Genomic DNA, 1,085,890 nt, shown 5'->3' with positions numbered 1-1,085,890 from the left:
CAGATTAATTTTGATTGTTCTGTTAAAATGTTTGCAAGCTGCACTTTTGGCAGATAATTAGTACTAAATGAGAGACTAACACTACTTAGATTTAATTTTAAGGATTAATTTTGGAGATCAAACCCATTCTTGAAAAACAACTTGTAACCCCATTTTTGTACTGTTTTGTTTCTGTATGTCTGACTCATTTAAATTGGAATTCTCAGAGCCATTTCTACAGTACCTCTTGGCCTAGATAATTTTCTATCCAGCAGACACTGATTTTCAAACTAACAAGAATTGAAAAAAGATTTTTTATATACATTAATTTGGTAATTAGTTTCATGTTTTTCTTGATGGTTTTCTATATTCTAATCTGAACTGTTTGCCCTTTTTGAATTGTTGAGTAACTGTTGAGTTGGGGCTTTGCCATTGTTCTGGGTTTCCCTTTGCCTCTCAATTTATGATCTGTTTCCTAGATCTATGGATTTGTTGGTTTGGTGCAGGACATCTTCCAATAGCTTAGAGACCTTCCTGTCTGTAAAGTTCTATTTTGCACTGAATTACTAAGTTTAGCTACGTAGAGAATTCAGGTTTGGTGAAGAAATCTATTTTATTTATTTTTGAGACAGCGTCTTACTCTGTTGCCAGGCTGGAGTGCAGTGGTGCGATCTCAGCTCACTGCAACCTCTGCCTCCTGGGTTCAAGTGATTCTCCTGCCTCAGCCTCCTGAGCAGCTGGGACTACAGGCCTGCGCCACCATGCCCAGCTAGTTTTTGTATTTTTAGTAGAGATGGGGTTTCACCGTGTTGGCCAGGATGGTCTCAATCTCTTGACCTTGTGATCCGTCCGCCTTGGCCTCCCAAAGTGCTGGAATTACAGGTGTGAGCCACCATGCCTGGCCAGAAATTTATTTTTTTTTATTTTGGAGACGGAGTTTTGCTCTTGTTGCCCAGGCTGTAGTGCAATGGCATGATATCGGCTCACGGCAACCTCCACCTCCTGGATTCAAGCAATTCTCCTGCCTCAGCCGCCTGAGTAGCTGGGATTACAGGCGTGTGCCACCAGGCTTGGCTAATTTTGTTTGTTTTTTTAGTAGATAATGGGGTTTCGCCATGTTAGGCTGGTCCCGAACTCCTGACCTCAGGTGATCCACCTGACTTGGCCTCCCAAAGTGCTGGGATTACAGGTGTGTGCTACACTGTTCTTTGACCCAGAAATTTATTTTAAATCTTGGTCTTACATATGGAATCTTTCTTAACTCTGAAATCACTTGGAATTTTGCCATTGTTCTTATGGTTCACAACTGTATCTTGGGTTTATTTCATACATTGTACTGGGCACTCACTGAATCTTGGCATTGTGTAAACTTGCTCTTCAGATACAGGAAATACTACTGAACTGATTCTTCTTTCCCCATCTACCACCTTGATCTTTGTTCTCTGGAATTGTTTGGATATAAGCCCTGGACGTGTGTTTCTGTTAATTTAATCTTTTCAATTTTTGTAGAGACCAGGTCTTGCTATGTTTCCCAGGCTGGTCTTGAACTCTAGGCTTCCCAAAGTGCTGGAGTTACAGGCATGTGCCACTGCACCTTGCCTAATTGTCAACTTTTAAAAACATCCCAAAATTTCAATTGCGTCAATTTCTTTTTTGGGTGTGGGTGTGTGTGTGGGGTGGAGTTCTCTCGTTGCCCAGGCTGGAGTGCAGTGGCACTATCTTGGCTCACTGCAACCTCTGCCTCCTGGGTTCAAGCGATTCTCCGGCCTCAGCCTCCCAGGTAGCTGGGACCACAGGTACACACCACCATGCCTGGCTAATTTTTGTATTTTTAGTAGAGACAGATTTCACCATGTTGGCCAGGCTGGTCTCCAACTCCTGACCTCAGGTGGTCTGTCCACCTCAGCCTCCCAAAGTGTTGAGATTACAGGTGGGAGCCACCACGCCTGGCCAATTGTGTCAGTTTCTAAGACCACCCTCCATCTGTTATAAATAACATATCAACATACCTTTTTCTCATCTCTAAGGGTATTAATGATAACCTGTTTAAAAGTTTGTTTCCAAGATGCTTTGTTTTCCTGTTGCTTTGGCTTCTGGTTTTCATGTTAGAAAATTTCTTCAGGTGTTTGGTGATCCTGGGGTCATATTTAGGAGTGGAACATTTTGAATGCTAATTGAATGTAATGTGTGTGGGGCTGGCAGGGCGCTTTTCAATCACTGGCTTCACTGTTGGTTGATATGGCTGTGTCATTTTATTGAGAAATCATTTGATACATTCCTTGTTTTCTCAAGCTGGTCAGGCTCACCAAAGGTGTCTTACACTCCTCCCTAAAGGATAAAAAAAGGTGGTCAGTTTCTGATCCCAGTGGAAAAAAAGGTTGAGGGATCTCAAAAAGTAAACTGTTTATTTTCATCACTGTGCCTATTCAGTCCAACAGCTCTTTCTAACTTGCTTAAGAGAGTACATCTCCAGTTTTCTGCCAGGGTTCAGGAGTCAATTGCCAGCAGTATAGAGGATCTGGAGGTTTAACTAATTGTTAAGCGACTTTGAATCGATCTTTTGACCTGTTTCGTCTATGTTTCTGCAGGTACTTGGGCTGCCAATTCCTAAGTCTTTGCAGGGAGTCAGGGTGTTCTGTGATGTAATCTGTGATATCCACACTGCTGACAGCTGGCAGAATATTGTTTTTTCTTTCTTTCTTTTTTTTTGAGACAGAGCCTCGCTCTGTTGCCCAGGCTAGAGAGCAGTGGCACGGTCTTGGCTGCCTGCAACCTCTACCTCCTGGGTTGAAGCGATTCTCCTGCCTCAGCTTCCCAAGTAGCTGGGACTATAGGGATGCGCCACCAGGCCTGGCTAATTTTTGTATTTTTAGTAGCGATGGGGTTTCACCATGTTGGCCAGGCTGGTCTCGAACTCCTGAAATATTATCTTATCCCCCCATTCCCCAGTTTTTTTAGATTACTCGTTTTTAGTGTGACTTCAGAAGAGACTGGGCATGACACAGATTATTTTTTTGTAGCCTTTTTTTGTAGGTGGGTGATTGGTGTAAGGTTTAGGAGAACAAAAAAGGACAGGTAAATTAAAATATTAACAGGGAGCTCAGTACCCCTGCTTCTAGAATTTGACCAACAGTGAAATTTACAAGCAGTTTCCTGGTTTATTATCAAATTAACCTGTGTTTACTAATGGGTAGTGTTATGTAGCTTTGATCTCAATTCTCAAAACAGTTTTGTAGACTCTGGTTAGCATCCCACTTTTTCTCAAGTAATGAGCTTTCTAGGTCTGTTGTTCTGAATCAGATTTTGATACCTTTTGGTTTAGTAGGCGTCTGCTACAAGGTGAGTTAATTTCTCTTCCTTGGGTCCTGGGTTTCCTTTTTTGTCAGTTTCTTTCCTAACCTTCAATGTGTATAGGGTTGCAAGTCATGTAAGCATAATACTCTTTACATCCTAGGATGGTATTTGCTTCTTTGTACTTGGTTGTGCACAGTTGAGAATACAGTGTGGGTGTGGAACACTTGTCCAGGTACCAGTTCATGCTGACAGTTTTTAAAGTTAGTCTCATTAGAATCCAATTATTAAGCCTGTCTGTTGTATACATGAGAAACTAGTCTCTGCTTTTACTATTTTAGTGCTTGGGAAGTTTCTTTTTGTAGTTAAGACTAGTACTTTAAACGTATGTTTAGGGCCTTTGAGGTATTAGGAATTTTGGAAACTGGAAGGATACAATCTTTCTATCACAGTATTTGTGTTGATACTGAAATGTCTGAGTTTATTTTGTTTGGAATGAGTTTAACCTGAAATGTCAAAACCTAGATCCATAATACAGCATCACATCTCAATAAATTTATTTGGAAGCAGTTTCTTAATAGTGCAGTTTATCAATGAACTAACATTTAAGGATGACCCTAAACTATTCATAAAATTTGATTTTTTTTGAAAGCCACCTTTCCTTTTTTTTTTTTTTTTTTTGGGAGAAAGGGTCGTCTTGCTCTGTCGCCCAAGCTGGAATTCAGTGATGTGATCACAGCTCACCTCAGCCTCAACCTGGGCTCAAGCGATCCTCTCACCTCAGCCTCCTGAATTGCTGGGACTGCAGGCAGGCACAACCACATCCAGCTTATATATATATATATATATATATATATATATATATTTTTTTTTTTTTTTTGAGACTGAATCTCACTGTTGTCCAGGCTGGAGTGCAGTGGCGCGATCTTGGCTCACCACAACCTCCGCCTCCCGGGTTCAAGCGATTCTTCTGCCTCAGCCTCCTGAGTAGCTGGGACTACAGGTGCACACCACCACATCCGACTGATTTTTGTATTTTTAGTAGAGACAGGGTTTCACTATATTGGTCAGGCTGGTCTCGAACTCCTGACCTCGTGATCTGCCTGCCTCAGTCTCCCAAAGTGCTGGGATTGTGTGAGCCACCATGCCCGGCCCAGCTTACTTATTTTTATTTTTATTTTTTGAGACAGAGTCTTGCTCTGTCTCTCAGGCTGGAGTGCAGTGGCGTAATTTTGGCTCACTGCAACTTTTGCCTCCCGGGTTCAAGCGATTCTCCTCCCGCAGCCTCCCGAGTAGCTGGGATTACAGGTACACGCCGCCACACCTGCCTAACTTTTGTATTTTTAGTAGAGACGGGGTTTCACCAAATGGCCAGTCTGGTCTCAAACTCCTGAGCTCAGGTGATCCGTCCACCTCGGCCTCCCAAAGTGCTGGGATTACAGGTGTGAGCCATTGCACCCGGCCTAATTTTTAAAATTTTTTGTAGAGATGGGGTCTCGCTGTGTTGCTCAGGCTGGTCGCCAACTCGTGCTCAAGTCATCTGCCTGCCTTGGCCTGCTGAAGTGCTGAGATTACAGGCGTGAGCCACTGTGCCCAGCCTAAGATACCAACTTTTGACAGGGTTGAGAAGGGTGTATCCTTTCTTTAATACTGGCCATATTCAAACTGTTACTAAGCATAGTTTAGGAGTCGCCTGAAAATTTCCATGGGTGAAATGATTCTAGCAAGATAAATACTCAGTTGTGCAAATGGAGTCCGCTTGTCCTGTTAGTTGCTAACAGTTGCTTTTAATCTGGTAAATTGGGTAAGGGTTGATTATAAGCTGGTTGGCATTTCAAAGAGGCTTGTAGGCATCTATATCAGAATCACTTAGAATTGTTTGGGAGTGTTGCCTGCGAATCTGTATTTCACATACACCACGTGATTTTTTTTTTTTTTTTTTTTTTTTTTTTGAGACGGAGTCTCACTCTGTCGCCCAGACTGGAGTGCAGTGGCATGATCTCAGCTCACTGAAATCTCTGCCTCCCGGGTTCAAGTGATTCTCCTGCCTCAGCCTCCCACGTAGTTGGGATTACAGGCGCCTACCACCATGCCTGGCTAATTTTTGTATTTTTAGTAGAGACAGGGTTTCACCATGTTGGCCAGGCTGGTCTTGAACTCCTGACCTCACGTGATCCACCTGCCTCAGCCTCCCTATGTGCTGGGATTACAGGCGTGAGTCACCGACCCGGCCTCCAAGTGATCTTAATTACACACTAATGTGTTAAGGACTTTAATGTGTTAACTCTTTAAGATAGAGTTAAACACACTGTTTCCTAAGGGTTTGTTTTTACATCTTCTGTAAAAACAAGGGTATATGTTTTACTAAACCAGCATTTTAGTTGTGGACCCTAAGTCTAGCTTGAAAAAAAAACCCATGATATGATTTTTAACATTCTAATGAGTACAAGATGACAGTGAACAACAGTAATGTACCAAGTCAGGCAAAGTAGATGGTGGGGGTGGCTACTGGCTGGGAACATGGTGAGTTGCTTGGTATTGTTTTAAAATTCTACAGCAAATACACTCCCCTTATTGTCTGTATCTTGCCTCTGCCCTGATCTTCGCCATCCATTACATTATTATGAATTGGTAATCAACAACTCTGATAGAAATTGACTTGCTATTTTCTCTAATTGGGCTGGTTATATATTGCCCTATCATCCTTAGCGCCTTTTCGATTCTCAAGAAGGTTGCATAATTCCAGCAGCCTTCCATGTAAATGGCAATAGTATAGAGTAGCTGAGATAAAGAATAGTATCCAGGGGACTGACTATATAATATAGGAAGTTGAAGCAGTAGGGTAGTTCCTAAATGTTAATAAATTTCCCCCAGTAAGCCCTGTAAAGGCAGGGAATTGGAGCCGGGGGGGGGGGGGGCGGGGGTGGTGGGGGGTAGGGGGCAGGTGTTCTCCCAAGGGCAAGGAAAAAGGACCTTACAAAATTATTGTATTAAAATCTGAAATGCTTTATAGGATTTAGAGCCTAAGTAGGAGCATGGTGTTCTTGTAATAGCAATCCAAATGTGTTATTTTAGTTGTTAAGGGAGAAATTCTTTAAAAGTCTTCAAAGAAATTAGAGATAGGCATTAATTTATTAAACAGTGATAATAGAGGTTATTGGAATCTATTTTGGGAAACTTTAAGTCATTTGGTATTGGGAAGAGAGTACTTCAAGGTTAATTTGTATAAATTTAATTTTGTTATAAGAGGCTGTACTCTGTTTGCACTCTAGAATTAGGAAGGTTACTTTCCTGGCTTTTGTATTTCTCAGGAAAAAAAGAATTGGAAGAAACTTAAGAGGTCTGTTAATGCCAGTACCTAAACGTGACATTTAACATGGCATGGAAGCTATGCTTTGAATAAACACTTGAGAAAAGGAATTACATAATTTCTTTTTTGTTGTATGGATGGCTTTGAATTATACAGAGCTTAACATTTATATAAAACACCAGTCTGAGACTGATGAAGTGAAAACCTTTTTATTATAAAATAAAAATTGGAAGAATGGCATTTTATTACAGTATAGTTAAGAGATTGGCTGAGGCAGTAAATAAAACTTAGAAATGCTCAAATTTATTGTAAATTGCTTTTATAATCATTGATATATAAAGCATGCTACTACTAATCAATTAGTTTTATGTATTAAGACCTATCAGCATGTCTTTTTTTAGTATCTGGTTGACTTAAACATGATGTTCTCTGTACCATTTAACATTTTCAAGACATATTCTCCCCAAGCAAATTCTGTTGGAACCAAGTGTTTCCAGTTCTAGAAGTTTACTTCTAGAGTCTTCATATGAAATTTACAGTGGGCTTTCATAGGGTTTTAATTTGCACTGAATCCTTCTTTCTGAAAGATTACTTATGTTTAAAGTATAATGTAGCAGTGCTTTTGTCTTACAATTAAACTCTTACAGCACTCATGCATTTTTTGCACTGTCTTTTTTTTTTTGACTTAAGCTTTTTTCTCTTGAATGAATACCTTTAACATAGAACTTATTAGTTGAAAAGGTAAGGCAACTACTGGAACGTTAACACATCACATAAAATTTTTAAATGATGGGATTGTTTGGAAAGTTAGACAGCTTATGCTAAGGAGCAATTTCCAGTTTTCTCCGGAATGTTTATGAGGCAGGATATTGAGGGCAGGAAGATTTTGGGGGATGTTCAGTCTTTGTAATCTGCTGGGCTTGCTGTCAAATGTGAGACCACTATAAGTGCTGGTAGGCATTTACCATTTTATGTTACAACGTTTTTGGAAAATGGTAAATTGAATTTGATGGCTAAGAGCAATAATGTTAGCAAAAGTACTCATTATAAATGCACTATTATTTCACTATTCCATTTTTTACTTTTATGTCTCAAGTACTTTTAAAGGAATGCGGGTCACTTAGTACTGGTCTGTTAAGAGAGAAGTCACCATTATGTTGGGTCATGGTGTGGTGCTAAGCAGGTCTGCTCCTTAACAAACGACCTCTTTGTCTGTAACCAGCTTGTGATTTGCCTTTTCTAAAAAATCAGAGGCTAGCCAGGTGCGGTGGCTCACGCCTGTAATCCCAGCACTTTGGGAGGCCGAGGTCGGTGGATCACCTGAGGTCAGGAGTTCTAGACCAGCCTGGCCAACATGGTGAAACCCCATCTCAACTAAAAAAACAAAAAACAAACAAACAAAAAAATAGCCGGGCGTGGTGGCAGGTGCCTGTATTCCCAGCTACTCGGGGGGCAAGGCAAGAGAATCACTTGAACCCGGGAGACGGAGGTCGCAGTGAGCCAAGATCGCGCCATTGCACTCCAGCCTAAGGGACAAAAGCGAGACTTTGTAAAAATAAATACATAAATAAATCAGAGGCCAAAATTAAATAATGGTTTTTGTTATTCTAGGTTCTGCCATGATTCTATGAGATTCTCTGAGAGGCCTTGATCCTACAGTGGGATAATATAAACTTTCAAAACAATTTAAAATAATCCTTTTCAGACTTATTAAAATATGTGGGGCATTCTATTTAGCAGATTTTTCAAAGTTTCTAGTTTAATACATTCAGTGGAATAGATTATTTCAAATGAATGCTTTTGTGGCCCAGCTCTGTCATTTGCCCAGTGATATTGGGTAAATTAACCGTCTCCAAGCCTCAGTTTTTCCAAGTGTAAAATTATATTACCTTTCTCAGGAATGGACATTAAATGATAGTCATGTAAAAGTGCTTGAGGTTAGCAGTTCTCGGCCTCATTGTGAGGTTAAACACACATTTTGAAGCCCCATCCCAGGCTTATGCAGAATCTTCAGGGGTGGAGCCGAGGAACATGTATTATTAAGATCATTAGGTGACTCTGATGCTGAGGATTGAAAACCAAAGCTTCACATTTGTTGATATTAACCATGTTTAAGAGCTATGGAAATCATGCATCTGAAAATACCAAATGTTAATACTTACATGTGCTGGGCAGACTGAATACAAAGAGTGTGATGTGACCAGGCTTGTGGGGAGTAGAGCCATCAACCATGATAGAAGAAGTGCCCTTTCTCGAAGTTTGCCTCGGCACCCTCAGGGAACTCCTTACTTTTGCTTCTGCAGCTCTTCTGGACTTCCTTGGCTGATGAACCTTCAGGAGATTTGACATAGAAGCTCTATGATTTTGGTGACTAATTAGGAAAGAGAAGATGAGCAGAAGGGAGGAGTCAAGGTAGGCTTAACATAGTTTGTAAATTACAGGATAGCTGTGATCCCATTTATTGAGATTTGAAATCAAGTCAAATAAGCAGGTTTTGTGGAGGAATGGAAGAATGTATAGTTTGGGGATCTAAACTTAAGTGTTTGTGTGGTATCCAAGTGGGTATATCTAGTAGAGAATTGGAAAATGATTTGGAATTCAGAAGAGGGGTTAGATCTGGAGAGAGCAACGGCATGGGAGTGAATAAGAGCACGTTGGAGAGTGGGAAATGAAGAGAACCAAAGACAGAGCTCTGCTGCTGGCCACTTGAATGACTGAAAGATACCATAATTGAATGCCACCAATGCATAGTCCACCTTGTGCACCCCCACACCAAGCTGTTCCTCTTACTAGCCCAGTAGACTTGGGTATGTGACAATTTATGCTTCTGTTTTCTCATGTGTAAAATGGAAATAACAGTAGTGCCTACATCAGGGTTGTGAGAATTAAAGAAGTATTTCTAAAGTACTTAACAACAGTTACTGGAACACAAGTGCTCAATAAGTTGTTATTGTTAACTACACTGCCTTTACCTGTTGATATAAATTCGATTTATGACACTTCATGGTAGAAATAAATTCGATTTCTAATAAGATCCAATTCCTATCCCACTTATAACCAATGGAATCTTCCCCAGTGATTTGAGCCTGTGTTGATCATCATCTCTTAACTTATTCTCTGCCATGCAATGTACCACTTAAATATTGATGCTGTTGCTTTAATCTGTTTATGATATTTGTTGGACTTCCTCCCTCAACTGGAATGTAAGCTTTCCTAAAGGATTAGAGATAGGCCTTAGGGTTTTTTATTTTTATTTTTTGAGACGGAGTCTCACTCTGTTGCCCAGGCTGGAGTGTAGTGGCGCAATCTCGGCTCACTGCAACCTCCGCCTCCTAGGTTCAAGTAATTCTTCCTGGCCTCAGCCTCCCGAGTAGCTGGGATTACAGGTGCCTGCCACCATGCCCAACTAATTTTTATTTTGTATTTTCAGTAGAGACAGGGTTTTGCCATGTTGGCCAGGCTGGTCTTGAACTCCTGACCTCAGGTGATCCGCCTGCCTCGGCCTCCCAAAGTGCTGGGATTACAGGTGTGAGCCACTGAGCCTGGCCAGGTCTTACACATCTATATACAAACATCATTCTATTTTTCAAACATCAGTTATTTCTATCTATGTAGTAGCTTAGGATAAACCATAATGTTTTAGAATTGTTTTGGTGCAGAGTAGGAGCTCAATAATATTTGAAAACATAAATAGATGAAAAATCTAAGATCACTTAATATTTGTTTCTGCCAAGCTATGTTCTGACAGTTCTAGCATAAATACTAGGGAAACAATCCTTACAAGGCAGCTTTCAACAGCTCATAAAAATATAAATTATCTTGAAAACTCTTAAACTCTAAAGACTGCCTTAGAAAACAAGTATTATGTAGGACTGCTTGCTTGGAACCAGGGTGATAGCCTGTGCTTTAAGCATGCTACCAGTGAAGAGGAAATCGCAAAGACACATAATTCACTTAGACTTTTGGTCTTGGTATCCTAACATGTAAAGTGCAAGGGGTTAGATTAAGTGATCTTTAAGTTCACAGTTGTCTAGCAATAATTATGCTACTACTAACTGGTGATCAGGATACAAATATGTTTTATACATAATTTTACATTACAGAGATGTTAAGAGGCAAGTTTTATAGGGCTTCAAAAATAATGGCAGCAAAATACATGACTATTCCTCTTCCCACTACTCTTGCCTCTACCCGGCAAAACAACCTACTAAACTGACAAGAAGTGAAATAATACGATGTATCTTGTCTGACCCATAATTAAGGGATCTTAATTATTACTCTATGGGTTCCATGGCTATATGCCACAGTAGGGCTTATCTTAGCAGTCAGTAAAATCTTAGCTTTCCAGCTGTGTGACCTTGAACATGCCATTTAACTTTGCTATTTTCTCATCTGCAAAATAAAGCTGATAATATGAACTAACTTACATAGCACTTTTATGCCAGCCACTGTTCTGTGTGCTTTATGTGATACTAACTCGCTTAATAGTATTATTGTAAAATTAAATGAGACACCCCTCTTCCAAGATATTTAGTACGTTGTATCAGAGTAAGCATTCAACATATCGCCTATTTTTTCCTGAGTCTAAACTACAGAAACTCCAAAGTTTCTAACATTTAAGATCCTTTAAAAAATATTTTGTGAATGGAAAGGTGGTATTGCATTGGAGGAATAATGAGCTTAGTGGCTATTTAAAATGCTGGTATTTGATCATTACCAGAATTAAAATGAGTATCCTGAAGTCAGGATGTCTGTTCCCCAGGAATCACTAAGGGACTTATAAAACAGACTTCAGACCTCAGTTTCCCACTTGGGAAACAGAACCCATGACACCTTGTTACTAACTGCAAAGTAAAGTTGGATGCTTTAGTTATTTGAAATCTTAGTAAGTTGAGGTTACTGGAGGAAGCGTATTTTTTTAAAGGCTGCTAGGATGATAAGATGGGGGAGAGGACCTATGTCCCCTCTCTATGATTTGTTAGAGAAAATGATATGACTTACTAATTTTTTAATCCTTACACAAGGAAATACATAGTATAAAACATGATAGTTTGAATTTTCATTTCAAATGAAAAAACTGTAGAAGAGGTGAATGTGTATCTCTGAACTGTACTGATGTTAAAATTCTCATTTCTAAAATCTGATTTTAAGGTCAAAGTCATTTCACTTCTGGGTAAGCAGGAAGATTACAATAATTTAATCAATGCCACAAATGCAATTATCTTTTCCTATTAAGTAACAGTTAACATGTAAATAGCATTTACTATGTGGGAGACATAACTCTATTCATTAAATATTACTAACAGCCCCATTTTATGGATGAGGAAAAGGTGCACAGGTTAAGTAGCCTGTCGACATTACAGAAATGGGAGAGGTACAGTGACAAGAGTTAAGGGACAAGGAAATACTTCCAACCTCCTTTTCCTCCAATCTTATTACCACTACAGAGTGATTTCATAACTGTTGGTTGTAGAAATCTATAATTATGTATAGCCATTTATTGGTGTCTGTTGAGGATGGGGAGAAAAAGGGTCATGTTGGTATTACATTTGTACTTAAAAGAATGATAATAATTGAAAGGGGGATTGGCCTGAAATAAAAATGAATACAAATGTCATGTTTTACTTCCATTTCTGGATTAATGTGCACACTCTAATACTTCTCAGAGCTATCTGAAAGAACAGATGTAGCTTGATTTTGACCAATCCTAAAACCTCTTAATAGGATTCAACAGATTTTTATAAAGTGATGCATCAAGGTTCCAGGCGGCTGCCTTGTTGTGTTCAGTTGTAATTTTATTAGCTTTATTAGCTCTGTGACCTTGAACAAGTTATAATTCTTTTAGCCTCAACTTCCTCATCTTCCTCATCTTCCTGTATGATTTTACTTAAATGCTATCATCTCTTAAAATCATTGCTACCTCCATTTCTATTCTGAAAACCCTATTCTCCTTCAATACTTAGTTTTTCTCCACAGTACTTACCTCTTATCTAACATTATGTAAATTTTATTTATCGTTTGTCTAGAATATAAACTCCATGGAGGCAAGGATTCTTGTGTTTCATTTACTGCTGTAGTCCCAGCATGGAACAGTGCATGACAGACAGCAGATGTTCAATAAGTATTTGTTGAATGAATGAATACATAAATCTATAAAATTGTGATAATAGTGAGAGGTGAAGCCACCTGGACTTCCTGGGTCGAGTGGGGACTTGGAGAACTTTTCTGTCTAGCTAAAGGATTGTAAATGCACCAATCAGCACTCTGTGTCTAGCTAAAGGATTGTAAATGCACCAATCAGCACTGTGTAAAAATGCACCAATCAGTGCTCTCCATCTAGCTAAAGGTTTGTAAATGCACCAATCAGCACTCTGTAAAATGGATCAATCAGCGCTCTGTAAAATGGACCAATCAGCAGGACATGGGCAGGGGCAAATAAAGGAATAAAAGCTGGCCACTCCAGCCAGCAGCAGCAACCCTCTTGGGTCCCCTCCCACGCTGTTGAAGCTTTGTTCTTTCGCTTTTCACAATAAATCTTGCTGCTGCTCACTCTTTGGGTCCGTACTACCTTTATGAGCTGTAACATTCACCTCGAGGGTCTGAGGCTTCATTCCTGAAGCGAGACCAAGAACCCACCGGGAGGAATGAACAACTCCGACACGCCACCTTTAAGAGCTGTAACACTCACTGTGAAGGTCTGCGGCTTCACTCCTGAAGTCAGTGAGACCACGAACCCACCGGAAGGAAGAAACTCCAGACACATCTTAACATCTGAAGTAACAAACTCCGGACACACCATCTTTAAGAGCTGTAACACCCACCACAATGGTCTGCGGCTTCATTCTTGAAGTCAGCGAGACCAAGAACCCACCGGAAGGAATAAATTCTGGACACATTTTGGCGACCCAGATGGGACTGTCACCAAATGGTGAGTGCTATTGGACCCCTTTCACTTGCTATTCTGTCCTATTTTTCCTTAGAATTTGGAGGCTAAATACCAGGCACCAGTTGGCCAGTTAAAAGCAACTAGTGCGGCCACCGGACTAAAGACACGGGTGTCAGGCTTTCTGGGAAAGGTCTCTCTAACAATCCCCAACTCTTCAGAGTTGAGAGTGTTGGTTTGCCTGGAACCAGCTTCCGCTTTTCCTGTACTTCTGGGCTGAGCTGAGGGTCCGACAGAGAGGGAAGCCATTCAGCTCCAGGGTCCCAACAACAAGTTGGTTGACCCTGCGGCCATGAGCGGAACTCTCAAAGTCATGTTGCCCAAGCGAGACTCACCCATCTATCCTATCTATCCTGACCCTTGCCTCCTGGGTCCTAATGCCTGTCAGACAAACTTCCTCTTGCTCTCTTCTCTGAGGCTAGTCCTGCTTCTAAAAACCACTCCCTGTCTCTGGTGCTTTTCTAGTTTCTCCTATAATAATAATTTCTAATATAAACCTCAGGACTTTGTTCCCTTCTTTAGGCACCCGGGCTCACCAATCAGAAAGACATAATTTTTGCCCAAAGCTCCATCTGGGGGGTGGGACTATCTGGAATTTTAGGATCCCTCCTCAGACTAGCAGGCCTAACAAAAGCTATTCTTGAAGCTAGGATATGGGGAGCTTCAGAAATGATATCCTTCCTATTCAAGTGAGGACAAAAGGTGTCAGATTTCCAACCTTGAAGATCCCTTCCCTCCCTCAGGGTCTGGACCTCTACTTCATTTTTGGGGCATAACATCTTTATAGGACAGGGGTAAAGTCCCAATACTAACAGGAGAATGCTTAGGACTCTAACAGGTTTTTGAGAATGCATCAGTAAGGGCCACTAAATCCGATTTTTCTCAGTCCTCTTTGTGGTCTAGGAGGACAGGCAAGGTGCAGGTTTTTGAGAATGTGTTGGTAAGGGCCACTAAATCCGATTTTTCTCGGTCCTCTTTGTGGCCTAGGAGAACAGGCAAGGGTGCAGGTTTTTGAGAATGTGTCACTAAAGGCCACTAAATCCAACTTTCCTTGGTGCTCCTTGTGGTCTAGGAGGAAAACTAGTGTTTCTGCCACTGCGTCAGTGAATGCAACTATTCCGATCAGCAGGGTCCAGGGACCATTGCGGGTTCTTGGGCAGAGGTGGAAACAAACAAACCAAAACCGTGGGTGGTTTTTTCTTTCAGATGGGAAACACTCGGGAACCAACAGGCTCACCCTTGAAATGCATCCTAAGCCATTGGGACCAATTTGACCTGGAAACTCTGAAAAAGAGGTGGCTCATTTTTTTCTGCACTACAGCTTGGCCCCAATATTCTCTCTGATGGGGAAAAATGCCACCTGAGGGAAGTATAAATTACAATACTATCCTGCAGCTTGATCTTTTCTGTAAGAGGGAAGGCAAATGGAGTGAAGTACCTTATGTCCAAGCTTTCTTTTCATTGAAGGAGCATCCACAACTATGCAAAGCTTGCAGTTTACATCCCACAGGAGGACCTCTCAGCTTACCCCCATATCCTAGCCTCCCTATAGCTCCCCTTCCTATTAATGATAAGTGTCCTTTAATTTCCCCTACCCAGAAGGAAACAAGCAAAAAATCTCCAAAGGACCACAAAAACCCCTGGGCTATTGGTTATGTCTCCTTCAAGCTGTAGGGGGAGGGGAATTTGGCCCAACCTGGGTACATGTCCCCTTCTCCCTCTCTGATTTAAAGCAGATCAAAGTAGACCTGGGGAAGCTTCAAGATGATCCTGATAAGTACACAGATGTCCTACAGGGTCTAGGGCAAGCCTTTGACCTCACTTGGAGAGATGTCATGCTATTAGATCAAACCCTGGCCTTTAATGAAAAGAATGTGGCTTTAGCTGCAGCCCAAGAATTTGGAGACATCTGGTATCTTAGTCAAGTAAATAATAGAATGACAGCTGAAGAAAGGGACAAATTCCCTATCAGTCAGCAAGCCATCCCCAGTATGGATCCCCACTGGGATCTCAACTCAGATCATGGGGACTGGAGTTGCAAACATCTGTTGACCTGTGTTCTAGAAAGACTAAGGATAATTAGGAAAAAGCCCATGAATTATTCAAATGATGTCCACCATAACTCAGGGAAAGGAAGAAAATCCTTCTGCCTTCCTTGAGCGGCTACGAGAGGCCTTAAGAAAATATACTCCCCTGTCACTGAACTCACTCGAGGGTCAACTGATCCTAAAAGATAAGTTTATTACCCAATCAGCTGCAGATATCAGGAGAAAGCTCCAAAAGCAAGCCCTGGGCCCTGAACAAAATCTGGAGGCATTATTAAACCTGGCAACCTCGGTGTTCTATAATAGGGACCAAGAGGAACAGGCCAAAAAGGAAAAGTGAGGTCAGAGAAAGGCCACAGCCTTAGTTATGGCCCTCAGACAAACAAACCTTGGTGGTTCAGAGAGGGCACAAAATGGAGCAGGCCAATTGCCCAGTAGGGCTGGTTACCAGTGTGGTTTGCAAGGACACCTTAAAAAAAGATTGTCCAATGAGAAACAAGCTGCCCCCTCACCCATGTCCACTATGCCAAGGCAATCACTGGAAGGCGCACTGCCCCAGAGGACAAAGTTTCTCTGGGCCAGAAGCCCCCAACCAGATGATCCAACAACAGGACTGAGGGTGCCCAGGGCAAGTGCCAGCTCATGTCATCACCCTCACTGAGCCCCGGGTATGTTTAACCATTGAGGGCCAGGAAATTGACTTCCTCTTGGACACTGGCATGGCTTTCTCAGTGTTAATCTCCTGTCCTGGACAGCTGTCCTCAAGGTCCGTTACCATCTGAGGAATCCTGGGACAACCTGTAACCAGGTATTTCTCCCAACTCCTCAGTTGTAATTGGGAGACTTTGCTACAGATAGTAAGTATGCTTATCTAATCCTACATGTCCATGCTGTGACATGGAAAGAAAGGGAGTTCCTAACCTCTGGGGGAACCCCCATTAAATATCACAAGGAAACCATGTAGTATTGCATGCAGTGCAAAAACCCAAGGAGGTGACAGTCTTATGCTGCCAAAGCCATCAAAAGGGGAAGGAGAGGGGAGAACAGCAGCATAAGTGGCTGGCAGAGGCAGGGAAAGACCAGCAGAAAGGAAAGAGAGAAAGAGACAGAAAGTCAGAGAAAGAGAGAGGCAGAGAAAGAGACAAGGACTCAAAGAGACAGAGAGAGGAAGAGACAGAGGCAGAAAGTCAAAGAGATTCAAAGAGACAGAGAGAGGAAGAGACAGAGGCAGAAAGTCAAAGAGAGAAGGAAAGAGAGGAAGAGACAAAGGGAGCCAGAGAGAAAGAAAGAGAGAGATAAAGTCAAAGACGGAAAGAGAGAAAGAGACAGAAAGTCATAGAAAGAGGAAGAAACAGAGAGACAAAGAGAAGGAGACAGAGGAAGAGACAGAGAGATAGTCAAAGAAGGAAACAGAGGAAGAGACAGACAAAGAGGGAGTCAGAGAGAAAGTCAGAGAGAAAGAGAGACAGATAAAAGAGTCAAAGAGAGAAAGAGAGAGAAGTAGTAAAGAAAAAACAGTGAACCCTATTCCTTTAAAAGCCAGGGTAAATTTCTGTCCACCCAGCCAAGGCATATTCTTCTTATGTGGAACTTCAACCTGTATCTGCCTCTCAGACAGCTTGCAAGAAATAACAAAATCTGTCCTTACTCTACAATCCCAAATAGACTTTGACAGCAGTGACTTTCCAAAACTGCCGAGGCCTAGACCTCCTCACTGCTTGAGAAAGGAGGACTCTGCACCTTCTTAGGGGAAGAGTGTTGCTTTTACACTAACCAGTCAGGGATAGTACGAGATGCCACCTGGCATTTACAGGAAAAGGTTTCTGAAATCAGACAATGCCTTTCAAACTCTTATACCAACCTCTGGAGTTGGGTAACATGGCTTATCCCCTTTCTAGGTCCCATGACAGCTATCTTACTGTTACTTGCCTTTGGGACCTGTATTTTTAACCTCCTTGTCAAATTTGTTTCCTGTAGGATTGAGGCCATCAAGCTACAGATGGTCTTACAAATGGAACCCCAAATGAGCTCAACTAACAACTTCTACTGAGGACCCCTGCACCAACCCACTGACCCTTTAGTTGGCTTACAGAGTTTCCCTCTGGAGGACACTACAACTGCAGGGCCCCTTCTTCGCCCCTATCCAGAAGGAAGTAGCTAGAGCAGTCATTGCCCAATTCCCAACAGTGGTTGGAGTGTCCTGTTTAGAGGGGGGATTGAGAGGTGAAGCCAGCTGGACTTCCTGGGTCAAGTGGGGACTTGGAGAACTTTTCTGTCTAGCTAATGGATTGTAAATGCACCAATCAGCACTCTGTGTCTAAAGGATTGTAAATGCACCAATCAGCACTCTGTAAAAATGCACCAATCAGTGCTGTGTGTCTAGCTAAAGGTTTGTAAACACACCAATCAGTGCTCTGTAAAATGGACCAATCAGCATTCTGTGAAATGGATCAATCAGTGCTCTGTAAAATGGACCAATCAGCAGGACGTGCGCAGGGACAAATAAGGGAATAAAAGCTGGCCACTCCAGCCAGCAGCAGCAAACCACTCAGGTCCCCTCCCACGCTGTGGAAGCTTTGTTCTTTCTGTTTTCACAATATATCTTGCTGCTGCTCACTCTTTGGGTCCACACTACCTTCATGAGCTGTAAAACTCACTGCAAGCATCTTCAGCTTCATTCCTGAAGTCAGCTAGACCAAGAAGCCACTGGGAGGAACAAACAACCCCAGACATACCACCTTTAAGAGCTGTAACACTCACTGAGAAGGTCTGCGGCTTCACTTCTGAAGTCAGCAAGACCACAAACCCACTGGAAGGAAGAAACTCTGGACACATCTGAACATCTGAAGGAACAAACTCCAGACACACCATCTTTAAGAGCTGTAACACTCACCACAAGGGTCTGCGGCTTCATTCTTGAAGTCAGTGAGACCAAGAACCCGCCAGAAGGAATAAATTCTGGACATATAGTACATACCACATAGTACCCTAGATTATGCAGATTAACTGAGATAGTGAATACAAGACATCTAGACTGCCATATAAGAGTAAATTATGTCACTATTCTTGTGACACTTTTTTTTTTTTTAAGACAAGTACTCACTCTATCGCCCAGGCTGGAGTGCAGTGGCACGATCTCAGCTCACTGCAACCTCTACTTCCTGGGCTCAATGGATCCTCTCACCTCAGCCTCTCAAGTAGCTGGGACTACAAGTGTCAAAAATTAGCCACCATGCCTGGCTAAGTTTTGTAGTTTTTGTGGAGATGGTTCACAATTTGACCATGCTGGTCTCCAACTCGTGGGCTGAAGTGGTCCAGCTGCCTCAGCCTCCCAAAGTGCTGGGATTACAGGTGTGAGCCACTGTGCCCAGCCAATTGTGACAATTTCTTGATGAATAATGAAATACAGATCTTAAGTATTTTGTGATACAAAAAAGCATCATATTTTAACCCAGCTAAATCTAAATAAGCTTACTTTCATTAACAAGAAAAACATTATTAAAAGAATTTAAGAAGCGCTGAGCACAGTGGCTCACACCTGTAATCCCAGCACTTTGGGAGGCCGAGGTGAGTGAATCACTTAAGGTCAGGAGTTTGAGACCAGCCTAGCCAACATGGCAAAACCCCGTCTCTACCAAAAATACAAAAATTAGCCAGGTGTGATGGTGGGTGCCTGTAATCCCAGCTACTCGAGAGGCTGAGGCATGAGAATCACTGGAACCCAGGAGGCAGAGGTTGCAGTGAGTTGAGATTGTGCCACTGCACTCCAGCCTGGGCGACAGAGTGAGACACTGTCTCAGAAAAAAAAAAAAAACAAAAAAAACCAAAAACGGCCAGGCGTGGTGGCTCACGCCTGTAAGTCCAGCACTTTGGGAGGCTGAGGTGGGCAGATCACCTGAGGTAAGGAGTTCGAGACCAGCCTGACCAACATGGTGAAACCCCGTCTGTACTAAAAATACACAAATTAGCCAGGTGTGGTGGCACGTGCCTGTAATCCCAGCTACTCGGGAGGCTGAGGCAGGAGAATGGCTTGAATCTGAAAGGCGGAGGTTGCAGTGAGCTGAGATTGCACCATTGCACTCCAGCCTGGGCAAAAGAGTGAGACTCCATCTCAAAAAAAAAAAAAAATTACATATAACTGTTTCTGCTTCTTATATAGCTATGATACAACCACATTGCTTGCTGTTTACATGGACTTCTGCTATCTGCACCTGGATAAGAAGTAAAATTGTAACATATTTCAATTAATGTTCTTTATGTATCAGATAAGTTTCTTTACTCAATATGTATGGTCACTTTCCACAAGCAAAGTCAAATGTACATGGTTACAGTGTATGCTATAGGTGGCCTTGGTCCTGGTATGCCACATGGCCTCACAATTCTAATGTATAAGTTATGGGAGCCCCAGGTTTATATATCTAAGATACTGTTGGTTGTTTGCAAGGATCTGGCATATGGAAGCAAGGCGAATTGGTGTACTTTCCGGGACCTTTTAATTTACTGAGTGCTTTAGATGCAAGTACTATATGACACACATAGGTATTTTTGCCTGTCAATATGCAATACTCATAATAATCTTGTGAATATTCCTATTTTACAGTGTTGAGGAAAATGAGGCTCAAAAAGGTTTAAGTTACTTGCCTAAGGTTATATAGCTAGTAAGTGGTGGAGTTGGAATTCAAATCCAGAATTGCACGACTCTACACTGCCTTGTGTAGAAATTTTTAACTAAGGTATGAATGGAGTTTATATTCTCTTAGATGATTTGCTTTCTTTTTTATTAATGAAATGTGCATATATAGTTTGAAAAGGCAGAATTCTGTAAAGTTTATGAGTAAACACAGAAGTCTGTTTTCCTACTCCTTACAACTCCCGAATCTATTTCTCAGAGGTAACTACTTTTAGTTCTTTTTGTCTGTTTTGTTTGTTGCTGTATCCCTATTACTTAGGTCAACGGCCCTCAACTGGGGGTGATTTTGCCCTCCAGGAGACATTTAGCAATGCCTGTAGATATTTTTGATTTTCACAACTAGAGAGCGTGCTACTAGCATCTAGTGGATAGAAGTCAAGGATGTGCTAAATATCCTACAATGCACAGGACAGGCCCCCCACAACACTGAGTCCAAAATGTGCTAAGGTCAAGAAATCTTGACCTAGAACAGTGTTTGATACTTAGTGGGCACTCAATAAATATTTGTTGAATGTACCTCATATATTTGTTAAATATATATATATTTGTTAAATATATATATATTTGTTAAATATATATATATTTGTTAAATATATATATATTTGTTAAATATATATATTTGTTAAATATATATATATTTGTTATATATATATTTGTTAAATATATATATGTTTGTTAAATATATATATATTGTACCTCATATATTTGTTAAATATTTGTTTAATATTTGTTAAATATTTGTTAAATGTACCTCATTTAGATGTTTATTTTTTTCCCCTGGAGTTTGTTTTCCTCTGTGTTTCTAGAAAGTGTATATATTTGTTGATTTTTCTGTTTTTACCTATGGAAAAGAGGATTTAACTCTTATCATACTCCCATATTCCCCTTCCTCAAACATACATCTTTTCCTTCTTTTCTGTCCTTTCTTTTTGTTTAATCAAAACTGTAAATATTAACTGAGTAATGGATTAAACTGACTTTAATGCATAACTCTTTGGTTTTTCTAGAGCTAATTATATGTGTATATAGTTATACATATCTATGTATATATAATTTTCTAGAGTTAATTGTATATATAATTAGCTCTAGATATATATATATACACTTTTTTTTTTACTGCTTCTTGCAGAGCAGGGCTACCCCGTAGGCAGTGTGTCCAAAATAGCCATATACTTATTATTAATTTGGTCATTATGTTGCTTCTCTAGAGCTAATAATAGGTAATAATATACCTATAATTAAACAACATGTTTTCATTTGTTTTTAATCCAACCATTATTTAATTCTCAAACTCTCCAAAGGAGCTGAAAAAACATCCTCCTATTATTCATTCTTGTGTTGGATCTTTCTGCTTTATCTTGAAGAAGTCCTTAACAGAGCCTTTTGACCTGCTGCAGTCTGGTTTGGTTGGGCTCCATACAGGTTTGCTATAGAGTTTTAATCTTGGGATCATCACTAATATCCTGGTAATGTCCTCCTCTTGTGTTGAGTTTTCTTTTTTCTTTTTTTCTTTTTTTTTTTTTTTGAGATGGAGTCTCACTCTGTCACCCCAGGCTGAAGTGCAGTGGCACGATCTCAGCTCACTGCAACTTTCACCTTCTGGTTCAAGTGATTCTCCTGCCTCAGCCTCCCAACTAGCTGGGACTACAGGCATGCACCACCACACCCGGCTAATTTTTTATATTTTTGGTACAGATGGGGTTTCACCATGTGGCCAGGCTGGTCTCGAACTTCTGACCTCAAGTGATCCGCCCGCCTCAGCCTCCCAAAGTGCTGGGATTACAGGAGTGAGCCACTGCGCCCAGCTGTGTTGACTTTTCTATTTTTGTCTCATGTCTTTCTTGATTTATTCACTCTTATTGGTGGAAAATACCTGCTAAAAACTTTCTTAGGATAAATAGGAGGTATATTTCTGAGAACATAAATGCCTAGAAATGTCTTCATTCTACTCTTACATTGAGTTGGTAATTTGGTTGGGTATATAAATCTAGTTTGGAAATCATTTTCCCTCAGAATTTTGAAAGCATTCCTCCATTTTTCTTTAGCTTCCAGTATTATTATTAAGAAATTGATAGTTTTCTAATTGCCAATTTTCTTTTGTCTCTCTCTCTGAAAGACTTCACAATCCTCTCTTCTTGTTTCATGTTTTATAATTTCAAGATTACAGGCTTTCCTGTGGTCCTGATTTCTGTTCACTGAATCTAGAAACTCATGTTATTTAGTTCTAGGAATTTTTCTTGTATTACTCTGATTTCTTCATTTTCTTTGTCTGGAACTCCTGTTATTCATATGTTGGATCTGTTAGATTGATTCTTATTGTCTTTCTCTCTGAGTGAATATCTCAACTTTATATTACAATAATTCTATACTGAATTTTGATTTTTTTACTATTGTTTTAGTTTCCAAAAGCTCTTTTTTTCTGTGAATAAGCTTTCATAGAGCATTCTGTTCTTATTTTAGGAATATATTTTCTTCCATTACTTCTCTTAATATATTAAAGACTTTTTTTTAAAAATGAAGCTTTCTTTTGTTCCTGCTTTATATGTTTTGTCCGAGCTCCTTTCCCCCATTTTTTTATTATAAAGGATTTTCTCAAATATCTCATGATCTTTATTGTTGATTTGCTAAAATTATAACTGGAAACAGTATGAGTGAGTGAGGCTTGTGATTTGGTGGGGTTCATTGTAGAATAATTCTGTGTGGATCTGGCCATTTCAGTGAGGGTATCTGTAAGTCTTTTTCCTTGGACTAGTCAGCTTTTCTAGAGAGGAATTTTTTAATCTCTCGCTGGGGTGAAGCTGGGTAGGAGAGAGGTTGGGGAGTGATGACCATATTCAGGATGCAGACTTCCACTTAGGCTATCTGATGTTAATATGCTCATCACTCTGGCCTCAACTGGACCTAGTATCTGAGATTAGAGCCTCTCTGCTCTGTTGTCTTTAGACAATAAAATTTCTTTTCTTTTCTTTTTTTTTCTTTTTTTGAGATGGAGTCTCACTCTGTCGCTAAGCCAAGGCTGGAGTGCAGTGGCGTGATCTCAGCTCACTGCAACCTCTGCCTCCCAGGTTCAAGCGATTGTCCTGTCTCAGCCTCCTGAGTAGCTGGGATTACAGGCAGGCGCCACCACGCCCGGCTACTTTTTGTATTTTTAGTAGAGACAGGGTTTCACCATGTTGGTCAGGCTGGTCTTGAACTCCTGACCTCATGATCCATCCGCCTTAGCCTCCCAAAGTGCTGGGATTACAGGCGTGAGCCACTGCACCTGGCCAAGAGAATAAAATTTCTTATCCCTTGTCAGGGATAAGGCGAGGAGGCAGCATGGCTGTATAAAATAGGGAAGGGGATCTATGGGTAACATGTTCCTTTTAAAGGCTTTACACATAGTTTTGTATTTCTAGACTCATACTGCATGTTTTCTTTTAGAAGTACCATTGCATCTCCAATTTCTTATCCAATTTCTTTCCAAGATTCTATGGCTTGGATCAGTTTGCATTTTAATGCCTTTTCCTGCAATAAACTTATGCTTTGCTCTACTGAGGCTAATAACAACAGACATCCAGTTTCAGGGTGAAATAAAATATCTTAAATTTTTTTTTTGCCATAGTTTTCTCAAATTTTGATGTTGCCTCTTTTCCTGTAAGAGACACTTCATACAGTCATGTGCTGCATAATGACGTTTTGGTGAATGATGGACATATACAATGGTGGTTCCATAAAATTATAATACCACATTTCTCCTGTACCTTTTCTATGTTTGCATATATTTAGATACACAAATACCATCTTGTTTCAATTGCCTAGAGTATTCAGTACAGTAACATGCTGTACAGGTTTGCAGCCTAGGAGTAACAGGCTGTAGTATATAGCCCAGGTGTGTAGTAGGCTATACCATCTAGGTTTGTGCAAGTGCACTCTATGATGTTCACCCAATGATGAAATCACCTACTGATGTGTTTCTTAGAATGCATCCCAGTTGTTCAGTGATGCATGACTGTACATATAATGAAAACCTTAATAGATCCATTGGTATTGTGGATTATGTATCTCTATAATCCTACCACTATTACTACCCAGAAATACTAGATAAACGACAAAAAGCAAACTTTTAAATGCAAAACTGAACTTGAAAGAAAGTAAGGGCAAGGCCAGGTGCAGGAAAGTAGGAAAGCAGTGAAAATTCACACTGATGCTGCTGCTTCTCTGAATTTGAGAGAGTGATGAAGATGTTGGCCTCTGTCATTCATGGCTTAGGATTTTGGGGCTCACAGGAGACAAGAGGCTAAGCGTGGGCTCACATGAGGAGTACAATGGAACTACACTGAGGTTCCATCCTTCCTGCCTAAACAAACAAACAAACAAACAAAAAACCAAGAAAATAGCAAGTGTTGGAGATAATGTGGAGAAATTGGAACCCTCTTACATTGCTAGTGGGAATTAAATGGTTCAGCCACTATAGAAAACAGTTTGGCAGTTCCTCAAAAAGTTAAACAGAGAATTACCATATGATCCAGCAATTCCACTCTGTTGCATATACAAGAGAATTGAAAACTGGTGTTTCCAATTATGAACAAAGTTCTATTCAAAAACAAAAATGTGTACACAAGCATTCATAACAGCATTATTCACAATAGCCAAAAGGTAGAAAAAAGCCAAATGTCTATTAACTGATAAAGAGATAAGCAAATTGTGATATATGGGATATTGGAATAATGGAACTTTTTTTAGTCTTCAGAAGGAATGAAGTACTTATATGTGCTAAAACATGGATGAAGCTCGAAAACATCATACTAAGTGAAAGAAGTCCAATACAAAAGATCGCATATAAGTCAATTTATAGGAAATATCCACAGTTGGTAAATCCATAGAAAGAGAAAGCAGATTTGTGGTTGTCAGGGGCTGCTTAATGAGTATGGGGTTTCCTTTTGGGGGTGACAAAAATGTAACTAGATAGAGGAGATGGGTGTGCAACATTGTAAATACACTAATTTCCACTGAAATGTATACTACAAAGTGTTAATTTGATTTTATGTGAATTTTACCTTGATTAAAAAATATTCTGCCCTGCAGTAGAGAACAGATTGTGTATGTAGGCTTTCTACTCAAACCTAGTGGCCTCAAGGTAGTTGCAAATAAAGAAAGGTTAGGAGTGAGAAAATGGAACTGACCATTGGCACAAGATGGACTAAATGAATTACAGTCATCTTTTAGTATCCATGGAAGGAGGAGGGCTTGGTTCCAGAACCCTGAGAATATAAAAATCCAAGGATGCTCAAGTCTTTTATATAAAATGGCATAGTATTTGCATAACCTATGCACATCCTCCTGCATACATTCAATCATTTCTAGATTACTTAGAATACCTAATACAATGTAAATATTATGTAAATAGCTTTGTTGTATTGTTTGCATTTATTTATTTATTTTTAAAATTATACTTTAAGTTCTAGGGTACATGTTCACAACATGCAGGTTTGTTACATATGTATACATGTGCCATGTTGGTGTGCTGCACCCATTAACTCGTCATTTACATTAGGTATATCTCCTAATGTTATCCCTCCCCACTCCCCCAACCCCATGACAGGCTCCGGTGTGTCATATTCCCCATCCTGTGTCCAAGTGTTCTCATTGTTCAGTTCCCACTTATGAGTGAGAACATGCGGTGTTTGGTTTGCCGTCCTTGCGATAGTTTGCTGAGAATGATGGTTTTCAGCTTCATCCATGTCCCTACAAAGGACATGAACTCATCTTTTTTTATGGCTGCACAGTATTCCATGGTGTATATGTGCCACATTTTCTTAATCCAGTCTTTCATTGATGGACATTTGGGTTGGTTCCAAGTCTTTGCTATTGTGAATAATACCACAATAAACATACATGTGCATGTGTCTTTATAGCAGCATGATTTATAATCCTTTGGGTATGTAATACACCCAGTAATGCGATCGCTGGGTCAAATGGTATTTCTAGTTCTAGATCCTTGAGGAATCGCCACAGTGTCTTCCACAATGGTTGAGCTAGTTTACAGTCCCACCAACAGTGTAAAAGTGTTCCTGTTTCTCCACATCTTGTTTGTATTTTTTAATGTTGTATTTTTTTGTTTGTTTTGTTTTTGAGACGGAGTCTCACTCTGTCACCTAGGCTGGAGTGCAATGGTGCGATCCCGGCTCACTGCAACCTCTGCCTCCCAGGGTCAAGTGATTCTCCTGCCTCAGCCTCCCGAGTAGCTGGGACTACAGGCGCCCACAACCACACCTGGCTAATTTTTTGTATTTTTAGTAGAGACGAGGTTTCACCGTGTTAGCCAGGATGGTCTCGATCTCCTGACCTCGTGATCCACCCTCCTCAGCCTTCCAAAGTGCTGGGATTACAGGCATGAGCCACCGTGCATGGCCTATTATTTTTTAAATTAATTTTTAATTTAAATTTTTAAATTTATTATTATTATTATTCTTTTTTGAGATGGAGTCTTGCTCTGTCACCCAGGCTGGAGTGCAGTGGTGCAATTTCGGCTCACTGCAAGCTCCGTCTCCCGGGTTCAAGCGATTCTCCTGCCTCAGCCTCCCAAGTAGCTGTAACTACAGGCGCCCGCCACCATACCTGGCTAATTTTTTGTATTTTTAGTAGAGATGGCGTTTCACTGTGTTAACCAGGATGGTCTTGATCTTCTGACCTCATGATCCACCCGCCTCGGCCTCCCAAAGTGTTGGGAGTACAGGCGTGAGCCACTGCACCTGGCCTAATTTTTATTTTTTTGGGACAGGCTCTTGGTCTGTTGCCCAGGTTGGGATGCAGTGGTGCGATCATGGTTCACTGCAGCCTTGACCTCCCAGGCTCAAGTGATCCTCCCGCCTCATCTTGTTGAGTAACTGGGACCACAGATGCACGCCACCACACCTGGCTAATTACAATTTTTCTTTTTTTAGTAGAGAAAAGGTCATGTTGTGTTGTTCAGTCTTGTCTCAAACTCCTGAGCTCAAGCAATCCTTCTACCTTGGCCTCCCACAGTGCTGGGATTGGATTACAGGCATAAGCCAGTGTGCCTGGCCTCTGTCATTATTTATGTACGGTATGACTTCTATGTAGAAAATGCAAAGACACTTACAGACAACAATGTTACAATAATAGAGTTCAGCAAGATTTGGGTCATAAAAAATCTGTAAAAACTGATGTGTTTGGCCGGGCGCAGTGGCTCATGCCTGTAGTCCCAGCACTTTGGGAGGCCAAAGCGGGTGGATCACTTGAGGTCAGGAGTTCGAGACCAGCCTGGCCAACATAGTGAAACCCCATCTCTACTAAAAATACACACACATACACAAAATTAGCTGGGCATGGTGGCGGGTGTCTGTAATCCCAGCTACTTGGGAGGCTGAGGCAGGAGAATCACTTGAACCCGGGAGGCAGAGGTTGCAGTGAGCCAAGATTGCGCCATTGCACTCCAGCCTAGGTGACAGAGTGAGACTCCCTCTGAAAAAAAAAAAAACCAAAAACTGATGTGTTCCTGTTAAAGAAATTTAAGATGCATTTTAAAAAATATTTACTATCAAGCAAAGTCCTATGGATAAAAAACATTAATTTACAGTAGCAACAGAAACTGTAAAATATAAAGAAATAAATCTCACCAAAAGTGTACAAGACCTTTATGGGAAAAGTGATAAAAATCTATTGAAAGATTTTGAAAGAGGCCTAGAAAAAGAGGAGTAGCATGTTCAGAGATGGGAAACAATATTTTAAAGATGTCAGTTCTCCCTATATTAACATAATTCCAATTAACATACCAATATTTGTGTGTGTGTGACTTGAGATGTAGATTCTAAAATTCATTGAAAGAGAAGCCTTGCCAACCCAAATTTCAATAAGTATAAAGTAGGCAAGCTTGTCCTACAAGATATTGAGACTCCTTCTAAAGCCAAAGTAACTAAAATGATAAAGTACTGGCCCAACAATATATACATAGATCAGTAGAATAGGCTATGTAAATCAAAAGCATAAAAACTTTGTCTGTAATCCCAGCACTTTGGGAGGCCGAGGTGGGTGAATCACCTGAGCTCAGGAGTTCGAGACCAGCCTGGCCAACATGGTGAATCCCTGTCTCTACTAAAAATACAAAATTAGCCAGGCGTGGTGGTGCGTGCCTGTAATCCCAGCTGCTCAGGAGGCTGAGGCACCAGAATTGCTTGAACCCAGGAGGCGGAGGTTGCAGTGAGCCGAGATCACGTCATTGCTCTCTAGCCTGGGTGACAAGAGTGAAACTCTGTCCCCCACCCCCGAAAAAAAACAACTTTGTCTATGAAAACTTTATATATGACAGAGTTGGCAGTATAAGTCAAGTAGGAAAGGATAATATAGCAAAAAATAATGTTTGGTCTACTGGTTATACAGAAAATAATAAATGATTCCTATCTCATACCATGTGCAGAAACAAATTCCAAGTGTTTCAAAGATCTGTTTGAGAAATAGAATTTAGAGCTTTTAGCGACAACATAAGAGTATCTTTATAATCTGGGGTAGGGAAAGAGTCCTTAAACAAGACACAGAAAGCATAAACTTTCAAGGACAAGACTAACAAATTTGACTACTTGAAAGTTAGACGGTTTTGTCATAAAACGTTACTATGTGCAAAGTTGAAATTATTTATTAAAAATTATTTTTCCCTACCACATTGTTAAAAATTATAAGTATTAGAAAGAATAGGCCAGGTGTGGTGGCTCACACCTGTAATTCTAGCACTTTGGGAGGCCGAGGTGGGTGGATTGCCTGAGCTCAGGAGTTTGAGACCAGCCTGGGCAACATGGCTAAACCTTGTCTCTAATAAAAATACAATTAGCCGGGCGTGGTGGTGTGTGCCTGTAGTCCTAGCTACTTGGGAAGCTGAGACACAAGAATCTCTTGAACCTGGGAGGCGGAGGTTTCAGTGAGTGGAGATTGCATCACTGCACTCCAGCCCGGGCGACAGAGTGAGACGCTGTCTGAAAAAAAAAAAAATGCAGAGCAACAGGAACTCTCAAGTATAAATTGGCATAACACTTTGAAGAGCAATTTTGAAATATCTGATAAAATTAAAGATGCACATATTTTAAGATTCAGCAATTCTATTTCTATGTTTACATTGTAGAGTAAAGGTCCCCTAAGTGTGGTGCAAGCAACCCAGTGGGGTGCCAGCAGCCCAGGAGATTGCATAAGATGATCTACATTTGACAGCAGGAAAACAAGGTTGGACTCTCTACCCTATGTGGGCATAGGGGCACCACTGAAGGGTTTGAAGAAGTCCACAGATAATGATCATACTTGGATTTTAAAAGATCACTCTGGTACCAGTGTGGAGGATGACTGGAGTGGAATAGAACAAAAGGCAGGAAGAACATTTAAATCTGGGGATTACCACAGTCAGACAAGAGATACAGAGCTTGGAATGACACCGTGAGTGGCCTGGGGAGGAGCAGGAGAGGAATTTTAAACACAATTCAGCTGTACTGTATGATTCTATTTATATAAAATTCTAGAAAAGGCAAAAGTATAGTGACAGAAAGCAGATCAGTGGTTGGTGAGACTCACTGTCAAAGGGCATGAAGATTTTAGGATGAAGGAACACTTATATTTTGATTGTGGTTACAGACAGTATACAATTACCAAATTTATCAAATGCTACCCTTAAAATGAATGAATATTATTATATATAAATAATACCTTATTTTTTTAAGTGGAAAAATGGGGCTAAGAAAAAAGATTTAGGAGGTAGAATCAATAGAACTTGGTATGTGCATATTTTGCTTTACATAGTGGCTGTTTTTCTAGAAAAGATGTATAGAAATAAAATTGAAAATGCTCTAAGGGAACTATCCAAACTAGTATTCAGACTAATTTCTAATAGAGAATTTCAAACACACACAAAAGTTGACAGAATGACATAATGAAACCCAATATACTCAATATTCAGCTTTAACAATTGTCAATTTATGGTCAATTTTGTTTAATTTATATCCCATTCTACTTTTACCCTGCTACTCAGTTATTCTGAAGCAAATGCTAGACATTATATAATTTTAACCATAAAAATTTTAGTATAAATCTGTAATAAGTAGAATTTTTAAAAAAAAATAACCACAATATTATTACACCTAAAAAATTAATAGTAATTCTTCAATGTCATCTAATATGCAGCCATAGTTCAAATATCTAATTTTCTCACAAAGTTATACATTTTCCTTTTTACAGTTTGTTTGAATTAAAATCCAAATAAGGACCATTTGATATACCTTTTAGTTCCATTTAAAAAATTATTATTATGGCCAGGCATGGTGACTCATGCCTGTAGTCCCAGCACTTTGAGTGGATTTCTTGAGCCAACACAGCAAGACCCCACTTCTACAAAAAAACACATAAATTAGCCAGGTGTGGTGGCAAGCTCCTGTAATCTCAACTACTTAGGAGTCTAAGGTGGGAGGATCGCTTGAACACGGAAGATCAAGGCTGCAGTGAGTTATGACTGCACCACTGCACTCCAAGTTGGGTGACTGAACGAGACCCTCTCTCTCAAAAAAAAAAGAAAAACAATTACTATCATTTTACAGAGACGGAGGTCTCACTGTGTTGCTCAGGGTGGAGTGCAATGAATATTCACAGGCACAATCACAGGTCATTGCAGCTCGAACTCTTGAGCTCAAAAAACCCTCCTGCCTCAGCCTCTTGAGTAGCTGGGATTATAGGCTCATGCCACTGCGTCTGGCTTTAACTTCATTTTTAAAATAAGTTCCCTTTCTATTCTTTTTACCTTTGCAATTTATTTGTTGACTAATCTGTATTTTCTTAATGTAAGGACTCCTTCTATTATGCAAATAAGCACCGTTTAATTTAGTGAGTTTCTTTTCTATTTTTTTTTTTCAGAGACAGAGTCTCGCTCTGCTGCCCAGGCTGGAGCACAGTGGCATGATCTCAGCTCACCGCAACTTCTGCCTCCTGGGTTCAAGCGATTCTCCTGCCTCAGCCTCCCGAGTAGCTGGCACTACAGTCGCGTGCCACCACACCTGGCTAATTTTTTGTATTTTTAGTAGAGATGGGGTTTCACCGTGTTAGCCAGGATGGTCTCCATCTCCTGACCTCGTGATCGGCCCACCTCGGCCAAAGTGCTGGGATTACAGGCGTGAGCCACCGCGCCCAGCCGAGATTGTCTTGCTCTGTCACTCAGTCTGGAGTGCAGTGGCATGATCATGGCTCACTGTAGCCTCAACCTCCCAAGTCTAAGCGATCCTCCTGTCTCAACCTCCTAAGTAGTTGTGTAGCTGGGACTTCAGATGGCTCACCACTGTGACTGGCTAATTTTTAATTTTTTGTAGAGACAAGTTCTCACTATGTTAGCCAGGCTAGTCTGAAACTCCTGAACTCAAGCTATTCTCTGGCTTTGGCCTCCCAAAGTACTGGGATTACAGGCATGAGCCACTGTGTCTTGTCATGGGTTTCTTTATTTGGATTGTTTTATAATTATTCTTTTAATATTTTAGTTGCATTCCAAGAATTTTTTGATGAAGTCATAGATTGGTGACATAGGATTATCTCACAGTACGCCTAGTATGTTTTTGCTTTTGGCAATTTGTCTCAAGGGCAGCAATCGTATGACTTACAGCACTGTTTGGACATCAACACAGGTGTGAGTCACAGTTGTTTAGAGATCATCTGTTCTATCAAGGAAGGTATTCAATCTTCTTTTTCCAAAATTTTATCAATATTTTGTGTCATAACATTTTTTACATCAGGCACTTGGTGGCTCATTGTGGAAATGGTGCGGTCACCTTGGTTTTTATTGTATTTCATCTATATAGAAATGAAATATAGAAATTTTATTTTTATAAATGAAATCCATTATAATATACTGTACAAACTGGAACGATAATGTGAAAGGCATATTTCACTTTTATTTCAGTATAGAGAATCAGTTAAATCTCATATTGTCCCCCCTTCATCTTGCAAAACAAAACAAAACAAAAAGGCAGAGGGAAGGGATAAATCAATATATTCAATCAGCAGTGGAAAGTTTTAAAAAATTTAAATTTGTTTATTTTACAAAATAGACTTTATTTTTTAGAGCCAGTTTAGGTTCACAGTCAAATTGATTAGAAAGCAGACAAATTTTCCATATATATTCTCTTGCTACCACAAACACACAGCCTCTCTATCAACATCCTGCACTAGAATGGTACATTTGTTACAACTGATGACCCCACAGTCCATGATTAGGGCTCATTCTTGGTGTTGTATCTTTTATGTGTTTGGACAAATGTAAAATGACATGTATCCACCATTACAGTATTATACAGAATAGTTTCATTGCCCTTAAAATTCTATGCTCTGCCCATTCAGCTCTCCCTCCCACCAGGCACTGGCAACCACTGACTTTTTTTCAGCATCCATAGTTTGCTTTTTCCAGAATGTCATAATAGTTGGAATCGTATAGTGTGTAGCCTTTTCAGATTGGCTTCCTTTTACTTAGTAATATGCATTTAAGGTTCCTCCATGTCTTTTCATGGCTTGTTGCCTCATTTATTTTTATAACTGAATACCATTCCACTGTCTGGAATTACCACAGTTACATCCATTCACTTACTGAAGGACATCTTGGTTGCTTCCAAATTTTGACAATTACAAGTAAGGTGGTTATAAACATCCACATGCTAGTTTTTTGTGTGGACATGTTTTCAACTCATTAGGGCAAATACCAAGGAGTGTGATTGTTGGATTGTATTGTAAGAGTATGTTTAGTTTTGTAAGAATCTGCCCAACTGTCTTCCAAGTTGGCTGTACCATTTTGCACTCCCACCAACAATGAATGGAGTTCCTACTGCACTACATCCTTGTCAGCACTTAATGTTGCCAGTCTTTTGGATTTTGGCCATTCTAATAGTTATAATGGTATTTCATTGTTATAATTTGCAATTCCTTAATGACATATAATATTGAGCATCTTTTTATATGTTTATTTACCATTTGTATATCTTTTTTGGTGAGGTGTCTATACAGGGTTTTTTTTTTTTTTTGCTTTTTTTTAACCATCATTCTCAATGACTCACCTGATGCCTATTTTAAAATCAGGTTCTAAAAAATTATTGTTGTTGAGTTTTAAGATTTCTTTGTATATTTGGGATAAAAGTCTTGTCAGGTTTGTCCTTCTTTTACTTTTTTTTTTTTTTTTTGAGACAGGGTCTCACTCTGTTGCCCAGGCTGGAGAGTACACAACACGTGGGAATTCTGGGAGATACAATTCAAGTTGAAATTTGGGTGGGGACACAGCCAAACCATATCATTCTGCCCCTGGCCCCTCCAAATCTCACATCCTCACATTTCAAAACCAATTATGCCTTCCCAACAGCCCCCCATAGTCTTAACTCATTCTCATCTCAGCATTAACCCAAAAGTCCACAGTCCAAAGTCTCATCTGAGACAAGGCAAGTCCCTTCCGCCTGTGAGCCTGTAAAATAAAAAACAAGCTAGTTACTTCCTAGATACAATGGGGGTACAGGTATTGGGTAAATATGGCCATTCCAAATGGGAGAAATTGGCCAAAACAAAGGGGTTACAGGGCCCATGCAAGTACAAAATCCAGTGGGACAGTCAAATCTTAAAGCTCTAAAATGATCTCCTTTGACTCCGGGTCTCATATCCAGGTCACGGTGATGCAAAAAGTAGGTTTCCATGGCCTTGGGCAGCTCTGCCCCTGTGGCTTTGCAGGGTACAGCCTCTCTCCCAGCTGCTTTCATGGGCTGGCATTGAGTGTCTGTGGCTTTTCCAGGTGCACAGTGCAAGCTGTCAGTGGATCTACCATTCTGGGGCTTGGAGGATGGTGGTCCTCTTCTCACAGCTCCACTAAGCAGTGTCCCAGTAGGGACTCTGTGTGGTGGCTCCAACGCCACATTTCCCTTCTGCACTGCCCTAGCAGAGGTTCTCTATGAGGGCCCACCCCTGCAGCAAACTTTTGCCTGGGGGTCCAGGCATTTCCATACATCTGCTGAAATCTAGTCAGAGGTTCCCAAACCTCAATGCTTGGCTTCTGTGCACCTGCAGGCTCAACACCATGTGAAAGCTGCCAAGTCTTGGGGCTTGCACCCTCTGAAACCACAGCCTGAGGTGTATGTTGGCCTGTTTTGGCCATGGCTGGAGTGGCTGGGACACAGGGCACCAAGTGCCTAGACCACACACAGCATGAAGACCCTGGGCCCGGCCCAGGAAACCATTTTTTCCTCCTGGGCCTCCAGGCCTGTGACTGGAGGAGCTGCTGTGAAGGTCTCTGACATGGCCTGGAGATATTTTCCCCATGGTCTTGGGGATTAACATTAGGCTCCTTGCTACTTATGCTAATTTCTGCAGCTGGCTTGAATTTCTCCCCAGAAAATGGGTTTTTCTTTTCTATTGCATAGTCAGGCTGCAAATTTTCCAAACTTTTATGCTCTGTTTCCCTTATAAAACTGAATGCCTTTAACAGCACCCAAGTCACCTCTGGAATGCTTTGCTGCTTAGAATTTTTTTCCATCAAATACCCTAAATCATCTCTCTCAAGTTCAAAGTTCCACAGATCTCTAGAGTAGGGGCAAAATGCCACCAGTCTCTTTGCTAAAACATAACAAGAGTCAACTTTGCTCCAGTTCCCAACAAGTTTCTCATCTCCATCTGAGACCACCTCAGCTTGAACCTTATTGTCCATAACACTATCAGCATTTTGGGCAAAGCCATTCAACATGTCTCTAGGAAGTTCCAAACTTTCCCACATTTTTCCTTTCTTCACCTGAGCCCTCCAAACTCTTCCAATCTCTGCCTGTTACCCAGTTCCAAAGTCACTTCCACATTTTCCAGTATCTTTTCAGCAAGGCCCCTCTCTACTGGTACCAATTTACTGTATTAGTCTGTTTCATGCTGTTGTTAAAGACATACCTGAGACTTGGAAGAAAAAGTTTTAATTGGACTTACAGTTTCATATGGCTGGGGAGGCCTCAGAATCATGGCAGGAGGTGAAAGGCACTTCTTACATGGTGGTGGCAAGAGAAAAATCAGGAAGAAGCAAAAGCAGAAACCCCTAATAAACCCATCAGATCTGATGAGACTTATTCACTATCACAAAATAGCATGGGAAAGACCAGGCCCATGATTCAATTATCTCCTTCTGGGTCCCTCCCACTACACATGAGAATTCTGGGAGATATAACTAAAGTAGAGATTTGGGTGGGGAAACAGCCAAACCATATCACATTGCTTTCACTGTATCCCACACATTTTGATACATTGTATTATTATTTTCATTTAATTTGAAATATTTTAAATCTTTCTTGAGATTTCTTCTCTGACTTGTGTTACTTAGAAGTATGCTGTTTAATGTCCAAATACTTGGGGGACTTTCCAGCTATCTTTCTGTTACTGATTTCTAGTTTGATTCCACTGTGGTTTGAATAACTACATATTGCATTATTTCTTTAAAATTTATTAATGTGTGTTTTATGGCCCTGAATGTGATCTATATTAGTCAATGTTTCATGTGAGCTTGAGAAAAATGTGTTTTCTGCTGTTGTTGAATAAAATATTCTACAGATGTCAATGATAACCAGTTGATTAATGGTACTGTTCAAGTATATTCTTTCTAATTTTCTGCCTGCTAGAACTGTCTATTTCTTAATAAGGGGTGTTGAAGTCTCCAAATATAGTAGCGGATTCATCTATTTTTCCTTGGGATTCTATCAGTCTTTGCCTCATGTATTTTGCCATTCTTTTGTTAGGTGAATATACATTAACAATTGCTATTTCTTCTTGGATAATTGACCCTTTTATCATTATATAATGCCTTTTTTTATCCCTGACAATATTCCTTGCTCTGAAGTCTACTGTTCGATATTAAAATAGCTACTCTAACCCTCTTTTGATTAGTGTTAGTATGATATGTCACTCTCCGTACCTTTACTTTTACTCTCTATGTGCCTTCATATTTAAAGTGGGTTTCTTTTAGCCAACATATAGTTCAGTTTTGTTTTTTGCTCCACTAGGACAATTTCTGTCTTTTATTTAGTATATTTACACCATTAATATTTACAGTGATTATTAGTATAGCTGTATTAATACCTACCATATTTGTTACTGTTTTCTATTTGTTGCCCTTTTCCTTTGTTCCTATTTTTGTCTTCCACTCTCTTCTGCCTTTTTTGCTTTTAATTCACCATTTTATGTGACTATATTATTTTATTTTCTCTCCTGTTTTTAAAAGTATCAATTATACTACTTACTTTAAAAAAGTGGTTTCCAGGCTGGTGCAGTGGCTCACACCTGTAATCCCAGCACTCTGGGAGGCCGAGGCAGGCGGATCTCCTGAGGTCAGTTCTCGATCAGCCTGGCCAACATGGCGAAACCCCGTCTCTAATAAAAATACAAAAATTATCTGGCATGGTGGCAGTCGCCTTAATCTCAGCTCTCAGGTGGCTGAGGCAGGAGAATGGCTTGAACCTGGAAGGTGGAGCTTGCAGTGAGTTGAGATTGTGCCACTGCACTCCATCCTGGATGGCAGAGTGAGACTCCATCTCAAAAAAAAAAAAAAAAAAAGAAAGAAAAAAAGTAGTTTCCCTACAGTTTGCCATATACATTTACCACTAATTCAAGTTCACTTTCAAATAATACTATACTACTTTATGGGTAATGTAAGTACTTTATAATAACAAAATAATCCTAACTCCTCCCTCCTGTCCCTTGTATCATTTCTACCATTTATTTTACTTACATATAAGCTATAATCATCTAATACAAATGCTCCTTGACTTATGATGGGATTATGTCAAGATAAACCCACTGCAAGTTGAACATATTATGTGTCAAAATGTATTGAATAACACCTAACCTACTGAACATTATAGCTTAGCCTGCCCTACCTTAAATGTGCTCAAAACACTTATATTAGCCTACAATTGGACAAAATCATCTAACACAAAGCCTATTTTATAATAAAGTGTTGAAAATCACATGTAATTTGTTGAATACTAAGCTGAAAGTAAAAAACTGAATGGCTATATGGGTACTTGAAATGCAGTTTCTATAGAATGCATATTGCTTTTGCACCATCATAAAGTTAAAAAAATCATAAATTGAGCCATCACAAGTTAGGGACTGTTTGTATATTGTTGTTATATTTTGAACAAACCGTTATCTATTAGCTCAATTAAGAACTAAAGTTTAGACCGGGCGTGGTGGCTCACACCTGTAATTCCAGCACTTTGGGAGGCCGAGGTGGGTGGATCATGAGGTCAGGAGATCGAGACCATCCTGGCTGACACGGTGAAACCCCGTCTCTACTAAAAATACAAAAAATTAGCCGGGCATAATGGCGGGTGCGTGTAGTCCCAGCTACTCAGGAGGCTGAGGCAGGAGAATGGCATGAACCCAGGAGGCGGAGCTTGCAGTGAGTGGAGATCCCACCACTGCACTCCAGCCTGGGTGACAGAGCAAGACTCTGTCTCAAAAAAAAAAAAAAAAGAACTAAAGTTTGTATTTTACCTTCATTTATTCCTTCTGTAATCTCCTTCCTCCTCCTCCTCTTCTTCTTCTCTGTATATATTGTGGTTTTAATGTGTCCCACAAAGTTCATGTATTGGAAAGTTAATCCAATAACCCAATAGATGTGTTCATTATAATATCCAATAATCCAATAAATTTCTATTCATTATAAATTACCCATTCTGTAGTATTCTGTTTTAGCAGCACAAAATGGTTGAAGACAACATAGATCCAAGTTTCTGACCTATATGTTTTTCTTTATCTTAGATTCTATATAATTGTCTTTTAAAAAAAATCTTTTATTTTGTTTTTAACATGATATACCTAGGTGTAGTTTTGTTTTTTTGTTTTTTTGCATTTATTCTACTTGGTGCTCTCTGAACATCCTGGATCTGTGGTTTGATGTCTGACATTAATTTGGGGAAATTATCAGTCATTAGTGCATCTAATATTGCTTTTTTTCCTTTCTCTCTTTCTTCTACTTCTGATATTCCCATTATGTGTATTGATCCTCACAAAAGTGTGGGAGAACCTCCTATTACTGGGCCCCCACTGAAGCAATCTGTCAGTTACTGTTTAGGTTTTCCTACCCTATTATTGGTTCATGTGAAGGTTTCTGCTTATGGGTTTCTGTTCTGGTAAGTTGTGAATCTCAGTATTTGTCTGTCTGGATCTTCAAGTGGCAGCAATTTGCCCTATGACCTCACTTCTCTGATGGATATACAAAAAATTGTTGATTTTACAGTTTGGCCAGTTTATTACTTGTTGTTAGGATGGAGTGGTAACCTTCAAGGTCCTTACATGGTGGACCCGAAACTGGAGGGCCATATAAATTTTTTTTTTATTATTTCTAAAAAATTTTTTTAAAAATTACAATGGATTTGGGGGTACAAGTGTTTTTTGGTTGCGTGAACGAATTACATAGTGGTGAATTCTGAGATTTTAGTGTACCTGTCACCTGAGTAGTGTACATTGTACCCAATACGTAGTTTTTAATCCCACACTCCCTTCCTACCCTTCCCTTTCTTCTTTTTTTTTTCCTTTGTTTTTTTTTATATGGAGTCTCACTCTGTTGCCCAGGCTGGGGTGCAGTGGTGCGATCTCGGCTCACTGTAAATTCTGCCTCCTGGGTTGAAGCAATTCTACTGCCTCAGCCTCCTGAGTACCTGGGATTACAGGTGCATGCTACCACACCAGCTAATTTTTGTATTTTTAGTAGAGACAGGGTTTCACCATGTTGGCCAGGCTGGTATCGAACTCCTGACCTCAGGGATCCAACCACCTCAGACTCCCAAAGTGCTGGGATTACAGGCGTGAGACACCACGCCTGGTCACCCTTCCCCTTCTGAGTCTCCAAAGTCCATTGTATCACTCTGTCTGCCTTTCTGTACTCATAGCTTAGCTCTCACTTACAAGTGAGAACATGTGGTGTTTGGTTTTCCATTACTGAGTTACCCACTTAGAATAATGGCCTCCAGCTCCATCAAAGTTGCTGCAAAAGATATTGTTTCATTCCTTTTTTGGGCTGAGAAGTGTATTCCATGAAATATATACACCACATTTTCTTTATCCACACATTAGTTGATGGGCACTTAGGCTGGTTCCATATCTTTGCAATTGTGAATTGTGCTATAGTAAACATATGTGTGCCTGTGTCTTTTTCATATAATGATTTATTTTCTTCTGGGTAGACACCCAGCAGCAGGATTGCTGGATCGAATGGTAGACTTGCCTTTAGTTCTTTAAGGAATTTCCATGAAGTTTTCCATAGAGGTTGTACTAATTTACATTCCCACCAGCAGTGTATAAGCATTCCCTTTTTACCACATTCATGCCAACATCCATTTTTAAAAATTTTTATTTATTTATTTATTTATTTATTTATTAACTATGACCACTCTTCCAGGAGTAAGGTGCTATCTCATTGTGGTTTAAATTTGCATTTCCCTGATGATTAGTGATGTTGAGCATTTTTTCATATGTTGTTGGCCACTTGTATATCTTCTTTTGAGTAATGTTTATCTGTGTCATTTATCCACTTTTTGAAGAGATTATTTATTTTTTTTTCTGCTGCTTTAAGTTTCTTGTAGATTCTAGATACTAGTCCTTTGTTAAATACATCTATAGTTTGCAAAATTTTTTTTCCACTCTGTAGGTTGTCTGGTTACTCTGATAATTATTTCTTTTCCTGTGCAGAAGTTTTTTAGTTTAATCAGGTCTCATTCATTTATTTTTGTTTTTGTTGCATTTGCTTTTGGGGTCTTATGCATTCTTTGCCTAGGCCAGTGTTCAGAAGAGTTTCCCCAAGGTTATCTTTTAAAATTTTTATGGTTTTAGGTCATATTTTTAAGTCTTTGATCCATCTTGAGTTGATTTTTGTATAAGGTGAGAGATAGGGATCCAGCTCCATTCTTTTACATATGGCTAGCCAGTTTTCCCAGTACCATTTATTAAATAGGGTGTCCTTTCCCCAATTTATGTTTTTGCATGCTTTGTCAAAGATCAATTGGTTCTAAGTTTTTGGCTTTATTTCTGGGTTCTCTATTCTATTCCATTGGTCTCTGTGCCTACTTTTATAACAGTACCATGTTGTTTTGGTAACTATAGCCTTGCAGTATAATTTGAAGTCCAGTAATATGCCTCCAGATTTGTTCTTTTTGCTTAGGATTGCTTTGTCTATGTGGGCTCTTTTTTGGTTCCATATGAATTTTATAATTCTTTCCTAATTCTGTGAAAAATGACGTTGATATTTTGATGGGAATTGAATTGAATCTGTAGATTGCTTTGGGCAGTGCCCTGGGGATCTAAATAAACTTGAAAGGCAGTCTCGGCCACAAGGAATGCAATTCCTGGACAAGTCCTGGTGCTGTGCTGAGCTTGGAACCAGTGGACTTGGGGGGCAGGTGAGCTAGTGAGACACTAGCCAGGGAGGCCAAGGGAGTGCTTGTGCCAACTCTCCCCCAACTCCAGGCAGTGCAGCTTGCAGCTCTGGGAGAAATTCTTTCCTTCTGCTTGAGGAGAGGAGAGGGAAGAGTAAAGAAGACTTTGTCTTGCAACTTGGATACTAGCTCAGCCACAGTAGAATAGGGCAACAGGCAGAGTTTTGACACCCCCATTCCAGGCCCTAGCTTCTGGACAATATTTCTAGACATATTTGGTGCCAGAAAGGAAGGAAAGGAACCTGCTGCCTTGAAAGAAAGAACCAGTCCTGGTAGGATTCATCATCCACTGACTAAAGAGCCCTTGGGCCCTGAATAAGCAGCAGCAGTAGCCAGGTGTTATACGCTGTGGGCCGTGGGGAGCCTTTGAGATGTGCTGGCTTCAGTTGTGACCTAGCACATTCCCAGCTGTGGTGGCTACAGGGAGAGACTCCTTCTGCTTGAAAAAAGGTGATGAAAGAGTAAAGGGGACTTCATCTTGCAGCTTAGATACCAGCTTGGCACTAAGTGGGTTCTTGGGATCCCTAAATCCAGGCCTTCACTCTTGGATGGCATTTCTGGACCTATCCTGGGCCAGCGGGGAGCCCAATGCCCTGAAAGTAGAGTCTGTGGCCTGGCAGCATTGTGTGAAATGCCTCTGGGCCTTGTGTGAGTGTCAGCAGTAGCCAGGCAGAACTTGCTACGGGCTTCGGGAAGTGCTGGCCATGGGGAGAGATCCCTCTCCTTATGGAAAGGAGAGGGAAGAGTGGGAAGGACTCTGCCTTGTGGCTTGGGTGCCAGCTTAGCCATAGTAAAATAGAACATCAGGTAGATTCCTAAGGTTTCTGACTCCAGGCTCTGGCTCTTAGATGGCATCTCTGGATCTGCCTAGGGCCCTGGGGGAACTAGCAGTTCTGAAGGGAAGGACACAAGCCTATCTGGCTTTGCCACCTGCTGATTGTAGAGCTCTAGGGCCTTGGGCAAACATGGGCAGTGGGCCTTGGGTGAGACCTAGTGCTGTGCTGGCTTCAGGTCTGAATCGAGCAGTCCTAGTGGTGGTAGCCACAGGGTACTTATATCACCGTTCCCCCTAAGCTCCAGGCAGTTCAGCACAGAGAGACTCTATTTGGGAGAAAATAAAGGAAGACCACAAGAGTCTCTGCCTGTTGATCCAGAGAATTCTTCTGGATCTTACACAAGACCATCAAGGGGGTACCTCTATGAGTCAGCAAAAGCCACAGTGTTACTGGCTTTGAGGTGCCCCTGAATGCAGATATGGCTGCAGTGACCAAAAACTTAGATCACAATACCCAAGTCCCTTTGAGTACTTAGAAAGCCTTCCCAAGATGAATGGGTATAAATAAGCTCAGACTGAGAAGACTACAATAAATATTTAACTCTTCAATGCCCAGACAACAATAAACAACCAGCATCAAGACCATACAGGAAAACATGACCTCACCAAATGAATTAAAGAAGGCATTAGGGACCAGTCCTGGAGAGACAGAGATATATGACCTTTCAAAGAGAGAATGCAACATGACTGTTTTGAGGAAACTCAATGAAATTCAGAATTCCATCAGATAAATTTAATAAAGAGACTGAAATATTAAAAAGAATCAAGCAGAAATTCTGGAGCTGAAAAATGCAATTGACATACTGAAGAATGCATCAGAGTCTCTCTCTTTTTTTTTTTTTGAGACGAAGTCTCACTCTGTCACCCAGGCTGGAGTGCAGCGGTGTGATCTCAGCTCACTGCAAGTTCCACCTCCCAGGTTCATGCCATTCTCCTGCTTCAGCCTCCTGAGTAGCTGGGACTACAGGAGCCCGCCATCACACCTGGCTACTTTTTTTGTATTTTTAGTAGAGATGGGGTTTCACTGTGTTAGCCAGGAAGGTCTTGATCTCCTGAGCTCGTGATCTGCCCGTCTCGGCCTCCCATAGTTCTGGGATTACAGGCGTGAACCACTGTGCCCAGCCCACATCAGAGTCTCTTAATAGCAGAACTGATCAAGTAGAAAAAGACTTAGTGAGCTTGAAGACAGGCTATTTGAAAATACGCAGTCAGAGGAGAAAAAAGAATAAAAAAGAATGAAGCATGCCTATAAGATCTAAAAAATAGCCTCAGAAGGGAAAATCTGGCCAGGTGCGGTGGCTCACGCCTGTAATCCCAGCACTTTGGGAGGCCAAGGTGGGTGGATCACCTAAGGTCGGGAGTTTGAGACCAGCCCGGCCAACATGGTGGAACCCTGTCTCAACTAAAAATACAAAAATTAGTTGGGCGTGGTGGTATGTGCCTATAATCCCAACTACCTGGGAGGCTGAGGCATGAGAATCGCTTGAACCCGGGAGGCAGAGGTTGCAGTGAGCTGAGATCATGCCACTGCAGTGTAGCCTCGGTGACACAGTGAGACTGTCTCAAAAAAAAAAAAAAAAAAAAAAGGCAAATCTAAGAGTTATTGGCCTTAAAGTGGAGGTAGAGAGAAAGAGATAGGAGTAGAAAGTTTATTCAAAGGGATAATAACAGATATCTTCCCAAACTTAAAGAAAAATATCAGTATTCAAATATAAGAAGATTATACAACATCCAAAGAGGATTTAACCCAAATAAGACTACCTCAAGGCATTTAACATTCAATCTCCCAAAGGTCAAGGATAAAGAAAGGATCCTAAAAGCAGCAAGAGAAAAGAAACAACATTCAATGGATCTCCAATATATCTGGCAGCCCACTTTTCAGTGGAAACCTTATAAACAAGGAGAGAATGCCATGACATATTTAAAGTGCTGAAAAAAAAAAACCCTACAATAGTGTATCTGGCAAAAATGTCCTTCAAACATAAAAGGGAAATAAAGACTTTCCCAGACAAACTGAAGGTGAGGGATTTCATTAACACCAGACCTTTCCTACAAAAAATGCTAAAGGAAGTACTTCAATCTGAAAGAAAACAATGTTAATTAGCATTAAGTAATCACCTGAAGGTATAAAACTCACTGATAATAGCACGTACACAGAAAAGCACAGGATATGAGAACACTATAACTGTGGTGTATAAACCACTCTTATCCTAAGCAGAAAGACTAAATGATGAACCAACAAAAAATAATAGCAGCAACAACTTTTCAAGACATAGACAGTACAATAAGATATAAATAGAAATAACAAAAAGTTAAAAAGCAGGGGGGATGAAGTTAAAGCATAGAGCTTTTATTAGTTTTCTTTCTGCTTGTCTGTTTATGCAAACAGTATTAATTAGTTATCAGGTTAAAATAAGGGGTTACAAGATATTATTTGCAAGCCTCATGGTAACCTCAAACCAAAAAAACATACAGTGGATACATAAAAAATAAAACACAAGAAACTAAATTATATCACCAGAGAAAATCAACTTCACTAAAGGAAGATGGGAGGCAAAGAAGGAAGAGAAGACCACAAAACAACCAGAAAACAAAGAACAAAATGAAGACTAAGTCCTTACCTATCAAGAAAATAACATTGAATGTAAATGAACTAAACTCTCCAATCAAAAGACATAGAATGGCTGGCCAGGTGCATTGGCTCATGCCTGTAATCCTAGCACTTTGGGAGGCTGAGGCAGGTGGAATGCCTGAGCTCAGGAGTCTGAGACCAACCTGGGCAACATGGTGAAACCCCATCTCTACTAAAAAAACAAAAAAACAAAAAATTAGCTGTGCATGGTGACGTGTGCCTATAGTCCCAGCTACTCAGGAGGTTGAGGCATGAGAATTGCTGGAACCCAGGAGGCAGAGGTTGCAGTGAGCTGAGATAGTGCCACCACACTCCAGCCTGGGAAACAGAGTGAGACTGTCTCAAAAAACAAAAACAAAACAAAAAAACAAAAAAAAACCACACACACATAAAGGCATAGACTGGCTGAATCAATTAAAAAACAACACCCACTGATATGTTGCCTTCCAGAAACACACTTCACCTATAAAGACACACACAGATTGAAAATAAAGGAATGGAATATTCCATGCCACTGGAAACCAAAAAAAAAAAAAAAAAAAGACTGGAGTAGCTATATTTATAACAGACAAAATAGATTTTTTTTTTTTTTTTGAGATGGAGTCTCACTCTGTCGCCCAGGCTGGAGTGCGGTGGTGCAATCTTGGCTCACTGCAAGCTCCACCTCCCGAGTTCATGCCATTCTTCTGCCTCAGCCTGCTGAGTAGCTGGGACTACAGGCACCTGCCACCATGCCCAGCTAATTTTTTGTATTTTTAGTAGAGATGGGGTTTCACCATGTTAGCCAGGATGGTCTTGATCTCCTGACCTAGTGATCCACCCACCTCAGCCTCCCAAAGTGCTGGGATTACAGGCATGAGCCACTGCACCTGGCATTTTTTTTTTTTTTTTTTTTGAGATGGAGTCTTGTTCTGTCACCAGGTTGGAGTGCAGTGGTGTGACCTTGGTTCACTGGTTCACCACAACCTCTGCCTCCTGGGTTCAAGCGATTCTCCTGCCTCAGCCTCCTGAGTAGCTGGGACTACAGGCATGTGCCACCATGCCCAGCTAATTTTTGTATTTTTAGTAGAGATGGGGTTTTACCATATTGGCCAGGATGGTCTCAATCTCTCAATCTTGTGATCTGCCTGCCTCAGTCTCCCAAAGTGCTGGGATTACAGGTGTGAGCCACCATGCCTGGCCTGACAAAATAGGTTTCAAGACAAAAATATAAGAAGATACAATAAGGTCACTATATAATGATAAAAGGGTCAATTTGGCAAGAGGATATAAAATTTAAAATATATATGCACCCAACACAGGAGCATCCAGTTATATAAAGAAAATATTATTAGCATTATGTTGCCCAGGTGGAAGTCTCTTTTAATCTATGGTTTCTCCTTAACTTTCTCCACTTGGCAATTTATTTGTTGAAGAAGTTAGGTCATTTGTCTTGTAGAGTTTTTCATATTCTGAATTTTGCTGATTATATCACTTCAGTATCATTTAATGTGAATGCTGATCTATTTCCTATAAACTGGCAGTTAGAGCTAAAGGCCTGGTCAGATCCAGGTTTGACATTTTTGGGTAAATGTGTTTCAGATGTATGCTTTATAAGACTCATTGTGTGGCATCAAGAAGCACATTACTGTCTCCCTTATTTTAAGCTTAAGAAAAATTAGTGGGTTTAGGTGTTTTGAGCGTTTCATCCGTTACAAAGTTTCTCGTCAGGTTTTTACCTAATTTTTTTTGTCAGTTATTGATGATGATTGTCTAGGTCCATTATTTCATTAGGGATTCCACAATGGTGATATTTTATCACCTCTTCATCATTTATTAGCTAGAATACTTCCATAAAGAGAAATGACTTTTCCCTATCAACTTTCTGGTTCCTTTGAGGTGTGGTTCATACAGGAATGTTAGAATAAATGCTTGATTCCTTCCTTTTATTTATCAGTTTTCAGAGTAATGAGGTGGATCAGTAGTACTTATCAAAGTTGACTGATGAAAAATTTTTCTCCCTTTGGTGGTATCTAGGAACTCATGGAGTTTAACATATTTGATGTGCTAAAATCCACTGCAGTTAGGGTCCTTTTCGATGCTCAAATAATTCTAACACTGGCCAGAGACAACCTCTTCAAGTTGTCTCCTACAGTCTTTTGACATGAGCATAGACTTTGATAGCATCTTTGTTTTTGATAGGGCAAAATGTTTCTGGCTTATATGTTACTTGTCCCATATTTGGAACCAGGCTTGATTTCTTTGAGGGGAGGGTGCTGAAGGAAAGTGCTGAAAGAAAGGAAATTGCTGAAGGAAAAAAGTATTTAGAGACTATAATCTAGAAACTAAGGTGGCTGACTACTGTTGAGGTTGGTCATTGTTTCTAGGCTTTTTCAGTGGATAGGCTAGGAAATTTTGTTTAAGAGAAAATATATCATGTAATATATTTTCAATGAAATATTTTTAAATATTTACTTTACTTTTTACAACCTCCGCCTCCTGGGCTCAAGCCATCTTCCCACCTCAGCCTTCTGAGTAGCTGGGACAACAAATACATACCAACATGTCCAGATAATTTTTTTTTTGTATTTTTTGTAGAGATGGGGTTTCACCATGTTGCCCAGGCAGGTCTGGAACTCCTGAGCTCAAGTCATCTGTGCCCACCTTGGCCTCCCAAAGTGTTGGGATTACAGGCATGAGCCACTGTGCCCGGCCCTAATTTTCAATTAAAATTTGGGATTAGAAGTTTTACTTGACTTCTTTGATTTTATATTTGCAACTCTTTTTTTCTGAAAATCTTGAGTCTTAACAACATTAACAATTATACAAAGTAATATATCTATATCTATAAAAACCAATTTTAGAATAGCAATACCAATATTATTAGTAATAATGTGACTCTTAAAAATAAATACCTTGAGATTTACTTTTAGTTCTTTAGTTTTTTTTTATTAGGGTATAATCCCACTAGGAATATATAATCAAATTACTGTGTTTTAGAGCCACTTGAAATAAATTTTCACTGTCTTTTAAGCCATTAACTCAATACACAGGTTTTTTGTTTTTTCCATGTTGTTTTAGAGATTATCCTAAAAATTAGAATAAAATTCTATAATGACAAAATATACATAAAAATTTTGCCATTTTAATCATTTTTCCTATTTTTTTCTTTTTTCAATGATCCTAGAAATCCTTCCAACTGACAGTTTTTAAGTATATAGTACAGTGGCATTGAGTACTTCACATTTTGTGTAACTATCACTACCATCCATCTCCAGAACTTTTTTCATCTTCCCAAACTGAAACTCTGTACACATTAAACACGAACTGCTTGTTTTCCCCTCCCCTGATCCCCTGGAAACCACCCTTCTATTTTCTGTCTCTGCGAATTTGGCTACTCTACGTACCACATATAGGTGGATTCAGGCACTATTTGTTCTTTTCTGACTGTCTTATTTCACTTAGTAGGGATTACTTTAAAGTTTTAGAATTAAGTGATATTTTAAGCCGGGCAAGGTGGCAGGCGCCTGTAGTCCCAGCTACTCGGGAGGCTGAGGCAGGAGAATGGCGTGAACCCCAGGGGGCGGAGCCTGCAGTGAGCCGAGATCGCGCTACTGCACTCCAGTCTGGGCGACAGTGAGACTCCGTCTCAAAAAAAAAAAAAAAAAGAATTAAATGATATTTTATAATTGTGTAAAACATCTACATGGTTTTGCAGTCAAATTTGCTAAATGAGTTTCATACAGAAGGACCTAGTTCCTTTTTTCTCTTTTCCATAAGAAAACATCGGCAAGAAATAGAGGTCCAGTTTTTACTCTTGTCATTTCTTTTCCCCCTCATCCTCACATAGGTAACCACTTAATGTTTTTGGTTTGCCTTTCCCTGCCCGTAAAAAAAACTGTAAGTAAACAAAAAATATATTTGTTCTTATTCCTTCTTTCTTAAACAGTTGCATATAAGAATATTAAATAAATAATAGTGTATCATAAATTCTTTCCTTTTTTTTTTTTCCTTTTTGAGACAGAGTCTCTCTCTGTTGCCCAGGCTGGAGTACAGTGGTGCAATCTTGGCTCACCACAACCTCTGCTTCCTGGGTTCAAGAGATTCTCCTGCCTCAGCCTCCCGAGTAGCTGGGATTACAGGCATGTGCCATGACGCTTGGCTAATTTTTTTTTTTTTTTGTATTTTTAGTAGAGATGGGGTTTTGCTGTGTTGGCCAGGCTGGTCTTGAACTCCTGACATCAAGTGATCTGCCTGCCTTGGCCTCCTAAAGTGCTGAGATTACAAGCGTGAGCTACCATGCCTGGCCAAAAATTCTCAACCTTTATGTTGCTTTATTAGCTTATCAATATATCATGGATATCATTCCTTATCATTTTATAGACATAGTTTCTTATTCATCTTTACAGCTCTTAACTCATAATTGCTAACTGATTTGTCAGCTTTGTAAAACTGGTAATACGATGGGTTCCAAGATGGCCGAATAGGAACAGCTCCAGTCTACAGCTCCCAGCGTGAGTGACGCAGAAGACGGGTGATTTCTGCATTTCCAACTGAGGTACCGGGTTCATCTCACCGGGGATTGTCAGAGAGTTGGTGCAGGACAGTGGGTGCAGTGCACCGAGCGTGAGCCAAAGCAGGGCGAGGCATCGCCTCACCCAGGAAGTGCAAGGGGTCAGGGAATTCCCTTTCCCAGCCAAGGAGAGGGGTGACAGACGGCACCTGGAAAATTGGGTCACTCCCACCCTAATACTGTGCTTTTCCGACAGTCTCAGCAAATGGCACACCAGGAGATTATATCCTGCGCCTGGCTCAGAGGGTCCTATGCCCACAGAGCCTCGCTCATTGCTAGCACAGCAGTCTGAGATCAAACTGCAAGGCGGCAGCGAGGCTGGGGGAGGGGCGCCCGCCATTGCTGAGGCTTGAGTAGGTAAACAAAGCGGCCAGCAAGCTCGAACTGGGTGGAGCCCACTGCAGCTCAAGGAGGCCAGCCTGCCTCTGTAGACTCCACCTCTGGGGGCAGGGGATAGCCAAACAAAAGGCAGCAGAAACCTCTGCAGACTTAAATGTCCCTGTCTGACAGCTTGGAAGACAGTAGTGGTTCTCCCAGCATGCAACTTGAGATCTGAGAATGGACAGACTGCCTCCTCAAGTGGGTCCCTGACCCCCGAGTAGCCTAACTGGGAGGCACCCCCCAGTAGGGGCAGACTGACACCTCACACGGCCGGGCACCCCTCTGAGATGAAACTTCCAGAGGAACGATCAGACAGCAACATTTGCTGCTCACCAATATTCGCTGTTCTGCAGCCTCCGCTGCTGATACCCAGGCAAACAGGGTCTGGAGTAGACCTCCAGCAAACTCCAACAGACCTGCAGCTGAGGGTCCTGACTGTTAGAAGGAAAACTAACAAACAGAAAGGACATCCACACCAAAACTCCATCTGCACGTCACCATCATCAAAGACCAAAGGTAGATAAAACCACAAAGATGGGGAAAAAGCAGAGCAGAAAAACTGAAAATTCTAAAAATCAGAGTGCCTCTCCCCCTCCAAAGTAACGTAGCTCCTTACCAGCAACGGAACAAAGCTGGACGGAGAATGACTTTGACGAGTTGAGAGAAGGCTTCAGACGATCAAACTTCTCCGAGCTAAAGGAGGAAGGTCGAACCCAATGCAAAGAAGTTAAAAACCTTGAAAAAAGATTAGACAAATGGCTAACTAGAATAACCAATGCAGAGAAGTTGTTAAAGGACCTGATGGAGCTGAAAACCATGGCATGAGAACTACGTGACGAATGCACAAGCTTCAGTAGCCGATTTGATCAATTGGAAGAAAGGGTATCAGTGATGGAAAATCAAATGAATGAAATGAAGTGAGAAGAGAAGTTTAGAGAAAAAATGAATAAAAAGAAATGAACAAAGCCTTCAAGAAATATGGGACTATGTGAAAAGACCAAATCTATGTCTGATTGGTGTACCTGAAAGTGACGGGAGAATGGAACCAAGTTGGAAAACACTCTGCAGGATATTATCCAGGAGAACTTCCCCAATCTAGCAAGGCAGGCCAACATTCAGATTCAGGAAATACAGAGAACGCCACAAAGATACTCCTCGAGAAGAGCAACTCCAAGACACATAATTGTCAGATTCACCAAAGTTGAAATGAAGGAAAAAATGTTAAGGGCAGTCAGAGAGAAAGGTCGGGTTACCCACAAAGGGAAGCCCATCAGACTAACAGCTGATCTCTCAGCAGAAACTCTACAAGCCAGAAGAGAGTGGGGGCCAATATTCAATATTCTTAAAGAAAAGATTTTTCAACCCAGAATTTCATATCCAGCCAAACTAAGCTTCATAAGTGAAGGAGAAATAAAATCCTTTACAAACAAGCAAAAGCTGAGAGATTCTGTCACCACCAGGTCTGCCCTACAAGAGCTCCTGAAGGAAGCACTAAACATGGAAAGGAACAACCGGTACCAGTCACTGCAAAAACATGCCAAATTGTAAAGACCATCGAGGCTAGGAAGAAACTGCATCAACTAATGAGCAAAATAACCAGCTAACATCATAATGACAGGATCAAATTCACACATAACAATATTAACCTTAAATGTAAATGGGCTAAATGCTCCAATTAGAAGACACAGACTGGCAAATTGGATAAAGAGTCAAGACCCATCAGTGTGCTGTATTCAGGAAACCCATCTCACGTGCAGAGACACACATAGGCTCAAAATAAAAGGATGGAGGAAGATCTACCAAGCAAATGGAAAACAAAAAAAGGCAGGGGTTGCAATCCTAGTCTCTGATAAAACAGACTTTAAACCAACAAAGATCAAAAGAGACAAAGAAGGCCATTACATAATGGGAAAGGGATCAATTCAACAGGAAGAGCTATCTTAAATATATATGCACCCAATACAGGAGGACCCAGATTCATAAAGCAAGTCCTTAGAGACCTACAAAGAGACTTAGACTCCCACACAATCATAATGGGAGGCTTTAACACCCCACTGTCAACATTAGACAGATCAACGAGACATAAAAGTTAACAAGCATATCCAGGAATTGGACTCAGCTCTGCACCAAGGGACCTAATAGACATCTACAGAACTCTCCACCCCAAATTAACAGAATATACATTCTTCTCAGCACCACACCACACTTATTCCAAAATTGACCACATAGTTAGAAATAAAGCACTCCTCCGCAAACGTAGAAGAACAGAAATTATAACAAACTGTCTCTCAGACCACAGTGCAATCAAACTAGAATTCAGCATTAAGAAACTCGCTCAAAACTGCTCAACTACATGGAAACTCAACAACCTGCTCCTGAATGACTACTGGGTACATAATGAAATGAAGGCAGAAATGAAGATGTTCTTTGAAACCAACAAGAACAAAGACACAACATACCAGAATCTCTGGGACACATTTAAAGCAGTGTGTAGAGGGAAATTTATAGCACTAAATGCCCACAAGAGAAAGCAGGAAAGATCTAAAATCGACACCCTAACATCACAATTAAAAGAACTAGAGAAGCAAGAGCAAACACATTCAAAAGCTAGCAGAAGACAAGAAATAACTAAGATCATATCAGAGCAGAACTGAAGGAGACAGAGAAAAAAAAAAAACCCTTCAAAAAATCAACGAATCCAGGAGCTGGTTTTTTGAAAAGATCAACAAACTTGATAGACGGCTAGCAAGACCAATAAAGAAGAAAAGAGAGAAGAATCAAATAGATGAAATAAAAAATGGTAAAGGGGATATCACCACCAATCCCACAGAAATACAAACTACCATCAGAGAATACTATAAACACCTCTACACAAATAAACTAGAAAACTAGAAGAAATGGATAAATTCCTCGATACATACACTCTCCCAAGACTAAACCAGGAAGAATTTGAATCTCTGAATAGACCCAATAACAGGCTCTGAAATTGAGGCAATAATTAATAGCTTACCAACCAAAAAAAGTTCAGGACCAGACAGATTCACAGCCGAATTCTACCAGAGGTACAAGGAGGAGTTGGTACCATTCCTCTGAAACTATTCCAATCAATAGAAAAAGAGGGAATCCTCCCTAATGCGTTTTATGAGGCCAGCATCATCATGATATCAAAGCCTGGCAGAGACACAACAAAAAAAGAGAATTTTAGACTAATATCCCTGATGAACATAGATGCAAAAATCCTCAATAAAATACTGGCAAACCGAATCCAGCAGCACATCAAAAAGCTTATCCACCATGATCAAGTGGGCTTCATCCCTGGGATGCAAGGCTGGTTCAACATATGCAAATCAATAAACGTAATCCAGCATATAAACAGAACCAAAGACAAAAGCCACACGATTATCTCAATAGATGCAGAAAAGACCTTTAACAAAATTCAACAGCCTTTCATGCTAAAAACTCTCAATAAATTAGGTACTGATGGGACGTATCTCAAAATAATAAGAGCTATTTATGACAAACCCACAGCCAATATCTTACTGAATGGGCAAAAACTGGAAGCATTCCCTTTGAAAACTGGCACAAGACAGGGATGCCCTCTCTCACCACTCCTATTCAACATAGTGTTGGAAGTTCTGGCCAGGGCAGTCAGGCAGGAGAAGGAAATAAAGGGTATTCAATTAGGAAAAGAGGGAGTCAAATTGCCACTGTTTGTAGAAGACATGATTGTATATCTAGAAAACCCCATTGTCTCAGCCCAAAATCTCCTTAAGCTGATAAGCAACTTCAGCAAATTCTCAGGATAAAAAATCAATGTACAAAATCACAACCATTCTTATACACCAATAACAGACAAACAGCCAAATCGTGAGTGAACTCCCATTCACAATTGCTTCAAAGAGAATAAAACACCTAGGAATCCAACTTACAAGGAATGTGAAGGGCCTCTTTAAGGAGAACTACAAACCACTGCTCAATGAAATAAAAGAGGATACAAACAAATGGAAGAACATTCCATGCTCATGGGTAGGAAGAATCAATATCATGAAAATGGCCATACTGCCCAAGGTAATTTATAGATTCAATGCCATCCCCATCAAGCTACCAATGACTTTCTTCACAGAATTGGAAAAAACTACTTTAAAGTTCATATGGAACCAAAAAAGAGCCCGCATCGCCAAGTCAATCCTAAGCCAAAAGAACAAAGTGGGAGGCATCACGCTACCTGACTTCAAACTATACTGCAAGGCTACAGTAACCAAAACAGCATGGTACCGGTACCAAAACAGAGATATAGACCAATGGAACAGAACAGAGCCCTCAGAAATAATACCAGACATCTACAACTATCTGATCTTTGACAAACCTGACAAAAACAAGAAATGGGGAAAGGATTCCCCATTTAACAAATGGTGCTGGGAAAACTGGCTAGCCACATGTAGAAAGCTGAAACTGGATCCCTTCCTTACACCTTATACAAAAGTCAATTCAAGATGGATTAAAGACTTAAATGTTAGACCTAAAACCATAAAAACCGTAGAAGAAAACCTAGGCAATACCATTCAGGACATAGGCATGGGCAAGGACTTCATGTCTAAAACACCAAAAGCAATGGCAACAAAGGCCAAAATTGACAAATGGGATCTCATTAAACTAAACAGCTTCTGCACAGCAAAAGAAACTACCATCAGAGTGAACAGGCAACCTACAGAATGGGAGAAAATTTTTGCTAGCTACTCATCTGACAAAGGGCTAATATCCAGAATCTACAATGAACTCAAACAAATTTACAAGAAAAAAACAAACAACCCCATCAACAAGTGGGCGAAGGATATGAACAGATACTTCTCAAAAGAAGACATCTATGCAGCCAACAGACAGATGAAAAAATGCTCATCATCACTGGCCATAGAAAAATGCAAATCAAAACCAAATGAGATACCATCTCATACCAGTTAGAATGGCGATCATTAAAAAGTCAGGAAACAACAGGTGCTGGAGAGGATGTGGAGAAATACGAACACTTTTACACTGTTGGTGGGACTGTAAAGTGGTTCAACCATTGTGGAAGAAAATGTGGCGATTCCTCAGGGATCTAGAACTAGAAATACCATTTGACCCAGCCATTCCATTACTGGGTATATACCGAAAAGATCATAAATCATGCTACTATAAAGACACATGCACATGTATGTTTATTGCGGCACTATTCACAATAGCAAAGATCTGGAACCAACCCAAATGTCCAACAATGAGACTAGATTAAGAAAATGTGGCACATATACACCATGGAATACTATGCAGCCATAAAAAATGATGAGTTCATGTCCTTTGCAGGGACATGGATGAAGCTGGAAACCATCATTCTGAGCAAACTATCGCAAGGACAAAAAACCAAACATCGCATGTTCTCACTCATAGGTGGGAATTGAACAATGAGAACACTTGGACACAGGAAGGGGGACATCACACACCGGGGCCTGTTGTGGGGTGGGGGGATGGGGGAGGGATAGCATTAGGAGATATACCTAATGTAAATGACGAGTTAATGGGTGTAGCACAGCAACATGGCACATGTATACCTATGTAACAAACCTGCACGTTGTGCACATGTACCCTCGAACTTAAAGTATAATAATAAAATAAAAACTGGTAATACTTAGGAGTACAGTTTGAGGTTACATACCATATACTTTCCTAACACTTGTTGAAAATCTGCAGCAAATGCATTTGAAGGAAAATATGTTCTTGTGACATCAAAGGATTTCTTGTAAAAGTATCACTAACCTGGAGAAATTAATGGAACTATTCAACCTATATAGATCATTTTAACTGGAGAATTATAGAACAAACATTCATTTGAAGCAAAGTCTAGCAGAAACCTGAAAAATAAAAGAAAACACATCATTTTTGGTTTTTTGGTGGCAGGACATCCTTTCCATTTAAAGATGGCATATTCATAAACACTGTGTTTGTCTCAGTCTTACACGCTACTGTTGCACAGATTAGAACCTCATACAGTATGATTGCAGGTGCTATTCCTTGATATATCTGAGGACTTGAGGGGAAGAACAGATGTTTACCTCTGGCAGACAAGGAAAGATGGGATTTTATGATATTTTTTAAATAGTGCTTTCATTTTCCTCTCTCACCCATACCCTCAAAATCCGTTCAACAATAATGAAACAATGCTAAATAAATGTCTTAATAGAAATACTTAATGAATTTCTCAGAAGCAGTGGTAAAAATGACATGATTAGTAATGTTGTGTTACCTAGTTTTGGAAAGGTGACAGAGTTGGGATGTTTTGTCATAATGCACAGAAAAGAAAAAAAATTACAGTACATTAAGCTAAATGACTTACAGTGTTTAACATCCGGACTGTGGCAATTTTCTAGGCATAATTGTGGAGTAAATTTTAATATTTAGGCCTTATAGCCCTTAACTCCGTATTAGTTTGAATTGGGTTAAAGCAAGCAGATACATTAAACAGAAAATATATGCATGATTCATGAATGTGACTGGCAAATAACTACTACATTGGTAACTATAGTATAGCTGACTAATTTTTCCATTAATATTTTTTACTAAACTATTTATCCTGAATTATATATTTATAAGTAATTTGAAGATTAGTACCATTTACTTTTTAAAATAAGAAACAATCACACTATCTGGACCATAAAATTACCAGAATAACGGTTTGGCTCTAGTCTGTCTCAAAGACTGTGTTTCAGGAACTCTCCTTCTGCTCAGAGATCACACTCAGGATGCTACGAGCAGCAGGTGACATCTAGTGAGAAGGTTAATCACCTTTTAAGATATTTATAAAAATCTTATGTATCTACATAAATACATACACAAAAGTACTCTGTTTATCATAGTTTAGACATGCTGGCTACTGTCAGTTAAAACTTTCCCTAGAGATGGTATGTCTTGATTTAAAAAACATTTTTTTATTAACTCTTCTAATTGATATATATACTTTAACACAAGTGTCCTTAGACTACTGATCTAAAAAATTTTTGATCACTTACCTCCTCACATATATACTTTGTAAATTAAGTACATGTGCCATTGAAAAAGTATATCAAACACTAGAGTAGCTTAATTTCTTTCTTAATTTTAAAACAAAATAAATATAAGGAGAGGTTCTAATAACTCTGAGTGGATGATCTTTGCAGGCCTTACTTTAGGGCCAGGCGAAGTATGGAAACACGAGCCAGATGAGGGATGCAGGTAATAAATCTCTGAAGGTCACGAATGGCTCTGCTTTACATACAGCAGGTGAGTAAGCTGCTTTTGGTTAGCACACTACTACTAATAAACTATAAAGCAGAGACCTCACAATTTCAGTAACTCAAAAAGTCCTTACAGTACAATAAAATTACTTACGTTTTTAAGAAATGCAGATGGTGTCACAGAATCCAAAGCATTGTCTGTAGCACATACATAAGTGATTCCATCAATAAAGACAGTATGGTAAACATAGCTTTGAAAAGAAAACATGATAATATTAAAGAAGTTAAGTACCCACACAGAGAATTTAACTTCATTTTTCAAGCTTTCATTAGTGGTATTAAGAACTATATAGATAACTTTTTATAATCAGAATAATTGGTTGGGTGCAGTGGCTCATGCTTACAATCTCAGCACTTTGGGGGGCTGAGGTGGGAGGATTGCTTGAGCCCAGGAGTTGAAGATTGGCCTGGGCAACATAGCAAGACCCCATTTCTACAAAAAATACAAAAAAATTAGCTGGGCATGGTGGTGCACGCCATACTGTATTTCCAGCTACTTGGGGAGCTAAGGTGGGAGGATTGACTGAGCCAGGAGGTTGATACTGCAGTGAGCCATGATCACGCCACTGTACTCCAGCCTGGGCGACAGAGTGAGGCCCTGTCTCAAACGACAATAACAAAAACCAAAAACAAAGAAGCATAATAATTAGAAGATCTCTCATATATTTGAAAAATTGAAGTAAATTATGTTAAGTGAAGTCTGTAGAATTTAAATATGTATTCAAAATTGCATCAATAAAAATAAATCAAAGAGAAAACTAATAATTTGGTATATATACATATTTTACTTTTTGAGATGGAGTCTCACTCTGTTGCCCAGGCTGGAGTGCAGTGGTGCAATCTTGGCTCACTGCAACCCCTGCCTCCCGGGTTCAAGCAATTCTCCTACCTCAGCCTCCCCAGTAGCTGGGATTACAGGCACGTGCCACCATGCCTAGATAATTTTTGTATTTTTAGTAGAGACAGGGTTTCACTATTTTGGCCAGGCTTGTCTCGAACTCCTGGCCTCAAGTGATCTGCCTCCCATGGCCTCCCAAATTGCTGGGATTACAGGTGTGAGCCACCACACCCAGCCTATATATATATCTATATTTGAAGTCACTCACATTCCAAGACTGAATCAAGATTCTGACTAAATAGAAAATGCTATGTTCGGCTGGATGCGGTGGCTCATACCTGTAATCCCAGCACTTTGGGAGGCTGAGGTGGGTGGATCATGAGGTCAAGAGTTCAAGACCAGCCTGGCCAACATAGTGAAACCCCGTTTCTACTAAAAATACAAAAAATTAGCCACGTGTGGTGGTGGGTGCCTGCAATCCCAGCTACTCGGGAGGCTGAGGCAGAAGAATCGCTTGAACCCAGGAAGCAGAGGTCTCAGTGAGCCAAGATTGCGCCGTTGCACTCCTGCCCAGGCGAAAGTGTGGGACTCTGCTCGTAAAACAAAAACAAACACAGAAAATACTATGTTCACTGAATTTTACTATGCCTATATTTTAGGTAGACATATTTAATTTTGGTACATTTTGGTTTTCTATAGATTAGAATTAAAAATTTGTAAACTGCAAATACCAAATATTCAGGATGAGTTGGGGAGGGAGGAATGAATGCTAAAGTGAACCATAGTATGTTAAAATGAACCTTAGCATGACCACTCAACCATCTAGACCTTTCTGCCTTCTCAGAGTCCCACAGTAGGGGCTAGAATCCCCTTGGAAAGTGCCTCCATCCTTTACTGCCCAACAATCCAGAAAATGCAGGAATATGCAACAAAAATAGTTGCTTGGTGCCTAGACTTTAGTCTTTGTGAATACTATCTCTAAATGGTTAACAGGCAACAGACATGGTCAAATGCTAAATTGAATATATATGAGAATGAGGAAACTCAGAAACAGGTAGAAAAGATAATTTCAGAGGCAGAAAATTTAACATATGAACTCTTTCAGTGTAAACCCTTCACATCATATCATGAATACAATATGCTACAAGTGTTTTTAATGATGATGTTGATTTATACACATAATCTCCACCTAGAAAAGTTTTATTTAAAAATTTGGTGGAGTCCGCTGAAAAAGAGTTGCTAATTGTACCATCTATATGAAAGTTACACATGTAATTTGAAGTAAATTGATACTGCATGTGAAAAAGAGATATTTTAAATTTATGCTTAGTATATTATTAATACTATGAGTAATATTCAGAAAGCATCTATAATCTTAAAAACAACTTGAATATCTGATGTTCAGGGTATATCATTAATTGACAAAAGCCAGGTGGAGAAAAGTGTGCATGATGTGCTATCATTTATCTGTCACATCATACGCTACCATAAGGGAAGTTCAAATGTACATACAGTAGTCTCTTATTTGTGGCTTCACTTTCTGTGGTTTCTGTTACTCATGGTCAACCACGGTCCAAAAATAGGTGAGTAAAATGCAATGAGATATTTTGTGAGAGAGAGAAAGAAAGACGACATTTACATAACTTTTGTTACAGAATATTGTTATAATTGCTCTATTTTATTTTGTTATTAGTTATTGTTGTTAATTTCTTATTGTACCTAATTTATAAATTAAATGTTATCATAGATATATATGTATAAAAACACACAGTATATTTTATAGTGTTTGGTACCATCTGTGGTTTCAGGTATTCACAAGACTGGGGGTCTTGGAATGTATCCCCCTCAGATAAGGGAGGGCTACTGTATGTACTCTATATTGTGTTATTGTGTTCTTTTTTTTTTTTTGAGACAGGGTCTGGCTCTCTCACCCAGGCTGGAGTGTAATAGTGTAATCTCTGCTCACTGCAACCTCCGCCTCCTGGGCTTAAGCCATCCTCCCACCTCAGCCTCCCAAGTAGCTGGGACTACAGGTGTGCACCACTCTCCCCGGCTAATGTATTCTTATAGAATGTATTTCTTACAGGAAAAAAGAAAAGATAAAAAGATAAACCAAAAACTTGTTCAAAATGGTTATCTACATAGGGGGAAGAGTAGTAAGGAGAGGAACAGAATGAAAATTAGACTTCTCAAATTTTTTTTCTTTGTAGATTTGACTTTGGAACCATATACATATTTTGCATAATAAAAATGTTATTAATGAAACTTTAAAAAAAAGTAACCATTAGGGCTGGGCGCAGTGGGTCACGCCTGTAATCCCAGCACTTTGGGAGGCTGAGGCGGGCAGATCACAGGGTCAAGAGATGGAGACCATCCTGGCAAACATGGTGAAACCATGTCTACTAAAAATACAAAAATTGCTGGGCATGGTGGCGTGCACCTGTAATCCCAGCTACTTGGGAGGCTGAGGCAGGAGAATCACTTGAACTCGGGAGGTGGAGGTTGCAGTGAGCCAAGATTGCACCACTGCACTCCAGCCTGGCGACAGAGTGAGACTCCGTTTAAAAAAAAAGAAAAAAGTAACCATTAGAAATCAGAAACAAAATGAGAAAGATGACTTTGTATTGAGTGATCAAGGCAGGAGATGATGGTGGCTTGGTTACTATTTGGAGAGCACAGGCAATGGGATTTGCCCATGGATTGGATTTCAATGTAAAAGAGACAAGAGTCAAGAATAATACAGGTTTTAGGCCTGAGGAACTAGAAAAGTGATATGTGGAAGACTTCTGGAAGAGGCTTAGCTTTGGATATGTTTGAGATACTTTAATTAGACATTCAAACAGAGTGGAACAAGTAGGTATACGAGTCTGGAGTTCAGAAAAAAAGGTCTTCAAAAGATTCAAATTAGAATGTAGAACACAGGTAAGCAAACAGCAAATGAGGAAAGTATCTCTTTTTAAAATAATTTCAGCTAATTTTGTTTGCGAAGACAAAACTAGATTATTACCATTTTGCAGTCCCTTATAAATTAGTGGCTCTTGGGCCTAGCAATGAGTATAGATAGCTGCTAACATCTCAAAAGGAGATATAATCAGATACCATGTACCATCTGATGGAAAAACACTCATACTATAGTCCTGCTGAAGGGGTTGAGCCTCTGGGTTGGCTACTTGGTAAATGGTGACCTGAATTTTGAGTATGCAATCAGCAAACCTACGCTGTGGGAAACTCTGTTGGTTCTTCAACAATAAACTGCAAGTGAAAAAGAAAAAAGAAATGGAGGGGGAATAAGTGGATTTAAAGAGATTTAAAAGACATCAAATTAAAAAATGGGCAGGATTGGGCTCCCATCTGAGGATGTGTATTTGGGTGCTGACGCAATGAAGAAACAGGGAAATGACTACTATGGAAGCTGGGATGGTGTTTGATTTTGCTGGGATGGTGTTTGATTTTGCAGGGATGGTGTTTGATTTTGCAGAGATGGAGGAAGCGGTGAATGGGACAGGACATATGGTGGGGGTGGCTGGCAGTATTCTGTTTTCTTTGGCCTAGATGATAATTGCTGCTGGAGAGAGTCCCTTGCTATACTTCACAAAGCTATACATTCATTAGATATGATATCTTTGTATCTCTGTTTTACTTACGATAGAAAGGTTAAAACAAACCTACTCTAAAAAAAATGAAGAGCCTTAAAAATAATAGAATCTTTCTTTTCCCTCACTTCTTCCTTTACTAGCAACTGTTTTCAAGACTGATTTAGGCCATACCATGTAATGTCCTAAGTGAAGCTTAAGAGTGATGTCCACTGTTTTTTGTTGTTGTTTTGTTTTGTTTTGAGACAAGATCTTGCTCAATTGCCCAGGCTGGGGCGCAGTGGTACGATCGCAGCTCACTGCAGCCTCGACCTCCCTGGCTCAGTTGATCCTCCCACCTCAGCTTCCCAAGTAGCTGGGACTATACAGGTGCTTGCCACCACACACAGCTAATTTTTTGTAGAGATGAGGTTTCACCATAGTGCCTAGGTTTGTCTCAAACTCCTGGGCTCAAGGGATCCACCCGCCTCAGCGTCCCAAAATTTTGGGATTACAGGCGTGAGCCACCATGCCCAGCCAGCCACTGTTCTCGTTCTTATTAAAGATATTTTAAGGTAGATGTTTCCTTTTTTATTAATGAAATGTTTTGGGTATACCCAAAAGAATGGAGAATAAGATAACAAGAACACTTTTAGACCTGTCTAAAAGTGCTAGACTAGTTAGATACGGTTAATATATCCCCTTTATACCCTTCCTTAAATTTATTTTCTCTTTTCCATTTGAAAGGTAAACACTATCTTAATTTGGTGTTTATCATCTCCATTAATGATTTTATACTTTTAAATATAGAAGTTCTCCTTTCTGAGGGTTCAATCAAGAGTATGTGTAACTAGTATTTACGTCATCATCAGAATTATTTTCTGGCAATTGTTCAAAAACAGATCTGTATTAGAACTTACCTTACCTTCCCATTTGAATTATGGTCTTTGGTTCAGAAGCACTAATCTAAGCACTTTTGCCACTGCTTCCTAAAAATAAATTGTCAGCATTTACTTTGCAGAAGATTGTAGTGTATTTCATTATTCTCCTCCTAAATTTACCAATGTTCTAATTAGTTTATTAAGGAAAACCAGTTCACTAGGAGAACTAATGAGTGGGGATTCATAATGCATGGTAATAGTCAAGTGATCCTGAAATATTCATATGAATCTGAAGAAAAATATTAAAACCATATAAATATACATATAATATATACATATATGTGTGCAAATATAGGTTGAAATACATAATCTTATTTTTATTTTTTTATTTTTTTTGAAACAGAGTCTCACTCTGTTGCCCAGGCTGGAGTGTAGTGGCGTGATCTTGGCTCACTGCAAGCCCTGCCTCCTGGGTTCACGCCAGTCTCCTGCCTCAGCCTCCTGAATAGCTGGGACTATAGGCACCTGCCGCCACACCCGGCTAATTTTTTGCATTTTTAGTAGAGATGGGGTTTCACCGTGTTAGCCAGGATGGTCTCGATCTCCTGACCTCGTGATCCGCCTGCCTCGGCCTCCCAAAGTGCTAGGATTACAGGCGTGAGCCACCGCACCCGGCCCCATTTTTACTTCTTTTGTGATACTGCAGTTGCTTCAGGCCATCTGGATCCATAATCTTATTTTTACAATCATATCTTATACATGGTTTCAAGGCTGGAAAGCACTATCTAATCAAACATGTTTTCAGTAACCACTAGCTACTGAAACTATAAATAAAATGTTAATAGTTAAGGATATCCATCTTTTATTTTCTGAATACCCTAAGCAGTCTTCTTACCTTATTTTTTAAGATAAAAATTTTTATTCACTATTGTTCACTGATCTCTTTCTAAAAAACAAACAATTGCTAAGAACTCTTATACCTGTTTCTTATAAGGCTCATTCTTTGGGGAAAAATTTGCAAGATACTATGACTATCCAGAAAAACTTAAATGTAGTCAGTTATATGCAGTCTCATTAATTTACTTTAGAAGTGTGAAAGAAATCTGAAAGTTACCCAAGAAGCCTTGAATGGCTATAATCCCAATTAACTTTTCCATTTTCACAAAATAATACGAAATAAAAACTTTTATGGAAGGGTAAAAGTTATTATTAATGGTAGAAAGTAAAACCTGAAACTCTTGGTATTGCCTGAAAAGTCCCGGTGATATTTTCTAGAAAGGATTTCCTAAAAAACTTGAAAAATTAAAGGGACACATAAACTCTCAATTATTAGTAATGGAACATATTCCCACGTTTTCCCCCAAGTGTCTCTTTTAGTGTATAGTGTAAACATTGGTATCTTAGCAAAATTTGAAACAAAACAAATGGCAATATGAGGCAGTAAAATGAATGGCAAAGTGGGTTCTAGTTGTGTTTCTAGAATTAATGTGTTGCATGACTTAGTGACTTGTCTGGGTCTGTTTACTCATGGGAAGAATGAAGAGATTGGACAGATGATCTCTAGGATCCCGTTCAGTGCCAGGATTCTATAATAGCAGTTAATTGGATCTCATGATTAAACTGTGTTACTCATGTTTTTCAAATGGATATAAATTTCTTTATATCCTTGGCATTGAGGGAAGACGTGATACTTTTTTCTTTCCTTTTAACCTGAACTATTTCTTGAAGCACCTTGCTATTCTTTTTCTCCTCCCTAATCAGCTTTCTGCATAGCAGTCATTCCAGGCCTTCAATGCTCTCCTCCAATTATATACTGCCTTGTACCTCTACTTTCTTCCCTTCCCGTATGCTTCACCAAGAGAGGTCACTTGGGGCTTATGAAAGATTTTAGTTTTCTCTCTCCTTTCTTAATTAACAAATTAAACAAACATTTATTGAGAACTTACTGCCTATTATGTATTAGGCATTGTACACTAGAAAGACAGAGATGAAGACTGTCCCTGGCCTTGAGTTCGATGGCAGAGACAGACAAGTGAAAGAAGATTCTAATTCAGCATGGTAAGTAGTTTGGTAGAGGAATGTTAAGTTAACCTGTGCGTAGAGGAGGTTTCAAGGAGAAAAACTGAGAAGAGTCTCAAAGCATAGATGTTAAACTGCCCCAAAATGGAGAAAAGTAATTTCCAGGTAGAGGCAACAGGAGATGCAAAGGGAGACCATGGTGAGATTGGAGAACAGCACGAAATTCAGGATAGTTGGAGCACATGGGTATGTGGGGAAGGGAAGGAGATAACCAGAGAGGGCCTTGAGTGCCAGGCTAAGGAGTGTGGGTAATGTAATCAGTAGCCACCAAATTATTTTAAGCAGGGGAATGATATGATCCTATTTGCTTTTAGGAACTATCATTGGAGCAGCAGTGTGGAAGTTGTTTTTTAGTAGGACAAGGCTGAAGTCTGGGAGATTAGTTAGGAGGCGTTTTCAATAAGCCTGGTGAGAGGGGCCGGGATGAAGACATGGTTCAGAAACAAGGAGATAGATTTGAGATATACTCAGGAGATACAAAACTGATAGAACTGGGTGATGAATGAACAGATGTGAAGGGCAAGAAGGGAAACAACTGGAGGTGACTCCCAGTTTCCAGCTTGAATAGCTCAATAGAGCTACTAAGCAAGATCAGAAATAGTCATGTGTCACTTAACGACAGAGATACGTTCTGAGAAATGAGTCATTAGCCGATATGCTTGTGTGCAAACATCATAGAGTGCACTTACACACACCTAGATGGTCTAGCCTACTACACGCCTAAGCTATATGGTATTGCCTATTGCTCCTAGGCTACAAACCTGGACAGTATGTTACTGCACTGAATATTGTAGGCAATTCGAGCACAATGGTATTTGTGTATGTAAATGTCATAAACATAGAACAGGTACAGTAAAAATGTGGTATTATAATCTTATAGGACCACTGTCATATATATGGCTTGTCATTGACCAAATCATCATTAGGCAGTGCATGACTGTATACAAGGAGGAATCTGTTAGGAAAGACAATTAATTTAGTTCTGGACATGATATGTTCTATTAGGCAATCTAACTCAGGAGAGAGATAACTTTGGAAGTGGGTTTGGCTGTAATCAGAGGAAAGGTGTCTATGGATGTGAATGAGTGTGTCAAGTTAAAACAGGGCTACAACGAGAACCTTAAGGAACACAGCATGTAAGGGATTGGTAAAGAAGAGAGCCCCAGGAGGAGACTGAATCATATGTCTACATTCACATTCTCCTTTCCTGAAGAGAACGCGGGTATTCCCCTAATCTGAGGCTCACATCTCTACTGCCAAACTGGATTCCATCCTTTTATGCTCCTTCAAGCCTTACTCCACCAATAGCCCCCTCGTCTCTTATATCTTAACATACATGTGAAAGTTTTCCTTATATTAAAAAAAATGAGGTGCCTTCCTAGGTCATGCTGCATCTAGCCTTCCTGGATCATGCTGCATCTAGCTTTCACTCCATCTCATTCCCTTTCTAAATTTTTGAAGGAACAGTCTAACCTCATTCTCCCTACTTTCCTATCTCTCACTCACGTGGCCTAAAGCTACTGGGCTTCTGCCTCTGCTCTTCTCCCAAACTGCTTACAGTACAATCACCAATCATCTTCCCATTGGAGTCTAATGAACACCTTTTAGTTCTTGCTCAAGGTGTTGACTGGACTAGACATGAACTTATTGGGGACATGCTCAACTTACTGGGGATATGAGAAATTCTTGTAAATTTCTACTTTTGGCTTGTAGGCCACCACAGCTCATATCTGATGACCCATCTCTCTACTTTCTTCTTAAACCATGTTCTGCCTTTTGGTCCTCCTCTTTTCTCACTTTCTATACATTTCCTGGGCAGTCTTACCCATTTCTACTCCTTTTAACGGTCAGTCTTGACTCTCTGAATGCTAGAGCAATATATTCATTACCTACTAGACATTTTTCTGACTTAAAACCCTTTGGAAATAGGTGGAAAAATAAATACACATATAGATTTGGCCATTTTCAACAGGTAACAAAATTCAACATGTCCCAAACTCTACTCTTCTCCCCTACATTCCCTCCCACCATTTTTCTCCTCTTTCTATGCTCTCTTTGTAGTTCAATGCCATCTATGAAAAAATTCTGAGGCTTATCCTATGCGTTACCTTATCCAGCACCCGACATATTCAACCATTTATCAACTCCTGAGAATGAAGTTTAGAAAGTCTCCTTAGGGGCCGGGCTCGGTGGCTCGTGCCTGTAATCCCAGCACTTTGGGAGGCCGAGGCAGGCAGATCACCTGAGGTCAGGAGTTTGAGACCAGCCTGACCAAAATGGAGAAACCCCGTCTCTACTGAAAATACAAAATTAGCTGGGTGTGGTGGCGCATGCCTGTAGTCCCAGCTACTTGGGAAGCTGAGACAGGAGAATTGCTTGAACCCAGGAGGCAGAGGTTGCAGTGAGCTGAGATTGCACCATTGCACTCCAGCCTGAGCAACAAGAGTGAAACTCCATCTCAAAAAAAAAAGAAAGCTCCTTAGGATCTGCCCCTTCTTTCCATTTGCACCATCTTTGTCTTAGTGCAGGCCCATCCATTCTAAATGGATGTCACCCTCCCAATCTACCTTCCATATTGTAGCCAGACCAAATTTACCAGAAGGTAAATCAGATCTTGCTATTCCTCTGTTTATAAATCTTAGTTGCTCCCCAGGTTCTCTGGGATGAGAAAACAGCTGTATATAGGACCCTTCATTTGCTGTCTTCTGCCCACTTTCCTGGCCTTATCTCCAGCCTCTACACCCTCATCCTTGTGTTCCAGCCACACTGAGGTTCGTGGGAATCTGCAGACACATCATGCTCTTTTCTCTGCATGGAGTTCTCATTCCCCTTTCCTGTGCCAGGCTAGGACTAATTCTTACAAGTTTATAAGCCAAGCGCCCATCTTGAAAGCTACAGGAACAATCGTAACCTACCTCCGTTGAAATACTTTTTATACTCTGGGACAATTGTCTATAGCCCTTGGATTTAAAGGGGCAACGCCAGGCTCATGTTCACTGCTGAATCCCTGATATTCTTTACTCTGGGATTTTGTGACAGAGATATTTTCAATAAATGTGTGCTGAACTGCAGGTCATTTCTCCGCAGGAGAAAGACAAATTTTAGGGTCTATCAAAGTTGGACCTGGGTTCAAATAGCCACCAAACCCAGCACGTGCAGCGCCAGCTCTGTCCCCTAGGTGGCGCACGTGCGGCTGCCGCCGGGACGCCAGCCTCTCGCGGAGGCGGGGCCTCTTGCGGGGGCGGGGTCTCTCGTGGGGGCGGGGTCTCTCGCGGGGCGGGAGCGTGTGTCCTCCGAGCCCGTTCCGGACCACATCGCAGCGCCGCGTCCTTAGGGGCGGGCTCGGGGGGCACCACCCTCGAGGGGCGGAACCCGTGGGGGCGGTGGCGTGGATCCGGAGGTACCTGGGAAGAACCTCCAGTCAGTGTCAGCTCCGCTAGGACCGCTCGGCCATTAGCAATGCAGCTGTAGATGATCGTCATAGCAGGCGGGCCAGTGAAGGAAAGGCTCCTCTGGACCTAACCGTCCGGGACAGCCTCGGGGCGGTGACCGGGGCGGGGCTTCGGGAGAGGGCCGTGCGTGCGCAGGCGCGAAGAGGGACTGATTGGCAGGGAGAGAGGCGGGGCCGTCTCCAGCCCGAGCGGCGCGTTTGACGGGACACGGGCGGGGTTTCTGGAGAAACCTGCTTTGGGTGGCAGCCTTTCTCCTTAAAATCATTTGTCGAGCGCCAGTGTACTTCATAGTGTTTACCTCCTTATGATTCATTCACAATCTAGAGCATGTGAAATGTAGACCTTAATTTTAAAGAAAATTAATTCATTAATCCAGGCATTTATTGAACTCCGACTGTGCGCTAAATGCCTTAGATTCCTGGGTATGCAAGTAGGTCGGCCCCGACCTTGGTTGAGGAGTTCATATTCTAGTAGTGGTTACAGAGGCACATGCGGAGAAACGCCAGTCTCGAGTGATATGCGTGTGCTATCAGGGAAAGATGAACAAAGCTGCAGAAGATGGGATGGAGAGCTAGCAAAGCTTTAAAAGTCCCTGACTTAGAGGATGGGTTGGCGTTCTCTAAGTGGGGAGGAAAGAAAGATAGGAGAGTCTAGGCAGAGGGAATAGCTTGTGTAAAGGCTTGAAAGAAGGCAGGTGGGTTTGGGGGATGAGGGTGGCAGAGAAAAGGTGTATGAGAGAGTAGGTAGGAGGGCAGAGTGGAAGAAGTGGTAGCATGACTTTTGTTGTCTTAGATCTTGGGTGCCTTGACAATAATGTTTTAAAAGTGTGACCTTATATATTTTCATCACCAAGGTATTGTGGTAGAGTGGAAAGAGTTTGCCTTTGAAGTCAGACAAACTTAGATTCATATATGGGCATTGCCCATGTACTCCATGCGTTTATGTAACTTAATCTTTCTGAGAGTCAGTTTCCTAGTTCATAAAATGGGGGTAATTGTCAAGTTTAAATGAAATAATTATGCAAAAATATTGGCATACAGTGGTTATGCAATTGCAATAATTTGTGATAAGTACATATTGCTTTCTTGCTCCCAATGGCATAACCTTTTTTTCTTTTGAGACAGGGTCTCACTCTGTCGCCCAGGCTAGAGTGCAGTGGCATGATCACGGCTCACTGCAACCTCCACCTTCTGGGTTGAAACGATCCTTCCACCTCAGCCTCCTGAGTAGCTGGGACCACAGGTGTGTGCCACCACGCCTGACTAATTTTTGTATTTTTAGTAGAGACGGAGTTTCACCATGTTGGCCAGACTGGTCTTGAACTCTTGACCTCAAGTGATCCACTCTTCTTGGTCTCCTAAAGTGCTGGGATTACAGGTGTGTTACCGCGCCCGAACCCAATGGTGTAAACTTAAAGAATGACAATCAGTATCCTTCTGGGTGTCTGGCAGGGAGTGAAGGCAGGTAGTCAATTCTGTTTCCTGTAACACAGGGTAATCAAATTGGGTTTGACAAGGAAGGAGCAAAACTGGTCTGCACTATAGCTCCTGAGAAAAATGCCTTGTTGAATCATGTATCCTTCTATATACAGGAAATCTCGAATCAGTGTGTCTTATCAGCTTGATAAATGTGTCTGTGTTACAGGCAGGGTGACTGATTAAAAGCACTGGTCACATTACTTATACCTGGGAAGAGGAAATTTGTTAACTCTGGGGTAATGCTTTTGCTTACCCCAGGGTCTTGCTTACAGTAAAAACAAGCCGAATAAACCTCACCACAAATCTATCTTTTTTGAGCCCCTTCTCCCTGGTGAGCTTTCAGCACAGCAGTCATTCTAAGCCTTTAATCCTCCCCTCCAATTGCATACTGTCCCTTGTGCTTTCTTTCCTTCCTGTATGTTTCCTGTATGCTGTATTATGCCTAATAGCCAAGGCTTAGTCTAGTCAATGCCAGGTTTCCTCACTTAACTCAGGATTTCTCCCTTTCCTTCTTTCCCCATGGGGTGGCATCTCTGAGTGTGGGAAACTTGGTGGAGGGAAAGACCTTCCAATTAGTGACCTTAGTCCCTCTAAGGTGGAATCTGCAGCTAATGTTTGTTTTCTGTCTGTCTCTGATCACCAGTCACACACTCTACTTGGAACCCCAAGGCCCCTTTAGGTGCTCTGGTTCTCTTTCGGCCACTTTTGTGGTCCTCTTGGAGGCGAAGAAAAATTCCCACTGCTCCCACATGTCGTTCTGAGGCTGCGGGTGGCTCCAGAGGCTGTGTCACAATATGCCCTCCTGTCACACTCTTCTGTTGTGCTGTGTCACTGCTGTCATGTGGGGAGCAGCTTTTAGACTTTACTTCATTTGGGAAGCAAGCCCTTGGATCCGCAATTTACTAGGAATCTTCTCATCACCACACTCCATCACCCCTCACTTCCTAGAGAGGGCTCTAGCTAGTTGGAGTGCTTCCTTCTCATTCTGTCCTTCTCTGACATGTGGACATTCCAGCAAGTCTAGGTAGGGAAACTCTGACCACCCTGGGCATTTTCCCAATTTATGCCATGAACATTGGTTGTCTGAAACCTTTTTTTCCCCGTATACTCTGTTTTCAGAGAGTTCCCAAAATCTATTTTGAAACTTTTTAGAATGAGAAGCTTTTCTGTCTTACCCGTTTCTTCCTCCATCTCTCCTTCCTCCTCCTCCATTTTTCATTCTCCATTTTTGTGCCAAAGAGAATAACTGAGAATGAAAACCACGGCAGGTAATATAAAATATCACAGACATTTCCACCTTTCCCTTGACAGTTTGATAAAATCTTGAGGATGCAGCAGAAAGAGTGGTGAGAAGCTAGGATCCTGGGAAGGTGAAATGGGACATTTCGCTGTTGTTAATTTCTTTCACAACATGCTTTTAGACTCATCAGTACTTTGACTGGTGAATACTACTATCATTGCTTTTTATTTTATTTATTTATTTATTTTTGAGACAGAGTCTTACTCCGTTGCCCAGGCTTGAGTGCAGTAGCACGATCTCGACTCACTGCAACCTCTGCCTCCTGGGTTAAAGTGATTCTCCTGCCTCAGCCTCCTGAATAGCTGAGATTACAAGTGTGCACCACCACACCTGGCTAATTTTGTATTTTTAGTAGAGACAGGGTTTCATCATGTTGGTCAGTCTGGTCTCGAACCCCTGACCTTAAGTGATCCGACCCCCTCAGCCTCCCGAAGTGCTGGGATTACCTGTGTGAGCCACTATGCCTGAATTATCATTGCTTTTTAGAGGTTAGCTTCCCAGAAGGAAGAGCCACTAATTTTTTAGTCATCTGACTTCTTAGGTCATTAGAGAGTTTGTAAGTGTTTTTGTCAGCTGGAGACTTTCAAGCACTCACTAATTCAAGATGCGTCTTATTACGTATTGAAGTTCTCTCATAAAGGACTGTTTTTTTAGTTATTGTTCTTCAAAATGGAACATTTTAATAATTTTTTTTCTTTAAGTATGTGATCACTGTAAAAATTTAGGCTGGGCACAGTGGCTGAAGCCTGTAATTCCAGCAGTTTGGGAGGCCCAGGTGGGAGAACCACCTTAGCCCAGAAGTTCAAGACCAGCCTGGACAACATAGTGAAACCCCATCTCTACAAAAAATACAAAAATTAGCTGGACATGGTGGTGTGCACCTGTGGTCCTGGCTACTTGGGAGGCTGAATTGGGAGAATTGTTTGAGTCGGAGAAGTCAAGGCTGCGGTGAGTCATGATTGCACCGCTGCACTCCAGTCTAGGCAATAGAGTGAGACCTTGTCTCAAAAAAAAAAAAAAATCAAACAATACTAGGGTAAAAAGCCTGTCAATTTTTACCATCCCGTAAAAGAACCACTGGGATAATCTAATTTATATTTGTCTTTTCATTTTTGTGCATTTTTCTGAATTTTTTTTTTTTTTTTTTTTTTTTTAAACCGAGTCTTACTCTGTTTTCCAGGCTAGAGTGCAGTGGTGGGATCATAGCTGACTGCAGCCTCGAACTCTTGGTCTCAAGTGATCTTCCTGCCTTCGCCTCCTGAGTAGCTGGGAGTACAGACATGTGCCGCCATGCTCTGCTAATTTTGTTCTTTTTATTTTTAGGCAGGGTCTCACTGGTCACCTAGGCTGGAGTGCAGTGGCGCAATCTTGGGTTACTGCAGTCTTGACTTCTCAGAATCAAGCTGTCCTCCTACCTCAGTCTCCTGAGCAGCTGGGAATACAGGCACATGCTACCATGCCTGGCTAATTTTTGTATTTTTTGTAGAGACTGGGTTTCACCATGCGGCCCAGGCTGGTCTTGAACTCCTGGACTCAAGAGATTCATCTGCCTTGGCCTCCCAGAGTGCTGGGATTACAGGCATGAGTCACCATGCCCAGCCTGTTCTTTCTTTTCTTTCTTTCTTTTTTTTTTTTTTGAGATGGAGTCTCCCTGTTGTTGCCCAGGCTGGAATGCAGTGGCGTGGTCTCGGCACACTGCAACCTCCACCTCTTGGGTTCCAGAGATTCTCCTCCTCAGCCACCGAAGCAGCTGGGATTACAGGTGTGTGCCACCATGCCTGGCTAATTTTTATATTTTTGGTAGAGACGGGGTTTCACCATGTTTGCCAGGCTGGTCTCGAACTCCTGACCTCAGGTGATCTGCCCGCCTTGGCGTCCTAAAGTGCTAGGATTACAGGCGTGAGCCACTGTGCCCGGCCTGTTTTTTAAATTAACAATGTTTTCTTTGACTATCATATATATATCTCAGATGTTTCTTCTGAGGTTTATTATTTGATTTTTCTTTTTCTTTATGGTGTCTATTTTTTTTTTTAGACATTTTTGTTGGACCTTAGTGTCATACTAGGCAAGGCCTCTTTTTCTGTCCCCATCCCCAAATGTTAATGTTTTCTTATTTTTTTCTGTTATTTTTACATGTTTGTTTTAATGTTTAAATCTTTAATCCACCTGGAATTTGTTTTTGTGCCCTTTATGAGGTAGGAATTTGCATCTTCCCAAATGGACAGCTAACTATTTTATTTTTTTAATTATACTTTAAGTTCTGGGGTACATGTGCAGAATGTGCAGTTCTGTAACATAGGTATACACGTGCCATGGTGGTTTGCTGCACCCATCAACCCATCAGCTACATTAGGTATTTCTTCTAATACTATCCCTCCCCTAATCCCCCACCCCCCAACAGGCGCTGGTGTGTGATGTTCCCCTCCCTGTGTCCATGTGTTCTGATTATTCAACTCTCACTTATGGTGAGAACATGCGGTGTTTGGTTATCTGATCTCGTGATAGTTTGCTGAGAATGATGGTTTCCAGCTTCATCCATGTCCCTGCAAAAGACATGAACTCATCCTTTTTTATGGCTGCATAGTATTCCATGGTATATATGTGCCACATTTTCTTTATCCAGTCTAATATTGATGGACATTTCGGTTGGTTCCCAGTCTTTGCTATTGTGAATAGTGCTGCAATAAACATACGTGTGCATGTGTCTTTACAGTAGAATGATTTATAATCCTTTGGATATATACCCAGTAATGGGATTGCTGGGTCAAATGGTATTTCTAGTTCTAGATCCTTGAGGAATCGCCACACTGTCTTCCACAATGGTTGAACTAATTTACACTCCCACCAACAGTGTAAAAGCATTCCTATTTTTCCACACCCTCTCCAGCATGTGTTGTTTCCTGACTTTTTAATGATAGCCATTCTAATTGGCATAAGATGGTATCTCATTGTGGTTTTGATTTCCATTTCTCTGTTGACCAGTGATGATGAGCATTTTTTCATATGTCTGTTGGCTGTATGAATGTCTTCTTTTGAGAAGTGTTGGTTCATATCCTTTGCCCACTTTTTGTTGGGGTTGTTCGTTTTTTTTCTTGTAAAAATGTTTAAGTTCTTTGTAGATTCTGGATATTAGCCCTTGGTCAGTTGGATAGATAGCAAATTTTTTCTCCCATTCTGTAGGTTGCCTGTTCACTCTGATGATAGTTTCTTTTGCTGTGCAGAAGCTCTTTAGTTTAATTAGATCCCATTTGTCAATTTTGGCTTTTGTTGCCATTTCTTTTGGTGTTTTAGACATGAAGGCTTTGCCCATGCCTATGTCCTGAATGGTATTGCCCAGGTTTTCTTCTAGGATTCTTATGGTCCTAGGTCTTACGTTTAAGTCTTTGATCCTCTTGAGTTGATTTTCGTATAAGGTGTAAGGACAGGGTCCAGTTTCAGTTTTCTGCATATGGCTAGCCAGTTTTCCCAACAACATTTATTAAACAGGGAATCTTTTCCCCATTGCTTGTTTGTGTCAGGTTTGTCAAAGATCAGTTGGTTGTAGATGCGTGGTGGTATTTCTGAGGCCTCTGTTTTGTTCCATGGGTCTATATACCTGTTTTGCTACCAGTACCATGCTATTTTGGTTACTGTAGCCTTGTAGTAAAGTTTGAAGTCAGGTAGTGTGATGCCTCCAGCTTTGTTCTTCTTGTCCAGGGTTGTCTTGGCTATGTGGGCTCTCTTTTGGTTCCATATGAACTTTAAAGTAGTTTTTTCCAATTCTGTGAAGAAAATCAGTGGTAGCTTGATGGGGATGGCATTGAATCTATAAATTACTTTGGGCAGTATGTCCATTTTCACGATATTGATTCTTCCTATTCATGAGCATGGAATGTTTTTCCATTTGTTTGTGTCCTCTCTGATTTCCTTAAGCAGTGGTTTGTAGTTCTCCTTGAAGAGGTCCTTCACATCCTAGGTATTTTATTCTCTTTGTAGCAACTATGAATGGGAGTTCACTCATGATTTGGCTGTCTATTATTGGTGTATAGGAATGCTTGTGATTTTTGCACGTTGATTTTGTATCCTGAGACTTTGCTGAAGTTGCTTAAGGAGATTTTGGGCTGAGACGATGGGATTTTCTAAATATACAATCATGTCATTTGCAAACAGAGACAATTTGACTTCCTCTCTTCCTATTTGAATACCCTTTATTTCTTTCTCTTGCCTGATTGCCTTGGCCAGAACTTCCAATACTGTGTTGAATAGGAGTGGTGAGAGCGGGCATCCTTGTCTTGTGCCAGTTTTCAAAAGGAATGCTTCCAGTTTTTGCCCTTTCAGTGATATTGGCTGTGGGTTTGTCATAAATAGCTCTTATTACTTTGAGATACGTTCTGTTGATACCCAGTTTGTTGAGGGTTTTTAGCATGAAGCAGTGTTGAATTTTGTCGAAGGCCTTTTCTGTATCTATTGAGATATTCTGTGATTTTTATGTGATGGATTATGTTTATTGATTTGCATATGTTGAACCAGCCTTGCATCCCAGGGATGAAGCCGACTTGATCATGGTGGATAAGCTTTTTGATGTGCTGCTGGATTTGGTTTGCCAGTATTTTATTGAGGATTTTCGCATCGATGTTCATCAGGGATATTGGCCTGAAATTTTCTTTTTTTGTTGTGTCTCTGCCAGGTTTTGGTATCAGGATGATGCTAGCCTCATAAAATGAGTTAGGGAGGATTCCCTCTTTTTTAATTGTTTGGAATAGTTTCAGAAGGAATGGTACGAGCTCCTCTTTGTACCTCTGGTAGAATTCGGCTGTGAATCCATCTGTTCATGGACTTTTTTTGGTTGGTTAGCTATTAATTACTGCCTCAGTTTCAGAACTTGTTATTAGTTTATTCAGGGATTTGACTTCTTCCTGGATTAGACTTGGGAGGGTATATGTGTCCAGGAGTTTATCGATTTCTTCTAGATTTTCTAGTTTATTGCATAGAGGTGTTTATAGTATTCTCTGATGGTAGTTTGTATTTCTGTGGGATCAGTGATAATATACCCTATATCATTTTTTATTGCATCTATTTGATTCTTCTCTTTTCTTCTTTGTTAGTCTGGCTAGCAGTCTATCTATTTTGTTGATCTTTTCAAAAAACCAGGTCCTGGATTCATTGATTTTTTGAAGGGTTTTTCCTATCTCTATCTCCTTCAGTTCTGTTCTGATCTTAGTTATTGCTTAGTTATTGCTATTGCTAGATTTTGAATCTGTTTGCTGTTGCTTTTCTAGTTCTTTTTTTTTTTTTTGTCAGAATCAGACTTTATTTAACAATCTGAAAACGTGTTCTTCTGGCTTTAAGTCTTGCAAAATGGATCATAAGTCAAAGAAGATTTGTTCACTATCCTCTGAGTATGTGTGGTTATGTCTCTGTATAGACAAGTGTCTGTGTCTATAGATATTTTTGCTTTTTATAATGATTATAGCTCCACCTTAGTTAATGTAGAAAGTCTTATTCTAATAATGCTAAAACCTGAATTAAATATTCCCTGAGTCTAATGTTCTCTTCTCCCCAGCCTGCCTCCTTCCATCCCTCCCATAAGGCTGCTCCTCCACCTCCATTAATGCCAGGTCTTTAGACAGCACCATCATTCTTACTGAGAACCCAGGGATGGATGCTGGCTCTTATATCCCTCTGACCTATACCCTCTGGTTGAAGAGCTTCTCTGAGGAGGTGTGGGGCTTGGGGAGTCTTGGCAGTTTCTCTTCAGAGTTGTGCATTTTCACTTGTAGATACCTCTTCTTGAGGTTCAGGTGCTGTGAGGTTGCTCTTGTCTGGTACTGTGGAGACTTTAAGCTGGTCTTGGCCCTCCGAGGAGTCAGCTGAGACAAGCTTATTATCATTTTCCTTGTCTTCCATCTTCTTTGCCTCTCCAGGCTCTGAAGCAATCTGAGGTGTCATTAAGGTGGGGGAAATACAAAGTTCTTCGAAGTTCTGATTGTGGATGTTTTCATTTTCTTTGGCCTCAGGAGTTCTTACTGGCTTCTCTGGTGGTTCTGGATTAGGAGAGACCTCTAGGGAGGTCCTAGGACTTGGAGTCCCAGTCCCCAAGGAGGCCCTAGGGCTGGTGGGTGAACCCCCTCCAGAGGCTGGAGGGCTGGAGGGTATGTTCCCTGAGGAGGGCCTGGGGCTTGCAGTGGCTCTGGGTGGAGGAGGCCTACTAGGGGGTGCTGAGGTCCTCTGGATAGAGGCTCTCTTCTTTGGTTGTTCAGATCCTTCACCTGTGGTGCGGGTTCGGAGGACTACTTCTGTGGCAAATGATGAAGGGTGTCCTGAAGGGCTTAGGGCTCTGCCTGGTGATAGAGCAGGGGAGCTGGGGAGAACTTCCTCCTGGGACTTGGTACTCTCAATGATAGGAGAGGGCTGGGCCTGGGAGGGGCTGTTGCAGGTTGGTAGAGGCTCTTCTTCCTCAGAGGAGCTTGCTTCAGATCCTTCCTTCTCTATTTCCTCATCTTCTAAGAGTTCCTTGATCTCAGAATTGTCTTCCCCCTGGGCTGCATCAGGTGCCAGATCTTCAGTTGCTGAGATAGATTCACTCTTACTCTTCGAGGAAAGTGTAGAGGGACTAGTAGGTGAGGTAAGAGGACTGGAGACTGTAGATGTTCGAACTGGGGGAGAAATGACTAAAGAGTGCCTGCTGCTGCTTGATAGTTCCTTCAGCACAAAGACTTTACTGGAATGTTGCTTCTCCAGTTTGCTCATCACCTCAGAGAGATTGTGGTTCAGCTTGCTCATTTCCCTGTAGAAGACATCCCTCAAGTTGGAAATGTTTTGGAAGATGGTCACATAGCAGCCAATATGACTATTATAAAGAATAGGCAACTCCTCTAGTAGTTTGTTGATTTGCATATGTTGGTTCAGATCTTCAAACACAGTCTGGGCTTTGTTGAACACTTTCTCTGCCTTGGCAGTCTTGGCCTCATCTTTCTTCTTGGCATTCTGCACTGCTTCCAGGTGATGTTGGGTACAGTCATAGTCCACAAGTTTCCAACCCCGCTTGGCAATTCTCTCCTTAGTTTCGCTGAACTGGGTGATGTAGTTTTCCATGGTCCTCACAGCCCGGTCAGCAAGTTTCTCCTCTAGTCTTCCCAAAGGAGATCATTATTCTCTACGATGGCCTTCAGCTCCTCATGACCATCCCACTCACTGCTGTAGATCTCCTGCAGGGTTTCTTACACTCTTTTTGAGCTTTCGTGCATCACTTTGACTGCACTAAGGAAGTTCTTCAGGTCCTTGTATAGTTGTGGCATTCTGCCTGTTGTTGGTAGAAGTTGTTAGCACTTTGTTCAAATTGTTCATCTTTGGTTTCTACAGTTTTCCCCGATTTCTGCAGCACCTTCTCCTGGGCCCTGCTGAACTTCTTCTGCACCTACTTGGTGAAGAGGCCGGCCGTGCCACCCGCCTTGCCCTCTGCCATCCTGCCGGCTCCCTGGGGGTCGCCACCCTGGCCCCATGCCCTGTGATTTTCTTGCTTCCCTAGTTCTTTTAATTTTGATGTTAGGGTATCAATTTTAGATCTTGCTTTCTCTTGTGGGTATTTAGTGCTATAAATTTCCCTCTACACCCTGCTTTAAATGTGTCCCAGAGATTCTGGTACATTGTGTCTTCATTCTCATTGGTTTTGAAGAACATCTTTATTTCTGCCTTCATTTCTTTTTACCCAGTAGTCATTCAGGAGTAGGTTGTTCAGTTTCCATGTAGTTGTGTGGTTTTGAGTGTTTCTTAATCCTGAGTTCTGGTTTGATTGCACTGTGGTTTGAGAGACTGTTTGTTGTGATTTCTGTTCTTTTGCATTTGCTGAGGAATGTTTTACTTCCAATTATGTGGACAACTTTAGAATAAGTGCGATGTAGTGCTGAGAAGTATGCATATTCTGCTGATTTGGGGTGGAGAGTTCTGTAGATGTCTATTAGGTCCACTTGGTCCAGAGCTGAGTTCAAGTCCTGAATACCCTTGTTAATTTTCTGTCTTGTTGATCTGTCTAATGTTGACAGTGGGATGTTAACGTCTTCCATTATTATTGTGTGGGAGTCTAAGTCTCTTTGTAGGTCTCTAAGAACTTGCTTTATGAATCTGGGTGCTCTTGTATTGGGTGCATATATATTTAGGATAGTTAGCTATTCTTGCTGCATTGATTCCTTTACCATTATGTAATGCCCTTCTTTGTCTCTTTTGATCTTTGTTGGTTTAAAGTCTGTTTTATCAGAGACTGGGATTGCAACCCTTGCTTTTTTTTGCTTTCCATTTGCTTGGTAAATAGTCCTCCATCCCTTTATTTTGAGCCTATGTGTGTCTTTGCATGTGAGCTGGGTCTTCTGAATACAGCACACTGATGGGACTTGACTATTTATCCAGCTTGCCAGTCTGTGTCGTTTAATTGGGGTATTTAGCCTGTTTACATTTAAGGTTAATATTGTTATGTGTTAATTTGATCCTGTTATTATGATGCTAGCTGGTTGTTTTGCCCATTAATTGATGCAGTTTCTTCATAGTGTCGATGTTCTTTACAATTTGATATGTTTTTGCAGTGGCTGGTACCAGTTGTTCCTTTCCATGTTTAGTGCTTTCTTCAGGAGCTCTTGTAAGGCAGGCCTGGTGGTGACAAAATCTCTCAGCATTTGCTTGTCTGTAAAGGATTTTATTTCTCCTTCACTTATGAAGCTTAGTTTGGCTGAATATGAAATTCTGGGTTGAAAATTTTTTTCTTTAAGAATGTTGAATATTGGCCCCCACTCTCTTCTGGCTTGTAGGGTTTCTGCAGAGATCTGCTATTAGTCTGATGGGCTTCCCTGTGTGGGTAACTCTACCTTTCTCTCTGGCTGCTCTTACCATTTTTTCCTTCATTTCAACCTTGGTGAATCAGACGATTATGTGAATCAGAAATACTCCTTGGGGTTGCTCTTCTCAAGGAGTATTTTAGTGACATTCTCTGTATTTCCTGAATTTGAATGTTGGCCTGTCTTGCTAGGTTGGGGAAGTTCTCCTGGATAATATCCTTAAGAGTGTTTTCCAACTTGGTTCCATTCTCCTCGTCACTTTCAGGTACACCAGTCAAACGTAGATTTGATCTTTTCACGTAGTCCCATATTTCTTGGAGGCTGTGTTCATTCCTTTTTATTCTTTTTTCTCTAATCTTGTCTTCTCTCTTTATTTCATTAAGTTGATCTTCAATCTCTGATATCGTTTCTTCCATTTGATTGATTCAGCTATTGAAACGTGTGTATGCTTCACGAAGTTCTCGTGCTGTGTTTTTTAGCTCCCTCAGGTCATTTGTGTTCTTCTCTACACTGGTTATTCTAGTTAGCCATTTGTCTAACATTTTTTCAATGTTCTTAGCTTCCTTGCATTGGGTTAGAACATGCTCCTTTAGCTTAGAGGAATTTGTTATTACCCACCTTCTGAAAACTACTTCTGTCAATTTGTCAAACTCATTCTCTGTCCAGTTTTGTTCCCTTGCTGGCGAGGAGATGTGATCCTTTGGAGGAGAAGAGGCGTTCTGGTTTTGGAATTTTCAGCCTTTTTGCACTGGTTTCTCCCCATCTTTGTGGATTTATCTACCTTTGGTCTTTGATGTTGGTGACCTTTGGATGGGGTCTTTGAGTGGACATGCTATTTCTTTCTGTTTGTTAGTTTTCCTTCTGACAGGCCCCCTGCTGCCCATCTGCTGGAGTTTGCTGGAGGTCCACTCCCAACCCTGTTTGCCTGGGTATCAACAGTGGAGGCTGCAGAACAGCAAATTTTGCTGCATGATCTTTCCTCTGGAAGCTTTGTTCCAGAGGGGCACCTGTCAGATGCCAGCCAGAGCTCTCCTGTGTGAGGTGTCTGTTAGCCCCTACTGGGAGGTGTCCCCCAGTCAGGATACACGGGGGTCAGGGACGCACTTGAGGAGGCAGTCTGACCCTTAGCAGAGCTTGAACACAATGCTTAGAGGTCCGCTGCTCTCTTCAGAGCCATCAGGCAGGGACGTTTAAGTCTGCTGAAGCTTTGCCCACAGCTGCCCCTTTCCCCAGGTGCTCTGTCCCAGGGAGTTGGGGGTTTTATCTATAAGTCCCTTACTGGGTCTGCTGCCTTTTTTTCAGAGATGCCCTGCCCAGAGAAGGGAAATCTGGCAGTCTGGCCACAGCAGCCTTGGTGAGTTGCTGTGGGCTCCACCCAGTTTGAACTTCCCAGCAGCTTTGTTTACACTGTGAGTGTAAAACCACCTACTCAAGCCTCAGCAATGGCAGGCATCCCTCCCCTCACCAAGCTTCAACATCCCAGGTTGATCTCAGACTGCTGCTGTGCTAGCAGCGAGAATTTCAAGCCAGTGGATCTTAGTTTGCTGGGCTCCGTGGGGGTGGGGCCTGTGGAGCCGGACCACTTGGCTCCCTGGCTTCAGCACCCCTTTCCAGTGGAGTGAACGGTTCTGTCTCTCTAGCATTCCAGGTAACACTGGGGTATGGAAAAAAAGAACTCCTGTAGCTAGTTCGGTGTCTGCCCAAATGGCCACCCAGGTTTGTGCTTGAAACCTAGGGCCCTCGTGGGGTGGGCACTGGAGGGAATCTCCTGGTTTGCAGGTTGTGAAAACAGTGGGACAAGCACAGTATCTGTGCCGGAGTTCCTCAGGCTCAGTCCCTCACGGCTTCCCTTAGGTTGGGGAGAAAATTCCCCAATCCCTCACACTTCCCGGGTGAGGCGATGCCCCACTGTGCTTTGGCTCACCCTCTGTGGGCTGCACTCAATGTCCAACCAGTCCCAATGAGATGAACCAGGTACCTCAGCTGGAAATGCAGAAATCACCTGCCTTCTGTGTCGATCTCACTGGGAGCTGCAGACCGGAGCTGTTCCTATTTGGCCATCTTGCCACAGAATCCTACAGCCAACTATTTTATAACACTTACTGAATATCCTTTCCCCACTCATTTTTTTTTTTTGAGGAATGGGGTCTCACTCTATCGCTCAGGCTGGAGTGCAGTGCGGTTATCATCACTCACTACAGCCTCGAACTCCTGGCTCCATCCTTCCATCTCAGCCTCCCAAGTAGATGAAATTATAGGCATGAACCACTGCACCTGGCTTCCACAGTAATTTGAAATGCCACTTTTACCATAGGTTAAAGTCCCATATATATATATATGACTTATATATATATATATATGACTTTAGATATATTGTATATTGTTCTATATATATTGTCATTGGACTTTAGGGTTGATTTCTGTGCTCATTTCTGTGCTAATATCAGAATGATTCAGTAATTGTAGCTTAAATGACTTTACATTTAACAATTTGGAGATAATTAATATATTTACAATATTCAGTCATTGAGTCTTCCCATCTAGAAACATGAGCTGTCTTTCTGTTTATTCTACTGACTTCCTATGAGCTTTTTCACAAAGGCTTGACAAATTTTTGTTACGTTTATTCTGGGATATTTTGGCTGTTCTTGTTAATGGTATTTGTTCTTCATAATGTTTTCAAACTGGCTAATTTTGGCATGTAGAAAATCTATTAGCTATATTTAATTATTTGCATATAGTCAGTGCTCCATTATATTTTAATTTCCTTAAGGCCAGCGGCTTCCCATAGAGCTCAAAGAGCTTTGCTCAGCATGAACATGACATAGGATACTATTGCTGACTGTCATATTAGTCTTTTCCACTATGCTTAGCAACCAGTGGAGGAAACCTCAGGTAACAGTATTTGTGGAAACTGGATAATGATTCAAGGTAGCGTAGTAAGAAGACACTGAAGGGACTTTGGCATCAAGCATACCTGGATTTGAATCCTTACTTTGCATCTCTGAACTACACTTTGTTCCTTAGGCTCATCTCTGTGCCTAATTCATAAAATGAGCTAAGCCATATAAAGCATAAAGCATATAGTGACCGGCCCTTAGTAGGTGTCCGTAATGGGGGTAGCCGTAACAGATGGCAGTTATGATCATGATGGTTTCATATTTTCATGTAACCAAATCTATCCATTAAGATGCACATTAGAATTTTTTTTTTAATTTCTTCCTTTTTTTTTTTTTTTTTGAGACCAAGTCTCACTCTATCGCCCAGGCTGGAGTGCAGTGGCACGATCTCGGCTCACTGCAACTTCTCCTCTTGGGCTCAAGCGATCCTCTCACCTCAGTCTCCCAAGTAACTGGGATTACAGGCATGCGCCATCACACCAGGATAATTGTTTGTATTTTCAGTAGAGATGGGGTTTCGCCATGTTGGTCAGGCTTGTCTCAAACTCCTGACCTCAAGTAATGCACCCGCCTCGGCCTCCCAAAGTGCTGGGATTACAGGCGTGCACCACCATGTCTGGCTAATTCTTGTATTCTTTTTGTAGAGATAGGATTTCATCTTGTTGCCCAGGCTGGCCTTGAACTCCTGGGCTCAAGCAGTCCTCCCGCCTCAGCCTCCCAGAGGGCTGGGATTACAAGCATGAGCCACAGCACCCGACCCACACCTGGGTCTATATTTACAAAACTTCATGGAAGGTATATTAATATAAATAATAAAAAATCTATAAAAAGAGTTATTTAAGGTGTTGGGTGTGTGTGTGGGGAAGGGTGTGTGTGAGATGGGCTGGTCAGGAACACTACAAACTTGTGATTACAGAGTGGATGTATCAAATATTTCCTTTGATCTTCAGAAATACCATATATCCCAAATCCAAAAACAGTCATTTGCTACCTGAACCTTCTGCACCAGCTACCAATTGTGAAACTCAACATGATGGGCTTTGCCTAACTCATGGTGAAAACATTCACACAAAGCCATTAGTTCTCTCTCTCTCTGTGTCTCTCTTTCTTTCGATGAGGTGTCTGTCACCCAGGCTGGAGTGCAGTGGTGCGATCTCAGCTCACTGCAACCTCTGCCTCCCTGGTTCAAGTGATTCTCCTGCCTCAGCCTCCTGAGTAGCTGGGACTACAGGCATGCGCCACCATGCCTGGCTAATTTTTGGGGTATTTTCTTTTTTTTGTAGAGACGGGGTTTCACCGTGTTGCCCAGACTGGTCTCAAACTCCTCAGCTCAAGCTATCCTCCTGCCTCAGCCTCGAGTGCTGGGATTACAGGCGTGAGCCACTGCGCCAAGCCCAAGATGAATATTTAAGAAAGTCCAGCCTGGACTGTGTGAGGTACCTCTTTATACATTTAGAGGACATGTTTGAGTCATCATTTAAGGCATATGTTACAGGAATTTTCTAAAATTCTTCCTTTTGAAAAGTGTGTTAATATGTCAGTCTCCCCTCACTAGCTTGTAAATTTCCTGAGAGCAGGGACCATATATTACCAAATCTTTTTATCCTCAGTACCTCACACAGTTGTGGACACAAATTAAGTGGCTGCATTTCATAGTATGAAGTACAATAATTTATTTAATAATTCCCTTCCTGTCTCCACTTTTTTTTTAATAATACAAAAGAGGTTGAATTCTCATTTTTTGCTAAGAAGTATAGCCAAATTTAAGACAGCATGTGCAAGTGGGAAACATTGCTGAAGGCCACCCAAATGTGGGCATTGTACTTATCCTGTGGTTGTTTTAAATGTAGCTGGCATGTGAGAGCCAGCAGAGGGGGCACTGAGAACAGCGTTAGGGAGAAAGCAGCCTACAGTTGTGCTAGGGAAGACTTGAAAAGGCCACTCAGGACTTTTACAGAGGAAGGAAATGAGAGCTGGGAAGAAGGTCATTTCTTATCTTCATTCTTGTCTGCCTTGCTCTCTTTTGTAACTCATTCAGGCTCAGACAGGCCTGTTCTTGTCTTTTGTCCCCTGCACTGCAGCTTTCCACAGCCCATCCCTGTCCTTTAGTTAATTACACAAGAAGACCCACAAGTGCCATCATGTTCTCCATGCTGGTTTCTCTTTGGGCCAGCTCAGTTACTTAGCTCAGATGCAGCGGATGAGTATTGGTGAGATTCCCAGAAAAACACTGAGGAACCCAGGAGCCTTGATCACACATCTGTGCTGAATAAAGCCAAGTGGGGACCTGAAGGATGGGAGAGAGGACTGGCCTTAGCTCATCTCTGCACTAGGATTTGAAGAGGCAAATGAAGGCTGGCTAGGGGAGTGTTGTAGGGAGCGGGGTTTCTGGAGAGAGGAAGGAATACCACTTCCTGTTATATTGTCTTGCATAAGCAGATCTATGGCAAGCACAGAACCACATGTGACATATCCCTGGCCACAAAAAAGCCAATGTAGGCTGGAGTTTCTCAGCTTTTCCTGTGCAATACTAGAGTGTTAATAGGTATTATGTACGAATAAGATTTGTAATCAAATATGTGTGTGGATTAAACAAAACGGTTTTCTCTACTGTGGGAGTTCTTAGATCCCTTATTAGGCACATTAATATAGTTTGTGAATTTCTGATAGAAGGGGCTATGCTATGTGGGCTTTCCCAGCTTATGTGGACTGAATTTATTTTATTTTAGAGACAAGGTCTCAGTATCTTGCCCACACCTGAACTCCAGTGCTCAAGCAATTCTCCCACCTTAGTTTTTTGAGTAGTTTGGACTATAGGTGCATGCCATTATGTCTGGCTTAATTTTTAATAGATGGTATCTTACGAGATGAGTATTCTATGAATTACATTTTGGAATGTGTTGAAACAGATTTGCCTAATATTTAGGAAATTAGGTCATTAAACCATGAAATACAGTCATAACACTTTCAAAAGGGCACTGTCTTCTAAGGTCTCCTGTGGCTTTTCATTCCCAGGGAGGTGTGGAGGGGTAGGGTGGTGAAGGAAGACATATCAGAATCCTGAGTGGGGCTTTTTGAAATCTCTTCCCCTCAGTTATTTCAATAACATTCTTACTATCTCTTCCCCATATTTGAGGACCTTTTGAATAGTGAGCCACTGCTATTACTGGAAATGATTGCATCTCTCAGGTGTATTGGAGGAGAGAAAGCAACTGTAAACCATTGTTCTACAAGTTGAGTAAAAAATTCTCCACATGGCTGGGCGTGGTGGCTCATGCCTATAATCCCAGCACTTTGGGAGGCTGAGGTGGGAGGATCACTTGAGCCCAGGAGTTCAAGATCAGCTTGGGCAACATAATGAGACCTTATCTCAAAAACAAACAAACAAACAAAAAACCCAAATTCTCTACACGTTGTTTAAGGTTTTCTATTGTATTCTCCAGTGTCTTCCTTACTTTAACCTTCTTCTCCTCCCCACATTAACCACTACCATAGCCAATTTAGTTTACTCACTTACCTGAGATTATATTATGCCAGTTACAGACTGGAAGCTTGTGGTTATACAATCTTTCCCATGTTCTCCTAATTCTTTCTCCATCTTTCAACATCTAGCTTAAGTCTTACTTCCTTCTGAGGTCTCTGGTAATCTACAAGCCTACATCACCTAATTTTTACATTATTGGTTTCTGTCATTAATTGCATACAGCCGATTCTTTGTTATCAAATTTATTTGGTTTCAAAAGTTTGTAAAGTTGATTGTTTGGAATGTAGAGCACATTTCTCTGCAGCAATATTGTAGCTAAGTCAAGGCACATTTGCAATAAAAATAGTAGAAAGCAATCTCTAGCAATTAAACAAATCAGAACTCTAGTAATTAAACAAAACAGGGAATCAATAAGACTGAATTAACTTATTCTCATTCATCTTGGGATGCTGGTTTTTAAGGAAGAGTAGGTTTAATTAAAAGAGGATGAAGAGGTATTGGAAATTCATGGATATTCTGAATGGGCCTTATGGGGAAATTTCACAGAAGACATGGGCTCTTTGTTATGTCTTCATTATTTTGCAACCTGTAGCCCTCCATTTCCATGATGCTGATATCTAGCTACTAGTGCTTTTGTACTTAGCCACGATTTGGATTACTTTTGTCTTAAAAAATATTATGGGAGAATGTCAGCAAAAATGGCTGAGTAAGGACCTCTCAAAATTTTCCCTTCCGTAAGAGAAATGAAAAAACTGGCAAAATTATTCAGAATTAACATTTTGAGAACTCCTGAAATTAACCAACAGCTTGTAGCAAACCAGGGATCATCTCCGTAAGAACAGTGAAGTCTGTGGCATTTTTTTTATTATACTTTAAGTTCTAGGGTACATGTGCACAACGTGCAGGTTTGTTACATATGTATACATGTGCTATGTTGGTGTGCTGCACCCATTAACTCATCATTTACATTAGGTATATCTCGTAATGCTATCCCTCCCCCCTCCCTCCACCCCACAACAGGCTCCAGTGTGTGATGTTCCCTACCCTGTGTCCAAGTGTTCTCATTGTTCAATTCCCACCTATGAGTGAGAACATGCGGTGTTTGTTTTTCTGTCCTTGCAATAGTTTGCTCAGAATGATGGTTTCCAGCTTTATCCATGTCCCTACAAAGGACATGAACTCATCCTTTTTTATGGCTGCATAGTATTCCATGGTGTATATGTGCCACATTTTCTTAATCCATTTGGGTTGGTTCCAAGTCTTTGCTATTGTGAATAATGCCACAATAAACATACTTGTGCATGTCTTTATAGCAGCATGATTTATAATCCTTTGGGTATATACCCAGTAATGGGATTGCTGGGTCAAATGGTATTTCCAGTTCTAGATCCTTGAGGAATCACCACACTGTCTTCCACAATGGTTGAACTAACCCTAGTCCCACCTTCTACTTTCCAGCTATGCAATAGCCTTAAAAAGTAACATTCCATATTTTTGGGGGCAGCCACCAGAGTGGATCTATAACTCTTTCAAAGCCTTGTTCTCCAAGAATTGTCATCCAACTTGTCTGATGGTTCCCTAGAAGACCCCACCTATAAGGCTGACTCAGAACTCACTCAGTATTAAGTCCCTTTCTCTCTTGGGGGGCATTGTAAAAGACAATTGTAGGCAAGTGTTTTAACTTTGCCTACAAAGTTGCCTGAGGTGATGGACAATAGTTGGGGCAAAATAGACTAACAAAAAGCTTAAAAGGACTAACTGGAGAATGAAATATGCATAGGGGCTTTGCAAAGCTTTAATATATTCCTGGTATCTGGAAGGTCATTTACATGAAAGGTCTGTAAGCATGCTTAGAAAAGAACTGAGAAGACTCTAAGCTAAGCTCTCAACTCTGGTTTATCTTGAGATTCTGTATAAGCAGGAAGTGAAGGCTAAGGTGGAGTTGTAAGATTTTCTAGTTTTAAAGGCGTGCACCAGTACCCACACAAAGTCATTCAGAAAACTCTGGGAGATGTATTGGTTCCAGATGTAAGGAAATCTCTGTTTAATCATTAATTTGTCAAAAGTTAGCCAAGTAGAGACAGGAACATGGCAATGAATACAGACTTTACAGAATTAGTTCAGAATAGTCACTAAAACAAACAACAAATCCTGCGGATGAGGAGGGAGGGATCTGATTGTAAGAGTTGTAACATTATTATATTTTTTTAATTTTAATGTGTTTTTTTTTGAGATATAGTCTTGCTCTGTTGCCCAGGCTGGAGTGCAATGGCGTGATCTTGGCTCACTGCAACCTCCATCTCCCGGGTTCAAGTGATTCTTCTGCCTCACCCTCCTGAGTAGCTGGGATCACAGGCACCTGCCATTATGCCCAGCTAGTTTTTGTATTTTTGTAGAGATGGGGTTTCACCCTGTTAGCCAGGCTGGTCTTGAACTCCTGACCTCAGGTGGTCTGGCCCCCTTGGCCTCCCAAAGTGCTGGGATTACAGGCATGAGCCACTCTGCCTGGCCAACATTATATTATTTTAAATGTCCAGTTTTCAACAAAAAATGAGTGTGCTTTACTAAGTTTTGAACTTATTTGGGATCCATTACTCTTTCTTATATCCTATTTTTCCCTTTTGGTATGGGAATGTCGGTCCTATGCCTGTCCTACCATTGTATTTTGAAAGTGCATAACTTTTTTAGTTTTACAGGTTCATAGCTGGAGAGGAATTTTGCATCAGGAAGACTTGTCACTTGTCTCACCCATATCTGATTTAAATTTTTTTTTTTTTTGGAGACAGTCTCACTCTGTCACCCAGGTTGGAGTGCAGTTGCATGGTCACGGCTTACTGCAGGCTTGACTTCCTGGGCTCAATCAATCCTCCTGTCTCAGCCTCCTGAATAGCTGGGACTATAGGCATGTGTCACTACGCATGGCTAATTTTTGTATTTTTTGTAGAGATGGGGTTTTGCCATGTTGCCCAGGCTGGTCTCAAACTCCTGGGCTCAAGGGATCCTCCTGTCTCAGTCTCCCAAAGTGCTGAGATTACAGGCATAGGCCACTGCACCTGGCCTGATTTAAATATTTAAGTGAGACGTTGGACCTTAGACTTTAGAGTTGATGCTGGAATGAGTTATGATTTTGGGGGCTGTTGAAATAGAATGAATGTATTTGCCATATGATAAGGACATGAATTTTGAGGGGCCTGGAGTAAAATGCTATGGATTGAATATCTGTGTCCCCACAAAATTCATATGTTGAAACCTTATTCCCCAATATTATGGTATTTGGAGATAGGCCTTTGGGAGGTGAGCAGGTCAAAAGGTTGGTGCCCTCATGCTGAGACTAAAATGCTCTTGTAAGAAGAGACATAAGATAATTTACTTCTTCCCTCTCCATTGTGTTAGGATACAGCGAGTAGACGGTAGTCTACAAACCAGGAAGAGCCCCTTGCCAGACACTGGATCTGCTGGTGCTTTGGTCTTGGACTTCCCAGCTCCCAGAACTGTAAGAAATACACGTTTGTTGTTTAAGCTACCTAGGCTATGGTATTTTTGTTATAGCAGCTGGAACTAAGAAAGAGTCCTTTAGGTTGAATCGAAAGAACTCTATACAGTAACTCAAATCTATATGAAGAAATAACACCAGCAAAGTAATCAGGTAGGTAAATATTAAAGGCATATAAATGTATTTGTTGTTTATTATTTATCTTTTTTTCTCATATCTGACTTAGAAGGCAATTGCATGGGGCAATAACTATAAATCTGTATTGATGAGCACATAATAATAATAGCATAGAGGAGTTGAACTATTTAGAGCATTTAAAAAAATATACCATTGGGCTGGGCACGGTGGCTCATGCCTGTAATTCCAGCACTTGGGGAGGCCAGGGTCTGTGGATCATTTGAGGTCAGGAGTTTGAGACCAGCCTGGCCAACATGGTGAAACCCTGCCTCTACTAAAAATACAAAAATAAGCTGGGTGTGATGGTGCTTCCCTGTAGTCCCAGCTACTTGGGAGGCTGAGGCAGGAGAATTGCTTGAGCCTGGGAGGCAGAGGTTATAGTGAGCCGAGACTGTACCACTGCACTCCAGCCTGGGCGACAAAGCGAGACTCTATCTAAAAAAAATTATGTATATATATATATATAAAATTGAAATTACGTTGGTATTAATCAGAACTAGATCGTTATAAACTGAGATGTTAATGGTAACTCCCAGGGCAGCCAATAAGAAAATAACTCAAAAATATATAATAAAAGAATTGACAAGGGAATTAAAATGGTACATGAGAAAATATCTATTTAACACAAAAGAAGGCAATACTGGGGGACTTGAGGAACAAAAAAGACAGGTAGAAAACAGATAGCAAAATGGCAGACATATATCCTACCTTATCAGTAATTAATTAAACATAAATGGGTTATGTTCTCTGTTTAAAAGCAGAGATTGGCAGCATGAATAAGAAAAAGATCCAACTATATGCCATCTACAAAAGACTCACTTTAGATTCAAAGACACAAGTAAATTGAAAGTAAAGGTTGGAAAAAGATATGCCATGCAAATAGTAACCAAGGAGATGGAGTAGCTATACCAATATAAGACAAATAGATTTTAAGACAAAAAATGTCACTAGAGACAAAGAAAGACATTTTGTCATGCTTAAAAGGTCAATCCATCAGAAAGACAAATTTATAAACATATATGCACCTAACAATAGAGTCCCACATTATGCAAACTAAAAACTCAGAGTTGAGTAAAAAAATAGAAAATTAAAAACAATAGTTGGGACTCCAAGAACAACTAGGCAAAAAAATAAACAAGGAAATAGAAGACTTAACACTATAAAGCAATGATGCCTAATAGATAACCATAGGACACTCCAACAGCAGAATGCACAATATTCTCATGTACCCATAGAATGAATATCCTACCAGGTAGACCATATATTAGGCTACAAAAGAAGCCTCAGTAAGTTTAAAGGGATTGAAATTATTACACAATATGTTATCCAACCACAGTTCAATGACATTTGAAATCAGTAGCAGAAGGAATTTCTGGAAATTCAACATATGTGAAAATTAAACAACATACTCCTAAATAACCGAGAAGTCAAAGAAGAAATCACAAGAGAAATTCAATCACACTTGGAAATAAATAAAAATGAAAACGCGACCATGAAAACATGCCAAAATATAGGATGCAGCTAAAATAGTACTTAGAGGGAATTTATAGAACTATAAATTCTAAATTCAAATTCTATCAATTAAACAGTCAATCAATAACTCTTTAGATTTAGTAGAAAATCCTAAAGAATCCACTAAAAATCTGTTAGAACTAGCTAACTATTTCAGCAAGATTGCAGGATACAAGATCAACATACAGAGGTCAATATACAAAGATTAATTATAGTGTTAGACACTTGCAATGAGCAATCAAAAAATAAAATTAAAAAAATTCCATTTATGATGTTATCAAAAATAATTAAAAGAATAGGAATAGATTTAACAAAAGAAGTACAAACCTTATAGTCTGAAAACTAGAAAATATGTTTGAAAGGAATTAAAGAAGGTCTAAATAGAAGAAATCCTATGTTTATGGATTGGAAGACTACACATTGTTAAGATGACAGTATGCCCCCAATTAATCTACAGATATGATACAATTCCTATTAGAATCCCAGTTGACTTCTTTATAGAAACTGTCAAGCTGATTCTAAAATATGTCAAGAGATATTAATAGCCAAAACAATCATGAAAAGGAGGAACAAAGTACAATAGCTCACACTTCCCAATTTCAAAACCTACTACAAAGCAATGGTTATCAAGACAGCATGGTACTGGCATAAGAATAGACATGTAGATTAATGGAGTAGAACTGACAGTACAGACATCGGTCCTACATTTATGGTCCACTGATTTTTGACAAGGGTGCCATAACCATCCACTGGGGAAAGAATAGTCCCTCCAACAAATGTTGCTGGGACACCTGGATAGTTACAAACAAAAGAATGAAGTTTACACTGTATAAAAAACTAACTCAAAATAGATGAAAGACCTAAATGTAATAGCTACAACTATAAGACTCTTAGAAGAAAACACAGCCGGTAGGTAAATCTTCATGACCTTGGATTTGGCAAAGCAGTCTTAGATATGATACCAAAAGCATAAGTAACAAAAGGAAAGATAGATAAATTGGACTTAATCAAAATTAAAAACTTTTGTGCTTCGAAGGACACCAACAAGGAAGTGAAAGGCAGCCCACAGAATGGGAGAAAATATTTGCAAATCATATTGATAAGGGACTTGTACCTAGAATATATAAAGAACTCTTACAACTCAGTAATAAAAGACAAGTAACTCAATTAAGAAATGGGACCTAAATAGTCATCTCTCCAAAGAAGATATACAAATGTCCAATAAACACATGAAAATATGCTCAGCATTATTAGTTATCAGAGAAATGCAAATCACAATCTTTCTGAGATATCACTTTAAACCCAGTAGGATGACTTGAATCAAAAAGCCAGATAATAACAAGTATCATTGAGGTTGTGGAGAAATCAGAACCTTTGTACGCTGCTATTGGAAATGTAAAATGGTGCAGCTGCTGGCAGTTCCTCAGATGATTAAACATAGAGTTACCATGTGACCCAGGAGTTCCATCCAAGAGAAATGAAAACACATATCCACATAAAAACTTGTACATAAAATTTTACATTATTTATAGTTGACACATAATTATTGTACATATTTATGGGGTACAGTGTGAGATTTCAATACATGTATACAATATATGTGCAATGATCAAATCAGGGTAATTAGCATATCCATCACCTCGAACATATTATTTCTTTGTGTTGGAAACATTCAAAGTCCTCTCTTCTAGCTATTTGAAAATAAACAATAAAATATTGTGAACTATAGTCACCCTATAGTGCTATAGGACACTAAAACTTATTCCTCCTATGTTGTCATACTTTTGTATCCATTAACCAATCTCTCCTTATTCCCCTCTCTTCCCACATTTATAGCCTTGAGTAATCACTATTGTACTCCTTATTTCTATGTGAACTTTTTAAAGATTCCATCCAACCCCATTGGAAATGAGGAAAAATAAAAAAAAATAAAAAATTAAGATTCCATATGAGTGACAATATGTGTTACTTATCTTTTTTGCCTGGTTTATTTCACTTACTAACATAATCATGGCTATACTAATTTACATTCCCACCAACAGGGTGTAAGAACTCCCTTTTCTCCGTATCCTTTCTGACATTTGCTATTTTTTGTCTTTTTGATAATTGCCATTCTAACTAGGGTGAGATGATATCTCACTGTGGTTTTGATTTGTATTTCCCTGAAAGTGATGTTGAGCATTTTTTCATATACTTCTTGACCATTTGTATGTCTTCTTTTGAGAAATGTTCAGATCCTTTAAAAATCAGATTATTATTATTATTATGTTGAGTTGTTTGAATTCCTTGTGTATTCTGCATATTAATCCTTTGTTGGATGAATAGTTTGCAAATATTTTCTCCCATTCTGCAGGTGGTCTGTTCATTCCGTTGATGGTTTCCTTTGCTGTGCAGAAGCTTTTTAGTTTGACAGAATTTCATTTATCTATTTTTGCTTTTGTTGTCTGTACTTTTGAGGTCTTATCCATAAAATCTTTGCCCAGATGAAGGTCCTGAAGCATTTTGCCTGTTATCTTCTGGTAGTTTCTTAGTTTTGATCTTACATTAAAGTCTTTAATCCATTTTGAGTTGCTTTTTGTATATGGTGAGAGATAGGGGTTTGGTTTTGTTCCTCTGCATCTGGATATCCAGTTTTCTCAGCACTATTTGTTAAAGAGACTATTCTTTCCCCAATGTATGTTCTTGGTGCTTTTGTTGAAAATCAGTTGGCTGTAAACATTTGTATTGATTTCTGGGCTCTCTATGCTATTCCATTGGTCTATGTGTCTGTTTTTATGCCAGTACCATGCCATTTTGATTATTATAGCTTTGTAACATATCTTGAGGTCAGGTAGTATGATGCCTCCAGCTTTGTTCTTTTTGCTTAGGAGTGCTTTGGCTATTCAGGGTCCTTGGTGGTTCCATATAAATTTTAAGATTGTGTGTTCTTGTATGAATTTTTATGGCAGCATTATTCATAGTAGCTGAAAGATAGAAACAACCCAAATGTCTATCAGCTGACAAATGGATAAATAAAATGTGGTGCGTACTATAATGGAACATTGTTAAACCATAAAAAGAAATAAGGTACAGATAAATGCTACAACTTGGGTAAACCTTGAAAATATGCTAAGTGAAAGAAGCCAGTCCCAAAAGTCTACATATTACGTGATTCTATTTATAAGAAAGTCCAGAATAGGGAAATATATGAAGACAGAAGGCAGAATAGTGATTGCTTTGGGCTGCAGGAGAGATAGCAGCCCAAAGGGAGGGTTATAACTAAAAGACATATCACCTTTTTTGAGGTGATGAAACTGTTCTAAAATTGGCGACGGTTGCACATATCTGTGAATTAAATCTTTGAACTAAAAATCATTGAGTTGTATACTCTAAATGGGTGAATTGTATGGTATGTAAGTTATAGCTCAGTAAAGCTGTTTTTTTCTTTTTTTAAGATGTCAAATCTACAATCTCATCTTCCATCTTAAAGTAGAAAAAGAAGAACAAGGCCGGGTGTGGTGGCTCACACTTGTAATCCCAGCACTTTCGGAGGCTGAGGTAGGTGGATTACTTGAGGTCAGGAGTTCCGGACCAGCCTGGCCAACATGGTAAAACCCCTTCTCAACTAAAAATACAAAAATTAGCCAGGTGTGGTGGTGCGTGCCTGTAATCTCAGCTCCTTGGGAGGCTGAGGCAGGAGAATTGCTTGAACCCAGGAGGGAGGTGGAGGTTGCAGAGAGCCAAGATCATGCCACTGCACTCCAGCCTGGGTGACAGAGTGAGACTCTGTTTCCAAAAAAAGAAAAAGAACAAATGAAACCCAACATAAACAGAAAGAAAAAAATTAGAGTGGCAATAATGAAATAGAGAATAGAAAAACAGTAAAGAAAATCAACAAAGCCCAGGTGCAGTGGCTCACACCTGTAATCCCAGCACTTTGGGAGGCTGAGGCGGGTGGATCACAAGGTCAGGAGATTGAGACCATCCTGGCCAACATGGTGTGAAACCCCATCTCTACTAGAATTAAAAAAAAAAAAAAAAATTAGTTGGGCATGGTGTTACACACCTGTAGTCCCAGCTACTTGGGAGGCTGAGGCAGGGGAATAGTTTGGACCCGGTAGGCACAGGTTGCATTGAGCTGAGATCGCAGCACTGCACTCCAGCCTGGTGACAGAGCAAGACTCTGTCTCAAAAAAAAAAAAAAATCAACAAAACTAAATGCTGGTTCTTAGAAAAGACCAACAAAATTGAGTGAAAAAGTAACTAATAGGAAGTCAAATAAGAATAATAAGAATTATTATTATTATCTTTAGAGATATGGTCTCATTCTATTGCTTAGACTGGAGTGCAATGATGTGATCATAGTTCACTGCAGCCTTGAACTCCTGGGCTCAAACGATCCTCCCACCTCAGCTCCCTAAATAGTTGGGACTATTGGCGTGTATCACCACACCTGGCTAATTTTTAAATTTTTAGTAGAGATGGGATCTAGCTATGTTGTCCAGGCTAGTCTTGAACTCCTGGCCTCCAGCAATCCTCACGCTTCAGCCTCCCAAAATGCTGGGATTACAGGTGCAAGCCACTGTACCTGGCCAAATAACTATTTATGTACTTGGGAAACTGGATTTGAGACCTAAATCTGCTACTAAGTTTCTGATGTGAGTTTGAGAATTTCCCTTAACCTTCTTAGGTTTCACTTCCTTGTCTTTAAAATTGAAGCAGTTCATGTGGATTCGATAAAATGTATTTCAACAAATTTAGCATTTGGAAGGTCCTACCATTAATAAGGCATGATTCCTGTTGTGCCAGATGTGAAATTATTCTGTTTTGCAAACTGACCTAAGCCAATTTGGCTATTGCCAACAGACAGATTCTCTCAGTAAATGTTGGTACCTCTGATCATTAGAGGTGGGTGGAAGCTGTATCTCCTTTGCTACAACCTTGCTACCTAGAGCTATTTTTTGATAAAAGCAAGCTTTGAATCAAATTTTGCCTCAGGTACAAGTATCTGTTGTTCCGCAAGCACAAAAACAATTATATAGCCAGTTCATATAAGAACAGTGAAGTCCTCATTCTCTCTCCTTTTAGGTTTCTGAGCAAGATGCTTGCATGATGAAAGATTCAATCTAAGGCCAATGCAAAAATATTGTGAAAGCAGCAGGATCAGCTAGCCTTCCAGTTGGGTGAGGCAATCAAATTCTTTGTTTTGATGTAGGTAGGGGGAATCATAGCATTGAATGCACTTCTATTTCTAGAGTCAACTCTAAAGATGTTAAGCTGCTAGTCTTGGCTGATTCTTACAGCCCATTCATCAAAGGGCAGAAGTGACTGCACGATTTATTAAGCTAACTACACATTAAGAACATCACTCATTTCACCAATGAAATATTATATCTAACCTTATATCAGCTATCTGTTGCCACAGTGATACTGCATAACAAACAATCAGAAAGCCTTAGTGCATAAAAAATAAATTTATTGCTCAAGTGCCTGAGTTCAGTGGAGGGTCAATTAAGCAGCTCATCTGATCTTGCCTGGGTTTGCCTACATATGTGGGGGTCAGGTGGCTGTTGGCTGGGGCTACTGGGGCAGCATTTTTTTGTTCCATGTGCCTGTCGTCCTCCAGAAGACTATGCAGGGCATGTTCTCATGGTGATAACAAAGATGCAAGACCAAATAAGCTCAATCAGCAAGCTGTTTCCAAGTGTGTGCTGATGTCATGTCTGCTAACATCCTATTGGCCAAAATAAATTATGTGACTGAGCTAGAGTCAAGGGGTGGGGCAAACACACTCTCCATAGTAGAAGGGCACTGGTGTTCTCACTGTGTTATTCTCTGTAATGTTGCTTGTTTTTGTTTTTGAATTAGGTATAGAATTTTAAAAACCCAAGATAAAAGGAGTGAACATCATATTGCTTTCATTATCCAAGGTCTGTGGCTGTGAATTAACACATGCCGTGAGTTCATATGTCAGAAAACTGCTTCAGTGTTGTATTCTAGTCATTGGTGTCCATGGAGGAAATATTTATCTACTGTTACACGTCTTTATCAGCAGTGTTAGATACCATGGATTAAATGGTACTGGAAAATGATTTTTTAATCTGGCTTATCTTTTGAGGCTATCAGTCTTCAAATAGTGAGTCTTGCTGGGGCTCTATTAACTAGGCCAAATCGAGAACGCTTTGCTAACCTGTGAAGTTGGAGAATAGAAATGGAGAAAGTTGAACATGATCTAAGCTGATTTTTCTATTGTCCACTTGGCGGTAGAATGGTTTTCAGAAAGTAGTGTGAAGAGCAACGAGCCAAGTAAAAGAGACATAGAATTTTATGAATTCTTAGCCAGGAGAAAAATGCAGCACGTGTTTGAAATAGGTATTCTAATCAGCATTATTACTTTTATTAAGGTATAAAAGATAGTATAATCCAGGGTAGGTGTGTTTATATAATAAGTTTTAAATGTTTTTAATTTTTTTTAAGGAGTAGTGATAATTCTATTTCCCAACACATCAAATGAAGCTACTTGCTTACTGGTTAGAGTTCGGTGCTCAGAAATACAGATTTTAGAGATTGTCTTAATTTGGGTATTCCTTAGCACCATTTAATCTTTTCTTTCTCCTATTAAAATTAGAAAAGTTCTTGTATATAACACTACTCTTACAATGTTATGTAAGTCCTTCCTACTCAAATTGTGCCGGGAGTTCAAGATCAGCCTGGGCAATATGGCAAAACCCTGTCTCTACAAAAAAAAAAAAAATACAAAAATTAGCCAGGCATGCTGGTGCACACCTGTAGTCCCAGCTGCTTAGGAGGCCGAGGCAGGAGGATTGATTGAGTCTGGGAGGTTGAGGCTGTAATGAGCAGTGATCATGCCATTGCACTCCAGCCTGGGCAACAGAGCAAGACCCTGTCTCAACAAAACCCCCAAAACAAACAACAAAAAACACAGTGTGGTGAGCAACATTGGCATCACTTGGGAGCTTGTTAAAAACATGCGGAATCTTGGCTTTCATTCCACACCTACTGAAACAGACTGAAATTTAACAAGGAGAATCTCCCAGGTGATTTGAGTGTAGTTTTACATGCACTGTTCTCCACTGGTAGAATGCAAACAGTGGATGATGAGGTACGAAGTGAAGAAAAGTGGGACAGGACCATTTAACAGGTATTCATGGATCTATTCTGAACTTTCAGTTGCCCATGCTCCAGCACTGTAGATTGTGTTTAAGAGGCCACCTGTAGTTCTTTTAGATTCTAAAAGAAAGAAGGCAGAGTGTGTCACTAATTCACCAACTTATCAATCAATCATCAAAATACAGGAGATTCTGTTTTGGCCTAGCCAGCCACTGATGGTGTGACATTTGGTAGGGCATTAATCTCTGAGTCCTTAGCATCCTTATCTGAAAACGATGAGATGGTTGGGCAAGTTCATCCTTTTCAGCTTTTTGGAAGAGGCTATGCTTTTAGGCAGGGTTGATAGTCAACTGGTAAACACAGGTGGCCCTGTCCCCATCTTTAGACTGGGTTTTGTTTGGAGTGGCTGGTGCCAGTGACGTACTGGTAGTTAAGGTGGTTTGAATATTTTTCCAAACAATGATTATAGGGGAACTTGCCAGGTGCAGTGGCTCTGCCTGTAAGCCTAGCACTTTGGGAGGCCAAGATGGGAGGTTTGTTTGAGCCTTGAAGTTTGAGACCAGCCTGGGAAACATAGCAAGACTCTGTCCCTATCAAAAAATTTTTTTAGGCTTGGTGCAGTGGCTCACACTTGTAATCCCAGCCCTTTGGGAGGCTGAGGTGGGAAAATTGCTTGAGCCCAGGAGTTTGAGATCAGCCTGGGCGACATGGTGAAACCCCATCTCCACTAAAAACACAAAAATTAGCCAGGTGTGATGCTATGTGTCTGTAATCCCAGCAACTCGGGAGGCTGAGATGAGGGGATTGCTTAAGCCTGGGAGGTCAAGGCTGCAGTGAGCTGTGATCATGTCACTGTACTTCAGCCTGGGTGACAGTGAGACTCTGTCTAAAAACATTTATTTTTCTAAATTTAAAAAATAATTATAGGGGAGCTAAGTGTCAGGGACTGTTAGGGACTAAGTAGTATGATCATAGGTTCCAGAGTACTTGCTTGTCATGGACTCAGATACATGTCTATGTAGAACTGAGGAATCAGAAAGTTGAATTAGGCAGAGCAGAGAATGGAAGGTACATGGGCTTTAGTGTCAGTCTTGGATTTCTATGCTAGTTCTGTTGTTTACTAGTTATATGGTTTTCAGTATATTACCTGAAATCACTTAGTATCTTTTTTAGGCTATAACATGAGATTAACATAATAATAACATGTACCTCAAAGTAAAATTGTGAGGAGTTAATAAGAGAATTTATGTAGAGGGTCTGGCAAGTGGCAGATGCTCAGTAGATGTTAGTTTCCTTTTCACTTGTGTGTCCATACCCAAATAGCTTGTATGTAGAGCTTTACTTCTGCAAACTTCTATAAGGTGATACAGCAAATGAACAAAGACACCAGGTACCTTAATAAATTACAAAAAAAGCTAATCATTAGGGCAATTCTAGTTGGAGTGGAGGGAGGTTATACATTCACCTGAAACTCTTGCCAAAATCAAAGATGGCTTTCTTCTTTCAGCCAGTGATCTCTCAACATTTTTGCTTGCATGCTCTCTTCAAGCATTTTGAAAAAAACAAACACAAAAATAGCTATGTATTCCACATACATTTTAGAGTTGACATCTAAAATTTGTCATCATAAGTTTAAATAGTTGCAAAGGATGTGATTTCTGGCATAATATAAATATTATCATTTGAAAATAAAACTATTGTTTATCTATCATAGATTAGAATATTTAAAGCAAGAAGCACACTGGGAAATACCAATCTACAAGGTGGACCATTCTGAATTTTTACAGTTCTTAGTGAGAAACAGCTTGGTGAGGACTTGCTTTCCCAGCATCTCATTCTGTGTCCTGGGTGCTCCTTTAGCTTTATTTCAAGGAAGAGAAGGTGAAAGGTTACATATTTATTCCTGACAGTTCAACGCTGCATCTTTGAATAAAAGCTGGGGTTGGCAAACTTTTTTATTTTTATTTTTTTGAGGAGGAGTCTCGCTTTTGTCACCCAGGCTACAGTGCAATGGCGCGATCTTGGCTCACTGCAACCTCTGCCTGTCGGGTTCAAGCGATTCTCCTGCCTCAGCCTCCCGAGTAGCTGGGATTACAGGCGCCTGCCACCACACCTGGCTAATTTTTTTGTATTTTTAGAAGAGGCGGGGTTTCACCATGTTGGCCAGGCTGGTCTCAAACTTCTGACCTCAGATGATCCGCCTGCCTCTGCCTCCCAGATTGTTGGGATTATAGGCGTAAGCCACTGCACCTGGCCGGCAAACTTTTTCTTAAAGGACAGAATAGTACATACTTTAGGCTTTGAGGGTCATACAGCCTCTGTTGTAATTACTCAGCTCTCCCATTGCAGTGTGAATGCAGCCATAGGCAATACATAAATGAATGAACAGGCCTGTGTTCCAATAAACTATGTACTCTTTTAGCAGTCACTCCTCATCTCCCCCATCACACTCATAACCCCTAACTCCCATCCTCTTCCCCCATCCCTAGGCAACCACTTACCTACTTTCTGTCTCTGTGCATTTGCCTATGCTGGACTTTTGGAAGCCTAGTTAGAGCTCGCTCTGTGATTTTGCAAAAACCCAATTCTCTATATTAAATCTCTTTTTGCTTAAAATGCCTTGAGTGGTTTCTGTTTCTTGTACTGAACCCTAACTGGTTCAGAGTTAAAGGAGAAAAGTGAAGAATTTTCATCTTTTAAAGAAGAGCTTTTTTTTTTTTTTTTTTTTTCCCGAGAGGGAGTCTTGCTCTGTCGCCCAGGCTGGAGTGCATTGGCATGATCTTGGCTCACTGCAACCTCTGCTTCCTGGGTTGAAGTGATTCTCCTGGCTCATCCTCCTGTAATCCCTCCTGTAGCTGGGATTACAGGCATGTGCCACCACTCCCAGCTAATTTTTTTTTTTTTTTGAAATGGAGTCTCGCTCTGTCGCCCAGACTGGAGTGCAGTGGTGCGATCTTGGCTCACTGCAAACTCCACCTCCCAGGTTCAAGCTATTCTCCTGCCTCAGCCTCCTGAGTAGCTGGAATTACAAGCACGCACCACCACGCCTGGCTTAGTTTTGTATTTTTAGTAGAGACAGGGTTTCACCATGTTGATCAGGCTGGTCTCGAACACTTGACCTTGTGATCCACCCGCCTCGGCTTCCCAAAGTGCTGGGATTACAGGCGTGAGCCACTGTGCATGGCCTAATTTTTGTATTTTTAGTAGAGATTGGGTTTCACCATGTTGGCCAGGCTGGTCTCGAACTCCTAGCCTCAAGTGATCTGCCCTCCTCGGCCTCCCAAAGTGCTAGGATTACAGGCATGAGCCACTGCACCTGGCCAAGAGCTTGTTTTTTAATGAGTGATAATGAGTCTCAAATTGCTGTATTTAGATTCAATTGTATACATGTTAAGACACCAATACTTACAGCACGCCAAAAATTATCCTTTTAAACTAATTATATTTATAATAAAAATTTAGATGTTTCACTTAAAACTATGCAGAAGAGCACTAAAGTCATAATGGCAAGGTAACTAGTTTTGCAAATTTCTTAGAGGTGAAATGCAGGTGCAGGAGTCTGAAGACTTGCTTCAGGCTGCACATGATTATCTCCAGAATGTTCTTGGAATCTAAGCCTTTGACTTTACACTTTCTGGCTTCATTCTTTAAAATGCATTACAAGTCATTTTTGTTTGATTCCTTAAATGTCAAAAAACCATGTATTTATTATTTAAAACTTTCTAACAATACAGACATGAAGGTTCTACCTTTAACTACACTTTCTAGGGGTCACCGTAATTAACATATTTTATCCTTTGAGATCTTTCTCTGAGACAGGAGCTGTAAGGGAAACTTACTCTGTATAGTAGATGACTTCTTGAGGTGTCTCCGAGGATCTAAGATCTACATACAAAATTAGTGTATTTCTTTGAAAGCCTAGCACAGTGCCCTACCTGTGGTACTTAAATGAATCTTTGTTGATACTCTCCTCCAATTTAAATGATTCAGAGCTGAGACAAGGAGTTAAAAAGTAAATCATTTAAGACATGAGTCTGAACTGCACATCTTTATAAGATCCTCTGCACAGCCAGTGCTTTTTTTTGTAATTATTTTATTCACTTTTTAAAGAGTGTGGATACCTATAACACAGAAATAACAAATGTCTTTGTCAAGTGTTATTTTTGTGATATGAACAAAATGAGGTGATTCTTTATGCTATATCATATTCAGTAAAAGTAATACTGATAATACCTGAATTTATAATTGTCTTATTAAGTGCTTTATATTTTACTTCATAGGACTTTGAAATATATCTTATCTGATCCTAGTGAGGCAGACTTAATAAGGTCATGCCCATTTTAGAGATGAGTAAATAGAAGCTAACAGAGGTTCATCAACTTGTGAAGGTCACACAGTTAGCGGTAGAGCTTCAACAAAAGCATTTTGACCTTAATGTTCTTTTCCCTATGAATACACCCAACATTGTCTAGCAATTGCCTTTATTAATTGGGTAAGATGACTTTGGGGGACAATTTTGAGACCGTTGGCATATGCCTCTGCAATTTTCACTTATTATTGCATCACTTTCTCGTTTTGGAAGCCAAATTATAGTTTAGCACAGTTACTATAACTCAATAAATTAGTTGTGGCCTGATGAGGGTGCTCTTATTCAATGCATGATTTGAGAATTGATGTTCAATCTAGTTTATAACATCACATATTGCTTAAGTAAATGAGTGTGTGAGTATATTTATCTTGGACCAAATAGAGTATTTTAGTTTAGATCTTCCTCTCTTTTCCTACCTGTGCAAAGAACTGGAACCTCCACTTTCCCCCTTATTCTGAAGACATCACAGTGTAGTTTTAAAATAGTAAAGAACCTTCCAAAGATCAGATTGATTTAACTCTGATTCTGGAGGGAGAGTATGGGAATATGGGAAGGGAGGCTGGATCTGTCCGGCACTGAGAATGGTCAGCAGCTGAGGAAACTCCTTTAAAAAGCCCTTCTGAGCCTCTTCTCCCAACCCCAGTCCTAGCAGTCCAGGCATCACGTAAGTAGGATTCCTTTGTGCATGTTCTCAGCTCTTAGATTAGCTTCCTTAAACTTTTGGCTGACGACAAAAGTACTGAAGTGTAGATCTGTCCTTCTTGATTTACTGATGGAAAAATTATCTTTAGGTTCTGCTTTTGTATCCTTGCTGCTCATTTATGGACTGACATGGGTAACGCCTTCCTGGCTGGACCTTCTTCTCCGCTTCCGCCATCATACACACACACACACACACGTCTCTCTCGAGCAGGTGCCATTCCACCCCCTAATCCTGGGAGGCTCTAGATAGTACAGGAACATCCTGTGCTCTGTCAACCCATTAAGCACTTTCATTGGCTTGCCTCTGGACAATACAATAATTTATTGAAACCCATTATAACTTGGAACATTTGATTCCTTAAATTAAATAGTGTCAGACAGCAGTGACTCTGCCACTTCCTAGCCTGGAAACTCTGGACAAGTTACCTAACTTCTTCAGTTTTCGGTTTCCTCTTTTACAGAGTAGGGCTAATAATATAGTACCTACCTTAACGTGTGGTTGTGACAATTTAAAGATTCTGTAGGAAAACCAGTTAGCTTATGGCCTGATCATTATGTCTAGAATATCTTTTAAAACGAACTGACTTTATACTTTGTAGCTTCAGTCTTTTAAAAACAGTTTTTTAGCTTTTAGAAATAATTTTTCTTTGATTCCTTAAATCAGTGGTCCCTAACCTTTTTGGCACCAGATACCAGTTTTGTGGAAGACAATTTTTCCATGGACTGGGAAGGTGAGGTGCAGGGAGATGGTTTTGGGATGATTCAAATGCATTACATTTATTGTGCACTTTATTTCTATTATTATTACATTGTAATATAAAATGATGTAATTATACCACTCACCATAATGTAGAATCAGTAGGAGCCCTGAGCTTGTTTCCTGTAACTAGATGGTCCCATCTGGTGGTGATGGGAGACAGTGACAGATCATCAGGTATTAGATTCTCATAAGGAGTGTGCAACCTGGATCCCTCATATGTGCAGTTCACAATAAGGCTTGTGCTCCTATGAGAATCTAATGCTGCTGATCTGACAGGAGGCGGAGCTCAGGCAGTAATGGGAGCCATGGGGAACAGCTGTAAATACAGATGAAGCCTTGCTCACTCACCTGCCACTCACCTCCTGCTGAGCAGCCCAATTCCTAACAGGCCATGGACTGGTACTGGTCTGTGGCCTGGGGGTTGGTAACCCCTACCTTAAATGATAAGACATCATGTATTTGTTATTGATATATGACAAATAGTATTATTAAACATACTTGGTCATAGGCACCAACTTTAGGGACCAGGGTATTTTTGAGGGGGGCAGGACTAGTAAGAATAATCTTAGGAACAATAGGTTGAAATAGGGACCAAAGAATAGATCCTGTAAAGTCAAAAGCAGGAACTTAATGATAAAAACTTAGGGTAGGGGGAGAGATTCAGGGTCCACACAGGAAATTAGTTATCATTTTGGGATATAGCATCTTGGGTATAAGTGGCAGTAAAGGGTGCTCAGATTACATTGGGAATCCCAGTCATTCCCTCCCTAAGCAGCCTAATAGGAAGGATGACTTAGTGTGAAACATCCCCAGGTTGAGTGCTGGAGCAGCTCAAGGAAACTCAGATCAGTCCATGCATTATACTTGGAAAGACAGAGATAGGAAAATCTACAGATTGGTACCTGAAATGATAAAATACAAGTATTTGCCTTCCTCCCCACAGTGTTTTATGCTTTCACAGTTTATTTTTATACATTTGAGATGAGGTAGGTGCCCAGGATTTTTCTAGTCAAGAAAGTGCTCATTTGGAGATCTCAGATATTTTTGGTTTGGCACACTCTTTATAGTAATGGATTACTGAATTCCAGAGCATTTGAAATGATACAATTGATATGATTTTTAGTGCTGAAAAAAGAGGACTCTCCCAATATATATATATAACCTTTCAGTGATGTTCTTTTTCTTACCATCACTAAGTTGGTGTTTTAAACTTATCCTTGTCTTCTTTCCCTGTTTTCAGCTTCTTAAATGCTGCATTGAAAGGATGAAACAGAACGGATGTGAACAAGAGTTCCCTGAGAAAGGACAGCTCTTAGAGAGATAGGATAATTACTGGACTCAAGAAGATACCAAATCATGGTGTGCATTTCTGCGTTGTGTTCGGAAGAGGAACTGAGGATTGTTATGAAAAGGAAGGATGTGTTCAACTTAGAAGAATTAAACCTCAACCATCTGTCTCTTCCAAATGGCATTCTTGATTCCAAAATCTTAAGTAGAGTGTAAAGTTATTGATGGATACTGTCGTAGCCAGGCCAAGCTGAGCTATTCAGTAGAACAGATAAACCTGAAAATCTCAGTGGCTTAACACAACAAGATTTATTTCTTTTTAATATCACAATCTGATGTAGATTGGGTTGGTCTCCTGCTTGGCTTTCCATCAAGTGACAGCTCAGGGATCCAAGTTGCTTTTATATGGAAACTGTCATCTTGAGAGCATTTTGTTTCCAGCTGTATGGACAGGAGATACAGAAGGTGTGGAGAAGTGCATCCTTCCTGGATCACAAATGATACATCACTTTAGCTCACATTCCATTGTTAAGAATTAGTGACATGATCCCACTGGGATTCATGGGGTCTGGGATATGGAACACATGGATATTTGGTGAGCATGAACAAACTTTGCCACAGAAACATTACCTCTATTATGTTATTGTGTATCCCTTATCTTTTCATGGTAGATTTCGCATAGGATTAGTATCAGGAAAAGGTTTTTCTCTCCTAAAATGTTGGTATTCTTCTTTTTTTCCTCTGGAGTCAGGAACTTTAGATTTAATATTAATGACTATCTAATCTGAGATTTTTAGTAGCATCATGTATCCTATTTCTCTATTGTGTTTCTGGAATAGTTTTATTATTGCATTTTAACTGACCAATTGTATTTGATTTTTTAAAAATTGCCATAATCCTTTCTAGCTTTAGCTGTTCATTTAATGGACACTTACCAATAGCAGATGTATTGATAAGGATGAAGGATGTTTTTGGCTGCAACAGAAAAACTAATAAGTGGTTTAAGCAGTAAGAGTTTAATTATCTGATACAAGAAGTCTGGCAGTTTCAGGATAGGTTAATTCAATGGTGTGATATCATAGAGGATCATGTACACTCACTTTTTCTGTTTTATAAACTTCAGCTTTTGATGTGGTCTCCCCTTCTTGTCACATACGGCTTAGTAGTTCCAGGTGTTGCTTGCCATGGTAGACCCTAGGCAGGCCTGGGTCTTGTGACACAGGAGACAAATATGCTCACAGACTGGTCGTTATGACATGGCTGCAGTGTGGTGCCACCAGGCCTGCATCACGCCTACTCATCATATAATATTAGATTATATAGTCTGTGGAAAATGTTGCAAAATGATACTGGTGGCAGGGTCAGAAATTGTATCCAGACTTGGATGTTCGATCCAGGCAAATGGCTTGTTGAAAAGAGATTTCTCTTTAGAGAGAAATCATGTTGGTGTACCAGGTGACATGTTTGGTTGGGGGTAGGGTGGGGGGACTGCTTGGATAGCATGGTAGTGATAGAAGTGGTGATAAGCTGGATGCTGGATATAGTTAGAAGGATTTACTGATCAATTGGATGTGAGGAGTGATATAGAGAGAGATGTTGGGAATGACTCCAAGTTTTGGCCTGAGTGATGGGAAAAATCGATCTGCTATTTATCAAGATAGGGAAGACCAATGAGTTTGGTGCTGTCATAAAATAAAATGTATCAGATTTTTAGCAACAACTGGAAGTAAGACATTACAAGGAGTCTGGGCTGGGCTGAGATAGAGTTCAGATGGGGAGCTGGAATCAGAGTGCTGCCCCAGGTCCTGGGACCCTGCCAGGCAGAAAAGACACTTGGCATGGGCAAGGACTCCAGTATGCCAGAGCCTCTTCCTCCTTTCTCAGGCCAAATTTGTGTCCTTGCAAAATTTGGCTACAAATGTTAAATTTACAAAGACCTCTGATACCTATTATCCCACCCAACCCTCTGGAGAGCCTTTGTAATGTGGTAACTGCTCTTATGCACATAGCCAAAGACTTGAAAACAGTCTCAGAAAAGCTGTAATTCCTACCTTCATTCATTTAAAGAACACTTACTAAACACTTATTTATTTATTTTTATTTTATTTATTCATTTATTTTTGAGGCAGAGTATCAGTTTGCTGCCCAGGCTGGGGTGCAGTGGCACGATCTCAGCTCACTGCAACCTCTGCCTCCCGGATTCAAGCGATTCTCCTGCCTCAGCCTCCCAAGTAGCTGGGACTACAGTCTCACGCACCACCACACCCGACAAATTTTTGTACTTTTAGTGGAGACAGGGTTTCACCATGTTGGCCAGGCTGGTCTCGAACTCCTGACCTCAAGTGACCTGACTGCCTCTGCCTCCCAAAGTGCTGGGATTACAGGCGTGAGCCACTGTGCCTGGCCCCAAACATCTATTAAGTACTTGCTGTATGTGGTGAAATAAACCCCAGTTCTCCTGATTCAAGGTTAGTGTTCTTTTCACAGATCTACTTCAATACATCAAGTCCTACTTCTCTTTCTTTCTATATTTAACTCATAAATATTCCTCTTCTGTCATTTGTGGTTTTGAAATGTCTGCAAACTCATGGATACTATTCAACTCTAATGAATAGAATAAAGCAGAAGTGATGGAATATAATTTCAGAGGCTATTTCATAAAAACCACTGTGGCTTCCTACTTGTTCTCTTGCTCTCTCTCTTAGAACACTTGCTCTGGGGAAAGCCAGCTCCCATATTGTGAGCAGACCTATGAAAAGGCCTACTTGGTGAAGAACTGAGGCCTCTGGCTGATGGACACGTGGGTGACCTTGCAATCAAGTCTTCTGGCCCCAACCAAGCCTTCAGCTGAGACTGCAGCCTCATGAAAGATCCTGAGCTAGAAGCATCCTGCCATCCTAATAAGCCACTCTTGAATTTCTGACCCTTAAAAATTGTGAGATTATAAGCACCTGTGCTTTTTTTAAGTATTAGGTTTAAAAAACCCTGAAAAAATAAAGAAGAAAAAAGACAACTCATAATCTCACCACATTAAAAAGAACAGCTATAGAAAAATTCCAGTAGTATAAAAAGGAAAAATGGAAATAACTCCCCACCATCCCTGATCTTTAGTTCTTTTTCCCACAGTGACATTTTCTTTCCCAAGAAATGTTCATGCATATGCAATATATGTGTAAATCCTTTAAGATGTTCACAAAAGGATCATGTTACACTCATTTGAAAAACTTAATGTTATATCTTGAAGATATCTTCATATCAGTATATATACATCTATCTATTTTTTTAAATAGATTTCCCATAATTTAAATGTACCGTATTTCTTTTACCAGTCCCCAAATATGGACATTTAGGATATTTCCAGTATTCTTTTCTGTTATAAAAATGTGGTGATAAACATTTTCATGCTTTTCTGAGTATCTTCAAGTAAAGTCCTATGGGTAGCATTCTGGCTTCACGTTGTATGTGCATTTAAAGTTGATGCTATTCACCTGTTCCACAATCTTTGCTCCGAGTTTACACTGATGAAGCATGCGAATGCTATATCCCCACAAACCTGTGCATATTGTTGATAGTAAGCATTGTTTGCTATTTTCTGACTATTTATTTTTCTTCTTTTGAGAATTGCCGTGCCTAGAAGAGTGCCTGTCTTATAATATATAAGATAATAACTTGATAGCTAGTATTTCTGAGGCTTCTTGTGCTTTGCATATATTTACTGTTTTGATACTTACAAAGACCCTATGAAGTAGGTACTATTATTATCTGCTTACGGCTGGTGGGAAAACTGAGCTGTAGAGAATTTAAACAAACTGTCCCAGGTCACACAACTAGGAAGGGTGGAGCCAGGATGCAAATGATATGGAATTTAAAAAAATGAGTAGTTGAGTGAATGAATAAATGGATGACCTGTTTACATCCTTTCTCATTTTTAATTGAATTTTATTTCTTTTTCTTTCTTATTTGTAGGATCTTTGTATATATTATGAATATTAACTTTTTCCTATTCTACATGTTGCAGATATTCCCTCTGGTCTGTTGTCTTTAACTTATTTATTTGCCACCTTTTGATATTTATTTCTTATTCACATTAGAAAACCCTCAAAGTACTTAAAAATATGACCCCAGATATTGTTGTTAGAACATGTTTGAGGAAAATAGTGATGATAATTTAGGTGTACAGAGAAATTCTGACGTGGGTAATACAGTCTCCCTAAGTTAATCTAAATATGAAAAATAACCACAGGGGAATTAGTCGCTTTGTTCACACTGCGGTACTTTAACTTTACAATTCCCCTTTAGGCATATTTATAATTGAAAAAGAAGGTGTTGGGGGCTTTTATATTATTAGATTGACATTTGGGGAAATGAATTTTTACTTTATCTGCAACAAATGAATCCCAATTAGTTAAGTGGCTCTGGGCTAAAGGAACTATAGCGACTTTCTCATTTTCTTTCTACTTTTTGAAATGCCCTTCCTTCCCATTCCTATGAACTTCTCTCATCCTGCTGAGCCAAGTCACATTTCACTTTGCTTGAGGCCTCTAACCCTTCTCTGATGTCCTGAAGGATTCTTCAGGGAGACTCTGTGGCAAACGTCTTTCTTTCCTGTGACAGCCCCACGTTTGATTAGGTGTTCACTTTCCATCCTGTGTCCTCAGGAATGTGGTCATATCTCTAGCTTCAGAGTTTAAGTTTGAATTAGTCTAAGCCTAAGCCAGTGTTCTCAAACTCTAGCATGCATGAGATTCACTTGGGGAATGTATTAAAACACAGGCTGCTGAGCTGCACCCCCAGAATATCTGATTCCATAGGTCTTGGGTAGGGCATTTCTATCAAATTTTGAGGGAATGCTGATGCTGATGGCCCAAGGACCAAACTTTGAGAATCAGTGTTCTAAGCCAGTCATGATGATCCAGTATTCTTTCCCAGGATTCGTTTAGGAATGGATGCGTGCCCCAAATCCTGGTCAATGGCACTGAGGGGACGTCTTCTGTAGAAGGGTTGTCTCACTAATAAATGCATGGATGGAGACCCTCCTTCTTTGCTGGGTATATTCCTGGGTTTTTGTAACATTTGGAAGTTCTGTGGTCAATTTGTGAGCAGAAGGAAAGACTGTTGATAAATTGAGGATTGCAAAGTGAGCAGAAGAGTGGAGAGGATTTTGATCCTGGATGATGTCATTGTGCCACTGAAGAACCAGCTCTGGATCTGGCCTAACCCTGGGCTTTTTGGTAGAGTTGTCATAAATACTTTGTGGAGTTTTATTAATAATTTGTGTTAAGCATTAAATAGCATTAAATCTATAAAATACAGAGAATAACAATATATGAACATGTATTCACACAAAGCCTAGCATAAGAAAATAATATTACCATTACCCTTGCAGACTCCCAAAGGCAATAATGGGTATTGAAGGTAATAAGGGGATGGAAGCTCCTGCTTCCCCTAACAAAATTTCCATCCCTGTAAAATTTGTGTACATCATTCTCTGGCTTTGTGTATGTGTTTTCAGTTCGTTTGTTTTTAAATGTTTTTTTTTCCACATATATTTGTATTCTTAAAAGTATATTACTTAATTTTGCCTGGTCTTCGATATTGTACACATGGTATCATACTGCATATTTTTTTTAACTTGTTTATGCTGGACATTATGTTCCTCAGATCCATTCATGTTGTTATTGCAATTTATTTGCTTTTACTGCTGTATTCTGCTACATGACTATTGTGTTAATGGATATTTTGATTGTTTCTAGAGTTTTCTATTCTTTCTGTATTTCTCCCTCTCTTTCTCTCTCTTTTTTTTTTAGAGTCAGGATCTTGTTCTGTTGCCCAGACTAAGGTCCAGTGGCATGATCATAGCTCACTGCAGCCTCAAACTCTTGAGTTCAAGCCGATCCTCCCACCTCAGCCTCCTGAGTAGCTACAGGAGAGCACCACAACTCCTGACTATTCTTTTTTATTTTTAAAATTTTATTATTTTTATTTTCCAAATTAAAAAAAATAGAGACAGAGTCTTGCTATGTTGTCCAGGCTGCTCAACCTCCTGGGTCAAGTCATTCTTCTGCTTCGGCCTCCCGAAGTGCTGAGATTACAGGCACGAACCACTGTTCGTTCTTTCTTTCTTTTTCTTTCCTTTCTTTCGTCTTTTGTTTCTTCTTTTTCTCTCCCTCCTTTCCTTTCCCTCCTATTTCCTTCCTTTCTTTAATTCCTTCTTTCTTTCTTTCATTCCCTCCCTCCATCCATCTTTCTTTCTTTCTTTCTTTCTTTTCTTTCTTTCTTTTCTTTCTTTTTCTTTCTCTTTCTCGATTTCTCTGTCTCTTTCTTTCTTTCTTTCTTTTTCTTTCTTTCCCTTCCTTCCTCTCTCTCTTTCTTTCTCTCTTTCTCTCTCTCTTTCTTTCTCTTTTCTCTTCCTCCCTTCCTTCCTTTTCTCTCTCTCTCTCTCTTTCTCTCTCCCTCTCTTCTTTCCAGGGTCTGGTTATCCATGTAATCTTGGCTCACTGCAGCCTCAATTTGTCGGGCTCAAGCGATCCTCCCACCTCAGCCTTACAGGCAGCTGGGACTACAGGCACACACCACTGTGCCCAGCTAATTTTTATATTTTTCGTAGAGATGGGTTTCGCCATGTTGCCTAGACTGATCTCAAACTGCTGAGCAGAAGCGATCCTCCCATCTTGATCTCCCAAACTGCTGGGATGATAGGCTTGCACCGCTGTGACCGGCAGTCTCTTATTTCCTATAGTGAACATGTGAGAGTGTTTTTCTAGGGCAGCATTTCTCGAGTGATGTGCTTTGCACATTGCTGTGCTGCAAACAGGTTACAGGGGTGTGGAGATACTGATTCCCTATGGCCGTTGGGGTGACTGGGCAGTGATAGCCCTGGAGCCTGTCACCCCCTGGCCCAGTCACCTCTGGTTCAGAGCAAGGAAGCCTTCTCTAAAGATGGAATTGCTGGGCTGCGGGAAGGTACTTTTCAACCCTGCTAAGGATGAAGTGATTCCCAAAATGCTTATATTTATTTATCTTCTTTCCATGGACATAAGTGTTCTCTTGTTCTACATCCTTGAGAATCCTTGCTGTCTGACTTTAAAATTTTTGACAATATGTTATGAAACATTTCACTGAGATTTTAATTTGTATTTATATGATTATATTTTTGTATGTTCATTAGCTCTTTGGCTTCCTTCTCTGAAACACTTATTTTTTTTGCCTGTTTTTTCCAATTTTTTTTCTATTGGATTCCATGAATTTTACTTATTTATTTTTAGAAGTTCTTTATATATTTTAGATGTGAATTCTTTAATAATTATATGACCTACAAAGATCTTTCAGTGAAGACTTAATTTTTGACTCATTTTATTGTGCCTTTTCTTGAATAGAATTTCTTAATTTTAAGTTACTCAAATTTATTATTTTCTTTTATGGCTTCTGCTTTTTGTGTCTTGTTAAATAAATCCTTACTTTGAGTACACATTATCTTCTAACAGTTTTATAATTTTGCCTTTCACAGTTAAATCTATAATCCACCTGGAATTGGTGTGAGGAAAGAGGTCCAATTTATTATTATTACTATGATTATTATTTGAGGCGAGGTCTTGTTACATTGCCCAGGCTGCCTTTGAACTCCTGGACTCAAGTGATCTTCCTGCTTCAGTCTCTTGAGTAGCTGTGACTACGGGTGCACACTCCCGTGTGCAGCTTTTATTATTTTTTTAATACAGTTAGCCAATTATCCTAAGAGTATTCATTGGTGTCTGTCCTCTTCAGTGATCTGTCATACCAGCTCCATCGTATCAGGTTTCCATATGTGTGAGAACTGCCTATCCCTTCACCAATACCAGTATCTTAAAGCCTTGTAATAGTTTTTGATATCTGGTAAGATAAGCCCCTTCACCTCCAACTTGTTCTTCTTTATTGCTTTCTTGGCTATTCTTAGCCCTTTGCTCTTCCATATTGTTTTTTTAGAATCATGTTGTCAAGATCTGAAAAAGAGTATCTTTTGGGAATTTGATTAACGTTACATTCAAACCGTGGATTGGTATGATGAGAATTAACTTTTTTTTTTTTTTTTTTTGAGATGGAGTCTCACTCTGTCACCCAGGCTGGAGTTCAATGGTGCGATCTTGGCTCACTGCAACCTCTGCCTCCTGGGTTCAAGCGATTCTCCTGCCTCAGCCTCCCTAGTAGCTGGGATTACAGGTGTGCACCACCGCACCTGGCTAATTTTTGTATTTTTAGTAGAGACGGGGTTTCACCGTGTTGGTCAGGCTGGTCTTGAACTTCTGACCTCGTGATCCGCCTGCCTTGGCCTCCCAAAGTGCTGGGCCTGGGTTCAAGTGATTCTCATGTCTCAGCCTCCTGAGTAGCTGGGACTACAGGCACACATCACCTCGCCTGGCTAATTTTTGTATTTTTAGTAGAGGCAGGGTTTCACCATGTTGGCCAGGCTGGTCTCAAACTCCTGACCTCAAGTGATCTGCCTACCTCAGCCTCCCAAAGTGCTGGGATTACAGGCATGAGCCACTATGCTCAGCCATTTTCAATGTTTTATCATTAGGTATAAAGTTTGCTATAGGTTTTTATAGATATTCTTCATTTTTTTTTAAGTTCTGGGGTACATGTGCAGGATGTGCAGGTTTGTTACATAGGTAAACATGTGCCATGGTGGTTTGCTGCACCCATCAACCCATCACCTAGGTATTATGCCCAGCATACATTAACTATTTTTCCTAATGCTCTCCCTCCCTTTACTTCATCCTCCTCAGGTCCCAGTGTGTGTTGTTCCCCTCCCTGCATCCATGTGTTCTCATAGTTCAGTTCCCACTTACAAGTGAGAAAACGTGGTGTTTGGTTTTCTGTTCCTGCATTAGTTTGCTGAGGATAATGGCTTCCACCTCTATCCATGTCCTTGCAAAGGACATGATCTCATTCCTTTTTATGGCTGTATAGTATTCCATGGTATATGTGTACAACATTTTCTTTATCCAGTCTATCATTGTTGGCATTTGGGTTGATTCCATGTCTTTGTTAGTGTAAATAGTGCTGGAATGAACATATGTGTGCATTATCATTGTAATAGAATGATTTATATTCCTTTGGGTATATGCCAAGTAATGGGATTGCTGGGGTCAAATTTTTATAGATATTCTCTACTAGGTTACGAAGTTCTAGTTTGCTAAAAGTTGCTGTTATGAGATTTATCAAATACTTTTTCTGCATCTGTTGAGGTAATTGTATAATTCTTTCCATTAATTTTTAATGTGGTAAACTATATTTTCTGATTTTCTAATATTAGACTAAGTTTTCATTCCTGGGGCAAAACCAACTTGTTTGTAATATATTTTCTCTTTTATGCATTGTTCTATTGTTCACCAGTATTTTCCTTAGGATATTTGCATCTGTGTCCCTGAGAAATACTGGCCTGTAATTTCTTTTTTCCTTCTGCCCTCGACAAGTTTTGGAATCAAGGTTTTGATAGACTCATAATAAAACGAGTTGACTTGTAGATGTATCACTCCAATCTCTGCCTCCATCACCAAATGACATTCTCTCCCTGTCCGTGTGTCGAAATTTCTCTCTTCTTTTAAAGATACCAGTCACTGGATTAGGGCCCACTGTAACTCAGTATGACCTCATCTCAACATCTGCAAAGACCCTATTTCCAAATAAGGTCACATTCATGGGTATCGGGAGTTGGGACTTGAACATATCTTTTTGGTGGACACAATTCAACCCATAACATAAATATGTATATTTAAGTCACCTAAGTCTAAAATTAGCCAATATCTTTACTTTCCTTTAGACAACATAATGATGTTAGAACATTTCACTGCTTTCTGTCTCCTTAACTTATATGATATCATTGCTGTTTTTCTTTACCACATAAGCCCTTTTTATTATTGTGTTTATAGTCTGCATTTGTTTAGATTTAAGCATGCATTTGCCGCTTTGGTTATCAATCCATTATCTTCTTGTCCACATTATTGCTGTTGAGCAGTCAGCTCACAGTCCAATTTCCATTCCTCTGCTTTTCATTAGGGTGTTTTTAAAAAAAGCTTTTCTTTTTCTTTTCTGTTCTACAATTTCAATATAATTTGTTTAGCTGTGTTTTATATATCTTGTTTGAAATTCATTGGAATTCTCGAATCTGTGGATTGGTATCTTGTTATCAGTTCTGTAAAATTCTTAGCTATTATATCTTCAAATATTGCCTCTACTCTCTCTCCTCTCCCGACGAGTTAGTGGGTGCAGCGCACCAGCATGACACATGTATACATATGTAACTAACCTGCACATTGCGCACATGTACCATAAAACCTAAAGTATAATAATAAAAAAAAAAAAGAAAAAAAACCCCTCCTATTAGAGGTTTATTTTTAGTCCCTTTCATTCTTTCTTCCATGACTCAATTTTATTTCATATTTTTCATCTTTTTGACTCTGTTTTCTATTCTGGATAATTTTTTTCAGATTCATCTTCTAGTTCACTAATTCTTCTGTCAACTATGATACAGTTTTTTCAAATCTACTTGGAGATTTTTATAGTGTGGTGCTCTTTACTCATATTTTCAATGCCTTCATTTATTCTTTATGTTATATTATACTATGTTGTATTATACTTATAGCAAGATGCATCAGAGTATTCTAATAGCTGAAGTCTTGCAGATCTGATTCTGCCAACTGCTATTTCTGCCTCTAGCATATGTTGTTCCCGTATGTGTTCTGTGTCTCTTTTGTTTGTATTATGAACTCATATTTTTTTGAACTTATCTGTGATCGTTCCTTTTAGTTTAGGCTGAAGGTAGCTTACATCATGGAGGATTTGCTGGGGCTATTTTAAATTCTGAGTGAAGCTGAATTTTTTAGTTAGGAATTTGGGCTGCTATGAGGGCCAACTGGTAGATACAAAAATTCTCAGGGTTGATATTTAACACCAGGATTGAAATTTCCCTTTTGGAGATCTGGTTTTCTTTTTTTACTCCACATGAATTTTGAGGGTGTAGTTTCTTTGGGGATAGGCAGTTCCTGCTCTGTGTGGGACCATCTTCTATGTGCCTCACCTCTTGGGATGGCTTTGACTTCTATCCTCTATGGCCTGTGTGTTAGTCCATTCTCACACTTCTATGAAGAATTACTGGAGACTGGGTAATTTATGAAGACAAGAGGTTTAATTGACTCGCAGTTCCACAGGTTTACAGAAAGCATGACTGGGAGGCCTCAGAAGACTTACAATCATGGCGGAAGGCAAAGGGGAAGCAAGGACCTTCTTCACATGGTGGCAGGAGAGACAGAGAACAAGGGGAAAGTGTCACATACTTTTAAACCATCAGATCTTGTGAGAACTCACTCACTATCACAAGAACAGCAAAGGAGAAATCCACCCCCATGATTCAATCACTTCCCACCAGACCCCTCCTCCAATTCAACATGAGATTTGCATGGGGACACAAAGCTAAGCCAGATCAGCCTGTGAGGCCTTGAAACTCTCATGGCTCAGCTTCATACAGTTCAGTGAATCCCTCAAGGTGAAAGGCAGCTTCTGTGTTCTTCCTGTCTGGGCACCATTTCCACCCAGTGTTTTCGCTCTGAATATTTATTACTAACTGGAATACTCAGCTTGTCATTCAGAAGACTAAAAATATTTTATTCAGTATTGTCTATTGTTTGCAATGGTAGTGTTAGCCATAGTACTTAGACATCCATGTTGCTAGAATTGGAAATGCAACACCTTAGTTTAATTGGCTCTTATGTTAATTGCTACATTTAATTGGCTCTTATGTTAAGTGCAGTTGAAAGCTAGCTGACTTATATGCTATTTAGCATTTTTTAATTTAATTTTTTATGCCTTGCCCCCTCTGTGTGAAAGTATCCTGTAAATAGGGACTCTGTCTCATAGTTATTTATTTATCTATCCTTTATTTTCTGGAATGATTTAAAATTTCCTTCTTGTTGTTCTGTGAACACCATCAAAAATTCCATTGTGGTGGAATTTTATCATACAGATTGGATATTACATTATATCATACAGATTGGATATTACATCCAGAAAGTGACACAAAATAATTTCTCAGATAATGTCTTGATATGTACTATGTAAAATATGACCACCATCTTAGATGATTTCTGTGTTTTTGTTTCTAAAGACTGTACACATAAAACAGATCCAAGTGTATAAAAAGTTCGCATGGATGCATAAAGACACTTTTGCAGTTCTACGCTTCAAGTAAGTGGGTTTGTGAGGAAGTCTGGTACATGGACTTGGATGTCAGACTGGCCTATTTAGATTATGCTTTTTCTGCACTGTATTAACTACATGTACTTGGTAATGACTTAACTTCTTGGCCTTCAGTTTTCTAATTTGCAAGATGGGAACAATCATTCTGGTCTTGTGGAGTTGTTGTATTAATAATGTTTGCAAAGAGTCTGTCAGATGGTAGACACTCCAATTATTACTATAGTTGACTTGACCATTTCCAAGGGCATCTAGCCTAGTAGCAACTTGATTTTTAGGTATCCAAGCCCTACCACTAGGCTCCTAATAGTCACATTCTTAGTTAAGACTATCCATGTACCTCCTGGATTACTCTGCTCCTACCTGTCAGTCCCATAGCAACTACCCATTTTATGGGTCAGCACCCTAAATGGGAGTAGGAAATCAAGTAGACATTGCAACAGGTGCAGCCTTGACCCTCATTCTCCAGTCTTCTGTGTCTTGGTGAATGTGGCTGCTTCTAGATGTTGCATGGTGAATATTACTATGGCAGAAAATCCCTTGTTCCTTTTTAGTTAATCAAAAGAAGAATATTCTTTGAATTTCTTATTAAGACCAAGCCATTCAATGTTACTTCTAGTCACTGGTGAAATTTATTTGAGAAGATAGGGAGATGTTGCCAGAGGGTGACCTTCATGAGTTTGTCTTTTTCTTTCTCAATACAGACTCAAGGAGAAGTCCTGAGAATAGCTGGAAGCCTAAGGCTGTAGAACTTATTGTTATTCCTCAGGCCACTTACACCTTAACCAAATATGAAGAAAATTGAAATTCAAAATAAGCTTTGATGAAGTCACCATTTTTCCTCATTTACTTCTACATTTGATGTGTATAGTCAATAGTGTTTGATAATATTCACGTGACTACTTCATGTATTATTACTAGTTATTCATTTAAAATCTAATTTAGCTATAGGGCAAGGGTTTACTTAGGAAAACTCTCATTCTAGAAACCATTAGAACTTTTCAAATACAGATTTTCAGTGCACTTGTAACCACTTCAAGGCTGGCTTCCAAATCTGTCCTAGTGGTACTATGGAAACCTTTTAGTGTTGTGTATGGTCGTAGAATTATAAATTATAACCTCTTGCCCATTTTCATACTTTTGGTATTCTTAAAAAAACTTGAAAGGGCAGGGAAAATGTTTCACGGGGAAAAACAATATAGTAATTTTATTTTCTCTTCATTGAATCAATGTCAATTTATTTTAATTATTCTTTATTTGCTTTATTTAAACATTTAAAAAAAAGTCTATTTTTTTTTTTTTTTTTTTTGAGACAGGGTCATGCTCTGTTGGCCAGACTGGAGTGCAGTGGCATGATCATTGCTCACTGCAGCCTTGACCTCCTGGGCTTAGTTAATCCCCACCTCCTCAATCTCCTAAGTAGCTGGGACTACAGGTATGCACAACCATGACTGGCTAATTTTTAAATTTTTTTGTAGAGGTTGAGTTTCACTGTGTTGCCCAGGCTGGTCTCAAACTCCCAGACTAAAGGAATCCTCTCGCCTCAGCCTCCCAAATTTTGGGTTTACAGGCGTGAGCCACTGCATCCAACCTGTAATTTATTTTAGTCGTTTAAAGTGTAAATCACTCTAATTGCCAACCAATAAAAAAAATCAGTCTTGAAGTAGACAACAATATAGAATTCCCAAACTAGGCTTTGCTCCAGTTTTTTTCTTTTTCTTTTTTTTTAAGGATAATCCGATTCTAAATACAGTTTCTAATCAATTTACAGATCGTTAGAAGTCACATATTTTAAACCAGTTTGGATTTTCTGTGATTATCACTCAAACTTATTTACTAATTATTTTTCTAAATAGGAAGATAAATCTCTACTCAGTCTTTCCCCCTCTGATGGTCCCATAAGAAATCATTTTGCTATTAGCCTGGAAATGTTCCAAAAACCTAACAGTGTGGTGGCAGTCTGCAGCATGGTATCAAGGGAGACATCAGATGTTAGTTCAAATGTGACTTTTATGCTCTTGATCCCACATCTGAAAGTAAAGATGCAATGTATCTCTCAAAAGGTGGTGCCGAATAGGAGTGTTCTATCTCTGTCAGCTCATCAGCCTCTGGGGAAGTACAATCTAAAAGCCATCATTGGGCTCCTGGGCATTGCCTTTAATCTGGGTCTTTTTTTGGGTCTTGAAATATGGCAGTAGTAACCAATTTAAAGCAAGCAAATGCTAATCATGCAGAAGCCAGCTGTATGAGCAGCTCTCATCTGGGGATTTAAAAACACTTTGCAAAACACAAGTCATTAATCTTCACAGTGGTCCTTTGGAGTCATAAACATTCATCACCACCCATCTTTGCCACTGGGAAATCTGGGATTTCAAAGCCTTGGTGCAGGGCTGCCCCCAAGGTCCTAGGCAGGTCCCGTAATCCAAGCTGTGACCAGACCATAAGGCTCTGGAATTAATGTAGTGAGCAAGGCACAATGGGCCAGTGGGGACTTGTGGCTGACAGGATGGGGCCACTTTTGGGTCTGTGAAAGTACTGGCTCTACCTGGACCCTGTTCAAATGCTCTGTGTTATCTGAGGAAGTGTTAATGGGAAACAGAGTGAGCTGTTACTTTTGGCTTTGGTCTCTCCCTTTCCCTGATTATTTCTCTCTCTGTAGGTCTGTCTTTCCTACGATCGCTCTCTTAATTTGATTTATCATGTCTGAAGTCATAGATTCCTGGCCTTTTAGGACACAAAGAATCCTCAGAAATCTACCACTTTTAATCTCTCCATGAAATTGGGCAGGGGTGAAGCTATTGGCAGTGAAGTCTTAGGCATAAGGGAAGAACTCTATTCCTGTTTCTTTACCTTTTTCCCTGAAAATTCTTGGCCCGTGGCAGGTGCTTCATAAGTATGTTCTGAATGAATGTATTAATGAGTAAAACCGCGTTGGGGGTAGGGGTTGGAAGAAAAGGAATCGTGGCAGTGGTAATTGTTCCAACATTGTTCGGGTAAGGCTCAGAGATCTGTTGAAGATCCTTGTCTTCTGGTTGCTATCCTAGTGGCTAGGTACCTTTAACCTGTTTACATCCCTAATTTTACGGAACAAAATACTAAGGACCACAGAGACTTTAAGTGATCTGCCTAAAGTCTCGTGATTCTTAAAAATGCAGGCATATAGCAAAATATGAGAAATCACTGGATTCTTTCCTACTTAATGTAGAACCAAAAAGTAATTGGTATAATATCTCTGGACAAGTGGGTTAAAGTCTTGATCTGTCCTTTGTTATTTGTGACTGGCCAAGGTCACTGAATTTTAATAAGTAGTTATTTCTTCATCTGTAAAATGCTAGTAATGATGCTAACTGAACAGGGTCATCATGGAGATTAAACAGGAGAATGAATATGAAAGTGGTTAGCAGATGGTAGGGTATTATATATTAATAAATAGGTATTTTATAATTCTGTTTAAATATTAAGGTTCTTATTGGACCTTTTTTTCTTACTGAATTACATATAGCAACTTATTCATGGTGACTCATTAGACTTCCAGACAATTTGGTAGTTATTTAACAAAGGGTGTATTATCGAGGAATGAGATTTTGTAAATATGTCTGGGGAGTGTCAACCATACCCAACAAAGAACAATTACGTATTGCATCAATGACAGTGTTGAAATAAAAATATTAGGAAATATATTGCAGGAAGTTTGAGGCTTCCTGTGTGTGAGAGAGAAGGGAGTGGGTGAGGCAGAATGCCTGTGAATGTTATGAGCCATGTGATACATGGTTGATAGACATCTCGAAGGTAGAAATTTGGGCCTTAGAGTTTTAGAAAAAGACTTTATCTATATGTAGGTATGTATGTATGTATTCACCCATCTACCCACCCCAACCCCATCCATCTATCCTGTATCCATAACAGATGCTTGGTTGTCTACTCAGTAAACATTTTCTACTACCTCTTCCCTTCTGGAAAACACACCTCTTAAGTGAAGCTGAAAATGACAGATTCTCCTTTTCTCAACAGTGAATCGTATTTATATGACTCAGTTTTGACCAATGAGATGTAGAAAGAATTCTTCTAGGGTGTTTTTGGGGAAGACCTTTCTCCCTGTTAGATTTATATGTGGAGGACATTTTTTTCTCTTCCTGTTCTGTGCCCTGTGGTGTGAGGACATGGTATTTGGAGTTGTTCCAGTGATCTTACTTCCTGAGACAATCAGCCAAAGGATGAATACCCAATGTGCTGAGCATATCAGAGCAAAAAGATGGAAAGAGCCTAGGTCCTGGATGACATTACAAGTTGCTGGACCGATTCTTGAGCTACGTGCCTTCAGATTTCGTCGGACTCAAAATAATTAGATGTCTTTGTTGCTTAAATCACTCTAAGTTTGGTATTACTTTAACGCAGTCCTAGGTATACAAATATTCTCTCTTATTTTATTTCATTTTTAAAGAGACAGGGTCTCACTCTGTTGCCTAGGCTGGGTAGCCGGGATTATAGGCATGAGCCACTGCGCCCAGTGTACAGGTATAATCTTAATTTACTTTTTCGCCTCTTCGTCTTAGAAAGAATTTAAGGTATGCCACAATGCAGTATGGTTAAAGAAATTTGAAATAGGTGAAAAAAGAGGCCAAAAAAAAAAAGGAAAATGGAGTGAGGACTGATGTTAATACACAAAAGGTATATCATGAAATCTTGTATACTTTCTAGGAGAAAGCAATATTTTATTTTGTGGTAGAAGAAACACTGTTAGCACGATGTTCAATAGTTTTCCATAAAAGTTTGTTGAATGAGTGATTAAGAGTAATAGCCCCTGTGGGCAGAAGCTCCTTCCTTCCCTCCTTCCCTCTTTTGAGTATGAAGATTTTAGCATGGAGAGTCGGGGAAGTCTCCAATGAACAAGTGTTGAGACTGAGGCACTGAAGTGCCATTATCAGATGGTTTCCTGACCCTGGGGATTTTCCTTGGCCACTCTGCCAGAAAGAAAAAAGGAACTCATCTGCAGAGAGGAAGGCTGAGAAGATTAGAAACTAGTCCTCGGATCTCAATTCTATAAATATATTAAAAAATGACAAAACATGGAAAGTGTTGTCACTACATAATTTGTAATGGCAAGAACTGGAAAAAACTTAAATGCCAACCTAAAAAGGTGGGGACCATATTGTACAGTTTCACATTGTAAACTGTCATTTATCTGGCGGATGGAATGTTAGGTGGTTAGCATTTATTTACATACTTCTACCCATATTTACATTTTCCACAACAATAACATGTCCCTGCCTATGGTTTCACAGTTGACTCGGTCCAATGGAAACACATTTTCTCCCCAGCACAGGCAAACCTAGCATCCTAGCAGTCAATGCCTCTACCTCTGTGGGATGTTGGCTTTTCCCCCAACCCCTTTAGATCCAGCTTGCAGAACTGCATTCATCATCCTCCTTCTTCAGGATGCACTCTCATCATTGGTTCTGAGTGATGATCACACCTATTTTAATTTGGTTAGAATCCCAGCTAGATATCCTATATCTCAAGGACTATATTATAAAGTTAATCCCATCAACATACCTTATATAAAATGGGGAAAAAGTGGATTGAAAAATGTATGGATTAAGAAGTAAGGAAGAAAATATATAATGTATAGCTGCTACAGTCCTCATTTACGCAACTGGCTGGAAGAATGGTTGGTACTCATAACCCTTTTTTTCTACCATTTATGCTATGTTTCCTTTGCTCTCAGCCAGCAGGTTGTGATTTTTTTACCTGGTGGGTGACCCAAACTCCCATTCCTATTACATGTGAGCCTTTAGTTGTCCTGAATGCATCAAGTGGCTAAGTCTTCTATTCATATTTTACCAATGGGCATGGCGGTACTAGGAGCCACCATCTCCTGGTTCCACGTATACTCCTCCCTAACCCCATGGCTGTAGCCAGCATTGCCTGTTTTTTTTTTTTTTTTTTTGAGACAGAGTCTCGCTCTGTCACCCAGGCTGGAGTGCAGTGGCATGATCTTAGCTCACTGCAGCCTCCACCTCCTGGGTTCACGTCATTCTCCTGCCTCAGCCTCCCGAGTAGCTGGGACCACAGGCGCCCGCCACCACGCCTGGCGAATTTTTTATATTTTTAGTAGAGACGGGGTTTCACCGTGTCAGCCAGGATGGTCTCGATCTCCTGATCCACCCGCCTCGGCCTCCCAAAGTGCTGGGATTACAGGCGTGAGCCACCGCGCCCGGCCGCATTGCCTGTTTTTGATCCCCAAGCCCAGTAGGTAGGTCTTTGTTTTCCACTGTTGCTTGTCCCTAGATTTTTTCTGGGTCACAGATAAACTTATTTTATTTTTGAGCACTGCTATACCTTTGAAATATTTTAAGTTTCTCATTACTACGCTTTTGGAAAGGAGGTGGGAGTGAGATCACTTCTGCTATACTATATTGACACACTGTGGTGCCCCAACCCAATTCCCTCTTCAGGGCTGGCACTTCCGTGACTGCTAAGAGGATGGGATACCCAAGCTCACAGCTATGTCCTTCACTGTGATTTACCTCGGCTGCAGGTAACTGCCTCACCCAAGCTTATGCCTCCTCTTGGCTAATGTGGCTGTACAAACATCTACCTGCTTGCTTCAATTTGGAGCAACTTCTGTGGGGCCATCCCAAACTAGAGCCTCCTGTAGATGGGCTGGCATCTCAGCTGCAACTGCTTTGCTATCAGCTTCTCTTTCCACTCCCTCCTGCCTTATTCAACTCTTTACAGGTGAAGCAGCTTATTTACCTCCTCACAGGTGAAGCAGCTTATTTAACTCCTTACAGGTGAAGCAGCTTATTTACCTCCTTGCAGGTGAAGCAGCTTATTCACCTCCTTACAGATGAGGTGGAGAGTAGAGTGCTCCTGAAAACACTGAACTTTCCACCTCAGAGTCTATTTGGGAACCAGTCTAAGACTAGAAGTTCACCAGAGAAACTATTCAGTGCCCTGCTAATGAAACCTGTGCTTTAACTGGTGCGGTGGGTATCTATTATATTTTTCCTAGCAAGCCTTCTCTTTTCTGGAACTTGCTCTTCTTTTGGAAACTTTCATTCCCTGTGACCCCAGTCACATTATTTATTGTAAGATCTTCAATATTCTTATGTGACCTTACTTTTTATAATTCCTCTTTTGGCTTAATCTAGTTCGAACTGGGATTTCTGCTTTTTGCAAAGAAGCATTAGAAAGTAGTTCACTAGGTTAAAGCATTATTTCACAAACCAGTATATTATCAGGCATGGTTGATTAGATTAACCAACTGCAGCCCAACAAAGGGCAGGTTTTAAGACAAGATAAATGAATTAGGAAATATAGTATTTGTTATTTATTTTTCTTAACATAAAAAGTAGTACAGCTTATTGTGGAAAACTTGGAAAGTAGGGGGAAAAAGCTCATAATCCCACTGCCTAGAAATACTTAACTTTTATCATGATTATTTTGTATAGTCCTCTATTCTTTTATCTAGAGTTATGTGTTATGTATACATATTTTCTTTTAGAACAATGGGATCATACTGTTGGTGAGCTGCTTTAAAATGTTCTAATATACTATGAAAATATTTTGTGTCATTAAGTACTCTTTTATCACATGCTTTTTAAAAAACTTTTTATTTTAAGTTCAAGGGTACAAGTGCATGTTTGTGGTTTCTGTTAAAGTTGTGTCATGGGGGTTTGTTATACAGATTATGTCATCACCCAGGTATTAAACCTAGTACCCATTAGTTATTTTGCCTGATCCTCTCCCTTCTCTCACCCTCCAGCCTCTGAAAGGACCCCCTGTGTGTTGTTCCCCTCTATGTGTCCATGTGTTCTCATCATTTAGCTCTCACTTATAAGTGAGAATATGCAATATTTGGTTTTCTGCTCCTGTGTTAGTTTTCTAAGGATAATGGCCTCCAGCTCCATCTGTGCTCCTGCAAAAGACATGATCTCATTTTTTATGACTGCATAGTATTTCATGGTGTATATGTACCACATTTTCTTTATCCAGTCTGTCACTGGTGGACATTTAGGTTGATTCCATGTCTTTGCTGTTGTAATAGTGCTGCAGTGAACCTATGCATGCATGCATCTTTATAATAGAATGATTTATGTTCCTTTGGGCATATACCCAGTAATGGGATTGCTGGGTGGAATGGTATTTCTGTCTTTAGGTCTGTGAGGAATTGCCACACTGTCTTCCACAATGGCTGAACTAATTTACACTGCCACCAACAGTGTATAAGCATTCCTTTTTCTCCACAACCTCATCAGCATCTGTTAGGTTTTCTTTTTAATAATAGCCATTCTGACTGGTGTTAGATGATATCTCATTGTATCACATAGTTTTTAATAGCTGCATAGTATTCCACCTATGGTTGTATTATAATTCATTGAATCAAACATGAATTCAGGTTGTTTCCAAATTATTTCTGTCGCCAATGATATAGCGAATGAGGTCTTAGCCGAATCTTCGAACATAATTCCTGGAAGTGTAATTGATGAATCAAAACATTTGTATATTTTAAGACCTTTGATATGAATTGCTAAATTGGTTTCTAAAATGATTGTATCACCTTACAGAGCAGCAGTATATAAGAAAAGTATATACACTTTTCTAATATTGAGTTGTTTTCTTAAAAGAATTTTGTCAATTTGATAGGCAAATGATCCTTTCTTTAACTTATGTTTTTTTAATTAACAATAGATGAAACATATTTTCATGTTTGTTTCTGTGTGTGTGTGCATGTGTGTGTGTGTGTGCATACGTATGTAAATTATGTCCTTTGTCCAAGTTGTTTTGGCATGTTAAAAATTTTCTATATTTTACAATGCAGATATTTTTTCCAGTTTGTCATTTGCCTTCTAATTTTATTCATGGAGTCTTTTGATGTGCACAGTCAAATTTAATAAGTTTCTTCTGTGGTTTCTGTTATGCTTGAAAAGGCCTTCTCCCACCCTAGGGAAGAGGAACTATGCTGGGAGGTGGGGTCACCTCTGAGGGAAGACAAAAGGGAATAGACAGAGAAGAAGGCGGACTAAGCCTGCGGCAAACTCCAGAATCCTGACAGGGGCCCTGAATTGTGTCTTCTCTCTCCCTCATTTTACAGATGAAGGAGCAGTTGTCTGGGGAGAATAAGAAATCAGATTGAAGTAGCAGATTACAAAGTCTCATAATAACAGCATTATCCATGGAGGGATATATTATATTTTTGTAAAAAATAATTAATTTAGTGATGGTTAAAAGCTTAAAAATTCCTTTCGTGCTCATTTTATATTCTAATGCTGGTCACAATATTGAAATAAGGAATTAAAAATGCCCCTGCAAGCTGATTACATCTTTACACTTAGAATTGATGGTTCTAATTTCTTTTTATTGATTGTGTAGCATTTTATAAAAGCTATATGGATGTCATGGTGCTTACCCAAAGCGAACTCACTGTAGCAATCATCATCCATCTATAATTGTTAACAGTGTCCACAAATTAAACTGGAGGAACTTGAACCTGAACAGGAAAAATAGGCTGTGTAGCATTCAGAATGTGGTAGCTTGTCTTGTTGGCTCAAGGACTGGAAACAAATGGCAAGTAAGTGAATGTTCCAGAAACAGGCTTTCCATCCATGAAGTAGTATGTAGGGCCGCCAGATTTAACAAATAAAACGGGGGACATTCAGTTAAATTTGAATTTCAGATGAACAATGAATAATTTTTAATATAAGTCTGCCCTATGCATGATTTGGGGCATACTTGTACTATAAAATTGTTCATTCTTTATGTGAAATTAAAATTTAATGAAGCATCCTGTTTTTAATCTGGCAATCCTAGCAACAGGGACCATTTGTTATACATATTAAGTACTAAACCTATTCATTGCATGTATGATATGAGATTGTTTCTTTAGCACTCCAACTGTAGTATAGTTGAATGAACAAGATACTTTCAAGGAAAAGTGGACCAAGAATCTCATATAGATGAGAAAAATGGCACGAAGAAGTAGAAATATTGTATTAGTTTCCAAAGGCTGCTGAAACAAAGTAGCACAAACTGGGCGGCTCAAAAATAACAGAAATTTATTGTATCATAGTTCTGGAAGCTAGAAGTCTGAAATCAAGATGCCAGTGGTGTCCTGCTCCCTCAGAAACATGGAGGGGAAGCCTTACTTGCATCTTCCTGGCTTCTGGTGGCTTGCAAATAATCCTTCCTGTTCCTTGATTTGCAGCTACAGCACTTTAATCTCTGCCTCTGTCGTCATATGGCAAGCTTCCTGTGTGTCTCTCTTCATATGGCATTTCCTCTTTTTATAAGGACAGCAGTGGGTTAGGGACTATTGGGTTAGGACTCACACTAATGACCTCATCATTAACTTGAATACATCTGCAAAGACCCTGTTTCCAAATAAGGTCACATTCACAGGTACCAGGGGTAAGGACTTCAACATATCTTTTTGGGAGAGACAATTTAACATATAACAGACATGCTTGCTTAATATCCTTGGTTATATATTACAAATTAGAAAGCAACTTTTACTGTAGTCATTTTACTATTTGCCAATTACAAGTGCAGATACTGCCCAAATCAGTTTTCGATTGGAAAGATTTTCATTTTTGAAAGAACAAATAGACATTTTTATGTGGGGTTCTAGAATTTAAGCTTACGTGTTTGGCCAGCAGTCTAAACTTCATGCTAGAAGGAGAAAGCTCTGGGGACTGCTGTATTAATCAAACAGAAGTTTATATTTCTCTGAACATAAGGTAAATTGTTCCTTTAAAGGAAAATAATAGTACTGCTGTTAGACTCTCAGATGTGATGGTCAGGTGAAGGCCCCCTCTGCAGTCCCAGAGGGATCCCTCATAGCACCTTCAGTGACTTCTAGTATTAGTGTCATAAGAAGTGTGTGTGTGGGGATGTTATACAATTTCCAGGAACTTTTGCTCTAAAAAATTTTTTTATTTTAAAGTACTTTAGGGGAGCATTTAGACAACAAAGTCCGAGGAACTCCTTAGTGGTGAATAAGTAACAAGAGCCTAAAATAAACAGCAAAGGTGACCAAGTAACTTGAAATTAAGTTATGGTGTTGGTATCACATGGTATAGTTCATCATAGGCTAGATCAGGTCAATTTTCTAATTCACACTAAGTCAAGGAAAGTAGGGTGTTTGAATATATATATACGTATATATATATATTCTTGGAAAGATGATATAACAGCATTAAAGAAAAATTAGAAAAACATTTTTTGAAAAAATTTAAAATTACCATAATCTCAGAAGCCTTATACAAATATGTTCATTTCTGCATATTACCTTCCACTCTTTTTGTAGTACAGTGACATACCATTTTAAAGTTGGTAATTTCCTTATGATGAAGTAATGCATGTTTTTGAAACTTCAACATGTTTCCTTCTTTGAAATGAAGGCCACCCAACTTTAAAGACATCTTCAACTTTGGCCTGTCATATAAAAAGATCATAATAAAAATATTAAGAAATTGCTTGGCATGATGTATAAGGTTGGGTTGTCATAACAGAGGATGTTGGTTGGCCTTGGGAAGGATTGTAGGCTTTTTGTTGTTTTGTTTTTAAAGACGGAATTTCACTCTTGTTGCCCAGGTGGAGTGCAATGGCATGATCTTGGCTCACTGCAACTTCCACCTCCCAGGTTCAAGTGATTCTCCTGCCTCAGCTTCCCAAGTAGTGGGGATTATAGGCCTGCACCACCACGCTTGGCTAATTTTTCATATTTTTGGTAGAGACGGGATTTCACCATGTTGGCCAGGCTGGTCTTGAATTCCTGACCTCAGGTGATTGGCCCACCTTGGCCTCCCAAAGTGCTGGGATTACAGGCATGAGCCACTGTGCCCAGCTGGTAGGCTGAGTTTTTAAAGTGCTAACTCGTGATTCAGGTTTGCGAACGTTTTACCCAAATTGTTTAAGTTTAGATGTATTAGTCTGTTTTCACGCTGCTAATAAAGACATATCCAAGACTGGGTAACTATAAAGGAAAGAGGTTTAATGGACTCAGTTCCACGTGGGTGGGGAGGCCTTATAGTCATGGTGGAAGGTGAAAGGCACGTCTTACATGGTGGCAGGCAAAGAGAGAAAGAGAGCCACGTGAAAGAGGAAGCCCCTTATAAAACCATCAGATCTCATGAGACTTATTCACTACCCCAAGAACAATATGGAGGAAACTGCCCCCATGATTCAATTATCTCCCACCGGTTCCCTCCCACAACATGTGGGAACTATGGGTGCTACAATTCAAGATGAGATTTGGGTGGGGACACAGCCAAACCATATCACTAGACATAAATTATTTTACTTCTCATTATTTTTGTGTGCTAATTTTGAGGAGAAACTGCTTTTTGAAATGGATTCATCTCTGATATATTAATATTTTTCACAGGGTATTCTTTGGCAACATCTATTAGTTGCTAACACAGAGCTTCTCTAAAAGCTTTCACACTGTAATCAGGCTAATGCGTTTTCTTGGCAAATCCTGACACAGTAGACCTTTGGGTGCTTAGATATTTGCAGGATAGGAAGGACCCTGATTGGGAGTAAGTGGACTAGGAAAATAAGGGAGCCTCATGTGCATCTTTTCTTGACCACATTTTAAAGTTGAACCACTGGTTGGCTCAACCCCTTCCCATCATCACTTCCTCTGCTTTGCCATTTCTGGTGCTTCACGGCTGGTACCACGGAAGCCTCTTACCTACCAAGCTCATCCTGACCCAAGTTCAAAGCCAGTTGTCATGGAGGCAGGACATTGTAGTCTTGGGTTTCTTACTTTCTGCTTAGCATGAGTAGTTTTCCTAAACCTGGGATTTGGATACACCTCTGGGCTTCTGTTAGACTGGCTGACTCTAAGCCTAGGTTTCATGCTCCAGTAACTACTGGGCTCCAGTTCTACTCCCTGTGCCTCATCTTGTCTACTGCTGTGTGCATCACCTACCTGCTCTGGTTGTCAGCTTGGGTACTTCTTAACTTGCCTTGTTCTTGCCAAGCCTTTTCCCAAGAGCCAGTACCCTGCCTTAGCTTCTGAGCTAGGTCACGAAGGCTTGCTTTTATCCTGGACAAATGTAATGCCACTGTTTTCTTTCCCTTGCATTTATAGCTGCTATTTTTACCCACGTGCTGAGAGTCCTCCTCCACTCTTCTCTTAGACTTCCTTGGTGGACCTTTGTTTCAACAACTGACATTGTTTTTATTGTACCCAGCCCATGTCCCTATGTTGGCTGGGTCTCTCTTTGAGTGGCTGTCCTAACTTGCTTCTGAGGCCTATATACTGATTATTTTTGTTTGTTTGTTTGTTTGTTTGTTTTTGAGACAGAGTCTCTCTCTGTCGCCCAGGCTGGAGTGCAGTGGTGTGATCTCAGCTCACTGCAACCTCCGCCTCCTGGGTTCAAGTGATTCTCCTGCCTCAGCCTCCCGAGTAGCTGGGGTTACAGGCACCAGCCACCACGCCCGGCTTATTTTTGTATTTTTAGTAGAAATGGGGTTTCATCATATTGGTCAGGCTGGTCTCGAACTCCTGACCTCAGGTGATCCGCCCGCCTCAGCCTCCCTAAGTGCTGGGATTACAGGTGTGAGCCACTGTGCCTGGCCTATCTGCTGAATCTTTAATCCCCTTCCTCCCTATCTGCTCTGTGCTGCTGTGAAACCCTGTTTTGTCATATACCAAGTTCTGAGACAAAATGAAATGAGCCCACTATTTCTGAATGATTTGTAGATTTTTGTCTTGAGAGTTCAAGGTTCAGGTTTTGAGAGTTCACACAGTGTGATATTGGTTTATTTGAGTTCCTTCTGTTCTGTATTATCTGTTAAGGACCTTCATAGAGACAGCTTATAGCACATGGTGAAAAAGTGTTTACTGGCTAATGCGTGCATGAATGAATGAATGAATGAATGTGTAAATCGTTGAAGGTTGTTCAGATGAAAAAATCCAAAGCTCAGGAAGGATATCTGCTTGAGGTCATTCATAGTAGATAGTAGAAGAGCTGGTATTCAAAACCAGTTCTGTTTGACTTCAAAACCCATAGGAAAACACCAAAAGTGACAGCTAATTTGTGTAGTAGAAGAAATACCCTTGGGAGGCCAAGATGGGAGGATTGCTTGAGGCCGGGAGTTCAAGATCAGCCTGCGCAATATAGCCAGACCCTGCATCTACAAAAACTTAAAAAAATTAATCGGGCATATTGTGCCTGCCTGTGGTCTCAGCTACTTGAAAGGCTGAGGCGGGAGGATGGCCTGAGCCCAGGAGGTCGAGGCTGCAGTGAGCTATGATGGTGCTACTGCATTCCAGCCTGGGTGACAGAGCCCTTATCTCCGGGGAAAAAAAGGAAATACCCATAATTTTCTCTCTAGGAAGGGTGTATTTCAACAGGTAAAGAGGAAATACTGATAGGTTTTAACCTTTTCACATGGCTTCTAGTTTTATTGATTGTGTCTTGGAATGTTGACTGTGAGCTATTGTATGGCTGCAGTGTCTGCGATTACATTGGAAAAATGGCAGTTGCTTTGTGTGTGACCCAGTCAATGCGTGATGCTCCCTGAGAGCAATGAGAGTAGAGGGTTCTCTTGAGAGACCCCCTGGAAGAAGAAAAGCACCAAATGAAGATTTGAGACTTGATTCATTGTGTTTATAACACAGGACAAACCTGTACCCCAAGCCATAGGTCTGATGTTTTGTGATCATACACCAGGGCAGGCCTGAAACAAAAGTGTTTTTTTTTTTTTCCCCTAAGACCTAAGGAAGCTGTTAGGAAGGTCTTCAGAGGCTTCTACAGATGCCCCAGTGCTTGAGATACCTCTATGTAGAGGATTTTAATATTTGTTTCCTTTTTTGGTGCCGTGGATTCCTTTGGAAGTCAGAAGAATGTTTTTGAATGCATCAAATGAAATATATAGGATTACAAAGAAAACCAATTTTATTGAAATCTGGTGATATTGCAGTAGGTCTAATAGCTGCTGTGATTTTGAAGTAGAGATGTTTGTAAATGATGTGGTGATGAACCAACAACAATGTGATGTGATATGGAAATATTTGGGCTTTTGATTGGTGACAAATTCATAGGTGCTGCTAAAAGTACTGTGGCTTGTGCCCTGCATTATGATGGAAAGAAACTTAAGTTCAGGGTTTGTGAAAAAAAGAGAATCTTTTCCTCCTCCAGGTTCACAATGCCCTAGGTGAAGAACCCTTTCTCTTTGGGTAGGAATATAAACTGGTTGCAAAGCAGCCGCAGCAAACTCAGTTGCCCAGGCCTCCCAGTAGGTGGCAGAGGGATCTATAAGGCAATTACTATGTGAAAATTGAGCCCAGATTCATCACTTCACCTCTTTATGCATCACTTTCTTCTTTGTCACTGAGTGAGATGTGCTGGCTCCATCCTTACCCGAAGGTTAAATGTAGTGATCTATGTCAAATAAAATATGTCACATGCCTTAGAAGCAAAGTCAATATTTAGTAGGTGTAATTTCATCCAGACAGATGTAGGGAAAATTAAATGGCAGAGATTAGTTTTCATTATTCATGATTCTTTCTTTATCCAGTTTTTGTTCTCTTTGATACACTTCCTAATAAATATTGCCTCATGATGATAATTTGTAGAATCATCATTTTTAAAAAGATCTGGATTAATCCTGTCTCTTCCTTTAACAAAATTTGGTTTGTTATCACATTACTACCAATAATTTAAAATTTTCTTTGTTAGTTAAAAGATACTGAAAAAAAAAGCCGAAGAAAAGAAAAAAATCACCTGTAACTTTTCAACCATTTTTGGGAGCTGCATAAAGAAATGAAAGTGATCCTGTTCTCTGTACCTCTACCCTACAAGAGAAACACAATTAATGGTGTGATTGTTAAAGAATTGTCAACTTTTTGCAGCTTGGGTGTGCATGTGTGTCTGTGTTTGTGTGCATATGTGTGTGTATTTTACTGATCTTTGTAATCATTGTGGTAATGCTAATGATTTCTCTCCAGGGTGCTTTTCTATACCCTTTCTTTGGTAAGATTAATCTTTTTGGGAGTGGCAGTTCTATTTCATGTGGTCCTTGAGTTGATCACAGAACACTGCTGTCCCCTGACACTGACATGAAAAATTAAGACCCAAGTCTGGCTGACCATAGGAATTCATTGGTCAGGAATAGGTATTTGAAGGATTTTATCTAGATTGGTACATTCAGCAATCTTTCAACATCTACTTCCTTTGCTATGGAGCTTGGAATGCTAATTTTCCCAATTTACCTTTACAGAGGTGTGGCCTTCTGACACTATTTTGCCAATAAAAAGTGAACAGAGGTCTGCTGAGGGTTTTGGAGGAAGTCTTTACTTTCCTGATATAGATGTTGCTACTTTTTTCTTACCACCCTGTCCCCAGGGATGTGTTAGTTGGAGCAGCAGTGTATTAATCTGTTCTCACACTGCTATAAAGAAATACCTGAGACTGGGTTTTTCTTTTCTATCACGTTGTCAGGCTGCAAATTTTTTCAAACTTTTATGCTCTACTTCCTTTTTAAACATAAGTTCCAATTTCAGATAATTTTTCTCAAGTTCAAAGGTCCACAGATCTTTAGGGCAGAGGCAAAATGCTGTCAGTCTCTGCTAAAGCACAGCAAGAGTGACTTTTTCTCCAGTTCCCAAGAAGTTCCTCATATACATCTGAGACCACTTCAGCCTGGACTTCATTGTCCACATCATTATAAGCATTTTGGTCAAAACCATTCAACAAGTCCCTAGGAAGTTCCAAACTTTCTCACATCTTTCTGTCTTCTTCTGAGCCCTCCAAACTTTTTTAACCTCTGCCTTAGTTCAAAATGCAATCATGCCTTCCCAACAGTTTGCCAAAGTCTTAACTCATTTCAGCATTAACTAAAAAGTAACAAAATGACCAACTATTTCCAAGAACTAGCAAGACATTTATATTAGACATAAGCCTTTAACCCTTTCTCAATAAACCTTTAACTCTTTCTCAAGTTCATTGAGAAGACTCTCCTTCTCTTGAAGGAGTCACCTTCATTTCAGTGCTGCCGCCTTTGGTGGTTCCTTTGCTTTTTGGGATCTGAGTTGAAGCTCTGGCTCTGTTTGGCACTCACAATGCAAATGCTGGGCCCCACGTGCACAGAATTGCTTCTTTACTCTCATATTTGGCTACAGTGCTGCTCAAGGCATGGGATCTAGCCTCCTGAGAAGGTTCTGAGGGGTGAGATGGTCAGTTCTAAGTGGATCTTGATTAACAGACACTGGAGACAATAGAGAACTGGGTAAATAAGCCTTCCTCTTTTTTCCCTTTACTGGACTGCTCCAGGATGGTTACTTCTTGTAGCCAATTACAGAGAAGTCCCTGTACCAAGTAAACTCCTGCTGAGTGAGCTGTTGTGTCTCTGCAGATTGTTGTGAACTGGCTGGTGGCTGGTTCCACCTTCCTAGGTGACGCAGCAATGCATTGCTTCACATCTTTCCTTTCATCCCTTCCCTTTCCTCTCGCTGAAGCCTTTTTGGGCTTGCAACTTCCTAATAAAAATTTAGCACTTTAATTCTTACCTCAAATTCTGCTTCCTGAAGGATTCATGCTAAGACATCACTCAATGTATATTTTGTGATGATTATCCTAACTAGCAGACCTTAAGACTATGGATGATTGTAAGATTCAGTGAACTCTGATATTTCCAGAAATGCTTGTTTTAAAAGTAGTTCAAAGGTCCCATTTCTCCATGGTATTAAGCTGTAGTTATTGAAGTTCACTAAAAAAAATTCTTATTGAGAAAAATAAGATGACCTCCTCATCATATATGATTATCTTTTCCTGATCATACATGTAATACATATTCATTGCAGAAATATCAAAAGATAAAATAAACTAGAGGAAAGATAGTAATTATAACACAGACACCACAGTTGGTTGATTTCTTTTTAGCCATTATCTCTCTTTATATATGCATATGCAAGTATGTATGTATATGGATGTGTATATATATCTATATATAGATATTTACATACATCTTTTTATAAAAATAGGACCAAGAAATCCATTCTGTTTTGAAGCCAGCATTTTACATTCAGCATGTTATGGATATATTTCCATCCCATTAGTTCTATATTATTCTTTTGCCTCACTGTATAATATTCCATAATTTTTATAGGATGGCCTAATATTAAGTAGGCTGTTGTGAGAATCAAATATATAGAAATATATTTAAGTGTTATTAGTAAACTATAAAACATGATACTAGTATAAATTATAATTATTCTTATTTGCTGAACTAGAAAGTTGAAGATATTTTGTTTGTGGCTATGTTTTTCTGTCTAATTTATCACTTTAGTCTTTGTTTTTTCTGAGTCATCCATTCAGAAGAGGTTAAAATAATAGTGACTGAAATTAGTGAAACTTTTTCTGCTGTAGTGTATGAGATTTGAATTCTGCTGCTCTGAAGATAATGCGTGAAGGGTCTTGTGTGAGTTTAAGTTATTTTGCCTCTTTGGAGGGCTGGTGAAGCTGACTAATAAATGAACTCATTTTGTCTAACTTCTTTATGCATGCTTATGTTTTTACATTCCTAACAAGAAATGCATGACCACTGCAAACTCTTAAGGAGCAAATGTGCAGTGTAATTTCAGACCTGTCAACCCTTTCTGACACTGCTGAATGACTTTTGCTGTGCAAAGAATAATGTCACCTGGAGGGGCTATAATAATGAGGAATTTTAAAATCAATAACAGATAGAACTTGTCAGTGCCAAGGTTTAAATTGTTAGGTAAATTAGGCACAAGTGCCTAGTGGTCATTGTCATTTCTTCATGATTATCAGGATTTCACTTACTGGAAGACCAGAAAGCCAAGCGGGTGATTTGAGTGTCTCCTAAAGGAGATATATATGTATATATGCATGTATGTGTGTGTATATATACGTATGTGTGTGTGTGTGTATATATACGTGTGTGTGTGTATATATGTGTGTGTGTATATATATATATTATTATTATTTTTTTTTAACCTAAGAGTGAATTCCTGGGTTTGGATAGGAATTGGCAGAGCATTGGGTCTTGTGTATTGAAATAATCTTTAGTTAAACAAGTTGTTAAACATCATCATTTTACATTACAGGCTACATAATATAAGACACTGCTTGTTTGGCAGCTTAAGACAAGGTTTCATTTTACTCAAGTATTTGACTATGGTGTTCTTGACAGTCAAGGCATTTTTCAATTTTGAAGATTCTTTGAGGATTTTACTTGAGTCAGAAAACCTCAGTAAAAGGAACAAAGAGTTTCCTTTAAGAGTAAACAATTCTGAATTTGGCCCAGAAAAATGTGGATTGTTCCTTAGCACAGCATTCTTTTTTTTCAGGCAGGGTTAATAATGATTAATGTTTTATTTATAATATTAGCTTGAGAAACTGCAAGGCTGTTACTTCAGAAACCTGCCCGAGGAATCAGAGAGGATCATTCCCTTTTCTGAGAAAGACACTGTTCATTGTTATACCTGCAGGAGGCTGAGAAACACCTCTAGCGTGCTTCGAGCTTCCCTCACTTTCCAAGCTGCTGAGGGAATTACCTCATTGCTGCTCACCCTCTCCTCCCTCAGCCTTCATTGGAGAGATGGATGTTAAGCTGCAATTAAATACCTAGAAATTTATTGGTGTTATAATAAAAACATATGTAGTATTCCTCTAATCAACTTGCAATGTGGTGATGAAGCAGGGGAAGCACGAAATTGACAAAATTGTTTAAGCGTTTTTAACAGTACTGTTTAGAGTTTTGGATTCTATTACTGTCAAAACACAAATTCACCTCCTGTGGTGCCAATCAGAATGTTTGTTTTTCTTATTTATCAGTTAAGCACTTTTGTGTTTACCTTATTAAAGGGTATTTTTTTTTGTGGGGCAGGGAGGGAAGCAGGGTGGTAGCTATTTATGAATATTGGTTATTAAGATGTGCAACTTTGGATCTACTTCCTCTTAGAAAATAGATTCTAACTAAGATTTGTGGTTACTCTTCAGTGACATTTGATGTGGTTTTCTTTAGCAAAGCTACCTTTTGTTCAATCCCAGTAGGCTTTGCAAATGATTTCTTTATACTCCTTTTCTTCTATGAGTCTTAGAGAATGGCTTGTCCCTCCTGTGAGCTGTCACTCAGCCATTAGTTAGCGTGTGTCAGTAAGGAGGCAGTCCTAGGAGAGGTCGAGAAAGAACTTAAAGTTAGGGATGGCCTGTGCAGACACAATACCAACTCTGTCATCATTGTCCCCTCAGATTCAGCCAATGAACCCCCCCATATTATTTCCAGAGACTTCACCATCCTTCTCTGTTACCACATTGGCTTTTACATATTTGTTTCCTGGTTACTCTTTGATTGCTCCAAGTGTGGACAGGTAACAACCACACCGAGGACCTACTCCTTTTCAGAAGACACAAAGGAAAGACATTATTTCTCTTTCCTCTTCAATGGTGTGGACATTCTGCCTACATTTGTTAGTGACATTTTGTTATTGATTGTGGAGATCTGATGTGGGCCCAGGAACATGTTGAAGGGAAAAGAGGATTTCCCATTCTTCAGAGCTGCTTTTCAGCTACATAATTGTGCTTTATTAAAAGCATCATGTCTGGTGCATAGTAGTTGCTTAGAAATATTTGTTAAACTGTTAAAAGTAATATTTAACTTTTGCAGAGTGCTTACAATATGCTGGACACTCTTTTAAGTGCTTTATATGCTCTAGCTCATTTAACAGATGAATGAATGTTAGGAAAGATAACAGAAGAAATTGCCTTTCAGCTGGTCAGATGCTAAACTGGTCAATATTTTATTAAAATTCCCAGACATGTTCAAATTCACTTTTGAGGCTGGTAGAAATATTTACTATATGTACCCAGCACTGAAAAATTTTCACTTTCAATTTCTGCAATCAAGGTAGGTGTTTAAATCTCAGGGATCTGAAGGAATAGAAATAAATTTCTCTCTCTCTTTTTTCAGATCTGATAGAGTGAGTGATGTCTGGAAGTTGCTATTGTAAATTAAAATTATTAAATCTTAGTAGTATTTTCTCACACATGTTTGAAAATGGATATTATAATTTTATACCACAATGCTTATATAATAACAAACTCTTAGCAGATTGTTTGTGATCATACAGTTTTTCCTAAGAGTTCTTTTGCAGGGAGAACATGACTGTCCAGAATATTATAAGAATAATTCATGCACATTAATAAGCAACATGCAGTACCTTATACATCTTTGTTGTAGTCAGTGCCTTTTGCTTAGGATCTCAATAAATGTTCGCTGAATTCAATAAAGATAATTTGGAAAACACACAAAATATCTACATTCTCATCAATAAACACATCCACTATTAGTGTTTAGAGGAGTTTCATTCCAGATATTTTTTTTTCCGAAAGGATAGCAAGCACATCTTTTATTTATTACAATCTTTGTAACTATTATTTCAACTATATTTTCAAAATGGAAATATCTTTATATCCTTTTTCTTGTTATAACAGGAAAGATATAACAAATTCAAACATTTAGAAATGCATTAAGTACCAAATGAAAATTTTTTATAATTTTACTTCCCATAGATAACATGTTTAACTGTTTTATTCATCATTTGAAATACCTACTTATTATTCCATTCAGTTGGTATAACCATAATTTACTTAGCTTTTTCATTATTATTGGGTATTTAAGATTTTTCTTCAAATTTTTGCTGTTATAAATACTCTAATGAATATCGTTGCACACAAAGCATTTCCTATATTTATTTCTCTGAGACAAATTTCTCAAAATGGAATTACTGAGTAAAAGGCTATGAATGAATGATAGGCCTTTGATAAATATTTTAAATTACTTTCAAAATGGTTATGCCAATTTATATTTTCAACAGGGGTATATAAAAAGATCAGGTTCACAACATTGTTGCCAGGATGGACTATTATTCAACAAAACACTTGCTAATTTCATGAAAAAACATAGCACTTTTTTACTGTAGTTTTATTTGCATTTCTTTAATTTCTGTTAGAACATTTCCCAATGTTGGTTTGTCAGTTGTAGTTTCTTTTGTGGAAAAGTTTCTTTTGTGGATTGTTTATTTGTTATAAGGCTATCAGGTTCATCTTATTGTATATGTGAACCTGTAAGTTGTAAAAAGATTAATCACTTACTGCAAAAGCTAAATTTTTTCTCAGTTCATGCCTTTTAATTTTTTTTTTTGATTTGGAGAGATTTCCAATTTCTGTGCAGTAAGGCTATTGATCTTGTATCTTCATTGCTTTTGAGCTTAGGAATTCCTTCTTCTTCCAGAGGTTTTATAGTTTTTCTTTTTCTTTTTTCTGTTTGTCACACATAATTGATGCTGCAGGGGCAGGAGGAGACCTGGAGGAGTGTGTGGGGGCAAAGGGCTGCAGGTAGGGACAGGGCAAGTGCTGAGGCCTGGCTATTGGGCAGGGAAGACAGTTTCCACTGAATGCACAAGGGATGAGCAGCAGCTGGTACTCCAGGGGCAGGTGCTACTTCACAAGCACGTACAGCAAGACATAGTCTGTGACCAGGCTCTGCCTGCAGCAGAGGAAGAGAAGGGACAGATAGAATCAGCACTCCCTCACCCAGCACCTTCCCCTTCCACCCACTGAGAGTTTTTCTATGCTACAAGCTGTAACTACTCCACTTTTTGATCCATCTGGAGATTATTATAGTTATGGCAAAAGAGGGAATTCTCTATTAGTTTGTTTTTCACATTTTTATTTTGTTTTATTTTTTGAGACAGGGTCTCATTCTGTCACCCAGGCTGGAGTGCAGTGGCACAATCATGGCTCACTGCAGCCTTGACCTCCAGGGCTCAATAGATCTCCCGCCCCAGCCTACCAAGTAGCTGTGACTACAGGCGCACACCACCGTGCCCACCTAAATTTTTTCTATTTTTTATAGAGACAGGGTTTCATTATGTTGCCCAGGGTGGTCTTGAACTTCTGGGTTCAAGTGATCTTCCCACCTTGGCCTCCCAAACTGTTGGGATTAAAGGTATGAGGCACTGTGCCCAGCTGTTTTTCACATTTTCATCTCATTTTCTCAACATCATTTATTAAGTAACTTTTTCCTTCTCTCCTGATTTATAATGACTACAATATCATACTTTAAATGTTTAGGGTCTAAGTTTTAGGGCGACAGGGTCTAATTCTGGTTATTTATTTGAATTTAGGCATATGAGCCTTTTATTATTTGTATATATATTATTTTAACTACCTTAATTTTGTAGTTGGTTCAGCACAGTTTTTGAGAGCTTACATGTATACAGTTCAGTAACTTACAAATTTTTATTTGTAAATATTCTTACCCGCTTATTCTTTCAGATGAATTTCAGAACACTTAAAGTCTTCTTAATCCTGTTGGAATTTTAAATACAAATATACATTTTGGAAGCCTTTATATATTTATCATAATTTTCGTATTCTTTTTTTTTATATACACACATATATACACATACTGAACTTGAATATATATACACACACTATATATATATACTGTACACACACACACACACACACAAACACACCCTGTATTTTCTTTTTTTTTTAAAAACTTTATTTTGTATTTATTTTACCATTAACACCTTATTTATGTTTTTGTCTTATTTTATTGTCCAGAACTTGCACATAAATGGTAAATAGTAATGAAGTTTTCTCCTTATGTCTCAATAGCACTTATTTCATGTCTTTTTTTTTTTAATTTATTTTTTTATTTTTTTTCTCTCGATATTATCTTTATTTTCACATTAGAGTGTTTTTTTTCTTTTTATTATTATTATTATTATACTTTAGGCTCTATGGTACATGTGCGCAACGTGCAGGTAAGTTACATATGTATACATGTGCCATGCTGGTGCGCTGCACCCACCAACTCGTCATCTAGCATTAGGTATATCTCCCAATGCTATCCCTCCCCCTACCCCCACCCCACAACAGTCCCCGAAGTGTGATGTTCCCCTTCCTGTGTCCATGTGTTCTCATTGTTCAATTCCCACCTATGAGTGAGAATATGCAGTGTTTGGTTTTTTGTTCTTGCGATAGTTTACTGAGAATGATGATTTCCCATTTCATCCATGTCCCTACAAAGGATGTGAACTCATCATTTTTTATGGCTGCATAGTATTCCATGGTGTATATGTGCCACATTTTCTTAATCCAGTCTATCATTGTTGGACATTTGGGTTGGTTCCAAGTCTTTGCTATTGTGAATAATGCCGCAATAAACATACGTGTGCATGTGTCTTTATAGCAGCATGATTTATAGTCCTTTGGGTATATACCCAGTAATGGGATGGCTGGGTCAAATGGAATTTCTAGTTCTAGATCCCTGAGGAATTGCCACACTGACTTCCACAAGGGTTGAACTAGTTTACAGTCCCACCAACAGTGTAAAAGTGTTCCTATTTCTCCACATCCTCTCCAGCACCTGTTGTTTCCGGACTTTTTAATGATTGCCATTCTAACTGGTGTGAGATGGTATCTCATTGTGGTTTTGATTTGCATTTCTCTGATGGCCAGTGATGGTGAGCATTTTTTCATGTGTTTTTTGGCTGCATAAATGTCTTCTTTTGAGAAGTGTCTGTTCATGTCCTTCGCCCACTTTTTGATGGGGTTGTTTGTTTTTTTCTTGTAAATTTGTTGGAGTTCATTGTAGATTCTGGATATTAGCCCTTTGTCAGATGAGTAGGTTGCGAAAATTTTCTCCCATTTTGTAGGCTGCCTGTTCACTCTGATGGTAGTTTCCTTTGCTGTGCAGAAGCTCTTGAGTTTAATTAGATCCCATTTGTCAATTTTGGCTTTTGTTGCCATTGCTTTTGGTGTTTTAGACATGAAGTCCTTGCCCATGCCTATGTCCTGAATGGTATTGCCTAGGTTTTCTTCTAGGGTTTTGATGGTTTTAGGTCTAACATTTAAGTCTTTAATCCATCTTGAATTGATTTTTGTATAAGGTGTAAGGAAGGGATCCAGTTTCAGCTTTCTACATATGGCTAGCCAGTTTTCCCAGCACCATTTATTAAATAGGGAATCCTTTCCCCATTTCTTGTTTTTGTCAGGTTTGTCAAAGATCAGATAGTTGTAGATATGTGGCATTATTTCTGACGGCTCTGTTCTGTTCCATTGATCTATATCTCTGTTTTGGTACCAGTACCATGCTGTTTTGGTGACTGCAGACTTATAGTATAGTTTGAAGTCAGGTAGCATGATGCCTCCAGCTTTGTTCTTTTGGCTTAGGATTGACTTGGCGATGCGGGCTCTTTTTTGGTTCCATATGAACTTTAAAGTAGTTTTTTCCAATTCTGTGAAGAAAGTCATTGGTAACTTGATGGGGATGGCATTGAATCTGTAAATTACGTTGGGAAGGATGGCCATTTTCATGACATTGATTCTTCCTACCCATGAGCATGGAATGTTCTTCCATTTGTTTGTATCCTCTTTTATTTCCTTGAGCAGTGGTTTGTAGTTCTCCTTGAAGAGGTCCTTCACATCCCTTGTAAGTTGGATTCCTAGGTATTTTATTCTCTTTGAAGCAATTGTGAATGGGAGTTCACTCATGATTTGGCTCTCTGTTTGTCTGTTATTGATGTATAAGAATGCTTGTGATTTTTGTACATTGATTTTGTATCCTGAGACTTTGCTGAAGTTGCTTATCAGCTTAAGGAGATTTTGGGCTGAGACAATGGGGTTTTCTAGATATACTATCATGTCATCTGCAAACAGGGACAATTTGACTTCCTCTTTTCCTAATTGAATACCCTTGATTTCCTTCTCTTGCCTAATTGCCCTGGCCAGAACTTCCAACACTATGTTGAATAGAAGTGGTGAGAGAGGGCATCCCTGTCTTGTGCCAGTTTTCAAAGGGAATGCTTCCAGTTTTTGCCCATTCAGTATGATATTGGCTGTGGGTTTGTCATAAATAGCTCTTATTATTTTGAGATACGACCCATCAATACCTAATTTATTGAGAGTTTTTAGCATGAAGAGTTGTTGAATTTTGTCAAAGGCCTTTTCTGCATCTGTTGAGATAATCGTGGTTTTTGACTTTGGTTCTGTTTATATGCTGGATTACATTTATTGATTTGCGTATATTGAACCAGCCTTGCATCCCAGGGATGAAGCCCACTTGATCATGGTGGATAAGCTTTTTGATGTGCTGCTGGATTCTGTTTGCCAGTATTTTATTGAGGATTTTTGCATCAATGTTCATCAAGGATATTGGTCTAAAATTCTCTTTTTTTGTTGTGTCTCTGCCAGGCTTTGGTATCAGGATGATGCTGGCCTCATAAAATGAGTTAGGGAGGATTCCCTCTTTTTCTATTGATTGGAATAGTTTCAGAAGGAATGGTACCAGCTCCTCCTTGTACCTCTGGTAGAATTCGGCTGTGAACCCATCTGGTCCTGGACTTTTTTTGGTTGGTAAGCTATTGATTATTGGCACAATTTCAGCTCCTGTTATTGGTCTATTCAGAGATTCAAATTCTTCCTGGTTTAGTCTTGGGAGGGTGTATGTGTTGAGGAATTTATCCATTTCTTCTAGATTTTCTAGTTTATTTGCGTAGAGGTGTTTGTAATATTCTCTGATGGTAGTTTGTATTTCTGTGGGATCGGTGGTGATATCCCCTTTATCATTTTTTATTGCATCTACTTGATTCTTCTCTCTTTTTTTCTTTATTAATCTTGCTAGCGGTCTATCAATTTTGTTGATCCTTTCAAAAAACCAGCTCCTGGACTCCTTGAGTTTTTGAAGGGTTTTTTATGTCTCTATTTCCTTCAGTTCTGCTCTGATTTTAGTTATTTCTTGCCTTCTGCTAGCTTTTGAATGTGTTTGCTCTTGCTTTTCTAGTTCTTTTAATTGTGATGTTAGGGTGTCAATTTTGGATCTTTCCTGCTTTCTCTTGTGGGCATTTAGTGCTATAAATTTCCCTCTACACACTGCTTTGAATGCATCCCAGAGATTCTGGTATGTTGTGTCTTGGTTCTCGTTTGTTTCAAAGAACATCTTTATTTCTGCCTTCATTTCGTTATGTACCCAGTAGTCATTCAGGAGCAGGTTGTTCAGTTTCCATGTAGTTGAGCGGTTTTGAGTGAGATTCTTAATCCTGAGTTCTAGCTTGATTGCACTGTGATCTGAGAGATAGTTTGTTATAATTTCTGTTCTTTTACATTTATTAAGGAGAGCTTTACTTCCAAGTATATGGTCAATTTTGGAATAGGTGTGGTGTGGTGCTGAAAAAAATGTATATTCTGTTGATTTGGGGTGGAGAGTTCTGTAGATGTCTATTAGGTCTGCTTGGTGCAGAGCTGAGTTCAATTCCTGGGTATCCTTGTTGATTTTCTGTTTCGTTGATCTGTCTAATGTTGACAGTGGGGTGTTAAAGTCTCCCATTATTAATGTGTGGGAGTCTAAGTCTCTTTGTAGGTCACTCAGGACTTGCTTTATGAATCTGGGTGCTCCTGTATTGGGTGCATATATATTTAGGATAGTTAGCTCTTCTTGTTGAATTAATCCCTTTACCATTATGTAATGGCCTTCTTTGTCTCTTTTGGTCTTTGTTGGTTGAAAGTCTGTTTTATGAGAGACTAGGATTGCAACCCCTGCCTTTTTTTGTTTTCCATTTGCTTGGTAGATCTTCCTCCATCCTTTTATTTTGAGCCTATGTGTGTCTCTGCACGTGAGATGGTTTTCCTGAATACAGCACACTGATGGGTCTTGAGTCTTTATCCAATTTGCCAGTCTGTGTCTTTTAATTGGAGCATTTAGTCCATTTACATTTAAAGTTAATATTGTTATGTGTGAATCTGATCCTGTCATTATGATGTTAGCTGGTTATTTTGCTCGTTAGTTGATGAAGTCTCTTCCTAGTCTCAATGGTCTTTACATTTTGGTATGATTTTGCAGTGGCTGGTACCGGTTGTGCCTTTCCATGTTTAGTGCTTCCTTCAGGAGCTCTTTTAGGGTAGGCCTGGTGGTGACAAAATCTCTCAGCATTTGCTTGTCTGTAAAGTATTTTATTTCTCCTTCACTTATGAAGCTTAGTTTGGCAGGATATGAAATTCTGGGTTGAAAATTCTTTTGTTTAAGAATGTTGAATATTGGCCCCCACTCTCTTCTGGCTTGTAGGGTTTCTGCCGAGAGATCCACTGTTAGTCTGATGGGCTTCCCTTTGATGGTAACCCGACCTTTCTCTCTTGCTGCCCTTAACATTTTTTCCTTCATTTCAACTTTGGTGAATCTGACAATTATGTGTCTTTGCTCTTCTCGAGGAGTATCTTTGTTGCGTTCTCTGTATTTCCTGAATCTGAATGTTGGCCTGCCTTGCTAGATTGGGGAAGTTCTCCTGGATAATATCCTGCAGAGTGTTTTCCAACTTGTTTCCATTCTCCCCGTCACTTTCAGGTACACCAATCAGACGTAGATTTGGTCTTTTCACATAGTCCCACATTTCTTGGAGGCTTTGCTCGTTTCTTTTTATTCTTTTTTCTCTAAACTTCCCTACTCGCTTCATTTCATTCATTTCATCTTCCAGGGCTGATACCCTTTCTTCCATTTGATCGCATCGGCTCCTGAGGCTTCTGCATTCTTCACGTAGTTCTCTAGCCTTGGTTTTCAGCTCCATCAGCTCCTTTAAGCACTTCTCTGTATTGGTTATTCTAGTTATACATTCTTCTAAATTTTTTTCAAAGTTTTCAACTTCTTTGCCTTTGGTTTGAATATCCTCCCGTAGCTCGGAGTAATTTGATCGTCTGAAGCCTTCTTCTCTCAGCTCGTCAAAGTCATTCTCCATCCAGCTTTGTTCCGTTGCTGGTGAGGAACTGCGTTCCTTTGGAGGAGGAGAGGTACTCTGCTTTTTAGAGTTTCCAGTTTTTCTGCTCTGTTTTTTCCCCATCTTTGTGGTTTTATCTACTTTTGGTCTTTGATGATGGTGATGTACAGGTGGGTTTTTGGTGTGGATGTCCTTTCTGTTAGTTTTCCTTCTAACAGACAGGACCCTCAGCTGCAGGTCTGTTGGAGTACCTGGCCGGCCGTGTGAGATATCAGTCTGCCCCTGCTGGGGGGTGCCTCCCAGTTAGGCTGCACGGGGGTCAGGGGTCAGGGACCCACTTGAGGAGGCAGTCAGCCTGTTCTCAGATCTCCAGCTGCATGCTGGGAGAACCACTGCTCTCCTCAAAGCTGTCAGACAGGGGCATTTAAGTCTGCAGAGGTTACTGCTGTCTTTTTGTTTGTCTGTGCCCTGCCCCCAGAGGTGGAGCCTACAGAGGCAGGCAGGCCTCCTTGAGCTGTGGTGGGCTCCACCCAGTTCAAGCTTCCAGGCTGCTTTGTTTACCTAAGCGAGCCTGGGCAATGGTGGGCGCCCCTCCCCCAGCCTCGCTGCCGACTTGCTGTTTGATCTCAGACTGCTGTGCTAGCAATCAATGAGACTCCGTGGGCATAGGACCCTCTGAGCCAGGTGCAGGCTATACTCTCCTGGGGCACTGTTTCCTAAGCCCGTTGGAAAAGCACAGTATTCAGGTGGGAGTGGCCCGATTTTCCAGGTGCCGTCTGTCACCCCTGGAAAGGGAACTCCCTGACCCCTTGCGCTTCCCGAGTGAGGCAATGCCTCGCCCCTGCTTCGGCTGGCGCAGGGTGCACTCACCCACTGACCTGCGCCCACTGTCTGGCACTCCCTAGTGAGATGAACACGGTACCTCAGATGGAAATGCAGAAATCACCCGTCTTCTGCGTCGCTCGTGCTGGGAGCTGTAGACCGGAGCTGTTCCTATTCGGCCATCTTGGCTCCTCCCCCCCAATTTTCCTATTCTTATTCAAATATTATTCTATAAATATTTTTGTTTTTTCATGATATATGTATTTCTCATGGAAATTTTCCCTTTAAAATTTTTGTTCTGTCTATAGTAAATAAAATCTATCTACAAATTATATTATCTAATTAGACTACTATATTGGAATGTTATTGATTAAAAAATATTTATGTTCGGCCGGGCGCGGTGGCTCACGCCTGTAATCTCAGCACTTTGGGAGGCGGAGGCGGGCGGATCATGAGGTCAGGATATCGAGACCATCCTGGCTAACACAGTGAAACCCCATCTCTACTAAAAATACAGGAAATTAACCGGGCATAGTGGCGGGTGCCTGTAGTCCCAGCTACTTGGGAGGCTGAGGCAGGAGAATGGCGTGAACCTGGGAGGCGGAGCTTGCAGTGAGCCGAGATCGCACCACTGCACTCCAGCCTGGGCGATGGAGCGAGACTCTGTCTCAAAAAAAAAAAAAAAAAAAAAAAAGTATGTTTTATCTAGCCATTTTTTAAAACTTTTTTTTTAGTTTTACTAGTTATTGGAATTCTGTATTTGGATATTCAAGGTAGCCACTCATCTGCAAATAAGGATAATTTTGTCTTTTTCTTTACTGCATTCATGACTTTTGTTTCATATGTGTAATACTAAATATTGGTAATAGAAAGCTTCTTTATTTTGTGCCTAATTTTAATATTATGCCTGTAGAATTTATTAAGCATGAAGCTGGTTGTTTGTTTGATATAAAAATTACTTTTTGTTTATTGGGTGTTTATTATGTGCCAGGCACTGGGCTATGTACACATGAGGTTAGTGGTGGTGTTTTTATTTGACCTGGGTCTGTTTCACTTCAAAGTCTTTTCTCCTTTTTGTCCTATTTTAAAGCTAGTAATGAAATCAGGAATGGAGGTTAATTTTATTAAATGCCTTTTTGGCAGCTGGGGAGTTTTATTTATTGATGTTATAAATGTATATTTCATCTTTAGTATAAATTGATATTTTTCCTTATTCAAAGAAAGTATTTCAGTAACTTCTATGTATTCATATGTTAGGATTAAAAAAATGAATGACAAGCTGGGGCAAATGATTAAATGGTAAATTATGGATCTTCTTGTTTGGCCTTTTCCATTACAGCATATCATATTCATAAGTTTCTCATTACTGGGCCATTCTTGTTTTCTCTGCTTAATTTTATTTGGTTACCATAGATGATATTTTGTTGAATTATATTTGCTAACATTTTATTTGTAATTTCACTCTTATACTCTTAAATGAAATTTTTCTAAGTCTCCTTCCACTCTTTTCTTTCCTTCCTCTTCCCTTTTCTTCCCTGTCCCTTAGCCTTTCCAAAAAAATTTTTTTGTATATCTTTGTGAAATTTTGGTATTCAGGCTGTATTTGCTTTTCTAGAATTTATGAGGTTGTTTTCCACTTCTTACTTATGTTCTTTCTGGTGCTGGATCCATTTGCTTCATATGATACTATCTGTCCCTCAAATTTTGAAAGAATTCACCTGTAAAACATGATGAGCTGGGAACATAACCATTCTGGTAAACAAGATAAGTCGGAGAGTTATCTTTGAAAATGCCTGCCCTTCTTTGCAAGTTAATTCTCCTTCTAAATGAGAATAATAACAAGAACCTTTGTATCTTTGAGATTAAGCAGTATCTTAAACTGGAATTTTCCTGGTGCAATAATTACATTTGCTGCTCCGTCAGTTCAGACTTGATGGTCTATTGATATTAGTGGTCCCTGAAAAGCTTCTTGATGATTTATTTTGTTCCTGCTCTGCCCAGGTGGCAAACCCACTTATTTTCCTTTTTGTTGGCATATTGAGGGTACAATGTCTTCCTCCTTTGGGAAAAATCATGATGTAGTGCTGAGAGCATGGACTACTTTGGAGATTGATGGATCTGAATTTCCAAGCCAACCACACTGCTTATTATAATGTCAGCTTTTCTCATCTCTCAAGTGAGACTGGAAATAAAGTCAAGCCATTGGTTTTATGGAAAAATTAAGTGAAAAAAATCTTTTTCAAATGCTGAGCACAGATGGTAGCTCTTTTTGTTCAATGCTTCATATTCATTCCTTCTTTTTTATTACACCAACAGTGTCAAAATGTAGTCAGAAATGTAAAAAATGTTAACTTTTTAAGTAAAAATAACTTTATTGAGGTATAATTTACATACAATAAAATGCTTCCATGAATGTGTATGTATATTTTTAATTTTTAATTACTATAGGAACATGATAACTGTGTATATTAATGGGGTACATGTGATGTTCTGATACAGGCATACAATATGTAATAAACACATCAGAGTAAATGGAATATCTATCACCTCAAGTATTTATCATTTCCTTGTGTTAGGGACATTCAAATTCTACTCTTTTGGTTATTTTTAAATACACAGTAAATTATTAATGACTTTAGTCACCCTGTTATACTATCAAATAATAGATTTTATTCATTCTATCTACGTATATTTTTGCACATATTAATCATCCCCACTCCATTTCCCCTAACCCCCATGCTACCCTGCACAGCCTCTGGTAATGATCATTCTACTCTATAGCTTCATGAGTTCAATTGTTTTAATTTTTAGTTCTCACAAATGAGTGAGAACATCTGAAATTTGTCTCTCTGTGCCAGGCTTGTTTCACTTAACATAGTGTTCTCCATTTCCATCCGTGAAACTGACATGAAATGACAGGATTTCATTATTTTTTATGGCTGAATAATATTCTATGGTGTAATATGTGCCACATTTTCTTTGTCTGTTCATTGATTGATGAACACTTAGGTTGATTGTAAATCTTGCCTATTGTGAATAGAGCTGCAATAAACATGGGAGTGTAGGTGTCTCTTCGATATACTGATTTCCTTTCTTTTGGATATAAATCTAGCAGTGGGATTGCTGCATCATATGGTAGCTCTATTTTTAGCGTTTTGAGGAACCTCCATACTGTTCTCCATGGTGGCTATACTAATTTACATTCCACCAACAGTGTATGAGGCTTCTTCTTTCTCCATATCCTCACTAGCATTTGTTATTAGTTTTTGATAACCATTCTAACTGGGGTGTGATGATATCTTATTGTGGTTCTGATTTGCATTTCCCTAATGATTAATGGTATTGAGCATTTTATCATATACCTGTCTGCCATTTTCATGTCTTCCTTTGAGAAATGTCTGTTTAGAACTTTTGCCCATTTTTAAATCAAATTATTTATTGAGTTGTTTGAATTTCTTATTTATTCTGGTTATTAATCCCCTGTCAAATCGGTAGTTTGAAAATATTTTCTCCCATTCTGTGAGTTGTCTCTTCACCTTGTTGATTGTTTCCTTTGCTGTGCAGAAGCTTTTTTACTTGATGTAATCCCATTTGTCCCTTTTTGCTTTGGTTGCCTGTGCTTTTGAGGTATTACTAAAGAAATCTTTGCCCAGATCAATGTCCTGTAGAGTTTCCCCAATGTTTCCTTTTAGTAGCTTCATAGTTTAAAGTCTTAGATTTAAGTCTTTAATCCATTTAATTTGATTTTTGTATATGGCAAGAGTTTCATTCTCTTGCATATAGACATCCAGTTTTCCCAGTACCTTTTTTTGAAAACTGTTATTTTTCCAATGTATGTTCTTGGCATCTTTGTCAAAAGAGCTCACTGTACATGTGTGGATTTATTTCTGTGCTTTCTGTTCCATTGGTCTATTTGTCTGTTTTTATGCCATTACCATACTGTTTTGGCTACTATAGCTTTGTAATATCATTTGATGTCAGATAATGCTATTCCTCCAGTTTTATTCTTTTTGCTCAAGATAGCGTTGGCTATTCTGGGTCTTTAGCAGTTATTATAAATTTTAGGATTATCGTTTCTATTTCTGTGAACAATGTCATTTGTATTTTGATAGGGATTGCACTGAATCTGTAGATTGCTTTGGGTAGTATGGACAATTGAACATTATTGGTTGTTCTAGTACATGAACATGAAATATCTTTCCATTTTTTGGTGTCCTCTTCAGTTTCTTGCATTAATGTTTTATAGTTTTCATTGTAGAAATGTTCCACTTCTTTGGTTAATTGCTAGATATTTTATTTCATTTGTAGCTATTATGAATGGGGTTACTTTCTTGATTTCTTTTTTCAGATTGTTCACTGTTGGCATAAAGAAATGCTACTGATTTTTGTGTGTGATTTTGTATCCTGCAAATTTACTGAATTTGTTTATCAATTCTAATAGTTTTTTGTGGAGTCTTTAAGTTTTTTCCAAATATAAGATCATATCATCTACAAGTAAGGATAATGTCACTTGTTCCTTTCCAATTTGGATCCCCTTTATTTCTTTCTCTTGTCTGATTGCTGTAACTAGGACTTCCAGTACTATGTTGAATAACAATGGTGTGAGTGGGCATCCTTGTCTTGTTCCAGATCTCAGAGTAAAGGATTTCAGTTTTTCCCTGTTTAGTATGATACTAGCTGTGGGTCTGTCATATATGGCTTTTATTGTGTCAAGATATGTTCTGTCACTGCCCAATTTTTTAGGGTGTTTATCATGAACAGATATTGAATTTTACTGAACGGTTTTTCAGCATCGATTGAAATGATATTATTCTTTGATAATGATAATTTAAATGATCATATTCTGTTTATATGAGATATCATGTTAATTAATTTGCATATCTTGGACCATCTTTGCATTTCTGGGATGAATCCCACTTGGCCATGAAAATTATTTTTTAAATATGTTATTGCATTTGGTTAGCTAGAATTTTCTTGAGAAATTTTTATTTATGTTCATCAGAGATAGTGGCCTGATGTTTTCTTTTTTTCTTGTGTCTTTGTCTGATTTTGGTATCACAGTAATGCTGGCCTTGTAGAAAGGGTTTGGAAATAGTCCCTCCTCTTCACTTTTTTTTTTTTTTTTGGTATAGTTTGAGTAGGATTGGTGTTCTTCTTTAAATGTTTAGTAAAATTCAGTAGTTAAGCCACTGAGTCCTGAGCTTTTCTTTGCTAGGAGACATTTTATTATGGCTTCAATCTCATTAGTTGTCACTGGCCTATTCAGATTTTGGATTTCTTCATGGTTCAATCAGTAGGTTGTATGTGCCCAGAAATTTATCCATTTCTTTTAGGTTTTCCAGTTTATTGGTGTATAGTTGCTCATAACAGCCTCTAATGATTCTTTGAATTTCTGTGCTATCAATTGTAATGTCTTCTTTTTCATTTCTGATTTTATTTATTTGGGTATTCTCTATAAGTTAGTTTGGCTAAAGGTTTTTCAATTTCACTTATCTTTTCAAAACACCAACTTTTCATTGTATTGGTCTTTTATATTATTCTTTTGCTATCAATTTCATTTATTTCTTCTCTGATCTTTATTATTTCTTTTCTTCTATAAATTTTAGGTTTGATTTGCTCTTTCTTTTCTAGTTCTTTAAGATGTATTATTAGGTTATTTATTTGAAGTTTTTCTACTTTTTGGATGTAGGGACTTATTTGCTATAAACTTTCCTCTTAGTACTGCCTTTGCTATACCTGATAGATTTTGGTATGTTGTGTTCTCATTTTCATTTATTTCAAGAAAGTTTTCAATTTTCTTCTTAATTTCTTCATTGATCCACTGGTCATTCAGGAGCATACTGTTTGTTTAATTGTCATGTGTTTGTATAGTTTATGAAGTTTCTCTTGTAATTGATTTCTAGTTTTATTCCATGGTGGGCAGAGGACGTACTTAATTTTATTTCAATTTTCTTTTCTTTTTTGTAAATACCAGGCAAAGGTCAGGTGAAAGATTTCAAGTTTTGTGAATTTTTAACAACTTGTTTTTTTGCCTAATATATGGCATATCCTTGAGAATGATGCATGTGCTAAGAAGAAAGTGCATTCTGTAGCTGTTGGATGAAATGTTCTGTAAGTATCTATTAGGTCCATTTAGTCTATAGTGCAGATTAAGTTTGATGTTTCTTTGTTTATTTTCTGTCTGGATAATCTGTCCAATACTGAAAGTGGGTTGTTGAGATCTTCAGCTATTATTGTATTGGGGCCTATCTCTCTCTTTAGCACTAGTAATATTTTCTTTATATATCTGGGTGCTCCATTGTTGGGTGCATATATATTTACAATTGGTGTATCCTCTTGCTGAATCGACCCCTCTATCATTATATAATAACCTTCTTTGTCTTAAGATGTACACTATCTAATATAAGTAAAGCTACTCCTGCTCTTTTTTGGTTTACATTTGCATGGGATATGTTTTTTCCATCCCTTTATTTTCAGTCTGTGTCTTTATAGGTGAAGTGAGTCTCTTGTAAACAACATATAGTTGAGGTCTTATTTTTCTATCCATTCAGCCACTCTATGGCTTTTGATTGGAGAGTTTAGTTCATTTACATTCAATGTCATTATTGATAGTTAAGGACTTACTACTGCCATTTTGTTACTTGTTTTCTGGTTGTTCTGTGTCCTTCCTTTCTTCCTGTCTTCCTTTGTGTAAAGGTGATTTTCTCTGGTAGTATGTTTTAATTTCTTATTTTTTATTTTTTATATATCTGTTGTAGGTTTTTGATTTTAGGTGACCATGAGGCTTGCTTGCAAAAAACATCTTATAACCCATTATTTTAAACTGATGACAACTTAACTCTGATGACAAAAAACAAAACAACAAAACAAAAAACAAAACAAAACAAACAACCATACTCCACTAATAAACAAGCAAAAAGAAAACTAAAAACTCTACACTTTAACACCATCCCTCCAAAACTTTTTAACTTTTCACTGTTTCTATCTTTCAATACTATCTACCTGTTAAAAAGTTGTTATAATTATTATTTTTGATTGGTTTGTCTTAAGATATGAGTGGTTTAACACCACAATTATAATGTTACAGTAGTCTGTATTTTTTTGTGTACTTACTGTTACTCATGAGTTTTATACCTTCAGATTATTTCTTATTGCTCATTATTGTCCTTTTTTTCAGGTTGAAGAACACCCTTTAGCATTTTTTGTAGGACATGTCTGGTGTCAATGAAATCTATCATCTTTTTTTTGCCTGGGAAGGTATTTTTTTTTTCTCCTTCATGTTTGAAGGATATTTTTGCTGGATATAATATTCTAGGATAAAAGTTTTCTTTTTTCTTTCAGCAGTTTGAATATGTCATACTATTCTTTCCTGGCCTATAAGATTCTCATTGAGAAGTCTGCTGCCTGAATGTATTGGAGCTCCTTTATATGTTATTTCTTTCTTTCCTTTTGCTGTTTTAAGGGTTCTTTCTTTATCCTTGACCTTTGGGAGTTTTGTTTATTAAATGCTTTGAAGTAGTTTTATTTGGGTTAAATCTGCTTAATCTTCTATGACCTTCTTGTACCTGAATACTGATACTGCTCTAAGTTAGGAAAGTTCTCTGTTATTATTTCTTTCCGTAAACTTTCTACCCCAATCTCTCTTTCTACCTCTTCTTTAAGGTTAATAACTCAGATTTGCCCTTTTGTGGCTATTTTCTAAATATTGTAAGCATATTTTATTCCTTTTTATTTTTTAATCTTTTTTATCCTCTGACTGCATATTTTCAAATAGCCTGTCTTCAAATTCATTAATTCTTTCTTTTGCTTGATCAATTATGCTGTTGAGAGACTCTGAAGTATTTTCCAGTTTGTCAATTGAAACTTTCAGCCAGAATTTCTGCTTGATTTTTTAAAGTTATTTAAATCTCCTTGTTAAATTTCTCAGATGGGATTCTCTGAATTCTTCTCTGTGTTTTCATGAGATTTGTTGAACTTCCTCAAAACAGCTATTTTGAATTCTCTCTCTGTAAAGTCAAATATCTCTGTCACTGGGGGATTAGTCAGTGGTGACTTAGTTCATTTGGTGAGGTCATGTTTTCTTGCTTGTTGTTGATGCTTGTGGATGTTCATCCATGCATGTCTGGGCATTGAAGAATTAGGTATTTATTCAAATCCCTTAGTCTGGGCTTTTTTGTACCTATCCTTCTTGAGAAGGCTTTCCAGGTATTCAAAGGGAATTAAATGTTGTGATCTAAGTCTTTGGTCACTGCAGTCATATCTGCACTAGAGGGCGCCCCATGTCCAGTAATGCTATTATTCTTGTGGACTTCTACTGCCTTGGTGGGCTTGGGTGAAATGGGGAGAATTCCCTTATGAGGCAGTTTCTCATTCTTTTTCTTCACTTTCTTCAAAACAGGAGTCTCTCTCTCTCTCTCTGTGCTGGGCTGCCTGGAGTTGGGGGAGGGGTGACACAGACACTTATATGGCCAGTACAGCCAGGACTATCCTGGGTCACATCTGAAGCCAGTACTGGGTCTTGCTCAAGGCCCATGGTAACTACTGCCCAGCTACCACTGATATTTATTCAAGCCCCCAGGGGTCTTTAGTTAGCAGGTGGTGAATCCTTCCAGGACTGGGTCCTTCTCTTTGGGCAGCAGGTTCCCTTCTGGCCCAGGGAGGATCTAGAAATGATGTCCAGGAGCTAGGGCCTGGAATTGGGCCATTTCAGAAATCTGCTTGGTGGTGCTGCTGCTGGTGGTGGTTCTTCTTTCTTCTTCTTCTTTTTCTTTTTTAACTGTGTCTGAGCTGGTTCCCAGGTTGCAAGATGAAGTCCTCTTTACTCTTCCCTCTTCTCTCCTCAAGTGGAAGGAGTCTCTCCCCCAGCCGCACTGCCTGGAGTTGGGGGAAGAGCAACAAAAGCACTCCCTTGGCCACCACAACTGTCTTGATGGATTGTGTGCACTCCAACTCCTCTGGCTCCCAGCCCAGTGCAGCAACCAGACTTGCCCATGGACTGCAGCCCTGGTGGCCTGACTGCCTTTCATATTTATTTAGGACTCCAGGGCTCTTTAGTCAGCTGGTGGTGGAGCTGGCTGGCACTCCTCTGGGGCAGAGGATTCCCCTCTGGCTGAGGCTAGTTTAAATGCTCCCTCCCTTCTCCAAGTACCTGTGTACTTGGAGATTCTCTCTCTGCAGGCTACTGTTGGGGTGAGGGGCCATGCAAGACTGTCTTTCTTACCCTTTTCAGTGCCCCTTTCCTTTTTTTTTGGCCTCTGTTTCTTGATTCATGACCCTTTCCTAGATACAGTGTTAAAACCAGGCATGGTGATTGCTCACTTGATTTTTGGTTCTTATGAAGGTGATTTCTTGCACGGATAGTTGTTCAATTTGGTGTTTCTGTTGGGGGACGATTGCTGGAGGGTTCTGTTCTGCCATCTGGCTCTGCCTGTCTCTATTCTATGAGTTTTGAGAAATGTACACACAATCAAAATATGGAACATTTCTGTCCACCCAAATGGTCCCCCTGTTCTCCTTCCCATAACCACCATCTCCCAGTCCCAGTCCTAGGCAACCACTGATCTGCTTTCTATCATTATAGATCATATTTGTCTTTCCTACAGTTTCATATGAATGGGATTATGAAGTAGGCACTCTTTTGTGTTAGGTCCCCCCAACCTGCCGCCGCTCACCCCTCAGTGTAATGTTTTAGAGATTCCTCTATGTTGTGGCATGGAACAGTAGTTGTTTTTTTTTTTTTTTTTGTAACTGCATTTGGGCTGTTTTCAGCATTTGGCTATTATTATTATTAATACTGCTGTAAACTTATGTGTACTTTAAAAATAAGTTTTGTTTTCAGTGTTTTCATAAATTTTTAAAAATTATTTTTTGGATTTTTTGTGGGTACACAGTAGGTGTATATATTTGTGGGGTATGTGAGATGTTTTGATACAGTCCTGCAGTGTGAAATAAGCATATCACAGAGAATGGAGTATCCATCCCCTCAAGCATTTTTCCTTTGAGTTTCAAACAACCCAGTTACATTCTTAAAGTTATTTTAAAATATGCAATTATGTTATTATTGACTATAGTCACCCTATTGTGCTATCAAAGAGTAGGTCTTATTCATTCTTTCTATTTTTTAATAAGTGAGAATGTACATATATTTTCTTTTAAAGGATACTTGGGAGAGGAATTCCTGAGTCACATGGTAAATGTATGTTGACCTTTCTAAGAAACTGTCAAATAGTTTATCCAAGTGGCTGTGTTGTTTTACATTTCTACCAGCAATGTCTGAGAGTTCTAATTGCTCTATATCCTTGCTAACACTTGATATTCTCAGTCTTTTACATTTTTAGCCATTTGAGTGGGGATGTTGTGGTATCTTTTGTGGTTTTAACTGTATTTTCTTTATGACTAAAGATGGGGAGCATCTTTACATATGCTTTTTGGCATTCTATGTATTCCTTTTGTGAAATTTCTGTTCAAATATTTTTCCCATTTTAATTGTGTTATTGGTCTTCTTTTTATAAAGTTATAAGAGTTCTTTATGTATTGTACCTACAAGTCCTGGTCAGATAAATGTGTTTTTTCTAGAAGTTTTATAGTTTTGTTTTTATGTTTAGGTTTATAACCCATTTCAAATTAATTTTTGTGACTAGTGAAGTAAAGGTCAAGGTTCACTTTTCCCCATTTGGATATCCAGTAGTTTCAGAACCATTTGTTCTCAAACACAGATTGACCATATACGGATGGGTGTCTTTCTGGAGTCTTTATTCTGTTTCATTGATCTATGTGTCTATTTTTATGCCAATACCACTTTGTTTTCACTACTGTAGCATTATTAAGTCTTAAGATCAGATAGTATGAGTACTGTGTTCTTATTTTTCAAAATAGTTTTGGGTGTTTTAGGTCTTTTACTTTTTCTTATAAATTCTAGATTCAGCTTGTCAGTTTCTACAATAAAGCCTGCTGGGATTTTGATTGATATTATGAAAAATCTATAGACCAATTTGGTGAGATTTGGTGTCTAATCAATATGGAGTCTTCTGACATGAATATAGGTGATGTCTTCATTTTTTCGGTCTTTATTTTGTCTCAGCAATATTTTATTATTTTCAGTGTAAGGCCTTGCATACTTTAAAAAAATTGTCCCTAATTATTTAATATTTTTTGATATTATAAATGGTAGTATTTTAAGATTTGAATTTCTAATTGTTTCTAGAATATAGAAGTAGAATTGATTTTAGGTATTGTGTTTGTATCCTGCTACCTTCCTAGATCACTTGTTATTTCTAGTAGCTTTTTTCTAGATTCCTTAGGATATCCTATGTTCATGAGCATGTCATGTTTACTAATACAGGCAAATTTACCTCACCTTTTCCAATTGGCATGCCTTTTATTTCCTTTTCTTACATTACTGCACTAGCTAGGACTGTTAGCAAAATGTTGAGTAAGAGTAGTGAAAGAAGCCATCGTTATTTCTGATTTTAGGGGGAAAGTATTCAGTTTTTCACCATTAAGTATGATTTTTCATACATCAATTGAAGAAGTTCCATTCTATTTCTAGTTTGCTGAGAGTAATTAACATGAATGAATTTAGATTTTTAATTAAATGCCTTTCTGTACTTATTGAGAGGATCATGCAGTATTTGTCCTTTTTTTTGTTAATATAGTGAATTTGCATTGATTACTTTTCTTTTTTTTTGAAATGGAGTCTCACTCTGTCGCCCAGGCTGGGGTGCAGTGGTGCGATCCTGGCTCACTGCAACCTCTGCCTCCTGTTTTCAAGCAATTCTCCTGCCTCAGCCTCCTGAGTAGCTGGGATTATGGCGCCCACCACCATGCCTGGCTAATTTTTTGTATTTTTAGTAGAGACAGGGTTTCACCATGTTAGCCAGGCTGGTCTTGAACTCCCAACCTCAGGTGATCTGCCTGCTTCGGCCTCCCAAAGTGCTGGGATTACAGGCGTGAGCCACTGCGCCTGGCCACATTGATTGCTTTTCTATTAAACCTTTTGTTTCTGGGGCAAACCCCATTTAAACATGGTGTTTTACTCTTTACATATTGCTGGGTTTAATTCTGCCTAAAATACCAGTTATTTCATAAAATTGGGTACAGATCACATAGGATTTCACGTAGCATTAATTCTGTTGAAAGAGATAGTGAGATGCAAGGTATAAAGTAGAGCAATTGTTTTTCTAAAACCAAGAGTAAGATGGTAACAGTTGAGGAAAATTGGTGATTTGTTTTACTGCTATAGTATTAACTGACACTCAGCCAAAGCTTTCTGTTTTATAGAAATGTCTTTAGAAACATGGGGGAATTCATAGTGAATATAATTTCCTAAGAATTTTCCTTCCTTTTTTGTTGAACTTGTCAGTTTATATTCTTGCTAGTGAGTTATGAAAAGCTTTATAAATGGACTTCAATTACTCTATCTGCCTTGAGAGTTGACAAATGCAATAGCCTAGATGTTTTACGTGGGCTCTGCAATCCAATATCAAGGCCTTTCTTCCCAGTAGAATTTAAGTAATATAAACAAAAAAAGGGCATGGGGGAATGAAAATGTGCAGAGCAAAGTTCTTAGGAGTAAATCAGTTTGAGTGATGATATAAGGGGCATGCTTGTATTACTATTGAGGATTGTTCTGCATTGTATTATCTGGGGCTACACATGGAGAGTGGTCTTTAAAATTGCCACTAGATTTCTCACAATGGAATCTCTGCCTCTGGTAAGAGGTACAGTTCTGGTGAGAGGTAAGAGGAAAGTTCTGGAAAGAGGTAAAGTTCCAACTGGAGCCTTCAGGGCAAATGTGTTGTGAGCACCTAAAAATATTTAAGGAACTTCCTTTACATTTGTATAGAAATGTGTGTATCCTTCTTTTGAGAGTACGATACTCATTTCCCAAGGACCTCCAGATTCTTCCAGTGCCTCTTGCTGTGTCCACCTATAGAAAGAGATAGCCATCCCAAGAATAATCCAGAAGGCATGTTGTAGTCAGCAATCAGCAGTCAATATAGTTCCTGTATGTATGAGACTCAGGAGTTTTGTTCTAGTGTGAGGACTAGAAAGCCAGGTCTGCACACAGCTCAGTGGTACATTTTAGGGGCACCTTAATGTCTGTGTATGGAATGTATGAATAGTCAAATGAAAGAATGTTTGCTAGTTTAACAAAAAGTTATGATGTCAGAACTACCTGCATGTGATAACTGTAGACACAGTGCAGTGATTCCTGGGATATAGATTGTAAACATTTGAGGAGTATTAACTCTTTATTGATAAGGATTATTGGGGGAATGAGGAAGAGAGGGTTAAGTGTTACAGGTTTAACCTTATTAGGAAAGTAAGCAAAAGTCGATGGTTCTTAAAGTGTGGCCTGTGTTCTGTGGATCAGTAGCATCAGCATTACCTGAGGTGTTAGAAATGCAAACTCTCAGGCTCTATCCTAGACCCATTTACTCAGAAACTCCAGAAGTGGGGGGCCAATCATTGGTATTTTAATAGGCCCTTTAGGTAAGTCTGATGTACGGTAAGGTTGGAGAATGCTGGTATAACACATTGGTTCTCAACTGTGGCTGCAAAGGATAGAATCACGTGAGGAGTTTTAAAAATATACCGATGGCTGAGCCCCAAACCAGATTGATCAAATCGGAATTTCTGAGAGTTGTGGACTTAATGTTTATTAACATTGGAGCAAGGATGTTTGTTATATATTCCCCAGATGAATTTAATATTCAGCAGAGACAAGAACCACAGACAGAGGGCACTGGTTTGATTGTGTCGTTACTTTAGTTGTGGTTTTATATTTTTATTTTTTTATTAAGAAAAAAACATATACAGAAAATTGTGTGTGCAACTTGATAAATTATTATAAGGTTAACATATCCATGTAGGCAACACCTGCGCCAAGTTGTAGACCATTACCTGCACCTTACAGTCTCCTTGAACTTTCTCCTAATCACTACCCTCTCCCACATCCTCTCATGTGATCACTATTTTGACTTTTAACATTATTGATTTGTTTTGTAGGGCATTATTTTTTAAAAAGTATGGTCCTATATCATTGACATCAAGATAATCTGACATTCCTATTAAAATGCATATTCCTGGGCCCCACTTCAGACCTTCTGAAAGGACGGAAGTAGAAATTTCCAGTAGGCATGGAAGTAGAAATTTTAAACAAATTCTGTATTTATTATTTTGCACTAAAATCTGAGAACAACTGTTAAAACGATTATTGCTATCACTCATTGTGACTCTATGTGCCAATCCTATTCCAAGTGTTCTTCATATATGCATCTTATTTAATTGTTACAACAACACTCTGAGATAAATCCTAGAACTACTGCCATTTTTCAGAAAGTTGAACAGAGGCTCATTTAGGTTCAGTGACTTGCCCAAGATTATACTGCTGGTGAGAACTAGATACAGTCTCCAGAGACTGCATGCTTAACATGCTTATTCTGTTTCCCTTAGGGAAAGCAGGTAAGAAATGCAGATGTATCAGAATAGCACTGCCCCATCACTAACCGTTTTTTTTTTTTTTTTAAATTGATCTGGAATTAGGAAACATTCCAAATTTCTGTTGGGAACAACCCTTGTTCCCTCTCTCTTCTTTTGGTGTTCTTTTATTTTGCATTCATTGTTCAAGATTCTCATATGATGCCAGGCGCGGTGGCTCATGCCTGTAATCTCAGCACTTTAGGAGGCTGACTGAGGTGGATCACCTGAGGTCAGGAGTTCGAGACCAGCCTGGCTGACATGGTGAAACCCTGTCTCTACTAAAAATACAAAATTTAGCTGGGCAAGGTGGCACATGTCTGTAGTCTCAGCTAAACAGGAGGCTGTGGCAGGAGAATCACTTGAACCCAGGAGGAGGAGGTTGCAATGAGCCAAGATTGCACCATTGCACTCCGCCAAGATTGCACCATTGCACTCCAACCTGGGCGACCGTGCGAGACCCTGTCTCAAAAAAAAAAAATGAATAAATAAAATACAGATTCCCATGTGAGAAAATAAAAATTATTGTTAAAATTTTAGTGACTTAAGGTACTGTCCCTTTAGATGGTTTCTTAAAAAAAAAAAGAGTTATTTAGTACTGAAAGGTGAAGTTTGGAATGGAGGATCTAGGCAATAGTAGATGGGCCATTTCAGGTGGAAATGGGATATATTTTGGGGCTAGAGCCATATTAGAAATTACAGACCATATTTTGTGGGTGAGTGCTAGTACAACATATCTCCTGGTCTGTTTGGTGACAATGTCTGTTAGAAAGGAAGTCCATTCTCATTTACATTGAAATTTGAAAAGTAATACAACAGTTGAAATTCTTAGCTTCACCTTTTTAAAAGTACAAGGTTAGCAAATTATGGGCCCTTGGGGTAAATCTAGGCCTTGAGCTATGAATGGTTTTTACATTGTTAAATGTAAAATTTAAAAAGACTGTTGGCCTTTCTATTAGAACACTTGTTTAAGAACTGAGGACATTGCCTCTTGGCTTGCAAAATGTAAAATGTTCTTCTGGTATAGAAGATAATTCCAACATTGCAATTGACACCAACAAAAAGGGGTGCAGTCATGTTTGTTTACAACAAAAAAAACCATAAATATTTCTTACAAAACTTAAAAACTCAACTTAATTAAGAAGTGTTTGTTGGATGGGGGTGTGTGTGTGGGTGTGTGCAGATGTATGTGTAAGCCGAAGGCCTGGGATCCTCCTCTTAGTTGTGTTTGAGTGTAACCCAATATGGCAGTCCCTGGACTCTGATTATTTACTGACAATCAGCCTACCTGAGCCTTCTTTGCAGTTAGGCAGTTAGATGAACATCCTCGCCTGTAGCACATCTGTATGTTCAAGGGCCTGCTTATTTTCTTCCTAAGAAATCAGTGAGTACTGGATAACTGTACCTACAAAACACAGCATAAGATTTTATTGTAATCTCTCAGACAAGCCTGGAGCTTGTTAGGAAAAATAAACTCTCCAAACCTGCTTTTCCAAACTCCTCCCACTACTGATTGCCTTCCTCGTATAGGATGTTGATCTAGGTCCTTTACATGGTCTCATTTAATTCTCTTGACTTCACTGTGAGATATTATTATCTTCCTTTTACAGATGCAGAAATACTAGGCACAGAGACTTTTCTTAGAGCTTTGGCTCTGATTCTTCAACACGTGATGCAGGGATAGGGAAACCAAACAGGTGTTAGGCAGAAATACAGAGGAAATCTCTACATTGAATAATAACCTACGAGAGCATTATTAATTGAATGTCTAATTCATATATAAATAGGAAATCTCATTTTTTTCTGGAGTATGCAAGCAAATTCAAAAACATCCTTTAGGCACAGCAGGAATTTCAGGAGCAGATGCTTGCTTTGCTGTTTGCTGCTTGTTTTCTATTTGTTCTGCAGGCTATGGCCACAGGCCAGCTCTATATGTAGGTGGGATAGAAAATGGCCCAAATGCTTGACTTCTCTGTAGCTACAATGTAAGATTAAGGATTAGGGGCATGGGGCTTCCTTCCATTCCCCTATCTTTTTTGCCTGTTTACTGATGTGTGAAATGCATTTAACAAGGGACAAAAACTTTCAATCACTAATTGAAGATACACTTCTTAGCAACAACTCTCCAGTACTCTGATACCAATCCATGTCTCAATTCTGGCACGTATCATGCTGTGCAGACTGCAAGTTATACTTCCATGTCTGCAACATCCAGCAGACTGTCAAGCGTAAAATAATTTGCTTATTAAATATTTGTTGAATGAATGAGAGCATACATTTGCACTTATGGAAAAACGACTGATATCAGAACTTTCCCTGATAGCTGTTTTTGACGGGAATGGGTCTGGGTGCCTAATGGGTGAGGAAGGAGCTCCAGGAGAAGGGGAAAGAGCCAGAGAGAGGAGACAGAACACTAAAGCAAACTTAGTCTCTTTCACAGTTTCCTTTACAGTCAACCTCACATTGGCTAGCTGAAAATGGAGCTGTTTGAGCAACATGAGAAAAATCTCTTACACTTGTTCTAGTGCAAAATTAAGCCAATGGGTACAAGTCTTTCTAGTATCCAAAGTGCATAGCATGCTACCTAGAACTATAATACTATCAAAAATAATGAAGCCTCTTTTGGAAAATGAGTCTTAGCAGAGCACTTCAGTTTTGTGTGTTGGCAGAGTTTTTGTTTTTGTTTTTGTTTTTTCTTTTTATCTTCTATGACTTGTTTTTAGGATTTGGAGTTAGCAGCCATCTACTTCACTGATTTAATCTGTAGTTCCTAGGGAACCGTTGTGAGGCAATGTGCATTGAACCTAGTAAGCTGGAATTAGTGGCCTGTCCACAGCAAACTGGAAATGCTCAGAAATTAATCCCTCCAGGGAGTAGCCCTCAACCAATGAGTGATGGGAGTCTGAGGACAAATACCCAAGCCCCCTTGCCTCTCTGGGGAGACACCCTAGGTAGGTGTTTTATACCATTTCCCCTTTCCCATAGGATTCAGCTCCATTCACTCCCAGTGGTAGCTGCTTGAGGACACAGCCTTTATTTGTAGCCTTTCCTTCCTTCTCTCACTTTCCACCCACCTACTGGAGGTAGTGTTTCTTGTGCCTCCTCTAGAAACTTATTGCATTTGAATTGTTGCCATGGGGTCTGTTGAGAGAATGAGTGGCAGGGGAACCAAATGTCACAGAGAACCCAAATGAAGACAATGGGTTTTGCTCAGTAAACACAAGTATTTTGTGATCATCATTTAAAACAAGCTTGTCCAACCCACCACCTGCGGGCTGCATGTGGCCCAGGACAGCTTTGAATGTGGTCCAACACAAATTCATAAACTTTCTTAAAACATTATGATTTTTTTTGCGATTTTTTTTCAGCTCATCAGCTGTCATTAGTGTTAGTGTATTTTATGTGTGGCCGGAAACAATTATTCTTCTTCCATTGTGGTCCAGGGAGCCAAAAGATTGGACACTTAAAAACTACTGTGTATATGTGTGCGGTTTTTTTTTTTTTTTTTGCTGTGTTGGGGGTGGGTAATGGAGGGACAGGGGTGGGCTGTATGGGTTTCCCTTGACACTTGACTTCCCTGGCTTACTGTGGGCTATTAACTCATTGGTGTTGAGGGGGTGAGAGTCATTCTTGTCTACAAGTAACTGCATCATTCAGGAAAATCTCCTTTGCTTCACAGAGTCCTTTGCCATCGGCCTATTCATCAGCTCTGGCGCAGCTGATGTTGATGGCATTGCTCAGAGAGCCTCCTCGAAAAGCTGAGATGAGAAAAGCTATTTAGCTTCCATTTTAATCAGGTGCTAGTGCCTCTTTGACCTTGTCCTTGTGCACTTCCTTTTCCTCACCCGGCAGTGTTCCAGTTGTACCAGCACGTGGTGGATAAATAGAGCATTTAGGTGAGGGTAAGGGGTGAGGCTGCTCTGCTCCTTGTGATGTGTCTCCCTGAGTTACACAATGTGGGTTGCAGCGCTGTAGCACGGGACATAATAGGACAGCAGTGTCAGACATTATGAACGTGTCAGGATGATGAATTTACTATTACAATATCACCATTGGCAGCACACATAATGCACTATATCTCAATCAGTCATTTTCCATGGTTACATATTGTGTGGAATCAAGCTACTTTTTTTTCTTTTGGTTCTGAGTGATGCTTGTAATGGTGGTGGTGAGAAGAGAGGCAGGAGTGGATAATTTTGGATAGCCTTGTTTAACTGTTTCTGGCAGGAGGCTAGGGGCTGTGGGGTGTGTGTGCGTGTGTGTGTGTGAGAGAGAGAGAAACAGAGAAAGAGGAAGAGACAGAAAGAGGGAGAAAGAGAAAGAGAGAGACAGAGATGTGGGAAATGGGAACTGGGAGGGGGGAAAGAGGATGGAAGCAATATTATTATTAAAGCAGTTAAGCCTTAAAGTAAAAGTCTTTATTAGAAGCCATTTAGGAAACTTATGCCACATAAGAATTTACCTGTATTCCCCTTCCAGTGCCAATTTGCTCAAACCTAGGGTGGGAAATTGGAAGCTGTTATTTGCAACCACTGCTGGGATATCAATCTAGAAAATGATCTTTAGCATCTCGTGTTTTCTCTGTTGCTTTCAGCTCTGCCGTGGACCCTCACTCACCTTGTGGCTGCTGGTCACTGCCTGGAACCCTTAGGCACATCTCACTGATACACGGCTGCTCCCCTCCATAGGATAAGCAGGGAGTTTGATCAGGACGAGGCATCCTTTCCATTGTTGCCATCTTCCTTTATTCTCCATTGCATTATCAACACCACTCACAGGGTGATAGGAGTGTATCTGACTTACTTTGCTGGGAAGTTGTGGGACAATTAAAGGAAATTAAAGGGTGTGAGTTGAAAACTTAAATCTGTGTGATAAGTATGACCTTTAAGAGGATCTACGAGGAAAACATCAAGAAATGAAATTCTTCACAGTAGGGTACTTGTAGTAGGCCAATTAATAGTTAACCAAACATGTCAGATTTTAATCCCTGGAGCCTATAAATGTTACCTTGTAAAGAAAACGTGTTTTTGCAGATATGATTAGGCTAAGGGGGGGGGGGAGATTATGCTGGATTATCCAGGTGGGCCCTGAATCCAGTCACACGTGTCCTTAAAACAGAGACAAGAGATTTTGCACAGAGAGGAGAAGCTGATGTGAAGATGGAGGCAGAGACTGGAGTGATGTAGCCTCAAGCCAAAGAGAGTGAATGGCTGCAAAGCCTTGAAGCCAGGCCCGGGTGCTTCCCAAAAGCCTCTGGAGGCAGCATTGTTCTGCTGATGCCTTGACTCCAGACTTTTGGGCTCCAGAACTGTGAGAGGAAACATTTGTGTTTTCTTTTTTCTTTTTTATTTTTTATGAGACGGAGTCTCATAAAAAGCGGAGTGAGTGATCTCTGCTCATTGCAACCTGTGCCTCCTGGGTTCAAGCAATTCTCCTACCTCAGCCTCCCGAGTAGCTGGGACTACAGGCACATGCTGGATGCCCGGCTATTTTTTTGTATTTCAGTAAAGACGGGGTTACACCATGTTGCCCAGGCTGGTCTCAAACTCCGGAGCTCAGGTAATCTGCCTGCTTCAGCCTCCCAAAGTGCTAGGATTACAGGCGTGAGCCACTGTGCCCAGCCAACATTTGTGTTTTCTTAAGCCACCATTCTTCTTCTCTTTCTTCTTGGAGTCAGTTTTCCCAAGGCTGAGTGGCTGGGCCTAAAGTAATTGTGGCCACTCTACTCTGAGAGATGCGATTGTAGATTAAAGTACAATAAAACTGTCTAGATGGAGATGGGGACTCTGGCACTCCAAGACTCACAGTGTGGTCCAGGGTGAACACGGGTCTCTCTTTTGTGTCCTCTTTTGTTTTCATGTTTTTAAATCAATTTCTTTGTTTTTTCTTTATTATACTTTAAGTTCTGGGTTACATGTGCAGAACGTGCAGTTTTGTTACATAGGTATACACGTGCTATGGTGGTTTGCTGCACCCATCAACCCGTCACCTATGTTAGGTATTTCTCCTAATGTTATTCCTCCCCTAGCCCCCCACCCTCCAAAGGCCCCGGTGTGTGATGTTCCCCTCCCTGTGTCCATGTGTTCTCAATGTTCAACTCCCACATGTGAGTGAGAACATGTGGTGTTTGGTTTTCTGATCTTGTGATATTTGCTGAGAATGATGGTTTCCAGCTTCATCCATGTCCCTGCAAAGGACATGAACTCATCATTTTTATGGCTGCATGGTATTCCATGGTGTATATGTGCCACATTTTCTTAATCCAGTCTATCATTGATGGACATTTGGGTTGGTTCCAAGTCTTTGCTATTGTGAATAGCACTGCAGTAAACACACGTGTGCATGTGTCTTTATCGTAGAATTATTTATAATCCTTTGAGTATATGCCCAGTAATGAGATTTGCTGGGTCAAATGGTATTTCTAGTTCTAGATCCTTAAGGAATCATGATGCTGTCTTCCACAATGGTTGAACTAATTTACACTCCCATCAACAGTGTAAAAGCATTCATATTTTTCCACAACCTCTCCAGCATCTGTTGTTTCCTGACTTTAATGATCGCCATTCTAACTGGTGTGAGATGGTATCTCATTGTGGTTTTGATTTACATTTCTCTAATGAACAGTGATGATGTACATTTTTTCATATGTCTGTTGGCTGTTTAATTGTCTTCTTTTGAGAAGCATCTGCTCATATCCTTTGCCCATTTTTTGATGAGGTTGTTTGCTTTTTTCTTGTAGATTTGTTTAAGTTCTTTGTAGATTCTGGATATTAGCCCTTGGTCAGATGGATGGATTGCAAAAATTTTCTCCCATTCTGTACGTTGCCTGTTCACTCTGATGATAGTTTCTTTTGCTGTGAAGAAGCTCTTTAGTTTAATTAGATCCCATTTGTCAATTTTCGTTTTTGTTGCCATTGCTTTTGGTATTTTAGACATGAAGTCTTTGCCCATGCCTGTGTCCTGAAAGGTATTGGCTAGGTTTTCTTCTAGGATTTTTATGGTCCTAGGTCGTACGTTTAAGTCTTTGATCCATCTTGAGTTGATTTTTGTATAAGGTCTAAGGAAGGGGTCCAGTTTCAGTTTTCTGCATATGGCTAGCCAGTTTTCCCAACAGCATTTATTAAAAAGGGAATCTTTTCCCCATTGCTTGTTTGTGTCAGGTTTGTCAAAGATCAGATGGTGGTAGATGTGTGGTGTTATTTCTGAGGCCTCCGTTCTCATTCATTGGTCTATATATCTGTTTTGGTACCAGTACCATGCTGTTTTGGTTACTGTAGCCTTGTAGTAAAGTTTAAGTCAGGTAGTGTGATGCCTCCAGCTTTGTTCTTCTTACCCAAGACTGTCTTGGCTATGCGGGCTCTTTTTTGGTTCCATATGAAGTTTAAAGTAGTTTTTTCCAATTCTGTGAAGAAAGTCATTGGTAGCTTGATGGGGATAGCATTGAATCTATAAATTACTTTGGGCAGTATGGTCATTTTCACCATATTGATTCTTCCTATTCATGAGCATGGAATGTTTTTCCGTTTGTTTGTGTCCTCTCTGATTTCCTTGAGCAGTGATTTGTAGTTCTCCTTGAAGAGGTCCTTCACATCCCTTGTAAGTTGGATTCCTAGGTATTTTATTCTCTTTTTAGCAATTGTGAATGAGAGTTCACTCATGATTTGGCTCTCTGTTTGTCTGTTATTGGTGTATAGGAATGCTTGTGATTTTTGCATGTTGATTTTGTATCCTGAGACTGCTGAAGTTGCTTATCAGCTTAAGGAGATTTTGGGCTGAGACAATGGGGTTTTCTAAATATACAATCATGTCATCTGCAAACAGAGACAATGTGACTTCCTCTTTTCCCATTTGAATACCCTTTATTGCTTTTTCTTGCCTGACTGCCCTGGCCAGAACTTCCAATACTATGTTGAATAGGAGTGGTGAGAGAGGGCATCCTTGTCTTGTGCCAGTTTTCAAAGGGAATGCTTCCAGTTTTTGCCCATTCAGTATGATATTGGCTATGGGTTTGTCATAAATAGCTCTAATTATTTTGAGATATGTTCCATTGATACCTAGTTTATTGAGAGTTGTTAGCATGAAAGGCTGTTGAATTTTGTCGAAGGCCTTTTCTGCATCTATTGAGATAATCATGTGTTTTTTGTCATTGGTTCTGTTTATGTGATGGATTACGTTTATTGGTTTGCGTATGTTGAACCAGCCTGGCATCCCAGGGATGAAGCCAACTTGATCGTGGTGGATATGCTTTTTGATTTGCTGCTGGATTTGGTTTGCCAGTATTTTATTGAGGGTTGTGTTTCGATGTGCATCAGAGATACTGGCCTAAAATCCTGGTTTTATTTTTTGTTGTTGTTGTTGTTGTTGTGTCTCTGCCAGGCTTTGGTATCAGGATGATGCTGGCCTCATAAAATGAGTTAGGGAGGACTCCCTCTTTTTCTATTGATTGGAAAAGTTTCAGAAGGAATGGTACGAGCTCCTCTTTGTACCTCTGGTAGAATTTGGCTGTGAATCTGTCTGGTCCTGAACTTTTTTTTGGTTGATAGGCTATTAATCATTGCCTCAATTTCAGAACCTGTTATTAGTCTATTCAGAGATTCAACTTCTTCCTGGTTTAGTCTTTGGAGGGTATATATGTCCAGGAATTTATCCTGTTTTTCTATTTGCATAGAAGTGTTTATAGTATTCTCTGATGGTAGTTTGTATGTCTGTCGAATCGGTGGTGATATCCCCTTTATCACTTTTTATTGTGTCTATTTGACTCTTCTCTCCTTTCTTTTTTATTCGTCTTGCTAGCAGTCTATCTATTTTGTTGATATTTCAGAAAACCAGCTCCTGGATTCATTGATTTTTTGAAGGTTTTTTTGTGTCTCTATCTTCTTCAGTTCTGCTCTAATCTTAGTTATTTCTTGCCTTCTACTAGCTTTTGAATTTGTTTGCTCTTGCTTCTCTAGTTCATTTAGTTGTGATGTTAGGGTGTCGATTTTAGATCTCTCCTGCTTTCTCTTGTGGGTACTTAGTGCTACAAATTTCCCTCTACACACTGCATTAAATGTGTCCCAGAGATTCTGGCACATTGTGTGTTTTTTTTCATTGGTTTCAAAGAACATCTTTATTTCTGCCTTCATTTCTTTATTTACCCAGTAGGCATTCAGGAGCAGGTTGTTCAGTTTCCATGTAGTTGTATGGTTTTGAGTGAGATTCTTAATCCTGAGTTCTAATTTGATTGCACTGCGGTCTGAGAGATAGTTTGTTATTTCTGTTCTATTACATTTGCTGATGAGTGTTTTACTTCCAATTATGTGGTCAATTTTAGAATAAGTGTGATGTGGTGCTGAGAAGAATGTATATTCTGTTGATTTGGAGTGGAAAGTTCTGTAGATGTCTATTAGGTCTGCTTGGTTCAGAGCTGAATTCAAGTCTTGGATATCCTTGTTAATTTTCTGACTTGTTGATCTGTCTAATATTGACAGTGGGGTGTTAAAGTCTCCCATTATTATTGTGTGGGAGTCTAAGTCTGTTTGCAGGTCTCTAGGAACTTGCTTTATGAATCTGGGTGCTCCTGTATTGGGTGCATATATATTTAGGATAGTTAGCTCTTCTTGTTGAATTGATCCCATTACCATTATGTAATGGTCTTCTTTGTCTCTTTTGATCTTTGTTGGTTTAAAGTCTGTTTTATCAGAGACCAGGATTGCAACCCCTGCTTTTTTTTTGCTTTCCATTTGCTTGTTAGGTCCTCCTCCAACCCGTTATTTTGAGCCTATGTGTGTCTCTGCACATGAGATGGCTCTCCTGAATACAGCACACTGATGGGTCTTGACCCTTTATCCAGTTTGCCAGTCTGTGTCTTTTAATTGGAGCATTTAGCCCATTTACATTTAAGGTTAATATTGTTATGTGTGAATTTGATCCTGTCATTATGATGCTAGCTGGTTATTTTGCCTGTTAATTGATGTAGTTTCTTCATAGCGTTGATGGTCTTTACAGTTTGGCATGTTTTTGCAGTGGCTGGTACCAGTTGTTCCTTTCCATGTTTAGTGCTTCCTTCAGGAGCTCTTGTAAGGCGGGCCTGGTGGTGACAAAAAGCTCTCAGCATTTGCTTGTCTGTAAAGGATTTTATTTCTCCTTCACTTATGAAGCTTAGTTTGGCTGGATATGAAATTCTGGGTTGCAAGTTCTTTTTTTTTTTTTTAAGAATGTTGAATATTGGCCCCCACTCTTCTGGCTTGTAGAGTTTCTGCTGAGAGATCCACTGTTAGTCTGATGGGCTTCCCTTTGTGTGTAACCCAACCTTTCTCTCTGGCTGCCCTTAACGTTTTTTCCTTCATTTCAACCTTGGTGAATCTGACAGTTATGTGTCTTGGGGTTGCTCTTCTCAAGGAATATCTTAGTGGCGTTCTCTGTATTTCCTGAATTTGAATGTTGGCCTGTCTTGCTAGGTTTGGGAAGTTCTCCTGGATAATATCCTGAAGAGTGTTTTCCAACTTGTTTCCATTCTCCCCGTCACTTTCAGGTACACCAATCAAACGTAGATTTGGTCTTTTCACATAGTCCCATATTTCTTGGAGGCTTTGTTCATTTCTTTTCACTCTTTATTCTCTAATCTTGTCTTCTCACTTTATTTCATTAATTTGATCTTCAATCACTGATATCCTTTCTTCTGCTTGATTGAATCGACTATTGAAGCTTGTGTATACTTCTCAAATTTCTTGTACTGTGGTTTTCAGGTCCATCAGGTCATTTAAGCTCTTCTCTACACTGGTTATTCTAGTTAGTCATTCATCTAATCATTTTTCAACGTTTTTAGCTTCCTTGCGATGGGTTAGAACATGCTCCTTTAGCTTGGAGAAATTTGTTATTATCAACCTTCTGAAGCCTACTTCTGTCAATTCATCAAACTCATTCTCCAATGAGTTTTGTTCCCTTGCTGGCGAAGAGTTTACGTTCCTTTGGAGGAGAAGAGGCATTCTGGTTTTTGGAATTTTCAGCCTTTCTGCTCTGGTTTCTCTCCATCTTTGTGGTTTTATCTATCTTTGATCTTTGATGTTGGTGACCTATAGATGGGTTTTGGTGTAGGTGTCCTTTTTGTTGATGTTGATGCTATTCCTTTCTGTTTGTTAGTTTTCCTTCTAACAGACAAACTCCTCAGCTGCAGGTTTGTTGGAGTTTTCTGAAGGTCCACTCCAGACCCTGTTTGTCTGGGTATCACCAGCACAGGCTGCAGAACTGCAAAGATTGCTTCCTGTTCCTTCCTCTGGAAGCTTTGTCCCAGAGGGGCACCCGCCTGTATGAGGTGTCTATCAGCCCCTACTGGGAGATGTCTCCCAGTCAGGCTACATGGGGGTCAGGGACCCACTTGAGGAAGCAGTCTTTCCATTACTGGAGCTCGAATGCTGTGCTAGGAGAACCACTGCTCTCTTCAGCGCTGTCAGGTAGGGACGTTTAAGCCTGGAGAAGCTGTCTGCGGCCTTTTGTTCAGATATGCCCTGTCCCCAGAGGTGAAATCTGGAGAGGCAGTAGAGTTTGCTGAGTTGTGGTGGGCTCCACCCAGTTTGTGCTTCCCTGCCGCTTTGTTTACACTGTGAGCGTAGAACTGCCTACTCAAGCCTCAGTAGTGGCAGATGCCCCTCTCCCCACCAAGCTCCTGCTTGGTTGATCTCAGACTGCTTCACTAGCAGCGAGCAAGGCTCCGTCGGTGTAGGACATGCCGAGCCAGGCATGGGAGGGGATCTCCTGGTCTGCCGGTTGCAAAGACCATGGGAAAAGTGCAGTATTTGGGCAGAAGTGTACTTCTCCTCCAGGTACAGTCACTCATGGAATTAGGGAGGATTCCCTCTTTTTCTGTTGACTGGAATAGTTTCAGAAGGAATGGCACCAGCTTCTCCTTGTACCTCTGGTAGAATTCAGCTGTGAATCTGTCTGGTCCTGGACTTTTTTTGGTTGGTAAGCTATTAATTATTGCCTCAATTTCAGATCCTGTTATTGGTCTATTCAGAGATTCAGCTTCTTCCTGGTTTAGTCTTGGGAGGGTGTATGTGTGGAGGAATTTATCCATTTCTTCTAGATTTTCTAGTTTATTTGCATAGAGGTGTTTATAGTATTATCTGATGGTAGTTTGCATTTCTGTGGGATTGGTGGTGATATCCCCTTTATCGTTTTTTATTTCATCTATTTGATTCTTCTCTCTTTTCTTCTTTATTAGTCTTGCTAGCGGTCCATCAATTTTGTTGATCTTTTCAAAAAACCAGCTCCTGGATTCATTTATTTTTTGAAGGGTTTTTTACGTCTCTCTTTCAGTTCTGCTCTGATCTTAGTTATTTCTTGCCTTCTGCTAGCGTTTGAATGTGTTTGCTCTTGCTTCTCTAGTTCTTTTAATTGTGATGTTAGGGTGTCAATTTTGGATCTTTCCTGCTTTCTCTTGTGGGCATTTAGTGCTATAAATTTCCCTCTACACACTGCTTTGAAATGTGTCCCAGAGATTCTAGTATGTTGTGTCTTTGTTCTCGTTGGTTTCAAAGAACATCTTTATTTCTGCCTTCATTTCGTTATGTACCCAGTAGTCATTCAGGAGCAGGTTGTTCAGTTTCCATGTAATTGAGTGGTTTTGAGTGCGTTTCTTAATCCTGAGATCTAGTTTGATTGCACTGTGGTCTGAGAGACAGTTTGTTATAATTTCTGCTCTTTTACATTTGCTGAGGAGTGCTTTACTTCCAACTATGTGGTCAATTTTGGAATAGGTGTGGTGTGGTGCTGAGAAGAATATATATTCTGTTGATTTGTGGTGGAGAGTTCTGTAGATGTCTGTTAGGTCCACTTGGTGCAGAGCTGAGTTCAATTCCTGGATATCGTTGTTAACTTTCTGTCTCGTTGATCTGTCTAATGTTGACAGTGGGGTGTTAAAGTCTCCCATTACTATTGTGTGGGAGTCTAAGTCTCTTGGTAGGTCCCTAAGGACTTGCTTTATGAATCTGGGTCCTCCTGTATTGGGTGCATATATATTTAGGATAGTTAGCTCTTCTTGTTGAATTGATCCCTTTCCCATTATGTAATGGCCTTCTTTGTCTCTTTTGATCTTTGTTGGTTTAAAGTCTGTTTTATGAGAGACTAGGATTGCAACCCCTGCTTTTTTTTTGTTTTCCATTTGCTTGGTAGATCTTCCTCCATCCCTTTATTTTGAGCCTATATGTGTCTCTGCACATGAGATGGGTTTCCTGAATACAGCACACTGATGGCTTTATTCAGCACACTTGACTCTTTATCCAATTTGCCAGTCTGTGTCTTTTAATTGGAGCATTTAGCCCATTTACATTTAAGGTTAATATTGTTATGTGTGAATTTGATCCTATCATTATGATGTTAGCTGGCTATTTTGCTCGTTAGTTGATGCAGTCTCTTCCTAGCCTCGATGGTCTTTACAATTTGGCATGTTTTTGCAGTGGCTGGTACCAGTTGTTCCTTTCCATGTTTAGTGCTTCCTTCAGGAGCTCTTGTAGGGCAGGCCTGGTGGTGACAAAATCTCTCAGCATTTGCTTGTCTGTAAAGGATTTTATTTCTCCTTCACTTATGAAGCTTAGTTTGGCTGGATATGAAATTCTGGGTTGAAAATTCTTTTCTTTAAGAATGTTGAATATTGGCCCCCACTCTCTTCTGGCTTGTAGAGTTTCTGCCGAGAGATCCGCTGTTAGTCTGGTGGGCTTCCCTTTGTGGGTAACCCGACCTTTCTCTCTGGCTGCCCTTAACATTTTTTCTTTCATTTCAACTTTGGTGAATCTGACAATTATGTGTCTTGGAGTTGCTCTTCTCAAGGAGTATCTTTGTGGCATTCTCTGTATTTCCTGAATTAGAATGTTGGCCTGCCTTCCTAGATTGGGGAAACTCTCTGGGGTAATATCCTGCGAGTGTTTTCCAACTTGTTTCCATTCTCCCCGTCACTTTCAAGTACACCAATCAGACGTAGATTTGGTCTTTTCACATAGTCCCATATTTCTTGGAGGTTTTGTTTGTTTCTTTTTATTCTTTTTTCTCTAAACTTCTCTTCTCGCTTCATTTCATTCATTTGATCTTCCAACACTGATACCCTTTCTTCCAGTTGATCGAATTGTCTACTGAGGCTTGTGCATTCATCACGTAGTTCCTGTGCCATGGTTTTCAGCTCCATCAGGTCCTTTAAGGACTTCTCTGCATTGGTTATTCTAGTTAGCCATTTGTCTAATCTTTTTTCAAGGTTTTCAACTTCTTTGCCATGGGTTTGAACTTCCGCCTTCAGCTTGGAGAAGTTTGATCGTCTGAAGCCTTCTTCTCTCAACTCATCGAAGTCATTCTCCATCCAGCTTTGTTCCGTTGCTGATGAGGAGCTGCGTTCCTTTGGAGGAGGAGAGGCACTCTGATTTTTAGAATTTTCAGTTTTTCTGCTGTTTTATCCCCATCTTTATAGTTTTATCTACCTTTGGTCTTTGATGATGGTGACGTACAGATGGGGTTTTGGTGTGGATGTCCTTTCTGTTTGTTAGTTTTCCTTCTAACAGTCAGGACCCTCAGCTGCAGGTCTGTTGGAGTTTGCTGGAGGTCCACTCCAGACCCTGTTTGCCTGAGTATCAGCAGCGGAGGCTGCACAACATCGAATATTGGTGAACAGCAAATGTTGCTGCCTGATTGTTCTTGACTCAGAGGAGTACCCGGCCGTGTGAGGTGTCAGTCTGCCCCTACTGGGGGGTGCCTCCCAGTTAGGCTACTCGGGGGTCAGGGACCCACTTGAGGAGGCAGTCTGTCCATTCTCAGATCTCCAGCTGCATGCTGGGAGAACCACTACTGTCTTCCAAGCTGTCAGACAGGGACATTTAAGTCTGCAGAGGTTTCTGCTGCCTTTTGTTTGGCTATCCCCTGCCCCCAGAGGTGGAGTCTACAGAGGCAGGCAGGCCTCCTTGAGCTGCGGTGGGCTCCACCCAGTTTGAGCTTCCTGGCCGCTTTGTTTACCTATTCAAGCCTCAGCAATGGCGGGCGCCCCTCCCCCAGCCTCGCTGCCACCTTGCAGTTTGATCTCAGACTGCTGTGCTAGCAATGAGCGAGGCTCTGTGGGCGTAGGACCGTCCGAGCCAGGCGCGGTGTATAATCTCCTGGTGTGCTGTTTGCTAAGACTGTCAGAAATGCACAGTATTAGGGTGGGAGTGACCCGATTTTCCAGGTGCCATCTGTCACCCCTTTCCTTGGCTAGGAAAGGGAATTCCCTGACCCCTTGTGCTTCCCAGGTGAGGCGATGCCTCGCCCTGCTTCAGCTCACACTCAGTGTGCTGCACCCAGTGTTCTGCACCCCCTTTTCGACAATCCCCAGTGAGATGAACCTGGTACCTCAGTTGGAAATGCAGAAATCATTCGTCTTCTGCGTCGCTCACGCTGGGAGCTGTAGACTGGAGCTGTTCCTATTTGGCCATCTTGGCTAGAGTCTGAAAAGACCAAATTTTCTAACAACACTGAGCAATATTCCTAAATATTGAGGAAGGAATGGAGTAACAATACTTGTTTGCATGGGGTGGCATTTGAATGAGAGAGAGAAGGGCTTAAAGAAATTAATCCCTTCTTAAGGAAATTAAACTCTTCTATTTTTGTGTCAGGAATGAGGATATTTCTGTTGATTTAACTAATTATTCTCATTTCTTCCTCATGTTCCCTGATTTCATATGCAGATTTTAGAATATAGGGCTTTTTGACAGATTATTTAAATCCCAGTGAGGTGGAACAGCATTCAGATTGTTTATAATGACTATCATCAGTGGCAAATTAGTTTAGCCTGTCTCAGTTTATTCTGTTTGACAGCTTCATGTTTATTTCACACTACAGAGGCTGAAAAAGAAAACACATGTAAAGGAGAACTTATTTTTCATTTAATTAAATGAATAAGAAACACAATCAAGAATGTGTTTAGGACCCTGTCCTAGCCACAAAAAGAAGCTGACCCTGAAAGATGAAGCCAATTAAGAGTTTCCTAGTAGGTTTGCTTTACTATTTTGTTTTTGACATACTAGTTTCTTTTTTATTGAACTCTGTCAAATTTGTATTTTTCTAGGAAGGAAATTTAAGAAATAGACAACTCATGGTAATTGCATGATTGCTTGGCCTTTAGAATGTGTTATCTGTGACCCATATCTTCTAGCCATGAGTTTGACAAATGATGCACTTTTACCTGTTACTTATTACAATCAGAAGGTTAAGATTTTTTTTTTTTTTAACAGAGTCGTCCTTGCGCAGGTGCCATGCTAGTCTTCTTTGTGTCATTCCAATTTTAGTATATGTGCTGCCAAAGCGAGCACAAGAATAGTTTTAACATTTCTGCAAATTTGCTTCTTGTTGATCTGCTTGGATACTATCCTTTCTTTAGGGTCAACAGATGTTTTGTTCTAGGCCTGTCTGTTTCACCAGCTTCTAGTCAGTGTCTCTAATTAGTGCAAAGTAGTATTGGTAGCATAAATTGAACACAATAAGAAAGAGGGATCTATTTATGGGAAACATAATATAATTTGCTTCCAATAATCTGGTTTCACAAAAAGAACATGGGTATCTAACTGGGACTGGAAATTTATCAACATGGGAAAGCAACCATTCACCATGCTGAACTGTACAAGGGGTAGTGTACGGAAGAGATTAGGAGAAGGGCTGCCTGTACCAGAAACTGCCTGGGTTTGTATGCTGATGCCACTATATTCTAGTTGTGTGATCTTGATCAAGTTTCTTAATCTCCCTGTGCCTCAATTTACTTATCTGTGAAATAAAGTTGTAAAGATTAAATTAGTTAACATTGTGTACATTGTTTGGCACATGTAATTACTAGGTAAATATTTGTGATTATTATCAGCTTCTATCTGGAACCTTGAACGAAGTCCAAAGGTGGTGAACACATTGGGTCTCAGGGAGACTTCTGGGGTCTCAGTCTATTCCGAAAGAATTACATGTTAGTGTCACAGGTTGAGTTCCCTTGGAAGCAGCCTCTGAGATTACCATGCAGGAACTATTCTGAGATTAGCATTAGGGACTGTTCTTGAGAATATTACTCAAGAAAGGGAAGAAGCAGATCGATTGAAGGGAGTTGTTGGGCTGTGATGTCATTTTAACAAAGGCCTCAGGTAGCCACATGGGAGTCTGAAGCTGGTATGGCCCTTTAGAGTTGTTCTGACTTGGGGCTAGAGGTGGAGGCCTTTATATTCCTGCATCAACCAGTCAGTGGCTGTGGGCTTCCCCAGGAAGCCAGTGTGACCTTGGGAGCAGAAGGCTGTCTATATCCAAGGTGGTCCCGGAAGAAGGCTGGCAGCTGAGGACAGAATGTCAGCAGCACTCCCACCAGTTGGGGGAATAAACTCCTCAATCCTGAAGGCTTACTGAGGTGGTACATCACCGTATTCACTGTAGCCAGAGTTACATTGTGACCTTTGAGGTCACTGAATTCCACCTCACCTCCCACTCCTGTCTCATTTGCTCATCTGGTATTTAAGCCACCTCTACGTGCCTACACTACTGCACTTTGTCCCCATTGGTTCATTCTTCCACAGCAACTCCCTCTGTGGACCTTTAACCTTCTTGTCACTGTCATCCACTATTTTTCTCTGACCTGGTCAGATCTTCACGTTCATCCCTGATCCCTGACACACAGTCTTCCTCTTCTGTTTAGATCTGCTCCCATTCGAGGCAGCTTCTCCATGTAAATGACCCAGTTAACAACACATTGGTTTCACAGTTCTTCATCACCCAGAGTAGGTCAACTTCTTTCCATCATCATTACCCACTCCAGATCAAGTCAACTCTATTTCTCACCAGGACAGCTGCATTTGCCTTTCCAGACCCACATGTGCCCCAGCTCAAACTGTTCTGCAGCATTGGGAATGTTCTCAAGACATTGATGATGTCTTTCCTGCCCTGCTTAAAACTCATAAGTGACTTTCTGTTGCATATAGAATAAACCCTTAACCCATGGGCTGCAAGGGTCTCTGTGTCTACATCTCTGGTTGCATCTTGCATCACTATCCACAGTGTACTCTGCATTCTGGCTGTACTGACTTTCTAAGTTATTTGAAAACTCCATGATCCTCTTGCTGTCTTTGCATGTGCATTGCTCTCCATCTCTAATAAGCCCCCACTTCATCACCTAGTCAATATATGCTTCATACTTCAGGAGCCACTGAATCATCTCTCCCTTAAGGAAGACTTCCCTGACTCTCGAGACTGTATGGGGCCTCCTATTACAGGGTCTGTAAATACATTTCCTTCTTCCCAGAACTTAGAACAAACTGTAATAATATATTTGCAAGGTTTTGATTAATATTTGTCTTCTCCTCTAGCATATCTGGAACTGCTTGCCCTCAGATCTATTTCTTGTACTTTCCCTGTTTTGAACCCTGTTGCAGGCTATGGCTCCCAGCCTCCTGAGTCTGTGAGCTTCAGTCTGGGTTTGCTTAGTGTCAGGCAATGCCAGGAAATTGGGGACTGGGGAGAAGAAGGAAGAGCTCTGACTCTCTCACTCTTTACTTTCACTGCAGCTAAAAAAGAGTTATATAGAAAATAGAGAAGCAGAATTTATAGATCTGTGTTTTATAGCAGTCTTTCATTGGAAGATTATTATAATGTATATTTAATGTGTATAATAATGTGTATTTCTTTCTCTTTCTTTTCTTCCTTTCTCCCACTATTCCCACCTCTATTTCCCTTCCCTTCCCTTCCCTCCCCTCCCCTCCCCTTCTCTTCCCTCCCTCCCTCCCTTCCTTCCTTCCTTCCTCTGTCTCTAGTTTTCTCTGTTGTCTTTGGAGTTGAGCCCAGTTTCTGCCCTCCACTGCAAAACCCCATTGCAGTGGTCCCTATATCTATCATGATGGTCCTGAAGGAAGTCTGCCTTACTGTTCTTTACCAACTGTCATGAACAATTTTTTCTTTCAGAGATGACAAGGTAAATTAATTAGAAAATTAAATTAATTAATTAAGGAAAAACCCCAGAAGGAATACAATGCTGGGGCTGGGGTGGCTGGAGTTTAGTTTTGGCTTTTTGCATTTTATGTAATGTCAGTTGTAAGCTGTGATCTGATCTAAGCCAGTTTGTTTTTGCATAAGTGTGAGCCAACTGTATATACAAGGAAAAAGATACAGTTGGCTGTATCTTTTTCTTTGAGCAACACCAGTTATGCAAAAACAAATAGGCTTAGGTCATAAAATTAGTGATATTTTACCAGTACTTTTTGGGGGTTGATAATAGTAACCACCAAAAATTTTAAGGTAGACATATCTTTATGCCAGTATCAGGTTACATTGACAGCAAGTCCAACTCTTAAGATCAATTTCTCTACACACACAGGTTTTATATATAAGAACTTATTAGCAAGCAGTCACAAAAATCATTAATATCAACTGTTTTGTAAAGTCGATGGAACCTAATACTGTCCTACTAGCTGTCACCACGACATCTATTATGTCCTTATAAAAACTAAAAATTTAAAAGTTAGTTGCAGAAAAAATAGTTCTTAGTAGAAATTTAAAACAAATGATATGGAGGGGTAAGCCTCATTTACTGATATTTATTTAAACATTCCACTGTACAAAAAGAATTTAAACTGACTTATAGGGAAGAATAAAGATACATATGAAATAGTTCACAAAATAAGGATGAAGAGGAAAATTATAAAAGAAAAAGGGTGGAAATAAATATGCCAACCATAAAACTCCTAAAAGATTCCCAATTCAGATTTTTTCCCCTGAGCACCAGATTCACATATCCTGTTGCCTATTGGATTTGAATTATGATATTTGTATTTTAAGACAGGGTTGAATGTATGTTTGCATTAGTAAATTTAGGTTGCACCGTAAGTATTATCAGTTACCCTAATCAGAAATCCACATCTGAAGTCGGGTCAGCTAGTGCTCTAATCAAGAAGCCCAGCTCCAGCACTATACGGATATACTATTAGACGTACTTCTGTATCTTTTACTTTGATCAACACAAGAGCTTTAATTAGCATAATGAATGTTAAAAACAGAGTTTCACTGATAAAATTAATAGCCCAGAGGATGTTAGAAGAGATCTCAACCATCATTCTCGGCAAACTGTCGCAAGGACAAAAAACCAAACACCGCATGTTCTCACTCATAGGTGGGAATTGAACAATGAGAACACATGGACACAGGAAGGGGAACATTACACACAGGGGCCTGTTGTGGGGTGCGGGGAGTGGGGAGGGATAGCATTAGGAGATATACCTAATGTTAAATGACGAGTTAATGGGTGCAGCACATCAACATGGCACATGTATACATATGTAACTAACCTGCACGTTGTGCACATGTACCCTAAAACTTAAAGTATAATAATAAAAAAAAAGAAATGAGATCTCAATGGAGAAATTAGTGATATTTCACTGGTATTTACTGAATAAAATATGTACTTTGGAGACACTCCTTTCCCTCACAAGACAGACTGTAAGAAGATAGCAAAGTCCATAGTCTCAATCTTTATGGATAGTACTTGAGATTTAATGTCTGCATAGTCTTCTGTCCAGTCATTGGGATTGAGGACTCCAGATACCTAATGCATTTGCCACAGGTGAACTTTTTTTTTTTTTTTTCTTGAGACGGAGTCTTGCACTGTTGCCAGGCTGGAGTGCAGTGTGTGATCTTGGCTCACTGCAACCTCTACCTCCGGGGTTCTAGCAATTCTCCTGCCTCAACCTCTTGAGTAGCTGGAACTACAGGGGCACGCCACTACGCCCAGCTAATTTTTGTATTTTAGTAGAGATGGGATTTCATCATGTTGGCCAGGATGGTTTCCATCTCTTGACCTCATGATCCGCCCACGTTGGCCTCCCAAAGTCCTCAGATTACAGGCGTCAGCCACTGCGCCCGGCTAGGTGAACTTTTTATGACAGTGTCTGTCTAGAACCATGGCACCTACTGGTGTCTCCCCGCTTACTTGACCTCTCTGGGATGCACTTCTTTTTTAAATTTTAATTTTTATGGGTATAAGTAGATGTATATATTTATGGGGTACATGAGATATTTTGATACAGGCATACAGTGTATAATCACATCAGGGTAAATGGGGTATCCATCACCTCAAGTATTTATCATTTCTTTGTGTTACAAACATTCCAATTATACTCTTTTAGTTATTTTAAAATGTACAATAAATTACTGTTGACTGTGGTCACCCTTTTGTGCTATCAAATACTAGACCTTATCATTCTAACTATATTTTTGTCCCAATTAATCATCCCCACTTCTCTCCCCACCCACCACCCACCACCCTTCCCAGCCTCTGATAAACCATTCTTCTACTCTTTATCTCCATGAATTCAATCATTTTAATTTTTAGCTTACACATAGGAATAAGAACATGTGAAGTTTGGCTTATTTCACTTAACACATGTCCTCCAGTTCCATCCATGTTGTTGCAAATGATAGGATCTCATTGTTTTTTAAGGCTGAATAGTACTCCTGTCTATCTATACTACATTACATTTTCTTTACCCGTTGGTTTGCTGATGGACACTTAGGTTGCTTCCAAGTCTTGGCTATTGTGAATAGTGCTGCAGTAAACATGGGAATACAGATACCTCTTTGATATACTGATGCCCTTTCTTTTCGGTATATATCTAGCAGTGGGATTGCTGGAAAATACGGTAGTTCTATTTTTAGTCATTTGAGGAACTGCCATACTGTTCTCCAGGGTGGCTGAACTTATTTACATTCCCACCAGCAGGGTAAGAGGATTCCCTTTTTTTCCACAATCTTGTTTGTGTTCATTGGTCCATATCTTTTGGATAAAAGACATTTTAACTGGGGTGAGATGATATCTTCTTATAGTTTTGATTTGCATTTGTCTGATGATCAATGATTCTATGACTAACTTTTAAGACTATGTGCGGAGTATTTATTGTCCCTTCTATTTTCTTTTTATTTATTTATTTATATATACGTTGAGTTCTGGGATACATGTGCAGAACGTGCAGTTCTGTAACATAGGTATCCACATGCCATGGTGGTTTGCTGCACCCAAAACCTGTCATCTACATTAGGTATTCCCCCTAATGCTATCCCTCTCCTAGCCTTCCACCCTCCATAGGCCCCAGTGTGTGATGTTCCCCTTCCTGTGTCCATGTGTTCTCATTGTTCAATGCCCACATATGAGTGAGAACATGCAGTGTTTGGTTTTCTGATCTTGTGATAGTTTGCTGAGAATGATGGTTTCCAGCTTCATCCATGTCCCTGCAAAGGACATGAACTCATCCTTTTTTATGGCTGCATAGTATTCCATGGTGTATATGTGCCACATTTTCTTAATCCAGTCTATCATTGTTGGACATTTGGGTTGGTTCCAAGTCTTTGCTATTGTAAATAGTGCTGCAATAAATATACGTGTGCAAGTGTCTTTACAGTAGAATGATTTATACTCCTTTGGGTATATACCCAGTAATGGGATTGTTGGGTCAAGTGGTATTTCTAGTTCTAGATTCTTGAGGAATTGCCACACTGTCTTCTACAATGGTTGAACTAATTTACACTCCCACCAATAGTGTAGAAGTGTTCTATTTCTCCACATCCTCTCCAGCATCTGTTGTTTCCTGACTTTTTAATGATCCCCATTCTAACTGGAATGAAATAGTATTTCATTGTAGTTTTGATCTGCATTACTCTAATGACCAGTGATGATGAACTTTTCTTCATACATTTGTTGGCTGCATAAATGTCTTCTTTTGAGAAGTGTCTGTTCATATCCTTCACCCACTTTTTGATGGTGTTGTTTGCTTTTTTCTTGTAAATTTGTTTAAGTTCCTTGTAGATTCTGGATATTAGCCCTTTGTCAGATGGATAGATTGCAAAATTTTTCTTCCATCTGTAGGTTGCCTGTACAAGCTGATAATAGTTCCTTTTGTTGTGCAGAAGCTCTTTAGTTTAATGAGATCCCATTTGTCAATTTTGGCTTTTGTTGCCATTGCTTTTGGTGTTTTAGTCATGAAGTCTTTGCCCATGCCTTAATTTCCCTTCAGGAAATTCCTAGGAGTAGAATGGCTGGGTTGTATTTTAGGTGTATGTTTAAGAAAGTGACAAACTATTTTCCAAAGTGGTGTGCCATTGTACATTCCCATGAGCAGTATATGGGAGTTCCAGTTGCTCCTCATTTTCTCCAACACTTGGTATGGTCAGTCTTAAATTTTTGCCATTCTAGTGTGTATGTATTGATATCTTCATGTGATTTTAATCTGATTGTGGTATCTTCTCAGATACCACTTCACAGGGAAGCAGCCGTCAGCTAAGGAGCTGGCTTAGGGATAAGAGCTTGTGGAATTTGAGTGCTGGACTCTAGCATGTTATCAAATACACATGAAATCAATAGCTGATATAGTGCAATGACCGTAAATGATGAACTGATGTCTTTTGCCATCAGTACCAGTGACCCTTCATAAAATATGTGCATCTTGTTCCTATATCCTTAGGTCTGCCACATTAGGAGTCTGGTTCCAAGGTCTGATTCAGGGCTGGGAACAGTTTTGCAGTAGACACAGTGTGTATTCCATTAAATTTTGCAGAACCACCATATGAGTCCCTTTGCCAGTAGAGCAAGAGCAAGTAACAGTGCAAAAGGCCTAGTGGAAACTTCTGAAACTGTCCCCTTTCTCCCTGGCTAAGCTAATACATAAAAAAGAATCTGACATCTTGACCATCAGGGAAGAAATTAATACCAGTCTTAAAAACCTAAAGAATAAAGGAGTGGTAGCCCCATCACACTTTTTTTTTTTTTTTTTTTGAGACAGTCTCAGTCTGTTGCCCAGGCTGGAGTGCAGTGGCATGATATTGGCTCACTGCAAACTCTGCCACCTGGGTTCAAGCAATTCTCCTGCCTCAGCCTCCCGAGAAGCTGGGATTATAGGCGTGTGCCACCAACCCTGGCTAATTTTTTGTGTTTTTAGTAGATAAGGGGTTTTGCTATGTTGGCCAGGCTGGTCTCAAACTCTTGTCCTCAAGTGATCCACCTGCCTTGGCTTCCTAAGGTGCTGGGATTACAGGCATGAGCCACCACACCCAGCCATCCCCATCATATCTTATTTAATTCACTGGTTTGACCCCTACCAAAACCAAATGGATCTTAGTAGATAGCAATAGACAAACCACCATACACTTAACCCAGCAGTAGTTCCTTTGCAGCCGCTATGCCAGATATGGTACTTTAAAAAAATTGTACAAATATATGGGTACATATGAGAATTTATTACATGTATATAATGCATAGTGATCAAGTCAGGGTATTTAGGGTATTCAGCACTCCAGCACAATATATTTTTGTTAAGTATGGTTACTCTAGTCTGCTATCAAACATTGAATTTATTCTTCTATTTTACTGTATGTTTGTACACTTTAAGTCACTTCTCTTCATCCTCCTCCCTACCCCCCACCTTATCCTTCCTGGTCTCTGTTATCTATCTTTCTCTTCTCTACCACCATGTGATCAAATTTTTTTACCTCCCACATATAAGTGAGAACATGCGATATTTGTCTTTCTGTGCCTAGCTTATTTCACTGAATATTAGTGGCCATTAGTATATCTTCTTTTGAGAAATGTCTGTTCATGTCTTTGCTCACTTTTTAATGGGATTATTTGTGTTTTTTTTTTTTTCCCATTGAGTTCCTTGTGTATTCTGGATATCAGTCAGATGAATAGTTTGCAAATAGTTTCTCCCATTCAATAGATTGTCTCTTCACTCTGTTGATTATTTCTTTGCTGTGCAGAAGCTTCTTAGTTTCATTAAGTTCCATTTTTTCTGTTTTTGTTTTTGTTGCATGTGCTTTTGAGGCCTTAGTCATAAATTCTTTGCCCAGACCAATGTCCAAGAGTGTTTTCCCTAGGTTTTCTTTTAGTATTTTTGTAGTTTCAGGTCATATATTTTAAGTCTTTAATCCATTTTGAGATTTTTGTATATGGTGAGACAGAGGGGTCTAGTTTCATTCTTCTGCATGTGGCTATCTAATTTTCCCAGGACTATTTATTGAATAGCATATTCCTTCCCCAGTGGAAGTCTTTGTTGGCTTTGTCAAAGATCAGCTGGCTGTAAGTATGTGGCTTTATTTCTGGGTTCTGTATTCTGTTCTATTGGCCTATGTGTCCATTTTTATACCAATATTGTACTGTATTGCTTACTATAGCCTTGTAATGTATTTTGAGGTCAGGTGATGCCTCCAGCTTTGTTCTTTAAGCTCAGGATTGCTTTGGCTGTTCAGGCTCTTTTTGGTTCCTCATAAATTTTAGGATCGTTTTTCTAATTCTGTGAAGAATTATATTGGTATTTTGATAGGGATTGCATTGAATTTGTAGATTTCTTTGGGCAATATGGTCATTTTAAACACTATTAAATCTTGCAATCCATGAGCATGGAATGTTTTTCCATTTGTGTCATCTATGATTGCTTTCATCAGTGTAGTTTTTCATGTAGAAATGTTTCACCTCCTTGGTTAAATATATGCCTAGGTATTATTTTTTTGTAGCTACTATAACTGTGATTTCCTGATTTCCCTCTCGTGAGATCATTATTGGTGTATGGAAACACTACTGATTTTTGTACATTGGTTTTGTATTCTGAAACCTTACTGAATTCACTTCTCAAATCTAAGAGTTTTTTTTTTTCTGGAGTCTTTGTTCAAGTTTGGTAACCATGTTGCTCAAAGCTTCTGTATCTTTACATTTTTTTTTTGTCTGATTGTTCAATTAGTTACTAAGAAAGCATGTTAAATGTTCTCATTGTTTGTGGATTTGTTTATTTCTATGTTTAGCTCTGTCAAATTTTGTTCTGATACATTAAGGCCATATAATTGGGAACAGAAATTTAGAACTGTTACAACTCCTAGGTAATTAAAACTTTTATCATTATAATTTTGTTTCCTGCCTTTTGTCTAAGATTTTTTGTCTTAAAATCTACTTTATCTGATATTAATATGGCCACACTGTTTTTAAAAAAATTTTTTTATTTCCGTGGGTTTTTGGGGAACAGATGGTGTTTGGTTACATGAGTAAGTTCTTTAATGGTGATTTGTGAGATTTCAGTGCATCTATCACATGAGTAGTATACACTGAACCCAATTTGTAGTCTTTTATTCCTCACCCCCTTCCCACCCTTTCCCCCAGCATCCCCAAAGTCCATTGTATCATCCTTATGCCTCTGTATCATCATAGCTTATCTCCCACTTATGAGTGAGAATATATGATATTTGGTTTTCCATTCCTGAGTTACTTCACTTAGAATAATAGTCTCCAATCCCATCCAGGTTGCTGCAAATGCCATTGATTCATTCCCTTTTATGGCTGAGTAGTATTCCATCATATATATATATTCCATCATATATATGTGTATATATATACACACATATATATATATATATATATATATATACACACATATATATATATATATATATATATATATACACTCCATCTACCTATCTATATATCTATCTATACCACAGTTTCCTTATCCATTCATCGATTGATGGGCATTTGGTTGGATCCACATTTTTGCAATTTTGAATTGTGTTGCTATAAACATGTGTGTGCATGTATCTTTTTCATATAATGACTTCTGTTCCTCTGTGTAGATACCCAGTAGTGGGATTGCTGGATCAAATTGTAGGTCTACTTTTAGTGCTTTAAGGAATCTCCACACTGTTTTCCATAGTGGTTGTACTAGTTTACATCTCCTCCAGCAGTGTAGAAGTGTTCCCTCTTTACTGCATCCATGCCAACATCTGCTAGTTTTGATTTTTTAATTGTGGCCATTCTCGTGGGGGTAAGGTGGTATCATATTGCAGTTTTGATTTGCATTTTCCTGATTATTAGTGATGTTGAGCATTTTTTTATATGTTTGTTGGCCATTTGTACATCTTCTTTTGAGAATTGTCTATTCATGTCCTTAGCCCACTTTTTGATGGGCTATTTTTTTTCTTGCTAATTTGTTTGAGTTCATTGTAGATTCCAGATATTAGTTCTTTGTCAGATGTTTAGATTGTGGAGATGTTCCTCCACTCTGTGGGTTGTCTGTTTACTCTGGTGACTGTTCCTTTTGCCAAGCAAAAGCTCTTTAGTTTAGTATAGTCTCACCTATTTGTCTTTGTTTTTATTGCATTTGCTTTTGGGTTCCTGGTCATGAACTCTGCCTGAGCCAATGTCTAGAAGGGTTTTTCCAATGCTATCTTCTAGAAATTTTATACTTTCAGATCTTAGATTTAAGTCCTTGATCCACCTTGAGTTCATTTTTGTATAAGGTGAAAGATGAGGATCCAGTTTCCTTCTACATGTGGCTTGCCAATTATCCCAGCACCTTTTGTTGAATAGGGTATCCTTTCCTCACTTTATGTTTTTGTTTGCTTTGTCAAAGATCAGTTGGCTGTAAGTATATGGCTTTATTTCTGTGTTCTCTAGTCTGTGCTATTGGTCTATGTGCTTATTCTAATACTAGTACCATGCTGTTTTGGTGACTCTAGCCTTACAGTATAGTTTAAAATCAGGTAACGTGATGTTTCCAGATTTGTTCCTTTTACTTAGTCTGCTTTGGCTATGTAAGCTCTTTTTAGGTTCCATATAAATTTTAGGATTGTTTTTTCTAGTTCTGTGAGGAATGATTGTGGTATTTTGATGGGAATTGCAGTGAATCTGTAGATTGCTTTTGGTAGTAGGCCATTTTCACAATATTGATTCTACCCATCCATGAGCATGAGATGTGTTTCCATTTGTGTCATCTATGATTTCTTTCAACAGTGTTTTGTAGTTTTCCTTGTAGAGGTCTTTTTTTTTAATTTAATTTAATTTTATTATTATTATTATCATACTTTAGGTTTTATGGTACATGTGCGCAATATGCAGGTAAGTTACATATGTGTACATGTGCCATGCTGGTGCGCTGCACCCACCAACTCGTCATCTAGCATTAGGTATATCTCCCAATGCTATCCCTCCACCCTCCCCCGACCCCACAACAGTCCCCGAAGTGTGACGTTCCACTTCCTGTGTCCATGTGTTCTCATTGTTCAATTCCCACCTATGAGTGAGAATATGCGGTGTTTGGTTTTCTGTTCTTGCGATAGTTTACTGAGAATGATGATTTCCAATTTCATCCATGTCCCTACAAAGGACATGAACTCATCATTTTTTATGGCTGCATAGTATTCCATGGTGTATATGTGCCACATTTTCTTAAACCAGTCTATCATTGTGGGATGTTTGGGTTGGTTCCAAGTCTTTGCTATTGTGAATAATGCTGCAATAAACATACGTGTGCATGTGTCTTTATAGCAGCATGATTTATAGTCCTTTGAGTATATACCCAGTAATGGGATGGCTGGGTCAAACGGAATTTCTAGTTCTAGATCCTTGAGGAATCGCCACACTGACTTCCACAAGGGTTGAACTAGTTTACAGTCCCACCAACAGTGTCAAAGTGTTCCTATTTCTCCACATCCTCTCCAGCACCTGTTGTTTCCTGACTTTTTAATGATTGCCATTCTAACTGGTGTGAGATGGTATCTCATTGTGGTTCTGATTTGCATTTCTCTGATGGCCAGTGATGGTGAGCATTTTTTCATGTGTTTTTTGGCTGCATAAATGTCTTCTTTTGAGAAGTGTCTGTTCATGTCCTTCGCCCACTTTTGGATGGGGTTGTTTGTTTTTTTCTTGTAAATTTGTTGGAGTTCACTGTAGATTCTGGATATTAGCCCTTTGTCAGATGAGTAGGTTGCGAAAATTTTCTCCCATTTTGTAGGTTGCCTGTTCACTCTGATGGTAGTTTCCTTTGCTGTGCAGAAGCTCTTGAGTTTAATTAGATCCCATTTGTCAATTTTGGCTTTTGTTGCCATTGCTTTTGGTGTTTTAGACATGAAGTCCTTGCCCATGCCTATGTCCTGAATGGTAATGCCTAGGTTTTCTTCTAGGGTTTTTATGGTTTTAGGTCTAACATTTAAGTCTTTAATCCATCTTGAATTGATTTTTGTGTAAGGTGTAAGGAAGGGATCCAGTTTCAGCTTTCTACATATGGCTAGCCAGTTTTCCCAGCACCATTTATTAAATAGGGAATCCTTTCCCCATTTCTTGTTTTTGTCAGGTTTGTCAAAGATCAGATAGTTGTAGATATGTGGCATTATTTCTGAGGGCTCTGTTCTGTTCCATTGATCGATATCTCTGTTTTGGTACCAGTACCATGCTGTTTTGGTTACTGTAGCCTTGTAGTATAGTTTGAAGTCAGGTAGTGTGATGCCTCCAGCTTTGTTCTTTTGGCTTAGGATTGACTTGGCGATGTGGGCTCTTTTTTGGTTCCATATGAACTTTAAAGTAGTTTTTTTCCAATTCTGTGAAGAAAGTCATTGGTAGCTTGATGGGGATGGCTTTGAATCTGTAGATTACCTTGGGAAGGATGGCCATTTTCATGATATTGATTTTTCCTACCCATGAGCATGGAATGTTCTTCCATTTGTTTGTATCCTCTTTTATTTCCTTGAGCAGTGGTTTGTAGTTCTCCTTGAAGAGGTCCTTCACATCCCTTGTAAGTTGGATTCCTAGGTATTTTATTCTCTTTGAAGCAATTGTGAATGGGAGTTCACTCATGATTTGGCTCTCTGTTTGTCTGTTATTGATGTATAAGAATGCTTGTGATTTTTGTACATTGATTTTTTATCCTGAGACTTCGCTGAAGTTGCTTATCAGCTTAAGGAGATTTTGGGCTGAGACAATGGGGTTTTCTAGATATACAATCATGTCATCTGCAAACAGGGACAATTTGACTTCCTCCTTTCCTAATTGAATACCCTTTATTTCCTTCTCCTGCCTAATTGCCCTGGCCAGAACTTCCAACACTACGTTGAATAGAAATGGTGACAGAGGGCATCCCTGTCTTGTGCCAGGTTTCAAAGGGAATGCTTCCAGTTTTTGCCCATTCAGTATGATATTGGCTGTGGGTTTGTCATAAATAGCTCTTATTATTTTGAGATATGTCCCATCAATACCTAATTTATTGAGAGTTTTTAGCATGAAGGGTTGTTGAATTTTGTCAAAGGCCTTTTCTGCAACTATTGAAATAATCATGTGGTTTTTGTCTTTGGTTCTGTTTATATGCTGGATTACATTTATTGATTTGCGTATATTGAACCAGCCTTGCATCCCAGGGATGAAGCCCACTTGATCATGGTGGATAAGCTTTTTGATGTGCTGCTGGATTCTGTTTGCCAGTATTTTATTGAGGATTTTTGCATCAATGTTCATCAAGGATATTGGTCTAAAATTCTCTTTTTTTGTTGTGTCTCTGCCAGGCTTTGGTATCAGGATGATGCTGGCCTCATAAAATGAGTTAGGGAGGATTCCCTCTTTTTCTATTGATTGGAATAGTTTCAGAAGGAATGGTACCAGTTCCTCTTTGTACCTCTGGTAGAATTCGGCTGTGAACCCATCTGGTCCTGGACTTTTTTTGGTTGGTAAGCTATTGATTATTGGCACAATTTCAGCTCCTGTTATTGGTCTATTCAGAGATTCAACTTCTTCCTGGTTTAGTCTTGGGAGGGTGTATGTGTTGAGGAATTTATCCATTTCTTCTAGATTTTCTAGTTTATTTGCATAGAGGTGTTTGTAATATTCTCTGATGGTAGTTTGTATTTCTGTGGGATCGGTGGTGATATCCCCTTTATCATTTTTTATTGCATCTATTTGATTCTTCTCTCTTTTTTTCTTTATTAATCTTGCTAGCGGTCTATCAATTTTGTTGATCCTTTCAAAAAACCAGCTCCTGGATTCCTTGATTTTTTGAAGGGTTTTTTGTGTCTCTATTTCCTTCAGTTCTGCTCTGATTTTAGTTATTTCTTGCCTTCTACTACCTTTTGAATGTGTTTGCTCTTGCTTCTCTAGTTCTTTTAATTGTGATGTTAGGGTGTCAATTTTGGATCTTTCCTGCTTTCTCTTGTGGGCATTTAGTGCTATAAATTTCCCTCTACACACAGCTTTGAATGCATCCCAGAGGTTCTGGTATGTTGTGTCTTGGTTCTCGTTTGTTTCAAAGAACATCTTTATTTCTGCCTTCATTTCGTTATGTACCCAGTAGTCATTCAGGAGCAGGTTGTTCAGTTTCCATGTAGTTGAGTGGTTTTGAGTGAGATTCTTAATCCTGAGTTCTAGCTTGATTGCACTGTGATCTGAGAGATAGTTTGTTATAATTTCTGTTCTTTTACATTTATTGAGGAGAGCTTTACTTCCAAGTATGTGGTCAATTTTGGAATAGGTGTGGTGTGGTGCTGAAAAAAATGTATATTCTGTTGATTTGGGGTGGAGAGTTCTGTAGATGTCTATTAGGTCTGCTTGGTGCAGAGCTGAGTTCAATTCCTGGGTATCCTTGTTGACTTTCTGTCTCGTTGATCTGTCTAATGTTGACAGTGGGGTGTTAAAGTCTCCCATTATTAATGTGTGGGAGTCTAAGTCTCTTTGTAGGTCACTCAGGACTTGCTTTATGAATCTGGGTGCTCCTGTATTGGGTGCATATATATTTAGGATAGTTAGCTCTTCTTGTTGAATTAATCCCTTTACCATTATGTAATGGCCTTCTTTGTCTCTTTTGATCTTTGTTGGTTGAAAGTCTGTTTTATCAGAGACTAGGATTACAACCCCTGCCTTTTTTTGTTTTCCATTTGCTTGGTAGATCTTCCTCCACCCTTTTATTTTGAGCCTATGTGTGTCTCTGCACGTGAGATGGGTTTCCTGAATACAGCACACTGATGGGTCTTGAGTCTTTATCCAATTTGCCAGTCTGTGTCTTTTAATTGGAGCATTTAGTCCATTTACATTTAAAGTAATATTGTTATGTGTGAATATGATCCTATCATTATGATGTTAGCTGGTTATTTTGCTCGTTAGTTGATGCAGTCTCTTCCTAGTGTCGACGGTCTTTACATTTTGATATGATTTTGCAGTGGCTGGTACCGGTTGTGCCTTTCCATGTTTAGCGCTTCCTTCAGGAGCTCGTTTAGGGCAGGCCTGGTGGTGACAAAATCTCTCAGCATTTGCTTGTCTGTAAAGTATTTTATTTCTCCTTCACTTATGAAGCTTAGTTTGGCAGGATATGAAATTCTGGGTTGAAAATTCTTTTCTTTAAGAATGTTGAATATTGGCCCCCACTCTCTTCTGGCTTGTAGGGTTTCTGCCGAGAGATCCGCTGTTAGTCTGATGGGCTTCCCTTTGATGGTAACCTGACCTTTCTCTCTGGCTGCCCTTAACATTTTTTCCTTCATTTCAACTTTGGTGAATCTGACAATTATGTGTCTTGGAGTTGCTCTTCTCGAGGAGTATCTTTGTTGCGTTCTCTGTATTTCCTGAATCTGAATGTTGGCCTGCCTTGCTAGATTGGGGAAGTTCTCCTGGATAATATCCTGCAGAGTGTTTTCCAACTTGTTTCCATTCTCCCTGTCACTTTCAGGTACACCAATCAGACGTAGATTTGGTCTTTTCACATAGTCCCATATTTCTTGGAGGCTTTGCTCATTTCCTTTTATTCTTTTTTCTCTAAATTTCCCTTCTCACTTCATTTCATTCATTTCATCTTCCAGGGCTGATACCCTTTCTTCCATTTGATCGCATCAGCTCCTGAGGCTTCTGCATTCTTCACGTAGTTCTTGAGCCTTGGTTTTCAGCTCCATCAGCTCCTTTAAGCACTTCTCTGTATTGGTTATTCTAGTTATACATTCTTCTAAATTTTTTTCAAAGTTTTCAACTTCTTTGCCTTTGGTTTGAATATCCTCCCATAGCTCGGAGTAATTTGATCGTCTGAAGCCTTCTTCTCTCAGCTCGTCAAAGTCATTCTCCGTCCAGCTTTGTTCCGTTGCTGGTGAGGAACTGCATTCCTTTGGAGGAGGAGAGGTACTCTGCTTTTTAGAGTTTCCAGTTTTTCTGCTCTGTTTTTTCCCCATCTTTGTGGTTTTATCTACTTTTGGTCTTTGATGATGGTGATGTACAGGTGGGTTTTTGGTGTGGATGTCCTTTCCGTTAGTTTTCCTTCTAACAGACAGGACCCTCAGCTGCAGGTCTGTTGGAGTACCTGGCCGGCCGTGTGAGGTGTCAGTCTGCCCCTGCTGGGGGGTGCCTCCCAGTTAGGCTGCTCGGGGGTCAGGGGTCAGGGACCCACTTGAGGAGGCAGTCTGCCCGTTCTCAGATTTCCAGCTGCGTGCTGGGAGAACCACTGCTCTCCTCAAAGCTGTCAGACAGGGACATTTAAGTCTGCAGATGTTACTGCTGTCTTTCTGTTTGTCTGTGCCCTGCCCCCAGAGGTGGAGCCTACAGAGGCAGGCAGGCAGGCCTCCTTGAGCTGTGGTGGGCTCCACCCAGTTCAAGCTTCCAGGCTGCTTTGTTTACCTAAGCGAGCCTGGGCAATGGTGGGTGCCCCTCCCCCAGCCTCGCTGCCAACTTGCTGTTTGATCTCAGACTGCTGTGCTAGCAATCAACGAGACTCCGTGGGCGTAGGACCCTCTGAGCCAGGTGCGGGCTACACTCTCCTGGGGCACCGTTTCCTAAGCCCATCGGAAAAGCACAGTATTCGGGTGGGAGTGGCCCGATTTTCCAGGTGCCGTCTGTCACCCCTGGAAAGGGAACTCCCTGACCCCTTGCACTTCCCGAGTGAGGCAATGCCTCGCCCCTGCTTCGGCTGGTGCACGGTGCACTCACCCACTGACCTGCGTCCACTGTCTGGCACTCCCTAGTGAGATGAACACGGTACCTCAGATGGAAATGCAGAAATCACCCGTCTTCTGCGTCGCTCGTGCTGGGAGCTGTAGACCGGAGCTGTTCCTATTCGGCCATCTTGGCTCCTCCTCTCCCTTGTAGAGGTCTTTCATCTCCTTGGTTAGATATATTCCCAATATTTTTTTTTTTGCAGTCATTATAAAAGAGGTTGCATTCTTGATTTGATTCTCAGCTTGGTTGCTGTTGGTGTATAGGAGAGCTACTGATTTGTGTGCATTTATTTTGTATCCTGAAACTTTGCTGAATTCATTTATCAGTTCTAGGAGCTTTTTGGAGGAGTCTTTAGGGTTTCCTAGGGATACAATCATATCATCAGCAAACAGCAACAGTTTGACTTCCTCTTTAACAATTTGGATGCCCTTTATTTCTTTCTTTTGTCTGATTGCTCTGGCTGGGACTTCTAGTACTATGTTGAATAGAAGTGGTGAGAATGGGCATCCTTATCTTGTTCCAGTTCTCAGGGGGAATGCTTTTAGCTTTTCCCCATTCTGTATTATGTTGGCTGTGGATTTGTCATAAATGGCTTTTATTACATTGAGGTATGTCTCTTGTATGCTGATTTTGCTGAGGATTTTAATCATGAAGGGATGTTGGATTTTGTCAAATGCTTTTTCTGCATCTATTGAGATCATTTGATTTTTGTTTTTAATTCTGTTTATGTGGTGTTTCACATTTATTGACTTGCACATGTTAAAACATTTCTGCATCCCTGGTATGAAACCCACTTGATCATGGTGGATTATCTTTCTGATATGTTGTTGGATTCGGTTAGCTAATATTTTGTTAAGGATTTTTGCTTCTATGTTCATCAGGAATATTACTCTGTAGTTTTCTTTTTTGGTTATGTCCTTTTCAGGTTTTGGTATTAGGGTGATACTGGCTTCATAGAATGATTTAGGGAGGATTCCCTCTTTCTCTATCTTGCAGAATAGTGTCAATATGATTGGTACCAATTCTTCTTTGAGTGTTTTGTAGAATTCAGCTGTGAATCCATCTGGTCCTGGATTTTTTTTTTTTTGGTTGGTAGTTTTTAAATTGCAATTTCAAACTCACTGCTTGTTACTGATCTGTTTATGGTATATAATTTTTCCTGATTTGAGCTAGGAGGGTTGTATATTTTCAGAAATTTATTCATCTCCTCTAGGTTTTCTAGTTCACGCATGTAAAGGTGTTTGTAGTAGCCTCAGATGATCTTTTGTATTTCTGTGGTGTTGGTTGTAATATCTCCCATTCTGTTTCTAATTGAACTTATTTGGATTTTCTCTTCCTTTCTTGGTTAATCTTGCTAATGGTCTATCCATTTTATGTATCTTTTCAAAGAATCAGCTTTCAGCTTTTTATTTCATTTATCTTTTGTGTATATTTTTTATTTCAATTTCATTTAGTTCTGCCCTGATCTTGGTTATTTCCTTATCTCTCTGGGTTTGGGTTCGATTTGTTCTTGTTTCTCTAGTTCTTTGAGGTGTGACTTTAGATTATCTGTTTGTGCTCTTTCAGGCTTTTTGACGTAGGCATTTAGGGCTATGAACTTTCCTCTTGGCACCACCGCGTTTGCTATATCCTGGAGGTTTTTAAAAAATATATATATTTATTTATTATTATTTTTTAAATCGTACTTTAAGTTCTAGGGTACATGTGCACAACGTGCAGGTTGTTACATATGTATACATGTGCCATTTTGGTGTGCTGCACCCATTAACTCCACATTTACATTAGGTATATCTCCTAACGCTATCCCTCCCCCCTCCCCCCACCACACAACAGGCCCCAGTGTGTGATGTTCCCCTTCCTGTGTCCATGTGTTCTCATTGTTCAATTCCCACCTATGAGTGAGAACATGCGGTGTTTGGTTTTTTGTCCTTGCGATAGTTTGCTGAGAATGATGGTTTCCAGCTTCATCCATGTCCCTACAAAGGACATGAACTCATCATTTTTAATGGCTGCATAGTATTCCATGGTGTATATGTGCCACATTTTCTTAATCCGGTCTGTCATTGATGGACATTTGGGTTGGTTCCAAGTCTTTGCTATTGTGAATAGTGCCACAATAAACATACATGTGCATGTGTCTTTATAGCAGCATGATTTATAATCCTTTGATATATACCCAGTAATGGGATGGCTGGGTCAAATGGTATTTCTAGTTCTAGATCCTTGAGGAATCGCCACACTGTCTTCCACAATGGCTGAACTAGTTTACAGTCCCACCAACAGTGTAAAATTGTTCCTATTTCTCCACATCCTCTCCAGCACCTGTTGTTTCCTTTTTAATGATCACCATTCTAACTAGTGTGAGATGGTATCTCATTTGGTTTTGATTTGCATTTCTCTGATGGCCAGTGATGATGGGCATTTTCTCATGTGTCTGTTGGCTGCATAAATGTCTTCTTTTGAGAAGTGCCTGTTCATATCCTTTGCCCACTTGTTGATGGGGTTGTTTGATTTTTTTCTTGTAAATTTGTTTGAGTTCATTGTAGATTCTGGATATTAGCCCTTTGTCAGATGAGTAGATTGCAAAAATTTTCTCCCATTGTGTAGGTTGCCTGTTCACTCTGATGGTAGTTTCCTTTGCTGTGCAGAAGCTCTTCAGTTTAGTTAGATCCCATTTGTCAATTTTGGCTTTTGTTGTCATTGCTTTTGGTGTTTTAGACATGAAGTCCTTGCCCCTGCCTATGTCCTGAATAGTAATGCCTAGGTTTTCTTCTAGGGTTTTTATGGTTTTAGGTCTAACATTTAAGTCTTTAATCCATCTTGAATTAATTTTTGTATAAGGCATAAGGAAGGGATCCAGTTTCAGTTTTCTACATATGGCTAGCCAGTTTTCCCAGCACCATTTATTAAATAAGGAATCCTTTCCCCATTTCTTGTTTTTGTCAGGTTTGTCAAAGATCAGATGGTTGTAGATGTGTGGTATTATTTCTGACGGCTCTATTCTGTTCCATTGGTCTATATCTCTGTTTTGGTACCAGTACCATGCTGTTTTGGTTACTGTAGCCTTGTAGTATAGTTTGAAGTCAGGTAGTTGATTGTTCCAGCTTTGTTCTTTTTGCTTAGGATTATCTTGGCTGTGTCACTGTTATTATTCAATTGAAAGAATTTTTAAATTTCCAGTCTTGATTTCATTGTTGACCCAATGATTATTCAGGAGCAGGTTATTTAATTTCTATGTATTTGCATGTTCTTGAAGGTTCCTTTTAGAGTTGATTTGCAGTTTTATTCCACTGTGGTCTGAGAGAGTACTTGATGTAATTTCAACTTGTTGAGACTTGTTTTGTGGCCTATCATATGGTGTATCTTGGAGAAACTTCCATGTGCTGTTGAATAGAATGTACATTCTGCACTTGTTGGTTAGAATGTTCTGTAAACATCTGTTAAGTCCATTTGTTCCAGGATATAGTTTAAATCCATTGTTTCTTTGTTAACTTTTTGTCTTGATGACCTGTTTAGTGCTGTCAGTGGAATATCAAAGTCCCCCACTATTATCGTGTTGCTGTCTATCTCATTTGTTAGGTCTAGTAGTAATTGTTTTATAAATTTGGGAGCTCCAGTGTTAGGTGCATATGTATTTAGGACTGTGATATTTTCATGTTGGACAACACCTTTTATCATTATATAATGTCCCTCTTTGTCTTTTTAAGCTGCTGTTGCTTTAAACAGCAGTTAAAGCTGTTGTTTTGTCTGATATGAAAATAGCTACTCCTGGTCACTTTTGGTGTCCATTTGCATGGAATGTCTTTTTCTACCCCTTTACCTTAAATTTTTGTGAGTCCTTATGTGTTAGGTGAGTCTCTTGAAGACAACAGATTCTTGGTTGGTGAATTCTTATCCATTCTGCCATTCTGTATCTTTTAAGTGGAGCATTCAGGTTATTTACATTCAGTGTTAGTATTGAGATGTGACATACTATTCTATTCATCATGCTAATTTTTGCCTGAATACCTTGGTTTTTTTTTTTCATTGTGTTATCATTTTATAGGCCGTGTGAGATTTATGCTTTCAGGATGTTCTATTTTGGTGTATTTTGAGAGTTTGTTTCAAGATTTAGAACTCCTTTTAGCAGTTCTTGTACTACTGACTTGGTAGTGGCAAATCCTCTCAGCATTTGTTTGTCTGAAAAAGACCGTATCTTTCCTTCATTTATGAAGTTTAGTTTCACTGGATACAAATTCTTGGCAGATAATTCTTTTGTTTATAAAGGCTAATGAAAAAATCCCAATCCCTTCTAGCTTGTACGGTTTCTGCTGAAAAATCTGCTGTTAATCTGATAGGTTTTTCCTTTATAGGTTACCTGATGCTTTTGCCTTACAGCTCTTAAGAGTCTTTCCTTTGTCTTGGCTTTAGATAACCTGATGATTATGTGCCCAAGTAATAATTTTTTTGCAATGAATTTCCCAGGTGTTCTTTAAGCTTCTTGTATTTGGATGTCTAGATCTCTAGCAGGGCCAGGGAAGTTTTCCTTGATTATTCCTCAAATAAGTTTTCCAAACTTTTAGATCTCTTCTTTGGGAATAGCAGTTATTCTTAGGTTTGGTCATTTAACATAATCCCAAACTTCGTGGAGGGTTTGTTCCTCCACAACCTTTTTTTTTTTTTTTTTTTTGAGACAGAGGTTGCTCTGTCACTGAGGCTGGAGTGCAGTGGCATGATCTCCACTCACTGCAACCTCTGCCCCTTGGGTACAAGCAATTCTTGTCCTCAGCCTCCTGAGTAGCTGGTATTATAGGCATGTGCCACTATGCCCAGCTAATTTTTTGTATTTTTAGTAGAGACAGTGTTTCTCTATGTTGGCCAGGCTGGTCTTGAACTCCTAGCCTGAAGTGATCCATCTGCCTTAGCCTCCCAAAGTGCTAGAATTACAGGCATGAACCAACACACCCAGCCTGCTCTTTTTTTTTTTTTGTATTTGAATTTTCTTTAATTTTTTTATTATTATACTTTAAGTTTTGGGATACATGTGCAGAATGTGCAGGTTTGTTACATAGGTATACATGTGCCATGGTGGTTTGCTGCACCCACCAACCTGTCATCTAGGTTTTAAGCTCTGTATGTATTAGGTATTTCTCCTAATGCTATCTCTCCCCTTGCCCCCACCCCCCGACTAGCCCCAGTGTGTAATGTTCCTCTCCCTGTGTCAATGTGTTCTCATTGTTCAACTCCCATTTATGAGTGAGAATGTGGTGTTTGGTTTTCTGTTCCTGTGTTGGTTTGCTGTTTGCTGAGAATCATGGTTTCCAGCTTCATGTCCCTGCAAAGGACATAAATTCATCATTTTTTTATGGCTGCATAGTTTTCCATGGTGTATATGTGCCACATTTTCTTTATCCAGTCTATCATTGATGGGCATTTGGGTTGGTTCCAAGTCTTTGCTATTGTAAATGGTGCTGCAATAAACATACGTATACATGTGTCTTTACAGTAGAATGATTTATAATCCTTTGGATATATACCCAGTAATGGGATTGCTGGGTCAAATGGTATTTCTGGTTCTAGATCCTTGAGGAATTGTCACATTATCTTCTGCAATGGTTAAACTAATTTACACTCCCACCAACGGTGTAAAAGTGTTCCTATTTCTCCATCTTCTCCCAGCATCTGTTGTTTCCTGACTTTTTAATGATCGCCATTTTAACTGGTGTGAGATGCTATCTCATTGTAGTTTTGATTTGCATTTCTCTAATGACCAGTAATGATGAGCTTCTTTTCATATGTTTATTGGCTGGATAAGTGTCTTCTTTTGAGAAGTGTCTGTTCATATCCTTTGCCCAATTTTTGATGGGGTTGTTAGCTTTTTTTTGTAAATTTGTTTAAGTTCCTTGTAGATTCTGGATGTTAGTCCTTTGTCAGATGGATAGACTGTGAAATTTTTCTCCCATCCTATATGTTGCCTGTATACTCTGATGATAGTTTCTTTTGCTGTTAAGAAGCCCTTTAGTTTAATCAGATCCCATTTGTCAATTTTGGCTTTTGTTGCCATTGCTTTTGATATTTTAGACATGAAGTCTTTGCCCATGCCTATGTCCTGAATGGTATTGCCTAGGTTTTCTTCTAGGATTTTTTATGGTTGTAGGTCTTACGTTTAAGTCTTTAATCCATCTTGAGTTAATTTTTGTGTAAAATGAAAGGAAGGGGTCTAGTTTCAGTTTTCTGCATATGGCTAGCCAGTTTTCCCAGCACCATTTATTAAATAGGGAAGACTTTCTTGATTGTTTGTGTCAGGTTTGTCAAAGATCAGATGGTTGTAGATGTGTGGTGGTATTTCTAAGGCCTCTGTTCTGTTCCATTGATCTATACATCTGTTTTGGTACCAGTATCATGCTGTATTGGTTACTGTAGCCTTGTAGTATAGTTTGAAGTCAGGTAGTGTGATGGTTCCAGCTTTGTTCTTTTTGCTTAGCATTATCTTGGCTATACAGGCTCTTTTTTGGTTCCATATGAAATTTAAAGTAGTTTTTCTAATTCTGTGAAAAAAGTCAGTGGTAGCTTGATGGGGATAGCATTGAATCTATAAATTACTTTGGGCAGTGTGGCCATTTTCATGATATTGGATTCTTTCTATTCATGAGCATGGAATGTTTTCCCATTTGTTTGTGTCCTCTCTTATTTCTTTGAGCAGTGGTTTGTAGTTCTCCTTGAAGAGGTCCTTCACATCCCTTGTAAGTTGTATTCCTAGGTATTTTACTCTCTTAGTAGCAATTGTGAATGGGAGTTCACTCATGATTTGGCTCTCTGATAGTCTGTTATTGGTGTATAAGAATGCTTGTGATTTTTGCACATTGATTTTGTATCCTGAGACTTTGCTGAAGTTGCTTATCAGCTTAAGGAGTTTTTGGGCTGAGACAATGGGGTTTTCTAAATATGCAATCATGTCACCTGCAAACAGAGAGAATTTGACTTCCTTTCTTTCTATTTGAATACTCTTTATTTCTTTCTCTTGTCTGATTGCCCTTGCCAGAACTTCCAATACAATGTTGAATAGGAGTGGTGAGAGAGGGCATCCTTGTCTTGTGCCAGTTTTCAAAGGGAATGCTTCCAGCTTTTGCCCATTCAGTATGATATTGGCTATGGGTTTGTCATAAATAGCTCTAATTATTTTGAGATATGTTCCTTTGATACCTAGTTTATTGAGTGTTTTTATCATGAAGGGGTGTTGAATTTTATCAAAGGCCTTTTCTGCATCTATTGAAATAATCATGTGTTTTTTGTCATTGGTTCTGCTTATGTGATGGATTACATTTATTGATATGCATATGTTGAACCAGCCTGGCATCCCAGGGATGAAGCTGACTTGATCGTAGTAGTTAAGCTTTTTGATGTGCTGCTGGATTCGGTTTGCCAGTGTTTTATTGAGGATTTTCACAATGATGTTCACCAGGGATATTGGCCTGAAATTTTCTTTGTTTTGTCTCTGCCAGGTTTTGGTATCAGGATGATGCTGGCTTCATAAAGTGAGTTGGGGAGGAGTCCCTCTTTTTCTATTGTTTGGAATAGTTTCAGAAGAAATGGTACCAGCTCCTCTTTATACCTCTGGTAGAATTTGGCTGTGAATCCGTCTGGTCCTGGGCTTTTTTTGTTGGTAGGCTATTAATTACTGCCTCAATTTTAGAAGTTGTTATTGGTCTATTCAGGGATTTCACTTCTTCCTGGTTTAGTCTTTGGATGGTGTATGTGTCCAGGAATTTATCCATTTCTTCTAGATTGTCTAGTTTATTTGCATAGAGGTGTTTATAGTATTCTCTGATGGTAGTTTGTATTTCTGTGGGATCAGTGGTGATATCCCCTTTATCATTTCTTTTTATTTTATTATTATTATACTTTAAGTTTTAGGGTACATGTGCACAATGTGCAGGTTAGTTATATATGTATACATGTCCCATGCTGGTGTGCTGCACCCATTAACTCGTCATTTAGCATTAGGTATATCACCTAAAGCTATCCCTCTCCCCTCCCCCCACCCCACAACAGCACCCAGGGTGTGATGTTCCTCTTCCTATGTCCATGTGTTCTCATTGTTCAATTCCCACCTATGAGTGATAATATGCGGTGTTTGGTTTTTTGTTCTTGCGATAGTTTACTGAGAATGATGATTTCCAATTTCATCCATGTCCCTACAAAGGACATGAACTCATCATTTTTCATGGCTGCATAGTATTCCATGGTGTATATGTGCCACATTTTCTTAATCCAGTCTATCATTGTTGGGCATTTGGGTTGGTTCCAAGTCTTTGCTATTGTGAATAGTGCCGCAATAAACCTACGTGTGCATGTGTCTTTATAGCAGCATGATTTATAGTCCTTTGGGTATATACCCAGAATGGGATGGCTGGGTCAAATGGTATTTCTAGTTCTAGATCCCTGAGGAATTGCCACACTGACTTCCACAAGGGTTGAACTAGTTTACAGTCCCACCAACAGTGTAAAAGTGTTCCTATTTCTCCACATCCTCTCCAGCACCTGTTGTTTCCTGACTTTTTAATGATTGCCATTCTAACTGGTGTGAGATGGTATCTCATTGTGGTTCTGATTTGCATTTCTCTGATGGCCAGTGATGGTGAGCATTTTTTCATGTGTTTTTTGGCTGCATAAATGTCTTCTTTTGAGAAGTGTCTGTTCATGTCCTTTGCCCACTTTTGGATGGGGTTGTTTGTTTTTTTCTTGTAAATTTGTTTGAGTTCATTGTAGATTCTGGATATTAGCCCTTTGTCAGATGAGTAGGTTGTGAAAATTTTCTCCCATTGTGTAGGTTGCCTGTTCACTCTGATGGTAGTTTGTTTTGCTGTGCAGAAGCTCTTTAGTTTAATTAGATCCCATTTGTCAATTTTGGCTTTTGTTGCCATTGCTTTTGGTGTTTTAGACATGAAGTCCTTGCCCATGCCTATGTCCTGAATGGTAATGCCTAGGTTTTCTTCTAGGGTTTTTATGGTTTTAGGTCTAACATTTAAGTCTGTAATCCATCTTGAGTCAATTTTTGTGTAAGGTGTAAGGAAGGGATCCAGTTTTAGTTTTCTACATATGGCTAGCCAGTTTTCCCAGCACCATTTATTAAATAGGGAATCCTTTCCCCATTTCTTGTTTTTGTCAGGTTTGTCAAAGATCAGATAGTTGTAGATATGTGGCATTATTTCTGAGGGCTCTGTTCTGTTCCATTGATCGATATCTCTGTTTTGGTATCAGTACCATGCTGTTTTGGTTACTGTAGCCTTGTTGTATAGTTTGAAGTCAGGTAGCGTGATGCCTCCAGCTTTGTTCCTTTGGCTTAGGACTGAGTTGATGATGCAGGCTCTTTTTTGGTTCCATATGAACTTTAAAGTCGTTTCTTCCAATTCTGTGAAGAAAGTCATTGATGGGGATGGCATTGAATCTATAAATTACCTTGGGCAGTATGGCAATTTTCACGATATTGATTTTTCCTACCCATGAGCATGGAATGTACTTCCATTTGTTTGTATCCTCTTTTATTTCCTTGAGCAGTGCTTTGTAGTTCTCCTGGAAGAGGTCCTTCATGTCCCTTGTAAGTTGGATTCCTAGGTATTTTATTCTCTTTGAAGCAATTGTGAATGGGAGTTCACTCATGATTTGGCTCTCTGTCTGTTATTGGTGTATAAGAATGCTTGTGATTTTGTACATTGATTTTATTGTGTCTATTGGATTCTTCTCTCTTTTCTTCTTTATTAGTCTGGGTAGTGATCTATTTTGTTAATATTTTAAAAAAATCAGCTCCTGGATTCATTGATTTATGGAACGGTCTTTCTTATCTCTATCTCCTTCAGTTCTGTTCTGACCTTAGTTATTTCTTGTCTTCTGCTAGCTTTTGTATTTGTTTGCTCTTCCTTCTCTAATTCTTTTCATTGTGATGTTAGGGTGTCGATTTTAGATCATTCCCACTTTCTCTTGTGGGCATTTAGTGCTATAAATTTCCCTCTGTGCACTGCTTTAGCTGTGTCCCAGAGATTCTGGTAAGTTGTACGTTTGTTCTCATTGGTTTCAAAGAACATCTTTGTTTCTGCCTTCGTTTCTTTATTTACCCAGTAGACACTTAAGAGCAGTTTGTTCAGTTTCCATGTAGTTGTGCAATTTTGAGTGAGTTTCTTAGTCCTGAGTTCTAATTTGATTGCACAGTGGTCTGAGAGACTGTTTGTTATGATTTCTGTTCTTTTTGCATTTGCTGAGGAGTGTTTTACTTCCAATTATGTGGTCAACTTTAGAATAAGTGCGAAATAGTGCTGAGAAGAACATACGCTCTGTTGATTTGTGGTGGAGAGTTCTGTAGATATCTATTAGGTCTGCTTGGTCCAGAGCTGATTTCAAGTCCTGAATAACCTTGTTAATTTTCTGTCTCATTAATTGTCTAATATTGACAGAGGGATGTTAAAGTCTCCCACTACTATTGTGCGGGAGTCTAAGTCTCTTTGTAGGTCTCTAAGAACTTGCTTTATGAATCTGGGTGCTCCTATATTGGGTGCATATATATTTAGGATAGTTACCTCTTCTTGTTGCATTGATCCCTTTACCATTATGTAATGACCTTCTTTGTCTCTTTTGATCTTTGTTGGTTTAAGGTCTCTTTTATCAGAGACTAGGATTGCAACCCCTGGGTATTTCTGGCTTTCCATTTGCTTGGTAAATATTCCTCCATCCCTTTATTTTGAGCCTATGTGTGTAAAGACACACACATGAGTTGGGTCTCTTGAATACAGCACACCAATGGGTTTTGACTCTTTATCCAGTTTGCCAGTCTGTGTCTATTAATGGGGGCATTTAGCCCATTTACATTTATGGTTCATATTGTTGTATATGTATTTGATCCTGTTATCAGGATGGTAGCAGGTTATTTTGCCCATGAATTGATGCAGTTTCTTCATAGCATTGATGTTCTTTACAATTTGGCATGGTTTTGCAGTGGCTGATACCGTTTTTTCCTTTCCATATTTAATGCTTCCTTCAGGAGCTCTTGTAAGGCAGGTCTGGTGGTGACAAAATCCCTCAGCACTTGCTTGTCTGTCAAGGATTTTATTTCTCCTTCACTTATAAAGCTTAGTTTGGCTGGATATGAAATTCTGGGTTGAAAATTCTTTTTTTTTTTTAAGAATGTTTAACATTGACCCCCACTCTCTCCTGGATTGTAGAGTTTCTGCAGAGAGATCCTCTGTTAGTCTGATGGGCTTCCCTTTGTAGGTAACCTGACCTTTCTCTCTGGCTGCCCTTAACATTTTTTCCTTAGTTTTGACTTTGGTGAATCTGACGATTATGTGTCTTGGGGCTGCTCTTCTTGAGGAGAATCTTAGTGGTGTTCTCTGTATTTCCTGAATTTGAATGTTGGCCTGTCTTGCTAGGTTGGGGAAGTTCTCCCGGATAATAACCTGAAGTGTGTTTTCCAACTTGGTTCCATTCTCCTCGTCACTTTCAGGTGTACCAGTCAATTGTAGGTTTGATCTTTTCACATAGTCCCATATTTATTGGAGGCTTTGATTGTCCCTTTTCATTCTTTTTTCTCTAATCTTGTCTTCATGCTTTATTTCATTAAGTTGATATTCAATCTCTGATATTCTTTCTGCCACTTGATCACTTCAGCTTTTGATACTTGTGTATGCTTCACAAAGTTCTCATGCTGTGTTTTTCAGCTCCATCAGGTTATTTATATTCTTCTCTAAAGTGGTTATTCTAGATAGCAGTTTGTCAAACCTTTTTTCAATGTTCTTAGCTTCCTTGCATTGGGTTAGAACATGCTTCCTTAGGTTGGAGGAGTTTGTTATTACCCACCTTCTGAAGTCTACTTCTTTCAATTCATCAAACTCATTCCCCATCCAGTTTTGTTCCCTTGCTGGCAAGGAGTTGTGATCCTTTGGAGGAAAAGAGGCATTCTGGTTTTTGGAATTTTCAGCATTTTTGTGCTGGTTTTTCCTCATCTTTGTGGATTTATCTACCTTTGATCTTTGATGCTGATTACCTTTTGATGTGGTTTTTGCGTGGGTTTCCTTTTTGTTGATGTTGATGTTATTGCTTTCTGTTTGTTAGTTTTCCTTCTAATAGTCAGGCCTCTCTTTCTCAGGTCTGCCGGTGATTGCTACAGGTCCATTCCAGACCTTGATTGCCTGGGTATTACCAGTGGAGGCTGCAGAACAGCAAAGATTGCTGCCTGCTCCTTCCTCTGGAAGCTTCATCCCAGAGGGGCACCTGCCAGATGCCATCCAGAGCTCTCCTGTATGAAGTATGTGTCGACCCCTGCTGGAAGGTCTCTCCCAATCAGGAAGCACTTGAGGTCCAGGACCCACTTGAGGAGGCAGTCTGTCCCTTAGCAGAACTTGAGCACTGTGCTGGGATATCCACTGCTTTCTTCAGAGCCAGCAGGCAGGAACATTTAAGTCTGCTGAAGCTGTGCCCACAGCCCACCCTTCCACCAGGTGCTCTGTCCAGGGAGATGGGAGTTTTATCTATAAGCCCCTGATGGAGTCTGCTGCCTTTCTTTCAGAGATGCCCTGCCCAGAGTGGAGGAATCTAGAGAGGCAGTCTGGCCACAGTGGCTTTGTTGTGCTGTGGTGGGTTGTGCACCCTCCAAACTTCCAAGCAGCTTTGTTTACACTGTGAGGGGAAAACTGCCTACTCAAGCCACAGTAATGGTGGACGCCCCTCCCCACCTGCCCCACCAAGCTTGAGCATCCCAGTTCAACTTCAAACTTCGTGTGCTGGCAGCAAGAATTTCAAGCCAGTGGATCTTAGCTTGCTGGGCTTTGTGGGGGTAAGACTTGCTGAACAAGAGCACTTGGCTCCCTGGCTTCAGCCCCCTTTCTAGGGGTGTAAATGGTTCCTTCTTGCTGGGGTTCCAGGTGCCACTGAGGTATGAAAAAAACTCCTGCAGCTAGCTTGGTGTCTGCCCAAACAGCCGCCCAGTTTTGTGCTTGAAACCCAGGCCACTGGTGGTGTAGGTACAGGAGGTAATCTCCTGGTGTGTAGGTTGCAAAAACTGTAGGAAAAACATAGTATGTAGGCTGGATAGCTCTGTCCCTCACAGCACAGCCCCTCATGGCTCCCCTTGGCTAGGGGAAGGAGTTCCCCAACTGCTTTCACTTCCCTGGGTGAGGTGATGCCCCACCTGCTTCTGCTCACCCTCCGTGGGCTGCACCCACTGTCTAACCAGTCCAAATGAGATGAACTGGGTACCCCAGTTGGAAATGCAGAAATCACCTGGCTTCTGTGTTGGTCTTGCTTGGAGCTGTGGACCAGAGCTCTTCCTATTCAGCCATCTTGCCAGATCCCCTCTTCTTTTTTTTTATAAATTCTTTTTTCTTTGTTTTCATTTGATTTTGTTAATTTGTAAGCCTTATCTTTGAGCTCTGAAGTTCTTTTTTCTACTTTTTTGATGATATTGTTGAAACTTTCCAGTGTATTTTGCATTTCTCTAAGTGTGTCTTTCACTTCCAGAAGTTGTGATTGCTTTTTATTTATGCTATCTATTTCTCTGGAGATTTTTATGTCCATATGCTGTATTATTTTTTTAAATTTCTTTAAGTTGGTTTTCACCTTTCTCTGATGCCTCCTTGAGCAGCTTAATAATTGACCCTCTGAATTCTTTTTCTGGCAATTCAGAGATTTTTTTTCTTGGCTTGGATCCATTGCTGGTGAGCTAGTGTGATCTTTTGGGGGTGTTAAAGAACCTTGCTTTGTCATATTGCCAGAATTGTTTTTCTGGTTCTTTCTCGTTTGGGTAGACTATGTCAGAGGAAAGATCTGGAGCTCAAGGGCTCCTGTTCGGGTTGTTTTGTGCCATGGAGTGATCCTGTGATGTGGTGCTCTCCTTCTTCCCCTAGGGATGGAGCTTCCTGAGAGGTGGACTGCAGTGATTGTTATCTCTCTTCTGGGTCTAGCCACCCAGCAGAGCTACTGGGCTCTTGACTGATACTGGGGAGTGTCTACAAAGAGTCCTGTTATGTGATCTGTCTTCAGGTCTCTCAACTGTGGATACCAGCACCTGCTCTAGTGAGGTAGCAGGAGAGTGAAGTGGACTCTGTGAGGGTACTTGGTTGTAGTTTATTGCTCTGGTTCTCTCAAATGCTGGTTGTGCTAGCAGTGGAATTGTTGTGTGGACAGACTCAGGATCTCTGGTTAGCCAGGATGTTATAAGTGATGGAGTTAGCTGTTGTTTTCTGCTTTCTTGGAGCGGGGTTGTTCTTTTTCTTTTATGAGTTGCTCTAATGGTTTAAGTTGGTTGGCCTCCGGCCAGCAGGTGGCACTTTCAAGAGAGCATCAGCAGTAGTAGTGCAGGAGAGATACAAGCTTACTCTAAGGTCACCTGGATAAGTATTTGGGTTTCTCAGGTGATAGGCAGGGCCATAGAGCTCCCAAGACATCATATCCTTTTGTCTTTGGCTACCAGGGTAGGTAGAGAAAGACCATGGAGTAGGGGCAGGGTTAGGCATGTCTGAGCTCAGACTCTTTTTTGGCAGGGCTTTGCTGAAGCCACTGTGGGGGATGGGGTTGTGGTTCTCAGGCAATGGGGTTATGTTCCCAGGGGGATTGTGACCACCTCTGCTGTGTCATACAGGTTTCCAGGAAAGTGAGGGAAGGCTGACAGTGATAGGCCTGACCCAGCTCCCACACAGCCAAAATTTTTAGAAAGTTCAGCCTGAAGTTTCCTTCTCCCTGTGGTCCTTTTCAGATTTCACTGCCAGCAACACCCCACACCCCATGACCCATTCCAAGGACCCCTGTGAGATAGAGTCAGAAATGGCTTCCCTGGGGACTGAGAGTGACTATAGGGCCCTTCCTGCTACTTTTTCTACTTTTATATTTCTCTCCGCTCTCTCAATCTGTTTCATCTCTAGGTAAGGTTGAGTTCTTCTCCCATCATCTAGATTTTCAGGTTCCCCAGTGAGGATGTGTGTTCGGAGGTGGACTATCCCCCCTCTCACACTTTGGACACTCAGTTTTTTGGTTGTCTCACAGAGTTTGCAGCAGCAAGCTGCTTCTTTCAAAGGGTCTGTGAATTCTTTCAGTTTTCTTGGTATGTTCCTGCAGTAGTTCTTGGAGCAAAAGTTCACGATGTGAGTCTTCACATGCTGTTCTGTTCATTCCGGTGGAAGTTGCAAGTTAGTCCCTATACTTTTATGGTTACCTTTGATTCTAGATTAAGTCTGCATTCTTGTCTTATCAAAGTTTAGTATAAATAAGTACTTTTACCTTTTCCAAGAAAATTCAAGACCTTCGAACACACTGACTCCATTTATACACATCTGGACCTATCATTGTTATGTATTTAATTCTTTCTGAATTTTAAGCCACAAAAAATATCAGTTGTATTGTTTTATACAGTCAGTATTTATTTCCCACTTTCTTTCTCTTAATTCCTTTATTTCTTATATCTTTAATATTCTACCTGAGGTTATTTTCTTTTGCTTGAGGGACACTCTTTGATATTTCCTTTTGTGTGGGTCTAGAAGTGGCAAATTCTCTTATTTTTATGTTTGTATGCAAATATTCTTATTTTATTAGAATTCTTACAGGATATTGGTGTTGGGTATAGTTTGGCAGTTGTTTTCTTCTTTCAGCATTTTGAAAAAATAATACACTAGTCCAGTCTACAGCTCCGAGCGCGAGCGATGCAGAAGACGGGTGATTTCTGCATTTCCATCTGAGGTACCGTGTTCATCTCACTAGGGAGTGCCAGACAGTGGGCGCAGGTCAGTGGGTGAGTTCACCATGTGCCAGCCAAAGCAGGGGCGGGGCATTGCCTCACTCTGGAAGTGCAAGGGGTCAGGAAGATCCCTTTGCAGGGGTGACAGACGGCACGTGTAAAATCGGGCCACTCCCACCCAAATACTGTGCTTTTCCGACGGGCTTAGGAAACGGTGCCCCAGGAGAGTATAGCCCGCATCTGGCTCAGAGGGTCCTACACCCACGGAGTCTCGCTGATTGCTAGCACAGCAGTCTGAGATCAAACAGCAAGTCAGCAGCGAGGCTGGGGGAGGGGCGCCCACCATTGCCCAGGCTCGCTTAGGTAAACAAAGCAGCCTGGAAGCTTGAACTGGGTGGAGCCCACCACAGCTCAAGGAGGCCTGCCTGCCTCTGTAGGCTCCACCTCTGGGGGCAGGGCACAGACAAAAAGACAGCAGTAACCTCTGCAGACTTAAATGTCCCTGTCTGACAGCTTTGAGGAGGGCAGTGGTTCTCCCAGCACGCAGCAGGAGATCTGAGAATGGGCTGACTGCCTCCTCAAGTGGGTCCCTGACCCCTGACCCCCGAGCAGCCTAACTGGGAGGCACCCCCCAGCAGGGGCAGACTGACACCTCACACGGCCGGCCAGGTACTCCAACAGACCTGCAGCTGAGGGTCCTGTCTGTTAGAAGGAAAACTAACAGAAAGGACATCCACACCAAAAACCCACCTGTACATCACCATCATCAAAGACCAAAAGTAGATAAAACCACAAAGATGGGGAAAAAACAGAGCAGAAAAACTGGAAACTCTAAAAAGCAGAGTACCTCTCCTCCTCCAAAGGAACGCAGTTCCTCACCAGCAACGGAACAAAGCTGGACGGAGAATGACTTTGACGAGCTGAGAGAAGAAGGCTTCAGACGATCAAATTACTCCGAGCTATGGGAGGGTATTCAAACCAAAGGCAAAGAAGTTGAAAACTTTGAAAAAAATTTAGAAGAATGTATAACTAGAATAACCAATACAGAGAAGTGCTTAAAGGAGCTGATGGAGCTGAAAACCAAGGCTCGAGATCTACGTGAAGAATGCAGAAGCCTCAGGAGCCGATGCGATCAAATGGAAGAAAGGGTATCAGCCCTGGAAGATGAAATGAATGAAATGAAGTGAGAAGGGAAGTTTAGAGAAAAAAGAATAAAAAGAAATGAGCAAAGCCTCCAAGAAATGTGGGACTATGTGAAAAGACCAAATCTACGTCTGATTGGTGTACCTGAAAGTGACGGGGAGAATGGAAACAAGTTGGAAAACACTCTGCAGGATATTATCCAGGAGAACTTCCCCAATCTAGCAAGGCAGGCCAACATTCAGATTCAGGAAATACAGAGAACGCCACAAAGATACTCCTCAAGAAGAGCAACTCGAAGACACATAATTGTCAGATTCACCAAAGTTGAAATGAAGGAAAAAATGCTAAGGGCAGCCAGAGAGAAAGGTCGGGTTACCATCAAAGGGAAGCCCATCAGACTAACAGCGGATCTCTCGGCAGAAACCCTACAAGCCAGAAGAGAGTGGGGGCCAATATTCAACATTCTTAAAGAAAAGAATTTTCAACCCAGAATTTCATATCCTGCCAAACTAAGCTTCATAAGTGAAGAAGAAATAAAATACTTTACAGACAAGCAAATGCTGAGAGATTTTGTCACCACCAGGCCTGCCCTAAAAGAGCTCCTGAAGGAAGCACTAAACATGGAAAGGCACAACTGGTACCAGCCACTGCAAAATCATACCGAAATGTAAAGACCGTCGAGACTAGGAAGAGACTGCATCAACTAACGAGCAAAATAACCAGCTAACCTCATAATGACAGGATCAAATTCACACATAACAATATTAACTTTAAATGTAAATGGACTAAATGCTCCAATTAAAAGACACAGACTGGCAAATTGGATAAAGACTCAAGACCCATCAGTGTGCTGTATTCAGGAAACCCATCTCGTGTGCAGAGACACACATAGGCTCTAAATAAAAGGATGCAGGAAGATCTACCAAGCAAATGGAAAACAAAAAAAGGCAGGGGTTGCAATCCTAGTCTCTGATAAAACAGATTTAAACCAACAAAGATCAAAAGAGACAAAGAAGGCCATTACATAATGGTAAAGGGATTAATTCAACAAGAAGAGCTAACTATCCTAAATATATATGCACCCAATACAGGAGCACCCAGATTCATAAAGCAAGTCCTGAGTGACCTACAAAGAGACTTAGACTCCCACACATTAATAATGGGAGACATTAACACCCCACTGTTAACATTAGACAGATCAACGAGACAGAAAGTCAACAAGGATACCCAGGAATTGAACTCAGCTCTGCACCAAGCAGACCTAATAGACATCTACAGAACTCTCCACCCCAAATCAACAGAATATACATTTTTTTCAGCACCACACCACACTTATTCCAAAATTGACCATATACTTGGAAGTAAAGCTCTCCTCAATAAATGTAAAAGAACAGAAATTATAACAAACTATCTCTCAGATCACAGTGCAATCAAGCTAGAACTCAGGATTAAGAATCTCACTCAAAACCGCTCAACTACATGGAAACTGAACAACCTGCTCCTGAATGACTACTGGGTACATAACGAAATGAAGGCAGAAATAAAGATGTTCTTTGAAACCAACGAGAACCAAGACACAACATACCAGAACCTCTGGGATGCATTCAAAGCAGTGTGTAGAGGGAAATTTATAGCACTAAATGCCCACAAGAGAAAGCGGGAAAGATCCAAAATTGACACCCTAACATCACAATTAAAAGAACTAGAAAAGCAAGAGCAAACACATACAAAAGCTAGCAGAAGGCAAGAAATAACTAAAATCAGAGCAGAACTGAAGGAAATAGAGACACAAAAAACCCTTCAAAAAATCAAGGAATCCAGGAGCTGGTTTTTTGAAAGGAGCAACAAAATTGATAGACCACTAGCAAGATTAATAAAGAAAAAAAGAGAGAAGAATCAAATAGATGCAATAAAAAATGATAAAGGGGATATCACCACCGATCCCACAGAAATACAAACTACCATCGGAGAATATTACAAACACCTCTACGCAAATAAACTAGAAAATCTAGAAGAAATGGATAAATTCCTCAACACATACACCCTCCCAAGACTAAACCAGGAAGAAGTTGAATCTCTGAATAGACCAATAACAGGAGCTGAAATTGTGGTAATAATCAATAGCTTACCAACCAAAAAAAGTCCAGGACCAGATGGGTTCACAGCCAAATTCTACCAGAGTTACAAGGAGGAGCTGGTACCATTCCTTCTGAAACTATTCCAATCAATAGAAAAAGAGGGAATCCTCCCTAATTCATTTTATGAGGCCAGCATCATCCTGATACCAAAGCCTGGCAGAGACACAACAAAAAAAGAGAATTTTAGACCAATATCCTTGATGAACATTGATGCAAAAATCCTCAATAAAATACTGGCAAACAGAATCCAGCAGCACATCAAAAAGCTTATCCACCATGATCAAGTGGGCTTCATCCCTGGGATGCAAGGCTGGTTCAATATACGCAAATCAATAAATGTAATCCAGCATATAAACAGAACCAAAGACAAAAACCACATGATTATCTCAATAGATGCAGAAAAGGCCTTTGACAAAATTCAACAACCCTTCATGCTAAAAACTCTCAATAAATTAGGTATTGATGGGACGTATCTCAAAATAATAAGAGCTATTTATGACAAACCCACAGCCAATATCATACTGAATGGGCAAAAACTGGAAGCATTCCCTTTGAAAACTGGCACAAGACAGGGATGCCCTCTCTCACCATTTCTATTCAACATAGTGTTGGAAGTTCTGGCCAGGGCAATTAGGCAGGAGAAGGAAATAAAGGGTATTCAATTAGGAAAGGAGGAAGTCAAATTGTCCCTGTTTGCAGATGACATGATAGTATATCTAGAAAACCCCATTGTCTCAGCCCAAAATCTCCTTAAGCTGATAAGCAACTTCAGCGAAGTCTCAGGATACAAAATCAATGTACAAAAATCACAAGCATTCTTATACATCAATAACAGACAAACAGAGCGCCAAATCATGAGTGAACTCCCATTCACAATTGCTTCAAAGAGAATAAAATACCTAGGAATCCAACTTACAAGGGATGTGAAGGACCTCTTCAAGGAGAGCTACAAACCACTGCTCAAGGAAATAAAAGAGGATACAAACAAATGGAAGAACATTCCATGCTCATGGGTAGGAAGAATCAATATCATGAAAATGGCCATCCTTCCCAAGGTAATCTACAGATTCAATGCCATCCCCATCAAGCTACCAATGATTTTCTTCACAGAATTGGAAAAAACTACTTTAAAGTTCATATGGAACCAAAAAAGAGCCCGCATCACCAAGTCAATCCTAAGCCAAAAGAACAAAGCTGGAGGCATCACACTACCTGACTTCAAACTATACTACAAGGCTACAGTAACCAAAACAGCATGGTACTGGTACCAAAACAGAGATATCGATCAATGGAACAGAACAGAGCCCTCAGAAATAATGCCACATATCTACAACTATCTGATCTTTGACAAACCTGAGAAAAACAAGAAATGGGGAAAGGATTCCCTATTTAATAAATGGTGCTGGGAAAACTGGCTAGCCATATGTAGAAAGCTGAAACTGGATCCCTTCCTTACACCTTACACAAAAATCAATTCAAGATGGATTAAAGACTTAAATTTTAGACCTAAAACCATAAAAACCCTAGAAGAAAACCTAGGCATTACCATTCAGGACATAGGCATGGGCAAGGACTTCATGTCTAAAACACCAAAAGCAATGGCAACAAAAGCCAAAATTGACAAATGGGATCTAATTAAACTAAAGAGCTTCTGCACAGCAAAGGAAACTACCATCAGAGTGAACAGGCAACCTACAAAATGGGAGAAAATTTTCGCAACCTACTCATCTGACAAAGGGCTAATATCCAGAATCTACAGTGAACTCCAACAAATTTACAAGAAAAAAACAAACAACCCCATCCAAAAGTGGGTGAAGGACATGAACAGACACTTCTCAAAAGAAGACATTTATGCAGCCAAAAAACACATGAAAAAATGTTCACCATCACTGGCCATCAGAGAAATGCAAATCAGAACCACAATGAGATACCATCTCACACCAGTTAGAATGGCAATCATTAAAAAGTCAGGAAACAACAGGTGCTGGAGAGGATGTGGAGAAATAGGAACACTTTTACACTGTTGGTGGGACTGTAAACTAGTTCAACCCTTGTGGAAGTCAGTGTGGCGATTCCTCAAGGATCTAGAACTAGAAATTCCATTTGACCCAGCCATCTCATTACTGGGTATATACCCAAAGGACCATAAATCATGCTGCTATAAAGACACATGCACACGTATGTTTATTGCAGCATTATTCACAATAGCAAAGACTTGGAACCAACCCAAATGTCCAACAGTGATAGACTGGATTAAGAAAATGTGGCACATATACACCATGGAATACTATGCAGCCATAAAAAATGATGAGTTCATGTCCTTTGTAGGGACATGGATGAAATTGGAAATCATCATTCTCAGTAAACTATCGCAAGAACAAAAAACCAAACACCGCATATTCTCACTCATAGGTGGGAATTGAACAGTGAGAACAGATGGACACAGGAAGGGGAACATCGCACTTTGGGGACTGTTGTGGGGTGGGGGGAAGGGTGAGGGATAGCATTGGGAGATATACCTAATGGTAGATGATGGGTTGGTGGGTGTAGCGCACCAGCATGGCACATGTATACATATGTAACTTACCTGCACGTTGTGCACAGGTATCATAGAGTCTAAAGTATAATAATAATAATAATAAAGGAAAAAAAAAAAAAGAAAAAATAATACTCTTTTTTTTTTTTTTACTTCCATGTTTCTGTTGAAAAGTGATATTTTCTTTTTTTTGAAAGTACTATTTTATTTTTTGGGGAGCTGCTCTCAATATTTTTCTCTGTTTTGTTTTCCAGTATTTTTATTATGATTTTCCCAAGTGTATTTTATTTCCATTTATCTTTCTTGGGGTTGATAAGGCATCTTGGAACTTTGATTTGGTATCTTTCACCAATTTGGAAAAAATTCCCTGCCATTATCCTCCCATTACTTCTATCCTCTTTCTTTTAGATTCAAATTACCCTTTCACTGTAGCCTCTATATGTCTTACCGCCTTTTTTTCACCTCAGTCAATCTTCTTGTTTCTTTTTCATTCAGTTGGGGCAATTTTTGATTTATTTTCCAATTCATTAATTCTCCTTTTGTATCTAGTGTACTGTTAAGCCCATATAGGTAATCTTACATCTCAACTATTTTACTTTTCAATTTTATAATTTAACTTTGGTTCTCTTTTATAATTTCTGGTTCTCCACCCAAAATAAAAATCCTATTTTTATTTCTCTGAACATATTAAGCATAGTTATTGTCTTGACACACAGCTCCTAAAATTGTTGGAACATCTGGAGTGATGAGAGTGTCTTTTGTGAGACATGAGCTGACTGGTGGCTGGGGCTCTCACATAGCGTCAGGATGTTGGCTGCTCACCAGAAAGACAAAGGAAGGATTATGGGGCTGGAACTTTCAGCTCTATCCCCCAACCTGCAGGGAGGGGAGAGAGGGTAGAAATTGAGTTCACCAATGGCCAATAATTTAATAAATTATTCCTACATAAGAAACCTCCATAAAAACTCCTAAATGACAGGTTTGAAAAACTTCTGGGTTGAACATATCAAGGTGCTGGAAGGGTGGCGTGCTCAGGGAGGGCTTGGAAGCTCCACCCCACTCCCCTAGCCCTATATCATGCCCTATGCATCTCTTCTATTTGGCTGTTCTTGAGTTGCATCCTTTGTACTAAACTGCTAATAATAAATAAAGCTCTTTCTTGAGTTCTGTGAGCCATTTAGCAAATTAGTGAACTTGAAGGGGGGCGTTGGAGGATCCTCTAACTTTGTAACCAGGTTGACAGAAGTGCAGGTAACCTAGCACCTGACACTTGTGACTGGCATGTGAGGTGAGGACAGTCTGTGGGACTGAGCCCTTACACCTGTGGAGCATGATGCAAACGTTGGTTATTTAGCATCAGAAATGAATTGAATTGTAGGACACTCAGTTGGTATCAGAATTGGTTGGGTGTCAGGAAGAAAAAGCCTGTCAGTTATATTAAAGTTTGGATCTATTAAGTCCATTTCTTTATTTTTTAACTTGTATTTTACTTTTAGGGGTATATGTACAGGTTTGTTACATAGACAAACTTGCATCATGGGAGTTTGTTTTACAGAGTGTTTCATCACCCAGGTGTTAAGCCTAGTACCCATTAGTTATTTTTCTTGATCATACTATACAGCCATAAAAAGAATGAGATCATCTCCTTTGCAAGGATGTGGATGGAGCAGGAGGCCATTATTCTTAGCAAACTTAGCAAACACAGGAACAGAAAACCAAATACCACATGTTCTCACTTATAAGTAGAAGCTAAATGATGAGAACACATTTCTTTATCTCTAGTTGTTTACTTTTGTCTTCAGTCACATTGTCTTGTCTTCTTATGTTTCTTGGTAATTTTGACTGAGTGCTAAATATTATGAAAAACTAGAGATAATTTGTAGCTCTAGATGTTATCTCCCTCTCAAGGAAAATTTATATTTGCATTTATGTAGGCTAGGTACACTAGCAATCCCAGATCTTCTTAATCAAATCAACATTTGAAATGATAATAAGTTGAGTTCCAACCTCTGCTGATTTGTTTTCTTACACTCATAGTGGGTAGGTCCTCAGGATCTCAACCCAATGCCAGAGGATTTGTCAGCTGCTACCCATTTTCCAGTGGACCCTGAATTCCAATTTTTGTCGTCATAGCCCTGTTAGTCTGTTGAAACCTCTGATGAGCTTCTGAGCCTCTCAGCTGTTTCTCCTGGAACACTGGCAGAGTTCCTCGGTAGAAAAGCGGCTCAGAAGTCCCGGCTCACTTCTTGGGTTTCCTTATTCTTCTGTATGATGGCTATGCAATTCTTCAATGCTTTACTATCTCTCTGATGCCCTCAAACAGATTTTTAAAAATATTTATTCAGTTTTTCAAATAGTTTTCAGCATCATGTTTGGTCTAATCACTGTATGCATTAATGAACACTCTTTCCTATGCCTTTAATTCTCAAAGGACTATATTCTCGGTACTCAAGAATTTCTGGAGTAAACACAATGACTGCTTTAAATTATGATGAGAATATTTATTTAAATATGCTTGAGATTGAGTAAAAATATATGCCAATTTATAAAATAATTACTTTTTACCATTGAACTATCTCCTTATGTCACAAGTTCTCTTATTTTAAACTTGCCCCAATTATAGGCAAAATCACCCTAAATTTCTTTCCTTAGTCTTTTTTTTTTAAAAAATGGGGCATTTATTTTTGGTACAGTGTGAGTAAATCAAGTCCTTTCCTTAGTCTTTTAGCACATCTGAGATAGGATTTTAAATAAAACAGGGCTTCTGAACCAACTGCGTAAGTCAGCTGGGATCAGGAAACTATACTTCGTAAGTTTAAATCTTTTTAGGTTTCTTATGTCTTTTAATCCAACTTAGAAATTAACTTTTCTGGTCTGGGGACAAATGAAGTGGATTTTGGTTTTGTTCACATTTGAGCCAGAATATTAAAGAGGAAATAATATTCTCCTGAATGTCAGAGTGTTGACAACAAGGTGGAATTGGAATAATAGACTCTTTCAGAAAGAGATAGATGAAAGTCAATAAGAAATAAACAAGTTTCCTACAAAACTACTCACCACTCAGAAAATTTTCTCCAAGAGCTTATTTCTGCTCCATCATTGTAAAGGTTTTGTCACCTTCATGCAGTTTCTCTCATTTAGTAGACAGAGCTCACTGTGGATTATACCATTACTTATCATCATGTATGCCATATTAATATATCATCCCCCTTATTCGTTGCATTGTCCTAGTTAAGCATTGTACCGCAATGTACCACCAAACCAAGGAAAATTGAACTGATTTAGTCATTCCTCCTGCTCCCCTGAACCTAGAACACTTGGGGTTTGACCTTTTTTTGGACTGGGAAATAGTGTAAAATTTATGTAGGAAGCAACAATTCTCCAGAGAGATGAGCAAGCCAAAATCAATTTCTTTTCATGTTACATAACTAGACTGAAAATGACTGAGTAAAATGGAGGAAGTAAAGTGAAATGTTCAAAGTGGGTTTCAATGGAAGAATTTTAATGTTACAGCTTATCACATATGGGTATGTCACCCCTAATATTTGGACAGCTGTGGTTAGAAAGAAAAACAAGATGATTTCATATTCTATGGGGCAGAAAATGTGCTCACAGTATTTTTTTATTTAGTGAGGTTTGTCGCCTATTTTCTAGAAAATGTTCCTGTATTTAGTGATGTGTATATATGCATAAAATCCTACACATTACTTCTGATTATGTTTGTTACTTACAACTTTTCATATGGGGGTTATTATCATTTTATAGTTTATATATGCACATTATATTAAATATTTCTTTAGTGTCGATGGGAAAATAAATCATTGGTATGAGAAAACACTGGCATTGTTAAAGTATTCATCTGGAATTATTCAACCTTTCACAAACAAATGAGAAAGATTATAGGATTAGACCAAATCCTGGATTTCTTTCCTTCTCTGCCCATCTGTATTCATTATAGTTGAAAGATAGACAAATGAAGCTATTGGTAGCTCAGTCTTTAAAGCTTTATTACAATTTAAAAGCGTTGAAAGAGAGAAAATGGAAAAATTATCAAAGGCTGGAAATGATCATCATATTAAATAGTTGAATATTCCTGTTTAAAGACAATGAAGAATGAAGATAGGTGGTGTAAAGATATGACTTTCTTATTGGTATTACTCTATATTCTCAATTTCAAAGAGATTAAGCACAGAGCTGTTAAAGGCCTGTGCAGAATGTAGAACTGACAATTAGGCACATAAATGAAATGGGTCAGTGGTTTTCAGCTCTATATAAATTGCATAAGGCAAGCCCACAGCCTTGGCTAGAACCCTCACCAGAACCCAAGATTTCTCTGGACTGTTGATCTGACTATTGTTATCCTTCCTGGACCCCAAGAGAGTGGACAGAGAAAAGGACACAGCCAGGGAGCACAAAGCTACCCCAGGAAATGCAAAGGCTATCATTAGTCTTCTCCCCTTTCCCCAAAGCACCCTCCTTTTAATACAAGAATCTAATTTTTGTCACAACAGTCCATGGGCGCTAGGGGAAGCTGAGCACATCCCTGTTTCCTGGGAATCCCTGAATGGCATCAACATAATTCTGTCTACTGCCACAGTGATTGATTCTGGAATAGACATGTGTCACAATAAGAGATGCCTGCTGGGGATCTTGGATAAAGTGGTTTCTTTAAGAGAGGGCCTCCAAGAGAGATGCTTACTCTTCCTCTGGACATGTTTATGATGTTAGGCCTGAAACTACTATGGCCAACTTGAAGAAGACGTATGGAAAAAGAAGAAAGAGAAATGAGCCAGAACCCTGACCAGACCATATCTAACCAATGCTTTTAGAGCTGTGAGCTAATAAATTTATTTAATTGTTCATGCCGACTAAAGGGCGATTTACCTCAGCAAAGATTATCTCTCTTGATAGAGAAAGGAGGTCCACTTTAAACCCAAGTGGTTCCTTAGCCAGAGGACCACCCGCAGGGTCTGTTTCAAGGATCCCTTTGCCTATTTGATCTAATAAGAGAGCTATAGAGATGCTCTCCTCTGGTCCAGATTTATTTTAAAATTTCACCATTGGTAGTCGTGCTCTTCAAAGTTCTCTGGTTTATAAGCCTAGAGCACGCCTCCATAGGCCATGCCTGCTAGAATGGATCCTCTGTATGCAATCTGATCTAAATCCTCATGCCTGGGTCCAGAATACCTGCCATGGTCACCTACAGGTTGTGGAATACAAATCAAGTGGTTCTTCTCTCTGGTAGTGCCTCATTTCAACACAATGTCTGAGAAGAAAACCTGTTGGTAGAAGATGCATTCTTACTGATAGACTCTTTCCTGCCTTCTCTAATTTCCCATGCCACTTTTGTTTTTACAAAAATATTAGTCCAGGCACATCATCAGTTTCAGGAAGACCTGTTGAGTCCTTCTCATCTGAAAGTGGAAGCTATTGTGATAGAGGCAATTTGCCAAGTGGAAAGTCTTGGTTAGGTGTGATAATAAAGCTGGCACTTAAATGATCTCTAAGTAGGCCCAGTAAGAATAGCTGGGTTGCACTCCAAAGGTAAAATGTCTATAACGGGGCTATGATATGCTGCAAATAAACTTTTACAGTGAGAGATCTGTGATATTCGTGTTGTAGCATATTATAAGCTTGCAATCAGACAGGTATGTGTTTTGTACTTTAATAATATTATCAAGTCAAGATCAGTGGTTTTCATGCTTGGTTGGGAGTTGGGGGTAGAGTAGAACAGAGCATGTGGAAGTCATAATACTTTAGATATGACACCTTAAAGCATGGGTGTATTTAATACCATTCTAAATACTAGACAGATTTCGCAGGTAGAATATCTGACTCTATTATGTATTTAATTCCAGTGGCACTGGGCTTCTTTGTTCTAACAATAGGGCCTTTCTCTGTTCATTGTTCTAGACACAGAAGTACCAGTCTAACATCTAAAAACAATTGCAAGGCAATTACAATTTTTACTATAATCTCTTCGATAATGCTAAATGGAGATGACATTTATAACACACTGCAAAACTTCTAAAAGCCTTTTACCTGTCTATCTTGCTAAAGTCTCATGTATCAGGGTGTGGTAGATGACTCTAATTATTCTTACTCGCCCCAAATTCTTTGGAACTTCAAAAGCAGAACTTACTGGCCTTTCTTTTCTTTTCTTTTTTTTTTTTTTGAGATGGAGTCTTGCTCTGTCACCAGGCTGAAGTGCAGTGACGCAATCTCAGCTCACTGCTACCTCTGCCTCCTGGGTTCAAGTGATTCTCCTTCTCCTGCCTCAGCCTCCTGAGTAGCTGGGACTACAGGCGCGTGCCACCATGTCCAGCTAATTTTTTTGTATTTTTAGTAGAGACAGGGTTTCACCATGTTGGGCAAGATGATCTTGATCTCTTAACCTCATAATCTGCCTGCCTCAGCCTCCCAAAGTGCTAGGATTATAGGTGTGAGCCACCGTGCCCAGCCTGGCCTTTATTTTCTTGTCCCTACTCTCTTACCTTCTGGATCTATTTTCCTAGAGTAAATTTTGGCCCTTTCCTATACAAATCAGTCAAGCCAATATAGGATTTTCTGATTTCTCCCTGTCACCCATTTTTAAGATCTGCATAGTGAGACCCAGGAATTGTGCATATGAGGACATAATTCTCCTTAGCATCACTTAAAAATTGTATTTATTCATTTTTATTTTTTAGCATCACTTTTGATGTGTCCAACATTTGCCTCTCCAACATCTCTTCCCTCCACAGCCCCATTTACATGGCACTCTTCTGCCATCAAAGGGTTTTTAAGCAGAGGAGTGACATGATCATACTTGCATTTTAAAAAGGTTGCTCTGACTGCTATTTGAAGAATAAATTGGGATTTTATTGGAGTAGGGAGAAGGAGAAGAGTAGGGAAATCAATTAAGAAACCATAGGGTTGTGCAGAAAAGAGATGTTGATAGTTTGGACCAGGGTGGTACTAGTGCAGCAGCAAAGGAGGTAGATATGAATTGAAAGGTTTGAGATATATTTTGGTAATTTCTGGCTAGGGAGGAAATAGAGCTGTTATCCAGAGTAGGGAATATAGACAGAAGATCTAGTTTATAGGGTAAAATATTGAGATTGGTTTGGGGCATGTTGAGCATGAGTTCTATGGGATATCTAGTTGAAATGTTCATTTGGCACTTGACTTAGGTAAGTTTAGAGGTGAGGGCTACAGATATGGTTTTGGGAGTCATCAAAGCCAGCTTACAGATGGCTTTTGAGCCCATGAATTGTGATGGACCTATCTTGAGAAAGCATACATACTACTGAGGGTATTAGAGGGCTGACAGCAGAACCCCTGGGAGCACTACCATCTAACAGGTGAACAAAGGAAACTTGAGGGAAAACCAGGAAAAAATAGGACAGACTCAGAACTCCTGGTTTAGACCAAGGGAAATAGAGTCCTTGGTATGATTAATAAATAAATTAGACCACTGCAGGTACAGTGCTTACTTCTAAGTGCCAGCCTTTTACAGGGGCAGCGATAACAACTGTGTGTCAGAAGGAAGGCCACTGGATGGTGGGGAATCTGGAACCCATGTCAAAACAGAGTGTTGAATACTTTCATACTGAGATGATATTTATCCTATTTGCTATGCAGGAGAGGGATTTAATTTGTTTTTTTTTTTTTTTTTAGTTTCAGAAGGAATAATAAGGGATTAAGGAAGCACATTTCGATCAATATAAATAATAGTTTTTACCAGCTGTTAAAAAATGGAATAGGTTTACTTGTTTGGAATGAGCACCCTTTAATAGAGGAAGTGTTTGGGCAGGACCTGGGTGACCCCCAAAGAGGCATGGTGGAGCAGGGATTCCAGTCCTGATTAAGAGATTTAACTATTGAGGTAGCTTCTCATTTTAGAAGTCAGTGATTCTGTTAAATTGTTGTCTTTCTATATATACATATTTAATGCATATATTGCAGGCCGCCACACACACAGGATCCATGTTTATGTCAGTCAGTAAGCTTAGGGTGAATAGAAGGAGTGACATTTTATTCTTTGGAGACTCTAAGTGAAAGTGACATGAATCTTCACCATGTTCATATGGGCACTCATGAAATTTTGTTGAGAATTCCTCCGAGAGAGAACGTCTCAGTATTCAGTCAGTTTTGCGGCCTTGAACTGAGACAGTTGACGAGACATCTTATAATAAGAATAAGAGGGCAAGATGCCCTAAGGGCTTCACATATATTTATATCAAAATGCTGTGAAGGAAAATCAATGTTTTGCTTCTGGCAGTGAAAATCCAAACCTCACCAAATTACTAGGGATGAACATTTTATTTTCAAACACTAGAGAGAAGAAAAAAGCCCCCACTAACCTTAGCAAGAGCTTCACTATGTTTCTGGTTGTAACGTGGTGTGATAGGCTTGGCAATGACCCTATTTTGGAACTATAATTCATTCCTTATTTCATTCAAGTGTTTTTTCCTAAATTGCCTTGGTGAAACCCTTCTTGATCACCCAATGTAAAATCTCACATGATGCAATATTTCATTTCTTCTTTCCCTGAATTATGTTTTTTCTTAATACTTGTCATCTCCAGAAAAAGGATCTCTTCTGCACAGCAAAAGAAACTATCATCAGAGTGAATAGACAACCTTCAGAATGAGATAATTTTTTAAAAATTATACTTTAAGTTCTGGGATACATGTGCAGAACGTGCCGGTTTGTTATATAGATATACATGTGCCATGGTGGTTCACTGCACCCATCAGCCTGTCATCTACATTAGCTATTTGGGAGAAAATTTTTGCAATCTATCCATCTGACAAAGGTCTAATATTCAGAATCTACAAGGAACTTAAACAAATTTACAAGAAAAAGCCCCACTAAAAAGTTGGCAAAGGACATGAACAGACATTTCTCAAAATAAGTCATTTATGCGGCCAACAAACATATGAAAAAAAGCTCAACATCACTGATCATTAGAGAAATGAAAATCAAAACTACAATGAGAGACCATGTTGCACCAGTCAGAGTGGCAATTATTAAAAAGTAAAAAAAAAAACAGATGTGGGCCGGGCACAGTAGCTCACACCTGTAATCCTAGCACTTTGGGAGGTCAAGGTGGGCGGATCATCTGAGGCCAGGAGTTTGAGACCAGCCTGGCGAAACCCTGTCTCTACTAAAATACAATAAATAAAATAAAATAAAATAAATAAATAAAAAATCAGCCGGGTGTGGTGGTGGGTGCCTGTAATCACAGCTACTAGGGAGGCTGAGGCAGGATAATCGCTTGAACCCAGGAGGCGGAGGTTGCTGTGAGCTGAGATCATGCCACTCACTCCAGCCTGGGCAACAGAGTGAGACTTCATCTCAAAACAAAAAACAAAAAACAAAAAACAAACAAACAAAAAAACCCAGATGCTGGTGAGGTTGTGAAGAAAAAGGAATGCTTTTACATTGTTGGTGGGAATCTAAATTAGTTCAACCATTGTGGAAGACAGTGTGGCCTGTCTTTCACATGCTGGGTCCTGTGGGGAAGGGGCGTGGGGAAGGGTAGCATCAGGAAAAATATTATAGCTAATGCATGCTGGGCTTAATACCTAGGTGATGGGTTGATAGGTGCAGCAAATCACTGTGGCAAACGTTTACCTATGTAACAAACCAGCACATCCTGCACATGTATTCCTGAACTTAAAATAAAATAAAATAAAATAAGATAAAATAAAATACAAAGAAGGATCTCTTCACAAAGATTTGAGTGCAAGTGGTTTATTTGGGATGTGATTGCAGGAAGCCCAGTAGGGGGATGGGAGGGTGAGACAGGGAAAGGAAGGAAGCCAATTCAGGGTGAAAGGAAGCAGGTTACTGGACAGCTGGGATTCAGTCCTGCTGGGGATCTCTGGGAGCCTGCACAGTATGTCTTGGAGTTGCTACATGTGAGGCAAAAGGAAGCTGGGGCGTTTATCTACCCACTCTCATCACTCTGTGGTCAAAGCCTGCTATGTGGGGGATAGGGGCTTTAAGTTCCCAGCTCTTCCAGTCTCTGTGCTTGGACATGTGTCCTCCAGCTGTTAGAGAAAGCGTCCTGCTTTATTTTGTAGTAGGAACCGGGGGGTCAGAGTGGATGGGAATGGGGAGTCTCAAGGGAATTTGAGAAGGGCACTGATAGTATCTGCTAGAAAGCTTGTTATTCCCTAATGGACTGGGTATTTAACCTGGTTATCTCTATTGTGTCTGTCTCCCACTATCACATAAGCTTCATTAAGACAGACTTTTCTCTGTTTTGTTCACTGAGTGGTACTAGAAGCATGACCACTGGGTTATTCATTCAATATTTAACAATTATTATTTAGTGCCTACTCTGAGCCAGGCAAGAGTACTGCTCTCATACTCTGAGGTTATGATCTCCAGCAGGCTAGGCAGATCTCTGCTGTTTTTGCAGCTAACTTTTAGCCTATACTGAGTCAAGAAATTAAAAGGGTAAGATGATAATTAGACAAACACTTTGCTATAATGCATATTTTTGGTAGCTAAATAAATAACCATGACAGCATGACCTGCTAGGCCAGAGAAAGATCAATAGGGTGTGGGAAAAATGAAAACAATGGGTTAGAGTGGCTACTCTAACCCCAAATTCCACAGACAGTCTTCTTGCTAACTGAGGGGGTCTGGACACTTGGAAACCCAAATCCAAAGCCTACCACTGGCCAATGATTGGATTCAGGTCTCAGGAAGTTGCAACCTTGGGATCATAATCAAGGAAAATACTTTTGCTTAAATCTGGCAAATTGCACCGATGACTCATTGAGTTTGTAATTAACGCCTCTTTGAGAACATTTTTTAAAACCATGTACAACTGTTAAATTACATTGCACTTGCCCTGAGCTTTTTTCCTGCTATTGATTTTTTTTTCCTACCTAAGTTTAGAATATTTATTTAAAAATATTTGGCCCATCTTTTCGGCTCATCACTGTTCTCTTTCTGAGTCCCAGTTTTATCCTATCTAGCTTCCTATTATTTCTTAATTTACAAGCCATTGTTTAGTTCTCACTTATCTGCTCTATCCTTTGACTCTGATCTATCCAAAACTTACTCCATCCCATACCCATGCCCAAGCCCCTATTCCTTCTGAACACATTATAGATACAATTAATTATTGTTCTCAAAAACTATGAGCCCTAGTGTATTTTAAAATTTTAATCAATAGGCAAATGAATTTTGATTATACATTATTTGTATGTAGCCATACCTCTTTTCCCTTCTATTAGTGGTATTAATCAAGGATTGACCAGACTGAAAACACTTTCAAGTTACATTTCTACAATTTCTACCTTTGAATTTTTCCTCTGTGGTCAAATCTGTAGGCAGCCAAAGGTATAGATAGACAGCCCATAGTTCTAGTAATCATTCTTGTTAACACTCTTCAGTGATGCTTCTAATGGGAGACTTTCCTGTATCCAGCACAAGAATATGTACTGTTTTTAAATCATTCATAGGAACCTCTAGAGTGTATCCCAAAGTGGGGGAGTAAATTTATTTCTAAATGCAAATTTGAAACATTTTAAAGTTTAAAGCAGGGAGAAAAAATTAGAGATGTTTGTTTTATATAGGCACATCTGGCTTGGTAATAGAACTTCAAGAAGAAGCAATTTAGGGGCTTTTGGTAAATTAAGTTATCATTAAATAACATTTTTGAATATTATTTATCATGTGTTATTAAGCTAGGCATTGCCTGAAGCAAGGTGGTCATAGCTAAATGCCTGTAGGAGAATTAAACATGGTTTGGAAAGATCTGTACCCCAATATGTTAAAATTTACTAACAGCGTCTGTGAGTACAAGAACTAGTGTTACTGGGTCTCTTTTGTCCCAAAGATGGTATTTAAACCACAGCAATCAGCCAAATCATTAGGCCATGTGGGATCCACCAAGGCCTTGCCTGAGACCTTATTCTTTCCATTCCCAGAAGCAACCAACAACAGTGGCACAAACATGCAAATGAACAAACCATGTGGTTCTGCAAACACTAAAAAATAAATTAGAAAAATAGAGAAAAAGCTTTTACATTGTGTTAAAAATTAGGAACAACAAAATGTACATTTTAATCTATGAGCTCCCTTGGTATTCCATAAAGGTTTTCTCTCAAGTAAAATAATGCGCTTGCTGGTGTGATAAATTAGCAGACACCTTTTTTGGCGTGAAGTATTCCTGTGTTGCAAATCACTGATTTTATTAGATGGTAGCACTAGCAGCAGTCTAGTGCTGCCTCATGAAAAAATCCATAATAATTCAATCTAATTTTAATGATCCTGGAAAATAATAGTAGATAGAGGAGTCTACTTGCTCATATTCCTAGTTTCTAGTCATGTCTGTGGAAGTGAATGTGATTCATAGACTTTTGTTGCTATTTTTTTAACAGTGGATGAAACCAACTCAGTTTATCTTCACCTGTCCAGTTCACACATCATCTCTCTCCTCAGCATATTTCTTGCATCTTGTATATGTTTACAGCTTGTTTACTTATTCATTTGGTTTCTAAGCTCATTGGAGAAAGATCAAAACTAATTCAGTTGAACATTTAAACCCATTATAACTCTTCTGCATGGTAAAAATGCACATAATGGTGTACATTTTTATTTTAGAGAATAATTGAAAATAATTGTATAGAACATTCTCTTTGGGCATATAACTAGAAATATGAGGAGTCTCTAAGACAAATAAAAAATGGATCAATGCCAGTCTTGGAGTAGACTGTTACTCTGTCTTATTTGCCTTCTAATTTCATTTGTTTATTGATATGTAAATATTTATTCATGTGACACCTCTATTGTGTGAAAGTCATGCTATTTTCCTGCTAATGCAAACCCTCTGGGAATTCACAAGAACTTGATGAGTTCTCTCAAATAGGTCTCTATCTTTTCTCTTTGACTATAGGGAATGATTTATCCACCACAGTGTCAACATTGGAAAAGAACAGGACATTATTATATTTTTGTATGTTCTGATTCTCGTTTATTGGTACCAGTATCTACCCATCAATTAGACCATATGCATTTTTCAAATATCTCAGGATAAGAGAACATGCTACTTCTCAAGTTCCACAGTTGTTTAAATTACTTTTCTAGATACAGATAGTTATATTTGTTATATTCAAAGTTATGTTATCAGAATATGTTTTTTGCCTGATTTTGCCTGTTTGAACTATCATTTACCAACAAAAACTGCAATTACTTTTGCACCGGCCTAATATTTACTTTAATAAAATATTACTTGGTCAGTTACCCATGTTTCTATTACTGTGCATTTTCTTGTACATATGCTGTTAGTGTGATGTATATTTATTGGTGTACAATTTTAGCAGTATGAAGACTGATATTATTCTTTTGTTTTATTACATTTTATATTTATTTATTTATTTGAGACAGGGTCTCGCTGTGTTACCCAGTCATGTCTCACTGCAGCCTCAACCTCCCAGGTTTAAGTAATCCTCCCACCTTAGCCTCCTGAGTAGCTGGAGCCACAGGCACATGTCACCATGCCTGGCTAATTTTTGTATTTTTTGTAGAGATGAGGTTTTGCCATGTTGTCCAGGCTGGTTTCGAATTCCTAGGCTCACACAATCTGCCTGCTTCAGCCTCCCAAAGTTCTGAGTTTACAGGCGTGAGCCCCTGTGCTCAGCCTGTTTTATTACATTTTAATGGCTTTCACCACCATTTGTGTCTGATGCTACTAAGAAACGTATCCTTTAATAGATATATAATACTTTGAAAGTAAGTGGTAACAAGAATTTCCTAAGAGAAAATCTGATTACTAGAATTATAATAAAAACATCTGTTCAGTTTCCTCAGTGAGACTTAGAAAAGACTCTAGTCTGGAGAAATACAGATTAAAAGTAATGCAGAGTTTACTTGCTAAGTTTGCTTTATGGGTGTGCATGCCTATAACAGACTGTTTACCTGACTCATCATTCTTGGAGGTTAGGGAGGCCACGTTCTATTCTGACATACTGCATAATTACTGTTTTTGCAGACATTGATGATCAGCCCTAGAAGTCCTTGTGTTTTCATGGGTCAGATTCCATCTATTTCTTTAGTCTTTAGTCCTACATTCCTACATTCCTATACATTTTTTTTTTTTTTTTTTTTTTTGGGGACGGAGTCTCGCTTTGTTGCCCAGGCTGGAGTGCAGTGGAACGATCTCGGCTCACTGCAAGCTCCGCCTCCCAGGTTCACGCCATTCTCCTGCCTCAGCCTCCCGAGTAGCTGGGAATACAGTCACCCGCCACTACGCCTGGCTAACTTTTTGTATTTTTTAGTAGAGACGGGGTTTCACCATGTTAGCCAGGATGGTCTCGATCTCCTGACCTTGTGATCTGCCCACCTCGGCCTCCCAAAGTGCTGGGATTACAGGCGTGAGCCACCGAGCCCGGCCATTCCTATACTTCTACAGCCAAATCTACTTGCTTCATCCAGTTGTTCCTCAGGTGGGTAAAAGATTTATTAATTCTCTAAAGATAGAGAGCATATTCCAGATATCCTATTTATCCAGAAAATAACTGATTTGGACCATACCATATAATAATCTACTCTCAAAAACCCAAAGAAGAAATAACTGTCTTAATTTATAAATTTTGGCTAATCTTTCTTGTGGCAGATGGAAATGTCAATAACCATTCATAATCTCTCCAACTGAATTACGAAGAGTATTTTGTTCTTAATTGGATTTTGCTTTTTAAGTATGAAAATATCTTACTGCAGCACACGGTTTTTGCTGTTGTTGCTTTCTTCCTGAAATATCTGCTAGGACTTAGGCTGCAGGCTAGTTGACTATCTTCTCCAGCATATATCAGTACTGGTACTGATACCTTCAACATATAGGCTCAGTCTCTCCAATCCCCAAGTCAAACCTTAATTGATCCTAAGCAAGGTGGACCTTCTAATGGTGGACTTAGACTCTTGGGCAGGTGGGTAAAGAATTACTGGTGCAGCTGTAGTTTCTGTATCTGTGTGATTGGAGTATGCTTGAGTTGTCAGGTAGAGTTGGACTTTGGGGGTATGCATGCTTTAATACACATACAGTTCCTTACCAAGATGGTTATTTCTTTTATATGCTGATTCATCCTAATACTGGCATATGGCATTCTTCTTGACCACATTTCGAAATGCTGTCACTTGGAGCCCTGCTTCCAAGACCTAAGTTGCCTGGACATAAAAATAAGATAGAAGGAATCCAGTTGTCCAGAAGGTAGTAAAGACCATCTCTAGAGCATGTGGGGGAACTTTTTCTGGTTTGGCCTAACCCATATCCACTCTCTGAATTCTTATATTCCTCCTTACACCTGTGATGTTTCCTAAATAATGGATAGCCTAACTTGGGAGGCAACTTGTACCCTATACTTACTGTCTCTTTTCTTTCTATTATTTAAAATAGAGGTGGGGTCTCACTATGTTGCCCAGGCTGGTCTCGAACTCCTGAGCTCAAGTGATCCTCCTGCCTTGTCCTCCCAAAGTGCTAGGATTACAGGTGTGAGCCACCATGCCTGGGCATGTCTCTTAACTTTTCCTCAGTTTCTGAAGTTTTCCGTAGCATTAGAGCAATACATAGACTTTCCTGTATATGATGTTGTGGTGGGAAGATGTTTAATAGCATTCCCAGGGATATATAAAACCACAAGACAAGTTGGTTTAGTTTCCCAAAAGTCAAGCTATTATTTCCTAAAGTTCTCCAGTTTAGCTTGGGCTCAGTGGGAGTAGTTCTGCTGCTCTACCTGGTGACCACTGGAGCTAGAGTATTTAAGATGGAGTGTTTGAGATGGTTTCTTTCTAACATGTCTGGTGTCTCGGCTGCAAGAGCTGCGAGAGCTGGTGATTAGCCAGGCATTTCTTTCTCTCTCCACACAGTCTTTACATTAGGGTAGCTGAATCTTTTTATGTGGTGGCTCAGGGCACCAAAAGAGAGCATTCCAGGAAAACAAAGCTCATTGTGAAAGTACTTACTAAACTTCTGTTTGCATGGTACTTGTTAATACCCCATTGGGCAAAGGAAGTCACATGCCCCAGCCTAAGGTCAACGTGGAAAGGGCTTGAATACTGAAGACATGATTCACTGGGAGTCACCGACAGAGTAATGTGCCATGAATTTTAAAGATGAAGCATGTAATTTCAAGATAACTTTACTCTTATGGTGGGCCAGGACTCAACTATACTGGATAGTGCATTTCCTTTTTTCTGTTGCTGAGAACCAGTCTAAGCCAGTTTAGTATGCACAACTATTAGCTTCTTTTTGGTATATCTTGGGAGTTGTTAATGATTGGAGATAATGAGGGTTAATTACTCTCTCATAACCTTGTATCAGGTTATAAGGAAAGCAAGTCCCAGACCAAATTCTGCTATTCACGTAGAGTAGCATGTCTGAAAGCAGGCACAAAACAATCCTAAACTACTCTGTAGACATTACTTAGGGATCTAGCCTAGGGCTCTATTCCTAAGGATGTAGGTTCCAGAGTTCACTAGAATCTTACAACCTCTTTGTGTAAGCGTGGAGAACATCCATAAAATATTTCTGATTTCCCAAATGAAAGCCAAATTTTTATCAATTAACCAGCCACAAATTCCACCAATAAAAACCCACTTCTAACATTATGCTGATTAGAAAGGCTCCAGCTTTGATGGAAGAAAATAATGACTAAAGACCTTTTAGTCTTTTCTAGTGCATGACCTTTCTAATAAATCCCTAGAGAGTAGATTTATGATCAGGGCAATATCCTGTAACAAGACTGTAACTGTAACTGACACACACAATCTATACTAAAGAATATTAAAATAAAGTGGGGATAAGTTGGTCAAAGGGTGAAAACTTATACTTACACATGATAAATAAGCTCTGCTAATCTATTTTGCAGCGAGGGTAGATACTAAATATTCTTCCCATAACAAGGATGATAAATATGTGAGGCAATGGATAGGTTAATTACCTTGATTTGATCATTTCACAATGTATACATATATCAAAACATCACTTTGTACACCATAAGCATATGCATTTTTTATTTGCCAATTATACCTTAATAAAGTAGGGGTAAAAAAGTATAGATACTGTAATATGTGCCTTTAAGGGTGCTTTGGTGGAAAAATTGGAGAAGCTTCACCAGCTTCACCAGAAAATTAGGACCTTAAGGATTATGCCTTGTGGATGAATTGCTTCTGAGAACAGATTGGAGAAGCCTTCACCAGCTTCAGCAGAAAATTAGGACCTTGAGGATTATACTTTGTAGATGAATTGCTTCTGAGAACAGCAGCATCCCAGTTCTCAAGGAACTATTTCTAAAACAAATCTAAGTTTCGTGCACATATGAAAAATCCATAATGTTAAAAACATTTTCTAAAAGTTTTTTCTTGTATTTTAATTGTTTATTTTCAAACACACACAAAAGTAGAAGCTATACCCATCACTCAGTTCAGTGACTATCAGTATATGACCAAAATGCTTTATCTCTAACCCCCTGTCATTTTCCTCCCTGCTCTTTACACCAGATACATTATTTAAAAGTAAATCCCAGATATAATGCCATTTCATCTCTAAGTACTTCAGTGTATATTTCTAACAAGGGATAAGAGTTCCTATTAGCCTAAGAATAATGCTATTAATACACCTAAAAATGAACAATTCCTCCATGTTGTCAGTGTTCAAATTTCTCTGAATCATAATTATAATTGCAGATGCTCCTTGACTTACAGCAGGGTTATGTCTTGGTAAATCCATCATACGTTGAAAATGTTGTAAGTCAAAAACGCATTTAATACACCTAATCTACTGAACATCATAGCTTAGCCTAGCTATGTGCTTAAATGTGCTTAGAACACTTACATTAGCCTGCAGTTGGGTAAAATCATTTAACACAAAGCCTATTTTATAATGGTGTTTAATATCTCATGTAATTTATTGAGTACTGTTCTGAAAGTGAAAAACAGGATGGTTGTATGGGTACTCAAAGTATGGTTTCTACTCAATGCACGCCAAAAAATTGTAAGTCAGGGATCACCTGTAATTTGATTCAGGACTCAAACAAGATTGCATTTGGTTGATATGTACCTTGGGCCCTTATATTTCCTGTAAATTGGTAAATCCAGAGCAGGGTTTTTCAACCTCAGCACTCTTATCAGTTTGTACTGGATAATTATTTGTTGTTGGGGGGTTGTTCTATGTTCTAGGTTGTTTAGCAGCAACCCTGGCCTCTGTCTACTAGTTGCCAATAGCACTGGCCTCCAGTGTGACAATGAAAAATGCCTTTAGACATTGCCTAATGTGCCCTGGGGGCAAAATTGTCCCAGTTGAGAGCAACTGAGTGGGATTTGATCCCATTTGTATTTAATATTTTGTCAAAAATATTTCACCATTGATATTTCTTATTGCATCACATTATAAGCACCTCTTTTTGATTATGGGTCCAAGTGCTGGCAACATGATTCATTCATGGCAAAGTTTCCCACTTACCTTTTTTTTTTTCCCCAGACAGAGTCTCACTCTCTCACCCAGGTTGGAGTGCAGTGGCACGATCTTGGCTCACTGCAACCTCTGCTGCCCAGGTTCAAGCGATTCTCCTGCCTCAGTCTCCCGATTAGCTGGGACTACAGGCACCTGCCACCATGCCCGACTAATTTTTGTAGCTTAGTAGAGACAGGGTTTCACCATCTTGGCCAGGCTGGTCTTGAACTCCTGACCTCGTGATTCACCTGCCTCAGCCTCCCAAAGTGCTGGGATTACAGGCATGAGCCACTGCGCCCAGCCAGTTTCCCACTTAACGCCGAAGGATTTAACAGCTGCTGATGATCATTGCCCAGATCAATTGTTTTATTAGGGATTTCAGGAGAGATTTTCTAATTTTATCTTCTTTCTTCACTTATTTTCTGGAATTTTTCTATATAGAAGAACTTTTCCTCCTTAACTATCTGATTACCATAAAATGATTTCTACAGGAGTGGGAGAATAAATTTGGTTCATTCTCATTATTTACCATTTTTCTGAAAAATGAATTAGTGTCCAGTGAGTCTTTCTTTTAGTATAACTCTGAACTCATGGCTTTAAAACATGTATTTGATGCATTTTAATCCACTGTGATCATTATTTTTTCTGATGCTCAAATTGCCCTGTGGGAAATAGGAGCCCCTTAAAGTTTACTCCTGTCTCTTTGACAAGATGGTGGTCTTTAGTAAGTTTTAAATTTTCTGGTATGACAAGGTGTTATAGGATCATCTCATATAATTCTCTTTTGTAGCCTTGAAGTCAGCTATTTTCCTAAGAAGTCTTGGTTTGTTTCACTGGGAGGTGTTATATAGAGATCATGATCTGTGTGCTGGGGGTGCTTATTGATTTTGAGTTATTATTGCTTCTAGGTTTTTCTGGAGAATAGAGCTTGGAAGTAAGTTTTTCTTTAAAGGGAAAAAATTAAATGAGTTCTCACTGATGTTTCTAATCAAATTTAGTATTATAAAGATTTTTATTTAATTCCTTTGATATACCATTTGCATTTCATTTCTCTTACACTAAACATTTTATTTCTAACAACTTAATAATTACTTGTTTTTTATTATATAAGTTTCAAAATAATAATATTATTATTACTAACAATATTATTATTGAATGTAGTTTAGGATTTCCTTGCAGTTATTTTTATTCTTAGGATATATACCTTTGGTGAGAGAGAGATTGTTTCAAATTCATATAATGAAACTTAATTACCAGTGTAATAATATTAAGGGTGGGGCTATGTAAAGACACAGCGTTGATGTCCTCAAGAGGATGTAGCAACAGGGTGCCATCTTTGAAGCGAAGAGGAGCCCTCACCAGACACTGAACCTGCTGGCACCTTGATCGTGAACTTCCCTGCCTCCCAAACTGTAAGAAATAAATTTCTACTATTTATAAATTACCCAGTCTCAGGTATTTTGTTATAGCAGCATAAATAAACTAAGACAGCTTCTCTGATTTGGAGGGACAAATTCAGACCGTAGCAGAAGTCTCACTTCCATCTCTGCCCCCTCCACTCTATTCCCTCCCTTTTCTTAGAGTATGCACCCTCAGTGGAGGTGGTATTCTTCCCAAGAGGGTAAAAATTTGTTTGGGTGTTTTGTGAAAAAATTTTAGTAGTCATAATGGTTTGTGGCCCTCCAAATCTCAAAATTACCTAACAGAATCTTGTTTCTTAGTGTTTAATTTCTGTCATTAGAGAGAATTTAAACACTTCAATGTCTCCTTCAGGAAGATGATAAAAAAGAGATTTAGAAACACTGCTCTACAGGTGATCATCTTGTTATATTTGAGTATCCTTCCATTTAATCAAAATATATTCATGTAAGTGGGCATATGTACAAATGTTAAGTATTTGTATTTTTTTTCTTTCTCGGATAAAAGGCACAAGCCTTATACATGTGCATACACACCGTCCTGCCCTTGCTTTTTTTCACTTAACAATATATTTTGGAGAAAACCCTACGGCAAAATGATCCCCAGCTGAGAGTAATGCTGTATAACAGTACTGAGAGCTTTCTCACTTCTTCTTATGGCAGCATCCTACCATTTTGTTCATGTACCATAGTTTATTCAAGCAGTAGCCTATTGATAGGCATTGAGTTGTTTCTAGTCTTTTGCTATTACAAAAGTGCTGCAATAAATGTCCTTATGCTTACTTACATCATTTTACTTCTTTGCTAGTGTATCTTTGGTAGGATTCTTATAAGTGGGATTGCTGAGTCAATGTGTAAAAGTATATGTAATTTTTCTAGATATTGTCCGAATTCCCCTCCTTGGGGATTGTACTACTTTACATTTCCAACAGCAAGATATAAGGGTGTCTGGCTTTCCATAGCCTCACCACAGAGCATGTTGTTAAATATTTGGAATTTTGTCCATATGTTTGAGACATTTAGTTTTCTTTTTTTGTGAACCGTATCATTTGCCCATTTTTCTACAGGTATCTTCATATTCTTTTCTAACAGTTCCCTATTAGAGATATTAAGACTTTACAAATGATTTACATTGCAAATCTTTCCCCAGAAACCTCCACAAAAATTTATGTTTGTCTTTTGATTTCGCTTATGTTATTTTTCAATGCAAAAGTTTCTTTGTTATGTGTGACCAAATGTATCCCTTTTCCTTTATCACATCTGGCTTTTAAGTCAAAGAAGTTTTCTCCAATTCCAGGTAATAAAAGAGTAACCCATACTTTCTACTAATTCTTATGTAGTGTGTTTATTCATTTATTTAACATTTAGATTCATTTGGAATTAATTCTGGCATTTAGTGTAAGAAATGACTCCAGTTTTATATTTTTATACATAACTAACCAGATGTCCATTAGATAGTCCATTTGTTCCCTACTGATTTGAGATGCTGCCTTTATAACATTCTAAACTTCCATATTCAGTGTTGTATACTTTTGGATTTTAATTTATTTTTCTATTGATCTATCTACCAATTTGTATGCTTATACTGAAGGCTTTATGATATGTTTTCATATCTGGTGGGGCTAGCCTCCCTTCCCCATTGTTATTTTTTATTGTTTCCATTGATATTATTGCTTGTTATTTCAAATAAAATATATAGTTAACTTGTCTAGCTCTGAGAAAAAAGTGATATATACAGGCACACTTCAGAGATATTGCAAGTTCAGTTCCAGACCACTACAATAAAGAGAATATCACAGTAAAGGAAGTAACATGATTTTTTGGCTTCTCAGTGCATATAAAAGTTATGTTTACACTACAGTATAGTCTATTAAGTGTACAATTGTATTATATCTGAATAAATAATGTATATTTCTTAATGAGAAAAATACTTCATTGCTAAAAAATACTAGCATCTGAGCCTTCAGCACGTGGTAATCTTTTTGCTGGTGGAGGGTCTTGCCTCATTGTAGATGGCTACTGACTGATCAGGGTGGTGGTTGATGAAGGTTGGGGCAGCTGTGCAATTTCTGAAAATAAGACAATAGTAAAGTTTGCTGCATTGATTGACTCTTCTTTGATGAAAGATTTCTCTGTAGCATGCGATGCAGTTTGATAACATTTAACCCACAATAGAATTTCTTTCATAATTAGAGTCAGTCCTCTCAAACCCTGCCCCTGCTTTATCAACTAAATTTATGAAATATTCTAAATCATTTGTTGTCATTTCAACAATGTTAACAGAATCTTCACCAGGAGTAGATTCCATCTCGGGGAACCACTTTCTTTGCTCATCCATAAGAAGCAACTCCTCATCTCTTGAAGTTTTATCATGAAAGTACAGCAATTCAATCATATTTCCAGACTCCCCTTCTATATAGTTCTCTGGCTTTTTCCACCATATCTGCAGTGACTTCCTTCACAGAAGTCTTGAACCTCAAAATCATCCATAAAGGTTGGAATCACCTTCTTCCAAAATACTGTTAATGTTGATATTTTGTCCTTTCAGGAATCAGGAATGTTCTTAATCGTACTTAGCGTGGTGAATTCTTTACAGAAGGTTTTCAATTTACTTTTCTAAGATCCATCAGAGGAATCACTATCAATGGCAGCTACAGCCTTACAAAAAGTATTTCTTAAATATTAAGACTTGAAAGTTGAAATTACTCCTTGAACCATGGCCTGCAGAATGGATATTGTGTTAGCAGATGTAAAAACAACATTAATCTTCTTGTATATCTCCATAAGAACTCTTAGGTGACCGGGCACATTGTCAACAAACAGGGATATTTTGAAAGGATTTTTTTTTTCCTGAGTAATAGATCTCAAAATTGGGCTTAAAATATTCAGTAAACCATGCTGTAAACAGATGTGCTGTCATCTAGGCTTTGTTATTTCATTTATAGAGCATAGGAAGAGTAGATTTAGCATCATTCTTTTAAAATAAACTTTATATGAATTTATTAATAAATTTTATTAATAAACTTTATTTTATTTTAAATAAAACTTTATTTTTATTAATAAACTTTATTAATAAACTTTATATGAATAAAAGAACTTGAGACAATTTAACTCAATTTTAATAAAATGTTTCCCAAGCATTATTTTGACCAGGTACTCAGGTTTAAGTTATGAACACTGACAGTGTCCATTATATAACCACACTGGAAGTTATTAAGGACTTAACCATTTTCTAGTATTAGCCTATTTTCTACACTGCTTTTCACATATATGCCCATTAACAAATGTAATGTCTGTTACATTTATTGGTTTATGAGTGTTTCTGGAAAACTGCACTATGTGTGAAGACCAATTTCCATGCTGGCATTGCATGCATCCAAATATTAATGCACAGAGGCACAGAATTAGAGCAACAAGAGAGCATATTCAAACACTAGCATGCCTCATTCCCCTTTTTATTGCTTATTTTGCTTGGTACTTCTTAAAACAAAAATAAGAATCTTGAATTCAACGTTCAACTGCCAAAGAAAGAATTAACAGCAGGGCACATACTCAGGGCTCGAATGAAATTGTAAGCACTAGCTGGCGCCGAACACAGTAGACATTGATATATACATATCAAAACCTTATTATCTAAAACTCTTCTCAACTAGGGCCTTCCAAACAAATTGGTAACAACATGATTTATGTTGAAATATACACAATAAGTAACAGTATGTTCTTTGGGAATTTAAGAACTCTGATTATCCAAATTTGAATTCAGGTCTGTAGGAAGTAAGAAGCTTGTACTAAGCAACTGGGCTACATTTCTGCTGCAGTTAGGTTATTTTGGACAATTATACATGAACTATCCTTGGTTTCATCCAGCAGAATGTATAGGGTACCAACAGGAAAGAATGTCAGCCAATTAGGGGTTTAATAATGCATGATTTTTATTCTCTTGCTCTGAGAACTTGTAAAAAATTTAAACCAAGGAAAATAACTCAAGATGTATGGACATCTTGTGCTTTCTAAAAGAAAAAAAGGTACCCACTAATTTGCTCAGATATAGCAGGCTTAATGGTTCTATATTTTGAAAAGATTTTAAGAATGGTTTCTAATATAGGAGAGGGAAAACATCCATTATCCCTTTTCAGAATTTAAATGGAGGGTGGTAAACATTCTTTACACCCAAAACCTATGGCAGCAGTTCAAATTTGACCAAGGTAAATGTAGAATGGAGATGTTCTAAACACAGCTAGGACTCAGCAAGTCTAACACACTAAAGTCATATAATTACATTTTAAAAGAAAATACACAAAAACCAAATAGAAATTTTGAGATTTTTTTCATTTGAAGGTAATCTTAATGCTATTAAATTCACAAATGCTAATTTAAATACCCAATCCTATTTATCTAAAACATACATTGCAAACACACAGATATCTATTCTCTCCACATGTCAGCACCCATTCATATCGTGGTTTGGAAATGGGGAGAATAGATTCCCCTTAAACTGAAAGTCAGCAGGTGTTCTTTACAGTTTACTTTAGCAACATTCATACAAAATAATAATTAACAATGATCTTCTTGTTAACGCACAAGGAAACAACTTCAAAACTGCATTTTGTTAAAGTTTCTGTACTAAAATGTAGAAAAACTGAACTACACAAATATTGAAAAGTTAAAAATTCCTTTTTATTCCTGGTACCACTACCACAATTTACAGGGCAATATACCTGATGTAATGAAAAGAAAAAGACAAAGACAAAGCTACAACAGATAAAAGACCTCAGGAATGTACATCTAATTGACACTACATTGCGTTAATCAATAGCTGCACTTTGTGCAAACTGTGGCTATGACAGTCCTGAACAAGAAGGGTTTCCTGTTTAAGCTGCAGTAAGTTTTCTGACTGTGGATCATCGTTCCTTCTGTGGCAGATTTTTAAGTTCCTCTAATGCACTTGGGACAACTGTCTCAAAGTAACCTGCAGCTTTCCTGACAACTCCTCACTCTCTCTCTTGCTAAGAACTGTAGCCCTTTCCTGCTGTTTTTAGAACCTTCTGCTACCATATCCACCACTTCCAACACCAGTCCCACCACCGTAGGGACTGCCCAAGCTTCTTCCACCAAAACTGCCCTCTTTCATGGGTCCATAATTTGATTGTTGTTGTCCACTATAATTTCCAAAATCATTATAGTTCCCACCATCACTATAGTTACCGCTGCCAAAATTTCCTCCTTCACTGTGACCATCATATCCTCCACCACCGCCACCATATCCACCACCTTGGTTTTCATATCCTAGTCTACCACCACCACAGCCCCCTCTACTACTATAACCAGGACCACCGCTGTAGTTGCCACCATCACCTCCAAGTCCATTATATCCGCCATCACCTCCTCCATAACTACCTCTGCTGCCACCACCTCCACTGCCATAGCCTCCTCTTCCACCAAAGTATCCACCACCTCCAAAGTTTCCTCCACAACCCATAAAATTGCCAGATCCATGTCCACGACCTCTCTGTGACCCAGCAGACTGCATCTCTTGTTTAGAAAGGGCCTTTTCCACTTCACAATTATGCCCATTATTAGTGTGATATTTCTGAACAACAATTTTATCAGCTGTATCATGATCATTAAAAGTTACAAAAGCAAATCTTCTCTTTTTTCCATTCTGCCTATTTTCCATAACTTCTATGGTTTCAATCTTGCCATACTTTTCAAAACAGTCTCTCAAATTATATTCTTCTGTATCTTCTTTAATACCACCAAAAAAAATTTTCTTCACTGTTAGAGACCAGGCTTTACAGAATCCTCTGTAGAAACAGCTCTCTTTGGTTCCACTAAACGCCCATCAACCTTGTGTGGTCGAGCACACATTGCTGCATCCACCTCTTCAACACAAGAATAAGTCAGAAAATGAAAGCCCCTGGTACATTTGGTTTGGGGGTCTCTCATTACCACACAATCTGTCAGTGTGTCCCATTTCTCAAAATGTTCTCTTAAATCTGTAGTTTCACAGCTTAGACCACCAATCAACAGTTTTCTCAACTGTTCTGGTTCATTCGGATCATGGCCCTCCTTCCCCTGGCTGCTGCAATGGCTGGAGTTGGGCTGGGGGTGACCCGGAAGTGGTTTTACCTCCATTTTGAGAGATTTAGCATCATTCTTAAAGGCCCTAGGATTTTTGGAATGGTAAATGAGCTTCAACTTCAACCTACTGATTCAACCTGCTGTATTAGCCCCTAACAAGCGAGTCATTCTGTCTTTTGAAATTTTAAGCCAAGCATTGACTTCTTCTCTCTAGCTGTAAAAGTCCTAGATGGTGTTTTCTTCCAATAGAAATCTGTTTCCTTTGCATTGTGTTGTTTAGTATAGCTACCTTCATCGATGATTTTGGCTAGATCTCCTGGATAAGTTGTTGCAGTTTGTACGTCGGCACTTGCTGTTTCACTTTCCACTTTTATGTTGAGACCGTGTCTTTCCTTAAACCTCATGAATCAACCTCTACTCTTTTGCTAGTGTCAAACTTTTCTTCTTCAGCTTCCTAACCTCTTCCAGCCCAGCCTTTGTAGAACTGAAGAGAGTTAGAGCCTTGTCCTGGATCAGGCCTTGGCTTAAGGGAATGTTGTGGCTGGTTTGAAATTCTACACAGACAACTAAAACTTTCTCTAGATCATCAAGAAGGCTTACATTCTTATCATTCATGTGTACACTGGAGTAGCACTTATAATTTCCTTCAAGGACTTTTCCTTTGCATTTGCAACCTGGCTAACTGTTTGGCACCAGAGGCCTCTCTTTCGGCCTGTCTTGGCTTTCAACACGCCTTCCTCACTAAGCTTAATCATTTCTAGCTTTTGATTTAAAGTGGGAGATGTGCAACGCTCCCTTTTACTTGAACACACAGAGGCCATTGTAGTGTTATTAATTGGTCTAATTTCTTTATATTATTATTATTATTATTATTATTATACTTTAGGTTTTATGGTACATGTGCGCAATGTGCAGGTAAGTTACATATGTATACTTGTGCCATGCTGGTGCGCTGCACCCACTAACTCGTCATCTAGCATTAGGTATATCTCCCAATGCTATGCCTCCCCCCTCCCCCGACCCCACAACAGTCCCCGAAGTGTGATGTTCCCCTTCCTGTGTCCATGTGTTCTCATTGTTCAATTCCCACCTATGAGTGAGAATATGTGGTGTTTGGTTTTTTGTACTTGCGATAGTTTACTGAGAATAATGATTTCCAGTTTCATCCATGTCCCTACAAAGGACATGAACTCATCATTTTTTATGGCTGCATAGTATTCCATGGTGTATATGTGCCACATTTTCTTAATCCAGTCTATCATTGTTGGACATTTGGGTTGGTTCCAAGTCTTTGCTATTGTGAATAGTGCCGCAATAAACATACGTGTGCATGTGTCTTTATAGTAGCATGATTTATAGTTCTTTGGGTATATACCCAGTAATGGGATGGCTGGGTCAAATGGAATTTCTAGTTCTAGATCCCTGAGGAATCGCCACACTGACTTCCACAAGGGTTGAACTAGTTTACAGTCCCACCAACAGTGTAAAAGTGTTCCTATTTCTCCACATCCTCTCCAGCACCTGTTGTTTCCTGACTTTTTAATGATTGCCATTCTAACTGGTGTGAGATGGTATCTCATTGTGGTTCTGATTTGCATTTCTCTGATGGCCAGTGATGGTGAGCATTTTCTCCTGTGTTTTTTGGCTGCATAAATGTCTTCTTTTGAGAAGTGTCTGTTCATGTCCTTCGCCCACTGTTTGATGGGGTTGTTTGTTTTTTTCTTGTAAATTTGTTGGAGTTCATTGTAGATTCTGGATATTAGCCCTTTGTCAGATGAGTAGGTTGCGAAAATTTTCTCCCATTCTGTAGGTTGCCTGTTCACTCTGATGGTAGTTTCCTTTGCTGTGCAGAAGCTGTTTAGTTTAATTAGATCCCATTTGTCAATTTTGGCTTTTGTTGCCATTGCTTTTGGTGTTTTAGACATGAAGTCCTTGCCCATGCCTATGTCCTGAATGGTAATACCTAGGTTTTCTTCTAGGGCTTTTATGGTTTTAGGTCTAACATTTAAGTCTTTAATCCATCTTGAATTGATTTTTGTATAATGTGTAAGGAAGGGATCCAGTTTCAGCTTTCTACATATGGCTAGCCAGTTTTCCCAGCACCATTTATTAAATAGGGAATCCTTTCCCCATTTCTTGTTTTTCTCAGGTTTGTCAAAGATCAGATACTTGTAGATATGTGGCATTATTTCTGAGGGCTCTGTTCTGTTCCATTGATCTATATCTCTGTTTTGGTACCAGTACCATGCTGTTTTGGTTACTGTAGCCTTGTAGTATAGTTTGAAGTCAGGTAGCCTGATGCCTCCAGCTTTGTTCTTTTGGCTTAGGATTGACTTGGCAATGCGGGCTCTTTTTTGGTTCCATATGAACTTTAAAGTAGTTTTTTCCAATTCTGTGAAGAAAGTCATTGGTAGCTTGATGGGGATGGCATTGAATCTGTAAATTACCTTGGGAAGGATGGCCATTTTCACGATATTGATTCTTCCTACCCATGAGCATGGAATGTTCTTCCATTTGTTTGTATCCTCTTTTATTTCATTGAGCACTGGTTTGTAGTTCTCCTTGAAGAGGTCCTTCACATCCCTTGTAAGTTGGATTCCTAGGTATTTTATTCTCTTTGAAGCAATTGTGAATGGGAGTTCACTCATGATTTGGCTCTCTGTTTGTCTGTTATTGATGTATAAGAATGCTTGTGATTTTTGTACATTGATTTTGTATCCTGAGACTTTGCTGAAGTTGCTTATCAGCTTAAGGAGATTTTGGGCTGAGACAATGGGGTTTTCTAGATATACTATCATGTCATCTGCAAACAGGGACAATTTGACTTCCTCTTTTCCTAATTGAATACCCTTGATTTCCTTCTCCTGCCTAATTGCCCTGGCCAGAACTTCCAACAATATGTTGAATAGAAGTGGTGAGAGAGGGCATCCCTGTCTTGTGCCAGTTTTCAAAGGGAATGCTTCCAGTTTTTGCCCATTCAGTATGATATTGGCTGTGGGTTTGTCATAGATAGCTCTTATTATTTTGAGATACGACCCATCAATACCTAATTTATTGAGAGTTTTTAGCATGAAGGGTTGTTGAATTTTGTCAAAGGCCTTTTCTGCATCTATTGAGATAATCATGTGGTTTTTGTCTTTGGTTCTGTTTATATGCTGGATTACATTTATTGATTTGCGTATATTGAACCAGCCTTGCATCCCAGGGATGAAGCCCACTTGATCATGGTGGATAAGCTTTTTGATGTGCTGCTGGATTCTGTTTGCCAGTATTTTATTGAGGATTTTTGCATCAATGTTCATCAAGGATATTGGTCTAAAATTCTCTTTTTTTGTTGTGTCTCTGCCAGGCTTTGGTATCAGGATGATGCTGGCCTCATAAAATGAGTTAGGGAGGATTCCCTCTTTTTCTATTGATTGGAATAGTTTCAGAAGGAATGGTACCAGCTCCTCCTTGTACCTCTGGTAGAATTCGGCTGTGAATCCATCTGGACCTGGACTTTTTTTGGTTGGTAAGCTATTGATTATTGCCACAATTTCAGCTCCTGTTATTGGTCTATTCAGAGATTCCACTTCTTCCTGGTTTAGTCTCGGGAGGGTGTATGTGTGGAGGAATTTATCCATTTCTTCTAGATTTTCTAGTTTATTTGCATAGAGGTGTTTGTAATATTCTCTGATGGTAGTTTGTATTTCTGTGGGATTGGTGGTGATATCCCCTTTATCATTTTTTATTGCAACTATTTGATTCTTCTCTCTTTTTTTCTTTAATAATCTTGCTAGCGGTCTATCAATTTTGTTGATCCTTTCAAAAAACCAGCTCCTGGATTCATTTATTTTTTGAAGGGTTTTTTGTGTCTCTATTTCCTTCAGTTCTGCTCTGATTTTAGTTATTTCTTGCCTTCTGCTAGCTTTTGAATGTGTTTGCTCTTGCTTTTCTAGTTCTTTTAATTGTGATGTTAGGGTGTCAATTTTGGATCTTTCCTGCTTTCTCTTGTGGGCATTTAGTGCTATAAGTTTCCCTCTACACACTGCTTTGAATGCATCCCAGAGATTCTGGTATGTTGTGTCTTGGTTCTCGTTGGTTTCAAAGAACATCTTTATTTCTGCCTTCATTTCGTTATGTACCCAGTAGTCATTCAGGAGCAGGTTGTTCAGTTTCCATGTAGTTGAGCGGTTTTGAGTGAGATTCTTAATCCTGAGTTCTAGCTTGATTGCACTGTGATCTGAGAGATAGTTTGTTATAATTTCTGTTCTTTTACATTTATTGAGGAGAGCTTTACTTCCAAGTATGTGGTCAATTTTGGAATAGGTGTGGTGTGGTGCTGAAAAAAATGTATATTCTGTTGATTTGGGGTGGAGAGTTCTGTAGATGTCTATTAGGTCTGCTTGGTGCAGAGCTGAGTTCAATTCCTGGGTATCCTTGTTGACTTTCTGTCTCGTTGATCTGTCTAATGTTGACAGTGGGGTGTTAATGTCTCCCATTATTAATGTGTGGGAGTCTAAGTCTCTTTGTAGGTCACTCAGGACTTGCTTTATGAGTCTGGGTGCTCCTGTATTGGGTGCATATATATTTAGGATAGTTAGCTCTTCTTGTTGAATTAATCCCTTTACCATTATGTAATGGCCTTCTTTGTCTCTTTTGATCTTTGTTGGTTTAAAGTCTGTTTTATCAGAGACTAGGATTGCAACCCCTGCCTTTTTTTGTTTTCCATTTGCTTGGTAGATCTTCCTCCATCCTTTTATTTAGAGCCTATGTGTGTCTCTGCACGTGAGATGGGTTTCCTGAATACAGCACACTGATGGGTCTTGAGTCTTTATCCAATTTGCCAGTCTGTGTCTTTTAATTGGAGCATTTAGTCCATTTACATTTAAAGTTAATATTGTCATGTGTGAATTTGATCCTGTCATTATGATGTTAGCTGGTTATTTTGCTCGTTAGTTGATGCAGTCTCTTCCTAGTCTCGATGGTCTTTACATTTTGGCATGATTTTGCAGTGGCTGGTACCGGTTGTGCCTTTCCATGTTTAGCGCTTCCTTCAGGAGCTCTTTTAGGGCAGGCCTGGTGGTGACAAAATCTCTCAGCATTTGCTTGTCTGTAAAGTATTTTATTTCTCCTTCACTTATGAAGCTTAGTTTGGCTGGATATGAAATTCTGGGTTGAAAATTCTTTTCTTTAAGAATGTTGAATATTGGCCCCCCCTCTCTTCTGGCTTGTAGGGTTTCTGCCAAGAGATCCGCTGTTAGTCTGATGGGCTTCCCTTTGAGGGTAACCTGACCTTTGTCTCTGGCTGCCCTTAACATTTTTTCCTTCATTTCAACTTTGGTGAATCTGACAATTATGTGTCTTGGAGTTGCTCTTCTCGAGGAGTATCTTTGTTGCGTTCTCTGTATTTCCTGAATCTGAATGTTGGCCTGCCTTGCTAGATTGGGGAAGTATCCTGCAGAGTGTTTTCCAACTTGTTTCCATTCTCCCCGTCACTTTCAGGTACACCAATCAGACGTAGATTTGGTCTTTTCACATAGTCCCATATTTCTTGGAGGCTTTGATCGTTTCTTTTTATTCTTTTTTCTCTAAACTTCCCTTCTCACTTCATTTCATTCATTTCATTTTCCAGGGCTGACACCCTTTCTTCCATTTGATCGCATCGGCTCCTGAGGCTTCTGCATTCTTCACGTAGTTCTCGAGCCTTGGTTTTCAGCTCCATCAGCTCCTTTAAGCACTTCTCTGTATTGGTTATTCTAGTTATACATTCTTCTAAATTTTTTTCAAAGTTTTCAACTTCTTTGCCTTTGGGTTGAATATCCTCTCGTAGCTCGGAGTAATTTGATCGTCTGAAGCCTTCTTCTCTCAGCTCGTCAAAGTCATTCTCTGTCCAGCTTTGTTCCATTGCTGGTGAGGAACTGCATTCCTTTGGAGGAGGAGAGGCGCTCTGCTTTTTAGAGTTTCCAGTTTTTCTGCTCTGTTTTTTCCCCATCTTTGTGGTTTTATCTACTTTTGGTCTTTGTTGATGGTGATGTACAGATGGCTTTTTGGTGTGGATGTCCTTTCTGTTAGTTTTCCTTCTAACAGACAGGAGCTTCAGCTGCAGGTCTGTTGGAGTACCTGGCCGGTCGTGTGAGGCGTCAGTCTGCCCCTGCTGGGGGGTGCCTCCCAGTTAGGCTGCTTGGGGGTCAGGGGTCAGGGACCCACTTGAGGAGGCAGTCTGCCCGTTCTCAGATCTCCAGCTGCGTGCTGGGAGAACCACTGCTCTCCTCAAAGCCGTCAGACAGAGACATTTAAGTCTGTAGAGGTCACTGCTGTCTTTTTGTTTGTCTGTGCCCTGCCCCCAGAGGTGGAGCCTACAGAGGCAGGCAGGCCTCCTTGAGCTGTGGTGGGCTCCACCCAGTTCAAGCTTCCTGGCTGCTTTGTTTACCTAAGGGAGCCTGGGCAATGGTGGTCGCCCCTCCCCCAGCCTCGCTGCCAACTTGCTGTTTGATCTCAGACTGCTGTGCTAGCAATCAGCGAGACTCCGTGGGCGTAGGACCCTCTGAGCCAGGTGCGGGCTATAATCTCCTGGGGCACCGTTTCCTAAGCCCGTCGGAAAAGCACAGTATTCGGGTGGGAGTGGCCCGATTTTCCAGGTGCAGTCTGTCACCCCTGGAAAGGGAACTCCCTGACCCCTTGTGCTTCCTGAGTGAGGCAATGCCCTGCCCCTGCTTCGGCTGGCGCACGGTGCTCTCACCAACTGACCTGCGCCCACTGTCTGGCACTCCCTAGTGAGATGAACAGGGTACCTCAGATGGAAATGCAGAAATCACCCGTCTTCTGCGTCGCTCACGCTGGGAGCTGTAGACCGGAGCTGTTCCTATTCGGCCATCTTGGCTCCTCCTCTGGTCTAATTTCAATATTGTTGTGTCTCAAGGCAATGAGAGGCCTGAGGAAGGAGAGAGATGGGGAAATGGCTGATCAGTGGAGCAGTCAGAACATACACAACATTTATTGATTAAGTTCATTGTCTTATATGGGCTAGGTTCATGGCACTCCAAAACAATTACATTAGTCACATCAAAGGTCACTGGTCACAGATCACCATAACAGATATAATAAAGAATTCTATGAAATATTACGAGAATTACTAAAATGTGACACAGAGGCACGAAGTGAGCACATGCTGTTGGAAAAATGCCACGAACCTTCAATATGTTAAAAATGCAGCATCTGAGAAGTGCAATAAGGTGAAGTGTAATAAAATGAGGTATGGCTGTCTTTTTCATTGGGATTATGTTAAATTCATAAGTCATTTAGGGAGAACTGACATTTTGATGATGTTGAGTTTTCCTAAAAGAAGCACAATGTGCCTTTTCATTTGTTCAAGCCTATTTCTGTGTCTTTCCCGAGTGTTCTACAGTCTAGACATATTTTGAATGTCATACCATGTAAAGAGCAAGGCTGTCTCCCTCCCATCCCACACGCAACTTCCAGTACATATGTTTTCAGACTCATCCTCTCATTTTTGTAGCCAGGATCATTTAAACCTGATTCTGCCTTTCTGGAAATCTGGGAGATAGGGAGAAGAATTGCACGTAGAATGATGAGGGTATGGGCTTTGGAGTCAGACTGCCATTGGGTTAAATTTGGCTCTGTCATTTGTCAGCTCTATGACCAACAGCAAGTCCTCATTGGCAAGATAGAGATTTTTAGCTGTATTAGTTCATTCTCACGCTGCTATAAAGACATACCTACGACTGGGCAATTTAGAAAGAAAAGAGGTTTAATTGGCTCGTGGTTCTGTGGGCTGTACAGGCTTCTGCTTCTGGTGAGACCTCAGGAAACTTAAGAATTACGGCAGAAGGTGAAGGGGAAGCAGGCATGCCTTACATGCTGGAGCAGGAGGAAGACAGAGTGAAGCGGGAGGTGCTATGCACTTTCAAACAACAGAGAACTCTATCACGAGATAGCACTAGAGGGATGGTGCTAATATTAGAAACCACCCCCATGATCAAATCACCTCCCACCAGGCCCTACCTTCCATATTGGGAATTACAATTCAACATGAGATTTGGGTGGGGAGACAGAGCCAAACCATATCATACCTTTCATGGAAATAAGTATTGGATAGGATAACGTATGTAAAGCAGCTAGCACAGTGCCTGATATGAATAAGAGCGCAATTTAAGTGGTAGCTGTTACTTGCCCTAGGCACTGAATTTTCCCAGTAACTATTCTGGTAGTGAATAATTTCCAGTATGGAATTGAAAACCCTATCACAGGCCTCCTGATGTGATGTGTTTGTAACACATCATACACTGTTACATATATTTTTTAAAAAATCTACCCATCTTCCACCCATGTTAGTTTCATTGATTCCTGGCAATACCATGCTATTTTGAGGTTTTCCTTTTTTCCCATGAGTTGGCATTTTTCAGACTTTATATTTTGTCTCACTTTTACAAAATGCTGGACTAACCTGAACGTAGTGGCAGAAGCTTCACTAGTCTGAACAGTGATGGATCATCTTTTCCTGGAAGCCATCAATCAACAGTAGCTAACAAGAATATGGAGTGGGGCAGGAGTGGGAGGGGGTGTGAAGGTCACTTTACTTGGTTCAGTGACAACTTGCTGTGAGCCCTTTTGATTGATGCAGTAAAAATTTCTGCTGATTGCATCACTATTTCAGGAGAGTGTTGACTTGCTTTCCCCAAGCAGATTTCCGATTTTAGTTGAGAATCAGCATTCTAAACTCTTACCATGTCACGCAGACAGCAACATGAATTGAGCACCCACTGTCTGCTGACCACTACACAACAGAGTTAATAGTAAGTAGAAGGCCAGGGATGGCTTGTCTTAGGGGTTCAGTCTGGCTGTACTTAGAGGCCATGGGCCTGGCTGATGGGCAATTTATTGATTTAAGGAAAGTGGGTTGGTGAGTGCTCAGCCACCATGGAGGGTGCAGGGCTGGGTGTGCTTGTTCACCTGACATGAGGGTCACCACAGGGAGGCCAAGGTAGGGACACGAATGGAGATTCTTTGTTGTAGATGCAGGGAGTGAAGCTTGGGGCTGTGGCCAATAGACCAAGAAGAGGCAGTCATGTAGTCCTAAAGCCTCAAATGAAAGCTATGGAAATCCAGCAGATGGTGGGGCAGAAGGTAAGACAAGGTCAGAGGCAAGTAGCAAGCATTTCTCTTGGGAGGGGGGTTGCCCTTAGAGGCTGTGAGGGGAGGTGCCACCCTTTGCAGAGGACAGCACAGGACAGCCCTGGGAGTTGAGCCAGTGAGCAGGGTCTCAAAGGGACCCCGACCTCAGGGTGGGAGAGGCCGCGTGCCTGGAGCTAACGGGCTCCACACTCTATAAGCAAAGCTGCTGTGCCCAGCAGGGATGGAATCATATCAATAATAGCAGCACCTTCATTTATTTAGTGCTTTTAATGCTTCAGAGAGCTTTCTCCTCTTTTACCGCACATGTATAAAGTGCTGCACTTTCCCTGGGGAGACGACGCCAGTGGCTTCCCATCAGCTCTTGCCCTTTGTGTTGTTTTCCCAGAAGTGTTTATAGACTTATTTGATTAAACCACACTTTTTGGTCTCATGATAATCCACAGGAGTTGGAAATGTCAGAGCGAAACCATGTATTGTCTATATCCTCACACTTTTTGAGTTTTAATTTTTTTTATAATAGATTTGGGGGATATAAGTGAAGACTTTTTTACATGCATATGTTGTGTAGTGATGAAGTATACTCACACTTTTGTGAGATATGAACACACACATTCATTTTTTCAACTGAAAATTCTTATTGTGAATGCCCAAGGTAGCAGGCACTGCTTGGTGCTATACATGTACACATATTTCTATGTAAAAGATGTATCTATATGTTATTATCCTATAAAATCTCCTACCCAGAGGTCAGACTGGTGGTGGCCTCAGACATTCAGAACACGAGTTGGAAAAGGGTCGTCAGGGAGGCTAGAAGCTGCAGACGGTTCGAGACTTTATTCCATAGGAAAGACAGAATTGCCCTCCAGGCGGTTGCTCAGAACTACTGTGTGTATAACGCAGCAGATAATAGCAGCAGGACTCACTGACCTCGGTGAGAAATGGCAACTGACAGCAGAGGGAGGGGACAGACGAACTCTTGAAAGCAGAATCATTTCTTCTGAATTCTCTCTGGTTCTTCAGCACAGTGGTCTGAGGCCATTTCATTCTGAGCAGTGCTACATTAAATAGCACAATAATTAACAGTCAAAATGCTACTAGCTCATGTTTGCATAGCTTTTTAGAAATTACAATTCTTTACAGTATATGGTCTTATTAAATCAATGCAAAATCCCTATGGCAGCATCCATCAGAATCACCTGAAAGTTGTTAAAACACACATTGCTGCTTGCTTGTCCCTACCTCTTCCCATCTTGAGTTTTTGATTCAGTAGTTCTGAAGTGGGGCCCCAAATCAGTCTTCCTGACAATTTCCCACATGACTCTGCTGCTGCTGGTTGGGGCCACACTTTGAGAACCACTGCCCTCTGGGGTATGCATGGCTTCTTGTATTATTACTGTCACTATTTTACAGAGGAAAAATGAAGTTTCGGAGAAGTTGAATTACTTAATCAAGGTCACCCAGGTGGCAGATTTCAGACTTCAGTTTAAGTCTTCAAAGAATAAGCCATATGTTTTTTCAGCTATGTGCTATTGTCTCAGATTTTTTTCCTAAAAAATGGGAGTTTAACACGTTAGATTTTCTTCAAAGTACTTGGAATTAAAACCTTGTCATTATAGTTTATTAGAACATTTATGTATGTGGCATATATTCTTCTTTGAGAATACTGGATGGGGTTCTTGGTATGTGTAGCTTCTGGAGCACTTAGAACATTTAAATAAATGCTAAGAAATTAGGTTGACTGGGTGGAGAAGGAACACATGGAGGAAGTAGGATTTGCAGTGACTGGGGCAGGTGCAAATCCTTTGGAAAAGGGCCATGAAGTGGTGGAAAGACATGACAGTGAGCAGATCAGAGGGAAACTGGTATTTTAGGAGCATTTTCCTGCATGGATAATTTAGCCTACCCAGAATGATTGTATTGACTTTGATTTGATGTTGGTCTTCTCTAGAGGGAGTCTGTAAGGGTTTTTTTCCAGCTAAACAACCACTTTGCTTCCAGGTTAAGAATGCCTAAGAAAATATCCTATTATGTTCATGGAAATATCCTATTATGTTCAAGAAAATATCCCTTATGTTCATGTTTATGTGTCAATTTTTCTTTTCTGTGAATGATTTCCCAAGTCCTTTCTAAACCAATTACAGAGTTATGAAGAAGCCTCTTAAGCACCTCTAAAGGCATTTTAAAGAAAATTCCGAGATCACTTATGTCCTTTCATTTCAAGACTGTGATAGCTGCCATTAATGCAGAAATGTGACATTAGTCTTTCAGGTTGTAACCAGGCTGGATCAGGTGGGGTTCAGTCAGGAAAACAAAACCTCTGTAGGCATTTTAAATATTGAGAGATTTGATAAAGGTATTGAGGTACTTACAAAACCATGGGAAAGACTGGAAGAGTGAAAATCAAGGAGACTGACATTAGTTTCAGGTTTACTGCCACAGAAAAGCAGACAGCTGTTGCGGCTCAGAATCAAGAACCTGCAGGAATGCGGCCGGTGGCCTCATAGCTTTCTTCAGTGCTGAGGGGCTGAAATGGGAAGGAAACAAAGAGGCCACTGCCTAAGCATACCTGTGAAACTCACATATTTGTCTTCCAGTGCTTCCAGAACAAGAAAAAAGAATGTCTTCTTCATCTCTTCCACCTTACTAGTCTTGCAGGAGTGCAATTTTATTGATGAAATCTAAGAACTTTCGAGTTTACAGGATCCATTTGGAGTAAAATTTATGTCACTGTACAGATGTGGCTTTTTCTTCAAATTACCAACTAGGGGTGGACACGTGGAATTTTGCTGGAAGTGGAGGTCTTCACATCTCATTACCAAACCTCTGAGCTATGAAGTTTCACTGCATTTGCAGTTTCTATATTTGGTTTTGCTTGACAGGTATTAATGACTTATTGATTGTATTTTTATTTGTAATAAAACCTTAATTCTTAGGAATCATGCTAAAGCAGAAGCTTCCATTAATTAGATTCCCTCTCTCATAGGCCTTCTTTGGAAAGAAGTTTTATCACTGGAAAATGGAAAGTTTTAATTTTTACTGCAAAAATTTAACAGTATATCCAATTACCCAATTAATACAAGCCTGCTATGGTTGAAATGTGTCCCCCAAAGTTCATGTGTTGGAAACAATCCCCAATGCAACAGTGTTGAGAAGTGGGACCTTTAATAAGTGATTAGGTCCTGAGGGCTCTGCCCTCATGAATGAATTAATGTCATTATTGCAGAAGTGGGTTAATTATTGTGAGAGAGGCTTTATTATAAAGGCAAGTTTGGCCCCTTCTCACTCTCTGGCTCTTGAGCCTGCTCTCTTGCTCTCTACCTGCTGCCCTGGGATGATGCAGCAAGAAGGCCCTCACCAGATGCAGGCCTCTTGACCTTGGACTTCTCAGCCTCCAGAAATGTAAGAAATAAATTTCTTTTCTTTGTAAATTACTCAGTCTTTGTCATTCTGTTATAGCAACACAAAATGGACTAAGACAATGTCCAGTACACAAAAGTGGGAAAAAAGATAATATTTTATATATTTATATAACTAATATATATTTGTTTAATCTGTGCCCCTTTATTGGAATTCTAATTGGTTGCAGTTTTTATTTTTCACTTTAATTACCAATGCTTATATAAACAGTCTGATATATGCATCCTATGATAAGCAATATCCTTGGATAAATTCCTAGTAGATTTTTAGCATCTAAAATGATGTACTTTTAGAGGATTTTAAAATATGTATTTAGAAGTTGACTCCCAGGAAGATTAGGATACTTTTAATCTCCTACTAGCTGTGAATAAAAGTTTCCGATTTTCTGAACTCTTACCAATATTGGGTCTTATATTTAAAAAAGCTTTGCTAATCTGATAGTTTAAATGTATTTAATTGTTTTAACTTGATTTTCTTTGATAACTAGAGAGGATGAAGTTTTTTTTATATGCTATCATCTTTTCACATGTATTCTCCTAATGAAATTATACCTTTAGCCTATTTTTCTATTGGGTTGTTAGACTTCTTTAAAAAATGATTTGTAGTAACTCTTTATTAATTAATGATAAAATCACTTATCCCTTATTTATGTTGGAAATATTTTTCTCAAACTGCTGTTTGCCTTTTAATTTCATTTTATATTTCTGAAAGAATTTAAATTTTTTAGTTAATCAAAAATTCCTTCCTCCTTCTCGCCTGCCTGCCTGCCTGCCTTCCTTCCTTCGCCCCTTCCTTCCTCTTTCCTTCCATCCATCCATCTTTATATCTGTATTTTTATCTTTCTCTCCCCTCCCTCCCTCCCTCTCTCTCACCCCTTCTCTCTTTCTTTTTCTTCTCGGTCTTTCTCTCTCTCAAAAAAAGGCAAGATACTGGTTAAGTGGGCTCATACATTTTAGAAAGGCCCAAACAGAATTGCCAAGAATTGCATAAGAACGTTCAGTTTCATAAAACCTGTAGTTCTGTAAGAAGGTTCTACCTAGATAATGACATAATTAGGGATGATTATGTCATTAGGGATGATATAGGCAAATACAAACTCAGCAACCGAAGTCTACAATAGGCCATGAGTGAAATGTTTAAAAATTATTCAACAAATGCCATAAAAGAATTGCTTCTTGTCTTTTGGAAGTTAAAAATAAACTAGATGTAGGTTTCTCACTTATGAAAGTAATACATAATTTTGGTAAAAAATTAAGAAGGCCACCAGAGGCCTTCTCACACTGAAAGACCTCTTCCAAATAGTTTCTTGTGTATCCTTTTAGAAAGTTTCTACATATGCACAAAAATAGAGAATATCCCTTAAAACACCTCCTCCATAGATACATGAGATAATACTGAATGTAATATTCTGCAGTTAATTATTTTGTTAATTAATGTCAAATTTTAGACCTCTTTTTACATCCCTACATAAAAATCTACTAGTCTTTACTGTATAGAGTAGTATGCTCTATAAATACATCATAGTTTATTTTACTAGATGTTTCTAGATGCTCATTTGATTGGTTCCAGATTTTAAAATTTTATTATTTTTTAAAGAGATGGGGTCTTGCTATGTTGGCCAGGTTGGTCTTGAATTCCTGATCTCAAGTGATCCTCCCATCTCGGCCTCCCAAAGTGCTAGGATTACAGTCATCAGCCACCACGCCTGGCCCTAGTTCTATATTTTTGTTCTAAGAAAAACTGCTGCAATGTGATTATTATACAGTTAACTCTATTTCTTTTTTTTTTTTTTTGAGATGAGTTGTCACTCTGTCACCCAGGTTGTAGTGTAGTGATATGATCTCGACTCACTGCAACCTCTGCCTCCTAGGCTCAAGAGATCCTCTCACCTCGGCCTGAGACCACAAGCACATGCCACCACACCCTGCTAATTTTTGTATTTATTGGTAGGTATGGGGTTTCGCCATGTTGCCCAGGCTGGTCTCAAATTACTGAGCTCAGGCAATACACCTGTCTTGGCCTCCCAAACTGCTGGGATTATAGGTGTGAGCCACTGTGCCCAGCCTATTGTAAAGTTAACTCTTGAACAACACAGGTTTGAACTCTGTGTGTCCGCTTATAGGTAGATTGTCTTCCACTTCTGCGACCCGTAAGACAGTAAGACCAACCCCTCCTCGCCTTCCTCAGCCTACTCAACATGAAGTTGATGAGGATGAAGACCATTATGATGATGCACTTCCATTTAATAAACAGTAAATATATTTTCTTTTTTCATGATTTTCTTTCTGTTTTTTTTCTGGAAGGGGAGTTTCACTCTTTTTGCCCAGGCTGGAGTGCAATGGCATGATCTCAGCTCACTGCAACCTCCGCCTCCCGGATTCTAGTGATTCTCTTGCCTCAACCTCCCGAGTAGCTGGGATTACAGGTATGTGCCACCACGCCCAGCTAATTTTGTATTTTTAGTAGAGACGAGGTTTCACCATGTTGGTCAGGCTGGTCTCAAACTCCTGACCTCAGATGATCCACCTACCTTGGCATCCCAAAGTATTGGGATTACAGGCGTGAGCCACTGCACCCTGCCAATTTTCTTAATAACATTTTCTTTACTTTAGCTTAATTTATTGTAAAAACATAGTGTGCATACATGTGAAATGCAAAATATGTTTTAATCAATTGTTAATGGTTTCAGTAAGGCTCTGGTCAACAGTAGGTTTTTTGGCAAGCCAGAAGTTATATATGAATTTTTGCATGCAATTTTGAACAATGCACCCCTAACCACTGCATTGTTCAAGGGTCAATTGTATTTATATTTATTGTATGTTGGTCAAGAAATTTGTGGATAAAATCTCTGAAGTAAATTCTTGGCAATAGAAAGTATGTGCATGTAAAACTTTGGAAGAGCCCTCAAAATAAAGTGCCAATTCATTTCCTTACTGACAGTGTATACAAATATACAGGAAAGCTTAACATGTATATTTCAATTAAAAATTGTTCACAAAATAGATCAGATTTGCCTAGTTTCAAACCAGAGTGCTACACCAGGCTCCTAGAAGCAGAGGTCAATGAGAGACTAATACAGAAATTACTGAAAAATCAGAATTATTTCAGAAAATAGGCTAACTAGACATTAAGTCCCTCTGTTTTCCATTTTTGAGTCATAGCTCTTACATAATTTTCCTTAGGAGATTGTTTCTAAAATTTCTCTTTTTAATAATTTCGGCTTTTATTTTAGATTCAGGGGGTACATATGCAGGTTTGTCACCTGGGTATATATTGCATGATGCTGAGGTTTGGGGTACACTTGATCCCATCACCCAGGCACTGAGCATAGTACCCAATAGTTAGTCTTTCAATCCTCGCCTCCCTTCCTTTCCTCTCTGCTCTAGAAGTCCCCAGTGTTTATTTTTGCCATCTTCACGTCCATGTATACTCAATGTTTATAATTTATAAATGAGAACATGCGATATTTGATTTGCTGTGTTCCTATGTGAATTCGCTTTGTTTCTAATATTCCAATCACGTATTTTGTTGGCTATTCATTTCCCTTCCTTTGAGTTACTTCTGTTTGCCCTGACTTAATTCCCTTTTAATCATATTGAATAATTTCTCTCATTTCCTTTAGGAGTTATTTGTTTTCTCCATTTCTCAGGTACTGCCTGATTATTTGCTCTGTGGATGTAGGTGCCTTCATGCCTTCATGCTTTCATATTTGCCTACCTCAATTCAATGATAGTGCCACTCAATATTATCTTCAAATGTTTCAGTATTTTCCTTGATCAGTAGAGCTTTATGCATGTGCGAGATTAGTGGTCAAAGTAATAATTATTTATAAGACCTAATGTGATTAATTTTGTTATTTCCATTATGAATGTAAATAATAATGTATCTCAATTCAGATGTGATCTTCTTATGTAAGTCATTTGTTTGATAAAACATAATCTCTATAAGTAATTAATGTTCACATTCTTTTCTTTTTTAAAAACCACTTTTTCAGGATATGAGCTGTACATATAAGAATACACGTGTGGGGCTGGGCATGGTGGCTCATGCCTGTAATCCCGGCACTTTGGGAGGCAAAGGCAGATCACTTGAGGTCAGGAGTTTGAGACAAGCCTGGGCAACATTGTGAAACCCCATCTCTACTAAAAAATACAAAAATTAGCTGGATGTGGTGGCACATGCCTGTAGTCCCAGCTACTGGGGAGGCTGAGGCACGAGAATTGTTTGAACCTGGGAGGTAGAGGTTGCAGTGAGTCGAGATCACGCCACTGCACTCCAGCCTAGGTGACAGAAAACAACAAAAAATATACCTATGAAACCATCACCACAATTTATGCCATAAACATACCCATAACATACCCATATGCATCACCTCAAAAAGTTTCCTCCTACTCTCCTTATTATTTTTTATGATAAGAACACTTAATATAAGATCTATTCTCTTAGCAAATTTGTAAGTAGACAATATAGTATTGTTATTGTTTACATTCTTTATGAGCATTCACTAATGACTTTTCAAAATAATTCTGACAGCTTTACATTTCATATATTATTAAGCAATCTGTATAATGAGCTTGTTTATTTGGATAAGACAAGTTCAGTTTTGCGGAAAATTTTAGGTTGAGATCTGACAGCAATAAAAATATGGTAACAAGTATTAACAATTTTTACCTCTGGATAGTGGGGAGTTCTTTTTATTTTTTTGCTTACCTAAGTTTAAAAATTTATTAATAATAACCACATATGGCTTTGTTTAAAAAATAAATAACATTTTAAACACAGTGTGTTTTTCTACAGAGCTCAGAGAAGATCCATGGAAAGAAAAAGAAAGGAGTGTAGAGTGTAGAGTGTATGAGATGCTGGCTCACAATTTATGATTCTGTTCCTTCAGTGATTCTTAAGGGAGTTGAGCAAAAATAATTTTTATGTCCTTTATTCTTTCTAGAAATGGATTATTTAAGCAGGTGAACATACTTAATTTTTCAAATTTTATGACCTTGTATATGAAAAAAACAAAAACCGTGAACACTAGAGACTTTCCACTTGCAAAATAGTCTTTTCAGGTTTTCCTGAGCAGAATTCTATACATTCCAAAATGAATATACTAAGCCTCTGTATTAATTTGCTAGGGCTGCCATAATAAAGTACTGCAAACTCAGTTGATTAAATAACAAATTCATTTTCTAACAGTTCTGGAGGCTAGAAGTCCAAGATCACAGTGTTGGCAGATTCTTTTTGAAGGCCATCTTCTTTTTTATTATTTCGGTAGTTTTTGGGGTACAGGTAGTTTTTGGTTACATGGATGAGTTCTTTAGTAATGATTTCTAAGATTTTAGTGTACCTATCACCTGAGCAGTGTACACTGTACCTAATATGTAGTCTTCTCTCACCCTCTTTAACCTTCTCCCTCCCCCAAGTTTCCAAAGTCCATTATATCATTCTTACGGCTTTGTGTTCTCATAGCTTAGCTCCCACTTAGAAGTGAGAACATACAATATTTGGTTTTCCATTCCTGAGTTACTTCACTTAGAATAATGGCCTCTAGCTCCATCCAAGTTGCTTCAAAATACGTTAGTTCATTTCTTTTTATGGCTGAGTAGTATTCCATGGTGTATATATATCACATTTTCTTTATCTACTTATTGGTCAGTGGGCACTTAGGTTGGCTCCATATCTCTGCAATTGTGAATTGTGCTGCTGTAAAAATGCATGTACGTGTGTCTTTTTCATATAGTGACTCCTGTTCCTTTGGGTAGATATCCAGTAGTGGGATTGCTGGATAGAATGGTAGATCTACTTTTAGTTCTTCAAGGAATTTCCATACTGTTTTCCATATTGGTTGTACTGATTTACATACTCATCAGCAGTGTAAAAGTGTTCCCTTTTCACCACATCCACACCAACATCTATTGTTTTTTGACTTTTTAATTGTGGCCATTCTTGCAGGAGTAAAGTGGTATCTTGTTGTGGTTTTAATTTGCATTTCCCTGATGATTAGTAATGTTGAGCATTTTTTTGTATGTTTGTTGGCTGTTTGTACATTGAAGGCCATCTTCTCTTTGTGTCTTCACATAGTCTTTCACCTGCCTGTGTCTGTGTCCAAATTTCCTCTTCTTAAAAGAACATCAGTCATACTGGGTTAAGACCCACCATAATGATCTCGTTTTAGCTTCATTCTGTAAAGACCCTCTCTCCATAAAAGGTCACATTCTGAAGTACTGGAGTTAGGACTTCAAACTCTGAATTTGGGGCTGGGGGAACACAAGTCAATCCATAACAACATCTGAAAAACTTTCCTCTCTGTTGAGAAGCTCTTTGGTTCTATAACCACATAGTGGATGTTATATAGTGGTATTTAACATTTTTTTGAGTTAGGAATTTTTTTGAAAATGAAAAGTAGGGGCTTGGAACCCAGAAAAAAGCACATATATGTTAAGTTTCACATCAAGGAGTTTACAGACAGCTACCCCCATCCTCAATCTCTTTCTCTCTATGGACCCCTAGGATCAAGAACCCTGGTACAAATGCTATTACAACCACGAAGTCAGGGAATTCAGTGATCAAATCCATCAACTAGCTCTTTGTAAGTCATACAACTTAGCAAGGTTCATCAGTACTACGTTACAGTTTTATATCTTTCACCTGAATTTTGATAATTGAAGGAATTGAAAGCAGTCCTGTAAAATTCACCCTCAGTCCAGCAAAACCAAAGTCTAAGCACAGGTCAGCAGCTCTTCTGAATGACTGGAACAGTTCTCTCAGTTTCTAAAGATGTCTCCTGATGCCAGATTTTAAGCACAGATCAATTGTGAGGGATGACAGTCCTGCTTTTGGGCATTCCCTGGGTTTGAGCCTATTAAGGATGAGATGCAGCTATGCTTGGCTACATCTGGAACACCAGTGAGGTGTGGTCCAGCTTTGGTTAGTCGTGGATAAGGGAAATGTTGGCTAATTGGGTGGACTTTCCACTTGGGGCTCTTTTCCATGTAGAACTCATCAATGCATGAGGCTCAAAAGGAATTTAATGTAACTTGAAACTGGGTCAGATTTCCTGGGGCTGTGCCTCTAATCAATTCCTGAAAATGAGGAGAATTAAGACATCTTTAGCCTTGTTATCATTTGTAAATAAAGAAGGTGGAAAAATCAAAGTCAGCATTTATAGAAGTGAGCTTGAGACGGGCCCTGTGCCATGTCTATAGAGCTTCCTATAGAATATGTGAACTTGAATTAATGTCTGGGCCTGGTGCTGAGAACATTTGAATGATCCTGTTTTTTTTTTTTTTTTTTTCTGGTACATTGTATGAATGTGTTCATCTGAGGCCAGTTCCTCACTTTTTGTTATGTTAGTGCAACACTTTGGCAGGGTTTGTGAGGAAAAGTTATTAATATTTGAGTTCATTTTATTTCAGTGTTCTGAGACATTATGTAGTTCTAACTTTTGCCTTACAATTCATTTAGATTTAAGTCCGTTGTTAAAACAAAATTTAAAATGCTTAGTCAAGAATACAGTGAAACTGGAAATCACATAAAATTCTGCAGTATATAGCTACATCAAAATTCTGTATACAGGTGAGAAATACAGTAAAACAAAAAGAAGCTTACAAATGTACCAGAAAATTTTAAATTAAATTATAAATTTTGAATGACTCTGTAGTTTTATATGAATGTATTTTATTTTCTTTGTCTTTTTATTCATGTGAAAATTTATGTACTTTTAAACCTATGTTGTTTTAATATGTTTTTTCTGGAAATTAATTGCTCACTAAAAATTATTGACAAAATCTACTTTTACTCAAAAAAATTGATTCAATAATGTATGAAATAAACCTATGTAATACATAAAACTAACTTATTTAAAGAAGGGAATTAGAGATCCTATACTTGATAAATGAAATCAGTATCAATATATTAATATTTTTATTTCTTTTCTTAAATATAAAAACCTTTTCAATGTACTGGTTTTTTTTTTTGTCACTTCATCAACCTGTCTGTGCTATTTAGGTGAAAAAACTCACGAATATACAAAATTAATGTTTTCTTCTTCGTAACAAGACTCTTAGGAAAAGGTTTATGGGTTTGACATTACATTAAATACTCAAAACAATGCTAATAGATGAAACAATTATCAACTTTTAACCTTACTAATGGAAATAGTATTTACAGTTTTGGGCACAGATGGCAAGAGTTCCCTAGGATTAATTTAAAAAAAAAAACCTGACTTAGAGTTTATTCGGATTTCATCAGTTTTCCTACTAATGTGTTTTTTCTGTTCCAGGAGTCAAGCCAAGATACCTCATTGCATTTACAGTGCATTTTATTTTAGTCATTTCTATTGTTCCCATATTTTATAATAATTGCCAAGCAGCAGAAATCCTGACCATTGTGTGTGTGTGTGTGTGTGTGTGTGTGTGTGTGTGTGTGTGTGTGTGTGTGTATGCGCTTGGATATTTTTTTTCCCTCTTCTATGGCAGAATGGTAAAAGTTATCTTTTGGGATTTATGGGATTTGGAATCAAAGTGACGTGAATTGTTTTAAAGTGACCTAAATTTTAATCCCAATTTTGCTACTTAATGTTGGGGCATTGATTAAATCACCTACACTCTAAATTTAAGTTTCTTCATCTGTAAAATAGAAACAAAAATGATAATAGTACCTATCTCAGTGAGTTGTAAGGACTATATATGAATATACAATAAACTGCAGTAGTGATTGTTGCTATTATAATTACTTATTGTCTTGTGAAGATACTAAAGGAAAGAAAATTATCTAGAGAACAGATTGTCAAGGATGATTTTTAAAAATGAGGGCGGGGAAATGGCACAGAAAAACCACAACTTGAAAAATCAACTCTGAAATAATCAAGAATCAATTGCTTGGTAAAATTAAGAAGGTTTTCTATTTCTTGCCAGCATATTTATATCAAAGTGTGTAACATGGGGCCTGTTTTGTTACTTGGCACGGTCCTGGCCATTTGTAAAGAAAATGTTCAGCAGCTGTTGCTCTGGGAGGCAGATGGATGGATGACATTTGTGAATTGTATTTTTCTGATGGAGAAACTGAGGTACCAAGTGGTTAATTGTTTTTCCCAACCTTCCACATCCATGAAACATCAAATTTGAAATTACAGTTCATGAATATCTTCTGCCTTCCAGCTATGCGCTGTAGAAAGGAGTTACCAGTGGGTGAGATGGGAAAGGTGGTGGGGCTTGCTCACAGGGAGGCCAGCTGAAGAGTGGGGCTCTTGTGTTTGGTACAGATGGCCAACTGGTAGTGCTTACCAGGGCTTCCCTCCCCTGAAGCCCCCCACCCTCAAGTGACAGCTTTTTGCATCTTCTTGTCTAATTAAACTACCAACAGAGAATGCCAGTTATCTGCTTGTGTGACACCTCTGAATATTAAGTAGCTTTTGTAATTAATTATTTTTTGAAAGGCTTGATCCTCCATAATTAAATAAATCTTTGAGAATTAATAATAGGTTAGCACAGTATATGGACTGAAAAACACCACGAGTGACAACTTGGCTGTGAGGGAAGAATTTTGCATCCAATATAGTGTCTTTATTGATCAATCTTTGAGGCTCTGAATGCTCCCAATACTAATATAACAATGTTTTTTCTTTCTCTGTATTCCTGTGCACCCAAGTGGAACCAATAGTTCTGCACAGGGTAAGATATAAAAATGCAGATTGGCTTAAATATCTTACTGCCCAACAGGGCAGTCTGTGTAGTACAGGAGAATGTGCCATCAGCAGCTGTCTGGCTCATGTCGCCCTTAGAGTTGTGACTGTGATGCTGTTCAGTAACTTTTGTGTCTTTTTGTGCTGGCAGTGACATGGAGACCAGATAATGGATGCTGGCAAGATCTGGAAATCAAACCATGGAAAGGGTGGCGTTAGTCAGGTGGCCGTGTTCTCTGAAGAGCTTGTGGGGTTTTGCAGACAGGGCTGGCTCACCCCAGAGGACAATCTAGTATGTCATCACTAGTAGATCTAGATGAGGAGCCTGCTTTTTTTTTTTTTTTTTTGCCTTGGTGGGGTCAGACAGCTGGGGAAGCAGGACAGACCTGCTGCTGCAGGGATATTCTGTCTCCAGGACCTGGCATCATGTGATTTGGTTTGTTTGATGAAGCTGTTTAATATTAATCTTTAGGGGTATAGGCTGTTTGCTGCTCAAATTGTATAGCACAAGTGTTTAACCAGAAGTAGGGTGGTGGAAGGGACTGTGAGTAGAGTTAGGTGAGCAAAAGTGGAAAATGGGTTATACCCATGTGTACATTTACAGACGATTTCCTGTCCGTTCCCTTCACCTTGTCCCCTTCTCTTTCCTCCTTCCTGCTTTCCCAATCCCCGTCTTTCCCCTTGTCTGTGTGTCCTGAGTTTGTATTCTTGTTTGGTTGGCCTCAGCATTGTCTTGCTTAGATTTTATCTTTGAGAGTAGTGGGATTAGCATTATAGAATTTTAGATGTAGATGATGTCTTGGGAGTTCTGGACAAGCCATGGAGACTCTTACAGATTCTGAAAAGATTCCAGGGTTCCTCCCAGGGGTTTGACTTTTTGCTAGATAAACTCAGAGAACCTGTGCAAATGAAAATTAGCAGGAACCCGAGGAGTTCTTACCAGCCCAAGGGAGGTAGGATAGCCTAGGGATGAAGATCATAGCTGATCAAGTTAGACAGCGGGGGTGATCCCAGATCCACCATCCTGTTTTGTTGCCCTGAGTAAATTACTCAGCTAGAGCTGAATTCTAGTTGTAAAATGAGGTAATAACAGGTATTCCACATAGGACTTCTGTTTACAATAGCAAAGTCATGAAATCAACCTGAGTGTCCACCAACAGTTGGTTGGATAAAAAAAAAATATGGTGTGTGTATAATATATAGTATATACCATGGAATACCACACAACCACAAAAAAGAATGAAATCATGTCCTTTGCAGCAATATGGATGGAGCTGGAGGCCATTATCCTGGTGAACTAATAAAGAAGCAGAAAATCACATATCATATGTTTTCACTTATAAGTGGGAGCTAAATAAGGGGTGCACATGGACATAAAGATGGGGAAAATAGGCTCTGAGGACTCCAAAGGGGGTAGAGTGGGAGGAAGGTAAGGGTTGAAAAATTACCTACTGGGTACAGTGTTCAATATTTGGGTGATGGGTACACTAGGAGCCCAACCCCCATTGTTACACATGTAATACCCATGCAACAAACAAGCACACATGCCCCCTGAATCTAAAATTAAAACAAAACAAAACAAAGCAAAAACCTAGGAGTGCTATCTGGCTCAGAAACTTAGGTGTAAGGATAATGGTTCTCATGATAATTATCATTGTAATAATTTATATACATTGAATGATGCGTACTCCATATATCTTGTCTTTTGACATAGTAGTTAATTTTGAATAAGTACTATATCTGTATGGCTTAAAATTAAAAAATTATGAGAGATTTAGTAAAAATTTCCTTCCTTCCCTTTACTGAGTTACCATCTCCCAGAGAAATAAATAATGACTGCTTTTCATTTCTTGTATAACCTCCCAGAGATGTTTTACACATAAACAAGAAAATATGAATATATATACATACATACATCTAGAGAGAATATATCTTTTCCTCCTGCTTCATGGCACAAATAGTGGCGCATTCTACATTGTTCTTCACTTTGTGCTTTGTCTTTAGTTAATCCTCACAGCAGTCCTACACGGAATAGCTGTTATTACCTCATTTTACAATTAGAATTCAGCTCTAGCTGAGTAATTTGCTCAGTGTAACATAGCAGGATGGTGGAGCTGGGATCACCCCCGCTGTCTAACTTGATCAGCTACGATCTTCATCACTGGGCGATCCTGCCTCACTCAGGCTGGTATGGTCTCCCCAGGGTTCCTCCTGATTTGCCCAAGTTCTCCAGGGAACCCCATGTGGTACTGACTCTAACCACAGACTCCAGCCAATAGTTAGGAGTGGCAAGACTCATTCAGCTCTGCACCAGTTGGCAATTTTTCCCATGAAGTAATGATTTTTAAAAACTGTAGTCAAATACACACATAACACATAAAATTTACCATTTTAACCAAGTTGAAGTGTGCAGTTTAGTGTTAAGTACATTCCCATTGTTGTGAAACCTATCTCCAGAACCCTTTTCATTTTCTAACACTGAATTTCTATACTCATTAAACAACTGTCCATTCTCCCCTTCACCAGCCACTGGTAACCACCGTTCCATTCTGTGTTGCTAAGAATTTGACTACACTAGGTACTTCCTATAGGTGGAATAACACTATTGTTTTTTTGTGACTGGCTTATTTCACTTAGTGTAATGTCCCCCAGGTTCATCCATGTTGTAGAATGTGTGAGATTTTTCCTTTTAAAAGCTGAATAAGATTCCAGTGTATATGCCACATTTTGTTTATCCATTCATCCATTGATGTACACTTGGGTAGATTCCATCTTTTGACTTTTGTGAATAATGCTGCTATGAACATGGGTGTACTAATATCTGTTCGGGTCCCTGCCTTCAATTGTTTTGGGTTATATACCCAGAAGTGGAATTTCTAGATCAGGTGGCAATTCCATTTTTAATTTTTTGAGGAACTTACCATACTGTTTCCACAGTGCCCACACTAGTTACATCCCTACCGTCAGTGCCTAAGGGTTCCAACTTCTCCATATCCTTGTTTACACTGTTATTACTATTTTTTTAATAGCAGTCATCTTAATGGGTGTGAGGTAGCATTTTTTATAGCATGCCATTAAACATATTTCTTAATTCTTGTATTGGGTACACATGCCATAGAATTCAGAGTTCTTTTCACCTCAAGCCCTCTCCCCTACTTTTTTTTTTTGTAGAGATGGGGTCTCACCATGTTGCCCAGGCTGGTCTCAAACTCCAGGGGTATAGCAGTCCTCTTGCCTCAGCCTCCCAAAGGCCTGGGATTATAGGTGTGAGCCACCACACCCAGCCAGGCTCCCTCTTGAAGGCAGGGAAAGGGCCTGTGGAGGAACATCCAGCTTAAGGCCGGGTGAGGCTGGCAGCTCAGCCCAGCAAACCTGCTCGGACCCCTCCACCCACCAGGGGGCCTTGGTGGGCTCACTGTGACTTAGTGTGGCTACATCTTTTTACTTGTTATTTGCCAGCAGAAAGGCTTTCCTGACCTTTGCCAAAAAGAACGGATGGGCTTCCAAATGCAGAGGAGCCATTTCTGTCTTAAAGGTAACTCACATTCTCTATCCTTCCTGGATGATTGCTTGTTTTGTTAAATTTTTCACTCAATAAGCCAAGTCTTTGTGAGATATGTCCACACTCCACCTCACACTGTCTTTTTTTAAACTTTTTTTATTTTTATTTTTTTTCAGATGAGTCCCGCTGTTGTCGCCCAGGCTGGAGTGCAATGGCATGATCTTGGCTCACTGCAACCTCCGCCTCCCCAGTTCTAGCAATTCTCCTGTCTCAGCCTCCCAAGTTGCTGAGATTACAGGCGCCCACCACCACGCCTGCCTAATTTTTGTATTTTTAGTAGAGATGGGGTCTCACCATGTTGGCCAGGCTGGTGTCAAACTCCTGACCTCAGGTGATCCACCCACTTTGGACTCCCAAAGTGCTGGGATAACAGGCGTGAGCCACCGTCCCTGGCCCACAGTGTCGTTTTAAAAAATCCTCCCTGAAAGAAGATGGCAATATTTTTCTCCTGCAATGTAATGCTGCAGGGTATATCATGTCTTATGCAGACTCCCCAGGTCAGTGACTCAGTTGGACAATTTATTTATTTTTAATTTATTTTATATTTCAACAGGTTTTTAGGGAGCAGCTGGTATTTGGTTACATGAATAACTTCTTTAGTGATGATTTCTGAGATTTTGGTGCACCAACCACGTGAACAGTATACAATGTACCCAATATGTAGTCTTTTGTCCCTCACCCCCTTCTCACCCTTTCCCCTGAGTCCCCAAAGTCCACTGTATCATTCTTATGCCTTTGCGTCCTCATAGCTTAGCTTCCACGTACGAGTGAGAACATACAATGTTTGGTTTTCCTTCCTGAGTTACTTCACTTTGAATAATAGTCTCCAATTCCATCAGGTTGCTGTGAATGCCATTATTTCATTCCTTTTTATGGCTGAGTAGTATTTCATGGTATATACATAAATACACACACACACATATATATACATATACATATATACATACACATATACTACATTTTCTTTATCAACTCATTGATTGATGGGCATTTGGGCTGGCTCTATATTTTTGCAATTGCAAATTGTGCTGCTAGAAACACGCATGTGCAAGTATCTTTTTCATATAATGATTTCTTTTCCTCTGGGTAGATAGCCAATAGTGGGATTGCTGCATCAAATAGTAGATCTACTTTTAGTTCTTTAAGGAATCTCCATACTGTTTTCCATAATGGTTGTACTAGTTTACATTCCCGCCAGCAGTGCAAAAGTGTTCTCTTTTCACTGCATCCATGCCATCGGTTGGGCAATTGAAATGAGCCATTTTTTCTCATCTCTGGAAATGTTTTCTAGAAATGAGTAGGTGGCTTGAATCACTTAGGGACCAAGAATGGCCTGTGCTCGGTACCACAGTGAGGTATTTGTCTGTATTCCAAGCCTTCGCCTCTACATCTCCTCCAAGGCTAGTGGTCACTAGGAAGGAGGCAGAGCACCTTAGTGTGTAGTGCAATCTATTCTCAACCTATCTCTTGTATGTTCCTGAATACGGCCATTAAAAATATATGGCAATATAGAGATAAATTTTGACAAGAGGGAATGAAAAGAGAAAACCTTCCCTTTGAGTTAAGGTGAACAGAATCTGGGCACTGACACCAACTCCAGAAAACTCAACATCACTATTGCTTTGCCAATTTCATTTGCTACCCAGAGTTCTAAGATGTTCAGAATCCTCCTATTTCTCCTTCTCTGCTGTTGACAGTCCTGATTAGTGGAAGCCTTGGAAATATCTAACAAATCCAAAAGGCTTTGTTTGTTTTGTGAGACGTTAGATGATTGTAACAGCCTATTTCCTGAAGTAGCCTGTATTTCCTCTGGATGATCCTTTAGTTCTCACTGTACTGATAAAGAGCATTATATTGTTGTTATTCTGGCTGTGTCCTCTTCATTGGTGATGTACTACCAGAAGTCCTGGCTTTTTCCCCTCAACATGTTCAATGGAGACTGTGTCCTCAAAAGGATTTTTTAAAGTCCTATTTTCTAATGAGAATAACACCACAATGGAAGACCTACATATTCCTACCAATTGTCTTAGAATCAAATAAATTGAAGGTATGGTAAATAATGTGTCATTAAAACAAAGAAATATCTTTCTATAAATTTTCCTTTGAATGCCCAAACATTCCAAGTGGCTCCACTAATTCAGGTCATATAAAGTAAGCATAAATAGCCAGGCACGGTGGCTCACGCCTGCAATCCCAGCACTTTGGGAGGCAGAGGTGGGCGGATCACGAGGTCAGGAGATTAAGACCATGGTGAAACCCTGTCTCTACTAAAAATACAAAAAAATTAGCCGGGTGTGGTGGCGGGCACCTGTAGTCCCAGCTACTCAGGAGGCTGAGGCAGGAGAATGGCGTGAACCCGGGAGGTGGAGCTTGCAGTGAGCCGAGATTGCGCCACTGCACTCCAGCCTGGGCGACAGAGCGAGACTCCGTCTCAAAAAATAAAATAAAACAAAACAAATAAATAATAAAAAAAAAGTAAGCATAAATGTATTGCATGTGTTGTTTGTTCAAGGGCCCCAAATATGCATAGAAAGTATAAATAGAGATTATAAAAATGCATCTCTACAGTGTGAGAAGTTTGGCAATATCCAGACCTTTAGGGCTGAAGAAACTTGAGAAAGATCTCTCCTGCTTCATTTGATACATAAGGGAAATGAGCCCCATAGCATTAAGTGACTTGCTTAAGGTCACCATGCTTACATTAATTCAGATGTAATTAATGACAGTTTTGCTGACTTCCTTAGAACTTTAGTGTGGTGTGCTTATCAGAAGCCCTCTGTTACGTTATTATGGAGAGACTTATTACGGAAAGACTTATTACCCCAGCTGTAGGAGTGTTGGCTGTGGACAGCACCTAGCTGAGTCCCTCTCTGGGACTTGCCCTTGGCTGCAGACTCCTGCTGAACTTGCTGACTCTTTACCCAAGGTCGCCCTCCTATCCCCAAGGCGTCTAATGACTAGGGTGTCTGGTTGATGCAGTGGTGTAAAGGCCTGGTCCCTTCAGCCTTGACAGGAACAACTCTGAAGCATCGCTAGGAGTAGCTGAAGCCATTGTCGTCCCTGCATTGTGACCCAACTCCTTCCTCTGCCCAATGCTGGTTTCCTCCCTTCCTCCAGTCATTGATCTTGAGAGCACTGCCTAATAAATGTCCTGCATGCAACTTCCATGCTTCTCAGGAAGCTGAACTGGGGCATTAGACAAACCTTTGAAGGATATTTTGGATCAATGGTTCTTTAAAAGATTGTACCAAGAAGTTTGAACAGATATCTTAAACTCTTTGTAAATTTTCTTGGAGAGTAAACATGTATTGAAAGTGGTAAGTTAACTCAAATTTAAATATATATATGTATATAAATACATATGTATTATATATAACATATTATATATATTTTATTATTGTTGTTATTTCTTTTTATAGACAGGGTCCTGCTCCGCCACCCAGGCTAGACTGCAGCGGCTCGATTGTAGCTCTCTGCAGCCTCCAACTCCTGGGCTCGAGCAATCCTCCTGCTTCAGCCTCCCAAGTCACTGGGACTACAGGTATGCACCACCACACTCAGCTAATTTTTTTTTTTCATAGAGACAGGGTCTCCCTACATTGCACAGGCTGGTCTCAAACTCCTGGCCTCAAGAGATCCTCCCGTCTTGGCCTCCCAAAGCACTGGGATTACAGATACAGGCCACTGCACCCAGCCTATAACATATTATATACAACATATATTATCTACAAATTTATATGCACACATATTTCTAGTAATGCTGCAATATCTCAATAAGAACTTTAATTGGAACAATTTGGAAAAGGTGTATTCTCTTAACTTACCAGTTTTTTTTTGCATTCTTTCCTTTCCTTAAGCAACAAATTGACAGTTATCAAAGAAAGAAGAAAGCTCCCTGGGTTTTGTGTTTGGGAAGAAGGGCAGGATGATTGGTGGGAATAAGGAGATGGAAGACATTTATTATCTGGTCTTGTAAAAATTAAATCTGAGAATTAAAAAAAGAAATATACAGAAAATAAATATTTGTGGATACTATTATCTAGAATTAATATTTATTTTTAAATAGTCATATTTGATCTTTAAACATATGAAATAAGATATTACAGATACAATACTTAAGATTTTCTCTTAACAACCCTGTGGAGCCCTTGTCCTGTCTGCCCCCAGAGCTTGGCTGAATCACTGGCCAGCACAGCAGCAGATCCTTGACACCAAGAACACCGATGGGTAAACATGGACAGGAGCCAAGGCTGAGGGTTTACTGTTTAGTATCAAACGAGCAGAGTGATGAAATCAGTGTTGAAAGCAGAACACAACTTCCCTGCTTATGGACATTCAATAATAATGGAGTTAGGAAGGTACAAATTGAATTCCAGCCAATGAAACTGCAGTGAACAAACCCTTTGGGAAAATAGTTCTTTTATGATACTGCCAGTAACATTTTTAAAGTCTTCAAAATTTGCAGGGATTGCTTGGCTTGTGTAAAGGGGTTTGGAGTTCATAATGAATTCGTAAATAGCTCCTCACATCCCCAAGTAAATTTCTTCTCCTCCTTCTCTGTTCCAGTAAACTCACTGCTGAGTCATATGAATCAGAAACCTGGGACTCTTCCTAGAATTCTTCTCTAGCATGCCCAATTGATTTAGCCTCTAAAGAGTTGTTCAAATCCATTTCTTCCTCTTTATGCTCACTTCTGTCCCTATTTGGACCCTCATCAATTCAGGATTGTTCTATTGCAGAAGCTTCCAGATGGCCTTGATATTTTGGATCTCGCTCCCCTGCCACCTGCCCACCCCACCTCACATGCAGGATTTACACCACCACCATGGGTGCTTCCTAAATTGCTAATCTGGCAGAGCATACCTTAAACAGAAAAACTCATTGGCAGTTCTCCACTGCTCATAAATTAAATCCAAGCCACCCAGGGAGGGCTTCAGCCCTCTGCCTTCTGGCCTCTGCTTGGTCTTCAACTTCATGCACCAAGTCTCCAGGTCCATACTTTATATTCCTGAACTGATTGTATACCCCCACACCCTGCAAATATTTCACAGCTCCATGCTTTTCATCAGACCCCTTTTTATTGTCTTGTAATATAACCCTGGATTTGACCACTTCAGTTGGCTAGCTCATGCTTCAAGACTCTATGCTGGTGATTAAGGAAATCTTCCATCATCTCTTTCAGTGGGGCTCTCTGTTTTTTTGTCTGTCCCTCCTATGCTACTGTAAGCTCCTAATCTTATTAAACTCTGCATCCCAGCATCAAAACTAGTACCTACGCTTAGTTATGCTTATAAGTGTTCATTGAGTGTCAAGTCAGGGCAGCTGGGAGAGAGGTTGAATTACTCTTCAGAAACAAAGAATGTGGCCAGATCTAAGCAGCATGTGAACTCCCTGTTGCTGGATGGAGCATCGGTGAGACAAGGGGGGCATGCCTAACATGGGCAAGAACAGAAGCCTTTGCCTTACCTGCAGTGGTCTCCTCTCTAAGAAGGAGGTGGAGGGCTGGGCTCCAGGTGTGTTTGAGTATTTGCTGAATCTCTGAGAGCCTCTTGGGATCACTTGGGCTAGATCATTGGGATTGGGAGAGATAGTGTGGACTTCATGTCATAGGGCAAGTGGCAGGGAAGGGTGAAGGTGGTAGGTGGGACAAGATGTCATTGAGCACTGCTGGAGTACAAAGAAACAGTAGCAAATTTTGCATGGAAGGGACTGGTCAGATGACATGTTCCTCACTTTCTTTATCTTCTTCCTCCTCTTTTCCTCCTTTTCTCTTTTATTATTATTTTCACTTCATCTTCCTCTGCCCTTTTCCTTTAGTTTTTGCAGACATACTACATTCTGTATTCCAAATAACCTTTTAATAGTAGTGGCATATAAAAAAGGGTAGAGAACATCTGTAGAAGTGCAAAATAAATTTGGGCTCAAAAGGAAGTTTGAAATTAAAACGATGAAAAGTAAAGTAGTTCATTCAAAGTTTGGCATCACCAGCTTTAAAATCAACCATAAATTAAGCACTGCATTACACAAGGCACATTGCCTTGATGCATAAATCTAGTATTATTCTCACTGCTAAAACAAAGTACAAGTTCAAGATGATGGGTTGTGAACCCAAATGGGGAAATACGTGGGGTTAGGTGATATGGTATAATGCTTAATTTCCCTCAGCTCCTGTCCATCATATATAAGGTATTGAGTTTCTTTGGTCATTTGTGGATCACAATTTGCATAAAATAGTTATGACTTTTTGTCAATGGCTTGAGATGCTAAAGATGAATGCTAGACTTCAGAGCATTTATATCGCAGATAAAACCACCAGTGATAGGACCACATCAGAATTTCTGTTGAAATTGAATTTATGGTGTTTTTTGCATTTTCTGACTTTAGTTTAAAATATGTCCAAAGGCCAGGGGATATCATTTCAGACTCTTTACAGTATGGTCTTTTGACCTGCATTAGAATAACCTGAAATGCCGTTTTGATCCCTGGACCTCACCTCAGAGCTACAAGATCGGAATAGCAGGGAGAAGGTCTGGGCTCTGTGGTTTGTTTGAAAGCCATCAGGGCCCATTTTCTGAGGCATGCTTACTCAGAGTCTTCTGATTGTGCATTATGAAAGCGATGGCTGGTATCAGAGTAGCATGGACTGAAGTGATGAAGCATACCTTAAGCTCCAAATGATATTGGATGGAAGATATAGTTTGCTGCCACAAATGGCTGAATTGGAGTTAGAAAGTATAAATGTGGTACTCTTTGTGCCAGACAAATGGCAAAGCTAGTGAGCTTCAAGGAGACTGACTTAGTGGTGGGGAAGAGCTCCTGGGTGGCCATGGGAAACTCTTAACGTGGTGAGATGACAAAGCAATGGCTCAAAGAGTGTCATGACCCAGGAGGTCATGGGTCTTAACCACTGCCAGAGGATCTTAACCACAATTGTACTTGGCTGCCTGACTCATGCACGGGAGGTTTTTTTCTGAGCATAGTCCTGACCTTGAACAAAACCCCGCAGGGAAGTGGGCTGTTTTGTAGACTGAATTGCATCTGAGCCACAGCCAATTTCATCTGCTGCTCTGTACAGCTCCTGGGCCTTCAGCTAGCCAGCCCTTCTGCCACTGTGGTGAGGCAAGCCTGCAGTAAAACTGTGGTGCCAGATGCATATGCAATCGGCCCCTTTTCCTTGGTGCGTGAAACAGAAAGTCATATCATGATCCCTCTTCATGGCTTTCAACCCGTTTGGTGGTATCTAAGAAGCATTTAAACATGTTTTCCTGCTCTGATCCATTTCTTTTGCTGACAACTTGAACAGCACTATACCTATTATATAACTCCTGTATCTAGCAACATAATTCCTAATAAAGTATATCAGTGAAAAGTCACCCTCTATTTTATTTAATAGAAGCGTTACTGTTCATGATATGCTCACATGACATCTTAGAAAAAGATATTAGATTTATTCCCAAAATTTTTCAGGTTACTTTAGCATTGGGAGTATGTGAACACTCACTACTAACTTAGAAGCTGTTGCTTCTCCACCGTGCTGCCCAGATTCATCATGAGCAGAGTGAGAGGGCTATGGCTCGCTTGTTTAAACTCTGGATGTTTCTTTCTGGCTACAAGAGAAAACATTTAGGTGCCCTGAGGTCTTGGACATGCCGCCATCCTGACCTCATAGAGAGCCTAGCAGCTCTGCTTTTGTGCCAATCAAAGTTAGAACATTCTTGCAGACCTCTGGATTGTGGTGCTTATATACACTTCTAGGGGATGCAGCAGGGCTGTCCACACTGAGGTGGGAGGGAGAATAGAATAAGGCAGAGAGCAAAGGGCTTCTACTTCAGGGTCTCTGACAGTGTTGCCCACTGGTTCCTGCCTTCTTGCTGAATCTCTGATAATTCTGGACTCTGGGCCTTGTCTGTCTGGAGCTATGGCACCGATTAGTGCCTCCCAGCTTACCTGACCTCCCTGGGATGCACTTCTTTTTTAATTTAATTTTTAATTTTATGGATACATAGTAGGTGTATGTATTTACGGGGTATGAAATGTTTTGATACAGGAATGCAATGAGTAATAATCACATCATGGAAGATAGAGGATCCATTCCTTCAAGCATTTATCCTTTGTGTTACCAACAATCCAATTATACTTGTTTAGTTATTTTTAAATGTACAATTAAATTATTATTGACTACAGTTACCTTGTGCCATCAAATAGTAGATCTTATTCATTCTTTCTAACCATATTTTTGTACCCATTAGCCATCCCCACTTCCTCTTCACCCCTCCCACTCCCCTTCCCAGCCTCTGGTAACTGTGCTTCTACTTTCTATCTCCATGGGTTCAATTGTTTTGATTTTTAGATCCCACAAATAAGTGTGATGTTTGTCTGTCTGTGCCTGTCTTATTTCATTTAGCATAATGACCTCCAGTTCCATCCATGTTGTCGCAAGTGACTGAATCACGTTCTTTTTATGGCTGAATAGTACTCCATTGTGCATAAGTACCACATTTTCTTTATCTGCTCATCTGTTGATAGACACTTATGTTGCTTCCAAATCTTGGCTGTTGTGAACAGTGCTGCAGTAAACATGGGAGTGCAGATATCTCTTTGATATACTGATTTCCTTTCTTTTTAGTATACACCCAGCAGTGGGATTGCTGGATTATATGGTAGCTCTATTTTTAGTTTTTTGAGGAACCTCCATACTGTTCTCTATAGTGGTTGTATTACTTTACATTCGTACCATCATTGTACGAAGTTTCCCTTTTTTTTCACATTTTCGCCAGCATTCATTATTGCCATTGAAATGGCTTTTGGATAAAAGCCATTTTAATTGGGATGAGATTATATCTCATTGTAGTTTTGATTTACACTTCGCTGACAATCAGTGGTGTTAAGCATCTTTCATAGACCTGCTTGCCATTTGTATGTCTTCTTTTGAGAAATGTCTGTTCAGATCTTTTGCCCACTTTTAATCAGATTGCTAGATTTTTCCCTATTGAGTTGTTTGAGCTTCTTTATTTTTTTTCTTGCTCTGTTGTCCAGGCTGGAGTGCAATGGTGTGATGTTGGCTCATTGCAACCTGCGTCTCCCGGGTTCAGGCAGTTCTCGTGTCTTAGCCCCCTGAGTAGCTGGGATTACAGGCATGCATCACTGCATTTGGCTAATTTTTGTATTATTATTATTATTATTATTATTATTATTATCTTTTTTTTAAAGTAGAGATGGGGTTTCACCATGTTGGCCAGGCTGGTCTTGAACTGCTGACCTCAAGTGATCCACCTGCCTTGGCCTCCCAAAGTGCTGGGATTACAGGTGTGAGCCACCATGGCTGGCCTGAGCTTCTTATTTATTCTGGTTATTAATCCCTTGTCAGATGGGTAGTTTGCAAATATTTTCTCCCATTCTGTGGGTTGTGTTTTTACTTTGTTGACTGTTTCCTTTGCTCATGGGGTGCTCTTCTTATGTGGCTGAATCTTGCAGCCTTGTTCACCTGCCCTTGCCTCTCTCATTGGCAGTATCTATCAGATCCCCACCTAGGAAAGCAGGCCTCGGGTACTGACTCCTCCTGGCTCTCCAGCTTCTGTTTCCATCAGAACCTAGATCTTACTGAAACCTTCACTTAAGCTCTATGTTGGCAGGCGCTATGTTGATTTGCTCACTTTCATATTTCCTGTGTAGTAGCTACTCAATTATTGTTGTTCAAGTGTGGATGAAGCTGTGTACAGACTTTGGCATTTTAAAAAGGAAATCTATATTTTAGGGTTTGGAACCTTGAAGGAAAATCATTTGGATAAAAGAACATGAAAGCTGTGATTCCATTTCTGTTTACAGTAATTCATGTAGTTCCCTGTAGTTATCAAGAGATATTTCCTACATTCTTTTCAGCTCTTAGGAATAACAAATAAAAATGGCTTTGCCATTCCAAAATACTGACTTAATAGCATTATTCCTCCCACACCCTCTGTAATATGAACTATACATAGAAAGGTAAAAAAAAACTCTCTAAATCAGAGACTTAAGTTGAATAATACTGAGGCTTAAAATCTAGAAGAGGCCACTATAATTGATGATTCTAACTCCAAAATAAACACTCTTATCCCTCCCCCCAACTCAAATGTCATAAGAGCCAACTTTTCCACCTAAAATTTCTTGGTAAACAAGATTGAAGAATGGAACCAATAGATACATATATTTTTCATCCCAATTCTTATATATTATAAAGTGAGAGGAAAATCACTTATGACCCTGCTGCCTTAACTAAATCCACTTCTTACCACCATGTGCCTAATATTGGGATGTTAGTGTCTTATCTGAATTAAAGCCCAAGCTGAACTAGCATGGTGCTAATTCATCCTTTTTTATTTTATGTTTTTAACTGATTTAATTTGACTTCTTGTTGGTGGTCACTGCAGCATGGCAAATGAACCGAGGTTGATATCACTAACAAAGTTTTTCAAGAAATACATTAGAAATTTTCTTCCTAAATAGAAGGAACTAGAGAAAGCAAACAGACTCTTAAGATAAAACCAAACCTGGATAAGAACATATGTTTTTACATCATTTTTAAAGGAGCAGAATGTACCTTAAGATAAGAGGAGCCCAGTGAATCCTTAAGTTGGTCTCTGTATGTGTTTATGTGGGAGAAAGATGGACAGAAAAGAGATTCCACTATCTTTCCTGGGACAGTTTCAAGGAGCAACCATCTTAGTAGTGATTAGTACTTGTAGGAAGCTGTAAGTTTGCAAATGTTTTCTCATCTGAACCGCGCAGCAATCTTGGACGTAGTAGGATAGGCAATATTGTTTCCTAAACTCATCTTATACATAAGAAATGGGTGCTCAGGATGTTGTAAATCTTAGCAGTAAATAAACATTGGAATTGAGAATCATACATCTTGCTCATTTCCACACACCACCTCCTGAAATATTGACTGCCATAGTTCTTAGGAGGCCGACCAATCTCATTAGCCATGGATGACCTGAAGACTGGGGTTCGTATGAGATATTTACTTTGCATGCAGTTTTTTGGGGAGTTTCTTTTCTTTTCTTTTCTTTTCTTTTTTTTTTGAGACTGAGTCTCGCCATATCATCCAGGCCAGAGTGCAGTGGTGTGATCTTGGCTCACTGCAACCTCCACCTCCCAGGTTCAAGTGATTCTCCTGCCTCAGCCTCCCAAGTAGCTTGGATCACAGGCGCCACCACCACACCCAGCTAATTTTTTTTTGTATTTTTAGTAGAGACGGGGTTTCACCATATTGACCAGGCTGGTCTCAAACTCCTGACCTCAAGTGATCTGCCAGCCTTGGCCTCCCAAAGTGCTGAAGTTACAGGTGTGAACCACTGCACCTGGCCAGGTTTATTTTTTTAACATGTATTTAGGATGATTGCCCTAGCATCCATTGCTTATTTGGTCCAAATTCTGGAATAAACACTGGAATAAACTCCTACCTGGAGTTTATTCAAATAAACTATTATCTTACCTGGAGTTTATTCACATAAACTATTATATTTGATATAAATTATGTCAAACCTACAATAAAGAGAAATTTGAAGGATGTTTAAATTCAGTTTGATTTTCTTTGGATGCTTTGTGTTCTTGGGTTTAAATGGTGACATAATTCACACTGTTCCTGACAGGAAGTAGAACGGAAGTCTCATGGCACAGCCAAAATATATCATTTTCCTTTTAAACTCCTTACTCATTTGAGTTTTGCTTTTTTTCTGTTGGAGAAAGAGACATTAAAGCAGATTTACTCTATAGCTAATTCTTGGTTATATTTGCCCACAATCCATTACCTGCAATTCTGAATTCCAGAAAGCACTGAAAATCCTAAATTTTTCTGAAAGTTTGGTATAAACTTATTTGGTGGAAATACCAGACCTAAACTAAAATGAGGCTATTTCTAGTTATTTATGTCATTTAATGTGGATATTTATGTGTTTTGCTACAGAAATACTAGTACAAGGTGCTGTTCAAATCCCATTTAGGGTACTACCTAAATATGATTGCACTATAAAATCAAAAAATTCTGAATTCTGAAATGCATCTAGCCCCAAGGTTTTCAGGAAAGAGATTCTAGACTGGTTCTGAAGAAGAAAAGGGAGAACATATGTGGATAACACAGAACAGTGGAGAAGTGCAATACGGTAGACTACATTACCTTTCATCCACATGAGTGCCTTCCATGGTGGAAGATTACACATCTCTACCCTGTTGGACTCAGATACACCCATATGACTTTCTTTGGCAAATAAATAAGTAACAGAACAGATGAGCCACTTTCAGACAAAGTTTTAAGAGCCAATATGTAGCTCTCCATTCTCTCTTTTCCCTCTGCCATGAGCTCAGCAACACTCCAGATGAAGGCTGGAGTTCTGCTCCTAGGTCCCCAGTGAAGCCTGACATGGAGCTGTAGCTGATCTGCACTCAAGATGTGGCAAGAATGAGAGAGAAATCTGTGTCGTTTAAGCCTCCACAATATAACTTAGACCATCTTCACTGACACATACAAAATCATATGCCCTCTGGGATGGAGGCATCCATTCATGTAACATCTGTGGGCACTGACACAGTTAAGGTGATGAACACAGTCAGTGTCCTCTAGGGGTCTGCAGCCTTGCTACACAGACGAATGGTTCAGAAGGAGATGCCGTATCAGGCCTGACCTGCAACACAGCCATTTTTCCTTCCCAACCCCAGTTCTGGTTCCCATGTGTAGGCCCAAGGCCAAATGTCCCCTGACTTTAAGTATCCAAATACATGCTTAGATATTAATACATACATTTTTTTCTTACCTTACTGGATTTAATAAATTACCTAAGTAACTTGTGCTTGTTGTCATAAATCTAACACAAAAGTATACATAGAAAAAAGATTATTCTCCCTTCATCTTCTTCCTCCAAGGCCACCCCTGAGGTAACCAATGTGAATAATTTGTGTACCCTTACATACCTTTTTCTTACAAGGCAAATTTATATAGATACATAGGGTTACTTTTTCATATTATTCTACTTGGAACATTACTTTGCCAAGGACATCCATCCAATTCAGTTATTGGATCTAATTAGGCTTAATTAAGTCTTTTAATTATTAATATCTTTCTTTATTGAATGGTTAGGATGTCCAAATTACTCTTACAAAGACTTTACATATATTGAATCCTTTCAGCAACTCTGTGAAGTAGCTACTATTATTATTGGCATTTTCAGTTTGAGAATGAAAATTGAATAATTTGCGAGTTACTGAGCTTAGGAAGTGGTAGAGTAAGAAACAGGCAGTCTGGCTTTTAATCTCTGAGTTATGTTGCTTCTCTAATTGCAAAATAATCCATGAATGAAGGGGCAATAATTTATTCAATCATTTCCCTACTGATTGGAGATTGAGGTGATTTCCCCTCTTTTTTTTTTCTTTTTGCCACTGTCAATGATGCTGAAATAAACCACACTGAAATAAACAATGTCGAAATACATACTGATACTCTTATTTCTGTTGAAAAGAATACCACATTGATTTTTTCTTGTGCCTAATTTGAGAGAATTCTGCCCACTCTGGCAGTCTCAGTCCTGGTGAGGCAAGGGGTCCTGGTTCTCATAATTCCTACTCCAGGAACCAGTTAGGAATTCTTGTTTCCCCAGATCCTCTGAACACTCTCTCCAGTCCAGGACAGAGTGGAGAACCCTATTTAAGTCAATGCAGCCTACATTTAGAAACAGGAGGAAGTGAACTGTAAGGGATTATCTTCTCCTAGATGTGTCAGATGCAATCACACGACATGAATTTATGAAGTGAAGTGAAATATTTGTTTTGATTGTTCACTGATTAAGAATACACCCTAATGCACAATCTTGACAGACATCTAGGGCAGCTATTCTTACTGTAAGAATCTAGGTCAGGGTTGCCCAACTTCTATTGTAGCAGTCTCATTTCATTAAGGAATTATGCAAAGAAACCTCAGTTGGGTCTGTACAATTGGCGGCTTCATCTTCAGTATTTAATATTACAGAAGCCCCAGCAGTTGTCAATGTAATATTGTCCATTGATTTGAATGTTTTCTTCCTTGTTACTCAGTATAGAGTTTGGAAAAGCAATTAGCTGGGTACTTAAAAAAATGGACATACCATATTGAAAGTGGACAAATAATTTAATATTAAAATAATTAAGATATTTGTGTCGGACTAAACCCCACATTTTGAAGATGCTTAAATTGTGGTTTTGCAAAAACCTGAAAATGATTTAAATGGAAATCATTAAAAATCTCTAGAGGTATGTTTTAAAAATTTAATCTAGAAGCACTGCAGGGTCAGTATTTATCAACAGATTGTTACAATGTGCTACCGTATGAAAATTTGACAGTGAAACAGACTCGGCTACTTTTAGATAAATTATTCAGTGCAATGCAGAGAACAAAGTCATAGCATAAATTGAGAGATTTTGTATTTGTGGCTGGGAAGTCTATTTTTGTGTTGGATAGGGTTTGGGGGTAGATAAGCTTGTGTTCTCCTTTAAATTTGTTCTTTTAGTATGATGTAGCCTTTAGGATAACCAGTAGTCTTCCTCTACTGTATGTATTTGAAAAAAAAATGCATTCAGGATCTTAAAAATTGATTATTGCATGTTTAAGAAATTCTGCTGTCAAAAGCAAAGCATCACAGCATCTCTGTCCTGGAACGCTAGTTTGTTCATTTCTCCCCTCAGCACTCCCTTCCATTCTGTTTGCATTTCTATTAATGTAGGGAAAGGGCACAGGACCATTTAGGTATGAAACCTCACACAAAGCATTCAGGATGGAGGCCTCAATCAGTTCTTTTACTCTGTTCATGTGACGGTGGGGAAGGTGACAAATATTTTAACCAATCCACATTATCTTGAGTACAACTATTTTCACTAGCAGAAGCCTGTTTCCACATTCATGGTGCTGATTAAGGTGACCCCTAATTTAACCAAAAGAACTCTCTTTCTGAAATTCTTTATTGTAATTAGCAAAGGCCAGGTGATGGCCAAGATATGAATACTCAAAGTGCAAGCAGTAGTCCCTCTGGTGTGTGGCCTTTTTTTTTTTTTTTTTGAGATGGAGTCTTGCTCTGTCGCCCAGGCTGGAGTGCAGTGGCGCGATCTCGGCTCACTGCAAGCTCTGCCTCCCGGGTTCACGCCATTCTCTTGCCTCAGCCTCCCGAGTAGCTGGGACTACAGGCACCCGCCACCATGCCTGGCTAATTTTTTGTATATTTAGTAGAGACGGGGTTTCACCATATTAGCCAGGATGGTCTAGATCTCCTGACTTTGTGATCTGCCCGCCTCGGCCTCCCAAAGTGCTGGGATTACAGGTGTGGTATGTGGACTTTTACCCTATTAGTGTGGGTTCCTGATTGGGACAACTGACTGTCTTTGAGTAGAGATTAAGCTAACTGATACGGTTTGGCTCTGTTTCCCTACCCAAATCTCATCTTGAATTGTAATCTCCACATGTCGAGGGAGGGACCTGGTGGGAGATGATTGGATCATGGGGTCCGTTTCCCCCATGCTGTTCTCATGGTAGTGAGGGAGTTCTCACGAGATCTGGTGGTTTTAAAAGTAGCAGTTTCCCTTGTGTTCTCTCTGTCTCCTGGTGCCTTGTGAAGAAGGTGCCTGCTCCCTTTTCATCTGCCATGATTATAAGTTTCCTGAGGCCTCCCCAGCCACACGGAACTGTGGGTCAATTAAACCTCTTTTCTTTATAAATTACCCAGCCTCAGGTAATATCTTTATAGCAGTATGAAAATGGACTACTACACTAACACATTCTTGTGTTCCATCATCTGCACTGAAGACTTTTAAAGTCTTCTTGAACCATGATGGTCTTATGCAAGCCCTTGAACTCAGCTGATCTCCATGTTGTTGCTGTCTTTCCGTATTCATGCAGATTTTGTCTTTGGTCACATACTCATTTCCATTTCTAGCACAGCTCCTGCCCCAGCTTCACTCATGACAACAGTTCTCTTTTTATACCTAAGTGGATGAAGTGCAGTAATCTCATGGTTACTTTTTTGAGTGATCATTTAAGTACTTCACTTACTATTGCCATTGTGCTAAATGCAGTAAGTTTTGGCCTGAAAGATGTCAAGCTCTGCTGAAACAGAAAAAATATTTAGAAGTTTCCCTTTGGTGTGGAAAGGTTTCCACCTTAATATTTTAGGGTTCTGCTTCCTTTCACTCTAAAGTTAGGGGTTTGGACCAGAGTAGCTCTTTCTTCCCTGTAGCTTTGGTAATCTGAGGTGATCATCCTTGCCCCAGCAGAGGCTTTCTTAGGCTAAGCTGGCAGCTGCCTGAGAGGTAAAGCCATAGAATGGGGCCTGCATTTTTTTTTTTTTTTTTTTGAGACGGAGTCTCGCTCTGTTGCTTAGGCTGGAGTGCAGTGGCACAATCTCCGCTCACCTATGAGCTCCGCCTGCCGGGTTCACGCCATTCTCCTTCCTCGGCCTCCAGAGTAGCTGGGACTCAGGCGCCCACCACCACACCCGGCTAATTTTTTGCATTTTTTTTTTTTTTTTTTTTAGTAGAGACGGGTTTCACCATGTTAGCCAGGATGGTCTCGATCTCCTGACCTCGTGATCCACCCGCCTTGGCCTCCCAAAGTGCTGGGATTACAGGCGTGAGCCACCGCGCCTGGCCGGGGTCTGCGTTTTAAAAGGCCTGCTGACTCGGGTATGGGTCTTTTCCCTCATGATGGTGAATCAGAGAATTCTTGTCATCACTATTTGATAATCCAGTCAGCTCTGTTCTGGTAGTGACAAATGGATGTGTATGGAAATAGTACCAAGACTCTGCTACAGGTGGGGCATCCTTTAGACAAGGAAGTACATCAAAGGAGGAATCTCTGGGATTCAACGCCCTTCCTTCAGTTTTTATGCAGACGCTGATCAAAAAAACATGACGAGTGTACCACATCTCTCCAGCTTTGCTTTTAAATTGAGTTCTGCTCTCTTAGCAGGTTGCATAATTTTTTCAAGGCACCAAAGACTCTTTGCCTTTGAATATTGAGAGTTGTCTTAGAGGAATAATGGGGCTGGCATTGATGTCTCAATTTTATCTTAATTAAATATTATTTTATAATAGGCCTTGCTTTAATGTCCATTTATTCTTTAATGATAGAGTTATTCCTCATTATACAGAAATTCATCATAGTGAAAATTGAAAGAACTTACAGATATATTTATTTGATACACAGTATCTGTTGATTAAATTCAAGGAATGTGCAGATTCCTTGTCTATGTTCTAATAAAAGGACTCTATCTGTTCATTTGTTTCTGTATTTTTTTTGTTGCTTTTCTCTCTGTTGTCTCTTCTTCAGTTCCTGTGATTTTGTTCATTCCAAAAAAGAGAGCAGCTTAGACCATGTGGTTGGGTACTGTCTGAGCCTACTAGTCACTAGAAAATATAGGGAGGAGGATTGGCAGAAATTGGCCACTTTTCCAGTCTATTTTTTTTTTTTTCCTGGAGAGTTTAGTTGAACTCTCTGCTTTTCCTTTAAGTCATCAAGCCATCAGGTTAAGCAAAGACAGACCACATACACTTATAATCATATTTTGATTATTCTTAATTTATCAGATATTTAAAATTCAATGAATTTTTTTCTATAATCTTAAATTGTAATTTTTTTTTTTTTTTGAGATGGAGTCTCACTCTGTTGCCCAGGCTGGAGTACAATGGTGAAATCTCAGCTCACTGCAACCTCCACCTCCCGGGTTCAAGTGATTCTCCTGCCTCAGCCTCCCAAGTAGCTGGAATTACAGGCGCGCGCCACCAGGCCTGGCTAATTTTGTATTTTTAGTAGAGACGGGGTCTCACCATGTTGGTCAGGCTGGTCTCGAACTCCTGACCTCGTGACCCACCTCGGCCCCCTAAAGTGCTGGGATTACAGGCGTGAGCCACCGCGCCCAGCTTAAATTATAATTTTTATTATGTTTTAATTCAAACTTTCTCTTTCCCCACCTCCTGCTCTTATCTTTTGGAAGAATATACCTTTCTTTGCCTTTTGTTGCTGACTCTGAAGATATCTCATGACACTGCAGTTCTTACTTAAATTCATGTTTGGTCAGTCTGTTTGCTTTCTCAGGCCTACTCTTTGCCTTTTCCTGCTGTGTTCTGTGCCCTGGTAGTTGAACTACTTCAACAGGCTACCTCACATTCTAGCTTTAGATTGGCTTGGCCAATGCGAGTGTTGGCGGGGATTAGAGGGAGGAAGGAGCCTGAGGCCCGAAGGTGACCCCCCTTCCCTCTCTTTGTAGTGTCCCATGGGTTGGCTGTATTTCTGGACTGGGTTATAGTTTCTGAAAAATGCCCTTTGCCACACACCTTGTCTCCAAATTCTAGTAGCTACATTGCCCCTTTAGGCTTATGGGTATTAACAGGGACCACTGATACTAACTCTGCATTGTCTCGTAAGGTTTCCCTACCTTCTGTAGACAGGCCCTTTATTACGCTTTCCAATTAGAGTTTGCCATCAGTTTCTTGCCGGGGTCCCGATATGGGTTGACTGTGTCCCCACCCAAATCTCACCTTAAATTGTAATAATCCCCATGTATCAAGGGTGGGCCAGGTGGAGATAATTGATTCATGGGGGCAGTTTCCTCCATACTGTTCTTCTGGTAGTGAATAAATCTCATGAGATGTGATGGTTTTATAAATGGGAGTTCCCTTATTCAAGCTCTCTTGCCTGTCTCCATGTAAGACATGACTTTGCTCCTCATTCGCCTTCTGCCGTGATTGTGAGGCCTCCCCAGCCATGTGGAACTGTGAGTCAATTAAACTGATTTCCTGCATAAATTACCCAGTTTCGGGTATGTCTTTATTGGCAGTATGAGAATGGGGATAATATTACCAACTTTACAGAATTGTTACAAAAATATGTATGAGTTCTCAAAAATGTTATTGTATTAGCTTGAATATAATATGTTTAATGTAATGTGATGTAATATAATATACTATAATAATATAATGGTTAAGTTCCCCCTCAATATACACTGAATACCTTCCTACTGGTAAAGTCTGGTCAATTACCAAGCAGTCATTTTTTTTCTGAGATGGAGTCTTGCTCTGTCTCACCCAGACTGGAGTGCAGTGGTGTGATCTTGGCTCACTGCAGCCTCTGCCTCCCAGATTCAAGAGATTCTCCTGTCTCAGCCTCCCAAATAGCTGGGACTACAGGTGTGCACCACCACACCTGGCTAATTTTGTGTTATTAGTAGAGACAGGGCTTCACTATGTTGGCCAGGCTGGTCTTGAACTCCTGACCTCAGGTGATTCCCCCCACCTCGGTTTCCCAAAGTGCTGGGATTACAGGCATGACCCACCATGCCTGGCCCAAGCAGTCTTTTTTTTTTTTTTTTTTTTTAGCTCTCCCACACTTTGTGCTGCTGATGTTGTGTTTCAAATTATGTGGACCCCTTCCACCCACTGTGCCACACAAGTTCCTGCTTTTCTAAATGGCACTGTATTTCCCATGGGTGGTGGCAACTGCTCTGGCGATCTTACCTTAAGTCTGTGGGATTTTCAGATGAGTCTTCTTCAAATGGTGAGTGGTGGAAGCAGAAGTCCCTGGTGAAGTAGAAATCTTTTGCTGGTGTCTTAATTCTGAGCATAGGCTGCTGACTGTTCAGGTATTATGCATTATTGGGTAATCCAACTGCTTTAGAGGATAGCTGTTTTTTTGCCTCTGTCTTTAAAAATATATATCTCTAAAATATTATGAGACCACTTGCCAAACCCTGAGAGGTGTTGCAAGGATCAGCTAATTGATTATTTTAAATGTTTTGAAACTGGCAGAGTGTTAGTAAGAAAGGCAGGCTCAATAACTTTAGCAGGCTCAATGGGAGTACAAACTGTACAAAATGACTCTCTTAATTTGCTTTGGTATCTAATAGAATTTGCTTATTGTATAACATGTCCCATTAAAATGAGTTATGTGTGTTATTACATTAAAACATGACCTGGGAAAATGCTTTAAGATAAAAAGAGCTATTTGGAAAATATACAGAGCTTTTGTCAAATGGAGTTGCAGCTTCGAAAACCACTTGGGTTTTTCTGACACAAGGGAAGCCCCGTGAAGCATGATTCATTTGTTAAGAGCCTACTGTGTGTCAGGTACTGGAGATGTGTTACCATAGTTCCCAGCCTCAGAGGCCCATGGAGTAGAAGAAGAGGCAGATAGACAAACAGTCAAAACTCTTTAACAGTATGTGATAGGGTTACCATGGATGAATATACAAGGTACAGAGTGATAAAAAAAAAAAGTGGTAATTAATTCAATCTTGGGAGAAATCAAGAAGGATTCATAAAATAGGAAAGGCTTGAGTTGATCTTTAGGAATAAGGAAAATTTGCCACCTGATAAAGGGGTGAAGAACATTCCAGACAGAGGGAACAACATATGAAAAAATTTCTGTCTGTGTCGTTCAAAATATATTAAAGAATTTCAACTTCCTTTATATCCAGCTTCTATCTTATTCTTTGCACATAGTAGATATTCAATTAATACTTGTAAATGAATGGTAGTGGGTGGTAGGATTATACATAGTGAATTCACTTTTATTCATTGGGCTTGTCTATATTTTTTTCCATAAGCATGTCTTTCTTTCATAATTAGAATATTTAAAAATATTTGGGGTATGGTTGTCAGGGCCTGGCTGTACTAGAAGTGAAGGTTATTGTAGTGAAAGAAGTCAACAGACTTTGGGCTTTGGTGTTTGGGGACAGCAGTGGGGCAGAGGCTTGACTGTCAAGGATATTGTTGGAAATGAAGATAGCATGATGGGTTGTGCCTCATATTTTTGGACTTTATGTTGTAGATGGGAAACCATTGAAATTATTAGGCAGGGGGACCATAATAAGTATACTCTGGCAACAATGAAAAGCATAATTTGGTTATGGGAAAGATTTGAGGGAGGAGGACCAGTTATGGCACTTTTATAATCCAGGTGAGAAGTATGGAAAGTTTTCTTGTTTGGGTAGGGGAAGAAGATAATTATTTGGTTTTAGGATAAATTTAAAGTGTTGGTGAGATCGTCTGCAGGAAGGCTACTAAGTCCTCAGAACTACTTGTGGGGACAAATCAGCACCTAAAACATCACTGGTGCCAGAGACCTGGGAGAACTGGAGGAGGAGGATGCCTAGGATGTCATAAAGGCAAGAGAAGAACAGAAGAAAATGGTCCTGTAAAACCCAGGGGAGAAAATGAGGGGGAGGTGGTTCAGAAATGAGCAAATTAGTCAGGAATGAGGTTATTTTCTTTTCTCCAGACATTTCCTCTTCCTCTCTGCCTTCAGGTTTCTGCTCAAATGACCTTTCTTCTGAGATGTCTTCCCAGACCACCTACCTAAAACAGCACCCTCATCACTTCCTATCACCTTCCCTGAGCACTGTTTTAAAATGTAGATTTTATTATTATTCAGATGTGATGAGGCCAACAGATTAGGAGAGAGTTGCCCTCAAAAAGAGAGTTGGTTGGTCACAGTTCTGAAAAGGAGGGGGCATGGCATGCCGATGGCGGGAGGGTGTCACTCAGGGAAGGACCCAGAGTCAGTCAGGAGGAAGAGGGGAGTGAGCGACAAACATGAGCAGAAGGCTTTATTGTGGTTTTTTGTGGGAAGGAACAGGAGAAGCAGGATGAGCAGATTTAGGATGGCCTAGTTTGAATAATTTCACTGCTTTGGGGCATAGGGCTTGCCCCTAGCTGTTTGGTACCTGGTACTGGGGAGATTAGGGCAGGGTAATAGTGACCTGAGTGTGAGAGCCCAACAAAGGAGGTGATTGGGGTATGGGCTTCCAGTTGGTTGGTTTGCACATGAAAGACGCACTCTAAGAATTGGCCTGCTCTCCAGGATCAGTACAGCCCCAGATTTCAAAGCATCACAATAAAAAGACAAGCTTTCTGTTCCTGAATTAATTCATTTAGGATTATGGCCTCCAGCTATATCCATGTTGCTGCAAAGGACATGATTTTGTTCTTTGTTTATGGCCACATAGTTTTCCATGGTGTATTATGTTTCACACACATTTTCTTTATCTAATCCATCATTGATGGGCACCTAGGTTGATTCCATGTCTTTGTGGAAGCTAAACTTTGAGAACATATTGGCATAAACATGGGAACAATAGACACTGAAGACTACTAGAGGCGGGAAGGTAAGAGGGGAGTGTGGGTTGAAAAACTACCTATTGGGTACTATGCTCACTACCTGGGTGACAGGATCTGTACCTCAAACGTTAGCATCATGTAATATACCCAAGTAACAAACCTGCAAGTGTACCCACTGTATCTAAGATAAAAGTGGAGATTAAGAAAAAATGAATAAAATAAAAAGTCATGCTTAGTACGAGCACCAGCTGACATTATACTGCATGTTTATTTGCTTACATGAAGCAGTGCCAAGGCTGGGACTAGGGTGAGTGAGTAAGGCACTCCCCTTGGGCATAAAATGTAAGGAAGGCCCCAAAGCTCAATAGTCAAGATTAAAAAAAATATATTTATTTTAAGAAGCACAATTAATATGAAAATATCTATAACGAACAAAATATTAAAATTTCATTTATTTATTTATTTATTTATTTTTGAGATAGAGTTTTGCTCTTGTTGCCCAGGCTGGAGTTCAATGGTGCGATCTCAGCTCACTGCAACCTCCACCCCCCGGTTCAAGCGATTCTCCTGCCTCAGCCTCCTGGGTAGCTGGGATTACAGGTGTGCGCCACTATGCCTGGCTAATTTTGTATTTTTAGTAGAGACAGGGTTTTACCATGTTGGTCAGGCTGGTCTCGAACTTGTGAGTGATCTGCCTGCCTCGGCCTCCCAAAGTGCTGGGATTACAGGCATGAGCCACAGCTCCCAGCCAAAATATTAAAATTTTAAATAAAGACAGGATTAGTAGCAGTGTTGTGCTGAGTCATGAAACAGAAGAGCCTGAAACAAAGAGAAAAATAATTATCTTTTGATTTTTAAAAACTATTGTGTTAAAATAGTGTTTATCTTGGTTACTGAGTTTTTTTGTCATGCTCTTACCTTTTGCATGATGGGCAAGTGCCTTGCTTGCCTCACCTTCCTCCTGGGCCTGGGGAATACCATGGGGGACCCCGGGGTTGGGTGGAAGGTGGGAGGGGAATTAGGAGCTGAGATTTGGCTGTTCTCCTTCGGAGGAGTTGTGCCTTTTCCAATTATCATTGGTCTAGAACCATGTAGTTTTTGTTTTGTTTTGTTTTGTTTTTTTTTTTTTGAGATGGAGTTTCGCTCTTTTTGCCCAGGCTGGAGGGCAGTGGCGCAATCTCGGCTCACTGCAAGCTCCACTTCCTGGGCTTAAGCAATTCTCGTGTCTCAGCCTCCCGAGTAGGTGAGACTACAGGTGTGCACCAGCACGTCCGGCTAATTTTTTGTATTTTTAGTAGAGACAGGGTTTCACCATGTTGGCCAGGCTGGTCTCAAACTCCTGACCTCAGGTGATCCACCCACCTCGGCCTCCCAAAGTGCTGGGATTACAGACATTTGCCACCGCACCCGGCCAGAACCATTTAGTTTTAATGAGAAGAGGAACTGAGTTAGTGAGGAATATGTTTAGCAGCAAATAACATAACACTTTGGCTTAAGCAAGAAATGATTTAATTTTCTCACATTGCAAAAAATCTGGAGGTGACCACTGCTGGAGTTGTTTCAGTGACAGTGTGGTCGGATCTGATGTCCCTCTGGGTTTAGTTTTTGTTTTTAGAAGAAGGAGCATCATCCGCATCTGTCCTTCACATCAAGAAAGCTCAGTTCTTAGAAGGAACATGATTGGGAAAAAAAAATCAAAAACAAAAAGAAAGCTCAATCCTTTTCAGAAACATTCTTCCCAACAAGTTCTTCTTAAACCTCTTGCTCAATCCTGAGTCAAATGACACCCTCACCCCCAGCCTCCAGCCACAAAGGAGGCTGAGAAAGTGAGGAGCAGAACTGTCAAAACTGACTAGGACAAATCTTGCTCTGTTGCCTGTGGCTGGGAATTTTGTCCCTTTGCACAGCATTGAAGTTCTTAGCAACAAAGAAAGATTATGAAAGCAATTAATGGTATCTGCCACAGGGCGTTTGACTGCTGACAACCCTTTCACAGGAACAGGGATGTTGATACCTTGGCATATTTACATATTTTTCTCCTTTCAAGTATAGTAAACATCTTCCTTACTGTCCTGCATGGCATCCAGCCCACTGATTTTTATGGGCTTAGAACCCTGTAGTATTAAAGGGTCAGTCTGTGGTACCCCTGGAGATCAAGCCCTCCAGCCCTGAGGAGAAGTGAACACGAAAAGCGTTACAGTCATGGCCTGCTTTCTCATAAATGACTCTGAATTGACTGCGTGTTTAAGTCTTTACTCCTGCTGGGCCTTCTGTCCAGGACCCTACCTCATCACTGGAGACAGGTGCTGTTCCTGGGGTGGAGACCCAGGGAAATGGATCATTACATTTTACTCTTTAGCTACACACTGAATAAGCAATCGCTATTTATTGATTTTAAAAAGTTCCTGTCTGGGATTTAAGATCCAGTAGAATGTGATGGAGGTGTCTGGGATTCTTATAGTATCTCATTAGAAAAAGAAGAGCATGCAAATTCCATGGTCTAGATGTCCAAAGGTCAAACCCCTGTCCAGCTACTCCCCACATATTTTAATATGGAAGAAATGAGTTTATTAATACTGTTTGGAAGGAGAAAAGAAACAGAGAACACATCTGAAGAAGTAACATGTTAAGTTTAGATGTGTGTATGGAAAGCAGAACCTGCCTGGGTGGATGTGGAAGAGTCTGTGTTGATGATGGATGTGCACTGTGGGTCTCCATATCAGCATTTACTGCCACTTGCTTCTTTACCTTTTTTTTTCCTCTGCTTCCCTGAGCCACAGTAAATCCATTACTTGTTCCCATGATTGCCTTCTCCAGTACATTTGCAGAGGAAAGTCTTCATTTTATGCACACGTAGCACACTTTTAAGTTGAACCGTGTTTTATTCTAGATTCCTAAAGTTAGATGAGTCCTAACCGAGTAACTCAGTATAGAATTTCTTGCCTTGCCCTTTGAAAGATTTTTCCAGAGATAATGTCTTCATAGGAACAGTGAAAAAGACTTTGGCAGGGCTAATCCTAACTGCATTCATTGGAAAGCAAATGTGAAAGCCTTGATAAATATGAAACTGCACTTGGTTGTTTTCTAGATAGTGTTCAAAGAAAGGGGTCCCGGTCCTGTCTTCTGGATACTTATTATCTAAAAATTTTTAAAAGTGTTGAATAATTGATGGAGTTGATTGTTCTACTTCTTATCTATAATGCAATAATTTATTATCTTTATTATATTATTATTATTTTCAATAGTGAGAATCAGAAGAACTGTCCTACCAACTCTGTAATTACAACCTTAGATTGCCTTACCCCTTGCTCAGAAACTTTCCTTGCCTGCATTGACCCACCTTAAGAAATCAACGTTCCAAAGATGCACCTGCTTTTAGTACCCTATCTAAGAACTCTGAGCCTAATCTGTAAGCTGTGAAAAATGGACACTCACTTCCCCTAATGAGACAATATTTCAGAATCTGCATGGTGTTCTCTCCTGCTTCAGTAATTCAATAAAATTCAAAGTAATACTCAAAAATAAAACCCCAAATAAAAGTTAGTGTGTATTCTCATAGGGGATTTTCTACACAGGTAAAATAAATACATCTTTTAAGCTTGAGGGTGAAGACGAGGAGCAAGTCCACTGAAGTTCACATCCAGTCTAGACCTGCTGAGCAGACAGTGTGATTGGGTGCTTTTGACTGTTCCAGCCTTTCTCAGTTGGGGTATTGACTTTTCCAGGTTCTCTCTGATATCCCCACAGGAGGTTCTTCCAGAATATTTTCAGTATCGTTTTATAATTCCTGGCATAAATATTTGTTGGATGATCAAACGACTGAATGCCATGCCTCTCTGAGACTACAACAGACCCTTGATATTTCTGATGACTGTCTCTGGAGATATTCAAGAATCCCTAGATTTGTGCACACCAAACAAACACCTCTGTGGCATATAATTACCTCCCAAAAAGGATATTTTTTGAACTGGCTAGAGTAGTCACTGAAATTTCAGGATTTTCTACCCTGTCTTCATATAGAGCATACTGTGATTCTTTCAAGTCCTAGATCCAAGTCCATTGCCAAATTTGACATTCTACTCTTTAATGTGTTAATAATTCCAGTGGGAACTCAACCTGGATTTCAATTTGAAATGCCCTTGAGATTTCCTTATTATGCTGCAGGTACTAGGTCTCTTTCATTCATCTGGTGGCATTTACTCTGATACTACAAGATGGCAACTTGTCTGTCTCATGGCAATTACTCTGGCCCACTGTGGCAATGTTTCCATTTGCTGTTTGTCCTGAGAGTGGTTCCTACATGGCTGATGCCCACTGAAGGTGCTGCTGAAGCTGATGCCTTTGTTGCTAATGCCAGCCAAGTCCTGTGCCCAGAAAGCACAGGATGCCAATGTCTCATGTCAAGGCCCTGCTACCTGTACTAGGAGCACTGGTTTCCAGGCCACAGAGCTGCCAGCAGGAGGGCTGGGATGCCCTGTGATGTCCTGTCTCATAAAGGGCCAAAGATTATAATTTTGTTATTTTTCTGCTTCTTAGGCACCCATTCCTTACTTATCTAAGCCAAAGTACAAAATAATTCAAGTTATAATTCAGCACTCCTCATAGCATAAGAGTGTATAGGAGAAATGCAATTTTAAAAAGGTCAATTTAGGCAATGTGTAAAGTCTGGTAGTCTTTATAATCACTGTGTCTGTAATATGCCAGACTTGGGGAGTTTATTGCTTTTTTGATTTGGGGAAGGTATTGTATCCTATACTGTGACTAAATTCTCAAGTCAACATATAAAGAAAAATAATGAACATAAGCAAGAAATGCTCAAAATTCTCTTAAATTGCTCATAAATATACATGGCCGTATTTACATGTCACAGTGAAGACTGACATACTATCCTTTAATAAATCTGACACAGCTGGTTTTCCACCAGCATTGAAATAAATCACTATTTGACTGCTCAAAGTAGCTGTGTTTAGGGGCCCTGTTGTATCAGAAATATAGCTTTAGATTCTATAACGCTATGGAATCCAGCAAGATGTTCATGCTGTGAGAGGTGAAAAACTGAAGCCAACTAAGGGAAAAAAAAAAGGGGCAGATTCACTCCTTCCATGAAATAATAGTAAAAGTAATAAAATAACAAAATTAACATTTATCAGACATTTTTAAGCACGTTACATACATACTCACTTAATCCTTATAATAAAATCAGAAAGTGTTTGCCCTTATTCTACCCATTTTATAGAAAGTAAAATTGAGGCACAGAGACGTAGAGAAGTCAAGTGACTTGCATCGTGAGAAGGTGGCAGAGCTGGGGTTTGAACTTAGGCAGTCTAGCTCCAGTGCTCTTGTTCTTAACTGCTTTATTCTATACTTTTCACCATGATTGCACTAGTTCAATGATCTTTCCCTTTTTCTCTCTAGGGAGGATGGAATTTAATAATTTAAAATTTTTAAATGATGAGACTTTCTTGTACGTTCTTGTTGTAGCAAAAACTCAAATGATACTAAAAGGCATATAGTATACCATAAAGAGATGATCTCCCATATTCTTGGCCCCACATATAATGAATGCTAGGGATTTGTGTATTTTTCCCCCTAGGATTTCTTTTAGCATGCACTCACACATATATTGTTGTTGTTCACTACATACTTTACTCTAATTTCTCTTTTTACTTATCAATGTCATAGGCATCTTTCTGTACCTGTATATAGAATTCCACTTCCTCCTCTTAAAGAGCTATTTTCAGCCACACACTATTCCACTAAATGAATAAACTATCATTTACGTTTGTGTGTTTCCCTATTGATGAACAGTCAGGATTTACAATTTTTTTGCTGGGTTTTTACTATTATAAACTCTGTGGCAAACATGCTCATTTGTTCTTGTAGTCTTCTGCGGATTTATTTTTTAGCTTTAAATCTTTAATCCGTGTGGAATTTATTTTGTACAGGAGGTGAGGAGGGGATTACAGTGATTTCTTGACTTTCCTCATTCTAATGATTACCCACCTGAAGAGATTCAGTCTCCAGGCACCCAAGTAAACACATTGCATCTGTTACAAAAATACATTGAAAATTGTAATAAGGGGGAGTCTCTGTGGTGGAAAATAATAGGTAGTGTGTTGGGAAGAGGCAGCAGAAACAGCAGGCTTGGCCAATATAGGACTGAGCAAGGAGCTCTGCTTTCAGGTTAGAATGCTGCATTCTAATTAGCAATATTACCCCCAAATGTTTAGCTGCAATGGTGGGGGGATTAGAGACCCCTGCTTGCTCATCATAATTCAGAACCTGAACATCACAGTGTCTAATTAGATCTTCTGTCTTTTGAAAGGTCAGCCAATAAAATTGTCAGGTTGTGTCATTCAAGGTCTAGAAGTTACTCTGCTATAAGCTTGATGCATATTTTTTTTAAAGTTAAAAATTGTCCTGTTACTGTCTAGTGTCTTTTAGTAACTTTTGTTAGACTAAGATTCTGACAGGCCATCATACAATGATATCTGAAATCTTTCAGCCACTTAAAACAATTCTAGTCCTTTATGTGTTTTTTCTTTATCACTTTGGACACTATGCCAGAAAGAGCCTCTCCACCTTAAGCCTTGCGGTATGTTTTCCTTGGTGTTTACTCACAAATCAACATTCAATTCACTCTTTGTTTTGAGTCTTCGATACTGTAATTGAATATTACTTTCAATTAATTTCCATGGGAAAAAACTCCTAAGATAAGCTATGCTCTTCTGGAAACATAATCTTTATACAGAAATTAATGAAGCTAAATTTTCCCAATTTTATTGCTTGGCTGTAAGTGTCTAAGTTGGGGAGATATCTTAATTCTTTTACAATGCAAGATTCTTAATTAGAATTCTTTATGGGGTGACAAGTTCAGAGGACAAAAACTGCAATTATGGGCAACCGTTTTCATGACAGTTGCTGCTGCCTGGCTTCATTGACTTAGCCCATCCTGCAGAGGCATCCTCTTGGTTCTATTGGACCACCCATCTCAGTGCTCAGAGCTGTTGAGCTAAAAAGTCTAAGGATCTGATCTGTGGAGAGGGGTATTCAGGGCTGACAATTATCATTATTACTATTTTACTATTTGTGACTGTCATCTAGACCACTAATTTCATGCACAGGTAAGACTCAACTATTTTAGTTACATTCTGGGTTAAGTCTTGTGGGTTATGAAGGAAATCTCATCACTACAAATATCAATATTTTCTCAAGTGTGGTTGCATCAGATTACTTGGGTGTTTAGTCAAAATGCTGTTTGTTGGATTTTATCCCAGAATCAGAATCTCTGGTGGTAGACCTCAGGAATCTATTTTTAACAAGTCTCCTATGCTGTGTACATTAACATTTGAGTATCTGATTTATAACATTTCTTCTACAGAAAAAATGTACTCCTGGTTCTAACTAGCTGGCTTCAAAGTATATCTTTGTGATTTTGTGTGTGGGTATGTTGGGTCTTGCCTGTGTGTGAAATCAGTGATCTGGATGACAGACACATTTCTAAAGTGTATAGTAAACAACCGGTGAATAGATTATGGCTCAGGACATTAAATGTTTAGTTCTAAGGTATGGTGCTAGGGGACTATGCTGAGAATTACTGTGAGAATTAAAGCACAAAATGAATATTCAGCTGGAAGGTGAAACTGCAAGATTTCTGCAAATCCTGGGAGACTTACCTTCTCAGGGTTACTTCTGGGAGATCCCTTTTTTTCTGCTCTGCATCTAGGGATGGCCCTTTATCTTCTCTTTCCCAGTATGGTAGACCCCTTCTTCTTGATCTTTCCAGCCATAAACAGAATCTTTATAGAGGATTGAGGGATCAAAGGAAAGTAGTCAGTCACACTGCCATATCACGCAGCATAGAATTCAACTTACAATCATGTATTAAACATTCCTGGCCTTGACAGGGGTTTTGGCCATCTCATCACAGGGTATGCCTCACCAGTCAAAGCCACTGCATATCATATCCTGGCCTCTGTCTTTCTAGCTCCTTGGTCTCCTTCATTCCTGTCGCCTCTCCGGGCTTGCTCTCAGGACTGCCAAGTTCTTATTCTTTGACTCAGAAAACATCAACTTGCTTGAGCTTCTACTCCCAAACTCCCCCCAGAGCAACCTTTACATACCCGACACCAACCAAGGTGCTTGGTTGCACAAAAGGGCTACCTACCTAGTCTTTTCTTTCACAGACTCCATCCTCCTTAAAATACAATTTTGGGATTAAATAGCATTTTCCTAAGGTCTATTATATATTTCTATATAATATGTAGAATATATATTTCTATATAATAAGGTCTATTATATATTTCTTCTGTGGAAAAATTAATTTTATGTGGGCTTTCCCGAATGCATAAAAGCTGAGAAGGAATTTTTCCTTCCTACATTATCAAAGAGTCTTTTTGTTGGGAGATGGTCATCTAGAAAAAGTTAAGCAGGATTTTTGTAAGGTTATAAAAGGCAAGTGCACATCAGGCTCTCTCAATTAATCTAATCAGTCTTTACAACACTTTTACTAACACATTAAAGAATGTATCATTTATGTTTGTGGCCAGATAAAGGAAAACAGAATTATTTCCCACTTGCCAGCAAAAAGAGTTCTTGTGATGCCAGGTGAGTGGCATCTACAAGGTCACTCAGGGTAATCTGTGTGACAAATCATATTTTGAGAATAAAGCAACAGAATTAAATTGTTTCAGTAGGATTTACTTTCTTGCTATCTTATCTTTTGTATATCTGAGAGCTTTCTGTTTTGCCTGGAAAGTCATTTTCCAGACGAGAGATCATTTTATTTAGTGCTCTTATTTTCTTGGTAAGTATTCTAAATTTTTCCTAGTAATTCCTATTTTTATGCACAGTGATTCTCAATTGGTGAGAAAATTATGATCTCATAATCTCTTTTCCTTGTACTTGCTGAATGATTAGCCTCATTTGCTGTGTGAGTTCCACTTAACGGTTGTGAAATGATGACTTTCCCTGACTCTGGCTGAGCATGTCGTCTTGATGGCTTTGACCTTTTCCACGAAAACAAGGGAGATGACAAGATGTGACATGTGTGTAAATTGTCACTCAGATGGGGTTATTTTGGCCAACAGTTCAACATATATGCTTTGCTAAACTCCCAGAAGGTACCAGTAGGCGTGTTTTGTGTTTGGGGTTTCTAAGGCATATGAGTCTCATTATTTTTAAGCAATAAGGGTTTTAAAAAATCCTAATTGGTCACTAAATATGAAGAGTCCATTTATATCCTGAATCACAAGATGTGTGAATAAATGCATTACAGACTCCCAAGGAAAACCCTGCTCTTGAGTGGTACGGTTAAATTTGCTTCATCTGCACTGTGATGGATGTTACTTCCACTGCACTTAATTGGGATAACTGACAAATTTAGATTCAGAGCATTTTGATGACTTCAAGGGATGTATAAGTATCTTACCAAATCCATTCAGATGGTATTCTCAGTTTGGTTAGGGGTCTCACTGTAGTAATTTGCAGGTGTGACTGATATTAACTTATAAATTTCCTATGACTAGTCCTTTGTTGATTTCAGGCTTCCTCCCATTGGATAATGATTGCTTAGCAAGCATATTTCACCTTCCTTCTCTGCAGGCCCTTTATTGCTTTGAGATGTGCCTCTATGTGTGTGTGTGTTATGTGTGTGTGTGTGTGCACGTGTGTTTTTAATAGTGATACATGAGACAGTGTTTCCCACCAGAGCATATTAATATGAGATTTTGAAGCCATTTCTTACTTGACACATTTCTCTCTTCACTTGGCTGTGCTTTTAGTTAAGGGGACTTGGACTATGTTTGACTGGCTAGGCAATGACAAAACAATAATGACAGTGTTGAAATATATACATGCTCTAACAATCTGTATGATATCACACCTGGTCCAGTCCTGTGATATTATTTTTAGTAATCCCCATCAGGGCGGGTTTGAAGTCCTGCATAATAACTCTAATATGTTGTTGTCATGGAGCTGATAAATTTACATATGGGTGAAGTGATTAATCTTAAAAATTCTTTTTTCATTTTTATGAAAAATGAGATTCTCATTATCTGACATTAGAACATGATCTTTTTACGTCATTTATTTTTCTTTTCTATCACTAAAAACGTAACCCTATGCAACTACATTGCTTAGGGTTAAATTTATCATCAATTTTTGACTCATTTTAGAGACTTTAGAAACACATGAAATTGTGCTACAAAAAAGATGAGTATAAATTTATTTAATCATAACAACAATTCTATGAGGTAGGTACTTTTGTTATCCTCACTTTAAGAATGAGAGACTTAAGTACAGAGAGATAGACTAACTCGTCTGAGGTCACACAATCAGGAAGCTGCAGAACCGAGATTTGAACCTAGGAATGGTTTTGATGCTGGGGAAGAATACACAAAAAACAGAACACTCATGTAATACTTGCTCTCTTTTTGTAATATTTCAGACATACTTACACTAAAAAAAAACTTCATTGTTTATCTGAAATTCCAATTTCAATGAAAATGAGTGCCCTGTATTTTACCTGGTAAATTCAAACTGAAGTTGTCTGGCTTCAGAGTCCACATTCTTATGCGAATTCTGCCTAAACCCAGGCTTAATTGGTTGGTGTTGACTCTGCACATCTTAGGTAATTTTTTTTCTATGTTTACCCAAGGTTTTTGGTTATTGTTGTTGTTTGTTTTTAGTTTTATTTTCTATCCAAGGTTTTACTGTTCAAGAAGATTCTTCTATCTAGAGGTATAGCTTACTATCCATGGTAGTGAGAAAGTTAGCAAAGCCTTTAATTTGCTCTATGCTCAGCATTGTGTCAAAGATTAATGAGGATTTGTTTCACCCCTAAAGGAGCTCATAATCTAGTAGAAAAGATGGAATGTAAAAAGCTAATTATATTATAATAGAATAATAGCTTTTCTGTATTATGAGCTGTTAACTCTCCTTAGTAGGTTTGGGGAAAGCATCAGAGATTAGGGAACATTTGAAGTGAACCTTGAAGGATGAATAGGAGTTCATTAGAGAAAGACATTATGGATAGAAAGGAAACAATGTGAAAAAAGGCAAGTATCTGTGAATGTGAGCGGTGGAGACATGTTTTTTGTTTTGTTTTTGGTTTGTTTGTTTGTTTTGAGACAGAGTCTCGCTCTGTTGCCCAGGCTGGAGTGCGGTGGTGCAATCTTGGCTCAATGCAATCTCCCTCTCCTGAGGTCAAGCGATTCTTGTGCCCCAGCCACCTGAGTAGCTGTGATTACAGGTGTGCGCCCTCATGCCTGGCTAATTGTATTTTTTGTAGAGATGGGGTTTTGCCACATTGGCCAGGCTGGTCTCAAACTCCTGGCCTCAAGCGATCCATTGGCTTCAGACTCCCAAAGTGTTGGGATTACAGGTATGAGCCAGTGTACCCAGCCCGAGACATGTTTTTTTTTTTTTTTTTTTTTTTTTTTAAACATAAGGTATACGTGTTCTGCTTAGTAGTAGATGATGAGAATTAGAGAGTGGGATATGGATATGACTTCAAGGACTTTTAAACTGAAAAGTGATGTGATCAGATATATATTTTAAAAATATAACTGTAGTAGCAGTGTGGCAGATAAAGAGAAAAAAGACTGAGGGTAGACTGGACAACTGAGCCATTTTAAAAGCACTATTGATCATCTCTTCTTTGTGATGGTTTGGATGTTACTATGGACTGAATTATGTCCCCCACAAATTCATATGTTGAAGCTCTACCTCTCAAGGTAACGGTATTTGAATATGGGGCCTTTGGGAGATAGGCTTAGATGAGGGAATGAGGCAGGGTCCTCACAGTGGAATTAGTGCCTTTATAAGAAAAGACATCAAAGAGTCCTGTCCCCAACCCCTCTCTGCCATGTGAGGACACAGCAAGAAGATGGCCATCTTCAAGCCAGGAAGAGAATCCTCTACGGAACTGACCATGCAGACACCTTGATCTTAGACGTCTAGTCTCCAGAACTGTGAGAAATAAATTTCTGTTGTTTAACCTACTCAGTCTATGGTATTTTGTTATGACAGGTCAAGCCGACTAAAACAGGTGTACAATTTGTTACAGGCAAAATTTATGCCAAATGCTCCAAAGTTGACTTTGAGGACATATTCTATAAGAATCCATTCATTTTATTTCTAGGATGTACCAGCTTCAAAAATTCTTAATTACTGCATATAAAACAAGAAAATAATTTACATGGGAAAATAATATGGCCCAACACTAAATGTAGAGTAATGGTATAAAAGAATTTGTTTATTTTTTAGTGCCATTAGAGAAAACATGCTACCTACTGTTGGTGAAATTTTGTTGGCTAATCCGCTTTGTTGGCTCTCTTTCTGTTTGCCCTCCATACAGTTTCTTGGTTTTTCTTCAACCTGATGAGTGACTGGGAAAGCTGGCCTATCAGGAGTAGAGATTCCTTGCCTTCTGGCTTCTGGTTGGGTTTGGGCAATGCAGGAAACTGATAGGACATCCAAGGGAGGCAGGAGTATGCTAGTCCTGTCCTCACCCTGCTGGATCACACAGGTTGGCTGCTTCCCTCTCTTGAAAGGCACAGCCTCAGACTCAGGTGTGCCCCCTTTCAAAAAGTCCTTCCCTCTGGCTTCTGATACCTCACGTCCTATTCAGGTCTTGAGTGGTAATCTCTTCCCTCCCACCCACCATCATCTTACTAGCTCCAGGTATGTTTCTATTCCTTGCTGATTTCCTTCTTTTTTCCTATTGAGAGGACAGAGAAGATTGCCCTAAATCATCAAAGGAGCTCTGCTGGCTTCTAGATATTGTATTAAAGAGGGGAACAGCTCTGCGCCTATGTGCAAGTCCTTGGCTGTTTCTGGGGTCTGCAAGAGGATGTGGCCTAGCATGGTATTGGGCAAATTAACCAAATGTGTAACCCAGTTCCATCTGTCTTAGTCATACTACATTAGCTTGTAAATCTTATTTTGTTAGCGGTAAAGTAAAATTAGGGAAAAATTGAGAACAAATGTAAGGTTGCTTGGGAATGTATACTTCAGGGTATTACAAATCTGGGAAGGAAAAACAAATTGCTTGGGCAGTATGGAAGAAAGAGATCTGGATGTATGTTATCAAAAATATAAAGACATTTGGCTGGGTGCGGCGGTTCGTGCCTGTAATTCCGGCACTTTTGGAGGCCGAGGTGAGCACATCACCTGGAGGCAGGCGGATCACCTGAGGTCAGGAGTTCGAGACCAGCCTAGCCAAAATGGTGAAACACCATCTCTACTAAAAAGACAAAAAAATTAGCCAGGTGTAGTGGTGCATGCCTGTAGTCCCAGCTACACGGGAGGCTGAGGCAGGAGAATTGCTTGAACCCAGGAGGCAGAGGTTGCAGTTAGCCGAGACCATGCCATTGCACTCCAGCCTGGGTGACAAGATATTTTATGAAAAGTAAACACCCATTCATTTCATCACATGACATTAGATTATGCAGAGGGATTACGTAACATAGGCATTGAGTAGGAAACAAATATACGGTAAACACTTTGCAAATTACACCATGCTACATAAATGAAAGTTACTACAATGGTAATCCTATTTTTCAATATTCTACCATTATTAGAATATTCTGTCTAGACCTATTACAGGGCCATCTTTTTTTTTTAATCAAGATAGCTTTAATCTCATCTGCTGCAAGTAATTTATCATCTCCTGGGTTATCTTACAACCTTGGGCTTCTGTGAGATGTAAGACATAATGTGGGGAAAAAGATGCTTTAGCTCACAAAAGGAAATCTGCAATATATTCTGCACATTCACACTTCGATGATGATGATAATGTTAATTATTGAATGTTCTCCATAAGAGGATCTGAATGCACTGTGAATAGAATAAGCAACAGGAAGTCTGAGCTAGGTAAAGATGGGAAGTAAAAATGATTCCCCTAATGTCTTAAATGCATGTAGGTCTCAAAGTCATACGTTTCCACTCCTGTACATGGTCTTAATGGAGCTTCCCCCTACCTTGTGGAAAAGGAAGTAGAAGCTGTTTGAGTTTGGGTCCCAAAGTGAATATGTACAAAACTGCGACTATTATCTAGGTCTCCTAACTTTTACTTTTATGATAGGTTGTCCCAGCTTCCACTCTTTGAAATACTACAATTTTGATGGGAAATTTGTGAGCACACTGAGGGAGAAAGAAACCAAACAACATACTCAGTCTCTTAAAATTATGTGACCTGCTGCTGTTGAGAAAGAGTTAACTTGGCAATAAATCCGCCATTAGGTTATATTCATCTGAACACTATGTGGTTGGAAGGCAACTTGTTATAATTAACAAGTTCAGCAGGACCTTGGTAGCAGAGGATAGACATTGAATTCAGAGAATAAGTGCTGATTTTTTGCATCTTATTTTCTTGGTAACTTTTGACATTGATTTGGCTGTATTTGTATTTGATAAAGTTGCTCTTACTACTTAAAAATACTTCAAATGGGAAAACTTTTATTTTGACCTCTTTGGAAACCTTTTGCAAATAAATAGAACTCCAAGTCCCAAATGAATAATAGTGCTCAACTGTAAATTGAATGCAGTGAAACTTACAATTATATCAGTGCTGCCACCCAACTCAAGTAAATCAATAGCTTCCTAGCTGCGTTTGTACTTGAGGATTGTTGTGGCAGTGGCAAATTTATTGCTGCAAACCTGAACTGTGAGGAATTAATACCAATGGTGTACTATGCTACCAATGCAGCTCTGGTTGCCCAGTTGGAGTAGGGAAGGATGCTCTGGTGCACTTTTTATGGCTAATGCAAATTAGCAGATAGTTGTGGGAATAAAGTTCTCTCCTTGATCTGTGGCAGGAGATAGCTAGTGTGCGAGGGTTCATTTCAGGCTGTAATTAGTTTATTCATTAAGGTTTGGGAATTCAATGATACAGCTGTATGAGGTACCATTGAAAGCTACCTGAACATATGGCAGAAGGGTAATGCAAATTCAGTTCCTGAAAGAAAAAGGCAAAATGGTGCAGCTCTGTGCTCTTATTTTACATCCTGCAGTGATTCCTTGAAGGAGGGGCGGTGATTTGATTATATTCCAAATCTTCTAATATACATTGACTTTAGATGGAGATGATATTTATTTTCCTTGAATGCACGAAGTACATATAAATGTATATAACACATCCCCACATGCATCCTTGGACATCTAGATACATAGACAAAAGGCTGAACACTGTTTTTTGATTCCCAGCAAGAAAGACTAACATCTATATCTACTAATAATAACTGTCTCTCTTTCTGTTTTTTAGAGTTAATTATTAGTCTTACGAGATTTTAAGTTTGATTAGAGGTGTATATACACAGATGAAATAAAACTATTGGTTGTATCTGATCTTTGTAAGACTTATGGGTATTCATACATATATGTAAAATTCAACCTTGCTTGTGCAATGTAAGCACTTGGGTAGAGAGCTTCTCTGAAATCTGTTTGTATGGTAAAGACTAATCTGACTTCAGACTTAGCCATATTTATGTAAAGTTTACAATCCATAGAGCACTCGACTTACAAAAACCAAGGATTGTAATTCAAGTGGGTTATAGAAAGAATCAAATTTTCATTGTTAGGAAGGAAGCCCAGTAGGTTGAAAAAAATTGATCGGAGGGAAGCAGAACTCGATTTGAACCATTATGCCAAGCCATCCTTGTGCCTCTCTCTATTCTTCATATATCTCCTGTAAACACTCTAAATGAAAATGTTACCGAAGTCAAAGCATTCAACCAGGGAAACAAACAGGTGCAGAATTTTGACAGATCCCTCATACTTTTGTTCTTGGCAATTGATTTACTCTACAATTAGTGCCAAAATCTATTTATTGACTACATTGTGTGCTTATAACACTGTGGTTCTTCCTCTTGTGACTCTCAATCCATATTGATGGATCACACAAATGAAAGAAAATTCTTCTCCCATACCTAAGACATTGAAAAAGGAAGGATTTTGCAAGAATGCACAGTAAGATGATACTAGTAGCTATTCCTTGATAGTCTCAGTATAAGGAAGCTTTATATCCTATTTTGTGGTTTTCTGTATTGTCTAAATTGTGTTAAAATGTGTGTGTGTGTTACTTGTATAACAATTCAAAAGTTTTCATTTTCATTTTCAGAAATAGAGACTTTTTTCTGGGCAGAACCTAATGTTTGTGGTTGTGGGAGGCAGGTGGTTGCAGGTATATGGGCAGGAAGGGGACAACCACGGCTGTAAGTTGTAGGTTAGGGCAACGTTAGGCATCAGAGTGAGGATAGGGTCTGAAACTACCCATATCAGAACAGACCTAGCAGCAAATTCAGCCAAGCAATGGGTTGAATTAAATGAACATAAAATCCTTTTAAGCGGTGATAAAAATCAAGGACTCAGGCAGGCAGCATAATGCAAGGGCTGGTCTGATGGTCGTCAATGAGAGCTGAAACAAAAGGAATCAGTAGTCAGATGGCACAGTGCTAGGATCAGGAGACTTTCCTAGATGAGGCAGCTTTTTACCTCAACCCCCAAAACTTTCATATCTTTAGGTAAAATAATCCCCATGACAGAGAAATACCAACACAAATATATATAAGAAGAGGCCTGAGGACACACGTGATGGATGAGGGAGTGCAGGCAGACCTTTACTCCAATTGCATTTGTATCCCTGGTGTTAAACCTCATGAGTATATTACCACAGAGAATAGCAAGGCATTCTTCTGACAGTTTGTGGACTCTACCATTAAAAAAAAAAAGTCTTTTAACAAGGCATGGTGGCTCTCACATTTGTAATCTCAGCACTTTGGGAGGCCAAGGCAGGTGGATCACTTGAGGCCAGGAGTTCGAGACCAGCCCGGCCAACATGGTGAAACCCTGTCTCTACTAAAAATACAAAAATTAACCGAGTGTGGTGGGGCACTCCTGTAATCCCAGCTACTGGGGAGGCTGAGGCAGAAGAATCGCTTGAACCCAGGAGGTGAAGTTTGCAGTGAGCCAAGATCATGCCACTGCACTCCATCCTGGGTGACAGAGTGAGACTCTGACTCAAAACAAAACAAGATAAAACCAACATAAACCAACTTTCCTGTGGAGGTGATGGGAGAAGCAGCAGAGTTCTGCTTCTCTTAAGATCACATGAATTTGGCTGGGTTATGTTTAGACTGTTTTGTTCTTCACAATGAGGGTTAGTGAAAGCTGCTCATCCCCAGAATATGTGTTTGCTAAGGAGTATCTGTTGGCTAATTCCTGATTACTCAAACTTTTGCTGATGTTTTATGGGTGAAGAAGAAATAAAAGTTAAAATCTGCCATTGTGAATTTTATAATACTTTTGAGGAGATGAGAAACAATCATTTCTTCATTTTAACGTTCAATCATTCAGCAATTATTAACTATACTAGATACAATATCTAAAACAACAAACAGGATAGACACATTTCTGCCTTCATGGACATTACAGTTAAATGAATTGCTTAAATGATGCAAAACTTCTATTTTACTTATCTGCTCCAAATGCCCTACCTTCTCACTTAAATCACATTTTTTTCATTTTTGCAAATGAAGAATAGTACAAAATTAAACAAGGCCTTGTAGTGTTAAAGCTTTTCTAATTTTACAAAATGATTTCAGCACATTTACTAGTATCTGGTGAAGAATTGTGATAATTAAAATTCAGCTATACTAATTAAAACAAATGAACAAAGTCTGTTTAATGCCCTTTTCCTTACAATTTTTAATTTCTGTTTTGCTTACTCCAGACTTTGCAGAATTCTATAGTTCTCACTAGGGTTTTCCTGTCATAAGGGAAATTTATGAAATTATGCAGCTCAGAAAACATGAAGGACTTCTACAACAGTAATATCTGAATAAATGTAGGTTCCTTTGGGTCAGCTCCTTTAAACCAATGAATTTAAACTGATAAGTATTCTAAAAGTCAACCTTTATATAGTATGTTTATATGGTATGCTTTAAATATATATATATGTAATATATATGTAATATATTATGTATATATATATATAATGTTTTAAAGTTCTGACCAATGCTTATTATTTTAGCATGCTAAGGTTAAAATTGATTTCCTATAGGTTATATTCTCAAAATCTCCTTGGGAATTAAAAGCTATATTTGTGACATGAAATCAACTAAATAAAAGCTACATAGAAAATAGGAAGAAAGAAATTATAACAAAATGTTAACCGGGTTGCCTCTGGGTACTGGGGTCATGAGGTTTTTGTTTACATCTTTTCTATATTTCTAAGTTTTCAAAAATAAGCACATAGTATGTTTTAGAAACTACGGTAATAGCAAATGCTAAATAATTTCATGGGTTGAGATGTCTTCCATAGATAGGACTTTTCTTTCAAAGCAGGTCCAACTCTCCCTTTAAACAATCCATTCACATTCAAGATAGACATCTTTTGGCTCATTTTGTTTTATAAACTGGTGTTTCATACATTTCATTAGAACAGTAACTCTAGGTCCTTTAAAGTGAATTTGATCCAATAGAAAACTTAGCTTGATCCTTTTGATTTAATCCAACTTTGAAAGTATAGTGCTGCCCTGTGATTTAGTGTAATATCAATAATAATAATAACAATATCTTTGCAAAGTGCTAGATCACAGGCATGAAAACTTTTGAGGGAAATCAGATTCCCATCTGCCAATATGATTTCCACTCCAACTCCAGGGCCCCAGAATAGGAGAAACTTAGTACATGGTTCCAAACGAAATGACAGAAAGTTCAGGCGGGCTTCATGAGAGTGCAGTGAGGTTTTAGGACATGTGTCTTAGACCCGATAAAGATACGGGCTTTGGAGACCAAGGGTTTGTTTCAGTTCCTAAATTTGCCACTGGATAGCTGTATGAGCTCTGACAAATTAGTTAGCCTGTCTGAGTTTCTCATCTGTGAAATGTGGCAGGTAACTTCTACCTCTCAAGGTTGTTGTAAATAGGTGATGTACATAAAATATTTACCTTCGTGCTTGGGACATGTAGTTATTATTGGAACAGGAGAAAGATGCCTATGGGTGGAAAAGTCCTCAGGTAAGTTAATATTCCTGACTACCTAATTTAGGAAAGTTTGTCCTTCCCAAGAATAATTCTCAACTCTGACAAGAAGTTATGAAAACACTTTTGGGGTTTAGAACCTTGTAAATGGCACTGAACGGTTCTGCAAGGAATCAGTATCATTGCCCACACACTAGCTAACTTCATCCCTCATTAGTAATGTGTGCCTGCAGGTATTATGTCTTTATCTTATCTCCACTAGGATGCCATCCAAGAGAACACGTAAGTAAAAATCTAGTTGTTGTGTCTTGCTGTTAGCTGAGCAATTGTAGGGACACATTTACTAGTATCTGGTGAAGAATTGTGATAATTAAAATTCAGCTATACTAATTAAAACAAATGAACAAAGTCTGTTTAATGCCCTTTTCCTTACAATTTTTAACTTCTGTTTTGCTTACTCCTGACTTTGCAGAATTATATAGTTTAAGCTAAACATCCTTGACAACTGAGTTGCCAATTAAGGTTAAATGTATTACACTAACATAAGTTGAATGAGCCACAAGAAGTACTTTATCTAGGCTGAGGAACGGCCAACTTTGAATGACAAAATGGCACTTTCTAAGCTTAGACCTGGGTTTTACTGGGGGTGTTGGGCATTCTTTCTTCAAATCGCAAGAGGAAAACAGTTTACAATTGAGCCTGCACTTGGGGCCTGTTTATTGCCTATAATTATTCTTTCTCTTCAAGATTACAGTTGAGCATATTTTACATCCTCCTCCTTTTCCTTTTCGTTCTTATCAAGAATTATTTACTGAGCAGCTATTATGGCCAACACACTAAGCCAAATTTTGAAATATCCAAAGATGTAAGACAGAATCTCTGCCCTCTGTATTTGCTTGGACAGTTTAGTTATATAGAGGGGATGGAAGAGCCTTATAGAAGGTCGTTTTTGGTGATGAATGCCAGATAAGTTTCTGTATAAAATATCTTGTATCGACAGTTTGGTAAAAGTAGAAACTGAGCCTTTTGGTCTCCTCCGTTAACAGTAGGTGAAAACATTTTACTTGCCTTCAATTTTCTCAGATCACAGCAGGTGCTGCTGCCTGATCTACCTTTTCTATGGGCAGTAAAAGTCTAAGGTGTCATTTGGGATTTAAGAGTCATGCTCCATTTACACTAATGAGTGACTTATGGTTAAATCTTCATGGATCAGCCTGAACATCTCCCTGTATGTATTGGTTCACATTTCATTTCAATGGGCATCACACCAGCCTGCACTAAAATTGCTTGCATCATTTAACCTGTAAGGTTGTCCAACAAACCCATAATTTATAGTTTGGAAAGTATTCAGCTTAGTCCAGCCTGTTACTGAAAATTTCCTGGTTTCCTGGTTATAGTTTCATGTTCAGGTCAAATACAATTATAAATTTCCAGGTCCTAATTGTTTCCTGTAGTACCTGGGTCAATATACTGTATATGTGGAATAGTATGACTTTTAAATGACTGTGCTAACAATAATGGAAGGATATAAATTTACTTCTAAAAGCTAGAGGTTTAAGCTAAACATCCTTGACAACTGAGTTGCCAAACTATATATATGTAAGAAACTATACATAGTTGATTTTGTAATGATTTATAAAATAACCTTCAAATTCACAGGCATGTGGGTGAGCAATTTTTAAAATGCCTTAATGAACAACATAAGAGACCCCAAAAATCCTGCTTCTATTTCCCACATAAGTCTGAATAGTGCTTATATTAATTGTATTTACCTTGATTGCAAATTTAATGTCAGGACACATTGTTTGGATGTATGATTCAAGGTCAATAAGAAGTTGTTTTGCTACATGATTTAGTCATGAGCCACAGCTTGAGGCATCACCCTCCTACCACTAATGAGTTGCCTCCAGGTTTTCCTCTATAACCACAAGATTCTGAACCTTTGAACTGCTCCAGGGGTGGGGGTGTCTTTGTGCCTGTGTGTTTGCTCTTTCATTTGGGGAACTGGTCATCTACCACCTTTTCCTAACAAATCAAGTGAGTCCCTGTTGCAGTCTGGCTGTTAGATTGGGAGCCATTAATAATTGGCAATTTGTAGCTGTCATAATGATGCTGGGGATTTTCCAGATGGCTTTTCCCTTTCTCTTGAGAAGGACTAAGACTTGTGCTTATTCCCTTTGATGGGGTTTTAATCAACAGACATTGGTCATGACCCTTGACTCACAGTAGAAACAGGAGTCACATGCTTGCCAGAGCTTTGCTTTTCTGATGAAGGAACAAGGCTACAGGAGGGCAGGTATAGGGTGTTTTAGGATAAAGATGGTGGAAATATTGGAGTGAGTGGGATTGTGAATTTAAAAAACAATTGGCCAATGGGTATGGTTAGTAGGTACAAAAATATATTTAGAAAGAATAAGACCTACTATTTGGTAGCACAACAGGGTGACTATAGTCAATACAAACTTAATTTTACAGTTTTAAATAACTAAAAGAGTGTAATTGAGTTGTTTGTAACACTGAGGATAAATGCTTAAGGGGATGGATACCCCATTCTCCATGATGTGATTATTATACATTGCATGCCTGTATCAGAACATCTCATGTACCCCATAAATATATACACATACTATGTACCAACAGAAATAAAAAATTAAAAATTGCCCAATTAAACTCTAACTAAGTCAATTTTAAAGGGAATAGAAGCAGGAAGTTGAGAGCATTATGTCTCCTTTGGGCCTGCGTCGGTGCAAATCTTGGGTAGGCACTTAAGTTTAAATTAGAAACAATATGGTAGTTTCTACTATTATTTTTATAGCAAATAATTTTCTCACATCTAACTTTGTTCACTTTCTTGTCCCTCCACATCGCTCACTCAATCTTAAGAAAAAGAGAAGAAAAATGTGTTGTTTATAAAGTTTTACATTTTAATGTTCCTGGAGGAACATTCTGCTTCAGCATGGGGACAGTGGTGGTTGCAAAGTCACTTTCCTGTGGAGCTGATGAATGTCCCAGCATCAAGCTGCTTTCCGCCTTACAGTCGATGTGCACAGTCTTCCCTTGGTCTAAACTCCTGTTCCTAGGCTTTCCTTTAGGACTCTGCTTAGATGTTACCTCCTTACCTGCTTTCCTTGACCTGCTCTGTCTATACCAGCTCCTCCCCTCCCTGCCCGTGACACCCTCAGCCTCCTGACTCTGCTCCATTCTCCTTCATGGCACTCATCCCTCCCATGTAACTGCGCATTGTCTGCCTCTCCCACCAGAAAGGAAGCTCCATGAGGACAGGCACTGTGTCTCTTACTGTTATACCCCCAGGTACTGTTACCTTATAGAGATTGAAAAACCATAAATTGGATGAGTGTATTCATGTTCCACCTTAGGCTCAGAATGTAGAACCTGAGCCTCTAGAGCATGCAGCTCTCCTCTGCTTGTTGCATTATCATAGATCCTCTATTCCCCAATGTGCAGTTTCCCACATTTTAACATTTCTAAAATCAGGGTACACATTAAAAACACACATTTAATGTGGTAGTGGTTCCCACCCCTCAACTGATACACAATTAAATGTGTCTTAGAATCAAGAACATCATGGTAGACAGAAAAATGATGGCTTCCCCCAAGATATTCATGTCCTAATCCCTGAAACCCGTAAATATGTCACCTTACATGTCAAAAGGGACTTTGCAGATGTGATTAAATTAAAGATCTTCAGATAGTGAGCTTATCCTGGATTATTCTAGTTGGCCCATGTATTCACAAGAGTCTTTATAAGAAGGAGGTAGGAAGGTCAGAGTCAGAGAAGATATGATTATTGAAGCATAATTTGAAGTGATATGGGTCCACAAGCAAAGGAATGCAGGCCTCTAGAAACCAGAAATGGCAAGGAAAGGAATTCTCTCTCCCTTAGAATCTGCATAAGGAACACAGCCCTGCTGACCCATTTTAGATTTATTTTTGACCTCCAGAGTGATCAGATCACAAATTTGTAGTGTTTTAAGTTTGTAGAAATTTGTAACAGCAGCAATAGGAAACAAATACAGACATGCTATTACAAGCAATAGCATATATTGCATTCTGGAAATTTTAATGTCCGGTTTTATAATCTTCTTGCACATTGACAAGTTATGTTATTGCTTTTATCTCTCTGATAACAAAATGTCATTGATATTTTAGGATCTAGACAGGGTATAATTGTGGAATCTTTGATGCCATTTTGCAGATGCTGAAAATGCCCCATTCATATCCTTTTGACCTACATCAGAGGTCGCCTGTACTTAGTTCCTACAATAGAGTGAACAATCATCCCAGAAGAATCAATGCCTGGGACTTATGAGTTCTCAGGATGCAGCACTTTCCATACTAAAATCATGAAATTCCTGGGCAAACAGAGATGGGTTGTTCACCCTACTTGTACATAGGGTGGCTACCTGCATATGATGAGGATGCTCTTTGGCTATAGGCCCCTCCTCTTCAGATATACACGGTGGGAGTTAACACTGCAGAAACATTTCTCAAACAATGAAGAGTGAGAGTTGGTGGATATGTATCCAGCTTCCCTGATTCCCAGTGGGAACATTCTGAGGCATGTTTCATGTAATCTTCCAGACTGAACCCGGTTGCCCACAGCACTCATCAATGACCCTCTTATTGGCTCACCTTCCTTCCTTGTCTTACTTCAACACTCACCATGCTTCCTGGATTACTTACCAAGTAAAGTATTTGCACTCTGTCCTTGTCTCATAGTCTATTTTCAGATGAACTCAAACTAGGACATCACCCTAGCCTCAAGAGTCTTACATAATGAGTGGAAAACCCTTAACATAAGCCCACATATATGAACCCTGTTTTCCCCTTGAACTTCCCTCCTGCTATCCTTTCTCTTGCTCACCAGCATCAACTGCACCAGCCATGACTCAGAAGCTACTCTGTTCCCCATTTCTTCCTTAACATAGGCATTTTCACTTGTTGCCTAAATGTTCCTGTCATGGTCATCCTTTAGGTCCTTGCTCGAATGTCACTTCCTCATAGACTCTTCTTCTCGTCCTCCAGACTATGAATGACTTTCCATGATCCTCCTGTGCTTTCTTTCATGGTACGTGCACCAAATGACATGAATCAATTATGAGGATGATTATCTGTTTATATATGGGTCTTGCAAAGGACCCGAACACACTGGTATCACATGGCATGAGTATAAAGTAAGGTTTATTGGAAAAGCACAGGCAAAAGGGTCATCGTGGTGCGTGTGTTCTTGTGCTCTGTCTTCTGGCCAACTAGCTGAGATGCAAGCTGGGCTAGGCACACCTGGACATATTGTGGGAAGTGCTCCAGGAGAGGGACCTTGCTGTGTACCATTGTACAAATTTATAAGGAAACTGGAAGAGGCAGGGACATCTAGTCAATACGCGATAGTAGAAGCTTCCTGGACAGAGAGTTGATGGCCTTATTAGATCAGCATTTAGCCAGGAGATGTATCATCCCAATTTTTTTTTTTTTTTTTTTTTTTTTGTGAGGTGGAGTCTCACTCCATTGCCCAGGCTGGAGTACAGTGGCATGGATCTTGGCTCACTGCAACCTCTATCTCCTGGTTTCAAGCGATTCTCTTGTCTCAGCCTCCCGAGTAGCTGGGACTGCAGGTGTGCACCACCACGCCTGGCTAACTTTTTGTATTTTTAGTAGAGATGAGGTTTCACCATATTGGCCAGGCCAGTCTCAAACTCCTGACCTCGTGATCTGCCTGCCTCAGCCTCTCAAAGTGCTGGGATTACAGGTGTGAGCCACCATGCCTGGCCCATCCCAATTTTTCATGGAAAATTCCATTAGTTAGAAAAATTTGAGTTTGTACTTCCAGCATATGTATATTTATTTATAAGTTTATATAAGCACCACTGTCAAGCTAAATGTCAAATTGCAGAGAAGCTGAATTTCTTCTTGAAGATAATAATATACAAAAAATAAATAAAAATAAATAGAAGTTGAACAATATCTTTCCATATGGTAATAGATCACATTCCACACTTTGAAGATTATTGCCCTTGAGCAGTTCTTTCATGAGCAGACAAATCACCTGGGGAGCTTGTGGTTTGTGAAGTGGACTTTCAGTAGTCAGGCTTTAAAGCATCTTGCTTTCCAAGTATTTATAAGCCACTGACATTTAGATGCTCAGGTTAGACAGGGTGAGATGGTCTTTTCTGTTATTTTGGAATAATTGTCTTCTGTCTCATGCCCTGATCTTACCAGGCAGAATCAGTGCCATGTGTGGAAACTTCACTGTGTTGCCCACTGGAAAATACACAAAGCGAAGAGCAACTGGGCAGGGTGAAAGTTTGTTGACTCTTTATTTCTTCTGGCCTTTGAAATCTAATTATCTATTTTTATTCCTCTGAAGAGACTGCAAAAACACATGGAACCCCACAAGCAGGCTCTACACTGGGTGCTCTTCCTGAGCCATTTCATTTCATATCTTGCTATAATGGCAGAAACCAGCCTGAATATAAAGAGATGCTGTGTGTGTGTGTGTGTGTGTGTGTGTGTATAAGGCTTGGTCTTCCCTTCTAACCCTCTATTTGACCTGCTGTGAGGGATGGGGCAAACCACTCAAGCTCCCTGTGCTCTGGGATGCGGGGAGGATTTCCCAGTCAGTGACAGAGTCTGAGTGATTTGTAGGCATTTGTGTGCTCATTGTCTTGCCCTCTAGGCATCTGCAGTGTTGTATCGGGAGGGCAAGAGGGTTCCAAATAGATTTAATATTCCTTGTATGAGCTTCAACCATCTGCCTGCCAGCTCACAGTGTGAGCATAATATATATTTCCAGAATCAAACACAAAGAGCTTATTTTTTCCCTTTCTTTTCATTTTTTTTCCAAAGCCTTTTAATTTAGATCATTTGTGTTTTCTTTGTCTTTTGGAATAGGTTACTAGGGTCACCCTTTCTGCAATTATATTTACTCTCATTTTGTTTTCCGATGCCCCTGGCATATTTAAATTAATGGTTTCCCCTTTCCTAATCTCCATCTAGCCCCTACAGAGTGTATCCCTGAAATAAACATCTATACAATCTTGTGATGGAGTCTATGAGGTGATTGGAATTAAATGACAGGTTTTCCCAGTGGGTGCAGATTAGACCATGGATACCTGAAAATTATTCCCAGGCTAAATCTGAGTGCTGTTTTCCTAAGGGATGAAACTTTGGCTTTTCTTCCTCCTTCTAGAGAAATGTTGTGACTGTTGATGGGCCTATTCTAGTAGCTGTAGCTCATTGTACAACCAGAGTTATTTGGGTATTGGGTCTTTGAGCTAAAATCCCTTTCTCATTTTTTAAAAGGTAATTGACATAAGGGATCTTGAGCTCTTAAAGAGGGGAATATAAGCTGAGTCAATCAAATGGAGTTTTTATCTTAAAATCTCACTTAGGTTAGAAAAATTTGGTAGCAGAATTTGGAAAACTCTTTAATTTACATGAAAGTTGGGTGGGGATATCACTGTTACTCTCCTAGCATTATTCAGCAAGCAAGTGTGGGCAGGGGTGACAACAGTGAAGTAAACTTGGAATACTTTCTTGTGAAGGCTTAAGGGCATAGGGATCAAAATTCTTCAGGTCTGCTCATTTTTATCCTGTCAGCAAAATTGGCATTGTTTTGCATTAGACAGTGCATAATTAAAACTGCTTCCTCTTTAAACTCATTCCATATTTCCCTCTCACTCTATGGTGAGGCTGAGAGAGCCCGATCCCTTGCTGCTCTTCTCGTCTAAGGATGATGGGATGCCAGGTGAGGATATGGGTATGGAGGACTGCCTGGATGCCTAGTCAGGCTCCATGTCTTCCCAGCTCTGTGACCCTGGGAAGGTAGTCAGCATGTCATGCTGTATTTTCCTCAGTTGTAAAGTAGGGATTATGAAGGTATCACCCAAAGGAGTTGATGACATGATCAAATGTAATAACTGCATAATAATATATGTAGAGGGCTTAGCACAGTGCCTCCCACATAGTAACATTCTGGCTATTGTTACTGTTATTATAATGCTACAGAAATGAAGCATGGGGAAAAATGGACCTGTTGATTCCAGATCATGACTTGTTCTGTTTGGCTCTGGAAGATGACTGAAACACACCTCTGCCCATGGAGAATTGAGAGGTGCTGAAGAACGAGAAAATAGAAACAGTATAAAAGAAAAAGCTTTGGTTTAAATATGTGGCTGCTATAGAACTCCTGGAGGTAAGTGGTTTGGTGGGAACTGTCTCTCCTTTTCAGGCTGGTGCAGGAATATCCTTGCTCACTCCCCAATGCCCTCAGGTGTTTAGATTTGGTCTGACTCCAGTCATTTTTGACCTATATTTGTTGTGAGACTGATAGAGCCCTCTATCAATGGTGACAAGGGGGTGACCTTGTCTAGAACTCTTTAATCTCACCGAGTATCAAATACAGAGCAGATCTGGACCTCTGCGGATAGGGAGAACTGAGCCAAAGTTTAGGGGATGGGGTGGATCTGATCTGGCCAGAGCCAAGAGTCTGTGCATTTACTTGTCCCAGTTTTCTCTCATGTGGACTGTTAGGATGGTGGGCCAGTCCAAGAAGGGGTGGAAGCAATGAAATGCAAATAAAATTGGTATTTGCCTCACGTCCCTTCTGGGTGATTTTTTTGATCTTTAGGTTTCCCATAGAGGACCCAGGCTAGCTCACTGTTCAGCACTATACCTGCTGCGGCTCTGCTTTACAGCAGCTGGCTCCCTCTCTCTGCTCCATTGCCTGTGACCTTTATGCTCTTTGATCTCTGCAGCCACCATTGCTCACTCGGAAGTGCAGACTCCTGGCTCTGATGCTTCCTTACCTGCTATCTAGCTATGATCCTACTCACTGCTGCCTATTGGTGCATTTGGCTCCAAGGGCTCCAGATTGATGCTTTACTTCCTGCCCAAGTGAACATTGGCTCTCCACTCTTGAGCTGTGGTTCCTAAGGGGGCGGCATAGCCTTGATGCCACTGTGGGTTTTGTTGTTGTCACATAGTACCAGTCTCCTCATTGTCATTAGCATTGGCCCAGGCACTCCCACCATCACTGTGGTGAACCAGGCCCTTTGCCACAACACAATGACTTACATCAAGTCCCAAACTGATGAGAGGGGTGCTTTATTCTCTTAGTCTATTATCACATCAGTAATATCGTAAGTTTTCAATGTTCTCCAGTTTCTTTGGGCTCATTTTCTCCAGGCTGTGCCTCTCCTGTGAGTCATAATACAAGTTTCCTCCAGGGCTGGATTAGGAGGGAACTGGCATCACACTGAATGACTTAACTCCTTAAACAGCCTAACCTCCTTTGGTGCTGACCATTAGCTGATTAGACTGACCTGCATCTTGGATCTTTCCCATATTAGAGAATGTCTCCTTCCCATCCAGGACAGCCAGAGCAGGGGTGGAAAGGTTAGGTCTATCTGTTTGCTCATTAAAGAAGCTCTGGTCATCAGTTTCAAGACATACTGCAAAGATTCTCCCAGGGAGTCCCATTATAGTGTTTCAAATAAGGAAACTTAGGTGGCTCACTGTGCCAGGACCTCAAATTGTTATATAAAAGGAGTAAGCTTGGCTGTGATGTGGGAGTGGTACCCTGAATCCATGATGCTGAGTTATTTTCCCTTCCTTCATTGGTCTTTCCCTTCCTTCTTTCCTCCTTTTTTTCACCTTGTTCAGAGAAAAGTTCATTTTTCAGTCAAAGTCTCAGTACAGCATGGTGCTGGGGCAATGAGTCAATAGAGAGAGCATGTGCTATCTATCAGGAGATTTAGAATCTGGCCCCAGCTCTACCAATATAGTAGCTGTGTAAACTTGGTCAAAAAACTTAACTTCTCTGTGCCTCTGATTCTTCAACTGTAAACTGGGATATGAGACAGACAGACAGAGAGAGAGAGAGAGAATGAATGAATGTGTATGTAGTGGGCATTGGATGAAATGATCTTAAAAACACTCTCTTTTTAATGGATATTGGCTTCTAGCAACTAGTGACAGAAAAGGCCTGGTATACATAGGCTTTGCTACCCACATTCTTAGGCAGAATGGGGGCCCAGACAGACACCACATGCTTGCTTACTGTACCAAGAAAGAAATGAAGCAAACATTAAATTTAAATCAATAGCATTACTTGAACACAGAAGACAAAACTGTTTTCCCCCAAATTGTTTTGATTGCTGTCAGTAGCTGCTATTTGGTATGAAATCCATTCAGATCATCAAAAACCAGAGCAACATACAGTGCATGAAAAGCTGTTGTAATTGGCACCATTGTAACTCTATACGGTGTGTGATCTTAGCTGGGAGGAGGGAGAGTTGTAGGATAACTTGTAATCTAATTTTCTTTGTTGTAAAATAGAATGTTACCATTGTATTTCTGTGGAATAATAATTATAACATCTCACACAAATAGAGTGCCTTTCTCAGGAGGTGCTTAAAGAGCTCAACAGACATTCATTCAACCTTGTAAACATAGTAAAACCTGGCTTGCTTGCATTTCTCTCAACTGAAAATTCCTATTAACCAGCATCTTTCCTCATCCATCCTACTGGGATAAATGATTTTTATACTGGTGAACCTGACACCCTGAGACACACTGAGGTGCCTTCTGAATCATCAAATAATTATGAAACCTTCGGTAGACCTTCAATGTTAATTGCAATTTATGACAGCCTAATTTTTTGAAAAGTGGTAATTCATATGTTGCAGAGATGATAATTAGTCAGAATAGTTGGTTAATCAGACTGCTCTATTTCCTGACCATACTGACGTACTGAGTTTACAATAACTAACATGGGATCTCCCTCTAAGACCCACAAAGGAAGCCGGGTAAATGAAAGTAGTGTTCTTTATTACTTGGCAGGCATAAATTACCCAGAATTAATCATTCTGGGCAAATGACAATTTCCAAAGGTTGATTCTTCAACTTCTACATTCTCTTGTAAACTAAATGAGAAGAGAAAATCAGTATGTTTTAAACATAGATTTCACTTGCCTCTTAAGACTTTCCCATTTCTAGTTATTAAGGCTATTGTTGATAACTATTGGCTCTTAGCAGCAACGGTGAGTGTCTTTAAAATCAAATTTTGGATGATGTTTTGTAGAACCTTTTCACAAGCACCAGAGATTTCTTCAAGAGAGTGTCAGTGCAGTAGATTTAGTTGTGTTAATTGGTCCATCCTAAATGTTTTATTAAAGTGATAAGATCTTAAATCAATTAAGATTAACATGCTGACTAAAAAAAGTCTAAGTTTCTAATTATGGGATTGTAAAAAAGTATTTAAATTGGTATTACACTCAAGTTCACTGCAGAGAATCTAGAAAATTAAGGAATATATAAAGAAGAAAATAAAAATAATCCATAATTTCATCACTTACAGAGAACTATTATTGCCTTTTGGTGTATTTCCTTCCATTTTGGCCCTAATGTATACATATACATGTAAGTATTTTATAAATTTAGAATATGCTACATATACTGTATGCTGCCCCCTACTAACATTACCTACAGGCATTTTCTATGTCATTAATTATTCTTTTAAAACATACTAGGTTTTGATTATATGTACCATAGTATATTAAGTCACTCTCCTGTTGTTTTTATGGTTTACAAATTTTAGCTTTATCATGCTGTAACAAGTATCCCTGTTCATTTGTTTGTCCATCTGTTTGTCCATGTATTTAATCAATTTTTATTGAGTATTGTGTGCCAGGCTTTGGGCCATGAGCTGAGGATATATCATTAATCATCACCCTAGTCAGAGTTAACATATTACTATTATGTAGTATGGACCAGGTCCTTTATTAGTATTCATATAATTATTATATGAATCATTCTAATAAGTGAGTATAATAGTATTACCTAATTAAGTTCTTATGAGGTATTACTATCCTTGTTTTCCAGATGAGGAAATGGAAGCTTAGCGAATTGAAGTGACTTGCCCAAGATCACTCAACTGGCAATTGGCAGAGCCAGAATTCAAGCCTAGGCAGCCTGAGTTCAGTCCTAGTCTTTTAACCATGGTGGTTACTGTGTCAGTAGAAAAGACACTCACTTGCCCTTATAGATATGAAACAATTTTAAATGCAAAAATCTTTGAGTGATTCTCTGATTATTTTCTTAGGATAAATTCTAGAAATGGAAATACTGGGTGAAAGAGTATGAACAACGCTTCTAGTAAATGATACTGCAGTCACAGTCCTAAGTGGGGAAAGACCATAGATGATAACATTATTTTTTGGTTTGCTTTCCTTTCTTTTCTTTTTTGTCCTGGGTCTCTGTCCTTGCTCTACCAATGACAGGAAGAAATAGGCATGGTAGTGATTCAGGCCTGGGCATGCCCTGGAGAAAGTCTGGGCAATGCTCTTGCTGTTCAGGCAGGGTCAGTGGGTTGCTGCCTTTCAGACATGTTTATTTCCTCTACAAGATGCAAGACATCACAAAGGAGAGGGCACGGGGAGAAAGAAGCCATCAAAGGAATGAGTCTAGATCGCAAGTAATGTATAGCCTCTTAAGATGAATGTCACCACAAGAAAATGCATCTGTTCAGTAAAAATCACCAGGTTCAGTTAAATATATATATTTTATATATACATATTTAATAGCTGCTCCTTGCAGAGCAGGGCTAACTCCTAGGCAGTGTGCCCAGAGTCAGCCTAAAGACTTAAAAAAAATTCAATTAGTATTTAGTACAGTCTCCCTTGTGCCTAAACCATAGATTATTCATATACGGCAAGTGACTACCTATAAATATTCCCTGTGCTCCTCATTATTGCACACCGCTTCTCACGTCCCTCTTTCTCAAATGAACATCATCCGTCCTTTGCCCTATCTCCTAGTGCTCAGCACAGACTTGATTGATGGCTGTTCTAGGTTTGATTCCTGGCTCTGCCATTAACCCTCTGTGTGATCTTGGATTGATTCTCAGTTTCTCCCCTTTAAAATAATAGAGTTGTAGTGTCAGTCAAATGAAATGCCATGTGTAGAAAAAATAGCTAATCTTTACCGAGTTCTTATTATCGGTACCACAAAATAAAATCCTGTTCTAAGTGTTTTAAATACACATCTTTACTTATTCCTCAAAATAATCATGCGGTAAGCAGGAGTCTACGTAGCTCTTATGATCTTCACCCTGGAATTACTTCTGTGATTATAGTACATGGCAAAAGCAACTTTTAAGATGTAACTAAGGTGACTAATCAGCTGACCTTAGAATAGAAAGATTATCCAGGTGGGCCCAATGTAATCATATGAGACCTTTAAATGGTAAACATTTTCTCTGGCTGTTGGCAAAAGAGGAAGTCAGATTTGAAGCATGAGAAGGATTCAATGCAGTTTCTCCTTGAAGATGAAGGAGGCCGCATAAGGAGTCCAGGAAGCCTCTAGAAGCAGAGAGTGGCTTCTGGCTGACAGTCAGCAAGAAAACAAGGACCTCAGACTTACAGCTGCAAGGAGCTAGATTCTCCCAACAACCTGAAAGAGTTTGGAAGTGGCTTCTTCCCAGAAACTCTAGGTAAGAGGCCAACCTGGTTGGTTTTAGCCTTGTGAGACTCTAGGCACAGAACCCACATGAACCTACCAGACTTCTAATCTACAGAACTATGAGACAATAAATGGGCATTGTTCGAAGCTGCTAAATTGTGGTAATTTGTTATGATAGCAAGAGAAAACTAATATATACCATATGTGGTAGGTACCTTTATTATTAAACCCATTTTGCAGATGAGAAAACTGAAGTACAGAGAAGCAAAGTCACTTTTCTAAGTTTGACATTATGTCTTAGGCAATTTTGTGCTGCTATAACAGAATACCACAGACTGAGTAATTTATAAAAACAGACATTTATTTCTTACATTTCTAGAAGCTGGGAAGTCCAAGATCAAGGCTGGCATCTAATGAAGACTGCTGTCTGCTTCCAAGATGGTGCCTTGAATGCTATATCCTCTGGAGGGGAAAAATGCTGCTGCGTCCTTACATGGCAGAAGACAGGACAAGAGGGGTGAACTCCCTTCATCAAGCCATTTTATAAGGGCACCAATCTCATTCATGAGGGTAGAGCCCCCATAAATCAATCACTTCCCAAAGGCCACACCTCCAATACTGTTGCATTGGGGATTACATTTCAACATGAAATTTGGAGGGGATGAAAATGTTCAATTCATAGCAGTATCAGAAACGGGATTTAAATGGAGGTAGTCTGCCCCCAGAGCCCATGTTCACCCTAGTGACATGGTGACTGAGACATTCATAGGTACTCGTTACATATTAGTTCTCTTTCCTTTTTAGTATAGCCCGGGAGTACCTTGCTGCCACATTTCTTGATTTCGCTGCTGGGGGTTAGCTGGTGGTGTGGCAGGGTTCTGGAAAACACAGAATAAAAATAACATACTTGGAGCATTAGTTTTAGTCATGGGGGTAGGTCTTTTTGTTTTATAACGAACCTGAATATTTCATAGGTTAGAATGCAGAAGATAAAACCAGATAGAAAAAGTTTGAGAAGCACCGAGATGATGTATTCAAATGAATTTAGTTTAACATCTTTCCTTCCTCTTTTATCCCTTAAATTCACAGTGAACTTGTTGCACCAGCTAGAATTCTGGAATGGCAATTAAGGAAATTGGGACCCAGCTATTCATCACCATCTATCTTCTATTCATCCCATCCAACGAGTATTTACAGGGTGTCTACTCCATGTCCTGGGTGTCACTGATACAGTATGACTTGAAGTAATGAAAACTTTTCCAGTTCTGTTTCCTTGCGTATCAAATCAGGTGATTTGACACAACTTTCTCTAGGGTCGTGTCTGTCACCAAATCTAGTGTTTTCCCAGTCCTTGAAAGTTTATGTCAGCATTTTTTTTTTTTTTTACATAGTAGGGCCATGTTTCTCAAAGTAGAGCCTGGATACCATCTACATAGGAATCTCCTGAGATGGTCCAGGACCAGAATCAGAATCACTGATTCAGAAACATGGGTTGGGGGCCCAGGACCTCTCATTTTAAACAAGCTCTATAGGTCAGGTCATTCTTATGCACGTTAAAGCTTGAGATGTACAGCTATGGGGGTGCAGAATAAATACACAATATAGGCCTGGTCCTAAAAGTCTTTTTTAATGAAAAGACATTAGCTGGGTGTGGTGTCGGGCGCCTGTAATCCCACCTACTCGGGAGGCTGAGGCAGGAGAATCGCTTGAACCCGGGAGGCGGAGGTTGCAGTGAGCCGAGATCGCACCACTGCACTCCAGCCCGGGCAACAGTACGAGACTCCGTCTCAAAAAAAAAAAAAAAAAAAAAAAAAAAGGAAGAAGAAGAAGAAAAACAGGCCATCAGGGCCATACCTGTTTCAGTCTCCATGCCGGTCCTTGGCTCTCCGGCCGGAGCCAAGGACAGGGAGGGAGCTGTGATCATGGAGCGTATCCGGCCCAGGCCCTAGCGCCTACAGTCACCTTTCCTCTTTTGGGGCTTACCTGGGTCTGCCCCATTCACTCGTTTGGAATAATGTGAGAACAGGAGGGGGAGTTCCTCCTCCGAGGCTTAGGGAGCCTTTTCCCTTTCCCAAACGAAGGGTGGGGCGGCGCCGGCCGGTGCAGGAGCTCCTGCCGGCCGCTGGCATCTGGCAGCAGCGACTCTCCCGGGTCAGTCAGCAGAGCGAGGCGGCCGCTTTTCCACCTCCGTGAGTGCTGCCGAGGGGAAAACTGGAGAAGTGGGTCAGCCCGGCGGCTCCCATCCACGGACCCTCCCCCGCCCCGGCCGCCCGCTCTCCCGCGGAGCTTAAGGCGTCTGCTCCCGCCCGGCGGTGTTGCCCGAGTAGCCCTGCCCAGGGGTGGGTCGGGCCGGTGTCTGCGCCAAGGCGCTGCGCCCGCCAGCCGCCCTTGCTCACGCGCGGAGCCCATCCTGCGGCGCCGTTGGCCCTCCCGCCACCCCCTCGGCGGGGCCCTTCCCTTTACTATGGTAATAGTGACATTCAGCGGGAAAGGCTAGCGCGGCGACGGCGCCCCGGCTCCCGCACAGCGGAGGCTCGGGCCGCGGACGGGGCTGCGCGCACTCGCACCGCTGGACGCCGGGGGGCGGGCGGTCGCCGCGCTCTCCCCGCCCGGCCCGGCCCCTCCGCCGCAGCCGCCGGGCAGCCCCAGAGCTACGGCCCCGGCTGGCGGGCGGGCTGCGGGCAGGATCCTGGCGCTCGGGCTCTGGCAAGGGGAAAGGACAGAAACGGCGCATCGGGAGGGACCCTGCCTCACCGCTTGTATATGGCAAAGTTTCTCGCCGAGCTCCTGGGCTGCACGTTGCCGAGCAAGGGCGCCTCTCCCATGTTTGAGGTAAGTGGAGGGTGTGTCCCCTCAGGGACCCCTGGCGGGCCTGGGGGTCTCCGCAAGTTGACAGGTGTGCAGGCTCACCTGCCTGGTTTCCACCTGGCCATCGGTGGGACGGGGCAGGGGAGGAGGGCTAGGCGGAGACCTGGAGCTCTGGAGACGGGTTTCTCACTCCTGGACCTCAGTGAATCTTTTTTGGGGTTTTTCCCCCTCCCCAGTTGACAGGTGAACACGTTTTCTGCCAATCTGGCTGAGTTCTGCCGGTTGCTCTTTACCTGAAATGCCAGAGATGTCTAAAAATGAGCAGTATCCTGCAGTCCTCTTTGCTGCCTACTTTGTTTTTTTCTTTTAGTCAGAAAACAGCAGAAAAATCTTTCGGTCGAAAGGTTCCCGGCTTCTTACCTCCTCCAACTGCTCCCCTCCCCCAATCTCCAGCACAGGGCAAACTCCATTAAAGTTAACTTGTGTCTTCTGTGAATGAGATACACTGGGGATGAGGAGGGTTAAGAAGGGATTTGCCAAATCAGGTGAACAAATAGCAGCTCCTAAAGCAGGTTCATCTAATTGCTCACACCTACCTGCGGTGGCAATGCTGCTGCTGTGAGGCATCTCCGCATGGAGTCATTTAGGAGACGACTGGCTGGCTTTCCTATACTGACCACTCAGTAGGGAGAGTTTCATACTGTACAACCCTTCCCCGCCCTCCTTATCTCTACAGTAAGAACAGAGAATGTCCTTTGTCTGTCTACCCTGCGCTCCCTCAAGAGACTGCCTAACATCCGTCCTGACCGAGAGTGCTGAGGCGTTGGCCAGGTTAACCAGTGCTGCAGTCTGCGTTGCACTGCGCTCCTCTATCAGTCATGGTCACTGTAGCCTGATGACTTTCCCGGCCAGCCACTCCAGGAGCTGCCCCAGCCTTTCCTGTCTGCAGTTTCTTGACTGGCCAGAGAAACACAACTTGGTCTCTTCTCTGGTGAATGCAGGAGTTTGTCCTTCAGCAAGGCACCTCTTCTGGTTCCAGAATCTTAATATGTTCTCTGGCTGCTGGTGAGTCTCTTCTCACCTTTGGCACCTGTAGCCGTTCTTACCTTCTGAGATTTTATGGTCACATACCTTAGATTTTGAAGCTCAGATTACCCAACCCATAACCTCTGCTGTGTGACAAAATGGCCTTTAAGCAGGGAGATCCCAATAGTAGGTGATAAGGAGGAGCTGGGGAAACAAGAGTGGGGTGGGAGAAGCCAGGCTGAAAGGCCTGGGCAGTTGGTAGCCTGAAACCTACAAAATAATGAAGAACCTGGAAAGGTTAAGTTTTCCAGACCTGCAGTGAAAATTAGCTGTCACCTTTGGTATACAACATACTGCCCATTTGCTGCTCTGTGAAGTGTTATGTAGCATTTGGGGGTCACTCAGGAGACCTGAGATGCTCCCTTAAGTTGCTTTTCTCTTTGGCTTTCTCTTCACTTGTGTTTGGATTTTTGTTCTTAAATCACCAAATGTGCCAAGCGATTTTGGTTGTGTATACTGCCTCTTTTATCCTCCAGCCAAAAGATGCCCCATCTTGATTTTTCAGAATGATTGGCTCCCAGTCATTCCAGAGAGGAGGCAGCCTATAAAAACTAGCCATAGACATATTTAGACAATTACAAAAAATGAGTGGCTGCTTTGTGTTTGAAGAGTTCCCAGGAAAGGGAATTCCCTCAGTCCTTGGTCATGCCTCATGTCTTGCTCTGTGTTATTTTCCACCCATCTAGAGGTAAGAGCTACTTGCAGCATCTGCCCACTCTGTCTTTGTACAAAGGATTGATTCAGTGTTGGCTGACTCGACCTAACACGTCCCACCGACGTATCATTCTTAATCAGTGTTCCTGGACAAACTAAGTAATCTTCCCTCTCCTACCTTTGGGGAAAAGGAGTGCCCAAAGATGAACTGAATTAAGAATGTGCTTTGAGGATGCTTGCTTCTCAGGCAATAGCCCCTTCAACACATTCTTGCTCAAAAATGAAGAGGCAGTCGTTTGGGAAGGAGGGAAGGAGAAATGTGTAAGAAAGATATTCTTAAACCTTTCTAAATATTCATTTCCAAAAGTGAAAGTGCTAGGACACTTGAGAAAAATTTAGGCAGCTTTTTATTTTCACCAAATGCTCCAATTCTAACTTTGGTTACCTTTAATTTCAGACAGATCAGGAGAAGAAATGGATGTTTTTCTAATGAATGGCCTTTTGTTTCATTTTGGTTAGAATGTGGACAATAATGTAGTTTCTTCCCACTCAGGCCACTTTGGTTTGCACAGAGAATATTCTCCCTGAGAACTGAATCTGGGACCTCTTGTGTGTTTGCAGTTGTCTGACAAGAGGGAGTGAGTGACAGGGTATAGAGAACACAGGGCCAAAAAAGTCACTGTCGTTGAAAAACAGCTCCAGTGTGTGCCCTGCTGCACCATCTTCATAGGCTAGGGACAGAGTGTGTACACTGGAAACACAGAGTGTCTTAATGATCATTTTGTTACCCTCTTGCCTTGTTTCTTGTTAGTAAAGTATTTAAGTTTGCACACCAAGTTGTTGAGAACAATTAAATTTCTAGAAAAAAGCAAAGGATCTTAAATTTGCCCCAGGGCCATGGCAGTGTCCTGAGCAGTGGGCTGGATATTTGGAATAATGATTGTGCCACACCAAGGCAGAGCACCTAGAGAAAGAGTGGGCTTGCTGTGTATTCTGATGTCTAGAGACGTAGGACAGAAGCATGCAGGCAGGTGGTTTCAGACCTAGCAGTTCCCTGTGTGCTTGAATGGATGGATAGATGTCTGGCCCTGGCATACACTCCTCCCTCATGGAGCTCTGAAATATTATGAACCTGCCTCCCACCTCCAGCCCCAGTCTTTCTTTTCATGGTGCCTTAGTAGCTTTTGGCATGGCAGTCGGTGATGGAGTTTGAGTTCCGGGACAGGAAGTGGTGGGAAAATAATATAGTCAGAGGCTGTTGCTTTTTCATCTTTTGTGCCTCTCTTCCCCCAATCCACAAATCTGCATTTTTAAATCCCTGTCATTCTTCATCATCTTACCTGGTGGTACACCTTTAAGAAGACAAATTCATTGGGCTGAACATGTAGAAAAGGGATGTTCAATTCTATGCCACCATTCACGGATGTGGTCTCCAAAATTGACAAACCTCATGTATACTGTATGTGTTTTCGCGTGGTTTTCTATCTCCACTTGTACCACTGCCTAACTGTGACAATACATGATAATTATCCGTTATTGCCTACTCTAGGCCAGGCATTGTTCTGAAGGCATACTATACATAATCGCAGCTATCCTTCACATAGTCTTATGATATAGGTGTTAACAACTATGTGTTACAGATGAGAAGATTAGGGTTTAGAGAGCTTAAGTGGTTTGCTTAAGATCATTCTAGTAATGTATGCTAGAGAGAGGATGCAAACACAAGTCTGTTTTATCTCAAAGTTCACTTAACCTTCTCCAACGATAGTTACTTGGTATTCTGGAGTTTGTTTTGTTTTGCTTTTTGTTTCACCTTTTTTTCTACCTTTTGTTTTTTAGCTTCGTTCTTAGATATATTCTTTTTGGAAGAAGGAAAGATAATCCCCCATTCTCTCACTGCCCTCACTATGTTACCATTGGGATGTGTATTAGTCAGTTTTCACACTGCTATAAAGAAATTAATTACCCAAGACCGGGTAATTAATTTAAAAAAAGGGTTTAATTGACTCACAATTCTGCATGGTTTGGGAGGCCTCAGGAAACTTACAATCATGGCAGAAGGTGAAGGGGAAGCAGGCGCCTTCTTCAAAAGGCAGCAGGAAAGAGAGAGACGGGGGAAGAGCCCCTTATAAAACTATCAGATCTTGTGAGAACTCACTATCGTGAGAACAGCATTGGTGAAACCACCCCCATGATCCAATCACCTCCCACCAGGAACCTCCCTCAACATGTGGAGATTACCATTCCAGATGAGATTTGAGTGGGACACAGAGCCAAATATATCAGGATGGGATAAATGTCTTATTCCCAGAGATATTTAATCAAAGGCTGATCGAACTTGAAGTTGTTAAGGGCAGATTCAAGTACAATTGCCATGACCATTTACAGATAGCTTCTACTTATTGAGCATTTTTCTGTGTATCAGCTTGTTTTATCACCCCAATAATGCTGTGAGGTAAGTGGTATTGTCATCCCTGTTTTGGAAATGAAGAAGCCAAGGCTCAGAGTGATTACATGAATTGTCCAACATCACTCACCTACTAAGTGTCTGAACTGTAAGGTAAATCCTGGATTCTGGTGCCACAGTGCTTTTCCAGCCATCTGTATTGACTTACCTAGTTTTGTAGCCTCTGATTTTTCATCTCATCCCCTCTATCTTTTGTACTATTACCAAAATCATCTTTCTAAAAGCTGAACTCAACATGGTGTCCATTTACTTCCCACAAATACTTAACAAAAATTTTTTTTAAGTCTGACATTGTGGCTCATGCCTGCAATTCTAGTATTTTGGGAGGACAAGGCAGGAAGAGCGCTTGAGGCCAGAAGTTTGAGGCCAGCCTGGGCAATATAGTGAGACCTTGTCTCTACAAAAAAAAAAAAAAAAAAAAAAAAAAAAAAAAAAAGCATAGTGGCATGTGCCTGTAGTCCTAGCTACTCGGGAGGCCAAGGCAGGAAGATCACTTGAGCCCAGGAGTTCCCGAGGTTGCAGTGAGCTATGATAGTGTCACTGTACTGCACTTCAGCCTGGTGATATAGTGAGACCCTGCCTTTAAAAAACCCAGTTTTTTTTTAGTTTTATTTATTTATGTTTTATGTTTTAGAGATGGGATCTAACTATGTTGTTCAGGCTGGACTCAACCCCCTGGATTCGAGGGTTCCTAAAGCCTCAGTCTTTAGAGTAGCTGGGACTACAGGCGTGCACCACCACACCAGCTGTTTACCCCAGTTCCATTAGTGGTTCACCATATATGCAGATTCAACAGGGCAGACTTCCTCCACAGTATGGTCACTGCCTGGTTAACTTACCTAATCTTTCCTTCCTACTACTGTATTTCTAATATTCCAGCAACTTTAATCCCATTTCTTGATTATGTTCTCTTACCTCCAAGCTGTTCCTCTGACCAGAATATTCTTCCCCTAATAGTCACCTATTGAAATGGTATCTTCCTTCGAGGTTCAGCTCAAATCTCACTTCCAGATCCACTCATCTTGAACAATATCCAGGCTCTACCAGAGGCCCACTGAATATTATGTGTGTGTGTGTTTTTTCTGAGACCTTGGACAATTTCCTCTTTGAACTTCTGTATGCTCCATTTATGTCTTCAATAGGGATAACAGTAGTGCTTAATTCAGGGTGGTGAGTGTTAAACGAGTTAATGCCTGTAAAGCACTTAGAATAGTGATCAATACATGTTAATTTTTGAGACTGTTGCATGTGTCTATGTCCTCTTCAGTGTCAGGAACCATGTATTTCTTAATTCTCTAGTACTTGACATGTATTTTGCACATAGTTTTGCATCAAATAAATGTCTGATGGATCACATTGATTTTTCTAACCCTCAACATTCTTGATTTTCTTTGCCTTTACATTATTTATTGTTTATCTGAAATCCAGATTTAACTGGGTACCTTGTATTTTTATTTGCTAAATCTGGTGACCTCGTCTTACCTTCTCCCTCTTTCCTCCAGAACCCTGCTCCTAGAGTCCAATCCCACTTACCTGTGTAATCCTTGTTCCCATCCTTTTTTCTTTATAGCTGCTACTCTACCCGAGATCCTGTCCCAAGCCAAGAGAGCCACCAATAGGGAGTTGCAGCTGGGTCAACTGTCTGTCCCCACTGCCTCACTAGTATGGAAATGTGGGAGTGAGTAAGCTTCCTATTGCAGTGTCGGGGCTGTGACTGAGAAGTGTATAACTAGCATTCTATTTATTCATGCTTAATGTGTTCACCAATTCATTCAGTCATTCATTTATTCAACAAATCTTAAATACTGTCTTGGTGCTAGGCACCCTATGAAAGCCTTGTTAAGAGACATTCAAACTGTTTTGACTGTGACTCATGGTAAGAAATATATGTTACATTGCAATCCTGGATGCATATAGCTATTTACACCTATAACAGTGAAATTAAGTTTTCAGAATAATACTTTTCCTTATGGCATGGGATATCCTCTGATCCTTGCAGTTTTATTCTTTCCTTTTCATTCTATTAAAAAATAAACTGGTAAATACCCACTAAATTGATTTCATGGGTTACGACCCACACTTTGAAAAGCACTGCTATATAGGATAATAAGATTCTATTTTTACAAAACAATTTGTATTACCCCATTATCTCAGTATTATATTTATACATCATTACACTATACATTGGGAGATTCTTGTGGTCTATCTTGGGAAACCAGTTACCATGTAATAACATTATTTTTGGGGGGAGAAAATGTATTCAGAGTTTCAAACTACTAACTTGCCAAACAACATTTGATAAATATCCTGCCTCTAAATTAGGAGGCATTTGGGTAAAAGATTTGGCGTGTTACCCAAACATATTTTATTGCATGGTTTTTTATTTAAACAATGTGCCTGAATATCAATGATTTCTCTCTTAGCACCCACTAATGACAGACGTGCTCCACTGGTTGGATTGATTTCCAGGGCTATGTTTTATAAATCTTCCCATTTTTATATTTCAGTTAACTCCATCCCTTCTCTCCTTAAAATGGTTATATTTTCAAGCAGTTTTTTTTCTTTCTAATTTGCCTGTTAAAGACCTTAATTTTGCCCATTACAATTGAATAGCTGAGCTCCTTTGTTTATGTGAATCTTATACACTCTCATCCACTTGGTTATTCCAATGGGCTTCAAGCATCTAGAGGATGAAACATGTGATCAGGCTGTTTTGAAAGCAAATAATTTGGACAAGTATGACTGTAGCTTCTCTGATTGGATGCTGGTGGGTGATCATAAGAGAGAAGTTTACTTGGAGAATAATAGCTCCTATTGCCACAGCTGGGCTTTCTGTGAGGGTCATTTGAATTTTAAGCTAATGGATACTGGGTTTGTCTTGTAAATTCACAATTCAGTTTGTTTGAGGGCCAATTGGATTGCTCTACCACATCTGAGCCAGTATATTCAGGGGCAACTCTACTTACCTTTTGTGTTAGCTGCTTTTAAACGCCACATGTGGTCCTAAATGCTTGCATTTCATTTATAAGAATATTTGGTCCCATTATGATTACATCTGTCTAATGGTTTCTTGCTGAGAAACTGTTACATGATTTTTTTTTTCTCTTTGTATTTTGATAAGGAAAGGCTGGTGTTTCAAATCCGTCAAAGGGCCAGTGCTGGCAGCATGTCATAGGGAGCAGGGATAGGAGTTTAATTCTTTGATGTATTTCCCTTTGCTTAGTTCTTTTCAGTTTATAATGGTGTTCTTGTATATTATGAATTTCTTTACTTTGCACGTCTTTGATAAAATACAGCAGGACCAGTAGTGACATTTACATTAGGAAAGTTCTACCTACCTAGAGTTGCCTATTGAGGTAGCCCATAAATAAAGTGGCCACTTTTATTTATCTGAATTTGTGATGAGTAGGAGCTGTGCTTTCTACCCTTCGAGATTCTTAAATGTAGTCTAGGCTTCATTCTTCAAATGCCTATAATATATTAAGAGTATCCTATGATCCTTTCAAGCCCCTACATTTTCAGACCAAAATGAAAGCCATATTTTCCTCCTGGCATCCACCTGAAGCCCACTTCTCCTTTCTAACTCCATTGTCGGCCAAAAGTGCCCATTTTCTTTTCACCTTGAGTAGCACTTTGGTGCCATCTTTGCTTTTTCTTCCTTTTCCTCTATGGACAATCTGTCAGTGACTCCTGCAGATTCTTTCCTGGATTTATACCTTTCTTTTTATCCATATCACTCTTCATGCACTGATCTGACAAACATTTATCTAATATCTGCTACGACTTAGGGGCAGTAGGGCCCGGAGAGGATTTCACAATAAGCAACTAATTGTTTTTCTTTCCTCAAGTCTCACTTCTCTCCACTCTTCCTGAATAAACTGCTGCTATACCACAATGCCTTTTCATTATCAATTTCCTATACAAGAGTCTACATGACTTTCTATTTCCAAAGGGTCAAGTCCCTAAATTCTGCCTAGATTATTTCTAATGTGTTCTAGTAAATGTCTCACCCTGCCTAGCCAACTTTATTCCTTGCCATTGATTTTCTTCAAGGATCCTCACATGTTCAAAAACAAATTCTTGCCTTTGTTTATGCTATTTGTCAATCCTCTAACAATGACCTATGTCCATTCTTTCTGCTCTTCCTAAATGAACCCTACCTAATCTTTAGGGCCATATCAAAGAGCCAGCCCTCCATGAAGCATTCCCCAATATAGCAAAGAAGATCAGAACACGCAGGCTGAGGAACACATACTTGGCTTCCAATCCTGGCTCCTCCACTTCTTAGCTATGTGGCCTTAATAAAGTAAGTTACTTCTTAGTGCCTTAGTTTTACTTTCTGTATAATAATAATAATAACACCTACTTCATTGGGTTGTCATAATAATTAAATAAGGTAGTTCAAATAAAATACTTAGCATAGTGTCTGGAATATGGTAATGGACAAATAATACGTATAGTAATAATTATTATAAAATTTCCCCTTGACCCCAAACTCTGAGTTATCCCTCTTCTTTGACTACCTTAGAATATACCTTATACTTTTCTGAATGTTCTGCACTGCTGAGCAAAACATAGGTGCTAAATGAATGCTTATTAATTTTGAAAACATTCCATGTGCTGCTTTAGCAGAATCTGGGAACCAGTTTATTTTTGGATATATTTAATTATATTTCATGAAAATGTGACAGCCACTGTCCTTTAGTGATCCCATCTCTGATCTATGGGATGTGTGTTAATGCTAACTTAGGCAGCAGTTGTGCAAATGATGATAATATACTTTTATATACAACTGTGGCAGAAGCAGTACTTGAAAAATGTGCCGATTATAAATGCCACTTAAATGAAATTCAACCATAGATTGCAATATAATTAAATACAGAATATTTTTTATTTTTCTTTTTTTTTTTTTCAGCATTCAAATTATGTTCTGTTTTATTAATTTCTTTTTTTTTTCTTCTTCTTATTATTATTATTATTATACTTTAGGTTTTATGGTACATGTGCACAATGTGCAGGTAAGTTACATATGTATACATGTGCCATGCTGGTGCGCTGCACCCACCAACTCGTCATCTAGCATTAGGTATATCTCCCAATGCTATCCCTCCCCACTCCCCCCACCCCACAACAGTCCCCAGAGTGTGATGTTCCCCTTCCTGTGTCCATGTGTTCTCATTGTTCAATTCCCACCTATGAGTGAGAATATGTGGTGTTTGGTTTTTTGTTCTTGCGATAGTTTACTGAGAATGATGATTTTCAATTTCATCCATGTCCCTACAAAGGACGTGAACTCATCATTTTTTATGGCTGCATAGTATTCCATGGTGTATATGTGCCACATTTTCTTAATCCAGTCTATCATTGTTGGACATTTGGGTTGGTTCCAAGTCTTTGCTATTGTGAATAATGCCGCAATAAACATACGTGTGCATGTGTCTTTATAGCAGCATGATTTATAGTCCTTTGGGTATATACCCAGTAATGGGATGGCTGGGTCCAATGGAATTTCTAGTTCTAGATCCCTGAGGAGTCGCCACACTGACTTCCACAAGGGTTGAACTAGTTTACAGTCCCACCAACAGTGTAAAAGTGTTCCTATTTCTCCACATCCTCTCCAGCACCTGTTGTTTCCTGACTTTTTAATGATTGCCATTCTAACTGGTGTGAGATGGTATCTCATTGTGGTTTTGATTTGCATTTCTCTGATGGCCAGTGATGGTGAGCATTTTTTCATGTGTTTTTTGGCTGCATAAATGTCTTCTTTTGAGAAGTGTCTGTTCATGTCCTTCGCCCACTTTTTGATGGGGTTGTTTGTTTTTTTCTTGTAAATTTGTTGGAGTTCATTGTAGATTCTGGATATTAGCCCTTTGTCAGATGAGTAGGTTGCGAAAATTTTCTCCCATTTTGTAGGTTGCCTGTTCACTCTGATGGTAGTTTCTTTTGCTGTGCAGAAGCTCTTGAGTTGAATTAGATCCCATTTGTCAATTTTGGCTTTTGTTGCCATTGCTTTTGGTGTTTTAGACATGAAGTCCTTGCCCATGCCTATGTCCTGAATGGTAATGCCTAGGTTTTCTTCTAGGGTTTTTATGGTTTTAGGTCTAACATTTAAGTCTTTAATCCATCTTGAATTGATTTTTGTATAAGGTGTAAGGAAGGGATCCAGTTTCAGCTTTCTACATATGGCTAGCCAGTTTTCCCAGCACCATTTATTAAATAGGGAATCCTTTCCCCATTTCTTGTTTTTGTCAGGTTTGTCAAAGATCAGATACTTGTAGATATGTGGCATTATTTCTGACGGCTCTGTTCTGTTCCATTGATCTATATCTCTGTTTTGGTACCAGTACCATGCTGTTTTGGTTACTGTAGCCTTGTAGTATAGTTTGAAGTCAGGTAGTGTGATGCCTCCAGCTTTGTTCTTTTGGCTTAGGATTGACTTGGCGATGCGGGCTCTTTTTTGGTTCCATATGAACTTTAAAGTAGTTTTTTCCAATTCTGTGAAGAAAGTCATTGGTAGCTTGATGGGGATGGCATTGAATCTGTAAATTACCTTGGGAAGGATGGCCATTTTCATGATATTGATTCTTCCTACCCATGAGCATGGAATGTTCTTCCATTTGTTTGTATCCTCTTTTATTTCCTTGAGCAGTGGTTTGTAGTTCTCCTTGAAGAGGTCTTTCACATCCCTTGTAAGTTGGATTCCTAGGTATTTTATTCTCTTTGAAGCAATTGTGAATGGGAGTTCACTCATGATTTGGCTCTCTGTTTGTCTGTTATTGATGTATAAGAATGCTTGTGATTTTTGCACATTGATTTTGTATCCTGAGACTTTGCTGAAGTTGCTTATCAGCTTAAGGAGATTTTGGGCTGAGACAATGGGGTTTTCTAGATATACTATCATGTCATCTGCAAACAGGGACAATTTGATTTCCTCTTTTCCTAATTGAATACCCTTGATTTCCTTCTCCTGCCTAATTGCCCTGGCCAGAACTTCCAACACTATGTTGAATAGAAGTGGTGAGAGAGGGCATCCCTGTCTTGTGCCAGTTTTCAAAGGGAATGCTTCCAGTTTTTGCCCATTCAGTATGATATTGGCTGTGGGTTTGTCATAGATAGCTCTTATTATTTTGAGATACGTCCCATCAATTCCTAATTTATTGAGAGTTTTTAGCATGAAGGGTTGTTGAATTTTGTCAAAGGCCTTTTCTGCATCTATTGAGATAATCATGTGGTTTTTGTCTTTGGTTCTGTTTATATGCTGGATTACATTTATTGATTTGCGTATATTGAACCAGCCTTGCATCCTAGGGATGAAGCCCACTTGATCATGGTGGATAAGCTTTTTGATGTGCTGCTGGATTCTGTTTGCCAGTATTTTACTGAGGATTTTTGCATCAATGTTCATCAAGGATATTGGTCTAAAATTCTCTTTTTTTGTTGTGTCTCTGCCAGGTTTTGGTATCAGGATGATGCTGGCCTCATAAAATGAGTTAGGGAGGATTCCCTCTTTTTCTATTGATTGGAATAGTTTCAGAAGGAATGGTACCAGCTCCTCCTTGTACCTCTGGTAGAATTCGGCTGTGAATCCATCTGGTCCTGGACTTTTTTTGGTTGGTAAGCTATTGATTATTGCCACAATTTCAGCTCCTGTTATTGGTCTATTCAGAGATTCAACTTCTTCCTGGTTTAGTCTTGGGAGGGTGTATGTGTTGAGGAATTTATCCATTTCTTCTAGATTTTCTAGTTTATTTGCATAGAGGTGTTTGTAATATTCTCTGATGGTAGTTTGTATTTCTGTGGGATCGGTGGTGATATCCCCTTTATCATTTTTTATTGCATCTATTTGATTCTTCTCTCTTTTTTTCTTTATTAATCTTGCTAGCGGTCTATCAATTTTGTTGATCCTTTCAAAAAACCAGCTCCTGGATTCCTTGATTTTTTGAAGGGTTTTTTGTGTCTCTATTTCCTTCAGTTCTGCTCTGATTTTAGTTATTTCTTGCCTTCTGCTAGCTTTTGAATGTGTTTGCTCTTGCTTTTCTAGTTCTTTTAATTGTGATGTTAGGGTGTCAATTTTGGATCTTTCCTGCTTTCTCTTGTGGGCATTTAGTGCTATAAATTTCCCTCTACACACTGCTTTGAATGCATCCCAGAGATTCTGGTATGTTGTGTCTTGGTTCTCGTTGGTTTCAAAGAACATCTTTATTTCTGCCTTCATTTCGTTATGTACCCAGTAGTCATTCAGGAGCAGGTTGTTCAGTTTCCACGTAGTTGAGCGGTTTTGAGTGAGATTCTTAATCCTGAGTTCTAGCTTGATTGCACTGTGATCTGAGAGACAGTTTGTTACAATTTCTGTTCTTTTACATTTATTGAGGAGAGCTTTACTTCCAAGTATATGGTCAATTTTGGAATAGGTGTGGTGTGGTGCTGAAAAAAATGTATAGTCTGTTGATTTGGGGTGGAGAGTTCTGTAGATGTCTATTAGGTCCGCTTGGTGCAGAGCTGAGTTCAATTCCTGGGTATCCTTGTTGACTTTCTGTCTCGTTGATCTGTCTAATGTTGATAGTGGGGTGTTAAAGTCTCCCATTATTAATGTGTGGGAGTCTAAGTCTCTTTGTAGGTCACTCAGGACTTGCTTTATGAATCTGGGTGCTCCTGTATTGGGTGCATATATATTTAGGATAGTTAGCTCTTCTTGTTGAATTAATCCCTTTACCATTATGTAATGGCCTTCTTTGTCTCTTTTGATCTTTGTTGGTTTAAAGTCTGTTTTATCAGAGACTAGGATTGCAACCCCTGCCTTTTTTTGTTTTCCATTTGCTTGGTAGATCTTCCTCCATCCTTTTATTTTGAGCCTATGTGTGTCTCTGCACGTGAGATGGGTTTCCTGAATACAGCACACTGATGGGTCTTGAGTCTTTATCCAGTTTGCCAGTCTGTGTCTTTTAATTGGAGCATTTAGTCCATTTACATTTAAAGTTAATATTGTTATGTGTGAATTTGATCCTGTCATTATGATGTTAGCTGGATATTTTGCTCGTTAGTTGATGCAGTCTCTTCCTAGTCTCGATGTTCTTTACATTTCGGTATGATTTTGCAGTGGCTGGTACCGGTTGTGCCTTTCCATGTTTAGCGCTTCCTTCAGGAGCTCTTTTAGGGCAGGCCTGGTGGTGACAAAATCTCTCAGCATTTGCTTGTCTGTAAAGTATTTTATTTCTCCTTCACTTATGAAGCTTAGTTTGGCAGGATATGAAATTCTGGGTTGAAAATTCTTTTCTTTAAGAATGTCGAATATTGGCCCCCACTCTCTTCTGGCTTGTAGGGTTTCTGCCGAGAGATCCGCTGTTAGTCTGATGGGCTTCCCTTTGATGGTAACTCGACCTTTCTCTCTGGCTGCCCTTAACATTTTTTCCTTCATTTCAACTTTGGTGAATCTGACAATTATGTGTCTTGGAGTTGCCCTTCTCGAGGAGTATCTTTGTGGCGTTCTCTGTATTTCCTGAATCTGAATGTTGGCCTGCCTTGCTAGATTGGGGAAGTTCTCCTGGATAATATCCTGCAGAGTGTTTTCCAACTTGTTTCCATTCTCCCCGTCACTTTCAGGTACACCAATCAGACGTAGATTTGGTCTTTTCACATAGTCCCACATTTCTTGGAGGCTTTGCTCGTTTCTTTTTATTCTTTTTTCTCTAAACCTCCCTTCTCGCTTCATTTCATTCATTTCATCTTCCAGGGCTGATACCCTTTCTTCCATTTGATCGCATCGGCTCCTGAGGCTTCTGCATTCTTCACGTAGTTCTCGAGCCTTGGTTTTCAGCTCCATCAGCTCCTTTAAGCACTTCTCTGTATTGGTTATTCTAGTTATACATTCTTCTAAATTTTTTTCAAAGTTTTCAACTTCTTTGCCTTTGGTTTGAATATCCTCCCGTAGCTCGGAGTAATTTGATCGTCTGAAGCCTTCTTCTCTCAGCTCGTCAAAGTCATTCTCCGTCCAGCTTTGTTCCGTTGCTGGTGAGGAACTGTGTTCCTTTGGAGGAGGAGAGGTACTCTGGTTTTTAGAGTTCCCAGTTTTTCTGCTCTGTTTTTTCCCATCTTTGTGGTTTTATCTACTTTTGGTCTTTGATGATGGTGATGTACAGGTGGGTTTTTGGTGTGGATGTCCTTTCTGTTAGTTTTCCTTCTAACAGACAGAACCCTCAGCTGCAGGTCTGTTGGAGTACCTGGCCGGCCATGTGAGGTGTCAGTCTGCCCCTGCTGGGGGGTGCCTCCCAGTTAGGCTGCTCGGGGGTCAGGGGTCAGGGACCCAGTTGAGGAGGCAGTCAGCCCGTTCTCAGATCTCCAGCTGCGTGCTGGGAGAACCACTGCTCTCCTCACAGCTGTCAGACAGGGACATTTAAGTCTGCAGAGGTTACTGCTGTCTTTTTGTTTGTCTGTGTCCTGCCCCCAGAGGTGGAGCCTACAGAGGCAGGCAGGCCTCCTTGAGCTGTGGTGGGCTCCACCCAGTTCAAGCTTCCAGGCTGCTTTGTTTACCTAAGCGAGCCTGGGCAATGGCGGGCGCCCCTCCCCCAGCCTCGCTGCCGACTTGCTGTTTGATCTCAGACTGCTGTGCTAGCAATCAGCGAGACTCCGTGGGCGTAGGACCCTCTGAGCCAGGTGCGGGCTATACTCTCCTGGGGCACCGGTTCCTAAGCCCGTCGGAAAAGCACAGTATTCGGGTGGGAGTGGCCCGATTTTCCAGGTGCCGTCTGTTACCCCTGGAAGGGGAACTCCCTGACCCCTTGCGCTTCCCGAGTGAGGCAATGCCTCGCCCCTGCTTCGGCTGGCGCACGGTGCGCTCACCGACTGACCTGCGCCCACTGTCTGGCACTCCCTAGTGAGATGAACACGGTACCTCAGATGGAAATGCAGAAATCACCCGTCTTCTGCGTCGCTCGCGCTGGGAGCTGTAGACCGGAGCTGTTCCTATTCGGCCATCTTGGCTCCTCCCCCGAATATTTTTTATTTTTCAATTGGGTTGCAAACATATATCCTCAATATAGATCAAGTGAAGCAAATCCATGCCATGAGTCAAGATTTTATTAATCAGACTTTATTTTCCATGCCGTTGGTGGAGCATTCTGGCTGGAAGTCAGGTTAGATTGCTCCAAAAGTAATTTACTCCAAAGAACACTTACCCAGTGGGCTTCCTTATTATATTTCCAGTGGGAAAGTAATGATGCCCTACTTCTCTGGAAGCTCTGTTGGGTGCCTGGAAATATGGGAATTTACTTTCATGGAGATTATTTGAACTTGACTGGAAGTCAAGTGACTGTACCTACAGGGAGGCACAAAGGGCAGAAAACTAAAGAGTGACAATGTTACCAATTGCAAAGAACCTGCATAGGGAGTCCTAAGACCTGGATTCTGAGTCTAGACCATCTCCTCACTGGTTGTAAGCTATTGGAGGAAATCTCCTTATCTCTCTAGTGTCAATTTTCATAGCTCGAAAATGAAAGTATCAATATTCGATTTGCTTCACTCACAGAAATGATGTGAGGCTCTAGTGTGGTAATAAATGTGAAAGTCCTTTATAAAATTTCAAGCATTATACAAATGTGAATTGTCGTTACTGACACTGTAATGATGAGAGCAGAAAGATAAGGTGTATACTTGGCATCCTGGGCCTGCAGGAGCCTGCTGGGGAAGGGACTGTTAGGGGTGGTATAAATGGTGAAGAATAGAAATGCTTCTATTTGAAGGGTAGAAAAGGCAAGACGAAGCAGTCAGAATCTTCAACTAGAGCTCAAGGTTTATGAATCCAATGCTTAGATCACCAAATAGGCCTCTCATCTTTCTTTGAAAGGCATCTTGTAGTGCTTAGGAACTTTGGTGACAGCCTGAATTTCAGGCAGCCTTAAGATCCTATGGTTTTATTTTATGGAGATTTCTTTCCCAGAATTATGTTATTCTGTTTAGAATATGATTGTGAAGGGATATGGTGGGAATTAATCTGATCATGATTGAGACCTCAGAGGAAGGCTGCAGGCTTGAATGGGTTCCTAATAGTCATTGGAGTTTACATTTTGCCTTGGGCAGAGTCTAATTCTTCTAGAGAAAGTCCTTGATTTATTTTTAGTTTCTCACCATGTCCAGTATATTTTACCTTACACAGTGCATCCTGCCTTTGGGGAGCCCTGTGGAAGACACAAAGTAGGGTAAGGTTAGCCCAGCCTCAGGCTAATAGACAGATGGGGAAGAGTGACTGCTTGAGTGTTTCATCCTCCTTTTATATGTAGGTCCCCACAATGGCTGTAACCACTCAGGCATGTGACAGGTTCATATATCTCTTACTTTTTCCCTACAAGTCCTCATACTTCGCTTTTGTGAACCTGGGTTAGGCATAGACATGTCTGGGATTTAATTTCCTCTCTGTAAAGTTGATGTTTTAATAGATCCTACCTTATAAGGTGGTAAGGTAGCATATGTAATGCGCTTAGCTCAGTGTCTGTGACATAGTTATTCATAACAGCAATAATAATTTGTCTACTAAACTAGTCCTTCAGCATCCCATGGTTTTAATTTTTAAAATTCTTAACAATTATCTAAATTGTGCTGTTTACTTGCAATTGGCATAATTGTATTGTAGCCTGGGGGAAGAGAGGGAATACAGAGTATAGAGAAAAGGAATAGTGAGCATTAAAAAAAATCTGATGGTTTGTTGGGCCAGAAATTCCATTTCATTCTTTGTTCTATGTTTAATGCCAACTTTGTTACTAGGACCATGTTAAAACTTTTTTCTAAGAGTTCAAAATATTTTCACAGTTACCCTTTTATATATGACTACTGATCCCTAGAAGGAATAATAACACACTCAACATTCTCCAGGCAGTCCCTCTCTAGTAAATGAGAACTATCTCAAGGGTCAGTAAGTAGAAGTAACAGAGGCAATGTTCTCAGATGGTATTAAAAAAGTTTCCCAGGGGTATATAATGCATTTATAATGGAGGCCCCCCTTGCCATGTCAGAGCTGAGATTTGGCTATGTCCATTGTGTGACAACCTCTGGAATCTATTTGTAGCCAGATAGATAGAGATTAAGGTACTTTCTGAGAACTCAACTTTAACTAGGTTTAAGAATGAAATTCTATCAACATAGGGGAGGAGAGATATCAGTGACAGAAGACCAATTGCAAGGAAGGGCTGCTGGGCTAGACCCAGAAAGAGAGTCTGAGGGTCTAGGATTATAGATTGCAGAAACAGATAGTGGCTGGTGTTTGAACTCCTTCCTCTTTCCCTCTGTCCCCTGAGCCAAGTGCCCTGTGCCAGGAAAAACAGCTTAACATATCATGATCCAAGCCACCCTGCTGCAGTGCCCTTTCAGAGAGCAGAATCAGAGGAAAGAGCTTTTTCAATGCAAGGGGAGCACTGGTGTCCTGGGCAGAGCGGTCATGGGGAGTTTGCTGCAGGGGTGGTAGGGGTGCACAGGCCACCTGGAGCCAGCCTGGTCCAGTGGCTGCCTGGATTGGTTCAGGTGCTTACATGGCATAATTTCCCCAGAGGACACCTCCTGACACCAGAGGGAGGAAGGATCCTTGGAAGAGAATTTGATATTCTTAGGGTGGGAGTGGGTTTATGTGACTAGCAATATTTGGGTGTAAGTGATAAGGTGACTTCCTTTGTAATCATATTTGTGTACATAAAATGGGTCCATATAATCCTGTCAACTTCCTTCTTTCCTATTCTGTACTTGAATCAGTGATTCCCACAGGCTACAGGTCGATCTTTTGTGAAATCGAGTCCCCCACTGATATGTTTTTGCTGTGTCTCCACCTAAGTCTCATCTTGAATTGTAGTTCCCATAATTCCCACGTGTCATGGGAGGGACCCAGTGGGAGGTAATTGAATCATGGGGGCAGTTACCTCCATGGTGTTCTCATGATAGTGAGTGAGTTCTCACGATATCTGATAGTTTTATAAGGGCCCCAACCCTATACCCCGACCCCCACTCATTCTTCTCCTTGTTGCTGCCATGTGAAGAAGGACTTGTTTGCTTCCCCTTTCACCATGATTGTAAGCTTCCTGAGGCCTCCCTAGCCCTCGGAACTGTGAGCCAATTAAACCTCTTTCCTTATAAATTACCCAGTCTCTGGTATGTCCTTACAGCAGCAGGAGAACAGAACACCCACCAAGCCATTTTTTTCTCCCCAATGAGCTTACTTTTAATGTTCATTTTAACCACATTTTATATGTGTTAAAAAGTGTTGTTTATCTGTTAGGAGAAAGTGGGATGGTATGGAGAGGTCAGTCACACACAGAGCCACATGCAGACAGAAAGACGGACACACAGTGATTTGTACCTCAAATGGCAATGATGATTAAACCACATCATGACCAGTAAAGTGACTCAAGAAACCTCACTGATTTTGTTTACCAACTTTGCTCCAAACATTAAAACGTGCTTTGTGTACCTGAGGCCAGCCTCATAGGATATTTCTCAGAGGTTAACAAATTGAACTTCCTTTCCTTTAGAAAGGGAGTTTCTCTTGTGCCTCCTTCCTGTCCTCCAGCTTAGGGAGTTCCTTTCTAAGAATCTGTGACATAGCTATGTGCAACTTCATTTTTTTCCATCTTACTCTGCAAATAGAAACTGATTTCATTTTTTCTCATGTATAAAGAAATAGTGCATCTGATTTCACAGGCCAGAAAGAAATGATTGGAAAGCATCCAGCCAAGCCCTAGGGAAATCCCTAAAATTATCCTCTACCTTATGGACTGTCCAGATTGTTTGTATGTGTGACTGGGGAAGACGGGGACAGGGAAGAGGGACTTGGGGAAGACAGTTTTCTTGTGCCCAGATGCTGTGAGTATGTCAGATGGCTGGGTGAGCACTCCCAATGCCTCCTGTGATTTTAGGAGTCTATTTGTTTGGTGCCAGGTTTGCACATCCACGCAGCTGGGCAGACCCTCTGGGGTTCCTAGTTAATGCAACTCCCTCTCTCTGCATGTTGTGTGGACTTTCCTTACATGTGAATACTTCCTAGACAAATGGGGGGAGGACTTTTCTTGGCTTACCTTGGGTTGTATCTTTGATTTGTAATTGCTGTGGGTTGGAGTGACTAAGAAAAATGCTCTCACTTTGTAGCGTTGATGGACAATAAACAATAGTAATGGTTCTTTAGAATTTACCAAAGCACCTTACGTACGTTATTTTACTAGAAACAGAAAAATTTCAGGGAGCTATTTTACCCTAGAGATGGAAAACTAAAGAAAAAGGAATTAAGAAATATTAACTATTGGAAAAGAGCTTGAATCTAAAATTGTCCAACCGGTTTTGCAGATAATTTAATTTACCACCTTTTTCCATGTAAGCTTTCCTTCTTAATAGGGTAATGGTTATCAGGGATTCGGGTGTGAGCAGGAAATGGGGAGATTTAGGACAAAGGATACAAACTTGCAGGTATGTAGGGTAAGTAAGTCTAGAGATTGAGTGTAAAACATGCCGTTGTATAATAATGGCATTTTTGTGAAGAGAGTAGATTTTACATGCCCTTACCACACACACACACACATACACACACACAAAGGGTGTCTGTGAGATGATTGATACGTAAATTTGATTGACTGCAGTACATCCAAACATTATGTTGTTTACCTTAAATATATACAATAAAAAGGTGGCACTAGAAAGTCATCATCAATTGCAATCATTAATATGAAATTTTTGAAAATCATGAAGTATTACAAAAATGTAAGGTATCTATCTCAAATACAGTTTGGGACAATGCAGGGTGCACCTAAATGCCATAAAATGTTATTGTTATTTAAACAAAAAATTCCATCATTACTAAAGGGCCTTTACATCTCTGGCCTTGCACATTTATATGAATACAAATGGGAGCAGCTTTGATTATACGTTTCCAAATCATTCCCAAGCCTTTTTTGTCTCACAACATTAGTACGAATCACACCTGTCATTTCTGACCATCCTCATCTCTTCCTTCAATTTCTTTATATCACTGGGTAAAGAGTACCCAAGCCATGAACTGCAGAGAATAGCTATATTTTTCTATCTGGAAAAATCATTCCTAAGGTGCAGCTGGTTGGGGTGATGACCCAGGATTTTATGTTATGGAACCTTCTGTTCTGCTGACTGAGAGCTTTATCAGTGATAGAGAATAATCAACACATTCTTGGCACAGTGCTTTGTAGACTTTGAAGTACTTTGACCAAATCTCTCTTAACAGCTTTTGATACATCATTATTCCCATTTGACAGATTTAGAAGCTGAGGTCCAGAGAGGTAAAGCGAATGTACTGATATAACAACAGACAGAAGCTGATGGAGCTAGGACTTTAGCTCTAGACCTTCTGTCCCAAGTTCTTCCATTCTTTCTAGGGTAACCTGGGTATTAACTGTGTGCTCTCACCAGTGTAAGGAGGCAAGCAAGACTCATATATATTAACCATCTTAGTGATGACTTTAACATCACCAACGCAAAGAGGTGGCACTTCCCACTTCCTGTATCTAAGGCTGCCCTTTAGTGATTATCTTCTGGAGTTTAAATTTGAATCATTATTCTCACCTGATACTATCTGCATGCTCGTAGACAAGGTACTTAACATCTCTAAGCTTCAGTGTCTTCATCTGTAAGGTGAGGACAGTGGTTGTTATGAAGATTTAATGAAGAAATATATACAAAGTGTCAAGCACTATGCCTGGCATGTAATTAACATTAGATGTAGTTACCCCTCTTCTTATTTTTCTTATTTTCTACATCGTAATTGGGCTTGAATTACATTTTAGCCTGGTCCCTCCTGTATTAACTTTTTTGGAGGGCAGGCATTGAGTGGACATGTGATGGGAGTGAGAAAGGCTTAGGAGAAGACACCTACTATATACTTTGTCCTCAGCCCACATGGAAACCAAATTAGACTCCAGAGCACTTGCAGTGATAGAAGATTGGTTTGATTTTTTTGGGAGGGTAAATAGACCAGTGTTTATTTTTCTTTGTGAAGTCTCTTAGCCACCACATACTGTGCTATGCTGATTGTTCATTAAACAAGTTTTTACTTAGTCCCAATTATGTGTCCCATATGTGTGCTTGGTGCTGTAAGGATTACAAATAGAACAAGATGTGGTCTCTGCCCCAAGTTTACTCGAGGAAGCTTGATTTCTAAGCACAAAAATAGAGTCCTATTCTGAGCTGAGGTGTGGTAGAAAACCACTATGTCTGTTCTAGGGTAAAGATTTCATGAGCTAACTCTTTTCCTAACATGCTTCGAAGTGCTGTGACACCATTTAAAATATTTCTTCAAAAGGAGTTCATTATAGAAGAAATAATGCTTTTCCAGATTCATGCTATAAGTAGGCAGAATACATTAACATTTGTATCTTGCTACTTTCTAAGACACAAATAATGATTAAAAATGGTAAAAATTGAGATTATGTCTGAGGTTGTATCTGGTTGTAAAATCCATTATTTTCAAATAATGGATCTTTATTGGATTTTCTGATTTCGTTTTGTAGTGCCTTAGGCAAATTACTTTCCTCGTATGTAAAATGCTGTAAATGAAAATATCTCACTGCACTGTGCTGCAAATTAAATGAGATATGATGTGAAAACACTTAGCTTTCACTCAGTGCCTGGTTCATGGTAGCAAATATTCAGTTAGCAATATTTTTCTTTCTATATTGATGGATATGCTCCTTGTCTTTCCTAGAGGTTTAAATGAAACCTCCTTTTGAACTCCCATCTCCTGTTGTTCACTTTTATTCTGCTATCCCCTAGAACATTTAGATATTGTTTACAGCTTGGCATGGCTCTTCATGCATAGACCATCAAAGAGTTAATAATGCTGTGCTCCAACATTTCTGGGTTGCTGGAGCTACTTAATCAGAGAAATCATTATAGCTCATTTTGTGCAACCCATTGATGTCCAAAGCAACTAATTAGAGAGAGTGTATAGAAAATCAATCTTTACTATAACATTGACATTTCTTCCAACTTAAGCAATTGGTTTGCTTACATTCTTTGTGCAAACCTGTAGAGATTTAAAATTATCCCAGATGACTACATTAGAGGGTTCTAATAGGCTCTTGGTGTTAGAATAAAGATTATTTGAACATTAAATACATAGTTAGAATTTGGAGGGGATCTAGCACATTACATGAGCTCACTGGACAAGTAGTTTGCACTCATGACATCATTAAAGAAGCTCTTTGAGAATCTAGCCCATTTATAAGTAGAGGGAAGAGGAGTGTGTTAGGTCTTTCCTTTACCCCTGCAGTTCTTGACCTTCCCCATCACAAGTTCCAGGAAGCCAACCTGCATGAAATACAGCAATAGAGTTCTCTTGGCCTCAGTTTCTAACTGGGTTTGGCCAATGAGGAGTATTGCTGAGAGAGACTGGAGGCAGTGAAAATTGGGTGGGCAGACATTTGTTAACACTGCTCCCTACATGTGAGACCTCCTTGGGCTGACTGTGTCCCCCTACCTAAGATCACAGCTCCTGTAAGGTGGTCGTCACCACACAGCCTGTCTCCAGTTTCCCGTCATTGTCTCTTCTTCTCTTGCTACTTTAGGGTTGGTAATTGGGCGTGTTACTTGCCTCAAAATATTGCACAATGCCTTGTGGTTTTCCTACGTCTTTTCTACATCTTTGTAAATTGTCAAAATTTTATTGAATTTTCCTTAAGTTACCTTTTTTGAATATGACATGTATTTCCTACTAGAACCCTGAATGACAGAGGAACAGTAGCAGCTTCTACTTGAAAGATAAAAGTGACCATCTGAATGACTGGTTTGTAAACAATTCTGTCAATTCATTAAAATGCTGTGTTCTTCATTATACATGCATGTAAAAGTGGATACATTCACAAGATGAAATCACAAGAATGATATATAAAGATGTAACTTGTTTTGGTTGCAATTTGTAGTTAAATGAAAAGTGATTTGGGATATTATTAGAGCTTCTGTAAATGTCAGCCTTAAAACAGTAGAGTGTTTACAGATGTAGTGGAACACAAAATGCGTTGCATCTCTACTTCTTAACTTGCAGGTGAGGAATTTGAATCCCCAAGAAGTTAGATCTGAGTTGCCCAAGGTCAGACAACTACTGTATTGGTTCATTTGGGCTGCTACCACAAAATACCATAAACTGAGCATTATAATTAACAGAAATTTATTTTTCCTAGCTCTGGAGGTTGTCCAAAATCAAGGTGCCAGGCAGATTCTGTGTGTCCTCACAGAAGCTGTCTTTTAGTTTAACCTTACTTGATGGAAAAGGTAAGGAGACTCTCTTAGGCCTCTTATAAGAGCACAAGTGCCACTCCTGAGAGCTCTACGCCCATGACCTAATCACCTCTCGAAGTCCCAATTTCTAACTCAATCACGTTGGGGTTGAGGATTTTAACATATGAATTTCGGAAGGACTTAAATATTCAGACCATAGCAACTAGCATGTGGTAAAGCTGGGTCTTAAATCTCATCTCGTGATTCTAAAGCTCGTGGTTTTGGGTTTCGATTTATTTTTAAATGGGGAATTAAGTGCAAGTGAGGAATTTCAGTTTACAATAAATCACCAGTCATGTCAGCCAAACAAAACAATGTTATGATGATATTAACACTGTTTTTAAATTTGTTTATTCGTAAGAGAATTTTTTGCTGCATAGTGCTTTTTGGTTTGGAAAATGTAACTTATACTTGTGCTGAGTGATAAATTATAAAAACATTTAGAAAATAATCCCAGTCCCCAAATAGATTTTATTATTAAAAGAGTTTCCAGGGAACTGGTCTGTCTTCACTGTTTCATATCAGAAAAATATTTTATTTTCTATTGTGTATGTGGTATGTGCACCCTGAGAATTGGAGTGGTTGTTACACAGAAAGTGTCAGTGTTTCTGCCCTTAATGTAATAGCAGCCTAATGCAAGGAAGATAGGGTAGAGATGATACCCAAATTGAAAAATAAACAGGGTAAAATTTTCTGTTTAAGCCAGCTGTTAGGACCTACTAGATAATGCCTTCAATTAAAGGGTAGGGCCCTAAAGTCGAGGGTAGAAACTTACATTTTTTAAACAGTCTCTTCTACCTCTTACATGTGGGCAGGGAAAATGATAATTGTTCAGTAAACATTTGACAAATAAATGAAACTGCAGTAGGTGTTCATTTAGTATTTCTGGAATAAGAAAAGGAGTTTGGGCTGGGTATGGTGGCTCATGTCTGTAATCTTAACACTTCAGGAGGCTAAGGTAGGAGGATTGCTTGAGTCCAGGAGTTTGAGACCACTCTGGGCAAGGTAGTGAGACCCTATCTCTACAAAAAAAAAAAAAATAGTAAAAAAAAAATTAGCTGGGTCTGGTGGTGCATGCCTGTAGTCCCAGCTGCTCAGATGGCTGAGGTGATAGGATTGCTTGAGGCTGCAGTGAGCCACTGCACCACTGCACTGCAGCCTGGGCAACAGGGTGAGAGAGACCCTGTGTCAAAAAAAAAAAAAAAAAAGAGAAAGAAAGAAAGGAGATTAGGTCTAATCTGTGTTTTATCCAGTTCATAGTTGCTAGGCTAGATGGCTTATGCATTGGGACTATTATTTTGCTATACATTGTGTGAGAGAGTGTGGTGATAATTTTTTCTATTTCAGTTTGCATCTAGAAAACCCAACTGGATTATCCATTCAATATTAGCTCTTTAATAAATTAAAAAGTGAAACTGTTTAGGTAAACAAATCAATAACATGATAGTTTAAATCAATTTTACTATGAAACATCATCACTTTTCTTGTGCATAAAACCTTGAAAATTAATTAACATAATCTGTTTATTGGCTTTAGTTTTTATACTTTTATACTGATGCATAACAACAGTCACAGCAGCTAGTTGTGCTAGTTTTCCTGCATTTTTATAATGTACTAAGATGATCTTTGCTCTAATTCTGATTTTTAGTGCAGAATCACTATGGTAACATGCAGAGTACACATTACTATATTAAATGCATATGTTAGTATTTTAAACTCTAAAATTTGCTTCTGTGCAATGCAAATATATTCCATTCCCTTTAAAACATCATATATGGGTGCTTGCCTTTTTAATATCAATACTGGCTTGATTATCTTTTGAATGGTAAAGCTTTCTGAGAAAGATCTGTTGAAAAGATAATGGACAAATATATGTTTACCCAAATGTAAAAATTATATTGTAATCACGACATTTCCTTTAAAAAGAAGGTTGAATAGAAAATTACACCATTATCCTCTAGGGAGGGTGCCCAATGCCCTTTCATCTTATCAAATTAGTTGTCGTCCCCATTGGACTCCGAGGTGGAAGAATACAGACCTAACAGGTTGCAGGACTCAGATGGGCCATATATGAGAGTAGGTAAAGTCACTATATGCATATGTTTGTCTCTTTCTCTTCTTCCTTTCTTCCTTCTAAAATGATAAGAGCCAGGAAAAACTACCACTTGTGAAAATGCACAGCTATCTCTTTCTCTTTTTTTCTCTTTCTCTTTCCTTTCTGTCTTGTAATAGTAGAAAGCTCTTTCTCAGAAAAGGTCTAGCAAGCTTTCTTGCTATCCCTAGATTCACTCTCTTCCTTCCACACTTCAACAAATGTGAAGTTATCCCAGCAAGAATCTCAATGTTAGAGAGTGACAACTATATCTGTTTGTTCATTGTTGGGTCCCCAGCACATAGCAGTGTTTTCCAGTTAGCAAGCTTGTAAAATGTATATCTGAATGAATAAATGCATAAAACTATGCCATCTTTTTTCCACAGGTCTTCCCCTTCCACCATCTCTTTCATCATCACTAAGAAAACTTGAATGATATTCTATTCCATGAGTGTATACTTAAGGATATAAGATGCTTTTTAAAATTTAAATTATAATTTTAATTTTGAGACAGTCTTTCTCTGTCACTCAGGCTGGAGTGCAGTCCATGATCTCAGCTCACTGCAACCTCTGCCTCTTGGGTTCCAGTGATTCTCCTGCCTAAGCCTCGCAAGTAGCTGAGATTACAGGCACACACCACCACTCCGGGCTAAATTTTAGCAGAGACGGGAGTTCACCATGTTGACCAGGCTGGTCTTGAACTCCTGACCTCGAGTGATCTGCCTGCCTCAGCCTCCCAGAGTGCTGGGATTACAGGTGTGAGCCACCAAGATCCTTTTTTTTTTTTTAATAGGCTCTTTTTCTCTTTGGCCTTGGAGGCTTTCAGATTTGACTCTCATATTAACCTGACTACATTTGCTTTAAATATTGAGGGTAGATAGGGAGGAATGTTAGTATCCCTAATGTGATTTTCCCTTCTCTGGGGAAGCACTGGGCCCTTAAATATTTTAGGGGACATTGATTGTAAATTCTAAGACATATTGTGATAGCAACTTTAACATTGTTTAAATTGATTAAAAATATTTTTGTATATCTGACTTAAGTTGATACAGTTAAAACTGTTCATGCTTTTCAAGTTACTAGTATTCAGTTGAAGAATACAGAAGCATAAATTTTAATGCATTTTCCACTTTTTTGGGTAACTTTTTGTATGTTCATTTTTATTTCCTGAGTCATTTTCTGTACAAATCTTCAATCACCATTAATTGGAACAGTTAGATAGTAAATACAGGAGGTTTTCTTCTCAAGGCAAATAGTTTCTGTTTTATTCCAAGATGTCTATCATTTTGAAAAATGTTACAAACAGTGAAAATGGAAAAATTTCCTTAATACCATAAACATCACATTAACTTGAAATATTAAAACTATTGGCTGGGTGTGGTGGCTCGTGCCTGTAATCCCAGCGCTTTGGGCCACTTGAGTCCAGGAGTTTGAGACCGGACTGGGCAACATGGTGAAACCCCATCTCTACAAAAAATACAAAAAAATTGCTGGTTGTGGTGGTGTGTGCCTGTAGTCCTAACTACTGTGGAGGCTGAGGTAGGAAGATCACTGGAGCCTGGGAGGCAGAAGTTTCAGTGAGCCGAGATGGTGCCACTGCATTCCACTTAAGTGACAGAGTTAGACCTTGTCTCAAAAAACAAAACAAAAGACAAAACTATCCATGAACTTTTTTTTTTTTTTTTTTTACAATAACTTTTAAACAACCCTATTAGCTTTTCTCCTTAAGTTCAGTGTCCTTTCCTACCCATAGTGACTGTCCATGGTGCTGAAATCATACTGTCTTTTTAGACATACTCACAAAATGATGGCGACATAAGACAATTTCTATTCCAAGCCCCTCATTTTCAATGAATATTATGGAGTGCCTAACATACAGCTTGTAATGGCTGATAAGGGCAAGAATCCATGTGCTTTCCCCACTACCCCAGGCTGTCAAACTTGCCTTCAAACCTGGAAGATCCCAACTAGAGTTAAATGTGTAAAACTCTAGGGTTCAATTTGAAAAGTGAGTTACTGTATTATGAGTCTTCATAATATAGTAATGAAGTGTCACCAGCTTGTAAAAACCCTCCTTTTGAGGGCTGTAAATCCTGTTTGAATTTTTTTTTTAAATTCTGAATTATTTCTGACATTTGAGTCTTTTGAAGGCCTTCTTAATATTATGACTGACTTTGAGGTACATTTCAAATACAAACAATTACTTCATTATCTTGGAACCAGTATTTAAAGTGGTTCACTGTCCACTAATGATTTAAAAAAATTTGGGAAAGGATAAGATTTAGAAAAATAAATCTTGAGACTCCTAGGTAAAAACTTTGAGATAAAATATGAACCATCCTTCTAAATTATGCTTAGCAAAATTTTATCTGATAAAGCTTTATTTCCGTTTAGGATTATTTGAAATACTACTTAGCTTATTCTTGCAAATTAGATTGCTAATTTTATTTTCCCTATTATTTTTGTCGTGGTTTGACTCTCTTGGAAACACTTGAAATCTATTTTGGTAATGCCTTTTAAAAATTAATAAGATTGTACCTTATTTAGAATATGAAGAAAATTTTAGAAAAATGAAGACATAGTGTCTTCCAAATGTATCTATTGGAAAAATAGCAAAAAAATTCCTTAAATTAAACCCATGTATTCACTGTACTATATAAGTACATACTGTTTGTTCATAACTGTGGTAGGAAAAAATTAATTTATGACAGTCCTGGCTTATCCTTCTTAGTTTGTAATTTAGTTTGTTTAAACATCAACACTCATTATTTTTAAAAAGCTTTATTGGAGTATAATTGACATACAATAAATTGCTATAAAAGTGTAAAATTGCTATAAAGTGTACAACTTGACAGATTTTGACATAGGCATATACATGTGAATCTGTTACCACAATCAAGATAATGAACTTGCTCATCACTCTCAGAAGTTTTCTTGGCTCTGCTATAATCTTTCCATGGGTACCTCACTTCTACCACCAGGAAGTCACTGATTTGTCCTCTGTCACTAGGAGTTAGTTCATATTTTCCAGAATTTTATCAATGAAACCATGCATTTATAATCATTTTTGTCTGGTTTCTTTCCATCATTATTTATTATTCACCCATGTTGTATATAAATGTTCATTCTTTATTTTGCTGAGAGTATTTTATTATGTGAATGTGCCATAATTGGCTTATCCATTTACCTATTGATGAACATTGGATTATATATAGTTTTGGCTCTTACAAATAAAGTTGCTGTGAATATTCATGTACAAATGGACATATACTTTCATTTCTCTTGGGTAATACCTAAAAGTGGAATGGCCAGCTCATATGGTAGGTATATGTTTGCTATTTAAGAAACCATCAAATTGTTTTTCAAAGTGGTAGGTTCATTATATATTCCCATTAGCAGTGTATGAGCATTCCAGTTCCTTCACATCCTCACTAGCACTTGGGATGGTCAGATTTTAAAATTTTAGCCATTCTAATAGGTGTGGAGAGATATCTCATTTGACTTTAATTTGTATTTCCCTAAGGACTAATGATGTTGAGCATCCTGTCATGAGCTTATTTGTCATCCACCACTTCTTTGGTGAAGTGCCTATTCAAATCATTTGCCAAATTCTTTCCCTGATTATTATTTAGAGAGTTAAAAACATATGGCTGGGCATGGTGGCTCACACCTGTAATCCTAGCACTTTGGGAGGCTGAGGCATGCAGATCATGAGGTCAAGAGATCGAGACCATCCTGGCCAACATGGTGAAACCCTGTCTCTACTAAAAATAGAAAAAAATTAGCTGGGTGTGGTGGTGCGTGCCTGTAGTCCCAGCTACTCAGGAGGCTGAGGCAGGAGGATTGCTTGAACCTGGGAGGCGAAGGTTGCAGTGAGCTGAGATCGTGCCACTGCACCCCAGCCTGGTGAACAGAGCGAGACTCTGTCTCAAAACAAAACAAAACAAAAACCTGAATACAAGTACTTTATCAGATAAAGCATTTGCAAATATTTTTTCCCCAGTCTGTGGTTTTTCTTAATGCATTCTTTTAACTGAGTCTAGAAGTTCTAAGTTTTGATTAGGTTAAATTTATCATTTTTTCTTTTATGGATCATGTGTTTTATGTGATATCTAAGAAATTATTATTTAACCCAAGGTCTCAAAGATTTTCTCCTGTATTTTCTTGTAAAAATGTCTCAGTTTTACATTTTACATTTAGGTCAATGATCCATTTTGAGTTAATCATTACATGTTATTTGAGGTATGAACCAGACGACGATGACTACTACTACTTCTCCTCCTCCAACTCCTCCTCCTCCTTTTTGTTCTTCCTCCTCCTCTTCATTCGTCTCCTTCCTTCTTCTCCCTCCTCCTTCTCCTTCTCTTCTTCCTTCTTTTCTTCCTTTTTCTTCTCTTCCTTCTCCTCCTCCTTCTCATTCTTCTTCTGTCTTCTTTCTCCTCCTTCTCCTCCTCCTCCTTCTTCCTTCTTGCTTCTTTATTTATATGTATTGCAATCCAATTACAGCACCATTTGTTGAAAAGATGATCCTTTGCCCACTACATTATCTTTGTTTCTTTCTAAAAAATCAATTGTCTATGGAACTTTCTGTACTTTCTACTCAGTTTTACTGTAAACTTAAAATTGCTCTAAATAATAAAAGTTTGTTTTTTAAATAAGAAATAAGGCTGCACATGGTGGCTCACGCCTCTAATCCCAGCACTTTGGGAGGCCGAGGTGGGCAGATCATGAGGTTAGGAGTTCGAGACCAGCCTGGCCAACATAGTGAAGCCCCATCTCTACTGAAAATACAAAAATTAGCCGGGCATGGTGGCACACACCTGTAGTCCCAGCTACTTGAGAGACTGAGGCAGGAGAATCGCCTGAACCCAGGAGGCGGAGGTTGTGGTGAGCTGAGATCATGCTACTGCACTCCAGCCTGGGCAACAGAGCGAGACTCCATCTCAAAAAAAAAAAAAAAAAAAAAAAAGAAGAAAAGAAGCAGCAAAAGTACATTCATGTGCAAATCAGTACCTTGTTCAATTTTTTTGGAGAGAGTCTCTGCAGATCTTTGGAGTCTTCTCTCTGTGAAAGTTTATCCTCTTTGGAACTCTATTGTGCAAACTCTAGCTGCCTTGGTCTCCCCAGCCTCAGATCTGTCTTCTCAGCTCAGTGAGTTGGCCAGGCTCCATTGGATTCCTTTTCCCTGGGCCACTGTCCAGAAACTCTCATGGCACAATGATAGGTCTCCCCTTACTCATTTCTAGTCTCTCAAGGATCATCACCTGCTCTCTACTGTCCTGAAAATCATTGTTGCATATATTTTGTTGTTTTGTTTTGTTGTTTCAAGCATGAAAATACATTTGGCCCCTGTTATTCCAAACACTCTTATTATAATTGAGGAGTAATTATATGCTAAGTCATGTGTTAGATACAGTAAGCATAGCTGTTGGAATTAAGTAGAAGTAATTTCCGGAACGATAGGAGAAAGATACCTGAAAGAAGGGAATGAACTGAGATTTGAAAGTTAAGTAGAATCTGGATACATATGGCAGAGGTATCATATCTCTGTAGTGATAAATAGTCCCCCTCCTGCCAGAAAAGAACTATGGAGACATGAATGAAGAAGACCTTTGTTATCAACTATCTTAAGGGACCAGTCTACATATTTACTTCAAGGAATTTTGTTTGTTTAACCATGTCTTTCAGATAGAAACTATTAAGAGAGTCAGTGAAATGTAAAGTTTAGCCATTTGGGATATATTGTTTGTTAATACCAGGTTTAGTTTTCAGTATCATGTTGTTTTACTATGTGAGTTTTTATTGAAAATAATAAATGAATGAGTTTTGGAAACAAACAGATCTGGATTTGAATCTGGCTCTGACATTTATTAGATGTGTTGCCTTAGACTAGTTACTTCTTTTAGTTTCAGTTTCCTCATCTTTAAAATGGGGATAATGATGGTATGAGGATTAAATGGGATCATTCATATGAAGTAATGAACAGAGCCTGATACTGATTGAACTCTCAATTAGTGTTATTTGCCATTTATCTTAGTCTGTTTGTGCTGCAATAACAGAATACCACAGACTAATTTATAATGAATAGAAATTTATTTTTTCACAGTTCTGGAGGATGGGAAGTCCAAGATCAAGACACTGGTGTTTGGTGAGGGCCTTCTTGCTGCATTATCACATGGCAAAAGGTGGAAGGACATAGAGACAAAAAGGGGGCCAAATTTGTTTTTGCCTTTTTATAATGGCATTAATCTTACCCATGAGAGCAGAGCCTTCCTGGCCCTATCACTTCCCAAAGGTCCCATTTCCTAACATTACCACAATGGCAGCCAAATTTTAACATGAGTTTTGAAGGACAAACATTCAGACCATAGCACCATTATATGTTATATTGTAAAGGTAGAAAGGCAGTTGCATTAAATATCTTGTAGTAGTCCTGGTGTGATTCCATCCTGCATGGCTGTTCTCTGGAGCAGTAGTTGATATTTATCTCCATCTGGCTTCTCTCCCACCTGAGTGTATGCTACCACCAAGTGAAGACTGATGGACATGACCATGAGCCTCCTGAGGCCCTAGAACTCTCTGTTTTTGTCATGAGCTAAAGGCCCACAAAGATTAGTACGTTAAAGTGGGTAATGATGAAAATGAGCACCAGTTATCTTTAAGAATAGTCAGTTTAGAATACCAGAAATTATTGTTCCTAACTGTAACTTTGTGCCCTTTGACCAATCTCTCCCTATCCCCCCATGCTCTCCCCTCCTCAGCCTCTGGTAACCATTATACTACTTTCTACTTTTTTTTTCATGAATAATCAGATTACATTTTTATTGTTCATTTTAAAAATTTTTATTATTTTTTAAGTTCTAGGATACATGTGCAGAAGGTGGAGGTTAGTTACATAGACTATAGCTAACAGTAATGTATTGTGTATTTCAAAGTAGCTAGAAAAAAGGATTTTAATGTTATCACCACAAAGAAACAATAAATGTTTAAAGTAAAAGATACGCTAATTACTTTGATTTGATCATTATACAATGTACCATGCATTGAAACATCACACTGTATCCTATAAATATGTACAATTATTATGTGAAAATTCCAAATAAAATAAAACTTTAAAAACTGGATATTTCACATATTCACAAATTTGTAAATTAATATCAAATTTAATCCAATAAACAACTATTTGGATTAAAAAAAGAATAGTTGAGGGACTGGTGCAAAGGATGAATTGTACATTGTTGAAGCAGAGGCAACGAATGATGAAGGCAGGTTAATTAAAATAACACAGGCAACTTTGAAAATGTCTTCACAGCCAATGGGTTCCTTAAGGGCTTTAACATTTTTTAAGTTCTGGGGTACATGTGCAGGATGTGTTACACAGGTTTGTTACACAGGTAAATGTGTGCCATGGCGATTTGCTGTACCTATATACCCATCACCTCAGTATTGAGCCCAGTATGCCTTAGCTATTTTTCCTGATGCTGTCCCTCCCCCTGCCACCTCCACCCCCAACAGGCCCCAGTGTGTGTTGTTCCCCTCCCTGTGTCCACGTGTTATCATTGCTCAGCTCCCACTTATGAGTGAGAACATATAGTGTTTGGTTTTCTGTTCCTACGTTAGTTTGCTGAGAATGATGGCTCCAGCTTGATCCATGTGCCTCCAAAGGACATGATCTCATTCATTTCTCTGGCTGCATAGTATTCCATGGTGTATATTTACCACATTTTCTTTCTCCAGTCTATCATTCATGGGCATTTGGGTTGATTCCATGTCTTTGCTATTGTGAATAGTGTTGCAGTGAACATACACATGCATGCATCTTTATAATAGAATGATTTATATTCCTTTGAGTATATGCCCAGTAATGGGATTGCTGGATCAAATGGTATTTCTGGATCTAGGTCTTTGAGGAATCGTCACACTGTCTTCCACAATGGTTGAACTAATTTACATTCCCACCAACAATGTAAAAGCATTCCTATCTCTCTGCAGCCTTGCCAGCATCTGTTGTTTCTTGACTTTTTAATAATCACCATTCTGACTGGCGTGAGATGGTATCTGATTGTGTTTTTGATTTGCATTTCTCTAATGATCAGTGATGTTGAACTTTTTTTCACATGTTTGTTGGTTGCATAAATGTCTTCTTTTGAGAAGTGTCTGATCATGTCCTTTGCCAACTTTTTAAAGTTTTTTTTCTCTTGTAAATTTGTTTAAGTTTCTTGTGGACTCTGGATATGATATCTTTGTCAGATGGATAGGTTGCAAAAATTTTCTCTCATTCTGTAGGTTGTCTGTTTACTCTGATGATAGTTTCTTTTTCTATGCAAAAGCTCTTTAGTTTAATTAGATCCTTTTTGTCAGTTTTTGCTTTTGTCCCTTGAGGGCTTTGAAATAACACTTGTGGTCTTCTGGTTGAAGTGTAGTTCAGGGCCAGTGCATATTAGTGGACAGCGCTTAGTAACCATGGAGGAAGATGTAGAGTCAGAAGATGAAGAGGAGGGGGATATGAAACTTTTAAGTATGTCTAGAAGGCAGTCCATCTGTGGAGGTGATAGAAAGATTCCACAGAGAAAAGTAAAACTTGCTGCTGATAAAGATGAGGATGATGATTTTGATAATGAGGAAACTGAAGAAAAAGCTCTAGTGAATAAATCGGTATGAGATACTTCTGCCAAAAATCAAACCAGAATGGAGAAAGACTAAAAATCCTTAACAAGAAGATCTAAAGGTAAAGAATTCTTCAAAAAAACGGGGAAAAAACCCTGAAAACACCTAAAGGACCTAGTTCTGTAGAAGACATCAAAGCCAAAATGCAAGCAAGTATAGGAAAAGGTGGTTCTCTTCCCAAAGTAGGAGCCCAGTTCATCAGTTATGTAAATAATTGCTTCTGGATGAATAAACAGGAGGCTATTCAAGATCTCTGGCAGTGGAGAAAGTCTCCTTAAGAAAATAGTTTAAACAGTTTGTTAAAAATTTGCCATCTTATTTCATTTCTATAACAGTTGATATCTAGATGTCTGTTTGATAACACAGAGTGAGAACTTTCCCTACCGTGTTTGATAAATGTCCAGGTTCCACTGCTAAGAATGTGTTTCCCAAAATGTCTATTTGATTTTTGAAGATGGATCTCCACCCTCTGCTTGGTTTTAAGTATGTATGAAATGTGTGCTAGGATATAGTAGTCACAGTGGCCAGACATGGAAATGGCGGGGAGACAAAAATGTACATGTGAAATAAACTCAATGTTTTAATAAAGTAAAAAAATTGTAATATTCAGCCTTCTGACATCAAACTATTTTTCTCACAGAATCTTATAACTGAAAAAACTATATTTGAGTATAATATTCCTCTATTCATTTATTTCTTAAGCTTTATTTTATTTAGTACTCTCAGTCTTTGCCCATATGGTAACAAACATCTTAATAAAAATGGAAAAAGCATTAGCTTTGGATACAGTGTTCATCTTAATGGTCATGCTGAATTGACCAGATGACTTTGACTAAATTAACTGTGTTTATTTGTACTTACATTTGCAATTTTTAATCTGAGTCTTCTCTCTCAGTCTCTCTTTTATCCCTGTTACTCCTGTCCTGGTCAAGTTGGCATCCACACCCAGCAGTTTCTCCATGGGTTTTGTCCTAGAAGGAAGCTTTTGTTCCTTAATTTTGAGATTTTATTAGAGCCACGCTCCTCCAGCACCTTCAGCCCTCCCTTACTGAGAACGTTTTGCACTACAAATTGGAATGTGCAGAGTTCTTTCGAGTCTCAGCCACTGTCCTCACATTGGCCTGCTGTGCTTCCCAGGGACCACTGGTTGATAATTTTGGAGTTTTCCTGTTCTCAGATCCCTCAGATATTCTGCTTCTTTCTCTTATCTCTTACATGGTAGCTGATACGCTATAGGTCTTGTAGCTGGCTGGTTGTTTAATCCCCATCTGTTCATATTTTCAGGTTACTGGGGAAATCTTAGCACCTCATTGTTACCATGGTGTAAATATTGGCCATGAGTTTTTGGTTTTGATATTCTACTTACTCTGTCTGTTTTTATGTGGTGGGGGTGGTGGGTTGGGGAGATTTAAAAACTATATTGTGGTTGCCATCATCTTCCCAGAATTCCTCCCTGATCAGTCTCTTTTACACATTTATCTCTCTATTTGAGATATTGCCAACAGTTTTCTGGAAGCGCTGACCCACAGGTTAATTAAATGGAAACTAGATTGTAATAAAAGAAACTAGCCTCACTGGAGGTGGCTTGCTGGTACAATTCTTTTAACGTGGACATTTAATTTTTCTGGATGTGTCTGTCTGGGGCTTGGGATACATTACTTCCTTATTACTCAATTTGCAAATATGGTGACAGTGTATATATCATTTTTATGCATTTCAGATATGCCGTGAGTCAATTTCTGTTCTCCTGCTCTATAAACATGAGAATTACTTTAAAAAATGGATTTAGCACCATTAGCTTAAGTTTCAGGTATTGGTTCTAATTCTCCATCATGGGAATTGTAAAGGGGTTTTACTTTTTGCCATGTTGAGTACTTTTTTAAGTGTTCTGTGTGAGAGGGTTGCTTTCTTTTCTTTCCCTGACCTCATGTCTTTCTTGGTCTTAAAAACCATTCAGGCCTGTAGTCCCAGCTAATCGGGAGGCTGAGGCAGGAGAATGGCATGAACCTGGTGGGGTGGAGCTTGCAGTGAGCCAAGATCGCGCCACTGCACTCCAGTCTGGGCAACAGAGCGAGACTCCGTCTCAAAAAACAAAACAAAACAAAACAAAACAAAAACAAAACAAAGAAACAAACAAAACAAAACAAAACCATTCAGGTTGGGAATAAAGGAGGTGAAAGCCTTCTTAGGGTTTTCTTTGGCTTCAAACCTAGTGTCAATTAAACAAGTCTAATTTCTTTTGGAACTTTGCCTCTTTTTTGAGATAATTAATCATTGCAGAAATGAACATTCATTTGGTCATTTGGAACCTTATGAATTTTTGTTTGAGTTTAAAATTGATTAGAAGTGATGCTGGTGGTAGTCTGGGGTGAGTAAGAAAGGAAGGAAGCAGAATTCATTATCCCCCCCAAATCTATCACACTCCAAGGGCATTTTCTGAAAAATCATTATTGTGAGCATGTTGTTAGACCTTATTATGAAAGGTGAGTGGATTAGCAATTTTACCTAATTCACAGGAGAGGAAAATAGGAATCTGAGAAATTTCTAAAAGACCTAGAAGATATAATTAATTCTCAAACTTCTTCCTTGTGTTCTATGCTCAGCTATAGAAATGTCTGATTTTTCAACAGCAATAATCATTGATTACCTACACTTTCTCTTACAATAACAATTTTTACCTAGTTTTCAGAGAGATGCATAAAGCCCTAATTTTGGGAACTGTAGTAATTGCTACTGATTACACACATTTTTTAGGGGGTGCATAAATGGACTTTGATGTACTTGGAGTTGGGTGATTTACAATAGGAGAAGTTTTCTCCGTATTTTATCTCACTTCTTGTCCCAGCACAGCCCATCTGCTCCTCTCTGGAGTCTTGCTGTGTGTGGTACCCAGTTCATGACTACTTAATGCCCAGTTCTTCACCCTTGCCAGGCTATTTTCCACCATCTGAAAAGCCTCCCATGTCAATTATATTAGTAAGAGTTAATCTGTCTATTCTTATCTTGATCAAAACTCAATTCCTGCAGGAAATCTTCTATAAATGCTATTCCCTCTGAGTGTGCCATTGGGGCACCATCCCTCTGGCATGTGTATATTCAGTTTGAATAATAATGCTTCTCACTGCATTTAATGTAGCTTTCAGTGCAAGCCAAGATCTTAATAAATAATTCTTAACTAACCTATCACCTTTCCTTGTAGGAAAACCAGTAGGTTAACCTCATGTATCAAAAGTTTTTATTCAGGTTTTGAGTGTTTTAGCATAAAACAAATGTTCTATGACAACTAGAGGAGGATGAGTTTAGGTGAATTAAGTTTTATAGTGCAACTTGGTTATTTGTATATCAGCACTTAAATATAACATGTAGTAATAACTATATAAATGTTTTTTGAATTATAAAAGGAACAATTCTATATAACTGTGTACCAGGCACTTTGCCAAGGAATCTGGATCATCCTGTTTAGGAAGTATGTGCTATTATTGTACTTACTTTACAAATGGTGACCTTGATATTTAAAGAAGCTGGGTAACTTGTGGGAGATTACTTAGGCAATAAATGGCAGACCTGTGGTTTCTTTACAGGCAGTCTGAATCTAGAGCTTACGTTAACTACTTCATTCAGTCCTAATTCCAAGAATAAGAACACCATGATAAATCATCTTTTTTTCCTGTCCTTTTTACCGTACCTAGGCAGATTTCAATAGCCCAGAGCAGTGCTTCACAAAATTTTTTTGTTGATAACCAGCATCAGAATCATTATATTGTATAACTGATTCATTGACTAAGCATTGGCCTGTGGGATATAATCTAAGTGCAGCTTTGTTTTTTTCTCTCACTATCCTAGCTTTGTTTGGAGGTCCAGTCCACACTGACTCTTGCTTTAGGAAGTTCTCTGCAGCAGAATCTAAAACAATTTGAGGTCTGCTCACTGTCCTATATGACCTGCCTTGTTTAGAGGAAACATGCATATATCCATTACCCCCATAAATTCTGGGAGCTAAGACTAAACTAAGCTGGTGGTGCTGAGTTCAGCCTGTGCTCCCAGAATCTATGGGGGTAAGGGATATATGCAAGTTTTCATATGTATATATCCTCAGGCACGTTCACTTTTTCAGCAGTAAGTTGAGCCTGCTGTCTTTCAATAGCCGGGAACACATTTCAGGCTCTGTGAATGATCTCATGGGAGTCCCCTGTCTTTGCATACTCTGACCCTTTTTTATATCCTTGTTTAGATGAGGCATCCAATGCGATGGAACTAGTTTGAATAATTTCTTTTGTGGATTCTGCACATGGGAGGAGTGAGTGAGTGAGGGGTGTGACTCCCCCTCACTTTGGTATCTGTCATATTGGTGCCAGTGCAGGACATTCCATTTTGTCCCTCCAGACTCTCAAGTAAGTCCTCTCTGTCTTCTTGTGCAGCCCAAGAGGCTGAGCCACATAGACTGTATCAATGTGCTCCTAAGGGAGCCCTCTGGCTTCCTGTTGACATTTGTCAATTGAGAGTATCAGAAGAAGCAAGAAGAAGGGAGAAGAGTAAGGTGGGGGTATTGTTTCCCTGGGTTCCCTCTCTGGGTTTCCTTGGGCTTCCTGCTTCCCTCAACAAACACCACAGCTTTTGTCAGCAGTTCTCTCCACCCACTGCCTGTACTCTCTGATTCTGGTAACTAGTCTCTTTCCTTGCCCTTTCAGGTCTAGGGAAGTTAATAGGTGCCTTGTTGTTTCTAGTCTTGGGGTACTGCATTACCCCTTATGGTTTCCCTATACCCTACTTACACCTTTTGTGAATTCTGCCTTTATGAAACATCCCTCAGTTATCTCCTTCAGTGTGACATCTCTTTCCTGGTGGGATCCAATTTGATATGACACCTCAGTTGACACTGACATAGAGCTGCTGCCCTTTTAGCATCCTGTTACACATGTTAAAAATATAGATTCCTTAGATCCCCATCAGACCTACTGAATCACAATCTCTGGTGGTAGCATTTGGGATCCTGCATTTTAAATAAGCATTTCAGATGATTCTAATGCTCACTGGAGATTCAGATTTAATAGAAGCTGTATTAATCTGTCCTTGCACTGCTGTAAAGAAATACCCGAGACTAGGTAATTCATAAAGAAAAGAGGTTTAATTGACTCATGGTTCCACAGGCTGCACAGGAAGCATGACTAGGGAGGCCTCAGGAAACTTTCAAGTATGGCAGAAGGTGAAGGGGAAGTAGACGTATCTTACATGGCTGGATCAGGAGGAAGAGAGCGAAGTGGGAGGTGCTACACACCTTTAAACAACCAGATCTCATGAGAACTCACTGTCATGAGAAAAGCAAAGGGAAAATCCAGCCCCATGACCCAGTTACCTCCCATCAGGCCTCTCCTACTACATTGAGGATGCCAATTTGACATGAGATTTGGGTGTGGACACAAATCCAAACCATATCATTCCACCCCTGTCCCTCCCAAATCTTATGTCCTCCCACATTGCAAAGTACAATCATTGGCTAGGTGCAGTGGCTCATGCCTGTAATCATAGCACTTTGGGAGGCTGAGGCAGGTGGATTACTTGAGGTCAGGAGTTTGAGACCAGCCTGGCCAACATGGTAAAACCCCATCTCTACTAAAAATATACAAAAATTAGCCAGGTGTGGTGCGTGTGCCTGTATTCCCAGCTACTTGGGAGACTGAGACAGAAGAATTGCTTGAACCTGGGAGGCAGGAGTTGCAGTGAGCCAAGATCACCCCACTGCACTCCAGCCTGGATGACAGAGTGAGAGTCTATCTCAAGAAAATAAAATCTGTTCTCAACAGTCCCCCAAATATTAACTCATTTCAACACTATACTAACTCAAAAGTCCACAGTCCAAAGTCTCATCTGAGAGAAAGTAAGTCCCTTCTGCTTATAAGCCTGTAAAATAAAAAAAAACAAGTTATTTTCAAGATACAGTGGGGGTACAGGCATTGGGTAAATATACCCATTCCAAAAGGAGAAATCAGTCAAAAAAGAGGGACTACAGGCCCTGTGCAAGTCCGAAACCCAGCAGGGCAGTCATTAAATCTTAAAGCTCCTAAATAATCTCCTTTGACTCCATGTCTCATATTCAGGCCATACTAATGCAAGAGGTGGGCTCCCAAAGCCTTGTGCAGTTCCACTGCTGTGGCTCTGCAGGGCTCAGCTCCCATGGCTGCACTCATGGCTAGCATTGAGTGCCTGCGGCCTTTCCAGGTGCACGGTGCAAGCTGTCAGTAGATCTACCATTCTGGGGTCTGGAGGACAGTAGCCCTCTTCTCACAGTAGCTCTCTCATGGTAGCTGTGAGAAGAGGACTACCATGTGTAGTAGATCTGTGTGGGGCTCCAACCCCACATTTCCCCTCTTTACTGCCCTAGTAGAGGTTCTCCATGAGGGCTCTGCCCCTGCAGCACACTTCTGCCTGGACATCCAGGTGTTTTCATACAACCTCTGAAAGCTAGACAGAGACTCCCAAGTGTCAACTCTTACCCTCTGTGTACCTGCAGGCTTAACACAGTGTGGAGGTACCAAGGCTTAGGGCTTGCACTCTCTGGAGCAGCAGCCTGAGACATATCTGGGGCCCTTTTATCCACTGCTGGAGCTGGAGTGACTTGGACACGGGGAGCAGTATCCTGAGGTTGTGCAGGGCAATGGGACCCTGGGCCTGGGCCATGAAACCACTCTTCCCTCCAAGACCTCTGGGCCTATGATGGGAAGGGCTTCCAGGAAGGTCTCTGAAATGCCTTGGAGGCATTTTTCCCATTTTCTTGGCTATTAACATTTGGCTACTCTTTACTTATGCAAATTTCTACAGCAGGCTTGAATTCCTCCCTAGAAAATGGGTTTTTGTTTTCTACCACATGGTTAAGTTGCAAAGTTTTCAAACTTTTATGTTCTAGTTCCATTTAAAATAGAACTTCCAGTTTCAAAACATCTCTTTGCTCATGCATACACTGTTAGAAGCAGCCAGGCTACATCTTGAATGCTTTGCTGCTTAGAAATTTCTTCTGCCAAATACCCTAAATCGTTGTTCTCAAGTTCAAAGTTCCACAGATCCCTAGAGCAGAGGCACAGTGCTGCCAGTGTCTTTGCTAAAGCATAGCAAGAGAGACCTTTACTTCAATTCCCAATAAGTTTCACATTTCCATCTGATATTACCTCAGACTGGACTTCATTGTCCATATCACTATCAGCATTTTGGTCACAACAATTAACATGTCTTTAGGAAGTTCCAAACTTTCCCTTATCTTCCTGTCTTCTTCTGAGCCCTCCACACTCTTCCATCCTCTGCGCATTATACAGTTCCAAAGTAACTTCCACATTTTCAGGTATCTTTATAGCAATGCCCTACTCCTAGGTACCAATTTTCTGTATTAGTTTGTTCTTACATTGCTATAAACAACTACCCAAGACTGGGTAATTTATAAAGAAAAGAAGTTTAATTGGCTCATGGTTCCACAGGCTGAACAGGAAACATGGCTATGGAGGCTTCAGGAAACTGTCAATCATGGCAGAAGGTAAAGGGGAAGCAGACACATCTTACATAGCTGGAGCAGGAGGAAGAGAGTGAAGGGGAGGTATACACTTTTAAACAACCAGATCTCATGAGGACTCATTATCATGAGAACAGCAAGGGGGAAATCTGCCCCCATGATCCAGTCACCTCCCAACAGGCCTCTCCTACAACACTGGCGATGACAATTTGACATGAGATTTAGGTGGGGACACAAATCCAAACCATATCAGAAGCTTAACACCAGGAAGTAGAAATCCTGGTGTTTTGGGTGTTTTGAGTGAGACCCAACAGGCAGGAGTTTAACCAGGGTACACCAGCCTAGAAGGCTTAATGAGTTCAAATTGGCAAAGTGCTTTAAGATTCAATAATAGAAAAAACAATATGTTCATACCACCCTTGTAGCATTTGTGTTTTCTTATATTTTCTTCAAAAGTTGACTTAATTCTTTTGAGCAAATTGATTATTTTTCCACCATTGTATAGCTCCTATGGGTGGTTTTAAAAAATATTTTTCTTGAGATTATAGACATGGCTTACCAGTATCAGTTCAAGTTATTGTGGCCTAATACATATATCTAATATCATTGTTAATACTTCAATTACATAAATAGTTTTTGAAATAACTCTTATTGCTAAATGTTTTCTAGAACATTTTTTAAAAAGGAGAGTTTTGGAATTACTTTTAGTAATGGTATGGCAGGCATAATAGTTTCCCCTGCTGCAAATGTCCATGTCCTAATACCTGGAACCTGTGAATATGTTAGATCACATGGCAAAGGGAAATTAGAATTGCAGATGAAGTTAAGATTGCTAATCAGATGACCTTGAGATATTACGATTATCCTGAATTACTCACTGGTCCCAATGTAATCACAAGGGTCTTTACAGTGGAAAAGGGAAGCAGACGTCAGAGTGAGGTGATATGAAAAGGAGTAGACCTATTTTGACTTTGAAAATGGAAGGGGCTACAAACCAAGGAATAAAGGCTGCCTCTGGGAGAGGGAGAGTCTTAAAAAGGCAAGGAAGCAGATTCTCCCCTAGAGCCTCCAGAAAGGAACACAGCCCTGATGATTCCATGATTTTAGCTTAGTGAGACCCATGTTGGACTTCTAACCTACAGAAATGTCAGCTAATTTGTGTTAAGCCACTAAAGTTATTGGTAATTTATTGGTAATTGGTAATTTGTTACAGCTGCAGTAGAAGACAGACATAAAGACTTACAACAAATGAGTGGGAGGTGGTTTCAAATAATAAATCAATATTTTAACTGGAGTCATTTACCCTGTAAGCCTCTGAGCATGCAATGGCTATAATTGTCATATTCGAATATTTGAAAATTTAATTCATTCCTTTGGAGACTTAGTGAGTGATATCATGACTTTTTGATATTTTAATTATGAGGTTGGTATGGGAGCAAATTATGCACAGGGAGTGACAGCTAGGAACCTGTGGTGCACTACTGGACCCATTCTAAGCCAGGGCTTGACTGATGCTGCCTAGAATGTCACTGACTTTCATTCTGAAGGAGATCGGCCCCCTAAGAAATGATATCTCCATAGAGATCCTGTTCTTTTATGTCTCTGGGAGCCTGTCAGCTCATTCCTGTGTAGGTAAAGAGGCTGGTCAAGGAGCAGGAACATTTCTGCCCAGCAGGGTGGTTCTTGCTCCTGAAGTGGGATCTGAACAGCAGCCCAGGGAGACAGCTATCTTTTGTGTCTCCCTCTTGTTTGGGGGTGGATATGGAACTCTTAAGAGTTCCCACCCTTCACTGTATTGCTTAATGGGCAGCACTTGAGACCTGGTTATGTTGAACCAATGAACAAATAATCTTCAGTTCCCCAATTGTGTTCCCTTTCTGAACACAAATTTTGGATGCAGGTGAAGAAAACATGCCAATACTGTTGGCCTTTTATCTTTTCTTTTGTTACCAATTTGGTTATGGGAGGGATCTGGTTTTCTCTTCCTTGAATCTTCCCATTATTCCTTCTTTGGAAAAGTTTTGGAAGGTAACATTTGGGGTGGCTAGAAATATCCTCTGTGGATATTTCCACAGACCAGAGAGGCTCTGGGGTCTCGAGGAGGCCAGAGCAGGGTCCTGAGGTATAGAGAAGGTGGAGGAATGGCTGATTTAAGGGAGTGAGGTGATGAGGTCCTTGAGGTCTCCACCTCATCTACGTCAGCTGAGTAGAGTAGAAAGCAGATGGGATTTCCAAGTGGAAACCTCGCCTAGGAACATTTGCCTGGAATGTCCTCTTGTGTTATGTCTCTTGGGCAGCTAAGGAAGACAGTAGGTAGCTGGACAGTGCATAGTTTAGTTTTGCTGAAACTCTCGTAAGAATCAGAAAATATTTTTTATCTATAAAAACTTCTTAATTATTTAATAAGCTTTCAGTTACTTTCAGAACATTTTGCTTTTTTAAGGAGAGAAGTAAATTCATAACCTTTATTATTGGATGTTTTCATTAACCAAAGTTATGTATGTACATGGCTTAGAAAATCAAATATTCTTTGAGGCTTTGACAGCGGCATCCTTGAACTACCTGCTGTACCCTCATTTCTGATTTCCAGAGGCAATTTGGATATACTCTTCCAATTCTCATATTAAACATTTTATATTTGCTATCATATTTTAAATTCCCTAGAACTAATTTTTGATTTCTGAATGCTGACAAGGATTTCCTCCTCAGGCTCTGTCAAACTTTCTTCCTGACTAGGCCTTGGCCTGCTGAGCCCAGTTTTAACAAGAATTCTTCTATGCCAGTTTACTGAGAATCCCCCATTCTTAATATCCAATCAGGCTCCTCATTCTCCCAGGCTTGATACCCAACAAAGTTTCTTTTAGTCATTTTCCATCCAATGACTCACTCATTCTGCCCATTGGATATACATCTCCAACTGTCCCTGTTGTATTTAGAGTTGAGTTCAGCCTCTTTCTCCTACTGTAATAGTCTTGACTCCTATTGCAATGGTCTTGAATAAAGTCTTTCTTGCCTGCTTAATTAGTCTGGTGCAATTTCTCTTTGACGGTGTTTCTTGCCTGCTTAATTAGTCTGGTGCAATATCTCTTTGATGGTGTTTCTTTTGTATAAATTCTTTTTCTTATTTTTGTCAGTGTAGTATCTTCTCTTACGAACCAGAGAATATTAGTGACTTTTAAAATAAAAGTTTTCTTTTCTCTGCTTTGTTTCTACAGATTTACAGAGGGTTTTTTTTTTTCTTGGAAAATTTTTTTTTTTTTCTCTGTTTTCATATTTAAGAATGGAGAACTATTCGGATTGGAACTTCTATGTGTGAATACTTATCAATTGGTAGCGTTTACTTTAGGATGATTGGGCTAAGCCATTTCATTGCCTCTACCTCCTCCTTCATTCCCCCATTAATACCTGCTCTTCCTTTCTCTGGTGCTGTTTAGTTTCTCCAGAGAGAAATTTCCCAAGCTTCTGCTTGTTGGGGTAGACAAGGGCACAGTTAGTTAAGTGAGCTCTGGAAGCAAGTGTGAATAAGAATCTGGGAATCTTACCTTTAAATGTGTGGTTTTATGTAATTACCGTATTATAGTAGTCTCTCTGTATCCATGGGAGATACATTCTAAGACCCCCAGTGGATGCCTGCAACTGTGGATCATGCCAAACCCCATTTATACTGTGTTTTCCTCTACATGCATACCTGTGTTAAAGTTTAATACACAGTAAGAGATTACCAATAAGAACTAATAATAAAATTGAACAATTAAAACATACTATAATAAAAGTTATGTAAGTGTGGTCTCACTATCTTTTTATCTCAGAATATCTTATTGTATCTTACTCACTTATTTTTGGACCTGGTTGACTGCAGGTAACAGAAACCACAGAAAGTGAAACTTCTGATAAGAGGAGACTACTGTATTAGTTCAGATATTCCTTACTTTCTGTATCCCTGGTATCCCCAGCCCACAGTGCCTCCTATTCACTAGATTTAGTGAATCTAGTCTTCTGGAGGTTGGGAAGGATGTTTAGAGGTCAAAGAGCTTTCTATACAGATGCCCAGTCAATCCTCCTGTTTTCAGCCCTGCACAATTTTCTACTGTACGATTTTCTAGTGTGTAGAGGTACAGAGTAACTCTAATTACCGACCATTTTCATGATTCTGAAGACATAATCAACTGGTTTCTTTCACTGCTGGCTTAGGGTTAAACTTTCTTAGGTCTGCTGAATCAGGATCACCTGTCTGTCTGTTGTCTCCTTTCCTTCCTCCAATATTTTGTTTCTGTCTTCTCCTAATGTTTTTGGTTGGTCTTTCCCAAAAGTGGAGTGTCAGAAGGTGTTCAATGCATCATGTTTAACAGGAAGTAAATGCATAAATTTTAGAAAGTTTTTCAAGATCTTTCTTAGCCAATTATCTTCTCATTTCCTTTCAGTCAATAAGAAATTCAATTCACCTTAACATCCCAGTCCCTCCCAACAAACTTAGAATTAATAAATGATGATGGAACTATTGATCTATTATGTAAATAGATACACTATGTTTCCTTGGCACTTTTTAAAGGTTGTAAAGCAGTACTATATTAAATAAATCCAATGAAGGAAAATAATTCACATTAGAGAATAAATTACATAAGTGAAAACTACCTCACCCACCGTATTGCATTAAAGCTGAGAATTATCTCAGTAATCACCTAACAATAGGGGTCCATATTGATTTTAACTGCTAATTACATCAGGGCTATGCCCCCGAGTTAGAATTTTAAATCTAATTCTGCATAGTCTGAAAGTGCTTTCCGAACTCTAAGTGAGTTGTAATTTAAACAGAAAAAAGTTACAGATCATGGCAAAACAACATATCTGACTAGCTTATCCCATATGAACTGATTTAAGAACTTTTTCATCATCTTTTATCATAGTATGGTCTGGCCTTGTATTTTGGACCAAGGAGTTATAAATTGGAATATTTAACACCAACCCCAGTAGAATAAAGCTTCCAACAAATTCAGAATTAATAAATGGTGATCGAACTATTCAGACATTAAGATTGGATATTTCTTTTGTTTGTCAAAGCCATTTGAGTGACAAATAAAAATCTGATTAGAATTTAAGGAGATGTAAATGAGGTAAAGAAGTAGCAGGAATAAATTCCTGTTTGCAAAAATGCAGGGCTTGTGTTTCTCTGGACTAATGCCTCAAATCTCTACCTTCCTTTTGAAGCATATAGAAGTAAACACTGACAACACAGGGTTTAAAATATTTGTAAGTAGACAGATATGAATTTTTGCTTATGAAAGAAAGGATGTAGAAGATTAGTTCAATTGACTTCCTCTACATTCCATTCCAAACTCACGTTATAATGTTATAGAACATTCTCCCACATTTAAAAATGCCTCTTATAGTTCAATAATGTGATACCAGGTGATGAGGCACATCAATTACTAACAAATCCTCTGGCATATTTCTGTTTTGATAAGTAATCCTTAACAATATCCTTTCAATAAACTTCTGTTTTCAGTAAAATGAGATTTATTTTCAGATACTCTTTCAACAAAGTCAAATGGTCTTCTGTACAAGGAAAGGTATAGTTAGACTATTGTATTGTCAATATTTCAGTCTACAGGTATGTATTAAATATCTCAATATGCTCTGAAGTATAGAAAAACATGTTTTTTGGTTTAATTTTATGAACACATCTACCATAGTGCCAGTCACATAGTAGATAACTATAAACATTTTTTGGATTTCAATAATGCTTAAATTTGTTGACTACCCACTATAAAATAAGTCTTAAGAAATAAAATATCAAACAAGACTTAAGCCTTTTAGGCAAATGAAGAAATAGTCAAATAATAATCTCAAAGTAGATGACAGTTACCTATCACTTACTCATAGGCAGAGTTGATATTTAATTAGTATTGGACATAGACATAAACTACATCAGTTGGTGTATAACCACGGCTCTGAACACCTACCCATTCCACTGCCCTCAGCACCCTGGCCCACTACAATCCAGCAACTAAAGGATGGAAGCCTGACACAACAGGAGGTCTACAGGGCTGAGTGTCCATTTTGATTGGTCAATGTCTAGATATATTGTTGTTAAATATCTTGACTATCACTCCTGTCAATATCACCCTTCCCCTCTCACCAGGTAATAATTGCTTAGGGAATGTAAATAAATTTTCATAGTAGCTGGATGCAGATTTTATTAGTGTACAAATCAGTTCTTTTTGGGTGGGGAAAATAGAATGCAGCATTTCCCAAGCTCTTTTCATGGAAGTGTTGATGATTTGCTTGAAAAATGCTGGATTGAACAGTTTATACTTATTTCTCTGGTATAGAATGTCTCAGAGCCTTGAACATACGACTTTACATGTTAAATCTTTAGGAAGGGATATAATATCTCTGTTTCCCAAACCTGCTCAACTGTGGAGCCTTTTTTGCCTTGAACACCAATTAATATCAATGGATATAATGCTAACTACAATCCTAAATATTTAGGATACCTCTTTGCTTCTCCTCATGTGTATAAAAGATTAACATTATTTATTTTTCAGTTATCAATTTTTTTGTCATATTAAGGCAAAGAAAAGTTGTCGACTGTTGTTTTAGTTCGGCTATGCTAGGTCATTTTGTGGGAACACAAAATACCTAAATGTTAGTGTTTTGACATAACAGAAGTTGCTTAACAACACAAAAGTTGCTGTGAGTGGGGATACTGTTCTTCAAATAGTGACCCAGTGATGGGGCAGCTTTTTTCTTACGTTGGGGAGCAGTCAGAATGTTTGGTGAGCCCTACTGTCTGTACCACAACTATATTGAAAAGTCAGGAATATTGTCTAATATATTGATTGTCCTTTGGTTTTATTTTAATAAATAAAAAGCTACATATTTTTATCTCCCTCCAAAAGATTTTTACAGTTCTGCAAATTAGCCATTGAAAAGTGTCAGTAGGCCCTGCTTAGCCCATTCTTAGAATGTATGTCAGCATTACATGTTCAGACATTTTGTTCAATCTATGCTATAGGCAGACAGGATTGAGTTTGGTTATCAGATTTCTGTGCTTTTTGACATCTTGTTTACATATCATTATCGTTCATTTCAGTGTTTCTTATTCTTTCTGTCCATTTGGTTAATGTGTGCCTAGATACTCAAAGAAGAACTCTATAGTTTTTTTCTAGATGTCAGAAGTACTGTCTTTTACCATGATTATTTTCCTAAGAGACAGGTGAGAAATCTTCCCTAATTTTGGCCCAACTGACTGTCTCTGTTGAAGAGATATTCTTGTCTTTGTTATCAAGGAGATAGTGCAAAAGGATATGAACACTGACAGAAGTTGAACATAGTATCCTGCAGTGCCTGGTCTAAACTAATTGCTATTAATTTTTCAGTTTTGTGAGTAGCACATTCACTCAAATTTATTCAGATGTTGGTAAAGCCTCCATTATTACCTCCCACCTCTCAGGCTCTCAGGTGTCATCTACCTGAGTCTGAACATTTTATTGGGAGGAAAGAAGCTACCTTAATCTGGTGTAGACCAATGCTGAAGGATGCTGTATTAATGCAAAGGATGAGTCCCTTCTTCTGATTACTTAAAATTTTTCCAAAGTGATTTGGACTCAACAAGGTTCACTAATGTAGTTTTTTTTTGTTGTTGTTTGTTTGTTTATTTTTTTTTTTGAGACAATGTTTTGCTCTGTTGCCCAGACTGGAATGCAGTGGCCCCATCTCGACTCACTGCAACCTCTGCCTCCCCAGTTCAAATGATTCTAGTGCCTCAGCCCCCCGAGTAGTTGGGATTACAGGCGAGTACCACCATGCCCGGCTAATTTTTGGTATTATTAGTAGAGACAGGGTTTCACTGTGTTGGCCAGGCTGGTCTCAAACTTCTGGCCTATTAGCGTAGTTTTCATCATGGTGCTGTCAGTAAATATCCAGGAAAGCTCAGCGGCCACACCTGTACCTGACACTTTCCTTCTTGGGTTCTCTTGTTCTATCTTTTTCTTCCTAAATTCTCCTAAGCAGGTATGGCCTTTGTGAATTTAATTTTAAAAATTCGTAATTTAAAAAATTCAGCAAGTACTGGTTTGCAGCTATATTATACTAAGCCCCTATTGGCAGTCTTTTCTCCTGGCTTTGTGAATTCAGTGTTTTGAGAAAATAGTTTTCTTTACCAAAAAAGTTTGGGACCCAGTTTAGAGTGTAGAAAAGAAAAAATAGTTTCCTTTCTACCCTCTGTAGTTCTTAGTTGGAATAGACCCCTGTAATGAAAGACAGATTAACAAGAGAAAAACAAGCAGAAGTTTAATAACATATATGCCTCCTGTCTACATGGGGGATAACCCAGAGAAATTAGTAAATGTCTAGAGTAGATCTTAAAGAGTTGTCATAGACCTCAGGCTTAAATACAATTATTTTCTGAAAAATGGTATTACTTATCTATCAGAGAAGGAGACAGCCTTATAAATGGAGATTCCCTTTTGTAAGATGTAAACTTTTTTTTTTACAAAAAGACAACTGTTTAGAGATATGCCTATGTCTGCAATTTCTCGAAATAACCAGCCCAAAATAATCGTTATGCCAAAGAGGCATATTTTGGGATGGCATATTCTGGTCTACAGTCATATTTTGGGGTGGTGTTTTCTTGAAACCCATGAAGAGTTTTCAGCCTCTTAGACCTTTTTTTTTTTTTTTTTTTTTTTTTTTTTTTTTTTTTTAAGATGGAGTTTCACTCTTGTTGCCCAGGCTGGAGTGCAATGGCTCGATCTTGGCTCACTGCAACCTCCACCTCCCAGGTTCAAGCAATTCTCCTGCCTCAGCCTCCTGAGCAGCTGGGATTACAGGTGCCTGCCACCACGCTTAGCTAATTTTGTATTGTTAGTAGAGATGGAATTTCACCATGTTGATCAGGCTGGTCTCAAACTCCTGACCTCGTGATCTGCCTGTCTTGGTCTCCCAAAGTGCTGGGATTACAGGCATGAGCCATCACATCTGGCCGGATCTTTAAAATAAAAAACACAATTTAAATTTAAATTAAGAAGCAATATATGCTTATTGTAAAATATTAGAAATAACAGGGAAAGAAAAAGAAAAAAATTTGTCCTTAACTCACTCTGCCCCCAAAATAACTACTGTCATCATATTTGTGTATAATATGGTTTTTATGAACTTTTTCTGTTGGTATAAATAATTTCTCATAGTTGCAATAATAGTATAAATACATTCCATTTTTTAATTTGCATTTTGTAGACTCTTTTCCATATTTTATTTTTTTTACATAATCTTCATATTTATCATTTTAGTGGCTGTTTACCGGTTTACTGGGTTAAAATGATGATTGCAAAATGAGTTATAGTTAGAAGAAATGAATTCTTTGAGAAACATTTCTGCTTCTGTTTTGTTTGTTTGAGCAGGGTTCTGGGATACACAAGTCATTCTCCTCTTCACCTGGGCATGTGCACACCTATTTCTTTATTGGCCTTGTTTTCCCTCTTTTGCTTAATACGTGAAATACTTTTTCATGTATATATGAATAATATTAGAAACTTATTTGGAAGGAAATAATGAGTGAAAGAAGTGGTCTCTGAAGATGATCTTTCTGGATAGAGTCAAAGGCAGAGCTTTTCATTTTATCTGACGTTTCATTCCAAGTGAAAATAAGAAACTGCAGCTGTATTTTGTTAACTGCAAAACTGTGCATATATATCTGAGGAACTTTTATCAAACATCTTAGCAAATGATCATCAATGCTGCTAATTGATTCATTACAATATGTGTACTTATTTGAGCATATTCTTGGGTCCTCTGCATTCAGATGGCCTGATTTGTAATATATGCCATTCTTTTCCATGGTTTGCATATCAGAGATGATGCTTCTCCCCACCCCACCCCCACTGCTGCTGCTGCCTCTACCTGGGATTATGCAGATTCTGGTTTAAACCTCTTTATTCTTTTCTGCAAGCGCACAGCATGATGGACTTCATTTCTGCGAGTAAATGATAATGGATTTCAGCTTTCACCAGTGACATTTGGAAACTACATATCTTAAATCATATGTGTGCCGCACAATAAAAATGATTGCCCTGTTCTAACATGTGAAAATGTAAATAAAAATGAGTGCTGTAAATATGTAGAGGCCAAATCTTAAAATGAAAGTAAGGGGTCCTAATTATTTTAATGGAGACAATTTTATGATTTTTCAAGCTGGATGTAAAATACAATCTTATCTATAGTGGGTACTTGGGATAATCAAGGGAAGGCCGTTAGGAAGGGTTTAATTTATTCTGTCAGATGTTCAGGGCTCTAAAACATTTCAACAAATCAAAGCCATCACTTGAGAAATAACACATTAAAAGCCAGCATTGGATACCACAAGCCTGCGTCCTTCCTGCCCTTTAATCCCAGTAGCAGTTTTACATTAAATAAAGCATACTTATCATTGATTAGCACTTATTTTGATCTCACTGGGTGTACAGTGCTTTTTGATGCTCTAAATGTCAGAAGATTCAGTTTCTTGTCTAAAATAACTGAGTATCTTTTGTTTATAAAGATAAACATAATGTGTGGGCGGTGTTGAAAGGGTTCTGATAAATTTGTCAGACCTGGGCTTTATGGTTGGGATCTAGAGAGGGAGGAGAATCAGGGCAGCAAGAAAGGGCCCATGGAGCAAGCGTATTTGGAAAGAGCGGGGGTGTTTCCCTAAAGAGCAGTGACCTTGAGAGATGAGATTATTGGAACCTCAGATTCCAGTGATGCTTCTTGAGGCAAAGAAACCTTTGCCTTATTCCCTTATTCCCATTTACTACTAGAAGAGAATGGGAATCAGTTTCCTGCCTTTATTAAAACATGGTAATGAGCTTCTCTTTCTCATGCTTCTATTCTGTAAGAGGAAGAGGAGGCTCTTCTGTCCCAAATGCCGAGGAGGACCCTTCCTCATTTCATATTCCTGAATCATCTGGTCCTTTGCACTTGGAGTATTGACTTGTAGCAGTGACACCTCCGCCTCTGCGTGATATGTCTTTCAAGTGAGAAGGCTTTCCTGGTCAATAGTGAATCAATTTGTGCTGGCAGTCTAATTGAATGCCTCCCTCAGACAAATAGGTCACTGGGGGAAAGGGTAAAACCTTGATATGCAGATCTGAATCGAAGCCCCCAGTGAAAGCTGTTTTAAAAATATATATTCCTCTTGACAAGTAGTCTATGTAACAAATGCAGTGCTAGTTATTTGCTCAGCAAAATGAGCATAAATCAATCTCTTTATAGCCTTGTTTTTATTTGATTACTATTATACTTAACTTGATCTCTGCAGAAAGAGAGAGAGAGCACACAAAACTCTAGAATGACCCCTAGGATGAGAAATTTCTTGCCCTAAAGTTTTGGGTATGTGGATATCTCTTTATTAAATGGGATACCATTTCCATTTAGCAAATTATATTGATGATGTTTAAATTATTTGACATCTTTAATATTCACAAATTACAGCTTTTCCAAAGATGAGCTTGGTTTTTCTCAGTGTTCTCTTGGGAACTGATGAGAAGAAAGGTTCAGGAGACTCTCAGGTGAGTGCTCAGAATTGTGTTTGCTGCTTCCTAAAACTCTCTTTTAGTCCTTCTATAGCTCTATATCCAATTTACATGAGGAAACGCAGAAAGCTTAGCTAATTTACTGGTATGAACCAAACTCTGGTGTCTCCAAGGCCCAAATACTTTTTTTCCTTACAGGGTTAATTAAATTTTATTATCACTTATTAAGATGGTATTGGGGATAACCCCTTTTGTTAGTCTTTCATCTACTGAAGGAAGCCAGAATATGTTACTCCAAAAGATGCCTCTTGGACGTAAAACTCATTTTGAGCCGAGGGCAAATGGAAGGATGCAGTCATAGGAAAGACTCTCTGCTCTTCTCCCACCCCTCCCCCTTTTTTGCCCTCATACATATGTTTACTGCAGGACATATGTTTACAAAGGCAAAGGTGCAAAGGTGTCTGGCCTCCCTTCCTTACCAGGGAGAACAAAGGTTAACCACTGAAGACAACTCTAGACCCTTATCAGCCTGGAGAGACACCAGTTATCTACATAACACACTTTACTAACTAGTCTTTACTATTTATTTGCCTTGCCACAATTTGCTGCCCCTAGAGACTCAAAAGTTCTTTTCCTTTGTCTTGACACATATCTAAAAATTTACTGTTCTTTTTTGAAGATGCTATATAAGCTGGAATTCAAAACGTCCTCTTAGAGAATTACTCATTCCCTGAGTGTCTCCCATGTAGCTGTATGAAATATGCATGTTAATAAACTGCTTGTTATTCTCTTGTTAGTCTGCCTTTTGTTATGAGGTCTGTCCCACCAGTGAAACTAAAGATAGGTAGAGGAAAATTATTTTTCTCTCCCTATACTACATGACATGAAAACGTATGCATTCTCTGTATATTAGTTTCTCATTGTTGCTGCAACAAACTGCCACAAACTTAGTAGCTTAAAACTAAACAAATTTGGCCGGGCACAGTGGTTCATGCCTGTAATCCCAGCACTTTGGGAGGCCGAGGCAGGTGGATCACGAGGTCAGGAGTTTAAGACCAGCCTGGCCAAGATGGTGAAACCTCGTCTCTACTAAAAATACAAAAAATAGCTGGGCGTGGTGGCGGGTGCCTGTAATCCCAGCTACTGGGGAGGCTGAGGCAGGAGAATCGCTTGAACCTGGGAGGTGGAGGTTGCAGTGAGCTGAGATCATGGCCACTGCACTCCAGCCTGGGCAACAGAGCATGACTCCAGCCTGGGCAACAGCAATAACAAAAACAAAACAAATTTATTATTTTTCACTGCTTGAGGTCGGAAGTTTAAAAATGGGTCTCACTGGGCTAAAATCAAGGTGCCAGCAGGCTTGCATTCTTTTCTGGAGGATGTAGGGGAGAATCTGTTTTCTTGCCTTTTTCAGCTTCTAGAAGCTGCCCCTGTTCCCTGGCTCATGGTCCCTTTCTTCATCTTCAAAGCTAGCCATGGCTGGTTTGGTCTTTCACACATTGCATCACCCTGACCTCTGCTTCTGCCATCATATCTCTTGTCTCTGACTCTGACCATCTCTTCCACTTTTTGCCCACTTGGTAATCCAGAATAATTTTCTCATCTCAAGGTTGGCTGATTAACACCCTTAATTCTTTCTGCAACCTTAATTTGCCTTTGCCATATAATCTGACATATTCATGAGTGCAGGCAACTAGGACATGTACATCTTTGGGGGACAATTATTCTACTTCCCATACTCTGTGAAGTCTTTTAGCAGAATTATACAGTGGCAAGAGGCTCACTGAAGTCAGACTGCCTGAGTACAAATCCTAACCCTCTGCTTTCTCACTGTATGATTTGGGGCAAGTCAATGATATTCTCTGCATCTTGGCATCCATATCTGTAATATGGAAATACTAATTTGTGGTGGAGGTTGAGATACTGTATATAAAGTGCTTATCATATGCCAGTACCTGACATAGGGTAGATGTCCAATAAATATTGAACATGGGGCTCTGTGCTCCATAAGATTTCACAGATATTATGTTGTTTGTATTCACAGTATGGCTCTTACTAGTAATACATCTCTAGTTGATTTTAAACTTCTTTTAAGTCAAAGTTGTAATTGTAGAAAACAATATGGCTTACAATTAAAGGAAATCTTGCAGGGGAGTCTACCATACTAATACTTTAACATAATCACTTGATTTTTAAATACTTCTAAGTCTGTTTATAAACATTTTATAGTTATTTACAGGCTTCTAGAGAGTAGGGACAATGTCTTTATTCATTTTGTAGGCACTGGCTTGAACATTATTAGCATGCAATGAATGGAGGTGAATGACTGAATGAATCCCAGGAGGCTGAAGTGGCCAGAGGAGAGGGCAGAGACTGGGAAGTGGTAAGGCTTTTGCATTCTCACATTCCTTTTGCTGCACCAAAAGTCCCCTAGCAGTTCACTTAACTTTGCCGTGTTTAAATCTTCTCAACGCAGCAAAGACATAGCAACTTATTTAGAGCTGCCTTGATCAATTCAGTGAATTTGGCTTTAGTCATGTGCAAGTAACAGAAAACTGGGCCCAAATAGGCTAAAGCAATAAGATGTTTATCAGCTCTTGTAACTGAGAAGTCACGGAGGTAGGTCAGGCTTGGGGCCAGCAGTTCACCAATGCCATCGTTTTGTCTCTACCTTTCTCTTCTCTGTTTTCACTATGTCTGCTTTAGTCTAAGGCTGGCCTCTCTTATCACAGGACGGCTGCTAGCAGTTTCTAGGGCTCTTTGCTTTCTTGCTTCTGTCCTGCAGGAGGACAGAGAAAAACTCTCAGTGGTAGTCACAGAAGAGTAAAGAACTAGCTTTCTTAGAAACCAAGAAGCAGCCGGGCGTGGTGGCTCACACCTGTAATCCCAGCACTCTGGGAGGCCGAGATGGGTGGATTATGAGGTCAGGAGATCGAGACTATCCTGGCTAACACAGTGAAACCCTGTCTTTACTAAAAATACAAAAAATTAGCTGGGTGCAGTGGTGGGCGCCTGTATTCCCAGCTACTCGGGAGGCTGAGGCAGGAGAATTGCTTGAATCCAGGAGGGGGAGGTTGCAGTGAGCCGAGATCATGCCACTGCACTCCAGCCTGGGTGACAGAGTGAGACTCCTTCTCAAAAGAACAAAATAACAACACCACCAACAAAACAAGAAGCAACTCTTCACATCTCATTAGATTGAGTCTCAGACTCTTGAGTCATCCCTGGATCAATCACAGTGGCCAAGGGAAAGTGGTTGCGGATCAACTTAAGCCAATTAGAGTTCACCTTTGGCTCTGTGTGTGTGTGTTCAGCTTTTCCCTAAAGTGAAGTTACCAAATAAAATGTAGAAAATGTAGGCTGGCCAAAATACTCAAGCTGCATGGGGGGAGAGGTTTATTCTGAGCAGTCAAACCCAGCAAAAATGTAAACAGCTCAGCCCATCTGTGGGTATAAAAGAGGAAACTTCTCCTAGGCAATGAAATCTAGCTGAGTGGAGTCAGAGTCTCTTACACCTTTATAAGCAGTTTCCTTTAATCATCCTTCTGGCTCATCATCTTTTTAATTTATGGAGCATTTCCTAAGGGTTTCAATGCAGAGATTTGCTTTTAAAGTGTCAAGTACTTCATTTATTCATTTGCAAGGATTTATTAAAGACCTACTCATGCAAGCTGTTCTGCTGAGCGCTGGGGATTCAGAACTGAATAACAAAACAGCCGCCAAGTTTAAAGATCTTACTACCAAATAGAGCCCCTGAACTGCTAGGATTCTTGGTTGATTTCAAGGATAAATCCTTGTCAGATTCTCAGTCTGACTGTAATTGGATCAAGAAAGTGAAGTCTTTGTGTCTGTACCTGAGCAGAAAGAACTCACCCACTTGTATCAGAGGGATCAATGTTGGGGGACAGAGCTGTTGCATTTTGGAAAGGATGCAAGTAGTCTGGAAGAAAGGTGCTTAATCAGTAACAGAGAATGATACAACTTAAGCTTCTTGTATTAAAGTTGTAAACATAGGACAGCTGGGAGATGGGACAGAACAATTGAAATTGGGATATAGAATGTTGTTGCCGCTTGAAATGCATTCCACGGGGGTCTTGTGTGAACTTAATTGAAAGTGATTTAAAACCATGCAGTTGCATCACAGTTCATGACCTCTATTGGGAAGCCCTAGGGAGGAACCTGGGATTGAATCTGTCAATTAAAAATCCTATTTTCTATCATAGAAGTTGGCCATCTGGGTCATCCTGAGAGTTTCTACTGTTGATGAACTTCACATTCTAACTGCTTTCTCTCTAAATAACTACGTCCCTAGGGTAGAAGGTGCAGATCCCTGGGTGCATATGAAACTTACTTAAGCAGTAAAGTGATTTCCTGCAGGTCGCCTTAGGAAATCCTGAAGGACAAGGATCTAGGCTGGGGCAAAATCTAGGGTTAAGCCAAGTTGCTTAAACTGTATCCCTTCATGTGGTTGCCATTCCCTTTCAATTTTGTAATGTTTGAGTGCTAGATGGACAGAGGAAGCCTAAGTATATTAAAATACATTTAGTATTATAATCAAATAAAATTTCAAAGAAAACTAGGAGGACCCATATTTACGACATTTTTGGTCATTATTATACATGTGACAGTAGTCATGGTGATATTTTCTGCCTGTTATTCTAATTAGTAGTACTTTGATACAGTCAGACCAGTTTTAAGTTCTCCATTCTTTTTGTTCATTTTCCAGCATCCATAAAACACATTAAGACAAATTGTCAGGATCCCTAAAGGGGGCCTGTCAAATAAAACCCTCTGTCCAACCTGAGTGCTAAGGAAGGTAAGAATTAATGCAAGAAAGTAAAGCAGATGAGAGTTCAAAATGCCAACTTTATTACTCCTAAAGGCTCACTTGGAGTATGTGTTTCATCAGATGTTCCTACCTAGTCATGGGCTGTGCTGGACCAAGCAAGGCCTATTCTCTGTGGATTGGGGTGACAGATGGCAGGTTTGCTCTTGGAGGAATACAAAAGAACCAGGAGGTAAAAGAGAAGAGCTGAGCGAGTCCAGTTTATTCCTTTAAATTTTTTCCTTAGGCAAGTCACTCCCAGAGATCATGGGTGTTACATTAAATGAGCTCCCTCCATGTGGAAATCTTCATCAAAAGCAGAGAAGTGTTCTCTTTAATGCATAAACAGTTCTTTTGATATTTTATACAGTTTAATCCTCTGTTTATATATGGACTCAACCACACTATCATCCAAAGACACGATCTTGGATTCAAAACAACTGTGGACCTCCTCTGTCCACTATTATCCCCTCATCTACCCTTGTTCCTCCTCCACATGCAGTAAAGATGGTCGCTGAGCTCAGGCTTTTTGAGGTTCTCTTCTGTATTTATTTTTAATTATTTAATTATATTAAATCTCATTTAATCCTACTCAGTGGGATTGTAGCTTGTCATATGCCAGTCATTTTATATACATCATCCCAATTAATTCATAACAAGCCTTAAGAGTAGGATTTATTCTCATTTATAGAAACCAAAACTGTCTTTTAGAGAGGGTAATTCATCTGCAGTTAAAGGATAGTAAGTAGTAAAAACAGGATTCAAACCTGTGTTCTTTCACTCCAAAAGCCTATACAAGGGTTGTGACTGAAAGAAGCTGATAACCCCAAGTAGTTAATTCTGTGGTTTTGGCAATTATTGAAGACTGGGTCTGAAACAGGTGAAATGCATCTATCATGTCCTGAAAAGTGAGCAAGGCCACATCAGTCTTTCTTTCCCAGAAGAGGAATGGTGAATAGTGTTGTTGGGTATTGAGCTCTCTGAAAAGGGAGAGAAAGGTAAGAGAAAAGCCACTTACATCTTTAATATAGGCATCTGTCCTCCTAACCCCCACAACTTAGAGAGAAGTTACAAGCTAGAAGGCTGCAGCATTAAGTTTTCTAGCTTTTCTGCACATAGTAAGATGTGGACTTGGAAGAGGCTTGATTTACCTTTGGGTGGGAGCCCTGAGGCAGAGAGTCAGGTGGGTAAACAGTGAGTTGCGTAGCTTATTGACCTACTGTTTTCAGGCATATGTTCTCAGTCACTGGCTCCAAAAGGCCTCCTCTCTTTTAGGGCTCCTCTTTCCTTTCCTTCCTCCAGGGAGGACAGAGGGTTTTATTTAAGAGGCCCCCTTCAGGAGTCCTGACAACTTGTCTTAGTGGTATTTATGGATGCTGGAAAAACGAACAAAAAGAATGGAGAACTTAAAACTGGTCTGGCTATATCAAAGTAATACTAATTAGAATAACTGGCAGAAAATATCATCATAACTGTCACATGTATAATAATGACCAAAAATGTCATAAATGTGGGTCCTCTTTTCTTTGAAATTTTTATTGTTAACACTAAATATGTTTTAATATACTTAGGCTTTCTCTGTCTATCTAGCACTCAAACATTATAAAATTGAGGGGGAATAGCAACCACATGAGTGGATACAGTTTAAGCAACTTGGCTTAACCGTAGCTTTTGTCACCAGCCTAGACCCTTGCCTTGTGAGATTTCCTAAGCTGACCTGCAGGAAGTTACTTCACTGCTTAAGTAAGTTTCATATGCCCCAAGGGATCTGCACCTGCACTGCTAAGAACTCATAGCTCCATGGTCAACACGGGCTTCTCTGCTGTTAGTGGAGGAGGAGAAGGAAAAGAAAGTGAGCATTCTATATTTCTTTTTGAGGGAGTAGGCAGCTGTGCACATGCATATCTGTTTCTGAGGGTACATGATTTCCGATTATCTTTGTCTCTGGAGCAGAATGCTTTCCTCCACTTTCTTCCTGGTGAATAATGCCATAAACATCTATTACTTTCATCTCTGGAAGTGCCATGCCTGTTCCACTCCAACTACACCATGTCCCAAACCTCTAATCAAAATATTAAGGCAACCTGTCATTCAAATCCTATCTACCTGCAGCAGTTCCCTAGACAAAGTCATCCACGTTGACTACTATGTGCACAGCAAGTTGCTTTTTGATTTAAGAGAAACTTGAAATTGTTGTAGCTCAGGAATAGTGTGCTGGTAATGACTACTTTTCTTCTTTCCTAATTATCTGGATATCTGATAAGAATAATGAACATCTCACCCAGAACTATAGGCAAAAACCTATACCTCTGGTGTGCAAATGACTGTGACTGAGAGGGAATGGCAACCACATGAGTGGGTAGAGTTTAAGCAACTTGGCCTGTTAGGTAGTGTGGGCCTGAGTCACACAATCAAATTCTTAATTGAAGAGAGATGGCAAAAGGAGATTTTAGAATATTATTAACAATGTTTCTGAAACACTTAGGATTTCCCACAACAAGGAAATATTCCCAGGTTTCTGGTTCATTGGTAATTTGAGTTTGCCTTTGTAGATTTACTCATTTCTCTTATTAACACTAAAAAGTAAATAAAATTAAGGCCATAAAAATTCATTCTCTTTGTTTCTGCACTGCCCAAGAATACTATGGAGTAGGAACTCCAGGAAACTTAAATTGATTTTAAATTATATCAATAAATGTAAAAAAGGAAAAGAAAACTATATTTCATTAATTTCTCTCACTCTGTGTCCATCTTCTTTAAAACAAAATTGGAGCCTCTGACAAGATTCTGTTCCATCGGTTTTGGTATTAGTTGGGGTGAAGAAGGAGCCTGTCAGTCCTTTCTTTAAAATTGTACCTTGGAGACATTCGTGTTGTTCATGGAGTACTTAAGAATTTTGCCCTTGAACTGATTCCCAAGTAGGAACTCATTTACAGACTTCGGTATGAATATGTAATCCACATGTCCTTGAATTTGGCAGGACCATTGAAAAAGAACCGACACGTTATATGTGATATATTTTTTATAAGGCACCTTAGTGCCATGTCATAGATTAAAATGGGCAGGTGATTCTGACCAAAAAGATAGTTTGTTAAATCTAGCTACAAATGTGGAAATTTGACTTATGTTTAAGTTTCCCTATCACTAGAGAATAGTTTGATACAATTTTCTTTGTGTAATTGCAAAGAATTGTTTGTGGTAGGGAAAAATCCTTTAACTTGCCAGAGGGTCTTTCCTTTGCCTTTTCTATTAATAGCTCACATTTCTTGAGAGCTAATATTGGCCAGCCCTTGTGCAACATACATTGGTGCATTGGTAAATGTTTAGGAACTGGATCTCAAAAATAGTTCCGATTTGTAGCTTTTGCCAGTTTCTGTGGTGTAAATACTCCCACCATGGTCAGTTTCAAGCCATGATTGTGCTGTCACTGAAGGGAGTGGGGAGTTGGGAAGACATGCTACCAGTAGGCTCTTGTGGGCAAATAGGAGTCAACTCCAGTACAACAGTGGCTAGACGTTTACATGTGCTAACTCTCAACGCAGTTCTACGATTTAGATACTGTAACTACCACATTTCAAAGATGAGAAAGCTGAAGCATTGAGAGGATTAACTTATCCAAGTGACACAGCTGGTAAGTGGGACAGCCAGGATGTGCACACAAACAAACTGGCTTCAGAGTCCATGCTGGTAAACATTTCGCAATCACCTTCAGCCTTGGTAGTGGTTTCACCTCCAGTTCAGAAGTTTGGTGAACATATTGTTTATCAATATGAGGTCATTGAGTGTGAAAATTATAAAATAGAAAATTGTATTACTCTATAATTCATCTATGTTTTATATCTTTATATATAAGTTCATCTTTGTAAATTACTTAAGATAATGGTTATACGTGATCATCATTTGGGGGCTAAGATTGTGTCCATTTTTGGGAATATCTCTTAGAGTAAGTAAAAACTATCTCGAGAGTGTCGAGAGTGAGTGTTCTGGTAGAAAATGGAGGGTGGGGAGCCCCTGTGGACAGATGAGGGATGACGGGTAGGGTCTGCCATCAGGTACTGGGACTCACAGGCTCCTGGCTGTGAGTCGCATATTACTTAGCTGGAGCAGCTTCCTGGACCACTCCCACTTGGATTTCCTAGGAGTGCATCTACATGTCTGCTCCTCTGCCCGTGAGCCCCAGGAAGTGGCTTGAGCTCAGCATTTCATAAGTGCGGGTGTCTCCATCATTTCAGCTATGAACCCCAGGTAAAGGTAATATGCCCCCTCAGTAACCTCTCCTTAGGGTTCTCGATGTTGAAATTTTGTTTTTTGGGTAGAGACTTAAGTACATAGCAATGAATGATCTTTTTTAAGGGAGCCTTGACTCCAATTTAGGTGTAAGATTCTGTTACCAAGGAAATTATAACTGTAGTTACTATTTTTTTAACATTTAAACTCAATGCACCCACAATGGTATCTATTAGGTTGGTGCAAAAATGATTGCAGTTTTTGCCATTACTTTTAATGACAATTAAATGCAATCATTTTTGCACCAACCTAAATATATGTAATTCATATGTGCCCTGAAGGAAGTTGCTTCCCGTCACATCTAGTACTGTTTATAAATCATCTCACTATTTCACATGTGCTATTCAAGCATTTCACAATCAATACAAACAGAAAAAAAAATAGCCTTTTCTTGATAGCTCCACACCTCTACTGCCACCCACCTCCCCTGCTTCACCTCATGCCAAAGAAGCACCAAAACCAGTCACCTAAGATCTTTGCATCTGGATCAGACTTTATAGTGAGTCAAAGGGGCTTACGTTCTCCAACAACATTAGTAACTTGAAATTAAAATTTAATTTTTGGTATTATTTACAAAAAGCCTTGTCGCAATTTCCTTTAACCTAAACTCTAGTTTTCTTTCATTTTCTTTGTTTTATGTTTCTCTTTTCTGACCCCAGAAAGTTCTATTTCATTGTCTGGTTTTCTCTATTCAACTGCTGCCAAAGTCAGCTCCAGGCATCAGTCTCTGCAAACTAAAATCCCATTAAAAATGTTCTGAAAAATCCTGACCTTTTCCACCCTTCTCCACTTGCCTTTAAAGGGGGAAGGGCCATGCAGAGCGTTGGTCCTCACTGATATGAGATATGCCCATGTGCACACACCCCCCACCTGTACCCACCGGGCAGAACCAGCTCACTTTTGGTTCTGGTAACAATTTGATTTTTCCTTTTCACATAGGACACATATAATTCGAGGATTTTCTCTAATGCAGTGTGGTTGTAGATGTAGTGATTATATAGCAGGTGAAATTATAGCTTAGTATGATTGTTCAACCATGCAGTCTGTTTTGTCCTTCAGGGGTTCCATCTCATTTATATCTTTTTATTTCAGTATCAGTTTTATTATTTAAATTAATCCCATTAATGTAGGGATAGATTTTATGGAATAGAGATTATAGAAATATCTGGCAAGAAGTATCTGTGTTCAGGTGTATTCAGAGGGTTGGTGCCTTTTGTAAACAGGCCCAAACAAACTTGGATATGCTTTTGGGTAGATCTTAGTAGCCCCCTAATAATTAGAGGGTATAATGATTAGCTACCCACTCCTCACCCCCTTGGCACCAGGTTGTAATGAAAGCACGTCTTAGATTAAACTTTTCCACTCATGCAGATGCTTATTAGCAAGCACAGTTACAACACTTGTTCTGCAGGTGGATGAAGCCACAGTTCTGTCCAAAACATCTTGCAGGTAAGGTTCACTTGAGGCAATGCAGCCCTATTTCAGTGTCAGGAATCAGTGAACTATTGGGAGACCAAAAATCTGCTGACCCACTGGCTGGGCACAGGATGTTTAGGGATTAAGCTACAACTATAAGCCTCATTATATTTTGATACTGTTTTCATGTATTAATATATGCAGGGGCGTGTCCCAATCCACCTGTTTTGAATCCCTCTAATTTCATCTATGGTAACCCATTTCTAGCACGTGTTATGCTAATTGCAAGCCACTAATTGCACCCATGAAAACCCTTTTTAGCCTTTATTAAGCCACTTGTCAAAGCCTCTGGTGTTGATCAGAGATAAGGACAGCTGAAGGCACTTGTAGTAGTTGCCCATGATTACATGGTGGCTGACTATCCCTGGAATGTAAATTTCCAATTCTGGTAACTATAGTTAGATTGTAGTTTAACAGTTATATAATACCATGTTATAACAAAATAGGAGTTTAGAAGGAAATATCCTTTGTCCCAAGATATTTAAGATTTTGAATGCTCTTTCTAATCACAGGACATCATTACTCCTCTCCTCCAAAGAGTATCTCTAAGACTACAGAGACAGCATGATACTGTTCCTTTTTCTGCAGCCCAAGATTACAAACAGAAATAGAATACACTGTTGGAAGTGAACATGAATGAAGCCAGTCTGCTTTGATAGAAATACATCTTGTGACGGATTAGAACTTAGAAATTTCTAAAGGGATAGATACTCACTTTTCTGGCCTATGAACTTTGTTTCCCTAAAAAATGAACTAAAAAGAATGCTAGAAAAATGTAGAAAATAAATCCCTAGAAACTTCTATGTGGTTTCTTTGTATTTTATTTCTTTTAAATTCAGTGTGGTAAATGTTGTTTATGACACGCAGACCAAATAAAATCCATAGCAATTTGAAACTCTGCCCAACATTAAGTGTGGTTTTTTTTTTTTTTCTGGTAATTTTGTATCTCAATTCAGACAAACTGATGCTTGTTCCATTAAGGAGAAAAAGACAAATAAGGGGAGTAGGCAATTAACCTTCCTAACCAACCTGCAAAATAAAATATGCATGGAAACTATGGTTCTTAATTAGCCAAGGACAATGGGAAAACGAGTTTATGCAAGGCCACTTGAAAATTGGTTGCAAATATGTCTACATTTTTACATTATTTAAGTTAGATGGCAAATTTATATTTCTAATTAGGATCTCAACTCAATGGCAAAAATTTTATATTGAGTTCCATTGGAGGAGTTAGAAATGAGCTAATAATTTTGTTGATACTTGTGTTCTAGAGAAGTGAGTTCAAATTTTGATGTATAATATTTTATAGGTAGATTTGAATAAATGGCTTCCTGTCAGTCACGGTAGACTCCTTATGCTTTTACTTTCTGGCTGCCACATCTTTGAACGTAATTCTCCTTGTCCTCATTGTCCTATTCCCTTACTGCAATTTCACTGACCTCTCCAATCTGAACTATATAACTTTTATTGTGCTAAGCCTGTGATTTCTTCAATGATAGGATGGTAAAGCCAGGGAGGATACCTGCGTTTGGATCTGGATTCATTTGGGATGTTGGTGGTAGGATCAGAAGGACATATCCAGTTGCAAGTGCTGGGAAGTCAGTAAGTGTGGCACGGTAAACATGGTACCTAGTAAGGAGGGAAATTTAAAGTCACCCATGATGTAGGGATAGAAAGGATATAGCGTTTGTGCTCACCAGCCCTAGCCTTGTACACCATTGAAAGCCATCACTAATTGAGGATGATATTCTTTTTTTTTAGAACCTGAACATGGCCTTGGACTTCTTTTCAACAAAGTGCTGTAGGCAGCCAGTACACTTAAATGAATTGATCCTTGTGGTCTAATTGGGCAACTTAAATAGCAGACAGATCTAGGTGATAAGAAATTGCAGAGCAGGCAATATCTGGAACACAGCAGTTGGACAGTTCATAGGCATTGTTGGAGCAGGCTCTTAGCCACTAACTAGCCTGAAATGCTAGTCCTTTGGAGAGTGACAAGCAAAAGCAAGACATGAAGCATTCAGTTGTTAAGGTAACAGGATGTGGGAAGGTTACCAAGATGGGGAACAGGACAGAGTTCCAGAACTGGGCTATTAAGTGGGGACTGGAACTCAAGAAAGAAAAGTCATCTTATCAGGCCTGAGGAGGAAAGTTGAAGCTGAGTTAGCTACAGGGAGAGCTTGATGTTATTCCCTAAAGTGATTAGGGCAAAGAGGGAAGAGAGGGAGAACAGGCTTCATTCAGTAGCTGCTGTGTGCCAGGGACTGTTTAGTACTTTACAGACTTGGTCTTATTTCAGAGGCAGCTTCTGTAACCCCTTCTGCCTCATAGTAGGTTTATTCCTGGCCTAGATCCAGGCTGCCCTACAGAGACCTAGCACCAGGCCAGAGCCATCACCTGCCACCTACTCTCTTATTATTTGTCTTTTAAAATCCTCAACTGTATTTTAAGCTCTCAAGGGAAGACACCAGGCCTGCTGCTTCTCTATATTCTCCTCAGGGTCTTATGTGTCTTAGGTACTTGATAAACAATTAATTGATTACTATTTCCTGGTATATGTGGCATCTGCTTTAGAAGAAAAATATTTCTGAGGATTGTGTCTCAAAGCAGATCTCTGTGAGACCAAATCCTGACTGTCCTTGTGCTTCAGTCTCATATAGTCATTGTATAAGTAGATGACACCAGTAAGAAGTAAGCTGCAGATCTCAATATGTCATAAGTAATTAGAGAGAATTCACTCAATGGGATGTTTTTCACATGGAAACTATGTGAAGAAGAGTCTGGGCTGCCAGCTATGAGGCCTAAGAAAGGAAACACGGTACCAAATTCTCACAACCTCTCTAGGATGAGAAACCAAGAATCCCAGATATGTCCCTGCAACCCCCCTGCTCACCTAATGTGCCTTTTATTTTGTCTGCAACTCCAATAGTACTTACCTGCACCTTTGAGTTAAGTCCATAAGCGTATATGTTAAAATCTAGTTAGTCTCTGGAAGTCTTACATTAGACCATTATCAGTCTTCTGTTTTGCAAGATCAAAATGATGATTCTCGGTCAGTCGTGGTGGCTCACACCCGTAATCTCAGCACTTTGGGAGGCTGAGGTGGGTGGATTGCTTGAGCCCAGGAGTTCAAGACCAGCCTGGGCAACATGCTGAAACCCCATCTCTACAAAAAAATACAAAAATTAGTTAGGTATAGTGGTGTGCACCTGTGGTCCCAGCTACTGAGGGGGCTGAAGTAGGAGGATCTCTTGAGCTCAGGAGGTGGAGGTTGCAGTGAGCCAAGACTGCACCACTGCACTCCAGCCCAGGTAATAGAGTGAGACCCTGTCTCAAAAAAAAAAAAAAAAAAAACAACAGTGATACTCTTTCTCTAAGGTCTGTCCAGTTAAGCTTGGTATTGCAAAATAATTTGAGAGGAAAATTGTGTCCAAATTAAAAATGAAATAAATGGTATGTTTACTATGTCACTGACTTCTTTGGGCAAGGTAATAAACCTCTTTAATTCCAGTTTCTTCATCTCTAAAATCAAAATAACAATGCCTGCACACATGTTTTTATGAGGATCTAAGACAATGCTCATAAACTATATAGTATATAGTAGATGCCCAATGAAGTGTGGATGTTATTACTACGTTTTAAAATTGGTTTTTGGAAAGTAGGAGATGAACCATTCTTGTCCATCTTTATTCTTTTCTGACTTTTTCTTTATCCAAAAAAACAAATGAACCAACAAAATATAAAATCATTGTGATGTGTTGCATTTTTAGTATTTCTATCCATTGAATATGCAAGTATTTATCATTTGTTATTTTATCACTAAGGTAACATATACCATAATGTAAGTGCAAGTACAAATATTGAGGCATATGCTATAGGGGTACAGCATTTTACCCAAGCTGTCAGGGAATTTAGTTGATTGATAGACAAGGGCAAGATGAGCCTTTGATGTACAGATACTATCGAAAAAAGCAAACCTGTGTCTTTGAAGACACAAGAAATCCAAAATGCAAATATGGAGGATGTCTCCCTATCACACCCCCATCCCTGCCATGTTCTTCAATATTATAGTTTTCAGTATTTGTTCTAGCTCTCAGTGACCTTTCAATCCTAACTGATATTCTTATTTAGATATTTAAATATTCTTATTTATCTCATATCTCTTACACAACCATGACAAATCACAGTGAGATGTTCAAAGACAATCCTAATCCAACAGTATCTTGGCACAATTAGCTTAAGAAAAATATTAATTCATGATAAAAGCCTGCTGTGTTGTATGTAAGTGTGTGTGGCCTTAGTCACTACAGAACTGATTAATATTCTGCAAAAATATTTTTACAAGCTCAGTTTCAGTTACTATAATCATGACAATAATTTTTCACACCCTGGCACCTATTGAATTAGCAACCAAGTTCTTTTCATGAGCCATTATTCAAATGGATTCCATCTGCATTCAAATTAATCTTGAGATCATAGAAATTAACAATGGGAAAGGTACATTAAATCGTGTAGTCCGTTTCTTTGCTAGGGGAGAATTGATCTGTACATTATAATCTCTAGTGCTTTGTCTGGTGTGTTTTAAATGTCTCAAATAAGTGTTATTCTGATTCTGGGTGGTCATCTCTTCAAATTCCAGGGGAAATTCTTTTTCACAGCCTACTGGTGTGTGTGTGTGTGTGTGTGTGTGTGTGTGTGTGTGTGTGTGTATGGATTTTCTGATGCTGTGCAATTTGCCGGTGCTCAGAGACTCCAGGAATCAGGCAATGAATTTTCCAGAGGGGTGTGTGTGGGGACGGTGGGGTGGGTGTATGCATGCATTGAAGGGGTTTAGGTGAATCATTGTGAAAGGGAGAGAAAGACAAAAAGAGGGCAACTTGAAAAGGATGGTATGTTCGATTGTATTTGAGACTGGACAGTTGTTTGCTTTCATTTAGTGATAACCTGGGTGGTTTGGGGAAGAGAAGGGGGAAGTAGGCATAGTCACTAAGCCAAGAGAGGGGCACTGAAAAATGTGGATGAGTCTGATGCCAATTTGAGTAGGAATTATGACATTTTTAATGAAGTCAAATATCTAGAAGTCAAGTGAAAAATTCTTTAACTTAGGTTATATATTATTAATCTTACATATGGATATTGTATAAGTTATGTGCTCTAAAGTAGAAAGTCAGAGTCTAGGCATTCTAATGTTAGCTGTTTTTCTTTCTTTTTAATTCAGTTGAAGCCTTCCAATTAGACAGATACAGAGATGGACAGAATAGTCATCTATACTTACATAAAGCTTGAGAAACAAAGCATTATTAGTATAGTGTAAACCCTGCCTTGATTGTTGTTTAACTCAAATGTTCTCAATTTTCTTATTTATAAAATAAGATAAACAGAAGTGAATCAAACACTTCAAAAATGTTAGGGCATAGCATAAATGTTAGGTCATAAAATATAAATAACAGCAAAAATGTTAGGAGATAAAACAAATTATATGATTAATAACACATGCATTATTAAAATTAAATGAGTTTTATAGAAGATGGAGAAAGAGTCGTCCATAGAACTGACATGAGAAGCATAAGGATTCCTTTTTTCAGAATCTCATGGAATATAAGGATCATAAAGGACCTTAAATTTATTCACCTTCTGTTGTGTTGCTTGAATTTCCACTTTAACATCCAGGACAAGTATCTGTTCAACTCTTGCTTGGTCAACTTCTGTGATGAAAAATTCATTAGCACTCAAAGCTTCAGTTAATAGTAGTTTGAAGGTTCTTATTTCCATTGAGACTCAAACTCTCCCTCCTCAGCACTTTCACCCATGGGTCCTATCCTTAAGGGTCATACAAAACTAATCGAATCTCTTAAAACAGCTCTTCACACCACTGAACACAGTTGTCATTGCTCCTTGCCTCCACCCTCTGAGTGCTCCTACCTCCAGTTTGTTAATCTAATTCACTCTTTCCCAGACACCATTGCTCTGCCTGCTTGTTTTGGATGTGACTGTCTTAAGTGGCGGCTCCAGGCAAGCCTATTCTTCACAGTCTTTATGAAATGCATTCCTTCAGTGCCTGGAACATAGCAGGGACTTGATTTTATCTTTGCTACATTGAAGACCATATTCTAGCTAACCCCATAGAATATGCATCTAGTATTGTAAACCTCAGTTTACAAAAACAATTTCTTCAGTACCTCTCTTGTCATTTTCTCCCCAAGTCTCAGTCTTCATTAGATGAGGGAAAAATATCACTTTTGCTTCTAACTCCTTCAATCTCTCACAAAGTGATCCACCTTTTTTGATAAGCCAAAAACACAGCAAGAATTACTTCAATTACCTCCTCTCCTCCTCTCTTCCAAAATAGGAAACCAGTTTGCATTTCACACATACAGTACTCTCTCAATTGCTAGCTAAAATGTATTGAGGGTTTACTTTGCACCGACTACAAAGCCCTCCAGTAACCTCTGAGGAGCCATGGTGTAGGCTTTACTGCAGTGACATGATGGTATTACTCAGGCTGCAGCTCATCCATATAAAGTCCTTGTGCAAAGTATGAAAAGGTACCCTCTGTGGTGGGCTCCTAGAAAAGCCTTCTCTGCCCTGCAGGAAGCCCCCTCCCTTCTGTATCAAACACCTTAGTGGAATCACTCTTGGACAAGCCAGCAAATCAGATCTGATAACAGAAAAGCTCTTCGAAATGTTTGTTGATTAAAGAATGATGTTATGAAAAGAAACAAACCAAATGCTAATTAGTGACTTCAAGGGGAATAAGCCAAAATAATTTGTTTAAGTTTAGCCTTGCCTGCAAGGTAAGGCCACTTTGCTCAGGCATGTACAATTTTGCATAGAAAAATATTAACAAAGTCCTCAAGGGTGAGGAAGTTTAGTAATTTGAAACTGGACCTGCTGTGGTTCCCTGTTGAGTCCACTGACTACCGGATCGCTAACCTTGCCTTTTCAGTTAAATGTTCCTGTACAGACAGAAGGTGGAGAAACCACCCCTGCAGGTTGCCTGCTGCCTGATGGTCCCAGCTCCCCATCCCAGATATTTGTTTGGTGATGAAAAGCTGGGCTAATAGAGAAGTGGAAAGTGCTGGAAGAAAGAATTAACACATACCTTCTAGGGAGGCCAAATGTTAGATCAATCATGTCTTCCAGCCACTGCAGTGATTGCAGGGAATGAGATGTTAATTTATGCACAGTGCCATCAGGAGCCTGGGAAGTGAGTTCTAGAATCTGTCTGATTCTTCAGCCAATGTAGCTGCCTTTCTGTAAACCTTTAGGCTCTTGGCAGGTGCACCCCCCTGACTGCAGTGGCCACCTATGGGATCCGCAGACCAGGCTTCATCTCCTAACTTTCCTGACCCTTTCCACACTCTCCAGTGTTTCTTCCTCCTCCCCCTATCCAAGTCTGAGGTGCCTTGGTGGTAGGACAATAAGGAAAACTTTGCAGTCACTTGGAAAAATTGCTGACCAACTGAAAATACATTTCTACAACCTGCAGGGAAACAGTGATGTGTGTAAAAATGAAATAGGTTTATTTCACATGGTTTTGAAGAGGCCATTTGGAACTATGGAAAATAACACCCAGTTTTGCAATACTGGGAAATTGACCTTGCAGTTTGTATATGGTTATCTACCCACACCCCCAACTGCTGCCCCCCCCGCCCCACCTCCGCAAAAGCCTACATTCTGTCTTTTTCTGTGAAGGCGGATGGGGAAGAGGTAATGGAACCATCAGCAAACAAGCCAGAATTCACCCCCTAGCAATATGAATAATTAGACGTTCTTAAATGGATATTGGAATGGTTACAGATGATGTAACATTTGTTGATGTAAAATGGAATGTCCCCAGCAGCATAGATAGCTTTAATTGTTCCTATCCCAGAGCTTTTATAAAGCCAGTGATAAACTATATTTTGCAGTATTTTCATGGCAGATGCCCTGGATGGCAAAAAAATATGTAAAGTTATCTTTCTAGACAGAGTGAGAAGGCTCAAAGAGCAGTGCTTTGTGCTGCATTGCAAGTGTAATAAGCCAAAGGTAATTTTCATTTGCTTTTTGTTTGTGTCCTGTCACAAGGTATAGGACACCTTGTAGGACTGAGCCATGTGCTTGGTCTTGATGAAGTGCTCTGTTCATTTTATTAGTCATTTTGTCTGCAGTATCTCTTATTCAGAGGGACTGGGAGGGAGGATGACATGATAGAAGTTTGGAGAAGAGGATGACAGAGTTTCTTGGTCTGGTGTGTGGAAAGGTCAGATTGAATGAGGGGACCTTTCTGGTAGACCGCTTATGCTGATGGCTCCGGTCACCCTACAAGAGCTTGGAAAAGTGTCATGGCTCTGGGTCATAGAGGAGAGGTTTGTGCCATTGTTTCCAAGGCTGTTTCGTTCTTGATGTGAACCTGCCATCATGGTTCAGTGATTATTCACAGACTCACAGATGGAAAAACTCAGCCTCCAGGGGCCATCTCTGTAGTGTGTCCAAATTCATATTCTCTAATTTCTAAGCCACGTCTCAGTAGAAGCCATCTTTGAGCATACCGTATCCATTTTAATGCACTACACTGACTTGTCTTCCCAGTAAGGTGTTTCACATTGTACTCTGGTACAGCAATACAAACATCTGTGGATTGTGAGAAGTGCAACCCACTTCCATGGCTCCACCCTGGCTTCAGCTAGGACTGGTTCATCACTGAGGCCTAGACACTGCATTTCAGTGTCACTCCTTTTCTTTGCATCACTCTAAATCTCCTGGTATTGGCTGTCGATCTCACTGTGATATCTGTGCTCTGGACTTTCCTCCTGGTCTTTCTGCCACTCTGGTGTCCACTGCTTGCGCATTTCATGGCTTATCCCTCCATTCAGCACGGTTCTAAAAACAGGAAAAGAAATCCTTGTCCTTATGGAGCTTACGTTCTAGTTAGAGAGAGCAAGTTAAAAAAAACAATAAGTAAAAAAATACCCCAAACACCCAACATACATATATGTATGTAGAGGAGAGTGTTGTTGACAGGGTTAATTTTGTGATACAGTCAGTGCTGCTCCTGTTCCTGTGCTGAAGACCTCTACTACGTACCTACCACCTTCTTTCTGGGTAGCCATAGACTCCACCTTCCTTATCATTTTTGGGTTTATTTATTATTTATTTTTATTTTTTAACACCTTTATTGAGCTATCATGGACACATAAAATGATATATATATCAGTTTATCATATATATCATATATAAATAATATATACAATAATAAGTGATATATAAATTTTTTTTTACTTTTTTTTTTTTTAACTTACTCTCTCCAGCTAGAATGTAAGCTCCATAAGGACAAGGATTTCTTTTCTTGTTTTTAGAACAGTGTTGAATGAAGGGATAATCTATGAAATGCACAAACAGTGGAGACCAGAGTGGCATATATGTAAATGTATACATATACATATGTATACATTTATATATGACATATATGTATACATATACACATGTATACCTTTATATATGATATATATGTATACATATACACATGTATACATTTATATATGATATATATGTATACATATACACGTATACATTTATATATGATATATATGTATACATATACACATGTATACATTTATATGTGTTATATATATACATATACACATGTAAACATTTATATATGATATATATGTATACATATACACATGTATACATTTATATATGATATATATGTATACATATACATGTATACATTTATATATGATATATGTATACATATACACATGTATACATTTATATATCATATATGTATACATATACACATGTATACATATACACATGTATACATTTATATATCATATATGTATACATATACACATGTACACATATATGATATATGTATACATATACACATGTATACATTCATATATGATATATGTATACATATACACATGTATACATTTATATATGAGATATATGTATACATATACACATGTATACATTTATATATGATATATGTATACATATACACATGTATACATTTATATATGAGATATATGTATACATATACACATGTATACATTTATATATGATATATGTATACATATACACATGTATACATTTATATATGATATATATGTATACATATACACGTGTATACATTTATATATGATATATATGTATACATATACACGTGTATACATTTATATATGATATATATGTATACATATCATTTCTATATATGCTATATCATTATATATATCATATATATCATTTATATATGGTGTACAACTTAACGTTTTCATATACATATACATTGTAAAATGATCACCACACTCTAGCTAATTAACATTTCTATCACATCTAGTTACCATCTAGTTACCATTTGTGTGGGTGTGTGTCAAGAAAATTTAAGATCTCTCCTTTCAGCAAATTTCAAGTATGCACTACAGTATTTTTAACTATTGTCCCTGTGTTGTATATTAGACCTCCGGAACTTATTCCTCCTGTCTGACTCAACCTTTGTACTCTTTGACCAACATCATGCCATTTCCCCTTGTCCCCTAGCCCCTCTTTCTTCTCTTCTCTTTCTGTGCCTTTTTTATTTCACTTAGCATAAATCCTCCAGCTCCATTCATGTTGTCACAAATGGCCAGATTTTCTTCTTTTTTAAGGCTGAATGATATTCCACTATATAAATAAATAAACATACAAATGTACATATACTACATTTTCTTTATCCATTCATCCATCAAAAGACAATTTAGATTATTTCTGTATCTTGGCTGTTGTGAATACTGCTGCAGTGAGCATGGGAGTGCAGATATCTCTTTGACACAGCGATTTCATTTCCTTTGGATATATACCCAGAAGTGAGATTGCTGGATCATATGGTAGTCTATGTTTGAGTTTTTGAGGAACCTTCATACTGTTTTTCACAATGGCTGTACTAATTTACATTCCCACCAACAGTGCACAAAGGTTTATTTTTCTCCACATCTTTACCAACACTTGTTTTCTTTGTCTTTTTGATAATAGACATCCTGATATGTGTGAGGTGATAGCTTGTGGCTTTGATTTGCATTTCGCTGATGGTTAGAGACATTGAGCACTTTTTTGTATGCCTGTGGAACATCTGAATTTTTTCCTTTTTTTTTAGAGAAGTGTCTATTTAGATCTTTTGCCCATTTTTAAATTGGGTTTTTGTATTTTTGATACTGAGTTGTATGAGTTACTTGTATGTATTGAATATTAATATTTTATCAGATATGTGGTTTGCAAATATTTTTCCTATCCTATGGGTTGCCTTTTCATTTTGTTAATTGTTTCATTTGCAGTGCTGAAGCTTTCCCCATTTGTCTAATTTTGCTTTTGTTGCCTGTGCTTTTGGTGCATATTCAAAACACTATTGCTAAGACCAACATCAAGAAGGTTTTTCTCTAATTTTCAGCTTATGGTGTTTCAAGTTTTATGGTTAAGTCTTTAAATCATTTTGAGTTGGTTTTGTGTGTGGTGTGAGAAGGGGTTCAATTTCAGTTTTTTTTGGAAGAAACAATCATTTCCCTATTTTGTGTCCTTGGAATGCATGTTGAAGATCAGTTGACTGTAAATGCATCTGTTTATTTCTGGGTTCTCTATTCTATTGCATTGGTCTATATGTGTGTTTTTTATGCCAGAACTATATTGTTTTGATTACTATAGCTTTGTAAGGAATTGTCAAAAAGTGTGATGCTGGCAGCTTTGTTATTTGCTCAAAGTTGCTTTGGCTATTTTGGGTCTTTTGGGATTCCATATCCTTCTTGGATTTCTATTGCTTAACCCATTGAAGTGTGATAAAAGTGGAAATTTTGCTGAAGATGGAGAGCTGCTTCATTAACATTGCAGAAATAGACTCATTGTAATAATCTGAAAATCTAGGGCTTTTCCTTTGTCGGAGTCTAGGTATTTGATTTGGGCTGACTGAATTAACTGTAGCACTGAAATGTTGTGCTCATTACCTGTCACTTCCAAATGGATGTACATTTCACATTTATGGTGCTTTTCCATTTTAGTAAAAGGTTTTTACAAACACGATCTCATTTTAGCTTCACAACAGTTTAGGGAGGCAGGCAGATCAGATAGCATCTTCCTCATGACAGTATCACACCATGAATTTTGGTCCTACTGTGTTTCCATGAGCATGTTATGTAAAGTCATAAAGCTTGTTTCTTCACCTCCAAAGTAGGGATATTAATACTTACCTTGCACAGTTCTGGGTGAGGATTTAATGAAAAAATATAGGTAAAGGTACCTATTCATAGATAGTGCCTGACACATCATAGGGATGCTAAATGACAGCTGTTGTTATAATCATTATTATTTGCAGTTGAGAAACAGTCTCACAGAGGGAAGCAACTTGTCTGCTATGGACCAAATGTGTGAGTTCCCCCAAAATTCATATTGAAAGCCCTAATCTCTACTGTGATGATATTTGGAAATGGGCCTTTGGGAGGTAATTAGGTTTAGAGGAGATTGTGAGGTAAAATCCCAATGATGGGGATCAGTGCCTTTATGAGAACAGGAAGCGGCCGGAAGAAGGGTATGGCAAGAGGCAGCTCTCTGCAAACCAGGGAAAGGACCCTCACCTGATATAGAATCTGTCATTACCTTGATCTTAGACCTCCCAGCCTCTAGAGCTGTGAGAAATAAATGTTTGTTTCTTAAACCACCCAGTCTACAGTATTCTTGTTATAGCTGCCCAGCCCGAGGTTGTTAATGATAGATTGAAACCCAGATTGAGAGTTTGTTGTTTTTTCCATGGCAACACCAAGTTTATGTGACACTGTTGTGTAGTTGTTAGGAAACTCAGTGAGACATCTGTATTACATTTTAGACCCATAGCCTTTTAATACTATAAAAATATTAAAGGTCAACAAATAATTAGTGTAACTGATCTTGTGACATGGTGCTCATTTCAGGGAGAAATGGAATCTATAATCAGAAACAAAATGATTTTTTTAGTATTTGGATGGTCTCTTCAGGTCCCAAAATGTTATCCATGAACTTGAGAGAAGAAAACACTAGGATAAAGTCAAACAAAGTGTGAGAAAGCTTCTGGTGAACCTGGGGGTGAGTAAAGAGGTCTCAATGCCTTTGCAATTCACTGGGGATATTGCTCTCAGAGAATATTTTTCTAAGCGATAGACAGAATTTTCCCACCCTGAGGCATCTAGATGAATTAATTCCCTAATTGTGAATGATTAAGACATGTTCCCTGGGCTCCTCCCTGAAAGGTTTATTGGGATGGATATATTGCTTGAACAAAATTGGCACTAAGAACTGTTTAAAAACAACTGCAGCACTCACCAGCTTTCATGTGCCTTCAAGACTATTTTCTGCAATATACATATGTAAGGCTTAAAATGTCCTGCATTTTAAATAAGCAGCCCCATTTGTGTAGTGCTTTATGATGATGAAGTACTTTTACATACATAATCTCATTTTAGCCAAATGACAATTTTGTTAAGTAGAAGAGCAGGTGTTCTTCCTGTTTTCGTGGTCGGGGATGAAACCCGTGGAGGGTGATCAGTGTTGCAAACTCAAACCCCATCAGTTATGAGATAATAGGGAGTGGGAGATAATCGGAAAAATACTGCCTGGTCTGAAAGTGCTTAGATCTAAAAATGTGAAAAACCCTGAGCTGGCCTATTAAAACATGTCTGTGGGTCAGCATGGCCTCTTATTTATGATGTTTCTAAAGTCATAAAGCTTGTAAGTGGCAGAGTTAGGCCTAGGTCCCAGGTCTTTGTCTCTACATTCAGTACTCTTTCTCCAGCACCTTTATATTAAGTCCCTTGGGTTTCTATGAATAATAACAATAGCTGATATTTATTGATCAGTTTACCATGGTCACTCTGTTCTTCTACTCCCTATTTATTTATTTAAAGTCTTGCAACAACCTAATGAGGTGGGTATTGTATTGCACCCATAATGCAGTGAGGATAGTGAAACCTCAAGAGAGGAAGTGGCCTGCCCATCAGCATGTCGCATAGCTCAGAAGCAGAGGAACCAGCATTGGGAGGCATGCAGGTTAGTTCTAGAATGTATGACATATGCATAGTATCAGAGCACTCATTCATTCTCTGAAAATGAAAAAATAAAAAAATCTGTCAGCCAGAGTCACAGGTGTATTGTCTTCTTGATAAAAATATTGTTTTTAGAGTATGGAGATTTCTCAAAAAACTAAAAATAGTATTACCATATGCTCCAGCAATCCCACTACTGGGTATTTATCCAAAGGAAAGGAAATCAGCATATCAAAGGGATACCTGCACCCCCATGTTTATTGCAGCACTATTCACAAATATGGGGAATCAACCTAAGTGTCCATCAACAGATGAATGGATAAAGAAAATGTGGTACTTATACACAATTCAGCCATAGAAAAGAATGAAATCCTGTCTTTGCAGCAACATGGATGGAACTAGAGGTCATTATATTAAGTGAAATAAGTCAGGCACAGAAAGACAAATATCACATGCTTTCCTACATGGTAGCTAAAGACATTGATCTCATGGAGGTAGAGAATAGAATGATAGTTACCAGAGGCTGGAAAGGGCATTTATGTATGTGGGGGTGGTGAAGTGAGGTTGGTTAATGAATATAAACATACAGTTAGATAGAAGGAATAAGTTCTAGTATTCAATAGCATAGTAGTTAATATATTGTATATATTGTATATTTCAAGGTAGCTAGAAGATTTAAAATGATCCCAACACAAAGAAATGATAAATGTTCAAGGTGATGGATATCCTAAATACCCCAACTTGATCATTACACATTCTATGCATGTATCAAAATATCACATGTACCCCATAAATACGTATAAATATTATCTATCAATAACATATACTGTATTTGAGAAATCTATGATCTAAAAAGCAAAGACTGAACTGAGTACCTTTTTCAGGACACTGGCTGGCTCTGCAAGCATTGTCAAGGCTGGTGCCTGGAATTCAGGGCCCTGTAACAGTGGGAGAAGCCTTAAAGTAGCAGGGATGGAGGGAAAATTAACAGCCCTGGGAGGGGCATGCTTCTCTCTTTGGTAGGAGATGTGATGAGAGTATAAGGGATATATGTCGTCAAATTAATTTGAATATTTTTTCATATCTTTCCCCTCCTGATCAAATTTTCCACTTTGCTTTTTAAATAATAATTATAAGAAATGTTTCCATTGCTTATAACTATAAGACTCTGGGAATGTGGCCGAACTCCCCTGCACTCTCATTTCCTCATCTATAATAATAGACCTACCCCAGGAATAATGTGAGGAATACAGGCATATATGTAAAGCACTTAGCATAGTTTCTGGGATCTCCTTTATAAATGCTCAATAAGTGTTAGCTGCCATCATTGTTACTGATTTAAAAAATGATGGTAAAATCTTAGAACTGGTATATTTCATCATAGTCCAAATTAGAAACACACAAGCTGATCACTCAGGTCAGTGATTTACTTTGTTCTAACTTAAAAATATACCCAAAACATTTTATTGAGTTTCACTGTATATCAGGCCCTGTGCTGAGAGTTTACATACCCCATGACTGATTTGATCCTAGTGCCAAATTTAGGAGATAGCTTGGGCAGAAACTAATATTATTTCCATTTGATACATGTGGAAACTGAGGCTGGAGAGGATAAATGATTCTCAAAATCACTTAGCTAATAAAAGGAAAATCAAGACTATTAATGAAATCCAGGCTTTCTGACTTAAAATCCAATGCTTTCTCCCAATTCCCACCCTGTCACTCTCCCCTGACCTGCTTTTGTTTATCTCTGCTGATTACCCTGCTGTCCCTGAATTGTGGCTGAACACAATGGTAAGCCAAATGCCTTTGCCTGAGGCCTTCAGGCTCTGCTTTCAGCTTCCTTGCTTTACAAAGATTTTTTAATGCTTAAAAAGGAGTTTTTCTTTCACATTTAAAATTTTCTGTCTTGCAATTTTCCAAATCTATGAATTCAATGTCCTGTGTTCTATATCTCATTAAGGAACTGAATGATGGCTATATTGAATACTCTTTAAGGCTTATGCTGAGTCACTTGAAAAATGATCATATTCAAAGGAAGATAAATTGAGAACTGGTAGCTATACAATCTATGAGAAAGACCTAGAGCACCATGGTGTCTATGTATGTGTCTCAATTAGTGAATGAAAATTTGCCAAATTATGCAGTTGATTGGAGCAAAAGAGTCAATGGGGTAATTTTTATTTATGAAATGAAAAATTCACTTTATTTTTAAAACTAACTTCTGCTTGATCTTTGGCCTCATTTTAGTTTTGTCTTTGCCTTTCCTCTCTCTGGGGTATGGCTCTCTTCACCGTCATCCCCATTGCCTTTGTCTGACAGTCCACTTGAATGGACACTGCAGACCACTGAACAGGTCCAGCAGCAGTTGAGGCTTGTAGGCACTGGACTGGTGCTGTGTGCTGCATACTTGGCTGCTGCAAAGAAAGTGCAGCAGCTCAGAAGGAACTCCATGTAAATTGGGGCCAGAGTGGGATGGGGGTAACCCCCTCACATCCTCTTGCTGTAGGCTAAAGTGAGAATTATTTAGTAATATGCAGTTTCTTATGTGTTCCAGTGGGGAGGAAATGCTAAGGATCAGATATATGGGTGAGTCATTCATATACATCCATTCATCAAAAAGTTATCAAGGCCTCCTATGTGTTTCTCTCTAAAATATAAGCTCTAAAAACCTAGCACAGTGCTTTCTACGATTTTCTGTTAAATGGACGAATTAATGAACGAGGAGAGGAAAAACACTGTGCTGTGGGAGCATGTAAGAGGGAGACTTGATTGCTCAAAGAAGACTCCAGGAGGAAGAGACATCTAAGAGGGGACTTGATGGATGAGTATGCATTAGTTATGAAGTAAAGAGGTGTGTGAGGATCTGAATCTAACAGTACAGTAGTCTCTAGAATCCTCATCACAAGGGAGTACAGAAGGTGGCCAGGATGGAAACAACCAAGCATAGGGAGACACTGCAGAATAAGAGCTACTGGCAACATGAGAATAGAGCTGGACATGGGTAAGAGGTGGCTTGATCTGTTCGTTATGTGTTTATTTATTTAACAAATACTAGCACTTACTATGTAGTGGACACTATTCCATGTGCTTTATGCATTCATTCTCATAACAAAACTATTTATTATTTCCATTTTACAGATGGGAAACTGAGGCACAAAGAAATTAAATAACTTACCCAAGGTCCCATGGTAAGTTGTAGATAGGGCCAGGATGGAAAGCCAGACAGACCAGTTGCATTTTCTTAATCCCTTCACCATGCTAACTCTTGTTGATGAGCAAAAAAGAGATTGAGGGACTTGGGCTTTCAAGATAGGAAAGGCACAGCTACATCTGGAATCCTAGGGGCTATCTTTATACAAAGGCAAGGAAGCTTCTACCAAAAGCAGATAGGTATTTGCTTTGTGATAATACAGTAACTTAAGTTCCCGTTGCATTTAAATAAAGAGAAAAAGGTTCTTCTTAACTTTTTCTGACCTTTACTATTGTATGTGAAAAGGAAAAACAAGTAGAGAGAGAGAGAGAGAGAGGGAGAGTGGGAAACTGGGTATATAAACAGGGTAAATTTTGCTTAGTGTTATAGGAATTCAGCCAGCTTTTTGTTCATTCCTGGAGGGTGATCACTGCTAAAGCCTGGTCCTGTGTTCCCGAAGCTGCCCATTAGGAAGTCTGGAACGTTACTTTTGCTTTCTATTGCTTCAGACACAATCAGAAACCCCAAGTAAACCTTGAAATGGTGGTATACAAGAGAGAGTCTGGTGCAGAGATAATTTGAGACTCCCTTCCCCAAATTACCTAGATGAAATCTTGATGTACATACCTGGAAAGTTTTAACAAATATAGTTGTAGTTATTACCCCAAATAAAGAGTTTGTCTATTTCTGAAATTTCTGGAAATATTTTAAAACAATTTATGTTTAGATTTAAAAACTGACCACTTATTTTTCTTATAATCTTTTCTACGTGGAGCTCTTCTGGTGTCAGTGAATATGATCCCTATGGTGGAGTCAGGAGGAATTCCATGAAAGGCCAATGTGGATAAGATTCATGATATGAGCCAGTTGATGGAGCATCGGTAATTCAGATTTGCTAGGCTGGATTGATAGAATGACCTTTGGTGAAAACAGTTTGTAGCTATTGTTTACAATAGATTTTGCTTCTAACCAGTGTTTAGTGAGTAGTCCCCCCAGCCAATTGTATATTGGCTACTGGACCCAGGAGCTCAAGCTAATTTTTCTCTTCCTAAAAGCACTATCATTTCCAGAGGCCAATGCATGTTAGAAACCTATTCCTGGGGTTGCTTTGTCAGGAGAGGGAGATATAGTAAGAGGTTGTCGGGAACAAACAAAGACATCCTTGACAATAGCGATTTATCTTGCTACCTGCAACATGCCCTTTGGTTTGATAGCTGCATGGGCTGGCTGGGATTATTTATCTTGAGCTCACACTGATATATGGAAGTGTGCTCCTGGCAGGCTTCCTTCCTTTCTTCCTTCCCTGCCTGCCCAGTTTCCTCCGTTCATTCTTCCATATCAGAGGGCTGTCAGCCAGCGTTGTCCTGGGGAATTAGAGGGGAGGGCAAATGCCTAGAAATATCTTAGGAGAAATGATTTTCTTTGCAAGCAGGACTTTATCTAGTTTCTTTTTTCCTGTCAGTTAAGCCTTAGGAAATCAGAGATACCTAGGAGCGTATCTGGCATGTGCAGGGAATGTTGGACTGTGCTTCTCTCCAGCGGTGGATCTCCTTCAAGCAGACCGTCTCTCATCTTTTACATTCTCAAAGAACAGCCTCCTTTATGCTTCCTTCTGCTGCCTGGGCTTGTTCCAGGTGACGTTAACATGTGACAGGTGCAGGAAGACCTTGGGCAGCAGCTCTCCTATGTTTGAGCCTGGGAAAATGCTGCTCCATCTCTTAAGAATCTTGTCTCCTTACTCCATACTTCCCCTAGCTACTTCCTGGTGGCTATTTACACATGCAGCTCAGGGATGACCTTTTCTCAACAGCTCAGCTTCCCTTCTTTGACTGTGAGTTTAAAATCTTAGAGTTTTTTTTTTTTTTTTTTTGAGAGGGAGTCTCGCTCTGTCACCCAGGCTGGAGTGCAGCGGGGCGATCTCAGCTCACTGCAAGCTTGGCCTCCCGGGTTCACGCCATTCTCCTGCCTCAGCCTCCCGAGTAGCTGGGACTACAGGCGCCCGCCACCACGCCTGGCTAATCTTTTGTATTTTTAGTAGAGACGGGGTTTCACCGTGTTAGCCAGGATGGTCTTGATCTCCTGACCTCGTGATCTGCGCACCTTGGCCTCCCAAAGTGCTGGGATTACAGGCGTGAGCCACCGCGCCTGGCCTAAAATCTTAGAGTTTTTCAGGTAGTTGAAGGCTGGAGAAAGTTATTGTTCACAGGTCCCTGCGCACTGACTCTGATATCTTCTGCCCAATCCCAACACAAATACACATGAATGTACACACACATGCACGCACACACACACACACACACACACACACACACACACTCTTGCACCCTGCCCCAAAAGAGAATGTGACCATATCCTTGCTGGTTTAGTTCACAAATCGGGTGAGCCCAGTGTTTGTAATTGGAATCAGGTTGTCAAGACCGGATGTTGTTCTTCGAAGACTTAACTGGGAAGAGTTTAATGAAGGGACAATTTTCAGCAGTGTGGGTGAGTTTAAGAACTAACAGGAGGTAAAATACCCAGGGACTGGTGTCAGCAAAAATGGCAAGGCACAGGAACAGAGCTATTGATGCCTCCAGAGAGACGTCACTGAGAAAGAGAGCTGTAGAAATGCAGCTGTCTACTGGAAGCCCAGTGAGGTAGGGATAAGTGGGGAAATTCATCCAACTGCTGTTCTCCCCAGGGCCACCCCCAACCTGAAGCTGGAGCAAGGGGCAAGGAAGCTCAGGTGATGATTCCATCAGGGTCACACTCCTGGGGCACAGAGCAAGGCAGGGAAGCATAGTGTGTGCTTGGCCTGAGGGGCAGGGATGCAGGGTCAGCAGTGGTGAGGGCAAATAGAAAATAGCCAGCATATAAACATCTATTTTGTTGTTCCATGAACCCCCTTGAACTCCCTTTGGGCAGTCTGGAAAACTGTCAGGTCAATTTTCAAAATAATCTTAATAAATACAAAAATAGAACACAGAGAATTACAAAGGAAACCAATTATATTGAAATATAGTTATCAAAATACTAAAAATATGAAATTGGGATTAAGTAATATAGATGCTTGTTTATTAACACATGAAACTACAAAATCTAACAATGACCAAATGGTCTAAATAAGTGTAAGTGATATTTCAAGATACCTCCAACAGCAGAAATGTCTATGAAAATATCTCCAGTGTTTCTATTGGGGATAAAGTTTTAGATACTTCTAGTATTATTATGTTTTGTTGCCTACATTCATAGTTGAAGAAAATTCTAAATTGCAGTTAGAGTTTGTGATGTAGATAAAGACATAACTTTCCCCCGTCTAGGTTCATGGAGCACTGAATTCTATCCAGGGCTCCTTAAGGGTCTGAGAACCTCAGATTAAGAATGCTTGCTTTAAGTATAAGTGCAGGGATTGTTAAATTGTAGGGCAGTGGTAATGTAAGCCTGAGTGTGAAAGGACAGCAGTGTAGCCAGAATACAGTTTAACAGTGGTAGGATGCTTACTCTGCATGTCCCAGGGACCTGGAAAATTCATACTAAGAAATGATGCATTTGCCCAATTCATTGGTGGCACTCTGCTTCCATTAAGTACAATATCATTGGCTGTGCTAGAATATAAACTTCATGAGGAGGTGATTTAAAAAAAAACTTGTTATTGAAGTATTTTATATAAATATAGATATATATATATACACACGTACATATATATATATGCATGCATATATCCTAAGTTTATGGCTTGATGAATTTTCATGAACTGAACTCACTGGTGGAAGCAGAACACAGATTATTACCAGCATCCCTGGAACCTCCCTCAGGTCTCCTTCCTGCAAGGGTAGGTACCCCATCTCCCCCAAGGGTAGCTGGTATCCTGATTTCTAACAACATAATGAAGTTTTGCCTGTTTTTGTTATTTACAGAAATAGAATAATGCAGTGTGTATTCTTTTGTGTCCAGCTTCTTTCTCTCAAATTACGTTCATGAGATTTGCCCACATTGTTCCATGTAGTTGTGGGTTAGTCATTCTCATTGCTGTATAACATCTCATTGTATGAATATACCATAATTTAACTTTTCTGGTATCAATGGGAATTTGGGTTGTTTTGAGTTTTGGGCTATTATGGGTAATAATTGTTATAAATATTCTAGCATACATTTTATATTGAACTATGTCTGTTGAGTATATACTTGGGAGTAGAATTGCAAGGTCATAGGGTCTGAGTATATTCAACTGTAGAAGATACTGCCAGCTTTCCAAAGAGATTGTGTTGATTTATACTTCCACCAGTTCCAGTTGCTCCAAATCTTCACGAACACATAGCATTTTCTATCTTTTAAATTTTAGTCATTCTGGTAGTAGTAGCCCCTTGTGGCTTTCTTTTAAAAATGTATTAATATTATTTTTGATTGATAAATCATAATTGTACACATTTATGGGGTATGTTGCAATGTTTTGATGTATGCATACAATGTGGCATGGTTATTAGATCAAGCTCATTAATATCCATTGCCTCACTTACCTATCTTTTTTATGGTGTGACATTTGAAATTTACTCAGTTATTTTGAAATACATAATACATAACTATTAACTATAGTTACCCTGCTATACAATAGATCTCAAAACCTGTTCTTCTTGTCAGTCTGAAACTTTGTACCCTTTGATCAACAACTCCTCCATTCCCTCCCTCTTTACCCTCCCAGCCTCCTGTAACTATCCTTCTATTCTCTATTTTCATGAGCTTAACTTTGTTAGGTTCCACATGTGAGTGAGTTCATGTAGTATTTGTCTTTCTGTGCCTGGCGCATTTTACTTAGCATAATATCCTCCAGATTCATCCACGTCCTTGTAAATGACAGGATTTCCCTCTTTTTAAGACTGAATAACTTTGGGAGGCCGAGGTGGGTGGATCGCCCGAGGTCAGGAGTTCCAGACCAACCTGGCCAACATGGCGAAACCCCGTCTCTACTAAAAGTGCAAAAATTAAGCCGGGCATGTGGCCCACACCTGTGATACTAGCACTTTGGGAGGCCAAGGCAGGTGGATTGCCTGAGCTCAGGAGTTCGAAACCAGCCTGGGCAACATGGTGAAACCCCGTCTCTACTAAAGTATAAAAAAAAGTTAGCCAGGCGTGGAGGAGTGTGCCTGTGGTCCCAGCTGCTCAGGAGGCTGAAGCAGGAGAATTGCTAGAGCCCAGGAGGTGGAGGTTGCAGTGAGCCGAGATTGTGCCACTGCACTCCAGCCTGGTGACAGAGTGAGACTCTGTTTAAACAAAAACAAAAACAAAAACAAAAATTAGCTGGGCATTGTGGCGCATGCCTGTAATTCCAGTTACTTGAGAGGCTGAGGCAGGAGAATCGCTTGAACGGAGGCAGGTGTGTGGGGAGAGAGGGAGGCTGCAGTGAGCCGAGATCGCACCACTTCACTCCAGCCTGGGCGTAGGAGCAAACCTCCATCATCCATCATCTTGGAAAAACAAAAAAAAGACTGAATAATATTCCATTTTGTACACCACACTATCTTATTCATCTGTTGAAGAGCACTTAAGTTGTTTCCATATTTTGGCTTTTGTGAATAATGCTGCAATGAACATGGAAGTAAGGATATCTCTTCAACATACAGATTTCAGTTCCTATGGGTATCTCCCCAGAAGTGGAATTACTGGATCATATGGTAGTTCTATTTTTAGTTTTTTAAATAATCTCTATACCATTTTCCATAAAGACTTACTAATTTATAATCTCGCCAACAATGTACAAGAGTTTCCTTTTCTTCATATCCTAACACTTGTTATCTGTCATCTTTTTTGATAAAAGCCATTTTGACAAGTGTGAGGCAATATCTTATAGTGGAAAATTTTAATTTATATTTATGTAATGATTAGTGATGCTGAGCATTTTTTCATGTACCCACTGGCCATTTGTGTCTTCTTTTGAGGAATGTCTGTTCAGGTCCTTGGCCCATTTTTTAATTCAGTTGTTTGAGTCCCTTATATATTATGGATATATAACTGCTTATCAGATGTATGGTTTTAACATATTTTCTCTCACTCTTTGAGTTGCATTTTTACTTTGTTTTCTTTGCTGTGCAATTTTTTAGTTTGATACTGTCTCATTTGTTCATTTTCAGTGTTGTTGCCTGTATCCTTGTAGTTTTAATTGGAATTTTTCTGATATCTTGGGAAGTTGAGTACCTCTGAGTTCATCCAGATATTGGATATTTGGATATCCTCTTTTATGAAGTGCTTATGTAACTCTGTTGCCTATTTTTCTAATACATTCTTGGTGAATTTATGTTGTATTTATCCAAGGTAAGCCACTTTTGAGTATTCCAGAAGGAGAAAAGTTATTATATTATTATTGATAACAGTACTGGTCATATCTTAAATTATATACTGTTTTATGAAGCTTACCAAGTACTATTCAATGCATGCTCTGATTTGCCTTTCACACTACCTCCTGAGAAGAATAGATATATTGCCATCTACATATTACAGGTGCAAGACCTGAGGCTCAGAGGGGCTAAGGGAAACAAGGAAGCCAGGACTAGACACCAGTTTAGAACTGGAAAAAATTCATCTATATGGTGACTATTACATCTGTGCTACTTTCAAGGATAGAGATGTGAAGGATTGTTGATGAGATATTTGAATGGAAAATAAAGAATGGAGATGTTTAAAATGGAGAGTCCAATCATGGCCACCACCCTCTAGCTGGCACACCATGACAGACAGTCTTATGGGGTGCCTCCAGGTTGTGTCAATTTTGAGCTTTGATGAGGTCCTAAGACACCTAAGACAGGGACTTGGTATCAGTATTCAATGTAATGACTTTTAAAATGATTATATATTCTGTATAGATAGTATTTTTGAAGGTGTTATTATTCTTTAAATCCACCATTTTAATCACTACACTTCCTGGAATCTTCTTTTCCTTTTGGATTCCTTCAATTACAACTTCTCCCATTGAAAAAGCATCATATTTCATACCACTTGATTCCCCAGGCCATTTACTTAGATTCACTGAATAGTAGACTTGGGAAACAATTTCAAGGTCACCAAAACAACCCTCTCAGGATTTTGCAAGTGAGGGCATTAAGACCCAGAGAGGTAAAGTGATGTGTTCAACATCACAAGAGCCAGTTAATGTGGAGGATGATGTAAAATAAGCTGGGATGGTGGAATTGACTTTAAATAGGAACGATTTTCAACAGGAATTGATTTTTAAAAACAGTTTTATTGAGGTATAATTGATATACAAAAACTGCATATGTTTAACATGTTTAACATGTTTAACATGATGAGTTTGGACACATGCATACGCCTGTGATAAAGTTGATTAAGCTGAGTTTTGAGGGAGGTGAAAAATTCTGGTAGTTCTATGGACAGAGGATTGTTTTCAGGACCAACAAGAATTTTGCATATCTGGATACCACTTTCCTGGGATGTCCCCAAGTCCAGGAGCATAAATTTAGGCAAGAACAAGCCCTTAGAAGATGCCTAGTTTTCTCTTGGGGTTCCTGGATGATGTCTTTCTTCATAGTCTAACCAATGAATTATGCAGGCTGCAAGCAGCAGCATTTTCAGAGAACTGGCTCACAATCTGTGTGAATTATTTTGCAGAGAATTAATTTTGCAGTGAGTCAAATCAAGCTTTATTAGAAGCTTCACTTTAGGGAAGATAATATTCTTGGAAACCTCTCAGAAATTCAAGGTAGATCTTCCCGTACTAGATAGAGTACTTCTTATTTTAAGCAAAGTCTTCGCTTGCTTGAAGAAAAAATAAGCCTTTCTGATATAAAAGGGAGCATACTTGTGTTTTTCTGCTTTGTTACAATGTTTTCCGGGCTACCTTTTAATTCGTTCTTGATGAGGTGTACTGATAAAACAGCATTCCTTTCTATTTGGAGAGGAGGACTTAGACCTTTGAAAGGGGCCAGTCTTTTCCTTCTCTAGTGACAATGTCTCTTTGTGGAGTGGCACTCTCTTAACTGCATTTCTGGTGGCTCCCCTGCTGCAAGCCTCTGCTCCATAGTGCTGAGCCCTCTTGTTGTGCTTGTGTGTAGGGGAAGAAGTGGGGTTGGCAAAATTCCAGCTCAGGAAAACTGCTGGTGGCTTTTATTTGTGACATTTTTGGTACACAAATTCAGAAATGTAATTCTTTATTTCAACCCTCAGTCATGGAGGAACACTTGTAAAGAAACAGTTGTTCTAATTAATCTTCAGCTATATCCTCCTGATTAATCTAGATTTTGTGCATATTCAGCCCAAATCAAAATGATTGACAAACCTCTGACTTTGTGGGTGGCATGGAATGGTGCTTTCAAAGCTTATGTCTAATCAAGGGAGCCCTAAGAGGTGGAGGCACAATAGGTTTCCACGGTGAGGTGTCCAGGTTCACCTGCTGGCTGCAAGCCAGGAGGGGGAAAGGGATGAAATGAGAATGGTGCCTCCAGGTAAACATCCCAGATCAGGGCAAGTACTTTCAAATTTAGGAAGAAATCTGTAACTGAGTGTTCCTACAAGTGACTCCACTCAGAAAAGTAAAAATAACACTGGATAGAACTCTATTCTTTACTACCAATCAATTGTGTAACGTTTGCCAATTCATAGAACTGTTTTGAGCCTCAGTGTTCTCAGGTGAAAAAGGGGTTATTTCTGTTAGAGTTCATCTCTAAGCAGCAGAAACTAGCTCTCACCACCTTAAATAGAAGAGCATGTTTTGGAAAGTGCTGCGCTGCCCGTAGAATCTGCAGGAGGCTTAAGACTCAGGCTTGAGAAAGGGCAAGAAGCAGAGCAGATCCAGGAGCTGGAAGCAGGAACACCTGTCTCGCTAATGAATGGTGGGCTCACCTTCTTAGGCTGTTAGTTAGAGGTGTACTTCTGTTTTGTGTAAATATAGACAAACCAAGGCTGGTGCAGAGTCTTCACAATCATTCGGGATCCTGCTTGCTGAGCCCGTGGTGTTTGGTTTCTCAGTTCACAGCTGTGGATTTGTAATACCAGTACTTAGTTTACAAGAAAGAAAGTGATGGACATTTCCAGTCTTTTCACTACTGTTACAGTTTCTCTTCTGGAATATATATTCAGAATTTTGATTTCCTTGAAGATAGATAGTACACTTACTGCCAACCTGAAGCTTGAAACATTTGATACAGTTTTAATTTTATTATATAATTATATAAATAAGTTGGAGAAGGCTCTGGAGCTTGACATACTTGACATTTAAATGTAACTTTGCAAAACCATTTACTGGCTGGAAAAGAATTTGCTGTGCTTTCTCAAGTCTACCTGGGGATTTGTCATAGGAGAATAAGGAGCATCCCTAGAAGGGGCAGAAGGTATACTTGAAGTTCATTTTTATTTTCTATTCATTGAAATAGATGATCTTGGTTAGGCCTTTCTCTGTGCCGGCCATACATGTAGCAATAGTTACCATAAACATTACATCCTTGGGAAATATTTTTGTGGAAATACACTGTCATTGAATACATCAGAGCCTTTTTTTCTGCTATTCTGAAAGTAATTTGGAGTCAATTTAGAGAATTGCTGGCTTTAAGGAGCTGAAATTCATGCTATTCATTTAGTTTAGTGCATTTTAATCACTTACTTAAGAGTTTAACCATTTCAGGTCGTTTTCTTCATCTAAAAATTACTGAGGATATTTGCGCATTGCTGCCAGATATTTTCAATCAGCAAGAGTTAAGTAAACACAAGGTACTGTTTTGTTTTCATACTAGGAGATGGGTGGGGATTGCAAGAAAGAGCCTCAATCTTGGTTTTACATCACATTTTGGAAAGGTGGTCTATGTATCTGGCATTCTCAAGGAGCACTGCTCTTGCAGCCATCAGTGACATGGATGAGCTGTGGAAATAGTGTCCTATTATTTTCCCATCAGATTCCCTTGTAGTGTCCCCCATAGGTATAGACTGTCATGTATGTCTGAGTGATGGAGAGTCCACACAGTCTCCATGGGATGAATGTGGCAAAGGTGGCCAGACATACCCCCAAATTCATGCCCCATTTTTATAGTAGACAGTCATCTCTGATAAGTAGCTACCCAGCAGGGGCTAAACTTCCCAACATTTCTTGCCTCTAGGCGTGGCCGTGTAACTGTTTCTCACTAATGGAGTCGTCACGGAAATGATGTGTGTTGTATCTTGCCTATAGCATTTAAGAAGCAGGGATGCTGCTGCTCTGTTCTCTTTCCTCTTCTCCTGGCTGCATGCTGATGATTCCACCAGGGCATGGTGGGGCCATTGTGAAGAGGAATGCCACCTGTCAACTCATAACATCCACCTTTTATTCTTATCTGACCAATAAATAAATTTTTATTGTGTTTGAACTGTTACAAATTTGTAGGTCTATTTGTTGAATCAGCTAACATTACCCTATCATAGAAAAGGAAATAGATTCCCTTGGGTAGACCTCTGACCTTGTCACTCTATATTTATTGTGTCTTTGAAAAATCCTTTGTCCTTCTGAACTCATAGTAGAAAGAGAAGACTAGGGTACATTTCCTGTGCTTGTAACATCTATAGGTGGGCACAGATGTATGAATGAAACTAACACTCCCTAGATTTATAAGTCCCAAGTTATTCTCCCAAGTGTTTAGCTCATTGAGAGGAAGCATGGCATAGTGGTTGTGTGTAGGCTGGGGAGCCAGATGGGAGTAAATCTTGCCTCTGTTGCTTACTGTCTTTGTGAACTTGGGCAAGTTGCTTAACCTTTCGATGTCTTTGTCTCTTCACTTGGAAAAATACTGGTGATAACACTACTTATCTCAGAGGAATGTTAGGAGATTTAAATGAATTAATAAAGCTAAATGCTTAGGATGTTTTCTGGCTTGCAGTAAGCACACAATAAATGTCCTTTCTTGAAATTTTTCAAGGACTTTGTTGTGATTTAGCTTAGTACTTCTTTTTTTAAATTAATTAATTATTATTATTATTATACATTAGGTTTTAGGGTACATGTGTGCAATGTGCAGGTTAGTTACATATGTATACATGTGCCATGCTGGTGCGCTGCACCCACTAACTTGTCATCTAGCATTAGGTATATCTCCCAATGCTATCCCTCCCCCCTTCCCCCACCCCACAACAGTCCCCAGAGTGTGATGTTCCCCTTCCTGTGTCCATGTGTTCTCATTGTTCAATTCCCACCTATGAGTGAGAATATGCGGTGTTTGGTTTTTTGTTCTTGAGATAGTTTACTGAGAATGATGATTTCCAATTTCACCCATGTCCCTACAAAGGACATGAACTCATCATTTTTTATGGCTGCATAGTATTCCATAGTGTATATGTGCCACATTTTCTTAATCCAGTCTATCACTGTTGGACATTTGGGTTGGTTCCAAGTCTTTGCTATTGTGAATAATGCCGCAATAAACATACGTGTGCATGTGTCTTTATAGCAGCATGATTTATAGTCCTTAGGGTATATACCCAGTAATGGGATGGCTGGGTCAAATGGAATTTCTAGTTCTAGATCCCTGAGGAATCGCCACACTGACTTCCACAATGGTTGAACTAGTTTACAGTCCCACCAACAGTGTAAAAGTGTTCCTATTTCTCCACATCCTCTCCAGCACCTGTTGTTTCCTGACTTTTTAATGATTGCCATTCTAACTGGTGTGAGATGGTATCTCATTGTGGTTTTGATTTGCATTTCTCTGATAGCCAGTGATGGTGAGCATTTTTTCATGTGTTTTTTGGCTGCATAAATGTCTTCTTTTGAGAAGTGTCTGTTCATGTCCTTCACCCACTTTTTGATGGGGTTGTTTGTTTTTTGCTTGTAAATTTGTTGGAGTTCATTGTAGATTCTGGATATTAGCCCTTTGTCAGATGAGTAGGTTGCGAAAATTTTCTCCCATTCTGTAGGTTGCCTGTTCACTCTGATGGTAGTTTCTTTTGCTGTGCAGAAGCTCTTGAGTTTAATTAGATCCCATTTGTCAATTTTGGCTTTTGTTGCCATTGCTTTTGGTGTTTTAGACATGAAGTCCTTGCCCATGCCTATGTCCTGAATGGTAATGCCTAGGTTTTCTTCTAGGGTTTTTATGGTTTTAGGTCTAACGTTTAAGTCTTTAATCCATCTTGAATTGATTTTTGTATAAGGTGTAAGGAAGGGATCCAGTTTCAGCTTTCTACATATGGCTAGCCAGTTTTCCCAGCACCATTTATTAAATAGGGAATCCTTTCCCCATTGCTTGTTTTTCTCAGGTTTGTCAAAGATCAGATAGTTGTAGATATGCGGCGTTATTTCTGAGGGCTCTGTTCTGTTCCATTGATCTATATCTCTGTTTTGGTACCAGTACCATGCTGTTTTGGTTACTGTAGCCTTGTAGTATAGTTTGAAGTCAGGTAGTGTGATGCCTCCAGCTTTGTTCTTTTGGCTTAGGATTGACTTGGCGATGTGGGCTCTTTTTTGGTTCCATATGAACTTTAAAGTAGTTTTTTCCAATTCTGTGAGGAAAGTCATTGGTAGCTTGATGGGGATGGCATTGAATCTGTAAATTACCTTGGGCAGTATGGCCATTTTCACAATATTGATTCTTCCTACCCATGAGCATGGAATGTTCTTCCATTTGTTTGTATCCTCTTTTATTTCCTTGAGCAGTGATTTGTAGTTCTCCTTGAAGAGGTCCTTCACGTCCCTTGTAAGTTGGATTCCTAGGTATTTTATTCTCTTTGAAGCAATTGTGAATGGGAGTTCACTCATGATTTGGCTCTCTGTTTGTCTGTTGTTGGTGTATAAGAATGCTTGTGATTTTTGTACATTGATTTTGTATTCTGAGACTTTGCTGAAGTTGCTCATCAGCTTAAGGAGATTTGGGGCTGAGACAATGGGGTTTTCTAGATATACAATCATGTCATCTGCAAACAGGGACAATTTGACTTCCTCTTTTCCTAATTGAATACCCTTTATTTCCTTCTCCTGCCTGACTGCCCTGGCCAGAACTTCCAACACTATGTTGAATAGGAGTGGTGAGAGGGGGCATCCCTGTCTTGTGCCAGTTTTCAAAGGGAATGCTTCCAGTTTTTGGCCATTCAGTGTGATATTGGCTGTGGGTCTGTCATAGATAGCTCTTATTATTTGAGATACGTCCCATCAATTCCTAATTTATTGAGAGTTTTTAGCATGAAGCGTTGTTGAATTTTGTCAAAGGCCTTTTCTGCATCTATTGAGATAATTATGTGGTTTTTGTCTTTGGTTCTGTTTATATGCTGGATTACATTTATTGATTTGCATATATTGAACCAGCCTTGCATCCTAGGGATGAAGCCTACTTGATCATGGTGGATAAGCTTTTTGATGTGCTGCTGGATTTGGTTTGCCAGTATTTTATTGAGGATTTTTGCATCAACGTTCATCAAGGATATTGGTCTAAAGTTCTCTTTTTTGGTTGTGTCTCTGCCAGGCTTTGGTATCAGGATGATGCTGGCCTCATAAAATGAGTTAGGGAGGATTCCCTCTTTTTCTATTGATTGGAATAGTTTCAGAAGGAATGGTACCAGCTCCTCCTTGTACCTCTGGTAGAATTCGGCTGTGAATCGATCTGGTCCTGGACTCTTTTTGCTTGGTAAGCTATTGATTATTGCCACAATTTCAGCTCCTGTTATTGGTCTATTCAGAGATTCAACTTCTTCCTGGTTTAGTCTTGGGAGAGTGTATGTGTCGAGGAATTTATCCATTTCTTCTAGATTTTCTAGTTTATTTGCGTAGAGATGTTTGTAGTGTTCTCTGATGGTAGTTTGTATTTCTGTGGGATCGGTGGTGATATCCCCTTTATCATTTTTTATTGCATCTATTTGATTCTTCTCTCTTTTTTTCTTTATTAATCTTGCTAGCAGTCTATCAATTTTGTTGATCCTTTCAAAAAACCAGCTCCTAGATTCATTAATTTTTTGAAGGGTTTTTTGTGTCTCTATTTCCTTCAGTTCTGCTCTGATTTTAGTTATTTCTTGCCTTCTGCTAGCTTTTGAATGTGTTTGCTCTTGCTTTTCTAGTTCTTTTAATTGTGATTTTAGGGTGTCAATTTTGGATCTTTCCTGCTTTCTCTTGTGGGCATTTAGTGCTATAAATTTCCCTCTACACACTGCTTTGAATGTGTCCCAGAGATTCTGGTATGTTGTGTCTTGGTTCTCGTTGGTTTCAAAGAACATCTTTATTTCTGCCTTCATTTCGTTATGTACCCAGTAGTCATTCAGGAGCAGGTTGTTCAGTTTCCATGTAGTTGAATGGTTTTGAGTGAGATTCTTAATCCTGAGTTCTAGCTTGATTGCACTGTGATCTGAGAGATAGTTTGTTATAATTTCTGTTCTTTTACATTTACTGAGGAGAGGTTTACTTCCAAGTATGTGGTCAGTTTTGGAATAGGTGTGGTGTGGTGCTGAAAAAAATGTATATTCTGTTGATTTGGGGTGGAGAGTTCTGTAGATGTCTATTAGGTCCGCTTGACATCTACAGCAGACCTAGTCTGCAGAGCCGAGTTCAATTCCTGGGTATCCTTGTTGACTTTCTGTCTCGTTGATCTGTCTAATGTTGACAGTGGGGTGTTAAAGTCTCCCATTATTAATGTGTGGGAGTCTAAGTCTCTTTGTAGGTCACTCAGGACTTGCTTTATGAATCTGGGTGCTCCTGTATTGGGTGCATATATATTTAGGATAGTTAGCTCTTCTTGTTGAATTGATCCCTTTACCATTATGTAATGGCCTTCTTTGTCTCTTTTGATCTTTGTTCGTTTAAAATCTGTTTTATCAGAGACCAGGATTGCAACTCCTGCCTTTTTTTGTTTTCCATTTGCTTGGTAGATCTTCCTCCATCCTTTTATTTTGAGCCTATGTGTGTCTCTGCACGTGAGATGGGTTTCCTGAATACAGCACACTTATGGGTCTTGACTCTTTATCCAATTTGCCAGTCTGTGTCTTTTAATTGGAGCATTTAGTCCATTTACATTTAAAGTTAGTATTGTTATGTGTGAATTTGATCCTGTCATTATGATGTTAGCTGGTTATTTTGCTCGTTAGTTGATGCAGTCTCTTCCTAGTCTCGATGGTCTTTATATTTTGGCATGATTTTGCAGCGGCTGGTACAGGTTGTGCCTTTCCATGTTTAGCGCTTCCTTCAGGAGCTCTTTTAGGGCAGGCCTGGTGGTGACAAAATCTCTCAGCATTTACTTGTCTGTAAAGTATTTTATTTCTCCTTCACTTATGAAGCTTAGTTTGGCTGGATATGAAATTCTGGGTTGAAAATTCTTTTCCTTAAGAATGTTGAATATTGGCCCCCACTCTCTTCTGGCTTGTAGAGTTTCTGCCGAGAGATCTGCTGTTAGTCTGATGGGCCTCCCTTTGAGGGTAACCCGACCTTTCTCTCTGGCTGCCCTTAACATTTTTTCCTTCATTTCAACTTTGGTGAATCTGACAATTATGTGTCTTGGAGTTGCTCTTCTCGAGGAGTATCTTTGTGGCATTCTCTGTATTTCCTGAATCTGAATGTTGGCCTGCCTTGCTAGATTGGGGAAGTTCTCCTGGATAATATCCTGCAGAGTGTTTTCCAACTTGTTTCCATTCTCCCCGTCACTTTCAGGTACACCAATCAGACGTAGATTTGGTCTTTTCACATAGTCCCACATTTCTTGTAGGCTTTGCTCGTTTCTTTTTATTCTTTTTTCTCTAAACTTCCCTTCTCGCTTCATTTCATTCATTTCATCTTCCAGGGCTGATACCCTTTCTTCCATTTGATCGCATCAGCTCCTGAGGCTTCTGCATTCTTCACGTAGTTCTTGAGCCTTGGTTTTCAGCTCCATGAGCTCCTTTAAGCACTTCTCTGTATTGGTTATTCTAGTTATACATTCTTCTAAATTTTTTTCAAAGTTTTCAACTTCTTTGCCTTTGGTTTGAATATCCTCCTGTAGCTCGGAGTAATTTGATCATCTGAAGCCTTCTTCTCTCAGCTTGTCAAAGTCATTCTCCGTCCAGCTTTGTTCTGTTGCTGGTGAGGAACTGCTTTCCTTTGGAGGAGGAGAGGTACTCTGCTTTTTAGAGTTCCCAGTTTTTCTGCTCTGTTTTTTCCCCATCTTTGTGGTTTTATCTACTTTTGGTCTTTGATGATGGTGATGTACAGATGGGTTTTTGGTGTGGATGTCCTTTCTGTTTATTAGTTTTCCTTCTAACAGACAGGACCTTCAGCTGCAGGTCTGTTGGAGTATCTGGCCGGCTGGCCGTGTGAGGTCAGTCTGCCCCTGCTGGGGGGTGCCTCCCAGTTAGGCTGCTCGGGGGTCAGGGGTCAGGGACCCACTTGAGGAGGCAGTCTGCCCGTTCTCAGATCTCCAGCTGCGTGCTGGGTGAACCACTGCTCTCTTCAAAGCTGTCAGACAGGGACATTTAAGTCTGCAGAGGTTACTGCTGTCTTTTTGTTTGTCTGTGCCCTGCCCCCAGAGATGGAGCCTACAGAGGCAGGCAGGCCTCCTTGAGCTGTGGTGGGCTCCACCCAGTTTGAGCTTCCCAGCTGCTTTGTTTACCTAAGCGAGCCTGGGCAATGGCAGGCGCCCCTCCCCCAGCCTCATTGCCGCCTTACAGTTTGATCTCAGACTGCTGTGCTAGCAATCAGCGAGACTCCGTGGGCGTAGGACCCTCTGAGCCAGGTGCGGGATATAATCTCCTGGGGCTCCGTTTTTTAAGCCCGTCGGAAAAGCACAGTATTTGGGTGGGAGTGACCCGATTTTCCAGGTGCTGTCTGTCACCCCTTTCTTTGACTAGGAAAGGGAACTCCCTGACCCCTTGCACTTCCCGAGTGAGGCAATGCCTCGCCCTTCTTCGGCTCACGCACGGTGCGCGCACCCACTGACCTGTGCCCACTGTCTGGCACTCCCTAGTGAGATGAACCCGGTACCTCAGATGGAAATGCAGAAATCACCCGTCTTCTGCATCGCTCACGCTGGGAGCTGTAGACCAGAGCTGTTCCTATTCGGCCATCTTGGCTCCTTCCCCTTAGCTTAGTACTTCTAAAGACCTTTGCATTGTGCTTATTTTCACATAGCATAAGAAGCTTTTACATGAAAGGGAATGCCATTGTTAGTGGGACAGAAGCAAATCTAATATAAACAAACAAATCGCAAGCACTAGCTTCTGGTAGATTAGAAGACAGTGGTGATAATAGTAGTTTACAGTGCTTACTATATGTCAGGCATTGTTTTAATTTTACATATGCTAGCTTATGTAATCATCACAATAATCCTATATATTAGGCATTACTATTTCCTTCATTTTACAGATGGGAAAATTGAGGCACAGTGAGGTTAAATTGCCCCAGGTCACACAGCTAGTAAAGGTAGAGTTATTTCTTCACGTCTAGACAGTCTGGCTGCAGAGGCTGTGCATGGGAGACTCCTGTTCATTTTTAGCACGTAGTCAAGGGGCCTCTCTTTTGTGAAATCTTCTGTGAAGTCTTTTCTGATATGTTTGGGAGGGTTGTTTACCACTACCTATGCCAGCTACCACTCTATCTTGTACAAGTTTGATTGTAGCAGGAACCACACTATATTGTAGTCATTTGTTCATATTTCTGTGAATTCCTTGTGCATGTAGACTATCTTGTGTTTTTTAAACTGCAGTATATCTATAAATGGCCCAGAGATCTTGTTAGAATGCAGATTTCAATTCAGTAGATGTGATGGTTAATTTTATGTATCAACTTGAGTGGGCCACAGGGTGCCCAGATATTTGGTCAGACATTATTCTAGATGTTTCTGTGAGGATGTTTTTGGATGAGATTATTGTTTGGCTCAGTAGTAGACTTAATAAAGCAAATCGTCCTTCCAAATGTGGGTGGGCCTCATCCAATCAGTTGAAGGCCTCCATAGAACAAAAAGGCTGACTTTCCCCCGGAGTAAGCAAGAATTCCTCCTGCCTGACTGCCTTTCAGCTGGAACATCAGCTTCTTCATTTTTTAAAAGTTTTAGATGCAGAGGGTATATGTGTAGGTTTGTCACATGGGTATATTGAGTGATGCTGAGGTTTGGGCTTCTAAAGACGGCACATCCGTTTCTTCATGGCTTTGGACTTTAACTGAAACATTGGCCCTCCCTAGGTCTTGAGCCTGCTGGCCTTCTGACTAGAACAAGCCCATTGGCTCTCCTGGGTCTCTAGTTCTCTGACTCACCCAGCAGATGGTAGGACTTGTCAGTCTCCATAATCTTACGGGCCAGTTCCTTATAATAAATCTATCTATATATAGTTAAAGAAAGATATAAATCAATTACCTATTGGTTCTGTTTCTCTGGATAGCCCTAATCTAGTAGGTTTGGAGTGGGGCCTGAGATTCTACATTTCTAACCAGTTTCCAGGTTAGGCTGATGCTCCTGTGCAGTGGGCCACATTGTGAGGAGCGAGGATGAGACTCATTCACTTTCATATCCTTGTCTCTAGCAGAGTAGGCACCCTGCAAATTTCTATTGAAGGTTTTGGATAAAATGGTTTTTTTTTTTTTTTTGAGATGGAGTCTCGCTCTGTCACCAGGCTGGAGTGCAGTGGTGTGATCTTGGCTCACTGCAATCTCTGCCTCTGTGGTTCAAGCAATTCTCCTGCCTCAGCCTCCCGAGTAGCTGGGATTACAGGCACCCACCACCACGCCCAGCTAATTTTTGTATTTTTAGTAGAGACGGGGTTTCATCTTGTTGGCCAGAATGGTCTCCATCTCTTGACCTCGTGATCCACCTGCCTTGGCCTCCCAAAGTGCTGGGATTACAGGTGTGAGCCACTGTGCCCAGCCTAAAGTTTTCTTTTGTTCTGGTTTTTTTTTTTTTACCAAGTGAAAGATTCGTTAAAACAAAACAAAACAAAACAAAACAAAAACCTCAAGGAAATAGTAATAAAATTAAGTAATTCTGAAAACTGTAACTTCACCTTTAATGTAGTCCAAATTTGACCTAAATAAAGGGGAGAAAAGAGAAGGTTAAATCAGAAAATGACAGATTGTAAGAGCTAAATGCAGCAAATGGAAAGCAAGATTAATGAGACTGATTGGGATACTGAAATCTACCCATGGTTAAGCATAGAAAAGATGAAATTAGCTTTAGTACTTGTGGGTTTAATGGCATGGATTTGAAAGTAGGCACTGCTGGTGTGTCTTAATGTTATGTAAAATTTTGTTCCATGCGTTCATGCATTGAAAAGTCATTTTAATCACTGGTAAGTGTGATAATGTATCCATAAAGTTTAAGCCTGATAACCTTCAGTTAGTTTCATGGGTCATTATTTTCTGCTGTGGAAATGGTGCACCTCACCTGCTGTGTTTTCTCTTGGAACTTGGTTCCCGAAGTTTGGTTACACTGTAATCAGCTTAACAAATTCAAGCTTTAATTTCTGTGTGGTGAGTGTTGATAAGATGTTTCATCGTTTGTCTTACTCATTTTCTCTTAGTAACTAGAGTTTATTTATCAGATTTATAAACCTGTGAGTCTAAGCTTAAAATTAATGTAGGAAGCACATAAAAGATGAAAATGCTAAAATAATAACAGAAAAAGTCAATAGGAGTAAGACATATACACAGACTACACACATATACAATCCAAGATGTCATTGATTGTAAGATGGTGTCATCTTTCAATGCATATGTCTAATAGTGTATACTGCTGCTAAAATTGAAAAAATGCAGCACTGTAATACATTGTTATAATTACATAATATATAATATATTACATATATATGATGCATCCCATTTTCAGAGATAATAACGTGAAAAAATTTTGCACTTTAGAATTGGTGAAATACATTGTATGTTTATACATACATGTATGTGTGTGTAGATATATGACTAAATTAATACATATATTTATTTATACATACCGATTCAGATGTATAGACAATGTTAAAAGCTACGTTTCTATATATTAGAAGTCAGACTCTGTCTGGAAGGCTGTAGATAGTCTATACAGAAAGTGCAGAAAATTGTTTTTCTTGTACTGTACAGCTAGAATCTGAGACTGCTATACTTTTAGACTTATTTTAAATATTGGGAATTATTGAAACAGAAGTCCACTGTAATGTTCTTAGGGCTTAAGCTATTTCAGGCTTCAAAAATAATGCCTATTTTGACTTCTGAAATTGAAGATCTTTAGTTTACAAAGACAATTATAATTTAAGTAAAAGCTATTTGATTTTTCTTGCGAAATATGTGTTCTGTGATGTGTCCTTCTGTTATCTTAGGTTTTTTTTGGTAGACATTTTAGTACAGATCTGCTACTTTAAAAAATCTTATTTAATCTGGGGTCTCATTTAAATTGACCCTGTTAATCAAACCAAATTGCCAAGGCTTTCACTTGTATGACCTGGTTAAAATTGCAGGGCAAGTTCAGAATTGCTTCATACATACAGACCTCCCAAAAGTTCAATAATGATTTTTAGTGTATGTGGACTTTGTGACAAGTAGCAATGGACTTTATTTGAGAAACAATTAAAAAGCATCAATACTCACTAATGTCTTGCACCAAGGGACTGGAATTGTGAAAAAGCCATGGACTCCTGGAGCATGATGGATATTGTAGGCAAAACACAATTGTCATGGAAAAGCTAATGATCATGCTTTTTCATGGATGGAACTTTTACACTGCCAATAAAACCTTTCGAATGGGTGGACATGTGTCCCTCAGGAAACATGTTTAGGCATTGTTAAGCTGTTTTCTCCTTTCCTTGTCCCCAAAGTCTCTTGAAGAGATAGATTATTTAATGTGAACCTGGTTTTATTTCATGTTGTTTTCTGTTTATATCTTGTATTTGAACTAAAAAGGCTAGTTTATTCACTACAAAAATAGGAGATGAAAGATGATCATTAAGGGGCTACTAAGATAGCAAGGCTACAGGAATCAATAGCAATAAAAATCTCATTTTTAAAGACAGAAGAATCATGGGCATTTTGCAAAACAGTATTGTTAGCCAAAATAAATTGCATTTTTGCCTAGATAAAAAATCCACACTGTTTGACTAATGACAGGAGATGTAATATACTTGGAGTTAGTAGGAATTGAGTAATTCCTGTGTGTTAGGCACCTACAACAACCCTAAAAGCAGTACTCTGACGAGACTGATTTTACAGATGCAGACACTGAAGTCCAAAGAAGTTAGATAACTTGATCAGGCAATGTCCTATCAAGAAACACATTCAAATTGGGTATTTGGAGGAGAGTTTACTTAAGAGATTATTTATGAGGGTGTTAGCAAGGTTTAAGGAACAACAAGGAGTTAGCAACATTAGGAGTCAGTTCTATCCCTACATTAAGGGGACAGGGAGGGGGAACAGTTCCTGGATCCAAAGCTGTGTAATGAGGACTGCCTGATGAGGTCTGTGGATTTGGGGAGAGGTATGTTGCCAGGTTCAGAGACTCTGCAGGGAGCTGGTGTAATAAATACCTAGCCTCACTCTCCTACCCTCCGGCATCCTGCTGGTGCCTTTCATCGGCAGAATCCCACTGAAGTTAAAGGGCAAAAGAGCCACTGATGCAGTCACTATGGTTTAGCCTCCAGGACACAGAGTAGGACGGCACATGGATGTGGAGGAGCAATAGGGCAACAACCAATTGCCAGCTGTCTAGGTGTTAAGAGTTAGTAATTGGCAGGGCACAGGAATAAATGCAGGCAGTGCTGGTGCTCTTAACTGCCTCATGGCAGATGCCTTCAGTTTTCCTTCAGACTTCATCTAGGATTCACAGAAATTCAATGAAATGTCTTAGCAGCCCCAAATATTGGTTATTCATTCTTTATTACTCACTTAAAATTTCATCAAACCTTCATTTCTGGTATTACTGGAAGAACATCTTGTCTTTCCTTCCCTGGGTTCTATGAGTACAGGTTTGTTTTTGGCTCTTGACTATTTGTTTTGTTACTTCACCATCCCTCTGTGGAGTGTTCTTTTATTTTTGGGAGTGCTTTTCCAATTATTACTATAGTTGAGAAGAAATCAGTTCTTATCTTAAGCCAGGTAGATTTGGGGGTATTTTGCAGTATCAAGAAAGTAACTGTTTCCAAAAAACACAAGAAAATTGCCTTTTAGTGTATGTGTCAAGGAGCCAAAATTCCTGAAGAAAAAGGACTCTCTTTGTGAACAGGCAGATAAATGAGTAAATGATGGTCTGTTTTTATGTTAAAATGTAGTTATTTCCATAGATAACCTGATTCATAAGGAGTAGTTATATGGTAATGTTTCCCAAAGTCTATTTGAATTACGTATAGCATATTATAACCTTGTAGCTTCTTACTCAAATATTTCAAAATTTTTTTTCACAAATTATTGATGTGCAGTGCCTTAAATAGAGATTAATAGATTCAACTTTCCATTTTTATATTCACTTGCTACAAGATAAATTTTGGAAATATATTAAGGCTTATTGATTATAGTGATCTTAATTTTTATCTTTGAAAAAAGTGTAATGAAAATTTTGTATGTTAAAATGGGATATTATGAAGACATTTGACCAGACCAAGCTATTCCTTGTAGGGAGTAGGGAGCCCCAGGTTACTCAGGAGTCTATATCTGGTCATGTGGTGTGTGATAGTTACAGAGTTTAGCATGGCTAGTGATAGCTTCAGTGGACAGCTAGTTTGATGAATATTCTGCTTAATATTAATAATAACTAACATTTGTATACAATATTAAAACTTACAAAGTGCTTTTATACACATACATCATTTTACCTAAACTTCGACCCTATGGGGAAGTTCTTTTCTTTTTCTTTTCTTTTTTTTTGAGACAGGGCTTGCTCTGTTACCCAGATTGTAGTGCAGTGGAGCGATCATAGCTCACTGCTGCAGCCTCAAACCCCTGGGCTCAAGCTTGGGAGGCAGTTATTCCTATCATCAAAATACAAACAAGGAAATTCAGTGTTCAAAATCCAGTGTTTGATTTCATAGCTAGTGGGTGGTAAAGCCAGATACAAACACGTTTTCTGACTCCCAAGTTTGGATGTCTTTTTGATTGTCTAATGTTGACTTACAAAGTATCAACCCAACTAATCGACAAGACAGGGCTGAGTTTATTGCTTATGCAGTGAGGGAGAACACTGCTTTGACAGAGTCTTGGCAGCTCTTAGAGGGGGAGAGGCAAGGTTGGATTTTATTGAGAATTAGAAGTTTGGTTTAAAATTGGTCTTTCAATGCAGGGACTGATCAGGAATGAATAAGAATGGCCGGGCATGGTGGCTCACACCTGTAATCCCACCACTTTGGGAGGCCAAGGTGGTCATATCACCTGAGGTCAGGAGTTCGAGACCAGCCTGGCCAACATGGTGAAACAATTTAGGATTTGATAGAAACAGCAAGGTGAGGTGTTCCAAGAGTTTTGATACTTCTTTTTTTTTCAACTTTTATTTCATACTCAGGGGATACATACGCAGGTTTATTCTTGGGTATATTGCATGATGCTGAGATTTGGGTTAGGAACGATTTCATGGTGAGCATAGTACTCGATAGTTTTTTGATGCTTGCCCCCATCCCCACCTCCCCACAGTAGCCCCCAGTTTCTATTGTTCCCATCTTTATGTCCACGAATACTCAATGTTTGGCTCCCACTTATAAGTGAAAACATGTGTTATTTGGTTCTCTGTTCCTGCATTAATTCACTTAGGACACTGGCTTCCGACTGCATCTATGTTGCTGCAAAGGACATGACTCCTTTCTTTTGTGTGGCTGCATAGTATTCCATGGTGTATATGTACCACATTTTCTTTAACCAACTGATTTTTGATGGGCACCTAGGTTGGTTCCGTGTCTTTGCTATTGTGAATAGTGCTGTGATGAACACGTGAGTGCATGAGTCTTGTTGGTAGAAAAGAGTGTTGATACTTCTATTGAAGAGTTAGTGGTCTTTTGGGAAATTCTTGTAATGAACAATCAAGTTACGTGCCTCAGCAAGAGTCTCCTGGAGTGGCAAAGTAATACTAATGAAGACAATAGATTACAGTCATGTTGGTGTAGACAGTTAGCTCTCTCTGTGTGTGTGTGTGTGTGTGTGTGTGTGTGTGCACGAGAGAGAGAGAAGGAGGGAGAGAGAGAGAGTAGGTAGTTCCAAGGTAGATCCTTGTTGTCTAAGCTATGTATGGAGGTAGATGGTCTAGGTTCCCAGTGCCCCCCATGTGGCCATTCTTTAGCCTGAGCTGAATGATAGATCGTTTGTATCCAGGGGTGTGATCGATCAGTCTAGATCTTCACCAGTGTCTGAGGTGTCACAATTGCATATAAGTATCTGGGTGTGGTTGTTTCTACCTCTGTAAATTCAAGTTTTCTTGCTCTTTCTGTTTGATGATAATTTGTTAGATCACATCATGGGACAGAGACTGCACAGCAGCATTTTAGACTCTGGAGATCACTCATCTGAACACTGTGGCAAAAATACTAAGAGAAGGATTATGATCAGAGTTTGTAGTGACCTCCCCAGCTAGGAGCTGAGACAGCTCATATTAAACCAAGAGATGAGATCTCATACCAAATGAAAAGAGCCCACAGCACCACATATGGGGTTATTAGCTACATTACCCAATTTTTTTTATTTGCTTCTGAGTCTTTTTCGTGCTATTAAAGATCCAAGACAGGTCAGCATAGATGTAACTATAATATTCTTTCTGTAAAACAGCACATCCACCTTGAGAGGCCAATATTATATCTTAAGCAGCTGTATTCTGAACCACTCTCTGTCCAATTTGGTCTATACTCTTGGTGTCATGGTCTGACTCAACTGGGAGTCTTTGAACCATGACATCTAGGAATCTTCCTACTTAAAAATTTAATTAATTAATCAATTAATTTTATTTATACATAATAGATGTACATATTTTGGGGGTACATGTGATGTTTTAACATATTTATGTAATGCATATTAATCAAATCAGGGTATTTGGTATATCTATCATCTTAAACAATTTTCTTTATGTTGGGGACATTTGAATTATTCTCAACTAGCTATTTTGAAATATACAATAGATTATTGTTTACTCTAGTGCTGCTACTTATTTATTGAACAATAGTCTTATTTTCTTCTATCTAACTGTATTTCTGTACCCATTAATCAACCTCTCTTCATACCCACCTCACCCCTACCCTCCTAGCCTCTGGTAACCACCAGTGTAGTCTCTGTCTTCATGAGGTCCACTTTCTTAACTCCTGCATCTGAGTTAAAACACGTGAAATTGTCTTTCTGTGCCTTATTTGACTTAACATAATCACTTCTAGTTGCATGCAGCATGCTGCTGCAAATGACAGGATTTCATTCTTTTTTTATGGATGAATAATATTCATTGTTCATATATATCCCATTTTAAAATTTTTCATTCATCTATTGATGGGTACTTTCATTCATCTATTGATGGGCACTTACATATAAAATGTGTATGTATATACCACATTTTACATTTTTCATTCATCTATTGATGAGCATTTAGGTTGAGTCCATATTTTGGCTATTGTGAGTAGTGCTAAACACTGGAGTGCAGATATCACTTCAATATATTAATTTCCTGTTTTAGGGGATAAATACTCACTAGAGGGATTGCTAAATCATAGGGTAATTGTATTTTTAGTTTTGAAGGAAACTCCATAATGTTCTCCATAATGGCTGTACTAATTTACATTGCCACCAACAACGTATGAGTGTCCTTTCTCTCCATCCATACCAGCATCCATTATTCCCTGCCTTTTCGATAAAAGCTATTTTAACTGGGGTGAGATGATATGTGTGTGTGTGTGTGTGTGTGTGTGTGTGTGTGTTCAGAGTCATCCTGTTACCCAGGCTGGAGTGCAGTGGCACGATCACAACTCACTGCAACCTTGTCCTCCTGGGATCAAGTGATACTCTTGCCTCAGCCTCCAGAGTGGCTAAAACTACAGGCATGAGCTACCACATCCAGCTAATTTTTAAATTTTTTTTGTAAAGATGGAGTTCCACTGTATTGCCTAGGCTGGTCTCGAACTCCTGGGCTCAAGCAATCCTCCTGCTTTGGCTTCCCAAAGTGCTAGGATTATAGGCATGAGGCACTGTACCCGGCCTCATTTAGGTTTTGATTTTTATTTCCTTGATGATTACTGATATTGAGCATTTTTTGTTACTTCTTCGTCATTTTTATGTCTTCTTTTGAGAAATGTCTATTCAGATCTTTCCCCCATTTTTAAATTGATTTTTCTGTCTCTCTCTTTGTTTTGTTATTGAGTTGTTTGAACTTCTTGTGTATTCTGGTTATTAATCACTTGTTAGATGGATAATTTGCAAATATTGTCTCCCATTCTGTGGCTTATCTGTTCATTTTGTTGATTGTTTCCTTTGCTATGCAGGAGCTTTTTAGTTTGATGTAATGCCATTTGTCCATTTTTCCTTTGGTTCCTTATGCTTTTCAGGTGTTACTAAAAAAAATCTTTGCCCAGACCAATGCCCTGGAGTGTTTTCCCAATGTTTCCTTGTAATAGTTTCATAGTTTGAGGTCTTTTAATTAAGTCTTTAATCCATGTTTATTTGATTTTTGTAAATGGTGATACATAGAATCTAGTTTAATTCTTCTGCATATGGTTATCCAGTTTTCCTAGCATCAGTTTTTGAAAAGACTGTCCTTTTCCCAATGTATGTTCTTGGTGTCTTTGTTGAAAATCAGTTTACTATAAATGCATGGATTTATTTCTGGGTTCTCTGTTCTGTTCCATTGGTCTGTATAGCTATTTTTATGCTAGTATCGTACTGTTTTAGTTACTATAACTCTGTAGTATATTTGGAAGTCAAGTAGTGTGATGTGTCCAGCTTTGTTATTTTTGGTCAGGATTGCTTTAGCTATTCAGGGTTTTTGTAATTCTATATAAATTTTCGGATTGTCTTTTCTATTTCTGTGAAGAATGTCATTGTTATTTTGATAGGTAGTGCATTGAATCTATAGATCAGTTTGGGTATTACATTTTAACAATATTCTTCCTATTCATGAACATGGAATGGCTTTCCCATTTTTTTGTGTCTTCTCCAGTTTCTTTCATCACAGCTTTATAGTTTTTCTTATAAAGATATTTTACTTATTTGGTTAAGTTTATTCCTAGATATTTTATATGCCTTGTACCTATTTTAAATGGAATTGCTTTCTTGATTCGTTTTTCAGATTGCTCATTGTTGGCATATATAAATGTTGCTGGTTTTTGTATGTTGATTTTATATCCTGAAACTTTACTGAATTCATTTGTCAGTTCTAAGAATTTTTTGGTGGAGTCTTTATGGTTTTCTAAATATAAGGTCATATCTTCTGCTAACAAGAGTGATTTGACTTCTTCCTTCTAATTTGGATCACTTTTATTTCTTTCTCTTGTCTGATTATTCTGGCATAAACTTCCAGTTTTAGAAAATGATGCCCTCTTTCACTTTTATTCAACATAACAGTAATAAAAGTGAAAGAGGGCATCATTTTCTTGTTCCAGGTCTTAGAGAAAAGGCTTTCAAGTTTTCCTCATTCAGTATGTTGTTAGCACTAGGTCCATCATATATGGCTTTTCTTGTTTTGGGGTATGTTTTTTTCTTTACCCAATGTATGAGCATTTTTACTATAAAGGGATATAAAATTTTATTAAATGCCTTTTCAGCATTTATTGAAATGATCATATGGTTTCTATTCTTGGTTCTGTTAATGTTTCGTGTCATTTTTATTGATTTATGTATGTTGAACCATCCTTTATCCTAGAGATGAATCCTACTGGATCATAGTGAGTGATCTTTTTAATGTGTTGTTGAATTTGGTTTGCTAGTATTTTGTTGAGGATTTTTGTATCTGTGTTATTTAGGAATATTGCCCTGTAGTTTTCTTTTTTTGTTGCGTCCCTTTTTTGGCTTTGGTATCAGGGTAATGCTGGACTCATAGAATGAGTTTGGAAGTGTTCTCACCTCTGCAATTTTTTTTTCAGAGTTTGAGTAGAATTGGTTCTTTAAATGTTTAATAGAATTCAGCAGTGAAGCTATCAGGTCCTGTGCTTTTCTTTGATGAGAAGGTTTTATTATGGTTTTGTTCTCATTACTCATTATTGGTTTGTTCAGGTTTTTTTATTTGTTCATGACTCAATCTTAGTAAGTTGTGTTTGTCCAGGAATTTATCCATTTCTTCTAGGTTTTCCAATTTTTTGGCCTATAGTTGTTTATAATAGTCTCTAACTATTCTTTGTGTTTCTGTGGTGTCAGTTGTTATGTCTCCATTTTTGCTTCTGATTTTATTTATTTGGGCTTTCTTACTTTTCTCTTAGCCTAGCTAAGGGATTTTCCATTTTGTTTATCTTTTCAAAAAGCCAACTTTTTGTTTTGTTGATCTTTTATATTTTTTAAGTCTCAATTTCACTTATGTTTGCTCTAATCTTTATTATTCCTTTCCTTCTACTAAATTTGGGTTTAGTTTGTTCTTGCTTTTCTAGTTCTTTGAGGTGCGTAATTAGGTTGGCAAGTTGAAATCTTTCTGATGTAGGCATTTATTGCTATAAACTTTTTCCTCATTAGTGCTTTCACTGTATCCTGTAGATTTTAGTATGTGGTATTTCTATTTATATTTGTTTCAAGATATTTTTAAGTTCCCTTCTTAATTTCTTTATTGACCCATTAACCATTCAGGAATATGTTGTTTAATTTCCAGATGTTTGTGCAGTTTCTAATGTGCCTCTTATTATGAATTTCAAGTTTTATTCCATTGTGGTCAGAAAAGATACTTAACGTAATTTCACCTTTTTTTTTTTTTTTTGAAGTTTTTCAGACTTGTTTGGTGGCCTAACATATGGTCCATTCTGGAGAATGTTCCATGTGCTGATGAGAAAAATGTGTATTCTACAGCAGTTGGATGAAATGTTCTGTAAATGTTAGTTAGGCTCATATCTGTAGTGTAGTGTGTAGTTTAACTCTGATGCTTCTTTACTGATTTTCTGAGTGGGTGATCTGTCTATTACTGAGAGTGGGGTGTTGAAGTCCCCTGCTATTATTATACTGCAATCTTTCTCTCCCATTAGATGCATTAGTGTTTGCTTTATATACATGGGTGCTCCTGTGTTGGGTGCATAGATATTTAAAATTGTTTTATCCTATTGCCAGATTGACTGCACTATCATTCTGTAGTGACCCTCTCTGGTTCTTTTACAATCTTTGACTTGTAGTCTATCTTATATAAGCATAGCTACTTCTACTCTGTTTTGGTTTCTGTTTGCATGGAATGTCTTTTTCAATATCTTCACTTTCAGTCTATGTGTATCTTTATAGATGAGGTGAATTTCTTGTAGATAGCATAGAGTTGGGTCTTGTTTCTTCATCCATTCAGCCACACTATTCTTTTAACTGGAGAATTTAGTTTATTTCATTCAATGTTACTATTGATAGGTAAGGACTTACTAATGCCATTTTGTTACTTGTCTTCTGGTTATTTTGTAACTCCTCTTTTCCTTTTTTCCTGTCTCCTTTTGTGGTTAAGTGATTTTCTCGTGTAGTATGTTTTAATGTGTTTCTTTTTATTTTTAGTATATTTATTACAGGTTTTTGCTTTGTGGTTGAACTTTAGAAAAAACCATCTTACAACAAGTTATTTTAAAGAGATGACAACTTATCTTTGATCATAAAGAATAGAAACAAGCAAACAAACAGGAAAAACTAAAAAGACTCTACAGTTTAACTCCATCCCTTCCACATTTTTAAGCTTTTTTGTTGTCTCAATTAATATATGTTTACATTGCCTATCCTTAACAGGCTGCTATGGCTATTATTATTTTTGATAGCTTTGTCTTTCAGTCTTCATGGTAGAGTTATGAGTGGATTGTATACCACAATTCCAGTGATAGAGTATTTTCTGAGTTTGTCTGTTTACTTATTTTTACCAGTGGATTTTATACTTTTAGATGTTTTCTTTTTGCAAGTTAGTGTTGTTTTTTCTTTCAGATTGAGCAGTTCTCTTTAGTATTTCTTGTAAGATGGGTCTGGTGGTGATGAATTCCCTGAGCTTTTTCTTTTTTTTTGGGGGGGGGGTGGGGGGGTCTGATATCAGGTAGTTTTTTTGGGTATAGAATTTTTGGTGGACATTTTAGTATCCGCCCACCAATCCCCTACCCCAGCACTTTGGATATGTCATCATGGCCGTATGGTTTCTGTTGAGAAGTCTGTTGTCAGATAAATTGAAGTTCCTTTATGTATTATTTGTTCCTTTTTTCTTGTGGCTTTTGTCTTTGCCCTTGACCTTGAAAGTTTGGTTATTATATGCCTTGTGGTAGTTTTTTTTTGGGTTTCATCTATTTAATGATCTTTGACCTAACCATACCTGAATATATATGTCTTTCTCATGTTTTGGAAAGTTTTTTGTTATCATTTCTTTGAATAAGTTTCTATCCCTTGCTCTTGGTCAGTTCCCTCTTGAACATCAATGATTCTTAGATTTGGTCTTTTGAGGTAATTTTCTATATCTTGTAGATATTTATTCCTTTTTGTTCTTTTTAATTTTTTTCCTTCGATGTATATTTTCAGATAGCCTGTCTTTAAGCACATTGATTCTTTCCTCTGCTTGATTCATTCTGCTCTTGAGACCCTCTGATAAAATTTTCAGTTCAGCAAATTTTTTTTTAGTTCTTGGATTTCTGTTTGATTTTTTACAATTATTTTAATCTCTGTTAAAGTTATCTGATAAATTTCTGAGTTGCCTTTTGTGCTATTTTGGAGAACACTGAGTTTTCTTAAAACTGCTATTTTGAAGTTATTTATCAGAGAGCTCACCTATCATTGTCTCATTAGGGTTGGTCACTGATTCCTTGCTTTTTCTTTTTGGTGAGGTCATGTTTCCCTGTTTGCTATTGTTCCTTGTGAATGTACATCTTTGTCTTTACATTGAAGGATTAATTATTTCAGTCTTCTCTACATGGCTTGTTTTTGTTTTTATTCATTATGTTTGCTTAGAGATTTCTTTGCAACATATCTATTTAATATCATTTCTGCCAGGTCACTGCCTCCTTTTAAGTACTTGATGGTGCCTTATGCCCAGGTTTGCTTTGGCTCTGGCAAACTTTGTAGCCCCGTCTGTCCTGGATAGGGGAGGTCCCAAAAGTGATATCCCTGCAGTGTGGGAAGGATAGGTAGGTGTTCATACCCAGAGAATCGATGGAATGAACCCCCTACAGTGTGCTGCTGAACAGTCACTCTGATGTGATGTCTCATTTGGTCCAGACACAGAGCAGCATTTTCTGGGCTGGCGATGCTAGTCCCACCTCCCTTTCTTGGTCTCTGGCTGTCCTCAGAAGTTTTTCTCCTTTCAGGCACTCATGATGTTTTCCATTGGTTGAGGCAGGGGCAGGTCTCCTGCCAGGGAACCCAAAATGGTGGGGAAACTGTTTGACCACCTCAATCTCACTTTTTCCACGTAGTAACCATGAGTCAGAAACAATTCTGAAAGTAAGTATTAGTTTACCAAAGTAAGAAGTTTCTGTTCAACTATGGGTAGTAATCAGTAGGCTTTTCTTCCATAAATACAGTGCATTCATTAGGGGTTACACAATGCTCTACTTTTGGTGAAAATATATCTATATGATTGTCAAATAGCATTGTAACATTTTGGTGCCATTGGAAGAGTTTAGCATCACACAGTGAAACTTGTATTGAGGTCATTAGGTAAGTATGAAGTAAAAACAAACAAACAAACAAAAAACCAAAAACCAAAACCCAAAAAACCCCACAAAAACAAGCAAGCAAACAAACAAAAACCCCCAAAGTAATGTGTCAAAATTGTGTGAAAAGGAGACGGCTTCCAAATACTCACCATATTAATAAACCACAGCTATCTGTCCAAGTAGTGAATACTTTCTTAGAAATGAAATAATTTTTCTTTTGAGAATTCATTTATGCTTCCAGTTAATTTAGGGCTTTTTTGAAATGTGTCAAGGGGTTGCATATGCTGCAAAAATAATTATCTAAACCTTGTTCTTTGTTATCTTACTGGAGATAAGTTGTATATCTAGTGAAGCCTGTACCTAATGCAAGGTCCTTCATCGTTACTTCTCTTGTTTCTGTGCCCCTGATGCATGTACCTCTCCCAAATCTTTTTGTTTTGCCATGGCAGGAGTGGCAGCCCAAGTACTCCAGAATCTTGCAAAGTACTTGTATGGGTCTGTGCCCTGTGAAGCTGTGTGGATTTTCATATGCCTATTGATAGTAATTTAGAAAATTTAATTGACAGTTGGGGAGGGAGCAGATAAATCAAATACAGAACAAAGAAAGGTATAAGATGTTTTCACAATGCAACATTAAATCATACAAAATAAACTAATGTCTTGGGACAGCATTTCTGTCGTTTTGGACATAGCACACATAAAGCAAGCTACTGAGCCACATCAGAGCATCTTGCTATATTTTGATGTATTCTTAAATGAAGGTAACCTAGGATGAGTTATGGTTGTGGAACCTTGTGTCTTCAAGAACTGGTTGAAGAAACAACACGAGCGCACATTGAAAATTACACCTTAGCTAACCACTACTGCCATCACCACCACTACTATCACCACTGTAACACCATACTTTCTTGTCTGTTTTTACTATGCCAGAAATTGTCCTAAGTGGTTTATGACATTTTCTCATTTAACCTTATGGAAACCCTCTAAAGTAGCTATTATTAGTACTTCCATTTCATAGCCAAAGAAACCAAGGCTTAGAAAGCTTATGTAGTGGCCAGGAGTGGTGGTTCATGCCTGCAATCCCAGCACTTTGGGAGGCCAAGTTGGGTGAATCATGAGGTCAGGAGTTCAAGACCAGCCTGGCCAAGATGGTGAAACCCCGTCTCTACTAAAAATACAAAAATTAGCTGGGCGTGGTGGTGGGCACCTGTAATCCCAGCTACTCAGGAGGCTGAGGCAGAGAATTGCTTGAACCCGGGAGGTGGAGGTTGCAGTGAACCGAGATTGCGCCACTGCACTCCAGCCTGGGTGACAGAGCGAGACTCCATCTCAAAACAGAAACAAAAACAAAAACAAAAAACCCAAAAAAACAAAACAAAAGCTTATGTAGCATAGTTAAGGACATATAAACAGAAATGTGGTAGAGCTTGTATTTAAAGACAAGTCTCTCTGACTCAGCAACATGTGTTAGTAAAATTCCAATTTAAGCATTTAAGTGTTTGTATGTGGAAGCAGCCCCTATGATACCTAAAAGTGAAGTGAACATTAACACTTCACAGAGTCAGTAGAATCATTAAACTTATAACCTGTCTACAGTGATGTCATAGAAGTACCAAGTGGGATATCTGGGAAAAGGGAGCATTTAAATATACAATTGGGGAAATTTCTGGTTAGTGGCTACAATTCCTCTAAGAGCCTAGGTCTTAGATGGGGATAAGGGAGAGTTATGACCCGACAACCAAGTCAAAATATTTTTAATCCAGGAAAAGTAGAATCATCTTTTAGTTCTTTGGAACAGACTAACAAACAGAATTTGGAGGGAGTGGTAGACATACATCAGACTCTCAGAAATTGCCTTTTGAATAGGAGTGGAGGTCTCTTGACACTGAGACTTATGATTGGAGAAATCCAATTTGAAGTTCTATAACAGAGTAGGTAGTGTGGAAGGGATATACTTCACAGTAAGAGGAATTTATTTTACTTCTGGGTCTCTAAGACTTTCTTATGAAGTAATAGGGACTACTCTGACTTAGGAAAAGAACCTCTTGTAAAGAACAGAATGGCTTTTACTAGATACTTTTAAAGTCTAGGCTTTCTGTATATTTCTTTCCATTATGTTGAGAGTTGGAAGGAGGGACTAACGTAGTGAGAGCATGGAAATACTGGCCATAGGCTTTATGTCTTCTAGCATTTTAAGAAAACATAGAGTCTATTTTTTGCTACTCAAATTCTCCAACTAATGTTTTAAACTCAAATTTTAGATTTCTTCTTTGGAGGAAAGCAGGCTCTTCACTGTTTACAAGGTTATTTTTGAGTTGCAAAATTCTGTTTCTTCCCCGTATTCCCCCATTCAGTTTTGGCTGTCACAATCAGAAAGCTTGAGGACACTTTTTTCTTGCATCTGTAGTGGAAACCTTAGCAGTAGATAATAACTGCTCCAGGTCTGTTAAATAGATGCATTCTCTAATCAATATTTATATTTCAAAGGATCTTGCATTTTAAGGAAAAGATTCACTGTAGAATTTTTAAATACAGTTATTAAAGTACACATTTATACATCACAAATTATTTTGAAGTTACTAAAGAGGAAAGGAATATACATGTAAAGAGTTAGAAGCCACTTTTATTGGCTGTCAACTGGAGAGCAATCAGAAACAAAGATAAACTTCTCTTAAGGCAAAATGTGAGTCAACTGGAAAACCAGATTTGTTTTACAAAAATTCTCGCAGACATAACTTATCAATCATACTTGTACTGGTATTGTGTCATGTTGTCACTGATCACTTCTCTTTGTCTTGTTGTTTTTACGTAGTTGATTCCACAAGCTATTGTTGTCCCGGTAATGGGAAGTCAGCTTTCAGTGAAAGTTCATACGATAAGGATCCCCTCCTTGGGTAAGGAGCCTGCACCAAAGATAGTCATCTAGCATTTGTTTTTATAATTTCAAATCAGTGTTCAGCATTGACAACCTATCAAGTAGAAAAATAATGGTACCTTACCTTTATATAACGTATGTTTTATGAAATTTCTGCGTGTTTCTCTATAGGTGAGTTCAGTGTTATATTTGGAACTTTGTGTTTCTTATATTTTAGTCATTTATAAATAATACAGAGGCTATCCATGACCTTATTTTTTAAATTGCAAGTATCCCTGTTTTAGACTGGTATAATATATATTTGGTCGTGGAATGATAAATGGGATTAGTTTCCACACTTTTTGAACAGTGTTTGTTATTAAGTGAAAGAAAAAAGAAATAAAAGCAAAAAAGAAAGATAAAGGCCCCAACTTAAAGCCTGCCTTCATGATCCATAAGTACCCACTATTTTTGTCTAGTCAAAACCCTTTACATAAATGTAGTGATATGATCCCCATGTGTCGGGCACTGTGCTAGTCACAAGATACAAAATGGAATAAAATATGGTCCCCACTTTTAGGGAGTTTGCAGTCTAGTTCAGGAGATGGACCAGTTCACCATCAACTATTTTTCAATTTGCTCAGTGCTATTACAGATTGGTTTAGCTAAAGTGCATTTTCAGAGTCTAGTGGAGGTTGAAAAATTCTGCTTGACTAGAAAGAGAGAGCTGGATAATACTTCACAGGAGTCTTGACATTGGAAGTGGGTTTTGGAAGGTGAATTGGGGTTGAGAAGGGGATGAAGAAGTTAGTAAAGCTTACATTGGACCTATAAGCCACAGCCTATCAGACAACTGCTGTGTCTGGCGCATGAAGTAGGTGGCAGCCAGGCTTCTGCTGAGATGCGGTCTGCAAAGTTAGAGTGGAGGCTGCTTATTGATCATGGGGCAGCAGAAGGTGGACAGGAATTCGTGCAGTAATGGAGGAAAGGTGTGTGAGAGAGAGACATGGGAGAGATGAACTAGGCAGAGACACATTCCCTGTACAGTCTTACTTAAATTTCATATTAGAAGCACATAACCAGTTTTTTTGTTGTTGTTCAATTCAACTTCACAGGTATTTGCTGAGCATTTAATATATGTTTAAAAAGAGGTCATACAGGCTATATTTATATGGCATCACCATGGGTGTGAATGATATCTCCCAGAAAGACCATGCAGAGAAAACACAAATGGTAGCAGGGTGGGGAGGGGAGAACTGACATAAGAGATAGCCCAAAATAGCATGATTGACAAGGTAGGAAGAGACCCAGGGGAGAGTAGCCGTGGAGGCCAAGGGTAGACATTCAGGAAACTAGGAGTGGTTAACGGTGTCACAAGTTGCAAAATGGTAAAATAAGAAGAAAACTGCAAGTTGACACTTAGAAGATCATTATGAATGGGATACAGAGCAAGTAGGCCGTGGGATGGAGGGTAGCAAGTAGCCATCTCCCAATTTCACCTAGAGCTGACCCTGTACAAAGGAGTCTTATTTAAGGCGATTTGAATACTTTGTTAACAGCTCTTAGAAAAGGTTGGTTGAGGAAGGAGATTGAAGCTCTTGGCTTAAATTAAGGTTCTGGATTATTTATGGATTTAATGTATCCCTGTGATCCATGTCCCCAGTTGACACAAGCTATCAAGAGTTAGCTGCATTCTTTTCTTCTTGAAAAAGTAGGAAGAATATTTAATCATAACTGAGCTGCACTAATAGAAATTTTAATAAAACTGGGCTGAGCTAGGACTGGGAGGTTGCATAAGCAATCGGAGAGTGTGAATGTTCCTCTGGGTGCACTCTGTGCACTTGGCATAATTCTTAAGACTGAAATATAGTATTTAATCCAAAAAGCTCACAGGGTTTTCATAAATGCAGTTTAATTTAAAGTTTATGCAAGCACATGCGGTACATAAAGCACAATTTTCTGGGACTTTTAAGCCTCTCTACAACTTAGATAAAAGTTAAAAGAATAAAATCTTTGATAAATTTGATAGCATGCTCATTTAAATTGTTTACGTTCAGTGGAAATCCAAGTAAAGATTGAAACTCCACCTGCCTTTCTACATACTCAGTTTTTCCTTGAGGATAAATAAGAAGGCCTGAAGAATTATTGTCATCTGGAGCTTAGGGGTCATCTAGCACAATGTCTTCATTTTGCAGTGAGGAAACTTAGAGCCACAGAGGAGAAATGACTTTTCCAAGGTGCATTACTGTTAGTGTCAGTGCTGGGAATAGGGTGAAACCCCACATTGCTACTATTGCTGGCAATAAAAAAAGCAATATGACTAAAACACTACAGATTCTTCTAACTCCTCCTTCAGACCTCTTCAATCCTGCTAGAGTTTTCTTTCCAAAAACAAATCTGATTGCGTCATTCCTTCCATGATAAAGTCTTCAGTGGCTCCTCTGAATAGTAGCCAGACCCCTACCTATTTCTCTGGTCATATGTACCCAACCACTGACCCTCATGGGCTACTTAACCATGTGCAGTCCTGGGACTCATCTTCTCTCATGGCTTTTCATTATGTCTTCCTGGGAGACCCGTCCACCTCTCTGGTGCTTAACAACTCCTGTTCATCCTCCAAAATTCAGCCTTGTACTGCCACCTCCCAGAAGCCTTCCTGCACCTTCTCCCTTCGTGCTCCCATATTCTATGCGGTTGCATTTCTGTTGTAATACCTGCCACACTGACTGACGACTGTTTGCTTATATGTTTGACTGTTCAGCTAGAAGATCCTTGAGTGCAGAGAGAATGTTTTACCCATTTTGATATCCTGAGTGTACAATGCCTGGTGTGCATAGGGTTCAGTAAGTGCTTGTGGAATTTAATTGAACACTAACAACAAATCGAGAGAATTGTGAGTCTCTAATAGAATATTTAGATGACAGTATATCCTATGAGCCCTCATCAGTTTGAAACTAGCCTAGTTCGTCCACCTCTTCTGCCAGTTTTCTGTAACCTTTGGAGAAACTGGTCATCTTGTTATTCCCTAGGGACACCATATGCATTTATTCTTCCCACTGTGCCTTTGTCCATGGCATTGTCTCTGCCTGGCAAGCCCCTCCTTGTTTATTTAGCAGTTATTGACTACCTTTGTGTCTGACATTGTGTTGGACTCTTATCTTTTCCTTCCTAAACAGGACTCTACTGTTTGAGGCCTCCTCAAGTCTTACTCACACTTGCATCTTCTTCTAATCAATGGTCCCAGTCCTCATCACTTTACTACTTCCTATAGGTATGGCACATTTGATATTTAATAAATGCTACCTTTTATGGTTATTTTTCATTCTGGGCATATTACACACCTATTCAACTAAATTATAAGGCTCTTGAGGGCAGAGCTGTATTTTCAGCAGCAAACTTTATGTAGAGTCTTTTTTTTTTCTTTTATTATTATTATTATTATTATTATACTTTTATGTAGAGTCTTAATACATGTTGGTCAATGATCAAGAGGACTTGAGGGGCACATTTTTATGCTGAGGCTCTGTCATTGTGCGTGTGTTTGTGAGGATGCTATTCAAGGAGACAGGTCACGATGGCTGTGGTCAGGGATTCTGGAAATGAAGGGCAACTTTGGGAAGCATAATTGTCCGAGTTCATTAAAAGTAAATATCTCCCAGATGGAAAGATTAGATCATGTAGAGATTTCCCCAAATTGCAGTGATTTATAGGCTTAATACCATAGCAATTAAAATCTCATTGGGATGGGGAATAATTTATCCAAAAAATAAATAGAATTTACAAAGGAAATTCTGAAAAAGCATATTGTGAGAGGCTACTTTATTTAGCCTTTAAAAAGCTACAATTATTAAAATATTTTCGTACTCATTCACAAATTAAAAAATATATTTTTCTTTTGTTGTTTTATGTATGTGTGCATGTTTTATATTATACTATAGTGCAAATGTAAAAAATGACTGTAAACAATCTCATTTTGATATGAGTCTTCATTTGAGGTAATGGTGGAAAAAAGCTTTAATATGCTTTCCCTCCCTTCCCAAACACCACAGGGCAAGAAGCTGGATTACAGTGAAAGAAAAGGCATTGAGAAGTCTTTTTTTTTTTTTTTTTTTTTTAAATCATGGTCCCTTCACATAAAAAATAATATTATCCCAGAGATAACACAAAACAGAGGCAAAGGGCAGAGTTTTTCTATAGATATTGTTAGGATGTCCAGTTAGCATTTTGGGGGTGGGGGGATGGGGGAATCTAGTAAAATAAATACCAAATAGATTAAGTAATTAAGTATAAAAATCAAACCACAGTCCAGTGTGAAAAAAACAAACTGAAGATTTTTCAAACTCTGGAGGGGGTATACTTTATATACGTGGGTCTCAGAAAGGGCTTAGTAATGGCTTCATTGCACATGAAGATCTACAGTACTCGTACTGACCCTGTCCAGCACTGGGTCCCCAACAGCAACCGGCATATATCGGGTTCCACGGTTACTTGTAAGAATGTGGGGATGCATGGAGTGTAAATGAACGTGTAGACCTTCAGACTGATTGGCTTTGAGAGTTCTCTGTGTGCATGTGTGTGTTTTGGTTTCCTCTGAACTCTAGAAAGAGGAGAGAAGAGGAAATGACCTCATGGGACTTCTGTGTCACCATTTCTGACACTTCAGGGCTGTGTCATCCTTCATGTATTATTGGAAGGAGGTGCAAAGGAGGACAAGATCTCAACCAAAAGAGAGAGAGAGAAAACAATGAAGCTCTTTTAAGGATGTGAGATGGGGAGTGGGATGTGGTGGGAGTGTATTCTCAATGCTTTTTAAGCAATTTTAATCACCTTTCAATTTCTGTGGTGGCAAATGAAATGTCTGCCTCTCAGGATTCATGTCTTTTTCTCTAGCTAAAAAGTACTTGTAAGCTGGAAAAGAAGCTCCTCCACCTGGATTTTTGTTAGTTTCACAACTGCTTCGTTACAGACATCAATAGGCCCATCACACTGTAGTCATAGCTGGCTTAGTTGGCTTTCTGAGGACAGAGCTGTATCTGCCTGGCTCACCATTGTATCCCCTGCATTTACGTGTTACCTATTTTAGAGTAAAAACTTGAAAACATTTGTGGAATGAATAAATAAATGCCTATTGTGTATCTTCAGAGAGTGGTAGAGACCTCTAAGACATAACCCTTGATTTGGAGTTTATCATGTGAAAATATCTGGCCTTTATTAACACTTTCTTTGTGGCATTGTGTTTTCAGAGAATGCTCAGTATTAGACTTTCCTACATTAATTAGCCTCAGAGACATATGAATCCAGAATACATTATAGTCATTTGTCTTGGACTTGTTCATGCACTGAGTTCATTGTTTTATTTTGAGCACAGCTCCTTCTTCCCCTCTGTACTGTAAAGTTATTAATAGAAATAGGAGCTTCCCAGCTTCAGTGACATGCCTGAGAGGGATGTTCAAAAGAGATAGAAGGATTCATCTCCTAAGTAATTTGTATGCTTGGAGTACCACTCCTTAGAAACCCTGCTCTTTGTTGCTAACGTGGTTCATGATAGGGCTGGCATGCAGGAGTGAAGGCAACCAGGGAAGACAGGGAGAAACTAGAGCCTAGAACTAAAGCCCTCCTGTCCCCACCCCAAGACTAGACAGGTGCTAAGGGTGGGCCAGATGGAGGCACTAGTTAGCAGTGGGAAGAAAGAACAAGGCAAGCAGGCAGACCACAGCACCCAAGCAGTCATGAGGCAGTCCTGGAAGAGGGTGTAAATGTAGACAGCAGGCAGAAAGGCATCTGGGAGATGAGTAAGTGTGGTGGTTAAGAACAGTAGGTTTTGGAAGCAACTCAAGTGTCCATCAATACATGAACTGCAGACCGTAACTCCCTTGTCCTCTGCCTTCCACTTTGGTTTGGCCAGTGGGCACTGGCAGCAAGTGATAGGAGGGTGACAGGAGAGAATCCTGCAGCTCCTCGCCTGCTGGGCTGCATGCTGGCAGCCACTGTGCCCCTGCAGTACTTTCTCCTGTGGCTAAAGCTCTCTCAGAGATTGCCTGTGTGGGGTTAGCGATGATAATCACTTCCTACTGTTGTTAGCCTGGGGTGCCTCCCCATCTCTTATTGGTTTCATTAAGCTTGTCTGCACCTCTGTACAACTATGCTCGATTAAACTCTCTCCAGAGAGCCCCGTGTTTCCTGCTGAGTTCCCGACTGTTGCAGTGATACAGTGCTATTACCAGAAAGAAGGGGATGGATGCAGGGCAAACAATAACAACAGATGTCTGGCAGCAACTGATACTGACCCACCATGGCCCCCTGGATTATAACTCTCCAGTCATCCCCTACAGACAGGATTGGGCCCACAGCTGTCCAGTTACTCCAGATGTGAGAAGAGAATACAATTGGAAAAAGAGAATCTAGAAGGGCCTGACAGCAGCCCAGAGTGACCAGAGAGGAGTTTTGTCCTAAGCATTTGTACAGATATTCCTCTAAAAGGAAGGATTCCTTACATTTCTGTTGGGAAGTCAGATACTTTCCCTTTCCCTAGTGTGGACGAGCAGGTGGTGGTCCTACATTCTAAAAGAATTGCAGTTCGGAGTGTCATAGGCCTTTTGAATTTAAACTGTCTTCATGATTTCTTTTAAAGAAGATTGGATTGAAAAACAACTCCCAAATCAGAGGAGTATCTTCTGTCAATGCTGTGTAGTCAGTCTTGACTGTGTTGTTAGCATCCTGCAAATTGTGAAGTGACAAACACTCTTGTTTCTGAACTTTCCATTTTAGCCACTTCTTCTTGTGTCATTCCAGAAAACGAGCAACACATGGATGTGATGTGGGAGACTTTCTTAATGTCATATCAGCTCAGAGGTGTCCTTTGTGCCAGTCTCTGAGCATGGGGTGACACTTCCAAACAGGTTATTACTCCCATGAGTTATTGGGTTGCTAATCACCCCATTTACAGAGTGATCCCATTACATTACCCTGCAGAGTTCAATTAAGGGAGCTTAGACCAAAGCCCACATTTAAGAGCGCTCCCTTGTCTGTTTCATCTTGGGGTTTAAATTGAATTCTCTGATGTTGGTAGAGCAACCTGAATCATTTCCTAATTCAGCTAAAAATAGCAGAGGGATCATAAATGCGGACCCCTTTCTCGATGTGAGTAGTATCACGGGTGGGGAAAATACGTAGTATTTGCTGGGAGAGGCACTTAAATTCCCTTTTGGTTTCCATTAAAATCCTGCATGCATTGTACTCAATCACAACAGCAGGCTTAGATGTCAGAACGCTCATTTTCATAAATAGGCTTGGAAAACATAATCACATTTAACCCTTGCTGTTTTGAACTCTGGAGTAACTTTAGAGAACACACTATTTTAATTAACACTTACTTATAAAAGTTAAGGTCAAAATTCCAGACAGTTTGTTATAATTCAATTATAGAGGGAAATGAGGGATTTCTTTTATAAGGTTTTCTTCTGCTGCTCCTGCCTCTTTTGAGTATGTGTGTGTATGTGGGAGTCAAGGTTAGCCTTGTTAGGTAGGCTATTTTTATTTAAATGTGTTGAAGTCTACAATAAAACATTACACAGACATTCCCCAAGTTGTGGGCGTGATGGCTTCAAGGTTACTTCGTGGAGCTGGAGCACTGGCTGCGCAGGCCCTGAGGGCCTGTGGTCCCAATGGGGTGGCCGTGGTGTGCTCCATGGCATCTGGAGGTGGCGTTCCTACTGATGATGAGCAGATGACTGGATTGGAGATGGAGGTCATGATGGTTGCAGGGAAGGGACTGGACCTATACAGTATATTACCCCCAAAGGCAGTTTCAGGCACCAAGGAAGACCCTAATTTAGTTTCCTCCATCACCAACAAGAATATAGTGGGCTGCATCTGTGAAGAGGACAACAGTGCTGTCATCTGGTTTTGGCTGCACAAAGGCGAGACCCAGTAGCAATGCCCTAGCTGTGGAACCCATTATAAGCTGCTGTCCCACCAGGTGGCCCACTGAGCCCATGCACTAAGTTACTCAAAATGTGCTGTAAAGTTTTCCTTTCCAACTAAGACTAGCTGTTGTATTGGCTGATATACCAGATCAGGCTGTATAACTGATCTGTGAATGTTTCTTGTATATGTGGTGCCAGTTACAACATAATAACTCCTCCTCTACCTTCCCCACTGCCAAGCTATTCTGCTCTCCTTTCCTTCTTGCCATTCATTAGTTCCAGAGAGCAATCTTGGGGTTCTTGGACACTAATGCCAGCTAAAGTCTGACTTAGGCAAATTTCTGACCTACTTACCTCTCCTCCATGACTTTCCTTCTTTCTTTTGAGGCAGTTATTCATGTAGAATAGTTTTCATTGCCTTATCTTTCCTTTCTTTTTGAATTTTTACTCAATTTTTTGAGAAAAGCAAGTTTTTTTCCTTTTCATTTTCTCCCCATTTCTGCATTTTCCAAGCTAGGGAACAGGTGAAAATAGGCAATAGTCCATCTCTGGTGAGAGCTGGCCTGGGCCAGTGTGCCTGCCTCAGAGAGCTGTCTAATAGCCTTTTTAGTTCCCTTGCTGCTCCTTACCACTAGGAGTCCTGAGTGACCCTATTCATAGCTGCTAAAGATCAGAGCAATGCTGGTGATGCACTTGAACTGAGAAAAGCAAAACCATCCACTTGGGAGGGAAGGGCGAGCGGCATCGGACACATTAGCTGCGAATACCATGTCTTGAAATTTCTTTAAAGGCCTCTTCAGAATTCCAGAATTTCTACCTTGGTCTTCATCTTCTTCAAATTAAATATACATTTTGTTTTACACTATTGTTCAAGATATACAGAAAAAGTAAAACAGGTTCTTAATTGATTTTTATTATTTTCTGCTTTGATTGTCAGTAGCGTGGTAGTTTACTGCTTTTTATTGCAATTACATAGCATTTCAGTTATATTAGTCATTAAATAGGCCTTTGTGGTGTAGCCTATAAAATTATCTGTATGGGGAAAGTAAACTCTAGTCTTTAACACCTAACTTATGAAAGAAATTTTTGGAAGGCCACCGGATTGTAAATAGGAGACCCACTCCATAGCATGGAATGTACAATACAGATGATCTTTATTAAGCCCACTCTCCATTCTGTCAAGACCCAAGAGGTCATTTAATGTCAAACGAAAAAGGCAATTCTTTAGAATTGAATTGGCTTTTAATCCCTTATAGAAATTGAGGGCTTTTCCTTTAAGTCATGTTGACTGTCATGACTTCGAGTTGTATACAACAGCCATATTCATGGATGTTTGTGGAATTTAATATGGTATAGAAGCCCAGCCAAATTTCTAAAAAATATAAATAAACACACAATTTGTATGCTTTTTTTTTTTTTTAATTGGAGAGGTTAAAGAACTATTGTAGATCTGCTTTTGGCCTAGTGTGAATAATTTGCCAACATTTACCTGTTTCAATTCTCCTAGCCCAAGTTACCACTGTCCTTGGTAGGTGAGTGTTTCTCAAATTATTCTTTGTAGACCATATATCTATTTCAGTTCTCTGGGGTGCTGGTTAAAATGCACATTCCAGGGAGATATCCTACACCTACATCTTCTTACTTGGAATCTTTGGAGTTGGAGTTGGGAAAATGGAATCGTTAACAGCCCCCTAACTGATCTTTATGAACTCTAGAGTTTGAGAAGCATTGATCCAGACTTACTTTCTCAGGATCTACATGGTTGACAATGAATGTGATGATAATGGTCCATTTTGATTCAGGGCTTAGTTTTGCTGGACCTCCATTTTCTGGATTTTTGACTTCTTCTTTGGAGTAGATTTGTATTAGTTTTCTAGAGCTTCCATAATAAAATACCACAGGTTGGGTGGCTTAAATAACAGAAATTTATTTTCTCACGGTTCTGAGAGAGACTAGAAGTCCCAGATCAAGCTGTCAGCAGGGTTGGTTTCATCTGGAGGCCTCTCTCCTTGGCTTGTAGATGGATATCTTTGTCTTCACATGGGCTTTCCTCTGTGTATGTGTATTGTTTGTGTCTTAATCTCCTCTTCTTATAAGGATGCCAGTCATATTGGATTAGGGCCTGTCTATATGACCTCATTTTACCTTATTTATCTCGAAAGCCTCTATCTCCAAATACAATCACATTCTAAGGTACTGGGGTTAGAATTTCAACATATAAATTTTAGTGGGAAATAATTCAGCTCATAACAGTCTAGATGGATTTCAAACATGATAAGAATAAGTGAAAGATGAACACTGGATTTCATCTCAAGTTTCTTTCCCCATCCTGGCTCTGTCCATTAGAAGGAAGTCTACTACTGATTGGTCTCTCTTGTCTAAGGCAGTGGAAGGGAAGTAGGGACAATGACAACTTGCTTTTCATTGGCCCTGTTCCTCATAAGATCTATTTCTTTGCTTTAGGCTCAACTGTTATAAATGACTAAGGGTGGCCATTCTCAAAGGGAATCTCAGAAGTAAAAACTCTTGTCATAATATTAAGAAGACATTCTTTGCCTTTTTTATTGGGTGACATTTGCACTGATTGTGTAGAAACAGTGGTGGCTAAAACTGTTGGTGCTTTAGCATGACTTAACGCAGTAGCACCAAACTGTATAGTAATCTTTATAATTTGACCACTGTGTATTTGCACTGCAGGAAAAAAAAATGCCTGTTTCACTTAAGAATGCCCTTGATGAAATACTAAAAATTATTAAGTTTGTTAAATCTTAACCCTCGAGTACACATCTCTTTAGTATTCTGTGTGATAAAATGGAAAGTATGCATACAGCACTTTTGCTCCATTCAAAGGTTCAGTGGCTGTTTTGAGGAAGAGCACTGTGCAATCGAATTGTGAGCTGAACTAGTCTCTTTTTTCATAAAATACCATTTTATCTTAAAAGAACAAGAGATGAACTATGATTATTTAGATGCAGGTGGCTGGCAGACATGTTTGCAAAAATGAATGAAGTAAGTGTATTACTTCAAGGAAGCAACTGACGGTATCTGTTGCCTGTGATAAAATTCAAGCTTTCAAGAGAAAATTAGAATTTTAGAAAGCTTCTATCTGTTACTATGAGCTTAATACCTTAAAAGCAGTTGAAGATTTTTTTGGTGAGGTTGGTTATTAACAAATATGATTTTAGGGATATTATATAATGAAATGGGTCAACATTTGGGAATTCTGCATAAGTCACTGAACCAATGTTTTCAAAATGACCAATACAAGATGCTACAAAAGATCTATTCAAAGTGTAAAATAGACCAACACATTTTAATGTAACAGAGTGTAAAATGTTCATGGTATGATTTCAGACGATTTATTGCAACTAACCCTTAAGAAATTACCACTTGTCAAGTTTTGGCATATTATCAGAGAAGAATATCCACAATTTTCTGAAAGGATCATTACAAATACTCTTTCATTTTCCAACCTCATATCTGAGTGAAGCTGGATTTTCTTCATTTATTGAAAGCAAAAACCTATCAAAATAGATGAAATTAAACGCAGTTTTGAGAATCTAGCTGTCTTCTTTTTAAGCTAAACATTAAATAAATTTGCAAAAATATAAATGTCATCTCACTATTTTTTTCTGTTTTGGTGTATACATACAATATGTTTTTTAACATGTAGTGAATTTATTCTTGCTATTTTAAGATGAATTAATAAATACATGTTTAAACATTTCTCAACTCCAATTTCTAATAAGGTGAATATTAGTAGATATAACCCATATAAACAAAAGCTTTTTGGGAACTTCAAACTTCAATACTTTTAAAAAGTATAAATGGACTTTGAGACGAAAAAGTTTGAGGACTGCTGACTTAGGAAGACATTTTTTCTAGCTATGTTGCAGCAAATAATTTAGAGTTAACTTTGATTCATAGTATGTTTAAAGAAAAATATATTCACTATGTGAATACTAAATATAGTAAGCTTGACTTGCTTTTTTCTCATTGGGAGAAAAATCATAATAATATTCCATATCAAAATATTTTTATGCATGGCTTAATGCCTGGTTTACCTTTGCTAATCCCAGATCAGTTTAGATAATCATGAACAAATTGGAAGAAAAAAAAGCCCTATGTAAGAACTAATGTTTTTGAGAGCTTTTTTCAATGTAATGAAAATTTATTTAACAGATTAAAATCTGCCCTATAGAAATGCACTTGGAACTCTTCCCATAAGCATGTTTTCTTCATTCTGCCTGTTTTGTTGTGTTCCAATTTAGAGGACATTTGTTTCTTTCCTTTCCTTCTCTTTTTTCTTTCTTGCCTCTCGTTTCACTCATTTTCTTCCTTCTTTCCCTTTCCTTTGTTAGAGCTGCGGGCATTTCATGTGCTGCAGTTTTTGGTTTCTGCCAGTGTCCTCTAAGAAAAGATGCTGACTTGGTAAATATGAACAAGGCATTGCCAAAGTATAGGTCAGTCTTTGCATTCTCAGCTCTAGAACTTAAATAGTATGTAAATTTCAAATCTTAACACTGGAGTCTGTGCTGTGTTTCTAGTCTTAGATTTCTAGACGCTATGAAGGAAGTTTAGGGGAAAGGATTTTAACTTAAAACTTATACCTCCTATAATAGAAGAAATGACTTCAAAATATTCTACCATTATACTGTGTTTTTCATAGATTTCTTTCTCATTTTTTCCTCTAGTCTAAAAGTCATTCCCGAGTTGGCCTGAAATCAAGCACCAAGCAAAAGGTATGTTTTTTCTTCCATATTGTTCCTTTAAAAAATAATTATTTTGGGTGGGTGCTTTTATTTATTTATTTATTTTTTTTTTTCCTGAAGAGAATGACTTGTCTTTAGATGGCCAGGGCATACCCAGAAACAAAGTAGTTCTTATTCTCATATGCTTTGCCTTCATAATAGCAAAACTGAAATGGGAGAGGGATCCTTGAAATGAAATATAATTTGAGGGAGATTCTTGAAACCCAGTGACAGAACCTGAGAATTTTCCCATGACTTACAAGCAATTCTGAAAGCAAGGTCAGAAGATACTGTGCTATATTCAGCTCTTTTATTTGCTAAGCACTTCACAGTGAAGGAATTTGTTCCTATCTCAGTTCATATTTTTACTAAACTTTATTCTCTCAACATGTGTTGTGGAGAATAACCCTCACTTATGACCTGTGATGAATTGGTTAAAACATGATCTCTGTGAGTCAAAAAGAATTGGTTTCAATTCTTGGTTCTGCCACTTTGCTATGTGATCTTGAACATATTTGTATAGAGAAGATGATCATACCCACTAGGGTAGCATATGTTAAGGATAAAATGAAATAATATATGTGAAAACACTTATATCCCAGTACCTGGTGCAAAGTAGCCTTTTAATAATTTTGAGGTTCTATATTTCATTGATAGTTTAGAAATTCAAACAATAGAAAATATGAAATTTCAAAATATTAATTCTCAGAGAAACACACATGAATACACACATACACACGTAAGTTAATTCCTGGTGATACATGGGGCAAATTTGGAGAAGTTCATGTTTAATTTTAGAGAGGTTCATATTTACATATTATTCTTCCACTGTAGAAGTTTGCACTGATGGGAGTACTTGCCTAGCTTTTCAGAATAATGCACATAGTGAGAGGTGACACCGTGCTGGCAGTCCTCACAGCTCTCGCTTGCTCTCGGCGCCTCCTCTGCCTGGGCTACCGTGGCACTTGAGGAGCCCTTCAGCCCACCGCTGCACTGTGGGAGCCCCTTTCTGGGCTGGCCAAGGCCAGAGCCCACTCCCTCAGCTTGCAGGGAGGTGTGGAGGGAGAGGCGCGAGCGGGAACCGGGGTTGTGTGAGGCGCTTGCGGGCCAGCTGGAGTTCTGGGTGGGCGTGAGCTTGGCGGGCCCCGCACTTGGAGCAGCCGGCCGGCCCTGCCGGCCCTGTCGGCCCCTGGCAATGAGGGACTTAGCACCCGGGCCAGCGACTGTGGAGGGTATACTGGGTCCCCCAGCAGTGCCAGCCCACCGGGGCTGCGCTCGATTTCTCGCCGGGCCTTAGCTGCTTTCCCGCGGGGCAGGCCTCGGGACTGCAGCCCACCATGCCTGAGCCTTCCCCCGCCTCCGTGGGTTCCTGTGCAGCCCAAGCCTCCCCGACGAGCGCCGCCCCCTGCTCCATGGCGCCCAGTCCCATCGACCACCCAAGGGCTGAGGAGTGCCAGCACACGGCGCGGGACTGACAGGCAGCTCCACCTGCAGCCCCGGTGCGGGATCCACTAGGTGAAGCCAGCTGGGCTCCTGAGTCTGGTGAGGACGTGGAGAGTCTTTATATCTAGCTCAGGGATTGTAAACACACCAATCGGCACTCTGTATTTAGCTCAAGGTCTGTGAGTGCACCAATCGACACTCTGTAGCTAGCTGCCCTGGTGGGGCCTTGGAGAACCTTTATGTCTAGCTCAGGGATTGTAAACACACCAATCGGCACTCTGTATTTAGCTCAAGGTTTGTAAACACACCAATCAGCACCCTGTGTTTAGCTCAAGGTTTGTGAGGGCACCAATCCATACTCTGTATCTAGCTGCTCTGGCGGGGCCTTGGAGAACCTGTGTGTGGAAACTCTGTATCTAGCTAATCTGATGGGGACATGGAGAACCTTTGTATCTAGCTCAGGGATTGTAAACGCACCAATCAGCACCCTGTCAAATCAGGCCACTCAGCTCTACCAATCAGCAGGATGTGGGTGGGGCCAGATAAGAGAATAAAAGCAGGCTGCCCGAGCCAGCATTGGCAACCCGCTTGGGTCCCCTTCCACACTGTGGAAGCTTTGTTCTTTCACTCTTCTCAATAAATCTTGCTACCGCTCACTCTTTGGGTCCACGCTGCTTTTATGAGCTGTAACACTCACCGCGAAGATCTGCAGCTTCACTCCTGAACCCAGCGAGACCACGAGCCCACCAGGAGGAACAAACAACTCCAGATGCGCTGCCTTAAGAGCTGTAACACTCACCGCAAAGGTCTGCAGCTTCACTCCTGAGCCAGCGAGACTACGAACCCACCAGAAGGAAGAAACTCCGAACACATCCGAACATCAGAAGGAACAAACTGCAGACGCGCCACCTTAAGAGCTGTAACACTCACCGCGAGGGTCCGCGGCCTCATTCTTGAAGTCAGTGAGACCAAGAACCCACCAATTCCGGACACAATAGTAACTCAGAATACCTTTGTTAATGCCAATTGTCAGAGAAAAAAACACTGCAAAAATTCAAAGCATCTAAGAGGTGCTGAAGAGGATTAAAAGAGGCAACGTATGTGGAAGCATTAAGCCCATGCCTGTGTCAACAGTAGCTATTTTTGTTAGAGAAACATTATGTTGATTGAGAAGATGGACAGACCCAGGTTCCCACCCAGCTCCAATACTTACCATGTAAAAAGAGTTAACATTGATATAGCAAGCCCTATGCTCCAGGTACAATACGAGATTTTACGATGAACTCATTTAATAGTCTCAGTGACCTAATGAGGTAGGTGTTCTTGTTTCTCAGGGCTTGTCAGGAGAATACCACACCAATAACTGGAAAAGAGAATCTAACCGGTTAACTGGTTGCAATGTTTTAACAAGGTAATGAAAAGGGTAAAAAGAAGGGTAGAAAGAGAGCTGTAAGGTATCAGGCAGGTAGCAAGCAATTCCAGGGAGCAGCTGCCATCTCCAGGGATTACTAACACTTCCTGGACACTTGGAGGAAGGGCCCCACAGAGCTGAAATTCAGATCTCTGAGGAAGGGGCGGGTGCCAGTATCCCTGAGGGGCACATAATGAGGCTGATTCTGGAAAAACGAGGGGGCGGGTGCCAGTGTCCCTGAGGGGCACATAATGAGGCTGATTCTGGAAAATCTACAAACTGGCTCAGTGGCTCTGTAGGAAGGAAAAAAGGGTGGTATTGCTGAGGCGAAGTTCATAAGAAGCACACTGAAGGAGCAAGTCCCATGTTCCTCCTCGGGCTCTGCCGCTCTCGCTAGCGCCCCTACTGGCAGATATTACAAGAAGCAGCTGACTCAGCCGAAATGTGGTTCTCAAAGTTCCAGCCCCAAGCATCACAAAGCAGATAATAGAAATGTGGGCTTGGAGATGAGCGATGATAATTTAGCAACTGGCACAATTATTAGCTCCATTTTTCAGATGAAGAAACCAAGGCACAAATATGTTAAGCTATGTTTGTCCAGAGTCACACAGCTAGGAAGAGGCAGAGGCAGAATTTAAACCTAGTCAGTCTGGATCCAAAAGTTTATGCCCTTAACCCCTTAAACAAGTGACTGTGGACAGAAACACTTTTCTGAGTCTTTTTTAAAATGGAGATAATACTTCTTAATGTGTAGGGCTGTCGTAAGGATTAAACAAAACAATATAAAATATGTGCCGATCATACTTCTTGGTACATAGTAGGTTCTCAGTAAGTACTAATTCTTGTTAAATATATTTTGCTTGTTTTAAGTATGAGAAGTTCATTTTGCGTTGGTGACTTTATGTGTAGTTTTGGAAGTATCTATATTGCCTTTGCCTTGGAGTGGTTCCATTGCCAGTGAGTTATTTAATTTAATTCCTCCAACTTTACATATTTTAAATTATTTAAAGCTTTCTGTGTTGGAAAGTAAACAGCAGAGAGAAGTTAATCCTGGAGCTTGATCAATGGAGGCTTTATTGAGGATTTCCTTAAAACTCAAAATTTATCAGGGGCTATGTCAGAGCACAGGACTGGTCTTTCACTTCAGATTTTAAACAGTGGGAGAAATCATTAAACGTATTCATTCATTATTTAATGCAACAATTATTTATTGGGTGCCTAATTGTACTGGATGCTGTGCTGGCCATCAAGGGTTATATAAACACTGACAGATGGACCCTGCTTTCAAGACTGTTTCTTACAATTTAGTAGTGAGTATGATGCAACATCTCAGCTGCACGTTCTCCCTCACTCTTTTTCATCTTGGCAGGTGTGTTATGTGTGTGTGTCTTGCTACGTAGATGTAATGCTATCTTGTGGGTAAAATATCTATTAGGCCTACTACCAAGTTGACCTATGTCCAAGGGAGATTAATGGGTGTAGGGAGATATGAGGGGAGGGCAGCTGCCTCTCCTGAAGGACAGTCCCTCATTAACTGGGGAAGAGACGAATGTCAAACTAGTCACAGGGAATTAGTGGGAAAGGCTGAGAGGCCAGACACACTGGAATGCCCTTGGGTCCCTGGTGGTAGGTGGTAAGAAGTATGCATGCAGGGATGTGAGAGTTAAAGGGTCCAGGCTGGATGCCATGATGCTTAATGGGCCTTTTTGCTCTAACACGGTTGATAGCTTGGGAGACAGGGTCTAGGACGGCCAAGACCTTAGAGTCCTGGTAGTGGGTAACTGTGATAAGATCAGGAACCTCTTTTATATAAGTCAGCCTTCTTAAAAATGGTTTATTCCCTGCCTATGTTTACTTTCTTTTGTTTAAAAGTGCCAACTGCCTGAGTAGTCCTAAATGAACTAAGGGAAGAGCTTTGTGTAGTACTTCGGTCAGAACTCTAAGGGGAAGCTGGCCTTGGAGGTCAGCAAGGTGTAGAGGTGGTGTCCAAGATCCTCATGAGAAAATTTCAAGGTCATAGTCATGTGGTCAAGATCTTGTAGTTTTTTCTGGAAATTCTGGAAAAATTAAAGAGATTAGGTTTTGTGGAGATATATTTTGTAGGACACGGGAATACCCAAAACCTGTCCTTGATCTCCGTGGCTCAAGAGAATCAGAGGAAAATAAATGAATACAGGACAAAAACTTGCACATGAATATTGTTTCCCTGATGTAGAACTTCAGTGAGCTAGGCTGAGAGAAATCGAAGACTCTTTTGTCTCCATTCCATAAAATCTACTCACTGCTCCCTAAGTATCTTTTCGAGAGTAATAACAATAGTAAAATAGTATACAGTCGATGCTCTGGTTGCTTTGCAAACATTCAGTGGTTGCATTGTTTTCATTAAAATTTTTTTTTCAGATTATGCTTTATTTTTTTAGAGCAGTTTTAGGTTCACAGCAGAATTGAGTGGAAGGTACACAGATTTCCTGTATACCCTCTGCCCCTTACCATGCATAGCCTCCTGCATTGTCAGTTCTCCCACCAGAATGGTACATTTATTGCAACTGATGGGCCTGCATGGACACATCATTATCACTCAAAGACTTTACCTTACATTAAGGTTCATTCTTGGTGTGTTAGGTCATTCTTGTGTTGTTATGAAGAAATACCCGAGACTGGATAATTTATTAAGAAAAAGGGTTTAATTGGCTCATGGTTTTGCAGGCCGTACAAGCATGATGCTGGCATCTGCTTGACTTCTGGGGAGGTTTAAGGGAGCTTGGCAGAAGGCGAAGTGGATCAGGCATGTCACATGGTGACAGCAGGAGCAAGAGAGAGAGCAAGGGGGATGATGTCACACACTTTTCAACAGCTGGTTCTTGTGAGAACTATCACGAGAACAGCACCAATGTGATAGGGCTTAACCATTCATGAGAAATCTGGCTTCATGATTCAGTAGCCTCCCACCAGGCCCCACCTCCAACATTGGGGATTACAATTCAACATGGGATTTAAAGGGGACAACATCCAATCTATATAACTTGGTGCATTATACTATATGGGTTTTGACAAATGCATAATGATGTGTATCATTACAGTATTATATCATTATAGCATAATGATGTGTATCATTACAGAATAGTTTCATTGTCCTAAAAATCCTCTGTGCTCTGCCTTTCATGTCTTCTACCCCCACCTCTGAGAACCACTGATCTTTTTACTGTCTTCGTAGTTTGCTTTTCCCAGAATGTCACATAGTTGGAATTATATAGTATGTAGCCTTCCCAGATGGCCTTCTTTCACTTAGTAATATGCATTGAAGTTTTCTCTGTGTCTTTTCATAGCTTGATAGCTCTGAACCTTTCAGCACTGAATAATATTTCATTGTCTGGATGTACCACAGTTTATCCATTTGTTCACTGAAGGACATCTTGGTTGCTTTCAAGTTTTGGCAATTATGAACAAAGCTGCTATAAGCATTCCTGTTGGATGGACATAAGTTTTCAACCCTTTTTTTGGTAAATATCAAGGAGTGTGATGCTGGCTTGTATGGTAAGAGTATGTTTAGTTTTGTAAGAAACTGCCAAACTGTCTTTTGCATTCTCATCAGCAATGAAAGAGTTCTTATGGTTCCACAACCTTGTTAGCATTTGGTGTTATTGGTGTTCTGGATTTTCGTCATTTTGATAGGTATATTGTGGTATCTAATTGTTTTAATTTGCATTTGCCTGATAACGTGATATAGAGCATCTTTTCATATGATTATTTGCCATATGTATATCATTTTTGGCGAGGTGTCAACTAAAGTCTTTGGCCAATTTTTTAATCTGGTTGTTTTCTTTCTCATTGTTGAGCTTTGAGAGTTCTTTGTATATTTTGGATAACAGTTCTTTTTTTTTTTTTTGTCATGAACATGGAATGGCTCTCCCTTTATTTAGATTTTTTTTTAGTTTTATTATTACTATACTTTAAGTTTTAGGGTACATGTGTACAACGTGCAGGTCTGTTACATATGTATACATGTGCCATGTTGGTGTGCTGCATACCAGTTCTTTATCAGATATGTCTTTTGCAGATATTTTCTTCCTGTCTGTGGCTTGTCTTTGGATTCTTTTGACAGTGTCTTACAGAGGAGAAAATATTAATTTTAATGAAGTCCAGCTTATCATTTCTTTCTTTCATGGACCATGCCTTCAGTGTTTTCATCCCATTTTTTCAGAAAGAAAATTGATTTGCTAAAGCCTAAAGTTAATAGAGTGTTTTAAATATCCTCATTCCTCCAGCCAAACATTTCACCATGCCATGGTGTTCAGTGATCTTGAGTTTACTATATCCTTTTTCCTATCAAAGCAGTCTACTCAGATCAGATAAATAAACTCACAGTAAGTTACACTTGATTTATATGACTTGAAGTCTAATATCTCCTAAGGGTATTTGCATTTTAATAGGTAGCAGAAGGGTACATGTTAGCAAGCAGGGTACATGTTTTGGTTGGTAGAAAGACCTTATCTTTGCTCTTAAAATTACACTGTTTACCTTCACGATTACTTCAGCAGGAAACATCAATTGGTTAGATGACCTAGGGTCACAATGCATGATTGGTAGGCAGCCAATACTCCAGTTTGGAGCATTGAGGCCAGCACTTTTGTATTCAGTCCATGATCTTCCTCCCACCCCCATTGCCCATGAACCTTCTCACTTATGAGTGTAGTGTCCCTTGTTCCCACTCAACCGCAAACTCTCCTCCAAACAGAAGTTGTATTTTGTTAATATTTGTAATTTTCCCAACTTCCTTCTCTTTTGTATCTAGTATCTAAGAGTTTCATAAATATTGATAAGAACACCCTGTGCCCCCACGTTACAGCAGAGAAACCATGCCATGGACAGTGGTGATGCCTAATGTTAGTCTCAGGTCCCTGGAGAAGTAGCTTTTAATTTTTCCTGCTAAAGACGAAAAAAGGCTCTTGAACATTTCTTGTGTTATTCTTGTTTTCTCATTCGATTCTGATGCTCCGTTAGCAGTGTTCTTTGCCCTTCGAATCCCTCCACTCAATCCCCCCTCCCTTGCCCCCATTCGCAACCTCCTTCACTTTCAGCATCCTGCACCAGAGTGGTACATTTGTTATCATCAATATAGTTATGTTGATGTTTCTTTATCACCCAGAATCCATGGTAGTTTACATTTGGGTTCACTTTTGGTGAACATTCTAGGGGTTTTGATAAATGTATAATGACATGTATCTATCTAATATTGTAGTATCGAACAGAATAGTTTCACTGCCCAAAATACTCTTCTGCTCTGCTTACTAATCTCCACTCCCCTCAACTCCTGACAACCACTGATCTTTTTACTGTCTCCATCGTTTTTTTTTTTTTTTTTTTTTTTTTTCGTTTGAGGTGGAGTCTTGCTCTATCACTCAGGCTGGAGTGCAGTGGCATGATTTCGGCTCACTGCAACCTCCACCTCCTGGGTTCAAGCGATTCTTCTGCCTCAGCCTTCTGAGTAGCTGGCATTACAAGCACCTGCCACCATGCCTGGCTAATTTGTGTATTTTTAATAGAGACAGGGTTTCACCACAGTGGCCAGGCTGGTCTCGAATTCCCGATCTCAAATGATCCACCTGCCTTGGCCTCCTAAATTGCTGACATTACAGGTGTGAGCCACCACACCCAGCTGTCTCCATTGTTTGGTCTGTTCCAGAATGTCACATAGTTGGAATAATGAGGTATGTAGCCTTTTCAGATTGGCATCTTTTGTTTAGTAATATGCATTTAAATTTCCTCCATGTAGTTTCATGGTTTGATGGCTCATTTGTTTTTAGCACTGAATAATGTTCTGTTTTCTGGATGTATGACAGTTTATTTATTCATTTAACTACTGAAGGACATCTCAGTGTCTTTCAAGGTTTGGCAGTCATGAATAAAGCTGCTATAAACATCTATGTGCAGGTTTTTGTGTGGACGTGTTTTCAACTCATTTGGGTAAAATGAAGGAACACAGTTACTGAATCAATTTTTATTTGTCTTTTTTTCCCACAAATGACTCAGAGCCTTTGCTCCATTTCCCTCAAGTGTCTGCTCCAACTTTTGTGTTTTTTCACTTGTGCTTCCTTGGTTTTGGCCATGTGTTTCCTGCATTAAGTCTCCAGAGTCCCCAAGAATGATCTATGTCCCCTTGGAGGAATGTAAGAAAGAGTGAGATGGCTCTGTATCAGTAATGCAGGGGAGGTTTTCTTTTTTTTTTTTTGAGACAGAGTCTCGCTCCATTGCCAGGCTGGAGTGCAGTGGCGCAATCTCGGCTCACTGCAACCTCTGCCTCCTGGATTCAGGTGATTGTCCTGCCTCAGCCTCCCGAGTAGCTGGGACTACAGGCACCCATCACTACGCCCAGCTAAATTTTTTTTTGTATTTTTAGTAGAGACAGAGTTTCACCATGTTGGCCAGGATGGTCTCGATCTCTTGACCTCGTGATCTGCCCGCCTCGGCCTCCCAAAGTGCTGGGATTAAAGGCGTGAGCCACTGCGCCCGGCCCATGCAGGGAAGTTTTTAATGTAGCAACTAGATTTGGACAAGTCAAGAAAAAGAAACCAGAGGATGAGTTTATAGCACCCAAGAGTTAAATTCCAGTCCTGCCATGCAGTTCTTACTGGGCCTTTTACATCACTATGAGGGTCTGAACACTGAATCTACCTTGAGGGAAAATAAAAGTCACTGCTTTCTGATAGTGACAATTAACCTGGAAGGTCCTGACAGGCGATGGAAAGGGAATCAGGCCCCCTAGAGCAGAGCCTATATTATCTTTAATCCAATGTTATCTTTCCATGGCCTGTGAAAGATGCCCAGTGGCTTTTTGGAAGATGCTGCCTAATAAAACTGACAAAACAAGCAAGCTGAATTTAAAAGTTAGAGATGCTCTCTACAGACTCACAACAATAGGGACTTTAGAAGAGTCTATTGTTTCTATTTTTTTTTCCAGAAAAAATGCTGAATTAACATTTTAATATATTGGTTAATTAAAAAAATACTAATTAACTTTTCTAGATAGAGGGAAGTTTTTGAGGCAAGTATTATTCAAAAGATCAAAGGCTATGTGTTAAACACACTGACACTAACTTTTATAGTCATCTCTTCTCTGAATTTTATCCATGAAAAGACCCAGAAGGACAAACTTGGCATTTTAGCAATGTAGGTCAAATTCTATTGCTATGAGCTCCAGGGGACAGGCTGTCCAGTGCTTTTACTCTTCTTGAACTTGTGTTCTATTGAATAGCATTTGGAGAATATAAGCCTGGGTCTGAGGCTTTGAGAGTATATCACGGATTTTGTAAAGAATTTGTTTTTAATTGACAAATAAAAATTGTATATATTTATGGGGTCCAATGTGCCATAGATTTTTAATGTGATGGCATTTGTTAAATGGGAATTGAAGTCATTTCACTTTTTGTCTTATCCTTTTTCTCTTCCCTTGCCTTGGTGGAGAGCAATCTAAGTCTTACCAAGGTGTGTACTCCCCCCATATCCCACTGGCTCTGGTCAAGGGTCTCCTTCATTTCCATCTTCTCTCCCTTAATTTTCAAATATCCTGAGACATCCCAAAGATAGACTGCATGTTCAGATTTGCTTACGTTACAGTCAAGCATCTCAAACTTAGAAGAGTGGGCTTCAGGAATGGGATAGGTCAGTGGCTTTAGGAGCCCTCTTCAGCAAAGAGCAGGTGTATTCTCGTAAATTGTGTGGGAAGTAAGGCCCAAGCAGGATTGCTCAAAGCATTCACCTTGTATTTCTGGAGCAAAGGAAAAATAATAGTGCCTCAGAGTACAACTCACTTTATTAAATATTAAACATGGTCACTTCCCAGTTCCCCTGTGGTTTCCTGAGTTTCAGCAGGTTTATTCAAGCTCGTCCTCTAGAGTGCATTTCTAGCCTGTGAGTTAAACCCAGTGTTTCAGAATGACAGTCACTCTCAGAGCTGGGACCTAGGTGAGGTTTTGCTGGGAAATGTCAGAAAGGAGCTGCAAAGCCATCCAAATGTGATGCAATTTCTTCCCTTCTTGAAGGGACTACCAACTGGAAAACTCATGGCACAACTCAGAAAAGCTGGTCAGACTGTTATGAGGTCAAAATTTTGGTTTTGTGTCTCTATGTAGCCTTTATTTTAGGTTAACTAAAACAAAAGTTTTCATAAATAAATTAAAATCTTCAATTCTTCAGAAATGCTCAAGGTAAGATTTAAGAAATAAAGAATGAAAATCCATCTCATTTCCCCCACTTCTTATAACAAATATCATTCTCTATGCAGAGATTAGAAAATCAGGCCAGGTGCAGTAGCTCACATTTGTAATCCTAGCACTTTGGGTGGCCAAGGTGGGAAGATTGCTTGAGGCCAGGAGTTCGAGATTAGCCTGGGCAACATAGCAAGACCCCATTTCTACAACAAAATTTAGAAAATTAGTTGGGTATGGTGTTGCAGCTATAGTCCTAGCTACTTGAGAGGCCAAGGTGGGAAGATTGCTTAAGCCCAAGAGTTAGAGGTTACAGTAAGCTATGATCGTGCCACTGCACTCTAGCCTAGGTGACAGAGTGAGACCCTATCTCAAAAAAAAAAAAAAATCACAATTCAGTTATGTTTTATTTTGTCCATTTGAGTGATTTTAAAAAATGCTGAGCCAATATTTTTAAATGTGAGTGTTTTCACATAAATACCTGGCTTTCTGGCTTGTTTTGAAAAATTGGAGTATCTGAAAAGTTAGCATGGATTTCCAAATGCCAACGATCAACCATGATGAGGGGCCCCTGCCCACTCTAAACAGGGCAAGGCACCTGCAGTTAATCACAGTCCTCACCTTTCCCTATTGTATTCCTGATACACTCCAGCTCATGCCTTTCACTGCCTTCCTGGCCCCTAGTAGCACTGAAGTCTTTGACTTCTGATCTGTGGGATATTATGCTACTATTTTCCCGGAGGAGTTTGAAGTCCTTATGTTTTAGCAGAGCTCAACCCTGGGCTGTCTTGCAAACACATTTTATTTAGCATTCATTAATTATGGTTCAGATTTTCTTTGAAACATGTTAGGTCCAAGAAAATCAATTTGAACAAATATTCTTTGTTTTAAACTTATTTTCTTGCAATGCATTGTGACATTAACACTTTTTAGTAAATAATTCTGTTTCATACAATGTTGCATTTCCTCTGAGTCCCTAGACTTACAGAATGACAGTTCTATATTCTATTTAAGCTAAGAATCATTTTCTATTAAAATGAAATTAAGGATAGGTGTGAACACATGAATATGCTGGCTTCCTACATAATTACATTAGTCCAAGTTCATATATTATTCCAAACATGAATCTTTCAGGCCAAAAATATTCTCAAACATCAATATTGAATCCTGAAACAACCAATGTAGGGATTAAATAGGAAGGAGAAATATTAATATGTTAACAAAAGGAAGAAGTAACAAGGAAAAGCTGGACTTTAAAATGCAAATGATAGGATTCTGGGAGGCTGTTGCCTGTACTGATGGGTCCAGAACCTCCAGAACCATGACCAGGTACCGGTCTAAGGTAAGGTGAGTGAGGCAGGCACAGAATTTAAGAGGGTGCCAACAATCTCAGTTATCACCAAAAATAATTTATTAATAAGTTCTGTTATTTCCTATCCTCCCCATTTTACAGCTGAAAAAAACTGAGGCTTAAAGATATTGAATAACTTGTCCAAGGTAACAGCTAATAATTGACAGAGTCAGGATCCAAGCAGCTTGACTACAGAACCTACCCGTATCCATTTACTATAAAGTCTAGTACTGCTTGACTGACTCAGCCTACAGTTAGATCGTCACACTCGTTGGATGCCAGCGTGACTCCACTATCCTGATGGTACCTACGAGGTTCATGACCTCAGAGCAGCCATACATAGACTGACTCTAGGGAGCTGAATTAATTTAGTGGGCAGATGTGGCCTGTTGGTTTTCTTGTACTTCATGCCTTCTGTTCAATGCAGTGTTAGGGAGGAGAGGGAGGAGAAGGATACAGGGAGGGAAGGAACGAGAATCAGGAAATACGTAGACACAGAGAGAGACTGGAACCTAAAGACCAAAACCATGAACAGATAACCTGTGGTTGGTGGAGGCAAGAGCAATGGGGAATGGACTGTTTCACCATAAAGTGTGAGCCCAGAATGGAGAGCACGGTGGCATCCTGCAGCTGAAGAGAATTCACATAACTCGTACTAGAGCTGTATTGAAATGACCTTCCAGGCTCTGGGAGTATGTCTGTGGCCACTCCAGCTTGTTTTCTGGCTTCCTTGCTGTGTGTTCTTCTCTTGTCCTTCCCTAAACATCCATTTTGAATTTTAAACATTATTTTAAATTGACAGTCCATATATTAATAGAAATAGCCTAAGGTGTTTACTGCAACCCAGAAGAGCCCAGTGGGCCCCATCCCTGCTTTCAGGACTCCCTCTTCCCCATCTGAGGTGTCCTGTTGTCCTGTCTTTTCACTGACCTCCCTTTTTTCCTGGCACCTGCCTTCCTAGCCATCATTATGCTACTGTAAGAACCTTTATCAGCAGAGCCATGTTTTTCCTTTGCGATGCTTCATGAAATGGTAAAGAGCCCAGTTGTCTGTGCTCCTGCAGCTGGGAGTGCTTCATTATCTGTCAGTTTCTCCATGCCTTCAGGGCCTGAAGCAGAGAGCGAGGAGGAGAGGGCTGGCCAAAAACGGGTCAGTGTCTGAGAGGGAAGGCATTCAGAGCTAAGAAGGAAGTTCTGTTGCATTTGCACTACACTGGAAGCATATCTGTCTACAGGCGTATTTCCTGTAGAATACTTACCTTTAATTTCAGACTTGCTGCTACTGCCATAACCAGATTTAAAATATATTTGGTAGATTTTCCATCACCACTTAACTCATTAAAAATAATATTTAACTGTCTAACTCAGTGATTCTCAGTCCTGTCACATTCAACAATCCATTTGGCAATAAATATTTAACATTTTGTAATGATGACTCTTTTATTACTTGTATGGATAATATAACCTATTTATGCATGATTTTTAAAATTCTCTAACTGTACAAGAAAAAATAGCAGGAAATTAAATAAGTAAATATCAATTATTGGGCAGGAGTGTACCAGAGAAATATAAGGCTGTCAGGTATTCTTACCTTTTTTTAGCTGAGACTGTGAATAATGCAGTCTGATAAGTTGTTTTATATTAGCCACTCAGAGCAATATGAGTGGTTAATATATGAGTACCATTATATTCCATGATATGGTTGCCCAAAAAGGTGACTGTGGTAAGCAGAATAATGGTTTCTCCAAAAAATGTCCATGTCCCAAACGTTGGAACCTGTGAATACATTGCCTTACATGGCAAAAGGTACTTTTCAGATATGACTAAGTTAAGGATCTTCAGATAGGGAGGTTATACTGCATTGTCTGGTGGGCCAAATGTAATCACAAGGGTCCTTGTAAGACAGAGGCAGGAGTATTAGAGTCAGAGAAGGAAATACAACAACAGAAACAGAGGCTGGAGTGATCCAGGGCCATGAGCCAATGAATGCCAGCAGCCACTAGAAGCTAGAAAAGGCAAGAGGGGGGTTATCCTTAAAACTTCCTGAAGAACCACAGCTGAATGGGTCACTTTAGACTTCTGATCTCTAAAATTATAAGAAAATAAATTTGTGTTGTTTGAAGCCCCTTTGTTTGTGGTAATTTCTTAGGGCAACAAAAGGATACTAATACAGCCATCAACTCTTGGAAAATTCCAAACTATCAAAGTACAGTCTTTATAAAATTTATATGATAGCTTCCTTCCTGGAAAATTCATTATGTATTCAAAGTGTGCAAAAATACTTTGTAATTATATGTAAAACAGAGCTTGATTCTAGACTCAAATAATTATTAGGGTTTTCCTTCTGTTGCCTATCAAGTCTTCTGTTTTCTCGCTCTTATGTCCTCTCTTCTCTACTCTCACCCACTTGCAGTTTTTGGTTTATATCTCATGCCAAGCAATTTAGCTTCTACCTTTTTTTGAGGTCTTCTTGCAGACAATGGCCTTGTGGCTTTGCCTTGCCTTTGCAGAGCAGCCCTTTAAGATGTTTTCCACAAACATGGTTCCTTCCCCAAGGATGCCAGCTGCTAAAATTCTTGTATGAGGAAGTTGTTTTTCCTTCAGCCTAAAATGACCTTCAGCTTCCAGTTCCTGAGTTTGACTGATGCCCAGTGGTCTTTCAAAACTCATCTCAAGTGCCATATCTTCCAAGCAGCATCTTTCACCTCCACTTCATGGATAGGTCCTCCTCTTGGGTTTTCATTGATATCTAGACTTACATATCTTTTATCTTTTACCTACTTTGTTTTTTCTGTGTGCAAACACTATGCCAAGCACTTTAGATATATTTTGTCATTTATCTTCTATATCAATCCTGTGGGTTATTATTTATCCTCATTTTATAATGAAGAAACTGAGACCCAAAGAGTAAATATTTAAAATTTATAGATTAAAAATAAAGGATTCTTGTACTTAGAATCCTTGATGTTTACAAAATATTAAGTTTCAAAGGGTTACCTTTAAAAGGATTAGATGTTTACAATTTTTTACCCATTAGTTATTATTTGTTATATTTGTATGTACATAGAGAAAAGTTTTCAGACTATGCCCCAAACTCTTCAGGTTGCCTGGCTTTACTTTATGCCTTTGTATCATTTGAACTTTTTACAATTGTTAATTAGTGGGTTCTAACTTATTTGGCCTTCATGTATAAAATTTAAAGAAAAAAAGGAAGGTTTTAATGGTGTTTTAAATATTTTCTAGGCCAATTCTTTGCTTTTATGTTTTTAAATATAATTTTTCATGTGTAATAACAAATTTCATTCATTCACATACTGATTTGCTCCATGCTTACTTGAGTGTCACTATGAGCCAGGTTCAGTTCTAGGCATGGAGTATGATAGTGAATAAGAAAGGCGAGGGCTTTGCCTCTGTGGATCTCACATTCCAGTGGTGAGTGTGTCCAACACTCTAGCAGGTAGCCATAGTATTATGAAGAGAAAGAAAGCAAGGTAAGGCCTAGAAAATGATGGGGGGTTCTCTGATACACAGCCGAAGGAGGTCTCTCCGGGGGTCTGGTATGTGAGCATGGGCCTGGGTAAAGTCAGTGAGAAAGCCATGTAAACATCTGGTGAAGTGAGTTGCAGAGTGTCATTTATAATGTGTATGCAATAATTTGGGTTTTATTTTGAAATCCGAGTTACTCATATCGAAGGTGTCTATTGAGCATGTACTGGGTGCTTGGTGGGTGGGATTGGGGTAGATAACAGGGAAATATGAGACATGACCTTGGCCACCTTGTTTACAATCTTGATGAGAAAAAATATGCATGTAAAAATATAGAATAGTAAAACATTATGGAATTATTTGACACTAAATTATATGACACAGATTCTAGGTTTTGAGGGACCCCTTTGGGTCTTTCCCCTTTTAGAAGTAAAAGTCTAATTTTGTTAGATTCAAACCTTCTTAAGGACAAGGCAGTAGAACTAAAATAAGAAGGTGAGAAAAAGGTTCTTTAATAGAACTTTAGTTCTCACTCCTGTAGGGATGTCTTCCTCTTAGGATGCTACTGAGGGAGCTTGTGAAGTATGATTCTGATTGGAGATGGGAATCTCTATTGGAAACCAGACAGTTGATTTACAGTAGATGGCATCCACAGAAGTGGTAGGTTTCCTTGGACCCAGACTCTTGTGTCACTGAAGTATGGTGGGAAGGGTAGCGAATGTGTTATTTTTCTTGCTTCTCTTCCCCGTGGCTCCCATGTGCTATCAACAACTGAGATTTCAATTTAGACTTAAAATCAAATTAAGACTATACACCAGACTTAGCTCATTTGGGGATGTCAATAAATGATTTGTGACTAGAACATGAGTATGCTAACAGTATTTGTGCTAGTGGGATTATGACAGTTTCTGTATTTTTCAAGTTTTCTGCTTTCCACAAATCCTGATTGTTCATAACACAGTTTCTAATTATACTTCAGTTTCTGATATTACCTATGAAATAAAAACAGGTAAAAATTAATAATTTGAAAAAGCACTAGATTCATCATGCTAATGAGTACATTTCCAGTTTTCACAATAGACTTTTCTCTACTAAATCTAATATTTTGCTTCAAAGATTGATGCTTGAATCAACTCTCTTTTATTTTAATGAGGAGTATCATTGCAAGCATTAATTATAATATGTAGTGTTCACACTATGAGTTTCACCCAAAAATGTAGAAACATATTTTTAAAATCAGTAATTCCTTAAATAAGCCTACCATAGCAGATAGGCAGCAAATATTTACGTTTTTAAAGAAGGGCTTAGAGGTTAGCTGACAAGAAAAAGAACACAGTGACAAAAAAACTGGATAAGTTTTTCTTCCGCCTGATAGGAAATATACTTTTTTGAAAAGCTGCCTAGACTGTTCATCAAACTGATCCTAATGATGCTAGTGAGGTTTCCTGAAATACACATAAGTGCTGCTACAAACCTGAGTAGGAAGGCTTTCCCTGTGGTTTTGATTTATAATTTCATTAGCTGCAAAATCAAAGACAAGACTCCCCTTTGTTTTGTTCTCTGGTGTTAGAATTCCAGGCAATGAGCTCTACGTGTGCTGCTTCTCAGATGGGGGCCTTTTATTGTTTCTGATGCTCTTTCTTGCAATTGCACCCTGGCAATGTGCTAATCCTAGTCCTGTTTGCCTGCACATGCCTGCCTTGCCTTTCTTTTGCTCTGCCGCCTGTAACAGTAGGATCAAACCTTGCAGGTTAGATTGATTCTCATGCTCCTCCTTGTCAGTTGATTTCTGGCAGGAATCAACCAATGGAAGGTTCTGGAAGGTTGGAGGTTGGGAGAAGCCAGGGCCCCCAGCTTCCTCCAGGTGATCCAAATGTCTGCCATCTCCCTTTATGCCTGTAGCTTGGGGAGGTGGGTAGTGGCTTTCTGCTGCTGCTAGTCTCTGGGCTGCCTCACTTTCCTGTTTGGCTCTCAGCAGCTCTTGCATTGCCTGTGCCACCAATTCTCTGTTGTTAAAGTTTCTGTTTTAGATTTAAAGTGGTTTTTGATTTCCTACTTAGACCTCAGCTGATACAGGTATCATTTCCCAGGGATACTTGCTAACAGAATGAACTGTGGTTTTCATGAGAATTTTTGGAAAATTAAAGTTTATAAAATTTACCTCATTTTAGGCCTGAAGGAAGAGAATAATATGGGAAAACTTAGAAGATAATAATGACACCATTTTGTAGGCAGCTATTTCTGAGCCGATGAATTATTTTACATGCTGCTATAAAATGAGACATTAATTTCATAGACCTTTAAGTTTCTTTAATATACACTTTGGATTTATAACATTTTTGTAATTAGCAAACGATCTAATGTGAAATAAAATGATCCCGCTACAAAATACTAATTGAAATACTTAAAAGATTATATATAACCGCATAACATCATTGTCCTTATTTGAGACACATATAACCATGAGATAGACTGAGAAATAAGTTTACATGATTTTTCTGAGATAGAGGAAAAATGAATATCCTGGATCAGTTACCAGCATTGATAAGAAAGGGACTAGTATCTAGCATCTTCCACATTTCCTTAGCCACACAGCATTCTGCAGTGGGAAAGCCACTGGACTTGGAATCATAAAACATAGTTCTTATCCAAGGTTAGGTTTGATAGAGACAGGGATGTGCAAGTCATTTATTGAGGGAAGGACTTGTAAGGAAGTGAGGGAATAGGATGGGGAGGGAACCAAGATAAGCAAAGATGTGTTTCAGCTGAAGTCTAGTCTCAGCCTGATTGCACAGGACACATTGGAGCTTGAATGTCAGCAAAGTGGCTGGGCTTTGGTACCCCTGTATCAGTCAGTCATTCACTGTGGGAGGCCCCTGGGGTGAATGTATATAATCCCCCAAGCATTAACATGGAGGGCAGTTCTCTGGAGAAGGGTGCAGCTATGAGCTCTTAGCAGCAACACCCACAAGTTGCTGAGAGATGGATAAACTGACCTAATAAAGGAGAGATGTGTGAGACAGCCACAGCATCTGCTGTAGATACCAAGAAACACAGTGTCGTGTCTCTATCACTTACAAAGCTTTTGGTACCAGACAGGATATGTAACCCCTCCAAGCCTCAGGTTCCTTATCTGTTTTAAAAATAAAAATTTCAGGGAGTTGGTAATAAGTACTACTTTGACTATCACTCATAAATGTGCTTTGCAGCTGGAGACGATTATCCTAAGTGAATTAAAGTAGAAACAAAATCAAAAACTTCATATTGTCACTTTTAAGTGGGAACTAAACATTGGGTACTCGTGGACATGAAGATGGGAACAATAGACACTGGGGGCTGGTAGAAGGGGGGAGAGGAGGAGGAAGGGGGACAAGGGCTGAAAACTACCTATTGGTACTATGCTCACTACCTTGGTGATGGGACCTCAGGTAGTGACCTCAAACCTCAGCATCATGCAATATACCCATGTAACAAACCTTCCCACGTACTCACTGAATCTAAAGTAGCATAGGAAGTAGATATATAAGCAGTGAACCGTATTTTGTAATTGATTATTTTAATATAGAGCATACAAAACCGAGAGTAATTAATCCTGCCAAGAGAAATCGGAAAAGTCTTCATATAGGAGGTGGTATTTGGGTTGACCATTAAAAGATGAATATGAGTTTTCAAAATGGACATTGGTAGACAGAAGGCATGCTGAGTAGAAAAAACAGCATCCATCAGCAAAGGTATAGAGACATGAAATCACCTGGAATGATGAGCTAATGCCAGGTGCTTTAGTGACTAATGCAAAGGGTGTGTTGTGGGGTGGGGTGGAGATAATTAGATGGGGTAGAATGTGCGGAGAAAGGTTGAACCAGGCCAGATGGCAATTCCCTGTATTATATTCTAAGGAATCAGAGCAGAGAAACATCACTAACATAGATGTATGTGTATAGACCATACACATACAGTCAACATAGTGGAAACATTAAACCGAGGTGTGACTGGTTGACAAAGCAGTGTTGGAGTGAAGGTCTTGCTGGAGTTAGAAGGAGCCTTACCTGCCATTTTCAAATGTGTTTCAGATGCAATCTTACAGTGAAAGTTAAGATGGTCTAAAAGTCAGAGTTGTTCTGATGGAATCATTGAGGGTAAAGGGTGAGAAGGGGCCTGTAGGGTGGGGGCCCAGAAACCTATCTGAGTGTCCCTTTGCTCTTTTTGTTTACCAGGTGAAAAAACAAAAAGTCACATGAAATTGTGTATGATTTACCTTAGGCTAGAACACGAATCTGTGAAAGTGTTGGAAAACCTTCCATCTTACGTTTATGTTCTTTATATATCTAAATATTATGGACAAAATCTCAAATGACGTGTGAAATTTTGTTTCACAAAATGTTGAGTTGTAATAGAGTCCAGTCAATGTTGGCTGTTATTATTACTGTTTTACCTATTAACCAAAGCACTCAAGTATATTTAGGAAGCAGGTATGGGAAGGGTGAGGGAGAGAGAGAGTGTGTGAGAATGTGCTGAATCCCTTCTTGGATCTGGGCTGGGGAAGGGAAATGGGAGTCCTGTGTCTGGGCTGATGATGGGACAGCTGTCAGAAGTTGTCTCCTGCAGGCTACAGTCCCTCTCTTTGTAATCATTCCACAGTCTCAACATCAGTCTTGGCATGAGGTGGTGGAGGCAAGTTGTAAAATGTTCTATGTCCAAGTTGCTCTGAGCTCTTATCTTCTGCCCCATGGTGACACATATCTTCTTCTTAATTTGATCCCTAAATGAGTTATCTCAGTTGGATAAGAGGAGCAAAATGCAGAGGGAAGGATAGCAGAGGAAACACATCCATAAGTAGGGGGCAGCAGGACAGAGGGCCTGCTATAATTACCTGTGGTGTTTTTTCAAGCTACTCACCTCTCTTCTTCCACTAGAAGAGTGGACATTATACCCTCCTTGGGTAAGGGGAGGTGACTGGTGAGCCTCTAAGTCACGGAGAGTACTCTAATCCTTAGCCATGTTGGGGGGAAAAGTAGTTCAGAACCCCTGATTTAACCTTTGCTTCTTTTTTGTCCTTCTGATAAATTCTTGGGAGAATCCTTTCTAACTTCATGTTAGCCATGACACCTAGCAAATTGCTAGCTCTCAGTATTTATTTATTACAGCCCTTAGCATGTATAATTAATTCTGATGATAGTACGATAAAAATGATAACCATCACTGCTGAAAATTTTAAGGTCATATGGTAGATAGTTCTGGACAAATTCCAACATTTCTTTCCTGATTTAGCAATGGGGAATGGAATAAGAGGAAGGAGATCTCATATGTGTTTTCTGTGATCCTCTGTCTTAAAGATACTCTGTATTCAGAGTCACTTCTAAACACCTAGAGTCTTGAGTGAATAATAACGATATAAAAAAGAAAGATGGCTGCAAAGAGCTTTGCATTTTGGTAATTTGTAGGTAAAAGGGTAGGTGAGGGGGAGGAATTAATAATTTATAACTAAATCTTTTAAATGAAATAAGCTTAATACAAATCCATAGCTTAGTTCCAATGGAGAGGGTTTTAAAAAATTTCTCCAGTGCAGTTTAGACATATTTCAGTAGCAGAAAAGAAATGGTAGAAGGTTAACTGTATTGTAATTTTATCCCTTTTTTAACTTAAATTTAAAATTTTATCACACAGAGGCATGAGCATGGTTATAAAAGTCAAAAAGTACTAAAAGACATATATACAAAAATAGCAGTCACCTTCTCCCCTGCCCCAATTCAAGGCCATTCTCCAACAGTAGTGAACTGCTTACAGCTATTTTCTTGTTCTACGACTTTCTTTATTGCGAAGTTGGAATTTTTAGTTTCATACCCTATCCCCTCACCTCCTATATCCTTTAAATATAATTATTTTATAATATTTGGTTACATCCATATTCATGGGTGTTCTTTTTTGTTTTTACTGGGTAAATGTTATTTATTGCTGAGCCAAATAGTAGGCTATGATTACATAGCTTTATTTTATAACCTTCTGTTTTTCCTGGATTTAACAACTGCCTTGTTCATTTTTTAAATCTGCTTCACTGCCTTCAAATTTCTGGCCCAACTCTTCCCATACCCCACAACAGCTTTGTCAAATGTCTTAAAATTTTTCTCATAATCAAACCTGTCAAATAATCTATCATATCCATTTTTTTGAGACATCCATATCCTTCAGCTATTCTCTTTCACCCTAGATTGGGTTGTCCTGGGGCCTGTTACAGAACTGGACTTTGCCTAATTCACTTTGCTTCTCTTGCTTGTGTCTGGGGTGTCATGCCATTTTTTTTTTTTTTTTTTTTTTTAGTTTATGTATTCATCCTCCTGTAGCTTCCTGAGAAGTCATGGGAGGTAAGTGTTCTGAGACTTCAATGTTTGAAAAAGAGTATTTATTCTACCTTTATACCTGATTAATAGTTTGGCTAAATTGAGAGTCCTTGGTTGCAAATAATTTTCTCTCAGAATTTTGAAGATATGTCTACACTGACTTCTAGCTTGTAATGTTGCTTTCAAGAAGATGGATGTTTTTCTTATTCCAGATCCTTTGCCTGTGACCTGTTTTTCCTTGCTGGAAACCTTTAAGATCTCTTTATCTCTGATAATCTTGAATTTCACAATGCTATCCTCAGTATGGGTTACATTTCATTCATTTGCTGTGTCTTTTAAGCCAGAAATTCATGTCTTTCAGTTCTGTAAATTTCCTTGGTTTGTTTATTTCAGAATTTCTCCATCGATGATTTCTCTGTTCTCTCTTTCTGGAACTCCTATTGGTTGGATTGAATCTCTAACTTTCCTAAGTTTTCTGCCCTATTTTCTATCTCTTTGTCATTTTGTTCTACTTTCTGGTGAATTCCTTGACCTAATCTTACTGCCTTTTTACTGTTTCTTATTTTTAAATTTTAGTGCTATTTTAAAGTCTGTATCTAAAATAACTTCACTAAAAAATTTTTTTGTAGCATCATGTTTTAATTTCATGGATGTAAGTTTTAAAAAAATTACTTTTAAACTTCCAACTTTTTTCCTTTCCCAGTAGACATGCTAATACATCCTCCATGCAGGAGGGGACTGGTGCCAAGAGTGTGTCTATCCCTATGCCTGTTGGGGAGAAAAGTGTCAGAACTCCTGAGACTTCTGATTAGAGTGTCTTTGAAGTTTTCTTTTCTTCCTGCATTGTATCTGTTTCTTGTGAGTTTCTTTTATTTTCTCAATTATTGATTTGTTTGTCTCACTTTCATATTGCAGACTTTCCCCACATGCCTGGAATCTTTGGCTGCCTATTCATATTCCAAAGCAAATCTTTGGAAAGCTGAGGGGAAGTTTTGTGTCTATTCATTGCACTTTTCAACTTGCGGGCTTCACTGCAGGGCCATTAGGATGACATGGCTTTTTCAGCAGGGACCTTCAAATGTCAGAATCTGTAGTATTTTGGCTGAAGGTGGTTCAGTTTTGCGAGAGAAGTTTCCTCCAATCATCTGGGGGTTCATTCTGTGCAGTCTGCGACTTTCATTTCATCTCCTTGTTTTCACTCGTATGTCTAACCTCCACTTGACCTTCTACCTCTTGTCTCTGAGTCTGGATCCTTACCTCCTCCAGCTGGGCTAAGGAAGCAGTAGCCAGACCCAGCCTTTTCCCACCTTCAGAGGCACTTGTGCTCCTAGCCTGTCAGGATTCTGTGAGCATTTCCAATTCACTTCTCATCAGTGCCTCCCTTTGGAAGCACTTAGCTGTGTCCCGGCTCCTCTCTGGTGAGCCATCTACTTCTCTATTGCTGTCTGCCATCTTATGATTTAGTTCACAGTTAAAACTGTCTCCAAAGCGGATGAAGGTTGACTTTCTATTTCTGATTCTTTTTTCCTTAAATGTTTGGGTGATGTTTAAGATGAGAGAGGTTGGGCTGTGTGCAGTGGCTCATGCCTGAAGTCCCAGCACTTTGGGGAGCCCAGGCAGGAGGATCGCTGGAGCCCAGAAGTTTGAGGCCAACTTGGGAACCATAGCGAGATCCTGTCTCCACAAAAAATTTAAAATTAGCTGGGTGTGATGGTATGCACCTGTCGTCCCAGTTACTCAGGAAGCTGAAGTGGGAAGATAGCTTGCACCTAGAAGATCGAGGCTGTGGAGAGCCGTGATCACGCCACTGCACTCCAACCTGGGCAACAGAGCAAGACTCTGTCTTGAAATGAAATGAAATGAGAGATACTGGAAATATATACTGTCTTGAAACTGAAAATCTGGTAATCATCACTTTAATTATAATGGGAAATAATTGGTGGTGGCTAAGTAAATTGCTGTGTAGAAAGACATTTTTTTCCTCTTAAATTTTGTATCTGCTGAAAGCTGATATACAAATCTGATGAAAATATGCCTTTTTCTTAAATTTGTGAGGACAGGTGGGAAACAATGGAAGTGATTGATTATGGCTGAAAATCACATTGCAGCATATTTTCCCCCATCATTGACAGACTGGGGATTTCTTCCCTTATTTTCGTACAAATTTATACTTTCAGATCGCATCAAGGTTAGAATACAATGGAAGGTTGTAATGAATTTTCCAAGTGATCTGTAGTACTCTGAATTTTTGCACAAAAGTCCCAAGTACGATCTTGACCTGTGGAAAGAGTGCTTGGTATTCTGGTGTCATGTAAACTGACACATCATGGTTAAAAGCAACAGAGGGAATAGGAGAAGAGTCAAATGGCAGGATTATAATGGGAAGAGGATACTGAAGTATTTCTGAGAGAGAGAGGTGTATGGGATTGATACAAACAGGAACCAGATTATAGATGGTCAAAGAGGATAGTTGATGATACTAAGTACTTATTTTACATGGCAAGGTCTGTGCTTGGAAGTGCCTTACATACATTATGTTATTTAATTATCATAATAACCCTGTAAGGAAGTTGCTTTTACTTTGATTTTACAGGTTAGGAGGCAGAAAATGAAATAACTTGCCCAAATTTACACAGGACCAGGGTTCACTTCTGGGCGGGCTTACCCTGGGGCCTCTGCTACTAACCCACTCTGTGGTGAATGAAGAGACCATGGAGACAGTGAATAGAAAAAAGGGAGGTAGCCGGTATTAATGTACATCCAAGGAAACCGTGCCCCAGGGGTCTTGTGTGTATTTCTGAGAAGAGGGGTGAGAAAAGGCATTGTGTCAACATTTGCTTCTGCTTGAATGTGCACCTCCCAGCGCTCCTCCATCAATTAGGAGAACTGTCTTGAAGAATGCTGCCTCAGCTTCTGAAGAGAAGACCCCAGCACATGCATTAATGAGAGGAGGGGGAGTCACAGCTGACAGAAGAATAAAGCTCTGAGGGAGCCTGAGGCCCCCAGTGAGGCCTGGAGCTTGTTGACAGAGCAGCAGGAGACCCCTGCTGCTGGGCTCCCCCTGCCTCTGTAGCCTCCGTGCTGCATCTTGGAAGAGCTCACTCTTCCCACCGTGACTCGCCTTATATGGGACAATTAATGAGCAATGGGATGGCAGGAGACACTTCTCTATGTTGTTCGTAGCTTGGGCTTGTGACCAGACAATCCACCATTGCCCTCCTGGTTCCCTTAGAGAAGTGCCTTTTGAGCAGTTTGCAGAATCAGGTTGCAAAAGTAAAGGGCACAAAGTTAAATGTGTCACATCTTTCATTTATTTAGTCAATTGCTTTTGGGAGAAGCATGGATTTAGAAGGGAGTGCTGTTTTGTTCTGAGAGGTAATCCCTCTTTGGTCATTTATTACTAGGATGCTTATTAGAATTACTTTGGACAAGAATGATTGGATTCTGTTACTCACTAATTCAATACAGAAGGAAATCCCTTAAACAAAATAGTATTTTTGAAGGGCTTTCCTCTGCTAAACTGGTTTTGATTCTAAGAAGAAGGCATTATTATTCCCTTTTTAAAGATTAAGAAACTAAGGCTCAGAGACGTTTATGTAAGTACTATACCCAAGGCCACACAGGTGTTGAAATGGAAGCAGAACTAAGATTGCCTTGCTCTTAATCAGCATGATGCTCTTTCTTATTTATTTATTTATTATACTTTAAGTTCTAGGGTACATGTGCACAACATGCAGGTTTGTTACATATGTATACATGTGCCATGTTGGTGTGCTGCACCCATTAACTTGTCACTTACATTAGGTATTTCTCCTAATGCTATCCCTCCCCACTCCCCCGACCCCACGACAGGCCCTGGTGTGTGATGTTCCCCACCCTGTGTCCAAGTTTTCTCATTGTTCAATTCCCACCTATGAGTGAGAACATGTGGTGTTTGGTTTTCTGTCCTTGTGATAGTTTGCTCAGAATGATGGTTTCCAGCTTCATCCATGTCCCTACAAAGGACATGAACTCACCATTTTTTATGGCTGCATAGTATTCCATGGTATATATGTGCCACATTTTCTTAATCCAGTCTATCATTGATGGACATTTGGGTTGGTTCCAAGTCTTTGCTATTGTGAATATTGCTGCAATAAACATACGTGTGCATGTGTCTTTATAGCAGCATGATTTATAATCCTTTGGGTATATACCTAGTAATGGGATCGCTGAGTCAAATGGTATTTCTAGTTCTAGATCCTTGAGGAATTGCCACACTGTCTTCCACAATGGTTGAACTAGTTTACAGTCCCACCAACAGTGTAAAAGTGTTCCTATTTCTCCACATCCTCTCCAGCACCTGTTGTTTCCTGACTTTTTAATGATCACCATTGTAACTGGTGTGGGATAGTATCTCACTGTGGTTTTGCATTTCTCTGATGACCAGTGGTGATGAGTATTTTCTCATGTGTTTGTTGGCTGCATAAATGTCTTCTTTTGAGAAGTGTCTGTTCATATCCTTTGCCCACTTTTTGATGGAGTTGTTTGATTTTTTCTTGTAAATTTGTTTAAGTTCTTTGTAGATTCTGGATATATTAGCCTTTTGTCAGATGGGTAGATTGTAAAAATTTTCTCCTATTCTGTAGGTTGCCTGTTCACTCTGATGGTAGTTTCTTTTGCTGTGCAGAAGCTCTTTAGTTTAGTTAGATCCCATTTGTCAATTTTGGCTTTTGTTGCCATTGCTTTTGGTGTTTTAGTCATGAAGTCCTTGCCCACCATGGTGCTCTTTCTTCATCCCATGTCATGTTTCCTTTTGCTGAAAGTTTGCTAAAGACAGCATGTTATTAAAACACTTCTTTGTCCCATGGCCCCATGAGATCACCCAGGAAGGGTCAGTTAAGCAATTGGTTGCTCATTGGGCATTTCTTTTTTGGTTATATATGTGCTCAGTACATTTCTAGGCACATGGAGAAAAAAAGTCAGGCCACGTTTTCTGTCTTTGAGGAGTCTGTGAGTCTGCAGTCACATTGGAAGATGTAAACTTAAAAAAAATTGCTTAGAGAACAATAAAGTTCTTAATCACAGCTATGTGGTAAATGTAGGATTGCCAAAAAAAAAAAAAAAGAAGAAGAAAAGAAAAAGGAAGGAAAAGAAAAAGGAAGGATAGCCTAGGCTGGAATAATTGGAGCATAAGCAGGGTGGTATGCAAGTGGGTGTGGACAGATGGATAGAGATGGAAAGATGGATGAGACATAGGAGGATGAAAAAAGTTTTTTCTACCGGTGGAAACAATTAGAACAGGAAAAGGGAGTATTCTGGGCTAGCTTCAGAGATTGCGGTAGTGGTGAAATGGTGGAGGGAGTGAGGAATGCGTGTATGTGTATATATACATTTCTTTTATCTCTTTTGTTCTTTTTGGTTTTTCCCTTTGACACGAAGATATGATTTAAAGTGAGATTAAGAAAGAAAAAAATGCCACTTTTTCTTGCACCTATACTTAATGTATTTTTTAATCTATTTATTTTACCAACCAGTTTTTGAAGGCAGAGGATGAAAGTAACCAACTCTCAAAATATTATTTTTAGGACAGTTACTAGTAATTACTGAATACATTGTCTGACTTTCCATTTTAACCAACGCCTCTCCAGAATTGATTTCAGGGATTTTTCTTTTTTCTTAAACAGGTCTCTCTGTCAGAAAATCCACATGAGAAGAATTTGTATTAATGCAATAAATTTAGAAAAATAAGTACAAATAAGATTATCACATGAATGTCAGCCTATGAATATCTACACAAGGGAGAAATTAGACCAGTCAGAACCTGTGATTCCCATTCAGTGTTTCCATAGTGTTGAGAATAATCTCTTTTCTTTGCTATGCCATGAACTTCTAGAAGAAAGCGACTATGTTATGTGCATCTTTACATCCCCAATGTTGAGTATATACCTAATTGGTAGAGGTTACGCAAGTAATGTTTAGTTGAATGAATAAATGACTATATAAATGGAAGTCTAGGCTTCATCCTGTACTAATTAGGGTAATGCTACAACAGGTAATGCTACAACAAGTAAGCCCCTAAATTAAAGTGACTTTGCACAACAAAAGTATAGTTGTCACATATAAACAGTCTAATGTAGTGTTCATGGTTGATGGTGGCTGTCCTCTACTTGGTGATTCATGGATCTGGGCTCCTGTTTCGTGGCTGTGCCTTCCCCTAGGTCTTGAGACCACTGCATGTGGTTGGCAGGCAGAGAAGGGAACATGAAGAATGTCCAAGTGACATATATCACTTATGTTCACATTCATATAACTGGAACTAGCCACATGACCTACCTAGGGACAAACAGGACAGGAACATATGGTCTTTGACTGGACAGTTTCCTCAAAGAGACCACTCAACATATGGATGAGATATATGGATTTTAGTGACGGCTAATCACTTCTTCCACATCCAACTTTAACACTTCCTACCTGTGTGATCTCAGGCAAGTTCATAGCTTCTCTAAGTTTCTGTTTTCTTACTTATAAATGGGGATAATATAATCCTGTAAGGATGTTGTAAATATTAGATAATATGGTGTATTTGAAGTATCCAGCAGTAGAGCTTAGCATATGCTTTATATATAAGACCTGTTATAATATTGTTACTTTTCATATTTTGATTCAGTTAAGATACTTAAGACACTTTAATGTGTTAACATTTATTTTTCTTTAACCATGATCATGGCACATGCAAAGTTACGGCAATCCAAAGAGAACATATAGTTTCTTGTCTTAAGGCAGAAGTAGTGGAAACTTTTAGATTAATGCTCCTACTGGGGCTGTGGCACATACTAAGGGTAAGGTAAGGTATGATACCCATTTGCTAGTGTGGACTTTAGACAAAAATCACAACTTTCATTAAACAAAAATTTTAAATAAATTAAAAATTTTATTTTAGTTTCAGGAGGTACATGTGCAGGTTAGTTACCTGGGTATATTGGATGGCATTGAGGTTTGGGGGACAAATTGTCCCCTTAGCCAGGTAGTGAGCTTAGTACCCAATGGATAGTTTTTCACCCCTTCCACTTCCTTCCCTTCTCTCCCCTCAGTAGTAGTCCCCAGTGTCTATTGTTCCCGTCTTTATGCCAATGAGTACCTAGTGTTTATCTCCCACTTATAAGTGACAACATGCAGTGTTTGGTTTTCTGTTGCTGCATTAATTTGCTTAGGATAATGGCCTCCAGCTGCATCCAAGTTGCTGTAAAGAACATGATTTCATTCTCTTTTATGGCTATATAGTATTCCATGGTGTATATATACCACATTTTCTTTATCCAATTTACCATTGATGGGCACCTAGGTTGCTTCCATGTCTTTGCCATTGTGAATAGTGCTGTGATGAACATACAAGAACATTTGTTTTCTAGGTAGAATGATTAATTTCTTTTGGATATATACCCAGTAATGGGATTGCTGGGCCAAATGGTAGTTCTGTTTTAAGTTATTTGAAAAATCTCCATACTTCTTTCCACAGTGGATAAACTAATTTACATTCTCACCAGTAGTGTGTAAGCATTCCCTTTCCTCTGAAGCCTCACCAGCATCTTGTTTTTTGACTTTTTAATAATTGCAGTTCTGACTGGTGTGAGATGGTATCTCATTGTGTTTTTGCTTTATATTTCTTTGATGATTAGTGATGTGGACCATTTTGTCATATGATTGTTGGCTGCTTGCATGTCTTCTATTGAGATATGTTTGTTCCTGTCTTTTGTTCACTTTTTAATGGGGTTGTTTTTTGCTTGCTGAATTGTTTAAGTTCCTTACAGGTTCTGGACATTAGATCTTTGTCAGATACATAGTTTGCTACTATTTTCTCCCATTCTGTAGGTTTTCTGTTTATACTGTTGGTATTTTCTTTTTTCTGTGCAGAAGCTCCTTAGTTTAATTAGGTACCACTTGTTTGTTTTTGTTTGTTGCAATTGCTTCTGAGGACTTACTCATAAGTTATTTCCCAAGGCCAATGTCCGGAATGGTGTTTCCTATGTTTTTTTGTAGGATTCTTACAGTTTGAGATTTTACATTTTAATCTTCAATTCATCTTGAGCTAATTTTTGTTTATGGTAAAATGTAGGGGTCCAGTTTCATTCTTCTGCATATGGCTAGCCAGCTATCCCAGCACCATTTATGGAACAGGAAGTTCTTTCTCCATTGCTTATTTTTGTTGATGTTGTTGAAGATCAGATGGGTGTAGGTGTGCAGCTTTAATTCTGGGTTCTGTATTCTATTCCATTGGTCTATGTGTCTGTTTTTGTACCAGTACCACGCTGTTTTGGTTATTGTAGCCTTATAGTGTAGTTTGAAGTCAGATAATGTGATTCCTCCAGCTTTGTTCTTTTTGCTTAGAGTATCTTTGGCTATTCAGGCTCTTTTTTGTTCCACATGAATTTTAGAATAGTTTTTTCAAATTCTTTAAAAAATGACATTGGTCATTTGGTAAGAATAGCATTGAATCTGTAGATTGCTTTGGGCAGCAGGGACATTTTAATGATATTGATTCTTGTAGTCCATGAGCATAGAATGGTTTTCCATTATGTTATCTATGATTTCTTTCAGCAGTATTTGTAGTTTTTATAGAGGTCTTTCACTTCCTTGGTTAGATGTGTTCTTAGATAATTTATTTTTGTGTGTGTGTGGCTATTGTAAATGGGATTACATTCTTGAATTGGCTCTCAGCTTCAACATTATTGGTGTATAGAAATGCTGCTGATTTTTGTACATTGTTTTTGTAACCTGAAATTTTACAGAAGTCAGTTATCAGTTCAAGGAGCTTTTTGGCAGAGTTGTTAGAGTTTTTTAAGTATAGAATCATACTGTCAGTGAAGAGATAGTTTGACTTCCTTTTCATATTTGGATGCCCTTTATTTCCTTCTCTTGCCTGATTGCTCTGGCTAGGACTTCTAATATTATGTCGAATAGGAGTTGTGAGAGTGAACATTCTTGTAAAAAGAATAATTTTCTTTTGAATATTTACTGCAGATCTGCTAAGAGAAATTAACATATTATCACTGTGAAAGGTTGATTGTCTTGTAGGCTTAACCCATCCTAGTGGAGCTAGATGGAATGGAATTATTACAAACTTGTCTCATAAACCAAAGGGAATAAGAACCAGGACACTGGGGAAAGGAGATCAAAGGAATGTAAGGGCTCTGGGTCATGGGAAAAGAAGAGAAGGGAAGGAAAGGGAAGGGAGAAGTGAGGAAAGCAAATGGAGCTGTGATGGGCCACCGAGATTTTCCTTTCAGAACTGAATTACTCAGTCTCCAGATGCTAACAGTGCATTGGCTGCTGAAGGCCAACAGCTGAGTCCTCTCTCAGAAGTTGCCCTTGCTTGAAGGGAGCTGCTTAGCCCAAGGTTACAACCCTTCTCTAATCAAGTTGGCACTGCCAGGACTCATTGTAGGCATTACTGAAGAGCCATTCCAGCTTGGTAGTTCCTTGTGGAGTTGGCTGAAGCTTCTGTTGCAAACAAGTGCAACTTCTCCCTCTGCCCAGGCCTGTTTCTCTTACCCTTCACAGCTGTGGTTCTTCAAGCACTTCTCTACAAAGTTCCTGAATGCAAGTCTCCATCTTAGAGTCTGTTTCCTGGAGAACTGGACCTATGAGAATAGAGAAGGGAAAGGAAGAGAAGGGAAAGTAAGGAAAGTAAAAGGAAGGGGCGAGAACCCAAAGGAGAGGGGATTTTTCCCTGTAAACCATCATATGCAGTCATTCCTGAAGGCATCTAAATTGAAAGACCCTTTCCTGTGAACCTCTAGGAAAATTATTCAGAATTGTTAGACAAACGACTCCAACTTGAAGTAAAGGACTCTTTGCACCTTCTTCTGGATTCCCTTGATGTGTTTGCTCAGCTAACATTGAGATTATTTAATAATGGATTATTCTGCTCACCTTCCACTATAAGGGCTAGTACTGGGTTTAGGTAGTAATTCTGTATACAGTCTGCTTTGTTACAAAATCTGTTTTCTCCATCCTCTCCCTGCTCTGCACCATAGTCGAACTTAACCAGCTCTGCTCTGAACAGAGCAACACTGTATGCGCAGACGAAAATGTATTTGTTAGAAGAAAAGGGAAAAAGTCTACTTATGGTTTCTATAGTGAGGAGCTTCCATCAAGAGGCCTTACGCTTCTCTCTCCTGCTGGTAGGATATGGAAGTGGGTTTCATGGTCTTCCATACCAAGCATACAGTGGGTCTGCAAAAGTTAAATTTTAAAATAAATTATACTGGCCCTATAATCAGTATGGTCTTACTAGCTGGGGTGGGAGGGATTTGCTGGAAACACAACTCTGAGACTGGGGAATGTGGGGCCTCATGGACTACAAATCCACATCCTCATACATGTCTGCTTAAAACCGTTCACCTTCAGGCATTCTCAGTTAGCTTTATCTATTTGCTGCCATTTATGTACTTCTTTCCTAACAAGAGCTCCCACTTGAAGGATACCATTAATATTCTGCGATTTCCTTCTATTTCAAGAAATTCTGTTTTCTTTGTCGGTTTGCCACTATGAGATTCAATTTCCCTGATAGATGGGTGTTTTCTGGCCTCCCTTGTGTGATTAATTCAGAGGAAGCATTTATCTGTTGTGATCTAAATGTGTATTTGTTTTACCCTGAACCAACAAGACAATTACAAATGTTGTCTTGCCTGCAACCATAGGCTTAGAAATGCAGTTGTCACAATGTAAGCCACAAAGCATATGACTTCTGGGCTCTGTGCTGACACTTGACTAGCTGAATACATACAGAAGCCAGAAAGTGGAAAATTTTTTACTGGCAATGATGAATGATTTTCTGCCCTGCAGAACTGGCAGTGGACTTTGCTTGGACCTTAATTTGACCCAGAGTTGTTCCTATAAGTATGCAGAGTAACATGACTCTCTCACTTCCCTACAATACTATATGCCTGAGGAAACTCCAACAATATTAATTGTGTGGAAGTGCCCTGACTTCTCCCACCTGCCTCAGGGTTCTCATGGACTCTAAAAGCTCTGATGGGCCCCAGCATCGGAGACAGACTCTGAGACTGAATGGATCTTGAGCAAGCAGCTCATCCTATGTTGAGGACCTGGGATAGGGCTGTTGCTCACAAAGGAAAATTCAGGGATGGAGCAGCTCCATTGACATCCTGGGGAAGGTGGGGCCCCATGGACTACAAATCCATATCCTCATACATATCTGCTTAAAACCCAGTAGCCCTCTGCTGTCATGTGCTTAACATTCAAAACAAATTCTTTACTGCTCTCAGGGCCAGGCCAAATAAAGTTCTGAAGGCAAAGATGATAATGAAAAATACTGGTAACTGTCCCATCTTTGTTATTAAAGCTGAAAAAAACTATGATGGTACCCTTCATAGTGACAACCCTGAGTATCTAATGCTATCTTGAGATGGTTCCTCAGGGAGCAGTTTTATGTCATTTTCTTGTAACTGTCACTCTAATGTGCTGAAGTGAAGCTTTATTGTCATTTGCATATTCTGAAAGTTTACTGAATTTTAAAAATGTGTGCCTGAGAAATAGCTAGTCTTGATTTATTTAGGAATTTGGATTTTTTTTTTTTTTCCTGGTTGGAAATGCCACAAACCTGGCTGCTACACTGATCATTTATTTAGGATAGCTTTATGTGGAGTTAGTCCAAGGAGTTAGGATTTAAAAAGGTGTGCTTTTAAAAGTCATGATTCCCATTCACAGTAAAATAAAGGAGTCATACGTGTAAGAAAATACTTGGAGTCTAGAATTCCCAGTATAACGCTATGGATTAAGTGCTCTAAGAGCAGGGAAGAAAGTGAAGGGGAGCATTGACCATGTCAACTTGAGGTACTTTCACAGTGGGAGTGGCATTTAAAGTAGTTTTTGAAGGAATAAGTAGGAGTTTGGAGGATGAAGAAAGATAGCAGAGACCACTCCATTCAAGGGACAGAGTATGAAAAGGCAGGAGATACAACACAGGGGGAGGATGCTTGTGGATCTGAAAAGTGTTCTGTGGCCAAGAAGGTACATAGAGATTGTAAAGAAGCTGTATATGATTGCCTGAGGGATTTACAACAAGCACGTGGGGCCATGGGAGGCTTTTAGGCAGGAGAATGAGTCAAATACTACATAGAGTAAGGTGACTGCACCTTTAAGAACCACCAGTGAGGGACTTGAACCACCAGTGAGGAGCAAGAAGGGAGGTGTGAGGTCCTAACTTCCTAATTCACTGGCTTCCTGCGTGCTCCAGGGTTCTTCCTGTCCCAGTGCAGGAGGTATGGTTCTACTTTCAGCATTGGAGAGAGGAGCTTTTTAGATCACAGGAAAGGATGTATGATGATGGGAGCTGTTCCTGGAAGCTTAGCTTAGTTTATGCCTTTTTCTTTAGTGATTGTGTTAAGCATTTAATACCTGACAATAAAATATTGTTTTGCTTAAACTAGCTATCATAGTGTCTGTCATCTACAACTGGACTCAAAATGATACAGCATCCCACCAGGCCTGCAGGCTGAGCTAGGAAGCCAAGAAAGAGACAGCTGAGTTTTGTCAGACTTGATGAGTGGGGAGTAGGAACCAGAGCACAAATGCAAGTGGAGATGGCTCATAGCCAGGCAGGAAGGCAAGTGAAACTAGGTGGAGACAGAGCTGGGGAGGGTGGGAATGCCTCCTGGCATTGGGAGTCTTTGTGAAGATAAGGGTTGCTTTCACTGGATGTCAATAGGTGAGGCACACCTTGGCTTTAATAAGGAAAACATGCCAATAATTTTGTGACCCCCCCAATATGCTATTACTGTGGTAACATTTAAATCTGATCACAGAGGGCAGTAAAGCATGTTTGAAAAATTAAATGAACCTATTTTACTTTATTTTATTTTGAGACAGGGTCTTACTATGTCACCCAGGCTGGAGTGCAGTGGCACAATCATGGCTCAGTGCAGCCTTGACTTCTCCAGACTCAGGTGATCCTCCTACCTTAGCCTCCTGAGTAGTTGGGAGTACAGGTGCACATCTCCATGCCCGGATAATTTTTTTTGTATTTTTTTGTAGAGACAGGGTTTTGCCATGTTGCCCAGGCTGCTCTTCAACTCCTGAGCTCAAGTGATCCACCTGCCTTGGCCTCCCAGTCCAAAGAGCTAGGATTACAGGCGGGAACCACAATGCCTGGCCCCTCTTTCAGATATTTAGTAAAATTTTTTTTGTGTATGTGATGAGAAATAGAAAAAAACAAAGCTTCAGAGAGATGCTAGTTTGCTGGTGTGCTAGGCAGTTGCTAGATTCACTCACCAAGTCCATCCTCAACAAGCTGACTGATCTTTGCAAGACATGGCCCTTTAAGGTTCACTTGCATTTGAAACCACAAATGTTAAGTTCATAAATACTAACGGTCTGTGTTTTTGTATGTTAGTTGTAGGCTTGTTTTTTAGTTAAACTAATAGATTTGAAAGTAAATCTACCAGACAAATACTTTTCTTTTTAAGTACTTCGTGTGTTGGTTGGAAGCTTGTTATTTAACAAATACCTGACAACTAAATTATTAGTCATATAGCCTTAATAGTCTATGGATAAAATTGAAGTCATTTCATTATTAATGTTTCATTTACAAAGCCCTTAGTGGCTATCTTTTGCCTCGAGTATTTCAGATTTTCCTTAGTTTCCCTCATTTAAAGCTAACAGAGACCTGGATTTGTGTAGACAGCGAATATTTTTTCTAGAATTTGGTCAGATAATTAGAAAGTAGACATATTGCTTCTGTCCTTCCAGTTGGATTTTAGATTTGAGTAGTTTATCAGAAATTACAATTTGAAGACTGATGGTGGCTCTAAATGTGTTTTGTTTGTGTGATTTGTTTTGTTTGCATGATTTCTATATGATTTCTATATGATGCTTGAATTAGTTGCCAACAATAAAAATTGAGAGATCTTACCAGAAAGCCCAGGTTTCCCAGCAACCCGGGTGCTCATTTGGCTGGAGCTGAGTAGCCCTGATCCCATTGGAAGGGACATGGCACTCCACCTCCAGGTGGCCCCAGCGTGTGTGCTGCCCGTTTCCCTCATTTACATTGCCTGCCTGACTCCTATGGGCATTGAAGTTTATGACCCAAGTTATGGCTTATGATTGAATAAATAAAAATTGTCACCTATAACTGGAATACAGGGTCCTCTGAAAAATCATGATGTTAAGAATATCCAACTATTGGTTATTAAAACTGTATTTGTAATGTAATCTTCCTTGTGAAAAAACGTTTTTTTTTCAATTCATGGTCTGAGCTATGCAGAGTTTGAAGATTCACCAAGTATAACCTATACTGCATTACCATTATCCTTTTTATTCAGCATTCACTGAGCACCAACTTGGAAAAAAAATTTTGTAATCAGAGCATTTATTTGGTCCCTCCTGTGGTCCTCCAAATTGCTTATTTATTCCATCATTTAGGCTTCTCTATCTTCGCCGTGTTCTTGGGCGACCTGGTTCTGCTCTATTTCCTTCTCTTTTCTCCAGTGCATTGTTTGGTGCACTAATATCTGTATCATCTTTTTTCTCATTCTTTTGGCTTGAAAAATGTATCTTTTAGTAATGAAGTGCATGACTACAAAATAAGCATAAACCTATAGCCACTATTTTGGTAAAATATTCAAAGAAAGCCAATATAGCTCCTCTAATTTACACTAAAAAATTAAATGCATCTATGCATTCATTTATTCAGCAGATACTTGTTGAGTACCACATGCGTGCCTGATGTTTGTAGATCTGAAGGGTGCCATAGTGAATAAAAGAGAACAAGATCCAGCCACATCCTAGTGGGAAGACAGGCACTGAATGAGCATATTGGACTGTCATGTTAGACAGTGGCAGTGACATTGCCATGAAGAACCATGATGCAGGGTAAGGTGATGGAGTCGCATGGGTTCCGCCTTAGGTGGGCTAGGAAAGTAAGGCAACATTAGAGCAGAGACCTGAATGAAGTAAGGGGATGAGGCATGTGGATGTTTGTTGGATGCTTTCCTGGCTGTGGGAACAGATCTTACAAGGGCCCTGAGAAAAGATGTTCGTGGTGTTTTCTGGAAGACCCTGAAGGCCAGTGTGGCTGTAGGTTAAGTAGGATTTGTAGGCTTTGTAGCCCATGAAAATGACTGGGTTTTACTTTAATTGTGGTGGGAAATCATATAAAGTATGTTTGTTTGTTTGTTTACAAAGTGTGTTATGCTGAGGGGCAGAGCAGGCCATGGAGAATGCCTGACCAGTAGTGGGATTATTCCTGAAATCACGTTCAGGTCCCATATGATTGAGGTGGTACACAGCTTGACTATAACTATGGTCAGTTGTTCTGCTCCTGCCCTGCCAGTGCCTCTAGGCTCCTTCCCTTCTCCTTGACCACCCCTAACTCCCTCCTGCTGGTGCAGGGTATTCCTTAGAGAGTGTAACACAGTGCAAAAGCATTGCATGCAGGCTTGTCATACATTTATGATTTGTGATGTACTTGCATTGGTGCTCATTTGAGTCTTCTGGGAGAACATGGATTCCAGGAACAATGAATGTGTGATGTAAGCAATATGAATATCTGGATGTTCACTCAGGGATGCATCTGCATGTATTGGAACTGAGAGCAGAAGTCCTGGCTTGGCAGCATTCTGTTCAAAATCCTCCAGGTGCACATTTGGATGGGTATGCATTTATTCAGGTGCATCCATTAGGAAAGGTAATTTTGATAGAAAAACTAATTTGTGATACCCCATTGACCAAATAGCAAAAGCATTTACTTTCCCATACTCCAAAGCATCTCAGTAATGATATAACTGTTTGGAATTATCATTCTCATGTTAAGGACTTTATTACTTTTCCTCTTATAATGCCTTATCATAAGGACACTGATTTACCTGTTTTTCTAGTAGAGAAGGTGGTCCACCATAAACTTCTAACTAAAGCCCGCTGATAAGTGTTCCCATGTCAAGTGTTCATTTTCATCTTAAGTTAGAAAGATCATTATAGTTTTGATTTGTTCCTGTTTTCACTTTGGCATGATTTTTAACTCCAAGTAATACTGCAGCACGGTTCAGAATGTTCCCTCATCTCCTGTTTCTCTGCCCCTTAGTCACAGTACTCCAGCCATCCTGGCTTTCTTGTTTCCAGTCTCAGATTTTGAACTTGCTGTTTGCCTGAGCACTCTTTTACAACATGTCCACATGGCTCCGTTCCTCACTTCCTAAAAGTTTCTGCTCAAAGTTTAGCTTATGATTGAAGCCTTTTCTGACCATCTTTTGTTAAATACTTCACCTATGTCAAACCCAAGGCCTGACACTGATCTCTTTTATTCTGCATTACTTTTCCCTGTAGTAGTTATCACCCCCAGCATGCTGTTTACCTGCTTGGTTACTTGCTTATTGCCTCCCTCACTGGAGTATGAGCTCCATGAGAGCAAGAACTTTGTTGTGATAATTGCTCTCTCCCTAGTTCTAGAACAGTGTTCCTCACAAAGGAGTCACTCAATAGTCTTAAAAATGAACAATGATGGCTGGGTGTGGTGGCTCATGCCTGTAATCCCAGCACTTTGGGAGGCCAAGGCGGGTGGATCAACTGAGATCAGGAGTTCAAGACCAGCCTGGCCAACATGGTGAAACCCTGTCTCTACTAAAAATACAAAAATTAGCCAGGCGTGGGGGCGCATGCCTGTAATCCCATGTACTCGGAAGGCTGAGGCAGGAGAATCACTTGAACACAGGAGATGGAGGTTGCAGTGACCCGAGATTGCACCATTGCACTCCAGCCTGGGCGGCAGAGCGAGACTCCATCTCAAAAAAAAAAAAAAAAAAAAAAAGAACTATGCTGATATGCTGATAAATGGCTGATGAAGTCATGGTCAACTTCACCTCTGTTAGTGGCATATTTTCACCAAATGAACTACTTTCCATGCAGTAGCTCCATCAAAAGCCCAAAGTAAATAATCCTTCTAGCCAAGTGTTTGCACAGCCATTTTTCTTTGGGTATTGGGCTGATTTTTCTTAGGAAAGAGGAATTTGCAAGTGTTGGTCCTTACTAACAGACTGTATTGGAGTGGGTCTCTGAATCCTTGTTCTTCAAAGTGTGGTCCATGGGAGCCATCTTATTGCCATTGCCTGGGAGCTTGTTAGAAATGCAGGATATCAAGGCCCACCCAATCTACTTAATCTGAAGTTGCAGTTTAATGCAGGTGATTCCTGTGCATAAAGTTTGAGAAGGACAGTGCTAAATCACCTGACTGTGACCTAGAAATCAGAGGATATCTTCTTTTTCATTTAACCCTGTTTTGGAAATCATCATTAGTAAATGGGCTAACTTAAATACTTGATATTCTTTTTTTTTCAAGTTGAAAGCGAATATGGATTTTGAGTTAGTCACTTAATCTCTCCTTAAATTCCTTTTCTCTATGAGGAGGCAGTGGTCTAAAGTATTTGTGTGTGTATATATGTGTGGGGTATGCCTTCCAGACCCAAGCTGGAGCAGATCTGTGGATATCTTCAGTCTCACTTTCCCCTCTCCATTTCCTAACTAGAATTTTCCAGGACCCTGTAGAGCCACAGATGGAGAAATTCACCTTCTCAGGAAAATGGTGATAACATTCTATTTGAAGAGAGTTATCCAATGCCCTCATTCCCAGAAAGAATCCCAACCGATGTGTTAGTTGGATTGGAAAAAAAAGTTATTTAAGCCCTTACTCTTGTGTCAGATACTATTCTGTGTGCTTATAAATTTATCTAACAATAACTTGGTAAGATGAAAGTGATGCTATTGGCATCCTCATTTAAAAGTTATGGAAACCAACTCTTGAAAGGGATCAGTCATTTGTCAAGCTCACACAGTTTAAGTAAAGAAGCTGGGATTGCAACCCATTTGGTCTGGTCCCAGGGCCGGAGCCTTCACTGTTTTTGAGGGAAGATCTTGCAATTTTATTACTACCTGTTAGAGAGAAATATGAATTAAATGTTGGTAGAAGGCAGTTGCAGGCACTTCAATGGGACTCATTTGAAAGGCAAAAGTATAAAATACTGAATTTTGATCTGAATTATCAAGCATTATTTATTCCCTTTGAGGCTCATCGTTTAACCTTTTGTTATGCAAAGCTGCCAGTGTGATTTTTCCAATGCAGAAACTGTCCAGATGATTAACAAGTTGTATTTATTATTCACTGTAACTACACTAACAAGTAGAATAACTTGAGATTGTTAAAATTGCTCTCAAACCACCTTCAGGCAATCATTAGCATGCAAGCAAGAGGAGGCCACCCAAAATAGTAATTCCAGTGACTTGATGAGGGGAAGGGGAGGGAAGTGGGAGAAGGAACCATATTGTGTTTAACACCTTTTGTGTGTGAGGCCTGTGCTGGGTGTCTTACATACATTATCTTATTTAATCTTCACAACACATGAATTAGGTAGTATTATTTCCTCTGCTTTATAAAAGAGGAAAGAACGAGGTTTGGAGTTAACTATTAACCCGGTGGAGGCAGGATTCCATACAGGATTACCTAACCTCAAAGCTCATCTGTTTGGGAATTGAACAATGAGAACACATGGACACAGGAAGGGGAACATCACACTCTGGGAACTGTTGTGGGGTGAGGGGAGGCAGGAGGGATAGCATTAGGAGATATACCTAATGCTAAATGGTGAGTTAATGGGTGCAGCACACCAGCATGGCACATGTATACATATGTAACTAACCTGCACATTGTGCACATGTACCCTAAAACTTAAAGTATAATAAAAAATAAATAAATAAATAAATAAATAAATAAATAAAGCTCATCTGTTTCCCAACTTAGCATTTTGAAGAAAAACAAGGAAATATTTTAACAGAAACAGATCAACATATTTATTTTTAAAATAAACATTTCCCCACCCTAGTTAAAATAATGTTGTTCTCTTTCTCTCCAAGCTCAGATTAGTTGACAATGGTAATAGAAGTAAATTGAAAAAAAAAAAAAAAAAAAGATTAGTAGTTTCCAAACATATCATTGGCTGTCTGAAAAATACAAGAGTAGTGAAAAATTGTTATATCTGTATTCAGATACATTATCTGTTACATGTCCAGGTCTAATAAATTACCCATTTGTTCACTTTCTTTGAAGGAGAGGTTGGCTTTGCTTGGAGATATAAATATATACATGGCTTCAGCTACTTCCCCAGCATCATACTCCATGGCTTGTGTGCGTTGATCTGTGCGGTAAACACAGGCGGCAGGAAGTCTACCCTAAGTCTTCATTCTAGTCATTTCCTTTGCTGGATGCAGTTGCCCTAATGCTGGTGAATTCTCCAAATTAAAAATCCACGCTGATTTTACCTGTCCTTGTTCTCATTTCCTACAAAGACAAAACAGATTTTGATTCAAATAGCCTAGCCGTCCCTATAAGGCAGAATTTCTTGACATATTTCCAGGCGTGTTGAAAGTCTGCAAAGGAGAGGAGAATCTCTTTTCACTTCAAAATGCATACTGTTTTTCACATTCCAAAAGGAAGGCAGCTGGGGCTCTCAGTCACTGTGGAAGCAGGCTGGCTTTCTGCATTTTTGCAAAGTGGCTTTTATAGCTTTTAATGAGGCAGCAGCCCCAGAAATTGCTAGAGAATCAGCATATTGAATGTCTTTCCCCTATTCCCAGTTCAAGTGGCTTCTCCAGTTTAAAATTAAGGACTTCCTGGAAGTCCTCAAGACGACTCATTCTTATGCTGCATCTTCATGTGGCCTTCCTTACATAGGGATCTTACATTCTAGTAATTTGGGGCATCATTTTTGAATGTGGAGTTATCAAAGCTTACAGACTGATCATTTTAATTTGAATAACCTTTGCAGTGTCTGGTACAGAATGAAAAGGGAGGGCAATCATGTCTCCTGTGCCTTTTCCCTATCCTGGGCTTCTTAAAATCTGTCCAGTTATTCTCTAGTGACAGTATTTTTCAGCTTCCTGAGGCAGCCAGCAAAACTCTGATGTAAAAGGATTTGTCATTTTGATTCTAGTCGAAATGAAGCATTTTGTACAGTACATGAAAAAATATAGAAGTCTTTTCAGTGAATGAACAGCCTATTATCCATAGCAAAACTACAATGTTTTATGTCTGTCTGAGAATTACTGATTACAGCAACAGCCCAGGCAGGAAGCAACTAAGCTGCTGCTGAATTGCTGTGGCCTGAAAATAGATGGGAGCTTTATTTTTTTTTTAGAACACTTTCAATTGGTGCCATGGTCTCCATTTTCTAAAGTATAAATAAGATCTTTGGTTAGAAATCCTGAGGGTAAAAGGCAGCTACATAAATGCAGGGAGACATTCTATGATTGCCTGGTCAATTTTGGAGTTAGAAGGGCCTGATGGATAACTGATTTATTCCACTAATGACAAAGCTTGCCTCTTTGAAACCTGTTTACCTTCATCGGATGATCTATCAGCATTTCCCAGCTGTGTCTGTGACAACCAATTTGAAAGGAAGATCAGTACCATTTATGACTAATATGTCTTGATTTTGGGGAAGAAAACAAGTCTTTTATGACTTACTACAGCTTCAGTATTCAGACATCATGACCACCAAGATTCAAGCTTGTCTTTTTGTCTCTTGGTACAAAAATGCTAAGTACAGGAGAGAAAGACAAGAAAAAAGATGTTATCACAGAAAGGGTTGTTTGATATTCTGAGAAATTTGTAGTAATCATAATCACGTGGAGCGCTTCATGTTCTTGCACTCAGGGTCTGCTTCATGGGCTGTGGTCACACAGAGCTGGCTCTCAGAAGGTTGCACTTGGTTTAATGCTCTGCTGTTGTCTTCTTAAAATAGTTGATCTTTTTGAACAAGGGATGCTCTATGTTTATTTTGCACTAAGCTCCACAAATTATGTAGACAGTGCTGCTTGTAGTTTAGAATTAAAAGATGGGTAATGTGAGGACTCTGACCAAATGTTCCGATCTCTAGTTGATTACCAATTGAGATTGCTTTCCTTCTTCATTCTTATTCTGTTTTTCTCCTTTTGTTCTTTCCATACAGAGAGAAAATTTATATCATGTACAGTTGAGACAGTCTGAGCTGAGGTCATTCCTCATTTACTTGCTGTGTGACCTTGAGCAAGTGACTTTATTTCCCCAAGCCTTCATTTAATTACTAATGAAGTGGGAATAATAGCATCTAACTCACAGAGTGGCTGTGAGGAGTAAATTAGATAATGCTTATAAAACATCTAGCATAGTACCTGACCATGGTAAGCACTCAGTAAATAAGCTATAAATTTTCTTTTACTCCAATATTTGGAGGCATCCACATATCTCTAACATTTTAATATAAAAATTTTCAAACATACAGAAAAATTAAAGAATTTTATAGTGAACACTCATATCCATGTCCTAGATTCTGTCATGAACATTATACTATACTTGCTTTATTGTGTACTTATTCATCTACTCATCTCCCTGTCCATGCACCAATCCATCGTATTTTTTGATACATTTCTAAGTAAGTTGCAGGCAGGAGTACATGAGTACATTTCCCCTAAACATTTAAGCATGAAAATCTTTAGAGTTCAATATTTGTTACTTTTTTTTTTGAGATGGAGTTTTGCTCTTGTTGCCCAGGCTGGAGTGCAATGGTGCAATCTCGGCTCACCACAACCTCTGCCTCCTGGGTTCAAGCGATTCTCTTGCCTCAGCCTCCCAAGTAGCTGGGATTACAGGTATGTGCCACCATGTCCAGCTAATTTTGTATTTTTAGTAGAGATGGAGTTTTTCTATGTTGGTTAGGCTGGTCTTGAACTCCTGACCTCAGGTTATCAGACCGCTTTGGCCTTCCAAAGTGCTGGGATTACAGATGTGAGCCACCATGCCCAGCAATATTTGCTACATTTTTTTCTTTTGTGGTAATGCAGTGAAATCCCCAAATCTTGTGTATTTTTGCTGAGTTTGGACAAATGCTTGTACTCATTTAACCCAAATTCCTATTAAGTTACAGTCTTAGCTTGGGGTGCTATAACAAAGTATCATAAACTAGGAGGCTTATAAACAACAGAAATTTATTTCTCACAGTTGTGGAGACTGGAAATCTGAGATCAGGGTGCCAGCATGGTCAGATTCTGGTGAGGGCCCACTTCCTGGTTGCAGACTGGAGATTTCTGGTTGCATCTTCAAATGATACAAAGAGAGAAAACTAGCTACCCTTCTTCTTATAAGGTCCCTAATCCCATTCATGAGTGCTTCACCCTCATGACCTAATTACCTTCCAAATTACCACCTCCAAACACCTTCTGTTAATGAAACCACCGAAAGGATTTTTTTTTTTAAAGAGTCTTTATTCCAGCAAGCAGTTTACAAACCAGGGAGAGGCAGCCTTTGCTACAAAACAAAGACAGGCGAGAACAAAGAGAAGAGTTGTCCTTTATAGGAAAAGTTGCCACCCAGTTTCTTACTCTGGTTGGCTATGCAAATGAGGGATGCAAACTTGTTTAGTTCTGATTGGTTGACATTAAGATTGAATGCAGGTAACAGTTTCTGATTGGTTGACATTAAGATTGAATGCAGGTAATAGTCTATTGGTTAAGTTCAGGTGGCCAAATGAGACTTTCCAGGGGAGAATGTCACAGGATCCTTAGGGTGTTTACTTTCCCAGCAGGAAACCTCTGTGGCTGGTGGTGTCTTTGCCTGAGTTTTTTTTAATTTTTATTTCTTATTTTTATTTATTTATTTATTTTTGAGATAGGGTTTCAATCTGTTGCCCAGGCTGGAGTGCAGTGGCGCAATCTTAGCTCACTGCGACCTCTACTTCTCAGGTTCAAGCAAGTCTCATACCTCAGCCTCCCAAGTAACTGGGATTACAGGTGCGCACCACCATGCCCAGCTAATTTTTGTATTTTTAGTAGAGATGGAGATTCACCATATTGGCCAGGCTGGTCTTGAACTCCAGAACTCAAGTGATCCACCTGCTTCAGTCTCCCAAAGTGCTGGGATCACAGGCATGACCCACCACACCCAGCCTGCCTTTGCCTGAGTTTTGCTTGGGCCTGCTGGGCTCATTCCACCCACTTGGCCCAACAGGCTGCGCTTGGCTTGCTCTACTGGTCCAGATCCTATGCCTGCCAAGGGTGAGCCAGGCATGTAGTAGCAGGGGGTGTGTAACTGAGTGAGCGTGGGGTCCAGCCAATGCACGCAGCCAGGTGCACCAGCTAGATCTGGGATGGCAGCTCCAGGCACCAGCACAGATGCTGGCTCTGTGCAAGGCTGCAGTTGGACCAGATGTACTGCAGGTAGCTTCTGCTGCAGGCATCAACATCTGGACAAGGAGACCATGGTGGCATCCAAAAGCTTGGAGACAACAGGAACTGCAGAACCCCAAAGAGAGTGTTACAAAATGTCACAGCCCCAGTCTGGGGAGCCCCGAGGTCTGGGCTCCTAGAAGGGCCACAGCTCTTCTCTTCTTGTTTCGCCTGCAACATGGCAAGCGAGGGGTGTGTTTCAGCCCTGTTCATGTTACAGCTCTTTCAGTCCTGCCATTTGGCAGGTCCCGAGTTCATGTCCCATGTCCAGGAAGAATGAGATATGTGGATAACTGGAGGGTGAGAGAAGAGCTTCACTGAGCAACAGAACAGCTCTCAGGAGACTCAAAGTGAATAGCTTCTTTCTGTAGACAGGTTGTCCCAACAAGTGTTCAGTTCTCACGGGAGAGGAGACCCATGGTGGGTAGCTCCTTTCCATGGACAGATTGTCCTGAAGAGTCGAGGAGACCCAAAGTGGGTAGCTCCTTCTTGTAGCTGGTAGTCCCTGTGTCTGTCCAAGCCTGGCTGAGTCCAGGGTTTTTATGGGCTCACAAGGAGGAGGTGCATGCTGATTAGTCCATGGTCCTGGAAAAAGCACCATAAATTTTCACTCCAGGCCATGGACTCCACTCAGAACTGGCAGCCTGGCCCCCAGGCTTCAGGCCATCCTTGGCTAGAAGGTGGAGTTTCACCAGGGACCTGTCCCTTTCTGCCCAGGAAACTGTCTGCCTCCTCGTGTCAACATGCTGCCTCCTTGCGTCAATATGCTGTCTATAGCGCTCAGGCTGTTTGTGCTGAGGGGTGCCTGCAGGCCTGCACTGAGCTGCCCTCAGCATCCCCCATCTGGCTTCCCTCCCATGCTCATCGGTGCCCAAAGTCTGGAGGGGGCTAAGGTGGCAGGGGGCTGGCTTGTCAGTGCTACCCCGAGTGTGTGGACACCTGGCCAGTTTGTGACAGTGCTTGGTCCTGGCCACAACCTTGCTCCACACCATAATGGGCACTGGGAGCAGGGAGAGGCCAGGGAGTGGGAGCAGGCACCTCTGAGCCTGCGGGAGCCAGGGGCTTCCTGGGCGCCCCCCGAGAGCAGGGGTGCCCAGGTCTGCAGCTACAGCTGGGCAGCTGCAGCTGCACCCAGGAGTATGGGGCTCCCACCCCACCAACTCAGTAGATAGTGGGGCTCCTGCCTGTTCCCAGCCCCTGCCAGCTCCATGAAGTGAACAGCCCTGACTGCACCTCCCCCACTGCAGCTGGCATCCCCGCAGCAGCTGCTTCAGATGGGCCACCACCGCCATCAGTTTGTTCAGGTGGCATAAACAGGAACACACAGCTATGGAAGTCTCTAAGTTACACAAGTGTGTGGTTTTCTTAGGAATGCAGAGTGTGTGTGTGACATCTAGTCAGCAGGCGGCCACTTGCTTCCATTTTGAATTTAGGCCCAGTTAGCCACTCAGGGTTCATCTTGAAGGACTGGCCATTTTGGGATTCATACATTACATTGGGGATTAGATTTCAACATAGAAATGCTGAGGAGATAAAAACACACAGTTCCTAACAGTTACAGAACTTTATCATTACCCCTAGATACTCTCATGCTCCTTCTCAGTCAATCCCACCCCACTCTTCACCCACAGAGGCAGCTACTATTCTGTTTTTTTTTTTTCTAGGTTAGTTTTGCTTGCTCTATGACTTCATATAAATGTAATCATATACTATATACTCTGTACAGCTTGTTTTACTCAGCATGTTTTTGAGATTCATCCTTATTGGTGAGTATTCAGCACTATATTTGATTTTATGGCTGAAAACTACTTCATGCATAACTGTCCCATGGTATGTTTTACCATTCTCCTGTTGATGGACACCTGGGCTCTTTTCAGATTTGGGCTATTATGAATAAAGCTGCTATGAACATTCTTGCAAAATTCTTTCTGCAGAAATCCTGGACCAGAGAGTAAGTAGTTTTAAAAGAAATAATCGTAAATTGTCCCAAAGTGGCTGTATCCAGTGGTGTGTTGGTAAATGCTTATCAACAGACTCCCCCCAAAAGAAGAAGACCAAGAAGGAGGAGGAGGAGGCAATGATGGCAATGATGATCACCACCACCAATACCAGATGCTAAATTGCCAATTCCATCATGTAACTCCCACCATGGCCAATTTCAAGCTTCCAATGTGGAGTCATTGGAGGGCTGAGATGGGAAGAGATGTAAGTAATTTTATCTTGAGAGCCAGGTGGATTCTGCACACCACTGCTTGTGCTATTTTATATTCCCATTGGCAGTATGTGAGCATTCCAGTTGCCCTATATTCTTGTCAACACTTGGTTCTGTCAGTTCTTTTCATTTTAGCTGTCTTGGTAGATGTTAGTAAATTTAAAATTTGGATTTCTATGGTTACTATGTTGAGCACTTTTTCATGTGCTTATTGGCCATTCATAGCTCTTCTATAGTGAAAAGATCTGTTGAAATCTTGCCCATTTTTTATTGGGAAGGTTTGTCTAAGAAACATTTGTCTATCTCCAGGTACTGAAGATATTCTCCTACCTTCTAAAAGCCTCATTATTTAACTTTTATGATTAGTGTATAATCCATTTCAAATTAATACTTGTATTTGGTGTGAAGTAGAGGTCAAAGTTCATTTTCTGGCATATGGATGACCAGTTTTTATAGCAACATTTGTTGTGACTTTTCTGCCCCCGTAAGATTATCTTTGTCAAAAACTAAAGTCGTGGTTCTATTTTTTGTCTCCCTACTCTGTTGTATTGATTTGTTTGTTGATTATTATACTAGTGACACATTATCTTAGTTACTATAGCTTAATAGTTAGTTTTGAAGTCAGGTAGTGTAAGTCCTCTAGCTTTGTTCTTTTCCAAGAATGCTTTGAATATCCTAGGCCCATTGCTTGCATTTTCCCATATTTTGTACTAATTTTTGTCTGAGAATGTAGCATGTCATTTTTTTAATATAACGACCTGTCTACTTTTGAAAGTTAAAAGTTCTTTTTAACATTTAGCATATTATGAATACTTTATAAATACTAAGAAATTTTCCAACATTGTGGCCAAATCTTATCATTGTTATTTTATTTTATACAAGGAGTAACTGGATCAGAGGGGTTAATTGGTAAATGCCATATGATTATTTGGTGAAGTAGAAGTCAGGTTTTCTGCTTTTAGGGACAGTGAATTCCATTAGACCATGCTACCTGAGGCAGTCAGTGTCAGTTCTTAATACAAGCAGGGTGCTAGATTTTCTAGTGGCCTGCCGTCAAGTGAAAGTCTCAGATTATTTCTGAAGTATAAATATGTGCCGATAATTACCAACTATTGTCAGTGACCTTTGTTGCTTTATCTAACTTGTATCATAGATTGGGAAGAATGCTGGTGGTCTATCCAAACAACATTCCCGTTCCAAACATGCTGTTTGGATTCCATATTGGAATCCCTTCTAAGAAATGTTAGAGCCTAAGGAAGCCAATTAATCACTATCTCTCTTCCTTTTAAATTGTGGTCCACTCGAGGTATACATAGAAAAGTTAGATAAGACTCAAACATTGACTATAATGCAGGCAAAGTTGATTCAGAATCTTATGTTCAAAGTGGGTTTCTGCTTTCTTATACCCTGGATTGAGCCCACTCACTTAGATGTAGACTATACAGCTAAATAATGACAAGTCTTTCTACCCCTGTAAGGTCAGGATCTGTCCTGGGATGCATTCCCACAAAGAGGAGACAGAAATGGGGGAGAATGGATGTGATCTGTGTTCAGGCAGCTCTGAAAAGGAAGGAGTCTCAAGAGAACCTTGTCGAAACATGACATGGAATTTCTCCCCCTCCTATAGGGTGAAGCATCTAAGGGTAAGAAGAGAAGGCAGAGCAAAAGTTTCCTCTTAAAATGAGAGAGGTGGGCCCTAGGCAGAAGTGTCAGAAGAAGAATCTCTGCTTGTCTCTTTCAGTCATGGGGACCCGACTGCCTGCCAGGGCAACCTACTTATTTTTAAACATCTCCTTTTGTGACAAAGTTCTTCCTTATTTTAAGTTGAAGCTACTTCTTTGATATTCTACCTTTGGTCCTAGTTCTGTTTTCCTGACACTCATGGGATAAATCTACAAATTATTTTGGCAGAGTTGAAGTACTTGAGTATGTTGTTGTATCTTTATTCTCTAGCCTACATTTAGAAGTTCTTAACTTTCTTACATCTGAAATGTACACCTTGTATTCTTACCTGCCCTGTGTCCATTCCTCCATTCTTGAACTCCTGAGCTCATGTGGTCGGCTTGCCTCGGCCTCCCAAAGTGCTGGGATTACAGGCGTGAGCCACAATGCCCAACCCATTCCCCCCTTCTCTTTTATTTTAATAGCATCCAATTTTTCTTTAGGGAATCTCTTCTTTCATTCCTGAACTGTTTAACTGGCTTGTGCTATGGTTTTAATGTTTGTATTCACTCCAAAATTCACATTGAAACTTAATCCTCAATGCAACAGTATTATGAGGGGAGACCTTTAGGAGGTGATTAGGGCATTGAGGGCTCCAACTCATGGATGGGATTAGCACTTGATAAAAGGGTTGGAGAGACCTAGGTGAACCTCTTTTTTGTCTTTCCACCACTTCTGCTATGTGAGGATAAAGTATTCAAGGTGCCATCTTGGAAGCAAGGACTGAGCCCTCACCAGACACTAAAGCTGCCAGTGCCTTGGACCTTAGACTTCCCAGCCTCCATACTGTGAGAGATTAATTTGTGTTGTTTATAAAATACCCAGTCTCAAGTATTTTTTATTATAGCAGCACAGACTAAGACAGATAGGATTAAACATTGCCTTTCTCATCTCCCTTTTCTCTGACTCCAGGAGTAGGTCCTTGATTTCATGGCCAGTCAGTGGATTTGAAACACCAGGGTCAGGAACTCACATGAACTTTGACTTCCAGGGAAATAGTTGCATTCTTTGAATATTTATCTTCTGCCATACTGCAACATCAAAGCCTTATGGAAACTCCAGATATTTTATTGATGCCAAGTTCGCATTCAGTCAATTTTCAGGAAGAATTAGACACTAGCCAAATAATTCTTCAGTTGCATCGACTTGCTATCATTGAAATGACCTCTAGAATGACTGGAGAGAAATTTCTTGGCAGTTTATATCTGGATCCTCTGCCCCTTGGTTGCACACATATTGCTATGAATAAGCAGGCAAGGTCCTTTCTGCTGGGTGTGATTGCCTCAGTGAAGCTGAACTGTTCTGCTCAATAAAATAAAATGAAGCAATCTATACTTCCCTTTGGATTCCTACAAATTACAATGAATGATGAAGTTTTTGTTTTGCCATCCTTATTTTCTATAATTAAGAATGAAATTTATTTTAGTGAACTGTGCGGGCTACTTAGCGTTTCTGCATTACCCAAGGTAATTGTTACTTAGAGCCAGTTCTTTATTGCCTGCATTTAAAGGTTTATTTTTCTTTTGTTGTGGTTTCTTGGCTTTGCTCCTGGCAGGCTGACAAATTAATAGGCATAAGGTACTATAAGTATTTGCAACTAAAGCAAAGTGGTAATAAAGGTCACCTGTTCCAAGAAAGCTTTTCTTTCAAAAATCCTGCTGAAATCAATGCACACTGAGTATGAATTGTTCTCCGTGCGGTAGCTCCTTTTCCAAAATCAGGTTTCAAACATTTTTCTGCTAATTCAAAACAAGTAATAATTGCAAGTGGTAGTCTTCAGCTTTACCACATTTCCTTGATTGTTGTCAACTGTATTTTGAACAGATCTCTCTCATATAAACAAAGGGAGACAGAAACAATTGCACTTATTTTAGCCCCCACCCCACTCATTTAATTCAACAAATATTTATGAAATACGTCTTATGTAGTCAAAGCTGGAAATGTAGAGATGCAAAGCTATAGACTATCCCCTTAAAGAGTCACAGTCCAGTAGACAGAGATAGAGATAATTGCTGAGTGATGTGATTCGTTTAACAGCAGAGCAATGTTGGAAGTACCAGGGAAGCTGTGATTAATTTCATCTTGAAAGGTAGAATGGGTAGTCTTTGGGAGATGTACTTTAAGGGATGAATAGAAGTTCTTCCTGAAAACAAGTGGGAGAAGAGTTTGTCAGGTGGAGGGAGGAACCTGTGCAAAGCAAGGCAGTGTCAAACAATCTTTCTCATTTTGGAAACTACAAGCAGTTTCGCGTTCCTGGAATATAAGGTATGAAGTGGAAGATCTGGAAGTCTAGGCTGAGTGATTATGTCATGAAAGAACCTGTGTTGGAATTTATCCACTGGGAATAAAATGATTTTTAAAGCAGAGAAGTGACATGATTATCAATATGTTTGGGAAGACTGCTCTGGAAGTAATCTATGATCAGATATTACTTGCTAATTTTGAGGGAATGGGAATATGTGGTCAGTAGCCAATTATTTTTAAGTTGGGTCTAGGAAAGCATAAATAATTGAAATCCTTAGGTGAAAATTATTTGGCATAATAAGTAAAAAATTGGTATCAGGTTGGGTCCTTATTCCATTGTCACTACGTAACTGTGACAAAAATAACTTCTCTGGGTCTTATTCCTCTTATTTCCTTATCTGACCAATGAGGCAGTTGAACAAATGTAGTCTCTTACAATGCTAATATTTTATAGATGTCACCCAGTAGATTCAGTTTCCTTCCCCATCATATTTTTTTAAGAGAGTTTGAGTGGCAAGCAGGATTTTCTCCTGTCAATAAAGGATAGGACATATTATATTCACTGAGAATAGGATAGTTTATTTACTCTGATTAATAAAGAATTGCTGGGCCTCTTTTAAGGATCTCCCTCTCCATCCCCCACTGATACTATATATGCTTTGATAAATCTAAAATTTCGTATCTTGGATTCCTACTGAAAGTTTAAAAGTCTGAGGAGATTTAAGGCAGAAATCATATTTTATTTATCTATGCAGCTCCATTATCCTTAGTGGATTTTCTTTCTAAAGAGATAACTAGCAGAAATCTTTTTAGGCCCTTTTAATTGGCTTTCTCCATGCTTACCATATTTTCTATGCATCTACTTTTCTACTTAGTTTGAGGAATTGGAATTCTTTTTTCATTTATCTCGAGGATTATAGACTCAACAGAAATGGCAATGAAATAGCTGTTCTGTGTTACCAGAATAGGTTGAAGAGTGGGCTTTTTTCTATAATGGTTTTCATCTGAAGTGAGAATAATGTGGTGTCGAAATAGTTGTTCCTAAGTAGTTAGCCAATGCAAATTACCTCAGATAATCAAATACTTGGGAATTTTTTATGCTGAGCATTAGAGTTTGTTATAAATCACTTTCATTGGTACATGGATTAGGGTATACTCATGGTCTGATTAAGTCTTTTGAATTTAATGATACCAACTCTGATTAACATACTTAACTTTTGATGTAAATAATACTTTTGGCTTTTAGTACCAATGCAAAAGAGCAATGGCATATTGTATAAGGGCTGGAGATCTGGAAGTAGAGAGTCCTAGAAGGCACGTAAAAACCATTTTTAAATTACCATAGTGATGAAAGGATTACAAAATTTTCTTTTTTAAAATTTATTTTTAATTTTTATGGGTACATAGGTGTACATATTTATGTGGTACATGAGATATTTTGATGCAGGCATACAATGCGTAATAATCACATCAGGGTAAATGGGGTGTCCATCACCTCAAGCATTTCTCCTTTCCTTGTATTACAAACAATCCAATTATACTCTTTTAGTTATTTTAAAATGTACAATAAGTTATTTACTGTAGTCACCCTATTGTGCTATCAAATAGCATATCTTATTCATTCTATCTAACTATTTTCATACCCATTAACCATCTTCACTTCCCCTGCCCAGCTCCCATTATCCTTCCCAGCCTCTGGTAACTATCCTTCCACTCTCTTTGTCCATGAGTTCAGTTGTTTTCATTTTTGCCTCCCATGGATGAGTGAGAATATGTGAAGTTTGTCTTTCTGTGCCTGCATTATTTCACTTAACATAATGTCCTCCAGGTCCATCCGTGTTGTTGCAAATGACAGGATCTTATTTTTTTTATGGCTAAGCAGTACTCCATTGTGTATATATATCACATTTTCTTTATCCATTCTTCTGTTGATGAATACTTAAGTTGCTTCCAAATCTTGCTATTGTAAATAGTGCTACAATAAACATGGGAGTGCAGATATCTCTTCCATATACTGATTTCTTTTGGATACATACCTAGCAGTGGGATTGCTGGATCATATGAGATAGCTCTATTTTTAGTTTTTTGAGTAACCTCCAAACTCTTCTCCATAGTGCTTTTACTAATTTACATTCCCACCAACAGTGTACAAGGATTCCCTTTTCTCCATATTCTCACCAGCATTCATTATATCCTGTCTTTTGGATAAAAGACATTTTAACTAGGGTGAGATGATACATAATTGTAGTTTTGATTTGCATTTTTCTGATGATTAATGATGTTGAGCATTTTTTCAGATACCTTTTGACCATTCATATGTCTTCTTTTGAGAAATGTCCATTTGGGTCTTTTGTCCATTAAAAAAATTGGATTATTAGATTTTTTTTTCTATGGAGTTGTTTGAGCTCTTTATATATTCTGGTTATTAATCCCTTGTCAGATGGATGGTTTACACATATTCTCTCCCATTCTGTGGGTTCTCTCTTTATTTATTGTTTCCTTTGCTGTACAGAAGCTTTTTAACTTGGTATAATTCCATTTGTCTATTTGTGCTTTGGTTGCCTGTGCTTATGGGGTATTACTCAAGAAATCTTTGCCCAGACCAATGTCCTGGAGAGTTTCCCCAATGTTTTCTTGTAGTTGCTTCATAGTTTGAGGTCTTAGATTTAAATCTTTAATCCATTTTGATTTGAGTTTTGTATATGGTGAGAGATATTGGGTCTAGTTTCATTCTATATATGGATATCCAGTTTTCCCAGCATCATTTATTAAAGACACTGTCCTTTTTCCAATGTATGTTTTTGGCACCTTTGTCCAAAATAAGCCAACTGTAAATGTATGGATTTATTTCTGGGTTCTTTTATTCTTTTCATTGGTCTACATGTCTGTTTTTATGCCACCCAGTACCATGCTGTTTTGTTACTGTAGTTCTGTAGTATAATTTGAAGTCAGGTAATGTGATTCCTCCAGTTTTGTTCTTTTTGCTCAGGATAGTTTTGATTATTGTGAGTGTTTGTGGTTTCATATAAATTTTAGGATCATTCTTCTATTTATTTAAAAAATGTCATTGGTATTTTGATAGCAATTGCATTGAATCTGTAGATTGCTTTGGATAGTGTGGACATTTTAATAATATTGTTTCTTCCAATCCATGAACATGGGATATCTTTCCCTTTATTTGGTATGTCCTCTTCAATTTCTTTTATCAGTGTTTTATGGTTTTCATTGTAGAGACCTGTCACTTCTTTAAGTTTATTCCTAGGTATTTTATTTTACTTACAGCTATTGTAAATGGAATTACTTTCTTGGTTTATTTATTTGCTGCTGGCATATAGAAATGCTACGGACTTTTGTACATTGATTTTGTATCCCGTAATTTTACTAATTTTTTTTTACCTGGTATAATAGTTTTTGGTGGAATCTTTAGTTTTTTTCAAAATATATTATTATTCATCTCCAAAGAAGGATAATTTGACCTCTTCCTTTTCAATTTAAATGCACTTTATTTCTTTTTCTTGTCTGACTGCTTTAGCCAGGGCTTTCACAACTATGTTGAATAACAGTGATGCAAGTGAGGATCCTTATCTTGTTCCAGATCTTAGAGGAAGGGCTTTCAGTTTTTCCCCATTCAGTATGATACTAGTTAGGGGGTCTGTAATATATGACTTTTATTGTGTTAAGGTACGTTCCTTCTATACTCAGTTTTTTGAGGGTTTTTATCAGGAAGCAGTGTTGAATTTTATCAAATGCTTTTTCAGCATCAATTAAAATGAATGTTTTTGTCCTTTACTCTGTCAATATGATATATCACATTGATTTGCATATGTTGAACCATCTTTGCATCCTTGGGATAAATCTCACTTGATCATAGTGAATAATCTTTCTAATGTGTTGCTGAATTCTGTTTGCTAGTGTTTTGTCGAGGATTTTTTGCATCAGTGTTCAGCAGGGATATTGGCCTGTAGTTTTCTTTTTTTGATTTTTTTTTTTTTTAAATCAGGGTAATACTAGCCTTGTAGAATGAGTTTGGGAGTATTCCCTCCTACTCTATTTTTTCTGGAATAGTTTGAGTAGGATTGGCGTTGGTTCTTTAAATGTTTGCTAACATTCAGCCATGAAGTCATTGGGTCCCAGGCTTTTCTTTGCTGGGAGACTTTTTATTACAGCTTTGATATTGGTCTATTACTTGTTATTGGTCTATTCAGGTTTTGGATTTATTATGGTTCATTCTTAGTAGTTTGTATGTGTCTAGGAATTCATGTTTCTTGTGGGTTTTCCACTTTATTGGCATGTAGTTGCTCATAGTAGCTTCTAATGATCCTTTGAATTTCTATGGTTTCAGTTGTAATATTTCTGTTTTCATCTCTGATTTTATATTTTTGTATTGTTTCTCTTTTTTTTTTTTCTTTGCTAATCTGGCTAGAGCTTTGTCAGTTTTCCTTCTTAGGTGCCAAGCTTCTCTGGCTGAATATCAGCATGGGGACATCCCTGTGTGTTGGTAATCTCTAGCTAATTTACCAGTAGTCCAGAGACTCTCCAACTCAGGGCAGGTCCAGAAATGCTGTCCAGGAGCTAAGGACTGGAATCAGGGACCCCAGGAGCCCACTTGGTACTCTCTTCCTCTGTGGCTGAGCTGGTTCCCAAGCTGCAAAACAAAGTCCCTTTTATTCTTCCTTCTTCTTTTCTTAAGGTGAAGGGACCTCTCCCATAGCCATCACAGCTGGGAGTGTGCTGGGACACACCTGAAGCCAGCACAGCTCTGAGTCTTACCCAAGGCCCATAAGGAGTACTGTCTGCCTACCACTGCTGATTATTTAGAACTTAAGGGCTTTTTAGTCAGCAGATAATGGATTCTGCCAGAACTGAGTCCTTGCCTTCAAGGCAGTGGGTTCCCTTCTGAGCCAGGGTGTCTAGAAATATTGTCCAAGAGCTAGGGCCTGGAATGAGGGCCAAAGGACTCTACCCTATTCTAGTGCCTATTTCTACTGTGGCTGAGCTGGTATCCAAGTTGCAAAACAAAGTCCTCTTTACATTACCCTTTCTTCTCATCAAGCCAATGGAAGGAATTGCTCCCAGAGCTGTGTTTACATAAGGCTTAATGAAAGAAAACAACCACAGATTCTTCCTATCTTCATGCAGATTTGCATAGTTTGCATATGATTTGCATAATTTAATGTCAACTGAAGAGAATCTTCAATCTTTGCAACTTTCTTACCAGTGTCTTTTAGTCTTTATTTTTTCCTCCAAATAACTGTAACTGTGTTTCTTGATTTACTTGCTCTTAATTTCCAGGATAAAACAACTATAGTTTTAAGAAATTCAGTCTTCACTTTGTCTAATAATATTCTTTTTATCTGTGTATGTTTCAATGATCAGTTAGCTTAAAAGTTGTTGTTTTTCTTATTATATTAGGCTTTTGGGTGTATATCTGCTTACTGAAGTATACGGCATAAAGTCGTAGTATAATTGACTTTATTTATGTGGAAGAGTAATAAGTGGCTTCCTTTTATGGAAAACATGGTGTATTTTTAAAGTGTGAGGGAGTAGAATATGGCAATTAAGAACATGGACGCTAGATCCAGAATGACTGCATGTGAATCCCAGCTCTGCCACTTATTGGTTACATAAGCTTGGGCAATTACTAAGCTCACTATGTTCAATAGTGATAATAAACTCTATCTTCTTACAGAGTTGTTGTAAAAATTAAATGAGTTCATTCATTTTAAAAACCTTAAGTCAAAGTGTTAAAAAATATTAGATATTATCATTATTTGGGGTCTCCACTAATGCTTTTTTCAACTTGATACCAGAAAGGGAGATGAGGCATCTGAAAAATCTGTATTTTTTAATGTTGAAGAAAGTTCTAGGTAGTTAAATATAACTGTGTAAAACTGAGCTGCCTTTAAGTTAATCTCTGCACTTAGTCACTTGAAAACAAGCAAAAAACACAAAAGCCCCAAACACCTGTTTAATATCCTATTAAAAACTGCTAAAAACAATAAAAAAATTACAAGTTTCTTAAAAATTCCTTTAAAATGCCTATAGTCTCTTTTATACAGTACAAAGCAGGAAATAAAAATCTTTTCCCCATCTCTTTTTCTTTCAATTCTATATTTTATCAATAGATAAAATAATAATGTCCCTTATGAGAAACAGCATCCTAGATTCAATGAAATAGGATATCTCAGGTGACACACTGAGGAGGACTTCTCACATGCCTTGCTCAAAGAAGGGCACTGAGGAATCACAAAACATCCGCCTCAAAGGACTCCTCCACCACAAAACATCCCAGTTGGCTCTTGTCTCTCACACTGTCTTCTCTGGATCTCTTCTCTCCTCTCCTCACCTACCTCCTGTTCTTTCTTCCCCTAGTACAGATTCCATTAGCTGTTGTGATTCTTCTTGTTCTTCAACTCATCCAGTACCTCAAATCAGTGCAACAAAAGACCCAGGCCTGGTGACTCGCCTAGTCACAAAGACCTATTTCTCTGGCAAAGTAGAGGAAGGGGGAAAGTTGTGATTACATTAATTTGGGGGTCACTGTTGTGCAAGGATAGCTGCAGAGACGTATTTCCAATACAATTCTCACCTCTCTACCTTATTTATCTGAGCCCATTACCACTATCTTTATTCTCATGTTTCCTAGGCCTCACCAAAATTAGAGACTGTGTTGGGAGCAGGCCCCCCAAAATCTGGCCAAAAACTGGCTCCCAAACTGGCCATAAACAGAATCTCTGCAGCACTGTGACATATTCATGATAGCCATAATGCCCATGCCGGAAGATTGTGGGTTTATGGAAATGATGGCAAGGAACACCTGGCCCGCCCAGGGCGGAAGACCACTTAAAGGCATTCTTAAGCTACAAACAATAGCATGAGCTATCTGTGCCTTAAGAACATGTTCCTGTTGCAGTTAACTAGCCCAACCTATTCCTTTAATTCAGTCCATCCCTTCATTTCCCATAAGGGATACTTTTAGTTAATTTAATATCTGTAGAAACAATGTTAATGACTGGCTTGCTGTTAATAAATACATGCGTAGATCTCTGTTTGGGGCTGTCAGCCCTGAAGGCTGTGAGACCCCTGATTTCCCACTTCACACCTCTATATTTCTGTGTGTGTGTCTTTAATTCCTCTAGTGCCACTGGGTTAGGGTCTCCCCGACCAGCTGGTCTTCGCAGACTGTATGCATACCTCAGTCTACTGTTGATGGGTAGTGTGACTCAAGAGGTTAACATGATGGTAGATCCAGGAGTTCCTGAGATTTCTTTTGGAGTTGAAAATGGCTTGTGGTTTTCTAAAGTCTTTTTAACCCATATAGGTATAATAATAATCTCTGCTTCATTGCAGAAGTGTTTGGAACATGTAGAAATCAGTGGGAACTCAAAAGAAAGGTGGCCAGTCTGCCTTGGTGTGGAAGGGATTGCTTGAAATGTAATCAAGAAGAGGTAGTAAGAGGTAATACTTGAAATGTGTCTTGAGAGATGAGTAAGTGTTGAGTGGGCATGTTTCTGGAGGAGAATTGGGAAGGAATTCGGTAGAAATGTGGGATGTAAGTTCAGGCAAAGATATTAGCAAATACATAGGAGAGATTCAGAAGAACCCATTCAGTGGACAATAGTTTGGCCTGTGTGAAGCACAGGGTTCAAGGAGAAGGCAGGGTTTGTAGAAAAATATAAAGTTAATTTAGACATACTGAGTTTGTATGTCTGTAAATCATTCAGGTGAAGAGATCTAAGAGGATTGTGTATGGGTTTGGAGTAGTAGCAAGTTTATGAATGGAAATATGGATTTGGGAGTTTAGAACACAGAACAGGAACAGTTAGGAGAAATGGAATACTAAAGCTGGAGGGGTAGATGGTTGTGGCAGTAGACTATTATAATAGTTTAGGGTTTTAAAAGTAGAGCAGTCCTGAGTTATAACAAAGTCTAGTATAAAAAATTCATATTAAGGTGGTGCAAAATTGTATACATTGTAGCATTTATAATCACATTTAAAAATGACTTTGAGCTGGGTGTACCACACCCAGGATTACAGGCATGAGCCTGTGATCCTAGCACTTCAGGAAGACAAGGCAGGAGGATTGCTTAAGCCCAGGAGTTCGAGATTAGCCTGGGCAAAATAGTGAGACCCCATCTCTGGAAAAAATATAAAAATTAGCCTAGGATGGTGGCATGTGGCTGTTCCAGCTACTTGGTAGGCTGAGGCAGGAGGATCACTTGAACCCAGGAGTTAGAGGTTACAGTGAGCAGTGATTGCACCAGTGCACTCCAGCCTGGGTGACAGAGCAAGGGCCAGTCAAAAAAAGCAAGAAAGCAAGCAAGAAAGAAATGACTTTACTGTTTGCAGAATTCTTTTCACATAAAATAATAATGAAGTGCATCATGAGAACAGTATTAGGAGTTTGAATGTCTTCTTTTCCAACTGCCCTGTCTAATTTTACATATAACTTAGTCTGTAATGGAAAGGAACCACTCCTGGGCTCTATAAGCTTTGACTTTTCTTAGACTTCTCTAAAAGATGGGATAGAATTAAATAATTTGGCAACTATAAAGCTCCTTTACATGCAAAGTTAGTTGCCAGTAGGGATATAATAAAAATATTAGAGATTAGCTATTCTAATAAATATTAATTTGTCCCCAAGAAAGAAGGGTAATAATAGATCAAGGCAGGTCTGGAAGGGGCTACAGCTATAGATGAGGTTGAGGCCTTTGAGGACAGCCTTTAGGCTCTGCCCCTACTTGTAGGTGACTTGGATATGTCTTTGTCATTCTATTGAGGATGTGAATGAACTTTATGCTATTGCTTCTTCAGAGGCTGTATGTGTTATTGTCTTATTCTTAGGCCTTTGAGAGGGACTGAATCCTTCCCTCTCCCACATTTTACCCTGTGTAGTTTTACAGTGATGCCCTGTAGATATTATATTGTATTTACCACTCTGAAGTCTTTGGGGGAGGTTATGGATTAATTCCATTTGTTGAAGGCAGTTCTTGCTGATCTATTTATTTATGTGTTATTTCAAGATGATTTTTACCATGATCAAGCTCTAAACCTTTAACCAGCCATTTACCAAAAATTAAGCTTTTTTCTAAAGAGATATATGTACAAAAGGCAAGGCCAGACAAATCTATTCTCTTTATCACTATTGGGGTTTTTGGTCACAAACCATCCTGTGATTTGTGACTAGGTCTTCTGGATGCTCCCATGTATGACACCTTTCCTCAAGGTAGCCCTGAGGCTCAGACTGAACTGCTTCCTTAGTCTTTTTCCTTGAGTTTCATTCTGTTCTGTTGTGTTCATCCTGTGGTCACAGGAAGCAAGAAAAGATGGCTAAAGGAAAAGGAGGACATGTCTCTAGCCTAACACAGAAGGACTAAAGCTGTTTCTACAGGCCTTATTTATCCTGTGGCTAGCCCTAGTGATATGGTTTGGCTCTGTCTCTACCCAAATCTCATCCTGAATTCCCATGTGATATGGGAGGGACCTGGTGGGAGGTATTTGAATCATGGGGGCGGGTCTTTCCTGTGCTATTCTTGTGATAGTGAATAAGTCTCACATGATCTGATGGTTTAAAAAACACGAGTTTCAGCCAGGTGTGGTGGCTCACACCTATAATCCCAGCACTTTGGGAGGCTGAGGCAGGTGGATCACAAGGTCAAAAGATCGAGACCATCCTGGCCAACATGGTGAAACCCTGTCTCTACTAAAAATACAAAATTTAGCTGGGCGTGGTGGTGTGCACCTGTAGTCCCAGCTACTCGGGAGGCTGAGGCAGGAGAATCACTTGAACCCAGGAGGCAGAGGTTGCAGTGAGCCAGGATTGCATCACTGCACTTCAGCCTGGCAACAGAGTGAGATTCTGTCTCAAAAAAAGAAAAATCAACAACAACAACGAAAAACCAATGGGAGTTTCCCTGCACAAGCTCTCTTTCTTCTCTTGTCTGCCCCAATGTGAGATGTGCCTTTCACCTTCTGCAATGATTGTGAGGCCTCCTCAGCCACGTGGAACTGTAAGTCCATTAAACCTCTTTATTTTGTAAATTACCCAGTCTTGGGTATGTCTTTATCAGCAGCATGACAATAGACTAATACAATAAATTGGTACTGGGAGTGCTGTTGAAAAGATACTCGAAAATGTGTAAGCAACTTTGGAACTGAGTAACAGGCAGACGTTAGAACAGTTTGGAGGGCTTGGAAGAAGACAGGAAAATGTGGGACAGTTTGGAACTTCCTAGAGACTTGTTGAATGGCTTTGACCAAAAAGCTGATAATCATATGGACAATGAAATTCAGGCTGAGGTGATCTCAGATAGAGATGAAGAACTTGTTGGGAACTGGAGCAAAGGTGACTCTTGTTATGTTTTAGCAAAGAGACAGGCAGCACTTTGCCCCTTCCCTAGAGATTTGTGGACCTTTGAACTTGAGAGAGATGATTTAGGGTACCTGGTGGAATAAATTTCTAAGCAGCAAAGCATTCAAGGGTGACTTGGGTGCTGTTACAGGCATTCATTTTAAAAGGGAAAGAGAACATAAAAGTTTGAAAAATTGCAGCCTGACAATGCGATAGAAAAGAAAATCTCATTTTTTGGGAGAAATTCAAGCTGGCTGTAGAAATTTGCATAACTAATGAGGAGCCAAATGTTGATCACCAAGACAATGGAGAAAATGTCTCCAGGGCATGTCAGAGACCTTTGTGGCAACCCCTTCCTTCACAGGCCCATAGGTTTAGGAGGAAAAAATGGTTTTGAGGGCCAGGCCCAGGGTCCCTCTGCTGTGTGCAGTCTAGGGACTTGGTGCCCTGCACCTCAGCCATTCCAGCTGTGACTAAAAGGGGCCAAGGTACAGCTTGGGCTATTGCTTCAGTGGGTGGAAGCCCTGAGCCTTGGCAGCTTCCATGTGATGTTGAGCCTGTGGGTGCCCAGAAGTCAAGAATTGAGGTTTGGGAACCTCTGCCTAGATTTCAGAGGATGTATGGAAATGCATGGATGCCCAGGCAGAAGTTTGCTGCAGGGGCAGGGCCCTCATGGAGAACCTCTACTAGGGCAATGCAAAAGGGAAATGTGGGGTTGGAGCCCCCACAGAGAGTCCCTACTAGAGCACTGCCTGGTGGAGCTGTGAGAAGAGGGCCACCATCCTCCAGGCCCCAGAATGGTAGATCCACCATGCTTGCACCATGCATCTGGAAAAGTGGCAGACACTTAACACCAGCTTGGGAAGGCAGCCAGGAGGGCAGCTATACCCTGCAAAGCCATGGGGGAGGAGCTGCCCAAGGCTGTGGGAGCCCACCTTTTGGATCAGAGTGACTTGGATGTGAGACATGGAGTCAAAGGAGATCATTTTGGAGCTTTAAGATTTGACTGCCCCACTGGATTTTGGGCTTGCATGGGGCCTGTAGCCCCTTTGTTTTGGCTAATTTCTCCCATTTGGAATGGCTGTATTTACACAATGCTTGTTCCCCCATTGTATCCAGGCAGTGACTAATTTGCTTTTGATTTTACAGGCTCGTAGGCAGAAGGGACTTGCCTTGACTCAGATGAGACTTTGGACTATGGACTTTTGAGTTAATGCTGAAATGAGTTAAGATTTTGAGGGACTGTTAGGAAGGCGTGATTGGTTTTGAAATGTGAGGTCATGAGATTTGGGAGGGGCCAGGGGTAGAATGATATGGTTTGGCTGTGTCCCCACCCAAATCTCATTTTGAATTCCCATGTGTTGTAGGAGGGACCTGGTGGGAGGTAACTGAATCATGGGGACAGGTCGTTCCCTTGCTGTTCTCGTGACAATGAATAATTCTGCTGAGATCTGATGGTTTTAAAAATGGGAGTTCCCCTACACAAGCTCTTTCGCTTCTCTTGTCTGCTGCTGTGTGAGATGTACCTTTCACTTTCTGCCATGATTGAGAGGCCTCCTCAGCCACATGGTACTGTAAGTCCATTAAACCTCTTTCTTTTGTAAATTGCCCAGTTTAGGGTATGTCTTTATTGGCAGCGTGAAGATGGACTAATACACCTGGTTTCTGCTTGCCTTTCTATAGAGGGGCTGTGGAGGCAATGAAGGAAAGGAGGAAAAGGAGAAGGAGAGTGACAGTGTTGTTTCCTCCTGCTGTGGGTAGGGTGGGAGTTGGGGGAGTGGAGTACAGGAGAGAGAATTCAAAAGGAAGTCAGGATTCCAGTGATCAAATCCAAAGGAAATGCTATGGCCCCAGATCTTTAACCTTTATCACACCAAAAATGTGACCCAATATTGTCCTTGCCACCATCATACCCACCATATATGTTCTCCTTAGGAGTGGGTTAGGAGAATGGGGGAGAGGGCCTTGAGCTCTTTCTAGAGATTAACATTTGGTTTTTTGTTCATTTAATACATATTAATATTTATTGAGTATTGTTCTAGGCACTGTGTACAAATATATGAAAAGTGAGAGGGAGAAATTGAGAGAGAAACTGAAATTTTGGTGGTTAGCTCTGGATTTAAACAAAATAAAAACACTCTTTATCACTCTGATATATTTAAACTACCTTAAGAACGACTGTCATATAGCCTATGAGTGGGTAGTTTCTACACCATCACCTGTGAGATTTTAAAGTTTTTCACTCCTTTCCTTCTATATATTTGTAAAAAAACATGTGATACTGAATTACTGAAGATTGAGAAATTATCCAAGTCCGCTTTCATCCTGAGTTAAGAAATTGGGAGGTTTATCAATTTATTGTCTTGGCAGGTTACTTACCATGGCTCTATGGTTTTTGGTCTTCTGAAAGCCAGAGTGAAGAGTGCCAGGTTATTTGGCAAGATTTCTGTCCCACTGTGCAGTCAGACAGACATATGCTGACATGTGGAATAAACCCAAACCTTTTTTTGAACTAGGGACCAGTCGACTTTCTGCAGATGTGGGTCGTGGTTACTCATGTAGAACTTTACATTGAAGACCTGCCTGTAGATAGAGAAGATAGTAAGTTTATGGCTCTCTGTTGGTTGGGAACAGACATGAGCCATTTTGACTGAACATGGAGTCTCTGGCTGCTGGTAAATTAGCTAGAGATTACCAACACATAGGGATGTCCTCATGCTGATATTTGGCCCAAGAAACTTGGCACCTAAGAAGGCTTTCCTAGCCAACCCCTATGAACAAACTGGCTCAGAGTCTGGCACTGGGAGCTGAAAATAATCCCAATTCCAAGGCTAAGGTACATCTTTTGGAGAAGGTATAAAGTCCTGTTTTTACCCATCTTGTCCTTATTTATTTTCATAATTAATTTCTCTATAAATAGGTACAATTGAAAGTTAACATTTTCTTTACAAATTTCTCTAATTGGGCCAGGTGTGGTAGCTCACACCTGTAATCCCAGCACTTTGGGAGGCCAAGGTGGGCAGATCACGAGGTCAGGAGTTTGAGACCAGCCTGACCAACATGGTGAAACCCCATCTCTACTAAAATACAAAAATTAGCTGGGCGTGGTGGTGCACACCTGTAATCCCAGCTACTCAGGAGGCTGAGGCAGAAGAATTGCTTGAACCTGGGAGATGGAAGTTGCAGTGAGTGGAGATCGTGCCACTGAACTCCAGCCTGGGCGACAGACCGAGACTCAGCCTCAAAAAAAAAAAAAAAAAAAAAAGAAAAAAAAATCTCTAATTACGTTTGAATTCAGCCAAAGTACTCTTCTGTAATACTTTCCAAGTGAAAATATCAGTTCGTTCATTCGTTCTCTTTCTTTCTTTCTTTTTCTTTTTTTGACAGGGTTTTACTCTTGTTGTGCAGGCTAGGGTGTAATGGCGTGATCTTGGCTCACTGGAACCTCTGCCTCCCAGGTTCGATTGATTTTCTTCTTTTAGCCTCCCAAGTAGCTGGGATTACAGGTGTGTGCCACCACTCTCAGCTAATTTTTGTAGTTTTAGTAGAGACAAGGTTTCACCATGTTGGCCAAGCTGGTCTTGAGCTCCTGACCTCAAGTGATCCACCCGCCTTGGCCTCCCAAAGTGCTGGGATTACAGGCGTGAGCCAGAGAATTGGTAGAGTCTCTCTGTGTTTTCAGTTAAGTTTAAGAAGTTGAACTCTGTATTTTGGGGGCAGTTTAGAAGGTTCCACACATTTCTGATGATGGGGTTTGGAAACTTCTTCCTAAGTCCTAGGAGTAAAGAGTCTGGTAGGAATAACTGGATGTGAAAATATAAGATTAATGACCAATTTATCATCTCATAGGTTTCTTAGTCCCAATGGTGAACCTCTCTGTAAAGTCAGAGAACTTGAACAGCAACAGGTTATTCCCTTCACTTGCACAATTAATTAAAAGCCCTTGATTCTTCCTTGGTGAAAAATGAGGGAGATTTCCAACAGGAGAGCAAATTCTGTAATGTTGGCATGGAATGCTGGAAGGTGAATAGCTCTGTCATCAGACCAAACCTGGTCCAATCTTTCTGCTACCTGCTTCATGTTTTGAATAGATTAGTGTCCCTCTTGAGTGCACATGTATTTAATCATTCACTCACATTTGACTTTCTTTCTCTAGGTCCTCGTTTTTGTCTCGCTTATTTCAGGTTTTTATAGAACTGCATTATATGGAGGCATGATTCATATGTCTTATTTCTCCTCCAGTTATGAAATTCTGTTTTCTTTCACAGAGATTAATGAGTCTGCTCTAAATTTCAAATAATGATAGCTTTTGTTTTTTGGTAACTAGCCATGAGCTTTATAACATAAATGTTTTCTTATAAATAATGTCCTTATTTGAATATCTGCCTATACTGCTATGTTGAAATAAGATTAGCTCTGAATTAGCGTGTTTGCCAATTTCCAGGCATAACACATTCTTAAAAATGTGCATGAAAGATGAATGCATAAAAGATGGTCAATGGACTTGAAAATTTCAAGGTGCCATGGGGTGGGATGGATAGCTAGTGCCAGAGAGCTAAAAATGTATTCTAAAATCCTAATTACTCCTTTTAGATATCCTATTCATTGATATATTTGTCTCATTTCATATACATTCTTTAATTTTTTTCTTTCCCATTAAATACATGATTGACAAGTTTAAGTTCCATCATGTCTTGATTGAAAGTTAGGAGTTTCCACTTTTGGGAGAGCTAAGAATTTGCTTCTTTGTCTCTCTTGTATGATTTTGATGAGATCTTCATTTATTATCATTAATTTTAGCATATGAATTTATTTTTGTCTCATTTTGGCTTTACAAAAAAAGGACAAAATAAAATATCCAAAAAATTGCCCACAAAAGATACTGTGACACAGGCAATGAAGGTGTCACTGCTGGAACTGAACTGTTAGCCAGATGGTAGTATCACTATGCAGTGGTCTGAAATGGTCACTAGGCAGTTTATGTTCAGAAGTTTAGGATGGAAAAGGTTTGTTTTGGGGTATACTTATGCAATTGTGAATGTACCAAAGCCTAAAATTATACAAATATGACATCTTCATATAATAAATATGGCTGTGACTTAAAAAGTGGTCAGATATTTAAGAAAAACACAGAACACTGATTGATTGTTAATTAGACCACTAATTATCAGGAAGGGAAGAGAGTTTGACTCCCTCCTCCCCACTGCCTTGTAAATAAAAGGTGGAACATGGTTTTCCAAGTCAGTGGATTTGGGCTGAAGTTGGTAGAAATGTAAAATTAAAAGGAGGGCACTGAATAAAAAGAATATTCATTCACAGTGAATTAAACAGCTTTTGTTCAGTTAAATTATGGAGATCTTTACAAAAGAGTACATTTAGAAAAATAGATGATCAAAATATTCTATGAGAAATTTATGATAGCAAATACTAAAAGATACTTTGTAGAAATTTGAAATTTGGTTGATAAAAAAGTTTAATTTTTTTTTTTCCTGGAGAGATGTTGTGTTAAACAACTATTAACCTCAACAGGAAAGGCACCAGGTTCAAGAGGCTGAAGAAGAGACCTAGAACCAGCAAATGAGATATGGGGTTTTATGAGGGGATTACATACAGGGGAGAGAGTTCAGTGGTGGCGGCTAGACAGGAGAACCCCACCTTACATACAGAAATAGTCCAGTGGTGGTGGACCGGACAACATATCCACTTGACTCAGTGGTGGCGGGCTGGGTAGGAAAACCACAATACTTGCAAACAGCATGCAGTTGATACAGCATTTTCACAGAACATTCCTGCTAATGATCTCCCCCTGCAACCTTCATCAAGGCCAAAACTCAGGGCCTCAATTCTCTGTATGGTCTGTGTTCCACAGAATGGGACTTGGGGGCTCCTGTGTTTCTCATAGACAGGGAACTAATGTCCAGGTTGGCCACTCCCTAATTCCCTAGCTTGGAACACAGATTCAGGTGCATCTGCCATACAGGGTCATTCTAAAAGTATGCTTCAGTTATTGCTATCATGTGCATTTACCCTACAAGAGGCTATTTAAGTGATAATGTAATAGTGTATTAAAAGCAATTCTTTGGCAAACGTTTGAATGAGAATCCCTCTGGGACTTTGGCAATAGCTCAATGGAAAAGCAAATGCATCTGTAGTGGGCAGGAGCCTCACGGCTGCCCAGATGGCCTGGAACCCAGGGGGGGCAGTCCCCAGCCTTCCTAATGACACATTGAAAGGCGATGATCTTTGGCTTGGTCAAAGCCACTGTTCCTGTCCTAGAATGTCTGATTGGGTGGTATGACAGAAGAAGATCTGCCTGATTTGGTGGTTGTAACAGAAGAAGAGGATACATTTCTAGACAGATTCCCCCTTCTAGCATTCACTTTGCTTGTCTGTTTTGTATCTACAGTGCTCCAGTTAAACTCTGTTAGTGTAATAGTTATTCCCCAAACACCACCACCCTTTGTAACCTCTAAGCCTTTACTCTTGTCTGTTACATCTGTCTTAAATCACTTTTCTGCCTTTTTCATCCACCGAACTCCAATCTAGTGTTGAAAGGCTAGCTGATGTGAAGTAGGTTAAGAAGGGAAATTTTAACAACCTTTCACTTCTTCCACCCTAACCAAATACAAAACCAACAAAATTATCTTCTCTCTGAACTTACATAGCACTTTTTACTTCTTTGTTACATTCCAGTGATTACAGTAATTAGTGTACATTTTTATCTCTTCTACCAAATTATAAACTCTTCAAGGAGGGAAAAAATCACATTTGATTCATTTGCTTACTCATTGTGGATTCTTCTGCCCTCCCCTTCCTCACTTTTCACTGTACTTTGTATATAGTAGACATTCAAATAGTAAATTATGTTAAATATTAAATAAGTTTAATATTTATCTTAAACATTAAAGATAAATTTCACTCTGCTATGTAAGATGAGATTAATGCACATGGCATGCACCATTTAAAACTCTGAAAAAGGAAGTTAAATAAAGGAAGGTAAAAGAGTCAAGAGACTTTGTCTTTAATATCTCTTAAACTAAAATAATAATATTATTGTACCTAGTAGAACAGTAGAAAGGCTCTTACTGGACTGTCTTACTTCAGATTCCCTGGAAACACACACTGACATGGGGATTTGTGTGCAAGAAGTTTATTGGGGAGTGCTCTGAGGATGAGATCAACACCTGTAGAAAAGAGGGAGCAGGAAGCAGGCTGAGCGGCTCCAAGGGAGGCCCCAGCTGATCCGTGGGAGAGTTCTGAAGCTGAGCGGCACCTCAGAGTTGCTCTGCCTTGGGTCAAGAGGACCGAGTCTTTATACCACTATTATTGGAAAGGTCTGGTGACCTTGGGCTAGGCAGGATGCTGGCTAAAGGCAATCACTAGAAAATAACTCAGCTGAGAGCTGTCTTCTACTAACAGTCCCAGCAGCTGAAGGAGTGAGTGCTCCAGTCCTGAGGAGGAGATGTGGGCAGGGCACTGCAGCAGCCAAGGCTACACTAATGCCATTGGGGTGTTGGTAGGTGATTTCAAAAAGTCGGTCAAAGAGGAGAATCATAAAAAATGATACATACACCCACAAATACTCTATTTCAACTTAAAATACAGGAATGTGAGTTGATTTGCCTTTTACTTATAGGAATAAGGCCTTTGAGTATGGGCGACTGGTTGATGTTTTACATCTTGTGCAGACAACATAAGTAGATCATTGTGTAAAATGTTCTGTTTCAGCTTATTTAGAGATGCTTGTGAAACATGGTTGTCTTTTTTACACATAATTTGAAAGCAATATTTTTAGTGATTTGCCTGTATGATGTTTTAGTTTTTAAATTTGATTTTATATTTTCTCATATCATAAAAATACATATTTCAAAGCATCAAACAGTCCTACAAACCTTATAATTAAAAACAGTAGTATTTCATTCCACCTCTCCCTGCTCTTAATACCTACTATTCTCTGTAGGCAATCACTTCAACTCCCTTTTCCGTTTTTCATTTGGATTCACCTCTATACAAACATCCCTGTGCTTATGTTATTTTTTGTGTTAATTTTTCAGTTTTGGATATTTTCTTTTTTTGAGACAGGGTCTTGCTCTGTCACTCAGACTGGAGTGCAGTGGCATGATCATGGCTCACTGCAGCCTCAACCTCCTGGGCTCAAGCAATCCTCCCACCTCAGCCTCCCGCCGAGTAGTTGGGATTATGCCTGTGCCACCATGCCTGGCTTATTTTTTAGTTTTTTGTTGAGTTTAGGGTCTTGCTGTGTGGCCCAGGCTGATCTCAAACTCCTGGGCTCAAGTGATTCTCCTGGCTCGGCCTCCCAAAGTGCCAGAATTACAGGCATGAGCCACCATGTCCAGCTAGTTTTAGATGTCTATTCATGCCTTCTACAGAAACTAATGAGTTTTCTTACATCCCCTGTCTCTGTCTCCCTCGCCCTGTTCTTCAACACATACTTCCCCTCTTGTCTTCCAAACATGATTGTTTGAAAGTTGTAGCTTCTATCATTGAGCCTGTGTTACTATCACTTAACAGCTGAGCCATGTATTACAATATGATTGTATTTACTTTTCTATGTAACTTTATAGTTTTTTTCTTTTTTTGGACTTAGTAGTTACCAATTATACCTTGTCTCTATTTCTTGAACTGTAAAATGGTCATAGTAACTGTACCTATCTCGTAGAGTTGTCAAAACTATGTAAGTTTAACTATTAGTTTTCATGGACTTTGTTTTTTATTTACTAATCCCTAATTCATCTCAAACTTTCTAACAGAGCTGTAAATATCTTTTTAATATACTTGATTTTATATTAAGTGCTTAATGAATAAGTGTTGAAAACTATAGCCAATACTCTAATCTGCGCTGTATGAATGACAAAGCCATTTAATTGCAAGAGCAATGCATTTAGAATTCTTGGCAAGGCCTGGAACTGCCCTTTCCTAGCTGTGTGACCTTTGGCTAGCATATTTGAGTCACAGCTTTATCATCTGCAAATGGGAGAATTGGATTAGATAGTCCCTAGGGTCTCTTCCAGCACTATGATTCTATTATGGAGAAAAGCGTATGCAGAAAATACCAAACTGTGTAAAATATATCAATGAAAAGAGTCAAACTCTAAAATATTTTGAAGGAATTTATTCTGAGCCAGATATCAAAGACCAGTGACGTGTGACATAGCCCTCAGGAGATCCTGAGAACATGTGCCCAAGGTGGTCAGGATACAGTTTGGTTTTGTACATTTTAGGGAGACACAAGGCGTCAGCCAGTATTTGTAAGAGATATATTGGTTTGGTCCGGAAAGGCAGGACGACTGGAATCGAGGGCTTCCAGGTCATAGGTAGATTCAAGGATTTTCTGATTGGCAATTGGTTTAAAGAGTTAAAGAGTTTAAAGACCTTGACTCAATAGAAAAGAATGTCTTGGTTAAGATAAGGAGTTGTGGAGACCAACCACCCCTTATCTTATGCAGAGGAGGTCTCCAGGTAGCTGACTTTAGAGATAATAGATTATAAATGTTTCTTATCAGAGTTGATTTCTTTCTCCTAGATCAGGAAAAAGGAAGGAAAAGCAAGGGGATTCTCTTCAGAATGTAGATTTTCCCCAAATCAGTCAGCTTTGCAGGACTATTTCAGGACATGACAAATAAAACCTATTTGGGATTAAACTACTTTGATTTCCTTCTTTGTAATGTGATGTTATGCCAGAGTCAGGTTGGAAAGTGAGCCACATTATATAGGGTTAAGTAAAACCCCTTTGATGAGACAGTTTAGATTGTAGGGTATAACCCCCCAGGCCCCTTAGATACAAATTTGGGCAAGAGAAGAAAAAGGTCAGTGTTTAGTTCTCAAATGTAAGATTGCAATGACATCGCTTCTACCACCTCTAGCACCACCTCCAGAAGACCTCTTAATAAACTTTTGGGCAGGATTATGCGACATCACTCCACACTATGATAAAGGAGAATTTTGCTGAGTCATTTTATACAAACAATTGTCCTACCCCTTTGGGACACCTAGTTGTAATTTGCGGGCACCACCACTAAATGTCGCTATAGGTTACATAACTAAGTGGTCAGGAGTGCTCTATGTGTGTGTTGTTCTACAAGCTTTGAAAACTACCATTTAATCTCCTTATAGATTTAGAACTACATACCTCAAGTACTTAAACCAAAGTATTAAAAAACCTTGAAATTAAGATTTTTAAAGAAGGCGGTAAAACACAAAATGCTCTTTATTTCTTCCTTTCATATGCCTTTTCCCTCAAATGTTGTTTCTGTGTATCTAGTCACTGGTATAAACCAAGTAAACTGGTATTTAATAAGGAACTCTTAACTGAGCAATTGCTTGACTCTCAGGCCTGCACCTTAATGATTTTTCTTTCCTCCAAAGATAAGAGATTAAGCAATAGAAGGAAATATGGGTCTCTTTGTTTTCTATTTCTTGTGTCTGTTGTATTTCCAAGCTTATCCAAAATCCTAGACACTTTCATGTATTTTATTGATTTTATAAAAATATGCACATATTTTCATATTTTAATGTTTCTGGAATTATGCTTTATATAATTAATAGCAACATACAATTATATTGGTAGCACTTCTCTTTCTTAGTGATATCTCATAATCAACTTTTAATTTGATAAAATATTGTATCTGATATTATAATGTATCCATCTGAATTTATTAGAGTTCAGGGCTGTCTTAAAGAGTTGTTTGACAGGGGAACTTCGTTTTCTAATCAATTTTTAAATTTTTTTTCATTTTATTTTATTGTATTTTTAGATAGAGTCTTGCTCTGTTGCCCAGGCTGGAGTTCAATGGTGTGATCTCGACTCACTGCAACCTCCATCTCCTGGGTTCGAGTGATTCTTGTGCCTCAGCCTCTTGAGTAGCTGAGATTACAGGCATGTGTCATCACACCTGGCTAATTTTTGTATTTTTAGTAGAAACGGGGTTTTGCCATGTTGGCCAGGCTGGTCTTGAACTCATGGCCTCAAGTGATCCTCCCAAAGTGCTGGGAAAACAGGCATGAGCTAACGTGCCTGGCCTCTGATAAAATTTTGTAGGGAGTTAAGAGTGGAAGAGATAATAACATTTATTGAATGTCCAGTATAGTCTGGACCTATGCACTTTGCGAGTATGATGTATTTAATACTCATATGCTGGAAAATGGGCTTTTTTTGTTTCTATTTTATGGGTGAGAAAACCGAGGCCTAGAAAGGTCAGTAACTTGTACAACTTGTAACTTGTCATACTACTAGTACGGGTCACTGTTTGAAATGGTGTATTTCTGATTATAAATCTTACACTTTTCCTACCCTGTTACATTGATATTTTACAGTTCTCTTTAACACCAGAACGTTTTTCTAACATATAGAACTCAGCCCTCTTTGAATAATGTAGTTTTCTGACAACCCTTTAAAAATATTGATTAAAAATTTCTGATTAAACAACCTAAGAATGATTTTTCTGAACTCTAGTCTCAATCTTTGTGATCAAAAGGGTAGAACCAGATTCGATGTCTCTGAGAGGTGAATTGCTTCTCCAGAGAGTAATGGTGCTCTGCAAGAGACAGCATGGGGTGTGTCAAACTCATGTAGAGTGTTTGGATCCCCTTAGTCTTCTGGTAGACCACTTGAGGAGACAGTTTTCAAAATGCCTTGAATTGAAACAAAAAACCCCCAACCAAAAAAATTAAAAAAACCACCCACGGAGTATTTCCTCCAAGTCTCTTCCTTAGAGAAAGCTAGTTTATCAACTCTATGTTATGGTTTCTATCAGACTCCATAAGTATCCTGGAGATCCAGGCTATAGGCAAGATGCAGTTGATAGGAAACGCTTAGTCAATGTCCCTTTACTTCCCAAGGGGCAAGGCTGAGAAATGAAGAGCAACTTCCTTTCGTACATCTTTGCTTTGACAGTCCTCTGCGTGGAAATGGCACTCGCTGGTAAAGACAAGAAGGGCAGAGAGAGAAGAAAACAGCTTACTGATTGTCACTGTGTTTGCACAGGCCAGAGGTACCTAAATTTCAATTCCCAGCAACTCTCAGAAACTGCTGAAATGCATTGCCTTTTAATTCTCTACCTCATATCCTGAAGGGCACTTGTTGTCTACAGGATGTACTTATGTTTTCCATTTTCAATCCTCCTTTTACAGGTTCCCCTCATTTGTAAATCTAAAAATGAAACATTAGCAATCTGTCAGCGGTTCTGTTCCATTCATTTGTCTAGGGGTTTATTATAGAAATACTTTTTATATCAGCAATTTAGGATCTTATGATGATAAATATTCTGTTGTCCCATTTCACAATGATTTCTCAAATAGTGGGCATATGACTACAACATGTACAGGAAATAATAGCTAAAAATTTGAGATCACTAAGGCATGAGTTGATACCATTGTTTAAAATTTCTTTGGCTTAAAGATGATACTATATATGCTGAAGCAATTTTGAAATGATATATTTAACTTTCAATCTCTTAAGGGACATAATGACTCTAGTATGTGTTATCTGGTTGAAAACCATTGAATGAAAACTATTTGCATCTATTCAGAGCCATCCATCCATCGTCAAAGTGATCACTCTGGGAAGGAAGGCCAAGTGACAGGCCATGAGGCTTTTTATTTTATTTCAAATTCTTGGACATTCCAATGTGAAACCAATGAGAGTATGGGTATATGTGGCAAAACGTTAAGACCAGAGTCACCCAATATCTTTCTGAATACTAAAATTGGGGACCTCTTTCAGTTCTTATGTGATTTCTTAGTTGCATCTCACTCGTTTATTTAATCATTTATCCCTTCAATCATTCTACAAATATTTATTGAACACTGGCTATGTGTCATGTACTATGCCAAGTACAGAGGATACGCTGTCAATATGACAGAGTCCGTGTCTTTGAGGAACTAATATTCTATGAGAGTTACAGGTAAGTAGACAGTTAAGTGTATGGTGATAATCACTATGATAGGGATAAGTATGATGTGAGGTGGGAGGAGATAGAAAATTTTAGTCCTGATTTGGGAGACTGGGAGGGATTGTTTCCTGGGCTTGTTCTGTGACAACATTCTCGTCTGGCTCTTTTCCTACTCCTCCAACTACCTTTTCTCAATTTCCTTGGCTGGCTCTTCTTTCTATTCATCTTAATAAATATCAGTGTTTTCTGGGGCTTCCTTCGGTTCCTTATTTCTTATAATTAAACACTTTCCTAGGCAATCTGAGTCATATCTGTGGCTTTGACTATCCTTATACACAGTTGGTGCCTAACTATATCTCTAATCAGCCTTACACTATTAAACTAGTGATTCATTCATTATTTTATCAAACATCCATTGGCTATGTATCATGCATCTGGAGTGACAGAGATGAATAAAATTGCCTTCATTAGCACTCACTGAGTTTTCAGTCTAGCTAGCAAGAACTGCATAAGATATTATAAAATACATGAGAATGAAGGACTTTAGGAACACAGAGGGAAACCACTAACTAACTACTCTTCGGGGAATCAGAGAAATCCTTTCGGAGGGAAGTGGCCATTGACCAGTTGATTAGGTGAAGGGATTTTTAGGCAGAGGAAATACAATAGTATGTGCAAGGACTTGGCAGTCTCCTTGGCTTGTCCAGAGAACAATCTATGGGTTTGTGGCTAGTTTATAGGATTCTTACACTGTAAGGATCTAGTGTAAGAATATAGCCTGACAAAATAAGGTGTAGTTGGATTGTCAACAGACACCATCCTTAGATGCAAGTACAGTAGGCACTGAGGGGCCGGCAGAAATCACTAAACTGGCAAATTGCAGAATCACATTTGGTTTAGGTAGACATTGTGGTAGGAATGTTGAGGATGGACTGGTAGCATGGAAATCTGGTAGAAAATGAAATAGGAGGTGACTAGGGTCTGAACTAAGGCAGTGGCAAGGGCAATGACAAAAGGAAGCTTTATGATTTGAGAGTCTTCTATAGTAGCATCAATAGGATAGGATGATTTGAGAGAAAGGTAAGGAAGGGAGAGGAGTCAAAAAAGACACTGTGGTTGAAAGAGTGAATAGATGGTCTCACCATTAACCAAGAAATGAGCAACTGGAGACAGATTTGGAGTAGAGGACTATAATATGTTCAGTTCTGGACAAGTCGACTTATAGATGCTTATGGGACATTTGAATGGAGATATGTAATAGACAATTAGAAATAAAGAATTTGAAGCTTGGGAGGGGCACCAGGCATGGACAAACACATTTAAAATGAATATCATTTAGTTAGTAGTTGAAGCCATAAAAGTGGATGGTTATGTTTATATTCAACAAATCTTTCGAAATATCTACTATTTAAATATCTTTTTAAAATATCAATACATTAAAAAAATCTATAGCCATTGTGTCATTTACAGTAGCAGAGTATGGCTGGGTGTGGTGGCTCACGCTTGTAATCCTAACACTTTGGGAGGCTGAGGTGGGCAGATCACTTGAGTCCAGGAATTCCAGACTAGCCTGGGCAATGTGGCAAAACCCAATCTCTACAAAAAATACAAACAAATTAGCTGGGTGTGGTGGTGTGCACCTATAGTCCAGCTACTTGGGAGGCTGTGGTGGGAGGATCACCTGAGCCTGGGGAGACTGAGGCTGCAGTGAGCTATGATCGTGCCACTGGACACCATCCTGAATGACAGAGTGAGACCCAGTCTCAAAAAGAATAAAACAAAAAGTAGAATAGGAGAAGTATGGCTTATGGCATGGTCACTGCTTCCAAAGAGTTCTCTTGAGATAAGGAACATAAAAAATGCAACATAAAATGAAAAAGGTTATAGAAGTGTGTACAAGCATAGAATTGGCACAAAGAGAAACGAGATCGCTGGAAGGATGGGGAAGACAAGGAAGAGAAAAGAGAACCAAAACAGAACTTAGTCAAACTTCTCAAAGAATAAGCTTCACAGCTTCATCATCTCTTGAAGGCACACATATATCTCATTCTTCTCTATCCTCCCAGCAGTACCCAGCCTAATCCTGGAACATGAATACTCAGTATTGTTTGTTTAATAAATGGGCCCAGGGCAGTTGGTAAAGAATGAAAGACAAAAAGAAGCATGGGATTTCCCCAAGCCCTGGGGAACACATGAATCATTTCTTGTTATCCTTTAACTTGGAGTGCTTGTGCAGGTGGAACTCAAAATAAACCCTAAAGAAATGAAGATGCAGCAATTTAGAACCAGAATAAGGACTCCATCTGTCAGTACTCTAATTACGAAATGTGTTTATGGCAAACCAGACCTTTTTATTTTTATTTCTGGTATGCAGTAAAATTGTGTAGCCATCGATTTTCTGTCAAACCATCACTTAGAGAGTCTGAGATAATGCCACATCACTATTCATTTACTAATGACAGTGCTGAGCTTTTAAACAGGAACCCATCACACTGGGCCTGGCAACCTCCATTCTTGTTGTTTAAATTATTTGTAATAGCTGGTAATTATGAAAATGTCTTTCTTCCTTGACCTTCTCCCTCATTTCTTCCCCACCTGCCAGATTTGCAGGTTAGTATTTCATCAGCTTAGATTACAAATGAACATAGTTTGGTGTTTTTGTTTTTTTTTAAAGATGGATCTATTTAGGTGTATGTTAATATGCAGAATTACTATGAAAAAGAAAAAGGAAGAAAACATTGTGGTAAAAGCCTTATGGTAAAATATGTTCCCCTATCCCACTCCCCCACTCCAACACGAAGGATCTTTCTTGGGGTTCAGCACTTTCAACTTCATTGCCTGACTGGTCATCTGTTTCATTCTCATCTTTCCTGAGAATTTTGAAGGAAGGGATCCTATTATCAAGCACGCACAGCTAAGTTTGAGACTAGTGTACGTTTTAACCCTCCTCACACCCATCCCCACAAATAATTGCAATTATAGTATAATGATTTTCATTGTTTTATCTAGTTGACATTTAGTTTTTCAGGTTAAAAATTTTTTTTTTCCTGATTATATTCTATCTCTTGCTGCAGAAAAGATAATCGTTTCTGGAGGGTGAGCTTTGGGAACTCCTTGAGTGTTTTTCTCAATAATTCAAACTTGCAAGCATAACCACATGTGCATGTGTGTGCGTGTATGTGTATGTGTGTGTATGTGTGGGTGTGTGTTGAAAATGATCATCCACAGCACTTTTCTTTCCTCTCAGGCACTGCATGGTATTCACTGTATAAGTTATTCAGGTAGTTCAACCAGGAGCATGAGAATTTACCAGTATATACTAATTCAAAGATCAGGCTGGGCAAGGTGGCTTACACTTGTGGTGCCAGCACTTTGGGAGGCTGAGGTGGGCAGGTCACTTGAGGTCAGGAGTTCAAAACCAGCCTGGTCAACATCGTGAAACCCCTTCTCTACTAAAAATACAAAAGTTAGCCTGGCATGGTGGCGCACGCCTGTAATCCCAGCTACTTGAGAGGTTGGGGCATGAGAATCGCTTGAATTTGGCAGGTCAAAGTTGCAGTGAGCCAAGATTGCTCCAGTGCACTTCTGCCCCAAACAACCCCACAAAGATCATTTGAGGAAGAGAAGGCCAGTCCCTCCTCCCTGCTGTCATCCAGTTGCTCTATAGCCTGGGCTTTAAGTAAGTATGTAGCTGTTTCCTTGCTTCCCAAGCCACCACTGTGTGCTTTAGTGGCACAGATATATCCCTATAAATAGGCATTTGTGAACTCTGTAGGGTAAGTGTGGTTGGAGACAGAGATGTAGAAGATACTGAGAATTCTCAGAAATTCTTATTATAAGAATCACTATTATTTATACAATACACATCACCTTAAATTCTTACAAAATACTCTAAAGTAGATGGTTTTGTTCCCATTTTACAGATAGGGAGTTCAGGCTCAGAGAATTTCAATGATAAGTCCCAGTGCACATAACAAGGGGCAGAGCTGGGGTTGATCCATTTCCCTTCCATTAGGCTACCCTGTTTCCTAGAGGGAGTCCTTTGGCCCACCCTCACTTTTATGCAAGCATCTTTGAGGAGGATGTCAAGTTGCTAAGAGACATTTGGTAACCATGGCTTTCTTCTCAGTTCTTTTGAAAGTAGGTGGTGATGATGTGCCAGGGTGGAGGGAATGGAGAAGGAGGTGACAGAAGATGAGACTCTGGAGAGAGTAACAGCCAAGAGCTGGCTAAGGCTATGGATTTTCTCTGTTCACCTCAAACTTGAGTATGAAGAGTCAGGAACTGAGAATAAGGTTAATGCAACACTTCTGTGTACATCAAGGAAACACACAGTCTTAAGGATGAAGGGGAATTGGGATAATTAATTTGGAGAAAAATCCCTGCTGTCTAAGAACTTATGACCATGGTGGGTTACACCGGTAATTTGGAAGGAGTTACTCTCCTCAAGGGCATTAACTTTAGTTCCAGGGGGTCTATAACCTCATGCAGTGTTAGCAAATGATATTTCTTCCTGTGAACTATTTTCTTTATTCCTTGCTGCTTTCTTTGGCTTTACCTTGTGCCAGACCTGAAAATCTGGAGCTGTCCGCCCAAGTCCAGCCCCCTCCAGAGCACAGTGGCAGGGTTCCATTTCCTTATGGCAGTGAGTGTGAAGACATTTCTGCATGCAGGGTAATATTTATGGCTTTTTCAGCTGTTGGCACCATAGACATGAGCTCAAGATGGTCAAAGAAGCTTTAGTGGAAGATGAATGTTTATTTAGAATGATGATCTAAGGACCCACGTTACAGTGTAGCCTCTGGGAAGTAGTCCCCTTCTAGTACAGAACATTGCCTGAGAGAAGGAATTTTTGGTTCAGCAGTACCCAAGGGTCAAATGTGACCAAAGATAGTGACCGTTTGCCTTTAGAGTTGCTGTTTACCTCAGAAGGCCTTCTGGCTGCTCACACTTTTGTGTGTGGTATGTATCTTCTTGTCCTCTTTACTGATTCCTTCTGAAGATGTGGTGATTGACAGGCTTATGTGTTTGTTTCCACCCCCACACTGACTCCATGACTCAGAATCAATTGACCATCATCCCGGCCTTAGTGTTAGTATTTATTTCTGGAAGAGTAAGAGCTAGATCTTTCAAGCTTTCAATACTATTACTTTATACAACATATTTAAAACTTATGATGTTTGTCTCATCCTCATAATAAACTTCCAGGTGGGCAGAAAAAAATATTATGCTCCTTTGAACACCAAATGTGGTAATTCAGTCAAATTTATGAGAATAATTGATGGAACCAGGACTATAGCGAGGTTTTCCTGATTTCTAAATCTATATCCAGGGGTAGACAAATTATAGCTTGCAGGCCAAATCTGGCCGATTGCCGGTTTTTATTTATTTATTTATTTTTAATGGTCTGTGAGCTAAGAGTGGTTTTCCCATTTTTAAATAGTTGTAAAAAAGAAAACAAAAAAGTGCATAATATTTCATAACACATGAAAATTATAAGAAATTCAAATTTCAATGTCTGTAAGGCTTTATCGGAACATGGCCAAGCTTATTCATTCACATATTGCCTATACCCTCTTTCAAGCTACAGTGACAGAGTTGAGTAGTTGTCACAGAGACCTTACGGACATTAAAGCCTAAAATATTTACTATCTGGCCCTTTACAGTGAACGTTTACCAACCACTGAAATAGAAGATCAAGAGAGACCCCTGTATTAGTTTGCTAGGACTGCTGGAAAATGTTGTTTGTTTGTTTGTTTTTTGAGATGGAGTCTTGCTGTGTCACCCAGGCTGGAGTGCAGTGGCGTGATCTCGGCTCACTGCAACCTCTGCCTCCCGGGTTCAAGCAATCCTCCTTCCTCAGCCTCCCAAGTAGCTGGGATTACAGACCTGTGCCACCATGCCCAGCTAATTTTTGTATTTTTAGTAGAGATGGGGTTTCACCATGTTGCCCAGGCTGCTCTTGAACTCTTGATTTCAGGTGATCCACCCGTCTTGGCCTCCCAAAGTGCTGGGATTACAGGTGTGTGCCACTGTGCCTGGCTATTTTGTTTGTTTTTGATTGACTCTCGCTGTGTTGCCCAGGCTGGAGTATGGTGGCACGATCTTGGCTCATTGCAACCTCTGCCTCCTGGGTTCAAGCAATTCTCCTACCTCAGCCTCCCGAGTATCTGGGATTACAGGTGCCTACCATGAAGCCTGGCTAATTTTTGTATTTTCAGTGGAGACAGGGTTTTACCATGTTGGCCAGGCTGGTCTCAAACTCCTGACCTCAGGTAATCAGCCCACCTCAGCCTCCCAAAGTGCTGGGATTACAGGCATGAGCCACTGCACCCAGCCTGGACTGCTGGAAAATGTACTGCAAACTGGGTGGCTTAAAATACCAGAATCTTATTGTCTCATGGTTCTGGGGTCTAAATGTCCAAAAATCAAGGTACCAGCAGGGATGGGCTTTCCCTGAGACCCTGGGCAGAATTCTTCCTTACCTTGTCCTGGCTCCTGGTGGTGGCCACAATCCTTGGCCTTCTTTGTTTGTAGGTGCATCTGTCCAATCTCTGCATCTGTCCTCACATGGTTGTCTTCACCTCATTTTCCCTGTGTGTGTGTCTGTCTTCAAATTCCCCCTTTCTGTAAGGATGCCAGTGTTATTGGATTAGCACTCACTCTAATTACTTCATCTTAACTGGGTCATCTGCCAAGATCCTATTTCTAAATAAGGTCACATTCACAGGTACCAGGGATTAGGACATCGACATCTCTTTTTTAGGGGACACAATTCAACTCATAAGACTCTTTCCACAGTAGCGTGTTCTCCCCTTGTTATCATTTATCATTTGTCTTTTCCTGCCTTCCTCCCTCTGTTCCTCTTTTCCCCTTCTTGCTTTCTCCTTCCTCTTGCCTCCCTTGCCCTATTCACTATATATTTGACAAATATTGATAACATCCCTACTGTGTTCTCATTCTTATGCCCAACACTGTGCTCACGTATACGGTAGAAAGATGACTAACAGTTGGTCTCTGGTCCTGGTGAGCTTACAGTGCAATGCACAAGATAAATCACCTGTGGTGAGTTTTGTAAAAGGGGTTTGTATAAAGTACAGTGGAAATTTGAAGGGATCTTAAAGATTTAAATTCCTAAATATTTAGTAATAATATTTTGAAATCATTGACAGTTCCTATTCTTTAATGTACCACAGCTGTGACTAAAAAATTATAGATGCTAATATACATTGAATTTTAATTTTTATAGATTTAGGGGGTACAAGTGCAGTTTTCTTATGTGGACATATTGCACAGTGGTGAAGTCTGGGGTTTTATTATGTACCCATCGCCCAAATAGTGTACATTGTACCAATAGGTAGTATTTCATCCTTTAGCCCCCTTCCTCCCTCCCCCACTCCCTCGAACCTTTTGGAGTCTCCAGTGTCTATTATTCCACTCTGTATGTCCGTGTGTACACATTGTTTAGCTCCCACTTATAAGTGATAACATGTAGTTTTTGGCTTTCTGTTACTGAGTCATTTCACTTAAGATAATGGCTTCCAGTTCCAGTATAGAGTTTCCTTACCATTCCTTTTTTTTTTTTTTTCTTTGAGATGGAGTCTCACTCTGTCACTCAGGCTGGAGTGCAGTGGCACAATCTCGGCTCACTGCAACCTCTGTCTCCTGGGTTCAAGCGATTCTCCTGCCTCAGCCTCCCGAGTAGCTGGGACTACAGGTGCCCACCACAATGCCTGACTAATTTTTGTATTTTTAGTAGAGACAGAGTTACACCATATTGGCCAACATGGTCTTGAACTCTTGACCTCGTGATCCGCCTGCCTTGGCCTCCCAAAGTGCTGGGATTACAGGCATGAGCCACCACGCCCAGCCCCTTATTATTCTTTTAAAGTCAAAATGTATAGAAATGTTCTACTTTCTTCTCTGCTTCAATTCTTTCAACCCTTCTTCCTTGTAGCATTTACAGTGTCAGATTAGGATACCCAGCATTGGGATGACAGCCTGAGTACAGGCCTTGTGCCTGGTTTGTTATATTAATGTTGATGGCTTTAGAGAGACTTGGTCTGCAGCTTTGTGGGATGGAGCCCATCACCATTCAGGGCTTTTTGTCCAAATATGTTGCTTTTTGTTGTGTCTTCTTTGAGGCTCTTTGTTGCTCTGCTTTCTGCTCCTGGCACTAATTGGCCACATTCAAACACTGTTGTGAAGTGCGTGAAATGTGTTTTGACAGCTTCTTGTCCCCTAGCCCCAGAGCTTAGTGTCCTGCTGGTCTTGCAGGACCTCCTTGCCAGGGTCAGGGGTACTTATTAGTTAAGAAAATTTAGGCAAGTCACTTAATCTCTCTGTTTCTTAGTGTCCTAAAATAAGATTAATAACTACTTTATAGGATTGTTTGGAAGTCCAAGTTTAACAATGTGTGTCTGGCCGGGCACAGTGGCTCACATTTGTAATCCCAGCCCTTTGGGAGGCCGAGGTGGGTGGATCACCTGAGGTCAGGAGTTTGAGACCAGCCCGGGCAACATGGTAAAACCCCTTATCTACTAAAAATACAAAAATTAGCCTGGCATGGTGGTGGGTGTTTGTAATCCCAGCTACTCAGGATGCTGAGGCAGGAGAATCACTGGAACCCAGAAGGCGGAGGTTGCAGTAAGCCAAGATCGCGCCATTGCACTCCAGCCTGGGTGACAAGAGTAAGACTCCATCTCAAAAAAAAAAAAAAAAAAAAAGTGTGTCAAGGGGCTTTAGACATGAAAAGTATTATATGAATGATAAATGTCAGGAGGTATCATTAGGATTGTTACTAATTAAAATTATGCTCTGGAAATTCCAGAGACATTTTCTTCTTTTGTGAGGTCGTAAAAGGCATAGTTACCGTTGATGTTAACTTGCTTTGGGTATAGCTTAGACTACTGGTTCTCAAAGTAAGGTTCCAGGACTGGCAGCATCAGCCATACCTAGAAATGTGTTACAAATGCAAATCCTTTGGCCTCACCCCATCCCTTCTAAGTTGGAACCTCCAGGGGAGGGGCTTAGCAATCTGTGTTTTAATAAGCTCTCCAGGTGATTCTTATGCCTCTGAAGGTTGAGCTCCATTGGCTTACAGCTATGCCCAGCTAGATATGGGTAAGCTCTGATGTGCTGATGTTTTTCCACCTGAGCTTCCTTTCCCATATGGAAGAGGTTCTGTAGGCATAAATGTGTGCCCCTAAGGTTGAGCTGTCACAACATGCCTGCCACTGATGTTTGCCATTTTTCAGCATAGGAAAAGATCCTAGGATTGTAGGTTCTTGAAGCACCATCTTTGCTAAACACAAATGAATCAGGGATTTTGGTAGGGGTCCAGAGAGGGGGTTTTAAGGTGCTCCCTAAGTGAGAAAATAACAGTTGGATAAGATGACTGGTAAACTATTCTGTGAAATTCAGTAGAGCTGCTCTGAGCTTGGTTCCTGTTCTGGCTACTTCTGAATACCAGGTTTTTGTCTTTTTTCTAACATCCTTAGTCTTCCTCACATGAACACCCATCTATTAATCAGACTGGGGCCTGCCCCTGCTCTGCCAGGTCTGAGAAAAAGCTGGGTGTTTGCTGTGCACCTTGTGTTTCCCATCATACCCCTGGATTGCAGCCATGCCATGTCTGTTATGATAGGTGGACAATAGTTACATGGGTAAAGTGAAAACCAGAGCGGTGCATTTAATGAAGGTGGAAAAGGGGAAGTTGTGGGAAAAACATTAGGCGGATCATGGTACTGTCATGTTGATTCACAAGGGAAGAGGCACATGGTAGGTATTCAATAGATGGATATTGAATGAATGAAGGAAGAATGAATTTGGAGTTTGGGGAGCTAACCAAGCTACTTAACTTCTGAGCATCTATCTTATCCCAGATGAACAGACATTATGGCTTGATTGAGTGAACTATTAGATATGTTTAGTTTTAAATGCAGACATAAATAGATTTGATCTTTCAGTAGTCTGAATTTCCTCCCATCAGCTTTCCCTTAATTATCCACAAGTGTTCCAAGCCTTCATTAGCTAAATAGGATGCAGATGATGGTCATTAGTCTGGGATATAAATCCTGCTGGCACATTCAATGGCTTTTCACTTGGTTAATTGAAATTTTCAGTATTCATGGACTACAAGAAAACACTGTAATTTTATCATTTATTTGGTGGTATGTTTTTTCCTTTGGCTGATGTTTTATAATTATGCAGTTTTTTAAAAAAATAAATGTGAATGCCATACTTTGCCTGGAGGGAATACCACTGTATCCAGTGTGTATCTATCAATACTAGTCTACTAAAGCATGAAGACCTAATGGAAATTCATACTTTGTCTAGAAATCTGAGAATTGGCTGGCTAAACTGTCTAAGAAAGCATCCAAGTAGTGTGCACTTTGGGACTCATTGATTCAAGTGTAAGAGACTTCCAAATTGTTAGTAATGTGATAGGTCCAGTCTTGACATCTACCAATGAGTAAGAAATCATCCATTGTGTCTGTGAGGGGCAAGGTATCAAATGGAGATGCTTTATGCAGACATCATTCCTTTAAATGGCTGTTAGCTTTCAACTGTATTTGCCATTCATCAAATCTACCTGGCCTCTGTCTGGTGGTATCTGGCTGAGAGTGAAAAACACACCCAAACACAGATACATACATACATAAAGGAACAAATAATACTTGAAATAAAATTTCATAATATTACTATCTTAGAGATTCAGTTTCTGAATTTCTTAATTTTATAATTCAATATTTAAGCAATTCTCTTGCACATGACCATTCCAATTTAATGAAGTGTCAGATGTTTGCTGTTTTAAAAATGTAAATCTTAGTTATAAGCATTACGTAACAGAAACTGACACAGTAGAGATAGAATAGATCTATTTCTGTTTCTTTCTCTAAATTGAGTTTAATGGGAATAAACAGAATTGTAATAACTTTCAGAGGTAAACTCTCTCTTAGAAAAACGAGTATAGGACATATGGATTTGGCTGGTTGTGGTGGCTCACACTTGCAATCAAAAGTGCTCAGCACTTTGGGAGGCTGAGGTGAGAGGATCACTTGGCCCAGGAGTTGGAGACCAGCCTGGGCGACATAGTGAGACTCCATCTCTACAAAAAATTTTTTAAAAATTAGCCAGGCATGGTGATGCATGCCTCTGGTCCCAGCTACTTGGGAGGCTGAGGTGGGAGGATTGCTTGAGCTCGGGAAATCAAGGCTGCAGTGAGTTGTGATTGAGCCACTGCACTTCTTTCTGGGTGACAGAATGAGACTCTATCTCAAAATAAACAAATTAATTAATTTTTAGAATATATGAGGTCTCTTTTCAGTGCTCAATCACTTTGCAAAAACATTTCCACCACTGAGAATTGGGTAAGCAACACACCTTCTGGAAGTCTCTTTCTGTAGCCTGGACTAAATGAGCCACCAACTACTGATCTCCTATCTGTGGGCTCTCTGTCTAAGGACTTATTAGGGACATTTTTTAAAAAAAATCCCAGTTCACTTTTCCTTTTAGGTCAGTTTTCCCTTTCTGCCCACTTGGAATATTTCTACAAACAGTTATTAATGTTAACTTAGGGAAGATATGTTGAAGTACCGGTCTTCTAAATTAACCACGAATGTATCTCAAAGTCAAATGTAAAGGCATTTTATAAATTACGCTTTTGTGAATCACCCGTTGTGATGGTTAACTTTACATGTCAACTTAACTGGGCTAAGGGATGCCCTAGTAGCTGGTAAAACATTATTTCTAGCTATATCTGTGAAGTTGTTTATGGAAGAGATGAGCATTTGAATCAGAAGACTGAGTGAAGATCTGCCCTCACCAAGGTGGGTGGGCATCATCCAATCCATTGAAGGCCCAAATAGAACACAAATGCAGAGGAAGGCGGAATTCGTTTCTGTTTGGGCTTGGACATCTGTTTTCTCCAGCCCTGAGATATTGGAGCTCCTGATTCTTGGGCCTTCAGACTTATGCTGGTGGCCTCCCTCCCGCTTCCTCTGGGTTCTCAGGCCTCCAGGCAGGGGCTGAATTACACCACTGGCTTCCCTGTGTCTCCAGGCTGCAGATGGCACATTGTGGGAGTCCTCAGCTGCCATGATCACACAAACTAATTCTCATAAGAAATCTCCTCTTATATATCTCTATATATCCTATTGGTTCTGTTTCTCTGGAGAACCCAAATTCATCTGTGAAATTCTCTTCCCTTCTGTAGATAATCAGGAGCTGACCATGTTATTTAGTCAGATATGTTCTTTTATCAGAGGATGAAGAAAGAACTAAGCGGTATGCTCATTGATTTCCAAACAATGTGTCTGATAAAATCAGGTCCACTTTCTTCAAATTGGCCAAGGCTGTCATGACTTAAAAGGAAATGAATATGGGTTTCCTCACTTCATAGTGAAGAATTCAAGACCCCAAGGCCAGTGATCCACTTTAAGCTCACAAGGACGTCTGTTAAGAAGGGACAAGAATTAGGCCCTAGACTCCTGAGCAAATTTGCTTTTCTGTCCAAAGATTCTATCATAAAAGGCCAGCAAACTTTTAACTATAATATGGGGTCATTTTCAACTAGAGTCAATCAGCTACAGCGAGGATCTGCCCTTGGTAAAAGTGTGTCAAAGTAGATTGTAGTGGACTTGGCAATGCTGTGCACAGAGCTCCCTGCTGCCAGGAGTCCTGCCAGCTGACTGCCCTCAGCTATCAGTCCTCCCAGGAAATTGCCCTTGGCTGGAAACAGTCATGTTGCCCAGGATCACGCTGCCTTCCCAGGGCAGGCCTCTGTCTCACTCCAGCTTGGGAAGAGTTTAACCTGCTTCTGAGCTCTCCATTTTGTTGGATGAGATCTTTGTTGAGTCTGCACCATGGTCCAACTTCTTTATCTTCTCTATCCCACATCCTTCCCTATCCTCCTATAAGTGGTGATCTCAGGAACACTTCTTAATAAAGCTTCTGCTTGCTAATTTCCATCTCACAGTGTGCTTTTTAGGGAACCTAACCTTTGACCTATGTCTTTAGATTGCTTACCATCACTATGAGCATCCAATATCCTCATGACTTAAGTCTTCATTTCTCTCCTATCAAAATCTGCTTTTGAAATTATTTAAAAAACAAGCTGGGTGTGTTGGCTCACACCTGTAATCCCAGCACTTGGGGAGGCCTAGGCGGGCAGATCACCTGAGGTCAGGAGTTCGAGACCAGCCTGTCCAACATGGCGAAACCCATCTCTACTAAAAATACAAAAATTAGCCGGGTGTGGTGGTGGGTGCCTGTAATCCCAGCTACTCAGGAGGCTGAGGCAGAAGAATCGCTTGAAACCAGGAGGCGGAGGTTGCAGTGAGTCAAGATTGTGACACTGCACTCCAGCCTGGGTGACAGAACGAGACTCTGTCTCAAAAAAAAAAAAAAAAAAAAAAAGGAATTATTTTTAAAAACCCCAAAACTCCAAGATATAACAATATGCTTTTAGAAGGGATCTGATAAACTCATTCCCTTTCAGATGTAATAGACCAATGAACTATAATACATGAAGTGTCCAATTTTCCCTTCTGCCGTGACAACCCCCCCATATCTTAACATCCCTCATGAGTTTGTCTGTTATGAATCAAAGCCTTATGCTAAAAACAGGGCCCTAATAAGTGAAATTTCAGGCATTAGTTTATAAATGGTCAAAAGAGAGGTCTCACCTATCTAAATTCTTTTTGGGAAATTGCTAAAACTGTCCATGTACAATACTGTTCACTTCATGCTGGTCACCCCACTAACAAGGTTAGGAGTCAATGCTCCAAAAAAGTCACTTGTGCTTTATTGTGCTTGTGCCCCTGTGACAAACCCAGCATCATGCCAACTTTGGTGGAGGTGACTCATTAGGAGTTTCCTTTTTAGTAGAAAAATATTGATACAATCATCAAGAAAGTCACAGCATGGCCAAGTCACCATTTTTTGAGTCTTTCATTTTCAGTAATTAAGGTGAACATGTTATTGGAAGGTTTAGAAAGCCCACCCAAGGTCACTCACAATAGCTGCAATTAGTAAACTGGAATGCCAGTTAAAGTCTTTTGAAGCAGAGAATGAAATGAGACTGACCAAGCGTATACGTAAACTCCCCTTAGAAAACGGCTAAAGTAAGGAGATGACTCTCATTGACCCGTGCCACCCCTCTTTCACACTCATTCCAAGTCTTGAGATTTTGCATACGTTTGCCCTTTGGCTAAAGTGTTTCCTTTCTACAAATGCAACATTTAAAATTACCTAGGTATATATATATATTTTTACTGAAGCTAATTTCACCCATCTCTGACTCTAAATTTTCCTCCAAACATGTTTCTTAGGTCACTTGAGACTGTTCTCAAAGGTTGAATGGTATTGTTTAATTGAAGATCATTTCCCCTGGGGCTATGGCGCTAATGTCTGAATTCTTAGACATGTTCCTTAATTTACTCTCCCCAGGGTGGCAGTGCTCGTGCATCTTAAAGCTTACTTAAAAATGCAGTTATGGTCTCTTGAGTTGCCCCCACATGGACTCTTCAGTAGCTGGAGAGTGGATCCTCCCTATGTTCTGAATACCATTTCAGACAGAGAATGAATCTTGAATTCAGGGTTGAGCAGAGAAATTTTCACGGCTAGACTTGCATTTCCTGGAAAAAATTTTAGTTGCATTAGCCATGGAATCAGGATCATTTCTAAATGATCCTTTAGGATCCTTTAGGATCACCCCTTTAGGGTTTAGACGAGTTTTCTCAACTGTGGGCAGTTTTTCCCCCTAGAGAACATTTAGCAATGTCTGGAGACATTTTTGTTTATCATGACTGAGGTAGGTGGAGATTGTCAGTAGCATCTGGTGGGTAGAGGCCACACATGCTACAGAACCCCCTACAGTGCACAGTGTGTCCCCACATGCCCTCAAAACAAAGAGTTATCTAGTCCAAAAACATTCACAGGGCCATCACTGAAAAAGCCTGGTTTAGCCAAACCAAGCAGATAATAGACAACAGCTTTAAGCTAAATATAAGGTGTATTTTACCATTATTTAGAAGTATTTTATCTCTCTTCTTTCCTATATCCCTGAGCTTCACTTTATAATCGTGTTTTGTGTGAGCCTGCTTTTCCAGCACAGTGCTTCCAAAGAAGTGTTTTGGGATAAGGACTGCGGTTTTGCCAGATGTTATTTTCTTTTGCATCTACTCAGTTCATATTTATTGGTTATCTTCTTTGTACCAAGCACTGGGCTAGTAATGGGACTACTGCAATGACCACATTTCAGTGGGTCTTTACCTTCTTGGAGCAGAAATCTGGGAATCAACACTGAGGCCTCTCTCATGACACAGTGCTCATGTATACAAATGAGCAAAGGCGATGAAAAGTCATGAGGAAGACATCTGATGGGAAGATTGTGGGTGGGGTAGTTCACGGTGGCATGTGGAATGCTGCCTGGTTCTTTGGCTTTTCTCTGTGTCCTGCCCTAATCTTTGAACAGCCAGCAAGAATACTATTTCTTACATCCTCATTGCAATACAGAAATGAGAGAAACTAAGATATACCTGGCAGCACAAAGAGCAAGAGGATATGAAACTTGCAGGGCTATACCTGTCCTTTCACCACCTGCTGCTGTGTTTCAGGGCTGAAATTAGGTCAACAGGATAGATCATGGTAACTAGAAGGCATCACGTGCCCTTATGCTCTTTGAGCGAAGATGACTGCTTCTCTATGGAAACCATTTTCTTCTTTTTTAATTTTTTGACAATTCTGCTTTTTGTGCCTGTTTTTTATGAACTTTTCATTTTGTCCTTCTTTTCGTCTTTTGCGTTTCCTCTCTTCTTCTGCCACCAGAATTCTTCCTTTCTTTCTGTTTTCCTTTTTTAATTCAAACTGTCTCAGTAACATTTATCCCTTCCGTCTCAAATGAAATAAAACTGGCCAGCAAACCAAACTTGGAGATTACATCTAACCTAAACCTTGAACTTAATTTTTTTAATTAAAGATGCACTTTTGTATGTGTATTCACATTCTGTCTTTTCTGTCCGTTAATACTGCATGTTGTTTTGACCCAGAATATGTGCTGACTTAGATTCTTAGCTTTCTCACATGCTTATTGCAAAACAGACAAACAAACAAACGGAAAATAAAGCAAACCAAAACCTTAGGTGAGTTGGTAAATATTTTTATGATATTATATGAGCAGAGAGTAGGAGACAGTTTATATACACTAGATTTTCCAGCCATATACAAGCATGTTTATTGCAGCATACTTTGTAATAGCTAACAAAAGAAAACAGGAAACAACAACAATGAAAGAACCAAAACCTGTTGATCAATAAAGGAAAGCATAAAAATATGATATATTCATATTATGACATGTTATATAGGTATTAAGAAGAATGAATTAATCTGCATGGGCTGAACTGGAAAGATGTTGATAATATATTCTTAATTAAGATGGTATGATCATAAGAACGAGACTTCTATATAATATGTGCAGACATATTTGCATGGGAATAGAGAAAGTGTGGAAGGATGAATACAAATTTGTATTATTGGTTACCTCAGGAGGATAGGGTATAAAAGAGACTAACTCATTAAGAATAAATATTAGTTTTATAATTAAAGAAAATGTAAAAAAGTTTACTGAAAAAAATCTCAATACTGTTTGTATGGCTGACCGTGGCTATGTATTTATTCATAGGATTGTCCAAAGGGAACATACTTGCATGTAAATCCCAATACAGCCTTGAATGTTGCAGTGCCTTTTGAGTGGTTCATCAGGCCAAGCAAGTATATATACAAATGTGTGAGAAGTCAACCACAGGGAGAGTGAGTGCATTAAAGATAGTAGAAAGGAGATAGCAAGCCCTGGTATTGTTCAGACTCACAAATCTCTTACATAGGCAGAAGCTCCATTCTCCCACTTGGGCTCATAACAGCTGTCATTTGAAAGATTAGGCATAGCTGACTCTAACATTATGCACATATCTCTTCAAGATAGAAGATCATGTGTGTTTGGAGGTGGGTTCTGGAGTTAGATGGCTTTGCCTCCTGACCTAACTATGTCCAAGGTATATAGCAATTAACCTAATTGTGCTTTCGTTACCTTGTTTGTAAAATGAAGATAACAAAATCCTTACCTCACTGAATGGTTCTTGGCCCATAATGAATGTTCCAGCTTGGGTAGAGAAGCTTTGGGAATAGTGAAGGCAGACACATTTTAAAATTCACAGAAATCAGTGGGGGACACAGAAGGTAGTGCCTACCTTGGATTGGAAATGAACATGGAAGGGTCAATATCATTATATGTTAACAGTTCTAAAGTGTTTTCCATCTTCCTATTTTGTAGAGCACCATTTTCAGCACATTGGCCAGTGAGAAGTCCTTATCTGACTGCAAAAAGGTAAGTCAGCATCCAAGAATTCCAGCATACTATCAGAGTAATAAAGGCTTCAGAGTTGGTGATATTCGAATGAAAAGCTGTGATATCAGTGAGGATGTTCTGATGGAATATTATGGCTCTCTTTCTTTAGAGATGGAAATGTGAATGGTTTACTTTAAGGATGTGGGAAACTCCATTACTTGACAGTATTTTGTTATAGAGAAGCTCTGGTTCCATATATTTACATCTCACTATTATCTGATAATTTATCCTGGCAGATGAGCATCAGGGGAGTTCAGAGAATGCTGTATAAACTGCATTGCAGGCTTCTATATCTTTGTTTGTAAATTTAAATATAATAAATGTAAACCTAATATAATGTAAAAATAATTTTGTATTTTGAAAGCTGATCATATAGCATAAAAATCTGGTTTGGATTCACCACAGTCAAGCTTGAGAAGTTGTCATGCTTTGCAAAAGGATTAGCTTCACTAGCGTCTGATGGAAGACATCCCTGTGATAGATCAACTTTGAAGACTCCCTGCTATAGCCTCGTGTCTAATTCCTGGCTTTTGCAGGCCAGGGGTCACAATTATCTACCTCTTTAATTTCAGATTTAGCTAGATATTCTCCTTTTAGGGGGAAGAGAAGTGGCTTCATAGTCCAAACAACTCAAATTCTTTGACACTATCTATTGATACAGAAAACCAGCTGCATATAGAGTTGATCTGTGCATAATATATAATTCCTTGGCATTTCTTAAGATTTTATATTATGGCATTGTCTGCTGTGCTGCTTCTGTTTCTAATGTTGCTTGATGTGGAAGTAGGTGGCAGAGTCACTTACCTTTAAAGGTGATGTGAGGGCCTACTGCTGTAAGTAACATTCATTTAATTATTTTGATAATTTTAAAATCTATTTTATTACATCTCCATCTTCACTGAATTATGCTATATTTGTCTTGTTCTCTGCATTAAATTGTGTGCTGCCTGAGAATGAAGACCATGTATTATTTTTAGAATTATAGATCTTGGCTAGGTGTGATGACTCACGCTTATAATCCCAGCACTTTGGGAGGCCGAAGTGGGTGGATCACGAGGTCAGGAGTTCAAGATCAGCCTGACCAACATGGTGAAACCCCATCTCTACTAAAAAAAATACAAACATTAGCCAGGTGTGGTGGTGCATGCCTGTAATCCCAGCTACTCAGGAGGCTGAGGCAGGAGAATTGCTTGAACCCAGGTGGCGGAGGTTGCAGTGAGCTGAGATCGCGCCACTGCACTCCAGCCTGGATGACAGAGTGAGTGAGACTCTGTCTCAAAAAAAAAAAAAAAAAAAAGAATTATAGATCTTAGAGAATGAGAAGGACTTCTGTGGGACTTCTAGTCTCACCTTTTTGCTGGGGTGGGACTGCCACTGATATCATTTATAGATGGACCTCTACCTCTTAACTGAATATTCTATTGTCAGGGAACCCAATGAGCCTGACTATGTGTCAGGCACACTAATGTGCACTAAGGAGACAATCCAAAGTGTTAGCAAGTTCTTTATTCTACTGAGCCAATAGCTGCCTCCTTTAGATTCCTTCCTAGATATTTAAGTATGAAGCCAGTTAATATGTTTTTCTGAATCTCTTTTCTACCCCATCTCCAGGCTAACAATTTTCCTTTTTCATTTCAATGGGACATTGATATGATTGACTTCCAGGAGCATGGACTATGAGATCATGTTGTCTGGTTTTGAAACCTGGCTCTGCTCCTCACTACTTATGTGATTTTGGGTTGGTTGTATAACCTACTGGTTCCTTACTTTTATCATCTGTAAAATGGGCATAATAATTGTGCCTATCTCATATAGTATATGAATTCATACATATAAAATGATTATAAAACTACCCAACACATAGTGAATGCTGTATTAGCTATTATTATTATTGCTTCTAGACAAGATTATCCTTTTTTTTTTTTTTTTTGGCTCACACAATCTTTGTTATTGATGTCAGGAATTGTGTGTCACCTCCAGATGTGGTCTGTCTGGCAGAAAGCATCATGGGACTTCTCACTCTACATTCAACAAGCTTTGTTTACACACCTGGTGTATGCCAGGTACATTGTAAGGTGTGAGTTATGATGTGAAGGCAAGCTATAGGTTTTCTTAAGTGTAGCACCACTGCAGTGTGAGATGGCATCAGTTTCTACTTATGAGCCGTATCTTTCTGTTGGCTATGTGAAGTTTGAAGTCCTTATACATGGCCTTAAGGCATTTTCATGTGAACTGCTGTTAAAACAGGACTTTCTTTTATATTTATGCAAATGATTCCTTGAATATGAAGATAGGACATTTAGCTATTCCTATCGGTTTTTAAAAATTTTGATCAATTAATTTTCTGAATTATCCAATTCTGTTATTGGGCTTATTCACTATTTCTCCCAGTTCGATGTCATGCACAAATCAACATAGCATAGTCAGTTTCTATGACTTCAATTTTATCCATCTAATCAGTTAACAAGTGTTCACAGAACATCTGCTATGTGACATGCATTGGACTGACATGATGAACAAATCACATACGTATGATCTTTACCCTCATAGGACTTATAGATATTCATTAATAAAGTAATTAGCAAAATTGTGATGGATGATATAATTTTTTTTAAGTTGAGAGTTCATGGGATCCCATGCCAGGAGAACCTAACCTAATCAAGGGGTCATGGAAAATTTCCCTGAAGAAATGATGTTCAAGCAGAGATCCAAAGAATGAATGAGATTTGGCTCCATGAGCACAAAATGGTGGCAGAACAGCAGGTATGAATGTCTATAGGTGAGGAGGAGAACTATACAAAATTCAGAGTGCCTGAAAAATGACAACTTGAATTGGAAAAGATGAGCAATGAGGTCCTGGTACAACTATATTAAGAGTTTAAATTATTCTCAGGGTAATGAGAAATTTTTAAAGGACTTGAATTTGGGAAAGTAGGTATATGTGCCATGATATGATTTTTAAGATCACTTGGTTACTGAAGGACAGAAGAAGAAGGATTTAGATGTGAAGTCTAATTATAAGGCTACTGCTATAATCTAGGCAAGAGATGATAGTGGCCAGGATCAGAATAATGGCAGAGGGGAATCAAGAAACATTTGAGTATTTCTCAAAATCAACAGTATATGATAGTTTGGTTATGGGAAAGGAAGTAGCTAAGGACAATTCTTAGATTTCTGACATCGGCTAGTGTCAGAATGTTGGTGCTATTTTCTGAGACAGGAACCACTAGCAGAGGACCACATTTAGGGAGGAAGTTGATGAGTTCACAATGGTATATGTCATTTTGGTGGTATGTGTAAGATCTAGTAAGGATGACTAGCAGACAGCTGGACATTTTGATTTATAATTGAGGAAAGCATTCTGAGCTGGATATATGGATATGAGAGGAATATGCATAGAGAGAATGATTGAAAGAGTGGGAATGGATGAGATTACCCAGAGACAGTGTGTAAGGTGAAAAGGAGGAGGGTTTTCAAGAGTCTTGAGGAAAGTTAACATGTAAGAACTGGGAGAAGACTATGGATTTTGGAGGGAAGAGGGAAACTGAGAGGCCACGGAGGTTGGAAGACACCAGAAGAATGTGATGTCTGAGAAATCAAGTCAATAAAAACATTATCTATAAAAAGGTAGTCGTAAATATCAAAACTTGCTAAGTGATTAAATACAATAAAGACTGAAAAGTATCCATTGGCTTTCTTAATACCATAGGCTTTTTGGTTTTATTGAGATCAAAGTGATGGACACAGAAGCCAGATTGTAGTGGGACTGGGACTTAGCTGGGATAAAGAAATAAAATGTCTCCCTGCTTTGACAATTGTTACTCACATGAATTCTATCCCTTCTTCCTTCCTTCCTATTGCAGTGCAAGATGGACTTAGTAGGGATAAAGAAATAAAAGTGGTAAAATAGAGTCTTCTAAAAGCAATTTGTTGCAAGAGGAAGGAGAGAATTGAGTAGTTGGGTAGGGTTATGGGTTGAGATATGGTATCTTACAATGAGGCATTTGAGTGTGTTTAAATGCTGTAAGAAAGAAAACAATAGGAAGGGAAAGGGGTAAGGATCCACAAAGAAGGTGGGGAATATTCTCTGAGTGAGAGCATTGAGAGGATTGAAGACTTTGGATCCTAAAGCATGGAATTATCCCTTGGATGGAGGGACACATCTTGCCCTGCAATAGGAAGGAAGGAAGAAGCGATAGAATTCATGTGTTAATATGGAAGGCCAGGCGCTGTGGCTCATGCCTGTAATCCCAGCACTTTGGGAGGCCGAGGCGAGCGGATCACGAGGTCAGGAGATGGAGCCCATCCTGGCTAACACGGAGAAACCCCGTCTCTACTAAAAATAGAAAAAAATTAGCAGGGTGTGGTGGCACGTGCCTGTAGTCCCACCTACTCGGGAGGCTGAGGCAGGAGAATCACTTGAACCCAGTAGGCAGAGGTTGCAGTGAGCCAAGATTGGGCCGCTGCACTCCAGCCTGGGTGACAGAACGAGACACCATCTAAAAAAAAAAAAAAAAAAAAAGAAAACAACAACAACAAAAGAGTTATGGAAGCAGGGAGCCAAGATGTGGCCATACCATCAGATGACTCTGATCAATTTATCTTTTTTTTTTTTTTTTTTTTTGCACGGAAGTGGGATTATTGTTCAACCTCTTTTGAGCCTGCACAACTATATTATCCATTAATGAGGTAGAACGTTTAAAAAAGAAACATTTAAAGTTGTTTACACAAATACTATTTTTTTTCTATTTTATAGGCAGAAAAATCAAGAGGGACTTTGGTAAATATATTATTAATGTCAAGTTACACTATTTTCACAATATTTATTTAGTCTACAGCTACTCCCCCATAATATTTTATATAGATAGCACCATTCACATGATCAGCAATCTCTGGACAATCTAGTTTGTTCAAATGAGATCTATCTTAAGAAAATTATTCTAGAGTCTGTGTCACAAATAATGAAATCTCTTCTGATCCATGCTGCTGACTAACTAGAGGTCTTTTCCATGGTCCACAGACCATGTCCAATGTACATGAATTTTTTCTACATTCTGAACATTCTTCTTGTATATTCACCACCTTGATTAATGGCTTCACCACACTTTTTTTTTTGAGACGGAGTCTCGCTCTGTCACCCAGGCTGGAGGGCAGTGGCGCGATCTCGGCTCACTGCAAGCTCCACCTCCCGGGTTCACGCCATTCTCCTGCCTCAGCCTTCCGAGTAGCTGGGAGTACAGGCACCCGCCACCACACCTGGCTAATTTTTTGTATTTTTAGTAGAGACGGGGTTTCACCGTGTTAGCCAGGATGGTCTCGATCTCCTGACCTCGTGATCCGCCCGCCTCGGCCTCCCAAAGTGCTGGGATTACAGGCGTGAGACACCGCGCCCAGCCAGCTTCAGCATACTTTAATATTATCCCTGGTTTCTTCCTTTCTTTTACTTCTCACATCCAACTAACTGTCAAATCTCGTGAATTCCATTGTGAAACATTCCTGGGATCTTCCTGTCATTTCTTCCCTTTCCTGCTCATCTCTCCTTTAGAAGGTTCCAACAACTCCCTTCTCACTCTCTTCTTATACTACGTTTCCCATATCCACTCCATTTTCCAAAACACTATGAAAGTTACTTTCTGGAAAACAAATAAACAACAAACACATCCGCTTATGTCAAATCTGTAAACCAAAAATAAAATTCTAAGATCCCCCAATCATCTGAAGGGACTTCCTCCTCAGCCAGAGCTCTTAAAACTTAACCTGAAAGACTGGTACAGGCCATGAAGCGAACTGGGGTGGGACATGGCTCATTATATCACTCCAGCATTAACATCAACACAGACTTTAAGTCTGATCAGAAATATTTTACAGCCTGTTCCCTTTGAAGCCTGTTAGCTAAAAGCTTCACCTGCGTGATAAAACTTTGGTCTCCCGCACCTCTTATCGCAACCCAAACATTCCTTTCTATTGATCCCAGGTCTTTAGACAAACTCAACCAATTGTCAGAAAATGTTTAAATTTATCTATAGCCTGGAAGCCCTGCCATCCCTTGAGTTGTCCCGCCTTTCAAACCAATGTATTTCTTAAATGTACTTGATTGATGCCTCATGTCTCCCTGACATGCATAAAACCAGGCTGCATCCCAACCACCTTGGGCACAGGTCCTTAGGACTTCCTGAGGCTGGGTCACAGGCATGCATCCTCAACCTTGGGAAAATAAACTTTCTAAGTTAACTGAGACCTGTCTCAGATTTTCTGGATTCACAAACGTGTACTTAAGAAACATCTGAGGGATTTTAATTTTATTCAAAATAAATCCCAACTCCTCTTGAGAAGTCGTTAACATTCCCGTTGTCTCCAGTCTCAACTCAACTTGAGAAGTCATTCCCATTCTCTCCATCCTCATCTCCTGGTACTGCACTGGAAGCTGGAGTCTAAAGGCGTTGAGCAGATTGCTCCTGAACGTGAAAATCTTGGATAACTGTGCCTGGTGTACAAACTTTTTCTTCTTTCTGGAATGCTTTTCTCTCCCTCTGGTCTATCTGGAAAACTTTTACACTTTCCTGGAGAAGTCCCTTATATTGTCTGTTTCTTTTCAAAGACTATTTCAATTTCTCCAGTAAAGATGAGAGGTTTTACCTAATGGATTCATAATATTTTGTACTTAATATAACATCTAACAACAGTCACACACTTTGTCTAAAGTTTAGCATGTCCTTAGCCCTGTGAGAAGTGCTTTACATGGAATATTTCATTTGATTTTTATAACAACCCTCTAAGGTAGGCAATTACTATTACCATTTTACAGATAAAGCAATTGGGGCCTTCAAACGTTATGGAACTTGCTTGAGGACACTCCAGTAGTAAGTGTTGGAGCCACGATGTGAATCCAGGCAGTCTGTCGCCACAAACATTGCTTTTAGTGTTTTGCTGCTTCCTTTCCCCTTTGGATTTTAAATATTTATGGATCTGGCTTCCCCCTAAACTATCAGCTCTTAGAGGAAAGGAACAATGACTGATTCTGTTAGGTATAGTAAAACAATACCTCACAGGTAGTGAGAACTCAGTAAACATTTACTTAATGAATGGATTTGCTATACACATGATTATCAATTGGTGTGCAATTATTCTAATATCATTTTGTTTGTTATTAGAAACAATCCTGCTGTATACGTGATTATCAATTGGTATGAGATTATTCTAATATCATTTTGTTATTAGAAACAATCTTGCTATACACTTGATTATCAATTAGTATGAGATTATTCTAATATCATTTTGTTTGTTATTAGAAAAATCTTTTTTTCCCTTTCCATAGGAGTTGAGAAAAGAATATTTATACTCAGCATTTACTCGTGAAGGGAATTTCCACGCTAAAATAAGGTGTTAATGGATAGCTGGGGAGATTGAAGTGTTTTGTTTGGCCTGAGGTAGCAAATCCCCAAGGCTTGCCTCCAAACACCACTTTATAGAGTTATAAGAACCCTTGTTGTTATTTTCAGTCAAAGACCAGTTTATTCCTTAATTTGGAAAACCTAGGAACATCTAGGGGACATACATGAATTCACTCATTCATTAATAATTATTTATTGAGTGCCTCCCATTGCAAGACCGTCGTTATTGTTAACATGTTGCAGAGGAAAAAAACTAATGTGCTGAAACATGAAATGACTTATTCCAGGGCACGTAATAAGCTTTAGTCAGATTCTTAGAGGATAGGCCTAATTCCTATTTTCTCATTTATTCCCTGTACAACCTCTGCATCCTATGCTATTTAACTAAAACTCACATCTAGAAGATGTGTGTTGCATTGATGAGCACCAGAGATTACTCCTCAAGCCTGCTCCATAGTGTCTCATGCCACCTGTTTTATGTTACTGATGTTTATATCTTTGTATCTTGATATTTTTACATCTCTTTGTGCGGGACATTTGGACCCAGTTATTTTGACTCAGCAGTTTTTGTGCAGGAACATTCTGACATAGCACTGTTGAACCTCCAACGTTTTAATTATCTGAAAGTACAGGGAAAGTGCAAAAGGGATATCCTCACCCCTTCTCCGAGGTCTTGTGACTCCCACCCCTAGGGCATATTTTAGAGGTAGGATAGGAGTGATAGACAGGTAAGTGTGATAGATGGGGTGAGGGTCATGGAAAGGATGAATCCCAGGGATGGATTAAAGTTTAGGGATGTCTGTTTCACAAATTACTTGAAATGAAAAAAATAGTGGTGTTTCCAGTTTGGCATCAAAATGCTGTGCTTCATCCTGCTGTAATTTCTGTCTACATATGGTAACCTAGAATTCCATCTGGAGTCCCTGTATGTAGTCATAGAAATAGGTTCCTGAGGTTGGAAACTTATTTTTAAACTTCAGCTACCATTTTGATGGTTTATTTTACTTTTTTGGGGGGGAAGGGGCTCTGTTTCTCTCTCTGTATGTCTTCCCTGCTCTCTCTCCCTGAACTTCTGATATCTTAATCCATATAAATGACAACTTTTAAAAAATAGCTTAAAAATTTCGTTTAAAAGACGGTTTTCTAAATACATGTTTAGAAAATGTATTTCTATCATTAAAAGAGTGTTGGTTTTAGAATATCTGGGATTTCCTAAAGAAAATCTGTCTGTTGGCCACTGTAATGGCAGTATTGGTGGCTATGTTATCTCTTCCTTTCAGATGTTGGCTTTGACTTGGGTTCCCTTTGCTGTTACTAATGATGTGAGTGTGTAAGTGTGCGGAGAATGTGCCCATGTGGTCCGTTGGCCCACTAGATGAAGTTTTCATTTTTACTAGACATCAGTAATGCTTCATTCACATAGACAAAGTAATTTTCCTTCAGGAAGAGGTAACTAAGAATAGAGAATATAATGGGCTATTGGAAGACTCAACCTTTTCATCAATGTTGATGAATAGGTCTCTAGGTAATCACAACTCAAGGTAATAATATCAGTGGTTAAGACATTTACTGTCACAGTCCTTTGAAACTATATTGTGTCTGGCTTCCTCTTTTAATGTCTAGATGGTGTTCAGTGACCTCCACAAAGCTGGTTGGGCAGATTCCCATGACTCAGCCTCTTGGCAGAATTTTCAGGCTGGTAGGTCACAGAGACTTCTTCCCATGCCCTGAGAAAAGGCATGAAGACAAAGTCAGCCGTGTCAGCGGGAGGAAATTCCTCAGTTCTCCTCTGGTATGATAGAATGCCATGTTCTGGAGCAGTCACAGCAAAGAATATCATTTCCAGCAAATTTAAACACTGTTTACTTCTAAAATAGATTTTTGGAAGCAGTGAAGGTTCATTTTTGGCAGAGTGCTGTTTTTGCTGACTTGCTGTAGGGCTCTCTGCTGGATACAGGATGTTATATACACATTGCAAAGTTCCTATCTTTTTTCATATGTGCCAATACAGGCCACTAATTTATGGGAAGGGAAGTTGCATCACTGTTAAGAGAAGGGAGTTGCTACACTCTTCTCCCCTCCCTTCACCCCCACCACATCCCTCCTTTTCTCCCTCTTCTCCTGTCACTGTCTCTGCAAAGAGAGAGCTCCTAGTAGTGTTTGGGAAAAGGATTTGTGGTTCTGGATTCCATGTCCTGTCCTTTCAGGTCTTATTGCCTGGCTTTGGTTTTTATTGTTGCATTTTTCCATCCTGCTCTCCTGAGAGGCAGTATGGTGTGGGGGTTAAGAACACAGGCTTGAGGACTTTATTTCTGAGACTCTACTACCCATGAGCTCTACAGCTCTAGCCATGTTACTTAGCTTCTTTTGTCCTCACTTGTTTCATCAGTAAAATGAGACAAAGAATGATATTAACCTACAGAATTGTTGTAAGGATTGAATTTCTGTTTGGATCCATGTAAAACTCTTAGAACAGTGTATCAGTGGGTGTTCGTCATTATTATTTCATCCCTGTGCTCTGAGAGAATGATCTGAGCCTTGGTAGCTTTGAGTCCAACTTTATCTTTTTGCTCTAACAGAGCAACAATATCAAGGAAAGTACATCAGTAGACTTGGGCCAACATTAGCATTTGGAAAAAACTTGGACTATAGTTGCACTGGATAAATACCCTCAGATGGTTCTTTAAATCTTAAGATAATTCTTAATAATTGAAATAGACTCAAGTTCAGTTTTGTTATAAGTTCCAGTTCTATAGAAGCAATGCATTTCTTAATAAATGAAGCATAAAACCTTCCAAACAGTACTGTACAATGAATCTACTTTTCTGTATCTCCAACATCTAACACAATTATGAGCACATAGTAGACATTCAATAACGCTCGTTAATTCCTAACTTTGGCATGATATTATTTCTCCAAAGGCCTCCAGAGTAAGGCTTGAGGTAGAAAAGAAAGGAAGGGGAAGAGGCCCCTCTTGGTATGTCTTCATATGCCAGCACCTGGAACATTCACAGGGAGGAAAAAAGTACCTTATTACCTGCTTAGAGGTACAGAATGAAATACAAAATATTCCTCTCCCTCATATAAATATCCATTGCTTTTTCTAAATGTTCATCTCTTTTGACCATTAGCATTATAATATGTTAGAGGAGGTGTCATTTATTAATGTGGTATGGGCTAGGTAGAGTCAATACTGTGGGTGGAGTGTATTTGTGGGCTTTTCTTTGGATTGAAAGGAAGCATTTCAACATATGGATGATATGGGCTGATGAATATGAAGTGCTATGGAAATGTGCACTTTTTTGCTTGCAGTGTAGTAGCCATGGAGATAATTGAGTAGAGTGAATACTGGTGAGTTCCTCCATGTGATAGCGTTACATCCCTAGGCTAGGAATTTTTTATTCTTAAGCTTATGATAATGAAATTTTCATATGGAAAGCCACATATACCCAAGGTCAAACCAAGTAGTCATAGTTCATAGGATTAAAATTCATTGTGGAAAATAGTCTCATGGCCAGAAGAAATGCATTGCGTTTTTATGTGTAACACCCTAAGCCAGAATCAAGAAATAAATAATAATCATATTTTGTTAAGGTATAATTTACATTCAGTAAAATGTAGTGATCTTAAGTGTACAGTTTAATGACTTCAATTTTTAAAGTTTAGCAGTAGAATCACATCAGTAGCATTACCTGGAGCCTTTTGGGGTGTGGGATTTTTTTGTGAATTGGCATTACTGCTAACCACACCACTGCCAATGCTAGAGTATACCCATTATTCCTTCCTGGCAGCTGCTATAATTGTCACTGTCACTTCAGAATAAACAGCACGTTTAGATCCATGGATGTATAATATAGTCATTGTCTGTAGCAGTATCATTGCTAATAAGAAAGGTAGTTAAGGGCAAATGTCATGGAATATGTTGCTCTGATCCTCTTTGAGCTGTAATTATTGTGGCTGCATCTGCCTGAAAACAAGTTTCAAGAATATGACCTTTGTAGTCTCTGGTTCAGGGATATATTGGAAACAGTAATAATTAGCAGTACAAACCCCTCTTCCCCATACATACACCTTAAAAAAGCTATTTTAAGCTACCAATAAAACACAGGTTTTCCTCACAGCAATTCCAGACAGCCAAATAGTTTAAAGGGGGAACAGAAATAAAAGAGTCTTGCTAATCTTGCAAACTGTGCATGCAAAGGGCATTTAATAATAGTACTTTTTCTTGCATTTTTTTTTTTTGTGAGCAAATGCCGCAAACTACTAAGTTCAGCTGTGTAATCACTAACTTGATTTCACTCATTTCTTTGTTAAGTACTAAAGATATTATGGTGTGCTTTTGGCTGTAAATTGTGTTTCCCTTGTGATTCTAGAGTTTTTCTGCTTGGTTCCTATATTATTGAGCTTCAAGGGCACTGTAGCAACTTTTTCTCCTTCCTTTTACCTATTTTCCTTTCAGATTTTCCAGAATCTTACATAATCAAGACTGGGCAGTAGTTATTAAAGTACATGCACGTATACACATGCATGCATTTAATTTTACATAATGTATTCTAGAGGGTGAGCTTTCATAGAGATACAGTCATCCCTCAATATTGGTTGCAGGACCTCTGTAGATATCAAAATTCACTGAGGTTCAAGTTCCACAGTCCACCCTGAGGAAACCATGGCTATGAAAATTGACCCTTAGAATCCAGGGTTCTACATCCCTCAGATACTGTGTTTTCAATCCACTGTTGATGGAATCTGTGGATGCAGAACCCTTGTTTTCTTAGTCTACAGCAAAATGTGCTAGATGTGAAAAGAAGCAGAAAAAAACGTAAAAGATGAGTCAGTATGAGAAATGGAGGAGAGTTCATGTAAATTGGATCTCTGTAATGGCTGGCAACTCTTTTTCATAAAAGTGGAGTAATCAGAATACTTAATTTACCTCAATTAAGAGTGATCACTCTGGCTATTGTTGCTCAAAATGGCACCAAGTCACTCTACAATTGAGCTAATTGCAACCTCTGATTTAGTGGCTTAGCTCTGTGATTTTTCTTTTGTTTACATAGATGATCTGTGGAGCAAAAGCAATCCCTCCTTCTCTCCTCCAGTTTATTGTTTTTCTTTATTATTTTAATTCCACCCTTTGATGATTGCTATAATCTCCTAAATCATTGCTCATGTTAACCACTAGATAGAACAGCTATGTAATGGTGACCTCAGAGCTGCTAGACTAAGCAGCCAGTGTGGTGGGTGCACCATGAGACCCAGACTTACCTGCCACGGACTGTGCACCTGGTCCTGTGAATTCTCCTGCAGGCTCAGGTAAGGCAGAGTCAACAGGATGCAGTGTTTCAGGGAGAGGGCTATTTCTGTGTTTACAAAGGGAGTTGTCCTAGAGATGACCTCTGTGGTCATGTCTAGTTCTAAAACTCTATGGTTTCATTACTTGCTATGATGGAAAATAGTGGTGGTGGTAACAGTAGTGCCAGTAATTCCTTTAACAGGGGTGTGTGTGTGTGTGTGTGTGTGTGTGTGTGTGTGTGTGTGTGTGTGTGTGTGTGTGTGTGTGTGTGTGTGTGTTTAAGAGATGGAGTATGTTGCCCAGGCTGGCCTCAGACTCCTTGGCTCAAGCCATCCTCCAGTCTCAGCCTCCTGAGTAGCTGAGTCTACATACATGTCACCGAGCTGGCTTTCAGTGTATAGTTTTTGAGGAGCTACTGTGTTCAAGTACCAGTTCACATCAGTGACTAAAAGAGATTAAAAAAAAATCCTGTCACCTCAGAATGTATTCTATTGGCAGAAGAGACATAATATACAAAACACAAATTAATTAATTACATAGTATCTTAGAATGTGAAGAGAAAAAATAGGAGATTTGGAGGCTCTTGGGGAGGCACATGTTACAGTTTTAAATAGGGTGGTCATTGAGAAGGTATCATTTGATCAAACGGGATGGAGACTTAGTTACACAGATCTTTGGAGGAAGAGCACTCCAGGCAGTGGGAACAACCAGTGCAAAACACTAAGACCAGAATGTGCCTGGGGCATATACAGAAGACTAAGGAGGCCAGTGTGGCTGGGTGGATAAAAATAATGAAGGCTAACATTTATTGAAGGTTTATTATGTGCCAGTGACTGTAATAGACTCTTTTTAGGGATTAATATATTTCATACTCACAACAGCCTTATGAGGCATGTTCTTCTGTTCCTGTCTTTATTTTCAGATAATGGAATGGAGGCACAAAGAGGTTAATTAACCTGTTAAAGGTCACCCAGTAGGCAGATGCAGACTGCCAGATTCAAATCTAGGCTGACTGACTCCAGAGTTCACGTTATTTTTTTAACCACTTGTAAAGAACACAAGAGGGTAACAAAAGTAGTTTTCACTTATGGTTAATAGCATTCCAGGTCAATGTGAGAGCTCTTTGTTATTTATTGATCAACTCATTAGTGAATACTCATTAATTATATTAATATTACTTATTAATTCATTTGGAAATATATGTTATGTGGCAGGAATTGAATCAAACACCGCCTGGCAGAGGTTTGCTCAGGTTAGTCCCTTTTCTTTTTTCTTTTGCTCAGGCAGATTGAAGGAAGTGCCTGGTATTGAAAGATGGGATTTGCTTATTAGAAACCAAATGTCCAACTTTATGGCTGAATCTGGTGAAAGTGGTGAGGGCTGAGATTTTTGCCTATCATGGCATTATTTTATTTTGTTAGGTCGTGTGTTTTGCCTGGAGTTTTTTTTTTTGAGACAGTCTTACTCTGTCACCAGGCTGGAGTGCAGTGGCACGATCTCAGCTTACTGCAACCTCCGCCTCCTGGGTTCAAGTGATTCTCCTGCCTTAGCCTCCTGACTAGCTTGGATTACAGGTGTGTGTCACCACACCTGGCTAATTTTTTGTATTTTTAGTAGAGATGACATTTCACCATGTTGGCCAGGCTGGTCTCCAACTCCTGGTCTCAAGTGACCCACCCACCTCCCAAAGTGTTGGGATTACAGGTGTAAGCCACCACACCCGGACTGAAAACAATTTTTGAAGAAAAATGTACAGTATTTTATAGAGCTTCATGTGTGTCATTTCAATATATTGTCTTACAAAGCTCCCATAGAGACTGGGCCTTTGTTATGGAAAAGCATGCAAAGTATTTAACATATATCACATTTTGCATACTGTTGGTCTTCAAATATTGATAATAAATTGGGTAAGGGGCAATTGCAAAGTGCTTTGAGAATATGGGATTGCTGAAATATGTATAGAAAATGGGCGGGCCCTGTTAGATTAAGTAATGATATTTTAAAAGTGTTTCTGACTCCAGTAAAATGCATTGGCAAAAGTATACTCTGAACTGTATATGTGATGTTTCCTGCTTGGGCTATATTTCACGTTGCCTTTTCTTAATTCTGTCAGTAACAATAACAGTATCAAAAAGGTGGAGGATTTTAGCACATACCCTAAAGTCACAAAAGCATTTTTAATTTTGCTATTTTATTTTAAAAGTCTGGGCAGCTAGAGGCAAATTTTGTGACATTTTGTGAAGTTTGAAGCCTCCAGAGATCCTTAAGTTCTACCCTCATTTTGGACAAGCTCTGAACCTATTACCAAATTCTTATGCAAACTGTTTTTGATAGTTTAAGTTTTATATTTCTACTCAGCTCAAGCAAAGATAAGTGTCAGATTAGGCAAATTTAGTGTGACACCAGAAGCCTGCTTATATTTGTGGAGATTGTAGTCGCTTAAAAACATCAATTTCAAGTATTAACAAAAAGATTTGGCATTTTATCATTTCACTATTACTGTGGCTTTGACCACAAAATGTTCATTGTGTTGGGGAAAGAGCCTGTATTTGGCTTTTTAAAATAGATATAACCTATTACAAGATATTTTTGCAATTACAGTTTCTAGGTTGTGCATCTCAATAACTTCAATCTCTTTTTTCTCTTTTCTTTCTTTCTTTTTTGCTTTTTCTTCATTTCTCTATTGAGCTTTTTCTACTCGCTCTTTCCTTTCTTCCTTTGTTTTTGATTTAATACATCAAGTAATAAGGTAAAAGTTGTTTTCATGTCCCCACCTGACCCCTCACAGATACACCAAATTTATTCAAATCTTCTTTGAAGGCCCTGATTGAGAGGATGGTTTGGATTCATTTAGACTCCATAAATTAATTAATTAATACATATTGATGGCCTCTCATGGGTTATTTGGAAGATAAAAGACAAATGACTCCCTGTCATAAAGGAGCTCAAGGTTTAGTTTGGGGGAGATAAAGCTGTTTGGATCAATGAATCACAATAGGGTAAACTCTATAATAAATGTATAAATAAAATGCTTTGATAGCAGAGAAAATGTTGTGAATAACCCTCCCTGGCAGAGCCACTAACTTGTTCTACCTGTTTCATTTAAACTCTTACCGGGACAACATCTAAATGCATTCCTGGGTTACTGAATAGGTTTTGGCTGCTTGGTGGACTATTTATATTCTGAGTCAGGGGCTTGAGGGAGGTCTTCTTAAAGACTTGCCTGCCCCTTGGAAATGAATGGAATAATTCACCAAGTTGCTAGTGCTTTAAATATTGTCACAAAAGGTCTTGAGCTCTGTCCTGCTCTGTTTGGGGTTGAGCCTAAATTTAATGCTATCTTTTAAAACCACAGACCATGCAGACTGCCTACATATGTTGAAAAAAAAAATGGTGCTGCTGGTGTAGAATTGCAAGATAAGCAGAGAACCCAGTAAATGACTCAGTGGGAGTTTTCCTCAAGGGAAGGATAAAGAAAAGAGTGCACTGTTTTTTTGGCAAAGGAAACTGGTACTTAACATGATTATTGCAACTCTGGGCACTTAGCTTTTCCCACTGGGGAGATCAAACGTGATAAAGGCAGAGCTGCTCTTCCAAAGCTGAACCTTCATGAGCTCAAGTGTCCAACTGAGATGTCAAAATGGCCGATATCTCTAGCACGGAGAGCCCTTCAATTAATTAGCCCTTTGGGCTGGCAGCTTGCCACGAAAGCACCTGAACAGAGTTGCCTGTGGAAAGAACTGCAGAGGGCCGTTGCCAGCGACCTGCTGCTTCCCCAAATCCTGCCTCAAGCATCCACCTGTCTCCATGGAAAAGACAGGTGCCATGTCCTTTTGATGAGGAGTCTGTTTCCACTTGGTGTTCTTTGCAAAGATGTTCCTGGCAAAGTCTTTTCTTCCCTGCAGTCCTAGAGGTGGAAAAAGGATGAAAACGAAAGTACTGTTTTACATTTCTTTTGGAGAGCCATGAAAGTCAGCACCTAGAGCAAGCAGAAGGTGTCTAACAAAGGCGGCACTCCTTGCTGAATCAGAGCCTGTCATTGTGCATTAGCTCTGGAAATCTCAAGATTGTTCAGGTAGGAAGAGATCTTGAGGCTCTCTAGTGTTATCAAGGTGATCTGGTGTTTTGAGGGAGGTCTTCTCTTATTACCTCTTAAGGTGATTTAGGACTCAGTTGTTACAAGTGCTGTTGCCAGGTGTCTCAGAGGAAGCATCCTGTAGGTTTGCAAATGTTTTGCATGCCCTCGTTATACTTCCATGCAGAAGGAAGCACTGCTTCTGTTGCTGCAAGGGATGCCCTTTGGATGATGTGCTTTGGTTTACTCGGAAAGGACAGAAAACATGCTCACCTTCCTTTACAGAGTTGTACTGGGAAAGAAGTCATAGGACTGCAACGAGGGCTGTGAAGCTTCTAGTCCTATCCACCCCAGGGCATCTGGCTTTCTTCCTCTGGCCTTAATCCTGGGCCACTCTTCATCTTGGTGGGCAAAATTCTTTTTATGATCATTTCCTCAATGATTCTCCTAGGTCTCTCAAGTATTTTGAAAAATCTTTAAAGCTTCTAAAGAACATGATGATGTACTTTCACACATCAAATGGGGTTATTAGTTATGTATTTACTGGTGAACATAAGTTATGTAATATTTATTAATATTTATATATAATGTAATATTAATTTTAATATTTAATTGTTACATAATATATAATATTATTATTTAAAGCACCAGATGATAAAATTTCCAGTTCTTCTATAACCACTAGATGACTCTGCAGCCAAACTGCCTGTATAAAATGCTGCCTCCAGCACTCATTAGCTCTGTAATGCTGGGTGAAATTACTAAACCTCTCTGAGCCTTTGTCTCTTCATTCTTAAAATGGAGATAATAATAGTATCCATCTCACAGAGTTACTATCCAGTCATGACATCGAACCCAAAGATGAGGACCTTATGAGAGTATCTACATCATTTCTGGATGTAGCTTCTCTGGAGATGGAGACAGATGTACCTACCCTCTCCATGGCAAATTACCCTGCATACGTGCCACATATAATGGTGGAATTACTCCCATCAGAAAGGGGAAATTTAGACATTTGCAGCAGCTGCTGGTTGTACAGTCCTGATACCTGTGCAGGCCAATGACCCTTGATTAGGTCTCACTTCTGTTTCCAGGAGATAATTTCCCAGGCCACTGGTTCTTCCTCTGAGAGGGCTTGCTCTTACTGTTCTTCTCCTTGGCCACATGTGAAGATGGCACTGGAGAATATGCCCTTCCTAGGGGAGGAGCTACTTTCCTAGCCTACTACCTGCTCATTGAACAGCCGCAGTCCATTTCATCTTAGGCTCTCTAGCTCTCTCAAAAACTTAGTTGGCTTTCTTCTTTGGTTTCCAGTCAGTTTCATATGTTGATAGGTATACTCATAATTATCTTATTTAAAAAAATTTACATCCTTTTTTCTTTAAAGTATAACCTACATATGGAAAATATACAGCTTTTAAGTATACTAGTTCAATACATTTTGTATATTCCCATGTATTCACCATCCATATCTGATCTAGAACTTTCCAAGTACCGTGGCAGACTCCTTCATGCCCCCCCAGTAAGACAACCACTTTTCAGACCTCTTATCACCATAGATTAGTTTTGCCTGCTTTTGAACTTCAAATAAATGGAATCATACCATATTTACTTTTTTGCTTCTGATTTCTTTTGTCCAACATTATGCCTGTGAGAGTCTCTGTGGTCTTGCATGTAGCAATGGTTGTTTTTCTTTCCAGGGCTGTTCGGTATTCTTTTGCCAGAACATACCACAATTATTAATCCATTCAACTGTTGGTATACTTTTTAGTTGCTTCTCATGAGACTATTGTAAATAACACTATGATGATTATTCTTGTACTTTTTTTTTGGTGGCCACAAGCACTCTTTCACTTGGGCATTTGTACAGGAGTGGAATTTCTGGGTCATCTGGCATAGATATTTATGTTTAGCTTTAGTAGAGCCTTTCTAATTTTTTTCCAAAATGGTGTATCACTTCTTTTCATAGCCTGTAAGAGATAAGTACTATAATCTAGAGCTCTGAGGTTGCAAGCTCTATACCAATTATAATAAGTTTTGCCCCATTCTCCACTGTGGTTCACAGAACCCGGATAAAGAATCTTTTTGACCAGAGCCCCTTGTTGGCATGAGCTATTTCCGCTTCTAGAATGCTCTCCTCCGTTCAGGGAAGGGGAAGGCAAAGTCTGCTGAGGGTTCCGTGGGATGTGTTGGCTTCCTGGTCCTTTTTCTTGGGGGTTTTGATTGAGCTGCACCTCCTCAATGGTTACCAGTACCTCTTGGACTGAATCTGCCCTCAGCTCTTGAAAGACCACCAGCTCCCCTTGCATGCTCTAGACATTATCAGTGAGAGCCTGGGAATCCCTGTCCTAACTGAACAGTGATTCTAGAACTTCTACCGAAACACTCCTTACAGATAAGCTGCCTCTTTGTTCAGAGACCCCTTGGTAGAAAGCAGGACACTGCATTCCCTCTTCTTTGGAGCTGGCTTCTTCATAAGCTCTAGGGGCCAGCAGCACTGACCTTGTGCCCAGGCAGGGTGACTGGAATTTTACCTCATCCTTTGCTCATTCAAGGATTTCCTTGGGGAAGGAAGCAGTCAGAGTGCCACATCTATCCTCAAGTTTATTCTCATTAAGCACTGGATTGATTGGATTTAGCTCCAAGGTCAAAGTATCTGAGGAATCCTGGCTGGGATTCTGGTCTTCTGCCTGTGCCAAGGGCCTGGGAGTCCCGGGGATGGAGCTAAACAAAGGTAAGGAAGCAGATGGTGCTGGTCTATCAAGTGACTTCTGCTGGACTGTGGTCTACCTGGAGCTTTTACAAATGCAGCTTCAGTTTTGTGTGATACAGTTGGGTTAATCTTACTTAAAGGCAGAAGGGGTGGATAAATGTGTCCAAAGAAATTTTGAAGAGTGACCTTGAATTTCTTAAGGCAGCCTGATTGAGAGGAAGGTCAGAACCCAGAATCCTTGTGCTATTAAGCAGGACTACATTTACTCCTTTCATTCACTCTTCTTTTATTTGAGTTGAATTCTTCCTGTTAATTTATAAAATAATCAACTATGGAATTTCTGGCTTTATCCAGTGTGTTTTACCTGAGTGTCCCAGGTCTCACCGGGCTCTCACAAAAATATCAAGAATATTATATTTTGCCAACTCCTAGCACCCACCTGCTGAAGTAGTCAACTCTGTTTTTGGCCATGTTTCTCACATCATGTATTTCTGGAAGCCTCCAAGAGTTTTTCACATCTACTTTTCAGGCTTCCTCATGGAAATCTGCTAACTAAAATTACCTGAAGGAAGATTGTCACTGCCTTGGCCTTTGGCTTTCTGTGAAAATACTGCTCCCCTGTTGGTCTGGTGGGTAAGTGGGCACCACCACTGCACGGCTGTGCTCTGTAATCCTGCAAAGTGCTGCTATGCTTCAGTGATGAAATGGGAGAACACGTTGCTCACCAGCTCTACCAAGAACTTGGGCCTTTAGGCCTCAAACCAGCACTGCTTGTGCTCAGAGTTTCACAAACCCTTCATGAACACAGTGCTGTCAGTGTCTGTTCTTACTACCCTCCCCAGTGGGTCTCAAGACCTGTTTTCAAATCTAAGGGGAAAGATATTTGCCATAGCATTCCCCGCCATTGTGCTTGTCTGCTCCTTCCTTGTCTATATTGTTCTTTTCTCCTGAACTTCCTTGCACCAAAATTTCTACTCTCTCTTTCATCCAAAAACAGCTTTTAGGTATCTTGGTTTTTAAATGTATATGCTCAGATGGTCAGTGGTCCAGTTTCATAAACAGGGAGCCTGGGAATCCTAATCTTGACTAGCTAGGATGTTCTGATAACCTACCCAAAGTTGGTGCTTGTAAGACTTCCAGTTCTAGAAAAGTGTGAGGGTGAATTAAGTAAAATTTTGGTCTTTTTGTTCCTCCAGACACCAATGAGCTGGTAGAGGAAATTCATTCTGTTTTCAATGCTCCTTATCTCTGTAATGTTCATTTCAACAATGTCTGGATCGAAAGGGTTGAGAGAGCCAGAGTGTTTATAGATTCATAAAAAAGGAAGCTAGTTCACTTATTGAACAACCCATTCAGCATCCTTGAAACCAAGCCTGCTACCTCAGCATTTAAAAAGTTGTCTTTTGTCTGCAGACTCCTTCTAGTGGGATCAGCAAATACCAGGTAAATTCATGGCCTGGTCAGGAAAACCTGCCAATTTGGCTTAATGTTTTATTGCTATTTGTAGCAGAATTTTAAAAATGTATATACTTTATGTGAAGAAATAGACAACTCCAGAGAAAAAGAAAGACTGAAATCAGATTGATTCTATGAAAATTAGCTACTTGTAACTATGTTTGCTCTCTCAAACTAATATTGATCGATCAAGGGAAATCATGTTTGAGTCACGATGATGTAGTAAAAAGATCAAGATCAAGATCTTGAATCTGGTTTCATCATGGACTTGTGTGGTTTGGAGGAAGTATCTTAATTTCAGCATCTGTTTTCTTATGTGGCAAATGATTGTAATAGGATTTAGGTCCAACATAGTTTTTTGTGAGGGTTACCTGTATATCTGCTGGAGGGGCACTAATGTGGTTGCTTCCAGTGAGGGTGGGGAAGAGGAGAAAAAGGAGGAGGCAGAAAGAAGACCTTTCTGTGAGATCTATGGGAGAACAGGAGGGGAAGATTTAAAAAGTTGTTCCGATTTTGTGAAGGGAAGAACAGAGCAGAAAGAGCCAGTTGGGGAAAATTTGTTGTGATGTTTCATCCCTTTCTAATGAGAGAAGCTGAGGCAGTGCCCCTCTTCACGAATTACACTATGATGAACCCTATATACTGCTAACTCTTCAAGAGCAGGAATGGCAATACTCTTATTTCTGTCTTCCCAGCATACCCAGACCAGACCCTGGAACAGAGCAGGTTTTTGATGAATGCCTGTTGAATGATGAATAAACGAATGAAGGGAACCAACGTATAACATAATCACATGAGGATACAAAGCAATCTCTAGATGAATGATTACTGAATGAATAAGTGAATGCACAATTTTTATCTGATGATTGTGCAATTTAGGTTAATTTGAAGACTGTAGGGCACACAAATAGGAGGGTACAAAATACAAAGTGCAAAACACTGGTGAAACAGCAGGCAGACTGTTTTGAACCCCTGCTGCTGCTGCAGCTGCAAGGGATGGTTAGGAATTTGTTCGTGTGATAAACGAAAGGACTATATATGTACAGTTTTGAGACTTCCAAGTAATAAAGGTATCGTTTGCACTTTCAGTCTGAAGATTTGTCTTCCAAAAATGAGGCAATGGGAAAAACCCCTGTTGTTGCCATACAATGTTATGCAAAATGTGCATTGGAAAAGAAGAGCAGCCCCTGTAAAATTGGGTGAATGTGTGGAAATGCTCACAGCTGTGTTAATAAAGTATTTAAAAGTCTGACCTTGAAGCATTTGCCAAAAATTTAGATGCTAAAGAACTGTAAACCCACTAGGGCCTCCTTTGCACACTGTCAACACTCTGCTTACGTTTATTGCATGCATGAGCGAATCAAGGGAAATTGGATCAGGACTTTTAGAACCTTCATTCTTCTGTTTTGTTTACCAAAACACTAGCTTCTAGAGAGATTGGAAAAATAGTAGGTCATCTAGATGGAAGAAAATGTGGCATTTAAACAAATTTATTCACAGATAGGTTTAGGACTTGGCAAGGGAGAATGAGGTTATCTGTAGGCCTATATTTTTTCATTTCAGAACAAAGAATTGTATCTGGCATAGGAAACAGCCAAAGAATAAAAAATGACTCTGAAAATTATTTGAGAAAGAATATTCTGTCATGAAATGTGCTTTAGGGATAAAGAAGGAGAATAGTTGAATTTCTTGAATCACCTGTGGGGGAGGATACTTTTATGCAAAAAAGCTTGCCACCGTAAGGTAGACAAATACCAAAAGCTTAGCTAGCTTTAGGAGCTTAGAGTAAAGGGGAAAGAGGAGCAATAATACTGGTAGTGCCAAGCCACTTGAATTAGCTGAGATATCTTGCTGCTCTGTGTCTTTCAACATGCTGTTCCTTCTACCTTTCCCTCCAACTTTGCCAGGAAGTGCTTCAGCAGGCCCCTATCAATGTTACCTTGGCAGCAGAGACTTCCACCACTCTCCAAACTGCTTTCTGTCCTTTGTTTCCCAGAACAATTGGACATTTTTTGTTTCTGCAGCACTCATTCACGTATACTTCATGAGCACCTGTCATGTGCCAAGCACTGTGAACACAAAAATGCGTAAGACAAAATTGCTGTCTGCAAGAGGCTCACAGTCCAGTAAAGGAAGTAACATTTGCAGCAAAAAAACTACCCAAAGGGTATGGAAGATGTGCTGTGGAGGGTGACTTGGTGGGGAGAGGAAATACCATTTCACATGGAGAGAACAGCTCAGGTAAGCCTGGGGAGACTTGAGATGCCTGTGGTTGCATTTCTGGCATCACCGGTAGTTCAATGTGTAACTGTCAACCTCATTTTCAGTTCTTGGAATTAAACTGATTCATCTGTCATATAAACCAGGGGTCCCCCAACCCCCAGGCCATGGACCGGTATTGGTCTGTGGCCTGTTAGGAACCAGGACACATGGTAGGAGATGAGCAGCAGGTGAATGAATGAAGCTTCATCTGTATTTACAGCTAATCCTCACTTGCATTACTACCTGAGCTCCACCTCCTGTCACATCAGTGGCAGCATTAGATTCCTATAGGAGCACAAACCCTATTGTGAACTGTGCATGTGAAGGATCTAGGTTGTGAGCTCCTTATGACAATCTAATGCCTGATGATCTGAGATGGAGCTGAGGTGGTGATGCTAGCACTGGGGAGTGGCTGCAAATACAGATTAACATTAGCTGAGAGGTTTGACTGTACAGAGACTATCATAAATCAAGTGCTTGCAAACTCATATCAAAACCCTGTCATTGAGTGGCAAGTGACAATTAAGCTGGTGGCAGGCTTTACAGTGGCAAGCAAGTTGATGTGTTTCAATTGTACAGCTGCATCTGGTGGACTTAAAAGTATGTTTGAGACAGCTTCAAATCTCCATACATTCTGAATTCAAGTCAAGATGGAATATTCTGAGATTGCCACAAAAGTACTGGAAAGCCTGCTTCTATTTCCAACATCCTATCTTTGTGAAGCAGGGTTTTCTGCAGTGACAGCAACCAGAACGAGATTATGGAGTAGACTGGACATAAGCAACACACTTCGGGTGTCACTGTCTCCCATCACCTCCAGATGGGACCACCTAGTTGCAGGAAAACAAGCCCAGGGCTCTCATTGATTCTACATCATGGTGAGTTGCATAACTATTTCATTATATATTACAATACAATAATAATAGAAATAAAGTGCAAGATAAATGTAATGCACTTGAATCATCCTGAAACCATTCCTCCCCACGCCCTGGTCCATGGAAAAATTGTCTTCCACAAAACTGGTCCCTGGTGCCAAAAAGGTTGGGGACCATTGATATAAACCATACATGCCGGATGGCATTAAAGAAAATCATGTGGAACCCTGGCCAACCCTATCCCAACTCACTTCTGTTTGACCCAGACCCATTTGGTTTACTGATTGCTCTTATATTCCAGATTTAAATTCCTGACTCTGTATCCCCTAAGATAGATGTCTGCCTCTGGGGCGTCTCTTGGATCATCAACACTTCCTGACTGTCCTTTCCTCTGCTGCTGCTGGCTTAGCTTTCTCTTCAGGCCCTGGCCTCTTCCAGCTGAACTCATTCCCCTTTAGGCCCTAACATGACAGGTGGCCACAATTGCCTGGTTCCTCAGGTGGTATCACAATCCTCCTAAGAGATTGGGCTTTCCATCACCCACTTGGATGGAGCTGCTGCCACTGTCTTTTATGGTCTGCACCTGGGAAACACAGGCCTGGGTGAGAACAGACTTAGGCACACAGCAGCAGATAGCTCTGCTGATGGCCACGGAGGCTGAAGAGGTCAAGTAAGGAGGCAGAATGGTATGAGTTTCTACTCCTGAGGTTAGAAGCTAAGGCAACAGTAAGTCCTTATTGTGCCTCAGAAACACCTGAGGAAATTTAATAAATTGGAGATTCCTAAGCTTACATCTTCTCGCTGAGATTCTGATTCATTTGTTCTGGCATGCGGTTTGGGCAGTGGCAAATTTGAGAGCTCTTTGGAGGATTCTCACCTGCAGCCAGAGTTAAGAACCAGTGAATTAAGGGAGTGAGTGGTTTCTCATGTCTAAGTGTATTTTCTGATGCAATGGCCCTGGTTAAGTGGATCCAGCTTGCTACCAACCTGATCTCCTCCATGGCATGGGTACTGCTTCCAGGTCCCCACTGCTAGGAGATCTGGAAAGCTGTGGCACCTCCCTCATTGATCTTTGTTTGACACCACCTGTAATGTGGCCTCAGTGTTGTCACTCTCTGGGATTCTTTGAACTAGACTCGCATCTCTTAGATCTGCTCCTTAGAAAGCTTGAGTCATGAAGTTGTCTCTCTAAAACCAGCTCATCTGGGCTTCACAGACTGACAGCTTGCAGTCATGTGTTTGGTTCACAATACCCTGAGGAATATTGTCTAAATACACATGCTAATACACATATCCATCCTTACTTAAACTCTCAAGAAAAATATAGGGTCTGTCATTGTATCTGGTAGGATTCATGCATACGTGGTTAGGAAGAACTTCCCAGATGATTCTAATAGGTCAGACTCTGATTGAGATCCTCTGCTAAATGATCTGAATTTTACCTGGAAGACATCAATAAATATTTGGACTTCCGACCTGTATTTGTTCTATGATAGAAACTGCTAGGCTATCTGCCCACCAAACCTTTTCATCCCTTTTTCCCTAGTAATAGAGTGTGCTGGGCACATGTCTACCTAGACAGGAGTTAAATTTCCCACTCCTCCTGTAGTTAGTTGTGGTTCATGAGACTGAGGTTTCGCTAATAAAAAGTAGAAGTGATGTTTACTGCTTCTGGGCTGGGGCTCTTAGGATAGTGAACAGCCTTCTCCGTGGCCTCTCTGTACCCTTCCTGCTAGCTGACCAGGGCAGCTTTGGAAGCCACATGTTGAAGCTGGCAGAACCATGGTCAGCACAAGGCTCTGAAAGAACAAATAAAGCAGAGCTGATAGCCAGCCTGAAACACTCACCCCAGACTGGTACACGAGAGAAAAATGAGCTTCTGTTCCTAAGTTATATACAATTTTTGCCTGATCTTGTCTTACCTTGATTGTTTTGATTGAAATTCATGCTGCCAACAATGCAATGGCAACATTTTTGTCCCCAAAGCAAATAGTTCCAGGTTATGTTAACTTTTCCAAAGGTTGGCAACACTACCTAGGAGAGGTCTATCAAATATGACTATTCCAGGATACAAATAGAGCATGGAGCAGACAGGTGGCTTGACTAAGCTGGGCCAGTAGGGCTTCAGTCTTCCAGCATGGCGCTTTACATCCACTCTCTATCTGACACCTGAATAGTCAACTGCCTTTTCTTATAAACCAGAATATCAGGGAGTGTCAGAAGTTTCAAACTCTGGAAGATGCACTGAAGATCAAAGATGTGACTTATGTCTTTGAATTCATTTAGCAGCTGCCAAATCTGCCATTAAACAGACTTTAAAATCATATATTTATTGTGTGCAACATGATGTATTGAAGTACATATACATTGAGGAATAGTTAAATCTAGGTAATTAACAAATGCATTACCTCACATACTTACTACTACCTCTGCTTTTTTTTTTCAAGAATTCAATATATCATCATTAATCGTCACCATGCTTCACAGTATGTCTCTTGAACTTATTTTTCCTATCTAACTGTAATTATATGTCCCTTGACCAACATCTCCCCATTCCCCCTCTCCCTAAGTACCCTGGCCTCTGATAACCACCATTTTGCTTTCCACTTCCATGAGACCAACTTTTTCAGATTCCACATATGAGTGAGATCATGCAGTGTTTGTCTTTCTGTGTCTGACTTAGTTCACTTACCATAATGTCCTCCAGGTTCATCCAAGTTGTTGAAAATGATAAGATTTTGTTCTTTATTATGGTGGAGTAGTATTCTGTATATGTGTATATATACCACATTTTCATTATCCATTCATCTGTTGATGGACACTTAGGTTGATTCCATGTTTTGGTTATTGTGACTAGTGCTACAATAAACATGGGAGTACAGCTGTCTCTTCAGCATACTGATTTCATTCATTTCCTTTGAATGTATACCCAGTAGTGGGATTGCTGGATCTTATGGTAGTTCTATTTTTAATATTTTGAGGAACCTCCATATTGTTTTCTGTAATGGCTGCACTAATTTACATTCCCACCGACAGTGTGCAAGAGTTCCCTTTTCTCCACATCCTCACCAACACTTGTTATCTTTGTCTTTCTTATAATAGCCATTCTAACAGGAGTGAGATAATATCTCATTGTGGTTTAGATTTGCATTTCCCTGATGATTAGTGATGTTGAGCAGTTTTTTTCACAAACTTATTGACTATTTGTATGTCTTCTTTTGAGAAATATCTGTTTGGGTCTTTCGCACATTTTTAAATTGGGTTGTTTTCTTCTTATTGAGTTGAGTTCCTTATATATTTCCATATTAATCCCTTATCAGATGTATGGTTTACAAATACTTTCTTTCATTCTGTAGGCTGTCTCTTCACTCTCTTGATTGTTTCCTTTGCTGTGCAGAAGCTTTTCGGTTTGATGTGATCCCATTTGTCTACTTTTGCTTTTGTTCTCTGTGCTTTTGGGGTTATAGCCCAGACCAGTGTTATTTCCCCTGTATTTTCTTCTAGTAGCTTCATGGTTTCAGTTCTTATGTTTAAGTCTTTAATCTATTTTAAGTTGATTTTTGTATGTGATGAGAAATGAGGGTCTACTTTCATTTTCCTGCCTGTGGATATCTAGTTTTCCCAATATTGTTTATTGAAGAGACTGTCCTTTTTCCCATTGTATTTTCTTGGTGTCTGTTGAAATCAGTTGACTATAAATGCATGGATTTACTTCTGGAATCTCTATTCTGTTCCCTTGGTGTATGTATTGCTTTTCATAGGAGATTTTTGTTTTTGGAGGAAATCAGGTAGATTTCCCAGCAGCCAGAAGATGCTGAGAACTTGCTGAAATTCAGACTTACCCAAGAATGGCCCCCAAAAGATATTAAATAAAGAGATGAGAGGATCTTGTTTAATGAATTATCTGTCACCTAATTATCTGTGTATATGAGCAGGTAACTCAAATACTACAGCTCTGCCTTATTGCCATATTACTACTGGCTGACCTTTAATAACCATTCAAGACCCTGAACATGATTATACGGACTTTTGGTAGCCCTATTAATGATAAGACCCATTCCTACACACACCAGTCATTGGAACAAATGTGCATGGACCAGATACATCCAAAATCCCAAAGTGGAGAATAGGTTTGCTCCTAATCCACAAGCACTGATAGATTGCCATTATGATGGATTTCACCATGAACCTGCCTCCATCCCACAGCTACAATGGGTCTGCCCTTACTAAGACGATAGAACACAGAGAAGCACATAATAGTTACAGAGTTTTCGTACTCTGTTCATTAGGGAAATTCCTCCCTATACAATTAATGCTTGAACTCTGATTCCAGGTATCAATTTATATGATGAACCTAGAAGGCACAGTTCAAAATCTTCTGTGTCCAGAATCATCCATCCTGGGATCCTAATCTTCATGCTGATTGTCCAATGTAACATGTTAGTAGAATCCTGGCACCTTGTACATATAACCTGCCATTCCATGTATCTCAACACTGTTAAACCTAACATATAATGATTTAAAACCCTCCTCAATACAGAAAATCCTACAGCTTCTTTCTCTATTTTTTATTGTACCTCCAAATACTACAACTTCAATATCTGGCAGGTACCTGGAAAAACTGCCAGTTATTCAAGAAGATTTGTAAAATACCCTTTTTATGTCAAGAGGCAATTTGGTGCTAATTCTTATAGACCTGGTCATCAGGAAAGCAGTCTGAATGGAAGAAACCTTATTTTCCAAGCACGAATATAGAATCTTTTCTATAAAAGGATCTGGGGACCACTCTTTTGAACTATTTTAATCTGGGGACCACTCTTTTGAACTATTTTAAAACAAGCAAATGAAAATGATGGCATTCCGTTTCTAATATCCTGTGCTTGTAGGCTCACCCTGGCTTTCACTGCTCCCCATCACATCTTCACATCTGCCCCTCAGAAATTCTGCCCCCACATCCATTCTCAGCCTAGTCCTCACAGCCTTAGGCAGACACAGAGTATATAGGAGTGGACTTTACCATCCCAGAGGGCAACAATCCTTTCCAACACCTGATTCAAGGGAAAGGTATGGGCCTTAGCCTACCTCTCACCTGGACAATTCCTTGGCCATTCTAGTGTATACCATCTGATAAATCCAGAATGGCCTTGAGACCCACTGAACAGGGAAGGATTACAGGAGAAGGCCATGCACCAACCTTCACCTTATTCTAGCCTTTTTAAATGTAGACAACTGTGAACACAAGCTGCAAAGGCTAGCTGATAGAATTCAGGGATTTCACTAGCACTCTATGCATTGATTCTGACCCACTTGCCTTCACTCTGTCTCCAAAATCTGGCTCATACTTGATTTCAGTAACCACCTGCACCCACTTCCAAATTTGGTCATGTTTTCTACCTCTCCCCCTAGGCTTTCAGATTTTATTTTCCTTTAAGCCTTCTGGCCTAGGTCACCCACCCCACTGCCCACCTGTACCTGAACATGCACATGTATACACAGAGACATAGGCCAATGGAAGTATGGCACAAGATGAGGCACAAGTAGTAGTCGAAGACCAGAGGACGAATGACCTCCTAAGTAGTTTGGATTCTATCCTTCAGACTGAAGATTCACTGAAGAATTTTAAGCAGGAGAATGACATTTTAAAAAGATCTTTTCTGTAATAAATGCAGCATGCAAGATATTTAGAACCGGTTAGCACTAAAAGCAAGATGCTACTGTATTAGCTGAAGCCAGAACTAAAAGCTTGCTTTGTGACTTAGTTGTTCCTAGGCCTTTCCTTACTCTTAGCTCTTTAAATAACAAGACACTTTTTATCTACCTCTGTGTTCTGTCTGCCATATAATGGTTACTTGATCAACAGTTTTAAAACTAAGCCAAGCAAGCAAGCTTGATCTGCACAATAAATGCAAATTGGAACTATTAGAAGAGGCAGCAAAAGGGAACCAAGGAAGAGAGAGGGGAAATATAATAATAGAAAAGTAGGCTTTTACCTAGAACATGGGGATATGGGAGTGGATAAAACACATTCTTAGGAAAGAATATATATGCAAGTTACAGTAGGCACATATCATACAAAAATAATAAAGTATGTGGCTTTTCTAGAATGTAAGGGAAAAACAAGAATAAATTGTGGAAGACTAACAGTGCAGTTTATGTGGCTGGAAAGAAGATGACATGGTTTGGATATTTGTTCCTGCCCAAATCTCATGTTGAATTGTAATCCCCAATGTTGGAGGTGGGGTCTGGTGGGAAGTGGTTGGTCTTGGGAGCAGATCCCTCATGGCTTGGTACTAAACTCATGATAGCGAGTTCTCATGAAATCTGCTTGTTCTGCGAGTTCTCATGAAATTGCTGTGGCAATTTCCTGTCCCCCCCGGCCCCCCCGCCCCCCCGTCGCCTTGTGATGTGCCTGCTCCCTCTTCGCCTTCCACCATGATTGTAAGATTCCTGAGGCCCTCACCAGAAGTGGATGCTGGCACCCTGCTTCTTGGACTGTCTGCAGAACCATGAGCCAATTAGACCTCTTTTCATTGTAAATTACTCAGCCTCAGGTATTTCTTTATAGCAATGCAAGAATGGCCTAATGCAGAAGAGAAACTTGATATAATTTTAGTTCCAACAATGAAACGAGATACAAAATGGAAACCCATTGTTGATGAAGGAGGAAAGGAGAGCTGTACATAGGTGAGATTTCTCTTGCATGGAATCTGAGTTGGAAGATGTTCATAAAAAATAAATTGTGAATGCACATCCTCCTCAAAAGATATGTGGAATGGAAAAATTATTTAAGGACATACATCTTTCTGTATTGTAAGAATGACAGTTTGAGGGAAGAATTTATATCTTGAGAAAAAACGGTGGAGCCCACAGCAACTGATATCTGATATATGAAGCCAGCTACTTGGAATAAATCAGCCAGAAGATGAGATTGAAGCACAACATTCAGATGAAGTTTACAACATGGATATAAAATGACGAAGCTGGTAAATGGCATTAACAATAGTTACATGACACAAAAATGACAATAGATGTGAAATGTAAAGTGAATAAAATACCCCTTAAAAGTTCAGCTACAGCAACCACAGAGTGATCTAACTTTCTTGCAATAAATCTCTTAATCTGTGTCTCCTACTGGTTCTGCTTTCTTTGGGTGAACCCTGACTGATACACAGATTAACAGTTGGCTATACATAGAATCAAGCCTTGTATTGGCTGCTCCATTCATTATACAGTCGTGGGTCTGGCTAGTCAATTCTGAAATCCATAGGTCAGGCTGTCCAGAAAGGAAAGCTAGAACTCTCATGCTTGGGCTGAAGCTGCTACCCACAGTGGGAATCTCTTCTTTTTCTCAGTCCTGCTCTTAATGACTTTCAGCAGATTGAATCAGTACCACCCAGATAATCTAGGAAAATCTCTGTTAAAGTCAACTGATTGTGGCCTTTAATCACAACTACAAAATACCTTCACAGCAATAACTAGATTAATGTTTAATTGAATGACTGGGACTGTAGCCTGGCCAGATTGACACATCAAAAGATCATCATACTCTCTTAAGAAAACTTGGTAAGAATAGGATGTTAAATGAAAAAGGATATAATTATAGAAGCTCAGTTAGAGAGCATGCTAGTCATTTATTCTGATAAAAAAGAAAGGGAGAACACATTTAAAATATAGGACTGGACTATCAGAAATGTTAGATGGAGCAAAGCTATTTGTTCATTCACTTACTCATACACTTGTCCATTCATCAAACATTTGTTTCTAGTCAATGTATGAGATACTAAGATTATAGCAATTAAGGCACAGCCTTTTCCGGTAAGTAGCTTTCAGCCTGGTGGGAGAGATAAGAGAATTAAAAATACATAGTAACTTGTGTGTTTTAGAATACAATATCATAGAAGCATATACAGTGTGGGAACAGTAAGGAAGAGCCATGATGATGGCAGAGAACTGGAAATGAACCATTTATTAAAGGTATAGAAATAGATGACGGACCAATAAGAATTTTCGGCATGTATGAGAAAATTAACAAAGACAATGAGAATAAAAATAAAGTTTAAAAGTAGGCAAACATGGGAGGGTAACCTTGTTTCCTCTTACGTATTCATGATGGGTGGCTCCCCCCAAGAATATATATGATCCCACCAACAGTAGTGAATATTCTTTTATGGCCTGTAAAAAATAGTACAGTCTCAGAGGGCAACTGTGCATCTACTAGGCTAAAGGAAAAATAATATGCTGTATAGAATTTATTCACACTTCGGGGTTACTGTATTTCAGCTTTAAGAAGCCAGAAGATGATAATGATGGGTTGTGTATGTGGTTAACTGAAATACCAGATGCCTGAGTTGGCTCAAAGGGCTCCACTGAAAAGAAATAATTTTTTATTATAAATTTATCTGTCCAAAAAGGCACCGGGTTATGTTTTCTTCTTCTTTTCCCCTTTGCCTTCCAGAATAGATGGATCCCCATTGTATCAACTTGGACTCTTGGTTGTAATAAACAGAAATCAATTCAAACTGGCTGAACAAAAAATAACTTATTTGTAAGAATGCATGAATGAATCATAGGCCCAAAGGCAGGAAGGTAGGCAGACCTCAGAAAGGAGCTAGGCCTAGACACTGGGATTTTCATCATCTCTCTCCTTTTCTCCTTTCTGCCCAGTAGCTTCATTCTCTTTGGGACCAGCTTTCTTTGCTCACTAATACACCTAGTGGAATATCTGCTGCATTGTGGAATGTTGATCCCAGAGTTAATTATTGCTGCAGCCACACAGAGAGACCATCCCAGTTTCAAGTCTGATTGCCTGGTTTAAATCAAGTGTCTTCCCTATTCATTTGGCTATGGCCCAGGGCTGGGCATAGAAGGCTTTGAGGTCCATAGTGGGAGAGATGGGTCATGGGCTAGTTAGAGCACTCCAGGGAAGCACACAGAAAGAGAAAGGGGATGTGGAGCATATCATAAACCTGTAGCCGCACGTGTGAAATTCTTAATTGCCACCCTTTTTTCCCTAACCTGTGGAGTGGGTCTTATTTTCACAACCCTAGAATATTATGATGCCTGAGATCCACAGTGAAATGTTCAGTAAAAAACAGGCAATATGCTTCACTGATTTTTCCACTGTAGTAAAACCACCCAACATCTTGGGAGGCTGAGGCAGGAGGATCACTTGAACCCAGCAGTTTGAAACCAGCCTGGGCAACATAGCAAGACCTCGTCTCTACTAAACATAAAAAATAAAAAATTAGGCTTGGCGTCTTGTACCTGTAGTCCCAGCTACTCAGGAGGCTGGGGTGAAAGGATTGCTTGAGCTCAGGAGGTCAAGGCTGCAGCGAGCTGTGACTGTGCCACTGCACTCCAGCCTGGGTGACAGAGTGAGACCCCCGTCTCTAAAAACAATTCCAAAAAAACCCCAAACCAGTCAACCAAACAAAAACCATAATAACACATTGAATTAAGCATCCACCTTTTCCTCTTTCACTTCAATCTGCCTACCCCAGAAATTTAAAAAAAAAAAACCAGTAGATTATTACATGTTCATTTAGTCCTTGTATGTGCTCATCTTTGTGGAAATCAATATCAAGGAAACAAAGGAAGCATAAGAAATAGATCTGGAGAAAAAGGGCTTGTTATTTATTGGAAGAATAAAATGCAAGATTGAGGATAAGACTATACCAGGTTAATTTTTAAATACAACCTATCAGCATGATACATATAATATCACAAAGTTCTTGATGAGTAAAATACTTGGGGTGCTGTTCTCTCTTGGGCCTCATGTGCACCTGCTGAGTCAGTCTTCCAGATGCAGAGAGGGGATAAGTCTCACCCTATGTAACTCTCTTCCTTCCCCAGAGAGATAGGAGAAAGGCCAATGAGATTGGGGCAGAAACCCTAAGAAACGCCTGGCTAGGAAGAAGGTGGATATGGTTTTTGAAATCAAATTTATTATACTTCTTTCTCCATTATGCCATACTGCTCTCCATGGATCTATGAGTGATGATAATTGCTCTATTTTTCTGAGCTTTAGCCTTTGTAATAGTCCTATAATGATAATATATTTTACATGGTAATACCCTAATAAGAATACTACATATAAGATTAGGTGAATTGTATTTGACAAATTTAATTTAAAAAAGCCAACAGGAAAAACCACATCCCAATGAGATTAAACGCTGACTTAAGTCCTCAAAGCGAGAAATTGCTAGAAGTTTAATTTTGCCTTTATCTCTGCCCTGCTCCCTACTCCCAGAGGGCTTTGCAGCTGCTCTTAGAGCTTGTACCCCAGAGCCTCTGAAGCACTGTGAGCTCCTGGGTGAGGACAGGTGGACTTCAAAGTGAGTTTTTTCCTAGTTACTGTTATTATTCATCTCTCAATAGGTCCTATAAAGATCAGTTAAGCAGATGGACTCTAAATGAATGAGTTTAGAGGTTTGTGGGGAAAGTTGATCAATAGGTTTAAAAATAATTCCTTGTTTCCTAGCTCTGGGTCATTTTCTCCTTCTTTTATATGTAGCTCAACAGAGCAAAATCTCTACTGGTTTTTGACAGGAAGAGGCTGTGTGATTTTTTCAGTGTATTGGTGGTTTCCAAGCTTGGTTATGTAAGAAAAATTATCTCAAGATGTTTGATATGATTCTCAAAGCTGAATTTGAATGTTGAAGGTAAACATGTCACATCTAGCTTTTGAGGAGGTGGAATGGAGTCTCCTTCAGAAATATTACCAGAAAGGGAGACCATTCTGCTTGCTGTCTGCCTGCCATACTTCTTAAGGGTGTGAAGGAAGCAACTTCTGTTTTAAAGATTCACTGGAAAAACAGCCACAATTTTATTATAAAGTGCATATAAAATATAAATTTAATGCTACTAGGAAATGTAGTATTTTTCCTCTTAACTGTAATTATACCCTGTATTGTACATAGAATATCCTGTCTGACATTGGAATGATTAATTTTATGTGTCAATTTGGCTGGGCCACCATGCCCATATATTTGGTCAAACACTACTCTGGATGTTTCTGTGAGGGTGCTTTTGAGTAAGATCAACATTTAAATTAATGGGACTTTGAGTAAAGCAGATGGCCTTCTATAATGTGGGTGGGCCTTATCCAAGCAGTGAAGACTGGAGTAGAACAAAAGACTGACTTCTCCCAAACAGGAGGGAATTCTAGAGCAGATGGCCTTTGGGCTTGAAGTGCAATATTAGCTCCTCCCTGGGACTCCAGTAGGATGTCCTCCCTTGCAGATTCTGGACTTACCAGCCTCAATAATAGATTAACCAATTAATGAAATAAATCCCTCTCTCTCTCTCTCTCTCTCTCTATATATATATATATATATACACACACACACACACATATATATACATACATACTCCTTGTACTCAAAAGCAAAGCCGAAATTTCAAGATTTGATGAAAAATACAAAATAGAATCCATCACCCTGCCCAAGTTTGTATACCCTTCACATAAAGTATCTTATTACCGCCACCTTACAGTTACCTTACTGGACCTAGAATAACTGATGCTAGATCAAGAAAACTATTTGTGTGGGAAGTAATCTAAAAATGTTCTTTCTTGACTATTACATAAAAAAGTAATATATTCCTATTAGATTGAACCAAATGAAAATGCTCCTTTAAAATAAGTCAGACACATTCAAGTATCAGCAATTTCATATGGTTCAGTCTGACAGATCAGAGATTGAACTAAATATGGTACAAGGAACCTTGTCTGCCACAAATTTACAATCTAATACTTACTAAAATGTGTCCCATGTAATCTACTTCTTATCACAGCTTTTGTTCTAATTTATTAAGTGCTTGCTTAAATAAAGCACCTTTTAAATTATTTATAAACTTGTACACTTAAGACACAGTATTTTAAAGGAAATAATACAGTCTCTACCATTTAAATAAAATTTTAAGGGGAGCTATCTTAAAGGTGCCTCTTTTTTTTTTCATTTTCTCCTTCTTTATATTTTCCTTTAAATAATGGAACTCAACCTCTCTATTTGTCAGGGTTCTCCAGAGAAACAGACCAATAGGAGGTATATATATATGTGTGTCTATGTGTGTGTGTATATATATATATAATATGTATATATATGTGTGTATATATACACACGTATATACATATACATACGTATATATACACACGTATATACATATACATACGTATATATACACACGTATATACATATACATACGTGTATATATACGTATATACATATACATACGTATATATACGTATATACATATACATACGTATATACATATACATACGTATATGTACGTATATACATATACATACGTATATGTACGTATATACATATACATACGTATATATACGTATACACACACAGACACACACAAATAGGAGGTATGTGTGTGTGTGTATGTCTATATATGTGAAATGAAATCTCTCTTTATATATATATAATGTTAAATATCTCTTTTTCCAAAACACACCACACTCACACACACACATACATATAAAAATAGATAGATGTATCGAAATTAACACATAAAATTAATCATTCCAACCTCAGACAGGATATTCTATGTATAATACAGGGTATAATTGCAGTTAAGAGGAAAAGTACTATATTTTTAGTTTACTTCCCACACAAATAGTTTCCTTAATCTAGTGTCAGTTATTCTAGGCCTGGTAAGGTAACTATACAATGGCGGTAATAAAATACTTTATGTGAAGGATATGGAAACGTGTGCAGGGCTATTGATTCTATTTTGTATTTTTCATCAAATCTTGAAATTTCAGCTCTTCTTTTGAGTACAAGGAAACACTCTGAAACCAGAGACGCACTCTCTTTTCCCTCTTAATTCCATGGTTTGGTGACTGGCTGTGGGCCAGGTGTTTACACTGATGCTATTGAAGTGCCAGTTGATGTTCAATATGTCTCTGAGGTGGTATTGATAAACTTGCACAAGAATAATTTATGACATCCCTAGTGATTCATAGTAAAGCGAGATCTGTAACTATGTAACAGTTCCTGACATTTGGATAGCATTTCACAGTTTAGAAAACTCATTCTCCTTTCATCTTTGCACAAACATCATAGAATACATTGTCTTTCCCATATTTATAATGGAGAAGAGGCAGTCCAGAGAGCTGAACTTACTTGCCGAGGTAACATAACTTAATGGCAGGGGCTGGAACTATAACCCACTCCAGGAATTGCTGCTTACCACCTTGGAATTGATTGCCAACTTTCTTACAACTTGCCCTTCTTCTTCCAATTCAGCTCTACCCATTTTGTGGATCAACTCATTACTGGAACACAAGTTGCGGAGGTTAGCAGGATTCTGTGAACATTTTCAGGGATGTGTTTCCAAAGAAAATTTTAGCAGCTCACTACTGTGTTCTAGTAAATGGGCTTGGCTGTCTCTGGGCTTGTTCTTTTTCCAAAACACAGTGCTAACTTTGCAAACTGCCCATAACATGCAGGCACTTGGAAAACCCAGCCATCTGCATGCATCTGAGCTCGCACCAAGGCCTCACAGCAGCCAGCTGTTTGCATGCAACCTCACTTGCCTAGTGCATTCAAAGAGGAGACAACATCAGGATACCCCTGTAGCTGTAGTATAGAAAGCTGTATTTGGAAACTGGAAAATGTGGGAAGAAAGATTTGTGAGGGCCTTGCTAAAGCTCTGCCTCAAGTGCTGAAGAACAACAGGGAGTAAGTGGGCAATATGTGGCTATTAACCAGCCTGGCTCTTAACTAATGTGAATGGAAGAGTCCTTTACCGGCAAAGGTGCACACTGATGTAAGTCTCAGAGAACATGCACTGGAGTTCCAGAGCTATGCCTGACTTTGCTTTGTGTCTGCCTGAGGGCTATGCATAGAGCTCAGCACGTAGATGAGAGGAAAAATGGTCAAGGTCAGCAGAATGTTCTTTGTGGTCACAGGATGACGTTGCCTCTATAGTTAAGGAAAAATTACCAACCTCTTCCTTTCAATATGCTTCAGCACTCTTCCTGGTGTCTTTCTTTGCAGGAAAAAAAGTACAATTCTCCTTTGCTGTTTGGTATCTGAATCTCTCTTCACTACTACAAAAACTCACAGAGCTTGTGAATATCTTCAAATTTAGTTCACAAGTTTCCTAATTATATATTTTCTTTCTTGTAATTTATTTTTCAGGCCTCTGCCTAAACATTTATAGCTGTTTCATTCTTTTTGGCTCAGTGCCACAGGGACAATTCTGGCACAAAACAAACATTAGCAGACTAGAATACAAGATCAATCTCTTATCTTACTAATTACCACCCATTTCTGCTGACAAAATCTTCAGGTCTTAAAGAGAAAACAAACAATTTACCTGAAAAGCAGAGGAAAGATTTGTCTGTAATTTTGCCTCTCTGGGTTTGCACTATCAGGAGAATTTTTAGTACTGACTTTTCTGTTTGGTGTACACTTTAAACAGCAGTTGTGGTAACAAAGTCATCTCTGGGCTTCAGTCTCACAGCTAATACACTAAGCCTTGGTTTCCCATCTGTAAAGTTGGGATAATCATAGCCACCTCATGGTGTTGGAAGATCAAATGAGATAATAAATGAGAACACGCTTTATAAGCTGTAAAGTGCTATATGAGTTTTAGCTATTAGCTGTGGTGATGGGGATTATAATTTTTGGAAGTTAGAGAGTCTCTGCACTGTCAGTTTTAAGTTGCCCTTTCCTTTTTTTGCTCACTTATGATGAATGAATTTGTTTTTAGGTTTTACAGTAAGAACACACACACGCACACACACACACGATTCTTTGTAGATTTCTAAGAATGTGAAAATCTTCATTTTTAAAATGTAAGACCACATAGTTCTGAGAGGTTTTGGCAAACTATAGCCCATGGACCAAATGTGGCCAGCTTCCTGTTTTTGTAAATAAAGTTCTATTAGAACACAGTTTATTGGAATAAGTATACCCACTTGTTTACTTGTGGTCTATAGTTGCTTTCAATGCGCAGTGGCAAGAGTTGAGAACTTGCAATAAAAACTGGATGGCAGTTGGGCGCAGTGGCTCATGCCTGTAATCCCAGCATTTTCAGAGGCCAAGGTGGGTGGATTGCTTGAGCTCAGGAGTTGGAGACTAGCCTGGGCAACATGGTGAAACCCCATCTCTACAAAAAATAAAAATAAAAACTTGCCAGGCATTGTGGCGTGTGCCTGTTGTACCAGCTACTTGGGAGGTGGGAAGATCACTTGAGCCAGGGAGGTTGAGGCTACAGTGAGCCACAATCTTACCACTGTACTTCAGCCTGGGAGACAGAGGGAGACCCTGTCTCAAAAAAAGACTCATGGCTTACAAAGCCAAAAATATTCACTATCTGGCTTTTTATAGAAAATCATGACCTCTCAATTAGATCAAAGGATTTTGGTAAAATAAAAGAGTTCAGTGAAATGGACATTTTGATATACTGGTGGTATGAAAGGTATGACCTTTCTAGAGGACAATGTGGAAATATGTGCCAAGAGTTTGGAACCTTTATAACCATTTTTATTCACTGAATACGAGTACAATGAATGTTAATAGTGTTTACTTCTGAGATATGGACTTCAAATGCTTTTGAAAACAAACAAAAGCTTTCCTAACTTTTAAAATTATCTGCTGACATTTAAAAATTTTCATAAATACCAGATAAAAACACAAACATGTAAACTTACATGATGTTGGTGGGAAAATATGGTCCTAGTTCAATGCTGTTTTAGTGGTAGTTGTTTAAGGAGCCATAGACTAAAGCCTTTTGGTATGTGGATGAGCATCCTGTAATTTATTTACTTATTTTTCAGCTATAGAGCCTGTTTAGTTTTCTTTTAAGTTGAACAGATGCTAGGTGTTAAGTTCCTCTGTGTTCCTTGCTATGAAATGCTTCTGCTTCCCTTGTAATTGATTACACACCCACACACACACACACACACACACACACACACAATCACACCTTCCACAGACCCAAAAGGACAATTCAATATTAGTACCATTTTTTTTTAAATCTGTGCGGTCAACTTTTCTTTTTCTGGAGCAATTCATTTCATGTTGAAAGTCCTGATGTTTAACTAACAGTCTTTTCTTTGATAGACAAGAATTATGGTGGTTGGATGAGTTATTTTAAAGATTCAGAAAAATTGTTTCTGATAGAACAGCTACAACTACAGTAGCAAAACTTTGCCCCCAAAAAGAAAAAAGAAATTAAAAAAGAAAAAGAAAAGGAATACAAGTTAAGAGCCCTTGCTATGGCTTAAAAATGACTTTAAAATGGAATCTATTTGCATTTATTATTCTTTTGTAGTCGGTATACACTATAGTCAGTGTAGTCAGTGATAGATCCCTTCATTGGTATCTTACATTCTTCCTCCAGAGATAAATGCATCTGGGAAGGTGGTAACCCATAGCAACCAGGCACTATGTGAGAGTGGCAAACTAACTTGGAGGTGTGCTTAATATTTTCTTGGTGAGGAAACCTTATGTAAATGACTTCTTTTTTTTTAAATAATTCTCTAGGAATGCACTGTGTCAAGTTTCATAATGAATGCACTGTAAGAAATGCTACTAGTCGAAGGCACTTACTCAACCTTTGAAGTTCAGTTTCAAGTCTGCACAACTGTATTAGAGGTCTGGGGGCTTCTAAATACAAAACATGAAGTGAGTGCTATGCAAAAACCTATGTTTTCTCACATTTAGAGGGGCAATTTTGGTGATTACAAAGTGACTTTTGCTTCAAGAGTCAGCAACTAGGCTCATTAAAAAAAGACTCTATTCTGTGTGTATACTGATGGAGATAAGCACGCATGCATAACATGATTTATAGATAAATATGTCCCTGAATAGTGATGGAGTGTTACTGTCTTGGCTGGACTGGATACCTTAATGAAAAATTTTGAGAAAGGCCTGTCTTTCTCACCTACAACACAAGCACAGCACAAGATGGTATTTGCTTCAGTATAGAAATGGAATGGCTATTGTTTCTATTTTTACTGTTAAATTTTTCTGCAAAATAGGAAAGCTCACTAAACTGATGATTAAATCAGAGAATATAGACAAAGCATGAACTAGTTAGCATGTAGGAGAAAGGTCTCATTGTACTTCATTCTCTAGAACAAAACCCAATGGCAACTCTTCTCAAATAAAAAGAAGCCATTCAATTTTTAAGGATAAAACATTAATGGTGACTCTTCACATTTGCAAAATGTAGCACCTTCATTCCAAGGATCATAACACATGGTAGCTTTGTTGCTAATTATACCTTGCCCTGTGAATTAAATAACAGAGCAGATTTTACCAGATGGGGAAAAATGTCATTGTAATACCTAAAAGGGTATATGTGCGTGTGTGTGTCTGTGTGTGTGTGTGTGTGTGTGTGTGTGTGAGAGAGAGAGAGAGATATGTAGATACTTTGTGTGTGTGGTTGTGATATACATGTATGTATATATTTTGAGATCCCTATGTATGTGTGCTTGTGATATGTATGTATGTTTACATATGTGCATATATAACATACATATATACACATACACACTACAGAATTATTTGCAATAGCAGAAAACCATGAACACAAATGTTTATCAATAAGGAATGGGCTATGTAAATGATGAGACTATACAGCTTTTTAAAAGAATGAAATAAATCTCTGTGTTAATATGAATGTTTTACAAGTTATAAAATTAAGTAAAAAGAAAAAAGTGCCGAAGAGTATGAATGATTCCATTGATATAAATAAAAGGATATATACACAGACATACATATACTAGTTGATTTCAACTTTTTGGTTTTGGAAGGATACATAAAAATTTTTGTTAATAGTTTAATGTGGGGAGAAGGAGTGGAATTTGGTGGAGAAAGAATTCTACATCTCACCTTATATCTTTCTAAATTACATGGATTTCTATGATGTGTGTGTAAGACTTTTGTTATTTAAAAACATTAAGGCTTAACTAAGGGGTAGAACTTATGTTTTGTCCTATACACTTCTAGGCATTTGAAAATCTCTAATGTGTGTTATTAAAACAACATTTGTGAAGTATAGTGACAATTGACAGACTTTTTAGCTATATGAAATAGGAAGAGAATGCTAGTTTTCCTCCCTTTTTGTTCTGCAGTTAATAATGAAGTCAAAGGAAATGCAGTGCCATCCTGAGCCCTGCAGTCATTTCTGTTATCCAGGCTGCCTACCTGTAGAGAGTAAATCCAGCAGAGAATGCTCTCTGCAGTTATATTTGACAAATGTATTTAACCACCGCAGTCCCTGGTTATAATTTCACATCCTGACGATGCACAGAGTTGAACAGATCTAATACCCAGTAGTCTGATAATTGAAGGCTTACAGTTCAGGGCTTAAATTTTCTAGTGTCTTCAAATTCCATAATTAAGAGAGCCCAGAATTAAGAGAGCTGTGAATTCTCTCACAAAGAAGAAAGCAGAGAAGGAATGAAAAGATTGGTGTAAGATCCAGTTTCAAGTAGGGACCACCTATAACATTTGATTTCTAAATTGTATATAGATAGTATGTCTCCAATAAGTATATCAGTACAGCACTAACCAATATATAAACATTTATTTTAAGTCATGTTATGAGACAAATCAGAAGGAAATATTACTAATACCTCCTACTTAGGGGCTTGTGATTTAGACAACTTTGGAGTTAGCTCATTTTTACCTTATCCATAGAATCAATATTGTGAGAGAGATTAACCCCAAGTCTCTAGGACTCCCCTATTTGGGAATTCAGTGGTGGACTGCAGACATGTCAAATGGCTAAAACTGGAGGCTCAAACAATGTTGTCTTTATCTACTTATTTCTCTCCCACTTTACATGTTCATGTAATTCTCTCTTACAGCATACATGCCTTTTTTCTGTGTAATAAACAATGGTTCCTGCAAAGCCTCAGATCATAGTTATACTTCTCTGTCAAACAGATAAGGAGAGTCTTTTTTCCAATGGGCATTATTAGAATGGTCCAGGGAGGATCTCTTGGGCTCTTGAGGATCATGTGGCAGTTCCATAGCTAATTGTTGGTTTTAGAGCATGTGGTTCTGTGACTGGCCTGGCTTGGTTGCCCACTTCTGTAGCTGAGACTAGTGACTGAGGTGATATCATGATTGTCAGCCCAATGAAGTTCTCCTAGGGAAACAAGAATAACTGTCTCTGTGAAGAAACAGCATTTAGGAAATGAAAAAACTATAGCTTTCATGGTCTACTATTGGTGACGTCAGAAGCCATTTTTTCCCCTTCATGCTTACCTTAAATGTAACTCTGTTCAATCCTGCTTATATCTACAAGTGGACTGAGGCAAGGATTAACAGAGAATTTGGGAACTCGAGTTTTCTAGTATCTCTTGTTAATACAATACATTCTTAAATCTATTGCCTCCTCCGAGAAGTTTCTCTCATATTTTGAAGTATTGAGAATCTTCAAAGCCATGACTATTCTATCGTAATTATTTTTAAAAGATCTTTGTCCTCCTAACCCTGATATTAATAAAGATTGTTGAGAAACATAATTAAAACAAAAAGAGGCTTCATAAGTTACTTAGGTGGCACATCAAGCAAAAGCCAGAGCTTAATCATGAACATAGAGTTTATATCTTACAGGTTTACTTTTATTATTTTAAGAAGGTGAAGGGAAACCCCAAACTCAAGTAGAACAAACCCCAGTGGGAGATTTGGCTTTTAGGACCAATTATTATATAATCAGAGACCACTATTACTTTATGGCATGGCATTGGTTACAGATGAATGGAAGACATCTGAAAAGTCTATTTCTTTTCCTTTCTTTCTTTCTTTTTTTTTTTTTTTTTTGAGACAGGGTCTCACTCTGTTGTCCAGGCTAGAATGCAGTGGTACAATCTTGGCTCACTGCAACCTCCACCTCCTGGTTTCAACAATTCTCCCATCTCAGCCTGCCAAGTAGCTGGGACTACCAGCCTGTGCTATCACTCCCAGCTAATTTTTGTATTTTTAGTAGAGATGGGATTTTGCTATGTTGACCAGGCTGGTCTTGAACGCCTGGCCTCAAGTGATCCACCCATCTTGGCCTCCCAATGTGCTGGGATTACAGGCATGAGCCACCACGCCCGGCCTGAAAAGTCTTTTTCTTATCTGAGAAATTATTAAAATTTTTTATACACTGAGTTCTTTTTTGAATGGGGTATTATAATCAACCCTTTGTGTAGCAATTCAACTAATAATCTTGTTTAGAGTTCTAGGTGCATATTTCTTATTTCCAGAATTGTTTCAAGGATCATTCTCACTAGAAAGCTCTGATCCAGGACAAATTCCTTCAAGTTGTTCCTCAGGTACAATGCCATCTAAACGGCCTCAAAGCATAGTTTAGACAATAAATTATAGAATATCAAAGCTATAGAATCATCACTTTTTAAAATATACTTTCAACAGTTTATTTCATCTTTTTTCTTCTAAAAAACGCATATTTGAGTCTCTTAGTCCAATATTTACGAGAAGAAACAAGTGGGTTTCAGGCATCATTATCTTACTACAGGAGGCAGTAGTTAAGATCATACTAGTTAGAAGTCAGAGAATCCTAAGATTTAATTCTGACTTTGCTGTGTGACATAATTATCTCAATAGATGCAGAAAAGGCCTTTGATAATATTCAACATCTCTTCATGCTGAAAACTCTCAATAAACTAGTTAGTGGTGGAACATATCTCAAATTGTCTCTGTTTGCAGACAGCATGATTCTATATTTAGAAAATCCCATTGTCTCAGCCCCAATATTCCTTAAGCTAATAAGCAACTTCAGCAAAGTCTCAGGATACAAAATCAATGTGCAAAAATCACAAGCATTCCTATACACCAACAACAGACAAGCAGAGAGCCAAATCATGAATGAACTCTCATTCACAATTGCTACAAAGAGAATAAAATACCTAGGAATACAGCTAACAAGGGACTTGAAGAACCTCTTCAAGGATAACTACAAACTGCTATTCAAGGAAATAAGAGATGACGCAAACAAATGGAAAAACCTTCCATCCTGATGGATAGGAAGAATCAGTATCATGAAAATGGCCATACTGTCCAAACTAATTTATAGATTCAATGCTATTCCCATCAAACTACCACTGACATTCTTCGCAGAATTATAAAAAACTACTTTAAATTTCACATGGAACCAAAAAAGAGCCCATATAGCCAGGACAGCCCCAAGCAAAAAGAACAAAGCTGGAAGCATAACGCTACCTGACTTCAAACTTACAAGGCTACAGTAACCAAAACAGCATGGTACTGGTACCAAAACAGACATATAGACCAATGGAACTGAACAGAGGCCTCAGAAATAATACCACACATCTACAACCATCTGATCTTTGACAAATCTGACAAAAACAAGCAATGGGGAAAGGATTTCCTATTTAATAAATGGTGTTTGGAAACTGGTGAGCCATATGCAGAAAACTGAAACTGGACCCCTTCCTTATACCTTATACAAAAATTAACTAAAGATGGATTAAAGACTTAAATGTAAAACCCCAAACCATAAAAACCCTAGAAGAAAACCTAGGCAATACTATTCAGGACATAGGCATGGGCAAAGATCTCATGATAAAAATGCCAAAAGCAATTGTGACAAAGCTAAAATTGACAAATGGGATCAAATTAAACTAAAGAGCTTCTACACAGCAAAAGAAACTATCATCAGAGTGAATAGGCAACCTACAGAATGGGAGAAAATTTTTGCAATCTACCCATCCAACAAAGGTCTAATATCTAGAATCTACAAGGACCTTAAACAAATTTAGAAGAAAAAAACAACCCCATCAAAACGTGGGCAAAGGATATGAACAGACACTTCTCAAAAGAAGACATTTATGCGACCAACAAATATATGAAAAAGAAGCTCAACATCACTGATCATTAGAGAAATGCAAATCAAAACCACAATGAGATACCATCTCACACCAGTCAGAATGGCGATTATGAAAAAGTCAAGAAACAACAGATACTGGCAAGGCTGTGGAAAAATAGGAACATTTTTATATCATTGGTGGCAATGTAAGTTAGTTCAACTATTGTGGAAGACAGTGTGGCGATTCCTCAAGGATCTAGAACCAGAAATATCATTTGACCCAGCATTCCCACTACTGGGTATATACCCAAAGGAATATAAATCATTCTACTCTAAAGATAAATGCACACTTATGTTTATGGCAGTTCTATTTACAATGGCAAAGACATGGAACAAACCCAAATGCCCATCAATGATAGAATGAATAAAGAAAATGTGGCACATATACCATGGAATACTATGCAGCCATAAAAAGGAATGAGTTAATGTTCTTTGCAGGGACATGGATGAAGCTGGAAGCCATCATCCTCAGCAAACTAACACCAGAACAGGAAACCAAACATCACATGTTCTCACTCATAAGTGGGAGCTGAACAATGAGAACACATGGACACAGGGAGGGGAACAACACATACCTGGGCTTGTCCGGGGGAGGTGGAGTGGAACGGGAGGGAGAGCATCAGGACAAATAGCTAACACATACAGGGCTTAAAACCTAGTTGATGGGTTGATAGGTTCAGCAAACCACCATGGCACATGTATACCTATGTAACAAACCTGCATGTTCTGCACATGTATCCCAGAACTTAAAATAAGATAAAAAAAGATTATACTACTTAAAAGTCAGAGAATCCTATGATTTAATTCTGACTTTGCTATGTGACAAGTTTCTTGGACAAAGTTTCTTTACCTTTCTGAGTCTGTTTCTTTCTCAGTAAACAACAGATGATAGTGCTTAGATAGTATTGTTGCAAATGCTAGTGAGTAATATTTGTAAAGGACTTATGTAAGAACCATGTATGTAGTAAATTCTCATAAATGTACATTTGTTTAAATTGTTATTTTGGCCATTATTATACTTTTTATGTCACAGGAAAAAAACCTGTGAAAATCTATGTAAGATTGTGGTGTTGTCTTCTTTGTCAACTTCTGGTTCTATGTACTTATTTATGGAACAAGCTATGTGAACCTGTCTGGAATAATTGATTGTAGAAAATTTTTTGTGGTATGTAAGGTGACTACTTTAAGTTTTGCTTAAACCTCATCAGGTATCTCTTTTCAGATGTTTCTGTACTTGCTCTGAAATTGTAAACATGTTGTCATTATGTCATTGAGTGATCCTGCTCCCTCCTTGCATGGGAAATTTTTATCAGAGCTTGGTTCTAGGAAAAGCTTTATCTCCCTTGGGAAAGTAGTGGGTTTCCTCTTCTCATATCAAAATGACTTATACAACTTATCACATTTTCCTTAGTCTTGTTTGTCAGGAAGATTGTAGTTGGTCTTTTCACTCAATCACAACCACCTGACTCATTGTTATATTTTGGATATTTACTTTTTCCTCTTCTTTCCAATTAAAAATCTTATTTTAGTAATTTATTTTTCCTTACTTTTGCCGTGCCTCATATAGTTTTAGGAAAGTGGTGAGGCAGAAAAAATATGTATGCATATGTATATACATCCTCATATAGATCTATTTTGTTAATTTTTATTTGAAAGTTTGACACACAAGTTTAAGTTTTGATGTCAGCAACCCCCTTAACCCAACTAGCTCTCTTTTGCCTTCGTTCATTTCTTTCATATTTGTCCAGCAAATATTTCTTGTGTCCAATTGATGGGATTTTTATTTTTATTTTTAAATTGACACATAAAAATTTTTATGGGGTAAATAGTCATGCTTCAATACCTATAATGAATAGTGATCCACCAGGGTAATTAGCATATTACCCTGGATTTCATCACCTGGCACATGTATTATTTCTTTGTGTTGGGAACATTCAATATCCTACTTCTAGCTGTTTGAAACTATATAATATGTTATTGTTAACTATAGTCATCTCACAGTGCTATAAAACACTAGAACTTATTCCTCCTATCTGGCTGTAGTTTTGTATCCTTTAACAAATCTCTACCCATCCTCACCCTCACCCTCTCCCTACCCTTCCCAGACTCTAGTATCCTCTGTTCTTTTTACTTCTATGTGATCAACCTTTTTTAGCTTTTACATATGAGTGAGAACATGTGGTGTTTAACTTTCTGTTCTTGGTTTGTTTCACTTAGCAAAATGTCTGCCACTTCTATCCATGTTGCTGCAAATGACAGCATTTCACTCTTTTTAATGGATGAATAGTATTTCCCGGTATATGTATACCACATTTTCTTTATCATTTATCTATTCTTGGACACCTAGGTTGATTCCATACGTTGGCTATTGTGAATAGTATTGCAGTAAAACATAGGGGTGCAGATGTCTCTTTGATGTACCGATTTCTTCCTTTTCCTTAGAGAAACGCTCAGTAATGGGAAAGCTTCTGTACAGCAAAGTAAACAATCAATGGAGTGAAAAGGCAACCTATGGAATGGGAGAAAATATTTGTAAACTATTCATCGAACAGGGGATTAATATCCAGGATATACTAGGAACTCAAACATCTCAACAGCAAAAAACCAAACAGCTTGATTAAAAAATGGGAAAATGATCTGAACAGACACTTCTCAAAAGAAGACATACAAATGGCCAACAAATGTATGAAAAAAATTATCAATATCCACTAATCATCAGGGAAATGCAAATGAAAACCACAGTGAGTTATTATCTGACTCCAGCTGAGGATGGCTGTTATCAAAAAAACAAAAAGTAATAAGTTCTGGCAAGGATGGGGAGACAGGGCAGCTCTTACACACGGTTGGTGGGATGTAAACTAGTACAGCCATTGTGAGGTGGTTCCTCAAAAAAGCCACAGATGGGCTGGATTTCAGGCAGGCGAGGTTTCCATAAAAAGGAATCAAAGTATCATCAGTGAGCTTATGTCCTACTAAAGGATATGGACTCTTGAAAGGAAGTACAGACCTAATGAGGTCAGAGTTGCTTCCATTTAAAAAGTTTAAAATTTGATAACCATGCTGTTAATTTTGATGGAAAAATGATAGCCTAGGAGAAAGACCTGGGCTTTTTGTTGTTGTTATTGACATTATTGCTGAATCTGATGGGATTCCACTAGCTTGCCCACAGCCTCAGGTGAAATTGGTTTTTCTGTTCATTATCTTGGTGCCTTTTCTACAGTAGCTACAAATAAGATATCCTTTCATATCTGTGAGGAAAGGGAATGAATTTTATTTTGTCACATCCCTGACTATGCTCTTAAAGACAGGGAGAAAATATAGCTTAAGAACCTCTGGTTGTTGAATCCCATTTTCTTGTCATTTTGTACCATACTTTCGGGATGTTTCTCAGGGCAACTTACTATCAGTGCTTAATGTTGTCCTATTTTCCTTCCTGTGGTTTTTTTAAAAAGACAACAAGAGGCTTTTTATCCTATTTCATGAGGAAATGCAATGTATTATTAATCATGATTATTTTATTTATAAGCCAACACTGCTTTGGAAGGGCGAGAGCCCCACTAAGGATGATTCTTCCTGCTTTCAGGTCAGGAGCCTCTTTAGGGTTGTTTCTTTTCACCTCAGAGAATGTTTCTTTACTTGAACATAATAGTATATTTTCTTTAGGAAAGCTGTTCCTTTGTGTTAGGGATAATTGTACTCATTTGGATTTATTTTCTCAATGTCTGTTGAACTACCACTGTGAGTTTTATGCCATGTTGGGCCCTGGACTGAATGTAGCTGCCTTATGCTGTGCTTTTAAACTCAGTAAAGCCTAGAAGTAGGAATATACGATAGTTAAGGAAGTTTTATCATTTTTGTTGATCTCTTAAACTTTGAGTCTAAGAACAGGTACTACATATGGGAGGGACTTTAGTATTTGCTGTTGATCCTGATTATTAAAGTTGGGGTGACCAATTGTCTCGGTTTTAGCACTGAAAGTCCTGGGTCCCAGGAAACCGCTTAGTCTCGGACAGATTAGGATATTTAGTCACCCTAACTTTGAAGCTTAAACAGAACCTGTGCCATAAAATAGCCATAATGTGGTTTTAGACAGTTGGATCCTAATTTCTAGTGAGGCTATCTTAAGCACAGTATTTTACTTGCAAAGAACAGACACCTACTTATCAGCTTAAGAAAAGAGAGTTTATTATAAGAAGTCTTACTGAAATCAAAGAAAACTGAGCAATCACACTCTAGGAAAGGTGAGACTCACGGTGACTCTGAGGATCTCAGCAGCTCAAGTTCAAGGAATTTTAATCTAGTATTCTGCCATTAATATGAGCTAGCTCCAAACTCCCTCAGGTTCTAAGTCCCTTAGTTCAGATTTTAGAGAACAAGAATATCATTGACTCAGATGTGCCTGTGGATTGGTTCCTCTGAAGTTTTTACCCAAATTTGGTTCATTTAGTAGTGGATGGGGGCCCAAGTAGGAATCACTGCAATTGACTGCCCAGCATCTAGCTCACCCCAGGTACCATGGTAATTCCATTTCCTTTGCCTGTAGTTGGTTTGGGAATGGACATGTGACCCAGTTCTGGCCAATGAGACCTGAGGGGGGATTTTCTGGAGAACTTCTAGAAATAGTTCCTCAGTCCTCGGACTCAGACACGATGTCCTCTTGGATACTGCTATATCTACTTGTATTGTCTGGAATTGTGGCACCTATTGGCTATTGTGAATAGTGCTGCAGCCTGAGGATGAAAGCAACACAAGAAGGGCAGAACAGAGAGAGAGAAAAATCTTGAGTCTTGAATGGCATCTTTGAGCCACTGAATCAACCCAGTCTGCCCCACCTCTGGATTCCTTGTAATTAGAAAAATTTAGAAAATTTATTATTTAAGCCATTTTAAGACATGTATAATGTATCCTGTATCCTAAAATATATAACGCATCCTAACAAACACCAGCTGGGTTGTGGGTTGGCAGGGCTTCTCCTTTGGATGGAATATATTTGTTAGGAAAGCAGGAAAAGAAAGAAAATGAGAAGTATAATATCTACATGGGTAAACCAGAAATGTACTACAGCTCTTCTTTTGAACCTCTGCCTTAATGAATTGATGCTTGTTTTGAGTGTGCTGGGTACATTCCCTCTATCCTTAAAGAGAATAAAATATCCTATGACCTTTTACCCACAAATATCTTGGCTTTAGTAATAATCTAAGGAGGGCCCAATAGTCAATGAGCCCTGCTACCTATTAGCTGCCAGAAGGAAGGACCTCAAAAATAGGATCATCGTGATAGATTAGACATCTAGTATTAACTGAATTATAATTAACCCCATTCAGGAATGTAACTTATCTGGTTACTCAGGATACACTTAGTAAGCAGTTCATTTTAGAGCATATGCACAGAAGTTTATTAATCAAGGGTAAATATTTTTCAGGTGTTTCACTGATATATATATATATTTTTAATGGCCAAGTAGTCATTTGATAATATCTATTTTTATAACTGTCCAGGCTTAAAATGTTGGGGCCATGTTTTCATGTTTGTGTCATTGAGATTGTTGATTAATCTGTGTGTTAGAATGGGAGAATCTTGGACTTCCCCAAGGGAGCAGTGAAGCTCTATCTAAAGGAGAATATTTTTTCCAGATTATCCAAGAGCCTGTCTCAGAAAAATATGACTGGCTGTTAAAGCGTATGGTCAGCACTAGCTTCACAGATGTGTGATCTATGCAATCATGCACACCCCCACTCTCAGAGGGACCTCTCTGGGTTAAATATTCTTCTATAGCCATTTTGAAATTCTTAATGATTGTGAACAAGGAGTCCCATAGTTTCATTTTTCACGAGATCCCACGCATTGTGTAGCTGGTCCTGTATAAGATTCTGTAGTTATCTGGATCTGGTAGCATCAAGTAGTTATATTCTTGGTCCAGGTCAGGAAACAGAGTTTTGAACATTTCCCTTAGTTCTTATCAAAAGCTCATAGAACAGCACTTGAAGAAACTGTCTGAAGGGTTTGTGGCCTCTCCAAACTCTTCTAAACATGCTAAAATCAATTTCTGGATTAAGCCAGACTGGGTACCAATAGTGTCTGGACCTCATCATTTGCTACTCTCATTCTCTATCTCCCATTGCTTTATTGAATTGCTCTTTGGGAACCAGCCCTCATATTGAAGGATGTCTAAAAAAGACTATATGACACTCATAGTGTATTTGGAAAGATGTTGAGGGTATTTATACCGTTATCCACTATTCTTACTATGAAGATCAATAAAAGACATTTCTCTTTGTTCTAGTACCAAAAATAGCTGTGTTTTCTTGACCAGTTTAACTGGTTTATCTCTCAGAATCGCTTGTGTTGCCCTATTTGTCTTGGTTGCTAGGAAGGTTGGAAACATAACTAACTACTGAATTCACAAACCTCATATTTTGCATTTTGTGTAATAACTGAATCTTTGCTTTCATCTTCTACACCTCATTCTCCCCCTGCCTTCATTTTCTCACCTAATTTTTTTAATAGCATTCTATTTTTGTCCTAGTGTACAATTTTATAAGCTTCCTTAAGTTTTTTTCTGGAATATGGTAATACCCATATATTACCTATTAAAAAAGTTACTTCTTATTTATATCATGTTCCCACCTGGGAACATATAAGGGAAACATTTTTAAAGTAATGGTAAGATTAGAGGAATGAAGAACAATGATGGTGGTTTATTATGTAGAGATACAAAAGAGTACTTTTACAATGGTGTTAATGTGAAATATGATAAGAAAAATATTTGGTAATAATAAACTATGACTTGAAATGGATAGACTCTTACCCTGTGTAATCAATTGTATTTGAGTTTCAATTCACAAAGACTGTTGAAAAAAAATTCCTCCATCTCTTTGTGTCTCCTTCTCATCTCTGGAGTCGATATTGACATATGTCTCCAAATATTTATGAGAGGTGTCTAATATTACTAAAGTTAAAAAAGAATTCCTTCAGTCTAGCTATTTTTGTAAGCACAAATAATTATTGTTGATTTTTAATAAAGCTACTATTATTTCAATGTTTCTTCCATTTATTTTTGGTAAAGAATGGAAGATTGTTAGCGTAGTGGATATAAAGTAACTTTAGGAAGAAATACATGAAACTGTGATATGTAGCTGTATTTTCTTTTTCTGTTTTTTTTTTTTTTTTTGAGACAGAGTCTCTGTCACCAGGCTGGAATGCAGTGGTGCGATCCCGGCTCACTGCAACCTCTGACTCCCCGGTTCAAGTGATTCTCCTGCCTCAGCCCCCTGAGTAGCTAGGATAACAGGCATACACCACCACGTCCAGCTAATTTTTGCATTTTTTTTAGTAGAGCCGGGGTTTCACCATGTTGGCCAGGATGATCTCGATCTCCTGACCTCGTGATTCACCCGCCTTGGCCTCCCAAAGTGATGGGATTACAGACGTGAGCCACTGCGTCTGGCCTGTAACTGTACTTTCTTATTTTGAAACTTGCATTGTCTTGTTTTTCTCATGACATTTTTGTTCTTATAATTCATTCAGTATTCATTCAAAAATATTTATTCAGGATCTATTCTGTACCAGACATTATTCTAGGTGATAGGAATATATCAGTTAACAAAAAGCTCCCTGCCCTCATGATGCTCACACTCTAGCGATTTCCTCCCAAGTCATCTACATTTATTTCTTGAGTGTATGTCCTTTTTCCAATGCTATATTTTCTTACTAGTATGTTAAAATTATCGTTACCTGAGACATAACAGTTGTCCATGTTTAGGGTTTTCATCCTCCTTCTTTACTGATCGGATAGTTAGAAGTTTCACCCAATTTGCTAGTGAACTACATGTTTTACTGATTATGGGGGTTATGTGGTGTGCTTGATTTGTGCTAATTTACATAATTTTCTGATTAATCTATGTATTAGCCTTTTGACCTTTGCACTTCTTCAAATGTAGAGGATAATTAGTCTGCACAATTTGATAGGAAAGAATCCACATCTGCTATTTTTTTTCTTTTGCCTCAATTAACACACTTCCGATAATATATAGATTTTCTTCCCAGCTAAGTATGAATAAGTTACTTTCATTCTGGTAGGCACTGAACCATTGAGCATTGTCCATATTAAAAAAAAAAAAAACTATGCCACTTTTTGTTCAAAGCAAGTAGAAAAAATATTTTAAAGAATCTGTTAAACAAAGATAGAAATTTCTTAGCCTCAATAGCCTCCTTGTTTAACTATTTACAGGGAAACAAAAGGGTGATGCTATTTGCAAAAATTCAGGAGTTTGCAGTTAGGATTCAAATGAATATGTAGCACAATGCCTGGTTAGATGAGGATATGAAATTTCTTTTCTTGAAGCAATGATATTTAACTAAGTCATTTCTCTGATGAGAGAGGGAAAAGCCACCAAGAAATAGCTTTGTTCCAGGATAATTATCCTGGAGGGAAGGAATTCTGACCTTTCTTTGGGTGGCTTGACAAAGGCCAAGGAGATGTTAAGCTTTGACCTTATACTTTTGAGGCTCACTGTTCTCAGAAGCTCTGGTGGATTACGATGGCTCTAGGATGCCACTTTCTTTTCCCAGCCTAAGGGAAACTCATGAGGAAAAGAGAAGTCTCAATTGGCAAAATGGGTTCAACAGCTGGACTTATAGGTCTGGGTGGAGAGCTGATATTAACGGGTTTAATCTATCTACTACCCTGACGTTGCTTTAGGAACAATGGCTGGTTTTGTTACTGTAGCTAAAGAACAAAGACCCTGAGCTTCAAGGGGTTAACCTGAAGAGAGCAGAATCTCATTCCTTGGGAAAACCGGCTTGGCCCATGCAAGGATCTGAGCTAGCTGGCGTAGCCCTCAAACAATGGGGAATGGCCTTGTGGGCTGGGAGAATTTTCAATAGCCATGTTGTGTGGCTACCACTAGAGCAACATCAACTGAGGAATGAAAATGACTAGTGGGCTGAGTGGGCTGAGCAGAGTTTTTGACTTCTTGATGCAAAGCATTTGGAATATGAATTTTTAGTAAACTTCTAGAGTGGGTGGTGGGTGCTAGAGAGACATATTTTAAAATTTGACAAAAGAAATGAAGTCACATAATCTGATTATATGTATATTAGTCCATGTGAAGATGTTTGCAAGTGCATTGGCTGCAACCACTTTTCTAAAGCAGCAAAACATAGTTGTGGACACTGTAACAAGGAACATTTCAGCTAGGCAGCATTTGCAGATCAATTGGTGAAATAGCTAATCAGGTCTTTCCCATAATTAATGTGAGTGGTATCATTTTGAACTAAATTGTTACCACTTGATTGCGTCTATACATCTTTGTGTAGTTCTTCTTACTGTTGGAGAAAGTCTGTGTATTGTTTTAAATCCAAACAGTTCTATAATTTTACAATTCCTCATGAACTGTGGAAAAAAGTATTTGGTCTCTTCAAAAACTACCTCAAACCACTTCAATCTATGACCTTTTTCTATTCTTTTCTATACATAGAAATAGTTTTCTTAGGATCTAAGAGGGACTTTATTTGGCTCTCTTGGCCTAAGTTTTCTCATCATAAGGTTTTAGTGTAGAGCTCTTGTTTTTTCTGTGCCCTTAACACTCCAGTAGACATTATGGACTTTTTTTTTTCCCCCATCTCTGTTAAGATTGGTTGTAATGCCCATGGGCCCCAGCAAACTTCCCAAGGGCATGCATGTTACACAAGAGTGGCTCAGCAAGGTGTGAGGACTGATTTCTCATGGAGCTGAAGGGTGACCTAGAGCACATTTCTCTTTTCTGTTTCAAGATACGTATACAATATTTTGAAAACTAAACATTTAATGGCCATAAAAAATTCTGGTGATAGGGTAGATTAGATTATCAGAAAAAAACTTTCCTGAAACACATTTTAAAATACTGAAATAAGATATTAAAACTTATATACATTTATATTATATATGTAATTGAGTGGGAGGCAGAATAATGGAATTCTTCGGATTAAGGTGTGATACAGAAGTTTGACTGCATACAATTAAGCCAAGTTTCAAAGCTGGCCTTGATCTGAAGTATCTGCTGATCACAGGTGGTCCAAAGCTTGGGTTTTAATAGGCCACATATACATGGAAGTAGGAAACAGCCTAGGAGCCCAAGCAGGTTGGAAGGTCAGATCAGGGTTTGAATGTAAACCCACAACCCCCAAAAGGCAATATGCTTAGTGGATGTGCCAGAAAATTTTCTGCCCCAGAGATGATGTGAATATGCACCTACTTTAGTTTTGGCTCGAGTTTGGAACAAAAAAATAAAAATTGCCTCCTCTGATAATTCCTTAGCACAAGCCTCCATTCACATAGGATTGGGACTTGAATACACACTATGTTGGAGGTGTCAAAACACTCCAAACTGTGTATTTAGTGTGAGATGGCCCTGGCTGGTATGGCCTCCGGGTGGCAAGTGGAAGCAAAATGAATTCTCCCTGAAGGTATGCACTTTAAACAGGACCTCAAACATTCCCACAGATGATGTTCCAAGTAAGATGAACTCATTCATAATTTAAAAAGTCCTTATAGACAAGAGAAAATAAGCCACTATGAGAAATAACAGTAATGGAGAACTGTAGAAGCAAATCTGTAAAAACTACAGCACTGAAATGATCAGATATTAAATATATATAATTAAAAAGTTGAGGGTATTCATTTTACTATCAACAGTAAGATGAAGATGCCCACTATTATTGCTCTGTATTCTCCACTGGGTCAGGAATGAATCAACTGTGGTTTATGTTTGTATTTTTCTAACTAATAAACAAATAATTAAAAACACAACATGTCTGTATTTGTTTTTAGGGCCTCCATGACAAAGTACTAGAGAATTGGTGGCTTAAAGAACAGAAATTTATTTCCCCATGGTTCTGGAGGCTAAGTCTAAGATGAAGGTATTGGCAGGGTAGGTTTCTTCTGAGGCCTTTCTGCTTGTGAGATGGTCATTTTCTTTCTGTGTCTTCACATAATTTTCCTCTGTGTGTCTCTATGTCCAAATGTCTTCTTATAAGGATATCAGTCAATTGAATTAAGGCCTCATTTTTACCTAATTACCTTTAAAAAAACTTATCGGTAAGTACAGTCACATTCTGAATGATGAAGGGTTAGGATTTCAGTATGCGAATTTGGGGGCTGGGGGGACATAATTCGTCCCATAATACTGTCCAAAAGTGATAAGAGCTGTAGGAAAAGTAAAGTGAGAAAGGGGATTAGAAATATCTAGGGGCTGCAATTTTAAATTGGATTGTTAGGAAAGATCTCACTGAGAAAGTGATACAAGGGAAGACCTCAAGGAGGTGAAGAAGCAGTCCCTACAGAGGTCAGGTGGTTTCTGGTGTCTTCCAGAAAAGCAACAAGATACCATTTCACAGCCACAATATCAGCAATAACTAACAGATCTGAAGATACCAATTTTTGGCAAGGATGTGAAGAAATGGGAACTCACATACTGTTGGTGGGAAGGATATAAATTGCTATAAATGCTTTGGAAAATATTTAGGCATTTCCAAGTAAGATTGAAGATGATGACATAACAGTTCCATTTTCAGGTATACACACAAAGAAACTTGTACCTAAATATCAGGAGAAAAGTGTAAGAATATTCATGGCAACATGGCAACAATTCATAGCAGCAGAAAATTGAAAACAACCCAAATGTCAATCAACAGAAGAATAAATACATAAATTTTATAATTAACAAACTACTATATAGCAGTAGAGGTAAGTGAAATATACTTACATGTATCAACATGGATGATTATCAAAAACATAATGTTAGGCATTTATACTATGAGCTTCTATGTAAGTAAAGCTCAAAAGCAAAGCTAAACAATTTCATTTAGGGACACACATATACACACACACACACACACACACACACACACACACCCCTCTTTGTGGTAAAAAGCCCCCTTAAAAGCAAAGGAATGATTAACAAAAATTCAAGACGGAGTTCGCTCTGATGAGGAGGGAGGGAGATGGGTTGAGAAAGAGTGTACAGGGAAACTTAAAGAGGTTCTTATTCTATTTCATAAGCTGGTTTGTTAGGTACTTAGATATTCAAATATGAAAATCTTTGGCATGTTAAAGTTAGTATAGCTGAAGTATATAAATTAGGACTTACAGGAATTAGCACATAGAAGATGGGTTAAGAACAGATTTTTGTTTTCGACATCTGGTGATTGGGAACGTATATTCCCCTAAAATCAGTGTGAGAAAATAGTGTTTTCTTTAAACACAGCCTGAAGTCTACATGTTGTTTTGTTTTGTTTTTTCCATTTAAGCAGATATTTTCTATGAGAATTGGGGAAATGCTACATAATTCTTTATTGCAACATTAATGCTGTATTTATTAATGTACTTTTTCATACATTAAAACACTAACATTTTATGTCTTAAAAATGGAGAAGCAGATTCAGCACTAGGCAGAATCCAGACCGCAGTCTAATTCAAAGCAGGCAAAGTTTCAAGTACTGGGCGGGCATGATTAACCCTTATAACCCTTATTTAGACATCTGTTTCTTTTTTTTTTTTTTTTTTTGTGACAGAGTCTTGCTCTGTCACCCAGGCTGGAGTGCAGTGGCATGATCTCGGCTCACTGCAACTTCCGCCTCCCAGGTTCAAATGATTCTCCTGCCTCAGCCTCCTGAGTAGCTGGGATTATAGGCATGCACCACCACGCCCAGCTAATTTTTGTATTTTTAGTAGAGATGGAGTTTCACCATGTTGGCCAGGCTGGTCTCGAACTCCTGACCCCAGATGATCTACCTGCCTCGGCCTCCCAAAATGCTGGGATTACAGGTGTGAGCCAACACAACTGGTGGACATCCATTTCTTTTCTTTTGGCTAATAGGGATGTTTAGCTTCTCTGACCAGCTGTGCCTGTTGATGACCCAATACACTACCAAAAAAGAGAAAATAAAATAAACTCTGTTTCCTCACAATGGAGTATTATAAATGTGTGATTTAAAATTGAAATCATTTTTCTTGGTGGCATATCTTTAATCATAGTTCTACATAAGCTTTGTAGTTTATCTGTGAGCATGTTCACATTTGTTTCCTAACTTGAGCCTTAAATAACCCTCAGGGGTAGGTAAACACTTGGAATTACAGAGGAGGCAAATGATGTTAATGCCGTTAAGTCCTCTTGTTGATAAATGAAAGGGTCAGAATTTGAGTCCAGATCTTTTCATGTCTAGTCCTGCACCCTTTCTCTTACAACATGTTGCCTTTCCCTAGTTCCCCAGTTTGCTGTTTGGGGAATACATCATTTAGGAAGGATTTTTGTTAGAGGTAAGAGATAACACCAACAGCAGATAAAGAGTGGTTTATTCTTTGCACATCAAGTCCAGGGCAGAGGTAGGCACTGCTGGTGTTGGTTTAGATTAAAGACTCAAAATGATTCTCACTGATGTCTCTGTTCTCTTGTGATCACAATAGTTGTGGCAGCTTGAGATACTGTGTCTATTCAGGGCAAAAAGATAAAAATTGGAAAGGTGATGCCAACAGCTTTTCTTTGCATCTTTTTGTCCAGAGTTGTGACATATAAATATCTCTTATTCAAAGAGATGCTGGAAAATTATATTGTGTTGTTTGTTTTCCAATATCTATAGCAGAGGCAGGCAAAGGAGAATAAAGTTGAACTAAAGCTGCGTTTTATGTAAGCCAGCCTACAGTGTGCACCAGAAGAAATTGGAGACATAGCTTAGATGCTGATGTTGAGGGCTTTGATTAGTTAATATCTGTGTAACTATTTTGTTTTTAAGCTTAAGAAATTCTTTGTAAATCCTTTTTCTATGGATTGTTCCACCAGTGGACCATAAGTAATTACTGAGATTCTGTCAATTAAAAAATGGATTGCTAGGAAAGTTAACACAACCATCAGCAGTGTTCCTCTGTGTTCAGGTGACTTCCTGATCAATCTTGTGTAGATGTAGCAGCTCATCTTGTCCTTGGCACTGACAGCTTTGCCTTTTGCTTTTACATAACATCAGACATCTTGAGGCCTAAGAGATCAAACCAGGGTCCAGATGCTAAGAGCTATATGTTTTTTTTCTTTTATAAATTCAGCTAGACATAAAGAGCCATCCTTGCTCTCTTTGTACATACATCTATATATACCTTTGGGATATACTGTAAAACAATGGTTGGCAAACTTTTTCTGTAAAGTGACACATAGTACACATTTTAAGGTTTTGTTTTTTTTTTGATACAGAGTTTCACTCTTGTTGCCCAGGCTGGAGTGCAATGGCGCCATCTTGGCTCACTGCAACCTCTGCCTCCTGGGTTCAAGCGATTCTCCTGCCTCACCCTCCTGAGTAGCTGGGATTACAGGCATGTGCCACCATGCCCAGCTAATTTTGTATTTTTAGTAGATACGGGATATCTCCACGTCGGTCAGGCTGGTCTCAAACTCCCGACTTCATGTGATCCACCTGCCTCGGCCTCCCAAAGTGCTGGGATTACAGGCGTGGGCCACTGTGCCCGGCCTATATTTTAAGTTTTAAGTACTATTATTGCTTTTCTGTTGCAATGAATGAAACACTCTGCTTTTTTTTTTTTTTTTGAGACAAGGTTTCACTATGTTGGCCAGGGCTCAAGTGATTCTTCCACCTCAGCCTCCCAAGTAGCTGGGACTAGGCATGCACCATCACCCCCAGCCTATCAACTTTGCCATTATCAAGTAAAAACGGCCATGAAAAATATATAAATGAATGAGTGTGACTGAATTCCAATAAAATTTTATTTACAAAAACAGGTGGAGGACCAGATTTGACACCTGGGCCATAATTTACCCACTCCTGCTCTGGAGAGGGGCTCTGGAATAATTATCAGAGAATATGAAATAATAGTAAAACCTAGACAGTGTTCATTGTGTGCTAGACCCTGCTCTAAGGCCCTTTGAAATATTCTTTCATTTAGTTCTCATAGTAATTATGTGAGGTAGATACTATTAGTAATTCAGTTCACAGATGAGAAATAGACACAGGAAGATTATTTGTTTTGTTCATGGCCCCTGACTAGTAGAATCCTAGTGGGTCTTCCAACTCAGAGAGTCAGCTTCATTGTGTGCATGCTTCCAAGGTAGTTTTTGTAAATGTCTTTTCAGCAAAATTAAACAGTTAATAAAGCCAAAGAGTACTTCTCCATAGCCATCTGTCCACCCTTAGATCCATTCATCCATTCATTCAACCAAGTTAACAAATATTTACTTATTGCCTCCCCTGTAGTAAGCAGTGGTCTAGGAAGTGGTAACGCAGCAGTTAACAAGGCTGGCATGACCCTGCCCTCCTGGGGCTTGTCGTCTAGTAAGCACAGCCAGCTGGGTAAGTAAGAAAGTAACAAAGACCACATCAGCAAGTGAAGGAGGTAAGACTAGACCATGTGATAATGACTGAGTTGGCCCGTGAAGGCCTCTGTGAGGAGGTGATGCTCAATTTGAGACACAAATAATGGGAGAAACCAACCAAAGAAAGTTTTAGAAGGATGGGAGTCCCTGGCAGAGAGGAAAACAAGTGTGGCACCCTGAGGTGGGAATGAGCCTGGCCTGAGGGATATGCAGCCAAGCGTGGAGAAGGCCAGGCAGGCAGCTGCAGAGTCAGCCAGGGTGCTGAGCACTGAGGACATTTTAGGCCAAGACCTAAGATTTAAGTCTTGTTCTAGGTTTGATGAGAGGTACTTGGGGGGTTTTATGCAGGAAAGAGAATGATCTGATTTGCGGTTTGACATAATTACTCTAGCTGCTCTGAGGAGATTACAGGAGGGACTAGAGGGGAAGCAGGAGGCTGGTTTGGAGGCCAGTACATGAGTCCAAGTGAGAGAACGTGGTAGTTTGGCCTAGAAGTTAGGAGTAGAGAGAAAAAGAGTGTGAAGATTTGGGTTTTTATTTTTGTAGGTAGGGTAGACAGAAGTGGTGGGTAGCTTGGATATGGCTGAGAGGAAGAGGATAGGTTGAGGACAACCCGTGTGACTTGGCTTGAGCATATGGTAACATTTACAGAGGTGGGGAAGCCCAGGAGAGAAGCAGATTTTGGAGGAAAGGGGGCAATCAGGAGCTCTTTTTTGGACAAGTAAGTTTTGTCTGAACATTATATAATCAGGTGGAGATGTCAAGTAGACAGATATCTAAATCTGGATTATAAGGCGGAAGTTATGGCTGAGATAAAAATTTTGGTTATATGCATGTAGGTAATTGTATCAGTTAGGTTATTTCCTGCTACATGTAACAGGAAACCCAAATCCAACTAGGTTAAATGATAATGGCATTTATTATTTCACATAAGGGAAACCTGGCCATACATAAGCTTCTGGATGGGTTTATCCAGTACTTCCTTTTTTTTGTTTTTGAGACAGAGTTTCACTCTGTTGCCCAGGCTGGAGTGCAGTGGTGTGATCTCGGCTCACTGCAACCTCCGCCACCCAGGTTCAAGCGATTCTCCTGCCTCAGCCTCTCGAGTAGCTAGGATTACAGGCGCCCACCACCACATCAGGCTAATTTTTGGAGTTTTAGTAGAGACAGGGTTTCACCATGTTGGCCAGCCTAGTCTCAAACTCCTGACCTCAAGTGATCTGCCTGCCTCGGCCTCCCAAAGTGCTAGGATTACATGTGTGAGCCACTGTGCCCAGCCTCATCCAGTACTTCAATGAGATCTTCAAAGACCTAAATATTCCCTTCTCTTCATTGTACTGCAGTAGTGTCTTCTGTATCCCAAAGTTTGTTGTTTCATAGCTGAAGTCAGAGCTACAGGTTTCCTCATTCATATTGGAAGGGAGGGAGAGGAGAAGGAGGAGGAGGAAGAAAAACAGAGAGAGAGAGAGACTGGTTAACTATGGCTTTCTCTAAAGAAAAGAAGGCTAACTGTGGGCTTCCTTATTCATATCAAAAGGGAGGGAGAAGAAGAGGAGGAGTAAGAGAGTGGACTGTCTAACTATGGCTCTCCTTTAAGAACAAAAAAAGCTTATTCTCCAGAAACCCCCAGCAAACCTTTGCTTATGTCTTATTGACCCAAATTGGCTTAGGCCTGACCATCCCTGAACCAGTCACTGACAATGATCATAGGATTTCCACTATTGACTTAGATAATGTATTTTGTACCTGGAGTACAACCAATTTGGGAAGTCAATCTCAATATCCATTATTTAAACCCATGAAATCATATGGGAAAAGGTAGAGATACAGAATAAAAAAGAGCCCAGGCCTGTGCCCTAAAGAATTCTAATAAAGCAAAATTAAAATCTGATCTTTTTATCCTTCTTCTTGGATTCTACTTCTTGGATTCTTTTTTATACCCACATGTCTGAGTAGAGCACAGCTGTACAGAGTACAGGTGGGTCAAAATCTACCCGTGACTATACATGTGAAATTTGCATAAATGCCAATGCCAATTCCATACTTCATATGCTGAGAAATAAAATCATGGATGATGGATGGATAGAATGCTGGAATGCTGAATCTTCAAAACCTCTGAATAGTCAGAACTTTAGGTGGGGACCAAAAGGGAGGGGATATGGAGGAATGATAATATAGCAAGTTTGGCAGGGCATTTGGGCTTTCTTGTATTTATTTGTTTACAAGTCTGTTTCTTCCTCAAAATTTTGAACTCCTTTGGTGAAGGAACTGTATTTTATTTACTTTTGTATTCTCAGGGCTTAAATGGCATGCTGTGTCTGTAAAATGTTAAGTAAATGTAAGAAGGAAAGGCAGGGAGGAACATTAGATGGAATGAAATAGGTTGACATAGGACTGTAGTTACATGAAAGAAATGAATAGTTTTGCATTTTTGTTTGAGGCTGTTAGCTATGTTGTGAAACCTGGCTAGAGGTCCCCCATGTTAAAAAATAAAAAGTTTCCTAAAAGTCCCCAGTAGTCTTCTTAAGCCAGTTGTTCCAGCAGGGGTGATTTTGCTCCCAGGGTACATGTGACAACATCTAGAAACATTTGGGGTTGTCACAACTTGGGTATGGGGGTGTGCTATTGGCATCTAGAGTGTAGAAGCCAGGGATATTACAGAAACATCCTACAAGGCATAGGACAGCCCCCACAATCAAGAATTATCCAGCCCCCAAAGTGTTAATAGGGCCGAGGTTGAGAAACCCCATCTTAATTACACATTGATATGGTTTTCTGCTTAATGATTGTGAATTTACTTTCCATTTCCTTTTAGAATAGAGTCTATAGTCATCCAGGTAATGATGCCTGGAGAGGAGCAGAACCAATCCTGAATTTCAGGGTCATGTGGAACTTTTAAAAATACAGTCAGCCCTCTGTATCTGTGGGTTCCACATCCAAGGATTCAACCAAGTGAGGATGGAAGATATTCAGTCAATCAATCAATCAATCAATCAATACAATAGAACAATAAAAATAATCCAAATGAAAAGCAATACAGTATAACAACTATTTACATGGTGTTTACATTGTATTAGGTATTATAAGTAATCTAGAGATTATTTAATGTATGCAGGGGCATGTGCATAGGTTAATATGCAAATGCTACTTCATTTTATATGAGGGACTTGAGTATCTGCAGATTTTGTTTTCTGTGGGGTACTGGAGCCAATCCCCTGTGGATGCTGAGGGACTACTAGAATCCATGTGGTGTGTTTGCGGAGAATTTACAGAGATATCTTGGTTATAAATAAGTTGAGCTTTACCTGCTTATATCCATTTCTTTCGAAAATAGAGACTACATCATTCTTTCCACGAGGCCCTAATTTGGAACAGCGAGAGTGTACAGTATACATTAACCAATGATCAGATGAATGAAAAGCTGTGTAATGAAACGTGCCCTGTTTTCCATCTCCCCACTCCCCAAATGAGGAGTACTCAAACGGTACAGCACTAAAGCTTGTAACAAAGGTATCCTGTCCTCTAGAGCTTTGTATTTGGAGATGATCAGTAGGCTCATGTCCCACGAGCTGAAGGATGCTGAAAAAGGGCTCCACACAGCTGTAAATATCCTGGGAGATCCCTAGGATAAGGCAGGGAGTGTTTGGATGGTTCCAAATCCGGCAGACTTCTGTGCAATCACATCTGCATGCATAGTTGTGATATCTCTCATTACAATTTTAAATGATGAGCTTGTTTTTTAATGAACATAAATTGCCTTCAATAGATGTGGTGATTGAACACAGTAAATATTTTTCTGTGACACTAAAAATAGTAAGAACTCTAGAAAGCACTTCTCCTTTCTGTTCTGCAAAAGCTTATCTTCCTATAGCACATAACCTCTTGATGGTGGTTACTTACACACATACATCCTTCTCACTGCCTCTATGGCAATCTTCTTTACTAGAGAGAGTTATTTCTGGGCCTAGTCAGATCCCACTGCCCTTAGTAAGGCCGAGCTGGCCTGGGAGATCTGTCACCCTTGGAATGTACCACCATGTTGGGGGTTGAAGAGTGCCTTTGGGAAAAGCTGCTGGGTTTGGGACAGAAAGGGCCCTTTTACAACAGACTGCCTTGGCACATGTCTGGGCTTCTGCACCTCTGTTCCTTATGGCAAACAAACAGCTTGTTCTTTCCGCACATTTTCCAGGGCCTACCATCCCATCAGGAGCTGCTCATGCAAATTATATGTGACAAAGGTTGTCTTTGTCCGTCTTATTGTCCTTCTCTGTCATATTTTTCTGTGAGCGCTCATCTTTGCATTGCTATGTCAGCAGTCTTGGTGTAAGAATAAGAATTCCCCACCATCCAGGCTACAAGAATGTATTCCTGTACCATGCCCTTGGTGGAGGAGAGGGGACTTGTGTTAAAAAAAAAAAAAAAAAAATCTATGCTTGTGGTTCCAGGTCTGATGATTTATAGTAGCACTGAAAAAATAGCTTTTTTTTTTTTTCAAATTCATATTGAGGACAAGTGGATTAAAAAAGGAAAATAAAAATCAACAGCTCAGAATTTCACAGATATTCACAGATATTCAAGAGGGCAGCTTTTAAACATTTCGCTTTAAGGTCACTCCATATTTCCAGAATACTAGTGCATTTCTACCTTGCTTAATCATTTCAGAAAAATAAAGTGTTATTGCGCAGGAAGAATGGGTTTCTGTTGATTCTGCCACTTTGTTTTCTCACATTATCCCCTTGAAGTCAATACATTCATACTTTGGTAATCTCAGAGAAAATGTAGAAAATATTGCTAACATCTTTCCTTAACATTTGAGATAGTTTTCATTATGTGGATAAATCTCCCTTTGGGGGGCTGGAGCAGGAAAAGGGCTTTGGGGATTCCTAGCTCTAAGATGTGGCTCTCCTCGCTGTTGTTACAGTGCCACAGGCAACGGCTTGCCCTCAAATAGGCTGCTCAGGAGCAAAGAGGGTTCTTGTCAGAGAGGCTGCTGCTTGGGAAGGAAAGGAGAAGAGCTGTGAATCCATCACCCTGTTGGCAGTGAGCCTGGTAGTTACAAAGGGGAAGGCTCCATACACAAAGCAAAAGGGCTACACTTTGATTTCTGAATGGAACCTTTCTGGCAGCACTTCCCTGGAGCTAGATCCTCAGGAGCTAATGACATAGACTTTCAAGTGTTTTGTAAATACACGCCTACTATTAATGCATTTAAATAAAATAAATTCATTATTCAGATTGCTAAGAAAATGACATCCACATAATTATCTTTTATTTCTCTGTAAATGTGCAAAACACTCTATGGTGTTTTTAAAATTTTTGACCTTTGTATAATGCTAAATGAAGGCCCCAGGCTTACTAACTAGCTCATTGAAAAACGTGTTCTTCACGCATTATTGTGAGGAATGCAAATGAGGATGCATCTTAAGGAAAGGGGAAGGATGGAATAGACCAAATCCTAGTACACAGCTCCACTGCATATTTACCTACCAGTTTGGTGAGAGTGATAGGAAATGAACTGCAAATAAGCCTAAAGAGTCTCCCCTCACCTGGTATGTAGAAGAAAATATGATTAGAATGGGTTCTTTCCAACCCCATCCAACCAGAACAGTGAAGAAGCAGGTCTGAGAAATACTAGCCAAAAGGTAATATTTACTCTCAGTAAAGAACAGAATCTAAAGGAGAGTTTCACAAGGAAGGAGATGCAAACTGCTGTGACACTGGGTGCAGCAAGGTCACATGAAATTAGGACTGAGAAATGTCATTAGACTGTTCGATAAAGAGGCCCTTGGTTGACCTCAGAAAGACAGTTTCAGGAAAGTGGTTAAAGTGCTAGAAGAGTTTTAAGTGAATTGAGAAATGAATGTGTGATAAAGAAATAGAGATGTGCCTATGGATTATTCTTTCTAGGGGTTGCTCAGGAGAAGAGAAGAGAGCTAGGGAAATTGGCCAGAGGAAGACACTGAATTAAAGGAAGGTTTTTACTAATTGGAAAGCAATGAGAAAATTTGGAGGTTGAGAAGAAGGAGCTATTGAAAACAAAAGGTTAAAATACAGGAAGAAAATGCATGGAGAAGCCCCAAAGAATATGGGAAAAGATAAATATTGATGCATGGAAAGAGAATGCCTAGTCCTCAGTGATTACAGGGAATGAGGTTAAAAAGAAGCATGACTGTGGATAAATTTGGTGATGGTGAGGAGGAGGAAGTTGAGAAGATTAATTATCAATTGTCTCTATTTTTCTGTGATGTCAGAGGCAAACTCATCTCCTGAGAGCACCAAATAAGGAGTGGGCTAAGGGGCTCTGAGATAGGGTTGAAATATTAAAATATCCCCTTTGTGAAATACAAGAGGAAATTCACCAGCTCAGGACAAGAAATTGATAGGTGGTCTGGCAGAACTTCAAAACCACAAACTCTTAGTGGTAGCACTTGATATGATAGTATCAACTTTTTCAAAGGTGATCCATGGTCTGGGGAGAGGAACAGAGAAAGTAGGTGGAGAAAGGGTTAAAGAATTTGAAAAATAGATATAAGCAAAAAGGTTAAGTGGGTGAAGAAATTAAATATTCCAGCTGGTGAGGAGTTGAAGTAATGACTTGTTGGCTTATCCTGGAAGAACGAGCTCATGCTAAGAGGAGAAAAGTGAGAAGTCAAGCCACATGAAATCTGAGTGACATTTAAAAGCAAAGGATTCTGATTTAGGGATTTGAGAGCTGGTGAGATAGCATTTTGTGGTTAGAAAGTAAAAGTTTGGAGTTTAAGATTTTGGAGATGAAGCAGTTCCAGGTGAAGAAAAGATCATTGCCATGAGAAGTGATTATTTCAGTAAAGTGTGGGTAAAAGAAATTGATGGTTTTATGTAGAAAGCTGAAATTGGATCCCTTCCTTACACCTTATACAAAAATTAATTCATGATGGATTAAAGACTTAAACGTTAGCCCTAAAACCATAAAAACCCTAGAAGAAAACCTAGGCAACACCATTCAGGACATAGGCATGGGCAAGGACTTCATGTCTAAAACACCAAAAGCAATGGCAACAAAAGCCAAAATTGACAAATGGGATCTAATTCAACTCAAGAGCTTCTGCACAGCAAAAGAAACTACCATCAGAGTGAACAGGAACCTACAAAATGGGAGAAAATTTTCGCAACCTACTCATCTGACAAAGGGCTAATATCCAGAGTCTATAATGAACTCAAACAAATTTACAAGAAAAAAACAAACAACCCCATCAAAAAGTGGGCAAAGGATATGAACAGACACTTCTCAGAAGAAGACATTTATGCAGCCAAAAGACACATAAAATGCTCATCATCACTGGCCATCAGAGAAATGCAAATCAAAACCACAATGAGATACCATCTCACACCAGTTAGAATGGCAGTCATTAAAAAGTCAGGAAACAACAGGTGCTGGAGAGGATGTGGAGAAATAGGAACAATTTTACACTGTTGGTGGACTGTAAACTAGTTCAACCCTTGTGGAAGTCAGTGTGGCGATTCCTCAAGGATCTAGAACTAGAAATACCATTTGACCCAGCCATCCCATTACTGGGTATATACCCAAAGGACTGTAAATCATGCTGCTATAAAGACACATGCACAGGTATGTTTATTGCGGCACTATTCACAATAGCAAAGACTTGGAACCAACCCAAATGTCCAACAGTGATAGACTGGATTAAGAAAATGTGGCCCATATACACCATGGAATACTATGCAGCCATAACAAATGATGAGTTCATGTCCTTTGTAGGGACATGGATGAAATTGGAAATCATCATTCTCAGTAAACTATCACAAGGACAAAAAACCAAACACCGCATGTTCTCACTCATAGATGGGAATTGAACAATGAGAACACATGGACACAGGAAGGGGAACATCATCACACTCTGGGGACTGTTATGGGGTGGGGGGAAGGGGGAGGGATAGCATTAGGAGATATACCTAATGCTAAATGACGAGTTAATGGGTGCAGCACACCAGCATGGCACATGTATACATATGTAACTAACCTGCACATTGTGCACACGTACCCTAAAACTTAAAGTATAATAATAATAATAATAATAATAAAGAAATTGATGGTTTTAAAAAAGGCAAAGGTTCTTTTTTTATCACAATTTACTATGAAAAATAAAGTGAAATCTCTATGAGGAGTGACCAGCCAGGACTGAAGTTGCAGAAGATCTGCTTAATCATGATTAGTTATGAAAAGCTTTCCCCACAGGAAAGAGTGTTTTCTTGTTTATTTTTGTGCATGCTTACTTAAATAAAGGGAATGGAGAGTCTGGCTTTTCTTTCATTTTTAATGTCAAATCTCTAGGAGCTGAAGAAAAAGCAACACAGATGTGATTACTGCTCTGAATAGTAAATTCTCCCTCAATGCTACCAAATTTCAAATGAGTCATGTTGCTCTTATAATTGTTCTTTTAATAAGAATGTGACATTAACATATTCTCAGCAACATAGTAAACTTTTGTTTGCTGATATACTGGGCCTTTTATTAGTCTTTTCATGCATATCATAGGATCAATTTTCTGTTCATCAAAACTTTATGCTTGAATCCCTCATAAATGTCCTAAGATATGACATTTATATACACAATACATTTAAAGAGTTTTGCCTTCCAGCACAGAGGGAAGAGAGTAGGAGGCTCTACCTTTCAGTTCCACAAGGAAGAAAGTCACTAAAAGCAAGATTGATGACTGGAACAAATTGAAATCTTGGATGACAGTTGTCATGGAAAGTTTTGAAATCTCTGTAAAGTTCTCTCTCAGTGAAATGTTGTTACCTAACTAGCTCAGATTTAGTCTTTGTTGTAGTCTGTTTTGTGCTGCTACAATAGAATACCATACCTGAAATGGGGTCATTTATAAACAATAGAAATTTATTTCTTACAGTTCTGGGGGCTGGCAAGTCCAAGACCAAGGCACTGCCAGATTAGGGCCTAGTCTGTCGGCTTCTAAAATGGTGCCTTGAATGGTAGATCTTCCAGAGGGGAGGAACAATGTGTCCTTACATGGCAGAAGAGCAGATGAACAGAAGAGGGGGATCCCACTCCCACAAGCCTTTTTTATAGCAGCATTAATCCATTCACGAGGACAGAGGCCTTGTGACCTAACACCTCTCATTATGTCCCATCTACCAACACCATTGCATTGGGGATTAAGTTTCTAACACGTGAGTTTTTGAATTTTACATTCAAACCATAGTGGTCTTTATTTACATTTTGTATTACTTCCTATTTGCTTGCTTTGAGAACAAAGTTGATAGGGACATAGAAAAGAGGTAAGACAGCTTAAAAAATAATTTATGTAAGTTAAAAAAGTCTATAAGGCTGATCTATTTTGTTTCTAAGACTCAATTATTTCACTTTTAAGTGATTTGTGAAGCATATTAGGTCTTAGATTGTGCCCTGAAAATTGTCCATTAAGAAATTTCCAAATTATTTATGGTGCAGTTTTGTTCCTTGTAGCTTTGTCTTAAATGTTATATGGAAAAAGCCATAGCAACTTTACCTGAGCATGGCTTAGGTTGGCTGATGAGGAAATGAGACTGCCAGAGTTCCATGAAACATGAATTTCTCGGAGTGAACTTTAAAGGGCTGGAAAATAGGCTGCTATTGTTTTCTTCTGCCTGGTTTCATGTTATACATTGCCAATGATGCCACTGTCAGAGATGTTTAATTGTGCTGGTCTAGATCAAAGAGTTTAGTCAAACACGGTGCACAGAAAAGACACTGGAAAGCCAATAAAATGTTGTTCGATGGAGCCAGAAATGAGTGGTGAGCAGCAAGCATGATGGTGCAGCTGACTCACAAGCTGCCAAGGGAACAAGTTGGCCCAGCACATGTTGGCCTGCAAGCTGTGTGGAACTCTCCTCCCTCTACTCCTGCAGGTATCTTGGAATCTGGAATCTTTTCAAATAGATTCATATTCCATATGGCTGATGCTATGGTCTGAGTGTTTGTATGCCCCCAAAATTCATATGCTGAAATACTAACCACCAAGGTGAGTTGGAGGTGGGGCCTTTGGGAACTGTTTCCACCTCCATGAATGGGATTAGTACCTTTATAAAAGGGAACCCAGAGAGCATACTAGCCCCTTCCACCAAGTGAGGACATAGTGAGAAGGTGACTTATATGGTCCTCACTGGTTGTTGAACCTGCCTGCATTTTGATCTTGGACTTTTCAGTCTCCAAACCTGGAAGAAAGAAATTTCTGTTGTTTATAAGCTACTCAGCTTATGATATTTTATTATAGCAGCACAAACAGACTAAGAAAGGTGAACTGATATTTCTTACAGCTGGCTGTTATTCTCACCACTCCCACAGACCACCATTCAATATCAAAGCATATGGATCTGCTCTTAACCAACAACACTGATGATCTAACCTCCAGTCCCTGATTTCTTTCCGTCCAGTCCCTATCAAAATCTTTGTCGCAAGAAATAATTATGAAGGAGCATTTGCAGATGTTACAGTCCACACACTCCTCTAGATAGAAAAGTGTTTCCCTTTGATTAAGAAGACCATCAGAGAACTGTCTACCTCATTCCTTATGGAAGTGCTTTAGCTTAACTGCACTTCAGTTTGAACTGCTCTTGGTTCACAGCACAGGTTTTCCTAAACAACAGCTGAGCATCCTTTGCAATTGATTTTACTGTAGGATGTGTTTAATGGCTTTGTCCACCACACCCCATAATGTCCCACAAGATATTGCTTTGATGTCTCAGTACCAGGAAAACCCATGTTACTACTGAGTGGTTGGTTTATCTTCCTTTTAAGGACATGATGTGTCTTGTAACATTTTTTCCCTTTTTGCTTTAGCCGTTGGAAAGTTAGAACTAAATTTGGGACATAGCTTTAAAGACCATAATGCTGATTTTACCCTTTATTATATTCTCATCCACTTTAACTTTTACACCAACTCTTTTAATAATTGTATATCCTTTTGTGATCCATATATTAAGAACCCAATAAAATTTCTCTCTAACATGAAAAATATTATGTTACAAAGTCTCAAAGCTTTGCAAGTAAAATAGTAAAAATACAGCTCCTGGTGCTCAAAGACAATGAAAGTAATGAGCTCATGACTAAGGATCCCGAGTGGAACTGGCTCAGTTCAAAGTATATGGACATGGCAAAAAAATGTCATCTGTGCAGTTTGTGCCATTTATTTTAAGCCAAAAAGACATGGCTAAAATCAGTGTTCTCTGGAGTGTGCTCTACAGAACATTAGTTCTTTGTCAAGGGTTCTATGATCAAATACGTTTGGGACACTCGAGGAATATATGTAGCTTTTTTCAAATCTAAACTGCAGGATATCTAGAAGGTTTTAACATACATGCATTATGAATCTCCAAGAAGCAGACTCTATGGTACAGAGTTTCCAAATTTATTTGACAATTTATTTTTCCTGGAGCATCTTCAAGAGTTAGTTTTATTTGACAAATGCTGGGGTAGAATAACGCCATAATAATAATAATTATTATTATTACAAAGGACTGTTTCCTCTTAAAATATACAGGGCAAAGATCTAGATATTTATTGCTGGTATTCTTAATTTCTTATTTTAAAATCAAAAGTGACAACGCACTAGGAACAAAAGCAATGAAGATTTTCATAAGCCAGGTATGGTGTTTTATGGATTTATTTAGTGGAGTCTTCTATACTCACGTTATTTCTTCTTAATGTTTGAGGTTCTTAACTATAGAACAATGTGGTGTTTAGGTGGAATCCTTGGCAACATGCTAATTTTATGACGTAGTTATACTTTAGGAGGGCACAGTAGTGAAGTGATTGGAGTCTAAAATCAGACGTGACTTTAATTTATGGCTCTGTTACTTACTGTATGTGATTTACTAGATATGTGACCTTGCAAAAAAGTTTCTTAAATTCTATAAGCCTTGGTTTCCTTTACTGTAACATTGGGATTATAATGTGTGTACCTCCTAGAGTTGTTGTGAGGATTAAATGAATTTATATGTATATATTATGTCTGTGTATGTATGTACAGTGTCTATCACAATGATTTTCGTATTGTAAATATCTAATGAATTGTAACTATGATGATATTTGTTCATTCAGCATTTATTGAGCACCTGCTAATTAAAAGGTACTACAGGATTTGCAGATACAAACATGAATGAGTCATAGTCCTGTCCTTGAAGAGCATGCAGTTGTTAAGTAGACAAATAGCAGACAGTTATGTAAGTGTGTAAAGTGAAGTGTTTATGGATTCATAATAAATATAAGTACTTAAATAGTGCAATTGCAAAAAAGAGGATTGCCAGTTTTGGGGAGATGGAGCGGGGAGGTGGCTTGCATGAGGATTCACTGTGGATGCTATTTTTGAGGTGAGTTTGAAAAGGTGGTTAGGTATTTGCCAGGAAGAGGACAGTGAGGCCAGGGGTGCTGGCAAGAGATTTATGAGCATGAACAAAGGCAGAATAAATTTAGGAAGCTGCAGGTAGCTCAGAAGAGCTGCAGATGGTACATGCAGGTCAGAGGCATGATGAGAAACCCTGTGGCAGGGCTTGGCAGTGGCTAGATCATCGAAGGTCTTAAATCGCAAAGTGAAGCCTTTGAAGTTCCCTAAGCAATAGAGAATGATTGAGGAATTTAAGCAGTAGAGTAACTGTATCAGATGGTTTTAGATCAGCACTGCTCCAGGTGTGGCTTGTATTTTTGCTGTGTTAGCATCACCTTGGAGCTTTATTAGAAGTGTAAATTATCAGACCCCACCCAGAGCTACTGAGTAAGAGTCTCCAGGAAAGGGGCCCGTGTTTTGGCAAATCAGGTTACGTTTTGGATAGCATTAAGGTTGGGGAAGCACTGGTTTAGATCCATCACTCAATGCATTTTATAGAGGGTAGACTGGATGCTCTCCAGTTACATCCAGGGAGATTAATTAGTAAAGAGCCATTGTCCAGGTGAGGAATGATGGTAGAATCTGAACTAAATTAGCAAAAGTGGAGGAAAAGAAGAAGAAGACATAATACAAATATAACAAAATTTACTTTATGGAACCTTAGTCCCCACCTGGATGTTGTATTAGATAAAGGAACGATTCAGGGATGATTCCCAGGTTTCTTGCTTTAGTAATAGAATGCAGTATTATGCATTAAAATAGGGAATACAGAAAGAGTACAAGGCATTTTGTTTTGTTTTTAGGCAGGGAGAGAGCTAAATTATGAATTTTATTTCCAACATATTAGAAGTGCCTGTGGGACATCCAGATGGAAGTGTACTTATTATTGGCTGCTGGACCTATGGACCCAGTGTTTGGCAATGAGGTCCTGACCAGTGTTATGGATTCAAGAGTCATGAACATCCAGTGGGGAGGCAAAGCAACAGGAATGGATGAAATTGGAAAGAGATCCGAGTATAGAAATGTGGGTAACAGCAGATATTTTTGTGGGCCTTTATTATCATGTTATCCCTTTTATCTTAACACTATTTCCTCTCAGCAATACATGCACCAGTCAACCTAACCCACTTGAGATTCTCCGGATACACATTCTATCTTAACCTCCAGGTTTTTCACAAGCTGTTGCTCTGCCAGGAACATTCCTTGTTCTCTCTGAGCCTAGTAGACTCCTACCGATCCTTCACAACCCACCTCTAAAGCAATCCCTTCCCCAGGAAAAGTACCCCTTCTAGATGCTTTCTTAGAGTTATTGTACTAAGTAAAACAGACTGTTTGCCTCTCTGTTCCCTTTGTGCTTAGTTCCTGCTGGTAAGGTCTGTGTCTGGTTTAGCCTTTCATCTCAGTCCTGGAAAGGTGCTTGACACATAGCAGATGCTCAATAACTAATTGCTCAATGAGTTATGAAAGAATGGTCAGAGGAAGAAGGGTTGCCAAAGGAGGAATAAGAAAGCATGGTAGTAGAAGTAGAAGGAATGTAAAGAGAGAGGGAAAGCATGGAAACCAATAAACGAAGTTTCTAGAATAGACAGTAATGTTGAGAGCTTCCAAGCAATCCTGTAAGATAAAGACTTAAAATACTCAAAAGATTTGCACATTAGGTCAGTAGTGCCCTTTATCAGGGTGGCTTCAGTAGAGTGAGCTCAAAGCAGAAATCAGACTGTAGAGTTTGAAGGACAGCTTGGAGGTAAAAGAGTGGAACCTAAAACTATGAGAAACTATCCCATGACAGGAAGGATGGAAGGAGATGTAGTTCGGGTGAGGGTTCTCCGAAGTGAGAGATGACTTAACGTGCATGTGCTGTGCTGTTGAATATGGCCTGGCATAATAAAAAATCCAATGTAAAGAAGGAGGGAGAAGGAATGATAACTGAACAAGATTCCAGCATAGAGGAAAGGGATCAAACTTCATGAAGAAGGATTAAGCTTGAACTGGAAGAGGGCCTAGAAGGGGCAGAGATGGGTTGGATATAGACAAGTTTATAGGGATGGGAGAAGGAAACTTAGGGCGTTGAAGATTGATGGCTTAATTTTCCCAGTGAAATAGTGAGCAAATTTATCTGGAATGAAGCTGTATGTGTTGGAGGTGGCTCAGACAGGGAGAGATGTCTGGGGAACATACGCCTGGTGGGGAATGACGTGACTTGGAAGATCCAGCAGATGGAGCTGACCAAAAATACATTATTATGTTTTTTTTCAAAAGGAAGTCCCATCATCTTAAAATTAGTGTCCCTTATATATTGATTTTGACGAGAACTCTTTATTGAGTATATAGGAAGTGCCATGAGGTCATTATTAATTTACAGTGTTATGCTTCAGTCTCTCTCACTGATGACAAATTATTTTTAAAGGACCGTCCTTCCAGAATTCAAAGAATGTTATTTGTCTCATCATCTAGCTATTTATATACTATGTAAATGACCTGAACTTCTAATAACAGTGCAATCCATGTGAGACGCCCATATTACAGAAAGAAGGGAGAAAAACCCAACCATGTTATTACTTTGGTTGAGTTTGTCATATTCCTTAGTTAAATGCATGAGCAAGCCATGCTGTGCTGTCTTGAATTAACTATTAATCAGTATAATATATAAAGAAATGCACCTTAAAATTATGGTTTTATGTGTCAAGTGGCACCATAATATTAAACATTAACACTTACTGAGTTCTTGTAAAATAGCGTAATATTTTGCTGCAAGCTTTCCTAATATAATCTCATTTAAACTTCACAATAATTCTGGGAAGTAGTAAATATTTAGATCTTATTTATAGATGAGGAAATTGAGGCTTAAAATGTGTACCTTGTTAGAACTGGAAGACCTTATGTTAAGTGAAATAAGCAAGTTACAGAAAGACAAACTTCACAGGTTACCACTTATTTGTGGGAGTTAGAATTAAAATAATTGAACTCAGGGAGATAGAGAGTAGGATGATGGTTACTAGAGGCTGGGAAGGGTGGTGGGGGTGGGGAAGGGGGAAGTAGGGATGGTTAATAGGTACAGAAATATATATAATTAGATAGAATGAATAAGATCTAGTATTTGATAGCACAACAGAGCAACTACTGTAAACAAAAATAACAGAATATATTGGATTGTTTATATAACACAAAGAAATGATAAATGCTTGAGGTGATGGATATCCACTTACCTTGATGTGATTATTATACATTGTATGCCTGTATGAAAATATGAACCCCATAAATATATACACTTACTATATACCCACAAAATTGAAAATAAAATTAAAAAAGGAGTAAAAACATGTACTGTGCTTTACTTTTAGCTTGCCATTCAAAAAGATGTCGAGTTTAGAGGCACTGATATTTAGCTAAGAGTTCTGCATTTTAACTGCAATTTTACAACATTTCGAATTTTAAAATTTAACAACACTAAATAACTTGATAGGAAGGTTAAAAGCCTAGGCTAGCATGACCTAACTACTGTGTTCATGATGGACAAATACAAGGCATGTGTGCCGTTCTATTCCCTTCTATGCCCATTGCAGACATTGATAATCAATTGTAGCACACTTTCCTGGGGGCCCAGACTTAGTCTCAAGAGATTTTCACAAGAGGGTGCTCCAGGCAGTCACTACTAATTGACTTTCCACTCAGAGGCTAATATACCCAATTACTTTGTGAATCACATCTGGTGGACAGGAATGCCAGTTCAAATCCTCCAAGAAGCAGCCAAGATGGGATAAGACCTATAAGAGTTTTATTGGAAGAAATGCCTGGGAAGATAAAGAGAAAGGGAGCAATTATAGGTAGGGAGAGTCTTCAGACTACAAGGCAGGTCTGACACCTGTAAAAGGAGAGAGGGAAGGAAGAATTGGGTAGACAGGGTCTCAGACTGTAGCACAGCTCTGAGAAAGTTTCAGCCAGGGTGATGGGTTCCCTGAGCAAAAGTGTCTCTTAGAAGAATTCTCACTGGGCAGCAATGGGCTGGCCCTCATACTTGCCCTCTTACCGTGCTCACTTGCTGGCTGTGAGTAGTCTGGGGGAAGGAGAGCTTTAGAGTGGTAAATTCAAAGGGTGGCAGCTGGAACTTACAAGCTAATCATGCTCCCCACAACAGGTTCTCTTGAAGACGATTTGAGTGTACACTTCCATGACAACCATAAGACTCCTTGCAAATGTCTTAGTGGATCCTCTAAAGATCAGCTATGGATTTTGATTGTGCTATCAAAGCTGGCCATTCACAGAGCCACTGAATGTTCCTTAGCAGCTAGAAGATTAGAATGACAGTTCTCTTTCCTAGAATTGTGGCTAACCCTCCTGAGTTGTTTGTGGAGCCCTTGATCCTTTCATCATCAGTCCCTGAGGAAGAAGAGGAAGTGCCAGCTACTCTTTTTTTGTTTGCCAGCTGACCCCTGCTCTTATCACTTCATCTAGTAGGAAACAGTGTTTCACTTTCACTTAGCAAAATCTATCCTCTTTGTTATAAGGATTGTAAAATAATAAAATATGATTAATATGGTATCTACAAGAAATATGTTTAAGATGTTCAAATATTCCTTGAAATTACAAATATAGAAATGTCTATACAGTTGACTGGCATTCTCCTAAATCATATTTTCACTGAAATATATATCTGTTTATCTTTTTCATGTGGTGCACATTTTTTTCTTAACAACAACAACAAAAAATTTTGCCACTCAAGGGTTATTAACAATGAGTAGCAGCTCAGCAAAGTTTCTTGAGCTAGTAAGTAAGTTTATTCACTGAATTCCTCCTGCACACCACTCTCAGAGCTTGTGCAATTCAAAGTATACTTGGGTAAGATGACATGTTATCACACATTGTAATGATGACAACAGTCACAGTTACTGACTACCTCTAGTGATTGCCCAGTGAGTGCCAGGGCACTGTATCTGAAATATATTAATATCAGATATTTATAATAACTCTGTAACATAGGTGGTACTATTGCCTTTCAGAGAGAAGGGAAAAAAGGGAGATTAGAGAGGTTAATAAGGAATAAGGTTGCCAAAGTCAGTAACTGTCAACAGCAGGATTTAAAGCCACACCGTTTGGCTCCAACTCCTAAGTTCTTAATTACTATTTGGAGTTACTCAAAGAGTCGAAATCAGTTTACACGAGGAGTCTGTTGCATGTAATATTATACCTCCCAAATTGAAGCATCAGGTTTGCCCTTAAGGCTAGACACAAATATAATTAAATACACGTAGTATACATATGGCTAAGGCAACCCTTACCATATTGCAGTTGTGCTCCACACCTTAAGGCTTGCCTCAGAAAAAGGAGTTTTTTTTTTTTTAAGGGACTTTTCTAATGGATATTAGAAGTAGAGAACAATTTCTATGTTTATCTCTTATCAAAGTTATCTTGAGGCCAAAGATAGTGTTCTAAGTTCCAGGTGAGCAGAGGCTGTGTCTAGGTTATCCCCAGCTCCTAGGCACCATTCCTGCAACATACAGGAAGCTCCATGTTGACATTGCCTGAGGGATTGCTGGCACATTCAGCTGCTGAGAAAAATATGATATTCATTTAATAGGAGATCATAGGCAAGAAATAATGTAGCAACTTCACTTAAATTAAGCTGGAAAAAAATCTAGAATGTCATGTGTCCCAAATCTGCTCAGTAGTCTGCTCTTGTTTAGGGTTGAGGGTGGTTCTTTGTGGGTCTGATTTTCCTAAAGACACAGAAAGAGGCAATGGGCTTAGTCATTAAGAAGAGAAAATGAAAAGGAAATTTGACCACTATTTTTTTTAAAAGCCTTATTATAAGGCCTGGAAAAATGTGTGTGGCAGATCAAAACAGCCAGGTGTTTGGGTAACAGCCCTCTGTGGCCACCTGGCTGAGGGCAGCTGGTCATCAGAGTAGATGAGAAAAACGTCTTCCAAAAAATGAAGAGTTAGCCTATGGGAGGTCACTGGAAAGCACCCGATGTGTGGGAGGCTGCACACAGACCATAAATTATGTGCATGAAGAAAGAATTAAAGGAGCACATTTTAGATGTTGCCAGGGTCTAATGAAAGGTCTCTTTAATACAGAAAGGCAGACATTCTTCTAAGGACTCAGTTGACCCTTCAGACACTGGTAGGTCAGAAGACACATTCAGCAGTAAAGACATGGAGAAACTTACTTCAATGCATAATCTGACAACATTGAGCACCTCCAGAAAATGAAACACCAAACTTAGGGGTCTGAGTTACAAGGCAAGTCTCTCCAGGTTAAGTGACAGGAGCGAAAGCTACTAAAATTTGGACAAATATAATATTATGGCCTTTTGGGAAAGTAATCCAAAATATATGATATGGTTTGGATTTCTGTCTCCACTCAAATCTCATGTTGAATTGGAGGAGGGGCCTGATGGGAGGTGATTGGATCATGGGGCAGATTTTCCCCTTGCTGTTCTTGTGATAGTGAGTGAGTTCTCAGGAGACCTGATTGTTTGAAAGTGTGTGGCACTTCCCTCTTTTCTCTCTCTCTCCTGCTCCACCATGGTAAGATGTGCTTGCTTCCCCTCCACCTTCTACCACGACTGTAAGTATCCTGAGGCCTCCCAGTCATGCTTCCTCTTAAGCCTGCGTAACTGTGAGTCAGTTGAACTTATTTTCTTCATAAATTATGCAGTCTCAGGTAGTTATTTATAGCAGTGTGAGAAGAGATTAATATATGTCTTGAATTTTGAACTTCTTGCCCAGTAAAATTATGTAAGAATTACTATGAACTGTATTTATCAGGTAGACATTCAAAATATTCCTGCTTTCTACTCATTTTCCACTTCTGCCACTCACCTGACCCCACTTGTATTTCCAAGCCAACAACTTACTGTAAATAAAAGTAAGTTATTTTTACTTAATGTTACTTACTGTAAATAACAGTAAGTAACATTGTTTGGCACTTATTACATACAGGCACTGTTCTAAGTGTTTTACAAAAATTAACTTGTTCATCCTTACAATAGCTCTTTATTATTATCCCTATTTTACAGATAAGAAAACTGAGTCACAGAGAGGGAATTGACCAAAAAAAAAAAAATTAAAAAGAAAAACAACAATAAAATACCCAGCACCTAACAAATAGGGGAACAAATAAATAGCACTACTGTTGTCAAAATAATGCTGATGGTTTCAATAACCAAGAGCTGGAGACAAAAAGTTGAAAGGGAAACAGAAGAAGCAGGCAGGAAACTAGACTAGAGGAACAAATTAAAGAGGATTTAAAAAGTCTAGTCTTAAGAAAGTTAAGAAGTGGGCCTAAAGTCTGTAAAATTAGGTGATTATTTGCTTACTAAAGGGACTTTAGAACTGAGGACACTCTCTGAATCCTGAAAAGAAAAGAAAAGACCTTGGTGCTATATAGTCAGCCTGATGATTATAAACCTTGAACAAGCCCTGGGAATAAAAGGAAGGAAAGAGAGGGGGAAGAGGCCACAGATGAGGAGGCACAGGAGGACACAGTGCCGCGGACTGTATGGTGACGGCCATCTGTCATGGTCCAGGAGGACACAGAATGGTGCTGTGGACTGTATGGGGATGGCCATCTGTCATGGTCCATAAACCCTCAGGGCTTTGGCTCCCAAACCATCTTCTGTGGGGCCCTCAGAGAAAAATTAACCAGGCTCCCAATCCCCTGGCACAGCAGTCTATTGTTACACATATGTTCAAACTGAGACCCTGTTTTCCATGGGAAGCTGTTTTTCATTTCTGCATATGCAAGCTGAATCAGCCAACCATGAGAGGCCCAAGGCCACTCCTAGCCTGTCTCTTTCCCTGTCACTGCATTTGCTTATCTCTCTCCCCGGCTCCTCTTGCTGCCTTTGAAGCAGGTGCCTTCACCAGGAGTCCTATGGACTGGAAGTCCATGTGCCAGGCAAAAGGCTCTCTGCTTCACTATTCTCAACCCCAGTCATGGAGGAGACTCTGTTGCCAAGAACTGGGCCAGAGAAAATACAAAAATGGTTTTCAACCAGGCAAAAATATGCAAACAAACTGGTTTGAAGGAAGGTGCCAAGCGAATCCACAGTCTTAGTTTCTAAGCTATAGCAGAGGGAGGGAAGTCAGGGATTATCTGTGATTGTCTGTGGCTCAGAAGTAGAAGTGAAGGGGATTCATTGCTTTCTGTGTCCTTGCTGAGTCTGAGAGCTGAAAAATAAAACATGAATATTCTCAACTTTATCAAGTTGGAGTCCTTAAAATACAAGTTAGATCAAAATTTATCTTCTCTCATTTCATAAGATGGCTGATGTAGCTTATCTTTTGAGTGCTTTACATAGCAAATACAGAAGGTGGGGTCCTCCTAATTTCCTTTCTGCTCTGATGTGACTTTGAGACCGCCCAGATCTACTTATTCTGCCCCTTATCTACTGGAGGCAGGAGAAAAGGTCCTTACCTGCTTACTTTCCTGTATCTCAAAGGTTACCATCTCTTTGGTGAGGAGTTAGTCTCCTAAATCATCATGTTGAGGGTATGAGATGTGTACAGACAGTAAACTTCCTGAGAAGAAAGAGGGGCAGAAATACCTCTCCCAGATGGTAATCATAACAAACTAGGGCAGGTGGAAGGGTGTGTGTGTGTGTGCACATCAATTTGATTGCCAGCAACATCTGACTTGTCAATTTATTGGGTAAATCTTCAGGATTAACTGATTACTAACCTCTATTTGGGCTTGTCTTTGTTTTCTCAATGTATTGTGAGACATAATGATATCTACATTGTTTAGCTCAACTGTGGTTTTCAACATTGGCTGCACATTGTTATTATCTGGGGAGCTTTACAACTTCCAGACGGGTGGATTCCTCCTCCAGAGAGTCAGGTTCAATTGGTCTGGGGTGTGGCCTGTGCATCAGGACTTGCAAAAGCTCCCCAGGTGATTCTAATTTGCAGATGAGACTAAGAACCAGGGCTAAGAATTGAAGATTGAGTTACTTCCTAATGAGAAATTTAGGAAGATTCCTCAGGCTATTGGGCCAGATGAAAGGACATGTTATAGGGACATCATTAGTTAAAAAGAGAAGACGTTAAAAAGAAATATCTAAATGCAAGTCTTTCTGTTTACAAAACAGTAGCACCCACGGCTATGAGTCTGTTAGAGGAGCCACAGAAAACACTTGATCTCTTCCAAGTTTTCTTCTTGTCATTAATCTGTTTGCCTCCATGAAAACTATGGTCCCCTTCTCTTAAATACCCATTGATATTCAGGAAGCCTGCAGGCCAGAGGTACAGCTTTATTAGCAATGTGCCCACTGGTTTTCCCTATAGTTCAAGCAACAGAATAATCTCTACAAACAAAAACTCACTGTTCCCTGTGCACATCAAATAGACACCAAAGCCGAGAGTTCAGATTTGTTACCTCCAATCTCCAGGTGAATAGACTGTGAAGTCAGAAAATGATGCTACTGAGAATGTCAGATTCACATTGTCTTTCAGCATCTTGGGACACTTGGATAACTGTCAAGACATCTCTTGATTTTAGTTAAAGAATTCCCTTCCATGTAAATCTATCAAATACTATCAGTGGTAACATATAGCACTTGCTATGTACTAGGCATTCTACTAAGGGCTTTGTGTGGATTATTTTATTTAATCCTCATATCAGTTGTGGGAATTGGATGCTGTTTTCTCTATTTTACAGGTGAAGAAATTGAGACTTTGTGTGACCCTATGACGTGGTTATTATCTTGCTATTGGTAAATGTCAGGGCAATGATTTAAACCTACATCTGTGACTTCAAAATTCAAACTTTTATTACTGTTCCCCTTGCTTTGTAGACCTCCAGTATAAGATAATTCAATTTTGCTTGTTTCTCAGACCCTTAAATTATCCCTCCCTAAAATTTTAATTAATTTAATTTTAATGCAATTTTTTGTTGATTTATTTAAAAATTAGTCTTTCTCTAAGAGTTTGCCAGTGCATACATGAACCTCAAACAACAGCTGAGTTTATGACTGGGGACTGAGATGTTTCTTTATGCAATTTAATAAATCCCAAGAAGGAAACAACAACAATAAAATCCAAAGTAATAAATGGTTGCTGGGGTTGGGCAAAGTGGTACATGCTAGTAATCCCAGCATTTTGGGAGGTTAAGGCAGGAGGATTGCTTGAGGCCAGGAGTTTGAGACCAGCCTGGACAACACAGTGAGATCCTGTATCTACCTTAAGAAAAATGTAAAAGAGTTGCTGAATATGCTCATGTGTTGACTCATATTATTGGTACTGCTATTTGGTCAGCATCACAGACCAAATTTAATACTTTATAAAATTTATTTTTCTGCTTTAGCTAATGGTTGTTATAACATTTTGCTCATGTGCCAGAGATACTTGAAAATCTTCTCAAAACTATTATTAGCAAGCAATATAAAACAGGGCCAGGGTTTCTCTGCCTATTAATATTTGGATATATTGGATGAAGATATGAGGTATGATGGTGTGAGCTTTTTTAACATTGACTGTATTGCTACAAAGCAAATAAACAGTTACAGAGGACAGGAGGTCAGCAAATGAAGGTTTTGTAAATCTGCATTGGACTGTGTGTGTGCATAGGTATACATGTAGAGAGGTCCCCATGTACATGTCTTTCACTAATTTCTGTCCTGCACATTTAGTGTGATGCTCTAACCTTTGAGAAGTCCTGTCATTTTTGTGTGCCCTGAGTGAATGGCTTGGGCTTCACTGCTGTCTGAGCTTGTCCTGCTTTTCTGAGGGTCCAGATGGGGAGGCTCTTCTATGACAGGGATATTTATCTTGCCATTATAGAACCACCAGGGGTTTTTGCTTGGGGCTCTGCACTTGAACTCAGTGTCAGTGGATGAAGGCTAGAGATTTATGGAATCTCTAGCACCTCTAAAATATGTTGCAGCTTCTCAGTCTTATGAGACCAGTAAGCCTAGAGTAAATCAATGTCAAGGGTAGGTTTATTTTCTTTTAAAGCTTTTTCTCCTCTGAGGCCAAGACTGCATTTTCACTTCTCCAAATAAAGCATTTAGCAAACTATCTTTTAATGCTTTGGGTTCCTCTGACTTTTGGGCTCAAGGACAGAACAGAGTTGAGGAGGTGATGGCAGGAGGAGATGCTCCTTCTCCTTTGTTGACAGAGCAGCCTGTGAATTCACTGTCCTTGAACTTTGGGGTGATACACGTGGCAGAATGCTGGGAATGTCCTTTGATGGTGGGACCAGGTTTTGTTTCATTGTGATTGTGATATATGTTATAATTTGCATCATTGCATATGTATAATTATATATAGGTGTGCTATAATATAAACTATAACTAAAATGAACTTCAGAAATAATGCAAAGATACGTGCAAAACCTAGAGAGAGGCTAGAGTGGTCAGAAAGACTTTGTGGGATTCACACGGGCACTCCACATCTCCCTGTCCTTCCAGATGTGCAGTGCAACTGCGTCCCACACTCCCTTGAATTAGGTGTGGTCTTATGACTGTTTGGGCCAATGAAGTAAGCATGGAAAAGAAACAGGTCTTTTCTGGGCAGAAGCGTTAAGAGCCAGTGTGTGCTTTGCAACACTCTCCTTTCCTGCTCGCGTGGTGAATGGGGCTGCTTCATCAGCCCAGGTCCCTGATGGAATCTTCTTAGTGACCCACTACAGACCTGTAGAGAGAGAGCAAGACATAATCTTCTGTTATTTGAAGCTACTGAAGTTTGGGGTTATCAACGTAGTCTGATTGATAAGGAAATCATGTTAAAGCTCCTGTATTAAACTGTAATAGAAATGTGACAAAGGAGATTCCTCAAGAGGAAAGGACTTGAAGATTTCTTGTATGTTTGTTTTAACCTTAAGAACTGTTGGGGCCAGTAAACGTACAGAGCTTTTAAAAAGTGTTAAAATGCCCAGGGCAAGTTCCATAAAGCCTTTGTTTTATTTTGTTGTTAATTATGGTAAATGTACATAACATAACATTCACTATTTATTGTATTTTTAAGTGGACAGCTCGGTAGCAGTAAGTATATTCACATTGTTGTGTAATCATCATCACCACCCATCTCCACAACTTGTTCATCATCCCAAGCTGAAACTTCATGCCCATAAAACAATAATGCCTCGTTCCCTCTTCCCACCTTCTACTCCACCCCTGCCCGTGGCCATTCTCCTTTCAGTCTGTATGATTTTGACTACTCTATATAACTCATGTAAGTGGAATCATACAATATTTGTTCTTTTGTGTCTGGCTTATTTAAATCCTCTTGGTTTCATTTTCAGTAGAAAAGATTGGATTTCAGTTTTTTTTCCCCTCTTTTTTTTTTATTATTACTATTATTATACTTTAAGTTTTAGGGTACATGTGCACAATGTGCAGGTTGGTTACATATGTATACATGCGCCATGTCGGTGTGCTGCACCCATCAACTTGCCATTTAGCATTAGGTATATCTCCTAATGCTATCCCTCCCCCCTCCCCCCACCCCACAACAGTCCCCAGAGTGTGATGTTCCCCCTCCTGTGTCCATGTGTTCTCATTGTTCAATTCCCATCTATGAGTGAGAACATGCGGTGTTTGGTTTTTTGTCCTTGCGATAGTTTACTGAGAATGATGATTTCCAGTTTTATCCAAGTCCCTACAAAGGACATGAACTCATCATTTTTTATGGCTGCATAGTATTCCATGGTGTATATGTGCCACATTTTCTTAATCCAGTCTATCATTGTCGGACATTTGGGTTGGTTCCAAGTCTTTGCTATTGTGAATAGTGCTGCAATAAACATATGTGTGCATGTGTCTTTTTTTTTTTTTTTCCCCATAAGTACATATAATTGTTATTTGTCAATTAAAAATAAAAATTTAAAAATATAAATGTACAAAGTATAATCCATACAGGAGAAGATTGATAAAACAATATATGAAAATTGACAATCTTTGTTTTCTAAAAAACACTATACAGACAATGAAGACAAGCCACAAATTGTGACAAGATATTTGCAACTAATATAAACAAAGATTTAGTATTTAGAATGTATACAAAATTCCTACAGATTAATAATACAGAGATTGCCAATTCAATAAAATGGGAAAAATTATGAAAAATTTCACAAAAAAATACTAAGGCTGATAAACAATGAAAAAATTATCAAACTTTTGTATTCACAGAAGTGAAAATTAAAACTACAATGAGATACCATTTCACAACTTCCAGTTTGACAAAAATTTAAAGATCAGACAATGTTAAGTATTGTTGTTATGAAACAGGAACTTTCATGCTATTAGTGGGAGTATGAGTTATTACAAACACTTTGGAAAACAATTGGCAGTACCTTACAGAACTGAACATATGCATACCCTATGATTCAGCAATTTCTCTGTAATATATGTATTCATAGATTCATCTCTTTTTTTTTTTTCTTTTATTATTATTATTATTATACTTTAGGTTTTATGGTACATGTGCGCAATGTGCATGTGTCTTTATAGCAGCATGATTTATAGTCCTTTGGGTATATACCCAGTAATGGGATGGCTGGGTCAAATGGTATTTCTAGTTCTAGATCCCTGAGGAATCGCCACACTGACTTCCACAATGGTTGAACTAGTTTACAGTCCCACCAACAGCTCCCAAGACTAAACCAGGAAGAAGTTGAATCTCTGAATAGACCAATAACAGGAGCTGAAATTGTGGCAATAATCAATAGCTTACCAACCAAAAGGAGTCCAGGACCAGATGGATTCACAGCCGAATTCTACCAGAGGTACAAGGAGGAGCTGGTACCATTGCTTCTGAACTATTCCAATCAATAGAAAAAGAGGGAATCCTCCCTAACTCATTTTATGAGGCCAGTATCATCCTGATACCAAAGCCGGGCAGAGACACAACCAAAAAAGAGAATTTTAGACCAATATCCTTGATGAACATTGATGCAAAAATCCCCAATAAAATACTGGCAGACCGAATCCAGCAGCACATCAAAAAGCTTATCCACCATGATCAAGTGGGCTTCATCCCTGGGATGCAAGGCTGGTTCAATATCCACAAATCAATAAATGTAATCCAGCATATAAACAGAACCAAAGACAAAAACCACATGATTATCTCAATAGATGCAGAAAAGGCCTTTGACAAAATTCAACAACCCTTCATGCTAAAAACTCTCAATAAATTTGGTATTGATGGGACGTATCTCAAAATAATAAGAGCTATCTATGACAAACCCACAGCCAATATCATACTGAATGGGCAAAAACTGGAAGCATTCCCTTTGAAAACTGGCACAAGACAGGGATGCCTTCTCTCACCACTCCTATTCAATATAGTGTTGGAAGTTCTGGCCAGGGCAATTAGGCAGGAGAAGGAAATAAAGGGTATTCAATTAGGAAAAGAAGAAGTCAAATTGTCCCTGTTTGCAGATGACATGATTGTATATCTGGATTTCAGTTTTTGCTGGCAACTCCTGTATCTATTTAGCTATTTTGAAGATAGTCTTTGCTCCAAGAAGAAAGAGGGATGACAAGAATCCATCATAAGGACTGACTCTGGCTGTGGGTTGAGGTGGCTTCATGCTTTCCAAGCCAGTGGTCAGCAACCCTTCCCAGCTGAAATGCGAGTTCCAAGCTTCCCTTGGGTCAGGGGTTGGGGTGCTTTCAAACCCAGAGTGATGAAGTTCTGCCTTCTGCTCATACAAGGAAAGGATTGCCATATTCTACAAATTGAGAGAGAGAGGGAGTTTTGATTTCTTTTAGTAGCAAAGGTTGGCCTAGTGTCAGCAGATAGTTCTAGCTTTCAGAAGGGGTTGTGACAATGGTGACAGATCCTGAAGTCATATTCAGTCATCCTGTGCCCCATCAAAGACAGAGGGAGTCTTGTTTATCATTCTTTTTGCGTGAAGAAAAGTATCTTGTCAGAAGTTGTCTGGAGATGTTATTACCCTTTTGGTGATTTCTTTTCCTTTCCTTTCTTTTCTATTCATATCATGTTCATATCTATTCATATCAATAGATATACCGAGTTTAACATACACAAAGCCGTGAAAACCAATGATGCCAGATAGCACTGACTTTTCCTTTTCTTTTCTTCAGAATGCACTTGTTAGAAGCACATGGGTAGTCTAAGATGGACATCAAAGAGGTGGAGGATGGTGGTGGGAGTGGGGTCAGAGGACGACAGAGGATGCAAACTCACCTACACTGATGTCGTCCCTGAGTTCCTGTTCAGGAAGGCAGGCAGCATGTGGAGGAGATGGGTGAGTCCTGGAGGTCCCTGCTGAAATCTAGCTTTTGCATGTTCTATCAGATTTGGCCACCTGGAGATAATGGTGAAATCCCTGCCTTCTATTCATATTGGAGTTTTTGTTTGGAAATGAAAAGAATTGAAGGTTATTTTTTTAAGGGTCCTGGGAAATAATTGTCATAGACGTAACAAAACTGTGCTCTGGCTTAGACATTTGCTCAATAGATATTATCTCATGTGTCAGGCATTTTACTGGGTGCTGAGAATACAGTGGAAGAATAAACATGGTTTCCTCCATCATGAGGTTCATAGTCCAATGAGGTGACAAATATTATTTACTCAATAAGCCAGTCAATAAGTATTTATTGAATGATAATTATGTTCTAGGCATAGGGGATACTACAGGAAGCTAATTAGACATGAGTTTCATAAAACAAATGTCAAATTGTAACTGTAATGAGGGCTAGGAAAGAGAGGTGCCCTGGACCACAAGAGCTATTATGAGGGTTCAGCATGGCCAGAGAGAGCTTGTTCGGTGATCTGAGGGACATGCAGTTCAACCAGGCGAAAGGAGATAGGAGCATTCCAGGCAGAGGGAGCAGCTTGTGCAAACGCCCTGTGGAGGAAAGGATATTGGTGATAATGATGGGGGAATGGAGACCTTTGTGGTTCAAGCTGGGAGAGAGGGGACTGGAAGACAAGTTAATTTTTAAGGAGTGGGCAGAGGTCAGTCATGAAAGGCATCCCTATAAAAATGAGAGGAGCCTGGCTTATCATTGTCTTTGTTAGAATGTGTGTATCCCCTTCTATTCCTCCTCAGCTTAGTACCATAGTTAAGAGCCTGAATTCTGGAGTCAGGCTGCCATGATTAAATACCAGCTCTCCTACTTACAAGCTTTGTGACCATAAGCAAGTTACTTAACCTCTCTGTGCCTCAGTTGCCTTATCTGTAAAATGGGAAATATAATAGTACCTACCTCATAAACTTGAAATTAAATGAGTTTATATATGTAAAATACCCAGAATAATGCCAGGCACTGTAAGCACCATATAAATATGATCTATTATGATGATGTTGATGATAATAAAGAACATCACTATTCAGAAGATATTCCCCAATGTTTATGCATAAGAAATGCATACCAAATCATATCCAGAATATATAAATATTTGTATTATGAGCAGAGAAAAGCTAAAACAAACTGTAGTCTCTTCAGTGTTCATTTATGGTATGGAAAAATGCATTTCTCAAGTAAATCATCTTGGAAAAGTCCTCTTTAAAGCTACGAAAATTAAAATAAATTCTACTCTGCCTAGGGTGTATTTGAGATATTTGGAAGACAGTGTATTCTTGATACTGATTCAGGTAATACTCTGGACTGAGGAATGGCAGAACTCAAAACCTCTTATCATTTTATCATTGATGCAACTGAACAATCAGAATAGTAGAGCCAGAAGCAACCTTAGAGATTAACTAGTCATTTGTTCTGATTTAATTGGTTGTTGGTTTCTGCATGAAGTGATCACATTAGACAAAAAGAGCTGCCAGCTTAAACATTTAATAGATAAGTAATTAATTTAACTGAGACATTTCTGTGAAAATCACAAATACCACCTGCAGCTTCTCCTTTGGAAGCTGGTAATGTATTTTTGCTGAAAGGCTTTTTGTTTTTGTTTTTCACTATTCCTGAAAAAGTAATAGCAGCCTTACTTTGTACCAATGGATTTGGTAACATTGTGAGTTATCATGCCCTCTATTTGGATGGCACTATATAATCAAATGAACATTTTATTGAAAGCTCATTATGCATGAGGCCTTGTGATGGATGCTTTTATATGATGTTGTCTTTAATTCTCACAGTAATTTTATGGAGTCTTGGACAGGTCTTGGGGCTGCTGTTCTTGGATCCCACCTCACCCTCCCTCTGCTCTGTCAGTGTTACAGGGAGACTGCAGCCTCTCCTGGCCACTGGTTCTGGGTTGGGTCTGGGCATTCAGGCACTGGTGGAGGTGAGGGTGGAGAGAGGAGCCAATCTGTTTCTCTGCTCCCTCTCTGCCTTGGGCTGCATCTTCTCTATGGCTTTGGCTCCCAGGACTGGCAGGCCATGATTCAAACCTCCACTTGGTGGCTCCACTGGAGGTTCCAAAATAACTAAGGTTCTCTCCTCCCTTAGTCTCTCCAGTCAAGGGACGGTGAAACTCCCTGCTCTTGCTCATGACTGGGTTACCCCATTGTCTGCTGTTTGGCTTATAATCTTCATCACCTGTATAACCAGTTCCCTGTGCTACATTCCCTCTATTAAACATATTCGAAGTAATTTCTGTGTTCTTGTTCAGACCCCAATTTATAGAGTTTCATATATTTAATTATAGCTGCTTTTTTAATAGAAGAGGAAACTGAGGATCATACTGGCTAAATGTCACAATATTAAGCTCAATATCACAAATCTACTATTTAAATCAAAAAGTCCTCATACTCCTAAGCTCATACGTACTTTTTCTACTATTATGCTTTAGTGTCTTTATAACTGTCTAGAAAGGAGAATTCTTATTATGGGGAAATCCTTCTTGGATCATTAGTATCGTGATGGGTTTTCCTATAGTCCTGTGTTAGTCCAACTGGATTGAAGACCCAGAGGATGGGTTTGAAGGTCAATATCTGACATGTCTCCGGGGAAAGAATTATTAGGCCTCAGGCAGCAGATCAGAAAGGTGCTCTTTTGTATGTCTACTGAAATTTGGTCTTTCAGGAAATCCTCCATAGATCCATGGAGCCACCAAGTTCTGGCTACTCATTTAGGACAGATGATGAAATCCTAAGATAGTTTGGGTGTTTGTCCCCTCCAAATCTCATGATGAAATGTAATCCCTAGTGTTGGAGGTGGGGCCTGGTGAGAGGTGTTTTAGTCATGGGAGTGGATCCCTTGTGAATGGCTTGGTGCTGCCCTTGTGATCATGAGTTCTTGTGAGATCTGGTTGTTTAAAAGTGTGTGACACCTCCCTCCTTCCTCTCTTGCTCCCAGTCTCACCATATGACATGCTGGCACCCCTTCGCCCTCCATGCTGATTGTAAGCTTCCTGAGGCCTCACCAGAAGCAGATGCCAGCACTTTGTTTTGTGTACAGCCGGCAGGACCATGAGCCAATTAAACCTCTTTATAAATCACCCAGCCTCAGGTATTTCTTTTTAGCAACGCAAAAATGGCCTGATACAATTCCCTTTGTTCCAATGTGAATAGAAAATTGAGATGTTTCTGGCCGGGCGCAGTGGCTCATGCCTGTAATCCCAGCACTTTGGGAGGCTGAGGCAGGAGGATCACGAGGTCAAGAGATTAAGACCATCCTGGCCAACATGGTGTAACCCTGTCTCTACTAAAAATACAAAAATTAGCTAGGCGTGGTGGCGCATGCCTGTAGTCCCAGCTACTCAGGAGGCTGAGGCAGGAGAATCGCTTGAACTGGGCAGGCAGAGGTTGCAGTGAGCTGAGATCACGCCACTGCATTCCAGCCTGGTGACAGATTGAGACTCTACCTCAAAAAAAAAAAAAAAAAAAAAAAAAAATTGAGGTGTTTCTGACCTTGAATTCTTGAATTTGATCAAAATTTGGAGAGAGAGACTCTTAAATTATCATGAAATCCCACCCACAATCAAATACTTTGGACTTTATCATAATTTTAGGCTTAATTTTTAGACTCCTTTCATAAGAATAAATCATAGGCTAAAATGTTTTTAGTCTGAACAACTGAAGGAATGAGCATAGCATTACTTTACTTGTGGGGACTCTTGTGAAGAAGTTGGCAGTCAAAGAAGAACAAATAAAATGTTGAACCAGCAGTAGAAGAATACCTCCAATTTCTCTCTTTTTGCTAAATAGTAAGAATGATAGTGGAGAATGTTGAAGTCTAGGGGAAGGGGTGTCTGTGTGTGGGTGTGTGTGCGTATGTGTAGAGGGAAGGGATACAATGAGGAGCCATCAAAGGGTGAATGACTTAATCATGTGTTAAGGAAAATAGGTAAAAATGTGTTGGTTGAACATAGTGATAAGGAAGAGGATCTGGATGAAGGATGCTTTTATGATGCTATTAATATATTTTATATATATAAAATATATAATATATATATTATAATGCTATTATATAGTTAAGAAAGGTAACAAAAACTTGAACTACCTTACTTTGGAATAGTAGCTACTAGTAGATGCACAAGATGATGAAGATGTGGGATTGATAAGATTTGCTAATTTATTGGGATAGAAATGAGGGAGGAGAAAACAATTGAAGATGATTCTGAGACTTGAAGTCTTCATGACTTTCCTTTTTTCATATAATATTCAACCCAAGTAACTTTTTATACTGTTATGGAATTTTCATATTGCTATGGGAACCTGGTTGGTCCTCAGTCTTCCCTTTGTTGAGCAAAGAGCCCGGTGCTGTAGTTCCATCTGTAGTACAAAGAGCACCCAAGAGCTTCTGAAGTCATCAGGACTGCTGGCCCTGTAGGGAGACCACAGCATGGCAAGTAAATGGGGCACTTTACTTAGCATACTCCTCCACTTCAGTCATACTTGTCTATGCACTGCCCTGGGGGCAGACCATGCTCTTTCTGCCCTTTGAGTCTTTGCCTCAGTCACACACATCTGCCGATACGTAAACTATGGCTAAATCATTTGGTATCTACGTGCCAACGAGGTTTCAATATCCTCTATCTGCCTATATTTACATGTAGAATGAGGCCTATATTATGGATCCTACACCTTCCTGGAAACTTGAAACATTAACAACATTCTAATAGCAACAGTGGGCATAGGTTATGTAATAGCAACAGCGTTCATAGGTTATGTCCTTCCATGGGGTCAAATATCTTCCTGGGAAACAGTAATTACAAACCTGTTATCAGCTATTCTGTACATTGGAACAGACCTAGTACAATGGATCTGACGTGGCTTTTCAGTTGACAAAGCCACCCTCACAGGATTCTTTGTTTTCCATTTTATTCTATCTTTCATTATTACAGCCCTACTAGCTGTTCACCCCCTACTCCTACATGAAACAGGATCCACCAACCCTTTGAAAATTTCATCAGACTCTGATAAAATCCCATTTCACCCTTATTGCATGATTAAAGATATTTTAGGGCTAGTCCTACTTGTCCTGCTCCTTCTAATACTAGTGTATTCTCACCTGACCTACTAGGAGACCCAGACAACTACATCCCAGCAAACCCTCTCAACACTCCACCCCATATTAAGCCAGAATAATACTCCTTATTTGCCTATTCATCACACAGTGAATGGCTACAAATCCATGGGAGTTTACAGATATTTTTAGATTTCTGGTACATCCTTATAAGGTAAGAATTTTGTACAAGGTCAGGCAAGGGATGAGGAAATTATCTCTCCTTAGGTGATGGGTAAGCCTTGAAGGATGGTTCTCATACCTAGCATATTCCTCTACTTCAGTCAGACTGGTCTGTGCACCACCCTGGGGGCAGACCACGCTCCTTCTGCCTTTTGGGTCTTAGTCCTCTCACCTGCAGGACCTGCTGCTCCTCCCCACCAGTCAAATCTCCCCAAGCCTGCAGAGCCTGAGTGCTTCCTGCTTGCTGCCCCACACCCTCTTAAATAATTCATTTTCCTTTAAACAATCACAGTGTACATATTTCACTTTTATACTTTATTATATATTACATTTTATTATACTTTAATTTCTCCAGTTGTGTTAGTCTTATCTTTCAAACTAGATCACAAACTCTTTGAAGGAAGAACTATTTCTTACTCTTTATTATCCCCCATGATGCCTAGGACGGAGTGAATACTTGTTGAATAATTAATTTAGTGTGAAAAATTTGCCCCATCTTCTCCTAGCCACTTTATCTACTTGATTACCTTCTTCTTTAGCTACTGGATTGCAACCAAGCATATGGACATGCAGTACAGGTTCTGAATACTGAAACATTTCTTCCAGGCAAAAGAATGCTGTGACCAAAGAGAACTCCAGATATGGTAGTGAGCAGGGAGGGGAAAGAAAGAAAAATGCATTTAGAAACACAACTTCTTCTTTGACCTGAGTGAACTTGTTTGCTACAAGTTACCAAAAAGCAAAGGTGCTCAGAACAATGATCAGTCCGTCTTCAGACTCTGGTATGTTTTAGAACAATAGAAAATGACATAGGCCAAGAAATTCTTAGTGGGACATTTGGGTAAAAAGTGTTTTCTGCTTTAAGAATTTAGATTTAAGAATATTAGCTTCTATATAAGTACAAGAAACCAGCAGGTTTATTGAGCTGGGAATGTTATGGCAACTTCTACCCACATGTTGAATTTTTCATCATAAGTGTAGATGTAGGTATTTTAAATTACACTACAAAAATGAGGAAACTGATACCTAGAGAGTTTAAGTAACTTAACATCAATAAATCATCTTTTTCAAGAAGTCTTCTCTAAACTTCAGGATAAATTAAGCATTGTTATATCTCCCATAGTAATTTGTGACTATTGTACTACATATTTTTTAAATTATTTTTAATTATTATAGATAAATAGTAGCTGTACATACCTATGAGATACATGTGTTATTTTGATACAACCATACGATGTGTAATGATCACATCAGAGTAATTAGTATTCACTCCGTACTAGGCATCATGGGGGATAATAAAGAGTAAGAAATAGTTCTTCCTTCAAAGAGTTTGTGATCAAGTATTTGGCATTTCTTTGGGTTAGGAACATTCCAATTCTATAGTTTTTGTTATTTTGAAATATACAATAAATTATTAACTGTAGTCATCCTATTGTGCTACCTAACACTAGATATTTTTTCTATTTAACTGTGTTTTTGTACTCATTAACCATCCCCTTTCTACCCCGCGTCCCTTCCAACTACCCTTTCCAGACTCTGGTAAGCATCATTCTACTCTCTCTTTCCATGAGTTTAATTTGGTTTTTTTTTTTTAGCTCCCATATTAGTGAGAACATAGGATATTTGTCTTTTTGTGCCTGACTTATTTCACCTAACATACTGTCTCTAGTTCCATCCATGTTGTTACAAATGACAAGATTTTATTCTCTCTAGTGGCTGTAAAATATTATATTGTGTATATGTAACACATTTTCGTTATCCATTCATCTGCCAATTTACACTTAGATTGATTATGTACCTTGGCTATTGTGAATAGTGCTGCAATAAACATGGGAATACAGATATCTCTTCCATATATTGATTTCCTTTCTTTTGGATATATACCCAGTAGTGGGATTGCTGTATCACGTGATAGTTATATTTTTAGCTTTTTGAGGAACCTGCATACTGTTCTCCATAGTGGCTGTACTAATTTATGTTTCCACCAACACCCTTCTCTACATCCTCACAAGTATTCATTATTGCCTGTATTTTGGATAAAAGCCAATTAACTTGGGTGAGATGATATCTCAGTATAGTTTTAATTTGCATTTCTCAAGTAGTGTTGTTGAATATTTTTTCATGTAACTATTGGCCATGTGTATGTCTTCTTTTGAGAAATGTCTATTCAGACCTTTTGTCCATTTTTTTCTTTTTTCTTTTTTTAAAAATGTGGCAAAAGGATCTTTTTTTTAATCTTCAACTTTTAAGGTCAGGGGTACGTGTGCAGGATGTGCAGGTTTGTTACACAGGTAAACATGTGCCATGGTGGTTTGCTGCACAGGTTATCCCATCAGCTAGGCATTAAGCCACATGCATTAGCTATTCTTAATGATGCTCTCTGTCGTCTTTGACCAACAGGTGCCAGTGTATGTTGTTCCCCTACATGTGTCCATGTGTTCTCATCATTCATCTTCCAGCTTTAAGTGAGAACATATGGTGTTTAGTTTTCTGTTCCTGCATTAGTTTGCTGAGGATAACAGCTTCCAGCTCCATCCACATCTCTGCAAAGGACATGATCTTCTTTCATTTTATGGCTGCATAGTGTTCCATGGTGTATATATACCACATTTTCTTTATCCAGTCTATCATTGATGGGCATTTGGGTTGAGTCCATGACTGCTATTGTGAATAGTACTGCAGTGAACATACACGTGCATGTATCTTTATAATAGAATGATTCACATTCTTTGGGGTATATACCCAGTAATGGGATTGCTGGGTCAAATGATATTTCTGCCTCTAGATACTTGAGGAATTGCTACACTGTCTTCCACAATAGTTGAACTAATTTATACTCCCACCAGCAGTGTAAAAGCGTTCCTTTTTCTCCACAACCTCACGAGCATCTGTTGTTTTTTCACTTTTTAATAACTGCCATTCTGACTGGTATGAGATGGTATCTCATTGTGGTTTTGATTTGCATTTCTCTAATGATCAGTGATGTTGAGCTTTTTTTCAGATGTTTGTTGGCTGCATAAATGTCTTCTTTGGAGAAGTGTCCATTCATATCATTTGTCCACTTTTTTATGGGGTTGGGGTGTTTTTGTAAATTTGTTTAAGTTCCTTGAAGACTCTGCTTAGACCTTTGTCAGGTGGCTAGATTGCAAAAATTTTCTCCAATTCTGTAGGGTGTCTGTTCACTCTGATGATAGTTTCTTTTCCTGTGCAGAAGCTCTTTAGTTTAATTAGCTCCTATTTGACAATTTTTGCTTTTGTTGCAATTGCTTTTGGTGTTTTCATCACGAAATCTTTGCCCATACCTGTATCCCGAATGGTATTGCCTAGATTTTCTTTTGGAGTTTTTATAGTTTTGGGTTTTACATTTAAGTCTTTAGTCCATTTTGAGTTAATTTTTATATAAGATGTAAGCAAGGGGTCCAGCTTCAATTTTTTGTATGTTTGCCTATTTTTAATTCGATTTTTTTTCTATTGAGTTCTTTATTCTGGTTATTAATCCCTTGTCAGATGCGTAGTTTGAAAATATTCATATTTTCTCCCATTCTGTGTGTTGTCTCCTCACCTCACTGATGGCTTCTTTTGCTGTATAAAAGCTTTTTAGCTTGATGTAATCTCATTTGTCCATTTTTTGCTTTGGTTGCCTGTGCTTTTGATTTCTTATTCCAGAAATCTCTGACCAGAGCAATGTCCTGGAAAATTTCTCCAATGTTTTCTTGTAGTAGTTTCATAGTTTGAGGTCTTATATGTAAGTATTTACTCCACTTCTATATGCTTTTTGTGTATGGTGAGGGGTAGGGGTCTAGTTTCATTCTTCTGCACATGGGTATTCAATTTTCCCAGCACCATTTATTGATGAGGCTGTCCTTTCCCCAATGTATGCCCTTGGCATCTTTTGTCGAAAATGAGTTGACTGTAAATGCATGGATTTCTGGATTCTCTATTCTGTTCCATTGGTCTACATGTCTGTTTTTATGCCAGTACCATGCTATTTTGATTGCTATAGCTTTGTAGTGGTATTTGAAGTGAGGAAATTGATGTGATTCCCCCAGTTTTGTTCTTTTTGTTCAGGATTGGTTTGGCTATTCTGGATCTTTATGGTTCTATATACATGTTAAGATTTTTTCCTTCTATTTCTGTGAAGAATGCCATTGGTACTTTGATGGGGATTGCATTGAATCTGTAGATTGTGTTGGGTAGTATGGACATTTTAAAAATAGTGATTCTTCCAATCCACGAACATTGAATATCTTTCCTTTTTTGTGTCCTCATCAATTTATTTCATCAGTGTTTATAGTTCTTGTTGTAGATAACTTTCACTTCTTTGGTTAGATTTATTCTTAGGTATATATTTTTATTTGTAGCTATTCTAAATAAGATTACTTTCTTGGTTTCTTTTTCAGATTGTTTGCTGTTGGCATATAGAAATTCTGCTGACTTTTGTATGTTGATTTTGCATCCTGAAACTTTACTGAATTTGCTTATTAGTTCTAATAGTTTTTTGGTGGAATCTTCAGGTTTTTCTAAATATAAGATCATATCATCTCAAACAAGGATGATTTTAACTTCTTCCTTTCCAATGTGGTGCCTTTTGTTTATTTCTGTTGCCTAATTGCCCTGGCTAGGACTTACAGTACTGTGTTGAATAAAAGTGATTAAAGTGGACATTCTTGTCTCATTCCAGATTTCAGAGGAAAGGCTTTCAGTGTTTTCCCCATTCAGTATGACACTAACTGTGGGTTTATTGTATGTGGCTTTTATCATCTTGAGGTATGTTCCTTCTATACCCAGTTGTCTGAGAGATTTTATCATGAAGGATGTTGAACTTTATTGGATGCCTTTTCAGCATTTATTGAAATGATCGTATGGTGTTTGTTTGTTATGGGACAGGGTCTCAGTCTGTTATCTGGGCTAGAGTGGAGTGGTGTGATCACAACTCACGACAGCCTTGACCTACTGGTTTGAAGCGATGCTCCCACCTCAGCCTCCAAGTATCTGGGACTACAGGCACGCACCACCATGCCTGGCTAATTTTTGTATTTTTTTTTTCTAGACACAAAGTTTGAAACCAAGCTGGTTTCAAACTCCTGGGTTCAAGTGATCTGCCTGACTTGATATCCCAAAGTGTTGTTACTACAAGCATGAGTCATTGCACCCGGTCTATCATATGTTTTTTGTCCTTTATTCTGTTGATATGATGTGTCACGTTGATTGATCTGCTTATGTTGAACTATCCTTGCATCCTTGGGATGAATCCCACTTGATCATGATGAATGATGTTTTCACTGTGTTGCTCAATTTAGTTTGCTAGTATTTTGTTGAGGATGTTTGCATCTATGTTCATCAGAGATATTGACCTCTAGTTTTCTTTTATTGTTGTGCTTTTGTCTGGTTTTGGTATTAAGGTAATACAACCTTGTAGAATGAGTTTGGATAGATTTCCCTCCTCCTCGATTTTTTTTTTGAATAGTTTGAGTAGGATTGGTGTAAATAATTCTTTAAATGTTTGTTAGAATTCAATGGTGAAGCCATAAAATCCTGGGCTTTACTTTGATGGGAGACTTTTTTTATTATTGCTTGTATCTCATTACTTGTTATTTGTCTATTCAGGTTTTGGATTTCTTTATGGTTCAATCTTGGTTGGTTGTATGTGTCTAGGAATTTATCCATTTCTTATAGACGTTCCCATGTATTGCCATATAGTTTCTCATAATAGTCTGTAATGATACTTCAAATTTCTGTGGTATCAGTTGTAATGTCTTTTTTTTCATTTCGATTTTATTTACTTGGGTCTGCTCTCTTTTTTTCTTAGTTAATCTTACTAAAGGTTTGTCAAGTTTCCTTATGTTTTCAAAAAAACAATTTTTCATTTTGTGGGTGTTTAGTATTTTTTTAGTCTCAATTTTATTTATTTTTACTCTGATCATCTTTATTTCTTTATTTCTAATGATCTTGAATTTGGTTTGCTATTGCTTTTCTAGTTCTTCATTAAGGTGCATTACTAGGTTATTTAAAGCTTTTCTCCCTTTTTGATGTAGATGTTTATTGCTATAAGCTTCCCTCTTACCACTGCTTTTGCTATATCCCATAGATTTTGGTACATTGTGTTTTCATTTTTCATTTGATTCAAAAAATTTTCTAAATTTTCTTTTTAATTTCTTCATTGACCTAATGGTTGATCAGGATCATATTATTTGATTTCCATGTGTTTATACAGTTTCCAAAGTTCCACTTGTTATTGATTTCTAGTTTTATTTTATCATATTTAGAAAACAAATGATTTTGTTTTGAATTTTTTTAGACTTGTTTTGTGGCTTAACATATGATCTATCCTTGAGAATGTTCAATGTACCAATGAGAAGAATGAATATTTTGTAGCTATTGGATGAAATATTCTGTAAATAGCTATTAGGTTCATTTGGTCCATAGTGTAGATAAAGTTCAGTGTTTCTTTGTTGATTTTCTGTATATATGATTATCCAATGCTGAAAGTTGGGTGTTGAAATTCTCAGCTAATTTTGCATTGGGGTATATGCCTCTCTTTAGCTCTAATAATATTTGCTTTGTATATCTGAGTGCTCCAGCATTTGGCTTATATATAATTAGAACTGTTATATCTTCTTGCTGGATTGACCCCTTTATCATTTAATAATGACCTTGTCTCTTTTTACAGCTTTGGTCTGGAAATATATTTTATGTGATATACATGTAGAGCTACTCTTGCTGTTTTGTGGTTTACATTTGTATGAAATATTTTTTCTCACCTTTTATTTTCAGTCTATGCATGTCTTTATAGGTGGAGTGATTTTCTTGTAGGCAACATATGGTTGAGTCCTATTTTTATCCATTCAGCCACTCTGTCTTTGGATGGGAAAATATAGTTCATTTACGTTCAATGTTATCATTGAAGGTAAGGACTTCACTATTGCCATTTTCTTTTCTGGTTGTTTTGTTGGTCCTCTTCCTTTCTTTCTTCCTTCTTGTCTTCCTTTGTGTAACAGTGATTTTCTCTGGTAGTATTTTTTTAATTTCTTGCTTTTTATTTTTTGTGTATCTACCATAGGTTTCAGTCTTGTGGTTGCCACAAGGCTTACAAATAACATCTTATAACCAATTATTTTAAGCTGATGACAACTTAACTCTACTTACAAACAAGCAAAGAGAAAACTGAAACACTCCACATTTTAATTCCTATCCTGCTTTTAGACTTTTTCTTGTCTCTTTTTATGTCTTTTATGTTGTCTGTCACTTAAAAAGCAGTCATAGTTGTTATTTTTGATAGGTTTATCTTTTACTCTTCTTGCTGAAGTGCTTTCTTTTATGGATAATTGTTCAATTTGGTGTTCCTGTGGGGAGACAATTGCTAGAGAGTATTTTTCAGCCATCTTGCTCCACCCCTACATATTATTTTATATAACAAATATAATAATATAATTGCTTTATATTTTTGCCTCATCTGTTTGATCACAGCCTCCCTGGGGGTAAGGAAAGTTCAGGTTCTAAGTCTAGTGGTTTTTTTTTTTTTTTTCTATATTACATTTACACTACCATTTCACATATGTCATGGACCTTGGATTTTAAAACACAGAATGTCCTTCTGTTATTGATAATAATTACCAGCTTTATTATATAGTAAAGGTTACTTAATGTGTCCTTCTTCTCTATGAAAGGGAGTATTTATAATTTTTTTAATGAGATAACCACCTCATTGCATTTTAATTGCCAGGGATCCTCTGTTTGTAAAAGTCAACATCAAAAGAAGATATCTTATAGTTATAATTGTTCCTTGGCAGAAAGGTTACCACGGATGCTGGAGAACATTCATGGTTAATTCTGTAAAACCATGGCTAATGGGACAAATCACTCAGCCATGGAGACTGTGCAAGCTGAAAGAATATAAAGAGCTGCAAAGGGAGAAGCAGGTCATGGGCTCTGTCCCTGGGCTTCCGAGAGGTTCATGTCAAAGAGAAAGCAGGCAGATGTGACTCACTCAGTCAGCTGTGGGTGGTGGTGGCCTCAGCTGTCACAGCTGGGCTGACATCAGCAACATGTGATTGATATCAGTGCAAAGGCAGCTCCCAGCCAGCCAGGAGTGTGTGGCAGGAACAACCAGGGTTTGAATCCTGTGAGAAGAAAATCTTCTGTTGGGGACACCAAATAGAAGCAGTGAGCACTCTCTTGCGTCCCAAAATCTGACTAGGCTCAGGGACTTGGAGAGTTCATCTCAGAGGTGTTGTGACTTGTCCTAGATCACACAGAACATTAGAGGTCAGGCTGGGACTAGCAACTGGGTCATCAAACTCCCAGGCCAATGCTGTCTTCATAGACCGCCCAGAAAAGGAAGACATGAGCAGATTTTTAAGAAGTTGTAAAATCAGGTTAAAATCAACCTGACACTTGAACAGCTTGCTTCTTCAAAACAAAAAAATGGTCTTTCAGGTATTCAGTAACTGCAGTGATTTGACACAGCAGCTTATCATTATTTCCTAGAGGTGATTCTTGTAGTTTAACCCAGAGAAATATTTCAGTAGTGCAGTCATCATGTATTTGCTGATCTTTATTGATGTATAAGAAACAACAGCAGTGATACATGCAAAAAGGAGATTTAATTGGGGAATCTTTTCCCAAGTAAGCAACACTGTGCCATTCAAACAAGAAGCAGTAGTGCATAATTAAATCTATAATCATTGAAAAAATCATTTTAAAAGATAATAAACAGCTTGAATTTGGTAAACACTTCACTTATTCAAAACACTTTGATGAATTCTATCTCATTTGATCTTCACAGCTACTTCTGTATAACTTAGGAGAAAGTAGTAGTCACCCATTTTGTAGATGAAGAATCTGAAACCAGAGCAGCTTGGCAATTTGCCGACAATTACACAGCAGTTACTACTAGAGCCAGGACTAGAATCTCGATTCTTTATTTAGTGCTTTTGTGTAACAAAGTTCACAATGTCCTATCTGAAATTTTGAAATACAAACAATAGCCTAAGTTTATTTATTTTTTTCTTTTCTAACTTATTTGGTGGTAAAACTACCTGTTCTGAATGACTTTTGGTAACAAAACCTGTTTTGAGATGACAGGAAGCTCTGTGTTGTTCTCTTTAGGGAGAAGATTCATGTTTCAGAGCAGAAATGTTAATGCGTTCAATTACAGGATGCTGCCCCAGACCAGTGTGTTCTGTTTGTTATATGAACCATATTGTCTTTCTAAAGTCCCAAAATTTTCTGAATTCAAAAGTGCATCTGAACAGAAGAGCTTTGGATAATAATTGAAGTAGACTGCCTGTGCCTTCATCTGGTGAGGAAATGAGGTGTTTACATTAATTAGATATTCTGGTTTATAGTCACCATAGGTACAATATGTGTATTTCTAATATTGAACAAATGAGACTGCGATGAAGTGCCCTTACTATTGACTCAGCAGTTGTTGTGAGGGTTAAATAAAATAATTCAGGCAAATCAATTGGCATAGTGTCTGGTTCATAGGACATATTTCATAACTAGAATGTTAACTGCCATCTTTCTTAATAAACTTTGTATCCTCGTATCACAGATGAGGAAATGGTAATAGGCAGAGAGGTTAAGTAACATGCCCGAGGCCACACAGCTAGTAAATGACACCACCAGAACTGGACACCCAGGCTACCTCTCACACTCAAAGCATATGTATAATCAGTAGGGTATATATTTTCTTGGATCTTTCAAGAGGCTGTAGAAGTCCTTCCAGATCATCATTATGAAAATTAATTACCGAATCATTGGACTGTAGCATGTGGAAGTGCTGTTTAATAGCCTGCTGGTTAGGCCAGATTTTGCTGGCTAAGGAGAGAGAGGGGGAGAGGGAGAGAGGGGAAAAGGAAGAGGAAGGGAGAAAGAGACAGAGAAGGATTAAACTACTAGAAAATACCTTACAAACGAAAAAATTGGAATGAGCATAGAGCAAATGGGAAATCTCTATCCTAGAGAATTATTACCAGTTCAGTCACTCCCTTGGATGGAATGAATGAAGTCTTTCTGGGAATTAGATCAAAGAGAAAGCACTCTCAGGGCTTTTCCCAAAATTCTGTGGATCAGGTTGACGAAACTTATGGTTGGGGGAAAATAATTTTGTGTTTAGATAATGAGAATTTCCTCCACTCTCACTCACTCCTGGCTTCTCTCCCTGGGGCTTTTTTGCCTACTTGGTTTCCTTACTCTGAACCTAGGAACTATCTTTTTTTTAACCATGCTTTGGAGGGGAGTGCCTGCCCTTTGAAGGTGGGGGAGGCAGGTGGGCCCAGAGAGGAGAGGGCAAGCACAGAAGGCAGCAACACAGGAGATGAGAGGAGAGCAACGTTTGCCTCAAAAATGGATTCTGATCCTGAAGCAGCTTTCCTGCGACTACCCCCGTCCCAGATGGTGAGAGGAGAACTTGAGCGCCTGGTGCTTGTGGTCTGTCAGAACAGGCTGGCAAGAAAGTGAGCCCCTGGGAAGCTGAGCCTGAGATTAAAAGGACTTGGTGCTATCCTGTTGGCAGCTGCTCCAGCTCACCCTTGTGCGGTGCGCCCTCAGCGCATGTCTGGCTTTATTTGCTATTTGGGCGCGGCACTTGAAAGGTGCCCCCTCCCCCAGACTCCTTGACATTTGTCCAGAGATTAATTGAGCTAATCCCCTTCTTGGAAGAATAGGTTGGGACGTCTGTGTTCAGGGAGGGTAGGGAGGCAGGCTGGGATTGAAGAGGCATGCATTAATAAGGGTGCTAGGGCTTGCTGGACGCTTTGAAGAAAGAAAAGAGCAAATTTCTCTGCTGTTCCTGGACGAGGCTGACAGGTGGGCAGGGAGACTGCAGTTTCTCTGTTTCGCCTGGCTTTGCCAGAAGGTCTGTGCGCACCAGCAATAACGACTCTTGACAGCACCAGCTGTCACTCAGGGATGAAGTACTCCCAGGACACCTTGGCCTGCCATTCTCATCTCTTGTACTAAGGGCAGAAGGTGAGAGCCCCAAGACAGGCTATCCTGACAGGGGAGGCACATATTACTTGAATACTTGTCTGGGATAGTTAGAAAAAGTGCATTTAAATTTTGTTTTGAATTAGGCATTAAAATTAAACATCATTTATTATTTTGTATATTTGATGGAGGGACAAAGACAGGGGAACCTGAACATTGTTTTCCTATGCTGTGTGCAACTGTCCATATTTTGGGAGGGGACACAAAGCTTTTCACCTTTCTGTATAATAATCATAGCTAGAATTGGCAGGGTACTATGGCTTCTGCCTGTAATCCCAGCATTTTGGGAGGCCAACGTGGGAGGATCATTAGAAGCCAGGAGTTCAAGACCAGTCTGGGCAACATAGTGAGAGTCTGTCCCTACAAAAAATAAAATAAACTTAGCCAGGTGTGGCGGTATGTACTTATAGTCCTAGATACTTGGGAGGCTAAGGTGGGAGGATCACTTAAGCCCAGAAGTTTGAGGCTGCGGTGAGCAGAGATTGTGCTACTACACTCTGGCCTGGGTGACAGAGTACGAACTTGTCTCTAAAAATAGTAGTAACAACAATAGCTAGCATTTATTGAGTTATCGTGTTCTAAGCATTTTATGTGTATTAATTCTTCTTTCTTTTTAAATTATACTAGAAGTTCTGGGATACGTGTGCAGAACATGCAGGTTTGTCACATAGGTATACTCATGCCATGGTGGTGTGCTGCAGCCATCAAACTGTCATTTACATTAGGTATTTATCCTAATGCTATCCCTCCCCTAGCCCCCCACCCCTCAACAGGCCCTGGTGTGTGATGTTTCCCTCCCTGTGTCCATGTGTTCTCATTGTTTAACTCCTACTTATGAGTGAGAACATGCGGTGTTTGGTTTTCTGTTCCTGTGTTACTTTGCTTAGAATGATGATTTTCAGCTTCATTCATGTCCCTGCAAAGGACATGAACTCATTCTTTTTTATGGCTGCATAGTATTCCATGGTGTATATGTGCCACATTTTCTTTATCCAGTCTGTCATTGATGGGCATTTGGGTTGGTTCCAAGTCTTTGCTATTGCAAATAGTGCTGCAATAAACATACATGTGCATGTATTTTTATAGTAGAATGATTTATAATCCTTTGGGTATATACCCAGTAATGGGATTGCTGGGTCAAATGGTATTTCTGGTTCTAGATCCTCGAGAAATCGCCACATTGTCTTCCACAATGGTTGAACCAATTTACGCTCCCACCAACAGTATAAAAGCATTCCTATTTCTCCACATCCTCTCCAGCATCTGTTGTTTCCTGACTTTTTAATGATCACCATTCTAACTGGTGTGAGATGGTATCTTATTGTGGTTTTGATTTGTATTTCTCTAATGACCAGTGATGATGAGCTTTTTTTCGTATGTTTCTTGGCTGCATAAATGTCTTCTTTTGAGAAATGTCTGTTCATATCCTTTGCCCCCTTTTCGATGGTTTTTTTGTTTGTTTGTTTTTGTTGTTGTTTTTGTTTTGAGAGAAGTCTCGCTCTTGTCCCCCGGGCTTGAGTGCAGTGGCTCGATCTTGGCTCATTGCAACCTCCACCTCCCGGGTTCAAATGATTCTCCTGCCTCTGCCTCCCAAGTAGCTGGGATTAAGGCACCCGTCACCACGCCCAGCTAATTTTTGTATTTTTTAGTAGAGATGGAGTTTCACCATGTTGGCCAGGCTGGTCTCAAACTCCTGATCTCAGGTGATCTGCCCGCCTCAGCCTCCCAAAGTGCTGGAATTATAGGCGTGAGCCACTGTTCCCGACTGGTTGGTTGTTTTTGTCTCATAAATTTGTTTAAGTTCCTTGTAGATTCTGGATATTAGCCCTTTGTCAGATGGATAAATTGCAAAAATGTTCTCCCATTCTGTAGGTTGCCTGTTCACTCTGATGATAGTTTCTTTTGCTGTCCAGAAGCTCCTAGTTTAATTAGATCCCATTTGTCAATTTTGGCTTTTGTTGCCATTGCTTTTGGTGTTTTAGTCATGAACTCTTTGTCCACGCCTATGTCCTAGGTTTTCTTCTAGGGTTTTTATGGTGTTAGGTCTTACATTTAAGTATTTAATCTGTCTTGAGTTGATTTTTGTATAAGGTGTAAGGAAGGGATCCACTTTCAGTTTTCTGCATATGGCCAGCCAGTATTCCCAACATCATTTATTAAATAGGGAATCCTTTCCCCATTGCTTGTTTTTGTCAGATTTGTCAAAGATTAGATGGTTGTAGATGTGTGGCATTATTCCTGAGGCCTCTATCCTGTACCATTGGTCTATATATCTGTTTGGGTACCAGTACCACGGTGTTTTGGTTACTATAGCCTTGTAGTATAGCTTGAAGTCAGGTATCATGATGCCTCCAGCTTTGTTCTTTTTGCTTAGGATTTTCTTGGCTATATGGGCTCTTTTTTGGTTTCATATGAAATTTAAAGTAGTTTTTTCTAATTCTGTGAAAAAAGTCAGTGGTATCTTGATGGGGATAGCATTGAATCTATAAATTACTTTGGGCAGTATGGCCATTTTCATGATATTGATTCTTCCTATCCATGAGCATGGAATGTTTTTCCATTTGTTTCTGTCCTCTCTTATTTCCTTGAGCAGTGGTTTGTAGTTCTCCTTGAAGAGGTCCTTCACATCCCTTGTAAGTTGTATTCCTAGTATTTTATTCTCTTTTTAGCAATTGTGAGTGGGAGTTCACTCATGATTTTGCTCTCTGTTTGTCTGTTATTGGTGTATAGGAATGCTTGTGATTTTTGCACGATTTTGTATTCTGAGATTTTGCCGAAGTTGCTTATCAGCTTAAGGAGTTTTGGGGCTGAGATGATGGGTTTTCTAAATATAGAATCATGTCATCTGCAAGCAGAGACAATTTGACTTCCTCTCTTCCCATTTGAATACCCTTTATTTCTTTCTCTTGCCTGATTTCCCTAGCCAGAACTTCCAATACTATGTTGAATAGGAGTGGTGAGAGAGGGCATCCTTGTCTTGTGCTGGTTTTCAAAGGGAATGCTTCCAGCTTTTGCCCATTCAGTATGATATTGGTTGTGGGTCTGTCATAAATATCTCTTATTGAGATATGTTCCATTAATACCTAGTTTATTGAGGGTGTTTAGCATGAAAGGGTGTTGAATTTTATCAATGGATTATGCCTTTTGTGCATCCATTAAGATAATCATGTGGTTTTTGTCATTGGTTCTGTTTATGTGATGGATTATGGTTATTGATTTGCATATGTTGAACCAGCCTTGCATCCCAGGGATGAAGCCGATTTGATTGTGGTGGATAAGCTTTTTGATGTGCTGCTGGATTCAGTTTGCCAGTATTTTATTGAGGATTTTCACATCGATGTTCAACAGGGATATTGGCCTGAAATTTTCTTTTTTTGTTGTATCTCTGACAGGTTTTGGTATCAGGATGATGCTGGCCTCATAAAATGAGTTAGGGAGGAGTCCTTCTTTTGCTATTGTTTGGAATAGTTTCAGAAGGAATGATACCAGCTCCTCTTTGTACTTCTGGTAGAATTTGGCTGTGAATCTGTCTTGTCCTGTGTTTTTTTTTTTTTTTGTTGGTAGGCTATTAATTACTGCTTCAATTTCAGAACTTGTTATTGGTCTGTTCAGTGGTTCAACTTCTTCCTGATTTAGTCTTGGGAGGGTGTATGTGTCCAGGAATCCATTTGTTCTAGATTTTCTAGTTTATTTGCATAGAGGTGCTTATAATATTCTCTGATGGTGCTTTGTATTTCTGTGGGATCAGTGGTGATCTCTTATCATTTTGTATTATGTCTATTTGATTCTTCTCTCTTTTCTTTATTAGTCTGGCTAGTGGTCTATTTTGTTAATCTCTTCAAAAAACCAGCTCCTGGATTCATTGATCTTTTGAAGGCTTTTCTGTATCTGTATCTCCTTCACTTCTTCTCTGATCTTATTTATTCCTTGTCTTCTACTAGTTTTTGAATTTGTTTGCTCTTGCTTCTCTAGTTCTTTTAATTGTGATATTAGAGTGTCGATTTTTAGATCTTTCCTGCTTTCTCCTGTGGACATTTATCGCTACAAATGTCCCTCTATACACTGCTTTAGCTGTGTCCCGGAGTTTTTGGTGCATTGTGTCTTTGTTCTCATTGGTTTCAAATAACATTGATTTCTGCCTTAATTTCGTTATTTACTCAGTAGTCATTCAGGAGCTGGTTGTTCAGTTTTCATGTAGTGCAGTTTTGAGTGAGTTTCTTCATCCTGAATTCTAATTTGATTGCACTGTGGTCTGAGAGACTGTTTGTTATGATTTCCAGTCTTTTGCATTTGCTGAGGAGTGTTTTACTTCCAATTATGTGGTCAATTTTAGAATAAGTGCGATGTGGTGCTGAGAAGAATGTATATTCTGTTGATTTGGGGTGGACATCTATTACGTCTGCTTGGTCCAGAGCTGAGTTCAAGTCCTGAATATTCTTATTAATTTTGTGTCTCGTTGATCTGTCTAATGTTGACAGTGGGGTGTTAAAGTCTCCCATTATTATTGTGTGGGAGTCTAAGTCTCTTTGTAGGTTCTAAGAACTTGCTTTATGAATCTGGGTGCCCCTGTACTGGGTGCATATATATTTAGGATTGTTAGCTCTTCTTGTTGCATTGATCCCTTTACCGTTATCTTTGTCTTTTTTGATCTTTGTTGGTTTAAAGTCCGTTCTATCGGAGACTAGGATTGCATCCCCTGCTTTTTTCTACTTTCCATTTACTTGGTAAATATTCCTCCATCCCTTTATTTTGAGCCTATGTGTGTCTTTGCACGTGAGATGGGTTTCATGAATACAGCACACTGATGGGTCTTGACCCTTTATCCAATTTGCCAATGGGCATTTAGCCCATTTACATTTAAGGTTAATGTTGTTATGTGTGGATTTGATCCTGTCATTATGATGCTAGCTGGTTATTTTGCCTGTTATTTGATGCAGTTCCTTCATAGTGTCAATGGTCTTTACAATTTGGTATGTTTTTGCAGTGGCTGGTACCAGTTTTTCCTTTCCATATTTAGTGCTTCCTTCAGGAGCTCTTGTAAGGCAGGTCTGGTGGTGACAAAATCTCTCAGCATTTGCTTGTCTATAAAGGATTTTTTTTCTCCTTCACTTATGAAGTTTAGTTTGGCTGTATATAAAATTCTGGTTTGAAAATTCTTTTCTTTAAGAATGTTGAATATTGGCCTTCACTATCTTCTGGCTTATAGGGTTTCTGCAGAGAGATCCACTGTTAGTTTGATGCGCTTCCCTTTGTGGGTAACCTGACATTTCTCTCTGGCTACCCTCAACCTTTTTTCCTTCATTTCAACCTTGGTGGATACGACAATTATGTGTCTTAGCATTTCTCTTCTCGAGGAGTATCTTTGTGGTGTTCTCTGTATTTCCTGAATTTGAAAGTTGGCCTGTCTTTCTAGGCTGGGGAAGTTCTCCTGGATAATATCCTGAAGAGTGTTTTCCAGCTTGGTTCCATTCTCCTCATCACTTTCAGGTACAGCAATCAAACGTAGATTTGGTCTTTTCACATAGTCCCATATTTCTTGGAGGCTTTGTTCATTCCTTTTCATTCTTTTTCTCTAACCTTGTCTTCATGCTTTATTTCATTAAGTTGATCTTCAATCTCTGATATTCTTTCTTCTGCTTGATCAGTTTGGCTATTGATATTTGTATATGCTTCACGACGTTCTTGTGCTGTGTTTTTCAGCTCCATTAGGTCATTTATGTTCTTCTCTAAACTGGTTATTGTAGTTAGCAATCCCTCTAACCTTTTTTCAAGGTTCTTAGCTTCCTTGCATTGGGTTAAAACATGCTCCTTTAGCTCGGAGAAGTTTGTTATTACCCACCTTCTGAAGCCTACCTCTGTCAATTTGTCAAACTCATTCTCCATCCAGTTTTGTGCCCTTGTTGGCGAGGAGTTGTGATCCTTTCAAGGAGAAGAGGTGTTCTGGTTTTTGGAATTTTCAGCCTTTTTATGCTGTTTTTGCTTCATCATTGTGGATTTATCTACCTTTGGTCTTTGATGTCGGTGACCTTGGGGTGGGGTTTTTGTGTGGAAGTCCTTTTTGTTGATGTTGATGCTATTCCTTTCTGTTTGTTAGTTTTCCATGCAACAGTCAGGTCCCTCTGCTGCAGGTCTGCTTGAGTTTGCTGGAGGTCCACTCCTGACCCTGTTTTGCATGGGTATCGCTGGTGGAGGCTGCAGAACAGCAAGGATTGCTGCCTGTTCCTTCCTCTGGAAGCTTCGTACCAGAGGGGCACCTGCCAGATGCCAGCTAGAGCTCTCCTATATGAGGTGTCTGTCGACCCCTGCTGGGAGGTGTCTGCCAGTCAGGATACAAGGGGGTCGGGGACCCACTTGAGGAGGCAGTCTGACCCTTAGCAGAGCTCGAATGCTGTGCTGGGAGAACCGCTGCTCTCTTCAGAGCTGTCAGGCAGGAAAGTTCAAGTCTGCTGAAGCCGCCCCTTCCCCCAGGTGCTCTGTTCCAGGGAGATGGGAGTTTTATCTATAATCCCCTGACTGGGGCTGCTGCCATTTCTTTCAGAGATGCCCTGCCCAGAGAGGAGAAATCTAGAGAGGCAGTCTGGCTACAGCGGCTTTGTGGAGCTGCAGTGGACTCCACCCCACTTGAACTTCCTGGTGGCTTTGTTTACAACGTGAGGGGAAAACCGCCTACTCAAGCCTCAGTAATGGCGGACACCCCTCCCCCCCGCCAAACTCGAGTGTCCCAGGTAGATTTCAGACTGCTGTGCTGGCAGCGAGAATTTCAAGCCAGTGTATCTTAGCTTGCTGGGCTCCATGGGGTTGGGATCTGCTGAGCTATGTGGCTCTCTGGCTTGATCCCCCTTTCCAGGGGAGTGAAGAGTTCTGTCTGGCTGGTATCCCAGGTGCTAGTGGAGTATGAAAAAACACTCCTGCTGCTAGCTCCGTGTCTGCCCAAGCGGCTGCCCAGTTTTGTGCTTGAAATCCAGGGCCCTGGTGGTGTAGGCATCTGAGGGAATCTCCTGGTCAGTGGGTTGCAAAGACCGTGGGAAAAGCATAGTATCTGGGCCAGAATGCACCCGTTCCTCAGGGCACATCCCTCAGGGCTTCTCTTGGCTGGGGGAGGGAGTTCCCTGACCCCTTGTGCTTCCCGGGTGAGTCAATGCCCCACCCTGCTTTGGCTTGCCCTCCCTGGGCTGCGCTGACTGTCTAACCAGTCCCAATGAGATGAGTCCCAATGAGATGAGCCATTTGGAAATGCAGAAATCACCCGCCTTCTGCGTTGATCTCGCTGGGAGCTGCAGAATGGAGCTGTTCCTATTTGGCCATCTTGTCAGCCACCAATTATTCTTCTTAACTCACAAAGTAGTTTAGTCTTATCTCCATTTTACAGAGTTAATAAAAATCTCCCAATAAATGCTAGTTGTGGTTGTTGTTATTATTTTTGGAGACAAGGTCTCACTCTGCCACCCAGGCCAGAGTGCAGTGGCACAATCTCAGCTCACTGCAGCCTCAAACTCCTGGGCTTAAGTGATCTTCCCATCTCAGCCTCCTGAGCAGCTAGGACTACAAGTACATGACCTGCCTGAGGTCATTTGTAAATGTGGTACCAAGACTCAAACTCAGGCAGTTTAGTTTGTGGCTCTACACTCTTAACCACTCCACTAGGCTGCGTCACTATCAGAGAGAAGAGAATAAGCATTTTGCCTGGGCTGGTCCCAGGTTAGAATATGATTTCAGTTTGATTGAAAAGTTAATTGAAGATGGTGCATCCCAAGAGAACTGAGGATAAAGAGCCACGGTAATCCTTTGAGGCCCCTGGGAACCTCTGAATGATATGTGCCTAATTGTGCATACCTTGTGGAAAATGTGGAGAATGTCCTCGAACTCATGGGATTCCAATCTTGTGCTGTGTTTCTTTGTGAATTATAGTAGATACTATTATAACAAATATGAAGGTACTGGTGGTTAACGAAATAAACTTATTAGAAGGGAGTTCTTACAAGTGGAGTTTCTATTGATGCCTGCTATGAAAACTATTAATAATAAGGAGTTTAAAAAATGTCATTGCAAGGTGAAAGGAAATCTGCAGAGGTATGAATATCAGTTCATTCTTTATCAGAGGTAAGAGAACTAGGTCACAGAGATTGCTTTTGGGGAGGGGCTGAAATGACAGATGCTAATGTCAGAACAATCACTGGAGAGTTTTTGGCATATCTTTATGGTTTTTGAACACAATGAGCAGTCTTCAATTTTGGAGCAGCTGACTTGTCCCTTCTTTGTAGCCACTGTCCCAGCAGGAAACTCACATGCAGTCTCTCTTCTTCTAGCCATTTTTTTTTCCCATTGTGAGCATGGGTCTCTCCCGGTATGAGACACCAGTAGCTATTTTCAAGTGGGTTAAGAAAAAGAAGGAAGAATAGATGCAGAATCAACTCACTTCCTGTTTGATTTCAAAACAATCCTAAGTAGGAGTTTTATTTTAACTAAAGCTCTGAGAAGTTGCTAACTCAAGAGCATATAACAAGTGGCAAAACTGGATTTATAGACAAACTGTGACATCCAGAGCGGTGTTTTCCACGGTGCATTCTACTTGTCACCATGTCTCCAGCACCAGGTGGTAACGATGGTGAAGAAAGGGAAGGAAAAGTTTTATCCCTCTGCCTGGCTGAAGCTCCCTTCCCTCCTTTGCTTTTCTGCCATACCCAGTGCCAGTCTTCTTGACATAGGAAGGGGTGGGGGCAGGTGAAGGCAGTGAGCACTCTTGTTTCCTAATTCCCCATTCTAGATCCTTCTCCTGTGACACAGTCTCTCCCCTCCTTCCTGTGCTTTTTATCCTGCAGAGATCCTTACTACTCACTTGGATCTGAAAGCAGCTATGCCACTGTTGACTCCTTAAGATAGAAAAAGCCTTTGGTAATCTGCATTAAGCTCCACAGCCTGACAAATCTGAGGGTAAATTTTCCTAAGTACTAAGGGAGGTGTTTGTTTTTTTTTTTTTTCCAGTATCTCAGTACAGGGTTACAGTTGAGACATCACTACACCCAGAGAAACTTGATGCTAGAATTTGTCAGAAAAAAATGTATTCTAAACCGAAGACTTCCAATTGAACTGTTGGGATAGGCTGTTTTTATAAACTAGGGATCACTAGCAAAATCTCTTTTTTCCCTATATATAGTCTTCAGTTTCTGATCAAATGTTCAGTGGTTTTCCAGTTGTATCAGTTTTTGCATGAAAATCAATCAACATCTTAATGATACCAGGTAAAGTCATCTACATCCATCTGACTTTATTTTAACATGGTTTCATTTGATAGGTGGCAGGAAATGAAACCAGGTTTTCCCTTCTTTGTACGGCCCCAGTGCCTGGAGCACATGCACTCCGCTGCACACACCACACTATAGTTGTGTATTCACTCACCTGTCTCACATCAGACTGTTAACTCCTCTGTTGCATGGACCATGTTTTAACTCATCTTGACTCTTAGCACAATATCCTTCCACTCTTTCCCTGTCCAATCCATTTTCCACAGAGGAGCCAAAGAGAGCTTTTGAAAACATAGATCAGATTTTGTCATTTTCTTGCTTAAAATCCTTCAAAGTCTTCCCATTGCCTTAAAATAAACTGTACATGCCTGACCAGGGCTCACTACCCACTGTAGGCTCTGGCTCCTGTCTGCTCTCAGCCTTGCTCCAGGCCTGCTGGCCTCTGCTCAGTACCCAGTGGTGTGCTGCCCCAGGGCCTTGAGCTTGCTCTTCCCTCTGTCTGGAATGTCCCTCTCTTGGCTTTTGCATGGTTGGCTTCTCCTCATGCCTCAAGTCTTAAATGCTTAAATGTCACCTTTAATGTCAGAGAGATCTTTCCCTGAACATTCCATATGAACTATGTCTACCCTGTTGCTTTCTGTCTCTGCACCCTGCTTAATTCCTTTAAAGAAAGTCTTCACTTAACATTGTCATGAAAACTACATCTTTAAGCAAAACGATGTATAATGAAACCAATTTTACCATAGCCTAATTGATGGAAACAAGAGTTAAGTTCCCACGACGTATTTCTGGTTACAAAAACATCACCAAACTCCTAAATAAAGACCCAAAACACTTCTAATATTAAACGTTGAAATAAATGTGAGCTATACGTACATTTAAGAAAAATTAATCAAAACAAGTAAGATAATTATTTATCCACATTCTGTTTGGCATGCAAGTGGCCGGAGCTGATCCTGCAGCTCAGGGCAGAAGGTGGGAACCAGCCCTGGATGGGAGCCATCCCATCGTAGGACACACTCATGCACACCCACATTCACTCAGACTGGGACCATGTAGACATGCCTGTTCACCTAATGTGCGCATCTTTGGGATGTGGGAGGAAACCTGAGTACCTGGAGAAAACATATGCAGACATGGAGAGAGTGTGCAAACCCCTCACAGACAGTGGCCCTGCCAATAATTAATTTTTTTCTCAATGTCATAATGAAACAACATTGAATGAAATGATGTTATTCAAGGGCCCGCTGTACATACCACAATCAGCAAGTACTTTGTTCATTGACTTTTTGGGGGTTCTCAATTTCTCTTATTGAAATGTAAGCACCATGAGGACAGGGTCCTCATCTGTTCATAGCTGTACCCTCAGCATAGAGTGGCGCTTAGCATTTCACATGTAGCTGTGCTCCATATACATGTGCTGAATAAATGAATGCATGAATAAACAAATGAACAATCACAGAGATTTCCTTATAGTCATTACCCAGTAGGAACTATGTGTCAAGATTCTACCAATGGTTTATAACTTCTGTGTTTACACAAGTGGATAATGTGTCCCCTCACACTGGCAAACACACCAGCTACTCGGTCCCAAGAGAAAGTCAGCTCTTATTTATGACAGAGCCCTGCCTGAGAGCAGAGGTGATGTCCAAAAGTCCCAGTAGTACTCCACATATGCTGCTGTCTCTACCCAGCCTGCCTCCCTTTTCCTGCCAAGTCCTATATCGTTTCCAAGCTGGAGATGGCCAGACTGATTTTGAATGCTCTAAGTATAATGAGAAACTTGGGAGATTCTCACTTCTGAATTTGGAGATCCTCATTCATAGCTCTTTTTATCTGCTCTTACAAGAGGCTTGTGAATGAATTGGGTTGGATAATTGGAATGTAGCCCCTCTTAAGGCTGTCAACCCAATGACAGCATCACTCCCTCACAGAGCTAATCATATTTAGAAACAGGTTATTTATATTGCCATATCTAAAACCCTTTTTGGGGGCTCATTTCCAGATCTTGTCTTAGTAATCTTAGAAGCAAAGGAGTAGTCTCACCAAGTCTACAAACATTTAGGGTGACTTATATTTTGGTTCAGCCTGATAATCCCCCAACTCCTCTTAAAGGAAAGATGACCAAGATGCCAGCAGACCAGGTGTCCCCAGTACCTTGATTTCCCCTTGATTTATGCAATAATGCCATAGGAGCACACTGTGGAAAATAACCCCTCCAAAAATATTCATGTTCTATCGATCACTTAAAATATGTTTTCTTAGGCTAAAGTGGTATTTTGTTTCTAATTTTATATGTGTTTATATTCACAAAGCTTGCTAGAATTTCCAGTATGGCCCTTTAGTTAAGTTCCTGTAGCACCATATTACTAATAACCAACATGGAAGCAGAATAGAAAATGACAGGGAATTTTCTAATAATATTCAGGAGAATTTTCTTTTATCTTTATATCATTAGCCATTTTGAGATGGAAAAATAATTTTCTAAATTGTAGCCTAAGGTGATAATCTTCTAACTACAGTCTCCTTTCTCAGTGAAAGGGTTGGAGTCTTTGTTTTGTTTATTGCCTTTGAATCATTTATAGATTTAAAGCCACCCCACTGAGCACCAACTCATCTGCCAGATGCACCGGGCCTCAATGGGTTGGAAGTGAAATGAGGGGTCCCAAGCAGGGAAAAAGATGGAAACCATATTCACAGTTTATTTGCTCACAGATGTTCACATAATAGAAGCTGAAATTTAAGAAGTAGTTTCTTTGTATTTGGCAAGAGACAAAGGAAAACAGTTGTGTGTGTGTTGGGGGGTGAGGGGGAGGTGGGAAAGCAATGAAATCATGAGAAGGATTGGGAATATCCATGTTCACCAACTTGAGCAGGGGAAGCTCATTGACAAGGGTACTGATTTTCATTCCCAGGAACACCAACTGGCATTCGACTCTTGACAAATCCTCAGCGAGTGACTTTTACATGAGGAAGAGACTAGGGTTTGATCCTGGATGATGACTCAAAGACCTGCCTATTGATTCCTCCCCTCTCCCAGTACCCTGAGGAGTGGTAAGGAAATCATGATGCAGTGTCAGGGTCCTGACAACTCCTGATGCTTTGTGATACTGCTAAGACATTGCCTATAGACGTTCTCTCTGCTGGTGTCAGTACTGTCGGTTTTGGTCTGTGTTTATCACAGTGACCTGTCACCTTTGTGGTATAGAGATCTCTGTTCACATGCAAGATAGGGTAGGACAATGTAAGTGAAAGAAGGACATTGCTGTGACTTTATAGGTTTAGACTTTCTAGACTAGAAGGTTAGGAGCTGTGTTATTTCCTCCTCTGTGTTGTGTTCCCATAATCATTGTCGATGACCAAATGAATAACAGGCTCTGAATTATGATCTTTATGGCCTGAACAGCTGGATTTCTTTTAGGTTTGGCTGAATAAAAGATTAAGATGCTTTTCCAATATACTGATAATTCTTCTAAAAATTATATGTAATTATATTTTAAATTGATGTTAACTGAGTTCTCAGATTGGGAAGTATCTCCCTTCTCCCTTGCCCTGGCAAACAGTGACTGTCTCTATTAAAACTGCAATGCAGACAGGACCATGCCAGATTTTCCAGACATTGTTCTATTGGCATTTTCAAGTGTCTTATTTTCACTAGAATGAAACTTAAACTTATATTTATAATTTAAATTCCATTCCTTACGTTCTTAAAACTTCTGCTTTTGAATGGTAATAATAATACTCACTAGCCAGGCAGGCTAACTACTGTATGAAAAAAACCTGCATTTCAGTAGCTTGATACAATAAAAATTTATTTTCTTGTTCAGATGGGAGGGATGAGGAGATGTTCCATTCAGAGACCCAACTTCCTTCCAGCTTACAGTTCTACCCTCTTTTATATTCTTAGTGTCTTGTCCATTCAGCTGGAGAATGAAAAAACAGAGAATTTTTTTTTTAAGTTCTATAGCTCTTGGGGATAAGTGATTTTTGGTTACATGGATGAATTGTATAGTAGTGAAGTCTGATATTTTAGTGTACTGGTCAGACAAGTACTATACATTGTACCCAATATGCAGTTTTTTCTCTCCTACCATTTCCCACCTTCCCCCTTCTGAGTCTCCAAAGTCCATTATACCATTCTGTATGCCTTTGCATACCCATAGCTTAGCTCCCACTTATAAATGAGAACATGTGGTGTTTGGTTTTCCATTCCTGAGTTCCTTCACTTGGAATAATGGCCTCCAACTCCATGCAAGTTTCTGCAAAATACATTATTTTATTCTTTTTATGGCTGAGTAGTATTCCACATGTATATATACCATATTTTCTTTATCCACTCATTGGTTGATGGGCAGACACTTAGGTTGGTTACCTGTCTTTGCAATTATGAATTGTGAATTGTGCTGCAATAAATGTATGTGTGTAGGTTTCCTTCCTTCACTTCCTTTATCAAATAGTAGTTCTACTTTTAGTTTTTAAAGAAATTTCCATTCTGTTTTCCATAAAGATTATGCTAATTTACATTCCCACCAGCAGTATATCAGTGTCCAAAAAGGAGAGACTTTTATGCACCAGAGATGTTTATGGGTCAGGCCAGGAGGAGTCCAGTTATTTCCACCTAACTTTACTGATTACAATTTGGTCATACAACCACACCCTAGTAAGAGGGAAGTGTAGTTTAGACATCATAGCTAGGAGGAAAAGGAGAACCCAGATATTGGTATATCCTAGCAGACTTTAAACTAGTCAGCTACATATGCCTTTAGAACATTAGTTGTCAGGTCATATCTGTCAAATGACTGGTATTTGTGAGCTTGTGAGCCCACTCATCGGCATTATCTTCAACGTCTTCATCCAGGGTTGACTCAAGAGCATCTGAAGTTGAAGCAGTAGGCAGTACAGATGTAGGAGGGTGTTTCATGCCTTCTTGATCGTGTCTCTGATAGATATTTTATTTCTGGCATAGAGTAATGACTGGCTGAAAACATTGAGTAACTTATAATCAGTAGTTGGTGACAGATTAATTTACTTAACGATTTTCTTCTTATTTTTCTATTTCTTGGAAGATTTCTGAGTTAATGACAGATTCACCTGGCCAGTTAAGAAAATTCATCCTAACAATCTGCATGTGTGACTATCAAGATTGTAAGACGTAAAGATAGTCTATATTACTTTACCTCTGACTGAAGCTGAACTATTAGGGTATCTGGGATACTAAACACTAGATCATCAGACATCTACTGCAGATTAAAATTAACTTATGACATGTCTTCTTTGCCCATTAGGTTTTCATGGCTATTAGTTCCTGGAGGCCTGGGACTTGTTTTATGCATTTTGCTCCTTTGGCACCTACCTTGTTGTCTCTGACATGGTAGATCCTCAACATATGTTCCCTGCAATGGTTCTCAGAGTGTGGCCTCAGGACAGCCACATTAGCTAGCACTACCTGGAAACTTGTTAAACATGTACTCTTGGGCACATCACAGACCTACTGAATTAAAAACTCTGAGGGTAAAGCCCAGCAACCTGTGTTTTAACAATCCCTCTAGGGTTCTGAAATGTGTGGAAGTCCAAGAACCACTCCTTTAGTAAACTGAAATGGATAGATTTTAACTCTGCAGACCTCAACACTATTTTATACTTCATTGTTGTTCATCGTTCTCATCTGTTTAATCTTTGGTTTTAACTCAAGTTTAAATAAAGCATATTGAGAACTTTTTGTAGAATCAGATATTTCTGGAATTTACCCATAATAATGGAAGATTTTTCAGTTTCACTGTATGTCCCATAAAATCTCTGTCAATATCAAAGCTTAGCTTTAAGAACCACTTTTAAACATTCCAGATAATTACAGATTTGGAGGGAGATATTTTTATAGTTTTAAAAAACATTTTCATACTGTACTGAAACTTCATTTAGAAGATTCTTAAAACAGGTAACAAAAGTTAAGTAATGTGGTTTTAAGACAGTCAAATAAGCTTTATGGCCAGTTAAGACATAGGCTGGAGGGCCAGACACTGGTGCAAATTTAGACTCTGATGATGTGTAGCTGTGTGACCTGGGACAAATTATTTAACACTAGGTGCTTCAGTCTCCTCTGTAAAATGAGGATAATAATAGTGGCTACTTCACACGGTGATTAGGAGAATTAAATGAGTTAATATTTGTAAGTAACTCAGAATAGTGCCATGGTAAGAGCTATGTAAGTGTGTGTTAGACGAAATAATCATCTTTTAAGAAATTAAAAGCACACGATGAATACTTTATTATTCCAAATGTGGTGGAATTGAGGGACAGTAAGAATGGGGAACAGTGGACTTTTAAAACAGTGTTTCTCTGCACATCAAAATTTTTCATCAAAATCAGCTGGTGTTTCAAAAATGCAATTTCTTAGACCCATCTGCACCCCCAATCTTACTAACTCAGTCTTTCAGTGAGACACACTTGTCTACACTTTTAGCAAGCTTCTCAGGTGATTCTTATGCCTAGTAGAGTTTTGAGGAACTTTACAATAAACAGCATGGTAGGCTGAAAAATGGCTTCCCCCTCAAAGATATTTACATCCTAATCTTGAAACCAGTGACTGTTAACTTATGTGGCAAAGAAAAAAAGCCAGGAGAAGGGGTCTTTGCAATTGTGATTAATATAAGACTTTTGAAATGGGGAGATTTTCTTCGATGGTCTGCATGGGCCCTAATGCAATCACTTGTGTGGTTTTTTTTTTTTCTTTTTGAGACGGAGTCTCGCTCTTTTGCCCAGGCTGGAGTGCAGTGGCGCAGTCTCGGCTCACTGCAAGCTCCGCCTCCTGGGTTCACGCCATTCTCCTGCCTCAGCCTCCCGAGTAGCTGGGACTACCAGGCGCCCGCCACCACGCCCGGCTAATTTTTTGTATTTTTAGTAGAGACGGGGTTTCACCGTGTTAGCCAGGACGGTCTCGATCTCCTGACTTCGCCATCCACCCGCCTTGGCCTCCCAAAATGCTGGGATTACAGACGTGAGCCACCGTGCCCGGCCTACTTGTGTTCTTATTAGAAGGAGGTATGGGGAAGGGATTTTCTTTTTTCTTAATTTTTATTTTTATTTTAAGTGCCGGGGTACATGTGCTAGGTGTACAGGTTTGTTACGTTGATAATCGTGTGCCATGGTGGGAGATTTTCACACACACTGAGAAGGAGATAGAAGATGGAGCAGAGGGAAATTTAAAGATGCTGACCTTAAAGATTGGAGTGATGCAGCGACAAGCCAAGAAATGCCACCAAAGGCTGCAAGAGGCAAGGGCAGTTCTCCCCAGAGCCTCTGGAGGGAGAGAGTTCTTGCCAACACCTTGATTTCTGGCTGGTGATTCTGGCCTTTAGAACTGTGAAAGAATAAATTTCTGTTGTTTAATATCACTAAATAATGGTAATTTGTTCCAGCAGCCACAGGAAAATAATACAAGCAGCATCCTTTAAGTTGTTTGGTTTTATACCTGTAAATAAAATATTTTGAGCACATGATCCAAAATATGTTGACTCATAAATATGTGTGCATGACACTGTACCAATTTATTTATACATTATAAGACACACAAAATAAAAATTTTTTTTTTTTTTGTCTTTTAATTTTTATTTTACAATTCCAAGACCTGGTTGAATTTGGGTCAAATTTAGCTTTAAATTCCTCAACAAATGTTTGGATTGACAAAGAAAACACAAGCATCAATATATAGTGCAAAGCCCACCTCTGTTCCGGTTGCTGTCTGGGCTGACAGCCAGTACTTCTGGCAACTTACTCTGTCCTACAAAATAAAAATTTTAAATGAAGCACTAAGAAGGGAAATTAATATCTTAAAGTAATTTTATATTACTAACGGTATAAGAAATCTTTTACTCCTAAAAATTATTGTTTTACAGTGAAAGCAATGTGATAGAATATGCTACATTAGTTTGAAAAATCTTAGTTTAACACTTTCTTAAAGATATGCTTCAAAGTTTGGCTTACTTAGATTATTTCATTCTAACGTTTATGTGGCTAAAAAAGATACATTTTGAGGTTATGCAGATTCAAAAAGAAGTAGTACATCCTTGACTATCCTTACTAAATCAGGAAGTTATTTTATTTTCCAATTCCATTTGCAAATTATGCAAATAATTTTTAAATCACAATCAGCTAATACATTTCCACCTTAACCATCTTGTCAATCAGTTGCTTTTTTGAACTAATCAGATGATACCAAGACAATATACTTTTTTTTTTTTTTGTGAGACAGGGTCTCACTCTGTTGCCCAGGCTGGAGTGCAGTGGCATGGTCATGGCTCACTGCAGCCTCAACCTCCCAGGCCCAAGTGATCCTCCTACCTCAGTCCTTGCTGAGTAACTGGGATGACAGGTGCATGTCACCATGCCTAGCTAATTTTTAATCTTTTGTTGAGACAGAGTCTCACCATGTTGCCCAGGCTAAGTCCATATGTTTTCAACAAATAGATTCAAACCCAATTGAATGTCTTTATTTGAAATATTTAAAAATAGCTCCAAGTTTCTAAAGGAAGCAGATAAGAGAATATTTTAAGTGAGACATAGTGTTTTCTGGCAACAAGATCACGTAATCATGGAAATATTTCCAGACATCTGTTTTCAGAATGTTCTCTTTTTAAAGTGATTTTTTGATTCATTGTAAAAACACTCCTCTCTCATGGAAGGAAATACTAAAAAGGAAAAAAAAGAATTAAATCTTTAGAAAGTTAATCGGTGGATTTATTTTTTAAAAAAATATCTTCTAGAAAGCTTCCAGGGTTGGTAATCTCTTATATTACATAAAGCTTGATAAAATTTGAATATCTGTATTTTTATAAAAGAATATGAAACTCATCTTTAAGTTTAACAACTCTTCAATACTGTCATGAGATAACTGAGGAAACTCTTTGTAGTACATGAGTTTCATATTTCATATTTCATATAATCATTCCGTTGTAAAATAGTATAATTATTCTACTACTTAAGATAAAATAATTTATAAATATATTTAATGAGATAGATACTTGCACTGTGTTGAAAGCAAATCAATGGTTAAGGATGCCGCTGCTAGCTCCTCAGAGCCCGGGACTTCCATGATTCTCGGGGTACCTCATTCACCATGCCCCATATTTAACTTTTGGATATGCAGCCAATTGTGAGAATGTGCCACTGTCATTCTGTATATATGATATTAGTCAAGCTTAATTTACTTTTTAGTGTTTGGATGAAAAACAAATAGAAATAGAAATTCCAATATTTTTTCTGTCATAAACTGATGAATACTTTTCAAACTTTCTGGGATGCTGACTACTTTGAAGACTATAGATTCAAAATGAGAAGAGTTTGCTGTATGGATTATAGAGAATAGAATGGGATTTGTCAAGATGGTACAGAAAAGAAGGACCTGAGACAAAAAAAGGGAAAGGCTCAGGAGAATGGATGACAGAAAGGGATGAGAACCAACATGGGAAAATAGAAGTGGTTGTGCAAATGTCCTAGTAAGGTTTCCCCCAAAATAGACTCTGAGATGGAGATTGGTATGCAGCAAGTTTATTACACAGTGCTCTTGAAGTCAAAACCTTGGACAGAGGGAGAAGTTGGGTGGTTGATTGGCCTCAGCAAAGCACATGGGGTGCTCTGAAAATGGGATAGTTTTTGTGAGTTGTTTCAAGTTGGGGTGGCAGGGGGTGAGCTTTTATAGCCCACATTGACCAGTCATTGGATGCAGAGTGGCTTGGAAAGAATGTGGACTTGGGTAAGGCAGCAATTCCCTGTGAGTGTTGGGAGCTGAAGGCGTCCAGAGCCAAGGTCATCCATGAACACCCTTCCCTGTTGCTAGGACAGTGAGCCCCCTACTTCTCTAGCACTGGCTTTCCTGCAGCAAACGTTCATTGCTACCAACAAAGACTCTGAGTCTGAGGGAACTGAATAGCATTCCTATAAATCAAATAAACATTTAATTAAGATATACAGAAAGTAAAACTTAGTTTTAAAATACTACATTGATTAATTGCCCTCTCTAGGCCACAGAATCTCACCAAGGGCAATATCACCTTCTAGAGGCTGAAAATTGTTTCTTGGGGGTAAAACACACACACACATATATATATGTGTGTGTATGTGTATGTATATGAGATAGATACTTGCACTATGTATATATGTATATAATATGTGTATATATGTGTGTGTGTGTGTGTGTGTATATATATATATATATATATATACTCACACACATATATAATGCATAAAACACAGTACATAACAGTACATAACAGTACCACCATGTATTTGTGGAATTAAAATGGCTGAGAAATGATGCTTTAGACAATTAATGGATAGTAGGATAGTAATTATGTGTGTGTGTGTGTTGGGGAAGGAGGAGGGTACTCTGAGTATTTTAAACAAAATATTTAGAACTCAGGTCAAGAAAGACATATGTAAGAAGAGGAAGATCCTTTTTTCCCCACAGAAAACCAAGAGGTCTTTAAAGAGAAGCCATTTTTCCTCTCATAATCTTTAGATCCTGTCAAAGTCCTGGGCATTTCTAAACCAAGCCCTTGAATCTTCTCCCTGATGCAGGTGATTGGTCTAAAGGGCAGGTGGCCCCTTGTTTGTAGCCCTGGGGTGGGATTATCAATTACCTATTAGGGAGAGGGAACTCAAGGCCCAGAGGAGACACTCGATCCACCAAAGGTCACAGGGGTCAATGACAGCTTAGGACCTAGAACATTAACTGAAGCTTTATTCACTTGAAAACCCAATTTTCCAGGACAGAAAGCAAGCTGGTTTCCGCTCAAAGATGGATACTTCTGTGCGGCATCTGACACTCCATTTTTCTTAATTACATAGTTTTGGTGCTCAGGAAGTTTTGTGGGACTGAAACAGAAAAGTCAGACTGTTCAAATATGAAGCATTGCGTAAACTGAAAGGGATACATTATGATCAACAAACTGTTAGAAGAAATAACAAGGAAAAATTCCATTCAAAGAAAACTAATTCTTTACTGAAAAGAACCAGAGTTTCCAAATACTGTGCTGTGCTGTGCTGTGCTATGTGTAAAAAAGACTGAGCCTTAACCCATATCTTCCACAGGGGTATAAATGGCACCCCTTGAGCGGTACAGTACAGAAGTCCTGATCCCCCGTGAGGACAGTGCCAGGTGCATAATAGACGTTAAATAAATATTTTTTGAATGGGTAAATGTGCTGTCAGCTCCCTTCAGCTTCCATAATCATTTCCCTGCTAGACTCTAGCAAACCTTCCTCTAGTTGTCCTGGTTGTGACATTGAAACAGGGTGGAGTTGTGTGACATGTGTTACCTGATAGGTGCAATTATTATCCTCCTTTTAGAGAAAGTGTATGAATAAACAGTATATAGAGGCTTTAGGAGCCAAATATCTCAGGTTTAATTTTTGCCCTTTGGCCTGATTTGCTTGGTTGTCAAAATATAGTGAATTGCCCTGGACCTACAGAATGCATAGTGGCCATCCAAGTAGCCGTTCAAGAAACATTTTTTGAAAGCCTCTTTACATGCCAGGCCCTGAGCTATATTGGAGAGTTACAAAGATAAATGATATAGACTCTACCCTTAATTAGTTCATTATTTAGTAGATGGCAGCCCCTAGAAGATTGGGGTTGTAAGAAAAGGGCAAATTCACTAGTACAGAAGTTGCCCAAGGTATTTGTACTTGAGAGAAGGCTGTGCTGTTGGCATATTTTGTGGGCCTCTTGGGATACCTCCACCCCAGAGCCTACCCTTGGGGATACCCCCACCCCTGTTCCCTAAGCATAGGCCCTGGGCAGCACCCAGTTTCCCTACTTAGGGATGCTCCTAGACAGATCACTGTGGCAGCAATCTGAGAACAACAAGGAGGAAGGTGCAGTTGAAGTTTGAATTTTAAAAGATGGGCTTGGAGGCTATGGGGTAGTGGTAGTGAGGCTGGAGAGGAAAGTCTGTGTGTAAACGATGCAATTCATAGTAACAAATATTTATTGAGTGCTCGCAATTTTTTAGGCACAGTTCTCAGCACTCTGCATGTGCCGATTTCATTGAATCTTCACAATCATATGTGGTTGATATTATTATTATTATTATTATTGTGTTTTTCAGATGAAGAAACTGTGGCATAGAGTAATTAAGCTACTTGCCCAAGGACACACAGTTAGTAAGTGGCAGAGACAGGTTTTGAATTCTTAACCACCACTCTATCCTGCACTGGACTTGATAGATTGGAGGTGAGAAATGCTTTGAAGGGAGGGCACAAACCACTCCTTATGATGTACTCACTATGATGGGGAACACCAGAGGGAAAAAAGATTTGGGATGCCAGGAAGAGTGTGGTTTGGGACAATTTGGGACCTGTAGGTAGAGATGCTCGGTTAGCTGATGGTATATAGTTCTAGAATTCAGGAGAGAAACCTGAGCCTAAAAGAAATTGAACTATATCAAAACCAGTCAATCCACATGTAGCAGAGAACTAACCGGTTTAAATAACATTTGAAAATCTGATCTTGTACTTTCAGAAGCTGATCTCCAGAGTCACCAGATATCCTCATCCCTAGCATTTATACAAAATGAGCTTTTATACATAAAGTTGATTTCTCTGGCCCTTCTCATTGGGAGGCCAAGCTCTGAGTAGTAGCAGTGATGGATTTACAACTATTCATTTACAGTCTTTCACCCAGAATTTGTGACATCATTGACTGGCATTGTTGGTTTAGTTTTTGTCCATAGAACAATTTCTGTGTGAAACTAATTGACTTATATGGACATGGGATGCACGGCATTGGTCCCATTGGCACCATGTACCAATCAAAGGAGCTGACTGAGAGCAACATCAAGAGAGAGGGGAGATGCTGCTGACATTTTTATGAGTCTACAGAAAGAATGTTTCAGGGCTTATATTCAATAAATCTACTTGCAGAACTGATGGGGAAGATAAATTATGCCTGTGCAGTTCTTTGTTCCCTGTTCACCAAAAGGGGGCTGCCCACATGCAGCTGTACTCAACAGGAAATTGCTTTTCAATCTTTAATGAAGGATGTTCTTCAAGTGCAGCAAGTGCACCCTCTCCAACCCCAAATCAGAATATGCCCCCATTTTTTGCCCTTTGTGGAATGCCTATCATGGAATCCATTATTTGGAGATCTTAGGTGACGAGTGGCTTAAAACCAAAGATCTTCAGCTTTAGTGTAGTGATGGCTTCCTGGGGCAGAAGTTATTCATGTAAACTCACAAAGCTGCTTCTCTCTGCCCTTCTGGGGATGGGAGTAGGGCAGGATGCTGGTGCTGCTGAACAGGAGAACTTGGAGCATGTTGCGTTCTCAATAGTCAGAAAATGGACAGAAACTTGAAAAAGAGACAGAAAAATAGCAACCAATGCACAGTCACTCTGAATTTGAAAAGCTGGGCCTGCAGTTTTCTGAATAAGCAGGATGATTGGTGCCTCTAATTTTCTGTCTCTAATAGCAATTGACTAAAGGACATTCCTTCTCTTCTCTTTGCAGCCAGGACGGGGTTGCTAAGTGAGTCCCCCTATGTGAGAAATGAGTGTTTCTTGACAGGAGTTAGCATTATTCTCACACTCTCTTGTTAAACCACTAGTCTTTAAACTTTCACAATTGTCTTCCCCTACCAATACTAGAAACCTCAGTAAAGACTCTTAATAAATGTATGTATTCTTAAATTATGTGTGTGCACATGTGTGTAATACTCTATTTATAACATGAACATTAAGAAATTCTGTCCCTTGCCATGCAATTTAAGCATACTGGAATGCACTTGCTTGAAAATAGCATTATTTCAGTTATTGGTTATTAGTAATTATTGGTAAAAAGAAAAATTCCTTATACCACAATAGGCCCACATGTGTCTCAATACCAAGCCAAAGAAAGCCTGGATTGGAAAGAGAAAATGACTGAAGAGACTTCTGCTAGAACCTAGCAGGGAAGGGATTATAAAAGGATGTTTGTTCAGCAAATATCCACTGAACAGCTATTTTGTGCCTTTGAACAAGACAGGCCCCTGCCCTAACAAGCCTGTGTTCTTCTGAGAGAGTCCAGCTGGCCCATTACATGACCCAAGAGGGTGCATTTACATAGGCTTCATGGCTGCCCTGTGAGGGGAGGTGTGGATGAGGGAAACCAGCGAACATATGCTGTGTCAGATAGAAGTAAATGCTATGAGGAAGAATATGCAGGGTGAAGGGGTAGAGTATGAGAGAGGCTGATCTTTCCCATGGGGGAAATCTTCTGAGAATGGGGATTTGAGACTTGACCTGAATGCTGGGAGGCAGCTAGTCCTGTGAATATTGGAGGAAGAGCATTCTAGGTATTTATTTTTGGTCTCATCCTTGCATCCTTCGTTATAGGTGACTCAAGCTCAGCAGGCCCAAGAATGACCTCCTGAAGGGCTGGCTGGCTCCTGGGGAACAGGAGGGCCCATCCTCGGCAGCTGTGAGCTGCCACATAAATAAGGCCCAGGGCTTTGTTACAGCCAGTCTGCTCCCTGTCAGGCCTGACAAGGCAGCACCCTTTGTGTTTGCTAATAATGGATTTCCTTTTTGAGGCGCCATCAGGCTCTGAAAGCACTAACTGAGTTGGTAAGCTGGGCTCCTCTTTTCCTACTTTTCCTGGTAGAAGGCTGCATCCTCAGAAGCTCTTGCAGCCATTTATGAACATAGATTGCCATTGTCTTGTACGAAATGAGTTTCTAAACCATGCAAGCAGTTAAATCACCAGCTGGCTAGACCCTAGACTTTAGCTACCAAATATTTTAGAAAAATGATCTTTTATGACACTGCTTGTAGGGAAGTAGAAAGTTTTGTTGTAAGGGCGATGGGGAGTTTTGGGAGTCTCTTTCCCCACATATTTCTACTGAACTTCTTTTTCATTATAGAAATAACACATTGTTAAAACAAGTCCAACAAGGCAATGGTTTAAAAAAATTGAACAATCTCCAACCCTGCTCTTCTCTAGTAACATATATGGCAGAGGCCAAGAGTGTAAGCTCTATGCCAGACTGCCGGGTATAAATCCTGCTTGCCACTTGCTAGCTGTGTGATCTTGCACAAGTTATTTCACCAATTTTGTTCTCGATTTCCTTATCTGTAAAATGAGACTGTAAAGTGGAACATTCTCTTACTCACCTTATGCAGTTGTTATAGTGAATGGGTGGTGCATAATGCTCTTAAAATAATACCTGGTACAAAGTAAGTACTATTCTCATATTAGCTCTTACTAACATAGCTATCATGAGATGCTATTTTTTTTGTTTGTTTTCTCTTATGTCATTATATAGAACTTGGCAACTCTTTTTTTTTCACTGAATCCATCAACAGGCATCCTTCTAGATTCAAATCCAAGCATATGCAGATATTATTAATTTTTAACAACTGCCTAATGCTGCTTAATAGGGATCACCAGTTGTTTGAACACTACCTTTTTAGTAGGCATTCAATTGTTTCTAAGCTTTTACTCTTACGAATAATATAGCAATAGACTATTGTACATATATCCTTTTTTATGTTGCTCTGTTTCTAAGTGATAAATTCTTTAAAGTGGGATTGCTGGATCAAAAGTCATGAGATTTTAAAATGGTAATAGATATCCCAAAATATCATAGCAATTTGCACTCATACCAGAAATATATGAGTGCTCATTTCCCCATGTGCTTACCAGCAGTGGATATTTTTAATCTTTAATTTTTTTCCAGTCCAGCAGGCAAAAAATAGAATCTCATTGTCCTTTCAATTGACATATCTCTGACTGCCAGCGAGGTTGGGTACATTGAAAGGTTCTAAGTGGGGGCATTAAATAATAAAATTTCCAGTTTGAAAGATCAGTAGGGCTACAACATGGAAAGCTGAGAAGGGTGGGAGTGGGAAAGGTCAATCTGGGAAAGGAGGATCGTTAGGAAGCTGTTTCTGTTCTTCTACCTTTACCACTATTTTGACAATAACCTGTATTCCCAAATGTCAACCTCTAACCCTTGATCTTCGTCCTGGATTTCAGCATCATGTTTCTTTTTCTGTATCCGAAATGGAATGCTAGTTTTGGAGGCAGATCAAACTCCACGTACCCTGAACACATTCCTATTTTTTATGTCCTCTCTCCCAAATCTATCCTTTCTCTTATTTACTGGATTTATCTAGTGACCTCACTATCCCCTTCACTAAATATAGGGGTGTAATCTTGCCTACACTACAAAACTTGGGGTTACTTTTCAGTCCTTATCCTTTGCCTCCCACAACCAATCAATCCCTAAGTCCTATGATTTTACCGCTTGTCATTCAAATCCTCCCTGCCTGTCATTCTTTCTTTTGCTGCTGTTGATCACAACCTCATCTTTTTCTAGATTAGGAGCTCACTAAAATTTGCTAACTATGCATTATAGTTTTATGAGCAAAGGACTGTTAGAGAATGTTACATGGAGCTTACTGTCTTTTTCAGTTAAAACACACACACACAGATACACACACACGCACACACAGATACGTGCATACTCATCTAGGTTAAGGCAGAAGATGGGAAACAGATGGAAAGGCACAACAAAAACTTCAGGAGTCTCAACTACCTTTAAATCAGAACATTCTGCTTATTGAGAGTTCCTGTCTTTCATGACATTTGGTTGCCTTTGTATAGCCATCTGCCTTTCTTGAGCTTATAAACTGCAAAATGCAAGACTTGGATTTCAAATCACTATTTGGAAATCATAATTTCAACGTCCCCAGAGGAGGAAGTGCTATTTGTAGCAAATGCTCCTCAAAGTATTTCTAGCACTTCACAGATATTTTCTCACTAGTCATCATATATTTTTATTGTTGTTGTTCCTTAATAGAGAAATGGGACAGGTGATATGAGCTTCTGCTGCTCATCCTTATTCATTCTCATTGCTCAACTAAAGAAACTGACAAATATATATTTGTTGTCTACTTCATATAGAGCCTTGAAAAAGACAAAGAAAGCTAGCTAAATCTTGTCCCACCAAATATTTCTGTTTAGAAAAAAAAGACTTGAGGTGATTAGTGATGAAATGAAGATCTGTTTTCAAACACATCGCAGTCAAGTTTGGTGGAGATACATGTTCATCAATAGTAGCATGGTTTCATTGGGTAGTGATTGGGGTGAATGCAAGACCAAGGTTAATAAATAGCTGAACTTCTATAGAGTCTAACAATTTAGAAAGAACTTGCAAATGAATTATTCTTCCTTGAGCCTTACCAAAGCCCCATTTAGGACCAGAATCTTCATTTTACAGCTAAGGAAATTGAGGCTCCTAAATGTTAAATAAATAACTTAAGCAGAACCCCATGAGTCCAAACATAAACAGTGATAGACATCACAAGTTCACGATTCAGTGAGGAGATTCACCTGCTTGGATCCGAAGATTCTACAAAGTAATTTGCAAGGGATAAGATTTCAGAGGTAGGGTAGAGCCTTTGGAACTAAATTAGATGAATAGATTTTTTTTTAAGTTGTGAGCAGGAATGTAATACATTAAAAATGATGCCTGGCCTAGGATGGAGGTTAAACTAGGATGGGGAGAAGTTTGGAGAGGCTGACTAAATTGTGTTGTGATAGCCAATGTGTGAATTTAAATGTTGGATAAGAGGACGATGTAAAATGGAGAGGAAAAGGTCCAAATGAAGGACATATCAATAATCCCAGCAAGTTGGGAGGCTGAGGCAGGAGGATTGCTTGACCCAGGAATTGAAGACCAGCCTGGGCAAGATGACAAAACCCCATCTGTGTAGAATAATCTTTAAAAATTTAGCTGAGCATGGTGGTGCATGCCTGTAGTCCTAGCTACTCAAGAGGCTAAGGCAGGAGAATCACTTGAGCCCAGGAATTCGAGGCTGCAGTGAGCTATGATCATGCCATTGCACTCCAGTCTGGGAGACAGAGTGAGACCCTATCTCTAAAAAACAAAACAAAACAAGAAAACACAGAGGTCTTAGTAATTAAATGGACATGGTTGATGATAAACAAGGGGAGATTCGGTTTTGAGGCTGGATGGCAATTTGGTTGACACAGACATGGCTCCTTGAATTCTCAGACAGCCAGACAATTCTCTGAAAGCGTTCGCAGTGCTGGAGGAACACAGAGCTAGAGCGTGGTTACATAGCAGGAGTTTTCTGGCTTGTGTATAATTATCAAGTTAATTTGATGAGGTGAGCTATCAAATAAGAGATAGGGAGACTACACACCTGATGAGTGGCTTTTATCAAAGTGACATTTCCAGTGTTGATCAGTGTGTTTCTCTGCTATAAGAACAGCAGTGCCAAACCACTGGATCTAGTTTTCTGCCTTGTTTGGTGATGGTGTTTTTTTCAAGCTGTGCCATGGGACAGGTAGGGACTAGAGTTCTTTAGTAATGAAGATTTCCATTATGAGGATGTGTAAAGTTTTCAATCACCTTGCAGAAAAGTAGATATCACTATTATGACAATTTGTACTGCTCCATCTTAGCCTGACTAGCACCATTTCTGAAGGTACCTTTCAAACCTATTACTGCTATTGTAGAAATGCAAGCTTTGACCAAGTCACATCTGTGTGTGTGTGTTTGTGTGTTTGTATCAGATCTATTGTTAAAGAGACAGAGACAGGATGTAGTGAAGAGGCCTGAACTTAGGATTTTCACCGGAATTTTCCCAATCTGCTGTGAGGCTTTGTCCTGGTTGTCTGACTTTGGGCAAATCCTTTGGTTTCTGTATACTTGTTTTCCCATCTATGAATTAACAATTGGGCTACAGGCTGCTTATAATCTGTGCCCTTCCACCCAGTTCCAGCGTTCTATTTTTACATTCTATTTAACATTTGCTAGGGAAAAGTAGTAACTCCTATACCTTCGGTGTGCCTAATAAATTGGTGTAACTATATTAAATTGATAACATTAGCAAAAGATAGTTTGCTAGCCACTCAGAAACACACTTTTCCCTATCATTGGAAAATAAACAAACTTGAATAGATGATTTGTGTAATATTCCCTTCCCAACTCTTTTAACTTAGGAGTTTCATGTGAGGAAAATAAGTGTAACTTTTTTCAAAAGAAATAAAGCTCCAGAGTTTAAACTCACTGTGTTATTACATCTGCTATCTGGAGGCAAAAGAAGTTTTTTTTATTATTTTATGGAAAAGTGATGTCTTTTATTCAATAGGTTAATATGGGCACCAAATATTTCCATGGTGGGAATGGGGTGGTTAGGTTGGGCAGTAGAGTTGAAGGAATACAGTGCAGAGAGAACCAGGTAGAAGCAAAAAAGATGCTAATCAAGTCCATATTTCTTTTAGGGGGGAAAAAGACACAGTTGCTCCAATGAATCTAAAATCAGTAAATAAAGAATTGTTTAATTATTCAGCTACATTCTTCCCGTAAGTGATGAGAGTGAAGGGAACTGAATAATCTATTTAAATTACATTGTCACCCTGCATTTTTGGGGGTCTTGGCTACTTTGTCTCGCCCTGGAAAGTTTACTCTCTGTATTGGCATCAGCCCACTCCTGAGGATCACATTGTCCTTGATGGTAGCAGTATACTTTAGGTATAGCCAGTGAATGCTAGGTGGCGAGGGATGGAGGCAGGCTTGAGACACCTGTGTGTATCCTCCCAGACTCCATCAGGGAAGCACATGCCTTGTGAGAGGGCAAACCCATGCCTTCCCCTGTAATATATTGTACCCTATAATTCTAAGGCAAAATCACAACTCCTTTGGTTGCTTTTGAGACCTGCGCTTTTGAACCAAAGTTGGACTGTTCCGTAAGATTCCCTACCCAGAGTTTAAAGCTCACTCTGATCTATCCCCAATTCACTGCAATCTTTTGTTCCATTGCCTGGGTTCTGTAGCCTTCAGTTACAGGATGCAGGTGCAATTTTGCTAGCAGCTAAATCTGGTCCCTTGATAACTACCAAAGGCAGTGGCTTCCAACAGGGGCTGCACTGGCCTTGGGCCTGCTGTGTGGTCAGACTGCTAATGACTGCATCTGATATTTGTCACAAATGCCCAGGAATGAAGATATTCTAGTCTAACATTCTTTTTCTGCCTCTCATGTGAATTTGAAGTTGCTCATAGCTGGTATAAAGAAGTGAGTTGCCTGCTACTAAGCGGGTTGCAGTTCCTCCCTGGTCTCACCTTCCTTATCTGATAAATGAGAGAGTTGTCTGAGGTCATTGTCTACTCCGACACACCAAGATATCACAATATCCACATTTTATTACTGTTTTCCTATCAGGTTCCTGCTCAAATCCTATCCACTGCAAGAGACCTCTGTGGTCAGACTATCCTGCGTCCATCAAAATTAATTTCTTTGTGATATTGTCTCATGGTGTGTCCTATGGTAACCCTTACCACAGCCTGCTTTGTATTTTAGGCCTTGGATCTGTGTCTGTCTCCCTGACTAGACTGTTAACTCCAGGGTATCAGGGCTGCTCATGTCTTATTTATCTTTTCATTTCTCTTAGTGCGTTCTGCATTGCAAGCAGGCTCTCCAGAAGTGTCTGAGTAGTACAGAACTCCTCACTTGTAGTCATAAAGAAACAATCTGTAATCAAGTCCTTAGGAATACAACAGGTAGAATCTCAATTCCTATTAACCTCTTTAGATGCTTAGCAATTGAGGAGGTAGTTAGTTTCTTCTCCCACCCCAAAGTTAATTAAAAGGACAGCTGGCTCCAAGAATTCTAGTTCCCTAATGCGTTTTTAAAGTTTTATAGCAAATAAGGTTATTTCAATTCCTGCCAGATTAATGACCTACAGAGAAGCAGCCTGTACTAATATTCTAGAGATAGCAAGTCTCGGGATCCACTGAGAACAGAGACCAATCCATGCTCTTTTTCTGCCCTGTTGGGGCAGGAAATTCAAAATGGTGTCATTCAGCGTATTCATCAAGTGTTTATTGAACTTGTAGGATGTTCATGGTATGGCAGAACATACCAAGCTGAAGAGAACACAGCCTCTGTTGTGAAGAAGCTTGGGGTTTTATAGGTTCTAAGAAATCACTCACATGACTCTAATGTGAGGCTGAGTTTAATAAGTGCAATTAGCAAGTGAGAAAATGCCAGTGTGGGGTTCAGAGAAGAGAAAGCTACCATCTGACAGAAAAATTCAAAAAAAGCTTATTGGACATGTAGAATTTGAGAATGGCATTGAAGGATAAACAAGATTTTAGTAGATAGAGGAACTGTACGAGCAAAGGTGAAGAAATGGGAAATCCTGGAGCATGGCTATAAGAGTCCAGTTTGAATTCAGAGTGGAGAGTACCTATGTAGTCATGAGAAATAAGAGGGGAGGTGGGGAGGGCTCAGGCCATGGAGGATGTTGGATTCCAAATGTATGGCTTGTCCTGAAATTTGTAGGCATTAGGGTGCTAGGAAAGGATTTTGATTAAGGGAGTGAATATTTTAAACCAGGGGTTGGCAAACTATGGCAGGTGGCCCAAATCTGAACTGCCATAAAGTTTTATCAGAGCGCAGTGTGGCCTATTCACGTATGTATTGTCTATGGCTGCTTTTGGACTACATGGGAGAGTTGAGTAGTTGTGACAGAAACACTGTCCATAGGGCCTGCAAAGCCTTAACTATTTATTCTCTGATCTTTTACAAAAAATATTTGCGGCCCCCTGATATAAACATCATTCATTCATATAACCATTTATTCATTTATTCTTGATTAATTTAACAAACATTCAGCATTTACAAAGTACTAGCGATATGCTTTGGTATTCTTTTCCCTGTTATTTAAAGTTATGTCTTTATTCAAGTTATCCTTTAGAATCATTCAGAGAATTTACATTTTGTGTAATTCGTTATTTGAATGCAGCTTCTTCAAATGCTATGGGAAATGTTCCTTTTTCTAACACTCTTGGCTAATTGTATCAGGGCTAAAGTTCCTATATAAAGTAATGTTTATATCAATGATTCGGGTACAAGGTGAAGTTCCTATATTGTAAATTAAAGACAGAGAGGTCAATTATACTGTATACATAAAAGTTAACTTGGCCTCTTTATCAATAACTGCTTGCCTTGCCTTTCCTATGGAAAGATGGCAACAGCAGGGAAGAGTGTGGGCAGGTTTTCCCACAGCCTTATCCCCACCATCACCTCTACCATTGCTCCCGTTCTTGTGGTGTTCAGCTATGGAGCATGAAAGTATTCCTATCATGACTATATTAGTTTTTTAGGGCTGCCAAAACAAATACCACACACTGGGGCGTAAACATAGAAATTTATTTTCTCGCAGTTTTGGAGGCTGGTGATCTGAGATCAGTGTGTGGGCAGGGCTGGTTTCTTCTGAGGCTTCACTCCTTGGCTTGTAAATGGCCATCTTCTCCACATGTCTTCACGTGGTCTTTCCCCTACGCATCTCTTTTGAGTCAGCTCTTTTCACAAGGCCACCAATCAGATTGGATTAGGACACACCCATATGACTGTATTGTACCTTAATTACCTCTTTAAAGGTTCTATGTCCAAATACAGCCACATTCTGAAGTACTAGGGGTTAGGACTTAGACATATGAATTTGGCACGGGTAACAGAATTTAGCCCATAACAATAAATAATTTGTAGAATATGTGTTTTATTTTTATATTCGAATTTAATTTAAATGATATCTCTTTATGAGAACCTCTCACATTTTAAGAACCGCACATATCTTCGTCCCATTTATGAGCAAAAAATTGTGATGCTGTGGCTGTGGAACAGAAAGCAAGGAGTCCACATATATATCAAGCTAGGGATTCCATCTGTTTACCACCATCCTCTATCCAGCTGACCTCCAGCAGAGGGAGATCTCCAATCTCCTCACATCAGTGCTGCTGAATTCATCTTTCTAAAGGACAACTCATCATGCCTCTTCCACCACTGTGGGCATTTTAAGGGAAAGGATTGTGTTTGATTTACCTATAAACCTTAGGAGCCTAGCTCATTGCCTGGGGGAGAGCAGATACTCAGTAAATGTTTATGGAAATGAAAGTGAGATGCAAATACATAAAGCTGGTGCTGTTTCAGTTAATAATTTTCATAATAAATGATCTCAAAATGTAGTCACTCAAAGCAGTAACTATTTTCTTATTCAGTGGTTCTGTGGGTCAGAAATTCCAGTGAGGCACAATCAAAATGGTTTATATTTGCCGCACATATCCAGAGCCGTGGCTGAAAAGATTTGAAAGCTTGGAATGAGTTGATGGCTGAAATTTTTTCACTCACATACCTTGCACCTGGTGAAGGCTGCCTCAGCAATACCAACTGGAGCACCTATGTGCAGGCTTTCTATGCGACAGTCCTCACAGCTGCAGGGTCATTAGACTTCTTTGCTGCTGGCTTAAGGCTCCAACCATGACTATTTCAATGAACAGGGCAGAAGCTGTATCATATTTTATTACCCAGCCTCAGACATAACACAGCATAATAACCTATTGCATAAGCTATTATGGCATATTGTACTGACCAAGGTTTCACAGGACTGCCCAAATCCAAGAAGAAGAGCATTAGATTCCTTTACTTGTTGAGGAAGTGGTACTCATACATGTTATATAAAAAGTGTAGGATGGGAGTTATTGTTGTGGCTGTCTTTGGAGAATAAGAGCTGCCATTAAAAAAATCAACCCAATCAACAGATATTATACAGAATTATTTTTGGTCATGAAGTGTCAAAGAGGCTGGAGGATGAATACTATTATCCGTGTGATGTCAATAGAGAAATGGTTAAATAAACCATCTCCTTGGTCTTATCCAGCCATTGAGAAAGTTATTTATAATGATGTGTAATAACATGGAAATGTCAGCTACATTACTGGTTAAGCTAGATTAGAGGAAGCAGCTTGATGTATGTCTACAATCAAGCTTCCTATTAATTCCCTTCCTAAATTAAACTCCTCCACCCAGAATTATAGGCCATCCTCTTCCAGCAGTCTTTCTTCATGGAGGAGCCAGCAAACACGCTTATGCAGGCAAACAGATCCCAGAGAAAGGCGACTGTGTGATGAGGTTTTTAAACTGTAAATTTCACCCGAATAGATATGTGGACCAGTGGAACAATGGATGGCAGATTCACAATCTCCACTATCATATACATTACCCTTTCTGCCTCAGAGATAGAGTGATGCTGGAAGTGTTTCTCCTACATTCTTCCCTGTCAGGAAGAACTTCCCTCTTAAGTGAAGTATGAGTGGTGTGAGTGTGTTCCTAAACTAATATTTATGTAATAGGTGAAAAAGCATGTTACAAAAATATGTGATTTAACTATATACACATATAGCACACACACACTTAAACCTTACATATAGAAAAAAAGAGACTGAAAGAAAATATGCCAAAATAAATACTACTTATCTTTTGGTTGTGGGATTATGGATACCTTTTTCTTTTCTCTATGTTTTAGTATTTATTGAATTGTAATTAATATGAATTACCCTTTAAAGAAAAAACTGGGCTTACTAAAATTAAAAAAAATTATTAAATTGTCTATCTACAAATGATAGATCACTTCCTAATATCTCTTTTGGAATAAGCCCTGCTATAGGATTACTACAAGATTTAGTAAAGCACTTTGAGAAGAAACATTCTAAGAACGGATTTCTCTTTCTGGAAACTGAAAAAAAGGTCAAATCTAAAACTTGACCGGTCCATGAAGAAGTGAAAAAAAGATGGTAATGTAAACCACAAATAAAATTTTAAGGCCCCTCCAACCATTTGAGTAGACCCCTCCTCTCAGCCAAGGGCATTCCAAAATTAACCTGAAAAACTTGTTCAGGCCTTAATATAAGGAGGGGTGAACATTCCTCATTATACCTTCCTCCCTTTTGGAACTCAGGAAAATCCAACCAGCATTAACATCAACACAGATATTGAGTCTGATAAGAAACATTTACAAGCTATTCTCTCTGAAGTCTGCTACGTGAAGGCTTCATCTGCATGATAAAACCTAGGTCTCTACAACGCTTTATTGTAACCCAGACAGTCCTTTCTATTGATAATAACTGTTTCAACCAATTGCCAATCAGAAAATGTTTAAACCTACCTATGAACCAGAGCTCTGCTCCTTTGAGTTGTCCTGCCCTTCCAGATCAAACCAATGTAAATCTTAACTTGTATTTGATTGATGTCTCATGTCTCCTAAAATGTATAAAACTAGGCTATGCCCAAATCACCTTGGGCACATGTTCTCAGGATCTCCTAAGGGCTGTGTCATAGGCCATTGGTCATTCATATTTGGCTTAGAATAAATCTCTTCAAATATTTTACAGAGTTTGACTCTTTTTGTCAACAGTAATAAAAATATCAGAATACAGAACTGGTAAAAATTCAGAGTTCTAAACATAAATATATTTCAAGTGTTATTTATTACTAGAAGGATTATAGTAATATGGCAACATTAATTGTCTTTGGGTCATGGACTTATATGAGTGCCCTTTGTTCTCTTATTAACACTTTTCTGTATTTTCAGTTGTGGGTATAAATTACTTTAATAATCTGAAAAAAGAGAGACAGAGTGAGTTCAAGAGCTGGTGAACCAGTGAGACTAATAGACAGGTCAAGTCAGGGTATTGACTTGGACTTGGGCTTGGGCAGCATAACTTTTGCTAGCAACGTAAGGACATTTCTTCCAAAAGAAGAGGGGCATTGACACTTTTTCCTCAGCTTTGAGCTTTGTTCTGGCCTGGATTTTGGCTCAACCATCTAGAGCTTCTTGAAAGTGGATGACAGTCGTTGTCCCCACAAAGGCATAAAACAAGGTTCACCAGCAGATGCCTGTGGAATGCAGACAGTGGGTCTGAGCAATGAATTCAGCCTACTTGTGTTTTCTTTGGCATGGATAGTGTTTTAAGAAAACTGGAAGACTTAGTATAAAAATCTAGAATTTTGGCTTCTAAAAAATGTGAAAACATTTGGTATTCATTCCAGTATGGACACCAGATACCAGAAGGGGGTTGTAGCTGCCCTTGGTCCCTGTTATTTCCCCAACACTGGTATAGAGTTGTGGTTACAATTCATCATCACACCTGTACTGTTCCTTTGAATAGAAGAGAATGCCAGGTCACAAGGACCTAGTGTTTCAAGAAAAGTATTTTCTTGAGGAAGAGATGAGAAGTTAAGAAATGTTTGATATGCAAGCAATGGTCTGCTTATTCATTTAGGTCACCTGCCTGGGCTGGTAGTCCTTTGAAGTGGTGACCTTGCTGGGGACTTGGGAGAGTAGTGCTGAGAGTCTCTCTAGGCATCACAGAGTACAAAGGAAATGGATTTCACAGCCCAGGACCAGGCTGTGTGAGACTGAGGGGAGGGTGAAATTATAAGAATAACATGCACCCTCTGTCATCCTCCCAGAAGTTCTAAGGAGGTCTTTACCCTGGTAAAAATCTGTATCAGTCAGAGAGGCTTGGTTATGCAATGGTTTTCATAACAGACCCCAAATCTCAGTGTCTTAAGGCAGTGGGTTTTATTTCTTCCTTAAACTATGTGCTTGTCCATTGTACGTGAGCCAGGAGCTCTGCTTCATGGCATTATCACTCCAGCACTTCTGCCGACAAAGCAGATGCCACCTGGAACATCGCCAGTAGCTGTAGTATGGGGAAAGACAGCCATGGCACACTGCTCACTGGCTTTTCAAACTTGTGCTCGGAAATAACATACATTATTTCTGCTCACATTTTGTTGGACAAAGCAAGTCACATGACCATGCCTAACTACAAAGATTATACTTCTTATAATTAAATCATGCCTAGATGTCATAGTTGGAAATGTTTGGTAGATGGCTCTAAGGACTACAATATAAACTTCTAGAATCTCTCTTAATTTATTGGTCCTGTAGAAGGAATTTGAATCAGTCTACCTTGAATTGGGCTCGTGTTGACTTGGCTGTTTATGTTAGCTGTATTAGGGTTCTCCAGAGAATAGAGCCAACAGAAGAGAGAGAGAGAGAGAGCTAGAGAGAGAGAGAGAGAGAGAGATAGAATATGTGTGTGTGTGTGTGACATATATATATGACATAATACATCTCTTTTTTTATATATATTCTAGATACATCACTAACTCAGCATACTTGACTGGTTTGTATTTTCCTAAGGGAATGCATCAGTATTCTTCCATGAAAGATTTTAATGGTTGCTCAAAGGTATTCAAACAGACATTTTAGTCTTTCAGGGGAGTTTTAGCTACTGAAAAGTCACATCTATTATTAACAAGACATACACTGCTTTTTATTTTTAAAGTACCTCCATATGATTTGTCTTTGTGGAGAAAGGGAGGTTATGTATTAAAAATTTTTTATGCAGATATTTCCAGGTTTGTATTGCCCCAAAATGTGACCTGCAGCTGGGAGTTGTCTGGTCTGACTGGACATTTATTTACTTTTATCAAAGAGGGATGATAAGAAATATTTCTATATATTAATTAAATAGAAGACAGGCTGGGTGTGGTGGCTCACGCCTATAATCCCAGCACTGTGGGAAGCCTAGGTTGGTGGGTCACTTGAGGCCAGAAGTTTGAAACTAGTCTGGCCAACATGGAGAAACCCCATCTCTACTAGAAATGCAAAAGTTAGCCGGGTGTGGTGGTGCATACCTGTAATTCTAGCTACTAGAGGGGCTGAGAAACAAGAATCACTTGAACCCGGGAGGCAGAGGTTGCAGTGAGCCAAGATCATACCACTGCACTCCTGCATGACACAGTAAGACTGTCTCAAAAAAAAAAAAAAAGAAAAAACCCACACATAACAACAACAACAAAAAAACACATTACTAAAGTCCACATGTTGGGGGAAATAAATATAAAGCTTTTCTAAAAAGCTCTATATTGTTAGTTAATGTATGATTTGAAGTTTTTAAAAATTTTCATCAAGGAATGCAAAACCTTTATGCAGGTCTTTTTATGTTTTACTTAGCCTGTTAAACAGGAGAAACAAAAAATATCGTTGGATATTGTAAGGATTCTTCCTTACAAATGCCTTCTCTTCTAAAATATGGAATCCATAGTGGCATAATTATTTGCTCTCTCCAAGTCAAGATCCATGAAAGACCCAGGCTCATGGCTTAGAAAAGCAAGATCCCAGCTCATTTGGCTGGTCATCTCATAATACATAAAGGGTCATACTCTGAACTGTACTTACTGGTGGATTTCTAATGACTGGTTTTGTGTAAGTGTAAACTGTCTGGATTGAGAGCAGAAATAAAGGTGGCCTCAACAAAAGAGAGTAGAATCAACTGTCTCTTTGAGAAAATAAAATGTAACGCCCGAGTGCCAACAAACTGTCTTCCAAAAGTCCTCATTCTAGGAGCTTGGCTGTTCTAAGCCTTGACTTCTATAGGGCCATCCCTTCAGCGGCCTTTATTCAGGACAGCTGGTGCTTTATTTTCCCCCAGAGAAAAGCAATTCCATTCTCCCCAGGTGGCTGGAGGCTTCATTTCTTCTTGTACCAGTACGTGCCTTCTTTTCATCTAAGGATCCCTGAAGCGTTTTGCAAAGAATGAAGAAATACTTGTAGATAACAGAAAGCATGTTACCCCATTTTACAGATAGAGAAGCCAAGAAAGAAAGACTTAAAAAGCAAATGAACAAAAAGCCATTTTTCAAGTATAGCAGGTGATATTTTCAGGCAGAAGACAGAAATCATGGCTGTAGTTCTAATGGAGTGATCAGATTAAATTATTATTCATAGGCACATTTTATTGGCGTCTTCAAAATTAGACCTGCAATTAAAACATAATTATACTTTGCTCTTTAGTGGTACCTTTCACCCAGGGAACAGAAAGTGCATTACAAACATTAATTAAGCAGCACAACACCCTATGAGGAAGGTAGGAATTATCCATCCTGCTCTTAGATATGGTTTCACTGAAACTGAAGAATTTAGTAATTTATCTATGATCGCCATGGGAAGTGTCATTCAGTATTCCATAGGGCTGAAGTCTTCTGTGGTCTTATCCTTCACTTGGAGTCTTTTAAATGCCATGATAACCTTTTATGAAAAGTATTTTTAACAACTTGTTATCAGCATTTTGTGTTTTTAAATTTTTTTATCTGTGCTTTTGTGAATCCTTTTAATTATATATCTATTATAAATTTTAAGTCAGAGATTAAACATAGGGAACTTTTGGTATTTTTATTCATTAGAGTGCTCTAAATAAGATCTCAGTGTTATCTTTTATTGAATTTTTATTGAACTATATTAAAGTAATACAGAAAAGTACACACATCGTAAATATAAGGACTGATACATATTCACAAAGTGAACACTCCTATGTACCAGCCAGCGCAGAGCATTACAAGCACCCAGAACCCTTTCATCCTGTGTCCCCACTTCCAGTCACTGCCCTCTCATAGGTAACCACTAGCCTGCATTCTAGCAGCATAGATTAGTTTTGCCTGTTTTTTTACTTTAGGTACATGGAATTACACTATAGATGGTGGTTTTTATCTCTCTTCTTTCACTGAGCATTATGTTTGTGAGATTCATCCATTTTGTTGTCTGCAGTCATACTAAGTTCATTCTCATTGCCATAGAGTAGTCAATTGCTTAAATATTCCACAACTTCTTTCTTCTACTGTTGATGAACAACTGGGTTGTTTCCAATTTGGGGCAATTTAAGTATCATTTTTAATGGTATGTTGCTGCACACACTCTTCATCAATTAGGTTGAAATAAATCAAGGGTATTCTTTTCACATGCATTATCATTAAAACCAATGTCTCAATTGTTCATTGAGAAAAATGAATGATGTGTAATAAGGGGTTACTGGATGTCAACTATGCTTCTAATAAAGAGGATTGAGAGTCTTAAGCTGTTTCCCAATTGCAGGTTTGGGAAGAATCCTAAGCTTTTTCTGAAAACCTGAAAATATCATCTGACTTTATTGGTTGGTTGAATTCACAAGAGGCAGCTCTGAGAAGTGGGAAGAGCACAGGTGCCAGGTAGCCCTGGGTATGAATTCCAGCTCCAACACCTGCTAACCACGTGACCTTGGCCAACTCAGCCTTACCGAACTCCACTTTTCACAATCATCAGATGATCTCTAGGGCTGTTGAAAGACATGAAATTAAATACATAGCCCTAAATAGGAGCTCAGTGCATAGCATATATTATTAGAAATTTTCTGACCCAGTTTAACTCTAAATCCTACTGGATTACAGTATGGATTATTAAGAAAATTTATTTGAAAAATTCAATGAATATTTGTACAGTAAGTGCAGAACTATTTATATTCAAAGAGACCCCCAATAGTAAATGGACCTCCAATATTGTTTCCTTTTAAGATATATTAATGATGAATATACAGTGGTCAATTAATTCAATCTTGGCATCTCTGAAAGAGTTCATCATAGATGGAATAAAAAAGCAGATCAAATATTATAGACATGCTCCTTAAACTACTTGACTTAATGTATGGCTTAGCTTAGAAAGTTGTTGGTTTTTAAAGCTCAGAATTCTGTGGAAGTCAAAGCTTGGACAGGAAATTGCTGTGAGACCTTGCATTTATTGGATGCTACATCAAGAGCTTCATCTTAAATGGTATTTTAGAGATGATAATGATTGGTGTGAACTGAATAAGAGGGGTGGATATTCTTTTGCTTGATTCTCATAGGGCTACTTACCAATTAACTACATTTCTCATATTCCTGAATTGACATTAGAAAGTCGTTTGTCTAAATCCATTATCCCTTTGTCACCACCTTTTCCTATTCTGTCTTCACCTATCTCAGGAAATGGTACACAGTTGCTCAGGCTAGTGAGCAACACTCAAGCCTGAGTATTCTTTACTCTTTATTTTCCTCACACCCAATCTATCCAAAAATTCCTGCCAATTCTATCTCCTAAATATTGTGTGAATCCACCTGCTTCTCTCCATCCCATTGCCACTATCATACTTGGGTCCACCAATATCGCCCACCTGGATCACTTCAGGAGCCTTTCACCTGATCTCCTAGCATCTCTTTCTGCCCTTTTACCATTCTACCAGTGTGTTGCAGCTAGAAGTAATCTTCTAAAACAACAAATCAGATCTATTTTGTTTCTGCTTAAAACGCTTTAATGGTTTCACATTGAATTTGAGATAAAGTCTGTAATCCTTAACTGAGCCTTAAAAATGACCTTTTTCTCTTTTGCTTCTCTGCCTTGATGGTTTCATGCTTTAGCCACACAGACCTCCTTTCTGGTCTTTGAATGCGTATGTCTTTTTTCACATGCTTTTCTATTTACCTTCTCTTTCCTAGCAAACTCCTTCTAATTCTTCAAGTCTCAGGTTTAACATATTTCTTCAGGAAAACATGATCTCATGAGTTCATGCATTGAATAGTTGGGTTTCTCCACTGTATCGTCTCATAGCATCATCTACTTGTATTTATAATATTGTTCATACTTCACATTTTACATTTAATGATTACTTTCCCTAGTAGTCTGTAAGCTTTATGGGAGCAGTGGTTTTGTCTATTTTGTTTACTTATATATGTCTATTACTAAGTGATCAATAAATATTATTGACTGAATCATGTATTTCTATAGGATAGGATTAAGTTGTTCACATATCTCCAAAAGAAACAGTGGACAAGTTTTATCTCTTGAGAAATGGTAAAATGCCATTTTAAAATAGTGAAGTCATTGAAGGAAATTGTATGTTGTTTGTGAAACTAAGGATGGCAAGCCCCTCAAAAGAGACTATAAAGGTTTCATGCTGATACTTATTTATACCATTTTTCTTGATTTATTTTGTTATCAATAAATAAAGCTTAACTTCACAATATAATTTAAGCAAAAGCAACAATAAAATACAATGTATATGGTCTTTGATAGCTCAGTAATGACGTGCAGCAGAAAAATATACCCAAAGGAACTCCTTTTCCAGACTACCTATTCTAACCTCGTAATGACTTGTCATCTTTATATATTGAGCATCTGCAAGATGAGAGATGATGCCTCTTTCTCACCTCTGCTGCATCAGCCGTGTGCAATATTGGTTCCTTATAGTAGTGCACAGGAATCACTTCATTTAGAATCTCCTGGGGTTTTTAGTACAAGTGCAGATTCCTGCTCCCATCAAACATTTAGTGAATTAAAATCTCTCAGGGATGAGGACTAGTGAACCACGTTTTTAAGAAGAACCAGCATTTTAAAGTTGTCAGCTTAGTGCCTAATCTTTACAGGTATAGGAACTGATAACAGGCAAAATGATGTTAACTTTGGGGAATACAGAATTACAATTTTTTCATGCCTTTGTCAGTAAGGTCACAGTGTCAGCCATAACCTTGAAATAAGCCTGAATTTCTAGCATGGTAGGAGTCATAGAAATAATGCTAAAAGGACCTCAAAAGATCATTTGGTTAAGCTTTGAGCTTCAGACATATTTATACCCAAACCACACATGACTGTTAATGGTCTGTTTCCTTGCTGGAGATGTTTAAGGACAGAGAACCCATTAATATATCTGGGTTTTATCACTGAGACAGTCAGATAATCCCTAGGTGATCCTCTTTCAAGTCAACTAAAACCTTTGGGATTTATGTAGGATTTCTTTCTTTTGCTTGATCCTTAGTAAACACGGAGAACAACTAACACAATCATGATCTAAAAATACTTATATATAGACATTCTTTCCTTCCTCAGGACTGGTGCCGAACGGTACTTCCAAACTCAGACTCATTGAATTAGAAGAAACCTTATACGCTACTTAAGTTGAACTTTCTCATTTTACAGACAACTAAACAAATGCACAGATTAGCATCGTTCAGTTATAAATCTGATAGATTTGTAGGCATATTTCAACACCCCAAATTAATTTTTATCCTGGGTTATATTTTTTCCACCGTGCAGTTGGAAAGCATCTGGTTCAAATTCTTCTCTATCACTTACTGCCAGTATGAGTTCAGTACATGATTGGACACACCTGAGCTTCATTTTATCATATAGTAGAAGAAGATAAAATCTATTGGGTACAATTGTATTGAGAATAAAATGAGATATAGCACAGTTCCCAGAACATAATAGGTGCTCAGTTGAAAAATGCATGTGTTTGTTATTGGTACAATTTTTTGGAAGGCAGTTTGGCAACATATGTCAAAATGTAAGATATGCATTCCCTGTGACTTGGCAATTTCACTTATTGTAAACCAGATTCCACGTGCAAAGTTCAGAAACCTCTTATAGAGTAGCTCACTATTGGTTACGTGTGGGACAGGACTTATTTACTCAAGGAAGAACGCAGAGTAAAGTCTTGATATAACCCAAATACTGTAGAACAGTGATACTGTCCTTTGACAACCTTCTAGAAGAATTTAACTGCATCGAATTTAGTCATAAGAAAAGTAGTAATGATAAGTAATGAGAGGTAGGTAATAGTTTATTTAATGCATATGATGTGCCAGCTCTAAGCTTATTTACTTAATCTCTGCAATAACTGTTCAATGCAAGTATAATATTAAACATATTTTAGAGAGATAAAGCAACTTGTGCATCTTATGGGGGAACAGTCGAGTGACAGAGATTGTCATAATTAGTGATTGAACAGATGTTGGTTTGATTCTGCAGCCAAGTGCTCAAATCTGTAACTCAATTCTGTGGAGATTTAAAATAAATATGTTTGTGCCAAGGCCCGATCCCAGACTTTCTGAGCTAAAAAGGTGAAAGACAAGCAAGGTTGAGAGCAACTGTCATAACCATTAGCTTCCTGTCACTCTGTACCCTTATTGTGGTCTGCTTATCAAAAAGATACAGTCAGCCCTCCACATTCATATGTTCTTTACCCATCAAGTCAACCAATGGCAGATTGAAAATGTTTGAAAAAAAATTCCACAAAGTTCCAAAGAGCAAAGCTTGAATTTGCCATGTGCCATCTACTGTATTGAATCCACAAAAATGAAGTGATTTATAGACATTGTATAAGGCATTATCAGTAATCTAGAGATGATTTAAATTTAGTGTGTGGAAGGGCCAGACACGGTGGCTCACTTCTGTAATCCTAGCCCTTTGGGAGGCTGAGGCGGGAGGATGATATGAGGCCCAAAGTTTGAGACCAGCCTGGCCAACATGGCAAAACCCTATCTCTAGTAAAAATACAAAAATTAGCTGGGTGTGGTGGTGCACATCTGTAATCCCAGCTGCTCAGGGGGCTGAGGTACGAGAATCGCTTGAACCTGAGAGGAAGAGGTTGCAGTGAGCCGAGATTGTACCACTGCACTCCAGCCTGGGTGACAGAGCAAAGCTCTGTTTCAATCAATCAATCAATCAATCAATCAATAAATTAATTAATTAATAAAGTATATGGAAAGATGTGCATAGGTTATATGCAAATGCTATGCCATTTTATATAATGGACTTGAGCATCCATGGGCTTTGGTATCTGAGAGGGGTCTTGGAACCAGTCTTCCACAAATAGCAAGACAGTAGTGTACACTACTGTACATATGATGACCATCAATTAATCTTGATCTATTTTCACCCATCGAACTCTTCATACAGCATCTTCAAACTGCCTCAGAGTGAGGTCCCCATGTGAAAGACCTTGATGAAGAAACCTAATTAACTGCATATGCACTTGAATATTTGTTTTACTTACTAATGATTGGGTGTAGGTTTTCTTCTTTCCCCTCTTCAAGAAAGCTGGGGTTTTGAGGCAGCCACAGACTGCAATATAAATATGAGGAAGAAGGGAGGGAAAATCTTGGAAAACTCCGAGGCCTGACATTTCCCAGACATGCTATAATTTGCTTTTGACCTTGCTCCAAAAGGCGTGGTTTCCATAACAGAATGTGTGTAATGTAATGTGACCCTACTGGAGCAGTTCCGCATTAGGCTTCAGCCTTTCCTTTCTTACAGCCTGGGACTGCATTTGTTGGTTCTACCTTGCTAACTGCTAAGACAGGAACTGGTGCCTGGGCCCTGCAGTCTCCGTATACTACCCGTCTTCGTGGCAGCTCCAAGTTTCAATGCCGCTTCCTTCTCTACCAGTATCATAGATTGGGTGGAAATAATGTATGCCCCAGGTTATATGTGTAGTTTACAAATGTTCATGAATTATATCCTCCTTATAACCATTTCTGCCTGGTAAAGAATCAGGGACCTAGAATAGTTTTTCTTTACATTTGGTAGCAGAAAAGATTGAGCAAGATTTGGGAGGTGAAAGAATCTCCCAAAGCAGCACGGGGATGCTCACAGAGCTAGATAGAACTCAACTCTCAGCAGTTCCAATCTATCAGACATGATTACCTCCCCATTTGCCTTGTAGGCCGTCTCACTCCACATGAATCTTCTGACCCGAGCTTCCCTCCTGAAACAGACAACAAGGTTGGAAGAGGGGTCAGCTGTCTGGGTGATTTGGCAGTACCTTCCATTAGGACTGCTTCTTTCTCCATAATGATGAAATTTAATCTCACAGTTTAAATGCTTGTTCCAAAATATTTCGAAATGTGAAATACATACGAGCCAAATGACAAAAATGTTTTTTTAAAAAACAAAAACATGGGCTTCTTGTCACCCACCACACTAGCTGTTTCGATGTCTGTTCAGTCAGTACATTATTCTTTCTGATCTTCATTTCTGATGATATCCAGATGGTCTAAAAGTCAATCTTTTCTGTGTGAGAGAAATTCTCTGTGAAGTTAAAAGTGAGTAGCCGTCATGTTCAGATGGTGTGGATAGGAATTAAGTGGAATGATATAAGGGTTGTCTGTATTCAATTAATAGTAATTGATATTTAAATAATTACAGTGACTATATATTCACGTTGGAGTTAGGCTTTATCATTAACGTTCTTAACTCTTAAATGGAAACTGTATCTTTCTCCTTAAATTATAGGATACTTGTAAAAGCCAAAATTGCTAATGTTAACATTTCTTCCTATTTTCCCTAACTCTTCTAGAATTAAAATATTGTTTTGGTGGGTTTGAAGACATTCTATAGGAAGCTTACCTCAGGTGGATTCTGAGGGCTTGAAGTGGGTCACGTTGTCAATTATGGTGTTTAAGGTTTATTCTCTTTCCTTTTAAATGTAACCTTAAAATGGGTAATTAATAATAACTTATAATGATAATATAATTTTTGTTTGTCGTCATCACTTATCACACTTTTAAAAGAAAATAATGATTTTCATTTTTAAAATGAAAATATCAGTGTTAGCCTCTATCAGTTCAGTGTCTATCCAGTGCTAAGCACTATGATAGACACTTTCATGTATTATTTCATTTAGTTCTTTTTAGAACCTATAAGATGGAACATAATTATCCATATTTTATAGATGCAGGAATAGAGGCTGAGAGAGTTTCAGTAATTTCCCTAAAGCTACACAAATTGTGAGGATGAAAACCCAGGAGAGTTGGACTCCAAATCCTGGCTCTTTCCACCTTGCTGCATAGTTTACCAGATTAAAAACCTCCATAGACTATGTTCATATGGAGCGAATGAAAGGTAAGAAGCTTTCTTACACCTGTTGCTTGTTTATTGCTAGAATCCAAGTGGAAATAGGTGATGCTTCACTTTCCCTTCCCATACACAGATATGTTCACACCATGTTCTAGAGTGGGGATCCTCAGCCCCAGGCCATGGACCAGTCCTTGGCCTGTGAGGAACCGTGTCACACAGTAGGAGATGAGCAGCAGGTGAGCCAGCATTCCAACCTGAGCTCCGTCTCCTGTCAGATCAGTGGCAGTATTAGATTCTCACAGGAGTGTGAACCCTATTGGGAACTGCACATGCGAGGGATCTAGGTTGTGTGCTCCTTATGAGAATCTGATGCCTGTTGATCTGTCACTGTCTCCCATCCCCTCCAGATGGGACCATCTAGTTGCAGGAAAACAACCTTAGGACTCCTACTATGAGTTGTATAATTATTTCATTATATATTGCAATATAATAATAGTAGAAATAAAGTGCGCAATAATTGTAGTGCATTTGAATCATCCTGAAACCAACTCCCCACCCCCACCCCCAGGGAAAAATTGTCTTCCATGAAACCGGTCCTGGTGCCAAAAAAGGTTGGAGACCACTGTTCCAGAGAACAAGTGTTAAATAAAATTATAGGATGCCATTTTTTTTTTGACTGAGCTCCTGTGCCATACCCCAACAGACCAAACTAAAATGGAGTCACTCATGCTAAGTGCCATATGACTAAACTGAAATTTCAAGGAAGCAGGAAAATCCTTCAACAGACTAGTTTTTTTTTGTAAAAACAGGAGATTCACAGCAAACAATCGGAAAGGGCCCAGTTAACCTGAGCCGGCAGAGTATGCCGGCTTTAACCCTTACAAGAAGCTAACCTGCTATTAACCAATCCGCTTTTAGTATTATTCTATTTCCTTGTCCCTGCTTAAGCTGCCTTATAAAAACCAACTGTTCTGCCATGCTCAATGGAGCACTGACTTTTTTATGGATGAAGTGTTGCCCAATTTATGAATCATTAATAAAAACCAATTAGATCTTTAATCTCAGTTTGTTGAAATTTTGTCTTGATATAGGTTAGTAGTTGTTGATTTTCTTAGCGGCTAGGAGAGAGCCTTACATAAGGGAGAGAACCTTACATAATTGTCTATTGTATGGCAGATACTTAGAAATGGAATTTCAGAAATGCATTTAGTTATAAAAATTGTAATATGAGGATTTGAAAAATAATCTAGGGTGAAGAAAACTGCAAAATGGATGCTGTCATATAAGAACTGACTATGAATGTCTCTAAAGACCTAAAAACTCGCACTTCGCCTTTTCTGTCTTCCCCACTCCTTCTCTCCCCTTTTCTCCCTCTCTCCCATGCTTCCATTTTTATTCTCACTCCAACTCTATAGCTTTCTCATTATAAATAATTTTCTTTTCTAACTCACCAGAAAGATTTAACACACTCCACTGGTATAAGAACTCATGACTGCAGTAAAAGGAGGTGGCCTTGGGCAGCAATACAGAGTTTGCAGTTACTTCCTAGATCCTTCCTGCGGTCCCCGCAGTGTGGTCTATGAACCAGCAGCATTTGTCATTACCTGGAAGCCAGTTAGAAACGCAGAATCTCAGACCCCATCTTAGACCTAAAACAGCAGAATTTGCCTTTTCACAAGACCCTCAAGGAATGTATATGCATATTAAGTTTGAGAAGCACCACCCTAGCTGAGTCTAATGGGTCTTTCCCTCCAGAGAAGAATCACTACTTTAAAGGGAGAAGGGATTTGTCCGATGACATTGGTTTCAGGGTCCTTCTATAGTTAGCTATGGTTAGGACTGGGGCTGGTCTGTGGGTGGGGAGACATGTTTTACTGCAGGTTATAGAACAGGACTGACAGTGCACAGGTAAAGTGTCTGATGAGGATTCTGGTTACCATTTCACTACCACCACTGATAGGGTTGCCATAAAGCAGGTCCTTTGGGGCCTGGGCTTCTGTAGCAGTCATGTCCTCAATTCTCCATCAATAGATACACACACATACACATGCACATATACATGCATCACATATGCATGCTCCTGCCCATGTCAAAAATAGGCATGTGTGCTCCTAAGGGAAAAGGAAGAGAGAAATCAAAATCCATTATGTATCTGCTACATGCCAAGCATTGCAGTAGGTGCTTTCACTAAAAAACTAGAGAGAAAATATCAGGTTATTGTGAGCATGCACTCAATTACTAGCCAAACTTCATTAAGCAGAACCTCTGCATATTTAATAGATGTTTAACTGGTATTTTTAATGATAACCTCATTAAATGATTAAATTAAATGATGAGATCCTAAAAATCTAAGTCATAGAAAAGTAATTAAATTATATTAATTAGAAGATTCATGTTTATAATATCATCTTAAAAGTCAGTTTCCAAGCAACTGCAAATGCAAAAAAATATATTCTAGCCTAAACATTATACATTTAACCCCAGCGTTAGTGGCTTGAAAGGGACCCTCTTTCCCAAGAGTGGTTTTCTGGAGTTGGAGACTGTGCTCTGAGTACTGTAATTTAAACAGTTGTTCCCTTACCAATCTCTAGGAAGCCTGTCTTTTACAGTATTTCTTTCTTACATAACAAGTAAAAGTTTCCCAGAACTTACCCTCTGCAAGAGCCAGTATTCCTAGCATGGGACTGAGTAATTCTCATATTCTAATCCTTTTACTGCTCTGACTGGCTGGGTGATTTGGGGATGTCACTGAGTCCCTTTGGGTCTCAATTTTGCCGTCTGTGAAATGTTGTAGTGGTGGGTTTGACTGGGCTCTAAGTTCCTTTTCATCTCATACATATATTCTGGAGTATATGAACAGGATATTTTAAAATAGAATATGTCAAAGATTTAAATGGATTCTGCTGGGTCTTCCCACATGCTTCCAGCACTTCCATGCACCCAGACTCTTCATTTCCTAAAACACCCCTCCTCTTAGAAGCTTGGCTTGTGTTAGACATCAGCCTAGCTACTGGGCAGGAGCAAAACGGCCTTCTGTTGGTGTGGTACTAATTGGCGATCACTAAACAAAGAATCTTGTTCTCGTGATGACACCATGGCTTCATACATAGATTTGAGTGTCTATGTATAGATTTGAGTGCCTATGTAATAGGTGGCACATTCAACATGTATTTTTGTTTTTAGAATGTTTACCATATATTCAGGATACAGTGTGTTCTAATTATTTGAAAATTATAAACCCATTGATGGTATAGGAGCGTAACTCTCTGCAGTACCAAATTTTTGATTGGCAACACAAGCAAGAGAAAGAACATAATCTTTGAAGTTAGAAGGATTTGTGTTTAGATAGAGCCCCTTACTAGGTGCGCAGCTCTGGTCATGACAATTAAATTCTCTGAAACTCAAATTCCCAATCTCTTAAGTAGGGGTAATGATATCTACTTTGTAGAGTTATGATAAGGATTCAGCATAATGTATACAATGCTCCTGTCATGTAGATGCTCAATAAATGTCCGCTATTGTTTGCAACTAGAACCATGGTTCTCAAGCGTGAGTTTGTGAGCCAGTGTGATCTTTGGCATCATTTTCACCATTCCAATAGTGTAAAATATTTGCAGGGTATGTAGTTTTTCACAAATTCAAATTTATATCATGTTTCTTTTTACAAAATGATATTGAGAGTAGCAATTACTGTTTTTAACTTATTTAGCAAAAAAAGAGGTAGTTTTAAGACAGCTACCCATATTTTGCTTGTCTAAATTGTCTGATCTATGAATCCAAAATAATAAGACTCATTGAGTTACATCTTAATCATAGTGAATATTAAGATCTACTGAATCAGATGATTTTCACAATTGAATCATTTTTATGAGGGCAATAGAATTCCCTAGCTACTTCATGCTACAGCCAGTTACTGTCTCCTGATTTCCTATTATACCTATCATTGGGTTAACAGTTCACACTTGTGTGTGTGTGTGTGTGTATGTGTGTGTTGTTAGCACCAGTGCTCGGTGTAGTCTCAGGTTCTTGTATCTTCTCAAAAATATTTTGGAGTCAGACACAACAATGCAAAGAAGGCAGATATTGTTGTGATAGAGTCTGGACCCTGCAATCAAACTGCCTGGATTCAAGTCCTAGATCCACCACTGGCTAGCTGTGTGACCTCTAGTAAGTAACGTACCTTTTCTATGCCTCAGTTCTATCATCTATCACATTCTGAAATTAACAGTACCTATGTAATAGGGTTGCTGTGAAGGTTTACTAATATAATCCATGTAAGCATTTAGTATAATACCTGATATATAGTAAGGACTCGATAAATAATAGCAAAAACAGCAAACAGATAAAGAGAAGCAAATAAAACACTTGAGAATTGGGGAGTTGGACAGGCTTAAGATCCACCCACTTCCATCACCATCCCCTCCTTTTTGATTTCATTATATGACTTTAGGCAAGGTAGTTAGCATCATTGCATCTGATTTTCCTCATCTATATAATACCTACCTCACACGTTTATTGTTAGTCTCAAATAAGCTGTAATATGGAAATTACTTAATATTGTGCTTGACTCATAGTTTGCACAATAAAAGCTTTATCTACTCCTTTTACAAATCTGTATTTCACACAGCCCTGCCTCTATACTTTTTACATAGTAATAATTAATAGGTATTTCTTACAGCTCTGTACCCATCGTTATCTCATTGCCTCTCACCTGCATTCTCAGTTACTCTATGAGAGAGAGGACAGCCTGATACTGGTTGCGACCAAGGTTAACTAGATCTGTTGGCCATTCCTTTGCTTTGGCCAAAATTGCCTCCTGATAGACTTCTCTGATTACAAGAGAGTTTATCAGGAAGGACTGTGGATTGGGGCAGTCTGTGACAACTTGTTAAAGTTGGGAGGCTCATGGGCCCACACAGTCTTTTAAAAACATTCCATATTTTAAGAAGATTGTGTTTGAAGTCTCTCTCTTCCCTGAGAACTCCAACCTCTAATTTTTCCTTTATGTGATTCTCACATTATCTGTTCATGAGGCCAAGGTGGAGTTCCCTAGTAGACTTTACCACAAATCCTGGGATGCATGGGGAAACTTGTGAGACATATTTTTGGCCTTAAACCGATACATCCCTCAAGTTAAATAAGTTCCACGTTCTTAAGGGAAAAAAAAAGTAATGCAATTTTAAGAACCATTTTGGAGTGAGATAAAGTTTCATTTTCCCTGCTGGAATTGAGGGAATAAAGGAATGAGTGATTATAGAATAAATAGCTAAAATAGTTTTAAATATGTTTAAAAACCTCTGCCTTCATATGATGTTCTAATACATAAGAATGCAACATTCCTTACTTCAGCCTTCTTCCTGTGCCTTTCTATTTATTTATTTATTTATTTATTTATTTAATTTTTGAGACAGAGTTTCACTCTTGTCACCCACGCTGGAGTGCAATGGCGGGATCTTGGCTCACTGCAACCTCCACCTCCTGGGTTCAAGTGATTCTTCTGCCTCAGTCTCCCAAGTAGCTGGAATTACAGGCATCCTCCACCACAACTGGCTAATTTTTTTTTTTTTTTTTTTGTATTTTTAGTAGAGACAGGGTTTCACTATGTTAGCCAGGCTGGTCTCCATCTCCTGACCTTGTGATCCACCTGCCTCAGCCTCCCAAAATGCTGGGATTACAGGCATGAGCCACTATGCCTGGCTGACTTTTCCTTTTCTTAACCTCTTGTAACCTGGTGCCTGTTTCCTTTTCTTTTTCTTTTCTATGAAAGCAGCATTTAAGGAGAGATTCCTTCCAAATATAAGAATGTAAAGAAACAGTTAAAACTCTGACTCTTTGTGAATTGTACTATAAACTCTGACTCTTTGTACTATAAAAGGTATGGGGTGAAAGTGGCAAGCATTTTTTGTAGAGGGGCCAAGCAGTGGTGGGCTTCCCATCAGACAGCAGATGACATCTTGCCAGGAACAAGAAAGGACCAAGTGCTGACTGCCATGTTCACTTGAGCACCTTTACTGCAATGTGTCGCACCTCAGGACCCCTGCTCAGAATAGAACATAGAGACAGAAAGAGGAGCAAGAAAACAAACATTTGTTAATATCAGCCACACGACATAGCTTTTCCCAAACCTAACTTATTCAAAGACCATTTATGATTTTTTTCCATGTCTGTATATTACCTCTTCTATTACTTCCAGGATTTCTTCTTTAAATGAATGGACCTTAAAAAAAACATATTATAGTTTTGTCTTAAGAAAGAACATCTAAGAAATTATGGGTTTTATGTTCTAGTTTCCTAACACATAAAAAAGAAACCCATGACAACTAAAATTAAAATGTAAAATGTGTGTGTTACTTAAAATCATCTTGTGTAACACTAGTGATAAGCATAGTAAACTTTGGGAAATATTGAACTGGATTGTCCTGCTGTTGAAGTTGCAATCAGGAATTCTGGCCACATTTCTTTTTTCTTTTTCTTTTTTTTTTTTAAGACAGAGTTTTGCTCTGTTGCCCAGGCTGGAGTGCAGTGGCGTGATCTCGGCTCACTGCAACTTCCGCCTCCCGGGTTCACGCAATTCTCCTGCCTCCGCCTCCCAAGTAGCTGTGCCCAGATAATTTTTGTATTTTTTGTAGAGATGGGGTTTCACCACGTTGGCCAGGCTGGTCTCCAACTCCTGACCTCAGTTGATCTGCCTGCCTTGGCCTCCCAAAGTTCCAGGATTACAGGCGTGAGCCATTGTGCCCAGCCTTGGCCACATTTCTAATGTGGTATTAGGAATGTAGAAGATAAGTTGCAAAGCCGAGGTTGGTAGAAATACCTGTAGATGTGCCCAGACATTCAAACCCTCCTTCCCTTCATGTCTGCTCTCAACTCCTCCATTCTAATCATATATGCCTGAAAGTTAGGGCTTCTCTGTCTTTTGCCTTCCTGACCTCCATACTTAATTACCATTTCTGCTTCATCAGTGATTGTGGTCTGGGGGTTGTCAACCTCAGAATGATGATGCCCTCATGTAGAGACTCCCTTTGCATTGGTTTCCTTTTGACTCTGGGCTTTTCCTAATTGTTATTATTATAAAGCTAGTAATAGTAAATTAGTACAAAAGGGCTAAAATAGCTCTGGGAAGAATCTTGTCTGGAGGGATTTTTTTTGTGACCAGGAATGAGGCTATTATCAGTTGAAAAGTAAATCTTGTAAGAAGAGGATTTCTGAGAAGCTTAAAACAAAACACTGTGTCTGCCTATATCCCTCATAAACATTTTATATCTTAAATGTGAAAAATGTGGACCACCCTCACTGATCTTTTCATTATCTCCTGAGCCAAAATAGTGTTCAATGTTGTAAGAAAGTAATGATTTCCAAATATTCTTAAACATGATTTCACTATTCTTCACATGCATCCCCAGAGACCATGGACAGTTTTAGGGCTAGATAAATACAAGTTCAAAAACATTGAGGAAATTTACTAGTCTAAAACTCAATCTTCTTCCTCCTGGCTTAGTACTCTCTGCACTGATCTGTGTTTTCTCTCTTGTCTTTTTTTTAAGACGGAGTTTCACACTTGTCATCCAGGCTACAGTGCAATGGTACGATCCTGGCTCACTGCAACCTCTGCCTCCCAGGTTCAAGTGATTCTTCTGCCTCAGCCTTCTGAGTAGCTGGGACTACAAGCGTGTGCCACTCACCCAGCTAATTTTGTATTTTTGATAGGGATGGGGTTTCACCATGTTGGCCAGGCTAGTGTCAAACTCCTGACCTCAGGTAATTCGCCCTCCTCAGCCTCAGAAATTGATGGGATTACAGGCATGAGCCACTGTGACTGGCCTCATTTTTTTTTTTTTTAGTTGAAAATAATATACATAATCTGGCACAAAATAAAAATACCTAAAATATAAGAGGATAATGAGAAGGCCAGAGAGGCTGGTCTACCTTTTCCAAGATATTATCTGAATGAAATGTGGATTATTTTAGGGACAAAATGTGTAAAATAGCACTGGTATGTTATATTACTACTGTAGTTGGTTTATAAAATTCACAATAATTCCATTGATAAAAATGTCAACTGAATGTTATATTTATAATAAATGGGATTAATCTGGGGCCATGAGGCTGTACTGTCTACATTCATAGTTTTAACCAAGGGTCTTATTTGCAGTAATGTAACTCTTCAAGTCACCTGTTAGGTGAAGAAGAGTCACACCATCTGCTGAAGCATTAAAATGGAGGAACATGCAGAGTCCTCAATGCTTTTGAATTCTTCTTCCTCTAGAATGTCTGAATTTCAACTAGGTTTTAGAAATATGAAATTCCTGAGTCGTATTTACCCACATAAGCAAGTGTCAAAATGGCACATCCAAAATAGGCTTATGGCCAAGGGTGGAGGTAGAAACCAGGTCAGTGTCTCTGAGGCCAGAACAGGGTATATTATTCACATTGTGTAGGCAGCTGTTACATTGAAACTCCTCTCAGAGTATTGCTGTGCCTGCAATACTGACTCCTTTTCTCTGTCCCAACCACATAGTTGCATGCATCTGGTAGTTGCAGACCTTTTACAATGATATCTAAAAATTATTGCTCTTGGGTTTGCTGGATGCATGGAACTAGTCCCTCCTTATCACATATGAATGTTTTGAAACCTAAAATGGGCAAAAAAAAAAAAAAAAAAAGCATGTTACAGGAGAAGTAGAAATAGTAATGTCACACCAGTTGTTTCTATTGGTTGTTTTAGAATTGTTAGAAATATTGAAAGTGTTTACTAACATAGCTGAATCTGACCTTTAGATTAAGAATAACAGAATAACAGAGGCTTGGACTTTGCTGATGAAACCTACTCAAAAAAAGAACACAGATAATACTTCCAACAAAAGCAAGGCCAAATTTCCCTCTTTACTACTCTGCATTTCTATATCGTATGATATTTCTTCCAATTCTCTACATATCTAGCTTGTGTCTTCACAACTTGAAAGGCAAGGATAAGCCTTTAAGATTAAAATGATTTGTTTATTTGTAATTATATTCATAGCTCTACTTAAGTAAATACACTAATAAATAATTGCAGAGTTTCTTAATCCTAGAGCTCTGTCTTTGGCCCATTTAATTTCTTCACTTGACTTTTATACCATAAACACTGATAATTCATGTATGGAAAGAAAAGGATGTTGTTTGACTAAAGCTTTTTGCCAGGCAGCAACTCATTACCAGTTCCATCTACCAGATGTCTGACATTGCCTTTCAGAAAGAGTCTGCCCTGCTGTTATCCATCAACCAGATCCTTAGACCTATGGCTGGGAATTCAGCTTGCATCAGCCCACAGATCAAACCTTCTGTGCCCTCAGTAAGGTAGTACATCACAATAGAAAGAGCACTGGAAATCTTATTTTCAAATCTTGGTTTGCCACTGTGACATGAAGCAAGCTATTTAACCTCTCTTGCCCTCATTTTCAATGAAATAAAATTGGATAAGATCTGGACTTGTCTCAAGTGCCAGTTCAGGTTCATTGATGGTGGTATGCTGGAGAGTGTGGAGAAAGATTATAAGACTGAATCCAGGCACAGTGGGAATGAAGAGCCTCATGGACTGATTCAGATCCAGGCTTATCCTATTTGATTAGCTATGTCTTTCCTGGACAGGCAATGACAGGAATGCCTTTTATTAATCTTAGCTAGAAATATACTCTATGGTGCATTTCAACTCTGTTTTAGAGAATTGTAGTACATCTCCTTGAAGAAGCTGCAAGAGTATTCTGTAATTTTCAGAAGCAGAAATAGAAGTTCTCTTGACCAAGATAGGTTTTTAGAAACTTGAATTTTTGAATGCTTTGGCCCAGCCTCTCATAATCTGCTTTTGATTATCCATAACCAGTTGGAACAAATGGCCAGATGATACAACCTGTCTGGGGAATGAATGAAAGTACCCACACATTTCTTCCTCACTCTCATGAGACAGGACTTGGAAGGTTTACTTTGTTTACTAGTCAATCAACTCATAATACATTGGTATGAAGTGCTTAGAGCTAGTTGTAAACTGGAAACTTTATAATTTTAATTTGATGGGATCAGCTCTGAGAGGTCTTTAAATCAGGCAGAAGTCATACAATTATTCAAGGCTATACAATCTTAAGGAGAAAGTTTGCCATATAATTATAATGTTGACTTCTATCCTTTGGGATTTATGATAAGTGCCCTGAAGAGTTTCAGATACACAAATCTGTCTTTTGTTTGCTCATTTAAGAGAGAATTCTAAGGTCCTAAGAACCTCAGAAATTTGAAGATTTGAACCATTGTTTACTTATCCATGGGGCTAATTTGCTTGAATTAAAGCTGGGGCTTTGGAATCACTGTTCATTACCATCTGACAGTGTGCTTTACATTTGAGTAGGAGTTCGAATTTGGGGGTTCTGGACCTATTTTTGTTTTAACTGGATCGATTCCTAAATTTAGACAAGTTGCTAGAGCATAATATGTCTACTTTCCTTCCCAAACAATGGGATATTTAGTTCTGCCCTTTGACTGTACCTCAAGAATATCCCAGGAATCATAGACACTCCAGGAGATCCTTCAAGGCCATCTGGTGAAACTCACTCATGTTATTAGCATTGTTGAAGTTAGCTAGGTTGTTACCTACCCTGTGCTTTTATGTTAAAGAGCCCTAGGTATTCTCTTAAGCACAGAGATATCAGTTATAGTGCCCAAAATCTGCAGAGACTCTGATTTTGGATGTGAAATACTAATGTGATTTTTACCTAAATCCACAAAACAAGTTCATCCACTTTGGGATTTCTCAAATATCTGGAATATCTTAAGCAACAAAAGCTGCTGCCAGGGCATAAGCATGTGTTGGCAAGTGACCAAAGCAGACTTTATACCCTTCAGCCTTCTGTACTCTCTTCTCTGACATTCACTTGTTTTGTAAAAGGCAAAAACAAACAAAAACAGGAGTCATGTGTCGTGGTTGCACTTTCCTTAAAATCTATTAACTTCCAGAGGCCAGATCTGCACATCTTCAGAGAGAATACGATTTTATTTTGACGGATCCTCTCCTAAACTATGAATTTAGTGGACTTTCTTCATATAACTAGGTTTACTGTTTTTCTGTCAATGTCTGTTCTTTCTCCTTCTCAACCAATTTTCCCATTCTTTATTCCAAACGAGCAATGGGGTGAGGGTGCAGGTTTAACAACTAGATCTCTAAAGAAAAAAAGGAGCCCTGATTTGTAGGGTTTTCCAGTTGTGGAGTGAATACTCCCACCGTGGCTGTTTTCAAGCTACCAACATGACATCATGAAACACAAGGTTGAGAGGAGAAGCCCAGCATCACACCCTTTTATAGCCTTACCATCACACAAAAGCAATATATGGAAGTAAACTTAAGAAATAGATAACAGTAAAATGTAGCAAAATAATTAGGAAGTGATGAGTTTTGAGTATATGTTACCTGTTTTACACATAATTCATTTGCTCATTCATACAGTTTAATTTTTAGTAACCGTTATGTTTAGCAACTGGGTCACAGAGTTCCTGAAAATTTAACAGTTGGCTCTTATGAGCTGGTATGGACTGGTTCCAGCACACCATTGCACAAGATTTTCAGGACTAAAGTTCATTAATTCCCTGGGAATTCTTGAAAAACTGGACAGGGAAATGTAAGTGATTGTAAACTCTTACCCTGTACAAAATAAATTAAAGAGCAGGGATGTATCCATTTAATGTGCTTTATTTGGTGCCAGGCGAAAGCCCTGGCATTTGAGCACTTAATGCATAGATCATATCAACAGCAAAGAGTGAGGAGACCAGGCTTGCCAGATAGGCCACTCCTGAAAACATCAAATAGACTCTAAAATTCTGAAAAGAAAATAAACACAACCGAATATGAAACCAGAAGAATTTGGAGAGATACAGTTTTGCAAAGTTAATCTAGACAATATAAAAACAGAGAGATAGTATTAAGTCTGTCTGGGAAGGCAATACTGTAGGTATCATTGTTCATTGTGTGTGAAATGAAAGAAGTAAAGAAGAAAGGCCAAATGGAAACAGAGGCTTAGGGTTTGATGTATGTAGGTAAATTAAGAAAGTATAATTTGTATTTACCCTGGCTACAAGTGAATGGATCTGAGACCACCATAAGTCAGTCTTCAAAGCCCGGCTGATTGGTGAGAATAGCTCGAGGTGCTAGGAGGGAAGATGAATTTTACTATGTCTAGCAACAATGGGATAAAAAAGTAAAAACCTTTTTCTATTCTACAGATCTTTCTTCTCTTTCTGCAGAAATTGCCTCCAATCAGCATACTTCCTTACTCCCCACATCTTTGTTGATTCTACTTTCTCTATTATAACCAAGCATTTACCTGGAAATGTCCTTATCCATTTCTTGCATAATCCCCCTCACTGTGTCGTCTCAACTTCTGCTGTCCTTGGAATTGCAGCTTGAATATCAGTTCCAGGAAACCTTCCTTAATCCCCAAGTCCTACATGGAAGAATGGAAGACATACTGAGTTGAAATTGCTCACTAGTTTGTCTCAGTAGACTTAAACTCATTGTAGACGGAAGTGTCTTATTCTGTTGTATTCTATGTGCCTAGGAAAATCCTGATTATGTAATAGGTGCTCAATAAGTGCTTTTTCTAAATTAGTAAAATAAAGAATCAATGCCCATATTGACAACATGGTCTAATACAAGCCAAGATGTAACATTTAAATTTATAGTGCACCTGAGAACTTGGCAGAACAACTTGGGTGCTTCTGCTATATCTCTTTGAAACAGAACTCAAGGAACCTGAGAGTCTTTCTGTTGCTTAATATACATGGTAACATTTACATTACTAGATGATAATACTGCCTTTACTGCTCTTTCTGAATAAATGAGAGGGACAGTCAATTAAGGACCTTCTTTTGATGGACATACCTTCTGTTTGGCCTTCTTTATGCCAGTCCCTGTTACTCTTTCATCAGCTACATTAATATCCTTTTTCTTCTCCTTTCTCTAATTGCCTTTTGGGGATCCTTGCTTACCATACCAAGTATGATAGATAGTCTTTAATTATCTGGATGAAATGAAGAGGGACAGTTGATCCCAATGCTAGCACTCACCACCTTTGAGCACCTCCCTTCACTTCCATCTAAATAATTAAATGCATGCTCCTTTCTACTGCACTTTTGCACTCTGGCAACCACTGCTATCTCCATATTCATGGAGACAGAATGGAGAAAGAAAAAATTACAGGTTAGACAGGTGTCTGGTGATAACCTAAATTATTATCTGTGCAGAAAGCAAAATGTTGACATAGCCCTATTATACATTTCCAAAGACGTGAAATTCAGGTTCTAAATTAGAGGCAGAATTCCATTATGTAGCATGATAATTTATTCTCAGGTGTGTGTGAGGTGTATGGAAGTAAAATGGCTTTAGCACCTATGGAGTGGAGCTATTTAAGTTGGAAGACATGTCACATGTATGATTTTAAATGAGCAATATGCCTTGTGCTTTGAGTTTTCAGAGATTTACTTCCTGCAGTCTATTAAACTAAACATGGGTGTTTGTCATTGCCCTCTTGAAGCAATGTAGGCACAGCTGATGACAATCTGTCAAGAGTGAGAACTTTTGCTTCTTTTGTGACTCCACATTCCATATGGAATGTCCCATTGGCATGGATGAGATGATCAGTCTTGATCTGCACTTTTTCTGCTTTATCTTATTACCTCTACCAAGTATGAGAGTCTCAGGTGCCCTCATTACTCGTTCAAAGCCTTTCAGAACAACATGAACAAGCCTTCAGTATTGTGTTATGTGTTATCTCCTTAGTCATTAGAAATGGCCATTTTGGAGGCCTGGGTATTTGTTAATGGTCTCTTCTCTCTTTGTTGAATTGAATAGCAACTTTTATAATAGTCAATAATTTAATACCTTGAGGTTCCAAAATAAATTTATATTCAACCTCTTTAAAAGATCAAAAATCTTAACTCTCTCTCCTATTTTTCTTAATGTAGAATTTTATCTCTGTCAATCCTTTAGGACTCCACTGAGAAGTTCAAAACAGTTTACGCACATTGTGTCCTCTTAAATCTCAGGAGTGTTGGCTCAAAATATTTTATTTGCATCAAAGTCATTAAGAAAATCTGTGGTAATTATTTTCAATGCAGCCTTTAAAACATTGTTTCTTAGAGCATGGGCCAGTCTTTTTACATCTTACCTGGAGAACTTGCTTAAAATACAGATCCTTGGGCCTTACACTAGATATTCTGAATCAAATATCTAGAGGTAGGATCCAGGAATCTACATATTTAACAGGTTCCTGGATGACACTGATAAACTTTGTAGAAGAAGGACCATAAGTTTAGAACATTAAAAAAGTAAAATGCAAGAAACAGAGCTTTCCTCCATTGCTGCTATGAGTTGAGAAAAGTGTATTATTGGGTAGCCATGTAGGTGGGTATGTGTGGCAGAACCTGGGATGTGGTATGGAAGTTTGGGATTATCTCTAAACACTAGTAGACTTATAAATCAATAACAGAATGGCCTACAATTGAACATTTATATTGTACAGGAAATGGCCTATTGTAGAACAGTCAGACTCAATAATAGAGATGGGATGGAACAAATAAGTTTCCTGGGCCCCAAGTAATGTGTGCACTTCTTTTCATGACGTCTGATGAGTAGGTGATCTAAGGACCAGAATTTCTTAGGCCCATGCATGCATTCATTCATTGACAGATAGTTATTGGGCACTTACTTTTTCTCAGGTGCTATGCTAGAATTTGGTAATATAGATGTGAACAAAACATATGTGTTCCTTGCCTTTATGGGGCTTATAGAAGCATGAGAAGGAAGATATTAAACAGGTAATCTTAGAACCTTAGAACCCTAATAGACAATCTATCTATTAAACGGATAATCTTAGAATAAGTACATAGTGACAACTTGTGGTAAAAGCTTTGAAGGAAAAGTACATGGTGCTAAGAGCTTATGACAACAGGATCTAATACAAACCAAGATATAACATGTAAATTTATAGTGCAACTGAAAACTCAACACACTAACTTGGATGGTTCTCCTACATCTCTTTTTTATATATAATAAATATCATCAAAATAATAGCTACCTTTATTGAGTGCCAACTATCTGTCATGGTACCATGGAAGATTTTACAAATGTTTTCTCAGTTATCCTTCACAATGACTTCATAAGGCTTCTAAAGCTATTAAATGCTTCAACTGGGATTCAAATCCGATCTCTCTGATCCCAGTGCCTATATTCTATTCACTGCAATACATTAGACAAATATCACAGATTCATATAATGTTCGCACTGGATAGCACATCAGAGATCATCTAGCCCAGAACTCAACTCCTTATTTTATAGAAACCAAAACAAGGGTTGTGTAAATGGACTGAACTCTCCAATCAAAAGACGTAGACTGGCTGAATGGATGAAAAAACAAAACCCATTGATCTTTTGCCTACAAGAAACACACTTTACCTATAAAGACACACATAGAATGAAAATAAAGGGATGGAAAGAGATATTCCATGCCAATGGAAGCCAAAAAAGAGCAGGAGTCATTATACTTATATCAGAAAAAAATAGATTTCAAGATAAAAACTATAAGAAGAGACGAAGAAGGTCACTATATAATGATAAAGGGGTTGATTCAGCAAGAGGATATAACTATTTAAATACATATGCACCCAGTACTGGAGTACCCAGGTATGTAAAAGAAATATTACTAGAGCTAAAAAGAGAGATAGGCCCTAATAAAATAATAGCTGGAGACTATTATAGCTCAACATCCTACTTTCAGCTTTGGACAGACCTTCCAGACAGAAAATCAACAAAGAAGCATCAGACTTAATTTGCACTATATGGATCTAATAGATATTTACAGAACATTTCATCCACGAGCTGCAGAATACACATTCTTTTTCTTGACACATGGCTTATTCTCAAGGATAGACCTCACATTAGGTCACAAAACAAGATAAAACATTCAAAGAACTGAAATAATTTAGAATTAAGAATAAGCATCTTCTCTGACCACAAGGGAATAAAGCTAGAAATTAATGTCAAGAGGAAACTATACACATACATGTAAAGTAAACAATATGCTTCTGAATGACCAGTGGGTCAATGAAGAAATTAAGAAGGAAACTGAAACATTTCTTGAAACAAATGATAATGGAAACACAACATACAAAAACCCATGGGATACAGCAAAAGCAATACTAAGAGGGAAGCTTATAGCTACCAGTGCCTATAAAAAAAAAAGTGGAAAAACTTCAAATAAAAAATCTAGTGATGCGTCTTAAAGAATTAGAAAAACAAGAGTAAACTGAACCCAAAATAGTAGAAGAAAAATAATAAAGATCAGAACAGAAATAAATTAAATTGAAATGAAAAAAAATACAGCAGATCAATGAAACAAAAAGTTGGTTTTTTGAAAAGTTAAACAAAATTGACAAACCTTTAGCTAGACTAGGAAAAAAAAAGAGAGAAAATCCAATTAAAATCAGAAATGAAAAAGGAGACATTACAACTGAGAACTGCAGAAATTCACAGGATCATTAGTGGCTAGTATGAGCAACTATATGCCAATAAATTGGAAAATCTGGAGGAAATGGACAAATTCCTAGACACATAAAACCTTCCAAAATTGAACCAGGAAGCAATCCAAAACCTGAACAGACCAATCATAAGTAATGAGATTGAAGCCATAATAAAAAGCCTTCCAGTAAAGAAAAGCCCACGACCTGATGGCTTCACTGCTAAATCCTGCAAAACATTTGAAGAAGAACAAATACCAATCCTACTCAAACTACTCTGAAAAACAGAGGAGGAGGGAATCCTTCCAAACTCATTCTATGAGGCCATTATTACCCTGATATTAAGACCAGACCAAAGACTCGTCAAAGAAGAAAAGGAGGCCAGGCATGGTGGATCACACCTGTAATTCCAGCACTTTGGGAGGCTGAGGTAGGCAGACCACTTGAGGTCAGGAGTTCAAGACTAGCCTGGCCAATATATTGAAACCCCATCTCTTCTAAAAACACAAAAATTAGCCAGGTGTGGTGGCACATGTCTGTAATCCCAGCTACTCAGGAAGCTAAGGCATGAGAATCGCTTGAACCTGGAAGGCAGAGGTTGCAGTGAGCTGAGATCATGTCCCTGCCCTCTAGCCTGGGTGACAGAAAGAGATTCTGTTTCAAAAAAGAAAAAAAAAAAAAGAAAACTACAGCCGGTATCTCTGATGAATATTGATGCAAAAATCCTCAACAAAATAGAGGAAACCAAATTCAACAATGTATTAGAAAGATCATTCATCATGACCAAGTAGGATTTATCCCTGGAACACAAGAATGGTTCAACATATGCAAATCAATCAACATGATACATTATATCAACAGAATGAAGGGTAAAAACCCTATGATCATTTCAAATTACATTGAAAAATAACCTTCAACATCCCCTCATGATAAAAAAAAAATACCCTCAAGAAAACTGGGTATAGGTTGAGCGCAATGGCTCATGCCTATAAATCCCAGAGCTTTGGGAGGCCAAGGTGGGCAGATCACTTGAGGTCAGGAGTTAGAGACCAGCTTGGCCAACATGGTTGTGCCTCTAGTAAATTTACAAAAATTAGCTGGGCATGGTGGCGCACACCTGTAATCCCACCTATTTGGGAGGCTGAGGCCAGAGAATCACTTGAATCCAGGAGGCAAAGGTTGCAGTGAGCCAAGATCATGCTACTGCACTCCAGCCTGGGTGACAGAGCAAGAGTTTGTCTCAAAAAAATTGGTATAGAAGGAACATATGTCAACATAATAAAAGCTATATATGACAGATCCACAGCTAGTATCATACTGAGTGGGGAAAAACTGAAAGCCTTTCTTCTGAGATCTGGTACATGACAAGGATGTCCACTGTCACCACAGTTATCCAACATAGTACTGAATGACCTAGCTAAAGGAATCAGACAAGAGAAAGATATAAAGGGACATATTGGAAAGGGCAAAACCAAATTATCCTTGTTTGCTGATATGATCTTATATTTGAAAAAATCTGAAGACTCCACAAGAAAACTACTAGAACTGAAAACCAAATTCAGTGAAGTTGCAGGCTACAAAATAAACGTACAAAAATCAGTAGCGTTTTTATATGCCAGCAGTGAACAACGTAAAAAAGAAATTTAAAAAGTAATCTCATTTACAATAGCCACACATAAAATTAAATACCTAGGAATTAATCAAAGAAGTGAAAGATCTCTGTAATGAAAACTATAAAACACTAATGAAGGAAATTGAAGAGGACACCAAAAAATGGAGAGATATTTCCAATCTGCAGATTCAATGCAATCTCTATAAAAATACCAATGACACTCTTCACTGAAATAGAGAAAACAATTCTAAAATTAATATGGAACCACCAAACACCCAGAATAACCAAAGCTATCCTACTGAAAAAGAACAAAACTGGAGGAGTCACATTACCTGCTTTCAGACTATACTATAGAGCTGTAGTAACCAAAACAGCAGTGTACTGGCAGAGACAGACACAGAGACCAATGGAGCAGAATATAGAACCCAGAAACAAATCCACACACCTACAGTGAAGTCATTTTTGACAAAGGTGCCAAGAACATACACTGGCAAAAGACAATCTCTTCAATAAATGGTGCTGAGAAAACTGGATATCCATATACAGAAGAATGAAACTAGACCCCTATCTCTCATCATATACTAATACAAAAATCAAATCAAAATGGACTAAAAACTTAAATTTAAGAGCTCAAACCATGAAACTACTACTAAAAAAAAATTGGGGAAAATCTCTAGGACACTGGTCTGGGCAAAGATTTCTTGAGCAATACCCCACAAGCACAGGCAACCAAAGCAAACATGGACAAAAGGAATCACGTCAAGTTAAAAAGCTTCTGCACAGCAAAGGAAACAATCAACAGAGTTAAGAGACAACCCACAGAATGGAAGAAAACATTTGCAAACTGTCCCTCTGATAAGGGATTAATAACCAGAGTATATAAGGAACTCATACAACTCTTTAGGAAAAAAATCTAATAATCTAATCAAACAATTGGCAAAAGATTTGAATATAAAAGAAGACATAGCCAGGCTCGGTGGCTCACACCTGTAATCCCAGCACTTTGGAAGGCTGAGACAAGTGGATCACCTGAGGTCAGGAGTTCAAGACCAGCCTGGGCAACATGGTGAAACCCCATCTCTACTAAAAATACAAAAATCAGCTGGGTGCAGTGGTGCATGTCTGTAAACCCAGCTACTCAGGAGGCTGAGGCAGGAGAATCGCTTGAACCCAGGAGGTGGAGGTTGCAGTGAGCCAAGATTGCGCTGTTGCACTCCAGCCTGGGCCACAGAGCGAGACTCCGTCTCAAAAAAAAAAAAAAAGAAAGAGAGAGAGAGACATACAAATGGCAAACAGGCATATGAAAAGGTGCTTAACATCATTGGTCGTCAGAGAAATGCAGATCAAAACTACAATGAAATATCATCTCACCTGAGTTAAAATGGCTCATATCCAAAAATAGGCAATAAAGAATGCTGGTGAGGATATGGAAAAAAAAAAAAAGGGAACCTTTGTACTAGATGAAACTAGACCCCTGTTGGTGGGAATGTAAATTAATACAACCACTATAGAGAATGGTATGGAGGTTCCTCAAAAAACTGAAAATAAAGCTACCAAAATACTTTATTTTACCAAAATGCTTTATTTTACCAAAAATAAAGCAATCTTACTGCTGGGTATATACCTCAAAGAAAGGAAATCAGTATATTGAAGAGATAACTGTACTCCTATGTTTGTTGCAGTACTGTTACAGTAGTCAAGATTTGGAAGCAACCTAAGTGTCCAACAGATGAATGGATAAAGAAAAACGTGGTACATATACACAATGAAGTACATTCAGCCATAAAAAAGAATGAGATCCAGTCATTTTCAACAACAGGGATGGAACTGGAGATCATTAAGTGAAATAAGCCAGGCATGGAAAGACAAATATCACATGTTCTTACTTATTTGTGGGGTCTGAAAATCAAGTCGATTGAATTCATGGACATAATAGAGTAGAAGGATGGTTACCAGAGGCTGGGAAGGAGAGTGGGGGTTTCAGGGAGGGAGGTGGTGATGGTTAATGAGTACAAAATAAATAGAAAGAATGAATAAGAACTACTATTTGACAGCACAATAGGGTAACTATAGTCAATAATAACTTAATCATATATTTAATAATAACTTCAAGAGTGTAATTCGATTATTTGTAACTCAAACGAAAAATGCATTCTCCAGGATGTGCTTATTTCACATTGCATGCCTGTATGAAAACATCTCATGTAGGCTGGGCGCGGTGGCTCACGCCTGTAATCCCAGCACTTTGGGAGGCCAAGGCAGGCGGATCACGAGGTCAGGAGATCCAGACCATCCTGGCTAACACGGTGAAACCCGGTCTCTACTAAAAATACAAAAAAAAATTAGCCGGGTGCAGTGGCGGGCACCTGTAGACCCAGCTACTCGGGAGGCTGAGACAGGAGAATGGCACGAACCCGGGAGGCGGAGCTTGCAGTGAGCAGAGATCAGGCCACTGCACTCCAGCCTGGGCCACAGAACGAGACTCCATCTCCAAAGAAAAAAACAAAAAAACCCAAAAAAAACCCAAAAAACAAAAAACAACAAAAAAAAGAAAACATCTCATGTACCCCATAAGTATATAAGCCTACTATTTACCCACAAAAAAAAAAAAAAAAAAACAAATATTGTTAACGTATAATGAGGGAAAAAACGCAAGGGCTAAGCACCTACCAAGATTCATATCCAAACTAGCTGGTAGCATATCTGGGTCTAGAACTCAGGTCTTGAGTTCCAATCTAAAGCTCTTCTCCTGCTACCTTATTGCCTCTGCATATTTTAATTATTTGTATTCTGCTGGGAATTGAACATTTAATTGAGTCTCTGTGCTAGGTTTTGAAAACTGGTCTAAGCTGCAGAAATAATTCCCTGTCATCAACATTTTTGCTCTACTGCTCTTATTTACCATTGTCTCTGTAGTCACCTTCTAAGTATTCGAAATCTACCTTATGATCCTTAATAGTAATGTACTCCTTTTTAAGTGAAAATAATACCCTGTTGGCATACCCTTTGTAAGAAAGGTACTTTGTAGTTATATTTTCCATAGTGGAAATGGATGTATTTTTCTGTTTTTCACCCTGGGGTACAGCAATCCCAAGGGTAATGGCAAGGTGCCTAGGACCCATAGGCTAGCAGGAGAAACATGGCACATCTTCCTAGAGCATTAATTTAGTCAATGGCAAGTATTTTTAACCTTTTTCTTTAACATTATAGCAAACATCAATATTTATAGAGTACAATGCAAAATTAGAATAAAATTGTTAAGATAAATAGAAGTCTTCAAAGAAATCACCCGCTTGTAACTGAGTGCTTCAGACTAACATCCTCAAAAGCATACATCTTTTTCAGTTCTAATATGCTCATTCACCTGCCCTCCCACATACGTTCAGTCTTCTTTGCTTTTAAAGATAACTTGATGAAAACAATTAGATAAAGTGTGCCTTAACCTTTATTACACTCTCTGGCCTTTTCTCTTCCTAAAGGTGTCATGTAGAGGAAACATCTTGGGGTTTGGAATCACTGAGACATGAGTTTGAAACTTAAAACCAAAACTTTCTAGATGTGGGACTTCCATACTGTGATCCTCAGGTTTTTTAGCTGTATAATGGAGATGTTATTGGGTATACCATAGGCTATGTTAATGATTAAATGGGAGACATGTGAAGTACCAAGTGTGGTATGGGGGGCATAGGCAGCACTAGAGACATGACAGTTGATTATGATCACATAAATCATAATTACTTATTTGTCAGATGGCAGGCAGAGGTTAGGGGCGTGGGGTATGGCCAGGGAAAAGAGAAAGTTATTGGTCCAAGAAGGGTTGCCACATGTCTTGGCTTCTGGAACATTGAAATAAGATGTAAGAGTGAAGGACACATATGCACACACACACAAACACACATGCATGCACACACATGCACGTATACACCCATATACACACACTCACATACCTGCACTTGTGGGAAGAGGGGAGAAGCAAATAATAGGTGAGAAAGATTGGATCATGGGAGAGAGGCTTGAGAAGCTTGAAGCTTTTGAGACATGAGGAGTATGAATCAACCTGTCATAAGAAGACCAAGAGTCACTTTTCCATCTTGTTTTTTCCCATCAAACACTAGTTTATGTGTAAAAAAGATAAGGAAACAATTGGGATATGATTTTTTTTCTCCCACAGACACTTTATTTTAACTCTAGTCTTTATAACTTCTCAAAACAACTGTGGCAAAACTGATTATTTGTGATGTCAATATCAGAAAATACATAGTGCCAGAATTTTCGTAACTCTTGGATTTTGCCCTAAATTTGAACTTTTTTATTTTCCAGTTTGTTTTCCCACTTCCTGTTTCCATGGCCAAGAGCTTTAAAAAGATCAGAAAATAATTATCATATAATACTAAGCTCATAGGAAAAATGGTTTTATGAGTCAGGTGCAAATTAATCAGAATTATATGTCTTAAAAAACTTTCAGGAGGCTATATATAACTTTTCAGGCAAAAAAATGGATTTGGTTCATCTGAGCTGTAGAAACTACAGTCAGTTGATGAAACCAGCCAACAAATTCCTATACTCTGTGTGCATTATGCTTGTAAGTGTCTCCCACACACACCCACAGTACAGGAGGCCCAAACAACAGTTCTATGTGGATCCCCCTTCAGTCTGCCTCTTCCAGGGAAGAATTGAAGAGAGGCCAATTGTTCTGAAGATCAGAAGAGGGTTGTGCTTGGCTGCTGGCCTGTGGAAGAGACAGAATGAATTCCATACCCTCCTCCAGAGAAGATATTCCGCCCACCTCTGTTCAGCTGCCACCTGCGGCTCATGCCACTGATCTCACCACACTTTAGGAATGAGAAAATAAGCGTCCCAGTATCACCTCCTCTAGCTATGGAGAAGATGACTTCATTCTATCTTTCAGTAACATCTCCATGAGTTTCTTGATTAAGCCTGTAAGGAATTTTGACATCTTTATACTTAAAAAATTTTTAATGTTATTTCTAAAAATAAAAATATCAAAGATAAGTGAGAACCTCCCTGAACTGCATCCCCTCATGACTGTATCCTACTTTTCACTCAGATATACTTCTCTGGGCCTCTCCTCATTACACCTTTTGAGAATATTCAGAGATATCTACTCCTTTAAGGAACTGGAACTGGGTGGAGGTGACAAAGCTCTCAGACATGCTTACTTTTTTTTTCTTCCCTGCTAAACATCTCTGAACATTGCATCACAGCCAGATCTGCCATGGTACATTCATATCTAGCTTAAAGGCATCATTGCTGGCCTGCCTTGGAGAGAAGACCCACTGATCTTCTCAATAGTGTATGACTAAAGCATAGAGGAAGGAAAATGCTGACAGTTGTGATCAAAGACAGGGGTGGTTTAAACTGGATGCAGGTAATTGTCAGGGCTAAAAGCTTAGGCTCGATGAATCATGCTTTCCTCAAAGAGAAATCATTAGTTATGGGGCCCTTAGGAACTTGTTCTACTTTGTGGAACCAGGATAAGGCGAAAAGAGAGGTATGGAAAGGGGAACTAATAAGTACCTTTTGAGCATTAGCTTCCAAAGAAACTGTGGGTATTTGGTTTCACATAGTAAAGAGTTTAGATAAATTTGCTTCTCTACTGAATTGACTGTCATTTTATAGATACAACCATAATTAGGATCATTTGTTTTCATGATATGTACTTTTAGATGACAATTGTCAGTCCAGAGGGTCAACAACTGAGGCCAAGAGAACTTGGCATGTGGAATGAATCATTGGTGCCTATCTCCCTTTTAACAGGAGAGATAAGTTGAGAATTTGAGGCTAAGTGCAGGATTTCCTAAGACTCTTCCTAGCCAGGGGCAGTGGCTTACAGAATGTGTTAAGTAGAGCATTTCCTCATTCAACAAGAATTGACCGAGTTGGGCACTGTGCTAGATGCTGAGAGTAAACCAAAGAGGCATATCCCTGACCTCATGGAGTCTCTAGATCAGCAGGAGGGAGGCACATCAAATATTTGCCCTGGCAGCTGGAACACCCAGACTTTCTATGGGCCCCCACCAGCTTCAGTAAGAGCTCTGGTTTCTCAACTGTCTGTCAAGAGTGTCTTCAAAGTCTGGCCCACTGGCAGGCTGTATCATTATCTCCTGGGAAGCTTGTTTACAATGCATATTTCTATGACTAATCCCAGTTTTAAAAAATAAAAATCTCTGGCTTTTTAGCAGGCTTTCCTAAATATTTCTGATGCCGTAAATTCTATCTTTGCACATTTTAACGGTGATAAGGCTTTACAATGTTTCTTCTGCAAGAGGGAACACATGAGAAAGTGTGTTGGTTTGTGGAGAACACTAGATTTGTGGTTTCCAGACACAACTTTAAATGTTGGTTCCTCTAGTTACAACTTTGTTTTTGAGTCTTAATTTTTTCATCTTTTAGCTTATTGAAGTGTTCATGTAATAGTGCCAAGTCCAGAGTCTGTGCTTATTTCTTTTGGCTTCTGTATTTAATTAGTAACTAGTTACTCACAAACAATGTTAAAACAGAAGCCATTGACAGGGAGAAGAAATTTGTAATATTTATAAATAATAGATAAAGTACTATTGTTCATAATATATTTTAAAAGAATTTCTACAAATCAGTAAGCAAAGACAACCACCTAGAAGAATGTGCAAAGGATGTGAACAGGCAAGTCATAAAGAAGGCAATCTGAACTGGAACAAACTCAATAATTTACAAGAAGATGAAAATTGAAACAATTTATTGTAATTGTCACCTTTTATTGTAATATGTCAGATTGGCAAAAATTAAGACATCTGACAATATTGAGAGTTGTCAGGATGCGGGTGCAATGGTACTCTCCTGCGTTACTCTTGGGAATGTAATTTGATAGACCCACTTTCAAGATATACTGACATCATCTAGTAAAATTCAAGATTTAATACTAAAGTCTCCATAATTCTACTTCTGTGTATATACCCAACAGAAACTCTGGTATATGTGCACAGAGTCATATAATACAATGGGTATTGTAGCATTGTTTGTAAGAGTAAAGAATTGGAAACAATCTAAATGTCCATTTTTAGAGGAATATTTAAATAAAATGAACAGTTGAAAGTAATGACCTACATCAACTGGTTATATTTTAAGAACATTATGTTGAGTGAAAATAAGGAGAAAGAGCACTCAGTATGAATCATTAATATAAACAAAAAAGAACAAAAATAATATATATTGTTTTCTGATGCATGTTATATATGTATAATTTTTAAAACTGAGAATCATACAAAATTTATATTTGTTGTCCAAGAAGGATAATGGAAAAGAGATGGGCTGAAAAATATGTTTGACTATGTCTGTCATTTAATTCCATTTAAAAAAATACCAAAACCTGGAAGAAATACAGTCAAATGTTAACAGTTGTTATATCTGGACCATAGAGCTGCAACTGTTTGTTGTTATATTGTTCTTTGTTGTTTTCTGCAACATTCATGCTTTTGAAATTTTTAAAAGGAAATCAATGACCCTTCATTGTTGCATAGCTGAAGAAACTCTATTTGGGCAGATGAGATGGTGGTTGCTAACCTGGAGTGCAATGAGTGGTGCTGGTATATCTACTGGCTGGGGGTTCTGGGGTTGGCTGGGGAGTATTGGAGGTCCCCAAAAGACTTTTAGGACCCACCCATGGAGAGGAGACCCCAAGAATATGAACCATGTTGCTAGTATAATTGTATTTGTTTTTAATGCTCTCAGCTACTGTTTATGTAGACAGTGAAATTACCAGTCAGAGATCCAGAGAATAAATAGCTCTTTCTCTTCTCTTCCACATCCCCCCTTCTCACCCTACGCCTGCCTGTGGTTTGGCAGCCACAGTTGACTGCTTTACAGTTGGCTGCTCCTCTTGGTTTCTATTTTATCTTCCTGTCTGGTAGGTGGTTGCCGTGGGAGTATGAAGGAGGCAGGCAAAGAAGAAAAGAAAGAGAGAGAGAATGTAATTGACTCTAGATAAAGAAGAGCCATTTCTTGGCTTTTCGTTCAAAAGATCAAGTTTTATGATCTGAAGAAAACATGATTTTAGAGATGAAGGTACTGGGAATTCTAACGTCTAGGTGCCTGAGCAGTTTTGTAGTGACCCTTAAGTTCTTTGCAGCCCGTCCTCCAGAAATGCTGTTCATGCACACACATACATACATACACACACACACACACACGCAAATTCCACTCCTGCCTCCTACACTTTAGTAAAACCCCCAGCTTGTTTGGACAGCATCCACATCTGTGAATGGAAACCAGTGTGTTCAAAAGAGTAAAAGTAGAGGCACCACATTCATTTTAAAGTGCTTCCTCATATGTACATTTAACTTCCAACCTCCAAATGATACAACTTAAAGAAAAGAAAGGGTTTAGCTATTTGTCTTTACAATTAATATGTTGTCAAAAGACCTTTGGCATTGATATACCACATAGGTTTTTCTCTTCTTCCAAAGAAGGTAGGTGTTTCTAGATTCCGTCCTCCTAGAAAAGAGATGCCTTGGTATAGTGTAAAGCAGTGGTTTCCAAAAAGTGTGGTTCCAACACTAGCAGCATCAGTATCACCTGTGAACTTGTAAGAAAGGCATATTCTTGGGCCCTGTCTCACACTACTACTGGTTGAAGGTACAACAGTCTGTGTTTTTAACAAGCCCTGTGGGTGATTCTGATGCATATTAAAGTTTAAGAACCCCTGCTATCAAGAACCAGCACTAAGCCAGAAACTAGAAGAGAAAAATTCAGGTCTTAACTCCTATACTTAGCATCTGTGCCACCTTGAGCAAATAACTTGTTAGGATTAAGTGTTTTTTATTTAGCATAAGCCCAGCAACTGTTTAGTGAATAAGTAATACCAATGAAAGTTCTCTGAAAACCATTAAGTCCTATACAATTTAAGTTATTATTGTTATCTCATCTGGGGAGCAGTTTTGTTTGCTAAAATCATATGCTCCAGTTGAAGCCTCTTTTCTGCTTCTCTTTGAAGGTGTCTTTTTACCATCCAGGAAGCGTTGCCAGCTTTCATAAATACAAATAAAGGATATACAATTATACAATTAAATTTATATTTCAGATATACCACAAGTATTTGTTTAAACATACATGTCCCAAATATTGAATGGACATCGTCGTCCTAAAAAATGACTTGTTGTTTTTGACAAGTCCTATATTTAATCTGGAAACTCTACATCTCTGAGATCTTTTGTTAAGGTTAGGGACCAGGTTTTATTGATTTCCAAATGCTTATGTATAAGAAAGAATGTCTTAAACAACCAGTAACAGGAAATCTCACAGTGGTTTTAACAAATAGAATATCTTTGTCTTACACAGCAGGTAGTCTTGCCGGGAGGTGATTCTAGGAAGGATTCAGTGGCTCAAAGACATCAAGGATCTTGTTCTGGGTTCCTGTGATTCTCTTGGTCTTTCTTTCATTGTTACAAAATGGCCGCAGTGGCTCTAAGCCTCAGATTCTCACAGAACTTTCTTGTCAAACAATTTTATAATATAGTCAGAAGAATAGTTTATTTCCAAGAGTCTTTCCAGCGAACTGGAAAAATGTCTAGTTTTCCCAGTCTCTAGACTGGAGTTAACCAAAGTGGGAAGGTTTGGGAAGCAATTGGGGTAGCTAATTGAAAGTGTCTTCCAGTGTTGACACTTCTATTAAGTGCCTATTATATGCCAACCCCTGTGCTTAGTGTTAGAGAGACAGAAATGTGTAATGCAAAGTTCTTGTCCTCCAGGAGTTTATAATTCTACTCAGGGAGACAGATATGAGTCAAATGAATTGATATTACTAGATACATGGATGTTAGAAATAAGTTCCTTGTGTAATGGAAACCCAGAGACCACTTTCCTCAAGCCAGGAGTTTAGGAAAGATCCCTTGAAGAAATGCTACCTAGCCTGCAGTAGGTGCTTGGGATTCTGCAAGAATTAAATCGGCTTATATGTAGTTTCTGGCACATAGTAAGGAGCAATGGGTGTTAGCTCTTATAATGATTAGTATCCTTATGGAAGCCAGTGGTTGATGTGTCACGTGGGTGTTCATCTTTTATTGGATGATCTAAAGTAGGGGGTATAATCGGTGTTACCTTTCACAAGGTTAGGAAGTTGGACAAGGAGTGGTGAAAATGAGTAGAAAATAATCAGATGGCAGAACCAGGGAAACTAAAATCCATAGATCTAAAGAGCCACTGAATCAGTGCTTCTCAACACTTTTATAGTGTATGTTCCTTTATATACATGTGTGTGATCCTCATATGATTATTAATGTATTAATGCTAATTGAAATTTAAAATAAAACCAAGACTGTAACTAAAACAAGTCAAAACAATGGGGAAATATGCTGCTTTGTTTTCAACCTGTAAGACAGCTTCCTTCACTTCACAAAACCCATTCAGATACCCTCCCTTCTGCCTGCTCTGTAAATAAATTATTGCTTTGGAGATCAGATGAATTAGCAGTTTTTTTTTAATTCTGTGATTTTCCAGGTCCCTGGAGGGTGCCATAAAGGCTGCTGAAGGGAAGGCCCAATTTTCTGCAATTTGATGTCTAAACAACCTCACACACCTCCTCCCCCAGTACACACACACACACACACACACACCCCAAACAGGACTTTTATTAAGCCAAGGCAAGAGAGTCAGATTATCTGTCATCTTCTAGCTGTGTGGACTCAGGCAAGTTTCTTAACTTCTTTGTGCCTCAGTATATTTATCTGTAAAACAGGAATGACTATAACATTTCCTATTTTATAGTATTATTAAGAATGGCAATTAAATGAGGTAATTAACCTAGAGTACTTGGCACAAAGCCTGGCAAATGCTATTTATGTAACAACTTTGAATTATTAGTAGTACCATTTTTATTATTAGATATTGGAGGTTTGAATATGATTTACCTCAACAACAAAGAGTTCCACTGCAGGGGAAAAAAATAAAAGGCTATGGTTGTAGTCAAATTTCCTTCTATTGCTGAAGCCATTGAGGTTAAAGACATGAAATGACCTAAGGTCTTTTGGTTAGTGGTAGATTTAGGTTCAAACATCAGATCCCAGACTATCACTGCAAAGCTTGTATAAACTCACAGTTCACAAGGCTTCACTGCTCAAAACAATTTTTACTTGAATTATTATAAACTAGCACCAGATAGCAACAGCCCATAAAAATATATTTCAAGCACTGGGTTCTATGCTTTGAGGTCTGATGTAAACAGTAGATATACCTACTTTAACAGCATATATTAATGTCTACCCAACAGGCCCACTGGTAGGATACCCATCCAAGTCTCTTTTCAATTGCTACCCCATTCTCAGTTTCACCATTTCATCTTAGAGAACAATCCCTCCTCCTAACAGACTGAACTCTTGCTAATCCACTAAACACATTTTGAGAAGTGGATGATATGGTTTGGCTGTGTCCCCACCCAAATCTCATCTTGAACTGTAACTCCTATAATTCCTACATGTCGTGGGAGGGACCCAGTGGAAGGTAATTGAATCATAGGGATAGTTTCTTCACATGCTGTTCTTGTGATAGTGAATAAGTCTCATGAGATCCAATGGTTGTGTAAACCCTTGCACAGACTCTGTTGCCTGCCACCATGTGAGACATGACTTTACTCTTCATTTGTGTTCCGCCATGATTGTGAGGCCTTCCCAGCCATGTGTAACCATGAGTCCATTAAACGTCTTTTCTTTGTAAATTACCCAGGCTTGGGTATGTCTTTATTAGCAGCATGAGAACAGACTAATACAATGGGCTTAAAAAGCTAATAAATTCTCTCTAAAGGAGAAAGTCACCATACTCCTCATAGGTATTTCCATTCTCATGGACTCCCAGTTTAGAAATTTATCTTTAACTCTTCTTTCTCTTGCCCACGTTCCTGCATTACTTTCTACAGAATGTTCAAAGATTATTTCCTAGACCCCGGTCTGCTTGGTTTCACTAACTTAATCTTCTCCCTTAGTCAGGTCGTTCTTGCTGGACCCAGCGGGTAATAATTTCATCCTAACTGGGCTTAGACAATAGGAGCGATTGTGTCACATGACAGGAACCCCAAGAGAGCAGTTATAGAGTTGATTCAGTGGCTCAATATCATTAATGGTGCTGGGGCAGCTTCTCTATAATTTTCTTGTGTCTCCTTCATGGTTCAAAGTGGCTACCATAACTCCAAGGATTATGTCCTTTCAGAATAGGGACCTAGTCCTAGGGAGGACAGACCCTTGTATATTGTTCCTTATTCATGATAGAGGAAAACCTTTCTCAGAGTCCATCAGTAGCCTTATCCTTTTGTGCCAGGATGGGTGTGGTTGTCCATGCCCTGGCTTCAAAGGCAATTGGGAGACTCCATGGTGGGGGACGGGCTCTGCCATGTAGGAAAAAGGGAGGGAGGAATGGTTGTTTGGTAGGTATGTTAGTTTACTAGGGTTACCCTAGCAAAATACCACAGACTAAATGGCTTAAACAACAGAAATGTATTTTCTCACAGTTCTGGAGGCTGAAAGTCCAAGATTAAGATGCCAGCAGGGTTGGTTTCTTCTGAGACTTCTCTCCTTGGCTTGTGGGTGTTCCTCTTCTCACCCTATATGGTCATTCCTTTTTATACGGACACCAGTCAAATTGAATTAGGGCTCATGGCCTCATTTTAACTTAATCACCCATTTAAAGGCAATACCTTCACACACAGTCACATTCTGAGGTACCAAGCAAGCATTAGAGCTTCAATGTGTGAATTTTGAGAGGAGACCCAATTCAGTCCATAACAATAGGCAAACAGCTTTGCTTGTCATACAGAGACAGGTTTCCTTCTACCCACCCTTGAACCTTTGTGTGTGCCTTCCTTCCTATAGAGAATCACCTTCTCCTCTCTAGGTTTTTAAAATACACCCATTATCCAAAACGGATCCAAATGGGATTCCAGGAATCCCCGCCTTTACCTTTCCTCATCTTCCCCAAGTACTTCGATTGAACTCTGCCTCCATTCATATGCATGCATCTTTATCATTGAAGATTTGTTAGCCTAGGAAAATTTGATTAGAGCTGAATAAATTTATAGACAAATCATGACAAATCACACAGTATGAATGCTTGTTTAGACAAAACCTAGGTTTTAATTTCAGTGATCTTTGGCTGAAGTTGGGAAAAGCTTCCTCATGCTGACATGGGAATGTGATCTAAAGTCTACTAAAACCTGCATGTTAATTCATCAGTGTTACACGTTGAAGTGGGAACTTGAGGAGAACTTGGAGTTCAATATGGGATCTCCTAAAGGGACTTTAGAATATGAAGCTGGAAAATGAGTCTTTAGTTCAAAGGGAGAATTGATTGGACACTTTTGTATAACGTTGGATTCCTGATTAGAAGATTCTCAACAGGCCGGGCATGGTGGCTTATGCCTGTAATCCTAGCATTTTGAGAGTCTGAGGCACACGGATCACTTGAGCTCAGGAATTTGACACCAGCCTGGGCAACTTGGCGAAACACCATCTCTACAAAAAATAAAAAATTAGCTGGGCATGGTGGCACTCACCTGTAGTCCCAGCTACTTGGGAGGCTGAGGTGGGACGATCACCTGAATCCAGGAGGTTGAGGCTACCATGTTCGCACCACTGCACTCCAGAGCAAGACCTTATCTAAAAAAAAAAAAAAAAATTTTCAACAGAATTATGATCACATGCTATATGCTTCCTCCTTTCTACCTATCCTCCTTATACTGTGCTAGTATGGAGATGGGAGAGTGGCAAATTCAAGATTTAAAAAAGCTCTTCTACTTTTATAGTGACAACCATGCCTCAATTTGATTTTCAACTGTATGTTTAACTTCTTAGTCTTCTATAAAAAGAGTATATTTCTCAGAGGCAAGATCTGGAGTCCCTTATTGATACAATCCTCTTGAGTATGGAATTCTTATTTGTCACAGCTTCTCTTGGTAACTTTTAAAAATTGGCTATTGCAAGGTTATTTTGAATCTGGAAGTTTTTAAAGAAAATAAGAGACTGTGACTATGTGAGCCTGCTTATTAAGGCATCATGCTTTCAAGTCCCCTCTGCCGGTGCAAAGGTCTTTTTATCTGTGATCCGTGGTGAACTTCAAAGAAAGGGACCCATTTTGCACATCTTCCCTTTCTGCCAGTTCCTTTCTATGCAGCTTTTATTGAAAGGAAGCCAGCACACACCTATGCACACGACATGCACACAAAATAACAGGTTTCTTGGGCCAGGGCCTTCGAAGGCTAGCCCCCAACCCAGTAATGTTCTGATTTGTGAAAATTGCCTTTCACATCAACAGCACTTTGTTGTCAGGCTCATAAGAAAAACAAAGTGCCAGAAGTTTTTTTTTTTTTTTGATGTTTGAATGATCCACTATTTTATAACATGCACACTTATGCTTTTTAAATTTAAAATCAAAAGAGGCCTATCAACTCTAATACATTGTGATAAGCTCTAAATGATTGGCACAAATAATGGACAATAGGAACATGAAGCGAGACACCATCAGTTCTGCCTGATAAGAGAAGAATCATAGATGAGGTAAGAACGAAGGAAGCCTTGAAAGATGAATAGAGCAGAATCTTCCTAGATTGAAGGATAGGGAAATCTGGGCAAAGGCAGCAACATGGAGGAGTGAAAATGATGGGTCTTTTGAAAGAATGACCTTTCTAGTGGCGAGAAGTTAGAGGCACCAGGACAAAGGTGAGTAGACAAGATTTCAGAGAGAGGAACACACTCACAAGTTAGGTTTTAAAGGATGCGCAAGGTACTGGGAAGTCAGAAGAGGGAAAATAGATGGCATAACAAAGTATACAGGAAAAGATCTTGGCACTAATATTTTACACAATTGGAGGGACTGTAGACCAGTACTTGTAAAGTACTTAGAGAACAAGCAAAAGTATTGTAATATGTGCCCAGCTCAACTGTCTAAACTGTAAGTGCATACTTAGATGCAGAGTTTGTTCTAAAGTTGGCAAGTTTAAAGAAGTCTTCCTGGAGTGGGTAGAGATGGGACAAGGTCTGACAGGTTAGGAGACTTGAACCATAAGAAGAAAGGAGAAGACATTCTCCCTGAGCAAAATCTTAACAGAAGGATTAGCATTGTGGGAAGAGAGGTAGATATGAAAGACAATAGAGATTAGCCCAGTAATTATGAGGGAGGTTTAAGTTGTAGTCAATTGGTTTATTTCAGTGCTTCTCAATCTTGACTGCACATTGGAATCTTTTAGGGAGGTTTAAAATTACTGATGCCTGGGTCCCACCCCTAAGGATTCTAAATTAGCTGGTCTGGAGTGTGGCTTGGCAACAAGATTTTTAAAAGCTCTAGTGTACAGCCAGATTTTGAGGGTATATTAGGGAGACCCACATATTTAAAGTCAAGGAATTTAAATTTGGTTCCATAGGCATTGCCTATTCTTAAGTGATGGAGACATAGAATGGAAGTGATCTGTAAGAAAGAGAGAGCAAGCTGGTAATGGAAAGTGGATTGGAGAGAGGGTAGAGCTCCTGGAAATGAGTGGGACTAGAAATCCATAGAGAAATCTTGGCATGAATTTTCAGAGCAACAGGATAGCATTGTGCCCATGGGAAAGGAAAGGGGAGGGCAGGCCCCAAAGATGCGTTAAAGAATCATCACAAGAACCTGATAAAACAGACAGCATGATTTAGCAGAAAGAATGGGGATTCTGGAGGTGGATGGATTTGGGTTTGAATTTCAGCTCTGCCCAGCTTCCAGCGTGATGACCTGGGCAAGCACTCTAACTCCTCCTTTAAATGGGATCGCCATGCTGGGAATAGAGATAATAATACTGACCTTGCAGAGGTGTGGTAAAGAATAAATGAGATCATACCTGGCTGGCATGGAGTAAGTATTCAGTAAAAGCAATCTATGTTTTCATTCCTACAGAGAATAAAAATGCTGATTGGTTAAGAACATCCACTTTGCAGACTAGTGATCTAAGCCTAGCTCAGCCCCTTGATAACTGTAGACTTTGGATAAAGGGCACAATTGCTCTAAACATAAATTTTCCCTTCTGTAAAATGGGAATAATATTCCCTATCTCATAGGGCTCCTAGGATCGTGCTTGGTACATAATACACACTCCTTAAATGTTTGTCACATAAAATATTTAATGAATCAAGAGTTTTGAGAATAATAGAAAACACACAATGCTTATTCTGTGCCAGCCAACATTCTCAGTGCTCTCTCTATATTAGCTCCTTTAATCGTCACAAACCCATTAATATGATACTCCAACTATCCCCGTTTTATAGACACAGAAACTGAGTTCAGTAACTTGCTCAAGGTCACACAGTAGGTTTATAGTGGTCCAAGACTGTTTGGCTTCAGTTCCTACTGTTAACCACTGCTTCACACATAGTTGTCTAGCTTATAGTAAGCACTAAATTTGTTATTAACACATTTCATATACAAAATTACTGTTATTGGTATTTAGGGAACAAAGAAGAAACGGAAGCATGGTGGTGCCATCTATAGAAATAGGAGAAAGAGATGAGAGGACAGAAAATCATAATTCTTCAGGAAACTCTCCCATATTAGGCCTTGCTCAAGAGCATTCTTATTTCCCTTAAGCCCATTCTGAAACTAGACTTCTAAGTGAAAGAATTTCTCAGACACCTGATTTTCTAAGCTAGAGTTCCCCTTGAGAACCTGCGTTAACCTAACCTCAGTAGGACATAGAGTCACTGAGACAGGGCTGTTGTGCATGGCTGTTCATATCGTTCACTATGCAACTGCACGCCCCATCCACACCATGATCTATGGCAACCCCTGGAGTTTTGCTGTGCCTAACTAGCAAGATCATACTCTTCCTGGGCAGGGCCAACTATGTAATTTGCTGAGCCTCGTGCAAAATGAAAATGCAAGAACTCCATATTCAAAGGGCAGGGAAAAAGTGCCAGTAAAGGCACTCATATTTTAAATGTTTAAAACTTTTTCCTTTCTTCCACGTTCTCTCCCTCATCATAATGTTTTATTATTAGTATTATTTAGTGTTGCAATCCCTTGGGCATGGGAATGAAGGGCAGTACAGAGCCTCACAGGTGCCCAGGGATCCCACCCTGCAACTCAGCTCACCAGCTGCCAGGTTTCCTCTCTCTCCAGATGCTAGGCCCGCCAACAGGCTGTGTCCTGACCGAAAGCTGGGGGTTGAGGGGTGGGAGGAGTCAGTCTTCCCTTCCCATGGACCTGCTGTCCCAAGCTACAGTGACTGGTGGCCCCAAGGAGATTGCATCCTTCAAACCAGGACATGCTGGGTTCCTGGATCCAGGAGGGTGAGAGACTTACCTCCCCTCCCCTCTCCTCCTGGCCTATCCCCTCCCTACCCCCTGCTGCCACCCAGCAAGCATGCATGATACTGCCAGTCTGGAGAGGAGACAGCAATAACCATGCCTTGTGCTGGGACTCCAGGGCCCACAGTCTCGATCAGGATCTGCCCTGTACCCGTGCCTAGTCTTTGCAGGAACAAAGGGTGACAGCAGTCACTGGGCAGGGTAGGGAGGGGCAGCCAGCAGGGCTTGGGCAGAGATAGACATTGGCAGTTAGTTTGGAGTCCCTTTAATATAACATGTATGAATACAGCCAGCCTGTATGCTCTCCCAGTATAAACCAATTGATACATTCAAGCTTTCATATATTTTCAAACTAAGACCCTGAATCCATTAGCAATCCCTTCTTATTTCCCCAACAATCTCCCCCGACCCCAGCCCTAGGAAACCACGAATCTGCTTTCCATTTCTATGAATTTTCCTATTCTGGGCATTGTTTACCACATTGAAGTTTTGGTGTGGACATGTTTTTATTTCTCTAGGAGTCTAACTGCTGGGTCATTTGGTAACTCTGTGTTTAATATTTTGTTTGCCACAGCATCTGTGCTACTTTACATTCTTACCACCAATGTATGAGGGTCTCAATTTCTCCACATCTCCAAGCTAGAGTTCTCCTTGACAACCTGAGTTAACCTAACCTCACTAGGACATAGAGTAACTGGGACAGAGCTATTGTATATGGCTGTTCATATTGCTTGCTTGCTTTTCTTAGGCATGGTTTGCCACAAAACCTATCATCAGTTCAACTGGGTGATGCATTAAGAAATGCATGCATTTCTTTCTTTTCTTTTCTTTTCTTTTTTTGAGATGGAGTCTCGTTCTGTCACCTAGGCTAGAGTGCAGTGGTGTGATCTTGGCTCACTGCAACCTCCGCCTCCTGGGTTCCAGTGATTCTCCTGCCTCAGCCTCCTGAGTAGATGGGATTACAGGCTCGTGCCACCATGCCCAGCTAATTTTTGTATTTTTAGTAGAGACGATGTTTTACCATGTTGGCCAGGTTGGTCTTGAACTCCTGACCTCAAATGATCCATCTGCCTCAGCCTCCCAAAGTGCTGGGATTACAGGTGTGAACCACTGCGCCCAGCCGGGAAGGCATACATTTCTTAATTGCTAACATTTATTGTTATCCCTGTTTTTGATTATAGCCATCCTACAATGGTGTGATGGGTGTAGTGTGGTACCTTGTTGTAGTTTTGATTTGCATTTTTCTAATAGCTAATAACATGGGACATCTTTTCATGTCCTTACTAACCATTTGTAAATCTTTCAAATCTTCTGTTTAAATTCTAAGCACATTTTACGTATATATGTAAAATATTATATAATTTAATATATATATAATTAAATGTAAAATATATATAAATATATATTAAATTAAAAGTAAAATAATATATAATATATTATATTATATATAGATAATATATATCTATATATTATATTATATATAGATTATATATTATCTATATATAATATATAGATTATTATTATATATCTATATATTATATATTATATATAGATATATCATATATATCTATATATTATAATATATATCATATATATATATATATATATATATTAGAGTCAGGGTCTTGCTTTGTCACCTAGGCTGGAGTGCAGTGGCACGATCATAGCTCACTGTAGCCTCAAACTCCTGGGCTCAAGCGATCCCCCTGCCTCAGCCTCCCAAAGCACTGGCTAAGCCCATATTTTAATTGGGGTATCTTTCTTTATTTTATTGAGTTGTAAGAGTTCTTCATATATTCTAGATATAAATCTATTATCAGATATGTAACATGCAAATTTTCCCCAATTTTATAAGTCATCTTTTCATTTTCTTGTTGATGTCCTTTGAAGCATAAAAATTTTTAATTTTGAGGCAGTCTAATTTATTTTTTTCTTTTGTTTCACTTGCTTTTGGTATTATATTTAAGACCTTGCTTAACCCAAAATCATTGAAGATTTACTTCTATGCTTTCTTCTATGAGTTTTATAATTTTTGTTCTTACATTTAGGTCTATGGTCCTTTTGGGGTTAATTTTCATCTATCATGTGAGAAAGGGGTCCAGTTTCATTCTTTTGCATATAGATATGCACCATTTGTTGAAAAAAAAAACTATTATTTCCCCCATGGAATTGTTTTGGTACCCTTGTCAAAAATTAATGTCTAGCCTTATGCTGCCTTATCTTGAGAGAAATGCCTTATCATGAGAAAATGACTCAAGTTTGGGAAATCTACTGATTTTGTCAGATTTATTTTATGTCTGTAAAACATTTAAAATTATCTACCATTGCCTTTTTAACAACTGAATGATTTGATTTAGTCTGTATTCATTATTTCACATAGAAAATTTGGTGGTAAGAAAATTATTATCAATTTTTTTTTAACTTTTCTAAAAAAGAAAAGCAAGCAAGCAAACCCTGGAGACCTGGCTGGAGGTCACAGCTGTGTCTGCCCACACTGCTTACTGCCACACATTTTCCCAAATGCCTCTTTCCCCTGGTATTCATTCCTTAATGCATAACCCAGCTGGACTGATGGTAGGTTCTGTGGCTAGGTAACCATGCCTAATTCCTTCTTTACGTTAATTGCTATTAGTTTATTATACAACTCTAGCTGTCTTGTTTACCCCAATATCTCAAAATTCCTTTTCTCTGGCCTGAAGGTAAAACATAGCAACTGCTTGAAGAGCAACGCTCACATGGCTAGTGGTTCAGGAACAGAAGGATTGGTTGTCCTCCCTCTGGGTCTTATCCTCCTTTGTACAGCTAAGGGATGAGGTGCAGATGCTGAAAAGGGTGGCAGGCTGGCCAGTCAGAGCCGCTGTATATGTTCTGCCTGTAAAGAGTGTTTGAGAGAGGCAGGCGGCAGAGAGGTAATCTGCATCTCAGAGGCCCAGATGATTCCAGCTCTCCAAAATGCTCCAAGTAGTCTTGGGACGCTGGCCTAATAAAGCCAAGGATGATTTAAACCCAAAGAGGACAGTAGAAAGTGATTCTCAAATGGAAGTTGGTGTCCACCAATCCCTCCCCAGGCCTGAAGACTCGATGGTTATCTCCTTAGTGGTGTATGCTATGGTGCTTCATCCTTCCCTTGCAGGGAGGAGCAGGGTGGATGTGGGAAATGGACCCAGTAAGGGCACTGAATAGACAAACAAAATCTGATCAGCCTTGAATCATTTTTGTGAGATGATGTAAGGAATTAACTCTAGGTGTTGTTTTCTCTGACACTAGGTCTGAAAAACTTTAAATTGCCAGAGAAATTTATTTATTGACATTTCTGAGAGACACCTATAATTATTCCATCTACATAATTTGTGTCAACTTCTGCTTCATTCTGTGTGTGTGCCAGAGATGTAGAACTGGTTTATCCCTACTTCAGAAATCAGAACTTCCTATCCTTATAGAGGTTACTTCTTTGTAGTTGAATATAGGAAAGAAAGGCTCAAGTAACATTGAGTATTGTTTATTTAATTAGTATTTTCCTTTGAAGAACTGTGTATTTATCAATTTGAACTTGTAACGTGGATGGATTCTAGAGCACTTACCTTCACTGGAGCCTAGTACTTTGAGGTTCTAGATCCTTCTCAACCTTCTGCTAGGCTGAGAGCTTCCAACCTTCCTAGGAGATGCTTTCAAATTCAAAATATATGTGGATAATAAACTGTTGTAGTGGTTCCTAATGATGAGCGGAATTATACCTGGAGGCTGTTTAGAACAGCGTTGCTGTTACAAAGACTGAGGAGACTACTGGAATATGCTGATAGGCAAGAGATGCTATATGTCTTTCAATGTGAGACACTTCTCAACAAAGAATTTTCCCACCCAGAATGTGAAGAGGGCTCCCCGCACTGAGAAACAGTGATCATTTGCCTGAGCCTGAGTCTCATCTCTGTGCTTTTGAGTGGATCTAATAACCAGTAATGAGGAGTCACAGGATGGTCTAATGCAATTGTAGCATCACCTGGGTCTTTGGTGTTCATTTCCCTTCCTACTTCCCTGAGGATCTACATTCAGCTGAGCTCTGTCTCTAGGTACCCTCTTCCTCCCGTAGCCTCATTCCTGCCAGCTGAACCTAATGTCCATCTAGTTGTTCCCGTTAATAATAATAATTGATCTCTCATCCCAACTTCCTTTGCCTGGCTAACTCCTACTGAGTCTTTCACCTCACTTCCTTGGGGAACCCATTCTGGGTCAGGAGACTTATCTCTGTGCACCCTCTCTTTCCTCAATCACTAGGAATAATGACAATGTTATAAGTGCTGTTCATGTGTCTATGCCCCTTACAAGGTGCCAAGGGACTGTGACTTCTCAGGCACTGTGTCCTTGATGCCTAGCTGTGGCCTGGCACAATTCAGGTGTTACACAGATGCTTCTGGATGTGGAGAAGGCACCTGGTCTCACCCCTCTGGCTCTCCCCATTCCAAAAGTGGTTCCTGTGGGTACCTTCCTCTAGCTTCAGCCCTCTGTCTACAACCAGCCTTCTTGATTGAGACCCTTTGCCTGGCCAGCTCTCAGTGGGGAACTTGAGCAGAGCCTGAAGGGGAGAAAAGCACTCATGGAGAAGGGAGGCAGGTTTTCATGAGAAAGCAGGCAGGGAATTTATGGTCCTACAGCAGGATCTATAAGACAAGTAAGATGAGCTGTGGTGGTGTGGACTCCCTGGGGCCATATAAAGAATTAGAAATAGCTTCCTAAATCATTCATTCTTTTCTAACCTTAATGCAATTCAATTAGAACAAAACCTGCGTCCAGTGGGGTCCCCAACCCTCAAAATCCTCTAGCCAACTTGATGAGAAAGAATGTTGTGGGTTTTATGAGAAAAAACAATCAGGAAATATTTCTTGAGTAATGCTTTTGGCATTTAACATTAAAGAAAACTAGTTTATTACTTCGGAGTCAACAACTCAGGCAAATTTTTATAGGATTTTATAGATTCTCCACATAATCATTACATTGTAATGTAATGTAATCCCTACAATATGCCAGGGACACTAAACATGTGCATGTCTGGATCCATTGATTATTAATTTTCCCCTCCAATCCTTACCACAATCCTAAGAAGTGAATATTGATTTCCCTATCTTACACATAAGGAAACAAAGGTTGTGTAACTTGCCCAAGGTCATCCACCTTGTAAGTGGCTGAGATGGAATTTGAACTCAGGTCTGTCTGAATTTCAAGTTTAACACGTTGCAGTTTGCCTTTTGCAGACGTATCACCAGCCTTGTATACCAGCTTTTCTTTTGCACAGTGCTTTCACTTCCTCATTCTTACAGAGGTTGTGTTCTCTGTCATGTGGGGTGAGCCAATGGGCTGAAGAAGCATGAGGAAAAGGAGACTCAGGTATGGCAGGTGGCTGTGTGGAGAGGACACTTGGTAAGACTGCTGCCAAGTTGCAGGTGTAAATGATCCGTGAGATAAATGAGAAGCCTTCCCCTGTACGACTGCTTTTCATCAAGCAGAAATGATTGAAAAGATTCTGGGTCAAAGAATTTACCTAAGTTTATTTTTATAGAAATTTTGTGTTTTCGATCCAGAAAAATATTTAATCTGACTCAGCTAGGAAACCTGTACTCATAAATAGATTCTCCTGAACATAATCAAAATGATAATTTCCTCCTCTGGGCTCAACCAGCCCTGGTTGCCCTACTGCAATTATCATCCCTCTGCCAGTCTACTATGCTATTTCATTTTGTCAATCCATACTAATTTTCAGGCAGTGCAAGGAGTTGTGTGTGTGTGTGTATGTGTGTGTTTCCCTGCAGCTCAAATCCTCTCTGTCTCTAGAGGAAAGCATGACTGCTGTAAGTCAAATCGAATTTGCAATTCCCATGGTAGCCTTTATCACTGTTGTGCAAATACTGTCCTCTTAAAAACCTGTCTGAGGGATAGCATTTGATACCTGTGCATCACCTGACTCCATGAGGCCAGTGTTGAAAAGCTTGCTGTCCTTCTCATCAGGCCAGTTGAAGTATGGCCTAGTCATAGTGTAAAATGGCTGTTCTTTTCCTCTGGAGCATTTCCTACATATGCTGCTTATCAACAGGAGTGGGTCATCACTACACAAAAGAAATGAGCAGGCAGAGGGAGGGGATTGTCAGTGTTCCCTGGAGGTTAAACATTTTAAGTGTGTACATAAGTGTGCCCAGTTATGACAGAGTCATTTCCTGTCCTGAATCCCCTCCACAAACATAGGACAATGTCATGAGGTGTATGATGTAGATAATCACATGGTGTGTTGCAGCAACATATTTAGAGCTTATCATCAAGAGGACTTTTGAAATAGGCAGGTGAAGACTCCATTTCCATTGTCCAGAAAGAACTGATGAGAGTGAAATTTCAGCATCATAGCCTATGTGCTATGTAATAAGCTTTTGATAATTTACAGGCTGTTTTTCTGCTCAGTGAATGATTTAGGGCCTTTTATTCTGTGATTGACAGGGCTTCTTTCACAAGGCGGGCATGGGGAGGGGAAATGACCATTTTCCAACTCATTTCCAGTGTTGCTGAAGAACTTCTTGCGGGGTGTGGAGTATAATCCCCAATAGCTGGGATGCCCTGGGATGATTTTTGGTTAAAAGTGTATTTGACATGTCAGTATCACCCTATTCCTTACAGTTGGCACTTGCAATTCCCAAGGCTACCATGGGAATTGCAAAATTTTTTTAAAAAAATATGAGATTGGAATTTCCATTTCTGTGCCCTAAAATATGAGATATAATAGCAACATCCAGGTCACTGTGATTAAAGATCTCACCCCACGTTTGATGCCGTAGTCCATGTTCTGCTTTTTGAGACTGGCTCTTCCTCTTGTTTCCCTTAGTTTGCACTCTTTCTGCTTCCACCTACCTCTCAGACATACCCACAGCCTCCTTTGCTAATTCCGAATTTTCCCACTCAGCTTCATGATGGAGGAGCTACCTTGAGATCTATAGTCACCCCACTTCTCGGCTCCATTCTCTTCCTCAGAGCTATTCCATCCACTTCTTTGTCCTCACTCACATGTAAATCTGTTAGTGCCAGAGCTGAGCTATTCAACTAGGTATCAACCTATAAACACCCAGCAGACATCTTAGACTTAACTAGTTGAAAATCAATCTAAATACTGTTCCCTTCCTTTTTCTGCTGTACTCAGGCCTCCAGTTCTCAGAGTTGCTCAGCATCAGTAAGAATTTCCATGTATCACATAAATTGCTTCACCTTCTTTGAAAAGAAATCTGGAAGACTTAGTTATAATGAAAAGTACGTATACTGGACGGACACAGTGACTCACGCCTGTAATCCCAGCACTTTGGGAGGCTGAAGCGGGTGGATCATTTGAGGTCAAGAGTTCAAGACCAGCCTGGCCAACATGGTGAAACCCTGTCTCTACTAAAAATACAAAAACTAGCTGGGCATGGTGGCAGGCACCTATAATCCCAGCTACTCGTGAGGCTGAGGCAGGAGAACCATTTGAACCCAGGAGGCAGAGGTTGCAGTGAGCTGAGATCATGCCACTGCACTCCAGCTTGGGTGATGGAGTGAGACTCTGTCTCAAAAAACAAAAAAAAAGTACATATACCTTTTAACCCAGCAATCCTACTTTTAGACTCTATCTTATTGAATTCAAAGCACCTCTCTAGATAAAGATATATTTGTAAGGATGCTTATTGTTAGTAGTGATAGAAAACTGAGAACAACCTGAATTCCCATCAGAGCAGAATAGATGACAATGAATTATGGCCATTTTGCAGCTCTTCAGTGTGAAAACGCATCTATGATATATTCTGAAGTGAATAAAGCAGCTTGCAAATTAATATGTACATCATCCCATTATTATAAAAACAAAAATAACAAAAAACTACCTGTGTATATGTGTTTGTGTGTTTGAATGGACATGGGAATGGAGGGATAGTCAGCTGACTTAATGTTGTTTCCCGGGGTGGGGTGTGATGGGGATGAATGAGCACGTGTTGCCTTTGTAATATTTGAAAAAATATTTAATTGCTCATCCTTCCATATTGCTTGCTAGTCACTCAAGTAGGAATCTTAGCATCATGTTAGACTCCTCCTTCCCCCTTCCTTTTGCCAATGATTCATTGTTTCTGTGTCTCAATCCTTCACTGGACTGTAAAGGCATTGAGGGCGAGGCTTGTGTATGGTAATGTTGTCTCCTGCCTAGTACCTTGCACATTTCTTTCAACATACAGTTATTGACTTGAAATAAAGATTTTAGTGTGTGATTTATCCAGTTTTCTATTATATGGATATCTCTTGGTTTTTATTTCTAATACAGAGGGATGCTAGTGCTTTTGCCAAAATCCTTAAATCATATACCACCCTCCCCCACCTGCTGTGGAAAATGTGACCTTGGGATATGCAATATTACATCATGTACTCTTCCACCCCAGGTTGAGTTACTTAGTCTTCTCCTACGCATATTTTTACCCACCTCTGCATCCTGCTTTCAGTGTCACTTAGAGTCCTTTGGATAAGAGGCAGCCAAATGGGGTAAATGGGGTAACCGTCTCTGAAGGCCTGTGTGCATATGTGCACTGAAGTAAGCATAGAACAGTACCTGTATCAAATACATGATGAAGAAGTTGGCCAAACATCCAGGTATTTCCTGAGGTCAAATATTTGGCAATGTGAAACAGACATTTTAATACCAATTGCTTAATTTTGTTTCCTCTATATTAAAGATTAAATAGAGAACTCAATCTAGGGAAACTTTCACCACACCTGTGCCTTCTTCATATACGTATGAAGACGTATATGAACGTATATGAACGTATATGACGTATATGAACGTCTTCATATACGTTCATATACATATACGTTGTGTGCACAAGACGTTTGTGCACACACCTGCACAAACACGCTGCTGCATTGCACTTTACTTGAACTTCAATTTGCTGAATCATGATTTAACTGGCTTTGCTCCTATGGCTTTCCAGGACTGATGGCTAATGTCTGAGTTGCCTGAAAGGGGAGTGGCAGCTGTTTGGTCAGATTTGATGGATGAATTGCTCCACTGATCTTTCTACCAGTTCTGCATGCGCTGTTTCATCCTGCATTCCAGAGCTTTGACCAAATTCTGACACAGAGATCTGTGATTGGCCATCCTCAGTTTGTTGGATTGCGCAGCACATTGAATAACCAGGCATGATGTCATTTTCACGCAAAGTAACAGCAACGCATGATCTCTTAAACCAGATTGAGTTAAATCATCAAGCTGCTATCTTCTCAGGCTGAGAGTGCAACAGCATAGCAGCAGGTATCAATTACAATCCTCATTTGTTCTTGGAAGTTGCTATTAGGGGAAGTAAGATGCTGTTCCTTATCCACAAGATCCCTGCTTGAAAGAGAGAGAATTTGGCATCCCAGTGGGTAATATAAACTTCACAAACAGTAAGAAATTAGTAGTTAAAAATAATTGACTGGAAACCTATGGTGGTTCCTAAAGAATGCTACCCTTTGTGATGATCTCTATATATAGTTATGAGGTTCTAGGCTGAACATAGTCAACAGACAGAATTTTATGCGGGAGTTATGCTTCTTGAACCTGCTCTCTGTGTATTTTGCCTTTTTTAAGAGTTGACGTCAAGCTAGTAACACTTAAGGGGCTTCCTTTTCCTATATTGGTAGTGAGTTCTGAATATGGCCTTCTCACTCCAATCAGTTGGCTACTCTGATTTAAGTCAAACCATTGGAAAGATATTCTTATCATCTTGCCTCTTTACTGAGCCCTTCTCTCCTACCAACCTTCTCTCCAAATAAACAGGAAAGGCAACCCCAAGCAGCAAAATATCTTTTGAATGAGCATCATCTCCTAGCATCAGAAGTTAGTGGGAGCTTTGCCCAGGGAGAGGAATTAGAAATCAGCCTATAAAAATAAATGAATCTGTTTCTATAGTGACGGGAATCTTTCTCTCCATAGTTTTTATCCTGTGTTCTCCCACAGATCCCTTAGGCAGAATAACAATAAAGTCGAAGACAACATTTTATTATCTTAATGGATCCTTAATTTAAAGCCAAAAGCCTTTAAATTATCTTCCCAAAGATACCATTGACCGTAACTTTTGGAATTAAATACCTGAACATAGTTGCAGGAGGAATATCATCTCCTAGAACCCTAGCTGAGCAGGAGGGATGAAATGAGGAAGACCTCGTGGGTTACACATGCATTTTGCATGCAGTGTTTCCCGACGAGTAACACACCTGTCATGTTTAATATTTCATTGGTGAAGAAAATGTGCATCTGTCTGTGTTCATCTGCCGAGTGAAATTTTGCACTGATGGAGCCTGTGTGTGGTGAACACGACGGGGCTCCCTCATTACTTCCCCACAGCAAACAGGAGAAATCCATACCAGCAACAAAGCCCAAGCCACTGCTCCTTACCCACCAGCCAGCTTCAGGTGGTCCTTCACCTTTGTTTCTGCAGCTACGACTAGGTCTGCCTCTGCCATCACACGGAGAAGGCTCAGAGAGGCCCAGCAGCTGTAGTTTCAGAAGTATGGCTGCAGAGACAAAGGACCCAGAAGAATAAATTCCTGGGCAGAATTGTCCTAGGATGCAGGTAAGGAACTGGGAGCCCCATGAGGAATACCGAGCTGGTGGAAATGTCCTCTACATACATGGCAAACTCGTAAAGCAGGTGGTCCATGTGTGGAATGATGCAAATGACATGAATAGGAATTATTTCAGGATTGTTGCAAAACTGAATGTGAAAGGGCTCAATAAATATCCTTGATTTTCCACGAGAAGTCATCTCAATGGGAAAAAACGTCTTGACTCTCTTAATTCCATATAAGCATGAATATATGTCACAGTTTTCTTGGAAAAAATGGAGAGTTTCATGTCTGTTGCCCAGGATAACTTTTTTGTTTTTTGAGATGGAGTCTCGCTTTGTCACCCAGGCTATAGTGCAGTGGAGCGATCTCGGCTCACTGCAACCTTCACTTCCGAGATTCATGCAGTTCTCCTGCCTCAGCCTCCTGAGTAGCTGGCATTACAGGCGTGCACCACGATGCCCACCTTTTTTTTTTTTTTTTTTTTTTAACGGAGTCTCGCTCTGTCACCCTGGCTGGAGTGCAGTAGTGCAATCTTGGCACACTGCAGCCTCTGCCTCCCGGGTTCAAGCGATTCCGCTGCCTCAGCCTCCTGAGTAGCTGGGATTACAGGTGCATGCCACCAGGTCTGGCCTATTTTTTGTATTTTTTAGTAGAGATGAGGTTTTACCATGTTGGCCAGGCTGGTCTCCAGCTCCTGAACTCAAGTGATCTGCCCGCCTTGGCCTCCCAAAGTACTGGGATTGCAGGAATGAGCCACCACGCCTGGCCCCTAGGATAACTTTTAATGCCACCCTTTTCCATTCTCACAAGCATCTCAAATGTTTGGATGATAAATGCTAAGGCCACCCTACTTATAGTCCAACATTGTAGGTCTATTCTTCCACCACTGCTATTTTCTCTTTCTATGTCTTTCTGTAAATACACATGCTGTTTCAAGACAGACTTGTGTGACTTTCCGATAATGGAGCAGCTGCCAGGTATAGACCCTTTCAAATTAAAGATAAGTGGAACCATGAAGACATTTTTCTCAAGATGAAAAGTAGAGAATGAAAGCGTTCCTTCTTTCTTATGGTGTAATACCAAAGTTACGTAATAATAACCCATTAATTAGTTTGTCACGCTAGATGTGAGGTTCTTGAGGACAAAGGGAGAATATTACTTATCTTTCTATTGTCATGGGCAATTTATAGGCACGTAGCTGCAGTTGTAAATGAATGAACATAGCAATATATAAGGAGAGGGTTTATTTGAGCCTAATACCAAATAAACTTTGGAGGAAGGGGGTTGAGTATTAATACATAGCAGTGGGATAGATGAGGCAGGAAAAAAGAATTTTGGAGACTGTCATTTTTTTCTATTTTCATCATTTAACTTTTTCCTAATTATAAAATATTACATTTTCATTGTGGAAAATTTAGAAAGAGAAATGGAAGAAGAAGAAAAAGAAGAAGAGGAGAAGGAGGGAGAGGGAGAGGGAGAAGAAAGAGAAAGTGAAGGAGAACAAGAAGGAAAAAAATCACTCACTTCCCGGAATAATCATAATTCACTTTCTGTGGTATAGATGTCTTGTGTTTCTCACTTGTATTCACATATGTCTAAATGTGTGCCTGTATAGTCACCTGATTTTTGGAATACAGTGTCTTATTAGGATCACTGTAATTATCAGCAAGCTGTTTCATAAAGTGCAGCTTTAGAATCAAGTGGAGAATTTATGTGAGTACCCCAAGTGGTGGGGGAGAAACTTGAAGAAATAGTGGGGATTATTTTTATTTTATTTGGGCTGAAGAATGTTCTTTCCAAGCATATTCTGCCTTTGACAGAGTCGTTTGTCTCTAGGATCAAGTGAGTATAGTAGGAACACTGAACTTGGAATCAGAAGATTGCTACATATATTCTGAATTAATCATTTACTTGTTGTCTGACCCTGGGTTAGTTTTTTAACCACTTCAAACCTCAGTTTTATCACTGTGGATGTATCTATTCTTACCCCATAACATCAATGTGAGAATCAAATGAAATCTGAAACATACTTGACAGTATCTAGAACATAGTCAGTAGGTGGTGACTGATATAAACAGAGGTAGATATATTCTTTACAGTTCCTTATGGAATGGTGTTGGTGGGGAAAACATAAGGTTTGGGACATGAAGTTAGTTTGAGATTGTGTTTAGCCCACAAATGATGTGATTATGAAGCAATTCATTTAATTTATTTTGAGCCTTAGTCTCCTCGTCAACTACTTGAAATCATTTCTATAATGAAATGTTAATTTAACAAATTTTACATAATAATGATGATAGTTTTCTTACTGGGAAAGTTGGAAGAAGAGAAGAGGGAGGCGAAAAGAGAATATTCTATAATGCTGTTCTGAAGATAGATGAGAAAATGACATTTTATTACTGAATATCATCTCTCAAATCCTGTACCTTCAAATTGAGGCTATATTTCAGTTGTTTTCAACCAGGGCTATACGCCACAATCACTGAAAGAGTTAAAACAAACAAACAAACAAATAAACACAATGCCTGAGACCCAGTTGAATGAGAATCTCTGAGGGGTTGGGCTGGATATCATGGTTTTAAAAGCTCTCAAGACCATTGTCATGGGCTGCCAAGGTTGAGAACTGCTATGTGTCCATGCCTCCAAAGGAAGCTATTGGTGAGAAGCATGGCTGATTTTTACAACTCAGGGGGCTTGGACAGGAAACTTGTTGATACCCAGTACCGCATGTTGGCAGGAAGATGGAAAAGCTGGGAATGGATTCATCAGAGCTGGTGGAGCCAACCTATCGATGAAAAGTAGCTTCCTCCAAAGTTACAGTGTGCTTTAAAGTGTAGAGTTCAAAGGCAGTGGTGTGCTCAGCTCAGCAGAGAAGGAAGGCCCCTATGAGTTTCAGAGGTATAGGATCATTGCAATTCTGGGCATTCCTCCCATGTCTGGATGACTGCAGCACCCCCCACCCTGGCTCCCTGTCTCTAGTCTTAACCCTCTCCAAGCTGTTTTCCACACAGTCTAGCAGTTTTTCTATTCTAGTATAACAGATTGCCATAAGCACAGTGGCATAAAGAAACACTCATTTATTAGCTCACATTTCTGTAGGCAAGGAGTAGCTGGATCCCTGCTCAGGGTCTCACTAGGTTGAAATCATGGTGTTGCTTGACTGTGGTCTGAGCTGGAACTTGGGATTCACTTCCAGGCTCATTCAGGCTGCTGGCAGATTTCAATTCCTTTCCATTGTAGGACTGAGGTGCCATTCCCTTGCTGGTTGTTAGCCAGGGGCCCTCTCATTTCCTACAGGCCATTCCCATTGCTTGTCACATGGCCCCAGCCAGCAATGGAGAATCGTACTTATATCCAATTTATCAAAAGAGCTCAGGCTGGGCGTAGTGGCTCACACCTGTAATTCTAGCACTTTGGGAGGCCAAGGCTGGTGGATCACTTGAGGTCAGGAGTTCAAGATGAGCCTGACCAACATGGTGAGACCCCATCTCTACTAAAAATACAAAAATTAGATGGGCGTGGTGGCACGTGCCTGTAATCCCTGCCACTCAGGCAGCTGAGGCAGGAGACTCGCTTGAACCCAGGAGGTGAGGTGGAGGTTGCCGTAACCTGAGACTGCACCACTGCACTCCAGCCCAGATGACAGAGAGAGCCTGTCTTAAAAAAAAAAAAAAAGAAAGAAAGAAATCTCAGTCCCTTTTAAGGGCTCACCTGATTAGGTCAGGCTCACCAAGGATAATCTCCCTATCTTAAAGTCAACTGATTTATTACCTTAATTACATCTGCAAAAATCTCTTCTATACACACACATACACACACACACACACACATATACACACACATATATCTCAATTATATAATATATACTAATATACTAATATGTACTATATATAATATACACTAATAATATATAATATGTACTAATATCCTATATAATATATATTATATATAATATAATATATGTACTAATATGATATCTAATATATATCAATTATCATATCATAATATATGTTATATATTAGTGTTTACTTCAATAACCAAGAGAAGATATGAGTACACTTGGTCTGGAAATTTGAGGAACTATCTTAGAATTTTGCCTACCATATAGTCCTAATATATGCTTAAAACTTTTCAGTGGATGCTCTTCGCCTACTGAATAAAGCCCATATTCCTTAACATGGCATCTAATACTGCATAATCTGGCTTATGTATCTACATTTGTCTCTAATTACTGTGTCCCTGCATCTCATTTCAACTACACTACATGTGCACCAATTTGTTCATATTTTTGTGGCTTTGTATACTATTTTGTTTCTTGATTTTGAGCTTTAGCTAATGCTATTTCCTGTGCTTAGAATGCCTTTCCTATCTGTATTCACATGAAAAACTGTTTGTGACCCAGCACAGCTTCATCTCCTCTAGGGACCTTTCTCTGGATTTATTCATTCACTAAGCAAATATTTACTGAGCACCTACTATGTACTGTCCTAGGCACTGGAGATATAGTAGTTAATCTGATGAAGTTACTCTGTCTTGCAGAGTTCACCTTTTAGTTGGGAAAACAAGCAAAACACAAAAATAACTACACAATTTGTCAAATGGTGATAGTGCTATGAAAAAGAATAAAACAAAATAAAGAAAGAGACAGAAAGTGATGGACAAGTTGTCATTTTATAAACCATCAACCTATAATGCTTCTGTCATAGGTGACATTTAAGCAGAGACCTGAAGGAAGGCAGGGAGTAAACAATGCAGAAATATGAGGCAGAGCCTCAGGGGTTTTGCCCTTGCTGTTTCATTTTTTCTCCATTATTTGCTGAATGGATGAATGGGAAAGGGGGTGCAGGGAGTGTTCTAGGCAGAAGGAACAGGAAGGGCAAAGGCTCTGAGGTAGGAAGTCCTTCAATGCTCAGCTAATGAACATTAGGGATATATATTGATTTAGTACTGTAATTAGAACTGCAACTAGAAAGCTCTTATGGCACAACTCTAGGGAATAATAAAGTACACTCGTCCACCTTCTTTCTCTCTTTTCTTCTATTTCTGGTTCCACCACCCAGTGTCAGATTTGTTTTCCTTTCTTTGCTCTGAGGCTTTTTCTGCTTACTTACAGTGTCCATTGCTTCATGATTTTGCATTTCATGTGCCTTGCCATGAACCCAACTCTGCTTCATGGTGCTTTTTCTTCAGCTTTAATTTATACTACCAATTTATAGTCTGCCTGCATAATTGAATTCAAATTTAGGAGACAGAGAACTTAGTTATCCCAGCTCATCTTTCTTTTTTTTTTTTTGAAATGGAATTTCACTCTTGTTGCCCAGGCTAAAGTGCAATGGTACCATTTCAGCTCACTGCAACCTCCACCTTCCAGGTTCAAGCAAGTCTCCTGCCTCAGCCTCCTGAGTAGCTAGGATTACAGGCATGCACCCCCACACCTGACTAATTTTGTATTTTTAGTAGAGATGGGGTTTCACTATGTTGGTCAGGCTGGTCTTGAACCCCTGACCTCAGGTGATCTGCCCACCTCGGCCTCCCAAAATGCTGGGATTACAGGCATAAGCCACCGTCCCTGGCCCTCATCTTTCTTTTAATACCAGCAAGCCAAAGGATTAGCTTGGCTCAGATGGTGACATTAGTGTAATTACCGGAACCCTGGATGAGGGTGAGAGGAGGGAAGAAAAGAAAAGGAATTGTGTGTTTAAAATGTGGCTGCTTAGCTATCAGGGGTTAGAGTGGACAAAAGTCCCTCGAAAGACAGTTTGGGTGAGCAGACACCAAATGACTTCTCTAATTCAGGAAATGAGACGCATTCTTCAGGAAGATTGAAGGTTTACTGGGGAGCTTAACTATCAGCACTAAGTACCAAGAATCAAGAGTAGCTTGTGAAAAAAAATAGAACCAATATTCAAGAGTGCAGCAAAGACAAGTTTGGAACAGGAGAAGGCAGTGAGCAGTTGGGGAAGGAGTCAAAGAAATGTCACCAATGGAGGCTGATCTGTTTTCTTTTCAGAGGCTAGTATCTGCCACTACTTTATTGGGCAATGAAGGAAATAGGGCAAATTCTCAAGGCCATATACATATAAAGAGATGTATTAGACTAATCCAGGAGAAAAACTGCAGGGAAGCCGAGTGTTAGTACAATGACAGTATGTTCTGGTCCTCATTCACTGAAGACTTACTTGGTGCCAGGCACTGTCATAGATATCAGGAATATGTCAATCCTTCCCTGCCCTAGACACTCCCTATCCCCCTTCCCTGATTTATCTTTGTTTCTCAAACTTTTAACTTTCTGAAATACTACCAATTACACTTACTGATGTTTTATGTCACCCCTCGAATCTAAGTTCCATGGAGTCTAAGCTCCATGAGGGCGAGACGTTTTCTGTTTTGTTCAGTGTTGTATTTGCAGCATCTAGAAAATGCCTTGTTCAGTCATTACTTGTTGAACAAATGAATGAATTGCATTATTTATCTGAGTTACTTGCACAGAACTGAAGAGATATCACATTTATGTCAAAAGGTGTCTGAAAACTAAATAATGATAATTACATGAATGTTATTGCACATTTAAGAACAGCACTTAAGGCAAATTTTTTTTCATTAAGTTAAAGGAAAACAACTATACTCAAAGGTAAAGCTGTAGTCATTGGCCCACTCAGGTGATTCAATCAAGACTTACTGGCCTGCCATGAAAATTTGTACATGAACCAGTACCTTTCAATACTCACTTTCTTTTCCCTCATTGAAAGGGAATTTGTTTTTAGCCCCTAAAATCTCAGTGGCTTAACTCAATACAACATATGCAATGCTGGGTTGCAGGAGGTTGCAGTAGGTCCTGTTTTTGTGAAGTTGCTCCAGCAGAGTCCATCTTTCTGAATAAAGATGTTCATGTGGACCTGATCCCCTGAGGCCCATTAAGCAAGACAAGCTAGTGCACCTATCTTCTAAAAACAACAGATTCTGGCTTTTTTTTTCTTTTTTAATCTTATTATGAAGGAAATTCCATCATATCAGCCCAGCCACTGACCTTGAACACTCAGGCCTGGCAGGAGGAGCTGTGCACCGTGTCAACAGGCCCAATTTTTATAAATTCACCCTGTTCCTCATGGTGAATTTATAAATTCCTCATGGAGCAGGGTGAATTTATAAAATGTTTGCAGGCAGTAGTTGTAAAAGTAGGCAGTGCCAGGAAACAATTAAGACATTTCCTATTTCTCTCAAAATTTTTAAATTATAATTTCTGGGTAGACTAATTGACAAATTGGCTCATATAAGGAAAAGAAGTTTACTTATATTAGACTATTAAGAAAGAATATTAAGCATTATAAAATAACATTCTTTTTCATTATTATAAATATATGTCCATTATAAATTTTTAAAAGAAAATACAGAAATGCACACAGAACACAATTCAGCAACAAGGACTCAAAAAATATTTTCACTCACTTGTTTTTTACAAGGCAGAATGGTAGGTGCTAGGGATACAGCAGCAAGGAAAACATAGACTTCTTGCCCCCACGGAATACTATTCAGAGATCATAACTGTTAAACAGTTAAATGTGAAATTGAAATCAGTGTCTTTTGACTTGACTCCTGATTGTAGAGAACAGGGACCTTCTTTTATTTGCACACACACATTAACTTTAGGACATTGAAGCAAATGGGCATGGCCATAGCTTACAGTTGCTTTGGGTGTAGCCTATTCTCAAATCAAAGTCACTCTCAGAGTGCATCAGACCTTCCAAATCAAGACACATGCATTGGACTGATATCATAGGCTATGAAAAGCAAATAAACAGCTGCATCTGCAACATGTTTTTTACTAAATTAACATAATTCATAGCTATATTTCAAATGTGTGGATGCCACCCATAGAAAATAAGCAGGCAAGTGAATCCTCTCAGTTTATTATAAAGTTTAATATTAAGCTAAATTCTTGACTGATGGTAAAACTAACATTGACATTAGCTAGATTCCAACTTTCAGACAAAACAAATAGGTTTCACAGAGACCAGAGTTCATGTTCAGCCAAAAGCAGAGGAATCTCCTGTATAAAAGTTGGTAAAATAACTCTTCCTTACTCTATGAATTCTGTCATAATGCTTTTTGTTACACTCTCATTTATGTGGTGGTTGTTACTAGAACTTCTCAATTCTTATCAGGTCATGTAGAGTCCAGATATTGACCAAATGTAATAATAAATTAAAGTAGATCAACTTTTGTTTTTATTTTTTAAACTATTTATATGCATATACTAATATTAACAGATAAATTGTAAAGTTTGAAAGAGAATGCTAAGAAGAATATAATGGCTGTGTTGTCATGTCTTATTTGTATTTTTAGCTTTTCTCTAAGAGTTTAAGTCAAGAGGATCATTAAATACATTGGGGAATGGGAATTAGAAGGTAGGTGATTCAGGGAAACTAAATACCAGGTTGGAGACACCTTTAGTGGTGAGGACACCTAAATACCAGGTTCCGGATCCACAGTGCTGACTCATTCTCTGAGTTTCTTAGCTGAGTTTTTTTTTTTTTTTTAATTTCAGAGCCTAAATGGATTGTTCTCCATCAAGAGCTGAATTCTACCTCAATCTGTCTTTAGCTATTGAGTGAATTTTCATGGTTCAGAAATCATCTTTTTAAAATTATGATTATAAATTAAATGCTAGGGATGCTCAAAAAGAGTAGACTGTCCATTCAGAATATTAAGGATTGGAAGGAGTGTTACTTGAATTACTGGGGTGTACATTTTCCTGGTGCTACGCAACTGGGCTTTGCATCCGCTGAGTGTCTGCCCTTCTCCAGAAGAGGCTGCCTTTCTCTGACAGTGGGAAGTTATTTCCTTGCCTGTGAATATGACTGAGGATGAAGTATATTAAGATATTCAGGCTCACCTGGTGTCATTCATGAAGGAGTCAGCTGCCCACATTCTGAAGACTTAAAGTGGCACTCCTGGAAGTAGCAGCTGGTATGCATGTGGCTGCTAAACACTCACATCAGCCTAAACTGCAAAAATAGAAAGTACCAACACCAAAAATTAGCTTTGCATTTGGATGGAGGGCACAGTTTTCACTTCTCTTTAAGGTTGATTAATTATACAATTTACATGTAGCAATCACTTGTAAATTATAAGCAGCAGGCAACAGATGATACTGTAACTGTCTGCTCAATAGTAGTTTTTAGAGAGAGGCTTTCAAAATAGAATTGGTTTATCAAACAATGTAATTAAACAGGCTTCAAAAAGAAAATATTTAAACTCTCCTTATTGCCCTACTTTACCCTTTCCTATTTGGCCTAGGGAAGTCCTTTCTTAGGGGTTGTAACTATTGATTTCCAGGTGGATTCCAATGTTGCCCTTTGATGTAACATGACTTTATAGGTGCTACATGATATGCAAAAATGACCTTAGTGTGTTCCAAATCTAGTCAGTTTTTAAATTTTTCTTTTTTATGTCATCTATGTTTTTAAAATCATAGAAACTTAAAAAGCAAATTGAGGGAGATCTCATCCAAGGAAAAAATCTTATCAGGGGTCATGAACCAGTAAAACTTTATGCCAATCAAACATCAAAAATCATTACCAACATAACAACAGCAACAAAGCCAAACATGTTTCCACACTAGCTAACCAACTGAAATATACCAATACTACAATATATAAAATTCCTACAGGTTAAATTTATACAGTATTTTGATAAGCTGATTCAAATTTTGTATTGAACTATGAGAATGAAATAAAAACATAACAGCAAACAAAATTATATTTCTTCTGTACTCTACACTCACCCTGAGAAAAACAGCATCTTTAAAAAAAAAGACTTGAGTGTAGATGGTGAAGAAATGTATGGTTTTTTTGTGACTTAGCAGCATTCTGACCTGTAATGTGTTAGGGATGCAAAATATTTTATGATTATTAGTTAGCATTATTACCTAAGACTGTTTTGAGTTAAATCGGAATGCAGTATCAGCAGCTGGCAGTGAATGAAGAATATTCACAAACAATTTGTCATGCACTCCACTCCCTGGAATGTTCCATCTTTCTCATGACACATCTACCCTCTTGCCTAGGATGCTCTACACATACACTGGAAAAAAATAACCCTGGAACATAGCTAGTGATGTTTGAGGTTATTGACAGTTAACAGAATATGCTTTAAATACCCTTTATAAATGAATCAATTCTTTCTTGGGTTTAAAAATAATCAATCTCATTGTGGTATATTGGTGAACAGCAGAATCTTTGGAGCCAGACAATCTTGGGTTTAATTTAAATCCTTCCTTTGTCACTACTTACAGTTGATCTTAACTAAGTTATTTGAACTTATTAGATGTGAGTTTCCTAATCTAAATAAATGTGAATCATACCTGTTTCATAGGGTTTTGCCTAACATAGTAGCTTGCATAAAACTGCAAGTTAGAATGATTAACTGAGAAGATTTCTGGCTATCTACCTGTCTGTTTCTCTCTGTCTCTGTCTCTCTCTCTCTCTCTCTCATCTATCTAGGGATGTATGTGTGTGTACACATGTGAATACAGTATCTGCTTGGCAAGAAGTCAATACAAGATGTTACATAATGGCCTTAGGGCCTTTATTCTTGCTATTCTCAATCTGTAATTCTTCCCTCCACATTTTTCAGCTGTCTTGTGAAGTTCTTATTTGCAAGCGACAGAATCCAGCTCTGGGTAATGTTAACACAAAAGTAAATGCAGATGTTCAGGTTCACCTGGTGTCATTCATGAAGGAGGTAGTGTAAATTTGGTATTCCAGAAACATACTGCTGGAGGTAGTGTAAATTTGGTATTTCAGAAAGTTGGTAAAACCACTTTAGAAAACTTTTGGCATTGTCTGTATTGAATACATGCAGAGTCTATGATCTAGCAAGTCTATTCACATTTACAAACACTATAGAAAAATGTATATATGTGTACCAAAAGGTATAGACAAGGATGCTTATAGCTGCATTAGTTGTAACACCTTCAAACTGAAAACAATACAGTGTCCATCAATAGTGAAATGGATAAATTGTGATATAGTCACACAATGCAATGCTACCCAACAATGAAAGTGAATGAATGAGAGCCATACACAATGGCATGATGAATCTCAGAAACCTAATATCAGGGAAAAGATTGCAGATCCAAAGAATAAATCCTGTATAATTTCATTTATGTAAAGTTCAAGAACAGGGGGGAGAAAAATGATGGTTTTAGAAATCAGGATAGTGCCTTCCTTTGGAGTAATGACTCATAGGAGATGTGGAAGAGTTTCCACCAAGATAGGGTCTTGGTTGGCCTTCAGGTTGCTGAGTAGGAGGCCACTTGCCCCAGGGAAGGTAGAGATAGTATCTCTGTCCTCGTTGGCCCAAGAGGTCTGGGAAGGCATAGACTGCCTTGCTTGGAAATGTGAGAGGAAAGTCAGTCCCACTAAGGGGTATGAGATGATTCCTTGTCCTGAAACATGCCCTATGTGTGCTTTTTAAATTTTTACCTTTCATAATAAAATTTCAAATAAAAATGTCATTGGCATTCATCCTCTCTACTAAAATAAATATTACTATCAATTTCTTTTTGTTTCTGAGAGGGAGAAGCTAGCGTTTGTGTGGTACTTTACATGCTAGTTTGAAAGTCATGCTCTCATGCTTTATCTCATGGAGTATTGCTTTGAGAATGAAACCAAAGTCAAGAATGCCTCTGCCACTGTCTTACCAGAATGGCCATTCCCAATAAAACTATGAGCTGATTAGGGCAGGTAAGAGAAATGGTAGTAGGGTTTTTATTTCCCTTTTAAAAAATCAGAGAGAAAAAAAGTCTCAAACCCAGATCTGATGCTGAGCTTTATGCTCTTCAATCCGAATGAAGTTTGGATAATGGATCACATTTTCTAATAAATAAAACAGCTAGTTTAACAATTAAAAAGTAAATGAGGCCAGGCACAGTGGCTCATGCCTGAAATACCAGCATTTTGGAAGGCCAAGGTGGAAGGATTGCTTGAGCCTATGAGTTCGAGACCAGCCTGGCCAACATAATGAGACTCTGTCTTTACCAAAAGAAAAATAAATAAATAAATAGCTAGTTGTGGTGGCACGCACCTGTGGTCCCAGCTACTTGGGAGGCTGTGGTGGGAGGATCACTTGAGCTCAGGATGTTGAGGCTGTAGTGAGTCTTGTTTGTGCCATTGTACTCCAGCCAGAGCAACAGAGTAAGGCTCTGTCTGAAAGTGAGCACACAATGCTGTGGAATGAACCCTACAGCAGGTGCTGCCCTGGGCATATCCACATAGGAGTCACCTCTAGTCTTATTCTAAAGTCAGCCCAGGGAGGGCTCTCCTGTTATCAAGAGAAGCACATCTATTGATAGGTCCATAACTGCTTTTGTAAAACACTATTTTCATTCCTAAGAATTATAATCATAATTAAATACCTAAAATAATGTTAATTACATAGACAATACTTTTAGGAGTATTTACTTGCTTGCCCCATTAGACTGGAGATCAAAATGGAAAGGCCTACTTTTGGCTTATAAATCACTGTGGTATAGAACATGTAATCAGGGAAAACCAAGACCCAGTCATAGAGCAGATGCAATCTGGGGTGCCCCATTGCACCTGCCCTCTCAATTGCAGTCACTGGTTACTCCTGTCTGCTCTATTTCCTACCGAAACCTGATTTTAAAAGTTTATTTTCCCTCAGCCACTTTCTTCTTATTGCGAATAAAAACCAATGTGCCATCTCTCCCAGGGAATTTTGCACATTAAACCTTTTGCTAATTATTCATCATAGAATGAGCATCTCCCCGCACCTCGCCATCAAGAAAGTTCAGGTGCAGGTAATCAATGGGTGGGGCATCTTTAACCTTTGTGCTTATAATTGCCCCACCTGTCTACTTCCTGAGTGAATTATGCCAATGGATTATCAATCCATGTGGCATGTCATCTGCCAACTTGCCCCATTTAATTTCTAGTAACACAGAAATTTTTAGGAAGACTAGTTAAGGTCTATATTTTTTGGAAATGTTACTACTATATATGCTTCTTAGAAATATTAGCATAATTCTGAGCAATCTTTTAGCTTCAAGGAGATTATGGTATCTTCCACACTATGTTCAGAGCTGTTTGTCTTACAAGAGTTAGTAAAAAAAAAAAAGAAAAAAAAAGTGAATCCAAGAGTCACTATAAGAAAGATGTAAGATTATCAGCCAAAATTCATATGCTTGTGAAACAGCGAAAGCCCTGAAAATGGGAGAACAAAGGCTTATTCTCTTTTCCTTAAAAGTTGCATGTAACTATAAAGATGCATGGATATTTCTTGTTTTTTATTATTTTAGCATTTCATAAAATTTATGCAAATATTGATTGATATAATCTTTGAGAACAGAAATTCTGTATGTCCGTATAGTCTCAGAATCCAAAGCTTAACTTCAGCCTGTAGTTAGAGTATTGACAGGTGCATGGACCCATCAAGCTCCTGAGTTTTTAGAGAGATTGTTTTTGGTGATTTTGGAATCCAATTTGTCACTTGGATTTGGAATCTCTGTCACTTGTATTTTACCTGAGCTCCTGATTTAGGAAAAGTGCTGCAATGTATCAAGTACAGTTTGTCATAGGACTCTAACATTAAGATACATTTCACTTAGATGGCCATGAATGCCAAGGCAATTTATATAGACAAACCAGTTTTTAAAACTGAATTTTGTCAGTTACTTTTTTTTGTTATTGAGACAAAGTCTCACTCTGTCACCCAGGCTGGAATGCAGGGGCGGGATCTTGGCTCACCGCAACCTCTGCCTCCCGGGTTCAAGTGATTCTCCTGCCTCAGCCTCCCGAGTAGCTGGGACTACAAGCACGTGCTACTATGCCCGGCTAATTTTTGTATTTTTAGTAGAGACAGGGTTTCGCCATGTTGGCCAGGCTGGTCTTGAACTCCTGACCTCAGGTGATCCACCTGCCTTGGCCTCCCAAAGTGCTGCGATTACAGGCATGAGCCACCGCGTCTGGCACACTTTTTTCACTGCTCACCAACAGGATTGATGATTGTCTTGCCTGTGCTTTGGTGTCTAGAAATGCTTTCCCTTTCAACAGGGCTGGCTTCATTAATTGCAGGGCCCCTTGCAAAATGTAAATGCAGAATCCTTTGTCCAAAAAGAAGGGAAAAAAATGTCATTCAACATACTGAAACGTAAAGTGCTTTTTATTCATCTGTAGTCTCTCTCTCAAGTTGTCATGGTGTTTTTTTAATTTGCTATTTGTTGTCATTCTAAGAAAAATCAAAATTTAAATTAATATGAATTTTATCATTCATCTTTATATTGTACAATGTCAGCTTTGAATGTAAATGTAAGAACGTCTAATTCATATCCAGAATCACTGAAATTATACAATTTACATTTTGTAGCTTGTACATGCATATGTGTTTCATTCTTACCAGAACAGTGGACACGCTGTACAACTGACTCAACAGTGTTTATTACACTTCTTGATACACATACATTCTACCAACACTTTCTACTTTTGGCTAATATTGATGAGTAAATAAAGACTAAAAGGAAAAGGACTATATATTTCCTTATTGTTTCTTACCTTCTATGTCACTGTTTTCAGCATAAGTGGCTAATACAAGAAAATAACATAAATTAAAAAGTATATGATAAGGTTCCTTGGTTGTATGTATTTCTTATAACACCACTGCTTTGCTATTGCATACGAAGCAAGTTCTGGTACAAGTGGAAAGCATGATCTCTTGGAGTTGTCAGCATCCTTGTTTACTCAGTTGAAGATACAACCTTGTACTTGCTTTGAGTCTTCCTGAACTCCCACACATTGTGATTTCACTGCAATTATATGCTTACAGGACACTGCGCACACTATATTCAAATGGGGTGGCAAGGAGCAACAGACATGCACGTGGTGCTCACCCCTCTGCTCATGTGCATCCTCCATTGTTCCATCCACCTTCACTTATAAAGCCAAGTTTAAGAATACAGTTATTAAGAATTTTTAAATGGCAACAACATAGCATTATACCAAGTGGGGGCCCATCTGAGGACCAAGTTCAGTGCTATTGTGCAGATCAAGCATTCACAGAGCGGGCCTTGAATGAACTATTGCAAAGGTAACTTGTTGCCAAAATGTCATCCAGAAGGGCATCCTGCTATAATTTATTTATATCTGGATTATTTATTCACACCACCTGTGCACATTTTGTTCTTTTGACATGGAACAAAAGCAGCACACCTTATTCTAAAAGATGAAACCCTGCCTCGCCAATCAATATGCAGGTTTTTTAGCCTTTGATAGGTACCTTTCCTTGCCCATTCTCCACCCAAACTCTAAAGGCACCTTCATGCTGTTCTTCTTTTATTTTTTATTTTTTGGACCACAAAGACACAAGACTAACATGGATCTGAATACATGAGGAAGATGAAGTGAGGGCATTCACTAAGCACAGGCACAGAGCCAAGTCATATAAAAGAAAACTTTAATTTTGTTCTATAGTTAGTTGTGGGAAACTGACTGATTCTCCTGAATCTGACCTCTTTGTAAACTCAGATTCCATCATCTTGTTTTAGCTCCCAGGATCCTGCCTGATCTCTGGGCTTCCAGCCTCCCAGCCTCAGACTGTTTTTTTGTTTTCTTTCTTTCTTTTTTTTTTTTTTTTTTGAGTTTTGCTGTTTTTGCCCAAGCTGGAATGCAGTGGTGTGATCTCAGCTCACTGCAAACTCCGCCTCTCAGATTCAAGCAATTCTCTTGCCTCAGCCTCCCAAGTAGCTGGGATTACAGACATGTGCCACCACACCTGGCTAATTTTTGTATTTTTAGTAGAAACAGGATTTCACCATGTTGGTCAGGATTGTCTCAAACTTCTGACCTCCAGTGATCTGCCCATCTTGGCCTCCCAAAGTGGTGGGATTACAGGTGTGAGCCACCACACCCAGCCTCAGACTCTTCTAATACATTCTTTACCATGACACCCATGTGATCCTTATAGGGCACATAGTCATCCAGACGTTCCTTGCCTAAAATATTTTTCTTGTTCTCCCTTGCTCTTAATTATCTTCATGATAATTAAGGTCTTTCATGGTTTAGCCCTGCCCAGCTCTCCAACTTCCTATGTATCCTGTGATCTTTCAGACAATGTGCAATTACTCAAATGTTTGCTCTCTCTTTCCTTTGTATTTGTGTATTTACCCACTGCCTAAAAAACTTTACTCTCTTTTCTTTGCCTGCCCCTCTCTTACTTGTCTTTTAAGAATTATCTTAGGAATCCATCCATTTCTTTCTTTAACTATTCACTTTTTATTCAAGAAGTATTTGTTGAGTACCTGTGATAGGCCAGGTGCTGTGCACCAGTTTTAGGATATAGTGATGGACAAGAACACAAAAGCCCCTGACCCGGGGGAAGCTGAGAGTCATCAGGGGTGGAGACAGATCATATGTGTTTTCTCTCGAAAAGTCACGCAAATACGTGTACCAAAAAAAAAAATGCCCAAATTAATTAAAATGATGATAAGGGTCACAATGGAGAAATGTTTTCTGGAATTAGAGCATAGAAGCAAGTCAATATAACCCAGTGGAAATTACAGTTGAGCTGGATACTGAAGGGAAGATTGGATTAATTTAGAAAGGAAAGTGAAGAGTTGGATGCCGGGAGGTGGATCTGTGTTTTTGTTGTTGTTGTTGTTTGTTTGTTTGTTTTTTTATTGGAAGAGAGAAGAGCATAAGGAAAGGTTCTGAGACAAGAGAAAACTTGATATTCAAGGTGCTAAAAGAAGGAGGAAAATGGTGCAATATAAATTGGAGAGGTAGGAAGAGGCCTGGCCAAGAAGGGCCTTCTAGACCAAAGTGACATTTTAGTCTGCATCTAAGAGCAGTGGGAAACTTCTGAAGTGTTTGGTTTGAAGAGGAGGAGAACAGAGTGGAAGGATCACACTTCGAAATTTTTTAAAGAGCTCTCTCAGCCATCATATCGAGAACAGATCTGAGGGGAGCAAGAATCGAAAATCTTCCACATTTCCAAGGAAGAGATGTTTATGAGGGAAAGTAGAAAGAAGTGGGAGTTACCACTTCTATAAAGATTTATTGATTTCCCTAACCCTTACCCCCTCTACCTTCAACTCTGGATTAGAACTTCGTTCCTGTGTTCCAGTGGAACCCTGTGTTTATTTCATTTAATCTACACAACAACCTCACCCAATGGTCATTAGTAGCATCTCCACTTGTTGTATGAGGAAGTTTAAGGTTTGGAAAGGTGTAGCAACATGCCCAAGTCTCTGCGAGTAGTAGATGGTAGAGCCAAGACCAATGAGAAGGGGAGATGAAGGCATGAGAAGGAACAGAGGGATAAATAAGTATAGCGTATGCATGGGAGACAGTAGAAAATTTTAGCTGTAACAAAAAGTTAAAGTTGAGATAGGAAGACAGGTTAAGGCCAAAACGTAGTGCAAAATGTACACCAAAGAATAACGCATTAAAAGCAGAGCTCAAAGGTGGTGAATGCTCTTCGTGCCTTTTGGTTCTGAGCTATACCCTAACCTAAATTAACTGTCTCTCCTTGCCTGTCATCTGCACTCTTACCATGTCCTTCCCTTTTCTTGTAATCCTAGCAAGATTCTGTACTCTTTGGTGCACTTCCTCACTCCTACACTTCCTAGAAACATGCCAGTAATCTAGCTCCACTTCCATTTCCGACCAATGGATAAGTTCCCATGATTTCTTCAGTCTGTCCCCTCCTCTCTAGTCTTTCTGCTACTTTGCAAGTGCCGATATCCAGACATTAGCCTACATTTCCTTGTTGTGGTACCAGCAGCCTAAATAGTTGCCTGGTTTGCAGTCTTTCGTCCCCTCAATCACATCCTCCTCTCCACTAAGGAAATCCACTGAAACATTGTTAAAAGAATCTTGTGGTTCTTGCCTTGCACCATCTCTCACCAACCCAGTCTCACTTGGGAAGATCTAACAGCACTAGATTATTTGTGGTTCACAAAAAGCCTCTTTTTCACTGCTTTTGTAAAAAGCAATTCTTTTTATTCCATACCTCTTTTCTTGCACTCGTGAGATTTCCTCCTCCTTAAACAGCATACATCTCTTTTCATATCCTCAGAACTGCCATCCTCTCCCACCCCACACCACTTTATTGTCACCTAACTTTTATTCTGTCCCCTTATACTCAGCTCCAGGGTCACCTCCTCCTGGAAGCCTCCCAACAACAGGGGGTTCCTTTGTGTTAGATGCTCCTCCTTTTGCTCCCCCTGTACCTTCTGCATACCTCTAGCCTTAATATATACCACTTCTTTTAAATAGAATTTGTTCACCTCTTTCCCCAACTACACTTTGGGGAGCTCCTTGAGGGTAAGGCATAAGATATCCCCAGTGCCTGCTCAGCACTGCCATGCAGAACCCCACCCCTTCAGATGTCTGCATCTGGTTTGTCACTGGTCACTGCAACACCCTCTGCCTAGTTCATTGGAAAACCTTTCCTACACTGACTACCTTCTGCCCTGAGTCGTTTTCACCCATACTGAAGCTCTTTTTTTTTTTTTTTTTTTTCTAGGATGCCTTGTATTCATTGGCTAGGGCTACCATAATATAGTACCACAGACTGGGGATCTCAAGCAATAGAATTGTTTCCCCTCACATTTCTGAAGGCTAAAAGTCTGACATCAAGGCATGGGCTGCATTGGTTCCTTCTGAAGCCTTGCAGATGGCTCTTCTTTTCCCCAAGTCTTCACATGGTCTTTCCTCTGTAGATATCTGTACACTAATCTCCCCTTATGAGGACGCCAGTCAGATTGGATTAGGGCCCACCCTAATGACCTCATTTTAACTAATTACCTCTTCAAAGACCCTACATCCAAATACAATCATATTAATTGTCATATTCTGAGGTACTGAGGGTTAAGACATATGAACTTGGAGGGAAAGTAATTTAACCCATAAAATGCCTCTTACCCGTTAATACCTTTCCCCAAATCTGCTGCCAGTCTCAAGCAGCTCCCACCTGCAGAGATGCAGGTTACAGCATCCCTGCCTCCCTCTTTCCCTGTTATTGAAAGCACTTTTATGAGCTGTTTGCATTTGGACCCCCTAGTTCTGGGATTTCGTGTATGAAGTTGACCTCCAGTGATATATGGGAACTATGGAAAATTATTTCTTCTTCTGTGTGATGCTTTCACATGTCTGAATAGATGACTTCCTATTTTCATTTCCCTTCTTATTTTTCCAAACGCCTATAGAATCTAGAGTTTATATCATACAAGTGAATGGACTATTGTGCGCTGTAATATCACATGTCATGGTTTGACATTCCAAAGAGATGTATAAAAGATTGTTGATTGTTTTCAGGCAAATAAAGAAGATTGGATCTTCCTTTTTATAAAAAATAAAATAAAATAAAAACAAATTATATACTACACTTTTTATTGCTGAAAAAATGAGCCACAAAGAGGTTACATATCAAGTAAGTGTCAAAGCCAGTTTTCAAATTCAGGTCTTCAGACTACAAAGCCAACAATGTGCTTTTCACTATATCATTATCTTATTTATAAGGAACTTAGAAGCAGACATAAATGTATTTCATAAGCACTTACTTTTATAAGCCTATGCTTATTTTATTAACTCAATTGATTACTTTTTAATAATATTTAAAATATTTGTTCATTGTTGAAACTTTCATTGTATGTTTTATTTTAAATGAGTTTAAAATTTATATTTATAATTATGGTTTATAATAGAAAAGTATTGGATATGTTTACAATTTAAAAGTAAACATACTCATTTAAACTAATAAACTTCTAAATAATCTATTTTGTACCTTTTATAATTTTTATAATTGTTATGCTTTTTATTTAAGCATTTAAAAAATAATTTCAACTTTTAGATTCAGGGGTACATGTGCAGGTTTTAAACATGGGTGTATTGCATGATGCTGAAGTTTGGGGTAAGAATGACCTTATCACCCAAGTAGTAAACATAGTACCCCATATGTAGTTTTCCAGCCTCTGTCCTCCTTGCACTCTCCTCACTCTGGTAGTCCCCAGTGTCGGTTGTTTCCGTCTTTATTTCCATGAGTACCTAATGTTTAGCTCCGACTTGTAAGTGAGAACATGTGGTATTTGGTTTTCTGTTCCTGTGTTAATTCGTTTAGGATAATGGCCTCCAGCTGCATTCATGTTGCTGCAAAGGATACGATTTCATTCTTTTTATGGCTGTGTAGTATTCCATGGTGTATATGTACCACATTTCCTTTATCCAGGCAGCTGTTGACGGGCACCCAAGTTGATCGCATGTCTTTGCTATTGCGAATAATGTTGCAATGAACATATGTGTTCATGTGTCTTTTTAGTAGAATCATTTATTTTCCTTTGGATATAGACTCAGTAAGGGATTACTGGGTTGAATGGTAGTTCTGGTTTAAGTTCTTTGAGAAATCTCCAATCTGCTTTCCACAGTGGCTGAACTAATTTTCATTCCCAACAACAGTATATAAGTGTTCCCTTTTCCCCACAGCCCTGTCAGCACTTGTTGTTTATTGACTTTTTAATAATAGCCATCTGACTGTTGTGAGATGGTATCTCTTTGTGGTTTTGATTTACATTTCTCTGATGATTAGTGATGCTGAACATTTTGTCACTGTCACGTGTTTGTCGGTCACTTGTATGTCTTCTTTTGAGAAGTGTCTGTTCCTGTCTTTTTCTACTTTTTAATGGGGTTATTCAGTTTTTGATTACTAAATTAAGTTTTTTAAAGATTCTGGATATTAGACCTCTGTCAGATAGTTCGTGGGTCTTTCCTCTCATTCTGTAGGTTGTTTACTCTGTTGATAGTTTCATTTGTTGTGCAGAAGCTCTTTAGTTTAATTAGGCCCCACTTGTCAATTTTTGCTTTTGTTGCAATTGCTTTTTGTTGCAATTGCAGGACTTAGTCATGAAGTCTTTGCCAAAGTCAATGTCCAGAATGGTGCTTACTAGGTTTTCTTCTAGGATTCTTATAGTTTGAGGTCTTACATTTAAATATTTAACCCATTTTGAGTTTTGTATATGGTGAAAGGTAGGGTCCAGTTTCATTCTTCTGCATATGGCTAGCCAATTATCCCAGCACCATTTATTGAATAGGGAATCCTTTACCTATTGCTTATTTTTGTCAATTTTATCGAAGATCAGATGTTCATAGGTGTGCAGCTTTATTTCTGAGTTATCTGTTCTGTTCCACTGGTCTGTTTATGTTTCTGTTTTTGTACTAATACCGTGCTCTTTTGGTTACTGTAGCCGTACATCATAGTTTGAAGTTGGGTAAGGTGATGCCTCCAGCTTTGTTCTTTTTGCTTAGAATTTCCTTGGCTATTCAGGCTCTTGTTTGGTTTCATATGAATTTTAGAATAATTTTTTTTTCTATTCCTGCAAAAAATGCCATTGGTAGTCTGATAGGCATAGCATTAAAACTGTAGATTGCTTTGGGCAGTATGGCCATTTTAATAATATCGATTCTTAAAATCCATAAGCATGGAATATTTTTCCATTTGTTTGTGCCATCCATGATTTATTTCAGCAGTGTTTTGTAGTTCTCCTTGTAGAGATCTTTCACCATCTTGGTTAGATGTATTCCTAGGTATTTTATTAATTTTCGTGGCTATTGTAAATGGGATTGTGTTCTTGATCTGGCTCTCAGCTTGAACATTATTGCTGTATAGAAATACTACTGACTTTTGTACATTCATTTTGTAGCCTAAAACTTTACTGAAGTCAGTTATCAGTTGTAGAAGCCTTTTGGTGAGTCTTTAGGTTTTTCTAGGCATAGAACTATATTGTCAGAAAAGAGAGATAATTTGACTTGTTCTTTTCCTATTTGTATGCCTTTTATTTATTTATATTGTCTGATTTCTCTGGTTAGGACTTCCAGTACTATGTTGAAAAAGAGTGGGTGAGAGTGGGCATCCTTGTCCTGTTCCTGTTCCTAAGGGGAATATTTCTAGCTTATTTACATTTCTATAAATTTTTATATTACTTATAAATAAATATTTTTATATAAAATTCTTATAAAATTAGCAAAGGACTAAGTTACAGTACTTAGAAAATATTTGCTGATTGACAGTAGGTGAGGAAATCTATTTATTAAATTATAATAGAGATTCACTGATACCTGCTATTCTACTCTGAAGAAGGCACCAGGGAAGACTAACAAGAAAATATTTTTTATTAACATGAAAAATAATAGTAGCACTTATTATGTAAGTTTATTTGCTGGACTGAATTTTAAAGTCCTCCAAACAAGCCTATGATATAGGTATTATTCCATTTTACATTTGAGGAAACTGAGGCTTAGCAAGGCTCATTAACCTATTTACGGTCTCAAAGGTAGTAAGCTATGGAGCTGACATATTTCCGACTCCGTGCTCACTGTCTCACTGTGACACAAGTTGAAGAAATTACAGGATAGAGGCATAGTCAGCGATTACTCATTGAAACCAGGAACATATTGGGTACAGGCACTTGAAGCCAGTGAAGCTCATAAAAGGGACATTGGTCATCTGACACTGAGTTACTTCACTTCACCTCTGTGGTGTTTAGTGTTCTAACTTATAAATATGAGGTTGATGATGGCAGTTCCTCAGGGATTTGCTGTTAGGCAAAAAAGAGTTGGATGTGTGTGTGTACATACATATGTACTATATCTCTAAATACATATATAGTACATATATACTATACCTCTAATATATATACGTATATGTACACATGTGTATATGTATATATATAAATATATAGTACATATGTGTATGTATTACAGATAGCCGTATAAACCAGTTCAATCCTTTTGAAAAGCAATAAGTGGATAGTAAATAAAAAGAGCCATAAAAATGTCTACATTTTTGGCCTGGAAATCCTACTTCTAGAAATATACTCCAAAGAAATGACTCAAAAGACAAAAATAAGACCATCTGTAATTAAAGGGAGAAAATGGAAATGATAAAAATGTATACCAAAATATAAAATACATTATAGTCTATGTTGATGGAACATTTTATAGTTACTAAATATTACAACTCTAGAGACTATGCAACAAGACAATATGTAATATGTGATGCTAAGTGAATACAAGAGGTTAATACAAAGTGGTGTTCTAGCTTAATACACATACATTTGGATAAAGCCTGGCAGAAAACTCCAAGATATGTGAGTATGGTGGAGGGAATGTGCCGTCTTCTTTCAGAAGTCCCATTAATGTGGAGTGTTTCTTGTTTTAATGTTCTTTGTAATTGTAGCCTTGTGGTAAGTACAGGTGGTGCTGAAGATGCATGAAACATGGGGAAGGAAGGTAACCACACAAGGGACATTTTAAAAATCAGCATGTAAAACAACCAGGAAACCGAAATTTAAAGGCAAAAATTTAGCAGAGCATTCAAGGGAAATGGGTACTGGGGGAGGTGCTGAAGAATACATTAGCAGGTCAGGCTCTAACAAGATCCTGCCAAAAAAAACTGGAAACCCAGAATGCTTGTGAGTTTGTTCTCCCCTGTGACCTTCTTTCTGCTGGCAAGCCCATGATAATAGCCCAAAAGGAAGGAAGAAAGTGTAGCAGTATGCACAGTTTACTTAAGTTCACCAAAAACTGTACTCGACTGTAGAAAAGGGAGGAAGTCTGGTCAAGCCTGAGTGAGTCAACATTTAATCGCCCTCCACCCAGTTCTCCTCCCTTCCCAAGGGCACCTCAGCTTTATGTCTGTGTGCTTGACCCTTCCAAGGGAGGAACTCCAGCTGTGAGGGGAGGGACCAGCCCAAATCCCTATTGGTTGGTCTCAACAACCAGGTTGAGGGGCCAGAGAGAGCAGGGGCCAGGACAGTGGTGATGATCTACATCACATCCCCTTTTAGGAATTTTCTTTTTCCTCTGTTTCCTCTGAGTATTTGAAAGGTCACAGCTCCTTCCATATCCTAGGCCCCAGAAAGAGCCCGTAGCCTTTGAGCAGTGTGAGGAGCAACCAAAGTGCTTTGTCATCAGTTTGTTGAAAGCTCTCTACTGATGCAAGGTGCAGTTATTTTTGCTCCTTCAATAATGAGTGACAGGGTGAGGTTGGAGATGGGAATGGCAATCTTTAAGGTAGAATCTGCTTCCATCTCAAAACAGAACACACTGTTACTAGCCTTGAGGTGCGGGGAGGAGGGGCAGGCATTGGATGGATGTGAACATCCTTGTTTTATATGGAATAGAAAATCAAGACTTCTGCAAGAGGAGGCATTCTTTCAGAATTATTAGGATAATTTGGGCTGCCTGGTGACTCAGCCTTAAGCAGATACCACTTGGTCTGATCCCACTGCTCAATCAACTAGCTGAGCTTGCCAGACGATCCTCACATCTTTATTTCTTAAAAACCTTGATTATCGCTTTCCTTTTGCACCAGAAGTTGCTCTTATATTTCAGGCTTCAGGATAAACACTGAAGGTAGTAATTACAGTTCAAGGCCTTAACAACTTCTTTGGTCTCCTTTTAGGGGTCCAATCTGGAAAGGTAACACCAGATACCTTTCACATAGAGATTTCTGAGAAGTTCTGTAGCTTTTTGGAGTTCTGTAGCTCTGAAGTTATGGGAAGAAGATAAGGGGACAATTACCCTCATTTTCCAGAGATCTGGAGAGTATGGCTGGTTTGCCTGAGGCTTCAACAACTTTTCTCTAATTCCCTGCTAGTCTCCTTATTCCAAGTCCATCCTCAGTGCCCACACCCCCACATTCAGCAAATGGTGAGTTAGTGTGAAGCACTGTTAAGCATCAGTCACCCAGACTGTGTGTGTGTACATACGTATGCACTTTCATGCGCGTCCGTGTGAAGAGACCACCAAACAGGGTTTGTGTGAGCAATAAAGCTGTTTATTTCACCTGGGTGCAGGTGGGCTGAGTCCGAAAAGAGAGTCAGAGAAGGGAGATAGGGGTGGGGCCGTTTTATAAGATTTGGGAAGGTAATGGAAAATTACAGTCAAAGGGGGTTGTTCTCTGGTGGGCAGGGGTGGATCTCACAAAGTACATTCTCAAGGGTGGGGAGAATTACAAAGAACCTTCTTAAGGGTGGCGGAGATTACAAAGTACATTGATCAGTTAGGGTGGGGCAGGAACAAATCACAGTGGTGGAATGTCATCAGTTAAGGCTGTTTTTACTTCTTTTGTGGATCTTCAGTTACTTTAGGCCATCTGGATGTATACGTGCAAGTCACAGGGGATGCGATGGCCTGGCCTGGGCTCAGAGGCCTGACATGCACCGTATCTCTAATACATATAATACATATATACATAGTACATACAAAACCCTGTAGGTGGGAAAAGCCTGAAATGAGGACGGGGGATAGGAAAAGGGAAATGCTATTTAATAATAACATATGTCCCTCATTGTTCTGTGTTTTGCATATGAACCCACTGTTTCAGAAGTTCCCTTTTTATGTGTGGCCCAGACTTATGTTTTCCCACCAAATAAATAATTTACAAGTAAGAAATCTATGCTTTGCAACTGCTGAGTTGTTTTGGTCTTAGGTATACCCAGTGTAAATGTATCAGGGGAATGTTTGGTCTAAAGAAAATCAGGCTGCATAACACCTTAAGAAAGCTAGTTACATGTTGCCATAGCAACTGGAGGAGCCTCAGAGTGAAGGGCAGAGTTCTTCAGACTCATCTACTGCCTCTGAAGATTGACTTCCTTGAAACAGAATCATGTTTCACAATCATCAATACTGAACAGTTATTTCCATTTTAAAAAAGTTACAACCTTAAGTTGATATATTTTGGCTTTTTCTCTGTTACCATTCAGTATCTTTTTACCTTTGGAAGATGGGAGTTGGTAATGGTATCCTTTGAAACTTTCATTCATGCATTCACTAATATAGTTGGGACCTGTGCCAGTGGGGTTTGATGGTAATTACTCTTTGATGGCTGGAACATGACCTGTGAAATGAATTGCTGGTCTCACTTTAACTCCTAATGGACAGAAATCCGCGTCTCTCAGAACCCAACTATAACCCTTGTTTTCAGACCCCGGGAAGAAGTTAGCAATTTGAATGGCTTCTCCTAAGGGTAAACTATAGGGTCTGTTCCCCAGGAATTATACTTTGCCTTTCTAGACCACAGATATCATTGCAATTAGTCTCAAAATACCCTGTGAGATGTGCGTAAATAACACAAACCACATTTGCAGACAGGGCCACCCTTTGAGAGTACAAGTAATTTGCCTTAGGGGAAGGGGGTAAGATAATTAGTAACAGCAGGAGTAGAGATTCCGGAGGTTCATACTCCATTCCTTGCTAAGTCCACAGGAAAAAAAAAATCTTCCTTTTACTCAAGAAACACAGCCAATTAATGGACAGTGTGTGTGGGGATGGGTCAATATTTGTTGATTAATTTTTGAAGTTCATTTTTATTTTATGGGGTTTATTGGTACCTACTATTAAGTTTTTCCCCCCAATAACAAGTCTCTTGATGTCTTCTCTACCAAGACTGAAAAAAGTGGGTGAAAAATGTGTGTAGTGAGAACTGGGGCTGGAGGTTGGAGAGAGCTGGATTTAGTGGGGTGTTTTAGAAATTAGTAAGGATATAAAGAAAAAGATTCGGCTGACAAAAGAAATAATTAATTGAAAAAAAAGAGCACATACATTGTATAAGACCTGTTTTAGATTGTGAAGGATACAAGGTAACTAAAGCATGAGTTCTGTCCGTTGTAGCTCACATTCACAGCAGATAGTGACAAGTACTCTGTTTAGTCAATTTTCTGCTGCTACAGAATACCACAGACTGGGTAATTTATACAGAGAAGCTATTTATTTGGCTGATGTTTCTGGAGGCTGGGAAATCCAAGACTATAGCACCAGTATCTGGTGAGGGCCCTCCCATGGTGGAAGGTGAGAGGAAGTGAGCACATGAGACAGAGAGAAAATGGGAGTTGAACTTTTCTTTTATCACACACCTACTCCAAAGATAACTTAACACATCCCCATGAATACAGCATTAATCTATTTAGGAGGAGAGAACCCAGATAGCCTAGTTACCTCTTAAAGGCTTCATCTCTGAATATTTTTACAATGGCAATTATGTTTCTGACATAGGAGCTTATAGGGGGCACATTCAAACCATAGCACACTCCAATAATAGTATTTTGGGACTTGGTAGGAAGAAATTTATTCTGACTCTAGTAAGAAGTAGAGAACAATAGTGAAATGTTTCGTAGGGAATTTGAGCTGGGCTTTATAGAACAAGTAGGAATTCACAGGCAGATATTACAGAAAGGCTATTTTAGGAATTGTGAGCAGCATAAAGAACAGCATAAATTGGAGACATTCGCAAAAATAACATGGGCCAATGTGACTTGAGATTTAGGGTAAACTATAGGGCAGAGTTGGAGTCAAAACTGAAAAAGCAAAGACTCTTTGGGAGGGCTCTAAATAGCAGGTAGAGTACTTTGGAAATTATCCCATATGGAATCAAAGATTTGCAAACAAGAGGGTTACATAGGGTCACTTTGTTTGTTTGTTTGTTTTGAGACAGTCTCACTCTGTCACCCAGGCTGGAGTGCGGTGGCACAGTCTTGGCACACAGCAACCTCTGCCTCCTGGTTGAAGCAATTTTCTTGCCTCAGCCTCCCGAGTAGCTGGAATTACATACCTGGCTAATTTTTGTATTTTTAGTAGAGACAGGGTTTCTCCATGTTGGCCAGGCTGGTCTTGAACCTCTGATCTCAAGTGATCTGCCCACCTCAGCCTCCCAAAGTGCTAGGATTATATGCATGGGCCACTGCGCTTGGCCAGGTCATTGTTTTTATGCAATGATATATTAGTAAAGTTATTTTTTAAAAGATTCACATAGTCTGATCCATGTTCTAAGAAGATATCTTAAGAGGTGAACATATTCTGAAATTATGTCAACGTGTGTATTAATTCCCTCAAAATGTCATAAATGGTGTCCCTGTACAAGTTTAAATGGGTTTGCACAGGCTGCAAACTAAAGAAACCATGCAAAAATGCTGCCTCAAGTATTTCAAGTGACAACTATCAAGTTTAAATGCTTGCAGCACTGTTGTATCAGGAAAATGGATCCATGCAGCAGGAAAGCCAGCCACATCCCTGAAATTTCCCTTTCTGTGTTTCCTTTCTTGCAGGAACAGCAATGGAAACCTTCCATGTATAGCAGCATAACTCCAGTTTCCTTTCCAAGCCCTCTGACTGAGAAGCCAATAGGCAAAGTAAGAATGAACCTACTTTTATCAGACACTATGATTGGAGCCAGTTGGCTGTTATTTCTTTTTGCCTTGAGCTATTTCGGTGAAATAATAAAATTGATCATATAAAAGTAACTGATATAATTCAAAGTTTGTACTATTTGGTTGGCCTTAGTAGGACTTTCTCAGGCAAAATGTTGACTCTGAGAAAACTTTGATCCGAGAGTCCCTCTTCTCAGTGTCTGCCTCCACACCCATCCCAATGGCATCCTCCCCATCTTCCTTCACTCTTCCGATCTCTCCACTCTGATTCACCTTCCCCTGCCTATGGAAACTTATAAGAAAGAGGGTGCTTTTAGTCACTGACATCTTCATGTGGAAATCAGTCACAATACTAACAGTACAATATTTGTCATTTAAACTATCTTGCAGACTTAAAGACTTTGCCTCTAGAAACTACAGGTATATGCTTGAACTGCTCCTGTTCTGGACCTGCAATCGCAGCCATCAGTCCTATTGGGGAGTATAGCACCCTAAAGGAAGAGTGTGGGGCTCTCTGAAGCCAGCCCACCTGGCTTCAAGTCACAGGTCTGCCATTCACAGGCTGTGTGACTTTAGCAAGTCCCCTGCTAAAAAAAAAAAAAAAAAAGATCCAATCAAACAAAAACTCATCATAATGGTACCTGCCTCATGGGGCTGTCACAAAGATAAAATAATTATTTATTTATTTATTTATTTATTTATTTATAGTTTTGGAGACAGAGTCTTGCTCTGTTGCCTAGGCTAGAGTGCAGTGGTGCAATCTCAGTTCACTGCAACCTCCGCCTCCTGGGTTTAAGGAATTCTTATGCCTCAGCTTCCCGAGTAGCTGGGACTACAGGCTTGTGCCATCACACCTGGCTAAGTTTCTGTATTTTCAGTAAAGATGGGGTTTCACCATGTTGCCCAGGCTGGTCTCGAACTCCTGAGCTCAGGCCATCCACCCACCTCAGCCTTCCAAAGTGCTAGGATTACAGGCGTGAGCCACCGCATCCTGCCTAAATAATTTAATATAAATCTACAAGAGCAAGGAATTTTTTTTTTTTTTAATTTTTACCTATTTTGTCCACTATGTATTCAGGCACTCAAGGAGTTATGCAAATGAATTGAATACATGAATAAATGAAAAGCTAACTAGTAAGCTTAGAGAAACTACATCCCCAATTTGCTTATCTCAAGAAATAGAAGAAGGAGGTGTTGTATTTCAGAAAGAGAAACCAAACTCTGGTGAGTAGATCAAGCATACCTTCCAGGTATACCTTAACAGAAGGATCACAGTGTCCCTGGGATTCTCACCACCTTCCTGTCCTTCGCTACTGCAGTACATCTCCAGACCACACGCAATCCAAAATCTAGTAAGAAACATAGTCACTGTTAGGAAAAGCCAAAAACAAACAAATAAAAATTCTTTAAATAGTGTTCTTACAGATATACGTGGGTAGAACCAGAGGGGTTTTTTTGCAGTTTTTAAAGGAAATGAATCTGTTTTCCTAGCTAATTCCTGGTAATTTTGCCTTGGCCACAAGTCCTGCCAAGGCAGCTGTATGTGGAGTGTGAAATCCCGGGTGAAGCAGAAGCCGCCTGTCTGTGCTGTCAGCGAGGCTGACATTTTGCAGGCGTAGCAGGGGAGCAACCCTAGTTTCTTGGGACTGTGTTTCTGTACTTTGTGTTTGATGAGGTCTGCACTTCCCCTCTGCTGACTTCAGTTCCAAGTAAGAGGAATGTCCTTTCGCCCAAAGATTAAAGCAACCAACCGACAACAAAACACACCCTGGATGTCACAGAATGTGTTGCTAACTGTTCCAATATTCACAGCCTTGTCCCCATGGCTGTCCCCTCTAGCCCCCATATTTTGACATTGTTTATATAGCCTCTAAATAGATTACCAGTTTGTCCGTGGAGACAGAGAGAAACCTTTTCAAAGGCGAAGGTCAAAAGTCAATGAACCCCTCAGGGGTCGCTTGACTAAATTTCATTTCAATTCAGTATGTGGTCTGGAGTTTACTCCCTGGTTTTCTAGGCATGATGAGGAACAGAAGCAGCAGTATACAGATGTTAGGGAGTGGCTTTTTGAAATGCTTTTCAGAGAGTGGAAGTGAATTTAGCACAGTATGACCATCCATGGTTCTGTGATATTGTCTCTCTGTGTGTTTCTCGGGCCCTCCTTCCGCACTGGGGCAGTTAGCAGATGGGCTTTCTGTACGGTGTCATCAGGACTGTTCTGGGTCGAGTGAGATCGCTCCCAAAGGACGCTCTTGCTCTCTTTTCTCTTTTCCCGTAGCTCTGGCTTCTGGGCTTAATATACTTGCTATAAATTACTCTAATGAATTTATTTTGCAGTCAGCTCTGATATTCATCTACCTGGAGGGGAGAAATGACGCTAAAAAATGTAAGCAGAGTCAACCTATAATTATAGGGGCCCATGGAAGGCAGCATTTGGGTGGATAGTTGAAACCTATGGTTAATCTGCCCAGAATCCAAACTGTCTTCCTCACTACCAAGAAATTTTGAGTGTAAGGCTGAAAGCTGGCTCAAGATGGGATTTTCACCACCCAAACAATGATTCTCCAAGCTGAATCAGGGACCAGCATTTTTTTGTTGTTGTGGGGGAAGGGAGTGTCTTGTGAAAACCCACAATGGGAAAACAGAGGATTTCAATGTGAGCGCATAATAGAAAAGATTTTGGAGCCAGCTCAAATCTTAAAACTAAATGATAACTCTTTTCCTTAATGGTTATGATGAGAAGTTAGGCATAATGGGGAGAAACTCTTGGAGCAGAGAGGAAGAAGCCAAAGAAATCACTCTGGGCAACAGGCAAGCAAGCCTAGAATACATGGTTATCTACCCGTCAGATAAAGAGAAATCGAGTGTTTTATTTTACATAATTGGAGTCAGCGCCTTTTGAATGAAACATACAAATTTATGTAAATAAGAATGCAAATGTTAAAAATATGTGTCTTGGGATTTCCTGGGGATAACCTGGCAGCTTTATCTTCCTTTCCTTTGCAGCTGCTAAATATTGTGTTGTGAAATCTCCAGCTGAACTTATTCCATCAAATCCCACAATGTTACAGCTAGAAGACTTTTCTTTGTAATTTATAGGAGATACTTCGGAGGATGAACTAAAACAGAGTAAACTTTAACATATTTTACAGTAAACATGTTACTCCCTAGAGGTTGCACAGGTCAACAATAAATGCAAAAAGAATTGCAGGATGTTAATAAATTAATGGGAGATTCAAAGCAGACTACTGAAAGGGAATGGGACAATCATGATGAAAACAAAAGCAGGGACTGAGGGAGATAGGTAACATTAGAGGTTAACATAAAAAATTACCAGGCTCTCCACAAAATTCTCACTGGTGCTACTGGCAAGGTATTTTGCATATCATGCCAAGTTAAAACAACCAAGTAAAATGCCATGACCTCAGCAAACCGTGCAGGTTTCTCCAGATACACAAACAAACAACTGCTTTGAATAACGGGCTGCCCATGACCATGACTGCCAACTTGCCTTTCTCAAAACAATTGAGGAGACACCTTAATCTGATTGACTTGTCCTCAATCCAAAAAAAAAGTAATAAATAAAATTATTTTATTTGACCAGAAGGAAATGGAGAGAGAAACTGCTTTGAAGGATAGCAGTGTTATTAAATGAAAGGATGTCTAAGAAGGTAAACAAGACTCCCTAGGCGTTCTGTATTTCTGAGTGAGGGAAAGGGAAACTGAAGGAGCCAGGTGAAAGTAACTGGATAAACAACCGATTAAAAAGAAAGGAACTGGTGAACTTTGAATCAACAAAATAGAGATCTGCTTTATTTCAAAGTTGGGAAGCATCCATGGGAAGAAAAAATTAGAGGTGTCCTTTTCATAGATTAATCTTTAGCTGCTTTTACCACCACACAATTTTTCCTAGCAAAAGAATGTTTAGCTTAGCTAATGGGGACCATTTTAAGAGTAGTCATGTTAAGTCAGAGGCTGTTCAAAATTACTGAACATTATATTATTATATCATGGCTAGATATGGATGGACAGCACTAATTCCACAGGTGCCTTGGCACAAATATTCATTATTTAGGGCTGTCAGTGACCCAAGAAAATGGAGAAGTCAACTCAATAACTAGTGTATAGACTACTGCTGCTTCCAAAAAATACTGAAAGTTGTGTGTGGAATAATCTGAAGATACTGATTCTTAGCAAAGCAAGTCATAACAAATACTATAGTTGTATAAGGACATGATCTTAGTTTTTCTGTGTGAGTACCCCTGATTTGGCTGGAACTGTTTCACTATACATTTAGCTTCTGGTCACCGAGGCAAAATGTATTAAGCCAAGTAATTTTCTTCTGGAGCTTTTTGTGATGAGGTGAAGAAAACCTTCCAGTTAAATAGTCCATTTTTTTCTTCTAAAATAATGGAAGCTTCAGTTGGGCATATGTCCACCCAGATAAAAAGCACCTTTATCAGCCTCCCTTGCAGCTAGAAGTGGCTATATGGCTAGATTATGGCCAACAGGATGTGAGTGGACATGACGTATGTAACTTACAGGTCATGTCCTTTATAAAAAAGCCCTGCCCCTCACGTCAGCTGGAATACAGATGTGGTAACAGAAGCTAGACCAGCCACCTGAGACCAAGAGAGAAGGGCAGAGAAACAACATTGAAAAGTTGAGATCTCTGATTCCGTAAAACCCTTGGCTGCTTGTGCTCTGACTATAATTGCCTAAGACAGAAATACACTTCCATTTGGTTTATGCCACTACTATTTTGGTCATTATTACTGTGGCAGCAATAATATCTTACTTCACTATTACACATAGCAGAGAGTAGGCTGCCTGCTCTGTGGGAAGTCACTGAGAGAACCTGATACAATAAATAGCAGCGAAAGGAACGGAGATGCTAATTTGTTAGCACCCATTTCCTAAATCCAGCCTGGTTGAGAAAGAAGAGGCAGAGAAGCTAACTTCTGGCTCAAAGAACATGGTGGTGAGCAGGATTCTGCTTAGCAGAGAGCCCTGTCTTTCAGTTCTGAAGGTAGTAAACCTAGGTATCTAATCTCAAAGAAATTCTCCTTAGAACTGAGGCAGATTCTACTGAAACTACTCAAACTCAAGAGTTCATTGTCTATCAAATAATGTTTCTATTGATACTAGCTGTTTGTCCACTGTAGTGAAGTCCATTGTCTATCAAACAATTCTTCCAAGGATACTTACTGTAGGTAGGAGGTGTCATTAGTTTGGGGATATTCACAAATATTTTCATGTCTGTATTTCACATAATATTCTATTTCATTATCTGAGACAGGTTTGGATTCCCTAGGGCAACCATCTTGGACTCCAGCTTTTGCTATAACTCTATCACACGGGCTTTCTATGGGAACAGTGAATCATTACCTCATACCTCATTCTAGATCCATTCTTTTTTTATTTAACATGAAATAATACTTACTGTTTTGGCTTAATAGATTAACCCTCTAAAAAGGCAATGGTTACTACTATCATACGTTAGAGTCCATGGCAGATTTTTTTCATCCTGCCTTTCCTCTAAATGTCTGAAACCATGATATGTACGTAGCAGCTGGGTAGTGCCGTCTATTGATGGTGAAATGAATGCAGAATTTTAGTTTGTTATTCAGTTAGGTATTTTCATATTCTTATCCTTGTTCATAATGGTTTTTGAAGTAGTATTCTATGTTAGTGGCTTACTATATTTGACTAAGGACAAATAATTTTTAAAATCAGTATTATCTGTACTGTCTTGTAAATATTAAATAATCAGAGGGGGGACTATAGATCTCTTAAATTTAGAGTCCTGGGTTCTCACTACCACCCAAGCATAACCTAGGCTGAAGTTTACTACATTAATTCCATCTGCAGGAGTTCAACTGGATAAAAAAATACAGTCCAATGCGTTAAGGTGTGAAGTTTATCCACCCTAACATTCCCAACAGGCAAGATAGCTCTATAAATAGACTCAATAAACTCAGAAGAGTTGTAATAAAATTTAACAAATGAGCTTAAGCCAATGGCAATTCATTTTATGTCCTCCTGTAAGGATAAAAGTATTTAATGTTAGCTCTCAAAAGCCACAGAAAATAAATGAAATGTGAACAATAGCTGTAGAATATTTATTAGGCTTATAAATTGATTAATTTTAGAAGTATGTAGATGCCTCCCCACTATAAAACTGAGAAACAATAAACACGACAAACAGATATCGTTCTTGTTCTTCTGATCCTGCTTTATAGCTTATCTTTAAAGGTTAAAACATATGGTACAACATATATGGACTAAATGCACACACACATCACCATATACTGATGTTTAAATATAAATAAATGTTTCGTTAACAGCATATGCACACAAACACAACACACACCATTGTCAGATCCTTGCTGCTGTGGAATGTGCTGCTATCAAAGAGCACAGAGTCATATTTGTATTACAGAGATATTGTTTATTCTTTCCTTGTTGCAATGTGCTGATACTTTTCCATTAACACCACCCTAATGTCTCTTCCAGAACCCAGCTGAAAAATATCAAGTGGAACTTCTGATGGAAAAATGCTAAGTAGATGGCCTGGTGTATTACTGAGGGAAAAAGAAACTTTAATTTGTACCACCTGAGAGTAGTCAAAACACATGACCTAAGGCTGCTGGCATATACCCTCTTTTCACATAGATAGGAAAAAAAAAATCACTGAGCTCTGTGAAGCCGCACCACTGAATTATCAGCAGGATTAATACAGAATTAAGGCAGTTTTGCTGCCTTCCCAATCTCCTTGCCCTTGAATTCCTTTTGTTATCTTCCCAGTACTCTTGAGAAAGCCAAAGGAAGTACTCCTTGGAAATATTGCGTTCTCAGCTAAAAGCTAGCCAAGCATCCGCTAAGAAATAAACAGACATTGAATACCTACCACGTGTGAGGCAGTGTGCTATAAACTGTAATCCAGGGCAATTTGGTATAAATGATAACAGAAATAATAATTATTACAACAATTACTATTGTTTGAGGACTCTGTGACAAACACTAACGTAAGTTCTTTATAAGCATTATCTCATTTAATCATCTTACAGATGAAGCCTAGGTGATAAGCAACTTGTTCAAAGTCACAAAGCTAATAAATGGTACGTTGGCATTCAGACCCAGGCATGCCGACTCAAGAACCTATGTCTTAACCATCTGCTAGAGAAGTGCTTTTTTATTTGGACAATCTCTTTCCTATTCCTAGTTGAAATATAATCAAAGTTTCCTGAGAGGACACAGAAGGATGCCAAAAAAAGTATGACCTGGCTTATATTATGGGTCACTCTGGCTACAGTTAGCCAACCTTAGATTTTCATTTTCTAAAAGGCCCCGGTTATAAATAGCAACCGTGCAGAAATGGGAAATAATGTGTGAGCATGCAGCCTTAGGCTGATCCTTTAAAAGCAGTTGCTTTACAAAGAAATTTAAAGGGGGTATGAGCTGCAAAGATGTCACCATGAGGTTACTTAGATCAAAATAGTATTCTTCAGAAGCCATTCCATATATTTAGGTGTCCCAGTTTATCTCCCCTGGGAGAAGGAGGCTTAGTGTTCACCTAATCCATGAGGTTATGCATTTAATTTTCAGAACTTTAACACTCTCAATGAAAAGACTCAAAGTGGTATTATTAAATATCATTAAAGTTCAGTTTAATGAAAGAATTACAATCAAGTCAAGGGTGGAGCTAAAATCTCCACTCACCACTAATGCCTGTAAAGTTTTTGCATATAGGCAGCTTGGATTCCTGTTAAAATAAATGAGTACAAATAAGGTGAACAGAGAGCAGATCACACAAAAGTTTATGGTCTGAACAGTAGGGAGGTAATTAGTGGAGCGATGAACTCCCCAGTTGTGTCTGTGTTTTTAAAGGTCGCTTCCTGTATTTCATAAAAGATGGCGGATTACTTTCATAGAACTTTGCTTGCACCATTGTGAACATTTATTTCAGCCCACTTTATTTTAAAGTTGTTTGATTGCACATCTGTCTTTTGCACTGGCTTGTAATCTCCTTGACTAGGGGCTGAAGTGGGGCAGGATCATGCTCTATTAATGTCCCCAAAGCACCAAGCACAATTCTTTTCACATAGTAGCTGCTTATTAAGGAGAGGGAGTGGCAGAAAAAGGAAAGGAAAGAAATTCTCACACTGATGAATCCGAGATCCATGTTTTCTGATTACCTGGGTTCAGGTTCCTTTTTATTACATACCTTCTAAAACCTCTCTAATGAATTCCTTACTGGAAAATTTAACTTTACCTTAAAAGACAGTTGCTTACAGAATGATAACGCTTAAAAGGCTCTATTCATTTGGAAAAGTCAGAAACTACAATTTTTACACCAAGGAGTTTCAAAAAGAATCAGCCATAAGAGACGTTATGTTGAGATTAAAACAAAATAGAAGCCGAGCCCTATGACGTGTGCCTGTAATCCCTGCTATTCAGGAGGCTGAGGTGGGAGGATTGTTTGAAAGCAGCCACTGCACTCTAGTCTGAGCAACATGGTGAGACCTCATCTCTAAAAAAAAAAAAAAAAAAAAAAAACAGGGAGAGAGAGAAAGGAGAAAATGAAAATGTTCTCATGCTTTGTGAAAGGAAGTTAGTTGTTTCCTTCATTCACAGCACCAGTGAAGGTGATCTTGCCAGGATTGGTAGGAAACCCCTAACTGCCAAACCCAAAGAATACATTCCAATTCTTCTCTGACTTGATCTTCACAGCATTTGACTCAATTGCCCTCTTCTGGAAAGTTGTTCCTCTCTTGGGTTTTATGAGAGCAGACCATTCTAATTCTCATCTGACTTTCTTGGTCTCTCTTACAGCAATACCTCCAATGTTGTGTTACCCAGTGTTCCATCCCTGGTGCACTTTGTGTTTTTTTGTTTGTTTGTTTGTTTGTTTGTTTGTTTTGAGATGGAGTTTTGCTTTTGTTGCCCAGGTTGGAGTGCAATGGCACAATCTTGGCACACCACAACCTCTGCCTCCCGGGTTCAAGCAATTCTCCTGCCTCAGCCTCCCGAGTAGCTGTGATTATAGGCATGCGCCACCACACCTGGCCAATTTTGTATTTTTAGTAGAGACAGGGTTTCTCCATGTTGGTCAGGCTGGTCTCAAGCTCCTGACCTCAGGTGATCCGCCTGCCTTGGCCTCCCAAAGTGCTGGTTGTGTTTTTTGTGTGTGTATGTAAATCAACTCTCTCCCTTTGAGCAGTTGTCTTTATTCTGTTGGTTCATTTACTCAACCTGTTCAGAACTAAACTAGTTAGCTTCTCTTTCCCTTCTGCTTCTCATGCTCTACAAATGTTCTGTTCCTCACTGAATGGTCCTATCTTCTACCCAGCAATTCAGGCCAGATGTCTGGGTGTCATCCACAATTCCTTCCCTCTCATACATTCAGTTAGCCACCAAATTCAGATGGTGCTTGGTCCTTAACATCTCGCTGTCTCCTTCCTCATTATGAATTCTCTATTTATGGCCCTTATCATCTCTCATCTGGACACTGCATACAAGTTGTAAATATGATCAACTTACTTTCTCCACTAAGATGTGGAATGGCATCCTATTGGCTTCTGAGTTGGTCCGCATTTCTGGATGGCAGAGGGAGCCATGTGGGATGTATCTACCCCTCTGGCCTCAGTGCCCACTGCCCATTGCCTCCAGTGCTGTACCCCAGTCTCAACTTCACAACTTGGTGCCGTTGTTCACCCTGCTCCTTCTGCTTGTTCTTGTCTAGTTCCTTTCTCTTTCAAGAAAATCTATCTTACAATTCACCTCCACTCCTTTTCCTCCACTGCTAGAACCTCTGTTCTGGGTTAAAACTGTACTTTGCACTTTCTTTTATTACAGCATTGCTCTCACTCAGTTGAAATAGCATGTAATTGTCTCCTCTCAGTAATGAGTGTGTCTCTAATCTTTGCCTTGAATGTGTGGCACATACTAGGCACGGCATGGTCCAGAAATCCTGCTTGTGCCTGTGAATACCTTTTCTATTCATGTCACCACATACTGAGAATGCAGAGCTCATTCAAACCTAGAATTCAGAACTCTTCTTCTCACTTGTGTATTTTTTCATTCTCCAGCCAGAGCACCAGACTCTTAACTTCATTAATGAGGAAAATAAAACACTTCTTTTCCTTACAGATGATTAATGCCTATTACTATGCTAAAACTCATCTTAAGGAAAGGAAAGATTTTTATCAGTTGAGACCACAAAGACTCAAGCCTCGGCCAGTGTGAATTCCTCTCTATTATCTGATAGCAATGAGATAATTGAGGAAGATAGGCATATTAAACAATTTAGGCGATTCTACCCAATCTATTTTATTAAAGAGAATTGCAATGGGAGTTAGAACTGCCTGCTGTGCCTTTAGTAGGCAAGAGTGATAAATGTGATTAGCACTTCCAGATGCTGTATGTATAAAGAGAAGGAAAAATGGTTACTGACTCCAGCTTGACTTTTGATATGAGACCAATCACGGAAGAAACCTAGGCTTCCTGTACCTTGAAAATACCTGACCTGTTTAAAGTTAGGCATTCTGGTAGGGGAATGCCAAGTGTGAAAAGATAAGAGCTTTGCACCTATGAATTTAAACACCACACAAAGAAGAGCTTATTGCATTAAAATTGTAGTTTTGGGTTTTAGTCAAAACTGATAATTACAAAAACAAACTTTAATGATATACTTCTAGAGGATATGAGATACAAAAAAACAAAATCCTCACATACTTTCATTTCGGCATGGAACAACTCTTACTATGGGGAAACCACATTTATAATGATATAACCAACAAAGTTTGATCAAATGTATTAGATGCATATCATTTGATCGATAGTGCTAGGTATTTTGAAACATACTAAAGAAGTTATTCCAGTCTTAAGGGATACAGACAGACTTATCAGTGCTGGAAGGTCATTTAAATGTCACCTACTGTAACTTCCCATCTGTTGCTTAAATCTGTTCTACAAACATCTGCCAATCCTCCTGTAAATATCTCCAGTGATAGGGAACTTTCTGCCTTGTGAGGCAGCTCATTTCACATTTATACAGATCTTATTATGAATAATAATAAATATATTGAGTGCTTACTATGTGTCAGACCCCGAGTTAAGTGTATCTTCAAAAATCCTATTTCATCTTCATCACAACCTTATAAAATGGTATAGTTATTAATTCCATTTTAGTGGAATTAATGATGAGAAAACTGATGCTTAGCAAGGTTGGGCAGCTTACCCAACAACACATAGCTGGTAAGTAGAGGACCTGGTTTTGACACCATGGTCTACATTCATAAACAGTATACAAATGCAGCTTCTCTAACTCAACTTCCTTCCTATGTTGACCTTAAATTTACCTTCTTATAGCTTCTATTCATGGGTCCTAATTTTTAGTGGGTTGACACTAAACATGTCCAATTCCTTTTCCACATGGCAACTCTTCAATTAGTTGAAGGTAGCTACCTAACCCACTCGACCCTTTCAGTCTTTATACTGGATTTACAGTTCATTGCCTTCCAATTTTCCTTATATGAGATGGTTTCTGGGCCCTTCAGCATCATGGTAACTGCCCTCTGGACTGACTCTATTTTAGCCTCTTACACAATTCACACAGTATAAAATTACTTTTTATGTAGAATTAGTTTTGTTGGAAGAATGGAAACACAAGGTTGAGTTAGATGCTTGTGGTCAATCGAAGTGACTAAATGTTTTGCATATATGTTGGCAAGCTCTGTCTCTGTTTTCCTATATTCACAAGTTGATTTTTTTTTAACTTGAATTTAGAGGTTTGCACTTATCACAGTTATTTTTGTCTTAATTGTGTGGTTTATTATTCTAGAATGCTGAAATCTTTTAGGATTGAGATTCTGCCATCTGACTTTTTTTTATATTCCCTTTGTATCCATTAACTTCTGCCATATATTAAACCACCCCAGACTTAGTGAATTTTAAAATAGCAACTTTGCTTCTAATTCCATGTGTCAGCAGTTAGTTTGGGCTCAGCTCAATGTCCTTTTAGACTTGACTGGGCTCACTCATGCATCTGTGGTCAGGTGGGAGCTGGTTGGTCTAGAAGAACCTCAGCTGGGATGGCTAGTCTCAGCTCTACATGACCTTTCATTCTCCAACAGGCTAGCCTTGGAGAGGGAGGGAATCCCATGACAGCAAATGAAATAAGAAGGCCCCCTGAGTCCTCAGCTCAGGACAGGCATATCATCACCTGCCCCACACTCTATTGGCCAAAATAAATCCCAAGGCCAGCGACATTGAAGCTTGGAAAAATAAACTCTATCACTTGATAGAAGAACATTCAAAATCACTTTCCAAGGTCCTACATGTAGGAAGACATGAAAACTGTCATTTTTGAAATCTGCCACCCTCTTAGAATCATGTCATTTGTGGATTTGATAAGCACACCATCAAAATTACCCGGTTTAAAATTTCATAGGAATTTCAATTTAATAATATCTAAAAGTAAAGTCCTATGTCATATCACTTTTGCTTATACAATCTGGTTAGATAACCAATACACTGTAAATAGTAAAAGAAAAAAATATATGCTAAATGATAACATTCTGTTTCTGAGAGGCATAATTTAAAGGACAGAAAGATCTGTAAGGGCCACCATCAGGAAAATGCTTCTAGATGAGATTAAACTTGGTCTAGATTTTTAAAAAGGCTAAAATCTGAATTGGAAGAAAGGCATTTAGGTTAGGGATTGGCGAGTGTAAAAGCACACAGGATCAGAGAATGGACTAGAGTGACAAGATTGGAGAGTTAACTCTGAAAAATGAGTGGGAGAAGAAAGCATGGCTAAGTGGTGAGGGATCTATAGTGAGAGAACATGAATTTGAATTTGATTTGGTAAGCAGTAGGGAACTATAGATAGTTCTTGAGCAGAAACATAATGTGATTAAAATTTTTGAAGACTAACCTAGCATTAATTTGAATGGAAATTTTTGGAGTCAGGGAAACCATTCATAATAAGCCTTACAGCTTTTCTTTTCTTTCTTTTTTTTTTTTTTCCTGATTGAAACCAAACGTCTGATACTGTTTTTTCCTAAGGTAGAAAAGAAATGGCCCAAATAATTACTTTCACAATAAGTTTCATTTCTACCAACTTAAGGAGCAGGCACAAAGTGCCAACATTTGGAAACAGGTAAATGTGTTCTTTTTCTTAAAGAAGGGGAAAAGGAAATGTAACTTCTTCTGCTTAAATCTGAGTTGTATGTCATGTGTACAGATTTTTCAAGGTTATTTCCCTCAATGGCAAAATGATGGTTTGCAGAAATAAAAAGCTGACAGTTTCAAGATTCAAAAACTTAGTGATTCAACAAAACCCTGAGTAATCACAAAAGTGTAGTTTTCCATTCTGGTATAGAAGTCCTACTCACTGTAAGAGGACGCAACAGACACCCAATTTTCTCAGCTATTCACTCAGACTGAGTCTTACTGTAGTGTCTCTGTAAATAATGAAACCACTCTCTAATCAATGTTCTAATGCCAGGATGCTGAGAGAGTTGGGAAAATTATTAAATGTTTAGAAAACAGTTTAGGATTCCCCCTAGAAAAACACGAATTTGTCAGAATTCCATCACTAGATGGGTGATGTGATAAAGGCCATTTTCACTACTTGTCTTCAGACTTTCTTGGGACACATCCTTTCTGGAAGAAACCAATTTAATTCTTCATTTAACCTTGTACACCAAAATGAATTCCAAGAATTGAATGTTAAATAAATAATAAATAAATAAATAAAATTTTGGAAAAAATACTGGTGATTGTTTAATGATCTGATATTTTAATAGAGTAAGACTTTCTTAGCTTAAAAATGTTGGAGCCCTAGGGTGCTAATGGATCTAGGCAACAATTAATGCCTATTAAAACCATTAGCTCTTTGGGAATTTTGTAAAGGATACATCAGACTGACAATACCTGAAATCACTAATTAATTTTAACATTGCTAAATGTGGAACACTCAGAAATTATGTGTCTCATGACATGATGCAATAGGAAGTTTATGGCACCACCTATGAAATATTCTGCCTAAAGATATTAAACCTGAAGCTTATCAAATCTGTAAATCTGACTACGACTTGACTGAAAATTTAGTGATAAAGGAATATAGTAAATGACATCACAAGGATATATCATCCAAACCCAGAAAGCGGATATTCTTTAGGATAAATGACCCAGTTTCCTCAACAACGAAATGTCCTGGAATAGAAAAAAGAGAGAGAACTTAAAATAACATACCAACCAAATATAGCACATGGATCCTGTTTTAATATAGATTCAGAAATCCAATTCTGAAATGACATTTTTTAAAAATCAGGAGGCCAGGCGTGGTGGCTCACGCCTGTAATCCCAGCACTTTGGGAGGCCAAGGCGGGTGGATCACAAGGTCAGGAGACCAAGACCATCCTGGCTAACACTGTGAAACCCCGTCTCTACGAAACAAAATACAAAAAATTAGCCAGGCGTGGTGGTGGGTGCCTGTAGTCCCAGCTACTTGGGAGGCGGAGCTTGCAGTGAGCCAAGATCACGCCACTGCACTCCAGCTTGGGCTACAGAGCGAGACTCCGTCTCAAAAAAAAAAAAAAAAAAAAAAATCAGGAAAAACTGAGCCTGATTGGATATCAGACATGAAGGAATTACTGTTAATGTTGATTAGTGTGTTTATTGTATTTTAGAAGCTCTTATCCACTAGAGACATATTCTGATGTATTTATATATGACATAACATTATATCTGAGATTTACTTTAAAATGCTTCAGCAAAAGAATCCTGGGGAAAGGGGAGAGAACTGTTGAAGGAAGATTTGCAGTGTTGATAGTTATTGTGCCAAATAGTAAGACATGTGGGTTTATTATATTACCGCTACTTTTGTGTATGTTTGGAAATGTCCATTCAAATTATTTCGAAGTCATTGGAAAAAATCACAAAGGAAAAGGTCAATGTGTTCTATTTAAATGAAGTTAAGAACTTCTATGCCTTCTTAAACAGCAAGCTGGGGAAAATATTTGTTACAAATATGGCAGACAAGGAATTAACATCTGTTTTTATACACATACATGCATATGCATATACATGCAGGTTGATAGGAAAAATACTAAGCATCCAATAGCTAAGTAATACAGAATTCAGAAGGGGAAATGTAAATTGCTTAAAATGTCCTTTTAGAAATAATCATTAAAAAGCAAGTTGAAGTATTTAAAACTGCTAAAGCAAGCTGTCCTCCAGAACATCTATGCCTATTATGTCCTGGAAAACAGTTATTTCCTATGATCAATGAGAAATTTTTGAAAATACTAGCAGTCTTCTTATTAAATTCCAAAGAAGTGCCATGTGTTGTACAGTAAGGACTATTTTGGGAAAGTCTTTCTAACACTTCTTCAGTGCTGATAAAGTCCCAGCCAAGAATTTTTGCTGGGGTTGGATAGGTAGTGTTTCAAATGAACTTAGGGAGTGGGTTGTGACAAGGAAGGGCTTCACAGGGTGTTTCTAGGGGTGTTGACAATGTTCTTCTTAATTTGGTTGATAGCCATATGGGTGTTCCTTTGTAACTACTTATTAAACTGTGCATACAGATTTTATGCCCTTTTTGGTAAATACATTGTATTTTATAATACAATTTTTTTTCTTTAGAGTAAACTTCAACAAGTGTGGTCTCCCTTGAGTTGAGTTGCTTTATGTGGTGGTTGGCTCCAAATCACCCGGAGTGACCAAAGTGGACATACTGCTTTAGAGTGGAGTTCAGCACAACAGTAGGGTGAGGGCTCTATAATGGTAGAAGCTATTTCCCAAGAGGAACTCTTAACTCATGTTTGGCTATTCGGGTTTTCCCCAGAGGTATTATTGGCTGTTGTGGGGGTGTTCAGTTCTGGAAATACCCTAAAATATAGTACTCCAGGAATACTAGTACTGGTAGATAGTACTCCAAGAATTCTCTGAGAAGGTGTTTTTTCTTTTTTCAAACCCGTCCGTATGGGATGTTTTTAAGGACAGAAGAACTCCATGTATGTGATAAATTAAGATACTGTCCTCAGGACTTTCTATGAATGGACAAACTCTGAGATGGCTTTCTAATGGTGAAGATGGATTTATTCTTTTTTTTTTTGAGACAGAGTCTCATTCTGTTGCCCAGGCTGGAGTGCAGTGGCGCGATCTCTGCTCACTGCAAGCTCCGCCTCCTGGGTTCATGCCATTCTCCTGCCTCAGGCTCCCGTCTAGCTGGGATTACAGGCGCCCGCCACCACACCCGGCTAATTTTTTGTATTTTTAGTAGAGACGGGGTTTCACCGTGTTAGCCAGGGTAGTCTCGATCTCCTGACCTCGTGATCCACCCGCCTTGGCCTCCCAAAGTGCTGGGATTACAGGCGTGAGCCACCGCACCCGGCCTGGATTTATTCTTAACTATTTTAATCTTCCTACCTAGCTCTTCCAGGGGAAGATGGGAGGCTTGAATAAAACAGTGGATGATTAGATTAAGCTATGATATTCAAAAATCAACCAAGTTCCTTCTCTAACACTAACTTTCAGCTCTATGATTCTGCGTGCAATTTGTAATTGACATGTCCAGAAGGCTTGTGTGCTGAGCAATCATATCTGGTCAAGATGAAATCCTATTCTTAGTATCAGGTGCTCAACAATAATTTGTTGTCTATTGTCATGCAGAAAAAAAGATAAAAACAACCCAAGAATACCAAAGAAAGATGTTACCATTTGTTGATAAAATTGTGGAGATAATCTATTTTAAAGTTGTTTTTAGAAAACCTATTAAATGTCTCAAATAGGAAAATATAAATATAATAATAATTCATCTTTAATGGCTTCTAATAATTAAATACTTTATCATTTAGAATAAGTAACTAAGGCTTTTCATGAAACCATACAACTCTCATTATGTTCTGTAATTTTCTCTTCCCACTTCTTTCCCTAATCTCCACCAACTTTATCAAATTACCCGGGACCAGAGTGGTATATTTTATCTTCAAGAAAGTCTCTTCCAGGGACAAGAGATTTAATCTTTAAGTTTCATCCATGAGTTTGGAATGTTAATTAATGACAAATAGAAATGTTATTTGATTATTTACAGTAGAATTTGGAGGCCTTTTCTTGGTTTTTTTAAAAAACAAAACTCTTTTTCTGATTATGGAAGTAATACTTTATTTTTCCTCATTATGGGTAATTTGGAAAATTCAGGGAAGGTCAAAAAGGAAACGAAAATTTCCACAATCCAAAGATAACCATAGTTAATATTTTGTTGTATTTTCTTTCCATGTGTGCATACATTTGTGTTATATAACTTAGATAATTCAGCATATGTAGTTTTCTACCTAATTCATTTTAGCTTCATATTTTCATGAGCATTTTACAATGTCACTAAATAGATTTCAAAGATCTCAATTTTAATAACTAATATTTGAGTGTATTACTATAGCTTAAGTTATTTTTACCAACAACCAATTCTGGACGTTTTGGTAGCTTCTAATTTTTGTCATTATAAATAATGTTAAAATAAATGATGAATATACTTATGCATAGATCTATGTATGTTTCTCTGATTACTTCCTTATAATTATTCCTAGAAATGAATAACAAAGGTTAGAAACAAAATTTTACAATATGTATTACCTAATTAGTTTTTAAAAGTATGTTCAGTCTATGTTTTTACTAGCAATATATAAGAATGCCAATCTCACTATACCTCCATCAGCACCAAATATTTTATATATATATATATATATTTTTTTTTTTTTTTTGAGACAGAGGAGTCTCACTCTGTTGCCCAGGCTGGAGTGCAGTGGCCCAGTCTCGGCTCACTGCAACCTCCATCTCCCGGGTTCAAGTGATTCTCCTGCCTCAGCCTCCCTAGTAGCTGGGCTTACAGGCACCGGCCATCACATCCAGCTAATTTTTGTATTTTTGGTAGAGAAGGGGTTTCGCCATGTTTGCCAGGCTGGTCTTGAGTTCCTGACCTTAAGTGATCCACATGCCTTGGCCTCCCGAAGTGCTGGGATTACAGCCCTGAGCCACTATGCCCAGCCTGAATATTGTAATTTTTAATCTTTGCTAGTTCAATAGATTAAATCTCATTGTTTTCATTTGCTATTATTTATTTAGTAGTGGGGTTTATTTTTTCCCATGGCTGTTTTTTTATATGTCTGCATCTGTATAATACGTGTTCATTTCCTTGATCCATTCTTCTATTCGAACGTTAATATTTTAATACTGACTTTTAAAAAATATATGTGACAGGGATAAAATAAAAATATATTAAATCATATATTTGTTTAATTGTGGAATTGTTTTGTAATCTCTCCACCTTTCCCCTTCTCTCTTTTCTGTTCCTCATTTCTCTGCTCATAAGGAGGAATGTTGAACTCTGCTGATTGGAGTGAGGTGGCGTTGGGAGAGTACAGGCTAAATTGATAAACGTAAGAAAAAGCATGGACATATATTTAAAAAAAATAAGATGTAGAGATATAGAGATACCTGATTGGGGCTAGGGGAATATATATGAAAACAGCAAGAGGTTGGAGCTACTTAGCAAGAGGGATAAGAGGAAGATAAGAAAAAAAGCCAGGATGGGCTGCTTGTTCCCAGTTTGGGGACAAGATGATAAGGAGTATGAGCAGCAGCTCTGATTAATGAGGCTCTGATGAAAGGGATGGGCAAAGAGGATTTTTAATAAATTACTGTGTTTCATGCAGTGAAATCTCTTGTTTCCTGCTATTAATACCTCTACTCCTCCAAACAAAACAAAACAGTCTTTAATAAAGTGTCTACAGTGCTCTTCAAGGGCATGGAATTTGATTTGTGTTTTGTTTGGATAAGTCCTTGGGGTAGGATGGGCCTTACGAGGAGTTTGAAAAGCCCAGGTTTATTATTTAGGTTAAACTCACATAATAAATATAAATAATCCTGTCATATTTTTAAACAAATATTTCCCCTATTGTCTGTTTTATCTTTTAAGGCTTTCATAAAACTTTATGAAGATGATATACATGCAAATGTTTCTCACTGGGCGTAAAAGATGAATTGGTTGAGATTTAAAAATTAGGTTTTATTTTAATACTGCTTTAGAGTCTAGGAGGTGGATATAGAAACTTGTAGACATTCTAGGAGGTGGATATAGAAACTTATGAAACTTAGACTAAAAAAAGGTCTCTTCTATCTAGGCAATAAATTTTTTTAACCAAATATATAGCATTAGACACACATATAATACAGTGAGATTTGAGGAACCTTCCCCTGGGCCCCTTCCAGTGACGCAGGTGACTTGGGTCAATTCTGTCACAGTCATACCTCAGTATCTGCAGGGATTGGTAACAGGAACCCTGCAGAGAGTAAAAGCTGAGGTCCTGCTGTATGCTAAAGTCCCTGGTACAAAATAGTGTAGTACAGTTGGCCTTCTATATCCCTGAAAAAAGATAAGGCAAAACACTCAAAAAAAGAAGACTTCATATTCCGAGATGCCACTGCTACTTTCATTAAATGGTGGGTGGGCCGACTGTATTATGCTTCTACTGTATTATACTTTTTGACATCTAAATAAGTATCTATATCTATATATCTCTGTCTCTATATGGTTAAATCTACAGGTGGGTGTGTGTGTTTATTGGAGTGACCCAATATCATCACCCTTCTTTACTTCCAATTTTTCTGTGATGTCAGTATTTACATTTAACACTGAAACAATTATGAGATGAATGACTGATGTGTAGGATGAGGTGAGGATTGAGATTGATGTTTTCCTCCAGATTATACCATTTTTTCGAATGTCATCATTGGAAAGTTAATTCATTCCCTGTTAGGTTATGATACCAAGAAAAGAAAAATAGCTCAGAGTAGTCTGAACTGAGATATACAAAATTTACCAGGCCCAGAGACGTGAGTATAGGACTTCAGCCCCACATTCATGCCTGGGAACAATTATTTAAAGCCATTTTTCCTCCTAACTGCCTCACTCATTATCTTCATGTTCCTGGAAATTGTGATACAAAAACCAACATATAGTCAATTAATAGTTTATATTAACTTAATATAAATTCTTGGTAAACACCTTAAGAACTACCACTTCTATTTTCCAAAAACCCACCCATAACTACCACTAATCAGAGTATATATTCAAGACAACTTAAATTTATTCCATCAGGTGGCCATTCTCAAGCTTTGGATGATGATTAAGTATTGAGTTTTTTATAAACTATATATATAGGGAAACAAGACAGGGATGCCCATTAAGACCACTAAATATAGAGTTTATTATAGACTCTATATTTAATCATATTTTCTAGGCCAGGCACAGTGGCTCATGTGTGTAATCCCAGCACTTTGAGAGGCCTAGGCGGGCAGGGATCACTTGAGCTCAGGAGTTTGAGCCCAGCTGGGGAACAGGGTGAAACCTGATCTTTACCAAAAATACAAAAAAAAAAAAAAAGAAAATCAGCCCAGTGTGGTGATGTGCATCTGTGGTCCCAGCTACTTGGGAGGCTGAGGCGGGAGGATCACTTGAGCCCAGGAGACAGAAGTTGCAGTGAGCCAAGATTGCACCACTGCACTCCTGCATGGGTGAAAGTGAGACTTTATCTTAAAAACAAACAAACAAAGAAACAAACAAAAAAACATGTTTTCTAAATCTATTTAAGGTTGACAGTACACAGAACAACTTGTGAATTTTAAATATGCATTTTGACTCTGGTCACCATCCTGAACCTTTAAAACATTAATTCTAATGTTTTATTCACTCTCCTGGGCTTTCTAAAGAGATGTATACTCTGTATAGCTAGAAATAAAACATCTAGAAAAAAGATAAAACCAATTTCACTTTTTATATTTTGATTGGAAGACTTTCCAGGAAAGTTTTTATAATACTGGAAAACAATAGCCAATGGAACACCAGAGATATTCCTATCTAACACTGATGTCATTAAGACCACTTTTTATGGCAGACACATTACAAATATCATTTAATATTATCATTAACTTAGGGAGGCATCACTAATACGGAATACATTTAACCTTGATTAAATACATAGCTCATCAATGATGCTATGTTTTAGATGAGGAAATCAAAACATGAAGTGGTGAGGACCTTGTCAAGGTTAAACAGGCAGTGGGATTTGAACCCAAGTCTGTGATGTTCCAGTCTCGTGTCCGGAATTGGTGGGTTCTTGGTCTCACTGACTTCAAGAATAAAGCCGCGGACCCTCGTGGTGAGTGTCACAGTTCTTAAAGGTGATGTGTCCGGAGTTTGTTCCTTCTGATGTTCGGACATGTTCAGAGTTTCTTCCTTCTGGTGGGTTTGTGGTCTCATTGGCCTCAAGAGTGAAGCTGCAGACCTTCGCTGTGAGTGTTACAGCTCATAAAGACAGTGCGGATCCAAAGAGTGAGCAGCAAAGAGCGAAAGAACAAAGCTTCCATGGTGCCGAAGGGTACCCAAGCGGGTTGCCAATGCCAGCTCTGGCAGCCTGCTTTTATTTATATGGCCCCACCCACATCCTGCTGATTGGTCCATTTTACAGAGAGCTGATTGCTCCGTTTTGACAGGGTGTAGATTGGTGTGTTTACAATCCCTGAGCTAGACACAAACGTTCTCCAAGTCCCCACTAGATTAGCTAGACACAGAGCACTGATTGGTGCATTTTACAAACCTTGAGCTAGACACAGAGTGCTGATCGGTGTATTTACAAACCTTGAGCTGGACACAGAGTGCTGATTGGTGTATTTACAATCCCTTAGCTAGACATAAAGGTTCTCCAAGTCCCCACTAGACTCAGGAGCCCAGCTGGCTTCACCTAGTGGATCCCACAGCGGGGCTGCAGGAGGAGCTGCCTGCCAGTCCCTTACAGTGTACCCGCACTCCTCAGCCCAAGTCAATGGGACCAGGGGCAGCGGAGCAGGGGGCTTCACTCCTCGGGGAGGCTGGGGCCCCCCGGAGGAGCCCCCCGCAGGAGCCCAGGGCGGCGGAGGGAGGCTCGGGCATGGCAGGCTGCAGGTCCCGAGCCGTGCCCGGTGCGGGGAGGCAGCTGAGACCCGGCGAGAATTCGAGGGCAGCGCTGAGGGGCCAGCACTGCTGGGAGACCCGGCGCACCCTCCACAGCTGCTGGCCCGGTTGCTAACCCCCTCACTGCCTGGGGCTGGCGGCGCTGGCCAGCTGCTCTGAGTGTGGAGCCCGCCGAGCCCACGCCCAGTCAGAACTTGCACTGGCCCACAAGTGCCACACGCAGCCCCGGTTCCGCCCCTGCCTCTCCCTCCACACCTCCCCGCAAGCTGAGGGAGCTGGCTCTGGCATCAGCCAGCCCAGAGAGGGGCTCCTACGGTGCAGTGGCGGGTTGAAGGGCCCCTCAAGTGCGATCAGAGTGCGCACCGAGGCCGAGGAGGCACGGAGAGCGAGCAAGGGCTGCGAGGGCTGCCAGCACACTGTCACCTCTCAGTCTGATCTGTTCAATAGACCTCCTTGCTTATTTGTCCTTCCAGCAAAAGCAAAGCACTCCATTTGGAGTTTAAGTATATTTAAATTTTATAAAATGCTTTTACATACTTCATTTTCTGTTTTCTCAGAATTAACGCTTAAATAAGTCCACAATAAATTCTAAGTCATATAAATAAACACAAAAACTTTACGTCCCTTACCTTATAGGTGGTTTAGCAACATCACAGTGTCTGTCATCCACTCCCTGAAAAAGACAAGGCAAAGCACTCAAAGACTACTTCCTATTCAGAGATGCCTTTGCCTCTTTAATTAAAACTGTGAGTGTGTCTCTGCTGTATTCAATAATACCAAATTGGAGTAATTTTATGAGAGAATTGGTGTGAGTTCAGGGCTTTGGGAGAAACCCAGATTAGAAAGACTAATTGGCCTATCATGTTGGGAAAGAAGAGCTAGTGGAGAATTTTCAAGTTACCATGTGGATAAAATTTGTGTGAGGGAAGGGGATAGATTTTTTTTTTCTTAAGCAATTTCCACATTTGCAAAGGGCAACATTCGATATCATGTTTTGAATGGAGCCTAGATTCCTCATAGCTTGCTGGAGGCTTTACCAAGCATTGGTGATACCATTGCTTGAGCTGATACCATTTCGTCTATGAGCTGATACCATTTCGACCTTTCTTATAAAGATAATTATGGCATTGTATATTCTTTTAATCTTTCTATTAAAAATGTGGATTTAGAGTTTAGGTGCACATGTTGTTCCTGTGTGCCTAACTTGCTCATCTGAACTTCACAGTGGCCTTTGTCCCAGATTTTCTTGTTCCATGACTAAGATCAGGTTAGGGTGGGGCTCTGTCTGAATTATGATGGCGTGGGGAAGCTGGAGAATACCCACTGTGCCCTCATAACAACATTTGTAATGGATTAAGTTAGGAAAACAGCACTCAAGAGATTTTTTTGAAGTCAGGCTGAATTTCTCTATGTTAAATTCTACTGATTAAGCTGTGTAGCTGTGTGTGTGTGTGTGTGTGTGTGTGTGTATGTGTGTCACCTCTTCTAGCAGGTAAAAGGATTCTTGAAAGAATGTTGGAGCTTTTCCAGAATCCTTTGGGTAACTTCAGGTCTTAGATTTTTTAATACCTAAGGAATAATTCTAACAGCATTAACAGTATCAGCTTCACTGTCACTCAGGTTCTTTATATAATGTATCCTACTATACATTATTATTTAGCCATTGAAAACTATGCATCTAAAGCATATGTAATAACTTGGGGAAACAGTTTATAATCATCAATAAAATATCTTAATTCAAATTTAAATTGAGTCAGGTCTCTTTTGGTTGCCAGTAACGTTGACCCAGCTCAGATAAAAGGACTTTTATTTTAAGTGTGTTTCAGGAGCCTCATGAGAATCAAAGCATAGAAGTCAACAACAGACCTCTTGGAAACTGAATCTGGGAAATTACTAAGCACAAAGGTCTTCTCTCAGGCTACTAGATTTTCCTGTCGAGCCTTCTCCCTGCATGCCTACTCCATATTTCTCACTCTACCACTTCAACCTCCTCCCTTTAAACATAATTTTTCTGTCTTCATAACGTCAGCATGCACATTGTCCAAAATGTTTTCCATAGCTTCAATTATATCATGCATCTGCTCATCTCAGCCTCATTACTAATTGATTTCATCTCTCAGTCTCCCAATTCCAAATTCCTAAATTGAGTGGTCTAGCTCTTTTTTTTGTTTGTTTCAGTCAAACCACAACTTCTAGGTCCTTCGTTAGTTAGAATGGACTGTGGTTGTATCCAGTGGCCAGAGAGGTCAGGTCACATTGGTGTAAGGTATGTACACCCAGGCTGGAGGAGCCCTAGGTGAACAAACATCATACATGTGTCTAGTACTTAAATATTATGTAGAAATATGTAGAGAAAATAGAATTAGAAAAATAAACAAAAATATTAACAGCAGTTGTTTTTAGGTAGTGATTTTACAAAGATTTTTCTCTTTATTTTGTCTAATTTTTCTTTAATGAATCATTTTATAATCACGTTGTAAACTTCATGCATAAAAACATATTTAGAAGAATGATAATGTTAAAACTAAAAGAGACTTCAGGATGATATAATTCAGCACCACCTCGATTTATAAAAGTTGAAACAAGCCCACATAGATTAAATGACTTGCCCAAAGTCACAGAGCAAGGGAGTGGCCAAGCTATGAGTTTTCCAACTCTTTTTCTTGAAGGATCTCAGCTGCACATGATACTGCCTTGCCTGAACCAAATGAGATAAATGCCTCTGATTGCAAGTCAGAGCCTGTAGGTAGCAGATCTTTGAGTGTGCCATATACCTGTAAACTGTGCTCTACATCTTTAGAGCTTGGAAGTTTGTTAAAATAACACCTTGTTGACTTAAAGCAGAACTCTAATCTGTAGGTTTCATTAAACCATCATTTTGCTGTGAGGTACATTTTGTTAAGGGCTTCTATTTACACAGTTCAAATTGTCAGCTCCATTTCATGTTAAAGTAATACCAACAGTAGAGAAGCAAAAGAGGAATGAGGGAATTTCCAGATGTGAAGTACAGTCTCACTCTGCGCTTGTGTCTGTCTCTCCACTCGGGTGGTTTTGGGTTCCTGCTCTCCAGTGTGTTTACTCTTGATGGATTAACATGATATCTTAAGAACAGTATAAAGTCTTTTGAGGTAAGGGTGAAGTAGAGATTGGGAGGAGCATGAAATGAGATCTACATTATGGAAGAAAAGGAAAGGAAAGGTAGAAGTCTCCTAAGGTTCAATTCGAAAACAGGACTTCAAGCTGAAATGAAATACCATCGCTTAAAGAAAAAGATTACCACACAGTTTGAAACTTCTCCAGCTTAACCTAAAGCAAACAAAAGCCCTGAGGCATTTAGTCATTTCTGGGCATCAAAATGCTCAAAGATAATTCTGGCTCAAAGGCACATAGAACACGTAAATTTCCCTTGCATGGAGCCTTAGAGAAGCCAAAAATAGGATTCAGATAGAAGTTCCTGGACTTGATTTTGAGTTTATTTAGTATTTATTTCACCGTTGGTTTAGGAGAGGTTAAGCTAATACAACGTATGTCACATGAATGACAGACTCAAGACTGAAGAAGTCTCAGTAGTCTATAATGATAGCTTGAAATATGCAAAAAAAAAAGAGACGAAAAATTTTAAATATAAATAAATGTAAAGTCCTAAACTCAGAAACAAACAAAAATTAGTCACACAAATAAAGGATAGGCTGATGTTGTGTAATGGTAATTGACATAAAAACATCTTCTAAGCTTCAGTTAATATCAAGCTTAATATAAGTCAAGAGTGTATAAGACAATGATCATAGAAAAAAAGGTCTAAAATAATTTTTTTCAGGTTTTACTATTTCATATTAGAAAAATGGCGTAAGCAGACTGGAAGATGCCCTAAATAGGGAGGAGGGTCTGTAAACCATGTCTTAGGGAATACAAATGTTTATTTTGGATGAGGATATTCAGTTTGGGGGAATCAGGGGAATGGAACACATAATAATGCTTTTCAGATATTTGAAGGACCTTCATAAAGTTAGACGGCTTTCACATAGAAACAAAGCATTTAATTTACAGGAGGCAGAATTCACTTCCAAATGAGGAGGATCTTTACATAATGATCAAAGCTATCCCCTAACCAGAATGAGTTACTATGTGAGATAGTGTCTTCTCTATTATTAGAAGAGTTTAAGCAGAGGTTAAAGAACATGTTAGATGATGGTGGGGTTTCTCATAAGACTATGATATGACAATGTGTATGAAAAACTTAATAGTCATTTAAATTGTTTTTTATTCTTTTCCATCATTTTTTGCAAGATATATCACTGCCTTTAGTTAAAGGTAGATATTGGCTAAATTTGGATAATAAAATGACTTAAAATAACAACCAATAAACCAGCAGTCAAGCTTGACCCCAAGCATTCCATAAGAAACGAGTTTGCTTACACTTGTGGAAGTGCAATGAGACCTGTGAACTATTTTTTTTACAATTCTCTCAACAAACATTTATTGAACATCTACCATGTACTAGGCTGGCACTATGGCAGAGTCCAAGACACAAATATGGAAAAGACATGGTTTCCTACAACTCCGGTATATTTGGGACTATAACCCAAATAACATGTAGGATGGTATATTCTTAATATTAAAATGAACTTCCGTTTTAAACTTTTCTTGATTTAATATTCCCCCATCTTGTTAGATGCTTTGACATCCTTAGGTGAAAGTTGTTCATATGTACCTTAGTGAAGCATTTGTAACATTTTAGTAACTTTCAGGTGAAACCCTTTAATGTCTGCCAGTTAAGAAAAATGGTTTTACTACAGTCTTTTAAAGTGAAGTAGAAAACAAATGTGTGTGAACAGTATTTGTTACAGGCGTCTTCCTCTATCCTGCTGTCTTTGAATATCTAGCAGGTTTATTCAGGTGCTTATACCTAAGATATCTTTTTATCTTACTAGTTGAGCTAGTGAAATTTAAGTTCTGAAGAAATCTCAGATAATTAGAGGCTCTTTGATCTGGAATATTCCACAGTTAATGTGTGAGCAGATGTTGGCCTGCATTAAGCACTAAGATCAAAAAAGAGTTAAATGGGAGGTTAACTTTGCAGGCTTCAGTAGTATCCAGCTAGTTCTGGACTTCCACTTAGACATGAAGCAGTTGGCAAATTGGGTTCCAGTGTTATTTGCTCTTTGATTACTTTGCAGCTAGCTGCTTGCTTGCTTTCTTTATATGTATGTATGTATGTGTGTGTGTATCTCTTTTTCTCTTTTTTTTTTTTTTTTTTTGCAAATTACATCAAATTGTTGCTTTTGTTGTTTAAAGCAATCTCTGAACTTGCATTCAATTTGCTAAACCACCACATTCCCATCTGGGTATGTAGGTTCAGGGGGTGAAGCTAGGGGAGAAGTCCTTGACCAAATCTATGTTGCTACTTTTGAGCTGAAATGTGATCCTTTTCAGCAAAAGACAAGACAGACTAATTCCCCATATGGAGAAAAGCCAGGCGGCTTAGCAAGCTGGACACATCTTCACCATTGCTTGTTGCTTAGGGTTGGCTGTCTAATGAATCTGTGTTCTGAGGACTCAAGTATGAGAGCTATGTTCTTAGAAAGATTCATAATCACTTTTCTGAATACCCTTCCCCTTAAATCCACAAGACAGCACAGTTGAGTGTCAGTTGCTTTATTCCAGAATGTCCAACGACTATTTTTAAATAATCATTATAACCAAATACTCTTTTTGTTTGAACAACATGTATCAGCACTGAAACAGAAGCCACCTGTGGTTAAACTCACACTCCATCACCAATGGCACAACTATGGGAAATCGGATAGAGTGCAGTAATAATGGTGAACTAGAGTGTCCTCAGATTATATGACACTTTCCTGCTTACCTAATGCAATCTTATAAAATGCGGGAAGGATCCCTTTTCAAAGCTGTCTGTGTATATTAGTAAAAATAGAAATATTAGATGTCTTCAGCAGTAGCTGGGATCCAAGAAGAATCACTGGTTTATATCTTTCCAGTCCTGGTGATCCCCAGGCAGAGGTTGGTTGAAATACCTATGCCAAGTGGTGTTACAGGAGTTCCTTCTAGTGACACTACTCTTGCCTGGTTATGCTGGAAAGAGCACCTTCATAGTCCTCCCTGCTGTTACTTCTGGACCCTGGCTATTGTAGAAGACAGGCTTGTGATTTCATTCACTGTAGCAGAAGTCACATCAGTCTACTCACATTTCCTTGCAGTATTTAACAGTTGTGTCAAAATGAGCAGAGTAAGAGCACACTCAAAAATATCCATATGACTTTTATTTGTTTTAAAAGTTTTCATCTAAAGCAGAACAGGGAGAGTCCATGTAAATAACTCTCCAAGAATGACTCCACTTTTTTTTGGTGTGTAATGGAACATCTTCAGTACTGCTATCCCTACCAGATTGTCCCATCCTTTCAGCTGAGCCCTTGCTCATATCATCCAGCATGATACTATCAACACAGATAAGTTTCAAGGCCACAGTTTCTGAAAGTCAACTGAGGGAACTACAAAATTTATTGCTGGAAATTCCCAGGTACCACTCCTGTATGTACAGCGTTATGATTGTTAACGTGAGGGATGGAGCAAGAGGCACTGATGCTGTTTTCCATAATTATTAAGGAAGTTCTAAAGTCCTGAAAGAGTCAGGTAGGTTCTGGTCTAAAGATTCTTAATCACTTTCTATGACTTTATTATAGTGCTGCAGCTTTATATTTCTCTCAAATTTTACTCCAGACTATTAGGCATAGATTCTGGCTAAAACATTTTCTTCTTTTAAATAGTTTGCAGAAGTCTTGCATATAGCATGGCCAAGATAAAATATGCATATCTGAGGAATTGAAACTGTTCACAAGCCATTAGTATAAATGTCTTGCTTATAAATGATGACTTCTAGGGAGGAAATCATGCTATTATTTCAAGGGACTCCGATTGTTGTCCTCTTGTAGTTTGACATGAATCAGTCTGAGCTCCTACCAATTAAATGTGCATTCTTATTATCATAACAAGATGAACCAGAGGCTTTCAAACATCAAAATATCTGTTGGAGCTGGCATACAATAAACTAAGGTCCACCTGTCCAGATGGTTCTGGACATCAACTTTAGGTATAATATCCCTTCCGGCCTCAGTAAAGCATTCAACAAAAGACTCCAAAACTTACCATACTTGATGATGAATCTAAGTAGGACATTGATAACCCAAAGGCACTAGCCAGTGAGACTGTATTAAAACATGCAAATAAATTTACAGGTATTGATGATATTATCTCCAAATTTAGACCAGCCAAAGCAACACGCCAATGAGAACCAAACGGGTTTTGCGTTAGGGCTGGTCCCCATCTCCTCCCATTTGCAAGTAGAGTCTCAAAGCAGTGTTTCCTCTATGCTGCTGGGTGAACAGAAGCCTAGTGTCCATGTAAGCCAAGAGCTACAGCCTCCCCTAACCTTTGTGACCGTGGTGACTATACCTGCCTGGCCCACCTACTAGGCCTACTTCCTTTTAACTCTTCAGCCCTACATAACTTTCTCAGCTACTTTCTATGGGACTATTTTTCATTGAATTAGGACTTCCTCACTGGTCTCACCTTGGGCTTCCAGGCTTACTGGATAATCCTACCATGGCTACTGAGGGCAGATACCTCAAAATCTGAACAAGATGACTTCCTGAAACCTCTAAGATCCATTTTTTTTTCTCTGACCACTGAATCTGGCCCAGATTTGATTGGAGTTTCTCACCCTCCTTCAATACTTGTTTTGATCTAATAATGCTACCCGGCTATGTAGTAGACTTTTCCGAGGGCCCTTGGTGCTGCTTCAGTCTTTCCTCCTAGGCAAAAGCTTCTATCAGAGCTTGACCTAGGCTAAACTATATTTTAAATCTAGAAATGCATTCTATAACACACAGGTAGAGGGTACTTTCCAAGAGCATCAGTGATCTGGAGCATTTTAGATATTCTTACAGATAAGAGACTGCAGAAGGTAGGTATTAACATTCTGTTTGTAGATTCAAGGGCATGTCAAGCTTGAACAAATATGCCTTGCAAAATTTATTAAATTGTAAGCCAAGAGTGTGTTGTAAAAGTCACATCACATGGACTAAGTTAATCTTTATTATTCTGTAATGTAAAATATATGAATTGGGTATATTCAGTGGGCATAGAGCCATAGATCTAAAAAAAAAAAACAAACTCAATAATAGCTTTTAAATGATTCTGCTGTAATAAGTGTCAGGAAAAGTTGATTCTTGTCTTAGTTTTTCAACAATATGAAAAATAATGTATCCTGGGGTCCTTTGCTAAAGTTGGGAGACTATATAGCCAAAATTTCCATTGCTGAAATGTCAGTGTGAACACACAGAATTGGCTTTTTCAGAGAAAAGCTTCCACTTAACCTTGTGAGGGGCCTATGAAAATCTCTTGGAAAGGGAAACAGTTCACAGGGAGAATGAATGTTTAGTTAAATCACCAGAAGAGACCAGTTGTACAAAGTTGCCAACAGATACACTACCTGGTTATTATTTAAGAAAACTGGAGTTTCCAAGTAGGATCTATTCCAAAAGTTACTACTTTTGGAACCCACCAATGTTTGAATATTAGAAAAAAAATATCTTTTGTTTGAAGAAATAATTGGTGGCTGAGCTCTGAGGGTAGTATAATTTAAAGCAGTGGTCCTCAAGTGTTCCGGTGCATGAGAATCACCTAATGGGCTTATTGCAAATGCAGATATCAGGCCCTACTGTGAGACATTCTGGTTCAGTAGATTTAGAGTGAGGCCCTATAATCTGTCTGCAAAGTAAGTACCCAGGTGATTTTGATGCCAGCTCCATGAAACACCTTTGAAAAATTGAGGAAATAGCATGGATTTTGATAGTGGACGGAAGTGGACAAATCCTAATTTAGCCACTTATTTGTTTGTAATCTTAGGCAAGTTCTTGCACTTTCTGAGTCTCAGTGTCCTTATCTGTAAAATGAGGATATAATACTCCCATAGGGTTGTTGTAAATATAGAATAAAATTTGTATAGAAAGCACATGCAGCAGATAGTAGGTATTTAGTAAATGTTAGTTTTCTACCAAAATTTTCTACCAGGGTTATATAAAAAGTAGAATGATAAAATGAGACTTGGAGAGGAACTGTAAATCTATTATTAGTACATGACTGTGTAGTTTATTGTCCAAACTGGGACACTTTCGAGAACTAAAGGGAGGTTCTAATAATACTTTTTGTTTTTAGAGATGGAGTCTCCTTCTGTTGCCCAGGCTGGAACACAGTGGCATGATCATAGCTCACTGCAGGCTTGAACTTGTTGGCTCAAGCGACCCTCCTGCCTCAGCATCCCAAGTATCTGGGACTACTGGAGCACACTACCATGCCCAGTCTGCCATTAATAATTATGCTAAGGCAGCCAGTGTAAACCCAGGACTGTATAGTCACCTTAATTATCGGTAAGATAAAAGATCATATATTTGCATTGCCTAAGCTCAATCTACTTGATATAGTTTGGATACATCCCCCCTCCAAATCTCATGTTGAAATGTGATCCCCAGTGTTGGAGGTGGGGCCTGGTGTGAGGGCTTTGGGTCAAGGGGGTGGGTCTCTCATGAATGGCTTGATGCCACCTTTGTGGTAATAAGTGAGTTCTCACCTTGTTAGTTCACATGAGATCTGATTTTTTAAAAGAGCTGGCATCTCTCTTGTTCTGTCTTTGCTTTCTGCCATGAGTAAAAGCTTCCTGAGGCCTCACCAGAAGCAGATGCTGGTGCCATGCTTCTTGTACATTCCGCAGAACTCTGAACCAAATAAACTTCTATTCTTGATAAATTATGCGGCTTCAGATATTCCTTTATAGAAACACAAAATGGACTAACACATTACTCTCCATGATTCTTAAACTGAAAGAAGTGGATGTGATCTTTTCAGCTGACTTTGCAAAAGCTTTTCAACTACTGTTGGTAAACCCCTTGCTGCCAGGGCCTGTCCCCAATGCATTTGTACTGTCTCTGCAATGGCTGGTATTGGTACAATGTACTAAACATAGTAGATCCCTAAGAAAAGATTTTTCAAATGACTACATGGATTATTATCAGCACTTTAGTTTCTGCATCTATCCAGTTATTCTCAAATAACAGATATTCTAAATCAATAACTTCCATTTTCTGTTTTGTCTGAAAATTTCCAAAAGCACCAGAATGATGAGGATCATAGCACAATTCTGTTCAGAGTTCTCTACTTTTTTTCTATAAAGAATTATATAGAATAAAACCCACTCATCCCATGAATCTCTAAATGCAGGTCAACTGACAACTTCATATGCCAAAGAATGCTGTTTTAATAACAGAAGCTGGTTGGTCTTTCCTTTTAACAGGATATCATACTTGCTGTCAATAGATACTTTGGTAGTCATGAGAAGAATGACAGAAAATAAAAGAATTTTTTAGCTCTTTTAATACCCTGGAAGCTGAAATAATTTAACATATAAAGAAAATGGAATATCAAGAAATGTTGATCTAAGGATATTTATTGTAGACCTGTTTGTATCAGCAAAGGACCAGGAACAGTTTGTGTTCAACAAGGTGGGACAGGTGAAATAAATAATGGTAGCAGTTCTTAAAATGTGGCCCATAGACTTCTGTGGTTGACTATAAGAACAAAGCTATTTTCTTAGTAATACAAAATTACTATAAGAACAAAGCTATTTTCTTAGTAATACAAAAACATTCCTCACCTTTTTCGTTGTTTTGACATTTCCACTGCAAATGCAAAGCAATGGTAGGTAAAACTTATGGTGCTTAGCATGAATCAAGGTAATGGCTCCCACTGTCTTAGTAGTTATTATATTCTTCACCACCACACAGTTTCATTTGAAAAAAATAAAAGGCCAATTTTACTTAAGAATATCCTTAATGAAGCAGTATAGGTGATGACCAATTTCATTAAATCTTGACTCTTGAGTACTTGTGTTTTAATATTCCATGTGACAAAATGGGAAGCATGAAAAAAGCATTTTTGCTGCATATCGAAGTGCAGGGGTTGTCTCAAGAAAAGGCACTCTGCAATTGTTTCAGTTGGAAGTTGAACTATAGCAGAGTAACATTTTTCTTGAAAAAATGACTGACAGATAAAATGACAAAACTGAGTATCTGAAAGATACTTTCTCAAAAATAAATGAAGTGAACTTGCCAATTCAAGGAAAGCAATGGTCCATATTTATTGACAATGGTACAATTTGAGCTTTCAAAGGAAAATTAGAACTTTGAAAAGCGGCTGGCACAGTGGCTCACTGTAATCCCAGCACTTTGGGAAGCCGAGGCAGGCAGATCACTTGAGGTCGGGAGTTCCAGACCAGCCTGGCCAACATGGCAAAACCCTGTCTCTACTAAAAATACAAAAATTAGCTGGGCGTGGTGGCATGCACTTGTAGTCCCAGCTACTCGGGAGGCTGAGGCAGGAGAATCACTTGAACCCAGGAGGCAAAGGTTACAGTGAGCTGAGATCATGTCATTGCACTCCAGCCTGGGTGACAGAGCCAGACGTCTCAAAAAAAAAAAAAGAATTTTTTTTGAAAAGTATATATCTGCCCTTATGAACTTGACAAAATCCCAATATTTAATAATTTTCTGGGAAGATTGGTGTTGATATTAATATAATTTTATAGTATGATATAAAATATGTCAACATTTGAAATAAATGGTTAATGCATGATGCTATAAAATCATATATGGGTAAATGATTCATTCAAAGTGTAAGATAGCTCAATAGAATTTAATGTAACAAGGTAGGAAAAGTTTATTGAGGTAGCTTCAAATTCTATAATGCAACTAATCTTTAAGAAACTACCGGCTGGGAGCAGTGGCTCATGCCTGTAATCCCAGCACTTTGGGAGGCCAAGGTAGGAGTATCATGAGGTCAGAAGTTCGTGACCAGCCTGGCCAATATGGTGAAACCCTATCTCTACTAAAAATATAAAAATTAGCCGGGCGTGGTGGCATGCTCCTGTAGTCCTAGCTACTCAGGAGGCTGAGGCAGGAGAATCGCTTGAACCCGGGAGGCAGAGGTTGCAATGAGCTAAGATCGTGCCACTGCACTCTAGCCTGAGCGACAGAGCGAGATTGTCTCAAAAAAAAAAAAAAAAAAAAAGAAGAAGAGGAAAGAAACTACCACTTTGGCGGGGCTCAGTGGTTCATGTCTGTTATCCTAGCACTTTGGGAGGCCGAGATGGGAGGATCACTTGAGCACAGGAGCTCAAGACTAGTCTGGTTAACATACTGAGACCCTGCTTCTACAAAAGTTTTAAAAAATTATCCAGGCATGGTAGCATGCACCTGTAATCCCAGCTACTTGGGAAGCTTGAGGCAGGAGGATGGCTTGAGCCCAGGAGTTCCAGGCTGCAGTGAGCTATGATAACACTACTGCACCCCAGCCTGGGAGACAAGAGTGAGAGCTGTCTCTAAAACAAAAACAAAAACAAAAAACAAAAAACTACCACTTTGAGTTTCAGTGTAGTTGGAGAAGAACATTTGCAATTATGTAAAAAGCCTATTAAAATACTCCTCCTGGCGGAGCACGGTGGCTCACCCCAGTAAATCCTAGCACTTTGGGAGGCCAAGGCAAGTGGATCACTTGAGGTCAGGAGTTTGAAACCAGCCTGAACAACATGACAAAACCCCTTCTCTACTGAAAATACAAAAGTAGGCGTGGTGACAAATGCCTCTAATCCCAGCTACTCAGAAGGCTGAGGCAGGAGAATCGCTTGAACCTGGGAGGCGGAGATTGCAGTGAGCTGAGACTGCGCCACTGCACCCCAGCCTGAGTTAGACTACTCAAAAAAAAAAAAAAAAAAAAAAAAAAAACTCCTCCCTTTTCTACTTCCATATCTGTTAGGCCAGATTTACTGCAACCAAAACATTATCTGCAACAGATTTAATGCAGAAGCAACTATGAGAATTCAATTGTTCTCAATTAGGCCAAACATTAAAGAGAGTTACAAATTTTATAAAGTAATGCCACTTTTTTCTCACTAAAACTTTTTATTCTGAAAAATATATTAATTTTAATTTTCACCAAAAAGTGTATTGTTTATATTAATATGCGATGGGCTTATAAATCGATTAACTTTTAATTAATATATTTTAAATGTATCATGATTAATTTCTGATATATAGAGATAGATAGATAGATAGATAGATCTCTTTGGGATCTTTAGTAATTTTTAAGAATATAAAGTTTTCAGAGACCAAAAATGTTTAGAATTGCTGAGTTATGGTATATTGATAATATGGAGTTCTCAAAAGGGGGAAGGGTGGAAGTGGGGTAAGTGTTAAAAACTTACCTATTGGGTACAGTATTCACTATTTGGGTGATGGGTATGCTAGAAACGCAAACCTCACCATTATGCATTATATCCATGTAAGAAACCTGCACATGAATCCCCTGAATCTCTAAAAAAGTGGGGGTGCTATGCAATCATGGAAAAGAGTGAAGTAGATTTATATGTGCTTATGTGAAATTTATTCCATCCTGTATCGTTATGTGAATGAAGCAAGTTGCATTATAATATGTATAGTATGTTTCCATTTGTATAAAAAGGAGAGAAGAGAATAAACATATAGAGAAACATAGTTATATATACATATTATTATTTATGTGCGTGTTATATAAACATACATATACACATTATTATTATGAATGAACTGTGTTTACGTTTGGAAAAGTGGCCTAGGATTTGGGTACTGGAGAAAATAACTTCATGGTATATCCTTTTCTATTTTTAATTTTTTTTACAATGGATTTATGCTATTAAAATTAATAATTTTAAAAAACAACAATTATACAAAGAAGTAATAAATTGTCCAATATTTGATTAAAATGCTTAGTAGGACAGAATTGGTCATAAACCCTAGAAATATTAACACTGAGTTTCCCAACTTTGGCTCATTAACTATTAAAAGAATGTCTCCTTTTCAGTTCACAGTTTCAAATTTTAACTTCAATCATAGCAAATAAGTACTTTTTGTCCTGCTTCCTATCTTTCTACAAACATTTATTTTTCATTAGTGTTAAGCAATTTTACTGGCAGTGCTTATTTTTGTTAAAATGCAATGGCACAATTTCATAGGCAGGAAGCGTCTTTCCTTCTCACTGGATTCAGTTTATCAGAAGAGGGAAAGGAAGACAAACAGAACATTTAGCACAGAGAAGATAAGGATCGCGGGGGCAGAAATTACCAAAAGAATAAGGGGAACAAATGAGAATGAGAAAGGGATGGGTGACATTGGGAGGGGCGTGAGGCCAGAGAGTGAAATGGGACAGAGTGAAGAACAATCTGGAAAGAAATCAGGAGAGGAGGAGGTGGAATTAGTGAAGGGTCAGAGAGCAACTGGCTAGGGAGGAGTGAAAAGGGGAAACAAAAGCAGAAATTGAAACAAGAAACTGAGTTGAAAACAAAACAAACAGTCTATTGAAGAAAAGTAGCCCCCACAACAAGTGACTGGGGGATTGCTGACCTTGGCTGCAAGAGAAATGGGAATAAAAATCTCCAGACGGAAATTCAGTGGAAACTGAGGAATTGAAGGGGACATGACACTTGACAAGAGGGCAAATATTTTGATTTAGATGAGACTCTTTCCTTTTAGATATAAATTTTGGGTAGATAGTTTCCAGGTACCAATGATGGATCTCTCTAACTTTCTGTCCCCATGTTCCATCTGGGAGGCAGAATGCTAGGGAAGGGGATGCTGTGACAGCTGGGTAAAGAGCAGGAAAGGAAAAAGAAACTCCTGTGATCCCTTATCCTGTGAGGAGAAGAGAGGGCAGTGAAAGGGTCCTTTATCCACTGGCCGTGCAGCTGGAGACCGTGTCTGTCCCTCCAGCTGAGCAGCAGCCCAGCCACTTCTGACCCAGACAGTCCCTGACAAACAGCGTTCCACCCACCAGCCTCGGACTGTGGCCAAGGAGCTGTGGGAGGCGGAGACTCAGCAGAGCAACCTCCAGACTAGAAGATGAGGGAAATGGAAATGTCGAGACAGAAAGGCAAAGAGGGGACTCACAATCACAAAAGTGATGCTTTTACACTAGAAAAACCCGAGTACCTAAATGGAGGAAGAAGGATAGGAAGAGGGGCCCTCACTCAAAGGAACAAGTCGAAAATACACCCAACTGGATTTTGACCTGAGGGTTTGCCTATGATTCATTTTAAGGAGTATTATTTATTCTGTGATGATAAAGAATTTGGGGGTTCTGTGTCAGCAGTTTGTCAGTGTTGTTATCATCACCCGGATGCTAGATTGCCCAATTTTAGGACTGAGCTCTGGCAACTGGAACCCAGTTCTCCAGGGTTAGAACTATGTCTAACCCTGATCTGCTCTTTGCAAGCAGCTGGCTGTGCCATAGAAAGGACATCAGCAAGCTCTACCAGGCAACAACAGAACTAGCTGCACAGGAATAATGTACTGATCTTCCAGCATAAGACATGTATTAGTCCACAGTGGATGCTAGGATGAACATCCACAGAAAGCAAGGACGGGGCAAGCTAGTCACATTCTTGTCTTTCGGTACTATTATGACCTGTCTATATGGTTTCAGTTGGGCAGAAATATTAACATAATAGCCCTAATATTGGGCTAACACTAAGAAAGAAGCACGTGTTCTCAAGTGATGCAAAAAGTAAGCAAAAGTTTTTTTTTAATTACCCTAAAAATAAGTGATCCTACCGGGAGTGGTGGCTCACACCTGTAGTTCCAGCACTTTGGGAGGCTGAGGTGGGCGGATCACGAGGTCAGGAGTTTGAGACCAGCCTGGTCAACATAGTGAAACCCTGTCTCTACTAAAAATACAAAAATTAGACTTGCGTGGTGGCGGGCACCTGTAATCCCAGCTACTCGGGAGGCTGAGGCAGGAGAATCGCTTGAACCCGGGAGGCGGAAGTTGCAGTGAGCCAAGATCGTGCCATTGCACTCCAGCCCAGGTGACAGTGCAAGACTCTGTCTCAAAAAAAAAAAAAAATCCTAAAACAGCTGGGGATGAATCATTCAACCTAGTTGATCATTTGTCCCTTGAAACACTAGATTAATTTTATTGTAAGCTTTTTATGTGGAATTATATTAAACAATGTAATTCATTTTTCAGCTTCTTAAAAAGTATATTCTGGTTATATTTTTGCCTTTCTTTATTACTCAGTGTTAACTATTGTTAAAATTAAGTTATTTTCCTCTACAATTATATATTGATGATCTGGGACCTACTGAAGGTTGTAGACTTGTTTGCCCCTATGCCACAATCTGTATATCAACCGGATGCTTCAAGGTTTTCTTTTTATAATTTTTTGTTCCTTTCCTTGTTGCCACACTATCAGTAGCTACTCCACCCCTTCTCAACCCCCATTCAACTTGTTGGCTCTAATCTACCAAAGTCTTGGAAGTCAAATAGCTACGTGTACAAAAATTGTGGATAAGGTAACAGGAAATAGGTTCTGAATCAGTACGTGAGCAAAATACCTGAACTTTAGTATGTCAAATTTGTCAGTTTGTCGGTTTCAGTGTGTTTTGTTTTTGTTTTGTTTTGTTTTGTTTTGTTTTGTATTCTCATCTATGATCTCATTAACAGAGACTTCCAGGTGAATTCAGGAAAAATGAAGTACTTTTTAAAATAAATTGAGGAAATCCTAGCCAATTGTTGAGCTTTATTGACCACAAACTTGACAGTGGAAATAATATTTGCAGAAAGGAAGGGCAGATTATTTTCTCCAAAATCAAAACATATTTATTACCCTAAATCTTTAATTTGTGGCTATTTTACAAAATTTTAAAAATAAAAATTTTTTAGATCTCAAAACTTTTACCAAAGATACCCACTATCAATATTATGGTCTTTCAGAAACTACCATTTAAATGACTGCTGGTTTTCTTTTAAATGGGAGTAATAAGATGGAATTATAGAGCTCATCATTTTGTATATATAGTACAAGTTTGTAACATCTCTACATATCATAAATATTTTTGCTTTGCAGCATAATCTCCATTAAGAGCTCAGTTATTGCCTAATATATTGAAAGGGTATACTTCAATGTGTATATTTATTGGTCATTGTACATATCAGTGTATTTAGATTTTTCCACTTATTTTATGAATTTATGTATCTGATATTTGAACATAATTGTTTTTTTACCGGATTGTTTTAATTTTGCCTTAATATTTTCTTTTGTCAGTTTTAACCATATTGTATAAATTATACAAGATAAATTCATTTTTCTAGCAAGATGTATTTTACAAAGATATGAACTAAAAAATAGAATTCATTCGGATGGAAACTTTCTTGACAGCAACCTCTGTGAAAACACTAATCAAAGACATCTGAGGTTGTTTTGTTTACTCAGATGTCAAAAAGTTTTTTCTCTCTCATCTTGCTTATTTTAAACTTTGTCTTCCTTTTCTCATTCAAAATAATGATTTTTAAAAGGCTATTCCTTTTCTGAATCTCCTGTATTCTCCAACCTGTAAATAAAATCTTTCGACTCCTTTTGAAGTAGCAATGATTCAAGCCTTATACTTAAACCAGGTGTATTGTTTTTATATTTATTGGTAATATATTACTTCATAGCATCCAAATGGATAAAGAGAATTTTGGTTACAGTATGTCCATGCTAGAGGGAAATCTACTTACCATTGATCTTCCTCACAAATATCTTGAGAAAGAAAATATAGCTTTTATTCCTCTGTTTCTGAAGTACATGGAAACTATAGCAAGGAATTTAAGGTCATATTATACCACTTATTAAATTTATTAGGATTTATTAGTTGTACCCATCTAGCATGATTTTCAGTAAGGGAGAAACTTCCATGTGGAGACTCAATCATAGATTTAAAACACCTGAGTCAGATATTACACTTCTCTCAAAGATTTAAGGCATCCTTGAAAAAGAGTCTAAATGCAATAAGTTAGTATAATATAACCAGTCTGCTGTGGGACATTTTCACCATGTCAGATCTCCCAGTAATAGGTTTTCTGAACTTGGGCTAGTGACAAGCTTACCTAGGCCTCAGTTTCTTCATTTGTAAAATGAAATGATTTGGTTCCATGAGGAGACTGTAGATAAGCACAGGGTGCTACTCCTGGTTAGAATCTCAAAGAGAGTTAACATTAGAATGTTTATCTGAAAAAGCTAAGATATAGGAAGAATATTCTTCAGTTATGACATAGACTCCACCATTTATACAGGTTGGAGAGAAAAAATACTTTCTCACTTTCATGATTACAGCTGCTCGTTTCATTTCCTCCTTTGTAGGAAACCCCTGTTTTGACGTACAGGAAGGATGCTTGAAATAGAAGTGAAAGCAGAAACTCCAGGCAATATAGGAAACACCAAGTGAATGTATATGCCTGCAAGGGGGCCTAGCTCTTTATCATTCTGAGTAATTTGGAAGGAAAGGTATTTAACAATGTCTGCTTCCTCAAACAATACCTTCCTTAGGTGAATGTACTGCCTAAAAGGTATTAAACATCTGAGTCCAAATTTCAAAGTAGAATTTCCCAAGGAATTTTCTTATAATAGAAATAAATGTTGTCACCTACTATCAGAGGTCAATTGAAATTTTTGTCATAAATTCCTATCAATTTACTATTAGTAATTAAATAGTTAGGGGCCTTCGAGTAGAAAGGCTGTCAAATGAGACTGGCAATACAGATGGCTTGTAAAGAGAACAGATTCCCCAAATACTTCTTAATGAGTAGCTAGTTCAAGGCAATCCAAAGCACCTCTCTATTTTGCCAAGCATGTTTTTGGTATGGTTATGGACATGGTGCTCCTGCAAAGACATCGCCCCAAATTCAGCATCTAGTTCTACATGGTTGCTTATGCTTCAAGCTGTTTAATAGCCACAGCGCCCTCCAAGGCTGGGCCTAGATTAGCATTTTTAAATCTTTTTTGATTACAACCCACAAAAGAAATGCATCCTAAACCATGATCCAGGACTCCCATATGTGAATGTATGCTTGTACGTATATCTACGCCAGTCAGAACGGTGATTATTAAAAAGTCAAGAAACGACAGATGGTGGCAAGGTTGTGGAGAAGTATGAGCACTTTTACACTGTTGGTGGAAATGTAAATTAGTTCAACCATTGTGGAAGATGGTGTGGCTATTCCTCAAAGATCTGGAACCAGAAATATCATTTGAATCAACAATTCCATTATTGGGTATATACCCAAAGAAATATAAATCATTCTATTAAGAAGATATATGCATGTGTATGTTCATTGCAGTACTATTCACAATAGCACAGACGGAATCAATAGAAATGCCTGTCACTATACTGGATAAGGAAAATGTGATACATATACACCATGGAATACTACGCAGCCATAAAATAGAACGAGATCATGTCCTTTGCAGGGAGGGACATGGATGAAGGTGGAAGCCATTATCCTCAGCAAACTAACACAGGAACAGAGAACCAAACACGGCATGTTCTCACTCATAAGTGGGAGCTGAACAATGAGAAAACATGGACACAGGGAGGGAAACAACACACACTGGGGCCTGTTGGGGGTGGGGTTGGGGGAGACAGAGCATTAGGAAAAATAGCTAATGCATGCTGGGCTTAAAACCTAGACAACGGGTTGATAGGTGCAGCAGACTACCATGGCACATGTTTACCTGTGTAACAAACCTGCACATCCTGCACATGTACTCCAGAACTAAAAATATAAATTAAAAAAAAAAAAGCATATCTGGAAAGAGTGTCAGGAAACGATACTCTTACCAGATAGGATGAGATTTCCTGTTTTAGCGTATGTTGCTTTATTTGTTAAAATGCTGTGAAGATCCACTATACTGACGATACAATCCACAAATAGGTTTCAGTCTACAGTTTGAAAAACATTGATCTAAATTAATAATAATTATGATAATAAATATAGCAACAGTGAATAACAATACAATAAAAAGTTTCAACCAACAGAACCCTGGGCCTTCTTTAGAAGAATTAGTTATTTAAGAGTGACCTTGAGCAGGAGATATAGAGAGACTATCTTATAGTGTATGAGGATTTTCTGAAAATTAATAAAATCGTGACAACCACTTTGGAGACTCTTTGTCTCATTCCACCTGTGTTCCTGATTCATCTAAATACTGTTGCTTCGGATGTTAGAAAGATCTACTTCTATATCTACTCTGATCTTAACTGGACTTGAGAATTAAAAGAGAATTTAAATGTATAACATATCATAATTTTTTGAGCTGCTAAGAAAGAAAAAAATGCTGCCAATTATGATTATAAAATCCCATGAATTCTATGACATTTAATAGACATGTTAAAATATGAAAAAACTACTTTTTTTGAAAGCGTTGCTTTTAAAATGAACACTGAGCTAAGACTCACTTGGGGGCTCTCCTCAGGCTTTCTGGGTCCCATGTTCTTCCCTTCATAGGAGAAATGGGGGTTTGCTTATCTGTGGAGAAAATTAGCTAGGATTGTATTTTATTAATTTTGTGGAATTTTTTAGAATTATAAATTCAAAAGCCATCCTTAGTGACAATCTGGATCCTACCTTCTCATGTTACAGTTGAAGAATCTGATACCCAGAGAGCTGATGTGACTTGCCCCAGTTAACATAACAAAGTAGAGACAAAAATAAGTTTAAAAGAGAAAAGAGGCCGGGTGCGGTGGCTCACGCCTATAATCCCAACATTTTGGGAGGCCAAGGTGGGTGGATCATCTGAGGTCAGGAGTTCGAGATTAGCCTGACCAACATGGAAAAACCCTATCTCTACTAAAAACACAAAATTAGCCGGGCGTGTTGGTGCATGCCTGTAATCCCAGCTACTCGGGAGGCTGAGGCAGGAGAATCGCTTGAACCCGAGAGGTGGAGTTTGCGGTGAGCCGAGATGGTGCCACTGCACTCCAGCCTGGGCAACAAGAGCGAAATGTGGTCTCAAAAAAAAAAAAAAAAAATAGAAAAGAGAAAAGAAAAAAACATCTAGTTGTCAGACTGGAAAGGAGAAGTGGTAGCCCAGGGAAAATTGGGGCTAGAACCCGAAGCCTCTGCTCCATTTGTTATATCTCCTCAGCTTTTTATGTGGAATTGGTCATATTAAAAACAAGGTCACTTTTTAAAAAAATAGCCATAGGCTCCCTCCACCCTTTTAATTTAATATTTCCATTCTGTGAAGAGATATAAATTATTGCTGGAAACTCTCAAACATCGTTTAAATGATGATACTAATATTTTTTCCTTCCTAAGAAACTCAGGAGCTGCTTTGGTTTCAAACCAATTATTTACTTTCGGTCAGGTGATCAGGATCTTCCATTATCATCTTAATTTGTTTATTTATGGCTTATACCCTACACATTTTCTATAAGAATTAGCTGGATCAGCCTTTCCACCTATTCATCTTAATCCAGTCACACTATCCTATCTACTGTTTCAGTAAATCCCCTGCCATTATCTACATGTGGTGTGAAACTTTCCAGTTCTGTAACTTTACAAATGCTCCTCATTGTTAACTTCTGTTTTCTTGTAAATCCAACATTTATCTCCTTTGGAAAACAATCTTTAATTAACATTGTTTTGTGGTCCATACATGTTTAAACATATTCTACATTCCTTTCATTTTTACTCAACAATTAACTTGAAAGATGCTTTCTAACTGATCTCAGCTTTTATGTATAGTGTTCCCTTAAGGGTACCACTTTTGCACTGCCCTGACTTCAAGGATGATGCTCAATCTACAGCGTTTCCTGGCTCATGTGGTCCCTGTCCTCAAGGAGCTAACAATTTAGTAGGCAGGAATATTCACACACACACACACACACACACACACACGCACACACACACACTCCCCACTGAGCTACAGGAAGGAATACATGCACAAAACAGCAAAGCTGTGTTCATGCTTATTCATAAATGGTTGGTTCATCACCTCATGAATAGCAGAAGGCACAGAATATTTGGCTAATGAGAGACTCTGACCTCCTCTCCCAACACTCACTATCTGCATCTTAACATTCATCCCATACTTAACTATCTCCAGTTCCTCAAGGATGCTTTGTCATACCTCTGTGCCTTCATTCATAAGCTTATTAGCCTAGAGCACCCCTCACCCTGTTCTTCACCTGGACCAGACATGTCCTTTACAAAATCTCTCAAGAAAGGTTCCTTCTCACCACTGCTCTGCCCATGCTCCCTTTCACCATGTGGCCATGAAATTTGAGTGCCTATGGCCCATCACAGCACTTGTCACTGTATCCTAATTGTCTGCTGACATTTCCCTTTTCAACCAACCTGACAGGTACTTGTGGTAAGGTGCCAAGGATCCTTTGGCACCTAGAATGCTACTGGCAACTATAATCTGTGGTCAATTCCCATTATCCCAGAAAAACGAAAAGAAAATAAATTTGATCAAAATGCCATCCCTACCCTTAAAGGAAATGACATTTTGTGAGGTTAGTGAGCAAACAGAACCACAGTTGCTCATCCTAGATATTAGAAGTTATTCTTAGAGTCAGGTTGCTCTTCAGAGTTCATTTTTGATGAAGAATAAGTCACATAAGCTTGTTAGCCATATTTTAGAAAAAAAATACCATCTTCTAAAAGGTTAGAGCCAGCTGGATTTCTGTTTCAAAGACTCATCAGGTAACCTTGGAAATGCTCTCTCTCTCTCTTTAATACTGCAGTAGTTTTATCACTGCCATAATATTTTCCAGGTTGGGTAACTCCTGATATATTGCCAAGCTCATTTTACCTTGTTTCTTTACCTTTTAAAACTAGTTATATGCATATTATCTTTAATAAAGTTCTATTAATTTATTTCAGTTCACTTTATCCTCTACTATTGCATATACCCCATTGACAATGTTTTCAGAGCCAGGGAAGGCCTCTTCTTAAGGAAGGAGAAGGCAGTTGAAATTTCTTTTCATGTACTCAATGAAAAACCTGAATATCCGTCAATTTGCATTCTGGGAGTCATAATCTAGAGATTTCCCTGTGCCTTGAAACACAAAAGAAGCACATCTCTGGAGAGATCCTTGGTGGGACCAAAATATGAATCATATTAGAGTATCTAACTGTCCTGCTTTGCTAGAGGTCAGGAAGTTTAACCTAGTAGACATGAAATGGACTCTGGAGTCATATAAATACCTGCAGAATGCCACATGCATTGTGAGGATGATGCAAAGGGCATCTGAGTCACACAAAGCTTGATTTATCTTCTTCTGCAGTTTGCCACCTGGATAGTGTTGGGCAGTTTATCTCTATATGCCATGGGGTTGTTATGAAATATGTATGCAAAAGAGTACATATAAAGTCTCATAGATATTTAATGTGAGGTACATATTAAGTGCTTTAATATGTTGGTTATTGCTAATATCATTTCTAGGCTATTTATAAAATTGCTAGAATATTAAATAATTTTTCAGTGGCATCTCACATTATTCAAAGACTTAAATTTAAAAAACAGCCAATAGCCTATTGGGCTTCAACACCAGCATTGATATTGTAGATTTAGGATTTTTTTATGTTACTTATTTCATTTTGTTTTGATTATCATTCAGGAGTGACTGCTGGCTTACCCCGTGCCAGACATTAGTATTGTTACAAGGTTGAATTGCACATGAATCTAGAATACTGTTATTGATATTCAACAGAGTTCCTTGTATGTGGAGTCCTTTGTAAAGCTCTCTGGTGGCTTCTTTTGGCTGAATCAATTACTTTCAAAAACTTTGTTTATCCAGGAAAAACCTGAGCTGGGGAGATGACTTTATTAAATGACTCATAAATCCAAGAAGCAGCTTCCAAATTATTTTGTCCATGATATATAGGAAGAGAGCTCTTACAAAGTCAACAGGAAACAAGAGGGATTTATTCCAAACAATATAACCATGCCCACTTAGGCCATGAGAGAGAGTACCTCAAGATTCTGCTTATAGATTCAAGGTTCTGGAGGCAGATTCTGTAAGCAGCAGGTCTATTTAAAAGAGCACAACATTTTGGAAATCTCTTCATAATTTAAGGGTAAAGATAGATTACTAAATAGAGAAAATCTAGATATACAAATATTAAAATGTGAAGAGGGGTTGGTGGGATTGCAGGTAGATTTTTTAAATTTATGATTTCTTCTAACTTTAGTAATAAGATAAAAGTCACATAAAAAAGAAACTGAATGCAGTTCAAAATTTATCAGAATGAAGTTCACAGACCTTTATATCAGTTCCTATCACCTGATATCAAGTCACCTTAGCTACTGATAGAACTGTGAAATGGGAATTGAATTATATTTAAAGTACCTGGGCTGAAATGCCCCTAGAAATTGCAATATTTGCAGCAATACTCATAAATACCTGGGAGAACAAGATAGATGTCTACGACATTTTTTTTCCTGTTCATGTGGATAACAGCATCTCCCACAGAATATTTTCAAAGGTATTTTTGCCTGGATCACTGAGACCCACATGCATCCTTTAATACTTCACTTAAAACAGTGGTTAGAAACTGTGATGTTTATTCATTAAAACTGTGATCCTATCATTTAAAAAAAAAAGAAGTGTCTGCTTGTTATTGCAAGGAAGTGGCACAGAAGCCTCTTAGTAAATAACTGACTTATCCCAGAGGACTAGGAGAACTGGACAAAAAGAATTTTACAAAAACAAACATATAAGCAAACAAACATATTTATAAAAATTAAGATACACCATATGAAGCAGAAACTTTAAAAACTGAGTAAGCTTGTCTTGCCTTCCACAGTTAAAAAGTTAGTAATTAGAATTCAGAAAACAAACAATAGAAAGACTCACTGAATAATTCTTACCACCAAAGAACAAAGCATGCCAAATGTCAGCTCGCAGAACCACACAGAACTCAACTTCTTCCTAAACCAGGAAAGATGAAGGAAATAATATAACAAAGAATGCTTTGTGTCTTAAATTTTGTTTCACTTTCTGGTGGCAAGATAAAAAGTCTCTTTCCCAAAATGAAGCCAAGCGATCTTGAAGGTAAACTCTGCGGGCTAGAAGCCATTCAACATTGAACTTTCAGTTAGACCTCAGTTAAACAAAAACTCCAAGTGAAGAAAGAAAACCCAGAGTCAACTGCCTTGAGAGAGACTGGAATAATTCCACACCTACTGATGGCTGAGCCTCACCCTTTGTTGAGTAAAAGTTTGTATTGATTGTGGCAAGGGGATCTGCTGGGTATGCCAGGGAAGGGTATGCTTGTTCATTTTTGTATGGTCATTCCTTTCAGGCATGAGTCCTTCATGAGAGAGGAAGTAGAGTGTAGATTTATTATAGGTTTTAGGTCTAATTTTGAAATTGTGTTTGGTGCTTTTAATGCAACTGGTAATTGCAAAATCCACCTCACCTGTGTAAGTGAAAAATATGGACTGTTATCTTGTTGGCCCTATGAAATTCTGCACTTGGTATTTAGTATATACTCTACGTTCATTAGTTGCTTCTGACAAGATGTTCTGCCTTAGCACTCAGTTGCAGTCTTTTCCTTTTCTTTCCTGTTCATTATGCTTTAATTCTGAGGACCATATGAGGGTAGAATATGTTATCTTTTAAAAATTACGAAAATTTGTATGGGCAAACCATTTTCTTCAATTTGATGGCCAAATGTTAGAATGTTAGTTTTCATACATTTATAATCTTGTCACAATTTACTTAATGAAGTTTGGTTAGATTTCAGTGAAAATTATCTTCCAGAGTAGTTCCCCCCACCCCCGTGCCCCCCATCCCCAACCCCGGGAAGGGGGCAACTTTACTACAATGAGTAAGTATGGTACAGAATTTCATGCAAATGAGATGTGCCAGCAGTGTACTAATTTAAACATATTTAAACAAAAACAAAAAAAAGAATGCACAAACTTGCTGTTAGTTAGATCACTGCAGCTCCTAGGACCCAGTTTCTTTTACTGATTTAAAAACAAAACAAAACAGAAAAACCTGCAATATTCAAATGAAGAACTCCTCACTTGAATAAAGTTTTATGATTAGTAGCTACCTCTTCCTGCCACTCTAAACACTGCTTGTCTTGAACGGCAAATTATGTTTTGTGAATCATTGATCCGTCTTAGTTATTAATCATTATTTACCCAGAAATCCATGGATAAATAGACCCCACCAGCAGGTGGTTCAAGCAGTGACAGGTAGTAATATTTCTAGTCTTCTCTTTAAAGACTTTTCAGGGTGGGACACAAAAGGAAACTCTCCAAATGGTTAAATACACATTTAGTTGAATAAAGATTGTTTTCTACAATTATAGCAACATCATCCCAACAGAGATAGAGTAAAGTGAAGTTGTATATTGGAATTTTTACATATTATATAACTTTGCAATTCATTTGTTAGAGTAGTAATATGGTTTGGCTCTGTGTCCCCACCCAGATCTCATGTTGAACTGCAATTCCCAATGTTGGAGAAGGGACCTGGTAGGAGGTGATTAGATCATTGGGGCAGATTTCCCCCATGCTTTTCTCATGCTAGTGAGTCAATTCTCACAAGATCTTCAGGTTTAAGTGTGTGGCACTTCTCCTCACCCCCACAACTTCTTCTCTTCCTCCCCACCCCTCTCTGCTGCTCCGCCATGTTAATATGAGCTTGCTTCCCTTTCACCTTCCACCATGATTGTACGTTTCCTGAGGCCTCCCAGTCATGCTTCCTGTTAAGCCTATGACACTGAGTCAATTATACTTCTTTTCTTCATAAATTACCCAGTCTCAGGTGGCTCTTTATAGCAGTGTGAGAATGGACTAATACAAATGAGCAGAGTATAAACTAGATTGTAGGACTTCACGTAGGTATCCTGTTTGTCAGTATTTATAATACCAGTAACTTTAATTATAATGGAAGGTGTCCTTTTTCTCCACATATCTTTTATTTTTGAAATTCTGTGAGCAGAATTTTTATTGGTGCAAAGTTTTTCCAGATATTTTTAAGCCAAGTAGTATTTCATTTTTTTCCCCACAAATATGGTAATTCGATAATTATAAAATCTAGCCCTTATTGAAAAACGTTAATATATGTTATCAATGTTGCTAAATATCTAGCTGTGTGATTTTTGTTTTAAAGATAGATTCTGAATTGTTTGTCAAATAAATATTTAATGAGCATCTGTTATTTGCTAGCTAGTGGGAATTCTGATCTCAAGGCATTTGAAATCTAGTAAAGGAAACAAATAAAAGACAATAAAAAATCAATGTGAAAAAGGTGAATTTTAAGCATAAAGAAAATATGCTACAATAAACTTAGCAATTTATTGGCTCATTTTTCTGAAATGTGTAAGATTACACTAGCCTCAGGGCCAATTATATCTAGCAGCTCAAACAATATTATCAGGACCAGGACGTCTTTCTCTCTTTCCAGCTCTTGACTTGGCTTTCTTTGTGCTGGTGTCATTCTTAGGCAGCAGATCGGTTCCAACAGCTCCAAGCTTACTCTCACCAAAACAGAAACCCCAACTCATTAGTTCCTTCAGAAGTCTCAGGGCTGGCTCTAATTAGCCCTTCTTGACTCATGTGACCACTTCTGATACAGACACTGTGGTTCCTGTGATACACCATTGTCATTGGCTATCTGGTTATATGGACTGAGTTAAGGATGGATAAGTCTACGAGGAAAAATCAGAGTGCTACTAGCAGGAGAAACAGCAGATGTTTCACCATACATGATCAATTACATGAAACAGGAATTCCCATAAACACTAGATTCATTGACTTTTTTGTTTATATCAATTTCTACTTTATACTAAGTGTGTCTGTTCTGTACTTGAACATTGTCTGTAAGGAAAGGTCTATAGCAGGTTTCCCAGGAGGGACACACAGAATCACTTACTGAAACTGATGTCCACCACAGAGTTGAGCAATATTCCAGTGTACCACTGAAGAGCCCAAGGCATGAGCAGACAAGGCTAGAAAAAAGCAACTGCAATGAAAAGTAAGATTGGATAAAGAAAAGCAATGTAAAAAATAAAGAAATATGGAACAATCAGTAAAGCATATTCCCAAATCCTTCAATTCACTGATGCTTGGGAGCTGTCTCTATGGATGCCTGTAGAGATTTATCCTACCAATTGAGAAAAATAGCTACAGGGACTTCCAAGTAATTTAAAAATTATTAACTAAAAGAAATATTTTTAATTCTTTAATTTTTATCTCAGAAAACTGAATAAAAGCAAGAGACAAGCTAATTAAAAACCTTAAAATGATCCTTCCTATTTGTAGAAAGATATTTGTTTTCATTTTCCAAAATGTTAATTTAATGCTTTAACATGGCAGGTCAGTTACATAAGCAGGAAATAATTTATCAGTAAATAATAACTGTGTTTTTCCACAAGACCAAAATGTTCCAATGACTTCTCAGTAAATTAGTTTATTTTATAAAAGATCTATTTTTATAACTCAAAGGTCATTACTGGTCATTGCTACCATAATTATTCCATAAATAAACTTAAAAAAATAAGTATATTCAAGAAATACTGTAATAGAAATCCAGGCCTAGAATAGTCATGTATGAAAAAAAGTAAGCTTACGTACTTATTATTTTTTATATGTTCAAAAATCTTTCCAATTTAGGGACTACCTAATGATTCTAGTAACAATAATAAAAATTATAGTAAAAATTAGTTCCTCCCTGTACTTCATAGCACTTTATGTGTCTGTTATAGCATTTATCATGTTTCACTTTTATAAAATTCATTATGTCCACATTTCATGGAAAAGGATTTATGGCGGGTATCATTTGCCTGTTTACATGTCTGCCTTTATACTTAGACTGTGAGATCCTTAAGGACAGGAACTAAATATGATTTTTTAAAAATCTTCACACACTGTATTTAGCACCTACAAAAGTTCTAAATAAGTGCTGAGTAAAATAAAAAATGAATAGATGAATTAATAGACTCTTCCATTTAAATGGCTTCTTGAACTCCTCTATTTATCTTCGTTAGTTTCACATCTTAAGTGTCTCAAAGCTCACTTCTCCTTAAGTTAACCAGCCCTCATGTATATGCCCGCTTACAAAATTATATTATGACTTATGCAGAGTGGAGAATGACAACCTGGGCCTGGATCAGATTCACTGCTTAAGTGTGGACGTGGCTGGCAAAGTCTGGTTAACTCGCAGGACAGACCCACCAGTTGTCTTTGTGTTGAGTGAGGAAGAGATTCCTGGTGAAAAAATGCTAATGATAATTATTGCTGACATTATAGACGTATATGGGTATGTTTGGTAAATTCTTGGTCTGCTCCATAGATTTTCAGGGAGAAAGGGGACTGTGATATCTTCTGGAAGAGAATTAATTCTAAGGGAAAGTAGCCAAGTGTGACAGGCCAGTGAATGCACCAATGGCGCATTCTTTCTTTGGAAGGAAGGAAAGGGGGCTCTCTGCACTAGCAAGGCTGTCACTTGGATTGTCTTCTCTGCCAGCGCATTAGACCCAGCAAAGGCAGGAAGATGATAAGCCAAAGCTGGAAGAACTCTCTTAATAAACTTTCTAACGCTTGGGGGTATAGACTAGAGTGCTTTGGGATCCCTAAGTAAGCTCAGCCATTTTCCCTCTGCTCCTTCCTCACCAGCACTTCATCAACTGCATAGTCTCAAAGGAAGAAATGTAATCTCCCATCTTCTTGTTTTCACAGAGGAGGGAACTTCTTCCCATCAGGGCTGTGGCTTTGAAAAAAAGCTTCTAGCTTCTCTGCCAACCATATCCCTGCTTCCCTACAACGGAGAAGGGTAGCTCCTTTCACTGGTGACAGCCTCCTGTTAGGAAGAATGTCCCTGTGTTAAAAGTGACTGCTCCTGCACAAGTCTCTTGCTCTTTATGACCCGTGTGCAAGCAGTGGCGCTCACGTTCTCCACCCCTCTGCTTCCATGGGATAAAGCACAGAGGGAGAGTCAACCTCTTACTCTTTCCTCTTTACACCCTGGTCAGCCAGTAATGAGGTCAGATGGGACGGGCCTGTGATCTTCCAGGCAACTGGCTCTATGGCAAGTTTGCTCTGAAGATCTATTTCTCCCTTACCCTCCCAGTCCACCTCAGGCTCCAGATGACCCCAAGGTCTGAATGTGGGTGGGAATGCAATGACATGCTTTGGCTCTGGATCCAAATTGCATTTTCCAATCCAAATTTACTGTGGTTCTCAGAGCCTCTTGGGCACTTGCCCAGATTGCTAATAAATCTGATTTACTAATAAACCCACAAGTGATCATCAACTAGCTTTCAGTTCCTAGAGTCTGTACCTTATCCATTGGAACCAGGTGGGGAGTCAGGGTGGATCATAATCTCATTTCCCATACAACCCAGATACTGCTCAGACACTGTTGAGGCCCAGGGAATCAGTGGAGTGTACCTAACAGGGTGGTGGCAGAGGAGTGTCGTGCACCCTGGAAAAGCTGGCACAGTGGCCTGATATAGTGTTGGTGAAGCACACCAGCCACAGCTGGGCCTCGAGGAGCAGCGGGAGAGGCTGTGGCTCTTTGCTGAGCATTGTTGGAGGAGCTGCAGTGCCCAGCAGGCATCTACTCGTGATTACATATGAGAACAGGAGATAGTGGCTGGGGATTCCCAGAAACGTTTGACACTGGGGAAGCTTTACATGGCTATTGAGAAACTGCATCATGTAGGCGAAGCCAGTGAAAATTAGATTATTAAGTGATCTCATTCATATGCTCAAGCTTATGGCCCTTGGGAAAATTATAGTTACCCCCATTTTACTTTCAATCTGAGCATGTGTTGTGTTCATCAGCACCTCGTCCAAAATGGGTGATTATATCAGGGATATCAACTGATTAATTCACTTGAAATGCTGACATTTTGCTTGTTGCTGTTTAAATGAATATCAGTTAAAATAAGCAAGCCACTGCTGTCATGAGGTATTAATGTGCTAGTTCGAGCATTTAAAATTATTTTTTGATCATGTCTGTGAGCCCTGAGTTTGGAATATGGTGAAGAGTAAGCCTGCAAGCTAGAAATGAAGACATACTCCTGAAATTATTTTTCAAAGCCAATGTCATTATGTCAAGCTGATTCTCTATGTCCCAAAGAAATTCTCTTTCTTTCTACCTCAAAACCACCTTGAAGATCAAAACTGTTTGGTCTCAGAGATAATTTATTTCAGCTAAGTTGTTATTTCAAAAGATAATGCAAAATCTATGTACAGTTTACATTTGAAGGCTGTTCCAACAAATAGATGCTACTTAATAGTTTTTTTATGTATTGGCTTTTGACTCAGCACCTAAATATAATATATGCTTATATAAACGTACACACATGTATTCTTATTTTGCTATAAAATACAGCTTTTCACTTACAAATATTATGGTTATAATTTTAGACATTTCCCAAATTTTATGATTCATTTCAATTTTTCTATCATAAACGGTTATTCTCTTACATGTGGTAGTAATATTTGTTTCCTATTTTCTTTTCTTTTTTTTTTTCTTTTTTGAGACAGTGTCTCACTCTGTCACCCAGGCTGGAGTGCAGTGGCATAATCTCGGCTCACTGCAACCTCCGCCTCTCAGGTTCAAGCGATTCTCCGGCCTCAGCCTCCTGAGTAGCTGAGGTTACAGGGGTGTGCCATCATGCCCAGCTAATTTTTTTGTATTTTTAATAGAGACGGGGTTTTACCGTGTTAGCAAGGATGGTCTCTATCTCCACACCTCATGATCCACCCGCCTTGGCCTCCCAAAGTGCTGAGGTTATAGGCGTGACGTTTCCTATTTTCAATGAAATAAAATGTAATATAATCCTGAAACTATGGAAATACTTTTCTATGTATTAGAATATTTATATGGTTTCTATTCTTTTACCTTTCAAGAATCAGAAATTTAGGACTGGACACAATGGTTTATGCCCCGTAATCTCAGCACTTTGGGAGAATTGCTTGATCCCAGAAGTTCAAGACCAGCTGCCTGGGAAGCATAGTGAGATCCTACCTCTTAAATTTTTTTTTTTTAATTAGTCAGGTGTGCTGGTGTATATCTATAGTCCTAGCTACCTGAGAGGCTGAGGTGGGAGGATCACTTTAGCCTAGGAGGTCAAGGCTGCAGTGAGCTTGATCGTGCTACTGCACTCCAGCCTGGGTGATGGAGTGAGACCCTTTCTCAAAAAATAAGATTTAATCACTTACTGTCTGTAGCCTGGATCAGTATTAGAGCTTGGGGTTTTTCAAATGGAAAATTCACATCTAAATTGAGTTTGATCAGCTTTCACATCATTAATATATTCCATATATTTAAGAAAGTCATTTCCGAATGAACCATATGTTCTCAATATTTTTTATCAGTTAGGCAGTCCTTAGGGTGTTTTTCTAGAAGTATTGACAAATTGACAAACAGAAAGATTTTTTTTTTTTCTGTAATTTTGCCCCAGTAGCTTTTCCAAAAGGTAATGATAATGTTTTGACCATAGCAAAGTAGTCTGGCATGATGAGGTTAAGGAGTAGACTTTTAAGAAAAGGAGATGTGGCCTCAAATCTCAGCTCCACTACTTACTGGCTGTGTCATTTTGACTAAGTCACTGCAACTTTCTGAACCCCAGTTTCTGCATATGTGAAATAGGAATTGTTTATGTGTGCTGGGCAGGTTAAATGAGACAAGATTTGTTGAGTACCTGTAGCATGGTGGGAACTAAAAAATGACATATTTAGTATCTAATAATACATTTCTCTAGAAGTTCAGCTATTTATGGGTTTAATTCATTTTTTAATAGTTGTAAAGTTATAGAACTTTCAAGCTGGAAGTTACTTTAGAGATCAATTAAGTGGTATTTCACAGATGGGGAAACCAAGGCACTGGAAAGTTAAATGGTGTAGAGTCTTTGCCTATACGTTTTGTATAATAAATGAGAGGCAGAATCTTACTTGTTCTTTTCCATCTTAAAATGGCAGGAAAAACGAACCTTCAGGGAAGTGGTAAGCAGTTATAAGGCAAATTCCAATGACAGTGTATGGTTCATACCTAAAGTAAGGTAAATCCAACCTGTTCAAAAGGAGGGAGAAGTTCTTTTACTTTACTATTAGAATGCATCTGAATGCTTTGGAGAATCTTCAAAATTCTGAGCTGCGTACATATCATCAGTTGTCCAATATCTGGGGAAGCAGTCATTCATTGTGATTGATGACTTTATATCTTAAAGATATTTTAGATACACTTAAGGTATTTTTATCTGAGTCTATTACAGGGTTTTAAATTTGATTTTGAGAAGTAAAAATTCCTGGGCCCTAATCCCATTAACTTCCCTGTATAGAGGGCTTCATTTTTATCTGCAGAACAAAAGGATTGGCTTAGAGGAGTATTTCCCACATTGCAATCTTTACATTACCACAGTCCCAATTTTTATTGTATACATACCTGTAATGTTATTTGCTTTTTAAAATGGCCTCACTTTTTAAACTTAACCTCATCCTAAATGATAATATCTAGGAAGTGGCACATTTGCTATACTGATTACATCTTTTCTCATATAAAGATAAATTCATGACTATTAAAATAAAATATCTGCCTATACCACCTGAAAGTATCTCATGTACCACTCTGACTTTCTTACAGCCTTAGCATAGTTTCACTCTTATTCCTGCTTGTTCCTAATTTTGGGCAAAATAAAATGAGATATGCAATAACAAAGTCCTTTCTATTCTCAAGCTTTTAGTCTCTGGGATAAAAAAGGGCCACCACCCTAGATCCATGTGCTTTTTTGGGTGAAAGGGGTGGAATCCATGTGCTTTTCGATAGACACTAAGAGAATATAAAGGCAAAGTATAATTTCCTCTTTGAAATATTGGTTTAAATGATTGAAACACCAACACAAGGAAATATTGTTATTTTCAGATTACCTCCAATAACATCAAATTAAGTCCAAATCTTTATTATCAAGTTGAACTTACCCAAGGAAGCTTCACATGAAAACTAACATTCTTTTTTTTTTTGAGACAGAGTCTTGCTCTGTTGCCCAGGCTGGAGTGTAGTGATGTGACCTCAGCTCACTGCAACCTCCACCTCCTGGGTTCAAGCAGTTCTCTGCCTCAGCCTCCCAAGTAGCTGGGACTACAGGCACCTGCCACCATGCCTGGCTAATTTTTTTTGTATTTTTAGTAGAGACGGGGTTTCACCATCTTGGCTAGGCTGGTCTTGAACTCCTGACCTTGTGATCCACCCGCCTTGGTCTCCCAAAGTGCTGGGATTACAGGCGTGAGCCACCACACCCGGCCAAAAAACTAACATTCTTAAAAGCCTTTGGAAATGTTAATGGCCCCCAAAAAAACATTGCTTCTAAGAATAAAGTATTTGAATAGGAACATGTGGAAGAAAGTACATAAAAATTGGCCCTTATTAATGAAGAATGAATATTTTGGAAAAGATCTTGGAAAGTGAAAGGAAATCCCAGTCCCACAGCAATGTTTTCCAGTAGATGTAGACACTGATGTCTTGATGGACTTTTTGCAAAATTTCTTCTCTTAACCAGGAACTTAACATTACATTCCACCATTTTTCTCAAATCTAACAAATCCATTTTCCTTTTTTGTTTTTATTAAACGTATACACAGAATTATGGCTACTTTTACTAGATAGATAGATAGATAATAGTTTAATTGATAGATATATACGTGTGTGTGTATGTATCTACGTCTATATAGTTAACATAGACATAACATGCGTTGTTTGGAAGGACTTTAGTTATTATCTCAACATCACTCAAACTGTCCACAATTTCCATGCAATGTTAAATGAGTATTCTATTAAAAAAAGATCCATGATTAAATAACGTTGGTTAACATTGGATTAAACAAAATTAAACAATATATAACACTACATACATTTTGAATTTTCAAGAAGAGCAACTAGTAGTACTCTCAAACTAAAATGTGCATATATAAATGCATTTTGATGGGTCTGGGATGAGACCTGAGGTTCTGCATTTCCAACAAGCTCCCAGGTGATGCTGATCCAGTTGCTCCAAAGCCCACATTTTGAGTACTAGGGGCCTCTTTCTTAAAACCTTATTTCAGCAGTGAACTGTGCCACCTTACATACAGTTGTTTTTTAAGGTTTTTGGTTGACTGTTTGGGTGAGCAGTGAATTGGTTGGTATTTGTTGGTTTTGAAAATAAACTTCCTTTGCTGAGCAGAAGCTCTGTAGTTTAATGAGATCTCATTTGTCAATTTTGGCTTTTGTTGCAATTGCTTTTGTTGTTTTAGTCATGAAGTCTTTGCCCATGCCTACGTCCTGAATGGTATTGCCCAGGTTTTCTTCTAGGGTTTTTATGGTTTTAGGTCTTACATTTAAATCTATAATCCATCTTGAGTTAATTTTTGTATAAGGTATAAGGAAGGGGTCCAGTTTCAGTTTTCTGCATATGGCTAGCCAGTTTTCCCAACACCATTTATTAAATAGGGAATCCTTTCCCCATTGCTTGTTTTTGTCATGTTTGTCAAAGATCAGATTGTTGTAGATGTGTGGTGTTATTTCTGAGGCCTCTGTTCTGTTTCATGGGTCTAAATATCTGTTTTGGTACCAGTACCATGCTGTTTTGGTTACTGTAGCCTTATGGTATAGTTTCAAGTTGGGTAGCATGATGCCTCCAGCTTCGCTCTTTTTGCTTAGGATTGTCTTGGATATATGGGCTCTTTTTTGGTTCCATATGAAATTTAAAGTAGTTTTTTTTAATTCTGTGAAGAAAGTCAATGGTAACTTGATGGGAATAGCATTGAATCTATAAATTACTTTGGGCAGTATGGCCATTTTCATGAATTGATTCTTCTATCCATGAGCATGGAATGTTTTTCCATTTGTTTGTGTCCTCTCTGATTTCCTTGAGCAGTGGTTTGTAGTTCTCCTTGAAGAGGTCCTTCACATCCCTTGTAAGTTGTATTCCTAGGTATTTTATTTTCTTTGTAGCAGTTGTGAATGGGAGTTTGCTCATGATTTGGCTCTCTGTTTGTCTATTATTGGTGTATAGGAATGTTTGTGATTTTTACACATTGATTTTGTATCCTGAGACTGCTGAAGTTGCTTATTAACTTAAGGAGTTTTTGGGCTGAGACGATGGGGTTTTCTAAATATACAATCATGTCATCTGCAAACAGAGATAATTTGACTTCCTCTCTTCCCATTTGAATACCCTTTATTTCTTTCTCTTACCTGATTTCCCTGGCCAGAACTTCCAATACTATGTTGAACAGGAGTAGTGAGAGAGGGCATCCTTGTCTTGTGCTGGTTTTCCAAGGGAATGCTTCCAGCTTTTGCCCATTCATTATGATACTGGCTGTGGGTTTGTCGCACATAGCTCTCATTATTTTGAGATATGTTCCATCAATACCTAGTTTATTGAGTATTATTAGCATGAAGGGTTATTGAATTTTATTGAAGCCTTTTCTGCATCTATTGAGATAATCATGTGGTTTTTGTCTTTAGTTCTGTTTATGTGATGGATTATGGTTATTGATTTGCCTATGTTGAACCAGCCTTGCATCACAGGGATGATGCCAACTTGATCATGGTGGATAAGCTTTTTGATATGCTGCTGGATTTGGTTTGCCAGTATTTTATTGAGGATTTTCGCATCGATATTCATCAGGGATATTGGCCTGAATTTTTCTTTTTTTGTTGTGTCTCTGCCAGGTTTTTGTATCAGGATGATGCTGGCCTCATAAAATGAGTTAGGGAGGATTCCCTCTTTTTCTATTGTTTGGAATAGTTTCATAAGGAGTGGTAGACAGCTCTTCTTTGTACCTCTGGTAGAATTCGGTTGTGAATCTATGTGGTTTTGGACTTTTTTTTAGTTGGTAGGCTATTAATTACTGCCTCAATTTCAGAACTTGTTATTGGTCTATTCAGGGATTTAACTTCTTCCTGGTTTAGTCTTGGGAGTGTGTATGTGTCCAGGAATTTATCCATTTCTTCTAGATTTTCTAGTTTGTTTGCATAGAGATTTTTATAGTATTCTCTGATGGTAGTTTTTATTTCTGTGGGAACAGTGGTGATATCCCCTATAATCATTTTTTATTGCATATATTCGATTCTTCCCTCTTTTCTTCTTTATTAGTCTGGCTAGTGGCGCCTATCTATTTTGTTAATCTTTTTCAGAAAACCAGCTCCTGGATTCACTGATTTTTTTGAAGGATTTTTCATGTCTCTATCTCCTTCAGTTTTGGTCTTAGTTATTTCTTGTCTTCTGCTAGGTTTTGAATTTGTTTGCTCTTGCTTCTCTAGTTTTTTTAATTGTGATATTAGGGTGTCAATTTTGCATCTTTCCCACTTTCTCCTGTGGGCATTTAGTGCTATAAATTTCCCTCTAAACACTGCTTTAGCTGTGTCCCAGAGATTATTGTACATTGTGTCTTTGTTCTCATTGGTTTCAAAGAACTTATTTATTTCTGCCTTCATTTCATTATTTACTCAGTAGTCACTCAGGAGCAGGTTATTCAGTTTTCACGCAGTTGTGTGATTTTGAGTGAGTTTCATAATCCTGAGTTCTAATTTGATTTCATGGTGGTCTGAGAGACTGTTTGTTATGATTTCCGTTCTTTTGCATTTGCTGAAGAGTGTTTTACTTCTAATTATGTGGTCGATTTTAGAATAAGTGCTATGTGGTGCTGAGAAGAATGTATATTTTGTTGATTTAGGGTGGGGAGGGAACAGGCAACCTACAGAATGGGAGAAAATTTTTGCAATCTATCCATCTGACAAAGGGCTAATATGTTTATTGCAGCACAATTCACAATAGCAAAGACTTGGAATCAACCCAAATGCCCATAAATGTTAGACTGGATAAAGAAAATGTGGCACATATACACCATGGAATACCATGCAGCCATAAAAAAGAATGAGTTCGTGTCCTTTGGAGGGACATGGATGAAGTTGGAAACCATCATTTTCAGCAAATTAATACAGGAACAGAAAACCAAACACCACATGTTCTCACTCATAAGTGGGAGTTGAACAATGAGAACATATGGGCACAGGGAGGGGAATATCACACACCAGGGCCTGTCAGGGGGTGGGAGGTAAGGGGAGGGATAGTATTAGGAGAAATACCTAATGTAGGTAACGGGTTGATGGGTGCAGCAAACCACCATGGCACATTTATACCTATGTAACAAACCAGCATGTTCTGTATATGTATCCCAGAACTTAAAGTATAATAAAAAAAGAAAATAAAAGAAACTTCATTGTTCTACAATTTTTGAAAGTGTTAATATAGCTGAATCTCCTCATTCTATAGGATGGTGAATATCAATTTTAAAAATCACTAAATCTAAAAGGTAAAATTTACTTTTACCTTTATAGTGGTTTGGCCTTCTTCCGCTTAGGTTGTTTTTGGGAAAACTTTAATTCCTATTTCAGGAAGGGATGAATGGCTTGGGAATTGAAGGAACATGTGTCTTTTAAGTTCTGTTATAATGTGCAATGAAGCATGTACTCACTTCATAAGCATACTTTAAAATGTCCTGGGGTCCTATTGCCAGACTAAAATTTTACTAGCAAATAATTATATATTATTGACATTTTTTGATCTGTTGTTGAATACCTAATTATGGGATCATAGAGAAATCACCCTGCTGCTTTAGGTATCCAGCAACTCCACTCATTCACCTACTCATCCACTTACTACCCATTCACCTGTCCATTCACCTGTCCACCTATACACTCAGCCCCTCACATGTCCAACTCTCCACCCACCCATTCAGTCACATGTCCATCACATATCCACCTACTATCCATCCACATGGTTATTCCTTTATATATTATTTTGTTCGACAATATTTATATGATGTTGTTTCTTTGTAAGCAAACAGCAAAAGACAAATTACCACATTATGTGTTTTACTCTACAACCTACCTTAAACTCACAGGTTAGTGTCCTAATATACTTCCTTATGCACTACAGTCTCAATGTGTAAAGAATAGTTATTTCAAGAGTAGATGTTAAACAATGGCCAGGATGATGCAAGTGTAGGGAGAGAAGTGTGCCGCCTGCCAGCTGAGATCTAAGCTGTTCAACGTATCTACTCAACCTCATGTTCTTAATCCTTCTTTCCATGAAGGATTCATTCAGTCCTTTCCTATCATATTTCCTGGCATTCCCTTTTGTGCCAACGAACTGAGCTGCTTGAAATTGCCTAAACTATGCCTTTGATTATACTTTTTCCTCTGTCTGGTTTGCATTTCCTGTCTGTCCTGTATGTCTAGTTCATAGCCAGTCCATTTCTTTCCTCTCTAAAGTTTACCACATCTGCTTGCCCCCGATTTGTCACCCACACTTCTCTTGTGATGCTCTGCACTTTTGACCTGTGGTCTAATTATTTATGGGGATGTCCAATTTCTCCTATTAGACACAAATCCCCCTAGAAAAATGAGGTCTGCACTTGATTTATCATTGCCTCCTTCACAGAACCTCATGCAGGGCCATTCAGTAAATATTTCTGGAATGAGTCAATCAATTCATCTATACTTCTGATTGAATGAAGACTTTCAATGTGCTGATTTCATGAGTAACTGAGGAGTTTGAGGCTAAAAAATATCCAGTGCCTATAAAATTCTTATCTAACTGTATGAGTAGATTATAGTTGGTGAATCTTTTGTAAAGTATTTTGCAATACCTTCACCTGAGGATGTTAGTATGTTTCAACGTGATGTTATAGTCTTGATTTAATTAAAGAATTAACTTTCTGGAGTGTAAGCTAATAAAATGTCTTTACTCTTAGACATACTAATTCTTACACTATTTGTTTTTCTCTCTAAAACTTTCCTTCTATTATTCACCAACTCAATATCAAACTTGTAAAGAATCATCTAGATTTGGTGTTTGGAACTTATGATCCAGTGACAATTTTCTCACTCTTTTTTTTTTTTTTTTTTTTTTGAGACAGAGTCTCACTTTGTCTCCCAGGCTGGAGTGCAGTGGCACAATCTCAGCTCCCTGCAATGTCCACCTCCCAGGTTCAAGCAATTCTCCTGCCTCAGCCCCCTGAGTAGCTGGGATTACAGGTGCATACAACCATGCTGGGCTAATTTTTGTATTTTTAGTAGAGACAGAGTTTTGCCATGTTGCCCAGGCTGGTCTTGAACTGCTGACCTCAGATGATCCACCCGCCTCGGCCTCCCAAAGTGCTGGGAGTACAGGTGTGAGCCACTGCGCCTGGCCAATTTTCACTCTTATCTTTGGCTTTCAGATCATGTTGAGGATGCATCAGCAAAATTCTGGCCCACCTTTTTCTATTTAAGAAAATGATTATAGCTCTTGCTGTTGCATTCATTACTTTACATCATCCCAAACACTACCTGAATTCTCAATAATTATTATATGAAATAGAAGAGAAAAGAGGCAAAGTGAGGCGAGGTGAGGAGAAGACAGAAGAGAATGAATTGGCTGGTAGCGCAAAATAAGAGCCTAGAGAATTGTCTCAAGGCTGAAGACAAGAATGAATTTGTAAACACATATTTTTACAATAACATATTTTTTAAAAATGTAGCCTAATACTTTTCAGGCCCTCATCTTAGTGCCTTTACTAATTTGCATGATTGTGTTGAGGTAGACCTAAATTTTATCTTAGTTCTTCCCATTCTTCCTTTATCGTCAAAATCTTAAAATTTTAAAATGACAACTTTGAAAATTATAGAGTATCCACATTTTTACTCTGAATTGTTACAAGAAAATAAAAAAGCGTGTTAACATTTATTCAGTTGTCCGTGTAAATTTACCTGGACCTTTTCACCGAAAGTGGAATTGGCAAGCTCTTAGGGATAGAGCCGCTTCCACAAATGCCCAGGATCTCCTAGCATCCTTACTCAGTTACAAGACTGGTGCTCAGCATCTTAAATATGCTTACTCAGCCCTGTCAACTGAATGGACCTTTTTTATGCTAGAGAGAATTTCATGTTGACGATAATGAATAATAGTATTTAACATTTATATGGAATCTTCCCATGACCCACAGGTCCTCTCCATGGTACTCCTCATGTTGGGATCACTCTTGTTTCTCTGCTATGGCCATGCTTGCATTGCCTTTAGGTTAGGGCTGTGGCCTTGGACTGTCTGACCACCAGGATTGGAGTTGTTGTAGCTGTAGGCACCAGAGATTTTTACCCCCTTATTAAAGAGGAGCAAAAATAATAATAATAATAAGCTCATGTCAGCCAAACATAGTAGTTTTCCCTTTCTGGGAGCCTTGAGCAGTTTAATGGACAAAGCTTTGAATATACTTTTTAATTTCCAACACCTCTGGAGGTTGCTTTTACTTCAGTACTTACAAACGGGTCCTGCAGATACCTACTGAAGTCCTATCTGGTCTGCCTGCTTTTGAAAGCCTCCCTTGACACTGGCATCCTGCAGTGGAAGGCCCTCCTTTTCATATCCTCCCCACTCTCACCGTTGGATGCCCAGGACTGAGTGCCACTGAGCAGTATCCCCAGAGTGACACTCCCCAACCTTGTATTTAGTCACTTCCCTTTGTGGGACATTTCTGCTGACTGTAGATTCCTGCCCCTTGGACTTCCCCTACCAAATCCTTTCACCCTGCTGAGGCCTTGGAGGCAAGAAGGAACAGGGCAACTATCAGTGCTTTCTCCTTTAGGGACCTGTTCCATCATTTCTAACGTCATTTTCTTTGGAAAAGATAATTTGCATCTGAAACAAATAACTCTCCAATAAATTTGGAACACAGACTGTTTGATTTGAGAGTTGTGTGTATTTACATTGAGAAAGTGCAGTTTCATGTACATAAGACTCTCTGATTGCTGAGTGAGCACTTAACATTAAAAAAAAAAAAATTAATTCTCTGAGGACCGGAAACTGCAGGCAGCTGCTTTTCTACCCATTCCTGAATCACTTTGCTCCTTTATAGCAAAAGAGCTGAACTATGAAATGAACTGGGGGTTTGGATTGGAGCTAGGTATTTTAGCAGCCATTCAAGAGTCTTTTTGATGGTATGGCCATCAAATAGCAAGTTTGTGAAGCACTGCTATAGAAGTGCTTAGTCTTGTTTTTTGAAGATTAGAGCAGGATAGAGAGAGACCAAGAATCCAGAGTTACATATAATTTTTCCTTGCAGTTGGAGAAACTGAGGCAATGAAAAGAAGAACATTATGCAAAGATACAGAGGAGGGTCTGCAATTTTGAGAACATGCTCTTTATTTATTCTGTCATTTCCAGGAAGTTAGTTGAAAGCCAATCCTCTTTTTAGATGGGTTTAGTTGTCTGGGATATTTATTATTGACCACTCCATCATAGGGAAAGGTGGTGTGTTTTAGGGATAAGGTTAGTTACCAGACTTCTATCAAAGACAAGATTTTAAGAAAAAAATTAGATTTATTTCCTTATAAATTTCAACAAGTTCAGTTCTTATTGTTGGACACAAGCAAAACAATATAACACAAAATTAAGAATATATTTAAGCTTTGAAACATAATAAAACCCATCCCCTAGCTTAAGAACTAGAATACTAACAACACTATAGAAACTTCTTGTGTGTTCTTCCCTAATCTCCTCCACTTTCTCCCCAATCTCCACAAAGAGGTAACTACACTCCTGGATTTTGTGTTTGTCTACTCTATGGCTTAATGTTAATAGTTTTATCATATAAGCATGTATTACTAGTCAACGTAATATTAAATTTTGACTAGGGTAGTGGCCCATACTTGTAATCTTGACACTTTATGAGGCTAAGGCAGTAGAATCACTTGAGGCAAGGAATTTGAGACCAGCTAGACCCAGTCTCTACAAAAAAAAAAAAAAAAAAATTGAAAATTAGCTGGCCCTAGTGGCACACGTGTGTAGTCCTAGCTACTTGGGAGGTTGAGGTGGGAAAATCCCTTGAGCCCAGGAGTTTGAAGTTATAGTGAGCTATGACCATACAAATGCCCTTCAGCCTGGGCAACAGAATGAGACCCTATCTCTGAAACAATGAAAAAAAATAGGTTTTGCTTGTTTTTTGAGTGGCATAGAAATGGTATCTTGTTGTATGCATTTTTCTGTATTTTGGTTTTTCATTCCAATATTATGTTTCTAAGATTCATCTATATTGTTGTGTGAGCTGTAATTTATTCATATTCACTGCTATATAATATTCCATTATATGACTACATCAAAATTTATTAGTGACTCTTGACAGTAACATTTTGGGTATGTGAAGGAAAAATAATCAGTAATAGGCTGATGCACTTATCCAAGAATTTTTCTAGGTCAGTGGATTTCAATTTGTTTTTACTGTTATAAAAAATGAATACATTTTGGCTGAGCGTGGTGGCTCATGCCTGTAATTCCAGCACTTTGGGAGGCTGAGGCCGGCAAATCACCTGAAGTTAGGAGTTCGAGACCAGCCTGGCCAACATGGTGAAACCCTGTCTCTGTTAAAAATAAAAAAATTACCTGGGCATGGTGGCGGGCGCCTGTAATCCCAGCTACTCAGGAGGCTGAGGCAGGAGAATTGCTTGAACTAAGGAGGCAGAGGTTGCAGTGAGCTGAGATTGCACCTTTGCACACCAGCCTGGGTGACAAGAGTGAAACTCCATCTCAAAAAAAAAAATATGTTTTATCCCGGTACACATACATACATAAATAATTTTAACAAAGTTTAATAAAATAATATTTTTACTGTGTATGAAATACTCTAATATTTCTATTCTTGTCCATTTTTACTTTGCAGTGTTTAACTGGCATTTGGTGAGGTCCACCATATTGATTTCTTTACCCTCTGTATTGTAAATCACAATTTGAAAAACACTACTTTAAGTCTTACAGTCAGGAATGAATTACAAGGTCAGAAAATACAGCATGCTGGCCAGGCTTATGCCTGTAACCTCAGCACTTTAGGATGCCAAAGTGGGCAGATCACTTGACAGGCCACCAGCCTGGGCAACATGGCAAAACCCCATCTCTACAAAAAAAAAAAAAAAAAAAAAATTAGCTAGGCATGGTGGCGCATGCTTGTAGTCCCAGCTATGGAGGAGGCAGAGGTGGGAGGCAGTTAGCTGATATTGCACCACTGCACTCCAGGCAGGTGACAAAAAAAAAAGTATAGCATGCTTATTTTTAATATTCTTAATTTTATTGGGACTAGGAAAAAACTGTGTAGTAAAATCCATAAAATATTTATGCACAGTGGTTTTTATTTATTATGATCACTATGATTATAAGATCTTGTCCCCCATATTAGTGAAGCTCCTCAATGAGAAAAAAAAAAGTCCCGCATATTTAGGAGTCTTTTTATCTAAACTGAATTTTGAATAAGTCCAGCACAAGATGACGTAATTCTTCAAATTACTTTGGAAAGTTAAATTTTGTCATCATAAGGAGAAAAATACATTTTTGTTTTCTTTGTGATAGGAAATAGTTGGTGACTTTCTAGGTTAGGAACAAGAAAGCTAAACACCCACAGTCCTTACACCTGAGCATCACCTCCCCTGCGACTTTCTAACTCTAAGCAGCAGACAAGAGGTACTGATAACAGACCTACACCCACCTCTCTTTGACTGCATAAAGACGCTTTAGGAAACAATTCCATATTCTAAAACTTCTTGACGGGAACATTGGAGAAAAGTCTCTTCTATATAATCTCGAAAGCAAAGAAGTCCCAAGAGCTCCTTTTTAGATTTTATCAGAGCTGATGGAGATTGACCATTTTCCACTCCAAAATACTGGTAACTTCAAGCCTCAAGGGACAACATTCCTTCCTGTTACGAAAGAATTCTCCAAAGCTGGGGGCATCTGGGTACGAGGAATCCTCACTTCAAAGAGAGCAGAGTTCAAAGAACCTATTCTGCTGCTGCTTTCCCCTTGCTCCTCTCACACCTAGTGTGCGGAATGGGTAGATAAGTTTAGGATTCTCAATGAAGTGCCTGAGAATTTAGAATATTCTATTTGTCTCTAGACCCGCTCTTTCTTGCTTAGGAAATGGAATTATTCTATATTAGAAGAAATTCTAGTTTCATCTGTAAGTAAAGCAGGAAATATTTTTAGGATTTATTTAAAAATTTTTATAATTATGATAACATTGAGTTAGGCTTCCATAATAAATTAGTCTCTACCTTTTTAGCCTTCCCTTCTTTCTTTGGAGACTAGTCAAAAAGCTAGAAATATTTCAATTGCTGAATCTTTAAACAGATTTTTAATTTTTTATTATCTTTCTTCTTTCTATATGATTTTATTAAGTAGTTTTGGTCAGTGTTTACATTTCTCTTTATTTTTGTTTGTGAATTAATAGCACCCTTACAATTTTTACTTAAGAAACAATGTTTATATAAGAAACAGTTTACATTTTGGAAAGAGTAGCAATTAACTGTGAAAGCTCTGAAGCCAAACTTCTTGGGTTCAAAGCCCAGGTCTGTCATTTACTAGTTGTGTGACCTCGGGCAATTTAGACATTTGTGCCTAAGTGTCCTTATCTATAATAAGGAAATAATTTTATCTTCTTCATGGGTTTTTTGTAGTATTAAGCAGGTTGACACATGTAAGTACACGAACCAGTACCACATGAATAGGAAAGGCTCAATCCGTGTTAATTATTCTTATAACTGTCATCATTTCTACATAACTACACAGTTATTCAATATGACAACCATGGCCTCCCTCTTACTGCCTAAGTACCTAAGACTGATTATTTGTTTATAAATATGTTTAAAACCAACACGTTATTTTTCCTCTCTGGGGAAGTATATTATCCAGTATAACATTCTGGTGAAAATTCAGCTTTGCTTAGTTGTCAAATAAGATGAAGCATATTAAGTACTTTGCAAACCATAAGGTACTATACAAATGTCACATATTATAATACGTACTACTAAGAAAATTTCTTATTTTGTTGATGCTATTATTCAAGAGACATCTTATCTTTCCTTTTGAAAATAAATTTGAGGTGGTTTTCCGATAAAGAATAATCTTTATGGAGCCTCAAAGATCTTAGACCAAGATTTGTTGATGACGGTTTTCGTTACTGGGATAAAGATTTAGATTGTATGAGATTTAAACACATTTGGAGTTTCAGCTTCTCCTTCAACAAAGATATGAACAGGTTGTTGTCCTTTGTTTATCAAAAAAGCAAAGCATTCTTGGTTGCAGAAATTTCAAAACGGATGTTAAATTAAATAGGTTCCCAGAAACTTCAACTCTCAGACCATTTGATGCATACTTCATTTAGCTAACTGTAACTAATTGCCTATTTTAAGGAATTTCCTGGGAAAGAGACATTCAATATGCAGACCAACATTCAATTGCTGGATGTTGTTTCTTAGACCATCAACACGTAGTATTCTCTCCTTCATCAATTTCCTTTTGTATGCACAATGGAAGTCTCCCTTAAATAAGACTTGATCATAATATATACTATCCTTTTTCAAGCTGTCAGTCCTACTGTCTGTCTTTTTGTTATATCAACGCATAATGTTATCACATCTAAGAGTATTTCCTTTGTGTATGTTTGCTTCCCCAACTAAATTTTAAGCCAATGAATCAAGAATAATCTTATCTTATTCATAATCTCTTTATAACAGCCAACAAAGTGATAAGCATATAATAAATGCTCAGTGAGTACTGATTTGATTGATTGATTAATTGAAATTCACATGAGCCTACTTTGGAATTCAATGAGATAAAGCCTATGTTTTCCCCAATATGAAACAAGACCTCATAACAGAAATCTTTTTACTTTTTCTCAACCCCTTCTACAGGATTCTCGAATACATCCATTACTTGCAGATATAGCAGTACGAAGGAGAAAGAACTCCAGCAGGAGTTAAAATGTCTGGGTTTCAGTAATTAACTTAAGCAAGGAATTTAATATCCCTGAGCTTCAGTTTTCTCATCCATAAAATGGGAAAAATAATGTCTGCCTCTGTATTTTGAAGATTGGAGGAAATAGGTAAGACGCCTAACACAGAGCCTTGTTGGGGCGCAATAAAAGGTAGGCTGTTAAATGCCTACTTAAGTGTAGGTGCCAATTTGATTTATAGCTGGTTTTCTTAAGGACTCACTATGCCCAAAACCAAGTTTATGACCTCTTCCAAATCCCAAACCTGGTCTTTCTTCAGGGAATGGCACCATCATCCATCCACTTACACAAACCCAAATCTAGAATTCTCTGACACTTCTCATACCCTCTTTCACAATTCCAGTTTGCAAACCAGTGCGAACTCTTTATCTCCTCACCTTCCACAGCCACCAGATTAGTTGATTCTATCACCTTCTCTCACTAGGTCCAATCACTATACCTCTATCTAAGCTTCCTGTATCTTTCATGAGTGGCTCCAGTCTGTTCATATGCAAGGATGGCCTTCCTTTATGAATGGCAAATCTGACCACATTATTCCCTCGCTGCCTATCACTTTCAGAAAAACCAATACCTGAATCCTTCAATTGGTGAATAAGATGGTGTGATCTGCTTCATACTCTGCAGGATATTTTCCATTTACCCCTCTAGGTCCACTTTATCCTTCTTCACCTTGCTCTGTGCCCTGGGAGCTGATCATTCTAGGCTGTATCAAAGAGGTTCCTCACCCTCTGACTTCCAATTAGTTTGATTAAAGAACAGTGGGAGATGGGAAGGTGGCGGAAGATTGCAGTATGGTGTTTATTCCCCTGCATCTCCTCTTGCTGTCTAGCCTCAGCTTGACTGCATCTCTTTACAGAAGGTCACAGCTACTGTTTGGTGTTGATGGCAGTGGTGGCCTGTCTGGAGCAGCCACTGCCATCATGCCAGCTGCAGTAAGAGAGGCATGGCTGGGGCTGCAGGCTCCATAGAGCTAGCAGAAGACTGAACAGGGAGAAGCCCCAACCCCTTCCAGGTTGGACGGGGTGGGAACCCTGCCCTCCTGGGTACAGCTGCAGCCACCCAGCCAGGCTTCAGTCTCAGGCATCTCTGCACTCTCAAGGGCCCAGGCCCCCCTTCCACTGTAGGCTCAGAAGTGCCTGCTCCTGCTGTCTGGCCTCTCCCTGCTTGTGGCACCAGCTCTGATTTCAGAGCAAAGTTGTGGCCAAGCCCAGGTGTTGTCACAATCTGGTTGGGTGTGTACACACTTGGGGCAGCACTGACGTGCCAGCCCCCTGCTGCCTTGGTCCCCTCCAGACATTGGGTGCTGATGAGTACAAGAGGAAAGCTGAGGGGGTGGTTTTGAATGGAACTGCAGGCACCTCTGCACACAAACAGCCTGGATGCTATGGGCACTGTGGATGGCAGGTTAATGGCAGCAGGAGGCAGACAGGCTCCTGGGTGGCAAGAGGCAGATCCCTAGTGAAACCCCACCTTCGGGCCAGGGATGGCTTGAGGCCTGGGGGCCAGGCTGCCAGTTCCACAGACCAGAGTGAGAAATTATGGTGCTTTTCCCTGGCTCTCTCATGGCTACCCAATCAGCACATACTTCTTCCCTTCTGAAGCCCATAAAAACCCCAGACTCAGCCAGACTTGGGCAGATGACGGGACAACCTGCCTGCAGAGAGGAGCTACCCACTGGTGATCTCCTCTCTGCTGAGAGCTGAACACTGGTCAGGAGGCCCTGCCTGCAGAGAGGAGCTACCCACTGCGGGTCTCCTCTGAGCTGTTCTGTCTCTCAATAAAACACCTCTTCATCTTGCCCACACTCCAGTTGTCTGTGTTCCTCATTCTTCCTGGACACAGAACAAGAACTCAGGAACTGCAGAATGGTGGGGCTGAAAGAGCTATAACACAAACAAGGCTGAAACAGTCCCCTTGCTCACCATGTTGCGGGTGATGAGAAGACAGAAGAGAGAAGGAGAGAATTGCTGTGGCCCTTCAGAGAGCCCAGATCTAAAAACTCCCTGAGCCAGAGCTGTGGCACCTTCTTTGAGGCTCTGTGTTTCCTGGCACCTCCAAGCTTCTGGAGGACACTGCATTCCCCAGTGCCAGCCATGGAAGATGCTTGCCATATGCCTGGTCTAGCCACAGCCTCACAGGGAGCCAACACCCCTGCTGGCATCTGGAGCTGCCCACCTCACCACAGTCAGCATCCCTGAATGTGCGCAGTAGCTGGATCCCATTCTCACTCACTCACACACCCCTTGCTGCTCTGTGCTTGGCTTGCCCTTGACAGGCATGGGATCCGGGCCAGTAGTGCTAGCCGAGCACAGCTCCTGCTAGGCTGAGTGGGCAGAATGAGCTCAGCAGGCCCAAGCAAAACTTGGGCAAAGGCACCATGGGCCACAGAGATTTCCAGCCAGAAAAGTGACACCCAAAGATCCTGTGACAGTGTTATAGCTGGTTTTCTCCAATACTCACTGTCCCCAAAATCAAGTTCATTTCTAGTCACAAAGCTGGAAATATTCAAATTTCTAATTCTTTAAATAGATTTTTAATTTTTTATTATCTTTCTTCCTTTGTATATAATTTCATTAAGTACTTTTGATCAGTATTCACATTTCCCTTTATTTTTGTTTGTAAATGATTGGCAGCTTGACAATATTTACTTAAGAAACAATGTTTATGTAAGAGACAATTTACATTTTGGAAAAAGCCTCTTTACATTTTGGCTGCACCTCTTTATAGAAGGTCACAGCTACCATGTGATGTCTCTTTCCTATTACCATTTTCTCTGATAAATGCTCCCACTTTCCATTTTGATGCCTAGGCATAGAAGTAGCTTTCCATTCTTGCTAATCCTGGAGTACTGTTCATTCCTTGTTCCTTTCCCTTAACCATTCAGACATCATTGCAAAGAGCCCATTTATTAAACTGTCCTCAGTTGCCCTATTTGAGTGTGCCCTCTGTTTTCTGCTAGCTCCTGATGGATCGAGCCATTCTTCTCTCCTGGAGCCACTGACCTTTCAATTCTTCAAATATTCCATGCTTCCTTCCATCTTGACCTAGATGAATCTTTCTCTTTTCCTAGTTAATGTTAACTCATCCCACAAATCTCAGCTCAAATATCACTTTCTAGTGGAAACTTTTCCTGACTCCCAAAGTAGGTCAGGTAACTTAATAATATGCTTTCCTACTTCTATGTAATTTTCCACAGCCCTTGTAGTAAGATAAATACATCACTTAATTGAAGTAGGTCTCTGCTATGAATAGGGGAATCATGTCTGTTTTGCTCAGCACCACACCACAGTCCTTAACACAGTGTCTGGTATATGTGGTGCTCAGAACGTACATGATAAAAGAATGAATACATTCAATTTGTTAGTCCCTAACTAGAGGTACAGGTGTATTCAAGTTGACCACATTTATCTCTTTATTTTGTGGGGCCATGTCCCATATGCTAATCACATTTTGGGCAAAGAGATTATTTTTACTAATTTAGCCAATTACATTTTCTAAAGCCAAGCATTTTGAAGTTCCATTATATTAAGAATTTCCTGGCTACCTCCTTGCTGTAAATGACTCTCCTCATCTTCTTCCCATACTCTGGTGTTTTTATGTACCTCAGCCAATAGTTTTCCCCTTTCCATTATCTCTTATTTGTAGCCTGGAATGACTCCCTCCCTTCCTCTATCCGTTGGGCTGAGCCTTTCATCTCCTTCAAGGTTTTGCTCAATAGTTTCCTCAATGAAGTCTACTAATCATACTGTTTAAAATTTTAGAAGCAACCCTCTCTCCTAATCCCCTGGACCTTGCTGTGTTTTTCGTTAACTGTTATCATCCTCTAACATTATTTGTATATTGACAATGCTTATTGTTTATTGTCTTTCTCCCCTAGTAAAATCTGTGTATTGCAAACACCTACAGCAGTGCCTGGCACATAGTGGGCATTCAGACATATTTGTTGAATGAATTGTATAGGTATCCTTTTCTCAACACTTGATCTGCCCATGCCTGTTCATTCACATGTACTCTTCTCCCACAAGGCAAAAGGCAATTATATATGTAAAGAGTCTCCCTTGTTGCTTCTCCCACCTAGGCAAAACTTTATGACACAAAAATTTTAAAAGAAGTCTCATGAGATTTAAAGGAACTACCCTTACCACACATAATTCTTAAATTTGTAATGAAGCAATGTGAACACAGTAAACATGCTTTTTGGATTAAATGTCCTGCACTCAGTAAATACTTCGTTATGAGAGCAATAAAATGAAGGCAAATGGTAATGAAAGTCCATAAAGGTGTAAGTGAAATGCTTAATCTCTATTTCCCAAGCAATTAATTTCTATCTCCATCTTATCTGCAAGTCACTTTAGAAATATCATATAAAAAGCAGATGTGTCATATAATCTAGCAAAGGGAACTCCTTATGAATTTGTACTTTGGCCATTCTCTGTTATTTTTATCATTGATATGCAACGTGATTAGTCAAGGCTCTGCAAAACTGAAAGAACCTTCTGAATGATTACACATAAAATTTTCAAAAGCATTTTAGGTCACGTCTTATTTATTGAATATTGGTTATCCCTGCCCTGTATACATGGTTACTCTCTTGTAACCATAATATTCCAACCAATCAATCCAACAGGAAATGTCTACTAAATAACTAGCATGTGCGCATCCTAGCATTGCTTTATTAACTAGAACATCACACCTCTGAGCATACTAAATGCTGAGAACTTGCTGTCTTAGTGACAACTATGAAATATCTGTTAGTCTGAAATTACTTTTATGCAGATGCCACTAAATGGCTGAAGAAAAGAGGGTGAAGGCTGGTTAACATATCGGTTCTCATACCTTCATGACACTGCCTCTTCTCAGAGGCTTATACCTCCTTTCCGTGCATGATTATTCTTGTCAAAACTCTAATTGTTTTTTCCTCATTTAAGTGAAACACGGTAGAAAATTTTGCCTGAGATATATGTGTCTTTTTTCCTCTCATTTACATTATGTGTTAATAAAAGAACAATTAGGAAGTACAAGGTTGAAGGGAGAAAAATTAATTCCCAATTATTTTGTATATTTCATCACTAAAGGTAACCACTGTTAGTTGTAGAATTTATATTTTTTCATGTGTTTTTTTTTTTTTAACACACAATCACACACAACAGTGATCTGAAACTGTCAATAGTGGTAACTAGAAAAAGAATACCTCAAGCTTATAAAAGTGACATCTATAAAAAACATACCAAAAAGAAAAAAAAAAAAGAAAGAAAAAAAACCTAGCCTCTAGGGTAAAGGTTAACAACTGAACTGTCACTTAGTGTTGATGACTTGCTTTCTCCTAAGCTTAGAACTTTCAGGGAGTTAGTTTATGATCCCAGGCAGCTTTCTCGGCAGAGGGGAGGGTGCCTAGTTAGCCCTAATTATTACATTTTGTTTCACATTCCCACTTAAACAGCTAACCTTTTTTTCCAATAGGTCTGGACTCTGGCAACTATAGCTTGAACTGACTGCACTGTTTTTTCTCTAAATGGCCTTTTGTGTGTGGATAATGACCCCACTCTCTTGAATAGGGTTTCTCTCTACGTACTGTAGCTAAATGCATCGTTGGAAAAAACAAAGCAAAGAGAAACTGCAGTAAAATGGCCCATAATGGCCTCTTGGGATGGGGGTAGGCTAGACTCTCAGACTTTCACACTTTCCTTCTTCTAAAGTTTCGTAGAGAATAATGCTGTACCTCAGAGCAGGGGGACTGCACCTTATGGGATTTTGGCCATGTTCTGGTTTGTGGTTTGAAAGACAAGTTGTCATGAAGTTAAAGGCTGCCTGGGTCTTCTGGGTGGAAATACTGCTCGCTTCTTCATCCAGTTGATTGAATTAGAGCCTGCCTCAGAATAACTGCTCAGAAATAGGAATTTCTTCTTGGTCAACCCCAGGCTTTGAAGGGCCTTTGGTCATTCTTGCCCTTGTGCTACAGTTCTGCTGTGATAATCTGAATTTGCCATGTTCGTGGTACTGGGAAATCAGATGAATGAAAGCTCTTAAAAACCCATCTCCTGACTCTACTTTGTGTATCAAGGTTTAGAATTATCAGAGCAGAACCTAGTGTTTGCCCCTGTAGTCCCAGATCCTTGGAAGGCTGAGGTGGGATGATCACTTGAGTCCAGGAGTTTGAGACTGTAATGAGCTGTGGTTATTTCACTGTACTCCAGCCTGGATGACAGAGTGAGACCCTATCTCCATCTGTTAAAAAAAAAAAAAACAAGGTAAAATCAGAATGAACTTTTTTGTCCATTCGAATAATAGGAGTTATGGTGTCAAAGCTTGCAAAACTTTAAGCCAGATTTTGACCCACCTATTTTACATTTCAAAATAATTAAAAGCGTATGTACATATCCCTGTAGTCGCCATGGATTCCATTATCTCCATGGAACTTAAAATAAGGTAATTTTAAGGTCTAAAGAAAATATGTGTTAGTGAAGCCTCCGTACCTAGTCTAATTGACTACCATCTCCTCCACTGTGTCTTTTGGTTCTCCTCCCTTATGTAAGAGCACTTTGTAAATTATTGGACATTATATAAATACTAGTCAGTGTGAGCTAGTCACTCACCCTTTTCTCCTGTACTGAATTCCCTCCATTACACCATATTTACTCGGTACTTACTAATTCCATCCAACCCATTTCTTCCACCTCATCCCCTGGGTATTTTAATAGTTTCATTTAATGAAGTAATAACCCATAATGGGTTAATAAAGGGCAGTTAGGGATACTAGGGTACAGCCCTTTGAAGATTTTTAAGGTACTTTGCCAAGGTGATTTATTAACTCCTTTTGGGTGCCTGATCTTAGAAAAGGGATATGATAATACACATCTTCTTTACTCAAACTACTAAAGATATAGGTGCGGCATGTGTGTGTGTGTGTGTGTGTGTGTGTGTGTGTGTTTAGTATTTTTTAAGAACAGCCTCTGCATAAGCAAGAGAGGAAGAACTGGAGTGGAAACATGCACAGAGGAAACTGAGGAGATTGTTTTCTATTATTGACTAACCTCGTAAGGGGAGAAAAATATTAGCTATTACCCTATATTTGTTGAACATTAACTTAATATGACAATTTTTCTTTCATCACAAGAAATTCTGAATAGGTCTTCAGCATATTACACTTTTACAAAATGCTGTTTTAAAAATCAAGGAAAAATGAAGTTTGAAGAAAATTCAGAAGAGCAAACTTGTTCTCTAGGAAGGTGTAGTCCAGCTATTTATGCAGACTCCTAGTCTTCCCAGAAGATTTTTTGAGGCAAGTTCAGCTTTGCCCAATAGCCTTGGGCTGCAGCTGCTGAAGGGGAGAGTGGTATCAAAGAAAAATACTGACTTCCTTATAAACCTTGATTTTTACACATGGATGAAGTACCTTTTGACTCTATCGAACTGATGTGATTTAGTGTTTATGATCCATACGAGAATCTGGAAGGTGATTAAAGTTTCTAACACTATAGGTTGATATATTTTAGTGTAACACTCTTCCTCTTAAGTGCTCTTTGTTGGTCTATAGATGTGTTGTCATCAATTGAACCATTTGCTAGTGGCCTGGATCAGTGCAGATAGGCTTGGAACACTTTCAGAGCAGAAGCTAAGTATGGTGAATGCTAAGAGAAAGAAGGGTCAGAGACTAGGGGCAGGTAGCCACCGTTAGATCATTACTAATGAAATAGTCAGTGAAACTCTCTATCACTTTGCCACAGGGAATTCATTCATTAATTTAGTCACAACTCTTTATTGAGCATTTCTTATTTGCTAGACATGGTCTTAGGGTCCAGGGCTACAGAAGATAAATAAACAGGTGATCACTACCCTCAAGAGGTCACATTCCACTGGTAGAGTTGGAATTGTAAGCAGATTAATTACAAATAACAAAATAATCGGTCTCACTTATTTCAAGTGAATTCCTGCCATTGTTCTAAGTAATTTGCGTGCATTAGCTCATTTAATCTCACAACAACTCTGCAAAGTAAGTATTATTATTATCTCATTTCTACAGATAATTGAACCAGGGCACAAGGAGACTTTTGTACTTGTTCAGGTCACACAGTAAGTGATGGAGCCAGGACTACAACCTGCTCCTCCTTACAACCTCTGACACCATATTCTGAAAGAGGTATAAAAAATGGATCAGGAATTTCTTAATAGAGATTAGCATTGCTTTAAAACCTTTGTTTTATTTCTGTCTATCATATATAACTTATTAAGAGTTTGGTGAATTTCCTTTCATCTTTCTTTGCAATGGGTTTGCTGCTTTTTAAAAAAAGCATAGTTGCGATTAAATACAGGTTGCATATACAGGTTGAACATCCTAATCTGAAAATTCAAATCCAAAATGCTCCAAAATCCAGAACTTTTTGAGTGCCAACATAATGCTACAAGTGGAAAATTCTATGCCTGATCTCATATGATGAGTCCCAGTGCAAACAACGTCAAAACTGTTTCATACACAAAATTGTTTTAAAATGTTGTATAAAATTACCTTCAGACTATGTGTACGTGGCATATATAAGACATCAATAAATTTTGTGTTTATTATAGAATCGGGTCCCATCCTTGAGATATCTCATTATGTATATGCAAATATTCCAAAACCTGAAAAAATTCAAAAATCTGAAAAAATTCAAAAAATTCAGAAAAAGAACATTTCAGATAAGTGATACTCAACCTGTACAATTTTTAACATGTAATTCCAAAGTTTGTCTATAGGTTTTGAATATTATTAAGCAATGACAGAAGTCCTTGAAAATAATTTTTTAAGGGCTTTCATAACCCAAAACATGCTATTTTTTAGGTACATTAAAAAAAACTAAGTCCCTAGAGAAGTATTTACTAGATAAAGCATATATTACGATAATAACTTACCTTTAAGAACCATCATGAAGGCTCACTTACATATTGAAATAGCCACAAAGCTCAGGTATCAAAATGATATTTTAACTTGATATCTTCTTGTTACTTAGCCTCTCAAGTTAAATTGGCTTGTCAGAATTGTAAATGCATTTAAAATTGTAGAAATTTTCAACAAATATTCCACAAGAACTCAGTCAGAATAATGTTTCCCATATACCAATTTTATTTAAAAATTAGAAATGGGGGAGGGGCATAAAAATCATGATTGGGGCCAGTTTTTCCATAAAGTGTATTTGTGTTTACATTTTAATAATGATATAAACAGGAATACGCTGCATTCCATGGGTTGCACATCTCACCTATTAAAAAGGCATATGAAACTCTTGTTGGAAAAATAAGGAAGTGAGTGAGGAAAATGTGCTTCAGACTTTCAAACTGTAGCTACTGGCTTTTGTATCAGAAGTCAATTTTTACATTTGAAACCCCAACTGATCTAAGCAAATTTTTCAGCTTGCAAAGTAATGAGTTTAAAAACGAGTCCCTCCTGTTGTTGCTTGATTTTCTTTCTACTTCAGTTGCTCTTTCAAATAACATGCTGAAATGCTAAGGAAGCAATTTTCAGAAATGCACTGGTAGCTAAATCACAGCTGTATGTTGAGACCACATGTAGGTGGACTTCACCAGTGTTACCTAAAGCCTCTATGATATTCTAGTATGACTTAAAGGAGAAAGAAATCAATGCCTAAGAAAGGGAACTACTTAGCCTGGGTAGACCAAAGCAGAGTGAAATTGCATGGCCACGTACTCATGAGAAGACTCTAGTCTTTATGATTGCCAGATTCACTAAAACCTTGCTGTAACATTGACTTGATAGTAAATTATGTAATATAAGACAAATTTACTTAAATCTTTATTTAAGATAAGCTTTAAAAAAAGAAACACTCTCAGACATAAGCACTTTACTTAGATTATCTTATGTGATTCATATAAGAATGCTATGAGGTAGCTACCATAACTTCCCTCATTTTACAGAAAAGAAAATTGAGGCACAGAAATTAAGTAACTAGCCTATATTTGCAGTTAAGGAGTGGCAGAGCTGGAATGTGAACATAGGCAAAGCTTTCCAAAGCTTTATATTTTGCCACTTCCTCATCTAAAACCTCCAATAGCTAATAGCTACCTTCAGCTAATAGCTTATCAATGCAATTGACAAGAGAGGAGTGGGCCAGAGCATATCTTTAGGGAGCAGGGAATGAATGAAGGCATAGGGTTTTTTAAAATCAGCTTTCCATTCCAGTTCACCCCATAGGCTAGTGATTTTCTTTGCTCCTATTCTCAGATGCATCCTCCAATCTTCTCTGCCCTGCTTCCAGGCTTTCTGGATTCTAGCTGGATTTGGTCATTGGGAGGCACTGGCAGGAGAATGAAGGGCAAGAGAAGAGAGGCCAGGGGCTCCCTTCCTCATGCTCTATTTCAATGCACTTCTCTGGTGCTAGCTGCATCTTTTTTGCCAAGGAGCTGCTCCTGCCCTTTCAGTCTTAGCAGTGGTATTAGCCTCCTGTTGCTGGCGTCCGGGTGCTTCAGCATGTCTTATTTCCTCCCTTAACCCTATCTTACCTCTTTAAGTCATCCTTTCATTAAAGTCCCTTCTCTTGAATTATCTGGGTGGAGATTCTGTTTTCTGCTGAGACCTGACTGAGAGGCCTTGTCTTCTATTCTTATTCCTCTCTACGTGCATTCACTAAACAAACATTCTCCGAGCCAGGTACTCTTCCAAGGGCTGGTGGTGAAGAACTTCATGGGGAATAAGATAGACAGGTTCTTGCTTTTCTAGAGCTTAAAATATCTGATGCCTTCACTTCTTTATGCTTTTGTTCATTCCCTACTTCCCACTCATCGCTTGCCAATTGTAATTCTTTAACCCCAAATACTTCTTCAGCAAAATTCCAACATTAAGACATTTTTTGAGCACTGTAAAAGGCTAGTTTCTGTGCTAACAATAAAGATTCTAAAATAAATTCTAAAAGTATTCCCTTATCAACCCAGCATTCCAGGTCTTGTTTCAAAGACTCTGTAACTCAAAAACCCACAGAAGCAGATGGAATTTTCCTGAGTGAACTGGAGCTGACTATTTGCCCCTTTAGTATGGCCAGCTTCCCAGATGATTAAGAGGTGCTTGTGTTGTAGGATAATTTATAGAATTATTAAGGTATTTTTCCCTAACCATTTCCAAGCAATTAGCAAGATTTGGGGGCTCCTTTGTCTCAGGAGAGGGATGTTTGAAGAAAGCAAATGTTTTCTACAGGCAACTTACCTTCCTGACCTTTGTTTCTTGAGGCCTGTGCTTTTAAGGAAATCATGGTAATAGGGAAGGGAGAGATGAAGTTTGGAGGCAGACCATGAAGATGCCACTGCTGAAGATTTAGGAGCAGACAGAGGCCGCATGCGGCCCAGCATTCCATTGAAGAGGCAGTGGCTGTCTGTGTTCCCAAGAAGTCTGACCTCTAGGCTCTCAGCCAATGCAGATCCCCCAAGGAGGCCAAACCAAGGTGTTCCTGAGTTCCCTGCAGCATCAAGGATTCCCCTGTGTGTTCAATGGCATGAAACCCCCTGCCTGTAAGGGACACCAGTAGCAAGAATACTTTAACTTATTCTGGAGTTTGGTTTTCAAATGAAATTATTACATGCTTTCAGATTCCAATATTGCTTGATTTCTTAGCAGCTAGAAATATTTTCCACTATTTTTTTCAGCACCAAGGTCATTTAGTTGATATCAATGGAACTCAAATTTGTATATGAATCATTAACTCATATTTACAAAACTCTAAGCTGCATTTAAGAGAAAGAAAATTGTAGCTCCCTGGGTAAGTAGGAATATTCCTTCCAAGTGGACCTTTAGTTTTCCCTCTCTGCTTGCTCATGATAGTTGGGGGGTTGGGGTGTGGAGGGAGGGAGTGGGTTGATTGACTAGATTATCGAATCGGCAAACTATGCCCCAGAGGCCAAATCTAGCCCACCACCTTCTTTTGCATGGCCCATGAGCTAAGAATGATTTTTATATTTCTATATGATTGGGGGAAAAAATCAAAAGAATAATAATATTTTGTGGCACTGTATTAGTCCATTTTGTATTTGCTATAAAATAATACCTGAGACTGAGTAATTTATAAAGAAAAGAGGTTTCATTGGCTCACAGTTCTACAGGCTGTATGTACCTGAAGCATAGTGCTGGCATCTGCTTCTGGCAAGGCCTCAGGAAGCTTCCAATCAGTGCAGAAAGTGAAGGGGAGCCAGTATATCACATGGTGAGGATGGGAGCAAGAGAGGAAGGAGGGAGGTGCCACACATTTTTAAACAATCAGATCTCAGAAGAACTCACTATCACGAGGACAGCAGCAAGCCATTCGAGAGGGATCCACCCCCATGACCCAAACACCTCCTATTGGGCCCCACCTTCAACACTGAGGATCACATGTCAGCATGAGATTTGGAGGGACAGACGTCCAAACCATATCAGACACATGTAAGTTATATGAAATTCAAATGTCAGTGTCCATAATAAAATTTTATTGGAACACGGCCACACTCATTCGTTTATATGGCTGCTTGGCACTACAATGCAGGGTTGAGTAGTTTTGACAAAGACCCACAAAGCCTCAAATATTTCTATCTGGCCCTTTATAGAAGCTTGCTGACCCTTGAGATAGGGTGAATGTGGTCATTTTTATTCCTAGGCCTTGAACTTGGCTGTCCAAGAGAGGATCTAGTCACCTAATACCTAGATTTGTTTATATCTATATGGTTGTTACCCAAGAATAAAATTGGCATTAGAATAGACTAAAACAAAAAAGGGGGCCATCCCCATGACTTAAACAGAAATCAATACATATTGAATGAGCTTAGCCTGACATACGAAGTTCTCCCAGAGGCATTATAATAATGATAGCTTCCATTTATAGAACTCTTACTATGTGCCATGTACTTAGCAACTCAATCCTCAAAACAGCCCTGAAAGGTGGATATTTTAAAGCTTTTGTGAAAGTGGTGCAATTAGTTAAAATACAGAAATCAAAAGGTATGTCCAATGTGACTCTAGAGGCAGGAAAATGTAGAGAAAGTACTACTTCTAACACACAATGCAAAGAGGTGGGTTTTTCGCCCACCTGCCATGACATTTCATCTTGTGGTAGACCAACCTTACAGAGTTGCTATGAGGAATCAGTAACCTAACTTATGGGAAAACACCTTACAGTGTCTGGCAAGTAGTGGTTGCCCAGTGAATGTTGATTTGCTTCCTTCTCTTTTTTTTTTTTTATTCCGAATTAAATTTCATATTTACCAAAAACATATTTGGGGTATACACAAAGATCAGAATAGTACAGCAATAATTAATAAAATGATATCAAAAGGGCTGGGGACAGGGGTAGGAGCTTTTTTTCACCATTTATACTTTTCATGTTGTTTTGATTTTGAGCCATGAAAATGTGTTAGCTATCAAAAAATTAAATTGCAAATTTGTAATGAGGCTTAATTTGGAATGCATAAATTTTAGAACTCTCTAGTAGATATGCTTACTCAACTTTACGATGATGGTTCCCCCCAATAATGATTTTATTTGATTTCATTCTTTTTTCCTACTATTTTGAAATTAATTTATTCCCTGACTTGAAAACATAACAATCCGATTTTTTTATTTATATAAATGACTCTTATGGATATTAGTGATATCAGCCTTTAGTTCATTTTTGTAACCAAAACTTAGCTTCCTGTAGGTTGTTACATCTGACTTTCATGTATTTTCTATATACTTTTATTTCAAACCAGTAGCATTATTGGGGCAAACACATGTATTCTGTGGTGCATAAAATACTGACTATTTAGTCAATACTATATCAAGTTAAATAGTAACATATTTAGAAGTTAAAATAGGCCAGGCACGGTGGCTCAAGCCTATAATCCCAGCACTTTGGGAGGCCAAGAGGGGCAGATCACTTGAGGTCAGGAATTCAAGACCAGCCTGGCCAACATGGTGAAAACCCATCTCTACCAAAAAATACAAAAATTAGCCGGGGGTGGTGGTGCATGCCTGTAGTTCCAGCTACTCAGGAGGCTGAGGTGGAAAAATTGCTTGAATGACAGAGTGAGACCCTGTCTCAAAAAAAAAAGTTAAAATAATTTTTTTTTTCGAAATGTACCAAGACATTTCTCTGATTGTCAGTAAGAGAAACACGTCCAAGTTCCCCCACCAGGAAATATGTGGCCCTCTGTGTCCTGGCTCCTGCCCTCCCCTCTGCTTACTCCCTAATGCCACTCCTTCCTCCTTCAGCGTCACTAAACCACTTGCAGGTCTCAGCGACCCCATGCTGTTTGTCACATAGTAGGTGCTTAGTTAATATTTGATAAATTGACGAATGACCAATAAACTTGAATGACTAATGAGCTTTCTGATACTGGTTTACTTTTCCAGAAGGGGCTCTTGCTACAGAAACTAGATAGGCTAAATTCCCTAATATATGTATACCCCATTCCTCTTAATAATTATGTGTAATTTTCTATATTGTTAAATTAGCTTTTATAAGCCAGTCTCTCCTGAGTTTAGTGAACATGGATCAACCCATCTATATAGAAAAATTGGTGAAACAATGAGCCTATGACTTGGAACATACACTCTAGAAAGAAGCATCCAAGTAGCACAAAACAGCTTAACTCACCTCCATGCACATGACCCTAGCAGAGTTTCTGACCCAAAATTTGTCTCCAGTCCATCCTAGGTAGCAATAACCTCTCCAAAATTCTGCTGTCATTCTTTTTCTGAGGGGTTCATAAATCAGATGTTATTAGGATAATCTTCAAGGCTCTTTGTTGACTGGTCCCAATATACTCTTTTTGAGCCATTTCCCCCAAAGAAGCTCTCTGTTCCAAGTAGGTCAGTTTCTTGAAGACATATGCTCTGTTCATTTCTACCTTCAAATCTTAACCTATGTTCTTTCAGTTAAAGAAGTCTCCTGAGTTCATTTGTTTTTAAAGTGGCCTGTTTTGCTTATGCCAATTAAAATTCTGTGTATCAAAAAAGCCCTAAATAAAACCCATCTCATTCCCATAATCTTTCTTGGCATCTGCTGTTTATACTATAACATCTAATAACTTGTCTATATGTGCTCTACTTGCTTCCCAGTTGCATTTTATTCATACATCTTGTCTGCTCAAACAAAGGACTGTTCTTTTGAGACCTAGGCTTGGTTTTTTCCTTTCTTGTCATTTCTCCTAATACCTACCACAGAGCTGACTGGACTGAGTAGGTGTTCTAAGGATACCAATTAAACTGAATCTCCAGAAAGCACTTTCAAATTGGGAGGCAGAGAATGAAGGAAATGGATACATACTATCTGCCATGATGGGTGTTTGTTATCTAAAGTAATCCTCACAAAATGCTGCCAAGCATTTATTATTAACCTTACCTTTTAGAGATGAACAAGCAGATGTTCACAAAAACTAAGTTACTTGCGCAATGCCACATGGCTAGTGTGTGGCAGAGCTGGAATCTGAAAACAGAAGTTTGATGTCAAAGCGCTTCTTTTTTCCCCGCTCTTTTTACTCAATATTTTGCAATGGTAGCAATCTTTAAGACTGAGGAGTATGTTACTATGCATTCTTAGTGGGTAATTTCATGAAAAAATTAGTTTTGCCTATAAAATGGCATTATCATTTTTCTTTTAAAATAAAATTAAAATTGCATAGAAGACAGCTTATCATTATCAAGTAAAATATGGAAACGTAAGGGGAATCATCAGGGAAATGAAGTCAATAGGGAAATAAAAACCTTGCCCAGGTTACTTAACTAAGAAATCCCGAGTTTAGACAAACTTCAGGCTCCCAGACTTTTTGGAGAGGCAGCAAGAATATCAAAGTATATTTTCTATTGCCTGGAAAAGGGTCTTTCAAAGATCCACATTGTTTTTCTTCGCTTCTCTCTTGCTTAACTTTAGAAGACAAAGTAAGATAGTGCAAGTTTGATTTCCAATACTTTCCAAAACAAAATCTAGGCCCAGTATACTAAGAAGGCAAAATGGCAAAAAAGCAAATTAAAAAAAATTTTTTCATTAAAAGCCAGTTCCTTTTTCTACCTATAAACTTCAACCACATTACCCATTCTCTCTGTTCCTGTGCCCCTAGCTGCCCTGGAAACAGAGTATTTGTTTAATATCTTTTTCTCTGTTAAGCTTTTTCTTTCTCTTTGGTTTCTCATTGAATGGGGGACACCTGTGTTGTGTAGCGGGCATGCTGGGGGGAGGCCAACTGCATCTCCTGAGCTATAGCAGACGGAGGGAGGGTTCAGCCTGTCTCACAGCAGGGAAACTCCCCGTGAGAAACTTTCAAGGCCTTTTTGTGAGATGACTACAGAAAAATACATTTTATTGACATCTTTGTCGTTTCCAGTTATTCCCATCATTTCTCCTGCCTGTGAGATCTGGAAACTCACATGCTAAGTCATACACATGTAATTCCTCTAGCTGACAGACATCATTCGGAGGCTGCATAATAAGAGGAAGGGAAAGGGGGAGGGGGGGGGGCTTTCTGAGGAGGCTGAAGCTTTCCTTACATAGAAAAACCATTTCCCTTTATTCTAACCCCAGGCTTCTTTTAATTTCAAGCTATTAATTTGAAATAGCTAATCAGTTGCTACAGGCATACACACACTGCCGGGACTGCAAAATACCTGCCCTTTTCTAATCAACCCCAAAGTGATAATGATTTATATGTATAATGTGCACTTAGTCTGTAAAGCCCAGGCACTTTGCACGAGATGATTTGTGGAGATTATTCAGTAGGATTTTCTAATTCATACTAATGTCTGGGAGGCCCATGGAGGATTCTCACATTTTCATGATTGAACAAGAGAGTGAACACACACATTTTTTTCAAAACACAAACTCTAGGAAGAGGTTTCACAAAGCTTATTTTATGCATTTCCTTGGACAAGTATCACTTTGTTTTGAATGTTTATCATTCTCCATGGGGTACTAGTGGAAATGCCCTAGGAGTCCCTAAAGAGAAGTGAAGTTTACATGGCCTGAGTTCTCATTGCTGCTTCAATACCAAATAGTTACTGGGAAGCAGGATGGATTACTTCATTTAAATGAGAATTATTTGGTTTGGCTTAATGAAGCAAGAATTAACTGTTAGCCGTATGACTTAACCCACTGCTGTGATGTATCTATCTTTATTAAGGAAATCTAATACATTCTTGGCAGGTTGCAGCAACCTACACATTTGAGGGAATTGGTAAGAAAGGAGACTATTGATTTTAATTGGAATGACAGCAGGAATTTGAGAGAATGCAGTAATCTGCACTGAAATGAATGTTACCACTATCCCAGCTAGAGTTTGTGTCCTTTCTTCCACCCAAATGGCCAATCAGATCTTCACTGATATTGCAAAGTGATGTCTTGACTACCCCTACTTAAATCCCACTCTGGAGATTCCATTTCCGTAATGGACCACTCCCTCGAGGGAAAACACAGCTGCAGCATCATTAAGTGCCAAACCCAGCATAGCACCCTCCTTGGAGTTCTGCCATTCAAGTCAATTGCAGTGTTGACCCAAATGAGATTATTAAGTATCTTGGGAACATTATAATCCCAAGAAACATGGTGGCCAAAAGACCAATTTATACTTACTTAAATTTGACTCATCTTTCCCAGAAAGCCTTTCTCAAACTAAAGTTTAATTCAATACAATAATTGAAATATACTCACCATCCAAATGGGTAGATTCCTGAGGTCAAATGCTTTCATTATTGGGGCCATTGTAACATTAGAGACAGGGAGTCATGAGAAAGAAAACGTCTGGCAAACAAGGGAAGTAACTGAGGATTTGTTTTTTAAATAGAAATTCTGTTTCTATGTCGCTTCACAGGAGTGCTATTTTATTTTAGTAACTGCCTCTCAATGGTCTCAATATACTTTACCAATAACACCTTTTTATCATTTATGTGTCCCAGGTTCTGACTTTTGCAACTTCCAAAATATGCCTTTTGCCAGTAATAAGTGAGAATTTAAAAAATTACAGCATATTCCTGAAACATCGTTTGGGTAGAGTAATTTTTTTGTTCTTTTCCATATATCCTTATTGTTGGTTCCTATCCTAATATCTTAAGAGGGAAAGAAATCCTATTGTGCCTAGAATAGGTATAAATATGAACATCTTCAGGCCCCTCTTTACAGATTTTATTTACTATTCAGTATGGGATATACAGAAAAATAAGCAGAAGAATAGTGAATTAGCTTGTGTTGCATGTCACTAAGGTTGCAAATTTATGAAGTGAATCAGACTTCAGATCCAATACTTACCCAATACTGTTTGGACAGTTATATTTTGAGCAATTATTTGCTGAAGATAAGTCTTCAGAATACATGGATACCTTGGGAAGAGGTATTGATCATTTCAACTCCCCCCAGCCAATTCTGAACAAATGACTGTACATGTCGTTAAGGGAACTGAGCACGTTCCCTAAGGATGCCCCGTGGTTTTTCTGGTCCAGTGTTTCTCTATTCCTGTTATCACAGTCATATTCCAGCTGAGGTAATTCCATCTTAATGTGCCTGTTACCTATCAAAATGGATGTCACAGTACATTTCCCCCACAGGAGACCGCTTCTGTGGGTAAACGAGGCACATATATCTGGATTGTCACACACTCTAGAAATCCCCTGGGTCTTACAAATGCTCCAAATTTATAGCTGCTAGTTTTAGTGTATGTGGGTGTGTGGGTGACTGTCAATCAAACATGGAGCTTAACATTTACTGTGACTTTTTATATTGAAATACAATTTCTTTTCTTCCTCTGTGGTAAGCCCAGAAATGGAGTGGAACAAGTTAATTAAAATACTGGTGGCTTAATACTTTTCAGCCACTGATACTTTCCAGTCAGCTCTTCTCTGGAGCATTCTTTGTCATTGTGAAGCTAATCTGGAGCCAATAGGAAGATTTTTCTAAACATGAAATAATTTCTTCTAAGGTCTTTCTGCCCTCTCTCTTAAAATCTGAAGGAAACAATCTCATGGACTATTCATTAATGCTTTGACCCCTCTGTGCTACCAATAGAATCCAGGGCAGGGTGGGGACATCACATTTTATGAGCACATACCTAGAAAACAGCTTTATCAGCAGGGATCAATTTGTCTTTTCCTATGCATTACTATTGAACTTTCTGCCCATCAGCAATCAGCGGACCCCTGAGGAATAAATACCAACAAACTCCTTCATAGGTTTTAAAGTTTATTTTGGGTCCTTGATGTCCTAGAAATAGAAATATACAAGAAGAAATTTATTTGTATGTTGGCTTCTTTGCTCTTGGTGGAGTTATTTGAAGAATTGGTTTTAAACTAAAATATTTTATTATACAACGAATGAAAATGTAATCATGAAATGTTCCTTTTCCAGAAGTTGCAAACTGGTAGCCTACAGGCCACATCATGCCTGCCCAGATACTTTTTGTGGTTTTGCCTGTTTTTGTTTTTTTTTCTTTTTTCTTTTCTTTTCTTTGTTTTTTTTTTTTTTTTTTTTTTTTAAGACAGGGTTTCATTCTGTCACCCGGGCTGGAGTGCAGTGGTGTGATCACAGCTCGACTTCCTGGGCACAAGTGATCCTCCTACCTCAGCCTCGCCAGCAGCTGGGACTACGGGCATGCACAGCCACATCCAGCTATTTTTTTTTTCTTTTTACAGATACGGTCTTGCTATGTTACCCAGGGTGGTCTTGAACTCCTGGCCTCAATTGATTATCCCACCTTAGCCTCCCAAAGCACTGGGATTACAGGAGAGAGCCACCATGCCCGGTTACATGTTTTTTATTAATTGAATTAGGAACCATTGTATGTGACCTGGAAATTTCACATAGAAATATGGATTTGGAGATTCTTTTTTAAAAATAATCTCCCAGTATGGGGTCTGTACTATCCCGAGAGGAGCTAGCAGCAACTGTCCCCTCTCTATAAGGCAAGGCTTCCAGTAGCCACCTTTCAAAGGAGAGATGGGATCCCCTTTTATCAGGCATAAATCCTTTAGTTGCCCTCTTTGGGTAGATATGGGCCCTCCAGTTTGCCACAGTTGTTTCCTCCCAGTAGAAACCACAAATTCTACTGTAGGCTTACCACAGATACTTGATTTTGTAATCCCTGTTCTTGATGAGAAACTGTGACAAATGTTCATCTGAGTTTCTTAAGTAACTTCCTTCCCAAGAAAACAAATTGTTAATTGAGCACCTATCTGTGCCAGGCACTTTTCTTGCCCTGTCTCATATGATCATCACAACAACTCCAGTAGGTATTTTACAGACAAGAGAAGTGGAGCTTGAGAGACTCAATAACTTGCCTGGGACTACACAGCTCATAAGTGGATGAAATAAATTGTATTTCTATTGCCTGGTTCCAAAGCCCAGACTCTTCCACTAAACCTCTCAAACACTTAGATGGCTCTACACAAAATCTCATTCGTTTTACCACATCCCTGTTGAGAGTAAGGAATTGAGTAGAGAGGTCTAAGAGGGAATGGGAAATTTTGATTTTTTTCCCCTCATTTGCTACATCATCATTTTCTTCTTAGACCTGTAATAACATCACCTACTTTGGTTTTTGAAATTATTCATGACAAGCCGTGAAACCTAACTTATGTGTGGCTTCTGTAGGCTACTAGAAAGTTGGCATCCACATGGCTGTCATTCCTTCACTGGCTGTATTGTATACTCTCCTCTTCAATTGCTGCACAGCTGTATGGAGCTCAATTTGTAATAAAAGTGGTTTAGTGCAAACCATACAGACATAATGGTCTTTGATTTCCCCCTCTGCTTTGAAAATCTCTCTTAATTATCTGCCTGTAGGCTTGGAATTTCTTTGCCAAGTCTATCTTCATTTACTGAAGTGTCTCCAGAGTACTACTTTTAGAGGAATTTCTTCAGAAGTGGAAACTGGCCCTAAGCCCTCATGTTGAAGAAGGTCAGTGTAGCAATAACATTGACTTAAAACTTACTTCAGTAAGGAAGTCCCTTTAAAAAGGCACTCTGTGCCCACTCTGTTAAAAAGAAAAAAAAGTTGTGAAAATAGAAGTGAGGAAGGCAAAGAAGAACACTATAAAGCCACAGCTGGGAGAAGTAACAATTTAGTTGAGCTGATTCCCTGGTGTGGGGAGGAGGCCTTTCTTTTCTTCTGTGTGCCTCCGAATTCTGCTTACCCCAACACACTTGAACAACTTTGCTGATACCTTCATTAATAATTTCTGTCATCTATTCAGTTATTCATTCAAGCCTTCTCTGAACACCTATGTGAAATGATACTGCTCTATTCTTCTCTATCCCCTTGCCAGGCTTTATTCTTCTCTTGTCACACTTATCACCAGTCCATTATATTGTATGTTCGATTGTTTTATTTTTGTTTCTCTCTGTTACCTAAATGTAAGATCTCTGAGGACAAGGACCTAGCCTGTTTCATTTATTGCTATACCCCTAGCACCTTGTGCATGGCACATAGTAGGAACTCAATAAATATAAGTTATTGAACTTCCACTATGTATTTAGGATCTAAAAATGAATAAGACATGACTCCCACCTTCGAGGCACTCATAGACTTTTTAGAGACAGATGTAAACATAAATGCATCTTGCAGTATGAGAACTTGACTGGTATGCATGACTTCAGCAAAAGTGATTTAACTGATTAACTGCTGCACTATGTGAGTGTGATGATTAATTTTCTGCATTACCTTGAATGGGGCATGGGTTTCCCAGATTTCTGGCCAAACATCATTCTGGATGGGTCTGTGAGTGTTTGAGGATGAGATTAACGTTTGAACTGATTGATAGACTGAGGGAATCAGATTGCCCTCCCTGATGTGGGTGGGCCTCATTTAATCAGTTGAAGGCCTGACTAGAACAAAAGGGCTGACCCTCCCAGGAGTGGGAGGGAACTCCTCTCACCTGACTGCCTTGAGCTGGAACATTAGTCCCTTCTGACTTTCAGAATTGGACTAAAATACAAGCTCCTTTTGGGTCTGGAGCCTGGTGGCTTTTGGACTGGAACTACACATTGGCCCTCCTGGGTCTCCAGCTTACTGAATGCAGATCTAGGGAGTTTTCAGCTTTTGTAATTGCATGAACCAATTCCTTACAGTGTGTGTGTGTGTGTGTGTGTGTGTGTCTATATGTGTGTCTATATGTATATCCTGTAGACTGATAAGCTATATCTACATATCTGCACATATAGATATATCTATATATCTATAGGCCATATCTACATATATAGATATATCATATTGCTTCTGTTTCTCTGAACCCTGGCTAATACAGTGGGCCAGGCATACAGACTTAAAAGCATCATACCCTGCTTCTCTAAGAGACAGATGCCAACTGGAATTAGATGTGCAAGTGGTTTACTAAGAGAAGGGCCTGTGAAAGATAAAGGACAAAGTGGAGGGAGCTGGAGGAGGTGGAGGAAGCCTGCAGCCCATGATGCAGCTCTGAGACCTATGAAGGGAGAAACAGAAGAAAGGATTGAGTAGGAAGTACTTCAGACCAAAGTGCAGTTCTGAGAGTTGTGGCCAGCCTGATGGAGAGTCCCTGAGCCAAAGGCGCCCATTTGAGGAATCCCCCTTTAGGCAAGAATGGCCCAGCTCTAGCACCCACCACTGTACTCAGTCATTGACTGGGGCAGCCTGGGGAAGTGTGACCTGGAAGTGAACGCTGCAGTCAATCCAAGGTACAACAGCTGAAGACTATGAATCAACTATGCCCCACTCAATAGGCCCTCCCACAGCGAGATTCGAACAGGGCATCTTCATGACCCATTCTTCTGGCATGCCCTTCTGAGGCTGGGGGTGGGCTTTCACAACTTCTGCCCATCATAGAATCTCTATGTGGTAAAGACAACATGTTCTTAAAGTGGGGTAGGGGCTCCCTAGGAACCTGTATTGAAGCTTATGTTCTTATTTAGATTGTATATTTACCAAAGCCAATCTTGGAGCCATCTCTGCTCACATGCAAGAGGAAGGATGCTCACAGGCTGAGGAAGGATGATGGTGGGAATCCAGGAAAAGGAGGGGCCTGGAAGCTGGACTCTTTGTCTCTTCTGCTGAAGCCAGAGACTTGGGAACAGCAGGCACCTGTCATCCCAAGGTGCTGGGATGGGAGGAGGACCTGGTTTTTGAAACCAATGATACATCAATCATTGGGCAAACTTTGGTACCCACACTCTATTTGACAGACCTCTGGCTGATCTCAGCCCTGCCTTGGATACGTTGCAACAGAACTGGGAGAAACATGGCAGAGATCAGCTCTCCTTAGTTGAAACAGAAAATTCCCAAGGATGGGCAGGAAAAGATACTAGACTACCTTTTCTTCTGATAAATCATATAATGCTTGCTTGTTAAATGATTATAAATCTAGTTCTTTCTCTTATTCCTCCTTTAGGATCAAAATTTATTACCAATTCAGAAGATTAGTGTGGGCTGGGCTCCCTTGTAAACATTTCCCTCTTTATTATATTTCCCCTACTCTGCAAATTAAGAGAACTGCCACTTAAAGCCTGTAAAAAACCACCCTGTCAATTAACTCTGATGGAGTCATAGTGATGAAATATTAGCTAGTGCTAGACAGGAATCTGGAGATCCTTTATTATTACATATAGAAAGAAATGAGTGATTACCCAAGGTCACCTGGCCGACTAACTGCAGAAACAGGCTGGGACCCAGGGCTTTGGTTCTCAGGCCAGAGCTCTGCTCACCATAGCAGCCTTGCTTTCTTCTCTGATTGTACCCGGTTTTTTGTTTGTTTGGTTGGTTGGTTTTGGTACTTTTATGCTAGAGAATACTTGGTTAGCTGAAGATTTTTTCATAACCCCTGTAAAGCATGAATTTCACTTTTTTAGGGAACCACTTTTTCCTCTGGCTAAGAGTTTTGTGCCCCAACTTAATGGAAAAACAAAACAAAACAAAACACTGTCTTGCTGCAGGAGCCTATAAAAATGCCATTTCTTTGAAAACTGGCAATGGCTAATGCCTAACATAAACCTCTGAAGGAAGAAAAGGACGGAGAAGCTAAGGTGCACAAATCGCCCAGCTTTGTGACTGGTAGAGCTAACACTTGTTTACTGATGTGGACAGTTCCAACAGCTGCTTGTCTGCAGACTCAGAAACTTCTTTGAACTAGAAGGAACTTTGACAATTATCTGTGAGGAAACAGAAAGAACATGTCCCGTGAGCACCGTCACAGGGCAGAGTCAGAACCGGAACCCACACCTTCCAACTCTTAGTCAGATGATTGTCTGTGACAGAATATTTGGAAGACTCCAAGGATGAGGCTTTTAATTTCAGACAAGTAAGTGCAAATTAGGAAGTGTGTCAAAAGTCAGTGCATTGACTATGATAATCATTGTTGAGCCCTTATTATGTTCCAGGCACTGTTCTAAGGGCTTTACATGGATTGAGTACTTCTTTACACTGGGCTATTAGTCAGCTTTCACCAGGCTGTGTTAACAGCAATAACCCCCAAATCTTAGTGGTTTACAATAACAGAGGTTGTAGGTGGTTGTGATGGGTGAGACTCCTCCAAATGGCTTCTTCAATGCAGGATCAGGGTGAATGAGAAGACCTTATATGAGATATGTCATTCTTGTGGCAGAGAGAAAAGGGCACAATGGCCCAGAAAGCCTTTGCTCAGTCAGGGCATATGTCATTGCCACTCAAATGCCACTGATCACGGCAAGTCACATGGCCAAGCCTGATGTCAATGAAAGGAACACAGCAAGTCACATGACAGTAGCCAGGGATAATGTAGCAGACTAGCAGACTAAATATTTCTGTTACCCCAGAATTCATATGTTAAAATCCTAATCCCTAATGTGATAGTATTAGAAGGTGGGACCTTTGGGAGTTGATCAGGCCATGGGGGTGGGGGCTTCGTGAATGGGATTAGTGCTCTTGTTAAAGAGACCCAAGAGATCTCTCTCATCCTCTCTCTGCCATGAAGACACAAGGAGAAGCCATCCTCTCTCACCACATGAGGACACAAGGAGAAGTCATCCTTTCTCTGCCATATGAGGACACAAGGACAGAAGAGGGCCCTCGCCAGAACCCAAGTATGCTGGCATCATGATCTCAGACTTACAGCTTCCAGAACTTTAAAAAATAAATGTTTGTTTTTTAAGCCATCCAGTCTATGGAAATTTGCTCTAGCAGCCAGAACAGCAGCTAAAACAGATGTGTGTCTGTGTGTGTATGTGTCTGTGTGTGTGTGTGTGTGTTTTAACATGAAAGGTAGCAAAATATTTGAAACAATATTGCAGTCTACCACAATGAGAGTCACCACTTAACATTTATATGCTCATTTGATCTTCACAACAAAACCTATTAGGTACGTAAAAATATCATCTGTTATCTAAAGCTTATACAACAAGTGAGAGACAGAGCTAGTATCTGAACCCAAGCAGTCAGCCTCAAGACTGATTCTTAATCAGTAGGCCATGCTGCTTTTCATGATTTGCTGCCTTTCATCTGCTAACCCTCTGTCAGACACAGTTCCCTTCTCCCCTACTCCCTCCACCAACTGGTAAAGTCAGCCAAATGCCTAATGCCGAGACTTCAGCCATCTGTTATTTTTACCTACATTACCACATTCATTTATTTATTCAAAAATATATATTGAGCATCTGTGGACATGACGTGATACAAAGCAGTAGGCAGAGAGTGGGTACAAAGATATATCAGAAATAGATGATGGGTTCGGTTCCCATGAACCTAGTGAAAATATATATAACTAAAAGAATAAATCATAAACACATATGAACCTACAATTAAATTGCTATGGGAAGGCCAGAAGAATAAGCAAATTATTCTGGTGAAGGAGCTCTAGAAAAAGATGGCAGAGAGATATTTAGTTGTCTTTGAAGGATAGATGGAGTATGAAGGTGGGCAGATGGAAGGGAAGGAAAGGAATGCATGAAGATAGGGCGTGAAGACATGCGGTGGGGCCACAGAGCCATTAGTTCCAGGCCACATTCAGGAGGGCCCACGGAAGAGTTTATACCCTGACTCAGTAATGCATACACTGGCAATGCTAAAGACATCCTCTGTCGCCCTGTTTTAAACTGTTCCAGTACTGGATCACACTGCCTGTGCTGACTAGGAATGAATATTTTTATAGACCCTGTAATTATCTTTGAATAGCACAATTATGTGACATTGTGTTTTGTAGACACTAAAAGCATTAATTTGATAAACGTTACCTTTGAAAATATATCAAATTTTTCAAATCTTGTTTTGGCTTTTCTTCATTTCTAAAAAATATACCAGCAGCTTCAAAAAAAGAAAGCAGATTTCATGCCTTTCAATGTCTTTACAGTAAAACACGGTGGGAAGAAAATACAATAATTTTGGCTGCGAAAAATCGTTCAGTTCCTACTTCAACAAATATTTAATGAGCACTTAGTATAAACAGAGCCTTATTCTAGGTGTTCGGGATGTCGCAGTGAAGAAAGGGTACACATTTCTGTCGTCATGGCATCTGCATTCTACTGAGTGTATAAAAGAAGTAGTGAGAACTGAAAAGCTAAATTGTGCATTTGTAGAGGAACCAGACCTTGACTGCCAGGCTAACTAGTAGGTGGCAGACAGTGGGGAGTCATTGAAAGTTTTCTGCAGGGACATGATGAAAGCTAGGCTTTAGGGGGTTAATCGGGCAGCACTATGGTAGGTGGAGGTGAACTAGAAAGGGACTTGGGTGGAGGAAGGGGCATTCAGAAAGCAGTTCTTGCCATGCAGAAGCAGTTCATGGTGTCCAGCAGATGCAAAACTGGTCCTGAAGTCGGGTAGGCAGAGTGAATGCACAGGCTGGACAAGATGTAAAAGATCCCCATGAGATAGAACAGCAGGGGAAGAATTCCTCATTGCGTGAATGCGAAACCAAGGGAAAAAAGAAAATCAAAGTTCCTGTGGTTTGCAGCCTCATCTCTGGTAAGGGCAAGGTGGTTTAGCCCAGAGTGGGCTTTGGCATCAGATGACCCTAGCTTCAAAGTCTAGTCTGACATTTAACAGCTGTGAAACTTTGGGCAGGTTGGTTAATCTCTCATCTGTAAAAGTGAAAAATAACTCCTAACTGCAGGATTAAATAAGATAATAAGTGTAAAGCACAGAACACAGACAGCTCCCAGTAGCTTTTTATTGTGATTATTATGGTTACATGGAAGATGAACTGCCTTGGGGTATGCATTTGAAGTAACTGCTGGACATCCAGAGGGAGATGTTGAGCATTTTCTGTGCTGAACACTTGACAAACCTCATCTCTTTGTCCTTACAACAAGCCTTTGAGGAAGATACGGTTGTCATTACTATTTTACAAATGAAGAGAATGAGATTTAGTTAACTAAACTTAGCCCAGCCTAAGCAGTTAGTGAGGTGCAGAACTCAGGTCCCCCGACTCCAAAGCCCATACTCTTAAAACATTCAAGTTTTGGAGCAAACCCAGAAAAGGCACTTAATTTAGTTTAAAAACTCTCACTCTCCCTGGCCACCCATCCTCAAACGCCTCTCACAGGCACCACTTGGCTGGCGCTGATTCTCCTGCGTGCTTATGAAGGAATGAGTTCAGTCTGAAGGGAGCCGCCCTGCCCATCTCAGCAGCCTCTTTTGGTAGATTAGAACAGATTTTGCTGTTTCTGCTCAGATACTTATTAGTCAGCATAATCACGGTCATAGACAGACAGCTCTTTTAGCCCTGGACAGGTAGTCATTGTCCTTCCAGATTTGCTATGTCCTATCTCTGGTAATATTCACCAAGCTTCCTGGGGCTGGGGGTTAACATGATTGAAACACACCAACCCAGGAGTCAAGACCCAGGTTCACTTTAGGCCTTTATCACTTACTACCTGTTCGATTTGAGGAAAGTTCCTTGTCCTTTTTGAGCTTCTTTCTCTTCTTCATTTGCAAAGCAGAGATAATGACCCCAGGTTCAAACCAATCAACAAGGAAATGAAGACAATCTGCAGAAGGGTCACTGTGCAACTAGCAACCATTCTCTGTGACACCCCCCAGTCCTAACAGTGCCCAGATGGAGGAAGGAGAAAGATGTGGGCTCTTAGCCCCAGAAGATGTCAGGAGATTCATGAGCCACTGAATATGCCCAAGGGAAACATCTTCCTGACCCTTTCATCAGACTGCCTTGACCTTCTGTTAGACCATTTTAAGTCTTCTTTTGTTTCCCAAGTGCAGTCATACTGACTCATATTTCACCCAAGAAAAAGTGTGGCATTCACAGGAACAGCTCTGTCCCTCTTATTTTGATGTTAACTTCAGCATTACCTGTGTAGATTACAGGTTTCTGATCCAAAACAAGCTCTGCTTAAAACAGAATGGAAGCAGCTCTCTGACTCACTTAGCAGGTTAATATCAAGCATGTTAATAGCTTTGCCATTGCTCAGTGAACAGATTCTAGCAACAAAGACTACTGTGGTGTTCTTCCCTAATAATTTTCTGTGTATAGATCCACAAATTGGCTTTCAGAAATTCATGGCACAAAGATGGCATTTGCCAGCCAGTATTCGGAAAGAATCTGATATTCTCAGAAGAAAGTATGATGCAAATTGTTCTGTAATGTTAGGGAGCTTAACTTTGCTTCTATTCGAAGTCAGTCCCTTTAAAATATTGGCCGGGCACAGTGGCTCATGCCTGTAATCCTAGCACTTTGGGAGGCTGAGGCAGGCAGACTGCTTGAGGTCAGGAGTTCCAGGCCAGCGTGGCCAACATGGTGAAACCCCGTCTCTACTAATAATACAAAAATTAGCCAGATGTGGTGGCAGGCGCCTGTAATCCCAGCTACTCGGGAGGCTGAGGCAGGAAAATCGCTTGAGCCTGGGAGGTGGAGGTTGCAGTGAGCCAAGATGCGCCACTGCACCCCAGCCTGGATGACAGAGCAAGACTCCATCTCAAAAAATAAATCAATAACTAAAATAAGATAAATAAAATATGAACTCATCTCAATGAGCAAAGACCTGCCTTTTTATTAACATTCACTTCTCACACTGCCTCACAAGCAGGCGTTTTTGTGTTTTCCCTTTCTTTTCCTTTAATGTACGATCTGGCCTGTCTAAGGAGACACCGAAATGCCAGAGCAATCAAGCGAATAATCAGCATTTACTGTGGGCTCTGCCACATTTTCCAACCAGAAGGACAGCAGAGTTGAATGAGTGGGGGTCTCTTTGCATGTGGCTTTGTGCAGCAGGCCTGCCAAGCATTACTATTCCAGCCCTTAAACCTGTGCCAGACTGTTAATGTCTTAATGCTTATTCAAGTGTCAGGGAGTGCTGGCAGATGTCAGAGAGAATGGGAGGCTGTCAATAAGGAAATTACTTACATTCACAGGGTGATTGCAGCAGTCTGTCAGGTAGCATTTGAGAGGATGTCATGCTGAAAGAAGGAAGCCAAGGGAAAAAAAAAAAAAAGGGTGGCAGCAAACAGCATTGAGGGAGAGTCTTTTAAAAAAATTGTTTGTGGTTTTTTTTCTTTTATTTCTGGAGCTAAACTTCAGATACAGCAGTCACACACAGGTCAAGAAATAAACAAGAAGGTATTTCCTATTTGTGGAGACCTTAAACATAAGAGCTGCGTGGCAAGGGGCTTTCGTTGCTTGAAACCGACAAAAAATTCAAGCTCTTTTCTGAGATGGCAGCAGGAATTAGCAACGCATAGGGTGTTCCATACGTTATATATGTCATCCAACAACCCTTTGCCTACCTACTATGTGCTAGGTGTGGTCAATAATGCCGTGACTAAATGTACACAAGAAATATATTTTGAAAACACATTTTTTAAATTCTAGGCAGGGAAAGACATGTTTGCTGTGCAGTTTTAAGATGAAGAATTTGAATGAAGTAGTATCTCACCCATGCAACTTTCACAGCGCCTCCCTGTCTTTGCTTGCATGGGGAGGGGACTTGAAGAATGAGCTTCTGGAGAAGGCAATCTTGCCTTTAAAAGCCTCTCTTAGTTGTTCCGGATTTGCCATGGTGATTCTATTTATTACCTCCTTATGCCTGGAAAGTTCTATTCCTGTCTCTTTTATTTTACTGGTCTTTATACTCTCCACCTCATCCCTCCAGGGAGAGCCTCCTCAGGAGCTTATGATGGGGTTACATCTCAATTAACCCATCATAAGTAAAAAATATCATAAATAGAAAATACATTGATACTTTCTGACAAACTCATTGTAAATTTGAAAACTTTGAAGTTGAACTATCCTTAAGTTGGAGTCTGTGGGTCTGTGGGCGTGCTTGGAAGAGGAGGGAGCAAAAATACTGTTGTCATTAGTCAGTAGTCAGATGCAATTGTCTAATTACATGGGAAAAGATGTGATCATAGTTACGAAGCTTACCTTTTAAGTGAAAAGTCAGCCCCTCAGAATCACCCTGGAAACATGAGACATCTCTAGTGCTCATCCCTGATGATGAGAAAAACATCCTTGCATTTAGAGAGAATATGGCAATTCCATTCATAGTTAATGGTGATTTTTTTAGGGCTGTCATTACTTAATGTCACACTTGCATTGTAACATAGCTCCCTTTCATATTTCAGAATTTATCCCAGAAGGAATCAAAGAGAGGATGTGAGTTACATTTGTTAGTTAGCTTTAGACTGACCAGTCAAAGAAAAGCAACTATTTTACTGATGGAAACTCCAGAGCTGATGGTGCTCAAGAGTACAAGAATCAAGGACAAGGAACTTTTTTACAGAGTACCCGAGTCAACCAGACTCCTGAAAGATGCCACTGCAGTGATTGTCTCTGTGGGGACAAAACCAGCTGGGTGAAATAGGGGGTAATAGCTAAAGTCCAGATGTGGCCTGGACATATTCCTCTGCCCCCACTCTCTACTGCCCTTTCCGTCCACAGTTCCTCTTTTCTCCCTTAGATCAAGAGGGGTGAAGTTTGGATTCTGGATAAGAATGTGCTCAGGTCCACATCAGCACAGCCCTTTCCCCAGGAGCATCCTGCCTACCTGCTGTCCTGCCTGTGTACTCATAGAATTTGCAGGGCTCATACCTCCATCAGTTTACACCAGTCATGGATGAGGCTCCGGGCCTTTTGAAGTGTCCTCTGTGCCTTTGAAGTGCCCTCCCCAAGGGAACATAAGCAAATTTCTGGGAGAAAAATGTAGCAGGACTTAACCTATCCCCAGGGAAATTCTTCCAGAGATACCTCACATTTCAGGAAGGAGTAAATAAGTTTTTATGAAGATACAAAAGGCTTTCCATCTTGTTCTCACTAAGCTGAAGCAGAGAACAATCAGGCTGGAAACCCTCTCTGATCCACATATTAGCTCTGAAATATCTTTCTTCCTTAGAGCTATAGCTTCTCAATGCCCACCTCCACTGGCCTTTACACCAACTACAGACGACCTAACCTTTTCTCCTACGTGCTGCAATATTAAGCTGTAGGTAAAAGTCAGAGCATATTAATCAGTCAATCCAGGAATAGCACTGAAAGAAATACTTAAAAACACAGAAAAACATGCTCTCCGTAGACACAATCAATATCATGGCAAAATTCTGGAAATGCCAGAAAAACATTAACGAATAATTAAATTTTCCCATGTGCATTTATTTTCCCACTTGGTTACTGCTTATTTTACTAACTCTATTAAAAATTTTAAATCCACTGGAATCACTCTGCTTTTTACAATTAAAATCCATAGTATTTTAAAAATATTTTCTTCCTGCCCCCATCCTTTCTAATGTTATGATGGCTATTATGCTCAATTTTCATGTTTCTTGTATCCTGTTCTCTAATTGTATACCTGTCAAGGGGCAAAGAGAAAAATAATATCACAAAGCCAATGACTATCATTTATTAAGTACTTACAAAGTGCTGGGATCACCTATTTGCATTTATTATGTTACTAAGACTTTAGGACAATCCATTACCCTTATTTCATAGGTGGGAATTAAGGTTTAGTAATGTTAACTGAAGAACCCTAAGGCCAGGCATGGTGGTCCACACCTGTAATCCCAGCACTTTGGCAGGCTGAGGTGGGCAAATCACCTGATGCCAGGAGTTCGAGACCAGCCTGGCCAACATTGTGAAATCCCATCTCTACTAAAAAATACAAAAATTAGCTGGGTGTGATGGTAAGTGCCTGTAATCCCAGCTACTCAAGAGGTTGAGGCATAAGAATCACTTGAACCCAGGAGGCAGAGGTTGCAGTGAGCCGAGATTGCACTGCTGCACTTCAGCCTGGGCTACTGAGCAAGACCCTGTCTCAAAACAAAATATAAAACAAAAACAAAACAAAGAACCCTAAATTAGTAATTCTAGTTCAAAGGTCATTTCCTCAGAACCACCACCCTCAACTAGGACATATACCTCTTACATGCTTTTTTAAAAAAAATCGTATCATAACATTTTGAATCTTTCCTTCATAGTTCTTACAAGAGTTTGTAATTTTATATTTATTTGCAATTATTTGATTTAAGTGTATTTCCTTGTTAGACTTTAAATTTTAAGATAGCAGAAGCTATGTCTACTTTTGCTATTACTTAGCCTGTTACATAGTAGGATTATAATATATACTGAATGAATCAATATTAGAATGACTTAATTAATAAGTGAACCCTTATCTATCTAACTTCAGAATTTGAAAGCTTTACTTTAGACAGAAAAATTGCTTTTTAAATTAAATCCTAGGTGAGGGAATATACAAAGTGATACACAATCTGCAACACTGAGTAGTGCTAAACAAGCTACCTGGGTTTGAATCCCAGCTCTACTGCTTTTTAGCCATTTGATCTTGGACACGTTCCTTAACCTCTCTGTGTCTCAGTTTCTTCATTTGCAGAATAAAGATAATAAGAGAACTCACCTCATACAGTTATGAGGGTTAAATAAATGTGCAACTTCTCAGAATAGCACGTGGTACTTAGAATGTTCTGTGTATGTGTTGGATATTATTATTACTTAGTAACTTACTTGGTATACAGAAATATCCCAGGCTAATTTCATTTAAAGACCCCTATGTGATAGCATTTATTCGTTGACTCAGACCACCTGTTCTGGTCCTTCTGGTTGGAGGATCCTAAAGGTGTTAATCTTAAAGAAGGTCTTTTCTCTTTGAAGAAGAAAACACCCAACATGAATCCATCTTGAGATTTTTACTAATATTTTACTCTACAAATTTAGAAAGGAAATATTTAATGAAGATAAATGATGTGTACATTTTGAGCATATATTCCTTAAAAAAAGTCTCTAATACTCTCCCATTGGGCCGACATCCTCTACAATCTTTATCAGTAATTGTGGAATGAGGCGTAGCAATCGGGGGGCCTGAACAGAGCTACGCAGTTCCAGATTCATCACAGCTCAGCCACCTAGTAGCTGCTTCTTGTTCACTTCCTCAATTAGAAAATGGAGATTACATTGACTAGATTGTTGTGATGGTTACATGAGATAAAGCCATAAAGACCTTGGTAGGTCAAAAATGCTTAGTAAAAGTTTTCCGTAACATCCCTCCACCCTTATACTTCTACTTATAACCATCCCAAACAGGACTTGATCACCACTCTCCTATGCTTTTGTGCTTTCTCTGATCACTTCTTTAATGTTTCTCCAGCCTTCCTATGACTGGAGTAACCAGGTGATCCCTCTCCTTCACATTTTCCATGAGCTCTCAAGGCCAAGTAATAGAAGTAAAGTAGTAGAAAAATGAGTCATTCAGTCAAAACATGTGAATGAGAATTTGTCTTCACTTCTACTTCTGACTGGCTACTTGATTTTGAGCAAGTTACTTAACCTACCTAGGCTTCCTTTTGCTCTTCTGTAGGAGTGAGACTCCATGAAGCATGTTCTGGAATCAGCTTTTTTCCCCCTCTGCCCTATCTGTTTATATCTGTGTCATAATTGCAGTAACAGTAATACAACTTTCATTTATACTTTCCAAAGTCTTTTACATTTATTGTGTTATTTGGCCACTATATCAACATTGTGAGGTATCCCAAGTTAGGCACTCCACCTCCAGGTAAAGAAATTGAGAGCTAAGCCAGAGAAAGAATGTTTGACTTGGCAAGGTCACAGAGACCCTAGAACTCATAAATTTTACTGTGGTAGGTCAGGCTTTTATGGTGCATCTGTTGTATGCATTGCACTGGACAAAGTGCTAATGATAACAGTCCCATACTTTTTTGTAATAGAATATATGCACAAAGATAAGTGATAACCCAAAGCAGTAGATGCTAAGAGGCAAATGAGTAAACCATAGTTACTTTTTATCTTATTGATTTGCCTGTGAAAAAATAATTCCGCCGGGCGCAGTGGCTCACGCCTGTAATCCCAACACTTTGGGAGGCCGAGGCAGGCGGATCACAAGGTCAGGAGATCAAGACCATCCTGGCTAACACGGTGAAACTCCGTCTCTACTAGAAATACAAAAAATTAGCCGGGCATGGTGGTGGGCGCCTGTACTCCCAGCTACTCGGGAGGCTGAGGCAGGAGAATGGCATGAACCTGGGAGGCAGAGCTTGCAGTGAGCTGAGATCGGGCCACTGCACTCCTGCCTGGGTGACAGAGCAAGACTCCATCTCAAAAAAAAATAATAATAATAATAATGATAATAATTCCTTCTTTTCTTAGATGAAATTTTCTCTATCATTGTGTGAGATAGCGCTCCCCTCTCTTGGATTCCATGGGGAGCTTGATGGGCGAAAAAGATTAATTTTACTTTGACGCCATTACTTCAGTGTTACGTAAGCACATGCCTTGGTTTGGGTATCTTTCAACAGTGGTCTGTTTGGCTTTAAATAGTGCATGTTTAAGTGTAATCTAAAGCTTTGAAATTCTGTAAAACAACAAAAATCAATATTGAAAATTATCATGAGAAGGTTTTTTTTCTGAGTTTTCTCCCTGAGTCCATTTTCAGGACTAAGTATATGAGAAGTATGCAGAGTTTCAGTTTCATTTTTAGCGAAACTGGTAAGTAATAGAATTGATTCTGAAACTCCACAGCAAGAATAAGGGATATAAGACTGGGATACTTTCTACTCAAAAACATACATTTCCCATGACTTTTGATAGGGATTTTCCAAAATCTTTAGATTTTTGAATATGTGCTATATTTATGCAGTTCGAACACAATAAAATATGACAAAGTGTCTTGTGAAAAGTTTCCTTCCTGTTTCTCCCACCCACTGTCTTACACCCACCAAGTTCCCATCCCCTCCCCTAAATAGCTAACTACTTACCAGTTCCTTATTTATCTGACCCCCAATTTTTCATGTATAAAATATTACAGTACAAATATATATTCCTTCTTGTTTCCTTTTATAAAACAAAGAAACAAACAAACAAACAAAAACAGGGTCTTGTTCTGCCTCCCAGAGTAAGACCTGGGCTCAAGTGATTCTCCCACCTTAGCCTCCTGAGTAGCTGGGACTACAGGCATGCACCACCACATCCAGTTAATTTTTTAAAACATTTTTTTCTTTCTATGTTGCCCAGGCTGTTCTCTAACTCCTGGTCTCAAGTGATCCTCCTGCTTCAGCCTCCCAAAATGTTGGGATTACAGATGTGAGTCATTATACCTGGTCTCCCTCTTTTATATATATTGTAAGATACTCTACATAATGATTCTATATATTCTTTCACTAAACAATATATTAGCATTGCATATCAATACGTAGTGTCCCTGTGGTTTCCTGTTATACTGCAAAGTGTTTGATTCTGTTATTACATTTTATTTATTAAATAAATACAATTTATTCATCGAATTCACTAATGATGGATATTTAGTTGCTTCTAATCTTTTCTCATAATGGAATGAGTAATGTTCTTTATGTATTATTTCACATAATGAGTGGAAGGTATCTATATAATAATTTTCCTCAGTTGGTATTATTTGATCAAAACATATATGCATTTCTATTCCTCCACTATGGTAGGTTTTCTTAAGAGTTAAAGGAAATCTTATGAGTTAAAGGAAAAGATCTCAGAATTAGTTTTAATTTATAATTTTGCTATTATGAGTGAGAGTGACCTTTTTTAACCAGTATAAAAGCCTTTTCAGGTACAAACAGTATGTTTGTGTCTTTTTCTGATTTTCTATTGGATTATTAATGATTTTCACTTAGTAACAGTACAGTAAATATGTGTATAGTCATCATTTCCTAAATTTGCTATGGTTATCTTTTTTTTTTTTCAAGAAGGTACTCATTCTTGACTCCTTTTTATTTGAAGCTACACGTATAGAATTGTGGCAATCACGTATGAGTCATACACCTTTTTTCATTCTGTTCTTAGGATTTGGCCAAAGTCGAATTCAAACAAATAGAAGTATAACTATACCCCAAATCCTTCTCTTTCTATAGCATTCCTCCACATGGTTAAAATTTGCTCAGTATCTTTAAAACAACAGCAGTTACAACCAAGACAAACTCCTGATCTTTCTTTCACCTTAAGTAATTTTGGATTCATTCTACCAGTCATTAAAATAAGAACTGGAAGAACTGGTAATGTGAAAAGAAAAACAGAGAGTGAATTGTCTGCAGCATAACTAATGTAACACTATAGCTAAATGATTGTTTGCTCATTTTTCCTTTCTCAGAAGTTTGAAAATGATTCTTTTCCCATTGATATGTAGTTTTCAGAAATTTGCAAAGTAGTGGCCTATTGTGATTTCTCTAAAGATGCTATAAAATTAACCTGTTGGTTTCATAGTACACCATGTAGTAAAAAAAAGAAAAGTCAGATTATGAAAGGAAGAAGATGAGGTTGCCTGTAAGCTGAATGTTAATTAACTAATAATTAATTAATTCAGCATGTAATATTGAGTAGTAATTATGAGCCAAGCCATCTGCTCAACCCTGAGAATATGTAGTAGTAAATAAGAAAGGTGTACCCCTTGCTTTTCAGAGCTTATATTCTAAACCAGTTCCTTTTTACCCCAGTTAACACATGAAAATCACCTGGGGAGCTTTACAAAAATACCAATCCCTTTGTCCAAGTCAAGAATTTCTAGGGGTATAACTCAGGAACAAATATTTTTTTAAAACTCCCCAGTGATTTCTAAGTGAAGACAGAGTTGAAACCACTAGTCTAGCCAGACCTCAGAGATAGCTAGGAAACCACACAATATTTTGAAGAGGAAGTGGTCATGGAAATTTTGATGTGAAGTAATATGAACTACATAGCATTGACTTGGAAACATTCTTGCCACAATGTTTCACTTAAAAGGAATAGAGGCATAAGACCTGCATTCCAAGGTATAGATAACAGAGAGGATAGAAGAACAAGTTAAATGACACTTTGAGGAAAAATATCAAACAAGTTCAGAAATTGGTACTAAGCCAAATGGCCTGGCTTCTTCAAAAAAGACAATGTCAAGAAAAGCAAGAAAAGGTTGGAAGTGAGGTAAGAACTGATAAAAATTAAAAGAGAATAAAGAAACACCAACCAAATGTAACACATGAACCTTGAGTATATCCTGGTTCAAAATGTCCTTGGGGACAATTTAGGAAATTTAAATATGTACTAGAAATTAGATCATATTAGGGATATTAGGGGATATTGTTGCTTTTTTTTAGGTGACAATTATATCATTATCTATACAAAATAATGTCCTTATTTATATATTTTTTTTCAAGATGGAGTCTTGCTCTGTCAACCAGGCTGGAGTGCAGTGGTGTGATCTCGGCTCACTGCAACCTCCACCTCCTGGGTTCAAGCGATTCTCTTGCCTCAGCCTTCCGAGTAGCTGGGATTACAGGTGCCTGCCACCACACCCAGCTAACTTGTATTTTTAGTAGAGATGGGGTTTCACCATGTTGGCCAGGCTGGTCTCAAACTCCTGATCTCATGATCCACCCACCTCAGCCTCCCAAAGTGCTGGGATTACAGGCGTGAGCCACTGTGCCCTGCCAAGAACGTCCTTATTTTTAAAAGATTCACACTAAAGTATTTTTATGGGTGTCTGCAACTTTCAAATGGTTCTTCAACAACACAAAATGAAATCATACATATAGATAAGCAAATATAGGCACACTTTTTAAAGGAGTTTGGAAGAGGCCGAGGTATTAAAGATGAAAGAGGCTACTGAATAGTGATGATAATTATGTTTCATTAACTACAATTTCTTAAGTTCTATGTTCCAGATAATGTGCTAATGACATTATATGCATGATTTAATTTTATTTTTAAAATAAGCTTGATTATTTTAATCTTATGAATAAGAAAACTGAAGCTTGGAATGATTGAACCACTTGTTCAAGTTCACACTGAGCTAGATTTGAACCAAGTTCTTCCTGTTTCCATTGTGGGTGATCTTGATCATTATGCAGCTTTGCTTCCACCCTAAACTGCAACATAAGCACTGAGGTAATGGAAAGCCCATTTGCTTTGGATTTACTTCAGTTACAGCACTTATTACAATGCAAATTCACCTAATTATTTATGTGTCTGCTCCATAGACTGTGTCCTCCTTGTCATATAAAGAACATAATCTTTGGAATCAGGCCCAGCTGAGTCAAAATCTTGGCTTTGTAATTTATTAGATATTTGTTCTTAAGCAATTTATAAACACTTTTTCTGAGCTTCAGGTTTCTCTTCTGTGAAGATAGAGATACTCCTAGGTGCTGAATAGGGATTGTTATGCAGATGACATAAATATATGTGGAAAGTACTTAGCACAATCCCTGGCATATATATATAAATAAAATATACATACATATAGTGCTCAATAATGTTAGTCATTCCCTACCCACCCCACCTTCCCTGAAATTTAATTTGTATGGCTATAAATAATTCCTGCTTATACAGGAAAAACCCCTGATGTTCAAAGTGATTGCCAATGCTGGATCCCCCAGTCACTTGAAGCAACCATTAAGTATCAACTTGGCATCAGGGACTATGGCTTTGAATCCCTAAAAGCTACAATGGAACTAATGGAACTTAACTAGTATTCAAAACTATGTGTTTATTAGTGTTAAGTCATCAGTATCATGGTCATTATGATTTATTTATTAAGGCTGTGCTAGGTATTAAATTTTCACTCTAGGAACTTAAAATTAGGATATTTTCAAAGGGTTTCTAAAACTTAGGCAGAAATAGTTATTAGTAATCTGTTTTGGGACTATGCAAGTTCATTCCAGATAAGTGGAATAGTACAAAGAAAGTCATAGACATGGGAAAACTTAGGATCTTTTTCCCCCAAAGACACACAGTCCACTCAATTGAATTACTGTGTATATAGAAGTGTAAATAAGAGAGGCCAGACACTGTGGCTCACACCTGCAATCCCAGCACTTTGGGAGGCCAAGGTGGGTAGATTACCTGAGGTCAGGAGTTTGAGACCAGCCTGACCAACATGGTGAAACCCCGTCTCTACTAAATACAAAACAATTAGCTAGGCATGGTGGCGCATGCCTGTAATCCCTGCTACTTGGGAGGCTGAGGCAGGAGAATCACTTGAACACAGGAGGTGGAGATTACAGTGAGCTGAGATTGTGCCATTGCACTCCAGCCTGGGCAACAGGAGTGAAACACCGTCTCAAAAAAAAAAAAAAAAACAAAAAAAAAAACCGTAAATAAGAGATAAGATTGGAAAGTTTGGTTAAGAATCTTGATTTCATAAATATAGCAAACCCATGTCAGTTTGGGAGCCAATGAGCAATTATGCTCTTGACATAGCACATATCAGTGGTAGTCTAGTAGAGCAGTATATTATATGTGAGTCTGTGTGTGTGGTGGGATGTGGTAATCAAGTAGGTGGTCATTTCTCTAATCTCCAAATCCAATGGGACCAGAAATGGCAAAAGAAAGTAGGAGACTTTGGGGGGTACAAAATAAGAGGATATAGCCACTAGCTGGATATAGGCAAGAAGCTTGAGAGAGGAGGCCAAGCTGACTCTGAAGTTTCATGCCTGTGTGGCCAGGAGAATAAAAATATCATGATCAAAAATGAGAAAATCATATGGGGGACCTGGCTTGGGGGAGGTGAGAGATTTCCTAATGTAAATTATGAGTTTGTTAGACTTTACCTCTGTGCCTTTTTAAAATGAGTCACTCTAAAACCCACCTTTAGAGGCAGGTCATCATAAGGCTGAAGGCTTAAAACAGTGAGATATATCTCTTCTTAGGTAGCGGAGCAGGGCACCTAACATCTTTAGCAGCCAATAAATGGGCACAGAACAAAGGAAAGGGCTTTCAAAGTTTCTTTTTGAGCCATAAGCACAGATTAGCCCAGAATACCCCTAGCCTGAAACTTATGGGTGTTCCATGGCCCATGGGTTCTATAACTCAATTTTCTTTATGGATAGGCTAGTTGAAAAACAGGGGAATAAGGTCAGGTGTGGTGACTCATGGCTGTAGTCCCAGCACCTTGGTAGGCTGAGGCAGGCAGATCCCTTGAGCACAGGAGCTTGAGACCGGCCTGGGTAACATGGCCAAATCCTGTCTATACCAAAAAATACAAAAATTAGCTGGGTGTGGTGGCACATGCCTATAGTCCCAGATACTCAGGAGGCTGAGGTGGGAGGATTCCCTGAGCCCAGGGAGGTCAGACTTGTAGTGAGCCATGATGGTGTCACTGCACTATAGCCTGGGGAACAGAGTGAAACCGTGTCTCAAAAAGGAAAGAAAGAAAGAGAGAGAGAGAGAGAGAGGAAGGAAGGAAGGAAGGAAGGAAAAGGAAAGGAAGGAAGGAAAAGGAAAGGAAGAGAGAAAGGAAGAAAGAAAGGGAATAATTCTGGAAAGTGAGTTTTGGGGAGGTAGGTAGTAGATTTAAAAATGCAACATATTTTGTCTCATTTATTTATTCAATTGATATTGAGCATCTACGAGATATCAAGTATTGTTGTGAGCATTAGGGTTTACACAAAATTTTTGTTAGTGTGTACTTTTTATTCTAATTATCCTATTATAATTTATATTCTATTTCCTTGTGGTTTTGATTTGCATTTCTCTAATGACCAATGATGAGGAGCTTTTTTTCTTGTTTGTTGGCCACATAAATGTCTTCTTTTGAGAAGTGTCTGTTCACATCCTTTGCCCACTTTTTGATGGGTTTTTCTGTTTTTTTCTTGTATATTTGTTTTAAGTTCTTTGTAGATTCTGGATATTAGCCCTTTGTCAGATGGATAGATTGTAAAAATTTTCTCCCATTCTATAGGTTACCTGTTCATTCTGATGATAATTTCTTTTGCTGTGCAGAAGCTCTTCAGTTTAATTAGATCTCATTTGTCAATTTTGGCTTTTGTTGCCATTGCTTTTGGTGTTTTAGTCATGAAGTCTTTGCCCATGCCTATGTCCTGAATTGTATGCCTAGGTTTTCTTCTAGGGTTTTTATGGTTTTAGGTCTTACGTTTAAGTCTTTAATCTATCTTGAGTTAATTTTTGTATAAGGTGTAAGGAAGGGGTCCAGTTTCAGTTTTCTGCACATGGCTAGCCAGTTTTCCCAACACCATTTAGAGAAATGCAAATCAAAACCACAGTGAGATACCAGCTCATGCCAGTTAGAAGGGTGATCATCAAAAAGTCAGGAAACAACAGATGCTGGAGAGGATGTGGTGAAATAGAAACGCCTTTACACTGTTGGTGGGAGTGTAAATTAGTTCAACCATTGTGGAAGATAGTGTGGCGATTCCTCAAAGATCTAGAACCAGAAATACCATTTGACCTAGCAATCCCATTACTGGGTATATACCCAAAGGATTATAAATCATTCTACTATAAAGAAAGACACATGCAATGTATTTTTATTGCAGCACTATTCACAATAGTAAAGACTTGGAACCAACCCAAATCCCCATCAATGATAGACTGGATAAAGAAAATGTGGCACATATACACCATGGAATACTATGCAGCCATAAAGAAGGATGAGTTCATGTCCTTTGCAGGGACATGGATGAAGCTAGAAACTATTGTTCTCAGCAAACTAACACAAGAACAGAAAACCAAACACCGCATGTTCTCACTCTTAAGTGGGAGTTGAACAATGAGAACACATTGACCCAGGGAGGGGAACATCACACACCGGGGCCTGTCATGGGGTGGGGGGCTAGGGGAAGGATAGCATTAGGAGAAGTATCTAATGTAGATGATGGGTTGATAGGTGCAGCAAACCACCATGGCACCTGCCGGATAAATTATTACTCCAGAAGTAGAACTTCCATCACTGAAGGTGAATCTCAAGTCTGTTTAAATCAGACCCAGAGTGGAGGTATTATTATGCCATGGTCCATTTAATTGCAGGCACTGCCTTTAGTACAGGCCGGAGCCTTAGGGAAAAGTCAAAGCAGATCCCCAGGGGATCTTTTGGGCATCATAAAGATTAGCATAATGCAGATATTGAGCTTCAGAGAAAAGATACGACCACAATCCCTAATATCAGTGTGGTTACATCAAGTCTATCACTTCTGGGCCTCTGCAAGCCTCTTGGCTGTTAAGGTATCCAGATGGAACCAGCCTAATCCCCTCATTTTACAGTTGAGAACACCAAGAATCTGAAATGTTAGCTTCTCCCACAGCAAAGCCAGTATGACAGGTTCCTGTATTTGTTCCTACACTGACTAGAGTCTCTTTGAAATATCCGCCAGAGGCTCTTTCTCCCCAGGTGAGACAATGAGTCCCTTCCACTGTTTGCTCTCAACAGGTTGTCCTGTTTTGCATTTCCTCCCTCCCTCTGTGTGCTCTGGAATGAGTTCTGCTAGCCTTTGTGCAAATGACTCATTTCAGTATGCTGGTTGTTTCTTCCTAAAAGAATTGTTTAACAGGTTCAAACATTGCCTCCTTGAAGCATGGGTTGTTACTCTTAAATTTGAAGTGAAAAATTTCTACCACTATGTAGTTTGCAGACCTTAAAAGAGAAGGATGGAAGGAAGGAAGGAAAAAGGAATTAAGAAAGGATCCCAAAACTCCTGTATTCATGTATGAAGTCTACTAGGTACCTTGTCAAGTGAGATGTGCCTCAGGTTTGTCATTGTGATAAACTTGGAAGGGTTTATTCTGGCAGGATATATGCTTTTTCTTCTCACCTATGGAAAGACACGGAGCAAAATTCATGTTCATTTTGTTATTGTTGTTGTGTGTTCTGAATCAAAGGATGGCAATGTATCTTCCATTAGCCTTAATGCAAGAGCAAGAACAGGACTAACCAAAACTGTATCTATTTAGTGATGTTTTCAAAAGTATGTCTTAGTTCAACTATTTTGGAGAAAAATAAAACTTCTTAGTATTTTTGAATTTAGAAATTTGGATTCATGATTGCCTTTTGTAAACAGCTGGTGTTTGACTTTTTAACTTAAGAAGGCAGGGCATTCAAGAGTTTGTTGTGAGCTCTTAAAAAAAAAACTACAAACAGACTAAAGACACACGTTGTATTTATCTACGGAATTTTATCCAGACTAAGATATTTTATTTTGCCCTTGGCTATGAATTTCTTGCTGTGAGAGGTGTTAAATTCATACATTAGTCTTTCTTAGACTTCTTTCCTTACATACTTAGGAGATAATCTCTTTTAAATTATTGAGCAATAGTCTAGGTCAGAAAATGCCTCATCTCTTCAACACTTTCCAAACTCCACTTCAAACAACAGTCATATTCTTCTACCCTGTCTCCTTTCCCAAATACATTTCCAAACACACTCCTTGACTGTCATGACAGACCTGAAGTAAATGGATCATCCACCTAATAAGAAGACATATCCTTACATTCAACCTCCATTTCACTTTAGTTCTTGACCACTCTTCAGAGACAGCTATTTGGAGACAATTGTGTGGATAATTGTAGATTCTAAAATTATCACTGGTTAATTCCAGGCCCTGGCAATATTAATCACGTGCTAATGGTGTTAGCCTGTGGGAGAATTGACTTTAAAGCAGGTTTCAGTCACGAATCAAAGCTCATTTGTGTGTTAACTATGTGTCACAATGTACATCACTGTTTTAGAGGAGACACACACAATCACATCAAAAAACAAAAGGGGGCTAATTTGATAGGCTGTGTGAGATGCATAACATTCTTTAACATACTTTGTATCACATACATAGAGTATAATCTTGTACAGTGAAGCCAAATAAAATTCTCTGGACTACTGATTGACAGTTATACTTTATAAATGTGAATAATCAATGAGAGTAAAAAGGCAAAGCATAACATTACCAGTATATATTGCCTTAAAATATAAGCTTTAAATATAGAAGTTTAAGGTTATGTAGTACAGGTACATGAAAATATCCAATTTTAATTATAAAATTCTTTAATTTTTTTGAAGAAATTTACAAAATAAAAAAGTATAAACACCCATCTACCTATGACACACAAATGATAATAAAGAACGTTTTGTCATAGCTTTATGTTGTTCTTTAGGAAAGAATTCAAACACTACAGGTAAAATTGAAGTCCAATTCCCATTCCCAGAGATAGCCATCCTCTGTCTCTAGTGAAATACAATTAAATTACATAATGTTTCCTTTTATTTTTGTGCAGAAATTAGATTCAGCATTATGCTTTTCCATAACAATATCTAAATATTTTTGCACAGAAATTCTGGCTTTACTACTGAAATCATCTGTGTGTCAAAATGAATGTTTAGACATTTTACAAATTTAAACTTCACAGAATCATTTAGAAATCACACAAAGACTTCAGGGAAATGCTCTAATAGTCTTGTGAAAATTATTTTATTATACAAAATAGAAAATATCTTAGGTACATGCTTTCATGGTGACAATAGTAAATGCTAATTAGAGAAGCTTTTTTGATTGGCATAATTTCTTGAATTTACTTCATGAAGTATAATTAATAGTTACTTTAATGTGGTTACTTTAATGATAAAGCCATTAAAGAGCTTACTATTTTACTACCTTGAATATTAAATAATAAATAGCATTAGCATCATTTAGAAAATTCTAATAAAATTAATATCTGGAGACTTTATTTTATCAAGATATATTTAATAGAGAATAGTTGTCATCAATATTTGAAAACAAATTAAGCTTCTATAATGTCAAAGTAGCTCTATAGCTCTACCCCTGCAGGGATTATTAGGAAGTAAAATCATGTAGGATTTGAAGTCCTGGGATTATCTGTGCTCTTTGACTAGTATAACTTTGCTATTATCTTGTTGGCCTAGGAGAGATCATTTAATCTCTCTGGGACTCAGTTTCCTTGTTCAAAAATGCCTTGGTTGGTGGCACAGGGATAGGGAAAGATGAAAAGAGATGATCGTTAATACTTTGCCCAACTCTAAAATTTTATTATTGTATTACTCATTTTCTCCCTTGTCCCTTCCTACTCAATGTGCTAGATGATTAGTCTAAACCAAGGGGATCTTCTAGCAAAATAACCAGAGTTAACATTAAAGGCTACAAGAATCTGACTTAGGAAAACCTGTTCTTAATTCGTTACAAGACCAACTCATTCAGAAGAAACCAAAAACTGCTAGAGAGAGAAATTACACATAGAAAAATATATGTATATTTACTATAAAGATTTTTTGGATGAATAATATTTATCTAAATAGATTCATGTTAAACATATTTGAATTTCTACTCAAAACAGTAAAATGTCTAATCAAAATAATGCATGTTTAAGATTATTAAATGTTTCTTTGTCGGTACAGGGAAGGTAAGTTACTATGTATTATATAATCAGTGAAGAGGATGACTGTCTCATGACCTTGTGATCAGGCCAAGTTATATTACTTCTCATTCTCAATATTATTTCTGAGGGTGTTGCAAATAATTACTTTGTAAGAGTAAATAAATATTGGCAAGTGAGTAAAATAATGCTTATTTAAGAAAAAACAGTAAAGTTGCCTTTCAACAGTTCTTGTCTATAAATGAAGATATAGTAGTTTTTTACAACTTTTTAGGAGACTTGAAAACCTACTGTCTGTTGTGGGATTTCCCATGTGGTTGTCACATTCTTTCCTACAACTTTAGGGTCTGGGAGATAAAAAGTGACAGTGATGAAGAATCACTTGGATATGTTCACTAGACCTCCTGAAGTTATCTTTTTCAGCCAGTTCTCTTCTGTTTAGGAGTATCTTCTTAGCAAGTTTAAATGGATGGCTATCTATAATATTTTTAGTGATACCAGAAGAGGAAAGTGTATGTCTTCTATAATGACCACTGTCAGAACTGAATGACCCTCACAGACCCCATGTTCTCCCTAAATGAGATAATGGATGTGAATAGAACACTGTAAACTATAACAAATGTTGGAAATTATTATTGAAATGACCATTCGAAGGCTGACCCAGTCATTTGTTTCATCACACAAATTCCTTCTAAGTGTCAGAATTCATTTTATAGTTATATTGGGATTGATGGCAGTAGACAGGGACTCAGGATCTTGAATATGGAAGTCTTTGTGTCCTGCTGTGGTCATTCTTCCCATCAGATTTCAGGGCTATGTATGTACAGAGGTTGATGCTAAACATATACACACACTTTTAAAAATTACTCTGAAGTTCCAATATGGTCCCCTATTAATTTTATTATTCTATTACTCATTTTCTCCCTTGTCCCTTCCTACTCAATGTGCTAGACATAGATTGGCAATTAGTCAAAACCAGAAAGATCTTCTAGTAAAATAATCAGACTTAACATTAAAGGCTACCAGAATCTGACTTAGATAAGCCTGTTCTTAATTCTTAATAAGACCAACTTATTCAGAAAAAAAAAAAAAAGTCTGACCCATGGACAGCCTTCCTTTTACTCAGACTAGTGGCAGGAAGAGGGCATGAAACCAAAGCACGCCAAGCAGCTTCCTTCTCCTTTTGCTCTAGGCCCTCAGACGATGAGGAAAGGGAAGTCAAGGAAAAGCATACTTAAATAGCAAGGGGAAAATAAGGGATTTCTCTAAAGTGTGGAGCTGGGTTGGTCTAATTGGCCTAAGACCCCATAATCTTTTGTCATAATACAAGAGAGGCCGTGTACATTAGACTTATGAAAAATGGTTTGTGGGTTTCAGCTTTGAAAGTGAGAAGGCCTAGGCTGGGGTCCAGATTGACTGTTGATAGGTGGTGTGATCAATCCCGTTCTTTCCTTCCATTTACAATCTGAGGTTAAGATTACATATCCTTGAACTGCTCATCTCCATAGTCCAGAGTGACATTGAGAAAATAAATGAAAGAGAAAATGTGGGAGTGTTTTGGGGAGTTACATGGCCATTTCACAAGGCTCTTTAAGATACACAGAGCGGGAATTCAATGCTGAAAAAGGATACCATTCTGCTATAGACAGGTTTAATGTTTTTCTTACATTGAAGCCATAATCCATTCCCTTATATAATTCCCTTTTTAATCCTATCTAATGTTCTGGTGTCTCATTCTTCTTTAAAATGATAAATTTTAAATATCTGAAGACAAACATGCTTGTGAGATTTTCATGGAAGGTTCAAGTGTTTTAAGGAAATTGTAAATCACAAATACTAGTATTAAACTCATGTCTATGAAGAAAACTAAACTTGTGTCTTTGAGACAAATAACATTGCTTTGCGAAAAAAACTGGCTTCTAGTTTAATTTAAATACACATATCTAGTAGTTTTAAACATTATTTCATAAGTCCCACAGTAATGGAATGAATTTTATGAATTGGGAGGGCAAGAGGATTAAACAGAGATACACAGGTTTAATTCATGGCTTCTCCAGCTGAGTGTCCTTGGCTGGTGACTTACTTTCCCAAGCCTCATTTCTTCCTCTCAGAAATGGAAATAATAGTACTTATCTCTCAGAGTTTTGGTGAGGATTGATAATACTGTGAATAAAAAATAGCTCCCTGCTAACAGGGAGCTATTAACAGAGTTACACAGATATGGTGAAACACTCAACAATGGATAAACAGTGAGCAACACCAACATATATCAACATGGATAGATGATCAAAAGTCTAAGTTGCGGGGAAAACGAGAAACAGAATGAGACAGATTGCACAATAACATTTATGTAAATACACTCATGTGTACTCACATAAGACAATACCATCATTGTTCATGAAAGGTGGATTGAAAAGTTCACACTAAATACTGTGTGACAAAATCTGGAATTTTAGATGGGGAATGAAAGGAACTAAAATAAAAGAAAGAGGACTGGACATGGATTGGTCATGATGATTGCTCTGATTTTATGCATCTGAGCTACAAGAGGACTGGAAAAGAAAAAAATAATGCTTAGCACAGAGCCTGCCATATAGCAGAAATTCTAAATACAGGTGGCTGTTTTTTAATACCGGACTGAGATACTACTTAGCAGATTTGCATCAATTTGATTGGCATTATTGAGCTTACTGACATTTACAGATAGGAGTTGAGCCAATGGAGTAAAAAGATCAGAAAGAAACTGGGGAATAGAGAAAGGAAATTTGTTTCATGATAGAAAATAATTCAGACATGATAATAACAGCAATTCGTTATTGAGTACTTATTATGTGCTAAGCATTCATTTATTCAACCAACATATATTTACTAAGTGCTTCTTATGTGTCAGACATTGTTCTGGACGTTGGAAATACAGCAGGAAAACAACAACTACAATGACAACAGCAACATTCCCTGCTGTTATGGAACTTATATTCTAGTGAGAGGGGAGAAGCAATAATAATTAAAATATATAGTATGTTAAATGGCAATACGTCCTATGGAAGAAACAACAACAAGAAAGCAGGGAAGGGTTATATGGAGTGAGGGGTGACTGCAATTTTAAATAGGGAGGTCAGGGAAGGCTTCTCTAAGGGACATTATTTCAAACTCATTTCATGTGTGATCTCTTTTAGTCTTCTCAACACCCTATGAAAACGTTACTTTGATTAACCATAATGCTATTTTTCAGATGAGTAAGCTGGTCCGGAGTCCATCAGTGCCTTTTCTAAGGCTTTATAGGTGGCTCTGTGAGAGAGATAGGATTAGGGGTCAGGATGCCTAGCTCCAGATCTGTCTCTTTATTTAATACTCTGCATACAGAAAGCTAGAAGAAACCCAGAGAGCTCTGCCAAAATAAGGGGTGGGAATGCTATTTGGAAAGCATTGCATTAATATTATCATGGTATCCATTTTACATCTTAAGAATCTAAAATAAACAAACTTCTTTGTTGGGGGATACCTTAGAAAGTAAAACTGGGCAAAATCTTCTGATCTGGTGTCCATATCCAGAGGTTACAAAGGATATGTCAGATATTCTCATTAAGAAATCCTGATTTTCTCCAACTCTTAATGTCTTTTTTATTATTATACTTTAAGTTCTGGGGTACATGTGCAGAACATGCAGGTTTGTTACATAGGTATACATGTGCCATGGTGGTTTGCTGCACACATTAACCTGTCATCTAAATTAGGTATTTCTCCTAATGGTATCCCTCCCCTAGCCCCCCACCCCACAACAGGCCCGGGTGTGTGATGTTCCCCTCCGTATGTCCGTGTGTTCTCATTGTTCAACTCCCACTTATGAGTGAGAAAATGTGGTTTTGGTTTTCTGTTCTTGGGTTAGTTTGCTGAGAACAATGGTTTCCAGCTTCATCCATGTCCTTGTAAAGGACATGAATTTATCCTTTTTTATGGCTGCATAGTATTCCATGGTGTATATGTGCCACATTTTCTTTATCCAGTCTAACGTTGATGGGCATTTGGGTTGGTTCCAAGTCTTTGCTATTGTGAAGGGTGCCGTAGTACACATACACGTGTATGTGTCTTTATAGTAGAATGATTTATAATCCTTTGGGTATATACCCAGTAATGGGATTGCTGGGTCAAATGGTATTTCTAGTTCTAGATCCCTGAGGAATCGCCACACTATCTTCCACAATGGTTGAACTAATTTACACTCCCACCAACAGTGTAAAAGCATTCCTATTTCTCCACATCCTCTCCAGCATCTGTTGTTTCCTAACTTTTTAATAGTTGCCATTCTAACTGGCATGAGATGGTATCTCATTGTGGTTTTGCTTTGCATTCCTCTAATGACCAGTGATGATGAGCATTTTTTCATATGTCTGTTGGCTGCATAAACGTCTTTTTTTGAGACGTGTCTGTTCATATTCTTTGCCCACTTTTTGATGGGGTTGTTTTTTTTCTTGTAAATTTGTTTAAGCTCTTTGTAGATTCTGGATATTATCCCTTTGTCAGATGGATAGATTGCAAAAATTTTCTCCCATTCTGTATGTTGCCTGTTTACTCTGATGATAGTTTCTTTTGCTGTGCAGAAGCTCTTTAGTTTAACTGGATCCCATTTGTCAATTTTGGCTTTTGTTGCCTTCCTTTTGGTGTTGTAGGCATGAAGTCTTTGCCCATGCCTATGTCCTGAATGGTATTGCCCAGGTTTTCTTCTAGGATTTTTATGGTCCTAGGTCTTATGTTTAAGTCTTTGATCCATCTTCAGTTGACTTTTGTGTAAGGTGTAAGGAAGGGGTCCAGTTTCAGTTTTCTGCATATGACTAGCCAGTTTTCCCAACACCATTTATTAAATAGGAAATCTTTTCCCCATTGCTTGTTTGTGTCACATTTGTCAAAGATCAGATGGTTGTAGATGTGTAGTGTTATTTCTGAGGCCTCTGTTCTGTTCCATTGGTCTATATATCTGTTTTGGTACCAGTATCATGCTGTTTTGGTTACTGTAGCCTTGTAGTATAGTTTAAAGTGAGGTAGCATGATGCCTCCAGCTTTGTTCTTCTTGCCCAGGATTGTCTTGGTTATCCGGGCTCTTTTTTGGTTCCATATGAAGATTAAAGTAGGTTTTTCCAATTCTATGAAGAAAGTCAATGGTAGCTTGATGGGGATAGCATTGAATCTATAAATTGATTTGGGCAGTATGGCCATTTTCACGATATTAATTCTTCCTATCCATAAACATGGAATATTTTTCCATTTGTTTGTGTCCTCTCTGATTTCCTTGAGCAGTGGTTTGTAGTTGTCCTTGAAGAGGTCCTTCACATCCCTTGTAAGCTGTATTCCTAGGCATTTTAATCTCCTAGTAGCAATTGTGAATGTGAGTTCACTCATGATTTGGCTCTTTATTTGTCATTAGTGTATAGGAATGCTTGTGATTTTTGCACATTGATTTTGTATCCTGAGACTTTGCTGAAGTTGCTTATCAGCTTACAGAGATTTTGGGCTGAGATGATGGGGTTTTCTAAATATACATTCATACAATCATATCATCTGTGAACAGAGACAATTTGATTCCTCTCTTCCTATTTGAATACCCTTTATTTATTTCTCTTGCCTGATTGCCCTGGTCAGAACTTCCAATACGATGTTGAATAGGAGTGGTGAAAGAGGGCATCCTTGTCTTGTGCCGGTTTTCCAAGGGAATGCTTCCAGCTTTTGCCCATTCAGTATGATACTGGCTGTGGGTTTGTCATAAACAGCTCTTATTATTTTGAGATACATTCCATCAATACCTAGTTTATTGAGAGTTTTTAGCATGAAGGGGTATTGAAGGTGTCGAAGGCCTTTTCTGCATCTATTGAGATAATCATTTGGTTTTTGTCATTGGTTCTATTTATGTGATGGATTATGTTTATTAATTTGCATATGCTGAACCAGCCTTGCATCCCAGGGATTAAGCCAACTTGATCGTGGTGGATAAGCTTTTTGATGTGCTGCTGGATTTGGTTTGCCAGTATTTTATTGAGAATATTCACATCGATGTTCATCAGGGAAATCGACCTAAAATTTTCCTTTTTTGTTGTGTCCTGCCAGGTTTTGGTATCAGGATAATGCTGGCCTCATAAAATGAGTTGGAGAGTATTCCTTCTTTTTCTATTGTTTGGAATAGCTTAAGAAGGAATGGTACCAGCTCATCTTTGTACCTCTGGTAGAATTTGGCTGTGAATCCATCTGGTCCTGGACTTTTTTGGGTTGGTAGGCTATTAATTACTGCCTCAATTTCAGAACTTGTTATTGGTCTATTCAGAGATTCGACTTCTTCCTGGTTTGGACTTGGGAGGGTGTATGTGTCCAGGAATTTATCCACTTCTTCTAGATTTTCTAGTTTATTTGCGTAGAGGTGTTTATATTATTCTCTGATGGTGGTTTGTATTTCTTTGGGATTGGTGGTGATATCCCCTATATCATTTTTTATCGTGTCTATTTGATTCTTCTCTCTTTTTTTCTTAATTAGTCTGGCTAGCAGTTTATCTATTTTGTTGCTCTTTTCAAAAAACCAGCTCCTGATTCATTGATTTTTTGAAGGGTTTTTTATGTCTCTATCTCCTTCAGTTTTGTTCTGATTTTAGTTATTCCTTGTCTTATGCTAGCTTTTGAATTTGTTTGCTGTTGCGTCTCTAGTTCTTTTAATTTTGATGTTAAGGTGTCAATTTTAGATCTTTCCTGCTTTCTCTTGTGGGCATTTACTGCTATAAATTTCCCTCTACACACTGCTTTAAGTGTGTCCCAGAGATTCTGGTACATTGTGTCTTCGTTCTCATTGGTTTCAAATAACTTATTTATTTCTGCCTTCATTTCATTATTTACCCAGTAGTCATTCAGGAGCAGGTTGTTCAGTTTCCATGTGGTTGTGCAGTTTTGAGTGAGTTTCTTAATCCTGAGTTCTTATTTGATTGCACTGTGGTCTGAGAGACTGTCATGATTTCCATTCTTTTGGACTTGCTGAGGAGTGTTTTACTTCCAATCACGTGGTCAATTCTAGAATAAGTGCGATGAGGTGCTGAGAAGAATGTATATTCTGTTGATTTTGGATGGAGAGTTCTGTAAATTCTATTAGGTCCGCTTGGTCCAAGCTGAGTTCAAGTCCTGAATATCCTTGTTAATTTTCTGTCTCATTGATCTTTCTAATATTGACAGTGGGGTGTTAAAGTCTCCCACTATTATTGTGTGGGAGTCTAAGTCTCTTTGTAGGTCTCTAAGAACTTGCTTTATGAATCTGGGTGCTCCTGTATTGGGTGCATATATATTTAGAATAGTTAGCTCTTCTCCCTGCATTGATCGGTTTACCAATACGTTATGCCTTTCTTTGTCTCTTTTGATCTTTGTCTCTTTTGATCTTTGTTGGTATAAAGTCTGTTTTATCAGAGATTAGGATTGCAACTCCTGCTTTTTCTTTTTGTTTTCCATTTGCTTGGTAGATCTTCCTCCATCCCTTTATTTTGAGCCTGTGTGTGTCTCTGCACGTGAGACGGGTCTCCTGAATATAGTACCCTGTTGGATCTTGACTCCTTTTCCAATTTGCCAGTCTGTGTCTTTTAATCGGGGCATTTAGCCTGTTTACCTTTAAGGTTAATATGTTATGTGTGAATTTGATCCTGTCATTATGATGCTAGCTGGTTGTTTTGCCCTTTAGCTGTTGCAGTTTCTTCACAGTATTGGTGTTCTTTACAATTTGGTATGTTTTTGCAGTGGCTGGTACTGGTTGTTCCTTTCCATGTTTAGTGCTTCCTTCAGGAGCTCTTGTAAGGCAGGCCTGGAGTGACAAAATCTCTCAGCATTTGCTTGTCTATAGAGGATTTTTATTTCTCCTTCGCTTATGAAGCTTAGTTTGGCTGGATGTGAAATTCTGAGTTGAAAATTATTTTCTTTAAGAATGTTGAGGCTGGGCACAGTGGCTCACGCCTGTAATCCCTGCACTCTGGGAGGCCGAGGTGGGTGGATCACTGGGGGTCAGGAGTTCGAGACCAGCCTGGCCAACATAGCGAAACCCCATCTTTACTAAAAATACAAAAAAAAAATAGCTGGGTGTAGTGGCTCAGGCCTGTAATCCCAGCTACCTGGGAGGCTGAGGCAGGAGAACTGCTTGAACCTGGGAGGTGGAGGCTGCAGTGAGCTGAGATCATGCCACTGCACTCCAGCCTGGGTGACAGAGCGAGACTCCGTCTAAAAAAAAAATGTTGAATATTGGTCCCCACTCTCTTCTGGCTTGTAGGGTTTCTACAGAGAGATCTGCTGTTAGTCCTATGGGTTTCCCTTTGTGGGTAACCCGACCTTTCTCTCTGGCTGTCCTTAACATTTTTTCCTTTATTTCAGCCTTGGTGAATCTGATAAGTATGTGTCTTGGGGTTGCTTTTCTCGAGGAGTATCTTTGTGGCGTTCTCTGTATTTCCTGAATTTGAATGTTGGCCTGCCTTGCTAGGTTGAGAAAGTTCTCCTGGATAATATCCTGCAGAGTGTTTTCCAACTTGATTCAATTCTCCTCGTCACTTTCAGGTACATCAATCAAACGTAGATTTAGTCTTTTCACATAGTCCCATATTTCTTGGAGGCTTTGTATGTTCCTTTTTATTCTTTTTTATCTAATCTTGTCTTCTCTCTTTATTTCATTAAGTTGATCTTCAGTCTCTGATATCCTTTCTTCCACTTGATGGATTTGGCTATTGATACTTGTGCATGCTTCACAAAGTTCTCATCCTGTGTTTTTCAGCTCCATCACATCATTTATGTTTTTCTCTACACTGGTTATTCTAGTTAGCAATTCATCTAACCATTTCTCCAGGCTCTTGGCTTTCTTGCACTGGGTTAGACCATGCTCCTTTAGCTCAGAGGAGTTTATTGTCCACCTTCTGAAGCCTACTTCTGTCAGTTCGTCAAATTCATTCTCCATTCAGTTTTGTTCCCTTGCTGGTGAGGAGTTGTGATCCTTTGGATGAGAAGAGGTGTTCTGGTTTTTGAAATTTTCAGCCTTTTTGCACTGGTTTTTCCTCATCTTTGTGGATTTATCTACCTTTGGTCCTTGACATTGGTGATGTTCGGATGGGGTTTTTCAGTGGACGTGCTATTCCTGGTTTTTAGTTTTCCTTCTGACACGCCCCTCTGCTGCTGGTCCGCTGGAGTTTGCTGGAGGTCCACTCCTGACCCTGTTTACCTGGGTATCACAGCGGAGGCTGCAGAACAGCAAAGATTGTGGCCTGATCTTTCCTCTAGAAGCTTTGTCCCAGAGGGGCACCTGCCAGATGCCAGCCAGAGCTCTCCTGTAGGAGATGTCTGTCAGCCCCTACTGGGAGGTGTCCCCCAGTCAGGATACATGAGGGTCAGGGACCCTCTTGAGGAGGCAGTCTGACCCTTAGCAGAGCTTGAATGCTGTGCTGGGAGATCTGCTGCTCTCTTTAGAGCTGTCAGGCAGACGTTTAAGTCTACTGAAGCTGCGCCCACAACCGCCCCTTTCCCTAGGTGCTCTGTTCCAGGGAGGCGGGCGTTTTATCCATAAGTCCCTGACTGGGTCTGCTGCCTTTTTTCAGAGATGCCCTGCCTAGAGAAGGGAAATTTGGCAGTCTGGCCACAGCAGCCTTGCTGAGCTGCAGTAGGCTCTGCCCAGTTCCAACTTCCCAGTGGCTTTGTTTACACTGTGAGCGTAAAACGGCCTACTCAAGCCTCAACAATGGTGGATGCCCCTCCTCCCATCAAGCTCGGGTGTCCTGGGTTGATCTCAGACTGCTGCTGTGCTGGCAGTAAGAATTTCAAGCCAGTGGATCTTAGTTTGCTGGGCTCCATGGGGGTGGGTCCGGCCAAGCCAGACCACTTGGCTCCCTGGCTTCAGCACCCATTTCCAGGGGAGTGAACGGTTTTGTCTCGCTGGTGTTCCAGGTGCCACTGGGGTATGAAAAAAAAGAACTCCTGTAGCTAGTTTGGTGCCTGCCCAAATGGCCACCCAGTTTTGTGCTTGCAACCCAGGGCCCTGGTAGGGTAGGCACTGGAGGGAATCTCCTGGTTTGTGGGTTGCGAAAACTGGGACAAGCACAGTATCTGTGCTGGAGTTCCTCAGGCTCAGTCCCTCATGGTTTCCCTTGGGTAGAGGAGAAAATTCCCCAACCCCTTGTGCTTCGCGGGTGAGGCGATGCCCCACCGTGCTTCGGCTCACCCTCCGTGGGCTGCACCCACTGTCCAACCAGTCCCAGTGAGATGAACTGGGTACCTCAGTTGGAAATGCAGAAATCACCTGCCTTCTGCGTGGATCTCACTGGGAGCTGCAGACTGGAGCTGTTCCTATTCAGCCATCTTGCCAGCAATCCCCTGCAACTCCTAATTTCTGGCTACAGGACCAGTAATGTCAAGGGTGTAAGTGACTGGCCCAATGTCATATGGCTCGTTTGTTACAGAATCAGGATGGAAAAACTGAGCTTGAAAAATCAACCAACCAGCACAACCACAACAGCAGGGCAGGGCCACCCAGCCTCTGTGTTTCACTCTGCATGGCTGGCCCACCAAGTTCCCTTGGCCTTATGGCTTCTCATTTAAACTGCAGAGAAGCTATGGTTAAGTCAAAGGCTCAGCTAGGTTAGAGTGAATTACTGAATCAGAGGAGTCCTATTTACACAAAGAAGGGAAGGAGTATGATAAAGAGGAGGAAAAGTAAAAGGAGGCATAAATGAAGAAAATGAAGGAGGAATCCGCTAAGAATAGACAAAGTGAGCGTCAAAATGACTCCACCCCAGGAAGGAGAGGGGGAGGGGCCCATGGAGCAGGAAGGAAAACGATTCCTCCCCCTCAGTAATCTTAATTATAGCAGTATAGGACAGGTATGAATAGTGTTGTTTTATATATGAGAAAACCGAAGCTCAGAAAAGCTGTATCACTTACTCAAGGAAATACAGTTGGTAAGAGTCTCCTAATTTTGTAAATTTTTTCTTTTCATAGGTCTCTTTCTTCCCTTGTTTCCATCATTATTTCCCTCTGGCCTCCTTTTATGTATACAAAGTGAAGTACTGAGGTTTTTACCTTTTTTCTTAAATAGTTTTCAAATATCCCATGATGGAATGAGTGCATGGTTACCATGACAACACAGCCCTCACTGAGGACTAGCCTCCCTGCTTTGCCTCCGGAATCATGTTTCACGGAACAGGTTCCTCTCCGTGCAACTTCTAGGAGCTGTAATTCTACATTTTATTTGGGTGGTTATTTGCTGAATATATGTCCTCCACTAGACTATGTAAGTTTCACAATGGCAGAGACCAGCCTACTTTGCCAAGTGTGCCCCCAGCGTTTTGCACAGAGCTTAGCACCAGGATCTATGTAATATTTGCTAAGCAAATGTAGTGTGGTTCCTCTCCGCTCTCTTCTGAAAGTTACATGGACAGTAACCTTTAGCTCACAATTATATTAATAGATACTGTGTAACGAGTCGGGCCGGTATTTACAGATAGTATACACGTGAATGAACACACAAACACTCACGACTGCACAACAGCCCCGGGCAGGTGCACTCAAGAGGAAACGCGCACAGTCGGAGCCAGCCTGACCAACGCTGTTAAACACCGCTGCGCTGGGCTCCGCGGGCCTCTGCCGCGTGGGAGGACACCCAGGCTGACGCGCTGCGGGAGTCTGGGGCCCACTGGGACTTGCCGGCGGGGCTGGGTGGTGGCGGCGTGGGCGGTGAGCTGCGCGGTGATTGGCCCGCGCCTGCCGGGGCGGGGCGGGGCTGGCAGCGGGAGGCAGGCGCCTGAGCTAAGGGGGCGTGCGCGGCGGCGGCGGCCGTAGTTTCAGTATAAACAAGGAACCCGACTGGTTAGGCAGATTTTGTTTTTCTTCTTCCCGCGCGCTTTCGCTCCCTGTCCTTTGGTCGCATTTGTGGGCGCGCGGCACGCAGCCGGGAGGCGGAGGACTCGGAGTCCACCTGCAGGTAGGTTGTTCCCTGGCTGGGTTGTTCTCCCGGCTGGGGGACCACAGCCCGGTAGCGGGAACTCCGGACCCTGCTGCGCGCTGCGCTCTCCCTGGAGATCCCTGGGCCGCGGGGGGAGCGAGAGGAGCTCAGAAACTGCACCGGCTGCCGGGTGCGCTCCGAGGCGGCGGGAGATCCCGAGGCGAGTGAGCGCGAACGCGGGCGCCAAGAGCCGGGTTACAGCCCGGGACCGGGGGAGGGCCCCTGCTCGGCCGCTGCGGGCACCTGGGACTGCCGCGGCCCCAACAGGTGCGAGGCCGAGCCGCTAGGACCCGGGCAGGGCCGGGCTTGGGTTGGGTTGTGCTTTCCTTCTCTCTCCCTGATCCTGCAGCCAGGCCTTCTGTCTCGAGATAGGTGGTTTTTGAGGATTTGTCTTAAGTTGTAATCGCGTCCATCATTTTTTTCATCCCTTCTTTCCTTCGTGTGCATACCTAGGTTGATTGTTCCACTTCTTGACTAGTTTTGTGTGCGTGTGTGTGTGTAGGGGGAGCTGTTGATTTTTGTTGTCAGTGCCATGTAATCTAAAGTCTGACTCGTAGGAAGGGACAAGGGAACAGAAGTCGCATACTCCCCACCGACAAGGTGATGTTCTGTCATCCTTCAGTGTTCACCTGGCAAACTTGGGAGACACTGAGTCGCCTTGCTTTTACCAGAGCTCAGTTGAGTCGCCTCGGGTCACCTGCCTGGGGAATCTAAGATGAGTTAGAGGTATCTGGGAGCCTCGCGGGCAATCAGCTTGAGGGAGGCTCTTTCTAAGAGGGCTGTGAAAACAACTTAAGTGCTGCACCAGGGAAAAGGGCGAGACGGGGGTGGGGTGCGCGCGCCTTTGTGTGTGTGTATGGACGTACCATTTCAATACTGCTCGCTGTCTTGCCCCAACCAAATCGGCGCAGTTCAGGCAAAAGCAACGTAGCTTAGTCCTCTGACACTGCCGAGGGTGGCACAAGTGTGGCAGATAACACAAGGAGATTGTCTAGACGGCGATTTTCTCTTCGGAATGTAGATGTGTCCATCCTCCCTGATGAATTCGGTGGATATGGTGTATATAGATGAATATGCACACAAATTTGTGTGTGTGTTTGGGCCGAACGCGTCTCCAAGGAGTCCTTCGTCAGCACCATGTGACGACGGTCAGGAACTGCTGGTGTGTCTAGATCTATATTTAGCTCAGATGGTCTAATGGCCGACGGGAGGGTCTCTGAACTGGGTGCAGAAAGGGGAAGAGTCTAGGGATCAGGGTGGTGCACTCTTGAATGATGTCTGGCACAGTCACACTCAGATGGGGTGAATAATTGCCCTTTCCTAGTGAAAACAGTAGCTAGAGCTTGGCATGTGATGGCTGTGCCTTAATTTAAAACATAGTTGGACCATGGCGATAAGCCTCTGCTAAGAAACAAGGAGGTTTACAGTTAAGCAGCATATATACCTGGTTGGCGGTTTGGGTGAAAATACCTGGTCCCATGAGATTTAGAACAAATATGGAGTTGCTTTCTTTTATAAAAAAGAAATAAAAATTCTTTGCTGTTGAGGTTTTCGTAACAGAAGAAAAGAAGGCAGCTTGTTAAACCCTGTCATTAAAGGTAATTTTATTTTTTTAAGTGAGGGGCAGTGGTGGAGCTAGAGAGGAGGACCTTAGGGCACTTTTGACAGATATCAGGGTTTACAAACAGCGTTATATTATGCCTTTCAAGCAGATTTTCTGGTGAAGATGAGATCAGCCACTGATTAACAAGTTTCTTGTTGGCATTCTTCCACTGCATGTCGGGTCAATCCTTTGTTTTCTTGGAGGTGGGCAACATTTCTGACTACTAAGCATATTGGCCTTGTACTTTCCAGTTGTCTAACGAAGTGTTACATTCTTAGAATTTATTTCTCCTATGGTGCATTTTCAGTCTTGCTTCATTTTATGTGCTCCGCTAGATATTTTATCTGATACTACCACATCTAATACCTGGGAATCATACTGTCTTTTGGAGAAGAGAATCACCAGAAAGCATTCACAGGTATTGTCTCCTGCTAACCCCCTATAGCTTAGCATCTAATAGATTCTTTATGTGTGTGTGTGTGTGTATATATGTACACATATATGTACATATATACATACGTATTTATATGTATAACTAAATCAAAGTATTATAATAACACATAGTTCTTATATAACATTTTATTCTTAGAACTTAAAATTAACTACTAGTTAATAGAGTACAATAGACCATATAAAAACAATTCAATACACCTTTCTAAGGAAAAAGACATGGTAAGAAAATTGAAGGGGAGGAGCTGGGATCCCTAGTATGACTCAGGAGTGTTGTGATCAGCTTTGTTAATATCCACAGAGTACCTGGAAGAATTGGACTTGGGAGGAACATTGGGATGGCCCCAGGAGAGCACCTCCTTGGAAAGGAGATGGGTGAAAGGAATGTCTTTTTCTTTGCTTGGGAGAAGAATCTAGAATCCTTGAAGCAGGGATTGGGAAACTTGATTCTGATGCCACACATAATAAATGAAAAAGCTGTGAAAACATTTTGTGACTTCTTAAAGAGGCCAATTGTACTGTTAAAAATGCTGTTTAAGATTTATGGGATTTTTATTAGTAGTAGTTGAATTCAGGTATTGCCAGCCCACCCCCCTCACTTTTTCAGATCTGTAGTTGTCCTTTTTGATTCTCCAGTTAAAACTACAAAAAAGATCCATGCAACCTTTGCTTATCCTCAAGTGACAGATGTTATAGCCTAGTGCTGTGGGCATATTTCTGCCTTGGAAATAAGGAGACTTGGGTCCTGGTCGATCTGGAGCCCTAATCAGTGATTTATTTTTTCTCTATGCCTGCAGTATCTATAAAATGACGGTGGGGAGTTGAACAGAATGATTTGTGAGTTTCTTTAGGTCTGTCATAACTGCTTTATTTTGTTGTACTACCGCTTCCATGCATTTACACCCTGTCTTAGGGGTGGACTAATGAAGGGAGAAGTGATTTGCAGTTAGATGTTCACCTACTTTCTGGGTACATGGAAATGAAGAGAGGAGAGTGAAATTTCTTTTTTATTGATGAATTTATGTAGAAATTTAATATTAAACTGCTTTTTGCTTTTGTTTTTCTTTAGGTATGAATATTAAAAATGATTATCAAAAAGGTTGGTGTCAGATTATTTTTTGGCCTATTAAATCAATATTACTATCTACTAAATTTTTAAATTTGTCTTGAACAATCATTTTTTCTTAGGTTTATATTTAGTATTTCATTTCAGGATATGCCTATGTCTGGAAATCATTCAGCTGATTCAAATTTTATTAGGAAACACTGCTTAGAAAATTAGTTTAACCCAGAGAAAGTACAAATTAGCCTGGACTACCAATATCTTTCTATTGATCTAAAAGAGAAAAATGGGGAGGGATGAATATAGTTTTTCGAAAACTCACAGCTGGAAAATTATCCCAGTAACCATGTTACATACTAAAATATAAATAGAAAACTCTACTTTTTAATAAACATCCTCATTAGGTATCAGATCATTTTCCTGAGATGAATTAGGTGTAGAAAAATAAAACCTTTTATTAAAGAATGTTCTCCACATGATATTATATAATTTGGTTGAGATCTACCATGTATAAATGATGATTCAGCTACTCATATCTGTGCTGTTCAGTATGGTAGCCACTAGTCATATGGGAATATTTAAACTCAAGTTTATTTAAATTAAACAAAATTTAAAATTTAGTTTTTCAGTTGCAATAAGCCACATTCTAAGTGCTAAGTAAGTCACTTGTGGCTAGTGGCTGCTGTATTGGATTGTGCAAAAGAAAAACATTTTCAGTATCCCAGAAAGTTCTTTTTGACAGCACTCAATTAGATAATGATGATTTTGATTATCCAGGAGATCATTTTTATTCTTCCAGGAAAATGAAATATTTAATTATCATTATAGATGAGCACCTACAATGTAAGGCATTATGACCAAATGGCATTATTAGCCAGTACATCGTCACCTGTACAGTAGAGCTGTATAGTTCAATAATATGCCAAGATCATAAATACCAGTTTCTCAATATATTTTCCCCATACGTCTAGTTATCCTTTTGCTTTTCTAAACCAGCACTGTTACAGCTACAAAGTGCCAACCCTTTGAAAGACAAGGAACGAGGAGCCATCTACTGTCCAGTTTAGGAACTGCATGGAAGATGTAGATAAAAAGTTAATGCATAAAGAATATATGCATTACGTTCTTTACATTCAATATGTCCTGGGTTCAGTTCCCACACAGTAAAGATTTATTTCATAGAAGAGTTTTAATTGACTCTCCAGGTCATGTGCTAAAATGTCATTTGTGTTTTAATAAACTGCTAACAACACATCCCCAAGACAAAAGATGACAAATCTTAGCTTTGTTTTTCTTCCAAGGAAACCAAAGATAGTAAACTATTTGAGTCAGAATCCCCTTCCTCCAACAATTAGGAATTAGTAAGGAAATATTTAAGTAGCATCTAAGACAAATCAAGCAGAATGCAAATTCACTTTTTGTATGGATGCCGATAAATCAGGAAATAATATCACTGTTTCATTGCGAAAGAAATAGGATCTTCCTTCCTCAAAAATACTGATTTTTTTTTTCTCCCTTAACTGTGAAATCTACTAAGCATGTGGGACTCACTTTCAAAGAAGGTACTTATCTTGGAGTCTTGGAGTTTCTGTCTGTTCACATACCAAAGAAGTGAGTTGACTCTGAGTTGTCTTCTCTGTGTTGTTTGCCCTCTCAATACAATACCTTTTTTTTTTTTTTTTTTTTTTTTTTTTTTTAAGGAGGTAAGCAGAGGTGTAGCATTTCTGCGGTTTCCAGAGATGCTGTTAGAAATCTCTGATTTAGGACTTCTTCTGACTGAGGACAGAAATGGGAAGATAATCTGGAAATGTTCTTTCTTTCTTTCTTTCTTTTTGAGATGGAGTCTCGCTCTGTCGCCCAGGCTGGAGTGCAGTGGCGCGTTCTCAGCTCACTGCAACCTCTGTCTTCCAGGTTCAAGCAATTCTGCTGCCTCAGCCTCCCCAGTAGCTGGGACTACAGGCACCCGCCACCACGCCCGGCTAATTTTTTGTATTTTTAGTAGAGACAGGGTTTTACTGTGTTAGCCAGGATGGTCTCCATCTGCTGACTTTGTGATCCGCCCACCTCAGCCTCCCAAAGCACTGGGATTACAGGCATGAGCCACCGCGCCTGGCAATCTTGACGTTTTCAAATTTAAAATAAGTCATGTTTTAGATAGTATCAGAAACTTGACTTTTGCCTTTCATCCTGGCTCAAATCCATAGTTAGATACACCATATGAAGGTGCAGTCAATCTTTGTATTCTAGCAGGGCGAAAGGAGGCAGGCTGCAAGTACTTGAGATAACAGCTGGAGTAAAGCTGAAATATGTGAACTCTTAATTCAGATCTATGCAACTTCAAGGGAGAAAAGGAAGAAACAAGTTGTTGAAGATGAATCTCACCAAAGGGCAAAGTTTCTCTGGCATCTAGATGGGAATTCGGGAACCAGTAATTCCGGGATATTAAATTAAACCTCTCCCCACTAAACAAATATGCTTTCAAAGTTCAGCTGTGATACAGAGGCCTTCATCTACTTAAGTGTTTTTCTTTTTTTTAATTGGGACACATGCCCAACGTTTGAACAGAAGCTAAAATATTATGGTCAACATCAAGGCATTGGATTTATTAAATATTTCACCGAAGCACTCTATGTATGATGAAATAGGGATTGAAAAAATAAACCTTTTTTTTCTGTGACTCTTACATTTTCTGTCTCATTCCAAGTGTAGAGGAAATGCTGACTTGACATTCTGGTAGAGATTTACAAAGCACCTATTGCAGACATTGAGGGATAGCTTTTGATTCAGTTCCCATACCCATCTTTTCCTCAACCTCTTTTCCAATTTGAATTGTCACCTGAAACCACCTTATCCTAGTGCACCTGCTTCATCATAAATAACATTGTGCAAAAGCAGTCACTAATTCAAACACAGTCTGCTGTTTAGAAAAAGGCAGCTTTTCATCTGGCGCTTTAGTGGATTTGAAACCATTAGGCATGCCTTTCAAATCCATTCATATCGTAAATCACCCAGAGCTTGCTTCCTTGCTGCTGGATCAATGTCAGGCTGAACTTTTTCAGGGTCCTTGGAAGAACATGATCTATCTTTGTGACCAAATTAGCTGCCTCTGTAAGATATCTTGTCTGTCAACTAACTTTTCAACTTCCCAAATTAATTTTAAGAAAGAACATTCATCTTGTATACCTGGGTTGGGTATATCTTGACTTCCTGTTGGAAGATTTTCCAGCATAACCTGTAATCTATATGCTAATTTTGGTGGCTCTACACTTTCTTTTCGCCTGGTTCATTGTTTTAAAACCAGAGTCTGTTTTCCATTATCTCCCTGCATCTCCTCACATCCTAAAGTGCTGCCTCAATTTTTGCAGAAAAGAGAAAGCCCATTTCAATAGCTGTACCCAAACCAAAATAATTATGATTATTTTATTTTATTCTCTTAACTCAATTTGATAGGTAAAACCTGAAAATACAAGAATTCTTTGATTTCTTTTTTCTTTTTCTTTTTTTTTTTTTTTGAGATGGAGTTTGCTTTTTTTGCCCAGGCTGGAATGCAATGGCACGATCTTAGCTCACGACAACCTCCGCCTCCCAGGTTCAATCGATTCTCCCGTCTCAGCCTCCCGAGTAGCTGGGATTACAGCCATGCGCCACCATGCCCAGCTAATTTTGTATTTTTAGTAGAAACAGGGTTTCTCCATGTTGGTCAGGCTGGTCTCAAACTCCTGACCTCAAGTAATCTGCCTGCCTCAGCCTCCCAAAGTGCTGGGATTACAGGCGTAAGCCACCACGCCACCACTCCTGGCCTAAGAATTTCTTGATTTCTAAGGAGCCAGTCTTAAAAGTGTTAGACCAAGGTTACTGTCAGAGCCACCGTGTTCTTCTTCCTTGGCGTAGAGAAATAATGTCTAGGTTCTGTACAGGTCAGCACATGGACTTCTTAATCTGGGGTCTGTAAACTCCCTGAAAGTATATGAAAACTGGTGTGTAAATTTCTCTGGGGGTGGTGATGGGGAGAGGTTTGTGATCTCCCTAAAGAGTTAAGAGCCACTGACTGAATTGAATATACCCTGAGTTGTAAAGAACTGGCTTACAAATGCAACTTCGTAAGGTGAGAATAGCTTTTGAGATTAACTTGCTCTCTGCTTTATGTATTATTGGTAGGATTTGAATAAAGTCAGCAGCTTTTTCTTGTGTCTCATACAAATCTCTTTTTTTCTGAAGGAATTAGCTACTTTGAAGTTGGACTTTATGGTAAATTAATGCCAGTATTTAACTTGCTGTTCCATCCACATATTCTAATTTTGGAGAAGAGTCAGTTTTTCCTAAACAAAATTTTTCATTAGCTGGTCCCCATTGATAGGTATATTGAGTTAGGCAAAATTTTTACTAATGACAGATGGCAGACAGTGGAGAGGCTGGTTCTGAGGCTGTGTTGCAAAGTGTAGAGAGGAGTAAGTTGAGAGTTTATAGGATCTCAGAGACAGAAAATATTAGTTGTGGAAGCTGAAAGGAGAAGATTTGCTGCCAATAAGGAAGGCATGAGAACTGCCTGACTGAATGAAATAAATGAAAGTTATGGGTTACGAGCAACCTTACCCTGAGCCTTTCTTCCCCTGGAGAAATCATTAGGAAGTGATTCCTGGAGTTAATAGTGCCCAGGGATAAATACTTGCCTGGATTCTCATGCCCAGTACTTTGAATATTGGATTTATTTTCTTAACAAGAACTAAACCAATATTTAATCTTTTGGGCCTCACTTTTCAATTCCAGAACTGAAGCAGTTAGAACAAAAGACCCAGACATCAAGTCTGAGTAATACCGAACGAACAGTAGCTCTTGGTGTGGTTAACAAGAGGGAAGATACTTTAGAGAAAACAGACTACTATGTTTGTCTTCTTAGGTATTTAAAATTCTGTTCCACAAACTGTACTTTCTGTACCATTCTGCTGATTTTTCCTTGTGATTATCAAACGCTTCTATTACACAGGCAGTTGATCCTTCCAAAAACAGCTAGTCTGGCCACTTGTTAGATGTTGTCCAGCAATGAGTGATGAATACTGTGAGCTATGATTTTTCTCTTGGTCATTTCTTTCATTAAATTTTTTTTGCTGGAAATCTGTAAAGTACACACAAGCAAATATTACTATATTTCATTGAGTCTAAGAGGCTATCCCTTGTTAGATGCTCTGTCATTGCATATATCACTTAAAAAGACTGTTAAGTAAACATGTTTTCTTACCATTCAACTGTTTACACGCATCCCAGTTTTGAGGATATTATAATGTTTTTTAAAGTCCATATTGGAATCTCTGGAATCTCTATATCTTGATGAGACCATGCTTTGATGGCAAAGGTCAGTAGCTTAAGTACTGCTGTTGACAGTTGAGCTTTTTAATAAAAGTAATTAATGGTACTAATACTTCTTTGGAGCAAGGATTTATGTAGAACATGTAAAACATATGAATTATTCTAATAGCCTACAATTTGAGACAGACTGACAGGATTTTCGTTTAATGATTAAACTTTAGAAGTTCAAAGAAGACCATTTGCAGCATATCATAATGTAGTGTAATAAATTTTGAACCTGGAATCTGAAGACCTAACTCTGAAACCCTACCCCACCTGTCCCTTACTCCATGTCTAACCCCAAGCGAGTTATTACAGTTTTTCTGAACCTCAGCTTCTTATGTAGTCAAAAAAAAGATGAGGATGCCTGCCAGATGAGGTGGTTGTAGAATCCAGGAAGGCATTTGTAGTCAGTAAACAATTACACAAATGGAGCCAATGAAATTCTCAGAGCCCTCTGCATCACGGATGTCATAAGAGAGACCTGGAGTGGGGATTCAGAGAGGTAAGGTCTGTGAAATGTGAAGACATTTTCCAGCACACGATATCCCATAGTGAGAAGAATTATGACTAATGAAGGGAGACGGGATTAAGGAATTGAAAAGATTCTGTCTGGGGTATATGGGGAGATAGAAAAATAAGACTATTGTGCATAATAAATAATGGGCTGAAGTGACTTGAATCTCAGTAGTTGGTTATTGCTATATGCACGTTCAACAATCAAGGTGGTTTCATGGGAAAATGAAATCAGCTAATTAGCAGCATAACTTTGGGCTTGTTAGAAGGCAGAAAATAGCCTGTGACATAACTCTGTTCTTACAGTTGATTTTTAAGTACAGTAAGCCATAACCCTTATTCATTTACCTCAGTTTGGTTTCTATCGCTGTTTGCATTATATTCTTTTGGTGCCTTGTTGGAGGGAGTTTTCTAAGTATTGATATTTTGCACCTCTTCAGAGAAATACTACGAGTGGTATAGTTCCAAAAAACAGTATACAAGCCTTTTGCCATTGCTCTAATCATAAAGCTCTAAGAAGAACCTTACGCTAAAGAAGATAAGTAGTTTTGTTACTATTTTGGAAGGGATAAGCAATATTGGAAATAACAGATGGAAAACGTATCTGGTGGTGTTGAGGGTTTGAAGATTTCACAGCCATTAAGTGCCAGAATTAGGACTTCATTAAGTCTGAATCTTTGTCCAGATCTGAGCTCTTGTCTACTCTGCAGGAACAAATAATTAAGAAATGCAAATACTTGGTGGCTTTTGGTGCTGATTCCTTGAAAACAAAATCTGAGTGACCCATGACCATTTTGTGGGTTGGTGCTTACTGCTAATTAGCCTGTGGCCGGAGAGTACTTGGTGCAGCGGAGTTCCATCCAGCAAGAGTGCAGCGATGTGCCTCATTGCTGGGTCATCTTAGCCTGGTCACCTTACCCCCTTGGGTCTCAGTGTGCACCTTTATAAGAAGAGGGGATTGGACTAGATTGTGATGGCACATGGGCTGTGGCTCCTTCCATGACCACATGCTAATCATGTAAGTGACCGTCATTGCTAATCACTTACAACCTACATTCTCCCACTGAGTTACAGCTTCCATATCCTCCTTGCTCATCCTCCGGCCTTTAGACAACCACTTTAATTGATTGCAGTTGGAAAGTGAAATGAAATGTTTTCCAGATCCTGGGCCAGGTGATTTCTGTGGTTCCTTTGAATATTTATCATTTTTCTGATTTTTTGGAATTCCCAAATCCTGGCCAACCATCTCCCAAAAGCACTTTGTTAGAATGGTTGCACTAGCAATGAGTAAGTGCTCCAGTGAAGGAAAATGTGTGTTTCCTGAAAGAAAAAAATCCCAATTCCAAGGGCATGACACTCCTCATGCTGCATGTGAAGGACACTATGGTTATAACCATCTAAAACTTTTTAAAGCCAGAGGCAACCAAATGCAGACAAAGGGTTCTCTCTCAGTTATCTGAAGGAACTTTTAGGTGCCTCTCATCTCACCTCCCTGCCTCCTAGTTTGAGGGCATTATGAGTTTCTCAGCTCAAGGACAGACTGGCTCTTTTTCTTCCCGCCAAGGATGGCCAGTTTGCAATGATTATATTGCACAGGAGTAGCACTCATAGAAACCTGGAAATTTGAAGAGGAAAGAAACATACCTTGTCTGTTGCCTTATAAAATGTTAACATTGAATAATTTATTTATTTAACCGCAGTTCCTACATTAGGTCTTGCCAGCTAAGGGTGTGCAGACCATTTGTGTTAATGTTATATCCCATAGTGCCAGACCCTTTGGCTGTTATGACTATGTGCTACCTAAAGGAGAGCGAGCCATGGGGCCAATGACCCTAGTAGTGACAAATCTCCGTGGATAGAGTGGTTCTCAGCCATCACCTTCTTCTCATTTGTGGCTTTTTCATGGATCCCTTTAAATTGTCCCTCAGCACTGGTTTGTGGAGGGGACAAAGTACTCAGAAATGAAGTTGGTTTTTATCGCCTATTTATTTTTCTTGATGCTTCTTTTCTCTAATTCTGTTTTCACCTGCCAGGTTGGCTTTTATGATGGGTGTTTTCTCTTAATGCCCCACCCCTGGCTGCCCCCTGCTGAGGCACGGGCACAGGTTGTGATGCTTTGTGTACCCATCAGCTGTAGCTGGAACAGATGCTCAAGGAGTGATGGATGTGACTTCTCAGACAGGGCTCCACACCCCTCCCACATTGAGATGCAAATATCTTTTGGCATCTTAAAAAGAAAGATTAGTCCAGGTTGTGTCCTCCTGCTGCCTCCACACACCCTGTCCCTGTCAGTCCATGGCTTGGAGTATGGCTCCCCTTCATTGTTTGCCTTCTGAAGTCCCCAGTCTCTGCAGCTCTTCAATGCCTCCATTGTGCAGACACGGTGCCAGAGACTGGGAGTCTGTTCTCAGGGCCGGGTGCCGTCCCTAGGAATTCAAGTAATAACTTAATAGCCTCTGGCCTCTGCAGAGCACCCTCTGACAAGGCCTTTGTGAATTGCAAAGTACACAGATGGAGAGGAGCAACTTATCTCAGGACTGTCACAGTGCTCCTTGCTCCCAAATCAGGTGCCTTCTCAGCCTGCATGTTTATTGAGAACTGAGGCTTTACAGATACCACCCCACAGCCCCAGTAGAATTTAACACAAAGGGGAGAAAATCAACAGCATCTGATCTTTCAGTGAAAACTGAGGAGTCTACATGAAATCTTGTGTGTACACATATACATATATAAACATGCACACAGTATACTTTAACTCTAGGCCTACTTTGCAATTTAGTGTTTTCAGCTTCAATTTTGGTTGTCTTCCAGTACTTCAGATAGCTCTTCAGTGTTAGGTAACTTTTCCCAACCAAATTTTAAGGTGTACACATTTCCACCTTAGGAAAATTGTTGACTCCATGTGATAAAGCAATCGAAGTTCAGTTCCCTTGCCCCTTTCACAATCTGATGTGAAGGAGTGACATCTAAATATGACAGCCAGAGACTTGAGTTTAAGTCCAGGTTGGGCCCCTCAGTCTAAGCATTGTATGATATTTGATTGAATGAGAGTGGTACCCAAAAGCATGCATACATGTCGTACTCAGAGAGCAATTTGGTTCCTGATGGGCTCTGATTCTGTGTCAGAACCGAACTACTATTTTCATTGCCTATTCTCTCATTACTATTAAATCTTAGTGCCTATTAAAGCTTACCTTTATTTTCATACTGCATATTGCTGACATTATGTTTTCTTTTTTTCTATTCCTTTTAGGAAAGTATGCCTCAGACTCCTCCCTTTTCAGCAATGTTTGACAGCAGCGGTTACAATCGAAACCTCTATCAGTCTGCAGAGGACAGCTGTGGAGGGTTGTATTACCATGACAACAACCTCCTCTCTGGATCCCTGGAAGCACTCATCCAGCACTTAGTACCTAATGTGGATTACTATCCAGATGTAGGTATTCATGTTTCTCTGAAACACATCCTTGGCAATGAGTAGAAATTACAGTACAGTAGGCAGGGACCATAGATAATACAGAATTATATCTGGGTTGCTAAGAATTTTTCTAATAAGAAATTGCATATTGATTATTAAGTGCATTGAAATCAAATTGAGCCTGGATAAGGATCAGATTTTGGTATACTATGTGTATCAATTTCTTTTCAGGTTAGTTACAACATTGTAGATGGTCTGATACCATCTAAATGAAGTATCTGTAGAGTTGATTCATGCATATAGCTTAGTCCTTAAATAGAAATGTCAGAGAACATTGGATGCTCCCAGAATATGTAATGTCTTTTTTGTTTCCAAGACCATCACTATGCTACGAAAAGTGAATGTAACCAAGGAAAGTATATGGAAGAGAAAACAAGATTTATGCTCAAGATGTAATTCTTTATAGATTTGACATCAGATGACATGGTTGCTTTGTTTTACCTTGGTAACCTACATTTATATAGCTAGCACTTTCTAATCTAGGGAACTTGTTATATATTTTCTCAGTCTTTACAGTAATTCCAAGAGGGAAGAGAGGAGAAAACGATTCAGTGTTGAGTATTTGCTGATGGTCTCACTCCCAGCATGAGCAGTTAAACACAGGTTTTCTTTCTGGGACAAGTGACTTTTTCCCCCTTCCCTGTGCTGCAGCTACCTCTATGGAACTGAGCTTAGTAGTAGGAGATTTGCCGAGCAGCTGGTTATTGATAAAGACCTCATGAAAATATCTAGAGACTGCATTCATTTGTCTTTATAAATTTAATGATAATCTTGGTGTGCAAAGGATAGTTGGTGCTTGCCACAGTAATTCACCATAGTGTTTCTTACTGAGTTATCTCTCTGTGTATTTTGTTACATGGCATTTTCAGATATGTTGCCACACAGGGAAAACTTGTAATCAAAAGTAAAAGGAATCCCTTGTTCAGCCGTGTAAGTGTTTATGAGCTAGTAAAGGCGCCTAAGGAAAAAAGAAAAACCCCTTGGAATTTCTCTTTTCACTGGGAGTCTGAAATTATTATAACAAATAAGCACTACTTCATTACTAGCTTCTTAGGAGACAATGTGGTTAAAGAAAAGTATATAGTGTTATATTGTGCTTTATTAAATTGCTTTGCTTTTAAATAAATAAATAGGTTACTTGAAAGCCTGCCTTTGAATGTTCTGACACAAACACTTTAGTGTGACGTGCTAGACACAGTGGGGAATTGTTGAGTGTTATGTGCATTGGGTAGGTAGGTTTTTTTGTTGTTTTTTTTTGTTTGTTTGGTTTCCATTGAGTTACAAAATATTTGGACACACAACCATGTGTTGTATGGGTAGTATATTCAAGTAAGATTTATCTCTCTGGGCTGAATTTCATTCTTCTTTACTAAAGTGAGTTATGTGTCTTGGTATCCTGGCTCCCTGAGGATGGATGTGAAAATGTGCTCTGAATAATTCCAGGAGCCAAACTTATCCTGTACTTCTGTTATTTTTAGTATGGTTTAAGGGAAAACATACATCAGAAGGTAAAGGAGAAATTAATCTTACACTGTTTTACTACTAGTAGGCATTACTTTTGAAACTGCAGCATATGAACTTGATCAGGAGAACTTAATGAAATAAGACATAGTATAAAGGCAAGATATTAATTTCAGAGATAATGTAATGATGATGACTTTTTTCTCTTGCTGCAGAGAACATACATATTTACCTTCCTACTCAGTTCTCGGTTATTTATGCATCCGTATGAGCTAATGGCCAAAGTTTGCCACTTATGTGTTGAGCACCAGAGACTAAGTGATCCTGATAGTGATAAGGTAATGGTACATTTTTAATATTATAATATTACAGTTTGTTTTATTAGAAATGCTTACTCTATGGCTTAGATTTTGTGAAGTTGGTTACTTAAGTAACCCTGGCTTATCCCCAGGCTGAAGTGCATAAATGGCATCGTGGCTATACAAGGGGAATTGTGAATGGTATAAAGAATAAAGAACACCGGATAAATCAAATGCAGCTTGGGTGCACTGGCTCACGCCTGTAATCCCAGCACTTTGGGAGGCTAGGGTGGGTGGATCACCTGAGGTCAGGAGTTTTGAGACCAGCCTGGCCAACATGTGAAACCCCATCTGTACTAAAAATACAAAAATTAGCTGGCCGTGGTGGCGCACGCCTGTAATCCCAGCTACCCCGGAGGCTGAGGCAGGAGAATCGCTTGAACCTGGGAGGCAGGTTGCAGTGAGCTGAGATTGCACCACTGCACTCCAGCCTGGGAGACAGAGTGAGACTCTGTCTCAAAAATGAAAGGAATTAAAAATTTTAAAATTTTAAAAAATAAATGAATGAAATGCAATGGAGAATCCCTAGGTCCTGCCTTAAGTTGGTGGCAGTTGGCATTGACATGGAGGGAGGGGGGCTGGAGCTTCTTCTTCATCCCTAAAGACTTTGCACTAGAAGTTTCTCAGTGACACTGTTTGTAACTATTTATTTGATATAGTCCATAGTGATAAATATCACTGAATTAGATTTGCTTTTTCTCCCTAGAACCAGATGAGAAAAATTGCACCCAAAGTCCTTCAACTCCTCACGGAATGGACAGAAACATTTCCCTATGATTTTCGGGATGAAAGAATGATGAGAAACTTAAAAGATCTGGCTCACCGGATAGCCAGTGGCGAAGAGGTTGGTAACCTGAATTTAGCACGGCTGCTGGAATTCCCAGGCAGAGCCTGGGTGAGAAATGGTGCCGAATTATGCATCCTAATCTCCACTGCTTCCTGTCTGTTTTGCCTTTGGGCAAGCCCTCCACATCACATATTGGTCTGTTTAGTATGTCAAGTGGGAATGATTATACCATCCCACTTCAAAGGGATATGATCTAGAGTTTCATGTGATTAATTCGGGGCTGTGTTCATGTCAACTCATTTATGTTGCAAGTGTGTTTTAATTTTACTTTACTTTTACCTTTTTTCCTCCCAAAAAGGTTTGACACAGCTAGTTAGATGATAAATGGCATGTTAATAGACATAAACACTGGGGGATACAAAGTAAATAACATTAATATATTAACCGATGATAAATAGTAGATTAATAAATCATAAACAGAAATAGACATTCTGGGCCATGGCAGAAAGAAAATAAATATGCTCCTGTTGAGAATGAGTAGAGGAGGACAGGACTACTGTGGTATGAGTTTAAGTTCCAGGTAAAAGGGAAATACAGCTGGTCATGTGATATTCACTGTCAGAAAAGGGGAAGTATAGTAATTATTGAGGGACTTAAATGAAAAATTTAGAAACTTTCTTCTGAAGAGTTTTGTATAGGGTCATAGAATGGGATCCTACAAACTGCTCTTTATGGTGTTTACAACATACCTTCCTGGATAGAAGCTGAGTTCATAGATTCATGTGTAAATTAGCAAAGATAATTATTGGAGCAGGAGAAGACTGAGAAAATGAGGCAAGTCTTCCAGTGCTCAGAAGTTGATTTAAGGATAGACTCTAGTATAGGTAGAGATTAAAAGTGAGTCTCTTAGATAGTCTTTCATAAATATCACTTCCCTCAGTTGGGCCTTTGATAAGCACTAACTACTAGCTGTGACAAATTCAAGGTTATCCTTTTTGAAGCAGGTCTGGAGGGCTGGTATTCTGTGTTGAGACTTGCTGGGCAAGGATGTCCTTGTAGGTTTTCCATGTTGCAGGTCAACTTCTGGGAACAAGTCATTCAGGCACAGATACACTTTCACCTGGAAAAAGTAGATGAAGCATTTGGCAATGATGTTGCATTTTATTGGTCTTAAAATGCATTTTCCATTATGAATAACCTTCCTTGAGAACTCTTTCAGTGGTGTGCTGCAACGTATAACTTGATACCTTACCCTTTTTTTCTGAGACAGAGCCTTGCTCTGTTCCTCAGGCTAGAGTGTAGAGTTGCGATCATGGCTCACTGCAGCCTTGACTTCTCGGGCTTAATCAATCCTCCCACCTCAGCTTCCCTAGTAGCTGGGACTACAGGTGCATACAACTGTGCCTGGCTAGTTTTTTCTATTTTTTGTAGAGACAAAGCCTCAATATGTTGCCCAGGCTGGTCTCCAAATTTTGGGCTCAAGCAATCCACTGGCCTTGGCCTCCCAAAGTGCTGGAATTACAGGTGTGGGCCACTGCACCCAGCCGCAATTTTTGTGAGAAAAGGGGAAGTATATTAATTGTTGAGGGAATTAAGTGAAAAATTTAAAAACTTTCATCTGAAGAACTTTGGGGCTATGTTCATGTCAGCTCATGCACAGGATTTATGTTGCAAATGTGTTTTAATTTTACTTTACTTATACCTTTTTACTTCCAAAAAGGTTTGACACAGCTAGTTAGATGATAAGTGGCATCTTAATAGATACAAACATTTTAATGCCATTTCTCCCAATTTTACAAAATCAGACTAAAATTATGTAAGGATAGCTCTTGAAAAATTTGTATGGGCTTTCCTGTATTATGTTCTCATGAAAATGGGATTAACCGTTTTACTGTTACTTTTTGACATTATATTATTATGAACCCAAGTGCTTGAGACAGCCATTATTTTTGCTGGGCTGAATGAGTCATTTCCTGAGTCACTGTGCAAGTTATGACGGTTATAATCATTTTGCCAGTTTGCCTATTACAGGTTCTAGCCAGGTATGAATTGATAGGTCCCTTGCTTAAAAAGGCAAAAGTTAAGTATCACGGTGCAGTTTTGTAGTAAATCTTATATTAGAGGGGTTAGCCGTGGCATTCCTTGGCAGGGTCAGTGCTGGCTCAGTGACCTTGGTTTATGTATCCGAAGCTGCTCAAAAGATCAGTGACATCGTAAGTGCTTTTTCTTGTATGAAGGCTGAGACCTAAGTCAGACAGTTTTCATTTCAGTTAGGTTGTCTTTAGCTACTTAACATTATATGTCAGTCGTCTTATCTTCCCTCTATTGCCTTTATAACTTAGTTCTTTCCAAAAGAAACACCTTAAAAATCTTTGTCTTTTAAGATAAAATATTGGCGTTTTGAAAATACCAAATGGATGGTCCTTCTTGTTGTGGGAGTCAAAGGGGAGATCATTTTTATCTATGTTTACCTGATGAGAATTGGTCTTTTTGTTTAACAGAATCAAGCCATTCGAGAGCTGGGTAGAACAGAGAGAAGGGCCAAACAGCCTTGTGACCCTGGCTTCTTTTCAACACTCCTGTGTTAATAACATATTCTTGATAGAAACCTTGCGAAGTTCAGACGGTTTTGAGCATGAAAAGAGGAGATAAGAAGACAAGCCAGTTCTAACTGAGGAATTGATTAAACTAAGCGTTGAGTGGCGAGATGTCACCTGCCTTGATCGGGTTGGGTTTCACAGGGAGATGTTGTTTCTTTACCTGCTTCTATTCAGTATTCAGAATTCAAATCCACACTTGCCAGCTGGTTTATCTGAGTGTGTTTTGGCTAGTCCTCTAAATCCTTGCTCCTTCCTCATCTCTATAAATCACAGAAGTAACTGCCTTGTGTTAACGCCCTTTCAGCTCTGAAACTGTGTGATCGATGTCCTTCCTCCAGTTCTTTGTCTTCAGGCTCCTTATCAGTCATGTGCTTAGGTGGCTCTCCTCAGAGAGACCTTCCCTCAGCACCCCAACTATGATCGTACCCCCTCCCATTATGGGCTTTCACTGCTCTTCCTTTCATAGTGATTCCTAGCACTCTGTGATGAGTAATGATAGCTGGCCCTCTCTCTGTATTTGTGGGATCTGCATCCGTGGGTTCAACCAACCTGAGATTGAAAATATTCAAAAAATATTAAGTCTGTACCGAACACATATAGACTTTTTTTCCTTGTCATTATTCCCTAAACAATACAGTATCACAGTGATTTACATAGCATTTAGGTTGCATTAGGTATTATAAGTAATATAGAGATGATTTAAAGTATACAGGAGGATGTGCGGATGTTGTATGAAAATACTATACCATCTTATAGCAGAGACTTGAGCATCTGCAGATTTTGAAATCTGAGGGAAGTCCTGGAACCAATCTCCTGAGGATGCTGAGGGATGACTGTAGTTGCATTTTTATTGCTTGTTTTCCCCTCTAGACCCCATGCTGTGCCCTCTGTTCACCACGGCATCCTTAACTCCTAGCTCAGTACCTGGCACCTAGTATTATTCTCTCAGTAGTGTTTGAATGAATGAGTCAATCAATGAATGAATGAACAAATGAATTACTGGAATAGGGAAAATTATTTCCCTCTATTGGAAGGAATATGGGTCTGGGTTGGGATTTGTTGCTTCTTGCCTGGGACTTTTTTTTTTTTTTCCTTTTGGCGGTCAGTGAATCCAGGTGTGCCCTATATATAATTTAGTCAGGTTCTTCTGAATCTGCCAGGACAGTTCTACATAATTTGGCTTAATATGTTTCTCCCCTGGGGATTTGCCCAAAATGAAGTGGTTTATTAGGACTTGCCTGCAAGAAACATGAAATGAAGCTAAAGATTGAATTACATGACAAATGACTGTAGTGAGTAGAATGCAATTTTCTCTTCCTTAAGGGGATGGTCTTTATAATAAGAGCTTCTTTCTTTATTTGCCAGGTAATTACTGTCACTGGCATTTGAAGTTATAAAAAAGAATAAGTACATATTTAGTAATTCATGACTCAGTGAGGAACCATGCTTAACAACACAAAGCTTGATCTCTCATATGGAATCAAATGGCAGCAGGAAACTTTTAAAAGAGGTCGTATACATACGCTCTCTCACATGCTCACATACTAGTTGTTGTTGAATAGCTTTCCCCCATACTCTATTGCATACATTTTTCCCTTATATTTTGATGCAGTTTTTTGCTAACAACCTGACTGTACATTCCTCTGCCTCTTCCCCCAGTAAATTTTTTTAAAATTGCGGAATAGGCTGGGTGCGGTGGCTCATGCCTGTAATCCCAGCACTTTGGGAGGCTGAAGCAGGTGGATCACCTGAGGTTGGGAGTTTAAGACCAGCCTGACCACCATGGAGAAACCCCATTTCTACTAAAGATACACAATTAGCGAGGTGTGGTGGTGCATGCCCATAATCCCAGCTACTTGGGAGGCTGAGGCAGGAGAATCGCTTGAACCCGGGAGGCAGAAATTGCGGTGAGCCAAGATCATGCCATTGCACTCCAGCCTGGGCAACAAGAGCAAAACTCCGCCTCAAGAAAAAAAAAATGCAGAATAAAAATCTTTCAGCAGATATGCCGGTAAAGCATTGCTTCTCACACTTGACTTATACAAGGATCAGCTGAGGAGCATCTAGATCGTGTGACCCAAGTGCACCGCAGACCAAGTCGATCAGAATCTCTGGGGTGGAACTCAGGCTGCCCGCATTCAGCAGTTCTGCTCATTGCTTCCCAGCAGGTACCCTTGTGTGGTACCCTGAATAGAAGTGGTAATTTCTTACTAAAGTATTTTCTGCAGGGATCCCGGGAAGGGGTGAGGAGAAGGTGCATGATGTAGGAATGATAACATGCATGGAATAGCAGCTGAGGCGTAGAATAATGAATATTTTTAAATGAGTTGTTGGCTTTTTTAAGTGAAAAGAACTTTCTTGTGCATGTCTCATGCCTGTGTTATCCAATAAATCCCATTCTGTGGGAAAATTTTAAAACATTTTATTTTTGATATATCAAGTAACATAGGAATATATTCACTTGGATTTTGCTTAAAAAGAATTCATACAAAGCAAAAGAGGCCAAAAAACTCCATTCAATCCAACTTCTCTCTTAAAGGTAACAACTGTTGTCAATTTTGTGTGTATCCTTCTGGAGCTGCTCCTATGTATACAGGTGTTCACAGAAAGTAGTGTGTATGGCTTTTGTTTCCGTGTGTGTTTACCTAGTATTCTTCACCCTGCTTGTTTTCTCTGTGTTATGTCTTGGAAACCCTTCCATGTCAGTGCAGATAGCTGTGTCTTCTTTCAGCTGCTACACAGTAGTCCAGTATGTGATTGGGCCATGTTTCTTTTTCTTTTTAAAAACTATTCTATTGGACACAAACAAGTTAAATTTGTTTATACTGAAAACTCAGGCGTTTTCTGAGCAAGACTTAGCAAAGAAGATTAAGTCCCTTCTTCATATCAAACTCTGTTTAGTAAAGTAGTAACATATAGTTGTGGGTTGCTCTTGTAAACAGGCTTTACTGACTGTGAAACTTCAACTTTGTAACATGTATTTTCTACTCTGCACTTGATCTTAGCCAAAAGGCTGAGAAGCGATTCTACTCTGGATAGTATATGCTATAATTAAGTATCTCCAAGAAGGTGTTTATTAACCATTCTGAGTAATACACTGGGAAATATTTGCATAAGTATTAGAAGTGGTATCTAACTCTCATGTAGTCATTTGTTATGACATTTGGGACAAAGGACTGAATAAAACATTTTAAGTTGGTAGATTTTGTTTGTTTGTTTGCTTTGTTTTTTGAGACAGATTCTCACTTTGTTACCCAGGCTGGAGTGCTGTGGCATGATCAGGGTTTACCATAGCGTCAACCTCCCTGGCTCAAGCAATCCTCCCATCTCTGTTTCCCACAAGTAACTGGGACTGCAGGTGTCCGGCTAATTTTTAAATTTTTGTAGAGGCCGGGCACGGTGGCTCATGCTTAATAATCCCAGCATCTTGGGAGGCTGAGGTGGGCAGATCACTTGAGATCAGGAGTTCGAGACCATCCTTGCTAACATGGCAAAACCTCATTTCTACTAAAACAAAAACAAAAACAAACAAAACAACATCAACAACAAAAAATTAGCTGGGTGTGGTGGCACACACTTGTAATCCTAGCTATTCAGGAGGCTGAGGCATGAGAATCACTTGAACCCGGGAGGTGGAGGTGGCAGTGAGCTGAGATCGCACCACTACACTCCAGCCTGGGCAACAGAGCGAGACTCTGTCTCAGTCAATCAATCAGTGAATCAATATATAAATAAGTTTTTGTAGAGACAGGGTCTCACTATGTTGTCTCAATCTCCTGGGCTCAAGGGATCCTCTTGCCTCATCCTCCCAAAGTGCTGGGATTACAGATGTGAGCCACCATGCCTGGCCATAGATTTTTACTGTAACTCAAGTTTATAAAATTAAAAGAGGAGGGGGAAATAGGAATGAGAGATTTAAAATAACCCTCAACTCATCCTTGAACAGCTTTGAATTCCAAAAAAGAGACATTTCCCTTGAGTTACAAACATATTAGCAAATAGCATTTTCTAAACTGATAACCTTAATGCTGTATGGAAGGTGGGATTTTTGTCTGTTCAATTTTTAAACACACAGATGTTTCATTAGTGATTTTAGGGTGATCCATGACTATAGAGAAAAATAGGGTTCATCTAATGGACCAGTTTAAAGAACTCAGCAGAATATACACTAACAAATAGAGAAGAAAAGGAAAAGAAGGCTGTGTATGCTTTTTTACACCTTGACTATGCGAGAATTAACCATTTCTAGATATGTTGTCATTCTCCTCATAAGCAAATATCTCTTCATTTGGGTTTTTGTAATATACTCTAATAAACAAAATTGCCTCTGTCAAAAAAACTATGGGTCTTATACTTGTAGGTAAATGCCACTTAGTTTTCAGATAATTAATCTCAGCAAATCATATTGTGGTATTTTTTTAAAAGCCAATGGAGCCATAAACATAGGCCTTTCTACATCTGTAGGTTTACTGGGGCCATCCTTCTTTGGAGATTTAACCTAAGGACCGTGTTAGCATTGAATCAGCCTGTGTGCCTTTCTCTGATACAGGCGTCATAATTTACCTAGAAGAATATTGTTTTGGAAATTTTTGGCTAGAAAAGGAAGACTAAATGGACTCTGCAACTTATATCATAGCTGTGCCCTGGGATTGATGGATTGTGAAGTCATTTCTTGATTTAACAAATGTTTTAAAAGTCAGGAGGTTGACAGTTATCTAAACTACATGCAGTGCTTTTTTAAACCAGTTTCTCTTAAGCATGAGGCTGTAGCATAATGAAGTAGCAAACAAAGTGGCACCTGGGAGTAGTGTTGCAGGGAGAATTTCCATGGGGAAGAGTTTCGTTGTGAACGTTAATAGTGAGTCATGAATGCAAAAGAAATGATTATGAGCCCAGTGGAGGTCAGATGCCAGAAATGAATATCCACTGCTTCCTCATGGTAATCCACATTTTACGTGTAAGTCAAGAAGGCGGTGGCTTACGCCTGTAATCCCCGCACTCTGGGAGGCTGAGGCAGGCGGATCACAAGGTCAGGAGTTCGAGACCAGCCTGGCCCAACATAGTGAAACCCCATCTCTACAAAAATACAAAAATTAGCCAGGCATGGTGGCGCATGCCTGTAATCCCAGCTACTCGGGAGGCTGAGGCAGGTGAATCGCTTGAACCCGGGAGGCGGAGGTTTAGTGAGCCAAGATCACATCACTGCACTCCAGCCTAGGCAACAGAACGAGACTCCATCTCAAAGAAAACAAAAAACAAAACAAAACAAAAAAAAGGTGGTGGTTAGAGGGGGTGAGTGGGAAGTAATGGTATATTTCTGTTAGTTAGCCAGACTGATGAGATTGATAGGACTAGAGAAATCAAGAGGGTGGCCCTAAAGAAAAAGCGTTAGGAAAAGGATGCACTGACTTTGCGATCAATGTATTTCAACCCACCAGAAGTAAACTGGTAGGTACATTTCTTTTCTGGAACAGAGGACACTCAGTTATACTTAGTACCCTTTATACTGGATTCCCTCAAGAGGTAATCTAAATTGTCACTGGAGTGTTTTCATGGCCCAACCTGAACTGTACTCTCAGTCGCAACCCCAAAGAAGAACTAAACCTTACAGGTTTGAAAATGCCTTATGCATGTGTCTCAAACTTATGCATGTGTCGTAACTGCCCTTAACCAAGTTTATTCTCCAATGTCCAGGTAAAATCATTTGAGGACATAGTCTCTAAGTTTGCATAGTGGCAAAAGCAGACATGCAGAGCACGGATGTAATTCTTCGCTTATTCCCTAGCAGACATACAGAAAGAATGTCCAGCAAATGATGCAGTGTCTGATCCGCAAGCTTGCTGCGCTCAGCCAGTACGAAGAAGTCCTGGCAAAAATCAGCTCCACATCCACAGATCGGCTCACAGTTCTCAAGACCAAGCCACAGTCTATACAAAGGGATATCATTACTGTCTGCAACGACCCTTACACGTTGGCCCAGCAGCTGACTCATATAGAGCTGGTAAGGCCGTTATCATCTTTGCCCTTTACAACCACAGATTTGCTTTGCTTTGGCAACCGGACAATATATTTGTCAGCAGTAATGTCACAGGAGAGGTCAGAATAATCCAAGTGGGAAATCATCCGAGAGAGCTGAAACATACTTTGTTTATGGATTTGAATATGAATGCTTCTGATATTCTGGGGATTCACTTGTAAATAAATACTAAACAAGGCTGAAGAGCAAAGAGTTTATTGACCTTCCTCACCTTCCACCTCTAATCAGTTTTTCCAAAACCTGCTCAGCCTTTCACTATCTTGTGGAACATTGACCCAAGCAGAAAATTGCCTCTGCACAGACCTTGAAGATGATGGAAGTATTTAGGGCTAAAGGCTTATTTTATAATCTTCATTAAAAAATGGGGGGTGGTGCCAATAGTCATAGAGGGAGTTGACAGTCCATTTCTTTTCATTTTCTTTAATACTGTTGACCTTCTGGGTTTGTGTTTTAGGAGAGGCTCAATTATATTGGGCCAGAAGAATTTGTTCAGGCGTTCGTGCAGAAGGACCCTTTGGATAATGACAAGGTAATCAGTCTGCCCAAAGGTCAGCACTGAAACCAAAAATGGAATTTATCAGTCTGTGATAGTGGGTATAAAGGACAGATGTTAGATCTATATTCTGTTGTAGATTTTAAAATCAGATTTTTTTTTTTCATCAGCCACGTCTGATTCATGGCAGTTTTCTTGAGCGAGGTCTCCAAGCTCCTTTATAATATTGCCCCATCACTAACTTGTAGCCTTTTCTTCCTCCTTATTGGGAAATTTAGTAAGACCTTTACAACAAGTAGATGCAGGCATTTGTGGTGATGAAAATAGGAGATGAAAGCATAATGGTTTTAGCAGATTAAGAATCTGCTAAGAGAGAAGGTTCTGCCCATAATTCAACAATAGCAGGGGCAGGAAAGACAGGATGCACATCCAGCTTGCTGAGCAAGGGGCTTAACTGCTTTGCCTCTTATTTTAAGGTGAATCTCTCATGAGAGGTTTATTGCCTAGGTGCAGCCCACTATGAAAGAAAATAATGCTGGGCATGGACTGTCAAGTCAGTGTACACATATAAGAAAATTTTTCATCTCCCAGTGACCTGGAAGCATTTTGAATTGTTAGGCAAAGACTACAACACCCGCTGCTGAAAGCCCCCTTCTGAGAGTAGGGGCAACAGCTGCTTTCCGGCCTTAGAATAGTGTCTCCTAATACAGGAAGTGAAGAATTTGTTTTGCAGTAGAAGGCTAGTGGACTCATTGTTTGTTTCTTTCTTTTGGAAGGAAGGAAAGAGGGGTGTAATTAGCCTCTTCAAGCTGGCCTTGAACTTCAAGATGAGATTAACTTTTTTGCCTTTGAACAATGTGTTACTCACCCTACTAAAGACCATGATGGTGTAGACTTCTGTTTATCTACTTGGAAGATACTTAGTTTGTTGCAACATTATGTTCTAAAATTTTGTCCTATGCTTAATTTTAAGAGAAAATGTTCTACTCCTCTGTACTCTTAGCCACTTTTTGCTGTATTGATTATAGCAGTTGGTATTTGCACTCCATCTGAGTCGGGATTGTTTTGGAATGCAGCCAGAATTCTTCCTCTGAATTGTGTTTCTGAAGATACAATCCAGACTAACTTAGTTTCTTGGGAAGAGGGGTAGGGACACTTTTTTTTTTGGAGGCCGAATCTCACTCTGCCACCCACGCTAGAATGCAGTCGTGCAATCCCGGTTCACTACAACCTCCTCCCGGGTTCAAGAGATTCTCCTGCTTCAGCCTCCCAAGTAGCTGGAATTACAGGCACGCACCACCGTGCCCAGCTAATTTTTTGTATATTTAGTAGAGACGGGGTTTCACCATATTAGCCAGGCTGATCTCGAACTCCTGACCTCTGGCGATCCACCTGCCTCAGCCTCCCAAAGTGTTGGGATTACAGGCGTGAGCCACCACGCCCGGCCTAAGGACACTTTTATAAATGCATCAGAGTACATTTCTAGACCTCAAGTGTTTCACTGGACTATCCTATTTCTGTAAGGATAATCAAGAATGCCAGTGGTTGTCTTTCTCTCTCTCTTTTGTTGTTCTAAAAAGCTTTCCTAATCCATAAACTGAGAATAAAGGCTCGTATTTCACAAAATGAGAGGCCAATACATTCTTTTTTTTCCTCTAACTCATCTGTTTACTTTGTTTTCTCTAAAGAGTTGCTACAGTGAACGGAAGAAAACACGAAACTTAGAAGCTTACGTGGAATGGTTTAATCGCCTCAGCTACTTGGTTGCTACAGAAATCTGTATGGTGAGGAAATGAATTTTCTGTCTCCTAGTTCTCAACATTATTTTTTCATACTTATTTTAGAACTGTTGGGCCTTCCTACTGGATAACTGCCCTCTATTGTCTTTTACTGTATAGCCTGTTAAGAAAAAACACCGAGCAAGAATGATCGAGTATTTCATTGATGTAGCTCGGGAGTGTTTTAACATTGGCAACTTCAACTCCTTGATGGCAATAATCTGTGAGTATTTTGTGGAGGATACATGTCATTTATCTTTACGAATCCTGTGAAATGACCCACAGAAAATTTGCAAATAGTATGGTTTTGTTAATACAGACTGCATTTTTTAATCCAGAGTTATTTGAGAATGTCCAAAATGCTTTAAATAGCCAAATGAGTGCAAGTATGTGTGTAATCTTTCTTAAGTATGCAAGAATTGTTGGAATGTTTTAAGTTAACCTTAGCTAAATATTCATCTACAAAGGCTTATAGGTAAGATATTTGTCTACATAAAGAGTTTTAAAAAGTATTTTGGCAGCTTGCATATCAAGTATTATAGAAATAATGATCCAAGACTAAATTATCTGATTCCTTGGACAAGAGAGTGGCCTAAGAAACTGGCACATTTTCTAACTGTTCAGGCTTCTAGTACTTATCACCCACAGACCTTATTACTCTAGTGTACAAACTCACTCCTCTATATCATGGACGTTTTAACATCAGAGACCATGTTTCTTTCCTTTCATTCTATAAATAGGTATGGTAACAATATGTCTTGGTTGTTCCAATTTATACTTGCTGTCTTGCCTTAATTATTGATAATAGCTTTTGATAATAGCTCTTTCATTAAAAAGTGTCCTAGTTTGTATGATCAATTATATGGCCATCTTACAAATTGTAGGTGGTCAATAAACATTTGAATAAAAGAATAGGCCGGGCACAGTGGCTCAAGCCTATAATCCCAGCACTTTGGGAGGCCAAGGCGGGCAGATCACGAAGTCAGGAGATCGAGACCACCCTGGCCAACATGGTGAAACCCTGTATCTACTAAAAATACAAAAATTAGCTGGGCATGGTGACACATGCCTGTAATCCCAGCCACTCAGGAGGCTGAGGCAGGAGAATTGCTTGAACCAGGGAGTTGGAGGTGGCAGTGAGCTGAAATCATGCCACTGCATTCTAGCCTGGCAACAGAGTGAGACTCCATCTAAAAAAAAAAGAAGAAGAAGAGAGTTGAGGTCTTTTTGAAGGATCAGTTTGAAGCTAGAGAGTCTACCAAATTTAATTCAAGAATCTTAATCTAATAAATTCTCCCTTCCACCAATTTATTGTTCCATTTTGTTTACATATCATTTCCTCTTTCTCTCCCCCCTATAAAAATACTGGCCAAGTCTCAGCTTATTATTTATCTGACTAACTCCATGAACATAGCAAACAGAAAGATTATCTGAATCAGGGACTGAAAGGCCCACAGTCTAGATAACAGATTACTTAATTTCCCTCTTCTACTAGTAAGAAAATGTCAAGGCAAGCTATAGCATCAGAGAAAATGTTTGTAATGCATACAGCTGACAAATAACTTGTATCCAGAATCTATAAAAAACCCTGCAAATCAATAAAAAGACAAGCAACCTAGTGAAAAAAAGGCCAAAAGACTGAAACAGATATGTCATGCAAGAAGATGCTGTATATTAATGGCTAACGAGTATCTGAAATGGTGTTCCACATCATTATTCATCAGAGAAATACAAATTAAATTGCAGCAAAATATTAATACCATTGCATACACTAGAATGACTGGAATTTTAAAAACTGGTTACACCAAATAGTGTTGAAGATGTGGAACAAATGGGGCTCTTGTTATACATTATTGGTAGGAGTATAAAATGGTACTACTACTTTGGAAAACTGTTCAGCAATTTCTTATAAGGTTAAACATATTTCTACCCTGCAATGCAGAGATTGCACACACCTACATATTTACTCCATGAAAATGCAAACACATGTCCACAGAAAGATTTGTAAAAGAATGCAGCTTTATTCATAATTGCCCAAGACTGGAAACAATCCAAATGCCCATTTACAAATGAATGGCTAAATAAATTGTGGCATATTAATACAATAAAATACTGTTTGGCAATAAAAATGAACAATTGATACATATAAGTAACATGGATTAATTTTAGAATCATTATGTTGTGCAAAATAAGACAGACACAAGAGTAGATACAGTATGATTTCATTGATATGAAGTTCTAGGACAGACAAAACCAATCTCTGGTTTTAGGCAGCCAGTGTTCTGATTTCTGTGGTGGTGGGGAGGTGACCAAAGAGGGTCCAAAGGAGCTTTCTAGGATCATGAAATGTGCTACTATATCTTGATTGGAGTGGTAATACATGGACTTACACATTAGTCAAAATTCATCTAATTATGTGTTTAAGATCTGTGTATTTTTTGTATGTAAATTGTACCTCAGTTAGGAAGCAATCTTCCACTTCTGGTCCTTAAAATATGAATGTTGCTGGCATGGAATTAATATATGTACTCATTTAGGCTAACGTGGGTTCCTTTTCTGTACAACAGCCACTGTAATATTTTTCTGAATAGTTATAGTACATAAAGTATCATTCAGGAGAGGCAGCATGGCTTGTTGGAATGAGTGTGGGTTATGGTGTTAGCTCCGTGTGAGCTTCCATGTCTGTTACTTGTTAACTGGATATCCTTGGGAAAATTTCTTACTCCCTGGAACTTTAGCATATTCTTTTAAGAATGTTGAGGGGATGTATGAGGTAATACACGCAAAGCATGGTTGACACATTAGTTTCTAGGTCAAAGATCAGCAAACTATGACCCGTGGGTCAAATATGGCCCACCACGGGTTTCTTTATGACCAGTGAGCTAAGAATGGTTTTTGTCTTTTTAAATGATTGAAAAAAATGAAAATAATAATATTAACATTTCTAACATGTGACTGTAATATAAACTCAGATTTCAGTGCACATAAACAAAGTTTTACTGGAACACAACCATAACCATTTGTTTATGTAGTTATCTACATAACTGGATGGTGGCTGTTTTTGCATGGCAGTGATAGTGTCTTGTAGTGATGACACAGACCATATGGACTGAAAGCCTTAAATGCTTACTCTCTTTCCCTTTATAGAGAAAATGTATTCACCTCTGCACAGAGTCAGTGGTAAATTTATGCTGTTTCTCGACTCAGAATTTGCAAAAAAAAAAAAGTGATAAAATTGGAGTTTGTTACTTACTAATTTTAGAATTCTCAGTAATGAACGTATTTTAGAAGTATATGTTTATGGTTTTTCTTATTTCTCTCTTTCAATTTTCCTTTTTTCTCCCTCTCTGTTTCAAATGGGAAGCTGGTATGAATATGAGCCCAGTCTCTCGACTAAAAAAAACTTGGGCCAAAGTGAAGACTGCAAAATTTGACATTCTTGAGGTATGTGAAGCTGATGTTTTGCTGTTAAGTAACACTTTATACCTGGAGAGTGGAATTCCTTTATGTGGTCTTGCCTCTCCATCAGACTACGACAGAGGAAAAAGCCCATCTATCTTTACAGACCCAGGGAAAGGAAAGTGGGTAGAGTTGGAGGGGAAAATAAATCAGGTTATGTACTGGTTGCTTTATAGGTAGAGATGTCCACTCTGGCGTTAATTGACTGGGGAAATAGTGACCTGTCAGTCATATCACCTTATATGCCAGAATGGAATTTTGGTCCTGAGCAGTTGAGAGCTTTACTTCACTGTGAGCCTGTTAGCTTCATTTATCTTCAGTGTCTCAGGGGAAGGGTTCCCCATCCCTACAGTAACATTTATTCATCATCCTGTCGACAAATTTAGCTGACCTGTGAAAAAGCCCTTCCCATACAATTCTGAGGATAGTGAGAATTGTGGGCCAGGCGCAGTGGCTCATGCCCGTAATCCTAGCACTTTGGGAGGCCGAGGCAGGAGGATCACCTGAACCCAGGAGTTCAAGACCAGCCTGGGCAACATGGTGAAACCCCACCTCTATGAAAAATACAAAAAATTAGCCGGGTGTGGTGGCACATGCCTGTAGTCCCAGCTACTTGCAGGGCTGAGGCAGGAGGATTGATTGAGCCTGGAAGGTGGGAGATGTAGTGAGCCAAGATCACACCACTGCACTACAGCCTGGGTGGCAAAGTGAGACCCTGTCTCAAAAAAAAAAAAAAAAAAAAAAATCACATGGAAGAGTATGTGTATTTGAATCATATTCATCTCAGCACTACCTTGGTATATCAGTGCTTTGAATTACTATCTTTGGAGATAATAAGAAAGTGTTCTCTTCCAAGTTTTCTCCCAAATTGGAAATTACCATTATATATATAATGTTATGATCTATTCATACAACCTAATACATTTATTTTCCTTCTTGCAAAATAATATGCTTCAATTATTTGTGCGTGATTTGTCACTACAAAGTGTTGGATCACTATACATGGCTAACCATCAACGGGCCCGTTGACCTTCAGATGCAAACAGGAAATTTTTCTGATGCTGGTGTTTGACTCTTATTAGTTTTACATCTAAGCTCAACAATTAGCCTAGAAAGAATGTGGTTTAGGTTTAACGTTATTGAAGCTGACATCAGCTCGCATAATTACACCAAACCTCAGGAAGGAAAACACTTGTGTCATGTGCATTTGTGTGTATGAGAAGGATAAATCATATTCCTACTGAGTTTCCTAACTTATTTTGAATTTTATATATAGCTAAATGTGTGATCTTATAAACTTCCTATAGAAGTTTACAATAAATAAATAGTTAATATTCTTCTCTCTTTTATCTATAGCATCAGATGGACCCTTCAAGCAATTTCTATAATTATCGAACAGCTCTTCGTGGGGCAGCACAAAGGTCTTTAACTGCTCATAGTAGTAGAGAAAAGGTATGCACTTAAAGTAGTGTCTTTCTTATGGTAGAGTTGCTGTGTTTTATGCTGAAATGCTATGTGAACTACTACACTGAAGTTTTTTTACTTTTTGAGATTTAAGAGAGAGACATGTGTACTCTAGAAATGATACCACTTGACACACAGAGAAGAATGCTACCAGAAAGTTTGTTAGACTGGATATTGCTGTGTTATTATTACATTACTTAAATAATTACTCTGTAGTGCCTCTTAATTGTGTTTCAAGCAATACATTAAGTCATATGTTAAGATGACTAATAGCATTAGAGAGTAATTTAGTTTAATGGAAAATAGACATTTAAGCTCTGCACAAGGTAGCTGACTTAATATAACCTTTCTCTTAAAAGAATTAGCTTACCTCCCATGGTTAAGTCATTTATTTTCAGAAAGTGGGTTAGTTGCTATAGCATTAGGCGTGCTGTTACTAATTGGATGATGGGGGTAGCAGAAAAAGTACAGGGGTAATGTCTGAGAAATTAATGGTCCTTTCTCACTCTACCCTACTCTTAAAACAAATTAGTACCATCCTGCATCTACCATATTCTTGATTCTGAGGGTCCTTTCTTGGCACATTTTGGTGTCATATTTCTTTACAGAGGAAGGATAAGCTGTTTCAACATTTGGCAGTCATGTTATTTGAGAAGTGAATACTTAGTTATGGTAACTGGGTTAATGAAGGTTGCTTGATGGAGGTTATTTTCGGTTTAGATTCCATCCATCTTTTAACTTAAACTGTATCTTCCACAAATGAAAGAAAATGAGGTAAAAAACATTTCACGGCTTCCCAGTCACGTCCCCTGAAAAAGCTTCAGACTCAGTGATCTGAAATAAAAATAAACACAAAACCCCACCTTTAATAAATGCTAACTTGGTTCTCAATCAGATCTGAAATATCAGTTCTAACAATGTTTGAGGGATATTGTAAATACTTCAAATTTTTTATTTAAATAAAGAAACTTATAAGATCAGAGGGGGTATGAAGCAGAGATGACAGTCTTACTGTAGCCTGACAGAGTTTGCCAGCTTTTAAGTTTTACTTGCTCAATCCCAGTACTCTTGTGATTAGATTGAGAAAAAAAATCTAATATGAGGTCTTTTAAGCTTCAAACAATGAGCACATGTGGGAGGATTGCAGTACACTGAAGAGTAAGCCCACTGAAGGGGCTGTACGTGGCCTCATTCACCTTCTCTGTGTTGCAGGGCAGGCAAGGTTCTCTCTGCATGGGCTTCAGTGAGGGCTTGGTGGGCTCTGCCCCAGGGAGGAGGCTGTGGAGTCATATCTGTGAGTAGGGAGCTGCATTGTTGGCCAAAGAAATTCTGAAGTGCAATCCCTCCAAAATATCTCAGTTGTGGAATTCTTTTTTCTACAAAAAGTCCCAAGTATTTACCCTTTACATCATTTAATAAATTATGTCTGCTTTAGTTTTGTTTTGCTTTAAACAGCTTCTATGTGAACGTATAAATTGTACTCTGTAGTTCATAAAACAAATGAAATCACAGCCATTCAATTATTAAAAAGTCAAGAAACAATAGATGCTGGCGAGGCTGTGGAGAAATAGCAACACTTTTACACTGTTGTTGGGAAAGCAGATTAGTTCAACGTAATTTACATAATTATGGAAGACAGTGTGGCAATTCCTCAAGGATCTAGAACCAGAAATACCATTTGACCCAGCAATCCCATTACTGGGTATATACCCAAAGGAATATAAATCATTCTGCTATAAAGACACATGCACACGTATGTTTATTGCAGCAGTATTTACAATAGCAAAGACACGGAACCAACCCAAATGCCCATCAATGATAGATTGGATAAAGAAAATGTGGTACATATACACCATGGAATACTATGCAGCCATAAAAGGAATGAGATCATGTCTTTTGTGGGGACATAGATGAAGCTAGAAGCCATCATCCTCAGCAAACTAACACAGGAACAGAAAACCAAACACTGCATGTTCTTACTCGTAAGTGGGAGTTGAACAATGAGAACACATGGACACAGGGAGAGGACAACACATAAGGGGCCAGTAGGGGGCTGGGGGGCAATGGGAGGGAGAGCATTAGGACAAATACCTAATGCATGTGGGGCTTAAAACCTAGATGATGGGTTGATAGGTGCAGCAAACCACCATGACACATGTATACCTATGTAAGAAATCTGCACATTGTGCACACATATCCCAGAACTTAAAATTTAAACAAAAAAATCACAGCCATTTAAAAAAATGCCATCTCTTTTTACAGTTGGGCTCAAAGGCTAAGAGTGAAAGCATTTCTAGTTAAATCCACCTTTTATTCAAGAAAATTGGGATTCTTGGCCAGGCGTGGTGGCACACGCCTGTAATCCCAGCACTTTGGGAGGCTGAGGCAGGTGGATCACCTGAGGTCAGGAGTTCAAGACCAACCTGACCAATATGGTGAATCTTTTGTATCCTTTTAAATCTCAAGTTTGTGTGGTCAGAGTGGCACATCTCTAGGTACCTAATAGAGAACAAACCAAATGTGTCTTCCACACAGCAGCCCTTAAATATTCTTTAAATAGCTGTTTTTTTTTTTCTGTAGGTACCTGTGTCTCCAGGTTTTTAACCATTTCTCTTATGATTACATGGCTTTAAATCCTCTTGCCATTCCAATTCTGCTCCTGTGAAATTACTTGGTCCTATTTATCAGCATTCATTTCTAGGTGTGGAACTGGCAAAACCCTTATGGTGTAGTTGCTGGGTCTCTGAATTAAGAATATTTTGAAAGGAAATTCGAAAATATTATTACCTGAGAAGTTCTCCTGCTAAAAACATCGACAAGACCTTCAGGAAAATGAACTTTTGCTTTGTCCTACTAATAATGTGTACATTCACTTAGCTTATGGAAATCTGAAGTCCTTATAATCTGATTTTCACTATATTAGATTTGTATAGGGGCTACAGATCTGAAGGGAATTATCCATGAATAAATGAGAAGTTGAAGCCTGCGAGGCTTCTTTCTTGCATACAGACATAAGGAACAGAGCAGTAAAATATCCTAAGTAAGATTATTTCTATTTCTTTTTCTATGAAAGAGTGATTGAGATAGTCAATAGTGGAGCATCTTGCAGGCAACCCTGAATGCAAAAATCATGTAAGGTAATAGCCTTTGCCATCTAGAATTTATAATCCAGCTATAGGCACCTGGTGTGAATTTATGAGAAGTTTAAATATCAATAAGAAACAGTAAATGATCAGCACCGCATGAATCTCACAGCTCAGCACCAAAGAATAGAGCACAAAAATAAAGTTCTTGTTGAAAAGCTGCTACAATATACAAATATTACATCTTGATTATAATTTTGTTCTTATTTCCCTGGGGCTGTCTTATGATGATGTATCCTTATTATCCTCTAAGTGCATATTCACCTTGGACACAGTAGCACAGAAGACAGTATGAAGATGAATGAATATGGCTATCTTCCAGTAAAACTCGATGGCCACTGTCATTTGAATTTCATATAATTTCCATGCCTCTTGAAATATTATTATTTTGATTTTTTAGCTACTTAACAAATGTAAAATGTGTGACTCCTAGGCCATAAAAAAGAGGCCTGAGGGCCACAGTTTGCCAACTCCTGGCTTATACTACCCGGAAATTCTGAAGCGAAATTTTTTGCTGTTGTCTGGCAGCATCCAAAGTCCAGCATTTCCATTCACAAATAGTCTTTCAAAGAAGCAAGGTTCAGTTGTACTTTTACTATTGTTACTATGCTGTTTAGTTCTAACATAGTGGAAAATAGCTAATCATATTAGAAGGAAAAGTAATGAGATCTTTACTAATTTGGCTTTAGAGACTGTCAGAGATAATAACAAATGATTAAAAGTATGTTTAGGTGAGATGTCAAAAGATGTCAAAACGGAAGATTCATTTTGGTTATTTTCAGAAATCAATGAAACAAAAATAATCAAAACTTGTTTTTTAAATGACTTTGGTGAAAATCTGAATTTTTCCTTAGAAGGGAATTGATACTTAATATTTTTATGTGTGAGCCCAAAAGTATGTTTTCTGTTCACTCAATATAGAAGTACCACCTGAGTCATAAGCTTAGGACACTTCAAAGATCTGACCTTGGGGAAACAAGATAGGCCCATGATTGGTGTTTAGTGGATTCTTTACATTGTAGGAAATTTAGAATCTTTAAAAATATGTTGATATTTGAGAGAAAATGGAAATTACTGTATGTGAGCCTTTTTCTCTGTTTCTTGTAGGCTTAGTATGATTTGGGGTACTTACTGAGAGATTATTGCTTTAGGTTAATTAATTAAATACCACCTCATCAAGCCAAAGAATTCAGATGGGAAAGTATTTTTAAAGGTTTATTGTTTTTAAACAGCTATTAATTTTAATTTATACATTCATATTTCCTCCTTCACCTGGGGCACATTTGTCTCAAAACATATTATGCAAGGTACTTCTTAGGTGATTTCCTATGAGAGCAGGTGCTAACTTGTTCATCATACACAGGCCAGGTTTACAATAGAAAGTTTGTAGCAACTATTCTAAAACCTTGAACTCTCACATTATCTTGAGGAATGTCTTCAAGAAGAAATAAAATGTTTATCTAAAAAAAAGTTTATCTTAATTGTAGACATCTAAATAATAAGCAGTACAGCTTCTAGCAGGGAGATGGGTCATGCATCTTAAAATCTTGGTACATGGCTGGGCTTGGTGGCTCGTGCCTATAATCTGGGCACTTTGGGAGGCTGAGATAAGAGGATTGCTTGACTTCCATGAGTTCGAGACTAGCCTGGGCAACATAGTGAGACTCCATCTCTACACAAAATTTTTAAAAATTAACTGGGTGTGGTGGCACACGCCTGTAGTCCCAGGTATAGGAGGCTGAGGCTAGAGGATTGCTTGAGCCTAGGAGGTCAAGGCTGCAGTAAGCCATGATTGCACCACCGTACTCCAGCCAGGGTGACAGAGCAAGACCTGTCTCTTAAAAAAAAAAAAAAAAAAAAAAAAAAGGCTGGGCGCAGTGGCTCACACCTGTAATCCCAGCACTTTGGGAGGCCAAGGTCAGGAGATCAAGACCATCCTGGCTAACACAGTGAAACCCCATCTCTACTAAAAAATACAAAAAAAAAAAAAAATTAGCCAGGCGTGGTGGTGGGCACCTGTAGTCCCAGCTACTCGGGAGGCTGAGGCAGGAGAATGGCATGAACCCGGGAGGCGGAGCTTGCAGTGGGTGAGACTGCGCTACTGCACTCCAGCCTGGGTGACAGAGAGAGACTCCATCTCAAAAAAAAAAAAAAAAAAAAAAAAAAATTGGTGCCTGCAGTGATAGATATTCTATTAACATTTTGCTAAGGGGTTGGTTGCTAAGTGAAAGGCAAGAGTTCTTTTAGGTATTTTTTCTTTCATAGTAGCTAGAGTTTTCAGATTTTATTGCATATTACTGCAATGAGAAAAATAGGAAAAATTGTAATAAAAGTACTAACCTATTCACTTCCCAATGCTGCTTGTCCTTGCTGTGCTTTGGTTATAAATAGCAGTTGTAAGCAAAATTATGTAAGGGAAGAAATTGCTGTTGTGTAAGAAACAAAACACTGTACCTTAGTTCTTTGTGGCCTTCCGTGTAATCAGAAGTTAATGTTGTTCATTAATCTTGCGTATTTTTATGAGAGGCTAAATATTTGTTTGCCCGGACAAACCAGAACCTTTTGTTTCCTCTAGATTGTGATACCATTCTTCAGTCTCTTAATCAAAGATATTTATTTCCTCAATGAGGGTTGTGCCAACCGCCTTCCCAATGGCCATGTCAATTTTGAGGTGAGTGTGATAAAGTAGGATACAAAAATCCGAGCACAAGGAGAGGGGCAGCTTCTCCAGCACCGCATTCCTGGCCAGGCAGCCAAAGCCAATTCTGCAGTTTCAGAACAAATTATCTCTTTCCATATTACTTTGAAAGAAATTAACAATACCAAGTAGAAGAGAGTAGCTGAGCCATTATGATGATGATTATTACTATTTGAGGGAACTTGAGAAAATTTTTATACCTCACAAATAGATTTTATTAAATTAAGAAAACTATATAATTCAGAAGATTAAACACCAGAAAGTAACTGCAGTAGCTCACGCCTGTAATACTAGTCCATTAGGAGGCCAAGGTGGGAGGATTGCTTGAGGCTAGGAGTTGGAAACCAGCCTGTGCAACAGTGAGACCCTGTCTCTACAAAAAATTACAATATTAGCTAGTCGTGGTGGTTCACACCTGTAGTCCCTGCTAGTAGCAGGGAGGCTGAGGCTGAAGGATTGCTTGAGCCCAGGAGTTTGAGGTTGCAGTGAGCTATCATTGCACCACCGCACTCTAGCTTTGGTGACAGAGTGAAACCCTGTCTCCTTAATAAAATAAGAAGGAATCATTTCAAATGGAATTGCCTCTCCCAAGCTCATAATTATCTTTTTATGATCACCTTTATATTCTTTTTTTACTTATCTTCCAGAAATTTTGGGAACTGGCCAAACAAGTGAGTGAATTTATGACATGGAAACAAGTGGAGTGTCCATTTGAGAGGGACCGGAAGATCTTGCAGTATCTGCTCACAGTACCAGTCTTCAGTGAAGATGGTAAGGCCATTCAATAGGAGCTACCACTAGCATCCCCAAATCCTTTATTTAGGAAATTAGTATAGAAATGCTTGGTTACTCATATAGTAATGAGGCCTGTCCTCTGATCTGTTCCATGTTAAGTGTTTTCTGTTTCACAGAAAATGTATGATTTGTCCCTAAAATATTTGCACTTAATATTCACCTATAAACAGTATGTTTCTGTGTTTAAGTATTCTTTATAATACCAGATTTGCAAAGCTATGGGCACAAATGGGGTTATTGAAGAATTTTTTTTTTCTTGTTTGAGCTTACTTGAATAGACAAAAGGTGTTTTGTGGTATGTTGATAGTCAATGTAATTTGGAGAAAAAAAACAAACACAGTAAATTGCTACCCTCTGCTGTTTAAAAAAGTACTGGAACATTTTGACCTGTTAAAACATTAGGGAATTTGAAGCAGAAAAAGTGATTAGATACAGAAAAAAATCATCAGAAGTGAGCTCATAAAATACTTACAGATTTATTTTATTTTTTTGTTATATCCTAATATTACAGGAATTAATAGCACCTATTAACAGTTTCTCATAGTAGATTGATAGTATTTACAATAATGACTTTTTTTTTTTTTTTTTTTTTTTAAGGTAGCGACTCACTCTGTCACCCAGGCTGGAGTGCAGTGGCACGATCACAGCTCACTGCAGCCTCAACCTCCTGGGCTCAAGCAATCCTCCCACCTTAGCCTTCTGGATAGCTGGGAGTATAGGCATGCACCACCATGCCTGATTAATTTTTTTCTTTCTTTTTTTTTTTTTTCTTGTAGAGACAGGGTTTTGCCGTGTTGTCCAGGCTGGTCTCCAACTATTGGGCTCACATGATCTGCCCACAGCCTCTCAAACTGCTGAGATTATGCCACCACGCCCAGCCAGGAGAACATTTTGAATTAATATCACCTATACCAGAGGGGATTTGATTGTTTGTAATCTCTATAAAGAGGATTAATAACAAACTTTTGAATTTTTAAATGAAGAGTCTTTCTGATTTAAAAAGGAAGAAAAATATTAGTAGAATGGAAAATTGGCCTAGAAAACCTGGCTTTTTACCTAGTAAAGAGTTTTAAAAAAAAGAAAAAAGGAAAAAACAACTCAGGCTACAAGGAAAGAACTCCCACCCCTTTCTTTGTAAAGAACATTAAGTCTGAGTATACGACAGCATCATATATGGCTTACATTTTATAAGCTTTTTTTGCCTTATACATTCTTAGGTAATTAAGTGCATTTTTGGCTTAGAAGCCCTTGGGTTTTCATTGAGATGGTCAGTCAGAGGCAAAGTGATATTCTGTGTTCTTCATGAAACAGTGAAGCTTCTTGGTCATGACTTGATGTTTTGAAGAGTATTTTGCTATGGAGTTTGGCTCAAGTCAAACAAGGGATGGATGGTGGTAGATAATATATCAAGAGAAGGTTTTAATGTTAATGCACTTTCTTTTGTTTGATTGTAGCTCTCTACTTGGCTTCTTATGAGAGTGAAGGACCTGAAAATCATATAGAGAAAGACAGATGGAAGTCTCTAAGGTGGGTCTCATTCTTCTCATTGCTGCACAGGTCTGAAGGAAATTGGCTTTGTTTGAAGAAAGCCACATGCGTTCTATAGGAAGCTGCTGTCTATCTGTTCCAAGTCCTCTGCACTTTATCTCTTGTACACCAAATCTCTGTGGCTCAGAATTCTCACTACCATCATTCTGCTTTATTGTCTTTCATTTTTTTTATACTGGCAGATATACAGTGACTGTTCTTTTTCTCTCCCATTATTTAATAGAATGAGGAACTGAATGATAGTATGGTAAAAAAAAAATATGCATTGACTTTGTCTAAAATATCAGAAGTTCAGACTTTATTTCTGAAGAGTTCTTGTAACACTAAAATTGTATTTAACCTGAGATAAGGAAAGAAGTACTAGTAGGCTTTATAAAGTTGGGTTTGCCACTTTCCAAGTGGATCTCAGTCCCCTCTTTGTTTGAGAGAGTTGGGACTTCAAACATAATCTGGAGATTTTTCAGATTTACAACTTTTGCTATTCTATGAGTATTTTTGAAGAAAACTGGAATAGGCTTAAATTTGTATTTTAAGCATTTGAGATACTTTAATAGGCAAAAGCAGCCCAGGGTATAATATAATCAAACTTGTTATTACTATAGTCCTACTGAGAAACTCGGAATGTATACCTTTTTGTATTAGGGTTTACAAGCACATATTCTCTTATTTTTGTGGTCCCAGAATCATTTGAGAGCCTTCATTATACTTGATATTAGGCTAGATTTCATGAACCAGGATATCTAAGATATACTTGGTTTTGTGTGGTTGTGTTTATTCCAAAGGAAAGCTTAGGCCTTCTTTGTAGCTCCCAATGATGAGGGATAAGGTATGAAGGTATTGGAATTCTTATCCTTAGGATATCATAGTAATTGGTGAAGGATTGGAGATGTTTCCTGTATCCCCAGACACAAACATAAAGAAGGTTTGGCCAATGCCTAAAGCCATGGGATATAACAGGCTTGTTGGGCTGATGCCTATATATATATGTACAGGACTAAAATGCATTGACTAATTATATATATATAAATAAAATATATAATTTTGTGCCGGGCAGTGGCACATTTCAATTAAAATTTTGTATTACTCTGTTTGTATTAAAATATTTCACTGTGCTATTTAATATTATTCATGTGCAAAACATGAGCCTCAGAGTGCATATCTTGCTGGATAAAAGATTTGAGAGTTACTCCTTTTAGTTATCCTTTTTTGATACATTTTGCCTTCCATATGTCTCCTTTTTAATCCCTCCTTTCTGAATTTTTAAAAACAGTTTGGTGGGGTCCCTGGGTATAGCTTAACTTTTGTTACTTTTCTTGTAGATTTTTTAAAAAATTGGTAAGCAAATTGGCTACACATAAATGATATCTGGTATCTGCATTACCTGTGGTCTCCAGACATTTTAAATTAATCCAGACCTACCTACAAAATTACTTTCTAGTTCTTGTTATTTTATGACATATTAACTAGTGGTTAGATTGGAAAGGTTCATAAGTCAAAGGTTTGACTTTAAAAGCTAAAGATTGAACTGTATAATGTCTTCCCACGTCTGTACTGTTCACATAATATATGACATCTAACATTTGATTGTGAAATGAGAAAGGTTCCCTTGTGCCCCTCCCAGGACATGCGATGGGGGTGTGGTGTGGCTCCCTTCTTCAGTGCCCTGCTGCTCAAACCTCTAGAGGAGCATACCAATGGGCAGGCTGTGGGGCTCCGACCCCACGGCAGTGTCTAGGGGTGAATGTTTATAGCTCTTGAAGCCCCAGTGGGCCTGTATTACAAGGTGCTCCCTTATTTTGCCATCTATAGGTGGCTTGCGTTAACCAGCTCAATTAGACCCTCTACCTTATGGCAAGGACAGAGGGCTTTCTGTATCCCAGCATTCTTGCCTCGGTGTACTGGAAGAATCAGGTCGCGTATAGGCTTGGAAAATGAGTGCAAAGTTTTTTGTTTGTTTTTTTGAGACGAAGTCTCTCTCTGTCGCCCAGGCTGGATTGCAGTGGGAGGATCTCGGCTCACTGCAGGCTCCGCCTCCTGGATTCACGCCATTCTCCTGCCTCAGCCTCCTGAGTAGCTGGGACTACAGGCGCCCGCCACCACGCCCTGCTAATTTTTTGTATTTTTAGTAGAGACGGGGCTTCACCATGTTAGCCAGAATAGTCTCGATCTCCTGACCCCGTGATCCGCCCGCCTCAGCCTCTCAAAGTGCTGGGATTACAGGCGTGAGAGTGCAAAGTTTTATTGAGTGGAAATAGCTCTCCGCCAATGGGGGAGCCTAAAGGGAGATGTTTTTACACTGGAGTGGGGCCACTCAGTGGCCCAGACTCTCCTCCAACTGCCCCTGCCAAACTCCGCCTTGTCCCGCCAGTCAGTGGCCTGCCGGTGTGCTGGCGTCTGTCGGTGTGCCCATCTGCCAGCGTGCTCCCTCAGTGTCCTCTCGACGACCAGCCGCTCCTCAGACTGCCCCTGCCAAACTCCGCCTCATCCCGCCAGTCTGTCCTGCGTGCTGGCGTCTTTCGGTGTGCCCTGCCGGCGTGCCCTTCTACCAGTGTGCTCCCCTCAATGTCCTCTCGACGACTAGCCACTTGCGTCTTCTTTAGCAGATGTGTTCCTCATCACGTCCAACTACTTGTGGGTCTGTCTGCCGGGGGTCTCGGGTTTTTCTAGGCCCAGGATGGGGGCGTGGTGGGCCAGGGTGGTCTTGGGAAATGCAGCATTTGGGCAGGAAATGTCTGTCCTCACCTAGGTCCGTGGGGGTTGAGCCCTAGCCAGGGACCCACCTTTCTCTACCCAGCATTTCCCTTCTCCATTCCGTATCATTTAAAGGGACCGTGCTGTTCCCCTCCCAGCACTCCCATATCAATTGGTTGATAAGAAAGTTATATTCTTTGGTATAAAAGACAGTTTCCACGTTAAAATTGCTTTTTAAGGCGCTTTGAAGAACAGCTCTCATCTGTATTGGCCACACACTCTGCCTTTTCCATATCCTGTCTGTTCAAGCCACACACTCTGCCTTTTCCATATCCTGTCTGTTCTCATGGCCCAGCTCCAATGCCTCCCCCGTCCCTGGCCCGTTTTTCCCTGGAAAGAATTTCTCCAGAACTCATACACTCAGGAGGCAGTCTTCCTCTCTCCTTACCAGCCATGTGGTTTTGTGTAGTGTTTGTGGTTTTCTCTATTGCTATGTAAGCCCCTTGAGGGCAAGCACAGGGTCTTCCCCTAATGTCTGCCCCAGCTCTGGACACAGTGTCTCGCTCTCTATTACTCGTCAGCACATGCTCCTGTAGTGTCATTGAATGGTACTGGGTTATCGCAGGTGTTGGCCAAGGCATAGCAACCACGAAGAAGTTAAAACAAAATAAAACAGCTATTACAATTTACAAAATACATACGTTAAGTGGATACTAAGATTAAGCATAATCATCCCTTGGTATTTATGGGGGATTGGTTCCAGGACCTCCTGCAGATACCAAAATCTGAGGATGCTCTAGTCCCTGGTATAATAAAATGAAAGTTTCTGTTGCTGCTGTTTTAAGAAATATTCTTTTCTTGTGGCCATCAGTCTTACTGATTCAATAACACATAACCTGTTAGGGTAAACTCAAAATAATAAATAGATAGATAATACTTGAATATAGCCATATGCATCCTCTCTTATACTTTAAGTCATCTCTAGATTACTTATATACCTAATATAATGTAAATGCTATATACATAGTTGTTATACCATATTACTTAGGGAATGATGGCAAGAAAAAGAGTCTGTATATATTCAGTACAGACACATATTTTTTGTTTCAAATATTTTTGATCTGCAGTTGATTGAATCCACAGGTGCAAAACCCACAGATAGAGAGGGCTGACTATATTCTGGAATCATTGTACCCACCTGAAAACTTTTATACATTAGCTTTGAAGGCAGTAAGATATTTTTACATAGATGCTTTTCTTGGTGGCCCTAGAGCCATTCATTGCAGACACGTAGATTCATCAGTGGCAGTGACAAATACACCTCTGACGGCAGACACCCTTAGTGTCAACTATTGTTTAAACTCTCCCAATGTTCATGGAATGTGTTGTGAAGATGCTTATATCTACCAAGTAAACCCATCTGTGATAACCTATACCTAAAAGCTCTTTATCATTAATGATCTTTGCTTTTTTTGTTTTTGTTATAATATAAACCTATGCAAGATATAGATTTATCTGTTTAAGCTTTTGCCATCTCCATTAATAAATGTTTGTTTTTTTTTAAGTGACTAGCAGTTTTCCCAGAGAGCCAATAGGACTTAAAAGCTTGAATTTTTTTTTTCCTGGTTTAACTTTGTAAAATCAAACTTAAAACCCAGGAAAGATAAAATTAGTATTACACAAGGCATTTTCATCCTAGTTCAAGTAGTCTGTTACATTCTGTCTTAGGTTGTGTTGTTTTTATTACTCAGGTCGAGCCTCTTAGGCAGAGTTTAACACATGGGAGCTGCCTGCTTGCTGCTGCTGCTGCTTTCCTGCAGATCATGGAGGGGCTGGCCTTTGTTTTCTGGCATCTTGTACCACGGACACTCATGAAGACCTGCAGTCATTGGAGCGCCCCGGTCAGCAAAGCACGCAAGCTCGCTCGAGCCCAGATGGAGAACTTATTTCCTGCAGCTGACAGATAGACTCAGATTTTGTGAGACTGAAATGTTCACTGAAGACACTTGAGAAAGAATCCTCTAAAAATCCCGGCTCTGCACATGATTCATCTCCTGGAATTTCCATGTGAATCACAGCTCTGCACCTGGATGGAGTTTTCTTTTGTGTGTGTGTGTGTGTTTTTTTTTTATTTGGTTGAACATTTGCTGCTAATGGGACTTGCCCAGCTGAGTGCTGGCTCTGAGGAAGCCCATGTTTCTTTTGTTAACTTAAATGAAGAAAGGAGTGGAGGGAGGGGATCTAAAACCCCCCGTTTAGATCCCAGACCTCAGCTCAATCAGTATTGCCAGAGAGGGGTAAGACTGGTTGAAAGTTGACTGCGGACTTTGTTTCCCCTTAGTGTGTGCTGTGTTGTAAATTTTTCTCCTCCCTCCTCCTACAAGGTTTTGAGTTGGCTGCTGGTTAGCAAACTCCTTTTTACCCATATAAGTTATTTAATATAATAATGAAGCTCAACACTGTGGTAGGAAAATAGCCACTAGAAAGAAAAAAAAAAGCAGAGTTTGTCATTGGACTGCTTAACATGCTAGAAGGAGTTTTTTTTTTTTTTGCTCTTCTGAGCTGTTTACAACTGACCACTGTGTTCCACAGATGTATTTTTCAGTAGCTTTTTGTTAGCTTTCCATGATGCCTGTTATTTTTCTCTTGTAAATTTAAATGAGCTCACTTTAAGGATCTTGGGAAAACCCATGGCATAATTACAATTTATTTTTTTTTTAACTGACTTTTCATTACTTTTGGGAGTCTGTTGGTAACTAAAGATGTCAACAAAGAATAAATTGGAAAAGTTACCACCCCCCCCCCGCTATAGCAGTAAACAAAACAGATGAAAAACACCTTGCTGTTAACTCAATGGTTGATCTAATTGTGAAATCGTTCACCTTGTTAAACATCTAAGTAAGTCTGTAGTCGCTCTGCGTAAACAGCCATTATATTTATTTACTCTAGAAGAAACTGTAGAGTAGTAATTCGTGCTAATGAAAAAAACAAAATACCACGTTCAAAACAGATGTATTTGAAAACTTAATGACATGGTTCCAAAAACTAGAGCATGTATGTATGCTGTGCATCATCTCAGCAGACCTAAAATATCCCCAAGTTGTCCCTTTACAGCCATCAATATATTTTACACTCTGCGGCCAGGAGTTGTGGCGTCTTTCTTTTCTTTTATGGGTGGAATTGTTGGGGGCGGGCATGGGCTATAATCACAGTGGATCAGTTCAAGAGACTGGCTAAGAATGTATCTGAGGAAGTTGCCTTAACAGTTTGTGCATGGGTATTTATTTTTTAAAAAAGAATGATAGTATTATTTGCCAGGCATTTTCTAAGTGTTTAGCATAGATTCATCTCTACTTATTAGGGGTGGAAATAATAATAACTTGTACAAGGCCACATAGCTAATGAGAGGCACAAATACTTGAAATGGGCCTTCTAATTCGAGACCCCAAGCTTTAAACCACACCACCACAGCATCTCAAACTTCAATATCCTTGCAAATAACCCGGGAATCTTTTTTACATGCAGATGCAGATTCTGTCGGTCTGGGATGAGGCTCAGGGGATGCTGATGCTACTGGTCCTGGGATCCCGCCGAGAGTAGGAAGGCACTTCCGCCTCATGATACCTGTTGAGATTTTAATTTATGGGGGTAGCTGAGTGATGACACACAGAGGCCAGTGCCACTGAAAGCTTTATATTGCTCAGTTTCCCCAGAGAAAGGGCACATGCCATGCCATGCAGGGCCACAGGGGAAGCACCAGTGTCGGTTGGGGGCAGAAGTAGGAGCAAGAAGAAAGCATAGACTTTGACTGAGGTTTCTGCAGGGAGGCAAGGCAGAGCAAGTCCAACAGTTTCCGACTGGCAAGTCTGAATAATTCCAGCAGGCTCTGGGCTGGAGGGGCATTCTCCATTTGCCTGGTACCTAGCCCCTGGGGTGAATTAGGGCAATTTCTATATTGGCTTGGTGTGTGAAAGTTAGATAAAGGGGAAGGTTGCGGCTATGTTCTTGACAATAGTTAGATATGCTCAGGGCCCAGTCCTTTGCTGTCTCTAAGAATTAGCTAGTCCTGGGAGTCTCTTCCCTGCCAACAAAATTTATAAGATACCAGAACATCATAAGATACAGAAAAAAAACCATGATGAATGCAACTTCACAATATTGCCTTCTTTTTCCTTGCACTGCCTTTCCCTGATCCCTCTACCACTTTGGTTATTGTGACAGCAACAAGGTTCATCTTTCAACCACTACACCAGGGGTCAGCAAACTATGGGCTGATGGCCAGATCTAGCCAGCTGCTTGTTTCGTATGGCCCACAAGGTAACAATGCTAGAAAAAAAAAAGATTTCATGATGTGAAAATTATCTGAAATTCAAATTTCAGTGTCCTTAAGTAAAGTTCTATTGGAACATAGCCACACATTTATTTATATATCTTCTTGTGGCTGTTTTCTGCTACAGCTGCAGCATCTTATACTAAACAGACCGTATGGCCCATAAAGCCTCAAATATTTACTTTATGGGACTCGATGGAAACTTTACTGACCCCTGATCTAAGTGTTTCTTTTAAGCATTGCAAAGATAGTTTGCAAAAATGCTTTGAGCTCTATTACGGCATTAGATACCTAAATGTAGCGGCTGAAAAAAATTTCCTAAAGTGGTATTAGGCCTAAAAAAAAGTGACACTAGGGCTACTTAAACAAGAAGTTTTTACAGAAAGAGTTACATCCTCTACTCATTTTAATGTCTAGGTAAGTCAGAGCTTTAAATCCTGTATTAATTTACCTGTGAAAATATTTCATATTCTCCCTTTTGTGCCGTGTGTGCGTTGGATTCCCCAGTGGGTGTATAGATGAATTTATAATTTATGTGGCTGGATGGAAGCCTGGGTAAATACAAGCATAAACAGCATCAGGCAATGCCAGTCAATAGACTGCGATTCAGGATGTGTTCTGTCCAGGCCTGCCGTTCATTCCAGAGGCCTGCATTTCAAAGCTGCAGGCTTGGAGCTGGGACTGCCGGGAAGGTGGGGAGCAGGGTTCAGAACTGGTTGGGCTTAGGAAGGTACCAGGAGAGGGCACCTTCTAGTACTTGAAATGTCCCTTCATTTTGAGGACACAGGAGTGGACTACCTTTCATCTAACAAAGACAAGAGAATTGAAAGCTGACTGTCTTTGTCTTTGAAGAGTTTATTGCTTTACCTCTTCGCCTCACCTGGCTTTGGCACCTCTGTCATTTCTTCATTTACTGTTTTTTCTAGCTTCCTTTAACTTCTTTTTGTACTTTCTCTTTCCAACTGCTGTCCACATGCCACCTGTGTATAGAATCCCAAGAAAACATAACCCACCATTAGAATTTTAGTTGCTAAACTATATAAGAATTTTGAGCTGTAGATTAACATCCTCTACCTTCCTTTGGTGCCATTTGTTTACCCCTTAGTCCGAACAAAAAGCAATACCTGCCCCTATTCCAAAGGTGTCTTACTATTCCGATAAAGAATGCATGCCTGGGAATAAAAAAGAAGCTTAGACTAATGTTCCAATGAAGCTAAGCGTTCAAAGAAATTCCTGAATTCATTTCCTGGGGGAAAAAATGTGGTTAGTGACCTGGAAACTACTAACAACTTATAAAACTCAATACTCTGATGGCGACATTGTTAGCTTTACCCCTAAGACATTTTAAAAGGAAAGACTTTTGTCAGAGTTGGGCTTCTAAAGTTTTAATAGGAAATTGGGGCACTGTCTGTATAATTCAAGCCAAAGACTTTTTTTTTCTGGGTTTGAATGATTGGATAATTGCCTCAATTTTCTGTTCCATGTAATTCAGATCACTTGACTCTTCTTAGTGCTAATAAAGAGTTGTTGGGGTTCATGGTTTATTAACCAAACCTTTCAGTTTGTGGACCTGTCATTCAAAACTGCAAACAAGGCTGATCCCATGCAAAATAGACTACTGCCTTTATGTTGTACTAAGAATCAATTCCTGTTAAAGGATGCATTTTTAAACTTTATGCAGTGAGGAAATTCCCAGGTAGCCAATTTTCTTTATAGTGCTAGCAGCCTTCAGCAAGCTTGAACTCTGCCCTGCAAGCCTGAAACCCTGCTTCTCTAAGATTCTACATAACAGGAGATTAAACATCCAAATGTGTATAATCACATTCTAGACAGTATGAAGAAGCTGTCTTGGAATATTGTTAACTATTAGAATACTTAAAGTGTGCACATCACCCAATTGAGGATTTCTTGGTAATAGTAGCCTATACTTTAGAAAATTAAAGAGGAAGAAGGGGCTGGGCACAGTGGCTCACGCCTATAATCCCAGCACTTTGGGAGGCCAAGGTGGGCAGATCACTTGAGGTCAGGAGTTTGAGACCAGCTTGGCCAACATGGAGAAACGCTGCGTCTACTAAAAATACAAAAAATAATTAGCCGGGTGTGGTGGCCCGTGCCTGTAATCCCAGCTACTTCAGAGGCTGAGGCAGGGAATCGCTTGAACCTGGGAAGCGGAGGTTGCAGTGAGCCAAGATTGCACCACTGCACTCCAGCTAGGGTGACAGAGTGTGACCCTGTCTCCAAAAAAAAAAAAAAAAGGAAACTGATGTTTCTGAGAACAAAAAGGAAAATTACTCCTTGATCGGTGTCAAACCAGTGGGTTTTCTACAATGAAACAAAGTTTGCTTTCTTTCTGTCCACCCACACTGCTTGGAGAAAATGAAAGTTCACAAAAATCACCTTTCTCCAGATGAATCATTGTGGGAAAGTAAGTTTAGCAGAATGTGCTGTCAACTTGGTTGAGATAAGGCAGTTGGAGGACTGGCATTATTAAATTTTCTGTAGTGCAATTAGGAGTCCTCCTAAGTGCAGGTGAGCTGTGGTAAGGAGTTAATGTATGCTCAGTAAATATGTGCTGAATGCATGAGCAAGGCAGTTATTAATCTGGTTATCATTGGGGATTCACAAATTTCACTTTATATCTTGTAACAAATCTCAAATGTGCCCATGAAACATCTGGATTTTGAAAATGAGTATAAATTTAAGTGATTCCAATCTGTTGTCATGGGTGGCACTATTCCCAGAAATCAACAAAGGAAATCCAAGCCACTGAGGGTTTTTAAAAAATTATGAGTATTAACTAGACTGTTATACTCTTCTGTGTTTATATGTAGTACCAATAATCAAGACAATAAATCCATCTTTAACAATAATATAAAAAGCCATCATTAAAAACAAACTAGGACCAACATGGTTTAGGATCATGGGATAAATCTGAAATCCCTCCCTGTGAGAATTCTTGTCTAAGAATGTGAAAACAAAGTGCTAAACCTCACTCTCCCCAGATTTCTAGGATTTTGTGGAAGCCTTCCCACTTTTCTGAACTTCTGTCCTCATCTGTGAGTAATGGGTCTGGACTAATTGAGATGGAATGGGCCTTCAGGGGTCTGTGGTTTGGGAAAGCACTTTCTCAGTTTGCTGGATTAAAAGGTAAATTAGCAAGTAAATGCAGCATCCTACACATGTGCCTCCAACCTCTTCCTGTCTGACTCTTGTTCTTTAATTGTACTTGAAGAGGGAAGGGATAAGGGGCTAATTGCTACTCAGTAGGACACAATGCAGTGATAAAGTCTTCACTCACCCCTACCCCTCCAGTTGCAGGCAGTCACACAACTATATACAGTTCTTCATGGTAAAGAGTGATTGTTACCCAGACCAGGAATTAGAAAATACCCTTTGTGAAAGGTCAGTTGTATGATTTCAAAGGTGCCAGATTAAGAAAGCATAGTCTAAAGACTGCAAAAATAGCTATGTTGTGTAGACTACATCTTTGTCATAGCAGCTGTTGTAATTGTGCTTGCTGACATAGATAAAATAACATATAACTTGCCTGGTCACACCTAGTCATTTGCAAATGAGTCACTACTAGGCTCGAAGGACCAAGACTTAGAGAAGTGATGGTCAGAGCCAACTTCTGCATTTTGTCAACGTTCACTTCTTAGGCCAGAGTGGGGACCTCCTTGAAGGCTGTCCAGCCAGGGTAAGCTGAAGAATTTGACATACATGTTAGGGAAAGTCCTCCAGTGAAAGAAACCAGGGCATATATCAGTCCCAAGTGGGTGAATACCTTCTTTCCTTGGGCTATAAATACTCTCTGAATCCTACTCCAAGTAGGCCTCTTCTGCAAAAGAGGAATGATCAAAGGAAAAAGACAAAAACTAGTAAGAGGAAGAAAAATGTTGAGGAGATGTAAATAACAAATTAAATAGCTTTTGACAAGGGAGAGTTTAAGAAGAGGTATGACAGTAGTATCTTTCATGCGCGTCCATGTGAAGAGACCACCAAACAGGTTTTGTGTGAGCAATAAAGCTTTTGATCACCTGGGTGCAGGTGGGCTGAGTCCGAAAAGAAAGTCAGCAAAGGGAGATAGGGGTGGGGCCGTTTTATAGGATTTGGGTAGGTAAAGGAAAATTATAGTCAAAGAGGGGTTGTTCTCTGGCGGGCAGGAGTGGGGGTCGCAAGGTGCTCAGTGGGGGAGCTTTTTGAGCCAGGATGAGCCAGGAAAAGGACTTTCACAGGATAATGTCATCACTTAAGGCAAGGACCGGCCATTTTCACTTCTTTTGTGGTGGAATGTCATCAGTTAAGGTGAGGCAGGGCATTTTCACTTCTTTTGTGATTCTTCAGTTACTTCAGGCCATCTGGGCTTATACGTGCAAGTCACCGGGGATGTGATGGCTTGGCTTGGGCTCAGAGGCCTGACAGTATCCAAGCATCTGAAGCATTTGAACTCATTTAAAATCTAATAAGAAAACAATGAAGCTAGGAAATATGTTCTCTTGGGAGATCACAAATTATTTGCTAATAAAATATATATTAGGTAAATGAACTGAACTAGATAATTTGGGGGATTATTTTCAATTACCGTAACTCACTGAACTGACTCAATAAAATCAATTTCATAAAATTCTGGAAACTAGGTATCACCAACCCCTTTCTACCTGTTCAAAAATTAGCAAGGCCTTTGTGAAGGGCAAAGAGGAACTAGATGGAGTACTTGCTCTCTCAACCAGTTTAGACTTAGAACAAAGAATAAACTAAGAGGTTCTTAGCATCTCCCCCAAAAGGCTCCGGAATTGTAAAATGCTGTTTCCTTTAGGATATTTTTACAAAATTTGTCTTAAAGATTAATCCAACCTATAATGGCCCAGGTTTATAGTGGAATAAATGTGATCCCTTAGCTCTACTCTTACATTTAATAAGAGCAGATAAGAGTGCAGGTCTATTACCAAAATAGTCTTACTAGTAGAACTTCTTGTGTTCAGAGGGTTCACAGCATGGTGAAGGCAGTTCTTTGGTTTTTCTCCTCAAGGTTGATGCTGTCAATCTTGAATGAGCCTGAAGAGGTCTTTACTCAGCTTTCCTGCAGGCCCAGGTGTAGGCTGTGGACCTTCAATTTCCAGCAGGTGTAGGCTGTGGATCTTCAATTTCCAGGCTGTTTTTCTACTCAATGGAACTAGCAGTACTATGGTTCTACAAGAGGTGAAAGGAATGAAGGAGGAGAGTTCTGCTGATTGGCTACCCATTACAGCATGACTCCCAAGTGATATCATATCTAGAGAGCCTCTCTTTTCTTTGCCTTAACGAAGGGTCCTATCTATTATCCTTGCTTCCTGGGTCTGGGCCCCAGGAGGTCAGTGGGCATGTACCCATCCTCATCTGCAGAGGATTGGGGGATGAAGAGAGAAAACTCAGCCCTGCTAATAACTGATGACACCATTTCCAATGAGGCTGGTAAGTTCCCAGCTCTCATCCTACTTTCTAACATGTTCTATGTTTTGAAACTTCCCGTCAGTCTTCTCTCCAAATTGAGACATCTGTTTCTTCATGGTCTACCCATCTTAGCAAGGAATTTGAAAAAATTGGTGGTTTAAAATTGTTAATCTAATTCATACTGTAATGTGATTGGCTGAGAATCCTTTCATGTCAGCTTCCTAGCTGCTAGAGTTTTAGGGCATATAATAGAGTGAAATTTAAAAATTCGGGCAGCAAGGGGAGAAATGTGTATGGAAGGACCTTGTAAAGCCTTGTAAAACTCTGAGAGGTTTAAAGATATTACCAAGTGATTGATTCACTTAGCCATCAAGCTGGTTGGTAACTGGCCTAGGACTAGAACCACAATCTAGGACTACTCTGCTGCACTAAGCAGATTCCCTACAAAGTAGGCCACCCTGCCTGGGTTTCTGTCCAGTTTCACTCTCCTAAAAAATTCTTAGTGTTTTCAGCTATTCCAGCGCTTTTGAATTCACAGATTCTCTAATTGTCAAGAAAAAAATGGAATTCGTTTGAGACTGACTGAGTACCTACGTATACTACATATGATGCATAGCATCAGAGCTATTGAGATGTGATGAACACCCAGTTCCTGTGTTGAAGGAGCTCACCTTCTCCTGAGGAAATGGCCCTTGCAGTGCAGCAGGTGTTCAGAATCAATCTCTCCTTTGTGCTGCTGTTGAATCCTCTAATCTTAGCTTCCTCAGCTTAGAAGGTCAGGGATTTCTCATGGTGGATGCAAACCTGAGACTTCACAAATGTTTTCCTGGGGAATTCCTTCTGCATGTGAGTACAGGGCCAGGCAGCCACATGTTGGCATGTTGTTTTATCCTGCACAAGGCGGAGGAGGCTGACTAGGGACTGAAATCCAACCAGTCCCCCAGCTGTGTACTGAGCCTGCACCAAGGCAGCCTCCACCAGAGGGAAGGGTACTTTTTATTTATTTATTTTTTATTATTATACTTTAAGTTTTAGGGTACATGTGCACAATGTGCAGGTTAGTTACATATGTATACATGTGCCATGTTGGTGTGCTGCACCCATTAACTCGTCATTTAGCGTTAGGGAAGGGTACTTGATTGTAATTCATCCTCCCTGAGAAGGCTCCTTTTCCTAATTGGCACAAAGGCTTTTGATATGCTAGCAACAGCCCTGCAAAAGGACACTACCAAAATGCTCCATTTAAAGAACTACCTCGTGTTTGTGATGGCTGAAAACAGGGTAAAGTTGAGGCTTAACAGGTGGTTAGGAGCCAGATTTGGACTCTATGCTGAGGAACTGCACTTTATTTTAAAGACCAATGTAAAACCACTCAAGGATTTTTAGCAGTGAAGTGGCAAAGTCAGAGGTCCATTTTAGCAAGATAGCACTGGCTGACCAGTAGAGAGTGAGTGGTGGTTGGGGAAGGAGGGTCATGGAATAAGTTAGAGGGACTGGATAGAAGAGTCTTGTCTTAGACCAGACAATAAACTAGGAGGCTCTGAGCTAAAGCAGGGAGGATGAAGAGGAGGAAATGGATTTGCAAAATGTTAAGACAGTAGAGATAAAAGCCCTGGGTGAAGGACCGTGTGGGCACCATTGTGGACAAAGAGGAATTGAGGCTGGGCAGCAGCCATTGTAGGTAGGTTTGTGTTGTAGGGCAGAAAGCAGGTGATCTCTTCCCTCCCCACCACAAGGGCCACAACTGACGCCCCCATAACAAAGACAGGTTAACAAGGGAAGAGCATAGCAAATTTACCTGATTATAGTTTCACATGACACAGGAATCTTCAGAATGAAGACCCAAAGGTACAGGGGAAGCTTGTGATTTTACGCTTCAGTTCGATGAAGCAGGGAGAGTGGTGTAGAGATGCGATTGGATGAAAGGGAAAGATCTAATAGACTGGCCGGGAAGCCAGCAAAGCCTGTCTGTTTAGGTTCTTCTTGCCTCTCTGTGCAACGTTTCTTCCTCTTAGGTATGGGGTAGGACCTCTCTGAAATGAGGGTCTGAATGTCTTTACGGTCAGCTGTTGCACAGAAAGGCAAGGGGAAGGTTAGAGTAGTATTTTTAGGTTTTATGTCTAGCTTTGGGAAAAAGGGTTCTAGTTTCTATGACTTGCCTTGGTGGGAGGCTGGGAGTTGAGAGTTAAGAGGCCAGGAGGTCAGAGGGAAACTTTGCTTCTGAGGCCTTCAGCTTGGAATACCATTTTCTCAGCCCTGCAGTGCTGTGGGTCAAATTGTGTCCTCACAAAAAAGGTATGTGGGAGTCCTAACCCCCGCACCTCTGAATGTGACCTCACTTGGAGGTGGGGTCTTTACAGAGGTAGTGAAATTAAAATGAGGATTTTTAGCGTGGTTATTAAAACCATATAACTGGTGTCCTTAACAAAGGGGAACATTTAGACATAAACACACACACAGGGAGAACCCATGTGAAGATTGGACCTATGCTGCCACAAGCCAAGGAACTACCAAAAGTTAGAAGAGGGGCTGGAACAGATAATTCCCCAGGCCCTTCAGAGGGAGCACCACCCTGCAGACAGCTTCTGGGACAGCTGGCCTCCAGAACTGGGAGATGGGCCATTTCTGTTGTTTAAGCCACTTCCTTTGTGGTACTTTGTTACAGCAGCCCTAAAAAACTAATACAGTTTGTTTCTTTATGATTAAATTATTTATTACCTAAAATCTTCGATTAATTAAATCCCTTTAATAAAGGGGAGATTTATAAGGGGATTAAACAATACTTCCCACACTTGACTTTGAGCTTCTCAACTACAGGCCATTTTATTGCCAAACATCCTTTGAAGGTTTCATATTTCATTTATTTATTACCTTCAATTGTATCACATCTTAATCAATGTAAAGCAAATAGGGAATTTGAAATGTATACTTACATCAATGAATGCAATTAAACACATATCCTGGAAACTGATGTGATCTAGTCCTGAGGCCCAGCCCACCTCAAGATGGAATGCCTAGGCCAAACGGCAGAGTCAGAAAGGACTCTAGAGAAAATAATGTATTTCTTCATTTTATTGATGCACACAGAAAGGTCTTGAGAATTTACGTGACCTTGAGCAAGTGATTTAACAAATTGGTGACAGGGCTAGAAGTTAAGATTTAATCTCTTGACCTAGAGACAGTTTTTTTTCTTCTTATACTGCTGATTTAATGCTGAATTTCATTTTAAACTGAGTTAGTTTGATGCTACTCCTAGTTTTTAAATACAGATGTTGAAAGTCAAATGATCGGAGACTCTCCATCCTGTAGTAGATTAAAAGTTGTAATAAAAATAAATAGCAGCCTATAGGACAGCAAGCATGAGGTAAATGTAAAGAGAAAGTAAAATTATTTTATCAAGTATATCTCATTGGTCATTTCTCAATCTCCATTTCTGATTACACCTAAATCTTGAAACAGAGAATTCTCCCAGGATTCAGGGACTCTTTTATTTATATCTACTTTATAGGTGACTTCATTCGTTCCTATGGCTTTAAAATCCTCCACTGCCTGGTGACGTCCATTTACAGAACTAGACCTTCTCACCAAGAGGTGAATTCACCTTTAAATGTATGGAGCTTAAACTTTAGGACCTCTTATTTGTGCAACTTCTTCTTTTTTATTATTTCAGTAGGTTTTGGGGGAAACAGGTGGTGGTTCATTATATGGGTAAATTCTTTAGTGGTGATTTCTGATATTTTGGTGCACACATTACCTTAGCAGTATACACTATATCCAATGTGTAGTCTTTTATCTTTCACCCCCCACAGCCACCCTTCCCCCTCCCTGAGTCTCCAAAGTCCGTTGTATCATTCTTATGCCTTTGCGTCCTCATAGCTTAGCTCCCATTTGTGAGAACCTATGATGTTGGTTTTCCATTCCTAAGTTACTTCTCTTAGAATAATGGTCTCCAATTCCATTCAGGTTGCTGTGAATGCCATTATTTAATTCATTTTTATGGCTGAATAGTATTCTATGGTATATTTATATCATATTTTCCTTATCCACTCATTGATTGACAGGCATTTGGGCTTGTTCCATATTTTTGCAATTGCGAATTGTCCTGCTACAAATGTGTGTGCAAGTGTCTTTTTCATATAATGACCTCTTTTTTTTTTTTTTTTGAGACAGAGTCTTGCCTTGTTGACCAGGCTGGAGTGCAGTGGCGCGATCTTGGCTCACTGCAAGCTCCGCCTCCTGGGTTCATGCCATTCTCCTGCCTCAGCCTCCTGAGTAGCTGGGACCACAGGCGCCCGCCACCACACCCGGCTAATTTTTGTATTTTTATTAGAGACAGGGTTTCAAAGTGTTAGCCAGGATGGTCTTGATCTCCTGACCTCGTGATCCGCCCGCCTTGGCCTCCCAGAGTGCTGGGATTACAGGCATGAGCCACCGCACACGGCCAATGACTTCTTTTCCTCTGGGTAGATACCCAAGAATGGATTACTGGATCAGATGGTAGATCTACTTTTAATTCCTTGAGAAATCTCCACACTATTTTCCATAGTGGTTATACTAGTTTACATTCCCACCAGCAGTGTAAAACTGTTCTCTTTTCACCACATCCACACCAACATCAATTATTTTTGATTTTTTAACTATGCTATTCTTGCAGGAGTAAGGTGGTATCGCATTGTGGTTTTGATTTGTGTTTCCCTGATCATTAGTGATGCTGAGCATTTTTTCATACATTTGTTGGCCATTTGTATATCTTCTTTTGAGAATTGTCTATCATGCCCTTTGCCCACTTTATGATGGGATTATTTGTTTTTTTCCTTGTTGATTTGGTTGAGTTCCTTGTAGATTCTGGATATTAGTCCTTTGTTGGATACATAGTTTGCAAAGATTTTCTCCCACTCTGTGAGTTGTCTGTTTGCTGATTGTTTCTTTTGTTGTGTGAATCTCTTTAGTTTAATTAAGTCCCATCTATTTATCTTTGTTTTTGTTGCATTTGCTTTTGGGTTCTTGGTCATGAAGTCTTTGCCTAAGCCAATGTCTAGAAGGGTTTTTCCAAAGTTATCTTGTAGAATTTTTATGGTTTCAAGTTTTAGATTTAAGTCTTTGATCCATCTTGATTTGATATCCAATTTTTCATTTGCATATGCTCCCCTAAGACTCTGTATTTAATTTTGTACAGGGTCTGGCATTACTTATCTTAAAGGAGCTTCCCCCCAGAATATATCCACTCTAGGTTCCACAAGCCTGGATGCACTCCTTGTCCTTCCCTGAACTTCAGACTAGTACACTACACCCCCACGGGAATGGCCATGTCCAAAACACAGAAAGAAAACTCTTGGTTTTCTCATCGGTGGCAGTCACTGCTGCTGTTCACCAAATATTTCCAACTTTCTTAAGTCCAGGTATGCAGTAGGTTGTGCTTCCTTCCATCCCCTTTGAAGTTAGGCAGTGCTTTGTGATTGCTTTGTTTGATGAAATATGAGTGGAAGCAACTTCACTTCCCATCAGGCACTTTGGGAACCAGAGTGCAATTCTCTATGCTCCTTCTCGCTGCTGTGGTGGTGAAGGCAACCAGTGTCAAAGTGAAGCCTACGACCCTTTAGGTTCCTAAGTGAATCCTCTGAATGGAGGCCCCCACCAACTGGCAATGGAAATGTCCTGAGCGAGAAGGAGATTTTTGGGGGTTAAGCCATTGAGACTTAGGAGTTGTTTGTTACCACAGCATAACCTAACTTATCCTGATTGATACACCTCCCAAATCTGTGCCTCTTCCTGGCTTTCTATCTCAGTAAACACAAATTCAATCTTCTGGGTTGCTTAGGACAAATTACATGGTCTCATCCTTGATTTCTCTTTCTTTCACTGCACATCAATAGTCCTGGAGACCTTCACATGTATCTGGAAACTGACTGCTTCTCACCACTTCCACGTCAAAACACTGTCGTCTGCTGGATTATTGCAACAGTCTTCTAAAGCCTTGCCTTCCTTATGGTCTAGTTGTCACATGTCAGCTAGGACAGCTGTTCAGAACACAAGTCCACTTGTGTCACTCATCCCATTACTCATATTTCTACAATGGTTTCTCATCTCCCTCCAAGTGAAACCCAAGGCTCTGTAAGATCCAACCCTGCTGCCTCTCCAGCCTCAACCCCTCTGATCCTGCTTTGTGATCATTCAGGTGCAGCCACATTCCCCTTGTTAGATCGTGCACATGCTCGACCTTGCCCTTGCCATTCCCTTGGCCTGTAACGTCTGTCCAAGGCAGCTTTGTGGCTCATTCCCTCTTCTTCATCTCTCTGCTCATATGTTTCCTTCTTCACGAGGCCTCTGGTCTCCTCTAAATCAGCTACTCTCTTTCCGACATTCCCATTAGTTTGGAATAATAAGAGAAAATGTTACTATTACATGTTAGATTCTCTGTTGAACTCTTGATATATAATAAATAACCTCATTTACTTACAACTATCCTGTGAAATGGAAACTATTATTCTTATTTAAAGAGTACAGTAACTGTGGCTTAGGGATATTAAAATGAGCTTAAGTTCACAAAGCTGGTAAGCGGCAGAACTCAGATTAATCCATCTGCCAGACTCTTAAGCTATCCCCTTAATTGCTATGTAAGTCTGCTCCATAGATTAGGAAGAGTCCAAAGACATAAGAAAACTTGATTTTGGCAATTTTAAAAATAATTATTTATATCATCCTATTGGCAAACACACTCAGACTGTATGAGAGCACAGTTAGGAGAATTCAGAGCTTGCTGAGCAACGGCTCCCACAGAATGTGGATTAATAAGTCAGTGCCTACTACAATACAGGTCTGTAATGGTGTGGCAGTGTTCTGGCTCTGCCCTGGTCTTGCTCTCACTCCTATTATTGACCAGGATGAAGACTGGAGAGGCCAAAAAACTGATGTGGCATCAATATTCAAAAAATATTTTGATGCAATAATGAATTAAATCAAACCAGATAAAGCTTGGCAGACTGAAGTTAAACTTTGCATTTAGGTTCAAAACTCTATATTATAAATTCACTGGGGGAGAAAACATTTCTTTTTTCTTTCTTTCTTTCTTTCTTTCTTTTTTTTTTTTTTTTTGAGACACAGTCTTACTCTGTCACCGAGGCTAGAGTGCAGTGGCATGATCTCAGCTCACTTTAGCCTCTGCCTCCCAGGTTCAAGTGATCCTCCCACCTCAACCTCTGGAGTAGCTGGGACTACAGTTGTGCACCACCACACCTGGCTAATTTTTGTATTTTTTTGTAGAGATGGGGTTTCACTATGTTGTCCAGGCTGGTCTCAAACTCCTGGTGTCAGGTGATTGGCCAGTCTCAGCCTCCCAAAGTGCTGGGCTTACAGGCATGAGCCACTGCGTCTGGCCAGGAAAAAACATTTCTTACAAAAGTTCATGTAAAGAAACCTAGCGATTTGAACTGACCCTTCTCTTCATGTGGACCCAGAGTATGACACCCCACACAGGTGTTTTTAGGAACCATCTTAGTCTCAAAAACTCTTTATCCAGATTGAGGAAGAATAGAGGTGAACTGGGCTGCTAAACCATAGCTCTTTTATTTAATCCTACTGTTTTTTCATCCTATTGTTTTCAGTTATGAATAACAAGCTTTAAAGGGAACGTTGACAAACTCAAGGCACAAAGAAGACAGTAATAAGGGTGGTGAATTGGAGGAATTAAAGCCATTTGAGAGCCTTTTCCTGGATCCAGAGTTGTTAAGTCTGAAGGATGGATGTTGGAAAATTAATCACTGTCTTATTTAGGCTTACTCTACTGTGTAAAATGGAAGAATTGAGGCTAATATGTGAAAATTACAAGGAAGCAGATTTCAAGTCAATGTAAATATTTTCTAATCGACAATTATGTCCTGCATCCCTAATGATTACGGAAGATATTCCAGTGGATAGTTGCATAACCGTGCCCCTACCTTCAAAGTGCTCTCTGAGCAGTAAGAGAGACAGCTCAATTATAAATGTTGACCTGCTTAAATGCAATCATTGAAGTTCCTGTAAGAGTCTGTAGTTGCACAGAGGAAGGAGTGATTAATTCTCTCTCCCTAGGTGGTCAGGGATATTTCACAAAAGTGATAATTAAGCATAACTTAGAAGCATAGGTAAGAGTTTTTCAGGGGGATAAGTGGTAGAGAAATGCTCCCTGGAGAAACTAGTAAAATAGTTAAGGATATCATATAAGGATGTGAAGAAGCCAAGTAAGGGTGTGTTAGTCTGTTCTCACACTGCTATAAAGAAATACCTGGAATTGGGTAATTTATAAAGAAAAAAGATTTAATTGGCTCACAGTACTGCAGGCTATACAGGAAGCATGGCTTAGGGAGGCCTCAGGAAACTTTCAATCATGGCAGAATGCAAAGGGGGAGCAGGCATATCTTACATGGCTAGAGCAGGAGGAAGAGAGAGAGGGGAGTTGCTACACACTTTTAAATAACCAGATCTTGTGATAACTCACTCACTATCACAAGAACATCACCCAAGGGAAATCCACTCCCATGAGCCAGTCACTTCCCACTGGGCCCCACCTCCAACATTGGGGATTACAATTTGACATGAGATTTCGGTGGGGACACAGGCCCAAACTATATCAGAGTACAATTTCAGATGAAGTCCCAGACTCAGCCTGATCCCATGGGGAAACCTGTAGCATAATTTACACCTCAGAGTTTGTTCCCCTTGAAGCAAAGGAGCCAAGCTTTTGTACTCCCATACCAGTCTGTTCATGGTTATGGGCTACCCTGATGGACGGCGGCTGGAATACAAAACGCCCAGGCATATGAAGAGCAGGACATCTCCAGAGCAATGCTCTGAAGGTCTTAGATTTTAGGATATGAGGCATTAGCAGCAAGGCATGAAGAAGTTGGAGGATGAGTACATGATATGCTTAAAGGGATCTGGTGAAAGCACCATCAGTGTCCTCTACTGGGGACATGAAAAAGAGGGTCTTGGCTGGATGTGGTGGTGCATGCCTCTAATCTCAGCACTTTGAGAGGCTAAGGTGGAAGGTTTGCTTGAGCCAGGAGCTGAAGACTAGCCTAGGCAACATGGCAAGACTCTGTTTCTTAAAAAAAATACAAAAATTAGGCAGGTGTAGTGGCATGCAACGGTGGTCCCCGCTACTCGGGAAGCTGAGGCGGAGATATCTCCTGAGCCCAGGAGGCAGTGAGCTATGATTACACCACTGCACTCCAGCCTGGGTGGCAAAGCAAAACTCTGTCTTGAAAGAAAAAGAAAAGAGAAAAGAAAGAAGAAAAGAAAAGGAAGGAAGGAAAGAAAAAGGAAGGAAGGAAGGAGAGAAAGAAGAAAGAAGAGAAAGAAAGAGGAGAAAGAAGAAAGAAGAGAAAGAAAGAGGAGAAAGAAAAAAAGAGGAGAAACAAAGAGAAGTCTTCCAGCAAAAGAATCAGCCAAGCAAGGGTGTGGAATATGATGTGTGCTTAGAGGGATAGGTGCAATTTTACTGGAATAATAGGGTGAATAGGAAGAAAAAGGCTAAAGAGCTAAAGTGGTCGACTTTTGTGGTACCCAGGAAAAGCTCCTTCAGTAGACTGTCTCAAGAGAGACAGGAATCCCATAGAAATCTTAGGGAAAAATCTACAGTACATCGATACTTCATGGAGGCTTTTCTGGGTGGTGATTCAGGGTCTAGGTGCTGTAGGTATCTCAGTGGAGGACCAATGGGTTATTTTAGCTCTCTGGAAGATTTTTTTCTCACCTTTTCTGATTCAAAATCTGAGGTTGACCTAGCAAACCATCACTGACCTAGTATGAGCAGAATATTTTGTATCAGCACATTTCTTAATTTGCTGAAAAACTGTGGGCCTGCTTGGCCATCAGCTGTCACTGGTAATACAGATTAATATGTTATTGGGTATAACAGGGAGATTAAAGGGAGAAAGGAAGTAGTGGCCATAGTCCATGTGCCATGATTGACCAGAATAAGCTTTTCTGGAGCCAGGTCAAGAAAATCCTTGTATCAGTCATCCATGGCTGTGGAACCAACTTCACAGGGCCATGCAAGTGGTAAGTGAGTAGGGTGAGGCCAGTGAGGTGAGTGTAACAACAGGTGCATGCAGTTTAAAGAGACACTTACTCTTATGTCATGGAAGTGCAAATGAGGCCTCCTTGAATTTTGTACCCTAGGTGCTTCACCTCCCTCAACTTAGTCCCAGCCTCAAAACTTAATAGTTTAACTCATGTACCTGTGAGTTAGTACTTTGGGATGAACTCAGCTGGTCAACTATTCTCACTCCCAGTGAAATCTAAGGCCCTGTAAGCTCTAACTCTGCTCGCTCTCCAGCCTCATCTCCTGGTCTATACTAGGCTTGTTCATGTGTCTGTGCTCAGCTGGCTTTAACTGGTGGATGATGGCATTGGCTGTAATATTTGGTTGTGAAAATTTTCTCTCCAGCAGCTAGAGGAAGAAGGACTGGCAAGGTGAGACTTGAAGTAATAATAAATCAGGAGCAGACAAAAAATAACGAAACCTGTAACAGAGCAGTAGGATGGAGAAGAGAGGAGGACCGAGAATATTTAACAGAATGAATACGTATTGATAATATAGTTGGCATGATGGGGGAAAAAAAAAAACCACCGGAATTTCAGATTAAATCCACTCCAAAGGGAGGGCTCCCAGTTTCAGTTAGGTCCTAAATTCTTCCCTCTGCGCATGGCTGTTCCAGCGTTCACTTTCTTCAACTCTTCCCAACCTCATTGCTACTCACTCTCAGCCAACAATCTCGCTTCCTTATTCATGAAGAAAATTGATGTCAACAATGGTAAATCAACTCATCTTCCATCTGCCTCCATCTACTCCCCGCCCTTCTTTCCACCTTATCTCTGTCCCCCCCCACCGTGACTATTTCCCAGGGATCTCAGAGGGCAGTCTCTTCCTGTCCAAGCTTAAGGCCTCTTCCTGTGATTGCCATCCAATTTCCTCCCCTCTCTTTGGATCTTTCTGCAAGTCCTTTTACAAAAAGTTGTGGTCCCTGTTCAGTATTATGGGGGAGAAAGGCATTAAATGTACTATAATATATTGTAGAGGCATACTTTCAAAATTTCTGTTGTGGGTGTAACTAGCAAATAGTCAAGTACTAAAAAAACAGTTTGGACATCTTATACAAATATGGGGAGCCAGTTATGAAGTTTCTTTGTTTCTGATTTTGACTTTGGAACTATACGAAAAGTGTTAACTCTTCCCTGTATCCACACAGCACATTTTTTTTTCTTCTGGATAACTCTGGTATTTTACCTGAAACAATAAGTTATTAGTGAGATGCTCAGGGGCCTGAAGGAGATAGAAATACTGGAAGAAGATCAGAGAGTAAGGACAGACATTACTGAGGGAGTGGGAGGGATTCATTTATGTGGAAACATGAAAGCAGAATTAACTAGGCAATGACTAATGATATGATAACTGTCTACAAACACCAAGCGTGTATGATGTGAATGCCAAGAAGTCAAATTGCTTCACTCGGCACAAAGATACAATCTGTACAGTAACACAGTAGACAAAATAGAGCATCCTGAATTACCATCACAGAAAATTCCCCCAAAAAAGTAGATATCGAAATGATTTAATGAAGTCTACTTCATTTCTTAGGACAACTTGCATCCATCCATCCATCCATCCATCCATCCATCCATCCATCCATCCATCCATCCAACCATCCTCCATCCCTTTCTTCAGTAAACTTTAAGTACTTAGGGAGCGAAAAAGGAACCAGCTCTTCAGCTTTCCCCATTCACAGCTCATGGGCCCCAGCCTCTATCCTTTCCTTTCCTTCATTGCCTGAGTGGCCTTCCTGAATCATCTTTATTGTTACTTTCCAACAATAGCCAAAAAATTATTGCTAAAAAGGCCAAAGCAATAGATAGCATCTTGATGTATAAGGAAAAAAAAAATCCACGGTAGCCTTGACATTGCATTCAAGGCTACTGTTGATCCTGGACGAGGCATACTAGCCTAGAGAGTAAGCATGGGTCAGTGCAGTCCATCACCACTACTCTAAAAGCACACCAAGAGTTGTGTCATTGACTCCCCATCACTTACAAATTCTCCCTTTCTCCTATGTGATACTGACTCATACCTCCTACCATCATCTTCCCAGATCACCGGGGCAGTGGTAAGCCCATTTCTAAACAGTGGTACTGAAAGTGTCCCTTTTCTCAGGAAATTTACCATTGACATCACTGACACTAAGGATTAAATAATAATTTCCCAATCACGCATTTATTCAATAAACTCATATTGAGTGATGGCATTGTGCTAGGTTCTTAGCTGCAGTCTAAAACCTGGTGTCACACAGAATGCCAACACAGAGTCTTATCTTCAAGGAATCGTTTCGGTGCTGCTTGCTCCACTAGAGACAATCAGTTTGGAGTTGTATTTTATTTATTTATTTATTTATTTATTTATTTATTTATTTATTTATTTATTTTTGAGACAGAGTGTTGCTCTGTCGCCCAGGCTGGAGAGAAATGGCGTGATCTCAGCTCACTGCAACCTCCGCCTCCCGGGTTCAAGCGATTCTCCCGCCTCAGCCTCTCGGGTAGTTGGGATTACAGGTGTCCACCACCATGCCCGGTTAATTTTTGTATTTTTAGTAGATACCGGGTTTCGCCATGTAGGTCAGGTCTTGAACTCCTGACCTTAGGTGATCTGCCCGCCTCGGCCTCCTGAAGTGCTGGGATTACAGGCATGAGCCACCGCGCCCGCTGGAGCTGTGTTTTACAAAGTGTCAGTGTCTCAAAACCTGCGGAGGACTATAGATACAGGTCATAGGAGTTACCTGTGTGGATGGGATAGGGCCAAACAGCAATGAGTTGGTAGTTCGGAGCTATTTTAAGAAAAAATCCAAGAAGGTTTAATTTATTGTGGACGGGTGGGGATTGGCAGTAGAAAATTACTAAATTTATTAGAACAATCAAGGAGAAAGTATCATTCTGTGAATTCCTGCAAAGGCGATGGACCCAGGGAATGGTTGGGGCATTCTACTTCCAGGAGAACACACAGCATCTTGAACAGGATGAAACTGGAAAGTATGGATAAAGGACTAGACTGCTGAATTTTTCAAACAGACCTTCCAACTTTCCGAAAAGAAAATGAACATTCAATATTTGAGGGGTCTTTATTGCCATCAAGTGGTGGAAACAAGGATAGCTCTAAAAGAATTTAATACGAATATTTTTCTAAGCGTCAGGGAGGCTGGAAGATACTAACCTTCAAAGTAATTACTGGGTTTAAAAGCCTTTATTTAATTAGGGTACTATCACAAATTTGTAACCTTTTCTGTATTTATAAGTTCTATATTAATTATTCTCCTGATTTCTACTCCTGGCTCTATTGTCCAATCCATGTAGCTTTAGTTGATGATGACTATATCATTGGAGAAATGCTGCCACCTTGTGGGAGATGTGAAAAGAAGTCCCGAGAGCAAGTGAGAAATCGTGCGTTAACTTTGTGAAGAGAAACTTGGACTCTTTTAAGTAGGAATTTATCCCTGAGCAAAATTGTCAAGCCAGAAGAATTAATCTTTAATATTTCTGTCCTCTCTTTTTTTGTAGGCAAAGGGCATACATTACTTTTCAATTGTTCTTTGTTCACTTCTGTGTGACTTTGGGTAATTTGTTAGTCTGTTTCCTTATCTGGAAAATGTGCAAATGGGCATAATAACACGTATAGAACAAAAGAAGTATTATTTTCCTTTATTATTTGCCTCTTTTTTTACACTAAAGTGTGTGTGACTGCCTTGCTGTTTTTCCTTTTTTCTTTACTTTCTTTCCTTCTTTCTTTCTTTTCCTTTTTCTTTTTCTTTCTCTTTTCTTTCTTTTTTTTTTTTTTAAGAAGGGGGCTCACTCTGTCACCCAGGCTGGAGTGCAGTGGTGTGATCTCAGCTCACTGCAGCCTCAACCTCCCCGGGCACAAGCGATCCTCCCACCTCAGCCTCCAGAGCAGCTGGGACTACAGGTGCATGCCACCATGTACAGCTATTTTTTTTGTATTTTTCATAAAGACAGGTCTTTGCCATGTTATCCAGGTTGGTCTCAAACTCCTGGGCTCAGACAAACCGCCCAACTTGGCCTCCCAAGTGCTAGGATTATAGGTGTGACCCACCGTGCCTGGACTTGTGCTGTTTCATAGTCATGGCAGTCCATAAAACGCAGAGCAGCAAAAACACATTTTTATTTTTGTAAAGGAACATACTTTTCTAGACCTTGAATCCTCCTCATCCCTCTCTCTGACAATTTCTAGTTTTTTGAGCCCAATTAAGAAGTTTGGTGAAATTGAAGATTCGTCTAACTCAGCTCCTGTTTAAAGCCTCCACTTCTACTTCCTCCCCGCAGGCTGCGTTTTGTAGGTCGCCACTTCCTTTGGTGCTCCTCATACACACAGTCCAAATCTTACCTACTTAAGAAGAGTATGGAACCCCTGCTTACATATTACTTTTCCTCCTGTTTCTTTACAGTGGTAAAGGGAGCAATAGATTGTCAAACTGGAAAAATATCTCACATAAAATTTTAGTTTTTGACAATGAATAAGAAACAAGGCCATTGATTTCAATTTTCTAAAGTTAACACCTCTAAAAATGATAACCCCTGAACTGAAAACCTAGAAATCCCTCCAGGACTGAACTTTCCCAAAAGATTGCCCTCATTTCCTACAGGTCTCAAGTGCTGCCTTCTTTCATCGTTAGGTAGTTAAGGAGAAACACAGTTCCCCACATCAGCCCTGTCTGGTGGGTACTGAAGGGCCTCTGGAGGTTCTGGGAGATGTCCCCTCTCCACCTCACCCAAACATCCAGCAGAGGGGGCCAGTGCTTCCATCAGCCTGGGATCTCCCTAGATCCACCCCCACTTCCATTTTCACAGTATCTTTCCTCCTTGTGATTTTTGGCCTTGCTTCTCTTCAACTGACAACATCTAAGAACTATACAATCGTAGACTTTTCATATGTATATATGGAATGTGTAGAAAGTAGAAAGCCTTAGTCTTGAGTTATAGGTAAATACAGAAGAAAAAGCAATTACATGTCAAAGCCATTTCTGTATCAAGTATAGCAATTTCTGTGAGGTAAGGAATGTGTTTAGGTGGGATATCTGAAGTCTCAGAAAATTACTTCACAAAGGTTAAAGCATTCTCTGGGCAAGGCGAGTGGATGTCGTGGTCCTGCTTTGTCGCCTGTTACCTGATAGTGTTTTGTTAGTACACAGAGGGCATGGCCTTCAGGGAGAGGTGGTCTCCTCCTCAGGGAAACCTGGTCTCCATTACTGCCTCAGTCTCCTGGTTTCTTCCTGAACTATATTCCAAATATCACAGCGTGCCCACCCTTGGGCCCAGTAACCCCTCTTGTCTCCGTCACTCACAAGTCACGTAGGGAAGCGTTCCTCAGATCGCTGTCACTTAGTGACAAATGCAGTTAGCCTCCCACTCAATTCCATCTCTGCAGCCTATGGTCTTCTGGCTTCCTGGAAACATGTCAATCAGATGTGGATCATTTAAGCAGGAGGCATGCACAATTTCCTTCCTAGGATGCTGGGGCCGGGACAAGTCAGCCTGCATGAGCAAGGCACATATAACACATATGCTCACACATGCCCCAGATTTTAATCCCATAATCTGGGTCAGAATCTGTTGTCATGAACACAAGAGACCAATTGCCGTGTGCTTACTCTTTTCCAGTGTGCTGGAGCAGTATTACTGTAAACCAGCGATCCTGACCTGGAGTTCATGGCTGGGTTTCAGAGGACCTGTGACCTTCTGAAACGGTATGTAAACTCTGTGTGTATGTGTATATGCCTGTGTATGTGTTTTGCTATGTCTATATTTCTGAGGAGAAAGTCCACGTATTTCATAGAGTTTTTAAAAGATTTGTAATCCCTCAAAATGTTTGAGGTCTACTAAATGGCTTTCCAGAGTGTAAGAATTTGGTCCTCTTAGGACCCAACTATCCCATCTACCAAAGGAAAAAATGAAACATAGCCCAACATCTATGAAGCATTGAGTGTGTACCAGCCATGCCCATATAGCATATCTCATCTAATCATCTCACCAACCATGCAAGGAAAGCATCATTCCCCTGCTCTCAGACCAGGAAGTGGAAGCCCACAGAGGTCAAGTAGCATGCCCAGCAAAAGCTGCCGTTCAAACTAGCATTTCCAGGCTCCAACACCCACATCCCAGCCACCACCACAGCACTCTGATTATCTTTTGTCCTGCTTGGCTTTCCTTCCTTCCTTCCTTCCTTCCTTCCTTCCTTCCTTCCTTCCTTCCTTCCTTCCTTCCTTCCCTCCTTCCCTCCTTCCCTCCTTCCCTCCTTCCCTCCTTCCTTCCTTTTTCCAACTCTCTCTCTTTATTCTTGTCCTTTAGCCACACTTCTGCTTTGTGGAAATCAAATCAGTCCATTCCCATCTGACAGGTGTCTGCCCCTTCCTTCACCCTTTCTTGGCTTACCACAGAGTTACACACTGGTGGCTCTTGGGTCAATTCTGCCCTACAGATTTTTTTTTTTTTATGATGAACAATGTTTTGCTAATATTTAGAAACTGGAAAAATTCACATAAAAGTTTGGATTTCAAACTGATTTTGAGAAAAATCAGAAGATCTAGCAACCCCAAGCCCACAGTCTCTCTTGATAAAGGCTGAGTTAGTGGGGCATGTGTTCTCCAGTTCCCTGCAGTCCTTACCACTCCCTCTCTGACCCCTGCATTGCTGTTCTGTGTCATCTGCTGGGGGCCTTTGGCATCTGAATTTTAACTCCTGGCATCTCCCTTCTCTTTGTTTCCTCTCTCCCCTCCTTCTGCCTTGCATACTCCTCAACTGTGGGCTCTCCCTCCCTAGAATAAACACCTTTTATTTCTCCTTCATTTATTTACATTCTCTCTCAGGCTAATTTCTGCTGTCTTCCTCCTCTTTCCTGGTATAGAACTAAAGATAAAGATAGACAATTGGAGACTGTGCTGTCTATTATGTGTCTGAATGCTGTGGGGCTAAGGTACTAAGCAGGGCAAACCCGGCCGGGGCTTCCCTTGTCTGTTAGTATTTCCTTTCTTGTGCTTCCCTTAAAAAGAAAAAGAACAACCTGACACACATAAGTGTGTTGCCAGTTTTATCCCAACTGTATTGCATCTAAAAAAATAAAAAATAAATAAATAAATAAATAGCAAAACAGTTAAGTTGGAGGAAGTGAAAACGGAGCCCTGGGACCCTGATTTATCTGTGCTTGCCCCATCTTCTCGATACTATACGACACATGTACATTGTGGTGCTTCTGCTATAGCAGGCTTCTTCTGTGACATGGGGCATCTGATTCTTTGATTTCCAATGTCTTGCTCTCTGAGTTAAGTTTTTTGAGCCTAAAATGATTGGATGTTCCATTTGTTTTACAAATAATTTATTTAACATAAATTATGGTAAACTTCCAACATGTTGTCTTTTCTCTTTTACCAATCTGGAGAAGCAGGCAATGAGAGGACAAGATGTCCTTAGAGAGATACAGTGATATTAAGGGTTCCTGTACTTGACTCCAAAAGTACATTTGCCAAGTTCTCCAGGATTAATGTGCCCACTCATTACAGTGGTGTTAAAAGGAGAAGGTCAAGCTTAGCAAGGGAGAAGGTGGCACATATCCAAAAAGAAACCTGCAAAACCCTGGAAGTGGCCACCAACCCTGCATATTCAACTTTACACACATGTGGTCTTCAGAGTCTCACTCTTTGTTTAACAGATGCGTCCTAAATCATATGTCATGCCAGTGAATTTGGTAAATGAAAACATATTTTCTCATTGGAAACAAATGTCTCACTTCAGAGATGTTTAATCAGAATATCTGGTTGATCTTTAGTTGATAGTGACTCTCATCTGTATGTTTATTTATCTAGACAAATTTCTTCATTACATTTTCCATAATGGATATATTTTAATACATATAAAGAAATCAGGTAGTCCAATAATTTGAAACTTTAGGACCAGAGGCCACCGAGAGCAGTGAATGAAGGTAATGCACAAGGCCAGAATGCTAGCAGTGTCTGAATCAGTGTGCCCACGGACTCAGCTGCCTGTACACTGGCTACTGAAAGTATTATATTTTAGATTTCAAAGGGGCTGAGAACCACTGGGATAGACTCTTCTTCACATGTGGGAGCTCCCACATGGGTTAATCTTGTGGGACAGCAAGACAGCAAGGGAGCAGTGGGGCTTGTTTCTCCTGGGCTGGAGTTCCTCCTGTTATAATCTGTTGCCTGAACCCGAAGTCCCTGTTGGGGAATCCTTTGGCTGTAGCCCCCCCAGTAGTTCTGTAGTAATATCACTTGTGGTATTAGTGTGAAAGCATTTGTTGTTCTCCTCTTGATTTTCCAGTGTGATATGGAAATGGAAGACCAATGAATGGAGGACTAGGTACGGATGGGAAATTATCTGTACTATAATTTCTTCTTGCTCATCTTAACCCACTTCCCTTTGCCTGCAGTGGCAAAGGGAGTATGTGAATATTGTCCCCTTAGCTAATAAAGTGTTCCTTTCAGGCATTCCTGGGCCTGTCTCTGTTCTCCTAATGCCTTTGACCGAGGCTACAAAGCTGATGTGTGGAGCATCCAGGAAGTGCGTTCTCTCTGATAGAATTCCCAGAAGACCTGCCACCTGCCAGTTCTGTTTTGTTTTCCTGACGGACCACTGCTCACTGTGAAATTAAACATTTGCAGAAGGCCTCAGATGACCTTGAAGAGCTCACTAAGATTCAGGAGGCTTGATTTTATCCTGGAATCTCACACCAGTGTGCTCTACTGTTCACTGAGTTCCTCTCGTTCTCTCTCCCTCTCACTCATTCATGTATAGGATTATTAAGTAAGACATTTTCCCCTTCTTTGAAAATGTTAGTACTTATTTTCAGGCATTCAATTCAAATATTACAAATGTCTCCCCCACGCATGTAAAGCACTAGAGTAGACACTTTGGGGCAGAACATAAAGAAAAAACTAAGAACATTATGATGATGATGTTATTCCTATTTTATACATAAGTAAACTGAGGCTTAGTGAAGCTAATTAAATTGCAGAAGGTTGCCAACCTAGGAAGAGCTGGCATTCAAACCCAAGTCAATTTGATTTCAAAGGCCATATCTTTCTCATTGTTCCATGTTTGCTACAAAGATGATTGGAACATGGCTTATTTCTCCAAGGGGCTTTAAGCCCAGAACAGATGAGAGTACATATACAATAGCTATAATTCAAAGAGTATTCTGTAAATTCTGCATAATAGACAAAAATACAGGCTATGGGAGAATGATAAATGTGAAAATTATTTACAGTTATGTGTGGTTCTTTGTTGTTGGGTATGTTGTTGCCATGGCTACAGCTTGAGCCTCTCTCATAGTTCTGAATTAAAAGCTGCACAGATGTACATGCAGATATGCTAACATCAATGGACAAAGTCACGCCACAGATGACAGCAAATGCTAGTGTTAGAGATATTCAGGGAACTTTAAACTTTCCAATAGCTGTGAGCAACAGGCATTGGTGCAATTCCCTGACTCTACACCACCGTCTCCATCTATAGTTTGCAACTGAGCCTTCTCCATGGTTCATTGATGTAGTTAGCTCCTCAAGGAATCAGTGCTGATCTGAGCTTGTCCTCCTGCTGCTACCTAAGGGCAAGTTAACACCATTCCCCAAATGTGGGAATGAAGGATTTTAGAAGTCCCACTGCAACATTCTGTAAGGAACCAAACACTCATGCTCTGCAAAGGTTAAACCCCAGGCCAGATTCCAGATTCTTATCCTCCGAAGCTCTATGAGAGAACTGTTATTGCCTTCAGAGACTATGGATCTGGCTCAATAAAAACAAACCAATTTATAACTGTGTTACAGACACATTCCACTTGTAACTCCATTAAGAGGCATTACATGCTAGATGTGCAGCCCCATGACCATTGTAGCTGCCAGACCCAAAGCAAAGATTCATTTGATTTTCAGATATGACCTTCTTGGGATCAGACCCACCAAGCTCTGGATGCCCAGAAGGCTGCTCAGGTTGGACCACCTGTAGCCCCGCGCTGGGGATTAAGAAGCACTTGTTCCAGCTGTAAGCCTTGCCAAATGTCTCCGCACCACAGAAATGAGATCTGGCCTGCGTGGAGTGCAGGGGTCCCCCAGCTTGCATCACATTCTTCCAGGCGTAATCTACTCAACAATCAAAGTGGAAACAGCTTTCTAGCCCCTCCTAGCCAACTGAGTATACAATATAATGTAACGTTGCCATATGGCAACCTTAACAGTAATGAACTCTACACCATGTTCCCCTAGAGAGCTATGTAGTGCTTCCCTGAGGGCATGATTTTGGAACAGTTTTTCAATAGGAAAAAGAATAATGTAATGTACACTTAGAAAAAGGTGAAGCTTTAAATGGCAATGACAGTTTAGTTAATATGTATCTTTAAGTTGTTTCCTTTATTGAGCTGAACAGATAACAAGTTCTGTATGTGGTGCAATAATACAGAACAAGTGGTTCTGGGACTTCTATTTAGGAGACTATACCTTGTCTAAGTGTTGCCTAAATGCATAGGCAGACGTGTAGCCTTTTTAACGTATCTTTCCATAACATTATTCCTGGGAGCAGGAACTGAGAAAGGCAACTTGGAGCTGACTTCACAAAGCATGGCAGAGTGAGCGTCCCGAATTGGTTCCAGGAGAGCTGGAGCCCTGATTGTGGTCTAAGATACTTATACTTTCTTGACTGTCTCAGCCAACCCCTCGGAGGAGGACTTTTTATCTAGTGTTTGTTTAGTAGTTTCCTGATACTAAATCCATAATATTATTTCTAACAAGGGCCCTCTTGCCACTTAACTTGCCTCACTTTAATTTCTTATGTCCTGTTTCTTTCTTCAGAAATAATATAAATAGGGTATTCTGGAAAAAGACTTGGAGCTGAGAGTTTTTTTTTTTTTAAACTTTTTTTTTTAAAGTTAAAAAAAAAAAAACTCTGAAGAGAAACCAAGAATACTGCCATTTAAAAAATTTAAGTATTTCCTACCTTAATATAAGTAAAGGGTTGAGTTTATTTTTAGGGTATATTATCTTATTAATTTTTAAAAATTTTTAGTGAGGTAGGGTCTCACTATTGTCCAGGCTGGTCTCAAACACTTGGCTCAAGCAATCTTCCCACCTCAGCCTCTCAAGTAGCTGGGATTACAGGTCCATGCCACTATGCCTGGCTATTCTTTTTATTCTGGTTTTATTCTATTCTAGTTTTATTCAAAACTGAAACAAAACAGAAATATTTTAATGGTAGGCCCGTTTAATTAAACAAAAATACCTACCATTGGTTCTTGGAAGAAAAATTAAACACAGTAAAACAACCCCAAAATGAGAAATTCAATGTTCTGTTGGTAATGTAGCCACCGAGAAAAACTCGAGGTCAGTAACATTGTCCTCTCCTTCTTATGTTTATTCTGTATCCATAACACAGAGGTGTCCAGCACAGAGCAGGCACTCAGCACTTATCTGTTGACTGCCTGACTTGTCTCTACCCCTTTAGTAGTTGTACAGGTGTCTGTGTTCCCGATCGGGTTCATCTCTTATCTTACACTGCAATAGTGTGGGCCTTATCTTAGCAAATGGTGTGTGTTTCTCAAATTGTGTATAACTTAAATTCTTATAAAATAATCACTTAAAATACATGAAGGGAAAACCATTTTGAGAACCCTACTGTGAATTTTTTTGCTGATTATCTTAGGAAGATGAAAGTGGAATATGTTTTATGTGTATGATTCTGTTTTATAAAAGTAGACCACTTTTACAATTAGGGCTACTACCATTGACGCAATTGATAGTCTTCGCTCCCCGCATCCCAGAAAGGCCTGTGTTGTTTTTGTTACATATGTACTTATTAGAAATGATTTCTCACTATGCTAATTTCCCTGAATATTTCTGCTGAGATTTTACAGGAAAGTCTGTTTCTGGTTTCACGTAGCTTTGTTTACTGGTAGGATGGGATCTTCTTCTCATTAGAACATTAAAGGGGGAGAATCTGGAAGGAGTGAATTTTGTTTTGTTCTGTTCCTCCACTAGCCACAGTAAGAAGCAGAAGGCAAATGGGTAGAAAACAAGTGTAAGTTGGAAAATTCATGCAGAACCCCAAGGAAGAGAGGACAGGTGAAGATAAAGCCCCAACACAACTGAAGTTACCATATACATTCAAAAAAGAATCCTATTCATGCCTATAAGATATAATGTATTACTGAGGGAACAAACTGCCGTCAAACATATGGCATGCCAATAAAGAAAGGAGAAGAAATCCCAGGAGCCAAAATCAATAAAAATTGTTTGATTACATAGTATTATGGTGGCTAAATGCATTTTAAAATATTATTTTCTCAGATACTGAAGAATCTTCTCATAACAGCTATTGATTATTTGGGTTCAATACCCTGTAAGTCTAATAATGTTTCCAGAATCGCTGCAACTATAGATGATAATAGCCTAATGAATCACAATTGTCGAGCTCCTAAGGTAAGTTGAATCCAGTCCCTTTGTCCTGTATTATAAAGGGCTTCTGCTGTGCATGTCATTTAAAAGCATTCAGCTCACGAAAAGCTATAGCTAACAAAAGGTCCAACAAGGTAGAAGAAAAATAGATCGATTTAATTCCTCTGAGCTCAACATCAACATGTTTTGGGTTGACAGGTAAATATTGACTGAAACAGACCTGAGGGCCTCAAGACATGCAGAAAAAAATCCTTGCCCTATTCCTGGACAAAGGCCACAGTTTCCGTTTTTCTTAATGATAACAAAAGGTTATTGGAAGTCAGGCATTGCATGGCAGAGTCACATAGAGCTCCTTTTTACCTCTTTAGGAAATGTAGAAAATCCTGTCACCTGCCTGAGGAAATGACAAAAACTCCTGAAGATGGAGAGAGAAATCCAGAGTATGGTGCAGTGATTAAATGATGTGTTACAACATGGAACTAGGGTTGAATAATTGGCCAGAGGTAACTAGAGATACGGGTTAGAGTAACTTCTTTAAGCCAAGAATGTGGGAAGTTAGTTCCAAAATGAACCACCCTGTACTCATTCTGAACAAATTTGGTTTTACAAATTCTACTGCAATATAGCAAATTGTCTCTCTAATCTGTATCTGAATATGAATTAATTTTGTGGTCCACAGTAGGTACAATATTAAGTAGGGGCAGTAAGTTGGGTGGTAACATTTTACAGCAAATTACTTTATGCTTCTTATAGAGATTAAGACATAATTCCGTGCTTGAATAATGAATACCAATAATAGAGAGCATTATTCAGCCACAAAGGCAAACTTCAGTACATATGACGAATGAAAATAATACCTAACATGTATTATATCCCTTTTACGTAACAGGCACTATTCTAGTTGTGTTGCACGTATTAGCTCACTTAATCCACATTCAATCCTATGGGGTAGTAGAGTGGCCAAGGTTAATTGGTCCTCCATGATATTTCTTATTGTCTTCCATGCCCTGGGCCCTATGCTAGTTCAGCCCTCACCATTTCTCTCCTGGAGCTCTGTGGGTGCCATCCAGTGAGTCCTCTTGCTTCGCTGTATATGCTGCACCCACGTTGCTTTTCCTGAGGTCAACCCAGTTCTTAGCTAAATTAGAACTAGATGCTTACTTAGAATAAGTGAAGAATCTGAGCTTTCCTGGAAAAGCTATAGCAGACACTTTTAGGCAAATGAGCAGGACTGAGAGAAAAATATTTGTTGATGGGCAGAGATAGCTGGCCAGAGTCCGAGCTGCGTTACGAAGAGTGAAGAAGGCAGTTTCAAAGGCAAGTCAGGACTGTGGCTGTAGGCTAGATCAAAACGTGCTTTTCTCAGTCAGGAGATAAAGGGGACACATGCCAGGAAGTTGGCAGACAGAACATGCGGGAGCCAAGCTTGGCAGAGCCCACAGCCCCAGATGCCTTGAGGACTAATGTAAGGAAGAGTGAGCCTGTTGGTTAGAGAGAAAAGGTAGGTAAAATGGTACCATCCTTTGAGTCCCTTTACTCACAGGTCTTATTATTCCTTCTCTAATGCCTTTTCATTGTTGAGTTAAGAATATAACATGTCGGCTGGGCGCAGTGGCTCATGCCTGTAATCCCAACACTTTGGGAGGCCGAGGTGGGTGGATCACCTGAGGCTGGGAGCTCAAGACCAGCCTGACCAACATGGAGAAACCCCATCTCTACTAAAAATACAAAATTAGCCGGGCATGGTGGCTCATGCCTGTAATCCCAGCTACTCAGGAGGCTGAGGCAGGAGAATTGCTTGAACCTGGGAGGCGAAGGTTGTAGTGAGCTAGGATCGCTCCATTGCACTCCAGCCTGGGCAACAAGAGTGAAACTCCATCTCAAAAAAAAAAAAAAAGAGTATAACATGTCAATACATTTCCTCAAAAAGATTTGTGGAGAAGGGCCTCACTATGGACAATGTGCTACCCTATATCCCCAAACTCAGCCTCAGTTCTGATGCCTGGAGCCAACCCAGAAAAGGAAGCTTTGCAAATAGTCTGAGAACCTGTCTAGACCCTGTTTGACACTGGTGCCAAATGCAAACCACTGTGGCTGAGCAGGGTGACCCATCCCTGGTTCTGACGAGGCTGATAAGAAGGAACTAGAATCTGGTGAACTAACCACTTTGGGCTTCATTAGCATAGAACTCATGCTCTATGAACTCATCCATGTCCCTGATTTTGTGTTTTTCTTTCTTTTCTCTGGTTGTTCTTCCACTGTTGTAGTTGCCTACATCTAAACTCAGCCTTCAGGACCCTGAATCCGAATTTCAGATTCCTTAACCAGTTTACTAGACATGATGAGCATCCTGAGGAGTGCAGAGAGGATGACGAAGAGGTTAGGAGCACACACTTAAGAGTCAGACCTAGGTAAGAATCCTGATCTTTGCTATCTATGTGGCCCTGAAAAAGTCCCTTTCCCTTGCCTTGGTTTTTTCCTTGACAAATGAAGATAATAAGTCACTAGAGAAACATTATAACAATTATATAATATAGGTAAAATTCTTAGTATAAACCCTAGTCCATAGTATAATAAAAGCCCATAAATGAAAATATTTTAAATTTATCTTGTACCTAATAGTGTTTGGCATATTGGAGATATATAATAATTGTTCGTTGGATTTAACTGAATTTTTTTTTTAGTGGACATATTCAGTAAGCATAGTGATGTGGTAGGAATTTGATACAAAGTCCTAGACATTTTCAGGACCAATCTAGAGTCATGAGGAGCTGTCACTTGATCTGTTAAACAAGCTCACTAATGACCCATGAGTCTTCAGTTTTTCTTTTTTAATTTGAAATAGAGTCTCGCCCTGCTGCCCAGGCTGGAGTCCAGCGGTGCAATCTCAGCTCACTGCAACCTCTGCCTCATGGGTTCAAATGATTCTCCTATCTCAGCCTCCCGAGTAGCTGGGATTACAGGTGCGCACCACCACACCTGGCTAATTTTTTGTATCTTTAGTAGAGACAGTGTTTCACCATGTTGGCCAGGCTGGTCTTGAACTCCTGACCTCGTGATCTGCCTACCTCAGCCTCCCAAAGTGCTGGGATTACAGGCGTGAGCCACCGTGCCCAGCTGAGCCTTTAGGTATTTTTTTTTTTTTTTGAGATGGAGTCTCGCTCTGTCGCCCAGCCTGGAGTGCAGTGGCACAATCTTGGCTCACTACAAGCTCCGCCTCCTGGGTTCACGCCATTCTCCCGCCTCAGCCTCCCGCGTAGCTGGGACTACAGGCGCCCGCCACCGCACCTGGCTAATTTTTTGTATTTTTTTTAGCAGAGACGGGGTTTCACCGTGTTAGACAGGATGGTCTCGATCTCCTAACCTCATGATCCACCCGCCTCGGCCTCCCAAAGTGCTGGGATTACAGGCGTGAGCCACCGCGTCCGGCTGTCTTTAGGTTTTAATATGTTTGTTTCTACACAGTTACATGAATCTTTGAACTGAAAGCAAAAGTAGCCCCAGGGCACTGTGGCCAGAATCAGTTTCTGCTTGTGCTCCTTATAGTTCTCTAAAAAGTGAACCGCAACTCCAGACTTGGTTACCAAAGGCTAAAGACCATAGCCAGGCTAGGTCCACACGTGGCTCAGTTCCCCAACCCTGTAATTCTCTGTTCTTTTAAAAATATTTCTTCCTTTGACTTTAAAATAGTAAAATAAGCTGTTTAGTGAAATTATTTCTTCTGAGGAAAGCTCTACAATTTGAAATGACACAATAAGCTGACAATAAAAAGAATAATTAATACAAGAAATCACTTGAAAAGGGTTCTCCTAGGAGACAGAGACAGATCAGTCACCCAATCCATGATAGTTATTGTCTTCTGTGTGCTAAAAATGATGAATATGCAAACCATAGGACCCAAGGCTAAGAGAAAAATGACTGAAGTAGACAACATGTTCTATGAATTTAGAGGAAGGAAAGATTGGTAGCACATGACGTGAACTTAGAGAATTACCTAAGTATTCCTGCTTCCCTGCCTCCTTCTGCACCCAATCAATTCACAAACTTTGGCCCAGAGAGCCAGGATGGTTAGGGGATACCTCCAAACCACAGCCAGTGAGTAAAATAACCGCTGACCTCTAGTCCAGAGCTTGTAGTCCTGGATGTCTCCTCTGTCCCTCTGGGGTGACATGGAGAAGGTTTGCACAGGCTCTTTGGATAAAGAGGACCTGACACAGGTTTTGATGGATGGGTGGATTTTGGAAAAGTAGGAAGGTGGGGAAACTTATTCCAGCTAGGGGAAATGACGAAAGTATGCAAAATTGGAAAAGTGGGACAATAAAAGATACCTTCCCAGAACACTGCATGAATGAGTTTTATTGTTATGGGAATTAACAATAAATATAGGGCAGGTCCTTGAAATATGGGCATCTGCTTATACAGGGCAGGTCCTTGAAATATGGGCATCTGCTTCTCTCATTCTTGCCTTAAAACCTTTGAAGACTACTCATTGCCTAGAGAATAAAGTCCAAATTCCTTAATAGAGAATTAAGAGTCTTTCACATTTTTGGCTTAATCTACTTGCCTTGTCTGTTTCTCCTCTGCCACTTGAGATTAACATTCCCCAGGCAGGTCTTGGGTACTATTATGAACCCACCATGTACTTATTAGGTTGGTGCAAACGTAATTGCTGTTTTTGCCATTACTTTCAATGGGAAAACCACAATTACGTTTGCACCAGCCTAATATAATGTTCTTTGATAGGAAATGCCTTTTTTCTTTTCTGGCTACCATCTGTGAAGCCTTCCTCCAGTTTCACTTCCTGTGCTTTGGAGGTAGAATCCGTCATTTTCTCTTCTGCTGCCCCAGTCTCAGGGTTTCTCCCCCATGATGGCACTGTGTGATCGGGACGTTTTTCTGTGAGTGACTTGAGTAGTGAGACCTTCTACAATGCCTGAAATTTTATAAACATATGTCGTTTATAAATGTCTACTGAACTAGTATGAAGCCTGAGTGAAGATTTACCTATTAATTCACAATTTAATAAGATTCATAAGGCAACTCCTCCAGAATGGTCAGTTTTGCACTACAGCCTGTAAGAGGCTGGAACCAAAGGTATACGAGTGTATTTTGGAATGAGGAGAGTGGCTGCTTGGATTGGGAGAGTCTTAACAATGAGATAGTTGTATACAAAGTCAAATGTGGATGACAACATAGAGCAAATATTTCAAGGAGTAACAGACTTCTTACTGAGGAATGTGAGAGCTATCTAACCTTCTAAATACTACCCTGTGTAAGGGGAACTATGGGAAGAGAAACTAGATCTCAATGCTTCCTAAAGTTTCCATAAATTGTTTCATGGATGGGGAGTGGCTTGGAATTCCTAGTCACTGAGTACTTGGCTATAGTATAGATTTAGAATACTCAAGACTAATGCACTCTCTTTACTAAAATCTGGCAATTTGGTATAGAGAAGTGGGTTGACTTGTTTGAGACTCATAAGGACATGTTTTTCCTGTCTGTCTTTAGGTATAAGCCAAGGTAGTTACAAGATGGGGACTCCCTGATCTCTTTTACTTATGTTTGCTATGTCCACCAGATGCTGCTATTCTTACCATGAAAGGGGCACGTGAGAGATTTGCACTATCTTCCTCATGCGTGCTTTCTTGTGGGATCTATGTTAGTCTCCTTCTTGCCTTCTGCGTTTGGGGAACCCCTGATCATAAGATGTCCTTAGATTTCATCTTCCCAGGCCAATCATATGGGAGTTAAGACACGAAGAAAGCTCACCGGACAGAAGAAAAGGAGGAGAGTTAAGGGAAGAAGAGCACATTCATGCTAATACATTTCTATTGAGAACCTTTTTTTGCCTCACTAACATATCCAACCTCTAATTGATGCCGTTCTGTTTCCATGAGTCTCTGACTTTGGTTTTGTGTTGAGTAGATTTTGGAAAAGCCTAATATGTCCAGGTCAAACACATAGGATTCCGGGAACTAAGAAATAAATTACTCCTCAGATTATTTTATTATAGCCTACTTGGCCATCATGAAGCCATTGATGGGCTTATTTCTATTTGGGTGATCTTCTGTTTAGTTATGAATATCTACATGGATACAAAGTAGAAACAACTCCTTAAAATAAAAACAGGTAACATTTTAAGGCCAGTTTCCAAGAAATCATCCGATCAAAACCTCACTCTAATTTCTCCAATCAACTGTGGTTATTTGCATTTTACCTGTACTGTATTTTAACTGTGTGTCAAAATAACTTTAGCTCTCTCTTAAGAAAAAAGTTGACTCAAGGAAAGGAACTGCAGAGATAGATTTTCCTCAAATGTGGAAAATAATACTATGCCATACATGCTTTATTGTCTTAAATTTTTTTTTTTGGTGAAGTGTTTAAAAAAAATTAAACCTCATGTCATTTCACTCATACATACTTAGGGATGTGCCCTAAAAAATTTAGATATTTTCTTACATCATTCCAATGAATCATACCTAACACAGTTAATAATTCCTTGGTATCAATCTAATACCAAGAGCATTTTCAAATTTTTCTCATTGCCTAAAAAAAAATTTTTTTATAGTTAGTTGACCTAGGGTTCAAAGTCCACACATTGTATTTGAATGTATTTGAATTACTTCAGCTGGATGCAGTAGCTCACACCTGTAATCCTAGCTGCTTTGAAGGGAGGCTGAAGCCAGTGGATTGCTTGAGGCCAGGAGATCAAGACCAGCCTGGGCAACATAAGGAGACCCCATACCTATTAAAGAAAACAAAGAAAAATTAGCTGGGTGTGGTGGTGAGTCGATACTCCCAGCTACTAGGGACGGTGAGATAGGAGAATCACCTGAACCCAGAATCAAGGCTGCAGTGAGCTATGATCATGCCACTGCACTCAGCATGAGTGACAAAGTGAGAATCTCTTGAGAAAACAAAAACTCACTTTAAATCTAGAGCAGTTCCTAGACCACCTTGAACGTCCCACATTCTGGATTTGTGTATTTTCTCATTGCGTCATGTGATGTATGTGTTTTCTGTCTCCTTTAAACTGGATGTTAGTTTTAATTACATTAAGTTTAACCTTCTTGGAGGGTGGATGGGTGCACAAATACTTTATAGGTGGTGCTGTGCAGTTTCTATTTCATCACATCAGGAGGTATGTGATATCTGGTTGTTCTACCTACATGGTGGTTTAAGACAGGTCACACAAACGACAGCTCACATGCTAAGTCCGGCCTGCTGCCTGTTTTTGTAAATAAGGTGTTAGGGGAACACAGCCACACTCATGTCGTCTATGATAATGGCAGCGATGAGTAGTTGCTACAGAGGTGGTATAGTCTGCCAAGCCTAAAATATTTATCTGGTCCTTTACAAAAAATATTTGTTAATTCCTGGCTTAGTGTATACATGTTATGACAAACTTATCCTCCAAATGAGGAACCAAGGGCTGTAACCGCTAAACTGACTTGCCTAAGATCACGCAGTCAGTAAGTGGAGGAAGCAGGGCCCACCAAGCCTTCTTTCTGTAGATCCTGTCTCTGCTCCTTACCCGATCTTGTTGCCCTCCCGTTAAGCCATTCTGCTTCCTAAATATCGAGTAGGCAGGTATCAGCAAAAGTTTTATTCTATCCCTACCCTGTCCCACGAGCATTCCAACAAAGCTAGAATTCAGATACTTGAATGATGCACAGAGAAGGAGGTGTAATCTGATACTTTTAGCTGTAAGTGACAGCAAATCAGACTCAAACTAGCTTGAACAGGAATTTATTAACTGTCTTAACCTGAAGCCAACGGTGCTCTCAACGTCCCATGTTCATTCTGTCTCTTTTTTCTGTCTGTTTAGTGTTGATTTCACTTTTTTATGTTAGTTCCCCTCCTGATCTCATATGGTGTCCAAAGGGCTACATGTATTCTTGCCACACCCAGCGGGAGAGAGGGAAGAGAAACCATACTTTCAAAGATGGCATATTATCCAGGTGCAGTGGCTCACACTTGAAATTCCAGCACTCTGGGACACCGAGGCAGATGGATCGCTTGAGCCCAGGAGCTCAAGAACAGCCTGGGCAACATGGCAAAACCCCATCTCTACAAGACAGACAAACAAACAAACAAACAAAACCAAAATTGGTCAGGCATGGTGACGTGCTCCTGTAGTCTCCCAGCTACTCAGAGGCTAAGGTAGGAGGATTGCCTGGCCCAGGAGATTGAGGCTGCAGTGAGCCATGATTGCACCACCGCACTCCAGCCTGGGCGACAGAGCAACACCTTGTCTCAAAAACAACAACAAACAGACAAAGAAAAACCAGCTGGCATATGAGTGTTTTTTCCTTTAGTCTAATTAGGCCCCCACCTCCATCTCTAGAATACTAATTGTAGCCAGGAGAACCACATACATTAATTGGCTGGGAATAATCAGATTCGTCTCCTTCTGGGGCTGGAAGTGGAGTGGAAACTTGAACAGCAATTAGGATTTTGTTAGAAAGGAGAGGGGGAAATGAAGGGGAAAATCAAGTTTTGGGGAAACTGTGGTTCACGGTCTTTATGGGGGCTAATTTAGACACCGTATTCTTTTTTTTATTTTTATTATACTTTAAGCTCTACAGTACATGTGTACAACGTGCAGGTTTGTTACATAGGTATACATGTGCCATGTTGGTTTGCTGTACCCATTAACTCGTCATTTACATTAGGTATTTCTCCTAATGCTATCCCTCCCCCCTCCCCCCACCCCACGACAGGCCCCTGTGTGTGATGTTCCCCTTCCTGTGTCCAAGTGTTCTCATTGTTCAATCCCCACCTATGAGTGAGAACATGAGGTGTTTGGTTTTCTGTCCTTGTGATAGTTTACTCACAATGATGGTTTCCAGCTTCATCCATGTCCCTAAAAGGACGTGAACTCATCCTTTTTTAAGGCTGCATAGTATTCCATGATGTGTATGTGCCACATTTTCTAAATCCAGTCCATCATTGATGGACATTTGGGTTGGTTCCAAGTCTTTGCTATTGTGAATAGTGCCGTGATAAACATATGTGTGCATATGTCTTTATAGTAGCATGATTTATAATCCTTTGGGTATATACCCAGTAATGGGATGGCTGGGTCAAATGGTATTTCTAGTTCTAGATCCTTGAGGAATCGCCACACTGTCTTCCACAATGGTTGAACTAGTTTACACTTCCAACAACAGTGTAAAAGCATTCCTATTTCTCCACATCCTCTCCAGCATCTGTTTCCTGACTTTTTAATGATCACCATTCTAACTGGTGTGAGATGGTATCTCATTGTGGTTTTGATTTGCATTTCTCTGATGGTCAGTGATGATGAGCATTTTTTCATGTGTCTGTTGGCTACATAAATGTCTTTTTTTGAGAAGTGTCTGTTCATACTCTTTGCCCACTTTTTGATAGGGTTGTTTGATTTTTTCTTGTAAATTTGTTTGAGTTCTTTGTAGATTCTGGATATTAGCCCTTTGTCAGATGGGTAGATTGCAAAAATTGTCTCCCATTCTGTAGGTTGCCTGTTTACTCTGATGATAGTTTCTTTTGCTGTGCAGAAGCTCTTTAGTTTAATTAGATCCCATTTGTCTATTTTGACTTTCATTGCCATTGCTTTTGGTGTTTTAGTCATGAAGTCCTTGCACATGCCTATGTCCTGAATGGTTGCCTAGGTTTTCTCCTAGGGTTTTTGTGGTTTTAGGTCTAACATTTAAGTCTTTAATCCATCTTGAATTAATTTTTGTATAAGGTGTAAGGAAGGGATCCAGTTTCAGCTTTCTACATATGGCCAGCCAGTTTTCCCAGCACCATTTATTAAATAGGGAATCCTTTCCCCATTTCTTGTTTTTGTCAGGTTTGTCAAAGATCAGATGGTTGTGGATGTGTGGTGTTATTTCTAAGGCCTCTGTTCTGTTCCATTGATCTATATCTCTGTTTTGGTACCAGTACCATGCTGTTTTGGTTACTGTAGCCTTGTAGTATAGTTTGAAGTCAGGTAGCATGATGCCTCCAGCTTTGTTCTTTTTGCTTAGGATTGTCTTGGCAACGTGGGCTCTTTTTTGGTTCCATATGAACTTTAAAGAAGTTTTTTCCAATTCTGTGAAGAAAGTCATTGGTAGCTTGGTGGGGATGGCATTGAATCCATAAATTACCTTGGGCAGTATGGCCATTTTCATGATATTGATTCTTCCTATCCATGAGCACGGAATGTTCTTCCATTTGTTTGTGTCCCATTTTATTTTGTTGAGCAGTGGTTTGTAGTTCCCCTTGAAGAGGGTCCTTCACATCCCTTGTAAGTTGTATTCCTAGGTATTTTATTCTCCTTGTAGCAATTGTGAATGGGAGTTCACTTATTTTTTGGCTCTGTGTTTGTCTGTTATTGGTGTATAGGAATGCTTGTGATTTTTGCACATTTATTTTTTATCCTGAGACTTTGCTGAAGTTGATTATCAGCTCAAGGAGATTTTGGGTTGAGACGATGGGGTTTTCTAGATATACAATCATGTCATCTGCAAACAGGGACAATTTGACTTCCTCTTTTCCTAATTGAATACCCTTTATTTCTTTCTCTTGACTGATTGTGCTGGCCAGAGCTTCCAACACTATGTTGAATAGGAGTGGTGAGAGAGGGCATCCCTGTCTTGTGCCAGTTTTCAAAGGGAATGCTTCCAGTTTTTGCCCATTTGGTATGATATTGGCTGTGAGTTTGGCATAAAAACTCTTATTATTTTGAGATATGTTCCATCAATACCTAGTTAATTGAGAGTTTTTAGAATGAAGGGCGGTTGAATTTTGTCAAAGGCCTTTTCTGCATCTATTGAGATAATCAAGTGGTTTTTGTTGTTGATTCCATTTATGTGATGGATTACGTTTATTGATTTGTGTATCTTGAACCAGCCTTGCATCCCAGGGATGAAGCTGACTTGATCATGGTGGATAAGCTTTTTGATGTGCTGCTGGATTTGGTTTGCCAGTATTTTATTGAGAATTTTCACATCGATGTTCATCAGGGATATTGGTCTAAAATTCTCTTTTTTTGTTGTGTCTCTGCCAGGCTTTGGTATCAGGATGATGCTGGCCTCATAAAATGAGTTAGGGAGGATTCCCTCTTTTTCTATTGATTGGAATAATTTCAGATGGTATGGTACCAGCTCCTCTTTGTACCTCTGGTAGAATTCGGCTGTGAATCCATCTGGTCCTGGACTTTTTTTGGTTGGTAGGCTCTTAAGTATTGCCTCAATTTCAGAGCGTGTGATTGGTCTATTCAGGGATTCAACTTCTTCCTGGTTTAGCCTTGGGAGGGTGTATGTGTCCAGGAATTTATCCACTTCTTCTAGATTTTCTAGTTTATTTGTGTAGAGGTGTTTATAGTATTCTCTGATGGTAGTTTGTATTTCTTTGGGATTGGTGGTGATATCCCCTTTATCATTTTTTATTGCATCTATTTGATTCTTCTCTCTTTTCTTCATTAGTCTTGCCAGTGGTCTATCAATTTCATTGATCTTTTCAAAAAACCAGCTCCTGGATTCATTGATTTTTTGAAGGGTTTTTTTATGTCTCTGTCTCCTTCAGTTCTGCTCTGATCTTAGTTATTTCTTGCCTTCTGCTAGCTTTTGAATTTGTTTGCTCTTGCTTCTCTAGTTCTTTTAATTGTGATGTTAGGTTGTCGATTTTAGATCTTTCCTGCTTTCTCTTGTGGGCATTTAATGCTATAAATTTCCCTCTAAACACTGCTTTAAATGTGTCCCAGAGATTCTGGTACATTGTATCTTTGTTCTCATTGGTTTCAAAGAACATCTTTATTTCTGCCTTCATTTCGTTATTTACCCAGTAGTCATTCAGGAGCAGGTTGTTCAATTTCCATGTAGTTGTGCAGTTTTGAGTGAGTTTCTTAATCCTGAGTTCTAATTTGATTGCACCATGGTCTGAGAGACAGTTTGTTGTGATTTCTGTTCTTTTACATTTGCTGAGGAGTGCTTTACTTCCAACTATGTGGTCAATTTTGGAATAAGTATGATGTGGTGCTGAGAAGAATGTATATTCTGTTGATTTGGGGTGGAGAGTTCTGTAGATGTCTATTAGGTCCACTTGGTGCAGAGCTGAGTTCAAGTCCTTGATATCCTTGTTAGCCTTCTGTCTTGTTGATCGGTCTAATATTGACAGTGGGGTGTTAAAGTCTCCCATTATTATTGTGTGGGAGTCTATGTCTCTTTGTAGGTCTCTCAGGACTTGTTTTATGAATCTGGTGCTCCTGTGTTGGGTGCATACATATTTAGGATAGTTAGCTCTTCTTGTTGAATTGATCCCTTTACCACTATGTAATAGCCTTCTTTGTCTCTTTTGATCTTTGTTGGTTTAAAGTCTGTTTTATCAGAGACTAGGATTACAACCCTTGCATTTTTTTGCTTTCCATTTACTTGGTAGATATTTGTCCATCCCTTTATTTTGAGCCTATGTGTGTCTCTGCACATGAGATGGGTCTCCTGAATACAGCACACTGATGGGTCTTGACTCTTTATCCAATTTGCCAGTCTGTTAGACACCATATTCTTTATGGGGCTAATAAGACCTATGTCCCTGCTGAGGAAAAAGAAATTCTGACTAAAGCTGCTGTCTCTAATTAATTGTGTCTATTGTTTGTACACTAGGATGAGATTTGGTCTCAGGGTGGAACGTTTGTATGATATTTATATTCCATTAACTTTTAAATCCAAGATTATCTTCATAGAAAAATTACAAGTTTCCATCAATATGTAACATTTACATATTTTTCAGAATTTAAAATAAACTTGAAGTGAATAGCACTTAAATGATAATGGCTTATTAATTTGTTGCAGAAACTTGCAGAAGTAGATCTGCAATAATGAAGGGAAAAACAATCAGTAAGAATCAAAACTATATGAACTATAGCATGGGATTTTTAACCTAAGGAAAAAACTGTTAAAAAAGCAACTGTAATTTATTTCTGTGCTAACAAGTTCTTGACGGGTTAACTTTAGATAATTTAGATAATGGCAAGAACATTAACTTTTTGGTACACTGTGTTATAAAGTTTGGAAGGAGAAAATGTAAAGATGGATTTTTGGAAGATGTAGTTCAGTACTTCTAAAATATAACTGTCTATTATAATCACCTGGAAAGTTTTTGTTAAATTCAGAAATTTTATTTTAATTGGGGTGGGGGTGATTTTTAAAAAGTCCCCAAGTGATTCTAGTGTACAGTTAGCTTTAGTTGAATCTAAAGACAGGCCAAAAACCCTACTGAGGGGTCATCCACTCTAGGCCTGGACCCCAGCGCTCAAGTCTAAACCAGAGAGACTAATTATCATATTTCATTGATTCTAAGGTGTGCGCCATAGCTTCTGCCCACCTCTGCCAAATGCGTCTCTGAAACTGGGACGTGGTCAGCCGAGCACTCAGACAGCCTGAGCAGGTGCATCATCACCTGCAGCCAGAGTGACAGCAGATTGGAGGAAATTGCTTGGGCTAGTGTTTTTCTCCTTTAAGAAATGCAGCGTCACTCTCACTTACCATACATAGGTACGCACAAGAGTAATATATGAGAAAATCTGTCAAATAAATCTAGAAGAACTTTCAAAAAATATAAATAATTCTAAGTGAGAAGAAAACTTTGAGTCATAGTTTAATTGGTAACAATTTTGTCTCCTTTCTTTGTAGCATAGAATGTAATCAGTGGTATCTTAGATTTGATCAAATATGGTAACAATCATCTAGTATTACAATAAATGTATTTTCGAAAGAAAGAAACCACCATTGATTATAAATGGGCAACGATGACAACAAATCCTTACTTTTTCTCACCTTTCTCCCTGTAATAACTAGATACTTAGTTATTTGAAAATCAGCTTCTTCCTTCTCCCATGACAAAGTTACCAATGCACACCAATCAATATTGAGGACTCTAGCCAACTACTTGTTTTTTTCCAATCTTGCTTTTAATATCCGTTGTCAACATGATTTTAAGCAGAGTCATTATTTGCCTTTATGGTATGACATGAAGCATGCTGAGAAGCTTGTCCTGGACAAACACACTATCTTTCATCAATGCCCAGACTTTAATTGATAGAAATTTTTTTACTTTGGGTTATTATCATTGGATACTGTTCAATACATGCCTGATAGAGGTAGTAAATTAAACACCTCTTTCCCCACTAATAACTTAGTAAATTAGTTTATCACAACATTTTAAGTGTGTGGTTATATGAGGATAGTATTTGATATAGAAGGGAAAAGAAGAAAGAGTAGAGAGATATGTCCAAGGCAGTAGTATGTTGGTATGTGATTAAAAATGGGCTAGACTCCAGGAAGGAAAAAGCCCTGATGTGTAGCACTTGCCAATTTCCATGGTGTAAATATCTCCACCATTACTGATTTCAAGCTACCAACCTCCTGTTATTGAATGTGAAGTTGAGAAGTTGAGAGCAGAAACAAAGGAAAACCTGGGTAAATTCTTTGAGCAAATAAAGATAGTAGAGGGCAGATGAGAGGAGAACAGACTCTTTGGCTTCCTCAGGTCTGTGGAGGGTAGCAATGTTAAAAGGATGTGCCTGCTGATTAAGGATGGATCCTTAATCTACTCCTATTTCCCAGTTTTTCAAGTATAATGGAACAGAATTGTAGTCCCACTCTTCTTTATTATTTTTAATTAAAAATTTATGGGGTGATTTTATGACTTTATAGTTCAATCAAGAGTGGTTTATTTCTCCAACTAACATCTGTAGAATCAAGCTGTAAATCTGTGTATCTTGGGTGTTCAGCTACCTCTATGCACATGGAAGACATACACATGTTTTTGGCTTTTGATTTAATAAATTAGAAGATTCTCATATTTGTGGTCTTCTTGAATATATGTATACACACACACACACACATACACACACATATTCCCCATTATTTGTGGGAAAAAGGAAGATGCCCAATTAAAATTACATGCAAAGAAAACATTTTGTCATTTTAATTTTATTATTGGTTATTTTTTAAAACAGAAAATCTATCTTGCTATGTTCTCTGAAAAAGAATCACTGGGAGCCTTATGTGGTTCTAAACATTTCACACTTTTGAGAAAAATAATGAAATAGTACTTGAAACAGGCATTTTAGACTTTAAAGAAAGGTCAAACTTTTCCTAGAAAGAGACATAGGTTAAAGGCTTCCTTTGGGAATTTTTTCCCTTCTAATTAGTTATGTATTGATGTTACGTGTCTCATGTTAATTACCTAATTTCTCCCCGGAGATCAAGACCTCAGTCATCAAAAATCAGGATGCTTTGCTCAGGGAGAAACTGAAACAATTTTGTTTATAATGATATGGTGGATATAAAAGATGTAATGAAATGGAAATCTTAAGTAGGAGATGTAGAGAAATATAATATAATCTCATTACCATTTTTAAGCAAAAAGGAATTTTTCAATCTACAAATTTATAATTCTACAGGAAACTCACATATGGGCTCAGATTTGGAAGAGTAATTGTCGGGTTTTTTTCACTTAATACTTTTCCTCATCTTACTCTCCTCCTCTTTCCCAGTCCATAAGGACCTCTGTTTCAGGAGAGGCTCATGGATGGAAAGTAAATGAATGCTCTTCTGAACTTTTGCTTTAACTATGTGGATCTGTTTATGGAACTCTCATTTGGGGATGGTAGCCTATAAAATGTTTGTTGAACTTGGAACAGTGTCAAGATTTTTCGATGGGTCTCAAAAATAATTGTAATCGTTTCCCCTACCCCCTTGGTTTTTGTTTTTTAAACAAAAATCTCATGCCCCTACAGCTATTTAAAGGAAAAAAAACCAAAAAACAAAAGGAAACAAAACCCAGATTTGGTACCTGAAATATAAATTCTGGAAGAATTTCTAATTTGCAGGTTGTATATCTTGGTTGAGCAAATCTTTGCTTAGCTAATCAAGTGCAGAAAATTGGACTAGGAGTTTTCTGAAGATAGTTTATAAATAAATAACACTGATAGTATCAGAGACAGATGGATATCTTTCTCTAAATATATCCTCTAAGGATAAATTTAAATATATATATACACACACACATATATTTCCAGTCATATGAGTATTTTTCTATGAAATATTCTCATTGATTAGTTTTTAGCAGGCATGCCATAGCCTCAATTTACAAACAGGATGACTTCCTTGTCCTCCATTTGGTATTTTTTGCCATTTTTTTCTAAATTTAAATAAGTTATTTGTAACTATATGAATATGCATGCTTTATGACAATGAAGCAAAACCTTCCACATGCTGGCTGACTTCTAAATTCCCAAGGTTTCATGGCACTACGGTGGGTGAGAAATACGCAAACTTCACAGAAAGGGCAAAGTTGAACATTCCGGTTTACTTTTTTGAGCTGGGGTTGGTGTTTTATATTTTTCTTTCTTCCCAGGCCGCCTCTTACTGTTTTCTGTAGTTAATAGCCAGCTCAGCCACAAGGTCTGTATGCCTCCAAAGTGTTTATGGGGCACCTGCACCTGAGAATTTGATAAGGAATTCCTGCTGTGATAAAAAGTGCTCTTAGGTCAAATGTGCAGTGGTAAAATTAATTGTTTTGAAACTGTGTGTCTCAAGCCATGTATAAAAGTTGTATTATTTACTGCCTAGGACACCACCTGTGTAATGCAGCTGTCTCAACCATTTTATGCACACATACACACCCACACACACATACACAGAAAGAAAGAGAAAGGGAGGAAGAGAGAAATTATATTCAAGGGGTGATTTTATTTGGGTTAAAGCCATACTCTCTAGAGGTTTTGTTTTCCACCTAATTGAAAACATCTACAACACTCCTGCCAAAGAACCCCGAACACAGTCCAACCTGGAGATGGCGGCCTTCCCATCTTCAAACTATGAATCATTGATGATCTTGCCTCAAATCTAGGCCCAAGTATAAGGTTCTGCTTATCAAACAAAAATAGTAGCAAACAGCAGAATCATTGAAGTGACAGCTACTTGATTCTCAGCCAAAGAATTGTCATTAGGCTTTTAGTCCTCAAATGTTTCATGGAAGTAGCTGAAGTGAGGCTAATTTTAAATATCTCAGGGAGCTCAGTGAAAGGTCTTTTCTACTTGTACTCCCTGGTGCATGCTTTATATGGCCATTTGACATTTTCTTGCCCTCTAGACCCCACCCCCATTTGTTAAAATAGATTCAACAGTAACAAAGCCCTGTTTGGTTAATGTATCACTGTTAATTTATCAGTCTCAGTTAATTTAACTCTGAGGTCAAGTTTCTTTCACAGGACACAAATAAGGAGAGCAAAGATCATTCTGAGGCTAAAAGAAAGGAGACTGAGGGGCCTGGCATGGTGGCTCATGCCTGTAATGCTAGCACTTTGGGAAGCTGAGGTGGGCAGATCACTTGAGGTCAGGAGTTTGAGACCAGCCTGGCCAACATGGTGAAACCCCGTCTCTACTAAAAATACACACATTAAAAAAATTAGCTGAGTGTGGTGGTGGGCACCTGTAATCCCAACTACTTGGGAGGCTGAGGCAGGAGAATCACTTGCACCTGGGAGGCCGAGGTTGCAGTGAGCCGAGATCACTGCACTCCAACCTGGGCAACAGAGTGAGTGACTCAAAAAGAAAAAAAAAAAAAAAGAGAGAAAAAAAAGAAAAAAGGGAAGAGGCTGCTGATTTTTTAGCTTAGATCAGGGAGGGCTTGGTGAACTACAGCCCACAGGACAAATCCTATCCTTTGCCTGTTTTTCAAAATAAAGTTTTATTGGAAGACAGCCATGCTCATTTAGTAACATAGTGCCTATAGCTGGTTTCACACTATAACACTATAAGAGCAGAGTTGAGAAATCATGGCAGAGCTAATGCAGTTCACAAAACCAAAGATATTTACTTTCTGTGCCACTATACGAAGTGCCAACCCCTGACCACTAGAGGTTAGTGTTTAAGGACTTTCCTGGGTTTTGCTATCAAGCAAGTAAGTGCCCAAGACCCCTGAGCCTGTGGAATGAAGCATGAAACAAAGCTCCTGGAAATGATGGCAACAGGGCAAATTTGGCTTTTGCATACATCAGTGGTGAGCTGTCTGTCAGAACTCACAAACCTGGATGTTACAGCTGACCCTTGAACGACACAGTTTTGACCTACACAGGCCCACCTGTGTGTGAATTTTTTTCAAGAAATATATTGAGAAAATTTTTGGAGATTTGTGAGAATTTGAAAAAACTTGCAAACCACCTAATGTAGAAATATTGAAAACATTAAGAAAAAGGTATGTTATAAATGCATGAAATATATATAGATACTAGTCTCTTTATGATTCACTACCATAAAATATACATGAATCTATTATAAAAAGTTAAAATGTATCAAAACGTATGCACACAAACATGAACCATACATGGCACCATTTGCACTAGGAATTCATAACTGCATAAAAGTTACTGTAGCACACACTGTACCACTGTAATAATTTCCTAGCCACCTCCTGTTGCTACTGCAGTTAGCTCAAGTGTTACAAGTATCTGCTTACAACATCATGTGATGCTAATTATCTCTGAGTGAGCAGTTCATCTCTTCAGTAAATTGCATATCACAGTAAAAAATGATTTCTCAAGGTTCTTGCGTATTTTTCACTTTGTTTAGTGCAATACCATAAACATTGAATAACACTATGAGACCCATATGAAGTGCCGCTAGTGATGCTGGAAGTGCTCCCAAGAAGCAGAGAAAAGTCATAGCATTACAAGAAAAAGTTGAATTGCTTGATATGTAATGTAGATTGAGGACTGCAGCTGCGGTTGCCTGCCATTTCAGACATGATTAAACTTTCAGACACAACTTAAACTTTCCATATCAATAGACACAGTACAGTACTTGAAAGGTATTTTCTCTTCTTTATGATTTTTTAAATAACATTTCTTTTCCCTACCCTACTTTAAGAATACAATGCATAATAATGGTGGTATAAAATATAACATGCAAAATATATGTAAATTGGTTGTGTATGTTATGGTAAGGCTTTTTGTCAGCAGTAGGCTATTCGTAGTTAAGTTTTTGGAGAGCCAAAAGATATACACAGTTTTTTTTTCTTTTTGAGACAGAGTCTTGGTCTGTCACCCAGGCTGGAGTGCAGTGGCGCGATCTCGGCTCACAGCAGCCTCTGCCTCCCGGGTTCAAGCGATATACACAGATTTTTTTATTATGCATGTGGTCAGTGTCCCTAATCCCAGAGATTTTCAAGGTTCAACTGTATCTAAATGTGGGGAGGATAATTTTGGTGAAATTTTCTCAACGTCATTGCAAAGAACATTAGCGCCATACAAAAGATTGATAATTTCATGAAAAAGTGATTACCTTGGGGAAATAAATGTATTATATGCTTGGGCTAAGCAAAGTTGGAGAGTTTTCTTCACTCTAAGCCTTATCATTCACTAATGTATAATTATAATTATTCACTGATATATAATTATAATTTACTAATGTGGAACATAAGAGGAGTGTAATGTGCATGTTACAGTATTTCTCAATCTTACTTAGCAATAGAAACATATTCTTTTGGATCATCTAGAAATATCTTATGGGCTACATCTTGTCATGGAATACTATCTAGAAATCCTCTCCAGGGTCTCAGCATGCCTGAAATCTGTTTCCGTTTTTCAATATTAATTGTTCCAGTTCTCTTTCCAGCTGGCAATGCTGATATTTGCTGGGTACACAACAGTACAGCCTGTCCAGTTGTTAAATGTCTTGAAATGCTTCTTTACCAGCTGGCAAACAATAACTTCTCTGAACCATTAAATGCACCCTATATCCCTGGCTAGCCTGGTTTCTGTGCTGAGATCTTCCAGACTTCTGCACATCCTAATGAATAAAGGTTATCACTTGGCAGGGGTGTGGAGATGGGAGGAAGAGGTTCAGGATTATGCTCCAGCACTACCAGAGCCTGTGTCCTGTCTGGCCACTGCTCATACCCTACAGGTTTTTAAATATTTTGGATAAAACTCTCCAAATTCTAGGATGAGTGCATGTATTTTCTAGCCCACTATAAATGTCTTGCCTGTAATGATATAGAGGTCACAGCATCACTGAAGCCAAACAGATTATGTGACACAACAAGTTTAGAAACATCAGGACTATTGTGCAAGTGCAAATGGGGAATTAGAAGTTTAGAGCAATGGCCTAAATTCTCACATAAGCACCTTATCTCTCCCAGCTGAGTAAATACAGCTTAATGCAAGTGACTAGTGATGACATCAGGTATACCTTGAGTATTCTCTAAAAGGCAATAAAAAAGAGAAAAGGTTGGTATTTCAATGACTATTAGTAACAAATTTGTGATGCATTTGAGAAGTGTTTGATCCATATTAATACGTTAAGAAGTGTTGGTCTAATGGGGGACTCAGATAAATAAATAGTCATGGTAATATGATAGATAAATGCTGTGATGGGGAGAAGCACAGGGCTGAGCACCTCAACTGGACTTGGGCAGGGCAAATTAACCATGAAATATTTTTTGGAGGAAGAGACATGTGAGCCAAGTCGGAAAGTATGAGCTTGTTAGGATGGGAAGGGGAATGGAAGAGAGCATTTCCAATAGAGGGAACAGGGTATTCTGACTTCAGCTTTGCTTCTTATGTTTTTTCCTTTTAAATTCCTGTCTCGGAACTCAGTTCAAATTATTATATTTATATACTTGTCTTATCTCTTCTATTACAGACACTATGACTTTTTGAGGGCAGAGTCTTGATCATCTTTTTATACACTCACTTTGTCCATTATATAAGGTTAAAATAAATTTGTAAAATTAAGTTGGGAAAAGTGTACATTTGTATTACTTAGGGTTGTCCCAAGAAACGGAATAGGAAGATGCCTGAATAGAAGCCATCATCGGTAGTCCCTCGCAACAGGAACACTAATTGAATAACTACCAGCACAAAAAAACACACCTTCATAAGAACCAAAAAACTAGGTGAGCAATCACAGTATCCGATTTTAACTTCATGTCACTGAAAAGAGGCAGTGAAGAGGGTGGGAAAAGCAGTCTTTAATCACCAGTGCCATTCCTCTCACATCCCCTGGCAGTGGCTGCATGTCATGGTGAATCTGTGTGCTTGAGGCAGTGAGGGCACGGTGATTGTGGGACCCTGCATTGAACCCAGTGCTGCCCTGTCATAGTGGAAAACAAAACTGCGCTAAACTCAACCCACACCCACCCACAGAGGGAGCACTTAGACCAGCCCTAGCCGGAGGGAAGCTGCCCATCCCAGTGGTCAGAACTTGAGTTCCAGCAAGCTTTGCCAGAGTGGGCTAACATGCTCTGGGGTCCTAAATAAACTTGAAAGGTGGTATGGCTATAAGCAATGCAATTCCTAGGCAAGTCCTAGTACTGTGCTGGGCTCAAAGACAGTGAATGTGGACAAAAACTGGGGTGGCCAAGGAAGTGCTTATGTCACCTTCCCTCAACCTCCTTTTGTTTGAGGAGAGGAGAGGGAAGGGGAAAGAGGACTTTGTCTTGCTTCTTGGATACAAGATCATCCACAGCAGGATAGGGCACTGGGAAGAATTTTGAGGCCCCCACCCCAAGTCCTAGCTCTGAGGTAACATGTCTAGAACACCCTGGGCCAGAACAGAACCTGCTGCCTTGAAAGGAGGGCTCCAGTCCTGGCAGTGTTCATCACCTGCTGACTAAAGAGCCCCTGGGCCCTGAAAAACCATCACCAATCCCAAGGTAATATTCAATGGGCCTTGGTTGGCACTCTGAGATGTGCTGGCTCCAGGTACAAGCTCAGCCACAATGGGATAGGGCACCAAATGGGCTCTTGGGGTCCCTGATTCTAGGCCTTGGCTATTGGACAGCATTTCTGGACCCTCCCTGGGCCCAAAGAATGCCCACTACCCTGAAGGATGAGTCCCAGGCCTGGCAGCATTCACCACAAGCTGACTAAAGAGCCCTTAGGCCTTAAGGGAACATCAGCAGTAGCCTGGCAGTACCCATTGTGGGTCTGTGGTGGTGGTGATGACCATGGTGGGGGGCCCCTCTGCCTATGAAAAAGGGAGGGAAGAGTGGGAAGGACCTTGTCTCATGGCTTGAGTGCCAGCTTCACTGCAATAGAGTAGAGTACCAGGTAGATTCCTGGGGTTTTTGACTCCAGTCTCTGGCTCCTGGATGGCATCTTTGGATCTGCCCAGGGCTTGGGGAATCTTGCCATTCTGAAGGGAAGAACACAGCCTGGCTGGCTTAGCCACCTACCGATTATAGAGCCCAAGGGCTTTAAGCGAACATAGGTGGTAGCCAGGTAGTGGTTACACTGGGCCTTGGGTGAGACCCGGTGCTATGTTGGCTTCAGGTCTGACTCAGTGCAGTCCCAGTGCTGGTGGACACAGGAGTGCTTGTGTCCCCCTAGTCCCAGCTCCAGGTGGCTCAGCGCAGAGAGACTCTGCTTGTTTGCAAGAAATTAAGGGAAGAGAACAGGAGTCTCTGCCTGATAAACCAAAGATTCTCTTGTATCTTATCCAAGACCACCAAGATGGTACCTATATAAGTCTGCAGGAACCACAGCATTACTAGGCTTGGAGTTCCTCTAATGCAGATACAGGGTAGATCACAACACCTAAGACTCTTTGAATACCTGGAAAGCCTTCCCAAGAAAGATGGGTACAAACAAGACCAGACTGTGAAGACTGCAATAAATTCCTAACTTTTCAATGTCCAGACACTGAGGAACATCTACAAGTATTAATAACATCCAGGAAAACATGACCTCATCAAATGAACTAAATAAGGCACAAGGGATCAATACTGGAGAAACAGAGATATGTGAGCTTTCAGGCAGAGAATCCAAAACACCTGCTTTGAGGAAACTCAAAGAAATTCAAGATAACATAGAGAAGGAATTCAGAATTCTATCAGGTAAATTTAACAAGGAGATTGAAATAATTAAAAAGAATCAAGCAGAAATTCTGGATATGAAAAATGGAGTGAACATACTGAAGAATGCATCAGAGTCTCCTAATAGTAGAATTGAAATGCAGAAGAAAGGATTAGTGAGATGGAAGATAAACTACTTGAAAATACACAGTCAGAGGAGACAAAAAAATTTAAAAAGAATAGAAAAGAATGAAGCATGCCTACAAGATCTAGAAAACAGCCTCAAAAGGGCAAATCTAAGAGTTATTAACCTTAAAGAGGAGGTAGAGAAAGATAATAGGGGTAGAAAGTTTATTCAATTGATAATAACAGAGAACTTCCCAAACCTAGAGAAATATATCAATATTGAAGTACAAGAAGGTTATAGAACACCAGCAGATTTAACCCAAAGAAGACTATTTCAAATCATTTAATAATCAAACTCCCAAAGGTCAAAGGTAAAGAAAGGAACCTAAAAGTAGTAAGAGAAAATAAATAAATAACATACAATGGAGCTCCAATACATCAGGCAGGAAACTTTTCACTGGAAACCTTAAAGGCCAGAAGAGAGTGGCATGACATATTTAAAGTGCTGAAGAAAAAAAACATATCCTAGAACAGTATATCTGGTGAAAAATCTAGTGAAAAATATCCTTCAAACTTGAAGGAGAAATAAATACTTTCCCAACAAACAGAAGTTGAGGGATTTCATCAACACCAGGCCTGTCTTGCAATAAATTCTAAAGTGAGTACTTCAATCAAAAAGAAAAGGATGTTAATGAACAACAAGAAAGCATCTGAAAGTGCAAAACTCACTGGTAATAGTATGTACCCACAAAAACACAGAATATTATAACACTGTAACTGTGGTGTGTAAACTACCCTTATCTTAAATAAAAGACTAAACAATGAACCAATCAGAAATAATAAGTACAACTTTTCAAGACATAGTCAGTACATTAAGAAATAAATAGAAACAACAAAAAGTTCAAAAATGGGGGGATGAGGTTAACATGTACAGTTTTGATTAGTTTTCTCTTTGCTTGTTTATTCGGTGTTTTCTTCAGTTTCAAATAATGAGCTATAAGATAGTATTTGCAAGCCTCATAGTAACCTCAAATCAGAAAACATACAACAAATACACAAAAAGTAAAAAGAAAGAAATTAAATCATACCACCACAGAAAATCACCTTTGCTAAAAGAAAGATAGAAAGGAAGGAAAAGAATACCACAGAATAACCAGAAAACAAATAACAAAATGGCAGGAGTAAGTCCATACTTATCGATAGTAACATTGAATGTAAATGGACTACATTTTCCAGTAAAAATACAGTAAAGTGACTGAATGGATAAATAAACAAGACCCAGTGATCTGGGTCTAAGATCACAAGCACAGGCGACCAAAGCAAAAATAGACAAGTGGTATCACATCAAGTTAAAAAGCTTCTGCACAGCAAAGGAGACAATCAACAAAAGGAAGAGATGACCCACTGAATGGGAGAAAATATTTGCAAACTACCCATCTTACAAGGGATTAATAATTAGAATATATAAGGAGCTCAAACAACTATATAGACATGTATCTAATAATCTGATTTTAAAACGGGCAAAAGATATGAATAGATATTTTCCAAAAGAAGACACACAAATGGCCAGCGGTTATGTGAAAAGGAGCTCAACATTACTGATCATCAGAGAAATGCAAATCTAAAACTACCACAAGATGTCATCTCACTCCAGTTAGAATGGCTTTTATCTAAGAAACACACTTCACCTACAAAGACATGCATAGAATGAAAGTAGAGGGATGGAAAAAGATACTCCATGTCAATGGAAACCAAAAAAGAATAGGAGTCACTATACTCATATCAAAAGAGATTTCAAGATAACAACTATGAAAAGAGACAAAGAGGTTATTGTATAATGATAAAGCGGTCAATTTGGAAGCAAGATAGAACAATTGTAAATATATATGAACCCAATTCTGTTGCACCAAGATATATAAAGGAAATATTATTAGAGCTAAAGAGAGAGACAAGTCCCAATACAATAATAGCTGAAGACTTCAAGACCCCACTTTTAGCATTGGAAATATCTTTCAGATAGAAAATCAACAAAAAAAAATTAGACTTAATCTGCATTATAGACCAAATGGACCTAATAAATATTACAGAACATTTCATCCAATGGCTGCAGAAAACACATTCTTTATCTCAGCACATGAAGCATTCTCTAGGACATACCATATTTTAGGTCACAAAACAAATTTTAAAACATCAAAAAAATTAAAATAATATCAAACATCTTCTCTGACCACAGTGGAACAAAACTAGAAGTCAATAACAGGAGGAATTTTTGAAACTATACAAACACGTGGAAATTAAACAATATGCACCTGAATGACCAGTAGGTCAATGAAGAAATTATAAAGGAAATTGAAAAATTTCTTGAAACAAATGATAATGGAAACACAACATACCAAAACCTATGGGATACAATGAAGGCAATACTAAGAAGTTTATAGCTATAAGCACCTACATCAAAAAAGAAGAAAAACTTTGAATAAATAGCTTATCAATATTTCTTAAAGAACTGGAAAAGCAAGAGCAAACCAAACCAAAACTTAGTAGATTAAAATAAATAATAAAGATCAGAGCAGAAATAAATGAATTTGAAATGAAGAAAACAGTACAAAAATCAACAAAATGAAAAGTTGGTTTCTTAAAAAGGTGAACAAAATTGACAAACCTTTAGCCAGACTAACAAAGAAAAAAAGAGAGAAAACCCAAAACAAAATTAGAAATGAAAAAGGAGACATTACAACTGATACCACAGAAATTCAAAGGATCATTAGTGGCTACTATAAGCAACTATATGCCAATAAACTGGAAAATCTAGAAGCAATAGATGAATTCCTAGACACATATAACCTACCGATATTGAACCATGATGAAATCCAAATCCTGAACAGACCAATAACAGGTAATGAAATGGAAGCTGTATTAAAAAGTCTACCAGCTAAGGAAAGTCAAGGATCTGATGGCATCACTGCTGAATTCTGCCACACATTTAAAGAAGAATTAATACCAATTATACTCAAACTATTCAAAAAAATAGAGAAGGGGATAATACTTCAAAATTCATCCTATGAGGGTAGTATTACCCTGATATGAAAAACAAAGAAACATCAGAAAAAGAAAACTACAGGCCAATACCCCTAAAGAATATTGATGCAAAAATACTCAATAAAGTACTAGCAAACCAAATTCAATAACACATTAAAAAGATCATTCATCGTGACCAAGTGGGATTCATCCCAGGGATGCAAGGATGGTTCAACATATGCTAATCAATTAATGTGATAAATCATGTCAACGGAATGAAGGACAAAAACCATATGATCATTTTAGTTGATGCTGAAAGGCATTTGATAAAATTCAACATTCCTTCATGATAAAAATTCTCAAAAAACTGCATATAGAAGGAGTATACCTCAACATAATAAAAACCATATATGATAGACCCGTAGGTAGTATCATATTGAATGAGGGAAAACTGAAAGCATTTCCTCTAAAATCTGGAACATAACAAAGATGCTCACTTTCATTAGTACTGTGTTTTTAACACAATACTGGAAATCCTAGCTAGAGAAATCAGACAGGAGAAGGAAACAAACAAAGGGCATCCAAACTGGAAGGAAGAAGTCAAATTATCCTTGTTTGCAGATGACATGATTTTATATTTGGAAAAACCCAAAGACTCCACCAATAAAACTATTAGAACTGATAAAAAAATTCAGTAAAGTTGTAGGACATTGGACTGGGCAAAGATTTCTTGAATTTACTTCACAAGCACAGATGACCAAAGCAAAAATAAACAAGTAGTATCACATCAAGTTAAAAATCTTCTGCACAGCAAAGGAGACAATCAACAAAAGGAGAGATGACCCACTGAATGGGAGAAAATATTTGCAAACTACCCATCTTACAAGGGATTAATAACTAGAATATATAAGGAGCTCAAACAGCTATAGAGACATGTATCTAATAATCTGATTTTAAAACGGGTGAAAGATATGAATAGATATTTTCCAAAAGAGGACATACAAATGGCCAACGGTTATATGAATAGGAGCTCAACATTACTGATCATCAGAGAAATGCAAATCCAAAACTACCACAAGATGTCATCTCACTCCAGTTAGAATGGCTTTTATCTAAAAGACAGGCAATAAAAAATGCTGGTGAGGATATGGAGAAAAGGGAACCCTTGTACACTGTTGGTGGGAATGTAAATTAGTACAACCACTGTGGAGATCAGTTTGGAAGTTCTTCAAAAAATGAAAAATAGAGCTATCATAATATTCAGCAATCCCACTTCCAGGTAGATAACACAAAGAAAGGAAATCAGTATATGAAAGAGGTATCTGCACTCCCATGTTTATTGCAGCACTATTCACAATATCCAAGATTTGGAACCAACTCAAGTGTTCACCAACAAAAATAATTTGGTACATACACACAATGGAATACTATTCAGCCATAAAAACAATAAAATCTTGTCATGTGCAACAACATGGATGGAACTGGAGATCACTATGTTCAGTGAAATAAGCCAGGCACAGAAAGACAAACTTTGCATGTTTTCACTTATTTGTGGGTGCTAAAAATTTAAACAATTGAACACATGGAGATAGAGAGTAGAAGGATGGTTACCAGAGGTGAGGAAGGGTAACTGGGAGGTTGGGAGGAAGTGGGGATGGTTAATGGGTACAAAAAATAATTAGAAAGAATAAATAAAAACTAATATTTGGTAGCACAACAGGGTGACTATAGTCAATAATAATTTAATTGTAAATTTAAACATTATGGAAAGAGTATAATTGGATTGTTTGTAACACAAAGGATAAGTACTTGAGGTGATGGATACTCCATTTACCCTCATGTGATAATTGTGCATTGCATGCTTTTATCAAGACATCTCATGTACTCCATAAATATGTATCTCTACTATGTATCCATGAAAATTAAAAAAAAAAAAAGATTTATTTACTTATTTAGAGACAGCGTCTTGCTCTGTCATCCAGGCTGGAGTGCAGTGGTGCCATCATGGCTCACTGCAGCCTCAACCTTCAGACTCTTTCAATCCACCCACCTCAGCCTCCTGAGTAGCTGAGACTACAGGCTTGTACCACCATGCCGCATTAATTTGTGTGTGTGTGTGTGTGATTTTTTTTTTTTTTTTTTTTTTGTAGAAATGGGGTTTCACCATGTTGCCCAGACTGGTCTTGAACTTCTGGGCTCAAGTGATCTGCCTACCTTGGCCTCCCAAAGTTCTGGGATTACATGCGTGAGCCATCATGCCTGGCCTGATTTTATTGTATTTATTTATCACTTGAAAAAATATCTCTATCAATTGCTTTGGGAGACCCACCTTATACCAGTAAAAATGAGGCATTTAACAATACTCATTTTAAAATCAGATTATTAGATATAGTAAAATGGAGGTTTTAGTTCTTTTTTTAGGGCTTCCTCAGAATCTCCTTAAAGGTGTCTAAGGACTTCATACTTGAAGCATATAAAGTGGCTACCAAAAGAGTATATTACTGTGTTAGTTGCCGGCCTATGGGCATTAAGATATGATTTTAGTTAAATCTCTTATGATTGCCAAGTGAAAAAATCCATTTCCAACCATTTCATGCATCAAAGAAATTCAGTGTAAGTCCACTGAATTAACTCATGGATACAAACCCAAGAAGTTAGGTAAATATCATGAGCAGGGCCTAGGTACTGGCCAGCTGTCAGGAACCCTGGTAAGGAGTTATCTCCTTCTTTCTTTGATACTGTTTGACTGTGTCTCCACCCAATTCTCATCTTGAATTGTAATGCCCACGTGTCAAGGCGTTGGCGGGGGGACCTGTAGTCCCCACCTGTCAAGGGAGGGAGGAGATTGGATCATTGGGGCAGTATCCCCCATGCTGTTCTCGTGATAGTGAGTGAGTTCTCATGAGATCTGATGGTTTCATAAGTGTTTGACAGTTCCTCCTTCACATACTCGCTCTCTCTCGCTCTCTCTCACTCTCTTCTCTCTCTCGTTCTCTCTCTCTCTCCCTCTTGCTCCCTCTCATTCCCACCTGCTGCCCTGTAAGATGTGCTTGCTTCCCCTTCCGCCATGATTGTAAACCTCCGCAGCCATGCGGCGCTATGAGTCAATTAAACCTCTTTCCTTTGTAAATTATCCAGTCTTGGGCAGTTCTTTATAGCAGTGCAAAAATGGATTAATACATTCTTCTTCAGTCTTTCCCTCTTTCTCTTCCTCTTCAGGCAGCATTTCTTGCTTTGGCAATCACATGGCTAAATACCACCACCCACATTTCTATCTCATCAAGCTGCCCACCTGGATTGCCGGGTGTTTCTTAGTTCTAGGCCAAGATTGTGGAAAGATTTGTTTGGATCACTTGCTTTCTATTCAGTAATGGATGTGGAGAATGTCACACAGTATAGACATTGCTACTTTGATTTTCTTTGCTCCTCTGTGTCGATGGAATTGTCAGAGAAGCACAAAACTTAACTATTATGTTTGTGCCATTTAGTGTTAACAGCAATCTTTGCAGGCAGGAATTAGTATTTCCATTTTTTTCACCAGGCAACTGAGGTTCAGAGGGAAATAATTCCTGTAGATCATAAAGTTAAGACCCCAAATTGAGACTGTCTGACTCCAAAGCCTGTGACCTGTTCTTCCTATCTATTTCTTCTCAGTTTCTGGCTAGAAAACGATTTGCTGCAGAAGGGAGATGACAACATATGTGGGCAAAGTAGATCAACTACTTGCCTGAGATTGTAGGAGTTGTGATGGGTTGACTGCCATTCCCTACCCAAAGTGAACCAGAGGAAAACATTTTCGTGGGACTTGTCTTAAAGGGAGGTGGCAGAGCCCTTGGTTCAAAGTGGCATGAACTTGGATAATACTTCTGAGGTATCCACAGCACCTTCTCATTTCAGAATCTGCTTGCACCTCTGAGAGACCAGCTTAATCGTGTGTGTGTGTGTATGTGTAAATTTTAAAAGGCATTAGCTAGAAGTCAAGGTTAAGAAATCATCCTGATTTTTTTATTTTCCACTTTTAACAGAAATATCTTCATATATGGAGAAAGTAGAACTGCTTTATATTATTGACCAGTGCAAATGAGCTTCTAAGATTGTCTGCGTGGTATATTCACTATTCAGTCCCTGAAAAGCCTGAAAAACAGGGAAGCATATGGTCTCAATTATGGATTTCACTCATTCCAAGGTTTTGCTCTTTTTCACATAAGCAGGATTTTTTTAGCGAGTTTATGACACTCGATTAGACAAAGAAACTACACTGCCTTGCCTGACTGCACCTCGCACTCAGTTCTCTCACCTTTCCTGCGTTTCCCCCTGAGGAACTTCTAATTATTTTTTCTCTCAACAGGCAGTCTTCTCCTCAGTCTGTTTCTCATCTTTTCAATGTTTTGTTCTTCATCCTTTCTTAATTCAAGGGATGCTAATGCATTAGCTTCCTTATAAATGTTACACATAGTTATTTACCTTCATTTAATCTGAGTTTGTATGAAACAATTCGGGGATGTGCTTTGGCGGCGCTGTTGTCAGGCACGTTTGTGCTGTTCCTCCCACTAAGCTCCTAGCCTTTCTCCTGAGGTATTTTTTTTAACATATGTCCCCAAGCTGACATTGGTAAATCCTCCAATGAACCCCCACCATTTCTGTGACACTTCCAGACACCTCATCTGTCTTTTCCAAAGCAAGTAGGCAGCAAATAAAAGCTACCCAACTATAGCAAAATGCAAATTTTTTATCTGTGGGATCTGGGAATTATCAGTCAACACTTACCTGGGAATTATTGATTAAACACTTATCTGCACTGTCTTCAGCACTGTGTGGACAGTCCCAAATGTCCCCCGCCCCCATAAAACAAGAAAACACAATTCTTGTTCTGGCAAAAATTATAATCTCATAACGGCACTATGTCACGAGAAGACAATGAACACTAAAAGAAGACAGAGCAAGTGCCAAAAGAAAGTGTGGGTTATGAGGCACTTTTTGAGCCCAGAGGAGGAGGAGAGCATGTCTGCTTTGGATGGGCTGTGCCAGCCAGCCGGGGAAGGAATCAGTAAGGGTAAAGATAAGAAAATCTTGGGCATTGTTTAATACAACATGCTAAATGCTTTATCTAAGATGGAGGGATTTGGGAGAAGCTAGTGGGAGGTAAGGCTACAACAGTATTCAGGGCAATTTGGAAATAGGACTTAGATTAAAAGGAATAAAATCAAGATTTATCCAAAAGGCAACCCTAAGTTTAAATTCATTCAAATTTATAGTATGACCTCTCATTCTCTCTCTCTCTCCACTTATTTTATATATCTGGAGAATGAGAGATGGAAAATATTACAAATTTCTTTATAGTATTTACCTTGATATTTAATATTTAAATATTTTTCTAATATATTTCTAATCAAATATTAGATATATATCTAATCAAATATTAGATATACAGATATATCAAATATAGACATATCAAAATAGATATATCAAAATAAACATATATCTAATCAAATATATTTAGGTGGTAAGATTTGGGATCATGTGTGGTTTTCTTTTTTGTATTTTTCTTTGTTGGTTAACTTTATTTTTTTTTTTTGAGATGGAGTTTCATTTTTGTTGCCCAAGCTGGAGTGCAATGGTATGGTCTTGGCTTACTGCAACCTCCACCTCCAGGGTTCAAGTAATTCTCCTGCCTCAGCCTCCCAAGTAGGTGGGATTACAGGCATGTGCCACCATGCCCGGCTAATTTTTTTTTTTTTTTTTTGTATTTTTAGTAGAGATGGGATTATACCATGTTGGCCAGGCTAGTCTTGAACTCCTGATCTCAGGTGATCCTCCCACCCTGGCCTCCCAAAATGCTGGGATTACAGATGTGAGCCACCACACCCGGCCTATTGCTTAACTCTTTAAAATATTGAATGTGTACCATTTTTATGAAAACAATGAAGTCATCACTGTAAAAAAATCATAAATGTGAGGTCACTTGGAAGGAAGTTGCAAAATGATGTTCTAAGTCACATTGCCACATAGAGGGCAGGTCACAGACAGGTGGTGCACCCTTTCATTACCCACAGTGACGTGATGAGAGGAGAAAAAAGTCTTCCCATTGAATTCTTTGTAAGGACCGAAATGGCTGAAAAGTGAAAACTGAAGTCTAATTTTTTAACATCATGGAAGTCAAGCAGGTGTCAATTGTTATATGAATTTTCTAACTTTTTAAAAAGAGGTCCTGGGTTTACACACCCAACAACTTTCTACTTAGCTGGCATTTTTCTATCAAAGAAGAAAAATAAGAAATAGCCAAACATTAAACAAGCACATTTAAAACACTTTTTAGCCACATCACTGTATTTGGGATTTCTCCATTTACTCACCCACATTCCAGAGGTCCTGGAAGCCTTGCCAGTGTGGTCCAAGCAGACGTTGAGTGCATGCCTAACTTTAGGGGTAGTGGACAACTGTAATATCATTCATCCCAAAACTGATGGTTACTGAAGTGCTTACACTGTTCACTGACAGTTTCAGGTCAAAGAAAGAGAGAGTTAACATAGACTCATATATATTTTAAGTCAGAAGAAGTCTTAGGATTTTGTTGTAATGATAAGGCATTTGATTGATTTTTTAGAAAATATTTGAGAAATTGATTTTTGAGAAAATATTTATTGGTTTATAACAATTCCATTAATTGCAGTTTCAGCTACATTGTCAGTTAAACATTTCACCAAAACATGCCTTCATAGATTACTACATAAGTAAAGCCTGATACGCATGTCACTGTCAGCCTGTAAGGCTAGTGGCTATACCCCATGGCCAGCATTTTGTGGTGTGATAGAAATTTTAACAGTGGAGATTTGTTCTGCTTTTTGACAATATTTAAATTTGTATTAGTAAAACAGCACTTATATGATTACATGATCGAGAAAGGATAAAAACTGACACACTTCTGGAAAACACACAAGATTGTAAAATTTAAATCCCAAAGGATCAATATATAGAATGTTGAGTGAGTGAAAACAGTGAGTATTACATAAGCCTCATAAGGACATTGTTCACTCACTGAAGAATTAATACAGAGAAAAACTCTACTCAATTTTGAAATAATTATCTGGATAGCAATTCTTTGGTTTGCTTTTTTAGTGAAAATTGTCCTATTTATAGAATAATTGCATTCTGGAGCTAGAAAGACCTTAGAAATTATTTCATCCAACTTTGCAAGGACTAGAGCAAATGGCAAATCATCTACGAAGCTTTTTCAAATTCTCCAATTAGAATTAATTTTTTAAAAAACTCATTTATGATGATAAAACTTATTAGATATTCACTAAAAAATTTGATGAATATAGACAAAACCTCATTTCAATCTGTTCTTTTTTCCCAGAATTTCCCCACATATCTATTACATAAAGTTTTATCACAAAAAAATTTAAAAATGTTTAATGGCAGTATAGCATTTTATCATGTGGATGAACCATAATGAATGTAATAGTTTCATTATACTTTTGGAAATTTAGATTTTTTTTTCTGAGCTTTTATTATGACAAATGAAGCTGTGATGCCCTCTATGCATTTCTGATTGTATTTTAGGATTAATGTTTAAAGGTGAATTATTGTTGAATGGTAGGGATTGTTAATCTGCTTTCCAGAAAATATCCCCCATAGTGGCGTATGAAAATGGCAATTTGTCTTTCTTGACTGTAGCACTTTATACTTTCATGAACACACTAATCACGTTGTTTCTGGTGCTATAATTAGCTGGGACATGTCTACATCATTAGAGAGATAAGGAAACCAAAGTTCAGACCATGTAGTTGAATTGCCTACGTTCACATAATTAGTGGCAGAGTTAAAGTTAGAACCAGGCTATCTTGACTTCCAATCTGGTGCTCTTTTGTTATAATTTCTTATGCACTCCTTAACTATGTGTATTATCATTATGGCTCTAACTATATTTTAAAATCCATTTTCTTTTAAGACATTTCTAGATGGCTACTTAGATGCCAGAGTGCTTAGGGTTTTATGCAGTACCTTCTCATTGACTTAGGATCTTTCTTTGTTTTTTTTCTTCCCAATTCAAGTACCAGGAATTCTAATATCTTGCAACATCAGCATCATCTTTTGTGTTTGTTAGAAATGCAGAATCAGCTCTATTCAAGCCTACTGAGTCAGAATCTGCACTTTAATAAGATCCCTAGGTAATTTATAGACATTAAAATTTGAAAACTGTAGTTCTAATACATTTTGGTGGGTCGTCTTTCCTGCAACATGGTAGCCAATTAAAAAAAGTAATGGCAATAGAAAAAAGTAAAGACATATATTAATACCTTGAATTGATGAATGATAATACCTTTCTCCAAAATATGACTAAATAGTTTCTATATAGTCATTAAAATTTAGGCCATAATAAGTAAGACTCTTATTTCTTATGGCACAATAATAAAAGGTCTTATGCCTGGAAACCCATTTTTACCACAAAAATAGCCAATTTTGATCATAAATTGAAAGATCATGCTATAAAATGGAAATAAAATTTAAACTTTAGGAAAAACAATTATTTGGTAAAACCAAGCATTTTTTTTGTCTTTAGAGGATATTTCTGTAGGGACTAAATTGAAGGATCCTTCATAAAACACACATCCAGTGGAGTCAGGAATAAATACAGATTATTTTCTTCTGGCAAAGTTTTGTGTTGCAAATGAAGGTATTTGTTGTTGCTCCCAACTTCTACATTTTATTCCAAACTCTGATACTCTTTCCTTAAAATTTTATTACTAATTTGATGAATGTGAATGTTGGGTAAAATCTTCACAGGGTGCATGCGAAGATTTAGGGAAGCTGTGGTATTCTTGGTTTACTTGTGTGGCCTCTTTCATTCTACTCCTTGGTGATTACAGCTGAGTTTTGCCTTTCCTTTGAAAGGCTTACGTGTGATAGGAAAAGTTGTAAATGGTTCGTAGGGTTTTAATAGATCCAGATCTATATTTTGACCCACCTCTCAGGGAGGTACAATGCCCATTGACTTCAAAGGAAGTTCTCTGAGAAGACTGATCTGTTGTCTGTGATGGAGGGAGTGGGAGCAGCTGTAGAGAGTACACATCCATGGACTGAGGTCTTTTCAAGACTTTCAAGGAATCAGAAAAATATGCCACGTACAAAGCTTTAGCCTTTCAAAGAGTTAGGGTAAAAAGGCCCTTGAAATTTCAGGAAATAAAAGGAAACACTAGTAATTTAAAAATTATAGCAACTCCTAACATTTTAAAAAAGTTTTTTTTTTAAAGTTACTTTACAGAATTTAATGAAAACTTGCTGTATGAGACAAAAAATATTTTTAGTTTCCAAAGACAAGATTCGTTAATTTGGACTCTATGAAATCAAATAACTCATTTGACTATGAGCAGATTCCACCCCCCCGCCATAAAAATGTACCCCTGGACATTGATTCAACCTTAGTTGCCCTTCTAGAGGAAACCAAGTTTCACTGCTTACTCACAAAACCTGTATCTTTTCCATTGCAGCCCAAACTTCTTTAACTTATGGAATAATATTGCCACTTTTCAAAATGCTCTCAGAAAGGAAAAGAATAATTCTAACATAAAAACTTCTAGCCAAAGGGGATTTTCTTCTTCAAACACACTCTTTGTAAAAATTGATCTCTTCTTTATAATGCTGATAATCAATAAAAGCCTTTACTCAAACTCCCCAAAGTGCCCGTGGTAACCCAGCCCTTCGATAAATCTAGGGACTTTCCCAGGGGTTTCCAGCCCAAACCACCCCACCACTTTTATGATGATATATGAGGGTCATATACAAGGACTTACCCAACATCCTCTAAATTAAAAGTCATTGGAGCAGGTAGTTTAAGGAACAGATTTATAACAGGTTTCAAATGAAACAAAGGTATTCCTTACAGCTGTGAGCCATCTGCAACCAATTTTCTCATACTCAGGGTATATTGAAGATAAATATTCTCCCCATACCCACCCACCCGCTCAGTACACTTAGAGACTCATATAATATGCCACCCAGAGGAACCTTAACATTTCCAAAGCATACAGCTGCACAACCTTACTTTGGCCTTTCTCTTGTAGTTCATATCAATTTCAAATCATTGCTACACTCACTGCCTAGATCCTTACATTGTTGTTTAATCTGAAAACGCTGGTTAGAAGAGTCAGGATCATTTTAATTTCTGTAAGTTTCACAGCTATGACTGATTATTCACTGTGGTTGTGAGTAATATTAGAATCATAGTGTGAATAATTTCCCGTAAGAGTGCATAGAAAGATATGAATATATAGCAGTATATCCTAGTGGTCCATAGAAGGCTTGGATCTGACAGACATGAGTTTAAGGCTTTCTACTAGCTGTGTGACCTTGGCTTCCACTTTTTTCAACTGCAACCTAGGAATATAAATAGTATCTACCTCATAGGATTCTTGGGAAGATTAAATATGATAATGCATGTAAAATGCTTAGGAAGATATCCAGAAGGAATGTAGTACCAATAAATATTAGTTATTTTTTAAAATAAGTAATAATACATTCAAAGTTACTTTTATTAACCATGATGATAAATATTAATCATAATAACAAGATACTAAGATTAGAATACAACAGGTAATCTCTTTGATCTATCACCTCATAATATTGCATCCTATACTACACAACACAAACTATTGTGTTTATCCCTGCATTTATTTACCAAACTGTCCTTCATAGAACATTAGCATTCCAAAAGATACAATAGGACACACACACACACACACACACACACACACACACCCATACACACGCAGTGGATAAAGAAGATAGAAGAATCCTGAGTTGAATATAGTTAAATAGTCTTTCCTGCAGAACTTCCCAGAGTGCCTAGTATACTGATTGTCATTGCCATTTTCAACATGATGGTGGTAGTGGTGGCAGGGACTATAGATTACATTGTTTCTTAATTAATTAATTAATTAATTTAGAAATGGCAGAATCTCACTCTGTCGCCCAAGCTGGAGTGCAGTGGCACTATCTCCGCTCACTGCAAGCTCCACCACCTGGGTTCACGCCATTCTCCTGCCTCAGCCTCCCGAGTAGCTGGGACTACAGACGCCCGCCACCATGCCCGGCTAATTTTTTGTATTTTTTAGTAGTGACGGGGTTTCACCGTGTTAACCAGGGTAGTCTCGATCTCCTGACCTCGTGATCCACCCGCCTTGGCCTCCCAAAGTGCTGGGATTACAGCTGTGAGCCACCTCGCCCAGCCTCCTAATCTTATTTTATGAGAGAAGACCCCACTCCACCACCCAGAATACCTATATATGTGGTTTATTTAATGGTCTGGACTTGGTGTGGTATAAACATGAAATACTTATTTTTTTCCATTATTGCCTTCAACTGCACACCGGTGTCATAATGATATGACTGGATCTCATAGCTTTCTGGTCATTGTTGTGAAATAGTCCAGTTAGCAGCTTCAGTCTCCATTCCTATGTAGTACTGTAGGCCGTTCTCTTCCCCAGCACAGGCATTCACAGTAGGGAGGGAACTTGGCCTGCTCCTTTGCCTTTTCTCTCCTCCTTCTTCTAGGTTCTCTTTTATATGTGTTGGGATAGGAAAGAAGAATTAATGGTTAGAAAGAGTAAATGTCCTTTTTAAAAAATAGATGGGAGTGCATGTTAATATACTATTTTATGTCATGACTGTTTTTGGAAAACTAGTTAGCTGTGGAGCCCTATGTGTGATTTGGCATGACCGACATCCAAATGCCAATTCTCTCAGAGGGCCTTTGCTTACATTCTGAGGGAGGTGGATCATCACTACATAATCCCCTGATGATCTCCTGGATTGATCTCTTCCAACATCTCTCAGTTCCCACCTGTATGGTCCTCTTGCTTCTGGGGACCCCTCACTAGCTGGCTGCCCTCTTAGGTGCGGTACTTGTACCATGGCTCAAATCCAGCAGTCTTCCATGGGAGCCTATGTTGTTCACTGCCAAGCCTTGCCACCTTGCCTTATCTTCCTGATTCTCTTCAACTCAACTCAGATAGCCACAGGTGATAGACTAGCACGTCCACTGCATGAATAAGCATTTAACTACGGAATTAGATATCCATTGCCCCTTCTTAAAGGCGCTGCCGATTTCTAAGGGAATCTCCACTAGCACTTTCTTTACTTGATATTTGGAGTGAGGAAGCAACTTCTGTCTTCACAGGGAGGAGAAGGTAGAGCCATGGTCCTATCCACTTCAGGCCCCAAACTCTTGAACTTATGTTTTTTTTTGTTGTTGTTGTTGTTGTTGTTGTTTTTTGTCTTCCCCCATCTCCCTCCTTATTCTTTATGCCTAAAAGATGGGGTTAGGCTTGTGTGATGATGACAGTTATTGGAGGTAGCTTAGCTGCCACTTACTAAGCCTGAGAGATAGTGAGCATCTGGTCTCCAGTTGCAACAATTCTCTTTACTCTTCAGAATGCAGATTGTTCCTGGTTTGGGTCTAGTTAGCAGAAAATTCTGCTCAACATTTTGTAACAACTGTTAAGGTCTTGCAGAGCACTGATTTCAGTGCAAGCCAGTTCAGCAAATGCTGGATTGGAAGTTTCATGAAAACAGGAACTGTTTCATGAACATGTCTTGTTAATTTTTGTTTCCTTCAGTTCTTAACAGGAGCTCAGTGAATATTTGTTGAATGAACGAATAAATGAATGAATGATCTAATCTGTTGATTAAACTGTAGCATGGATAAGAATCACTCTGGGAACTTGTTTTTAAATACAGATGCCCAGACTTCAATGGCAGATATTCTCACTTAACAGATCTGGGGAGGGGTGGAATATGCTTTGAGAAATATTGCCTAGTCCATGGATAGATTAACTTTGTATGATTGAGTAACTGCTGGTTAATGATTACTTAAATACACATTTCAAATGCATTTTTTCAGCAATTCTCTTTTGCCTGCATATAAATAAATATCAACAGACATATTCAGGCACAAAGACACACATGCCATTTAGGTAAGAGTGACGAGGAAATAAGGCATAGGATTGATAGTTGAATCAATGCTTTGGGACTCATGAATATATAGCTTCATGGAAAATTTCTTTGGGAAACGCTATAACCATTTCTGACTTTTACATGTAGGTGAAAGTTCCTTTCTTTATTATGATTAAATCGTATGTTTATATGCTACAAATCAAGATTTCTTAGTTCCCTAGGTCCTTGTCTGTGGCAAAATCCAGGAAGGAGCCATGAATGGGAACTGTGGTGCTTCCATTTAGCAGGTGCTACCTGTTATGAGAATAAATTATAGATTTGATTCTCTAGAGTTTTCAGTACGATGTATTTTACAAGCACAGAATACAGATTGTAACCCCAGTACTTCCCCATAATGGTCATCCTCATTGCAGGTGAAGAAAATACTTTTAAACTATACACCTGGGGTATGTGAATTCATAGAACTTGATTTAATTAGGAAAGATTTGAATAGACAAGGATAATATTTTTAACAGAAATGAACTCAAATAGCCACAGCTTACTCTATTTCATATGTTTCTTTAAAATCTTTTTATTGAAATAAACGTATACATAGAAAAATGCATTTCACATATTTGTGTTTACTCTCAGTTGCATAACTGAAGTTCTTTTAGAAACATAGAATACTTTAAAATATGTTTCTTATTTGTAATGAAGTTTCAATGTGACCATGTAATAAACAGTTATAGAGGTTGATCTTACCAGATCAGATTGTATTTTGTAGATCATGCCATTTTCTTTTTTCTTTTTTTTAAATTTTAGATTCAGGGGGTACATGTGCAGGTTGGTTACATGGATGTATTGCATGATGCTGGGGTTTGAGCTTCAATTGAACTCATCATCCAAATAGTGAACACAGTACCCAACAGGTATTATAGTTTTCCAACCCATGCTTCCCTCCCTGCTTCTCCTGTTGTGGGGTCCACAGTGTATATTGTTCCCATCTTTATGTCTGTGTGTACCCAGTGTTTAGCTCCCACTTACAATAAAGAACATGTGGTATTTGGTTTTCCATTTCTGCATTAATTTGCTTAGGATAATGGCCTTCTGCTGCATCCATGTTGCTGCAAAAAACAGGGGACAGGATTTCATTCTATTTTTACAGCTGCATAGTATTCCGTCGTGCATATGTACCACATTTTCTTTATCCAATCCACCATGGATGGGCACCTGGGTTGATTCCATGTCTTTGCTACTATAATAGTGCTGCAATAAAATGTGAGAGCAGGTATCTTTTTGGTAGAATGATTTATTTTCCTTTGGGCATATATGCAGTAATGGGATTGCTGAGTCAAACAGTAATTCTATTTTTAGTTCTTTGAGAAATATTCAGACTGTTTTTCCCAGAGGCTGATCTAATTTACAACCCCCCTAGCAGGATATAAGCATTCCCTTTTCTCCACAACCTCATTAATATCTGTTATTTTGGACTTTTTAATAGCCATTATGACTGGTATGAAATGGTATCTCATTGTGGTTTTGATTTGCATTTCTCTGATGATTAGTGATATTGAGCATTTTTTCATATATTTATTGGCCACCAGTCATGCCATTTACTGATATTTTCTAGAAAGGTAGAGCACATTATTTGGCATTTTGCTATCTGATAAAGCTCCAAGAACAATCAGGCAAAATGTAAGTGAAGGAGGTCACAATTTTGAGGGTTCGAAGTGATAAACTTCTCAGGGCAAAAGTCAGGAAGAGCCCACAGCTTTCAAACTTCTAAGTGATGAATAGGGCTGCAACAGCTCCTTTACCTCAAAGCTAAGCCTTAGAATGAGATCTATAACTATAAGACAGAAATCCAGGGTGATCCATGCCAAAGTGTTCTTAAATAAAAGTAGAGACTCAAAGACTCATGGCATATGTAAACTGCGGGATTAATAAACATGTATTTTCAACAAGAAATAAGTCAGCAAAATTGAAACCTTCTATCATGAAATGCAGCAAGTCACTTGGAGTTGAATAGTTGTCTGTGGCTCCTTTCCTTTCCTCCCATTCCCTTCCTGCCTTTCTTTCCGTCTTTCTTTCCTTCTTTGTTTTTCTCTCCCCTCTTCTTTCCTGTCTCCTCCACCCCTTCCTTCCCTTTTTTTTTCAGTTCAGATTATTATTTTTTATGTGAACAACCTTAAACCACTTATACGGGAGAGACTATAGTCTAGATAAGCAAAGTAAACACTATTTAATCCTGAAATCCTATCAGAGAGGTCTTTTTAGAGCCTACATTATTTCTGGTCCCTCAGGGATATGTGTGAGAGTGAGAGGGGTTACAGGAGAGAGGGAACTTGGGAAAAGGATGAGGCCAGGCATTTTTAATCATCTTATGATGTCTACTCAGAGCTGGCTTATTTACCTGTCCTAAGGGTTCCCAAAATTTTTATTCCTTTCGGCACTGAGCTCTACATACATCCAGAGTAATCACAGAAGACCTGATTTGATCTAGATTCCAAGGATAGCCTTCAGACATCAACAGGAAATCTACACAATCTCTGTAATGCTTCGGAGTTGGTGCTGGGGCAAAAGACAGGTGTAGGAATCTACATAGGAGAGGACATGAATTCTCAGGTCACTTAACTCTGACTATAAACCCCAGTGGCTCACTGGTATTACCCAAAGCATTGCATTGTTTATTGGCTGTAAGGGGGTGGGACTTGGGACACTTATATATGGCATATTTCGATTTACCCACTTCCCAAACATGTTATGATAAAAATTGTTTTTTGTTTTTTTCAAAAAAAAAAAAAAAAAAGAGAAAAGACGTCTAAGTGCTGTTCATCTCAAAACAGCCATCTCTCTGCCTGGACATAATTTCTGACACTGAAGCTAGACCTAGTCCCCATTCACCAACCAATCATTACCTTACACTGTGTTCTAATCCCCACCAGGACCCCAGCTGGTGCAGCAGAAAGGGATTAGCTTACTGACTAAGAGAAAAAAAATAAACTTCTGTGGGACATGAAGCCATAGGTTTCAAACCTAGAGGATTCTTATATAATGCTGAGTGATTTGTGGATACGAAGGGGAAATTTTAAAATGTATTCCATCTTTAGTGTTCCTCATAACTGTTATGCATGAAAAAAATTCAGGCGCCCAGTGAAATGTTTTAAAATGTTCTCACTGGTTTCTTTGCTTTGATTACTTAATGGAAGTACTCATGCAACAGAATAAAAACACATAATAATGCAAGACATAATTATGACTTATAATTGCAATTATGAATCACTATTATGCATACATTTATGTGTCCCATATGCAGCTAATGGCTCTCTTTCAATGTTACCCAGATAGTTTTCTGCTGAATTAACACAAAGACATCTTGTATTTTTGTGGCCGAATTTCTTTTTAAAGTGTACTAACCCAATGCATTCCTTTAAGAATGTATATTAATTCACAGTTGTAGGTGAGTTCCTAAAGGTCAGCTGCAGACTGATGATTTTATGACTCTTCACAACCTGTGCTATTCCTCTTCATGATTCCTCAGACGAGTCTATGTCTTTAGGAACAAGTGGAGCTAGAAATAGTCTGGACACTAAAATGAATGTGGTACATTTAAGTGTCTATGTCATGTGTGTCCTTTTAAAACTGAGAACATCTCTAAAGTTGCTAAATATATTTTTTGATTATTCACAATCTGAATCCAACAAGTATAAAAAGTTAAATTTTATAAATCCAATAATTAAATGAAGCTTTTTATCAAACTGTTTTCTATCTCTTTAAGTGGGCCTAGCCTAGTAAGAGAAATTTTACAAAATTTTCAAATGTTATCAAATGCTAACCTTTGATTCTTGGCCCCAAGAATAGCTTTACCAATGTGTTTGCTCTGCATATGAGGACGGATTAGATAGCTTTGCATATATTAAGTAAAAACACAGGGAAGTTAGGGGAATATTGGTAAACTTATAAAACTTACATGTTGATTCGTAGATGTATCTGCATCATCGGCTGAAAGTTTGTATTCCCCCAAATCCCTATGTTGCTCCCACTGTGATGTTATTAGGAGATGGTGCTTTTTGGAGGGAATTAGGTTTAGATGAGGTCATTAGGGTGGGATCTTCGTGATGGGATTAGTGACCTAAGAAGAAGAGGAAAGGGGGAGAGCTCTTTCTCCACAAGCCCACACTGAGGAAAGGCTATATGAGCATACAGTGAGTAAGCAGCTGTCTTCAAGCCAGGAAGAGAGCCCTCACCAGGAACAGAATATGCTGGTACCTTGATCTTGGACTTCTAGACTGCAGAAATGTGAGAAATACGTTTCTGTTGTTTAAGCCACCCAATTTGGTATTTTGTTATAGCAGCCTGAGCTCAGACAATCTGTTAAGAATATATTCAGTTATAAATAACAGAAAACTCTATGACAGTAGATTCAACATTAGGATTTACTTGTATTAGTTCATTCTCACACTGTTATAAAGAACTGCCTGAGACTGGGTAATTTATGAAGAAAAGAGGTTTAATTGACTGTACAGTTCTGCAAGCTGTACAGGAAGCATGGCTAGGAGGCCTCAGGAAACTTACAATCATGGCGGAAGGCAAAGGGGAAGCAAGTACATCTTGCCATGGCAGAGCAAGAGAGAGCGAGCGAACGGTGGAAGTACCACACACTTTCAAACAACCAGATCTCATGAGAATTCACTATCACAAGAACATCAAGGGGGAAGTCCATCCCCATGATTCAATCACCTCTCACCAGGCCCCTCCCATGTCACAGGGAGTTACAAGTCGAGGTGAGATTTGGATGGGAACACAGAACCAAACCATATTGCTTGTCTCACAAAAATATTCCGGATGAGTAGCCAGTGTAAAACATGTGTGGTCCCTCAGCAGTGCCATTGTGACCCACTCCGCCATCTTTAACACTCAGGCCATTATTTCCGTGCCTCTTGCTTTCTAGTCACAGAATGGCGGCAGCACTTCCACACCTCCCCTCTGTGTTCCAAGTGTGTGCAAGAAAGTTGAAGTCTGTCCAGTTTTACCAATGAGACCTTGTCTTTTTACTTGGGAAAGGTTGCCTTCACTAGGGATTTCTGTCTCTCATTGGCTAGAACTATGTCATATGATCACTTTGAGCTGCAAAAAACCAAACAAATAAAAAAGCAAAAACTGCATCCATCTATAGGTTCAGGGATCTTTTAGTAGAGAAAAAATATCAGAAACCTTGTACCTCTTGGACCATCCAGGATCCGTTCACATCTTCCTTTGCATAAATATTCTTTATGTGGAATGCATTTATACCCTCTTCAAGAGAAACAACCCCAAATTCCCAGCTACTGCTTTCTACTTGAAGTCCAGGATTTCTGGCTGATATGTAGATCTCTCCAAGAGATCTGAGTGTGGCTCCATTCTCCTGGGAGGTTCATTACCCACGTGGGCTGATTTGGATGTGACTTGGGGGTGAATATGTGAGGCATCAGCAAACAACATCTAGCGTTTGTATCCTTCATGTCCTCTATAACTTGTGCACTGTTGTTTGCTGCTTTGATAATAAAACTGAAGTGAAAGCAACCTGGAACTGAGTCCAAGTCAGAATTCTTGCAAGCTTAGATTCTACAAACTTTGTGGTCTGGCCTAATTCACTGGGCTAGTTGTGCCATGTCTACAAATCATCAAAACAACTGGTGGACTCAATGAAGAACAACGGAATCATGGTTTAATTCAGTCAGTATGGTCAATCTTGTAGCTTTATGTAGACAAAGCTTCCAAGTTTTTGTTTTCTGATACACAAGCTCTAAAAACAGTCACAACAAACAAACAAACAAATCTTAGATAGACTTACAACTTTCACCTCTACCTCCTTATAACATTTGGCAATTTAGAGAATTATTACCAGCTTCTCCAGTCTTCCTGCAAAATCCCTACTTCTTCCTTAAATTTAGAAGAAAATGTCAGAATTCCTAAGAAGGAGACTGCATTCCACATTCCATTTCATTGTAAAAACAGCAGTGTCATCTGATTTATGCTCCCTCTGTGACATGTAAAAGGAAGGCACTGCTCATAGAGCACACATTAATTACCACCGCTGTCTTCTCCATGCACATTAGAGCTTTCTCTTAGTTTCTGATCAAAGGAAAAAGGAACAACAAGAAATGATTTGGAACCTGAAGCCCAGGAAATGAAGCATGTTTCGTTTGGAAATGTCTTGCACAGTCGTTTTGAATCTATATCCCAGTCCTGGATTACTGGGGACTGATAGACCGTGGTTGTTCCTGTGCCATTCAATAAATGCAAGCAAAATATTTTAAAGAATCCACTGTGACTGAATGTTGATTTAGCCTTAAATGTGGATATCGGGGAGCCTTTTAAGAACATGTAGCTTCTGGGCTCTTAAAAAGATGTAAACGAGGCTTGAGCTGAAGCCGCACTTACTTTAGCCACTAGAGGGCAGCACGGCCCAGAAAGTGTGAGCCGGTAGATGCCACTTCTCTGCTTTAAAGGGTGTGTGAACGGTTTCAGGGGCTACAGCAGGTGGGAGTGAGCCCTGAAAAAGCAGACAACTAAAAAATAACCCTTACAATGACCCCCATGGAAAAAGTTAAACAGATATGCAAAGATCGCTACATTTCTTTAGAAATCATGGTGACTAAGCAAAGAAAATTAGATGAATATACAGTACTTAGATATTTATCCCCCACACCAATAATGGAAGAAAAGGGAATCAGCTACTTGGCTAACCTGAGAGCAAGGTACCAAAGACAAGAAAAAAGGTCAAAGTAGAGTTTTACTCTTTTGAAGGTAATGACGCTTAAAAGCATTTAAAAGCTGACTGGCCTAGGTTTATATGCCAGTTCTAGCATTTACTCAGCTTTGTGATGTTGAGCAGGTTATTTAATTCTCTCAGCTTCAGTTTGCTCATCTGAGAAATGTGGATAACCACAGTCACTACCTCCTGGAGTGGTGGTGAGGCTTAAGTGGAGTAAGGCATATGAAGAACTCAGCTTGTTAGCTCTCAGTAAATACAGGCCAGGACTATGGGTAAGGTGACCTCACAGTTCATTGTTGGGAATACACGTTGCCCTTCCACAGCCTTTTAAGCCTGAGTCTCAGGCTCCTGAATGGGAGACAAAGGCCAGGAATACGTGGCCCTGGCAGAAGGAGGAGGAGGTGCCAGTGCAAACATTGTGGCCAACATGCTGGTCCTCCCAGGGTCTTGCGCAACCTGACATGTTCCAGGCAAGACACTGTGGCTGGCCAGGTGGCTGCATCCTCCAGGGTTCTCACAGAGAATAAGCAGGCTGGGAACCCAGCATAAAGGTGGGCTGAAGTGAGCAATAACGTCTGATCCCTGTCCCTCATCTTTTTACCTTTAAAATGCTCTGTCGCATTGGCAGGAGAGATAACAGAGTGGGTGGTTGAGCAGGACTGTCTGGCGGACAAGGACAGCCCCTGGCTCCTGTTTTTGTTCTTTCTACTATTTTGGACTCTTCTTCTTAGCTCCTTCCTTTCTTACTTCTTTTAGTCTTGCTTCTAAAATGATCAAACTCTTTGTTCTTTTCTGCTTACAAGCATTTTTTCTTTATTCATCCCTTCCAACAGATATTTATTGAGAACTTACTGGATGCCACATACTGGGAACACACTGGCAAATTGAGACCAGGGTTCTGCTCTAAGGAAACATTTTCTAGTGCAGAAAGCGGACAGTAAACAAGTGAACGAATCTCTTTTAGTGAGATTTCTTTCCAAAAATTAAATTAAATCCAATATTCTTTATTAGTTGAGCAGTACTAATAGCATAAGGGTTGCATGAGAGAGACTGGGGGAGAAATCTTGGCTTCCTGGCATCTGGAGCCATACCAGTCACTTGTTCAAATCTCAAGTGGTTGCATTTTTTTAATAAGGTACAGAAGGTCACTTTCCCCTCATTAATAATGTAATATGTGATGTGGAAGGGGGGACAGTTCTGGGAGTCTCAATAAACTCAGCCCACTGCCACTTTGGTCACTCCGTCCTGTAACCCCTCAGCATGCTGCTGGTAACTTTGGTCCAGATCCAAGGCAGTGGTTGAAGAGTAAGCAAAATTACTGGCAATTGGGACATTATATTTCTTCCAGAATGGTAGAATTTTATTTTTATAACCCAGTATCTTTTCTTGCTAAAGACTCAATTTATCCTTCCCTTCATTCATTTAACTCTTATTCATTAAGCACTTACTATATGATTGGTACTGGATGAACAAGGATAGACAAACATATATTCTGTCCTGTAACTTTCAGTATACATAGAACCAGAATTTCTTTTTTTTTTTTTTTTTTCTTATTTTTTTTTTCTTCTTTTATTATTATTTATTATTATTAAACTTAAGGTTTTATGGTACATGTGCGCAATGTGCAGGTAAGTTACATATGTATACATGTGCCATGCTGGTGCGCTGCACCCACCAACTCGTCATCTAGCATTAGGTATATCTCCCAGTGCTATCCCTCCCCCCTCCCCCCACCCCACAACAGTCCCCAGAGTGTGATGTTCCCCTTCCTGTGTCCATGTGTTCTCATTGTTCAATTCCCACCTATGAGTGAGAATATGCGGTGTTTGGTTTTTTGTTCTTGCGATAGTTTACTGAGAATGATGATTTCCAATTTCATCCATGTCCCTACAAAGGACGTGAACTCATCATTTTTTATGGCTGCATAGTATTCCATGGTGTATATGTGCCACATTTTCTTAATCCAGTCTATCATTGTTGGACATTTGGGTTGGTTCCAAGTCTTTGCTATTGTGAATAATGCCGCAATAAACATACGTGTGCATGTGTCTTTATAGCAGCATGATTTATAGTCCTTTGGGTATATACCCAGTAATGGGATGGCTGGGTCGAATGGAATTTCTAGTTCTAGATCCCTGAGGAATCGCCACACTGACTTCCACAAGGGTTGAATTAGTTTACAGTCCCACCAACAGTGTAAAAGTGTTCCTATTTCTCCACATCCTCTCCAGCACCTGTTGTTTCCTGACTTTTTAATGATTGCCATTCTAACTGGTGTGAGATGGTATCTCATTGTGGTTTTGATTTGCATTTCTCTGATGGCCAGTGATGGTGAGCATTTTTTCATGTGTTTTTTGGCTGCATAAATGTCTTCTTTTGAGAAGTGTCTGTTCATGTCCTTCGCCCACTTTTTGATGGGGTTGTTTGTTTTTTTCTTGTAAATTTGTTGGAGTTCATTGTAGATTCTGGATATTAGCCCTTTGTCAGATGAGTAGGTTGCGAAAATTTTCTCCCATTTTGTAGGTTGCCTGTTCACTCTGATGGTAGTTTCTTTTGCTGTGCAGAAGCTCTTGAGTTTAATTAGATCCCATTTGTCAATTTTGGCTTTTGTTGCCATTGCTTTTGGTGTTTTAGACATGAAGTCCTTGCCCATGCCTATGTCCTGAATGGTAATGCCTAGGTTTTCTTCTAGGGTTTTTATGGTTTTAGGTCTAACATTTAAGTCTTTAATCCATCTTGAATTGATTTTTGTATAAGGTGTAAGGAAGGGATCCAGTTTCAGCTTTCTACATATGGCTAGCCAGTTTTCCCAGCACCATTTATTAAATAGGGAATCCTTTCCCCATTTCTTGTTTTTGTCAGGTTTGTCAAAGATCAAATACTTGTAGATATGTGGCATTATTTCTGACGGCTCTGTTCTGTTCCATTGATCTATATCTCTGTTTTGGTACCAGTACCATGCTGTTTTGGTTACTGTAGCCTTGTAGTATAGTTTGAAGTCAGGTAGTGTGATGCCTCCAGCTTTGTTCTTTTGGCTTAGGATTGACTTGGTGATGCGGGCTCTTTTTTGGTAGAACCAGAATTTCTAATCATTCAGAGGCTAGGCCACTCATGCAAACACATGAATGTAGTTGAGTACTATTGCAAGCACAGTGGTTACTAACATTAGGCCTTAGTGTTGAGTGGACAGCAGAGAGTAATGAGGTCAACGGCAATCTAGAGAGTACTCTCCCAATCTAAAGGAGCTGATGTTAATAACTCTAGCATATCATTGCTATGTAGGAATGAGGGCCCAGTGTTGCTTAATCTTTAGCTTTTTGAAAGAAGTAGGAAATCTACACTGTTATATAAAATATACTATTTAAAAAATGTACTCATTTAAATTTTTGTGCGGAACAAAGTGCAATTATTTTAATTAAATGCCTATATTAACAATTAATATATTATATAAGATAGATTTCTTATATATATTTATATAGATAACTCAGATTTTTGTTTGAATCATACCAAACATATCTATATATGTGCACTCTGATTAAGGTGTACACATATACATATAGACAGATATACAGATTTATAAAAATTTTGATTTCAAAATCTGTCTTTAAATCTGTCTATATCTAGATGTCTATATCTATACAGTAAATTTGGCCAGTAAGCGTCTAGCTAGCATTCTCTATTTAGAGTAATAAAATTTAATATCATTATCTACTTTCATGAAAACATAGTCTATCTTTGACTTATTGACAGCTTGTATGAACTTAAAGGGTTTAAATTCAAAGGGCAAGGCAAATTGTGGCAGAGCAAGGGAAGAACAGATAAACAGACACATTCATAAGAAGGCTGTGTGAAGCGTCTCTAGGGTAAAAATGCCATAAGGAGAAATAAAATTCTACCTCGTTAGGTGTCATTGTGTCCTTGGGATCTTCACAAATATGAATCTTAATACCATGGCTTTACCTTCCTTAAACAGAAATGGTCTAGAAAGAAAACAGCGTTCTTGTTGGGGAAGAAAATGATACATACTTAGTAAGCTGGATAAATTTATGAACCAAAGAAATGTAACTGAAATCATTGGGACCTCCTCCCATACCACCTCCTGAGTGAATAATGATTAGATAATTGTTTTTCACTCTAGGCAGAAGCCTTGTCATTAAAACTCATTAGTTGTCTTGCAATTTGCTTGCCTTCTGAAGAGAATTGCTGTGAAAATAGTACCTGAAGGGTCAGCTGGGCAGCACAGGGGCTGGCTTAGATACATGGTAGAACAACGGGAAAGAACATTAGGAAACACAAAGCCAGCACATGTGTTATCACTGGCAATTTAGGACATAGCCTTCCAAACAATAATCCCAAACACTACCTAAAAGAGCAAAACCAGCTGAGAGAAATAGCCCAGATGTTTTCCTCCGCTTGTAAAAGTAAATACCACACAATAAATTGGGAGAGATGACATCAAAGTAGTCCAGGGTCTTAATGGAGTGAAAGATATCCATACAGCTTTTGTGTATTTTCTGCTGTACCATGGCGTGAGCTCCTCTGGATCTGGCCAGCTCATATTGGAAAGTACACATCTGGAAACAGTGTCACAAATGCTCCAAAAGCCAATTCTTTCATTGATAAGTAGTTACTTCTTTAGGAAAAATGAAATAGCACAAGTTTCTCAGTTAGGCAGATTATTTACCTCCAAGAAAAGTAAGGAGTTCCATGTATAATCTAAAATAACAGAACAGAGAGTAATCAAAGCAGACCTTTACTCTTTTGAGGGTAATGACACTTAAAAGCATTTAGAAGCAGACTGGCCTAGGTTTATATGCCAGTTCTAGCATTTACTCAGCTTCCTGATGTTGAGCAGGTTAAAGAACCAGTTAGAACATCGGATATGTCAGAGTCCTTGGTCTGACTTGTTTCAGTGAAGCCAGAGCGCTGATGTGAGATCTTCTGACATTTTGTGGGTGTGTTCTGCTTATATCCTCTTAGATCTCTAACCATTTCCATGCACACCAGCCGGGTTTACAATGGCCAATACCTGCTCTTGGGCTGCTGGAATCCACTTTGCCAATTGAAATACTAGGAATTACCTACCCCCTAGGAGCATCATTACAGATTACTTAAGAGGGTAGGAATATGAATACCCTAGCTCTGCTTCCCCTTAGCAGGATAACTTGGATGTGTGTGTTTTATTCCATTTCCCAGAGCTTCCCAGTTGGATTAAACTCCAGCTGCCCACTGAAGGTAGCTGGCTTAATTGGTGCCTGAAGGTGCCTGTATTGACTGCCTTATTTTCTCCATCTCGTCTATCCCTGGATCTCCCAAATAAACTATGTGTATTCAGTTCTTATTTCAGGGTCTGCTTCTCAAGGGAACCCCACTAACATACACCCCTACTGAACTAATTCCCCCTCTTTAACACTTATATGGAAAGGAAGCACATCTCGAAAGTGAGGGGTACTGCAGATAAACATCAGCTGAAGCTTTTTTTTTTTTTTAAATCAGAATGAAGCTTCTTACTGGATGCATATCCGTGATGACTTCAGAATTACTAACCCTTCACTTGCTCAGTGCCTTCCACATTTTCCTGTGCTCTGCTCTGTATGTAGTGTGGGAGGAATTCAAGTTCAGAATGAACTACTTGGCACTATCCCCTCCCCTCAAACAGAACATGGTGATTGTGGGATATCACAAGACATTTTTGGCTAAAGCAATATAGGGAAGATGAAACTTTTATGTTAAATAGGAGGTTCTAAGATGATATGTAAGTCAAATTTTGGTCTAAGAAAAATTTGAGATTATTTATTAAAACTACATTTCCAGCCTCAAGCCTCAGAAAAACAGATTAATAGGTCTAAGGTGTAAAACCCAAGTATTTGCATTTTAAATAAGTGTATCAGTTTTAAAACCTGATCCCCAAATTCGTTGATGCTCCTTGTGTGGAGAGCTGGATTCTGTCTCCTCTCCTTGACTCTGGGTAAAGTCACTGTTTAACCAAGAGAATATAGTGGAAGGGATGCTGTGCAGGTTTCTGGGCCTAGAATTTGAACAGTAGCTTCCACCTTTTGTCTCTTGGGATACTTATTGTTGGAACCAAGCCACAGTGCTATAAGGAAGCCAAGCAGCGATATGGTGAGGCCCTATGTAGGTTCCAGCCAACCACCCAGCTAACACCCAGCAACAAGCCCAAGACACATGAGTGAGAGAGTGGGCCTGCTGAGGATTCCAGCCCCTGGATGTTAATCACCTTCAAGCAGCACCTGCTGACTGTGTGGAGCAGAGATAAGCCAAGCTTACCAATCCCTGCCCAGATTGATGAATGAATGACTCTTGTTTTAAGCCACTGAGTTTTGGTCTGGTTTGTTAAACAGCAATAATAACAAGAATAACAACTTATTCAGGTAACTCGTAAGTTTATGGCCCATGTACTTTGAAAAATACTCTTTCTGATAATCAAATGTCAGGAGATTATGCAAAAGGTATGGGGTAAAAACTATTAAAGAAAATAATGTGTTTTTTTCAAGATGGCTGACTTAGTGACATCAGATGGCAGTTCTACTTGGAAAGAAGATCAAAGTTACTGGTGAATGGACAAGTTTCAAATGGAAAACTGAGGGAAGAGAACCAGAACCTGTCAGAAAGTGCAAAGGAAAAAGCTGGGCTGCAGAAAAGGAAAGTAGTAAGAATATGGCAGAGATCAGCCCCTGAGGAATGTGGAGCCCTGCAGAAAGAGTAGGTGGGAGTGCTTCTCTGCTTCCCTCACCCCTCTGACAATCTGCTGACCACCAACTGTTGGGAAGCCCCTCTCCCCTGGTGACCCTGAGCAATGCTGTTAGTGGCAATTTGGGAACTTTCCAGGGACAGAGACCTGGGTGGCCAGCTCGTGTAGGTGTGCCCACACTCTCTCATACCTGAACTGAGACAGCAGGTGCCATACTGGTTGTGCACCCATAGTGGGCCACTGCCCTGGCCAGGGATTCTCTGCCATTGAGTCACCACACCACCATACCTAACAACCTGCTTGGACTTTGGCAAGCACAGGGGACAGTGGGTCTCCAGGAAACTGCAGAATCCCTGGAAATCTAATGGTCTGCATGGGCCCCCCTAAGGGAGGGGGGAGTACAGCCCACCAGGGCCTCCCTTGGGACAAAGGAAACAGAGGTGTGATGGCAGTCAATGAAGGGGACAGCACTGATGCCTAGAAATGGAAGTGGAGAGGGGGACTTGTTCTGCCCACCGCCCCACTCCCATCCTCTTTTGCAGACACAGCAGTAGCTCTTCTCACTGAGGGTGAGTGTGTGGACATGTGGAGAAAGCATTTTTGTGCTTTTCATGCCAGGTCCACCCCCCACTGAAATTGACCCTATGCCACTTGGATGCCAAAGGACTGGACCCAGCTACTCCTCCCTTTGCAGAGTGGCAATGTCTTGGCAACAGAGGACAGAAAATTTATGGAGCTGCCTGCTCTGGACTGGGGGAAGGGGCAAAGCCTCTTCAACTCATTTTGGCGGTAGCCATCAGAGGGGCATATCCGTGTCCTGCAGCCACACTGTGGTCAGGAATCAAAGGTCACAGTCTTTATGAGTTGAAGTTCATAAGTCCTGTGACAGGAGCATGATAGGGAAGTGGGTTGCATTCCTGCCTGCTCTGGATGAGTAGCTGGTGAATCCCTCCTGCTCCTTCCTCGAAGACCTTGGCACATCTCAACAAAATCTCTTCCTACCGCACTACCCTGCATCAGAGAAGGTGTATTCTTTTTTATTTATTTATTTTTATTTTTATTTTTTATTTTTTATTTTTTTTGATATCCAATATATCATGCTTTATTATTTACAAGAATCTAATCAGACATAATGCAATTTATCTCTGTGACCACAGGCCTCTTCTAAACAGAATCTCCTAATTGAAATATTTTTGGGTTTCTGCTGTTTTTATTATTATTATTATTATTATTATTATTATTATTATTATTATTATTATACTTTAGGCTCTATGGTACATGTGCGCAACGTGCAGGTAAGTTACATATGTATACATGTGCCATGCTGGTGCGCTGCACCCACCAACTCGTCATCTAGCATTAGGTATATCTCCCAATGCTATCCCTCCCCCCTCCCCCCACCCCACAACAGTCCCCGAAGTGTGATGTTCCCCTTCCTGTGACCATGTGTTCTCATTGTTCAATTCCCACCTATGAGTGAGAATATGCGGTGTTTGGTTTTTTGTTCTTGCGATAGTTTACTGAGAATGATGATTTCCAATTTCATCCATGTCCCTACAAAGGACATGAACTCATCATTTTTTATGGCTGCATAGTATTCCATGGTGTATATGTGCCACATTTTCTTAATCCAGTCTATCATTGTTGGACATTTGGGTTGGTTCCAAGTCTTTGCTATTGTGAATAATGCTGCAATAAACATACGTGTGCATGTGTCTTTATAGGAGCATGATTTATAGTCCTTTGGGTATATACCCAGTAATGGGATGGCTGGGTCAAATGGAATTTCTAGTTCTAGATCCTTGAGGAATCGCCACACTGACTTCCACAAGGGTTGAACTAGTTTACAGTCCCACCAACAGTGTAAAAGTGTTCCTATTTCTCCACATCCTCTCCAGCACCTGTTGTTTCCTGACTTTTTAATCATTGCCATTCTAACTGGTGTGAGATGGTATCTCATTGTGGTTTTGATTTGCATTTCTCTGATGGCCAGTGATGGTGAGCATTTTTTCATGTGTTTTTTGGCTGCATAAATATCTTCTTTTGAGAAGTGTCTGTTCATGTCCTTCGCCCACTTTTTGATGGGGTTGTTTGTTTTTTTCTTGTAAATTTGTTGGAGTTCATTGTAGATTCTGGATATTAGCCCTTTGTCAGGTGAGTAGGTTGCAAAAATTTTCTCCCATTTTGTAGGTTGCCTGTTCACTCTGATGGTAGTTTCCTTTGCTGTGCAGAAGCTCTTTAGTTGAATTAGATCCCATTTGTCAATTTTGGCTTTTGTTGCCATTGCTTTTGGTGTTTTAGACATGAAGTCCTTGCCCATGCCTATGTCCTGAATGGTAATGCCTAGGTTTTCTTCTAGGGTTTTGATGGTTTTAGGTCTAACATTTAAGTCTTTAATCCATCTTGAATTGATTTTTGTATAAGATGTAAGGAAGGGATCCAGTTTCAGCTTTCTACATATGGCTAGCCAGTTTTCCCAGCACCATTTATTAAATAGGGAATCCTTTCCCCATTTCTTGTTTTTGTCAGGTTTGTCAAAGATCAGATAGTTGTAGATATGTGGCATTATTTCTGATGGCTCTGTTCTGTTCCATTGATCTATATCTCTGTTTTGGTACCAGTACCATGCTGTTTTGGTTACTGTAGCCTTGTAGTATAGTTTGAAGTCAGGTAGCGTGATGCCTCCAGCTTTGTTCTTTTGGCTTAGGATTGACTTGGCGATGCGGGCTCTTTTTTGGTTCCATATGAACTTTAAAGTAGTTTTTTCCAATTCTGTGAAGAAAGTCATTGGTAACTTGATGGGGATGGCATTGAATCTGTAAATTACCTTGGGAAGGATGGCCATTTTCATGATATTGATTCTTCCTACCCATGAGCATGGAATGTTCTTCCATTTGTTTGTATCCTCTTTTATTTCCTTGAGCAGTGGTTTGTAGTTCTCCTTGAAGAGGTCCTTCACATCCCTTGTAAGTTGGATTCCTAGATATTTTATTCTCTTTGAAGCAATTGTGAATGGGAGTTCACTCATGATTTGGCTCTCTGTTTGTCTGTTATTGATGTATAAGAATGCTTGTGATTTTTGTACATTGATTTTGTATCCCGAGACTTTGCTGAAGTTGCTTATCAGCTCAAGGAGATTTTGGGCTGAGACACTGGGGTTTTCTAGATATACTATCATGTCATCTGCAAATAGGGACAATTTGACTTCCTCTTTTCCTACTTGAATACCCTTGATTTCCTTCTCCTGCCTAATTGCCCTGGCCAGAACTTCCAACACTATGTTGAATAGAAGTGGTGAGAGAGGGCATCCCTGTCTTGTGCCAGTTTTCAAAGGGAATGCTTCCAGTTTTTGCCCATTCAGTATGATATTGGCTGTGGGTTTGTCATAAATAGCTCTTATTATTTTGAGATACGTCCCATCAATACCTAATTTATTGAGAGTTTTTAGCATGAAGGGTTGTTGAATTTTGTCAAAGGCCTTTTCTGCATCTATTGAGATAATCATGTGGTTTTTGTCTTTGGTTCTGTTTATATGCTGGATTACATTTATTGATTTGCGTATATTGAACCAGCCTTGCATCCCAGGGATGAAGCCCACTTGATCATGGTGGATAAGCTTTTTGATGTGCTGCTGGATTCTGTTTGCCAGTATTTTATTGAGGGTTTTTGCATCAATGTTCATCAAGGATATTGGTCTAAAATTCTCTTTTTTTGTTGTGTCTCTGCCAGGCTTTGGTATCAGGATGATGCTGGCCTCATAAAATGAGTTAGGGAGGATTCCCTCTTTTTCTATTGATTGGAATAGTTTCAGAAGGAATGGTACCAGCTCCTCCTTGTACCTCTGGTAGAATTCGGCTGTGAACCCATCTGGTCCTGGACTTTTTTTGGTTGGTAAGCTATTGATTATTGCCACAATTTCAGAGTCTGTTATCGGTCTATTCAGAGATTCAACTTCTTCCTGGTTTAGTCTTGGGAGGGTGTATGTGTTGAGGAATTTATCCATTTCTTCTAGATTTTCTAGTTTATTTGCGTAGAGGTGTTTGTAGTATTCTCTGATGGTAGTTTGTATTTCTGTGGGATCGGTGGTGATATCCCCTTTATCATTTTTTATTGCATCTATTTGATTCTTCTCTCTTTTTTTCTTTATTAATCTTGCTAGCGGTCTATCAATTTTGTTGATCCTTTCAAAAAACCAGCTCCTGGATTCGTTTATTTTTTGAAGGGTTTTTTGTGTCTCTATTTCCTTCAGTTCTGCTCTGATTTTAGTTATTTCTTGCCTTCTGCTAGCTTTTGAATGTGTTTGCTCTTGCTTTTCTAGTTCTTTTAATTGTGATGTTAGGGTGTCAATTTTGGATCTTTCCTGCTTTCTCTTGTGGGCATTTAGTGCTATAAATTTCCCTCTACACACTGCTTTGAATGCATCCCAGAGATTCTGGTATGTTGTGTCTTGGTTCTCATTGGTTTCAAAGAACATCTTTATTTCTGCCTTCATTTCGTTATGTACCCAGTAGTCATTCAGGAGCAGGTTGTTCAGTTTCCATGTAGATGAGCGGTTTTGAGTGAGATTCTTAATCCTGAGTTCTAGCTTGATTGCACTGTGATCTGAGAGATAGTTTGTTATTATTTCTGTTCTTTTACATTTATTGAGGAGAGCTTTACTTCCAAGTATATGGTCAATTTTGGAATAGGTGTGGTGTGGTGCTGAAAAAAATGTATATTCTGTTGATTTGGGGTGGAGAGCTCTGTAGATGTCTATTAGGTCCGCTTGGTGCAGAGCTGAGTTCAATTCCTGGGTATCCTTGTTGACTTTCTGTCTCGTTGATCTGTCTAATGTTGACAGTGGGGTGTTAAAGTCTCCCATTATTAATGTGTGGGAGTCTAAGTCTCTTTGTAGGTCACTCAGGACTTGCTTTATGAATCTGGGTGCTCCTGTATTGGGTGCATATATATTTAGGATAGTTAGCTCTTCTTGTTGAATGAATCCCTTTACCATTATGTAATGGCCTTCTTTGTCTCTTTTGATCTTTGTTGGTTTAAAGTCTGTTTTATCAGAGACTAGGATTGCAACCCCTGCCTTTTTTTGTTTTCCATTTGCTTGGTAGATCTTCCTCCATCCTTTTATTTTGAGCCTATGTGTGTCTCTGCACGTGAGATGGGTTTCCTGAATGCAGCACACTGATGGGTCTTGAGTCTTTATCCAATTTGCCAGTCTGTGTCTTTTAATTGGAGCATTTAGTCCATTTACATTTAAAGTTAATATTGTTATGTGTGAATCTGATCCTGTCATTATGATGTTAGCTGGTTATTTTGCTCATTAGTTGATGCAGTCTCTTCCTAGTCTCGATGGTCTTTACATTTCGGTATGATTTTGCAGTGGCTGGTACCGGTTGTGCCTTTCCATGTTTAGCGCTTCCTTCAGGAGCTCTTTTAGGGCAGGCCTGGTGGTGACAAAATCTCTCAGCATTTGCTTGTCTGTAAAGGATTTTATTTCTTCTTCACTTATGAAGCTTAGTTTGGCAGGATATGAAATTCTGGGTTGAAAATTCTTTTCTTTAAGAATGTTGAATATTGGCCCCCACTCTCTTCTGGCTTGTAGGGTTTCTGCCGAGAGATCCGCTGTTAGTCTGATGGGCTTCCCTTTGATGGTAACCCGACCTTTCTCTCTGGCTGCCCTTAACATTTTTTCCTTCATTTCAACTTTGGTGAATCTGACAATTATGTGTCTTGGAGTTGCTCTCCTCGAGGAGTATCTTTGTGGCGTTCTCTGTATTTCCTGAATCTGAATGTTGGCCTGCCTTGCTAGATTGGGGAAGTTCTCCTGGATAATATCCTGCAGAGTGTTTTCCAACTTGGTTCCATTCTCCCCGTCACTTTCAGGTACACCAATCAGACGTACATTTGGTCTTTTCACATAGTCCCACATTTCTTGGAGGCTTTGCTCGTTTCTTTTTATTCTTTTTTCTCTAAACTTCCCTTCTCGCTTCATTTCATTCATTTCGTCTTCCAGGGCTGATACCCTTTCTTCCATTTGATCGCATCGGCTCCTGAGGCTTCTGCATTCTTCACGTAGTTCTCGAGCCTTGGTTTTCAGCTCCATCAGCTCCTTTAAGCACTTCTCTGTATTGGTTATTCTAGTTATACATTCTTCTAAATTTTTTTCAAAGTTTTCAACTTCTTTGCCTTTGGTTTGAATATCCTCCTGTAGCTCTGAGTAATTTGATTGTCTGAAGCCTTCGTCTCTCAGGTTGTCGAAGTCATTCTCCGTCCAGCTTTGTTCCGTTGCTGGTGAGGAACTGCGTTCCTTTGGAGGAGGAGAGGTACTCTGCTTTTTAGAGTTTCCAGTTTTTCTGCTCTGTTTCTTCCCCATCTTTGTGGTTTTATCTACTTTTGGTCTTTGATGATGGTGATGTACAGATGGGTTTTTGGTGTGGGTGTCCTTTCTGTTAGTTTTCCTTCTAACAGACAGGACCCTCAGCTGCAGGTCTGTTGGAGTACCTGGCCAGCCGTGTGAGGTGTCAGTCTGCCCCTGCTGGGGGGTGCCTCCCAGTTAGGCTGCTCGGGGGTCAGGGGTCAGGGACCCACTTGAGGAGGCAGTCAGCCTGTTCTCAGATCTCCAGCTGCGTGCTGGGAGAACCACTGCTCTCCTCAAAGCTGTCAGACAGGGACATTTAAGTCTGCAGAGGTTACTGCTGTCTTTTTGTTTGTCTGTGCCCTGCCCCCAGAGGTGGAGCCTACAGAGGCAGGCAGGCCTCCTTGAGCTGTGGTGGGCTCCACCCAGTTCAAACTTCCAGGCTGCTTTGTTTACCTAAGCGAGCCTGGGCAATGGCGGGCGCCCCTCCCCCAGCCTCGCTGCCGACTTGCTGTTTGATCTCAGACTGCTGTGCTAGCAATCCGCGAGACTCCGTGGGCGTAGGACCCTCTGAGCCAGGTGTGGGCTATATTCTCCTGGGGCACCGTTTCCTAAGCCCGTCAGAGAAGCACAGTATTCGGGTGGGAGTGGCCTGATTTTCCAGGTGCCGTTTGTCACCCCTGGAAAGGGAACTCCCTGACCCCTTGCGCTTCCCGAGTGAGGCAATGCCTCGCCCCTGCTTCGGCTGGCACAGGGTGCACTCACCCACTGACCTGCGCCCACTGTCTGGCACTCCCTAGTGAGATGAACACGGTACCTCAGATGGAAATGCAGAAATCACCCGTCTTCTGCGTGGCTCGCGCTGGGAGCTGTAGACCGGAGCTGTTCCTATTCGGCCATCTTGGCTCCTCCCTTATTTTTATTTTTTATTTTTATTTTTAATTATACTTTAAGTTCTAGGGTACATGTGCACAACATGCAGGTTTGTTACATATGTATACATGTGCCATGTTGGTGTGCTGCACCCATTAACTCATCATTTACATTAGGTATATCTCCTAATGCTATCCCTCCCCCCTCCCCCCACCCCACAACAGGCCCCAGTGTGTGATGTTCCCCATCCTGTGTCCAAGTGTTCTCATTGTTCAATTCCCACCTATGAGTGAGAACATGGGGTGTTTGGTTTTCTGTCCTTGCGATAGTTTGCTCAGAATGATGGTTTCCAGCTTCATCCATGTCCCTACAAAGGACATGAACTCATCCTTTTTTATGGCCACATAGTATTCCATGGTGTATATGTGCCACATTTTCTTAATCCAGTCTATCATTGATGAACATTTGGGTTGGTTCCAAGTCTTTGCTATTGTGAATAGTGCTGCAATAAACATACATGTGCATGTGTCTTTATAGCAGCATGATTTATAATCCTTTGGGTATATACCCAGTAGTGGGATGGCTGGATCAAATGGTATTTCTAGTTCTAGATCCTTGAGGAATGGCCACACTGTCTTCCACAATGGTTGAACTAGTTTATGGTCCCACCAACAGTGTAAAAGTGTTCCTATTTCTCCACATCCTCTCCAGCACCTGTTGTTTCCTGACTTTTTAATGATCGCCATTCTAACTGGTGTGAGATGGTATCTCGTTGTGGTTTTGATTTGCATTTCTCTGATGGCCAGTGATGATGAGCATTTTTTCATGTTTTTTGGTGGCATAAATGTCTTCTTTTGAGAAGTGTCTGTTCATGTCCTTTGCCCACTTTTTGATGGGGTTGTTTGATTTTTTTCTTGTAAGTTTGTTTAAGTTCTTTGTAGATTCTGGATATTAGCCCTTTGTCAGATGGGTAGATTGTAAAAATTTTCTCCCATCCTGTAGGTTGCCTCTTCACTCTGATGATAGTTTCTTTTGCTGTGCAGAAGCTCTTTAGTTGAATTAGATCCCATTTGTCAATTTTGGCTTTTGTTGCCATTGCTTTTGGTATTTTAGATATGAAGTCTTTACCCATGCCTATGTCCTGAATGGTATTGCCTAAGTTTTCTTCTAGGGCTTTTATGGTTTTAGGTCTAATATTTAAGCATCATGCTACCTGACTTCAAACTATACTACAAGGTTACAGTAACCAAAACATCATGGTACTGGTACCAAAACAGAGATATAGACAATGGAACACAATAGAGCCCTCAGAAATAATAGCACACAACTACAACCATCTGATCTTTGACAAACCTGACAAAAACAAGAAATGGGGAAAGGATTCCCTATTTAATGAATGGTGCTGGGAAAACTGGCTAGCCATATGTAGAAAGCTGAAACTGGATCCCTTCCTTACACCTTATATAAAAATTAATTCAAGATGGATCAGAGAAGTTGTTTTCAATCTTCATCAGCCCACCTGAGGATGAGCTGGCTTTTATTCTTAAGCACCTCCAGTGTGGCTGCAGGCCATGGATATTGCTTCAGTTCAATAAGCCTGAACTGCACTACCAAATAAAAATCCTGCTGTCAGAAGGGCTTAGTGCTAGTCCGGAGATAAGCTTCTTGAATCCTCCACACCCTCAGCCCTGCAGGAGATAGTGTGTAAGCTCATACAATACATAACTACAACAAACAGCATCTGAGAAAGCACACAGAAGCTATCCACAACTAAGGAACCCAAATAGAGCCTTAGGCCTCTGAAAGCACCCACAAACAAAACCAAATAATCATACACAACATACTCCATGGTCATACCCTCAAGGAAAAAAAGAATAAAAAAATTTAGAAGTCTCATCCAAATGACTGCAAATTCGAAAATAAGAAGGAGCAGCTCCCTCAGATGAGAAAGTATCAGTGCAAGAACTCCGACAATACAAAAAGCCAGAGTGTCTTGACGCCTAGGATTGCACTATCTCTCTAGCAATGGATTTTAATTAAATTGAAAGTCTAGAATGACAAAGAATTCAAAATATGGATTTCAAAGCAACTGAATGAGATCCAAGAGAAAGTTGAAATTCAACACACACAAAAAAACAGAAAAATGACTCAGGACATGAAAGATGAGATAGTTATATTAAGAAAAAATGAAATAGACCATCTGGAATTGAAAAATTTCCTACAAGAATTTCAAAATACAATTGGAAGCTTTAAACAATAGACTAGATAAAGACTAGAAGGAAGAATTTAAGAGCTTGAAGACCAGTCTTTTGTATTAACCCCATCAGACAAAAACAAAAACAAAACAAAAAGACTGAGAAAATGAACAAAGCCCTCAAGAAATAGGGGATTATGTAAAGTGACCAAACCTACACTTTACTGGCATTTTTGGGAGAGAAGATGAAAAAGTAAGAAATTTGGATTATGTAATCAAAGGAATACTTCAGGAAAATGTCCCTAATCTTGCTAGATTGACCAACATTGAGACACGAGAAATTCAGAAAATACCTGCAAGATGCCATAAAAGACAACCATTCCCAAGCATATAGTCATCTGACTGTCCAAGGTCAATGCAAAAGAAAAAATCTTAAAGGCCACTGAAGAAAAGGATCAGATTACCTGTAAAGGAAATCCCATCAGACTGACAATAGAATTCTCAGCAGAAACCTTACAAACCAGAAGAGATTGGGGGCCTAATTTTAGCCTTTATAAAGAAAAAAATTGCCAGCCAAGAATTTCATATCCTGCTAAACTAAGCTTCATAAATGAAGGAGAAATAAAGTCTTTCTCAGGCAAACAAATGCTAAGGGAATTAATCATCACCAGACTGGGCCTACAAGAGATGCTCAAAGAAGTTTGAAACATGGAAACGAAAGAACTATACTTGGTAACATAAAAGCACACATAAGTACAAAGCTCACAAATCGTATAAAGCAATTATGCAATTCAGACTATAAAGAAACTAGGTGACAAAAATATGACAGGAACAAAACCTCATATATCAATATTAACCTTGAACATAAGTGGCCTAAATGCTTAAAAGTGGCAAGTGGGATAAAACAACAACAGCAACAACAAGGTCCAACCTTCTACTGCCTTCAAGAGATACATCTCCATGTGTAATAACACCCATAGGCTCAAAGTAAAGGGATGGAGAAATATCTATCATGCTTGTAAACAGAAACAAAAAAGAGCAGGGGTTGCTATTCTTGTATCAGATAAAACATACTCTAAAGCAACAACAGTAAAAAGAAGGCCATTATATAATGATAAAGGGTTCAATTCAACAGGATTTTACTATCCTCAATATATATGCACCCAACATTGGAGCATCCAGATTCATAAAACAAATATTGCTAGACCTCAGAAAAGAGATAGACAGCCATACAATAATAGTGGGAAACATCAACATACCACTGATAGCACTAGATAGATCATCAAGGCAGAAAACTAACAAAGAAACTCTGTACTTAAATTGAACTCTTAACTGAATAGTCCTAATAGATATATACAGAATACACCACCCAACAACCACAGCATACACATTTTTTTCTCATCTGTGCACGGGACATTCTCTAAAATTAACTACATGCTCAGTCATAAAACAAGTCTAAATAAATTTAAAAAATCAAAATCATTTCAAGCATTTTCTCGGACCACAGTAGAATACAATTAGAAATCAATAGGAAGAGGAACTCTCAAAACCACACAAGTACGTGTAAACTAAGCGAATTGCTCCTGAATGACTTTTGGGTAAATAACAAAGTTAAGGCAGAAGTCAACAAAAATGAAACTAATGAAAATAGAGACACGACATACCAAAACCTCTGGGATACAGCAAAAGCCGTGCTAAAAAGGAAGCTTATAATGCTAAATGCCTACCAAAAGAAGATAGTAAAATCTCAAATTAACAACCTAATGTCACACCTAAAGGAACTAGAAAAATAAGAACAAACCAAACCCAAAGCTAGCAGAAGAAAAGAAATAAAAAAGGCCAGAGCAGAACCAAATGAAATTGAGATAAAAAAACCCACACAAAATGTAAAGTTGGTTTTTGAAAGAACAAACGAAATGGGTAGATCACCAGCTAGATTAACAGAAAAAAGAAAGGAGATTCAAATAAGCATAACTAGAAATGACAAAGTATAATGAGGTGACATTAGGACTGATACCATAGAAATGCAAAAAATCCTCAGAGACTGTTATGAACATCTCTATGCATACAAACTAGAAAACCTAGAGGAAATGGATAAGTTCCTGGAAATACACAACCTCCCAAGATTGAAGTAGAAAGAAATTGAAATCTAGAGCAGATCAATAACAAGTTATGGAATTGAATCAGTAATGAAAAAATCTTCCCACCGAAAAAACTACAAAAAGTCCTGGACCAGATGGATTTGCAGCCACGCTCCACCAGATGTACAAAAAAGGGCTGGTACCAATCTTACTGAAACCATTCCAAAAAAATCAAAGAAGAGGGCTTCCTCCCTAACTCATTCTACAAAACCAGTATCATACTGATACCAAAATCTGGCAAGGACACAACAACAAAAGAAAACTACAGGCCAATATTCCTGATGAATATAGATGCAAAAATCCTCAGCAAAATACTAGCAAAACAAATTCAGCAGCTCATCAAAGGGATAATTCATCATGATCAAGTGGGTTTTATTCCTGAGATGCAAGGATGGTTGAACAAATGCAAATCAATAAATGTGATTCACCATATAAACAGAATTAAAAACAAAAACGGTATGATCATCTCAATAGAGGCAGAAAAAGCACTTATTAAAATCCAACATCCCTTCATGATAAAAATTTTCAACAAAATGAAATCATATCCTCTGCAGCAACATGAATGCAGCTGGAGGCCATTATCCTAAGCAAGTTAATGCAGAAACAGAAAACCAAATACCACTTGTTCTCACTTATAAGTAAGACCTAAATATTGGGTACTCATGGAGATAAAGATGGCAACCGTAGACACTGGGGACTACTGGAAGGGGGAGAGTGGGGGGGGGCAAGAGTAGAAAAACTGTTGTGTACCATGCTCAGTACCTGGGTGACAGGATCATTTTACCCCAAACCTCAGCATCATGCAATACACCCAGGTAACAAACCTGCACATATACTCCCTGAATTTACAATAAAAGTTGAAAAAAATCTTCAACAAACTAGGCCTTGAAGGAACATACCTCAAAATAATAAGAGCGTGACAGACTCATAGACAACATCATTCTGAATGAGCAAAAGTTGAAACCATCCCCCTAAGAACTGGTAAAAGACAGGGATGTCCACTGTTACCACTTCTATTCAATATAGTACTGGAAGTGCTAGCCAGAGCCATCAGGCATGAGAAAGAAGTAAAAGGCATCCAAATAGGAAAAGAGGAAATCAAATTATCTGTCTTCACTGATGACATAATCCTATACCTAGAAAACTGTAAAGATTCCTCCGAAAGACTCCCAGACCTGATAAATGACTTTAGTAAAGTTTCAGGATACAAAGTCAACATACAAAAATCAGTAACATTTCTATGTACCAATAATGGTCAAGCTGAGAAACAAATCAGGAACTAATCCTATTTACAATAGCCACACACACACAAAAACTACCAAGCAATACATTTAACCAAGAAGGTGAAAGATCTCTACAAGGAGATCTACGAAACACTGATGAAAGAAATAATAGATGAACAACTAATGGAGAAACATTCTGTGGTCATGGATCGAAAGAATCAGTATCATTAAAATGACCACACTCTGCAAAGCCATCTGTAGATTCAATGTGATTCCTATCAAATTACCAACATAATGTTTTACAGAATAAGAAAAAAAAAAATCATATGAACCAAAAAAGAGCCCAACTAGTCAAAGTAATCTTAAGCAAAAAGAACAAAGCCAAAGGCTTCAAACTATACTACAAGTCTATAGTAACCAAAACAATATGGTGCTGGTATTAAAAACAGACACATAGATCAATGAAGCAGAATGGAGAACTCAGAAATAAAGACACACATCTACAAACAACTGATCTTTGACAAAGTCAACAAAAATAAACTATGGGTAAAGGACATCCTATTCAGTAAATGGTGCTGGGAATACTGGCTAGCCATATGCAGAAGAATGAAACTGGACCCTATCTCTTAGCATGTACAAGAATTAGCTCAAGATAGATTAAGACTTAAATGGAAGACTGAAACTACAGAAGTCCTAGAAAAAGCATAGGAAAAATTCTTCTTGACATTGGCCTCCACAAATAATTTATGACTTAAGACCTTAAAAGCAAATGCAACAAAAACAAGAACAGACAAATGTGACTTAATTAAATTATAAAGCTTCCACACAGCCAAAGAACTATCAATAAACAACCTATAGAACTGGAGAAAATTTTTGCAATCTACCCATCTGACAAAGGTCTACTATCCAGCATTTATACAGAACTTAAGTTTATAAGAAAAACACAACCCAGTTAGAAAGTGGGCAAAGGACATGAACAGATACTTTTCAAAAGAAGACATACAGATGGCCACAAGCATATGAAAAAATGCTCAACATCACTGATCGTTAGAGAAATGCAAATCAAAATCACAGTGAGGTACCATCTCACACCAGTCAGAATGGTTACTATGTAAAAGTAAAGAACAGCAACAACAAACACATGCTGGCAAAGTTGCAGAGAAAAAGGAACGCTTGCTTATACATTGTTGTTGGGAGTGTAAATCAGTTCAACCATTGTGGAAGACAGTGGCAATTCCCCAAAGACCTAAAAACAGAACTGCCATTTGACCCAGCAATCCCTTCACTGGGAATATACCCAAAGGAATAAAAATTGTTCTGTTATAAAGACACATGCACGCATATGTTCAACGCAGCACTATTCACAATAGCAAAGACATGGTATCAATCTTAATGCCCATCAATCGTAGACTGGAAAAAGAAAATGTGGTACATATACAAAATGGAATAATATGGTGCCATAAAAAAGAACAAGATCAAGATCATATCCTTTGTAGGAACAGGGATGGAACTGGAGGCCATTATCCTTAGCAAACTAATGCAGGAACAGAAAACCAAATATCACATTGTATTAGTCCATTCTCATGCTGCTATAAAGAAATACCCGAGACTGGGTAATTTATAAAGAAAAGAGGTTTAATTGACTCATAGTTCTGCATGGCTTGGGAGGGCTCAGGAAACTTACAGTCATGGCAGAAGGCACCTCTTCAAAGTGTGGCAGGAGAGAGAATGAGTGCAAGCGGGGGGAATGCCAGATGCTTATAGAACCATCAGATCTCATGAGACTCATTCATTATCATGAGAACAGCCTGAGCGGAGAAACTGCCCCCAAGATCCAATTACGTGCCCTTGGCATGTGGGGATTATTACAATTCAAGGTGAGATTTAGGTGGGGACACAGAGCCAAACTATATCACGCATGTTCTCACTTATAAGTGGGAGCTAAAGGATGAGAACATGTGGACACATAAAGGGGAACCACATACACTGGGGCCTATAGGAGGGTGAAGGGTTGCAGTAGTAAGAGTATCAGAAAAACTAACTAATTAGACTAGGCTTAATACTTGGTGACAAAATAATCTGTACAACAAACCCCCATGACACAAGTTTACCTATACAACAAATCTGCACATGTACCCTGGAACTTAAAGGTTAAATTAAAAACAAAGAGGACATACATGTAGCCAACAAACATATGAAAAAATATTCAATGTCACTAATCGTCAGAGAAATGCAAATTAAAACCACAATGAGATACTATCTCACACCAATCAGAATGGCTATTATTAAAAAGTAAAAAAAAACAGCAGATGATGGTAAGTTTGCAGAGAAAAGGGAATGCTTATACACTGTTGGTAGGAATGGAAATTAGTTCCAGCTATGTGGCAAACAGTCTGGAGATTTCTCAAAGAACTAAAAGCAGAACTACCATTCAACCCAGCAATCCCTCTATTGGATATCTACCCAAAGGAAAAGAAACCATTTAATCAAAAAGACAGCTTGCATTTTTAAGTTTATTGCAGCTATTCACAATAGCAAAGTCATGGAATCAACCTAAGTGTCAATCAAGAGTAGACTGGATAAAGAAAATGTGGTGTTTAATTTTTTTTTAAATGTGATGTTTAATGTTTAAAAGAAAATGTGGTATTAATATATACCATGGACTACCATACAACCATAAAAAAGAATGAAATCATGTCTTTTGCAGTAACATGGATGTAGGTGGAGGCCATTATCTCAAGTGAAATAACTCAGAAACAGAAAATAAAATATCGTGCGTTCTGCCTTAGAAGTGGGAGCTGAACAATGAGATTGTTCTCTTGGACATTAAGATTGCAACAGTAGACACTGAGGACTCCAAAAGTGGGAGGATAAGAAGGGGGAGAGGTTAAAAGTCTACCTATTGGGTGCTATGTTCACTACTTGGGTGATAGGTTCACTAGAAGTCCAAACCCCATCATTATGCAATATACTCGTGTAACAAACATGTGCATGTATCCCCTGATCCTATCATTTAAAAAAATAATAAGAAAAAGAGAAAATAATGTGATCAGTGGTTATATGCAGGGAAAAAAGTATTTTAATATGAGGTCTCAATCAATAATATGGAGAGCATGAATCTCAGTCTACACATTCAGATATATAAAAGAAATAACTTTTTAAATTTTGATAAGGTAACATAATTTTTTTTTCCTCATTCCATTTTTCTGCAATGCTGAGGCACTGGGAGTTTCTGGTCTTGGCTACCGTTTATTCACCCCGTGGCAACTACTGACATTTCCTTGGTCCTATGTCCACTGATGGATCACTGCTTAGGGTTTCTAGTCCCTGACTCCAAGAACAAGGCTCTTTGAAGTCCAGCTTTCTGAGCTGCTTCTGTCCCTGGTCAGCACAACAGGACAACATGCTGGTGCAGGGCAGTCCATTGGCTGCCCAAGGCCCAGTGGTCACATTTTGCAGTTGTTTCTACTCGGCATCATGCTGCCTTCTTGGGGCCCCAAGTGGAAGAGTGAAGTGGGTAAATGAGTGAAGTGTACCAATTGTAAGATGAAAGGTGCTGTCGCTATTTAGCTCTATTTAATTGTTGCCATAAAGGAATTTGGGTTCAGGGTGCCAGATAGTCTGATATTTCAAGAAAATTCCTGAAGTGATCATTGTTACGTGGTATCTCCTGATATTAACTGCATATAATAAAGACAAAATTTTAAAATATATTAAGGTGAAATGAAACATATCTGTCGGCCAGCTTTACAGCCTGCCAGTTTATAAGCTCTGACTTAGTTAATTTTATGTGTGTGTGGGTTGAGGGGGAAGGGATATAAAGAGCAAAGCAGAACAAAGAATAAAAAGAAATATTGGAAACAAAGCTCAATCCAGGAGTTTTTCAAAAATATTATCCCAGTGAAAAAGAGGGAATAAAGGATAATGTAAAACTTAAAAAGACATTTTTCAATGTAGCTTCAAATGAGGGCAGTTTCTATGTGTCAAATAATCAGCCAGTTAATAAATAGTGCCTTGCCTAGAGTTCAGAGCGCAAAGCCCAGGGCGACCTAGGGTATTACAACTGAAAAGGAGATGGGAATGGAAAGAGAGCTCAATAGGAGAGGGCCGTGAGGCTCTGAGAAGTCAGTTTACAGAGATGCAAGCAAGCAGGCTTTCTTCTCTGTCTGATGGCAATTTTGAATGTTAGGTTTATCTTCCGACTGAAAAGGAAAAGCAATTGAAATTCACAAGCATTTCTTTACTTGCTTTGAATATGATACCATTCAGAGAGTAATCACGAACCCTCCCACTCAGACAAAATCACTGCTCTCTGAGTTTAGCTCCTAAAATGTTAATTAAAACAATATGTTAAACTTAGGGTCTAAAAAATGAGCAAGGGACAGAGGAATGCAAGGCTTGCTAGATGAATATAGGTCACTGGGGAGCCAATGAAGAAGGAGATTTCTACACAGCTGTCCCTTATGCTGTCAGTCAGCCTTCTAGAGCAATGCTGTAGCTTTACTGGGAAAGGGCCAGATTCAAGATCATATACACTTTAGGAGATAGGCCAGGGAGTTGGTCTAAAGTTCTCCATACTATGAGATCTACCTTTCCTTTTGTATGGCATGCAAGAGGGCATTTGGGGAATGCACAAGAGTGAAGAAGTATTTATAGTTAAGGCTCTTGTTGAAGGCGAGAAAAACAAAACAAAGCAAAAAACCAACTCTAACAGATCTAAAGCAAGAGTAGAAATATTTGCTCACATAACTGTCAAGGATAGGATTGTTGTAGCTCTCCCCAGGGTCTCAAATGATCTTATAAGGACTTAGTTACTCTTCTCTCTTGACCCTAACTAGATACCAGCCCAGAAGTTCCAGGTTAACACTGAAGTTTCAGGTTCAAGTTCAATGGAAAAGAGAGCATCACATCCCAGTGGTTCAAAACTAAGCTCCAAAATTAGCTCTGATTGCACCAAAACAAATTACATGCCAACTCTTGATTCAATCCTGTGACTAAGGGAATATTGGCACTTTGACTGGCTGGGACTAGGTCAGGCCACACAATTCAACATTGGAACTTTTCTACATTTTTTTTTTAAATCCTACCAATTCTTTTTCTCTTTATACTTTAATTTGAGTCCTTTGCATTGATCTGTCTTTCAGTTAATGGAGATTCAGTTAATGTCCCATCTGCTGTTAAACCAATCTGTTACATTCTTACTTTTATATACTACATTTTAAAATTTTAGAATGTCCATTTGATTCTTTTGTTACAGATTCACCCCTGACATGTACAAGCATTTTCAAAGAAGCATTATTCAGAATAGATAAAACTGGAACCTAAATACTTTTTAAAAATTATTATGTTAATAATCTTAATTATTCATTTATATATAAAATAATATATAGAGACCCTTGCCAAAATAAGGCCTCAAAAATTGATTTAAGACTCAGAATTGTTCCTCTTCATGAAAACCATTAGTAAAAGGAGAAAAATTTATATGATCTGAAAAGAAACTGGAAAATCAAAATAATTTCTATAAAAAGTAGAATAGATAAATTATCTGTTATAGTCATAGAATGAGATACTATATAGTAATGAAAATGAATGAACTATAACTATATCCAACATCATGGATGAAAGTTAAAAACTTAAGACACAGCAGTCAAGTTATTTACCGTGTGGCAACTACTGACATTTCCTTGGTCCTATGTCCACTAATGGATCACTGCTTAGGGTTTCTAGTCCCTGACTGCAAGAACAAAGCTCTTTGAAGTCCAGCATTCTGAGCTGCTTCTGTCCCTGGTCAGCACAACAGGACAACATGCTGGTGCAGGGCAGTCCATGGGCTGCCCAAGGCCCAGTGGTCATACTTTGCAGCTGTTACCACTCCACATCATGCTGCCTTCTTGGGGCTCCAAGTGGAAGAGTGAAGTGGAATCATAAAATAATGTGTGATTACATTTATGTGAAGTTCAAAAACATACTAAAACACCTAGGGACCAATATTAAGGTAGCAAAAATATAAAAAAAAAAACAACAAGGAAACAATTATGAACAAAGCCAGCATATATACTTTTGGATAGATATAGTATATTTTGCAATAAAGAAAGTATAAAATAAAGGAAAGAGGTAATCATGGGTTTTGGCAAACCCATGAGAACATAAGCAGTTTACTTCTGCATTTTACCTCTATAGTGTCTTCTGCTGCCTCCTTTCAACACTATCACAAACTTTCCGCAGTGATGTTCTCTCTTTGTGGCCTGAACTCTCCACTCCTGTCCTAGAAAAGTGGTAAGTAATGGTATCTCCTGCCGCCCTCTGTCACTGGACAGAAAAGTCAGTGTGTACTCTAGAAAGAGTTACTCACATGTCTCTATAATCAGTATGATAGATAGGTTCCAGGAGCAAATATGAGATAAACCATAGCTGCAAGGAAGTTGGAAATAAGACAAATGAGATTGTGCCCTGGGAGTCACACTATAAAATCAGATAATGAATTTAAACAGATTTGTAAATTCCCACTAAATAATAGGTAAGTTTTTTTAGTATTTATGAAAGCTAATTTGTGAAAAATATTACATATGTAATCCTTACAACAATTTTGCAAATTAAATGAGGTTATTTTCTTAATATTGCAATGGAGGAAACTGATGTTTAGGACATTTTCAATGGAGTCCTCAAAGTCACATGGCCAGAAAGTGGCAGAACTGAGATCGTCTGGCTCTCAAGCCCTTGTCCTGAACTCTAACATTATAATATCCTTATGAAGGAGGTGCAGTGGCTCCCAGGCCTGAGCAAGACTGGAGAATTTCATCATCCGTGATATAATTTAGCAACAGAAGTGTGGCACATCAGAGTGACTTGGGAGGCCCAATCTGGGCATACTTCAGGAAGAGAAGGTCCTGCCAATCGACTGTTTCTCGTGATCCTTTAGGTTTAAGGATATTTCTACAGTGATGGCGGATAGATCAGGCTTTCTTAGCCTCATGATACTAGACATTTTAATTAGGCAGATAATCTCTTGTCCTCTGAATTCTTCTTTAGCAAGCAGCTTTCTGATTATAGGTTGACTTTCCAAGAACACATTAGAATTTGGAGTCTGTGTCAATGTGAATATTTTCGTGTGTGTGAGAGCTTTTATTTATCATTGTCTACAAATGTATTGGCATTCTTATTTGCACAAAAGTTTTGTGAGCTGTGTAAATGTGAATTTTCTCATTAGAGGTTGGATTCTGAAAGCTGGATCTACAAAAATCTGATTTCTGAGTCTGGAAGACTGAAGATCAATCTCTGAATATTGGCAAATTCATCAAAGTAAACTTATTATGTAAAACCTTTTGAACAATAAGCCATTGACCCTTTTGTATTCAGACTTTAAACCTGGTGTGGGGTTTAACTTTTCTACTTAACTTCCGTAAGTGTATCAGTTCACTTTATCTGGTGACTGTCACACTATAAAGCAGAATAAACCATGAAGCCATTAAATTTCAGTAAAGTGATATGGTAGGGAGAGGTTTAGAGGAGTGCTATAGACTGAATTGTTTTCTACCCCAAATTCCCATGGTAAAGCTCTAACCTCCAACATGATGATATTTAGAGGTGGAACATTTTGGGAGGTAATAGGTTATGAGGAAGTCATGAGTCTTGATGAGATTAGTGCCCTTATAAGAAGAGACATCAGAGAGAGCTTGCTTCCATTCTCTATGTGTACACAAAGAGGTCACAAGACCACACAGGGAGATGGTGGACATAGAGAAGCAAAGACATCTATAATGCCCTCACTAGAACTTGACCATGCTGACATCTGATCATGGGTTTCTAGCCTCAACAACTGTGAGAAAATAAATTTCTGTGGTTTAAGCCACCCAGGCTGTAATATTTTGTTATGGCAGCCCTAGCAGACTAATATAATGGGTCAATGGAAAACAAGGAGGCAATTTTCCTTTGAGTGACTGAGATGCTATGGCAGGGGTAGGGCAGGCTCAAGAAACCTGAAAGGCCAGCCCAGGAACATAAAGAACCCAGAGAACATCATCTTAAAAAGAAGAAATTTGAAAAACTCCCTTTGCTTCATTTAGGACTGTCTTATATTTGGTATTCTGCACCAGGCCTCTCCTCTTAGATTTTTCTGTTTTCTGCATCTGTTTTATTCAGTGGAAGAGTTGCACTAGTGTCATCAACACTCAGAGCACTTTTAGAAAGTAAAAAATTTGACTCACTAAAAATGCTTCATTACATAGTATTCCTTTCACAGATCATTCTTTCCTTTCTGGAAAAGAATCAGGTTATAAAACCCAGGGAATGCAGTTACCAGGACTTTTAAATGGTGTTTGATTTTTTAAAAGCCTAAGCATCCGACCATGGTTTTTCCAAGTCAAACAGCAGTTTTAAAACGAAGAGGCTTTGAAGTCAGAGGCCTGTAATGCTGTGAGCTACTCTCTCTTCTGCTCTCTCTCCTGAAATAGTAGGTGAGATCAGATGAGAAAATTCATACAGATACTGTTTGTGTTTCTCCACATAGAAGGTCATTTCTTAAGCGTCTGCCCTATAAACCTTACTTAGGTTCTATAATGCACTGAGACACTTTTTTGAAATATGTAAGAAAAAAATTCACTGGGCTGAGGAAAACTTATGTAACCACACTGTTATTACTTTTAAACATGAAAAATGTCATTTTCCCTTTACTTTTCAAATAATGAATAGAAAGACCCAGGCTTTCTGAAGGTTACCTAGCAAGCCAAGACCAATACTGATTTTAAGCTCACAAAGATAGAGGCCTCTTTAAAGAATGCAAAGGCCCCAATAATAATAGCTATCTTTGATGTTGTACCTACAACATACCAATTACTTTGCTTGCTGTCTTGCTTTATTTTTCATGGTTGCAGGACACCCTCAATGAGATATTTGTAATGGATAAAGTGAAGTTCAGAGTGGTTAAGTAACTGGATCAAGACACATTACTCAAAAGAGGCTGTGTCAGAATATCAAACCAACTCTCTGATTCTGAAATCCACCTTCTCTCCACTATGCCATGTGAGATCGATAATAATATCTTTATTTCTGGACACACTCAGTAAATCTGTTAATAACTACATTTTAGTTTTAGAATAGTAGAGAACTTTCAGTGAGAGTAACAATGGTCCCATGACTTGAAAGTTTTTTATAACCATAGACCATTTTTTTTTTCCAAGCAAAGCTGATTTTTTAAAATGGTAGTATGTGTTTGCCAGGAAGGCAGAAAAGCTAGAGACATTGAGGACTGTGTTTTACCAGAAGGTTCTAATCATGCCTTGGTAACCAAGCATTAAGGTATTGACCTGCATAACTAACAGTGATCATAATAATTCACGCTTGTAGAGTACTCTTCAGGTTGGAAATAAGTTATTTGGGATAAGACAAGACAACTGGATCAGAAAAGAAGCCACACCATATAGTGAGATTAGCTTTCTCTGGGAAATGCTTAGATCAAAATTCCTATAGAGACTGTGAGGAATTCTATGTCACAAATTGTCACCAGGAAAGCAGTCTACTGAAAAATGCAGTAAATACAAAAGGAGTTGAAAATTGGGAATTGGCTTGTTATAACAATGTGTCAAATGAAGAGTGCTGAAGTGGAGGTAGTTATACATAATCAGTGGGAAGAATATTACCTGGAAAAATAGAGGTGTAAGGGTGGATTTATGAGCAGTCTACTGCATTAAAGAAAGAAGGGCGTTTGGTCTGTTTGACAGATCTATCTCCACAGGGGAGGAAAGTGATCTATTAGTTTGCTTTATCTTCATAATGCTCCCAGGATAATCCAGCTCCTTGGCCCTGATTTTACACTGTCTAAGCAACATTCTGACGATAATTGGGTTTCCCAAATAGATTTCTTTCCTTGGAAGAAACTGAGTAGACAGACTGACATGATTTGATCTGCTTGGCAGTGTGATTTCTCACTGTAGATTAAGATTTTGGCTCAGGTGACGGGTGCACCAAAATCTCACAAATCACCACTAAAGAACTTACTCGTGCAAACAAATATCACCTGTATCCCAATAACTTATGGGAAAAAATATTTTGGCTCCTGAATTTGGTATAATTGAGTGATTCAAGTCAGGTCTCTTTGGGCCTGACTTCTCAAGGCCCTGAGTCTGTAGAACTGACAATAGCAACCACTTACATTTGTATAGTAATTTATAGTTGATAAGCCTTCTGATCGATGTCCTATCATTTAGTCACAATGTGTCTGTGAGTTAGTTATTATGATCTCTGTCTAATAAGACTTGGAAAAGTTAAGTGAGTTTCTCAAGGCCATCTGGTAAGAGGAATACAAGACACAAAACCTAGTGCTTCTGAGGTTAAATTCAGAGCTTCTGCACTACCAGGGACAGGTGAGTACACAAATGTGTAAGAACTCATGAGATTGAGTTTGCAACAACTTGTAGGCTTACCAATATCTTGCCACAAAAGATGCTGTAGCAATATCATTTATCTGTTTCTAGATAAAGGAGGTATTTTTTTAAAGCTTATTTAGCTGTCACCCCCAATTTCCCCATTCCCCATCCAGCCATAGGAAACCCATTAACCAGAAACCTACTTTCTGACTCTATAGATTTACCTATTTTTGACATTCCACATAAATGGAATCATACAATGTGTGGTCCTTTGTGTCTGGCTTCTTTCACTTAGTATAATGTTTTCAAGGTTCATCCAAGTTGCAGCATATATCAGTGTTTTAATTCTTTTTTTATTGTCAAATAATTTTCCATTGTATGGAGCTACCACAATTGGTTATCCAGTCATCAGTTGGTGGACATTTTGGTTGTTTCCACTTTTTGACTATTGTGAATAGTGCTGCTATAAACATTCATGTACATGTTGTCTTGCGAACATGTGTTTTCATTTCTTTTGGGTATATAACTAAGAGTGGAATTGCTGGATTGTATAACTATAAGTTTAACCATTTGAGAACTGCCATATTGTTTTCCAAAGTGGCTATTCATATTATATTCCTACCAACAGTATATGAGAGCTCCAATTTTCCATAGGCTTACCAACACATGTTGTTATCTGACTTTCTGATTATAGCTATCCTAGTGGGTATGAAGTGGTGTCTCATTATGATTTTGATTTATATTTCCCTGATGGCTAATGATGCTGAACATCTTTTTATATGCTTACTGGTCCTTTGTGCATCTTCTTTGGGGAAATATGTATCCAAATCCTTGGTCCATTTTTAAATGGGGTTATTTGTCTTTTTATTATTGAGTTGTACTAGTTATTTGTATATTCTGGATGCAAGTCCCTTATCAAATACATAATTTGAAAAAACCTTTGTCTCATTTTACAGGTTGTCTTTCCTCTCTTGACTTTGTTCTTTGTATTACAATAGTTTTTAATTTTGATGATAACCAATTTATCTATATTTTTCTTTTATTGTGCTTTTGGTGTAAGGAGTGATATTTTTGAATAAAGAAAAAAGTTGATTACATGTCTAAATGGCATTAATTATTACTTCAAGGTAAAGTATAAAAGAAAGCACAGTTTCTGAGGATAAGTGTCTGTTTTCATAGAGTTTGCATTGTGATGAAAGAAAAAGTAAAGAAAGAAAAAAGAACACAATAAGGAAAGGATAGAAAAAATGTTGAGTAAATATTAAAACAAATTTCAACCATATCTTATTACTAGCAATGTTTATTATTATCCCATTTCTTTGTAGAACAAACATCATCTCAGCAAAGTAAATCTATTAAATAATGACATTTGAATTTTTTCACGTTTTTCTAGACATGGAAACAACCATTACTATATTGTACATTTTTCTTTAAAACTAGTATAGGTCAGATGAGTTGTCCAAATATGTTTGTATATGATTTAATGGTTGATTTTAAATTACTTTATGTATATATCATTACTAAAATAGCACCTTGTTTTATATAGAGGCCTTAAAACTTCTTCTGAACATTATATAGTCTCTTTTTAGAAAACAAGATATACGTACCTTCTACCCTTTACACAATTAGATTTCTTTCCTCATCTGTTGACAGGTATTTTATGAGTCACATCTGCAATATCCAGTAATCTGCTGCAAGAAATAGTGCTGATTTCATTAGAAAATAATTTGACTTTCAAAACACTTCTTCAATACTCTAAACAATCTCTAATAATATAACTTGATAATATATAATCAAGGAAAATGCTAGGTACAGCAAAGGAAAAATAAACAAATTCAGCTCAGTGTTAAATGAAGACACTTTCCCTGAGATTCTCCTCAACTCAAATGAAGGAATGGATGAACAATTTTAATCTATGAATTTTTGTATATAAATACATATGTATGTAATTATGATGTTTATGGTTGCTCTGTACCTAGGTTTATATCTAGGTTTAGTTTTATTTACTCATCAAAATTAAATTCTGAAGTGTTGATGGGGTACATATTCTAGGAGTACTAGGATGGTTACAGAATTCAAACAATAAGGCTTAAGCTCTTAATCAAAGTTGTAACTAAACTGTTATTTTTTTGGGGAAATATCTATCAAATCATTTTAACCTAAACATGCAAACACTATATTTAAGACGGTAATTTAGACATAAATCAAACTCAAGTTATGATTTCTGACCTCCCTGTTTCTTTTCTTTTTTGAGACGGAGTTTCGCTCTGTCACCCAGGCTGGAGCGCAATGGCGTGATCTTGGCTCACTACAAGCTCTGCCTCCCGGATTCAAGTGATTCTCCTGCCTCAGCCTCCTGAGTAGCTGGGATTACAGGCACCCACCACCATGTCCAGCCAATTTTTGTATTTTTAGTAGAGATGAGGTTTCACCATGTTGGTCAGGCTGGTCTCGAACGCCTGACCTCAGGTGATCCACCTGCCTCGGCGTCCCAAAGTACTGGGATTACAGGCGTGAGCCACCATGCCTGGCCATCCCTGTTTATTTTCAATTTTTCTATTTCAACTAATTCCAGCCTTTTTTTCTATGCACACTTTTTTACTAGAAAGTTCTTCTGTGGCTGATGCTGCTTGTCTAACATGAAATCCAAATCTTCCTAGGTTTTGGGCCAGTTTCCCAGAATGTGGGATATTTTTGTAACAAAGTGACTAGAAGTTTTTTTCCCTCTTACATCTAATTGATTTGTTTTTCCAAAATTTAACTCTTTCAGTTGCCAGAAACACACACAAACACACACACACACACACACACACACACACACACAGACGATTTGAGCTCTTATTTCTTCTGTTTAGTTTAGTTTCTTCCATTTCTTGTTTTTCAGCCATTTCATTTTGCTTCCGAAAAGCAAGAGCAAATGCTCATAACGCACAGGTGCTCGTGCTCTCAAAAGAATCCTGTAGGCAAAGCAGGTGGCCTGAGGCAAGCAAGCCAGAGCTCTTTTAACTGAACTCTGCTTTGCTTACTTGCTCCAGTTTTTCAAAAAAAATAACCCATACAAATGTCCCTTGGATGTTGGACCATTACTGCCCTTGTGCCACTTTCTAGTTCACTCCCTCACTTTTGCCACCATTGAAGCATATACTCCCCAATAGTCTGCTGTTTGGAAACTTAGCCTGTTCATGCCAGTTGAACTCGTTATTAGAACTATGTAATTTAATAGAATACTGGGGAAACCAAAGAAGAAATGATTACACAAGAAAAGGGTATTGTTTTTATGAAAATAAAATTAAATGTTTTGGAAAGAGTTCAAATTTTGCTTAAAATTAGTATGGAAAATGAACTGATAAGCTTAGGGAAAAGACAACAAAAGTAGAGTTATTTAACTAAGTCTGAATTTAAAAATGGCCTAGTTGCATTTACTCATAAATGTGTATTATCTTATCCTACAAACATTTACTGAGCATTTACTATGTGTACTAAATAGCTGAGTAGGTAGGAATATAAAAACAAGTAAATCACAGATGTTAAGATAATAAAGTCTAGTGGGGAAAGAAGTTGTGTGAACATGCATATTGCAAGAAAATGTCATGGCTATATTAAAGGAGTGTTTTTTAAAGCCTGGAAATGTTTAAATAAACGTGTTATTCATTCCCAAGGGACATTTAAAAATAATGATTTGTCTCCTTTGATAATATGCAATGTTTTATAAATACAAAACATTTGAAAAACAGAAAAATGTAAAGAAGAAAATAAAAACCATCTCCAATTCGACTACCCAGATAATTACTATAATTTTTTTGGTGGATTTTCTCTCAATCTTCTTTTTCTCTTTCTTTAAACATTAGATATATGTGTGTGTGTGTGTGTGTGTGTGTGTGTGCGTGTGTGTAACATGCTATATAAATTATATCATTTTTATTGTATTTTTTAACACTAAAATTATATAATAATATAATTATTTATAAGTACTCATACATAAAGCATTTTCTTTTTACAATATTGGGATAATTTTGCCTCCCTTTAACAGGTTTTAAAACATATTAATGACAACATAGTATTTAAACACAATTTTTAAAATTATTAAATATTTATATTGAGAACAATTACATAAATAAACAATATTAGACTTAAAGGTGTCAGCCCAGGATAAATTTCTTTTTAATTTTAATTTTAATTTTGAGTTCCAGGTACATGTACAGGATGTGCAGCTTTGTTACATAAGTAAACATGTGCCATGGTGATTTGCTGCACCTATCAACCCATTGCCTAAGCCCAGCATGCATTAGCTATCTTTCCTAATGCTCTTTCTCCCCCTACCCCACCCCCTGACAGGCCCCAGTGTGTATTGTTCCCCTTCCTGTGTCCATATGTTCTCATAGTTCAGCTTCCACTTGTAAGTGAGAATATGTGGGGTTTGGTTTTCTGTTCCTGCATGAGTTTGCTGAGGATAATGGCTTCCAGCACCCATCCACGTCCCTGCAAAAAATATGATCTTGTTCCTTTTTATGGCTGCATAGTATTCCATGGTGTATATGTATCACATTTTCTTCATTCAGTCTATCACTGATGGGCATTTGGGTTGATTCCATGTCTTTGCTATTGTGGACAGTGCTGCAATGAGCACACGTGTTTATGTATCTTTGTAATAGAATGATTTATATTCCTTTGGGTATATACTCAGTAATAGAATTGCTGACTCAAATGGTATTTCTGGTTCTAGATCTTTCAGGAATCACTACACTGTTTTCCACAATGGTTAAACTAGTTTACATTCCCACCAACAGTGTAAAAGCATTCCTATTTCTCCAGAACTTTGCCAGCATCTGTCATTTCTTGACTTTTTAATAAATGCCATTCTGAATGATGTGAGATGGTATCACATTGTGGTTTAGATTTGCATTTCTCTAATGATCAGTGATGTTGAGCTTTTTTTCAAATGTTTGTTGTCCACATGAATGTCTTCTTTTGAGAAGTGTCTATTCATGTCCTTTGCCCACTTTTTAATGGGGCCATTTGTTTTTTTCTTGTAAATTTGTTTAAGTTCCTTGTAGATTCTGGATGTTAGACCTTTGTCAGATGGATAGATTGCAAAAATTTTCTTGCTCTCTGTAGGTTACCTGTTTGATGGTAGTTTCTTTTACTGTGCAGAAGCTCTTTAGTTTAATTAGATCCTAATTGTTAATTTTTGCTTTTGTTGCAATTGCTTTTGGCCATTTCATCATGAAATCTTTGCCAGTATCTATGTCCTGAATGGTATTGTCTATATTTTCTTCTAGAGTTTTTGTTTTTATCATTTTGGGTTTTAAATTTAAGTCTTAATCGATTTTGAGCTAATTTTTGTGTAAGGTGTAAGGAAGGGGTCCAGTTTTAATTTTCTGCATATGGCTAGCCAGTTTTCCCAGCACCATTTATTAAATAGGGAATCGTTTCCCCATTGCTTGTTTTTGTCAAGTTTGTCGAAGATCAGATGGTTGTAGATGTGTGGTCTTATTTATGAGTTCTCTATTCTGTTCCATTGGTCTATGTGTCTGTATTTGTACCAGCACCATGCTGTTTTGGTTACTGTAGCCTTGTAGCATAGTTTGAAGTCCAGTAGCATGATGCCTCCAGCTTTGTTCTTTATGCTTATGTTCTTTATGCTTAGGATGGTCTTGGCAATACAAGTTCTTTATTGGTTCCATATGAATTTTAAATAGTTTCTTCTAATTCTGTGAAGAATGTCAATGGTAGTTTAATGGGAATATCATTGGATCTATAAATTACTTCGGGCAGTATGGCCATTTCCATGATATTGATTCTTCCTATCCATGAGCATGGAATGTATTTCCATTTGTTTGTGTCCTCTCTGATTTATTTGAGCAATGGTTTTCAGTTTTCCTTGAAGAGGTACTTTACTTCCCTTGTTAGCTGTATCCTAGGTATTTTATTCTATTTGTAGCAATTGTGAATGGGAGTTTATTCATGATTTGGCTCTCTGCTTGCCTGTTGTTGGTGTATAGGAATGCTTGTGACTTTTGCACATTGATTTTGTATCCTGAGACTTTGCTGAAGTTGCTTATCAGCTTAAGAAGCTTTTGGGCTGAGACGATGGGGTTTTCTAGATATAGGATCATGTCATCTGCAAACAAAGATAATTTGACTTCCTCTCTTCCTATTCAAATACCTTTATTTCTTTCTCTTGCCTGATTGCCCTGGCCAGAACTTACAATACTGTGTTGAATTGGAGTGGTGAGAGAGGGCATCCTTGTCATATACTGGTTTTCAGTGGGAATGCTTTCAGCTTTTGCCCATTCAGTATAATATTGGCTGTGAGTTTGTCATAAATGGCTCTTATTATTTTGAGGTATGTACCTTCAATGCCTAGTTTATTGAGAGTTTTTAACTGAAGGGTTGTTGAATTTTATTGAAGACCTTTTTTTTTGCATCTCTTCAGATAATCATGTGGTTTTTGTCTTTAGATTTGTTTATGTGATGGATTATGTTTATTGATTTGCATATGTTGAACCAGCCTTGCATCCCAGGGATGAAGCCAACTTGATTGTGGCGGATAAGCTTTTTGATGTGCCACTGTATTCAGTTTGCCAGTATTTTGTGGAGAATTTTTGCACTGATGTTGATCAGGGATATTGGCTTGAAGTTTTCTTTTTTTGTTGTAGCTCTGCCAGGTTTTGGTATCAGGATGATGCTGGCTTCATATAATGAGTTAGGGAAGAGTCCCTTCTTTTCAATTGTTTAGAATAGTTTCAGAAGAAAGGATATCAGCTCCTCTTTGTACTTCTGGTAGAATTCAGCTATAAATTCATCTGGTCCTGGGCTTTTATTGGTTGGTAGGCTATTTGTTACTGCCTCAATTTTAGAACTTGCTATTGGTCTCTTCAGGGATTCAGCTTCTTCAAGGTTCTGTCTTGGGAGGGTGTATGTGTCCAGGAATTGATCAGTTTCTTCAAGACTTTCTACTTTATTTGCATAGAGCTGTTTATAATATTCTCTGCTGGTTGTTTGTATTTCTGTGGGGTCAGTGGTGATATCCTTTTTATCATTTTTATTGTATCTATTTGATTCCTTTTTCTTTTCCTCTTTATTAGTCTAGCTCATAGTCTATTTTAATTTTTTCAAAAACCCTGCTCCTGGATTCATTGATTTTTTTGGAAGGGTTTTTCATGTCTCTGTCTCCTTCAGTTCTCCTCTGAGCTTGGTTATTTCTTATCTTCTGCTAGGTTTAGGGTTTGTTTGCTCTTGGTTCTCTAGTTCTTTTAGTTGAGTTGTTAGGTCGTTAGCTTGAGATTTTTCTAGCTTTTTGATGTGGGCATTTAGTGCTATAAATTTCCCTCTTAACACTGCTATAGCTGTGTCCCAGAGATGCTGGTACATGGTCTCTTTGCTCTCATTGGTTTCAAAGAACTTGATTTCTGCCAACATTTTTTTATTTACCCATGAGTCATTCAGGAGCAGATTGTTCAATTTTCATGTACTTGTGTGGTTTAGAGTGAGTTTCTTAACGTTGAGTTCTAATTTGTGCTGTGGTCTGAGAGATTGTTTGTTATGATTTCAGTTCTTTTGCATTTGGCGAGGAGTGATTTGCTTCCAATTATGTGATCAATTATAGGGCAAGTACCATGTGGCCTTGAAAATAATGTATATTCTGTTGTTTTTGGGTGGAGAGTTCAGTGATGGTGGCCACCCCTCCCCCCGAACTCGGTCTTCTTAGGCAGTCTCCAGCCTGCTGCGCTGGCCAGAGGGGATTCCAAGCCAGTGGGTTTAGCTTTTGGAGTTCTTTGGGAGTGGGGCCCGCTCAGCGAGGCAACTTGGCTCCCTGGCTTCAGCCCCCTTTCCACAGGAGTGGACGGATCTCCTGCATCACCGGAGTTCCCAGAGCCTGAGTATGCAAAAACTCCTGTCTCAGTGCCTACTGAGCTGCTGCCCACCCAAGCAGCTGCTGTGAGTCTGCATAGCTCTGTGCTTGGGACCCAAGGCCCTGGTGGCGTGGACTCATGAGGGGACATCCTAATCTGTCGGCTGCTAGGATCCATGGGAGAGCATGGTTTTCAGGGAGAGGTAGCACAATCCCTCACCGCCTCCCTTGGCTGGGGGAGGGAGCTCCCTTTGCCCCATGCAGCTACTGGGTGGGCCCTTGCTCCATCCTTGCTTTTCCTCGCTCTCTGTGAATCATGCCATCTGCCTAATCAGTCCCAATGAGAGAAACTTCATACCACAATTGAAGATGCAGAATTCACTTGCCCTTTTCATCCTTCTTGGTGGGAGCCACAGAGTGGAGCTGTTTCTGTTTGGCCATTTTGGCTGCTCCCTAGGAGAAATTAAAAAAAAAAAAAAAAGAAAGGAGTTACAGGCCAGGTGCAGTGGCTCATGTCTGTAATCCCAGCACTTTGGGAGGCTGAGGCGGGTGAATAACTTGAGGTCAGGAGTTCGAGACCAGCCTGGCCAATGTGGTGAAACCCTGTCTCTACAAAAAATACAAAAAATTAGCCAGGTGTGGTGGTGCACACCTGTAATCCCAGCTACTCAGGAGGCTAAGGTGAGAGAATTGCTTGAAAATCCAGAAGGTGGAGGTTGCAGTGAGCTTAGATCGCACCACTGCACTCCAGCCTGGGTGACAGGGTAAGACTCTATCTTAAAAAAAAAAAAAAAAAAATTGTTATAAGTGACAAGTATTTGGATTACATTGTAGAGAGGCCACTGATTTTTTTTTTTTTTTCACATCAGTTGGCCATTTTGAAATAATCTTAGCCACAGTGACATGGCAGGACATTGCAGATCAAAACAACTCACATACAGCATTTTAGTATTTAGGCAGGCATTTTCACTTCTATGAAATAGCTGACATCTACTTTTGAGAGAAGGGTCTCACTAATCTTGCAGATTAATGTCCATCCCCTCCCTTGCACTTTCTCTTCCTGGCTAAGAAATAGCATCAAGGAGAGGAAAACCAAGCTGTGGTGAAGCTGAAGGTCAGTGGTAAGACAACTGCCAGGTGCCTACAGGGCAGAGTGGGGCCCAGAGCTGATTCAAGGCTCAAGGAGGTTGTGGCAGCCAATGGCCAGTCTTCTCACATTTTGTCTCTCAGAAAGAGGGCTCTGATGCGCTCATCTACCAGATGTGTTTTCACTGAAACTCAGCCTTGTGATTCTGTGGGCACAGATATTATGTCCATGAAACAATGGATGCAGACTTGCTTTGAAAGTCTGAAGTTCAATGCATTATGATCTGCTGACTATTCTTAAGGAGTTGGTACATCTGGGACCTTTCTTTCTGTACTGCTTCATCAGTCTTTCACCACTGAACATTGTCTTCTCCCACAAGAAAATTTGCTGGGGCTTTGATGAAGGACCCTGATCAGAGACCCTGTGCTCACAGGGAAATAGAGGCAGGGCTCCTGGGCCAGGTCTAGAGGAAGGCTGCCCCTCACTCTGTGCACTGGTAGCTTGCAGAGATTTGTGCAGGTGCCTCACCCAGGCACTCTGCACACTGGTGTAGATAACATCACAAGTTAGTGGCTTATGAACTAGCCAGTGTCATCAGGTCTTTTTCTGGGAATCCTTCAGCCTCTTCTTGAATCACTTACTTTTATTGTTGTAGCTCTGGACTTTGTTCTTAGTCTCCACTCCTGCCTGGAAACAGAACCCTAATTCTTCACTTGATTTCCTGTCACACATTCTCCTGGATTTGTTTAATGATTAGAGATGATTCTCTCTAACTATGGGTACAGTTCAGAGGCATGTGACCTGTCCGGAGCTTGGCTTAATGCTCTCTTGTCGCTGCCTTAAAATTCCTAATAATTTTTGAACAAGGATCCTGAATTTTCATTTTGCAAATGACTCCACAAATTATGTAGCCTGTCCTGTCTGTGACACCTAGCCACAACAAGCCACTCAGCCCATTGCCATGGCTACTCCCACATACCAGCCTGGCTAAGGCCCTGGGCAGAGGGGAGTCAGACTGATGAGGCTGAGGTCCCTACTCTTTCTCTCCTTGCCAAAATGGGTACAACAGTACCCATAGCTAGAAGGAATCAGTGATGCCCGCTGAGGCTGCCATGGGGAAGTCAGGAGTTGAGAGCTAATTTAATAACATTTGAATTGAGATGTTGGGAGCTAATGCTGGCTCAATCTTTCCTTCTTGCTGTCAGGCTTTAATGAAGAACAAAGAAAGGAAATAAAGCAGCAGCCAGCGGCCATTCTCCACCTCCACAGCTTGGAAACCTGAAGGAGACCTGAGCTGGTGTGAGGGAGATTTAAACGGAATAAGTTTAGACTTACGTGATTTTGGGATAACATTAGGTTTTTACTTATTTATTAGTGCCTTATTACTTAATAGTAATCATGTGAACTATGAGTTCTGTCCAATATTCACTCAGAGGTAGAGAAAGAACAAGTTGAGAGTGTAGGTTCGAAGAGACAGTGGCAAGAGGAAAAAAGTTGTTTTTTTGCTTGCAACCTATTGAATCCAGCTTATTTAATAAACTAGATTCAAGAGCCTTACTTCCTGAAGGCCAGTGGGAGGATGAGCAAGCGGATCATGAGGGCGTAACTCAAATTAGACCGCAAAGCCTACTCTTGTTATTCATGAGGCTAGCCCCAAAATAATGCAAGGATTTATCTAGTTCCTACTAAAATAACAACTACCATTTTAAGGTGTTTACTATGTTTTATGAATTATGTAATTGCCACCTCACAATGAGATATTTTAATAAATTGTGTGTGAGAAAGACTAAAGTCACTAAATCATAGAGTAGGTAAGTATAGAAGCCAGCACTGAAATCCAGGCTTGTCAAACTCTGGAGCTTATGCTCTCAACCATTACCTTATTCTGTCTTTACAGGAGCTAGAAAACTGATTTCTTCAGATTTTTCAGCATGCCTTTTTCAGCAGTCTTTTTTGCAATACTCATATATAATAACCAGTAAAATAGCATCATTTTCAACCAAACAAAAGCAATGAAATATCTTTCTTACTTCCCTTCCCCTATTCTCTTGCTCTTTCATATTTATACATAAAAACCATAAAACAAACAACAAACAACTCACTCAAACTGATTACACTAAAGTTAAAATTTGAGCATATGTATAGTTTTTGAAAATCCCATTCAGCTGGAAAAACAAAAGAAAGAAAAAATGTTTTAACCTAGTCTGTTGTCTATATCAAGTTTCAGATGGTGAAGGAAACCATGAAGAGAATTACTGTTCTAGAGAAAATTTGATCAGCAAGGAAGAAGTTCTTGGTAAAGTAGGACAGGACTGTATTGTCCCTTGTCAGATGTAACCCCAGAGTTCTGGGAAATAGCATAAAGCTAAGAGAATAGAATTAGGATCTCAGAACTGCAAATGACCATGAGAATAAGAGGACTGTATCTGAGAAACAGATGTAGCTACCCAGAGCTCTCTCCATCGATCTTGGTTTACATAAGAACAGGCACATTACGTGAAAGAATAAATACTTGAACCAGGAATTACATGGACCTGGACGAATGGTATGAAATAGGCTGATATTCAGAATAAACACAGGTTTATACAGTCTCTCCCTAATCCCAGCTCAAGCACCTTACACACTCAACATTTTCAAAAATGAGGACACTCTTCTCAACCCTGGATGAAGCTTGGAGAAAGGCTATTGATTTTTGGGAATGGAAGAGGCCAGGCTCACATTCCCAGTCTCATGGATGATAGGAACGGTAGAAAGACCAGCTGACTCAATAACTGTCCCCTACTCAGGGAACCTTGATTTGGTTCTTTGGTGATTCTCCTACAAATTTTAGGTTGTCTGAACCAGAGAAAGGAAGCACATTCAGAACACAGAATAGGATTTTAATAATAATTCTTAATAGAGAAGAAGCCCATTTCCCTCCACCTCACTCCTATCCTTTATGATATGTGGTGGAAAAGAGTTGTAATGATCAAAATTATTTTCTCGCAGAAGAATGTGATTTTAAGGGGAAATCTTTAGCCCATTTGGAGAAGGTGAGACCCTAAGTAAGGAAGCTGCACAGTGAGAACCTCAGACATACCTACCTCAGAAGGCCATTGTGGGCGTGAAATGCTAAGATCTGTAAAGCACAGGGAACAATGCCTGGCATGCAGTAGACTATCACAATTTTCTATTGTTGTCTTCTATAGGATCTTGCTCAGAATGAATCTCAAGATAAGAAGTCTTTTGTCTGCTATAACTACATTCTCTCCTTTTTGAAAATGAAAACAACATTTGCCCATCTGTAGACTTTTCATATGTGTCCTCTTTGTCTATCTCTAAAAACCAGAAAACAAAAACCCAGCTCTCCTGTGGGTACTCCATGCTCTTTGCAAGCAGGAGAATATAATTCATGAGGACCAGGAGAGTTGCATAAAATTTACAATTCCCCTCTCTATTTTTGAACTTCAGTTGTTTTCCTCTCAAATTTGGACTTTGCACCATCAATATCACTTTCATTGATAGATAAACTTGAGTGGAATGGACATTTGGTAGTTTATTCTTTATATTATCCATTCCCCAAAACTAAGTATATGCTTTTCATGCTCTTGTTCCTTCTTCAGAGTTTAAATGACATTTTAATAGCTCTTAACATCTTATATAAAGGTGTCTAGGGATGCACTGCTCTGCCTGCCATGCCATTCCAACCTCTCACTCCTAGGGGGAGTGAGGACTTCTGAGAGGTGGCGTGGAGGGTGAGTTTGGGTAATAATAGCCCTTCATACTCATCCTGAAAGGCAGCACCATTTGCTAAAACAAGGAGGTGGAGAGAGAACACAGGAAGAGTTGAAGGAAGATCTTCCTCAGCTCAGATCCTAATGCCAGCCAGTTCCTTCCTCACACACCCCTCTGCCTCTTTAGAACCTGAGTCTTCTCCTCTAGTAGAAGGTTAGAGACATCATATGATGGCTTAAATCAGTCCAATCATGGATGAAACACTGAAATCCACCAAGGAAAGGCAATTTGTGAAAATCATATAGAATCTGTAAAAGTACAAGTTATATGAATGTTGAACACATAAAGTCAAAGCTTACTTGAATATGTGTGGAGAAAATTCCCTGAGAACATACCCTGTGATAGCACAAATCCAACTAACACAGAGTTGGCAACTGGTACTTGTTCTGGGCTAACATTTCTCATGTGCTGTCACAACTCGTTGCTGGGAGAATTAAGCCCATCCTATGTGGCTCCTCTGGAAGAAGACTCTTGAAAGCCTGCTCCTCGTTTCCTCCAGACTTTGCCACTTGAATCTTTTTCCCGGGTTGATTATGCTTAGTATCTTCTACCTGTAATAAGTCATGACTATGAGGATCACTATAGGTTGAGTCCTATGAGTCCTCATAGGGAATCATCAAACCTGAGGGTGATCTTGGGAACCCCCAACTCAGTATCCTTGAAATGTTTCCTATTCCCTGTGTCATTTCAGGGGCTAGTTCACTACAGAAATATTTCTAGTAGGGACAGAGAACTGTTTCCACACTATGTATCAATTTCTGGCCCTGCCTAGACTAAATGAGAGGGGTGGCCATGTTAATTCACCCAAGGTGTAAAATTAATGATTTTTTATCCAAGTCTTCTCCTGAACATAAATATTACAGAAGAATGACTTTTGAACTTAATTATTCAGCTATGGGCTCCTTTATGTGTAGAAAAACCTTATGGGAAGGCCAATGCATGAAATATTTCAAAGTAAGGCTGCTCTGGTTGGGGGTTGGGGAGGCCCTCAGAACCTTACCTGTTCATGTTCCTTCCCCCTTTCTGACATCAAGCTGGAAAATTCAACTTGGAGCTCGCTTTAAAAAAAACTGTATACCATAAATGAGAGCATTATGCAAGTTTATGTCCTCACAGAGGGAAGTAGATGGTAAAGTAATTGCATTATTTACTAGTTAACTTATAAATGGAATACCAAAATTAGGTTATGACAACATCGTGTTCATTTCTTTAATCAGAAAGGAAACTCTGAACAACAGAAAGTCATAGATGGCATAGCTAAGGGCATAACTGAAGTCCCACTTCTATATCTGACTGTTTTCCCTTACCACATAAAAGAAGAAAGTAGAGAACTAATTGTTTTTAAAGTATCTATTATGAGCACACTATGTATTATTTCTTATAATGTTTAGATAGCCATGAGAGGTACTTTCTCTCCATTTTAATGACCAGGAGGCAAATCCTCACATTGTTGCAGAGTTGGGATTTGAATCTAGCTCTGACTCATTGCCACAACATACTGAACCTCTCAGTGTCAGTCTGTCGGATCATTCACTGTTTGACCCAACTATCTGGCTTACTAACCTCATGTGCTATCTTTCTGTCTCTTCTAGCTGCTGAAGCTTTCTTATCTGCATAAAGAATGGCTGGAAGGCCCTACTTCTGTATGCCCTGCAAAACAGATAGATTAGGGGAAAGACATCTGATCATCCCTCTTCAAATAGAAGGCATTGAAATCTGGATGAGCATGTAGCCAAAAATATCCTCAATGGTTCGGCAGTCCTTGCTAAACTGAGCACACAGGAAATGTGCTTTAATTACCACTGGCCACGTCTATCTGAAAGATATTTTGCTGTTTGTGACTGTTTCTTAGTTAGCCTGATGCTTTTGTTTAAAAAGTTGATTCCTGATAGCTGCTTGTCAGCCTGAGTTTCCTAATTGGCTCCAGTTTTTCTGTGTTTCTTGAAGTTGTGCTTCAGTGAATCCTGAAAGCATTTCCTCTTTCCTCCCAGCTCGTGATTATCTCACTTCAGCTAGTCACACAACAGCTGTCTGGGATCCAGCTGTCACCCTCCAATGCACGTGAGCAGTCCAGCAGAACGACATTACTGTGTACCCTGGCTTCACTCCAAGACTGAGGGGGTGACATTACTCCCCTCGGATGATGGAGGATTGACAGATGAAGGAAGTTAGGACAAAGTTCATAGCTGTAAACACCCCATCCATCAGCAAGGTGTAGTTCCAACAGGTGACAGATATTTGAACAGCAGAGATAACATGTACTTTTATTTTTATTTATTCACTCCCTCAAGGCTTAAAGACAACAGTGAGATAGTATATACTTCTCAACATGGGCTATGAAACATGCTGGGAATAAGGAGATTCAACTCTAGACAGAAAAAAGGTGGGGCACCAGGAAACCAGCCAGTGTGGCATAAAGGTCAGAGTAGTCAACAGAAGGAAATGCACCACTCATTAGCAAAGACCAAGACTGAGAGGAGAAGGAAAATAGATTCAGTTTGGGTCCACACTGGACTCAAGAGGTTTTTTTTTTTTTTTTGAGATGGAGTTTCGCTCTCGTTGCCTGGGCTGGAGTGCAATGGCATGATCTCAGCTCACCGTAACCTCCACCTCCAGGTTCAAGCAATTCTCCTGCCTCAGCCTCCCGAGTAGCTAGGATTACAGGCATGCACCACCACGCCTGGATAATTTTTGTATTTTTAGTAGAGATGGTGTTTCTCCATGTTGGCCAGGCTGGTCTCGAACTCCCGACCTCAGGTGATCTGGCTGCCTCAGCCTCTGAAAGTGCTGGGATTATAGGCATGAGCCACCGCACCTGGCCAAGAGGTTATTTTAAAGGATTATTAAAAAGGTTATCAATTTAGCTAGTATTGTACATTTTAATCCTTGCAACCTAAGAAGTATGTATCATTAATTGTGTTTTATTCGTGAGAAAATCATGGCTCTGAGAATTTAAGAATTTTGCCCATGGTAATGTCATTAGTAAGTGGTAGAGCCAGGATATGAACCTGGTTCAGCTTAACTGAAAGCAGGTGCCAATCAACTATGCCACACTGTGATCAAAACCAAGGCAGCAGTATCAAGGTTTAATTATAAAACGGAACTCTTTATGGTCTCCCAGAAATGAGTCTTGCTTTGTTCTTTCTTTATCTTAGTTACTGGCACCAGGATTCATGCATGCCAAGTCTGAAAGCTGGGACGCATCTTGATGCCTGCTTCTCTCTCACTCTTCAAGATTCATCTCGTACATTGCCTCCTTTACAAGTCTTCCTTTACCTCCAGGTTAAATACTTTCTCCGTTATAAGCCCATACAATCTATAGCATCCTGTTAACATATTATGTGCATATTTTCCTCTTCCACTTTAACTGGGCATCTCTAGAGGTTAGAGATGCATTCCACACATCTTTGTATCTCCATCACATAGCAAATGACTCTCGCATAGTTCATACTTTAAACGAATAATTGAAATAATAGAAAGGACGGATGAATGAATGAATGAGTGGATACCAGAATATAAAGAAAAGTGTGTTTCCTTTCCATTTTTTTTTCTTTTTAGCATTAACTAGAAGATAATTTTTCACCCAAGAATGTTGAATATTATAGTGGACCTTGTCTTTGGTGGCAGTTTTACAAGATGTGTGGGAGGGAAATAACAAGTACACAATATGTTTACAGTTTTAATAATCACTAATTAAGCACTTTGGATGGGCATAGGCCACCAGATATTTTTAAGGAAAACAATGGCTTCTCCAGGATACTTAATAAACATTCAATTACGGAAAGCTACTTTGGGCATTAAGGATGCCAAAATTTATATTGAAGATTCTTCAAGGGCTGCATTTTTTTTTTCCTGGCATAGACATTGGATACATGTGCTTTCTGGATCCTCTCCCTTCAATTGTACAAAGCTTATCAGAAGTCACTTGGCAAGTTTAGGACTAACTGTGGCTGATCACCTGCGCCTATTTGTCTCAATGTGATGCCTGAGCCCTGTGGAGTTGTTTCTACTTGCTTCATACACCTGGGGAATAACTATGGTTGCACTTCTTGCATTTTTCCAAATAATTGTTCGAGAGGACCACTTTTCTTATTAACAGAAAGTCCAGAATCACTCTCTTAATTCCTTTTCCACAACCCCAATTTTCCACAACCTTGAGGGTTTGATTAATTTGGGAAGAGGGGCTGGGGTTAGCACTGCTTCCAAATGCCAAGTACAAAGCAAACCAGAATAGTGGTTGAGTCCACCGCTGCCCTTGCTTCTTGCTGCTGCAGTCAGTTGTCAGATGGTTGGTGAATGGCCCACTCTCTGTCCAGGGCTCACTGGTGCCCTCTTAGAATCCTAGGCTGAAACTCTTCATTTCACACCCATGTGGCCAGAGGCTTTTCTAAAAGGACAGCCACTGAGGTAAGATACATGGTGATTCTGGCTTCAGTTACCCCCTGTGCTGGAACCAGCCCTCCCACCAATTCTTAAGACCTTGTATAGAATGAAAGTCATCAAAACTGACTCCCCTTGAACAATGTGGAGTTTTTGATGACCTTTCCTGCCAGTGAAGTCTTGTCAAAGCCACTTGGCCCACTGGATTCTCTATCTTACAGTCTCAGAGAAGTAGGGGTTAAGTCTGCCTTCTTGCCTCCAAATCCTTAGGTTCCTATACAAATAAGTCCTCTTTTCCTCAGAAATCACTGCTTTTCAGAACATTTTGAGGAAGAACTTGCCTCTCTCCCTTCATCTGGAGCAGGGAGTATTATACAATGAGAAGGTCCACTCCAGTGCTCTATGTTCCTCTCTGTCTTTGTCTTCGTATCGCTATGTTTATCTGTATCTCTGTCTCACTCTATCTATCTCTTTCTATAGAGGTAACAACTGTTCATTACCCGCAGGGAGAATCATCAGATTTTCATTAACACTTCTTTTTGTCACAGATTTTATCACCAGTATCATTGGCCACAAAATGAATGGTGATAGAGCCTAAGGGTAGACTAACTCATGCTCTTGTAATTACTAGAGAAGCCTATAAATGGATTGAACTGCAGATTGTCTTATGATGAGCTGAACGTCCATGAGAAGACTATCTCTCAAATATTTATATTTACTAAAAACTGTACTTTTTCTTTTTTTTATAAATTTATTTTTATTTTGGACCATAATATAATAGATTACGTAATCAATTTATAACTTGAAACAGGAAAGTGGCAGTTATTTTCAAAATGTCATGTAATACATACTTCAGCTCTCTGGGACATTACTTTAATATCACCTATATATTATTGTCAGAGTAAACTATTTCAACACCAAGACCAAACTCATCTTTCTTTTCAAATACAGCTTCCATAATTCTGTTAGGCATATTCTCTCCTGCAGTGTAACTTATATGTATAATAATATAATATATTTTAATATGATGATTAAAATCTAAATTGATTATATGTGTATATATATGTATAGGCGTATACATATATATGTGTATATGTATCCCTTTGCCTATAATTGCTTTCTATATGGCAAGAAAAAGATTATGTTGCATGACTGATGCATTGCACAAGTTCCTCAGGAAAGGACTCTTTTCTTTCAGTTGCTGTTATTTAATTATGATGATGATGATGATGATGATGATGATGATGATGATGACTGTTATTGCTGAGTGTCATATTTTTTATCCCTGGTCATAATTCAGTAGTATCTGTTCTCTAAGCACTCATTGTGATTAGGTGAGTATATATATATACATATATACACACACACATATTGTATGAATTGTAAGGAGAAGCTTTTCAAACATTTGATGAAGATTAAAAAGTAAAGGAATTAATATGCACTAAGCACATTAAATGCAGGCCGGGTGCAGTGGCTCACACCTGTAATCCCAGCACTTTGGGAGGCTGAAGCGGGCGGATCACAAGATCAGGAGTTCAAGACCACCCTGGCCAACATGGTGAAACCCCGTCTCTACTAAAAAATACAAAAAATTAGCCAGACATGGTGGCACTCGCCTGTAATCCCAACTACTGGGGAGGCTGAGGCAGAAGAATGGCTTGAACCCAGGAGGCGGAGGTTGCAGTGAGCCAAGACTGTGCCACCGCACTCCAGCCTAGGTGACAGAGCGAGACTCTGTCTCAAAAAAAAAAAAAAAGAAAAAAAAAAGTATGTTAAATGCAATAAAAATGATTATTCCAATGCTATATTTACATTTTTCATAAATTTCATTGTATTAATTGTATAAAAATATAAAAAAATTTAGAAATTTGTTGGCAGTATTCTTGTAATATTTTGATGTCTTCCAGATTTCTGACATTACCTTGAGGTGAGTATAGATATGAGTCTATTAATGTGAAGAAATTAGAGTGTGAATTATTATTTTTATCTATTTAAAAAGTTATTTTATCAATAATCGGGTAGTTCAATATTAGTATTGTTAAGGGAAATTTTAATGTCACTAATATTGTGGCAGTATCATTTGAAAATCAAACATTTCAATTACTGGCTTTCTAAATACACTTGTTAGAATACTGCATAAATGTTAGCATATACAGAGACCCTATATTGAAAGTAGAATACAATAAATGGTCTCTAGTGATTTCCAATCTGGTTTCTATGCATCCTACTACAAGCAGTGCATATCAGCATAGATCATTAAAGTTATGCGTATCTGAAAACTAATATGTAGTTTAAAACACAAGCTTTACCTCCACATTCAAATTATAATATCATAAACCTAAGGCAATGGAAGAGAATGATTAAAGACAGCTAATTGGTCCAATCATTTATTTATTCTCTGACCAAAAATATCAATCATTATAGAAAGAAAACAAAATGTTATGAATCAGACAATGAGGAACATTAGAGTGGGTTTCATTGAGGCTACCCAAAATTGAAATTCAATTTCAATTAGAAATTTCAATTAGAAATTTGAATTCAATTTCAATTAGAAATTTCAATTAGAAATTGAAATGATTTCAAACTTTTGAAAATTTCACATACTGTTAATTCAGGTTTCCTAGAGTTTCACATGTAAATTTTCTTTTTTTATATTTTATTATTATTATACTTTAAGTTTTAGGGTACATGTGCACAATGTGCAGGTTAGTTACTTATGTATACATGTGCCATGCTGGTGTGCTGCAACAATTAACTCATCATTTAGCATTAGGTATATCCCCTAATGCTATCCCTCCCCCCTCCCCCCACCCCACAACAGTCCCCAGAGTGTGATGTTCCCCTTCCTGTGTCCATGTGTTCTCATTGTTCAATTCCCACCTATGAGTGAGAACATGCAGTGTTTGGTTTTTTGTCCTTGCGATAGTTTACTGAGAATGATGATTTCCAATTTCATCCATGTCCCTACAAAGGACATGAACTCATCATTTTTTGTGGCTGCATAGTATTCCATGGTGTATATGTGCCACATTTTCTTAATCCAGTCTATCATTGTTGGACATTTGGGTTGGTTCCAAGTCTTTGCTATTGTGAATAGTGCTGCAATAAACATACGTGTGCATGTGTCTTTATAGCAGCATGATTTATAGTCCTTTGGGTATATACCCAGTAATGGGATGGCTGGGTCAAATGGTATTTCTAGTTCTAGATCCCTGAGGAATCGCCACACTGACTTCCTCAAGGGTTGAACTAGTTTACAGTCCCACCAACAGTGTAAAAGTGTTCCTATTTCTCCACATCCTCTCCAGCACCTGTTGTTTCCTGACTTTTTAATGATTGCCATTCTAACTGGTGTGAGATGGTATCTCATTGTGGTTTTGATTTGCATTTCTCTGATGGCCAGTGATGGTGAGCATTTTTTCATGTGTTTTTTGGCAGCATAAATATCTTCTTTTGAGAAGTGTCTGTTCATGTCCTTTGCCCACTTTTTGATGGGGTTGTTTGTTTTTTTCTTGTAAATTTGTTTGAGTTCATTGTAGATTCTGGATATTAGCCCTTTGTCAGATGAGTAGTTTGCGAAAATTTTCTCCCATTTTGTAGGTTGCCTGTTCACTCTGATGGTAGTTTAATTAGATCCCATTTGTCAATTTTGGCTTTTGTTGCCATTGCTTTTGGTGTTTTAGACATGAAGTCCTTGCCCATGCCTATGTCCTGAATGGTAATACCTAGGTTTTCTTCTAGGGTTTTCATGGTTTTGGGTCTAACATGTAAGTCTTTAATCCATCTTGAATTAATTTTTTTATAAGGTGTAAAGAAGGGATCCAGTTTCAGCTTTCTACATATGGCTAGCCAGAAAAACTGTACTTTTTCTTACCTGGGTATTGTTTATCTTAAAAACACTGTGAATGTAACATTTGATTGATTTCTTCTTGGCTAAAAAATTCAGAATTAAATGAACAGAACCTCACAGTAAGCATGTATTTATTCTAATATTTACCCTGATTTATCAAAAATTGTTTTTTAATTTTATTGAGTGGATACATTTTCTTAATATATCTTTAAGATGTTAAATTTTAAATATTTTTGGATAAAAATTATGTCACAAAAACCAGGAGGGGGGTTCTAGTATCTTCTTTGTATAAAAGCAACAATTTTTTTCTTTCCAACTTTTATTTTAGGTTCAAGGGGTACATGTGCAGGTTTGTTACATGGGTAAATTGCATGTCATGGGGGTTTGCTGTACAAATAATTTCATCACCCATCAGCATAATATCCAATATGTAGTTTTTCAATCTTACCTCCTTCACCCTCAAAAAAGCTCCATTGTCTATCATTCCCTTCTTTGTGTCCATGTGTACTCAATGCGTAGCTTAAAGGTAAAAACATGTTGTATTATGTTTTCTGTTCCTGAATTATTTTGCTTAGGCTAATGGCCTCCAGCTCCATCCATGTTTCTGCAAAGGAGATGATTTTATTCTTTTTTTATAGCTGCGTAGTATTCCATGGTGTATATGTACCACACATTCTTTATTCAGTCCATCATTGATGAGCATCTAGGTTGATTCCGTGTTTTGTTGTTGTTAATAGTGCTGCAGTGAACATATGTGTGCATGTGTCTTTATGACAGAAGGATTTATATCCCTTTTAGTATATACCCAGTAATGGGATTGCTAGGTTGAATGGTAGTTCTATTTTAGGTTTTTTGAGAAATCTCCAGACTGCTTTCTGCAATGGCTGAGCTAACATACATTGCCACCAGTAGTGTAAAAGCATTCCCTTTTCTCTGCAATCTAACTAGCATCTGTTATTTTTTGACTTTTTAATAATAGCCATTCTGACTGGTGTGAGATGGTATCTCATTGTAGTTTTCATTTTCATTTCCCTAATAATTAGTCATATTGAACATTTTTTTCATATGCTTGTTGGCTGCATGTATGACTTCTTTTGAGAAGTGTCTGTTCTTGTCCTTTGCCCATTTTTTAATGGGTTCATTTGTTTTTTGCTTGTTGATTTGTATAAATTCCTTATAGAGTCTGGATATTAGACCTTTGTCAGATGCCTAGTTTGCAAATATTTTATCTCATTCTGTAGATTGTCTGTTTACTCTGTTGGTAGTTTCTTTCGCTGTACAAGAGCTCTTTAATTTAATTAGGTCTCACTTTTAACTTTTATTTTCATTATAATTGCTTTTGGAGTTTTCATCATGAAGTCTTTGCCAGGACTGATATCCAGAATGGTATTTCCTAGGTTTTCTTCCAGACTTTCTATAGTTATGGATTTTATATTAAAGTCTTTAATTCATCTTGAGTTGATTTTTGTATATGGCATAAAGAAGGGGTCCAGTTTCAATCTTCTGCATATGGCTAGCCAGCTATTCCAGCACCATGTATTTAATAGGGAATCCTTTCCCCATTGCTTATTATTGTCAACGTTGTCAAAGAACAGATGGTTGTAGGTGTGCGGCTTTTTTTCCAAGTTCTGTAACTTATTCTATTGGTCTATGTGTCTGTTTTTGTACTAGTTCAATGCTGCTTTAATTACTGTGGCCTTGTAGTATAGTTTCAAGTCGGGTAGTGTGATGCCTCCAATTTTGTTCTTTTTGCTTAGGATTGCTTTGACTATTCAAGCTTTTTATTTTTATTTTTTGTTCCAAACAGAGTTTAGAATAGTTATTTCTAGTTCTGTGAAAAATGTCATTGATATTTTGATAGGAATAACATTTAATCTGTAAACTGCTTTGGGCAATATGGAAGGAACAGTTGTTAGCATTATCTAGAGTAGGTGCATTTCAGAAAAAAAATCAGTGTGATTTACAGCCTATGCTGCTTTTAATTATATATGGTGTAATAATATACCTTTATAGGAAAAATTTCATTAATAAGACAAACTTTACATGTTTGAGGGAAGCAGATAATGTCAATGGATTTTAATATAAAAACTCTTTTGCACTCACTAAATAATGTATTTTTAGGATATTTAAAATGTATTAATGCATTCATCAGAAATGATACCTAGTATATAATGAAGTTATTTGCCGAAGCATTTTCTTGAAGTGTCGTGAAGTCATCTTTATGGACAGTCAAAATTAAGAACAATTATTCTTCTAGATGACATCTCTTACATGCTGTATTTGGATCCTGTCTTGTATCACTAAAGGAATGTTCACTAACTAGTGAAAGGGATGAAAGGGCCCTTGATATTCTCTCTGCTACTATTAAGTTAAGCAATGTTAAATAAAGAATCAAGAAATTTCCCCAATAATTCAATACAAATTTTCCTCCCAATCCAAATATTAAATTCTGGTTAGCTGATTTGGTTAGAATACGTTTCATTTAATATTAAAAATCAGGTTCATTCACTTCAATGGTCAGATAACCATCTGGAAAGAAATGTTTAGTGCCACAGCCACAGACTACATCCTGAAAGCCAACAAGCAATCTCATAAATAACTTCCCAGGATATGAAACAGATAACATGTGAGAAAGATAGGCTCCAAGCTCTTTGGCACAGGCCTGTGTTAACCAGATCATATTTGAAGGACAGAATGTTCCCTATGTTCATTGTTTAAGTGCACACCCAAGAATCAGGGTCTGCTTGTATCATATCTAAACTTCACCTTGCTTTTGGGAGGAGCTCATCTTATCATCCCAAGTGGTCTTCTGTTCTTCTTTTGGTTGTGTTATTTTTCACTCCCAACTTTGTGCCATCCAAAAATGCGATAAGCAAATGTCTTTCATCTTCTCTTATGTCAGATGGCTAAGCAGCCTAGGGCCAAGTAGAAAGACATATGCCTGGCACTAGGGACCTCCATCTGGATTGACTGAGACCCTTTTTATCACAGATTCCTGGCACTTTTTCCCCTTAGTAATAAATCCTCCTTAATGTACTCTCCTTATGTTCACGTCTCTTCATCTGCTTCACAGACACATCTTGCCTGGAAAGAACCTATGAGGCCTTCTCACATTCCACATTGCCCCTATCCCAGCCTAAACTGCTAACATACATTACATTTGTGCTTTACTATAGTATTTGCCACTTTATTTTCATTTCATTTTTATTATATGATTTTGTGGTGTACAACATGATATTTTGATACACATATTCATAGTAAAATGATTACTATAATCAAGCAAATAAACATGTTCATCTCCTCACATAGTTGCCTTCATTTTGTAGTAAGAACACCTGAAATCTACTCTCTAAGCAAATTTTCAGAATGCAATACAATATTATTAACTGTAGTCACATTGTACATTAGCTCTCTGGACTCGCTTTTCTTTTTCTTCTTCCTTCTTCTTCTTCTTCTTCTTCTTCTTCTTCTTCTTCTTCTCCTTCTCCTTCTCCTTCTCCTTCTCCTTCTCCTTCTCCTTCTCCTTCTCCTTCTCCTTCTCCTTCTCCTTCTCCTTCTTCTTCTTCTTTCTTCTTCTTCCTCCTCTTCTTTCTTCGACAGGGTCTCACTCTCGACCAAGCTGCAGTGCAGTGGCACAATCTCAGCTCACTGCAGCCTCGAATTCCTGGGCTCAAGCAACCCTCCCACCTCAGCCTCCTGAGTAGCTGGGACTATAAATGCGCACCATCATACCTGGCTAATATTTTTGTATTTTTTGTAGAGACAGAGTTTCACCATGTTATCCAAGCAGGCTGGTCTCAAATTCCTGGGCTCAAGCGATCCTCCTGTCTCGGCCTTCCAAAGTGCTGGGATTATAGGTGTGAGCCGCCACTGTGCCTGGCCAGAACTCTAGACTTGTTCATCCTACATATCTGCTACTTTATACCCTTTAACCAACATCTCCCCATTTCTCCCTATCTGCACCCTTGTCAACACTCATTTCACTCTCTGTTTCCATGTATTTGGCTTTTTAAGATTTCACATATTAGGGACATTATGCATTATTTTTATTTCTGTGTCTGGCTTATTTGTGTAGCATAATATCCCTGAGATTCATCCATGTGTTTGCAAATGGCTGGATCCCCTTCTTTTTAAAGGATTAATAATATTCCATCATGTGTAGTATACATATACCACATCTTCTTTATCCTTTCAGCTGTCAGTGGACACTTAGATTGTTTCCATGTCTTAGCTATTGTGAATAGTGCTACAATAAACATGGGCATGCAGATATCTCTTTGCTATAATGATTTCATTTCCATTGTGTGTATTCCCAGCAGTGGGATTGCTGGGTTGTATGGTAGTTCTATTTTTAATGTTTTAAGAAACCTACATATTGTTTTCCATAATGGTTTGTACCAATTTATATTTTCTCCAGCATTGTACAAGTGTTCCCTTTCCTCCACATCCTTGCCAACACATGTTATCATTCATCTTCTTAATCATGGCTATCCTAACAAGTGTGAGAGCACATGTCATTGTGGCTTTGATTTGCATTACCCTTATGGTTTGTGATGTTGAGCACTTTTTCATGTACCCGTTGGCCATTTTTATGTCTTCTTTGGAAGAATATCTATTCGAGTCCTTTATCCATTTAAAAATCAGGTTATCACATGTTCTCACTCATAAGTGGGAACTGAACAATAAGAACACATGGTCACAGGGAGGGGAACATCACACACCAGAGCCTGTCGGCGGTTGGGGGCTAGGGGAGGGAGAACATCAGGACAAATACCTAATGTAGATGATGGGTTGACGGGTGCAGCAAACCACAATGGCATGCGTATATCTATGTAACAAACCTGCATGTTCTGCACATGTATCCCAGAACTTAAAGTATAATAAAAAAGACAAAAATAAAAGTCAGGTTATTTGTCTTATTGAGATTCAGTTGTATGAATTCCTTACATATTTTGACTATTAATCGCTTATTAAATATATAGTTTGCAAATATTTTCTCCCAACTCATAGGCTGACTTTTAAAAAATTATCTTCTTTGCTGTGCAGAAGCTTTTTAGTTTGATGTAGTCCCACTTGTTTATTTCTGCTTTGTTGCCTGAGTTTTTGGTGTGATATCCAAAAACATCATTTCCAAGACCAATGTCAAGCAGCTTTTCCCCTGTTTTCTTCTAGGAGTTTTAGTTTCAGGTCTTACTTAGTTTAAGCTTTTAATTCATTCTGAGTTGATTTTTTGGGTATGGTTTAAACTAAGGGTCCAATTTTATTCCTTTGCTTATTGATATCCAGTTTTCTCAGAATGATTTCGACTTTATTTTCAACTATGTTTCTTGACAAGAAAATTCTGTGGAACAGTGTGTGTCTAGGAGGGGGCATCTTTATGGGGATCAGAGTCCCATTGCAAGACCAGGATCCAGTCTAAACATAGTTACGGACATTAAAAAAAGGAGGGCATCAGAAAATCAGGGTATATATCATTCCACATTAATTGCATCTTCAGGCTTCCTTTATCTCACAGGGAATCTTCTGGGAGGACATCTATTCGCCTGAGGAAAGAGAGCTGATCAGGAGGACTGTTGTTTTCCAACCTCAGCCCAACAAAGGCCAAGGACCAGGTCCCAAAGATATTTCTGTTTATTAAAACTGTAATCATAATGACTGTTGAGTATCATCTTATGTGCCAAGCACTGTACTAGGAGCTTTAGGTACATTATCTTATTTATTCACGAACTCAGTGGAGAACTAGGAAAGAGACTTGAGGTCAGGATGATACAATGTAAACTACAGGAACCTTTGTAACTTCCTCATGTGCTTGTTTAATTCTTTTTACCTCTGTAATAGCTTCAATCTCCTTAAAATGATATAATCATCATTTTAAGAGTCACAAGGAAATGTAGGAAGCCCTCCTTTTACTCCAAATCCTGCTTTTAGGGAAAACAGAGTCACAGGCTGGAGAAGATTAGTGCCAGCAACAAGAAGAGTGAAACGCAGGAGAGTCCTTGAGTGATGTACTGGTAAATGCTTAAAAAATGGTCCTGGGGTGGGGGAAAGCTCTGATTTGTAGTGTTGCTGGTTTACTTAGTGTAAATATTCACACCACTGCCAGTTTCAGTATACCAACATAATGTCACTGAACACGGAATTGGGAAGAGATGACACAAGTGGCTTTTGTGAGCTGGTTGAAGGCCAGCTCCAGGACACCCCTTCGAAGAAAATTGACAGGATTTCCCTTGGGCCTAGAGACTGAAGCCAGCTGGGGTTTATTTAATGTCCCTGACTCAGCTTTGAGCTGTGTAAACCTAGAATTGTTACTATCCATCTTGACATCCACAACTTCTAGCACAGGTTGCAATACAGAACATGCTTACAAATGGTTTGAGAGAAAAGAGCCCAGATTTCAAGTTTGCTCTTCATTACCATGTGACAGTTTCACCTTGAAGATGTCACTTAACCTCTCTGAGCCTCATGTTTTTCATTAGAATTACTGGAGTTTGAAGTAGTTCTTCTCCTATGTCATTTGTCTCTGAGATGCCATAAAAAGTGTATTATTTGGCCGGGCACGGTGGCTCACGTCTGTAAACCCAGCACTTTGGGAGGCAGAGGTGGGTGGATCACAAGATCAGGAGTTCAAGACCAGCCTGGCCAGGATGGTGAAACCCTGTTTCTACTAAAAATACAAAAATTAGCCAGGTGTGGTGGCAGGTGCCTGTAATCCTAGCTACTTGGGAAGCTGAGGCAGCAGAATCGCTTGAACCTGGGAGGCGGATGTTGCAATGAGCGGAGATTGTGCCACTGCACTTCAGCCTGGGTGATACAGTAAGACTCCATCTCAAAAAAAAAAAAAAAAAAAATCATTATTTTTCTTCAGTCAAGATGCATGTTTATAGTTTTTCTTTGATTTCTCAGATTAAAAAAAAAGCATGAGAGGTTAGTTAATGAGTACAAAGTAACATACAGTTGGATAGAATAAGTAAGTTCTAATCTTAGATAGAAGAGTAAGATGGCTGTAGTTAACAATGATTGATACTTTTAAAATAGCTAGAAGAGAGGACTTGAAATGTACCCAACACAGAGAAATGATAAATACTCAGATGATAGATACCCTAAATACCCTTACTTGATCATTATTCTATGCACGTAACAAAATTTCACATGTACCCCATAAATATGTACAAATATAAGTACCCGAAAAAGCAGTGGTTAGTTTAGTGAGCCTTATTGTTTGCAAGCCCATGTGGGCTGTTAGTGACAAATGCCTCCTTTACTTAGTGCTTAAAAGACGGTGTTATATTGATCAGGTATGAATTTTATAGGCTACAAGCTTAGTTGTGCCAAAATAGGGCTTTTTTTTTAAACTAAGCTTCACTTTATTCTTGAACCTTCATTCTGCTCCCTAGTGGACAGTGTAACCTTCCAAAATCAAAGAAAACCATTGCATTCTGCTGTTTCTCAGGCAATTCAGGCCATTTGTACTCATGTTGGAACACTAACATTTGTGCCTTGCAATTTTCACCTCTGCATATGGCAGATCATTGCAAATTCATAGGAGCAGCATAAATCTGCTCTGAGGGCTGTTTACAAACACAAACTGAACTGAAGCAGGTTGTCTTGAAGCAATTGAGTTTGCAACTGATGTGGCCTCTTGGAAAAGAGCCTTTGGTTCACTTCAGGCTGAAGTTGATTTCCAAGACACCAGTGGCAGCCAACTCACTCCATGTAGACCCACGAGGCTGCTATTGGAGGGGGCTGTGTCCATTGTCCCCTAGAGGACCTTCTGTGGATGTGGAGCAAGAGGCTCACACAGGATATAGGCAGAAAGAGCAAACTCAAAATGAAATCAGCTCCCTCTGTACCAGGAGGAGAGACAATGTGGGCATTTCTTATAATATATGCCCCTCCTCTAGAGCTTAGAATCAACCTCATGGAGGAAAGGGAGAGGAAAAAACCCTCAGAGAGGGTTTTAACCCCTTTCTGAATTATAAACTTGAATAATTGAGACAATGATGGAGTTTAATAGAATTTAGATTATTTTTTTGTCAGATAAAATTGGGGCTGGGAGACAGAAATCAGATTTGACTATAATGAGTTGTTGATTGTGGAATTCCTAACTGAGAAAATCATAATATATTTTAACATTTTGTTAGAAATTGACTCCAAGATTTTTGGTCTTGTGTTTTTCAAATACATTTCTCTCCTCTTCTTTGGAATGGGCAACTATTCCATTTTGATATTCTCAACATCTCCTCTGTTTTCTGTAATTATGCAAAAGTTATGAAAGTGAGCAATGTTCACATTTGCAGATTCTTTCAGTACTTTGAGAGGGAAATCATCTCTGTCTGGAGATTTTAGTTTATTTAAAGTAACGAAGAGTTTTTTTCTCCCCAACTGCTTTCCACTTAATCCTGGGTTTCCGTTCCCTTGCCATCATGCTCATTCAAACCTTTCCAGCTTGAAGATTGCTCCTCTTTGTTTATTATGATGTACTTTTTATACTGAATAGAAAGATAAGGCTTATTTACCGGTAACATCAGTGATGGTTGATAAATAAGGGTTTGTGCTATAATTAAATGCAGCTTTTAAATTACATAATCCAAGTGAAGTGGAGAACTAATATAAACATGCAAATGAAGTTAGTCAAGAACATTTTTAATTGATCTAAATGAAGTGGTTTTGCATCTTAAATTATTTGGAAGCTCTAGGTGCCTCATTTTGCCCCTTTACAGCCCAGCAGTTTTCCTAGTATTTCTCTGGCAAAGAAAAGACACTGTGGGAAAACCCTTAGACAATTAGAATTTGACTCTCGTTGGCTAATTAAAGAAAGTCAAAGTCAAAAAAGCAATGGAAGCTTTTGAGCTCCTAATAAATTTTAGATCTTTCTGCAAGACTCTTCTCTATCACTCTTTTACAGGAGGACAGAGATGGTTCCTGTGACACCAAAGAAGCTTAAACTTCAAGGTCCCTCCCTGGGACAAGCCCCTTCCAGTGCCCTGGAGCATGGGTCAAGCAATGTTTCCCTATGGACATGGGTTTTTGTAAAATTTGCAACACTACAGTATGTAGCTGCAACCTCTTTGGGCCCTAGTTTTGTTACTCTTTGACTTCCTCTCAGTCATATTTACTCTCCAGTCAGGTGGCCTTTGAGGGGCTGTGAACATTTTTGGGAATCTTTTTCCCAAATAATGTATGTATTTATGGTTTATAGTCAGTTAAATTGTTGCCAATATTTTCTTTGTGAGAGTGGTTTTCAGGTGGCGGTGTGCCACAGAAGGTACAGGGCTAGTGGTGGCTGGTGATACACCAGTGCCCAGTACTGGAAGCATGTGGGTAGTGGAGGAGAAACAAGGCTTGAAGTGCAGAGACTCAAAAGCCAATTGGAGAAAAACTATTCCAGTTGTTGGATGCATACAATTGTAAGCACTGTAGAGGACTTGGTCCTTCTTGATTCCTAGTCAAAACGGACATTCTCTCATGTCGGGAATATAATAAACAATGCAACATATACAATTATCAACTCCCCATACACTGGACAGGAACTGGCAAAATAGAACATATCTGAGTTCCTGTGTTTGTAGGACATAAACTTGTAGCAACTGACAAACAGCAAGGTCTAAGTGTGAGGTCATGGGCTTAAGTCTTCACAACCGCCAATAATAAAAGACAAACTTTAATCATATTAGAAGAAAGAATGAATTCGCTTTTTGATCTCTTTTCATAATATATTAAAAATCACTGTCATAGGAAGAGGTCATATGGGAGTATGCAACCAAAAATGTAGGGAAAAGCTATGGCCAAACCATGTTAGCAGTTATTTCATAAAACTCCTTTTGCTATTTTCAAGACTTATGCAGTATTAGAGATATTTTCAGCTTTTAAAAATTTGTAATTTATGATGACTCATTTTCTCAATCTGAACACATTTTGTAATTGTAATTTTGTATTCTTTTCCATAAACGGCCCACCAAAAAACCAAAATGTGTTTTTTCATGAGGTACCATATTTTTGATACATTCTTTGTCTTTCTCACAGATGAACACATTTCAAGTCTTATTTATTGAGAAACTGTGATATACAAACGTGTTTCATACCTATGGTTTTCCTTGGGGAAATTTGCTCAGCCTCACAGAGCTGATAAGTCTTTATCTATAAAATAGAAAGAACAGGCTGGCTCACAGGGATACTTTCGGGGTTCAAAGAGGATAAAGGATGCATGTGGAAGTATGTTTTGAATTATTGGGTGCTATTTAGACAGTCACCTTGGCATATAGGCATTGAAAATAGGCTACCTCTGTTTTATTCCCGTTCTACCTTATGAGTAATATATCTCTGGGCCTATTCATTTCCTCACCTTTAAAAAGGGGAAAGATAACCAACTCATAAGATTGCTGAAAGCATTAAATGGGTGATGTCTCTTATTATTACTGAATTATGACTGTTAGTAATTACTAAGACTGGTGTCAAATAATACCATTGAAGAACTACAGGGAGTTATGGGGACTTTTTAAAAATTAACTTATTGGCTGGGCACGGTGGCTCATGACTGTAATCCTAGCACTTTGGGAGTCTGAGGTGGGTGGATCACCTGGGGCCAGGAGTTCAAGAGCAGCCTGGCCAACATGGTGAATCCCTGTCTCTACTAAAATACAAAAATTAGCTGGGCATGATGGCAGGTGCCTGTAATCCCAGCTACTCAGGAGATGGGAGAATCGCTTGAACCCGGGAGACAGTGGTTGCAGTGAGCCGAGATCACTCCACTGCATCCCAGCCTGGGTGGCTGAGTGAGACTCCGTTTCAAAAAAAAAATTATTGCTTTTTATTAAAATATATTATTATTTTTGTACATTCATTTGTGTGAGACACTTATTTCACAGCCATGAAAATTATACTGTGTTTTAGTTTTGTAATTGATGGTATTATGACATTTTAGCTTGAGAATTATGAAAAAGAAATACCTCATATAGCTAAGTCTTTATGATTTTGTCACATTTACAGGGTGAAGGCACATCAGGTCAAAGAAGCAATAGCAGGCACTAATAAATGTCCAGTACCTTGTAGACATCATAAAATTTTGAGCATCATTTGGTAAGATGAATTAATAAAGTATCTTTCTTTTCTACCAGGTTTTAAAAAAAGTTTATAGTATTTCTTATTATTTAATACCTTATTATTTATTCCCAAAGAACAGAGACAGATAATAACCTTTAGAAAAAGTCTTTCCCAAACTCGTGCTCTTTTACTTTCTTACCTCAGCAGGAGACATTTCTCCTTTTCTCATATTTGAAAAATGTCTTCCCTTCCATAGCTGCATTTCACATAGAGTTAATCAGGGAAATTGACTTGAAGCCTATATTTTGGTGGTACATGGCATAACTTCAGCGATCAGGCAACAGGATAGAGGCTGGGAATTAGTAAGAAAATGACAACATTCACTGGTACTAAAAAAAAAAATAGGAGATGCTATATATATATATGTACAGTGAACACTTGAGTCTAGTTTCCTGGCAACAATGTCCTTTCCTGCACATCTCAGTGTTTCCGGTTTTCTGTGAATTTCCATCTCAATGGCTTTCCTTGTGGTTCATGTTAAATGTTCCAATTACCAGTGGTGCATAACAAACTATTTCTAATTTAGTGGTAAAGAACAACCACCATTTTATTATGATCACAGATTCTGGGGGTCAGAAATTTTGACAGAGCACGTTAGGGACTCCTTTTCTCTGCTTCATGTCTGGGGACTTAGCCAGCAATAATGGAACAGCTAGTGGATGGTGACTTGAATGGCTGAAGGCTGGAGTCATCTGGAGGTTTCTCCACTCGCATATCTAACTTCTGGACTGGAATGACTTAAATTTGGCTTCCCTTGGAACTATAGACCAGATGGTCTACTTGTGGTCATATGGTTTAGGCTTCCTCTTAATATGGCATGCCCATAGCAGTTGAGTACTTCAAGAGCAAGTGCTGTAGTGAACAAGGTGGAAGATGCACAGCCTTTTATGACACAGCCTCAGAATTAACAGTGACATTTCTGTCATACTGTACTGATTGAAGCAATTGCAAGCTTATACAGATTCCAGAAAGGGAACACAGATCTCACTTCTCAATTTAAGAGATGCCTGTATTAGTTCATTCTCACAATGCTTTGAAGAAATAGCTGAGACTGGGTAGTTTATAAAGGAAAGAGGTTTAATTTAGTTACAGTACCATATTGCTGGGGAAGCTTCAGGAAACTTACAATCATGGTGGAATGCAAAGGAGAAGCAAGGCACCTTCTTCACAGGGCAGCAGGCATGGAGTGAGTGAGTGCAAACAGGGGAAATGCCAGATGCCCATAAAACCATTAGATCTGGTGAGAACTCAGTTATTATCATGAGAAAAACATGGGGAATACCACCCCTATCATCCAATTACCTCCACCTGGTCCTGCCCTTGACATGTAGGATTATGGGGATTACAATTCGAGGTGAGATTTGGGTGGGGACACAGAGCCAAACCATATCATTCTGCCCCTGGCTCCTCCCAAATCTCATGTCTTTTCACATTTCAAAACCAATTATGCCTTCCCAATAGTCCCCCAAAGTCTTAACTCATTCCAGCATTAACTCAAAAGTCCACAGTCCAAAGTCTCATGTGAGATAAGACAAGTTCCTTCTTCCTAAGAGCCTATAAAATCAAAAGCAAGCTAATTACTTCCTAGTTAAAATAGGGGTACAGGCATTGGATAAATGCTCCCATTTCATATGGGAAAAACTGGCCAGAACAGAGGGGCTACAGGCCCCATGCAAGTCTGAAATTCAACAGGTCAGTCATTAAATCTTAAAGTTACAAAATAATCTCCTTTGACTCCATGTCCCACATCCATATCATGCTGATGCAAAAGGTGGACTCCCAAGCCCTTGGGCAGCTCTGCTTCTGTAGCTTTGCAGGGTATGGCACCCCTCTGCTCCCAGCTGCTTTCATGGGCTGGTGTTGAGTGCTTTTGGTTTTTCCAGGTGCACAGTGAGAGCTGTTGGTGGATCTACCATTCTGGAGTCTGGAGGATGGTGGCTCTCTTCTCACAGCTCCACTAGGCAGTGGGGACCCTGTGTGGGGGCTCCAACCCCAAATTTCCCTTCCACACTGCCCTAGCAGAGGTTCTCTATGAGGACTCCACCCCTGCACCCCTGGACATCCAGGCATTTCCATACATCCTCTGAAATCTAGGCAGAGGTTCTCAAACCTCAATTCTTGATATCTGTGCACCCACAGTTCCAACACCATATATAAACTGCCAAAGCTTGGTGATTGCACCCTCTGAAGCAACAGTTTGAGCTGTATATTAGGCACTTTTAGCCATGGCTGGGATGCAGGGCACCAAGTCCTGAGACTGCACAAAGCAGCAAGGCCCTGGGGCCAACACAGGAAACCATTTTTTCCTCCTAGACCTCCTGGGCCTGTGATGGGAGGGGCTGCCATGAAGACCTTTGATGTGCCCTGGAGACATTTTCCCAATTGTCTTGGTAATCAACACTTGTCTCCTTGTTACTTATGCAAATTTCTGCAGCTGGCTTGAATTTCTCCTCAGAAAATAGGTTTTTCTTTTCTATTGCATTGTCAGGCTGCAAATTCTCCAAACTTTATGCTCTGCTTCCCTTTTAAACATAAGTTCCAATTCCAAGTATATGGAATATATTTGTGAATGCATAAAATCGAATGCTTTTAAGAGCACCCAAGTCACATCTTTAATGCTTTGCTGCTTAGAAATTTCTTCTGCCTGATACCCTAAATCATTTCTCTCAAGTTCAAAGTTCCACAAATCTCTAGAGTAGGGGCAAAATGCTGACAATCTCTTTGCTAAAGCATAGCAGGAGTCGCCTTTATTCTGGTTCCTAACAACTTCGTCATCTCCATCTGAGACTACCTCAGCCTGGACTTCATTGTCTATATCACTAGTAGCATTTTGGTTAAAACCATTCAACAAGTCTCTAGGAAGTTCCAAACTTTCCCATGTCTTCCTGTCTTCTTCTGAGCCCTCTAAATGTTTCCAACCTCTACCTGTTACTGAGTTCCAAAGTCACTTCCACATTCTCAGGTATCTTATAGCAAGGCCCCACTACCTCGGTATCAATTTACTGTATTAGTCAGTTCTTACATTGCTATAAGGAAATACCTGAGATGGGTAATTTATAAAAGAAAGAGGCTTAATTGATTCACAGTTCAACATGGCTGGGGAGGTCTCAGGAAACTTTCAATTATGGTGGAAGGTGAAGGGGAAGCAAGGCACCTTCTTCACATGTCAGCAGGACAGAGTGAGTGAGTGCAAGCAGGGGAAATGCCAGATGCTCATAAGAACATCAGATCTGGTGAGAACTCACTCATTATCATGACAACAGCTTGGGGGATACCATGCCCATGACCCAATTACCTCCACCTTGTCCAACCCTTGACACATGGGATTATGGGAATTAAAATTTGGGGTGAGATTTGGGTGGGGACACAGAACAAAACCATATCAATGTCAAAGGATTTTCAGCTATGTTTTAAACTTGCCTCAGTACACAACTTTACGTTAACAACTGAGGATCAGGAATGAACACATATAATTGATTTCCCTGGATGGCACATCTCAAGGGAGAAATCTTGGTAAGAAAAGTGAGATGAGATATGCAATCTTTAAGAGTCAGTATTCTGTCCTAGAAAGGACTTTATGTAGTGGGAATCGATGGGTCAATATCCTGTATTCTCTGCTTGAGACTTTTGACTTTGAGAATCAGTTTTCCTGTGAGGACTAATAAAACCCGTCAATCTTCATGGCTGGCATGAAATCCAATGAGATAACATGAAGACCAATATACCAGCTTCTATTAACATGCCATATCATCAAGGCAAACCTAAGGCAATAAAAAATCAAAAGTCAATAGTCACCTGATACTCAGTCTTGATTTAGCTTGATGAATCACAGTTTCCCTTTCTAGAAGGGAAGCTATGACAATCTGATGGCATTGTGAAGTTCAATTTTGTGAGAAGCCTTGTGATGCACAATTGCATGTGTGTCACTGTTTTAAAGACCTACGTCACTCTTCAGGCAAATCATATATTATGACCACATTTCAGGTTTATTTATAACATAAAGGATAACAATATAATAGCAAACATTTATTAAGAGCTTACTATGTGCCAGGTATTACACTAAGCACTTTATATGGATTTAATCCTTAACAACCATATTATTATCTACTTGTTAGGATGGGGAAACTGAGGTTTACAGAGATTATGAACTTAATGAAGATCTGCAAGCTTATAAGAAATAGAGCTGGAATTTGAATCCACCTTGAATACATTATACTGCCTAATGATACGAAACTTTGACAGCCTTTTTAGGATTATGCTAATATGGCATCAAATTAAATTCTGATCCATTCTAATTAATTTAATTCCATAAATATGTATTGGACAGCTCTTCAATCTAACTGAACTAATATTTAGTGAGCGATTAATATAAACTAGGCACTGGTATATAAATTTAACAAGATGAAAATTTCACCTTCAAAGAAAACACACAGTTAATCAGAAGAGAAAAACACATAAATAACTGTAATATTGGGTGGTAAATTCCAACATAATTTTAAACATTGTATTGGTGCAAGTCAGAAAAACAAACCAGACACAAAATCTATCTGCAAATACTTGTAATTTACTTGAAGAACTTAATTCTTACACAGTTTCATCAGGTAATTTAGATAAATAGCTGCTCTATGCCCAGATTTATGGTGACTGATAATTATTGATAATTTCTTTAGATTTGAAGATGGTACTACTTGATGAAACATTCAAATTTTCTTTTATGTGAATGTGGCCAAAACTGTCATAAAATAACTAATGGTGCTTTTTATAAAAGAATTACTAACAACACTTGACTAAGGCCACTACACAGAGCGACTGTCATTGTGGGTACATGGTTTTTAATTTTGAAGTATTAATCACAGAAGAGGAAATTCAGCCCTGAGAATGGTCTGTTGGATGGTTAATCATTTCTGTTAGTTATGTTTTGACCCATCATCCATCCATCCATCCATCCATCCATCCATCCATCCATCTAATATCCATCCCACTCCATAGGCGTATAATGGGCATGTTAAAGTTAGCTGTCAGCTATGTGCTGAAGCTGGCTCATACGGGCTTGTGAGTGATGATTGTTAAATTTCTAAACATTTTACATGCTTTCCATACAACCATTAAAAAATCAACTTTTATAAACTTAAAATTAAATAAATTATATGAAAAAGTTAATAGATACTCAAAACTCATCAATTCCTAATTATTTTACTACATTTTAGTGTTGTCGGTTCTCTTAAGGTTATTTACATTTACTATATCTGTATGATGCAGATACTACATAAGTGTGTTACTTTGCATCTCTTCTCAACTCCACATTCAGTGATGTTATGTTAACAGCTTGAAATCAACTGCAGTGGGAATATTGACACCTTGGGAATTAGCACTAACACACTTTGGTATATGTCATGGAGTAAAAATGGCTGGAATGAGTGTTTTAAGTAATGGAGATCTTTGAAAGTACCACTTTGTTCTTTACTTTGTAATGCATATCTTTTACTCTGCTAAACATTTTAAATAAACCAAGTACATTTGATAATTTTAAAAAGTAAATTATCTCTGGAGGCTTTATAATTTTAAAAAATCTAGTCTGATACACAGTCATACTCTGTGTGGCAACTCTTTTAACTCTTAACTTCTTCTGGTAGTTGTTTTAGTGTTTAGAAAGAATATTCCTACATTGCTTGTATCTAAATTACCAGTTATGGACATTATATATTAACTTTCTATTATGATAGATGAAAACATTGCTTTTTCAAATTCCATTATTTTCTCCATACAATCGTCTTAAGTCAGTGACATCAGCATTTTTAGTTAAATCTATAATTGCTCATCTTTTATTACTATATGTATCTTGGTAACTATAGATACAATAGTATGCTGATTTTTTCCCTTTTTATAACGCATTTTTCCCTAAATTTAATAATTGAGTACTTGTTTAATGTTTTTAGTTGCATAATTCTCTTTACCCCCATAAAATGTAGTTCACTGTATATTAGCCATTATCACTGTTGTTGATTCCCTTATTGTTCTCCATATACACTAACTTATATTAAAATGTTTTATCACATCATCTATTTTAACAATTCTTGAAGTCCTCTCTCCTGAAGTCTTCCACCCTTCTCCAATTTGTACTGGTTTCTCTCTAGGCTTGCTGCATAGGTGTCATCCTAGGACATAGTTACGCTTTGTGGTTGGAGCTATTGTTGGGAAAACATGTCTTCCTCTTTCTTAGTTTAAGCCATTTTTTATTGTATTACACCTACCAGTGGCTTTCTAAGAAAGGGTATATAGTAGATAGATTTTATGACACATCAAAATACTTCATTCTACCACATTTGATTCTAGAAATTGAAATTGAAATTATTTTCTCTTGGAATTTTGAAGGCATTTCTTTGTATTCTAGTAGCCCATGTTGCTATTGGGATATCTGTTGTCTAGTACGTTTGTATTTGACCTTCTTTTAGTCTCTGGAAACTGTGGATTTTCTGCTTTTTCCTGATATTATAACATTTTAAAATAATATTCCTGTGTGTTTGTGTGTGTGTGTATTATAATTCAATGAGCTGGACATTTATTGAACATTTTCATTTTCCTCTAGTTTTACCATGGAAGAGTTCCTTGACTTTATCTTCCAACTATGTTATTAATTATTATTATTTTTTTAATTTCAGTCACCATATTTTTAAATGGTCTAAAAGGTCCTTACAAATCACTTTGCTGTAAATGTCTCATATGCTACATTTATTTATATTTTGCTCTATTTCCACTCTTAGAGTCTTTGTGTTATAATAGGTGATTTCTATACCATTTATTTATTACTAAAACATATATGGATAATTAAATTTACTTTTTTTATTTTATATTATGCTCTTTACTTTTCATTCATTTTGCTAAGCACTTCATGGGATTCTTCGATCTGCACATGATGCCTCTGAAAATACAGCATGATATTCAAGTTTGTTAATTTCATAATCTAAGGACTCAATCACCTTTTATTTTCCCATACTTCTTCCACCAACCCTACAGTCTTAGAATAATACTAAACTTCATTGTATGTTTAGTAAATATTGTTTATTAGACATTCCACTGTGTACTTGCTATATAGAGACTGTCAGGAACCTAATTTATTTAATTTCCTCCAGTACATGGTGTTGTTAGATATTATAAAAATATTTACTGAATGAATCAATGGCAGGATTAGCTCATCCAGAGAATAGCTTTAAAAAATAACTTATTGTTCCAAATTAATTTCTACTTGTGCAGTAGATGGTGGAAACACATTAGAAAACCCTTCCTCTTAGGCTGTAACATTATGATCTAGGAGAAAGGTAGTT

At 39.2% G+C, this 1,085,890-nt stretch overlaps 2 protein-coding genes, 4 long non-coding RNA genes, 2 other non-coding genes and 2 pseudogenes across 14 annotated transcripts; 3 read left to right on the top strand and 7 right to left on the bottom strand.

Moving 5' to 3' along the window:
* Positions 1–67,057: 67,057 nt before the first annotated feature.
* LOC129035212 (uncharacterized) lies at positions 67,058–105,735 on the top strand. Its single transcript, XR_008502144.2, has 5 exons — positions 67,058–67,179; positions 88,591–88,690; positions 93,814–93,916; positions 95,447–95,541; positions 104,561–105,735. It is a non-coding gene; the product is annotated as an uncharacterized LOC129035212 (long non-coding RNA).
* Positions 75,743–77,453, bottom strand: LOC129035211 (bridging integrator 2-like; annotated as a pseudogene).
* Positions 105,736–139,146: 33,411 nt separating the features above from the next.
* On the bottom strand, positions 139,147–146,602 carry LOC134739373 (uncharacterized). Its single transcript, XR_010125969.1, has 3 exons — positions 146,514–146,602; positions 140,138–140,186; positions 139,147–139,362 (listed from the first exon to the last, which is right to left on the bottom strand). It is a non-coding gene; the product is annotated as an uncharacterized LOC134739373 (long non-coding RNA).
* Positions 146,603–177,091: 30,489 nt separating this feature from the next.
* Positions 177,092–177,198, bottom strand: LOC129035893 (U6 spliceosomal RNA). Its single transcript, XR_008502387.1, has one exon. It is a non-coding gene; the product is annotated as a U6 spliceosomal RNA (small nuclear RNA).
* Positions 177,199–240,958: 63,760 nt separating this feature from the next.
* On the bottom strand, positions 240,959–242,115 carry LOC129035462 (heterogeneous nuclear ribonucleoprotein A3-like; annotated as a pseudogene).
* An 82,949-nt stretch (positions 242,116–325,064) lies between these two features.
* On the top strand, positions 325,065–941,889 carry RASGEF1B (RasGEF domain family member 1B). 6 transcript variants are annotated; one of them, XM_054485213.2, is made up of 17 exons: positions 325,065–325,249; positions 453,334–453,381; positions 545,637–545,690; positions 770,647–770,730; positions 909,215–909,397; positions 911,116–911,238; positions 911,966–912,103; positions 920,432–920,647; positions 921,138–921,212; positions 922,865–922,960; positions 923,075–923,177; positions 926,319–926,398; positions 927,770–927,865; positions 933,596–933,691; positions 934,366–934,489; positions 935,968–936,040; positions 940,504–941,889. In XM_054485213.2, exons 1-17 carry the CDS (start codon positions 325,181–325,183, stop codon positions 940,526–940,528), a joined length of 1,683 nt encoding a protein of 560 aa, XP_054341188.1. In that variant the 5' UTR covers positions 325,065–325,180; the 3' UTR covers positions 940,529–941,889. The 6 variants fall into 6 exon arrangements, with proteins under 6 accessions (XP_054341188.1, XP_054341189.1, XP_054341190.1 ...); XM_054485214.2 differs by lacking the exon at positions 770,647–770,730; XM_054485215.2 differs by lacking the exons at positions 325,065–325,249; positions 453,334–453,381; positions 545,637–545,690; positions 770,647–770,730 and adding exons at positions 896,824–896,965; positions 898,925–899,007; positions 900,109–900,138.
* LOC129035103 (cytochrome c oxidase subunit 5B, mitochondrial-like) lies at positions 448,312–448,647 on the top strand. Its single transcript, XM_054485219.1, has one exon. It carries the CDS (start codon positions 448,312–448,314, stop codon positions 448,645–448,647), a length of 336 nt encoding a protein of 111 aa, XP_054341194.1.
* Positions 702,216–728,273, bottom strand: LOC129035104 (uncharacterized). The gene is made up of 4 exons (XR_008502105.2): positions 728,171–728,273; positions 727,578–727,660; positions 708,839–708,958; positions 702,216–702,534 (listed from the first exon to the last, which is right to left on the bottom strand). It is a non-coding gene; the product is annotated as an uncharacterized LOC129035104 (long non-coding RNA).
* On the bottom strand, positions 736,938–802,545 carry LOC129035105 (uncharacterized). 2 transcript variants are annotated; one of them, XR_008502107.2, is made up of 6 exons: positions 802,413–802,545; positions 793,396–793,439; positions 751,426–751,537; positions 742,360–742,478; positions 740,410–740,535; positions 736,938–737,334 (listed from the first exon to the last, which is right to left on the bottom strand). It is a non-coding gene; the product is annotated as an uncharacterized LOC129035105 (long non-coding RNA). The 2 variants fall into 2 exon arrangements; XR_008502106.2 differs by lacking the exon at positions 736,938–737,334 and adding an exon at positions 737,580–738,037.
* Positions 941,890–1,041,552: 99,663 nt separating the features above from the next.
* On the bottom strand, positions 1,041,553–1,041,668 carry LOC129036031 (U5 spliceosomal RNA). Its single transcript, XR_008502482.1, has one exon. It is a non-coding gene; the product is annotated as a U5 spliceosomal RNA (small nuclear RNA).
* Positions 1,041,669–1,085,890: the final 44,222 nt, after the last annotated feature.

The sequence above is a fragment of the Pongo pygmaeus genome, chromosome 3 (assembly GCF_028885625.2).
Source record: "Pongo pygmaeus isolate AG05252 chromosome 3, NHGRI_mPonPyg2-v2.0_pri, whole genome shotgun sequence".
In the NCBI taxonomy this organism is placed as follows: domain Eukaryota; kingdom Metazoa; phylum Chordata; class Mammalia; order Primates; family Hominidae; genus Pongo; species Pongo pygmaeus.
The sequence above is the reverse complement of the archived record's forward strand: the minus strand, read 5'-3'. Positions and strand labels throughout refer to the sequence as shown.

Coding starts and splice junctions, on each gene's coding strand:
- RASGEF1B (XM_054485213.2), top strand. CDS start 325,181: ATGGCAAAGTTTCTCGCCGAGCTCCTGGGCTGCACGTTGCCGAGCAAG. Junction 921,213..922,864: donor ACCCTTTGGATAATGACAAG/GTAATCAGTCTG, acceptor TTTTCTCTAAAG/AGTTGCTACAGTGAACGGAA. Junction 934,490..935,967: donor ACCAGTCTTCAGTGAAGATG/GTAAGGCCATTC, acceptor GTTTGATTGTAG/CTCTCTACTTGGCTTCTTAT.
- LOC129035103 (XM_054485219.1), top strand. CDS start 448,312: ATGGCTTCAAGGTTACTTCGTGGAGCTGGAGCACTGGCTGCGCAGGCC.